Below are 1044101 nucleotides of genomic sequence, written 5' to 3'. Positions count from 1 at the left end.
TCTATTTCTCTTTAGTTCTGATGAAGAATCATACGGACTCGAAAAGTTAACTCTGTCTTCCTCGCCACAAATGCTGTCAGACCTGCTGAGATTTTCCAGCAATTTTTGTTTTTGTTTCAGATTTACAGCATCCGCAGTATTTTGCTTTTAACTTAATCCAGTACTATTATTCGCCCATTTAGGTTTGAACTCTGCACAAAGGAAGCAACAGCTTTCACTTAGCTAACAGTTGTAAGCTCATGAAACATCCCATCTGTTCACATGAGCCATTAAGTTAAAAGTTTACATAAAGCCATATATTGAGATAATGGGGCAGGTGGCCAACAACTTTGCCAGAGGTAGATTTTGAGGGGGATCTTAAAAGAGAAGTAAAGAGTTTTAGGAAGACCAAAAACTGAAAGCACGACCACCAATGATGGGACAAAGGAATTGGGAGGTGCACAAGAAGCCAGACTTGGATGATGCTAATCAATATGGTTTCCGTGATCTTGATTGTTCACCTTAAAGAGCAAGAGAAGAAAATCCAAGAGCATTATTCTTAATTGGACTCAAGTTTTTTCAAGGGTATTTGACATCTCAAAAGAATGGGAAGAAGAGGAGATGGGGTAGCTCTGTTAAAGCATGAGATCGGTACAACAGTGAGAAATGGTCTTGGCTCAGAAGATCAAGATATAGAATCAGTTTGCTGGAGATAAGCAATAGCAAGGGAAATAAGTCATAGCTAGGGGTATTTATAGGACCGCTAACAGTCGCTACCCAGTAGGACAGAGTATAAATCAAGAAATAATAGGGGCTTGTAAGAAAGGTTCTCCAATAATTTTGAGCGATTTTAATCTTGATATGGATTGGACAAATCAAATTTTCAAATGTAGCTATGAAGATGAGTTCAAAGAGTGTAATCAGAACAGTTTCTCAGAACAATACATTGTGGAACCGACCAGGAAACAGGCTATTTTAGACCTGATAATGTGTAATGGAACAGAGTTAATTAATGACTTCATAGTAAAGGATCCTCCAGGGAAGAGTGACCATAACATGATAGAATTTCACATTTTTGAGAGTGGGAAACCTGAGTCTGAAACTCATGTCTTAAATTTAAATAAAGACAAAGTTGCGAAGACAGAGTTGGCTAAAACAGACAGGGAAAATAGATTAAAAGGTAAGACAGTAGATAGGCAGCGGGAGATATTTCAGAACTCTCAACAAAGATATATTCCATTGAGAAAGGACTTTGTTAGAAGGATGAACCATCTTTGGCTAAGGAAGTTAAGGGTGGTATCAAATTGAAAGCAAGGGCATACAATGCAGGGGACATCAGTGGTAAATCAGAAGACTGGGAAACTTCTATAAAACAGTAAAGGACTAAAATAAGTAAGAAATTAGAATAAGAGTAAACAAGGGAGAATGAAAATACTGAAAGTATGAGCTTCTACAAGCATATCAAAAGGAAGACAGTAGCTAAAGTAAATGTAAAGCGGTAACAGGACATTGAGAAATTTGTCATAAAATCAGGCAGAGCCGACAAGGTTTTGTGAAAGGGAAATCATGTTTGACAAATTCATTAAATTTCTTTGAGGAAGTAACAAGCAGGGTGGATAAAAGGAAACCAGTAGCTGTAGTATATTTGGACTTCGAAAAGATATTCAATAAGGCGCCACATAAAAGGTTTCTGCACAAGATGGTGTGATATGTTGCCATGGATGGAGGATTGGCTAACCAGAGATAGGTAGGAAAGACATTTGTGAGGAGGATATAAAGAATTAGCAAAGGAATATAGGTAGGTTAAGTGAGTGGGCAAAAATTTGGAAGATGGAGTATAATATGAAAAAATGTGAGGTTATCCATTTTGATAGGAAGAATAGCAAAGCCAGTGCCAGGGCTTAGGACATCTCCTCATGGCTGGAGACAAACTTGGAATAGGAGAGGATGGCTCCAGTGGTCCACGTGGGAGTCCACGATGTAGGTATAACTAGGAAAGTTTTCTGCTGAGTGAATTTGAGGAGCTAGGGTCCAAACTAAAATGCAGAACCTCAAAAATATTCATCTGTGGATTGTTATCTGAGCCACATGCCACTTGGCATAGGGTCAAGCAGATTAGAGAATTATAGGCGTGCTCAAAGACTGGTGTGGGAAGAAGGGGTTTTGATTCATGGGGCACTTGCACCAATACACAGGAAAGAAGGAGCTGTTTCATTGGGTTGGGCTCCATTTAAACCAGGCTGGAATCAATGTTCTGGCAAATTATATATCTACAGGTGTGGATAGGGCTTAAGCTAAAAGAGAAAGGTAGAGTCCAGATGAAGGAAGATATTGAGATCTAAAGAGAAATTTGAGACAATAGAACATGGTCGTGATTTGGGTAAAGACAAGCAGAGTGGGACACAAAGGACAGAGTTTAACGGTAATAGTGCATCAGGGAATAAGGTCCATGCAAAGAATAGTAGTAAAAATTTAAGGCCCTTTAACTGAATACGTGAAGCATTCACAATATGATAGATAAACAGCTGGCACAAATAGAGATAAGTGGTTTAGATCTAATTGCCATTACAGAGGTATGGTTACAAGGTGGCCAAGGTTGATAAGTAAATTTTTTAAAAAACATAGAATGGAAAATGAGGAGGAGTAGTAAATTAATACATAAGGACAGTATTGAGAAAGGACCTTGGCTCAAAAGATCTCTCTGTCAGTCTGTTTCTCCATATCTCTATCTCTGTCTCTATTGGTCTCTCTCTTCCACTATCAGTCTATTTCTCCATCTCATTCTCTCTGCCTCTGTTGGTCGCTCTCTCTCTCTCTCTCCCCCAATCAGTCTATTTTTCCATCTCGTGATTTCTCACCCAGGCTCTCTCTCTCTTGTCTCCCCCCACCCCTCCCTCTCCTTTTGTAGCAGTGCTGTTCAGCAGACTCAAGCATGCCCAGGGTATACTTTGTTTTTTAAACCATGGCATCCAAGAAAAGTGCAACAAAATGTAAGCATGTTATCCTTACAATATTGGAAGAGGTGGAAATCATTAAGGAACTAGATAAGGGTGCTTCAGTGAAAAAATTGTGTGAGGCATAAGGTGTGGGTGTCTCAACAGTTAATGGCATTGGGAAGAAGCATGAAATTGTGGAAGATACAGTATTTGGATAAATAAAGAATTTCTTTTACTGCTTTATAATGTTTTCTCACTGAAGTTTCAGCTAAATATTTTTACCTATGATGTTTTCCAGTTCACACACTTGTGGTTAGACATTCTAATGCCATTCTATAATTCAGAAATATTTGAAATCCAGAAATGGCTTAGTCCCATGTTTTTTTATTCTTTCACAAGATTTGGCTTTGCTGGCTAGGCCAGCATTTATTGGCCATCCCTAATTGTCTTTGAGAAGGTGGTGGTGAGCAGCCTTCTTGAACCACTGCAGTCCATGTGTCATAGTACGCCCGCATAGCTTTTAGGAAAGGATTTTGACCCAGTGACAGTGAAGGAACAGCGAGATATTTCCAAGACAGCATGGTGTGTGACTTGGAGGGAAATTTCCAGCTGGCGGTGTTCCCAAGCATTTGCTGCCCTTGTCCTTCTCGGTGGTAGAGGTTGTGGGTTTTGAAGGTGCTGTTGAAGGAGTCTTGGTGTGTTGCTGCAGTGCATCTTATAGGTGGCACGCACAGCTGCCACAATCCACCATTGGTGGAGGGATTGACTGTTGAAGGTGGTGGATGGGGTGCCAATCAATCAGGCTGCTTTGTCCTGGATGGTGTCAAGCTTCTTGAGTGTTATTGGAGCTGCACTCATCCAGGCAAGTGGAGTGTATTCCATCTCATTTCTAACTTGTGCCTTGTGCACAGGCTTGGGGAGTCAGGTGGTGAGTTACTTGCTGCAGAATTGCCATCCTCTGACCTGCTCTTGTAGCTACAGTAATTACATGGCTGGCCCTGTTCAGTTCCTGGTCAATAGTAACCCCAGGATGTTGATGATTGGGGATTTATTGATGGTAATGCCATTGAATGTCATGGGAGGATGGTTAGATTCTCTATTGTTGAAGATGGTCATTGCAGGCATTTGTGTGTCACAAATGTTACTTGCCACTTATCAAGCCTGAATGTTATCCAGGTCTTGCTGCATATGGACACGGACTGCTTCAGTATCTGAGGAGTCACAAATAGTTCTGAACGTCAAGCAATCATCAGCAAACATCCCCACTTCTGACCTTATGATGGAAGGAAGGTCATTGATGAAGCAGCTGAAGATGCGGCACAATCTCCGGATAAGGGACCAATCATTTAGAACTGAGATGCAAAGAAATTTCTTAATTCAAAGGGTAATAGTGGATCTCTGGAATCTTCTACCCAGTGGGTTGTGGATGCTCCATCGTTAAACATATTTAAGGTTGAAATAGACATTTTTTTGGTCTCTCAGGGAATCAAGGGATATGGGGGGCAGGCAGGAGAACGTAGTTGAGGTGGAAGATCAGCCATGATCTTATTGAATGGCAGAGCAGGTTCACAGGGCGTTATGATCCACACCTGCTCCTATTTCTTATTGAGTGTGAGAGTTCAGAATAAAATGGGTATGGCAAGTTTCAACTCGGTTTCAGTTCACAGTACAAAACTGTTGACAACTCAGCATTACATAATTGGAGCACTAAATTAGCACCTTAACTCAAACAGCCCATAATTATGGCGAGTGTCGAAAATAAAGGAATTAACAGTGGCAAATCTTGTTTGCCCAGCACCATTGTACTCAATGACTTACATTCGTTCTCGATTGAGTAATGCTTTGACTTTAAAATTTTCATTCTTGTTTTCAAATCCTGCCCTGACCTTGTCCCTTTCTATCCATGTATTCTCCTTCAGCCCCACATCCCTCCAAGATATCTGTGCTCTAATTCTGGCACCTTGCACTCCCCACTTCTAATCACTCCACTGTTGATGGCTGTGCTTTCAGCTGCTGAGGCCCTCAGGTTTGGAATTCTCTCCCGAAACCTCTTTGACTTGCTACCTCTCGTTCCACCTTCATGATGCTGCTTAAAACCTCTATGTTTGACCAAGTTTTTTGGTCATCTTCTCTAATACTTCCTTATGTGGCTTCCTGTCAAATTTTGTTTGATAACCATGCTCTGAAGCACCTGGGGTGTTTAGTACATGAAAGGCAATATATAAATGCACAATTTTGTTGTTGAAGTGGTTGGAGATTAAAGTGAGGTCGGCTTAGTTTGTAACTATCTTGCATATGCTAGACTGCAAGTCACTGATACTGGATGGTAAAAATTAGCCAGTAATGATTTACCTTTAGAAGAATTAAAACAAATATCAAAATATGTAAGTTTCTAAATTAAACTAGATAGAAATCTAGTCACCAGACAATTTAGAGAAATGAGGTGTGTTATGATCCTTGGCCAGACCCCCAAGTTGTTGGTGAGATTAATAGCTTCATGACAGGGACCAATAATGTTTTATTTAAAGTGGACAAGTTTGAGATTCAACACACTTACTAAGTGAATAAAGCCACAAGAACAAACCAAAATAAACTTTACATTTCAAGGACAGAAAGATAAAACAATTTACCCTGTCTATCTTATACTTTAACATTCAGGGTTACTATGAGGTACATATGAATTAACAGGCAAACTGTGGGCAAACACACCTCACTGCACAATAAATGCCAAATGTGACCAAAACACATTCCACTGGTTTTTCAACAAGCCACCCAGATGTCAGTAACACTGTGAGTCAACCAATCTCACTGAAACTCCTCTCTCACAAGAGTTTTCAAACTCCACCTTTCAAAGATCTCGCCTTGGAATTGTCTTCAAAAGTTGCTCCAACTCTGACAGCTTCAACAATGGTTCACCTCGCAGGGCAGGGATTTGAAAACAAGAATGAAAATTTTTAAATCAAGGCATTGCTCGTCTCCCAAAAGTCCATTCTCCTAGATTCCCAAGTACGTACTCAAGCACCAATTCGCATGCAAAATTTTAGCTCTTCAGGCACACCAAGCAGAATGCTACTGCTCTGAAGGGGTATCTTTGCCCCAGCAACCCGCAGCATGGAATCACCAACCTTCCGCTGCCTTCTTGGATCTTCAAGGCTTCTACTGAGCCCTCTTCAAATATCAGGGCTTCTCCCCAGCCCACTTCACCTAAAGCCTGCTATCAGTAGCCCTTTCTCTAATTGGAGCCTCTTTCTCTGCTCTTTTTTTCCTTAACCGGGACCTGTTTCTGCCCCCTGTCTTTGTCCCTTTCCTGGAACTTCCTTTCAGACCGCTTCCTGTCCCCTCCTGTTTTTGGGACCTCGCCCTTGTCCCGTGCCTGGGGCACTTCTGGCAATGGTGCTCCACGTCCAGTCACCTGTCCTGATTTTCCACCATGTTTTCCTTTTTTTAACGTGCAGGCACACTGGGTCTGTCCTGGGCCTGAAGAACTTAAAGATGCAGAACTGCACATGTGCAGACCACTCCCAGCCTGCGCATGTGCAAAATGTCCATGGTCTGTCAGGAGTCAAAGCTCCTGACCTCTGAGCTCAACAACTTTTCATAACAGGTGGCTAAAACGTAATTACTTTACTCTTTCATAAATCAATATCTACAGTTGAATCCAGGCAAAAGCCTGATGTGAAAATATATATCCAAGAATAATAAAAAATTTTATTCATTCAAATAAAACATAAATTGGGGTTGAATCAGGGTAAAAAAGAAAAACTACAAATTTTGGCTTGAGTACAGATTAACAGTCCCTCTGTTGAGACCCTGGTTTACCTGTTGTATATTTCCATCATTTTCTGTTTTTTTATTTTATGCTCAAACTTGATACCCTAATCTGATTTCAACTACTCTAGATTTAGCATGTTCAAAAGCAAAGCACAGATTTTTAATTTGTTTGACTCCCAGTGAATGTTGCATGAATACACCTACATGGTAGATTTTCAGACATCTAATTTAATATTTAAATAATTTATAATTTCAGCAAAGTCTTAGCGGTAGAACAATATTTTTTCAATGGTCATTAGAACGTATGTCCACTCCCCATATTCCATAACCTCCCTGCTTATCATATCACTATTGTATTTTTGCAGAAAAATATGATGAAAAAGAAGCATTCAGACAAGTAAAACGAGAAGGGCAAGTGCTCAGAAATTTTTTGTTCATTTAGTGGAACTATTACTTATATTTTTTGCAAAAATAAGTCAAACAGAGCTAGAGTTAACAAAGCTATGCAGGCATGATGCACAGAAAGGGATTCTTCTGTGCTGTAAATTCCATGATTATCTAGATAAGTTGCTCATTCACAGAACCAGTGCAGACACAATGGGCCAAATGACCTCCTGCGCCGCAACAATTCTGTGATAATGCCCAAGGGTTGCTATTTCATCCCAACCTCCAAAACGCCATAGTTTTCAAAAATAGGAAGGCCCTGCATTATTTTTTTCTTCCACAGGATTTGGACGTCAGTGGCTAGGCCAGCATTTGTTGCCCATTCCTGGTTGCCTTGAGAAGGTGATGGTGAGCCAACTTCTTGAACAGCTGCAGTGCATGTGATGTAGGTATGCCCACAATGCTGTTAGGAAGGGAGTTCCAGGATTTTGACCCAGCAACAGTGAAGGAACGGCAATATAGTTTCAAGTCAGGATGGTGTTTGGCTTGGAGGGGAACTTGGAGATGGTGGTGTCCTTCTAGGTAGTAGAGATCGAGGGTTTGGGAGGTTTGGAAGGAGTCTTGGGAAGTTGCTGGAAATGTGACACCTCTATTCAAGAAAGAAGGTAGACAGGAAGCAATCAGCCAGTTCGCCTAATATCTACCATAGGGAAACTGCTAGAATCCATCATTAAGGAGACTATAGCAGGATACTTAGAAAATCAAAATGTGATCAGGCAGAGTCAATATGGCTTTGTGAAAGGAAAATCATGTTTAACTAATTTATTACAGTTTTTTTTGAGAAGGCAGCAAGCAAGGCAGATAAAGGGAAACCTCTGGACGTGGTGTACTTGGATTTCCATAAGGCATTTGATAAGGTGCCACATCAAAGGTTACGATACAAGATAAGAGCACATGGTATGGGGTAACATATAAGCATGGATAAAGGTTTGATTAGCTAGCAGGAAACACAGAGTAGGGATAAATGAGTCTTTTCAGGTTGGCAAGCTGTGACTAGTGGAGTGCCACAGGGATCAGTGCTGGGACCTCAACTATTTACAATCTATATCAATGACTTGGATGAAGAGACTGGATGTATGGCAGCTAAATTTGCCATGACATCAAAACAGGTAGGAAAGTGTCAGGAGGAAGTAGAGAGTCTGCAAAGGGATAAGACAGGTTAAGTGAGTCGGCAAAAATTTGGCAGATGCAGTACATTGTGGGAAAATGTGAACTTGTTCACTTTGACAGGAAGAATAGAAAAGCAGTATACTATTTAAATGGAGAGAGATTGCAGAACTCATTGGACAGAGGGATCTACATGTCCTGGTACATGAATCACAAAAAGTTAGGAGGCAGGTACAGCAAGTAATCAGGATGGCAAATGGAATGTTGGCATTTATTGCAAGGGGAATGGAATATAAAAGTGGAGAAGTTTTACTGCAGCTATACAGGGCCTTGGTGAGACCACATCTGGGATACTGTGTACAGTTTTGGTCTCATATGAAAAAAGATATAATTGTGTTAGAAGCAGTTCAGAGAAGGTTCACTGAACTCATTCCTGGGATGAAGGGCTTATCAAATGAAGAAAGGTTGAACAGGTTGGGCCCATACCCATTGGAGTTTAGAAGAATGAGAGGCAATCTTATTGAAACAAAAGATCTTGAGGGAACTTGATAGGGTGGATACTGGAAGGATGTTTCCACTTGTTTGGGAGACTAGAACTGTGGGACACAGTTTAAGAATAAGATGTCTCTCTTTTAAGACAGTGTTGAGGAGAATTTTTTTCTCTCAGAGGGTTGATAGTATGTTGAGAATTCTTCCCTGGAAAGCAATGGAGGCTGTGTGATTGAATTTGTTCAAGGCAGAGTTAGATAGATTTTTGACAGACAAAGGGGCTCAAGGGTTATGGGGGGCAGAGAGGAAAGTAAAGCTGAGACCACGACCAGAGCAGCCATGATGGAGATTTAGGTGTACTTGCTCAAGGAATGCAGGAAGTTAACATGCGGCAAGCAATTCGGAAGACAAATGCCATGTTGGCCTTTATTGCAAGAGGACTGAAGCACAGGAATAAAGAAGTCTTGCTACAGTTGTACAGGATTTTGATAAGACCGCATCTGGAGTACTGTGTGCAGTTTAGTCTCCACATTTAAGAAAGGATATACTTACATTGGAGGTGGTGCAGCGAATGTTTACTAAATTGGTCCCTGGGATGAGGGGGTTGTCCTATGATGAGAGGCTGAGTAAATTGGACTTATATTCTCTGGAGTTTATAAGAATGAGAGGCAATCTCATTGAAACTTACAAAATTCTGAAGGGGCTTAGAACATAAGAACTTAAGAAATAGGAGCAGGAATAGGCTATTCGGCCCCTCAAGCCTGCCCTGCCATTCGATAAGATCGTGGATGATTTGCCCCAGGCCTCAACTCCTTTTTCATGCCAGCTCCTCATAGCGCTCAACTCCCTGATATTTCAAAAACCTATCTACCTCCTCTTTAAATACTTTCAGTGATCTAGCCTCCACAACTCTCTGAGGTAGAGAATTCCAGACATGCACTGCCCTCTGAGAGAAGAAATTCCTTCACATCTCAGTTTTAAACGTTAAACGAGTGTCCCCTTAATTTGTAACTATGTCCTCTAGTTCAGGATTTCCCCACTAGTGGAAACATCTTCTCAACATCTACCTTGTTCAGGATCAGAATCCTTGTACGTTTCAATAAGATCACCCCTCCTTCTTCTAAACTCTAATGAATAAAGGCCTAACCTGTTTTGCCGTTCTTAATAAGTCAACCCCTTCATCCCAGGAATCAGCCTAGTGAATCTCTATTGAACTGCCTCCAATACCAGCATACAATTTCTTAAATACGGGGGACCAAACCTGCACACAGTATTCCAGGTGTGGCCTCACCAACACCCTGCACATTTGTAACAAGACTCCCCTATTTTTAAACTCCAACCCTCTAGCAATACAGGCCAAAATTCCATTTGCCTTCTTAATTACTTGCTGCACCTGCATGCTAACTTTTTGTGTTTCATGCACAAGAACACCCAGATCCTTCTGTGCTGCACTTTTTTTGGAGTGTCTCTCCATTTAAATAATAGTCTGCCTTTTGATTTTTCCTACCAAAGTGTATGACCTCACACTTTCCTACATTAAACTCCATCTGCCAAGCTTTTGCCCACTCACTCAACCTGTCTATATCCCCTTGCAGATTCCTTATGTGCTCATCACAACATGCCCTCCCACCTATTTTTGTATCATCAGCAAATTTGGATACATTACACTCCACCTCCTCCTCCAAGTCATTAATATAGATCGTAAATAATTGAGGCTCTGGGACTCACCCTTGTGGCACTCCACTAGTTACATCTTTCCAACCTGAAAAAGACCCATTAATCCTGACTCTCAGTCTTCTGTGTGTTAACCAATCCTCAGTCAATGCTAATATATTGCCCCCAATACCGTGAGCTCCTATCTTGTGCAATAACCTTTTATGTGGCACCTTATCAAATGCCTTCTGGAAATCCAAATACACTACATCTACCGGTTCGCCTTTATCAAATCTGCTTCTTATATCCTCAAAGAACTCTAGCAAATTTGTCAAACATGATTTCCCTTTCACAAAACCATGTTGACTCTGTTTGATTGCATTAAGCTTTTCTAGCTGTCCTGCAATCTTTCCTTAATAATGGACTCTAATATTTTCCCAGCGAAAGTTGTTAGGCTGACTGGTCTATAGTTTCCTGCTCTTTGTCTCCCTCCCTTCTTGAACAGGGGCATCACATTAGCTGTTTTCCAATCTGCTGGGACACTCCCGGAATCCAGTGAGTTGTGGAATATTTCGACCAATGCCTCCACTATTTCTGCAGCCACTTCCTTTAAAACCCTTGGATGCAAGCCATCAGATCCTGGCAACTTGTCTGCCTTTAGCCGCATTAGTTTCCCAAATATTTTGTCCTTTGTGATAGAGACTGTTACAAGATCTTTCCTTTCATTAGCTCCTTGCTTATCTGATATCTTTGGAATGTTTATATTGTCCTCCACCGTGAAGACCGATGCAAAATATTGGTTTCAATTATCTGCCATTCCCCGTTCCCCATTATCAGTTCTCCAGTCGCATCCTCCAAGGGTCCCACACTTACTTTAGCCACTCTCTTTTTATTTACCTGTAGAAGTTCTTGCTGTTTGTTTTTATATTTCTTGCCAACTTACTTTCATCATAAATTCTTTCCCTCTTTATTAGCTTTTTAGTCATCTGCTGCTGGTTCCTAAATAATTCCCAATCCTCCGGCCTACCACTAGTTTTCATCGCTTTGTATGCCTCAGTTTTTGATTGCATACTCTTCTTGACCACCTTTGTTAACTACAGGAGGTTCATCCTTCTCATCGAGCCCTTCTTTTTGACCAGGGTAAATTTTTGCTGAGCATTATGAAACATCCGCTTAAATGTCTGGCACTGCTCATCCACTGACCTTCCCCTTAGTCTATTTTCCCAGCCCGTTTTAGACAAGATGATAGGGTAGACGCTGAGAGATTGTTTCCACTGGTCGGGGAATCTAAAACACTGGGACACAGTCTTAGGATAAGAAGCCAATCATTTAGGACCGAGATGAGGAACATGAGGCTTGTGAGCAGGAGAAAGCCATTTAGCCCTTCAAGCCATAAGATCATGACTGAACTGGTTGTGACCTCAATTCTGCTAGAGTCAAATGCCGTCTTGATGCCAAGAGCAGTCACTCTCACCTGACCGCTTTAGTTCAGCTCTTTTCCATGTTTGGACCAAAACTGTAATGAGGTCAGGAGCTGAGTGACCCTGGCAGTACCCAAACTGAGCATCAGTGAGCAGGTTATTGCTCTATGTGTGCCATTTGATATCACTGTAAATGACACCTTCCATCACTTCTCTGAAGATCAAGAGTAGACTGCTGGGGCAGTAATTGACGAGGTTAGATTTGTCCTGATTTTTGTGAACAGGATATATCTGGGAAATTTTCCACATTGTCGGGTAGATGCCAATGTTTTGCTGCACTGGAACAGCTTGGCTACGAGCGTAGCTAGTTTAGGAGCATAAATCTTCAGTAAGACTGCCAGAATGTTGTCAGGGCCAATAGCCTTTGTAGTATTCAGTGTCTTCAGCTGGTTCTTTATATCGCGTGGGGTGAATCGCATTGGCTAGAAACTGGCATCAGTGATCCTGGGGACCTCAGGATGAGGCCAAGATGGATCATCCACTCGGCATTTCCGGCTGAAGATGGTTGCAAATACTTCAGCTTTCTCTTTTGCACTGACGTGCTGGGCTCCCCCATTATCGATGATGGTGATATTTGTGAAGATTTAAAAAGTGGGCACTGAGAGAGCAGAGTTCTAAAAAGAGCGGGAGCTGAGAGTCAGAGCAGAGATTTAAAAAGAGCAGGAGCTGGACTCAGGGCTGAAAGCAGCGTGAGGACATCATGATTCAAAAAGTGACGCGATGCAGGGGAGGCAGCTGATTGGCAAGTAAGGTCAGATGAGTACTTCTACTTTTTCTACTAATTAAACTGCTGCAGTCTATTAGCTTAAGCAAAATAAGGCAAGGACTTTGGAATGTAGTGGGAGTGTTTGGAGTGGAATAAGGCCCCTAGCATAATTAGTATTCTTTAAAGGGAGTAACTAATGAGCTTAATCTAAAGGGAAGTCATGGCAGCAGAGCTTGCACCCGTGATATGCTCCTCCTGCGCTATGTGGGAAGTCATGGATACTTCCAGTGTCCCTGGTGACCATTTGTGCAGGAAGTGTGTACAGCTGCAGCTAGTGGCTAACCATATTTAGGAGCTGGAGCTGCGGGTGGATTCACTGTGGAGCATCCGCAATGCTGAGATTATCATGGATAGCACGTTCAGTGAGGTGATCACACCGCAAGTAAAGACTGAACAGGCAGAGAAGGGGATGGGTGACCACCAGGCAGAGTAGAGGAAGGCAGATAGTACAGGAATCCTTTGTGGCCATCCCCCTCTCTTAACATATACACCATTTTGGATACTGTTGGGGGAAACGACTTCTCAAAGGAAAGCAGTAGGAGCGAGGTCCATGGTACCACAGATGGCTCTACTGCACAAGAGGGGAGGAAGAAGAGTGGCATGGCTATAGTGAAAGGATATTCAGTAGTAAGGGGAACAGACAGGCGTTTTGATGTCTCAGAGAAGCTGCAGGGCATTCTGAAGGGGGAGGGTGAACTGCCAGTGGTCATGGTACACATTGGTACCAACGACATAGGTAAAAAAAGGGATGAGGTTCTACAAGCTGAATATAGGGAGTTAGGACGTAAATTAAAAAGTAGGACCTCGAGGTAGTAATCTCAGGATTACTACCAGTGCCATGTGCTAGCGAGAGTAGAAGTAACAGGATATATCAGATGAATACGTGGCTGAAGAAATGGTGTAGGGGGGAAGGATTCGTATTCTTGGGACATTGCGACCGGTTCTGGGGAAGGTGGAACCAGTACAAACCGGACGGGTTGCATGTGGGCAGGACCAGGACCAATGTTCTCAGGGGGGTATGTTTGCTGGTGTGGTCAGCAAGGGTTTAAACTAGAATGGCAGGGGGATGGGAACCTGAGCAGGGAGACAGAGGAGGGGGAAACAACGATAGAAACAGACAGAAAAGTAAGAAGCAAAAGTGGAAGGCAGAAAAAATAAGGGTGAAAAACAAATGGGGTTATAGTGCAAAATAAAGCTAAGATGAATAACAAGGTTAAAAAGACAAATCTAAAGGCATTGTATCTTAATGCAATAATAATTCACAATAAGGTAAATGAATTAACAGCGCAAATAGATATAAACGGTTATGATATAGTTGCAATTACGGAGATATGGCTGCAGGGTGACCAAGGATGGGAACTGAACATCCAGGGGTATTCAGTATTTAGGATGGACAGTTAAATAGGGAAAGGAGGTGGGGTAGCATTGTTGGTAAAGGAGGAAATCAATGTAATAGTGAGGAAGGATATTGGCTTGGAAAATCATGATGTGGAATCTGGGTGGAGATAACAAACACCAAGGGGCAGAAAACATTGGTGGGTGTTGTCTATAGGCCCCCAAACAGTAATGGAGATGTAAGGGAAGGCATTAAGCAGGAAATTAGAGACACATGCAATAAGGGTACAACTGTAATCATGGGTGGCTTTAATCTACAAACCAGACAAGCAATCATACTGTGGAGGAGGATTTCCTGGAGTGTGTACATGATAGTCTTTTAGACCAATACGTTGTGGAACCAACCAGAGATAGGCTATCCTAGACTGGGTATTGTGCAATGAGAAAGGATTAATTGAAAATCTTGTTGTGCAACCCTTGGGGAAGAGCGACCATAAAATGAGAGAATTGGAGAGTGAAGAAGTTGAATCTGAAACTACAGTCCTGAATCTAAATAAAGGGAACTACTAGGGTATGAGGCACGAGTCGGCAATGATAGATTGGGGAACCTTACTAAACAGTTGATAGTGGATAGGCAATGGTTAATATTTAAGGAACGTATGCATGAATTACAATAATTATTCATTCCTGTCTGGTGCAAAAGTAAAACAGGAAAGATGGCTCAACCATGGCTTACAAAAGAAATTCAGGAAAGTATTAGAAGTGGCCCTGGAAATATTGGATACATTGGTGGTCATCTTCCAAAATTCTACAGCTTCTAGAGCAGTTTCTACAGATTGGAGGGTGGCAAATGTAACCCCACTATTTAAAAAAAAGAGGGAGAGAAGAAACAGAGAATTACAGACCAGTTAGCCTAATATCAGTAGTGGGGAAAATGCTAGAGTCTATTATAAAAGACATGGTAACAGCATGGAAAGCATTAATGGGATTAGACAAAGTCAGCATGGGTTTATGAAAGGGAAATCATGCTTAGCTATTCTACTGGAGTTTTTTGAGGATGTAACTAGTAGAATAGATAAGGGAGAACCAGTGGATGTGTATTTGAATTTCAAGAAGGCTTTTGATAAGGTCCCACATAGGAGGCTAGTAGGAAAAATTAAAGCACATGGGATTGGGTGGTAATTGGTTGACAGACTGGAAACAGAGAGTGGGAATAAATGAGTCTTTTTCCAGGTGACAGGTGGTAATTAGTGGAGTACCGCAGGGATCAGTGCTTGGGCCCCAGCTATTCATAATATATAGAAATGACTTGGATGAGGAAACCAAATGCAATATTTCGAAGTTTGCTGACGACACAAAACTGGGCAAAGTTGTGAGTTGTGAGGAGGATGCAAGGAGGCTTCAGGGTGATTTAGACAAGTTGTGTGTAGGCACAGCCCCAACAGTTTGCTCAATACTACTTCTCTGGTGATTGTAGTTTTCCCGAGTTCCTCCCTCCCTTCAATTTCCTGATTTACAGCTATTTCCAGGATGTTACTAGTATCCTCTATAGTGAAGACCGAAGCAAAATACCTGGTTAATTCATCTGTCTTCATCCTACTTTCCATTATCAATTCCCCAGATGCACTTTCTACAGGGTAAATGCTCACTTTGCTAACTCTTATTAAAATATCGATAGAAACTCTTACTATCCGTCTTTATATTACTAGCTCACTTTCTCTTGTACTCTAATTTTTCCCTCCTTATTAATCTTTTTGTCATTCTTTGCTGTTGTTTATATTCTTTCCAATCTTCTGACCTGCCACCCATCTTTTCGTAATTATATGCTTTTTCTTTAAGTTTGATACTGTCTTTAACCTTTTTAGTTAACCGCAGATGGCGTGCCCTCCCCTTGGAATTTTTCTTTCCCATCGGAATGTATATATTCTGTGTATTCTGAAATATCCCTTTAAATGTCTGCCACTTACCTCCATTGACCTATCCCTTAACCTCATTTGCCAGTTCACTTTAGCTAGCTCTGCTTTCATGCCTCCATAATTGCCCTTATTGAAGTTTAAAATACCAATCTTGAATGCATTTTTCTCCCTCAAAATGAAAGTAAAATTCAATCATATTATGATCACTGCTACCTAGGGGTGCCATCACTATGAGGTTGTCAATTGATCCTATCTTGTTGCTCAATATCAGGTCTAGTATAGGCTGCTCTCTGGCTGTCTCCAGAACGTGCTGATCTAAGAAACTATCCCGAAAACATTCTATGAACTCATCCACACTACCTTTGCCTGCCTGATTTTTCCAGCCTATATGTAGATTAAAATCCCCAATGACTATTGCTATACCATTATCTTTTCCTTTATGCTCTGTCCGACTGTGTAGTTATAATTAGGGGGCCTGTACACCACTCCCACAAGTAACTTCTTGCCTTTATCATTTCTCATCTGAACCCAAACCGTTTCTACATCCTGGTTTCCTGAGTTTAGGTCTTCCTATCTTATGTGCTAATACCATCATTAAATAACAGACCCACCCCCCACCCCCCTTTTCCTAACTTGCTATCCTTCCAAAAAGTCATGTACCCTTCAATATTCAGGTCCCAATCTCTGTCATCCTGTAGCCATGTCTCTGTAATGGCTATCAGATTGTACTTATTTCTTTCTATTTGCGCTATCAGTTCATCTGTTTTGTTTTGAATGCTGCATGCATTTAGATACAGAGCCTTTAATTTTGTCCTTTTATTATTTTTGTAGCGTTGCATCTTATCTGCTGATTTACTCTTAGATTTGTACTCTTTGTTTCTTCCTGTCACAGTCTGTCATTTCCCATATTAATACCACAAGGTCCATGTGGTGGTCACTCCAACCAATACTGTCATGGATAGATGCATCTGTGACGGATAGATTGTTGAGGACAAGGCCAAGTAGGCTTTTCCCTCTTATTGGTTCCCCACCACCTGCTGCAAATCCACTCTAGCAGCTGTGTTCTTCAGGACTTGGCCAGCTCGGTCAATAGTGGTGCTACGGAGCCACTCTTGGTGCTGGACATTAAAATCCCCCACCTAGATTACATTTTCTGCCCCTGCCACCCCCAGTGCTTATTCCAAGTGTTATTCAACATGGAGGAGTACTGGGGGGCAGTAGGTGGTAATCTGCAGAAGATTTCCCTGCCCATGTTTGACCTGATGCCATGAGATTTCATGGGGTACAGAGTCAATGTTGAGAATGCCCAGGGCAACTCCTTCCCAACTGTATACAACTGTGCTGCCACCTCTGGTGGGTCTTTCCTGCTGGTGGGGTAGGACATTCTTGGGATGATGGTGCCTGGGACATTGTCTGTAAGATATGATTTAGAATATGACAATAAACTGTGGGACAGTTTTCCCAATTATGGCACAAGACCCCAGGTGTTCGTAGATGGGCTGGGTTTGTCATCGTCGTTTTCAATGCCTAGTTATGATACCATGTGGACCATCGGTTTAATCCCTTTTTGACTGTGTAGCGTTTTGGTAGACTGAGTGATTTGTTTCAGAGGCCAGTTAAGAGTCAACCACATTACTGCAAGTTTGGAGTCACATGTAGGCCAGGACAGGTAAAGATGGCAGATTTCCTTCCATAAAGGGCACTAGAGAACCAGATGGGTTTTTAATGACAATCAACTATGGTTTCATGGTCATCATTACTGAGACTAGCTTTTAATTTTATATTTATTAATAAATTGAATTTAAGTTCCACCAGCCATTGTGGAATTTGGACCCATGTCCCCACAATATTAGCCTGGTCCTCTGGATTACTCGTCCAGTGGCATTACCACCTGTGCCACCACCTCCCCTGTCAAGGCATGGCAAACTATTGCATTTTGTTCTGTCTGAGAACAGGGGCTTGATTTTTCCCAACTGATATTACCATTTGCAGCATTTAGCTTTTGGAGTGGTAATCCTATGAACAAAAATAATGTGTTGAATAGAGGTGTGTCTCTCTTCATTTGTCAGCAATGATACTTGCCTTTCTACCAGTAGGCCTGTGGGAGGAGTTAATTCAATGTTCATTGTTTCCATTTATCTGCACATTGAACCAGCTAGACAATGGACAGAACCAAAATAATAAGATAAAATTAAATTGATTTCCTTTCACTCAAGTAATTGTCACAGTCTGTAAAACAAGCTGATGCAATCTTCAGGCACATTTATTAGGACATTATCATGGTGTTTTTTTTTAATCCTTCCTCTGCATTTACAATCATGGCTAACATGCTGTCAGTTCACCAATGCGTCAATAAAGTTTTTGCATATTTTGCTGTAATGATGGAAGGCAAATTGACAAAAAGTGGGTGTAATTATAGAAATCCGAACAGCTGATTTAAATTATATAGAGAACAGACTAGAAGAATTCACCTATGCAGTCGAAAGCAGTCCATTATCTGCATCTTATTGATACATTCGGCTAACCTGGTTTCAGAAATCCCATTAAATACAGTAGATTCTAACTGTCCTTGGGGATATATTAAAATCCTTATCTAGAAGGTAGTTTGTTTTCACAGAGAATCTTTTAATATGATTTCTTTAATCACAGTGGAGTTCTAAATGTTAGTTTACATGTTGAGAGTGATGCATACGACTCTACAATATACGTTGAGTAATTTATCTGTTTGCATTTCTTTTCCTGATGGTAATTTTCTATTCCTTTCATGAACTTTATGAAGTTCTTGTTAAAAAATATCAGAGGAGAAAAATGCAGAATCTATATTTTAATTATGTCACAATCTTTTTCCAGAGTTTCAAGTAGGTTTAGTTGAAATTGTCATGGTCACTGTATCTTGGAGAAACAAGTTTGTTTCTGCAGTATGATTGGCCATTATTTTGCAGAGGCTGGGGAGGAGAAGAGCAGAAAGGTTTTGTGCTATATGTTTGGTGAGACCACAAGAGCTGAAGACATTGAAGACAGTTATTCAGTAAACATAATTTCACAGACTGTCGACATTTAACGAATAGGAAGAGCAATAAAAACAGAAAACACTGGAAAATCTCAGCAAGCCTGGCAGCATCTATGAAGAGAGAAACAGGGTTAACATTTCGAGTCCAATATGACTCTTCTTCGCCAAGAGTCACATTGGACTCAAAACATTAACTCTGAGCAGAAAGCTTGCTGCCACTCATGGGGACTATAGTTCAAATCCCTCTTGGGCTTCAACACGACAGGGAGATGGAGACAGGCAGCAGGAAGGAAAAGCTGTAGTTGGAAGGAGGAAGGAGAAGGACTCTCAACAGAAGGTCATACATGTGTGGGGTATTCAGAGAGCACAACTTCTATCTCCACCTCAGCCAGGACAGTGTTTGAGGCAGCTGCGATTCACCAAGGGGATGGTCTCCATGCTCTGTGTTTCTTGACAGTGACAGCAGGTCTGCCAATACATCAAACATTTTTGTGTGCATGACCATCAGCCTTTTCCTGTATGCCACTTCATCAAAATCCTCATGTGAGTCCTCTGCAGCAGAACTCAGCTGCAACCTCACCACCTGGGAAGTTGGCCCATACACTGTCCTTTCGCCTGGCCTTTCTGCAGCCCACATGTGTCTGCTGAGTCATTGCGTGCAGAACCCAACACTGTACTTGCCTCTAAGGTACCAATGTCTGAGCTTGTGGCAGTGAGTATCAGATCAAGAGATGGTGCTTCTTTATCAGATATCTGCTGTTCTTTTCACCCTTCAACATCAGGTTGAATTGACTAGCTAGTTGGTGTTCTTGGGTGTCTGAAAGCATAAATGCAGAAGGGAGGGTTGGGATGAGGGAAGGGGAGGTTGGATGGAAAGCAAGAGGTGCATGGCCACACCATATCAAGCTTGTACTTCATGGCAGATTGCAAGATGAGGGAAAGTGGAATTTACTAAGACACATAAGGCAGAGCATACTATTATCCTGGAAGTTTCAGTGACACCGGTTGCAACGGCCTCAGTAACTGCAAGAGGGTTGGGTGTTTCTGAGTGTGTTGCAATGTGTTTGTGCCTGACATAGCCAACTAGAAGTATGTGGAGGCCTCAAGATGTGGGTGTGAGGCTAGCAGCAGTGGTATGTGTGTGAGTGTGAGATGGAGCATATAAATGTTAGGCATGAGATCTGATTGCAAGAGATTGCTGATGGGTGAGTAATGGGGTGTGGTGCATTAAGTGCTGTGCGGGTTTGGTGGTGCAATGAGTAGGAGATGGCATTTGAAAATGCATTCACTGATCTTGATCACTTGTATGAGATTACTGGCATGCAGCAAGGTCCTTGCAGTCAGACTCCTTACATTAAACTCTGTGGCTATCTTCTCCCATTTCCTTCACAGTGCATACCTGAAGGGCCTTCTTGCCCCCTGCAGAAACATCACATCTCTCCTCTTTTCTACCTCCTGGAATATGACCTCTAGTGCTGCATTGGAGAACCTGAGAGCCTTCTCTCTGGCCTGCTGCTTCATTGTTCCTTTCTCTTCCTTGTGAGAAACACTAGGGGTGGGATTTTCCGCTCTGGAGACTAAGTGCAGTGGCGGGCGGGAAAAGCATCGTGTTTCCCGCTGATCACAATGCTGGGTTTCCGCACCAAATCATCCACTTTTCAGCTCTTTAAATATACATGAACAGGAAGCTGGTAACCGGGCAGCCTGGAATTTGTCTACACCACCGTGACCTCATCAGATCATCTTTCTGGGTGCCATATTTAAACCGCACCCATACACATTCTATACTGTCTTTAGCCCAGGACTGGTCTAAGTGAGTGATGGTCCCCAAAGGAAAGAGGCTGAATGCCCCAAGTTCAGTGACAATGTGTTGACGTGACCTCTGGACACAGTGGAGGCACACCAGGGCTTGGGTGGGTGTGGCCAACGCAATCAGCGCCAACTGTGTGTTCGCGTCTTCGGCCCTCACACAGATCCACTCAACACCCACAGAAGGCAGACATCCTTATCATTTGTGTTGGAATCCGTGCTGCTTATAGTTTGTCCATCTGTCTTTATGCAGGAGAAGCTCACCCACAACAAAAGTGAGAGATCCCAGATGGGAGGGGGAGTTGCCTAAGCTCAGGCCCCTCACTCAGTTTGAAATGCATGTGGCAGAGCTGGCTGGGGAGGACCAGGACTATGCCTGCGCTGAGGGTGAGACCGGCATCTCCCAAGCAAGTGAGGACCCATCACCAGCTCATCGTTCACCCAACGAAACTGTGAGTGCTTTGTGCCAATTCATGGGACCTTGCTCTAGGGCAGGACCGTGATCAGTCTGGTGAGCACAGCACAGACTCTGGTCCACAGCAGGTGGAGGCAGCATTCAGAGTACTGTTGGAGGCCAGGATCCTGCTGAGTCTGAGTCAGTTGACAAGCCTCCTTTAGACTCGGCCCTAACACAGATGGTGGAGCGGCAATGACAGACACAGGAATGTCAGGCAGGATTGTCAGATGCGATCAACAAATTGCAACGGATGATGGAGGAGTCAGTCTGCATTCAGTCTGAGGTCATTGCACCCACATGCCAGCGCTCCGAGGTCAGCATTGGTAAGATGGCAACTGCCATGGAGACCTTGGTCCAGGATTTAGGGCCTGATGTGCACTGAAGGCATAGGTGAGATCCAATAGTGGCTAAGTGAGAAGGGGATGGGGCACCTTGACCTCACTCCAGATGCACCCTTCTCCTCAAGGAGTCAGCCAGGGGTCCTTGGGCACCCAAAGGGACAAGTACCAGCAGCTAGACACATCAGGGCCATTGACCAAGGCGACTCCAAGAGTGTCCAGCCGATCCCAATCCCCTCTGCCTGTGGTCCCATCAGCTGCAGCTCCACAGGCTGAGGCGGGTGCTCCTGCCCTACAGCAGGAGACCTAAAGCAGGCCGGGGCCCTCCAGGTCTCGGCCCTCCAGAGGATGCCCACCAAGGGGTTCACAGACAACAGGGCGTAGCAGTCAGTAGGCTGCCTCCACCTCTGCAGTGGATGTTGAGGATGTACCAAGACATAATGGTAGGGTTAGAAAAATTAAGAAATACTAGGAACACCAAGGTTGCATGGCTGTTCATAATCTGTATGGAATTTGCACTAATGTAAATAGATTTCCACTCATTCCACTTATCATGTTGTGTATGCCTCTTCCATCTGATGATATGCTTCATGGTCACTTCCCTCCCCACCCCTCAACCCCCACCCCCTACCAAACCTCGCAGATGTCCCATCATGTGCCTCAGCTCTATGATGTATAGATCCATCTCATAACAGTCTCTGTCTGACCCCTGCTCAATATCAACATTAGTGAAGTGTCAGCCTCAAAGAATTTTGTGGTTGGCCAAGGCACCTCTGAGACTTACATCAGAGGTTCATCTGATATTGAATCATGAGCCTAGAACCTAGAGGCTGCTCTAGTCCCTCGATGCTTCTTCATTGCAGATTGCTCAATGTGAATCCTAGATGATGAAATGTCGATGCGCATGGAGATAGGGCATCTTTTATTGTTAAAAACAAAAAGCTAAAAGCTACTGCGGATGCTGGAAATCCAAAACAAAAACAGAATTACCTGGAAAAACTCAGCAGGTCTGGCAGCATCGGCGGAGAAGAAATCAGTTAACGTTTCGAGCCTTCATGGCCCTTCGGCAGAACTGAAGCATAGTTAGAAGAAGGGAGAAATATAAATTGGTTTAGGGTGGGGGGGTGGGGGGGGTGGGGGGAGAGAGAGACATTGAGGGTGTGGTGATTGTGGGGATGAGCAGATAATCAAAAGATGTCACAGACAAAAGGGTCAAAGAGGTGTTTTATTGTCCTGCATGTACTTTCTGTCAGCCTTGAGTGTGCTTTACCAATGAACCCGAACTCTGATCTCTTAGCGCTTCTGCAGCGCTATTTCATGTCCACGTGTACATCACCCCAAGGTTAATGCCCACCTTCCAATCTCCATGCTTTTGAGCTTTTGACCTCGCTGACGCATGTTGGTCCTTACGTTTCCTGCTAGATGGTTAAAAGTGTCTGACCTAGGAGTTGTGTGCAGAGGCCTCAGATGGCTGACCTGGACGTGGGAGGAGCACTGGGCCATAAGGTCTGGAGAGCATCTCCTGATGACATTAACCCTCTTCCAGCTCTTAGATGGTCAATTGAAATGGTTATGTGCAACTAACAATGACATCGGTGTGTCTGGTTTCCGTTTGCATATGTCAGACTGTTGGAATGAAAGTATGTAGCCCTGAAATGGGTCAGAGTGAGGCTGCAATACATCTGGCGTATGCTATTTATTATCAACAATTTGGGTTTTTAAGGACTAGATGGAATGTCAGCATTTTCAGGAGCAGAAATGCCACGGCTAGGCATCAGGAGAAATTGGGAGACTCCAAACGCAGGCATGTTCAAGAGTGGCAGGCAGATAGCAGAATATGCTGCTCGTGAAGTTTTCGTGGTCCATTGAAAGATGAAATGAACTGCAGCCTCGCATCCTTCACTGAGAGCTACAGATGATTGTGTCCTGAAGATGTATGTGACACTGAGTATGATGAAAAGGCATCAACACCTGCCTTACATGAATGATTGGCTGTGCCAGAAAAAACGCAGTGCGGAATCAGAATTGACTTCACACATGAAAGCTATATCAACTGAGTGAAGTTTGACCTCTGTGAGGCACCTTGTCACAATGCAGGCATACTGCCACAAGTGCACTGAGGATTGCAGTGCTGCTCCAGCCTCTTATAGGCTGCCGTAGGCAGCGGGATAATGGCGAGATGCTTGAAGAGGCTGCACCATCTCAACAGTGCCCACGAAACGCCCTGCTGCAGTTATTATCACATTACAGAAAGGCCACATGCTCCCGAGGCTGCCTTACTTTCCAAGGATGAGGACATTGTGACCCGAGAGCATAACAGTTAATTCAGAGATTGAAGTGATGCATTGAAATGAGGAAGACAGCAATGAAGGTGGTAAGATGGACCCAGCATGGAGGGCACTGGTGAAAAAGGATCGTCATATCTCTCATCATCATCCACCTGGAACCTGGTGGTAATTAGCTTTTCACATGCACGCCTGCCTTGCCTGGCCCATGCTCTGAACCCTTCCTCTGGACCCTCAGCTTCCTCGTCCTCATCGAACTCAGCCCTCTCAATGCCCTCATCATTGGAGGACATGTGCAGCTCCTCCATCTCAGCACCTGGAAAAACATTCCATCCTTTGGAGAGCCAGGTTGTGTAGGGCACAGCAAGCCACAATGATGCATGAGACCTTCTGGAGAGTGTACTGAGAGCACCACCTGACCTGTCTAGCCATTGAAAACACTCTTCAAAATGCCAATGGTCTGCTCAACCAATAAGCATGTTGCAACATAAGCAGGGTTATTCCTTTCCTCTGAGGTACTTTGTGGCTGCCGAACGGGTGTCAATAGCCACATCTTTTGCAGGTATCCTTTGTCATCAAGGAGCCAACCCTGGATGCATTGAGGACCCTCGAAGATCTGTGGCACCTGCAAGTGACTCAAGATGTACGAGTTGTGGGAGCTTCCAGAGTTTCTCACTCGTACCTACATAATCTGCTTGTACTGATTGCAGACCAGTTGCACATTGAGAAAGTGGAAGCCATTCCTGTAGATGAATTGTAGTGCCTGCTGCCTGGGAGCTCTTAAAACCACATGAGTGCAGTCGATGGCACCCTGCACCTGTGGGAACATGGAGATTGCTCTGGCAACCTGGAAGGCATCTTCTAGAGAAAGCTGCACATGATTCTGAGCCTTGCTAAATAAGGCATCGGTGACCTCCCATATGCATTTGTGAGTAGATGCTTGAGAAATCTCGCAGAGGTCCCCAGTGCAGCCTTGGAAGAGCCACTCGCGAAGTTCAGGGTGGTGATGACTTTGAGAGCCACTGGCAACGGATGGCCTCCCAGTCCCTGCAGCATCAACTCCTCCTGGACAATATGGCAGATGTAAGCTCCCCACATCCCAGTGTCCATGGCACTGTCTCTCGCTCATCTGGAGGATTGAGAAGTGTCTTGGTCTTGCCAGATGCCCAAACTCAATTGCTCTGTTAGCCTCAGCCTCTGGGAATTGAGGAGGCCCTTGTTTATCAAGGTGAGGCTCTTCCCTTTGCCCAGTCTGGTGGTGACAGGCCCTTTTTCTCCTCCTTTTTAGTTTTCTGATTGCCAGGATGAACAATGGCTGCTCCGTCCATTTTTCCCTCATGCTTGTCTGTGCAGGAACATTGAAAGGAAACATGTTTGAGCATAAGCCTCCAAGGTCATCTTCCTGTTGCTTACCAGGGAGTGACTGCGGAGCCAAAGGATTATTTTCATCCCAGCCATTACATCCCCACTTAGTCCTTTTGCAGCACTATGACAGCCTTCAGGATCACCTGAAGTGCATCCACCAGCCCAACCACAGTCCTCACTGACCCCCCACCTCCCCCAAGCAAATGCAACTCCAATGACTGTGCTATGACATGGTGGCTTGGATCTGAAAGAGGTCTGCCAGGTGCTAGAAGCATCAGGCAGGGCACCCTCAGATTGTACCATTTGGTTTACATAGCAGCCCCAACTTGCAGTGATGGAATGAAAGTTCGTTGGGGGCGTGTGGGGAGTTCCGGTATCTGAACCTGCCAGCTGCAAGGTTTAGAGGTCTTATGGCCACAAGGCATCTGCATTTTGGTTCCTTCAGATACTTGGGATTTGTCACGACTGTGACAAAGGGTCTTTGCAAGGCAATCATACAATGGCCCAAATTGGAATTATACTCTCACGTGAATGCGCTATAAGATGAACGTTCCACATTCCCTAAATTGGTATTTGACTGTTCCTGATATGTCTTAGCTGTGCCTTCCTGTCAGTCAGGAAAATCAGAAATTAGTAGGGTGTCCCTTCAACCGGCCCACAAGTGCATTGATCAACTCCTCATACAAGTCCTGAGAGCCCTCACCTGGCAAAATTTTTTCATACTATCTTTTTCAACTGATTCAGCTTGGAAAATGGTGGCACTGAGGTTTTACTACTGGACTGCTTTGACCCTCTCCCTGTGACTATGGAGATCCATCCCATTGTGCTGAAAGAGCACCATGTTCAGGCTTCCCTCACTCTAATCACTCTCCTTCCTCCCCCTCTAATCCTTGATCCCATCATTATAGTTGTGGATAACCCTGTCATACCCCCTAAACCCTTTGATGTTGATGCCCCCATCCCATGGCTCATGTAGCCCTGAACCTTCCCCACCTTGAGACATATTGCACTGTGACTTACAGAAACCCGCACCCGCCCCCCCCCCCCCCCCACCACCCCCAGCCAATGAGACCATCGAGTGCCCGCTCCTACATTCCTACATTACCCCTTTCCCATCTACAGGCTGCAGATGCCTCCCCTGACAGTGACTATACCATCTGCGGCCCAGTCTGAAGCCAGAAGTCCTCAGGACCAACATGTCTGAGGGACTGACCACACCCTGAGCTCACCAAGCTGGACACAACTGACACAGGACTGACAGGCCCTCCCCCTCCCTGGACTTGACCTTTGCCATGTCGCTGGGTCCTGCTCCTTCCATATCAATCACAGGTAAGGCTTCCTTGAATCACTTTTCACCCACATCCCCTTTCCATGCCCCAACCCTACATCCTTCTGGTTTCAACCCTGGAGAAATGAACTCCCAGTTGCACTTTCAAAATCCCAACGTTGGCACTCCGTTCACCACAACAATTCTGCAGCTCACTCAACCTTCCCAGATTTCCTTTGCATTCCAGGGTTATTGATGCCATGAGAATCAATGTAGAGTTCAGCCATTCTGACTCCTGCCTTCAACAAGAAATCTTCCCTTTGACAGATTTGGCACATCATCCCGCCCACCCTCTCCGATTGACTGGGAAGCCCGGAAGTGAGATGCTATTGACATGGCTAAGTTAAAGAGACACAGCAAATCCCACTTTCATTGGGTGCCCGACCCATACCAGCCTCCAAGTTGCATGCAGGTCTATTCAGCTGAGATTCCACCCGATGTATTGATTCCCAAGGCATCACAACTGTTTGGGGTGCATTGGATAAGTCTTTTTCTGTCCATTATTTTCCATGTGTGAGTGCATCACTTTTTGGCTCTAAAGTAGAATTGCAAGGAAATTTAGAAGCTAGTTTCTATGATTAAAAAGTGTATAACTAATACCATCATGAAAAAAATAAATGACATCACCACCACCAAATGTCAGGAACCAGGTATTACAACAATTACTAACAGTTAAGTAGATTTTCCTGTTGGTGAAAAGGATTCACTATTTCTTTGGAAAGGAGATTCACTCTTCCAGTGCCTAAATTTACTGACACAGAGGGCAGAATTTTCTGTTTGTCGGGCGGGCGGGCCTGACCCAATCACCGGCGGGCGCGGAGCCGATCGCCGCCGGCGAAGCAGCCCGCGCCGCCATTTTTCACAATTAAGGCCCACCCAACGCATTTCACACTCCAGCGGAGAGCGGGGTTTTCAAATTTGCAGCGGGCGTGCACAGACTGCCACTTCCAATGGGGAACCGGCAGTCTGTATAAAGAAAGACCATGCAGCCTCCTTTAGGCTGATCACCATGGCCAGCGACAGGTGCAGGGAGTCTGCACAGCAGGCTCCAAAGGAGGGCAAGCCAGAGGAGGAGGGCAGGCTGCAGGGTAGGCCAGCGGGGGGCCAATGTGCCCCTCGCTTCTCTGATGCCTGTCTTGCTGCCCTTCTCGAGGAAGTGGCAGCACGGCGAGAGGTCCTGTTTCCCGAGGATGGGAGGAGGAGGGCCTCCCACATCACAAAGCGGGCCTGGCAGGAGGTGGCAGAGGTGGTCAGCTCCCAAGATGCTGTCCGTCACACAGGGACTCAGTGCTGCAATCGCTTCAATGACTTGTTGCGTTCTGGAAGGGTGAGTACCATTTCGGCCTTGGCCATTTAACCCAGCAGGTAGTCTTAGCCTTCGAGGCCCCCCCCACCCCCACGTCTTAATGTCTTTACTGCATTGGGCATTTGGCGCACGCTGGATGGGCAAACAGATAGTGACCATTCTTACATCAGCCTTAGTGGTAAATGAGAAGATGGTTTCTCCCCACAGTATATGTTGGTGTTTGTCGCATTTGAATAGTCTGGGGGCAACCTGCAGGAGAGGCAGCTAGGCACATACTCAGAACTCCAACACATGTCTTATTGACAGTGATGAGATGGTGGAAGGGGAGCCTCAAGGTGTCGTGGCCAAGAGCCATCTGCTGGCCTCGGTGCCGCACCTAGTTGCGCCTCTTTGCCATGGGCGCTAAGACCCATGTGTTATTGAAAGTGTTGGACGCTGAATGTGTCCAAGGTGGCTGTTGGGGGAGGGGGTTGGGAGCAGCCGTCCTATCTTCTGGTGACTGATCACCAGTAGTGTGGACAGGAGCCGCTGGAGGTCTCAGATGGGCCACTGTGGTTGGGGTGCGGCGTGCGCGTGCAGAGTACATGAGCGATCAGCCCCAATAAATGGTGTTCTCTGTTCTGCAGGCGAAAACTGAACCCAACCCGTTTGTGCACTGGTGGTGGCCAGGCCATGCTGCACACCGTGACCCACTTCGAAGAACAGGCCGTGGAGTTGGGAAGAAGTCAAATGGCCGGGTTGGCAGGTATTGGTGAGGCTGGGGTGCAGTGGCCAGGTATTTGAGGCCCACAGTCCCATCCACTCTGTCTTCCCACCATCCAAAGCACTGATGATTGCTGCAATCATTAATGCAGCACCACTGCTCATTCACAGACTGATACAGTCAGACGTGTGGGCCATACACAAAGGTCCCTCAGCCCCTTGAGGATGCGCATCTCTAGCACCTTCCAAAGTCGCCTTATTCCAATTCTGACCACTATCCACATGGCCTAACATGCCATGGCATCGCTGCTGCACATCCAAATACTTATTGCATCTTGGGAGGGTTTGTACCTCCACCACCCTTTCAGCCAGTCCAAAAGATTCTCAGCACCTCACCTGTCAACCTCATGGCACTCAACTTAAATAAATGCCACCACGTTAGTCATCCCTCCGCCAAAGGGAAATGTTGCCTTCTGTCCACCCGGTCTATGTCCCTCATAACGGTATGAAGGTCAATAATGTGACCTGTCAATCTCCTGTGCTCCACAGCAAATGTCACAAGTGTTTGCAGTGTTTCCTCATAACTCCAACTATCCAGGCCAGCATGCATCCTGATCAGGAACCTCTCCACTCCAATGCCATCTGTCCCATGAAGCGCAGGTCACAACTGAACGCAGAAGTGTAGCTGTGGCCTCCACAGCGTTTTCTGCACTTGCAACATGACCTCCCTTTTCCTACATTCTATTCCTCGGCTAATAAAGGCAAGTCTGGCTTTTACCTTGTTAAATGCCTTATGTTCCTGTTCTGCTACCTTAACGGGTCTGCCCAGCTAGGTCCCTGTAATTGTCCCTACTTTCCACGGTCCTACCATTTCTCCTGTATTTCCATACCTTGTTTGTCTTGCCCAAGTGCTTAACCTCACACTTATCCACATAACATTCCATGTGGCATTCCTTAGGCCATCTGACCAGCCTGTCTGTATGTGCGTGTAATGTTTGGGCCTCTTCTTGACTATTTACCACCCCACCAATGTTCATCTTCTTAGGTTCTTGAAGGTTGAGCACATTATGAGGCTGGGGGGGAAAGGGATGAATTGTGTTACTGACTGAATGCTAACTGATGCACTGTCCTTGTTGTTAATTTCAGCATCAGCACCGCCAGGCCGCCACCAACAAGTGCAGAGCCCCCCCTCCACACCTGAGGGGCATCAATTGGCACGAGCATCACATCATTTAAGTGAGCCAGGCACCAGCGCAGCAACTACCACATGGGTGGGGAATATAATGTTGGCTAGTGTCCCGGGGCACAGTGGAGAGGGCACTTCACAATTGCTGGAGGAGATGGCATGGACAGAGAGTGCCGATGGCGCCAGCAGCCGGAGGATTGCAGGGGACCAGACACATGCTGAGTCGGGCCATGATGATGTGCCTCTGGAGATGTCCGCCATGCAGCAGCTGCAGGACAAGCGGCAGGGTGCGTGAGAGCATCTGGCAGGGTTGCATGAGGGTGTGCTTCACTTGGTCTCTGTGGTGGAGCAATCCAGGCAGAGTGTCAGTGATGGCATGAACCTCAGGACAGAGGGTCAGGCTTCCTCCATTGAGAGATTGGCAACTCTCATGGAGAAGGGCTTCCAACAGATTGATCAGCATCTGATTAGATTATGCTCGGACCTGCAAGCCCTCACAGCGCTAATAGCCACAGATGGTCATTGGCAATGTGAGAGATGTTCTGGGCACCAAGTGTCCCAGCTCAGTGCCCATCTATCTGCGGTGAGCAGGGAGGTCCAAAGTGACCTCATGTTGGCGCAGCAGCTGCCTGTCATCTCTGCGAGCTCCTCTCAGGGCGCTCCGGATGAGGGCAGCAGCTCCTCCTCCCCTCTGCCAGTGACCGTTGCATCCATTGAGGCTGCGACAACTGGGGAGGTGCCAGTTCTGGAACTGGCCAGTCCCTCTCAGGCAGGGCCAGCACAAGCTCCACAGGACATCCGCCAAGGTCATTGAGGCCAACAGGACAGCAGAGTCAGCAGGTTGTCTCACAAGCCACTCTGAGTGATGGGGCGGCACCAAGACGAAGCACCCACAAACCTTAGGCACTCCACGGGTTTCTCACTGGTGCTTTTCTGTTGCCCCTAGATTAGGGAATTTATTTTTGTGAATGTCCGAGCAACGTTTTGTAATGTTTTTGGTTGCACTATCTGATGGATGGCAATAAAGTCCACATTTGTGACCATGGCTGAGGGTGTCTCCTTTGTGCTGCATTTGTCTGTTTCGCAGACATATAATGAGTGTTTGAGTGGACATTGATGTTTATGTACTAAGCCCTTAGTTGCAGCTGATGAAGTGGAAGATGTAGCACTTAAGTGCCGTGTATGGACACGCTAGGCAATGCTGGTCCTGCAGATCCATTTGTGTGGAGCTAGCTGAAGGTTCGTTGGATTAAAGTGTCTCGGGTGTCCCTGCCTCCTTGGTGTAGTTGCGGGTCGGCATGCTGCCCCTCATCATTGCCCCGTGCTTCCTCATCCTCTGAGCCACTGCTGGATTCATCATGTGCAGCCGCATCCACTGCGTCAAGGTCTTCATCGTCAACTGCGTCCCTGCTTTCCAGCACAAGATTGTGCAGTGCGCAGCATGCTTCCACTATCAGTGACGCAATCTGGGTGGTACTGGAGTGCGCCCCCTAAGCAGTCCAGGCATCAGAAGCGCATCTTGAGAAGACCAATGGCTCTCTCCACCACAGCCCTTGTGGAGTCATGGCTCCTATTGTAGCGCTGCTCAGCTTCTGTTCTTGGATAGCGGAGAGGCGCCATGAGCCACCTTCTGAGGGGATAGCCCTTGTCACCCACCAGCCATCCATCCAGCCGAGCCGGAGCACTGAAGAGCCCCGGCACCTGGGAGTGTCTGAGGATGTAGGCGTCGTGGGAGCTGCTTGGCTACCTTGCACAAACTTGCAGAATCTGCATCCTGTGATCACACACTATCTAAACGTTTATGGAGTGGAATCCCTTCCTACTGACAAAGGCACCAGGCTCACCTGCTGGCACCTTGACGGCCACATGTGTGCAGCCTATATCACCCTGGACACGGGGGAAGCCAGCAATGGCCGCGAAGCCTCTGGCTCGCTGTGCCTGACTTGCCTGGTCGCAGCGGAAGTGGATGAAGGTCAATGCAGGTCTAAACAGAGCATCTGTAACCTGCTTGACACAAGTGTGGACAGCTGCTTGGGAGGCACCACAAAGATCACCCACCAAGCCTGGGAAGGAGCCAGATGCATAGAAGTGGAGGGCAACTGTGACCTTCAGAGCTGCTGGCATGGGGTGTCTGCCCACACAGTTAGGAGATATCTCAAGGCCAATCATCTGACAGATGTAGTTGACTGTTTCCCTTGACAGCTGGAGCCTCCTTCGGCACTGCACCTCAGTCATATTGAGGTAGCTGCTTCGCCGCCTGTATACCCTGGCAGCAGGATAGTGGCGTCTTCTGCGGCCCCTTCCACCTTGGACAACCTCTTGGACCTGCGCCCCTTGTGCCTGCACCTGGCCTCCCAAAGGTGGCTCCCCTGGAGGCTGATTGTCCACTCCTGGCCTCCTCCTTATTCTAGCCCTCCCTTCATCCTCAGAGGAGCTGCCTCCAGTGGAGATGTCAGAACCCATACCCAGGCTAAATGGAGGCCTCCAGAAAGCTGCTGGCCCAATAAAGATTACTGTCTGCAGAGTGCTAAGCTGAAGCTTCAAAGTACAGAGAAAGCTGTTGGAAATCGATCTGAACTACTACCGATCACACAGGCGAGTTTAAAACACTTGCTGCAATAAATACTTCACATAAAACATTGACAACCCCACTGAGCCCACATATCCTGCCCGTGGATGAGTTTTGTTAAAAAGTCACTTACCCATCTGCCCGTTGCACCTGTGCGCCGAGCCAAAGATCGCACGCGCGCCTCAAAATCAGCGTTGATTGCCGAGTTAAGGGCCTGAACAAGCCCTTTAATTAATGGCGGGCACGCGTCGCACTTCATCGCACACCCGCCCAGCTAAGTATCGCGATGGCACGCAGTGACGTCGGGACGCTCACCCAACGTCAGTGCGCGCCATTTTAAGCGCTGACGTGCAGGGCCTGCCACCCGTACGTCATCCAGAAAATTCTGCCCAGAGATTCCAAATAGAACAAAACACTGGTTGCTAAGAAGTTACACCTGATTGTTATTAATATTTCTTTTAAAAACTTTGTTCACAAAATTTGACAAGTTAAAGACTGCAGTGGTGATGTGTTGCAGTTCAGTCAGGGAGTCTGAGTTGCTTTGGCAATATTAATTTTTACATGCATGTAGTCTGGAGCTTTGCATAGTGATGGTACAGACTCCAACATTCTTTCTATCATATGGTTGACCAGGCATCTCTCTGACTCTTACCACCTGCCATTGGCATGTCTTGGAAGGATTTGCAGATTGATGCTCAATCTGTTTAGCTATATTACAAATGCACCTTCCTTGGCCATCAAGTCCTGGTGTGGGAGTTAAACCCAGAGCTTCTGGCTCAGAGGCAGGGATGCCACTCATTGCACCACAAGACTTAAAGGTAGCAGTGTAAACAGGGAAAGGAGAAAAAAGACAAAGTAAAATTGGGGAGCAAACAGATGTGAAAGAAAATGAAAGGAAGGAGAGTAAATAACAATCTCAAAAGGGCTATATGATAAAATAAGAGAAAAACATCAATACTTTTCTTCCAATTGATAACTTTGAAGTTAGAAACTGTAACCCAGACAAATCTTTCACATTAGCTTCCATCAGAGAAGTGGAAATATTTACTTCAAAATGTGTTCTTTTTTGGAGCTGAAATTATTTCACAAATTGCTGCTGTGAAGGAGATATTGGAGGATTCAGTTCACTAGAATAAAAACAGGATGCAGCCTTCCTGTGGCAAGCGGAGCTGCCCTTACCCATTTGAGTCTGCTGATTACTGAAAATGTAGAAGACTCTTTTTAAAAAGAAGCCTTCCCAGCTGCTAACATGAGTGTATCCAGTAAGTTTACTTTGGGGTTGCTGCTGGATGTGAAGTGTGGGAACCGATGGCATTAACACAACACAAAATGAATGTAAAAGAAGCTATAGGGTATCAATAGGCTCTTCTGAAATCTGGAGCATGGTCTAACAATGCTGCTTTAGCAAGTGATAGGATTTCCTTTGCAGTTTAACTTATACATTCTGTGTTTAGGAGGGAAGTACAGAGATAGGATAAGAGCTGTATGAACACCCTTTGGTGTTCTGTGTTCTGAGTGAAGGTTTTATGCCACTTATACTATTTCTTTATACAATGAGAAAAGTGCCAAATAACTGGCTAAGTGCCCTTGCCCCTGATGCTGCACATCCTTCAACTACAGATAGATGATTCTTCCAAGCCAGGAGCAGAACAACCAAGAAGTCCTCTGATCTATTCACCTTTCTTCAAACTGAATGACCAAAGATGAGGAATGTAGGAGAAAAAGGGAGCTAACAATTGAGCAGATATAGGTACAGCTTGAACTGAAGCTATATCACAGAGTGAGCTGGTAAGGGGATTTGGTGACAGCAGTAATTAGATGTATAGGGTGAAGATTGTGATATGTAGAGGAGCCAATATTACGCATAACTTTCAAGGAGAACCAACTAACTGAACGCAAAAGCGGCAGCACAAGAAGGGATGGCTTGGATTGACTGTCAGAAGTCCTGCCAGAAACTTAAATGCCAGTGTTGATGTAGGCAAATATGTTTTTGGAAATGTCACAAATTATCACAGGTTAAGCCTCAGCTAGATTATTGCATACAATTTTGGGCACCACATTTTAGGAAGGCTGTGGAGAGGGAAGGGAGGGAATTGACCAGGATGACATCAGGGATAATGGACTTCAGTTATGTGAAGAGATTGGAGGGACTGGGATTGTTCTCCTTTGAGCAGAGACTGTTGTGACCAGGTGAGGAGTGAATTGGCTCCCCCTATTCAACCTCCTCAGTTGGTTACAACCAAGGTTTAAGTTTCTTTTTCACGAGAATATGCCTTTTCCAAATCAAAATGTATTAAACTATTTAAGCTGTGAGCAATAAGGAGCCAATCAAATAAGGTTTTCTTGAGTCAAAGAAAGGGCAAATTTATTAACCTCTAAACACAAGATAAAAAATGAAAATGCAACATGAAGCATTCAGCCCTCATGCAGTTATTGGGGCCCACACACACGCAGACACACCAAGTATCAGAAATAAGGGGAGTTAGACCCCAATATAAAAAAGGTAAAAGAATATATGGTTAAGTATCCTTTGCTTGTCCTTGAGGCATAGATTTTAAACACTCTGGGCAATTTAGGTTAGCAGGTTTCTTGGATGTGGTCAGATGTATAAGATGTTGCAATTATTACTAGACCTCGGTTCGCTGGTATATTTTCTAATGGATTTGGTTTCTTTAACTGGGCTACACTCTTATACCAAAAGACAGGGAGAAGAGAGAGTAGCCTTCAGCCTGTTTCTTCCGCTGAAGATTTTCTTGACACTGCCTGTGTCACTTGCAATCTCTCTTTGCTAGCTGGGCAGCCTTGCCTTGAAATACTTCACCCATTGTGTAATTCCAAGAGGTTTTAGGTATATCTGTCTGTTGCTGTCATTGTTTCAATATCCAGTACTTTGCATTCTTAACGTTTCTTCCTGAGACAGTTATGAGTTTCAGTGGGTGTTTGGATTATAGGAAATGTCTCTCTCTTCACACTTTCTTGAGGGTGGTTTCTTTGTCTCTCACCTTCACCTTGAATTTGGCCTTCCATTTTTTAGCAGTTTACTCTGTATCATTTGAAATTGAAAAAAATTCCAGTCCGTTGAATGTTGAAAAATCATATTTTTAAAAATAAGGGGCATAGCCTTGTGACAAGGTTATTGGGAGATTTAATAGTGGTATTCAATATTTTGAGGGGTTTTAGTTGAGCAAGTAGGAAGAACCTACTTTCCCTGGCAAGTGAGCTGATAACCAGACGTTATAGAATTAAAATGACGGACAAAGGAGTTGACCAGGAATGAAGAGAAATTATCTCAGACCAAGGGTGGTTATGATCTGGAATGCATTAACTGAAAGGGTGTTGGAATCCTATTCAATAGGAACTTTCAAAAAGCAATTGGACATTTATTTGAAGCGAACTCATTTGCAAGATTACGAGGATGAACATACGAAATAGGAGCAGAAGTAGGCCATTTGGCCCTTGAGCCTGCTCCACCATTTAATAAGATCTGTTTGTGTTTCGAATTCCACATTCCCATCTACCCCCAATAATTTCTAATTCCCTTGCCTAACAAGAATCTATCTGGGCTGTGGGACTAAACTGGACAGCTTCTTCAAAGAACCGGCACAGAAATAACAGAACTTATATGCCGTAAGATTCTCCAATTCAAGGATTCCAAGGGACTGTGTCTTTCCTGCAAGAAGTTTCAAGCAACAGTGCTGGTATAGGCAAACACGTTTGTGTGAAGTGTCACCAACTTACTTTGTTCAACAACAACAACTCTGATTTATGTAGTGACTTTAGCAAAATAAAACATTCCAAGGCACTTCATAGAAATGTTACAAAGCAAAAGTTGACACAAAAGGAGATATGAAGACAGGTGACCAAAAGCTTGGTCAAAGTGATTAAGGAATGTCTTAAAGGAGGAAGGAGAGGTTGAGTGATTTAGGGAGGGAGTTCCAGAACTCAGGGCTTTGGCAACTGAAGCCACAGCTTTGAGACAGCTTTCAGTTAAAATCGGAGATGCTCAAAAGGCCAGCGTTAGAGCACTGCAGTTATCTCAGAGGGTTGTGGGGCTGCAGGAGATTACAGAGATAAGGAAGGGTGAGCCCATGGAGACATTTGAAAACAAGGATGAGAAGTTTAAAGTTGAGGTGTTACTTAAATGGGAGGTAACGGGAGGTACATCAGCGAGGATGGGGTGATGGGTGAACAGGACTTGGTATGAGTGCGGGCATGGGTAGCAGAGTTTTGAATGACTTGAACTTTATGGAGGACTTGGGAGCCCAGCCAGTCGTGCATTAGAATAATCAAGTCTAGAGGTTAGAAAGACATGGATGAGAGTTTCAGCAGCAGATGAACTGAGGCAGGTGGGTGATGTTACGGAGGTGGAAATGGATGGTCTTAGTGCTGGTATGATATATGATCAGAAGATCATCTTGGGGTCAGATATAACACCAAGATTACCAACAACCTGGTTCAACCTCAGACAGTTGCCAGGAAGATAAATGACCGAAGACAATGGCTATCGTCTCCCCAGTATTTAAATGTAGGAAGTTTCTGCTTATCCAGTACTGGATGTTGGATAAGCACTCTGACAATTTAGAGACAGTGGAGATGTTGAGAGAGGTGGTGGTGTGGTATAGAGCTGGGTGCCATCTGTATATGTGCGGATACTGATGCTGTGATTTGGGATGACGTCGCTGAGGGGCAGCATGTAGATGAGAAATAAGAGGGGGGCCAAAGATAGATACCTGGGGGACCCCAGACTAATAGTGCAGCAGCAAGAAGAGAAGTCAAGCTAAAAATCTAAGAACTTAAAATGGAATTGGAAATAATATGATATATCAGGGATGAAGAAAGCTTTTTGGAACAAGAGTTTAACAGTAATGCTAAACAGTAATGAGAGCAACTAATGCTCTCAAATATGTTTGAGCTTTCAGCTTCAGATGGAGAAACAAAGATTTGAGATGGTCCATCAAAAAAATTTCAGGCTGCATTTTCCAGTCAGCGAGTGGGGGGTTGGGGCCTGTTCGGCGACGCGGGGGTGACGTCGGGTGGGTGTCCTGACGTCACCCTACGTCATTGACATTCTCAGGTCGGCGGGTGCGCAGCCAAGTCAGATGCACACCCACCAACCTGTCAACGGCCTATTAATGCCATTAAAAATGTAATTGAAATCATTGATGGACCTGCCCGTCCAACCTTAAGGTTGGCGGGCAGGCCGGGAGCCCAGGCGGGTTCTGAAAAAACATGAAACCTCATCCACAGGTGGGATGAGGTTTCACGAGGGATTTAAAAATTTCAGAATATTTTAAAATAAAAGTTATGGACATGTCCCAACTCATGTGACAGTGTCACATGAGGGGACATGACAGCAAAATTTTTTTCTTATATTTATTTAATGTTTCAAACCTGAGCCGATCTACCTGAGGCAGCACTTTGCCTCAGGGAGATCTGTGCGCTCTTTCGCACACATGCGTAAAAGAGTGCATTCCCAGCTCAGGGAATCCCCCCACCGCCCGCACAGAGAGCGCATAGTGCTTCCTGGCGGATGTCACACTGGATGGGCCTTAATTGGCCTGCCCATGTAAAATGGCGGCGTGCCCCCAACTGGGGGCGCCGATTGGGAACCCACGCCCACTCCTGCACACCCCCCCCGATGGGGGGAAAATGTTGCCCCTCATGTTTGTTGGTGCCATGGGTGATTCAAGGTTGGGGTTGGGGGAAATTAACAATACTGCCAGAAATGCAGCAGTGATAGAGGATTCAATTGTTATAGTAACTGAAACAATCTTTTGCTGTCAAATGGACAGTCTCAGATCTTTTGTTGCCTCCCAAGGGTTATGATATCACATTGACTGGAATGTTTTTGCAATGAGAGGAGAACAGCCAGCCATTGTGGCTCACATTGAAGCCAATGATGTCAGTAAAGGAAGAACTGAATCCTTGCAAGATGAATTTAGTATACTAGGAAACTAGTTGAGCAGGATTTCTCAGGTGGGAATCTCAGAATCACTTCCCCAGACATTTGTTAAAACAGGGCAGGAAGATTAAGAAAATAATTGCATGGCTAAAGGTGTGGGGTCAGAAAAAGAAGAACTGATTGCATAGCAGAAAACGAAAAGTCGTTTCAAGAATGCATGGATAAAGGTTGGGAAATTTTTTTTATTCATTCATGGGATATGGGCATTGCTGGCTAGGCCAGCATTTATTGCACATCCCTAATTGCCCTTGAGAAGGTGGTGATGAGCTGCCTTCTTGAACCAATGCCATTCATGTGGTGTAGGTGCACCAACATGCTGTTAGGGAGGAAGTTCCAGGATCTTGACCCAGCGACAGTGAAGGAATGACAATATATTTCCAAGTCAGGATGGTGAGTGGTTTGGAGGGGAACTTCCAGTTCCTGGTGTTCCCATGTGCCTGCTGCCCATTGTCCTAAATGTTGGCGACTGTGGGTTTGGAAGATGCTGACTAATCAATTAATACCAAAGAAGAGGACTTTAAGCACTACAATAGTCATGAAAAAATTAAAGGAGAATAGGAGAAAGGAAGAGGATAAGAACAGGAAAAAGGAAGCAAAAGGCTGGATTTTCCCGCTCCTGCAGAGGCAGGTCAGAAGGCGAGGCTGGAAGAAAATTAGAGAATCTCTCATCGGGGCGGCTGCCCACCTCCAAGTAATCTTGTCAGAGGCGGTATGTGACTAGCATCAGCTAACTGCCGGCAGCGGCAGCTAGCTAATTAGGCTCAAATAAGTGCCACGTGGGGTCAAATTGGTGATGCCACTCGACATTCCTGATGGCGAACAGGCCCCCCCCCATTGAGGACAATGCCAGCCATTGCTTGGATAAAGGCAAAATACTGCAAAATAATACAAAAACAAAAAATGCTGGAAAAGCTCAGCAGGTCTGACAGTATCTGTGGAGAGAAAGACAGAGTTAACGTTTCAAGTCCGTATGACTTCTTCAGGGCTAAAAGGAAGTAGAAATGTCGTGAAATATATACTGTTTAAGTGGGATGGAGCAGGTGAAGTTGGATAGAAGGCCAATGATAGGTGGAGGCAAAGGAGAGATTACAAAAGATGTCATAAACAAAAGGTCAAAGGGGTGTTAATGGTGGTGGTACTGGCGAAAGGAGGTGCTAATGGTGACATTAAGAGTAGAATGCAGAATGTGATAATGGCCGGACCAGGGTAAGAGCTTTAGAAAGAACAACATAAGCAAGTGAGTGATGGTGCTAGTAGGGGTGGGGTAGGGGGAGAGGATGGTGGTGGGAAAAAAGATAGACTAAAAGCTGGGGATAAAACAATGAATAAAAATGGAAATAAATTTTAAAAATAATAATAATAAAAATAAGTGGGAAAAAAATAAAAATAAAAAAATAAAAATGAATATTGAAAAAAGGGGATAAAAAAGGGGTGAGGATGGAGGAGAGAGTTCATGGTCTGAAGTTGTTGAACTCAATGTTAAGTCCGGAAGGTTGTAAAGTGCCTAATCGGAAGATGAGGTGCTGTCCCTCCAGTTTGCGTTGAGCTTCACTGGAACATTGCAGCAGGCCAAGGACGGATATGTGGGCATGAGAGCAGGAAGGTGTGTTGAAATGGAAAACGACAGGAAGGTCTGGGTCATGCTTGCAGACAGACCGCAAAGCGGAGACCCAGTCTGCATTTGGTCTCTCCAATGTAGAGGAGAGCGCATTGAAAGCAATGGATGCAGTAGACCAAATTAAGGGAAGTGCAAGTGAAGCACTGCTTCAGTTGATAGGAGTGTTTGGGCCCTTGGTCAATGAGGAGGGGGGAGGTAAAGAGGCAGGTGTTGCACCTTCTGCGATTGCATGGGAAGGTGCCGTGGGAGGGGGTTGAGGTGTTGGGGTGATGGGAAGATTTGTTTGGTGGTGGCATCGTGCTGGAGTTGGCAGAAATGGCGGAGGATGATCCTTTGAATGCGGAGGCTGGTGGGGTGAAAAGCGAGGACAAGAGATTCTGGGAGGGACCTCCTTTGCTTGGAGGCAGCTTCCAGGCAGCTGGGCAGGGGTGCCAGAGAAACCTCCTTTAAATCTACCTTACTCCACTCTGATGGCCTGGCAGCTGTGTCCATATATTTTTTACACTTTATAATTCTTCAGAGGGCACCTCCATCTTGAGCCACCTCTTGCATTCTCCTTCCTACATCGGCAGCACCCACTCACCTACCTCTCCCAGTGGGCTGCCAGCTGTACCGTATTGCGCCTATTGAGCCTGTCAGTTCCCCGGTCTGCCCATCATTCTTAATTGGAAATCTCTGGGAAAATTGTGACCAACATCCTGCCACTTCTTTGTTCCCAACTTGGAATTGAGCCCAACATTGGTATCCCAATGATCCCGGCAAAATCTAGCCCTAAGAGTGAGTATGACGAAAAAGATTCAAAAAAAGTCAAAAGGAGAAGTACAGCACTTTATAAAATGATAATTGTTAAAAGTATGGGGTGGGGGGTTACGGAGAAGAATGGGTTGTCAGTTTTTAGATAATGATCAAAGAGGATGAAGGGTATATTTCGACCAAAATTCTGTAAGGTTCTTGACACGAGTTTGGTTGCAATTAATACCTAGCAAGTTTGACTGCATTTACGAGAACCAAAAGGGATTCCACACCCTCAAAGCCCAATTCGTGTGTTAACATATGCAGTGAATCTTGAGAGTTAATGGCCAGTGTTGTGTACTGGACTGAGAAAAGACTCACACGTAGGGTCAACCATAAGCAGCCATTTACACCTCCCCAACAGATAAGGCAGCAGAGAGAGCAGTATCAACATATTCAGCTCTTACAATACACTGCACTCCCTCTGCGCTTAAAAAAACAACTTATACGTTAAAATGTAAAATGGCAGCATGCATAATTTCCCAGAATATAACATGTCTAAATCAATGTCAACAATACCTGAAATGTAATAGGTTGGGTTGCATGTTTGTTTTTACTGTAATCACAACTAATACACATATGACTGATATTACCAGAATAATTTATGTGTAAAAGAAAATGTTTTTCCTTAACACCATTATGTGTTTAACAAAAATATCTGTTGACAAGAAATAATGAAAAGATCAAGTCCTTCTTCCTTTCTACATACTTTCAATTAACCTATCTGGCTTATTTCTCTTTTTGTCTGGGTATATTCTTCCTTTTCCATTTCTATTAGCTTGACTCTGCTCTACAACATCTCTGACTGTCAAACCTGAACTTTGACTTTGACGACCAACTTCACAAAATGGTTGGGAATGTGACATTGATTGATTAGTCATAATCAAAGACCCTGACTTACTTTAGATAAAAGCAAAAAACTGCGGATGCTGGAAATCCAAAACAAAAACAAAAATACCTGGAAAAACTCAGCAGGTCTGGCAGCATCTGTGGAGAGGAACACAGTTAACGTTTCGAGTCCGAATGACCCTGGAAGTACCCTGAGTTTTTCCAGGTATTTTTGTTTTTGTTTTACCCTGACTTACTTTGCTCTACAGGTGGATCCTGTGATGCTTGCAAACTTTCAGTTTCTTTGTGACTTTCACTTTCTTTCTGACTTTCACTTTGGACTGCAGGAGGAATTTAGACAATAGGAGGATTATTATGCGCTTCTTTCATCAGATTTCCTCTTTCAAGCAAATGATCGACATGACATCGATAGAGACTCTCTCCAATCTTCACTAGATATGTGATTGCACCTAGTCTTTTTACAACAACTCCAATCACATACTTCTTATCACTTCAATGGATTTTCACCATGACCTTCTGACCAGCACTGAACTCTCTAAGTTTCATGCCTGGTGTATCTTAACTTATCTTCATTTTGTCTAACTTTCCTCTTAGTTTGCTGTTGACGTCAGGCTTAAGCAAACTAAACTCGAAACGTTAACTGTATTCCTCTCTGCAGATGCTGTCAGACCTGCTGAGTTTTTCCAGGTATTTTTGCTTTTGTTAAGCAAACAAAAGCTTGTCCTGAGAGCATGTTTAAACACTAATTCATAAGGTAAGTATCCTGTTGTAAACTGTGGGGTTATTCTCGCTGTCACACTGATTAGGCCAGCCATTCATGACACAATTGAGCACTTTACTGACTGCAAAATCCTTGTGAGTTTCTTCACTAATTTCTCAGGCAGACATCAGCCTGTAATTTATGTATGTAAAGTAATTCACAGGTAACTCAATGGCTAAATATGAACGAGCATTTTTTTTCTTCTTCAGCCCCTTCCAGATGACAGCATCATCAAGGCTGTTGAGCAAAAATCATACTGAAATTTTCTTCCACATACGCAGGAGACCATCCTGACCCACTCTGATGTTCTTGTTAACATTCCACTCCCATTATTTTTGGAATGGACGGGCCACACATGTCAACATCCAGAAAGGCAACCTGCTTAGTATCATCACACACTGTCCCATAAGCTAAGTGTGACTGAAAGTGCTTTTGCCAACACCTCCTTTTCTAGATAAAACCAGAATTTTTTTTTAAAAGACACCACCTTCTCCTTAATCTCCTGAATGGCTGGACCTGGAGCTTTTGCAGCACCCAAAGCACATAAAGCTTGATTAGGACAACCCTGGCAGGCTGAAACTTTACCAGCATTATCACTGCCTGTTTCTGGACAACGTGCTGATACGTTATTTGGGACATCCATCATTATTGCCTGGGTCCTCCCTAACAGCACTGTGTGTGACCTACATCACATGGACTGCAGCGGTTCAAGAAGGCAGCTCACCACCACCTTCCCAAGGGCAATTAGGGATGGGCAATAAATTCTGGTTGAGGAGAGGTGGTGGCGTGGTGGTATTGTCACTGGTCTAATATTCCAGAGACCCAGAGTAAAGCTCTGGGGACCTGGGTTCAAATCCCACCACAGCAGATGGTGAAATTTGAATTCAATAAAAACCTGGAATTAAAAGTTGAAAGATGACCATGAAGCCATTGCCGATTGTCATAAAAACCCATCTGGTTCACTGATGTCCTTACCTGGTCTGGCCTACATGTGTTTCCAAACCCACAGCAATGTGGTCAACTCTTAACTGCCCTCAGAACAAGGGCAATTAGGGATGCCAGTGATGCCTATATCCCATGAAAGAATGAAAAAAAGCATTCACAGGAAATCTTGAAAGAATATCCACATTTGAGTGATTTGCTGATTTACAATATTCAATCTCGTGCTGATGGGCCATCAAAATCAAAGCCCATCTCTGAAACTGTGCCACGGCTAGGGATGGCACCCTCTCCTTTGAACTAAATATGATAGTAAGGGCTTGGTGGTCATTTAACAAAGTGAACTTGCTATTGTACGAATATTTGTGAAACACCACATCTGATCGCTACTGCCTCTTTCTCATCTTGTAATTTTGCTCTCACTTTGTTGGAGTACACGAAACATATGCTACAGACCATTCCACACCCGTCTTCCATTATATGAGGTAACACCACACCAAATCCTTGTGGTGAGGCATCACACATGAAAAAAAATTGTTTCTTGGGATCATAGCGGGTCAAGACAGTATCACTAGTCAGCATTTTCTTCCCTTTTGGCACTCACAAGAAAAGTCTTTGTTTTCAGAAAGCAGTCTGTTTCTGAACTTCCATCAGTTCCACAGCAGAGTGGAAGAGAGTGAGAAGTCATGTGGCATACTTTAGTAAAGTAGCAGCTTTTTTCTTGGGTAACATTATTGGATTTTTATGATTAAAATCTATAAGGGAGCTGTTGCCAAGTAGTTTGCTTGTGTGTGCTGACCAAGTGGGTTTTTTTTTGGTGGGGGGAGAGGGGGGGGGCGGCAGCGTATGTTTTGTAAGGCTGTTTTAACTGTGCAATTTTAATCTTGTGTGTTTAAGTTTTTTCTGCTCATTAATTAATCTTTTAATTTAATCCGAGAAGTGTTACTGGGATCCCATGCTTCTGGGATTAGTAGTTTTACCCTCATTTTCAAAATAAAAAAAAAGGTTATGATCAGTAAGACAAGTTTCCCTCTGGGATTTGGCTTGCTCAGCAAATAACATCGGCTGTGGGTGTGACACTGAGAGCATCAAAATGTGAGTCTACCAAGCTTGCACCCTCACCGCACTCCTCTACAGTGGTGAGACCTGGGACAACATATGCTAGGCAGAAGAAAAGACTGAACAGTTTCCACCTTCGCTGTCTCAGATGTACCAAGAGATGCATCTCTTGGCCAGACAAGGTCACCAACTCAGAGGTCCTGGAGCATGCCAATTCTATCAGCTCAGCCAACTACGTCAGCACTGACTCTACAATGTTTATAAGTTGAATGATGGAAGAACCGTCATGGCGCTCACACGCATCCTCCACCAGCTCAGAGATACACATGTCGGTGGGGCACAGATGTAGATTAGGCTCGGGTTCACTTTCTGGGAAACACCTCACTGAAACGTCCCCACAGCAGTCAGAAGCAGGGACAGCCCAGGCCTCCGGCACTCAGAGGGCTGCTGGAGACCAGCCACTCGTTCAACCTGAGTCAGGTGATGAGCTTTTGGAAGCAGCTGCCTACCTAATGCTGGAGATGCAACGACAGGCGATGGAACATCAGGCAGAGATTCGACAGTCACTCAGCAGGCTCGAGCGAACGATGGAGGAGTCTGTCTGCGTTCTGTCTGAAGCTGTGGCTCTAACTTGCAAACACCTCAAGGTCACCATGGGAAGGATGGTGACCACAGTGGAGACCTTGGTCCAGCAGGTCTTGCTGGATTTGAACTTGGCCCTACACCATCAAGATGTAGGCAACATGGGGACGAGGCACCTTGACCTACCTCCAGGTGCACCATCTCCTGCAGGAGTCAGGGCAAGGCCCTCGGGCACCCATAAGGAAGATGAGCGTCACACGGACACCCTGGAGGCCTCCTCTCAGGATTCTCCAAGAGTGAGCAGCCACTCACAGACCCCTCTGCCTGTGACCCCATCCACTCCAGCTTCTCAGGCCACCTAGGGCACTTCTGCCCCTGAGCAGGTGACCCTTATCAGGCCAAGGTCATCACAGACATCAGGATTTAGCAGCCAGCAGGCTGCCTCCACCCCTGCTCGGATGTTGGGGCTGCACCCAGGCATAGCAGTAGAGTTAGAAAAGTTAAGAAAAATTAAGATAGAAGTAAAATACTGTGGATGCTGAAAATCTGAAACAATAACAGAAAATGCTGGAAAAACTCAGCAGGTCGAACAGCATCTGTGGAGAGAAAAAACAGAGTTAACATTTCGAGTCCATATGACTCTCCTTCAGAGCTAAAGAGAAGTAAAAATGTGATGAAATTTATACTGTTTAAAGGGGGTGCAGCAGTTCATAGAAGGCCAGTGATTGGTGGGGTCAAAGGAGAGATTGCCAAAGATGTCACGAACATAAGGACAAAGTGGTGTTAATGGTAGTGGTATGGGCTAAAGGAGGTGCTGATGGTGGCATCAAGTTCAGAAAGCAGAATTTGATAATAGCAGGACAAGGGTAAGCACTGTGGAAAGAACATGAACAAGTGACAGATGACCCTTGTGGGGTAGGGGGAGGGGGGACAGTGGTGGGAAAAAGATTGAAAAGAGGATAAAAAGTGAGGATAAAACAATGAATAAAAATGAAAATAAATAAAAATAAGTGGATAAAAAATAAAACGAGAAAATAAAAATGAATATTGAAAAAAAGAGGTGAGGATGGGGGGGAGAGAGTTCATGGTCTGAAGTTGTTGAACTCAATGCTAAGTCCAGAAGGCTGTAAAGTGTAAAGCTTTCTATCTAAAACTGTAAAGCTTTCCATCTTGACTCCGTTCTCTCTCCCCTTGTCCAGTAGCTTCCCACCTACATCCATGATTCCTCTGACGCCCTGCGTCAAGTCAACAATTTCCAGTTCCCTGGCCCTAACCGCCTCCTCTTCACCATGGATGTTCTGATGCTCCACTTCTTCCTTGAACAGAGGCCCGAACAATTCCCATTCACCACCACTCTCCTCCGTCTAACTGAACTTGTTCGTTCTCTCACTGAACAATTTCTCCTTGTCTCACTTCCTCCAACTAAAAGGTGTGGCTATGGGTATCCACATGGGTCCCAGTTATTCCTGTCTCTTTATGGGGTATGTGGAACATTCCTAATTCCAGTCCTACTCAGGCCCCCTCCAACAACTCTTTTTTTCAGTACATCGATGACTGATTTGGTGCCGCTTCATGCTCTCATCTAGACCTGGAAAAATTTATCAATTTTGCTTCCAATTTCCACCCCTCCATCACCTTCACACGGTCCATCTGTAACACTTCCCTTCCCTTCCTTGACCTCTCTGTCTCAATTTCTGGTGATAGACTGTCCACCAATATTCATTACAAGCCTACTGTCTCCCACAGCTACCTCGAATACAGCTCCTCACACACTGCTTCCTGTAAGGACTCCATCCCATTTTCTCAGTTCCTTCACCTCCATCGCATCTGTTCTGATGATGCCACTCTCCAAAACGACGCTTCTGACATGGCTTCCTTCTTCCTTAAGCGAGGTTTCCCACCCACTGTCGTTGACAGGGTCCTCAACCGTGTCCGATCCATCTCCCATGCCTCTACCCTCACACCTTCCTCCCCCTTCCAGAACCATGATAGGGTCTCCCTTGTCCTTACTTTTCACCCCACCAGCCTCCACATTCAAATGATCATCCTCCGCCATTTCTGCCAACTCCAGCATGATGTCACCACAAAACAATCTTCCCTTCACCCCGTTGTCGGCATTCCATAGGGACCATTCCCTCCGAGACACCCTGGTCCACTCCTCCAACACCCCCAACACCTCATCACCCTCCCATGGCACCTTCCCAGGCAATCGCAGAAGGTGCAACACCTTCCCCTTTACCTCCTCACCGTCCAAGGGCCCAAACGCTCCTTTCAGGTGAAGCAGCACTTCACGTGCACCTCCTTCGATTTGGTCTACTGCATTTGCTGCTCCCAATACGGTCTCCTCTACATTGGAGAGACCAAATGCAGACTGGGTGACTGCTTTACGGAACACCTTTGGTCTGTCTGCAAGCATCAACCAGACCTTCCTGTCGCTTAACATTTCAACACACCATCCTCCTCTCATGCCCACATGTCCGTCCTTGGCCTGCTGCAATGTTCCAGTGAAGCCCTACGTAAACTGGAGGAACAGCATCTCATCTGCCGATAATGCACTTTACAGCCTTCCAGACTTAACATTGAGTTCAACAACTTCAGACCATGAACACATTCCTCTATCCTCACCCTTTTATCCCCTTTTTTCATTTTTCATTTTCATTTTGTATTTTTTATCCACTTATTTTTATTTATTTTCATTTTTATTCATTGTTTTATACCCACTTTTTATCCTCATTTCAATCTTTTTCCCACCACTGTCCCCCCCTCCCCCCACCCCATCCCACCCCCACAAGGATCATCTGTCACTTGTTCATGTTGTTCTTTCCACAGTGCCTTACCCTTGTCCTGCTATTATCACATCCTGCTTTCTGACCTTAATGCCATCATCAGCACCTCCTTTAGCCAGCACCAACTAGCATTAACACCCCTTTGGCAATCTCTCCTATGCCCCACCTATCGCTGGCCTTCTACCAAGCTTCATCTGCTCCACCCCCTTTAAACAATTGAAATTTCATCGCATTTTTACTTCTCTTTAGCTCTGAAGAAGAGCCATACGGACTCAAAACATTAACTCTGTTTTTTCTCTCCACAAATGCTGTTCGACCTGCTGAGTTTTTCTAGCATTTTCTGTTTTTGTTTCAGAAAAATTAATGTCACTTTTGGGTCATGGGTGTGCCATACATGTAAAAAAATTACACTTTTGTTAATACATTTGATGGTTATGTGAATGTTCTTGGCAACTGAAGTCATTGTTATTTTGTGCTTTGAAATCCTCTTATTTCGAAGTTTAGCCTTCCTCGCACTCAGTGATAGTGTCCCACTGTGAGATTCGCATTCCTGTGATGTCAACCTCGGTTGAACTAATCTCTGCACCCTTATGTGAAGTCAGGGAGATGTGTTTAAATCTTTATTGGAAGTGTGTGATGTAAGCATTTCTCACCCTACTTCCTCAAGGAACACCACTGAGTGAGGGCAGTTCATCAGCATTGATATCCTTGTGGCATTTATGTCTCCTCAGTGGTCATGGCAGAAGAAAAGACATGCACGGAAGGAGTGCTTGCATCATTAGATGGTGGCGAAAGCTTCAAGTCTTCTCTTGCATCGCTCATGTTCCAAAGTGGACTCTCAGTTCCCAGAGTGAGCTCACTCACAGGGCCCCACAGACCAAAGCATAGATCACAGCCTGGTGATTCATGAGGCCAGAATGCACGAGTATGAATGTAGGACTTGTTCCTGCTGCAAGTGAGTGGACATCCCATGAGATGAAAAAGTGGCATTGAGGACAAGGAGAGATGTGGCCATATTCCCTCACTTAACTTTACTTTTCCTGGAACTTGTCAGTAACTAACATATCATGGGCATGTTCTTCCTTCCTCCATGGAGTGATTGTGCTCATACTGACCCTCAGCAGCCTCCTGAGGTTCCTGTGTCACTGGATCTTCATCCTCTGATGAGCTCTCATCCTTCTCCAGTTCATTGTCTGGCAGGGTTTCACCTCTTTGCATTGCCAGATTGTGAAGGGTGCAACACACTGCGATGATGCGGGAAACCCCATCATGACTGTATTGTAGTGAGCCACCTGAGCGGTTCAAGTATCTGAAGTGCATCTTCAGAAGCCCTTTGGTCTGCTCTATAATGGAACGCGTGGAGCTGTGAGCAGCGTTGTACCTCTCCTTGGACGGTCTCTGAGGGTGACATCAGCCAGCGTTTCAGTGGATACCCCTATCCCCAAGTAGCCAGCCCTGCAAACGTAATGGCCCCTCAAAAATCTCAGGCACCTGGGAGTGACTCAGGATGTAGGAATCAGGGCAACTCCCAGGGTACCATGCACAAATGTGCAGTATGTGCTTCCAATATTCACACACCAGTTGTACATTGATGGAATCACAGAATCACAGTGCAGAAGAGGCCCTTTGGCCCATTGAGTCTGCACTGACACATGAGAAACACCTGACCTACCTACCTAATCCCATTTACCAGCACTTGGCCCTTAGCCTTGAATGTTATGATGTGCCAAGTGCTCATCCAGGCACTTCTTAAAGGATGTGAGGCCACCCACCTCCACCACCCTCCCAGGCAGTGCATTCCAGACCGTCACCACCCTCTGGGTAAAAAGGTTTTTCCTCACATCCCCCCAAAACTTCTTGCCCCTCACCTTGAACTTATGCCCCCTTGTGACTGACCCTTCAACTAAGGGGAACAGCTGCTCCCTGTCCACCCTGTCCATGCCCCTCATAATCTTGTACACCTCGATCAGGTCACCCCTCTGTCTTCTCTGCTCCAATGAAAACAATCCAAGGAATGATAGCCCTTGCAGTTTATAAACATTAGGGCCCGCTGCCATGGAGCCGGTATAGTCACATGGGTGCAGTCTATTGCAACCTGCACTCTTGGGAAGCCTGAGATGGTGGCAAAGCCGGTGACTCTTGCAGCCTGGCTATCTTTGTCCAGAGCAAACCTGACATAATGATGGGCCTTCCTGTAAAGGGCATCTGTGACCTTCTTTATGCATCGATGTGTTGTAGACTGAGAGATGCCACATAGGTCCCCTGTTGGTCCTTGGAAAGTACCTAAGGCCAAGAAATTGAGTGATGTGGCCACCTTCAAAGCCACTGGCAGGGATACCCTCCAACTCCACGTGGTGTCAGGTCTTCACGAAGAATGTGGCATATGTGATGTACCAGAGCTGGGGAGAAGAGCAGACGTGCACAGCATTGCCTTTCACTCATTTGTAAATAGGAGATTCTTCTACAATAAACCCTAGGTCTGGTGAGTCACCCCCGTTGCCTGGGGGTCTCCTCCTGAACCTCCTGTTCATGCTCTAGCTTCGCTTGACCATGTCCCTCCTGCTGGAGCTGCACGCGGAGTCTCCTCTCCCTCCTTCGCCTCCTCCATTGCGTTAGTACATTGACAAAGGCAGCATTAAGCCCTGGATCCATATGTGCTTTTGCCTTCTTTCTGAAAGGAAACATTGAAGACATTAATGATTTAAGGGGCAAGAAAGTGAAGCTCAGAAGATGACAGTTTTAGAAACTGTCAGGGTCCACAGTTTTTCCTAACCTAATTACATGGTGGCTGATGCTGCCTTGTTCCTGAGACATGAGCACACACGTCAAGGTGACCAAGATGGCATTGCAGATATGTGACATCTTGAGCCCTGCGTGGGATGCTAAAGGTTAATTGAAATGAGTGACCCAACCCCTAGCTCTGATGTGGCGTATTAATGACCAATCAGTTGCTCATGGTCAATGATTGGCTGCCCTTTAACCCGTTGGAGTGTCAAATCTGGTGAACATGTGACAGGCCTTCATTGATGGAATGCCATGTGCCTCCTTCACTATTGCCTGCATTCACAAATTCAACATTCCATTCTTAAGATGCAGCGACTGTGATGTGAAGCCAGTGAGTTCCGAGTGGCCCTTTAACAGTCCTAATGAAGCAATTGGCTTTCAGTGGCTTTCATTGCAAGGTCTTCCTCCTTTCTAAGCAGACTCCTGTTCATTCCTGCAGCAACAAAGAGTTAGAGGCTGACCCCAGAAAGGCCCCCTTCGTGTTTATCGTGCCCCCTGACTGCCATTCCATGGCCTTCCCTCCCCATTGCCCCCCTCATGTTTGCCCTTCCCCCGATTGCTATTCCACAGCCTTCCTTCCCTGTGCTTCTTGTGTTCGTCAACCCCGCCCTGGCCTCACAGCCCACTCCTGGTTTAAGTGTTTCTGAAAGTGGAGTCCTGCATGAGTGCCACAACACAGTGGTGTTCTTTGGGACAATGTGGATGAAGAGCAGAAGCAGACCAACCCTGCAGCCCCAGCAGTGTGGAGTTCATCGCAACAAGACCAGTGCAGCATTATTGGCAGGTAGGCTATGTATGTTCCACTCACCTCGAAGTTACCAGTGAACTGAAGTCCAACTTGTGCACACCACCCCTTTTCAAACAGGTTTGAAGCCAACGTAATTTCCCGCTGGCATGACACAAGATTATAGGGGCTGACAAGATTCCGGCGAGCAGCTGTTTTAATGAGCATTCATGACATGTTAATGAATGCAAATGGTGTTCATGCCGCTAATCGGCGCCATAACCGAACTGCCATAAACCCACCATCGGGATAATTGCAAACTTTGTTATGCCTGCAGATTTCCAACTATTTACCTTCTGCTGGATTCTCGGCTCCTGCCCACCACGAAACCCACCACAGGCGGGATGGGAAAATTCTGTCCAACATTTCAATTCCAGTATGACACTTTGGAACTCAGTAACATGGTTTCTTCTGACAGAAGGTCTTGGCAACACAGAACTCATAGTAACAACGAAGTTCAAGAAGTCTCCGTCCATTCTCATTTATCTTTCCCAAGCAATAATGTCCAGGGCAAGAGGGCCATGCTCATGGTCTGCACCTACTCTTATGTTGAAATCCCCCAGTAGGTAAAGATGTTCTGACTTAGGGATTCTGTTGATAGCAGTGTCAAGCTCCTCATAGAACTGATCTTTCGGCTCTGTAGTGGAGCATAGTATTGGAACTTGATACTCATGAGGTTAACTGGCCCTGTTTGAGTTGAGAGGTGAATGGTGAGAACATGTTCTGAACCATTTGTGGGAAGGTTATAACACTGAGAGTAGCAAATCCCTTATAGTGAAGCCTACACCTTGCTCTGGATTTCTTCTGAATTCTTCCCCTGCCAGGTGAAGGCGTAATGATTTTCTTTCAGTGATCCACTCTCAACGAGCTTGGAGTTTGAGTGCCAGGACATGTTCACATGCCAGTGGGCCTGTACATTGCATGTCTGGGGCCAAACCTCCTCTGAGTTCTCATAAAGCTTTAGCCTGGAATCACTGAGCAGCAGCTACCAGAGATTTTTCTGTCACATTATTCTCCTGGAACAATGGTCAGTGGTTAGCATACTAAGAGTCATGTGCTTGGCAGAACCAAGCAGAACCTGCAAAGGTCATCAACATGAAACATTAATCCTCTTTATGCAGGAAGCTTCCTGTAGTGTTTTCAGATTTTCTATTTTTATTTCACATTTCCAGCAGTTTTTGCACTTTCTTTGCTTCCTGCAGATTCCCTGCCCAAACATGGTCCCTCTTTCTCTCCATTGAATCAGAGTTGAGTCATTCAAACGCAAAACATTTGCGTTGCTCAAAAGAGCAGCCACAGACAAATGAGAATGTTTGAAAGAGATACAAACATTATTGGCAAATAAAGTCATGATGAAGCATCACTCATTTATGAAGATAATATGATCACTGTTGCTAAGTCCGATTGGTGAAACATAACATGCTCTAAAGTGTATGTATTGGATAGATTAATGAGCAATTTAGAAAAAGGATGGTGGGTGGTGGAGATACATCTTGGAGCAAGGCCAAATTTCCATTCCAACAACCATTAATGTTCTATGGAGTGCTGAGCTACCAGGCTGCCTTTTCAACTCATTTCCAGAAATGAACACTTAAGTAAAACTTTGCAGGAGTTAACTGGCAACCAAATAAAAAATATGGAACCAATATAATAAGTTACTTATTTCTAAGCAAGAAATTAACTACAGAACCTCCCTGTTGGCAACAGTCAGACTGCAGCTGCAATAAATAAAAGGCAGTTGCAGCCCAAATCCCAACCTACAGACTTTACACCCCCATTTTTCCCATTGAAAATACCTGTGCACCCCATCCCACCTCCATCAAGCTGATAATATTAAGGTCCTCACTACTAAAACTAATGCTTCAAGCAAAAAGAAAATAATTCCACTGGAAAACAAGGGACTTTGTATGGCACAGGCTTCATTAAAATTGCCAGTGCTGAGTATGAAGTCAAATTTAGCTGAATTGTTTTGAATCATTTTTATTCCTCCTCCAAACCGCCAGAAGCTGCCAAATTTTTGGTTTGGCCTCCAAGGAAATGGCATGGATTCCGACTGAACAGCTTGCTATTGTCAAAAGTTTCAACTACTTGCAGTGTGTTAAGATGTGCAGCCTTGAGATAACTCATCTGCGCCCATTATCATTTATGAGCTTACACCGAGAGTGTCAGGAGTCCACTCTTCCTTGAAACATCATAACTAAATCTAATCTTGTTTTCACCCAACATGCATTTCCATTCACTTTCCAATAGTGTTACTGGATGGCAATCTGGAATACAAAATCTGGCTGATTTTTACTTCTCTTTCCCTATCCCAGGCCCACAACTGTCACAACACAAAAGTCAAATACTGCAGATGATAGAATTCCGAAATAAAACAAAAAATGCTAGAAATACTCAGCAAGTCTGACAGCGTCTGTGGTGAGAGAAACAGGGCTAATGTTTTGAGTACCTTCCATCAAAACTAGAAAAAGTGAGAACTATTAGAAAGTTTTTTTTTTAAAAGTTAAGAATTAGAGCACTACTGCCACCCTACATCAGATCAGACAATTCAGCACAGGTGGGGGATTGAACCTAGAATATTCTTAGTTTGTATGGCACAAATACAGTTTACTTACCCTGGCATTATACTTACCCAAGGCCGTGGATCAAGCCCCACTTAAGCACATAACCTTGGCTTGACACACCATTTAGGTTGATATTGTAATGCTGAATTGTTGGATGTAATATCTTTTGAATGTTTCAGGTTAAGATCCCATGCCACTTCTCCTGGTATTCTGCTCAAAATTTATTCTTCAACCAACATCACTAAAACAGATTACGTGGACATTTAATTAATTGGTGTTTGTAGCATTTTTCATTGTGAAAATTGTCTGCTCTATTTCCTACATTACAACAGTGACTACACTTCGAAAGTACTCCATGGACTGTGAAGCACTTTGAAACATCCTGAGGTCATGAAAGGCACTATATAAATGTAAATTTCTTTATTAGGGGAACATTGGGTGTCTTTCTAAAACAGAAAAATTATCTAATTTCATATCAGCAAATAAACTTGTCAGTGTGTTTTTTATTCCCCAAAATCAACATGCAGCCATCGAGAGCAAAAAAACATGCTGATGTCTTTGGGAAGTTCTTGAAGGAAGGAGTCATTGTGGCCATAGCCATTAATAGTGGTAGGTTTCCTCCTAAAACTAACATAAAAACAGTTGATGTTGATGGAAAAAATAAATTGCCTACTGAAATGTTCAGTTTCCTTAAGTGAAATGTAATATTAAAAAATTTAGGGCAAAAGCGATTTGCAGAATTGTATATAAATTGTGGGTCAGATTTTTTAAAATCAGAATTTCAGTGTCGTTGGCAAAGCTGACATTTTTTGCCCATCCCTATTCTGCTGATAATTTAGTAGTTGTCCTCCTTTTTGAATAGTCTGATGTAACTGAACAACCTGCTAGGCCACTAAGAGGGCAGCTCACAGTCATGCACGTTGGTATGAGACCAGAGTTACAGGTTTCCTTCCCTAAAGGATATCAATGAACCAGTTTGGTTTCTATGACAATATTACAACTTCATTATCACAGTTTACTTCCAGATTTTCTTTCAAGCTATTATTTTGGGATTTGAACTCACATTTATAACTGCATTACTAGACCAGGTCTTTGAATAACTATTCTAGTAACGTAACCACTAAGCTACCATACCCCTAATACCCACATGACAATCATGATTTAATCACTGTAGATCTCTTTGATGTGATTTTCAAATGCAACATCAACCCTTATTTTGAAGTCACTTTGTAGGATGATTCCAGATCCGTTGCTCGTTCCTTTGAATTGCTAATTGTTTTTAAGTGAAGATGGCGCTGTATTGTAGTTCCTGTTTTTTTCCCTACGTTGTTCTCATGCTAACAGCCAGATGACTCTATTCATAAGCAGAGGTACAAAGTCAGGACTTCTTTTGATATCTTCTTGGGTAGAGTAATACCAGTCACTTAGAGTCTGTTTTTAAATGCAAGTTGACTCCCACTTCCCAAAGCCTTTTTGTGCAGTAGTAGGACCCAGAAATGTAACACTGAACCCAGGCCCATGAAATTCAAACAGAATATACCAGTGAAGAAGAAACCTTAGCAGAAATCAAATGCAGTCTACTCCACTATTTGGGCCAGATTACTGGGATTTGTCGGCTGCAAGTTGACAGCACTGGGGCCCATCAAGGAAAACTTGGGCCAGATCTGCACTGGGCTATCTCCTCCTACTCCCTTGACAGGATTCCCCTCCCAGAGTCCTCTGATGAACTTAACTTGTGCTGGAGACCATTCCTGTGAGTCCTTGACAGTGGCCAAATGCCACCAAAATCCTCAGTCCTGTTCACAGCCAGCAGTAATTTCTGCTAGGTTCAGCCAGGAGTTCGATCTTGCTGATGGAAATGAAACCAAGGAGTTAGATTCTCCCTAGACTCAAGCAGGGGAACACTGAAACTTCCATGCACTGATCCCACCCAGAATTAAAATCAAGGCCCTCTAGTCCAATACCTTTTAATAAGGGGCAATAAATGTGGCTACTACAATAATTATGTTAACACAGCCTGTCCTATATTCCAGGTTAGAGCATGCAACTTTTAACTAAATAATCATGCTGTGTTCCAACTCACTGGCCAAAGTACTGGATTGATGGATTCCATTTTGTGAATGAAGGATGTAGCCCTGGATGTAGCTTGGTCATATTATAAACATCTTTCCACAAAAAAAGGACATGAATCATATGAATAATTGTTGTCTGTGTCATGGTAAGTGATCCAACGCATGCTGAGTACCTGAGGTTCTGATGATTTTACTCTCCACTGCTTATGGTGGGCAATGTTCAGCACCATTCGCGATTCCTCAGATACTGAAGCAGTCCATGTCGAATTGCAGCAAGACCCAGACAATATCCAGGCTTGGGCTGACAAGTGGCAAGTAACATTCGTGCTGCACAAGTGCCAGGCAATGACCATCTCCAGCAAGAGAGAATCTAACCATCATCCTGTGACATTCAATGGCATTGCCATCACTGAAACCCCCACTATCAACTTCCTGGGAGTTACCAACACATTAGGTCAGAGGCTAGGAATCCTGTGGCAAGTAACTCACCTCCTGTCTCCTCAAAACCTGTCCACCATCTACAAGGCACAAGTCAGGAATGCGATGGAATATCTACACTTGTCTGGATGAGTACAGCTTCAACAATATTCAAGAAGCTCGACACCGGCCATGACAAAACAACACGTCCACCCCATTGACATGGATTGACACCCCATCCACAAACATTTACTTCCTCCACCACTGATGCTTAGAGGCGGCAGTGTGTAACATCTACAAAATACACTATGGGAACTCACCAAGGCTTCTTAGGCAGCACTTTCCAAACCACAACTGCTACCATCTAGAAGGACGAGAGCAGCAAATGTATGGGAACACCACCATCTGCAAGTTCCCCTCCAAACCACACACCATCCTAACTTGGAAATATATTGCTGCTCCTTCACTGTCGCTGGGTCAAAGTCCTGGAACTCCCTCCCTTACAGCACTGTTGATGTACCTACACCACATGGACAGCAGCGGTTCAAGAAGGCAGCTCACCACCACCTTCTCAAGAGCAATTAGGGATGGGAAATAAGTGCTGGCCCAGCCAGCAAAGCCCACATCCCATGAATGAATAAAAGACACCAATGCACCCACTTTAATAGGTGTGGATTGTATCTTTGCATGGTCACCTCTCTGGTGCCTCCTTTCTGGTTGGATAACATAAGTTTCTCCAATGTTTCTTTTGCAAATCCAACAATTAGGGATCAACCTTGTGACTCATTGCATTGCCTTCATTGGAATGTCTTCCTCGTTCCTCAGCAATCAGATCTGGATACATTACTCAGGTTGTGGTCTGATCAGAGAAGAATACAGTTTGAAAGTGAATTTCTCTAAATTCTACTGTTTATTCATGTATTCTATTGTTCTTGGCTGTGTATTTTCCAGCATTTTTCCTTTCATGCTAAAAAATAATTTCTCCTGGGAGAGTTAAAGTTATTTAAATGGAAAAATAAAAGGACTTCAACGAACACTGGCTTCGTTGATTTTTGCTCCTTTGCATTTGACTGGACATGTGGAACATTCAGACTTCTCAGGCTCCAAGGTGGCTTTCAATTTCAGCCGTAGCTATTCAACAGCATTTATAGACTAGGTATGCTGCCTATTTTTCCTTCCTATATGCAACAACTCACACCTGCCTGCATTACATGTTGTATGCTATTGTTCTGCCTGCTCCCATGTTTTATTTAGCTTATTCTGTAGTTTCTAGGCCTGCTCGCTCAATTCCACTGCCCCTCTTCATTTTATATTTTCTTCAAATTAAACCAGTTTGGATTGAGTTTTAGAATTCAAGTAATTGATTCAAATGAGCAACAATCATGGTCCCAAGACAGAGCACTCGGCATCCCCCTCAGTTCTCTTTCCCCACCCTGGCTTTAACCATTGTTTTCTATCCTTCAGCTATTTGCTTATCCAAACCTAAATTTCCTCTGAATCTGCAGAGTTTTGATCTTAATTTATAACCTTTGGTGTGGAATCTTATCAATTGCCTTTTGGATTTCTAAGTGTCCAACATATACAGTTTACCACAGTAATCAAGAAATCAAAGCAATTAATCAGGCAGAATCTTCCTGTCTAAAATTGAGTTGACTGTTGTTTACTAAGCTGTCAAGCTACTTGATGACATCATAAAATACAAAAATGGACCACAAGAATTTTATAAATTACAGAACAGAAGATTGAATTTCAGACGTTAAATTCTGCTAGCTCTTTATTAATGCATGGAACACAATTTTATTTCTTCCCGAATTGCCTTGAGATGTATTATAGCATTGTTTCTTGGCAGCACTAAGTAGCAGATTTATTATCCAACTTTAATTGAGTACCAATTTGTTTTTGACACCAACATATTGAAATTACCAAGAGCTATGGTGCTTTTGTATTGTAAAAATGTTAACAATTGTGGCTACCTCCTAAGGACTTTAAACTTGCATGCCAAGGTGAAGATGCATGAGATTTGCATCAGAAAGGTTTGAAAATTTAGAAACATTGTCACATATTATAGGAAATGACTCACTTTAAGAAATGATAACAAAAATCTAAAATCAAATTGGGAAGTGAACATGTTTACTACCAGGCCGGCCCATACCAATTGCTTGTACGTACATTTAACCACACTGCAGGGACAAATTTCCAGGTACGGGCTTCAGGAACTTAGTTAATTTCCAACAACAATTTCTATCTGTGAGTGCTTAAACAGGCCAATTTACTTGCTGTAAGCACAGTGAATCTAGCCAATCGCTAATCCAGCATTATTCCATGTCAATTCAATGCCAATGATGTCAGCTGAACAGATGCTGTTCACAATTGATGTGGTTTTGATGCTTGAAGACAAATAAATGTTCACAATTGATATGGTTTCAGGTCAGTTCTTTCTCTTGATCACTTTCAGATGTCAAACGATCACTTAAAAATCACTTCCAAATGCAGAGTTTCACACCCAAGTGCAAGTTAACAGTGTTGTGCATAGAATTTTGTCAAGGTTTTCAGGTAGGGCCAGCTGGAGTATTGTGATCAAAACCGGGCATCACAATTTAGGAAAGATGACAAGACCTCAGAGGGTACAGAAGAGATTTGGTCGCGTGATATGGAGATACTGAAGAAGCTGGGGTTGTTCTCATAAGAATCACAGAATTGTTAAAGCAGAGAAGAAGGCCATTCAGCCATGGCAGCTTGCTGCAAAAGCAACTCAGCTCGTCCCACCCCCCTGCCCTTCTCCTCATAATCCTACAACTTTTTTTCTTCAGTTGCTTATCCCTTTGAGAAACCAGGTTATATCTATTTCCACCACATTCTCAGTAGTGCATTCCAGATCCTAACCACTCCCTGCTTAAAAACAATTTTCCCTCATGTTGCTATTGGTGCTCAGCCCTTCTGCCAATGGGGCAGTTTCTCCTATCGACTCTGTCCAGACTACTCATGATTTTGAACATCTCTATCAAATCACCTTTCAAGCTTAGTCATAGAGTTATACAGCACAGAAACAAGTCCTTCGGCCCATCGTGTCTATGACGGCCATCAAGCACCTTTCTATTCTAATCCTATTTTCCAACACTTGGCCCATTGCCCTGTATGCTATGGCATTTCAAGTGCTCATCTAAATACTTCTTAACACACTGTTTCAGGCAGTGTGTTCCAGATTCGAACCACACTCTGGGTGAAAAAATCTTTCCTCAAATCTCCTCTAAACCTCCTGCCCCTTACCTTAAATCTATGCCCCCTGGTTATTGACACCTCCACAAGGGGAAAAGTTTCTTTCTATCCACCCTATCTATGCCCCTCAATTTTGTATACCTCTACCCAGTGCCCCCTCAGCCTTCTCTGCTCCAAGGAAAACAACCCCAGCCTATGCAGTCTCGCTTCAGAGCAGAAACACTCCAGCCCAGGCAACATCCTGGTGAATCACCTCTGCACCCCCTCCAGTGCAATCACATCCTTCCTTTAGTGTGGTGACCAGAACTGCACACAGTGCTTCAGCTGTGACCTAACTAGCATTTCATACAGCTCCAACATAACCTACCTGCTCTTATATTCTGTGCCTTGACTAATAAAGGCAAGTATCCCAGATGCCCTCTTAATCACCTTATCTACCTGTGCTGCTGCCTTCAGGGATCGATGGACATGTACACCAAGGTCCCTCTGATCCTCTGTACTTTCTAGGGTCCTACCATTCATTGTGTATTCCCTTGCCATGTTAGTCCTCCCAAAATGCATCACCTCACACTTCTCAGGATTAAATTCCATTTGCCACTGCTCTGCCCATCTTACCAGCCCATCTCTATCATTCTGTAATCTAAGGCTTTCCTCCTCACTATTTACGACACCACCAATTTTCATATCATCTGTGAACATACTGACCATACCTCCTATATTCACGTCTAAATCATTAATGTGCACCACAAACAGCAAGGTTCTAGCACCAATTTGTGCAGTACACCACTCGTCACAGGCTTCCAATCGCAAAAACAACCATCACCCTCTGCCTCCTGCTGCTAAGCCAATTTTGGACCCAATTTGCCAAATTGCCCTGGATCCCATGGGCTCTTACCTTCTTGACCATTCTCCCATGCGGTACCTTGTCAAAGCCTTACTGAAGTCCATATAGACTACATCAAATGCACTGCCCTCACCTGCACAACTAGTCACCTCCTCGAAAAATTCAATCAAATTTGTTAGACATGATCTCCACCTGACAAAGCCACGCTGACTATCCCTGATTAATCCCTGCCTTTCCAAGTGGCGATTAATCCTGTCCCAAGAATCTTTTCTAATAGTTTCCCTACTACTGATGTTAGACTCACTGGCCTGTAATTACCTGGTTTATCCCTACTACCCTTCTTGAATAATGGTACCATATTTGCTGTCCTCCAGTCCTCAGGCACCTCTCCTGTGGTCAGAGAGAAGTTGAAAATTCATGTCAGAGCCCCTGCAATCTCCTCCCTTGCCTCACTTAGCAGCCTGGGATACACCTCATCTGGGCCTGGGGATTTATCCACTATTAAGCCCTCTAAAACCACTAATACCTCCTCCCTTTCAGTGCTAATTTGTTCAAGCATATCACAGTCGCCCTCCCTGATTTCTACACCTACATTGTCCTTCTCTATAGTGAACACAGATGAAAAGTAATAATTCAAAACCTCAGTTACATCCTCCGGCTCCATGCACAGATTGCCACTTTAGTCCCTAATGAGTCCTACTCTTTCCCTGGTTATCCTTTTGCCCTTAATATATTTATAAAATGCCTTGGGATTTTCCTTTATCTTGCCAGCCAGTGTATTTTCATGCCCCCTCTTCGCTCTCCTAATTACTTTTTTTTTAAGTACCTCCCTACACTTTCTAAACTCCTCTACGTCTTCCACTGTTTTCAGCCCTCTGTATCTGCCATAAGCCTCCTTATTTTCCCTCATCCAATCCTCGATATCCCTTGACATCCAGGGTTCCCTGGACTAGTTGGTACTACCCTTCACCTTTATGGGAACATGTTGGCCCTGAACTCTCACTATTTCCTTTTTGAATGACTCCCATTGGCCTGATGTAGACTTTCCTACAGGTAGCTGCTCCAAGTCCACTTTGGCCAGATCCTGTCTTAGCATATTGAAATCGCCTTCCCCCAAATTCAGAACCTTTATTTCCAGTCCACCTTTGTCGTTTTCCATAACTACCTTAAATCTTAGAATTATGGTCACTATCCCCAAAATGCTCCCCCACTGACACTTCGACCATTTGCCCGGCTTCATTCCCTAAGATTAGGTCCAATACTGCCCCTTCTCTTGAAGGGCTTTCTATGTGCTGGGTCAAAAAGTTCTCCTGGATGCATTTTAAGAATCCTGCCCCCTCTAAGCCTTTCACACTAAGACTATCCAGGTAATATTGTGGAAGTTGAAATCCTCTACTATTATTACCCTATTACATTTACACTTCTCTGAGATTTGCTGACATATCTGCTCCTCTATCTCCCCATGACTATTTGGAGGCCAATAGTACACTCCCAGTAAAGTGATTGCTGCCTTTTTATTTTTAAGTTCTACCCATATGGCCTCATTTGAGGAACCTTCCAAGATACCATCACTCCTTACTTCAGTAATTGACTCCTTGATCAATAGTGCAATGCCACCTCCTCTTTTACACCCTTCCCTGTCACGCTTAAAGATTCTAAACCCTGGAGTATTGAGCTGCCAGTCCTGCCCTTCCCTCAACCATGCCTCTGTGATAACAACAATATCATATTGCCATGTGTTAATCAATGACCTCAATTAATCTGCCTTACTTGTAAGACTCCTTGAGTTAAAATAGATGCAATTGCTCTGCCTTCCAGACTGACTTAGTTTCTCTTCTATATTTGGCTGTACATCACCCGACACTCTGCTCTGTATCCCACCCCCCTGCCAAATTAGTTTAACCTCCCCCCCTCCCAAACAGCACTACCAAACCTCCCCACAAGGATGTTGGTCCCATACCAGTTCAGGTGCAACCCGTCCGACTTGTACAGGCCCCACCTTTACCAGAAACAGATCCAGTGATCCAGGAAACTAAAGCTCTCCCTCCTGCACCATCTCTTCAGCCATGCACTCATCCTCTCTATCCTCCTATTCCTGTACTCACTAGCACGTGGCACAGGGAGTAATCCAGAGATTACAACCTTTGAGGTCCTGCTTTTTAATCTACCCAGCTCCCTAAATACTTGGTTTTTTTTTATTCAGTCATGGGATATAGGCATCGCTGGCTAGGCCAGCATTTTTTGCCCATCCAAATTGCCCTCGTTGAGAGGGCATTTTTAAGAGTCAACCACATTGCTGTGGATCTGGAGTCACATGTAGTCCAGACCAGGTAAGGACAGTAAATGTCCTTCCCTAAAGGGCATTAGTGAACCAGATGGGTTTTTACAACAATCGACAATGGTTTTGTGGTCATCATTAGAAATTCCACCATCTGCCTTGGTGGGATTTGAACCCAGAACATTACCCTGGGTTCTCTGGATTACCAGTCCAGTGACAATACCGCTACACCACCGCCTTCCTTTCACCTCATCCCTCTTTCTACCTCTGTTGTTGGTACCAATGTGAACCACGACCAATGACTCTTCGCCCTCCCTCTTCAGAATGCCCTGCAGCTGTTCTGTGACATTCTTGACCCTGACACCAGGGAGGCAACATACCATCCTGGAGTTACATCTACGGCCGCAGAATTGCCTGTCTGCGCCCCTCACTTTTGAGTCTCCTACCACTATTGCTCTTGCACTCTTACTCCTCTCCATTTGTACAGCTGACCCACCCACAGTGCCGTGAACTCGGCTCTGGCTGCAATCTCCAGAGGAACATGCACCCTCTATGTTTTCCAACACAGAAAATTGGTTCTTGAGTGAGATGCACTCTGGCTTTCCTGACTACCTTCCTGCTTCCCTTCTTCTGACTAGTGGTCTCCCATTCCCTCTCTGACTACACTTCCTTAAGCTGCGGAGTGACCACATCTAAAAATGTGCTATCCATGTAACCATAGCCTCATGGATGCACCACTGAGTTTCCAGCTGACGCTCAAGCTCTGAAACCTGTTGCTCAAGCTGGTCAAGCCGGTGGCACTTCCTGCACATGGTCATCCAGACTGCAAGGCATGTCTAAGAATTCCCACATGCTGCAGGCTGTACAACACACGGGACTGCACTCCCTTTCCATACCTTGTTTGCTTTTAATTATAAGACTACTTCCTTAAATTTAAGCCAAGTAGAAAACTATTTAGTTCTTCTTTAAAAAAAAATGCCGAGACTGTTACCTTCTGTAATGGCACTTTCAAGTGGAAAAAAAGCAACCTACCCACTACCTACCAATCAGTTCTCTCCCTTGTCCTGACATCACTCCTTTCGAATTCCAGCACCACCGAATGTCTGGTTGAGAATGGCTCTTTAAGGACAACAATACCAATTTCTCTAATTTACCTATGTAATTAAAGTCCCTCATCACTGGAACCATTGTTGTAAATTTTTTTTGCACCCTTATTTCTCAAGCCTTCTTATCCTTCCTAAAGTGAGTGCCCAGAATTGGACACAATACTCCAGCTGAGACTGAACCAGTCTTATAAAGGTTCAACATAACTGGTCCAAGATAATTTCATTGCTTGTGTAACTCCATGCCTCTTTTTGTAAATCCCAATATGCCTTTCTCAATGTGTCATGCCATCATCAATGATTTGGGCACATATCCCCCTGGATGTCTCTATTCTTGCACCCCATCCCCCGCTATAAAATACTGCCCTTTAGTTAGTATTGGCTTTCCTCATTCTCCCTACCAAAATGTAACTTTTCACACTTCTCTGCATTAAATTTCATCTGCCACATGCTGCCCATTCCACCAGCCTCATTATGTCACCTTGAACTCTATCATCATCCTCCTCACACTTCACAATACTTCCAAGTTTTTTGTCATCTGCAAATTTTGAAATTGTGCCCTGTGCACCCAAGTCCAAGTCAGAAATATATCCCACAAAATGCACAGACGGAGGCCATTCTGGTACCAACCCTTGGGGAACTCCACTACATATTTTCCTCCAGTCCAAAATACAACTGTTAACCGCTACTGTCTGTTTCCTTTCAGTTAGCAAACCTTGTATTCATGCTACCAATTTCCCTTTTATTTCACGGGCTTCAATGTTGCTGGCAAATCTGTTTCTGGCACTTTATCAGAAGACTTTCAGAGGTCCATTTACATCACATCAATCACATTACCCTCATCAATCCTTTCTGCTACCTCATTAAAAAACTCAATTAGCTTAGTTAAACATGATTTGCCTTTAACACTCTAACTTATTCACACTTGTACAAGTGACTGTTAATTTTGTCCCAGATTGTCACCCCTAAAGGTTTTCCCATCACAAAGCTTAAACTGACTGACCTGTAGTTGCTGGGTTTCTCCTCACATAGTTTTTTTTTGAACAAGGGTGTAACATTGCTAATTCTCCAATCCTCTGGCATCACCTGTCTAAGGAAGTTTGTGGCCAGTACCACAGCAATTTCTACGCTTACTTCCCTCAGCAGTCTCGGATGCATCCCATCTGGTCCTGTGAATTTATTAACTTTACTGGCAACTTGCAAGGCTCTGGAAATCAAGCAGGGAAGCGGGATGATTGGCCTCCGTCTGTGCCTCAAATGACTCTACAACTCTATGACTCGAAGTACAGCCAGCCTTTCTAATACTCTACCTTCTTTTTTATTTTATCAATTTTTAGTCTATCCAGTGTCTTAATCACCTTTTTCACCATGACTTGGGCAGCATCTTCTTCCTTGGTAAAGACAGATGCAAATCATTTATTTAGTACCTCAGCCTCCTTGCATAAATTCAACTTTTCATCTTCAATTGGCTCCACTCTTATTACTTCTTTTTTACTATTTATAAGCTTATGGAATACTTTTGGATTCCCTTATAGGCTGGTTGCCAGTCTCTTCGCATACTCTCTCTTTGCCTCTTTAATTCCCTTTTACACCTCCCCTCTGAAATTCTACATTCAATTAGATATTAGAACAAGAGAAAGTTAAGAAGACATTTGATAGAGCCATTCAAAATCATGATTGTTTTTCCTTATTTACCCTATCAAAACTAAGGAAAACTAAGGAAAACTCTTTCCAGTGAAAGAAGGTTCAATCACCAGAGGACACAGATTAAAGGTGATTGGCAAAAGAACCAGAGGCAACAAGAGGAAACATTTACTTATACAGTGAACTGGTATGATCTGAAATGCACTGCTGAGAGAATGGTGGAAGCAGATTCAATAGTAATCTTCAAAAGGGAATTGGATAAACAGTTGAATGGAAAAAATGCAAGGCTTTGGGAAAGATCATGGGCATCAGACTATTTGAATAGCTCAACCAAAGAGCTAGCAGAGACACATTGGGCTGAATGGTCTCCTTCTGTGCAGAATGATACTAGGAAAAAATAAACAAATAAAAATTAATAAATTATTCATATCATTTTGGTTTTTGCAATGATCACGAGTCATTCTATCATATATTCTCAGAATGAGCAAAGTCATGAGAGGGTTAAAATATAACTGTAAATAAAATATGTGTTTTAGTTTTGCTTCTTGTGAATGGTAAACCAATCTAGGATACAAATTTAATCTTGTACATGGTTGAGACAAATGCTTTGCTTTATTAATGTTTTCTGATTGTTTAACAGAAATGTTTTGCCAAGTTAAATTAAAAGTAGTTGAACACGAAATGTAATGAGAACACTGTTGATTTTATTTCTCAATATTTTTGAACTCAGCCTATTTGAAAGGTAAATCAGACTATCAAAAATGTGGAAGAGTAAAATAGCTGTATCCCTAGCATCTAATTGGCAGCTACAATTTCTACCTATTCGGTAGTTTATATCTCTTCAATTTTATCTAGACCACGCTGTTTTAAAGTTTGCTTTGAAAGGGTACTGCTGAAAAAAAATCGATCTTGCCTTTTTATAACTACTTTTTACTTATTTTCCAGCTTACCAAAATTTCCAGATCCTCGAACACAAATTATTTTGGGTTGGGTCTATTCAATCTTGTACAATTATGTCCTTATATCTAAAATTAGGGTACTCATCTAATATGAAGAATGTTTATCATATATTTTCTCTCTTTGTGGGCTACAATGGGCATGGGAATTGTGATGCAAAATTAACCTGCATTGTCGATTGCAGTGAAACTTCATACTGCTGACTCATTTCAATGATTTCAGCACCCAGGCAGATCTAACCTTGTTGTTGATTGGTTGGACACATCAGCAGGGGGTCAATATCATGATTGGCTAGCATCAATTCAAACTCACTTGCACTGAGTAAAGTTAACCTGTACCCATTAATGGGGAGTTGCATTGTGGCAGCAGCAGGTGCTGGCAGTTGTGAGGGAAGTGAACGTGATATGAGAAACAAGGAAGAGTGGCACAACATGGGAAAAACCAGGCTCTAAGGTTTTTAGACGCTGCACTGGAGGCCTTGATGGAGGAGGCGGAAAGGCAGAGAGATGTTCTATATCTGCAAGAGGTCAGGAGGCCCTCCAAACACATGCTCAAAAGGCAGTGGGAAAAGATGGCTTTGGATATCAATGGAGTTAAGCTCTGCGAACCCGGGTGCAGTCCTCAAGAGTTTTAGTGACCTCATATGAGTGGACAAGGTCTGGGGATGCATCTTCAAATACCACATTCCACCAACGGCTCGACTAGCCTCAGACATTGCTCAATTCACCATACTGGCATCACTTACCTACCAACAATGTCGATAAACCACAATTCAGACCGAATATTCATATGTTCCACCCCATCCTCACACACTGAGCATTGCTGAAAGCCTCACACCCACATGTCATAGCTTGTACACACTGCCAGCCACATCACAGAAACAGATTGTACAATAATCACTGACACACTTCCCTCTCTGTTGCGGGACAAGATGGTGCAGAAATGGAGGCAGCAGGAACTAACCAGAAAGAGACAGGCACACCTACAGTACAAACCCCATGGAGGAGACAGCACTGTCCATTATCAGGATGGCCATAGCTAAGGCCATGGCCAGTGGTGGGCCTGAAACCATCGAGGATCACGATACCTTCTTACCTCACCCTTCTTTTCATATCCCACCCCCCCACTCATCTGACAATCTCTTCTGACTTGCTGAGATGGCATAAATCTGAAACTCTTACTTCTCCACTGCCATCCTCAACCTGGTTTGGAATGCTTATTTTGTGGTGGCTTTTATTCTTGTATTGTGACCAAGTGGACACTATAATAAGCAGCAACAGAGGGATGAAGTGTGGGACCGTTGATCAATAAGGTATTGGGGTTTGGGTTATTGGTATCGTAATCGAATAAGTTCTTCACTGACAACCCAGGTAAAAAGATTGTTTCCTCTTCCTTCTCTTCATGCTCCTGCTCCTTCTACTCCTCCTCCAGCTCCTGTTTCTCAACTATTTACTGTATAGCTGTTAGCAGGGGCTCTCCCTCATGATGGCAAGGCTGTGAAGTATGCAGCAGACCACCACAAATCTTGACATCTGGTTTCACGAGTACTGCAGGGCATCTCAAGAGCAGTCCTGGCACTGAGAGTGTTGTTTCAGCACTCAAAGGTCTGCTTTATTATATTTCATGTGACACCATTGTTTTGTATACCCACATGTGTGTAAGTTGCACACCAGAGTCATTAGCCATGTAGTCAGCAGATAGATCTTGTTGTCCATGAGCCAACCTTTGGTTTGCCATGGTGGCTCAAATTCAGCTGGCACATTGGACTGCAGGAGAATGAAGGCAACATGACTTTTGCCAAAACAAAAACAAAAATACCTGGAAAAACTCAGCAGATCTGGCAGCATCTGCGGAGAGGAACATAGTTAACGTTTCGAGTCCGAATGACCCTTCAACAGAACTAAGTAAAAATAGAAGAGAGGTGAAATATAAGCTGGTGTAAGGGGCCCCTGCTGAGTTTTTCCAGGTATTTTTGTTTTTGTTTTGGATTTCCAGCATCCGCAGTTTTTTGCTTTTATGACTTTTGCCAATATATGGGTGTAGTATGGGTGCAGCTGATCATATTGACACTGCCCACTCAGTATTTGGGGAGGTATAAATAAAGTTTCAACATGGCTGCTTACAGTTGAGCCTGTGTGTGAGCCTTTTCTCAGCCTAGTACACAACAGAAAGATGACGACGAGGATAGGATAGATTTTTTTTACATTTCAACTGAATAGTTAAGGTCTTGAGAACAAGGTTACACACTTTTTGGAACTCCTAAAGTTGACTTTGAGGAAGTTTGAGCATTCAAAAGATTTCTCCATTGCTTATGCTGTGATCATGACCAGTTCAGTGAGTCAGCACCGCATGTAATTGAATGACAAAAAAAATGGCACAAAAGGCTTATTTGGGGACCAAAGTGGGATTCAACCTTAACAAAGGAGATTGGAGTAATTACAAAGGCTTCACACTAGGATAAAAGCAAATAAAATAGATGATGAGGATGAAATAAAGTCTTCCTCATCACGACAGGGCCAGATGCTTTTGATGTAGTGCCTAACCAATGTTATCTGAGAGACTCCAGTACTATGGAATATGTTGAAGTTAATTATAACCTGTTAGTTATAACAGGACAACTTAGAATGAAATTGCACGAAGAGTTGCATTCCGTCAAAGGAAACAGTTATCAAATGAGGTTCCAGTTGAATACATTCCTCAGTTAAATAAACTTTCTCTCCAATGTGGGTATGGTGCGCACTTAGCAATCAACCTTAGAGATATTTTCTTTGAAAGCCTAAAGAACAAAACTATCCAGGCAACATTTTTGAGTAAAGGCATTTGATGTGGAAGGAGGCCCATGATGTGACCATGGCCATGGAAATGGCAGAAAGTGTCAGTTGCGAATTGCAAGGGAGCTTTTTTTCCCCAAAGCAGCAGATCAACCAGATTTCAGCAGGATCCAGGCCACAACAGCCAAGTTCACTGTCTCAGGCATTGATTATCACCAATTCAGGCTTACGTAGGGACCTTTAAAAATGGTGGGTGGGACCTGATTTACAGATCCCCATGCCCATCCCGTTTCTGGCTATTTCACCTATGTGGGGTAAGGGACAGTCAACCTGAATGCAGCACTCCTGCTCTTGCTGCACCATTGTGGGGGTGGGTAGTTTAAAGCCCCTGTAATTTTATTGGAATTGGGTCCCTTCTGTAAGAATACATCATTCACAGCCTCTCAAAGGAGTCATGAACCATGGGGGAACTCCAGTGCCAAATGGGGAACCAAAAAGTAAACGGCCACCTTCTCCTGGGATTCCTTCATTGACAGGCTAGGTTAAAAAAAACTGTTCTTTCAGTTTCAATAGTTAGATGCTGTATTTAAGTTAGAGTGCTTTTAGTGCAGTGATTGTTTATATGGCTCTGTCCTGCAAAGGTAGTTGACCATTACATTGATCAGTATTTTGTAAATGTTGAGATGCATTAGAGTACTTTTCCCATGGGAAAATGGTGCAATGTATTCAAAACTGAAGAAAACGTTGCTTGGGATCTCTAGTGCAATAATCTGAAATGATTTAAATGACCAGAGCCTTTTTAAATAACAAAAAAAGCAGCCACCTGCTCCTGGACTGCTTTGATTCACAAGACATCTGGAGTAGCTCAAAAAAGCCACATGGCTTTCAGTTTCAATAGACTCCATTGTTTAGGTTTCCCAGGGTTTATTTTGACAGGTGATCCCACGATGAATGCTTGGCTATGTTCAAAAGCTACGGAACTACTTATCTCAGCAGGGGGCTGGATTCACATTTTGATTGACAGTTTTAAGATCTTAACAGAGGATTATCTGCATTTGACATGGTAAGTGAATAAGTGTTTTTACAATATAGTGAGCATTTGAGAATATTTACAATTTTGAATGGCTTTTATGAATGAGAGTTTTATTCAGTATGAACAATGTTTGAATGCCAGCTCTATGAGATGGTTTTATATTTTAATGTCCATTTCAAAGACATCCTGAGGTCTGCCCATTAAGGATATTTGGTGAGTGGCTATGGAGAATACATGGGGGCATAGAGGGGGCATGGGGAATTTAAGGGGATATGGAGGGAACATGGAGAGTATGAGGGGCATGGAGGGGAAATGGGGAGTATAAGGTGAAATGGAAGGGTCATGAGGAATATGAGGGAGCATGGGAAGTATAAGGGGATGTTGGGTGGGTGATGGAGTGGAGGGAGGGGTTGAGAGTTTGAGGGCCTGACATTTATCATTTCAACTGGACCGATGTCCCAGTAAATGTCCTAGCCGGCCTAGCCATCCACCGCCTCTGTTGCCACCTTGGACCTGTCTCTTGAGGCTGCAGGCCCGACTCCAACCCAACCCTGCCTCCCCAGAACAAAAATATAGCAGGCAGGAGTATTTTTAAAGAAGACAAGTCTGCCAAGTCTCCCAACTCGATCTTCCTGCCTCTTCCATGAAAATCTGGCCTTCAGTGTCAGAAGTTAACTGTTATCATTGCCATGGTAACTACCAACCATCTAAATGTCTCCACCTCCAGTCAAAATGCAGAAAAGTCGGTCATATCCAGAGAGCATGCAGTAGTAGAGGAAACAGTAAAGCTCTAGGTTGCGGTCAAGCTCCAGGTCACGATCAAGCAACAGATCATGGTCAAGATAAAAACAAAAACAAAGAACTGCGGAAGCTGGAAATCCAAAACAAAAACAGAATTACCTGGAAAAACTCAGCAGGTCTGGCAGCATCGGCGGAGAAGAAAAGAGTTGACGTTTCGAGTCCTCATGACCCTTCAACAGAACTGATCATGGTCAAGCATTGTTTCGCTTTCAAGAACCAAGTCAAGTTCATGGTAGATCTAAAGCTAGTTCAGGGACCTGGATTCAGGAACCTGAATGCACATATGATAGATATAGAAATGGAAGTTGATGTTACCGAGCATGTATACTTGGTCAGAGAGCAAGATAAACAGCACATGGAAGATGAGAATACTATGGCTGAAGATATAATTCCAGTGTCCACAGTAAAAATGAAACTCTGAGGATGGAATTTTCCGTGCCCGCTGGTGTCAGGCATGTTTGGTGGCGTGAGTGGATGATAGGGCGAGAGGACCAGAAATCGGTTTCATGATGTCATGAAGCCAGTTTGTGATTGTGCGCTCAGCCCGTCGATGGCAGGCTACGTTCCCCGCCATTGGATATCAGAAGCCTCATTGTAAGACATCTGCATATCATTATAAGGCCAGCCCGCCAGAAGCATCCTCCCCGGCCCCACAGGATCGTCCATCTACGTCAGAGTGATTGCACGCCGGTGCAGAACACGTGTTGACAAGTGTGACGTGCAGAAGTTAGGAATTACTGCCAGGGCCTTGCTCACATCGCAGACCTCCGAGAAGCAAAAGATGCTGGAGCCCAACAGCAACAGCACACTGGAGGAACATCCGTGGCATGCTGGGTGGATTCTCATGGACATGGCTCTGCTGCAAAGCAGCCCACGGAAGTTGGAAAGTCACCATCGAGGGTCTGCTCGCAATGGATGATGGTCGAGGGGGTGAAGAGGAAGGTCCAGCTGTGTTTGATAGAGGAAGATGTACTGGGCAGTGGGAGAGGAAGGTCTAGGATTGACTGGGAGAGGAAAAGGTGTCAGGATGGGGTGAGGTTGTGGGTGGAATTAAGGTATTAGGATGGGGTGAGGTTGGAAGGGGGGAAATGAAGGTGTCAGTGGGGGAGGTTGGGAGTGGGGGGAAGGGAGTACGGGGGAGGGGGTGACAGGGGAGAAAATGGCAATTGGGGAGGTAGGTTTAAGGGGATGGAGGGTGTAAGGACAGGGGTTCGGATGGGAAAGGAGTACGGAGAGGGGAGAGAGACTGTGGAAAGGAAGGAGTGCAGAAAGGGGAGGGAGTCCAGGGGGAAGAAGTAGTGCAGAGAGGGGAGGGAGTACGGCTGGAGGAAGAAGTAAGGCTGGGGGAATGACTAAGGATGGCAGAAGAAGTAGGGTGTCTGAAGGAGTCAGGAAGGGGGAAGGACACACCGGGGGTGGAGTCCGGGGGTAGGGAGGACCAAGGAGGAGAAGTTTGAGGTGGGGGGGAAAGGGTTCCAAGGGGAAGGGGTTCCAAGGGGGGAAGGGGTCTGGAGGGGGCGTGTCCAGGTGAAAACGCAAGGGAGGGCTCTGATGAGTCCATGACTGCCTCCTGCGGAGTGAGCTGAGGGTAAGTGTGGAACAAAGGAATGGTGAGAATGACCAAGGGCAGAGTAAGGCGGTAGGGTGAAGGTTCAATGGTAGCAGTAGAAGGGATGGCGAGGGTGGTTGGTGGGGACTTGGAGGCAGACACAGCCCCTGGGGGTGGGAAGGAAGTCAGGGAGGTGAATGTGGATGGGGGTGGGATTTTTTGGAAAGAAGGGAGTGTGCACGTTCATCTGGACATCCTTGAGGGAAAAGGGTCATGACTGATAGGTAATGGAGGTGGATGACAATGGCAGGGGTGTCAGCAATAATGGGGGAAAGGAAATGGGTGACTGGGGGCGTGGGGAAAGATGGGGAAGCACATGAAAATCCGAATCAAGATCATGCTTTCTAAATAGAAAGTGAAACGACAGTCATGGTGGGCAAGATCTGGTGCTGCATGGGAGTATGATCATTGGGTGGGCGGAGATGCAGGTCAGCTCCGATGGACAACTGAAAGTGAAGCCCAGCAGGCAGCATTGAAAATGCTCAGGATATTGTGTTGAGAATGATACGTGAAGGATCCATATGCATGGGGGAGAGCTTGCACGAGGCTCCAAAAGGCCCTGCCACAGACACACACACTTCTCCCTCCAGAAACAGTCGTTGGCCAGCCGCTCCCTCTGCAGTGACAGAGGAATAGGCTGAGGGGCTCACAGGCAAAGGGGATTCGGAGGGAGAGGACAACTTCTGAGATTCTTGAATGGATGACCCAGAGGCGTCCAGCTACCACTCCTCCTCCCTTCGGGTGCCTGGGGCCCTGGTCTGACTCCTTGAGGGGAAGGAGCACCTGGAATGACGTCGAGGTGCCCCGTTTCCTTATTGCATTGCTACTGCGGGAACTCACCCATGGCTCCCACGATGGAGTGCAGTTCTACACACATCTCCGCGTTCTGCTGGACCAGGGTCTCTGTGGCGTCCGACATCCTCCCCATGGAGACATCCATACACGTGCACATTTCATCAGACAGTAGGCGGACGCACTCCTCTAACGATTGTGCCACTCTGTTGAGGGCTTCCAACAGCTCTGTGTGATGTTCCCATGCCTTCTGCTGACTCTCCAGGGTGAGTTGGAAGGCCAAATCCAGAGGCACGTCATCTGACTTGGACCTCACAGATGCTTGATTCCCAGCAGTTCTCTGAGTACCAGGGAGCTTGGCCGAGCCTGCCCCCTCCTGCTGCAGACATGTGATCCAACAGAGGGCACAGGTGCACATTCCAAAGTCCAGGACTACGTGCTGAGGGATGCACTAAAGCTTGGGGCAGCCGCCGCAAAGGCGCAATGGGGAAAGGTCGCTGTCTAAGATCTTTCTGCCACAGTGCACTGAAGGACTGGGAACTGTTGAGAGCCCCTCGGGCTGTACAGCTCAAAATGAATGTAAGCATTGAATACTAAGTGTATTATAAATGTATTGAAGCACCTCAGAGTGCAACATGATGTATGTTGATAACTCCAATACCATTGTCTGATTGTCTGCATTGACCAGATTGAAATGATTGTAATATTCATTGATTGTATTGATGCACCTTGTGATACATGTGTAAAAGTTGAATCTGATTGTACTCATGTGATAGTGATTTTGAAATGGTTTGGAATTTTCTTTCACATATTTTATGAATAAAGTATATTTTTCAAAAAAAAAATTCTGGGAGAAGTCACCGCAGACACCGTGACTCAGGAGGGAATTGAGGAGAACCCACTGTCAAAGAACGGAATAGCTCCAAACATTACATTGCTGTAGTGTTTCCATCCCTCCCTCCTCCTCAAACCTAAAAAAAAAGAGAGAGAGGAAGAGGTAGTGCCTTCAGGAGTGCACCAGACCTGCGAGGGACACTCTTCTGAAAGTGGATTTTAAACAAAAAGCAGCTGCTTGGTGAGTAAATCCTGGGAGCAGACTTGGAAGGAGGAGCACCGGAGCGGTGAGCATAAATCTAGCTTACCTCGGGGATTCGCAGCCTTGTCTCCAGGGAGCAGACTTGGAGGGAGGAGCACCGGAGCGTTGACCTTGGGGCACAGAGTAACTGAAGCCAAAACTGAAAAAATGACATCACAGGAAAGCTGTGATCTGATTGGTTGGTAGGAAATCTGCACCAAATTTGGAAAAAAAAACACTGCAAAGCTACTTAATAAATTAATTACCTAAGTCGAGATGGCTGGGTAGGTGATGTGCTGTAGCTGTATGATGTGGGAGCTGGCAGATCCCATTGCAAGCCGCAGTGACCACAACTGCAGCAAGTTTTGGTTGCTGGAGGAACTCCGGCTCAGAATTGATGAGCTGGAGTCCGAGCTCTGGATGCTGCGGCACATCCGGGAGGGGGAGAGTTACCTGGACGCTTTGTTTCAGGAGGCGGTCACACCCCGTCGATTAAGTACCTCAAGTTTGGTCAGTGGTCAGGGTCAGCAGGGTGTGACTGCAAGTGAGGCAGGTAGAGGGATCCTGTGTTCAGGAACAGAGGATCCTCAGCTCTTGACCTTGTCCAACAGGTACGAGGTACTTGCTCCCTGTGTGGATGAGGAACAGGGCTGTAGGGAGGATGAGCCAGCTGACCACGGCACCGTGGCACAGGAGGCCATTCAAGAGGGGGGAGCAAAAAGACAAGTGGTAGTTGTAGGCGATTCTATAATTAGGGGAATTGATAGCATCCTTTGTAAGCAGGATCGAGAGTCCCGCATGGTATGTTGACTGCCCGGTGCCAGGGTGAGGGACATCTCTGGCCAGCTTGAAAGGATATTGGAGAGGGAGGGGGAGGATCCAGTTGTTATGCTCCATGTCGGGACAAATAACATAGGTAAGACTAGGAAAGAGGACCTGTTTGGGGATTATCAGGAACTAGGAACTAAATTAAAGAACAGGTCCTCAAGGGTTATAATCTCCGGATTACTACCCGAGCCACGTGCAAATTGGCATAGGGACACGAGAATAAGGGAAGTAAACACGTGGCTAAAGGAGTGGTGCGGGAAAGAGGGGTTCCATTTCGTGGGGCACTGCACTGGCATCAGTATTGGAACAGGAGGGATCCGTACCGTTGGGACGGTCTCCACCTGAACCGATCTGGGCCCAATGATCTAGCGAAAAGGGTAAATAGGGTGGTCAACAGGATTTTAAACTAGAAAGTGGGGGAGAGGGAAGGGTAAAACTCCAAGAAGTATGACTAATGGGAAACAAAGCAGCAGGTTAGTGTGTGGGGGGGTGGATTCAACTTCATGGAAAATTCTGAAAAAACTGAAAAGAAAGGAGAGCCCGGGAGAGGCTATTAAAGTCTCCAGAACACAAAATAGGACAGAGTGTTTGGAAAGGGCTAGGAATCTAACTTCAAGCACATCAGATAAAGGGACGACAATGAGAAAGGGGATGGGAAATACAGGACTGAAGGTGTTGTATCTGAATGCACGCAGCATACGAAATAAGGTAAATGAGCTTGTGGTGCAGATTGAAATTGGCAGGTATAATGTGGTGGGCATCACGGAGACATGGCTGCAAGGGGATCAGGACTGGGAGCTAAACATCCAAGGATATACATCCTATCGAAAAGATAGGCAGGTTGGCGGGGGTGGGGTTGCTTTGTTAGTAAGAAATGGAATTAAATCGATAGCAAGAAATGATGTAGGGTCAGATGATGTAGAATCTGTGTGGGTAGAGTTGAGGAACGGCAAAGGTAAAAAAACCATAATGGGAGTTATGTACAGGCCTCCGAACAGTAGTCAGGATGTGGGGCACAAGATACACCAGGAGATAGAAAAGGCGTGTAAGAAAGGCAAGGTTACAGTGATCATGGGGGATTTCAATATGCAGGTAGACTGGGAAAATCAGGTTGGTAGTGGATCCCAAGAAAAGGAATTTGTGGAATGTCTACGAGATGGCTTTTTGGAGCAGCTTGTGGTGGAGCCCACTAGGGAACAGGCAATTCTAGATTTAGTGATGTGTAATGAGGCAGATTTGACAAGGGAGCTTAAAGTGAAGGAACCCTTAGGAGGAAGTGACCATAATATGATAGAATTTACCCTGCAATTTGAGAGGAAAAAGCTGGAATCAGATGTATCGGTATTACAGTTGAATAAAGGCAACTACAGAGGCATGAGGGAGGAGCTGGCCATAATTGACTGGGAGATGAGCCTAGCAGGAAAGACAGTGGAAGAGCAATGGCAGGAGTTTCTGGGAGTAATTTGGGAGACACAGCAAAAATTCATCCCTAGGAAGAAGAAGCATACTAAAAGGAGGACGAGGCATCCATGGCTGACAAGGGAAGTCAGGGACAGCATAAAAGCTAAAGAGAAAGCATACAATGCGGCGAAGAGCAGGGGATTGGGAAGCATACAAAGACCAACAGAGGACAACTAAAAAAGAAATAAGGAGGGAGAAGATTAAATATGAGGGTAAACTAGCCAGTAATATAAAAGAAGATTGCAAGAGATTTTTTTAGATATATAAAGGGTAAGAAAGAGGCAAAAGTGGACATTGGGCCGCTGGAAAATGATGCTAGAGAAGTAGTAGTGGGGAACAAAGAAATGGCGGAGGAACTGAATAGGTACTTTGCGTCAGTCTTCACGGTGGAAGACACGAGTAATATCCCCAAAGTTCAAGAGAGTCAGGGGGCAGAGCTGAGTATAGTGGCCATTACCAAGGAGAAGATGCTAGGAAAACTGAAAGGTCTGAAGGTGGATAAATCACCTGGACCAGATGGATTACAGCCCAGAGTTCTGAAGGAGATAGCTGAAGAGATAGTGGAGGCGTTAGTGGTGATCTTTCAGGAATCACTGGAGTCAGGGAGGGCCCTAGAGGACTGGAAAATCGCTAATGTAACCCCCCTGTTTAAGAAGGGTGTGAGGCAAAAGACGCGAAATTACAGGCCGATTAGCCTGACCTCGGTCGTTGGTAAGATTTTAGAGTCCATTATTAAGGATGAGATTTCAGAATATTTGGAAGTGCATGGTAAAATAGGGCAAAGTCAGCATGGTTTCATCAAGGGGAGGTCATTCCTGACAAATCTGTTATAATTCTTTGAGGAGGTAACGAGTAGGTTAGACAAAGGAGAGCCAATGGATGTTATCTACTTGGACTTCCAGAAGGCCTTTGACAAGGTGCAGCACAGGAGGCTGCTCAGTAAGATAAGAGCCCATGGTGTTAGAGGCAAGGTACGAGCATGGATAGAAGATTGGCTGTCTGGCAGGAGGCAGAGAGTGGGGATAAGGGGGGTCCTTCTCAGGATGGCGGCCAGTGACTAGTGGAGTTCCGCAGGGGTCAGTGTTGGGACCACAACTTTTCACTTTATACATTAATGATCTAGATGAAGGAACTGAAGGCATCCTGGCTAAGTTTGCAGATGATGCAAAGATAGGTGGAGGGACAGGTAGTATTGAGGAGGCGGGGAGGCTGCAGAAGGATTTGGACAGGTTAGGAGAATGGGCAAAGAAGTGGCAGATGGAATACAACGTGGGGAAGTGTGAGGTCATGCACTTTGGTAGGAAGAATAGAGGCATAGACTATTTTCTAAATGGGGAGAGAATTCAGAATTCTGGAGTGCAAAGGGACTTGGGAGTCCTAGTCTAGGATTGTCTTAAGGTTAGCTTGCAGGTTGAGTCGGTAGTTAGGAAGGCAAATGCAATGTTGGCATTTATTTCGAGAGGACTAGAATATAAAAGCAGGGATGTGCTGCTGAGGCTTTATAAGGCTCTGGTCAGACCACATTTAGAATATTGTGAGCAATTCTGGGCCCCGTATCTCAGGATGGATATGCTGGCCCTGGAGAGGGTCCAGAGGAGGTTCACGAGAACGATCCCAAGAATGAAAGGCTTAACATATGAGGAACGTTTGAGGACTCTGGGCCTATACTCGATGGAATTTAGAAGGATGAGGGGGGGTCTGATTGAAACTTACAGAATACTGAAAGGCCTGGATAGAGTGGATGTGGGGAAGACGTTTCCATTAGGAGAGACTGGGACCCGAGGGCATAGCCTCAGAGTGAAGGGAAGACCTTTTAGAACAGAGATGAGGAGAAACTTCTTCAGCCAGAGAGTTGTGAATCTATGGAATTCATTGCCACAGAAGGCTGTGGAGGCCAGGTCATTGAGTGTATTTAAGACCGAGATAGATAGGTTCTTGATTGGTAAGGGGCTGAAAGGTTACGGGGAGAAGGCGGGAGAATGGGGTTGAGAAACTTATCAGCCATGATTGAATGGCGGAGCAGACTCGATGGGCCAAAGGGCCTAATTTCTGCTCCTATGTCTTATGTGTTCATGCGGTGACCACCAGATTGTGAACCCAAGCCTGCTCTAGATCTAGGTTCCACCGAGGTGTGTGTCCCTGCACTGGTGCAAGGTGCGGGTAAGCGCTGTGACAGGACTTCCAGGCTTCTTATCTCTTCAATGGAGGAGGTGTCCTCTTGGATGGAGGTGAGGACCTGGGTGGAGCTGAGGGACTGGCTGGCAGAGCTCCCTGTGAATCAAAGTAGAGATAATTAGTGCATGGCAGCAGAGTCAAAAGCAGGAGAGAGAGCACTCACAGTTGGTTGAGAAAGGGATGATATGGTGCAGGATCCTCCTGAGGGTGTTCACCGCTGACGTCACTGTCACCGCAGGCATGGTCCATGTCCTCACCAATCAGCGCGATGGCACATTCCTCAAAGTGAACGAGGGGCCTAATGTGGGCCACTCCACTCCTGGTCTGGGGGAGGTGTCAGCTGTGGCTCAGTTCATAGCACCCTCGCCTTTGAATCAGAGGGTTGTGGGTTCATGTCCCACTCCCGGAAACCAAGAACTGTGATTGTACTCGAAAAGAGTTGCAATCTGTGACTGTTGGTAACTCGAACGAGTTTCCTACAGGTAGGAAGTAGACGATAGAGATTTAATCAAAAAATTCTGGGAGAAGTCAGCGCAGTCACCACGATTCAGGAGGGAATCGAGGAGAAGGACTCTTGCACTCAACAGGAGGAAGGGCATCCAACAGAGGGTGCTGGTGAGAAGTGACTGAAGCATTCTGGGAGAAGTCAGCGCAGTCACCACGATTCAGGAGGGAATCGAGGAGAAGGACTCTTGCACTCAACAGGAGGAAGGGCATCCAACAGAGGGTGCTGGTGAGAAGTGACTGAAGCATTCTGGGAGAAGTCAGCGCAGTCACCACGATTCAGGAGGGAATCGAGGAGAAGGACTCTTGCACTCAACAGGAGGAAGGGCATCCAACAGAGGGCGCTGGTGAGAAGTGACTGAAGCATTCTGGGAGAAGTCAGCGCATTCACCACGACTCAGGAAGGAATCAAGGAGAAGGACTCTTGCACTCAACATTTGAAAAAGAACGCGGAGCTTGAAGCTAAAAGGAGGGGAAGCTGAAGAGGAACGGCCAGCCTGTGAGCGGCCAGCGGGCGAGTGGCCCAGTGAAGGAGTGGAGCTTTGAGCCTTAGGCGAGCAGAGGTTGAGTACGAGCTTGCTCCCAGTGGGGTAGGGCCGGGTAAAGTCCTTTTAAGTAAATTAGGAGTAGCTAATGGAGGCAGCAGTTGGGGCAGTCGAGTGCTCCGAATGCAGCATGTGGGAAGTCATGGACAGCACAATTGTCCTTGAAGACTACACCTGCAAAAGGTGCATCCAGCTGCAGCTCCTGAGAAGCCGAGCCAGGGAACTGGAGCTGGATGAACTTCAGATCATAAGGGAGGCAGAGGCAGTAATGGACAGGAGTTTCAGGGAGACAGTCACCCATATAAGTCAGGAGGCAGGCAGCTGGGTGAATGTCAGGAGAGGGAAGGGGAATAGACAGAAAGAGCAGAGCACCCCTGTGGCCGTTCCCATCAACAATAGGTATACCGTTTTGGATACTGTTGGTGGGGATGACCTACTAGGGACAAGTTGTAGTGGTCGCATCTCTGGCACCGAGGCTGGACCCTCAGCTCAGAAAGGAGGGAGGGAAAAGAGGAGAGCAGTAGTGATAGGGGATTCGATAGTTAGGGGGACAGATAGGAGGTTCTGTGGGAGAGATCGAGAATCCCGGATGGTCTGTTGCCTCCCTGGTGCCAGGGTCCGCGATATCTCGGATCGAGTTCTCAGTATTGTCAGGAGGGAGGGTGAGCAGCCAGATGCCGTGGTCCATGTAGGGACCAATGACGTGGATAGGAAGGAGGAGGAGGTCCTGCAAAGAGAGTTTAGGGAGTTAGGTGCAAAGTTGAAGGACAGGACCTCCAGGGTTACGATCTCAGGAGTGCTACCCGTGCCACGTGCTAGTGAGGCTAGAAATTGAAGGATAATGCAGCTAAATACGTGGCTAAGGAGATGGTGCAGGAGGGAGGGCTTCATGTTTCTTGACAATTGGGCTCTGTTCTAGGGAAGGTGGGACCTGTTCTGACAGGACGGTTTGCACCTGAACTGGAGGGAGACTAATATCCTTGCGGATAGGTTTGCTAGTGCTGCTCCGGGGCGTTTAAACTAGATTTGCAGGGGGAGGGGAACCAGAGTGTTAGAGCAGATAGTGAGGTGCAGGAAGATAAAGGTCAAGTGAGGAATGCATGTATAGACAGAAATCAAGGGTCCGTACGTGATAGAAATGTTCTCAGGTGCATCTATTTCAATGCAACGAGTATTGTCGGAAAGGCAGATGAGTTTAGGGCGTGGATTGGCACGTGGGATTACGATGTTATTGCTATTAGTGAGACTTGGTTGCAGGTGGGGCAGCACTGGCAGCTCAATGTTCCGGGGTTCCGTTGTTTCAGACGTGGTAGAGGGGGAGGGATGAAAGGGGGAGGAGTGGCATTGCTCGTCAGGGAAAATATCACAGCTGTGCATAAGCAGGACAGCCCGGAGGGCTCGTCTACAGAGGCCATATCCCCTCTACGGAGGTGTTCTCCCTCTTTCTATCAGGGACCTGGGTTGGAGGGTGTTGCATGCAGCAGTCCCCTACAATAGGAGAATGTTTAGGTTCACGGACTCCCAAGACACTTGCCCTTTTTGCGGTCTTGCGGAGTCCATGGACCATGCATATATAGGATGTCTTAGGCTGCACTCCCTTTTTAGTTATTTAAAAAATCTTTTGCTACTATTTTGTTTGCACTTCAGTCCCACGCTCCTGATCTACGGACACCCGGTGCGGAAGGGGGTCGGGAAGGAGGAGGACCTCCTCGTGAACCTGCTCCTGGGCCTGGCCAAGTTGGCCATCAACAGGTCCAGGCAGTGGGCGATCGACGGGGGAGTCCCGCCCGATTGTTTGTCCCTCTTCCGCGGTTACTTTCGCGGCCGGATGTCCCTGGAAAGGGAGCACGCGGTGTCTGCCGGCACCATCGAGGCCTTCCGTGCCCGGTGGGCACCATGGGGACTGGGGTGTTTTGTTGACCCCTTTTATCACATCTTAGTTTGATGTTTGTAAGGTTCCTTTAAACTTTGTCCTTGGTTTTACAGCTGACCTGACTTAGGGGCTGTGCTTGATTTCTCCCTTGTTTTTTATTAATTTAGTTTATTGTTTTGACTCAAAAGAGTTACAGAGGCCATATGGGTGGAGCTGAGGAATGGGAAAGGTGTGACCACATTAATAGGGTTGTATTATAGACTGCCCAATAGTCAGAGAATTGGAGGAGCAAATCTGTAGAGAGATAGCAGACCGATGTAAGAAACAGAAAGTTGTGATAGTAGGAGATTTTTACTTTCGACATATTGACTGGGACTCCCATACTGTAAAAGGGCTGGATGGCTTGGAGTTTGTTAAATGTGTTCAGGAAAGCTTTCTAAATCAATATATAGAGGTACCAACGAGAGAGGATGCAATACTTGATCTCCTATTAGGGAACCAGGCAGGTCAGGTGACAGAAATATGTGTAGGTGAACATTTTGGGTCCAGTGACCACAATGTCATTAGTTTTAAGCTAATTATGGATAAGGATAGGTCTGGTCCTCGAGTTGAGATTCTAAATTGGAGAAAGGCCAATTTTGTGGAAATAAGAAAGGATCTAGGAAGAGTGGATTGGCATAAGTTGTTTTCTGGCAAGGATGTGTTCAGTAAGTGCAAGGCATTCAAAGGCGAAATTTTGAGAGTGCAGAGTTTGCATGTTCCTGTCAGGATTAAAGGCAAAGTTAACAGGCATAGGGAACCTTGGTTTTCAAGGGATATTGGCGATCTGGTTAAGAAGAAGAGAGAGGTGTATAGCAGGTATTGGCAACAAGAAGTAAATGAGGTACTTGTGGAGTATAGAAAATGTAAGAAAATACTAAAAAAGGAAATCAGGAAGGCAAAAAGAAGACATGAGGTTGCTTTGGCAGATAATGTGAAGGTAAACCCGAAGGGTTTCTACAAGTATATTAAGAGTAAAAGGATAGTAAGGGACACAATTGGTCCCCTTGAAGATCAGAGTGGTCGTCTATGTGTGGAGCCTCACGAGATGGGGGAGATCTTAAACAGTTTTTTTGCATCAGTATTTACTCAGGAAACTGGCATAGTGTATAAGGAAGGAAGGGAAACAAGCAGTAGTTTCATGGAACATATAGAGATTAAAGAGGAGGAGGTGCTTGCTGCCTTACAGCAAATAAAGGTAGACAAATCCCCCGGGCCTGACATGATATTCCCTCGGCCCTTGAAGTGTAGAAATTGCAGGGGCCCTGGCAGAAATATTTAAAATGTCCTTAGCCACGGGTGAGGTGCCGGAGGATTGGAGGGTAGCTCATGTTGTTCCGTTGTTTAAAAAAGGCTCCAAAAGTAAACCAGGTAATTACAGGCCAGTGAGCCTGATGTCAGTAGTAGGTAAATTATTGGAAGGTGTTCTGAGAGATCAGATATATAATTATTTGGACAGCCAAGGGCTGATTAAGGATAGTCAGCATGGCTTTGTGCGTGGTAGGTCATGTTTAATGAACCTTGTAGAGTTTTTCGAGGTGGTTACCAAGAAAGTAGATGAAGGAAAGGCTGTGGATGTTGTCCACATGGACTTTAGTAAGGCCTTTGACAAGGTCCCACATGGGAGGTTAGTTCAGAAGGTTCAGACACTTGGTATCCATGGAGAGGTTGTAAACTGGATTCGAAATTGGCTGTGTGGGAGAAGACAGAGAGTGGTAGTGGGTGATTGCTTCTCAGATTGGAGGTCTGTGACTAGTGGTGTGCCTCAGGGATCTGTACTGGGACCATTGTTGTTTGTTGTCTATATCAATGATTTGGATGATAATGTGGTGAATTGGATCAGCAAGTTTGCTGATGACTCTAAAATTGGAGGTGTTGTGGACAGTGAGGAAGGCTTTCAAAGCTTGCAGAGAGATCTGGACCAACTGGAAAAATGGGCCAGAAAATGGCAGATGGAATTTAATGTGGAAAAGTGTGAGGTGTTACATTTTGGAAGGTCAAACCAAGGTAGGACATACACAGTAAATGGTAGGGCACTGAGGAGTGGGGAGGAACAAAGGGATCTGGGAGTTCAGATACATAATTCCCTGAAAGTGGCATCACAGGTAGACAAGGTTGTAAAGAAAGCTTTTGGCATACTGGCCTTCATAAATCAAAGTATTGAGTATAGGAGTTGGGATGTTATGATGAGGTTGTATAAGACATTGGTGAGGCTAACTTTGGAGTGTTGTGTGCAGTTCTGGTCGCCTAACTACAGGAAGGATATCAGTAAGATTAAGAGAGTGTAGAGAAGACTTACTAGGATGTTGCCGGGTCTTAAGGAGTTGAGTTACAGGGAAAGGTTAAACAGGTCAGGGCTTTATTCCTTAGAGCGTAGAAGAATGAGGGGAGATTTGATAGAAGTTTACAAAATTGTGAGGGGTTAGACAGAGCAGATGCGAGTAGGCTCTTTCCACTTAGATTAGGAGAAATAAACACGAGAGGACATGGCTTTAGGGTGAAAGGGGAAAGGTTTAGGGGCAACATTAGGGGGAACTTCTTCACTCAGAGAGTGGTGAGAGTGTGGAACGAGCTACCATCTGACGTAGTAAATGCGGACTCACTCTTAAGTTTTAAGAATAAATTGGATAGATACATGGATGGGAGAGGTCTGGAGGGTTATGGACTAGGTGCAGGTCAATGGGACTAGCGGAATAATATTTTGGCACAGACTAGAAGGGCCGAATGGCCTATTTTCTGTGCTGTAGTGTTCTATGGTTCTATGGTTCTATGGAGCTCGAGAAGGTATGAGCCTGATGGAAATGAGAGGGTGTGTGTGAGAGTTAATGGTGTTGCCTCTTGAGGTGTGAGATTCCTGTGGATGTGTGATGGATTTGTGAGCATGTGAGTTGAGAGTGATGAGAAGAGTGAGTTACCCTGGCAGAATGGAAGTCATTCATCCTCTTTCTGCACTGAGTGGCTGTCCAATTTTTCAGGGCATTGGCGCTGACCAGCACTGCCACCGCAAACCCTTGCTGGATTGGTTTTGCAGCTGCCAATCCTGTGCCCAGAGCGGGGGTAGAGGACATCACAGTGGGCCTCCATGGCGTTCAAAAGGCGCTGAAGGGATGCATCACTGAAGTGGGGGTCTGCAATCTTTTTGCCTTTCGGGGCGATCCTGTCTTCCACACGGCAGCCCTGGGATGAAGCACTGAGAGGTGTGCACACGGCTGCACTTTAAATGTGGCGCCCAGCGTGATGAAGCAGCGAGGTGATGGCGTTGCGGACGAATGAGAGCCCACCCACCACAAAAATGGCGAATTTCCTGGGAATGCATAATTAAAGCAACTGATTTGGGACGATAAAGCATGAAAAGCCGTCATTGTGGCCAGCAGGTGAAATGTCGTTTTATCTGCCCACTACTGCACTTAATGCAAATCTAGGACGGTTCCACCCTGTTATCTCAGAAAGAGAGTACAAAAGTCCTCAAGTCACATTCCCTTATGCAAAACTGTTTGAAACTAACTAGTCATTCCAATAACAGTATTCCAGTGTTGAGTCAAGTTCGTGTTGGGGTGGAATATGATGCATCATCATATTGTTTGCCATTGGTAGTGATTTAAGGGAACAAAGTCTCCCTGATGGGAAGACATTGACTTACAATGATGTGGTCAAACTGGGCCGAGTTATTTACAGCAGGGATCAGTAAGAATACGTCTGACATTGAGGAAGTGCTCAGAAAGCACAAAGTGTTCTTTGAGCAAGGAGGACCAAATGATAAAGTTAGACATACAAGACAGAAGTCTAGATAAAGAAAAATGTACAGCCAACATTTTTCAAAGCCAGGCCAGTGCCTTCTGCACAGTTAGAAGCAGTAAGTAAAGAGTTGAAATAGATTAGAAAATACAAGGGCAATTAAGAAGGTGAAGAGCAGCAAATAGGCTGCATTCAGTGTGGCCATTCAAAAAAGAGATGGGTCCGTTTGGATTTGAGGAGATTGTAAGCAAATGGGTGATCCGGAATGATACTTACCCACTGCACACCAGTGAAGATTTGTTTTCTAATTTAGCCAATGGGAAGATGTTCGGTAAGATAGATCTGTCAAGTGCATATTTGCAATTAAAATTACCTGATAAGAGCAAGGAATTGCTTACCACTCATGCACACAAAGGGTTGTACCCAGTATGAGAGCTGTCCCAAAGTGTTATGGATGAAGTATTAAGTGGGATGAAAGAAATGTGCTGCTTCTCAGATAACATTCTAATTAGCAATGAGACAGAGAAAGAGAGCATTGGAAGGTTGAATGAAGTCTGAGATGAACTTCAAGTGTATGGCATCGAAGCTAAAAAGCAAAGGTGTTGCTTTTTGAAGTCAAGTGTAATACTTGGGTCACCAAGTAGATGGTGAAGGTATCCACCTAACACAAGAGAGGGTTGAGGGGGTTTTAAAAACAAACAGACCAGAGAACAAAGAAGAACTTAGAATAATCATAGGGATTGTTGTGTATTTTTGTTCCTAGACTTAACTAACACATTTTCCCCACTGTATCAACTGCTCAAATGATCTAGATTTTGGTGTGCAGGGGACAATTTCAAAGTTTGATGACAACACAAAACTTGGGAGAATTGAAAACTGTGAGGAAGACAGCTTAGAAGGACATTGACACATTGGCGGAGTGGGCAGATAGGTGGCAGATGAAGTTCAATGCAGAGAAGTATGAGATGATACACTTTGGTACAAAGAACATGGAGAGACAGTATAAATAAAGGATACTATTCTAAAGGGTGTGCAGGAGCAGAGAGACCTAGGTTTATATGTACATTAGTCATTAATGTGTCATTAAAGGTTGTAGGACAGGTAGAGAGAGCTGTTTCTAAAACATACAGTATTCTAGGCTTCATTAATAGGGGCATAGAGTACAAGAGCAGGGAGGTTATGATGAACTTATATAAGACACTAGTTGGGCCTCATCTGGAGTATTGTGTACAGTTCTGGGTGCTGCACTATAGGAAGGATTTGAACGCATTGGAGAGAGTGCAGAAGAGGTTTATGAGAATGGTTCCAGGGATGAGACACTTCAGTTATGAGGAAAGATTGCAGATGTTGGGATTGTTTTCCTTGGAAATGAGAAGGCTAAGAGGAGACTTGATAGAAGTTTGCAAAATCATGAGGGGTTTGGGTAGAGTAGATAGGGAGAAACTGTTCCTGCACGTAAACAGATCAAGAACGAGAGGGCACAGTTTTAAAGTGTTTTGCAAAAGAAGCAAGTACAAGGTGAGGAAAAACTTTTTAACACAGCGAGTAGTTAGGGTTTGGAATGCACTGCCTGGAAGTTTGGTGGAGGCAAGTTCAGTTGAGGCATTCAAGAGGGCATTGGATAATTATTTAAATAGAAACAATGTGCAGGGTTATGGGGAAAAGGCAGGAGAATGGCACTCAGTTAAAATACTCAGAGAGCCAGTACAGACGCGATGGGCTGAATGCCCTCCTTCTACACCATGACAACAATTCTGTGATTCAAAGATGGAATAGCTTGGGAGTGACACATACTCTCTCACACACACACTCTCTCATGCACACGCGCACTCACTCACTCTCACTCACATGTGCACACACACATTCTCTCACTCACACACTCACTCACTCACTCTCTCACTCACACACTCTCTCTCTCACTCACACATACCCCCACTCTCTCACTCACACACACTCTCACACACACATACACACAAACATACAACCTTTCTCACTCACATATGCACACATGCACACATTCTCTCTCACTCACATGTGCCCTCACTCTCTCACTCACACAAACACACACCCTCTCACATTCACACGTGCACACACACGCTCTCAATCACACATATACACACACTCTCACTCACACGTACACACACTCGCACATGCACTCTTGCTCACTCACACACACACTCTCACATTCACACGCACACACACACAGGCACACTCTCTCTCGCACACACACTCTCAATCACACATATACACACAAACACACTCACTCACACACACACATTCTCCCACTCACTTGCACACACACACACTCTCACTCACTCTCATACACACGCACAGACTCTCAATTACACAACTACCCACACTCTCTCTCACTCACACGCACTCTCTCACTCATTCACACACACACACAAAAACACACACAGAATCACAGAATCACACAGTGCAGAAGAGGTCCTTCGGCCCATTGAGTCTGCACTGACATGTGAGAAAAACCTGACCTACCTACCTAATTCCATTTACCAGCACTTGACCCATAGCCATGAATGGTATGACGTGCCAAGTGCTCATCCAAGTACTTTTTAAAAGATGTGAGGCAACCCGCCCCCACCACCGTCCCAGACAGCACATTCCAGACCGTCGCCACCCTCTGTTTTTCTTCACATCCCCCCTAAACCTCCTGCCCCTCACCTTGAACTTATGTCCTCTCGTGACTGACCCTTCAACTAAGGGGAACAGCTGCTCCCTATCCACCCTGTCCATGCCCCTCATAATCTTGTACACCTCGATCAGGTCACCCTCCATCTTCTCTGCTCCAACGAAAACAACCCAAGTCTATCCAACCTCTCTTCATAACTTAAATATTTCATCCCAGGCAACATCCTGGTGAATCTCCTCTGCACCCCCTCCAGTGCAATCACATCCTTCCTATAATGTGGCGACCAGAACTGCATGCAGTACTCCAGCTGTGGCCTCACCAAGATTCTATACAACTCCAACATGACTTCCCTACTTTTGTAATCTATGCCTTGATTGATAAAGGTAAGTGTCCCATATGCCTTTTTCACCACCCCACTAACTTGCCCCTCCGCCTTCAGAGATCTATGGACACACACGCCAAGGTCCCTTTGTTCCTCAGAACTTCCTAGTGTCATGCCGTTCATTGAATACTTCCTTGTCAAATTACTCCTTCCAAAGTGTATCACCTCACACTTTTCAGGGTTAAATTCCATCTGCCACTTATCTGCCTATTTGATCATCCTGCCTATATCTTCCTGTAGCCCAAGACACTCAACCACACTGTTAACCACCCAGCCAATCTTTGTGTCATCCGCAAATTTACTAATCCTACCCCCCACATAGTCATCTATGTCATTTATAAAAATGACAAATAATAGGGGACCGAGGACAGATCCCTGTGGTTCGCCACTGGACACTGGCTTCCAGTCACTAAAGCAGACTTCTGTCATCACTCTCTGTCCCCTACAGCTAAGCAAATTTTGAATCCACCTTATCAAATTACCCTGTATCCCATGTGCATTTGCCTTCTTTATAAGTCTCCCATGTGGGACCTTGTCAAAGGCTTTGCTGAAATCCATATAAACTACATCAACTGCACAACACTCATCTACACACCTGGTCACCTCCTCAAAAAATTCAATCAAATTTGTTAGGCATGACCTCCCGCTGACAAGGCCATGCTGACTATTCCTGATCAAACCTTGCCTCTCCAAGTGGAGATAGATTCTCTCCTTACGAATTTTCTCTGATAGTTTCCCTACCACTGACGTGAGACTCACTGGTCTGTAGTTCCCTGGCTTCTCTCTACAACCCTTCTTAAATAGCGGAACCACATTAGCTGTTCTCCAAACCTCTGGCCCCTCCTTCGTGGCCAGGGGGGAATTAAAAATTTGGGTCAGAGCCCCTGCGATCATCCAGACCTGGAAATTTGTCCACTTTTAAGCCTGTCAACACCTCTAATACCTTGTCACTCCCTAAATCAATTTGCTCAAGAACCTCGCAGTCTCTCTCCCCGAGTTCCTTACCTTCATCCTCATTTCTGGGGTGAAGATGGATGTGAAGTATTTGTTCAACACTCTACCAACATCCTCTGGCTCCACCCATAGATTGCCCCCTTGGTCCCTATTGGGTCCTACTCTTTCCCTGGTTATCCTCTTCCCATTGATATACTTCTGGAATATCTTGGGATTTTCCCCACTTTTATGCTCCCCCAACACCACCTCAGCCACCTGTCTGGCTTCATTCCCCAGAATTAGGTCCAGCACTGCGCCGTCCCTTGTTGGACCCTCTACATTTTGACCTAAAAAGTTCTCCTGTACACATTTCAAGAAATCCACTCCATCCAAGCCCTTAACACTATGTCTATCCCAATTAATGTTCGGAAAGTTGAAATCATCTAATATAATTATCCTATTGTTATTGTTTTTACACACCTCCGCAAATTGTGCACATATTTGCTCCTCAATTTCCTGCTGACTATCTGAGGGTCTATATTAAACACCTAACAATGTGGCTGCCCCTTTTTTATTCCTAAGCTCCACCCACAAAACTTCATTCGATGCCCTCTCCAAGTTATCATCTCTCCTTACTGCAGTAACTGACTCCTTAACTAATAATGCAATGCCTCCTCCTCTTTTACCCCCTCCCCTGTCTTGCCTGAAGATTCTATATCCCGGAATGTTGAGCTGCCAATCCTGCCACTCCCTCAACCACGTCTCTGTGATGGCTACTATATCACAATTCCACATGTCAATCCTCACCCTTAACTCATCCGTTTTACCTGTAATACTCCTGGCATTAATGGCATTAACACACACTCTCTCTCTCACTCACACACACACACACACATTCTCTCTCTCACGTTCACACGTACACACACACACACTCTCACATTCACACGCACACACTCTCAATCACACATAAACACACCCTCTCTCACTCACACGTACACACACACACTCTCACTCACACACACACTCACACACATTCTCTTTCTCACTCACACGTAACCTCACTCTCTCACTCACACAAACACACACACACTCGCTCTCACACTCAGGTGCACACACACTCTCTCGCTCACACATTCTCAATCACTCATATACAGACACTCTCTCTCACTCACACACACTCTCTCTCACTCACACGCACACACACACAAACACACACACTGTCTTACTTACACTCACACATATACACACACTCTCTCTCTCTCATACAGATACTCTCACACACACACACTCTCTCTCTCACACTCACACATGCCCTCACTCTCTTAATCTTGTACACACACACACACTCTATCCCACTCTCACTCACACACTCTCTCACTCACACACACTCCCTCACTCACACAAACAGACACACACTCAATCTCTCACTCACATGTGCACACACACAAACACTCACTCACTCACACTCTCGTTCACACACTCACTTTCTCACTCACATCCACACACAGTTTCAGTCACACACTCACTCACACACACTCTCATTCACACACACACTCTCTCATTCACTCACACACACACACATTCTCTCTCACTCACAGACACACACACTCTCTCTCACTCACAAATACCCTCACTCTCTCACTCAGACACACACACTCTCACAAGCTCTCTCTCTCACACACGTGCCCTCACTCTCTCAATCTCATACACACACACTCACTCTCCCACTCACACACACACTCACTCTCTCACTCACACGCACACATGCCCTCACTCTCTCAATCTTGTACACACACACACACTCTATCCCACTCTCACTCACATACTCTCTCACTCACACACACTCCCTCACTCACACAAACAGACACACACTCAATCTCTCACTCACATGTGCACACACACAAACACTCACTCACTCACACTCTCGCTCACACACACACACACTCACTTTCTCACTCACATCCACACACAGTTTCAGTCACACACTCACTCACACACACTCTCATTCACACACACACTCTCTCATTCACTCACACACACACACATTCTCTCTCACTCACAGACACACACACTATCTCTCACTCACAAATACCCTCACTCTCTCACTCAGACACACACACTCTCACAAACTCTCTCTCTCTCACACACGTGCCCTCACTCTCTCAATCTCATACACACACACTCACTCCCCCACTCACACACACACTCACTCTCTCACTCACACGCACACTCACTCTCTCACTCACACGCACACACACCCTCAAACACACACTCTCAATCATACGCATACACACACTCTCTCTCAATCACATGCACACAAACACTCTCTCTCACTCACACACTCACTCACAAACACACACACTCACTCTCACGCACTAACACACACACACTCTCAGTCACAGACACACACTCTGTCACTCACGCGCAAACACACACTCTCTCACATGCGCAAAAACACACACCCTGTTTCACCCACACACATGCAGTCTCTCACTCACACACACTCTCAATCACACACATACACACACTCTCTCTCAATCACATGCACACACACACTCTCTCTCACTCGCACACACATTCTCCATCTCACTCACACGTACCCTCACTCTCTCAATCTCACACACACACTGACTCTCTCACTCACACAAACACACACACACACTCTCACACACACACACGCACCCTCTCTCTCACACACACATTCTCTCTCACTCACAGACACACACAAATACCCTCACTCTCTCACTCACACACACACACACTCTCACAAACTCTCTCTCTCTTATATGTGCCCTCACTCTCTCAATCTCATACACACACACTCACTCTCCCACTCACACACATACACTCACTCTCTCACTCACACAAACAGATACACAAACTCAATCTCCCACTCACACGCGCATACACACACACAAACACAGACACTCTCTCACTCACACACACTCACTCAGACACACAAATTTACTCACTCTCTCATACACACAAACACACACACACTCTCACTCACACACACAAATTTACTCACTCTCTCATACACACAAACACACACACACTCTCTCACTCACACACACAAATTTACTCACTCTCATACACACAAACACACACACTCTCTCACTCACATGCGCATGCACACACATACTCACTCACTCACACATTCTCTCTCACTCACAGACACACATGCACACTCTCTCTCTCACTGACACGTACCCTCACTCTCTCACTCACACACACTCTCACTTATTCTCACACACACAAAAACACACAACCTTTCTCACTCACTCACACACAAATACACACACACTCTCTCACTCACACGGACACACACCCTCAAACACACACTCTCCATCATACGCATACACACACTCTCTCTCAATCACATGCACTCACAAACACACACACTCACTCTCACGCACTAACACACACACACTCTGTCACACATGCAAACACACACTCTCTCTCACATGTGCACACGCACACACACACACACCCTCTTTCACCCACACACACACGCAGTCTCTCACTCACACACTCTCAATCACACACATACACACACTCTCTCTCAGTCACATGCACACAGACACTCTCTCACTCATACACACACACACATTCTCCCTCTCACTCACACGTACCCTCACTCTCTCAATCTCACACACACACAGACTCTCTCACTCACACAAACACATAGACACACACTCACTCAAACACACACACGCTCTCCCACTCATTCTCACACACACACCCTCACACACACACACACACGCACGCTCTCTCTCACTCACACACTCAATCACACATATATACACACTCTCTCTCACATGCACATACACGCTCTCTCTCACTCACATGCACATATACACTCTCTCTCACTCGCACACACCCACACACTCTCCCTCGCTCGCACAAACCCACACACTCTCACTCACTCACACACACAAACACACACTCTCTCTCACTCACACATACACACACACATTCTCTCTCTCACGTACCCTCACTCTCTCACTCACACAAACACACATGCACTCACGCTCTCACACAAACATTCTCACATTCACACACACACACTCTCTCTCACTCACACGCACATACACTCTCTCACTCACACACACTCTCACACACACACCTACCCTCACATTCTCAATCTCACATTCTCAATCTCACACACACAAACACTCACCCTCTCACTCACACAAACATACACGCACTGTCACTCACACACACACATTCTGTCTCTCACTCACACCTACCCTCACTCTATCAATCTCACACACACACTCACCCTCTCACTCACACAAACACACTGTCACTCACACACACACACTCTCTCTCTCACACATTCACACGTACCCTCACTCTGTCAATCATACACACACACACACACACACTCACTCTCACACGCACACACTCATTTTCTCACTCGCACACAGACACAGACACTCACTCTCACTCACACAAACACACACTCACTCATGCACACACTCACTCTCACTCACACAAGCACACATACACTTGAAACTGAATGGCTGCTTCAAATTCACAACTTTGCTCAGCACAGAGTTGGTCTCAGGACATCTCCCCGACACAGCCAACACAACTCAACTGAACATATTTTCTTAAAAACCTTTTTCCTCTTCGATCTTAGACTCCGTTGTCCTAAGCACCTCTTTGAACTGAAACTTTCATGTTTTCCTATTGCCTCCACTTTCGGGTCAAATAATATTTAATAACCTTCCCTAATTTACTGATGAAACCTTTTGTAAGTTGTAAAAGTCCCTTGTTACCTCTAAACACTCCTTGAAATTTAACATCTGCACTGATGTCTTAATTTTTCCTTTGGTGTGTTTTTAATAACTATATTAAAATTCTTACTTGATGACACAAGTCCCTCCAAATGGCTGGGCTTTTTTGCCCAGAGCAGTGACCCGAAGGTTAAGGCAGAGCTTGCAGTTTGAGCTGATGAAATGTGCACAGTTTCCCAGTGTATTTCTGTGGTATTTAGCGAGCCACATGACACAGTGCTTCACTCTCAATCTTCAGTAATTTCTCAAAATTGTTTGAACAAAAAAGTAGATGACAAATTCCAAGTTTTTTTTGGGTAAAGTTTATCTTGATGTATTTTTAAAGAGTGCTTGTGTGTGAGTGCATGTGAGAGAAATAGTAGTCTCTACTGATTACAGACCTGTTGCTACTTTATAAACTTTAGAAGGCATGTTAAACAGAGAGAGTATAAGTTGGATTTTGAAAGTAAGCAGTAGACAACTCATATACTTTTCTGACGGTTACAAAATGTGACCATTCTAATGATGGACACCAGTGCAATACAGAGAAAATGAGAGACTGAGATTGACAGGCACAGAGATATAAATCAAGGAACCAATCAGAAAACAGTAAATTGAATGTCCGTCCTAATACATTAGAGTCAGGCCCGATATCCTTTTCCTAACCCTAATTGCTGGCAAACTAAAAACATTATTGAATATTATGTAATAAAAATTAACAAGTCAATATATTAATGGCCTTTGTAATATGTACAAGGGTTTTAAAGGGTTATGAAGGACCAGGATGATGAAGAGAGTTGAAGTGCTCTTTATTCACAGAAGTCTCACACGGTCAGCATCTCAATAGCTTCTCCTATTCAAACTCCTACTTCCTGGCTTCATGTGTCAACTCCTGTTTAGAACTGTGGACAAAGGTGTGAAGGTGGATGTTTGGTGCCTCTAAACCAGACAGCTCCGGGTTTGGTAGGGCTTATCAGCCTTAATTTTCAGTCTACCTAAGAAGAGATAACACTGATTTCAAAACCCCCAGCCATGGGTTAACCAGCAAAGTATACATCGGATGACAGTGCAGCAGATCACAAAAAGTACCAATGGACTGGACAGTGATGTCAAGGGTAGATGAGGTTTTTCAGCCAGCTCAGCAGCTCATCTGGGAGAAGAACAATTCCAAAATCAAACCTGCATCCTTTCAGCTGCTGCACTTGTGGCATGCATTGCACCAGTGTAGTATTAGATGCCTTGGATGAGGGAGTGGGAGAGTATTTGCACAATCCCCACCCACTTAAAAATACTCAATGTATAGATTGTTCAGCAAGTCATCCAAAACATCAGACATATCAAGCCCTGTGGTGATTGGGAAGTGACAACGGGGACAGGTAGAGGATACTACTGGCAGTCTTCAGTCATAACCCTGCACACAGGCAGCTTGAGGGTGACGGTCACTCTCCACCGATTGGGGCAGATGTGGAGTTCATATCCTCCTGAGGCGACAGAGAAGACCTTTTCAGGAAAATGGCTGCTCTCCTCAATCCAGGGAAGAGGAAGGAAAAGAAATACAGCCTGCTGTCCCTGCACCTGCCAGGCTACTTTTTTGCAGCACGTAAAATTCAAGAAAAGTCCTGTGAACAGAATAAGGACCTCAAATGGTGTTCATTGACCTGACCAAGGCTTTTAATACACTAAATTGGCAAGGCCTGTGGAAGGTTCTGTACAAATATGGCTGGCCTAAAAAGATGATCAGTGTACTTCACATGCAGTATTTGCGATTAAATATGCAAATCAAAACATGGCCTAATGTCACACATGCAACAGTATCAACCTAGACTGTAAACCAGTCTTTTTTTCTACTGAACACTCATCCATCGAAGCGACCTGAGAATTCATCATTCTAATACAAGGCACAGTAGACCCCATTGTTATGTATCAACACGTCCCCTGACACATCATGAGGAATGGCATGGGAGATTGAGCAGTTTGTTACAAAATGAAATTCTAGGCAAGAATAGTAGATTAGATCTGATATAATAAATAGACTTAAAAAACATTGTCCTTTTATTTATTCATTCATGGGATGTGAGCATCACTGGCTAGGCCATCATTTATTGCCCATCCCTAATTGCCCTTGAGAAGGTGGTGGTGAGCTGCCTTCTTGAACCATTGCAATCCCTGTGGTGTAGATACACCCACAGTGCTGTTAGGGAGGGAGTTCCAGGATTTTGACCCAGTGACAGTGAAGGACTGGCGATATTGTTCCAAGTCAGGATGGTGTGAGGCTTGGAGGGGATGTTGCAGGTGGTGGCGTTCCCATGCATCTGTTGTCCTTCTAGATGGTAGCAACCGTGGGTTTGGAAGGTGCTGTCTAAGGAGCTTTGGTGAATTCCAAGTACATCTTATAAATGGCACACACTGCTACCAGTGTGAGTTGGTGATGGACAGAGTGAATGTTCGTGGATGGGGTGCCAATCAAGCAGGCTGCTTTGTCCTGGATGGTGTCAAGCTTCTTGAGTGTTGCTGGAGCTGCACTCAGACAGGCAAGTGGAAAGAATTCCATTACACTCCTGACCTGTGCCTTGCAGATGGTGGACAGGCTTTGGGGAGTCAGCAAATGAGTTACTCATTGCAGGATTCCTAGCCTGTGACCTGCTTTTGTAGCCACAGTATGGGATTCAGCAATGGTAATTCCATAGAATGTCAAGGGGCAATGTTTAGATTCTCTCTTGTTGGAGATGGTCATTGCCTGGCACTTGTGTGGCCCAAATGTTGCTTTCCAATAGTCAGCCCAAGCCTGAATATTGTCCGGGTCTTGCTGCATTTGAACATGTACTGCTTCAGTATCTGAGGAGTCATGAATGATGCTGAAAATTGTGCAATCAAGCAAACATCCCCACTTCTGACCTTATGTTGGAAGGAAGGTCATTGATGAAGTAGCTGAAGATGGTAGGGCTGAGGACACTACCCTGAGGAACTCCTGCAGTGATGTCCTGGAACTTAGATGATTGACCTCCATCAACCACAACCATCTTCATTTGTGTTAGGCATGACTCCAACCAGCAGTGGGTTTTCCCCTGATTCCCATTGACTCCAGTTTTGCTCGGGCTTCCTAATGCCCTTGGTGTCAAGGGCAGTCATTCTCACCTCTGGAGTTCAGCTCTTTTGTCCATGTTTGAACGAAGGCTGTAATGAGGTCAGGAGCTGAGTGACCCTTGTGGAACCCAAACTGAGTATCAGTGAGCAGGTTATGGATAAGCAAGTGCTGCTTGATGACCCCTTCTATCCCTTTACTGTTGATCGAGAGTAGACTGATGGGGTGGTAATTGGTCAGGTTGGCTTTGTCCAGTTTTTTGTTTACAGGACATACCTGGGCAATTTTCCACATATCCAGGTAGATGCCAGTTTTGTAGCTGTACTGGAACAGCTTGGCGTGGGGCACGGCAGGTTCTGGGGCACAAGTCTTTAGTACTCTTGCCAGAATATTGTCAGGGCCCATAGCCTCTGCAGTATCCAATTCCTTCAGCCATTTCTTGATATCATGTGAAATGAATCGAATTGGCTAAATCCTGTCACCTGTAATGCTAGGGACCTCCACAGAAGGCTGAGATGGATCATCCACTCAACACTTCTGGCTTAAAACTGTTGCAAATGCTTCAGCCTTATCTTTTGAACTGATGTGCTGGGCTCCCCCATCATTGAGGATGGGGATATTTGTGGAACTTCCTCCTCCTCTGAGTTGTTTAATTGTCCACTGCCATTCATGACTGGAAGTGGCAAGACTGCAGAGCTTAGGCCTGCTCCGTTGGCTGTGGAATCACTTAACTCTGTCTATCACTTGCTGCTTATGCTGTTTGGCACACAAGTAGCCCTGCGTTGTAGCTTCACCAGGTTGACATTTTTAGGTATGCCTGGTGCTGCTCCTGGCATGCACTCTTCACTGAACCAGGGTTGATCCCCTGGCTTGGTGGTAATTACAGAGTGGGGGATATGCTGAGCCATGAGGTTACAGATTGTGGTTGAGTACTATTCTGCTGCTGCTGATGGCCCACAGTGCCTCATGGATGCCCAGTCCTGAGCTGCTAAATCTGTTCGAAATCTATCCCATTTAGCACGGTGGTAGTGCCACACAACACGATGGAGGGTATCCTCAGTGTGAAGGCTGGACTTTGTCTCCACAAGGACTGTGTGGTGGTACCTCCTACCGATACTGTCATGGGCAGTTGCATCTGCGGCAGGCAAGTTGCTGAGGATGAGGTCAAGTATACTTTTCCCTCTTGCTGGTTCCCTCACTACCTGCCGCAGACGCTGTCTAGCAGTTATGTCCTTTCGGACTCAGCCAGCTTGGTCAGTTGTGGTGCTACTGAGCCACTCTGGGCGATGGACATTGAAATCTGTCACCCAGAGTACATTCTGCACTCTTGCTACCCTCAGTGCTTCCTCCAAGTGGTGTTCAACATGGAGGAGTACTAATTCATCAGTTGAGGGGGGAACATAACGTGGTAATCAGCAGAAGGTTTCCTTGCCCATGTTTGCCCTGATGATGAGTTCATGGGGTTCGGAGTCGAAATTGAAGACTCCCAGGGCAACTCCCTCCTGAGAGTGTACCACCGTGATGCCACCTCTGCTGGGTCTGTCCTGCCAGTTGGACAGGATGTACGCAGGAATGGTGATGGTGGTGTCTGGGACATTATTTGTTAAGTATGATTCCATGAATCTGACTTTGTTAGGCTGTTGTTTGACTAGTCTGTAAGACAGCTCTCCCAGTTTTGGCACAAGCCCCCAGATGTTAGTAAGGAGGATTTCGCAGGGTTGACAGGGTTGGGTTTGCCATTGTCGTTTCTAGTGTCTACGCCGATGCCAGGTGGTCTGTTTGGTTTTTAATTCCTTATTCACTTGTTTCTAGCGGTTACAACTGAGTGGCTTGCTAGGCCATTTCAGAGGGATTTAAGAGTTGCTGTGGGTCTGGAGTCACATGTAGATGGGCTTTTATGACTATTGATTTGTGTTTTAATTCCAGATATTTATTGAATTCAAATTCCACTACCTGCCGTGGTGGCATTTGAACCCAGTCTCTGGATAACTAGTCCAGTGACAATATCACTATGCCACCTCCTCCTCATGTCCACGAGCAACGTCATTATTTGAAGACGCCACATCTTCCCATGTCTTTCTTCCTCCAGTGAAAAGAAACTGTCATTTGATCCTATTTATAGATACCTACAGAAATGTTGGATAAATTGACAGCACATTCAAACTAAACACATTCTATTGCGGAACTCTGCAAAACCCAGGAAATACATTTGAAAAGGGAGATTACTATTATGGGGTTAGATCTTTTCTCCAAAGTGATAAAGGAAGGCAAGTGAGACCCTTTAAAGGATTAACAAAAACAAAAGTGGAAGAGAACAGATCAAAATGACTGTATGTCAAGATAAAAACCACAAAGGTGCAGTTAATACGTTTATTGTTGTGTGTGACAGAAACAGAGCTTGTGTTTTGCATAAAATCCCATATTATAACATTTTAGATGGGGCAACTCTGGGAAAACTCAAGCTCAAGCAAAATGTGGAAATCTGAAATGAAAGTGAAAATGCTGAAAATACTCACCAGGTCAGGTAGCAACTGTGGCGAGAGAAACAGTAATGCTTCAGGCCATTTATACTTTATCAGAATTGGCAAAAGTTTGAGAGATAACAGGTTTTAAGCAAGTTCAAAGGCAGGGAAGGAAAGAACAAAAGTGATAGAATGGAATTAAGGCAGTTATTAAATGACAAAAGGGATGATGGTGCAAGCAAAAGGGAGTTGTACTGGGACATGTTAAGAAACAAAAGATCTGCCCAGCGGCACTATGACTGGCAAGTAGATGAAATAGGTGAAGACTTGTATGGAGCATAAAAAACACAGACTAGTAGAGTAAAATTACCTGTTTCTGTGATGCTCCTGCTATGTAATTACCAGCACTTGTCTGAAAAAACAGGAGCTGTGGTTATGCTCTGAAATTGTTAAACTCAATGTTGGGTCCAGACCTTCTCAAGGGCAATTAGGGATGGGCAATAAATGCTGGTCTAGCCAGTGATGCTCACATCCTATGAATGAATAAAAAAAATACTGTAAAGTGTCTTGTTGAAAGGTGAGGTGCTGCTCAAGGGTAATAATCTCTGGATTACTGCCTGAACCACATGCAAACTAGCATAACAAACAAATTTGAGGTTTAGATGCACAAATGAAAGAGTGGTGTTTCACTGGGGTTTCAATTCATTGACCACTGGTGCTAGTACCGGAGAGATGGATCTGCTTTATTGAAATGGACTTCACTTAAATTAGGCTGGCAAATCACATACTAGGGTGGTAGATAAGGCTTTAAACTAACAAGGGGGGCAGAGGTTAAGGTAAATTGATAAGTCTGAAGAGAAAATACTGTAGAGCAGAGTAGCAATTTGAGTGGTCAAGCAGATTATGCCAGGGAGGGACAGAGAGTTTGATAATGATCATGGAATGTTAGTGACTAAGACCACATCAGGGAAAAATAGTAAAATATTAAAATTAAAGGTGCTTAAGAGCTGAATGGGTTTGATTCAGTAGCCATTATTTAGATGTAGTTGCAAGATGATCATACTAAATATTCCAGGGTATTTGACTTTAGTAAAAGATAGGCAAAATGGAAAAAGTAGGTGGAGCAGTGTTCATAGTAAAGTATGAGATAAAGACAGTTTCAAGATAGGACCTAGCCCAGAAGATTAGGGGGCTACATTTTACCAGAGCTTTGACAACAGGCTGGGAGGAGGGGGTAGTCTGTTAAATTGGTGAAGAAACGCCGGAGTGTAATGCCTGTAGTTTTTCTGCTGCCATGCCATCTTGTAAGCAGTGGGGAAGGTGGCAGGTGGCCCTCTCACATAGAGCCAAATTAAGTGGCCAATTAAGGGCCTCCTCCCTGAGCATTTAACCAGCAGTGGGCGAGTGGAAGAGGGGTACTGCTTGGGGAGACTGCCAGGTAAACTCTGGTGGGCTTCAGTGTGGGGATGGGGGAGGGCCCTCCTTTTCAGGCACTCTCTGGCCCACAGAGAGGATGCCCCTCTGGCACCAATGGTCACCTCCCATGGCAACAGCACCTTGTGTCCTCACCAACAACAACCCCCTCGCTGTGGCCTGCCTGACCCAATATCTGCAGATCCCACTTACTTAGTCCATTTACTTCACTCAATTTATTTTCAATCCTGTAAGGCCCACCAAATTTTGCATTTAAGGAATCCCCTAGTACTGGTAACAAAACTAGTAGTTTCTCTGCAGAAACAAAACTGCAAATTTTAGCCTTCTTATCTGCTTTCACTTTCATCACTTGCTGTGAGATCTTTAAATGTTCCCTAGCCAACTCACATGCTCTGTTCAATCTTTCCCTGAAATTTGATACGTAATCCAGGAGAGTAGTTTCTGAATTTTGACCCACCAATTTCTCATGAATCTATTTCAGTGGTTCCCTTAACTCATGACCATCAACTACCTACCAGCCCCTTTGAATGTTAATTCTCATTGTATCAACAACCTCTGAACTAAGATAAAAGCAAAAAACTGTGGATGCTGGAAATCCAAAACAAAAATAAAAATACCTGGAAAAGCTCAGCAGGTCTGGCAGCATTTGCGGAGAGGAACACAGTTAACGTATCAAGTCCGTATGACTCTTCAACAGAACCTCTGAACTAAACCTCTCTAACAATAAAACCCCTTTCATAGTACCAACTTTATTAGTAATATAAACATATTGCTTGGTAGCTGCTGGAAAGGCGTCAGTTTTCACCCCACTTCTTGAATGCTCTATTCAAAAAATGCAAATGCACGCTCTCTCTCTCTTACATATCAAAACTAGTACACATCAAAGCACCCAGACTACTTGGCTTTAATCCAGTTAAGACATACCCACAGACAAAACCTCTATTTTAAAAGAAAAATATTTTCCAAAATATACATATTATTCAAAATATTAATACCTTCATGGCACTAACTAAAGATATATTAGAGTAAATGAAGAGGTTTACAATGTTGTCAAAAAGAATAGTATGCCTGACGATTGGGAGGATTTTAAAAATCAGCAAAGGATGACAAAGAAATTGAGAGAGGGAGAAAATAAAATGAGAGTAAACTGACAAGAAATATACTGATGGCAAGAGCTTTTGCAAGTATGTAAAAAGGGCATGATTAATGAAGGTGAACATGGAAACCTCAGAGATTGAGAGAGAAGAAATTATAATGGGGAATAAGGAAATGGTACAAATGTTAAAAGAATAGTGCTTCTGCCTTCACACCAGAAGACACCAAAAACATACTGGAAATTGTCTAACGTGAGTGAGAACTCTAAGTATTTTAGAGAAAAAATGTAGAGGGAAATTAATAGTACTAAAAGCCAACAAGTCCCTTGGAGTTGATGGTCTACACTCTCTCCCCCTCGAGGTTCCACATTCTAAGAGGGGCTTGGTGACCATGGACCTCCATGTGTTGGTCCATGGTTATGCTTGGCAAGGTACTGCAATAGTTTGCCAGTGGTTTCTGCAGGTTCTGGCGGACCAGGAGACTCTCCAGTTCTTACCACCTGCCATTGGTGTATTAGAAGGATTTGAGGTTGCTAATCAACCTGTTTGGCTACGTTATCAATGCACCTCTATTGGCCATCAAGTCCCGGAGTGGGACCTGAACCCAGAACTTCTTTCTTTCTAAATTCTCCCACAGGACATGTGTGTCACTGTCTAGGCTAACATTTATTGCCTATCATACTTGCCCTTAAGAAGGTGGTGTTGTGTTGCCTTCTGAAGTCCATGTTGTGTAGGTATACCCACAGTGCAGTTATGAAGGGAGTTTCAGGATTTTGACCCAGTGACAGTGAGGGAACAGTGATGCAATTCCAAGTCAGGGTGGTGTGTGACTTGGAGGGCAACTTGCAAGTGATGGTGTTCCCATGTGTCTGCTGCCCTTGTCCCTTGAGGTGGTAGAAGCAGGTTTAGAAGGTGCTGTTGAAGGAACATTGGTGAATTTCTGCAGTGCATCTTGTAGATGGTACACACTGCTGTTACTGTGCTCAGAGGTAGAGAGAGTGAATATTGAAGGCGGTAGATGGGGTGTCAACCAAACGGCTGTTTTGTCCTGGATGGTGTCGAGCTTCTTGAGTGTTTTTACAGCTGCACTCATCCAGGCAGGTGGAGAGTATTCCATCACACTCCTGACTTATGCCTTGAAGATGGTGGCCAGGTTTTGGCAAGTCAGGAGGTGAGTTAGTCACCTCAGAATTCTGATCCTCTGACCTGCTCTTGTAGCCATAGTATTTATATGAATGGTTCAGTTCAGTTTCTGGTCACTGGCAATCCCCCAAGATGGTGATAGGCTGAGAGGTAGGGACACTACCACTGTGCCACAAGACCTCCGGTCTGCACTTGCTAGATTTTTAAAAAGTGACTGCAGAGATAATGGATGCATTGATTTTGATGATCCAGAGTGATTCCCATGGACTGGAAGCTGGTGAATGTAACCCTGCTGTTCAAGAAAGAGGGAGAGAGGAAATAGGGAACTAAATGCCATTTAGCCTGACATCAGCCGTAGGGAAAATTTCTGGAATCAATTAAGGACATGGCAACAGAATGGGAAACCGCAATCTGATTACGCACACTCAAGATGATTTTATGAAAGGGAAACTATGTTTGTCAAATCCATACGAGTTTATTTGACAGTCTAACTCACAACGTAGATAGGGGAGAAACCAGTGGATGTAGTATATTTGGATTTTCAGAAAGCATTGATAATGTGTCACACAAGAGTTTGTTATGCAAGATTGGGGCTCATAGCATTGGGGCTCATGGGATTGGGGTTCTATATCAACATGGATTGAGGATTGGTTAATGGACAGAAAACAGAGTAGAAATAAACAAGTCATTTTTGAATGGCAGGGTTTATTGAACTGCTGGAGTGCCAATATGTTCAATGCTTCGGTCTCATCTATTTACAATCTATATCAATGACTTACATGAGGGGACTGAGTTTAATGTATCCAAGTTTACTGACAATATAAAGCTAGGTGGCAAAGGAGTTGTGATAATGCAAAGGGGCTGCAAAGAGACAGTGAAATAATTGGACAAGAAGGTGATATAAATATAATTAATGTGGGGAAGTGTGAAATTATCCACTTCGCTAGGAAAAATGAAAAAGCTGAATATTTTTTTAAAAGGTGAGACATGAGTTAATGTTGGTAGGCAGTGGGATTTTGGGGTCCTTGTACATGATTCACAAAGTTAATTCGCAGGTGCAACAAGCAATTAGGAAGGTAGCCAGTATGTTAGCTTCTGTTGCAAGGGGGTTGGAGTGTAAAAGTAAAAAAGTCTTCCAGCAGTTGTCTCGGTCCTTGACAAGATCACACCTCAAATACCATGTACAGTTTTTGTCATCTTACCCAAGGAAGGTTACATTTACCCTAGAAGGGGTGCAACAAATGTTCACCGGATTAGTTCCTGGGATAAAACGGCTGACCTATGAGGATAGGTTGAATTAAATAGGTCTATGTTCTTTCGGATTTAGAAGAATGAGAAGTGATCTCATTGCAACACATACACGGGTCTTGACAGGGTAGATGCTGAGAAATTGTTTCCTACAAGAAGAACACAAAACTCCCCTGGCTGGAGATTCTAGAACAAAGAGGTTGTAGACCCAGGATAAGGGGTTAGCCATTTAGAACTGAGATGAAGAAACGTTTCTTCACTCAGGGAATGGTGAATTTTTGTAATTCTCTATTCCAGTGGGCTGTGGATGATCAGTCAATGAGTATATTCAAGACTGGCATTGCTAGATTTTTGGGCATCAAGAGAAATGGAGACACGATGGGTAAGTAGAGTTCAGGTATAAGGTCAGCCATCGTCTTATTGAATGGCAAAGCAGACTTGAAGGGCTAAATGGTCGACTCTTGCTCCCATCTCTTAGTTTCTTATATTCCTTGAACTTTGTTACAACAGTATAGGAGGCCGAGGGGAGAAAGATCAGATTGGCAGTGAACCAAAATAGTTTCCTGAATCGAAATGGGTACAACTAAATCAATGTTTCAACTGGTTAGTGTGTTTGGGGCCCGAGGCCATGGGGAAAGAGAGGAGATGAAATGGCAGGAGTAGCAATTCCTGCACTGGCCCAAGAAGGGGTCTTGGGAAGAGATGCTGGGGGTGATTGAAGAGTGCACAGGGTGTTGAACTGTCTCTTTGCACTGGTGATTGGAGGGGAAGATGTGTTTGGTGGTGGCATTGTGCTCAAGGTGGCAGAAATGTTGGACAACAACTGTTGAATTTGGAGGCTTGCCGATTGAAAGGTGAGGACAAGAGAAACCCTGTTGTGGTTCTGGAAGAGAGAGGATAGGGTGAGAGTACAAGCATGAGAAACAGGATGGACACGATCAAGGATTTGGTTAACCACGGTGGAGAGGAATTCTCAATTGAGGATAAGGAAGACATATTGGGAGCAGTGGTTTGGCACTGTCAGAATAGATGTGACAGAGATGAAAAAAAGTGGTAGAATGGAATTACTACAGGAACTGAGATGGAGGAAGTGTAATTAATGTAGCTACGGGTGTCAGGTGGCTTATAGTAGATATTGGTTGACAAGCTATCACTAGAGTTAGAAAAGTCAAATGTAGATTAATTATGGAAATTAAGGAAAGGAGGCATGGCTTTGTTAAGGAAAAATTGTGTTTAACTAATTTGACTGAGTTTTTTGATGAGGTAACAGAGAAAGTTGGTGAGGATAATGCAGTTGATATGATGCTCATGGACTTCCAAAAGACATTTGTTCAAGTGTTGCATAACAGGCTTGCCAGCAAAGTTGAAGTCCATGAATGAAAGGGACAATGGCAGCATGGATACAAAGCTGGCTGAGTGACAAGAAAGAGAGTAGCGGTGAACAATTTCTTTTCAGACTGGAGGAAAGTATATAGTGGGGTTCCCCAGGGGTCATTATTTGGACCCCGCTTTTCTTGATCTATATGCAAGTTAAGATTTAAGCATACAGAATGTGAAAAAGTTATAAAACAGTGATTTTTTTATTCCAATGACACCAAAAAACTGCTGAGAGCCCAACTCCTGGTCTTGAATCAGTTGAGTAGCAGAGTTCGTTGTAGAACAGTGGGAGCAGGGATGTCTTGCATCCAACAGAAGTGACGGTTAGATAATTCCGATTGCTAATTCCCCTCAGCCACGTGAGCCAGGTTACCTTTCCATCCAGACCACGAAGGGTATCTTCCTCCCCTTGAAGCCTTTCAGACTAAATCGGGGTTCTGGGCTGTCCAGACAGTCTGTCTTGGTCTTTAGCAGCTGTGTCCTGCTCCAATTCCCCTCACTGGTTCTCCCGCCACTGACAGAGGCTTCGACTGCTCTACTTGTGATTCTTGCTCTTACCACACTGGAGGTCACCATTCGAGGGCTGCTGCTTCCTCTGCCAGTTGCTCTCTCTCTCTCCTCCTCGTGGTTTCCGGCTCTGCCCCCTTCTTCTTCAGCCGATGCTCAGGGCTCCAGGCTCCACCCCACCAGCCTGTCAAAGACATTGTTTCTTGCCCCAAAAGGGCTTTCAGGAACTGACCAATTCTCCTGCCTGACATTCCTCTGAGCCATTGCCATCTGCTGTCGGAGACCCAGTGCTCTGCAGAGAGTGCCCCAGAGAAGGCAGGACGCAGCATCCGGCTCTGCACCAAAGTTGGAAGTCAGGCACTGGGGCCCACCACAACTCTGCTGCACACTTCCCTGCCTGAGAGTTGCTGTCCCAGCAACTATACTTATTGCATGATTACTGTTTACTAAGAATTACAAGTTTGATTGAGCTGCAATTGCTATCACATTCAAATCCACATTAGTGGCAGCATTTTCTTCGTCCATTATTGATCTGGGCAAATGTTGAAGATGAGGATGATCTCCAACATTTGCTCAAGATAACCATTTTAGCTCATCATCTGTATGGATACTTTCACAGATGTTGTGGAAGCAACTTGTTTTCAATAGGATCCAGGCTAGGTGATAGGTCAGCCATGTTGGTGTCTAGGTTGTTCATATCTCCAGGGACCTCATGATCAGAAGCATTTGTTGCTTCAGTTGCAGCCTCACTGCCTGATGTCTCTGCATCTTCACCCAGGACTGGAGTAGGCCTCCTCACACTATATGCACTCCTGGAATTCATGGCACACAGATCATTCCAAAATTCTACGTTGCTACCCGACTCTTCTTTACTCAAGCCACTGCCAGCTAGCACTTCAGGTTCGGCTGCACCATTATATCATTCACAAGACTTTTGAGCAAATGACAAACGAGCAACTTCCCTCTGTGAACCTCCTTCTAAGGTTGCTCTCCAGCTACAGGACTGATGTCATGGGTATGACCACCAGTGTTGAGTCACTTCCCTGCTTTGACCAAAGTACGCCTCTCACAGTTCTGGCAGTAATTGGTAAGATCGACAGCCATCCCAGGCCAGTAAAGTTACTTTGTTAGTGCAGTTGTCTTTTCCGATGCTTGGTGCCCTGCCTGATTGTAGACTACTTCTAGTGCTTGAAGCTTGAGACTGCCAGGAAGAATGAGTTGCTTTACCTCTCAGTCATTATCATGGACCAGCTGATAAAGGATGCAGTTTCCTCCCTGATCTTCACCTCAGCAGTTTATGTGCCCATTTGGACTCCTTCATTAGGTAGCATCAGGTTGGTGGACATTTAGTCTTCCAGTAGAAGTAAAGACTACTGATGTCTTCATTCATGAGTTAAAGCTGCCTTAGGTCCTCATTTGAGATAAGATTGGAGCTGTCTTTCCCAATAGATCCATTCCCACTAACAGCTGCTGGCTTAAGGACACTTATGGGGTTTTGGTTTGGATTTCCTTTGTCATGGAAATTGGTGATCAGTCTGGGCATTCTACCCTTCTCTCCATCGTGACTAGAGCTGTTCCATAGATTATGCCAGCTGGTAGCTCAGCTTTGTGAGAAGTGTGCTGCTCTGACATGGCATGATATCGCCCAGTTGATGACAACTGATATGATCCTTTAGGGATGGTGATAATGTGGGTGGGTAAAGGAGTAGCTCTGTTCCTGGCTGCACAGACAGCTCTAAAGACAGGTCGTGGCTGATATATTTCAAGTGCAGGGTTGAGAACTTTTAGTCCCCTACTGCCAAGCTCCTAACACGTTGCATGTACTTGTCACCATAGGTGCTTTTCAGGAGTGCCCAAATATCTCTTAGCACATTTGACCCTCACACTCTGGGTGTCCTCAACTTCCTCACTTCTATGGGAGTATCTATTGGTCATGAACCACCAGAAATCCAACGTTGTTGAATGTGTGGCTGAGGATAGATATGGAGAGCTCGGCACAGCCATGATAAAGGGATGTCCAATCTTTATGGAGTGGAGATTCAGATGAATGAGGAGATGTCAGCAGTTCACACTTTTCAGCTTGATGCTTCCTGAAAAAGTGATTGGTAATGGTCAACATTTCTGCTCCTGTGTCAATTAGACATGACACCCTGACCTCTCCAAATCTCACCTGAACTGCTGGACAAATTCCTATTCTTGCAGTGAAACCGAGCCTCTTCCTAAGATAATCTCATCCTCCACTTGGCTCTTGACAGACAACTTGCCTAGTTTAACATCTGGTGAAGAAGAGGGAATGCAGTTGTGCTGCAGCGACTCTCCGTGCCTGATGTCTGAGGTCTGTGGTTGAGGGAAGTCTTGTTTGAAGTGCCCAACACCATTGCAGTTCCAGCACCTCTCTGAAGTATCTCGGGTCATCGGCCTCGAGGCTTTGTTTGGAGGTAAGACAGCAAAGATTGGACCTGTGCTGGCTGCACGGCAATCTCTTCCTCCTGTCTTTTCAGCATGAGGTTTACCTCTCCATCAGTGCCAACAGTCACCTTCCTCGATGGTGACCTGCCTCCTGGTCTTAGTGGTCCAGACTTTCCCCATGATCCAGATTGTGTGATCACGCATAGAGGACGACAGTTGGAGTTTGTCACTGTTAAGTCTCCTCAACTCCATCCAGACATTTTCATCCCTCACTGCTTTAGCTAGGCAATTTTTCAGCTGCATGTCTCTGATTGGTTTGAAAGAAGGATCCAGGAGGATGATTCAGTCAAATAGGTTCACAGGCTCCAAGGATACTGAGGCCAAGTCCTCTCCTTTGGCCTGTTTACACCCACGGAACCTCGACTGCAGCTGCAACAACTTATTGCTGTTCTCAAACACCCTTGTCAAGACCTCAAAGATCAGTTGCGGGCTCCTTTGGATAGAATACTTAGCCCCAGTATTTCTCTGAAGGCTTTTCCGAACAGATGCTCCATGAAGAACACCACCTGCTCACTCTCATTGAGGCCCTTAAATGCCATGACCATCTGTGGGTCCTCGATCTCGTCTTCGACTGAAGGGTCATTGGATGTTTCTAGTCTTCTCCCAAATCTACCCAACTCCCTCCCAGTTGACAGGTCTTCCTTCCTCTGCGGAGTAAAGGGAAAGCACATTGGGAGCCTTTTCCTGGTCTTGGCTTAGAAGTTCAACTTCCTCCTCTAACACCTCTGTTCCCGAAGAGATTTGAGCTGCTGTGGCCTTCCTCATGGACATAACCAGTTTCAGCTCTTCCACCATCTGCTCCATCTTTGTTGAACATCTCTCTATCTTATCCGCCATGGTTTGATGCCTATGTTGTGGAGTCCCATTTCTGACACCAAAATGTAACTCAAGATTTAAGCACACAGAATGTGCAATAGTTCCAAAACAGGGATCTTTTATTCAAATGGTAAACCTTTATGTACCTTCATGGAAGAGCTTGACTCACAGAAAAGAACTATTTACAATGGACGACCCAACACCCCAGACACACCAGTAAACTGTCGAGAACTCAACTCATGGTCTGGAATCAGCTGAGTAGCAGAGCAGTGGGAGCAGGAATGTTTTGTGTCCAGCAGAAGTGACGGTTAGTGAACTCCTCTTGCTAATTCCCCTCAACTGCGTAAACCAGATTATGGGCATCTTCCTCACCACCTGTTTCTGCTCTAGTTGTCAGCATCACAGACTAATATCTGTATTCTGCTAACATTTACATGGGTAGCACTAGCTAAACAAGGCATGACTGCTGAAATGGTAGTCCTGATAATGAAACTAATAAATGGAAATAACCTAAAGATGAGTCTTGAGGCTTGGGGCTGTGACTATTTAATTTGGCAGCTTGTTCCATTGTGGGATTGTCCTTGGGAAGAAAGATTGTTGATACACTATCTTGGAAACGAATGGTCTTTGTAGTTTTTGTGGATGGCTACCTTATATTTTGCCATTGCCGGAGGGTACCAGTTTCTGTCAGTTCCCACCATCCATTCCATATATTATAGAACATGGTCAGTCTATTTTGCTCCCTCCTTCTCTAAAGTGGTTCCCATTCCAAATCCCTGACCAAGGATGTGACACTGGTATATTTCACATACTGATTCATTCAGAATTGTGCAGTACGTCTTTGGATTGTGTTACAGACAGGGGAGAGGGGCAAAACTGAACTCCTTATTTTCTCGTCATCTGTCCATAAGGTGTTTTAACTTTTGAAAGAGATTGTGGCGCGTTTGCCCAAACCCTCTGTTTGAGAGGTCAATTTTTAAAGTGGCTCGCAACAAACTCTCTTTAGCATTAAATCAAAAGTATGGTTTATTCACACATTCGAACCTGGGGAATGATCAGAACTTCACACATACACACACAGACAAGCACACAATAAGAAGATAGGAAAGAGGAATTTTTACAACTAAGAATAACATTTTCAAAGACCACCACAGATGTGGATATCAGTTCACGTGATTGTACTCTAACTTTCTGGACTCTGACAATGAGGATTCCTTCATGTCGAGGTACAGTTCAGCTAGCTGAAGCAGGATTTTGCAGAATTCCTTTAAAGTTGATGGTGACACGGTGAGATGAGGTTAGTATACAGACACTTGGTCTGCTAGGCAGGCGATAATAGGAATCCTCTAGAGAAACAGGGGTCGAAGAGACTTAGACTTGATGCAGACTGTTGGCCAGTTTGGAGTCCTGCTTTGATGTTTGCAGGCTGGAGTTTATACAGCAGACTGAGTTGCAAGTCTGGAAATGTAATAAAACTTTCCAAAGGCTAGAAGCTTAGATCATGTGAAGTTGTCCATTAATAAGTCAGTTTCCAGCGAACAAGTAGTTTCTATGCCTCTGGTGAAAATACATTGTTCACCTTAGGAGATAAATGGTGGCTTTTAGCACCTCTGCAGGTCTAACAAGTTTCGATGGTTTCCCCTTAGTTATAGGGCTAGGCTGGAAAGATGGATTGTCTGCTGGTCCTGGTTTTGTTGATAGCAATGTGGCCTCACAATGAGAGGTGTGAGATTCTGCAAGGATGAGAGTTGAGCTTTTGTCCTGTAACTCCTGTTGGAAATTTCCAGAAAATGTAACTAGCTTGTTAAACATGTGACCTGTAGCAGCTATCTTCAGTTCAGCAAAGACCACTGTTAAAAAAGCAAAAGAGCCAGATTTATTTAACAGTTTAAGATCTCTTTCATGTCTTAGGGACATGGCAATTGCTTTTATTTTATTCATGCATGAGATGTGGCGTCGCTGGCTAGGCCGTAATTTATTGCCCATCCCTAATTGCCTTTGAGAAAGTGGTGGTGAGCTGCCTTCTTGAACTGCTGCACTCCATGTGGTGTAGGTACACCCACAGTGCTGTTAGGAAGGGAGTTCCAGGATTTTGACCCAGTGACAGTGAAGGAATGACGATATATTTTCAAGTCAGGATGGTGAATGGCTTGGAGGAGATATTCAAGGTGGTGGTGTTCCCATGCATCTGCTGCCCTTGTCCTTCTAGATGGTGGCTGTTGTGTGTTGAAGGAGCCTTGGTGCGTTTCTGCAGCGCATCTTGTAGATGGTACACACTGCTGCCAGTGTGTCAGTGGTGGAGGTAGTGAATGTTTGTCAATCAAGCAGGCTGCTTTGTCCTGGATGGTGTCAAGCTTCTTGAGTGCTGTTGGAGCTGCACTCATCCAGTCAAATGGAGAGTATTTCATCACAGTCCTGACTTGTGCCTTGTAGGTGGTAGCCAGGCTTTAGGGAATCAGGAGGTGAGTTACTCACCAGAGGATTCCTAGTCTTTGACTTGCTCTTGTAGCCACAGTATTTATACAGCTAGTCCAGTTCAGTTTCTGGTCAATTGGAACCCCCAGGATATTGATAGTGGGAGATTCGGTCATGGTAATGCCATTGAATGTCAAGGAGAGATTGTTAGATTCTTTGTTGCTGGAGATGGTCATTGCCTTGCACTTGTGTGGCACAAATGTTACTTGCCACTTGTCAGCCCAAGCCTGGATATTGCCCATGTCTTGCTGCATTTGGACATGGACTGCCTCAGTATCTGGGGTGTCACAAATGGTGCTGAACATTGTGCAACCATCAGCAATTGTCAGAAAAACCCACTTGGTTCATAAACGTCCTTTAGGGAAGGAAATCCTCGGGTTCTGCAGAAGGTCCACTTTAAAAATAGCAAAAAAGAATAAAGTCTAATGGGCACAGTTTGGATTTCTTTCATGTCTGAGAGGCATAACAGTTTTCTAAAGAGAATTGGCTAATTATCTGAAGAGAATGAATGTGCTAGGCCACAGAGAAGAGGGATGCAGGAACAGCCAAGTTGCTCTTGTTGAGGGCTGGCAAGGACACAATGTGTCAGCTGGCCTCCTTTTATACTGTATAAGTCAAGGGAGGGAAGGGAAGAGTCAAAGGTGGGCCAGTTAAACGTGAAGGAGGGGTGGAAACTGGAAAAGTTTATGCTACTTCTAGTTTAGGGCAGAAAAGGAAACTGTATTGATAAGGTCACCTATATACCATCGTCGAAAAAGAGGCAAAATGTGGGTTTGTGTAGAATTGGAACAAATAATTTTTCCTGTATCCAAGGAACGATGGCATAGCTGAACCCTATTTGGGTCTCCTTCGCAACACTTTTTAGTTGGAGGAACTGAGTGGAATCAAAGGAAAATTCAATGTAATAACATGTTAATCCAGGTGGAAAAGTGGTAGTGGTGGATGGGGACTGGTTGGGTTTCCATTCAAGGAAGAAGCTGAGAGTCTTTAAGCCTTTCTGGTGGAGGTTGAGAAGTAGAGGGACTGGATTTCTATGCTAAAAAGAAGATGGTTTGGAACAGGAAACTGGAAAACTGTTCAAACGCAGAAGGTGTTAAAGGAGTCACAGGTAGGAAGAGACTTGACAAAGGGAAAGAAAATAGTTGAGACAGGAGGAAATAAGTTCCATGGGGCAAGAACAGGCAAAAATGATGAGCCCACAAGGAAAGTCCTGTTTGTGGATCTTGAGAAAGAGGAAAACTTAACCTGTTGTTACATAGTTCTGTAAGGAATATGTGTGTCTTTATGTGGGGTAAGCAAATTTAAATCCACAAATTCTGTCCAGAAGTAACTATTGGTATCAGCGATTGGCAGTGACCCAGTCTCCCACTGTGTAATGGCATAGAGAGAAGAATTGCTTTGATGTGAAGTGTTAGAAACCTGTTTTAATAGGATGAATGTAGCTGACTCACTATTCTGTTGTTCCCATTGGGATGCAAGTGAAATGGAACTCTGTGGGGCCTACACTGCAAACTTCAAAGAGTCAATTAAAGATTCTGAAAAAAAACTAGGCAGTTGAGAGCATTTTGTGACTGAAGCATTTGTACTTCTGCTTATTCTGTTGCTTTATGTTGCTTATGCGTATTTCCAAATGTTGGGGGAAAAAAATTATCAGTCGTTTAGCCTGCATGATACAGTGACAGTTTTCAAACTTCTGGAAAGGACAGGGATGCAAAATGCAACATCTGGTGTAGTATCACAATAAAAAAGTTTGAATGTTATCTCTATTCAAAGTGCGCATAAAGGTGCAAACCTCATCACAAAAGCAACTCAGCAAGTCCTGCTCGCCCACCTTTTACCCATAGTCCTGCAAATCCTTTCCCTTCAGATAATTATCCAATTCAGTTTTGAAAGCCTTGATTGACTCTGCCTCCACCGCATTCTCTCAAGCAGTGCATTCTCAATCCTAACCACTCTCTGTGTAACAACGTTGTTCCTCATGTAATCTCTGGTTCTTTTTTTCCCAATCACTTTAAATTGGTGTCCTCTGGTTGTCAGCCCTTACGCCAATGGGAACAATTTCTCCCTATCTACTCTGTCCAGACACCTCATGATTTTGAATGCATCTATCCTATCTCATCTAAACCTTCTCTGCTCTAAGAACATCCCCAGCTTCACAAATCTATCCATGCAAGTGACGTCTCTCATCTTAGGAGCCATTCTCAGAGGTTTTTCTGCACCTTCTCAAATGCTGTCACATCTTTCCTTAAGTGTGGTGCCAGAACTGCACACAATACTTCAGTCAAGGCCAAACCAGTGCTTATAAAGGTTCACCATAATTTCCTTACTATCGTACTCCATGCCTCTGTTTACAAAGCCCAGGATCTTGTATACCTTATTAAATGCTTTCTCAGCTGGTCCTGCCACCTTCAATGATTTGTACACATATAACCCCAGGTCCCTCTGCTCCTGAATCCCTTATAGAATTTTATACTTTATTTTATATTGCCTTTCCTCGTTCTTCTGACTAAAACATATCACTCGACGCTTTGCATTAAATTTCATCTGCCGCGTATGCCCATTCCACCAGTCTATGTTCTCTTGAATCTATTACTATCCTCCTCACCATTAACAGTACTTGCAAGTTTTATGTCATCTGCAAATTTTGAAATTGTGCACTGCACACTTAAGACTAGGTCATTAGTATAGATTAAGAAAAGCAGTGATCCCAATACTGTTTCCTGGGAAACCCCATTAAATTGTGAGAAATGGATGTTTTTTAAATTTTTTAGGGAATATGTTATTCTGTGAAAAAGGCTGTTGTGTCTGATTGTGTGTGGCTGTGTCTGTGTGTGTGTATATGTGTGTGTATTATTTAATTAAGCTGGGCAGAGATTAATAGGGGAGAGGTTGTCGAGGGGCTTAAGACATGAAAAGGATAGAGGTGTTAGGCTTGAGGTACAAATGAATAGGTTAGATCTAACATTTGCATTTTTAGATAAGTTGACAGTTTGTATGAATATCAAAGGGAAGTCAGAGGTAACAAGAAACATGTTTGCATCTTGCAGGAGTTCTATAGGTAAACAAGTAATGGGGTATTATATTTTATTGACCCGAAAGGGGAAAAAAATACTTTACGGTTATTGTGGAGAGCTTAGGGTAGCTGTAGCTATTTGAGCTGCATTAGCTGGACCTGGAACTGTGAGATATTGCTGTTTGAGCTGTTGAACTGGGGCTCAAGTTGGTGAGATGTATCAGCTGGAGCTATAGTTGGAGCTGTGGGCTGGGAGAGGATGCAGTTTGAATCAACCATCTAGTCAGATCAGGAAGTCTTGGACTGCAAAAAGCAGTTTTATTCTGAAGTTTGGATCTCCACCGCAGAGTGGAAGAGGGTTAAAGGTCATGTGGTATGCCTTTATCCAGGCTACAGCAGTTTGCTTTGGGTAATATTACTGGATTTTTATAGTTAAACATCCATAAGGGATTGTTGCCTGGAAGGTGTTTACTTGTCGGTCTGACCAAGTAGAGATTCTTTTTGGGGAATATGTTCTAAGACTAACCTTAATTGTGCAACTTTAATCTTGTGCACTTAAGTTTTCTTTTATTCTTGTTAATAAAATTTTTACTTTTAATTTTTAAAATCCCAAAAGTGTTACTGGATTTCTTGCTGCTGAGATACATACATCATCTTCTCGTTTTCAGAATACAAAAAAAAGGTAATGGCCCATAAGCCAATTTTCCCTCTGGAATTTGGTTTGCAAGCAACTAACATCTGCTATGGCCATGACAATATACCTTCCTAGAGTCCGAAAAACAACTGTTCACTGCCTCACTGTTTCCTATCACTCAATCAACTTTGAATCCATGCTGCCACTGTCCCTTTAACTTCATGGGCTTCAGTTTTACTGTCAAGCCCAATAGGTGGCACTTCATTCCATGCCTTTTAGAAATCCATGTACTTGCCATCAACCACATTATTCTCATCAACCCTGTTTCCTCATCAAAAATTCAATCAAATTAGTTCAACATGATTTGCCTTCCACATGTTGCCTTTCCTTAATAAATCTACCATTGTCTAAGTGCTATTAATTTTTCCCCAGATTATCATTTTTAAAAACTTTCCCACCACTGAAGTTAAGTCAACTGACCTGCATTTGTTAACTGGGTTTATTTCCACACCCATTTTTGAACATGGTTAATACCAGAGATCTGGAATATTGCACATGTCCAACGGGGATTCAAAAATTATGGACAGTGCCGCATCAATTTCTGCATCTAATTCCTTCAGTATTCTCAGATGTATCAGATCTGGCCCTGGTGACTTAACAACTTTCAGTGCAGCCAGCCTTTCTAATACCTTCACTTCATCCACTTCTAGCCCATTCAGTTTCTCAATTACCTGCACTTTCACTACATCTTTGGCAGAATCTTCTTCCTTGGTAAAAACTGATGCATAAATCCTCTTTTTGGTCCCTAAAGGGCCCGACTATTCCTTTTCCCACACTTTTACTATTTTTTGTATATAGAAGACTTTGGGATTCCCTTTTATGTTGGTTGTCAATCTCTTTTCATGCTCTCACTTTGCAGCTCTCATTTCTATTTTCACTTTCCCTCTGAACTATCTATATTCAGCCTGGTTCTCCCTTGTATTATCCACCTGACATCTGTCATAAGCATCCTTTTTCATCTTCCTCTCTTTGATCATCCAGGGAGCTCCAGTTTTGTTTGTCCTACCTTTTCCCCTTCTGAAAATAAACCTCAACTGTACCCAAACTATCTCCTCTTAAGGCAGCCCATTTTTCAATTACAGTTTTGTCTGCCAGGGTGGCATGGTAGTGCAGTGGTTAGCGCTGCTGCCTCACAGCTCCTGGGATCTGGGTTTGATACTGACCTCCGGTGTCTGTGTGGAGTTTGCATGTTCTCCCTGTGTCCACGTGTGTTTCAGCAATTGCTCCGGTTTTCTCCCACCATCCAAAGATGTACCGGTTAGGCGGATTGGTTACAATTAAATTGCCCCCTAGTGAGTGTGTTCTTGCGAGTGTGTGCCCTGTGATGGACTGGCATCCTGTCCTGGATGTACCCCACGTAGTGCCCATTGCCTGTTGGGATAGGTTCCGACTCCCCATGATCCTGAATTGGATAAAAGTGGCTCTGGAAACGTGAGTGAATGAGTTTTGTCTGCCAATCTTTGATTCCAAATTACCTGGGCCAGATCCATTTAAAGTTGATGAAGGGAATGCGCTGGCTGTTGTCTATATGGATTTTAAATAAGTGTTTGACAAAGTACCACATAAAAATCATGTTAACAACATTTCAGCTCATGGAATAGGAGGGTCACTGTCAGCTTGGATAAAGAAAAATGGACCCAATGACAGAAAACAGCGTGTCATGGTAAATGGTTGTTTTTCAGATTGGAGGAAGGTAGACAGTGGTGTCCTCCCAGGGTCAGTGGTGCACCATTGTTTTTTGATACATATAAATTGCTTGGGTATTGGAATTGAGAGTAAAATTTCAAAATCTGCCAATGATACCAAATTTGGAGGTGTGGTAAACAATGAAGATGATACCCATTGACTGCTGCAGGGCATAGATATCCTTAGTAGGATGGACAGACAAATGACAGATGGAATCCAATACGGAGAAGTGTGAGGTGATGTATTTTGGCGGAAGGGATTGGGAGAGGGAGGGGCAAAATACTCTTAATAACACAGTTCTAAAGAATGTACAGGAACAGAGGGATCTGGGGGTTCCAATGCATGCATCTTTGAAGGTGGCAGGACATATTGAAAGCGTGGTTAGTGTTGCATATGTGATCTTCAGCTTCATTTTAAAAAAATATTGAGTACAAAAGCAGGGAAATTATGCTAAACTTGTACAAAATACTGGTTCGGCCATATTGTGTCCAATTCTTTTCCTTTAGATGGTGCACAGGAGATTTACTCAAATGACTGCAGGGATGAAGGATTTTAGCTACAATATTAGGTTGGAGAAGCTGGGATTGTTCTCCTTGGAACAAAGAAGGCTGAGGGGAGATCCAATAAAGGTGCACAAGGTTATGGGCAAGATCTTCCCTCCACTGGGGGTGAAGTTGAAGTGCAGGTGCGCCCAGGCGTGCCTCCGATCGGCGCCCCCGATTGGGGGCACGCCACTATTTTACAAGGGCGGGCCAATTAAGGCCCGCCCAGCGTGATGTCCGCATGGAAGCGCTATGCGCTCCCAGTGCGGGCGGGGAGGGAGGAATCCCTAAACCCGAGGGTGTACTCTTTCGCACATGCGCACGAAAGAGCACATTCATCTCCCTGAGGCTAAGTGCTGCCTCAGGGAGATCGCCTCTACTGTCAAAAATATTAAAAGTAGAGAAAAAAAAAATCCCTGACACGCCCCCTGTCACATGAGTTGGGACATGTCCATAACTTTTTAAAAAACTTTAATTAAATTTTTAAAAACCTACATGAAACCTCATTCCGCCCGTGGATGAGGTTTCATGCTTTTTCTAATTCCCGCCAGGGCTCCTGGCCTGCCCGCCAACCTTAAGCTTGGACGGGCAGGTCCACTAATTAGTTTAATGACTCTGTCAATGGCCTCAATTGGCCATTGACAGGTCGGCAGGCACACAGCTGATTTTGCTGAGCCCCGCCTACCTGAAAATTTAAATGGGGTGCAGTGACATCAGGAGTTCTGCCCAACGTCACTGCACGTCATTTTACGCGTTGGTGAGCGCCTCCCCCCCCCACCCCCCGCCCCCCAACAGGAAAATCCTGCCCTATGACAGGCTTAAATAAGGTAGACAAAGAAAACATGTTCACATTAGTTGATCATACAAGGACTAGAGAACACAGGTTTAAGGTTTTAGGCAAGAAATATGGGGCAGGGATGTGGGAAGAACTTTTTTGTCTGCAGTGAGTGGCAATGATCTTGAACTTGCTGCCTACATGAATGGTGCAAGCTGGGATGATCAATGATAACAGCTAATTGGATAGACACTTGAAAGAAATAAACTTGCAGGGCTGCAGGAATAGAATCGGGGAATGAGGCTGATCTGATTGCTGTCTAGGGAGGCAGCATGGAGGACCTAATGCCGCCTGTGCCATTGTGGGTCTATGACTCAGCCCACTGAAGTTGCCCTATGCCAATTAATTATTTTTAATCTGGATTTCTCTTTGTCTTTTTTCACAGCCAACCTAAACCTTATGATACAATGATCACTGTGGCCTAAATGTTCCCCCACTGACACTTGATCCATTTGGCTCACCTCATTGCCCAGTACCAGATCCAGCAATGCCTCCTTCCACATTGAACTGGAAACATATTGATGTAGAAAATTTTCATGAACAGACTTTAAAAGCACTTCCTTCGCTCTGACCTTTACATTATTACTATTCCTGTGTTAGGACAACAGAAGTACCCCATTATAACTATAGTTTTTGCACCACTGCAATTTCCTTGCAAATTTGTTACTCCATATCTTTCCCACTAGTTGGCGGCCCACAGAATACACACATCAATGTAAAGGTACCTCTACTGTTTCCTAGTTCGAACCAAGTAGATTCAGTCCTTGACCTCTCTCAGACATCCTCTCTCTCCAGAACTGTAATATTATCCTTAAACAACACTGTGACCCTTCCTCTCTTTCCTTCCCTATCTTTTTGGAACACCTTGCAACTAGGAATATGTAGTAACCATTTCCGTTCTTCTTTAAGCCAGGTCTTTGTTATCGCCACAACATCATTCACCCACATGGCTACCTGCACCTGCAGCTTGCCAATCTTATTTACCATGCTCCATGTGTTCACATACATGAACTGCAAACCTAACTTCGATCTTATTGCATTCCCTCTTACTCTGACCCCACCTAATACCTGACTATTTCTTACTCCAATGCTGTCTCTCCCTCTCCTACTTTTTTGTGCACCTTGCTGTCCCCCTCTAATATTACCTCGTAGTTCTCATTCCCCTGTCACTAGCAAACTGCCTGCAAGGACATGGATGCAGTCTCTGTTCAGATGCAACCTGTCCGGTCATATACTTTCCATCTCCCCCATCTACTTTCACCTCTTGGTTCATAGTTTTTATTCCTTTACTTCCCTTCCGTGTTCCTCTACTCACATCTTCCCTTCATTGCAGGCAGTCGAGGCCAGAGACATCTTCACAGATAAAACTAATGTGCCTCCTTGCTCAATCATTCAGAGTCAAACTTGTACTATGTGAAAGGGGACATTTGCCCACCTGAAGTTGGCAAAACTCTCCATTAGAAGAAGCCCATATGCGATTTTTCGGCAAACTGGGATTTGAATTACAAATGTTTACTACCTTACAGGCTCTAAGTTAATACTAGAGAGCTCGCATATGACAGCAAAACAAACAAAGGCAAGGATGAACTACAGTGATCTAACTGTTCATCTGTTTGTTTTGGAACAGTTTCTTCACAAATGTTAACAGCTTTGTTTATGTATAAAAAGCTTCAAATGCAAAACCCTTTCACCCCGTCATTTCCCCAAGAGCTAACAGTTGCTTTGAATAATACACCTTTGTCATTCTTCCCCCCTCTACCCCCCGAATGAAAATAGAGCTTCTACATCAAAATGAGTTATTTTCACAAATAAGAAATCCTTGCTAATGAAAAACCATTAGGTTCACAATAGACAACTTGAGAAGCACAAATTCAGAAGAACATAATCTTTTAAGTATTTTAAAAATACAGTTGCACTGAGAACGGACTGAGTTGCCAATGCAAAAGTGAAATAGGAATGCTACTTCTAGTCTTCAAAACTAAAACTATTTTATCAGCTAAATTAATCATGAAATTTGGCAAACTTTTCAAGGATGATCTTTTAATATTGAAATATCACATGGTGTTATGACGTGGCAGATGCTGTGGGCCAGGCGGACCAAACCCACAAGGGAAACTTGGTCACGCTATCACAACAGTTTTGCAATTTGTATTTATTAGGAGAAGATGTATGCACTGAATTCAGAAGTAATGAGTCCACTAAGACCTTCATAGACTTTAAAAATTAACTTAAAATATTAACAAAATAAAGGGGAGAATATTTGGCTCAGTGTGCCTCAGGGAGATTTCTGTGTTTTTTCGTGCGCATGCGCGAAAGAGTGCACTCCCAACTTAGGGAACCTCCCCACCTGCACAAGGAGTGCGAGTCATGCTGGGTGGGCCTTAATTGGCCCACCCATCAGGTCTATGCCCGCCCACAACCACACAACCTCCCACAACAGGTAGAAAACTCTCCCCAAAAGGTTTCAAACAGATACATTAGACTACAATTACTCACTACTATAACAACTCATAACATTTCTAATTAACCTGACTCCCAGTTACACACCCCCTTTAAGGCAACAGTCCAAAATAGATTTTAGATTTAAAATGGAACCAGCAAGTTAGCACAATACCACTTGACAGTGGAATTCCAAATGGTTTTCTCCAACTTTAGTTACTAGACATAGCAGACTTATGCATGAATGTTTGAGGCTTCTTCAAGACTGTTTCACACACTCCTGTTAGATCTTACATGGCCCCCAACATAACCTTTCATTCTCCTTTGGGAAAAATAAACACACTCCTTAGCCTTGTTTATCTTGCTAGCTGTAAACAGACTAACATCCCTTTCAAATTCAAACAATCCCTTCACTTATTTAAAATGCAAATTCCCTTCACACCTTATATGCTAAGACAACATCCATGTTTACTCATTAGCATTTTAAGTACATTTCTACAACTAGCTTCTTTTGATAATTTCAAGCTTGCAGTCTACCTGACTCCAAATGTAATTAAATCACACAGACAGAACCATCTACAGTTATACCCATAAACCTACTTTACAACAAACCAGAAAAATATTATGAAAATTATCCTTTTGTAACAATGGGCTTGTCAATCTTGTTTTTAAATATGCTTTAAAACGTGCTTTAAAATATTTTATACTATTTATATGAGATCTTGATATGGATCACTCTCTTTGTCTGCAAACTACAGGGATTAGGTTGCTCGGGCCATTTGATGATATATTTTTAGTCTTCAGCAAGCATCTTTAATATTATGACTTAAATGGCTCATCGGGCAAGAATTAAGTGGCATCATTGTTTTTCCAGATAGCATTACTTCACTAGAAGTTACATCAACATTATATGACAAAAAAAACTAAGATTAAGTTGCCTATTTTTCTTACCTCTTTCAGTTACCTGTTATTGCACCTAGATCTTGAAAATGTTCCTCATTAACTTGCCTTTGCACTTTCAAAATTTTGTAACTTTGTTTGAACAGTTCCATGTAAACATGACTTATATCCAGTGCATTGAACAGTCTGACATCCAGCACATCAATCCTTCAGAACAAAATAGAGCTTCTTGGAGATAGCTGCTGCTTTTTTTGAGGGGAAAATCTAGCTCATCACCTGTGTCTAAATCTGATTAGACCGCTACTTCCTTGATATTTAAAACAATGCATTTCTTTCATCTGTAAGGTCTTAATTTATTGCGGTATCTTATTTGCTGCGTGGATCCTCGTAGCCCGAGTCTTTACAGCATTGATGCTTAAATATTTTTTGCTGTCACATTTAACAAATCAGATTTTTAAATTCTCAACCTGCAGACACCAGATTATGTAGTTTTTGTCCATTAATCCGTGATAAGCCACCTACATTTACGTTGTTTCTCTTTTCATTCATACAATCAATAGTGTGTGAATGGGTTGAAGGAAAGCAAGGACAGATGGTTACTTTTGTGAGACTTGCACAAAGTAAAAAGGATATGTACCTTCACTACGTTACATGATGAGAAAAGCAAATACAACAGTCAGATATTTCAGTATTGTTCTGAGTACAAGTTCAAGAGAATTGAACAAACTATACAACTTGTTCGTAAGATCAGATGTAAAATAGTTTTAAAAAACCCAAAAGATTGCAAATAGCAGACATACAAAAATGAAACAAGGATTCAAAAACAACAACAGGTCAGGGAATCATCTGTGGAAAACCCACCATGTTTCAGGTTATATGGCCTGAAAAATGTCTGCTGTTTTTCCACAGATGCTGTCCTGATCTGCTGGATGTTTCAAGCTTTGTTTCTCAGTAAAATATTTTGTAATTGTGGTCATCAAAATTAATATGAATACATTTGATGCAAGGAACAGTTAACAATAATTACTGGATGCAAAATATTTCTGTTATAAAGAAACACATTGATTATTACATTGAAGAAAAGAAGATCAAGGCAAGACATGATCTGGATGGAGTGATTTTAAACAAAGATTAAAGTTAATATAGAGTTATAGAATAATAAGTCTGAATTAATTTATTTCACAGGTGAGTTAAGATACGCTCCTTATCAGTGAAATAAATAGAAATTTGTGTTAACTGTTACATATCAACACCATCATATCCATAATTAGTCATATTAAAGTAAGCCATACAACATAATAAATCAACAATCCAACAATGTTTAAGAAAGAACCATTATAGTTTGACTGATTTTTAAAAAAAATTGGAGGTAAAAACTCCCAAATGCCTCCTCTCCTCAGTTGTGACAAAAGTGCAGCTCCCCAAAGAAACCAGGCAGTTTATGCCAGTTTCAACTGTCTTCTATAAAGTGTGGTAGAGGGATCTAGAGTTGTTCTCCCCCCTAATTTTTTCTTCTACTACCACCACCACCACCACCACCACCACCAGGAACTGCTTAGCTTCCATTCTGTGTTTTCCCAAGTGGTACATGGCTGAGATTGGGAATTCTGATTTGAGGACACTGGTGCAAAGCCATGTCCTGACATTCAGTTAAGCTGTGCATTTGTATTCAGACAGTGCGCTATCAGAGGCTGCGATTTTTCATTAGCCAGGTATCTGGCACACAAAGAAACCATGTTTGAGTCTCTAATTGAAGCTGGTAAGAAATCAACAAAAGTAGCATTTCTGTTTGCCAATATATAGTATACTTTTATCTTCCATGGCACCACACAATAGTTCACAGAAATTAAAGATAGGTCAGGAGAGTCAAGATTGAAGTACCCACAAATACATGTTGAGACATTGCCTGAATTTAGCCAACTAAAACTGTTCAGAACTTTTTTCCTGGCCAGAACAACAATACCTGTTAAGGAACTATCATCTATCTGGAACAAAGTGGGAATAAATCCACCCACCAGTGACAGGAACACCTCTGCAAATTGCATTAGCAAAGCAGCCTGAATAAGATCTACATTGCTCTGGACGACTGTGAAGATTACTTTCTCAATAATCAGATTTCAAAGTCTGCCACAAAAAGTTGATTTAGTTTCTTTCATCACAAAGCATGTCATTCTGCAGCTACCTTAACTGAAAAGACACCTCCCTCATTTGAAAAAATGTCAGGAGAAGATTATTAGATAAATGATAAACATAGGTTTTGGTTTTTACTAGTAGGACAGCAGATACAAAAAATGTGATTCTAGCACATTGGTGGTTCCACCAGTTGGGCTTAAATTACGTTCATATGAAAAATAACAGGTAAAGGACAGCTGAGCTATAAACCTTGTTCCTCCCTACAGGGTGCAACTTGTTCACATCATTAAACCCAACCTCCAATCCCAAAGCCTGTCTTGCCAACCTTGCTGGTAGACATGTGAGTTCTTAAGAGAAGCAAAAGAAAATGATATGAAAAGACTTGGGACAATTCAGGAAGAAAAACTGTGGAGATTTTCTCTCTGACCCCTGGAGGTGATTAAGCAAAGTACAGGCATCCACAATGAAAATTTCCCCAAACTTTCTGTAACATGGATCGGAAGATGTAGAATCCATATGGATGGGGGTAAGAAATAATAAGGCGAAGAAGACACTGGTGGGAGTAGTCTATAGGCCCCCTGACAGTATGCTATACTGTAGGACAGAGGATAAATCAAGAGATGATGAGGCCGTGTAAAAAATGCAGTACATTAATCATGGGTGACTGTAATCTTCATGTAGATTGTGAAAATCAAATTGGCAGAGGTAGACATGAGCAAGAATTCATAGAGTGTATTCAGGACAGTTTCTTAGAACAATATGTTATGAATCCAACCAGGGATCAGGCTATTTTGGATCTGGTAATGTGTAATAAGGCAGGCTTAATAAATGATCTCAGAGTAAAAGATCCCCTCGGAAACAGTGACCATAATATGGTAGAGTTTAGCATTCAGTTTGAGTGAGAGAAACTCGGGTCGGAAACAACTGTATTAAACTTAAATAAGGCTAATTACAATGGAATGAGGGCAGAGTTGGCTGGAGTGGACTGGGAAAGCAGTTTATCAGAAAGGACGGTTGATGAACAATGGCAGACGTTTAAGAAAATGGTTCATGACTCTCAACAAAGATTATCCCAGTGAGGAAGAAGTATTGAAGGAAGAGGATAAAACAACTATGGTTAACCAAGGAAGGTAAGGACTGTATCAAATTGAACAAAAAAACATACAATGTGGCAAAGATTAGTGGTAAGCCAGAGGATTGGGAAAGTTTTAAAAACCAACAAAAGATGACCAAAAAATAATAAAGAGGGAGCAAATAAATTTTGAGGTAAACTAACAAGTAACATAAAAACTGATAGTAAGAGCTTCTTTAAATACATAAAAAGGAAGAGAGCGGCCAAAGTGAACATAGGCCTCTTAGAGAATGAGGCTGCGGAAATAATAACGGGGAATCAGGAAATAGCAGAGGAGTTGAATAAATACTTTGTTTCAGTCTTTTCAGTAGAAGACACAAATAGCATTCCAAAAATACTGAAGAATCAAGGGGCAAAAGCGGGGGGAGGAAATAAATACAATAACTATCACCAGAGACAAAGTTCTAGGGAAACAAATGGGGCTAAAGGCTGATAAGTCACCTGGACTTGATGGGTTGCACCCGAGGATATTAAAGGAAGTAGCTACAGAGATAGTGGATGCACAGGTAGTAATCTTCCAAGAATCCTTAGATTCTGGAAAAGTCCCAGGGGATTGGAGAATGGCCAATGTCACATCCTTATTCAAAAAGGAAGAGACACAAAAAAAACAGGTAACTATAGGCCAGTTGGCTTAACATCTGTCATTGGGAAAATGTTGGAGTCTCTTATAAAGGATGTAATAGCAGAGCATTTAGAAATACATAATCTAATGAAGCAGAGTCAGCATGGCTCCTTGAAGGGGAAATCATGCCTAACAATTTTATTTGAATTCTTTGAAGAGGTAACAAGCAGGATAGATAAAGGGGAACCAGTAGATGTAAAATATTTGGATTTCTAAAAGGCATTTGATAAGGTACCACACATAAGGCTACTTAATAAGAGCCCATGGTGTTGGGGGAGTCTGTTAGCATGAATGGAAGATTGGCTAACTCATAGAAGACAGAGAGTTGGGATAAGGGGGGCATTTTCACGATGGCAACCTGTAACTGGTGGAGTGCCACAGGGTGCTGGTGCCTCAATTATTTACAATATATATTAATGACTCAAATGAGGGAAGTGAATGTACTATCACCAAGTTTGTGGATAACACAAAAATAGGTGGGAAGGCAAGTGGTGAGGATGACACAAAGAGTCTACAAAGGGATATAGACAGATTAAGTGAGTCGACAAAAACTTGGCAGGTGGAATATAATGTGGGAAAATGTGAGGTTATGCACTTTGGCAGGAAGATTAGAGGAGCTGAATATTACTTAAATGCAGAAGGCTGCAGCACAGAGGGATTTGGGAGTCCTTGTGCATGAAACCACAAAAAGTTAACATACAAGTTCAACAGGTGATAGGGAAGGGAAATGGAATGTTGGCCTTTATTTCAAAGCGAATGGATTATAAAAATAGGGAAGTCTTGCTAAAACTATACAAGGCACTCGTTAGACCACACCTAGAATACTGGGAACAGTTTTGATCCTTTTAGCTCAGGAAAGATATACTGGCATCAGAGGCAGTCCAGATGATCACTAGGTTGATCCCGGGTATGGAGGGATTTTCTTATGAGGAGATGTTGAGTAGGTTGGGCCTGTACTCGTTGGAGTTTAGAAGAATGAGAGGCGACCTCATTGAAACATATAAGATTCTTAGTGGGCTTGACAGGGTAGATGCTGAGTGGTTGTTTCCCCTTGTGGCAGAGTCTAGGACCAGAGGGTATCATCTCAGAGTAAGGGGGCACCCATTTAAAGCAGAGATGAGGAGGAATTTCTTCTCTCAGAGGGTAGTCAATCTGTGGAATTTTTTACCGCAGAGGGCTGTAGAGGCTGTGTAATTAAGTATATTCAAGGCTGAGATGGACAGATTTTTAATCAGTAAGGAATCAAGGCTTATGGAGATAAGGTAGGAAAATGGAGTTGAGGATTATCAGATCAGCCACGTTCTCATTGCATGGCGGAGCAGACTCGATGGGCTGAATGGAATACTTCTGCTCCTACGTCTTATGGTCTTATGAAGCCCTCCCCTTGCAGGCACTTATCCAGCTTTTTTTAAAAACAAAAACTTCAGTAGCTTCAGTGTGCCTCCTTGCAAGCCAATCCTGGATACATTATTGCTCCTTCTATCTCATGTCCAGGCAATATCTCCCAGCAGCTCTTACCCCATTTATCAATGCTTCCTCGCCAGCTATGCAAAGAGCATCTGGTTCAAAACAATTGAAGGACCTACGAAGAAGCGCTTGGGACATATTAACCACTTTGTCAATAACCCACATACTTGGAATTTGTAGCGTTTAATTTAAGCAGCGACAAAACGATTAAGTTTACGTTTAACATGATCTGGGAGTCAGAATTACCCAAGACCCAGATATATAATCGGAAAAGAGATAAAATTGCTGAAAGTGGTGGGAGAAAGGAAAAAAGGGAGGTTGTTTAACAATTCAGTCAAGGATAAGTGGAATATATTTAAAGGCATAGTGCTGAAAATATAATAAACATGTGCTGAAAAATCAACAAGCTCAGACTAAACAAATGTGACCCAAAATGAAGTAATACAAAGAGGGCAAGTTCTGCAGAAAGGGCAATGGATTCTTTGGGATAAATGTAAGAAAACGCAGAAACACATTAACAGGATGAGAAGAGATTTTTGCTGAAGGGCCATGAGGGCTCGAAACGTTGACTGATTTCTTCTCCGCCGATGCTGCCAGACTTGCTGAGTTTTTCCAGGTAATTCTGTTTTTATTTTGTTTTGAAAAGACCATACTGTTTCAAAGCTTTCGCCCAAACAGTCAAAGATACCCAATTTCAGAAAATTAAAAAAAAACTTTTGGGCTTGCATAATCCTGCTCGCCGCCGACAAATTTCCTCACTTCACAGTAAAGAACACAATCATACTCAAAACGCTTTCCCCAGCAAAAACAGCAACCAACAGCGTGACAATCCCGATATCTCAGCGCTGAGCAGCTGAGCGACTGGGATTCCGATCAAAAAGGCGGGTTTACCGAGTGACGTGAATACATTGCCACCAATCAGCTGTGTCGGAGGCTCGAGCCGTGCTGCGACTTGCTCAGTTGAAGAAGTAGGCCTTGCAATACAGGAAGGTCTGAAGCAGTTTGTATTCACTATTTTTTTTCGGTTTAGTGGTATTGTGTATTTTTTTTAAAACTTAGAATGATGACATCTCTGTGTACAAGGTTGCAAAGGTGTGAAGGCTAGGGAGGAATAGTCGCCGGTAGGCAGCACGTTTCTTCCTGTTATTTACAGTTTCAGAGACAGACACTGGGTAGCTGAGGCCTTGTTTGAAATGAGTGTGTGTCTGAAGCAGAATGTTGGAGCTGGAATTTCAGAACTCGGAAATAGTATTTACAGTTCGAGTACAACATTGGGACAAAAGAGGATGCGAACTCTGAACAGGACGCAATATAAGTGGCTCTGAGTACTGAAATATTTTGGGGACATTAAAATTGATAATGAAGAGTTTTTAATATCAAGTTCAGTTCATTATCATCAATTACAGATTGACTCATTGAACCCTTATTAATATGTAATCCATTGTGATTCCAATGCCAAAAATGCCCTGTGATATTCTGAGGGAGTATATATAGTTAATAGCGAAAAAGATACAAATGTAGAGAAAGCCTCAGACACGGAACTCAAAAAGCATGTATATTATAGATTTAATCAAATGGCTAACGTGCAATTTCAAATGCTGTTGCAATCCACCTGAGCAGATCAGTGCCAATTATAATTGTGTGCAATATTTACATTTAAAATGATAAGTTACAGTATATTGCACTTCTACAAAACTCTTATAGTTGGTTGTTATGATTGTTACACAGCTTTGTGTTTTTCAGTATTATTTACATGTGTCGTGTTAGGTTTAAAGATGGTTCAGGACTATCTAGGGTGCAATGGCTTAGTTCTCAATGAGTGAGAGGTGTTATTTGAAGTACAAGACTTGAGCTGAAATTTCATGATATGCATTGCAGTTAAGTCTGAAAAACGGTAATTTCACACTGAAGTGCAAAACGGATGGAACTATTTTTGTCTAAATTATTTTCTATTATGAAGGATGTGTGCAACAACATAGCAAGACTTGAGTCAATCAGTGTTGACGTTTAATGGTTAGAATTACATTTAAAGTTGATGGATATGTTTACATAGGTGACTTTATATAAGCCGGTCTATCAAAACTGTTGAAAAGTATATTGCTCTAATGAGTTCAGAGAACTAATACTCTGGCAAATCAGATGCTCCAAATTTCTTTGATAAGCTTGTGCTCATTTGACACGGATGACAAATACCATTTGTATAAACTCATTGTTAATGGAAAAAAATATCCTGAAGCATTTCAGAGTTGTGAGGAAAAATGGAAGCCAAATCAAGGAGGAGATATTTAGACAGAAAGGGAACTTGAAATGCTTGGTCAAAGAGATGTTGGGTCTTCAAGGAGGAAGGGGAGATGGCTGTGACATATATGGAGGACATACACAAAAGGCTGCTGTCAGCGGAACAGAGAAGTGGGGATTTATAGGGCTGGAACATGTTAAAGCTGGGAGGTTAATACAACAATAGTGACATCGTTGAGTTTGAAGCACTGGCAGGTGTGGAGTCAGTGTCGGACAGTGAGGATGGCAATGTTGGTCAGGAGTACAGGATTGGGTATGGGTAATAGATTTGTGGGTGTGTTGGTTTATGGAGGATGCAGGATGGGGAGGCTGACCAGGCCAGCAATTAGTCGAGTCTAGAGGTAATGAAGGTGGAGATTAGCATTTGAGCCTACTCCATCAATTCAATAAGATCATGGCTGACCTGATTGTGGCCTAAACTCCCCTTTCCTGCCTGTTTCCTCCTAACCCTTGACTCCCTTTTAGATCAAAAATCTGTCTAACTCAGCCTTGAATATATCCAATGACCGAGCCTCCACAGCTCTCTGTGAAAGAATTCCAAAGATTATGATCCTCTGAAAGAAGAAATTCCTCCTCATTTCTTTCTTGAAAGAAAGATTCCTTATTTTTAAACTGAGTGTCCCCTAGTTCTAGATACCCCCACGAGGAGGAACATCTTCTCAGCATCTACCTTGGCAAGCTCCCTCAGAATCTTGTATGTTTCAATCAGATCACCTCTTATTCTAAACTCCAATGAGTATAGGCCTAACCTGCTCAACTTTTCTTAACAATACATCCCGTTCATTCCAGGAAACAGCCCACTAATCCTTCTCTGATTCCAAATGCAAGTATGTCCCTCCTTAAATAAGGAGATCAAAATTGTACACAGCACTCTGGGTGCGGCCTCACCAATGCCCTGTACAGTTGTAGCAAGACTTTCCTACTATCAAAGTTATACTGTGAGATAATGGCTACCTTGATCAGATCATTGCTTGCTGTATATTGTGCAAACTCATGAATGGGCTGAAGGCTTCCACTTTTGGTCCTGAAAAATGCCCAGCCTACCTCGGATTACCCGAGAAGGGTAAGTTGTTCAAATTTTTGAGACGCCAGGTGAAGCAAGCCGTTTCACACTGCAACTATGCAGTTGCAACGTGAGTGATATTCTCCACTGACAGCATGCTGCTGTTGACCCAAAAAGACGTCTGCCTATTGCACTAATGAATAATGTCGTATATGAATTTCAGTGCTGGTGTGATGCCAGGTATGTTGGCAGTATGTTCCAGTGACTGGTGGATTGTATGTCCCTTTGGCTGTTTGCAACGGGCAAAATACTGACTGTACTCAGCCAGCCTGTGCTTGCAAAACTCAGAACATAGTGTCCAACGTCAGATGTAATTCTGCAATAGGACAGCATTTGCTAAACAATCCTGATTGCGCTAAGAATTACACTGACAACCAATTTAAGATGATCAGCCAGACTCGCAGTGTGGCTTATTTGTGCGTGCTGGAAGCTACGTATATTCACACGCAGGGCCCTGTCTTTTGCAAACAAAGCATGTTCATGCATTGCGCCTTTTCAACTAAACAAAAGCTCAGGGGACATCAATTCCTTGACTCCCCATGGCAATGCCTTGACCAATCAGAATCAACCTGCCTGGTCTGATTTTAAACAATAGCTTGGCAGTTAACTGTTACTTGGTGCATTCTCCATGGTAACACCTCTACCAATTAGCACCCTCTTCTCATGCAGTATAAATTGTTGTTCCTTTTAGATTTGGTATTTTTGCGAATGTCTTGATGAGTGCAAGGCAAAAAGTTTCAACAGCATGTCTCTTTGCAGCAAATTCCATGTGCGTCCTTAGTCACTTGCGGCACCTGCATACCAATATTTTGTGATTCATGCACAAGGACACCCAAATTCCTTTGTTGTTCAGTCATTCAGAACTTGAGTATTGCTGAAAAAAGAGACATGGCAAAGCTTTTCATCTTGAACTCTTGCACACTTTGCAAGAATATCAATATAAAGGAAAACAACAATTTGTATTAAGAGGAGAGTGTTGATTGACTGGCAAGTGGACTGTGATTGGTAGAGGCGTTGCCATGGAGAATATATTAGTGATAGTGACTGACAGTTAACTGCCAAGCATTGTTTGAAAGTTAAACCAGGCAGTTTGACCTTGAATTGTCAAGGCATTGCTCTGAGGAATGAGTCAGCGAATGGCTGTCAATTATTTTGTTTAACTGAAACAGGCGCAATGTGTGTACATGTTCTTTCTGCCTGCAAAGAACAGGGCCCTGTGTATTAATTTATGTAGTTTCCAGTACATGCAAATGTGCTACACTGCAAACCCAACTGACAAGCATTAATTGGTTGTCAGTGTAATTCTTAGCATACTGAGGATTATTTATCAAATGTTGTCCAATCACAGAATCACATCTAATGTTGGACACTGGGTTTTGCAAGCATGGGCTGGTTGGTACTGGTCTGTACCTTGTCCGTTGCAAACAGTGTCAGGGACATGCTCTTTGATACAATCCGCTAGTCTTTGGGATGTACGACCTACATACCTAGCATCATACTGGTACTGAAATTCATATGCTACATTACTCATTTGTGTGGTCGGCAGAACGTCTTTTTGGCTTGATGGCAGAATTCTGTTAGTGGCGAATACCACTTGCAGATTAGCAATGTGAAACAGCTAGCTTCACTGATTGCTCAAATTTTTAAGGTACTTTGCCCTTCCAGGGTAATTTGAGGTAAACTGGGCACTTTTCAGGGCCGAAAGTGACGGCCTTAGGCCCGTTCATGAGCTTGCATGATATACAGCACAAAATAATCTGATCAGGGTAGCCATTATCCTGCAGGATGCCTTTGATGCGCCCTATTTCAGCATCAAGCTTGCAAGGTGAGCAAATGGCTCAAGCCCTATTTACAAGTTTGCCGGTCAGAACAATCTTACAGTGTATGCAGCTGTAGGAATCCCAATGCATATATTGACCAGTGAAGGTAGGCTTGCTGTAGACCGTGGTAGAGAAACTTCCTCCGGCAGATTTCTCAACTAGTACGTTAAGTAAGGGGCGTTTATTTGACTGCCCCATTTCAAAGGTGAATTTGAGCACCAGATGGAGCCCATTAAGACATGCAGGAAATATTTTAATTCTTTGTGGGTGTCGCTGGCTGGGACAGCATTTATTGCCCAACCCTTGTTGCCCTTGAGAAGGTGGTGGTGAGCTGCCTTCTTGAACCGCTACAGTCCATGTGGTGTAGGTACAGCCACAGTGCCGTTAGGAAGGGAGTTCCAGGATTTTGACCCAGCGACAGTGAAGGAACGGTGATATATTTCCAAGCCAGGATCGTGAGTGTTCCCATCCATTTGCTGCCCTTGTCCTTCTAGGTTGTTGTGGTCATGGTTTGGAAGGTGCTGCCTAAGGAGCCTTGGTGAATTCCTGCAGTGCACCTTGTAGATGGTACACATTGCTGCGACTGTGCGTCGGTGGTGGAGGGAGTGAATGTTTGTGGATGTGGTGCCAATCAAGTGGACTGCTTTGTGCTGGACGATATCCAGCTTCTTCAGTGTTGTAGGAGCTGTACTCATCCAGGCAAGTGGGGAGTATTCCATCACACTCCTGACTTGTGCCTTGTTGATGGTGGACAGGCCATGGGGAGTCAGGTTGTGAGTTACTTGTCGCATGATTCCTAGCCTTTGACGTGCTCTTTTTGCCACAGTATTTATATCTGGTCAATGGTAACCTGCAGGAAGTTAATAGTGGGGGACTCAGTAATGGTAATGCCATTGAACATCAAGGGGCCATGGTTGGATTCTCTCTTGTTGGAGATGGTCATTGCCTGACACTTGTGTGGTGTGAATGTTACTTGCCACTTGTCAGCCCAAGTCTGGATATTGTCCAGGCCTTGCTGCATTTGGACATGGACTGCTTCAGTATCTGAGGAGTTGTGAATGGTGCTGAACATTGTTTAATCATCAGCAAACATCCCCAGTCCTGACCTTCTGATGGAAGGAAAGTCATTGATGAAGCAGCAGAAGATGGTTGGGCCGAGGACACCTACCCTGAGGAGCTCCTGCAGTGATGTCCTGGAGCTGAGATAACTGACCCCTAACAACCACAGCCATCTTCCTTTGCACTAGGTATGACTCCAACCAGCGGAGGGTTTTCCCCCGATTCCCATTGTCTTCAGTTTTGCTAGGGCTCCTTGATGCCACCCTCGGTTAAATGCTCTTGATGTCAAGGGCAATCACTCTCACCTCACCTCGGGAGTTCAGCTCTTTTGTCCATGTTTGAACCAAGGCTGGAATGAGATCAGGAGCTAAGTGGCCCTGGCGGAACCCAAACTGGGCATCAGTGAGCAGGTTATTGCTAAGCAAGTGCCGCTTGAAAGCATTGTTGATGACCCCTTCCATTACTTCACTGATTGAGAGTAGACTGATGGGGCGATAATTGGCCGGGTTGGATTTGTCCTGCTTTTTGTGTACAGGACATACCTGGGCAATTTTCCGCATATTCGGGTAGATGCCAATGTTGTAGCGGTACTGGAACAGCTTGACTAGGGGGACAGCAAGTTATGGAGTACAGGTCTTCAGTAGTATTGCCGGAATATTGTCAGGGCCCATAGTCTTAGCAGTATCCAGTGCCTTCAGCCGTTCCTTGATATCACGTGGAGTGAATCGAATTGGCTAAATACTGTCACCTGTGATGCTGGCGACTTCCGGAGGATGCCAAGATGGATCATCCACTTGGCACTTCTGGCTGAGGATGGTTGCAAATGCATATCTTTCGCACTGTTGTGCTGGGTTCCTCCATTGCTGAGGATAGGGATATTTGTGGAGCCTCCTCCTCCACTGAGTTGTTTAATTGTCCACCACCATTCACGACTGGATGTGGCAGGACTACAGAGCTTAGACCTGATCTGTTGGTTGTGAGATCGCTTAGCTCTGCCTATCACTTGCTGCTTATGTTGTTTGGCACGCAAGTAGCCCTGTGTTATAGCTTCACCAGGTTGACACCTCATTTTTAGGTGTGTCTGGTGCTGCTCCTGGCATGCCCTCCTGTACTCTACATTGAACCAGGATTGACCCCCTGGCTTGATGGTAATCACAGAGTGGGGGATATGCTGGGCCATGAGGTTACAGATTGCATTTTAGTACAATTCTGCTGCTGCTGGTGCCCCACACCACCTCATGGTTGCCCAATCTTGAGTTGTTAGATCTGTTTGAAATCCATCCCATTTAGCATGGTGGTAGTGCCACACAACACAATGGAGGGCATCCTCAATGTGAAGGTGGGACTTCGTCTCCACAATGACTGTGCGGGGGTCACTCCTACCGATACTGTCAGGGACAGATGCATCTGCAGCAGGCAGGTTGGTGAGGATTAGGTCAAGTATGTTTTTCCTTCTTGGTTTCCTCACCACCTGCCGCAGACCCAGACGAGTAGCTATGTCATTTAGGATTTGGCCACCTCGGTCAGTCGTGGTGCTACCGAGCCACTCTTCGTGATGGACACTGAAGTCCCCCACCTAGAGTACATTCTGTGCCCTTGCCACCCTCAGTGCTTCCTCCAAGTTTGTTCAACATGTAGGAGCACTGATTCATCAGCTGAGAGAGGTTGGTACACGGTAATCAGCAGGAGGTTTCCTTGCCCATATTTGACCTCATGGCATGAGACCTCATGGGGTCCGGAGTCGATGTTGGGGACTCCCTCCCGACTGTATACCACTGTGCCGCCACCCCTGCCAGGCCTGCCTTGCCAGTGGGACAGAACATACCCAAGGATGGTGATGGTGGTCTCATGGATATTATCTGTAAGATATGATTCTGTGAGGATGACTATGTCAGGCTGTTGCTTGAATAGTCTGAGAGACAGCTCTCCCAATTTTGGCATTAGCCCCCAGATGTTAGTAAGGAGGGCTTTGCAGGGTCAACAGGGCTGCTATTGCCGTTGTTGTTTCCAGTGCCTAGGTCGATGCCGGCTGGTCCGTCTGGTTTCAAACCTTATTTGTGACTTTGTAGCGGCTTGTTACAACTGAATGGTTTGCTAGGCCATTTCTGAGGGCATTTAAGAGTCAACCACATTGCTGTGAGTCTGGAGTCACATGTAGGTCAGACCGGATACGGACAGCAAATTTCCTTCTCTAAAGGACATGAGTGAACCAGATGGGCATACATGGTATCATTAAAACTGAACTCATTTGCACAAGTTGCTGAGTTCATAAGTTCAATGAAGACTGATTCACGCAATGGTGGCAGGTCTGGATCGCCATTATATTTGCACTGCAGTGCAAATATCTATGGCTTCCTTTAGTGGAACATTGGTGAATAGGCTAGCCATGTCAAGTAAGCACATGGACACTGCATTGCTATAGAAATGCAGGTCGTGTATGGCCTTCGCAGATGTGAAGGAATCTCTCACCGTGTACATGGAAAACTTGCTTAAAACCTGTTGTAACAATTCGCCCACCCATTTGGCCAATTCATGTTGTGTGTAACCACTCATAGGGTGTAAAGGGACATCACTTTTGTGTGTCCTGGGCAGCTCATTTGATTTAGCTAGCCTATTCACCCAGTGATCAAGAGGATATGGGGTTGAAAGGTCAATTGTGGGTCAGACAGGCCACCCTAGTTGTGAAGATTCTGTTTCATCCTAAAATAGTGGCTGTCAGGGGATGGAGTAGGCATGGAGGATGCGGAGCAGTGCTTTCCAAACTTTTTCCCACTTGGATTCCAATTTGAGGCTTTGAAATTGCTGTGACCCCTCAGTATGAGTGGGATGGTGACGAGGCGGGGGGCTCTCTAGGTTTTTAAAAATATGCGAAGATTAAAAACACCTTTGCTATTGGTTCACTGGAGCAGGAATCAGTGCTGAAGCATTGATCGTTTAGGCCATGCCCACCATAAAAAAAAAATACGAGCACTTAAAGGGCCCTCATCACTGTTAACATTCAGCTGGAACTCTGCAGCAGCCATTGCTACTGCTGAGCTAATGACCCCAGAATCCCGTCTCGTAACCATGTTTGGGAAGCCCTGATATGGAGTTTGTGGCAAGGCCAAAAAATAATTGCTTTAATTTGCCCAATGTTTAACTGGAGAAAGTGAAGGTGTATCCAAGAATATATGCTAAACAGTCTGACAGCACGAGGTTATGGATTGATAAATTGCAAAAAATTTTTTGGATTGGGGGATGAGTGGATTTTAGTAAAATATGGCAGGATCTGGCCAAGGTAGACTGGGAACAGTTACTTGTGGGGAAATCTACGGAGGAACAGTGGGGGGTGTTCAAAATGAAACGGGGAGGATACAGGCTCAACATGTTCCCTCTAGGGTGATAGGAAGGAGTAACAAGCCCAGAGAACCATGGATGACCAGAGATATTCAGGTTACGATGAGAAGGAAAAGAGAGGCTTTTAACAGGTACAAGGGAAGCAAACCAGCAGAGGCATTAGTGGGGTACAGAAAGTGCAGGGTGGAGCTTAAGAAAGCAATTAGGAGAGCAAAGAGGGGATATGAGAAAGCTCTGGCTGATGAGAGTAGAGAAAATCCCAAGATATTCTATAAGTATATCAATGGGAAAAGGATAACCAGGGAAGGAGTAGGGCCCATAAGGGACCAAGGGGGCAATCTATGGGTGGAGCCAGAGGGCATTGGTAGAGTGTTGAATGAATACTTCATGTCGGTCTTGACCCAAGAGAATGAGGATGAAGGTATGGAACTTGGGGAGAGAGACTGCGAGGTTCTTGAGCAAATTGATATAGGGAGTGACAAGGTATTGGAGGTGTTGGCAGGCTTAAAAGTGGACAAATTTCCAGGTCCGAATGATTTGTGTCCCAGACTGCTGAGGGAGGCAAGGGAGGAGATCGCAGGGGCTCTGACCCACATTTTTAATTCCTCTCTGGCCACATGGGAGGTGCCAGAGGACTGGAGAACAGTTAATGTGGTTCCGCTATTTAAGAAGGGTTGTAGAGATAAGCCAGGCCAGTGGCAGAAAGCTACAGGCCAGTGAGTCTCACATCAGTGGTACTGGAGAAATTTCTGAAGGAGAGAATCTATCTCCACTTGGAGAGGCAAGGTTTGATCAGGGATAGTCAGCATGGCTTTGTCAGAGGGAGGTCATGCCTAACAAATTTGATTGAATTTTTTGAGGAGGTGATCAGGTGTGTAGATGAGGCTAGTGCAGTTGATGTAGTTTATATGGATTTCAGCAAAGCCTTTGACAAGGTCCCACATGGGAGACTTATAAAGAAGGCAAATGCACATGGGATATAGGGTAATTTGATAAGGTGGATTCAAAATTGGCTTAGTTGTAGGAGGCGGAGGGTAATGACAGAAGGCTGCTTTAGTGACTGGAAGCCAGTGTCCAGTGGCGTACCACAGGGATCTGTGCTTGGTCCCCTATTATTTGTCATTTATATAAACGACATAGATAACTATGTGGGGGGTAGGATTAGTAATTTTGCGGATAACACAAAGATTGGCCGGGTGGTTAACAGTGAGATTGAGTGTCTTGGGCTCCAGGAAGATATAGATGGGATGGTCAAATGGGCAGATAAGTGGCAGATGGAATTTAACCCTGAAAAGTGTGAGGTGATACACTTTGGAAGGAGTAATTTGACAAGGAAGTATTCAGTGAACGGCATGGCACTAGGAAGTTCTGAGGAACAAAGGGACCTTGGCGTGTGTGTCCATAGATCTCTGAAGGCAAAGGGGCATGTTAATGGGATGGTGAAAAGGGCATATGGGACACTTGCCTTTATCAGTTGAGGCATAGATTACAAAAGTAAGGAGGTCAAGTTGGAGTTGTATAGAACCTTGGTGAGGCCACAGCTGGAGTACTGTGTGCAGTTCTGGTCACCACATTATCGGAAGGATGTGATTTTACTGGAGGGGGTGCAGAGGAGATTCACCAGGATGTTGCCTGGGATGAAACATTTAAGTTATGAAGAGAGGTTGGATAGACTTGGATAAAAGCAAAAAACTGCGGATGCTGGAAATCCAAATCAAAAATAAAAATACCTGGAAAAACTCAGCAGGTCTGGCAGCATCAACGCAAACTGGAGGAACAGCACCTCATCTTCCGACTAGGCACTTTACAGCCTTCTGGACTGAATATTGAGTTCAACAATTTTAGATCATGAACTCTCTCCTCCATCCCCACTCCCTTTCCAATCCCCCCTTTTTTCCCCCCAATATCCCACCTATTTCCATGATTTTTAAATGTATTTCCATCCATTGTTTTATCTCTGCCTTTTAGCCTATTTCGATTCCTTCACCCCACCCCACCCCCACTAGGGCTATCTGTACCTTGCTTGTCCTGCTTTCCACCCTTAATTAGCACATTCCTTAGATAATATCATCACCTTCAACACCTCTTTGTCCTTTTGTCTGTGTCATCTTTTGGTTATCTGCTCCTATCACTGGCCCTCTATCCAGCTCTACCTGTCCAACCCCCCACCCCCCTAAACCAGCTTATATTTCACCTCTCTTCTATTTTTACTTAGTTCTGTTGAAGAGTCATACGGACTCGAAATGTTAACTATATTCCTCTCAGCAGATGCTGTCAGACCTGCTGAGTTTTTCCAGGTATTTTTATTTTTGTTTTGGATAGATTGGGTTGTTTTTGTTGGAGCAGAGAAGACTGAGGGGTGACCTGATCGAGGTGTACAAGATTATGAGGGGCATGGACAGGGTGCATAGGGAGCAGCTGTTCCCCTTAGTTGAAGGGTCAGTCATAAGGGGGCATAAGTTCAAGGTGAGGGGCAGGACATTTAGGGGGGATGTGAGGAAAAACGTTTTTACCCAGAGGGTGGTGATGGTCTGGAATGCACTGCCTGGGAGGGTGGTGGAGGCGGGTTGCCTCACTTCCTTTTAAAAAGTACCTGGATGAGCATTTGGCACATCATAACATTCAAGGCTAAGGGCCAAGTGCTGGTAAATGGGATTAGGTAGGTAGGTCAGGTGTTTCTCACGTGTCGGTGCAGACTCAATAGGCCGAAGGGCCTCTTCTGCACTGTGATTCTGTGATTGAGAGAAGTATCGATGGGTATCATTAGTGTGTTTGTGAAACCTGAACCCATGTTGGCAGTTAATGTTGTCAAGGGGATGATATGGACTAGAACAGGGTCCAAGAATGAAACTTTGTGTATAGTTGAATAGATAATGGTGTAGAGGTGTTGGAAGAGAATGGGTATATGGATGCCTACAGAGAGGATTTAGGGGAGATAATGCAACACTGGTTACGTTAAAAAGGCATTGTTCAATTTGATTTGGTACCATTTTGGTGCTGTAGGTAGGCTAAAACTAGACTGGAGGGATTGAAATGGAGTTGTTGGAGAGATAGGCATAGATGACAATATAAGCAGATGACAGTACGTTCAAGGACGTTGGGGAGGAAGGTTTGAGATCAGGCATTAGTTGCTGGTGACAAGGGGTAAATTGTTGGTTTTATGAGAAGGGTGATTGTTGCTTTGAAAAGACGAGAGTGAAGCCCCGTGGACCTTCATTTAGTTTGGGTAGATGTGGTGTTGGATGGCTCACTAATTTGCCTGCCAAGTCTGCTTATTTACTCGAGTAAACAGAGTATAGAGACTTTAAAATGAGTGAGAAATTTTCTTTTACTGCAAACATGGTAAATTTGTATTTGAGTTAATTTTTTTGCAGTTAATTTTATGCAATTAACATGGTACAGGCTGATAGAGTAATGATAATGACTTGAATCTTTACAAAAATTAAATACAACGTGGTTTTGGAACATCACTGCAGTCCTCGGTGTTGGTATTGTCATCTTCAGTGGAATAGAATGGAGATAAAAACAAAAAACTACTGCGGATGCTGGAAATCCAAAACAGAAACAGAATTACCTGGAAAAACTCAGCAGTTCTGTTGAAGGGTCATGAGGACTCGAAACGTCAACTCCTTTCTTCTCTGCTGATGCTGCCAGACCTGCTGAGTTTTTCCAGGTAATTCTGTTTTTGTTTTAGAATGGAGATGAACTCACTTGGGAGTCTTCCTCAGTTCTGTGCCATGCTGAGTAGAGATCATCAAGCAGATGATTGTTATATCTTCTAACAAGGATGAGGGAAAATCCGATGAGGCTTGCACCTGAAAAAAGCTCGATGTTGCTTGACCATCTGGTAAACAGCTTTAGGGCAAGTTTGTGGTGCCTGGGAGACAGTGTGTCTATCGTGTTGATAAAGAAACATGTTCACATCCATTTTCAGTTGCATGATAGCTATGCAATTCTCAAATGGCTCTCGACTATTTTCTCTATGTGCACTTGTTTCTTGCTAAATTAGGATTGCTTTCCAGTGAGCAACCTCAAAAGTTGAATCATATATGAACCTGTTGGTTCAGCCTGAGTGAGTCGTCAGGGAAGGCTTTTGTATTGGCCAATGTGCAGATTTTTTGTTGTGAGCCAAACAGAGTGGTTTCATTCTTGCAATGTTTCGTTGGAGAACATTCTGGCTCACCCATAAATTGATACTAAAAAAGCAGTCAGACAGCATGTAACTGTTCTGGAGTTGACATGGGTGATGAAACTAGATGATGATCATGTAATTTAGAAATTGACTCCATGTTTATCACTGAGAGGAAGCATGTATTTGAGGAATAGGAAGGAGCCAAGGACAGAATCTTGAAACACACGAGGGGAGATTGTGCATGGGAGAGAAGATGTGATGGCAATGTTGGGACAGGCCAGAATGGAACCATGAGAGTGCATTCCCACTGTTGTGGACCACGAAGATAATGTGATGCATGAAATTGAAATGTTTGCAAGATATGATATCAGTACTGGCTTTAACCAGGTTGATTTGGTGCTCTGAAGTGATTTAAGAAAACAGCATGGATTTGATTAGCAATGATTCATTGATCCACCTTTTTGAAACAGACTGGAAACTTGGAAATGGATCATGAGCTGAAGAAGGATTGTGAAACATAGATTTGTGATTAATTATGTAATACAAAATGTGATATGCTTGTTCCAAAACTTGCACGAATTGGATCAAATATTATCGAAGAATTACCCAAATCTCTGATCTGAAATTTTAATTTGCTTTTTCTTCCCCCTCTAGGTTGTTGCTTTGCATCATCTCCAAGCTGAAAGGCTGGGTATATTATCTTCTCTCGGGTGTCTGTCGGTGCTGCTCTACAGTATTGATGCAAGGAGGTGAGCAAGCGACCAGAAAAGATTTATTCCATTTTATCCTCCCTTTTCTTACCTGGGAAACAGTTGGCTTGCACTTTCAGCTTCCCTGTTCTCGGTCCCACCCCATAAACCACTGGCATCACCCTTTAACCAATACTTAACTATTTGAATTATCATGGATGCAAACTAATGCAAATTAGTCTCTCGCATTTGGATGCTTTGTATCTGTTTATAAGAATACGAATCAAGTAAATTCTGCAAACCTTATTGTTCAGAACTCTCTTTATATTTTGGAATGCTGTCAGATTTTGTGGAAGCGATTAATTCTTGATGATGGATTGACAAGTTGAAATGGGGGTTTACCCAATTTTACTGATGTCTGTATTCTGTCTCAATGCTATATCTCTACAAAAGTTCTTTTCTAACTGGAAAGGAGGGCATGATTTGAGCTGAATGACAAATTGGTGGTCTTGGGTCAACTGGTTGCGTAGAAAGGGTTTAAAATTACAACTATGAGATAATGATGATAAATGTATCAATTTTATTGACAATAAATTTAAGATATATGTTTTCATAAAGTAGTTACAGTGGAAGTGTAATTCTAAGATAATGTTCTATGATAGGAAGGAAGCAAGCATCAAGTTTGTGTCTCAAATGTTCGACTTCTGAATGGTAAGAGTTAGCAATATAATCTGCTGTACAAGAGGCAAGTTTTACAGATTGTAATTAATTGAAATTTAGGAAGCTGCAATCATGTCAGTTTTGTAAATCACGGCTCTTAAAGTTATCTTTCCTTCTGGAGTTGAATCAGCATGCTGCTTTTACTGTGGTTTTGCACTGAAATTTGTTAACAAAGCAGTTAATGCCATTGTACTGTCAGAAGTTGGGTAAGTGCAAAGCAGAAAATTCTACACTTGCAAAAGCATTTGGAGATTTGTTAACAAATTAGCAGAATTATACCCCACACTGACCACTAGAGAGAAGTGTGCTAAGAAGTGTAAGTTTCTTCAACCTATGTTTCTTTCATCACAGGGATCAGTTGAAGTGAATAGTATTTAGGGGGAGGCTCAATAGGCATATGAGGGAGAAGGGAATGGAGGATTTAGGTGTACTTAGGTGAGGAAAAATGGGCGGAGGTTCGAGTGGAGCATGAACGCTGGCATGGACTGGTTGGGCTGAGTGGCCTTTTTCTTTGCTGTATATCCGATGTAAGGAACTTGTGGTTATAATTCTAAGATTTATAATTTGAAGTTACAGGGGAGTTGAATGATGAATATGTTGTGTACATTATTGGTGAAATTTTAGTGTTTTTCACTTTTTTTTTGTAGAAACATACTATTAGAGAAGTTTGAAGTTTCTATATGGGCCATTTTCTTTCAAAAAATGGTAAGCGTGTGAAGAAGAGAAGACGGAAAGTTAGGAAAAACTGCTTTCTTCGTGGACCTTGTATGTTGTGCTTCATAGTTCATAATACTTCTCTCGATGAGGATCAGTTCGAAAGTGCATCCAAACTAGCTGAGCGATACGCCACACTGACCACTACAGAGGAATGTGCAAAGTTTCTTCTTTCTCCCAAGGAACTTGCTATCTGGGAAGAACAGGGCAAGAGTTTACTTTCCAGTGTTCCAGCAAAACTGATTGGGCCACCTCTGTTTAGAACAGTCTCGTCAGACTATTCGGAAATGCCAGTTTGCAAACGTAAATGTGCTGGAGTGCAAACGTGTACACCTCGGAAACTGCCTCGTTCTGCAGTTGAAGGAGTTCCTGATAATGGTTTAAATAATGATATAGCACAGCGTCCAGCACCTGTATGTACTTTGCCTACTTCTACAGCAGAGTGCACTAACGTGGGAATTCAGGGGAACATGGGTGACTGCTCTTCTCTGCTGCAATGTCCTGTGTCCCCTTTGGGACCCGAAGACAATGAACTTCTCCCCCATGAAAACTTTAAAGACTTAAAAGTGGAATCTGAACCACCGAATATAAATCAGCTTCCTTCCTCAATACTTCTCAAGGTGAGACTTCTAACTCTGCAAGGTGATATTTATGATTTGAATTTTGTCCAACATGACACTGTCAATTGTGAGAATGTAAAAACAAACTTGGATTATTTTAAATTAAACATATGCAAAATATATATCTGTGTTTCAGAGAAGCTGGAAGGGATTTTTTTTTTAAAAAAAAAGATACTGTTGGGTTTCTTGATCTCTGTTCTCTTCATGTTTAGCTCTCTAGTTTGCTCATGTTCAATGCTCTGGCTTCATGCTCAGTCATTGGGGGAGGGGGAAACCTTCTATTCAATATAATTCCTGTTATATATTTGCAGAAGAATATTGTTTGCAATCTTTATAAGATTCTTAGTTGTGTAGCGTCAATGCTGGAACACTATAAACTGTATAACAATCTGATTGACCTGATTGTTATGTGCACGTTGTGATGCCACAAGGAAGCAAAGTTCTTGCATTCGCCAAGGAAGAACCAGCTAAGAGCAAGAAGCAGAACATCAGAGGTCATAATCTCTGGATTATTGCCTAAACCACATGCAAATTGCATAGGACAAATCAGATTAGGGAGGTGAATACGTGGCTCAAAGCCTGGTTTGGGAGAAGTGGGTTCTGGCTCGTGGGGCACAGGCACCAATACTGGGGAAAGAGGGATCTGTACCATTGGGTTGGTCGACACCTGAACCATGCTGGGGCTGGTGTTCTTGCGAGTCGCATAACTAGGGAAGTAGAGAGGGTTTAAACTAAGAAGTGGGGGCAAGGGTACAAATTTGGGAAAATGTGGTTAACCAAAGAGTAAAGACAAGGCAAGAGAGAAAGGTATTAATATGGGAAATGATAAACAGACCGTGACAGGGAGGAACAAAGAGTACAAATCAACAGATGAGACTAGAGCTTATAAAAAGAATAAAAGGATAAAACTAAAGGCCATGAAGCATTCAAAACAAAACAAATGAACTGAGCGCATATAGAATAACTAAGCATTAATTGATAGCCATTACCGAGACATGCCTGCAGGAGGACATGGATTGGGACCTGAATATTCAAGTGTATAGGACATTTAGGAAGGACAGGAAGCGAGGAAAAGGTGTAGGGGTGGCTCTGTTAGTTAATGATGGTATTAGCACAATCGAGAGGGTGACTTAAGTTCAGGAAACCAGGATGTGGAAATGGTTTGGATAGAGATGAGAAATGGTAAAGGCTAGAAGTCACTTGTGGAAGTCGTGTACAAGCCCCCTAATAGTAACCGCATGGTAGGATGGAGCATAAAGGAAGAATTAATGGGAGATTGTCAGAAAGGCACGGCGATAATCATGGGAGATTTCAATCTACATATAGACTGGAAAAGTCAGATGGTCAAAGGTAGCATAGATGCGGAGTTCGTAGAATGTTTTTGGAATAGTTTCTTGGAACAGCATGTTCTGGAGCCAGCCAGAGAGCAGGCTATATTAGTCCTGGTATTGTGCAATGAGTTGTGATTAGTTAACGATGGCTCATAGTGAAGGTGCCCCTCAGTAGCAGCGACCATAAAATCATTGAATTTTACATTCAGTTTGAAGGAGAGAGGAGTGGGTCTGAGACTAAGTTTTTGAATTTAAGTAAGGCCAATTATGAGGGCATGAAAGCTGAGCTGGCAAAAGTGAATTGGAAAATTATGTTAAAGGATAGGTCAATAGAAGTTCAGTTGCAAACATTTAAAGGGACATTTCAGAATATGCAAAATAGATACATTCCAACGAGTAAGAAAAAGTCCAAGGGATGGACACACCATCCGTGGTTAACTAGAAACGTTAAATATAGCATCAAACTTAAAGAAAATGCATATCATTTTGCATGGAAGATGGAAGGCCAGAAGATTGGACAGAATATAAGGAACAGCAAAGGATGACAAAAAGATGAATAGGGAGGGAAAAATTAGAGTATGAGAGAAAGCTAGCCAGAAATATAAAAGCAGGTAGTAAGAGTTTCTATGAATATTTTAAAAAGAAACGACCTAACAAAGTGAGTGTTGGCCCTATAGAAAGTAAGCATTGGTCCTATAGAAAGTGAATCTGGAGAATTGATAATAGAAAACAAGGAGATGGCAGATAAATTGAACAGGTATTTTGCATCAGTCCTCACTATAGATACAAGTTGGGATTACTTTCCTAACTATCTTTGTGTCATCAGCAAATTTGGCAACCATCCCTTCACCCAAGTCATTTATATAAATTGTAAACAGTTGAGGTCCCAGCACTGACCAGTACAGTAACATCCCAAAAGCAGCTATAAATCAGGAAATAGAAGGGAGGGAGGGAGGAACTCGGGGAAAATTACAATCATCGGAGAAGTGGTACAGAGTAAATTGTTGGAGCTGCGGGCTGACAAGTGCCCCTGTCCTGATGGACTTCGCCCTAGGGTCTTAAGAGAAGTGACTAGTGAGATAGTTGATGCATTGGTTTTAATTTCCCAAAGCTCCCTCGATTCGGGGATGGTTCCATTAGATTGGAGGATAGCAAATGTAACTCCATTATTCAAAAAGGCAGGGAGACAGAATGCGGGAAACTACAGGCTCGTTGGTTTAACATCTGTCGTCGGGAAAACGTTAGAAGCTCTTATTAAATAAGCTTTACCAGGGCACTTGGATAAGTTCAAGGTAATCAGGCAGAATCAACATGGTTTTGTGAAAGGGAAATCATGTTTAATCAACTCATTGGAATTCTTTGAGGAAGTAACATGTGCTGTGGATAAAGGGGAACCGGTGGATGTACTGTACTTAGATTTCCAGAAGACTTTTGATAAAATGCCACATCAAAGGTTATTGCGGAAAATAAAAGCTCATGGTATAGGGGGTCACGTATTGGCATGGATAGAAGATTGTTTCCTGTTAGCCAGCCAGAGTAGGCGTAGCCTTTTCCAGGTCAGCAAGATGTAATGAATGGTCTGCCACAGGGGTCAGTGCTGGGACCTCAACTGTTTACAATTTATATAAATGACTTGGGTGAAGGGATGGTTGCCAAATTTGCTGATGACACAAAGATAGCTAAGGAAGTAATTTGCGAAGAGGACATTTGGAGGGTACAAAAGATATCGGTTAAGTGAGTGGGCAAAGATCTGGCAAATGGAGCATAATGTGGGCAGATGTGAAATTGTTCATTTTGGCAGCAAGAATAAAAGAGAAGCATATTATCTAAATGATGAGAGATTGCAGAGCCCTGAGGTACAGAGGGTGTCCTAGTGCATGAATCACAAAAGGCTAGTGTGCAAGTACAGCAAGCCATTAGGAAAGCGAATAGAATGTTATATATTGCGAGGGCAATTGAATACAAAAGTAGGGAGGTTATGCTTCAGTTATACAGAGCACCCAGGAGACCATATCTGGAGTACTGTATACACTATTGGTCACCTTATTTAAGGAAGGCTGTAAATGCATTGGAAGCATTTCAGAGAACGTTTACTAAACCTGGAATTTGTGGGTTGTCTTGTGAGGAAAGGTTGGATGGACTAGGCTTGTATCCACTGGAGTTTATTGAAGCATATAAATTCCTGAGTGGTCTTGACAGGGTGGATGAGGAGAAGAGGTTTCATCTTGGGGGAGAATCTAGAACTAGGTGTGACTGTTTAAAAAGAAGGGGCCGCACATTTAAAACAGAGATGAGGCGAATTTTTTTCTCTGAGGGCTGTGAGTCTTTGGAACTCTCTTCCTTAAAAGGCATTGGAAGCACGGTCTTTGAATATTTTTAAGGCAGAGGTGGATAGGCTCTTGGTAAGCAAGTGGGTGATTGGTTGTCAGGGGTAGATGGTATGCAGGTTTCAAGTCACTATCAGGTCAGCCATGATCTTATTAAATGGCAGAGCAGGCTTGAGGGACCGAATGGCCTATTCCTGCTCCTTGTTAGTATGTTCATAGGTCAAACTTCGTGTCCTTAAATATGATACGGTGGATGACGATGGATGAGCATGGCAAAATCTAACATCTACAGCATAAGTGCCCTTCTGGGGGGTGTGGTGCTGGTGTGTTTGTGTACAGTCCTTTCAACAAGCAATCCTGTTGGAAATGCTGTCTTGACATACTGCTTTGACAAGTTTGAAGATGCATTATTATATACATTTAAATCAATTGTAACAGGGGAGGGAAGTTCAATTTCTATTGCAGTATTTGGAGTGTAATGACAATAGAGCACTGCTCAATTAATACTTAAACTTCAAGCTTTATGTAATTGGGAAAGGATTGAAAATGTTTTATATATATATTAGGACTACTCCATCTCCAGAGAGAACTGTCTAAAGTTTGACAATAAAGAAGTGCAGGAGGACCATGTATCTCTAGATGTGCGTGTCTAGATATGTATATTTATGTATGCCAACTTTTTTTCATTCTAAATTCCGAAGTCCGTATTTAGTGTATGCAGTACCGGTGCAGTAGCAACTCAGGTTGTCCTCTTGTGCAGAGAAATTCCTATGTTCCAATCAACTCTGCTCAACTTTGAAAAAACCATGTAAAATTTGTTGTTTAAGTAATAAATAATTCTAACTAAGTATTATAAATAATTGCCTGATTTGAAAATGGGAACTGATATGTATACACCCTGCCCTTTTATCACCTGAAGATTTAATTTGGCCTGTCATTCCACAAGTAACCATGTTACTAGTAACCATCTCATTAACTTGTAACCATCATAACATAACTTGTAACCATCTCATTATGCAATTCCTGTCAGCAAAACCTTGCTTCCTGCTTTTTTGTCAGAGTTTTGTGTCAACTTTTTCTAGTAATCCCCCATGTATTTGGAATAAAAATGGTCTTTTTAAACTTGTCCCACTGTCATTTCATAAACTGCCCACTGGGTGTAGCTGAGATTCCATTCACCATGTTACTTTCTCTTGAGGTAAGTTTTGTTTTCTTCCAAATTATAACTTTCTCAGGATGCATTTTTACAGATTACTCAAATCCTTTTAAATTAGACCTTGGCACCTTTTCAGGGATCTCATCCTTTTTTTCGATATTTTTTTCCCTTAAAATGCAGGTTTTGGCCTTTCCTCCACTTCTGGGGCCCTCCTGAACTGTCCTTGTTTTTACGTTTATTTCAGCATTTTTAAAGCACAAATTTACTCATGCTTCCCAACCCACTATTTGCAGTTATGGCTCACCACGCAGTTGCATTCCTTGTCATCTTGCCCCTATTATTTCTTTTACTTTAAACTTGAGGTCCTTCAAAGCTCCACCGCTTGTGTCTTAACTCGCAGCAATCCCAATGACCCATGTTCACTGACCTACAGTGGCTCCCGGTCGAGCAACTTCTTAATTTTAAAATTCTCACCTTTGTTTTCAAATTCCATCGTAGCCTTGCCTCTCCCCCAATCCCCACCCCCCCCCCAGAGATCTTTACGCTCCTCCAATTCTGGCCTTCTGTGCATTTCCAATCATAATTGTTCCACCATTGGTGGCTGTGCCTTAAAGTTTCCTTGGCCCCAAGCTCTGGAATTTCTTCCCTACACCACCTCTGCCTTTCCACTTCACTTTCATTGCTTAAGAAGTTTCTTAAAACTGACCTCTTTCACCAAGCTTTCGGTCATCTGACCTAATATCTTCTTTTGTGGCTCGGTGTCATACTTTGTTTTATGATGCTCCTGTAAAGTGCCTTAGGACGTTTCAGTACATTAAAGGTGCTCTATAAATATAAGTTGTTACTGCTGCAAATTCCTCTCTTTTCTTCTTTCCCTTTATTGCCCTTGGGTGACTCTAGGACATACACAGTCTGAAGTGAAGAGGACTGAATGATGACCTCCTCCCAGTTCTTCTCTCTAATGCCCATCTGACTAGAAGGAAATGTTGCTCTTCTGTTGATTCTGTCTTTGCCTCCTTTTCATTCTTCTGTTTGTTTTGATCTTCCTTATCGATGTAGATGTGCAATTGTGACTTCAGCAGATGTGATGCCTTGCTGTCTGAAAGTATTAATTATCCTGCAGAGGTTATTAAGCACATTTTTCATAAGCAATGCACAGCAATGTAATTGATTGCAAGATGTTGACGACATAGCTGCCAATCATTAACTTTTTTGCATTTTAGGTCTTTGCTCATTTAACTTTGAAGGAAAGATGTCTTTCAGCATCCTTGGTTTGCAAGTACTGGCGTGATCTTGGTTTAGATTTTCAATTTTGGAAACAGCTGGACCTCAGTGGGCGACAGCAGGTATGGATTTCACTGTGCTATGATGGAATTTTCTGAGACAAATCATTTCTATTATTTTAAATGTCTTTCACAGGTTGCATATGTAAGTAAAATATGTTTTTGAAGGTAGGAGGGAATACTTAAATAATTTACAGTACTAACATACACTGCTTTTATGCTGAGCAGTTTGTGATAAATTGTGTCAAATTCCGTATGTCTTTCAAGTATTTCTAAACAGGTTTGAAGGTCACTTAAAATAGGTTGTTAAATAAACAAGGTATTATATAAAGCTTTAAAATGTTTTTAAGCATTCTATAATTGACCAATAGTATTGGTTATCCTACACACTGCCTCCTTCAGTTTGGAGAGTGGATTGTCTAATGTGCAATTTGCTGTAAATTTTATTGTCTCTTTTTTTAAAGATCATTCAAGGGATGTAGGTATTGCCGTCAAGGCCAGCATTTATTACCCATGAGAAAGGGGTAGTGTACCGCCTTCTTGAACAGATGCAGCCCATGTGGTGTAGTTACCCCCACAGTGCTGTTAGGGAGGTTGTTGCAGAATTTTGATGCAGAGATCGTGAAGGAGTGATGATATGTTCCACACCAGGATGGTATATGATTTAGAAGTGGTGGTTTTCTTGTGCACCTGCTGCCCTTGATCATCTAGGTGGTGAAGGTCATGGATTTGTGAGGAGTTGTTGAAGAAGTCTTGGTGAGTTGTTGGAGTGCATCCTGTGAAGAGCACAATTGACTCTATATTGTACTTGAAGCCAAATCTGGTTGTTGCGGAAACATGTTGAAGTGTTGAGATTGAGCGAATGAACCCTTCAAGTTCAGATTCTTGCTATAATTCATTTTTCTCTTATTCCCTACTAAGTCGCCAGTAGCATGGTTTCACATTACATGAGGATGCCCAAAATGTAAAAACAAATTACTGTATTGAGAGACAAATAACCTTATTAACAGCTGTTAAGCTGATTTTTGTCACGCACAAGCTTTCTGCTCAACTAATGAGATTGGTGTAGTTCCCTGTTTTGTTTTCTTAGTGCACATTTTTCTGTTACCTATAATTGTTATTCCACCAACTAAAACTGCTGATCTGTCATTGATTTATGTATCATCCTGCACTGGTCCTTGGTTCTAAACTCTAATTAAAGTTAATGTTTACTCAGATGTTTTATCCTTAGTATCATTAATATCAGTGCTGTCAAGTTTGAGGTCAATTCACATTCCCAATTGGCGTCTCTGTTAAACAGGTAGTTACTTCATATTAAAACCTGCTGATGCCATGAGGTCAGTCTCAGTTCAAAAGTTCATCTTAAAAGTGTTGTTTGTCTGTACAGTTGTAAAACATCACGATTTAAAAACCATATTTTCTCAAAGGTTGAAAGTTAGCAATATTAAATCACGACAAGCCAATAGGACACATGCTAATGCTGCAATTTAACCTCTTCATAGAAACAGAACTTAAAACAGAGCACGAGGCCGTTTGGACCATCATTCCTTTGAAAGAGCTATCCAATTTGTCCCACTCCCGTGCAATTCTCTTCCCTTGGAGTATTTATCCAATTCCCTTTTGAATATGTTACTAATGTAAGGCAGTGCATTGCAGACAGCAACTCACTGGGTAAAATGTTTCCTCATCTCAACTCTGCATTTTTGTCAATTACCTTACGAACAAAATATGTTAATAGAATTCAAACCGAGGTTGATAGGAACATAAGAAATATTCTGAATAATTACTTTCACTGTTGGGGAGGGTTTAAACTAACTTGGCAGGGGGATGGAATCCTGAGAGGAGGTTCAGCCAAAATTAGAAGAGAGAGAAAGTGAGTCTGGAAGGCAGAGAAATTATAGGCCAGTTAAGGCACAAGGGAATTTGGCAAGGTTGGATTGTATTTATTCTAATGCCAGGAGTCTGGTGAATAAGGCAGATGAGTTGAGGGCACAAATTAACACATGGAAGTTTGATGCATTTGCTGTCACAGAGATATGGTTGAGAGGGGCAGGATTGACAGCTCAATATTCCAGGATATAGGGTCTTCAGGCGAGACAGGGAAGGAGGTAAAAGAGGAGGGGGTATCGCAATATTGATCAAGGAATCAATTACAGCAGTAAGGAGGGATGACATCTTTGAAGGCTCCTCAAATGAAGCCACGTGGATAGAACTTAAAAACAAAAAAGGAGCAATCACATTGCTGGGAGTGTACTATAGGCCCCCAACCAGTCAGAAATAGAAGAGCAGGTATGTAGGCAAATTTCAGAGAAGTGTAAAAATAATAGAGCAGTAATAGTGGGAGATTTTAACTTCCTCAACATTAACTGGGTTATTCATAGTGTGATAGGTTTAGAGGGAGTGGAATTCTTAAAATGCATCCAGGAGAGCTTTTTAAGCCAGTACGTAGAAGTCCCTACAAGGGAGGGGGCGGTCCTGGACTTAATTTTAGGGAATGAAGCCGGGCAAGTGGCAGAGGTATCAGTGGGGGAGTGTTTTGCAGATAGTGATCATAACTCGGTTAGATTCAAGTTTGTTCTGGAAAAGGATACTGATGGGCCAGAAATCTCAAAAGTGGGGGAAGGTGGATTTTAATAAGATCAGATATGATTTGGCCAGAGTGGACTTGGAGCAGTTACTTTTAGGTAAATCTGCGTCAGACCAGTGGGACTCATTCAAGAAGGAAATAGGGAGAGCACAGGGCCAACAAATTCCAGTAAAGACTAAGGGAGAGACCAACAAATCCAGGGAACCTTGGATGGCGAGGGATACACAGGATTGGATAAAGAGATAAAAGGAGGCTTATGGCAGATACCGAGGGCTCAAAACAGCAAAAGCCATAGAGGAGTATGAAATATGTAGGGGGGAACTTAAAAAGGAAATTAGGAGAACAAAAAGGGGGTATGAAAAAACATTTGCAGGTAAAATAAAGGAAAATCCAAAGTTATTTTACAAGTACATTAAGAGTAAGAGGATAACTAGGGAAAAGAGTAGGGCCCATTAAGGACCATAGTGGTAATTTGTATGTGGAGCCGGAAGACGCAGGTAGGGTTCTAAATGAATACTTTGTGTCGATGTTCACAAGCGAGAGGGATGACGTGGGTATGGAAATCAGGCAGAAGGACTGTGATATAATTAAAGAAATTAGCATAGAAAGAGAGGAGGTTCTAAGTGGTTGGCAGGCTTAAAAGTAGATAAATCTCTAGGCCCAGGTGAAATGTATCCCAGGCTGTTGAGTGAGGCAAGGGAGGAGATAGCAGGGGTGCTGGCAATAATTTTCAATACCTCTCTGGTCACAGGGGAGGTGCCAGAGGACTGGAGGACAGCCAATGTGGTACCGTTATTCAAGAAGGGAGGTAGGGATAAACCAGGGAACTACAGGCCATTCAGTCTCACCTCAGTGGTGGGGAAACTATTGGAAGCAATTTTGAGGGACAGAATTAATCTACACTTGGAGAGGCAGGGATTAATCAAGGACAGTCAGCATGGTTTTGTTAAGGGGAGGACATTTGTGACCAATTTGATTGAATTTTTGGAAGAGGTGACCAGGTGTGTAGTTGAGGGCAATGCATTTGACATAGCCAACTTGGATTTCAGCAAGGCTTTTGATAAGGTCCAGCATGGGAGACTGATAACGAAGGTAAGAGCCCATGGGATCCAAGGCAATTTGGCAAATTGGATCCAGAATTGGCTAAGTGACAGGAAGCAGAGGGTGATGGTCGAGGGGTGTTTTTGTGACTAGATGCCTGTGTCCAATGGGGTTCCACAGGGATCAGTGTTGGGCCCCTTGCCGTTTGTGGTTTTTGTAAAAGGTTTAGACTTGAATATAGGAGGGTTGATCAGTAAGTTTGTGAATGACACGAAAATTGGTGGGGTGGTGAAGAGTGAGGAGGATAGCCTTAGATTACAGGAGGATATAGATGGGCTAGTCAGATGGGCTGATCAGTGGCAAATGTAATTTAATCTGGATAAGTGTGACAGTGGGCAGGAACAAATGAAGCATGGTAATGCACAACGAATGGTAGAACCCTGGGAAGTACCGAGGATCAGAGGGATCTTGGTGTGCATGTCCACTGGTCCCTTAAGGTAGCGGGACAGTTAGATAAGGTGATTAAGAAGACATGTGGGATACTTGCCTATATTAGCCGAGGCATAGAATATAAGAGCAGGGAGACTATGCTGGAGCTGTATAAAATGCTGGTTAGGCCACAGCTAGAGTATTGCGTGCAGTTCTGGAATCCGCATTATAGGAAGGATGTGATTGCACTGGAGAGAGTGCAGAGGAGATTTACCAGGATGTTGCCTGGGCTGGAGAGTTTTCCTTATGAGGAGAGGTTGGATAGACGGGTTATTTTCCCTGGAGCAGAGGAGATTGATGGGGGACATGATTGAGGTGTATAAAATTGAGGGGCATAGATAGGGTAGACAGGAAGGAACTTTTCCCCTTGGTGGAGGGATCAACAACCAGGGGGCATAGATTTAAGTTAAGGGGTAGGAGGTTTAGAGGGCCTGGTGCTGGAAAATGGGATTAGAATAGTTAGGTACTTGTTTGACCGGCGCAGACTCGATGGGCCGAAGGGCCTTTTTTCTGTGCTGTATACCTCTATGACTCTAAAAGCATTCGTGAAGAAGCCTTGAGAACATGTCCTACCTAATCATACGAACAAGGATTAGGAGTAGGCCATTCAGCCCCTCTAGCCTATTCCACCGTTTAATAAGATCACGGCTGATCTGACAGTAACCTGAAAGCTGCATCCCACCTACCCCCGAGAACCTATCACCCCCTTGCTTACCAAGAATCTATCCACCTCTGCCTTAAAGATATTCAAAGACCCTGTGTTCCACCACCTTTTCAGGAAGAGAGAGTTCCAAAGGCTCACGACCCACTGACTGAAAAAAATCCAACCACTTATTTTTCAACAGTGACCCCTAGTTCTATGTTCTTCCGCAAGAGGAAACCACCCCTCTACATCCACCCTGTCAAGACCCCTTGGAGATAACCAAGAAAAAATTTGTGACTTTTGTATGAAATGAAATGGATCCTAGACAGACTGAAAGACAAAACATGAAGATACTCTCAGGTTTGAATGGTATTTCTTCTAGAGGCCTGGGAGACTTTTGAGGCATGGCATATTTAAGGGTAGTGGAATCTTCATGAGTTGAGCTCTGTTCAGTGGCTTCAGATGGATGTTGACAGAACCTTTCCATAAGCAAGAGCCTGGTATGTTTCCTTTTAAACAGTGGTTTGTTTCATTGTGGCTTAAAAAAATGACTACAGTCAGTTGTGGATTTCCTGTACTCCCTGCTGTTAAATCTAAAATACTTCATGGCTTTTCTCTCTGTATTCTTGCAGTGCAACTTCGGAAACAAAGATTCTGCTCCAACAAATTGAGTTTTCAATTGTGTTTTTGCGTTTTCAATATTGAGCTATTTTTCCTTCAAAAATTATTTATCTTAACATGCAGTTGGTTTGCCACACAGTATTTTGTGAACAAGACTAATACTTCTGCATTAGCTTTTTTTTCCTATGTATGATTTACATATTCCTTTTAAAATGTTAGTACAGATTACTGTCATAATTAGATTCAAAAGCATTCGTGAAGAAGTCTTGAGAAACATGTCCTACCTAATCATACGAACAAGGAGCAGGAATAGGCCATTCAGCCCCTCTAGCCTGTTTCGCCATTTAATAAGATCACGAATTATCAATATTTTGATTCACTTGTTTAAATCCAACATTTTAAACTCTGTACCTCAAATATTCTGATGCTTTGTAAAACGATTCCTTGCATTTTCAACACCCATTGCACACCTGAGCAGAACACTCGCGCAAACTCAAAAATCAGAACCCAGTTTCAGTAAAAATTGACTAGCTGATTTTCCAAGGTGTTACTTACAATTGGTTAGAGGGTGTCATGTTTTATAAGGACAAGAGTTTTGTATTATGCAATGTGTAATCAATTGTACTGCTACAGGGCAGTTGCGTGGAACTTGGCATGCCAACTAAGGCATTCGGACCTCATTGCTGTGTCTTCCTGGGTCAGTGTGAGGCTTATTGCTTTTAAGTAGATGCCACAATCAGCCAAACAGAACAAAGACTTTTTTCTTTAAAGGAGGGATGTCTGAAATGCAATGGGCACATCTCAAAACCGTTGGATAAGATGAAAGATTATGTTGACACTAGCGGCATTATGCATAACTCAAGTGCAGTGTTGACACAATTAATCATGTCTTACAGTTTAGTCCCTGGTTTTAAAAACTCAGGTTGGAGCAACTTCTCCGGTATTTCTCAGTTCACTGCTCCTTCCTGTTTGTAACTGTTTATCCCTCTATTTGGGTTATGCCAGAATTCACAATTTACAATGACCATGAAAAACTGCTTCATTAGTGTTTGGCACACTGATTTCATGCAGCTCACTTGCATGACTAAGCTCTTCAGATAAATGGTGTGAACATCACAAAGAATCTGGATAATTTTTATAAAAGAGGTAACAGGTATTTTTATACATTTATTTAATTTCTCTTAAATAGTGTTCATCCCATCAAACCTTTCCCAATATTCTACACCCAAACATTACACATAAAAAAAGAAACATCAAAGTTTTAGCTTCATGAGCCTCCACCATCATTCAATAAGTTCATGGCTGATCTTCTCTCTTAGCCACACCTTCCCCATATCCCTCAATTGAGACATTTTCCATCCACATTGCCTTACTGAAGTGAAGATGGCAGAGAGACATTGACAGGTATTGTCTTGGTCACATCACCTCAGATCTTCTGGGGGTGTGGAGGGTCGAGTGTGAGGGCATGAGGCAAGGTGGACGAGAATAGAAAGGAAGAAGGTCAGGTGTGTGAGCTAAAGCGAGAGGCAGAGAGTGAGGAATGTGTATCCTCACCTCTTCAAAAACCTGATCAACTCAAGGACCTATTACACTAAAAGGACCTTGCAACTACTCTAAGCTCTGTGACCCTCATCCCCAATCTGCTTGATGATTCTCATCGTATCCTCTGTGATCTTCTGGCTCAGGAGTACTACTCGCAGAATCACAGTGCAGAAGGCCCTTCGGCCCATCGAGTCTGCACTGACATGTGAGAAACACTTGACCTACCTACCTAATATCATTTACTAGCACTTGGCCCATAGCCTTGAATGTTATGACGTGCCAAGTGCTCATCCAGGTACTTTTTAAAGGTTGTGAGGCAACCCGCCTCCACCACCCTACCAGTCAGTGCATTCCAGACTGTCACCACCCTCTGGTTAAAAAAGCTTTTCCTCACATCCCCTCTAAACCTCCTGCCCCTCACCTTAAACTTATGTCCCCTTGTGACTGACCCTTTAACTAAGGGGAACAACTGCTCCCTATCCACCCTGTCCATACCCCTCATAATCTCGTGCACCTCGATCAGGTCACCCCTCAGTCTCCTCTGCTCCAACGAAAGCAACCGATGTCTATCCAACCTCTCTTTATAACTTAAATGTTTCATCCCAGGCAACATCCTGGTGAATCTCCTCTGCACCCCCTCCAGTGCAATCACATCCTTCCTATAATGTGGTGACCAGAACTGCACACAGTACTCCAGCTGTGGCCTCAGCAAGATTCTGTACAACTCCAACATGACCTCCCTACTTTTGTAATCTATGCCTCGATTGATAAAGGCAAGTGTCCCATATGCCTTTTTCACCACTCCACTAACATGCCCCTCTGCCTTCAGAGATCAATGGACACACACACCAAGGTCCCTTTGTTCCTCAGAACTTCCTAGTGCCATGCCGTTCATTGAATTCTTCCTTATCAAATTACTCCTTCCAAAGTGTATCACCTCACACTTTTCAGCATTAAATTCCATCTGCCACTTATCTGCCCATTTGACCATCCCGTTTATATCTTCCTGTAGCCCAAGACACTCAACCTCACTGTTAACCACCCGGCCAATCTTTGTGTCATCCGCAAACTTACTAATCCTACCCCCCACATAGTTATCTATGTCGTTTATATAAATGACAAATAATAGGGGACCAAGCACAGATCCCTGGACACTGGCTTCCAGTCACTAAAGCAGCCTTCTGTCATTACCCTCCGCCTCCTACAACTAAGCCAATTTTGAATCCACCTTATCAAATTACCCTGTATCCCATGTGCATTTGCCTTCTTTATAAGTCTCCCATGTGGGACCTTGTCAAAGGCTTTGCTGAAATCCATTTTAACTACATCAACTGCACTACCCTCATCTACACACCTGGTCACCTCCTCAAAAAATTCAATCAAATTTGTTAGGCGTGACCTCCCTCTGACAAAGCCATGCTGACTATCCCTGATCAAACCTTGCCTCTCCAAGTGGAGATAGATTCTCTCCTTCAGAAATTTCTCCGATAGTTTCCCTACCACTGACGTAAGTTTCGCTGTCCTGTAGTTCCCTGGCTTATCTCTTCAACCCTTTTTAAATTGCGGAACACATTAGCTGTTCTCCAGTCCTCTGGCACCTCCCACGTGGCCAGAGAGGAATTAAAAATTTGGGTCAGAGCCCCTGCCTTGCCTCCCTCGGCAGTCTGGGACACAAATCATCCGGACCTGGAGATTTGTCCACTTTTAAGCCTGCCAACACCTCCAATACCTTGTCACTCCCTATACCAATTTGCTCAAGAATCTCGCGTCTCTCTCCCCGAGTTCCATACCTTCATCCTCATTCTCTTGGGTGAAGACGGACATGAAGTATTCATTCAACACTAGTGATGTCCTCTGGCTCCACCCCTAGATTGCCCCCTTGGTCCCTTATGTGCCCTACTCTTTCCCTGGTTATCCTCTTCCCATTGATATACTTATAGATAATCTTCGGATTTTCCCTACTTTTACCAACCAGAGCTTTCTCATATCCCCTCTTTGCTCTCCTAATTGCTTTCTTAAGCTCCACCCTACACTGTCTGTACTCCACTATTGCCTCTGCTGATTTGCTTCCCTTGTACCTGTTAAAAGCCTCTTTTCCTTCTCATCGTAACCTGAATATCTCCGGTCATCCATGGTTCTCTGGGCTTGTTACTCCTTCCTATCACCCTAGAGGGAACATATTGGGCCTGTACCCTCCCCATTTCCTTTTTGAACACCCCCCCACTGTTCCTCTGTAGATTTCCCCACAAGTAACTGTTCCCAGTCTACCTTGGCCGGATCCTGCCTTATTTTACTAAAATCCACTCTCCCCCAATCCAAAACATTTTTTTGCAACTTGTCTATTTCTTTGTCCATAACAAACTTAAACTGTGCCATGTTGTGGTCGCTATCACTAAAATGCTCCCCCACCATCACCTCAGCCACCTGTCCGGCTTCATTCCCCAGAATTAGGTCCAGCAATGCACCGTCCCTTGTTGGACCCTCTACATATTGACCTAAAAAGTTCTCCTGTACACATTTCAAGAAATCCACTCCATCCAAGCCCTTAACACAATGTTGGGAAAGTTGAAATCACCTAATATAATTACCCTATTGTTACTCTCCACAAATTGTGCACATATTTGCTCCTCAATTTCCCGCTGACTATCTGGGGGTCTATAATAAACATCTAACAATGTGGCTGCCCCTTATTTATCCCTCAGCTCTACCCACAAGGCTTAATATGATGCCCCCTCCAAGATATCATCTCTCCTTATTGCAGTAACGGACTCCTTAACTCATAATGCAACGCCTCCTCCTCTTTTACCCCCCTCCCCTGTCTCGCCTGAAGATTCTATATCCCGGAATGTTGAGCTGCCAATCCTGCCCTTCCCTAAACCACGTCTCAGTGATGGCTACTATATCACAATTCCCCATGTCAATCCTCACCCTTAACTCATCCATTTTACCTATAATACTCCTGGCATTAAAGTAGAGGCCATCCAGCCTTTCCTTACTCCCTTGAAGCTTATTACAGCTGTACTCCCTCTGACTTGATTGTTTTACTGTATTATGATGTGTCCCTATTCTGCTAGTATTGTGTCCCCTCCCCCTGCTGAATTAGTTTAAACTCTTCCCAACCTCTGACCTCTGCCTTATCACCCTCCCCCTTCAGGATGCCCTGCAGCCGTTCAGTGACATCCCGGACCCTGGCACCAGGGAGGCAACATACCATCCTGGAGTCACGTTGACGGCCACAGTAGCGCCTGTCTGTTCACCTGACTATTGAATCCCCTATTACAATTGCTCTTCCTCCCTTCCTGTAAAAACAGGCTGCTTATGGTGCCAGAAGCTTGGCTCTGTCCGCACTCCATGGAGGAACCAGCGCCCTCATCAGCCTCCAAAACAGAATACCGATTTGCAAGCGGGACCCCAGGGGACTCCTGAACTATCTGCCTGTTTCTCTTGGACTGCCTGGTGGTCACCCATTCCCTTCCTTCCCCAAGTCCCTTCATCTGCAGTGTGACCACCTCTCTAAACGTGCTATCCACGATGCTCTCAGACTTGCGGATGCTCCACAGTGTCCCCAGCCGCCGTTCCAGCTCTGAATCCCGAGCTTCCAGGAGCTGCAGCTGGGCACACTTCCTGCACGCATGCTGGTCCCGGGCACTGGAAATGTCCCCGACTTCCCACATGGAGCACGAGGAGCACACCGCTGCTTTGAGCGCTCCTGCCATGACTTATCCCTTTAAATTAAACCTTTTAAGTCAATTACTCTAGGGCCCTTCTTTCCTGATCCTCATTACTGCAGAGTATACAAACTGTAAACCACAAAAAGACCTTAAACTATAAGCGATTAAAGTAGTAAATACCTTACCCATTACTTACCATTGATTCCTTACCTTTGTAACCTCTACTGCTGCAGCATGCTCTGAAAGTTTAAGAAGTTGGATAGCAAGGAAAAAATACAAAGAGCACCTCATCCCCATGCACCGAATTCCCGCTTTGCACCAAATTCCGAATACCCACTCTGGCTGTGCCCCACTCAGGATGTGCTCGCTCTCCTGTTCATGTGCAAGCATTTTCTTTCCCTTCTCTTCACCACTGCAAACTGGTCCAACATTAATTAAATCTCTGTCCTCCAACCAATTCCTCCCAAATCCACTTAAGAAATATTTCCTCACTTGATGCCTTCAAAAGCCTGCCAACACAAATTTCCTGATTGTGCCTTCAGTCTTTCCTTAATTACTTATTTTTACTGACAAGTGTCCAGCTCTCCCCTCTCAGCAACACTTGAGACAGTCTATGATATCCCATTAGAAATCCAATTGCATTCTGTTCTCTTTTTACTTGGGGGAGTACATGCTATCCACGTACAGTATATCCTTTCATGGGATGTGTATGTTGCTGGCTTGGCTATTATTTTTTGCCCATCCCTAATTGCTCTTGAGACGGTGGTGGTGATCTGCTTGCTTGAACCGGTGGTATAGGTGCACCCACAGTGCTGTTCGGAATGGAGTTCCAGGATTTTGTCTTGCGACAGTGGAGGAACAGCGATTATAGTGTGAAGACAGGATAGTGCGTGGCTTTGAGGGGAGCTTGCAGGTGGTGGCGTTCCCATGCATCTGCTGCCCTTGTCCTTCAGTGTGGGAGAGGCAGTGGGTTTGGAAGGTGCTGTCTAAGTTGCCTTGGTGAGTTGCTGCAGTGCATCTTGTCTATGGTACACTGCTGCCACTGTGCGTTGGTGGTGGAGGAAGTGAATGTTTAGACTGATGGATGGGGTGCTGATCAAGCAGACTCTTTTGCCCTGGATGGTGTTCAGCTTCTTGAGTGTTACACTCCTCATCCAAGATAATTTGGTGAATTGAGGGAGTTTTAAATCTCTTTCTAAAAATCTAAGATGGAAACAAAGAAACGTAGAAAATAAGAGCAGAAGTCGGCCATTCAGCTCATTGAGCCTTCTCTGCCATTCAATATAATCATGGCTGATCCTCTATCTCAACGCCATACTCCTGCTCACACACCATACCCCTTGACGCCTTCAGTGTCTGGAAGTCCATCTATTTACTTCCTAAATATATTCAGTGACTTGTCATCCATAGCCTTCTGTGTGAGTGAATTCCACAGGTTCACCACCCCCTGAATAAAGAAGTTTCTCCTCATCTCAGCCCTAAGTGGTCTACCCTGTATCCTGAGATCGTGACCCCTTGTTCTCGAACCCGCAGCCAGAGGAAACATCATCTTTGCATCCAGCCCTGTCAGAATTTTATATGTTTTAATGAGATCCCCTCTCATTCTTCTAAACTCCAGTCAATACAGACCTAGTCAACCCAATCTCTCTGACAATCCTGCCATCCCAGGAATCAGCCTGGTGAACCTTCAATGCACTCCCTCTATGGTAAGTGTATCCTTTCTTAGGTAAGGAGACCGAACCTGCACACAGTACTTAAAATGTGGTCTCGCCAAGGCCCTGTACAGCTGTAGTAAGAATCTTTGCTCCTGTTCTCCAGTCCTCTCGCAATGAAGGCCAACATACCATTTGCCTTCTTCACTGCTTGCTACATCCACTTGCTTTCAGTGATTGGTGTACAAGGACACCCAGGTCCCTTTTGTACACCAACATATCCCAGTCTATTAGCATTTAAATAATATTCTGCTTTTCTTACCGAAGTGAATAACCTCACTTATCCATGTTACACTGCATCTGCTATGTATTTGTCCACTCATTCAACCTATCTAAATTGCCTTGAAGCCTCTTAACATCCTCCTCATTGCTCACATTCCCACCAAGTTTTGTGTCGTCAGCAAACTTCAAAATATTGCATTTGGCTCCCTCATCCAAATCATTGATATATATTGTGAATAGCTGGGGCCCAAGCACTGATCCCTGCAGTATCCCACGTGTCACCACCTGCCACTCTGAAAAAGACCCATTTATTCTCACTCTGTTTTCTGTCTGTTCACCAATTCTCAATCCATGCAAATATATTATCCTCAATCCCATGTGCTTTAATTTTGCACACTAACCTCTTATGTGGGACTTTATCAAAAGCTTTCTGAAAATCCAAATACACCACATCCACTGGTACTCCCTTCTGCGGGTTACGTCCTCAAACAACTCCAGTAGGTTTGTCAAACATGATTTCCCTTTCAAAAATCCATATTGATTTTGCCTAATCCCGTTGATATTTTCTGAGTATCCTGTTATCACATCCTTCATAATAGACTCTAGCATTTTACCTTAGGCTGACCACACTGTCGTTTTCAGTTTTCTCTCTCCCTCCTTTTTATGTTCCTTGCAAGTTCATTTGCATACTCTATTTTTCCTCTCTTAATCAATCTCTTGGTCCTCCTTTGCTGAATTCTACACTGCTCCCAGTCCTCAGGCTTGCTACTTTTTCCAGCAACTTTATATGACCCCTCTTTGGATCGAATACTATCATTAATTTATTTTGTTAGCCATGGTTGGGTTGCTTTTCCTTTTAGAATTTAAACAATAGATGCAGTTAAATGTTAAATGCAAAGTCTCATCCAGGGGCCTGAGCAGGGAGATAGAAGCTATCCACTGGCAGCAGCTGTCGGTAGTTAGTTAATTAAGGAAACTAGCTTGAACTGATTTTTCTGTACCTGGGCTTAGCTAGTCCCGTTGTTTCAGAACATATAAATTCAGTTATTCTCAATGTGACCTTGCACTGGAGTGTAATGTCAATGGAGTGCTGAGAGTTTGGTGAGTGGAGGGAGTTAGCTGAGGAGGGGGAGGGAGGTACTACTTTGCTTTTTCTAACTTTTTCACTCTAGAATTCAGTTCTTGCTCTACTACAGTGGAAGAAGCTAGCTGTTTGAGTATCTGATGAGCAGTTAAGCTCTTTTCTATTATTAAAGTTGAAAATAGTGCAGGAATTTGTGGTCAAATTAATAGAGTACAGAAAAGAAAATAAATAATTGAATAAAATAATTAATTAAAACATAAGGAGGGACAGGACATGTGATGTGTCATAGCTGCATCATAACTGGATACCATTGTGATCCAGGGCAAACGTGTCTGCATTAATTGTCTGCGGCTTGAGGAGCTTCGATTCAGAGTCATTGAGCTGGAGGCTGAGCTGCATACTCTGTGCATAAGGGAGGGGGATAGTTACCTGGATGCTTTATACCGGGTGGTGGTCACACCCCTTAGGATAGTGTCTTCTGATTTGGAAGGTGGTCAGGGACAGGAGGGTGTGACTGCAGCTGAGACAAGTAAGGGGATCCAGAGGGCAGGGGTGTCAGCATCTGCAGTTGTACAACAGGTTTGAGGTTCTTTTCAGCTTGTTTGTGTGAGAGTGGGTACTGCAGGTTGGGTGAGTTGACCGACCATGGCACTGTGGTAGAGGAAGCCATTTGGGGGAGGAAAAAGGATTGTAGTGGTAGTATGGGACAGTATAGCAAGGGGGATTGACACTGTTCTCTGTAGCTAAGAGCAAGAGTCCAGGTGGCTATGTTGCCTGCCCAGTGCTAGGGTTCAGATCATCTGCTTAGGGCTGGAGAGGAACTTGCAGTGGGAGGGGGAGGATCCAGTTGTTGTGGTCCATGTAGATACCAACAACATAGGCCGGATGAGGAAGGAGGTTCTTCATAGTCAATTTGAGAAGCTAGGCACCAAATTAAAAAGCACGACCTCGATGGTAATTTCTGGATTATTGCCTGAGTCATGTGCAAATTGGCATAGGGAAAATAAGGTTAGAGAAATGAATGCATGAATGAAAGACTGGCGTGGGAGAAATGGGTTCCAGTTCGTGGGACACTGGCACCACTACTGGGCAAAGTTGGGGCTATACCATTGGGACAGTCTGCACCTGAACCATGATGGGGCTGGTGTTTTAGTGAGCCATATAACTAGGGAAGTAGAGATGGTTTTAAGCTAAATAGTGGGGGCAAGAGATCAAATTTGGGAAGATGTGATAAACCAAAGAGTAGAAACAAGGTAGGAGAGAAACAGACCATGATGGGAAGGGACAGAAAGTACAAATCTAAGAGTAAATCAGCAGATAATGCTAGACATTGCAAAAGTAATAAAAGGATTAAGCTAAATGCTCTGTATTGGAATGCGCGTTGCAGTCGAAACAAAACAGTTGAACTGATAGCACAAATAGAAATAAATAAGTATGATCTGAAAGCCATCACAGAGACATGGCTACAGATGACGGAGATTGGGGCCTGAATATTGAATGTCACGTACCGTGACATTTAGAAAGGACAGGAAGCTCGGAAAAGGCGGAGGGGTGCTCTGTTAATTAATGATGGCATTAGTACATGAGAGAGGATGACCTAAGTTCAGGAAACCAGGATGTAGAAGCAGTTTGGGTAGAGTTGAGAAATGATAAAGGCAAGAAGTCACTTGTGGGGTGGTTTACAGGCCTCTGAACAGTAACCACGTGGTAGGGCAGAGTATGAAGGAATAGTTGATGGGAGCTTGTCAGAAAGGTGCCTTGGCATTCATGAGAGATTTTAACCCAGAAATGTACTGGCAAAATCAGATGGGCAAAGGTAGCATAGATGAGTTCATAGAATGTTTTTGGGATAGTTTCTTAGAACAGCACAATCTGGAGCTGACCAGAAAGCAGGCTACACAAGATCTGGTATCATGCAGTGAGAGAGGATTAATTGATATCGTCATAGTGAAACTCTTTCGAGTTACCAACAGTCACAGATTGCATCTCTTTCGAGTACAATCACAGTTCTTGGTTTCCAGGAATGGGACATGAACCCACAACCCTCTGATTCAAAGGCGAGGATGCTATGAACTGAGTGAAGGCACCCCTAGGTAGCAGTGATCATGATATGATTGAATTTGATATTCATTTTGAGGGAGAAACGAGTACATCCAAGATCAGTATTTTGAACTTAATGAGGGCAATTATGAGGGCATGAAAACAGAGCTAGCTAAAGTGAACTGGCAAATGAGGTTAAGGGTTAGGTCAATAGAGATGCAGTGGCAGACCTTTAAAGGGGTATTTCAGAATACACAGAATAGATACACTCCAATGAGAAAGAAAAATTCCATGGGAAAGCCCCACCCTCTGTGGTTAACTAACAAGTTCAGGACAGCATCAGATTTAAAGAAAAAGCATATAATTGCGCAAAAACGGGTGGCAGGTCAGAAGATTGGACAGAATATAATGAACAGCAAAGAATGACAAAAAGATTAATAAGGAGGGATAAGTTAGAGAGTACGAGAGGAAGTTAGCTAGAAATATAAAGGCGTTTAGTAGGAGTTTCTATAGGTATTTAAATAAGAAAATAGTTAAATTGAGTGTTAATCCTATAGAAAGTGAGAATGAGGAATTAATAATGGAAAGTAAGGAGACGGCAGATGAATTGAACAGGTATTTTGCATTGGTCTTTACCTACAGAGAATAAAAGCAACATCCCAGAAATAGCTGTAAATCAAGAAATGGAAGGAAGGGAGGAACTCAGAAATATTACAATCACCAGGGAAGTGGTATTGAGCAAATTGTTGGAGCTGTGGACTGATAAATATCTGGTACAGATGGACTTCACCCTATGGTCTTGAAAGAAGTGGCTTGTGAGATAGTTGATGCGTTGATTTTGATTTTCCAAAATTCCCAAGCTTCAGGGAAGGTTCCATTAGATTTGAAAAAGCGAATGTAACTCCTTTATTCAAAGAGGTAGGGAGACAGAAAGCAGGAAACTACAGGCTAGTTAGCTTAACATCTGTCATAGGGAAAATATTAGAAACTATTATTAAAGATGTTATAGCAGGACGCTTAGAAAAAATCAAGGCAATCAGGTAGAGCCAACTTGGTTTTGTGAAAGGGAAATCATGTTTAACCAATTTATTGGAGTTCTTTGAAGGAGCCACATGTGCTGTGGATGAAGGCGAACTGTTGGATGTAATGTACTTAGATTTCGAGAAGGCATTTGATAAAGTGCCACATCAAAGGTTATTGCGGAAAATAAAAGCTCATGGTGTAGGGGGTAACATTGGCATGGAGGGAAGATTGGTTAGTTAACAGGAAACAGAGTTGGCATAAATGGGTTTTTTTCTGGTTGGCAGGATGCAATGAGTGGTGTGCCAGGAATCAGTGCTGGGGCCTCAGCTTTTTACTCTTTATATGAATGGCTTGGATGAAGGGACCAAAGGTCTTGTTGCTAAATTTGCTGATGACACAAAGATGGGTAAGAAAATAATTTGTGTAGAGGATGTAAGGAGACTATGAAGGGATATAGATAGGTTAAGTGAGTGGGCAAAGATCTAGCAAATGGAGTATAATGTGGGGAAAATGTGAAATTGTCTATTTTGGCAGGAAGAATAAAAAAGAATCATATTATCTAAATAGTGAGAGATTGCAGAGCTCTGAGGTTCAGAGGGATCTGGGTATCCTCGTGGATGAGTCGCAAAAGGCTAGTATGCAGGTAAAGCAAGTAATTAGGAAAGCTAATAGAATGTTATTGTTTATTCCAAGGAGAATTGAAAACAAAAGCAGGGAGGTTATGCTTCAGTTTATGGGGCACTAGTGAGACCACATCTGGAGCACTGTGTACAATATTGATCTCCTTATTTAAGGAAGGATGTAGGTGTGTTAGAAACAGTTCAGAGAAAGTTTACTGGACTAATACCAGGAATGGGTTGGTTGTCTTATGAGGAAAGGCTGGACAGGTTAGGCTTATATCCACTAGAATTTAGAAGAGTAAGAGGAGACTTAATTGAAACCTTTAAGACCCTGAGGGGTCTTGACAGGGTGGATGTGGAGAGGATGTTGACTCTCGTGGGAGAACCTAGAGCTCAGGGTCACTGTTTAAAAATAATTTAAAACAGATAAATTTTTTAGCTCAGAGGGTCCTGAGTCTTTGGAACTCGCTTCCACTGCTTTTTGAGGAAGAGAGTCTTTGAATATTTTTCAGGCAGAGGTGGATAGGTTCTTGGAAAGCAAAGGGAAGAAAGATTATTGGGGGTTTTGCAGTTATGTAGAATGGAGGTTGTAATCAGGTGAGCCATGATATCATTGAATGGCGGAGCAGGCTTGAGCGGCTGAGTGGCCTATTCCTGCTCTTAATTTGTATGTTTGTATCCAGGTAGATAGAGCATTTCATCACATTGCTGACTTGTTTCTTGGAGATGGCGGCCAGGCTTTGGGAAGTCTGGAGGTCTGTTACCCACTGCAGAATTCTCAGTCTCTGACCTGCTCTTGTAGCCACAGTATTATGTGGCTAGTCCAGTTCAGTTTCTGGTCAATGGTAACTCCCAGGATGTTGATAGTGGGAGATTCAGTGATGGTAATGCCATTGAATGTCAAGGGAAGATGGTTGGATTCCCTCTTGTTGGAGATGGTCATTGCCTGGTACTTGTGTGGCACACGTTCCTTGCCACTTTCAGCTGAAGCCTGAATATTGTCCAGGGCTTGCTGCCTATGGGCACTGACTGCTTCAGTACCAAAGGAGTTATGAATGGTATTTAATTTTGTGCAATCACTTCTGACCTGAAGATGGAGGGAAGGTCGTTGATGAAGGAGAGCCATATTGTACTTAACTCTGTTTCTCTCTCCACAGATGCTGCCAGACCTGCTGAGTTTTTGCAGCACTTTGTTTTTATTTCAGATCTCCAACATCTGCAGCATTTTGCTTTTATTTTGGCAATAATCCATACGAGTCGAAAACTGTTGTGGTGAATTTGTTGGAATTATTTATTTGGACTATCAATTTATATTGATGTTTCAGTTGAAATCCTCCTCCTCCAAAAAGCAATTGAGGCCAGATCAATTGAAAATTTCTAAACTGACATTGATGAATCTTTGTTATATGTGTGTACCAAGAGATCTGGAACTATGGTGGTTAAATGGAGTTTAGGTACAGATTTGCTATGTTTTAATTGAATGGCTGACTAAAGAGGGGCAGGGCGGGGGGGAGGTGGCCGTGCAGTGCTAAATATCCCGCCCCTGTTTCTCTGTTCCTCCCGAATGCTCAGTCCCAAGTCCTAGGTTCTGAAAGTTGTTGTAAGCATGATTTTAAGCCTGCTGAAATTTTTTAATGTCTAATCAATCATTGAGTTAGTCATACTCTAGTGTCACTTGCTGAAAGCAAAACATAATTGGTCTTGATTTGTGAAAGTTTGTTGGTTTCTTAGCACTAAAGGCATATTTGAGGTATAAGTTAATGTTAAACCTGTCGTTTATAAAAGCAACACTGGAGGCCTCAAGACTTGGTTACTAAGCCTTACCTCTTATCTGATTATTGATCAATGTGGATCAGTAACATTTGGATTGAGAACTTGCTATGCTGTTAAAATTATCTTGATGAAGCTGTTCTTAACACTTGAGAGCCCCCTTGCTATTTTCATTGTTGCTAAGGTTTTTGATAGGCCCGAAGTTTGGGAAAATTTTGGAAACGAGCAAAGGGTGATTAATAAAAATAAGATAGAGAAAATAGCTTTAGAGTAAACTAGTAGGAAATATAGAAACAGACAGTAATAGCTTTTGGAAAGGAAGTGGGTAGCTAAATTAAATGTTGGTTCCTTACATGGTGAGACTGGGAAGAAATAATGGGAAACAAGGAAGTGGCTAGGATGTTGAACAACTATTTCGTAACTGGCTTTACGGGCAAAGGCATGAAAAGCATCTCAATAATATTAGAAGATCGGGGGGCAAAAGGGAGGGAGGAGCTTAATATCACCAGAGCAAAAGTACTAGGTAACCCAATGTGACTAAAGGCTAACTAGTTCCCTGGACGTGATTGCTTGCATTCTTGATTCAAAAAGAAGTGGCTACAAAGGTATTGGTTGTAATTTTCCAAAACTCAGAGAGAGTGTGAAGTGATGTCGATAGATACCTACAGGTATTTAAAAGGAAAAGAGTAAGTAAAGTGAGCATTGTTCCCCTAGAAAGTAAGTCTGGGGAATTAATAATGGAAAATGAGCACAGGGCGGATGAATTGAACAGGTTTTTTTTACATTTGTCTTCACTGTTCAGGATACACACAAACCTCCCAGAGGTAATTGTGAATCAAAAGGTGAAAAGGAGGGAGGAACTTAAAACAATTAGAATCACCAGGGAAATTGCACTCAGAAAATTATTAGAACTGAAAGCTGACAAGTCCCCAGGCCCTGATGGACTTCATCCTAGGGTCTTAAAAGAAGTGGCTGCTGAGGCAGTAGATGCATTGCTTTTAATTTTACAAAACTCCCTAGATCCTGGAAAAGTACCATCAGATTTGAAAATAGCAATGTAACTCCTGTATTCAAGAAAGGAGGGAGACAGAAAGCAGGGAAGTACAGGCCAGTTAGCGTAACATCTGTCATAGGGAAAATCTGTTATTAAGGATGTTATGTCAGGGCACTTAGAAAATCTCAATGCAATCAGGCAGAGCCAGCATGATTTTGTGTAAAGGAAATCATGTTTGACTTATGTATTAGAGTTCTTTTGAGGAAGTAACTAGCAGCACAGATAAAGAGGAACCTGTGGATGTGGTGTACTTGGATATCTAGAAGGCATTTGACAAGGTGCCACATCAAAGGTTACTACACAAAGTAAGAGCTCATGATGTAGGAGTCACATACGAGCACGGATAGAGGATTGGCTAGCGAACAGGAAGCAGAATAGTCATAAATGTATAATTTTTGGTTTGGAAAGATGGAATAAGTACAGTTCCACAGGGATCAGTGCTGGGCCTTTACTATTTACAACATACATCAATGGTTCGAATAAAGGGACCAAATATTGCTAAATTTGCTGATGACACAAAGATGGGTAGAATTGCCGGAGGTCACCGGTAACAGTTGTTGGCTTAGTACACAAAGGAGAAGAGTCAATTCTCTCTTAACTCTAAATTCGCTTTATTCACGTTGTTAAATCATCTACATATAGCTTATACGTCTGGTTAAATATAGACATGCAGTTTACAGCAGGTTATACAGTTTTATACCCAAAACTAGGATCTAAACGCACACCCACTAGGTTTCTCTGACACTCCCTGAGTGGTCACAGAATATAAAAGCTAATACCCGAAAAGGAGAGCTGATGCTGGCCAGGCATTCCGTTCTCTCTCTCTTGCGTCTCTATGTTGCTGACGTAGGTTCTTCTGCTTCTGCGATGGTTGGTCTCCGGAGTCTCGCTGCTCCATGCCCGAAATCCTTTCAGTCTTAAACTGAATCTCATCTCATCAAGTTGTGCGGTCTCTTTCCCGTTGGTTGAGGCCTGCTTGCCTGATCTGTGGCACATTCTCATTCACTCTGTTCCAAGACTTGCAGTATCACCTCGTTCTTCCTTTTCTAAATAAGGACTCATCACATTTCCTTTGTCTTCAAGAAACTCAGCTACTTTAAAACCGGTTCTAACCAGTTTGGACCCAGTGACTGGAGTCAGGTTTCAAAAGCTGCTCAGGCCAGTGACTGGACTCAGGTTACTTCAGGTCAAAAGTTGCTTTTGCCTGTGTCAGCAATTCAGCTGCAGCCTCTGGCCAACAGTAGGAAAGTCAGTTGTGAAGGGGACATAATCTATCTATATGCCTTTGTAGACCCCTTAAGTGTATTAGCAAAAATTTGGCAGATGGAGAATGATGTGGCAAAGTATGAGCTTGTCCATTTTGGCAGGAAGAATAAAAAACAACATATTATCTAAATGAAGAGAGATAGCAGAACTCTGAGGTACAGAGAATCTGCATGTCCTGGTACATGAATCACAAAAAGTTAGTATGCAGGTACAGCAAGTGGAATGGCATATGCAAGTAGGGATGTTTTGCTACAGTTGTACGGGGCATTGGTGAGTCCACACCTGGAGTACTGTATACAGTTTTGGTCTCCTTATTTAAGAAAGGACCTAATAGCATTTGAAGTAGTTGAGAGAAGGTTCACTCGACTGATTCCTCAAATGAGGGGATTATTTTATGAGCAAAGGTTGGAGGTTGGGCCTGCATTCATTGGAGGTTGAAGAATGAGAGGTGATTTTTACTGAAACATTTAAGATCCTGAGAGGTCTTGACTGAGTCGATGCCGAAAGGATATTTCACCTTGTTGGAGAGACCAGAACTAGAAGGACACAATTTTAAAATATGGATTTTCCCATTTAAGACAGAGATGAGGAGAATTTTTTTCTGAGGGTTGTGAGTCTGTGGAACTCCCTTCCCCAGAGAATGGTAGAGGTAGGATCATATCTACCTCTGTCTTAAAAATGTTCAAAGGGCATCGGAGTTAGATCAGATGGTGGCGTTGAGATCACAATCAGATCAGCCATCATCTATTGAATGGCAGGGTAGGCTTGAGGTCATAATTCCTATTTTAGTATAAAGATAGGGAGGTCTTGCTACAACTGTACAGGGCATTAATGAGACCACAGCTGCAATACTTCATACAGTTTTGGCCTCTTTTTTTAAGGAGAGTTATACTTGCACTGGAGGTAGTTCAGAAATGGCTCTCTAAGTTGATCCTGAAATGAGGGGTTTGACTTATGAGGAAAGGTTGAGGAGGCTGGGCCTTTACTCATTTAAGACAGAGATGAGCAGGAATTTCTTTTTTTGGAGTGAAACTTCGGAATTCTTTGCTCCAACAAGATTCTGGCCATTGCCCCTTGTCCCCCACTGTCAACATCCTGGAGATTACCGTTAACCAGAAACTGAACTGGACTAGCCATTTTTATTGTTCATTCATGGGATGTGGGTGTCACTGGCCAGGACAGCATTTATTTCCCATCCCTCGTTCAGAGGATATTTAAGAGTCAACCACATTGCTGTGGGTCTGGTGTCACATGTAGGCCAGATCAGGTAAGGATGGCAAATTTATTTCCCTTATTAGTGGGTATTAGAGAACCAGATGGATTTTTACATCATTAGACTTTTAATTCCAGATTTTTATTGAATTCAAATTCCACTATCTGCCATGATGGGATTCAAATCCGAGTCCCCAGATCATTACCCTAGGTTTCTGAATTATGAGTTTAGCAACAATACCACTACACCCCTTGAATACTGTGGCTACAGTCATAGGCCATAGACGAGGAACCCTGCGGCAAGTAGCTTATCAAAAGCCTGTCTGTAATCTACAAGGCACAAGTCAGGAGTGTGATGGAATACTCTCCACTTGCCTGGATGAGTGCAGGTCCAACAACACTGAAGAAGCTTGCCACCAACCAGGACAAAGCAGCCTGCTTGATTGGCATCCCATTGACAAGCATTCACTCCCTGCATCACTGACGCACAGTCGCAGCAGTGTGCACCGTGTACACGATGCACTGCAGAAACTCACCAAGGCTCCTTTGACAGCACCTTGCAAACCCACAACCACTACCATCTAGAAGGGCAAGGGCAGCAGATACATGGGAACACCACCACATGTAAGTACCCCTCCAAGTCACTCACCATCCTGATTTGGAACTATATTGCTGTTCCTTCACTATTGCTTGGTCAAAATCCTGGAGCTCCCTCCCGACGATACTGTGGGTGTAACTAAAGCACATGGACTGCAGCGGTTCAAGAAGGCAACTCATCATCACCACCTCGAGGGCAATTAGGGATGGGCAATAAATGCTGGCCCAACCCAAAGCAAAGCCCACATCCCTTGAACGAATAATAAAAAAAGCTTGAACCAAAGCTTGAACCATTGTATATATTCAAGTCTGAGATGGGCAGGGGAACTGTAGGAGAGTCAAGAGTTATGGGGAACAAGCAGATAAGTGGAGTTCAGGCCGAGATTAGATCAGCCATGATGGAGGAACAGTACCTCATCTTCCGACTAGGCACTCTGCAGCCTTCCGGTCTTAACATTGAGTTCAACAACTTCAGATCATGAACTCTCTCCTCCATCCCCACCCCCTTTCCGATCCTCCTTTTTCCAATAATTTATCATTTTTAAAATATATTTTTCTTTTCCCGCCTATTAATTTCGTTCTATTGTTTTATCTCCACCTTTTAGCCCATTTTGATTCTCCCCCCCACCCCACCCCCACTAGGGTCATCTGTCACTTGCTTGTCCTGCTTTCCACTCTTAATGTCACCATTAGCACAATCCTTAGATAATATCACCACCGTCAACACCCCTTTGTCCTTTTGTCGATGACATCTTTGGCAATCTCTTCTTTGCCTCCACCTATCACTGGCCCTCTATTCAGCTCCACATGTCCCACCCTCCTCAACCAGCTTATATTTCACCCTATTTCTACATTTCTTTAGTTTTGATGAAGAGTCATACGGATTCGAAACTTTATCTGTGTTCCTCTCCGCAGTTGGTGTCAGACCTGCTGAGTTTTTCCAGCTATTTTTATTTTTGTTTCAGATTTCCAGCACCCGCAGTATTTTGCTTTTATATCAGCCATGATCTTGTTGAATGATGGAATAGGCTCGAGAGACTGTATGGCCTACACCTACTCCTATTTTGCATGTTCTTTTGAGCCTACTTTACTGAGGTGCATTTCTAAATTGCATTCTAAATTCCTGTTAATCTTCACTCTTTTGAAGACAATAATATGTTAGTATAGCTCATTGTTTGAACTCAGTGTTATGTGGACAATGTATCTGTTCAAATTTCTGACTCGTCCTTTCTTTTGTGTTGTATGGTTGTAACCTGTCAGATAATGGACATTTTTTTAAAGTTAATAGTTGCAGTTATAGATCAGCAGCTATGAATGACTGATGAAATGAATCATTCACAAGTTGGCTTTTGTAAAGGTGACAACTGAATTTTAATTGGTTGTGCAAAATGGGAAAATGAAACTTGCCCTTCCATATTTGCATCCAGAAGAATTAATTGGGAGGCAAGTATAACTTCGTAAAAATGCAACCTTCACTGAGAGAGGAATAATCTGTAAGCAATTGCACCTAACTTAACAAACTATTTTTTAGGACAGCCCAAGAAGTGTTGCACGATTTCCCCAGACAGTTTGCAAAATACTTTGAGCAGTTGTTTTCTCTTCAAATGATGTAGCAACATTTATTTCACTTACAAATGGTATAGAATGTTACAAGTTGGATGTGGAGAGGATGTTTCTTCTTGTGGGAGAATCTAGGGGCCACTGTTTAAAAATAAGGAGTTGCCCATTTAAAGCAGAGATGAGGCAACATTTTTTCACTTGAGGGCCATGAGTCTTTAGAACTTTCTCCCTGAAAAGATGATGGAAGCTGAGTGTTTGAATATTTTTAAGGCAGAGCTGGATAGATTCTTGGTAAGCAAGTGGATGATAGGTTATCGGCGGTAGGTGGGATACAGATTTCAGGTTACTATCAGATCAGCCATGAGCTTGTTAAATGGTGGAGCAGGCTTGAGGCGCTGCTTGGCCTACTCCTGCCCCTCACTCGTAACATAAAATGAAAAATAGGCAAACTATTTATTGTAACAGTGCTCTATCTGAGCCCAGAACAAATTATTGAAACAGCCTTAGGTTGGAGGAAATTGGATACAAGTTTAGCATTTCCATTTATCCCAGGTCATTTGCTAAATTTGCAAATTTTGTCATTCTGAATATGACATTTCTGTTATACAGCTTGAAGTCAGACATTGTTTTCACCCATTTAGGAACTTTAGGAGTTCATGCATTTTTCTCCACTCCATTATCAAGTCCAGTAAGGTGCAAGTCATATGTAGGCAATAGATTGATACACTGTCTAAAACAAAAACAAAAATACCTGGAAAAACTCAGCAGGTCTGGCAGCATCTGTGGAGAGGAGCACAGTTAACGTTTCGAGTCCGAATGACCCTCCAACAGAACTAAGTAAAAATAGAATAGAGGTGAAATATAAGTTAGTTTAAGGGGGGGTGGGACAAGTAGAGCTGGATAGAGGGCCAGTGATAGGTGGAGATAACCGAAAGATGTCACAGACAAAAGGACAAAGAGGTGTTGAAGGCGGTGATATTATCTGAGGAATGTGCTAATTAAGGGTAGAAAGCAAGACAAGCAAGGTACAGATAGCCCTAGTGGGGGTGGGGTGGGGTGAAGGAATCAAAAAAGGCTAAAAGGTAGAGATAAAACAATGGATGGAAATACATTTAAAAATAATGGAAGTAGGTGGGAAAAGAAAAATCTTTATAAATTATTGGAAAAAAAAGGGGGGGAATTGGAAAGGGGGTGGGGATGGAGGAGAGAGTCCATGATACACTATCTAACTTAGTTAAATGACTAAATAGGTTGAAAATGTTAATAGGCTAGTCAGCAAAGTTGAAGATCATGGAATCAAAGGGAAAGTGGCAGTGTGGTTATGAAGTTGGCTGAGTGACAGGAAAGAATATTAATGATTGGTTGCTTTTGGACTGGACAAAGTATGCAGTGGGGTTGCCCAGGGGCCAGTACCAGGACCACTGCCTACTTGATATATTAATGATCTAGACTTGGGTATCGAGGGAACAATTTGAGAATTGGCAGATAACACAAAACTTGGAAGTATTGTGAACTAAGGAGGATAGTGATAGACATCAAGAGGACTGAGGACAGATGGCAGATTAAATTTAATGCAGACAAGTGTGAAGTGATGCACTTTGGTAAGAAGAACAAGAAGAAGCAATATAAAATAAAAAGTACAATTGTAAAGGGGGCACAGGAACAGAGCAAGTTGGGGTATATGTGCACAAATTGTTGAGAATAGCAGAGCAGATTGAGAAAGTGGCTGAAAAGGCAAACGGGATCCTGGGTTTTATAAATAGAGGCATGGAGTACAAATACAAGTAAGATTATGATAAATCTTTATAAAAGATAGGCTCAGCCTCAACTGAAGTATTGTGTGCAATTCTGGGTACCTCACCTTAGGAAGAACTTTGGAGAGGGTGAGGGCAAGATTTATACGGATGAGGGACGTGAATTAAATGAATAGATTGGAAAAGCTGGGGCTATAATTAAAAGAAGCAAAGGTTGTGAGGGGATTTGATGGAGGTGTTCAAAATTGAGGGGTCTGGACAGAGTGGATAGGGAGAAACTTTCCATTAGCTTAAGTGTCAAGAGCCAGAGGGCACCAATCTCAGGTGAATGGCAAAAGGAGCAATGGCATCATGATGAAAACCTTTTCATGCCATGAGTGTTTAATATCTGGAATCCAGTGCCTGAGAGTGTGGTAGATGTAGTTTCATTTGTGGCTTTCAAAAGGGAATTGCAAAAGTACTTGAAGGAGAAAACATTGTAGGGCTGTGGAACAAGGGTGGGGGAGTTTGATTTGCTGAGTTCTTGGTAGAACTTGCATGGACATGATGGGCTGAATGGCCGCCTTATGCATTGTAATCTTTCAATGATGCTCTGAAATTAGAAGTTCATATATTACTGATTATCTGGGCCTTTGTTGGAATCATACAGTCTTAAAGCACACATGGAGGCCATTCAGCCTGTCATGACTTTGCTGGCTGTCCAATTTGGTTCCGCACCCCAACTTCTTCCCGTCCTTGCAAGTACTTGAGCTTTGATTTCCCAGTTGCATAGGAGTGCTGTATTCTGCTTTTATTACCATCACCTCAGTTAATTTCTTTGTCATAGTTGAAGAACACATTTAAGAGCTGGAAACTTGTATGTTGTGATGAAAGTATAATAATTTTCATAATATTTTTCTGATTTATTGTGAAATACGTTTATGGGTGTGATTATAGTTGGGTCTGTCTGTGTGATTTAATTATATTTGGAGTCAAGTAGACTGCAAGTTTGAAATCATCAAAAGAAGCTTGGTGCTTGACATGCTAATGAGTGAACATGGATGCTGGCTTAGCATGTAAGGTGTGAAGGGAATTTGCATTTTTAGATAAATGAAGAGATTTGGATTTCAAAGGGATCTTAGCCTGTTTACAACTAGCCAGATAAGCAAGGCCGAGGAGTGTGTTTATTTTTCCTAAAGGTTACTGACAATATTGGCAATGTGAAAGCTTTTATATTATGAGGAAGATACAGTTTCAAAGACATATGGAACAATAGAATTTACATATTAAAGGGAGAGAAACATTAATAAAAGAGAATGAAGGGCTATGCGAGAGAAGGCCATGTAAGATCTAACAGGAGTGTATGAAATATCCTTAATGAAGCCTCTAGCATTTGTGCATAAGTCTGCTATGTAACGAAACTGAAGTTGGGGAAAAGCCATTTGGAATTCCACTGTCAAGTGGGTATTGTGTTAACTTGTTGGTTCTGTTTTAAATTTAAAATCTATTCTAGACTGTTGTCTTAAAGGAAGTGTAACTGGGGGTCAGGTTAATTAGGAATTTTAGGAGTTGTTATCGTAATAAGTAATAGTAGCCTTATGTATGTGTTTGAAATTTTTTATATTTTGTTAATATTTTAATTTAATTTTTTAAATCTCTAAAGGCCTTGGTGGACTTATTACTTCTGAATTCAGTGCACACATCTCGCAATAAATACTAATTGAAAAACCGTTGTGATAACGTGACCAAGTTTCCCTTGTGGATTTGGTCCACCTGGCACATATCATCTGCCACATCATAACAAATGTCTTGATTAGCTGATACCCTGATTTATTGATGATGAAGTAACTTGGGTTGTGTGTGCTGAATTGAGGTTGATTGAGGATCAGACGACATTCAAGGGAATAGGATGGGGGTCCTAACATAAAAAAATGTGCTTTTTAACAGAAATAGTTTTCTCTAATGACCTTTCAGTTAAAATCTAGGCAGATGTTTTCTAGCTCTCAACTCTAATTTAGATTGTACATTTTAATCCATCTGTAGGAACAACAATCCTGGGATTAATTGTTGTAGTTAGCCAGCACTGGGACTTGAGATTGAATCCAGTCCAGTTTCCTGGGATGAAAGTCTTTCCTAGCCACATATCAAATGAGTTTGAACATTTCTGAACCCAATTCTCCCTGGATGTCAGTCCACAGTGCAGAAAAGGCCAAAATCTGAAGCACCATCTGAGGGTGGCTAGCTTGGAAAAGTGCTAATTGTTGCATTCAAATAGCTTGATGGGCCAAAGTAGTGGAGGCCTTACTCTGAACACATTGCTCTGCCTGTGTTACACCTATTCTAGGGGTGTTTAATGTTGGCATTGGATGTCAAATGTCCTTTTTGTTCTGAGAAATATGATTTTATTACACGTATTACAAAATGCAACATACTAATACCTTCACAGTTGACAACAGAAGCTGTTGATGTACACCAGAGGTTTTATTAGGTTTTTTTGAGTGATCACTCCTGAAAGATGGTGTTTTCTTTCAGCCCTGCAAAGCAGGAAGTTCTGAGATGAAAATGGAGCAGATTGTGTTTGGTATGGTTTTGATGATTTGAAATTGATTGGATTAGTTTTTAAATGCATACATTTAAAAATAAGGCACTTGTGTTCTTGTTTCTTGACAGATCACCGATGATGTACTTAAGAGAATTGCGTCAAAGAATCGAAACACAATCCAAATTAATGTTTCCGATTGTCGAAGTATTTCTGATGCAGGAGTGAGTTCCATAGCATCGCAGAGCCCAGGACTGCAGAAATATATTGCATATCGATGCAAACAGCTCAGTGACATTTCTCTCATTGCAATTGCTTGCCATTGCCCTTTTCTGCAGAAAGTACATGTGGGAAACCAGGATAAGCTTACAGATGAATCCTTACAGCAGGTTTTCACTTAATTACTTGTTAATATTGTGTTTCAAGTTTTAATTCTACAGCTCTTTGAACTTCTTTGAAGCAGTATTTCCTGCGATCATATTTCAGTCATGGCCAGACATTTTAGAGCTGCAGTATTAGCAGAATGTGCTTGTAACATCTTAGCAGATTGATTAGAAATTAAAAAATACTTCATTCACTTGGGATTGGGTTAGCTGTTTTTGGTATTATGTTTGCTACCTTGTTTGTTAAAATCATTGGGCCTCGGAAGCATGAGTGGCAAGCTGCTCCATGGACTCGAAAATATGTGGCGTAAATTCTTGTGATAGGAAAGCATAAGTTGGATTTGCAAGCGAGTTGGCTGATGTCCACTGCTCCTCGCTCACGCCAATTTGAAGGGACGCACACGAGTTGAAGTTTAGTTTTTATTTTCCCCCCATCTTTCCGGTAAATTATCTCCTATTTGGTGCTGTAGTAACGTGACTAAACTTGGCTTCTTACAGTTTGAGGAATGATGGGTTTTAACTTTGAAACTGACTGCTATAGGTACAAAATGTTTTAATTTATTTGATGCTGTTCCTCAATAATGAAAAGAACAGTCTAAAATGAATGCAATTTTTTAAAGGATTTTTTCAGCAGACTTCCTAGTGGTTCAGTAGGTGAGTGCATATGACAAAGACAATTACTGCAGGAATTTTTGGGAGGTTGCTCTGACATCAAGCACAAAAGTTTGTAAGGTTTGAAGAAGAAGCTCTGAAGAAGAGTCATATGGACTCGAAGCGTTAACTCTGTCTTTCTCCCCACAGACGCTGTCAGACCTGTTGAGTTTTTCCAGCATTTTTTGTTTTTGTTTCAGATTTCCAGCATCTGCTGCTTTTTGCTTTTACAAAAGTTGCAAGTTGGAAAACGGACAGTCCTTTTGGCTTTCTGACAGTCCTCTGAAAAAGAAATAGAAATGCAAATTGTTTCTGTTGTATCATGGAATCTCAATTTTTAGAGTAAGGATCCAGCTATATTCCCCTTTTAAACAAACTGGGTGGCACTGGAGAATGGGTTCAACATTTTGAATTCAGCATTGGGATCTAACTCTGAGTAAAATTTAGTGTACTCTGTTCTGAAAATGTTTTGACTCCAGCTTTGGAAGAGCACTCTTCTTACGTCGGCATCAAAAGTTTGCATTTATTTCACGCACTTAACTTGGAGAAAACATCCCATTTAGATGAATCCAAGGGAAATAGATTGGATGCCACACAAAGAGAGATCCAGAGGGGTATTCAAAGGCTTGGTTGAAGCCTTAGAATTTAAAGGTAGTTATAAAGACCGAAAGAAATGGAGAATTTTTTTTATTACCACTTTTTAAACTTTACCATCTTCTAGATAGTACAAATGAAGTGAAGCATTATGGGAAAACAGGGAGGTTGAGAAAGTTTGGCAATGAAAGAAAAATGGCGTCAATTGCAAAAAAGCAAAGCAGAAATAACCATATACGAAGAGGATGTAGAGATTGAAAGGTAAAACTGGAGGTGGGGATTGGTGGGGGGAAGGATGCAGTTCAACCTGGTCTTGAATACAAAGGAGATATGGGAGGTGATGCAAGAAGATTGAAAAAAAATTCCACATTGGACAGATGTGAGGACTGGTACATTGTGTTCCAGAACAAAGAGGCCAAAATAATTTCTTGGCACAGTAATTCTTCACGTAACGTGCGATTTGCATTCTTTAAAAGTGCGACTTCAAGCAAAACAACATCTAGTGAATCAGGTTTTCCAATGAGACTTAATGTACAAGTAATAATGTATAAGAATTAATGTATAACTGGAGTTAGGTTCCACGCCGCATTTCTCCCCCAGCGGGTCCCTTTTTCCCCTTCAATCCCCAGCGGGTCCCTCCCAAGTCTCTGTTACCTGGATGTGGAACAGCAAATTGATTGTGTATTCGGTCATTTGGACCAAGGTGGTGAATGGGGCAGTGAGCAGGGTGGGAGCGGGACACCAAGTGGGGCAGGGGCAAAACAGCAGGCAGGGTGGAAGTGGAGCTAACCTGGGAATTCCCCAAGTCAGTTCCTTGGGTTGAAGATAAACCCCTCGATATCACTGAAATGAAATAATAGGATAATAAGGTAGTAATAGTGGGGGATTTCAACTTCCCCAACATTAACTGGGTTAGTCATAATGTGATAGGTTTAGAGGGAGCAGAATTCTTCAAATGCATCCAGGAGAGCTTTTTAAGCCAGTACGTCAAAAGTCCTACAAGACAGGGGGCGGTCCTGGACTTAATTCTAGGGAATGAAGCTGGGTTAATGGTAGAGGTATCAGTGGGGGAGCATTTTGCAGATAGTGATCATAACTTGGTTAGATTCAGGTTGTTACGGAAAAGGATGCCGATGGGCCAGAACTCTCTAAATTGGGGGAAGGCCGATTTTAATAAGATCAGATATGATTTGGCAACAGTGGACTTGGAGCAGCTACTTTTAGGTAAATCTGCATCAGAGCAGTGGGACTCATTCAAGAAGGAAATAGGGAGAGTACAGGACCAACATAATCCACCAAAGACTAAGGATGGGACCAACAAATCCAGGGAACCCTGGATGTCGAGGGATATACAGGATTGGATAAAGAGAAAAAGGGCTGGATAAGCATAGTCAGCATGGCTTTGTGCGTGGTAGGTCATGTTTAACGAACCTTGTAGAGTTTTTCGAGGAGGTTACCAAGAAAGTAGATGAAGGAAAGGCTGTGGATGTTGTCTACATGGACTTTAGTAAGGCCTTTGACAAGGTCCCACATGGGAGGTTAGTTCAGAAGGTTCAGACACTTGGTATCCATGGAGAGGTTGTAAACTGGATTCAGAATTGGCTGTGTGGGAGAAGACAGAGAGTGGTAGTGGATGATTGCTTCTCAGACTGGAGGTCTGTGACTAATGGTGTGCCTCAGGGATCTGTACTGGGACCATTGTTGTTTGTTGTCTATATCAATGATTTGGATGACAATGTGGTAAATTGGATCAGCAAGTTTGCTGATGACACTAAGATTGGAGGCGTTGTGGACAGCGAGGAAGGCTTTCAAAGCTTGCAGAAGGATCTGGACCAACTGGAAAAATGGGCCAGAAAATGGCAGATGGAATTTAATGCAGAAAAGTGTGAGGTGTTGCATTTTGGAAGGACAAACCAAGGTAGGACATACAAAGTAAATGGTAGGGCACTGAGGAGTGGGGAGGAACAAAGGGATCTGGGAGTTCAGAAACATAATTCCCTGAAAGTGGCGTCACAGGTAGACAAGGTTGTAAAGAAAGCTTTTGGCATACTGGCCTTCATAAATCAAAGTATTGAGTATAGGAGTTAGGATGTTATGATGAGGTTGTATAAGACATTGGTGAGGCCAACTTTGGAGTATTGTGTGCAGTTCTGGTCGCCTAACTACAGGAAGGATATCAGTAAGATTGAAAGAGTGCAGAGAAGATTTACTAGGATGTTGCCGGGTCTTAAGGAGTTGAGTTACAGGGAAAGATTAAACGGGTTAGGACTTTATTCCTAGAGCGTAGAAGGGTGAGGGGAGATTTGATAGAAGTTTACAAAATTATGAGGGGTATAGACAGAGTAAATGCGAGTAGGCTCTTTCCACTTAGATTAGGAGAGATAAACACGAGAGGACATGGCTTTAGGGTGAAAGGGGAAAGGTTTAGGGGGAACATTAGGGGGAACTTCTTCACTCAGAGAGTGGTGAGAGTGTGGAACGAGCTACCATCTAACGTGGTAAATGCGGGCTCACTCTTAAGTTTTAAGAATAAATTGGATAGATACATGGATGGGAGAGGTCTGGAGGGTTATGGACTGGGTGCAGGTCAATGGGATTAGCGGAATAATATTTCGGCACAGACTAGAAGGGCTGAATGGCCTGTTTTCTGTGCTGTAGTGTTCTATGGTTCTATTGGAGGCTTATGGCAGATACCAAGGGCTCAAAAGAGCAGAAGCCCGAGAGGAGTATAGAATGTGTAGGGGGGAACTTAAAAAGGAAATTGGGAGAGCCAAAAGGGGGCATGAAAAAACATTGACAGGTAAAATAAAGGAAAATCCAAAGTTATTTTACAAGTACATTAAGAGTAAGAAGATAACTCGGGAATGAGTAGGGCCCATTAAAAACCTTAGTGATAATTTGTGTGTGGAGCCGGAAGACGTAGGTAGGAATCTAAGTGAATACTTTGTGTTAGTGTTCACAAGTGAGAGGGACGACGTGGGTATGGAAATCAGGCAGAAGGACTGTGCTAATTTCTTTAATTATATCATAGAAAGGGAGGAGGTTCTAAGTGGTTTGACATGCTTAAAGGTCGATAAATCTCCAGGCCCGGATGAAGTGTATTCCAGGCTGTTGAGTGAGGCAAGGGAGGAGATAGCGGAGGCACTGGCAATAATTTTCAATACCTCTCTGGTCATAGGAGAGGTGCCAGAGTACTGGAGGTCAGCCAATGTGATACCGTTATTCAAGAAGGGAGGTAGGAATACACCAGGGAACTACAGACCATTCAGCCTAACCTCAGTAGTGGGGAAACTGTTGGAAGCAATTCTGAGGGACAGAATTAATCTACACTTGGAGAGGCAGGGATTAATCAAGGACAGTCAGCATGGTTTTGTTAAGGGGAAGTCATGTGTGACCAATTTGACTGAATTTTTGGAAGAGGTGACCAGGTGTGTAGATGAGGGTAATGTATTTGACATAGCCTACTTGGACTTCAACAAGTCTTTTTATAAGCTCCTGCATGGGAGACTGATAATGAAGGTAAGAGCCCATGGGATCCAATGCAATTTGGGAAGTTGGACTGAGAATTGACTGAGTGGCAGGAAGCAGAGGGTGATGGTCGAGGGGTGTTTTTGTGATTGGATGCCTGTGTCCAGTGGGGTTCCACAGGGATCAGTGTTGGGTCCCTTTCTGTTTGTGCGACATATAGACGATTTAGACTTGAATGTAGGGAGCGTTGATCACTAAGTTTGCGGATGACACGAAAATTGGTGGGGTGGTAAATAGTGAGGAGGATAGCCTTAGATTACAGGAGGATATAGACGGGCTGGTCAGATGGGCTGATCAGTGGCAAATGGAATTTAGTCCGGATAAGTGTGAGGTGATGCACTTGGGCAGGACAAATGAGGCATGGGAATACACAATGAATGGTCGCCCCTGGGAAGTACCGAGGATCAGAGGGACCTTGGTGTGCATGTTTTAAGGTAGCGGGACAGGTAGATAAGGTGGTTAAGAAGGCATATGGGAAACTTGCCTTTATTAGCTGAGGCATTGAATATAAGAGCAGGGAGGTTATGCTGGGACTGTATAAAACGCTAGTTAGGCCATCGCGAGAGTATTGTGTGCAGTTCAGGAATCTGCATTATAGGAAGGATGTGATTGCACTGGAGAGAGTGCAGAGGAGATTTACCAGGATGTTGCCTGGGCTGGAGAGTTTCAGTTATGAGGAGAGATTGGATAGACTGGGGTTATTTTCCCTGGAGCAGAGGAGATTGAGGTGTATAAAATTATGAAGGGTATAGATAGGGTAGACAGGAAAGAACTTTTCCTCTTGGTGGAGTGATCAATAACCAGGGGACATAGATTTAAGGTCAGGGGCAGGAGGTTTCGATAGGATGTGAGGAAGAATTCTTTCACCCAGAGGGTGGTGGGAGCCTGGAACTGCCTGAAAGGGTGATAGAGACAGAAACCATCACAACATTTAAGAAGTATTTGGATGTGCACCTGTGCACGGCATACAAGGCTAGGGCCTAGTGCTGGAAAATGGGATTAGAATAGTTAGGTACTTGTTTGACTGGCGCAGACTCGATGGGCCGAAGGGCCTTTTTCTGTGCTGTAGCCCTCTATGACTATGATGATGAAAGCAAAATGCTGCAGATGCTGGAAATCTGAAATAAAAGCAGAAAATGCTGTAAAAACTCAGCAGGTCTGGCAGTGTCTGTGAAGAGAGAAACAGAGTTCACGTTTTGAGTGCATATGACTCTTCTTCAGAGCTAAGGAGAAGATGACGACGCACAATGTGCGATGATAACATAACAATGAAAATCACAGCATAAATTGGAGAAATAGGCCTTAAATAATAACATCAAGCAGGGTGACTTAAAGCAAGGACCATCGGTATCACCGAATATTAAGATATGAAGTACAAAATGGTAAAGCTGCCATCAGAATAGAAAATATAATGGAATCCTTATTGTGTTTGCAGAGTGGACTTCATTATTAAGGAAATTCATTATTTCAAGACTTGTTACATATATTTTGCAACTTCAAAACTTTGAAAGTTCAGCTTTTGGAGCTTTATCAATGCATTATTAGTTTACCTTTCTAAATTTGGAAATTGTAATTTCCATTTTAGTTTTGGCTGTTTTCTTTCTGAGAGAGAAGATGAATGCACCATATAGTGTGATATGAGACTAGGAGGGACCCATGTTTAATACTTCACCTATGCTCGTTTAGGTATATAGTCTCAACCAATGTGGCCTTGGTGGCATTCACTACACTTAATCTTGCTACATGACAAAAGTGAACGCAGAACTAAAGGAACGATTCAGGGGTGAGAGTGCACAATTCTTGGCCAAAGAGTTGGATTTTTGGGAGGCCCTAAAAGGCGAACATTGTTGCCAGTGGTGGGGTTGAGAGAGGAAAGGACTGTGAAATCAGCAGTACTGTGGCTCATAGGATTGGAGGAGGATACAGAGATTGGAAAAGGCAAGGCCATAGCATATAAGACGACTCTATCTTTTTGGCACCAAAATTCATGTTTAGGTCTATACTTGGCATATAAGTCGACATCCCCCCCCCCCCCCCACCCCAATTTTCTACGAAGAAATGCTATACGCTAAGTCCTCGCTTAATGTTGACTCACTTAACTTGATTTCACTTTAATGTCGTTTACCACAGGCTTCCTTTTCTGTAGCCTGCCTGCTGACATGATCTTTCCCACAGTGCTTCCGCTCCAGCCCTCAGTCCTTCTTCCCTTGCTCCCAGCTTTGCCTCCTGCCCTTGCTTCCAAGCGTTGCTTGCCCCCAGCATTACTTCCCGCCTTGTGTTCTTGCTTTCGACCCTGAGTCTGTTCTGTTGCTCAGCTCCTGGCTCTCATTTTGAACGCTTGCTGAAGTCCTGGCATCCATCTAGTGGCAGAAGTTGGTCGGTGCAGGTAGCCCTGGGACTGCTGCTACTTGTACTGAGCAACTTCTGCCATTAGATGAAGCCTGGTCAATCTGAAAGTACTGTAGATGAGTATAATTTTCTAAAATATTGTATTGTATTTCTTTTATATCTAGTGATGTAATTTATTTTGCAAGTTACTTCAGCTAGGAATGCACATCGCTGTACATGTGTGGTACAGTGTTTCGACTGGAAAGTTGGGTGAGAAATATCCAAAAGAATCTAACTTTGGCTTTAACGTTAATTCCTATGGGAACCTATGATTCACTTCAAGTCTTTGTACTTAAATTTGCAATTTTCAGGAATGCAACCTCAGCTTTAAGGGAGGACCCCTTGTACTTGTGCTATGAATGGCCTCAATTTTTCACCTCAAATATGCATGTTTTACTCATCTTGAAAGTTGGCTCATGGGATGAAATAAGGCAGTACAGGCCATGTTACCAAGAAGATGCATGGGAGTTTAAAGCAGAACCACACACAGCTGAGCACGCATGGCGAATGAAGAACTGAAATGCGCCCTCAGGCAAAAGAATGAAGTACAAAGCTGGTTTCAAGCTAAAAGTCAGCAGATAACTGTATTGCAATGAGGGAATTCGGTGTCAGTGAAAAACTGGTGTGAGAATGGAAGAAGGAGGAATCTCCTCTGAAGAAGATGCCCAAGACCAAATGCACCATGAGAACAGGGACCAGCCACTGCTTAGATCTTAAGCATATATCATAATGGATCCTCAAATCATCAGAATTGTTACATTATCACCAGAAACGCATTCCGTATATACACACCTATGTGGACCAAATCAAAACTTGTGTCCAGCAAAGATTTTAGTGCACAGCTGCTTGGTAGAGCAGGTTTATGGAATGAAAATGTCTTGTTTTGCGGCAGAAGATAATTCAGATACTGAAAGAGTCCGTGTCCATATGCAGCAAGACTTGGGCAACATTTAGGCTTGGGCTGCTAAGTCGCAAGTAACCTTTGCACTACACAAGTGCCAGTCAATGACCATCTCCAACAAGAGAGAATCTAACCATTCCTCCTTGACATTCAATGGCATTACCATCACTGAAACCCCTACTATTAACATCCTGGGGGCTACCCTTGACCAGAAACTGAACTGGACGAGTTATATAAATACTGTGGTTGCAAGAGCAATTCAGAGGCTGGGAATTCAGTGGCGAGTCACTCACCTCCTGACTCACCAAAGCCTGTCCACAATCTACAAGACACAAGTCACGATGTGATGGAATACTCTCTACTTGCCTGGATGGCTGTTTCTCCAATTACACTTCAGAAGCTTGACACCATCCAGGACGAAGCAGCCCATGCACCACCTTAAACATGTACTCCCTCCCCCACCGATGCACAGTGCCAGCAATGTGCACCATCTACATCTTCTGATGAAGAGTCATATGGACTTGAAACGTTAACTGTGTTCCTCTCCGCAGATGCTGTCAGACCTGCTGAGTTTTTCCAGCTATTTTTGTTTTTGTTGCACCATCAACAAGATGCACTGCAGTAACTCAGCAAAGCTCCTTCGATAGTGCCTTCCAAACCTGTGACCTCTACCGCCTAGAAGGACAAGGGCAGCAGATAGATGGGAACACCACCACCTGGAAGTTCCCCTCCAAGTCACTCACCATCCTGAAATATATCGCCGTTCCTTCACTGTCACTGGGTCAGAATCCTGGAACTCCCTTCCAAACAGCACTGAGAGTGTACCTACACCACATGGACTGCAGTGGTTCAAGAAGGCAGCTCACTAACACCTTCTCAAGGGCAATTTGGGATGGGAAATAAATGCTGGCCCAGCAAATGTCGCCCACATCCTGTGAAAGAATTTAAAAAAAAAATCAAAATTGCTCAGATGACTAAAAAACCTTGATGCCAAAATTACCAGTTTCCAACAATTCATCATCAGGCAGTGGCAAAAATATGAGGTGAGTACCCGTTATATCACATATGCAACATGGATGAAATGTCATTCATTTTGAATTGCCTGCAACTGAACTGTGGAGTGGAAAGTTTAAAAAGCAGTTCTAGTGAAAACAAAAGGACATGAGAAGACAAGATTCATGGTGGTACGAGCCTGTGTGGCCAACGGATCGAAATTAAAGCCTATGGTAATTTTCAAACGTAAAACCATGCTTAAAATTAAGCTCCCTGAAGGAGATTTAGTGCATGTCCATGACAACTGTTAGATGCATGAAGTTGGAGTGAAATTGTGGATTGATAATGAGTGGAATAGGTGCCTATGCAAAGAACACAGGTTATTAGTGTGGGAGATGCTTAGGTCCTGTATAACCATTGAGATCGAGAGGCACCTGCGAACAAATAATACCTAAAAATTGCAGTAATACCAGGGGGTCTAACGTCTGTAGTTCGACCTTTTGGATGTGTGTCAACAAACAATTCAAGGGTGATGTTCGTGCCAAATGGATAGAGAGGAAGATGATTTGTTGTGGAAAGATGACTCGGAAAGCAAAAGCGCCAAATCTGATCCACCGTGGGATCCTTGCGATGATGCTTTAGCCAGTGATTCAATGAATTTGATGAACTCTTCGAATCGGATGCTGAAGGCAATGAATTTGACAGTTTTTAATATGTTTTGATTGTTGTTAAAGGTACACATGTAGAATTAATGTATTCAATAAAATGTGTTACATTGATTTAATTTGAATTACTGTTTTTCTTCACATTGCAAAATGGCGACCACTTACACCAAAACCAGTGCTTCACGTTTTATACTCAGCGTATACATCAACCCGTGTTTTTGGAAGGATTTTTCAAGGCTTCAAAGGTCGACTTATACACCATGATCTCTGTGGTGCAAGGCACTAAGTATATTATATGATAGGATATGGATGAGCTGCTGTTTCTGGCAGGTTGTCGATAAAAGAAGAGCATTAGAGTGATTGAGTCTCAAGTGAAGAAGCTATGTATGAGTGTAATCTGTGGCAGATGGGCTTTTAGGGTTGGGACCAGATCATATTACAGATGCGGAATTTGACATTTGATAGAAAGGAGACTGGACTCAGGAGCTCAGTCTGGGGTTAAACAGCATTGGTGATTGCCCACGTGAAAATTAATGGCATCTGCAACTTGTATTTTAGCGATGTAAGTGCCTGTTAACTTGCAGTTCCATATTGTTGTGAAGCTTTTGTGGGGACAGCAAGCTATTTGAAACAAAAATTGGCTGTTGAAAGCAATTTAAACTAATCACAGGCTGGAAATTTGAGATGCATTTTATCTTTTTGCAATGTAACATTATTTACATAATGTCAAGTGTGAGGAGGTTTCAGAAGCCTACTTGGTATAATATGACTTTGCACATTCTGCAGTTTTCTGCTTCATTCACATTTCCGCTTTGAGATAGGATTCTATAGAGTGAAGAAACATCATTCATAAAGCTAAGATTCTGAAAAAAAATTTAAAAAGTGGTATTTTTGTTGTCAGGCATTGTATTTGTACCATATCCTTGGTTGCTCCTGTATTTATAAATCTTGCAAATCTTGTGGCCCACTAAATATATATTCATAGTCTTTCTCTCTCTCTCTCCTGAGAAATGAGTATGCCAATGGAAATTCCCTGTGATGTAGAGAGACTGCAGAGAAATGCATTTTGCTCACAAACTGTGTTGATTGCCTTTCTTTACATGAGCCTCGTCCACTGTCTACTTTCCTTTCTATTTTTCAAGCAGCTATCCAATTATGTTTTAAATGTACTTCTGAATCCTACTTAAACAATGATGTGCAGAATTCCATCTTATGGTATTCGGTGTACAATTTTTCTCTTAACTCTGCCCTCCCTTTTAATTCTAGGTTATTTCCTTAAATTTGTGCCCCCTCAGTACTTTCTTGTCAACGAGTGGAAGGAAACACTTTGAACCCTGTTGGGTCAACCACCCCTCAATACCAATGGACAAATGCCAGAGTTTCTCAAGTTTCTCTTCCCATCTCCAATTATTCACTCATTTTTGTAACACCTTAGCCTTTATGCTGTATTTTTCCATTTCTTTTATATCCTTATAACGAGATGCCCAAAACTGCATGTGATACTGCAACTATTGCCAAACATCTTGTGCAAATTCAGCAATACCAATGTTGCATTTTTAAAAATTTATTCACAGGATGTGGGCTTCGCTTGCTAGGCCAGCATTTATTTCCCATCCCAAGTTACCCTTGAGAAGGTGGTAGTGAGCTGCCTTCTTGAACCGCTGCAGTTTATGTGGCATAGGTACCCCCACAGTGCTGTTAAGAAGGGAATTCCTGCGACAATAAAGGAACGTTGATATATTTCCAAGTCAGGATGGTGAGTGACTTGGAGGGGAACTACCAGGTGGTAGTGTCCCCATCTATCTGCTGCCCTTGTCCTTCCAGATGGCAGTGGTTGTGGGTTTCCAAGGTGCCTTGGTACACACTGCTGCTACTGTGCATCAGTGGTGGAGGGAGTGAATGTTTGTAGATGTGGATGTGGTGCCAATCAAGCGGGCTGCTTTGTCCTGGATGGTGTCAAGGTTCTTGAGTGTTATGGAGGCTGCACTCATCCAGGAAGTGGGGAGTATTCCATTGCAGTCCTGACTTGTGCCTTGTAGATGGTGGACAGGCTTTGGGGCGTCATGAGGTGAGTTACTCACTGCAGGATTCCTAGCCTCTGACCTGCTCTTGTAGCTGCACTATTTATATGGCAAGTCCAGTTCAGTTTCAGGTCAATGTTAACCCCCAGGATGTTGCTAGTGGGAGATTCAGTGATGGTAATGCCATTGAACATCAAGAGGTGATGGTTAGATTCTCTCTTGTTGGAGATGCTTATTGCCTGGCATTTGTGTGGCGGGAATGTTCCTTGCCATTTGTCAGCGCAAGTTTGGATATTGTCCAGGTTTTGCTGCATTTGGACATGGACTGCTTCTGTTTCTGAGGAGTAGCGAATGGTGCTGAACTTTGTGCAATCACCAGCGAATACCCCCACTTCTGACCTTGTGATGGAAGGAAGCAGCTGAAGATAGTTGGGCCGAGGACATTACCCTGAGGAGCTCCTGCATTGATGTCCTGGAGCTGAGATGACTGACCTTCAACAACTGCAACCATCTTCCTTTGTGCTAGGTATGACCCCATCCAGTGGAGAGTTTTCCCTCTGATTCCCATTGACTCCAGTTTTGCTCGGGCTCCTTGATGCCACACTCGGTCAAATGCGGCCTTGATGTCAAGAGCTTTGTTAGTCCATGCCCTTGATGCAAAGAATTTTGATGGCCTTTATCTATGGACGTGTATGAACATACTTCTTTGACATTCCTTAAGTTGATACTTTTGCACTTGGGTGTCATTGTATGTGTTACGTTGACTAAAAGTGCTTTTGCCTTTGTGTGATGCAGTTGACCATAAATCCCTGGTATTTCCACCATTAATGACACAACGGAAAGTAAAAGGATTGACCTCTGAAACCCTCCCAGGAGCAGGACTATGATTTTCATTGGTCTTGGATTTTGCCATTACACCCATATCTACTGCTCCTGTAGTTTGCTAAAAAAATTTGTGATGGGCAAAATGTGAAGACATCATTATGTCAATAAGGTAACACTGGACTATGGCCCTTCTAACAGGGTGTATTACTTGAGACAACTGTCCACAGAAAGGTGTTAGACTTGACTCAGTAGTAACACTCTTACCATTGAACAGAGAACATAAGAAATAGGAGCAGGAGTAGGATCATACAGCCCCTTGAGTTTGCTTTGCCATTTGAAAAGAACATGTTTTCTAATTCAACTTTCCTACCCTTTTCCCATAATCCCTTGATTCACTACAAGGTAATTGATTCAAGCACCATTCCAGAGACTTGAGCACATAACATATACTGGCAATTCGGTACAGATTCATGTTGGGCAAGGTTATAAAGGGATCATTTGAATAAAAGGTGGGTAAATGCCCCCTGAATCAAATGCACTAAAAATCAGGTTAGCTTGCATTTATGACATTGCTGTTGTGGGAATTTACTTGTCTGCTGTGTTTGCCTACATTAAAACAATGGTTGCATTCAAAAGTACTTTCTGGCTATAAAGCATTTTGGGATGTCTTGAGGTCATGCAAGGCCCTAACTATAAATGCAAGTCTTTTATTTTCCTTTATGTAGAACCTGCAGTGATGAATGCTGGTCACTTTACCAGTGATTTCCGTGTTAGGGCTGAAGATTTATAGTATCACTAAATTTGGTTTAACAAATAATATTAAATTTGATATTTACTGTTGAAAAATGTATTTAGAGACAATTTACAGTGACTATTTACTGCCATCTCAAGGCTTTGATATTGTACTGGAAAGATTGATTATGGCAGTACAGAATCACTCGTTATTGTTGGGAAATTTATTCATCTGCTTTATGAACACATTCTATTCGCAAAATGCATCAACAGCAACCTTTTATATTTGGCTTGAATTCAAGTTAAGTATTGTGCACTGAAGGTCAAAATTGTTTCTGGACAAGATATCACACGCAACATTTAGTATAAGTTTCAACATCGGAAGGATGTTGCTCCAATTTTGCTGTGCTGATATTGATTTGATTGGCAGCATAGAATATAACTGTAACACTGACAGTTTCATATCTCTGAGCAATGAAGGTACCACAAATAAAATGCATAAGGACTAAACCAAAGTTTGCCAATAAATTGGAGAAATGAGGTTGTCCTGTTGTGTTAGGAATAAATAAAAGGATTGACCTATTTAGGCCACACAATAACTTGGACAACACTATTAGATTAGGGATTGGCAGACACACTGAAGCACTAGGCAACATTCAGAGCAAGTATTCATACTATCATTTCCTTGGACAGAGATTTGTAAAGTGCATTTATATTGGAGAAACAGCACCCAGTCCTAAAGCGGAAAAAACACCATTGATATTGCAGGTCATGAGGGCAAACTGAAGGCCTGCCTGTTTAAGATGATAATATTACTATAACTTGTTATTATCTATCTTTCACAGATCATGGGAGAATAGTCCAGCCTGATAGCTTCCGGAGAAACCATGTGTCATGACATTGTTGATATATGGTTTTGTTTGTGGCCTCTGGCGACGGTGTTGAAAAAGATTACTGCTCTCGGCATGTATTACTGAATATGTCAGTTGAAATGTGCACGAAAATAGCTTTTCCTGCATAGTTAGAAAATGCCTATTTGAGACAAAATTAACTTGCATTTGACTAATTGCTGGATTGAGTTGGATTTGTACCACGAGAACAATAGTGTAATCTGAGGGGGAATCCTAAGATCAGGGTAGAGGAGACCCTTTAAATGTTTTTATAAAATGTAGAAATAATTCCAGCATGCACTTGTCGCTTCCTCTTCTGGAGTAATCCGCTATACTGATAACAGATCAAGATTTCTTCTTGGCAAGGTCAAAATTAATGGGGTCAAATTGGTCCAACACTTGTGCCTTGAAAGATGCTCCTTTTAAAGTTTGTCTGCTTCTTGCAGAAACTGTCCTGCAATTATAAATAAAGTAGTTTTACAGCATTGGGACCAAGAGCTGGCTTTCCAATATAAATGGAATTACAAATCTCCTGCCCGAGGAGGTGCCGATAAACGTGTTGCTGAACCCAGTTTTTTTTTCTATTTGCTATTTTTGCTAGACTTTTTTCCCCCTTCCACCATTTCTGGATGTGTGAAGTCCATGTTGGAGTACAGTATTGAGGCTATTCACCCTTTGGTAACACCTCTGTAACCATGTGTGAGTTTTGACAACAGAGGCGGACCATTGGATCACATTTGGCAGGGGGGTGGTGGGTCACAGCCAAACTTAATCCTGTTTCCTCTTGATGTCCATATGGTTCAGTCAGCAGGAGTTGTAACATGGGCTTTTTTTTCACCTCTGCAGTTCAACTCATAAATTTATAGTATCACTACAATGTTCCTAAGATCAACTAATTCAGGAAAGACAGGTGATTTGACCTGGGGCAGTCAAGCTGTGGCTCAGTTACTCACCTAAATAAATTTACTGATCCACTGGGAACAGCCCTTTGAACTTCGGTTAATATGGTTTGAAAAATCTAGCTTTCCTCTGTGGCTTGATTTTAAAACCAGAAGAGAGTTGCTAAGGAGGTGCAGTTTCATCTACATGTCAAGTTAAATAATTTTTATGTTGCTAAGCTCTTTGATTTGTAATAGTTTAGGTAAATAATTTTTGTGTCGTTTTCCTCGATGAATGAATTATAGCTCTTGGGTTGACATTGGGAAGATTTAAGACTCTACCTGATGGAAGAGGTGAGGGAAGAGTTAAAATTATTGTGGTTGACTTACCAGCCTGTTAGCTATCAGTTGTGATTTTTAGGTCTGGCCTTCAATCAGCAACCGAGGTGTCTACCTGGCAGTCTCATTAATCTATGCTAATTGGTGTCTTTTTTTGGGGGCCAAGAAGTGCTTGAATGATGCATTGGGCTCCCTCTTTCTCTCTGCCCTGGGCATTAAATGAAGTACAAAAGTATGCTATTTTACATTTATTTATTATACATCAGGTGTCTATGTCATGGCTCGCAATGAACCCTGCCAATGTAGAATTTTACACTTTCTGATTTTTTTTTTCTCACCTGTGGGAGAGACATGAATTAAGGATGTTATGGATGTTTCTTTCAGAGGTGGTGCTGAAATTGTTCATTTGGCGGAAGATGCTTGCATTTCTGTCAGTACATGAACAGGAAATGAGTACCAGCATCTCTATGGTGGCTTTCAGAAACATTGATAAGCTACATGAATAACTACCGCTTAAAAATAAGATATCCATGGTGCTATTGGCAACTGGTTATTGTTATTCGTAATGGAAGGGATCTGCTACAGTGATATTTGTACAAGTGGGCATGTGTTACATATTGCATGGAATTTAGTTCTCAGGCATTCTGGGAGCATGCGTTCCCAGATAATTCTGAGGTCTAGTTTACTTTCAACATTTTGGAGGAGAATGTTTTTAATGTTGATGGATTTTTCTGTTGGTCATGCTGCTTCATATCAGAGGATATACTCCATTAAATTGGACAAGGAATAGAATTAATGGTGCACCATGTATGTTGTGATAATCAGTTATTGGAAAAATAATGTACTTGTTTCTTAACTCTTGATTCAAGTTATTATTTTCTTTCATCCTAGAAATCATTATTACCAAGAAGAATAGGTGAGCACTTAGGTGTTTTGAGGGCATCATGTGAGTCAGAATAATATTTTTTGAGGGCTCATTTTGATTTTAGGGGGCTACATTTTGGCTTTCAGGGACTCCTTGAAAATAAAGCCTCCTTTGAAGGATATTAAAGAAACAAAAGTGTTAGACAGGCAGCCAAGAATCCAGCAGCAATTAAAGAGTTTGCCTCCATCCACCACTCCCTCTACCTAGTCATCCTCCTCCAGTGGCTGATGTTAAAGCAAACATGAGGCCTGGAAGGTTGGGCTCTTCAGAATCGACTGGACTTAAGACTTTTTTTTAAAGGAAAATGCATACACAACAGCAAAAAAAGGCTTGTTATTAGACAGACACTTCTATAACAGAAGTATTTAAATAAAATCTCAAGAGGAACAGAAAACTGGGGTGCCCCCACATAGGGCTGTAGAGAGGGCTTTAAACTAAATAGAGGGAGGGGGGGGAGGGTTCTGGAGAGGGGATAAGTAGGCTTAAAAGCAAAAGGATATGGCGGCATTGCAGCTCAGCTACTTAAGTAATGATACCCAGAGTGTGACAGGAAGGGACAGAATATACAAACATAAAAATAAAGCAGCAAATACAGTCAAAGGGGGAAAAAATGCTAAAAAGGCACAATTAGTGGCTCTTTACTTAAATGCACACTACATTCAGAACAAAGTAAATGAATTAACGGCACAAATAGAGATTAATGGGTATGATCTTATAGCCATTACCGAGACATGGTTACAAGGAGATCAAAGCTGGGAACTAAATATTCAAGGGTATATGACTTTTCGAAAGGACAGGCAGGAAGGTAAGGGTGGTGGGGCAGCTTTGTTAGTATGAGATGGAATAAGTACGATAGTAAGAAATGATCTTGGATCGGAAGATGTGGAATCGACATGGGTGGAGGTAAGAAATAACAAGGGGAAGAAGACACTAGTGGGAGTAGTCTATAGGCCCCCTAACATTAGCTATGCTGTTGGACAGAGAATAAATCAGGAAATAATGAGGGCATGTAAAAAAGGCAGTATATTAATCATGGGTGACCTTAATCTCCATGTAGATTGGGAAAATCAAATTGTTAGAGGTAGCCATGAGCAAGAATTCATAGAGTGTATTTGGAACAGTTTCCTAGAACAATATGTTGTGCATCCAACCAGGGATCAGGCTATTTTGGATCTGGTAATGTGTAATGAGGCAAGTTTAATAAATGATCTCAGAGTAAAAGATCCCCTAGGAAACAGTGACCATAACCGTGGTGGAATTTAGCATTCAGATTGAGAGTGAGAAACTTTTTTCGGAAACATCTGTGCTAAACTTAAATAAGGCTAATTACAAAGGAATGAGGACAGAGTTGGCTGGAGTGGACTGGGAAAAGACTTGAGCAAAAAAGTTGATGAACAATGGCAGAGACTTAAGAAAATAGTTCATAACTCAAAGCAAAGATATATCCCAGTGAGGAAGAAGGATTGTAGGAAGGGAGTAAACCAACCATGATTAACCAAGGAAGTTAAGGATAGTATAAAAGTGAAAGGAAAAACATACAATGTGGCAAAGATTAGTGGTAAGCCAGAGGATTGGGAAAGCTTTAAAAACCAACAAAAGATGAGCAAAAAAATAATAGAGGGGGAAAATAAACTTTGAGGGTAAACCAACAAGTAATATAAAAACAGATAGTAAGAGCTTCTTTAAATATATGGAAAGGAAGAGAGAGGCCAAAGTCAATATAGGCCCCTTAAAGAATGAGGCTGGGGAAATAATAATGGGGAACCAGGAAATGGCAGAGGAGTTGAATAAATACTTTGATCAGTCTTCACGGTAGAAGACACTAATAGCATACCAAAAATATTAAATAATCATGGGACAAAATGGGGGGAGGGGAAATAAATACAACAACTATCACTAGAGAAAAAGTACTAGGGAAACTAATGTGACTAAAGACCGATAAGTCACCTGGACCTGATGGGTTGCATCCTAGGATATTAAAGGAAATAGCTGCAGAGATAATGGATGCACTGGTAGTAATTTCCCAAGAGTCCTTAGATTCTGGAAAAGTCCCAGAGGATTGGAGAACTGCCAATGTAACACCCTTATTCAAAAAGGGAGGGAGACAAAAAATAGGCCAGTTAGCTTAACATCTGTCATTGGGAAAATGTTGGAATCAGTTTTAAGGGTGTAATAGCAGGTCATTTAGCAATGCATAATCTAATCAAGCAAAGTCAGCATGGCTTCAAGAGGGGGGAAATCATGCTTGGCAATTTTATTTGAATTCTTTGAGGAGGAAACAAGCAGGATAGATATAGGGGAACCAGTAGATGTAATATATTTGGATTTCCAAAAGGTGTTTGATAAGGTACCACAAATAAAGCTATTTAATAAGATGAGAGCCCATGGTGTTGGCGTTGTATATTAGCATAGATAGAGGTCTGGCTAACTAATAGAAAGACAGAGAGTTGGGATACTGGCGGGCATTTTCAGCATGGCAACCTCTAACTAGTGGAGTGTCACAAGGATTAGTGCTGGGACCACAATTATTTACAATATGTATTAATGACTTGGATGAGAGAAATGAATGCCAAGTTTGCAGATGACACAAAAATAGTTGGGAAGGCAAGTGGTGAGGATGACACAGAGTCTACAGGGGGATATAGACAGATTAAGTGAGTGGGCAAAACGTGGCAGATGGAACATAATGTGGGAAAATGTGAAGTTATGCACTTTGGTGGGAAGAATAGAGGAGCTAAATATAATTTAAATGGGGGAAAGACTGAAGAAAGCTGCAGCACAAGAGGGATTTGGGGGTCCTGGTGCATGAATCCCCAAAAGCTAGCATACAAGTACAGCAGGTAATGGGTAAGGCAAATGGAATGTTGGCCTTTATTTCAAAGGGAATGGAGTATAAAAATAGGGAAGTCTTCCGAAAACTATACAGGGCACTAGTTAGACCACACCTAGAATACTGTGAACAGTTTTGGTCCCCTGATCTAAGAAAAGATATACTGGCTTTGGAGGCAGTCCAGGGAAGGTTTACTAGGCTGATCCTGGGTATGGAGGGATTTTCTTATGAGGAGAGGTTGAGCAGGTTGGGCCTGTACTCATTGGAGTTTAGAAGACTCCGAGGCCACCTTATTGAAACATATTAGATTGTTATAGGGCTTGACAGGGTTGATGCTGAGAGGTTGATTCCCCTTGTGACAGAGCCTAGGACCAGAGGGCATAATCTCAGAGTAAGGGGGCACCCACTGAAAACAGAGATGAGGAGGAATTTCTTCTGAGGGTAGTCAGTCTGTAGAATTCTTTACCGCAGAGGGCTAGAGACGCTAGGTCATTAAGTATATTCAAGGCTGAGATAGATTTTTAATCAGTAAGGGAATCAAGGGTTATGGGGAAAAGGCAGGAAAGTGGGATTGAGGATGATCAGATCAGCCATGATCACATTGAATGGCGGAGCAGACTTGATAGGCTGAGTGGTCTACTTTTGCTCCTACGTCTTATGGCCTTAGTTTTACTTTCTCTACCCAATAATAATTTATAATTAATTATTATATAATAACACTTCCAAAATAATTTAATGGACAAATCTTAAAAAACGATGATTGCCAATGGAAAGGATTTAACTCTTCACTTTTGTTTGATTATTATTGTTCCACTTGTAGTTTGCAAACTTGAAAGCCAGCTCCAGGAGGAGGGTTTTAAAAGGAGAAATCAAGATATTTTAAAAGAAGAGTTGGGAAATCCAAATAAATAAATAAAAATATGCTGTAAGTCTGAATGTGAGCAATGTTGCCTGTTAGCCACACACCCCCTCTCTCTCACGCTCTCGTTTTCTCCCGTGCTCCCCTCCTCCCCACCCGGCGCGCGCTCTCGCCCTCCCCCCCCACCCGGCGCGCACTCTTGCGCTCCCCCCCTCTCCCTCTGCTCTGAGAGGCCTTCTGTCACATTTATGTGTCCCTCATGTGTTCTCTTTCTCACAGACAGTCAGAGCTGCTTTACCTGCACTGGATCTGCCCTCTCTTTTGTCCGGATACCTTCACTGTGGTGTCGAGATTCTATTTCCCTTTTTTCTTTTTTTCTTTTATGTTAAAATAGGAGGGTTGTTGTAACCGGGGAAGGGGTGAGGAGGGGACAAATTATTTATAACTAATTTTTAAAATTAGCGCATCCTCCTCAGTGGCTACCAGAAACAGCACCCTCCCCGACTTTCCCCTTCAATAAAAAAAACACATTAAAAGGAATAGTAAAAAATAATTAATTCTAAAGGGAGGAAAAAGAACCCCTTGTTGGGCCAGCATTTATTGCCCATCCCTCGTTGCCTTTGGGAAGCTGGTGGTGAGCTGCCTTCTTGAACCGCTGCAGTCAATGTAGTGTAGGTACACCCAAGGTGCTGTTAAGGAGGGAGTTCCAGGATTTTGACCCAGAGACAGTGAAGGAATGGCGATATATTTCCAAGTCAGGATGGTGGAGGCAACTTCCAGGTGGTGATGTTCCAATCTATCTGCTGCCCATGTCCTTCAAGATAATAACGGTCGTGGATTTGGAAGGTGCCGTCGAAGGAGCCTTGGTGAATTCCTGCAGTGCATTTGTAGATGGTATAACTGCTGCTACTGTGAGTTGGTGGTGGAGGGAGTGAATGTTAGTGGATATGGTACCAATCAAGTGGGCTGCTTTGTCGTGAACGGTGTGAAACTTCTTGAGTGTTGTGGGAACTGTTGCCTGTCACTTGGTTTCAGAGTTTGGTGTGTCTGACCACAGGTGCCTATTGATACATGAACTGTGTACTTACTGTGGACATTGAAATATAAGATAGATTTTGTAACTTGTGTTATCCTTACAAATCTTATATATCTGTAAAGTTATAGTTGTGGGTGAAGGAGTATTGTAATATAGTTAATCTTATCTTGTTTAATAAATATTTTATTCTTTTGTTAAAAGCTTATCAGCTGATTTTGTAACTCTGTTCAGTAGCTGTTCTCCACGCATCTAAACAAACAATTAAAAGTTAGGATCTATCAAGCTGGGTTCCACTGTGGGATCAGGCTTGTCCAGGGGTAATCTCAGCTGGGGATCAAAACAATGATCAACTCTAACCTTGCAAGACAACCGCAGGATACCTTTTCAGTGCAATAAACCCAGGCTTGTTTGAATTGCATTTACATGGGTTGTTTATACTAGTTTCTCAACCAGATACCCCCATTTTTCTACAGTTGAAACTTTATTTCCTAAAACTGAAAGTTATATTCTAAAACATATGAATTATGAACCAGATTTTTGCAACAACACAGAAGGCTGTTAAGAAAGACCTAGATAAGTTACCCCATTGGGTTAACTGCAGTGTAAAAGTAGCTGTTTGTGTGTATTTATATTGATTCCCAGCAGCAGTCATTTGATATTGTTCAGGAACAGGAATTCCGTAGTTCCCCTCTGCCCTTGTCTCCACGCAAACCTCATGGATGCTTGTAGGGCCCTTGTTTCAACCTTGGGGTTATTGCACCTCACCATTTTGAAGTTCCTTCTGAATGTATAAGATATGGGAGAAGGGGAAAACCTCTGCTGATGATGTTCTTGTGCTGTTCGAAACGTAATTTTGAATGGTCATAAAAAGAAGTCTCATGAGTTGACCTAATTAATTACAGATCCATTTTGTCCAAGTGTCCAAGCCTGTTGTCTTTATGCTGCCTCATATGCAGGTATTATATGAGTATCAAAGGAGCATGTCAAGTATAAATCTGTGTACCAATAATTTGTGTTTATTTGAGGGTGCTGGTAAGAATGCATCTTGGTGTTTGGAGTAAAAATTATATATCAGTGAGGCAAGAGTGCAGAAACAATTCTGATAATCGTTAGATTTTCATCATTCAACACCCCCTGTAGAAGTGTGCGTTTACTTGCAGCATTTGATGGATATGGAACTGAAGCTGATTTTTTTTAACCTCCCTAACACAGGCAGGGTGCTGAGGCTAAGTAGAGTGCACCACCTGCTGTTATGGCTGAAATTGTTTCCAAATCTGGAACCTTTTTGGCCTGTATCTTTTCGTCTAAATGGGTGATACAGTTGTGCAACGGCCAAAAGGGCCGAATATCACAGCCGTATTTTAGCTCATTCTGAAGGTAGTTTCACTTACTTTTTCATTTAACATTCCGCTTGTTTGAGAGTTGAGGTGTTTAATGTTTTGGTCTACCTAAGACTTGAAACCTAAATGTCTTTGCTACCTTAAAAAGCTGCATTGTTTAAAAAAAATGTTAAATGATAGTTGCTGTTTTTCAGTTACATATAAACCTTTATGAATTGATTGCAGTGTTGTTGTTAAAGATCATGCTGGCTTTACATTTTCCATTTATTCGGTGAAGAATGTTTGGACTGTGGCTGCTGTATATAACAGTGATGAATTCCAAGTTGGTAATAGTAGAATGCGTGCTGATGAAGCAACATAAATTCACTTTATGGGAGCACAGTATTCTAATTATTTTCTTTTTAATCAATGCTTCCCATCAATAAATTATTTGCACTTGCTGTTTAAATAAGCACAAAGTACAGGGACTGATTATTTTCCTCTCTAGATATCTGTGCAAATTTGACAAACTTGTATCCCCAGTCTACCAATGTAGTGAAGAATCAGTGGGTATTTTAAACAAACTATAATGTTTCTTCTGAGTATGAAAACAATTTTGAGGTAATTAAACCTGGAGTCCTGCTGTTCTCCCCTAACGAAGTAGTCACTTGACTTTTAATGTGAATATATGATTGAATTTATGATGAACAAATGTATCTGATTCTGGTTTAGTGCCTATGTTGTTTTGCAGACCTAATATTTTCATGGTTAGCTAAATATAAAAGTAGAGATTGTGGAACGGATCAGAATAATGTTCATGTACTCTTTTTCCTTTAAAAATACCTGAGAGCCAGATGTGTAAACTGTACCATAACAGGATTTTATGGCAGTGACACCCATTGGTTCACAGATCAATCTATTAGCCTGATATCATCCTCAATAGCTAAAGGTGAGATTTGCATGTTTGTGCAGCCAGATATCCTGCCAATACCACCAAGATATAGCCAAAGATAAATATTTAACATTATATGAAATTTCACATGTACAGACTTGATGAGAGAACATCCCAGCTATGAAGGTAAAGCGAGTTGGGCAAAATATTGATGAGATTTGAAAATCTTGATAATTTCTCAGCATATTGCCCCAGGAAGTTGAGTGAAATTAATCTGAGCCAATGGATATTATCAACTTTTCTAAGTTTAGATTGTGCATTTCTTCCACAAACAGCATCATTTTTATTGAGTTTTCTTATTCTACCTGTCTTGGTAAATGATCAAAATTCTGTGCTAAGACCATAAGACATAGGAGCAGAAATTAGGCCATTTGGCCCATCGAGTCTGCTCCGCCATTCAATCATGGCTGATAAGTTTCTCAACCCCTTTCTCCCGCCTTCTCCCCTTAACCTTTGATTCCCTTACCAATCAAGAACCTATCTATCTCGGTCTTAAATACACAAAGATCTTGGGAGTAATTTTGATTTTGGTTTATAATGTGAAATGGGTGATATTGATCACCAGCCCATTAGCCAGGACTCTTGATTTTCATTTCCATTGACTTCAGTACTTGAAGAGCACATGCACTTGCTTAGCCAATCCTTTCCCAGTTGTATTGAGGATAATTGTAGTATCCCTGTCACTACACTGGCTGGGACCATCTATCTTATCATAGACTGCGGTTAAATCTGTGATTTTTGTGGATCTGTGTTGTCCTGCTCCTCTCCTGGAACGGTACTCCCACTGGGGAAGCCAAAAATACTTATTTCCTAATTCTTTATCACTTGTGTATAATGTATTCTCTTCTTTATAACTTCTGTGAACAAATGTAACATTTTTAAAAACATTTTTTGTTGGTATCCCCTTTGGATGCCTGCTTTCCCATGCTTGTTCATAGTGATTCATATAGTCTCTGCAGTGACTCTTATTATCAATTCTCTATAGATTGGTGTCTGCATTAGAACTTTTCTCATTTGTGTGATAAATGAGTTCAGGACCTACACGAAGGTCAAAAATGGTGCTGCATCTCTGGAATTAGGATGGGCTTGTTGATAATGGAAGAGATAGTAGCTTAACTTAAGAACAGGTTTATAGGTAAATTATGTTCCATTTCCATTCTGTTTTGTTTTAAAAATGATTGCTTGCTTCTTAACTATGGAAACTGCAACCTGTTGTGATACAGAACTCCCTGTAAGGTAAATGCACTATTTATTAGCTACACTGCATTGTTTGAAAGAGGATAGCAAACTGCTATTTCTTAAAAATCTGTAAAAGGAAAATAAAGCAACATAATTTATGACTTTTCCCTGCCGTGCTTGAGACCAATATTATTTCTGATGAGTAGGGTTTTTCTGGAGATGAAAAACAATCAGTTTGGTAGTGGTATACATTTATTGCCAGGGCCGGTCATCTCCTGCTGAACATGAGAATAACATTTTGAATAAGTCAAATAGGGACTATGGAGAAACTCTTTTAGGGGCCTCGTGACAAGCCTCTTTTTTTAAAAAAAAAAGTGCAAGTAGTGAGAGATTTTTCTTTGGATAGATTATTTCCTGCAGGTAAGAAGAAATGCAAGATCAGGAGATGGAATAATTTTCAGTGGATTGAATGAGGGGAAGTACTTGTAATAAAATGGACTAAGTTTAAAAAAAAAAGGAAGGCAGAGAGGAACTATGAAACTAAATTATTAAGGAACATCAATCAAAACAGAAAAATATTCTACAGGCCGATTGTTTAAAAAAAGTAAGTTAGAATGGGAATAGGGCCACTCAAGCCAAACACTAGTGTTTATTTCTGGAGGAATAGAATTGATAAATTTGACATAGCTTCTCTACTTATGTTGAATATGGGTTAGACTAGTGGAAGTCAGAAACAAAAAAAAACAAAATTTGGGATATACTCGTCAGGTCAAGTGGCATATTTCTGTCATACACCTCAGATATGAACTTCCCTGTTCTCTCCAAAGGGTCCACAGCCAAACTATCAACATCTCTGCTGTCTCCATAGATACTCTCTGGCCAACCTGAGTGCTTTCAGTATTTTCTGACATGAATCAAATTCCCTCTCCATTATTTTAATATAGCTGTTAACCTGTTTGTTTTACCTAGGTTAATGTGTCTTGGAGAGGAAATTTGGAGGTGTGTTGACGAGTAATTTCAGAGCTTACATGTTCTCTCTTTTCTCCTCTCCCTGTACTTTCCATTAAAACTCTTAACCAGTTTTCACAAACTAATGGTAACAAGTTTGAAAAGGGCGCGGAGAGTGGCGGGGACTCCAGCTTAACTTCGGGAGAGAGAGGTTAAAAGAGCGAGACTTCAGGGAGAGAGGTTAAAACTGCGAGACTTAGAGAGAGAGGGTAAAACAGCAAGACTCAAGTATGAGTAGGGGTAAAATAAAAGCAAGGGTCCATATTCTATTTAGTTAAGATATGTCTGGGAAGCTCGGTCCTGTGATTTGCTCATCCTGCGCTATGTGGGAAATCCTAGATGCTTCTGGCGGTTTGGATGACCATGTGTGCAGGAGGTGCCTCCGACTGGAGCAACTCTAGCTTCGGGTTTTGGAGCTTGAGCGACAGCTGGGGGTACTATGGTGCATTCACGAGGATGAAAGGTTCGTGAATAGCACGTTACAGGATGTGATCACCCCACAGCTTAATGAAGTACAAGCAGAGAGAGAAAATAGGTGACTGCCAGACAGAAGAAGGATACCAGGCAGGTAGTGAGGGAATCCCCTGAGTGCATCTCGCTCACAAAGCACCTTTGGCCTTGGAAAACAGTGAGAATGATGGTTCCTCTGTGGAGGCTAACCAGAGCCAAAGCCATGGCACTGTGGGTGGTCCAACTGCTCAGGTGGGGAGGAAGAAGTGTGAAAGGGCAATAGTGGTAGGGGATTCATTAGAGAGGGGAGTAGAGAGGTGCTTCTGTAGTCGTAGACGTGACTGCAGGAGGGTATGTTGCCTCCTGGGTGCCAAGGTCAGGGATGTCATGGAATGGCTGCAGGGCATTCTGAAGGGGGTGGATGAACAGTCAGAGGTCGTGGTCCATGTTGGGACCAATGACATTGGAAGAAAGAGAAATGAGGTCTTGCAAGCAGACTTTAGGGAGTTAGGTAGGAAATTGAAAAGCAGGACTTGTCATAATCTCCGTATGACTTCCGGTGCCACGCCGTAGTGAGAAAAGGAACAGAAGGATAGAGCAGATGAATGTGTGGCTGGAGAGATGGTGCAGTAGGGAGGGCTTTAGATTCCTGGGGCATTGGGACTGTTTCTTGGGGTGGTGAGACCTGTACAAGTTGGAAGGGTTACATCTGAATAGGAACGGGACCAACATTCTCGCGAGGAGGTTTGCTAATGCTGTCGGGGTAGATTTAAACTAAATTGTTAGAGGGATGGGATCTAGAAAAGTAGTTCAGAGGGGAGAGAAGCTGAGATGGAATTAGAAGTTAAAACACTAGTAAGTGAGTCTGGAGGGCAAAGGAAACATAGGCTAGACAAGAAAGAAGTGAGTTTAGCAACGCCAAATCGAATATATTTTAATGCAAGGAGCCTGAGGAATTAGACAGACGAGCTGATGGCACAGATGGCACACTGGGAGTATATCATTGCTATGACCAAGACTTGGCTAAAAGAAGGGCAGGAATGGCAGCTCAACATTCCTGGTTATTGGGTATTCAGATGAGATAGAGAAGGGGATAGAAATGGGGTGGGGGGGTGGGGTGGGGGGTCGCAATATTGATCAAGGAATCAATTATAGCAGTGAGAAGGGATGCTCTCTTGTAAGGATCATCAAATGAGGCCATATGGGTAGAAGTAAAAAACACAAAAGGGGCAAACACGCTGTGGGTGCGTACTTTCGGCCCCCAAACAGTCGGAGAGGTAGAGGATCAAATATGGAATCAAATTTCAGAGAAGTGTAAGAATAATAAGGCAGTAATATTAGAGGATTTTAACTACCCAAATATTAACTGGGATAGCTTTAGTGTGCAAGGTAGGGAGGGAGCAAAATTCTTTAAGTTGCCATCCAGGAGAACTTTTTTTAGCCAGCACATAGAAAGTCCAACAAGGGAGGGGACAGTTCTGGACCTAATGTTCAGAATTGAGCCCGAGCGGGTGGAAGGCGTATCAGTAGCATTTTGGAGATAGTGACCATAACTCAGTTAGATTTAGGATAGTTATGGAAAAGGATAAGTTTGGGCCAGGAATAAAAGTTCTAAACTGGGGAAAGGCTAATTTTACTAAGATGAGATATGATTTGGCCCAAGTGGACTGGGAGCAGCTACTTGCAGATAAAACTATGTCAGAGCAGTGGGAGGCATTCAAGGAGGTAATAGCGAGCGTATAGGGCAAATATGTTCCTGTAAAGACAAAGTGGGGGACCAAGTCTGGAGAACCCTCAATGTCGAGGGACATTAAGGTTAGGATTAAGAAAAAAAGAAGCTTATGGCAGATATCGAGGGCTCAATATGGCAGAGCCCCTAGAGGAGTTTAGAAAGTGCAGGGGGGAACTTAAAAAGGAAATTAGGAAAGCAAAGAGAGTGCATGAGAAAGCATTGATGGGTAGAATAAAGGAAAGCCCAAAGGGGTTTTTTAAATATATAAAGAGCAAAAGAATAACTAGGGCCAATAGAGTAGTAGGGCCAATAGAGGTAATCTGTGTGTGCACCCAGAAGACGTGAGTATAGTCCTCAATGAAAATTTTGCGTTGGTCTTCACAATGGAGAAGGACGATGCAGGTATAGACATCAGGGTGGAGGACTGTGAAATATTAGAGGAAATTAACATAGAGAGAGAGGAGGTACTAGTGGGTTTAGTGGCCTTAAAAGTGGATAAATCTGCAGGCCCAGATGAGATATATCCCAAGCTGTTGAGAGAGGCAAGGGAAGAGATATCAAGGGCCCTGGCAGTAATTTTTAAACCCTGTCTGGCCACAGGTGAGGTGCCAGAGGACTGGAGGACTGCTAACGTTGACCCATTATTAAAAAAGGGAGGAAGGGAGAGATCAGGAAATTACAGGCCAGTCAGTCTAACCTCGGTGGTGGGGAAGTTACTGGAAAGAATTCTGAGGGACAGAATATACCTGCTCTTGGAGAGACACAGATCAATCAGGGACCGACAGCATGGATTTGTTAAGGGAAAGTCATATTTGACAAATTTGATCAAATTTTTTGAGGAGGTAACCAAGAGTGTTGATGAGGGTAGTGCATTCGATGTGGCCTACATGGACTTTAGCAAGGCTTTTGATAAGGTTCCTCATGGCAGACTGGCAAGAGACTTGGGATCCATGGCAAAGTGGCAGGTTGGATCCAAAATTGGCTGAGAGACAAGAAGCAGATGGTAGAGGGATACTTCTCTGACTGGAAGTCTGTTTCCATTGGGGTTCCGCAGGGCTTGGTGCTGGGGCCCTTGCTGTTTGTGGTGTACATAAATGATTTGGACTCAAATGTAGGGGGTATGATCAAGAAGTTCCCGGATGGCATGAAAATTGTTAGGGTGGTAAACAGTGAGGAGGATAGTTGTAATCTGCAGGAGGATATTAATGGACTGGTCAGGTGGGCAGCGCAGTGGGAAATGGAATTCAACCCTGAAAAGTGTGAGGTAATGCACTTGGGGAGGGCTAACAAGGCAAGGGATTACACTATGAATGGTAGGATCCTGGAAAGCACTGAACAACAGAGGGACTTTGGTGTGCATATCCACAGATCCCTGAGGATAGCAGGGCAGGTAGATAAGGTGGTTAAGAAGGCATATGGGATACTAGCCTTTATTAGCCGAGGCATAGAATGCAAGATCAGGGAGGTTATGCTGCTGGTTAGGCCACAACTGGAGCACTGCTTGCAGTTCTGGTCACCACATTATAGGAAGGATATGATTGCACTGGAGAGAGTGCAGAGGAGATTGACTGGAATGCTCCCTGAGCTGGAGGGTCTGAGCTATGAGGAATGATTGGATAGGCTAGGGTTGTTTTCCTTGGAGCAGCGAAGGTTGGGAGGGGACCTGATAGAGGCGCATAAGATTATGAGGGGCATAGATGGGGTGGAGAGGAAGGCACTTTTTCCATTAGTAGAGGGGCCAATAACCAGGGGGCATAAATTTAAGGTAAGAGGTGGAAGGTTGAGAGGGGAATTGAGGAGCCTGGAGCTCACTGCCTGATAGGGTGGTTGAGTCAGAAACTCTCGTAACATTTAAGAAGTTTTTAGATATTTACTTGTGTTGCCATAGCCCCCAGGGCTGTGCGCCAAGCACTTTAAAATGGGATTAGCGTTGTCAGATCTTTGCTGACTGGCGTGGACACGATGGGCTGAACGGCCTCCTTCTGTGCTGTAAACATCTGAGTCCGAGTCACTTAGAACTAAAAGCAACACAGATGGCAGTGCAACCGTAATTAGCACTTGTCCTTGGATCAGGTGATTCCAATCCATTATTTCACAAAGCGAATAAATGCGAGTTACATGCAACTGGACTTCCTAGTTATTCAGAGTTTTATTTTGGACTTGATTTTTTAAATCAATGACTTATTGCAGATTTTAGAGTAATGGAGCAAGCAATCTTTTTTAAATGATTGATTTGCATTTTCTTGCCTAAGTATTTAGCCACTGCACTTCAAACAAATTCCCTGTGTGAAGTGCTTTGAAATATTTCTTCATGATTACATACAATCCAAGTCCAAGTATATTTATTCTCAGATAGAGCTTCCTTAATTCAACACAGTAAAGTTTTGTGGGCATGTCGCAAGGCAATTGCTTTTTGCTCAGTCAGAATATTTTAAGCACCCCTTGAATGCAGAAATAAACAGAACATTGGGTCCAGGTGTAGTACAGGAGGGGCCTGTAAAAGACAGAGAGAGTTTGCACTGGAACAAGGCTCAGACTAATGTCCACACTGGATGGATAGATAGCACTGTTGGTGAGGGCTTAAACTAAATTTGCAGGGTGCTGGGAAGCAGGGCAGAGCCAGCAGAAAGGAGAGATGAGGTGCATAGAAAATTAGGAGGGGCCAACAGAATAAAGAAAGTGCAGAAAGAACAGGAATAGGATAGAGTAAGAAAGCAAAGTTGACACACACGCTTTTGAAATACATGTGTGGACATGTGAGGAGTGTTAGAAATTAGGCTGATGAGCAGTAGGCATAACCCGCATGGGGTTATGCTCCAGTTGCTGCAATGGAGACCTGGCAGAAGGCCCAATTTCAGCAATTAACAAAGCCCCTCGCCTCTCAGGAAGGAAGCACAGTGTGATCTGAGACCAGAGAGCTTAGTGAAAGGAGTACTGTTAGGAATTTGGTGCAGGTGGGAATTAGGTGCAGCGGGGAATGAGGTGTTGCTTTTCAATGCCATTTTTGTTCAGCCTCTTGTAGCCAGTGAGTGCTCTTCTTTTGTCTGCAAGCTAGGAGACTATAAATTACTAACTAATTAATTACTAATTGACTGATTAAATAGATGGGTAAGACAGACATGGCAGGGATGCTGGTGTGCTGTGACTGTAACATATGGGAATCTGTGAAATACATTGCAGTTCTGGACAACCATATCTGCAATAAGTGTCTGAAGCATGTGGAGCTTTGGCTCCGAGTTTCTGACTGAAGTCTGAGTTGCAGCCATTGTGGGGCATCAGGGAGGGGGAGAGTTACCTGGACATTTTGTTCTAGGAGGTAAACATATCCCTGAGGTTAGGTAGATCTTTAGACTTGGTCAATGGTCAGGGACAGGAGGGTATGACTGCGAATCGGGCAGGTATGGGGGTCCAGCATGTAGTGATGGAGAAACCTCAGCCCTTGACTTTGACCAACAGGTGCAAGTGGGTGAGAACAAGGATTGCAGGGTGTTTGAGCAAACTGACCATGGCACCATAGTGCAGGATGCTATTCAAGGTAGGGGGAGCGAAAAATAATGTGGTAGTAATGGGGGACAGTTTGGTCGGGGAATAGGTACTGTTTTCTGCAGCTGTGACCGGGAGCTCTGAAGGTTGCAATAAAAGCAGAAAATGCTGGAAAAACTCAGCAGGCCTGACGCCATCTGTGGAGAGAGAAACCGAGTTAACTTTTTGAGTCCGTATGACTTCTTCAGAACTAAAGAGAAGTAAAAGTGTAATGGAATTTACCCCGCATAAGGGGGGGTGGGGCAGGTGGAGCTGGATAGAAGGCCAGCGATACGTGGGGACAAAGGAGGGATTGTCAAAGATGTCATGAACTAAAGGACAAAGGGAGTGTTAATGGTAATGGTAAGGGCTAAAGAGGGTACTGATTGTGGCATAAAGGTAAGAAAGCAGAATGTATGAATAGCAGAACAAGGGTCAGCATTCTGTGAAAGAACAACATGGAACAAGTAACAGATGGCCCTTTTGGGGATGGGGTGGGCGGACGGGGTGGTTGTTGGGGAAAAGAGATAGGAAAAGGGATTAAAAAAAGGAGATAAAACAATGAATAAATGAATAAAAATAAAAGTAAGTAAATAAAAAATAATAAATTTTCAAAAAGGAGTGAAGATAGAGGGGAGATTTCATGGTCTGAAGTGATTGAACTCAATGTTAAGTCCAGAAGTCTGAAAAGTGCATAATCGGAAGATGAGGTGCTGTTCCTCCAGTTTGCTTTGGACTTCACTGGAACGTTGCAGTAGGCCAAGGACAGACATGTGGGCATGAGAGCAGGATGGTGTGTTGAAATGGCAAGCGACAGGAAGGCCTTGGTCATGCTTGTGGACAGACCGAAGGTGTTCCGCAAAGCGGTCACCCAGTCTGTGTTTGGTCTCTCCAATGTGGAGGAGACCGCTCTGAAGGTTATGTTGCCTACTCAGCAACAGGGCTAAGGGCATCTCCTTGCAGCTGGAGATGAACTCGGATTGGGGGCAGGGCATGGTGGATCCAGTTGTCATGATCCATGTTGGAACAAATGACATAAGTAGAACTTGGAATGATGTTCTGCTGAGACAGTTTGAAGAGTTCAGGTCCAAATTAAAATGCAGAAATTCAAAGGTGAGAATTAAACATGTTGCTCAAAGAGTGGTGTGGGAAGAAGGGGGATTTGATTCATGGGGCACTGGCAACAGCACTCAGGAAAGAGTGAACTTTCCCCTTGGGATGGGCTTCATTTAAACCTGGCTTTGACCAGTGTCCTGGTAAATTGTATAACTTGGCCAGCGATTTAAATGAACAGCGGTAGTGACGGGAGATTAAAAATCCAAAGAATAAGGTTGAGGCAAAAGAACATTTATAGTGATTTGGGGAAAGATGAGGAGAGTTAGACTGGAACAGACAGAGTTTAACGCTAATAATGCATCAGCGTGTAAGATCCAAAGAGGGAATAGTAGTTTTAAAAAAAAATTAAATGCTCTTTATCTGAATACACAGAATTCTCAATGTGTTGAATGAACTAGTGGTACAAATGGAGTTAAATTGTTTAGATTTAAATGTGTTACAATCTCCATAGAGACTGACAGCTTTTAAAAAGGATTCGAGCTTCCAGTTAATAGCTGAAAGAATGACCCGTCAAGATTTCATGTTTTAAAACTTGTACTATAACAAGAGCATTAAAAAAAAAACCGACCAAGTACTATTTTCATTTTGGAGGCAACTTATACTTATCTCACACTCCAAGGAATTAGTCTTTTTAGCAAACAGTCCAAAGTTATTCCTAGATTCCAATAGGTTTCCATATCCCCGTTTCACCGTGGAGTAACTTCGAGTGACGGTCTCCAGGCGCTTCAGAGAGTTTCTTAAATCCACCACCAGTGGTAAAGCCATTTCCAATGATTATCCTGCAATCCATTGAAGGCTGCAGGATCTCTTTTGTTGACTAGAGAGTCTCGCTCCTGTATCTGTCTGTGGTAGTTCGCAAAGTCAAGCAGGCCTTTTCTCTCTGCTGACCACCCAGAACTTAAGTTTGTCTGTGGTATTCATTAATTTGTAGGGAATCATATTGCCTGATCTCAAAATGGCTTCCTCTGCCCTCTTTCCCCATGGTGATGTGAAATACGTTAACCTTGTATGTATGTAGAAATGCTAATTAGCGATCCTTAATCTCCACTCCTTTTCACTTTAGACATAAATGTCTAATCTACAGCATCCCGACATCATCGCGCTGTCTTACGATGTTTCGTTCGGCAGGCGCGCACTGGAGTCGGCTGAGTACCCACCGATATTTAAATGACCTATTAAGGCCATTAAGGAAGTAATTAATGTAGTTGTTAACGCTTAAGTTGTTAACCTTAAGGTTGGTGGGCAGGTGGAAAGGCCAGGCAGCCTTCACCTGTTTTTCGGAAACCTCATCCACAAGCGAGGCGAGGTTTCCTAAAGCTTTTATTAAATAAATTTTAAAAATTTCCGAGATATAAAAACATGTCCCATCTCATGTGACACAGCTACATGAGGGGACATGTTTAATTGATTCTTTTCTCCATTTATTTAATTATTTCAATATCGATTTAATCTCCCTGAGGTAGCTCCGTGCCTCAGGGAGGTTGAAGCGCTCTTTCGCACTGGCCCCGACTCTCCCTCCTCCCTCCGCCTGCACAGGTAGCACTGAGCGCTACGGCTCGCATCTTCCGCTGGGTGGGCCTTAATTGGCCCGCCCGCGTAAAATGGCGACATGGAGCTAAACGCATACGGTGATCGACACCGAGCCCGCCTGCCGCCTGAAAAATTCAGGCCGAAGAAAGGGCCATCAAAAAGTTGATTAATAAGGGAAAAAATAAAATGAGAGTAAATTAACCAGGAAAATAAAAACAGATTGTAAGAGCATTTTCAAATATATAATAAAGAAGACAGTAGCTAAACTAAACTTTGGTACCTTAGAAGCAAACACAGAAGAAATTATCTTGGGGCATGAGGAAATAGCAGGCATCGAACAAATATTTTGTGTCTGTTTTCATAGTCGAAGACACAAATTACATACTAGAAAGAGAGAGTAACTTAGTGTCTGAAAAGAATGAGAAAATTAAAGTAACTAAGATCAGCAGAAAAAATGTATTGAAGAAGCTTGAGGAACCAAAATCTGACAGATCCCCAGGACCTGATGGCCTACATCCTATAGTTCTAAAAGAGATAGTTGCGCAGATAGTGAGTGCACTGGCTATGATTTTCCAAAATTCCCTAAATTTTGAAACGATTCTACCATTTAGCAAATGTAATAAGAAAGGAGGGCGAGAGAAAACCAGGAACTCCAGGCCAATTATTCTGACATCAGTGATCAGAAAAAGCTGGAACCTATTATTAAGGAAGTCTTAACAAAGCACTTAGAAAATCATAGCATGACCAGACAAAGCCAATATGGTTTTCCGAAAGGGAAATTGTATTTCACAAATGTATTAGAAATTTTTGAGGATGTAACCAGTCGGGTAGATAAAGGGGAGCCAGTAGATGCAGTATACTTGAATTTCCAAAGAGGCATTCAATAAGTTACCACACAAAAGGTGAATTTGCAAAATAAGGGCTTATGATGTTGGGGGTGATATGTTAGCATGGATAGAGGATTTGTTGATAGACAGGGAGCAGAGAGTAGGGATAAATGGGGCATTTTCAAGTTGGCAGGCTGTGACTAGTGGAATGCTGCAAGGATAAGTACTGGACCCACAGCTGATAACAAAGAGACAGTAATGTATCTAAGTTTGTTGATGATCGAAAGCTAGGTGGGAATGCAAGCTGTGAGGAGGGCACAAAAAGGATGCAAAGACGTATGGACAGGTTAAGTGAGTGGGCAACGAGATGGCAGTTGGAGAACAATGTGGGGAAGTGTGAGGTCATTCACTTTGGTCATAAGAATAGAAAATCAGAAGATTTTTTTAAAAAAGGTGTGAAACTTGTCAGTTTTGATATTCAGAGGGACTTGGGTGTACTCGTAGAAGGAACACAAACTTAGCATGCAGGTGCAGCAATCAATTAGGAAATCAATGGCATGTTGGCCTTTATTGCAAGGGGTTTGGAGCACAAGAACAAGGAAATCTCTCTGTAATTGTACAGGGCTTTGGTGAGACCACACTTAGAATGGTGTGTGCAATTTTGGTCTCCATATTTGAGGAAAGATACACTTGCATTGGGGCAGTACAGTGAAGGTTCACTGGATTGGTACCCGGGGTGAGAGGGTTGGTCTATTATGAGAGGCTGAGGAAATTGGGTGCATATTTTCTGGAGTTTGGAGACACAGCTGATCGAATTGAAACATTCGAGATTCTGAAGGGGCATGACCGGTTCGACACTGAGAGGTTGTTTACCTGGCTGGGAAAGCTAGAAAAATGGGGCACGGTCTCGGGATAAGAGGCTGATCATTTAGGGGTAAGGAGGAGGAGAAATTTCTTCACTAAAAGGGTTGTGAATCTTTGGAATTCTTTACCCCATAGGGTTGTCTCTATCATTAGATATATTTGAAGCTGAGATCGATTTTTGATCTCTCAGGCAATTGGGTGACAGAGGAGTGGGCGGGAAAGTGGAGTTGAAGCCCAAGATCAGCCATGATCCTATTGAATAGGGAAGCAGGCTCGCTGGGCTGTATGTTCTCCTCTTATTCCAATTTCTTATGTTCTTCTGTTCTTATAGCAGGTGCAGCTGCTAGCTGCATTTTCTCAGGCCTCAATCTTTTTTGTTCTCCTTATATCACAGCATCTGGTGCTTAATGAATGCTGCCACCATTCTGACACCTCTTGTGGCCTGTGGGCCTGCCACAAGATGGCATGGGCCACCTAAAATTGCTGTCCATTGGCTTGATTTGGTTTCAGTGGTTTTAATTGGATGATGAGCAAGATTCAGAATTTGCACTGTGCTCATCCTCTGTATTATTGCGTTCTGTTTTCATTATGTCAGTGACCTAATTTAATGTCACAGCGTGTGATTTTATGCTCATTCCAACCAAGATGCTGCCTGTTTCTCAAAGGTAAAATTCTGGCCCTGAATGTGCATGGGACATTAATGTTCCTCTCTCTGGTGTATTTTTGAGTGACAAGGGAGGATAAGAGGGAGTAGTACTGATCAAGGATTATATTGCATTTCTGGAGAGAGGCAACACACAAAAGAGGGTTCAAAGACTGAAGCAGTTTGGTTCAAGTTAAGGAATGGCAAATGAGTTATTACCTTGCTAGTTTTTACTATAAACTCCCAAATAGTGTCAAGGACAAAGAGGAACAAATCTGAGGCAATTGTCAGAGAAATGTAAAAATATTAGCAGTAATTGTAGGGGACTTGAATTACTTCAGTATAGAGGAAAAAAGAAATGGTGTAAAATCCAAGAAGGGTGAAGAATTCTGAAAATGTTTACAGGAGAACTTTTGAAATCATGATTTCTGGACCAGTGAGGAAGGAAGCAGGGCCAGATCTAGTCCTGAGGAATGAAGTAGGAGAAGTGGTGTGTGTTTCAATAAGAGAGTGAGGGTAATGGTAAGTAGGGACAAAGAAAAGTCAATAGTGGAAGATGTGGAGAACCAATTTCAGTGATTTGAAAAGGGACCTAGCAAAGATGATCTGAAACAAAAGATCAGCAAGGAAAATGGCCAAAGAGCAATTGGAGGCATTCAAGGTAGTGGTAGCTTGGGTACGAACCAAGCATATTCCCACCTGGAGGAAAGATGAGTCATGCAAAGATATAGTTTTCTGAATGACAAAGGAAATAGAAGTTGAGGTAAAATACTAAAAGGAGGATTATGGCAGACTACAGTTGAAAACCAGCTAGCGTACAGAGAATGCAAGGAGAAGTTAAAAGAAGGGTGTAAGAAGTGCAAAGCGAGAGCATAAGAAATGATCAGCCATTATTAACACGGGAGAATCCAAAAATCTTTAAACATATAAAAAGTGAATGGATGGTTAAAAGCATGTTAATAGTAAGTGGGTAGTAAGAAGTGGGATGAGGCCCAATTAGGGACAAAGAGGGTGATATACACTTAGATGCGCAAGGTAAGAATATTTAATGAGTACTTTGTATTGGTTTTTATTAAGGAAGAAGATGCTGATGAAAGTAGCTGGAAGTGGAGATGGAATAGGTTATGGATGAGGTGAAAATTGAAAGACAGGATGTATTGGAAAGGTTGGCTATCCTTAGAGTGGATGAGTTGCCTGGTTCCAGATGGCTTGCGTTCAGCTTGTTAAAGGAATTAGGAGTGAGATGGTGGAACGGCTTGCCATAATCTTCCAACCTTCTCTAAATATGGGGGAGGTGCCAGAGGATTGGAGAGTGGCAGATGTGAACCTCTTATTTAAAGAAGGGTGCAAGGACATTCCGAGTAACTATAGGCCGGTCAGTTTAACATCAGTGGTGGTAAGATGTTAGAAACAATAATTAAGTGAAAAAATTAATGGGCACTTGTAGAGGTTTGAATTAATTCAGGAGAGCCCAGTACTGATCTGTAAAAGGCAAATCATGCTTGACTAATGTAATTGAATTCTTTGATGACTTAACAGAGAAGGTTAATGAAGGGAAAACAATGGATGTTGTCAAGATGGATTTGTAGAAAGTGTTTAAAAAAGTACCATAAAAGATTGGTCAACAAAATTGAGGCCCTTGGATTCAGGGGGTCAGTGTCCAATTAGATTTTTTAACAATTGAACTTAAGGTCTGAAAACAGCAAGTTGTGGTAAATTGTTCTTTTTCAAACTGGAGATTGGTAGATCGTGGTGTTCCCCAAGGTTTAGTGCTATACAGAAAGTGTGAGGTGCTGTATTTTGGTAGAAGGGATAGGGAGAAGCAGCATAGACTCAAGGGCACAATTCTAAAGATTAAGAAACAGTAGGACCTGGGGTTGCATGTACATCGATCTTTGAAGGTGGCAGGACACATTGCAAGAGAGTGGTTAGCAAAGCATATAAGACTATGGGCATCATAAATAGAGGCATTGAGGGCAAAAGTAGGGAAGGTATGCTGAACTTGAAATGTGTACAGGAGAACTTTTTAGGTCAATATGTCGAGGGTCCAACAAGGGACGGTGCAGTGTTGGACCTAATTCTGGGGAATGAAGCCGGACAGGTGGCTGAGGTGGTGGTGGGGGAGCATTTTAGTGATAGCGACCACAACATGGTCCAATTTAAGCTTGTTATGGACAAAGAAATGGACAAGTTGCAAAAAAATGTATTGGATTGGGGGAGAGCGGATTTAAGTAAAATAAGGCAGGACCAGGCCAAGGTAGACTGGGAACAATTACTTGTGGGGAAATCGACAGAGGAGCAGTGAAGGGGGCATTCAAAAAGGAAATGGGGAGGGTACAGGCTCAACATGTTTCTTCTAGGGTGATAGGAAGGAGTAACAAGCCCAGAGAGCCATGGATAACCAGAGATATTCAGGAGAAGGAAAAGAGAGGCTTTTAGCAGGTACAAGGGGAGCAAATCAGCAGAGGCATTAGTGGAGTACAGAAAGTGCAGGGTGAGGCTTAGAAAGCATTAGGAGAGCAAAGAGGGGATATGAGAAAGCTATTTAAGAAAGCTCTAGCTGGTAAAAGTAGGCAAAATCCCAAGATATTCTATAAGTATATCAATGGGAAGAGGATAACCAGGGAAAGAATAGGGCCCATTAGGGACCAAGGGGGCAATCTATGGGTGGAGCCAGAGGACATCGGTAGAGTGTTGAATGAATACTTCACATCCGTCTTCACCCAAGAGAATGAGGATGAAGGTATGGAACTCGGGGAGAGAGACTGCGAGGCTCTTGAGCAAATTGATATAAGGAGTGACAAGGTATTGGAGGTGTTGGCAGGCTTAAAAGTGGACAAATCTCTAGGTCCGAATGATTTGTGTCCCAGACTGCTGAGGGAGGTAAGGGAGGAGATCGCAGGGGCTCTGACCTGAATTTTTAATTCCTCTCACAGAAGGTTAGTATGCAGGTACAGCAAGTAATTAGGAATGGAATGTTATTGTTTATTGTGAGGGGAATTGATTACAAAAATAGGGAGGTTATGCTTCAGTTATACAGGGTGCTGGTGAGACCCCATCTGGAGTACTGTGTACGGTACTGGTCTCCTTCTGTAAGGAAAGATGTAAATGTGTTTGAAGCAATTCAGAGAAGGTTTACTCGACTAATACCTGGAACAGGTGGGTTGTCTTACGATGAAAGGCTGGACAGGTTAGGCTAGTATCCACGAGAGTTTAGAAGAGTAAGAGGCGACTTGATTGAAACCTTTAAGATCCTGAGGGGTCTTGACGGGGTGGATGTCGGGAGGATGTTTCCTCTTGTGGGAGAATTGAGGTCATTATTTAAAAATAAGGAGTAGCTGATTTAAGACAAAGATGAGGAGAAATTTTTTCTGAGGGTTGTGAATCTTTGGAACTCTGCTTCCACTGCCTTTTGAGAAACAGAGTCTTTGAATATTTTTAAGGCAGAGCAAGATAGATTCTTGATTAACAAGAGAGTGAAAGGTCATCGGGGGTAGACAAGAATGTGGTGTTGAGATTGCAATCAGATCAGCCATGATCTTATTGAATGGCAGAGCAGGCTCGAAGGACCTACTCCTAATTGAACTCCTAATTTGTCTGTTCTTATGTGCAAGGCCACTCTGAAGGCTTCATTTATGAGTTTTGATATCGACTTTGAATCCTCGGAGAAGCCTACTCAGGATTGCTGCACCTGGTGCGGCCTCCTTTGAAAGCAAGTGCATATCAGAGGCAGAGAGAAAGCATGAGGAGAGGAAATCCTGAGCCATCAACTCATTTCAGACTGAAGAGTGCAGTATCCTGTCCTGTCTGCAACAGAACCTTCCGGGTGCAGATGGCCTTAGCAGTCACCTACATAGGACCTGAAACCCTACCAAATACCCCAGATGATGGACATGATCATCTTCACTTCAAATGACAAACAAGATGGGACTGACTGCGTACTTTGCATCTGTATTCACAAAAGAGAAAGTTAATGCTGAAGTAGTGGAGGAGAGAGTATAGATATTGGATAGGATAAAAATAGATGGAAATTTAGTGTTCAATAGCTTGGCATCACCAAGTCACCCAGTCCTGATGGAATGCATTCAAGGTTGCTGAGGGAATAGAGGGTGAAGGTAGCAGAACAGGTGATCTTGCAATCCTGCTTGACTATGGAAATGGTGCCAGAGGAGTGGAGGATGGCCAATGTTCAAAAAATGAAAAGAGATAAACCTGCTAAGTACAGACCACTTCAGTCTAATATCAGAGGTGTGTTCACTGCTGGAGATCCTTGTCAAGGCCAAAACAAATTTTCACTAGGAAAGGCATGGGTTAATAAGAGAGTCACATGGATTTTTGAAAGGCAAATTTGATCTAATTAACTTGGCTAAGTTTTTATATAGACTCCCAGGAGCTATTATACTTGCGCTATATAAGTCACCTGGACTTGAGCACAGTGAGTACAATTTTGAAATTTGTGGACAATGTAAAACCTGCCACAGTGGTAAATATTGAGAAGGATAGATACAGACTTCAGGTGCACATAGACTGGTGAAATGGGCAGTTGCAAGGCAGATGCAATTTCATGCACGTTAGTGTGTAGTTATGCACAAGGGGAGGAACAACATGGGACCACAGTATAACCTAAACGGCATTATTTTGGGTGGGGCAGGGTGGATGGAGGAGCAGTGGACTCTGGCTCCATCATGACAAATCCTTGAAGGTGGCAGGACAAATTGATAAAGTGGTTAAAAAAGCAAATGGGATACTTGGCTTTGTAAAAAGGGGCATTGAATACAAAGAACACAGGAGTCATGCAAAATGTTTACAAATCACTGGTGAGGCCTCAATTGAAGTATTGTATACAATTCTGGTACTGCACTTTAGGAAGAATGTCAAGGCCTTGGGAGAGGGTCCAGAGGAGGTTTACTGGGATGATCACAGGGATGAGTGTACAGGGACGTGGAGAGATGGGAGAAGTTGGGATTGTTCTCCTTGGTGCAGAGAAGGTTATGGGGAGACCTCATCGAGCTATGCGAAATTATGAGGGGTTTGTGAGAGTAGTGTTTCCTCTGGCAAGCAGGTTGGTAACCAGAGGTCATAGATTTAAAATAGTTGGCAAAAGTGCTAGAAACGAAACGAGAGCTTTTTTTCGCAGTTTGTTAGGACCTGGTACCATTGCATGAAAGAGTGGTGGAAGCAGTTTTTTAATTCATTTAGGCATGGGGTCATTGCTGGTAAGGCCAGCATTTATTGCCCATCCCTTATTGTCCTTGATAAGGTGGTGGTGTGTGCTGCCTTCTTGTCCCGCTGCAGTCCATGTGGTGTAGGTGCACCCACAGTGCTGTTACGGAGGGAGTTCCAGGATTTCGACACGGTGACAGTGAAGGAATGACGATATATTTCCAAGTCAGGTTGGTGAGTGGCTTGGAGGGGGACTTGCAGATGGCGGTGTTTCCATGTATCTGCTGCACTTGTCCTTCTAGATGGTAGAGGTTACAGGTTTGGAAGATGCTGCCTAAGGAGCCTTGGTGAGTTTCTGCAGAGCATCTTGTAGATGGTACACACTGCTGCCACTGTTTGTGGAAGGAGTGATTGTTTGTGGAAAGGCTGCCAAAGGAACTTTCAAAAGGCACTGGACATTTACTTTCAGATGACTCATTTGCAGGGTTATGGAGAAAAAGCTGTTATGGAGGGTTATGGAGAAAATTTAAAAAAAAACACAAAGGCTTACCTTTCTTGACCAATGGATGACCCAAAGCACCCTTCAGCCAGCGAAGTCCTTTTGAAGTATAGCCACTGTTGGAATGAGGAAACACGACATCTAATTTGCACTCAGCAAGCTACCACAAACACCAATGTGATAAAGACCCAGATGATCTATTTTTTGTAATGTTGATTGAGGCTAAATATTGTCCAGGGCACTGGGGATAACTTCCTTGCTCTTATTGAAATATTTCCACGGGATCTTTTGCAACCACCTGAGAGGCTAGACAGCCATCGGTTTAACATCTTATCTGAAAGACGGCACCTCTGAGTGCTCTGAGAGCTACACTGGAATGTCACCCTAAGATTCTTGTGCTGAAGTCCTGGAGTGGGACTTGAACCCACAACATAATGACTCAAGAGATACGGGTGCTACCAACTGAACAATAGCTATCACAACTGTACAGCTTTTTAAAAGATTTTGCATAGGCCACGATATGCTGAATGGCCTCCTTCTCTGTCCTAAGTTTCCATGATTCTATAAGACTATTTTGAGCTTATTTTAGCATGACTCTGAAACTGCAACATTTATTGCCTGTACTTGGTTGCTGTGATGGCAACCACATAGTGTGGGCGAGATTGAAGTGCAGCTCAGATTTACAACACTGAAATGGTGAACCAATTGATATTCTATAACAATCCAGCAGTTCTCAAGCTTACTTTTATTGTGCTTCACCACAGTTACCAGATTTGTTGAATTCTGTTTTACAACTTGCCATCGTGGGGCTTGAATTCTCAACCTCTTGATTGCTAGTCCAGTATGAGAACTGCTACGCTATGCTACTCCTTTGTAATACAACATCGTGACTGTGAGCCCCTACTTGAGGCACCAAAGCCTATTGAAAATATATGTTTAGAATTATCTTTTTTGGGATGTACGTACTGCTTTGAAAATCTTTTATAATGTTTGTCAGTGAACTACAGAATAGTATTGACAAACTGTAGAAGCGGTGAGATAATGGCCTGAAAAATTGGGTGGTGGAAACTATGATGGAAAGCTGAATATAAACTGCAGTACTGCCACTTCGGGTAAATTTAACTGACATTGGTTTGAGGTTAATTAGTCAACCCTGTTTACTGTCAGACAAACTTCAACTAGTTAATTTTCTAGAAAGCATTAAAGATTAAGGAATTCTTAGTCATTGAGTGAAAGTGTTCCATAAAACTTGAATATTTTAGATCTCATTAATTCACCCATACACAAAAATGTCAGTGGTCCAGAAAAGAAATAGCTTTGGGATGATGTCCCTTGAAAGGTTTGGCACCATACAATTGTCGCATTGCCATTCTTCAGATCACTTTATGTATCAGAAGCCTTACAACTGTACCACTGTCATCTCATCGTGTGGCGAGGTGTCCAAGTTTGTTTAATAATGCTCCCGCGAAGTGTCTTGGATCTTTCATTACATGAAAGATACTATATAAATGCAAGTTATTTTTGGTGTTCTGACAAAAGTATGATCTGCAGCTGAGAATGAGAAGTTTTTTATTCTGCTTCGTGAATCCTTTTCACATCATTTTCATGTGTCCACTTTTTGTTAACATGGTTTCATAATTTTGTAAATTTTTCAATTTATATTCAGTTTTTCCATTTAGCTTCATATTTCCATTGAGACCTTCAATTTGATTCCTGAGAGGGCTAACCTAAGCAGGGATTTCTCATTCTTCAACTTCAGTTATCTTATTGACATTGTGGGAAATATCTTGTCTAAAAGTTTACAATATGCTGTGGAAGTGATAAGTCCATTGGTTGCAGGGCAATAAATACAATCCTCTGCAGAAGTTATGCTGCAGCTATAGAAAGCCCTGGCTATAGAAAGCACCTGGAGTATTGTGGGCAGGTCTGAGCACCACACCTTAAGAAGGACAAAATGACCTAAGTGCAGTGAAAATTTACCAAAATGATATCTGAAAAAGAAGTGTAAAAATAATAGGGTAGAAATAGTATGGGATTCCGACTTCCGCAATATTAACTGGGTTAGTCATAGTGTGATAGGTTTAGAGGGAACGGAATTCTTAAAACAGATCCAGGAGATCTTTTTAAGCCAGTACGTAGAAGGTCCTACAAGAGAGGTGGCGGGCCTGGACTTAATTTTAGGGAATGAAGCCGGGCAAGTGGTAAAGGTCTCAGTGGGGGAGCATTTTGCAGATAGTGATCATAACTCGGTTAGATTCAAGGTTGTTATGGATAAGGACAAGGATGGGCCAGAAATCAGAGTTCTAAATTGGGGGAAGGCGGATTTTAATAAGATCAGGTATGATTTGGCCAGAGTGGACTGGGAGCAGCTACTTTTAGGTAAATCTGCGTCACAGCAGTGGGATTTATTCAAGAAGGAAATAGGGAGAGTACAGGGCCAATATATTCCATAAAGACAAAGGGTGGGACCAACAAATCCAGGGAACCCTGGATGTCGAGGGATATACAGGATTGGATAAAGAGAAAAAGGGAGTCTTATGGCAGATACCGAGGGCTCAAAACAGCAGAAGCCTTAGAGGAGTATAGAATGTGTAGGGGGGGAATTTAAAAAGGAAATTAGGAGAGCAAAAAGGGGGCATGAAAAAACATTTGGCAGGTAAAATAGAGGAAAATCCAAAGTTATTTTACAAGTACATGAAGAGTAAGAGGATAACTAGGGAAAGAGTAAGGTCCATTAAGGACCATAGTGGTAATTTGTGCATGGAGCCGGAAGATGTAGGTAGGGTTCTAAATGAATACTTTGTGTCGGTGTTTGCAAGTGAGAGGGATGACGTGGGCATGGAAATAAGGCTGAAGGACTGTTATATAATTAAAGAAGTTAACATAGAAAGGGAGGAGGTTCTAAGTGGTTTGACAGGCTTAAAAGTCAATAAATTTCCAGGCCCGGATGAAATGTATCCCAGGCTGTTGAGTGAGGCAAGGAAGGAGATAGCAGGGGTGCTGGCAATAAATTTCAATACCTCTCTGGTCACAGGGGAGGTGCCAGAGGACTGGAGGTCAGCCAATGTGATACTGTTATTCAAGAAAGGAGGAAGGGATAAACCAGGGAACTACAGGCCATTCAGTCTAACCTCAGTGGTGGGGAAACTATTGGAAACAATTTTGAGGGACAGAATTAATCTACACTTGGAGAGGCAGGGATTAATCAAGGACAGTCAGCATGGTTTTGTTAAGGGGAGGTCATGTGTGACCAATTTGATTGAACTTTTGGAAGAGGTGACCAGGTGTGTCGATGAGGGCAATGCATTTGACGTAGTCCATTTGGACTTAAGCAAGGCTTTTGATAAGGTCCCACATGGGAGACTGATACTCTTTCGAGTTATCAACAGTCACAGATTGCAACTCTTTTCGAGTACGATCACAGTTCTTGGTTTCCGGGAGTGGGACATGAACCCACAACCCTCTGATTCAAAGGCGAGGGTGCTATGCCCATGGGATCCGAGGCAAATTGGATCCAGAATTGGCTGAGTGGCAGGAAGCAGAGGGTGATGGTCGAGGGGTGTTTTTGTGACTGGATGCCTGCGTCCAGTGGGGTTCCACAGGGATCAGTGTTGGATCCCTTGCTATTTATGGTATACATAAATGATTTCGACTTGAATGTAGGGAGCGTTGATCAGTAAGTTCGCGGATGACACGAACATTGGTGGGGTGGCAAATAGAGAGGAGGATAGCCTCGGATTACAGGAGGATATAGGCGAGCTGGTCAGATGGGCTGATCAGTGGCAAATGGAATTTAATCCGGATAAGTGTGAGGTGATTCACTTGGGCAGGACAAACAAGGCACGGGAATACACGATGAATGGTAGGACCCTGGGAAGTACCGAGGATCAGAGGGACCTTGTGTGCATGTCCACTGGTCCCTTAAGGTAGCGGGACAGGTAGATAAGGTGGTTAAGAAGGCATATGGGATACTTGCCTTTATTAGCTGAGGCACAGAATATAAGAGCAGGGAGGTTATGCTGGAAGTGTATAAAATGCTGGTTGGGCCACAGCTAGAGTATTGCGTACGGTTCTGGAATCCGTATTATAGGAAGGATGTGATTGCACTGGAGAGAGTGCAGAGGAGATTTACCAGGATGTTGCCTGGGCTGGAGAGTTTTAGTTATGAGGAGAGATTGGATAGACTGGGATTATTTTCCCTGGAGCAGAGGAGATTGAGGGGGGACATGACTGAGGTGTATAAAATTATGAGGGGCATAGATAGGGTAGACAGGAAGGAACTTTTCCCCTTGGTGGAGGGGTCAATAACCAGGGGGCATGGATTTAAGGTAAGGGGCAGGAGGTTTAGAAGGGATGTGAGGAAGAATTTTTTCAGCCAGAGGGTGGTGGGAATCTGGAATTCACTGCCTGAAAGGGTGGTAGAGGCAGAAACCCTCATAACATTTAAGAAGTATTTAGAAGTGCACTTGCGATTCAATGGCATAGAAGGCTATGGGTTTAGTGCTGTAAAATGGGATTAAAATAGTTAGGTTCTTGTTTGACCAGTGCAGACTTGATGGGCTGAAGGGCCTTTTTCTGTGCTGTAGACCTCTATGACTATGACTGACTTTGGGACGGCACTTTTAGTGAATCCTGTTTTTTTCATCGAACACTCACATGAGAGTTGTTACAATACTTGATAATAGATGGAAATTTAGCATTCAAGTCAGATCCAACAGAGCCTATAACAACTCTTGATCCTAAAAATAAGCTATTCTAGACTGTTCTAGTGCTTACTCTGATTTTTGTACCCCACAGTTAATGAGTTTCATGTGTGGTGTGGTAAATTTAAATTCCATTCCTTTATGGCATTTGGAAAAGAGAGCAAATAAAATTTATGTTGAAGAATAAAAAATCAGAAAAATGCTGGACATACGAAGCAGATGAGGCAGCATCACTGAAAAAGGAAAAGCCTTGCATTGTTTTACAGATGCTTGCTGACCTGAATATTTCCAGCAAGTTTTTTTTCCTTTTTATGCTGAAAGGAAAATTGTCCAAGTTGAGATATTATAAAATTACATAGATAAATGTTATTTCTAAAGTTATTGGTCTGTTACCATTAAATACTGTACAAATAAAGTCACATAATTCAAGAAGCATAAAGACCTGAATACTTAACCTAATTAGACATATGTTCTATGTTAGCATGAACAGACAGGCCAGACATATATATTGCTGTTTAGAAAGTTCAGAGATCCTTCTTGTAATTAAACAAATAAATCCTTGAAATTAAGCATGCCCATTGAAGCACAAAATATCATATTTGGCTGGTGCTATATTTTAAGACTGTAAAAATGCTGCTTGATTATGCTTATCCTTTAAAAGGTAATATCTTTGTATGCATTAAAATTTAATATTGTTTAATATTACCTTTTCAACAACAACTTTAATTTATATAATGTTATATAATTTATAATATATAATACCTCCAATGCAGAAAAAAAAAGCCCTAAGACGCTTCACAATGATGTGATCGGACAAAAATGGATGCTTTGCGGATCACCAGAATTTGGTCAAAGAGATGAGTGTTAAGTGGAGTCTTAAAGGTGAAGAGTGAGTGAGAGAGGTACAGACTAGTGAAATAATTTAACGTGTGAAGTACAGAGATGAGTACAAGGTACATAACTGTAACTTGTTTGAAAAAATCTTTAAAAAAAACCAATTTGCATACACTTTTTATTACAGCTGGGACAGAAATGTCCAGATGTCTTGGATATCCACTTTGGTCAATGTTACAAGATCACAGATGAAGGCATGATAGCATTGGCACAGGGCTGCCCGAGGCTACAGAGAATCTACATGCAAGAAAACAAACTGGTATGTCAAAATTTAAAGATTGGTGAATTGAACTGCTTTCAAATCTTATGTTAAATCTGATGGCCAATATTTTGATACAGCGTTTCTGTTTAAGAAGTAACTTTTTCTTGAGTAAAATGCTTGTAGTTATGACTGATTTTATTCATGTGCATTCTGCACTGAGCTGGAGTTTTATTTTTTGCAACAATATTGTTTGTGAAAGATAAGTTTCTGACTTAATTCATCAGTTGTGCAGATGTTGTGTTATTAGGAAGCCACATACAGAAGCTCAAACTTGTTCGTGTATGATTTCTAGACAGGCAGCTTTCTGGGAGTTGCAGGCAAATGAAGAAGTAATTTGGACATTGTTCAGATCTTTAAATTCTGTTCTATTGAAATTCGTGGTCTTTTATTCAGAACAGGAAATAGAATCTCTGTTTTATAGTTAGAAACATATCTTCAAGCTGTTTACTTTCAGATTTTATAATGACTGACTTTTTGCCATTGCTTAATGGCTGTTTTAATAATTAGATGGTTAACTGCTCAATAGCTAGATATCTTCCTTTTCAATTTAAATATCCATTTCAAACATTGACTTTCAGTTAAAGAAAAGTAGAAGCAATCTGAAGTTGCTAAATAGGGTTTGGTAAGTTGAAACCTGAAATGTGTTGCAGATGATACATAATGTGAAATATCATATATTTTGGATGAACAAGATATTGTCCACACTCTATTTATAGAGAATATGGTGATATTATATTGTATTAATGAAGGATTTACTCAGCAGTGAGGACAACTTGGAGTGGGGAAATTATAGAGATAAGGGTGCTCAGAACAAAGTCACTTGAAGGAACAGAAGTCCTCTTCTTGTGATGGAAACCTGATTATTATTCTGATGCCTGTTGGGAACATGAAGCATAATACATAATCGGGAGTGTGATATTGATTTTTACTTTACTAGTGTGGTTACATGGGCCATTCTTTTGAGGAAAATAAACAGCCATTGCACACTTTCTAATTTTTGATATTATGTATGACATTTATAGCAAAATCAATCTTCAGTGGTTCCATGCTGTAGAAGTGGAAGGAATTTATGGTTAAGATACCATCATTCCAATATCTGTCTGTGAATAATTCCTTGCAGGAATAAAAATTGCTTTGTTCTGGAATGTATGAAGTCTGATTCAATCCTTTTCTGCACTGAGAGTTTGTTATTTCTAATGAAATTTGGGTTAATTCCTCTTCTAAGTACCATTTTCATTATTGACAAAACATGTTCCCATTGAGTTGAAATGCGAGCAGTTTATTTTTACAGAATTCCTTCTTGGGCGTTGCTGGTAAAGCTGGCATTTCATGCCCATCCCCAGTTGTCATGAGAAGGTCATGGTGGGCCTTGTCCTTGAACCACTGATAGCTATTTAATACAAATACAGCTGATTCCATCAGCTGGCCATATGTTGATACATCAACTCTAATTAGCTGTGCTATTGTACTGTATTATGAACTGGAGGCTGGAACTTCAGCATACTTTTGTACTTGTTATGGTTGTTCACTTAAACTGTGACAGTTTGTCAGATTGAAGGAAAATGTAAGGTCCAGTAAATTAGAGTTAAACCTATTTTTTAAACCCAGAAATGGGTCTGGCCTTACTGTTGGTATACTGCAGTTATTGTGCAACAGACACAACCGCTTTCCCTGTTTGCCACAGAGAGCAGTTCACCAATGGGCAGCTTCAATGTCGAGCAATGTCTTTACTTGTCTCCATCGCGTAGAAAAAGGGCAGAGGTTCTAAGTGGTCTGGCAGGCTTAAAAGTAGATGAATCTCCAGGCCCGGATGAAATGTACCCCAGGCTGCTGAGTGAGGCAAGGGAGGAGATAGCAGGGGCGCTGGCAATAAATTTCAATACCTCCCTGGCTGTAGGAGAGGTGCCAGAGGACTGAAGGTTAGCCAGTGTGGTACTGTTATTCAAGAAGGGAGGAAAGGATAAACCAGGGAACTACAGGCCAGTCAGTCTAACCTCAGTGGTGGGGAAACTATTGGAAGCAATCCTGAGGGACAGAATAAATCTACACTTGGAGAGGAAGGGATTAATCAAGGACAGTCAGCATGGTTTTGTTAAGGGGAGGTCATGTGTGACCAATTTGATTGAATTTTTGGAAGAGGTGACCAGGTGTGTCGATGAGGGCAATGCATCTGACGTAGTCCATTTGGACTTAAGCAAGGCTTTTGATAAGGTCCCGCATGGGAGACTGATAACGAACCTAAGAGCCCATGGGATCCGAGGCAAATTGGATCCAGAATTGGCTGAGTGGCAGGAAGCAGAGGGTGATGGTCGAGGGGTGTTTTTGTGACTGGATGCCTGCGTCCAGTGGGGTTCCACAGGGATCGGTGTTGGATCCCTTGCTATTTATGGTATACATAAATGATTTCGACTTGAATGTAGGGAGCGTTGATCAGTATGTTCGCGGATGACACAAAAATTGGTGGGGTGGCAAATAGAGAGGAGGATAGCCTTAGATTACAGGAGGATATAGGCGAGCTGGTCAGATGGGCTGATCAGTGGCAAATGGAATTTAATCTGGTTAAGTGTGAGGTGATTCACTTGGGCAGGACAAACAAGGCACGGGAATACACGATGAATTGTAGGACCCTGGGAAGTACCGAGGATCAGAGGGACCTTGTGTGCATGTCCACTGGTCCCTTAAGGTAGCGGGACAGGTAGATAAGGTGGTTAAGAAGGCATATGGGATACTTGCCTTTATTAGCCGAGGCATAGAATATAAGAGCAGGGAGGTTATGCTGGAAGTGTATAAAATGCTGGTTAGGCCACAGCTAGAGTATTGCGTGCAGTTCTGGAATCCGCATTATAGGAAGGATGTGATTGCACTGGAGAGAGTGCAGAGGAGATTTACCAGGATGTTGCCTGGGCTGGAGAGTTTTAGTTATGAGGAGAGATTGGATAGACTGGAATTTTTTCCCTGGAGCAGAGGAGATTGAGGGGGACATGATTGAGGTGTATAAAATTATGAGGGGCATAGATAGGGTAGACAGGAAGGAACTTTTCCCCTTGGTGGAGGGGTCAATAACCAGGGGGCATGGATTTAAGGTAAGGGGCAGGAGGTTTAGAGGGGATGTGAGGAAGAATTTTTTCAGCCAGAGGGTGGTGGGAATCTGGAATTCACTGCCTGAAAGGGTGGTAGAGGCAGAAACCCTCAAAACATTTAAGAAGTATTTGGGTGTGCACTTGCGATGCCATGGCATACAAGGATATGGGCCTAGTGCTGGAAAGTGGGATTTGAATAGTTAGGTACTTGTTTGACCGGTGCAGACTCGATGGGCTGAAGGGCCTTTTTCTGTGCTGTGGATCTCTATGACTAAAGTTAAGAATAATGGATTTAAAGATGAAAGAGGAAAAACATATTTCAGGAAAGATTGAAAGTGAGAGGTGTGGCCATGTGGTATCCTGAAGAGTGTGCTGTGTGAGGACAAACCTGTGAAGGAAGCAGCTTCTCGCCACTGCAGAGAAGTGTTTGTTCCAGAAAGCAAGGTTTTGATACAAGCCTTGGATTTCCATTATCGAGTGAGAGGGAGAGAGAAGCCTGTGAAATACCTCCCCTATAACAACAGTGGGTGCCTTGTGGTAATATTACTGGAATTTATATGGATTAAGAATGTGTGGGAAATGTTGCCTGGATAAACGTGTTTATTTGTGAGTCCAGCTAAGTGGAAATCTTTTGGCAAACATTATTCAACTAAACCTAACTGTGTAACTGTAATCTTGTGTGTTTAAGTTTATTTTTCTTTTGTTAATAAATGTTTTAATTGTTAAAATCTCCAAAAGTGTGAGTGGAATCTTTACTTCTGACTTCAGTCCACATACCTTCTCACAAAAATACAAATTGCAAATCGTTGTGATAGCTTGACCAAGTTTCCCTTTGGGATTTGGTCAGTCTGGCAATTACCATCTGCCATATCATAACACAGTTATTGATAAATGTTGATTTATTTTGGCTTTGTTTGTGAGAGCCGTTGTAAGCATTCGATGAAGTATTTTATTTTTTCCTTAAAAAATACTTTTGTTGATTAAACCTGAAGTTTTTCTGATCATCGATATTGGGCTGTATTTTGCTCCAAGTGTAAACTAGTTTTGCTCACATGTGATTTCACCTAATTTCTGACTCAGATTCAAGAAAGAAAGAAAATCAGAAGGCATATGTGAAATAAGTTTTGTTTTAACATTTTTAATTTCCTACTCCCATTTTAAAAATGAACAGGACGAATGTGTTCACATGTTAAATTTGTGGCACAAGCCAGACAAACCCATCATAAGAACATAAGGAATAGGAGCAGGAGTAGGCCATACAACCCAGTGAGCCTACTCTGCCATTCAGTAAGATTATGGCTGAACTTCTACAGCAACTCCACTTTTCCATTCAATCTCCGTATCACTTTTGGTGCCCAACAATCTAGAGTATATTCGTTAACTGAGCATCCACAGCCCATTTGGCAAAATAATTCCAAACGTTCACAACCCTTTGAGTGAATAAATATTTTCTAATTTTAGTCCTAAATGACTGATCCCTTATCCTGAGACTATGATTCCTGGTTCTAGACTCTCCAGCTAAGGCAGCTTGTTGGCATCGATTCGGTTAAGCCTGCTTAGAATCTTGTATGTTTAAGTGAGATCACCTCTCATTCTTCTAAAACCTAATGGTTATAGGCCTGTTCTATTCAACCTCTCCAATAGGACAGCCCTCTCATCCCAAGAATCAATCTAGTCAGCCTTCTTTGTATTTCCTTTGTATTAGGTAAGGAGACCAATACTGTTCACAGTTCTCCAGGTGTTGTGCTTCCAAAACTCTGCATAATTGCAATGAAACTTCCTCACTCTTATACTCTAACTTTCCTGGTTGCTTGCTGTACCAGAACTCAGTTTTGGCAATAAAATTAAGACCCTACTTATTTTTCAAATTAAACAATATTTGGACAAGTTTCTTTAAATAGAAATATTGAATGATCATTGGGATGTTTCTTCACCAGTAGTAGCACTGCTGCCATCTTGTGTAGCATTAGCTCATGATGGTAATGCTGGCTTTTTCTAACTCCTGCTTTATGTTTTGTAGACCACTGCTTGTGTATTGAATATTTATTGGTAACACAATTTTACTTCAGTATTTTAATTTATATTAGTAATAAAGTATTTGGTTTAATAAGTTTAATGGGAGCTTCCCTCATGGGCGAGTGAGCTTATCATGCAAGTACTTTTTTACATACAGGTCAGGAAGGCTCCAAGCCTTCTGACAGAATTAACAGACTTCAGGTGTGGAAGGTGTTACAGGCATTGCAAATGCATAAGAGGAGGTTGTTCAGGGTTCCTATTCCCGATTGCTATCCAGACATGCCTTCTGTTGCTATGTGGATATTAGACAACCTGGGGCTTGGTTGTGAAGAGCCCTGCAGTCAAATAACCTGCAGACACTTGCTATCAAGGATAATAAATGGTGAGTATCAACTTGGCTTATGTACCAGAGGGTGACGAGTTACAGTGGAACTGTACTTGAGCATGTTTCAGAGTGGAGGGGTGGGGTTTAAAAATATTGGACGAGAAACACAGTTGAGACATTAGTTAAATGTCCTTTTTGTAGTTATTCACAAAAGGCATTTTTATCCATTGACATACCAAATGTTCAGGGTAATTTTGAACTCATTCACATGGGTTTTATATAAAAAGTATTCCATGCAAAGCATCACACAAAGCAAAATTGTTTAGTGTGGGATTATTTCTCAAATTTCATATAATCTGATTTCCTTCCATTTGATAGTTTTCTTTCCTTTCAGTGATCATTTTACGTTTCATCACTTCCCATGTAACAGATCGTAAGGACCAACTGGTTGCAGATTTCTACCAGTTTCAATTTAATTAATATTTCCAAGTCTTCCAATTATCCAATTCTCTATTTTTCCCCTCCCTTTCAGTGAGCAGCACATGGCTTCCTCTTAGCATCTCTCTTCTCTCATCAATAGGTGGAAAATTGGAAGCACACACTTGGTGTATTACTTAATAACATTTGGTAATGCACAATGGCATTTTCTGCTACTGGGGTGATGGTGGGAGTTAAATCAGTGAGAAATAAATTACTTTTTGCTCAATTATCTGAAAGTTGAAAAACAGAAGAAATATGAAGTTATAGGAATGTCTTAAATCGATGCAGGAGCAAAAATCACAAATATTCCGCTGATAGTAGTTGCTTTCAGAGTTGAGGCAATGTATGAGAAGCTCAGTGTTGCATTTTATTTGTTCCTTGGATATTTGTTCAGCGTATATCGCTGGTAGTCTTCCATGGAGTTCAAAGTCCTCTGCCTCTGCTGTTCTTGTGCAGCAAATCATTGTGAGAGAAGCAAGTTATGGCAAACAAGCAGTGCAGATTAAATCAGAATATGTCCTTTCTGTGCTCAGCACCAGTGCACAGGTTCTTTTGAAGAAATTATTTGCCCATTTCAAGATTTAACAAGTGTCAGAACTTTTTGATTAAATATACCGTCTTAAGATATAGTGGGCAAATTTCAATAGCACCGTTGGAGCTTTTATTTTTCTCTTCTTGGCCTCCACCTCTCGCTGACTTATCCAGCTTCACCTGCTCCACCCCCCCTTAAACAGTATAAATTTCCTCACATTTCTACTTCTCTTCAGTTCTGAAGAACAGTTTATGCGGACTCAAAACGTTAACTCTGCTTCTCTCCCCACAGATGGTGTCAGACTTGCTGAGTTTTTCCAGCATTTTCTGTTTCTGTTTCTGTTTTTATTTATCATTTATTATTTTTGATTCATCTTGAGCCATCTTGAGTAAGGTGATTCTGCAAGCAAACGGGTAGATGTATTTGAGCAAAAGGTTTGCACCAATTTTATCTTACCTAAAAACAAAAATGTTGAAACCATTCATCGGGCCAGGGAACATCTTTGGAGAGGGAAACAAAGTTAACATTTTAGGGTTGATAACCTTTCATATTTTGATGAAAGGTCATGAACTTGAAACATTAACCTTATTTCTCTCTCCACAGATGCTGCCTGACCTGTTGAATAATTTACACATTTCTGATTTAATTTAAAATTTTGAGCATCTACAGTATTTTGCCGTTTCATGCATTTGATTGATTCTCAATTTATAATCACATGAATAGCACCAAATGGGATTAGAAGTCTTCTGTTTTTCAACAATGAAATTTCAGACAAAGTTTTGTAGAATAGTAGGACAGTGAAGGATGAGGCCATGGATCTGCTCAAGTTAGTGATTGAAGTACAGACAATGTCAGCATTTAATAGGTTAGATAAATGGTTGAAGGAAAAGAAAGAACTTGCAATTATGTAGCATATTTTGTGGCATCGTCTTGTCCCAAAGCCTTCCACTCTTGCCTCTGAGTCGGAAGGTTGTGGTTTCAAGCCCCATTCCAGAGAAGTGAGCACAGAGTTTTGGCTGTCGCTTCAGTGCATTTTTGAGGGAGTGCTGCAATGATAAGGCATTAAAATAAGAGGTAATCTACCATATTTTTCCTGCTGTGGGAACTGTATAATAGTTCTCACAGCATCGTCCAAAGAACAGTGAGGGAGTTCTCCTGTGCTCTGGCCAATACTTATCCCTCAGCTAACATGACTAAAACAAATTGGCCCTGATCTTCCGAGCATTGGCAATGATCGTCAGATTGCCGTTACGATTATGAATTCCCCTCGCTCGATGCTGCTGCACATTTCTACTGGGACCTTACGAACCCAGCTTTCCCAGAAATGTGCAGCGCAGCTTACCTTCGAGAGCTCTGTTGAAGTGGACTAGAACCGGGGAAGACATGACACACCCACTTTTTATGGCACTAGCTGCTGTATGGTAAGTTTAAAGGTTCACTTTGAACATTAGTGAATGCTAGTGGATGGGTGAATGGGAGGGTGAGGTGGGTGAGGTGGCAGTTGAATCGGGGGGGATAGTTGGATTGGGTCGGGGTACTCGGGTCAGAGGGGTCATTGGAGGGTCAGTTGTGTAGTTACTCATATGTTAGAGGAGCTTTTAACCTGCCTACCATTTCCTGGGTAACTATCCAGGAATGTACCGCAGACCTGTCCCAAGTCTCTGACTCTGGACCAGAGTTGGAGACATTCGCAGAGGGTCCTGGGGAGCAGGGGAATTTCCCATCAGAAGTTGAAACTTCCTGGGTAGTTCCTACAGAGGTCTTCACAGCCTTCACAGGGTCCCAATGTGCATCTTCAGTCGTACCTGACGATCTGGGAACCGGAAGATTTGGGCCATCATCTGAACATTTTGTCATTGCTGTTTGTGAGATGTTGTTATATGCAAATTGGCTGCTGTGTTCTCCAACATTGCAATTGTAACTTAAAAAGTACTTTATTGTCTCTGAGGTGCTTTGGCACATCTTGAGATTGTGAAAGCTGCTTTCTAAATGCAAGTTCTATCTTTTATTCAGTGACTGTTGTTGGAAGCCATAACTACTGTTTTAAATGTTGTTCATGGAATAGTGAAGATAATTTTTCATGTTTAACCATTTTTTATTGGGTAAGTCAGTTTAAGAAAAGCTGGCTTCTTGGAGTGTATAGTTGTTGGAGTATATGCTTTTCATGAGAAAAATTGACGTAGCTGTTAAAAATATGACTGTTGATTAAAGATTTTGGATATGGATTAGTGATTTTGATCTTGGGTTAACCTGAAAGCTGATGTTTGTCAGTTGATAATGTTGCAGATGGAAGACTATAATCACCATCTGTGTGTTTTTTATCCTGACAGTAAAGCAAAAAAACCTATGAACCAGAAGAGGGAGCATAAGTATCAGCAAAGTTTAACAGTAAGCTACCAATGAGTCTTTAGAAGCCAAGGACATGATAGCTTAAAATTGAGTTTGACAGTCTAAGTTAATATTACTATTTGTATTAGATTCTTGGAAGAATGATTTATGACTTCAATTAGCTTAACAGCAACTTAAATCTACAATTACAAAATTTTAAAACGTTAGGTTATACCATATAGAATTTTCTTTATTCATTCACAGGATATCTGCATTGTTGACAAGGTCAGCATTTATTGCCCATTCCTAACTGCCCTTGAGAAGATAGTGGTGAACCTCATTTCATTACTCGAACTGTATGTGTCCCTTTGCATTTTGTGATGCATTTGGCAATGAAAGATGTTTGGGGGCGGATTCTGGAGTCCACCAGGATGATGCTCAAGAGTCCCATTCTCATTGTGTTCAGTGGCCCAAGATGACGTGCCATTGGCAGTGGAATTTCAACTGCTCTATGCTACACTATATAGATACTGGCCTGAGCTTAGTATATGCTCTACAATGTGAGCCAAAAACTGTTTTGAAGAATATTTACATCTCTATTTGAATGATTTTGGAATTTTCTGCATCAGAAGGTGGTGGAGGCAGGGTCATTGAATATTTTTAAGGCAGAGGTAGATAGATTATTGTTAGGCAAGGAAATCAAAGGTTAGATGGGAATGTGGAAATTGAAACACAAGAATATCAGCCATGATCTTATTGAATGGCGGAGCAAGCGCAAGGAGCCAAATGGTCTACGCCTGTACCGATTTCTTATGATGTTGACAACCAGTTGTTGTGAATTATGTCATGAAACACCTTTGTATGTTATTTCACTTGGCATCCTCCAACATATGTGTTATTTTATATGTCCAAACTGTTTCTCAGCATAATTAAAATATGTTCAGTGACAGTGGTGTTGGTTACAGTTCTAATATTAAAGTAATTAAAAAAACAAGATCAAAAGCAGTAAGATATTTCAAACCTTGTTAATTTTGCAAAATGTGGGTAATAGATAAATCTGACAATTAGCTGTTATGTTGGGTATGAAATATTAATTATGAATTTGCATTAGTTAATGACATGGGGATGTTTATTAGTGTAAGATCAGGTCTTGCCACAAAGTGAAAGTTGCCAGCAATTCCTTTTTACATTCAAGGTCAAAGATTATTGTTTTACTGAGAAACATCTGAAGGCACAACAGGTGGTTGCTTGTATACTCGGAAACATGAAAAATATTACTGCATTAGCTGGACGAAGTTCAGCTTTGGACAAGATCCTTTTGACCAGGAGATTGTTGTGTTCCCATTCATGATTAATTCTCAAAGAAGATAACTGTCGAGTCCAATTCTGCTGTGCATGTTGGTTAGAGATTATGGTTTTCCCGTTCTGGGAGACTTGGCCAGCGATGAATGATACTCTGTAGTTTAAGAGCCAATTCTTGAGAAGACAACTTTATGGCAGGTTTACCAACAGTTGCTGTCCATATTAATGCATTTTATAATGAATGACTTTCTACTGAATAGCGCAGAGGTAGTTCAAATGGAAATATTAATGTAATTTATATGAATTAAACATTTCATCAGTTCAGTCAGAGGCATACTTCCTGTGTTTGAAATGCTGTGCTTTGATTTGCTAATCTGATAAAGATGGTAAATTTGAAAATGCTAGTTAAAAATTATTCTGTATATTTTGTTCAATACAAGTTTGGTCTACACATTTGAGTGCCATATTCTGATCTTGTATTTTTTGTTTTAACTTTAGGGTGTTAAATGTTTAGATTTGTATGTATTATTCATTGGGACTCAAATTTATATCAATAGTGACTCTATTATTTTCAGAGGTGTAAGTCTGCACAGTGAGACTGCCAGTATCAAAAGCAGGATGCAATTAATGAAAATGGCTTTAGGACATGTGGTGCAAATTGAACAATTTATTTGTTTATATTAACAAGTATTTATCATTGGAATTAATTCATTGCAATATTTTGAGTGTTAAACCATTTTCTACAGTGGATTGATACAGTTTAGTCTGCGTTGCTGAACTTTGTGTGTGATAGAGGACTGAATCTGCTATGGACTTAATACTTTGTCTAAGTTGCAATCACAGTTGCAACAAAAAAAGATAATTTCATGTTCTGAGTTTAAGACCTTCCTTGGAACAATTCTGAAAGCAGTAATACTCACCTGTCCTTTCTCCTTACAGGCACTGAGACTTACTGTTGTGTGTAGACGGCATTTTGAGTTTTTAATTGTTTTTCCGGCATTGGCAGTTTTTTTCCTTTTGTATTTGTCTCCATAGTTACTGTGGGGCAAAAAACATGAACATTATCTGATGAAAAGGATTACAAACAGGACAATACAATCGACGTTTATTTGTAAAAACAGACAAATTAATGAGCAGAAGGAAATTCAAGATTGATGGATTACTTCCTTGCATATTTCTAATCTTAGTTTTAAAAGAGTTTAATTTGCATTGCAGTCCTTTTTCAGTGAATTACAGTTGGAAGCTGTTCCATTATGTTTGAAAAAGAAAATCAATATTGTTTCACAGTGGAAGGGAATTATCTGGGCCACTCAAATTAGTTTAGCAGTTGGTTTTGGCATGAATTATCTTTTTATTTCAGAAATTGCATATTTTATACATTTTATAAAATGCCCTTCAGTTTTAGAACAGACTTAAATGACAGGTGACTTTTTAGATTAAAGGCGATGAATTTCTTCTCCATTTGTTGGTTTCCAAACCAACAAACCAGAAGGGTATATGACAAGAGCAGACTTTTTCTTTCCAACTTGATTCAGCTCGATGATTAACTTTACACATGACAGTATTCATTTTTCTGAATTCAATTTTTAATATTTTTTCAAGTAGCATTGTGTCCTCTTCCCACCCAGTAGGGTTGCAAGGAGACAATGGTGTGCTATATCCTGAGTGATTCTATTTCTGATTTTCCTTTCTCCTTGTGTGAAATTGCTTGGATTCTGTTCAACATATTCCCACATTGTCATGGCTAAGTGCATGAACTCATTGTGTGGGAAACTTTTGCAGCAAACCTGTGCCCTTCTCATTCAGGCAAAGCCTGCTGCAGCTTCAACACATCATTGATTCCCATCCAGTTATTTTTCGCTTGCCCTGTTGTTATTGTATAGGGAAAAGTTCTTGATAAAGTTAAGAACATTTATGGTCAGAGTTTATGGAATTGAATTAAGGTTAGGGAATGTATTAACTGTAAGAGCAAAAATTCTCCTACATTTCTGTTCCCCTGACACCAGCCAAACTCAGTGCCACAAGACCTTTAATTTAAAAAGTGCTGAGACACTTGGTAGGTCTGGCAACATCTGTAGTGAGAGAAATAGAGTTAACGTTCAGCTAGATGATCTTTCATCTAATTTGGTGAAAGACTATTGAACTGAAACATTAACTCTGTTTTTCTTTCACAAATTGCTGGCATTGGCAGAATTTTACTTTTGTTACAAGAGCTTTATTTTAATTGCCTTGTTTGTGCACATGTCATGTTATATGAAATGTTTCTTCACGCCCCTGAGAAAAGCAACACATGAAGCAATATTCACACTTTAGTAAATGCTGCGTAGAACAACCTGGAGGCTGTCCACCCTTAAATTCTTCTCAAGCAAGACCTTTTATCATTGGTAGGTGGAGAATAATAAATCAAGAAGATTTTGTGGAATGTCTACGAGATGGCTTTTTGGAGCAGCTTGTGGTGGAGCCCACTAGGGAACAAACAATTATAGATTTAATGATGTGTAATGAGGCAGATTTGATAAGGGAGCTTAAGGTGAAGGAACCCTTAGGAGGAAGTGACCATAATATGATAGAATTTACCCTGCAATTTGAGAGGAAAAATCTGGAATCAGATGTAACGGTATTACAGTTGAATAAAGGCAACTACAGAGGCATGAGGGAGGAGCTGGCCAGAATTGACTGGGAGATGAGCCTAGCAGGAAAGACAGTAGAACAGCAATGGCAGGAGTTTCTGGGAGTAATTTGGGAGACACAGCAAAAATTCATCCCTAGGAAGAAGAAGCATACTAAAGGGAGGACGAGGCAACCATGGCTGACAAGGGAAGTCAGGGACAGCATAAAAGCTAAAGAGAAAGCATACAATGCGGCGAAGAGCAGTGGGAAACCAGGGGATTGGGAAGCCTACAAAGACCAACAGAGGACAACTAAAAAAGAAATAAGGAGGGAGAAGATTAACTATGAGGGTAAACTAGCCAGTAATATAAAAGAAGATTGCAAGAGTTTTTTTTGATATATAAAGGGTAAGAGAGAGGCAAAAGTGGACATTGGGCCGCTGGAAAATAACGCTGGAGAAGTAGTAGTGGGGAACAAAGAAATGGCGGAGGAACTGAATAGGTACTTTGCGTCAGTCTTCACGGTGGAAGACACGCGTAATATCCCCAAAGTTCAAGAGAGTCGGTGGGCAGAGCTGAGTATAGTGGCCATTACCAAGGAGAAGATGCTAGGAAAACTGAAAGGTCTGAAGGTGGATAAATCACCTAGACCAGATGGATTACAGCCCAGAGTTCTGAAGGAGATAGCTGAAGAGATAGTGGAGGTGTTAGTGGTGATCTTTCAGGAATCACTGGAGTCAGGGAGGGCCCCAGAGGACTGGAAAATCGCTAATGTAATCCCCCTGTTTAAGAAGGGAATGAGGCAAAAGATGGGAAATTACAGGCCGATTAGCCTGACCTCGGTCGTTGGTAAGATTTTAGAGTCCATTATTAAGGATGAGATTTCAGAATACTTGGAAGTGCATGGTAAAATAGGGCAAAGTCAGCATGGTTTCATCAGGGGGAGGTCATGCCTGACAAATCTGTTAGAATTCTTTGAGGAGGTAACGAGTAGGTTAGACAAAGAAGAGCCAATGGATGCTATCTACTTGGACTTCCAGAAGGCCTTTGACAAGGTGCAGCACAGGAGGCTGCTCAGTAAGATAAGAGCCCATGGTGTTAGAGGCAAGGTACTAGCATGGATAGAAGATTGGTTGTCTGGCAGGAGGCAGAGAATGGGGATAAGGGGGTCATTCTCAGGATGGCGGCCGGTGACTAGTGGAGTTCCGCAGGGGTCAGTGTTGGGACCACAACTTTTCACTTTATACATTAATGATCTAGATGAAGGAACTGAGGGCAGCCTGGCTAAGTTTGCAGATGATGCAAAGATAGGTGGAGGGACAGGTAGTATTGAGTGCAAAGAAGTGGCAGATGGAATACAACATGGGGAAGTGTGAGGTCATGCACTTTGGTAGGAAGAATAGAGGCATAGACTATTTTCTAAATGGGGAGAGAATTCAGAATTCTGGAGTGCAAAGGGACTTGGGAGTCCTAGTCCAGGATTCTCTTAAGGTTAACTTGCAGGTTGAGTCGGTAGTTAGGAAGGCAAATGCAATGTTGGCATTTATTTCGAGAGGACTAGAATATAAAAGCAGGGATGTGCTGTGAGGCTTTATAAGGCTCTGGTCAGACCACATTTAGAATATTGTGAGCAATTTTGGGCCCCGTATCTCAGGAAGGATGTTCTGGCCCTGGAGATGGTCCAGAGGAGGTTCACGAGAACGATCCCAGGAATGAAAGGCTTAACATATGAGGAACGTTTGAGGACTCTGGGTCTATACTCGATGGAGTTTAGAAGGATGAGGGGGGATTTGATTGAAACTTACAGAATATTGAAAGACCTGGATAGAGTGGACGTGGGGAAGATGTTTCCATTAGTAGGAGAGACTAGGACCCAAGGGCACAGCCTCAGAGTAAAGGGAAGACCTTTTAGAACAGAGATGAGGAGAAATTTCTTTAGCCAGAGAGTGGTGAACTTATGGAATTCATTGCCACCGAAGGCTGTGGAGGCCAGGTCATTGAGTGTATTTAAGACTGAGATAGATAGGTTCTTGATTGGTAAGGGGATCAAAGGTTATGGGGAGAAGGCGGGAGAATGGTGTTGAGAAACCTATCAGCCATGCTTGAATGGCGGAGCAGACTCGATGGGCCAAATGGCCTAATTTCTGCTCCTATGTCTTATGGTCTTATGGCCTAAGATACATGACTAACCACTGGGTACAGTGTTCTTAATCCTTGAAACCAGCATTCTTCTCTGTGCATCAAATTATCCATCCGTATCCTCTTTGGGCACTGATTTCGGGCTTGGCCCTGTGTTTTCTGTGTTTTAACAAAATGTTATGTTGTATGTTGTTTTGTGTATTAGAGAAACAACTTCTGTTTTACACACCTATTACATGGGATAATTACTTTGACTTGCAAAATTAGGACTCCATCCAAGAACAAAGGCAATCTATATAGGACTAGATATTAATTATTTCTAATTAGATTGCTTAATATATTAAAGTAAACTTAACGCTAAACTTAGTAAACTTTGAATTAATGTTCCCCGTGCAGGGATTCACTTGATGGGACTTGGTAATTGTACAAATGTACAACGTGTTCAATTCTTGCCCCATGCTTTTCTAACATTTAAAATTTACCCAAAGGCTCAGAAAACATTTAGCAGCATTTTTTCTAGCACTGATCCTGTTGCTTCACTCCAATTGCAGAAATTCCCATTTGTAATGATAGAAACCACTTGTTCTATTATACCATTCATGGGATAATGCGTTTTCTTTGACTTTATCGTACTCTGAGGTGTTTGTAACAGATCGCTCCTTTTAAGCTTGTGCTGCACCTGCTTGTTGGTTTTAATTTGTTTCACTCTGTCGTCTTTGCGATAGCAGTTAACTTTTGTAAATTTCTAAATTCTCCTGCACACTTAAAACTGCTTTTCTTCTCTCCCGCCTTACCTATGTCTCTGGAGCATCCTACGCCCTTTTACATTGTACTAATATCCATTTTCGGTGGTTTTCATAATCATATGGTTTGTGGTTTGAATGTTTTCATAATCCCAGTAACAGTGTAATGGGCTGCTGCACCAAATGTCACCAACTTGAGCCTTTTGTTACAACTGAATGTACATGCTGTCTTTTTGCTCGTAATCAGTATGTTTTGTATGGAAAGAAGTGTTGTTTCTACCCTTGGAGTGTTTATACCAATTAAATAATTCAGCAAGCTTTTGTGAGTTTAAAAACAAAAAAAGTTTTTTTTTCTCACAAACCTACCTTGAATTAAAGCAATGTCTCACACGGTCGCACACGTGCTCATGCACACAAGAGATTGGATATAGAAAAAGATAGTGCACTTTGACATATTACAGTTACTTCAGTCTCTGATTTATGATTTCCAGTCTCCCATGTGGCAGGCCTGTGGTTTCTTTAATGGAGTCGATGTTTTAAAATTGAAGTGTGTGCCTTGAAAGCAAAGGGCTTACATAAGGTTGTGAGGTTTCTTTTAGCCTGAAAACTAGGAGGTTGGTTCTCAGGTGAACTTTGGCACTGGAACAGGTTAATTACTTGGCTGCTTGATGACTTACAGCTTTTTTCAGAGTTTGATTCTCAGACTGGCTCATGACTGATAGTTCTGTTGGATCTGCTGGGCCCTGGGGTAATAAAGGTTCTATTCCTGAAACTAGTTTTGATCACGTGACCACTGGGCTAACATTTCTGAGGCTCACCCAGTCTAGTTTGGATGAGGGATGTGATACAATGGGAAGTTGATAGTGGCCGTTGAGTTTCAATCTTCCCTTTTGTCCAGTATGAAACATGGAGACAGGCAGTCTGGAAACTCCATAGTTTTTAGGTTTTGGCCATCCTTAACCAATGACGTATATATACCACAAATCGCTGAGAGTACCCTCACCTATGCCTGTAATCCAAATGCCAAAAGTCGCATGATTTGCAGCAGCCATCTTAACAGCTTGTTTGTTAACAGTATTGATTGGAAGTTCATAATATGACATGCCTGGATATAATTTCATCTCATTGTAATCTTTAAATATCACTTCAGATTATTTAATTCCTTTTGATCTGCTTTCTTTGCTTGGATTATTTTCTGCTTTATGATATTCTTGCTATTCTCTCAACTCAGGTTATCTATTTATATCAATGTTTTGAAAACAGTCATCATACTCCAAATGTTCAAATTTTGTAAAGAACTCAATGTTCTGTTGAACAATCCTTTTATTTTTAAATTAAATACACTAAAAGAGAAAATGATTTCTTATGCTTTCCTCGAGCCTGGAGATAAACCAAAGAGTTTGTTGAGCAAAGGAGTGGAACCAAGCAGCTGTCCATCTGGAATATTTCCAACATAAAATAATTAGCCTCTAATTGACTTCCAAGACCTAAACTTTCCAACAAGGAGCACCTGAGCAGTGGCTTTAGGTAGACAGGTTAGCAGATGAACTGTAAACCGTGCTACAGTTCCCATATCTTTAATGAACAATGCCACAGGAGTTAAGGTTGTGTACATTTAAAATTTTAGTCCCACTCCTTCAATCTTTGAAATCAATTTCAATTGTCATCTCTATATGAACAGCTAGCCGCTGTGATCCTGTGTGTTTGGGATGTAACCCTTCTGTGCCAGCGAGGTTCATCACAGTGATTCATAAATCCAACACCATTTCACGAGCAGAAGCCAGTCATTTTTGCTTAGAGATTTTGTGTAAATGCTGCAAATGTCTGTCTCTTAACACTTAGTACAGTAAACTTTGTGTTATGTGGCATTCTTCCCAACCGAAATTCTCCAGTAACCGGAATTTCTGATGGCTTGGTCTTTTTTAAAAGCTGATCGCTTTCAGTGTTCAGGGAATGAATTCTTCTTCTTCAAAAAATCAAATGACAATAGATTGTAAATCTGCAAAGTTGTTCTTAGGTTGGCTCAGTTTTGGTTCTTGTGCTTGAACAAAAATATACTGCACTTTGCATGACACCGGATACAAGACAACACTGCAATAACCAGCATTTTTGATTAACTGGCACCACCCATTCCCTGAGCGTGTGGGATAAGTAAGATTTTACTGTTTTGTCATCTGAGTTGCTGTTTACACCAATTAGTCAAGTTCAACCTGCTTTACAATGGTTGGATTGTTACCTTTCAATTAATTCCTCACTGTTCTTTCCCCAGTTCCTCAGAACAAAATGTTGTGGATCCAACTGTTGATCAGGCTATTTTGGATCTGCTAATGTGTAATGAGGCAGGCTTAATAAATGATCTCCGAGTAAAAGGTCCCCTAGGCAACAGTGACCATAACATGGTAGAAACACTCAGTTTGAGAGTGAGAAACTTGGTTCGGAAACAACTGTGCTAAACTTAAATAAGGCTAATTACAAAGGAATGAGGGTAGAGTTGGCTGGAGTGGACTTGAAAAGAAGTTTAGCAGAAAAGACGGTTGATGTACAATGGCAGACGTTTAGAAAATAGCGGATGGCTCACAACAAAGATGTATCCCAGTGAAGAAGAAGGATTCTAGGAAGGGGATAAACCAACCATGGTTAACCAAGGAAATTAAGGATAGAAACAAATTGAAAGAAAAAACATACAATGTGGTAAAGATTAGTGGTAAGCCAGAGTATTGGGAAAGTTTTAAAAACCAACAAATGGTGACCAAAAAAATAATAAAGAGGGAGAAAATAAACTTTTAGGGTAAACTAGCAAGTAATATAAAATGGACAGCAAGAGCTTCTTTAACTATATAAAAAGGAAGAGAGAGATCAAAGTGAACATAGGCCTCTTAGGCTGGGGAAATAATAATGGGGAACCAGGAAATGACAGCGAGTTGAATAAATACTTTGCATCAGTCTTCACAGTAGAAGACAATAGTAGCATTCTAAAAATACTAAATAATCAAGGGGCAAAAGCTGGGGGGGAGGTTTAATAAATAGAATAGCTATCACTAGAGAAGAAGTACTCAGGAAACTAGTGGGGCTAAAGGCCAGTAAGTGGACATGATGGGTTGCATCTGAGGATATTAAAGGAAGTAACTACACAGATATTAGATGCACTGGTAGTAATCTTCCAAGAACCCTTAGATTCTGGGAAAGTCCCAGAGGATTGGAAAACTGCCAATGTAACACCCTTATTCAAAATGGGAGGGAGACAAAAAGCAGGTAATTATAGGCCAGTTAGCTTAACCATCTGTCATTGAGAAAATGGTAGAGTTTATTAGAAAGGATGTAATAGCAGAGCACTTAGAAATGCATAATATAATCAAGCAGAGTCAGCATGCCTTCATGAAGGGGAAATCATGACTGACAAATTTATTAGAATTCTTTGAGGAGATAACAAGCAGGATAGATAATGGGGAACCAGTAGATGTAATATATTTGGATTTCCAAAAGGCATTAGATAAGGTACTGCTCATTAGGCTATTTAATAAGATAAGAGCCCATGGTGTTGGGGGTAGTACATTAGCATGGATAGAGGACTGGCTAACTAATAGACCACAGAGTTGGGATAAGGGGGGCATTTTCAGGATGGGAACCACCAACTAGTGGAGTGCCACAGAGATCAGTGCTGGGGTCACAATTATTTAAAATATATATTCATGACTTAGATGAGGGAAGAGCATGTACTATCGCCAAGTTTGTGGATGGCACAAAAATCGGTGGGAAGGAAAGTGGTGGGGATGACACACAGAGCCTACTGAGGTAAAGTGAGTGGGCAAAAGCTTGACAGATGGAATATAATGTGGGAAAATGTGACGTTATGCACTTTGGCAGGAAGAATAGAGGAGCTGAATATTACTTAAATGGAGAAAGACTGCAGAAAGCAGCACAGAGGGATTTGGGGTCCTCATGCATGAATCACAAAAAGCTATCATACAAGTTCAGCAGGTAACAGGGAAGGCAAATGGAATGTTGGCCTTTATTTCAAAGGGAATAGAGTATAAAAATAAGGAAGTCTTGCTCAATCTATACAAGGCATTAGTTATACCACACCTAGAATACTGTGAACAGTTTTTGTCCCCTTATCTAAGGAAAGATATACTGGCATTGGAGGCAGTCCAGAGAAGGCTCACTAGGTTGATCCTGGGTATGGAGGGATTTTCTTATGAGGAGAGGATGAGTACGTTGGGCCTGTGCTCATTGGAGTTTAGAAGAATGAGAGGTGACCTTATTGAAACATATAAGATTTTTAGGGGGCTTGACAGGATAGATACTGAGAGTCTAGGACCAGAGGGCATAATCTCAGAGTAAGGGGTCACCCATTTAACATAGAGATGAGGAGGAATTTCTTCTGAGGGTAGTCAATCTGTAGAATTCTTTACCGCAAAGGGCTGTAGAGGTTGGGTTGTTAAGTATATTCAAGGCTGAGATAGACATTTTTAATCAGTAAGGGAATCAAGGGTTAAGTGGAAAAGGCAGGAGAGTGGAGTTGAGGATCATCAGATCAGCCATGATCTCATTGAATGGTGGAGCAGATTCGATGGGCCGAATGGCCTACTTCTGCTCTGACATCTTATGGCCTCGAGAGGCTATCAGAAACTGTGACAGTTGTGCAACCAGGTGCCAGACCTTTGATTTCGCTGCTTGCCACATTGGGAAGTTAGCAGCTGTTTTATTTTCTCTTTGTCCTTTCTATCTTTGTTTAAGATGCCACTGGAGTATTCTTCTGCAGTATATGTGAGCTTTGTTAAATACTCTGTCACTTGCTGCTGATGTCTAGTTTTTCTGGGTCATGGACCTGCGTAAGTGAGTGCTGAAAAATTAAGTTGAAACTGTGTTCTCAAAGAAGTTTTCTCCACATTACAACAGTGCCTACATTTCAAAACTATCTCTTTGGCTGTGAAGCACTCTGGGAAGTACTCAGTGCAGGGTGCAATACATGGCACTTCTTTCTTGCTATACCATTATTCTATCTGCACAGTGTGTTTAGTATAATCATAAGATCCATAGAGTCACTTCGGCACGGAAGGGGGCCAGTTGGCCCATCAATTCCATGCCAGCTTCCTGCGGAACAATCCAGTCAGTCCCACTCCCCTGCTTGATCCCCCTAGCCCGCAAGTTTACTTCTTTTAAGTGCCCATTCAATTTCCTTCTGAAATCATTGATTGTTTCCGCTTCCACCACCCTCATGAGCAGCGAAATCCAGATCATTGCCACTCAGTGTAGCACAGTTCTACCTCCCATTTCCCCCTGCATCTCTTGCCCAAAATCTTAAAGCTAATGGGAAGAGTTTTGCCTTGTCTACCTTATTTAAACCTGTCATAGCCTTGTGTATCTCTGCCAAATTTCCTCTCAATCTCCTTTGCTCCAAGTAGAACAACCCCAGCTTCTCCAATCTAACCTTGTAACTAAAACCACCCATCCTTTGGATCCATTCCAGTTAATCTCCTCTGCACCATCTCAAGGACCTTCACGAGTTTACTGAATTATGGTGACCAGAACTGTGGACAATACCCCAGCAGGAACCTAACCAGAGGTTTAAATAAAGGTTCATCATAACTTTCCTGCTTTTGTACTCAATGCCTCTATTTATGAAGTCCAAAGTCCTATCTGGTTTGGAAAACGAGCTCTCTGAATATGTTCTGCCACTTACAAAGATCGATGCCCATGCACCTGCAGGTCCCTCTGTTCCTTCCAGCACACTCTTTAGAATTGTGCCATTAAATCTATATTGCCTCTCCCTATCTCTTCTGCCAAAATGCATCACCTCTCACTTCTCTGTATTAGATTCCATCTGCCACTTGTCTGCCCATTCTGCTAGCCTATCTCTGTCTTATTGCAGGTAATTCATATCATCCTCACTGTTTTCCAGTCCTCCAAGTTTGAAATTAACAGCAAATTTTGAAATTTTACTCCATATTCCAAAATGTGGTGATCAAACATATGCTGGGAGAAATCAGATCTATCCTGATTGCTTTCCCAAGGTCCTCTCATTAATACAAAGTCTGTGTCACAATTTTATAGTCCTTGGTTCTCACATAACAAAACACTGTTTGGTATAGCCCTCAATCATTGATGTTGTTTTAGCACATATATCACACAGCTTAATCAATGAATGGGATACCTTGTGCTGCAGATGTCCCCTGTTACTTCAGAGAAATAGTGGATGCATTGGTGGTCATCTTTGGAGATTCTATAGACTCTGGAACAGTTCCTACAGATTGGAGGGTAGTTAACATAACCCCACTATTTGAAAAGGGAGGTAGAGAGAAAACAGGGAATTCTAGACCAGTCAGCCTGACGTCGGAAGTGGGGAAAATTCTAGAGTCCATTATAAAAGATTTAATAGCTGAGCACTTGGAAAACAGTGGCAGAATCGGACAGAGTCAGCATGGATTTACAAAATGGAAATCATGCTTGACAAGTCCAGTGGACTTTTTCGAGGAAGTAACTAGTAGAGTTGATGAGGGGGAACCAGTGGATGTGGTTTATTTGGACTTTCAGAAGGCTTTCGACAAAGTCCCACATAAGAGATTAGCGTGTAAAATTAAAGCACATGGGATTGGGGGTATTGTATTGAGATGGATAGAAAACTGGCTGGCAGACAGGAAACAAAGAGTAGGAATAAACGGGTCTTTTTATGAATGGCAGGCAGTGACTAGTGGGGCGCCGCAGGGATCGGTGCTGGGACCCCAGCTATTCACAATACATATTAATGATTTAGATGAGGGAACTAAATGTAATACGTCCAAATTTGCAAATGACACAAAGCTGGGTGGGAGGGTGAGCTGTGAGGAGGATGCAGAGATGCTTCAGTGTGATTTGGACAAGCTGAGTGAGTGGGCAAATGCATGGCAGATGCAGTATAATGTGGATAAATGAGAGGTTATCCACTTTGGTAGCGAAAACAGGAAGGCAGATTATTATCTGGCTATAAATTGAGAGAGGGGAATGTGCAATGAGATCTGGGTGTCCTCGTACACCAGTCGCTGAAGGTAAGCATGCAGGTGCAGCAGGCGGTAAAGAAGGCAAATGGTATGTTGGCCTTCATAACCAGAGGATTCGAGTACTGGAGCAGGGATGTCGTGCTGCAATTATACAGGGCCTTGGTGAGACCACACCTGGAATATTGTGTGCAGTTTTGGTCTCCTTATCTGAGGAAGGATGTTCTTGCTATAGAGGGAGTGCAGCGAAGATTTACCAAACTGATTCCCGGGATGGCGGGACTGACATATGAGGAGACATTGAGTCGGTTAGGATTATATTGGCTGGAGTTCAGAAGAATGAGGGGGGATCTCATAGAAACCTATAAAATTCCAACAGGACTAGACAGGGTAGATGCAGGAAGGATGTTCCAGATGATGGGGGAGTCCAGAACCAGGGTCACAGTCTGAGGATACGGGGTAGACCATTTAGGACTGGGATGAGGAGAAATTTCTTCACCCAGAGAGTGGTAAGCCTGTGGAATTCGCGACCACAGAAAGTAGTTGAGGCCAAAACATTGTATGTTTTCAAGAAGGAGTTAGATATCACTCTTGGGGCGAAAGGGATCAAAGGGTATGGGGAGAAATCGGGAGCAGGCTATTGAGTTGGATGATCAGCCATGATCATAATGAATGGCGGAACAGGCTCGAAGGGCTGAATGGCCTACTCCTGCTCCTATTTTCAATGTAGGTTTCTATGTATGTGGTACTTTGTCAAACGCTTAGTTAAAATTGATATGGACAACATCTGCCGCTTTCCCTTCATAACCCTCTTTATAGTCAAACACAATATGCCTTTTACAAATCTGTGCTGGCTCTCCTTGATTAACTCAGACCTCTCCAAGTGTCAGTTGATTTTTTTTTCCCCTTGATAATGGATTTCAAAACCTTACCCACCACTGATGTTAACTAATAGGCATGTCGTTGCTAGGACTGTCTTAACACCCTTTCTTAGAATGGGGTGTCACATTTGCCACTTTCCAATCCTCTGGCACTTCCTCCATAACTAGGGAAGATTGAAGATTAAGGCAAGCCCTTTCCCCATATCTACCCCCGCTTCTTTTTGCAAGCTAAGATGCAAGCCATCTGGACCCTAAGCATATCCAGCCTTTCCAGTACCACAGACCTTTCAATTTTCATACTGACCTTTGCTTCCACTATCGCCACTTCTCCTGATATTTTGTCAGTTTCCGTTTCCTTCGTAAACACTGATACAAAGAACTCCAATCTTGCCTTTGGCCTCGAAGCATATATCTTCAGTGTATCGAATTGTCAGCTTGGTTTAATGATGGCATTCTTGACTCTGAGTCAGAAGCTAGTGGGTTCAAGTTCTACTTGAGGATTTGAGCGCATAATCTGGCTGATAGCGGTGCAGTACTGAGAATGTGCTGCATTGTTGGACATGCACCCTTTCGGATGAAATGTCAAACCTGAGGGCAAAGCTGCTTGTTCAGGAGGATGTAAAAAATCACGTGGCACTCTTTTTGAAGAGCATGGAGTTTTCCTGGTATCCTGGGCAACGTTCGTCCCTTGACCAACATCATCAAAATGGATGACCTGATCATTTACCTCCTTCGATGTTTGTAATATCTGGATGTGTGCAAAGTGCAAAGGTCACCTTTAAGAACCAGGAAAAGACTTTGAAAATAATTTGCTATCTGTGAAATGCATTGGGATTTTCTGAGAACTTCAAATGTGAGTAGTTTGTTTTTTTGCTGGTTGCAAAAGGAACAAGCAAATTTCAGTCACAGTGCTTTAAATTTGTGCAGAATGTTGCTTGTATGATGCTGACAATTCAAGAGAGCAATTAGCTCCCACCACTACCAACAATAGAGTTGTCGTCACTTGTACTTAAATGTGTTACATGCTCTTTTCAGACAGAATGCAGAATTGAAAAGATAAAATCTACAGATTTTTATTTTAAACTGTTATGGTGGGCATTGAAGGAAAATTTCACCCCTCACCCATTGACGTGTTGAAAATTTAGTGACAGCACTGAACAAGATTATTTATTCATAAACTATCAATTGGGAACATTTGTTTTGGATTATGTACAGTAAAATTTATGGATGTGTTCATATTCCTTCTAAGCATAATGGAGGAAACCTTCCTTCAGTTGATTTTTTTTCTCTGTAACACTGCACAAGCCAATGCCTGAAACCATTATTTTGCATGAAAGGCTTTCTTGTTTGATTGATGAATGACAGGCACTGCTATACTTTCAAGAAAATCAATTTGTCATATGACAGTACAAGCTCGAAAGAAATCAATGTCTCTTATAAGTGTGCAAATGTTAGAACTGCTTTCAGTTTTGTTATTATAGCCTTGACCTTGATTCCACAGCTACTTGGGTAAATGTTTTATAATGCTTCTTTTAGCAATATAATCCATCAATTACTTTGGGAATATTATATTCCAGTTGTCAAATGCAGTCCCCATTGTTAAGAATTGATCGAAATAGAGTTTGATCACAAATGTATTCCTTTTTAGTTTTGTGTCCTTAAGTTTCCTCTAAGTGTTGTCATTCTTTAAGGAGATGTACCAGTTGATGGCCTGTCTGCAAAGGAAGACTTTTGCACTAACCTGACCTACATAGGAATTGCAGGAGGCCATTCAGTTCTTGAGCTGAGGACATGGCAGTGTCCTCAGATTTTTAAATATATGTTTTAAATACAGATTCCACACTTGTCACTTATTTCTTCTAATTAGCCTTGTATGCTCTTCATCAACCATATCTGGATCTTTTAGCAGGATTTTTAACCTTTGCCAAATAGGATGAGCAAATTGTCTCAGTAACTTTAAGACAATTTGCATTTTTCCCTTCCGATTCTTATCACTTGATGCCATTAATAATTGTCTAACATTCTGAGGAACATCAGGTTTTATTAAGGGGATAATATGGGGTGGGGGTGGAATACTGGTGTTGTCACTGGACTAGTATTCCAGAGACCCAGAGTAATGCTCTGGGGACCCGGGTTCAAATCCTATCTTGGCAGATAGTGAAATTTGAATTCAATAAAAATCTGGATTAAAAGTCTGATGACCATGAAACCATTGCCGATTGTCATAAAAACCCTTTAGGGAAGGAAATCTGGCCTGGCCTACATGTGTCTCCAGACCCACAGCAATGTGGTTGACTCTTAAATGCCTTCTGAACAAGGGCAATTGGGGATGAGCAATAAATGCTGGCCCAGCCAGCGATGCCCTCACCCCATAAAAATGAATTTAAAAAAATGCCCTGACTGGGTAAACTGCAAGTCCACTGACTTTCCAAAAATAATTATTTCATTTGTGTCTTTTACATACCGTTTACTCAATAGCATAGGTATATATTATATATGTGTATATATTTAGATACTACATTGTATATATTTAGCTGTTATTAGCTATAATACCAACTATTTTACATGGAATTACAACTTTCTTTAGTGACTTCAATGTGTTGTCATCACCAAACTTAAAGCAAGTAATACCTTATATTTCTTAATCTTCATCTATGTTCACTACTTAAATGAATCAAGATAACATTTTAACCAATTTGTTCCATGTACTGTTAAAATGTAAGCACTGCAAAGTTAAAGGAGTCCATGAATAACACATTCACAGGATTAAAACTCCTTGTGACCTGTATTATACATTCAGATTCATCATTATCTTCATCCTCTCAGGTGTCACTTGGCGGACCCTGTCTCTCTGCTTGGGTAGTTCACCATGTAATGATAATTCGAGTTGTAGCTATCCCAAACATTAAAACTTTTTCTTTCTGAATTTTTTTTCTTGTCTTCCAAACTTCATCTTTACATAACAATCCTGTGCTGCTATATTCTACTGCAGAAAGAACTGAAGTTAATCCTTACACATCCTACTGTATTTATTTACAGAGTTGCACATTACAAACATGCACCTCCTAATGCAACACCACAGTGTCAGTCTGTCTCTCTTTAAAAAATTCTTTCGAGTTATCAACAGTCACAGATTGCAACTCTTTTGAGTACAATCACAGTTCTTGGTTTTCCGGGAGTGGGACATGAACCCACAACCCTCTGATTCAAAGGCGAGGGTGCTATGAACTGAGCCACAGCTGACACCTCAAAAAGGGGCTCAAGTGAATCCCCAATTCATGCCCACCACCTGCTTTCATTTAAACCCAAATAGTATACAATTAACAACGAGCATGTCATTAAAAATAAATAATTTCATTTGACATCAGTGAGGCCCTTCAATTCAGAAAGGAGGTTCTGATTTTGATAATTTAAAATGAGTGAAAGGAATTTGTGCTTCCCTCTTAATACATCATCCTTGTCTAGATTCCTGCAAAGATCCAGTGCATTTAATTAATCCAGCTCTCCTTTCTCTCTCTTTTCTCCACCCCCCCACCCCTTGCCCCCAACTTCCCTTTTGCCCTCTGAGGAGATGAAGATAATTGTTAAATTAGAACTAATTCTCCCACTTAGTTGCAGGCCTCCATGAACTGAAATATACATAGAAACATAGAAAATAGGAGCAGGAGTAGTCCATTCAGCCCCTCGAGCCTGCTCCGTAATTGAATATGATCATGGCTGATCCTCTATCTCAAAACCATACACCTGCTCTCTCCCAATACTCCTTGACGCCCTTAGTGTCTAGAAGTCTATCTATTTCTTTCTCAAATATATTCAGTGACTTGTCCTCCGCAGCCTTCTGTGGCAGAGAATTCCACAGGTTCACCACCCACTGAGTGAAGGAGTTTCTCCTCATCTCAGTCCCAAATAGTCTATCCCGGATCCTGAGACTGTGACCCTTTGTTCCAGACCTTCCCAGTCAGGGTAAACATCATCCCTGCATCCAGCCTGTTCAGTCCTGTCAGAATTTTATACCTTTCAATGAGATCCCCTTTCAAGATTTTACTACATCTACTTAGTTCTGATGAAGGATCACATGTGAATTTTTTGTTTTGTTTTTTCAGTTGTTACTCATTAAACATTTTCTGTTTTTGTTTCAGTGTGCTCTTTGTTGCTGTTTTGTCCTCTGGCAGATTAGGAACAGCAAGTGCTGAACAAGCATTCTTTTCAGAGCTTGTAAAAGTAACTCAAGGTCTCTTTGTAACAAGACCAAACCAATCTTTCTCAGTCAGAAAAGAAGTTCAGTCCTTCACTGACATCTGATGAGAGCCTTGCTGCTTTCCATGAGATTGCAATCATGATGGTTAACTATGTTCTGCTGCAGGGAATATAATGCAACCTCTCCAGTCCAGAATGTTTGGGACCAAGCCGTTTCTGGATTTCAGAATTTTCTGGATTGTAGAATGACGTGAGAATGCCTAACACAAGTGTGTGAACTGGAAACACAGTAGATGTAAATATTTACCTGAACTGTAAAACAGTGATTAAATATTATAAAGCAGTAATAAAACTTTTTACTTATTCCAATATGGTATTTGCCGTGTTTCTGCCCCCAAAGCACTGCACCAAAATGAAGCTGAGTTGCTTGGGCCTGCTCAAACCATTTCTGGACAATTGCTGTTTGCAAACGATAAATTTCTGGATTGGAGAAGTTAGTGTATTGTATAAAGTGTATTCTTCATTGTTTTTAACGTTTTATGTGACTGCTGTTGATTAGATCACAGGGAAAAAACTCTGTTTTTGTTTGTTAGTGCGTTTGAAAGCATAAAATGAAATCATGGACTTCACAGCACATAAAGACCCATTCAACTTATGGTGCCTGGACATTGTTACTTTCACATGTACTTTCATATGCGCATGAGAATGCGGAAGTTGACCTGGTCACTTTGTGCCTTTTTTGTAGGCTCATTCTTGGGTTTTTCTGTGTGCCAATAGCACAATGGTCCATTGTATTTCAAGGAAAGATTGTCACAGCTCTCTTGAGTCTAAAAGCTAAGATAAAAGCAAATAACTGTGGATGCTGGAAATCCAGAACAAAAACAGAAATACCTGGAAAAAACTCAGCAGGTCTGACAGCATCTGCGGAGAGGAACACAGGACTCTTCAACAGAAGAGTCATACGGACTCAAAACGTTAACTGTGTTCCTCTCCGCAGATGCTGTCAGACCTGCTGAGTTTTTCCAGGTATTTTTGTTTTTTTTTCTCTTGAAGAGTCTGTTTGGTGTTCTATCAGCAGCCTTCATTTGAAGACAATGAAGTGGGTCAGCTGGCACTTAGTACAAGCAATATTCCTACCTGATCAACACACCACAAGAACCACTGTTGCATTCCACAAGCTTTTCCTTAGTCAGTTTCCTCCCTTCCCAGAGGAATTATTTTGAATGTTTTCCATCTAGAAAAAGCTGAAGTGAGGAGGTCTGCTGGAATCTCTTGAGATAGTGACAAGTGACTTTGAATCACCAGTACTGTCATTAGCCGTTTGCTTTCGTGAAAACAAAACTTCTTCTGAAGTGTATGACTCCATTTGGAAGAAATGAGAGGGTGAACCACTTAAGAAATATATCAGAGAAAACTGCTGGGAAATATTTCCCAGCTGTAAACATTGATCTTCTCCTGAAGTAAATTTCATTTTTAAACACGAGTAGTTTTGCATTTGTGCAGTCATTTCAATTATTTTTCATGGCTGTTCCAGTTCTGTTGAGTTATTTTAAAACCGACTTTCTCCTGTAAATGAGCAAGTTTATACAACCTTCTAAATTTGTGCTCTTTTTTCCCCCCCATATCCCTTTATACATTATAAGTTGAGAGCTGCCGCTGAATAGCAAGTATTGACACAAACTCAGTGGTTTGACTGATTTGCCCTTTGTGCAGTAAATTCTCTGATTTTATTCTATGCTTTTGCATTCATTAGCATGGCCAGAAAAAGGTGTCATGGTCCTTGGTATTCCTATAAACATTTAATCCTCTTCTGCAGCTGCCGATTTGATTCCACGTGTCATATCACTTAGCCAGTATCTGTGATGAGAGATGAAACAAGTAGAAAACCAGACAAAAGATGGATATTGAATGTACAAAATGTAAAAATTAACTACTCACCTCAGTAGAATTGGTTGACCTGTAAAATGAAAAAAAATCCTTGTCCTTTTGAGATCATTTCCAAGTACAATTACTCTCCCTAATTTCAGAAAGAAATCTGGAATTTGCTACTTTGTTTGAAAGAAAGAATAATGTTTGTTAGAACCATATCTGCAAGAACTATATTTTTTTCTAAAATTTGGAAGGACATTGCATTATTTGGACACTTGGGAGCTGACCTGGATTTTTTTGAAGAAGGTCATAAGTTCAACTTGGACTGGAACAAGCATGCCTTTTCTAAGAAAGCACATGACATAAGCTAAATGACCAGCATTACAAATGTGCAGGAGAGCTATTTGTTTATTTGAACTGCGATCACTTAAATTGATGGGAGAAAAACTGTGTTAAAGGCCAAGGCCTGGTGATTTACCGGAAATCACCCGACAGAGGACCTTTATGTTTTGAACTTGTTGTTTTGAACTCAGTTGGGAATGAACTGAGAATAGGAAAAGCTGCCCAGCTTGTGCTCTCTTTGCTTTGCTAGAAACACAATGTGGTTATCAATATCCAGCCAGAAGTTGTCATCTCAGGGGAACTTGTCTGTATTAGGAAACCTGAGCAGCTGAAGCGAGAAGGATTGATCCGGCTCTATTTACCTCCATGCTGAAGCTCTGTTGGTGCGAACCTCCAGTCATCTTCTGGGACTGGCGACCTGTCCTCGCATGAGGGAACAGTGTCAAAACCCTGCCAACTTTATTCTATTTATGAAGTTACACACTGATGTCACTGTGCGTCGATGGTGGAAGGAGTGAATGTTTAAGGTAGTGTATGGGTTGCCAATAAAGCTGGCTGCTTTATCCTGGATGATGACAAGGTTTCTGGGTGCTGTTGGAGCTGCACTCATACAGGCAAGTGGAGAGTATTCCATCACACACATGACTTGTGCCTTGTGGATGGTGGACAGGCTTTGGGGAGTCAGGAATTCCAAGCCTCTGACCTGCTCTTGTAGCCACAGTATTTATATGGCTGATCAATGGCAACCCCCTGGATCTTGTTGGTGGATTATTCAGTGATGGTAATGTGATTGAAGGTAATGGGAAGAGGGTTGGATTCTTTCGTTGGCGATGGTCAATGCATGGCACTTGTGTGGCGCGAATGTTACTTGCCACGTAGCAGCCCAAGCCCATTGTTCAGGTCTTGCTACATATGGACACGGGCTGCTTCAGTATCTGAGGAGTTGCTGCGAATGCTGCAGAACATTGTGCAATCATCAGCAAATATCCCCCTTCTGATCTTATGATGGAAGGTCATTGATGAAGCAGCTGAAGGTGGTTGGACCTCGAACACTACCCTGAGGAACTCCTGTAGTGATGTCCTGGGACTGATTTCCAACAACAACAACCATTTTCCTTCATTGTTGTATGACTCCAACCAGTGGAGAGTTTTCTGCCTGATTCTCATTGACTCCAGTTTTGCTTGGGCTCCTTGATGCTGTATTCTATCAAATGCTGCCTTGATGTCAAGGGCAGTCACTCTCAGCTCACGTCGGGAGTTCAGCTGTTTTGTCCACGTTTGAACCAAGGTTGTAATGAGGTCAGGAGCTGAGTGCCCCTGGTGGAACCCAAATTGTGTCATTAAGCAGATTATTGCTGAGTAAGTGCCGCTTGATAGCACTGTCGAAGACACCTTTCATCACACTGCTGGTGGTCTTTTGCAGTATCTCTCTCCTTCAGCCGTTTCTTGATATCACGTGGAGTGAATCGAATTAGCTGAAGACTGGCATCTGTGATGCTGGGGACCTCTGGAGGAGGCCGAGATTCATCATCCACTCGGCACTTCTGGCTGAAAATTGTAGCAAATGCTTCAGTCTTATCTTTTGCACTGATGTGCTGGACTTCATACATCATTGAGGATGGGGATATTTGTGGAGTCTCCTCCTCCAGTGAGTTGTTTAATTGTCCACCATCATTCACGACTGGATGTGGCAGGACTGCAGAGCTTAGATCTGATCCGTTGGTTGTGGGATCGCTTAGCCCTGTCTGTCACTTGCAGCTTATGCTGTTTCGCACGCAAGTAGTCCTGTGTTATAGCTTCACCAGGTTGACACCTCATTTTTAGGTATGCCTGGTGCTGCTCCTGGCATGCCCTCCTGCACTCTTTTATTGAACCATGGTTGACCCCCTGGCTTGATGGTAATTGTAGAGTGGAGCCATGAGGTTACAGATTGTGTTTGAGTACAATTCTGCTGCTGCCGATGGCCCACAGCGACTCATAGATGCCCTGTCTTGAGTTGCTAGATCTGTTCAAAATCTATCCCATTAAGCACGGTGGTAGTGCCACACAACACGATAGAGGGCATCCTCAATATGAAGCCGGGACTTTGTCTCCACAACGACAGTGCGGTGGTCATTCCTACTGATATTGTCATGACAGATGCATCTGCGGCAGGTTCGGGCAAGGTTTCATTCGATTGGAAAATATCAATATAACTCCTTTATTCAAAAAGGTGGAGAGACAGAAAGCAGGAAACTACAGGCCAGTTAGCTTAACAGCTGTCATAGGCACCTACAGCTCCTGACCTCATTACAGCCTTGGTTCAAACATGGACAAAAGAGCTGAAGTCCCGAGGTGAGATGAGAGTGACTGCCCTTGACATCAAGGCAGCATTTGACCGAGTGTGGCATCAAGGAGCCCTAGCAAAACTGGAGCCAATGGGAATTGGGGAAAACTCTTGGCTGGTTGGAGCCACACCTAGCTCAAAAGAAGATGGTTGTGGTTGTTGGAGGTCAATCATCACAGCTCCAGGACATCACTGCAGGAGTATCTTAGGGTAGTGTCCTTGGCCCAACCGTCTTCAGCTGCTTCATCAATGACCTTCCTTCCATCATAAGGTCAGAAGTGGGGATGTTCGCTGATGATTGCACGAAGTTTGGCACCATTCACGACTCCTCAGATACTGAAGCAGCCCATGTCCAAATGCAGCAAGACTTGGACAATATCCAGGCTTGGGCTGCCAAGTGGTAAGTAACGTTCGCATCGTACAAGTGTCAGGCAATGACCATCGCCCCTTGATGTTCAATGGCATTACCATCACTGAATCCCCCACTATCAACATTCTGGGCGGGGTTACCATTGACCAGAAACTGAACTGGACTAGCCATATAAATACTGTGGCTACAAGAACAGGTCAGAGGCTAGGAATAGTGCGACGAGTAACCGACCTCCTGACTCCACAAAGCCTGTCCACCATCGACAAGGCACAAGTCAGGAGTGTAATGGAATACTCCCCACTTGCCTTGATTAGTGTAGCTCCAACAACACTCGAGAAGCATGGCACCATCCAGGACAAAGCAGCCCACTTGATTGGCACTACATCCACAAACATTCACTCCCTCCACCATCGACGAACAATAGCAGCAGTGTGTACCATCTACAAGAAGCACTGCTGGAATTCACCAAGGCTCCTTTGACAGCACCTTCCAACCCCATAACCACTACCATCTAGAAGGACAAGGGCAGCAGATAGATGGGAAAACCACCACTTAAAAGTTCCCCTCCAAGCCACTCACCATGCTGACTTGGAAATATATCGCCGTTCCTTCACTGTCGCTGGGCCAAAATCCGGGAACTCCCTTCCTAACAGCACTGTGGGTGTACCTACACCAGATAGGCTACAACGGTTCAAGAAGGCAGCTCACTACCACCTTCTCTAGGGCATCTAGGGATGGGCAATGAATGCTGGCCCTGCCAGTGAAGCCCACATCCCATGAATGAATATGTATATAAAAAAGACTACCTGCTGCAGACCCAGTCTAGTAGTTATGTCCTTTAGCATTCGGTCAGCTGTGGTGCGACCGAGCCACTATTGGTGATGGCCATTGAAGTCCCCAACCCAGATTATGTTCTCAGTGCCACTCAGTGCTTCCTCCAAGTGGTGTTCAACAAGGAGTACTGACTCATCAGCTGAGTGGGGGGTGATGGAGGGGCAGGAGTGCGGTAGGTGGTACCCAGCAGGAGGTTTCCTTGTCCATGTTTGACCTGATACCATGAGACTTCATGGGGGTCTGGAGTCAATGTTAAGGACTCCCAGGGCAACTGCCTCCCGACTGTATACCACTGTGCTGCCACCTCTGGTGCATCTGTCCTGTTGGTGGGCCACTATTAAAATGCTATGGAGTCAGCTGTCCTGTTGACCATAAGCTGGTGGTAACAATGAAGTCAGATTCAATATTGCAAAATCCTGATAGGTACACTTTACAATGCGGGGTCACTACTGGTCAGGAGCAGAAACTCTGGCCGATCTATTTTCTTTCTCTTCCATGATTCAGGGTTATCAAGATCAGTTCAACATCTTCCTGTTTTATGAGATGATATAACAAACAGCTTCCTTAGCCACATTGCTCCGAATTGTGCGTTTACAACTGAATCAAATGGAAACTCCTTCCTTGAAAAAAATGATTTTCTGTGCTACATGGTCCTTACGTTTTTTAAAATTTATTCATTGGATGTGGGCATTGCTGGCTAGGCCAGCATTTATTGCACATCCCTAATTGCCCTTGAGGAGGTCCATGAATGAGTGAAAAAACAAAGAATTGTTCGTTGTAAGCTATATTTTAGCTGTAACTTATCAGGGTCACAGCAATTAAAGATATGTGCAATATTACTTTTAAACATGTTCAAGACATTTTTCGAATGGAATAGTTTTGTTAGTTTTCACCAATTCTTTCCCTCTTTAATCCCCTCAACAACATTTAACACTATGCATGCTATATTTTAATGTTATTCTTTAAAAGGCTCCAATTTGACTTCTCTTGCACACCTGCACAGGGCTCAAGAAAAAAAGCTTGTTTGCCTTGATGGTTCACCTGCTACCTCTGAAACTCTTGTTTATCTGTCAGTAATGTCTCGCACGCAAACACACCCTATGATCGTATCAGATTTCTCGATTGATACAGTCAGTAGTCATCTGCGCTTCCTCTTACATTTGTTCCATATTCCAACTATCCCATTTTCCATGCTCATCCTTTTCCTTCTGTGTTACAATCAAGAGATATTATAGTTTCTTAGTCTGATTTGTACTTTTCCAGGACCTCAAAACTGGAGTTTCTAATCATGTACCATCTTTACCAATTTTCAGGAATTAAATACCTAAGCCCTTGGTAGTGTTCATTCAAAATTTCCTCTTATTTTACCTCATCACCTATACCTGCTTCCAGGTTAACAGTGTCCTGAGTGCTGGAGTTTTGACCTTTTTCCTTTGTTTCTTCAGAAGTAGCCTGTCCAGCCTGACTCTTTGGCAGTTAAGAGGTTGGGACTGTGGCCTGTCTCATTGCTGCCGAAGACCCATGTAACCTCCTCTTTAGGGCTGTCCATATATTAATCTCCTCAACTTTTCTTTTTCCTGGAAGTTGCAACATTTTGTTTACTTCCTTCACATAGCCTCAATGACAAACTGAGTGGGTTTTGAACATATGTATCCTTGTTTCACAGCATTGAGTGTTAGCTCATGTGCTCAGTGCCAAACTGTTGCCAAAGTGTTGCTTTTATCTCAAATGCCATCAATATAACCAAATCTGAAAGGAAAAGAAAAAGCCAGGCAAAAATTGTTATAAAATTTGGAACTGATTTATAAGTATAATATCACATATTCTTATTCAAATTTGATTGCTGGGGTGAGGAGATGCAAGTTCGTCTCCCCACAGTTTTCACTTGCTGCTTTACAATCTTGGCTACTCTTGCACGTCTTTGACCAACTGGTTACAGAACGAATTGACGGACATCTCGGAGCAGGTAACCTGCTCCTGCATCTGTGCTACAAAATGATGTATGGAAACAAGTAGAAAAAATTTTAAGGGTGCTTTCATTTATGGGTGTAAGTTTGGCATTGATGCGGAGCAATTCCATCTCATGCCGATAGTAAACTGGCAGGACAAATTTAGGGCCTAAAGTAGGACTGAATCAAAACTGAATGTGATCCCTGTTGGGGAAGTCTCTTGCTGAGCACAAAAGAAGTGTAAACCATGTACATTCGGAAACCAAGGTTGCAAAGTGTTTATGATTGCAGCTGACCTTAATTTTGAGGCGCAGAGAGCAGAGTCTCCCCATCTCGGTCTCTTAGCTTTGAAATTGCTAACTTTTGAGAAAGTGAATTTTCAGCCAGTGCATGCTTTGGCTTTTTATTTAAACAATTCACAAAATGGTAAAGTATAAATTAATGCAAAATTACTGATTTGCACACAGCACAACATATGAAGTACAGACCATGATTAATTGCTTAATAAATAATTATTCTTAAAGCTCTGAACAAAACTGTCAGACATGGAATTGGAACTAGATTAAGGAAAAGGTGAAAAAAATTGAAGACTTGCATTTATATGGTGCCTTTCATTACTTCAGGACATCCCAAGGCACTTTACAGCCAAATAAATACTTTTGAACTGCAGTAATAGTTGTAATGTACTAAGCACAGCAAACTCCCACAACAGCAGCAATGTGATAATGAGCAGTTTTAATGATGTTGGTTGAGGGAGAAATATTGGCTAGGACACCAGGTATGACTCCTCACTGTTTTCCAGAGTAGCGCCATTGGGTCTTTTATGCCCATCTAAGAGGGGCCTCAATTTAACGTCACCTTCTGGACTCCTTCAGCAGTATAGCACTCCCTCAGTACAGAGCTGGAATGTTAGCCTTGATTTTGTGCTCAAGTCCTAGAGTGGGACTTGAACCCCAAGCTTTTGTCTCAGAGCTGAGAGTGCTACCCCTGAGCCACAGCTTACAATTCCACACTGTGGCAGCTTAATCAAGAAAAGCTGAATCACAGGTATTTCTTGCACCACATCTTTAGAGTAAAGGATTACCAAAATAAGTTGACCTATTCGCTGTAAGCTCTGTGTGTATCATATTGGTGGTGTTAGTTTTCCACCACATAATGCCTGGACCAGTTTAGATGAACAACTGAGCGAGGTTTGGTGAACTATCTCCTCAGGTAATTTATCAACCTTGCAGGAGCCTCGCCTGTTTTGAGTGCATATTGCAAATTCGGGTGTGGAATTTGGGTGAGTTTGCAATCATTAATTTAAATGGTTGGAAATTCTTCACAATATGCAGCTGAATTTCCAGTGACCAGTGAATGCTTGTGGCCTATCAGGCTCCCTGTCTGGATCGACAAGGAGGAAAATTGTTTCAGTGCCAATTTGAACCTGAAATCTCTGTGAAGCTGCATTTGGATCAGTGTCAATTGTGCATAAAACATAATTCTGATTTTTATTAAGCAGCAATATGTGCTGGTTGGAAACATATAATCAAGATTAAAGGCACATTCCAGCTTGTTATGAATAGAAGACATAAATAAACTACTTGTGTTCAGATGGGGTTTCAGTCTAAACAAGTATTCCAGTGTGTTTGAACAAAAATCTAATATACTAAGATAAGTCTTATTTTTAAGTTGAATCACTGTGCAGCACTTGATTTTCCTTTTAGGTTTTAACACATCAGCCATCCAGCATGCAAAGAAAATTCCAAATCCACCAACATAGGCTGTCGATATTATATTAATTTAGCCCTGGATTGTTTGTTTGTAGCTTTTCGTCAGTTCTTTGTGTTTCTCTGTTATTACTTTAAACCATTCACCTTACAGAGAATGTTAAAACATTATCTGTTGTCTGGAAAATCCTAAAAAACAAATTGCATGTCCATTGTTGTCATTTTCACATACCATCTGCGTGGAATGTCAACAATTTTGATGTTTGGCAAATGCAATGCCCACATTAGATGTCTAAAGCAATGGAAGCTGTGTTTCTCAATAAATCATGTATTTCCTAAGGAAGTTAGTTGCTCAATTAATTTTACATGCACTACAAAGAAGATCTCTTTTCTTAATGTGACACGTTAATCCTTAAAACTCTGATTACATCCTTTATATTTGTTCCAAATAAATGATTTGTTCCTCCTAATCATACATATTTCTGTACATGGGGGTAAATTTTGCGTTTTCCAGCGGGGAGTGGGAACCGACCTGGAAGAGTGCTGTCCGCTGACTCCTGCTCACTCGCCTTTTCTACGCGCCAAATGAAACGTGTTGTGGCCTATCAGTAGCCGCTCGGCCTGAAGCTGGCCAATTATAGCTGCAAAGGAAGCCTGCTTCCCACCCACAAACCCTTTGCTTTCTTCCAAGCTTGCAGTTCGTATCAGGGCGAGTTTCACATGCCTGTTTTTAAATGCCACACCATGGTAAGCTCTTACGACTTGAGTTATTATAATAAATAATGTTGAATTTTTGTTGCAACTACGTACACTGCAAATACCTTGCTATGAGGTCTGAGAATTGGCACTGCAGGCCGGGATGTCATGCGGCAGAGGGATAATGCGTGGTCATGGCTAGAATTGTAAAGTGCTCCTGCTCTGAGTCTGTCTTTATTAATCATTTTGAAGGTGCAAAAAAGATTTAAAATGTCATTGAAGAAAATAGAGATATTGCCACCTTCCCCAGCAGAAGCTGCTGGTACATTCAACTGCTGTCCTGATAGCAGACCTGGTCTGCTGCCCTTGTGCCATCTTGTCCTAGTTGGTGTAAAAAAACTCCCAAATATTTTTAGATCTGATGTCCAAAAAATCCAGCAGGAAACATAAAATTGCTGGTGAATGGGTTGCTAATGAGCTTAATTAGTTTTTAAAAAATGGCTGCTGATTTCGGTGCCCACATGACTTCTGTATTATCGGAGACCAACGTGATGATGTTGGGTTGACGACCCGACATCATCAAGCTGGATTTTACATAATCGAGCACAGTGCCCATGTTTTCCGAATGTAAAATTCACCCCATGTATACACTCAAACTGTAAGATGTCTTGCATGTCTAATTCCCTTTCATTATTCATTCACGGGACGTGGGCTTCCCTTGCTAGGCCAACATTGATTGCCCACCCTAATTGCCCTTGAGAAGATGGTGGTGGGCTGCCTTCTTGAATCACTGCAGTCCATGTGGTGGAGGTACACCCACTGTGCTGTTCGGAAGGGAGTTCCAGGATTTTGACCCAGCGACTCACCTCCAGACATAGTGGGGAGCAAGTTGAAATTGGAAGACCCCTGTAAAAATAATTAAACATACATATAGCAACTTGCGCAGTCTTAAATAGCATTCTTGGAATAAACTGTTTTAACTTGAGTTCTGTACATGAATTCTCCGTGTATTTATTTTAAAACAGTAATATGGGAAAGGTTCATAAGTTGAAGCCATCCTTGTTCACGAGTTACATTTTAGAGAATCAATGCACTTACTGCATTTTAAAAATACACGTGAGAACCCTCTGTTAAAATGAAGGCTGGAGGAATATGGTTGAAATTAATGTTCAGGAAAATTAAGGGTCATGCTGACCATGTGTATGTGATATTGTTTGATCTGACTTACAGAATATTCAATTTATTTAAGCAGTTAAAGGGCTGGGAAATTAATTTTGGAAGAAAGCAAAGATGTAGAAGAATGGTGGGTGAGGTGTGTCTAAATTTAGAAAAGAGGAATTACCATTGTATCACCCACCAAATCACTGTGGGTGTACCTGCACCATATGGAGGTGATGGGTGATTACCATTTGACCAGATGCTATAATATAGGTGGGAATGACTCTATCTTAAACTGCAGTCACATTGTTATGTACTTCGAACAATAGACGGTCTATTAAATTACCATCAAAACTTTTCCCTTGTTTTCCCAAATTCAAGTTACACTCTTTTTGTTCCATTAATAACTTGAAAAAATTTCTTTGCATTTTAGCTACCCTTTTGAAATCTAAGGTTGGGAAGGCAGGAAACAAACATGGGAATAAAGGAAATGTTCTCTGGTGAGCAGAATGTGATGAATGATATTTTCTGGTGGTTCAGCACTGGGGTTTTAGCTTTACCATACGTATTGATGACTTAGCTGAAGGAATAGACTATTGTATATCCAAGTTAGTGGATCAAAGAAAGTTAGGCAGCACAGTAAATTGTGTAGATGGGAGCAGGAAATTGCAAAGGAATGTAGATAGACTCAGTGAAGGGGAATTTATGGTAGAATGTGTTCACTTTGGAGAATTTTTAAAAAATTCATTCATGGGATGTGGGTGTTTATTAGGCTAGCATTTATTGCCCATCCCTAATTACCTTTGTTCAGAGGGCATTTAAGAATCAACCATATTGCTGTGGGTTTGGAGTCACATGTAGGCCAGACCAAGTAAGGACAGCCAATTTCCTTAAAGGACATTAGTGAACCAGATGGGTTTTTCCAATAATCGACAATGGTTTCATGGTCATCAGTAGACGTTTAATCCCAGATTTTTCATTGAATTCAAATTCTACCATCTGTAGTGGTGGGATTTGAACCCAGGTCCCCAGAGCATTACCCTGGGTCGCTGGATTACTAGTCCAGCAACAATACCACTGTGCTATCGCCTCCTGAAATGTGTGTGAGATCACCCACTTTGAATCCGAGAAATAAACAATCTGAGCATTTTCTTAAGGGCAAGAGACCAAGAGCTGCAGAGGAGCAAAGGGATTTAGCTGTCCACAAATTGCTGAAAACTAGAGCACAGGGAGAAAATGTAATTAAAAAGGGTCATACGATGCTTGGCTCCTCAAGGGGATTGGAGTTGAATAATGAAGGAGTGATGCTTCTGTTTTACACTCGCCATCTGGAATACTTTGTTCACTGTTCGGCATGCTATCTTGGGAAAGATACATTGGCCTTGGAAGATGTACTGCACAGGGGACCAGAATTTAATTTTAAAAATTTATTTCTTCGTGTAATGTGATCGTTGCCGGCTACGCCAGCATTTATTGCCCATCCATACTTGCCCTTGAGAAAGTGGTAGCCACAGTATTTATACGACTAGTGTGGTTCAGTTTCTGGTGAATGATAACCTCTTGGGTGATGTTAGTGGAAGATTCAGCGATGGTAATGCCATTATATGTCAAGGGGTGATGGTTAGATTCTCTTTTGTTGGAGATGGTCATTGCATGGCACTTGTGTGGTGTGAATGTTATTTGCCACTTGTCAGCAAAAGCCTGAATATGGTCCAGGTCTTGCTGGATCTGAACACGGACTGCTTCAGTTTCTGAGGAGTCGCGAATGGTGCTGAACATTGTGCAATCATCAGCAAATATCCCATTTCTGATCTTATGATGGAAGGAAGGTCATTGACGAAGCAGCTGAAGATGATTGGGCCAAGGACACTACCCTGAGGAACCCCTGCAGTAATGTCCTGGAGCTGAGATGACTGACCTCCAACAACCATAACGGTCTTCCATTGTGCTAGGTATGATTCCAATTTGCTGAGAGTTTTCCCCCTGATTCCCATTGATTCCAGTTTTGCTGGGGCTCTTAATGCCACACTTGGTCAAATGCTGCCTTGATGTCAAGGGAAATCACTCTCACCTCACCTCAGGAGTTCAGCTTTTTTGTCCATGTTTGGATCCAGGTTGTAATGAGGTCAGGAGCTGAGTGGCCCTGGGGGAACCCACACAGTGTCATTAAGTAGGTTATTGCTGAGTAAGTGTCACTTGATAGCACTGTTAACAACACATTCTATCACTTTGCTGATAATGGGGAGTAAACTGATGGCGTGGTAATTGGCCTATTTGGATTTGTCTTGATTTTTGTGTACAGGGCATAACTTGGGCAATTTTCCACATAGCCGGATAGATGCCAGTGTTGTAGCTGTACTGCAACAGCTTGGCTAGGGGCACGGCAACTTCTGGAGCACAAGTCTTCAGTACTATTGCCAGAATATTGTAAAGGCCCATAGCCTGGTCTTTCTCCAAGATTGAGGAAAATGGAGATATTGAGTGGGAAATTTATCACACGTATCATCTCTGGGCCACGTTGAGATTTCTCTGGCTGACCTCTTTAACTGCAATGGTAGGAGTTGAGGATCATGCAACTGCTCACTTTCTTGCCTGCAATTAATGGGCCCCAAGAACATGAGATTTAGAGGGAAGATAAGAGGCTATCATATCCTTTAAATAAATAACACAGAATGAGTAACAAACCATGTATTTTGGTGTATTTATTAATGATTGTGGAATGTGATTTTATTTTCAGTATTCTAAACTTTCTACTTTTAATCTTGACCTTTTTTCATCTGGTGTGAAGAATTTATTTTTTTTATTTTTCTTGGACCGTGGCTTTAAAATTGGACTGTGGCTTTAAAAACTACCATGGCTGCAGTTGAAGGAGATGTTCACTGGAGCAGGATGAGGAATATCTACAATATTGCTATCCTGGAACAGTGTGTGCCCTGGAGCAATGGGATGGTGCCGGAAAGGAGTACTGGACTAGGGGGAACTGCCTGACGACAGCATTTTAATTGGCTCCTGACCAGGTGACCAGGGTTTTGCGTGGTAACAGTGCAGGCAGAATAGCTCCAAGCCTGCAAAGAGGGAAGACTCTCTCTCCTATGGTTGTAAGATTCCAGCAATTCTACCATAATAGCTAGCTGGCTATCCCTCACATCTCTGTAACCTTCTTTCACTGAAGACCCCTGTCAAGAGGATAAGGGGAAAAATCACTAGTAGAAGCATTGAAAAGCAAGTGTTTCAACCAGTGAACCACAGACTGAAAGTGCTGGGAGACCACCTCGTGTCATCAACAAACTGCAAGGAATTTGGAAGACGTCAATCAAAATTAACCCATCTAATCCTGTACTCCGGATTGGTGCTATTAAACTGTTTTATCTCATCCTTAAAATCCATGTTTTGTGTGCCTTATGTATGTGTTTGTGTGTGTGTGTATATAGGGGTTTAAGAAGGGGTAGAGTATGTTTTTGAGTTAGAAGTTAGCAGTTCATATTTCTTTATTTTACCACTAGTTAAAGACAATTTGTTCAATAAACAGTTATTTACTTAAGTTTACAAACCTGGTGCTTGTATTCTGTTAACCTAAATTAAACAGTTAGGTAGAATTGGGGCAATCTGGTGGTTTGGTCAAACTTTTCACATTTTTCACGGCTTGGGGAACAGTGGGGCTTGGTATTACAGTGCACTATCCCCAGTGAGTCGTAACACTGGAAGTTGCTGTTTGTTTACACTTTTGCATCTTTTTACTGTTTCTTCAGGATACTTTTCAGTGTTTTTTCCCCCCCTGTATGTGCATAAATATTTTATTGCCATTGTTTTGTTTCCTCATTCTTCTTTCCTTGTGCAGCAGTCTGTGTTCTTATGTTCTCTCAAGCTGGAAGTACAGAGTTCACGGCACTTAAAGTTTTACTCTGTTTACTGTAAATGCAGGAAATGTTTCTCAGCAGTTGAGCATGGACAAGAAAATTCATCTCTGTCTCACTGGGCCTTGTATTTTTAGGAACAATGTCTAGCTTTAAGTTATTTATATTTTGTATTTGAGTGTTAAGAAAGGTGAAACCTGGTTTTAGTTTCATTTAGAGGTTTTTGTGAGCTCGGTGCAGGGAAGACTGGGCCCTGTTTGTGTACAAGCATTTTTAATAAGATTTTACGACTCTTGAAGTGAAGCGATGGACTACCAAGGGGTTAGTGGTTTAGTGAAGTTAAAAAGTAGAAAAGCTATGCTGTTGCCTAGTGACAGGGATTCTGAGACACGCAGAGACAGGGAAACACAGAAGGGTGGTCAGTTAGTGTGTGCACACCAGAGAGTGCAGGTTGAAGGTCCAATCTCTTTAATAAGAAATCCTACAAGCCTGCTGGGGAACTGAGTTTAGGGAACTCATGTGTTTGCCCTGAAGTTGAAGTAATAGTGAGCTTTGATTGTGCATTTTGGGTGTCTCAGGGAGAGGTACCAGGTGATGAAAACTATCTCGTGAATGCTCAGAAGTCTGCTGGAAGAAAACTGTTTGAACCTGAGCTAACCCAAGCAAGAAACCTTGGTGTTGAAAGAGTGGTAAATCTTCACTGGGGTTTTATGTCTGTAGGGATTGCTGAGATAAAAGGAATAGCATGAGTTTGAATCATTTTCTGGTATCTGTATTGAACTCTTTCCAACATTTTTGTCCAGTGTAATATTGTTCCTTTTTCTTGTTTAATAAACATTTCTTTGTGTTAACAGTATACTGGCAGACTCTTGTGAATATGTTCAGTAATTGACCTCCACGGTTTCTAAACAAAAAACGTTGGGATCTACCATGCAGGGTTTCATTCTGGGTCTGACATATCCAGTATTAACATCAGCTGGGATCATAACAGTATTCACTGTATTTGCAAACTATACAAGGGAAAACATGAACTTGGATTGGAACACCAAAGATGTTCAAATAACAGCAAACCCACTGCTGCTTGTTAATTACCACGCTCAGAAAGGAACATAACTCAATACTCAGTCTGGAAAGTTCAAGCAAAAAGTAAAGGTATCACTCTTATTTTTCGTGTAGTTTATTTTTGGCTCCCTAACCTGGAGCTGGCATTCTTTGTGTAGGCTCCTTGGACACCTATTCCACACATTTTCGATCTACAACTTCATTCCACCCTCATCCATCCAACCATTGTCATGGACATGCACAAAAACTCCTGCAGGGAACTTGATTTTTGGCATGGTTTTATGTTTGAAAATGCAATACTGAAAGCTTTAATTTCCGTTGGCCATGCAGGCTAGTACCACGTGAATCATGTCTTCTCATGCCTGTGGCTTTTACTTGAACTGTTTTTAAACATTTCCACTCCACAGTTCAATTGCTGGTATATCGAAATTCGTGGGAGTTTCATCCATGTTGTCAATGTGGCATAATGGGTATTTTTGCCACTATCTGATGATGAATCACTGAAACTGGTAATTTTGGCATCAAAGTGTTTTGGTAGTCACTGAGAAGTCTTGGTCTTCTGCCACAGCACAACATTTTCATTCCATAAAGTGGCTACACTAACTAGCTGTTGGTCGAAAATCTTTGCTGTGCTCAGGGTTTGGTTTGGTCCACTTAAGTGCCAATATACACATTGCATTTCTGGTGACAAGACTATTTTTGAGGACCTATCCCAATACATGCTTATTAAGATCCCTGTTGTCATGGCGTATTTGGTCTTGGGCACCTTCTTCAGGACTGATTCCTCCTCCTGCCATTCTCAGACCAGTTTTTCACTAACACCAAATCCCCTCGCTGCAGCACAGTTATTTGATAAGTTGGCATATATTACGAATTTTAGCTTGAAACCAGCTTCATACTTCATTCGTTTTGTCGGAAGACTCATTTCTCTTCCTTTGCCATGCGTGGTCTGCTCTGTGTGTGCGTGTCTTAACTCCCTCACAATATAGCCTGCATCATCTACTTGATCCCTTGCGTGCAGTTATGAGGTACCAGTAAGTAAAACATGCATTTGTTGGGAAGATTTGAAACTGATTACTACTGCAAGTGTAACACGTTGTAGCTGAAAAGGGGTGGGGGGGTGGTGGTGGTCAACTTTTGTACGCTGAGTATATCCAAAAATATGATTTTTGGGGCTGGTAAAATGGGGTTGTCTTATACACCATGTCAACTGATGTACCACAATTTATGGTAAATATTTCTTATTGCAATGGAAGATAATGCACTAAAGTTGGGATGCTTTTTATTTAGTAATTCAGTTTCTATTTGCTTCCTTCAAAAAATAATCTTTAAAAGCAATATATGTAATAAATCGGAATTGTTTGAAACACTGTTCCAGGAATGTGTAACAGATTAAAGTAGTTGACCCTTGCTTCCCACAACTCTCTCTTGTTGAATAATCTGACATATTTATCACAGCTTGATTTTTCTGGATGAACACTGCTTCTATAAAGCATGTCAAATTTAGCTTAAGACGGAATAACTTGGTGTGAAGTGTTGGGTGCTTAGTGATTAAATGCAAACTATTTAAAAACAATTTTTTGTTAAGACTTGGAAATTAGGAAACAACACTGAATTAGCCAAATGGCTCTTCTTTGAAAAACTTACCATAGATAAACAGTATTGTCCTTGATCTATTGACCCAAAAAGCTTGCTTCTGCCCTTTGAATGTGTCTGCCAGAAAGCTTCCATGAAAACCTTTTGTTGCTAGTTTGCAGCCTTTTAGAAAGCTTTGCTGTTGTATCACACGATGTAAAATGGTCTTTGTTGATTAGAAGTTTTCAGAAAATTAGGCATTCCCACACGAAGAATAATTGTCTAACTGCAGTCACGATTGGGTTAACAGGATTTTAAGAGCTTTGAGCGTTGAAAAGAGGCAGATACAAAGAGGACCTGGCCGTATAGTCAGTATAATCCTTTTTTCTGCTGTATGTGCTCAGGCCTGACAGCCCATAACAAAATAAATTGAATTGGAAATGATGGGAGCTGAAGGCTGTTCCTTGGAATCGCATGTCATGGCCCCATAGTCCGTGTCGGGCTCTGTTTGATGGTCTTTATCCTACCTGACACATAGGGGAAAGGTTTGGAGAAGGGAAGTCATTACGTAATCTTGGCTAGCGACAGATCAAAAGCATCCAGTGATCAAACAAGGCAAAGGACTTTGGAGGAAGCTTTTCTTTCTTGCCTCAACACCTGGCTGATTACTGAAGGGAACAAGGCCTCAAACATTAGATTATGTTGATGTACTTTGATGCACAGTCCATGTCAAGTGGAGCAAGGATGCAAACTGTGACTGGGTGGTTTCAGAGCTGGTATAACTCAACAGGAAGTTACATTAAGGGCTTTGAGTTTCAAAGTACTTTGTTCCTCACAGTCAGCGTGATGCTAAAATGCATTACCTCCTGTGGGTACATCTAAAAGAAGTATTAATAAATCTTATCTATTAATGTTTTGAAAAGCCACTGTATCTGAATTTTCATTTGGGCATGAGCAAGGTCAGTGAGAACTTCCAGCTTCAGCTTCTTTTAATCAAATTATGAAAACGGGGCAAAGTTTTCTCTTAAATATTTTTTTAAAAACTCTTTTGTATTTATTTTTGGTTAGTAGGTTTTCTTTGCTGGAGTATGTTGGAATTCATTGTAATGCATTGAAAACCTTTAGAACAATGGAGTGCAGGCGTGAACATTTTGGATGTTATATGGAGGCACTTGGATGACATGTTACAGCTAGTTACTAAAAATTGCAAATAGACATCTGTAGTATTTGTGGAAGTTGATCTTATAGTTTAGAAAAAATGCATGTGAAGTATGTACATTTTTAAGTATAAAGGAGGGTTTGGTTATCATATAAAATACCGACAGTTGGATTGCTCAGTCAAACTGCCTTAATTTGGATTATAAATTTTGATACTTTGTGGCTGAATTTGGAGAAGATGCAGAAATTAATAACATTTTGTAGTATAAATTTGAACACACCTAATGTGGTTTCTTGTTTGTTATTGGTCTTAACTCGCAGGAAAATTAATTCTATTTAATATATTGCATTATTATGGTTGTGCAGAGATGTGCTGAAGTTCATAACTAGCTCCATATTTTAAACTACAATTCTACTAGGAGATTCAAATTTACCTGAAAGCCTTTGTCTTCAGTGGAAAACTATGAAGATTAGTGTTATGGGATTGCACTGTGCTGAAATGAGAATTGTTTAATAATTGTATTATTTTTCATTCACCTTGTAATGTATGTTGCATAGGATTTACCATTGATTAGCTGCTGCTGGTTACTCATGTACCTGCAACAATCAGATCACGATCACTGATCATAGGTGAATGCTGTCACACAGACATTAGGAACGAGGTGCGCATTGATCGTTCGTAATGACCTACAAAAGAAAACAGAATAAAGCTCTTGTACATAAATAATAAAAGTAACAAATAAAATGTAATCTAACTTGCAGTTCCAGTGTCAATCTCATTTTCAATTCAGGATATAATCTGAGCTATCTGATTCAGGTCACCACTGCTTGATAGTTACCTGCAAGTATCCATTTTTATGTTGAATTTTAAGATATCTTATTTGACTAACAAGAAAAAAAAATTCAGCCTTTTATTTAAAATGAAATGTAATTTTCCAGGAAAGTATACAATTAATGTTATTCCACTATATTATTAAAATGATTGTAGCACTACTGGGGAATGTTGGTTTATAACTTCTTTTGTACTTGATTGCAAATGTTTGTTTGCATTTCATAATTTTTTTCAGAAACCTGTCAGTAGTTGTACCCATTCAGAAGCAATTGGTAAATTATTGAAGTCATTCATGTTTCTTTTAAATAATACAAAGACTTGGTATGCCTTTGAGAGCTATCTGTTTTCTGTCACAGAATTTATCGAACCTATCTACTGGCTACTATATATATGACCAAATAGAATTAGAGAATCAAGTGCAACTGTAGAACTTTTTTTAGAAAAAATGTTGAGTGCATTAAAAGTTTGTAATCATATACTGCTGAATACAGAAATGTATTGAAACTTAGTTGTTGATTTTAAAAAGAAGCTCAATGGTTTAATCAAATGTAATTTCACTTTGAGAACATATGTTGAAAGTGAACAACTGTTCTTTTGTACCTGAGGGTATGTTATGGTGTTATGTTATGTTATTAACAGCTGGATGCGGCTGTTAGCCAACAGCACATTGTTTTGACTCTGAATGCCAGATTTAGCATCTTGTGTTAATATTTATGCAAATGATAATCTTAAACATCAAACTCAGTAGAGTGTTTACTATTGCACCAGCAAGATGTTCTTGCTCTCTGGCCTCTGAATTGGTGTGCATTAGTTGAAGTTTCAACTTTGAGCCTTTAGTTAAGTTCCCAGATGGATCAGATAGTACTTGTCTACAAAACATCTTTGTTCATTGGTCACTGCTGCTTTGAGTAAAGTTATGCTCAAAAGTTTGTAATTTTTTATACATCTGTTTCTAGTTATTTGCACTTATAAGTCATCTTATTAATTTTTCAGAAAATTATATAATTAGTTTTGTTCTACAATGTCAATTATAGCAGTGTGAAAAAAGGTCCATGAATTTCTGTAATATTTTTTGATTTATTTTATCAGTTGCATTTGAGATAAAAGTTAGAATGGTGGGATTAAAGGTGAAATCTCTGCCGCGGGAAAATTGTGCACATTAGTTGATCTGATTTGGTTGCATATACAGAAAAAGAAATAAAAATAAGAAATTAAATCCGATCAGACACACTTAAGAAATATTGAAAGTGCAGAATGTAAAGTTAGTTTTATTTTAAATTAAGAAACATCATAATATGGTAAAAAAGCAAAAGAAACAAAACATTGAAAGGCAATTTATTAAGATAAGTAACATGGCTGGTTTCCAAATTTAAAACATTTTTATCAATATTGTATGTGAGTGCAGTTTTGGCCCTTATAGCCAGTGTGGTGTTGTAATTTGGTCTGAAAATCTGAGACATTGTAATGAAGTTTTTGTTAGGTTTGAGAGATGGTTATTTTGTAATATTTTCCAATGATGAGTATTTCTGAGAGAGTTATATGAGCTGAGGTCATTTACTACAGTGGTACTTTGAGCCCCATTAATACTCCAGGATTGGGTGCTTGTGACAGAATCAGATAAATGGATGCCCAGAATTTCTGAAAGGAGTGAAAAACATTTTAAAAAGGTCTTAATTCTTGTAATATCAAGACAAAGCATATTATTTTCATTGTATAAATGACTGGTCCATTGATATTAAGATATTTTGCTGTTTGTGTAAAAGCATTATTCTTATTAATGTATGTATTTATCTCTGGAGCTGATGCATGAAAATAAAATAGTCAAGACAGATTTACAGCATGGTTTTATTTTCTAAATCGGTGCATAAATTGCAAAGCATTTGGTTGAATGTGAATTGACAACCAAAACATCGTTGTTGTTTATTTAAACTCTTTGCAATTGCATTACTTTATTTTTATGTTCTGTAAAGAAATTGTCCGGTCATAATTCCATTCTTTTGTGTTTTTACTTGTACTAATCAGGCATAATTTTAGAATTTTTAGATCATTAGAATTTATGTTTCCTTTAGACTGAGTGCACTTTCCCAGTCCATTTTTTTGCATATTGTGTCTGTTGTTTATTCATCTCCGCTCCCTTTGCAGCCATGCATATGTGATGCAGCATCAATGATGTTGTGATATCTGTTTGAGAGAATATGCTAATGAGTAAACAGCCAGGATGTAAACCATGTGACCAGCAGACATTGCTTAGAGTAACTTTCAGTTTACCTCGCAGCATGTGGTAAGGAGTTGCAGTTGTACTTTCATGTTAACAATAGCTGTTGAATCTTTATAGTAAACCTGTCTGCTGAGCAATCCTACACTATCTTCAAATAAACTTAATCTATGTTTAGTTTACCAGTCCAGCTACCTGAGATTGATAAGTTTGTATTAAGCAAGCATAGAAATACAACAAATAACACCAGTCATCCTTGTTTGTTTGCATGAGATGATAAAAATTGTGTACTGCTTATCACATTTCTTGCCCATTTTGGAATTAAGCTTTAACCCTTTAATAGCGTGTTAACAAAAGGCTCAGCAAAACCCATCGTATGAAAAAAATCTGTTGTAGCTTTCAGCACATCAAATAAAGCAAATAAGAAAAAAAAGTTTTTAATCCTCATTTTTATGAAATGGACTTTGTTTCCACTCCTATGTGGTTGAATATGCAAACTTATTGGAGTTGAAGCTCTTTCAAAAGGAAATTGGATGGGCACTTGAAGGAAATAAACCTGCAGGACTTTGAGGATCAAATGGGCGAGAGGGACTGACTGGATTGTTCTGCGGAAAGCCAGCATGGTCTTGATGGTCTGATTGACCTTCTCCTGTGCCATAAATCACTATGTACTTTTTGGTAAACTGACTCCAGATATATATTACAAAACAATAAATCATGGAGAATATGGGGGAAATGTTAACAGCTATTACAGTACAGAATATTTTTTAACTTAAAATGCAAAGGTCAGGATGCTGAACTGTGTACCTCTGTTGCAAATCCATTTGAAATTTACTAATTCAACATAGAGCAGGGATCAAATCTGTAGCTTCCCTGTCTGCAGGGTTCAACTGACCATGGCCTGAATCGGCTAAGCAATTGGGTAACCTGAAGGGAGTGTTACTCTGTTTTTCTGTCAATTATTATTTCTCATACATACTTTTTCTGTTAGCAGCGTATGTGTACAGTTCTGTTAAATACCTCAGTGTTTCCCCATAATATCAGTCTATCTTCGAAGTCTTCTGGTTTGTCAACACTCCAGCCAGTATCTTACACTCTTTATTTTCTCCTTTATGCTTAAGGTGATCTTTCCCACTCAATAATGCAGAAGTGGTTTGGCATGAGAAAGTGAAGATCCTGACAGTACTATTGGACTTTGTATTTGACAGTTTGAAACTTCAATTGTACTCTTGTTCTTTGTCTTTTATGTGTGCATTTCAGTTTTAAGAAATTAGCTCCATTTAATTTAAACAGAGAGCTTTTATATGGAAAGCCAAGTATTGAAAGTTTCAATTAATTTTGGTTACTTTGTTAAACAGCAAAATACTGCTGTAAATTTGAAATAAAAAATAAAACTGAAGCTGCTGAAAATACTCAGCAGGATCAGGCAGCATCTGTGGAGAGAGAAACTGTTAATGTTTCAGGCTGATGACCTTGCTTCAGAACTGGAAAAAGTTAGAGCTGTGCCTTTTTGAACAAGTACAGAGGTAGGGAAGTGGGTGGCGGGAGGAAAGAACAAAAGTAAAGGTCTGTAATAGGGTAGGGGTTGGAGTGATTAAATGACAAAAGTCATAATGGTGCAAGACAAAAAAGATAGTCATGTACTAAGTTTCAAAAAAATGGATTTGGAGGGCCTGGAAATCACAACAGCAGAACCATTACCAGAACTAACTATCCAAAAAGACATTATTAAACTCAATGTTGAGTCCATAAAGTTGTAAAATCCTTAATTGAGAGATGAAGTGCTTTTCCTTGTGCCTTTATTGAACTTAATTGGAATAATAATTGGAGGTTTAGGACAGAGGTCAGATTGAGAGTAGGATGATGAATTAAAATGATAAGCAACTGGAAGCTCAAGATTTCTATTGCAGGCTTGAGTGAAGTATTCAACAAAATGATCAGCTAATCAGTGTTTAGTCTCCATGTGTAGAAACGATCACGTCATGAGCAGTAAATAATGTCAACTAAATTGAAAGAAGTGCAAGTAAAGCTATGCTTCATCGGCAAAGAATGTGGAACCTTGGATGCCAGGGAAGGTAGGATGTGAAAGGATTAGTTTTGCATGTTGTGCACTTGCTTGTGAAGGTAGGGCATGTTGGGGATGAATGAACAGAAGATCATGTTGTTGGAGAGGGAATGGTCATTTGTAATGCAGAAAGGAGAGGAATGTGTGTTTGGTAACGACATACTGGAGACAGTGGAATTGGTGGATGATGATATGTTGAATAAGGGGGCTGGTGAGGTTTAAGGTGAGAACGAGGGGTTGTCCCTATTTGTGAGAGGGAAAAGGGCAGACATGGTCGAGGACCTTGTTAAACATAAAGAATGAAAAAAAAAATGCTGGAAACACTCAGCAGGTCAGGCAACATCAGTGGATATTTTCTTTTTGTTCCCCCACTGCCAGGCTTTCAAAGTTGTCTTTTCTTTTGTTATAGCGTGCATTTCAGTTTACAACTAGAGAGATGTGCTTGACTGAGTTTGAACATCATCCAAGACCACGATTTGAAGTCTTTAGGTTGCAAGCCCCATAGATTTTCTTGAAGATCCCAGTTTTGTAGTTGTGGGCGCAGATGTTAGCACACATGGTTAATTGAGCATTACTTGTTTTCTTCTTGGTCAAGCAAGCTGATCTGGAAGTAACATTGAGAGACTTTTTTTTAACCAGTTCTGCAAAGCTGACACTAGATGGCAGATACAGAAATAATTACAAACCATGAAGAGATAATGGCACATTTAATAGCTCATTTGCCAGCTACTTTAACTCTGATTGCATCTTTGTTCAGTATTCATGGCTTGTACTTAAGAAGTATCTTCATGGATTCCTGCAGTTTAAGATTTTGGCATGTGCTGTGCTGGAACATTGATAAATCAGATTAACACGGGCACGCATTTAGAATCTAGCCGATGGTTCTGTTATTTTAAGTGGCTGCTAAAAAGCAAGATGGCTGTTTTTATTAGTAGTGTGATGTACATAAGTCAGGAAATATTTTACACTTGTATTAAAAGTGTTAAACTTCTATTGAACCTTTGTTAGATTACACTTTTTGTGTACCGTGCAGAGTTCTGGTCTGCATATTACAAAATGGTATTGAGGCACTGAAGAAAATGCAAACGACATTTAAAAGATTGATAAAAGCAAAATCTTGTCTTCCTCTCCACAGATGCTGTCAGACCTGCTGAGTTTTTCCAGCTATTTTTGTTTTTGTTATAAGATTGATACCAGAACTGCGAGGCTAGAATCTGGAAGAGAAAACAGTTGTGGGTCTTTGTAGTAGAAAAGGGAAAGTTAAGGCTTGATCGAATTGAGGTCTTTAAGATAATGAAAGGATTTGATAAGGCAGACATAGAGATGTTTTCATTTGGGGAAGTCCTAAACTTGGGGTCATTGATATAAAATAGTCACCTATAAATTCAATAAGGAATTCAGGAGAAAATTCTTCACCCAGAAAATGGTTAGAATGTGGAACCTGCTACTGCATGAGAATGTTTGAGCATAAATGCAGTCAAGGGGAAACTATAAGTACATAATAGGGAAATAACTAGAAGGGTATGCTGATAGGGTTAGGTGAAGTAGGATGAGAGGAGCTTGTGTGGAGCCAGGCTGTGAATGAATGGCTCATTTCTGTGTCGGATGTACAATTATCACAGCTTATCGAGTACAATACAGTGATACGATGTTCTGATGTAGCAAACGGAAAAATTGTATACCAGAGCTAAAATATATTTCCTCCATTAACTGTTCTTATTTGTCTATTTTTGAATTTAGTCAACCTTTCAGAATCCTATCTTGCATCTGTATTTAGGCCATCCTTCTTTCACCATGGATATTGCCCTAAATAGAATTGAATAGTATGCTTGAAATCTAATGCTATTTGCAAGTTAACGTTAGAATGGCTATGTTTTGAAATTGGGGCCCATTGACATGACATAAAAATGCTGTTTGTCAGATCCCATCATCCAGTGCTGTTCTATCTGAATAGAAGAGAGACATCATTCTTTTTTGCCTGACAGAAGATGTTAATTAAAACGTCTTTATGACTGTCAAAGGTTCTGGTCTCACAACAGTTTGGTGGCATAAACAGACAAAAATGCAGATCTTCAAAGTGTTGGTCATTAGGGGAATGATCTCTCATCTTGGTTTTAAAACTGTCACATGCTTTGGTGCATCTAATTCTTAAATATAAACACAATTTCATCAGTGCTGACAAAATTTATAATTTATTTCACTCTTGCTGATAATAAATGTAATTTGTCATGTTTCCCTGATATGGTGAGAGAGGAGTTTTGTGAAGGATACATGTTGTGCCATGGGAGGTTCATTATATCATTGTTATGATCCCAGCTGAGGTTACCCCTGGACAAGCCTGACCCCAGAGTGCCACCCAGCTTGATAGATCCTAACTTTGTTTGTGTAGATATGTGGAGAGTAGCTTCTGAACAGAGGCACAGGGGTCAACTTATGATCTTTTAACAAAAGAATAAAACATTTATTCAACAGGAAAAGATTAACTATACTACAATACTCCTTTACCCACGACTATACCTTTACAGATGTATACAGATTTATAAGGATAACACAAGTTACAAAAACTATTTTATACTTTCATATTCACAGTAAGTACCCAGTCCATGTACACCCTGTGGTCAGACACACCACAGTCTGAAACCAAATAACAGATGCCACCTCAATCACATACTATGGATCTCTCCTCAACTCACCCAGACGTTTGTCACACCGTGAGCCAACCAGTCTTACTGAATTCCATTCTTTACATGAGGGTTTCCAATTTCCACTCTCCAAGACCTCACCTTGGAATCTTCTCCCAAACTGACATTTTCTCTCAGATACCTTCCACAAGGGTTCACCTCCAGGGTTTCGAACTCTCCTTCTGATGTTCCTCTTCCCTGGGTCACCACATGCATTCAAGCTGTCTTCCATGCCAACTCAGCCTTAGCAGTACACCACTGCTTCACATGCCCATAGCAAAAAATTACGGACCTTCAGTTGTCTCTTTGAACCTTCTTGCAAGCTTGAGGCCTTTCTGTCTGCCCCTCACTCCTAACAGGACATTTTCCCAGGTTCTGTCCTTCCTTTGACCACAAGGTATCCTTTGGACTTTCCCCTCTTCTACTCCCTTGGATTTTTTGGTGTTTTTCTTCACTTAGGACCTTTCTGCTCTTGTGGGAAATCTGCGGTTACCTCTCCCAGTGTCCAGTGTCTCCCGGGTCCTGGCTTCAACTGAACCTAAAACTGTTGTTTCTTTAGTTGTGTGTGTATGTCTGGCCCCCCTGTTGCTAGGCAACAGCACTATTCTTTCTACTCTTGTGCATTTACTTTTAGCTTATAGCAGTCGTAAACGCCTTGTTAGAAATGCAAGCAGCTTTTTAAAGTGAAACTAAAACTCCATTTGGCCTTTCTAAACACAGATACAGAAATACAAATCAAACTTAAACTTTAAAGCTAAAACTCATTCCTAACACCCACAAATACAAATGTAACATACTTAAACTATCTCTATTTCCTAAGAATCGTGCACTGTGCTCACCTTAAAATTTATCAATTAGAAAGCCCTACCTGAATTGAACTCAGCATTGTTGGCAGAATCTTGTGGAGGCAAAAAGAGTCGTGGCTGCTGGCTGGTTGAGCCAGCGAGATCCCCATGTCGCCTCCTTTTGAGAAGGTCTGCTGCATCTTGAGCCACTCGGGCACTCACCAGACCAGTGCAGGGCCTTCCATGGGATCAAGGACCCTGGGGGCAGAGGTCCCACTTGCTGAGAGCTGCTAGCCAATCAGAGGCCAGCAGCTCTTCTGTACTCAGCAGCGCTACTGGGAATGCGGTGGCTGTTGCTGGTACTATACCCACCCAAGGGCTAAGATCGAGGAGGGACCTAGACACAGGTGAGTGATAGCAGGAAGGGGGTTGAGGGGTGGGGTCACGAGAGATGGGGGTTAGGGTTGGCAGCAAGGGTGGGGCTTGCCTTTCAGCAGGCTTCCTGATATCAGATCTCCTGAATCCTTTGAATGAGGAATGTTTTGGGAGCCTGCAAGCAGAGATGCCAAGGTTTGCTTATTGTGCTCCCGCATGGTGAGCCCCCACCTGGTGAGCCCCCACCTGCTGCTGGAGTAAAATCAACAGCAGTGGGATGAACCCCTTAAGTGGGCACTTATTTCCCACTTAAGGGCCCCATATGATGGTGGGGCAGAAAGGCTGTCCATAGGCCTTCCTACCCCAGACTTAATTGGAATAGAGGCAGGAAGGTTGCAGGGTCCCCACAAGCCATCCACTCGCCCGATTAAATGCCGACCTCCACCAAACTCACCATGGGGGATGCCAAAAGATTCTGCTCCATGTGAGGTGTCGTTCATACCAACAGAATCTATTCACCTTTGTATTTCTAACAGAGTTTGGGTGGCTGAATTAACACAAATTTTAACCTCAAACTTTATGCTTTGAACAATGGCTCTGGTATAGCTGCTACATTTTCTTTCTTGAATGCATTACCAGCTTTCCATTATCACTTCATTTTATGGGACATAAAATTATTTCAGAGGCTGTATCGCCATATGTATTTTATTTTTGTAAAAATATTTTCATCTGGTGTGGATGTTGTTTTCTTTCCATTAAGACCTGCAAAGCTCACTACCAAGCTTTCCTTGCTCAACTGTCTATACAGTTGCTGTCTGGACTGGTTAACTTGAATTTGTTAGAAAATTGATTTTGTACAGAATAAAATCTTGGTCATTCACAGTTAGCTCTTGCACAGTTGAAGAGGAGCAGTTTGAAGAACTCTGCATGGCATTAGAGTGTTGGATGTACTGTAAGTTGATGTGACATCTGAACAGTCTCTGTGCCAATGGCCTCATTGACAGATCAGGAACTGGGATTGGCAAAAGAATTTGAGAGGAAATGACAGCCAGCAGGGCTGTCTGAATGAGCCCGAGCATCTGGCCAGTTTATTAGTTTGTCAAGATTGCAGATTGCAGAATGCTTCACTGAAAAAGATTTTGGAAATACAGTTATGAATGCCTTTGAACAAGGAATGTCCTGGGAGTAGGCCATTTAACCCCTTGACCCTGTTCTGCCATTTAATGAGGTCATGGCTGATCTGTGAACTAACTACATCCACCCATCTTTGCCTCATAACTCTGATTAGCAAAAATCTAAGGAATTGTCAGCCTTAGATTTAAAGTCAACAATTGACTTAGCATCAACGATAGTTTGCAGAAGAGAGTTCCACGCTTCTCCCGCCCTCTGCATGGAGACTATTCCTCCTAGAATTAGACGTATGAACTAGGGAAATAGTTTCTTTCTATCTTCCTTACCTGTTCCCTTTAAGACCTTAAACTTCAATCAAATCGCTCCTTAACCCCCTAATTTCAGGGAATACAGCCTTACTTATGTAGTCTCTCATCATGATTTACCCTTTGGAGCCCTGGTATCGTTCTGGTAAACCGAAGACCAATATATCCTTTTGAAGGTTTGGTGCCCAGAATTGATCGCAGTACTCCAAGTGTGGTCTCACCCCGGGTTTTGTATAGATGTAGCATAACTTCCACCCCTTGTACCCTAGTCCTTTAGATATAAAGGCCAGAATCCCAGTAGCCTTTTTGATGATTTTCTGTGCCTATCCATGGCATTTTGATGATCTTTGTCCATGGACTCTACTATTTTGGTTTTCCACCATGTAGAAGGTACACTGTTCTGTCCTTTTTGGGTCCAAAGTGGATAACCTTACATTTGCTTATGTTGAAATCCATTTGCCATAGTTTTGTGCATGTTAGTCTATTAATACTTCTTTGTAATTTCATGCTTCCTTCTACACTGCTGCAATGTCATTATCTTTGTGTTATGAGCAAACGTGGATATTTGAACACTGATTGGTAGAGAATGCAGCAGAGAACTGTTAACTGCCAATCTTTTGTTCAAATTCAAACCAGGCAGGTTGGTCAAGGCATTGCCATGGAAAATGAACCAGGGAATAGCTGTCTCCCAAGCTTTTGTTTAGTTGGAAATTGAGCTATGTGTGGACATACTCCTTATGTCTGTAAAGGGAAGGGCCGTGAATGTGGCTTCTAGTATGTGTAAGTGAGCCACACTGCAAGCCCGACTAATAATCTTAAATTGGTTGTTAGTGTAATTCTGAGCACAATCAAGATTGTTTAGCAAGCATTGTTCCAATCATGGAATCACATGTAATATTGGGCACTATGTTTGTTTTGAGTTTTGCAAGTACGGGTTGGGTGGGTACAGTCTGTACTTTGCCTGTTACGAACAGCTGAAGGGACGTGCTGTTTGATATGATTCGCCAGTTGTTGGGAGGTACGGCCTACATACTAGCATCACACCGGCACTGATATTCATATACTACATTACTCATTTGTGTGATAGGCAGAACATCTTTTTGGCTTGATGACAGCAGCCTGTTGCTACTGCATAGTAACAGCATGCAATGACAATTCACCTGTTGTTCAAATTTTTGGGACACCTTACCCTTCCAGGGTAATCTGAGATAGACTGGGCACTTTTCATGGCTGAAAGTGGTGGCTTTGTGCACAAAAGCTTGGCAATTAATAGTTCACTGCTGCATTCTCCATGGCAAAGCCTCTACCAATCAGAGTCCGCTTGCCAACCAATCAGCACTCTCTTCTCATGCAGTGTAAATTATTGTCCCTTTACTGTTGGTTTATCTTGCAAGCTGTCCTGATGTGTGCAAGACGAAAAGCTTCAATGGCATGTCTCTTTTTTCAGAAGTCCTCAAGGTCTGTACTACCAAACAACTATATTTGGCTTTCTATCATATCATCTTAAGTCGTTAAAAATACAGTGAATAGCTGAGGCCCCAACAGAGATCCTTACGGGAATCACTAACCATACCCTGCCAATCTCATTATCCCAATCTCTGCCGCCTTCTGCTTAGCCAATTTCCTAACCTGGTTTATAATTTGCCTGCAATTTCTTGATCTTAAACTTTAGTTCACAGTCCCTAATGAGGGGCATTGGCGAATGTCCTTTGGAAGTCCATGTAAAAAACATTCAGACTTGGATAAGAATGATCTGATTGGGCATAGTCAACATGGAGTTATGAATGGGAAATCATGTTTGATGAACCTGTTGGAGTCTTTTTGAGGATGTTACTAACAGAATTGATAAAGGAGAATCAGTGGATGTAGCATAAGTAAAGTCCTGCCGTTCACGGGGTTACGTTGCCATGAAGCCTTGCAAACAACAAAATCGCGAACAGTGAACTTGCTTTTCCATGGGGCTGAATTAGATAGGTTCCAGCCATGCGAGGGGAGCATTGGTTTGGACAGTGACTCTACTCAAAATTGTGGTGCAGTACCTGCGTCCGACAGACAGGGGAGCCTCTGTGCAATATATCAGTGAAGATTTCAAAACGAACGCAGCCATTATTGCAGTGAGATTCGGACATTTCCATGTTAATCCCTTCGTTTGGGCTGCACTTTAGTTGCAACCATTCCGGTCTCTGCTCCATTATGCCTGTTGTCTCCCCAGAGAAAGAAGAGAGAGGGAGAAGAAACCACGGATGAGCGAACATTGCTCACATGATGTGCGATTTTCTGTGCAAAGCGCGGGTAAGTGAAAATGCAAACCAGGAAATTGCAAAAGGCAGGACTTTACTATACTTGGATTTTCAGAAGGTTTTTTGATAAAGTTGGCTTGCAAATTTAAAGGACATGAGATAGAAGGTAATATACTGGCATGGATTAAGGATTGGTTAACAGGCAGAAAACAAAAGTAGGAATAAATGGGTTATGCTCACATTGGCAGGCTGTGACTAGTGGGGTACCGCAAGGATCAGAACTTGGGCCACAGCTGTTCACAATATATATCAATGATTTGGATGTGGGGACTAAATGTAATATTTCCAAGTTTGCAGATGACACAAAACTAGATGGAAATGTGTGTTGTGAGGAAGATGCAAAGCAGCTTCAAGGGGATTTGGACAGACTTGGTGAGTGGGCAAGAACATGGCAGATGGAATTTAATGCGGAAGAATGTGAGGTTATCCACTTTGGTAGGAGGAACAGATGTGCAGAGTATTTCATAAATGGTAAGAGATTAGAAAGTGTAGATATACAAAGGGACCTGGGTGTCCTCGTCAATAAGTCAATGAAGCCTAACATGCAGGTACGGCAAACAACTAGGAAGGCTAATGGTATGTCAGCCTTTATCATAAGAAGATTTGGGTACAGGAGTAGCAAAGTCAATTGTATAGAACCCTGGTTAGACTGCACCTAGAGTACTGTGTGCAGTTTTGGTCAGCTTATTTCCATAGAGCGAGTGCAACAAAGGTTCACCAGACTTGTTCCCAGGATAGCGGATCTGTTCTATGAAGAGAGATTGGGGAAACTAGCCTGCATTCTCTACAGTTTCGAAGAATGAGAGGTGATCTTATTGAAACCTACGAAATACTTAAAGGGATAGACAGGGTAAATGCAGGTAAGATATTTCTCCTGGTTGAGGAGTCACGAACCAGGGGTACAATTTCAAAATAAGGGAGATGCCACTTAGGACCGAGGTGAGGAGAATTTTATTTGTTCAGAGTGTTGTGAATCTTTGGAATTCTCTACCCCAGAGGGTCATGGAGGCTCAGTCATTGAGTGTGTATAAAGCAGGGATTGACAGATTTCTAAATACCAATAAGATAAAGGGATATGGGGATAGTGTGGGAAAGAAAGCATTGAAGTGGATGATTAGCCATGGTCATATTGAATGGTGGAGCAGGCTCAATGGGCTGAATGGCCAATTCCTGCTCCTATGTGCCTATTCCACTGCCCACCCCTTCAGTCACATTGAAAAAAAATTCAACCAGGCTGATCAGGCATGGCCTATCATATCTAAAATCCATGCTCTCTCCCACTCCCCCTTCCCTTCCCCCTCTCATCACCCGAACACTTTCAAGCTGTTCATTCATGCTATCCTTAATCTAAACTACTAATTTCCCAATACCAGATGTTAGACTAGTTGCTCTATATCTCCCTCTCATCTTTCTTAAATAATGGAGTGACACATGCAATTTTCCAGTCTGAAGGAATGATTCCTGAATCAAGAGAACTTCGGTAGATTTTACTTGGAGCATCTGCAAGGTTCTCACCTCCTTCCTCTAAAATCCAGGGATGGAAACCATCTGTTCATGGGAATTCATCACTCTTTCTTGTCCTTATTTTCTTAATTGCTGTTATTTTTGCTTACCTTTGTTTTTGTAAGTCCCACATCCCTTATTCAATATTAGTTTCCTTGGAATATCCAGCATGCTTTGCTGTAAATACTGATTCAAAGTAATTATTCAATATGTCTGGCATTTCCTTATTTTCATGTACAATTTATTAGTTTTTCAGGAGCCCAGATTTCCCCTGACCTTTTTTCCCTCTTTTCCTGCACATTTCTTTTTGATTTTGATCTCCCTTGCAAGTTTCTTTTCATAAAGGCAAAATACTGTGGATGCTGGAAATCTGAAACAAAAACAAAAAATGCTGGAAAAACTCAGCAGGTCTGACAGCATCTGTGGAGAGAAAGTTAACATTTAGAAAGAGTTAACGTTTCGAGTCTGTATGAATCTTCTTCAGAGCTAAAGTTGTTTCTTTTCATACTCTCTTTTTGTAGCTCATCTGTTTGTCACCTTTTGCTGTTCTGTGTCTCCTCCAATTGCCAGGATCTGTACTTTTTGTTTGCACTTTTTGTATGCTCTTTCTTTTAATGTTGTCTCTTAGCTCTTTGGTTGTCCGTGGCTTTTTTTCAGGTAAGTAGAGCTCTTGCTCCTTCAGGATATAACTGGTTTGATATCGCATTAAGTTATTTTTGAATGGCTCCCACTGATCTCCTGTTATTGTACCCATTGATGGATTTGCCGAGTTTGCTGTGGGCAGTTTCTGTCTCAACCCATTGAAGTCAGCTGCAACTAATTCCAGATTGATGCATCATCAGTTCTCAGTACAGCATTATCATTTACAAGGTGTTTTAGTATTGAACAACTTGATTGGAATAAGAAATACAACAAGAATGTGACCCGAGAGGTTTGTGAGAGATTACCATTGGCAGAAGGCTGCTTAAAGGAAAATTAAAAAATCAGTGGTGGGAGAGAGAAATGTTTTTGGATACTGTGTCCTTTGACTTTTTTGTTCATAGCGGCTTGTGAAGTTCCAGCAAGCTGTATTAGTTTAATTTTAATGTGAGACGTACAATGGGCTGATCATATTTTAATTTCACTAATTTTGATGATAAAACCAAGTTATTTACAAAATGATTGAAATTGCTTTAGACATTTTTTTTTACACAGCAATTGAAAACCATGATAGATTTTTTTTCTCTTAAATGTAATCATAGTAACAACGAGCAGCAAATTAGTAAAACAGTTAAATGATTTGGATCACAGCCATTAAAACATAAATGTACTTTGTAACGGACCAGTGATCTTTATTGCAAGCTTTAATTTGCAATACAGGTGTATTTTCTGCTCTAGTTCTTTCATCTTAAGTTTCATCCAATTTCGTTCATATCACTTTTGCTTTCAAGTCAGGAGGTCTTAGTATTAGCTGTGTGATCTTTGTAGAGACCAGTAACACACTTATTTGTTTAGAAACCAAAAAACCAAGCATTATCAAGCCACAAGGTTCACAGTTTTAGGCAAAAGAATTTTACCTTAGTCAAAAGTCTAAGCACATGAATAGTGCTAACTACACTCTACCTTAATAATAAAAACAAAAAAACTGCGGATGCTGGAAATCCAAAACAAAAAATAAGAAATACCTGGAAAAACTCAGCAGGACTGGCAGCATCGGCGGAGAAGAGTACAGTTGACGTTTCGAGTCCTCATGACCCTTCAACAGAACTAAGTAAAAATAGGAGAGGGGTGAAATATAAGCTTATATTTCACCCCTCTCCTATTTTTACTTAGTTCTATTGAAGGGTCATGAGGACTCGAAACGTCAACTGTACTCTTCTCCGCCGATGCTGCCAGACCTGCTGAGCTTTTCCAGGTATTTTTTATTTTTTGTTTTGCACTCTACCTTAAATAGCCAGTTATGTTAAAGATATTAAAAGTACAATGAACACATACTTATACTTTAAAACAAACTTCTTAATTCAATTTTCTTTCTACATCCATTTGATGTACATCTGCAATAACTCAAGTCAGATACTTACCAGAAATTGGAAGCTTAACCACTTGGACAGGGCATGATTTCAAAGATTCATTTAAGGGCTGGTATTTCTGAGCTCTCTGTCTCTCTCTTACTCCCTCTTGCACTCTCGTCCTCCCTCTCTCTCACCCTCTGCCGGCCTCCCTCTCGCTCGCCCCCTGCCGGCCTCCCTCTCGCTCGCTCACTCTCAGACTCAGCTTGGCTATCCCTGGAGCCTAACTCACTCTTCGGTGGCCTTCAGTTAACATGAGGTTTAAACTTTTTAAGCCAGCACATTGATTTTTCAAACAAACTCTGCTGGAAAGAGATGTTCCTTGCTCTGCAGCCAGATTGTTCTAAAGATAAAACCTAAAGCTTGACTTGAGACCAAAGCCACACCCATAGCCTGCTTACCCCTAGAATTAACTTCTCTTGTTATTCTGTTGTTTATCTCTGAGGCAGCCTGTTCACATGATCAGTTACTGGAAACCAGGTAATTTACCAGAAATCTTCACGAGAAACCTAGTTCTTAAAGGAACCACCCCGGTCTTAAACATTTTTTTCCCCTCAAAAGCACATGGGCCATCACAGCTTCCATTATAATGGTTTGAGTTGCTATCTAGATATTGCAAGAACACAGCATTGTCGAAATTTGAAGAGGTATTAAGTAGAGTCCTTGTACCTGTCCAATGTTTGGGAACGATACTATTTGAAGCAGAGCAGAGAGTTCTCCAAGTGATTCGACCAACAGTCCCTCCTCACCAGTACCTCCAAAGAAGTAGTCATTCAACTCATTGCGATGCACACATGGCTGGAGTGTATATGCTTACATAACAGTTGCCGGACTGCAAAGCAGCTTGAAATGCTTTCAGATATCAGAAATATAATAAGCTGTTCCATAATTACTTGTTTTTTTCTGCGAGAAAGGTTATGACATGCTGCTGTGATATCTTTGCAAACAGGAAGCAGCTATATATAAATCTGTGTTATAAATCTGTGCAAGAAAAAGATGAACCAAATATTCAAGCTCAGTAACTAGATATGATGCAAGATCTTGATAATTCATGCCCAGTAGTCCTGCTAAAGTGAATAAGACTTTTCAATTTGCATAGATTGTAAAATTTATATTTCCAAATCATGCTGTTTTATTTTCCTCCTTGTTCTTGTATGAAAATGTGAAAATATTAGTCATAGAGGTCTGCAGCACAGAAAAAGGCCCTTAGGCCCATCGAGTCTGCACCAGTCAAACAAGTACCTAACTATTCTAATCCCATTTTCCAGCACTAGGCCCATAGCCTTGTATACCATGGCATCGCAAGTGCACATCCAGCTACTTCTTAAATGTTATGAGGGTTTCTGCCTCTACCACCCTTTTAGGCAGAGAGCTCCAGATTCCCACCACCCTCTGGGTGAAAAAATTCTTCCTCACATCCCCTCTAAACCTCCTGCCCCTTACCTTAAATCTATGCCCCCTGGTTATTGATTCCTCCGCCAAGGGGAAAAATTCCTTCCTGTCTACCCTATCTATGCCCCTCATAATTTTATACACCTCAATCATGCCCCCCTTCAATCTCCTCTGCTCCAAGGAAAATAACCCCAGTCTATCCAATCGCTTCCCATAACAAAAATTCTCCAGCCCAGGCAATATCCTGGTAAATCTCCTCTGCATTCTCTCCAGTGCAATCACATCCTTCCTATAATGCGGATTCCAGAACTGTACGCAATACTCTAGCTGTGGCCTAACCAGCGTTTTATACAGTTCCAGCATAACCTCCCTGCTCCTATACTCTATGCCTTGGCTAATAAAGGCAAGTATCCCATATGCCTTCTTAACCACCTTATCTACTTGTCCCACTAACTTAAGGGACTGGTGGACATGCACCCTCTGATCCTTGGTACTTCCCAGGATCCTGCCATTTGTCATGTATTCCCGCGTCTTGTTTGTCCTGTCCAAGTGCATCACCTCACACTTATACGGATTAAGTTCCATTTGCCACTGATTGGCCCACCTGACCAGCCCGTCTATATCCTCTTGTAATCTAAGGTTATCCTCCTCACTATTTACCACCCCACCAATTTTCGTGTCATCCGCAAACTTACTGATCAACCCTCCTACATTCAAGTCTAAATTGTTTATATACACCACAAACAGCAAGGGACCCAACACTGATCCCTGTGGAACCTCACTGGACACAGGCATCCAGTCACAAGAACACCCCTTGACCATCACCCTCTGCTTCCTGCCACTCAGCCAGCTCTGGATCCAATTTGCCAAACTGCCTTGGATCCCATGGGCTCTTACCTTCATTATCAGTCTCCCAATTGGGATTTTCATTTCTGTCAACAGTTTGAAGGAAACTGTAAGCCTGACATGTCAAGTTTTTCTCCTATTCTCTATCTAGAGATACAAATCACAGAAATGAAACTCATGTGAGGTAGCAAGTTTAAGGCTATTTCCTGTCTTCTGTATAGACTCGTATTTCAGACTTACACAATCTGCAAGTAGTTGCTCCACTGAAGTCTACCATAGGCTTTATTAGAATGATTCCATTGGGAAAATGTGGATCATCTTCCTGGTGTTTTATCCAGCTGTTTCCACCATAAAAACAATCTGTCTTGCTTTTTATGAATATAGTCATAAACTGAACCTACACCTCATGTCAGGCAGCATCAGTGCAGAGAAAACAGTTAACCTTTCAGTTCAATGACCTTTTGGTAGAACTGGGAACATTTAGAGATGTAATGGTTTTTAAGCAAGGCAGAGAAAGTGGGGGAGGAAGGAACAAAAAGGACAGTGTGCGATAAAGTGCAAAGCAGGACAGATTAAATGACAAAAAGGATGACAGTGCAAGACAAAAAGAAATGGTCATGGGACAAGTAAAGAAACAAAAATGTGTCTAAAGGTGGTGTAAATGAGAAAGCAGAATCATCATCAACAGTTGTCATCCAAAAAAAATAAATGGCAGCAGGGTTTATGATCTGAAATTGTTGAACTGAAATGTTGAGTCATGAAAACTGTTAGGTGTCCAATCGAAAGATGAGGTGATCTTACAGTGAGCTTCATCGGAACAATGTGGGAGTGCAGCACTAACTGAAGTGGCATTTGAATCTTCTGACTCAGAGGCGAGAGTGCTGCCACTGAACCCTGGTTGCCATCCTGTTGAATGTCTCTGTTATTCCTTCCTTGGCAGCATTCTCTTCAGCAAAGACAGATGCAAAGTACTAATTTAGTATCTCAACCATGCTGTCTGCTTTCATAAGACTTCCTTTCTGGTCCCTAATAGCCCCCACCCTTTGACTCCCATTTTAGTATTTATCTGTTTATGGAAGACTTTAAGTCTCCTTTCATATTGGCTAGGTGGATGGTTAGCTTGGTTGGCTAGATAGCTCGCATGTGGTTCCGAATAATACCAACAGTGGGGGTTCAATTCCCCTTTCGGCTGAGGTAGACTTGTGATTTGCCTCCTCGTCCTGCCCCTGAAAATAGAAGGCAATGGCAAAGCATCACTGACAAAAACTGTCAAGAAAATGGATCAGGATGAAACACTGCAGACAATGAGCCAAGGAGCTGCCTTCAGGCATAGCCCACATGACATTATATTGACTGCTAATCTATTCTCATCATCTCCCTTTGCCCCATCTTATTTCCTTTTCCAGTTTCGCTCTGTGCTTTCTGTATTCAGCTTGATTCTCTACTGAATTATGAACCTGACATTTATCATAAACCTTTTTTGTTCCATTTTATCCTCTATATCTTCAGTCATCCAGTGAGCTCTAGCTTTGATGCCCTTTCTTCCCCCCCTTGTGGGAATGTGCCTTGTCTGTACCTGAATGTTTTCCTTTTTGAAGGCCTCCCATAGCTCAATTGCTGTTTTGCCTGCTCATCTTTGATTTCAATCCAACTGGGTCAGATGCCTTTTCAACTCACCGAAATTAGCCACCTGCAGTTGAGTATTTTCGTACTTAACTTTTTCCTTGCCCTTCCCATAAGTACTCAAACCTAATGTTGGTAATAAAGAAATATCTATCACATTCTACCACATTTTTTCTTTGCAGTATTTCAGCAACATTGAATCAGTCATTGACGGACTGTTTGACTCAAAGCAGTTACTTGACCACCCTTTATTGTAGATACATTCATTAACAATGCCCAGTGTTCGAGCTTGTTATCTTTGTTAGGCAGTGAAAAAAACTTTAAATGTGCATTCGTTCTTTCACTCGTCAATAATCTTAACATTTTCTTGGTGCTAGGATTGTTAGAATTACTCCATCTAATTGGATAACATATTGGCTATTGGAATATTCTCTGAGAAACTGAAGAATATTGTAAATTCCATCAAGTCTTAATACTTAACTTTAGAGAAAGCACATTTTGTTAGTTTATTTTAAACTTTGAACTCTGCATTAAAATCCCCCATTTGAAATGCAATGTGATCAGCTCGTTGAATTATTCAGATAAGTATTACTCAGCCCTAAAGAGCTGAAGGGCCTCGGATTGATTTCTGGTATGCGCTGTCTGAACAGAAATTGATACCAGTACCACTAGGCTAGGTCTGACAATGTGGCCCCTCCTATTTGCTATCCATGACCATATGCATATCAACAGAGATCAGGATCCAGCTTGGCCTCAACTGTGAAAACCTCTATAATTCAAAGCCAAAGACTTGCTTTAACTACTGGAGGATACTTAGTGCTTGGGACCTATACCTCAATAATTAGCCAGCACTTTGACAAGGGGTGAAAATTGGCAGAAAAAAGAAACATGAATTATGGGCAGTTATTGAAATGTGTTGATCAAGCTTCTGAAAACAGATTTGTCTAACTGGGTGCACGATAATTAAGGAAACACTGATGTGATTAGAAAAGACAATGAATTGACAGAATAAAGAATGCAGTCACAGCTCTGTATAAAGGGCCTTAACTATATCTTGTCAGGAAGATATAATTATTTTCATGGTGTTCTTGGAATTTATTGTAAAGTAGAGTAATAGTAGGGTCTGTGTCTATGTGTGTGTGGGACTTTATTGAATTAAAGGCACCTGATCTGAAGGCTTTGATGTATCAGAAGATAAGCTAGGTTTGAAATGTTAAGCAGGTAAACATGGATGAAGTTTTAGAATGTGAGGTGTGAAGGGAGCTTTTGCATTTTTATATAAACCAGACTAGCTTGAATTCAAAAGAGGGGGTGAAATGTTTCACTTAGCCAGGAGAAGTTAAGAAATAGTGTATTTGTTTTTCCAAAGATTACTGGTAAAATTGGTACTATGATAGACTTATTATCAGAAAGATAAAGTCCAAAGGCATAGTGAAACAATGGAAATTTGCATTTGAAGGGGACAATATATATAAAGGAGAGAAGGCTGTGTGCAAGGGATGGCATTTTATGATCTAACACAAGTGTGAAAAGCCTCCAGCACCTAAGCCTCAAGCTGCTGTCTACAAGGAACCAAAGCTGAGAAAGATTCACTTGGAATTTTACTGTTCAGGGTATTGTATTACTTTGCCTGGGTCTTTTAAAATCTGTGTGTCTTACTGTTGCCTTAACGGAGGCGTAAATGGGAGTTGGACTAATCGGGGAGCTAGAAGTTATTATAGTAGTAATTTGTAAACCTGTGTATGTGCTTAAAATCATTTTTTTTATTAACACAGGTTTAATTTAGTTTTGTAAGAAACTGTAAGACTCAGTGGTCTTATTACTACTGAATTTAAGGCACACATCTCGAATTTGCAAAACAGTTGTGGCAGTTGTTTCAAGTTTCCTTTTGGGATTTGAGCAGCTCAGCATTTACCCATCTGCTGTGCCATAGCAATCTGATGATTTCTGGGGATAGTGGAGCAGTCCTGGGTGACAGCTCTTCTGGCACTAGCAGCAGGAAGGACTTTTTCTTCTGGCTCATTGTGGCCCACGCTCCTGTAGTTTAGCAAAGGAGCTGAGTTTCCCACATGGATCGCAGAATTTCTTTGGAGTCAAGGCCAGGACCTTTGCCTTGGTGCAGGTCGGCCTCACTTGTGACTCTGCAGTGGCCAGTATGCCTCCTTTCACTGTGCATGCAAGCTGGTGACAAGGAACTGGCCTGGGAGTCCTAATCACATTTGCCCCCATGGAAACAGGTGGATAAGGCCAGGACTTTGACATGCCTGACCAAAGTTTTAAACCAGTTATCATATTTATGACACAGACTATCTCAACTCTGCTCTATCCCTCATAGTCATACTTACCTCCTACCCATGGTCACCAAAACCTTGGTGTTACAGGTTTGAAAATTTGCCGAAATATATTTTCGAGAACAATACCAGTTTAACTAACTCCAGCCTTAAGTATCCTAGACCTGGGTCTTGGCTTATTTCACTGTTGCCAGTTTGTCTGTCACCTATAAATGTATTTTTCTTTGAACCTCATTCTCTTGTCTTAGAAATTCTGTCAACAGTACAGTGGCTAAATAATGTTTCCTTTGCAAATGCGATGCAAATAACTCATTTGGAATAGTTGCCATTCCTTGATCACAGGATAGAATGTCCAGTTTGGACCTCTTCAGGAGTTGCACTGTTTACTTGATTATCTGTTTACAATATGGTTATAAAAGCCTTTTATATTACGTCTTATGTATCGTGGTGTTATCTATTTTGACTCTGCTGACCTGTTTCGTATCTTCCCGAACCTCATTCTAAAAGGCATCAGTTTGATGTTGAGGCATCTTTGTTGATATTTTCAATAAGTCAATCTTGATCTCGTATTCTTGTTGGCCGTTTGAGTAAAACAGGCAATGCTATGGCCTTTATGATTTAGGAAGCTCGATTAAGTTAATTGTTTTTTAACCTTTAATTTTTCTAATTTATTTATTCTTTTGAAACAATTTCTACAATGTGATTGAGAAATTATTGCAAGTGGATAATTAAATCCTAAAATGTTCTGTATATTTATTCTAGCCAAAAGATAGAGGGTACCAGATGTCATCTCTTAGGATCAAAGATAGGATCAAATTCTATCTGCTCCTAATTTACATTTGGGGTTTTTTTTTAACTTGCGGGAGATTATAATTCCCAAATAATTAATTCCCATTGGCTTCTGAATGAATAGAAAACCTTACAGAAGATCTTGAGTATAAAATTTGTTCCGTGTTAACACTTTTGATTACATCCAATTAACCTTTATACTCTGAAATGAATGCAAATAAATTGGAGCTTTAAGGATCCCTACAGCCACCATCCCTGAGATCTTTAAGATCAAAAGAATACCATACACATATTAATGCTTGTGATGTTCTGTACCAGTCACCGTCCATCTCCAGATCTGCCAAATATTATTGTCATGTGCCAGAATTGGAAATGGAGGACAACGCTGCCTTGTTATTTCGTGCAAGCATGTTGAAAAATACATAATTGATTAAATTCTGCTATACAGCTGTCCGTTATATTTCCCATCCTTTAGTGTTGCTCTGAAAATATTTCTCTGTATTAAACTTCATACTGCACCTAGCTACCCTATCTATTTACTTGCCTGCATTTTCCCGAAGCCACTTACAGTCCTCATCACAATTAACCATTGCCAATTTTATGTTGTTCATATTTTGACTTATATATTCTAGTTTAGGGCTCTCTTAACCTTTTTTTAAGAGCAATTGCCTTGACACTGACCTCTGGGTTTGCTACTGTTGTCATCCTTGCATTTCGAAAAATAGCTTTTAACCAATACGGCGATCAGGTAACATCCTATTGCTGCTCCATATTTTGCTTAATACTTGCATATTAAACTTTTTGCAGAATTATATGGATTGTATCTGGACCTTAAATTTTTTTAAAAATTCCTGTTTTCAGCAACCTTGCTTGGCACTTGCCAGATGGATAGAAGGTGACCATTAGTCAGTCCCTCTGAACAGCAACGTTGTGTTGTTTATACAGCACTTCCATGGCTGAGACCTAAGCCTTCAGCACTTCCATCATGGAAATGTTTTTTCATAGAAAATTTACGATACAGAAGGAGGTCATTCAGCTCATTGTGTCCGTGACGTTCCTCTCTGCGGCTGACCAGAAGAAGAGTTGGCTATTCAAAGCTCTTTCTTTATGCTTTAATTAAATACAAGATCACAAAATCTCCAATATTTTTCCTCCATTTTCTATTTTGGGACTTTAGGTAATATAATCAAAAATGACAATGAATCAATAGAATGCCCAAAGACCAGTCAGAGTGATGGAATGGTAATGTCACAGTTGTACTGAAGTGGTTTGATGATGTGTTAAAGTTTTATCAGCCTGCAGTTTCATTAGAAGCTGTTATATGGTTGAATGCTTAGTGCATTTGAGCCAGTCTTTAATAGTCGAGCAGCATCTTTAACTATCTTTACTATTTTTCATTTTACTCTGTTTTAAGGAACCCAATATATTTCGGCAGGTTTAATTACAAGCATGTTAAGTACCAGTTGATGCTGATCATTAGACCCATGTACTTGACACTTGATTATCGACTGAAAATTTTATCCATGAAATATACCCAGCTGGGGTTGGATCTGCAGTTCCAGAAAGTAGTGAACCCAACATGATGTCGAAAAGCCACAATTAAAGATTGTTATACAGAATGGCCATGTGAAGCTTCTTGAGGAACCCCAGTGTAAAACATATGTGATCAGTGTACTCCCATTCAAAACAGATCTTCCCAATTTCATAATTGTTACTTAGAAAAATAGAAACTAGGAGTAGGCCATTCGGCCCTTCGAGCCTGCTCCGCCATTCGATATGATCATGGCTGATCCTCTATCTTAACGCCATATTCTCGCTTTCTCTCCATACCCCTTGATGTCCCTAATATCCAAATATTTATCCATTTCTTTCATGAATATACTCAATGACCCGGCCTCAACAACCTTCCATGGTAGAGAATTCCACAGGTTGACCACCCTCGGTGTGAAGAAACTTTTCCTCATCTCAGTCCTAAATGGCCTATCCCGTATCCTGAGACTGCAGCCCCTGGTTCTAGACTCCCCAACGAGGGGAAACATCCTCTCTGCATCCAGCCTGTCTAGCCGTGTTAGAATTTTATATGTTTCAATCAGATCCCCTCTTGTTCTTCTAAACTCGAGTGAATACAGACCCAGTCGAACCAATCTCTCCTCATACAACAGTCCTGCCATCCCCAGTATCAGCCTAGTGAACCTTTGCTGCCCCCCCTCTTTGGCAAATATATCCTTTCTTAGGTAGGGGGACCAAAACTGCCTGCAGTACTCCAGGTGTGGTCTCACCAAGACCCTATATAACTGCAGTAAGACATCCCTACTTCTGAGCTCAAATCCTCGCAATGAAGGCCAATGTACTATTTGCCTTCCTAATTGCTCGCTGCACCTGCCTGTTTACTTTCATTGACTGGTGTACAAGGACACCCAGATCCTTTTGTACATCCACATTTCCCATTATATCGCTACTTAAATAAAACCCTGCCTTTCTGTTTTTCACACTGAAGCGTATAACTTCACATTTATCCAAGCTATGCTGCATCTGCCATGTGTTTGCCCACACACACAACTTGCCTAAATAGCCCTGAAGCTTCCTTGCATCCTCCTCACAACTCACAATCCCGCCCAGTTTTGTGTTGTCACTAAACTTGGAAATATTGCATTTGGTACCCTCATCCAAGCCATTTATATATTGTGAATTGCTTTCAGTGCAGCTTAGGAAGTAAATGGGGAAATAACTCTGATCCTTATGTCATTCTGCTCATTGCCGGAAAGGAAATAGCTTGAGAATACCAAGACTGAAAGGAAGTTGGGCAGCTATTAGTTCAGCAGGGTGATGGTTGCTTTCACATCAAAGCAAGAGAAAGGAGCAAACACAACTATAATATATGAAGTAAATAATTAAATGGCAGAATGAAGTCAGCAGAATGAGTACTGGTTTATTGTTCCTTCCTTATAAAGCTTGTTTTCATTCAGTAGCAGAACCAAACTGGAGAAACTCAAGGGACTAAAATCTATCAAATCCCCAGAACCTGATGGCCTACATATTAGGGTTCTGAAAGAGATTCAGGAGAGAAAGTGCATGCATTAGCTATGATTTTCCAAAATTCCCCAAATTCTGGAATGGCCCCAACAGCTTGGTAGTTGGCAAATTAACACCTCAATTCAAGCAAGAAGGGAGAGAGAAAAGAGGAAACTACAGGTCAGTTAGGCTGACATCAGTCATCAGGAAAGTGCTGGATTCTATTATTAAGGAAGTCTTAACAATGCACTTAGGAAAGCATAGTATGATTAGAACAAGACAACATGGTTTTGTGAAAGGGAAATTCTGTTTGACATATTTATTCGAGTTTATTGAGGATATAACTTGTCGAGTAAATAAAGGAAAACCAGTAGATGTAGCATATTTATATTTCCAAACAGGCATTTGATAGGGTGCTACACAAAAGGTTAATGCACAAGATAAGGGCTCATGGAGTTGGGGGTGATATATTTGCATGAAGGATTGGTTAACAGATGGGAAGCAGTGAGTAAGAATAAGGGGAGCTTTTTCAAATTGGCAGGCTGTCGCCGTGGAGTGCTGCAAGGATTAGCGCTAGAACCCTAGGATGTCGGCCATCAGGTCCTGGGGATTTGATAGATTTTAGCCCCTTGAGTTTATAATCTAAATCAATGGCTTGGATGAAGAGAAGAGAGTAATGTATCTAACTTTGCTGACAATACAAAGCTCGGTGGGAATGCAAGCTTTGGGGGGAACACGGAAAGGCTGCATAGGGTTATAGACAGGTTAAGTGAGTGGCTAACAAGGTGGAAAATGGAGTATAATGTGGGGAAGATGAGATTATCTTTGGTCATAAGAATTGAAAAGCAGAACATTTTTTCAAAGGCATGAAACTTGTAAGTGTTGATCCCCAAAGAAACTTGGGCGTACTTGTACAAGGAACACAAAAAGTTAAAATGCAGGTACAGCAAGCAATTAGGAAAACAAATGGCATGTTGGCCTTAATTGCAAAGGGATTGATTGGAGTGCAAGAATAAAGGAGTCTTAGTTCTGGTATGATAGCCAAGTGGTTATGGTACTAGGCTTGTAACCCCAAGATCAAGAGTTCAAATCTCACCATGGCAAATTATGAAATAAAAATAAAGGAGTCTTGCTACAATTGTTTGGGGTTTTAGTGAGACCACGCCTAGAATACTGTGTTCAATTTTGGTCACCATATTTTAGGAAGGATCTTCATGCATTGGAGGCAGTACAACAAAAGTTTATGGGATTGGTCCCTGGGAGGAGAGGGTTGGCCTCTGTTGAGAGGCTGAAAGGGTTTTGAATCTTTGGAATTCTCAGCTCGAGAGGGTTGTGGATTCACCACTATTGAATATATTTGAGGCTTAGATGGACAGATTTTTAGTTTTTCTGGAAATCAAGGGATATGAGGAGTTGGTGAGAAAGTTAAGTTGATGCTGAAGATCAGCCATAATCATGCTGAATGGTGGAGCAGACTAAATGGGCTGTATGGTCTTCTGCACCTATTTCTTATGTTATATTGTTCATGGTAAGTCAGTGCATAAGCCCTCTTACCTGTGCTTTGTTTTGGTGTTGTCTTTCTGTCCCTGTCTATCCTTCTGCTTTTTTATCTCTAATTGTTCTTTTCTTCCCTTTTGGGTGGGAGGTGGGCCATGGCATATGTGGGAGAGGAAGTCATTGAAATTCAAATTTCTCATGGGCTGACTAGCAAGTAATTAATATTAGACGTGCTTTTGGATAAAAATGGGTTATGCAATGCTCACTGTCACTACGCTACTCATGACTTGTCATATCACCCCTGATTGTGCGGCTTGCCTTCTTTTGTGCCAAAATGCCTTGTGTGTCCTGTTTGATTCCCATATGCCCTGCAGTATGATTGATTTCTGAAGAGTGGCCACTTTGTCTGATATTGCTATGGTGGGAAGCTCGTACCTAGTCACTTAGAGGCTAAGATAAAGTGAATGCCTGCTATTCCAAGGTGTGTTTGTTCTCTCAGCCTCCTGATAATCTGTTCCTTTGCCCTTGATATCTCTATCTGTCTTTCTCTCCACCAATATTTCTGTCTCCCATAAACATTTCTGTCTCTCCTCCCTAACTTCTTTCCCCCGACTCTTTTCACTATGCCACCCCACCCCCAACAGTCCCTGACAGTTATCTCTGCTTTCTTCAAATCGGCAGGCTGGAAGACGTGGGAGAAAAATGTTTGAGACACCAGGAAGGCCCCAGGTGTAGCTGTAGGTCAGTTAATATTGCCCAAAGAAATAGAACCAGGAACCTGGGGAGAAGTTGATTTGGGAAACCAGTCTTCAGGAATGCAAAAATGGAAGTGCCAGCTTACTTCGTGATTGCACATTTCTCACTGAGTTAGAAAGGCATTGGTTCAAGCCCACTGCAAATCGCAAAAGTTGGACTTGACGTTCTGCCAATTCTCGCGCACATTCCACCCATGTCAACTTTTGCTCATATTTCCTGCAACCTCATGAGCATACACCCGAACATTCAATCATTTTAAGTCAGCATAATTAGCAAATGAGATTTGAATGCAATTGGAACAGGAGTGATGGAGCCTGAAAGGTTGGAGGACTGTAGGAGTGGGAAGCAAAAAATCTTTCAGCGTGTGGCTGAGGAGTGGAAGGTAAGGTAAGGAGCGTACAGCTCTCTTTGCAAAATTTTAATTCGCTCATCTAAATAGCTCTACAGGGAGTATCTATTGTCTCAGATCTTCCCCTTCTCACTGATAACTGATTCACAGGAGAAGATGGCCAGGAAGAGGACTTTCAGTTTTACAGAAGCCAACCTACAGTTCCTCTTGGACAAGGCTCCTCAGTTCACCTACATGCCAAGTCATCACATGCCAACTTAAGGTGGGCGCTGACAGATTGTCAGAGGCATTGAGTGCCACATCCAGAGTGCAGAGGAAAGTCAGTGACCTGACCAGAGTAGCGAAGATACGACACTCCCCACATTCCCCCTTTCTTCTTTGTCCACTGTGGGCGCCATTTTCAAGTCTCTGAGTCAATGACTTGACAAGTGATCTTGCACTGAAAACCACTGGAATAATGCAGGCAATCAGCATCTTTGATTGTTCCACACTGCCAAACAACATTAGCAATAAATTGCAAGCATAATAAATTTCTCTGTTTTTGTTTTTGTCAGCGATAATATGAGGATTGCCTGGGAAAGGGCAAATGATGGGGAAGGGGGATCTCAAAGTCCCATACCTCTGCCTTTCCTGGCAGTGCACTATTCTCCACTCCTTCAGGCCACTTCCAAACAGAGCTGGCCACGCGGCTCTCCTCAACTGGATACCAGCACTTTAGAACCATAGAATGGTTACAGCACAGAAGGAGGCCATTCGGCCTGTCATGTCTGTGCTGGCCCCCTGAAGGAACAATTCACCTACTGCCACACCCCTGTCTAGCCCTGCAAATTTTTCCTTTTCGGCTAATAATCCAACTCTCTTTGAAAGTCTCAATTGACCCTGCCTCCACCAAACGCTCAGGCAATGCGTTCCAGATCTGAACCACTCACTGCATGGAGATGTTTTTCCTGATGTCACCATTGCTTCTTTTGCCAATTACTTCAAATCTTTGTTTTCTGGTTCTCAATCATTCCACAAATGGGAACAGTTTCTCCCTATCTACTCTGTCCAGACCCCTCATAATTTTGAATATCAAATTTCTTCTCAACCTTCTCTTCTTCAAGGAGAACAGTCCCAATTTCTGCAATCTTTCCTCACCCCTTGTGAACCATTCTTGTGAATCTTGTTTGCCCCCTCTGTAATGCATTCACATCCTTCCTGAAGTGTGGTGCCCAGAACTGGACACCCTACTCCAGTTGAGGCCGAACCAGTGTTTTATACAGGTTTAACATAACTTCCTTGCGTTTGTACTCTGTGCTCCTGCTGATAAAGCCCATGAGGCCTGTATGCTTTATTAACCGTTTTCTCAACCTGTCCTGCCACTTTCAATGGCATATGCACATTTGCACACAGGCCCCTCGACATTTGCACCCTCATTAGAATTGCACCCTTTATTTTCTCTGTGCCCTCCCTGCCAAAATGAATCACTTCACATTTCTCTGCATTAAGTTTCAACTCCCACCTGCCTGCCCATTCCACCTTATTCAGCACTATCCTTGTGGATCACGATATTTCCAAGTTTTGTATCATTCTCAAATTTTGAAATGGTGCTCTCTGCACCAAGGTCTATGTCATTGATATATGTCAGGATGAACAGGGGTCCTTATACTGATCCCTAGGGAGCTCCAACATAAACCTTTCTCCCGGTCTAAAAAACAATCATTCCATAGAACCATAGAACACTACAGCACAGAAAACAGGCCATTCGGCCCTTCTAGTCTGTGCCGAAATATTATTCCGCTAGTCCCATTAACCTGCACCTAGTCCATAACCCTCCAGACCTCTCCCACCCATGTATCTATCCAATTTATTCTTAAAACTTAAGAGTGAGCCCGCATTTACCACGTTAGATGGTAGCTCGTTCCACACTCTCACCACTCTCTGAGTGAAGAAGTTCCCCCTAAACCTTTCCCCTTTCACCCTAAAGCCATGTCCTCTCGTGTTTATCTCTCCTAATCTAAGTGGAAAGAGCCTACTCGCATTTACTCTGTCTATACCCCTCATAATTTTGTAAACTTCTATCAAATCTCCCCTCATTCTTCTACGCTCCAAGGAATAAAGTCCTAACCTGTTTAATTTTTCCCTGTAACTCAACTCCTTAAGACCCGGCAACATCCTAGTAAATCTTCTCTGCACTCTCTCAACCTTACTGATATCCTTCCTGTAGTTAGGCGACCAGAACTGCACACAATACTCCAAAGTTGGCCTCACCAATGTCTTATACAACCTCACCATAACATCCCAACTCCTATACTCAATACTTTGATTTATGAAGGCCAGTATGCCAAAAGCTTTCTTTACAATCCTGTCTACCTGTGACGCCACTTTCAGGGAATTATGTATCTGAACTCACAGATCCCTTTGTTCCTCTGCACTCCTCAGTGCCCTACCATTTACTGTGTATGTCCTACCTTGGCTTGTCCTTCCAAAATGCAACACCTCACACTTTTCTGCATTAAATTCCATCTGCCATTTTCTGGCCCATTTTTCCAGTTGGTCCAGATCCCTCTGCAAACTTTGAAAGCCTTCCTCGCTGTCCACAACGCCTCCAATCTTAGTGTCATCAGCAAACTTGCTGATCCAATTCACCACATTATCATCCAAATCATTGATATAGACAACAAACAACAATGGTCCCAGTACAGATCCCTGAGGCACACCACTAGTCACAGACCTCCAGTCTGAGAAGCAACCATCCACTACCACTCTCTGTCTTCTCCCACACAGCCAATTTCGAATCCAGTTTACAACCTCTCCATGGATACCAAGTGTCTGAACCTTCTGAACTAACCTCCCATGTGGGACCTTGTCAAAGGCCCTACTAAAGTCCATGTGCACAACATCCACAGCCTTTCCTTAATCTACTTTCTTGGTAACCTCCTCGAAAAACTCTACAAGGTTCGTAAAACACGACCTACCACGCACAAAGCCATGCTGACTATCCTTAATCAGCCCTTGGCTGTCCAAATAATTGTATATCCAATCTCTCAGAACACTTTCCAATAATTTACCTGCTACTGACGTCAGGCTCACTGGCCTGTAATTACCTGGTTTACTTTTGGAGCCTTTTTTAAACAACGGAACAACATGAGCTACCCTCCAATCCTCCGGCACCTCACCCGTGGCTAAGGACATTTTAAATATTTCTGCCAGGGCCCCTGCAATTTCTACACTAGTCTCCCTCAAGGTCCGAGGGAATATCATGTCAGGCCAGGGGGATTTTTCTACCTCTATTCGCTGTAAGGCAGCAAGCACCACCTCTTTAATCTCCATATGTTCCATGACACTACTGCTTGTTTCCCTTCCTTCCTTATACACTATGCCAGTTTCCTGAGTAAATACTGATGCAAAAAAACTGTTTAAGATCTCCCCCATCTCGTGAGGCTCCACACATAGGTGACCACTCTGATCTTCAAGGGGACCAATTGTGTCCCTTACCATCCTTTTACTCTTAATATACTTGTAGAAACTCTTAGGGTTTACCTTCACATTATCTGCCAAAGCAACCTCATGTCTTCTTTTTGCCTTCCTGATTTCCTTTTTTAGTATTTTCTTACATTTTCTATACTCTACAAGTACCTCATTTGCTCCTTGTTGCCAATACCTGCTATACACCTCTCTCTTCTTCTTAACTAGATCGCCAATATCCCTTGAAAACCAAGGTTCCCTATGCCTGTTAACTTTGCCTTTAATCCTGACAGGAACATGCAAACTCTGCACTCTCAAAATTTCGCCGTTGAATGCCTTCCACTTACTGAACACATCCTTGCCAGAAAACAACTTATCCCAATCTACTCTTCCTAGATCCTTTCTCATTTCCACAAAATTGGCCTTTCTCCAATTTCGAATCTCAACTCGAGGACCAGACCTATCCTTATCCATAATTAACTTAAAACTAATGACATTGTGGTTACTGGACCCAAAATGTTCGCCTACACATACTTCTGTCACCTGACCTGTCTGGTTCCCTAATAGGAGATCAAGTATTGCATCCTCTCTTGTTTGTACCTCTATATATTGATTTAGAAAACTTTCCTGAACACATTTAACAAACTCCAAGCCATCCAGCCCTTTTACAGTATGGGAGCACCAATCAATATGTGGAAAGTAAAAATCTCCTACTATCACAACTTTCTGTTTCTTACATTGGTCTGCTATCGCTCTACAGATTTTCTCCTCCAATTCTCTCTGACTATTGGGCAGTCTATAATACAACCCTATTAGTGTGGTCACACCTTTCCCATTCCTCAGCTCCACCCATATGGCCTCTGTAGACGAGCCCTCCGGGCTGTCCTGCTTATGCACAGCTGTGATATTTTCCCAGAGAAGTAATGCCACTCCTCCCCCTTTCATCCCTCCCCCCTATCACGTCTGAAACAACGGAACCCCGGAACATTGAGCTGCCAGTCCTGCCCCTCCTGCAACCAAGTCTCACTAAGAGCAATAATGTCGTAATCCCACGTGCCAATCCATGCCCTAAGCTCATCTGCCTTTTCGACAATACTCCTTGCATTGAAATAGATGCACCTGAGAACATTTCTATCACGTACAAACCTTTGATTTCTGTCTATAACAACATCACTATATTCAACACCACTTTTTGCTTCCTGTCACTCAGCCACTTTCATATCCATGTTGCTACTGTCCTTTTATTCCATGAGCTCGAACTCTGTTGTTGTGTGGCAATTTACTAAATCTTTCCTGGAAGCCCATGTATGCCACAGCAACAGCATTACCTTCATCAACCCTCTCTGTTACCTCAGCAAAAAACTCAAGCAAGCTAGTTAAACATGATTTCCCGTAACAAATCCAAGCTGGCTTTCCTTAATTAACTTGCAATTGCCCAAGCGACCATTAATGTTGTCCTGAATTATGGTTTCTAGAAGCTTCTCCAGCAGCAAAGTTAAGTTGACTGGCCTGCAGTTGCTGGCCTTATCTTTACACTGTTTTTTGAACAAGGGTGGAACATTTGTAATTCTCCAGCCCTCTGGCACCACCCTTGAGTATATAGAAGACTGAGAAATTATGGCCAGAGCCTCTGCAATTTCCACTTTCACATCCTTTAGTATCCTTGGATGAATCTCACCTGGTCTCAGTGCCTTATAAACTTAAATTCAGATAGCTTATGCAATAACACCTCCTTATCAATTTTAAACTTATAAAGTATGTTTCAGCATGGCCTGCACAGAATCTTCTTTCTTTGCAAAGACAGATGAAAAGTATTTATTTAGCACATTACCTATGCCCCCACCTCCATATGTAAATCCCCTTTTTGGCCCCACTCCTTCCCTTACCACCCTTCTTCTATTTATATGCTTATAGATGATTTTTGGATTCCTTTCATGTTAGTTGCCAGTCTCTTCTCATACTCTCTCTTTGCCTCTCTTATTTGCTTTTTTAATTCCATTCTGAAATTTCTATACTCTGCCTGGTTCTCAATTGTATTATCCACCTGACATTTGTCAAAAGCACACTCGTTCTTCATCTTAACCTCTATCTCTTTCATCCAGGGAATTCTGGATTTCTTTGCCTTTTCCCCTTAATGGGAATATATCTTGACTGTACTCGAACGATCTTTTCTTTATAGACAGCGCATTGTTCAGTAACAGTTTTGCCTGCTAATCTTGGATTCCAGTTTATCTGGGTCAGATCCATTGAATTTGGCTTTCACCCTGTTAATTATTCTTATTCTGGATTGATACTTGTCCTTTTCCATAGCCAGCCCTAAATCTTAAGATTTAGTGTTCACTGCCACTTAAATGTTCTCCTAATGACACTTGACCCTGTCATTTTCAGTACACGCTGCAGTGTCCGATGTCATTTTGAGGAAACAGGGAAACTCTTTGGAGGTGGAGAATACTGCCACCTCTCCAGAGTGAGTGGCTAGAAGACCGCCACAGACCAGTGAGTTAATGGACTGTTGTGACAGCTGCAGACCTGAGGAGGTGGCTGCTGGTGGAGTATCAGAGGGACATGAAGATCCTGGGATTCAAGAGCAGTAACATGGAGATTCTTGCAGGTTTGGCTTCCAGATCTGTTGTGATCCTCAGGGCCAATACTTAAGAGCTGTGAGAACTGATGCAACAGGAGAACTTATGCTCTTGAGGTTTAGGGTGGCAGACTGGAGGGTGTAATGACTCATGGCTTCCAGTCTCTTACTGACGCCTGGCAGGGCCCTGACAGCTAACATCGTGCTAGCAATCAAGGCTGCAGTGGAAGAGCAGCTGATATGGTCCAAGTGCTGCCAGCGCTGGCCTGAGCTCTGGTCTTGCAACAGCAGCCACGCTGCTACCTGTACAAAGCAGACTCCAGGAAGCAGGTTTAGAGATCCCTCTAGGTTACAGACAGCAACAATCCTGATGAAGGGGCATGGACTGACCCATGACTGATCGGCCCAGCATCTTTCTCCTGTCCCCGACCATTCGTTTCAACTGGGAGAAGGTGCAGGAGAGTAGCTGGCCGAAGGGTTTGTTAAATCCCTGGGCCAAGCGGAGACCCTTGATGGAGTAGTGGGAGTTTAATTCTTGTTTCTCCTCCTACCATTCGTCTGCCAGGAGGGAGGAAAGTGTCCTGGTTGGAAGACTGTGACTGTCACGATCATTTCCCATTTGTTTGATGAGTGCCTTGTTTTTGATGTATTGCAGCTAAGTAAAACATTTTTGATTCGAAGTGATCTTTACAGGACTACCCCATTTTAAGTACGAGAGACATTCCTGGAAACCAGTACTTAAATTGAAACTACTTATGAGAAAATTTGTTTCAATATGTGATATCAAGCAATGTATTCACAACACAACATTTTAGGCCCCAATATGTAACATAAACATGAAATAAATAAAACAATGTAAATAAATCTTCTACATTCCAAGTAACGTGGCAAAGAACTGAAGAGAGCGAGTTTTGTTTTCCTGATTGCTCTAAAATAAAGGTGCAAAGTACAACCCCAAGATATAGTCAACATATCTTTGCGAGATCAATTTCCCTGAGATTCACTCATGTTAATTTGTTAAATTGACTGGGTTGAGCTGAGCTAGTTTTATTCCTGGTTCTGGACCAAAACCGAGGCTGACATGCTCCAAGGTGGGGGTGGGGGATGGAGAGCAGAACCTAAGCCGAAAGTTCTAGAGAATGGGGAAACAGCCTTTTCATTGATTCAACCAGCCAGTAATTATGCAGACAGTTACAAAAAAACTTTTTCCTGATTCCCAATTACTTTATAATGGAGTTGGCGGTACTTAAAACAAGTAAATGGGTCATAATTTTTAACCACTCAATAACGAAACTACTCTATTTGGGACTATTTAAAATGGGGTATAGCTGTATTTACTTAAATGCGTTGATATTTGCCAAAGTTGTAACAATTGCTGACATTTACGTTACAGCGGTTTAACTCGGGCTTCCAGTGTTTCCTAATGTTGATTAATGGTCGTTGAAGGTTTATTCTTGGAATATAAGAACATAATAAAGCAGAGCAGGAGTAGGCCATTTGGTCTCTAAAGCCTGCTACGCCATTCATTAAGATAATGACTGATTTGTTGGTGGCCTTAACTCCACTTTACTGGCCCATAACCCTTGACTCCCCTGTTCAAGTTTCTAAAGAGATGTTAACATTGCCAGGAAACATAGCTTCTCAGGGTCTAATTAAGATTTTTTTGAGTTCATTTTGTGGAAATGGCTAAGTGTAGTTTAAATTTTTCAGCCAGACTATGTATTCATTTGTTATAATTTTAACTTAAATTACTAATCATATAAAACAATTTTTTGTAATTAATAAACATTTTTTTTTCTTTAAAGTTGAAGAGCTGTGTTTGATTTTTCTTCTGGTTGAGAGTTTTGTGAGGGGTGAAGGCTTTTCAAAACAATGTCTCTTCTGGATGTGTCACAACCAGGATCCTCTGCTTCAATTCGATCTTGACATCCCCGGGAAGAAGGCCTTCGTCCTTCTGTTGTGGTATACTCATGCAGGGTGCCGCATGTGACAACGATGCTTGCTTTCCTCCCTGGGATTAGAGGAGGGCAATCCCAGAGCTTTCTAAGCAACTGAAGTCAGCAATCCTGTGGAAACTTCATACACTCTGGACATTGCAAATTTGACAAACACCCCAGCCCAATGGAACTGGGCATCGTTGCCAAGCTGATCCAGGACATCACTGCCCCTTCATTCAACCTGCACAAGTCCCTTGTGGATATTGGAATGGCCTTTCTTTCTATGAACAAAAACAGAATTACCTGGAAAAACTCAGCAGGTCTGGCAGCATCGGTGGAGAAGAAATCAGTTAACGTTTCGAGTCTTCATGACCCTTCGGCAGAACTGAGTATAGTTAGGAGAAAGGTGAAATATAAGCTGGTCTAAGGTGGGGGGGGGCGGGGGGAGAGAGAAGTTGAGGGTGGGATGATTGTGGAGATAAGCAAGCAGTGATAGGAGCAGATAATCAAAAGATGTCACAGACAAAAGGATCAAAGAGGTGTTGAAGGTGGTGATATTGTCTAAGAAAAGTGCTAATTAAGAATGGAAGACAGGATACTCAAGGTACAGCTCTAGTGGGGGTGGGGTGGAAAGACTAACAAAGTTTTAGTTTTAGATTTAAAAATAATGGAAATAGGTGGGAAAAGAAGAATCTATATAAATTATTGAAAAAAAAGGGGACGGGGAGAAACGGGGTGGGGATGGGGGGAGGGGGAGTTTAAGATCTAAAGTTGTTGAATTCAGGGTGGAGTGTTAAAATGGCAAGCGACAGGGAGGTTTGGGTCTTTCTTGCGGACAGACCACAGGTGTTCTGCAAAGCGGTCGCCCAGTTTGCGTTTGGTCTCTCCAATGTAGAGGAGACCGCATTGGGAGCAATGAATGCAGTAGACTAAGTTAGGGGAAATGCAAGTGAAATGCTGCTTCACTTGAAAGGAGTGTTTGGGCCCTTGGACGGTGAGGAGAGAGGAAGTGAAGGGGCAGGTGTTGCATGTTCTGCGTGGGCATGGGGAGGTGCCATAGGTGGGGGTTGAGGAGTAGGGGGTGATGGAGGAGTGGACCAGGGTGTCCCGGAGGGAATGATCCCTACGGAATGCCGTCAGGTGGGGGTGAAGGGAAGATGTGTTTGGTGGTGGCATCATGCTGGAGTTGGCGGAAATGGCGGAGGATGATCCTTTGAATGCGGAGGCTGGTGGGGTGATAAGTGAGGACAAAGGGGACCCTATCATGTTTCTGGGAAGGAGGAGAAGGCGTGAGGGCGGATGCGCGGGATATGGGCCGGACACGGTTGAGGGCCCTGTCAACGACCGTGGGTGGAAAACCTCGGTTAAGGAAGAAGGAGGACATGTCAGAGGAGCTGTTTTTGAAGGTAGCGTCATCAGAACAGATGCGACGGAGGCGAAGGAACTAAGAGAATGGGATGGAGTCCTTACAGGAAGCGGGGTGTGAGGAGCTGTAGTCGAGGTAGCTGTGGGAGTCGGTAGGCTTGTAATGGATATTGGTGGACAGTCTATCATCAGAAATTGAGACAGAGAGGTCAAGGAAGGGAAGAGAAGTGTCAGAGATGGACCATGTGAAAATGATGGAGGGGTGGAGATTGGAAACAAAATTAATAAATTTTTCCAGGTCCCGACGAGAGCATGAAGCAGCACCGAAGTAATCATCGATGTACCGGAGAAAGAGTTGTGGGAGGGGGCCGGAGTAGGACTGGAACAAGGAATGTTCCACATACCCCATAAAGAGACAGGCATAGCTGGGGTCTATGGTTTAGGCTGTGCTGCATGGGCTTTAACTCATCACAGAGCAAGTAGTGGAGTCAATTGGTGGCCTCCTTTGAAAAGCAAATCATCACACAGCCATACCCTCAGAAATCTGCTTGGAGATCAGTAAAGGAAAGCATATACATTCTTTGCACTAGGGATGTGTGTGGTGGGTAGCCTCCACCGATGATGCTTTACCTTCAGTGCCCTCTGCATCTGGTACTTTTCCTTTGTTCCTCCTCCCCCATAACAATAAGCAGGAGTAGTGCAAAAGAGCCATTTTTATTTCTCAAAGGATTGGAAAATGACTGTCAGTCTGTAGTAACAGAATGAAAGTGGCTTCAGTACTTCCTGGAACAGGTGATTTGCATGTGTTTCAGTTGTGGGTGCCTGTGCACCTTTGATTGCAGTTTGAAGAGAATGTCTGAGCAAGCTTATTTGTCGGAACCTCACTTCTGTCCATGAGTGCAGGGTGAATATAATGGATGGAGATGTGTTTGGACAGAAGGATCTATAGACAATTGCAAATGGTCAAGGAGATTTCAGCATTTGTCCTTGTACATGTAATTCACTTAGGCCGAAAATTCCACAAGATTTTAGGTCAAGTTTTGTAATGCATTTCATCTTTGTGTGCTTCTGTGTCTGTGTGTGTCTCTGTCTCTGTGTGTGTGCGTGCGCATAGATGCAGGAACTTTTTTTGCAATCCTGTTAGGAACTATTGATGTTTAAAGAGGAAATCTGAACATCCAGCAACTTACTGATAGAACCATTTCGCATTTTAAACAAAAAGAAACTTTGTTGTACATCAAAAGGCATTAAACAAAGCAAGCACTATTAACTTAATACTAGTTTACAACTACATATATTATAAATTCTGCTTCACTTTTAACTTCTCCACGCACCCCCCCCACCACCCCCACACACCACTCCCCTCGCACCAAGAATTCCCCTATACATTGCAACAATCTTTTAAGGTGCACTCACTTCTCTAGAGATCAACCCAAAGGTATGCCACAGCCTTCTGTCTTTCATTCCCTTCCGCGTTCCAGCTATCTTCCGAGCTAAGTTTCCAGGAGGGTTCTTCCATTCGCTATTTGGCTTTGTGACCCTTCACTTTTTCTTTATAGACCTTACAAGTGTGGACACCTCAGCTCCTTGCTCGGGTTGTCGGCAGACACCAAACTACCAAGCTTTCCAAGCTAACTCTGCTGACTGCTTTCTGAGACAATGTTTTGTGAGGACCCTGTAGATTTCGTCCACTAGCTAGAGCAAATCTTCTAGATGCTTTTTCCTTCACGAAAACTGAGACTGAGTTGCACCCACATTCCACACAGTGAATGGTGCAAATTATTATTTTCTTTGTTTGAAGGGCAGGCCTTAACTGACTGTCATCTCTGATGGGCATTCTCAATGTGGTGAGATGTAGTCTAAAGCAAAGCTGCAACTGCATCTGTCTGTTGCTGAAACTGAACTACTTGCTTCTTTCAGCAAACACAAAAAGCTAAATTAAACAAATGAACCTTCCCACCCCCATAGCTTGTCTCTATGACAATGTGGCATTCTTTGTGATGGTCTCAAGACAAAAATGTAAACAAATTAGTTTACCTTCAACACAACTCTTGGACTCTGTACCCTAAATGGATAATTTATACTTCTAATGGAGTTTGGTGATCTTCACACATTGAAGTAAATAAATTTGATCTGATAGCCATTATGGATACCTGGCTACAAGATGACAAGGATTGGGTCCTGAATATTGAGGGATATATGACCTTCAAGAAAAATAGGAAGCTAGGTAAAAGGGGGGGGGGGGGGGGGGTGGGGGGGGTGGGGGGGGTAGCACTGTTAATCAAGGATGGCATTTGTGCAATAGTTAGAGATGACCTTGGTATAGGAACTCAGGATATAGCATCGATTTGGGTGGAGATGAGGAATAGTAGGGGAAAGGAGCCACTAGTGGGAGTGGTGTACAGGCCCCTGAACAGTAATCAGAATGCAGGACAAAGTATATAAGAAGAAATATTGGGTGCTTGTGATAAAGGGACAACAATAATCATGGATGATTTTAATCTACATATCAACTGGAAAAATCAGATTGGTAGTAGTGGCCTGCATGAGGAGTTCATAGAATGTTTTCGAGAGAGTTTCTTAGACCAGCACACTCTGGAACCAACTAGAGAGCAGGTTATATTAGATGTGGTATTGAGTAATATGACAGGATTCATTAATGATCTCAGAGTAAAGGCACCTCTAGTAGCAGCGGCCACAATACGATTGAATTTTACATCCAGTTTGAAAGGGAGAAGAGTGGATCTGAGACTAGTATTTTAGACTTAAATAAGGGCAACTATGTGGGCTTGAAAGCTGAGCTAGCTAAAGTGAACTGGAACACTCGACTAGAGGATAGATCAATAGAGAAGCAGTGGCAGACATTTAGGGGATATTTCAGAACACTCAGAATAAGTATATTCCCACTATAAATAAAAATTCTAAAGGGAGGACCCACCATCCATGGTTAACTAAAGTGGTTAGGAAAAGCATCTAACTTAAAGAAAAAGCATATAACTGTGCAAAGATGAGTGGCAGTTCAGATGATTGGTCAGAATATAAAGAATAGCGGAGAATGATGAAAAGGTTGATCAGGAGAAAGAAGTTAGAGTATGAGAGGAAGCTAGCTAGAAATGTAAAAATGGACAGCAAGAGTTTCTCATAGAGGTCTACAGCACAGAAAAAGGCCCTTCTGCCCATCGAGTCTGTGCCGGTCAAACAAGTACCTAACTATTCTAATTTCTACATGTATTTAAACAGGAAAAGAGTAGGTGAAGTGAGTGTTGGTCCTCTAGATAGTGAGAATGGGGAGTTAATAGTAGATAATAAGGAAATGTGGATGAAATGAACAAATATTTTGTTTCTGTTTTCACTATCGAGGATACAAAAGTAAATCGGAAGGTGGAAGGGGGAGAGGAACTTATGAAATTACAATCACTACGGAAACCAGGCACTGAGCAAACTGACGGAGCTGTGGGCTGACAAGTCACCAGGTCTAGATGGACTTCACCCTTGGGTCTTAAAAGAGGTGGCTAATGGGGTAGTAGATGCATTGGTGTTAATTTTCCAAAATTCCCTTGATTCTGGAAAGATTCCATCAGACTGGAAAATAGCAAATGTAATCCCTCTATTCAAAAAGGGAGGGAGGCAGGAAACTATAGGCCAGTTAGCTTGACGTTTGTCATGGGGAAGGTGTTGGAGTCTATCATTAAAGAGGCTATAGCTGGACACTTAGAAAAGCTCAAGGTAATCGGGAAGAGTCAGCATTGTTTTATGAAAGGGAAATCATGTTTAACCAATTTATTAGAGTTCTTTGAAGGAGTAACACATGCAGTGGATATAGGGGAGCTGTAGACATACTGTACTTGGATTTCCAGACAGCGTTTGATAAGGTGCCACATCAAAGGTTATTGCAGAAAGTAAAAGCTCATAGTGTAGGGGGTTACATATTAGCCTGGATAGAAAATTGGCTGGCCGATAGAAAACAGAGAGTATGCATAAATGAGCCTTTTTCAGATTGGCAGGATATGACAAGCAAAGTTCCGCAGAGGTCTATGCTGGGGCCTCAGATTTTGACAATTTATATCAATGACTTAGATTAGGGGAGTGAAGGCATGGTAGCTAAATTTGTAGACATCACAAAGAAAGGTAGGAAAGTATGTTGTGAAGAAGGCATAAGGAGTTTGCAGATGGGTAGAGATAAGTTGAGTGAGTGGGCAAAAATCTGTCAGATGGAGTATAATGTGGAAAAATGTAAAGCTGTTCACTTTGGCAAGAAGAATGAAAAAGCAGATTATTACTTAAACAGAGAACTACTGCAGAATTCCGAGGTGCAGAGATATCTCGGTGTTCTTGTGCATGAGTCACAAAACGTTATTGTGCAGGTACAGTATGTAATCAAAAAGGCTAATGGAATGCTTTCCATTATTACGAGAGTAATTGACATAAAAGTAAGGATGTTATGCTTCAGTTATACAGGGCATTGGTGAGACCACATCTTGAATACTGTATGCAGTTTTGGTCTCGTTATTTAAGGAAGGATGCAAATTTGTTGGAGGAGGTTCAGAGTAGGTTTACTAGGTTGATACCTGGAATGAGCGGGTTGTCTTGAGAGGAAAGGTTGGACAGACTGGGCTTGCTTCCACTGGAGTTCAGAAGAGTGAATGGTGACTTGATTGAAGTATATAAGATCCTGAATGCTCTTGACAAGGTGTACGTGGAAAGGATGTTTCCTCTTGTGGGTGAGTCCAGAACTAGGGGGCACTGTTTTAAAGTTAGGGGTTGCCCTTTTCGGACAGAGATGAGGAGAAATTTTTTTCTCTGGAGATTGTGCGACTTTGGAACTCTGCCTCAGAAGTTGGTGGAGACAGGGTCACTGAATATTTTAAGGCAGAGGTAGATAGATTCTTGTTTGAATCAAAGGTTATCGGGGTTAGATGGGAATGTGGAACTTGAAACACAAACCGATCAGCCATGATTTTATTGAATGGCGGAGCAGGCTTGAGGGACCAAGTGGCCCACTTCTCCTATTTCATATGCTCGTATGGCCTCCTCTCCCAGAATTCCTGGCCGTATTAAGGAACTCTCTTGTTTTCAACCTGATTTACCTTCTTTTGATTTGGGAACTACATACATAATTTAAATTCTTTTTTGAAGTAAGTGTATTCCTTCTGGCTCCATTACAAGTCCAGAGATGGGTCATTCCTTTTTTAAGTTTTACACCTCTGCTTCTGACCTTGTAAGATAAACGCAGATTAATTAAACCTAGGCTTGTTTGATTTGCCTTTTTGTTAGGATTGTTTATCGGTTTCTTAATCAGGCTTTTCTATTTATCCTACATTTAACACTTCACTTCCGAAAACTAAAACTTGTATTCTACAACGTATGAATTATGAACTAGATATTTGCAACAATGTTCAGACTACATTTTGACATCTTGACTGACATTTCATCGCAGTAGCGTGAGTCTTTCAGATGAGATATTAACCCAACGCCCCTTCAACCTACAACAGTCAAGAATAAATGATTCCTTAGCTCCATTTGAAGAAAAACACTAGAATTCTCCTCGTGTAACCAGAACAGGTTAACTTGTCATTTAATTTGTTGTTGTTTGTAGGAATTACTGTGCACAAATTTTCCAAAAAACAGTTGGCGCATTTCAAAAAGTAATTAGTTGGCCTTAGAAGTGCTTTGAAACATTTGGAAGACATGAAATGTGTGATGTATATAGATTCCTTATTGCTTTATATTTTACGAACAATTTAAAACAGAAGGAAGACAGACAACGAAATGGTCGACCTGCTAGAATTGGGTGACTTGTGGCACAAGTCTCCAATTAAATTATGACCTGTAACTGTTTACAAAGGGAAATTGTCATTCTTGCCATTTTAAATTGTTGCACAACATTTTAACAGTGTAAATGTCACAAAAATATTCCCAAAAATCATGAAACCAGGAAGTGTACACATGTGTAAAAAATTTCATATAATGAAGTAGGGCTAGAGTTAGGGATATTAGGACCAAGCTGTGGGCAATTAATTTGGATCCTATTTGTATCCAAATTGTTACACATTCTGTCCTTATTGAATTGAGGCTGATTGGGAAGAAAATTGTATGGGTGCGTGCCAATTAGCTGACTGCGCCACCATTGTGCAGGTCTAAAACAGGTGTGGGGTTCGATGGCAATGGTGTAGTGGTATTGTCGCTGGTTTAGTAACCCAGAGACCCAGGGTTAATTCTCTGGGGACCTGGGTTCAAATCCTGCCATGGCAGATGGTGGAATTTGAATTCAATAAAAATCTGGAATTAAAAAGTCTAAAACAGGTGTTTAAGGATCCAATACGACTAGCACTGTGTGCAGCATTCCAGACCAAATATGTGTCACCTGCCTTACTATTAAAGGTGACCGTACAAGCCTCCAGGATCTGTGCCTGGGGCATGTGTTGGCTACTTTGCAAATGCATATATGGGGCCTAACATTCATTTTCAAGAGGATCTTGAAATTGATTGCTTTGAATCACCCAGCTGTGTTCTGGATAACCAAGCCTACATGTCGACTGACCTTCAGACTTCAAAGGGATGACCAGAGGCCACCCACTAAAAGTTAAGCATGAATGCTACTTCAGGCTTTGTAGCAGCCCCCTCTTTACTGAACCATCTCCCCTCGTGCCTCAATCCTTCCAATAGCCCAAGGACTGATGCAAACAATGCAGTGGCTGGAAATTCAAATCTGATTTGCTGACTGCAAGTATCCATGGCTCATCCAAGATCCGGTGTATCCCGTTTCTATCCATTCCACCACAGTGATTGTACCCTGCACCAAGATCATGTGGTAGACCAGCGCTATCCAATTTCACCCCTATGTAATTTCTTTGTAGTACCTGTACAGGTTGTGGAGCTAGAATATGTTTAATAAAAAAAGTTGCTAGAATAGCACTGCAAAGCCATGATTTCATGCATGTGGCTTCCATTATAAATGTGGAAAGAAGAATACAACAGGAATAATATTGATATGTAAGATTGACAAAAATGTGCCCATGGGAAGTAAAGTTTTGTCGATGGGAAACCCATTCAGATGTGGGATTTTTAAAAAGTATTTTAAGTATATTGGTCGTTACTTTTTCTTTTCAGTGCCTTCCTACAGCATTGTATGTAATCGTAGAAATTTCCACACAGAAAAAGCCATTCAATCTACTGGAGCTGTTTCCACATCAGATCTCATCTCATTTCTTTACTGTTTCATGATACCCATAAATAATTTTCTTATTTGATTCTTGCCATATGTTGTGGCTGATTCAGCTTTGATGGTAACTTGTGATCACTTGCATTCTGTAGTCTTTTGAGTGAAAATATTTCTTTGCATGGCTGAGATCAGGAATTTGCCTGTGGTGTGATGTGACTGGGAACCTATGTCTCGGGCACAGATGTAATGAAATTTCCGTTAAATGGGATTAGATAGGTAGGTCAGGTGTTTCTCACGTGTTGGTGCAGACTTGATGGGCCAAAGGGCCTCTTCTGCACTTTGATTCTGTGATTCCGCATTCCGTACCAACTGTTTGATTCAATTGTTTATTTTTTTTTTAGTTCTTTCATGGGATGTTGGCATTACAGGGAAGGCCAGCATTTCTTGTCCTTGAGAAGGCGATGGTGAGCTGCCTTATTGAATAGCTGCAGACCATCTGGTGTTGATACACCTACAGTGCTGTTAGGAAGGGAGTTCCAGGATTTTGATCCAGTGACAGTGGAGGAATGGTGATGGGGTTGCAAGTCAGGTTGGCATGTGGCTTAAAGGGGAACTTGCAGGTGGAGTGGCTGCCCTTGTCCTTCTAGATGCTGTTGAAGGAGGCTTGGTGATGAGTTTAGGTATTTAATAATGGCTTAACTTGAATTGAGGACAGTTCAGTATCCTGGTATATATAATGTCCAAGGGCTAAATAAATGGAAAGTAAAGTTGTCATTTATAAATGTTTAATTTCATCCAATCTCCAACATTCCTTAAAATACTGTGTTCTTGGGAACTGAACTAAATCAGATTCAATGCATGTGGCTAGAGGCCTGAATCATTGTGCCCTACTTATTAATGATAGAAATAGTAGGTTTTTATACATTGGCACTAGAACGTTCTTACAAAGTTGAGCATTGTGAAGGGTTTCTGGATTACGAGTCCAGTAATATTACCACTACACCACCATCTCCCATAAGCAATGAGAGAGGTTTTTAAAGCAGTGTTAGTGTAACCGTGTTATAATAAATGACCAATTTCATAATTTGCTCACTATTTTTCATCAGGCAAAGTGAACCATGCTGATGAAATCTGGAGAATGACAAGTTGTAACATTTCTTTTTTTCTACCAGCAATAAAAATGTAATGCCTTTTTTATCTCCTTCATGCCCTGTGTTCTGTAAAGAATGACTTCATTATGCATTGCATTTTAAAATCTTTCATGAAAGAAATTCAAAATGTATGCGATGCACAGCATGTGGAAGGAGAGTTAGCTTATTTCAGGTAGAGCTATTTATTGGAACTAGTCTTTGTGAGGGGTTGTGCATAAAGAAAATAACAACTTTCTCTTTTAGATACTGATGGACTTGCTGTGTACTTCTAGGATTTATGATTTATGTTGAACAGTGCTGTTGTTTGTATTATAAATATAACCATATAACATAGATTAGTAATAGTTTGGAAGGTGAAGAATATGAAAGAAATCAGTGGTCATCACTACAGCAAAATTAGCACTAACTGCGTGGCAAAAGTTGGAGCTGGTAAACATGAGGCTTCAGGAACAGGTTTGAATCCTTAAGATGATAGGCAGATCAGATTGTGAAAATGCAAAACCAGAAGTATAAAGCAGCAGGAAACAAATTATTCTGCTTAATTGTGTGAATTTTTGAAAACCATGCATGCTGCGAAAAATAAGCATTGTTTTTTGATAACAAAGCAACACTCAGACTTCTCTGTGTGTTTTGGTGCATCTGTTATGGGAGATGGTGGTGTAGTGGTAGTATTACTGGACTCGTAATCCAGAAACCTTTGCTAATGTGGGGACATGAGTTCAAACAATTTATGTAAATTCAATTAATCAGTAATTCTGGAATTGAAAACTAGTATTAGTAATGGTGACCATGAAGCTATCATCGATTGTCATAAAAACCCACCTGACTCACTAATGTCCTTCAGGGAAGGAAATCTGCCTTCCTTACCTGGCCTGGCCAATACATGACTCCAGATCTCCAGCAATGTAGTTGACTTTTAACTGCCCTCTGAAATGGCCAGAATGGGCAACAAACGCTGGCCTTGCCAGAGAAGCCCACATTCGATGAAAGAATAAAATATTGTTAGGATTAGTGCAAAGAGCTATTTGCGATCCTAATATTTAATGTATTCAGTTAAAGCCAGACTGTGTCTAAAAATATAATCTCTGTCCTTTTTTATTTAAAACATGTATCAAGACAGATTTGTCATAACTGGATTATATTTTAACAGCTCTTTCTAACAGCAAGTTGTTGTTACCATATAAGTGCCACATATTTTCTCTTGTGCTGTCAAATTAAAATTTCTGCAGAAGTGTCCCTGTGTTTTTAACCCCCACCATCAGTAGAAAATTTTACATTTCGGTTGTTCGTGGTAATTTTCTTTTGACCTCATTATAGTTTTTTTTTTAAACTCCATTTCCCACCTGGTAGCTGTCCAGATTGACAGGATGATCGACTGTTGGGTGAGAAGACCAGCCAAAAAAAGGCTGCAATCAGGGAAAAATTGGGTGTTGTGGGGTCTGCCAGACCCAACAGTAAGGAGGGAGGGGAGCTGGGAGAGATCGTGGGATTGGGGGAATCGCATGATTTATGTGAGGGGTCAGAAGGGGAAAGGGTTGATGGGGCGGGGGAAGCACTCCTGCTCCTCCTGGCCCACCACAGGCAGTGCTATAAAAAACACTAAGCTGTTGGATCCAGCTGCAACCCCCTCTCATTAGCTGTTGAGTTCCCCAAGCCCTGGGAAACACATGCAAGAAGTGTTAATTTAAAATCTGTCCAAAGTCTCAGGAAAAGAGACTAATTTACATATAATTACAAACCCACCTCTTCACAGCGGGTTATTTGGATGCCCAGATATCTACTGCAATTAAAATGGGAACTGGTACATGCACAGTGGGCTGGGAACTACCCTGCACCCCACCCAGCCCCAGATCATCTCCTCCCCATTGTGGGCTGGGGGAGGATGGTTAGTTTTTAATATAGATATTTTGATACATCATAGTCCTTCACTTCTGTTGGTGTGCAAATGTTGGCCTTCCTTTAGGTTTTGATTAGCCCTCCCAGATGTTCTGCTTCAGGCTACTTTGGACAATGCATCCAGGTTTTCTGAAGATATTTTAATATTAAAATAATTTCCTGGAATATTGACGATCTGCTAAAGGAAGAGGACAGGAATTTTAAAAAAATTCTTCCATGGGATGTGAACGCCAATGTCACCACCACCGCTGGCAGCTCACTACCACCTTCTAGAGGAAAATTCCAGATGGGCAATAAATGCTGCCTGAGCCTACAACCCGTGAAAGAAATAAAAAAGAAAATGGCCCACGCCTAATTACCCTTGAGAAGGTGGTGGTGAGCTGCTGCCTTGAATTGCTGCAGTCCGTGTGGCGTAGGTACACCCACAGTGCTGTTAGGTTGGGAGTTCCAGGATTTTGACCCAGTGACAGTGAAGAAACAGTGATATAGTTCCAAGGGTGTGTGGCTTGGAGGGGAACTTGCAGCTGGTGGTGTTCTTATGCATCTGCTGCCCTTGTCCTTCTAGGTGATAGAGGTTGTGGGTTCGGAAGGTACTGTTGAAGGAACCTTGGCATGTTGCTGCATCTTGTATGTAGTATTTATTGCTGCCACTGTGCACCAATGGTGGAGGGAGTGAATGTTTAGGTGGTGGATGGGGTGCTGATCAAGTGGAGCTTCTTGAGTATTGTGGGAGCTGCACTCATCCAGGCAAGTGGAGACTATTACATCACACTCCTGACTTGTGCCTTATAGATGGTGGACAGACTTTGGGGAGTCAGGAGGTGAGTTACTTGTCACAGGGTTCCTAGCCTCTGACCTGCTCTTGTAGCCACAGTATTTATATGGCTAGTCCATTTCAGTTTCTGGTCAATGGTAACCCCGAGGCTGTTGATAGTGGGGGATTCAGTGATGGTAATGCCATTGAACGTCAAGGGGCAATGGTTAGGTTCTGTCTTGTTGGAGATGGTCGTTGCCTTGCACTTGTGTGGTGCGATTGTTACATGCCACTTGTCAGCCCAAGCCTGGATATTGTCTAGGTCTTACTGCTTTTGAACATGGACTACTTTAGTATCTGAGGAGTTGCATATGGATAAAGACTTGAGTATTGCTGAACAAAGAGAAATGTCTGAGCTTTTCGCCTTGCACTCATCAGGACACTTGCAAGAAAGCCAATACAAGTGGAAGACAACAATTTATCCTGTATGTGGAGAGAGTGCTGATTGGTTGGCAAGTGGTGTTGCCATGGAAAATGCACCACTGATGGTGACTGACAGTTAGCTGCCAAGCATTGTAATTTAAACTAGGAAGCTTGACACTGATTGGTCAAGGCAATGCCCTGAGCAATGAGTCAGATAATGGCTATCAATTATTTTGGAACAGGTGCAATATATGTACATGTTCTTTCTGTCTGCATGAAACAGGGCCCTGTGTATTAATATATGTAGCTTCCAGTAAAGACTGCTTCAATATCTGAAAAGTTGCGAATGATACTAAACACTGCAGTCATCAGTGAACATCCCCACTTCTGACCTGACGTTGGAGGGAGGGTCATTGAAAACATCAGAGAAAGCAGGGGCATATCTCAATTGAAAATTGCGATTGTCTGGTTTGGATAAAATTGCTCTTTCATATCTTGTCTTGATCTACCTTTAGCCTTTCACATATTTTTGGAGTGCTTTTGAGTTTAGAATGACTGTCTACCAAATACATTGAATGAAACGCACCTTTTAATAAGCATCAAGTATTCTATCGCTCGGAGTCCAATCTTGTGTGAAAACAACATACTTTGATGTAACTCTATGTAGATTACACATTGGCTGGAGCACTCTATTATTATGCCAGGAGGTGGTCAGCTGTCTCTTCAGAAGGCCATATGGCTTCAGGTTTTTGGTTGACATCTTTTAAGAAAGGCAACATGGGGCACTTTTAAAAAAAGAAGGGTTGGAAGCTTTCTTGGTCTTCTGCCCAACATACACACTTCAACCAACACCATTGACACAGCTTAATTGGTAATTCCACTCACTTGCAGTTTGTGCGACCTCCTTGTGTGCACTCGGTTGTCATGTTTGGCTGCAGCAATGAAATCCAATAGAAGTTGCTGATAAGCCACAGGCTTAATTGTGGTGAATGTGCCTTATGTGTACAGTTACTTAAAACACATCTACCTGCATTCACAGCAAAACATTGCAGTCTTTTTTACCAAGGTTTGCAATTCTGACATGAATTATCAGAGACTTCATTGGCTGTAAAGCACTTTGGGCAGTCCAGTGGTCATGAAAGGTGCTATATAAATACAAATCTCTCTTACATTTTCCTGTAGCTTCTAGATTCTAGCTATTGTGAGGGCATGTATGACATCATCAATGCGATTGCTGAGAATGCTGACTCACACGAGGCATACCTTGTACCTCACATGTGGCTTTCCATCTAGAACCTGGTTGGATGCTGCTTTCCTTTTGCTGTGATGTGCCCTGTTTGTAATTAGTTGGGTTTGGTGTCTTCCCTTGGCCCTGAAAGGCTATTCTGATTTGGCTGAGGTGACCATGCTTCCTTCACTCGACAGTTTATCCGGTGTTCCCATGATGCTGAAGTCCGGTGTTTTCAGTTGTTCACACAACCTTTCAGCAGATAACCAATAAGCAGTGAAAAAGGAAGCAAAGTACTTTTAATGATCAAAAAACAGACCCTAATCTAGGTTAAAGTACACTTGTATCTTGCAAACATGAATACCGAGATCCCTTACTGAAAAAGTGTCAAGCATGCAATTTTTATCTGCAGATGTAAGCAGCCACATTTGGATTCACCATTAGCCACACGTGAAAACACACTAGAAAATTTTGGCCTATGTAACAGTGTCAGAACATCAAAAGTAATTCATTAGTTGTGAATCTTTCAGCAAGATGTCATATAAATGTAGCTTCTTTCTTTTCCCTTTTCATAATTTGTGTTTTCAAATCTTCATGGTACGTGACATCCAAGGACAGAGCATGTGACATGATCCAAAATCTACCTTTGGTGTTGAAACCAGCTGCTGGATAATGATGTGTAGATGACTCTTTTTCCACTGGGTAACATTTCACCTGCCCATAGATGAAAGAATTGTTAGTGTGAATGACTGGCATAGATTGGAGTTGCACCACTTACAGCATCTCACAGAATAATTTTGCATAATGTCAGCGGTGAGATATCATTTGGATGCATTTTTCTACCCATGGTTTGCTATGGCTCCTTCACACTGGAAACAACTTATATCTTTGTCCCTCTGTGTTCTGCTGGTCCCCAGACACTGGCTCTTTGTTCTGTTTACTTTAGTTCATAAACAGGGTCAAAAAGTGTAAGTGCAGGACATCTGTTCTACTGCCCATCCGACAGTTAATGGGTGCTCATGACGCTGGCAACTGATTATTTACTTAATTCTTTGACTGCCTTGACTCCCATCAAGCCGCCACACTGTCAAATCGTTCATACCTCTTCCCTTAACATACCCTAATAAACCATTATAGGTGATCCTAACCATAGTTTCTGGATATATTCCAACTCTCTAAGTTCCATAAAGTATTTTCCATAGATTCTGAAATTTCTATGTGTATGCTTCAGGCCAAGAGTCTTGAGCAGAATAATAACGTGCATTGTTCATATTCTCGGTTGGATCTGCATGCAAAATGCTGTAAGTGTTTTATTGCCAAGTGAACAACCCAAGTAGTTCTACCCATGCATTTTCATTCTGTTTGTGATGGCTTGCCAGAATTCAGCACTTGTAAAAACCCATCTACACCATTCTCCTTTGGATAGTTTAGAATCAGACTAAATTTAACAAAATTATCCCATACCAAGTTATCAACTAGATCAGTTGTACCATTGCCTATCAGCCTTGTTAATATTGGCTGGAATTTTCATCCTTGAGGTGGGTAGCAAGAGTTGGGAAAATTCCTGGCTCAGCCTGCCCACATCGGGAAAAAGTGCCCGCAAACGCGGGATCTTCATTGCTGGGAGGAAAGTACAGCTGGAATTGTGCCAGCTGACCTGGGAAGAAGTTCAGAGAGAGCCACAGGGGCTGCCAAGTGTGGAGCTGGGCTGTTTAAAAAGCCCGCTTCAGTGCTGTGAGACTTCGTATCAATTAAAATAAAAACACAAAGGTCCTTCAGCCTTCACCCCACATACCCCCTCACCCCCACACACACACACTCCATGCCCCCTCCATGTCACCTCATGCCCACATGCCAGGTTATGCCCCCCAGCCCCCACATACCCCAATGCCAAGCTATGCCCCTCCATCCACACAACAGCCCCTCTTGCCCACATGCCAAACTATTACACTTGCATGACCATTAGCCCACTTTGCATTGTATAGAACCGAGGAACTCGATCGTGACCGTAGGTTGTTTTTTTTAAAAGCATAAAGTCATTCATTCATTCGTTTACACCATGTTTTTAAAAAAAGTGATTTCGAGACAATAGAAGTATTAATCATCCAGATCCTTTAAAGTATCAATAACAAAAACCACAAACCCTTGAAACCACTTAACTTGTGTAAACTAACATTGTGAAATTGACAGCAGAGATCAGAGACCCTGAACTGTCAGTCAAGCAATGTTTTCTTTGGGGCCCAGCCATTTCAACAAGAAGAATGGATTTCTGGGCTTTCAGCCAAACACACATAATGAGGCTTGGCTGAGAGCCCAGAAATCCATTTGTCTTGTTGAAACAGCTGCATCCCAGTTAAAACATTGCTTGATTGACAGCTTTGGCTCTCTGATCTCCACAATTTCACAATGTTTATTTACACTAGGTTAAATAGTTTCAAGAGCTTGCCCTTTCTGTTATTGATACTTAAAGGGGTCTGTATGATTGACACTTATATTGCCTTGTCGCGAAATAACTTTTTTTAAACAAAGTGGAAAGTAATGAATGAATGACTTTTAAAGCATTTTTAACACACTGCTTTCATTATTGGGTTCATTGGTTCTATAAAATGTACAGGAGGTTATTGGGCATGTAAATGCCATAGGTTGGTATAGGGGGCATGAGGGGCCATGGGTGGGTAGAGTGCCATAGCTTGGCATGGGGACATGAGAGGGCATGGGGTGGGGTGCCTTGTCATAGTGGATATGAGGATGACCGTTGGATCTCACCATTTAAAAGGTCCCTTCTTGCAGATTAATGTTCGCAACTTCTCTGAGGGACAACAAACCATAACTCTTTAAAAACATGGCCCAATTTCATGAAAATTGCAGAGGAGTAGGACTTGCCTATTTCCACAGTGGAGCCAGGTTGGGAGTGCTGGGTGCGGGCTTTTGACAAGAAGCAGTCTGCACTTTTTAAAGGCACTCCTGAAAATCAGACAGTCTGGGAATGGGGTTGGGAATTCTGGAATTGGGACCAATCCCAATTGAGACCAGACTCAGAGGGCTCCCGAGTCATCCTGACTCAGTGAAAATGCAGCCCCTTGTGCCTCTTTCAGACATTTCAAGTGTTTGCTGGATGCTGCTCTTTTTGTCCTTCTCCAATCGTTGCTATTTCTTCATTTCCTCTCACTTGAATTTACATAGTGCCTCTGCTTGTTTTTCTGTCTGGCTTGTGTTATTCTTTCATGACCTTTAATTTCTGAACTTTTAACTGTTACACTCCTTGACTTTTTTCTTTGCAGCCAGCCAGATAAACTATGTCTTTAGCATTTTGAGTGCTTAATCAACTATTCAACTTAATTCATAGTTAAAAACTTTGACTTGCTTCTTTGGTCTACAGCTGAAAATGTGGTAATCTCTCAAACTGCAACATTGTTTTTGTGTTAGATAATTTACTTGGGTCGTGGGCCATTCCTATCAGTGGTTCTTGCTCTTCCTTCGTTTTAAAGTGTGCCTTATCTTACCTTATATCAAGTAATTGATCGAGAAATTTGACAAGCAAGTCATTGCCACTCCACACAAAAGCAAAATACTGTGGTTGCTGGAAATCTGAAAAAAAGCCAATAACACTGGAAATGCTCAGCACGTCTGGCAGCATCTGTGGAGAGAGAAACCGAGTTAACGTTCAGGTCTGTAACTCTTCATCAGAAACTTGTCACTTTATGTTGGGTTGCTGGAATGTATCAAGGGCTGCCATGTGATTCTTTGCATCTTCGGTAGTTGGATAAATATACGCTCTTTTTGACCAAGACTCAAGTCATGAACTAACATGCAGTTTAATTAAGCAAGGTAAACAAAGAGTTGATGGCATTAGTCAGTGATCTACAAGACAGCACTTCTTTTCGATATATTAAAACAATAAATGCATATCTTCCTTAGTTCCTACTCTACATCTGTTGAACCTTGAAACTGATACAACGCTCTTCCATTGCAAAATACTGCCAGAGAATCTGTGACTCAGAGCAGAACCTCATTATAAACTGATGAAGTAAATATGTGAATGGAAATCATAAGCTAGAGAGTTATTCGCTTCAAAGCCTAAGAAGCATTGGCCCTACCCCTCACAAGCCCAATTCATGTCTTTACTTCCAGAAGTAGTAGTAATGAATAATCAACACCCATAGGATGATCATGGGTGGGGTGGGTGGCGGCTCTCTATCCAAGTAAAATGGCAGCAATTAAACCATCAAAACCTCCAAAGCTACCCATACATCTGCCTTGCTCTGAGGTGCCTGTGTTAGCTAAACAACTTGCAGAAGATGGCTAACAAAAACTGGCTTTGTCTGTTTGTACTTTTACTCATAATGAAGCATTCAAATAAACTAGTTTAGTCAAAAATAAAAATCTGCCATACACCTATCCTACTCTGCAAGCATATCATCTTTTATCTGCTGAGAACCTGACATTTACAACAGTAGGATTTGAGGATTAAGGAAGACCATTGTGCATTTCTGGCTTACAGCAAGTGAGAATGAGCCAGGAAAGCAGAGAACAGTAGGTGAATAAAACATGATTGTGCAAGTATTTTTCCGCCTTATAGTTAAGTAATAATCAACACAAATATTGAATTAGTTAAGCCCCTTCCACACAAAAAACAGAAAAAGCATGACCCTGAGCTCCCTATCATTTGTAATTTCAATTCCCCACCTTGATCCCACTCTGTCCTTGGCCTGCTACAGTGTTCCAGTGAAGCTCAATGCTAACTTGAGGAACAGCACCTCATCTTTGAACACAGCACTCTACGACCTTCTGGAATCAACATTGAATTCAACAATTTTTGATCATGACCCATTGCCTCCATTTTGTTTTGTATGTTTTTTTGTTGTTTGCTTTTGTCTTTTTTTTATTTTTTTGTTTTTTTTTCCTCTTGTTTCTTTCCTAATCCCTATACTTTGCATTCGGACGGCTGCTATCCACCATTCACATTTCATCTAGGCATATCTTTTGTTTCCTTACTTCATCCCCTAGCGCTTCCTTTAAATTTTGTCCCATGAAATCTGATGTCATTTAGTGTCTCCTACCCTCCTCCCTATCCCAGACCTTCCGTTTTGGTCTCCCTACCCCGCTCTCCATCTTAAAAATTGAGTACATTTCTAACTTTCCTTCGTTCTAATGAAAGGTCTTGGACTTGAAACATTTTGTCCCATGAAATCTGATGTCATTTAGTGTCTCCTACCCTCCTCCCTATCCCAGACCTTCCGTTTTGGTCTCCCTACCCCGCTCTCCATCTTAAAAATTGAGTACATTTCTAACTTTCCTTCGTTCTAATGAAAGGTCTTGGACTTGAAACATTAACTCTGCATCTCTCTCCACAGATGCTGCTTGACCTGCTGGGTATTTCCAGCATTTTCTGTTTTTATTTCAGATTTCCAGCATCTGCAGTATTTTGCTTTTGGATAAGTAAATAGGTTGCCCCTGTTTTGAACTCCTATTCCAAGGTGCTTTTCCATGTTATTGTTGAGACAGCTGTGCATGGTAAATGAGAGTGAAGTAGGTTGGTTCACCATTTTATTTTAAGACCATGTATGAAGCTGGCATCCTGTTCAATGTTGTTCCCCAGCTAGATTTGGAAAGGCACTATGTGGGGGAAACATATTGGTATCTTAATCAGTTCCACTTAACTTATTGCTGGTGTACCAATTATTGGAAGTCAGCAATAGAGAAAGAGAAAAATCTGCTTTTGCAGCATCTAGGCAGGTGGTCTGATGTACTCCGAGGAATCTTTCTGAGATGTGGCTTACATTGTATCTTCAGCACAGGTTATTTGGCCCAATTGGTCTATGTTGTTATTTATGCTCCACACGAGGCTCCTTCCCCCACCTTTCACCATCTAATCCTATCAAAATATCCCTGGAATATTTTCTCCCTTGTACCTCTCCAGTTTCCCCTTAAATGCATTAGTGTTATTTGCCTCAACTATTTATGTTCCGAACACTGTTCTGAATTCCCTATTGGATTTATTAGGAACTATCTTATGTTTAAGGCTTGTGGTTTTGGTTTCTCCAAAAGTGGAAACCTTTTCTCCATGTTTAGCCTATCAAACCCTTTATTCATCATGAAAACCTCTATCAGTTTACGCCAGCCTGTTCTGCTTTTCCTTAATTTACTGCCTCTCATTTCTGGTCTCTGAATATTTTTTGCACTTTTCCCAATGCCTTTATACCCCTTTTATAATATGGAGACTAGAACTTTGCACCTTCTTCCGCCCACCGACTTCCAGCCTTCATTGCCTCTCCCTCCCTCACCCCCCCACCACTTCCCCTGAGTCCTTGGGGTTGTTCTTCAGTGGCTCCAGACTCCTCCTTCTGGTTCTGTTCCTGGCTTCGCTTCTGAACTTGTCTGAAGTCCTGGGGTCCATCTATTGGCCAAGGTTGGTCAGTGCAGGTAGCTGCTCGCTGCACCAGGCAACCTCAGCCACTAGATGGAGCCTGGTCTATCTAAAAATACTGTATACAGAGGTGAGTACTGTAATTTTTAAAAAGAATTTAATTTGTATCTTCTATTTCTTTTAAGTTTAGTGATGTATTTTATTTTCCAAGCTATTTCAGCTAGGAATGCACAGTGCTGCACATGTGTAGTACAGTATTTCTCTTTTACATTGATTTTTACGGGCGAGAAATGTCCGAAGGAACTTAACTCTGGCTTTGACGTTGATACCCAGGGGAACCTATGATTTATTTAAAGTTGTTTCACTTAAAGTTGTGATTTTGAAGAATGCAACCACAAAACTTTAAGTGATGGCTGGGATTTTCCGGCCCCGTTGTGGGCGGGATCTGCCGTGGGTGAGGCGGTGCCTCAGCCAGAAGTCCATTGACTTTCAGTGGGACCAGAAGATCCCGGTGGCGGGCGGGTGCGGAAAACCCCGCCAGATGACTTGCTGTACTCCAAGTGTGGCTGAACCAAAATTCTATACATAACTCCTCTGCTTTTCAATTCTATTTCTCCAGAAATTAACCCCAGTTTTGTTTGTTTGTTTTTAAGTAACCTTACTAACCTGCATCCCTACTTGTTGTGATTTGTGTCCCTGTACCCTTATACGCCTTTGATCCTCGACTCCATTTAGCCTTACCTAAGTAGTTGTTGACCTCCTCATTCTTCCTACAAAAATACACCACCTCAGTCACCTAAACTGTGCCCGTTCTGAAAGTTTATTTAACGTTATTGAGGATTGCCACATTATTCCTTTCTATCAACTAGCCCCCACCCCCCATTCTGGTGTTGACCACAAATTTAGAACTTGTTCCTGAGTCAAAATATAAATTGTGAACAGTCATGGTTTCTGCACCAATCCGCATGCAGCATCCATTTCCCATATTTTGCCAGTTTGTGTAGTTGCTCTTAACTGATTTCTCTTTTCTGTTCTGTAGATAACTTGCTTACCATTTTTCTACCTGTCCCCTAACTACATGCTCTGACTTCTATCCTGAGCCTATTCTGTACTGCTTTATCAAAGGTCTTTGATAATCCAAATTTATTACATCTACCACATTAACCTTGTCTATTCTTTCTGTTGTACCTTCAAAGGATTCAATATGGTTGTTCAAATCACCAACCCTTTTGAAATAGATGCTGACTATGTTAATTGTATATTAATTCTGTTCAATTATATGCAGCTGGTAGGCTGGGGATTCGATTGTGTTGCTTTCAAGGGACAGACTGAAATTGTGGTGGTTGAACGGGGAGGTGCATATTTAAAATTTGTGTCTCTGTAGGTAAAATCCTATAAACGTATGTAAAAGATTGGTTTCAGTTGTATTCTTCACCACCAGACTTTCTGGAATTTTACAGAAGGCTCTTTATTGTATTTTTGGTTGCTAGCCGTGCAAGACGTTTTTCTATTATGTCTTTGAGTAAAGATTCCATCAGTGTTCTTAACATCAATGTTAAGCTAAAAGCAAAATACTGCGGATGCTGGAAATCTGAAACAAAAACAGAAAATGCTGGAAAAACTCAGCAGGTCTAGCAGCATCTGTGGAGAGAGAAATAGAGTTAATGTTTCGAGTCCGTATGCTCCGAAGAAGGGTCAGACAGATTAAATGTTACAGTAGTTTTTTCCATTTTAATTGGTAACTGAATTCCTACGTAACCGCCTACCAACTAGAGAAATAATTACAAGCGTGCTGGTTAATAGTCTGATTTTTTTCTACGTACTTCAAAGTGAAAGAAATAGTACTTCAGTGATTTTACTGAGCACCAGAGCCATATCAAAGCCTTAACCCCCATAAATTAGTAATGCATAGTATATATAAATCAGTGCTCTGGAGTCTCTGGGAGAGATTGGATTTTCTCACTTGGGATTATTCATCTTTCCCATCAGATGCGTTTTATTACTGGGTACTTTCCGACAAAACAAATATGAGCAAGTTTCTATTCAAGGGGAAAAAGCTGTGAAAAATTTAAAACATTCATCAGTGAAATGGTCACCTTATTAAAGCATTATCTTGATAATATGACTAATTTGAACAGAGCACAGAAGAAACCATGATAAGATATAATACTCATTAGAGCTAAAATTGGAATGAGTGTGCTGATGGGCATTAAGCTTGTGAAAAATGTTGTTTTGTTTTGACGTTTATGAATGTTAATTTCTTTGAAAAATATTTGGCAATTTAAGCCAACTTGGATGTAACCCTAGATTTGATAGTTGAATGTAAAAGTAATTGTCTTCTTCAGTGTTTTTTGTTGTTTCCCCCTCCCTCCCCAGATCTGAATATGCACACAAATTATCATTGGATATGGATGGGAGAAATACAATTGACTTTGTTTAAACAGCTATTTTTTGCTGGTAATGTGTCATATAACTGTTAGAAATGTTACAAATCATAACAAAATTCTGTAAATTATCTAATTATCTGGATTAGTACATTTGATTTTAGTACTCATGCACTGGTTAACTAGTTTGTAAAATGAACAGTGTTTAATGACCACATGGATTCTGAGGGTTATATTTCGGAGATGCAGAGTAATCTATTTCCACCTCTTGTACCTATGGAAGAGCTTGCCAGGATTCTTGACAGGTTCTAAAATTGATAGCTGGGATACGAGTATGACCAGAGATTCAATTAAAATCTTATTGTTTTGTACTTTATCCTGATCATTCAAGTGGCTAATACAGTTCAATTCCATGCTCAAGTTATTTAGCCTGTTACAGAGACCTATGAATAACCTTGACTGTAACATTTTAGCCACTGACTCTGAGTAATGGTCTCTAGGCTGGATTGGGGAGAGAACCTGCTTTGGCCATCCTTTCTTGTGAATGATGGCAATACTCTCCAGTTTTAATCCAGAAAAGTGTGTTCATTGAATGTCATCCTCCTAATACAGCAAGTTGAGTCTGTTCACTAAAAAAGGAATCTTAGCCTGCTTGTGGAGCAGAATTTATTAATCCCAACAATGGTTCTTTATGTAATGCCATAGTGCATTTAATTATACAGGCTTATCACTGACATTGATTTATGTTTCTCAATTAGCAATAATTGTTTTTAGTTTGTAAAGTCCTGCTGAAATTAGGTTGCGGATTCATATAAATTTGTTTTGAAATAAATACAAACTTTTTAAAGATGTTGAGCATTCTAATCACAAACTCAGTGTGTCATCTAATCCTGAGCTGAGCTGCCAATTGCCCATTCCTCTCCATGAAGAGCGCCTACACCCAGCTTTATAACGTCATATGCCTCTGCCCCTACATTAGTTCATCTTCCATTGAAACCCTCATCCGTGTCTTTACCTCTGCACTAATTACTTGAATGTTTCACTAGCCATCTCCAGCTTGTATAAACTTCAGCTCATTCTATATTCAGTTTGTGCTGTTCTGCACCAAGTCCTGCACACGTTACTCTTATTCTTGTTGTCTTGTATTGGTTCCTTGATTCCCCAGCACCTCAAATTTAAAATCATCATTCCTGTGTCTAAATCATTCTATGTCATCACTCCTCAGTGATCATCTCTAACCCGACAACAGCTACCCCTGGAACTCTCAGTTCTTGTGACTCTGGCCTCTTTTATTGCTTGCCATCCCTTAAACCCATCATTGGTAGCCATATCTTTAGTACCTAAGCTTCATGCTGTGAAATTTAAATTTTAACTCGGCTGCCTTCCACAATCTCCTCTCTTCCTTTAAGACTTTCCCTAAAATGTATCTGCTTGACCAAAAAAGCCAATGAAACCACAGGAACAGGAAAATAAATAGCATAGCTTGTAATGTGTTCAGGTGGGTAAACAGGAGATGACTAAATGACGTGTGATTTTAACGTGAGATAATAGGAAACATATTGAAAGAAATAAACACATACATCACAGAGAGTAAAGGCAAGGGGTGGGCAGATAGAAAGGGGAATACAAAAACGGATGGTCTCCCGGAGCATGGTAGAAAAAAAAAGCAGGCCAAATCTGGCCTGTTGCATTACATCTGGATGAGCCATAACTTCTTCCAACTAAACACTGGGAACAGTAAAATCATAGTTTTCAGACTCCACCAGAAACTTTGCTCCCTTGCCACTATGCCCATTCCCCTGCTCAGCCATTGTCTTGAGCTGAACCCAACTGATCATATCTTTGGCATCCTTTTTGACTCTGAGCTGAGTTCCTGCTCATCTATCACCACCACCTCTCCCCTGTCCCTTAATCCTTGCTGACTAATATTTGCTTCTGGTTGCCCAGCATCTCAAATTTAAAATTCTTGCCCTTGACTTTGAATTCCTCTGAATCTGCTCCAGAAGTTAAAGGGCAAGACCTAGATTGATACTGCACTAGCACTACTAGTTGGAAGTACTGTCTTGTGGGGGCTCGACCTGTCCTCCCAGTGGATGTGAAAGATCCCATTCCACTATTTTGATGAAGAGTGGGGGTGTCATCCCCAGTTTCCCAGGCAATGTCTATCCCTTAACCACCATCACTAAAACAGATTATGTGGTCGTTACCACGCTGGTGTTAGACCATAAGACCATAAGACATAGGAGCAGAAATTAGGCCATTCGGCCCATCGAGTCTGCTCCGCCATTCAATCATGGCTGATTAGTTTCTCAACCCCATTCTCCTGCCTTCTGCCCGTAACCTTTGATTCCCTTACCAATCAAGAACCTATCTATCTCGGTCTTAAATACACTCAATGACCTGGCCTCCACAGCCTTCTGTGGCAATGAATTCCATAGATTCACCACTCTCTGTCTAAAGAAGTTTCTCCTCATCTCTGTTCTAAAAGGTCTTCCCTTTACTCTGAGGCTGTGCCCTCGGGTCCTAGTCTCTCCTACGAATGGAAACATCTTCCCCACGTCCACTCTATCCAGGTCTTTCAGTATTCTGTAAGTTTCAATCAGATCTTCCCTCATCCTTCTAAACTCCATCGAGTATAGACCCAGAGTCCTCAAACGTTTCTCATATGTTAAGCCTTTCATTCCTGGGATCGTTCTCGTGAACCTCCTCTGGACCCTCTCCAGGGCCAGCACATCCTTATTGAGATACAGGGCCCAGAATTGCTCACAATTTTCTAAATGTGGTCTGACCAGAGCCTTATAAAGCCTCAGCAGCACATCCCTGCTTTTATATTCTAGTTCTCTCGAAATAAATGCCAATGTTGCATTTGCCTTCCTAACTACCGATTCAACCTGCAAGTTAACCTTAAGAGAATCCTGGACTAGGACTCCCAAGTCCCTTTGCACTCCAGACTTCTGAATTCTCTCCCCATTTAGAAAATAGTCTATGCCTCTATTCTTCCTACCAAAGTGCATGACCTCACACTTCCCCACGTTATATTCCATCTGCCACTTCTTTGCCCATTCTCCTAACCTGTCCAAATCCTTCTGCAGCCTCCCCGCCTCCTCAATATTACCTGTCCCTCCACCTATCTTTGTATCATCTGCAAACTTAGCCAAGATGCCCTCAGTTCCTTCATCTAGATCATTAATGTATAAAGTGAAAAGTTGTGGTCCCAACACTGACCCCTGCGGAACTCCACTAGTTACCGGCCGCCATCCTGAGGAGGACCCCCTTATCCCCACACTCTGCCTCCTGCCAGACAGCCAATCTTCTATCCATGCTAGTACCTTGCCTCTAACAACATGGTGTTTGTGGGATCTTGCTATGTACATCTTGGCTGCCGTGTTTTCTACAATACAAAGGTTGTTTTTTTATTCGTTCATGGGAGATGGGCTTTGCTGGCTAGGCTAGCATTTATTGTTAGTTAGTTACCCTAGTTACCTTTGAGAAAGTGGCACTGAGCTGCCTTCTTGAACACTGCAGTCCATGTGGTGCATCCACAGTGCTGTTAGGGAGGGAGTTCCAGGATTTTGACCCAGCAACAGTGAAGGAACAGTGATATATATCCAAGTCAGGATGATGAGTGGCTTGGAGGGGAACTTCCAGGTAATGGTGTTCCCATGTCCTTCTAGATGATAGTGGTTGTGGGTTTGGTAGGTGCTGTCTAAGGAAGCTTGGTGAGTTCCTGCAGTGCATCTTGTAGATGGTACACACTGCTACCACTGTGCATCAGTGGTGGAGGGAGTGAATGTTGGTGGATGGGGTGCCAATCAAGTGGGCTGTTTTGTCCTGGATGGCGTCGAGCGTCTTGAATGTTGTTGGAGTTGCACTCATCCAGGCAAGTGTGGAATATTCCATCACACTCCTGACTTGTGCCTTATAAATGGTGGACAGGCTTTGGGGAGTCAGAAGGTGAGTTACTCACTGCAGGATTCCTTGCCTCTGACCTGCTCTTGTAGCCACAGCATTTTTATGGCTAGTCCAGTTCAGTTTCTGGTCAATGATAACCCCCCCCAGGATGTTGATAGTGGGGGACTTAGTGATGGTAAAGACATTGAATGTCAAGGGGCGATGGTTACATTCTCTCTTGTTGGAGATGGTCATTGCCTGACACTTGTGTAGCATGAATGCTACTTGCCACTTGTCAGCCCAAGCCTGGATATTGTCTATTCTTGCTGCATTTGGATATGGACTGCTTCAGTATCTGAGGAGTCACAAAGAGTGCTGAACATTGTACACAATCATCATCAAAAGCCCGTATTTCTGACCTAATGATGGAAGGAAGGTCATTGATAAAGCAGCTGAAGATGGCTGGGATGGGCTACTACCCTCAGGAAATCCTGCAGTGATGTCCTGAAACTGAGATGATTGACCTCCAACAACCACAAGCGTCTTGCTTTGTGCAAGGAATGATTCCAATCAGCAGAGAGCTTTCCCTCTGATTCCTGCTTCAGAAGTACATCATTGACTGTAAATTCTTTGCGACACCCTGATGTCATGAAAGGCACTGTATAAATGCAAGTCTTCCTTTACCTCAGTGATCATGGATCCCCATCAATTCTCTTGCTGCTGCAGAAATCTGCCCAAGTACAAATTAGCTTTCAACAAAAAGAGGAAATCCAATTTCAAAAATTAATTACCCTGAGTGCTGGGTGAGTTAATAATTAGTGTTTATTCCCTTAGTACTTCCCCTTAGAACTCTAAAAAGTAAGTGTATTCTATTACCTAACCTATTGCTTCTTTTGGGTGTTATTCCTGGGGGAAGAGGAAGTGAAGTGGTTGGCTGATGAATATTGCTCAGTGACTCTGGAATGGAAATGGCTCTTGAAGTACTGGTCCTAAAGTCTGAACTTGATTTGCATCTGAGCTTATGTAGTTTTAAAATCTTTTTCTGAAATCTAATTTGGCAGTCTTAGCCAGTTCCTTGTGAGGGTGAGCCTACAGAAGAAGACAAACCCGATATACCTTAATAAATTGCCAGTGCCAGTTTGGGATCTACAAAATGGCTGCTTTAGGCAATGGGAAAAATTGGAACTGAACTGGAGCACAGGATGCTCTTCAGAGGCTGAGGCATGTTATTGGGGAAGAGTAAAAGAAACTACTCTACCTCTGACTGTTTGACCTGACTGACACTGCGTGTCTGAAGTGGCAAGAGTTCAAAAAGACTTTATATTAAAAAAATCAAAATTCCTTCAACAATTTTATTTCCTTTTAAAATGAATGACTCCTTGACCATTGTATTTTATGAAAAGTAACAGCTTGCCTCTCGTTCATTGTGCAGCAGATTTACTGATTGGTAGGATATTTATTTTCCTGGCATCCGCATTGTTCGATCTACATTTTGTGCCTGAGAAACAAGTGCAGCTCCATCAAATTTCTAGGTCAATGTGTGGAGCTTTTTTTTGTAAGCTTTATATGAAACTCTTTCGAGTTATCAACAGTCACAGATTGCAACTCTTTCGAGTACAATCACAGTTCTTGGTTTCCGGGAGTGGGACATGAACCCACAACCCTCTGATTCAAAGGCGAGGGTGCTATGAACTGAGCCACAGCTGACACCTCCCTTATGAACATCTCAGCAAATTATGTATAGTGTTCGTTTACAATCATTGGTTGGGATTTCTCACCATGAATTTCTGGAAGGAGGTAGGTCAGGTGAACTGGTGATGTATCCAAGAAAGTGAGTGAGATTAGCATCATAGAGAGTTATTACAGCACAGAAGGGAGCTGTTCAACCCATCAGGTCTATGCCAGTTCTTTGTAGAGTCCTCTAATCTTTGTGCCATCAGCCAAGGGAAACAGCTTTTCTTTGTCTACCTTATCTAAATCTGTATTAATCTTGCACTCTTTGATCAAATCTCTCCTCAGTCTCCTCTGCTCAAAGAATAACCACACTTTCGCACGCCTAACCTTGTAGCTAAAATCTCTCACCCTTGGAACCATTCTGGTGTTTCCTCAGCAACCTCTCAAGGATATTGACATTTTACCCTAAGTGTGGTGACCAGAACTGAATGCAATACTCAAGTTGTGGCCTACTCAGAGCTTATAAAGATTCTCCATAACTTCCATGCTTTTGTCTTCAATATCTCTATTTATGAAGCCTAAGATCGCATATGCTTTGCTAGTTACCTCATTATACCCTGCCACCTTCAAAGATCGATGTACCTGAACCCCCCAGGCCCCTCTGACCCTGTACAGGCTTTAGAATTGTGTTATTAAGTTTACAAACTAGGTTAATCTAATTTGATAACTTTCTGTGTGTGTCCTGTGAGAAATCTACCCATTAAACATGTCAATTTTGTTTGAGCAGCTATGCAAAAACTATTCTTAAATAGGAAGACGGTTTGCAACCCATTTTTATGATGCAAATGCTGCATGGCAGTTTCCTGACACAAAACTGAATTAACATTTCCATCACTTTTCCAAGGCCCTGACACAAGAATTACAGCCTTTCTTATTTTTTGACCATTTTCAGGTGGAATACAGTGCAGGTGTATACCTAATACTTTGATCACTGCATGAGTGAAATTTGCAGTTACTGTAACTGTTTTTGGTGAATTTTGTGTTTGCTGACGTGGGCAATCAAAAGCTCCCAAGACAGGTGTGACATAGCAGGATTCAGAGCAAATCTCAAACAATGTGCATTGCCTCATTGTGCCAAGGTAGTTTTGTGTTATTGGCTTGTACCTGCAGAACTGGATGAGGAAAAATGAACATAATTTCTGACATTTCATTTTATGAAGTAGGTGCAAGTATATCTCTGCTCCCAGTCTAGGAATTGCTCCAATGTTCCTTCCCAATTCATTATATGTGATTGCACATTGCTCTGCTTTAAATCAAAGAACAAGTTTTTTTCTAAGTCTGGATTGGATTCGCAGTCCCTGAGGTGAAAGGGGAATTGTGCCATTGCACCACACAGCCCCTTAGATGAAGAATTATTTTTTCATTTGTATTGCTGATTCTCAGCCAGGTGGGTGCACTGTCACTTTTTGTGCCTGTGCATATAGTCAGATATACTAATAAATGGCAATACATGCTATGCAAATTAACAAAAATTTGTTTTACTATAAGTTGCCACAGTGTAAATGGTTGTTTTGCTAGTATGGAGATAACCATCTGACCCATTCTCCAATCTAAACTTTAGAACTTAAATAAATTCTGGTTTATATGCTAGTCCTTTCATTTTATGCTACTTCTTTGGTTGGGCTTAAATAATGACAACTACTTCAGAGGTGTTTTACTTTATGCCAGGACTGATTCAGAGTGCAGCTTTCATTGTGTTTACACTGGCAGTCAGGTCAGTTTACGGAACCATGCCTTATGACAAAATTGCATACTTTCATACGATATTACCAATCTGTGCGTTAGAAATAATAGAATTAAATTTTATATTTCTGCACTTGCTCAGTGTTATAAACAGTAGATTCGCATTAATACCACATTTATGTAAAAGAATAAAAAAACTATGATATATTTTGGTCATCCAAATAACATGCAGCCAGTTTAATTTATCAGGATATTCAGTACTTGTTGTGAAAAATGATTTATGTTTATGCTGACTAACCCGTACAAAATGTTTCTGTGTATTCGAGCTCAAGTAAATACTTTTTATGCATGAATGTATTGTAATTTTTTGTGTTTTCAGTAATGGAGCATGCACTGAGCCCATGCTCTTAAAATCTCTTCAGAAAGTAATCCAGTTTGATGTAAAATAATATACAGTTTGAGTATTAACGGTTTGTCTTGTTACAAGTCTGTTGAACATCAATGAAAGGCAATTTGCTGATGCTTACCTCAGCCCATAAGTTATAAATATTAAGGTCTCTAAGATCAAGTCTCCACTGGTCCTGTACAGAATGTAAGACCCAACTTAAACTCTTTCAGATTATAGCATGATGCATCTGCATGCCCTACTTTATAAGCAGAGAGGGTACAGAGTCTAGGGCATTTGAAGCCTTTGAGGGAGGATTACCAGGACCTTCTGCTCTCCCAGTCTAGAGCACATGCCATGCTACGATAAAAGTGAAATACTGCGGATGCTGAAAATCTGAAATAAAAACAGAAAATGCTGGAAAAAGTCAGCAGGTCTGGCAGCATCTGTAGAGAGAGAAACGGAATTAATGTTTTGAATCCATATGACTCTTCTTCAGAGCTAAAGAGTAGAAATGTGATGGATTTTATACTATTTAAGAGGAGATGGAGCAAAATAGAAGGTCAGGGATAGGTGGGAGCTCAGGAGAGATTGACAAAGATGTCATCAACACAAGACAAAGAGAGTGTTAATGGTAGTTTTAAAGACTAAAGAAGGTGCTGATGTGTTAGTAACGGAACAAGGGTCACTGAAGACTAGTGAACAGCTACAAAAAAAATTAAATTGTTAAGGGGCTGAATGGCATATTCCTGTTCCTATGAAGTTTCAATCAATAATTTTATTTTACTTTGATAACATCTTAACATCAGTTGCATCTTTAGTCACTGAATAGTATTGATTATCTACTTTCCAAGCCCCTCTGCAGAAAAGTGCAAGCTAAAATACAGTTACGCTGTCTTGCAGTTTGTTTCTTATAAACCTGTTGAGGTTTCTGAAAGAGGCAAGAGCATTAACCGAGCCCACTGAAAGCTACTAATAATAACACTGATGTGTTTCAGAGATGCAACCAGTGTGCAGTTAGTAATGTGTGAGATGTGACTGACTACCATTGAGTGATTGATGAGATAAAACCTTTCTGGGGGAAAAAAGGGCCAATGATAAAAGGGTATTTTCTCATTGAGAGAAAATCAATTTGAAATCTATTAACCTTGTATAGCCTACACAAAAAAACCCACTAGCGTCAAAGTCATGAACAGTTGTAATGGGAGTCAGTGTTGTCCTGAAAGCCATCTTTGTGTTCTGCTGTTTTTAATACTTTTAATCTTCTTGTTATTTTACTAGTGTATTGTGATTAGTTCATAGTACTATTGTTCAGTAAATTATGTGAAAACTATGTTGTAAATTCAGACTCTGTGGTTTATAGTCTCCAGAATTCAGTGTTTTACAACATCACAAATGAGTAGCCAAGCAATTTGTAAGAAGCTTTTTCTTCTTGATTACTCATTATCCCTTGAGGTTGTTTCAATACGCAGTGGATATTGTTGGAGCCCCATTTTTTCCTGCATTTCTAACATCAAATTATGCTGCCAGTTGGTTTCTCAAAAGACATTAGAAATGGACTGACATAAAAATAGGAATTTGATTGAAGTTTACCAATCTTGCACACTATTGATCCAAAAGGACTGAAATGTATTATCCTGAAATTGCAGGGCTTTTTGGAGAGGAGGAAGAATTAAGAAACTCTGATGACAGAAGTTATCATTTTGATGACAGGCATTTTGGATGATGAGATAACAGGAGCAAATGTTAACACTGATCAATCTTCACTGTTAGCATGGAAGTGTTTTTAGTGTGTGCCCCCACAAAAAAAGGTGTGCTCATTTAAAAGTTTGTATTGTTGATGAACATTAACATATGAGGAACGTTTGAGGACTCTGGGTCTATACTCAATGGAGTTTAGAAGGATGAGGGGTGATCTGATTGAAACTTACAGAATACTGAAAGGCCTGGATAGAGTGGACGTGGGGAAGATGTTTCCATTAGTAGGACAGACTGGGATCCAAGGGCACAGCCTCAGAGTAAAGGGAAGACCTTTTAGAACAGAGATGAGGAGAAACTTCTTTAGACAGAGAGTGGTGAATCTATGGAATTCATTGCCACAGAAGGCTGTGGAGGCCAGGTCATTGAGTGTATTTAAGACCGAGATAGATAGGTTCTTGATTGGTAAGGGGATCAAAGGTTACGGGGAGAAGGCGGGAGAATGGGGTTGAGAAACTTATCAGCTATAATTGAATGGCGGAGCAGACTCAATGTGCTGAATAGCCTAATTTCTGCTCCTATGTCTTATGGTCTTATGAAGATGTTGGAAGATATATATTTCTGAAAAATCATAATAAGTAAGAAAGACATGGAGTATATGGTAGTAAACACAAATCTAGCTATTGGAAATGCATGCTATTGTTCCATTAAACCAGGTGAAAGATGGTTTCTTGCAGCAAGTAAATTTTAACAGTATTATTCAAAACTAATCACATGGCAAGGATACATTGTTGATCATAGGCAATGCATTGCCAGTTGCAATGATGATTTCAGGGTTTAGACTTGCACTTAAAATCTGTGGGAGATATTTATATCTGTACTGTATGTGATTAGTAGTTGAAAAATTTGTACGCATGCGGTCATTCCAAATTGAGGATAAAGTGAGCAACTGAAGGATGAAACCAAAAATTCAACTCTGGTCTTTTAGCTTTATTAACTCAGAGTGAAGCAGCAGTGCATTAGAGCTTCTGTTCCATCATACTTCAAAGAGTTTGACTGTTTTATTTCCCCAAAGATTGTTTATTAAACACTCAGTCATACAAAATCTTCTGTTTTTATTTGAAGACGCTTTAGGCCCTGGCAACATTCTGGCAGTAGAACTGAAGACTTGTGTTCCAGAACTAGCGCATCTGTAGCCAAGCTGTTCCAGTACAGCTACATTACTGACATCTACCTGACAATGTGGAAAATTGCCCAGGTATTGTCTGTCCACAAATAGCAAGACACATCCGCTCAGTTAATTAACACCTCATTAGCCTACCCTCAATCATCAACAGAGCTATAGAATGTGTTGTCGACAGTGCTTTCAAGTGGCACTTACTTAGCAATAACCGTCTTACAGCTGCTTGGCTTGGGTACCGCCAGCGCCACCTGGCTCCTGACCTCATTACAGCCTTGGTCCAAACATGGACCAAAAAAGCTGAATTTCAAAGGTGAGTTGAGAATAGGGTTGCCAGCCCTCAGGATTGGCCTGGAGCCTCCAGGAATTTAAGATCAATCTCCAGGACACTGCTGTGTGCTACCCTGGAGAAAAATCACTGGGACATTAAAAAAGATTTTTGTTTTTTCCTCATTTTCTTTGAACAGTTCTCTTTACCAGATATAAAAATATTGAAAATGTGGGGAAAAAAAGATTGCTTTGAGGACAGGTAAGCATCATTCAATTGGGTAATGAGTCATTTAGGTTTCAAATTTGGTGTCGGCCCAGTGCGTAACAGGGATGGGTGTGTTGGCCAACCAATGGCAAAAGAGTGGGGGCAAGTCATGTGATGAAACCTCCAGGAATTTAATCACAGGTGGCAACCCTAGCTGAGAGTCACTGCCCTTGACATCAAGGCAGCATTTGACTGAGCATGGTATCCAGGAGCCCTTGCAAAATTGAGGTCAATGGAAATCGGAGAAAACTCTCCTCCGTTTGGAACCAGAACTAGCACAAAGGAAGATGGTTGTGGTTTTTGGAGGTTGATCATCTCAGCCCCAGTATATTTCTGTTCAAATGAAAGCAGAAAGTGCTGGAAATACTCAGCAGGTCTGGCAGCAGCTATGGAGAGTGGAGTATAGATAACATTTAGTCATTTGCTAGTACAGAACTTAAGTGTTGCTGAAAAAGTAGACTTTTTGTCTTGCACACTTCAGGACACTTCACAAAAATATCAATATAGGGGGAAGACACCAATTTATACTTTGTAAAGAGAGTGCAGATTGGTTGGCAAGTTTTTTTTAAATCATTCATGGAATGTGGGCTTCGCTGGCTGGGTCAACATTTATTGTCCACCCCTAGTTGCCCTTGAGAAGGTGGTGGTGGGCTTCCTTGAATCGCTGTAATCCATGTGCTGTTAGGGAGGAAGTTCTAGGATGTTGAGCCAGTTCTGAAGTCATATTCAACTGGAAATGTTAACTCTGCTTCTCTCTCCATGGACATTTCCAGCACTTTCTGTTTTTATTTCAGATTTCCAGCGTCCACATATTTTGCTTTTATTTCTTAGGTAGTGTCCTAGGCCCAAATGTCTTCAGCTTTTTCATCGGTGACTTTCCCTGGGCTAAGAAATAACAAGTAACATTCCGCAACACAGTGCTGGACGAAGACCATTTCCGACAAGAGAGAATCAAACCATCTCCCCTTGAAGTTCAATTAATCCCTCAATCAAAAAAAAGCTTCAGGGTTACTGTTGGCCAGAAATTTTACTGGACTGGCCATGTAAATACTATGACTGAAAGAGCAAGCCAGATGCTGGGAATTCTGTGGCAAGTAACTCACCACCTGACTCCCCTAAGCCTGTCTGCCATCCACAAGGCACAAGTCGCAAGTTAGGAGTGTGATAGGATACCTACACTTCTCTGGATGAGTGCAGCTTCAATAACATTCAAGAAGCTTGACGCCATCCAGGGCAAAGCAGCCCACTTAATGAGCACACCATCCACCATGTTAAACATTTATGTCCTCTACCGCCAACGCAGAGTGGCTGCAGTGTGTACCGTCTACAAGTTGTACTGCAGCAGCAACCCAAGCCTCCTTTCACAGTACCTTTGAAACTCACAACCTCAACCACCTAGAAGTGCAAGCGTGGCAGATGCATTGGAGCGCCACAACCTGGAAGTTTCCTTCCAAGATGCACCATTCTGACTTGGAATGATAGCGCTGTTGCTTCAATGTCGGTGGTCAAAATCCTGGAACTCTCTCCCTCACACTTCAGTGTGTACCTATATAACTTTAAATAAGCTTTGTAACATGAATTCTGACAATCTAACAAATGCATTACACTGCACAACTTTTTTGAATAATCAAAGCAGGAGTCCATACACCACATGGCCTGCAGCAGTTCAAGAAGGCGGCTCACCACCACCTTCTCGAGGACAATTAGGGATCTGCAATAAATGCTGGCCAAGCCAGCGACGCTCACACTTCAGGAACGAATGGAGATAAAGATAACATCTGAAATTGAGGCCACTACTATAAAGGGATGTGTGTAGTTAGAATTTACATTATTCAGTGATTATTAAGCCATTCTTTGCCTCCTGTGAACTGTGTTGACACTGCAACAATGAGAGAATGGTGTAATTTTTTTCCCTCATTTGTATCGTACCCCTACCCTTCCTCTGTCTTTCAGCTCCCACACTGGCTCCCTAGTTTTAGGGCAGAACCTCTCTATAGCTGCCACCATTGCTACTTGATGATGGGCCAACAGTTGGCTTTCCTCCTCAAAGGCAAGATTGTATTCATCTGATTTTCCATGTTATCCTGAAGCGGTTATCTACATTCCATTTATTGTCATCCATTAGTTTTGTTCCCATATTTTCAATGCTTTTAAACTACTAGTCAGAGGGAGCCTGAAAACAGATGTATCGAGTTTCCTTCTGCAACCACTTGGGAAATTTTACTTCCCTGTCATGAAAATTGAAGAATGTGGAGAGCTCACGGCCTCCTGAGTGAGTTCCACTCCCATTCATCAGGTCACTGAAACAATTTTAAAAAAATCAAAGCAGAACAGCATCTGAAAACGAAAGGCAGATTAACATTTCGGGTGTGATCTTCTGTCAGAACAGGTGTCATTGAGGCATTTATCCGATGCTGACATTGCAGCATTTTCTATGTACATTTCGGATTCTCATTGTGTTTTTCTTCATTTCTTTACAAACAAAAATAATCAGTGACTTCTGTTTGCTTTGAACAGCAGTTTTAAAATGCAAAAATGTGACTAAAAAGAAGGATGGACAAAATGCATGGCTGGCAACAAATGTTCAGATCCCTCCCTTTTGTATCTCATATATTTTTAAAATTTACTCATTCACGTGATCTGGGTGTCAGGCCAGCATTTATTGCCTGTCGCTAATTGCCCTCGAGAAGGTGGTGGTGAGCCGTCTTCTTGAACCGCTGCTGTCCATGTGGTGTAGGTACACCCACAGTGCTGTTAAGGAGGGAGTTCCAGGATTTTGACCCATCAACAGTGAAGGAATGGTGATATAGTTTCAAGACAGAGTGATGTGTGGTGTGGAGGGGAACTTTAGTTACCCCAGTTTGATACAACTGAGTGACTTGCTAGGCCTTTTCAGATGGCATTTAAGAGTCAAGAAAATTGCTGTGGGTCTGGAGTCACATGTAGGCCAGACCAAGTAAGGACGGCAGATTTCCTTCACTGAAAGACATCAATGAACCTGATGGGTTTTTACAAACATACATAACAGGAGCAGTAGTGGGCCATTTGACCCTTTGAGCCTGCTCCGTTATTCAATAAGATAATGGCTGATCTGTTTGTGTTTCGAATTCCACATTCCCATCTACCTCTGATAACCTGTGATTCCCTTGCCTAACAAGAATCTATCTACCTTCGCCTTAAAAATATTCAGTGACCCTGCCTTCAATGCCTTCTGAGGCAGAGTGTTCCAAAATCTCACAACCCCCTGAGAGAAAAAAATTGTCATTTCTGTCTTAAAAGGGCAGCCCCCAACTTTAAAACTGTGGCCCCTAGTTCTGGACTCGCCCACAAGAGGAAACATCCTTTGCACATCCACCTTGTCAAAGCCGCTCAGGATCTTGTGTACTTCAATCAAGTCACCCCTCACTCTTCTAAACTTCAGTGCAAACAAGCCCAACCTGTCCAACCTTTCCTCATAAGACAACCCGCTCATTCCAGGTATCAGTCTAGTAAACGTCCTCTGAACTGCCTCCAACTACATCCTTCCTTAAATAAGGAGACCAAAGCTGCACACAGTATTTGAGATGTGGTCTCACCAAAACCCTGTATAGCTGAAGCTTAATATATTTACTTTTATGTTCAATTCCTCTCGTAATAAAGGATAGCATTGCATTAGCCTTCTTAATCACTTGTTGTACCTGCGTACTAACTTTTTGTGACTCATGCATAAGAACACCTAGATCACTCTGCACCTCAGAATTCTGCAGCCGTTCTCCGTTTAAGTAATACTCTGCTTTTTTATTCTTCTTTCCAAGGTGAACAACTTCACATTTTCCACATTATACTCCATCTGCCAGATTTTTGCCCACTCACTCAACCTATCTATATCCGTCTGAAACCTCCTTATGTCCTCTTCACAGCGCACTTTCCTACCCATCTTTGTATCATCTGTGAATTCAGCTACCATGCTTTGCTCCCCTCACCTAAGTCATTGATATAAATGATAAAAAATTGAAGCCCCAGCACAGATCCCTGCGGGATTCTGCTCATCACATCCTGCCAATCAGACAAAGATCCATTTATGCATACTCTGTTTTCTGCCATCCAGCCAATCTTCTATCCAGGCTAATATGTTACCCCTACAACATGAGCTTTTATTTTCCACATTAACCTTTGATGTGACACCTTATCAAATGCCTTTTGGAAATCCAAGTACAGTACCTCAACCGGCTCCCCTTTATCCACAGTGCATGTTACTCCTTCTAAGGAATCCAATAAATTAGTTAAACATGGCTTCCCTTTCACAAACCATGCTGACGCTTCCTGATTACTGTGAATTTTTCTACGTTTTCAGCTTTAACCTCTTTAATGATCGATTATTACATCTTCCCCACGACAGACATCAAACTAACTGGCTTCCTGTTTTCTGCCTCCCTCCCTTCTTGAGTACAGAGGTTCTATTTGCTACTTAGTTATGGTGACCATGATTGTCATAAAAAAACAGACTAATTCCAGAATTATTAATTGAATTTAAATTTCACCAGCTGCCGTGGTGGGATTTGAACCCATGTCACCAGAGCATTTACCTGGGCTTCAGGATTACTAGTGATATTACCGCTACACTACCTCTTGTGTGGCAGATTGGGATGAGTACAATTTCCCTTTAAATATTTAATACATAAATCACTGGCTTTCAAATATTGAAATGGAATAGTTGCATTCCTGTGAAATGAAATTTTTTATTGTTTTGATTGTTTTTTATTTCCATTTACAAAATAGATGTAAACATTTCCTTCAAATGCATAATTCAATTTTTAATTAGTTATGAATTAAAGGATGTTCTTGGGGTCTTTTTATATTTTACCGATTATTGGACAGTTGATTTTGTTTTTCTGGACTGCCTAACTGCTAACGCTGTACTGTTGTTTAAAAAGCGAAGAAGGGATAGATCCAACCATATAAATACTGTGGCTACAAAAGAAGGTCAGATGAATTGTGTGGAGAGTAACTGACGTCCTGATTCCCCAAAGCCTGTCCACCATCTACAAGGCACAAGAAAGGAATGTGATGGAATACCCTCCACTTACCTGGATGAGTGCAGCTCCAACCACACACAAGAAGCTCAACACCATCCAGGACAAAGTGTCCTCCTTGATTGGCGCCCCGTCCAAAACCCTGAAACATTCACTCTCTCCACCACAGTGGCAGCAGTGTGTACCATCCATAAGATGTAAATGCAGCCCTCTCCTTCGACATACCTGCAACCTTTAACAAATAGGACCAGGGCAGCATATGCATGGGAAGACTACCACCTACAAATTCCCCTCCAAGCGATACACCAGCCTGACTTGGAAATATATCGCCGTTCCTTCACTGTCATACGAGCGTATGAGTTAGGAGCAGGAATAGGCTACTCTGCCGCTCGAGCCTTCTCCACCATTCAATAAGATCATGACTGATCTGATTGTAACCCCAACCCCACATCCCTGATAACCTTTCATGCCCTTGCTAATCAGGATTCTATCTAGCTCTGCCTTAAAAATATTCAAAGACTCTGCTTCCACTGCCTTTTGAGGAAGAGAATTCCAAAGACGCTCTACCCTCAGAGAAAAAATTTCTCCTCATCTTTGTCTTAAATGAGCACCCTGTTATTTTTTGACAGTGACCCCTAGTTCTAGACTCTCCCACAAGGGGAAGCATCCTCTCCACATCTACCCTGTCAAGATCCCGCAAGATCTTCATGGTTTCAATCAAGTTGCCTCTTACTCTTCTAAATTCCAGTGGATCATAAGACCATAACACGTAGGAGTAGAAGTAGTCCATTTGGACCATTGAGTCTGCTCCGCCATTCAATGAGATCATGGCTGATCTGATAATCCTCAACTCCACTTTCCTGCCTTTTCCCTGTAACCCTTGATTTCCTTATGGATTAAAAATCTGTCTATCTCAGCCTTGAATATACTGAACGACCCAACCTCTACAGCCCTCTGTGGTAAAGAATTCCACAGATTAATACAAGCCTAACCTGCCCAACCTTTCCTCATAAGACAACCCGCCCATTCCTGGTATTGGTCTAGTGAACTTTCTCTGGACTGCTTCTAATGTATTTGCATCTTTCCTTACATAAGGAGACTGGTACTGCACACAATACTCCAGATGTGGTCTCACCAGTGCCATGTACAACTGAAGCATAACCTCTCACTTTTGTAATCAATTCCCCTCTCAATAAACGATAACGTTCTATTAGCTTTCCTGATTACTTGCTGTACCTGCATACTAGCCTTTTGTAATTCATGCACTACAACACCCAGATTCCTCTGAAACTCAGAGCTCTGCAATCTCTCACCATTTGGATAACAAGCTTTTTTGTACTTCCTGCCAAAATGGACAATTTCATATTTGCCCACATTATACTTCATCTCCCAATCTTTGCCTACACAGAACCTATGTATGTCACTTTGTAGCCTCCTTATGTGCTCTTCACAATTTACTTTCCTACCAACTTTGTGTCTTCAGCAAATTTAGCAACCATTATTTCAGTCCCTTCATCCAATCATCTTTATAAATTGTAAAAATTTGAGACCCCAGCACTGATTCCTGTGGCTCACCACTTGTCATATCTTGCCAACTAGAAAAAGACCCATTTATTCCAACTCTCTGCTCCCTGTTAGTTAGCCAATCTTCTATCCATGCCAATATGTTACCCACTCCACCATGATCTTTAATTTTCTGCAATAACGTTTGATGTGGCACTTTATCAAATGCCTTCTGGAAATTAAGTACAGTACATCCCTCTATACACAGCCCATGTAACTCCTTCAAAGAACTCCAATAAATTGGTTAAACATGACTTCCCTTTCACAAAACCACGTTAACTCTGCCTGATTGCCTTGATTTATTTCTAAGCATCCTGCTATAACATCTTTATTAATAGCTTCTAACATTTTCCCTATGACAGATGCAATTATTTCCCTATGACAGATGTAAGCTGTAGTTTCCTGATTTTTGTCTCCCTCCCTTTTTGAATAAAGGAGTTACATTTGCTATTTTCCAATCTAATGGAACCTTCCCCGGGTCTAGGGAATTTTGAAAATTAAAACCAATGCGTCAACTATCTCACTTGCCACTTCTTTCAAGACCTTAGGGTGAAGTCCGTTCGGACCGAGGGATTTGTCAGCCCCCAGCCCCAATAATTTTCTCAATACCACCTCCCTGGTGATTGTAATTTTCTTGTGTTCGTCCCTCCCTTCCATTTCCTGATCTACAGCTATTTCTGGAGTGTTACTGGCGTCCTCTATAGTGAAGACCGAAGCAAAATACCTGTTTAATTTATCCGCCATCTCCCTACTTTCCATTATCAATTCCCCTGACTCACTTTCTATCGGACCAACGCTGACTTTGTTTACTCTTCCCTTATTTAAATAATTATAGAAACTCTTACTATCCATCTTTATATTACTAGCTAGCTTTCTCTCACACTCTAATTTTTCCCTCATTAATCTTTTTGTCATTCTTTGTTGTTCTTTATATTCTTTCCAATCTTCTGACCTGCCACCTGTCTTTGCCTAATTATATGCTTTTTCTTTAAGTTTGTTAATGTCTTTAACTTTTTTAGTTAACCACGGATGGTGGGTCCCCTTGGAATTTTTCTTTCTCATTGGAATGTATATATTCTGTAATAGCCCTTTAAATGTCTGCCACTGAACCTCTATTGATTTATCTTTAAACCTCATTTGCCAATTCACTTTAGTTAGCTTTGCTTTCATGCCCTCATAATTGCCCTTAACTTAAGTTGAAACTAGTCTTGGATGCACTCGTTTCTCCCTCAAAATGAATGTAAAATTCAATCATATTATAATCACTGCTACCTTGGGGTGCCTTCACTATGAGGTTATCAATTAATCCTATCTTGTTGCTCAAGACCAGATCTAGTATAACCTGCTCTCTGGCTGGCTCTAGAATGTGCTGTTCTAAGAAACCATCCCAAAAACACCCTGTGAACTCATCTACGCTACCTTGTCCCATCTGATTTTTCCAGTTTGTATGTAGATTAAAATCCCCCATGATTATTGCTGTACCTTTCTGACAAGCTCCCATTATCTCTTCTTTTATACTCACCAAGGCTTCTTAGGCAGCATCTTCCAAACCTGTAACCTCTACCATCTAGAAGGACAAGTGCAGCAGATACATGGAAACACAACCATCTGCAAGTCCCCCTCCAAGCCACTCACTATCCTGACTTGGAAATATATCGTCATTCCTTCACTGTCACTGGGTCAAAATCCTGGAACTCCCTCCGTAACAGCACTGTGGGTGCACCTACACCACATGGACTGCAGCGGGACAAGAAGGCAGCTCACCACCACCTTATCAAGGGCAATTAGGGATGCCAATAAATGCTGGCCTGGCCAATGACGCCTACATCCTGTGAAAAGAATTTTTAAAAAGTCTGATCGGTCCATCCTCAGTGAGGACAAATCTTGGAAAAAATCCTGATGGACTGTATAAATAGACATTCAGAAAGGCACAGATTGATAAAGGACAGTCAACAAGGTTTAGTGAAGCAAAGGTCATGTCATGTCTTGGTTGAATTTTTTGGGGAGGTAAAAGGAGTGTATTGGATGCCGTCTGCATGGATTTTTGCAAGGCTTTTGACAAGGTCCTGCATGATGGACTGGTCGGAAAAGTAAATGCTCAGGGGATCCAAAGGAATGTGGCAAGGTAGAACCAAAATTGGTTCAGTGACAGGCAGCAAAGGATAATGGTTAATGGGTGTTTTTGTGACTGGAAGCCTGTTTTCAGTGAGGTTCCGCTGTACTCAATACTGGGTCCCTCGTTTTTAATTATATATGTCAATGATTTGGACTTAAATGTAGGGGGCATAATTAGGAAGTTTGCAGATGATACAAATATTGGCCATGTGGTTGATTGTGTGGAAGAAAGCTGCAGATTGTGGGACGATATCATTGGACTGGCCAGGTAGGTAGAAAATGGCAAAATGGAATTTAATCCAGTCATGTGAGATAATACATTTCTGGAGGGCAAATAAGGCAAGGAGATGCATAATAAATGGTAGGATACAAGTGTAGAGAAATAGCGGGACCTTGGAGTTATGTTGTGGATTGCTGAAGCAGGACTGATAGATAAGGTGGCTAAGAAGGCCTACAGATACATTCCTTTATTAGCCCAAGCATAGAATATGAGCACAGGGAAGTTATGCTAGAACTATATGAAACACAAGTTAGGCCACAGCTAGAGTATTGCATATTGTTCTGGCCATGAGAGTCTGTACAGAGGAGATTTACAATAATGTTGCCAGGAGAATTTTAGCTATGAGGAAAGATTAGATACACTGGAGTTGTTTTCTTTGGAACAGAGAAGGCTGAGAGGAGATTAAATAGAGCTGCATAAAATTGAAGGGCCTGGATAGATTAGATAGGAAGGATCTATTTCCCTCAGCAGATAATCGACAGGGCATGGATTTAAAGTAATTCTTAGAATGATTAAAGGGGAGTTGAGTAATTTTCTTCAGGTGGTGGGTATTTGGAAATCACTGCCTGAAAGGGTGGCATAACCAAAAACCCTCAACATATTTAAAAAATATGCACTTGGAGAGCCATGCCTACAGGACTATGGACCAAGAGCTGGAAATGGGATTCGGCTGGATAGCTTTTTTTCTCGGTCAGCACAGACTTCATGGGCTGAATGGCGTCCTGTGTGCTAAATTTTTTTAATGTTTCTTATCAGCTGGTTTATTTGAATATTGCATAGTTTTGTTTCAAACAATGTGATAGTTACTAGCCTATTCAGATAATATTAATCAGAAATGAATCTGATTTACTTACTATCTCTGGAATCAAAAAGGAAATAGTATCAATTTCACTATTTCAGTTTATGCAGTTTAATCATTCGATATGTAGCACGTGATGAATTGTATTGCTCTCAAACTTTCTGTTAAATCTATAAGGTGAGGTTTATTGTGTGTGCAGTATGTACTGTTCAGATATAGAACAAATGGCATAATTTGTAACTTTGTAATACGTTAAAATGATTGATTTAGAAGAAAAAGACGTGTGTGATAATTAAAGCAACCCTCAGGCCATCTACCATACCCTCTCCATCAGGTGTATTACACCCATTTTCATCAAAGCTCTTCAGGATCCTTCTTCACTTTCACTTTCCTCTGACCCCATCTTACAAACTTTCCCCTTAGCATGTTTTTGACCTTCTTACACGACAACAGTGACTACGCTTCAAAAATGCTTCATTGATGTAAAGCACATTGAGGCGTCTTGTGGTCATGAAAAGCACTATACAAACCTGTCTTTCATATGTTTCTTCCCCACTCTGATTGGAAAGCTGAGCTCTTTTTTTTATCCATTCATGAGATGCTGGCTCAGCCAGCATTTATTGCCTACCCCTAATTACCTTGAGAAGGTGGTGGTGAGCTGCCTTCTTGAACCACTGCAGCCCATGTGGAGTAGGTACGCCCAAAGTGCTATTAGGGAGGGAGTTCCAGGATTTTGACCCAGCAATAGTGAAGGAACGGTAATATATATCCAAGTCAGCATGGTGAGTGGCTTGGCGGGGAACTTCCAGGTGATGGTGTTCCCAGGTATCTGCTGCCCTTGTCCTTCTAGATGGTAGCAGTCATGGGTCTGGGAGGTGCTGTTGAAGGGGCCTTGGTGAATTGCTGCTGTGCATCTTATAGATGGTTCTGAAGCTCTGAAGAAGAGTCATATGGACTCAAAATGTTAACTTTGTTTCTCTCTTCACAGATGTTGCCAGACCTGCTGAATTTTTCCAGAATTTTCTGTTTTTATCTATTATAGATGGTACACATTGCTGCTACTGTGCATATGTGGTGGCGGGAGTGAATGTTTGTGGAGGGGATGCCAAACAAGCGGGCTGCTTTGTCCTGGATGGTGTCAAGCTTTTTGAGTGTTGATGAAGCTGCAGTCATCCAGGCAGGTGGAGAATATTCCATCACACTCCTGATCTGTGCCTTGTAGATGGTGGACAGGCTTTGAGGAGTCAGGAGGTGAATTGCTCATCACATGATTCCTAGCCTCTGACCTCCTCTTGTCGCCACAGCATTTATATGGCTAGTCCAGTTCAGATTCTGGTCAATGGTAACCCCCAGGATGTTGATAGCGGGGGATTCAGCAATGGTAATGTCATTGAATATTCAAGGGTTGATGGTTAGATTCTCTCTTGTTGGAGGTGGTCAACGGCTGGCACTTGTGTGCCGCATATGTAACTTGCCACTTGTCAGCTCAAGCCTGGATATTGTCCAGGTCTTGCTGCATTTGCACATTGGAATGCTTCAGTATCTGAGGAGTCGCAAATAGTGCTGAACATTGTGCAATCATCAGCGAACATCCCCACTTCTGACCTTATGATGGAAGGAAGGTCATTGATGAAGCAGCTGAAGATGGCTGGGCCTCGGACACTAGCCTGGGGAGCACCTGCAGTGATGTCCTGGAACTGAGATGATTGACCTCCAGTAGCCGCAACCACCTTAGTTTGTGCTAGGTTTGACTCCAACAGGCGGAGAGTTTCCCCCCTGATTTCAGTTTTGCTAGGGCTCCCTGATGCCACACTTGGTCAAATGCTGCCTTGATGTCAAAGGCAATCACTCTCACCTCAGCTCTGGAGTTCAGTTTTTTTGTCCATGTTTGAACCAAGACTGTAATGAGGTCAGGGGCTGAGTGACCCTGCTGGAACCCAAACTGAGTGTTAGTGAATGGGAAATTGCTAAGCAATTGCCGCCTGGTAGCACAGCTGATGACCCTGTGCATCACTTTGCTGATGGTCGAGAGTAGACTGATGAGGCTGTAATTGGCTGGGTTGGATTTGTCTTGCTTTTTGTGTACACGTCATACATGGATAATTTTCCACATTTCTGGGTAAGATGGCAGCTGTACTAGGGACGGGGCAAGGTCTGAAACACAAGTCTTCAGCGCTATTGTCAGAATATTTTCAGGGCCCATAGACTTTACAGTATCCAGTGCCTTCAGCCATTTCTTGATATCACGTGGAGCCAATCGAATTGGCTGAAGGCTGGCATCTGTGATGTTGGGGACCTCCACAGGAGGCTGAGATGGATCATTCACTTGACATTTCTGGCTGAAGATTGCTGCAAATGCTTCAACCTTATATTTTGATGTGCTGGGCTCCCCCATCATTGTGGATGGGGGATTTTGTGGAGCTGCCTCCTCCAGCGAGTTGTTTAGTTGTCCACAACCATTCATGACTGGATGTGGCAGGACTGCAGAGCTTAGATCTGATCTGTTGGTTGTGGAATCCCTTAGCTCTTTCTAACACTTGCTGAGTATGCTGTTTGGCATGCAAGTAGTCCTGTGTTATAGCTTCACCAGGTTGACAACTCATTTTTAAGTATGCTTGGTGCTGCTCCAGGCATGCCCTCCTGCACTCTTCATTGAACCATGGTTGATCCCCTGGCTTGATGGTAATGGTAGAGTGGGGGATATGCTGGGCCACGAGGTTACAGATTGTGGTTGAGTGCAAGTCTGCTGCTGCTGATGGCCCACAGTGCCTCATGGATGCCCAGTCTTGAGTTGCTAGATCTGTTGAAAATCCATCCCATTTAGCATGGTGGCAGTGCCACACAACATGATGGATGGTATCCTCAATATGAAGACGGGACTTTGTTTCCACAAGGACTATGCGGTGATCGCTCTTACTAATACTGTCATGGACAGATGCATCTGCAGCAGGCATGTTGATAAGGATGAGGTCAAGTATGTTTTTCCCTCTTGTTGGTTCCCTCACCACCTGCCCCAGACCCAGTTTAGCAGCTATGTCCTTTAGGTCTCAGCGAGTTCAGTCTGTAGTGGTGCTACCGAGCCACTCTTGGTGATTGAGATTGAAGCCCCCCACCCAGAGTACATTTTGCGCCTTTGCCACCCTCAGTGCTTCCTCTATGTGGTGTTCAACATGGAGGAGCACTGATTCATCAGCTGAGGGGGGATGGTACATGGGAATCAGCAGGAGGTTTTGCTTGCCCATGTTTAACCTGATGCAATGAGATTTCATGAGGTCCGGAGTTGATGTTGAGGACTCCGAGGGCAACTCCCTCCTGGCTGTATACCGCTGTGCCGCCACCTCGGCTGGGCCTGTCCTGCCGGCGGGACAGGACATACCCAGTGATGGTGGCGTCTGGGACATGATCTGTAAGATATGATTCTGTGAATATGACTATGTCAGGCTGTTGCTTGACTAGTCTGTGACATAGCTCTCCCAATTTTGGCACAAGCCCCCAGATGTTAGTAAGGAGGACTTTGCAGGGTTCACGGGGCTGAGTTTGCTGTTGTTGTTTCTGTCACCTTTTTCCATCACCTTCACCTTCACACACTTCCTTGGCCAGAAGTGTTTGCCCCCACTCACTCAACCCACTCAAGACTGGGCCTGTATTCTCTCGAGTTTAAAAGAATGAGAGGTGATCTCATTGCAACATACAAAATTCTTAAAGGGTTCAACAGGGTAGATGCAGCAAGGATGTTTTCCCTGGCTGGAGGGAGGTCTAGATCCATGGCACACTGTCTCAGAATAACTGGTAGGCCATTTAGGACTGAAATGAGGAGGAATTTCTTAACTCAGTGGGAGGTAAATCGTTGGAATTCTCTCCCCTTGAGGGCCGTGGAGACTCAATCATTGAGTATGTTCAAGACAAAGATCAATAGATTTCAAGATATTCAAGACATTGAGGGATATGGGGATGGTGTGGGAAAATGGTGTTGAGGTAGAAGATCAGCCATAATCTAGTAGAATGGCAGAGCAGGCTTGAGGGGGCCAAATGGCCTACCCCTGTTTCTATTTCCTATGTTCCTTACTTTTTCTTCCAATCTCAGAATTCTCCTTCCACCTAGACTGCTCCATCTGGTCTCTTAACCTCTGTAGATGTTTTCATTGGAAGCAGCTGGAGTGGCATTGATTATGGTAATGTTTTTGCTCACCTCCCTCTCAATTTGCAGCACTTTGTTTTTTCAAGTCGAACCCTAACATTGCCATTAAAACTGCTGATGTGTGTGGCACTGTTGCTGTTTGACGAACTGACCTTTATCTTGTGAAGCCTGAATGGCAACTCTGAGACATTTCCTACCTTCATCTGGAACATGACCCCATCACTGAACATCAAGCCATCGTTTCAAATACTGTTACTGACCTTATTTTCTCAGGGGACCTTCCCTGCATGATCTCCAACCTCAGTCCACAACCTCACATGGCGCACTACTGCCCTCTTCCAAAAATCCATAAACATGACTGCCCTGGTAGATTTGTCCAGTCAGCCAGTTCTTGCCCCATGGAATTGATTTCTTCCTATTTCGACTTCATTTTTTCTCCTCTTGTCCAGTCTCTTCCCACCTGCATCCGTGGCTCTTCTTATTGAGTTCATCAAATTCAGATCATAACCTTTGCCCCCCCCCCCCCACACCCCCACCTCCATTTTTTCAGACAGTAGCAGTTTGTAATGATTCTGCTGCTCCCATTTACACCTTCTGTAGACCCACAGGTTGTTTCTTTGCTTGTCCTATTATCATCATTTTCTGTCTTGCACCATATTTCACCTTTCATTCTATCAAAGATATTTCTTTCTGTTGTTCCCCCATCCTTTTCTAGCCTTTGTACTTGCTCAAAACCTGTTACATCACTACCTTTTTCCAGTTCTGACAAAAGATCATTGACTTGCAATCTTAGTGCTGTTTTTTTCTCTCCACATATCCTACCTGACCTGCTGAGTATTTGCAGCATTTTCTGTTCTCATTTTGGGAAATTAACTGTCCAGCTAACCTTGCCCCAAAAAATGAATTTCTGAAAATAATTGTCACCTACTATTTTTAAATTATTATTTAATGTCTTAATTTATGTTTAATGAAGTGTGTCTTTTCTGGCTGAGTCCAAGAAGCCCAGTTATTGTAGAGGGGACTTGATTTAGGTGATCGTGTCAATCATTTTTCAACACAAATACTTAGCCCCCCTCTGGTATTCCTGAATGTGTAGCTAGCACTTCTTGTGACAGGCTGTGATCAGAATCTGCATTTTGTTGCCTCATTCAGGTGACCAATTTTAACGATGAATGTAGTTAAAACAATTTGTTTTTACTCATGGTATTTTGTAGTGAAAGGCGATTTGGCTCATTTTTATAGGAGTAATATTTCTGATTATTCTCAAAATTGGCATAACCCTGTGTTAAGCATTTCAGGGTGCTTGTATCCTGGATTAATGCAGTGTGCCATTAGTTTTCTGGATTCCAATTTCTTCAGTTTGTTTAAACAAGAAATTTGTAAATGTTTCGAGTTATTTCCTAATTTGTTGTGTCACACTTAAAGCATAGATTGCTTTTGAGATTTAGTACGAATGAGCAAAACATAACTCTTAGTTCTTAGGCCAACTAATGGCCAAGTTAACACAAATGGACCGGATGTGTTTGGTTCTAAAGATTTTTTCCCTTTAGTTAAATGAATTTTGAATATGCATTCAAACAATCATTCTGGAATCTGTTGTGTGGATAATGTGATACATTGTCGATGTTTCTGGGTATTTAATCAAGTTTAGAGGGGCAAGTCTAAAAATCTGAAATCCCAGATTCATGTTTCCCCTCAACACTGACTGCCTCCCTTTCTTCGAGGTGCTAGTCTGAATTCATGTTCTGTAGCTCTTTGGATTTGCTTTAGGATAACATACTCAATGCTCTGGGTGTATATTCTATGTGCATTTTGGGTTGAGAAGCTTCTGAAGTAGATAGGTGATCAATTGTATTTTTTTTCAAGTTAATTTATAGAATGTAAAATCAGAAATGACTATCATTTTGAGCAGGTACTGATCTAAAGCTGTGGGTGATTTAGGGGCAAATTGTGCTGGGTTAGAACATTGTAATTGTCTTCTTGCTTCTCTATTCTTCCAGCTGTAAAGGTGACTTAGAAGCAATAAGGATGGCTGTATGGAACATGAGTACAGGTATATTAAAGGTGCTGCTTTAATGGTGAGATCAAGCTAGATGGGACAAAGTGAATTGGGGTTCTGTTTAGTCTCAAGCCATGTTACCTCTGATTTGCCCCCTGTGGATAGTGGATGATAAAATTTGGAAAGATTCACTCTGTTCAGGAGTGCAGATTTAAGAAAAATGTATATTTTTCAGTGACTAAAGGAGCAGAACAAGCCCCTTCCTTTTTTCTTTGCAGCTCACTTTGTTCCCTTTTAGATTTTTTTCACAATTGTATTAAATAAAAATATTTTCGGTGATTTTAAAATTCCTCAGTGTTGCTAATCAGCAGTACTGCTACTGGTTCAGTACTTTCTAATGGAGTAAGAAATCATTGGAGACCTCAAAGCTTTACTCACATCAGAAAATTATTAGTCTAGTGGCTAATTATGACAGTCCAAATCCTCCCTGCTGCTTTTTAAAATATTTTTTATAATTAAAAAGTTTTCATGAAGGCCGATCACAGTATCTCTGGCAGTGATTTTACACTGTACTGAATTGAATAGAATAGCAAATCCTCTGGTTTAACAGCTTTCAAAACAAACCCAAGGCACACCTGATGTCAGGATTTATCTCAAGGACACAGGTACAGCTCTTAATAAATAAAACTTGTATTTTTCCCTTTCTTTTTGTGCATTTTGCTCTGTTCAGTACAATTGTGTACTTGCAAGAAAAGGAAAAAATATTTTGAAGTTTGTTCCATCTTTGTATGTAAATTTTGCTAGAGGTCATAATATAGGATGAAATTTGTACTCGCCTAAAAAGATACGGGTTAATTAAAGATGGCTAGCATGAATTTGTACAGGTGAGTGTGTTTTTAACACATTTAGTAAAACTCTTGAGGAAATGGCAGTGCATTTATAAACAAAAGATAGTGCAAATGGTGGCTATCTATTTTCAAAGGATGTTTGATAAGAGGCCACATGGAAGATGTGTTGATAAAACTAAGTCACATGATATTACATGAAGTAATGCACCTTGGATATTAAATTAGTTAAATGGTTGAAGAAAATAAAAAGTCATTGGTAGATGTTTTTCAGACCAGAGAGATGTAAATAGCAATCTCCCAGGTTATATAAATGGAGACATAAAGTATAAAAGTAGCTAGACTCATACAAATTGTTCATTAGGCTGCAGTTAAAATATAATTTTCAGTTTTAAAGGCTTTGCTTTAGGAAGGGGGTCAACATCATAGATAGCGTTCAGGAAAGATCTGGTGAGATGATAGCTGAAATGAGAGAATTTAATTCACAGAGAGGCTGAAGAAACTGATACTCTTGCCCCAGGAGAAGAGGAGAAGTTCTGGTAAGAGATGCTCAAAATTGTGAGGTTTTGATAAGGTCAATCAGGAAAAAGCTATTTGCGTAGAACTGCATAGAATATACAGTGCTAAAATAGGCCATTTGGCCCAACGAATCCATGCTAGTGTCAAAGCCCCACTTAAGCATCTTCTATCTCTCCTTATCAGCATAACCCTCTATCCCCTTGTCCCTCATATGCTTGACTAGCTTCCCTTAAATGCACCTGTACTACTCATCTCAAGTACTCTTTCCACTGGTTGGTAACTTGGTAATTGAAGGACATAATTTAAAATCATTACCAAAATAATGATGAAGTTGTTAGGACACTTTTCCTTCTAGAAACATGGTCGAAGGACAATTCTGTGCTGTAAGATTATATAAGTATATTTACAGATAATTGTTATATATGTTTGTTGAGCTTTTTTTGAAAGGTGAAGACAGGTTATGCAGTATTTGAAGTTGAAACTTTGCATTTGGTTGCAGTGAACCTGTAGACTGTAATATTGATCAGATTGGTTAATGAAAAGGCAAAAATGGTATCAAAGTGAGCTAATACAATAATTAAGTATCTGTGTCAATCACCAGTAAGAATAACTATTTGAAATATGGTATTTGGCTCCGACTTAAAGTTGTGTGAAATGATTTGTACTTAAGTACCCTCTACCAATGAACTTATGATTTCCAGCACTTGGGAGATTATTATGAATGACTGCTCTTTCTGCCACTTTACATGCCCAAATTTATTTGTTTGTTAGCGAGTGATTTTCATCGCAACAATGGCTTGGTCTTCAGCTGAGCTAGAAGGGATTGCATTTTGAGGGGATAAATTCAATTACAGCTACCGCAATCTTAAGAAAATAAATTGATAAATGCATGATAATCTTGCAAATGTAATATTTGTTTAACAGTTAGGATCGGTGATCCTGTAGTTGTAACAACCAATGGCTATTACACAATGTTTCATTCTGTCTGCTGGCATTTTCTTACATGCTCAATATATACTATATCGTCTCCACTTTCTCCAGATCCTCTATCAGCAGTCTGCCAAGAGATACACCAGACTGCTAAAGGCATCTCCTCCCAGATTTGTATTCCCTCTTTCCATCTTCTACATTGGGAAATGGCTGTCCTCTCTTGATGGCTTGGCTCCATCATGCGATTTTAACCTGCATCCTTCTGCTTTCTGACTCCTGACAAAACTAGCACATCTGATCAGTTGTTTTATCGAATTTGGTACAGTGATATTCTGTAGTCCAAGTGGTGTAGGCTAGTTTCTCTATTACAGTTTTCTTGCATGGTGAGCTCCTGATTTCAGTTTAAGCTGTCAGAGGAGTTGGGAGGCTGATAGATAGTTTACCTATGCAATTGTCAACAGTGAGCATTGCAGTAGAAAACCACTGTAAGAATGTTAACTGCCTCTTTACTCAGTTAGGAAATGCTCAGAGGCACACAGGGAGGCTTCAGGAGGAGGAAAAACAGTTTCTGAAAATGTGTGGTAAAGGAGAGAATTAAAACCTCTTTTAAGTATCAAGCAAGAATTTTCAGTAATAAGCAAACCTGTCCAACGAACTGTTACAGGCAGCCTTTCAACTCAGGTGTAGTATTTTGAAGGACAAGTTCTTCATAAGCTTATTATCCTCCTGTGGTGTTAAGGTTCCTGAGATGGGGGAAATTGAAATTTATAAAGCTGCAACTATCCATGAAGACTGACCATATATTAGAATGAAAGCAATTTTTCAAGTAAATGTTCTGATCAGTGGCAAATTACAGCCTAGCAGGTTCTCAGTCAAATTTGGTGGCAGATAGCAGAATACACTATAATCTCTATTTAGCAAGCTGATTTGCTTATGAATGTCAAATTTCAGTCTGCTGGATTATGACTGAGAGAAGATGAAGACTGCCATGTAAAATGATTTTCTGTTTTTATGAAGAAAGGAGGAAACCTATTCAAAGATTTAAGTAGTAGAATTAAAGTATAAGCAAACAGTTTATAAGAAGCTAAATGTAACAGAAAAGCAGAACATTCAAAACAAGTTTAAAAAAATAAAAAATTGTCAAAAACATTTTTAAAAACTTTGTTTTGATTGGGTCTTGATTTTCTAACCTGAAATTTTTTTCAAAGCCTAACCAGAATCCTTGGGCAGAATTTTGCCCTTGATGGGCGGGTGGGCCCCACTGGCTCGGCAGGCGGGCAGCCGAACTCCACCGACGAAACGGGGCCCTCCGCCATTTTCAGTGGGCAGGCCAATTAAGGCCCGCCCAGCGGGCTGCCTGATGGGAACTGCTATGCGCTTCCTGTGCGGGGTGGGGGAGGGATTCCCCAACTGTCAAAGTGCGCTCTTTCGCAAGTGCTGTCTCAGGGAGATTACTGACAGGTAAAAAAACTCCAAAAGTAGAAAAATATTTAAATTATTAACATGACAATGTCACACGAGATGGGACATATTAATAAGAAACACATAAACTTAATGAAACTTTAAAAACGGACGTGAAACCTCATCCTGCCAGTGGATGAAGTTTCATGTATAATCAGGAGCCCGCTGGGGCTCCTGGCCTGCCCGCCAGCCTTAAGGTTGGACGGGCAGTATCTTTAACAATCTTAATTAGCCTGTCAATGGCCTTAATTGGCCATTGACAGGTCGGCGGGCGAACAGCTGATTTCGCTGTCTGCCCGCCTTCCTGAAAATTTAAAGGGGGTTCCTCCCGACGTCATCCCATGTCATTTTCCCGTCGGCGAGCGGGCCCCGCCTCCAAATCGCCGACGGGAAAATCCTGGCCCTTAGGACAATTTAACAGTTGGAGACTGGATATGCCAGGCTCTGAGAGTGGTTACCTATTTTAAGGGGTGTGGTATATAATCTCAATTGGTCAAACAAGGAATATTCTCTCTGCGTTATTACATAATTCTGCTTCCAGTGCATTATCATCATGTTACATCAAGTCTTGCAACACAGAAATAAAGCCAGTAGATGCAAGCATTTATGCTCCATCTGAGCTCCTCCCATGCATTTTCACCTAACCATATCAGCAGCCCTTTTAGTGCTTTCTCCATAATGCTCATCTAGATTTGTCTTAAATAGGTCTTTGCTATTCACCCCAACAACTCCAATGGTAGCAAGTTCCACTCCTTGCCACTTTTCATGTTTAAAAACTTTCTCCCGAGTTCCCTGTTGGATTTTTCAATGACTACAGTATATTTATGGCCACTAGTTTTTGTCTACCCCAATAAGTAGGAACAGTTTCCCTGTGGAGGCACTTATCAAAGTCTTTCCACATCTCAAAGAGGCCTGTTGGATCACCACACAGTCTCCTCTTGTCTAGAGAAAAGAACCCCACCCAGCCTGTTCAGCCTTTGCTGAAAATTCTAACCTCTCTGGCATCATCCTTATGAATTCTTTTTGCATCTTCTCAAATGCCTGTACATCCCATTTGTATCACAGGGACCAGACTGCACAGACTGTATCCCGACCCCCTTGCGCCTGTCCACCTCCCTTGCCTCATCTCCTCCCATCCCCCAGCTTGTCCGCTATCCCTGCCTCATCCCCATTTCCCCATCCTCCCATTTTCCTGCCCCCCACCCATACCTCCTGTGCTCATCCTCCCCCCGCCCCCCCATCACCCTTTCTGCCTTTCCTCAACTCCACCAGACTCTGCCCATTGTGTGGGAAGTTGCAGGTGGCTACACCTATGTAAATCATTGTTTTGCACAATAATACAATGACAAAGTGCAGCAATGTGAGACAGAAAGAGGCTTTTCAATATCACAAAAACGTTTTTGGTTTAGCTTGAATATTTGAATTTTTTTTTATTGATTCGCTTCTTTGTCAGTTTATTTTCTGCCCTCCCCTTAAATCTTCTCAGACCACAGACCAATTCTTAGCTAAGGGGATGAATGATTCTGTTGCAACACGCAATTGTGCCTTTTGAGAATCATGTTACATTCAGAATGGACTATATTAGCAGTTTTGAAAATGATTTCGCTTGCATAACTCAGTTCTTTTAGATGGACCCAAATGATTTCGGGTTAAGAATAGCTTTGCATCCCTGAGAACCCAGAATATTTTCTTGTCCTGAGTCATTACATCTATGAAGGAAACATTTCATGCTGGCAGTGGTTTGCATTGGTGCCAAATAATTTCTAGTTTCAAGCATCACCAATACTTCAGGCGCAGTAGAATTGAGTGTTAGTCTTGATTAACAGAATAGTAACAAGCCTGATATTGGTAAAGGTACTTTAAACAACATAATGTTGAGCTGCCAGTTCACTTGCTGAATTTCTGTTTATTGTTCAAACTTGGACCCGGTGTACAATAAGTAATAAGTGTGGGTGTAATTCAGCTCATCCAATGGAATTGGTATCGAAGTTAATGTATTTTTTGAAATAATGTACCTCAGATGCAAATTCTCATTATTTTATCTTGATTAGCAGTACTTGAATGGTGGTTGGGATTGGGGATTTATGAATTTTAAGCTTATTTAATCAGATATTGCAGATTGCATGGTCTGTCTCTAATTTAAATTTGTGCTGCAGCATGAATGTTTTGCAGAGCACATTCCTATGCTTAGCCAAGTTATTTTAAGTAGTGAAGGACTATATAAACAATTTCTCTCTCTGATTATTTCATAAAAGAATTACGGATTATTTTTCTTGGCTTTTGTTTTAAAATGCATGAGATACAGAGCTAGGCAATAGCAGTTTGCAGACTTCACTTTCACCTCTTTAACTTAGTTTTGATTCTAATTCAGAATTGTGTGTCTGTTTTCCTCATACCTGTGCTAAATCATGTATATGGAATGAAGAATAAAATACTGCTGGTCAATTGGGACAAGTTAGAAGTTTTATTCAGAAGGGCTACATGCCTAACCAAAGTAGGAAAATAGAAAAAAAATGATAAAATAGGGGATCTGAGGTTGGCATGAAACACAATATTGAGGCAGAGTTACAGGAAGCATTACTGTGCTATACATGAATTGGGAATGTTTGACACCGGCAGTGGATATTTCATTTGCTGGTGTTAAGGCCTATCAGTTGGAGGAGCTCCAAGATATTTACCTTTTTTGCATCTCCAACTTTCTATCCAGTTTTCTGCCCCAGTGAGAGAATTTTAAGAAATAATTAAGTGAAAAATTAAGCCACTTTTTATGTTGCAGATAACTAAGTAATTGGTTTCACTTTTTCAAACAATGCGAAGAAAGATTTGATCTCATGGAAGTATTAAGCTGCCTCCAGCATTTAAAAGAAAATTAGTCTATTGGCTCCGGTACTGATGGTTCTAGCACTGCAGTGTAATTCTAAAGCAGTATAAATGTGGAGAATCTTGTAAAATTATGTAGTCATTAACAACAAAGAAGGAAGAAACCATTTTGACAATGGCAAACTCACAAAGCATTATCTGTGAAGTCTGTTTTTTGTTGAACTTGAGACCCAGCCAGCAGTATGCTTTTAACATGTAGAAGTTAAGATGAGCCCCTTCCCATTCACTTCTGCTGTACACCTTCCCAGTTAACCAACCCCTTCCTATTTCTAGATCTTTGATGCAGGCAGCAGCCTAGAATGTCGCTGGCTTTGACATCATAGGCACGATAACAACATGTGCAGGAACTGCACCCTCTGTAGTTGCAGTGTCACCAAATTCAGCCGTCAAGTTTATATACATTTTGATTTGGATACAGGGCCCTCTGGTGATGGAATATCTTATCAACGTTCACACATGAAGCTTGGCAATTGGGCGAGTAACAAGGGAGCCAGATTTTTTTGGAAGAGTGGGCCTTTTTGTGGAGCCATGATGTCTGGAATCCTTGTAGTGGTGAGAGTCCAGAGAGATGTTTTTGTTTTAGGAATTAGAGCTAAGTTAGTTTAAAAGCATTTGGTAAACTCTGAAGGGTTGTACAATCCATTTCTTTCTTCAGATCTATAGGGCTACTTAACCTAAAGGTCTGTTTGAGGACATCCCAGAGCATGTCACATCGTCATGGAGATGGGTGGAGCTGAGGGAAATTCTGTGGTTTCAATTTATCTGGGTGTTCACTGAGAGTTTTAGTTGCAGCTTGGATTTTGTGTGTGGTGCAGCTCACTAAAAGAAGATAGCCAAAGTAAATGACAGATCGTTAGGCATGTACTGTAAACAGAGTAAAAGCTAACTGCATTATTCGCCACATGGAATGCGGTAGAGCTTAATCTCGGTTTGGGTTTCATGAATGAAAAGAAGCTGGAAGATAGCCTAGTTTAAAGCTCGTGGAAAAAATCTATCATGGTCCTCGGAGTTTTGTGGCAGAAGATAGCAACCAGAGCTTGGAAGCATTGAGAAGACAGCCAGAACAAATGACTGAGGCATCCACAGTCAAGAGGTACAAAACAAAGAGTCTTACCTCAGAGACTAGCTGGAATTGAGGAGAAATCAAGTAACTTCCAGAGGACTGTGGCATGCCTGTGGGTTGTCCTTCTGGAAGTGAATAACTCTCAAGATATGATTAAGTATAAGAGAATTCTTGGGGGAAGATGTAAAACTGAGTGCATAACCTGCGTCGCTATAAACCCTATTAAGTGCTTGTCTTTTGTATACAGTAAAGATTGTTTTTATTTAAAAACGTGAAATCTGGTGGCAGAGTTATTTTGGTTAAAATGAGGTGTTCTGATTTCTCTTGAAATGTTAACTGATCCTGACATGGTTGGCAGGTCCACGTTTGGTCTAAGTATATGTCAATGAATTGGATTTGTGTACAGGAAACACTGTGAAAACAAAAGGTATGAGGTTTGGCAAACAACATAGCAAAATACAGAGGTCACAGCATGGAAACTGGCCATCTTTATTTCTGGTCTGTCAGTGAGCAAATAGTTTTCAACTCATTTAGCCATCCAGTTCCCTTATCTGTTTAATCCCTCTTCATTCTTTCACCTATCCAATCTAATCTTAATGTTGACATACATTCTGTGTCACCCATCATACCTGGAAGTGAATTACACTACCTCCGATCTCTCTCTCTTTTTGAAGAATTCTCCCCAGCCTTCTGTTCTAAATGCCTTAAATTTAGTCTTGTTTCTAATGCTCTTGTTCTTGATGCGTGACAATTGTGAACAGTCAGCTTCCATTGACTGTCATATTCTTTTATATTTTTAAAGACGAATGTTATATCGGCTGCACTCTGTGTTGTGATGAGAAAGGACCCAATTTTCCAAGCGTGTTTTTAGATTTAAAGGCAACATATAATTGAGCCATCAACACTGGTAAGATCCAGGTCAATTCCGGTTTTACAGAAAGGATGACTTAAGTCAACAAAAACAAGAAAATGTGTCTTTATAGCACCTTTAAGATAGGAAAATGTCTCAAGGCAACAAATACAAAAACTTGTATTTGCATTGCGCCTTTAACATAGTAAAACATCCCAAGGTGCTTCACAGGCAAGTTACCAAATAATATTTGCTGCTGAATCACATAAGGCAATATTAGGGCTGATGACCATTAGCTTGGCCAAAAAGGCAGGTCTTAAGGAGTGTCTTAAGGAAAGAGAGGTAGAGAGGCTTAAGAAGCGAATTGCTGAGTTTAGGGCCTTAACAGCTAAGACATGGCTGACAATAGTGGAACAATTAAAATTGGGATGCTCAAGAATCCATAACTGGAGGAGTGCAGATCTCTGAGGGCTCTCGGGCTAGAGGAGATTACCTGTAAGTTTCTCTCCGAGCTGCACACTACCCTTAAAGTTGAATCCCAAGAAAGAATTTTTAAAAAACAGAGATTGGGAGGGGCAAGGCCATGGAGAGATTTGAAAATAAGGATGATAATTTTAAAATCAACACATGGCTTAACCAGGAGCCAATGTTGGCCAGTAAGCGCAAGGTGGATTTGGTGCAAATTTGGACATGGGCAGTCGAGTTTTGAATGAGCTCAAGTTTATTGTGGTAGAATTGGGAGGCCAGCCAGGAATGCATTAGAATAGTCAGAGGTAACAAAGGCATGGATGAGGGTTTCAGCAGCAGATGAGTTGAAATGGGGGCAGAGTCAAGTGATACTACGGAGGTGGACATATGTGGCCTTAGTGAAGGTGCGGCTATCTGGTCAGTAGCTTATCTCGGGGTCATATTTTGACACCAATATTCAAAACAACCTCAGCCTCCTACACCTGTCCGGAAAAGGGATGAAGTCGATGGCTGGAGAATGGAGTTTGTAGCAGGGGCCGAAAACAATGGCTTCAATATTCCCAATATTTGATTGGAAATTTCTGCTCATCCAATACTGAATGTTGGATAAGCAGTCCACCAATTTAGCAACAGTCGAGGAGTCAAGATAGGTAATGGTGAGGTAGAGTTTGGTGTCGCCAATATGCATTTGGAACCTGAGGTTGCGCTTTTGCATCGCTGAAGAGCAGCACATAGAAGAGAAATAGAAGGGGGAACGAGAATAAATCCTTGGGAGCTATCATAGATAACAATGTGGGAACAGGAAGAAAAACCATTGTGGATGCTTCTCTGGCTATGACTGAATGGGTATGAATGGAATGAGATGTCTGCTGTCTCACCCAGTTGGATGACAGTGGAGAGGCATTGGAGGAGGATGGTGTGGCCAACCATGTCAAAGGCTGCAGACAGATCGAGAAGGACGAGGAGGGAAAGCTTAACTTTCTCACAGCCACATGGGATGTGATTTGTGACTTTCCTAAGAGCTGTTTCAGTACTGTGGCATGGATAGAACTTGATTGGAGGGATTCAGGTGTTGCGTTCTGGAAAACATGCTCACAGGTTTGGGGGGCAGCAGTGTGCTCAACAATTGAGAGGAAAAGGAGGTTGGGGGTGGGCTGGTAGTTTGCAAAGACAGTCAGGCCAAGGGTTTTTTTTGAGGAGAGGATGATGATGGCAGATTTAAAGGAGAGAGGGCCAGTACCTGAGGAGAGAGAACAGTTCATTATATCAGTTAATGTGGGAGTTAGGAGAAGTTGGATGTTCAGTAGTTTGATGGGAATCTGGTTAAGGGAGCAGGAACTTGGTCTCATGGACAAGATGAGTTCAGGGAGGGGGTGAGGAGATGTGGGAGAGAAACGAGAGGAAGATTGATGTTTAGGGCTAGGGCACTGAGATTCATTGGGCCAAATAGGATTATATCATGAGGAGAGGTTGCATGGATTAGCCTTGTGTTCCCTTGAGTAAAGGAAATTAAAGGGTGACCTCACTGAGGTGTATAAGGTGCTTAAAGGACTACATAGGGTAGGTAGGGAGAAACTATTTCCTTTGGTGGGGCGCGCAGAACAAGGGATAATCGGACCAGAATCCAGAGCAGGATTCAAGCAAGTAGGAAGAGATGAAAGCTTGCTCAGTGTGGAGCAGAACATTCCCATGAAGTGAGCACAAGACAGAGAATGCAGGAACAGGTTGGATACTAGAATCAAAAGGGCCCACCAGAGAATGCAGTCTCCATAGAAAGTGGTGGTGATGTTGGAAATCACTACAATGTCCAGGAACAGCAGATAAATTGATTTGGGCCCAGAAAAAAGTGGATTTTTGCCCAGGACCCATAAAGCGGCAAGTCAGAAAAGCTGAGAAACCAGCACTTTTGTACAGTCAAAGGCTCAACAGGTCACAGCGGAAAAAGACCTCAAAATTTGAAATGACTCAGTGGCTGAGAGGGTGAAAGCAGCCAGATCTTGCAGTACAGTCCAGTAGATCTGTGTAGCCCCAGTGGGAAAGAAACCCCAGAGTTTCTGAGCAGAATTCCAAGCATTGATTAAAGCATGATGAAAGAAAGAAAAACTTTCATTTATAGCGCTTTCATGACCGCTGGACTTCTCAAAGCGCTTTACAGCCAATGAAGTACTTTTGAAGTGTAATCACTGTTGTAATGTAGGAACTGTAGCAGCCTGTTTGTGCACAGCAAACTCCCACAAACATCAATGTGATAATTTGATAATCAGCTTTTATGATGTCGATTGAGGGATAAATATTGGCCAGGACACTGGGATAACTCTGCTGCTCTTCTTTGAAATAGTGCCAAGGAATATTTTACTTTCCACCCGAGCACTTCCTCTGTACTGCATCGGGGTGTCAGCTTTGATTTTTGTGCTCTGGTCCCGGAGTTGGTACTTGAACCCAGAACATTGTGACTCAGAGGTGAGTGTGTTGCAGACTGATCCACAACTGATGCTGTTGATGGTAGTCATTTCAGCACAAGTAGCTTTAAATGTTCAAGTAAAAAGTAAAAGCAAAATATTGCAGATACTTGAAATCTGAAATAAAAACAGAGTGTTAGAAATCCTCAGCAGGCCTGGCAGCATCTGTGGATAGAGAAAGAGCGAGAAGTCAGTGAGCAGAGCGGGGCTGTAAAGAGCAAGACTCCAATGAGCAGAACAGGGCTGTAAAGAGCAACACTTCAATGAGCAGGGCTGTAAAGAGTGAGACTTCAATGAGTAGAGCGGGGTTGTAAAGAACGAGGCTTCAATGAGCAGAGCAGGGCTGTAAAGAGCGTGACTTCGCTGAGCAGAGCAGGGCTTAAATTTAAGGAAATAGCCTTTTAATTAAAAAGAAACAAAAAGCATGGCAAGGGAGCGCAGCGCTGTGTGTTGTATGGCCTGCAGCATTTGTGAATTCTTCGCTACTCCCTACACATGTGGTCATCCAGATTGCAAGAAGTGCCACTGGCTTGACCAGCTTAAGCAACTGGTTTCGGAGCTTAAGCGTCAGCTGGAGACACAGCGGTGCATCCGCAAGCGTGAGGGTTGCATGGATAGCATGTTTTTAGATGTGGTCACTCTGCAGCTTAAGCAAGTGCAGTCAGAGAGGGAATGGGTAACCACCAGTCAGAAGAAGGGAGGCATGCAGGTAGTCAGGGAAGCCCCAGAGTGCATCTCACTCAAGAACCGTTTTTCTGTGTTGGGAAATGGTGAGGGTGAAGATTCCTCTGTAGAGTGCAGCCAGAGCCAAATTCATGGCACTGCGGGTGGCTCAGCTGCATAAGTGGGGAGGGGTAAGAGTGCAAGAGCAATAATGGTGGGAGACTCAATAGTGAGGGGTGCAGACATGCGCTTCTGTGGCCGCAGATGTGACTTCAGGATGGTGTATTGCCTCTCTGGTGCCAGGGTCAAGGATGTCACGGAATGGCTGCAGGGCATTCTGAAGCGGGAGGGTGAACAGCCAGAGGCCGTGGTTCACATTGGTACCAATGATATAGATAGAAAGAGGGATGAGGTCCTGAAACAAGAATTTTGGGAGCTAAGTAGCAGATTAAAAAGCAGGACCTCAAAGGTTGTAATCTCTGGGGTACCACCTGTGCCATGTGCTAGTGAGCGTAGGAATGGGAGGATAAAGAGGATGAATGCATGGCTGAAGAGATGATGCAGGAGAAAGGACTTTAGTTTCCTGGATCACTGGATCTGTTTCTGGCGAAGGTGGGGCCTGTACAAGTCAGACAGGTTGCGCCTGAACCGAAACAGGATCAACATCCTTGTGGGGAAGTTTGCTAGTGCTGTTGAGAGGGTTTAAACTAATTTGGCAGGGGGCTGGGTTACAGGGTGGAGGGACAGTAGGGGATGATGCGCAGCCAAATATAGAAGAGAAACTAAGCCAGTCTGGAAGGCAGAGCAAATATAGACCTGTTAAGGCACAAGGGAATAATGCAAGGCTGGATTGCATCTATTTTAATGCAAGGAATCTTACAAGTAAGGCAGATGAATTGAGGGCGTTGATTAACACGTGGGAGTATGATATTGTTGCTATCACAGACACATGGTTGAGGGAAGGGCAGGATTGGCAGCTCAATATTCCAGGGTATACAATCCCCAGGGGTGACAGGGGGGGTGTAAAAGAGGAGGTGGCATTGCACTATTGATCAAGGAGTCAATTATTGCAGTAAGGAGGGATGGTATCTTAGAAGGTTCCTCAAATGAGGCCATATGGGTAGAACTTAAAAACAAAATGGGGGCAATCACTTTGCTAGGAGTGTACGATTGGCCTCCCGACAGTCATGGGGAGATAGAGGAGTAGATATGCAGGCAAATCTCAGAGAAGTGTAAAAATAGTAGGGGATTTCAACTTCCACAATATTAACTGGGATAGTCTTAGTGTGAAAGGCTTAGAGGGGGCAGGATTCTTAAAGTGCATCCAAGAGAGCTTTTTGAGCCAGCACATAGAAAGTCCTACAAGGGAAGGGGCAGTACTGGACCTAATCTTAGTGAATGAAGCTGGGCAAGTGGTAGAAGTGTCAGTGGAGGAGCATTTTGGGGATAGTGACCATAACTCTCCAAGATTTAAGATAGTTATGGAAAAGGACAAAGATGGACCTGAAATATAGGTCCTGAATTGGGGCAGGCCGATTTCAATATGATAAGACAGGTTCTGGCCAAAGTGGACTGGGAGCCGCTACTTGTAGGAAAGTCTACATCAGACTAGTGGGAGTCATTCAAAACGGAAATAGTGAGAGTTCAGGGCCAACATGTTCCCGTAAAGGTGAAGGGTAGGACCAACAAGTCCAGGGAACCTTGGATGTCAAAGGATATAGCGGATTCGTTAAGGAAAAAAAAGGAAGCTTATGGCAGACACAGAGGGATGAAAACAGTGGAAGCCCTGGAGGAGTATAAAAAGTGAAGGGGCGGGGGGGGTACTAAAAAAGTAATTAGAAGAGCAAAGAGTGGGGATGAAAAAAAACTGGCGGGCAAGATAAAGGAAAATCCCAAGGCATTTTATAAATATATTAAGGGCAAGAGGATAACCAGGGAAAGAGTCTGTCCCATGAGGGACCAAAGTGGCAATCTGGCGAGGAACCAGAGGACATAAGTGAGGTTTTGAATGATTACTTTTTTCTGTGTTCACTATGGAGAAGGATGATGTATGTGTAGAAATCAGGGAGGGGGTCTGTGATATACTTGAATAAATTAGCATTGAAAGGGAGGAGGCATTAGCGATTTTAGCGGGCTTAATCGTGGTTAAATCCCCAAGCCGAGATGAGATGTATACCAGACTGCTATGTGAGGCAAGGGAGGAGATTGCAGGGGCTCACACTAATTTTTAAATCATCTCTGGCCACAGGAGAGGACTGGAGGACAGCAAATGCCCCCTTTTTGTTTTTAAGCTATACCCATATGGCCTCCTTTGAGGAACCTTCTAAGATACCATCCCTCCTTACTGCAGTAATCGACTCCTTGATCAATAGTGGAATGCCACCTCCTCTTTTAGATCCCCCTGTCACGCCTGAAGATTCTATACCCTGCAATATTGAGCTGCCAATCCTGCCCTTCCTCCATTATTCAAGAAGGGTAGTAGTTGATGTAGTCCATGTGGACTTCAGTAAGGCTTTTGACAAGGTCCCGCATGAGAGACTGGTCAAAAGGTAAGAACCCATGGGATCCAGGGCAATTTAGCAAATTGGATCCAAAATTGGCTTAATGGCAGGAGGCAGAGGGTGATGGCCGAAGGTTATTTTTGCAATTGGAAGTTTGTGACGAGTGGTGTGCCGCAGGCATCGGTGCTGGGACCCTTGCTCTTTATAGCATACATTAATGATTTAGATGTGAATATAGGAGGTATGATCACTAAGTTTGCAGATAACATGAAAATTGGTGGTGTCATAAATAGTGAGGAGGAAAGCCTTAGATTACAGGATGATATAGATGGGCTGGTAAGATGGGCAGAGCAGTGGCAAATGGAATTTAATCTTGAATAGTGTGAGGTGATGCATTTTGGGAGGACTAACATGGCAAGGGAATACACAAATGAATGGCAGGACCCTAGGAAGTACAGAGGACCAGAGGGATGTTGCTGTACATGTCCATAGATCCCTGAAGGCAGCAGCGCAGGTAGATGAGGTGGTTAAGAAGGCATATGGGATACTTGCCTTTATTAGCTGAGGCATAGAATATAAGAGCAGGGAGGTGATATTGGAGCTGTACAAAATGCTAGTTAGGCCATTGTTGGAGTACTAAGTGCAGTTCTGGTCGCCACACTATAGAAAGGATGTGATTGCACTGGAGAGGGCGCAGAGGAGATTCACAAGGATGTTGCCTGGTCTGGAGCATTTCAGCTATGAAGAGAGACTGGATAGGCTAAGGTTGTTTTCCTTAGAGTAGAGAAGGCTGAGGGGGGTACCTGATAGAGGTACACAGAATGATGAGGGGCATAGATAGGGAAGATAAGAAGAAATGTTTCTCCTTAACGGAGGTGTCAATAACCAGGGGACATAGATTTAAGTTAAGGGGCAGGAGGTTCAGAGGGGATTTGTGGAAAAACTTTTTCACGCAGAGGGTGGTTGGAATCTGGAACACACTGCCTGAGGGGGTGGTAGAGGCAGGAACCCTCACAATATTTAAGATGTATTTAGATGAACACTTGAAACACCATAGCATACGGGCTACGGGCCAAATGCTGGAAAATGGGATTAGAATAGATAGGTGCTTGTTGGCTGGCATGGACATGATGGGCCGAAGGGCGTGTTTCTATGCTGTATAGTTCTATGACTCTAAAGGGTTCTGAAGAAGAGTCATATTTAACTTGAAATGCTAACTCTGTTTCACTCTCCACAGATGCTGCCAGACCTGCTGAGTGTTTCTGGCATTTTCTGTTTTTATTTTACCTTTAAACATTTAGCTTGAATTTGTAGATTGAGCTAAAATTCTAAATTCCAGGAAAATTTAACAGGGAGATTAGGTGGGAAATAAGGAAAAGGATGGCAATGGGTGATGAAGGATCGAGTTATAAAGGAGAGGAGCTCAATTAAGTGAGAGAGGTTAGCAGAATTGACAAAGGGCAGATGCAATTTTATGTGGATAAGTGTAAGGCATAAATTCTGGGAAAAATAAACAAGAAATGGAAATATGCACTTAATGGCGACACATTGGAGGATGTGGAGTGATCTAAGGGTTCAAATACATAATTCTTTGAAAAGGAGTACAAGATAAAAACATTTTTAAAAATAGCGTTTTGGTTTTAGAAATGGGGCAACAATGTGTAAGAGCCGACGAAGTAGTGATGAATTTATACAAATCTTAGAATAGGCTGCAATTAGAGTACTTTGCAGATTTGTGTATTCTAACATAAAAACATTGAGGAACATTGAAGCCATGGAGCGCAATCAGTGCAGATTCACAACATAATGGCAGGAAGAATAGAAAAGCAGTATATTATTTAAATGGAGAGAGACTGCAGAATCCTGTAGTATAGCAGCATCTGGGTGTCCTTGTACATGAATCACAAAAAGTTAGCATGCAGGTACAGCAATTAACAAGGCACATGAAATGTTGGCCTTGATTGAAAGGGGAATGGAGTTTAAAAAGTAGGTTAGTCTTGCAACAACTGTACAGGGCATTAGTTAGACCACACCTAAAGTATCATGTACAGTTTTAGCCTTCCTACTTAGAGGGATATAGTTGCATTGGAAGCAATTCAGAGTCTGGTTCCTGGGATGAAGTGATTGCCTCATGAAGAAAGGTTGAGTAGGTTGGGTCTATACCCATTGGATAAAATGAGAGATGATCTTATTGGAACATAAGATTCTAAGGGGGCTTGACAGGGTGGATGCTGAGAGGATATTTCCCACTTATGAGGGAATCTAGAACAAGGGGGCCACAGTTTAAAAATAAAAGGGTCTCCCATTTAAGACATGAGGAGGACTTTCATCTCTGAGGGTTTTTAGTCTTAGAAATTGTCTTCCCCAGAGAGCAGTTGGGTTATTGAATATATTTGAGGCTGAGCTGGGCAAATTTTTGATCTACAAGGGAGTCCAGGGTTATGGAGGTCCAGCAAGAAAATGAGGTTAAGTCCACAATCAGATCAGCTATGATATTGAATGGTGGAGCAGGCTTGATGGGCCAATGACATGGACCAAATGGCCTCCTGTGCTGTAAACATGTCTGGTTCTGTGCCATGGAAATTATTTGCGTGCAACTAATTTAAAATAATGATAAATTTAAACTATTTCTTTTTGGTTGAAAGATATTCACACTGTTTTCCAGTGCTGCATTGAGTACGGGTCAGAATAATTTATATGGAAAGTGTTCCTTCCTGCAATGTTGATTAACTGGTGCTGCCACTGGTATTGCAAACTAAATAATTATCATTGATTTGTATGCTATATTTTGCAAGGATTTGTATGATTTTTAGGTCAATTTTGTGTAGGTTGACCATGAGTGAAATACTACTTTCTATCATCATGTTGGTTTAATCACTGAGCTTTCCTACTGTGAATTTAATATTAGTGGCTCTGGTGTCTGCACTTCATACACCCTGGAGTGACATTATGATGCTGTCTTTTATCTTGATGCTTGTTTCTAGGCAACAGGGAATAGCAGTGTTGTGCTATTATCTCTCCATTCATGTAAGTGAAATTTAAATTCAATGATTTTAGTGGAGGTGTGCTCTTTTCATATTGTTGGATAGCTGCATTGAAAAATATGGCTACCTTAAAGCATTCAGTGAATAAAGTCACTTTGAAATAGATTTCATATAGTCCATTTTGTTTGGGTTGGCTGTTCTCCTTCGCTTAGATATACCTTGTCTTGAGTGTGTCTCTGTACCAGCAGGGGTAAAGCAGGCACTAGGCGTGCATGGTGAGCATGCAACTTGGGCATACTTTCAAACACCTAAATAGAAAATAAAAGCGTCAGTTATCTTTGAATGACTCAGCTAGGCCAGAACCTTACTAAAATAGCCACTGAAATTTTCAAATGTATTTCTTATTTCTATGAGCATCAAGAAGCCAATTTAATAAACTGTCACCTGAGCTGAATCACGTACTTATTGTTTGGGCATTTCAAGGTGGGTACTACAATACTGGTGTAATGGAAAGCAGCATTTCTCATTTTCTTGTGTGCAAACACAAACATTTCTTCTTTTGACAGAACTTTGTTCTGCGTGTTGGGACTCGCTTTCCCCTGCTGTCTCCCTTGGTTTATTAACACTCACGTGCCTGACTAGACTCCAGAGTGCATACAGCCTAATATCATCTGAAATTTTTGTGATAATTGTCTGACTTCATGCTTCTGATGGGGTCTCTCACCCAATAGGAGTGTACCATCAGGGAATTTCAACTGTGTCCTTGGGTGATTTTCCAACCAGTTAAGTTAATGTTTGGAAAATGATGCATAGTGTACATCTGATTTTTTCAATATGTGCTTCTGGCAGGCAAGGCTACCTGCTGACAACATGATGCTGGAAAATGACCCCTATTGTTTGTGCATCTTTAAATTTTAAAAGTTTTGCCTTGTTTGTTGTGGGAATTGCAAGCTGATAACACAAGGGTAACAAGGCACTTGAGACCTTGTTGAACACTGGGATAAACAGTCCATCTCCTTAACCAATGAGGTATACATGGGATTGCATAGGATATACAGCACAAACAGGCCATTTGGCCCAGCTAGTCCATGTTGGTGTTTATGCTCCACTCGAGTCTCCTTTTATCTTTCCTCATCTAAATTGTAACCCTCTATTCCCTTCTCCCTCATATCCTTGTCTATCTGTTCTTTAAATGCATCTGTACCATTTTCTTCAACTACTTCCTGTGATCGCAAGTTCCTCATTTTCATCACTCTTTGGGTAAAGAAGTTTCTTATGAATTCCCTATTGGATTTCTTGGTGACTTCTTATAATGATGGTCTCTGGTTATACTTTTTCCCACAAGAAGATGATTTTCTCCGTTTGTGAGGATTGAGAAATAAATGAAGGACTGAGGAGAAGGGTGGATTCAAATGGGTGAATTTTAATGGCAAATCAAGTTAAAGAATGATATATAGATATGGAAAGAAGGATTGGATTAAGAGGGAGAAAAAAGGCAAAAAATGATCAGTAAGAAAAAAAGAACTTAAAACGTAAGATGCAACATTTTTAAATTTTCCTATAATGATTCACAACCTGAAGAAATCAGACTCTATACTTTCAATTATTCACTTTCTGGGCAAGTGAGGTTGATTGACAGTCTTAATAATTAACATGTGGTTTAAAGGGCCCTTATGCTGTTAATTACAAGACCTAACTTTCACTGGTGGATTGAATGGACATCAATGTGTGCAAATGCAGCAACTTCATGAAACTCATGGGGGAGTTAAGCGCAACATGCTGTTTTTGTGAAGCTCATGGAAAAATGGCATGAATTGACCAGCAACTTGTCATTCGCAATTCACAAGTTGTCTCTCCTTCGCTACATGTTGTAGGCTGATTTACAAATTAATGACGTTTGTCATTCAAATGCCATTATTTTTCAGCAAAATCTGGCTCATTATTTCCAGGTTTGGGAGTGTGTAGTATACTTATTTGATAGTTTGGGAGTGTGTATTGTACTTGCTGCACTCCAAATGCATTTTATTTATAAAGTTAATTGTCACTTTTTAATACACAAGCTATCTGGGAAGAAAACTGGAAATAAATGGAATTCACAATAGACTGCTGACATGACTGGTGATAATCCTCATTTTATTTTCTGCACAGTTCTAATCCAATTCAGGCCTGGTGTTATGTGAAAAGGGCATGAGTAAAGAGGCTCAAAGATAATGAAACTATAAGACTAGTAAATGACTGCTATTAAATAATTAATTTTTTTATCTTTCATTTTGATATAACCTCTCCCAATATGCATTGGCTTTTTAATATGCAAAACACAAAATTGTCTTAAAATATATAAAAAGACAAGATTGGCTCCAACAGGAAGGCTGCTGAGAGATTTCCGCCCATTAAACTGAATTATGTCAGTTGCATCGTCATTCCTAGACTTGTGGTCAGCAATTAAAGCAAATTAATGCAGATTGAAGACTGAGTGTAGCTGGTTTATTTTATTTAGCTGGAAGTGCACTGTTGAGATGATGATCAGTCTCTTTTTTGTAATAGCCATTTATCATTAGCATGTGCAGAGCACTGCTACCTATCATTATGAGCTCTTAAGCTATTATCTTTCCTCGAAGACGTTTTGTCCTCAGTAAAATGTTATGTGGCCTATATGTAATGATTATCGATTGTTAAATAAGCACTATTCATAATGCACTTCACTGATATGTAGTTTATAGGTAATTATGAAATTTATAGTCTTGTCTAGAAGTTCTCCAATATGGTGTCCTCCTCCCTCCCCAAATGTTTATTTATATCTTTGTATCTGGAACCTTTTCTCATTCACAAATCCATCCTCATAGGCACACATCCCACCTCTGTGAAACTAAGTCACAATCTAAGGGCTTCCACATTGTTCAACCCATCATGATCATGGGAATGTGTACATCAGTAAGTTTGAAATGAATGGTGTGAATCTTCTCATCTACTTAGGAGACCAGCTAACATGAATTCAGCTTCATTCGTCTAGCTTGGAGTCTTTCTTAAATAGCATTATTGATTTTCTGCGGCATTGTTGATCAATAGTGCTTTGCTAACATTTACAGACAAACTTGCAACATACAGAATGCAAGCATTTCAAAGTGGAGCATCTTTTTCAAATTAATTAAGAGTCTTTAATTAGTGATCTTGTAGTATGATGCAATGTTTGTTTGCTGTAGCACTTAAGATAAATAGACAGGGCTAGCAAGCTGTGACATTAATGCTTTAAGGAGGGGAGCAGCTATTTCCAAGGCACACTGAATTCAGCGCTAGTTTGTGTTCTGTGCATTTCTGATATTCAGCTCCATAACCTGTTGTTGAAAACTGCTTTCAGATGCTAGTTGTGGAATGTTGTTTTACATTACTCACTTATGCATAGGCTAAATTATTTTTGCCTTTGAAAAAAATTGTAGTTTCACCTGAAAAAAATATTTCCAGCCTCCCCTCACTCTCACTGCACCAGCATTACAGAAACTAACTCAAGATATTGTTGTGCATTACTGAAATGCTTTATACATGTTAAAAATGGGACATGTTCACATTGGGATTGTCTCCCTTTCAGATAAACTGGTGTTCAGTCTATGTAGTATGAGCTTGGTTCCTGCCAGCAAAAATGCATTAGTTGCTTACTAGTCAATCCAGATTATTGTGCAAAGGTTATTTAATCAGAAACAAAAGGAAAATTTGCATTGGTTGTAAAATTGACTGCATTTGCCTGTATCTAATGGGAAGTATGCCATAGCATGAGTTCAGAGTTAGTAGAATAATCTTGTAGCTTTTAGAAGCTGGTTGTATTGGTATTGCATTTGTTAGATGTCATTTTCAGAATTTACATTCTTGAACATAGTTTTAGAATTTTTAAATGGAGGAAAATAACACTAAAGCTGAAATATACTTTTTTTTCTTTTTCTGCATTCCTCTCTTCAGGGCCTATAGTTCCATAGGGACCAGTTGGACATTCTTAAAGGGGAATTTGGAAAGTATTTTTGTTAAAGCGTTGTATCAGCCAAGCCCAACATTGTGCTGACTTAATTATGAGGGGATAAAGGGAAATAGCTCGCTTCATTGGCCCATGGATGAATTATTTGCTTTGGCTGAAAATAAAGACTAAAAGAAAAGCAAACAACATAACTAAAAGTGGGGGAAATACTGCAATCTATAAATAGAAAAAAGAGAGTAATGTAAGAGGAGCAGGAGAGAAGATTTAAAAAAAACTTGCAGCCAAGATAAAATGTTCAATAAACATGTTTTTATTGTATGATCTGGTTAGGGTCCAGTAACTTTTTGTTTAAAATAAACGAAGTTTGAAATCCTAGGTACATACTCAGAGAATTCCACGGTTTCTGAATAAACAAAATAAATTTTACTCGACAAAGTCAGAAAAGTAAAACCATTTGCAATATCAATCATATACTCTTAACATTCAGAATTAACAAGAGGTGCCTGTGAATTATACCAAAAACCTGGGGGTTTGGATCATAACAACACAAAACATACAGCTGGGAAAAATCTGTTGTGAAAATAATAGACACAATTTACAAACCTTCATTACACTTATTTTTTAAAAATATGTTTATTGAACATTTTATCTTGGCTGCAAGTTGTTTTAAATCTTCTCTCCTGCTCCTCTTACATTACCCTCTTTTTTCTATTTATGGTTTGCAGTATTTCCCCCACTTTTAGTTATGTTGTTTGCTTTTCTTTTAGCCTTTATTTTCAGCCAAAGCAAATAGCTCATCCATGGGCCAATAATGCGAGCTACTCCGCTTTATCCACTCATAACTAAGTCAGCACAACGTTGGGCTTGGCTGATACAACGCTATAACAAAAATACTTTCCAAATTCCCTTTTAGGAAGGTCCAACTGGTGCCTATGGAACTATAGTCCCTGAAGAGGGGAATGCAGAAAAAGATGAAAAAAAGCATATTTCAGCTTCAAGTGTTATTTTCCCCCATTTAGAAATTTTAAAACTATGTTGAAGAATGTAAATTCTGAAAATGACATCTAACAAATGCAATACCAATACAAACAGCTTCTAAAAGCTACAAGATTATTCTACTAACTCTGAACTCATGCTATGGCATACTTCCCATTGGATACAGGCAAATGCAGTCAATTTTACAACCAATGCAAATTTTCCCTTTGTTTCTGATTAAATAACCCTTGCACAATAATCTGGATTGACTAGTAAGGAACTAATGCACTTTTGCTGGCAGGAACCAAGCTCATACTACATAGACTGAACACCAGTTTATCTGAAAGGGAGACAATCCCAATGTGAACATGTCCCATTTTTAATATGTACAAGTGGCAAATGGAATTGAATCCAGATAAGCGTGAGGTGATGCACTTGGGCAGGACAAACAAGGCACGGGAATACACATTGAATGATAGGACCCTGGGAAGTACCAAGGATCAGAGGGACCTTGGTGTGCATGTCCACCGGTCCCTTAAGGTAGTGGGACGGGTAGATAAGGTGGTTAAGAAGGCATATGGGAGTGCAGAGGAGATTTACGAGATGTTGCCTGGGCTGGAAAGTTTTAGTTATGAGGAGAGATTGGATAGACTGGGGTTATTTTCCCTGGGGCAGAGGAGATTGAGGGGGGACATGATTGAGGTGTATAAAATTATGAGGGGCATAGATAGGGTAGACAGGAAGGAACTTTTCCCCTTGGTGGAGGGGTCAATAACCAGGGGGCATGGATTTAAGGTAAGGGGCAGGAGGCTTAGAAGGGATGTGAGGAAGAATTTTTTTCAGCCAGAGGGTGGTGGGAATCTGGAACTCACTGCCTGAAAGGGTGGTCGAGGCAGAAACCCTCATAACATTTAAGAAGTATTTGGATGTGTACTTGTGATGCCATGGCATACAAGGCTATGGGCCTAGTGCTGAAAAATGGGATTAGAATAGTTAGGTCCTTGTTTGACCGGTGCAGACTCGATTGGCCGAAGGGCCTTTTTCTGTGCTGTAGACCTCGATGACTCTATGACTAAAAGCATTTCAGTAATGCGCAACAATATCTTGAATTAACAGGCAAACTGTGGTCAAGCACACCACACCGCATAATAAGTAGCAGATATGACCAAGATAGAGCCCAGAAATTTCCCAACAACCCACCCAGACCTCTGTTACACAACCTCATTAAAACTCTGCCTCCCACACGAGTGATTTCCAAACTTTTCACTTTTGAAGATCAAAGGCGGAATCATCCCTGATTTGCACAGAGTGCGGTAGCGGGCAGGAAAAAGAACATTTTACCCGCCAGCTGCAATGGTGGGTTTTCATGCCTTATCACCCAATTCCCGGCGCATCCTGTCTCATTAAAAATGCATTCACGGGAAACACGCTGGACTGCTAGCGGACGGGCTCAGATTTGCCCGCCATGGTGTGACCTCAGCATACGGTGCTCTGGGCGCCATATTTAAAGCGCAGCCTACTTCATGTCTTCAGACCAGGACTGCTCCAGGTAACAGATGTCCATGACAGCAAAGAAGATGGCAGCCCCCAAATTTGGTGACGCCTTTCTGGTGCACCTGCTGGACGCAGTGGAAGACCACCGCGATGTCCTGTACCCCCGCTGTGCAACAGGAGGCGCACCAGAGTCACCAATCTGGACTGGGAGGCAGCGGCAGTCAGCACCACTGGAGCACAGATGAGGTCAGCCATTCAGTGCAGGAAGAGGATGAATGCTCTCATCCGTTCCACCAGGGTAAGTCAGCCACCTCATTGCTCTCAACTCTCACATTCACAAACCCATTACACGTCCCTCAATGGACACCACTAACTCACACACACACCCTTCCATCTCTAACAGGCTCGTACCCTCTGGAGCTCGGGTCCTCATCCTATCCATGGTTTCGCTCACCACACAAACATTCCATGCAATGCCATGCGTCCTGCTCACACACTTTCCATCTGTTTTCATGCAGGAGAAGATGGCTCACAATAGCAGGGAGAGGTCCCAGACCGGGGATGGAGTGGCCCACATTAGGCCCCTCACTCGCTTTGAGGAGTGTGCCATCGCACTGACTGGTGAGGACGTGGGCCATGCTGCCGGCGACTGTGACGTTGGTGGCGAAAACCCATGTGAGGATCCTGCACCACATCATTCCTCTCCCAATGCAAATGTGAGTGCTCTCTCTCCTGCTTTTGAATCTGCTGTCATACACTAATTATCTCTACATTGGTTCACAGAAAGCTCGGCCAAGTGACTGATGCCCTCAGCCAGCTAGTCCCTCAGCTCCATCCACATCCTCAACTCCAGCCAAGAGGACACCTTCATTGACGGGCTGGAAATAAGCAGCTTGAAAGACCCGTCACAGTGCTTATCCACGCCCTCCTCTAGAACAGAGACACACTGCTCCGGTAGGACCTAGATCTAGAGCAGGCTCGGGTTAACAATGTGGTGGTCACCACACAGACATGTGTCCGCAGCAGGAGTAGGCAGGTTCAGCCAAGCTCCCTGGCACTCGGAGGACTGCTGGGGAAGAGGCATCTGTGAGGTCCGAGTCAGCCTCCCAACTCATCGTGGAGAGTCAGCAGAAGGCGTGGGAACATCACGCAGAGCTGTTGTTGGAAGCCCTCAGCAGATTGGCATGTGACTAGGGGGAGTGCGTCCGCCTGCTCTCTGATGAAATGAAGCCCGCGTGTACATATGGAGGTTTCCATGGGAAGGATGACAGACTCTATGGAGACCCTGGTCCAACAGAATGTGGAGATGTGCGCAGACCTGCACTCCATCGTGGTAGCCATGTGTGAGTTCCTACTGTGGCAACGCAAGAGAGGAACTGGGTACCTCGACCACTCCAGGTGCTCCTTTCCCTCAAGGAATTAGGCTGGGGCCCTTGGGCACCCAAAGGGAGGAGGAGGAGTAGCTGGACAACCGGGGCATCCACTCAGGAATCTCAGAGGCTGTCCTCTCTCCCTCAGTCCCCTTTGCCTGTGACCCCCTCAACCTTGCCCTCTGACACTGGAGAGGGAGCAGCTGGCCCACAGGAGGACAGCCAAAGCAAGCCGGGGACCTCAAGGCCTCGGCTCTCCAGAGGACGCACACCGAATCATGAGAGGCAACAGGGCCAACCATTGCACAGGCTGTTTGCATCCCTGCTGCGGAGGTCAGGGCAGCACCTAGAAGAAGTGAGAGGCCTAGAAAAGTTAAGAAATTCTGATCACAAGTGGTTGCACGGGTGAGCACATTTTGTAACTATAATCTGAATATATGTTCACTTTCACTGAGTAATGTGTATTGTCTTTCAGCTTCATTCACAGGCTTGGCAAGCGCTCCCACTGCACCCCAGTAATGAAGACTTGTGCTCTAGAACTTGTCGCGCCCCTCACCAAGCTGTTCCAGTACCACCACAACACTGGCATCTACCCGGCAATGTGGGGAGTTGCCCAGATATGTCCTGTACACAAAAAGCAGGACAAATCCAACCCTGCCTGGCCAATTACCGTCCCATTGGTCTACTCTCGATCATCAGTAAATTGATGGAAAGGGTTATCAACAGTGCTATCAAGCGGCACTTGCTAAGCAATAACCTGCTCACTAATGCTCAGTTTGGGTTCTGCCTGGGCCACTCAGCCCCTGACCTTATTGCAGCCTTGGTTCAAACATGGACAAAAGAGCTGAATTCCAGAAGTGAGGTGGGAGTGACTGCCATTGACATCAAGGCAGCATTTGACCAAGTGTGGCATCAAGGGGCACTAGCAAAACTGGAGTCAATAGGAATCAGGGGGAAAACTCTCTGCCGGTTGGAGTCATACCTACCACTGGTCGGAGTCATACGTAGCACAAAGGAAGATGGTTGTGGTTGTTGGAGGTCAGTCATCTCAGCTCCAGGATATCACTGAAGGAGTTCCTCAGGGTAGTGTCCTCAGCCCAACCATCTTCAGCTGTATCATCAATGACCTTCCTTCCATCATAAGGTCAGAAGTGGGGATGTTCGCTAATGAAAGCACAATGTTCAGCACCATTCGCGACTCCTCTGATACTGAAGCAGCCCATGCCCAAATACAGTAAGACCTGGATAATATTCAGGCTTAGCTTAACAAGTGGCAAGTAACATTGGCGCCACACAAGTGTCAGGCAATGACCATCTCCAACAAGAGAGAATCCAACCATCACCCCTTGATGTTCAATGGCATTGCCATCACTGAATCTCCCAATATCAACATCCTGGTGGTTTACCATTGACCAGGAACTGAATGGGACTAGCCATATAAATACTGTGGCTACAAGAGCAGGTCAGAGGCGAGGAATCCTGTGACGAGTAACTCACCTCCTGACTCCCCAAAGCCTGTACTCCATCTACAAGGCAAAAATCAGGAGTGTGATGGAATACTCTCCACTTGCCTGGATGTGTGCAGCTCCAACAACACTCAAGAAGCTTGATACTGTCCGGGACAAAGTAGCCCTCTTGATTGGCACCACATCCAAAAACATTCACTCCCTCCACTGCCGACGCACAGTAGCAGCAGTGTGTAACATCTACAAGATGCATGGCAGGAATTCACCAAGGCTCCTTACACAGCACCTTCCAAACCCACGACTACTACCATCTAGAAGAAGGGCAGCAGATAGATGGGAACACCATCACCAGAAGTTACTCTCCAAGTCACTTACATCCTGACTTGGAAATATATCGCCATTCCTTCACTGTCGCTGGGTCAAAATCCTGGAACTCCCTTCTTAACAGCACTGTGGGTGTCGCTATACCACCTGGACTGCAGCGGTTCAAAAAGGCAGCTCACCACCACCTTCTCAAGGGCAACTAGGAATGGGCAATAAATGCTGGCCCAGCCAGCAAAGCCCACATCCTGTGAATGAATAAAAAAAACTCCAGCCAACTCTGTCCTCATTCCTTTGTAATTACCCTTATTTAACTTTAGCACAGTTATTTCTGACCCAAGTTTCTCACTCTCAAACTGAATGCTAAATTCTGCCATGTTATGGTCACTGTTTCCCGGGGGACCTTTCACTCTGAGATCATTTATGAAACCTGCCTCATTACACATTACCAGATCCAAAATAGCCTGATCCCTAGTTAGATCCACAACATATTGTTCTAGGAAACTGTCCGTAATACACTCTATCAACTCTTGTTCGTGGCTACCTCTAACAATTTGATTTTCCCAATCTACACGAAGATTAAAGTCACCCATGATTGATGTACTGCCTTTTTTACATGCCCTCATTATCTCCTGATTTATTCTCTGTCCTACAATACTGTTAAGGGGGGCCTATAGACTACTCCTTAGATTTCTTCCCCTTGTTATTTCTTACATCCACCCAAATGGATTCTACACCTTCCAATCCAAGATCATTTGTTGCTACCATATGTGGCAGTCAGCAGGAGGTTTCCTTTGCACTTGTTTGACCTGATGCCATGAGACTTCATGTGGTCCGGCGTTGCCATTGAGGACTCCCAGGGCAACTCCTTTCTGACTGTATACCACTCTACCGTCACCTCTGTGGGGTCTGCCAGTGGGACAAAACATACCCAGGGATGGTGATGGTGGCGTCTGGGACATTATCTGTAAGTTAAGATTCCTTCAGTATGACGATGTCAGGCTGTTGCTTGACTAGCCTGCGAGACAGCTTTCCCAATTGTGTTAGGAAGGAGGACTTTAGAGGGTCGACCGAGCTAAGTTTGCTATCATTGCTTCTGGTGCCGAGATTGGTTTAATTCCTTTTGGATTTTGCAGCGGTTTGATGCAACTGAGTGGCCTGCTAGGCCATTTCAGAGAGCATTTAAGAGTCAACCATATTACTGTGGATCTAGGGTCACGTGTAAGGATGGCAGGTTTCCTCCCCTAAAGGGCATTGGTGAACCAGATGGGTTTTTGACAATTGGCAATGGTTTAATGGCCATCATTAGACTTAATTCCAGATTTTTATTGGATTCAAATTTCGCCATCTGCTGTGCTGGGATTTGAGCCCAGGTCCCCAGAGCATTACCCTGGGTCTCTGGATTACTAGTCCAGTGACAATACCACGACACCACTACCACCCAATTAATCAAGCCTCCCACCACCACCCAGTTAATCAAGCCTCGCACCCTGCTTGCCTTGAATATTATATATCCCTGGCTGCACTGCCATGGGACATCAACTAATACATACAAAAACAAAATGTGTTTGCATATTAAATGTTGAAAAAGAAGTCAGGAGGCTATAAATGTTCGAGGAGAAGGGGCAGTTAAGTGGCAAGTGCAGTTTAAAGATATATATGAGAGTATACATTTCGGAATTGAAAATGAAAATTTACATCAAACAGTGATTTTCTCAATGCAACAGAGCAGTAAAGGGAACCAGCTTGCCAGACACGCAATCCTTTATGAGTGCACAAGCTTTTCAAAAAGGAACGGTAGGTAAATTGGCCTTGGTGTTTTATCAAGAGGTCATGTGGCTATGCAGAATAATAGTTAAGTTAATCAGATAATGGGTATATTTTTGGATTGTTCATTATAGATGGGATTTTATAGCCTTCAAAGGAAGTGTAGCACAGCTTTACCAGGTTGAAACTAGGAATGAGTGGTCTGTGTTAAACAAACGTCAAAGCAACTAGGACTGTGCAAATGTAGAATGGTGATTTAATGTGTGTTGGAAATGATTGAAGGAATTGAGTGTTTTGTTGTGTGGTAGGCGTTTCGAGGATTTAGGGTTTTGGGGATTGTCTAGTCTCCCAAAAGTATGCTGCTAGAATCCATGGTCTTTTTGACCAGAACTATTTATTTATAGCAAGGATTTACACGTTTGGGCCTTCAAATGAGGTAAGCTTCTGCTCTCTTCAAGATCTCTCTTGCTACTCAGTCATGTGATCTGACATCATTATTACATCAGCATTTTGTATGCTTCTGATGTTAACCCTTTACATGGACAGTTTAAACATACATAACTTTTATTGGTAGGTAAATTCAAGATACAGAGCCGTGATCACAGAACAAGAACTTGATATGTAAAGGGGGAGATTAGAAGAAACTGCTCTAAAGAAGTTATCTGTGAATTGCTTTCTCCTAAGTTAACCATCTCTGTCACATTATTCATCTGCAACCCCATCTCGGATCCTCTGCTGCAGAAATCTTTATGCATGACTTGGGCATTTCCTATTAACTATTTTTATTTAGGTATTGCTGAAAAAAGAGACATTTTTTGTCAAAGCTTTTTGTCTTGCACTCATCAGGCCAATTCACAAGAAAATTCCAATGTCAGGGGAAGCAGCATATTTATACTGTATGAGAAGAGAGCGCTGATTGGTTGGCAAGGGGACTCTGCTCGAGGCATTGCCTTGGAGAATGCACCAGCTGATGGTGACTGAAAGTTAACTGCCAAGCACTGTTTGAAATTTAAAGCAGGCAGCTTGACTCTGATTGGTTAAGACACTGCCCTGGGAAATGAACCAGCGAATGGCTGTCACTTACTTTGTTTAGCTGAAACAGGCACAATGTATGTACATATTCTTTCTGTCTGCAAAGAACAAGGCCCCTTTGTATTAACATATGTAGCTTCCAGTACATGCAAATGCGCCCTACTGCGAGCACGACTGCCGACCTTAAATTGGTTTTCAGTGTAATTCTTAGCACACTGAGGATTATTTAGCAAATGTTGTCCAATTGTGGAATCACATCTAATGTTGGACACTGTGTTTTGAGTTTTGCAAGCATAGGATGGTTGGGTACAGTCCGTACCTTGCCCGTTGTGAGTAACGGAAGGGGCATGCTGTTTGGTACGATCCGCCAGACTTTGGGATATGCGGCCTCAATACCTTGCATTACAATGGCACTGAAATTCATGTACTACATTACTCAAATGTGTGATAAGCAGGACGTCTTTTTGGCTTGATGGCAGCATCCTGTTAGTGGCGAATACCACTCGTATCGCTACTGCAGAGGAGCAGCATGAAACAGCTAGCTTCATCTGTTGCTCAAATTTTTGAGATACCTTGCCCTTCCAGTGTAATCTGAGGTAGACTGGGCACTTTTCAGGGCCTAAAGTGAAGGCCTGAAGCCCATTTATGAGTTTGTGCGATATACAACGCAAAAGGATCTGATCAGTGTAGCTATTATCCCGCAGGATGCCTTTGATGCGACCTGTTTCAGCATCAAGCTTGCACAGTGAGCAAATGGCGTGGGCCCTATTTATGAGGTTGCCGATAAGTTCAATCTCATAGCGTGTGGAACTGTAAGAATCCCAACGTGTATATTGACCAGTGAAGGTAGGCTTGTGGTAGACTGTGCATGAGAACCCCCTGGCAGATTTCTCAATGTCAAGGAAAGGGAGTTTATTTGGCTGCTCCATTTCAAATGTGAATTTGAGTGCAGGATGGAGCCCATTAAGACATGTAAGGAAGTTATTACATGCAGCTGTGGATTTAAATATCGCAAACATATCATCCACATATCGGAAATATGCAAGGGGCAGGAGGTTAGTTGTTATTCCATTGAAGACGTGTTTCTCATGGAACCCAACAAAGATGTTTGCGAGAGGTGGCCCTAGAGTGGATCCCATGGCAACACCATCTATTTAGGCATACACAGTGTCATCAAAGCTGAACTCAACTGCACGAGTTGCCGAGTTCATAGGCTCAATGCATACTGATTCACGCACTTTTAGCGGGTGGCAATTACTGCCCATCCCTAATTGCTCTTGAGAAGGTGGGGTGAGTCCCCTTGAACTGCTGCAGTCCACGTGGTGTCAGTACATTCATAGTGCTGTTAGGAAGGGACTTCCAGAGTTTTGACCCAGTGGCAGTGAAGGAACAGTGATATGGTTTTAAGTCAGAATGGTGTGTGATTTAGAAGGAAACTTGCAGGTGGTGGTGTTCCCATGCATCTGCTGCCCTTGTCCTTCTAGGCAGTAGAGGTCACTGGTTTGGAAGATGCTGTCAAAGGAGCCTTTGTGATGTTACTGCAGTGTATCTTGTAGATAGTGCACACTGCAGCCACTGTGTGCTAGTGATGGAGGGAGCAAATATTAAAGTGATGGATGGGGTGTTAATCAAGCAGCTGCTTTGTCCTGGATGGTGTTGATTGTTGGAGCTGCACTCATCCGGGCAAGTTTAGACTATTCCATCACATTCCTGACTTGTGCCTTGTCGGTGGTGGACGGGCTTTGGCGAGTCAAGAGCTAAGTTACCCTCCTCAGAAATCCCAGCCTCTACCTGCTCTTGTAGCCATGATATTTATATGACTCGTCTAGTTCAATTTCTGGACCATGGTAACCCCTAGGATGTTGATGTCCTTCTTGCTAACCTCTCATCCACCATTTTCCAAAAACACTCAACGTGTGCATCCTGTCTGCACAAGGTCCCACTTGGTCATCAATGCATCCTCAGTGACCTTCACTGTTCCCTATCCCCAAAAAGCATTGTAATTGTAGTCTTCATTGTCAGTCCTTATTGCCAATTATAAAACCCTTGACCACCCCAATTTTTGCAAGCTCCTTCATTTCAGTGGTCTCTCCTGCACATTTATCATTCTGATTCTTGCCTTCTCTCTTCTTTCTTCTTTCATCTGCATCTTTGGTTGCGGAGCTTTCACCTTTCTTGGTCCTATGCTCTGGTACTCCTAACTTTCAACCTTTAAAAACCAAGAGTGTCGAGAATCCTCTTCAACCAATCATCCTTTGACTTCCTAATACCTCCCTCCTGTCTAGGTGCCATTTCTCTGTTTAGCTTCTGAACAAATTCATAATCTAATGCTAGCAGTAAAGAAGAATGTAAATGAGTGGGGAAAGAGAGCAGGAAAATGAGACAGTGGGCAGAATTTTGCCCTTGATGGGTGGGTGGGCCCCACTGGCTCGGCAGCAGGCGAGCAGCCGATCACCGCCACCGAAATGGATCCTGGCGTCATTTTAAGTGGGTGGGCCAATTAAGGCACGCCCGGCGGGCCGCCCAACGGGAAGTGCTATGCGCTTCCTGTGCAAGGGGGGAGGGATTCCCCAACTGCCAGAGTGTGCTGTTTCGCGCATGTGCACGAAAGAGCGCACATCTCCCTGAGGCAAAGTGCTGCCTCAGGGAGATCGCTGAAAGGCTGGCAAATATAAAAAATAGAACAATAAAAAATTCATTAACATGTCCCCCTCATGTGAAAATGTCACACGAGATTGAATAAACAAAAACTTTATTAAACTTTTTAAAAACCGCTATCAAACCTCATCCCGCCACTGGATGAGGTTTGTAAAAAAAATCACCTACCTACCTGCCGAAGTTTGCAAGGGCCCCTCAAAATCGTCGACGATTGGCAAGTTAAGGGCCTTAACGAGGCCTTTAATTAATGGAGGGTGCACGTCCCACTGCATAGTGCACCCTCCGACCGAAATATTGCGCTGCCGCGAGCTGACGTCGGGACGCTCGTGCAACGTCAGCGCGCGACATTTTAAGCGCTGGCGTACGGGCTCCATCACCCGCACACCAGCCAGAAGCTTCTGCCCAGTGTAAAATGACAACGTTTAAAATCTGGCACATCCAAAAAGAGTAGAATACGGAAATAATTTTAATAGATTTTGGCGCTACGTAGAAAACAAACATCTCAAGACCCTTCAGAGGTGCAAATAAGGAACCATATGAAGGCATATTCAAAAGCTTGGTCCAAGGCAGGGTAAGGCAGGGTATGAAAGGAGGAGATAGGTGGGGTAGCAAAAGGATTTAGGGAAGCAGTTGCAGAACATAGCCTCGGCAGTGAATTTACACAACACTTGGTTGCTCAGCATCCATGCACGAGCAGGCGTTTCTGGATAACAAACAGAACCAGTTTGCTTGACCAATCATCTTGTTTTTACTCAGGCGCTGAGGTAGTTTTTCCATCCTACAACTGCCCCAGCTTTAATCAGGTTAACTTGAGATGGACAGGAGACCAAACGTGGGTCTTGTTCTGTACAACTTGAGTGTTTTCTGAAACAAAAACAAAAATACCTGGAAAAACTCAGCAGGTCTGGCAGCATCTGCGGAGAGGAACACAGTTAACTTTTCGAGTCCGTATGATTCTTCAACAGAACTAAGTAAAAATAGAAAAGAGGTGAAATATAAGCTGGTTTAAGTGGGGGGGAGGGTTGAGCTGGATAGAGGACCAGTGATAGGTGGAGATACCCAAAAGATGTCATAGGCAAAGGGACAAAGAGGTGTTGAAGGTGGTGATATTATCTAAGGAATGTGCTAATTAAGGGTAGAAAGCAGGACAAGCAAGGTGCAGATAGCCCTAGTGGGGGGTGGGGTGAAGAAATCGAAATAGGCTAAAAGGTAGAGATAAAACAATGGATGGAAATACATTTAAAATTAAATTTTTATTTTTGTTTTTGTTTTGGATTTCCAGCATCTGCAGTTTTTTGCTTTTATTTGAGTGTTTTCTGTCTTTGTTAACAAAGTGACCAGGGGAGTGCAAAACATACTTAAATTGTGGAATTAATGGTTCGTACGTATGAAAGAATATTCTCAGCCAAAGAGAAATTCTTCATTTTCAGGATATGAATAAATTAAACCACAAAAAGTGTTTTTTGCTTAGTTCGTATTGGCTGCAGTAACATGACATTCTGTTGTTGCTGCTGTTGTTTTAGAAGATCTGACTGGCCCCTTTTCAGTTCCTGACCTGAGCCTCTCTTGTATTCATGTCGCTCCTGACCTTGATGCTGTCAACTTGGCCTATATTTTGCTAGTGTTACTGAATTATGCACCATATGTGCATGCATGTGCACAAATATGTACCTAAACAGTTTACAGTTTGGTTCTGCAGTGATGTAATTGTTTTTAAAGAAAATGCACTTTACAAATGGAGGCTGATCCATAATCTGATGCATTTAAATTTAAAAGGGAAACATTGTTTGATTAGATATTGGTCTTTTTGACAGACTAGGTTGCATCAGAATTTACAGAGAATAGGAAATGAATGTTAGTGTTGTACATGCTGGGCTATCACAGGGCCCAAATTTTGCGCAATGAAATTGTCAGTATTCACTGTCATTACTTTTCTGAAACTTCTGCAGTCCATAAATGCACAGTTAAAAGTGGAATTCTACAATTTGTTGTTTGTGATTCTACGCTTCCCCTTTGGGTGCGCAGGTCCGCCGTGTGTTGATCCAGTAAAAGTTGCTGTCTGCCAAAAACTTGTCCTTTTATTATATTTATCTCACTGTTAACTTCTTTGAACAAGTTACACCTTGTTGAATGAAGTGTAGCTGGGTTTTTAATGGTGCATTAAGTTCATAAATAATGCTGAACGGCCGAACTGCTCCGAAAAAACTGAATTCATATTTGTGAAATGCCAATTTCAGCTTGTACCCTAACCCCATATTTAAGTCCCAGTCAAAACTTTTGGTCGTTCTCAAAGTTAATTTGACAAATTAATTTGAAAAATTCAGTGCATTTGACTTCCTACTTTGCTGCCAGTGAGAACACTTCTATGTGATTGGCTACTTACCTTGCTTGACGACATAATTGTTGCTGCACACCTGGAGATCCCATTGATTTGACGCCAGATTCAAGCTCATGTGGTGAAAGGGACAATCAACGACAGAGAGATTGCTACATCTCTGTGGTAGCATTATTTGGGGTCAGTGGTGAAGCGGCATGTTTCCCTGCTGATCGTGGAACCTAAGCTAAGGTTGGAAGTCATGCAGGAGTAGAATGAACACTTGGATCAGTACATTAGGAACTGGTGTTGATGTTTGAGGACTGTGTGTTTACTGCATGACCACGCAGAAACATGAAAACAATATTGTGTTGTCATCGTTCACATTGTGTGAATGAAGAAGTATTGTTTGATTTGGTGTATTCTCCTATATTCTTATGTGCTTGATTCTGGAGACTGGGATGGTGCCTCAAATTACAACATTGCCCTTAGGGTCCAGAAATCCAGGCTTCCTTGATGGGAGAAAACACCTCTCACACTGCCTGTGAGTTTTTTGGCAGTCAGCACCCACTGTCTGGTGCAGGTCTGCAGAGTGAGGAAAACTGTCCCTGTTTCTGTACCAATTGCCAATTTAACTGAAAAGACCATAAGGACGGATCATGAAAAACAGGGAACAAGTAAATCTTATGATTGGAAGATTAGCATGCGTGATGGAGGAGAATTAAAATGAAAATATGTTTCATTTCTATACTGAGCTGTCCCTTACCTTCACCTATCATTGAGCACAGGAACGTTAATATATATTTCGATAAATGTGCATTATAATGTTTAATATTTTGATTCATTTTCAAAAATAATCTATTTGTTTAACCAAAATAATCATTTGTTCTGTTCTTGAGAGAATGAGTAATACTGCCTTTTCATCAGCTGATATCTTGCTGAATAGCAATGGAATGAATAGAGCTCTTAAGTAAAGAATTATCAAGACTGTGATTTGGAGTGTCTTGTTGTACGGGGCAGAAACATGGACCTTGAGGAAAGCAAACATCCAAAGTTGTGAAATGTGGTTCTGGAGAAGGATGGAGTTGGCCAGTTGGAGAGCACCCAAGAGTAATGAAAAAATTCGCAGGATTGTGGAGGCGGAAAGATTGTTATTGAATATCATCAAGAAAAGTCAACTCGACTGGATTGGCCATTTCTAAGGCATTATAACTTGCTGAAGGAGGTGACTGAAGGACGATTATGAAGTTGTAGACCAAGAGGAAAAAAGTGAATGATGATGTTAGACAACTTGAAATTGAGAATGGGAGGCTCCTACAAGCAACTGAAGAAGACATGACAAGACCAGAAGGTGTGGAGAATTGAGCAGAGAACCTGCCCTTAGGCTGATCACCACCACTTTGGTGAAGGACTGATGAAGGGTGACTGGTTCACTAAATTTTTCTGTATTAATGTTGAGAAGTATTCAGTCCACACCCTGTGCCTCTTCTCATGACAGACATTTCACTGGGCTTCACCTTACATCATTGCAGAGTGCATTTGTACAAAGCCTCTTTGTTCTGTTGAGCTGAAATATTTTATCATCCCACAATAATGATCATGTGTGGTAAAATTAAATGATGTGTTGTATTTCCTGATATCTTCAAAGTGATAATTTCAAAGTAGTACTTGCAAATTAGCCAGCAAAATGTGTCTTCACTTCAAATGATCAAAAACAGTTGTATAAGAGACAATGAGACTGAAATTTGTTATAAGCAGTAGTACAAAAATGTGCAATAACTAATTGACATCCCCTTTTATACTCAATGTCAATGGTGAATTGGTGGCAACTTGCCATTGCTGCCATCACCATTGGGAGCAGTGGCTGCAGGCGGCACTGCACCCACCTGAGACATGGGATTGTAGAGGGGTCACAGATGAGTGAAGGCAGGATGGGGGTTGCAGGGTGGATTTATGGAAGTGGGTAGGGGGTTGGAGGCAAGAGCAGAAGGACAGCTTTCAGCGGCCCATTCCCACCCCCCGCCCCTGCCCGGTAGTGAGTCCCTTGATTGGGCTGAGAGTGCCTGATCGCAAGCAACCTCCCCTCCAGCTCTCACTACCAGGAGGCCACTTGCAAACTATATCACTGTTTTTGCTGGCAACCTTCCAAGGGCAAAGGAGACCTTTGCGGCCTCCATTTAATCCCTGAGTCACCACTAAATTGTGGTAAATTCATAGATACTGGGTGTCAATTGATTCATTAATCAGCCTAATTGACATCCCGCCACCTGGCTGGCTGGGTATCCTATGTCAGCCCGTTCTGCCCGATTTAATTGGGGGAGGGTTTTCCTGCTGCCAGGAGCCTCAAGCGGAGCCTCTCCCACGATTGATGGCCTGGCTGCAATGGTTCTCACCACAACAGGCTGCATAAAATCCAGCCCTAAATCTCTTTGCAAGCTGGAATAAATTTGAGTCCTGATTTACATAAATTACTGTGACATTTAGCGCCGGGGTGGAATGGCTTCTCCAAGGTGAGCTAACTTTCTGGCCGTTTTTCTTTTTCTTTATCCATTTCAGCATTTTTATTGTACATGTTTGCTTATGCAACCAACGTCCTGCTTATTGGGGAAAAATGTTGTTTATGAGTTCCAGAGAGGAGAGTTTTACAAGTGCTGGCCAGGGAGGAATGCAGTCAAATGGATTATGAAGGCCCAGAATTTTATTCCTGGTCAATGCTGCACCTCCCATTGCTAATGGGATGAACTCTGTATCTTTGGATTGAGTAGATCATGTTAATTTTTTGTGGCAACTCGTGAAGCCCAGAAAATAGCAGGTTTTTGATCCTGTTGCTGATGTTGATGGTTGAAGTGCCACGTGTCTGCTACCAGTACAGGTACTTCAGTGTAAAAGTACTTTTAGATTGGAATCCACAAATAAATTAATGTAATCTAATCCATAATCATAAATAGTGAAGCCTTGCAAGTTTAATTTGAGTGGCTGTAGCAAATTTTTTGATTGTCTACTACTCTGCCTTAGTTGCTGATTGGTATAATATACTCGTTAAGTATGGGCATTCTTTTTGATTTACATCATGTCTACAGGTAATTATGTAAAGTATTAATTCCTTATGTTGAGTGTACAATGTAGCAAAGTTAAAAGCGGTTGCTTATCTTTTCACCCTAATGTCATTGTACCCCATGTTGTTCCAGCCTTTGTCAGGTAATCTATGGAAAAATAAAATTCACTAATTTTTCTACCATTCATTATTCTTATCGTTAGACTTGAAATGCTGTCTGACTTCTGCTGGTTTGCCAAAATCTTTCGGAGAGTGGCCTAGTTTCCTGATCTATTTAATTATCTTCAAGACAAGATGCTAGGGATGTACTTTCCTCATCGCCTAACATATTTGAATTGCCATCTTTCACTTGCAAGTTTTGTCACAGAATAAGGAGAAAAAAGTTTGGAAAATGTTTATTCATTAATTCACAAGCAATGTTATGAAATCTTATTGTTGTATCACATGTGCATGTTGCCATTGTATCAAAAGAAAAAGGACAGGTTGTCTTTGTTGTGCTTCCCTCTCCCAAAGTAAAAACCGTTTCACCAAATATTTCTTATTAATGAAGTCAGTACAGTAGTGGATACTTCCTCCTTCTCCCAGTTACGGGATATCTTTGGTTTTAACTATACTTTGTCTTCTCATGACTAAATGGTAGAATATGTTACATGCCATGGATATATATTCTTGTTCTTTTTGACAACTGATCTCACTATGTGAGACTTTGTCTTTCCTAGCTGACTGATTAAGGATTGCCAGTCAGATTTCTCCAGGGCACATCATAAACTATAACAAAGGCAAACTATAATTGGTTTGTCAGATGTATTCTCAGTTTTCATTGAATAATGTCCAAATAACATAAATATTGGCACTGTGACCCAATTTTCAACACAATACGTGTTGCCAGTAAACATAATTTTTTTTGCCTGGTGTCAAAGAATAAATCAGCAACTGCAGGTTACTTCAGGAAAAGGTACAATTTATTTAGCGCCGAACAGTACAATGGCCATTGGGAGCAGATCACATTGAATCTGCTCAACGATACAGCATTCAACAAGCAAAATTTATACACTACAATTACGTGACTCCCGCATATTCAAACAGTGATCTTATTAACTTGCCCTTCTTTATTCTCTTATAATTAGGTTAGCTAATTGATTTTGTTTACCTATACAGTTTTCTTGATCGTCACTTATCTCTTCTAACAATTTTCTATTCATTCCATGAGATAACATCTGATACTTTTTATCTGAGTTATAATCTTGTAACAATCAGGTAGTTATGCATCAACCGTTATCAGTGCATGCAGTTATATCTCACAATAGGTCAGGTAATCAGTAAGTTAACTAGATAATTACATCAGATGCAAGACAGACAGTTTTACAAAGACATGTTGCATCAAATTAGAACACAATCAACAGCCTACGAGACATAGAATACAAAGAACAGGGAAGTTAAAAAAACAAGCTGGCCACCATACTTATGTAATTAATCGCGCACAAAGTTCATTTTATTCTGGCTATGCTCCAAGAAAATTTTCCTGGCTTTCACACAAAGCTTACAATTTCATTTTAACATTTATCTGCATGCACATAAGGTACAAGTTAAACATAGTCAGGATTGTTAACATTTCATGTCTTCCTCCTTCTTGTCCGTGGTGGGTTTCAGTAGGCTACAGGACAACTGGCTATTGTCTTAGCTTACTTCCTCTTACCTCTCTATTTCCTATCCTGTAATATTTTCTTTTTCACTGGGGTCTATGATTTGCATACATTTTATTTCCAAATATTGTTATTCAAGTTCCATTTCTTAATATAGTTAGCTGAGAAATAAAGACTTGCATTTATGTTGGGCCTTTCATGGCTACAGGATGCCCCAAAGCGCTTTACAGCCAATGAAGTACTTTTGAAGTGTAGTCAATGTTGTAATGTGGCAGCCAATTTGCACACAGCAAGCTCCCACATAATCAGTCTTTTTTTGTGGTGTTGATTGAGGGATAAGTATTGCCTAGGACACTGGGGTTAACTTTCCTGCTCTTCGAAATAGTGCCTTGAGAACTTTTGTGTCTCCCTGAGAGGAAGGACAGAGGCTTCACTTAACCTCTAATCCAAAAGACAGCGTCTTGGCACTGCAGCACTCCATCAGTACTGCACTGGAGTATCAGCCTTGATTTTTGTGCTGAGGTCTCCTGGAGTGGGACTTCAACCCGCAACCTTCTGATTCAGAAGGGAGAGAGCTGCCCACTGAACCACAGCTGACACTAAATCATAAAAATCATGAAGTTTCAGAGATGTATTCGTCCTTTAATACTGAGAACAGTTATCTTTAAGTAACATCAATAGATTGTCTAGCAATTTGTGTATCACAAGTTTTTGAATAAAATGCTTGTAAAATTCTGCTTTTGTATTCTGTTCTTGAGATTTACTTGCTTTTAGCTTTGTTGAATAGTTTTAGAAATACATAGGATTAGTACAACTAATGCAGCAATTGGCTTGATAGAATTTTCAAGCTCAGACTCTAATACAGTAACTTTCTTGTAATGACTTACTTTTCTTCAAATAATCTTTATCAGACAAGACAAGATGGTAAATTCTGTGTAAATATTTCAAATTTAAACTTTAACTAAGCTCAGGAATTGGAAAAGGGATAATTACCAAACTGGACAATGTCTGCATTTTTCTAAGATCCTGTGTATTCTGAGATAAAGCGCTGGTTAATCTGAAAAATGTAGCATCACGATTTTGTAATAACATTTGCCCTTGCAAGATAACTGAGGAAAATATCTGAGCTATTTTGGTCTCAAAGGTTGAAATAGGAGTTGGAGCTTTCAAAACCTGTAATGCTTTGTGTACATTTGCTTGTGACTCTTCCAACGCAGTATCTTATAATAAGCTGGAGCAACTTGGAAAGTGTTGAAAATATCATTCTGAAGTGTAGCATCGTAATTGTGAATAGCACTTTTTTAGGTGGTAAGAAGTTGTTGGCCAGGGTCTGCAGCTGAATTGCTGACACAGGTAAAAGCAACTTTTGACCTGAAGTAACCTGAGTCCAGTTAATGGCCTGAGCAACTTTTGAAACATGAGCTCCAGTCACTGGTCTCAGTTGGCTAGAACTGGTTTTGAAATAGTTGAGTGTCTTGAAGACAAAGGAAATGTGATGAGTCCTTATTTAGAAAAGGAGGAACGAGGTGATACTGCAGGTCTTGGAACAGAGCCAATGAGAAGATGCCACAGATCAGGCAAGCAGGCCTAAACCAACGGGAGAGAGACAGCACAGCTTGAAGAGATAAGATTCATTATAATATTGGAAGGATTTCGGGAGTGGAGCAGCGAGACTCCGGAGACCAACCATCGCAGAAGCAGAAGAACCTACGTCAGCAACATAGAGACACAAGAGAGAGAGAACGGAACGCCTGGCCAGTGTCAGCTCCCCTTTTCGGGTATTAGCTTTTATATTCTGTGACCACTCGGAGTGTCAGAGAAACCTAGTGGGTGTGTGTTTAGATCCTAGTTTTGGGTATAAAACTGTATAACCTGCTGTAAACTGCATGTCTATATTTAACCAGATGTACAAGCTATATATAGACGTGAATAAAGCAAATTTAGAGTTAAGAGATAATTGACTCTTCTCCTCTTTGTACTAAGCCAATAACCGTTGCCGGTGACCTCCGGCAACAAAGTCTCCTCTCTGATTTTTTTCAAAATTTCTGACTGGGCGGGAAACCTGTTCTGAAGGCTGCTGCCTGTAAGTGAACAGAAACCTTAAAGCAGAAGGGCTATATTGCCTTTTAGTCTTCCTTTCACTGCCTTTTGGATGACATCTAGCTTTTGCCTAGGGCTTTTATATGATGAAGATCCAAAACTCAGCATAAGAATTTATCCAGAGGAAAACCACATCTTTCTATTCTGGTGAATCAACAGCAGTAATTTGCATTTACCTAATACCTTTGACATTTAAAAAAATATCCCAAGGCACTTTGCAACGATGAAAGGAAAAAAATCAAAAATTTCTACAGACTCTGTTGACTTTATGGCACTTGTTTGAGCAGCTGCTCTTCCTTCATAATCCTGGACAGCAAGTATCAACTCTTAAGGTAGGGATGTCCAATTGTTGCTGAGTATGATCCTTTATTTTTACATCCACTGACCATGTCCCTAAAACTGAACACGTGTACTTCAATATGAGATCACTGTGCACTGAGTAGAAATGTGAATCCAATGCACTTTTTTTTTAGTTTATCCTCCCAGAATGCTGAGACTGATTTCCCTGGCTGAATTCAGCACAGATGAACCTGGAACTTTATGGTTTGGTTAGTACCTGAATCAGTATTCCTCCATGTTGAATATCACTTGGAGGATGCACTGAGGGTGGCAAGGGTGCAGGATGTACTCTGGATTGAGGACTTCAATGTCAGCCACCAAGAGTGGCTCGGTAGCACCACCACTGACTGAGCTGGCCGAGTCCTAAATGACATAGCTGCTAGACTGGGTCTGTGTCAGGTGGTGAGGGAACCAACAAGAGGGAAAAACATACTTGACCTCATCCTCACCAACCTGCCTGCTGCAGATGCATCTGTCCATGACAGTATCAGTAGGATTGACCACCACACAGTCATTGTGGAGACGAAGTCCAGCCTTCGCATTGAGGATACCCTCCATCGTGTTGTGTGGCACTACCACTGTGCTAAATGGGATAGATTTCGAACAGATCTAGCAATTCAAGGCTGGGCAACCATGAGGCATTGTGGGCCATCAGCAGCAGCAGAATTGTACTCGAACACAATCTGCAGCCTCATGGCCCGGCATATCCCCCACTCTACCATTACCATCAAGACAGGGGATCAATCCTGGCTCAATAAAGAGTGGAGGAGGGCATGCCAGGAGCAACACCAGGCATACCTAAAAATGAGGTGTCATCCTGGTGAAGTTATAAGACAGGACTACTTGCGTGCCAAACAGCATAAGCAGCAAGTGATTGACAGAGCTAAGCGACCCCACCACCAATGGATCAGATCTAAGCTCTGCAGTCCTGCCACATCCAGAGATGAATGGTGGTGGACAATTAAACAACTCAGCGGAGGAGGAGGCTCCACAAATGTTCCCATCCTCGATGGTGAAGGAGCCCAGCACATCAGTGCACAAGATAAGGCTGAAGCATTTGCTACAATCTTCAGCCAGAAGTGCCTAGTGGACGATCCATCTCGGCCTCCTCCGAAGGACCCCAGAATCACAGGTGCCAGTCATCAGTCAATTCGATTCACTCCACGTGATATCAAGAAACAGCTCAAGGCACTGGATACTGCAATGGCTATGAGCCCTGACAAAGTTCCTGCAATAGTACTGAAGACTTGGGCATCAGAACATGCTGCACCCCTAGCCAAGCTGTTTCAGTACAGCTACGACACTGACATCTACCCGGCTATGTGGAAAATTGCCCAAGTATGTCCTGTACACAAAAAGCAGGACAAATCCAACCTAGCCAATTACCGCCCCATCAGTCTACTCTCGATCATCAGTAAAGTAATGGAAGGGGTCATCAACACTGCTATCAAGCGGCACTTGCTTAGCACTAACTGCTTACTGACGCCCAGTTTGGATTCCGCCAGGGCACTCAGCTCCTGACCTCATTACAGCCTTGGTTCAAACGTGGACAAAAGAACTGAACTCCTGAGGTGAGGTGAGAGTGACTGCCTTTGACAGCAAGGCAGCATTTGACTGAGTGTGGCATCAAAGAGCCCTAGCAAAACTGGAGTCAATGGGAATCGGGGAAAACTCTTGGCTGGTTGGACTCATACCTAGCACAAAGGAAGATGGTTGCAGTTGTTGGAGGTCAGTCATCTCAGCTCCAGGACAGCATTGCAGGAGTTCCTCAGGGTAGTGTCTTCGGCCCAACCATCTTCAGCTGCTTCATCCATGACTTTCCTTCCATCATAAGGACAGAAGTGGGGATGTTCACTGATGATTGCACAATGTTCAGCACCATTTGCGACTCCTCAGATACTGAAGCAGTCCATGTCCAAATGCAGCAAGACCTGGACAGCATCCAGGCTTGGGCTGACAAGTGGCACGTAACATTTGCGTCACACAAATGCCAGGCAATGACCATCTCCAACAAGAGAGAATCTATCTATTGCCCCTTGATGTTCAATGGCATTACCATCACTGAATCCTCCACTATCAACATCCTGGGCATTACCATTGACCAGAACCTGAACTGGACTAGCCATATAAATACTGTGGCTACAAGAGCAGGTCAGAAGCTAGGAATCGTGTGACGGGTAACTCACCTCCTGACTTCCCAAAGCCTGTCCACCATCTACAGGGCACATATCAGGAGTGTGATGGAATGCTCCCCACTTGCCTGGATGAGTGCAGCTCCCACAACACTCAAGAAGCTTGACACCATCTAGGACAAAGCAGTCCGCTTGATTGGCACCACATCCACAAACATTCACTCCCTCCACCACCAATGCACAGTGGCAGCAGTGTGTACCATCTACAAGATGCATTGCAGGAATTCACCAAGGCTCTTTAGACAGCACTTTCCAAGCCCACAACCACTACCACCTAGAAGGACAAGGGCAGAAGATAGATGGGAACTCCATCACCTGGAAGTTCCCCTCCAAGTAACTCACCATCTTGACTTGGAAATATATTGCAGTTCCTTCACTGTCGCTGGGTCAAAATCCTGGAACGCCCTTCCTAACAGCACTGTGGGTGTACCTATATCACATGGACTGCAGCGATTCAAGAAGGCAGCTCACCACCACCTTCTCAAGGGCAACTAGGGATGTGCAATAAATGCTGGCCCAGCCAGCGAAGCCTACATCCTGTGGATGAATAAAAAAAAAATCTGGTGTAGGTTCGGTATGATATTCATCCTATGAGTTTGACTCAGAATTGATGCTCGTTCCAGTCATTCAAACAAATCTTGCATCCAGCAAGTGACCAAAGAGATTCATGCAGCTACTGTAAATAGAAAATGTTGAAAGCTTAAAAAAGAGCAAACTAAAATAATTATACATTTAAAAAGTATATCAGTGGTCAGTTAATTTCTGTGAATTGATGTGGTCCCTTTGACATTACAGGGTCTGTTATCCTGAAAAGAAAGTATGCCATTGGGGCTACACACTTATGTGTATACACACACACATGCACTCTCACACATGTACTCCAGCTGAAGGCCTAAAGTGACATGTTTAGATGCATGGCCACTTGGGGACTACTGCCATAGGGTTTTGTGTCAGGGGTGAAGCAATGCCGCTCACCTCTGGTGTCAAAGAAAGCTGCCCACAAAGATCTAGCAATCTTTGTGGCGTGGTTTTCCCTTTTACACATGGTGGTTTAAATCTGGGGCCAAGTCAAGGGGATCTACAGGGATCCAGCAGCAATGCGTCAGCAAGCATCCTAAGTAGCCAGTCACATTGAAGTACACAAAATCAGCTTTTCTGGGCCTGTGAAGGTGTTTAGCTGTAAATATGAAATTAGCATGGCATTTTTACAATGAGACTAATAGCAGAAAAAGAGAGTTTTTCCTCAATTCACTGACTGCTTTGTGATTGTGGCCTGGAGGACCTCAAGAGCCCACCCTCTGAAGGAGTGTGGAATCATTGACAGAAACTTCTTTATCTCCATGTTATTCTGTGCATGTGTGGACTGCAGAAGTTGCTGTCATTTTCATTGGAATAATGACTGAAAATACTGACAGTTACTCCGTTCTTCCCGCTGCAAAATCTGGGTCGTAGTTATGGAAACATGTTCCTGAAACTAATGATGCTGAAAATGTAGTTGGATTTTTGATTAGCATATTTCTAATCTGGTAAATCAATAAAATGTTTAAGTATCTTTAACTTATTCAGTAATTAATTCAAAATTACTTAGTAAGAAATACTATTTATTAATGAAATGGATTGCTTAAAAAAATAATTGTTTTTCAGCTCATGATGACTTTCAATAGTCAGAATAAGGGAAGAAGTGCTGCTTAAAAAATGCAAAAGTTTTAATTCTTGATGCTAGGTAATGGAAGATTGTAATTTGGTGATGCAACCTGGTGCACTGAATAAGGAAAATATATTAACCAAGACCTACCATAGATCTTTATTAATGGATGGAAACAGTATCAATGCCATTAGTTCCAGGCCAGTCTCTTTTCCCATTCTCAAGGCTTTAGTGCATAACTTATAAATCTCCTTTCATCAGCTGTATGACTTGCTTTAAGCAAGTCCAACGTGAAGCAATGCTCAAAGAATGAATGTCAATGAAGGTGGAATAGGCAATCAAATTATTACAAATCCTGAGTGAAAGCTAATGGACTTGGTTAATGTGATCAGCTGTGATTTTCTGTGCCCTTGTGTCATTGGACACACTTAGTGTGTCTAAGAGAGCTTAAGTTAATTTTATTTTTACTATTAAGTTGACAACTGACCTTATCATTATTTAATTGTACATTTTTTCGCCCAAAGTTTTCTGATGAAATAATTTTTTGGGTAATATGTCTGAAGGTCTAGAATACTGGCTCAAGTTCTGTTTTTGTTTGCATCTTATTACATAACCTTGAAAATACTAATTACATGAGGCTTATTTTTAGATCACAAGTATGACTCAATCCTAAAGTAATATTTTTCAGACGACGAAAACAAAATAAATCGTTATTTTCAATTGTGATTTCCTGTTCGTATGCTGATTAGAAGCCTTGTATGTACGTTATACCTTGAAGTGCCCCAAATCTAAAATTATGCCATATTTGCAAGTGCTTTGTACTAAACAGGAGGATAAACTGGCAATAAATAAATACCATAATGAAAATAAATATTTTTGGAGGAACTTAACTAATTAATATCAATCAGCATTTCTTTTTTTCTGAATAAGTGCCTATTCATGGCCCTTTGTCACGTGGAATTGTTGAGTAGGTGCAGTTTAAAATTTTTGTCCTGATTAGTTAGCCTTGGTGGCCTGAAAGGGATTAGCCAGCTTCATCTTAGCAGCAGGCACCTTGTTCTCAAGACTGCCCCTTTAGCTAAAGCTCTGTACATTTAATAATGAATTTTGTGTATACTGCTCTTGACATATCCTCTGACTTTATTAATTCCATTGAAAACTCTTTGTTTTTATTTTTAAAAACATAGCTATTCCTCTTTTGTTTTGTCTGTAGTTTAATTCTTATCATGAAGAAGCATCTTCAGTGTTTTATGCTGACATATTCTAAGATGCTTTTCTCATTTTCAGTGCATTAGCGAGAGTCAAACACAAAAGATAGACCATCTTTCATGAATCATACATCTTGCTTTGCTTTTGTGAATGTTGTGAAAAATTGCTCGTGAAATAAAATCATTGTTTGCTAATTTCAGTGTTGTCCCAGCATGATGCAAATAGTCTACATTATTCTCTAATGCCTGATCTGACAGTCCAGTGGACAGTGGCTCCCATGCCTTTGTGCATAGATTTTGGAATAACTCATTCGTGTTGTAAAAAGTACTATGAGGCTTGCAGTACAATTCCACGGGATGTGAAAAGAGTTTGGTTTTAAACCAGCGTGTGATTCATGTACACATGGCCAGATTTTCCAGCGAGCTGCAAAGGGATAGCTTTTGCCATTTAGCTCAGGTACTGTGCCCACGCACTTTTAGTGGGTTTGTCCATGGAGATTTCTGAAGTCCGAGTTTCTGTTTGAATGTGCTGCCCTCTACAGAGGATAATGGTCTTTGTGAGCAGGGAAAGCAGCAGCGAGGCTCTTCAACCAAGGATTGGGCAAGCCATAAAGACAGCAATTCTGGATTTTAAAAAGCAGGAAATATAAGTTACATTTGAATCATTGTATAGGAAGTAAAATAAAGATTGGGTCAAACATGAGTAATTAAGAGACATAAAAGAGCAAAACACAAACTGTATAAAATTGTTCTAATTTTAATATAAACCTGCAACATTAATTTTCATCAGAGGGAATGAGACTCTACGCTTGCTAGTTCATTTTTCAGGGCCAGAGAGGTTATTTATCACTGTGCACAAAGTGACAATTAATTTAAAAGCTCAGTTACCTGGAACAAGTTTTTATTTGTCTTTAGTGCGCTAGCAGTGGGTAATTAACCTTTACGTCTCACCTTAATAGTGATTTCTATGCAGATTCCATTTGTAAAGACAGCAACAGTGCAGTCTGTGCAGGAGCAGTGCATCACTGTCAGGAACTTCTGAAGTTTTACCCAGCAATAACGGTAAATGCTGATAACTTCACTTTTATTGGCATGGGAAAATCCAGGCCAGGATGTATTGTCATGTTTCCTTCCCTAGTCCATCTGTGTTGCAGACGTATTTAAAAGTAAACATGCAATGCCTTGCCTTAAAATGAGGGAAAAGATTTGCTGTTTGTTAACATGCTACAATTTGCGGTTTTGCTCTCAACATTTAGCACATTTTGCACAGAATAGAAAGCATGATTGTGCTGTCAAATGTGCCATTGCTAAAAAGTCTGATTTTTGTAGTGTTCTGAATTTTAGTCATGATGTGTACTTTTCTTTAAAAAAAGAGCCATTATATATATGTGAGGAACCCGGTTTTGGAAAAATTGAAGGACATTGAATTTTGGACATTCTTCCTGCTGAGTTATTTTTAAAAGTTTGCAATATTAATTCAGGGCTGTGAACATGCCATTCTTCAAAAATCCATGGGTAAAGATAGATATCCAGCGGGGAACGCTTGGAAAGGGAAGAGATGCTTTGTATGTCTAAGTTAACAAAGAGCTGCTGTTGCCAGGCTAAAGGCTCTTGCTAATTGGTTAAAAACACCTGGCCTAGGAGAAGTATTCTTTGGACATCTTAGTCTTTAAGACTCTCAGCCAGAGTGTGAGTATATGAGTGCCTTAGAAGCAGGCTGCAAGGAAAAGTCTCTCTTTCCCTTTCTGTGCCCCACCTTTGTGTTAAACTTCCATCAGAAACATCTCATCAGGATAACTTTTTTTTTGAGTTTGCAAAGTTGTGATAAGTATAAGTCATCAAGGACAGCTTCACTAATAGAATCCATCTGAAAAAACTTCCAGATTTATTGTGACCAGAATTCCGTTGGATCTCCAGCATTGAGATCTCTTCGAATTATATCCTTTTAAAAGAAACATTCTCATACTCCAGCCTCTGCAGGGGACTGTGTTTGTTTTGTCCTGTTTTGTGTGTGTGTGTGTGTGTTATGTATGGGGGTTTGATTATTTGTTTTTTTTTAAAAGGGGAAAATTGTTACACTTCTCAACTACAACTTGTCTGTTAACCAGTTTATTAACTTGATTTTAAGAAGTAGTTTGTTTTATAATCAATTTTTTTGTGTTTACAGAAAGAAGCCTGGTTAAATTCTTTTTATGCTGGGAATAATTGGCCAGTTTTGTGGGTGAATTAAACATTTAAACTATTGTTACGGCCCGTGGAGAGGGGGGGCTAGAATTAACTGCGCACTCCCCCCATTTCGGTCCATCACATACATCTGTCTGTTTAAATTTATGACATCCATATGTTTTTTTTCAACATACTGAGTTTTCCAAATATACCCTTTATGATGGAAATTCACACATTGCTAACTTGAATGCCTCTGGCATTGGGTCAAGCCTTAATTTTGTAATTTCAAACTTTTACTTTTCAATAATCCTATTGCTAGTTTTATACTGCAGTGTTAAAACTGTATTAAAAGCTGAGTGGTTTTGATAAGTTAAAACGGGTTTGACTGGACACAGAGGTAATAAACAGAGGGCATAGATTGAGGATCACCAAAGGAACAAAGGAAAATTTTTAGGAGATTCTTTAATGCAGAGGATTGTTAGAACTTGGAATTTTCTCCCAGTAACAGTGGTAGCTTGTAAAGGGGAAGTGGATAATGTTATGACATGGCAGATGATGTGTGTCAGGTGGATCAAATCCACGAGGGAAACTTGATCATGCTATCACAACGGTTTTGCAAGTTATATTTATTTTTAGATACGTGCCCTGAATTCAGAAATAATAAGCCAACCAAAACTTCAGAGATTTAAAAAAAACTAAATTAAACATTTATTAACAAAAGAAAGATTTCAAGCACATAGGTCTACAAATCGGTACTATAATAACCCACAAAATCCCTAATTAATCTGGCTTCCAGGTACACCCCTGTTAAGGCAACAGTTAAAAAAAATAGATTTTAAACAGATCCAGGCAAATCAACACAATACCCTGGACAGTAGAATTCAAAGTGGCTTTTCCCAGCTTCTGTTTCTGTAGACAGCAGGCTTAATGCACAAATACTGGAGGCTTCTCACACTTCTGTTAGATCTTACAATGCCTTCCCTGACACACAGCCTCTTTCTCCTTTATACATGTTTCTCTCTTTTAATGTCAATGCCATTGTTCTCATATATCTTTGGAACTTTACCTGTCTCATAATATAAGTCTTTTCATGCTGCTAATATCGTCAGTAACCTTTGTGAAAAATAAACACACTCTTTGGCCTAGCTTCTCTGGCTAGATATAAACATCCTCCCATCTCTTTGAAATTGAAACTGCCCTGATTTATCTAAAAATGCAAATTCTCCTCACCTTACATTCTAAGACTTGAGCCATGATTATGTATTTAGCATTTCAAACCTAGCTTCTTTTGATGAGTCAAAGCCTCCAGACCAGCTGTCTCCAATTCAATTAAATCCCCCCACATACACATGTACTGAGAAACTATCCTACCCCACTATTAACCTACTTTTACAATTATTATTATTCTTTCGTGACAAATATTTCAATAAGAAACATGAAATGGACATGCGAAAATGGCAGGGGAATGGGAGTAAGTGGTTGCTTCTTTCGGTGAACTGATAACATTATCTCATTCAAGGCACAAATCTTTATTTTTGTATCCATTTAATTTTGTTAACTTCATAAAATAGAAAGAAGACTTTTCTGTGCACAAAGTAAGTATTTACATTTATCTGGGGTCTTATTGTTTCTGACAATGTGAATTACTTTGAAGTACAGAGGCTGTTGTGCAGGCAAAAAAAAAAAGGATGTGTTTTGCCACTGCTTATTTCTCTTCTTTCACCTTTTGTCCTTTTTTGTATTAACCATCTTCTAATGGTGGTTGCTAAATGGGCAGCGTGGATTACTCCCAGCAGTCCTTTGTGAGTGACACTCTCGAACAATCACTGAAAAGTGCAGCAGAGTATGCCTAATGTCGAGCACTTTGGTTTTCTGTCATAGCTGAAACATTAGAAGCATTCGAAAGATTTTTTTTAAAAAACAATATAAGCCCGATGGAAAGTTAGCAGAATGTGCTGACAATAGGTGGGAAGGAGATAATTTCTGGTAAAGCATCCAAGTAACATTACTCCACCAGCTTACTGGAAAAATCAAAAGCAAACTTCACAGTTTGAATCATTCTGAGCTCATCTTTTCTTTCCTAATTTTCTACTCTCCTTTCTCGAAGGTGCTGTTTCCTGTTGAGCTGAACTTGGATAGCATCCTCCCCATTCTTCCAGAGATAAGTCAATTAGAGATCAGATGGGCGCTTCTTGTCTGCATGATTCAATATCATTCCAGACTATGCAGTTACACACACCCATCCGAGTAGTACTTGTGATGTGTTGACAATTACAGGCTGTTGCTACTGGACTTACTTCCTAATGTTACGGACAGGAAGGGGGTTTCATTTAAACAGCCCTGATTTCTCCTCTCACCTCCTATCCATAAACAGGAAGGTGTTTTGATTTTTGATTTCCCCCTTTATAAGTGGTGGTGTATTTTTCCCCAATCCCTCAGTTTTGGTGCGATCCAATTTCTATGAACAAGTCAACAGAAACTTGATAGGGTAAAATCAGAGGGGTAGGTTTATTTTACACATGCTTAAAACACGGGAAGAGGGTTTGCAAAGTCCCCCCCTTTTTGCATTCATACAGTAAAAGAGGGATAATGAATAGAAAGAACTACAGGACAAAGACCACAGAGAAAATAAAAATCATTGTTTCATGTGAGTCCAGAGTCCAGAATCAAAGCCCCATGGTGTATTCTTTCAAAGTCTGCAGGCTGAAGACTGATGATGGAAAATTCTCTTTTCCAGCAGAAATGACTTCCATGATGAGATGGGCACGAAGAGATGAATTCGTCTTGTAGGTGCTGTATAGAAGTTTAGAGGTTCCAGTCGAAACAGTGTAGATGGGGGCCAGGCATTCACCTGGACAGAATCCTTGTTCTGAGCTGCTGCCTGGTTAATTGAAGATTGCAGTCTGGACTGTGCAGCTACACAAGGCAATATTACAGGTTCCAGCAGCTTGGATGGGGGCGAGGGTTGGCGGGCAGGAATGGGGGTCAGGTGACTCCCACCTCTCCACTGTGGCTTTGACTAAGGATGTATATTCCTTAGTCTGAATTCTTGAGATTAGTAATGTTTCTGCCATTAATAAATTCAGATGATGTTTCGGGGGTCCTTTATCCTAGCAGACTGGTCGTCTCTGTTGGCCAGGCCTTGGCCTTAGAAATGTGAATTATCTTTGTACCATTCATTTGGATTTGATCTCTGCAGTCAGAGGGGTCATTGGCATCTTTTCAGAGATAACGAGCCAGCAGCTGTCCTGTGTGCCAGGAAGTTCCTTTTGTTTGAGTCATAGCCAATCATGGCTTCAGTCATTTTAAAGCCTTTGCCTTTGCCAGTTTTAAAAAAAATAAATTAGTTGAGATGATATATATATATATATATGTATATATAATATATATATATTATCTCAGCTAATTTATACATTTTTAAATATATATATATTATATATATATATGAAAATATATTTTAATGTTGTGCAATATGTCTCCTGTTCCATATTTTGACATTTCCCCTAGCTCAGGCATTAACGGTGGAAGACCTGCAGCTGGGTGTTTTTCACAGATGAGGTGGACAAATTTTATGTGCTTTTATTTTATGTCCTTTACTGAAATTGTAATGACAGTGCTGATTGATAATCCACAAGTTGAAAACTACAGGCTTTTTTCAAAGAATGAGGATCATTTATGCACCTGGCTCAGTCAGTCTGATAATGAGGTTTCAACTGTGATCCATGGGACTTTGACAGTGCAGACCCAGCACTTTGCCACAGGTAAACACAAAAAGAAATCTTGATAGCTGCTTGTGATTGATTTTTGAGCGAACTGCCAAAATTAGGAAAGCGTTGAGAGTATATTATTATGTTGTTGGATTGGAGTAGTTTCAATAAGTTCTCGAAGACTGCTGGCTGCAAAACACTCTAGCTTTATTGTGACATATTTACATTTATGAGAACACCCTTTACACTAGCTTTTGACCAGGCTTACTCTCCTCGCACCTCAGATCACTTGAGTGTATGCCTCTTCCTTCCATGACATCACAGACTGTTACAGTTAACCCTTGATGGGAATTAATCCAACTTACTCCATTATACTGCATCTTCCCCTAAGTCTCAGTTTGGACTTCATTGTTCTCTGATGTTCCTGGAAACCTAATGTTCAGTCTCCTCGTTATTCTGAACATTTCACTATTTTGTAGTCCCATAGGGAATGTAGCCTCTTTTTGCTTTGTTGGGTAAGTGACATTTTTCTTTCTCCAGTTTCACTCCTTATTCTCTCTTCTCTCTCCCCTATGTTCTCTTCATTGTAGTGGCCTTCACAAGTCTACCATACCTAGTTCTTCTCTCATTTAGGGAATAAGGCATTTACATTCTGATGTCGGTCTTTTGGATGCTGTTGGACAGAATTCAAGCTGTTCAAACTGATGGTTTGGGATCACCTGTTTTGGTGTCCTCTTTCATTTGTGATGATTGCAACCTCTCTAGTCTCTGTTTTTCACACTGTCACTCAATTGCAATCAAAACTCTCCTGTTTCTTCTTACTGTGCCCAGTTCCATCTGAACAATCTAATTCCTCCGCTATTTTTCCATATCCTGATTGATCTCTGATCCAAACCTGTTCTCCCGGTTGAAGATCTAATAATGCTCTTGTTCTGTAATGACTATCATAGTGTTTCATCTGTTTACTCGGTAAGTTTCCTCTCCGTTTCAAACTTTCTCTAAGCCTGTGCCTTTTGACCTTACATTAATGCCTTACACATACATTAATTATGTGTAAGGGTAGGAATCTGTCCACGGTCTCTTTCCATAAGTAACTCGCATGGAGCTAATCCACTCTGCAGGGTTGAGGATTGGTAACTCAAGCGAACTAGTTGAAAATTATCATTATTTTTCAGCAATGCCCTTCCAATTTGGACACCTCTCCACTTCTTCATTAGCCTATGGAAAGCTTGGTGAACTTGCTGTGTGAACAAATCCAAATGATTCTCTTATTTCTTGAAATTCTATATTTGCGAATTGTGGACTGTTATCTGATACCACAATGTCAAGAATCCCGTGGACCATGAAAATTTATTTCAGTTATCACTGCCTGTAATGTGTGATCATATAACTGATTCACTTCAATCCACCTTGAGTACTAATCTACTACTATTATGAAGAATTTCCCTCTGTGTTCAAATAAACCCATTCTTAGGTGTTCCCATGGCCTTGTAGGAAAAGAAGATGGCAGACAGCAATGGTTCTTTTGATTCCTGCTTGTGAATTGAACATGTCACACATCTGGATATAATTTCTTTCAATGACTTCGAGAGACCCGGCCACCAAACCGAATACCATGCTTTGGCTCCGCACTTGGTAATATCCAAATGATCTTGATATAGGTGCTGTTAGATTTCAAGTCTCAATGCGCTTGGCATTACTGTTCTATCATTGTATACCTGCAAATCATCGATCACTGTCAGATATGCTCTCGGCTCGAAATATGCTCTCAAGATAGGACTATGTGGTTTATATGTTGGTCATCTAATAATACAAAATTCTCTGATCTGCTTACATTCCACACCTGATTTTTGAGCCTCTCTGATTGCAATCAATCTTCATGTAGTTGCCAGTAATGTATGGACTATCATTATCGCCAACTCCTTGACTTCTTCCGCAAATTCAGTAGTGCATTTTTCTAGATTCTGTTTCAATGCACAATAATGCGTCTGCTGTGCTCCATTGTTTCCCTTGAACTTGTAACATAGGGCATCTGTTTCTATCGTAATGTGAAGACCTAAGATGTAGTCAGCGAATTTCTCACATGCACACACAGCTGCTAATGCTTCCTTTTCAAACCCTGGGTATCTCTTCTCTGTATCTGTTAATGACCGTGATGTGTAATAGGCTGGTCTGCGTTATCCATCTCTTTGTACCTAAAAAGTACTGCCCCCCAATCCTGTAGAGCATGCGTCTGCTGCAATAGTTGTAGGTAATGCCAGATCGCAATGTGCTCATAACTTTGATGACATCAATCTCTCCTTGATTTTTTTCGAATGATTTCTCATATGCTCCTTCCCAACAACATTCATTGCCTTGGCGTAACAACTAGCATAATGGGTCATTGAGCTCTATTAAGTTTTTTATAAATTTTGTGACTTGATTCATCATTCCCATGAACCTTTGTAACTCCTTAACGTTTCTTGGAACTGGAAATTCTCTTATGATCCTGGTCTTCAGTGGATCAACTGTTATTCCTGATGTCCTCACTTTGTGACCAAGAAGTCTGATTGTTGGCTGTGAAAACTCGCATTTACAGTTGAGTGTCAATCCTGCCTCTTGTAGCCTTCTCAGCACTACTCTCACTCTCATGTTATGCTCAGCTTGAGTAGACCTATGTATAAACATGTCATCCATGTGGCAAACAACTCCATCTAAAAGATTTGATTTTGTTGTTTGAAAGATCCCTGGTGCTGATGTAATTCCAAAGGGTAACCTGTTGAAACAGAATCTTCCGAATGGTGTTATGAACATTGTGATTAGCTTCGACTCCTCTTCTAGTGGTATTTGTCAGAATCCACTGTTAGTGTCTAATTTAGAGAAAATTGAGCTCTTCCCTAATTTACTAAACTCTCATCGACTGATACCATTGGATGGACTTCTCTTTTCACAGCTTTAATGAGTTATGTGAGATCAACACATATTTTTATGCAACCATTTGGCTTCAAAATCAGTACCATCCCTGAGCACCAACTTGTTGGCTCTTTAATAGGTGAAATGACTCTTTGTCTTACCATTGAGTCAATCTCTTTCTTTACCTTTGTAAGTAAAGTGTGTGTAACCTTTGAATGTATATAAGCAAATTGGTTTCGCATATGATACACTGTTCTCAGCTTTCCTAATCCTGTAAATAACCTAGGGAATTTTGCTTTGAAGTCTTCTGATTGACCTTGACCATTCTTTATTTCTTCTATTCTGCGAATTAGATTCAATTCCAGACATGCCTTTCTACTTGAGAGCGAACAGTTCTGATCTTGAATTATGTACAGTACTTCAGTAATTACTTTCTGTTCTTTAAGGTAGATGTCAGTTCTCCCAGAACCTTCAGCTCTGCTCCTCCTGGTCTGTGTAGCTTTTTGTAGGATGTTTGAAGGACTCTCTTGTTTAACCATGGTTCAGTGTCTGAAAGAACTGGAACTGCTGCTCACTTGAATCTCACTTGAAGTGTGTCTCTGCACCCCAATAATTTCCACTTAAAGCTTTAACCTCTCATTGGAAGGGTATCGCAGTGGCTTGTCAATCTTCTATTTCAAGGACTTTTGTTTCCTTTCAAAGCTGCTTCTTTTTGAGTGTTCTGCCATTTTTTTCTACTGCAACATACTCGTTGAAAATGCCCCATCTTGTTACACCAATGGCATTGCCTGTCTTTTTGCATGTGTCTTTGGCGGGACAATTCCCGCGCCTGTGTCTTTCTCTGCTACACCAGCAACAGCTAGTCTGGGCTGCCACCATAAATTGCTTTTCTTGCCGCACGTGTTTCCTTCTCTCTGTTTTCCCTTTTTATGTCCGATGAATTGAACTGTATCTGTTACTTTGGGATTCGGGCTGTTTCTCTCTCTATCCTTTGAGTTTTGCCTTTGATCCAGTTTTGGCCTGTGACTGTCTCAAAGTGCTCCAGCAGAGGTAGAGATTTTCCTATTGCCGCCTTTTTTTTAAACCGTTGCCCAGCATATTTTATCGTGCTGTTGGGCTGGAGTCATTTCTATAACTTCTCAGAGAACTTACTGAAAACACTTGAACTTTATTGTAACATATTTACAGTTATGAGAACACCCTTTACACTAGCTCTGACCAGGCTTACCTTCATCGAGCCTCAGATCATGAATGTAGGTCACTTCCTTGTATGACATCACAGACTGTTACAGTTCATGCTTGATGGGACTTAATCTAACATACTCCATTATACTACAGGGAGAGGTTTGCTTTTGCACTTGTTGGAGAAGTTAAAATTAGGGGAATAAAATATTTAATGAAAATAGTGTTTACCATCATGATTGGATTTTAGAAAAGTCAAAGGTGAGGTAAAGCAATTTAACCCATTGACCCATTAAGCACATCTTTCCAGGATCCAAATTCTTCAATTATAGCATCCAGCTGCTTTTAGATGTACATAATATTTTAGTCTCTACTGCAGTAACTGGTAGATTATTTCAAATGTTTATCATTCTTGGAGCAAACATTTTTTGTTTCAAGTATTTGTTTTAAGTTTACTTTTCAAGAAATGTATTATTCTGTTTGATTAGAAGTTTAAATTCTAGTTCCAAAGTTAAAAGCCGGCAGTAAGGTAAGCTTCATTGGATTCAAGTATAACTTTTCCATTTGGAACTCGGAGGGGAATTTGATGAAGTAGCTCCAGATTTTTTAATTGGTAGATTAAGGTTCATAAGGAACAAGCAGAAGTAATTTCCAATGATTGAAAGAATTAGAAAGAAGACTGGGAAAACAATTGAAAATGGCTAAAAAGAGAATTAAGAACATGGAGAGAAAATTGGAAAAGAAAATTGCTGATGACTGAAGAGAATGCCAAGTTGTTTGGGTATTTGGTGTATTTGCAGAAAACAATTAAGGAGCAGCAGAGAGTTAAGAAATGAAAAACAAAATCTTACACAGAAGGAAATAAGCACAGCTAAAGCTTTAGGCTCCAATATTATATAGTAGATAGGAAATTTTAAGAAATATTTAGCACAACCCTTGAATTGCAAGCTCAAAAGATCCATGAAAGTTTTAACAAATAGAAACTGCAGTCCACTCAACCACCCACTGTTATTTATAAAAATCATTTTGTCACTTCATTTACCATTTTTGTAAACATGGAGAATCCCACTTCATGTGTATGCCCAAAATACAAGGGAAAGAATGTCGACAGATATATTTATGCATGGCCAGGTTTCTGTGATTAAATAGCTGTTGTTTGTCAGCAAGTTCTTGCTACAAATATGAAGTTTCTAAGAGTGTTATGTTTTGGGATTGTCTTTTTAATTTAGGGTAAAATGTAGGAATAAAGGGGTCATGTGGCCTGTCCTGAATCCTACCCAAAAACAAGCTTGGGTGATTTGGTTGATTAAGGTTAGAGGAGGGCCTAGGTTGTTTAACTGGGAAGAGGGTGCACGCTGATCACACCTGCGGACAATGGTAGGGGCATCTGTGGGTAGACTGTTAGTCTCCAAGTCTCTCAGGGAGATGTTAGGAAGGTCGGGTTTTATAAATGGTTATACTTTTACTGTTTATTTAATTCCAAGATAGAATGGAGCTGTGGGCTTAGAAGATAGTTAAACAGCGTTTCTGCCTGGATATCAGGTCCATGTGATTCGCATTGCAAAGGATATGGGCGTTGAGAGGGAAACAGGCCGTAGAAAGCTATTGTAGTATTGGCTTACAGGGTTTTCTCAAGATATCCCTGAATATCTCAGGCAGATCAGTCTACAAGAACCTGAGAGAGAGAGAGCAGAGAGATAGAGGTGCCAGAAACTATTGTTCACTGTGCAGAATGCAGGTGGGAGATTATGCTTGGATTGTTGAGACCAAGTTTGAGAATTTAAATGGGGCTGGAAGATTTGCCTAGCTTTGGTTAGATGGAGAAATCCTCAGGGTAGCCTTCAACCTGAAAGTCAGTTCGGGGATTAAAATTTATCTGTCTGGAAAAGGAAGGAGAAAGCAAGTTGTCGGGTGCTGAGAATAGCTTTGGACTTGTTCCTGGAGAATGAAGTATCCATTTAAGGGACAGAGTAAAGTATAACCATGCAGGGGGATTTTTGCAATAAAAGTTAAATGGGGGATCACTTCTGAAGTTTAGAGTATAAGTTGCCAACTGAAATAGTGTTTAGTCAATGTTGCTTTTACAGTAAATACCTTAAAACTTGAAATCTTGTTCCAGTCAATCGCTGGAAATTCAAATATCTTTCTAAAGGTTATTAGTCTCGAAGGGGATCGTAATATTTTAATTTCATTAAATGGAACAGCATTTGAATCACAATTTGCTTGCAATTTAAGCAAGGAGATATTATGTTCCCTGATACCTAGTGGGTAGAAGTACCATGATGTTAAGATAAATCTTGATCTTTGGTTTCTGTTGCTATTGCAATGGGTGTGTGCCAAATTTGGCCTCACTCATGTTGGGGTATAGAGGGGAAAGACTGGTTTCCACTCATGTGCATTTCCAGTATACAGAACAGCTAAGAATGAGCCATGCAGTAATGGTGTCCAAATAGTCAGTTGACATTCACTGAGCTCATACATGAAGGATGTGTGAACAAATTGTATTGAAGGGTGGCTATCACCTATGCCACGTGTGGAACTGAGCTTGAGCAGAAGTCAGTGCCAAATGCACAATGTTGAGAGTCTTGTACCTCATGTCAGATGTTTATAAGTACTTTTCTGAAAGATAATTAAAGTGATCAGTATTTGGAACAATAGAAAATTAACAATAGCCCAAAAATTGCTGTGACGGGCTAATGAACTGTGCCCACCATTTGCTCACCTTACCCTTGCTTGTTCAATGTCGATGATATTTTGCCTTGTTTTGTAGACCCTGATCTGTTGTCGAATGTAGAGAGACTTAAAGCACCTTTGGATGATTTATGATTTGCAACATTGTTGGATGACCAACATGCAAAGTGCTTTGAGTCTTTTGCTTTATGTACTGGGTGATGCACACATCAATATTTGTGGAAAAATATTTGCTTTGGGACTTAAGTCTGAGTAAGTTGGACGTTGTTCACAAATTTCTTAAAGCAGTACCATATCCAACTAGGAAGTTGCACTATTTTTATTGTGGTTTAACATACACCAACAGCTGAATCATCTGTTTAATAATTCATAGGATATTTGATTCCCAAAATAATCAGTTAGCACAGTGCTAATCTCATCTAAATGCCTGTAAACAGTCAAGTCTCACCTTTATTGGATTTTTGTCAACCTCGATAAATAATTTCCTCTCGTCAGCCTCTGGGTTCCTTTTGAAAATAGACAAGCTGGTAAATATTAGTGCAGCCAGCCGTGAATCTCTAATAAACAGTCTGTCCTTGTACAACAATTTGTTACCTCAATAATTTAAAAATGTTTTATTGGATTTTCACCAGACTTGCTGAGATCATCTTCTCAGACATTTGCTTCCTTTAGACAATGATCCTTATGGAACCCTACAGCTTTCTTATTGTAAAACTTTGTTAAGAGACTCTATTCTGTCCAATTTAAAATTTCTGAAAAGAAACAGAAGCGTTAGCAGTCTCATGTATAATGTGGGAGAGCAATGCATAGATCAGCCATCATCTAATGGAATGGTGGAACAGGCTTTGAGAATTGAATATTTTATTCCCTCTGTTTCCTACGATCCATTCACACTCACCCACTGCCACTCATGTCGCTCAAGAGGGGAGACCCAGACTCTCCATCACGTTCAAAACTCCCTTCTCCTTTACATAAGATCATAAGAAATAGGAGCAGAAGTAGGCAAGATGGCCCATCAAGTCTGCTGCACCATTCAAGAAGATCATGACTTATCTGATTGTAACCTTAACTTAAAACAGGCACTTTCCTGCCTGTTCCCATAACCCTTAACTTCCTTCACCAGCAGAGATCAGAAATCCATTACTCTTGTCAAAATGGCTATGGCCCAGTGAAAATATTCCTTGATTTACAGCTCTGGTTCTCTGACCTCTGTGGTCAGTTTCACAGTGTTAGTTTACACAAGGTTAAGTGGTTTTAAGGGTTTGTGTTTTCTGTTATTGATGCTTTAAAGGTTCCAAATGATTGACACTTTTATTGCCTTGGAGTGAAATGACTTTTTAAAAACATTTTTGAAAGTAATCAATGACTTTTTAAAGCTTTTTCTTAATACATCCTACTGTTACTATAGGGTTCATTGGTTCTACACAGTTGGTGAATTGGCATGGAAATGCCATGGATTGGCATGGGGGCATGAGAGACCATGGGGGGTGGGTGGGGTGCCTTAGCATGGCATAGAAGGCATGAGGAGGACCTTTGAAACTGACCTTTTAAAAGATTCCCTCATGCAGACTAGAATTCAGAACTCCTCTGAGGTGCTGGGAACCACAACTCTTTAAAAACCTGGCCTGATTCTATGAAAATTGCAGAGGAATAGGTCTTGCCTATCTCCGCAAAGGAGCCGGCCAGGTCGGGAGTGCTGGGTGTGGACGTTTTGCAGGAATCAGCCCTCGGTCTTTAAAGGTACTCATGAAAATAAAGACAGCCCAGGAATAGGGTCAGGAATCCCAGAATCAGACCCGCCTTCCATTCTTAAAGGGCTCCCGAGTCACCCCGACTCAGTGAAAATTCAGTCCATTGACTCTGACAACTAAATAGCAGCTGTGTGTGTCACGTAATTATATCTTTAACATTGAAAATACCTATCACAGTGCCACTTAAGGAGTAACAGCCCTAGAGTGAAACTCATACCTCACGTGCCAGATTTGATATTTTTGTGCAAGTTACATCACTAAAGAACAAATTAGAAGTGAATAGGGTTCTTTGCTTTGACCAGATCTCAACCCAAAGGCATGGATGAATTTAGGGTGATGGCATGCTTCTATCAGGGCATGGGTGTCACTGCCTTCAGATGTATTGTACTAAATTTGTGATCAGAGCAAGGTAGATCAGTTTTAGGTCCTTTTTGCCTCCCAACATAACATTGCGATGATTGTAGTGATTCAAGATGACTTTGCAGTTTGTTGTCTTGTCATGTGGCCTATTAATCATCCAGTCACTCAGTTTCGCATTCAGTATTCATGGCTAGTTCATGACAAGTGAAGCCTGATCATTCTTAATCAGAAGTTGATATCCCAGAAATAAATGGGATGAACACTTGATGTCATGGTAGAGATGCTTTTCTCCCCCCCACCTTTGTATCAGAGTTTTAGTTCCACGTATGAAATATTTTGCACTAAATTGTCACATATCTCACATGTGCTGCAGGAAGATGAAAATTAAATGGATATGCCATAGCCATTCATGTACATGTTTAATTTCAAGTGTGGTTCTGTTATATTGGACATTTTACCTTCCTGCTGATAAAGTGCTGTCTAGTACGGCATTGACAGTTTTACAAGTAGAGGGTGAAAACAGAGGTTAAAAGTGTGGATGCCACACATCTGACTATGTGAAGCCTTTCCTCCTTTTCCAATATTAGTGCTGCAATAATCTCACTGCAAGCTCCTAGAGTGCCAAAGAAATCTTTAGTTTAATTGTGACATTTGGTATCACTGTTGGTCTTGGACTACAATCTCAATTCCACAGAAAAGGATCACTGTTTAATCAAAATCCTGTGTCCGTGGGAGAAACATTATATTTTATGCTGAGTATAAATATTTTGTAAATAACAGGCTGAGTTACAAAGGTGCTCATCTGCTATCTGCTGTTGTAATGTGAAAAACCATCAGATACCAGCGCTGCAGATTTTCGGTGAGAACATTTCGTATTTTTTCAACTTGGCGTCAAATTAATGTTCAGCTATATAAAATGATTGCTAAAGAGCGATATCCTAACTTATCTTTACTCTCTTTTTGATGTTTTCAGAGAGCTTGATGTTTAAATCAATATTCAGCTGACTAATAACAGAAAATGCTCACCATCCATGTGGTTGGTTAGTTCCCAAATGCACATCAGAGTGATCCAGAGGGAGGTCCGTCCTCCCCAAAATCCACAGCCTACTTCTACCTCCTCCCCAAAATGCACAAACAGGACTGTCCCGGTAGACCGATCGTGTCAGCCTGTTCCTGCCCCATGGAACTCATTTCTCCCTGTCTTGACTCCGTTCTCTCTCACCTTGTCCAGTCTCTTCCCACCTACACCCGTGATTCCTCTGATGCCCTACGTCATATCAACAATTTCCAGTTCCCTGGCCCTAACTGCCTCCTCTTCACCATGGATGTCCAATCGCCCTACACATCCATCCCCCACCAGGATGGTCTAAGGGCTCTCCGCTTCTTCCTTGAACAGAGGCCCGAACAATCCCCATCCACTACCACTCTCCTCTGTCTGGCTGAACTTGTTCTCCCACTGAACAATTTCTCCTTTAAACTTGTTTCACTTCCTCCAAATAAAAGGTGTGGCTATGGGCACCCACATGGGCCCCAGTTATGCCTGTCTCTTTGTGGGGTATGTGGAACATTCCTTGTTCCAGTGCTACTCAGGCCCCCTCCCACAACTCATTTTTTTTTGGTACATCAATGAGTGTTTCGGTGCTGCTTCATGCTCTCGTCTGGACCTGGAAAAATTTATCAATTTTGCTTCTAATTTCCACCCCTCCATCACCTTCACATGGTCCATCTGTAACACTTCCCTTCCCTTCCTTGACCTTTCTGCCTCAATTTCTGGTGATGGACTGTCCACCAATATTCACTACAAGCCCACCGACTCCCACAGCTACTTTGACTACAGCTCCTCACACCCTGCTTCCTGTAAGGACTCCATCCCATTCCCTCAGTTCCTTTGCCTCCGTCGCATCTGTTCCGATGATGCCACTTTCCAAAATGGCGCTTCTGACACGTCTTCCTTCTTCCTTAACCGAAGTTTCCTATCCACTGTGGTTGACAGGGCCCTCAGCTGTGTTCGACCCATCTCACGCACCTCTGCCCTCACACCTTCCTCTCCCTCCCAGAACCATGATAGGATCCCCTTTGTCCTCACTTTTTACACCACCAGCCTTTGCATTCAAAGGATCATCCTCCGCCATTTCCGCATGATGCCACCACCAAACTCATCCTCCCTTCACCACTCCACCCCGGTCGGCATTCCTTAGGGACTGTTCCGGGACACCCTGGTCCATTCCTCCTCCATCCTCAACACCTCATCCCCCTCCCACAGCACCTTCCCAAGCAATCGCAGAAGTTGCAGCACTGTCCCTTTACCTCCTCACTATCCAAGGGTCCAAACACTCCTTTCAGGTGAAGCAGCGCTTAACTTGCACCTCCTTCAATTTGGTCTATTGCATTTGCTGCTCCCAATGCGGTCTCCTCTACATTGGAGAGACCAAACGCAGACTGGGTGACCGCTTTGCGGAACACCTTTGGTCTGTCTGCAAGCACGACCCAGACCACCTTGTTGCCATTTCAACACTCCACCCTGCTCTCATGCCCACATGTCCGTCCTTGGCCTCTTGCATCATTCCAGTGAGCCCAACACAAACTGGAGGAACAGCATCTCATCTTCTGACTAGGCACTTTACAGCCTTCTGGACTTAACATTGAGTTCAACAACTTCAGACCGTGAAATTTCTCCTCCACCTTCACCCCCCCTCTTTTTTTTATCCCCTTTTTTCAATATTCATTTTCATTTTGTATTTTTATTCATTGTTTTATCCCAACCTTTTATCCTATTTTCAATCTTTTTTCCCACCATCGTCTCCTCCCCCCACCCCACCCCCACAAGGGCCATCTGTCACTTGTTCATGTTGTTCTTTCCAGAGTGCTTAACCTTGTCCTGCTATTATCACATTCTGCTTTCTAACCTTAATGCCACCATCAACACCTCCTTTAGCCAGTCCCACTATCATGAACACCCCTTTGTCCTTTTGTCCATGACATCTCTGGCAACCTCTCTTTTGCCTCCATCTATCACTGGCCTTCTATCCAGCTTCACCTGCTCCACCCCCCTTGAACAGTATAAATTTCATCACGTTTTACTTCTCTTCAGCTCTGAAGAAGAGTCATACGGACTCGAAACGTTAACTCTTTTTTTTGTTCTCCCCAGATGCTGTTAGACCTGCTGAGTTTTTCCAGAATTTTCTGTTTTTGTTTCAGAGTGAGTTCACCCTCAAGAAACAATCAGAATGGACAATGTAGTGACTAGCTTTCAGACTTATGGTACTGTGTAGTGTCACATGACAGTGTAGACGAATCAGCGTGGTGTTTGTATCCAGTTGTGTTTCTTGATGGAAGTGTGTAACTGCTGCTGAAGCCCTGGAAATAAAGTTCACTGTTTCTTATGAGAAACCTGCATGGAAAATCAAGTCTATAAAAGCTGGCGATGAGGATAAATTAGTTCCGGCACTGTCCCTCGCCCAGTGAATGTGAGTATCTTGTTTTAAACAGAAAGGGAAAATGTACTCACCAGGTATGCCACTTATTGGCAGGATCGACCGTTTGGCCTCATCCACAGAGGATTGAAGTTCAAATTTAACTTGAGAGTAAGAGCCCTGGGGATGACAATAGCAACATACGTAGCAAAGTTGAAACAGCTAACTGAACATTGTGACTTCAGGGAGACCCTAAACAACATGTTACGGGATCATTTGGTCTGCGGTGTGCACGGTGATGCCATTCAACAATCATTACTAGCTGAAGTAAATATCGATTTTAAAAGGGCACTGGAAACAGCGCTTACGATGGAAAGCGCCAAATGGGATTCGCAGGCCATACAGGGTGCACAAAATGGTGCTGTTTTCCAGTTGGGGCGGGAACAGACCACCAGGTGTGACATGAAAACCAGGGAGTCAACCGCAAAGTAGGAGACAATCCCTGCTACCCAAAAATTTTAAAAATATACAGGAGACAGCTCAGCAGCAAATCTGAAAATGAATTGTTACCAAATGTGGGAGTAACCATATCCCTGAAACTTGCCATTTTGAAGAGGTGGAGTGACATTATTGTCGTAAAAGAAGGCACATGCTGAAGCAATATAAAGCAAGATTGAGACAGACTCCCAGGCAGCAAACCAAACTGATTGAGGTACTTAATGAGGAAGAACCAGAAACCACTAAGTCCGATGTTTATTCTCTATTAAATGTGAAAGTAGGGAAAACAGCGCCAACCACTGTTACTCTGCAGGTCAATGGAAAACCTTTGATTATGGAAGTGGATACCGGTGCATCATGCACTGTAGTGGGGGAGCATACATTGAAATATTTAAACAAGGATCTTCAACAATTGAAAACGGAGCAGACTTCAGCCAAATTGAAAATGTATACTGGTGAAGTCATACAAGTGAAAGGTATTATCACTGTACCTGTTTATTAAAAGCACCAGACAGCACAGCTCCCTGTGATTGTAGTGGAAGGTGGAGGACCAAGCCTTTTAGATCGTGATTGGTTGAGGGAAATTAACCTCGATTGGGCAGTGAAATTTCAAAAGGAAGTTGGAAGAGTTCCTGAGTTGGAAAAGAAATAAAGCAAGGTACTTCAGAATGAGCCTGGAGAGCCAGAGGACCTTAACAGGATGCAAAAAGAGTGTGTAGCCATTCAGTAACCTGAGGAATTGAAGACTCTCTTAAATAGCAGGTTGGAAGTACAGCAGAAGAAACTCAAGGAGACTCTGCTGAATTACAGAATTCAGGATGAAGCAAGTGAGCTTCACAAAGAAAAGGAAAACCTGTTGAAAGACCTTCACACACTACAAGGATCCCTCAGGTCAAAGTTTGTACCTCTGGAAAATTATGACGAGAAGCAGAATTAATTTAATGTCAGTCTGAACAAACTGAAGAACCAGTTGGCAGAGAAGATGCAGCAATGTTCAAGATTCCAGGAGGAAGCTAAAAGATACAAGAAGGAGACAGCAGAGCTGAAAATTGAGCTAAGTGTAACAAGTGACATTAGAAGGAAAAATTGTGTAACTTTCCCAAACGCAAGTAGGAGATGGAACTGTGGGTAGCTCAGCCCCTGAACTGAACCAAGTTGAGATTTCGCCTGAGAGAAGTCTGGTCGACTGTAAAATTGAAATGAAGGACGAGATTAAACTCTGTGGCAGACAGAAGAAGACAAGATGGGAAATGATTCAGAAAAGAAAATGAATGACCCTCCCACACTACTACAGGTTCAATACCTTCAGAATTACTTAGGAAGCTCCGCCTTCAATCAAGATTAAGCCTGGTACTTCACAATTAGGAGGAGAAGGTAGAGAACAGTCAAGGGAATCAATAAGTGACTCATGATTTACATTGTTGAGAGCGAGAATTTACTTTCGGTGAAACAGTAATTGTATGAAACATTTGTGATGGATCAAATTGGTTACTTGGTGTAATGGTTTCTGTGACTGGACCAGTATTGTGCCACGTAGAAGTGGAGGGCCGGATCACCCAAAAACATGTGGATCATTTGAGAAGAAGGGAGATACCCCAACAAACCAATGTTCCACCTGTAACCATTGTAGAACCTGTGGTCTCCATTGTGATTGATTGACCAAGGATAGACATACCAGATGTCTCTGTCGGAACGGATAACACTGAACTGTCTGTACCTGAGGAGGTACCTGATGCTGCTGCGATTCCAGAAAATGAAGATCCAGTAACTGATTTTAAAGTTGTGGAGCTACGACGTTCCACCCAGATCAGGAAACCTCGTGAGAGACTGAACTTATAATTTCATAACCCTAGTATATATTTGTAATGTCATAAAGTAGTTGTTATTGTAAAATTGTAAAAAAAAAACTTGAAGGGGGGAGAAATGTACTAACTGTAGCTTTAAGGAATGCAGTGACGATAGCTTTAAGACTTATTGTACTGTGTAGTATCACATGACAGTGTGAATGAATCAGTCTGAAGCACGGGGAACCTTGGGGATGGAGTTTGTGTCTAGTTGTGGTTCTTGATGGAAGCATGTGACTGCTGCCAAAGCCCTGGAAATAAAATTCACTGCTTCTTATGAGAAACCTGCCTGGAAAATCAAATCCATAAAAGACAGTCTTTCAATCAAGCTTGAAGCTCAATTGACCAGTTGGAGTTCCACCCTTGATAAACTTAAACTCATCCAAAATGTTGCTGCACGTGCCCTAACTTACACAAAGTTCCATTCACATATCACCCTTGTGCTCCCTGACCTACATTGGTCCCTGGTCCGTCAATGCCATGATGTTCTCATTCTTGTTTTCACATCCTTCCATGGCCTTACCCCTCCCTATTGCTGTCATCTCCTATGGCCTTGCAACCCTCTGAGATCACATCGTTCCTCCAGTTCTGATCTCTCATGCATCTCTGATTTTAATCCTTCCATTGGCAGCCTTGCCTTCAGTTTCTGAGGCCCTTAATACTGGAACGTCCCCCCTAAGCCTCTCCATCTCTCTATCTCTCTTTGCTCATCTAAAAAAGCCTTTAAAACCTACCTATCACCTGTCCTAATATCTCCACGCATGGGTTGGTGTCAAATTTTGTTTGATTACGCTGTAAAGTGCCTTAGGACGTTTTACTATATTAAGCATGCTATATAAATGTGAGGTAGGTACGTGTGTGAATGTGTAGATATGATGATATAACTGCTTCATTGTTCCCTTCCTGTAATCTGTAAGCTTTATGTCACTAGGCGCTGCTAATAATTAACACTGCCTTCTGTTTTCAACACTATAACTATCATTTTCAGTTTTGCACAATGGGCTCGGTCCTGCAGTTAGGCATCCCAATAATAATGATAACAATGTTTGACTGTGGTTTGTTTATGGATTGGAGTAATCATGTATATTCAGGCTGAGTTACTTCCATATTCACAATCATGAACATTATAGGAACTGAGGAAATTGTTTATTCAACAAGATTTTTGTTGCTTACTGCTGTTTTATTAAACCTGCTCTTCCATATTATTCACAAAATATTATTGTGCTAATAAAAAAAGAATATTTAGAGCGCAAAGTGAAAGGCTTCCTTTGAGACTGACTAGAGGATTATGTATGCTCAGTGGGGTTTATAAATATTAGATCAAATACGAGTTCGTGTTCAGTTTTTGCAATTAAAACAGTTGCTTCTGTAGAATGTGCCCATGGTTAAAGATTGCCATGAATAAACCTGATTTGGAATGTGTCCATTGCCTAGAAGTTCAAATGAACACCCCAAGGGGTTCACTAGAGGAGAGTTGTTAAATTTTCAGAAAAATTAAGAAGGTCGCTAAGGTTCACTGTTCAATTTGCTATCGGGATTAATAGGAACTAATTCAGGAAACCTGGTGCTCAGCAAATATATTCCAACGCCTCAAGTTTCAATCTCTCCATGGTATTTATCCTGTATAACATGAAGCACCATACTTGGAACTCTAACTTCATTGTAAATGCTCTTGCGCTTTGTTGTTGAAAAAGTAACCATATTTTGATCAACTCAAGCTGATTTTAACACCTTGGTACAAATGGATTAATTTCTTTTTGTTACTGAAATGGAGGAAATTGTGCAGAAATTATGTTTGTTACACCTTTTGTACATGTTCCTGAAACCAGATGTAGAAAAATCTCTAGCTGCTGTCAGATGTTGGGCACAGCTCAGGGTCCCCATTGGGTATGCTATGTCTAGTGGTTCCCAGAAGTATGAAATAATCAAACTTTTAAACTCAAATGCTGGAGCTTTATCAAATGTATTCTTAGATCATGCCATGTGCTGCGGACTGATACTTTGTTTCTCAGTACCCTGACTGTAGTGCAGCATTGAGTGATGTGGCACTTTGGTTACTTATGTATACAAATGTATGAACATAGAGCTTCTAAATAATATTAGAATACTATAACGGTAATGACTTGATGTACTGGACAGGTTTCTACTTGAAACAACTAACTTTATTACAGAGGGCTTTTCAGAAGCTACATGCACGAACCAGGTCCTCGACTAGAAGGCCACACCCCTCGGATTACTAGCGCTTAGGGCTCATAGGTCGCAATCTCCAAGAACAATCATGTGATCCCTGATGGGCAGTAGGAAAGGCGATACCTTCAATTACTACAATAACATGCATCTTTCTTTAAAAAACAATGTCTCTATATCAATATTCCTGTTCCGATCTTTAACTTATTTTATATTATGTCTAAACTAAAGAGTACCATTCAATTTCTGTTATTAAATTGAACACCTTAAGAGTCTTTTATAGCTTGTTTTATTTTCTCAAAAAACATTATTCATGGTATCGCTTAGGTCGTAGGGTGTTGTAGGTCACATCTTGTAGATTTGGTAGTTATTGCTCTCTGTGATGAGTTGGCCTGCTGTACTAATGATGTCTGTGTTGTAGGAATTGTGCTTGATATTGCGGATTTTGTGTCAATTCCTGGTGACGTTGATGTCGCACAGCTTGTTGATATTGTTAATGTTACCTCGCTTGTTAGTGATGTTGCTGGTGTTATTGATGACCTTTTCTGCTTTTCCAGGTCAGGTGTAGGTCGAATATGGTCTCTGCTCTTTCTCATTTACTTACCAGTTTGGCTCTCAATAATGTATTACCTTGGAGTCTAAGCTTCGACAACAACAACAACTGCCAGACTCCAGGTTTTCATGATTGGGTCCTGCATATGTGCAGTTTGTTCTCTCAACAACTCAGGCAGGGATTTGGCATGCTTGCTGTAATGTTGACCTCCTCCTACCTGTGCATCAGTAAGTTGTTGTCTTTCTTTTTGATGGTCACTTGGAGGGTATATCTTTCTTGGCAAAGTTGCCTTGTGCTTTCTGTCATTGAATAGCCCTGCAGGCAATTTCATGTCAGCTTTGAGAGTTGTAGCTTGGAGTTACAATAAGGCAAGTTTTGGGCCTTCCTTTGTGTATCCTTCTAATTTGAGTTGTTCCTAGTTGTTGAATCTCAGTTCCACCAAATTCTGCCAGCATGACATTGTTCGGATTTAGAGCATCTTTCTTTGGCTACCCGTTTTCTTTCAAATTTTCAGGAAATATCTTCTGGTATTGCCTGAGTGGGTTAATGTTATTCTGTGTTCTGGTACCAAACGTCAGCTTTAGATTTATGGTTGTGGGCTTATTTCTCATCTTCTTCCTGATCTGAATGGTTATGTGAATTTATTTTCCCTGGAAACTGTCACGTCCAGACATTTCATGCAGTTGTTATGGTTCTTATGTCTATAGTGTCCTCACACTCACTGTCATCTCTCAGGTATGGATGCTTTGGTTTCTTTTCTTTCATTCATCCTGTTGCTCTGCCGCTGGTAACTCCATCACTGTTTTTCTCTTTGTTCTGCACATCTTTTCCCAGTCATTGAGCTTTCCACAGCTCTGCAGTTTGATCCATATGTGGGACATTTCCTTCTGCCTGTGAATTTGTGGTCGTCCAGAGTTCCTACACATCTTTCTCTCTGTCTGGGCTGCATTCTTTTGTTGCTGTTTTATTGCATCAACCCTGCTGCCTTTCTCTTAACTTAATTGAAGGCTAGCTGTTTGGGTAGTCACTATCTTCATCTGTCTACTCTTGGCTTCATGTGCCCTGGCAGTGATATTGTGAGCTTGTCTTTTCCAATCAGAGCTTTTTGTACATCAGGTTATGCAGAACCCCAAATGAGCTGATAGCAGGCTTTTAACTGTTTCCTTGAATTTACACTTGCTGGTTTCATTCCTCAATCTCACTGAGAAATTATCAACAGGCTTGTTTGGTTCATGTCTCACGCTTTCAAATTCATATCAGTGGATCTGATGGTTTTACTTTGGCTGGAGATGTGTGCTGAATTTCTCAAAAATTTTGTCTGGGTTTTTACTGTTGTCCTCACTGATCTCCCAGCTATTAAGCAGATCTAATCCTTTCCCTCCTCACAAAAGAATGCAGCTGATCCTTTCTTCTTCACTAGCACCATTTAGAAAACTGCTAAATGTCAATCTGTACTTTTGTTTAAACTTTTCAAATGCCTCTACGACACCATCAGCCTCCAAGTTAATCCTGTGCTGGAGCAGTCCGTTCATTGCTGTGGTGGTGGCCATTTCATTTTCACATGATTCACTCAGTTTTTTTCCCTCTCTTTCTGGCACTAATTCAGATTGAATTTTCTTAATTTAATTCAGCATTTATTTAGACCATAAGACGTATGAGCAGAAGTAGGCCATTCAGCCCATCGAGTCTGCTCCACCATTCAATGAGATCATGGCTGATCTGATAATCCTCAACTCCACTTTCCTACCTTTTCCCCATAACCGTTGACTCCCTTACTGATTAAAAATCTGTCTATCTCAGCCTTGAATATACTTAACGACCCAGTCTCTACAGTGAAAAATTCCATAGATTGACTACCCTTTGAGAGAAGAAATTCCTCCTCATCTTTGTTTGAAATGGGTGACCCCTTACTCTGAGATTATGTCCTCTGGTGCTAGACCCTCCCACAAGGGGAAACAACCTTTTAGCATCTGCCCTGTCAAGCCTGCTAAGAATCTTATATGTTTCAATGAGGTCGCCTCTCATTCTTCTAAACTCCAATGAGCACAGGCCCAACCTACTCAACCTTTCCTCGTAAGAAAATCCCTCCATACCCGGGATCAACCTAGTGAAGCTTCTCTGGACTGCCTCCAATGCCAGTATATCTTTTCTTAGATAAGGGGACCGAAATCGTTCCCATAATTCTTGGTGTGGTCTAACTAGTGCCTTGTATAGTTTTAGCAAGACTCTTTTTATACTCCATTCTCTTTGAAATAAAGGCCAACATTCCATTTGCCTTCCCTATTATTACCTGTTGAACTTGCATGTTAGCCTTTTGGGATTCATGCACCAGGACTCCCAATTTCCTCTGTGCTGCAGTCTTTCTCCATTTAAATAAAATTCAGCTCCTGTATTCTTCTGCCAAAGTGCATAACCTCACATTTTCCCACATTATATTCCATCTGCCAAGTTTTTGCCCACTCACTTAACCTGTCTGTATCCCTCTGTAGACTCCTTGTTTCATCCTCAGCACTTGCCTTCCCACCTATTTTTCTGTCATCCGCAAACTTGGTAATAATACATTCACTTCCCTCATCTAAGACATTAATATATATTGTAAATAATTGAGGCCCCAGCACTGATCCCTGTGGCATTCCACTCGTTACAGGTTGCCATCCTGAAAATGCCCCCCTTTATTCCAACTCTCTGTCTTCTATTAGCTAGCCAATCCTCTAGCCATGCTAATACACTACCCCCAACACCATGGGCTCTTACCTTTTTAAGTAGCCTTTTAAGTATGGTACCTTATTGAATGGCTTTTCGAAATCCAAATATATTACATCTGCTGGTTCCCCGATACCTATCCTGTTTGTTAGCTCCTCAAAGAATTCTAATAAAATTGTTAGGCATGATTTCCCCTTCATGAAGCCATGCTGACTCTGCTTGATGAGCCTTTGTGTTTCTAAATGCTCTGCTATTACATCCTTTCCAATAGACTCCAACATTTTCCCAATGACAGATGTTAAGCTAACTGGCCTATGGTTACCTGTTTTTTGTCTCCCTCCCTTTTTGAATAAGGATGTTACATTGGCCGTAATCAAGTCCTCTGGGACTTTTCCAGAATCTAAGGATTCTTGGAAGATTACTACCAGTGCATCCACTATCTGTGTAGCTACTTCCTTTAATGTCCTAGGATGCAACCCATCAGGCCCAGGGGATTTATCGTCCTTTAACCCCATTAGTTTCCCTAGTACTTTTTCTCCAGTGATAGTTGTTGTATTTATTTCCTTCCCCCCCAACTTTTGCCCTTGATTATTTAGTATTTTTGGAATGTTATTAGTATCTTCTACCGTGAAGACTGAAGCAAAGTATTTATTCAACCCTTCTGCCATTTCCTGGTTCCCCATTATTGTTTCCCCAGCCTCATTATCTAAGGGGCCTATATTCACTTTGGCCTCTCTCTTACTTTTTATATATTTAAAGAAGCTCTTACTATCCGGTTTTATATTGCTTGCTCGTTTACCCTCAAAGTTTATTTTCTCCCTCTTTATTTTTTTTTGGTCATGTTTGGTTGGTTTTTAAAACTTTCGCAATCCACTGGCTTACCACTAATCTTTGCCACCTTGTATGTTTTTTCTTTCGATTTGTCTATGATGCTTGGGTTTTACTCACAGACACTTGCTGCCACCATTTCATGTCTTGTGGCTCCCAGGGGTTTGAAATAATCACACTTTTAAACTCACGTTCAATGAAGTTCCAGTATTTATTTCTCTGATCATGTCATGAGCTGCAACTGATAAATTGTTGCTTGGTACTCTGTAGTGCAATCGTGGATGATGTGGCACTCTGGACACTGACATACATACATATGAACAAATGGTCCCTAAAGCATATAAAAATATAACAGGTAGGGAGTTATTTTGTATCACAGAAGTAAAAAGAGGCAAGATTGAAGCTACTCCTGGCAAATACAAACTCCTGTATTTGTGATCATTTTACATTTCTGCCCAGGAAATGAGTAATTCTTTCTTTACATTGTCCGTGAGCTGATGGCAAGAAAGCCAGTTGCCGAGGATGAGGATGAGAATTCTTTGTATTTCCTCATTGACAATTTTTGAACCAACAATAAAAAACACTGATTGCAGCACAGCCTAAAATAAATGCAGCCACCTGATATAAAGAGAACTTTTAAATTTAATTTTATGACGGTGATGTTGGCAAGGCCACCTCTAAGGGCAGGATCTTTAAGTTGGTGAGTGGGGGGCGGGGCCCGCTCGCCGACGCGGGATGATGTTGGGCGGAACTCCCGACGTCACCCCGCATCATTTCCTTTTTCAGGTTGGCGGGGGCGCAGCCGAATCAGCTGTGCGCCCACCGACCTGTCAACGGCCTATTGAGGCTATTTAAAAAGTAATTAACATAAATAAGGGACCTGCCCATCCAACCTTAGGACTGGCGGGCTTAAGAAAAAGAATGAAACCTCATCCACAGGCAGGATGAGGTTTCATGAGGGTTTTTAAATATTTAATAAAGGTTTGAGTTAAAGTGATGGACATGTCCCAACACATGTGACAGTGTCACGTGAGGGGACATGTCAGAGAAATTTTTTACACATTTGTCTTAAAAGTTTTAATTCTGAGGTGATCTCCCTGAGGCAGCAGTTAGCCTCAGGGAGATCAGTGCGCTCTTTCGTGCGCATGCGTGAAAGAGCACACTCCCGGCTGAGGGAATCGCCCCCCCGCCCGCACAAGGAGCGAGTGCTCCCTGGCGGACATCATGCTGGCGGGCCTTAATTGGCCCACCCACGTAAAATGGCGGCGCGTCTCCAATCAGGGGCGCCGATTGGAGGCGCGCCTGCGCGCGCCCGCTCCTGCACTCCCCCTCCCCTCACTGATGGGGTGGAATTTTTCCCTAAGTGCCATTGTATCTTACCAAGAAAATTTTTTAAATTATGCCAATTTTTACATTTTGTCAGGGGTGTGACACAAAATATTGCATCCCTTTCTTAGTCAAGAGCAATCAGATAACTTCTAGCAAGTAATTTTTATATTGGCGCAATTTTAGTTTTGATTCTGGGAGGAATCCATGAGCCAGCTCCTAGCATTTAATCTGCTGAACTGTTACTCTGTTATCCTGGATGCTAACCCAGTTTTTGTGGCTTAACCATTCTATCAGTGGGATAAATGAGCTAGCACAAATGGCGTCAGAATTAATGGTGAGCAGAGTGTCAGGAGATCAGGGAGCACCATGGGAGCAATCCTGTGTATTTAAACAGAAGCATGGCAGAGTAGCATTCAGCCCATTGTGTCTGTGCTGGTCAAAAAAGAGCTACCTAGTCTACTCCCATCTTCCAACTCTAGGTCCGTGGCCCTGTAACTTATGGCATCTCAAGTGCAGATCCAAATATTTTTTTAAACGCTGCTGAGGTTTTCTGTCTCAAACACCCTTTCTGGCATTGAGTTCTGTCCCCCACCACCCTCTGAGTGAAAATACCCTCCTTGACACCCATTTGACCCTTCAAGCAAGTGCTTCAAATCCAGGCCCCCTGTTTATTAACCTCTCTACTAATGGAAATAGGCACTTCCTATTCAGTCCATTTAGGCCCCTTCTGATTTCATACAAATCAATTAAATCTCTCTCCTTAACTTCCTCTGTTCTAAAGAAAACAGTCCCAGCCTATCCTATCTTTGCTGATAGCTAAAATTCTCCATTCCTGGCAATACCCTTGTGAATCTCATCTGTACCCTTCCCAGTGATTGCATCCATCCTGTATTTTTTTTTTATTCATGGGATGTGGGTCAGCATTTATTGCCCATCCCTAATTGCCCTTGTTCAGAGAGCATTTAAAGACCACATTGCTGTGGGCCTGGAGTCACATGTCGGCCAGACCAGGTAAGGACAGCATATTTCCTTCCCTAAAGGACATTAGTGAACCAGATGGGTTTTGTTTACAAAAATCGGCAATGGTTTCATGGTCATCATTAGACTTTTAATTCTAGATTATTACTGAATTCAAATTCCACCACCTGCCATAGCGGGATTTGAACCCAGTTCCCCAGAGCATTACCCTGGGTCTCTGGATTACTACTCCATCGAAAGTACCATTACGCCATCACCTCCACCTGACCAGAACTGTATGCAGTACTCCAGCTGTGGCTTAGCTAGTGGTTTATACAATTTTAGCATAACCGCCCTGCTCTTAGATGCTGGGCCTCAGTCAAAAAAGGAAAGTATTCGTTATGCCTCTTGGTCACCTTTTCTCCCTGATTCTGTAGCCATACACTCCAAGGTCCTTCTGTGCCACTACCCTTTCCAGAATCCTATCATTTATTGTATATTCCCTTGCCTTGTTTGTTCTCCCTAAATGCATTATCCAGGTAGGGTTTTAAAGTAATGAAGGGCAGCCATGGAGGATTCAGGAAAGAGTAAATTTAAAAGCAGTCAGAAAAATGTCAAGTCTGTAGAGAACAAAAATAAGCAAAGTGAGTCAGAATGGGACAGGGAGCTTAAAGGTAATGGGATATCAATAATTAGGGTGTTATCGGGGAAAATCGCACAAATCATTCAGAAGAAATTAGATGGATTAATAACACAAGTTAATTTGTTTGATCTATTCACTATTATAGAGACATGGTTGCAGAGTGAAAAAGGTGGGAATTAAGTGTTCCAGGATCCCTGAAGAGATCGGTGAAATGGAAAAGTAGGAGCGGTTTCCCTGATATTAAAGGATAGGATACGACAGTAAAGGGAAAGGATCTTAGTTGTGGTATATGTCCACAGGTGCCTATTCTTCCTGTCGTATATTCCAGCAGGTTTCAGTTCGTGCTGTGGTACACCCACAGGTGCCAACTGTCTTCTGGTTCATTGTTCATTTGTGAGTTCAGATAGTGGCTCAGCTATCAGATAAGTTTTTCTTTTAAATTCATTCTTTCACAGGGTGTGGGCATTGCTGGTGATGCCAGCATTTATTGCCCATCCCTAATTGTTCTTGAGAAGGTGGCAGTGAGCCCCTTTCTTGAACCACTGCAGGCCATGTGTTGTAGATATACCTACAGTGCTGTTAGGGAGGAAGTTCCAGGATTTTCACCCAGTGACAATGATGGAACAGTGATTTGTTCCAAGTCAGGATGGTGTGTGGCTTGGAGAAGAACTTGCAGGTGCTGATGTTCCCATGGATCTACTGCCCTTGTCCTTCAGGGTGGTAGAAGTTGTGGGTTTGGAAGGTGCTGTTGAAGGAACCTTGGTGAGTTGCTGCAGTGCATGTTGTAGATGGTACGCACTGCTGCCAATGTGTGTTGGTGGTGGAGGGAGTGAATATTTCAGTTGGTGGATCGGGTGCCAATCAAGCAATCTGCTTTGACCTGGATGGTGTTAACTTCTTGAGTGTTGTTGGAGCTTCACTCATCCAGGCAAGTGGAGAGTATTCCATCACATTCTTGACTTGTGCCTTGTAGATGGTGGACAGGCTTTGGGGAGTCAGGAGGAGAGTTACTTGCCACAGAATTCCCAGCCTCTGCCCTGCTTTTGTAGCCACAGTATTTATATGGCTGATTTAGTTCAGTTTCTCATCAATGGTAACCTCCAGGACGTTGATAGTGGGGGATTCAGCAGTGGCAATGCCATTGAATGTCAAGGTTACATTCTCTCTTGTTGGAGATTATTGGTCATTACCTGGCACTTGTAAGATAGCAAAATGTGTTAATGTGTTGTGCTATTAACACATTCTGCTACCTTCCCTTTATGCCACTATCAGCACCTTCTTTAGTCTTAACATTACCATTAACATTACCAGAATGTGTTAATTGTCCTCTGTCCATGACACATTTGCTAAATTTCTCCTTAGCTCCCATCTATCCCTGATCTCTTATCTTGCTCCATCTACTCCACCCCCGTCACATCACATTTCTATTTCTCTTTAGCTCTCAAGAAGAGTCATACGGACTCGAAACATTAACTATATTTCTCTCTCCACAGATGCTGCCAGACCCGCTGAGATTTTCCAGCATTTTTTGTTTTATTTCAGATTTCCAGCATCTGCAGTATTTTGTTCTTAAAGCTCTTTTGGTGACGTATGTGTTGTTTTGCAGCTGCTTAAATGTCAGACTAATTTGCTTTTCACACTTCTTCCTGTATAGGTGACAGATAAATCATTGAAAGCATTTGCAGAACATTGTCCTCTGCTGCAATATGTGGGCTTTATGGGCTGCTCGGTTACATCCCAAGGGGTCATCCACCTCACTAGGGTAAGTACTAACTAGTAACCACTTGTTTTAAGCAACTGTAATAACTGTCAGACCTGTGATCATTGACAATAATTTTGAAGAAGTATAGAATGAAGTGGAACATGAGAGAAATATTGATTCTACTGCTGCACCACCAACACCTTGACATCATTTAAAAGTTCAAACTTTAGTTGAATTCTATGTCAAGTATGGACTGTTTTGGTAACAAATACCACTTCCTAAGCATAGAAACATAAAAAGCACGAAATACTCAGCAGGCCTGGCAAGCATCTGTGGCGCGAGAAACAGAGTTAATGTTTCAGGTCATGACTGCTTCTAAATACCTTTTCCTCACTGCTAAAATATATTCCATGCAGGTGTTTTTACGTTGAGCGTAAGGAGAAGTACCCATTAGCTATCTCAAACGTTTTTACACAACAGATGTAAATGGGGGTTTCAAGCTGCTTGAGAGATAAAACTAAGCTTGTTGGGAAAAAGTTACACATGAGGTAAATTCCATTATTATGTTGCTCGTTTAACAAGAATAGGTTGTTTCGGACAGGAGAGAGATAGGCAAATTGTACTTATTTTCTCTTGCCATCTGTCCATGGTAAGGTCCGAAGAAGGTGTTTTGAAATATTTTTGAAGTAGGTGGTGGCATGTTTTCCTAAACCCTGGGTTTGTGTGATCCAATTTACTAATAACCAGCAGCAAACTCATTTGGGATTAACTCAGAAGGTTAGTGTATTTCACATTCATACCCCAGGGGAGGAGTGTTTGCAACATCCCAATCTACCACACATACACACACAATAAAATGGGAGGGGGGGTGGTGGATGGGGTTAGAAAACTGAGTTTTACAACTATTGATATTAACAGTACAAGGACCACAGAAGTGAAAATTAGTTCCTGTGATTTCAAGAGTCAAGGTCCAGTGAGGAATTTTTTCAAGTAGGAGTTTGTATTCAGCTGGGTGAAGACAGGATTTGTAATGTTCACTGTGCAGTTGGTGTGGATACCACAGATGAAGTAGGTACATAGAGACTGGGTCGGTCCTGCAGGCAATGGTGGGAAATCTTCCAGCAGAGACAGGCTTGGATGAACTGAGAGATGGTAACTGACTGCTTGCTCAGCCGGTCAGCTGGAGTCCTTTCCAGTTGATGTTCAAACAGCAGACTGACAATTTCTCAGTTCTCAAAGGCATATAAAGATTTTGAAATGGTCACTCAAGTCATGTGACCTTCTTTCGCCACAATGACTTCAAAAGGGATGTTTATCCAGTGTCTAGAACTGGCTTTGATTTTAGGATTGCCCCACTCAGTAGTTGTTGAAAGAGTTTCCATCCATATTGAGGATCTGGTGTCAGGAAGCCATTGACTGGGCAGACCCTCTGACGCTGCTAGCAGTGTGAGCTTATCAGATGCAAATTATGTCCCTTTGGTTCCCTTTTGAAGTGGACCTGGACATTCTCAGGTGTGATATGAGTCTGTTAGCAACTCTGCAAGCGTAATGAGTTTCGATGTGAGAGTCTCCCGGTTTTCACGATTACAAGGGGTCTGTATAATGAGGTGTGAGATACCATCAGCTGAGAAAAGAATTCTTTTGTTCTTGTAACCCCTGCGGGTAGCTCCCAGATAAAGGGCCAACCCTGTGGTCATGGGACTTGTAGCAGCCATCTTTTTGGTTCAGTGGGAAAACAATTTAAAAAAAAATAGCGATAAGAATAAAGTTCTGGATTTCTTTTCACATGCCAGGGACCCAACAATGAGTTTTGAAATTTCATCCAAATGGTGCTGCATGAGAAAAGGGGTGCTGATTGGTTCGCAAGTCAACTGATCGGTCAAGATGTTGCCATGCCACGTGTTTCAATGAGGGCTGACTTGCCAACCAATCAGAAACCTTTTTCTCATGCAAAATAAATTATTGTTCGCTTTGAAATTTTGCATTCCTGTGTCTGTCCGTCCTGATCAGTGCAAGACGAAATGCTTTGACAACATGTCTCTTTCTTCAGAAATACTCAAGTTCTGTACCACCAAGCAACCATTTATCCATATTAATTGAACAACATTATATAATTATAGTTTGTAATAAAGTAGGATAGAAGTTGCGTTCAAATTATGCCTTTCATGATCCCAGGACGTCCCAAATCTTTGTAGGAAACAGTAGAGTTAAAATTGTAAACACTGAGCATGTGTAGCAGTGGTCTTATGAGGCAGAATATTTTTTGACATAGAATTCAGTGAATTGCAGAAATAATTTTAAATACAGGGAGTATTGTATGTTGTACAGGTGCACTTGTTCTGTACAATGATGCCATATCTAAGCTTGTGTTATTGTGCACTCATGGGAAATCCCCCACAAAAATCAGACAAAGCTGTAATAAACTAAGACTGGCCACGAATGTTTGCTTTCTGTTTGTAAAAAACACGTGTAGACAAAGAACAAAGAAAAGTACAGCACAGGAACAGGCCCTTCGGCCCTCCAAGCCTGCGCCGATCATATTGCCCGTCAACTAAAACATTTTGCACTTCCGGGGTCCGTATCCCTCTATTCCCATCCTATTCATGTATTTGTCAAGCTGCCTCTTAAACACCACTATCGTACCTGCTTCCACCACCTCCTCTGGCAGCGAATTCCAGACGCTCACTACCCTCTGCATAAAAAACTTGCCCCGCACATCTCCTCTATAGTTTTCTCCTCTCACCTTAAATCTATGTCCCCTAGTAATTGACTCTTCCGCCCTGGGATAAAGCTTCTGACTATCTACTCTGTCCATGCCACTCATAATTTTGTAAACTTCTATCAAGTCGCCCCTCAATCTCCGACGCTCTAGTGAGAACAATCCGAGTTTCTCCAACCTCTCCTCATAGCTAATAACCTCCAGACCAGGAAGCATCCTGGTAAACCTCCTCTGCACCCTCTCCAACGCCTCCATATCCTTCTGGTAATGTGGTGACCAGAATTGCACGCAATATTCCAAGTGTGGCCTAACCACGGTTCTATACAGACAGTTATAGGATTGAAATCAAACCATTATTTCTCACATGATATTGCCAAACTTGTGTGGTTTGGTAATTTATGTAAAAATAATTGTCCTTTGTATCACCACTTCATTATATTTTAGGTGAATTTTTCCTGTCTGCAATATTAACCGAGGCTTGCAGAATATTTTTCCCTTTTTTGTTTTATCCTCACATGACTTCACCCCACTCTGCTGAAGACAAACAATATCGAGGTGTACATTGACCATTCTACATCATGTTACACAGCGCTTAGGGCACTGAAATAGACCATTTGGCCCAACAGTTCTATGCAGGTGTTTATGGCCCACATGAGCTTCCACCTTGCTTCATCTCACTTCATCAACATATCCTTCTATTCCTTTATCCTGCATGTAGTGATCCTTTAATGCATCTGTAAATTTTGGTTTCTTGGGATGGGATAGTTTAGGTGGTGGTTGCCTGCATTAATGGCAATACTGCATCAGTGGATAAGGTGCACGTGAAAAATTGTAGTAAAAAATAAAATTAAAGGCTCTTCATCTGAATGCGTAAAACATTCATAATAAAGATACAGTAAATGGTTTCAATCTAATTGCCTTTACAGAGACATGGTTACAAGGTGATGAAGGTTGGACAATAAATATTGCAGGGTATGCAACATTTTGAAAAGACAATGGAAAATGAGGAGGAATAGCCCTGATAGTAAAGGATGACAGAAGGACAGTAGTGAGAAAAGACCTTGGCTCAAAAGATCAAGAAGTATGATCAGTATGGGTGGAGAGGAGGAATAACAAGAGTCGGAAAATGTTGGTGGGTGTTTATGGACCCCTAACAATGGTTGGACAGAGAATTAAGTAAGAAATAATTCAAACTTGTAACAATGACAATCTAATAATTGTGGGGTGGTTTAATCTTCATATAGACTGGACCAATCAAATTGGCAAAGGTGTTCTGGAAGGTGTTTGCAGCATACTTGCAGGATGGCCTTCTAGAACAATACAGTGTGGAACCAACTTGGTCCAAACCTATTTTAGATTTAGCGTTGTACAATGAGGCAGGGTTAATTAGTAATCTCAGAGTAAAAGATGCTCCAGGAAAAAGTGATCGTAGTACAATTGAATTCCATATTAAGTTTGAAAATGACATACTCCAGCCCCAATCAAGAATCCTAAACTTAGAAAAAGCCAATTACATAGGTATGAGGGGAGAGCTGGCTAAGGTTGATTGGATAAATAGACTAAAAGGTAGAGTGGTAAATAAACAGTGGGAAACATTTAAGGAAACAGTTCAAAATATTCGACACAAATGCATTCTGTTAGAAAAACTAAAACTTAGCAAGAAAGATCCATCCATGGCTTACTATGGACGTTAGTATTAGATTAAAAGAAGAGGCTTTTAATGTTGCAAAGAATACCAGTAAACCTGAGGATTGGGAGGGTTTAGAAACCAGTAAGGGATAACTGAGAAGTTGATAAAAAAGGGGAAAAAATTGAATATGAGAGTAAACCAGCAAGGAATATAAAAAGATTGTAAGAGTTTGTAAGAGTATGTAAAAAGGGGAGAATCAGAAGTAAACCTTACTCTGAGAGGAGGAGACTGGAGGAATTATCCTGTGGAATGAGGAAATGACAAAGACATTGTCCTTGTATTTTGTGTCTGTCTTCACAGTAGAAGAGACAAATTACATACCAGAAATGTTCGTAAATTATCAGACTCTTATCTAACATTCAGTTCCCTATGAGCAGAGATTTTCTCCAACGAAATAATGGAAAGTATGAAGCCATTGTTTTTGATCCCAGCTCCAAACTCTGTTCATTAGCTACCGACTCTATCTCTCTCCCAGACTCTCTCTCTCTCTATCTTAGGTTGAACCAAACTGTTTGCAACCTTTGTGTCACATTTGATCCCAAGATGAGCTTCTAATCTCATATTTATGTCATCACGAAGACCACCAATTTCCACCTCCCTAACATCACACAATTTCACCCCGTCTCAGCTCGTCTGTTGCTCAAACCCTCATTCATGCCTTCATTACCCCTAGACTTGACTAATCCACTGCAATTCTGGCTCATTGCCCACATTCGATCCTCTGTAAACTTGAGGTCATCCGAAACTTTGCTATCCCTGTCCTAAGTTGCAGCAAAATCCAGTTCCCCTATCACCCCTGTGCTTTCTGACCTACTGTAGATCACGGCACATTTGACGACCCCATTTTTCTGGCCCTAAAAATCATGTTTTTGCATATACTCGGTATACAAGTGAATCCCCCTTTTCAGCCATGACATGCTACACTCACAAGTAATCAGCCTCAATTTTTTACCCCAGAAATGCATGTTTCCTTTACTGGTACCTTACGACTGGTGACAAGGGATGATGCAGCAATAAGCACTATATTGCAAAGATGTGCGTGAATTTAAGCCATGCCCACAGAAAGCGTATCACACATGGCCAACGATGAAGAGAAATGAGACTTCCAATAAAGGGCTGAAGTATGAAGCAGATTTCAAGCTAAAAGTCGTGACATTTGTTCACTGATCAAATAACTGTGCTGCAGCAGGCAATTTGATGTTACTGAAAAACTGATGCGAGAATAGAAGAAGAAGGAATCTGCCCTGAAGAAAATGCCCAAGACCAAATGTGTCGTGAGAACAGGGACTTGCCTGATCTTGAGAAGCATGCATCAGAATGTCAAAATCATCAGATTGGTTACGCCGTCAGCAGAAGTACAACGTGTATGTACGCACATAAGTGGGCCAAGTCAAACTCTGAGTCCAGCAAAGATTTCACAGCAACAGCTAGTTGGTTTAGCTGCTTTATGGAAAGAAAATGTCTAATGTTGTGGCAGAAGACCAAAATCACTCGGAGACCACCAAAAGACATCGATGCTAAAATTACGTTTCCAGCAACTCATCATCAGACAGCAGCAAAAATATGAGTGCCAATTATGCCATATCAGCAAAATGGATGAAACACTCATGAATTTCAATATGCTCAGCAGCCAAAGTGTGGAGTGGAAAGATTTGAAAATGGTTCCAGTGAAAACCACAGAACATGAGAAGACATGATTCATGGTGGTACTAGACTGCATGGCCAACGGAATGAAATTAAAGGCTATGGTAACTTTCAAACATAAAACCATGATGAAAATCAAGTTCCCTGAAGGAGTTCTTATGCATGTCTTGACAACGGTTGGATTTGGATGGATGAGGATGGAGGGAAATTATAGATTGACAATGTGTGGTATAGGCATCCCAGTGGCCGATGCAAAGAATGCAGCTTGTTAGTGTGGGACATGTTCAGATCCCGTAAACCGATGAGATCAAGAGGAGCCTTCGAAGAAATAACACCCACATTGCAGTTATACCAGGGGGTCTGACATCCATAGTTCAACCTTTGGATGTGTGCCTCATAAGCCATTCAAGGATCATGCTCACATTGAATAGAATAGGTGGATAGTTGATGGAGAAAAGTCTTGACAAAGATTGGAACTATGCGTGCTGCCCTGCTTGATGTTTTGTGTGGTTTCGCCATCAAATTGTGGGCTGTTATTAGTGCACAAACTGTCATCAGATCGTTCAATGAATGTGGAATATGCATTTCAGTGGATGTAGAGGAAGATGATTTGTTGTGGAGGGATGATTATGAAATCAAAAGTGCCCACTTCTGATCCAGAATGGGATCCACATGATGATTCCTCATCAAAGTGACTGAATGAATTAAATGAACTTTTTGGTTGGATGCCAAATAATTGAATTTGATGTGTTTTAAAATGCTTTGATTGTGGTTCAAGGTATCTTTACACTCAGTGTATAACTTGACCTCTGTTTTGGGAAGGATTTGTGAAGGCTTCAAAGGTTGATTTATATGCCATGATCTATGCAACATTGGCTTCTGGTCAAGCAATGCCTTGATTTTAAAATTCTCACCCTTGTTTTCAAATCACTCCGTGGCCTCGCTTCTTCCTGTCTCTAATCTCCGACAGACTCTAGATCCTCTGAGATATCAGCACCCCTCTAATTCTGGCCTCCTGTACACCCCCAGTTTTAATCACTGCTGCATTGATGGCTGTGCTTTAGTTGTCTAGGAGTCAAGTTCAGAAAAACCATTGCAATACTTTTTCCACCTCGCATTTCTCCTTTAAGACACTCCTTAAAACCTTGCTCTTTAACCAAGCTTTTGGTCATCTGACATAATATTTCCTTATTGGCTTAGTGTCATACTTTGTTTTGTAATGCTTCTGTCAAGTTCCTTGGGGCATTTCATTATGTTAAAGGCACTATATAAATATAAGTTATTGTTGTAATCAAGGGGATAATTAAAGTGAGGAACTTGAGGTGAAAGACGTTGGAGAAAATGCTAATAGCCAATTAATCCCCAAGACCTGATGGCCTACATCCTAGAGTTCTAAAAGAGGTAGCTGCAGAGAAAGTGGATGCACTGGTTATGATTTTCCAAAAATCCCTAGATTCTAGATCAGTCCCAAAAGAAGTCAGAAAATGTAAGACAGCTATTCAAGGAAGGGGGGAGAGAAAAAACACAACTACAGGCCAGTTTGCCTGACATCAGTCATTGGGAAAATTTTGGAATCTATTATTAAAGAAATCATAACAATGTGCTTAGAAAGTCATAGTATGGTCAAAAAAAGTCAGCATAGTTTTACAAAAGGGAAATTATATTTGACAAATTTGAGTATGTTGAGGATGTCACTGGTAGGGTAGATTAAGTTGAGCCAGTAAATGTAATATACTTGGATTTCCAAAAGACATTTGATAAAGTCGCACACAAAAGGTTAATATGCAAGATAAGGACTTGTGATAATATATTAGAATGGATGGAGGATTGGTTATGAGACAGGAACCTGAGATTACTGATAAACCGGCATTTTAAAGTAGGCAGGCTGCAATAACTAGATTGCTGTAAGGATCAGTGTTGGGGCCTCAGCTATTTACAATTTATATTAATGATTTAGACAAAGAGATTGAGAGTGATATGTCTAAATTTGCTCCTGTTGGAAAGCTTGGTGAGAATGCAAGTTGTCAGGAGGATCCAAAGAGGCTGCCAAGGGATATAGACAGGTTAAGTGGGTGACAGCAAGGTAACAGGTGGTGTATAATGTGAGGTTATTCACTTTGCTAGTAAGAATAGAAGAGCAGAATATTTTTTAAAGACATGAAACTTAGATATGATGTTGTTCAGAGAAACTTGGATGTAAGATGTCTGCCACAGATGCATCTTTCCACTACAGTATTGGTAAGAGTGACCACTGCACAGTCCATGTGGAGACGCAGTCCCATCTTCATATTGAGGATACCCTCCATTGTGTAGTGTAGCACTACCACCATGCTACATGGGATAGATTTCGAACAGATCTAACAAGTCAAGACTTGGCATGCACGAGGCGCCGTGGGCCATCAGCAGCAGCAGAATTGTACTCAACCACAATCTGTAATCTCGTGGCCCGGCATATCCCCCACTTTACCATCACCACCAAGCCAGGGCATCAACCCTGGCTCAATGAAGTGTGCAGGGGGGCATGTCAGGGCCAGCACCAGGCATACCTAAAAATGAGATGTCAACCTGGTACACCACAGCATTGCTTGTGTAACAAACAGCATAAACAACAAGCGATAGCCAGAGCTAAGCAATTCCACAACCAATGGATCAGATCTAAGCTCTGCAGTCCTGCTACATCCAGTCGTGAATGGTGGTGGACAATTAAACAACTCACTGGAGGAGGCAGCTCCACAAATATCCCCACCATCAAGGATGGAGGAGCCCAGCATATCAGTGCAAAAGATAAGGCTGAAGGATTCGCAACAATCTTCATCCATCTCGGCCGCCTTTGGAGGTCCCCAGCATCACAGATGTCAGTCTTCAGCCACTTCGATTCATTTCATGTGATATCAAGAAATGGATGAAGGCACTGGATACTGCAAAGGCTATGGGCCCTGACAATATTCTGGCAATAGAACTGAAGACTTGTGCTCCAGAATGTGCTGCGCCCCTAGCCAAGCTGTTTCAGTACGGCTACAATACTGGCATCTACCCAGCACTGTGGAAAATTGCCCAGGTATGTCCTGTACACAAAAAACAGGACAAATCCAGCCCAGCCAATTACTGTCCCATCAGTCTACCCTCGATCATCAGCAAAGTGATGGAAGGGGTCATCAACAGTACTATCAAGCGGCACTTACTTAGCAATAACCTGTTCACCGACGCCCAGTTTAGGTTCTGCCAGGGCCACTCAGCTTCAACCTCATTACAGCCTTGGTTCAAACATTGACAAAAGAGCTGAACTCCTGAGGTGAGGTAAAAGTGACTACCCTTGACTCAAAGGCAGCATTTGACCAAGTGTGACCTAACAAAATTAGAGTGAATGGGAATCAGGGGGGAAAGCTTCGCTGGTTGGAGTCATACCTAGTACAAAGGAAGATGGTTGTGGTTATTGGAGGTCAATCATCTAAGTTCCAGGACATCACTGCAGGAATTCCTCAGGCTAGTGTCCTAGGCCTAACCAGCTTCAGCTTCTTCATCAATGACCTTCCTTCCAGAATAAGGCCAGAAGTGGGGATGTTTGCTGATAATTGCACAATGTTTAGCACCATACATGACTACTCAGACACTGAAGCAGTCCATGTCTAAATGCAGCAAGACCTGGACAATATCCAGGCTTGGGCTGACAAGTGGCAAGTAACATTCATGCCACAAAAGTGCCAACAAATGACCATCTCCAACAAGAAGAATCTGACCATTGCCCCTTGATGTTCAATGGCATTACTATCACTGAATCGCTCGCTATCAACATCCTGGTGGTTACCATTGACCAGAAACTCAATTGGACGAGCCACATAAATACTGTGGCTACAAGAGCAGGTCAGAGGCTAGGAATCCTGTGGCATGTAACTCACTTCCTGACTCCCCATGCCTGTCCACCACCTAAAAGGCACAGGTCAGGAGTGTGATGGAATACTCTCCACTTGCCTGGATGAGTGCAGCTCCAACAGCACTCAAGAAGCTCGATACCATCCAGGACAAAGCAGCCGGCTTGATTAGCACCCCATCCACAAACACTCACTCCCTCCCCCACTGACGCACAGCAGCAGCAGTGTGTACCATCTACATGATGTACTGCAGCAACTCACCAAGGCTCCTTAGGCAGCACCTTCCAAACCTACGACTGCTAACATCTAGAAGGACAAGGGCAGCAGATACGTGGGAACACCACCACCTGGAATTTCCCCTCCAAGCCACTCACCATGCTGACTTGCAAATATATCGCTTTTCCTTCACTGCCGCTGGGTCAAAATCCTGGAACTCCCTCCCTAACATCACTGTGGGTGTACCTTCACTACAGGGACTGCAGTGGTTCAAGAAGGCAGCTCACCACCATCTTCTCAAGGGCAATTAGGGATGGGCAATAAATGCTGGCTTAGCCAGCGACACCCATATCTCCTAAATGAATAATTTAAAAAACAGAGATAGTTAGCATGCATGTACAGCGAGCAATTAGGAAGGCAAATGTTGGCTTTTGTTGCAAGGAGATTGGAATGCAAGAATAAACAATAACAAAAATGCTGGAAACATTCAACAAATCAGGCAGTATCTGTTTCAGGTCTGAAACGTCAAATCTGTTTTCCTCCATGAATGCTGCCTGACCTGTTGAGTATTTTCAATATTTTCTGTTTTTATATCAGATTCTCAGCATCTGCAGTATTTTGCTTTTGCAGAAGAATCAGTCAGTCTTACTACAGTTGTATAGGCTTTGGTGGGACTACACCTGGAGTACAGCGTGGAGTTTTGGTCTCCATATTTAAGGTTGGATGTACTTGTGTCGAAGGCAGAACAGTGAAGGCTCACTTAGACTGGAATATGAGAGTTTGTTTATGATGAGAGGCTGAGCAAATTGGACTGTACTCTCTGGAGTTTAGTAGAATTAGAAGTGATCTCATTGAAAAATAAAAGATTCTAAAGGGACTTGACAGGATGGACACTGAAAGGTTATTTCCTCTGGCTTGGAAACCAGAACTCGTGGGCATAATCTCAGGATAAGGGGCTAATCATTTAGGGCTGAGATGAGGGAAATTTCTTTACTCAAAATGTTGTGAATCTTCTGTAATTGTCTCCTCCAGAGGGTTGCGGATTCTCCATTTTTGAATATGTTTACGGCTGAGATAAATTTTTGGTGTCTCAGAGAATCAAGGGACATGGGGCATGGGTGGTAAAGTGGAGTTGGAGGCAGACAGCCAGGATCATATTGAATGGTGGAGCAGGCTTAAGGAGCCACATGGTCTACTTCTCCTATTTCTTATGTTTTTATTGGATGTAAGTACAAAAACTACACTGGTATTGGTTGCGTGTTGTTCTGGACTGGTCTTTTTTGGGAGCATATTACCCAGTTAGACCGATCTCTGCTTATCAAGAAAACGTTAGGGTTTGGAATTGATTACCTTGCTAGTTCTGAATTTGAATTATTGGATTGTATTATCCCAATATTGCGGGATGTGATGAAACCATTTTCCGTCTTAAATCTAAAGAAAGACCTTCTCTTCCAATGTCAAAGACAGATTTTAAATGTAAGCTCTTAGACAACAATCTGAAGAGATGGCTATCGCAATTTTTTCACACTTATTTTGATGACATTGATTTGGGTCAGTTTACCCCTTTTTTAAAATCCCTGCTCCCAACATCTGCAGCCAAGACATACCTTCCTATATAATATCCCAAAGACTGGGTGTTTATTTAACATAGTGGTCAGGATTGATTTATTGTACTGGAAGCCTGTATCAGATCAACATCATCATCATCATTTCAGTTTTATAGTTTCTGTGCAAGTTCTCCAGTCAGATTTACAGTATTTGTTAACATACAGTTTAACCCTTTACTGGCAGACAACAGCTGCTCAGATGATAACGTTTTGGGTTGTACAGACATACAAAAATATTATTAGTCCTAGGTTGTTTTATTGTTATAGTGGTGGAAACAGTAAAAAAAAATATAACCTGATGCCAAATTATGCAAACTAGGACAGTCCCATATTCAATTCCAGGTGTGTACTGGGTTAGCTCAGCTCATCTTGAGTAGCAGGTGGGCTCCTGGGGATGCCGCAATATCTGTGTAGGGTGGAGAAAAAGGAAATCAGCTGAAGTTTCCACTCCTTATAGCTATTTGGTGATCACTGCTAGAAAATGTTATCTATGGATATAATTACTGCCACCACTGTGGTTAAATAATTTTTTTTGCTCATAGCGAATGAACATTTGGATAAGGCACCACAGGAATAGTACTATTCATGGAGCTGCATCCCTATAGGAGTCACAATCCACAGGAGCCAAAGTTAAAAAAAATGCACTGGTATTCTGTGAAGATTGAAATGAACCTGCAGTGAAGTTTGACTTGCTTTCCAAATCTAGTTTGACTTTTAAAACCAAAACATGAGTTTGATTCCTATCCCTGCTCTGCACCACTGCCAAAGATGTTGGATAAAGGTAAGTATTGTGTCGAAGGAATCAGATTTTCATGCAAAGTCAGTCATTGGTTCATATCTTGTAAGGCAAGCATATCGACTTACCTGTTTCTAACCAAAGGATTCCCAAATGCTGTTCTCAAAATAATTACATTCTTCCGTGAAAGGATTTTCTATGAGAGGTGTTACTTCTTCCGGAGCAGAACTGTTGTAGTTTCACTTGAGCTGGTATAGTATATAAAGCTGCTACCTGAAGCAGTGTATCTACTTTCAGCAGTTATTACGGAACCAACATGCCATCTTCTGATAACAGAGGGCTTGCATTTTAATCAGTAATTTCCTCAAGTCGCCTTAAATCTATGGCCAAGAATTATTTTGAAAATTCGTTTATCTTGAAAAGCCCTCCTAGACCACTTGATAGGCAATAGTGATGGATTAAATGTTTTTTATCTGTGAAGGGAAAACTATGTATTTCCAAAAGTATTCAAGGCGTATCCTTCATTCTGCTGCCAAGCTTCAAGGCCTCTGCCGGTGCTCTCTTCAGAGAGCTGATAAAAGGTGCAGGGCTCTACTATAGCAAAACATTCTTGTCCAGTTACCTCTCCTCTCAAGCAAAAAACAGTAGCATCCTCTTGTAAGTTTCTCATTTCATGTGTGAAAACACTACAGTCACCTCCTGTCATTTCCTCATGCCAAGTGGATAATTTTTACCTATGCTCTCCCTGTGCCCTTCCTGTCTTAATAGGATTCAATCTCCTCCTGAAATCTCATTTATTTAGCATACAGCAGCTTCAGTCAAATGCTCCCAGCTCGATGTGGGTCAGATCAGAGACTGAGCAAATGGGGAATTGAATATGTCTTTGCTCTGTATTTGAGTACTTAAATCAGTTTTACTTCCATGTGCTTATTTAAAATATCAGGAGAGAGTTTTTAATAGACCCTCAAACAACTGATTCCACTCATGCTAATTACATGGAAACTCTTTCGAGTTATCAACAGTCACAGATTGCAACTCTTTCGAGTACAATCACAGTTCTTGGTTTTTCCGGGAGTGGGACATGAACCCACAACCCTCTGATTCAAAGGCGAGGGTGCTATGAACTAAGCCACAGAATGTGCACTTCAAGGCGATGGGTTCACTCACAATCACCCAGCTCAATAATTGCAATTAGTAAACTATAGAAAAGATCTATAACTGGAACTAAGATTTTTAAAGAAGGACAAGGTAACTTTTGTATAGTGTAACATTACATTAATTGCTTGCTACTGTCTTTTTGTAATTATGTTGCACTTTTGATGGCACAACTTAACTATACATCTGGATGCAAGAGAGATTTGAAGACCATGGAGTGATCCCAAGGTTCTGATGAAAGGTCATTGACCTGAATGAAACATTAACTCTATTTCAAAACAAAAACAAAAATACCTGGAAAAACTCAGCAGGTCTGGCAGCATCTGCGGAGAGGAGCACAGTTAACGTTTCGAGTCCGAATGATCCTTCAACAGAACCAAATAAAAAATAGAAGAGAGGTGAAATATAACCTGGTTTAGAGGGGGGGTTTGGGACAAGTAGAGCTGGATAGACGGCCAGTGATAGGTGGAGATAACCAAAAGATGTCACAGACAAAAGGTCAAAGAGGTGTTGAAGGTAGTGATATTATCTAAAGGAATGTGCTAATTAAGGGAAGAAAGCAGGACGAGCAAGGTACAGATAGCCCTAGTGGGGGTGGGGTGGGGGGAAGGGATCGAAATAGGCTAAAAGGTAGAGATAAAACAATGGATGAAAATACACTTAAAAATAATGGAAGTAGGTGGGAAAAGAAAAATCTGTATAAATTATTGGAAAAACAAAAAGGAGGGGGAAAATCGGAAAGGGGGTGGGGATGGAGGAGAGAGTTCATGATCTAAAATTGTTGAACAATTCAAAAATTTTAGATCATGAACTCTCTCCTCCATCCCCACCCCTTTCCGATTTTCCCCCACCTTTTTGTTTTTTCCAATAATTTATATAGATTTTTCTTTTCCCACCTACTTCCATTATTTTTAAGTGTATTTCCATCCATTGTTTTATCTCTACCTTTTAGCCTATTTCGATCCCTTCCCCTCACCCCACCCCCACTAGGGCTATCTGTACCTTGCTCGTCCTGCTTTCTACCCTTAATTAGCACATTCCTTTAGATAATATCACCACCTTCAACACCTCTTTGACCTTTTGTCTGTGGCATCTTTTGGTTATCTCCACCTATCACTGGTCGTCTATCCAGCTCTACTTGTTTCCCCCCCCCACTTAAACCAGCTTATATTTCACCTCTCTTCTATTTTTACTTAGTTCTTTTGAAGGGTCATTAAGACTCGAAATGTTAACTGTGCTCCTCTCTGCAGATGCTGCCAGACCTGCTGAGTTTTTCCAGGTATTTTTGTTTTTGTTTTGGATTTCCAGCATCCGCAGTTTTTTGCTATTAACTCTATTTCTCTCTGTACAGATGCTTTCTGACCTTCTGAGCATCTCCAGCATTTTCTGTTTTTATTTCAGATTTTCAGCATTTGTGGTATTTTGTTTTTATATAATTCCTGAGGCCTGGTGTCCAAAACTGACAACAGTGCTTCAGATAGGATTTGAGTAGTGCTTTGTGCAACAATACTTTCTCCCCTTGTATCCCAGCCCCCTTTGAGTTAGATAAAGGCCAAAATTCCATTCACCATTTTGAATATTTTTGGACCTGTCCACTAGTGTTTAGTAATTTGTGCACATGGGCACCTAAATTCTGTGTTCATTCACAGCTTAGTCTCTCACTGTTGAGAAAATATTCCGGCTTGCCTTTCTGGGACCATAATCTGGGATGACCTCACACTAACGTCTACCTGCCTTAGTTTGAGTCTGAAAAACAAAGCTGAAAATGATGACTTTGTCACCTTTGGCAAGAAGGACTTGAATTGTGTTGATCACTTCAAGATTCTTGTGATTTTTCTTTTATTATGAGGTGGGAAAGAGGGATGGAGAACTTAAATCAGTGTAAAGTCACTGAATTTCAGTTTATTGCTTGATTTTGGTTTCTCGCTGTTGTCACAAAGCAATGATGTGTCTCTGACGCAATTGTGAAAGAGCCAAACCAGTGATAGATAAATCCATCGACAGGTTCCGTCACCTGGTAAAGCTTGTTTTTTCACAAGTTGATGGGATACTTTATACAACATGTCACTCATAACATAATGAAAATCGCAAAGAGGAGAATATCAGTTCCATGTTGCTGTGAGTGCAACAAATGCCAATGTATCTTGATTCTAATGGGACTTGAGCCTGACTCATAATGACTTGATTGCAGATCAGCTATCTGACTTTAGCAGGCAGTTGGAAGTTGCTTCTTTAGGATATCTTCCATTAAACTCTACAGATTCCCTCCAGGCTGTTTATTATAAATGTTCTGTGCACAGCAGGTTTTTTATTTCCCTTTTTTTCCTGCTTGCCACCACATGACACTCAGTGCCACACAAGCATTCAGAAAGGCAATCTTAGGTTGTTTAAGAAATTAAACCTATTGTGTTGCATGAAGGTGCTACACTGTACCTGCATCGTCTGACAAAATATCCTGTTTGGGGTCAAGTTTCCCAAAATGAGATTGTTTAAAAGTTTTTCTGTGTGATACCTTGGTTGAGCTCCAAGTGCAAGAAAATGCGGAAAATTCCCTTATAGAGCAGAGCAGGCTTGAAGGGCCAAATGACCTACTCTAGTTCCTAGGTTTCAAATCACCTGCAATCTGTCTGGTATATATAATCTATATATACTATGCGTACTATGTTTGCACTTACTATTCAATAGTCCTTGGCGATGTGAACAGATGCTTTGTTAGCTTTGTTAGCATTCTAATTAAAAATCACTGCTCATAATCCATTAACTGCTAATCATTGGGTATGCATGGTAGTGTAGTTCTGGTTATCAATTCAAAATGGTTACTTCGGGATTTATCTCTATTGCCTTTAGGTTAAAGGTATTAAAACTTCATTTCCTCACAAATCAAAATTTCATTGAATATACAGAATTCAATAATTGTAAATTTGATTTTATTAAGATTTGTTGTGGATATACAGTGTTACACATTTAGACAATATGCCATCTAAAATCTATCAAACTATATGCACAAATATTGAAGGCAGCAAAAAAATCAATTTAGCCAACTTTAGATGTCTTTCTAAAATCAAATCAGAATTTAAATTTATTTTTGTTAAGCTGTACAGTTGTACCCTCCCCTAGGACAGAGTCTTTTGCGGTAAATTTTAGCCTAATATTAAACCAATCGGAATCATGGACTTGGTTTCCACTATTGTACGTGTTAAATATTCCTCCTGAAAGTGGTGTTTAAAAAATAAAAAACATAATGAAGAGTGAGACTCTGTGACCTGAAGAGCAATCACCAGCAATGACCTGAGCTGCACTGAGCTCTGTGATATGACTCACAAATGCAGCCACAAGTGTCAATTCACTTGAGAACAATTTTTCTGTGTTGGAAAATGGTGAGAGTGACAGTTCCTCTGGGGAGTGCAGCTCGAGCCCAGCAGCACAAGGGGAGAGGAGAAAGAGAGGACCAGCAATAGTGGTAGGAAACTCAATAGTGAGGGGTACAGACAGGCATTTCCCCGTCCACAGACATGACTTTAGGATGGTGTGTTGCCTCCCTGGGGCCAGGGTCAAGGATGTCACTGAACGGCTGCAGGGCATTCTGAAGGGGCAGTGTGAACGGTCAGAGATTGTGGTTCACATTGGGGCCAACAACATAGGTAGAAAGAGGGATGAAATCCTGCAGCAAGAATTTAGGGAGCTAGGTTGCAGATTGAAAAGCAGGACCTCAAAGGTACCACGTGCTTGTGAGCATAGAGTAGATCAATGTGTGGCTGAAGAGTTGGTGCAGGAGGGAGGGCTTTAGATTCCAGTATCACTGGGTCCATTTCTGGGGACAAATCCGATCCATTCTAGTGCCTCAACCACCGTACAGTCCTATTGCACCTAGGACAAGACCCCAAATGCCACCAGGGACAACATCCATGAATGACAATCCCACAGATCACTTGAGCAATTCATGATGCCTCCAGAAAAGGTTACCATTACAAGATCTGTATGTAGCAGCAGATTACCTTTTATGCTTTAGAGATTCACAGATTCATCAGTGCTATACTTATGTAATGGTAACTGAACATGAACATGTATTGTAAACAGTTCTACTTCTTTGGAAGGCAAGAAATTATCTTTAAAAAGAAAGGGGAATGTTGTAATCTGCCTTCAAGGGATAGCAGCATGCCATCACTAGAAGGGAAGTATGTCATGTGGTCCAGTCTGAGTTTCACTTTGGCCTGTGAGCAGAACACGCCACTCACAGCTCTGCTGCTGATGCCTTCACGTTTTCTATCTATGCATATATGTTCTCATGTGCCTAGTTTAAATAAATGAACCCACAACGTGTTTACCTAACCCCTTAAGAGTGATTGGTGCCTTCATATCATTATAAAATCACAACACACTCTAAGATTCAGTGCCTCCTGGAGAGAGGGAGAGAGAGAGAAAGAAATAAGCAAATGTGTGCCTTGTCGTTATTGTACTAGCCATAAACTATATTTTTATAACCATAAATAAATATTTATATCATATCAATTCTTTCATCTTTGACTTAGTTTTTGTGTTCGTTTCTATGTAATGTGGACCTGTGTAGGATTCTATAAGCCTGTTGCTCATGATTTTACAGCTTTATTCTGGTTATGGCTGCGATGCTTTGTCAGAGGCTTAATAATACTACAGATCTACACAGTTAGTGGATCCTGTGTATTCAGATTTTAAGCATACATGATGTTGGTGTACTGTTCAAACATGCCTCTGGATTCAGTCCAAAGTAAATTTGTTCAAATAAAGTTGCATTGTGTTTAGCCAGGTTATAATGTAATGTTCAGCAGCCTTATGTCAAATATGTTCAGACACACAAAGAATAAGTGCCTACATTGTCAACGGCATAATTAGAATGTATTCGAATTAAGTATGGTTTAAATCTAGAAGAAGCAATAACACTTATTATAACACATGTGGAGCAATATATAACTCAGTAACAATTATTTCCCTAGTTGCTGCAGTTTGGTCTGTGGAAGATGTCTAACAGAGTGCAACTTCTGCAATTCAAAGAGCTGCAGGAAGTGATGAGGAAGAACATTTAGATCAGTGATACTCAATGAAGGAAGCTGGCCACCTGTGGCCCACAATCTGCCAGTTCTGAAGTATTGTTGGAGCTGGGCAATGCATGCAAAACCGACTTGAACCTCATCATGCCCCTTAGAAATGTCTCAAATTGCTTCATTTATATTAAACTACTTTAAATTTAAGTGACTACCGTTGTAGAGCACAGCTTAATTGCCATCCTACTAAGTAGATGACTGGCTAAGTAATGTTTTGAGGTAGGAATGTTAGCCATAGGATTCTACTTGAGTTGCTGGAAGAGGCAGGCAGGACCTTAATTTGCAGCCTATTTGAAGTTGCACCTCCCTCAAGGTAGCATTCACATGGAATTCTGTCTGCTTACATTGTAGACATATATTGAATTCACAGCCTTCTGATCTTGTGATCCTGAGAGTACCAGCAACTGAGTCAAGCTGGCACAATAATAGAATGAAGATCAATAGATGTAGGCCCATGACAAAATGTTAGTGAATAACCATTATTTAAATTTTTCTGGAGCACGGATTCAAAACATGCTGGATGTGTCAATACAGGATGGGAAAAATCAGAGTGAATAACTGTGCCTGGTCTATTTCCACTGGCAATGAAATTCTGACTCTAGCATAAAAAATGTATAAAAATTGTGTATGACAGATTGTTTATTAAAGTGCTTGAAATAAAACTGGAACTGGAGTGACAAGTCCCTTAAGTAAGAAATTAGAAGTGGTAGAGCTCTAGAGGAATTAAGCAAATGTCCAATTTTTGTGGGATGTTATAGTGCTCAGCAATTAGGAATGGTAGAGCTTTGCTTCTATTCAGTCATTCTTAAACTTGGGAAATTAGGCAGGTGTCAGTCAGAAGCCTGACAGGTGGCAAATTGTAGAATCAAAGACGTGGGCAGATCTGGAGGAAGCACTCACTGTTTGTTCTCCCTTTCTGGTAGCCCATCTCATGAACATTACTGACAGTGAACGCCCCTCAGATGCAGTGCAGCAGATCCTTAGTAAAAAGTGGGGTTGGTAGACCAGTCTAAAGCTTGCTCTTGTATTACTGAGCCTCTTCAGATTTCTTAACCTTTAGCTTGATTTCCTGATGTTGGATGGCTCTCTCACCAGTTTGTTGTATCCTGTACTGTTTCCAGTCGACCTGTTGAAGCTCCTCATAGTGACTAGCAAGTGTCTTAGCCATGAGGGAGATACACCTTAAGTATCCCCATGGTGAGAAGAACACTAAAAACTCTCTTCACCCTATTATGTTTTATAAAGTGGTGGTGACCAAAAAAGTGCTCCGCTTGGCCTTTTCCTTCTACACCTTCCATCAGTCAGTTAAAGAACTGCATTTACAACTGACATGAAATTGATATGAAGTCCCCTGAAAAACAATAATACAAACAGGAGTGAGCCATTCACCCCTTGGAGCCAGAAAGAAAGACTTGCATTAAAATAGCATCTATCACAACCTCAGGACTTTCCAAAGCACAATCAGTGAAGCACTGTTGTACTGTCGGAAACATGGCGGCCAGTTTGTGCACAGCAAGCTCAAACAAACATCAGTGTGATGTTGGCTGATGGATAAATGTTGGCCTGGACATTAGGAATAACTCACCTTCTCTTCAAAATAATGGCAAAGGATCTTTTTGTCCAGCAGAAAGGACCGATAGGACCACAGTTTAGCATCCCATCTGAAAGGCAGCATCTTGGACAGTGTAGCACTCCCTCCGAACTGCACTGGAGAGGCAGCCTTGATTTTTGAGCTAAGTCCTGGAGCAGGACTTGAACTCACAACATTCTGACTCAGGCAAGTCTGCTAACGACTGAGCCACAGCTGATACCAAACTTACAGCCTGTTCTGTCATTCAATACGATCATGGGTGATCTTCTACCCTTCCCCTGTCAAAAGGAAGGGGTTAGAATTAAGATTTGGAATGAAGACCATTCAAAAAAAAAATGCTACTTGAAGCCACCCAAGTCATTTAGTTTTCTGCTTCCAAACTCCACTACAAAGATGTCCTGTAGAAATTATTTATTAAACTTATTAGTGTGTGCACACACCTGGGACAATAGCAATAATACAAGACAACAATATGAGCAGCATTACATCTGATTTTAGAATTCCAAGGACATGACTAAACTGTATTGACAATTATAGTTTTTTTCTGATGAGACAAGGATTTTCAATTATTGTTTTATAGATTTGAAGACCCCCTGCACCTTGATTACATTTTTCAGTTTTTTATTGAATGGTTAGCACCAATTTGAAGGCTGTCAGATTTATTTGACTTGAAACTGCGGTCAAGTCCATGTGTCAGAAACATTTTGAAAGTGGTGGTAATGTTTGCATCAGCCAATTTACAGACTTCATACGGTACATGGAAATATTGTGGTTGGGTTTCTGACGTGGTCACCTTTGGTGATTCTGGCGCAAATTGCCCCCATTTTGAGAAGTGTTTATATTGAGTTTCCACTCAAACTCATAACTAATTGCAAAATCATTAAATATGGCAATTGAGCTGTACTTATATATATTTGTAAAACTATGCTTTAACATACATTCCTTGACATATTTAAGCATTGTAACTAAGTTCAGTTTGATTATTGCAACTGAAATTCATCACAAGAAAATAAACATTTGTATCACAATGTTCTTCACCATCTGAGGATAACCAGATTTTAAAATACTAAAAATGACTTTTAAAAATATACAGAACCATTTGGTAGTAATATCATTGTACAGCAGTCATAACTTGGTAAGTTGAAAGGAAAATTTTATTCAGAAGCTTTCAAAATGTTCCAAATAGAGTCCTTGTGACCAATAGAGCCATCTTAATTTCTAGGCCAGCTTCGTGGGTGGAGCCTGCTTCTGTCATGATGTTTTCAAATTAACGGAAAAACTCTTGGAAACTTGAGTTGCACTGCATGTCATTTCTGATTAAAATTCTGTGAACTCTTATGCTGGTTATGCAGTATTGAGCAAATTGTGACAAATAGTCCAGCACAATCATTCAAAAATTCCAGCCATTATGCTTCTTCATAGGATTTGCTCGGCATTTCCAGATAGTGAATACTTCCCTCAGCACATATTGGGCCAGAAATAGCTGAATTGGACTGTTTGACTGGTGAGTGATGCTCATTGAACTTTCATGCTCACCATTGACATGACACTACATTTGTGTCCCAAACGGCTGGAACATTGAACCAGTGATGATGCAGTGATGTCAATGTTGCATCTAGAATATCTTGTCCAATGGCATATCTCCTTGACTAATTAAAGAAAAGGACAGAGACAAAAACAGAGTGAAAGAGGGATAAGGAATTGGGGTGAATTAGAGTCAAACAAAATTAGACAAATTTAGGAATAAAGAATAGGAAAGATCGTGCATTAAATGATCGAGAAAAAAGAGACCAAGGAAAAGAAAAAAATTGAAACAGCAAGCAGAAGAAGAGGACATTGTAACTCAACTGTGTTTAGTAATGGGTGGCATGACCATCTTCTTTTAGTGCAAATCAGGAAAGTGTCTAGTTTTTCTGAAATTAATGCCCTGCTAGTGAAATATTATTTTCAGAAATTATACATTTCCAAGCCCTAATCTTCCTGCAGTTATGTTCGGAGGTTACCATTTTTGGAGTTTCCATTAAGGGAAATTTTGGGTCTGAAGGCCCTATGCCAAGGAAAGTGCCAATGCATACATTATTTCTTGTATTTTCATAAATCTGTTATCTCACTGGCAGTTTTTCCCATTTAAATAGATTGAGCCCAATCTTTTTTAGATCCCCACCATGAAAGTAACCTTGAAGTTAACAATGGACACACTGTTATGTTTTAAACTGTAATTTTAAAAATCGAGGCTTTGAATGCAACTGAAAAATCTGCAACCTAAAAAGTATCAAACATTTTGTTTCTCTCTCACTGACTTTGCAATCACTTTAGACGACTGCCTTTCATCTGTTGCCAAGTTCCGGACTCTGAGTCCATGTTAAACTGTTGCATTCAGATTACTTGGCTGTGGTGTGCTTTCCCTTAGATGAAAATTTCCCATGTGTGGAATATTTTTTAGTGGAACGGATTGATTGGGTTGATCACTGTGTAGAAAATGAAAATATGTAAAGTTTGTCTTTTTTTAATATAAGTGCACTGACTTTATACTGACAGCATTGAGAAAATTGTGATTTTATTTTAGTTTTTAATCTCTCTCTGTATTCCAAGGATAACTATTTTGTCCACCTTCTATACATTATATATTTATCTATAAATTAAGTATATCTCTATACATAAATCATATACCACTATTAAAAGATACACACAGTTTACAAACATGTGAAGTAACGCAAATTTTCCCAACTATCTCCTGGAAAAATCTGATGAAATATGGTACCAGTGGATCTTTTGATGAAAGTAGTAAGCATTTGTGGAAGCAGATCATACGGAAAAGAGTACAACATTACCTGCAATGAAATGTTTATAGTTAGTAAATTTGGATATTTGTTTAGGGTCAAGTATTTGATGAAAAATCACTGTTAGAATATTCTATGTACATAGTATTTCCTGTGACAGACAATAAAAACTAAATTGAGTAGGCCTCAGCAGCTGACAGCTCTGACTTGGCTGGCTCAAAAATTGATTTGCTCAGGTACAGTCAACTCCCGTTGTTCGTAGGGATTCCGTTCCTCCAAAATCTTGTGAAGGGTGAAATCGCAAACAGTGAACTTGCACATACGCAGAAACGGCATGTGCAGTGCGCGCTTTCTATGTGGGAAAGGTGAGAGTTTAACATTTTGAATTGCAGATAAGTGAAGTTTCGTACTGCAAACCGCGATTTGGTGCACGTACATTTTATGTTTTTGGTTATCAGGTTCGCTTTGTCCAGCGAATGCCAGTTGCGCCCTATATCAACGCATTAGTTGGTGCTTGCAACAATATAGGCCGAGAGACCGATAGACTGAACAAACACTGGTGATCTATTGGAACTAAGAACAGAACACTAACACAATGTGTGTTTTTTCAATCACCTCCAGCTCTAGACTTAGTTACCAGAGTAGCCCACGAAGTATAGCAACAGGTTGACACAGTCATATGGTCAAATAACTATATTCTCTTAAAGGTACATAGCACTCTACTTTACCACATCCTTCCCCCTTTACTTGAAAGTACAATTGATAAGCTTCACAGATTCCCAATTATTTACATGAATAACTATTTACAAGTCAAGTCTCTCAGGAGGCTTCCTTGGATGTGTTGAGCGTCATAACTCAACGACCCTGGCTTGTTTTTCTGAGACCTCCTTCTTAGGGCTCAACTGTCCACCAGGTACTTCGGTGGAAGTGAGCAAGTTTGTGTCTTCGACCCTCTGGGGTCCAACAGACCCATTTGGTACTTCCAAATCGTGTGACATTTCTTTCACGTGCGGTGCAGATTCAAACGCAAATGATGGCTGCATTCCTTCTTGTAGGATTGTCTTTGCTGGAGATGATCCACGTGTCGTCTAATTATTTAGCCATTTACCGACGCGTTATAGGAGAGAGGTCCTGTCACGACACTCACTTTGTCTAATAGCCAATTGGGCCCATCTCCAAAATTCTTTGCGGGAACTGTGTCTCCCACCGTGAAATTTCTTTCATGATTATGGCCATCATGTCTAGCCTTCTGGGCCTCTTTGCTTCACTCCACCATTCCCCTAAATTTGGCCTGATAAGAGTTAGACAGGTGCGGAGACGTCGCTTCATTAGTAATTCAGTGGGAGCAATACTGGTGGTCATATGTGGCGTTGTCTGGTATGCGAACAGGAACCGTGACAATCTGGTGCTGATGGAATCCCTGTCCAGCTTTTTCATCCGGGACTTAAAAAGTTTGGACTGCCTGCTCAGCCAAACCATTGGAGGTGGAGTGGTCAGGTGAGGTTTTGATATGAGTTATTCTGTTGAGGGTTGTAAACCTGTGGAACTTCCTGCTTTTACATGCAGTCCCATTATCTGACAGGAGCATCTCTGGGACCCGTGCACTGCAAAACTCTGTCGCAAACAGTCTATGGTGGCAGCAGATGTGGGTGACTGGACTTTGTAGGCATCCACCTACTTGGAGTGGGTGCCTATTAGTAAAAGGAACATGGTGCCCAAGAAGGGCCCCACATAGTCGACGTGGAGGTGCACCTATGGCTGCCCTGGCCATTCCCAGAGATGCAATAAAGCTAAAGGGGGTAGCTTTTGTATCTGCTGACATTGATAACAACTTTTGACTAGGGTTTCGATGTCCGCGTCCATTCCTGGTCCCACAAGTAGCTGCGTGCGAGCATCTTCATCCTACTAATGCCAGGGTGAGTGCTATGTGATTCTTTGCCCTCTCGGGGACACAATAACTCTTGCTCCCCACAGCAACATGCTGTCCTGGCAGATGAGCTCATATCTGCGATTGAAATAGGGATTCATGTCATCAAACTTTGGCTCGCCTAACCATCCATTCAAGACTTGCTCCCAGACACAAGATAAAAATGGATCTTGGCTTGTCCACTCAGAGATTTGTTTGGCTTGGACAGGGGAGAAATCCAAAAAATTTAGTACTAAGACTTGTTCCTGGGGGAATTGGAACTGTCACATTGTTATCTGGCAGGGGGAGGCAGCTCAGCGCATCAGCATGTGCAATCTGGCTTCCCAATCAGTGAATAAAAGTATACCCGTAAGCAGCCAATATCAGTGCGCACCTCTGGATGCGAGCAGATGCGATGGGGGGCCTTGCCTTATCTTCTCCAAATAATCTTAACAGACGCTTGTGGTCAGATATAATGTAAAAATGGTGACCATGGAGGTATTGATGGAATTTCTGAACATCAAGCACAACAGACAAGCCCTCCTTCTCAACTTGAGAATATCATCGCTCTGCATCAAAGAGTGTGCCCGATGTATAACCAATGGGTTGTTTGGAGCCATCTGCCATCCGATGTCAAAGTATAGCCCCTACTCCACAAGGGGATGCATCGCAAGTTAAAATCAATTCTTTCTTTGGGTCAAAGTGGACCAGTAGGGCCGATGACCTTAACAATTGCTTTACCTGCAGAAACACATCCTGGTGCGGAGCTTGCCAAATCCATTTGTGGTTTTTCTTAAGTTATTGGAGCCAGTACGGTTGACAGATTTGGGAGAAATCGCCCATAGTTGTTTATCATGCCTAAGAAGGCCTTTAGTTCTGTAGTGTTTCTCAGTGCAGGTGTCTCACAAATAGCCTTGACCTTTTCTTCCACGGGATGCAGGCCCTGCGCCTCAACCTTATGACCCAAGTAAACTACTTTGGAAAAGGCTTGGAAAAGACATTTTCTCTCATTTCAAGCATACCCCCACTTGTGAGAAGCGTTTCAGCACCTCCTCCAAATTAGCTAAGTGTTCTTTGTCAGTTAGTCCAGTGACTAAGACAACATCCAGATAAACAGTGACATGGGGCAGTCCTTGGAGTAGATTTTCCATGGTACATTGGAAAATAGCATATGCCGTTGAGACCCCAAATGGTGGTCAAGTATATTGATACAATCCTCGATATGTATTGTTGGTCACAAATTCCCTAGAGCCTTCTTCCAACTCTGCCTGCTGGTAGGCGTGGATCATGTCAAGTGTTGAATATGTGCTGCCCCCTGCCAATTTCAAAAATAACTCGTCACTTTGGTATCAGGTGTCTGTCAAGTTTGGCCACTCTGTTTACAGTTAACTTATAGTCACCGCATAAGCGAACACTTTGGTCTGGCTTCAGTATGGGTGCTATGGATGCCGCCCACTCAGAAAATTGCACTGGTTGTAAAATACCCAACTTTTCCAGTCTGTTTATCTCGGTCTCAACCTTGTCCTGTAGAGCATAAGGAACTGGTCTGGCTCTGATAAATCTGGAGGTTACGTTAGGGTCTGCATGGATTTTGGCTATGTAGCCCACAAATTCTTCCTTGCTCGTCACTGAAAATAGAAGCATATTTTTGTAACAATTCCTGTAAGTTTCTCCTTCTGATTTGAAAAATCTCGGCCCATTGCAATTTAGTCTTTTTGGTCCAGTTAAACTGGAGTCTGCCCCAGCTACCACTGTAAGGGGTAAATTTGCATACTGATCCCCATACTGCACCAGGACTTGACATATCCCTTTCACTCTTATTTCTTCACTCGCACATGTTTTTAATTTAGTGTCCAATTCTTCCAAACTTAAAGGATAGACTCCTTTATTCAAGTACCTGATTGTATGTTCTCCTTTGACAGACACTGATGCCCCAGTATTAACCTCCATCTTGATGGGTTGTTCATTGACTGTAATGACTACCTGGATTGGCACAGTTCTACCCACTTTCAGGTTGTATAATGAATAGATGTCAAATTCTGCTTCCTCTGGTTCTTCAATGAGACAGATTTTGCGATTCCCACCTTTGTTTCTAAAATGCTGTCTCAGCCTAAATTTACAGTGCCACATTATGTGACCATTGTGGTGGCAGAAGAAGCATTTGATATTTCTGAATTGTCGATCGCTTGCAGGCTGCCTGGATGTATTCCTCTCATTAATGTTGTGGGTCTTCACTGTAGTACTATTGTTCTTCAATGCCCTGTACATGGTGGGCGCTTCCCGCCTTTCTGTGGAGTCCGTCATTTTTGTGCCTTTTGTTACTGGTCCTACCCCCCCTACAAGATGGACGGCGCCATTTTGTGTATCTTTTATTGCCTCTGAGTCTCTAACAGCGCTCTCCATAGCTGTTGCCAATTCTAGTGCCTTAATGAAGTCCTAGATTAGTTTCAGATAGCAATCACTTTTGAATAGCGTCGTCCCCGATTCTGCATATCATTCGGTCTCTCAACATGTCATTAATTGAAGTTCCGAACTCTCAATATTCCGTTAATTCCTTTAAAGCAGCTACATAGCCAGCGATTGTCTCTCCTGGAAGCATATTCCTCGAACTGAATTTAAAACGCTGCACAGTGACTGAGGGCTTTGGCTTCAGGTGGTTTTTGACAATATTTACTAACTCGTCGGAGGTCTTTGTATCAGGTATGTTAGGTGATGTGAGGCTGCGGATCAACCCATATGTTTTGCTCCCACATGTGGACAAAAGAATTGCCCTCTTCTTGTCCTCCCAGGCGATGTCCTTAGCGATAAAGAAGAACGCTAGGTGTTTGATGTAATGAGACCAGTCATCGGAAACGGGATTGAGTGGTTCAAGGTGCCCAAACAGTGGCATTCTCGATGACTAAGGAGACTGCGCTTTCAAACAGTTTTCAAGGCAGTGGCGAAGTAATGTAATTGGCTTACTGCAGCTTTCTTGATTGCTGTCAATTGATCTGGTTTATCCTCGTCGCCAGTTTTATGTTTTTGGTTATCAGGTTCAGCATCCAGCGAACGCAAGCTGAGCCCTTGATATTAACACATTAGTTGGTGCTTGCAACAATATAGATAGAGAGACCGATGGACTGAACAAACCCTGGTGATTTATTGGAACAAAGAACAGAGCACTAACACAAGGTGTGTTTCTTCAATCACCTCCAGCTCTAGACTTACAGTTACTTAAGTAGCCGTGCTGTACAGCAATAGGTCGATACAGACATGTGGTCAAATAACTGCATTCTCTTAAAGGTACATAGCGCTCCACGTTATCACAGTACACATTCACGCGGGCAAACGAATTTGCGATAGAGGCGGTTGCAAACGACGGCAGTTGGCTGTATTCAATTTAGTTAAGCTTACATTTACAACTTTCTGATAACTATTTTGGCTGACTTAAATTTTCATTTTCTGGCATAGGATGGCAATAGTTCTTCTGTGCTTATTGTCAAATGTGATTTCAAAGGTTCATGCTCATTTATATCTAGCCATGTGACTGATCAGAAAAGAAATAGGCACATTATTGACATATTCAAAATTTTTTATTATTTTTCATTCTGTGTTGCCAATATGCTGTAAGAATTTAGGCTCAGTTTAAAAACTACCTTGTATCTACAGGGGGATCAATTATCTGCCTGTTGTGGCTGTCATAATTCTCAGAATTATGTGCACAGTATTAGAGCATGGCCTAGCATAATAGATTTTAGATGTGCTTGTTCTGGAAGAAAAATGGCTAAGTTTGAAGCAATTTTCTTGCTTGTAGTTGGTATCAGTTAGGTCAAGGAATGTAGTGAGACTTTCTGTTGCAGTGACATAGTCCAAATTAGAACAAGTTCAGTGCTTGAAATAGGAATATATTGTGTGAAACCAGTGTGGCTTTATTTGATTGTACTAAAAATAGTTATCATCTTAGAGAAATATTGGACAGAATTTTTCAGGGAGGCATTTGCTCCACTTCCCTGGCTGAAAAATGAGTCCACCTCCATTGGGCTGGGAAGCCATGATTGGGCTTTATGGATGTCAGCCTGTCAAGTGGCTGGGATTGTGGCTTCAATCCCCATCTGGGAGGATGTTCCGCTGCCCAGGGCTGCCAGACAATCAGATGGCCTGGCAGCTTCAGTCCCAGCAGCGCCAGTGGGAGCAGTGACCACTGCTGGGACTGCAGCCAGGCCCCTGCAAAGAGCTTTGGAGGAGGCTGGCTTCAAAGATGAATTGGAGCAGGCAGTCAGGCCCTGGTGAGGGAAATAGCGGGCTGCGATTGAAAGGCTGGGGGAAGGGAGGGATATCAAGCAGGACGCGGCAATCACCTGATCACTGTTCTGTGGGGGTGTGGGAGCGGGGATTAAGGGTTTGTCACTGTTGGCCACAGGGCATTTGAGCAGGCCTCTGCCCAGAACCCGCAGGCAGCTCGCCAAGCTGTACCTGGTCGCCTCACCACATGGTATGTGCACCCCGTCTGCTGGTTAAATACCAGTGATGGCAGGAGTGGGCCCTTAACCATTGATTGTCTCCTTAAGGGCTTCAGTTGTCTCAAGGGTGTGCAGGTCACCTGATGCCTATTGCATCTCTGGTAAAATTCCAACAAAGGCCCATTGGTAATGGGCACAAAACCTGCCACTATGCTACCCAATTTTGTGTTTCCCCCAGAACCACCCCTCCCACCCGCCTACCAACTTGCTTCTGGTGGAGGGGGTGTAAAATTCCAGCCGCTGTCATAAATTATTGCTGCTTACATATTCAAAGTATGGGCTGGAATATAATAATGGCTGCAGAAAATTATTTTTTTTGCCTGCTTGTAAATTTTATACTGGATGGCCAATGTTAATTTATCGACAGTAAACTAAAGTTTTGCTGAGAAGAATTTTAGGGACAGGGGATATGTGTTCTTGTAGCCCATGATTGTAATTTCAGTATTTTCCAGTTCTGAGCATTAGGTAGGTATAACTGTTGCAAATATCTAATTTATGGTTCATGTTAATAGAGAGACAATGTTTAGTTCTGCGAAGATTATTGTAGTGAAGGTAAGGTAGTTAAAAGGTTGGGCTTTAGTGATTGCCAGAACACCTAAAGAAATGGCAGTTCATAAGGTTACCCGTGTTTATTTATCGAGTCGGAATAAAAGAGAGAGAACAATGAAACTGCAGGGGGTGGGGGCTTAGTTAGCTCGAGAAATTGCAAATGAGGGATAATTGGCTTAAAGGTCAGCTTGAAGATAGCCCAGAGTAGGCTATGTTGCATGGAGATATGTGGAGCTTAAGAAGGCTCTCTGGTTTCACTTTGTCTGGGCCTGGCAGCACCAGTCCCAGCAGCACCTACAGGACCAGTATGCACTGCTGGGACTGCAGCCAGGCCCCTATAAGCAGCCTTGGAGGAGGCTGGCTTCATAGATGAGTCGGAGCAGCTCTGCTGAGGCCAGTCAGGCAGGCCCTGGCAAGGGAGGTGGGGGCTGCGATCGTGAGGCCAGGGGAAGGGAGGGAGATCAATCAGGGCGCGGAAATCACCTGATTACTGTTCTTGTTTTGGTGTGAGTGGTGGGTTTCCACTATTGGGCACAGGGTGTTTGAGCAGGCCTCTGCCCAGAACCCTTAGGCAACTTGCCAAGCTTTACCTGGTGGCCTCACTGCATGGTGTGTGCTGGGAGAGGTTTTTAGTTGGAATTTGGACCTTGTGAGTGGTTTGCACTTCACTGAGAGCAATTAGCCAAAATAACTGAAAGACAGACCTACTCTACAAGCAGAGTAAAACACTAACTTTATCATTGACTGCTTGGAAGGTGGGTAAGGCTTAATCTCAGTTTGAATCTTGTGAGGAATGCAAACTGGAAGATTGCCTAGTTTGAAGCTATTGGGAGAATTTACAGTGAGTCTCAGTGTCTTTTTGCAAAAGAAAGTAACCAGCCAATTAGCTTGAAATATTGGAAAAGTAACCAGAACACGGGATTGAGGCCTCCACAGTCAAGAGTTAGTAAATGAAAGTTTTACCTCTGAGACTAGCTGGCGTTGAGGAAAATTCCCCAGAGGACTGTGGTATACTTATGGTGGTCCTACAGAAGCAAATAACTTTAAGATTGATGTGTCTTATAAGATAATTCTTGGGGGAAGTAGGAAGTAAACCTCAGTGCATAACATATATAGTTATGAACCATATTGTTAAGGTAATAGTGCATGTTTTGTTTGAGTCTTTTGTATACAATTTTGTTTAAAAAGAGTGGAATCTTGCGGTGTGTTCCATTGGTTAAAACAAGGTATTCAGATGTACTTTTAAATGTTAACAGCCCCTAACCAGATCCTAACATAACAAAAAGAGTTACATTCAGTGTGGCAAATTCCTTCCCTCATCCCCACCTATGCTACCCCCAACCTTTTGAGCACTCTCTACAGCAGTGTGAATTTTTCACATTTCTCACATTAGTCATGCTGGTGGTTTATGTGAAGTGAATGTTCACTTTGGGCTAAATTTTATGCAGTTAGCTCCTGTAGGGGAGTTAGTAGGTTACAGTGTGGGAAGAGATGCCATTGGCTGGGATGGATGCTTTTGCTCTGATTGAATTAGTGTGATTAGAACCAGATGGGGACAATCTCACTGCTCGTCGATGGAGGAGAAGCAGGCATTAAGAGATGTGGTTGACATGTAAAGGCTGCAGAGAGGTCAACAAGATATAATGCGTCACAGTCACAATGTTTGTGACTTTGGTGAGAACTGGTTTATGCTCTGTGGGGAGGAATTCAGACAGAAGACTGTGGGAGAAGTGGGCACCGATCTGGGAGATGACAATACCTTCACGGATTCTGGAAAGGAAAAGGATGTTGAATGTGGCTCAAAGAGAGAGGAGTTGAGCATGTTTTCCCCCCCTCCCACAAGAGTAGGTTGGTGATAGGTGGACAGTGCCAGAGAATAGAGAATCATTTACAACCCTTACAAGCATGGGGGCTAGGAGGGTCATCAACACTTTATTGAAAATTAGATCAAGGAAGAAAGAAGTGGGTCTCATGAATGAGATTAACCTATTGGAGAGGGCACATATGGGGCTGGGGTGGGGAGATGAGAAAGAAACTAGAGAGAGGTGGGGGGATGCAGGGCTGGGACAGGAATGGATCTATCTTGGTAAGGAAGGTGGTAAGCAGCAGAGGTACAACAGTCCAACTACACAGTTTCTTGAGCTAGATCTCTGCTGAGAAATGATGTGACTGAATTTTTTTTTTGTCCACCTAAAAGAGCTTTTTGAGTTATGTTTAAAAAAATGCATGGTACTTACTATATTTTATAGGACAAAATCATCTATCAGCATTATCCTAAAATGAGCTTAAATATTTAATGGTGTTGGAAATAGTAATACAATGTTACCTATATCAGCGTTTATAGTTTAATTGATAAGCAAATGAGGAGCAGGAGATCCATCCTGGGCCCACCTTATTCTCAATAATGGCACAGGCCAGAACATGAATGCAAAAGACTAGACTGAAGTGTACAGACCATCTTCAGTTAGAAGTGCGGGTGGATGATTCTACCCACCTTCCTCCTGAAGCCCCCAGCATCGCAGATGCCAGTGTTTAGCAAATTGGCACCACATGCACAAACATTCACTCCCTCCACCACCGACGCACAGTAGCAGCAGTGTGTACCATCTCTAAGATGTGCTACAGGAATTCACCAAGGCTCCTTAGACAGCATCTTCCAAACCCACGACCACTACCATCTAGAAGAACAAGGGCAGCAGATAGATGAGAACTCCACCACCTTCAAGTTCCCCTCCAAGTCACTCACCATCCTGACTTGGAAATATATCACCGTTCCTTCACTGTCGCTGGGTCAAAATCCTGGAACTCCCTTCCTAACAGCACTGTGGGTGTAGCAGTTCAATAAGGCAGTTCACTCCCACCTTCTCAAGGGCAACTAGGGATGGGCAAAAAATGCTGGCCCAGCCAGTGAAGCCCACATCCCATGAAAATAAAAATAAAAAATCCTATGCTCGGGCTTGTTGGCCATGGAAGAAGCATTCATGATGCGGTTCAACAGACTGATAATCAGCTGGGAATTCTGAAAATTAAAATTAAATTAAAATATTTATTAATAAAGAAAAGATTTCAAGCACATGCATAAGATTACAAACCACAAAATTCTTAATTAATCTAACTCCCAACTACACACCCCCTTTAAGACAACATTCCAAAATAGATTTTAAATTTAAAAAGCTAGCCAGCAAATTACCACAGCACCCACTCGACAGTGGAATTCCAAAGGCTTTTCTTCAACTTAAGGTACAGCAGACTTTTGCAAAAATGGCTGGAGGCTTCTTCAAGGTCATTTCACACACTCCTGTTAGATCTTACATGGCTCCCCTCAACATGTCCTTTCATTTCCCTTTATATATGTTTCTCTCTCTTTAATCTGTAAATTCCATTGTTTCATATGTCTTTTCCCATAATATAAAAATCTTTCATGTTACCAATATGACCTCTTTCCTTTTGGGAAAATAAACAGACTGCTTGGCCTTGCTAATCTTGCCAGTTGTAAATACCCTACCATCCCTTGGAAACCCAAACAACTCCTTCACTTGTCTGAAAATGCAAATTTCCTTTACACCTTACATGCTAAGATCTCATTCATGTTTATTCATTAGCATTTCAAGTACCCTTCTACACTTAACTCATTTTGATAATTTCAAGCTTGCAGTCCAGCTGACTCCAATTCAATTGAATCAAACACAGACAGAATCATCCATAGTCACCCCTACAAACTTACTTTACAATAATCCACAATAATATTATGAAAATTATTACAGTTTCGTAACAATACTTCTGCACTCCTCATTAGTTATGATGACGGAGGAGTGAGTGAACTGCTTTATCTGTCCTGAATCTATTGCCTTCAGCACAGTGATGTTGGTACACAGCATGATGGAGAGTATCCCAGTGTGAAGACGGGTCTTCAGCTCCACATAGACTGTGTAGTAGTCAGTCCTAGCAATGTTGTCATGATAGACATATGCAATAGGTAGATTATGTAACTGAAGTTGAAGTATTCACTACAATCTAAGCACCTTATGATTCACAGAGAAGAAAGCACATTAACTTTCTACCTGATGATGGAAAGCACAATTAATATGGATTTAAACCTCTACTACAATCTATAATCACTGGAGACAGATTTGGGAGTAAATTTAATAACTGTAATGTATAAAGCTGCAAGAATCACCGATTTGGGAATAGGAAAGAAAGTTAGAGGGAAAAACTAACATGTGAATAGTCAGTGTTATGCACAGGTAGCATTTTGGGGCCCTGGTCAGTGTATTAGTTTACCTCCATCTGCCTCTGAAACACCCGGCATGCTTTTGACACTTCTAGGCATGGTAGTCCAATGATTTTCTGTCTAGATTCCCTTCTTCCACCTTACATATAATTCAGCTTATCCAAAGCTCTTTCCTTATTTTTTTCCTGTCTAATCCACTGACTTTGTTTTTACTAATTTACATAGGATCCAGATTCTACAAAACCACAAATTTTTAATGCTAAACCTTGTGTTTGGATAGTCTGTGTTGTCACCTCTCCAAGCTCTCTGTTCATCTAACTCTCGGCTTGTGTGTTCCCTTTCTTTCCCACACCATTTGCAGCCATACTCACAGCTAGCAAGGCCCAATGCTATGTAATTTGCTCCCTGCAGTCTCCTGCCCCTCCACATTCAAGACTCTTCTTAGAACAAGTTTGTGGTATCACTTTGTAATATCTCCTCCTTTTTCTGAACATTAATTTTCCTTTCATGCCTCTGAAGCTGAAGTTGTTGTTGCTGCACACCTGAAAAAAAGCAAAGGTTATTGTATCTTTAAAGGGAAGAGCCAAATGTGTGACAGAGGAAATCACTCCCAATACGAAGTGTGTTTCTATAAGAGACTATTATCATAGAATCACACATGACAAGAGGTGACTCGGCGAATTGTCCCTGTGTCGACTCTTTGAAAGGACAAGGGCAGCAGATAGATGGGAACACCACCACCTGGAAGTTCCCCTTCAAGTCACTCACCATCCTGACTTGGAAATATATCACTGTTCCTTCTCTGTCACTGGTTCAAAATCCTGGCACTCGCTTCCTGACAGCACTGTGAGTGTACCTATGCCACATGGACAGCAGCGGTTCAAGAAGGCAGCTCATCACCATCTTCTCAAGGGCAACGAGGGATGGGTAATAAATGTTAGCCCAGCCAGTGAAGCCCACATTGCGTGAATGAATAAAAAAAAAGCTATCCAATTCATACTTTCCCTATAGCCCTGCAAATGTTTCCTTTTCAATTTTGCCTATTAATACTTCAATTTGTGCAGGGCAAAACACAAGCTTGCAAGAGTCACTTGCTCAGTCTGCTAATTATATATAACTGGTATTTGGTGGGCCCAGTCTCTCCAGAATGAGGATCAGCATCCTTGCTGGGCCCTGATGCTGGCTTTAATATTAAAGCATAATTCAGAGTTAGAGATGGTCAGTTGTGAATTGTGAAAGAACATTGGTTTGGGTCAATTGAAGTATCTTTTCTGAGTCTATTTTTAATTTTATTTAATTTGACTGATTTTCACACTTGATATCAATTGAAATTTCCTAGCCCAGCGTACCTTAGCCTTTTTAATATTCCCATCACCATTTAAATGGATTACACTTTTTAAAATAAGACACTTGGAAAACTCTGGGAAATAAAACAGCTGCATTAATGCATAAAAGGCATTTGTCATCGTAGAGAATCACAGCAAAACACAGGTGGGATCACAGTTGTAAACTAGTACAGGGTGTGGGGCAAAATTCCAATGCTTTTGAGGGATTGTTGGTTTAAAAAAAAAGTGACTGCAAATGAGGCTGAGAAGGACGATAGCATTTCTAACTTTCTTTGGTATGTTACAAACACTCTGGGGTAAAGTATATGTTGGAGAAAAAAATAATCAGATTGCTAGTTCAAACATTAAACATTGTAATGTTGGGAGTGACTTTAGTATAGAATTACAAGGAAACACTGGGGTCATGAGACAAGTAAGAGAAACAGTCATTTAAAGTTGTCACTGTTTCTGTAATGGAATGAGAATTACTCCTTTGACCCTCTTGAGAATGAATGAAAACCGCTATTGTGAGTGACCTGATCATGCAGCGGTGAGTGCTGGCAAATCCTGGTGCGTGAAATTTAGTTTTGAATTGGATTTTCATAGGCCATCTGTGCAAACATTTGTATCAGACAATAAGTACTATTGTACTGTATCTGTTCTTTCATTGTTTTAATTGCCTGCTAGTTTAATATCAGCACCTGTTCGTATATTTGAGAAAAAAACATGTTACCATTATTTAATTGTATCCAATTAATATTCTCTTCTTTTAAAACTTCAACTCTCAATTACTGAGCCAGATATTCATTTCCCTGACACTCCCACAACTCTTCCAGCCACTCCATACAGAATACTCAGAATATGTGATTCACCAATTTTACCACACTCCTTTTCCGCAGAAAAGAATGCCAAAATAGCAGTTGTGTGCACCATCTTGAGTCTGTGCTTCATTAGAATTAATGGGCTGGATTTTATCGTCGGCAAGCTGGGGCGGGACCGTAAATTGACGCGTGGTGACGTCGGGCGGAACCCCCGACGTCGCTGCGCCCCATTTAAATTTTCAGGAAGGCGGGGGCGCAGCAAAATCAGCTGCGGGCCTGCCGACCTGTCAATGGCCAATTGAGGCCATTGACAGATCAATTAAAGTAATTAGTGGACCTGCCCGTCCAACCTTCAGGTTGGCGGGCAGGCCAGGAGTCTTGGCAGGAAGTAGAAAAAACATGAAACCTCATCCACAGGCGGGATACTGTTTCGTGTCGGGTTTTTAAAATTTTAATAAAGTTTTTGGGAAAATTATGAATATGTCCCAACTCATGTGACATTGTCACCTGAGGGGACATGTAAGGGAATTTTTTTTTCTATTTTTAATATTTTTGAAAGTAGAGGCGATCTCCCTGAGGCAGCACTTAGCCTCAGGGAGATGATTGCGCTCTTTTGTGCGCATGCGCAAAAGAGCGCACTCTCGATTTTAGGCATTCCCCCCATCGCCCGCACGGGGGGCGCATAGCGCTTCCCTGCGGACGTCACGCTGGGCGAGCCTTAATTGGCCTGCCCACTTAAAATGGCGCTGCGCCTCTGATCAGGGGCGCCGATCGGAAGCCCGCCCGTCCATCAACTTCCCCCCCAACGGGGGGAAAATTCAGTCCAATAAGTTGAAAAGCGGAGTTGGCTTTCATTCAGCTGTTGTATTTTGTGATATGAATATTTGAGGATGATGAGCAGGATTTTCTGTTTTCTGAGTCAGAATTCAACAAGCACCAGTGACATTTTATCACCTGAAGATGCTCTTATGAAAGATCCATTGTAGCAAAATTGACACTTCTGAATTTTAGGGAGCTACACTTTTTTACAGGAACTGGTGAGAAAGGAAACAATGTTATGAAAGGCCCAAAATTCCAACTGTTGCAGCAAATTGAACTGTAATTGATTGGACCTTTGTGCATTTCACAATTCAAAAGTGATCACAAGACACGATCATGAAATTATTTTATCAGGTTTCATAATTAATATCCAGACATGGATTCAGCACATGTTGATGAAATGAGTTCATAATTGCCATAAGAAGAATTTAAAATAAACATAACACTTGGCATCAAAGGATACTCATTAGAAAGTAGTCTTGTTTCGAGATTCACATCACTAACCTCCAGCAGCTGATACTCATTGTTTGACCTTCGAGGTGAGATTATAGCCTTGTAATCACGCCCATATATCTGTTGTTTGTATAATTTATGACTAGATTTTTTTTGTATTGCTCACAGGCTTGGATGGCCAGTATTATTTTGCAACGCAGTGACTGTGAATGGTGCCAGTTTAAGTGGATTTATACATGTTGTGGTATTCTGTAAACGTAGCAATTATCTTACTGTCACTTAAGTACTTTTGGATCTGCACAAAGACCTGGGAGTAAGCAGAATGCCAAGGCTGGGATTAGGAGGGAGGAAGGGACAGGTATACACAAGCTATGGCAGTGATAGAGGAAAGAGGAAGCCTGACCTGAAGCTGGTCTGAGACTGCTGGTTCCTGAAATTAGAGGTAGGAAGAAGTGACTGGATTGGGACTTAGAGGGTAGTTTGACCCTTTCGATTTGTGCAGAGGGAATGAATGGTATTCGCTTTGATGTCCATTGCTGTATACTTTAGGGAAGCACAGTGGGGGAGAGTGGCTGATCTGTCAGAGAGACATTAGAAAATGGGAGGTCTGGCACTTCATGTAGGAAAGTGGAAATCTTTGTACGTGCAGGTCTGAACAGTTGGCTTGGGAGACTGTTCAGAAGCCTCACAAATTGCAGGAAGATTGATAATAAAGCAAGGATTGACAGAAAACATCTGCAGTTTCTTGATGCGTTAGAGAAGTCATCATTATAAGATTAATGGAGGTTTCAATCATTCCCACAAAATAATCCATTTACTAGAAAGCAACAGAGACTAAAAGATCAATCAGGTGGTCGGAGGAGGCCATAGACTTAATTTCCTTAATAATCTTAACAGATAAACATACTATGGGACAAGTTTCTTTCTATTTGGACCTTATTAATCTCCTTTCCCAGTGGTATTCGTGCTGGAATCATCCAAGATGTTCCTTGTAGTTGATGCAGGAAAAATTAACGATAATGATCAATCTTTACAAATGTTTTGACTGGTCATCTGTACAGAATCATAAAATGTTACAGCACAGAATGAGGCCATCTGGCTCATCAAATCATTGCTGGTGTTTTTGTCTGCATGAATCACTAATTTCTATACCTCATTTTTGTCAAATTCTCTTTTTTCTTGAATGATTTGTGTAATGTCGATGAGGCAACACTTTTAAAAAATAAGTGCTCACTCCAAATAATTTCATCCTTTATTATAAACTTCTCCAAGCCCCATGAGGAAGTTTACGCCTCCCCTACCCCAGGAGCCCCCACAGTCCCTCCCTCCGAGTCCCTCCTCCCTCCAAGTCCCTCCTCCCTCCCTCAAGGGGAGGTGATGGCGTTGTGTAATTGTCACTGGACTAGTGATCCAGAGACCCAGGGTACGCTCTGTGGACCCGGGTTCGAATCCCACCACAGAATGATGGGATTTTAATTCAATTAAAATCTGGAATTAAAAGTCTAATGATGACCATGAAACCATTGTCGATTGTTATAAAAGCGCCAACTGGTTCGCTAATGTCCTTTAGGGAAAGAAATCTGCCGTCCTTACCTGACCTGGCCTACACGTGACTCCAGACCCACAGCAATGTGGTTGACTCTTAAATGCCCTCTGAAATGGCCTAGCAGGCCATGAAGTCTCATGGCATCAGGTCAAACAGGGGCAAGGAAACCTCCTGCTGATTACCACATACCACCCTCCCTCAGCTGATGAATCAGTGCCCCTCCCGAGGGTGGCAAGGGCACACAATGTACTCTGCGTGGGGGACTTCAATGTCCGCCACCAAGAGTGGCTCAGGAGCACCACTACTGACCGAGCTGGCCGAGTCCAAAAGGATATAGCTGCTAGACTGGGTTTGTGGCAGGTGGGAAAAACAAAACAAAAACAAAAATACCTGGAAAAACTCAGCAGGTTTGACAGCATCTGCAGAGAGGAGTATAGTTAACATTTCAAGTCTGTATGACTCTTCAACAGAACATACTTGACCTCATCCTCACCAACCTGCCTACTGTCCATGACAGTATCGGTAGGAGTGACCACCGCACAGTCGTTGTGGAGACAAAGTCCCGGCCTCACATTGAGGATACCCTCCATCGTGTTGTGTGGCACTATAACCATGCTAAATGGGATAGATTTCAAATAGATCTAGCAACTCCAGACTGGGCATCCATGAGGTGCTGTGGGCCATCAGCAGCAGCAGAATTGCACTCGAACACAATCTGTAACCTCATGGCCCGGCATATCCCCCACTCTACCATTACCATCAAGACAGGGAATCAACCCTGGTTGAATGAAGAGTGTAGGAGGGCATGCCAGAAGCAGCACCAGGCATACCTAAAAATGAAGTGTCAACCTGGTGAAGCTACAACACAGGACTATTTGCATGCCAAACAGCATAAGCAGTAAGTGATAAACAGGGCTAAGTGAACGCACAGCCAATGGATCAGATCTAAGCTCTGCAGTCCTGCCACATCTAGCTGTGAATGGTGGTGGACAATTAAACAATTCACTCGAGGAGGAGGAGGCTCCACAAACATCCCATCCTCAATGATGGAGGAGCCCAGCACATCAGTGCAAAAGATAAGGTTGAAGCATTTGCTACAATCTTCAGCCAGAAGTGCGGAGTGGATGATGAATCTCGGCCTCCTCTGGAGGTTCCCAGCATCACAGATGCCAGTCTTCAGCCAATTCGATTCAGTCCACATCATATCAAGAAACGGCTGAAGGCACCGGATACGGCAAAGGCTATGGGGCCTGACGATATTCTGGCAATAGTGCTGAAGACTTGTGCTCCAGGACTTGCTGCGCCCCTAGCCAAGCTGTTCTAGTACAGCTACAACACTGGCATCTACCTGGCTATGTGGAAAATTGCCCAGATATGTCTTGTACACAAAATACAGGACAAATCCAACCCGCTCAATTACCACCCCATCAGTCTACCCTCCATCATCAGTAAAGTAAAGGAAGGGGTCATCAACAGTGCTATCAGGCGGCACTTGCTTAGCAATAACCTGCTCACTGATGCTCAGCTTGGGTTCCGCCAGGGCCACTCAGCTCCTTACCTCATTACAGCCCTGGTTCAAACATGGACAAAAGAACTGAACACCCGAGGTGAGGTGAGAGTGACTGCCCTTGACTTCAAGGCAGCATTTGACAGAGTGTGGCATCAGGGACCCCTAGCAAAACTGGAGTCAATGGGAATCGGGGGGGAAAACTCTGCTGGTTGCAGTCATACCTAGCACGAAGGAAGATGGTTGTGGTTGTTGGAGGTCACTCATCTCAGCTCCAGGACATCACTGCAGGAGTTCCATCTTCAGCTGCTTCATCAATGACCTTCCTTCCAACATAAGATCAGAAGCGGAGATGTTCGCTGATGATTGCACAATGTTCAGCACCATTCGTGACTCCTCAGATACTGAAGCAGTCCATGTCCAAATACAGCAAGACCTGGACAATATCCAGGCTTGGGCTGACAAGTGGCAAGTAACATTCACACCACAAAAGTGTCAGGCAATGACCATCTCCAACAAGAGAGAATCCAACCATCACCCTTGATATTCAATGGCATTACCATCACTGAATCCCCCACTATCAACATCCTGGGGGTTACCATTGACCAGAAACTGAACTGGACTAGCCATATAAATACTGTGGCTACAAGAGGAGGTCAGAGGTTAGGAATTGTGCAACGAGTAATCCACCTCCTGACTCCGCAAAGCCTGTCCACCATCTACAAGGCACAAGTCAGGAATGTAATGGAATACTCTCCACTTGCCTGGATGAGTGCAGCTCCCACAACATTCAAGAACCTTGACACCGTCCAGGACAAAGCAGCCCGCTTGATTGGCACCACGTCCACAAACATTCACTCCCCCCACCACCGACGCACAGTAATAGCAGTCTGTACCATCTACAAGGTGCACTGCAGGAATTCACCAAGGCATCTTAGACAGCACCTTCCAAACCCACGATCACTACCATTGAGAAGGACAAGGGCAGCAGATAGATGGGAACACTACCACTTAGAAGTTCCCCTCCAAGTCACTCACTATCCTGACCTGGAAATATTTCGCCATTCCTTCACTGTCACTGGGTCAAAACCCTGGAACTCCCTTCCTAACAGCACTGTGGGTGTACCCACACCACATGGACTGCAGCGGTTCAAGAAGGCAGCTCACCACCACTTTCTCAAGGGCAATTAGGGTTGTGCAATAGATGCTGGCCCAGCCAGTGAAGCCCACATCCCATGAATGAATATAAAAAAAATTCTTCCAGAACATCTGTCTTCACAGTTATCTTTTTGCCAGTGCATGGCCAAGGGTTGCCTGATATTCCTCAGGCAAGCAGCGCTGCCCAGATGGCCTTATTAAAATCATTGCGGCCTGTGCTGCTGACCTCTGTAAAATTGCCTTGTAATTTTCTATTACCTGCTGGAAACCCCTGCTAGTTAAAGTTCCCCTCCTTCCCCCTTTTGTGGCGAGTTCATACAGATTGGAGCTTTAAACCGACTTCACAATGCTGCAGACTTATATTGTTTAAAGTCTGGCAATTGGCTTGTTGGGTTTTTGCTTCTTACACGGTGGCCTTGGAAACAGATTTACATTTGGAAATGAAAATGGTTGCTGTAGATTGGCACCATGCTGATATTATTCTATGCACTGGCTGAATGTAATTTCCATGGAAGTAATTTCCATGGAACGGGTTTCTTGATTTCATCTTGGCGTTTGATTTCAACAGAGTGACTGCACTGGGATCTTGGAGGGCAGGGGAGGGTAAAGAAAATTGATGCATGAGTCAGACCTCTTCCTCCTTCAGGTACCATGCCCTAAGAAAGCATTGACGGCCATGGATTTCCATTGGATTGGCCCATAATTATGCTTGTCAAAGTACAGCAGTGGTTTGCCGTTGCCTTCTGCAGTGCTGATCAGGAAGCTCTCCTGCTCTTATTGCCTGTCATCAGGTTTATTGGAATGATTTCCAGGCTGGAAATCAACCTGTGTGGCCACCTTATGCATGCACCTTCCATGGTCATCAAGTCCTGAAGTGAGACTTGAAATGAGTCAGCCCATCACATGTTTTTATACATCAACTAATGGTCCCTATGTGGTGGGTGGTGAGGGGCGGAGCTAGTTCGGGGAAGGAAGGAATCTTATGAAGCTTGCAAAGAGTGGGAAATATGGTGTTTGGGTGACTGAATTAGGCAGGATGCAAAATTTTTATTTCCTGATGGCGGGTTGAGATCCAGAGATTAGGTCAGCGGTATGTTTGTGGCGCATCTGGCCTCACAGCAACCTGTGTGGCAGCTTCCTACTTGTAATACATTTGTCTGCAATGAATATTCATTAGCGTAAAACGTTTTAAAATTATGTCCTATCTTGAAGATAAAGTCAGCAGTGCACGAGAACATTGTGTCAACCAGTTCATGTTCATTTAAAGGCGTGCACCAGCCGGCTTTGTGCAGCTATGCCTGGGGTCAGCGGTTTTCCCTGTTGAACTCTGTGGCACAAGAGAGGGGAGCAGGAGAATGGCAGCTTTCATTGAGGCTCAGAACCAGAAAGGAAGAGTCAGGAGTGCGGGGGCATGGTGGTGGAGTTGAAAGGTTGGGTATTGGATGCATTGAGGAGTGCAAGAGGGATCCAAGGGAGGACAGAGGGATGGGAGCGTGGAGGAGTGAAGTGAGAAGGACCTGACGTCCTGGATTTGGTGAAGGGGCTGGGATGGTGGTGAGTCACTCAAGGTAAGAAAATGAGGGGCCTAAAGGACGGGTTCAGTGGCAAATGTGGGTCCATCTCAGGGTGTTAGCTGGCAGAATCCTTACAGGATTTTGAGTTCACCAACAACATTTCAATTATCCCCGCTGAGAGTGATCTCAGCCAAAGTCCTTTAACAAGCATGGAAAGGAGGGCCGGTGAACCAAAAAAACCCACAACATTGTTTCTTCCACAATAAAGGAAATATTCCTAATTCCCCTGTAACCATCAATGTGTGCCAACCATTAGGCGTGCCAGTGCATTTAGGGCTGGCAATGATGCTGCAAGCATAAATATAGTGAAACCAATGTAATGTGAAATATTTCACCACTGAAAAGCTTGCCCCGCCGTGAAATCGCAGGTCTCCTGTTCACGCTGCTGGCACTTTAAATTTTAATTATAATCGCGTGGGCAATGGGGAAAAAAACCAAGAAAGCGGAAGTAGCGCACATGTACACTTTCACACAGGAGTGGTGCGCCACTGATAAAATTCTGCCCTACAAATGTCTGGGAATACTGTTACCTCCCTGACCTCTCACATTGGCTCATACCACAGAGCCTTAAAATGAAAATAAAATGCAGCTGACACTGTGCAGTTTGAATAGTTATTTCTGTGATCTACAATTACCACAACCCATAGTTCACGTGTGAAACCTGCTCCGATATCACTTCAGGCTATTTGCAGTTCATGCAGACAGCCTGCAATGATTTGTCATCCTGTTTTAACCTTATCCAGAGCCAGGATTTTTAGGATGGTGGGTTTTCCCATCCCGCCATCCAAAGAGTCCTCCACTGACACTGTCTGCCCCGCAGCGATTTCACGCTCCAGTGAGCGTTAATTGCCTGCAAGTGGGACTTCGGCCTTTCACTCGGGAGGGAGTCCTGCCTCGGAGAGCTGCCGCCCAATCTGGTCCGAGACCTCACCTGCCCCAGTGTAAAATTGCAGAGAGGTCGGGGTGGGTGGGAAACCTGTAGGAATCCCATCTAAAGCATTTTACGCTCACTCTCCACCCCACCCCCCCGGCCCCCGTCAGTCTACAAACCCATCAGAGGTGGAGTGTAAAATTCAGCCCCATGTAGCTTAGTCATTTTCCTGACCATGCAGCTGAAATTTTAAACTCTCCAGGGAGGTAGAATTTTAGCAGTGAACTACATCAATGTTTTGCTAAGAGTCTCAATTTCATTATCTGCTTTGAAAGAAACAAAAGCAGTTTTGCACCACTTGTACTGCAGGGTGATTATCCTTCTGTTGTCTGCACTTTCATAATTCGCTTTTTCTCATTCATTCACGGGCTTTGGTCTTGCTTGCAAGATGGGCATTTATTGCCCGACTTGCCCCTGAACCGCAGTAGTCCATATGGTATAGGTACACCCATAGTGCAGTTAAGGAGGGATTTGCAAGATTTTTGACTCAGCGGCTATGAAGGAACAGTAATGTCACTCTAAGTTCTCATGGTATTTTTCTGAATTTTATCAAATTCTCATGGAGCTAGTAGGCATAGCAACAGGCCATCCTACAGAAAAGCTATTTTTTCCCTCTTTCTGGAAAAACACATAGTCCCTAACAGTCCAGGACCAAGGTATTGGCCACAGAGATGGTGCGCTTAGAGATTTTTGTGATGCCTTGTGTACCCTCTTACCTTTACAGGTATCTGGCAGGAGTTAACAAATGGCATCCGGCATGAGATAAGCCAAAACGTGACCTCAGCCAAAGTGATGGACAGGGGATGGTAACACCTTGGGTACCTGTCCTCCGGTCATTGGCCAGAGATACTTGAACAAGTGATTGTCATAGAGTAAACAATCATCCACCCGAAATAAAGCACATTAACAAGTGCTCAGGGGTTGAGGGGTGGTTCTTTGCAGAGCAGGAGAAGACTGGGCAATAGCTTCCTAAAACTTTGGCTAGAAAGAAGAATGCTGCTGCTAACAAACAGACAAGAGACACGTGCCAAATTCTGTCCCACCCTGTCACGGTTGTATGTTTTTTCTGTCTACTTAGCTTATGCATCAGATTTAAACTCTTCTCTCTGAATGAACCACTTAGTACTTAATAAATGATGTTTAAATCACCTATGACATTGACCTTCATTTTGGGTAATTTGCGACTCCTGAACTTAAGCTAGATCTTACAGGATGGTGTGTGACTTGGAGGGGTACTTTCAGGTGGTCATGTTTCAATGTGCCTGCTGCCCTTGTCCTTCTAGGTGATAGAGGTGATGAGTGTGGACGGTGCTGTTGAGGGTGCCTTGGCGAGCTGCTGCAGTGCATCTTATATATGGTACACACTGCTGCTTCTGTACACTGGTAGTGGAGGACGTTAATGTTTAACGTTATGCTGATCAAGCGGACTGTTTTGTTCTTGATGATGTCGAGCTTCCTGAGTGTTGTTGAAGCTGCTGCACCATCACACTCCTGACTGTGCTTTGTAGATGGTGGGCAGTCTTTGGGGAGTCAGAAGTTGAGTTACTCACCACTAAGTACTCAGCCTGATCTCTTGAAGCAACAGTAGTTATATGGGTGTGCCATTGTCCATTGATGGCCGTATTTGTATATCTATTACATGCTGTGCTTTAAGGTCATGAATCGTGGGACAAGCATGACTGTTACTGACGCAGGGTTATTATGCTTTTGGTTGAATATTGACATTTTTTGAGAATTTGGAATTCTAAAATAACATTTTTAAGTGTTTAGGTTTTTTTTAAAAAAGGGCATATCTGTTTGAAAGTATATTCAGGTAACATTGTATTGCAACTTTTGAAAATCAATGTATTTCTTTACATAAGCACTGCCATTTCTTTTCACCAAATCATTAGGTTTAGGTCTAATTAGTTCCAGGTTTCCTGCCGAAAAGTGCATGTTGGGAATTTTCTATGTGCAGCTTTAGATAGGAACTTTACTCAAAAGGTAAAATACTTCAATTCTTTTTATATAAAAATGCCTCTGGCTGTGTTATTCTAGTTCGGAGCCCAGGAGAGAAGTACTGAAGCGCTTTACAGCTTACTGATTGGGATCTAACACCAAGAGGGTTCGAGTTAGGCAGAAGAGTTAACGGTGTGTCAAATGGAGTAAAGGATAAAGAAACATGAAAGAAAGCAAAATATCAAGATCACTTAGCAGTAAAAAAAAAATAAACATGAATACTGGAAATCTGAAATGTAAACGGTAATTGCTGGAAGTGGACAGCAAGTTGATCGTCATGCAGGACAAAATTATTAAATTGATATTTTACCTGTGACCCACCAATTCTAATAAGAGGTACCTGCAGAATTGTGTTTTGACCCTGCCTTACTAATGCTGAATGGCCTGATGTACATTTCCTGTATTTTTTGTTATGATCTATGATTCCTAGCACTCACCTGTCCCTTCTGCTCTTGTAGTTTAGGATTTTTAATTTTCTTTTGAAGGTTAGCCTTCACGTTTTGCCTATTCACCTCAAAAAGACACCCTTTCTTTGTAACTGTTCAACAAGTATTTTTGCACATTTGGAGTGCATTGTATATGTGTTTGAAAAAAATGCTGTGAGTTGAGTTTGAAGACAACAGAAGTTGTTAGAATTTTCAATAATTCCCAAAGCAAGAAGAAAAGATGCAAGTGGTGAGGATGAAATTCTGTTTTTGTCACACTACTGTTCTTAGTTTTTCCACAATTTCTGTAAAAATAGCAGGATTGATTGTCAGATACATCTAGTGAAAATAGTATATTATTGGTTAATGTTCTTTAATGTGTACAGTCCTCTTTTAAACATACAATTTCCAATAGATCCATTGTAGACGCTGGGTGGGGGGAGGAGGTTGCAGCCGGAGATTTCCTCTGTATACAGTTTGTAACACGTTCAGAAACCTGAATGAAAGGAATCTATTTACAGTTGTAATTCAAATAGTGCAAAGAAGAAACCTTTGCCCACAGTAAACTACAATTTCTTGGATTATACATTACTGAGTTAGACTATGATTCCTAAAAAAGCACAGAAATGACAACAACAACATAAAGTGTTGGAAGCACTCGGCACACCATCTAACATTTGTGGAGAGAACAGAGAAGTTAACATTTCAGGTGTACCCTGAACTAGCATATCCCAGTGTGTCCGTTGGTCTTTGCAATCATCACCATCCTAATATTTTCCCTTCTGTTGTTAGCTATTATGGTTAATGAAGAATTTTTAATGGATAGTGTGTCCTGTAAAAAAATCCTTTTCTTCTGAAATTATGCTACACTTGTGAATGCCGGAATAAAGCCTCCAACTGCAGTAGCTGGCTATCTGTGTATTTGAAAATTTATCACTGCAAAACTGAGAGAGTGCTGTTCTGTTTTAATGTGCTCTGCGTGTAAAGGGCTACAGTTGCTAAGCATCACAATCATTTAGCAAACCAATTTCCTGTAGGTAATTTTCTTTTGGAATAACAGGATAAATTATACGTTGTCAAGTACAAAATATCAATTTAAGCTCCGTTTTTTCAACCCTTTGCAGTGTGAAGCATGAGAGCTTTTCTTGGCTTTGGGAAAGGAAATGCGATATTGGTCTGTCTAACTGTGCATATTTAAATATAGCTCGTCAGACAACAGTTCGAGTCAGTTGGGGTCTTCTTGGAACATGCTGTGCAGTGCAATTTCCTTAAATGCTACATAAATTGCTGTTTTCTGCACCAAGGGATCAATGTGAAATGTTCATCTAAGTCATTTTTTTAATGGAGACTTGAGAGAATAAACATATTTACTCTTGGATCGGAAGATGATTAATCAGTTTCATACAGGATTTAGTGTCATTGATTGGGCTTTAATAAATACTTATGGCTCATGCTCAACTTGCCTTATTTCAACATTTTATTTGTCTATAAACTTGAAAATACACCAAAGCAAAAGGCTAACTAGTGCTTCAAGTGCATTGAAAATAGATTGTATATGACATACAAAGAAGATCAAGGGCTTAAGGGAAGAAGAATCTGCTTTGGGTGGAGTTATTGAATATTTCTAAAAAAGAGACAAAAATATTGGCCATGCACAGCAGGTCAGTCAATGGTTGGAGGAGATGAGAGGAATTAATGGGCAGAATTTTATGTTTGTCGGGCAGGCGGGCCCGACCCAACCGGCTGCGGGCATGTAGCCGATCTCCGCTGGTGAAATGGGCTGCGCCACCATTTTGCACGGGTGAGCCAATTAAGGCCCGCCCAGCGCATTTCAGACTCCCGTGTTCAGCAGGAAATTCAAATCGGCGGCGGGCATGTTCAGACCGCCGGTTCCAATGGGGAACTGGCAGTCTGTATAAAGAACGGCCATGCAGCCTCCTTTAGGCTGTTCACCATGGCCAGCGACCAGGCACCAGAAGAGCTGAGGGCAGAGGAGGAGGAGGGGGGCAGGCTGCAGGGTAGGCCAGCGGGGGGGCCAATATGCCCCTTGGTTCTCCGATTCCTGCCTTGCTGCCCTCCTGGAAGAGGTGTCAAATCATTGGGAGGTGTTGTTTCTGGAGGATGGGAGGAGGAGGGCCCCCCACGTGACCAGGCAGGCGTGGCAGGAGGTGGCGGAAGCTGTATGCTCTCAAGATGCTGTGCGGTGCACAGGAACACAGTGCCACAAGCGCTTCAATGATTTGTTGCGCCCTGGAAGGGTGAGTACCTTTTCGGCCTTGGCCATTTTACCCAGTAGATAGCCTTAGCCTTTGAGGCCCCCCACCCCCACATCTTAGTGTCATTACTGCATTGGGCACTTGGTGCACGCTGGGTGGGCAAACAGATAGTGACCATGCTTACATCAGCCTTAGTGGTTGAGGAGAAGATGGATTCTCCCTACAGCATATGTTGGTGTCTGTTGCATTTGAGTAGTCTGGGGGCAACCTGCAGGAGAGGCAGCTAGACACATACTCAGAACTCCAACACATGTCTTATTGATGTTGATGAGATGGTGGAAGGGGAGCCTCAAGGTGTCGTGGCCAAGAGCCATCTGCTGGCCTCGGCGCCGCACCTAGTTGTGCCTCCTTGCCATGGGCGCTAAGACCCGTGTGTTAGTGAAAGTGATAGACACCGAGTGTGTCCAAGGTGGCCGTTGGGGGAGGGGGTTGGGAGCAGCCGTACTATCTTCTGGTGACTGATCACCAGTAGTGTGGACAGGAGCCGCTGGAGGCCTCAGATGGGCCACTGTTGTTGGGGTGCGGCGTGCGCGTGCAGAGTACATGAGCGATCAGCTCCAATAAATTATCTTCTCTGTTCTGCAGGCAAAAACTGAGAACAATATCTGGGAGCGTTTGTGGACTGGTGATGGGCGCGCTGTGCTGCAGCACCTCACCACTTATGAGGAGCAGGCCATGGAGCTGGGGAGGAGGCAGGCGGCCAGGTCGGCAGGTGTCGGTGAGGCTGGGGTGCAGCGGCCAGGTATTTGAGACCCACAGTCCCATCCACTCTGTCTCCCCACCATCCAAAGCACTGGTGATTGCTGCAATCGTTAATGCAGCAACACTGCTCATTCACAGACTGATACAGTCAGACGTGTGGGTCATACACAAAGGTCCCTCGGCCCCTTGAGGATGCGCGTCTCTAGCACCTTCCAAAGTCGCCTTACCCCATTTGTGACCACTATCCCCATGGCCTAACATGCCATGGCATTGCTGCTGCACATCCAAAGACTTATTGCATCTTAGGAGGGTTTGTACCTCCACCACCCTTTCAGCCAGTGCGTCCCACATTACTCTGTCCAAAAGGTCCTCAGCATCTCACCTGTCAACCTCATGACACTCAACTTAAATAAATGCCACCATGTTATTCATCTCTGCGCCAAGAGGAATGTTGCCTTCTGTCCACCCGGTCTATGCCCCTCATAATGGTATGAAGGTCAATAATGTGACCTGTCAATCTCCTGTGCTCCACAGCAAAGGTCGCAAGTGTTTGCAGTGTTTCCTCATCACTCCAACACTCCAGGCCAGCATGCATCCAGGTCAGGAACCTCTGCACTCTCCCCACTCCAATGCCATCCCTCCCATGAAGCGCAGGTCACAACTGAACGCAGAAGTGCAGATGTGGCCTCGACAGCGTTTTCTGCACTTGCAACATGACCTCCCTTTTCCTACATTCTATTCCTCGGCTAATAAAGGCAAGTCTGGCTTCGACCTTGTTAAACGCCTTATGTTCCTGTTCTGCTACCTTAACGGGTCTGCCCAGCAAGGTCCCTGTAATCATCGTGAGTTCCCACAGTCCTACCATTTCTCATGTATTCCCGTACCTTGTTTGTCTTGCCCAAGTGCTTAACCGCAGATGTATCCACATAACATTCCAAGTGGCATTCCTTAGGCCATCTGACCAGCCTGTCTGTATGCACGTGTAATGTTTGGGCCTCCTCTTGACTATTTACCACCCCACCAATGTTCGTCTCCTTAGGTTCTTGAAGGGTGAGCGCATTATGAGGCTGGGGGGTGGAAAGGGATGAAAGGTGTTAGTGACTGAACGCCAACTGATGCACTGTCCTTGTTGTTAATTTCAGCGTCACCACCGCATGGCCGCCACCAACAAGTGCAGAGCCCCCCCTCCACACCTGAGGGCCAACACTTGCAACTTGCGTTACATCATTTCAGCGAGCCAGGCACCAGCGCAGCGACAAACACAGCGGTGGGGATTATGATGTTGGCTAGTGTCCCGGGGCACAGTGGAGAGGGCACTTCACAATCACTGGAGGAGATGGCACGGACAAAGAGTGCCAATGGCGCCAGCAGCCGGAGGATTGCAGGGGACCAGGCACATGCTGAGTCCGGCAGTGAGGATGTGCCTCTGGAGATGTCAGCCATGCAGCAGCTGCAGGACAAGTGGCAGGGTACGCAGGAGCATCTGGCAGGGTTGCATGAGGGTGTGCTTCACTTGGTCCCTGTGGTGGAGGAATCCAGGCAGAGTGTCAGTGATGGCATGAGCCTCAGGACAGAGCTTCAGGCTTCCTCCATTGAGAGATTGGCGACTCTCATGGAGAGGGTCTTCCAGCAGATTGAGAATCTTCTGATTGGGTTACTCTCTGACCTGCAAGCCCTCACAGCGCTAATGGCCACAGGTGGTCATTCGCAATGTGGGAGATGTTCTGGGCACCAAGTGTCGGCGCTCGGTGCCCATCCATCTGCGGTGAGCAGGGAGGTCCAATGTGACCTCACGTCGGCGCAGCAGCTGCCTGTCGTCTCTGCGAGCTCCTCTCAGGGCGCTCCGGATGAGGGCAGCAGCTCCTCCACCCCTCTGCCAGTGACCGTTGCATCCGTTGAGGCTGCAACAACTGGGGAGGTGCCAGTGCTGGAACTGGCCACTCCCTCCCAGGCGGGGCCAACACGGGTTCCACAGGCCAGAGGACGCCCGCCCAGGTCATCGACACCAACAGGACAGCAGAGTCAGCAGACTGTCTCACAAGCCACTCCGAGCGATGGGGCGGCACCTAGACGTTGCACCCGCAAACATAAGCACAAGGCACATTAGGCACTCCACGGGTTTGTCACTGGTGATTTTGTATTGGCCCTAGGTTAGGGAATATTTCATTATGTGCTTCAGAGCAACGTTTGTTGTTTATTTTGGTGGCAATAAAGTCCACTTTTTTGACCATGGCTGAGGGTGTTTCCTTTGTGCTGCATTTGTATGTTTCACAGACATATCATGAGTGTTTGAGTGGACATTGATGTTTCTGTACTAAGCCCTTAGTTGCAGCTGTTGAGGTGGAAAATGTAGCACCTACGTGTGGAAGTGCCAGGCAATGCTGGTCCTGCAGATCCATGTGTGTGGAGCTAGTTGAAGGTTCGTTGGATTAAAGTGTCTCGGGTGTCCCTGCCTCCTTGGTGTGGTTGTGGGTCGGCGTGCTGCCCCTCATCATTGCCCTGTGCTTCCTCATCCTCTGAGCCACTGCTGGATTCATCATGTGCAGCCTCATCCACTGCGTCAGGGTCTTCATTGTCAACTGCATCCCCCCTCTCCAGCGCAAGATTGTGCAGAGCGCAGCATTCTACCACTATCACAGAGACACGATCTGGGGGGTACTGGAGTGCGTCCCCTGAGTGGTCCAGGCAACGGAAGCGCATCTTGAGAAGACCGATGGCTTTCTTCACCACAGCCCTTGTGGTGCCGTGGCTCCTATTGTGCCGCTGCTCAGCTTCTGTTCTTGGATGGCGGAGAGGTGTCATGAGCCACCTTCGGAGGGGATAGCCCTTGTCACCCACCAGCCATCCATCCAGCCGAGCCGGAGCACTGAAGAGCCCCGGCACCTGGGAGTGTCTGAGGATGTAGGCATCGTGGGAGCTGCCTGGGTATCTTGCACAGACTTGCAGAATCTGCATCCTGTGATCACACACTATCTGCACATTCATGGAGTGGAAGCCCTTCCTGTTGACGAAGGCACCGGGCTCACCTGCTGGTGCCTTGATGGCCACATGTGTGCAGTCTATAGCACCCTGGACGCGGGGGAAGCCAGCAATGGCCGTGAAGCCCCTGGCTCGTTGTGCCTGACTTGCCTGGTCACAGCGGAAGTGGATGAAGGACAATGCCCGTCTGAACAGAGCGTCTGTAACCTGCTTGACACAAGTGTGGACAGCTGAATGGGAGACACCGCAAAGATCACTCACTGAGCCCTGGAAGGAGCCAGATGCATAGAAGTGGAGGGCAACTGTGACCTTCAGAGCCGCGGACATGGGGTGTCCACCCACACAGTTAGGGGAGATCACAGGGCCAATCATCTGACAGATGTAGTTGACTGTCTCCCTTGACAGTCAGAGCCACCTTCGGTACTGCACCTCAGTCATATTGAGGTAGCTGCTTCGCCGCCTGTATACCCTGGCAGCAGGATAGTGGTGTCTTCTGCGGCCCCTTCCACTTTGGACAACCTCTTGGCCCTGTGCCCCTTGTGCCTGCGTCTGGCCTCCCAAAGGTGGCTCCCCTGGAGGCTGATTGTCCACTCCTGGCCTCCTCCTCATTCTAGCCCTCTCTTCCTCAGAGGAGCTGCCTCCAGTGGAGATGCCAGAACCCATACCCCCAGGCTAAATAGAGGCCTCCGGAAAGCTGCAGGCCTGATAAAGGTTACTGTCTGCAGACTGGTGAGCTGAAGCTTCAAAGTGGATAGAAAGCTCTTGGAAATCGATCTGAACTGCTAAGTATCACACAGGCAAGTTTAAAACACTTTCTGCAATAAATACTTCGCATAAAACATCAACAACCCCTCTGAGCCCACATATCCCTCCCATGGATGAGGTTTGTTAAAAAATCACTTAATCGCCTGCTCATTGCGCCCGTGCGCCAAGCCGAAGATCACACGGGCGTCTCAAAATCGGCGTCGATTGCTGAGTTAAGGGCCTTAACAAGGCCTTTAATTAATGGCAGGCGCGCCTCGCACTTCATTGCGCGCCCGCCCAGCTAAATATCGCGATGGTGCGCGCTGACGTCGGGACGCTCGCCCGATGTCAGCGTGTGGCAATTTAAGCGCTGATGTGCGGGATCCGCCACCCGCACGCCATACAAAATTCTGCCCAATATTTCAGATGTAGCCTGCATGTTGTGATGTAGCAGATGATGTGTGCCAGACGGATCAAATCCACGAGGGAAACTTGATCACAGGGTCACATCGGTTTTGCAATTTGTATTTTATTTCGAGATGCGTGCCCTGTATTCAGAAGTAATAAGACTACCATGACATCAGAGGGTTTTAGAAAACAAAATTAAACATTTATTAACAGAAGAAAAGATTTCAAGCGCCTTCATAGGTCTATAAATTACTACTATAATAACTCCTAAAACCCCTAATTAATCTGGCTTCCAATTACACCCCTGTTAAGGCAACAGTAAAAACAAAAAGATTTAAACGGATCCAGGCAAAGCCACACAATACCCTGGACAGTCAAATTCAAAGCGAGTTTTCTCAGCTTCAGTTCCTGTAGACAGCAACTTGATGTGCAGAAGCTGGAGGCTTTTCACACTTGTTAGATCTTAAAATACTTCCTCCATTGTCCTGATATGTCTTTGGAACTTTACTTTTCTCATAATATAAATCTTTTCATAGTGCTCATTTTATCAGTAACCTTTGGGAAAAATTTACACACTGTTTGGCTTAGCTTTTTCTGGCTAGGTATAAGATCTTACCATCTCGTTGAAATTCAAACTAACCTAATTTATCTAAAAATGCATATTTTCCTTACGCCTCACATTCTAAAACTTCAAGCATGTTTACGTATTTAGCATTTCAAACCTAGCTTCTTTTTGATGACTCAAAAGCCCCAGACTAGTTGTCTCCAGTTCACTTAATTCCCATACACACACACACATACACGCGGAGAAACTATCCAAACCCCACTATTAACCTACTTTTACAATAAATCACAATAATTTTATGATAATTATTATACTTTCATGACATACTGTACCTTTCCCTTTCAAATACTACTCACCTGATGTCCATTTACACCTTATTTCGGATTTCCAACAGAGATTTTCTTCTTATTTTTGACACATTGATCTATCTTTCTCTCTCTATAAACATCTTGGAGATTGTGGTTGAAGTGGCCTGAACAGCCCAGTGAGGTATTTCTGTCCTTATTAACACAAACCTGCTTCATGGTCCCCGGTCCGCAAATCTCATTCTGCTCTGCCTCTAAATATGAGTCTTGTGCTTCGTTCGCTTCCCCCCATTCCACCGAACACATTGGTTATCTCTTCATGTGCCCCAAATACTCAATATCATTTAATAATGTAAATCACAAATAGATTACACTTCCAACTTGTTTTGATTATACCCTGTGTAACAGATTAGGATCTTTTTTAGTCTGAAAGAGGATTTCTATGTGTGTACAGTGTAGTTGTTTCCTCTGTCAAAATAAAAATGTCACAATATGCTGATTTAGTAAAATGATTTGGCTCTGAGGTACCATAGGCCAGGATTTTTCCCTTAGCGATTTGGGGGCGGGGCCCGCTCGCCAAGGGGAAAATGACGCGGGATGACGTCGGGAGGAACCCCTGATGTCATCCCGGTCCCTTTAAATTTTTAGGAAAGCGGGCGGACAGCGAAATCAGCTGTCCACCCGCTGACCTGTCAATGGCCAATTGAGGCCATTGACAGGCTAATTAAGATAACTAAAGACCTGCCCGTCCAAGCTTAAGGCTGGCGGACAGGCCAGGAGCCCCAGGAGGCTCCAGATTATTCATGAAACTTCATCCACTGGCGGGATGAAGTTTCATGTCCGTTTTTCAAAAATTTAATAAACTTTATGTGTTTCTTATTAACATGTCCCATCTCGTGTGACATTGTCACATGAGGTGGACATGTTAATAATTTTAATATTTCTCTATTTTTTTACTTTTCTTACCTGTCAGTAAACCCCCTGAGACAGCACTTTGCCCCAGGGAGCAGTGTGCTCTTCTGCGCGCATGCGCAAAAGGGCACACTTTGACAGATGGCGAATCCCTCCTCCCCGCACAGGAAGCGCGAAGTGCATAGCGCTTCCTGCCGGGAAGGCCGCTGGGCGGGCCTTAATTGGCCCGCCCACTCAAAATGGCGGCGGGCCCCGTTTTGGTGGCGGGGGTCGGCTGTCCGCCCGCCGCCGAGCCGGTAGGGCCCACCTGCCATCCAAGGGTAAAATTCTGCCCATGGTGTTTGATCCCAGCATTAATTTGGGGTCACTCCTGCTGGTTCCCGACAGCACAGATCTTGATGGAGTTTGTGAGGTCACCTGGATGGCAGCCCATTTCACTATGGCCTTGGTGTGTCAAATGAAGTAAAGCCTCAATGGAATCTGCCTCCACCACACACACACACTCGGGCAGTGCATTCCAGATGCTAACCACTCACTGGCTAAAAGATTTTCCCTTGTGTTGATGTCGTTTCTTTTTCAATCACGTTAAATTGGTGTCCTCTGCTTCTCAATCTTTCTGCCAACAGTAACAGTTTCTCCCTATCTACTCTGTCCAGACCCCTCATTATTTTGAGCACCTCTATCAAATCTCCTCCTCCAATCTATCCACAGAACTGAAGTACGTCATCCCGGGAATCATTCTTGTAAAACGTTTCTGTACCTTCTTGAATGCCTTTACATCCTTCCAAAAATGTGGTGCCCAGAGCTAGACAAAATACTCCAGTTGAGGCCTAACCAGTGTTTTATGCAGGTTTATCATAGCCTCCTTGCTTTTGTACTCTGTGCCCCTATTTATTAAACCCAGAATCCCATGTGCTTTATTAATTACTTTCTCAGCCTCCCCTGCTAACTTCAACAATTTATGCACATATACCACCAGTTCTCTCTGTTCTTGCACCCCCTTTAACATTGTACCCTTGATTTTATGTTGCTTCTCCTTGTTCTCCCTACCAAAATGAATCACTTCACACTTTTCTGCATTAAATTTCATCTATCGCTTGTCTGTGCATTCCTCCAACCTGTCTCTGTCCTTTTCAAGTCTATCACTACCTCTTCACAGTTCACAATGCTTCCAAGTTTTGTGTCATTTTCAAATTTTGAAATTGTGCCCTGACCACCTATGTCTAGTTCATTAATATATATCAAGAAAAGCAGGGGTCCTAGCACTGACCCATGGGAACCCCACTACATACCTTCCTCCAGTCTCAGAAACAACTGTTCACCACTAGTCTCTGTTTCCTGTTACTCATCCAATTTCATATTCATGTTGCTACTGCTCCTTTTATTCCGTGGGCTTCCATTTTGCTGGCAAGTCTATTATTTGGCACTTCATCAAATGCCTTTTGGAGGTCCTTTTCCACCACATCAATGCATTAGCTTCATCAACCATCTCTGTGACCTTATCAAAATACTCAACCAAGTTAATTAAACATGATTTGCCTTTCACAAATCTGTGCAGGCTTTCCTGAATTAATCCACAGTTGTCCAAGTGATTTAATTTTGTTTTGGATTATTGTCTTCAAAAGCTTTCCCACCACCAAGGTTAAGCCAATTGGTCTCATCTTTCACAAAGACTTTGGCAATGTATTCTTCCTTGGTCAAAACAGATTCAACGTATTCATTTAGTACCTCAGCCATGCCCTCTGCATCCATTCATTGATCCCCTTATCTATCCTGAATCAGCCATACCACTCCTCTTACTATCTCTTTACTATCCAGATGCTTATAGAAGACTTTTGGATCCACTTTTATTCTAGCTGCTAGTCTCTTCTCATACTCTCTCTGTGCCTCACTGATTCCTTTTTTCACTTTCCCCTGAACTTTCCATATTCAATCTGTTTCTCATTTGGATTATCAACCTGACATCTGTCATACATCACATTTTTCTGCTTCATCTTACTCTCTATCTTTCTCATAATCCTGGAAGCTCTGATTTTGTATGTCTTACCTTTCCCCCTCATGGGAATGCATCTCAACTATATCCAAACCATCTCCTCTTTAAAGGCACTTCATTGTTCCATTATAGTTTGCCTGCTAATCTTTGAATCTGGCCCAGCTAATTTGGAATCATTCCCATCCCACTGAAATTGGCACCCCTCCAATTTAGAATTTTTCTTTAGATTGCTCCTTGCCCTTTTCCATGTCTCGTATAAACCTTCTTATACTATGATCATTGTTCTCTGAAAGTTCCCCGATTGACATATGATCCATTTGACCTACCTCATTTCTGAGAACAGATCCAATAATGCCTCCTTCCTCATTGGGCCGGAAAAATACTTGTCAAGAAAAATCTCTTGAACATACTTCAGAAACTCTTTCCTCTTTACTTATCTTTATGCTATTATTATCGCCGTATATTTTGGGATAACTAAAGTGCTTTTTTAAATGTGTTGTCTGAATATGAGCATCGCTGGCAAGGGCAGCATTTATTGTCTATCTTTGATTGCCCTTGAGAAGGTAGTGTTGAGCTGCCTTCTGGAATTACTGCAGTCTTGTGGTACAGATGTACTCACAGTGATAATAGGGAGGGAGTTCCAGGATTTTGATCCAGCAACATTGAGGAATAGTGAATAATTCCAAATTAAGATGATGTGTGACTTGGAAGGGACCTTCCAGATGGCGGTGTTCCCATGTGCTTGCTGCCCTGTTTTTCTAGATGGTGGAGATCACAGATTTGAAAGACACTGTCGAAGGAAGCTTGGTGAGTTGCTACAATGTATCTTGTAGATGGTACACACTGCAGTCATGATGCTCCAGTGGTGGAGGAAGTGAATGTTTAAAGTGATGGATGGGTGCCAATCAAGTGGGCTGCTTTGCCTGAATGGTATTGAGCTCCTTGAGTGTTTTTGGAGCTGTATTCATCTGGGCAAATGGAGTCTATTTCATTGCACTCCTGAATTATGCCTTGTAGATGGTGGATTGGCTATGGGCAATCAGGAGATGAGTTACTTGCCACAGCATTCTGAATATCTGACCTGCTCTTGCACTCAGTCAAATATTGCCTTGAAGCCAGGGCATCTCACGCCTAGAATTAAGCTCTTTTGTCCATGTTTGTACCAGGTTATGGTGAGGTCTGGAGCTAAGTTGCCCTGGTGCAACCCAGACTGATTAACGAGCAGGTTATTACTGCGTAAGTACAATTTGATAGCACTATCGACAATGCCTTCCATCACTTTGCAGATGATAGAGAACAGAATGATTGTTGGCAAATTAGCCGGATCGGAATTCTCCCGTTTTCTGTGGACAGGAGATACCTGGGCAATTTTCCAAATTGCCAGATGGATGACATTAGTGGTAGCTATACTGGAACAGCTTGGCTAGGGGTGTGACTAATTCTGGAGGACGAGTCTTCAGGACTACACCTGGATGTTGTTGGGGCCCATAGCCTTTGCTGTATCTGGTGTTTTCAGATGTCACATGGAGTGAATCCAATTAGCAGAAGTCAGGCATCTGTGATGCTGGGGACATCAGGAGGAGACCAAGATGGATCATTCACTCGGCACTTCTGGGTGAAGTTGGTTACAAATGCTTAAGTCTTGCCTTTTGCACTGATATGCTAGGCTTCCTCATCATTGAGGATGGGATCCTTGTGGAACCTCCACCTCCGGTTACTTGTTTAATTGTTCACCACAATTCACGACTTGCGCTTTCTTTCTTCATCGAAAATTAGAGGAGAACATGACTACATCGTGATATTAATGCAAGTTTATTTCATTTAATTTTCTCCCTTTTCTCTCTCCATTTTTCACTCTCCCTCAAATTCTCTATAACAAAGTGACATTCCAGTTCCTTAATCGGTGAAATTCTATCATTTACAGATTGTGTCTGTTGTCATCAGATGACTAGATTCCATCCTTAAATAACAAATAACTGTACAGTGTATAGGACATCAATCCCACTTCAATCATGGATATCTGAAACTTTCTATTTTCTCATTTGATCAAGCGATCAACTACAGAAAATGTGAATTTAAATAGAAAGCCCACCAACTCAAAGCTAGTCAGTTTAACCTCAGTGGTAGGAAAGCTTACAATAATTTAGGACAAAACTAATAGTCACTTGGGCAAATGTGGATTAACTAAGGAAAGCCTTATCAAGGAACAAGGAGGCACGCTCAAAGGGAGATTTAAAAAAAATTAATTCATGGGATGCGGGCTTCGCTGGCTGACCCTTAAGAAGGTGGTGGTGAGCTGCCTTCTTGAACCACTGCAGTCCATGTGGTGTAGGCACACTCACAGTGCTGTTAGAAAAGGAGTTTCAAGATTTTGACCCAGGGACAGTGAAGGAACGGTGGCATATTTCTAAGTCAGGATGGTGGGTGACTTGGAGGGGAACTTGCAGATCTATCTGCTGCTCTTGTCTTGCTAGACGATAGTGGTACTAGCCCTCAGATGCAGGGTTGACAGCACTGAGTTTGCCGTTACCGTTTCTGATGCCTAGGTTGATGCTGGGTGGTCTGTTCGGTTTCATTCCCATTTGAGACTTTGTAGCAGTTTGATGTGACTGAGTGGCTTACTAGGCCATTTCACAGGGCATTTAAGAGTCAACCACATGCTGTGGGTCTGGAGTCACCGGTAGGCCAGACCAGGTAAGGATGCCAGATTTCCTTCTCTAAAGGGAACCAGATGGGTTTTTACAACAATCAACAAGGATTTCATGGTCATCATTCGACTTTTAATTCCAGATTTTTTTTAAAATTCAAATTCCACCATCTGCCATGGCGGGATTTGAACCCAGATCCCAGAGTCTCTGGATTACTAGTCCAGCGACAATACCATTGCCTCCCCTTCAAAGGGGGACAAAGTGCCAGAGCAATAAGAGGACACGCCAAGGTGTGATTTGGTGATAAGGATCACACCCCACCGTGGCAATGGTCTGGGTGAGACAAGGAGTGAAAGGTACAGCCAGGTGGAGAGGCTGTATTTAGGGGGAAGGTGATATGAGCCCTTAGCCAGGTTTCCATCAAGACCAAGATATTGATGCAGTCATCCAGAATGCGCTCATGGATTCAAGAACTTGGTTAATGAGTGAATGGACATTATGGAGGGAGATGCAGGGAGGAGTAGAAATAACTGATCTACTGGCAGAGTCCGCAAGACCAACACTGGGAGGGTCAAGTTGAATGGAGTGGAGATTGGGCAAATTGGCAAGAGACTAGGATGGGGCAGTTGGGATTACTGCTTGTCAGAAGGCAGTGATTCATGCCTCAGTGGGTCCTTCAGAGAATGCTAAGAGAGGCACAGTACAATGCTGTAGCCTTATCTAAGAGAGAGTTGGGCCTGAGCTTTCGGCAGGATAGTAGAAAGGTTGCTGAACACTGAAGTGTTGGGGTAGGGACTAGGGAAGGTAGAGGACCGAGAGAGGAGTGATGAAAAGATGCATGATGGCATGTTGACTGTTGATTAAACACCAATTCATGACGTCAGTATATGGGAACTTAGAATTACATTTTACATTGTATTTTAGAATTACATATTACATTGTACGAATAAGACAGAAATGGTCTCTTCAGCCCAACTGGTCTATTCTGATGGTCCACACAAGCATGCTTCTAATTTACTTCATCTAACCCTATCAGCATATTCTTTCTTTCTTCCTTGAGCACTTATCTAACTTCCCCTCAAATGCATCAAGCTGTTTGCCTCAGTTATTCTAGAAAGAAAAGCCATGTCAATAATACTAGATTCCCTGCTGCAGCTACTTCATTGTGATTTACAAAATGAATCTGTTGTGATGTGTTTTCATCTTCATTTTCCTTTACTTCCTAAGCTGAAGGAGCTCGCCAGTTTGGACCTGCGCCACATAACTGAGCTGAATAACGAAACAGTAATGGAGGTGGTGAAGAGATGCAAAAACTTAAGCTCTCTGAATCTGTGCCTGAACTGGAGCATTAATGACAGGTACAGCTGTACACTTTGAGTGCATGCATTATGTTCATATAAAATGTGCAGACAAAATAACTTAAAATTTTTATTCTCTTGCCACATATTTAGACATTGCAGTTACAATGAATTGTTATGCTATTGCAGGATGTAAGCGTTAATAATTTCCTTCCCAAAGTCATAGTAGGAACATCTGCATTAAAAAATAGTCTTGAGTATTTGAAGAATCGTTGCATTAATTTTTAATTGACCAATTCAATGTCAAAAGAAACATTTGCAAGATCATGAGTGAAAGCAACACAGCAACTGCTTCAGATTAGTTGAGATTACTAAGTGAAATCCATACCATTTGTTTTTTTCACTGGCTGTAATGGCTTGCATTTTGAATTAATTTGGATAATTGTTATATGAAGTTATTGTGAACCATTTGATTTTTGTTAGATTTCACTATGTACGAGTTATTTTACTGGAGGTCTGTGAAATAACCTGGAAATACTTTCATTGGTTTATAAATGCTGTGGGGGTGAAATTGATTGACTTTATTTTCCAGCGAAGCCAGTGGAAAGGAATGATGTGTAAAACTGGCTGCTGATTCGCTATTGCCTTTTATACACTACCACCATCACCCCTTGTGATTATGCCAGTTCCCTGCAACACAGATTTGATTGTGAAACAAAAACAAATTGTGCTGTGTGAAACTTCAAAACAAAGGTTATGAACCGATTGCAGATCTCCAGTTTTCAAGATATAATATAACGTGCTTGACAAAAATTGGAACTAAACATTTATAGTTGATAAATTTTTATGTTTCCCTTTTACTAATTTATCCATCCTTCAAAAATGAGACCTGTTTTGTTCAAACAAATTTCCAAACTGAGCATGCTCAACGATACCTTTCTACTGATTTTAAGACATTCTGTCATTCTTCTTTCAGTAGCCCTTGAATTTCATCCTACAAGTCCACAGGACTTTTTGAAAAGATCTTCTGTAAATTGATATATATAACAGCTATTTTAAAATGCTTGAAAGGGAACTGTGAAAATGTACTTCAAGAGGGTAATCTGGGCAGTGTGGTAGGTTATATGCTTCCAGCTCTATGATCTTGGTTCCAGTTCAGCCTAGATTAATGGGATAAAAATCCACTCCTGAAGGCTTCTCCCAGGGATAAAGTTTGGTATCAAAAGTGTCCCCTTTTCAAGTGTCCATCCTTTCTATGCATGTGTCACAAAATATTTGGTGAGGAGCAGTTGGAATGGGTGCACTGCAGCCATGCTTGTTCAGTATCCTCAACAAATATCCACACAAAATGGTTCATGCAAGGATTCACAAGATAACAATAAGGAACAATGACCATGTTTCCCTTCCTATAGCCCAGTGGGACTGAAGCCAGTTAAAGCATTTTGACTGCTGCCCTGACTGCCATCAGCAAACTTCACAGAGACTGGGCGCTGACCTATTCTTTATGGCCCAGCTGTTAACTGGGTAAATTTGCTGAGCTCTTGATGGCAAGGCTGCTTGTTATAAGGTGTTGGGCATAGTTTGGTATGTCTTATTAAGGTGTTTGTCACCTTAGGTAGTTCAACAGTAAGTATTTATTACCTACTCAAAACTATATACATAGGTACAGTAAAGGTCCAAACTAGGAGCTGTCTCCATGCTTGCTTCTACACATGACTCTGTCCAACACTACACTGACCTCTAGGTGTGGATCATGTGTTCTCTTACATAACTGTGTGGGCAGTACTGTACTCAGTCCCACGTTAACACCATGTGTGCCCAACCCTAATACTGTACTGCTAACTTTAAAGGCCTTGGGTGAAAGGAGTTTGTGTGATTTTGTCAAGTTCCTAGCATTAAAAATTGATGGTAAAAAACAGATAAATAATAATAGTTGCATTATTAGCTTGGGAAATGTGGTGAAATCCAGCATGTAACATCTATGCCCCCTTAGTAAAGCTCATTCAGGAATGCTAGCATTTTGTATTTATTATGCACCTTTCTGGCTCTTTTGCAGTCTATAGCTCTACTGTAATTTTTTTTGTAGAATTTTGGCACATAAACAGTGAAGAGAGCTGCTTTAAAAATAATTCAAAATTTTCAGAAACTTAGTAGTGCAACGCAAGCTGACAATTATTTCATGCTTCCTAGAATGCATTGCACTTTGCTGCAGAGATGCTCTTCTGAAGGAGGAAAGTGAAGTGCAATGGATTTCTTAAGTTGGGGGGTTACCTTTATGGGGCAATTTGGGAAAGTCATACATTTCAATAACAAATTCTTCAACGTAAATTGCTTCAGTAATTTATGAAGATGTTTTTAATTGGACAGTGAATGAAAAATGTTTTACTATCTCCGAGGATACATCTTTCACTTATATTGCAGTTATCATCCTAAATAGGGAACCATTGGCTGAAAGAGACTGTATTTCCTGCACTAACTGATCAAATATTTTATGTGGTTTCTAGTTTTATAATGTTGGAGGGAATTTTGCAGGGTGAGAGAAAGTATAGTGTGGCAGAAAAAGATTATTTCAGATACCATATAGGACTTTTGGCACAAATGGATTATTTTCATTAAGACCCTGTGTAGCAATAGAGCTGCAGATTTTCACATGCACCCAGAACAGACCAACCAAGTAATTTATAACTGAGATGTTAGAGAAGGACTTTCTGCATGTTCCGTGCTTTCCCTAATCTTGGCAAAAGTTGCAGTTTGCATATTTTTTTCAATTCAGTCACAGGAAGGGAGCATCACTGACAAGACCAGCGTTTATTGCCCATCCCTAATTACCCTTGAGAAGGTGGTGGTAAGCTGTCTTCTTGCAGGCCGTGTGGTGAAGGTATTCCCACGTTGCTGATTAGGTAGGGAGTTCCAAGATTTTGATCCAGCAACATTGAAGGAACAGTGATATATTTCAAAATTAGGATGGTGGGTGCTGTGGACAGGAGCATCTCTCTGTCTCTCATTTTGCAGTATCTCTGTGGTAAATGTGATTCTTGAACGCAGTGTCAAATATGTCATTTGGTTGCAGATATGAAATGGATAAGTAATTTAAAAACAGCTAGAAAAGGCAATTCCATTTAGGGCAATGGGAAATGTATTGCATGGAATCGTAGTCAGTCAGGTTTGATTCCTGCTCAAATGGAGCTAGATAATTCCATCCATTTTGTTATGGATACCCTAGTTTGCCTCACTGATTCCAGGTTCAGCAGATGATAAAGCAGTCAGTTGAAATGATGCCTTGGCTCTGACAATGACCACATTAGGATAAGTATTGGTGAAATTATACTACAGCAGGCAAAAAGCCAAACAAAACCATGTAAATATTGGAAATTAGTATTAAAAACAGAGGATGCTGTAAATGCGCAGAACTGACACTTGAGCAAATTTCCAGGGAACAGGAAGAAAATGTCAAATTGGAGCCCCATGTCACAACCATAGATATTCTCATATAATGTAACTGTGCAGCAATAACTCATCAAAATTAGTAACAGATTAAATTTTTTTTAGATGTCCTGGCTGGAATTAGCTATATCCTGAGCTTGTAATTCATCATTTACTGCATTTACAGGCTGTCCTGCTGGAAAATTAATTCAAGAATATGAAAGTCTTGCACAGGTTTTTTTTCTCCTCTTTCTCTAGCACATAAATATTAAGTTACTCTTTCATTGCAGACATCCCCAGCAGCAATAGAATGACTCTCTGCTACTCTCCCAATTTTGAGAGTTTTAAAATATTGCAACTTTTATAGCCACGAAGGGATGAATGCAAACATTGTATGTGCACAGTATCCATTTGTCTGCCAGGGTGCTGTCATTTCCAAACTCTCATAGAATAGTCATATTTCCCAGCAATGTACGTTCAAGAACCGGCGAGTGGCTGTGTCAGAACATAATCGGCTTTACGTTTTGAATGTCACATCGTACAGGAGTTTGGGAGGTGTGACAGAAGAAGACGGGTCTGATTATTTTCACTTGGGAATTAAACTCAAAAGATTATCTGCAACAGCAAAGGTATAAACTGCCACTTTTCCTCTCCTCCGAACAGCTCCAGTACATAGAACAGGATCCGTCATTCTTTTTGGAACCATTAAATCATTCATTATTCTTTTATATTACTCCACTAACCTTTGTAAATATTACCCATATGCCCTATTAAGCACGCAGAAATACACAGTTAACTGCACACATCTGTTGCAGCTGGTGATGTGGTTGTTACCATTTTAATGTGGTGACAACGAGAAATTGCAGGTTTTGTACCAAATTAGGATTAGTTTTGACACTAGCATTTCACAGTGGAGGGTTTGTCATTTTCTGGACTTGAAAGACTTGGTCGAAAAGAATTAAAAACATAGAACAAACATGGACTTTTCTAGAGGTGTCTTGACTTTTTGTAATATGCACTGCAATGCTATTATTTCAATGCTAGATTTTTCCTTTTTGCAGTGAGTTAATGCCTGTGGCTGCTGAGTTAACACCACTGAAGTTCTTGACAAACCTTGCACAATAATTCACGATGACACTAGTTTAATGCTTTGACTTTAAACAGCTACCAATTTCTCCCTTAGAACTAATGACTTGCTGTCATTCAGTTTATATTTTAAGTGAATGAACAAGAAAAGTGTGAATTAAAATAGATAAATCTTCTGTTTTAGAATTCGGAAATGGAACAACCTAATGTCACCAGCAGAAGTGTATAACTATTTAAGGTTCTAAGTACTAGATTCTGAGGTGGGTAGCAAAAAATATTTGAAAGGGTTTGATTCAAAGTTATATATTATTTTGGCAGGGGAAAGAAACCTAACTGTATGATATTTAATGATGGTGTAATCATGTGATAACAAATAATTGTCATTCATTTCCAAATACTTTAATTTCAACCTGAGTTTGTAATAAGGAATGGCAGGTTACATTGTGTTCCAATCAGCATGGCCACCAATTAAATCGTGCTTGTGATCTGCAAAATGGTAGATTATTTCCCTTACTTTTGCATGAAGAATTAAATGCACTTGAGTGGATGCACAGTTTGAATTTGATGGTGGGTTTGACATAAGTGTTGTGCGTACTGATTTCAACAAATATAATGTTTATGCTGTGGTAACGCTAGGGCAAGCTTTGGGCTATAAAATTGTTTTGTTTAGATATCGGCCCGAATCTTCCAAGGAGTGGCAATCATTGTCGGATTGGCACTCCGCTCCTACTTTTCTGTGCCATGCCAGAGCTCTGCATTTCTGGCTGGAGCTTCCGATTGCAGTTTCATCTGAAATGCGGTGTCCACCTTCAGAATAACTGCTTCCTCATAAAGCTGGATTGTCGGGGGAAGACAAGTCACGTATCATTTTTACAGTGCTAGCTGCTATATTCTGTTAAGTGTTCACAAACACACTGAAAAGCTGGGACATTTAATTGGCTTTTCAGTGTTACTGCATGTGTGTGTGAATGTATACATGGGTAAGGTGGGTGAGGCAAGGGAGTAGGGTGGCTGAGATATGTGGGTAGGGAGCTAGGATGGATGAGGCAAGTGAGTAGGGGGGAAGCTGGTTAGGGTGGTGAGGTCAGGTCAGTTTGGGTTGGGCAGTCGGTGGAACGGAGGCGAATTGGGGTATCAGGGAGGAGTCAGTGGTGAGGTCCTGTCAGAGGGAAGTTGGGTCAGGAGAGGATCGTGGTGGGGGAGGTCAGGAGGGTGAGTTGAGGGTGTCAGATGTATAGTTACCTAGGAGTTAGACAAGGATTTTTCAGTTTAACATTTCAGGTAAGCCGGAACCGTCTGACGTCTCCGATTCTAAATCAGAGTCGGAAACTTTTTTGTAGGGTCCCGGGAGCAGAGGAATTGCCCATTGGAAGTAAAAATTTTCCAGGCAATTCCCATGGAGTCAGTGCATTGTGACTTCCGAGGGGTCCCTTAGCGCATCTTGGAGGGTTCCTTCAATATCCTTGGATGCATCTCGTCCGGCCCTAGTGCCTTGTCAACTTTAAGTAACGACAGCCCATTCAACACTTCCCCCTTATCAATTTTGAACCCTTCTAGTGACAGAGTTTCCTCATCTGTCACCATGGCCTGGGTAGCATCTACCTCCTTGGTAAAGCGGATGCAAAGTATTCATTTAATACCTCAACCATGGCCCCTTTGTCCATGTGTAAATTCCCTTTTAGGTGTCCAATCGGCCCTACTCCTGCTTTTACCATCCTTTTACTATTTTATATGCCTGTAGAACACTTTGGGATTCCCCTTTATGTTGGCTGCCAATCTTTTCTCTCAATCCCTCTTCGCTTCTCTAATATGCTAATTATTACGAGGTGCGTCTTCCCTCCGCCTACATGAGGAAGCCCTACCTCATAGAGCTGTTAGCCAACCAGAGGCGGCTGCTCTGCCCACCCATAATGTTAGCCATTGCTGGTACTGCAGGTAGGTCAGGTGATGGCATTTGCTGTGTTACGGGTTCATTTGATGTCTCAGTGATGAGTTCTTGAGACTTGTATGTTTAAACATGGACCATTTATCATTAGTCTTGAATTATATACAGATCCCAGTTATTATGGTGAGAAAAGTTATTGCTCGGAATAAAAGAGACAGTAGCAATGTGGATACAAAATTGGCTGAAAAATAGGAAGTGGAGAGTAATGGTCGATGGATATTTTTCGGGCTGGAGGAGGTTTGTAGCAGAGTTCCCCAGGGGTGAGTATTGGGACCCTTGCTTTTACTGATACATATTAATGATCTAGATCTTGGTGTGCAGTGGCCAATTTCAAAGTTTGCAGATGATATGAAGCTTGGGAGTGTTGTGAACTGCGAGGAAGACAGTGTAGAACTTCAAAGGACATAGACATGTTGGTGGAATGGGTAAATAGGTAGCAGATGAAGTTCAATGCAGAGAAGCATGAGATGATGCATTTTGGTAGGAAGAACATGGACAGACAATATAAAACAAGGAATGAAATGTTGAAGGGAGTGCAGGAACAGAAAGGCTTGGATGTGTATGTGCTTAGATCATTGAAGGCGGCAGGACAGGTGGAGAAAGCAGTTAATAAAGCATATAGTATCCTGGGCTTTATTAAAAGGGACATAGAGTACAAGAGCAAGGAAGTTATGCTGAATTTACATAAGACACTCGTTAGACCTCAGCTGGAATATCATGTACAGTTCTAGGCGCCACATTATAAGAAGGATGTGAACAAATTGGAGGTAGTGCAGAACAGGTTTACAAGAATGGCTCCAGGGATGAGAAACTTCAGCTATGAGGATAGATTGGAGAGGTTGGGACTGTTCTCCTTGGAGAGAAGAAGGCTGAGAGGAGTTTTGATAGATTGATAGGGAGAAGCTGTTCCCACTTGTAAAAGGATGAAGAACAAGAGGGCATAGATTTAAAGTGATTTGGAAAAGAAGCAATGTGATGTGAGGAAAAACTTTTTCACACAACAAATGGTTTGGATCTGGATTGCACTGCCTGAAAGTCTGGCGGAGGCAGGTTCAGTTGAGGCATTCAAGAGGGCATTAGATGATTATTTGAACAGAAACAATATGCAGGGGTACGGGGAAAAGGCAGGGCAATGGCACTAGGTCATAATGTGCATTCACAGTAGGCTGAATGGCCTCCTTCTGTGCCATTAAAATTCTGTGATTCTGTGGTGCTGTTCCCATGCAGGTAGGCTGCTTTTGGAATGTCCTCTCAGTTTATCACCATGTGACTCTGTACATCATACCGTGGGCGGTGGTATTTTTCAGTCCCACATTAATGCTTGCTCTGCTAAGCACCTTTGCACTACAATGGCATGCGGGCACACAACATCATACAACATCCCCCTTTCTTCTCAAAAGAAGACTTCCTTCCAGCGGTGTGATGTATTGCATCACATAGTAATAGACTGAGAGAACACTCTACAATCAGCCTACCTGCACGGCAGCAGCACCATGCTTGACATTAACTGGGATCTGTACATAGTTAAAGGTCAACAATAAGTGATAAAAACAAAAAACTGCGGTTGCTGGAAATCCAAAACAAAAACAGAAATACCTGGAAAAGCTCAGCAGGTCTGGCAGCATCGGCGGAGAAGAGCAAAGTTGACGTTTTGAGTCCTCATGACCCTTCAACAGAACTAAGTAAAAATAGGAAAGGGGTGAAATATAAGCTGGTTTAAGGGGGGTGGGGGTGGAGGAGAAGGGGTGGGGGGGGTTGTTGTTGGGACAAGCAAGCTGCGATAGTAGGAGATAACCAAAAGATGTCACAGACAAAAGAACAAAGAGGTGTTGAAGGTGGTGATATTATCTAAAAGAATGTGCTAATTAAGAGTGGAGAGCAGGACAAGCAAGGTAGCTCTAGTGGGGGTGGGGTGAAAGAAACGATGGGTGGAATATATTTAAAAATAATGGAAATAGGTGGGAAAAGAAAAATCTATATAAATTATTGGAAAAAACAAAAAATAGGGGAAGAAACTGAAAGGGGGTGGGGATGGAGGAGAGAGTTCATGATCTAAAATTGTTGAACTCAATATTTAAGCCGGAAGGCTGTAAAGTGCCTAGTTGGAAGATGAGCTGCTGTTCCTCCAGTTTGCGTTGAGCTTCACTGGAACAATGCAGCAAGCCAAGGACAGACATGTGGGCAAGAGAGCAGGGTGGAGTGTTAAAATGGCAAGCGACAGGGAGGTCTGGGTAATGCTTGCGGACAGACCGAAGGTGTTCTGCAAAGCAGTCACCCAGTCTGCGTTTGGTCTCTCCAATGTAGAGGAAACCGCATTGGGAGCAACGAATGCAGTAGACCAAGTTGAGGGAAGTGCAAGTGAAATGCTGCTTCACTTGAAAGGAGTGTTTGGGCCCAAACGCAGACTGGGTGACCGCTTTGCAGAACACCTTCGGTCTGTCCAACATTCCATTTGCCTTCCCTATTGCCTGCTGAACTTGTATGTTAGCTGTTTGGGGTTCATGCACAAGGACTCCCAAATCCCTCTGTGCTGCAGCCTTCTGCAGTCTTTCTCCATTTAAATAATATTCAGCTCCTCTATTCTTCCTACCAAAATGCATAACCTCACATTTTCCCACATTATATTCCGTATGCCAAGTTTTTGTCCACTCGCTTAACCTGCCTATATCCCTCTGTAGACTCATTGTGCCATCCTCACCATTTTCCTTCCCACCTATTTTTGTGTCACCCACAAACTTAGTGATTGTACATTCACTTCCCTCATTTAAGTCATTAATACATATTGTAAACAATTGTGGCCCCAGCACTGATCCCTGTGGCACTCCACTCGTTACACGTTGCCATCCTGAAAATGCCCCCCTTACCCCAACTTTGTCTTCTATTAGTTAACTAATCCTCTTACCATGCTAATATACTACCCCAAACACCATGGGCTCTTATCTTATTCTTATGTGCGGTACCATACCGAACGCTTTTTGGAAATCCAAATATGTTACTTCTACTGGTTCCCCTTTATCTATCCTGCATGTTACCTCCTCAAAGAATTCTAATAAATTTGTGAGGCATTATTTCCCCTTCATGAAGCCATGCTAACTCTGCTTGATTAGATTATGTATTTCTAAATGCTCTGCTATTACATCCTTTGCGATAGACTAACATTTTTCCAATGATGGATGTTAACCTAACTGGCCTATAGTTATCTGTTTTTTGTCTCCCTCCCCTTTTGAATAAGGACGTTACATTGGCAGTTTTCCAATCTTCCGGGATATTTGCAGAATCTAAGGATTCTTGGAAGATTACTACCATTTGATCCGCTATCTGTGGAGCTACTTCCCTTTAATATCCTAGGATGCAACTCATCATGTCCAGGGGACCCATGGGTCTTTGGCCCCAGTAGTTTCTCTAGTACTTTTTCTCTCGTGATCCCTATTGTACTTATTCCATCCCACCCCCCCTTCTTTTGCCCCTTGATTATTTGGTATTTTTTGGAATGTTATTAATGTCTTCTACCGTGAAACTGATGCAAAGTATTTATTCAACTCCTCTGCCATTTTCTGGTTGCCCATTATTATTTCCCCAGCCTTGTTCTCTAAGGGGCCTATGTTCACGTTGGCCTTTCTCTTCCATTTTTAATATTTAAAGAAGCTGTTACTGTCCATTTTTATATTACTTGCTAGTTTACCCTCAAAGTTTATTTTCTCCTTCTTTATTTTTTTTTAGTCATCCTTTGTTGGTTTTTAAAACTTTCCCAATCCTCTGGCTTACCACTAATCTTTGCCACATTGTATTTTTTTTTGTTTCAAGTTGATACTATCCTTAGCTTCCTTGATTAACCATGGTTGGTTTATCCTCTTCCTAGACTCTTCCTTCCTCCCTGGGATATATTTTTGTTGTAAGTCATGAACTATTTTCTTAAACGTCTGCCATTGTTCATCAACTGTCTTTTCTGCTAAACTCCTTTCCCAGTCCACTCCAGCCAACCCTGCCCTCATTCCTTTGTAAATACCCTTATTTAAGTTTAGCACAGTTGTTTCCAGCCCAAGTTTCTCACTCTCAAACTGAATGCTAAATGCAACCATGATATGGTCACTGTTTCCTCGGGGACCTTTTACTCTGAGATCATTTACTAAACCTGCTTCATTACACATTACCAGATCCAAAATAGCCTGATCCTTGATTGGGTCCACAATCTAGGAAACTGTGCTGAATACAGTCTATGAATTTTTGCTCGTGGCTACTCCTTGACTTTATTTACCCTATGCCAGTGGCTCAGGTAGTAATCCTGAGATTATTGGAGCCTTGGAGGCTCTGCTTTTTAATTTAGCTCCTAACTATTCATATTCTTTCAGCAGAGCCTTCTTTCTAGTCCTATTAATGTCGTTGGTACCAACGTGGACGACGACAACTGGATCCCTCCTCACCCACTCCAAGTTCCTCTCCAGCCCTGAGGAAATGTCCTTAACCCTGGCACAGGCAGGCAACACAGCATTCAGGACTCACAGTCATGACTGCAGAGAACAGTATCTATCCCCTTAATTATACTGTCCCCTACCACTGCTATGTTCCTATTTCTTCCCCCCATTTGAATGGCTCCCTGTACCACAGTGCCTTGGTCACTTCGCTCATCCTCCCTGCAGTCCCTGCTCTTGTCCACATAGCTTGCAAGAACCTCGTAACTGTTGGACAGTTGCAGGGATCGAGGCTCCTCGAATGCTACCCCGGGTCCCCATACCTGCTTCACCTTCAGTCACACCCTCCTGTCCCTGATCACAAATTTAAATTACCTAATCTGAGGAGTGTGACCGCCTCCTGGAGCAAAGTGTCCAGGTAACTTTCCTCCTCCCTGATGTGGCACAATGCCTGCAGCTCAGAGCCTAGCTCCGAAGCTCCTCGAGCTGCAAACACTTACTCCAGATGTGTTAGTTCTGGATCACCTTGGTGTCCAGCAGGTCCCACATGCTGCAGCATCAACGCACCACCCATCCTATCATCGCTATCGTATTTAATTAATTAATTGCTCACTCTAATATCTCTGCCGTTTACACTTGAAGAATCCCTGCTCTACATGTTTTTGTAATTATTTTTTTATGCCAGTATTGATCCTATACTTAACAAGCTACCTTTAAGAAAAAGAGAAAAAAAAGACTAGAGACCAAAACACAAACTAAAGACCTTACTTTTACTTTAAAGCCTAGAAATACTCTCCAACTCTACTCACCAATCAGCTGCCCTCCGCACTATTTTCCCTCTTGCACTCTTTAATGGCCTCTCGCCCCTCTGCGCTCTTTAATGGTGTCTCACCCCTCTCTCTCCAAGCTCTTTAATGGACTCTCATCTCTCTCTCTCTGCGCTCTTTAATGGTCTCTCTGTTACTTTTAGTTTCACTCTCACATGGGTGTGTATTTTTTTAACTCCCAGTCCAGATGTTTGCATAACCCAGTGTTTTATCATTGTGCTTTTTCTTCTCTTTTCGGTTCCATGCCAGATTCTGTGTTTTTGTTTTTGAAGCCCAGACACCCTGAAAACTTCTCAGGCTCCACTCCCAAGTGCTTCCCAAACTATTTCCCACTGTGACCCTATTTTGAGGCTTGAAAATTGCCATGACTCTAGAGTGAGAGCTAGTTTGGAGGGGTAAAGCTGTGAGACTGGGTGGTAGGGTGGGAATTTCTGAGAGCGAAGAGGGAAGATATTTTTGAGAGCAACGTGTTTAAACTGCAGGTTTTTTGCCTTTTCATTTGCTTCTTTTCGAGCAGGGATCAGGCCTCAATGATTGGTCAGTTAGTCCATGCCCACCATTAAACTAATGGAGAGGATTTAAAGGAGCCTTGCACCGGTTAGCATTCAGCCCAAGCTCTGTGGCACCCATTGCTGCCTCAGAGCTTGCGACCCCAAAATTTCATCTTGTGACCCTCACAGTTTGGGGAGCCATGCCTTAAACTCTTCACTGTAACTAGCCTAGGCCCCATTCCTTTATTCCTGCACCTGTTTCTAATTAATTAACTGCTCAGAATCATGCACAGGTTGGTCAACCCGTTTTCGAAAACGTAAATAGTGATGCTGTGCACGTGTGCATGAGATGGGTAGTTTTATGTTCCTTCACACTTTCAGAATGATTGATTGAAGGGGAAGTTAGGTCCAGCGTATACATTTTTTTCAAACTACTCTGCCCTTTTTTGTAAAAAAAGAAAATAATTAGCCTCAGGAGAATCTTGATTGGCATTTTTTGAAAAAGTGCCAGATTTATTAATGACATTGAAACCCTCAAGTCAGATCTTCCTCCCAGTTAGGCCAGCACAGTGATAATGCTGATGGGGAATGTCTCGGAGATGCTTGATAGGAAACAGCAGGAATTGGGCCTTAAGACCATTTGGAGCCCTCAGATCACAGGAGCCCTTGGGAGCTTGGGAATCTGCTGTTTCGGTCTTATAGTGTGGTTTTCCAAGTGTAGGATACTTTCGAGCAGTGTACACCTCAGGCTGTATAGATGTCAGGGACCCTCTTTACTATGGAGGTGCTTACTGTTGGTGACATCATTCAAGTGATCTATTGGGAAAGGAGACCCAATGTGAGAAATCAATAGCAGTTATTTTTTTTAACAATCCATCAAAATTCTCTGTTAATCTTTTTTGGTATTATAAAGGTGGAGTACATTTGATATAAGTGCTCCCTTGGACTTTCTTTTCCCCCTTTAATGCACACAGCACTTTGTTCTTGGATATTAAACAGGCTGAAATTGAATTGCACTTAATAAGGAATTTGCATTCCGTTGAATATCTCCTACTTGTGTAGAAGTCCCTGGGTGATGTTCATTCACATGGGTAGGTCGTCATCATTCACTGTAGGTCTGTTGTGTGTGATGAATAAAGACGTGTATCTGGCAACTGTCCATCAGTCAAATCTACCGTGCTTGGTAAGTTGAAGAGCAGATAGCGGAGGACAGGCTTGTCTGCTGTTATGCGAATATTTGCACAGACAATTCTTGGTCTCTGGCTGTTCGACAGCAACAACAGTGACAAGGTCATGGTTATTTTAAACAGCGTTCCAGATATCCAGCCCTCAACTAGATATTTTAAAACGAAAACAAATAATCTTTGAATATTACTGAATTCTTTCATTTCAGTGCTGTTTTCCTGAGGGTTTCAGATAACTATTTGCTTATTTGTGAGCTTTCGACAAATGACAATCAAATGGGTTTGCTATTAATCGTACCTTACAATAGAGAATATTGTCTGAAACGAGTGTTAATGAATGAATTATACAGAGATCGATGGGACTTGAACATGTATGCATGTACAGATAATGCTTTTTTAATGCAAAATCTATCAATACTGAGATTGCAATGAATCAAAAGTGGCGCATTCAGTAGATTTCATGTGAATTGCAAAGGCTGAATATGGTTTATGTTTACTTAAATACTGGCTGCCTGGGAAGCCTCCTGGGCTTTTTATGAAGACTGATAGAAATGCTGTTGTGTTAATGGTTTTTGCCAAATGATAAATACTGCACTGGAACATTGTACATTACTGTGTGTGCACTTTCATATCTCTCACTAATCAAACCTACAACACTTAAAACAAGAGTTGATGCCTGTAATATGTCTGTTTCCCACTAAATAATGGGGACTTGTTTTTGTTTATTCCCTTCACCGATGAGTGGTTCAGTGGAAGCGTACAATCTTGGTCAGATCAGATCCATGACATGTTCTGGTTTGTTTTGCTAGTGGCTCTTATCATCCAGTTTGGCAAAGGCAACTGGTTGGTCATAGTTGTGGGTTGAGAGTTCCAAAACACCGCTGAAAATCCTATGAAATAGAAATAGAAATGGGAGTTAGCTTCATCATTCTCCGTAAATCACTGGAGCTGATAATTGGTCCTAAAGTTTAAAATAATGTTACTTTAAAGCTGGCATTAAGGGAAGGCATAATTTATATTCGTGGACCTCCCAGTATTGCTGAGTGTCTAGAATATGAAACAAAAACTGTGAACTTTATACAAATTGCATTTGTCAAAAAACTGTTAGTTTTTCTGCATTTGCATTTTGTTTACCATCTTTTTGCCTCTTTTGTTTCTGAGGCTGTTTCCTTGTTTTGTCTTTTCGCCTGATGATGCTCAGCAGGGAATGCAGTCAAAGAAAGTGTGCAATGAGGGCGGTTATATAGGATGGGGCTGAAGGAAGCTAAACAGCCCTTGTTGTTAAGCAATGCTTAATAGTGGAGAAGAGCGGGACCCTCACCAGGGTAGAGTTGTCGGAGATATCATTCAGTAGGGAAGAGCACTGGAGCTGGTACAGAGCAGCTGAAAGCAGGACCTTATACTCCTGAGGGAGAGGAATGGGATCTCGGCAGAGCAACAGGAGAATATGTTCTCTTGAGTGGGTTGGATTGGGGTGGGGTAGGGGCTGGTGAGGAGCAAAAAGCCACTGTGAAATGAGGTAGAGCAGAGGGAAAAGATACTGTCGGTGGAGAGAGAACACCCTGAACTACGCTCAATGGGATAGTGTGGCAAGCGTTGACTCTGATGCCCAGCAGGACAGAGTAGAGGGGGTAGAGGATTCAACACTCCCTAGGGAAGAAAACCTCAGGGTGTACCATACTGCTAGCTTTGTGCTACAGCTCAAGATGAATTTCTGTGCTGAAGTTGGTGCTTTTCCACCTGAGCCACCTTGTCTGAACCCAAATTTCTGTTTACTTCTCTTAAATATTCTTTTTTAAGTCATTACCCCTTTTTAAACTGGAGTCTGAATCAAAATTTACACTCTTTGTATTTGAACCTTCAAAACATACGTGTGAACACACATGCACACACCCATAATAAAAATTCAACATTTCACTATTTACAGGATGGCCATGGTTGAACTGTGTTACAAATCTTTACTGTTTGTATATCCTTTCGCTCGAACATAAAAATGAAATGCTGCACAAAGCAGACTTTCCTACTGGGAAGCTACATATGATAACGCCAAAGTATACATGCAGAAGGGAACAGGAAAAGATGTAAATTATAACTTCAAAGTTTGATGAAGGTTCACAACATTCTAAAAGAGCATGGTTTTTTTTTATTGGGATTAAATAAGTTCACTTCTGGATTTCAGACAGTGTCACTGACTTTTGATTATATAGTGCCTTTAATGTGATAAAACATCCCAAAAAAGGATACGTTCAGCCTTTTCTGTTCAGTGCATCGAAAACGGCAGTCACAAAATACGATCTCAAAACACCAGACACACTGATTTTAGGTTGAAGAATTCTTTTTACATTGCAAATAAGCTGCTTATAACTTATGCTTTGAGAATGTTCTTTTTTCTGTGTAATGTGCAATCTCTATATAATTTAGAGTTTTGCATCTGGGCAAGAACAGAATATGTGGTGAAGTGTATTGGTATTTTCATCGGGTGCAATTTATACTGATTTGGCTCATCTTTCATATTTCTTAGAATACATTCCAAAGGCACTCATGAAAACACTGCATTTCACTGTTGATAAAATTCCTGTTGAGAAAAGGAAACAATTCACTTTGAAAACAAAATTGAGAAAACTTAATACTTCAACCCTTTTCCACTTCACCCTCACCACTTCCTCTTCTAATTTAATATTTTCCCCACCCCCACCCAAAAGCAACTTTAGGGACCACTGCCCTGGAATGTTTACTCTCTTTTCTCTCCCAGTCACTTCCAGACAGCTGTCACACTTCTTTGGGAATCCAGACTGGTGATCCTATTTACTGACATGAGTAATTTAGCTTCCTTTTTGGAACTCACATTGTTGTGATCAATTTTCATTCCAATTTTCGGAGCACAATACTTCTGTGGTTTAATAGCACCTTAAAAAGAACCTTTCATTGTTAGTTTTGCCCCTCAGTGATGGAAATGGCACTTCTATGAAGTTCTTGAATATGCAGAAAGTGGCAAGACCATAATTTCACTGACTAAAGAAAAAACCCAAGAACTGGGAGGTCTGAAGAGGCCCAGATTGGGATAAAGCGGGAATACCATTGATAGAAGTGGTAGAGACACCAAAGAACTATGTTGGATATAATTCAAAGAAGTAATGAAGTGACAAAGTACTGAGAAACAAAAATCTTACACAGCAGTGAAGAGCAGGAATCGGTATGTTGGGAAAACAAGTATAGATTTCTGTTTATGAATCAATAAAATTTTGAGTGCGCTTTGACATGAAAACGTCAGGGGTCAGTTCCCAATCCAGCTCCAGAACGCAGGGTGGGAGAACCTGTGTAGTGATCTATCTCATGCTATTTGCCCTTGGTGTTAGATGGAATATAATTCCACTGTTGCTGTGGCATCTGTTGCAGACATCAATTTGTCAGTCTCGTTATAGGTCTTTTTTACTTTGATTCAGCCCGTCTGGGCTAAGGTAACAACTGGGAATGCATTTCAGATCCTGGACTCCCTGCGAGTAATGAAGAAACAAATAATATTGATTTTCTTTTTTAAAAGCAAAATATTGCAGATGCTGGAAATTTGAAATAAAAACAGAAAATGCTGGAAAAACTCAGCAGGTCTGGCAGCATCTGTGCAGAGAGAAACAGAGTTAATATTTCGAATCTGTATAACTTCTTCAGAGCCTCAAGAACAGCCATATGGACTTGAAACGTTAACTCTGTTTCTCTCTCCACAGATGCTGCCAGACCTGCTGAGTTTTTCCAGCATTTTCTATCTTGATTTTATTTTTCTCATTTATCCATACAATTTTTCTTCCCTTTGTAACAGAAAAGAATGAGGTTGCATTAATATAGTGCATTTAATGACGTCAGAAGGTCCAAAAGCGCTTTATAACGTGCTTTTGAAGTGTTACTGTTGTAATGTAGGGAAACATGACTGCCAATTTGCACACAGCAAGCTCTCACAAATGACTGTTAAAAAAAAAATCAGTTTCTCTGTTTTTGGTGTTCATTGATAGGACACAGAGAGAATGTCTCTTTTAAAATGGTGCAGTGTTATGTCAAATTGAGAAGGCAAATGGGCTTTGGATTAATGTGTCATTGAAGGGGTGGCACTCCAGAAAATGTGTTCAAGCCTCTGGAGTGGCATTTGAACCCACAACCTCTGACTCAACGCGGACAGTTCAACAACAAAAACTTGTATTTCTATAGTGCCTTTAATGCAATAAAACAATCCAGGATACGGCACAGGAGCATTATAATTTAAATTTGACATCGAGCCATGTGAAATGATATTAGGAGAGATGGACTAAAGCTTGGTTGAAGGAGGAGGTTTTAAGGGGCATCTTAAAGGAGGAGAAAGAGTTAGAGAGCCAAAGGGGTTTAGGGAAGGAATTCTAGAGCTTAGAGAGCAGAAGGCCTGGCCACCAGGGTGAAATAATTAAAATCAGGAAGCTGAAGAGGCTAGAATGAGAAGAGTGCAGATATCTTTAGGGTTTTGGGCTGGAGGAGATTACAGAGGTGGGGAGGAGTGAGGCCATGGAAGACTTTGAAAACAAGGATGAGAATTTTAAATTCGACATTGCTTGACTGGGGACCAGTTTAGGCCAGTGAGCACAGGGGTGATGGTTGAACAGGGCTTAGTACAAGTAAGGTTATGGACAGCAGAGCTTTGGATAATCTGAAGTTTACGAAAGGAAAAATGTGGGAGACTGGTCAGGACTGCGTTGAAATGGTCAAGTCTAGAGGTAACTAAGGCAAGGATGAGGGTTTCAGCAGCAGATGAGCTGAGAGGGCCCGAGTCAAGGAAATGTTATAAAAGTGGAAGTAGGCAGTCTAGTGATCACATGGATATGTGGTCAAATATGACCCCAAGGTTCCGAATAGCCTGGTTCAGTCACAAACTGCCAGAGAGAGAGAGATGGAGTTGGTAGTTCAGGAATGGAGTTTGTAGTGGAGAGGGAAGACAATAGCTTTAGCCTCCCCAGTATTTATTTGGAACAATTTTCTGCTTATCTAGCACTGGATGTCAGACCAGTCAGTCTGATAACTTAGCTACAGTGGAGGAATTGAGAGAGGTGGTGGTGAGGGCGAGCTGAGTGCTGTCAGTGTACATATGAAAATTAACACTGTTTTCAGATCATGTCACTGAGGAGCAGCATGTAGCTGAGAAATTTGAGGGGGCCAAGGATAGGTCCTTGGGGGACTCCAGAGGTAACAGTGCAGGAACAGGAATTACAGCTATTTTAAGTGATATTCTGGCTTTGATTAAATAGATGAGGATGGGACCAACTAATTATAGTCTTCACCACAGATGGATGACGATGGAGAGGCATTGGAGGAGGATGGCATGAGCAACCGTGTCAAAGGCTGAAAACAGGTGGAGAAAAATGAGGAGGGTTAGTTTACTCTTGTCACACATAGGGTACCATTTGTGACTTTGGTGAGAACAGTTTTGGTCCTGGGGCTGGAGTCCCATGATTAGAGGGATTCAAATGTTGAGTTCCAGGAAAGATGGACATGGATTTGGGAGCTGCCAGCACATTGAAGGATATTGGAGAGGAAAAGGTGATTGGAGACAGGATGGTAGTTTGCAAGGACAGTAGGGTCAAGGGTCGTTTTTTTTGAGGAAAGGGTGATGATGGCTGTTTTGAAGGAGAGCGGCAGAACCTGAAAAGAGAACCAATAACAATATTAGCTAACATGGGGACCAGGAAGAGAAGTTGGGTAATCAGCAGTTTAGTGGCAATAGGGTCAAGGAAGCAGGAGGTAGATCTCATAGAAGAACTGAGCTCATAGAGGGCATGAGAGGAGACAGGAGAGAAACTAGAGGAAGGTGAGGGCTAGAACAGGGGAGAGCTTTAGAGGAAGTTTGGCCTGGTGGGCTACCACTGAATTAAGGCGAATACCTATCTAAATTAACAACACAAGTGCAATTTGAATTCCCCACTAACTGGGCAATTTTCTTGACAAAAGAAGCTATAGCATGTGAGAGTGAAGCTAGCTTTGTTTTTAATTTTGAAGTAACATGTCAAGATGATATAATAATGTCTATAATATTATTGGAAATTATTTTAAAATAGAGTTCTAGTTGTGTGTGTGTGCTTGTCTGTCTGTATGTCTGTCTATCTGCCTGTCTGTCTGTGCCTGTGTCTTAATTGGATTTTAGCCAGCTGGCCTAGAGGCTTTGATGTAGAGAAGAGAAATGGGTTTAGAATGCTAAATTACAAGGTGAAGTGTAAAGGGGGCAACTTGCATTTTTAAATAAACCATTCAAAAGAATGGGTGAAATATTACACCTAGCCACAAGAAGCCAAACAATGTGTTATTTTTTGCAAAGCTTACTAATAAAATTGGTGTTATGAAAGGGTATTATTATTAGAAGAGATAAAGTTCAAAAGACATAGTGATACAATGAAAATTTGCATTCAAAGAGGAAAATATGTATAAAGGAAGAGAAGGCAGTTGGTTAAAAAAGAGAGGAGGGATTCCAAGATCTAATGCCTCCAGCCTGTAAGCCTCCAGCCGCTGTCTGCAAGGACCCAGAGCTGAAAGAAACTCATTTTGAATGCGACTGTCCAAAGTGCGCTTTTCCAGGGGTCTGTTTAAATCTGTGTGTTTTACTGTTGCCTTAATGGATATGTAACTAGGGGCAGAATTTACCATTTGTTGGGCGGGTGCAGAGTCAATCGCCACGGCCAGCGATTGGGGCTGCACCGCCATTTTACGTGGGCGGGCCAATTAAGGCCCACCCAGCATGACATCCGCCGGAAAACGCTATGTGCTCCCTGTGCGGGCGGGGGAATCCCTAAAATCGAGAGTGTGCTCTTTCGCGCATGCGAATGAAAGAGCGCACGTCTCCCTGAGGCTAAGTGCAGCCTCAGGGAGATCACCTCGATTTTTAAAAATATTAAAATTAGAGAAAAGAAAAATCCCTTACATGACCCTTCATGTCACATAAGTTGGGACATGTTCATAATTTGCAGAACAACTTAATTACAATTTTTAAAACCCTACATGAAACCTCATTCCGCCTCTGGATGAGGTTTCATGTTTTTTCTAGTTGCCGCCAGGGCTCCTGGCCGACCCGCCAACCTGAAGGTTGGATGGGCAGGTCCTTTAATTGGTTAATTGATCCTGTCAATGGCCTCAAGTGGCTATTGACAGGTCGGCGGGCCTATAGCTTATTTTGCTGCGCCCCCACCTTCCTGAAAACTTAAATGGGGCGGGGTGACATCAGGGGTTCCGCCCGATGTCATATCGCGTCATTTTACGCATCGTCAAGCGGGCCCCGCCCCCCCGCTCGCGAACGGCAAAATTCTGCCCTAGGAGTCAGATTAATTAGGGGATTTTTGTACTTATTATCATAGTAATTTTGTAGACATATGTCTGTGCTTACAATCTTTCTTGTATTAATCAATGTTTAATTTAGTTTTACAGAAACCTCTTGAGACTCGGTGGTCTTATTACTACTGAATTCAAAGCCTGCATCTCGAAACATTCAAATTTCAAAATTGGTTATGACAGTTGTTTCAAGTTTCCCTCTGGGATTTGAACAGCCAAGCATTTACCATCGGCTGAGTCATAATATAGCAAAAAGTTATGAATTGCAATTACGTCAACCACTCATACTGCTCCCCTGCATGTTGGATAAAGTCATAGTTGCATTCCTGCATCTAGTTCATTCTTGCATGACTGCTTGTGTTTTGAAGCTCTGCAATCTAATCTGTTTTTTGTTCTGTGAATAACACGTATTTGTTTGATAAATGAAATAAGGTAGAGTTTCCTTCTTCCGCTGAACCAAGATCTTTATAAAAGAGTTACTTTCAAACGATTGTGCACATTCAGCTTAGCTAGCCACATTTATCTGATATTGTCTGCAAGTCTGGATAAAGTGACAGATGTAGTCGTGAGTCCATTTTGCCTGTCTCAAGGAAATGGGGTCAGGTAGCAACTATGTCAATCTCACACTACCATGCCCTACGTTATTGTCATCTCCAGCAGGTTTCTAAGTCGGCTCAAGTTTGGGAATTGTATTATCCACATAGTCCACAGCTGCACAAACTCAACAGACTTTGAAGATAAAATTCCCAACATATGTGTTCAATGCTGTTAACTGAAACTATTGAGCAGGGAACCAGGTGTTGTTTCAAATGCTGACTTTGAAATACTGTAAACTCATGTGCCTGTGCACTAAGCTTCCTGTCATGCTAAACAAATTAGGAAAACCAAATGTGGAAATGCATCATGCTTCAGTGCTGCAATTGAGCTTTCATCAATAGACAAGGCAGAGAGTTGTCTCTTCCTTAAATTTTGTGTATTCATATGAATATGGTGGTGGTCTGCCACATCGTACACATCATAAACTTGAGGTCATCCAAATCTCTGCTGCCATAAATTGCACCAAATCCTATTCACCTATCACCCTTTGCTCACTGATTTACATTGGCTCCCAGTTAAGCAATGAATTGGTTTTAAAATTCTCATCCTTGTTTTCAACTTCCCCTATTGCCTCACCCCTTGCTATCTCTGTCATCTCCTCCAGCCCTATAACCCTCTGAGGCATCTGCGCTCATCTAACTCTAGACTCTTGAGAATCCCTGAATTTAATCGCTTCGTCAGTGGGGGCAGTGTCTTCAGCTGCCTTAAACCTAAGCTCCGGAATTCCCAGCTCATACCTGTCTTGGGATAGGAAAACAGCTCTACCTTGTTTTCCTCCTTTAAGACACTCCTTAAACCTACCTCTTTGACCAACCTTTTGGTCATCTGAGTTAATGTCACTTTGTGTGGCTCAGTGTTATACTTTGTTTTATAATGCTCCTGTGAAATGCTTTGGGATGTTTTATTACATTAAAGGTACTTTATAAATATACTGAATATTTGAGGCCCAAACAGATTCTTGTGACACGCCAGTTGTCACAGCCTGCCAATTAAAGTACCCACCCATTATACCTACTCATTCTCTTCTTTTGTTCAGCCAATTTCCAAAAAGAACTGAAAAATGCCCCTGCAACCCTCTTCAGGGACCCATGCAGGTCCATTTCCATCGTTTGATGCCACGATGTCTCGGCTGTCCTGCTGCTGATTCTATACCTGCTCCCACTGAAAACCATGGAACTCCTGGCATTAAGAGTCTCCAGACCTACCCTCTCCCTCCACCGTGCTCCCCCCCCCCCGACCTCTTTTACACCACTGCCAGTCTTGCCGAAGCTCTTTCCATTACAATGCTTACTAAAACCCTAACATAAGGCCAAGAGAGAAGATAATCATCGCCCCTTGACATTCAATGGTATTACCATCGCTGGATCCCCCTGTATCAACATCCTGGACTCAACATTCATTGACCAGAAACTGAACTGTACTAGCCATATAAATAGTGTGACTACGAGAGCAGGTCAGAGGCTTGGAATCCTGCGACAAGTAACTCACCTCCTGAGTCCTCAAAGCCTTCCACTATCTAAAAGGCACAGGTTAGGAGTGTGATGGAATATTCTCTGCTTGATTGGATGTGTGCAGCTCGAACAACACTTAAGAAGATCAACACCATCTAGAACTAAGTAGCCCGCTTGGTTGGCACCCCATCCACAAACATCCACTCCCTCCACCACCGACGCACAGTAGCAGCAGTGTGTGCCATCGACAGGATGCACTGTAGAACTCACCAAGGCTCCTTCAACAGCACCTTCCAAACCAATGACCGCTACCATCTAGAAGGACAAGGGCAGCAGATGTGTGGGAACACCACCACCTGGAGGTTCCCCTCCAAGTCACTCACTTCACTGTCACTGGGTCAAAATCCTGGAACTCCCTCTCAAACAGCACTGTGGGTGCACCTACACCAGATGGACTGCAACGGTTCAAGAAGGCAGCTCACCACCTCCTTCTCAAGGGCAATTAGGGATGGGCAATAAATACTGGCCTAGCCAATGGTGCCTACATCCCATGAACAAAAAAAAACCTGACTTATCTCAATGCTGACCTATCTGATCTAATATATTCTGATGTGCTCTAGTGGGAGTTATGAAAAGTAAGTGCTGAAATGGCTGCTGCGACTATATGCTGTCTGCTTCTGGTCTGCATCTGAAAAATTACAGGCACTTTATCAGCTGCAAATCCTCTGGATAAATCAGTTAAATTTTTCAGCTTCTATATATACAATTAGCCATTCTGCTGGCCTTAAATAATGTTTCAAGAAGAGAGAGAAAACCAGTCTGACTTGTAACTGACTCAAGAATTGATTTCAAAAATGTGAAGCACTTATTTCTTGGAATCACTTGAGCATAATAGGTTGTGCATCACACAGTAGAATACTCCAGCCCTTATAAAACAATGAGTAGATATATCAGCTGATATTCAGTCTGATCTTTTCTACGGATGCATACTTGTAGATTCATCGTTACTGAAGTCATGGCGGATTTTGAATGGTGTTACTTGAACAATTTTACTGTTCTGATATTTTGGAGAGAAAAGATTCAGTTATGCAAGATGCTTGAAGTTCACTGACTTACAACCCATATCGCAGAAATAAACCTGTTGACATTTACATTGTGCAACTTCGATATAGAACTAGTCAGTCTCTGATTAATTATTTATGATGGTTAAACCTCCTAATTGGTAGAAAATGCTTTGAGTCAAACTTACTCACTGTCATGGGCAACTCTTGCATTCCCAAGACCTACGGGCAGATGAGTTAGAAATGCATTAAATATTCATTCAAAAATTGATTTTTGTAGCTTATGCAAAGCTCATGTGTTAATACTGAACTCCTATTTCCATTTTTTCCCCTACATTAACCAAATGGACAAAGCTGAATAATGAATGTTAATGCATAAATCACTGGTGATGGAGGTTGGCCTTGTATTTGACTTAAATGAGTGAGGTGGTGAATCCGTCCAATTATTATACCAAAGTTACAATTACACCAGAAAAGGTCAATCTGGTTGTCACCAATTAGAGAAGGAAAAGCCACATTTATGGCCCTGAAGAACAATTGTGTCAATTTTTATGCTGCTCTCAGACTTAAACAAATTTTCCAAGGTATATAAGTCTAATCTGCCTTCCATGCTCAGTAGTTGCCTTAAAAGGGAGATAACCATAAGCACCTTCTGTTAATTGCTAAGATCTGCCATCATGACTAACCACGTTGTTAAGAATTCATGTGGCACTTGTCAACTATGACAAAGGTGAATAAATGAGCCACATGGTTGCCTGCCTTGTGTGTATCATTGGGAGCGTTGCATGCAGAAAAGGAAGGTGAGAGATGGAATTGCATGGGTTCATAAAAAACAGATGAATTTTATCAACTCTCCGACTTCATTTTTTTTTATTCGTTCATGGGACATGGGTGTTGCTGGCTGGGCCAGCATTTATTGCCCATCCCTAATTGTCCTTGAGAACATTTCAGAGGGCATTTAAGAGTCAACAACATTGCTGTGGATCTAGAGTTGCATGTAGGCCAGACTTCCTTCCCTAAAGGACTTGTAGACGTGTCCCCGACGAAAATAAGAGTGGTACTGCCAAATATAGACCTCCTAGGTTGTCTAGAGAAATACAAGGGAAGATCAAACAGAAAAAGAAAGCGTACGATAGACACAAAGAACTAAGCACTGCAGACAGCCTAGACGAATATAGGAAGTGCAGGGACGAAGTAAAAAAGGAAATAAGAAATTCAAAGAGAGGGCATGAAAAAAGATTAGCAAGTGAAGTTAAAGATAACCCAAAGATGTTTTACCAATACATTAATGCTAAAAGTTTAGTTAAGGAAAAAGTGGGACCTATCAGAGATGAAGATGGAAACTTGTGTGTAGATGCAGAGGCTGTGGGAAGGGTTTTGAATGGATATTTTGTCTCCGTGTTTACAAAGGAAAGGGAGGATGTAGATATAGTAGTCCAGGAGGAACACTGCGAGATATTGGATGGGATAGTCATAAAGAGAGAGGAAGTACTCGAAGGGTTGAAATCCTTGAAAGTTGATAAGTCACCAGGGCCAGATGGATTGTTTCCGAGGCTGCTGAAGGAAGTCAGGGAGGAGATAGCAGATGCTCTGAGGATGATTTTCCAATCTTCACTAGATACAGGGGAGTACCGGAGGACTGGAGAAATGCAAATTGTTTAAAAAGGGATCAAATGAAATGCCAAACAATTATAGGCCAGTTAATATTACATCGGTGGTGAGCAAATTATTAGAATCAATCCTGAGGGATAGGATTAACTGTCATGTGGAAAGGCATGGACAAGTCAGGGATGGTCAGCATGGATTTGTTAAAGGAAGGTCTTGCCTCACATATTTGGTTGAGTTCTTTGAGGAAGTGACAAGAAGGATTGATGAAGGTAGTGCAGTGGATGTTGTGTACATGGATTTTAGCAAGGCATTTGACAATGTCCCACATGGCAAATTGGTCAGGAAAGTAAAAGCCCATGGGATTCATGGTAATGTGCAAACTGGATAAAAGGTTGACTTTGTAACAGGAAACAAAGGGTAATGGTTGATGGATGCCCTTGCGAATGGAAAGTTGTCTCAACCCTTGCTGTTTGCGAAATATATTAACGATTTGGACGTGAACGTGGGGGGCACGATTGGGAAATTTGCAGATGACACAAAGATTGGCCGAGTAGTGGATATTGTAGAGGATAACCATAATCTCCAAAACGATATAGATGGTTTGGTGGAGTGGGCAGTAAAGTGGCAGATGGATTTTAACATAGAGAAGTGTGAGGTCATATATTTAGGGAGGTCAAACAGTTACAGGGATTACAAAATAAATGAGAAAATACTAAGAGGGGTAGATGAAGTGAGAGATCTTGGCGTACAAGTACACAGGTCCCTGAAGGCAGCAGTTCAAGTAGACAAGGTTGTAAAGAAGGCATATGGAATGCTCTCCTTCATTGGCAGAGGTATAGAATATAAAAGTAAGGATATAATGTTGGAATTGTTTAAAGCACTAGTGAGGCCACAACTGGAGTATTGTGTGCAGTTCTGGTCACCACATTACAGGAAGGACGTAATAGCTCTGGAGAGAGTGCAGAGGAGGTTTACAAGAATGTTGCCAGGGTTAGAAAAGTGTAGCTACGAGGAGAGATTGGATAAGTTGGGGTTATTTTCCTTAGAACAAAGAAGGCTGAGAGGTGACTTGATTGAGGTGTACAAAATTATGAGAGGAATAGATAGAGTAGACAGGATAAAATTGTTTCCCTTGATGGAGAATTCTAGAACCAGGGGACATAGATTCAAGATAAGTGGCAGAAGGTGTAGTGGGGTCATGAGGAAGAACTTTTTTATGCAGAGGGTAGTGCGTGTCTGGAATTCACTGCTCAAGTTGGTGGTAGTGGCAGAAACTTTAAACTCTTTTAAAAAGTACCTGAATCTGCACCTTAAGTGCTGTAAGCTGCAGGGCTATGAGCCGGGTGCAGGAAGGTGGGATTAGAAAGGGCACCTGGGTGTCCTCGGGCTGGCATGGACAAGGTGGGCCGAATGGCCTCCTTCTGTGCTGTGACCTTTCTATGGTGATCCAGATCAGTTTTTTCTGACAATCGACAATAGTTTCATGGTCATCATTAGACTTTTAATTCCAGATTTTATATTGAATTCAAATTTCACCATCTGCCGTGGTGGGATTTGAAACAGGGTGCATTACCCTGGGTATTTGGAGTACTATTCCAGTGACCTTATCACTATGCCACCGCCTCCCCAAACCCCCTCTATTCTTATTACTGAGTTGTTTGGGTATTCAGTCAAGGAAAAGTGATGCTGGACCCCTGTCAGTGTTTCAGGTGGAATAGCTGTTATAAACTCCAATTGTTTATATTCTTTTGGGCTCAGCCCACTGGTCACTGCCTTAAGTGGAACTCGCATTCCTTATGATCAAGAACGTACTTTTATTGCCAAATACCTTGTCAATTGAAAATGTGACCCAGGGTCGTAACCTAGATCTTTCTTTGGAGTTTCCACCTTTCATTGAGATGTTAAACCAGGGCCCTATCTGCACTATCAGGTAAAATATCCCGTGGCAGTATTTTGAAGAGTAGGGGAGCCATCCCCAGTTTCCTGGCAAATATCAGGAATGGCTCAATCAACATCACAAAAGAACAGATTATCATGTTGCTGTTTGTGGGACTTTGCTGTGTACCTAATGGTGTTGCATTTCCTATATTACAACAGTAACTACTCTTCAAAAACACTTCATTGGCCGTAAAGTGCTTTGAGACATTCTGAGGCTGTGAAAGGTGCTAAATTAATGCAAGTCTTTCCTTTTTTTTGTTGTGTACACTGGGTACTTTGACCTTAATTGCAGTCCCACATGCATTCTCCACAATTAGTAAAAGGCAAGGTGATAAGATTAGGCTGATTGAATACTAACAAACTGGTTTATTTTATATAGCATACATACATGAATAATACAATTTTTCATTCACATACATCAATTTCTTGCTGCTTCTGATATCAATAAAAACAAGCAAATTTTGTGTCATTTTTGTCCTTGGACATCTGCATTTTCTGTAAGAGGCGGTGTGTGTGTATTCATACTTATGCTGCAGCTTCTCTGGAGAGAGAGATATTCCGCACGGAATGATCGTAATTAACATTCTAAATGACATGTGTATCTCTGGGAACTAGCCCTTCATAAAATGAATCTGATCTGGCATCAATAGTCAGTGGAGATGGTGGGGTATTGCTAAGGTCACTGGACTAGTAATCCAGAGGCCCAGGCTAATGCTCTGGAGGCATGAGTTCAAATCCTACCTCGGCAGCTAGTGGAATTTAAATTCAATTAATAAATCTGGAGTATTAAGCTAGTCTGAGTAATGATGACTATGAAACTATCATAAATTGTTCTAAAAACCCATCTGGTTCACTAACCTCCTTTAGGGGAGGAAATCTGCTGTCGATACCTGGCTTGGCCTATACATGACCCTGGATCCTCAGCAATGTGGTTAACTTTTAACTCCCCTCTGAAATGGCCTAGCAAGCCACTCAGTTCAAGGGCAGTTAGGGGTGGGCAACACATGCTGGCCTTGCCAGCAACGCCCACATCCCATCAAAGAGTAAAAACAAAATGACTAAAATTTTCTATGCAGCAATGCTAGCATCAGAAGTGAAGCCACAATCCCATTCCACACTGTCCTCTCTTCGTTTTCAGACAGCAGTAAGTGATAGTCTAAGTTTTAGGTAGCGGCTCGATGTCTTCCAGTTTCAAAGAACTTTTTCATAGAATCATAGAAGGGTTACAGCAAAGGAGGCCATTTGGCCTGTTGTGTCTATGTCAGTTCTCTGTAGAAGCAACTCAACTCATCCCAATCTTCTGCCTTTTTCCCAAAGCTCTCCAAATATTTTCTCTTTAGATAATTATCCAATTCTCTTTGAAAGCCATGATGGAATATGCCTCCACCACATTCTCAGGCAGGGCATTCCAGATCCGAATCACTTGCTGCATAAAAAAAGTTTTTTCTCCTGTTGCCTTTGGTTCTACACTGCCCAGACCTCTGATGATTTTGAACACCTCCATCAAATCTCCTATCAACCTTTCTCTTCACCGAGGAGAGCAGCCCCAACTTCTCTAACCTGTCCTTCATCTCTGGAACTATTATTATAAATCTTTTCTGCACCCTCTCTGATGTTTCACATCCTTCCTAAAGAGTGGTGTCCTGATTTGAACACACTATTCCAGTTGAGGCTGATCCTGTGTTTTATAAAGTTTCGCCATAACCTCCTTACTCTAGTTCTAAATCCCAGGATCCCGTGTGCCTTATTAGTTGCCTTCTCAATCCTGTCCTGCCAGCTTCAATGATTTATTCAGTTATACTCCCAGGTTCCTCTGCTGCTGCACCCCCTTTAGAACTGTATTCTTTATTTTACATTGCCTTTCCTCATTCTTTCTCCCAAGATGTCTCACTTCGCACTTCTCTGCATTAAATTTCATCTGCCACGTGTGCACCCATTCCACCAGCCTGTCATTGAAGCCTCTTTAAGTCCTGTCTATCCTCCTTGTGGTTCACAACACTGATACTTGTGGGACACCACTCATCACATCCCACTAAAGTCAGGCTTACCTAAATCTATAACCTTAACTGCTTCGCCTTTCTCCCTTTCAAACACTGCATTGAAATTGATCATATTATGATCAGTATTAGATAAATGATCAAACACTGTCTCCTTATTCGTTGCTAAATCTAACACGGCCTGCCCCCTTGTTGGTTCGAATATATTGAAAGGTATCTATTTTTCCTAATTCTAGCCTCTTGATCATCCTGATTTTATTTGTTCCTGCATCGGTGGTTGTGCTTTCAGCTGCTAAGGCCCCAAGCTCAGGAATTTGCTACCTAAGTCTTCGTGCCCCTCTATTTCTCTTTCTGCCTTTAGGACACTCCGTAAAGCCTACCTCTTTGATCAAACTTTCGGTCACCAGCCCTATTATCTCCCTATGTGGTTTAGTGTCAAAATTTGCTGATTAATGTCCCTGTGAAGTGCCGGTTTTATCACTTTGCAAAGATGTAATAAGTTGTTGTATCATGTGATGGTATAGGTTCTTGGAGTCCTCTTTCAAAAAGAGCACACCTGACAACACTAAGTGTAGGTCAATAATTCGGTCTTACAGGAAAAGCACGACAAGTAAAAATATTTTCAACTCAGACTCAACAATAATATTGGCGCAAAATTGTATATATATATATTACTCATGTCACTTCTGCATATTGTTACCCTCAAGTTTTTAAGTGTTATTGCAACAAAACATTATTTGACAACACCCACTTGTAAGCTAGCCAAGGCCAGTTGTGTTTGGGTTTGTGAAATAGACATATGAGGATATATGTGCAGCTTCAAGGGTTCCTCTCTTACAGACTGTAACCTAGCAACATCACTTCTGTTGGCTTTGTAAAGTAAGTGATACAAAGATAGGTGGAGGGACAGGTAGTATTGAGGCGGGGAGGCTGCAGAAGGATTTGACGGGTTAGGAGAATGGGCAAAGAAGTGGCAGATGGAATACAACGTGGAGAAGTGTGAGGTCATGCACTTTGGTAGGAAGAATAGAGGCATGGGCTATTTTCTAAATGGGGAGAGAATTCAGAAATCTGGAGTGCAAAAGGACTTGGGAGTCCTAGTCCAGGATTCTCTTAAGGTTAACTTGCAGGTTGAGTCGGTAGTTAGGAAGGCAAATGCAATGTTGGCATTTATTTCGAGAGGACTAGAATATAAAAGCAGGGATGTGCTGCTGAGGCTTTATAAGGCTCTGGTCAGACCACATTTAGAATATTGTGAGCAATTTTGGACCCCGTATCTCAGGAAGGATGTTCTGGCCCTGGAGAGGGTCCAGAGGAGGTTCACGAGAACGATCCCAGGAATGAAAGGCTTAATATATGAGGAACGTTTGAGGACTCTGGGTCTATACTCGATGGAGTTTAGAAGGATGAGAGGGGATCTGATTGAAACTTACAGAATACTGAAAGGCCTGGATAGAGTGGACGTGGGGAAGATGTTTCCATTCGTAGGAGAGACTAGGACCCGAGGGCACAGCCTCAGAGTAAAGGGAAGACCTTTTAGAACAGAGATGAGGAGAAACTTCTTTAGCCAGAGAGTGGTGAATCTATGGAATTCATTGCCACAGAAGGCTGTGGAGGCCAGGTTATTGAGTGTATTTAAGACCGAGATAGATAGGTTCTTGATCGGTAAGGGGATCAAAGATTACGGGGAGAAGGCAGGAGAATGGGGTTGAGAAACTTATCAGCCATGATTGAATGGCAGAGCAGACTCGATGGGCCGATTGGCCTAATTCCTGCTCTTATGTCTTATGGTCTTATGGTACAACTTCCAGATGATGATGTGTTTACATAATGCTTTATTTTCTAGTCATTTCTTATTGTATTGGGATAAGGATAGAACAAAGCAATCAGAGAGGGGCCGAGGGAGCTTAGGACTATTATATCAGTCCTGTGAAACACCTTGTGATGTTTTATTTCATTACAAAGATGCTACAAGTTGTTATATCATGTGATGGCGTAGATGCTCGGAGTCCTCTTTCAAAAAGATCCTGTCCCTGTTCTCAATTTTTCCTATTTTTTTCAGTACTTTTAAATTAATTTTATTTTAAAAATTATGTTCTGTCCTGGGATGCCACTGTCCTGTCACAATGCTTTTTTTTCTAATTGAATTTTTTGTAGAACCTGATTTTACAGGTGAAAATCTATATAGAGTTCCATTAATTCTTTGGATGAATGACTGTGTAACAGATGGTCTCTCATGTTGAACACTGAGGCAATGACAGAAGGCTACTCGTACATTTTTAAAGAACAGCTGTTTCCCTATTCCCTTCAAAATGCCACTGTGTTATCCCTGTCTAAAGCTAGACTCTAAAGTTAAACTTCTACTCAGCCTTTCAGCATTCATTCTTACAGACAATGTGTTGTCACCGTGTGATTGCACTCAAGTGATCACATGACTTATAGAAAAATTAGTTCTTGTACCTTAAATCCTTTATTTTAGAGTTGCACTAAAAAGAGCTTTAAACTATCTTGATGCTTTGTGAAATTTCCTCTATCGCTTTTGTCCTCTCTCATTTTGAAGCTAGCTCACATTTCATGGGCACTGACCACTTGCATAATTGGCATTCTTTGTATAGGGCACTAACCTGTGAATGCCACCAGGCTTCATGGTTGGGCTGATTCTGTTGTTGTGCAGTTGTCACATGCATGTAGTCTAGCAGACATCAGTGGGGTGTGATCAGGAGGAGGTACCTTGGCTGACTTATTTTTAGAAACATTTGGACCGATTTGTTTTTAACCTTTTGCTCAAGAAAAATTGAAGCTTCCCTGCCTGGCTGTCGATTCCATGACTTGCCTTTCCCAGATCATGGTGGTTTACCTCATCATCAAATTTTGCCTTGGCCCCCTTCCTGCTTTTATTGCATGTTCCTTTGTTTGAGTACATCACCCCATTTCATTGAACTTATCTTTCACTTTAAACATTGTATTGTCATTCCAAACCCTATGCACAATTTTTCAAAATCTCTTCCCTTAGTGTGATCTGCCTTGTGTGATAAGCCATCCTCATGACATCAATCTGTTGTAATATGCCTTTAAGGGATAGCAGCATGACATCACTAGAAGGGAAGTGTGTCATGCAATCCAGTTTCACTTTGCTTCTGAGCAGAGCAAACACACACCCAGACCTGCTGCTGATGTCTTCAAGCTTTCAATGTATAAATGTTCTCATGTGCCTAGTCTAAATAAATGAACCCACAATGTGTTTACACAATCCCTGATGAGTGATTGGTGCTTATAGTATTATAAAAACACAACACAATCTACGAACGTATGAAATAGGAGCAGAAGTAGGCCATTCAGCCCCCCGAGCTTGCTCCGCCATTAAATAAGATGATGGCTGATCTGTTTGTGTTTGTAATTCCATGTTCCCATCTACCCCTGATAACCTTTGATTCCCTTGTCTAACAAGAATCTATCCACCTCTGCCTTAAAAATATTCAATGACCCCACCTTCACTGCCTTCTGAGGCAGAGAGTTCCGAAGGTACACTGAGTCACTGAGTTTAATCCACCACAGAGGCATAGGAGCCAGGAAAACACAGCGCTTTTAAATTGTTGTCTGTGGCGTGTTATGCTGCTAGTTTCCTCAATGTGATCCTGATGTAGCACACAGCAATCCTAGTGTAAACCTACTGGATACGAAAGAGGCTGCAGTAACCTATGGCTAATCCTGTTTAAAAAACGTTTAAATAAGTTACAAAGGAAGCAAAGTATTGTAAATGGAATACATTGCTGATGTATTTCCACATTCTCAGTGCCACCTTGCCATCATATGCATCTAGTGCTAAAATGAACAGAAATAATCAGCCTTTGAGTTTTTTTAAAACACCTTCATGTTTTAATAGCAGTCAGCACCTAGCTTTTTTGTTCCTGCACCAAATGTTTTTTAAGACTGTCACACAAATTTGACTTTCTAACCTGTAATCTTCTTCATTGGGTTTACTCTGGGCGACACTGCATAGTTTTGGGAGATAATTAATGTGAGTGATGACTGTAGGAAATGTAATGTTTCATCCTCCTTCCGCATGGAATTCATTATTGTTGCTTATCCTGAGTCAGCTGTAACACTGTGAACACTTCAGAGCACTTTTAACAGTCTATTAGAGCAGTTGAAAAACATCAGCTCTCCTGCTGGCACTTCCTGCTGTCGCTCACTTGCCAGGAGAGAATGTGACTGAGACTCTGCAGCCAGTGAACCCTGCTGACTGTGGGTCGTCGTACTTCAAAGACATTCTATACGCTACAAAACCGGACTTGAATTGTTTCCATTCCGCTCCCAGACAGATTTAAGAGCTCAGTTTGAACCTAGCATAAACCTGCAATAAAATACTTGGTTACCGAAAATGATGACATGACAACCTCCTCCCCACCCTTGAGGAATAGCATAATTAAGATGCTATTGTAGTTCTGGAGGAAGTTTGTTGAAGTTCTTTAAGTAAAGTGATGGAGTTAATTTAAGGCATTTATGGTTTTCTTATTAAGCTGTGGCAAAATGGTGCTCATGCGGAGGAGACCTGCATCCTCCCAATGTTATTCCTTGTTCTTTACAGCAGCTTTTGTGCCCCTGCCTGTTTCTCCATCAAAAAATCAAAAGAGTGAGAGAGAGAGAGAGAGACATGTGTTTTGTATGTTGTAACCTTTGCTCTCTGGATTCTACCTGTTTTTATGGCATTTAGTCAGGTGGACAGTGGGAGTGAATCAATGTAAAAGTGCCTTCAAACAAGCTTCGCCATGATGAGGTGCCCAGAAGAAAATGAATTATTGTTGCTGCAAACAGCTGGCCACATGGCCTAATTAATTTATGTTCCTTCACAAGACAATTTGTCATTGGCAACAATTTGCTCAGTGCATACAGTTGTAGAAGTGACATGCTATTGATTAACAATTATCTGAGGTCACATTTTTACTTTCAACTTCACAAAGATGAAATTTGGGTGTGAGTGACCCAAGCTGTATATAGTTCATGGTGGCTTATAATGAGGTCTGTTCAGAATGTACTAAATTGCCTGCCTGATTCACGTGCTGACTTTTGATTTAGATCAATCACTTATACTAGTTTTATGCAAATCTTGGACTGCAGAACACCAAAAATTGAGGGTGGTGAAAGGGGGTGTGTGTTCTTGTGCATGCTCTCTTTTTCTTTTGCTGTTCTCAAATCCAATCGGAGTAAATAACCTTCCCTTGTTTTGACTTGACCAGTTACTGCAGTTGTGCTGCAATTTCACCTCAAATGTTAATTTTCAGCAACGCTGTCACTATATACAGGGCACAATATTCTTTCCGATGATTTACTGTAATGATTTTAAAACTGTTGGTCATGACCCCCCGTCCTCCCCCCATCTGGCCCCACAACCGTGGTGTCGTCAGATGAGATTTTGGGGTTGCAAACTCAGAGGCAGCAATGGCTGCCTGGAGCTTGGATTGACTTCTGACATCTTCAAGGCTGCTTTAAAACCTTACATTTTTTTCTTTTGGTGGGCATGGCCTAATGGACTGCTCTCTGAGGCCCAATTTCTGCTGCAACAAAAGCCTGTGAAAAAGCAGGGGTTTGCTATTTTTTTGTAAAACCCTGCCTTTTCATCAATGACTTGTATGTACAGGACAGGTTTCTACTTGAAACAGCTTTATTACAGAGAGATTTTCAGAAACTGCATGCTTGAACCAGGTCCTCGACTAGAAAGCCCACCTCCCCCCCCCCACCCCTGCCCATCTCCCGGACCACTTGTGCTTGTCGGAGTCTCCAAGAACAATCACGTGGGCCCTGTTGGGTGGTAGGAAAGACGATACCTTCAATTACTACATCCCCCAACTCATTAGTCACTGATAAAACCACACAAACACATATCCTGGGTAATAAGATAGCTGCAACAGCCTTGTGTCTACTTCTGTCATTGCAACAGCAAAAGTTTGTGCAAATCTGTATAAATTTGAGAGATACCCTTACACAGTTTTAAAGAAGTATATATTCATGCTACTAAGAGTTTTATGAGCCATAAAATTGTTGTAGGGGAGGAAAACCCTTTATGACTGCATATCACACGGATATAGTTTCTGTTGTGTGTATAAATGATACCCTATTGTGGTGACGATCATATAATCTGGTTTTGCTTGCAATTTGCAGTCATGTATATCAAATGTCCTGCACATGCAGAAATGGAACTTCAAGATTTTAAAAATTTATAGTGTTATGTAGAGACTTATCAAGAGTTAATTAAGCATGTGTCCAATTTACAATCCAGGTATTACGATATATCAAATTTTAGGTGAGATTATTGCAAATATTTAGCTGCCTCAAGTGCTTTGTGCACAATAATAATTGCGCAAGCTGTCTGTCTAAAGCCCCCCCTCCCCACAGCCCCCGCCGCCCCCCACTCAACACTCTGGGGTCACACGAAGCTTGAAGCATTAAAATGGGGTCATGCAAGCAAAAAGTTTGGGAAGCACCAATTTGCTGTGATAACCAAACTATTATTGTAAGAACAGTTCAGCCTATGTCATCTATTTTCTCATTACTTGGACGCATTTTCACATAACAGTTGGTTACATTTGTGTGGCAAAAATAATTTGTAGTTTGTTCTCAAATTGACCTTGCAAGTGCAATGCTCCTAAATCCGCAGAAATCTTTGCTGTTACCAAGAGACTTGAGGCAAACTCCAATTGCAATGTGCTGAAGGAGGAGAAAGGCCATTTGGTCCACCTGAATTCATCCATCCAGAACAACGTACATCCCTCATTGATATAAAAGCAAAATACTTTGGATGCTGGAAATCTAAAACAAAAACAAAAAATGTGGGAAAAGCTCAGTAGCTCTGACAGCTTCTGTGGAGAGAAAGACAGAGTTAACGTTTCGCGTCTGTATGACTTCTTTCTTGTGGTACATCCCTCATTGCTTCATTTCATTAGAGGAATTTCTCTCACACACAGTTGTTTCTGCACATCTGCTGGAATTATTTGAGGATCTTGGATAATGTTGGGAGTCATGTTCATGCACTTATAATTGTTTAAATTCATATGATAGGACTGAAAGCAATTAAGAAACTGATATATAGAAGTGAGATGGAAAGAAAGTAAAGAATTAAATTGAGGTGAGAAAGGGAGACCGTATGAAAGCAGTAACAGGAGAAGTAGAAAAGTATAAAACAGGAAAAATGAGAAGAAAATCCAAATCCGAGCAAAAACAAATTGGAATGAGCTACAAACCAGAAAATCAGACAAGAATGCAGATAATATCGAAATAAATCAAAAGATTCGATGGTTCCATGAGAGCAAGTAGCAGTGGTGCTATTGAAACTGTAGAATCTCTTCACCTACAGCAATGACCAGAAGATTGATCAAAGAGAGAGGTTTTAAGGGTGGTCTTAAAGGAGCAGAGGAAAGTTGAGTGTGGGTGGGTGGGGGTGTGTATGTTGGTTTAAAGAGACAATTCAGAACATGGAACCTAAGTGGCTGAAGGCATGATTATCAGTAGTGGGTTGAAGGGAGGGTGTTTGTACAAGAAGCCATATTCAAAGGGAGGACAGTTTGCAGGCATTCTAGAGCTTGAGCATGTTAGAGAGACAGCGAGCGACAGGTCATGAAGAAATTTAAACACAAGGATGATACTTTAAATTTAAGATGTTGTCACATTGGGGCCACTGTAGATCAGCGAGCATGAAGTGATGAACAAACATAGGAGCAGGAGTAGGCCATTCAGTTAGATCATGGCTGATCATCTACCTCAAGGTCACTTTCCTGCGCTATCCCCATACCTCATGATGTCATTAGTCTCCAGAAATCGATAGATTTCTGGAAAACAACCCAAAGCACTTCACAGAGGCATAATGAAATGGACATTTTGCAGTTTTAAAGATCGCCGGGTCTGGGAGTGGCCAGGGAATGGACCCCCGACGCGATTGGCCCAAGTGTAATTTCACGCTGGCTGGTCAATTAACAGCCAGCCAGCGTGAAGCATGCGCTGAGAAGCTCAGTGCTGCCAGGGTGGGAGCGGGAGGAGGGCGAGCGCTGAAGTCAGCGTGGGTGTGGGGGAGCGTGGAATGCAAGCTCCCTGAAGGCAGAGAACTGCCTCAGGCAGCTGAAGAATTTAAATGCAATTAAAAAAGACTTTAAAATCCGGAAAAAAATGCTCACGCATCAGAATCAGTCACCTGAACATAACAAGATGAAAATTCTGCACATATATTTTTATTTTTTAAGTTTAATAACAGAAACCTCACCCTGCCCTTGGATGAGGTTTCCTGAAAAATTCAAAAGCTGCATTGCCAATTCACATGCCTGCCAACCGTAATGTTGGACGGGCAATGAAAAATCTCCTTTACTTGTACAGTTAATGGGCTTAATTGCCTTCTCAAATTGTTGGCGGGCACGCTTCCAACTTTAGCGCACGCCCTCCAACTGAAATGTCGCGCGAGTGTGCGATGATGTTGGGATGCTCGCCCGATGTTATCACGTGCTATTTCACGCTCGAGCAGGTCAGGCATGCACCCGCACGCCAACCGAAGAATTTTGCTCACTGTTTCAGTTTATTATTAACTTTGACACATGTTGTTTTATCACCTATTAAGGTATATCCTGTCAATTGTTTTTATTTTTTAATTTTTTCCCTTGAAGATGTTGGCTTTTTGCCTTGCCAGGGTTTTCTGAATATTGGGGTCGCGAGATTTGATCCAAATAGCCGTTCTTAATGTGTCAGCCTTGAAGTTGATGGCAGGCGGTTTGGCTGCGGAATCCATTATATTTTGTGAGATCTTGTCACTAACCACTGTTTTCCACCAGAAACAGGAATCCAAGTTGACTTATTTTTTGGCCTGAGCCAATAGGTATCAAGTCAATTGTAAAGCTCCTGGTAGTCATTCTGGTCGCCAACTCAAGAGTGTAAATAAAATCTGTGACCCTCTTGGCCTGTATGATTCAATTGCAGATTGGGCAGTTAATTTGCCAACAGAATAACTGGGGGAGCCTTTTTACAGATTATGGTATTCTATGAAGACATATTACATCATGGGAAGAATTTTCCCATTGGCGAGTGGGGGCCAGGCCCGCTCGCCGACGTGTAACATGACGCGGAATGTCGTCGGGCGGAACTCCTGATGTCACTCCGCGTCATTTGCATTTTCAGGTTGGCGGGGGCGCAGCTGAGTCAGCTGTGCGACCGCCGACCTGTCAACGGCCTATTGCATTCAAAAAACAATTAAACCAATTAGTGGACCTGCCCGTCCAACCTTAAGGTTGGCGGGCAGGTTGGGAGCGCTGGCGGCCACCTGAAAAAGCATGAAACCTCATCCACAGGCGGGATAAGGTTTCATGACTGAATTAAAAAATTAAGATTCACTTTTATTTAAAGTTATGTCAATGTCCCAACTCATGTGACATGAGGGGACATGGATGGTAAATGAAATTTTCGACAGAATAACTTTTTCACTTTGGGAACCGATCTCCCTGAGGCAGCACTTAGCCTCAGGGAGATCAGAGCGCTCCTTGGCGCGGATGCGCGAAGGAGCGCACTTCCGCATTTGGCATTCCCTCCCTGCCCACACAGGAAGCGCATGCGGACATCACGCTGGGCGGGCCTTAACTGGCCCACCCACGAAAAACGGGGGCGCCGACTGGAGGGCCGCATGCCCACACCCGCTCCCGCACTTCCCCTCCCAATGGGGGTAAAATGCTGCCCCATAATTCAGTAAGGAGAGAGGAAAAAACAAGCTTTACCAAAGGTGCTTTGTGTATTTTTGCATGTCATTTTGTATTTTTTTAAAGTCTTAGCATGGCATAAGAAAGCAATAAAAATACATAATATTCATAGATGTACTTGAGGAATAAAATAGTACAATAAAGACTGAGGGAAAGATATCAAGGTCAGTGTGAAAAATTCATACCATTGACATATTCTGGGGGTAATACAAAGTAGGGAGCATGTAGTCACAGTGGACTACAATTGAAGGTTGCTCAGTTGTTTAATTTTATTGCATTATGATTTGGACATAGTCATTGCTGACCTGTCCTGGTAGTTCAAAAGTTGTGATGTTTTTGAATGTGGCCTTTTAATTATAAACGCTGAACCATTTAAAGTTTATTTCATATGGTGCTAAAAGCAACTTGGGAGGTTCTGTTTCCTTGTCAAAGTCAGTCTTCCTGTCACTAGTCTTAGCAAATCCTGGTAAGTTTTCTTTTGGGTTGTAAAGATCCAGTTCTTTAAGCCAGTGCTGCTAGCTCAGGTCTTTGTCGGTTGGATTTCTTAGGTTACAATAATGCTAAAAGCAGTCTACAGTGTTTCTTAAAATATAAAGATTACCTGCAGCCTGATGTATTTTCAAACTGAGAATGCTTCAACTGTATTTAGAACCAGTGCCTTTGAATTGAATTGCCTGCAATGTGTAAATAAAACTAAATATATTATGTGCTGATATACTGAAATCTGCTTTAATCACTACCTAATGCTTGGCTCTACTTTGCTAATTTGTTAAAAGATTAAATTGACTGACCGCAAGGTATCAAATCCATGCATCGAGTCTCTTTAAATGTCCTCAATTGTCCTCAAAATGCTGACGACAGGCTGATGTCATTCCAGTTTTAACTGCTTCGAAGGTAAATAGAAAGCAGCAGAAGTTGGTCCACCAGAATTGGCTTCAGTGCTTCTGGGCTAAAGGATGGATAGGTTAGCTGGGTGTCCTACTCCTGATTGCTAACCAGTCACTCCAGCTGGAAAGTACACTTGGATATTAAGGAAGGGTAGGATCAGGCTATTTTACGATAGTTTAAGCCTCCATTATATTCTTTGGCTACCGGCTCTTGTTGCAACTGATGGTCATGTTTTACACCAGCGACTTTAAAGACCCTTCCCATGAGTCTCCTTGGCTATTGGCAGCCATACTTGGACTAATAAAAACAATGCTGAAAAGATGGTAATAGCATGTTTTGGTGATATCATGATGTCACATAGTGACATAATTGACTAATGTTTTCATAACCTCTTGTGTTATGATGGCACAGTACGCTGAAAAATGTCACAGCCAGCTTGCACATGTGTGTAATGTTAGTTTATTAGGTGCCTTGAAAGTGCCTGTAGGCCACTGACAAATTCTGTCCCACTCACTAATATGTAGTGGCCTCCTTGCGGTAGATTATGCATGTCAGAGGCTGATGCCGGTCTGGTCAACAGCACAAAATTATGTACATTAACTAAATTTGCTTGCAGATCATGCTTTCAAGTAATTTGATGAAGGAGTGAAAAGCCTGTGCTTGCAATTCAAAATAAACCTGGCTGCTACAAATTCAAAGAGTGAAATGTAGTTATACTTTTTTCAAACCCCAAACCTTTTCGTATGTTGTGATTAAGCATTGAGCCATCTATATTAAGGGGCAGAATCTAATTGGAAGGGCAGGCAGAGAAATTTTTGTAAAGTCAGTCTGAAATATCTGTTAGGAATTATTTAAACAGTTTCATGTATTCAAAGCGAAATGTTAAAAGCACTAAGTTTGTCAGCTGTGACACCACTGAAGAATGTGGGTTCAAGTCCCACAACAGAACTTGAACACAAAACTCAAAGCTGATAGTCAAGCGCAGTACTGAGGGGGTGCTGAATTGTTGGAGCTTTAGGATGAGATGTTAAACCGATGCCCCGTCTGCCCTCTCAGGTGGATGGAAAAGATCCCCTGGCTCCATTTCGAAGAAGAACAGGGGAGCAACCCTCTGTGTCCTGACCAATATTTATCCCTCAATCAACATCACAAAAAAAAGATCATCTGGTCATTATCACATTACTGTTTGTGAAAACTTGCTGTGTGCAAATTGGTCGCTACCTTGCCTACATTCCAACGGTGACTACACTTAAGAGTGGCTATAAGTTGCTTGGGGTCATTAGGTGGTCATGAAAGGTGCTAAATAAATGCAAATCTCTTTTTTTGAATTGCCTTGTTTATTTAAATGCCATTTATATTACTTTTATATGGAAATTTATATGCCTCTGCAATTGCCAAATATTAATTGTGGCATTTGGAAACCATTTTATTCTGGCTGTGATGCTCATTGGCCCTTCTAAATCAGCCTTTCAGCCCACCATCTCTGCTACAACTAATATTTGAATGAGTGTGCAGTATGCAAGGGAAATTCAGAGCACAGGTAGCCACATCATATAAATGGGATGTGAAATAATATTTCCATTATAAGAATAGTTTTGTAATGTTACCTGTGCATTACACAGTACCACTCTGTAGCCCAATGTATTCAACAGTATTCTTTCTGCTATCCGTAGTAAGAAATGTTACTCTCTTGCTATGTAAAATGTGAAATATACCTCTGCTAACTGAAGCATGATAGCGTTCCCCTATCCAAAATTTGAAAACTGCTCTTATGTGAATTAAGTGAGTTATTGTATTTTCGTATCCAAAATATAAACTACAATGCACTAATTTGCAAAACATGAGCTTGTTCTCCCTTACTGCCTGGAGCATTAAATAATGCTCCTCTGATAAATTAACAAATTGTTGCTCTCCTAATATTCAAAGTGTGAAGCAGTGCACCCTGCTAAAGTATGTCCTTGTTGTCTACGGCAGTTTTATTTTTAATACATACACCATTGTATGAACTATGAATTTGCAGCTTGGTCTGCTTTAGGAACTGTGTTTCAGATTAAGTGCTGTCCCATCTTTGCTCTTTGGATTGATAAATCAGACATTTGCATCAGATAAGTTTTAATAGCATACTGCAAATCCGATTTAATCTGACAAGACACTTGCATTGGATTTGCAATTTAATACCTCCTGGAGCACGCATTGGTGTAAATCCTTGAGCGATTGTATTCAGTTTGCGAAATTTTGATTGGAACTGACATATTCATATTGGACTGGATATACACATGGACCGTGAATAACCCACATTGCTTATGATGCCGTGTATCTTCCAGCATTCATAAGAATTTAAATTTATGTAGCGCCTTTAATGTAGTAAAATGCCCCAAGGCACTTCACAGTTGGACATGTCAGACCAAAGGTACAGTGTAAGAGATAGATTCAAAGGAAATGTTTTCAGAAAGGTAGAGATGTAACAAAGCCAGAGGGGTTTAGGGAAGGAGTTAGAATGTGGAGCCAAGGTGGTGGAAGGCTGTTAGGATCAAGGAGGAAACACACAACACATCACAGTTTTGAATCAGATTAGAGAGTTGAATGCATGGCTCGAAGATTGGGGTGGGGAAAAATGGTTTTCGATTCATGGGGCACTGGCACCAGTACTGGGGAAAGTGGGAGCTGTACCGTTGGGATGGTCTTCACCTGGACCAATTTGGGATGAGTGTTCTGGTGAGTCATGTTACTAGGGTGATAGAGAGGGCCTTACACTAAATAGTAGGGGCAAGGGATCAAGTCTGGGAAGATGTGATCAGTTAAATAGAGAAGACAAGGCAAAAGAGTAAGGTAGGAATAAGGGAAATGACGATCAGAGCTTGGCAAACCTAAGAGTGAACAGCAAATAAGGCTAGATTTACAAAAAAAGTAAAAAGACAGAGCTAAAGGCTCTGTATCTGATTGCACGTAGCATTCATAACAAAACAAATGAATTGACAGCACAAGTAGAAATAAATAGGTATGATCTGATAGCCATTGCAGAGATATGGCTGCAGGATGACAAAGACTGTGACCTGAATATTCTAGGGTGCATGATATTTCGGAAGGACAGGAAACTAGGAAAAGATGGAGGGGTAGCTCTGTTAATTAAAGATGACATTGACACAACAGAGAGAGATTACCTTAGTTCTGGAGATCAAGATGTAGAATCAGTTTGGGTAGAGATGAGAAGTCGTCAAGGTAAGAAGTAACTTGTGGGAGTGATTTGTAGGCCCCCTAATAGTAACCACACTGTAGGATGGGGTATACAGGAACAAATAATGGGGATTGTGAGAAAGGTATGGCGATAATCATAAGTGATTTTTATGTACAAATCAGATTGGCAAAGGTAGCCTGGATGGTGGTGAATTCATGGAGTGTTTTTGGGACAGTTTCTTAGAGCAGCATGTTCTAGCAGCAACCAAAGAGCAAGCTACGCTAAATCTAGTAATGTGCAATGAGACAGGATTAATTAATGTTCTCATAGTGAAGGCTCCCCTAGGTTGCAGTAATGATAATATGATTGAATTTCACATTCAGTTTTGGGGAGAAAGGAGTGGATTGGAGACTAGTGTTTTAAACTTGAATAAAGGCAATAATGAGGGCATGAAGACAGAGTTGGCTAAAGTGAACTGGGAAATTAGGCTAAGGGATGGGTCAGTCGGGATGCAGTGGCAGACATTTAAGGAGATATTTCAAAATACTCAGAAAATATACATTTCAGTGAGAAAGAAAGACTCCAAGGGAAGAACACACCATCTGTGGCTAACTAAAGAAGTTAAAGATGGTATCAAATTGAAAGAAAAAGCTTATAATTCTACAAACATTAGTGGCAGGTTAGCAGATTGGACAAAATATGAACAACAGCAAAGAATGACTAAAAGATTAATAAGGAGGGAGGAATTAGAATATGAGAGAATACTTGCTGGAAATATATAAAAGCAGATAGTAAGAGTTTCTGTATGTACTTAAAAAGGAAATGAGTATGTAAAACGAGTGTTGGTTCTCTGGAGAGTGAGTCTGGGGAGTTAATAATGGAAAATAAGGAAATGGAAATGAACAGAATTTTGCATGTGTCTTCACTGTAGAGGATACAAATAACATACCAGACATAATTGTGAATCAGGAGGTGAAAAGGAGGGAATATCTTAAAACAATTAGAAACACCAAGGAAAGGGCACCAAGAAAACTATTCAAACTAAGAGCTGACAAGTCCCGAGGCCCTGATGGACTTCATTCGGGAGTCTTAAAAAAAGTGGCCTGCTGAGATAGTAGTTGCATTGGTTTTAATGTTCCAGAATTCTCTAGATTCTGGAAAGGTTCCATCAGATTGGAAAATAGCAAATGTGACTCCTCTATTCAAGAAAGGAGAGAGACAGAAAGCAGGAAACTGCAGGCCAGTTAGCTTAATATCTGCCATAGGGGAAGTGCTGGAATCTATTAAGGAGGTTACATTGGGGCACTTAGAAAATCTCTAGGCAATTGGGCTGAGTCAACATGGTTTTGTGAAAGGGAAATCATGTTTTGACTAATTTATTGGAATTCTAGTAGGTTTCTGGTACAGTTGGTTTCTCGACCAGGCAACACTCTTATTCCAAAAGAGAGAGAAGGAGAGGGAGCAGCCCTCAGCTTGTTTCTTCTGCTGAAGACTTTCTTGACACCCCCTGTGTCACTTGCACTCTCTCCCTAGGGACTGGCAGCCTTTTCTTGAAATACTTCACCCATTGTGTATTTTCAAGCGGTTTTGGATGTGTTTCTTTGTGGCAGCTATTGTTTCAATATCCAGAACTGCACTTGTAATGTCTCTTCCTTATACAGTTATGAGTTTCAATGGGCATCTGAATTGTAGGAAATGTCTCTCTGTTCACACTCTTTGAGGGTGATTTGTTGGTTTCTCACCCTCACCTTGGAATGTGGCCTTGCATTTTTAAGCAGTTTGCTCTGTGTCAGTTCTATTTGCAAAAGTTCCAGTCAGTTGAAAGTTGAAAAATCACATTTTCATAAATAAAAGGCCATAGCCTTGTAACAGTATTTATTTAAAAGAGCACAGAATACGAACAAGGATGTAGGGTTGGAAGAGGATACATATGTAAGGTGGAATGACGCCATGCAAGAATTATGGACAAGGACAAAGATTTTGAAGTGGATGGGCTGAGGGACAGGAAAGACATCAAGTGGAGGCTGATAACAGCGATGGTGAGCAAGATTTTGCCAATGGAGGTTTGCAGGCAGCATAGCCGTACATGATTTAGAGCTCATGAAAGGTGAGCTTGGAGACTGGTGAAGAGAATGTTGAAGACATGGAGCTTGGAGACGCGAAAGGTGTAAATAAGTCTACAATGCCAACTGGGGATGAGGTAGGGTGAGAGACAGGTAATATTTCAGAGCTCGACTAATAGACTGGATGTGAGCTTGCAAGTTCAGTTGAAGGAAAATGGACATTGTGACTTCACACCATCAGGTTGAGCTTTATAAGCATGCAAAAAGTAGGAAGGAATTGGGGTAAAGGTGTGCAGTTTCTGACATGAATTTAAAGATTAATTTTGGCCTTGGCCACTGCGAATTTACACAAAATGACTTGATCTTGAACAGTGTTGTGAATTGTATAAGGGATGTTAAGCACCATAAGGCCTGAGAAATGGAATACCGTTTATTTCAGAAACAAAAAATTCAAGTTCAGGCTTAGGTCAATCAAATGGTTTTGACATAACAATGTATCTCGGGCAACTTCAGAAGGTCAGCATCTTGCTGCATCAGCATGAAATATTCGTGTTTTCCACTTTAGACATCCTGTGGCAACTGAAGATGGATTTTTTTTTAATTGGGAAGTGGGTGGCACTGACAAGACAATATTTTTTGTCCATTGCTAGTTATCCAAAGAAGGTAACAAGCTTTCTTGAATAGTAATTGTACAACAGATTGGCTGCTATGCCATTTCGGAGGATATTCTGAGTGAACCGTGTAGTTGGGACAAGCCACGGGCTGGCCAGACTCAAGAGGGAAGCAGATTTCATTCTCTGAGGGCCTGAATTCACTAATTACCAGATTTTATTGAATTTATTTAAACAATTTGTCATTTGTGATGCAAACTCTCAAATGTCTGGTTTGCTAGTCCAGTTCCATGACCGATACACAACTGTACCTATATCAAATTGCCAATTAAAGCCAGTTAGCATCAAATTAAAATACGTGGAAGCTGATTCTGCCCGAGAGCTTCCAGCCGGGAATGCAGGTCAGTAATCACAGGCCTGTAAGCTGTCATTTTCTGTCCATTAAAATGAATGGACAGAAAATCACAGACTGTGGGCATTTGATTTCCTGACCCGAGTCCTCTGCATGTGTGCATTTTCCTGAATCAGCCCTATAATTTCAAATGTTGGAGACCATCCTGCCCACTGGTGACCTGAGATAATAACACATTGCCAGCACAGTTTCTGAGATATGGAATGAACTTATCAGGCCATCTGTGTGCTGCAAGGCCTTTCACATTTCAAACACCACAGAAAGTAGATTGAATTGAATTGCACCCTTTCTCCTCAATGTTCCAGTTGGAATCACACTCTGGTGTCATGAATCAACTTGTTTCTAATTCTCTGTCAGTATATGAGAAAAACAAATAACATAATAATGTACAATATTCATTTTGTAATTTAATCAGTGAGAATGTGCTGCTTGTAATAGATTTATTGGGAGTTATGGGCCAGTCCATCACTAAAGCAACATTTGCTTATGTACTCAGAATAATTCTTTGCATTCAGCAAATATGCAGCTGATTGTTGAAGAGCCTGGGCTTCGTTAAAAAGCTTACTTTAGCTTTGTAATTAAAATATTCTTTTAAATGTATACTTCAAGACAGACTTGGTTTCAGTTGGCTTCATGAATTCTCTCACACTGTGGCTTTGTAATTATAGCAAAGCCCTCAGGCAGATTAAGTACCAATAACATTGACAGTGATTTGTTTGTTAAAAAGTACAAGGTTTTGTAATATCTTATTATAAAAAGTGAAAGCAACCAGACACTAATGATGATAAAAATGAAATGATTCAGGATATCAGAGTACCACTAAAGCAGAATAGTATGAGATCTCCATGTTTTGTGCAATAATTCTGGTTGTGACATGAATATTTTTATTACTTGAGAACGATGACTTAAAAAGTTGCTTGTTAACTCATGCAGCGTACCAAGTATTTTCTATCATCAGAATCCATAGCCAAATGGTGATGGTCTGACGCCATTACACAGTAAATAGGAGTCTCAATTCTGGTTGAAGAACTTGGAGATATGTCTTCTGTGGAGACTTCCCAAAGTTGGCATCTTTGCCAAGTCAGGTTACGTTCTGACAATTAAACCGGCCTTTCAGATGCTGACAGACCTGATGTATTTCCAGCATTCTTCATTTTTATTTTTGTTTTTATTTTAGATTGGCACTGTATTATATGCTCCAGATCTAGTTCAGGTAACAAAATTGCAAACCCAGCTTCTCAAACTGCCTTTATATTGCATATGCTGTCAGAAATAGCAACCATTTAATTATATATTTACTGGAGATTTTGGTTTTGTAGTCTATTTTCTGAATTACAGCAATAACTTCTCATTGCAGCGACTGCAGCAGTTCAAGAAGGCAGCTCACCACCATCTCCTCACGGGCAGTTAGGAGTGGATGATAAATGCTGGCCTAGCCAGCAATGTTAACATTCTATAAATGAATTTTAAAAAATCAACTGGAACTGTACTTGTGACAGGCTTATGATAGTAAAAAGGCACCTTTATAATGCTGGAATAGTGTCAGGATTAAATGTGTCCTCCTCTCACCAGCGACAACATACTATATTATAAGGGAGGGAAATTCTGCGTCTCTGATGTTTGGGATACAACTTTTAGTGAATCCTGAGAACAGAGGGCATTGATGATGCAAAATATACACCTCTTATATTGGACCTTCCGTGTAGGGTGGAGGTGTGCGATCCATTACCTCTTCTATTGTACATCCAACATGGAGTATGTTGTGTCTTAAGCCTTGGACATATGAAGAGATGGCACACGAGATTCTAAGTCTGAACAAGAACCTTATTTACAATGCTTTTTAAAATGACTGCATTCACAACCTTACAGCCGCTTCTATCAGTTTAGATTCTCTTTCTCAGTAACCACACCCAGGTTTGATTAACAACAGAAAAGAGTCAGTTTGACATGCAATCAAACACTGAAAAATTGCATATGACAGGCAGAGGTGTTGTGGTACACTTAAGAGAGGAGTGTGGGTCTGTTGTGGGTTTCCTCTTGCATCTTCTGCCCAGGAGCCTCAGCACTCTTATAAAAGTGAAGAAAAGCATTCATTTAATGAGTATCACTGCACCATTGGTGACCGTGTTTTATGCTGCCTTGGCCCTAAGATCTGGAATTCTCTCCATAAAACTCTCGGCCTTTTTACCTCTACCCCCCTCTCTCTCCTCCTTTAAGATACGCCTTAAAACCTGCCTCTTTGAATAAACTTTTGACCATCTGTCTTGGTATACCCTCCTGTACCTCAGTGTCAAATTTTGATTAATAACACTCTTGTGAAGCTTTTGAGATAGTTTGCTGCATTAAAGGCACTATATAAATTCAAGTTGTATTATCACAAGCCACTGTGCTGGTACCAGGTGCTCGGTTTTAACTGTGCTTGAAAGAATTTCCTCTCTTCACTATTATAACAAACCATTACTGTTTTTGTTAAAATAGCAAACAAATGAATCATATACCGATGCATTATCAATGTGTTTGCTACTAATATTGCAAGGTGTAATTTCAAAATCTTAGCTTTTATTCTGTCACTTATCTGTGCAGGGTTCATAACCCTAGTGATTTGAGTAGTAATTATGAATATCTCTATGTGTGCATAGGACTAACTTGGGTCCTAAACATACTAGGTGGACATGGAGCAGAGGGGCCATCATGAGGATGCTGCTGGGGGACAAAATTAACAAGGTAAAAAATGTATTTGAGGCAAAGTTTGGGTTGAAAGGAAACTGCAAAAAATAGCAGTTTAATGCAAGTACTGATTGAAAACAAATGAAAGTAACAGAAGAGCCTTAATTTACTTTGTGCATGCCAGAGGTGAACAGCTTTGATGTTAGTGCATATTAGAAAGTTATTGGGTGCATCAACTATGATTTTCCGATACTTGAATATTCCTAAATAAAGAGACATAGTGTTGAAGCTTTTTGTCTTGTACTTGAGATTTTGTGTTCTTGCGAATTTGTCCTGTTGAGTGCAAGATGAAAAGCTTCGACAGCACGTTTCTTTTTTCAGCAATGCTCAAGATCTGTGCTACAAACGACTGTATTCCAATATGGACTGGTCATGTGCATAGCTGTTGGTTGCCTCCATATACATTAGATTGGTAAAAAGCAAATATAACTCCTATTCAAAAAGGGAGAGAGACAGATAGCAAGAAACTACAGGCTAGTTAGCTTAACACCTGTCATAGGGAAATTGTTAGAAGCTATTATTAAAGATGTTATAGCAAGGCACTTAGAAAAGTTTAAGGCAACCAGGCAGAGTCAACATGTTTTGTGAAATGGAAATCATGTTTAACCAATTTATTGGAGTTCTTTGAAGATGTCACATGGGCTGCGGATAAAGGGAAACCGGTGAATGTACTTAGATTTCCAGAAGGCATTTGATAAAGTGTCACATCAAAAGTTATTGCAGAAAATAAAAGCTCATGGTGTAGGGGGTAACATATTGGCATGGATAGAAGGTTGGCTAGCTTACAGGAAACAGACGGTAGCCATAAATGGCTCCTTTTCCTGGTTGGCAGGATGCAACAAGCGGTGTACCATAGGGATCAGTGCTGAGACCTCAATTTTTTGCAATTTATAGGGTGAAAGGGTAGATGGTATGGTTGCTAAATTTGCTGACAACACAAAGATAGGTAGGAAAGTAAGTTGTGAAGAGGATGTAAGGAGGCTACCAAGTGACACAGGCCAGGATTTTCCCGTCGGGGGGCAGGGCTCGCTCGCCGACGCGTAAAACGACGCACGGTGACAACGGCTGGAACTCCCCACGTCACTGCACCCCAATTATATTTTCAGGTAGGCGGGGCTCAGCAAAATCAGCTGTGCGCCCACCGACCAGTCAATGGCCAATTGAGACCATTGATAGTCATTTAAGTAATTAATGGACCTGCCCGTCCAACCTTAGGGTTGGCGGGCAGGTCAGGAGCCCTGGCGGGCATTATAAAAAGCATGAAACCTCATCCACAGGTGGGATGAGGTTTCATGTAGATTTTTTAAAAATTTAATTAAAGTGTTTTTAAAAGTTATGGACACGTCCCAACTCATGTGACATTGTTACATAAGGGGACATGTCAGGGAATTTTTTTTCTATTTTTAATATTTTTTACAGTAGAGCCGATCTCCCTGAGGCAGCACTTTGCCTCAAGAAGATGAGTGCACTTTTGTGCGCACGCGTGAAAGAGCACACTCTCGGGTTTAGGGATTCCCCCCCCAGCCCACACAGGGAGTGCATAGAGCTTCTGTGCGGACGTCACACTGGGCGGGCCTTAATTGGCCACGTAAAATGGCGGCACGCCCCCAGTTTGGGACGCCCATCAGAGGCGCGCCTCTGCGCGCCCGCTCTTTAACTTCCCCCCACCCCGACAGGGGGAAAATCCTGGCCATAGATAGGTTAACTCAGTGGGCAAAAGAGCTGGCAAATGGAGTATAATGTGGGCTAATGTGAAATTGCCCATTTTGGCAGGAAGAATGAAAAAGAAACTTATTATCTAAATGGTGAGAGATTGCAGATTCAAAGGGATCTGGATGCCTTAGTGCATGAATCACAAAAGATTAGTGTGCAGGTACAGCAATAATTAGGAAAGCTAATAGAATGTTATTGTTTATTGCGAGGGGAATTGAATGTAAAAGTAAGGAGGTTATGCTTCAGTTGTACAGGGCACTCGTGAGACCACATCTAGAGTATTGTGTACAGTATTGGTCTCCTTACTTATGGAAAGATGTAAATGCATTCAAAGCAATTCAGAGAAGGTTGACTATACTACTACAGGGAATGGGCGGGTTGTCTTATGAGGAAAGGTTGAACAGGTTAGGCTCGTATCCACTGGAGATTAGAAGAGTAAGAGATGACCTGATCAAAACTTTTAAGACCCTGAGGGGTCTTGACAGAGTGGATGTGGAGAGGATATTCCCTGTTGTGGGAGAATCTAGAACTAGGGGCCATTGTTTAAAAATGAGGGATCGTTCATTTAAGATAGAGATGAGGAGAAACTTTTTTTTATCTCTGAGGGTCATGAGTCTTTGGAACCCTCTTCCTCAAAAGACGGTGGAAGCAGGGTCTTTGAATATTTTTAAGGCAAAGCTAGATAGATTCTTGATAAACAAGGGGTGAAAGGTTACCGGGGGTAGGCGGGAAGTTACAATCAGATCAGCCATGATCTATTGAATGGCGGATCAGTCTTGAGTGGCCAACTCCTGCTCCATGTTCGTATGTTTGTGAAAAATGACCCGTGTCTCAGGAATCATTGAAGGATTAAAAGGCAGAGCCAGTGAAATTGGTAGTGCCTTGACATACTTTTGACACTCCAGATGAAGGTGACTTTAGTGGTCGTAGGTTTGGAAGGTGCTGTCGAAGGAACCTTGGTGAATTCGTACAGTGCATCTTGTAGATGGTACACACTGCTGCTACTATGCGTCGGTGGTGGAGGGAGTGAATGTTTTTGGATGTGATGCCAACCAGTAGGCTGCTTTGTCCTGGACGTTGTCAAGCTTCTTGAGAATGGTTCCAGGGATGAGGAACTTAATTTATGAAGATAGTTTGGAGAAGTTAGAACTGTTTTTCTTAGAAAAAAGAAGGCTGGAGGAGATTTGATAGAGGTATTCAAAATCATAAGGGATTTGGACAGAGAAGATAGGAAGAAATTGGCCCCACTCTTGAAAGCATCAAGAAATCAGAGGGCACAGACTTAAAGTAATTAGCAAAAGAAGCAAAAGCGATTTCAGAATAAAACATTTTCATGCAGCGAGTGGTTAAGGTCTGGAATGCACTGCCTGAGAGTGTGGTGGAGGCAGGTTCAATTGAAGCATCCATAAGGGAATTAAACTGTCACCTGAAAAGGAAGAATGTGCAGGGTTATGAGGAAATGGCGGGAGAATGTTGCTCAGGGAATTGCTCATTTGGAGAGCCAGTGTAGACACTATACAAATAACAAATCCAAAATAACTCTGCATCAAGAGGTGAAAGGGAGGAGGAATTTAAAACAATCATAGGGAAAGACTACTGAAAAAATTGTTAGAACTAAAAACTGACAAGTCCCCAGGTCCTGATGGAGTCCATCCTAGAGTCTTAAAAGAAGTAGCTGCTGAGATAGTAGATGCATTGGTTTTAATTTTCCAAAATTCTCTAGATTCTGGATAGGTCCCATCAGTTTGGAAAATAGTGAAGGTTATTCAAGAAATGAGGAGACAGAAAGCAGGAAATTACAGGCCAGTTATCTTAACATCTTTCATGGGGAACATGCTGAAATCTATTATTAAGGAGGTTATAGTGGGCCACTTAGAAAATCTTAAACAGGCAGAGTCAACATGGTTTTGTGAAAGCGAAATCATGTTTGACTAATTTATTGGAATCCATTGAGGAAATAACAAGCAACATGGATAAAGATGTACTTAGGCTTCCAGCAGGCATTTGACAAAGTGCCACATCAACGGTTACTACACAAAATAAGAACTTTTGATGTAGGGGGGTTGGATAAATGGTTAGCATGATACAGGGTTGGTTAGCTAATAGGAAACAGAGAGCAGGCCATGAGCCATTTTCGGGTTGGCAAGATATAACAATTGGAGTGCCACAAGGATCAGTGCTGGGGTCTTGACTATTTACAATCTATATTAATGACTTGGATGACAAATATATGGTTGCTAAATTTGCTGATGACACAAAGATAGGTAGGAAATTAAGTTGTGAAGAGGACAGAAGGAATCTGCAAAGGGGCATAGATAGGCTGTGAGTGGGCAAAAATTTGGCAGATGGAGTGTGATATGGAAAAATGTGAACTTGTCAATTTTGGCAGGAGGAATAAAAAAGCAGCATAATATTTAAATGGAGAAAGATTGCAAACTCTGCAGTACAAAGGGATCTGGGTGTCCTAATACATGAATCATGGAAAGTTAATATTTAGGCACAGCAAGTGATTAGGAAGTCAAATGGAATGTTGTTGTTTATTACAAGGAGAATGGAATATAAAAGTAGAGATGTTCTGCTACAGTTGTATAGGATATTGGTGACATCTGATTGAGGGCAACTGTGTGCAGTTTTGGTTGTCTTATTTAAGAAAGGACATAATTGCATTTTTAACAGTTAGGAGAACGTTCACTCGACTAATTCCTGGAACAAAGGGGTTATCCTATGAGGACAGGTTGGGCCTGTATCCATTGGAGTTTAGAAGAATGAAAGTTAATCTTATTGAAACATAGAAGATTCTGAGGAGACTTGACAGAGTGGATGCTGAAAGGATGGCTGGGATTTTCCATTAAAAGTTAACAGATCTCCAGATTTTCCCATCCCGCCTGTGACAATGCCCACTGGTCCTAGGGCTGGAAAATCCCGCCGGACTGTATCCCCTTGTGGGAGAGACTAGAACTAGAGGCCACCCTTTAAAGTTATTTATTTATTTAAGATTGAGATGAGGAGAAATTTTTCCTCTGAGGGCCATTTGTCCGTGGAATTCTCTTCCCTAGAGACCGGTGGAGGCAGGGTCATTGAATATTTTAATTATTTGAATTAGATAGATTCTTGATTGACAACAGTCAAAGGGTATAGGGGGTAGGGAGGAAAGTGGAGTTGAGGCCACATTCAGATTAGCCATGATCATATTGAATGGCGGAGCAAGCTCGAGCGCCTGAGAGACCTGCTCCTGTTCCTAACTTGTATGTTTGTATGTGCGATGGCTGAATTGCCTCTTTCTGTGCTGTAACAATTCTATAATTCTGTGATTGTGTTTGTGTGTAGGAGGGGAGCTTGCAGGTGGTGGTTTCCCATGCTTCTGCTACTCTTCTCCTTCTAAGTGGTGGAGGTCGTGAGTTTGGAAGGTGCTGTCAAAGAAGCCTTGATGAGTTCCTGTGTGCCTGCTGTAGATGGTTCACACTTCAGCCACTGTACTTTGGTGGTGGAGGGAATGAATGTTTAAGTTGGTGGATCAGGTGCCAATCAAATGGATGCCTTTGTCCTGGATGATATCAAACTTCTTGAGTGTTGTTAGAACTGCACTCATCCAGTCAAGTAGAGAGTATTCCATCACACTCCTGACTTCTACCTTGTAGAGGGTGGACAAGTTTTGGGGAGGTAGGAAGTGAGTTACCCGCCACAGAATTTCCACCCTCTGACCTACCCTTGGCGACACGGTATTTGCTGGTTCAGTAAAATTTCTGGTCAATAGTAATCCCCAGGATGTTGATGGTGGGGGATTCAGCAATGGTATTGCGGTTGCATGTCAAGAGGAGATGGTTAGATTCACTCTTGTTGGAGATGATCCTTGCCTGGCTCTAGTGTGGCACGGATGTAGTTTTGCTGCTTCCCAGCCCAAATCTGAATGTTGTCTAAGTCTTGCTTCATGTGGGCACAGATTGCTTCAGTAAGTGAGGAGTTTCATGGTACGGAACATTGTGCCATCGTCAGCGAACATACCTACTCCTGACCTTATGATGTAGGGAAGGTCATTGATGAAGCAACTGAAGATGGTTAGGCATAGGACACTCCCCTGTGGAATTCCTATAGTGACGTCCGAGGCTGAGATGATTGACCTCCAACAATTGCATTCATCTTTTGTGCTAGGCATGACCTCAACCAGGGGAGTTTTCCTCTTGATTCCCATTGACTTCAATTTCACTAGTGCTCCCTGATGCTGCAAATGGATCAAATGCTGCCTTGATGTAAAGGTCAGTCACTCTCACCTCACCTCTGGAAGATGCTTGCAGGTCAGAATGAAGCAGATACTTTTGGAATACCCATTTGGCATTATAACGCCGTTTTGTTTGTGGCAGTCAGAAGCAGCAAGCTCCATTTCATCTTGCAGCAACATTGCTTTGAACTTGAAGTTCTAGCAGGTGCTTTAGTGGCACTCTTGACCTGGAAGGTTTCACTGCAGCTTTGTCCACTGCTCTTCACAGCATGAATCTTGGTTATTTAGAGGTATGTAACAGCTGTTCTAGTAAATGTGTTGATGATTTAATGAGTGGTGACATTGCGCAGCTCGAATAGCACAATTACTTATTTCTTTATGTAAAAGATAGTCTGGGTTGGTATGGCATTTCACCCAAAATTTATTTTCTGGTATTCTGCTGGTAGTCTCCTTTTTGTTTCCAATAGATCATCTTGTTTCTATACAATCTAGTATGTTTTAATACCTTATTCATTTCTGCACATTTTCTTGTTTTATGATTTCAGAGATTCCCTCGTTAACTTCTCTTTTGACATTTAACTTCACTTGTTTCCCTCAGTTACTCTTAATACAGACATAAATCTCAAGATTTTTTAAATAAAATTTACTCAGCTCAACTTGGATTTTATTCTGAATTTGGAAATTCAATGAACATTTTCATTTTTCTGAACGGTGTTGTATCTCAATTCAAACAATAACATTTCTTCATTATAATTTCACCTATGAATTTATATCTGCGTCAACCTGTTTTAAAGTGGAAGTCTTGCTATACTTTGAAAGCAGGTCTTCTATCTTAGAACAGGGAAGAAGCACATGGTGCTGTCTGGGTTAGCGATTAGTTTCAAGGGAAGATGCCACAACACTGCCCTTGCTTCCAAAACCACCCCCTCATCGCCAGCGACACCCTCCTTGTGATCCCCATCCCATCCCACTTAACTGTCCAACGGATCCAACGATGGTCCCTGGTGAAGACCTCAGAGCATTACTGGCAGTACCCACTGCTCCTGATGGTGCTGCTGGCAATGGAGAGCTGCCAGCCTCTGATTAGCCAGCAGCTCTTGGGAGCGGGATTTCTGCCCACTGGGGCCTTGGTCACATGGGAGGCCTGACATTGGCCAACTAAGTGCCTGACTGCACTTAAATCGCACCAGTCCTCCCGGGGAGAAGCAATAAAGGACTCCCACTGGTTCTCCAATTGGTGGTGGGATCCCGTCACACAAACTAAATTCCATGCAATATGTGGCAGTTTGTTACTGTACAGATGGTCAGTCAGCATCTAGAAGGAAAGAAGACAATTTTATATATTGAACAGAATTCTTCCTCAGATGTTAATTTGTGACTTTCTTGTAGATGTTTATCTCATTGTAGGTTCTCTTTTTGTTTCAGCTAATAATTTTTTCTTTCTGCAAAGAAATTAACAGAGTATTAACTGAACAATTGCAGCTCTGGTTTGAACTGTCTATTTTCAAGATTTTTTATTTGATGACGTGTAACCTGTTAGCTTGCACAGTATATTGCATCTTCTGACGTGCCTCTGACACATGTCTCATTTATTTTGCTAAGCACCAGTTGAAGTGACAGTTTAATGGTAAAAAATGATTATGTTGACAGCTCGTTGGTGAGTAGGCACAGACGGCAGATGAGGGTGACATTTTGTGCTCCTGTATTTAAATTTATTCTGGAGTAAAAACTACCATAAACATATCTCTGTTACATTTATTTCACTATTTGGAGAAAGTTCAAAGCAAGTATGCTTTGAAGTATTCTTGAGTACATTTATCTAGAATACCTCAATATTGCCACTCAAAAATGGTCAATAATTTGGGCAGATTAGTTAGTCAAGTACAGTAGTTATTTAAGTTCTTTTCATGGTATAATGGCCCTGAAATCCCTGGGCCTAGGAGGGTGGAACATGATCCAGTTTATTTGGTGGGGTGAAGGCTGAAGTTAGGCAGGACCTGGGTTCTCCTGATTGACTGCAATAATTCTGTTGGAACATTGGTATGAACGCCAGGTAGATGCATAAATGGTGTTTCCAGAAATCCTCCCCCAAAGCATTAACTTTAAAATTTGCATTTCATCTTTAAGTCCCTCATATCTCCACTTCACCCTACTCTTTGCATCCTCCTCTAGACCGATATTCTGAACCCCACGCAACATTCTGTTCCTCTGACCCTGACCAGCTGTGCATCCCTGCTTTCTCAACCTTAATTTGACTTGTAGGAACTCCCTCCCTGAATGTCTCTGTCCTTCACCTTGAGAAGACTCCTCAGGACCCATCTCTTGGACCATCCATCTGGCTCCTTCTCTAACATGTCCACTGTTCAATGTTCACGCCTTCGTCGAAATAGCTGTGTTAAAAAAACACACAAAATTAAAGTTGCCATTTCTCTTTAGCTTGGGGCATGGGAGAGTGTTGAATAAGTGCTTATTTCCTCCATTTCCACAGCTAAAATTGACATCCTTATTATGGCGGCACAGACGTGGTTCCAACTTTGCATGAGTCTATAATTCCGCCACGAGGAGAAGAGACACAGTTTTAACAGTTTAAACGCATTGAACTGCCATACTTGTAACACTTTCCTGTGATCTCAATATCAGCAGTGTCAATGCCTGACTGTCTTGAGCCTTCTTGCCAATATAGCTTAGTAGCACATCTTACGGTACAAATTTCCATGATTGCTAGTATGCAATAGGCAGAATTTTACGAGCCCTGTGGTGGCAGAAACAGAGGTTGGGGGTCCAGTGAAATGGCAAAGGAGATGGCGCTGTGGGACTTAGCTCACTGGATAATGACATGAGTGGCCTGGAGACTTGTGACTCAGCAGCACATATTTCTAATGAGTTCAACTGCAACCGGTCACCCAAACCATGAAGTTCTCTCCTTGTGGTAGCCTTGCTGACCTTTCATTAAAAACCCCGATCAACTCACTAGCCCTGTACTCACAACATACCAAGGCCTCTGTCACTACTACTACTCATTAGGTGTTTACCTTCACACACCATCTGTATATTTGATTCTACATCTGGTCAGGGCCCACTGGTGCAGAAATGAACACATGAGCCATTACAGATTGCATCACAACACCTGCAACCCTCAGAACACATTAAAGGCTTCTACACTAAACAAATAATTATCACCCAATGAAACCTCAAGTGCTAGCCTATGCATTTATTCACACACTCGCTATTGGTATCTTCTATGGGTGCTTCTCCTGTGCCTAGAGTTCGTATGGGGGCAGTTTTCTGTCTTGCTGCTCCGGCGCATGAGATGGCTGTGAATGGCTTCCTCTAGGTGCCTGAAGCTATTGGGCCCGGCACATTTAGGTGTCACCTGCATCTGTACTGGGGGCCATCTGTCATGAAGCTATTAATATGTATAATGTTATTGGAAATTACTTTTTTTAAAATAGAGGTTTAGTCTGTGGGTGTGTCTGTGTGTGTTTTAATTGGATCAAAGCCAGCTAGTCTGGGTGCTTTGATGTGTAGTAGTTTTGAGATGTAAACAGAGGTACATTTGCATTTTGTTGAATAGAGCATTCAAGCGTGGGAGTGAAATCTTGCACCTATCTCGGAGAGACCAAGCAATGTTTATATTACTCATAAAATTGGTACTATGAAAGGGACTTTATTGTTAAAAGAGCTGGAGTTCAAAGGCCCTGGTGATACAATGAAAATTTACATTCAAAGAGAAGTGCTGGTTATAACCTGAAGGGATTTTGTGCGTGCAGAGCAGAGGCCTGTAACATCAAAGCAGCTGTAAGCCTACAACTGTCTGCAAAGGAACCAAATTGAAAGGAACCTAATTTTGAATTTGTCAGGTGAAAATGCTTTGCCTGGTGTCTGCTTAAAGTCTATGGGCTATGGGTTGTTATTGCCTTAGTGGAGATTAGTTTGGGAATTTGTTAAAAGTTATGGTAGTAGTAATTTGTAGCCATGTGTATATGTTTAATTTGTTGTAAATTAATAAATATCTCATGTAGTTTGATATAAAAGACAAAAACACATGTAACTATAGGCCAGTTAGCTTAACATCTATCATTGGGAAAATGTTAGAGGCTATTATAAAGGATGTAATAGAAGAGCATTTAGAAGTGCATAATATAATCAAGCAGAGTCAGCATGGCTTCATGAAGGTGAAATCATGCCTGACAAATTTATTCGAATTCTTTGAGGGGGTAACAAGCAGGATAGATAATGGGGAACCAGTAGATGTAATATATTTGCATTTCCAAATATTAGGTGCCACGCATAAGGCTACTTAATAAGATAAGAGCCCATGGTGTTGGGGGTAGTATATTAGCATGGATAGAGGACTGGTAATAGAAGACAGAGAGTTGCATACAGGAGGCATTTCTAGGATGGCAACCTGTAACTAGTGGAGTGCCACAGGGATCAGTGCTGAGGCCACAATTATTTACAATATATATTAATGATTTGAGAAATGAATGTACTATCGCCAAGTTTGCAGATGACACAAAAATAGGTGGGAAGGCAAGCGGTGAGGATGACATGAGTTTAAAGAGGGATATAGACAGGTAAAGTGAGTGGGCAAAAACTCGGCAGATGGAATATGACGTGGGAAATGTGAGGTTGTGCACTTTGGCAGGAAGAATAGAGGAGCTGAATATGACTTAAATGGAGAAAGACTGAAGAAAGCTGCAGCACAGAGAGATTTGTGGGTCCTCATGCATAAATCACAAAAAACTAGCATACAAGTTCAGCAAGTAATAGGAAGGCAAATGGAATGTTGGCCTTTATTTCAAAGGGAATGGAGTATAAAAATAAGGAAGCCTTGCTAAAACTATACAAGGCACTAGTCAGACCACACCTAGAATACTGTGAACAGTATTGGTCTCCTTACCTAAGGAAAGATACCGCATTGGAGGCAGCCCAGAGAAGATTCACTAGGTTGATCCCGGGTACGGAGGTATTTTCTTATGAGAAGAGCTTGAGTCGATTTGGCCTGTACTCACTGGAGTTTAGAAGAATGAGAGGCAACCTCATTGAAGCATATAAGATTCTTAGGGGGCTTGACAGGGTAGATGCTGAGAGGTTGTTTCCCCTTGTGGGAGAGTCTAGGACCAGAGGGCATAATCTCAGAGTAAGGGGGCACCCATTTAAAACAGAGATGAGGAGGAATTTCTTCTCTCAGAGGGTAGTCAATCTGTGGAATTCTTTAGCGCAGAGAGCTGTAAAGGCTGGGTCATTAAGTATATTCAAGGCTGAGATAGACAGATTTTTAAACAGCAAGGGAATCAGGGGTTATGGGGGAAAGGTAGGAAAGTGGAGTTAAGGATTATCAGATCAGCCATGATCTCATTGAATGGCGGAGCAGAAGCGATGGACTGAATGGCCTACTTCTGCTCCTACATCTTATGGTCTTATGGAGAACTGATGACCTTATTCCTGAATTTAAAGCTGCAACTCAAAACATACGAATTGAAAATATAGATTATGACAGTTGTTTAAAGTTTCCCTCTGGGATTTTAAATAACTCAGCCTTTAAAAACTGCTGTGTCTTAACACCATCATGATAATCAGATCAGTTTGGAGCATTGCTTTGACTATTAAAGAGGTCAAAGATCCACCTTCAGTGATTGAAGTGCCGTAAGCAGAGCCTCCTTTGCCTCCAGCCTGTGCTCCTCTGTCCTTTCAGGCCCCACATCAAGTCCCACGATTTCCATGTGTGCTCCTGGCAGCAGGGAGATGCGTGGCTGGCCCATCTCGCTCACCCATCGCTCCATAGATCTTAAGCAGAGGCCATACTGTTGAGGTCTGTGCACACTCCTGCACCCAATCAGTGCTTTGCTCCAAGTGTGTTTACACGAGGGTCGCTACTTTCTCAGTAGAAGAGGCCAAGCACTCACATGCATTGACATGGCATGGATGGACTCTCCATCGCTTGTGCATAGGACAGCACTGCCTTTGTAAACTGCAACAGATGTTCACATATTTCACGCTGCTCCTGAAGGATCTGTTGCTTTGCTGACGACACCTGAGCCTCAGCATCTGCATGAAGTTGGGTGTCACTGGGCATCTCCTCACTCCTCTGAGGGGAAAGGGCAGAAGCTGTCACTGCCTTTGCTGCATCCTCAGTGTGTTTATGTATTGCTCACCAGATTGTATCACCCGTTCTACATGCGCTACAAAGCTCACCGAGGTGAGGGTGTATCTGCGCTGGTGGAGGGTACGCTGTATGGAGTGATGCCGTGTCTTGAGATGCAGTGCAACCTCTGAGCTCTCCAGTGTAGCAGGAGCCCTTGCCTCTTCCTCATCTGCTGTTGTACCTGGTGGAGGGGCAGGATTTAAGTAAAACAGTTGCTCTTTTAATCAATCCCTGGCACCTCCGCTTAGTCTGGAACTTCCGGTGGTGTTAAAGGCCACACAGGTGCCATAGGTCACATATGTTTTATGGAATGATGGACGCAACCATTGCTTCACGCACTCTGCATTGCTTCCACACCTGTCTTGACCTCACTGACAGGCTGGCCTCCTGCTACCCACCCATTGCCGCCTCCTCCATTGGTGTCGCCACAGCTATGAATGGCACTCCACCTCCCGTGCATTGACTCTCTGCCATTGTGAATGAGCTTCTCCTGCAAATGCAGGCAAATAAGACATTTGCAGTGTCACTCCTGGCTCATGGCTTGTCTATGCTGGTCACATCGAGGCACTGTAAATATGCAGCACTGCACTACAGGGATGGCATTGTCACACAGCCATTCAACCATATTAATGCAGCGTTCACCTGTCATTGACTAGGTTTGGGTGCATGTGATCTGGGAACCTTAACGTGGACTTTGGCATGTGTTCTTTCCCCAGCTGGCCTCACATTTCATGGGCACCTTTAATTCATGCTGCGCTTCCAGTTTGCAGTTCTAAACACCACTCACTGTTTCAGAGCCAAGCAATTAAATCTCTTCTAGCGCTGGGTCCATATTCTTGAAAGCGCTCCACAGCTACTGGCTTCCAGCCATGCCTTCTTTGTGAAGCTTGCTGGCCGCCTCCCAGAAACAGCACCTCTCTCCACTGCTTTGCCGCTTGCAGGAGCACTTCCAGCGAGGCATCACTGAATTTTGGAGGGACCCTTCCTTTCAATGAAGTAATTCCTCCGCAGCCTCCATTGTTCAGCACCCATTTCTCAGGACTCTGTGCCTGCAGCTTGCCTGAAAGCTGCAGGCTTCCCTTTAAAAATGGTTCCTAGCAATAAGCTGCTGGCACTCGGACCTGCCTGTCCCCCCTTAATTGGCTGGCTTCCCTGCCTGCCATATCTTAATTGGCTATCGCGGACCCAGATGTTACCCTGCCATCAGATCACACAACCAATTGGTAAAATCCTGTCCAATATATTTAATCAGGTAGAGTTGATATCGGCTGGGCTATCAAGCCAGGCACCATTTAGGAGCTGGATGAACCTCATTAGATTAATAATTAACCAGGAATGCTCGAGTGGGGTGCCTTTTGTCATCTGAATGTCGTAATTCTACTGGGGCCAGCTCTTGATTTCACCAGCAAAGCTGAAGCTTCTGGAATAAAAGGGACCATGGCAGAATGGATATGAAGTTGGATGAGTGACAGGAAACAGAAGTAGTGGCGAACGGTTGTTTTCCAGATTGGAGGGAGGTATACAGTGTTCTCTGGGGGTCAGTACTAGAACCATTGCTTTTTTTTTGGATCTATATTAATGATCTAAACTTGGATGTGCTCAGCACAATTTCAGAATTTTCAGATGACACAACAGCACAGGAAGTATTGTGAACTCTGAGGAGATAGCTTCAAGAGGACGTAGGCTGTTGAGAAGGGTGGACAAATGGCAGGTGAAATTTAATGCAGAGTGGTGTGAAGTGATACGTTTTGGTCAGAAAATCAAAGAGGGACAATATAAAAGGGTACAATTCTGAGGGGTCTGCAAGAATAGAGTGACTTAGGAGTAAATGTGCACAAATCAGCCAAGGCGGCAGGCAGGTTGGGAAAGTATTCACTAAGACATACGGGATCCTGGGCTTTGTATATAGAGACATAAAGTATAAAAGCAAGGAAGTAATGGTGGACCTTTCTAAAGTACTGATTCAGCCTCAACTGGAGTATTGTGTCCAATTTTGGACACCATACTTTAGGAAGAATATGAAGACATCAGTGAGGGTGCAGTAAAGATTGACCAAAGCGATTCTTTAAGCTTGAGGGATTTCATTTGCGTGGCTAGATTGGTGAAGCTGGGTTTGTTCTCCTCAGAGAAAAAAAAGTTGAGAGGAGATTTGATTGTGGTGTTCAAAATCATGAGAGATCTGGCTAAGTAGATAGGGAGAAACTGTTCCCATTGGTGGAAGGGTACCAGAGCTTGCCTACTTAAGATGAATGACAAAAGAACTAAAGAAGATATGAAGAAAAAAAGCAAAAAAATGCGGATGCTGGAAATACAAAACAAAAATAAAAATACCTGGAAAAACTCAGCAGGTCTGGCAGCATCTGCGGAGGGGAACACAGTTAACGTTTCGAGTCCGTATGAGTCTTCAATAGAACTAAGTAAAAATAGAAAAGAGGTGAAATATAAGCTGGTTTAAGGGAGTGGGGTGGGGGTAGAGCTGGATAGGGCCAGTGATAGGTGGAGATAGCCAAAAGATGTCATAGACAAAAGGACAAAGAGGTGTTGAAGGTGGTGATATTATGTAAGGAATGTGCTAATTAAGGGTAGAAAGCAGGACAAGCAAGGTACAGATAGCCCTAGTGGGGGTGGGGTGAAGGGAAGGTATCGAAATAAGCTAAAAGATAGAGATAAAACAATGGATGGAAATACATTTAAAAATAACGGAAATAGGCGGGAAAAGAAAAATATATATAAATTATTGGAAAAAGGCGGATCGGAAAGGGGGTGGGATGGAGGAGAGAGTTCATGATCTAAAATTGTTGAACTCAATATTCAGTCCGGAAGGCTGTTAAGTGCCTAGTCGGAAGATGAGGTGCTGTTCCTCCAGTTTGCATTGAGCTTCGCTGGAACAATGCAGCAGGCCAAGGACGGACATGTGGGCATGAGAGCAGGGTGGAGTGTTGAAATGGCAAGCGACAGGGAGGTCTGGGTCATGCTTGCGGACAGACTGAAGGTGTTCTGCAAAGCGGTCACCCAGTCTGCGTTTGGTCTCTCCAATGTAGAGGAAACCGCATTGGGAGCAACGAATGCAGTAGACTAAATTGAGGGAAGTGCAAGTGAAATGCTGTTTCACTTGAAAGGAGTGTTTGGGCCCTTGGACGGTGAGGAGAGGGGAAGTAAAGGGGCAGATATTGCACCTTCTGCAGTTGCATGGGATGGTGCCGTGGGAGGGGGTTGAGGTGTAGGGGGTGATGGAGGAGTGGACCAGGGTGTCCCGGAGGGAACGATCCCTGCGGAATGCCACCAGGAGGTTGAAGGGAAGTTGTGTTTGGTGGTGGCATCATGCTGGAGTTGGCGGAAATGGTGGAGGATGATCCTTTGAATGCAGAGGCTGGTGGGGTGATACGAGAGGACAAGGGGGACCCTATCATGGTTCTGGGAGGGAGAGGAAGGTGTGAGGGCAGATGCGCTGGAGATGGGCCGGGCACGGTTGAGGGCCCTGTCAACTGCCATGGGTGGAAAACCTCGGTTAAGGAAGAAGGAAGACATGTCAGAGGAACTGTTTTTGAAAGTGGCATCATCAGAACAGATACGACGGAGGTGAAGGAACTGAGAGAATGGGATGGAGTCATAACAGGAAGCGGGGTGTGAAGAGCTGTAGTCGAGGTAGCTGTGGGAGTCGGTAGGCTTGTAATGAATATTGGTGGACAGTCTATCACCAGAAATTGAGACAGAGAGGTCAAGGAAGGGAAGGGAAGTGTCAGAGATGGACCATTTGAAAATGATGGAGGGGTGGAAATTGGAAACAAAAGTAATAAATTTTTCCAGGTCCAGACAAGAGCATGAAGCAGTACCGAAGCAGTCATCGATGTACCGGAGAAAGAGTTGTGGGTGGTGGCCGGAGTAGGACTGGAACAAGGAATGTTCTACATACCCCATAAAGAGACAGGCATAACTGGGGCCCATGCGGGTACTCATAGCCACACCTTTTATTTGGAGGAAGTGAGAGGAGTTTAAGGAGAAATTGTTCGGTGTGAGATCAAGTTCAGCCAGATGGAGGAGTGTAGTGGTGGATGGGGATTGTTCGGGCCTCTGTTCGAGGAAGAAGCGGAGAGCCATCAGACCATCCCGGTAGGGGATGGAGGTGTAGAGGGATTGGATGTCCATGGTGAAGAGGAGGCGGTTGGGGCCAGGGAACTGGAAATTGTTGATATGATGTAGGGTGTCAGAGGAATCACGGATGTAGGTGGGAAAGGACTGGACAAGGGGAGAGAGAATGGAGTCAAGATAGCAAGAAATGAGTTCCGTGGGGCAGGAACAGGCTGACACGATCGGTCTGCCGGGACAGTCCTGTTTGTGGATTTTGGGTAGGAAGTAGAAGCGGGCGGTCCGAGGTTGGGAGACTATCAGGTTGGAAGCTGTGGAAGGAAGATCTCCGGAGGAGATGAGGTCAGTAACAGCCCTGGAAACAATGGCTTGATGTTCAGTGGTGGGGTCATAGTCCAGGGGGAGGTAGGAGGAAGTGTCTGCGAGTTGATGCTCAGCCTCTGCTAGGTAGAGGTCAGTGCGCCAGACAACAACAGCACCACCCTTGTCAGCAGGTTTGATGACAATGTCAGGGTTGGACCTGAGAGAACGGAGTGCAGCAAGTTCAGAGAGAGACCGGTTAGAGTGGGTGAGAGGAGCAGAGAAATTGAGACAACTAATGTCACGCCGACAGTTCTCAAGGTTTTTGACACAGCATGTAGTTAGGATCTGGAATGATTGCCTGAGAGTGTGGTGGAGGCAGATATAACCATGGCTTTCAAAAGGGAATTAGGCAATTAACTGAAGAAAAAAAATGCAAGGCTACGGGGAAAGGGGAGGGGGGAAGTGGGACTTTCTCTTGCAGAGAGCTGGTACAGACACAACAGGCCAAACAGCCTCCTTCTGTACTGTGATCTTTCTATGGTTCTACTCTATAAAGACAGGCTCAACCTATCTGCGACACTTGATCCTTTTCTACTTACAAGTTTTTGGCTCTAAGCTTGAGGTCGCTTGAAGTTGGTGGAAAGCCTGTACAAACTAGCAAGGTAAGAACTGCATTGTTGCCCTCTTGGGACCAGAGCGACATGACAATTCAACGAGTCTAGCCCCATTGTCATTAATGTTGGATGCCTGTGACAATTTGCCTCTTGTTATGGGGAGAAATAGCCTCTTAAGTAAGACCCTTGTTTATGTTGTAATCATGCTGCTCCTAGTGGCAGGGCTGGCTCGTTATCCTGTTATGGTTGCAAATATTTCATGTGCTATTATTTCCAGTGCTGACACTGCAGTTTTAAAGAATGTGCTGCATAGTGAAATTGACACTTAAATGTTATAAATTGAAGAATGATGGTTCCCAAAGTTGATAATTGACAACTATGCACATGATACAAGCCTCCAGCAAAATACTATTTGAAGTTCATGACAGGTGATTGTAAAGAAAGAAAGTCTTGCATTGACACTAAATCCCCGTTTTAAGTCGTTGTGCTTTAATGTCATGGATATAATGGGGCGCACTTAGCATTGGGATTTCTGTTTTAGCGTTGTTTTGCACTGGAGCTGATATAGCATGGTCTGATCCGTGCCATTTGGGAGTAGCCTCTCCCGCTTGCTGCCTCTCCTGCTCGCTGATCTTCCCACTCGCTGCCCATCCAGCTCCCTGACCCATCCCGCTCATCACCCCTCCCTCATCCTGCACACCAACCTTGCTGCCCGCAGCTTCTCTCCTGCTCACTGCTTCTCTCCCTGACCCTCCCGCTTGTTGCCTCTCTCCCATTCACTGCTTCCCACCTCAACCCTCCCACTCGCTGCTCCTCACACTCGCTTGCTTACTTCCACCCTCTTGTCACCACTGTCCCAAGCCCCTGCTCACAGCAAGTGCTGTGCAGAGAGAAGCAGCAAGTGGGAGGGTCGGGGAGCAGGAGAGGAGAGGTTCGGGGAATGTAATAGCAGACGAGCGGGAGAGTCAGGGAATGAGAGGATCGGCGAGCGAGTCAGGCAGCGAATGGAAGGCAAGTAGAAAGAGTTATATTTCTTTTATATTTTAAAATTTATTTCCTTTTAAATGTTTTTTCATTTATGAATTTAAGAATGTACAGTATTTCAACTCAGAGGGTATAATGCTTTAATTTTTTTTTCTGACGGGAAAGGTCCTACAGAACTTAACTGCAGCTTTTATGTTGATAGTAATTTGAAAATCTGATTCATTAATGTTGTTTCATTTAAAGTTGCACTTTGCAGAAATGCGACTACAATGTTAAGCAAGGAATTACTGTATTCAGTACCTTTTATGACCACTGTATGCGCCAAAGCACTTTTCAGTCAATTAAGTACTTTTGAAGTGTAGTGACTGTTGTAATGTAGCAACCAATTTGTGTACAGCAAGCTCTGATAAATAGATCTATTTGATGACCAGATAATCTGTTTTTGTGATGTTGATTAAGGGATAAGTGTTGGTCAGGATACTGGGGATAATGCCCTTGCTCTCCTTCAAAATAGTGCCATAAAATATTTTATTCCCACCTGAAATGGAAGACTGGGTCTTGGTTTAATGTTTCATTTGAAAGACAGGACCTCTAACAGTGTAGCATTCCTTCAGTACTGCACTGGAGTGCCAACCTAGATTTTTGTGCTCAAGTCGCTGGAGTGTGACTTGAATCCTTGACTTTTTGACTAAGAGATGTGAGAGCTACCACGTGAGCCACAGCTGACACAAATATAACAAGTTTGAAGCTGCTGACAATTCATGGTAACTCCCACCTTACTGATAAAATGAATAATTTTCTATCCATACAGTATTACAGTTTCAGCTTGGCTGACTATTGTCAGTGAATGGAGAGTCTCCTCTGTGACCTAGGCTGATGTGGCTGTGACACAATACTGCTGACAATTAAAGTACATATGAGCGCTCTTTAAATATGTAAAATATTCATGCTATAGGCTGTTTTTTGCCTAACCTTGCAGATGTAACAAATTCTTACTGATGATTACATTAGTCAGAGATTAATCTCTTTATTTGCCGTCTGAATTTTTAAATTAAATCCCTCGGTACTCTGCACCTGTTGCCGAGATATAATATTGTTCTCTTACTAAAGATCTGATGCAATTTCCAGTTTGTAGAAAGATACCCCTGTTGGACTGTTTTATTTATAAAATACAAGTGTTACATATGTGAGTGGAGCGCTTCTCTCTGTGGTTTTTTCTGGCGGTTAGTATTTTATTCAGATTTCTGTTGACCTGCAACGGACTCTACTAAAACAAAACCACTAAGTTTTGGCGTATTCGTTCAATGAAATTAATCAGCCTATAATGACAGGCCAAGCAATCTGTTAATTTTGCCTTTTTCTCCCTGTTGTAAACAAAAGTTCTCTCAGAGACAATATCGAGATAGACTACCTCCACAACAAGTGAGGCCTTATTGGTCAACATGATTGCTTTGTTCTCTCCCACAGTCCCCAGTGTTTGCTAATTCACAGGAATAAATGATCAACACCCATAATGTCAACCCTATGTTTTTGCTTTTGATGCACGTTCTAGCAGGGGAACAGTTGGTGCAGGCAGCTCATGCTGAAATAGGAAGGAGTCTGCAAATGATATGGAAATAACATGGAAGTGACACATTAATCCCTGCTAATTCATTAACAGTGTTTATTCTGGATTTATGCCACTTTGAAATGTTGACCATGTAAATTGGGTGTCCAGAGTCATAAGCTATGTCTTGTCTGGTCACTTTTTACCAGTGATTGTAATTTTTTCTTTTTATTCTGCACTGTCTATGAAAGGAAATTTTAGGGCAGCTTAGCTCCTGCCATACCACTTTGCTTAATGGTTATCTTCTTCAGAATATGTGTTCTCCTTGTCGAATGAGGGGAGAAATGCAAATACCAGGGAAGCATTGCAAGAAATGGCATTTTATCCAGGGCTGCAGTGCAAATGACAGTGCAGGTGACCACCACCTGATTTTCTAGAATGAGTTATTTCATCAATTTCTCCATGAGTGAGAGAAAAAAGAGAGAACCCTATACTATTTTTGCAAATGGCATACTTTCCCACTGTCCAGGATGTAACTGAATACATACATGTACGAATGTATGCTCCTTTTAACCACAAGTCTTTTTCACAGCCATGCTTATGAATCAGGTGCAAACCCAGTACCAACCTGCTTTATTTTGTAAAATGTGATGCAGCTCTCAATGTCACGCTCGTTAACGGGGTCCTCTCCATTTTCAATGATGTGTGTTATGGTTCACTATCTAACCTTGTGTTGTTTCTTGGTGCAACTCCCATGGCTGGAACTGATACTTGTGTATCTAGTGCCAGCTACCTCTGTGATCACAAGCATGAGATGATCCAGCTGTTGTAGCATTTGCATGACTCCAGATGCAGACTTGCACTCCCATTTTCTAGCACAAGTGATTAAAGGGGCTGGTAGAATGGTGTTGATGTGTTATTTTTGAGAGAGGCAAGTATTTACCCATTCATGCCTGCCGCTACTGTCGAACTCTGTGTCACCATGCCTGTGTGGACAAACAAACTCCTGACACCAGTAGCATCATCGATGCCACTGTCAGTGGTTCTCTATTCGGTCAGCAGACCTGTCAAAGGCCTTTATTGGCCTGTATTGCAACGATCTAAGCATTCAGCAGTGTTCTAAATCCTAGTACTCCAAAAACAAAATACTGCAGATGCTGGAAATCTGAAGTAAAAACAGAAAATGCTGGAAATATGCAGCGGGTTAGGCAGCATCTATGGAGAAATAAGAATTAACAGTTTGGTTTAATGACACTTCAGTGGGAAGATAGAAATTTAATAGGTTTTGAGCAAGTGCAAGGGGGGAAGGGAGACCAGAAGGGAAGGTCTATGATAGGGTGGGAGGCAGGAGAAATTAACTGACCAAAGTGAGTGGTAACGAGTATAGTAAAGAAAAAAAAGATGTGTCCAGGTGAGGTGTGAATGGCTGCATAGCAGCCGTCCAAATACAAAGTGAAGGAATAAAGAAAGAAATAAGAAGAAATCGAACCAGAGAGAAAAAATAAAACAAAATGGAGGCAGAAGTTAAGATCTAAAATTGCTGAACTCAGTGTTGAGGCTAGAAGGGTTTAGAGAGTGAAGTTGAAAGATGAGGCGATGTTCCTTGAGCTTCATTGGGACGCTGCAGTAGGCAAAGGACAGAAAGGTCAGAGTGGGAGCAAGGTGGACAATTTAAGTGCCTGTTGCGGCAGGAAGTTCAAAGTCATACTTGTGGACTGAAGAGGTGTTCTGCAAAATGGTTTCCCCAGTGTTGAGAAGGCCACATTGTGAACAGCAAATACAGTATACTAAATTGATAGAAGTACAAGTAAACACTTGGAAGAAATGTTTGGGGCCTTGGGTGGTGAGAAGGGAGGAGGTAAAAGGGTAGGCATTGCATCTCATGCACTTGTATGGAAAGGTGCCGTAGGAATGGAAGGATATGTTGGGGGTGACTGAGAAGTGGACTAGGGTGCTGCCGAGGGAATGGTCCCTTCAGATTGCTGAAATGGGAGGGCAGAGGAAGATGTGTTTTGTGGTGGCATCATACAGGAGGTGACAGAAATTGCAGAGGAAGGTCTGTTGAATACAAAGACTAGTGGACTGGAAGGTGAGGATAAGGGGAACAAACTCTCTCTACTCTGAGACTGCACCTTGCAGTGGCACTGAGGCCCTGGTGGTCTCTGGCACTGCCTTTGCCCTGCTTGTTCTTGGCCTCAGGGCTTTTTTCCCTTATTCTCAAGACCATTTAAAAATGGCCAGACACCGGCTCAGGCTGTCAGTGCTGCTGCGCCTCCCCATGAGGGGTGGGGGATGTTGAGAGGGGCTGGATTGTGTGTGTATATGTGTGTTCCTTTAGTCCCATTAGTTTTCCTCATATATGTTCCTCCCTTTTGCCTCTTGATTTTCTCCTATTAATGGGGTGCTTTTTGTGTCTCCTACTATGAAGACATACAAAATACTTGTTCAGATCCTCTGCCATTTCCTTGTTTCTCACTTTTAATTCCCCAGTCTCATCCATTTGTAAGCAGTTAAGAAGGCAAATAATATGTTGGCCTTCATTTTCAGGGGACTTGAGTACAGGAGCAAGGATGTCTTACTGCAGCTGTCCAAGGCCTTGGTGAGACCACACCTGGAGTATTGTGTGCAGTTTTGGTCTTCTTACCTAAGAAAGGATATGCTTGCCATAGGGGGAGTGCAGTGAAGGTTCATGAGACTGATTCCTGGGATGGCAGGATCGTCATATGAGGAGAGATTGGGCCGACTAGGCCTGTATTCACTGGAGTTTAGAAGATTGAGAGGGGATCTCATTGAAACATATAAAATTCTGACAGGGATAGACAGACTGGATGAAGGGATGATGCTTCCTCTGGCTCGTGGGTCTAGAACAAGGGGTCACAGACTCAGGTTATGGGGTAGGCCATTTAGGACTGAGATGAAGAGAAACTACTTCACTCAGAGGGTGGTGAACCTGCAGAATTCTCTACCACAGTGGGTTGTGGAGGCCAAGTCACTGAATATATTTAAGAAGGAAATAGATTTCTGGACTCTAGAGGCATCATGTGGTACGGGGAGAGCGTGGGGGTATGGCGTTGAGATAGAGGATCAGCCATGATCATGTTCAATGGTGGAGCAGGCTCGAAGGGCTGAATGACCTACTCCTGCTCCTATTTTCTCTGTTTCTATGTTTTTATCCTCTAAGGGACTAATGCTCACTTTAGCTATTCTCTTTACTTTTCCTCATTTGTAGAAGTTTTTACTGTTAGTTTTAATATTTCTTGTCAGTTTATTCTCATACTATAATTTCTCCCTCTTCATTACTTTTTTATTCATACTTTGCTGGTTTCTAAAATGTTGCAAATCTTCTGGTCTATCACTAATTTTCACAGCATTGTCTGCCTTTTCTTTCAATTTGATGCTACCCTTAACTTCCTTAGTAAGCCACGGATCGTGCATCCCCTTTGTATGGAAAAAATTCTATATTTCTCAACGGAATATATCTTTGTTGAGAGTTATGAAATATCTCTTTAAATGTCTGCCACTCGTTCTCTACCGTCTTACATTTTAACCTATTTTCTAAGTCTACTGTAGTCAAGTCTGTCTTCATACCTTTGTAATTACCTTGAAGTTTCAGACACTAGTTTCAGACCCAAGTTTCTCACCCTCAAACTGAATGCGAAATTTTACCTATGCTCTTCCCTAGAGATCCTTTACTATGAGATCATTAATTAACTAATCCTGTCTTATTACACAGGATTTGCCAGGTCCAAAATATCCGTTTCACTGGTTGGTTTCAGAATGTATGGTTCAAAGAAACCGCCCTGAATACACTTCGCCTCAAGGTCAATTTGATTTGATCAATGTATATGAAGATTAAAATAGCCCATGATTATTGCAGTACATTTCAATCAAGCCCCCATTATTTCTTAATTTATACTCTGTGCTAGAGAGTAACTATGTAAGGGGACCTATAAACAACTCCCACCAGTGACTTCTTTCCCTTGCTATTACTTAACTTTACCCAAACTGATTCTACATCTGACCTTCCAAGCCAAAATCATTTCTCACCGCTGTACTGATCTCACTAAACAGACCTCCTCCATATCCTTTTCCTTTCTTCCTATCTTTCCGAAATGTCAACTATTCAGTTCCCAGCCTTGATCACCTTGTACTGCATCTCTGTAATGGCCATCATATTGTACCTGTTGATTTTTATTTGCCCTATCAATTCATCCATGGTACGTGCATTCAGATAAAAGGGTTTTAATTCTGTCATTTTAGCCTTTTCCCCTACTCTCATCCTATTTATTGGTGTGCTCCTGTGTTTGTACGCACTATCCCTTCCTGTCACACTGGTTATCATTACCCATATCATTACCCTGCACTATTGTCTTTCCTTACTCTTTCTAAAATCTCTCCCCTGCCCCCCAACTATTTAGAGCCCTAGTTATATGATTTACTAGGATTTGCAGGGTTTAAGTGAAGGCTGCCCCAACTGGATAGCTCTCTCTTTCCTCAGTACTGGTGTGAGTGGCTCATGAGTCAACCTATTTCTCCTGCACTAACCTTTGAGCTGCACATTTAACTCTCTGATCTTATTTACCCGACGCCAATTTTCTTGTGGGTCAGGTAGTAATCCAGAGATAATTACTGTTGTGATCCCAGTTGATGTTACTGCTGGACAGGTCCCTGGGTGGAACTCGGCTTTATAGACCTTAAATTTTTTGTTTAGAAACATGGAGGGCAGCTACTGAACAGAGTCACAGAGTTTGCTGATGTACTTTTAACAAAATAATAAAACATTGATGAAACAAGAAAAGGATTAACTATATTATACTACTCATTCACCCACAGCCATACCTTTACAGATACATACAAATTCATAATAATAACACAAGTTACAAAAAATCTATCTTATGCTCTCATGTTCACAGTAAAGTACACAGTCCATGTAAACCAATAGGTGACTTGTGGTCAGACAAAACCACACTCCCAGGATCAAGTGACAGATGCCACCCCAAACAGATGGACCAGAATTTTACGTACAGCAGGCGGGCACACACCCAATCCGTCTGGCCACGAATTAGCACGAGATGATGTCGGGCGAGCGCCCCGACATCATTGTGCGCTATACCTCACTCAACGGGCACATGTGGCAGTCGGAAGTACGCTGGCCAACAATTAAGCAGGCAAGGAAGCCTATTAAGGAGGCAATTCAAAGCGATTTTTTGTGGCCCATCCAGTTTTATGTTTGGCAGACGGGCCAATCGGCCAGGCGGCCTTTACATTTTTGCTCAAACCTTGATCCAGAGTGGGATGAAATCTCCCTGGAATAATAGAATAAAAACAGATGTTTGGGGGCTGTTTTTTTTTAATGAGATATGCTTTCAGGTACTTGATTGTGCTGCATGGACCTATTTTGCGGCATTTTTGTTGTTTCGTTTATTCTGCGGAGGCCTGCCTTCAGGGAGCTCAGTGGAAGTGCTTATCAGCACCTGCGGTGATATTGGCGCCTGCTCTCTTCCCACCCCCACTGGCAGTGCTGAGGCTTTCTCAGTGCGCGTTTCACGCTGGCTGGCTGTTAATGGGTCGGGGTCTGATTGTGGTTGGGGGCCCATTTCCCATCCGCTCCCGGGCCTGCCAATTGTGCGTGCCCGATGAGCGAAAAGATCAGGCCATGCTGTGGACCTCTCATCAACTCCCCCCAGATGCTTGTCACATCGTGAGCCAAATGGTCTCATGGAACTCTATCTTTCTCCCGAGGGTTTCCAATCTCAACACTCGAAGAACTCGCTTTGGAATTTTCTTCCAAACAATGCTTTCACTTGATCATTTTCCACAAGGATCTGCCTCCAGGGTTTCAATCTCTCCTTCTGATGCTCCTATTCTCTGGACTGCCACGTGCATTCAAGCTTTGCCTTCCACACACTCTCTCTCAGATACTCAGCTGTGCCAACAAAACACCACTGCTTCACGGGTTTGAAGTAAGGAGTCACCAACCTTTGGTTGTCTCCTTGGATCTTCTGGCTTCTCGCAAGCCCACTTTGCCTTGATTCTGCTCCCCGCAGCTTTCTGCCTTTAATTTGGAGCCTTTTCCTCTGCTCCTTATTTTAGCTTTACTGAACAGGACTTTGTTTCAGATTCCTGTCCTTGTCCTTTGACTTAACTTAAAGGTCTTACTGGGACCTTACCCTTTTTTCTTTAGGACCTGTTCTCTGTAGTTAAACCTCCCAGCAGACTGCTGACAACTTGCTATCTCCCTCGAGATCCAGAACTCACTCGACATACACTATTACTTTAATTTTAGAGCAACTGATCTGAGATTCTTAGACTTAAATTCCTCAGTCATCAGATAGGATGTCCAGCTACAGAGACTTCTCCAGAACTGCTCCCTTCACCCTAGAGCATAATTACCAAATGAACTCAAACTGCTTTCTGTTTCTCTGTCCCTCTAGGTCCCCTGTTGCTAGGCAACAGCACAGTTTTCCCTACTTGGTTTTAATTCTCTAAAGCACTTCAATGGTCATTAAACCTCATTAAAATAAAGGTATATAAACACATCCACAGACTTACAGGCAACATTCTGAAATGAAACCAAAAATCCAGGTTTCACCTTTCTAACACAGAAATAAAAAAATAAATTAAACTTAAACTTAAAGCTATAGTCTATTCCAAACATCCACCAATACATATATAACTTACTTAAAACTAATTCTAGTTCTTAACATTTATCTTGTGGTTCTGATTTTTAATTTTGCTGTCATCTGCTAATACTCCCTTAGCAGAACTTCTTTCCTAGTTCTGTCTGTCATTGGTACCTATGTGACCACAACAGTTGGACCCATCACCTTCCCATTCCAAGTTTTTCTCCAACCCTCAGGAGATGTCCTTGAGTGTCACTGAGTGTGTGATTCAATAGGATGGAGATTGAAGGAAAGAAAAACAGGAACACTAACCTGAGCAATGTGGGCACTGATCTTGATTTGGGGTCAAAACTCTGGGTCTATACTCGATGGAGTTTAGAAGGATGAGGGGGGGATCTGATTGAAACTTACAGAATACTGAAAGGCCTGGATAGAGTGGACGTGGGGAAGATGTTTCCATTAGTAGGAGAGACTAGGACCCGAGGGCACAGCCTCAGAGTAAAGGGAAGACCTTTAAGGGTCTTCTTAAAGAGGAGAAACTTCTTTAGCCAGAGAGTGGTGAACCTATGGAATTCATTGCCACAGAAGGCTGTGGAGGCCAGGTCATTGAGTGTATTTAAGACCGAGATAGATAGGTTCTTGATTGGTAAGGGGATAAAAGGTTTTGGGGAGAAGGCGGGAGAATGGGGTTGAGAAACTTATCAGCCATGATTGAATGGCGGAGCAGACGCGATGGGCCGAGTTGATCTTCACTAGAACAATGCAGCAAGCCAAGGACAGACATGTGGGCAAGAGAGCAGGGTGGATGTCTGTCCATATCTGTTCTTGGCTTGCTGCATTGTTCCAGTGAAGCTCAACGCAAACTGGAGGAACAGCACCTCATCTTCCGACTAGGCACTTTACAGCCTTCCGGACTGAATATTGAGTTCAACAACTTTAGATCTTGAACTCCCTCCTCTGTCCCCACCGCCTTTCCGTTTCTTCCCCCTCCCTTTTGTTTTTTCCAATAATTTATATAGATTTTTCTTTTCACACCTATTTCCATTATTTTTAAATGTATTCCACCCATCGTTTCTTTCACCCCACCCCCACTAGAGCTACCTTGCTTGTCCTGCTCTCCACTCTTAATTAGCACATTCTTTTAGATAATATCACCACCTTCAACACCTCTTTGTTTTTTTGTCTGTGACATCTTTTGGTTATCTCCTCCGATCACTGCTTGCTTGTCCCAACAACCCCCCTCTCCCCCCCCCTTAAACCAGCTTATATTTCACCCATTTCCTATTTCTACTTAGTTCTGTTGAAGGGTCATGAGGACTCGAAACATCAACTTTGCTCTTCTCCGCCGATGCTGCCAGACCTGCTGAGTTTTTCCAGGTATTTCTGTTTTTGTTTTGGATTTCCAGCATCTGCAGTTTTTTATTTTTTTCTCCAGTTCATGCCCTATTACTCCCCTTGTTATGCACTCTCTATTCATACTAAAGCCAAGGCATGCATTGAGGACTTGACATTGATGGTGTCCCATACCTGAAAAGCAGTCTATCAGAGCGACATTCATAGCCATTTGAAAGACAGGAACACGTCATATAGATGTTGGCCATGCAATGAATGTCAGGAGTTCCTGTCATTGAGATGGTACTGAAAAAAGATGTTGGGCTGTGTACAGTGCAGCCCAATGGGGAACCATGGTACATTAGATGACAAAAAAATGTAAAGGAGGAAGCACTTTCTTGCAGTAATAATTAATAATAATCTGGCGTAACGGCGAGGTCATAGTTTAGATCCATACCTTGCCAGTCCTGGTGAGAATACAGTTTTTTGGTATCATTGTATCTGGGTCCTCTGCAAACTGCTGCTGGCATTCACAAGAACAATCACCTCCTGCTAACTACATCGACTCATCCTTTGGCTGATCTGACAGCCGTGTGGATAGGAGAGGGAAAGGAAAATAAAACTTGCTGCAGCACAAGTTTCTGTCATTTAAAAAAAAAATTTGAAGTTTGTTGCTGTCATAACTGCTCACTGAAATTTATCATGACCGCTCAAAGGATTCAAAGTCCATGACACCTCTGAACTGTAGCATACTGCAAAGGCTTGCATCAGCACAAAAATTCTCATCCTTTAATCTGTGAACTCAAGTCAGAACAGTAATTCTTCCTCATGCTCAAACATTGCATTCAAATTAGTTCAACCTATGAACAATAGGTTTCAGCACCGTACACATCAGTAACACTTCACTGTGCACTGCCTTACACTGGGTCACTTGGCTCACATGAAAATCCAGTTCAATGTTTTAAAACCACCCATATAAATGTAAAATAAAATTTTAAGCTAATTTTGTTTCCATTTCAAATATGATGACATAAAAGTCCCTGTTAACCAAGCACTCTGTATTCTCTGGTTGAATAAAGGTTGATAGATTAAAAAAATAGTGGTGAAGAATTCGTGACTTTGTAATGTGAAAACTGGACATATCATGAAGATATGTGTATAATCATATTTGAAATTAAATAAAGAAAAGGCTTGCATTTATATATCATTTTTCATGATCACCAGACATCTCCAAGTGCTCAGAGCCAATGAAGTACTTTTGAATTGTAGTCACAACTGTAGAAAATATAGCAGCCAATTTGTGCATAACAAACACCCAAAACTAGATATACTGACCAGATATACTGTTTAGGGATGTTGATTGATGGATAAATATTGGTCAGTACACCGAGGTTAATGCCCTTTCTCTTTGTCGAAATAGTGCAATGGGATCTTCTACATCCATTTGAGCAGGCAGATGGGGTCTAGATTTAGCATCTCATACAAAAGACTCCCTAAGCACTGCACTGGAGGGTCAGCCTTGATTTTTGTTCCCAAGCCCTCGAGTGGGACCTAAACCCAGAACCTTGTGACTCTAGAGGCTACCAACTGTGCCACAGCTGACACTGTAGGAAGTTATTTTCATTACAACAGAGAGATTTTATGTATTAAATTTACTTTGGTGCACCTCTTGATTAGTTGCTGGGTTGCAATTTTCTTTGCACTATTCAATAAAACAAATTATTTAGGCTTTTTAATTGGATATTTGCATTTGAGAAAAATCCCACTGTGATATTTTCCAGCTGTAATCTTTGAGTCCTTTCTGAATGCAGTCTCAAGTTCAATGCCACTTTTGGGCTGTGAGCTCAGTTTCATGCTGGACTGGATTGAGACTTCTTAAATTTATTTGAATTAGAACTCTTCCTGTTCGGAGAGACAAAGAGAGAGAGAATGAAGGAGAAAGAGAAACCTAGTGGTAAACAGTATTAAAACCAAGCAAAACAGAAGTAAGCTTTTAGTTTGCCACATGTACCTCAATTACATTATTTGGTGGGAGGTTTTCCAGAATATTGCATATATTTATTATATCCTTCAAGCTTTTCGAAGGGTCTTGTTTGCATTGGGCAGGGCTCTTGAATTTTCTAAGTTGAATCTTAAAAGGTTGAAAGGAACACTCAAGTTTGGCCTGAAAGTAAAAAAGGCCCAAGGAACGAGATGATCAGGTGCCTCATTCATTAACACAACATGACAAAGCCTGGCTATGTAAACCAGCAGAGCTCTTACACAAACAGTTCTACGGATGTCATTTGATTTCTAGTAATTGAATATTTATTTTACACTTTCTTAGCTTCTCAATTCTTCTGTGGGACTTAATTGGATCAGTATTTAGGTGAGAACAATAGAATATTACAGGGGTTACACAGATCCTGTCAGATGAAAAATGATAACTTGGGCAAAATTATTTTTCAATTGCAATGGAAACAACATTACAGTGCTCAAGTACTATAATGCTGATTTTTAAAAATTTCAGTCAAATATTAAGAGTGTTGATAAAAGTAAAGATAATAAATTATTCATTTTTTCTAAAATAGATTTTTAAATAACATGCTACATGGAAAATGAGTAATTGAAAATCTGTAGTTCTATGCAATTGCTTTACTTTAAATATCTGTTACATTTGCAGGTGATTTAATTAAATATGCCTTCTAAACTATCAAGTTAAACTAAAAGTTAAAAATTTAGTTCCCCTAAGTTATTGAAAATATATAACTACTGATGCCTTTCTAATATGTTACAAGTCCAGTGGCATAGTGGTTATGTTACTGGTCCAGTAATCTGGAGACCTGGACCAAAGATTTGGGGGTATGTGTTCAAATCTCACCTCAGCAGTTGGGGAATTTAAATTCAGTTAAATAAAAATAGAACAAAAAGCAAATATTAATAGTTACCATGGGCTGAATTTTACACTGGTGGCTGTTATATGGCTCGAGGCAAGTCTTCCGCTCCCATTGATTGGCTGACAGCTGTCTGGTCTCAGCAGCACCACTGAAGGCAATGGCCTTCTGGGATTGCAGTGAGTCCCAGAGAGAAGCATGCTGATTGGAGCAAAGGTAAGTTTGGGGTCTCGCCAAGCAAAGGTTGGCAGACCCTAGTGAGGTGGGTGGGGGCTGGAGTGGGCAGAGCAAGGGGGGCAGAAACGTAGTGTGGGAGAAATATCTTTGGGGGAGACTTCAATGGGCACAGGGGGCCCAAAAAAGTGGCCCACCCCTCCTTGCCCTGCCACCAGTCTGCCAGGCAATACTTGGCGCTGGCCTCCCCCAACACAGATAAAATCCCAGTAGTGGCCAATTAATAGCCAATTAAGGGCATCAATTGGCTCAAGAATGAACGAAATGCATGGCACCTCCTCCACCACTGATAAAATTGCAGCAGGGGCAGAGACAGCCTGCTGGTGTGGCACCTAATTTTGCACCCACCCCTCTGCTTGCCATACAGCCCCCGGTGGGGTCATAAAGTTCCAACCCATGAAACTACCGGATTGTCGTAAAAACTCACCTGATTCACCACTGTCCTTTCGGGAAAGAAATCTGCCATCCTTATGTGGTCTGGCCGATACATGACTCCAGATCCACAGAAACATGGTTGACTCTCAACTGTCCAATGGTTTAGCAAATCACTCCGTTGTATTCAAGGAGGTGGCTCACCACCAACTTCGCAAGGGCAATTAGGGTTAAGCAATAAATGCTGGCTTTGCTAGTGACACAAGAATAAAAGAAATAAAAGGAACAAAAAAAAAGTTACATTGAGTCCAATTAGAGGTTGTGGAAAATTGGTAAAAATGATCAATTTTTAGTGATCTTACCGAAAGGATTGCTGGAGGGGTGGAGTTATCCTCTCCTTTTCATCCTGTTTGTGCTTGGTACCCACAGGCAATGGGCTTTTCTCTGAAGCTTGGAACTGCTCCAGGGAAGAGTTGGTCTGATGCAGGTACTGCATCCATCTCCTCATGGCCATTAGCTGCTGGTGCTGTGGACTTCTCTGTATTATGCTCAGTGACAAGGTACTGAGGCCCCATTCAGCGCAAGCAAGTCTTTTCCCTTTCTGTTGCACCTCGAAGGCACAGTCCAGAGAGACTACCATGGCTTCTATCTCTGCTTTAACCCTGTCCATGAGTGTCCTCTGTTCCCAGCTCCTGAAGCAGATTTGAAACAACATACAAGCCAAAATTCCAGAGCTGCACCCAACCTGCAAGCAAAATTTACAAATTATGTGCAAGTGCATTTTTATGTAAATTAAACTTTCCCTTAAACCCAAAAAACTGATACATTAAGTCAAACAACAATGTAGTATTTAAACTGTAGTGCTTGCCTTACCTAAAGCCATGCATCAGAGGAAGTCCAATACTATCTACATTTCAGCCTGTCCCGCTGAGTGCAGGAGTCTTGGAAATCGGCAGCAAAGGATCCACAACTGCATATTGAATGTTTAAATTTTCACTGTCTTTGTTCATTGACGTTGGGCTTGAGGCACGGACCTTTTGCGTAACGCTTGGAAGGTTGGTGTGTTTGTATTCTCTGGTTCTTGTTCGACCTTCAGCATGGTACTTGTTTTGCGAAAAGAGCTTTCTAGCAAAACCATAGGAACAACTTGTTACTGTATTACTTTCTTTTCGGAAAATAAATGTTTTAATCTGCCCCACCAAGCCTGTGGTGTAGGTGTAGAAGAACTGAGTTTCAATGCCTCATAGGCTGACCTTGGAGAAGCACTTCTCTTGATTTCAAGCAGTAGCATGAGGAAATGCAAACTGTCCACATAAAACACAGATGTCTGTACTACAGCAGTTTTCTTTTTCTAATGTAAATTGAGTATTCACTTAGCGCAGAGAAAACACCATGTTCTTCCTGGTGGGAGTGTTATACTATTACCAAGGAAACAATTCTGTACACAGAGCAGTCTGAATGCAACACCACTATAGTGTGAATGGTTTCCTGTCATCACACAAATTAGTCCCACAGCTAAGAAAATTATAAATAAAATGATGCACCAGATCTGTCTTGTTTCAATCACCAACAGTGACAATTGAGTTTTAATATTGTGACCCAATTTGATGTTGCTCTTGGAAATAAATAAGGCTCCATATCTTTGAGCAGGTTTGTAATACTGATCAGAAGTGTTGCTGATATCCTCTGCCAGTTCTTCTGTTTTATATCCTTATGGCAAAACTTGGTTGCAAGATTAAAACAACAAATCAAAAAGAAAACCATGCTGAACAGCACTGCAAAAACATTGGAGTGACCAGGAGGCTTTCCTGGGTTGGCACTATTCCTGACTCAAGCCTGGTTTGTTTCTTGTATGACTACATACCATTGCTGTATCTCCGCAACCTTTCAGACTGGGAGACATCAAGAAATAGGAGAAAAAAGGAAAACGGACAAATGGAGCCAAAAGAAATGTAATAGGTCAAAAACAGTAGGAGAAATTGTTGAAGAGATTGTACAAAGCAGTGAGAAACAAATATACACTGCAAGTAAAAGAATTTGACAAATGGCAGCTGTAAGCAGTGGCATCGCCAGTCGTTCATGTTACAAGTTGGAAGCTCCGAAATCAACGTTTGGGACCTAATTCTAAAATTTGTGCCCTTTAAGTATAAGTGGTTCATGAAACCATATATGTTGTCTTTTTAATATGTTAACGTAATTTGAATTAAGCTAAGTTAGAGGATATGAAAAAAACAGCAACATTTATAATTTATTTGAGTGTACCTGAGTGAAAGAATCGGAAAGTTGGAGGGGTGGAATTATCCTTCCCCTCCCTTGGACCCTGTATGTGCTTTGTAACTTAGGGTGATGAGCTTCTGTACATGGAGGATCCAATGTTAGGAATCAATCTTGTGGCTCGTCTTTGAAAGCCTTCCTTGTGACTTATGTCCAGAATTAGGAAGTGTACTCAAGGTACAATCTTATCAGAGCACTACAACCTCTGCTTTTTAATTCACACTCACTGCTAATTCACTTTTTTTGCACATATTTCCTATTCTATTGGGCGAAATCATCTGCGCCCCCAGCATTGGGCGTGTTTGGTAGCGTGAACAGACAATATAGTGAGAAAGCCAAAAATCTGTTTCATTACGTCGTGAAACCTGTTTGCGATCATCCACTCAGCCTGTTGGTGGGCTATGTTCCCTGCCATCGGACATCAGGAACCTTTATTACCATTGTAATACATCAGCATATCATTATAAGGCCAGACCCCTGGACTGATCCCCCCCCCCCCCCCGTGCTGCATCGTCTGCCCACGTCGGCGGGAAAAGATGCTGGTGCAGATCACATATTGACAAGTGTGATGTGCAGAGGTCAGGACTTACCGTCAGGGCTTTGCTCACATTGCGGACATCTGAGGTGCAGAAGATGCCTGAGCCCGACAGCAACGGCACACTGGAGGAACATCCAAGGCGTGCTGGGTGGATTCTCATGGACATGGCTCAGCTGCGAAGTATCTCAGGGAAGTTGGAAAGTCGCCGTTGATGATCACAGTGGATGATGGTCGAGGGGGTGGAGAGGAAGGTCGAGGATCGACTGGGAGATGAAGAGGTGTTGGGAAGGTGGAATGAAGGTGTTGGGTGGGGGGGGTTGAAGTTCGGGGGATTGAGGTGGGTGGGGGGTGAATGAAGGTGTCGGGGGTGTTGGTGCGGGGGAGGTTGCAGGGGAGGGAGTACAGGTGGAGGAGGGGATAATGGGGGAGAAAATGGCAACTGGGGAGGTAGGTATGAGGATGGGTGGAAGGCGTAAGTGTCTGGTGTGAGGGAGTAGTGCGGATAGAGGAGGGAGTCCGCGGGGAGGAAGGAGTGTGGGGAGGGGAGGGAGTCCAGGAAGAAGAAGAAGTAAGGGTGGAGTAGGTGGAGGAGGTAGTCGGGAAAGGAGAAGGAGTAAAGCTGGAAGAGGGGGCATGGGGTTCCGGGGGGGAAAGGGTCTGGAGGGGTTAAGGGGTCCAGGGGGGAGGGGAAGGGGTCTGGAGGGGTGAAGGGATTCCGGGGGGGGGAGGGGGTCCGGAGTAGGGAGTTGTCCAAGTGAACATGCAAAGGAGGGGTCTGATGGGTCCATGACTGCCACCTTGGGGAGCGAACTGAGATTGGGCATGGTATGAGGGAATGGTGAAAATGACCGAGGGCAGAGTGAGGCGGTAAGGTGGGAGGATGAGGGTTCGACGGTAGCAGTAGAAGGGACAGCGAGGGTGTTTGGAGGCAGACACGGACCCTGGGGGTGGGAAGGAGGTGGTAGGGGAGGTTAATGTGGATGGGGGTGGGATTTTCAGGAAGGAAGGGAACTGGCACGTTTACCAGGACATCCCCCAAGGAAAAGGGTTGTGGCTGGTAGGTCACGGAGGGGAGGTGGAAGGTGATGCCAGACGGGGTCAACTGTGATTGGAGGAGGATAAAGGATGGGGGGAAGCATTAAACCTGCTACAAGACCTACAGTCTTTTTGCCTTTTGAAGCCATCCTGTCTTCTGTGCAGCAGTCATGGGCTGGAAGCACTGAGAGGTGTGCATGCAGCTGGACTTTAAATATGGTGCCCAGCGTGATGAAGCGGCAAGATGATGGCATGGCAGAAGGATGAGAGCCTGCCTGCAATGGAAACAGTGTGTTTCCCAGGAATGCATAATTAATGCAGCAGGTTTGGGATGACGCAGTGGGTTTGGGATGCTAAGGTGTGAAAAGCCGCCATTGCGGCCAACAGGTAAAACATTGTTTTACCCACCTGCTACCGCACTTAGTGCAAATCTGGGACAATGGCGCCCATTGTGTTATTTCCATTGTTTAATTTAAATTATTGGCTTATGTAAAAAATAAATGAGTTCAAAAGATTATTTTTATTATTAGGAGTACACTGTGCAGAATTGGAACACTTCGAATTTCCTCTGGATTGTACTCTACATTTTTGCCTATATTGTCAAGCCTTCTATTTGTTTTGTTGATTGCTGCTCAGCAATGGGTGACTAAATTGACTGTAGATCTGTTATAACCTCAAGATTTCTTTCAACTTCATCTTGGAATACTTATGTTAATATTTTCTTCTGTGTCTACTTTGCAGTTATCCATACTTCGTCAACCATTGTTCCAACTATTTACATATTTTGTCTAGCTTAGTTTGTATTTCCAAAGCTGCCACCTCCGATTCAGTTTCCCTATCTAGTTTAATTTTATTTGTGATAAAATACAAGGAAACACTAATAAACTGGCAAAATGGATGTGTAACTGGAAAAATAATTTCGATATAGGCAAGTGTGAGGTGGTGCATTTTGATGGAAGAATAAGGATATCATGTCCTGCTTCGATAATGAGTCTAAATGGGGCAGAGGAACAAAGGGACCTAAGAGTACAGATACACAAATCACAATAAGTAGTGACATAGGTTAATAATGCCATTTAAAAAAACCCCAACAATAACTGAGTTTATTTCTAGAGGGATAGAATTGAAAAGCAGAACCGTTATGCTAAACTTGTGAAGAATTTCAGTCTTTAGTTAGGCCATACTTGGAATATTGTGCACAGTTCTGGCCTCCATGCTATGAAAAGGATATAGAGACAATGGAGAAGGTGCAATAACATTTACAAGGATGCCACTAGAACTGAGAAGTTATACTTTTGGGGAAAGGCTAAACAGGGTTGTACCTTTACTTTATAATAGAGAAGGTTGATTAGTGAGTTGAAAGAGGTCTAGGTTGTTGATGTGAATTAGAAATCCCTTGGCCGCCCCACTTAGGGTTTAACCCTGCCATCCTAAAACAACAATATTCCATAATAAATACTTGTCCCTTTCTCCCCTCAGTTTTTTAAATATTTACCCTGAATCTCCATCACTTAGAGCTTAGCTAGTGATGGGCAGACTGTGAACTGTTAATGAATGTGCCGTTGTTGTCCATAATTCTTGTCACTCATTTAGTGTGAGCATTTGTAATCAAATCTTGTTCTTGTTCCTTTGGAGCATGTAAATATCTTCTGTTTTGAAATGGAGAAAATCTGGAAACTTCTGTTACAAAGCACTCAATTCACACTCTCTGCATTAGCATCCTTAACAGTGGCTGTAACTATTATAGATACTTTTCATAAGATACAATTAAAGAATAGCTTACTACTGGGAGGGAAATTGAAAAGCTGAGTGCTCATAACAATCTTTGGCAAATTACCATTGTTTCCACAAAGATCACAGTCATATGTAAAGCAACTGATTTAATTAACATTACTTGGCAGATGCTGTAGCTTATTGTTTTCTATTGAAAGAATCTTATGGGAATTGAAATCATTCCTCACAGCCGTCAGTCTATCTGCTACATGTCATATTTTGCACTAGAAGCTACCAATTTTGTGTGTTTCAATAAATTGTAATTTGGAAAGTATAGGTGGGGTATTTGTCTTCTAGTTTTCTCTCGTCCTGACTCTTAGATACTGATTGGTGAATACCAGTCATCTTCTGATGCAGAGGGGAATAAACGTGGACATGTGCATTCAAACAACCTCTCCTGTCTTCATTCAGTGTCCACACATATATCAAAGAGCTAAATACTTTTACATTTAATAATCACTCCTCAACTCTGGATCCAAGAAAATCTCTCAAATTTTGACTATTGAGCTGCAATTGTTATATTGCCCTCTGCCAAATGCTTTGGCACCTTTACAATAAGAAAGCTGCCTCATGTAAAAAAGGGTTGAGATGGAGGAGAGGGGTAGAGGGTTCATGTGGTTATCTTAGAAAACCCAGGCCACTGTTTATGTAGAATTGCACACCAATTATCCTTCACACCATTAGCCCAAATCTCACCTGTCTGCCCTTTACCCTATCTGTCCTTATCCTGTGTCCCTTTATCCTATATCACTTTATCCAATATTCCATATCATATTGTACTATATCCCTTTATCTCCCTCACGTTCAATCACTTATTTTACCTATTCTTGTATGTCTACTTTAACTCTGGTGGTACATGATCCTCAACCCTCCATTTCGCTCTGTCCTAAATTTCTTACATTAAATTTTACATCTATGTTCCTTTGTTCAAGGATGCCCACTTCTCTCCCCGCCCTCCACCACCATCCCAGTCACCGAAAACACTGATTCCACTCCTTCACCACTTAACATACCTTTATCAAATCATCCTTTAATCTCTTCTGTTTTAACAAAAGCAGTCTAATTCCTTTAGGTTTTGTTCATATTTGCATTTTGTCATATCAGACAACATTCTTGTGAATCTGGAATGTACCTGCTCTATTATCTCAACATCCTTCCTATAGTATAGAGTCCAAAACTGCATACTACTTCACCTGCGGTATTGCTAAGGCTTTATACAGATTCACTAATATTTCTTGTCTTTTCATATTTTATACCTCTTGGAATAAAACCCAGTAATCTGTTAGTTTTTTTCATGAGCTTATCCATTCGAGTTGCTGCATTTAAGATCTTATGAACCTGAACCCCAAATCCAATTGCTTTCCAATATCACTCAGCTTCCCCTATTTGACATAGAGTTCATCCTTCTATATTTTTACCAAAATGTATCAACTTACATTTACTGAAATTGAATTTGATCTGCCATTTACTTTTGCACATTCCAGAATCTTATCAGTATTCTCTTGTATGTTTTCAGAATTATTTACACTTCCTCCTATTGTGGCATGGTTTGCAAATGTGGAGACCATTTCCTCTGTCTCTGTATCCAAACCATTGATGTATGGAGTGAACAGAAGTAGTGCCAGAACACACAGGATTTGGTCCTATTGATCATATCCAGGATGCCAGGCAATCCAGAGCTAATGCTTCAAGTCCCTATGACTCTTATTCACAGCTCTGAAGAAGAGTCATATGGACTCGAAAAGTAACTCTGTTCCTCTCTCCACAGATATTGCCAGACCTGCTGAGTTTTTCCATCATTTTCTGTTTTTATTTCAGACTTGCAGCATCGCAGTATTTTGCTTTTATGCCAGGCAAATCCTTCTTTTGGTACCATTATTCATCTGATCCCTGAAGTAGCTATCTATCCCGGTCCTTTAGGGTTTGAACTTACATAGAAAATAGGAGCAGGAGTAGGTCATTCGGCCCTACAAGCCTGCTCCACCATTCAGTGTGATCATGGCTGACCCTCTATCTCAATGCTGTACTCTCGCTCTCTCCATACCCCTTGATGCCCTTAGAGTGCAGAAATCTATCTATTTCCTTCTTAGATATATTCAGTGACTTGGCCTCCACGGCCTTCTGTGCTAGAGAATCCCATAGCTTCACCACCCACTGAGTGAAGAATTTCTCCTCACCTCAGCCCGAAATAGCCTACCCCATATCCTGAGACTGTGACCCCTTGTTCTAAACCCACCAGCCAGAGGAAATATCATCCCTGTATCCAGTCTGTCCATCCCTGTCAGAATTTTATATGTTTCAATCAGATCGCCTCTCATTCTTCTAAACTCCAGTGAATACAGGCCTAGTCGGCCCAATCTCTCCTCATACGACAATTCTGCCATCCCAGGAATCAGTCTGGTGAACCTTCACTGCAATCCCTCTGTGGCAAGTATATCCTTTCTTAGGTAAGGAGACCAAAACTGCACACAACACTCCAGGTGTGGTCTCACCAAGGCTCTGCACAGCTGCAGTAAGACATCCTTGCTCCTGTACTCAAGTTCTCATGCAGTGAAGGCCAACATACCATTTGCCGCCTTAGCTGCTTGCTGCATCTGCATGCTTACTTTCAGTGATTGGTGTACATGGTCACCCAGGTCCCTTTGTACACCAATATTCCCCAATCTATCACCATTAAATAATACTCTGCCATTCTGTTTTTCCTACTGAAGCGGATAACTTCACAGTTATCCACATTACACTGCATCTGCCATGTATTTGCCCACTTACTCAACCTGTTTAATTCACCTTGAAGCTTCTTAACACTCCCCTCATTGCTCACGTTACCACCAAGCTTCCTGTCATCAGCAAACTTGGAATTATTACATTTGGTTCCCTCATCCAAATCATTAACATATATTGTAAGTCGCTGGGGCCTTTGACTTCTAACTCTGTCATCTCATTGGCTTTTTGGCCCCAGTTGCAGATCCCATTTCAGCATATGTTCTGTGGTGTTTATTTGAGATTGCATTTTTATTCCTTCAAATTAGCCATTCTTTAGTATTGTTTTTGTGGCATTTTTCTCCCTGATTGTTGACCTTAACTGATCTGGTGAGTTTACTTTGGTTTGCCACTGACTATGTGAGACCTACTAATCAGAAACTGGCAGCATAAATGGCTTGGTAAAATTGTAAAACATTTCAATACCATTCCAATTCTGCCTTGTAAATTCACAATTTAAAAGTAAAGTTGTTTAATGCTTGGGATTTTAAAAAACTGCTAGCCACCATAAACCCACGTTGAGAGAAAAAAACATGGGTAACCAAAATAAAGAAATAAAGGTATTATAAATAGGAAACAACAAAATTGATTAAGAGAAAAAATGCAAGTAAGAAAAAGCATTATCCAACCCCTTGCACCAAGCCTGGAGAAGTGGAACATGTAACCTACCTAACTTGCAGCATTCATGCATATTCTGTGGTCACTGCTGATTTAGCTGCCAGGGCCTCTTTGAAATGGCAAAGAAAAATGACAAAATGGAATGTGCTATAATTTTACTGTACTATGGTCAATGTGCAAAGAAAAAAAAAACAGCTTTGGCTTTTCTCTTTGAGAGCTGTAAGTAGGTGATTCAATTGTATAATGATGTTCTTCCAACTGTATAGTTGAATTGTGCGCTCAGTAGTGTATTTAACAACACAGCACTCTTTCATATCTGCCAAAGCGTACTAGTTTATCTCTGAATTCCTCAGAGAGTAAACCGAAATTGAGCCTCACTAAATGATCATTTTTCCCCATTCACCTGGTGCTATACATTCTAATCTAAAAGGCAGCATGTGCAGATAGGAAGCACTGTATGAATAGAAATATTAATTCCTGTTGTCTTGTAATTGTCATATTCGACAGTAGTGACTGAGAAGATTTGTAAAGTATTCTGAGGATTAGACTGAGCTGCTGAACTTACACCTCATGCATGAGTTGGACATTTGGTTATAGTACAAGTTTAGCTGAGTGCGACAATCAAAAGTGTTCTTGCACAAGTAGCAACAAAGCTGAACATCCCAGTTAGCTGCCTTAGTGCTTTACCTCCCAGTCTTTATCAGTGGCTTTCTGAATCCTGGAATGAGGAACTTATATGTGTTGAATTGTTACTGTTATGAACAACTCTGGGGAAAAAAAAACAATCATTCATTGCAAAATTGTGGAAGCAAGATGTGTTTGCATGTGCTTGTCTCTCACAGTAATTGCCTAACAATTTCAGTTGTAGAATTTCACATTGATTAATTGCTGGAGAAAGGTTACCCAGGCAGATCTGAAAAGGTTATCAATCCATCCACTGTGGTTCTAATGAATGTTCCAACATGTTTTATGCTGGAATAGATATAAAGAGTGGATTGAAGCATGAGGTGCAACTGAGCACTTTAATCTCAATAAGCAGCTCCAACCTCTCTATCCTTGTATGCTCATTGTCACTAGAAGTTGATAAAAGTTGAATCTACTGAGGGCGTGTCATTGGTGTTCCTGCTCAGAACACAGGCTTTTCTTTTATGCTGTGCATTTGCAGCAAATCAAATGTTTCAGATGATCTATTTGCTGGAGGGATTTGTACCAAGTGTAGATTGGTACTTAAATGGCATAATGCCAGCATGTCGTATCCCACTGCCGCTTTCTGCAGTTGGCAGAGTAACTCACTCATTGCTAACCAAGAAGCCACTATTGGTACACAAATGCCAAATAGCAACAAAACTATATACTAACTCCTCTCTTGAGCAGCCCCCTCGATATTACCCCACCACACACCCATTTCTCTTAGGTGTTCACACCCCATAGCTGGAAATGGTAAACTGGTGCCATTTCCTCAGCAGTTCTTTAAAGAGATTGTATCTGAAGATCAGAGAATACAGCAGAAAAAGGTAATTAAACCCATCATCCTGTGCTTGCTCTTTGAAAGAGCTAATTAGTCCCACTACCCATAGCCCTGCATATTTTCTCCCTTCAAGCATTAGTCCAATTTCCTTTTTAAAGTTATGGTTGAATCTGCTTTAACCGCCCATTCAGGTTGTGCATTTCACATCATATCAACTCGCTGTGTATAAAAATAATCCTCATGTCGCCTCTAGTTCTTTTGTCAATTACTTTAAGTGTGTTTCATTTGGTTATGGACACTTTTCCACTGGAAACAGTTTCTTATTTACTGTATCAAAACCTTTTATGATTTTGAGCAACTCTATGAAATCTCCCTTTAATCTTCTCTGCTCTCTGGAGAACAACCTTGTTTTCTCTAGCCTCCCCATGTACCTAAAGTCTTTCCTCCTTAGCCCAATTCTAGTCAAACTCCTCTGCAACATCTTCAAGGCCTTGACATTCTTCCTAAAGTGTGGTGCCCAGATTTGGCTGCAAGACTCTAGCTGAGGCCCGACTGACGTTTTATAAATATTTAGCATAATTTGCTTGCTTTTTTACTCTCTGCCTCTATTTATGATGCAAAGGATCCCACATGCCTTTTTAACAGACTCTCAATTTATTTTGACACCTTCAAAGACTTGGGCATGTACACACCCAGATCCTACACCCCATTTAAAATCATACCATTTAGTTCATATTGCCTCTCCTCCCTACTAAAACTTATCACTTCACACTTTTCTGTGTTAAATTTCACCTACCATGTGTCTGTCTGTTTCACAAATCTGTTCTGAAATCTTCCTCATTGTTTACTATATTTCACCATTTTGTGTCATCTGCAAAGTTTGAAATAAAGCCCTGTATATCCAAATCCAAGTTTGTGATATATTGTGGAAAAAATACATGTCGAAGCTTTTCATCTTGCACACATCAGGATAATTCACAAGAATGCTAATTTTGGGGGAAAACAACAATTTATACTGTATGAGAAGAGAGTGCTGATTGGTTGGCAAGTGGACTCTGACTGGCAGAGGAATTGCCATGGAGAATGCACCAGTGATGATGACTGACAATTAACTGTCTATTAACTTGAAATTTAAACCAGGCAGCTTGACCCTGATTGATGAAGGCATTGTCTTGAGGAATGAGTCAGCAAATGGCTGTCACTTGTTTCGCTGAAACAGGTGCAATGTGTGTACATGTTATTTTTGTCTGCAAATAACAAGGCCCTGTGTAATATCAGGGTGCCCTATGGGTTAATGGCTAACTTAATCAGATCATTTTGTGCTTTATATCAGAAAAACGCATGAGCAGGCCTAAGGCTGTCACTTTTGGCCCTGAAAAGTGCCCAGTTTATCTCAGATTACCTTGGAAGGGCAAGGTATCTCAAACATTTGAGGAACAGGTGAAACTAGCTATTTCATGCTGTTACTATGCATAAGTGCTATCCAAAAGCTTTCCCGTCATCGACTTGAAACCTCTTTGGGAATAGCTTCTCCAGGAATAAAACAGATTCTACTTTATGCCTTTGCAGAATAGTTTTAGTTCAACATTAAATGAATTCAGAAACTCCTGCATGGCATAGATACTAATTATACTCTTTGTAAATCCAACTGATATAACCTTCTAATTCACAAATTGCATAATCAAGTGTATGTCACGAGTCCGTCATACCCAGCCCTGATCATGCTTCCCGGTTCCAACATTATTATCTGATGTAACACTTACAAATTGATTTATTTAAAATGATGGCAGTGTAAGATTCAGATGTTTATATTGTGGTAATTGTGCATTGAAGTGTTCTCTCTACTTTTCTGAGTGCACCCTACAAGTTTTAGAGATGAATATATGAGAACGTTGTTAAACAAGATTTCTGCAGCAATGTGGTCTTTTAAAATGAGGTGCAATTACTGTTCTTCAATTAGTTCTACTTGACTTCACCTCCAGTGGGCATGACATATCTCATCATTCAGTGCTTGCGGACCTTGCCAAGTCAGAAGAGTGAATAAATTATATTAATCATATTCACATGCGGATTGTATGTTTCTCTGCTAAATGTCACTAATATTCTTTTTGGTAAGGGCATAATACAGTATTTCACATACTTTGGGTTTTATGGCTTTAAAACTCAGAAGGAATATCAATTTTCTTACCCAAAAGAAACCATGTATCATCAATTCTGAATGTTATCAAACTTATAATAACCATTTTTTTGCACAATAATTCACTGCATTGTCTCCATTTTTCGTTCCAAATACTTCACAATTTTATTCATTAAAAATAAGTTCTATACAATTATAAGTAACAAAGGTTAATATTCACACAGCGAAGAAATACTATTGATCCTTTTTCTATTGGGCTTTTCTCAGCTTAACCCTTTAAAATTAGAATTTGCCATTATCTATGGCAGGGGATGTTTTTGAGAATCACCCAAGGACACTGTTCTTTTTAAAAGTGAAATCACCATTTAAGATGCTGTTTTGTCAGGGATGTAATTGTTGTGAACTCCTTTCAAAGACTGAGCAAGTCACTATGGTAGTTAATCTGGCAATCACACTAAACATGAAGATTCTCATCAATGACTTGCTCTAATGGAGGGAATGAAAGCCATCACATTTCTGGGCTAACTAATCCAAGCATGTTGTGTTCTGCTTTCCCAGTTGTCAGATTGATTGGTGTGCATACACAGTTCTAAATGAAACTGTTCTACAGGTTGCAGTCCATTTGTTTACTTGAATTTTAAAGGAACATTTTATTTAAATTTGTTATTTAGAATTTCCCTTCTATCATTCATAAAAATTTTTTAAAATCCCTTAACACAGAGTCCCATCTACCTGTATTTCTGCTGGATTAATATTTTGGTAATAAGTAAGTTGCTCCTCCTGTGTTACCATATTATAGTTAGAGTATGGGGTTATGGCATAGAAAATTTTAGTTACTGTTTTGGTGATAATATTAGCAAATGTACCGTCAGTTATCATTAATGCTCCTCCTGTCTGCCCTTTCTTTATTCCTGCCACTCTTTCCCCTTATTTATATCCACATATTTCTGGCATCATCCTTGTTAATCTTCTCTACACTCTCTCCAGTGCAACTATATCCTTTTTATAATATGGCGACCAGAACTGCACGCAGTCCTTGAAGTGTGACCTATCTGATGTTCAATACAGAGATAATGTAACTTCTATCTTTTCAATTCTATCCCTCTCGAGATAAAACCTAGTGTTTGGTTTTCTGTTTTTATGGCTTTGCTGATCTGTGGTGCAATTTTTAGTGATTGGTGTATTTGTACTCCAGTGTCCCTTTGTTCCTCTACCCCATCTGGACCTTCCAAGTAATAAGTGACCTCCCTATTCTTCTTACCAAAATGTACTAACTCACGTTTATCTGCATTGAAATTCGTTTGTCAATCATTTGCTTGTTCTGCAGTATATTAATGTCATCCTGTAATTTGTTGCAATTCTCCTCTATCACGCAGGCCAATGTCTCAAATCCGGCTGTCCAAATTTTTAGAATATGCCATGCATCAATTGTAATTGAGTAAAATAATAAAAAAACTTTCCTGGACAACTCAGCTAGGCACTGCATTGGCACAGTGTAGCGCTGGCCTTGTTATCTATTCTCATGGTCCAAGTTACCCTTGACCCACCTGTCCTTCTTGGCCTGAACAGCCCAAGGCCCGAACCGTGAGACCTGGAATCCAGCAGGATCCGAAATCTGGCTTGGCCTCGGTCCTGAGGTTGCCGGTTTGGAGACACCCCACCTGTATTGGGTTAGAAAGGAGTCCTGTACACATTATCGAAACTCCATTCTCTTCTCCCCTCTTCTGTCCAATCAATATCAGGGTACTTGAGATTCCCCCGGATTATGTCTTTTACTCAATTTCCTAATGTATCTACATATTTCTTCTTCCGTCACCTTTCCACTGTTCGGTGGTTGGTAGACTACTTCTATTATTTGATTGATCCTTGACATATTTTATAGTTATCCATATGGATTCAACCTTTGTCTTACTGATAGCTGCGCCCTTTTTTTCTGCTACCCTTATTTTATCCCTGATAAGTGCAGCTACTCCACCTCCCATTTTTCCTCTCTATCCTTTCTAAAAAATATGATTCTGATTCCTGATTTTTCTCTTCCCATGTCTCAGTAATCCCTACTATGTTTGGTTACTCCCAATGCATGATTGCCTCCAGCTCCCCTGTTTTATCATGGACGCTGTACAGACATTTTAACTATTTTTCAAACAGGATTTTCACTTACTTTATGTTGAAGCATCTTTTCAGACTCCTGTTTTTGAACTCTTATTTATTCCCTTTCCATCAATGTCCTCCCTTACTTTATTCTTTCCTATGCTCTCCATCCCTGTTTTGTTTATATTTAGACTGCTTATGTTTCATGTAGGTCTTTCCCCCAATCTTACTAGTTTAAAGCCTTTGCCACCTCCCTATTTACCCTTTCCACTAGGACACTGGCCCAATCCTGCATGGGTGGCATTGTCCCGTGGAAAGGAACTCCTCTTCCCCACAGCAGCCCTTTCGTCATATGTTAATTCTCCTGATCTGATCTAGAGACTTTTACCTTCAAGGTGCTGCTTTTTAACTTCGAGCTTAACTCCTGATACTCTTTCACTTGGATCTTCTCCCTTTTCCTATCCCATAATTATGGAGTACCTTATTCTCACACCCCACTTGCCCAGCACAGCCTTGTGAGTCACGGCACCTTAGTCAGCATTGTGGTCGTCCTCTCTGCCGTCTTGTCCTTACAGGTAGCGAGTACATCGTACCTGTTGTACAGACCCAGTGTCTGCAGGACCTCCTTCTCAAGCTCACCTAAATCCCCACTACCAAGCTCCCTGTTAGCTACAACTTCCCTTTCCTGAACCTGTGTTTTCCTCTGGGGCGTGGCTCTATTCTGGATGAAACCGTCCAGAAATTCATCCCCCTCCCTTATGCGTCGGAGTCTTTCCCACTCACACTCCAGCTCAATGACTCTGAGCCGGAGAGATTTGAAATGGAGACATCTCCTGCAGACACGGAGTGCAGCGGTTCAAGAAGGCAGCTCACCACCACCTTCTCAAGGGCAACTAGGGATGGCCCAGCCAGCGAAGCCCACATCCCGTGAATGAATAAAAAAAAATGGTGCTTGATGAAATTGTCCCAAGCAAACAACTCCTACATTCTGCAATCCAGACACACAACCTGCTGTACCATATCTTAGATGAACCTCATTTTATTTACTTAATTACTGAAAGTCTCTATTCAAAATTATTCTCAGTTATATTAAGTAACATGTTCACTTAAGCTCCGAATTTAATTTTTTAAAATTCATTCACGGGCTGTGGGCTTTGCTGGGTGGGCCAGCATTTATTGCCCATCCCTCATTGCCCTTGAGAAGGTGGTGGTGAGCTGCCTTCATGGACTGCTGTAGTCCATGTGGTGTAGGTACACCCATAGTGCTGTTAGGAAGGGGGTTCCAGGATTTTGACCCAGCGACGGTGAAGGAACGGCGATATATTTACAAGTCAGGATGATGAGTGACTTGGAGGGGAACTTCCAGGTGGTGTTCGCATCCATCTGCTGCCCTTGTCCTTCTCGATGGTAGTGGTCGTGGGTTTGGAAGGTGCTGTCTGAGGAGCCTTGGTGAATTCCTGCAGTGCATCTTGCAGATGGTACACACTGCTGCTACTGTGCGTTGGTGGTGGAGGGAGTGAGTGTTTGTAGATGTGGTGCCAATCAAGCGGGCTGCTTTGTCCTGGGTGGTGTCAAGCTTCTTGAGTGTTGTGGGAGCTGCACTCATCCAGGCAAGTGAAGAGTATTCCTTCACACTCCTGGCAGTAGTTATCCTTTCCCAGTTCTAGTTTAAACTACTGCCCTAGTTTAGAAAAAAAATCTTAAACCTCAACAACCAATTACCTAATTGCTTACCTACTTAATGCTTCAAGACTTCCGCTGTCAAGTCTCTCCAGCTCCTGCTCCCTCTCTTGGACCACTCCTTATTTTGTGAAAGACTGTGATACATTCCATCAAAACATCAAGAGACACATTCACACGTAACGATCATGGTAGTTTGTTGTCCATGCGTTTAACTCTACATCCTCCAAATGCTAAAGTGCTGTGTACCCTTCCCTCAGGTGAGGAGTTAACATGGGCATACATGTTATAAGTTTTCCCAGGCAATGCCTGCCTTGAGGCCCTTCTGCTCTTCTTTTTAAACTTCAAGTCTGCCAGCTGAGTGTTGCATCTTACTCACCTTGCCAAACCTCAGAAGCACTTCCTGCACTGGACCCATGTTCTGCTCACCACACTGCAGCTGCTGACCTCCTTGCCAACCTCCAGCCATGCCTGCTTAGTCTGGCTGGCAGGCCGCCTCCTACCACTCTCAGGAAAAAAAGTTTCTGTGGGCTCTCAATGTCTCGATCAGAACATCAAGGGAGGCGTTGCTGAATCGTGGGCTGCCTTTCCATGACTGCCTGCCATGTTGCTGTTTTCCACTATTGCGCAATCTGCAATAATAGTCTGCTTGCAACTACATTGATGGTTAATAGCCACCCTTTAACTGGGGCCCGCCACATCTAGCACCTGCCTTTTGAATGTGCTCACTGTCTCAAATTGGATGGCGATCACAGAGGTGAGCCACTAATTGGTTGCCTCCCACAAAGTTCTTTTGGACATCATACAACAATCTCTGTCTGCGTCGGGAACCGGAAATGGTCCTCAATACTCAGTGATGAGTATTGTTATGCCGCTTCTGTGAAACTTGTCTTTCATGTTATTGGAGGGGAGGGAGAATTTGGCAATTGATGTAATAGTTTTTGTATTCAATACAAACTTTGAAGACTTGTGTCAACTTGTGTTTCAGTTGAGTTTATGTTTACTAATTGGCCATCTTTAGACATTTTGTGTATCAGGACACTTGAGCAAAATGGTTTACCTCAGCAGGACATAAATAATCTTTGTCATTAACAGTAACAGTAAGAGCTCTCAGTTTGGTGTTAGTTTATGTTCTCTAAAGGTTCTGATTTTAACTGATTCTGCTGCTGTCAAAAATAAATGGGACAAAACGTTTGCATATAGACAATGGGGCCTTGAACATGAATGTGCGTTATGAAGGGGAAATTCAATCTGCATTTGTAATTATCCTCCAACCTGTAAAGCACCCTTCACATTGACTAATTCTGCCCTTTTGCTGCAGATTACCAAAACTGACTATTGTGCAACAGGAGTGTTATTGCTGGTCAGTCTATTGGACCTGCAGGATAAGTCAGTACACACACTAAAGCCCCTCTGTCAACTTTAAATTTTATTTGCATTCCAGTTATTTTGGTGTATTTTAAATGGGTTTCACTTTCTTTTAGATATAATTTAGATTTTGTGTTTTTTTGTCGAGGAAGATTAACTTTTGAGGAAGTACTGTTAGGAATATTTCGATGGATGACCCTGCCTCAGCGCATCTCCTGTTGAAACCCTTATCCATGCCTTAATTACCTCTCGACTTGTTTCCTCACTCCCCGCACCATGGACCCAGTTGAAACTGAAGAACTTGTTATTAGAGACTAGCCCAAGCATGTACGTCACATGAAGTTAGGATTCAGACTTGGTTATTTAGCCAAGAGCTTAGTTGGCTGCATAGCCAACTGGCAAAATAACACTTTGTCGTGTGATAATTCTCAGAAAACTGATTTAAAAGAGCAAACCCCAGTTCATCATCAGTCACATTTACAAATAGTTTAATAGGTGGATCTGAAATATTGGTTTTGGGATAGTTCAGCAACCCATTAAGTAGCTATGCTTAACACGTTCTGGTAAATAGTAAAATTACTCCAGAAAAAGCTACAAAATTGAGTTTAAGTTTTTGCAGTTGTGCACCACAACACTGCTTCATTCTGCTAATAGACTCAAAGCTTGAATATAAATTGGAGTCTGAAATGGGATTTATTTTCGTTTCAGTGTTCCGATGAAATAAATTAACAGGTCTATTGACTGAAAGTCATGAGTGCATTAATCTCAATGGTAAAAACAAACAATGTACTAGTGTCATTCTTATAATTAGTCTTTGTCAAAGGTTTACAAAAACCTCCTCAAATGAACTGATACTGCCTATAATTTCAAGGCACTGTGCAAAGTGAAAGGAAAATCCAAGAAGAGTACACTTTATGTTCTGAGTACTTTCTTTATTCTGAGTACTCTCCAGTGTTTGTGATCAGATGACACTCTGGGCAACAAAAACCAAAAACCTGCCTGAAATCCCAAACAAAAACAGGAACTGCTGATGTTTTCCATATTTTCACATGGGGAATGTTGGGTGGTTCCTGAATGTCTCCGGAGGTGGCCTAAAAACATGGTCCACATTGCAATGAACAGAGCTGCTCTGAATCTTTTGGTTGGAGTAATATTTTAATTTGTTAATCTTTGCCCCCTTCTCTCCTATAAGCATTCCCCGATGCTGTGACCAAGCTTTGCCAATGCTGGACCTAAAATGAATTCTTAATTTGTGAACCCAGATTGAGTGCCTGCAGTCTGTATGATTGTGAGGATCATCGTAGCCATGTCTGATCATGTATTTATCTAACATCCACAAGGGCCAGGAGTGGGTGGGGATGGAGGCATTGAAATCCCTGGAAAAATTCGGCGAGAAGTGATGTGACCGAATTTAGCTACTGTGTCCACACCAGCTGAGATCAGTCAATTCAGAGAAAGAAAAAAAACAAAAAACTACTGCAGATGCTGGAAATCCAAAACAAAAACAGAATTACCTGGAAAAACTCAGCAGGTCTGGCAGCATCGGCGGAGAAGAAAAGAGTTGACGTTTCGAGTTCTCATGACCCTTCAGCAGAACAGACCCTTCTGCTGAAGGGTCATGAGGACTCGAAACGTCAACTCTTTTCTTCTCCGCCGATGCTGCCAGACCTGCTGAGTTTTTCCAGGTAATTCTGCTTTTGTTTTCAATTCAGAGAAAGCACTGGATCACACCTGTAATAGATCTGCCGTGAGTTAAGAAAGCTTTTACAATAACAATTTGCATTTATAAAGCACCCTCAACGTAAGAGAATGGGAGGGAAATACCAAGCAAAATGTGGGAAATTGAAGGCTTGGGGGTAATCACAGACAGAGTTTATTTTAGAAAACCCTGACTTAATCACAGCATTATAAAAAGATGCAGTACAAAAGGAGGCCATTTCGACCATCATCCTGTGCTGACTCTTTGAATGAGCTCTCCAATTAGTCTCACGCCCCTACCCTTTCCTCAAACTATTCCCTGTCAAGTGTTTATCCAGTTCCCTTTGACGAGGCGTTATTGAATCCGCCCATCCTTTGCAGGCAGTGCACCCCAAATCATCATAACTTGCTGCAAATTATTTAAAATCCCGTCGTCTCAGATCAGGTATTTCTGCCAAAAATATCCAAGCATATATATTTGCTAAATACTTATACATAAATAAATTTATAAATATATTTATTAAATGTAAAAAATTATTGAAATTATTAAATATAAAAAATAAATTGTAAATAAACTTAAATATAAATAGATCTTCCCATCCACCAATCATGGTGAGTGTCTGCTCACCTAATGTTTGTGTCCTCATTGTGTCGCCATAGAACATAACTGTCTATCTATCTCTTTCTCTCATCCCACACTCTTTCTGCAACAACACCTGAAGTAGAGCTTTTCTCCAAATCTTTTTGTTGTACTGTCAAACTCTGATGTGCCCAACCTTTTATCCTCAATTTGCCACCATTCTTCTGGAGCTGTTAATTTGTTCAACCAGTCCATCACCTCCATCTTTGCTATCCGCATCCTTTCAAAGCAAAGCCTTCACTGTCCATCATTCCAATCGTTCCCTGGTATGGCCACCATTTTTGGTCCTTCAAATCCAATCTCTCTCTCTCTCTCTCTCTCTCACTCTCTCACTCACTCTCTCTCTCACACACACACACAAACACACAGCCTGGCTAATCCAGAAGTCTAACTCACTTTTAGGAGTCCTTCAGTTAACAAGACTTTTAAATTCTTTTAGGCAAATTTGTACTGAACTCCATTTGAGAAAGATGTTTTCTTTTCTGCAGCCCACTTGTTCTAAACATAAAACTAAACTTGAACACAGAACCACTCACAGGAACTTACTCACGCTATAATTAACTTTTTGACCTTTTTTTGTTGTTTATCTCCCAGGCAATTTGGTCACATGATCATTTACAGGAAGCTAGTTTCTTTTTTTACCATAAATCAGATCCCAGAAAGACCTAATTCTTAAAGAATTGGAATCCTTCAAAAAGCAGAGCGAAAGGAGAACTTAATTTTTTCAGTTTAGGTTGATTTTGACTTAGGTCCTAGAAATTAAAGTAAACTGTTGAACCCACTACCCCATCCGAGAAACTTTCAAAATCATTGGTGCTAAAAAAAAGTGTTGCAAATTGCTTTTTTCTTCAAAAATAACTAGTTCACAAATATATCCCAGAGTTTTTTCCTTTTTGTGTTGAGGGGTATGTTTAAGAAGATATCAAAACATTGTGAGCTTTAAAAAAACTAAACTGCAGGCCAATATAGGTGATTTTCTTCTCTGTGAAGCATCAATCATAATTGAGGAATGTGATCCAGTAAAGTGGTAACACTTCCTGGCTAATAAATTGACTGCTTCAACAATGCATGATATTCATTGTCTATCAACTGTGATTAACTGGTGGAGAGGCTTCAATGATGCAGAGACAAATAGATCGTAGCTCCATGATTTGTCTGACAGCTAAACCCTTAGATTCCAATACTGCCTGCAAGCAACTGGCAGACATCTCAGGGATGATTCTGCAATATGGCACCTCCAATGGGGTAAAATACACTATATTCATTCAAATCATCAGATAGCCATAGGCTGAGGAGTAGTGATTTCCTGGGAAGCACTCCTTATGAGCACCAGTGCCCACTGGGAGCATGTGACCAGCCCCCGAGTATTACCTTTTCTATTGCTCTCATTGAGGCAGGATTTTTAGCCCTGATGGGGGTGAGCACAGAGTCAGGCGGGAGTAAAAATTCACACCGCTGGCCTGCTTGCCGGCACCATCCCAACCCTGACCTATTTCTCCGATTTAATGCTCTTTAAAAGCCTATTAAAATTAAAGCCTACTGTCAGAGGCTGACAGGAATTTCCTGGCCTGCTTTCAGGCCGCAAGAGGCTTTGGTGTCTTGGTCATCTCTATTGAGGCAGTCTCCCGGTGGCAGCCCAGGGTGACAGCACTCAAGGCAGCCTTTCAGGCCCTCACAGCCTGACTTGCTTCAGCTGCAGCCGTAGGCCGTCTAGTGGATGAGTTTTCCCTCCCAAAGGTATCTTGTGGTTCCCTCTCTTCTAACTGAAAAGGCTTCTTAAGCACTAATCGTGCTCTCTTATTAATGCTCCAGCTTTGAAAGCTTTCCACCATTCTTAATTGGACAGCGAGTTCATCCTCTGGTCACTAATTGGCTAATTCGTGAAAAAGTGCAGGGTTCTGACCCGATTGGGTCCTGACCCTGAAGGAAAAATCCTGCCCAGGGTGCGATTGTGTGTCAAGGCATCACACAGGACTTCATTGGATATAGTATTGGGTCACTTTAGACAATGAATTACAGAGGAATTTGTAGCTAACGAGTAATGTGTAACTCTTTTTAGCTTCATTTTTTTTTAGTACAAGGGTGCAGCAAAATACCCCCTGATGCTTTCCAGAGTTGTGAATTTTAGTTCAATGCTTCACACAGATACAATCGCTGAAGGCAGAGGAACACCCTGCCTACATTAGCACAGTTGAATGTATGTCAGATAGCAATTTACTTTTGAGCTTCAGCTTTTTATACATTCAGGTAGCAGCTTTTATTGTTCCTTGGCAACTCATTTGGATACATGGGAGTGCAGACTATTGCATACAGATAGAATAATAGCTTCCTGACATTGAGATAGGAAGCAGTAGTTGAATGAAAGAGGCAGATGAGAGTGTAGCTTGACAATTTTCAATACCAATCAAGCTCCTGAGACTGAAGTACTGCTTCGCTGGACAGAGTAGTCAGTCAGTACACTGACTGAGTCAGCATACTGTCCTTTCGTCTGAGACCTTGGTTTAAATCCAGCCCAGATTAATGTGGATAACAGTTTCCTTTCTGCACCGGCAGTAAGGAGTCTATATGAAATATGACAGTGGAAATTTTCAATTCCTCAGTCGGGGCATCTCTCAGCTTGATGAAGATGTGATCCACGTCACTAAGCTCCATTCAGAGACTGTGGGTGAGAAACTGGGCTTATTGGCCTCTTTTTTGGGGTGCTGCAAGTACCAATCGAGCTCCAAAATGGCATGTGCAGTGGCTGCGCACACTTGAGTTGAGTTGCGATGGACGCCATATTGGTAAAGGCCCTTGTGCATGTGCAGTGAACATGCCTCGAATCATGTAGAGCAAGCAGATCATGATGAAAATCAGCATGCAACACTGATTTGATACAGCTGGTTCCATTTTGGCTCTAGCCACACCCTCTCACCTCTTAGCTGAACACAGTCTTCATTAGGAAGGGCTCCCCTCACCCCATGCCCCTATCCAGCACTATTTTAAGGGGTCGTTAATCACTTGTAGTTGATGGTTAACTTCTTGTGGCTTTTGCTACAATTATAGGCGTGTTTAGTGCTTTCTATAGTTGTTTAAGATTGACGAAGTCTACCAGGAAGTGTTGTGTCAGGTGCTAAAGGACTTTTTTTGCTGACTTAAAGCCTTCCACACAAATCAGTTGCTCAAAAACCCACATTCCATGGATTCTGAAGAAGAGAAGAACATAAGAAATAGGAGCAGAAGCAGACCATATGATCCTGCCCTGCCATTCAGTACAATCATGGCTGATCTTCAGCCTCACCTTCCCCATATCCCTTGACTCCCCAGGACATAAAATGTGTCCATCTTAGCCTTAAATATATTCAATGATGGAGCATCCACAACCATCTGGGGTAGAGAATTCCAAAGATTCACAACCCTCTGAGTGAAGAAGTTTTCCCCCCTCTCAGTCCTAAATATCCGACCCCTGATCCTGAAACTGAGCTTCCTTGTTCTAGATTCCCCAGCCAGGGGAAACAGTTTATTTATATGTACCTTTTCAAGCCCCTTCAGAAACATGTATGTTTCAATGAGATCACCTCCCAATCTTCTAAATGCCAGAGAAGGAAGGCCCAGTTTACTCAGCCTCTCATTATAGTACAACCCTCTCATCCCAGGATTCAATCTAGTGAACTGTACTATCTCCAATGCAAGTGCGTGTATATGCAAGTAGCCTTTAAATATGGAGACCGAAACTGTGCACAGTACTCCAAGTGTGGTCTCACCAAAGCCCTGTACTTTTGTGGCAAGACTTCATTATTCTTGTCATCCAAACCCCTTACAATAAAGGCCAACATGCCATTTGCCTTCCTAATTGTTTGCTGTATCTGCATGCTAACTTTTTGTGCCTTATATGAGCAAACCCAAGTCTTTCTGAACATCAAAATTTAGAAGTTTCATACATTTTCAAAAATATTCTACTTTTCTATACTTACTACCAAAGTGAATAACCTCACACTTCCTCACATTATGCTCCATCTATCACCTTGTTGCCCATTCATTTAACCTGTCCATCCCACTTGCAACCTCTTTGTGCCCTTGTCACAGCTTACATTCTCACATGGCTTTATATCATCAGCAACATTAAATACATTCCTCTCAATCTCTTTGTCTCAGTCATTAAAGTTGCTGGGACAGTTCTAGAATCTAGGGAATTTTGGAAAATCATAACAAGTGCATCCACTGTCTCTGCAGCTATCTCTTTTAGAACTCTAGGATGTAGGCCACTGGGTCCTGGGGATTTGTTGGATTTTAGTCACTTAAGTTTCTCCAATATTTCTCTGCTGATATTAATTGCTTTATGCACCTCACTCTTATTAGCCCTTGGCTACCCTCTATTTCTGGTATGCAATTTGTCACTTTTACTGCAAAGACAGATGTGCAAAATATTTGTTCAATGCCCCTGCCGTTTCTTCATTCCCCATGAATGTGGTTGACTCTTAAATGCCTTCTGAACAAGGGCATTTAGGGATGGGAAATAAATGCTGGCCTAGCCAGCGTCATCCACATCCCACGAATGAATAAAAAAAAATAATTCCCCCTGTCTCTCCCTCAAAGGGACCAACAATTACTTCAGTTACTCTTCTCCTATTTCTATACTTGTAAAAGGTCTTACCATCTCTGTTTATATTCCTGCCAAGTTTTTAAGTAGTTGTTAATTTATTTTTTTCCCCTTTTTATCAACTTTTTGATGGCCCCTTGTTGGTTTCTAAGCACTCCCAATCCTCTGCATACAGTTATTCTTTGCAACCTTAGAAGCCTCTTCTTTTAATCTGATACTAAATATTATATATTCCCCATTGGAATATAGCATGACTTGGAGAATGAATAGGCCGCACAAAACAAGTCAAGCTGCTGGAAGAGGAAGAAGGAGGAGAGGTTCAGGGACTTTCAGCAGGAGGCGATATCTGTCCCATTGGTCAGGGAGCAATTCTCTTCCGTAAACTGCAGTGAGGAAGAATGCCTGATGTGTCTGTTGCAGTAGGAACTTCCTCACAGCAGCCGCAACTGCAACCTCAGAGCAGGGCAAGGACTGGATTGCTAGTGGTTGTAAAGGTGATTGTAAAGGAGGTCACTGAGGCTCTCAATTCAAATAGATTTAACTCCCTTTCAATTTCTCATGCCAGAGACAAGCAGGTGGATTGAGACCCTGGCTTGACATTGCAGGCTTCTCTGTGTGTGAGGCGCGATTGACTGCACAGACATTGCTTTGCAGATGCCAAATGTCATTTCTACCCTATACCAGAACTGAAAGTAATTCACTCACTCAACGTCCAATTGTTAAGTGACCATAGATAGCAAATTATGCAGTTCAATGCCCAGAATCTTGACAGCAGCCATGATGCCATCATTCTGAGGCAGTCCACTGTTCCAGTTGCATTTCAGACACAACACAAAACCAAATTAAAACCCTATGTGACCAGGGCTATGTGATGCCATGGCTGGTGACTCTGGTATGAAACCCATGTACATGTGCGCAGCATTCATACAATTAAAACCATGCTGCTACACAAGATGTGATAAAGCAAACCATTTTAGTGTTGAAACAATGCTTCCGCTCTGGAGGAGCGAGCGGTAAGAGTCATGGTTGCCTGCTGCATGCCTTACGACATCACCATCCTGAGGGCAAAGCCCATGCCACCAGCTATACTTCAAGCAGCTGAAGTGCAGGAGAATGAGGAAGAAGAGGAAGGGAGGAGACAACTTAACCAGTCCCTTTATGCACGGGATGCCCATGAAATACTCATCCGAGTGTGATACCAGTAACTGCAACCCCAATTCTCCATTCACCAACAAGTCCACACCTACCTCCCCCGCCACTGAGCATCACGGTGTTCACTTGGCCACAGTGTGAAAACAAAAGCCGCTAAACTAAATTTATGAATGAAATCCTACCATAGCACAAATGAACGTCAATTAGTAACCCTTCTGCATTCGTGCCTGTCTTCCCTGTGCTTTTACCTGTATTAATGCTCCTATGCAGTGCTACCCTGGTGGTTGCAGCATGGCTGGTGACTTATTTTCAGTGGAGGAGACTGCAGTCTTAGATGACGCTCTCAACCAGCTCTGTGCCTTGAATGCTTTGCTTCAGATTGCACCACCTCAGCATGGGTGGCAGCAGTCTAGGTTGGGTAGTGGGCAACAAGAAGGTGGATTAGCAAGGGTGGGAGGATGAACATGTTGCTGAGAGGGGACAGCAGGTTTGTGCTCCATGGAACCACTTTTGGACCCCCGGGGCAGCACACCAGCAGCCCAAGTAATTTGTTGAAGGCACATTGCTTAACAGCTGTGATATCCTGCAGACTAATCAACAGCCATGATGGCAGCAGTTTGACCTCGCATGACAGCTTCCGCCTCTGCACCCAGATATTAGATGTCTGCTGCTTGTGCTACAATGGAGGCGGAGACATTGGCCATTAGATTTTCCATTATGGTTGCTTGCATTTACAAGTATTCCACCACTTCCATGTTGGAAAGGATGCAGAAAGCCTTGTGCTCAGTTCTCCTTGACATTGACTGCAGGATTTCTGACAGGCTTACCTGCCACTTGTCCACTTTGGCAGGAAGAAAAGAAAAGCAGCATATTGTTTAAATGGAGAGAGATTGCAGAACTCTTCTGTGGTACAGAGATTTGGGTGTCCCGCTATGTGAATCGAAAAATGTTAATATGCAGGTACAGCAAGTGATTAGGAAGGCAAATGTGATGATGATGTTTATTGCAAGGGGAATGGAATGTCAAAAGTCAGGAAACTTTGCTACAGTTGTATGGGGCATTGGTGAGACCACATCTGGGGCAGCATTTTTTGTCCCACAGGCAGGCGTGTGCTCGACCTGATCGGGAATAAAATAGTGCGCGATGACATCGAGTGAGCGTCCTGACGTCATTCCGCACTCGCGCGATATTTCGCTCAGTGGGTATGCTGGAGCGGCGCCCGCCATTAATTAAGCGGCGACTTAAGGCCCTTGAGAGTCCAATTGAATGCAATTTTTCCTTTCCCGTATGATTTCTGGCTTGTCACACGGTCAAAACGGGCAGACGACCAGCCGACATTTTCACAAACCTCATCCAAGAATGGAATAAAAAGGGTCAGCAGCATTGCCAGTGTGAGTAGTAGGAGTTTTGGAGATAGTTTTGCTGATGGTTGCTTATTGGTACTTGGCAGCCTTCATTCTTAGCATTTCCAGGCTTCATTTCAGGACTCATTGCTGTCTGCATGGTGCTCAGAGGATTCAGACAGCGTGGACCTTTCCAGATGTCAGACAGCCTTCCCTTACCCTGGTAATGGGGATTGTGGTCTCTGCTGGAGGCACCTCCTCTCAGAAGGAAGAGAGGGGCAGATGGGAGAGGAGACCAGGTATCCCTGTGCAGCTTCCAGGGGAGGGACCTGTGGGAGGAGAGGTGCAGGTACAAGGGGCGGAAGGGGCCACAGAAGACGCCACTATGCTGCTGCCAGGATTTATAGGCAGCGATGCAGCTACCTCAATATGTCCGAGGTGCAATGCCAAAGGAGGCTCCATCTCTCAAGGAAGAGCGTGACCTTCCTTTGCCAAATGATCGGGCCTGACAACAGCTCCAACTGTGTGGGTGGACACCCCATGCCAGTGGCTCTGTAGGTCACAGTGGCCCTCAGCTTCTATGCCTCCGGCTCTTTCCAGGGGTCAGTGGGGGATGTGTGTGGAGTGTCCTAAACAGCTGTCCACAGTTGTGTCAAACTGGTGACAGAAGCTCTGTTCAAGCGGGCACTGACCTTTATTCTTTACCATATGGAGGAGGCCAGCCAGTCTGAGCGAGCCAGAGGCTTTGCAGTGATCGCTGGGTTCTCCCGCATCCAGGGTGCCAGTGACTGCACACATGTGGCCATCAAGGTGCCAGCAGGTCAGCCGAGTGCCTTCGTCAACAGGAAGGGCTTCCTCTCAGCGAACATGCAGGTAATGTGTGACCACAAGATGTAGATTCTGCAAGCCTGTGCAAGGTACCCTGGCAGCTCCCATGACGCTTACATCCTGAGACACTCCCAGGTGCCGAGGCTCTTCAGTGCTCCAGCCCGACTGGATGGAAGGCTGCTGGATGACAAGGGCTACCCAAGAACAGAGGCAGAGCAGTATTACAATACGAGTCATGCCTTCACAAGGACGGTGGTAGAGAGGACCATAGGTCTTCTCAAGATGTGCTTCCGACGCCTGGACCTTTTGGAGATGCACTACAATATCCCCCAGAGCGGGTGTCACTGATAGTGGTTGGATGCTGCGCTCTCCACAATCTTGTGCTGACAAGGGGGGGTACCCACTGGAGGAAGAGAATCTTGACACAGCTGCACAGGCCACAGATGATGGGTCCAGTCGTGAGTCAGAAGAGGAGCACGGTGAAGAGAATGAATAGGGCATGGAGGCAGACCTCGGTAACCTCCAGGGAGGCAAGGATGCCTTGACCCAACGCTCCTTTAGCTGAGCTACCAAAGCTCAGCTTCAACCGCATGCCAGGGCTGCCGCCTCAACCCCGGATGTCTGAAAGGACCCTTTCATTTGAACACAAAGAACACTCAGTGCCTGTGCAGTAAAGTTCAGAGCCACTTATGGCAAGCATTACATACTGGCGTACCCTGCACCAAAGTGAAGCATATTCAGGCCATGACGACAAAAGCAAAATTTATCTAATTTTGACAATTTCAAACTATTTACATAAACTTCTCTGGTCTTCGTTCCCAGACCAGTAGAGATGAAGTAAACATAAATGAACATAAAATCACCCGTGACCTGTCTCTCTTGCACTCATGGTGCCTTTAACTTCTGCTTGTGAGTGCTACGTCTAGGTGTTTCCCCCTCTCGTTGGCACTGGCATTGGAGACAGCCTGCTTTCTTCATGACCTTGGCAGTTGTCCTCTGGCCAGTGGAGCCTGTTCTGGCACCGCCTAGAAGAGAGTGGCCAGTGCCACAGCTGACATCTCCCCAGTCATCGCAGCCTCATCAGATGCGACGGTCACTGGCAGAAGGGCGGAGGATCTGCTGCCATCGATCAGAGCACCCTGAAAGGAACCCACAGAGATGACAAGCAGCTCGTGCGCCAACGTGAAGTCGCTCTGGACCTCCCTGCTCAACATTGATGGATGGGCACCTAGTTGGATTACTGGGTGCCTCATTGATCTCCCGCACTAACAATGACCACCTGAGGTCAGGTGCCTGTGTGAGCAGCAGGAGGTTGAGCTGCCCTCCACCTCTATGTGCCCTCTCTGCCTGTTATGGCTTGTCTTCTCCTGAAACAACAGAGGAGCATTGATTAGTCCATTTTCTACCTGCAGCGCCATTGCAGCCTGGCCAACCCCATCTGAAGAACACCTTCCAGGGCACATCCGAGTCGTGGCCCTTGAGCTGCAAGGCACTCAGTCCAAGCAGCCAGGGCTCAGCCCCTTGGCCAGCTCCGGTGTCATTGACAGTTGACGTTCAGACTCTAGCACCCCTCAGATCCATAGGGGGATGGCCAGACTTCTGCACACTGACCCATGCTAATACGGTACTCGCCCTTCCTGAGCACAGCAGGTTGTTGAAACGCTTCTGGCACTGCACCGAGGAGCACTGCACCACGTCACGGCTGCTGACTAGCGCTGCCACCTCCTCCATGCTGCCCTGGTGAAGTGTGGTGGACTTCTCCTCCTACCCCTGGGGACAAGGGTGTCCATGCTGGTGGCCACCTCCTCCTGGAGGACATTGAGGCACTAGTCGGAAAAGCGGGGTCACCGAGTGCCCACCTGACCTGCCCTCCTGCCTGCCGTGTCCAACCGCACTCAACTCCATTGGGAATGTGGAACACACGTCCTTCCGTGGCAGCCTTCCAGGGGCTGCCTGGGCTGTTTTTAAACCGGCCACCGGGTTGCCATTGGACCCGGCAGCTGACAGATCCCCGCCCCACTCAGCCCTTCCTGGCCAGCGTGGAGCCGCGTTTCACGCTAGGCAGGCCTTAATTGGTCTGCCAGCATGAAATTGCAGTCTGGGCCCGATCGCAGACGGCGGACTGTTTTCTATTTGCCCACCGCATTGGCCCAACAACCTCAAGATCCTGCTCCTGGAGTTCTTTGTATTGTTTTGGTCTCCTTATTTAAGACAGGATATATTTGAATTGGAAGCAGTGCAGAGAAGGTTCATCCAACTGATTCCTGGGACGAAGGGCTTGTTTTAGGAAAGGTTAGAGAAGTTGGGCCTGTATCCATTGGAGTTTAGAGGGATGAGAGGAATTCATATTGAAACATATAAGACCCTTAGGGGACTTGACAGGATGGATGCTGAAAGGATGTTTCTCCTTGTGGGAGAAACTAGAACTAGGGAGCACTCTTTAAAAATAAGGGGTCTCCCATTTAAGAATGAAGTGAAGAAAAGATTTTTCTCTTAGAGGGTCGTTAGTCTGGAACTCTCTTACCCAGAGAGCAGTGGAGGCAGTATCATTGAATATTTTTAAGGCTGAGTGAGATAAATTATTGACTGACAAGAAATTCAGAGGGTCTCAACAGGAAAGCAGAGTCTACAATCAGATCAGCCATGATCTTATCAAATGGCTATGCAGGTTCGAGGGCCCAAATGGCCTGCTTTTGCTCCTAATTCATATGTTCCTATGTACATATGTACCAAGCATTTTGTTGTGCTTACCCAACAACATTTTTCTGTAGGCTGCTCCAGAGGAATGTTCTCCTGAGTCTTTTGCATCATGATCTGCGTGTGACATCGCTTTCCCGTGAGCTGGCACCTGCACAACCCTTGCTTTGTGCCCTGGTTGCAGTCACTCAAGCCTGGTGTCTCACCATGTGCAGTCCTGTCTCTAATCTATCTTCTCAGATATGTTCAGCATCAGTATCTGAGCTGGTGGTTCCGAATGTAAAATTAAGTGACAGTGCTGTGTCTTCATCATCACTGTCTTCTTGGTGATCTCTATTGTCCAGCCAGGTTGCATCACTTGGGTGTCTGAAAGGAAAAGGCACCAGGGAAGATTGTTGTGTGGGAAGAGGGAGAAAGCAAGAGGTGCATGCTTCCACCATCAGCAGCTTGTAAATCAAAATAAATTTTGGGATGGGGGGGAGGGGGGGGCATGAGGTGCATGTAGGATGTGAAAAGCAGGATTAGGTATGAGAAAACCAATATTTTTGATAAGTTCAGCCCTGTTAGTGGGCATGATTTAAGCAATGGGCATCCCAGTAATGTCCCACACCACCACCTTCATGGAGGATGGAACATGCAGACGCACCAGTTCCCCTCTGGTTGCCTCCTGCTTCCTGTTTCTAAACCACATTGCCCTGAAAGAAAGAAAGAGGGGGGAGCCTGTCCTGAAACCTGTTTGGTTAATGTGGCTGTTAAGGTTGACGAGCTGGTAAGAGACGAGAGTGATGACTCCAGCTGGTAAGTGTGTGAGGATGAGATGAAGTAAATGAATTTCAGGTACGAGTCCTGATTCTTGGGTATTGTTGATAGGTGAGTAATGGGGATGTGGTAATTTGATTAATGCCTGAAGCTATTGATGCAGTTAGTTGCATACGACACATCCTTCTCAACCTCGTCCTTCTCCTGAGGTGTGGTGACCCTCAAATTAAACTCATCACCAGTTGTCTCTCTGTCATGAGAGAGCAGCCTATGGCTCCCTGGGACTACAGTGACTTCCTTCTTATTTACATTTGAAGATCCATTCCCTGACCCTGCCAATTCATGTGAGTCCTTGGAACTTCTTGCGGCATTGCATCCATGTCCTCCTGGTATGAACCTCCACAGCTCTCTTCCCCCACTGCCTGTTGATAATGTGACTCGAGGGCCTTCTGGAGGGGAGTGTGTGTATGTGATTGAGAGAGGGGAGTGTGTGTATGTGAGTGAAAGAGGGGAGTGTGTGTATGTGAGTGAGAGAGGGGAGTGTGTGTATGTGAGTGAGAGGGGGGAGTGTGTGTATGTGAGTGAGAGAGGGGAGTGTGTGTATGTGATTGAGAGAGGGGAGTGTGTGTATGTGAGTGAGAGGGGGGAGTGTGTGTATGTGAGTGAGAGAGGGGAGTGTGTGTATGTGAGTGAGAGGGGGGAGTGTGTGTATGTGAGTGAGAGAGGGGAGTGTGTGTATGTGATTGAGAGAGGGGAGTGTGTGTATGTGATTGAGAGAGGGGAGTGTGTGTATGTGATTGAGAGAGGGGAGTGTGTGTATGTGATTGAGAGAGGGGAGTGTGTGTATATGAGTGAGAGAGGGGAGTGTGTGTGAGTGAGAGGGGGGAGCGTGTGTATGTGAGTGAGAGAGGGGAGCGTGTGTATGTGATTGAGAGAGGGGAGCGTGTGTGTGTGAGTGAGAGAGGGGAGTGTGTGTGTGTGATTGAGAGAGGGGAGTGTGTGTGTGTGATTGAGAGAGGGGAGTGTGTGTGTGTGATTGAGAGAGGGGAGTGTGTGTGTGTGATTGAGAGAGGGGAGTGTGTGTATGTGAGTGAGAGAGGGGAGTGTGTATATGTGAGTGAGAGAGGGGAGTGTGTGTATGTGAGTGAGAGAGGGGAGTGTGTGTATGTGAGTGAGAGAGGGGAGTGTGTGTATGTGAGTGAGAGAGGGGAGTGAGTGTATGTGAGTGAGAGAGGGGAGTGTGTGTATGTGATTGAGAGAGGGGAGTGTGTGTATGTGATTGAGAGAGGGGAGTGTGTGTATGTGATTGATAGAGAGGGGTGCGTGTGTGAGAGAGGGTGCATGTATTTATGAGAGAGAGGTGTGTGTATGTGAAAGAGGGGTGTGTGTGTGCATATGAGAGGGGTGTGTATATAAGAGAGGGATGTGCGTGTGAGAGGGATGTGTCTGTGTGTGTGTGTGTGTGTGTGTGTGTGAGAGAGGGGGGTGTGTGTGTGGGGCGTTCGTGTATGTGTGTAAGAGGGGTGTGTGTGTATGTGTGTAAGAGGGTTGGCTGAGTGTGTGTGAGAGGAGTGAGAGGTGGCAGAGAATGTCTGGCCCACTCCCCGTCTCAGGGCTCTCATTCACCCTCAAACCCACACGCGATCACACACTCACGCACTTTCACAGTGAGTGAGGGTGAATAAGTGAGCACCCGAGACTGGGAATGAGCCGGACATACACACACAAACACCCTCCTTCACACTCTAATAGTCATCTTTATTTGTTATTCATTTAAAAAAAAAATCAATTTATTGTTTTGACATTTTTCAGCATGTTGTTTCTCTTCATACGTCAGTTTTTTGTTTTGAAATTCATGTGTAATGTTGTGTCAAACCTTATCTGTCCAAAATTTGCTCAGCAGCCCCTTGAGTGAGAAAAAAATTGAAATGTGGTCCCCCCTCCACGCCAGGTCTAGATCATTAACATATAACCGGAAAAGCAAGGGTCCCAATACCAACTCCTGGGGAACTCCACTACAAACCTTCGTCCAGTCTGAAAAACATGCATTCACCATTACTCTGTTTCTTGTCATTCAGTCAATTTTGTATCCATGTTGCTACTGTCCCTTTTATTCCATGAGCTACAACTTTGCTAACAAGTCTGTTGTGAGGCACTGTATCAAATGCCTTTTAGAAATCCATTTACCTCCATCAACAGCATTTCCTTATCATCGCTGTCTGTTATCTCTTTGAAAAACTCCAGCAACTTAGTTAAACACGATTTTCCCTTAAGAAATCCATGCTGGCTCTACCTAATTAATCCACATTTGTCCATCTGCTCTTGAAATCCTTACACTGGCCCCTCCAGTCTCGGGAACCTCACTGCTGGCTCCTCCCCTCTCTGCATCCTCACCGTTGGCCCCTCTGCTCTCGGAATCCTCACTGTTGTCCCCTCCACTCTCCTTTGCACCTTCTCTACCAAGGCCTTCAGTACAGCACTAGTAAGTCTTGGAGCCTGCCGCCTCCCTGTTGTGCCATTCTTCACTGTTTCCCAAGTTAGATTAACTTTCTGCACGACCGTCAACAGCTGCTCCAGCCACAGTGCACCTCCCCATTAAGAGGTGCAGTCTAGCTTTAGGTAGGAATTTACGATTTTGGGCCCTCTGCTGATATGTGCAGCCAATGCACAGTGCAACTAGTGCTGGCTGCACGCATAAATCACTCAATTGAACAGATAGCACAAAGTTGCCATGCTTCCTGTGTTATAGTGAACAGATGCAGGTTAATCGTGCATTATGATCCGTGCACCCATTTTCAGCTGCTATCCAATTTGGCGTTGTATGTTATTTCTCAAAATAAAATCCAGTTACTTGCATTTGGAAGTATTTTGTCATGTTCTTATATTTACAAGATAACAATTTATTCCACAAGATGTATGAAGTTGAAAGAAAAATACTGTCATGTCTAATGACCTTGTTTTATTCTTGAGAATTTATCAGGAAAGCATTTTTGTTCAGTGCAGAAGTTTGGTAGACTTTGTTCACTAATTCTGGCTGCTGCTTTTGTTGTTTTTGTTGTTGGTTGTTAATAAGTGAAGTGTGAGAATGATGCAGATAATGTTATGCAATAGAAAGTGGCACAAAATATTATGATTGCAACATCACTCGACTGGTACTGTAATGATATTCATCCCTTGACTGGTATGCTAATAATATTAAATGTTATCTAGGATACTGAGAATGGTATGATGTTGTATATACAAATTACAATTTTACTGTGCAATGACCTTTGCAGTGCATTTTTTAGTGCAATATATTCCTGATGATGGAGCACAGAATTCAGTCGATTTCTGAGAATAATATACTTATACAATACGTTATCAAGGATCATCTAAATTGCTCAAACTGTGACTCATTGCTGATGAAATTATAAACATATATTTAAAACTTGAAATCAACCAAAGACTAAAGTGAGGAGTGCCCCAAGTTGCCATGAGTTATCAATAAGACCACTACCAGCATTGATACATTTCATTTATATTCTTATAATATTCAGATTGTTGAAAAACATAGCCAAATGTGAACTTGTTATTTGACCATGAAGATAGAACTTGGATTTATTTTGCTCCTTTCACGGCCTCAGGATGTCCTAAAGCGCCTTATGACCAATGGTATACTTTTGAAGTTTAGTCACTGTTGTAAGTCATGAAACATGACAAGCAACAAGGTTCCACAAACAGGAATGAAACAAATGGCTTGATGGTCTTTTGTAGCATTTGATTTCTGCTGAGTTAATGAGGGCTAAATACTAGCCAGGAAAGTAAGAGAATGCAACTGATCCTGTTCACATAGTGTCATAGGATCTTTAACATCCACTTGACAGCACCAAAAGAAGTTCACTTAAAGACAGGACCTCTAACAGTGCAGCACTCTCAACTCTGTCTTGAACCCATCAGATGCCAAGTGGGCTCATGGCAAGATAATGGGTAAATTTAAGCTGTGCTATCAGGACTTTTACAGATGGAGGACTAGATCTTTTTTAGAATTAAAAATTGCTTCCTACAAAGCAAGTGAGGGGGGATGATATTAATTACACCAGAACTGTTAATATTCCTGACTAGAAGGCAGTCACACCTCTTAGGATAGGTTGTCCTGATTTGGTCAGTGGTCAGGGACAGAAGGGTGTGACTGCGAGTGAGGCAGGTAAGGGGATCGAGAAGGTTGAAGTGCAGGAGCCTCATCCCTTGCAATTGTCCAATTGGTTTGAGGTCCTTGCAGCTTGTATGGATGAGAATGGGAGCTGCAAGGTGGATGAGCAAACTGACCATGGCACTGCTGTACAGGAACCATTCAAGTTGAGGGGAGTAAATAGGAATGTAGTGGCATTAGGGGATAGTATAGTCAGAGGGATAGACACAGTTCTCTGTAGTTGAGAGCGAGAATCCAGAAGGCTGTGTTGTCTACCTGGAGACAGAGTTTGGGAAGTCTGCTCAGGCCTGGAGAGGAACTTGCAGTGGGAGTAGGAGGATCCAGTTGCCTAGTCCACATGGGTTGCAACAGCATTAACGGGATGAAGAGAGGAGTTCTGCTTAGGGATTATGAGCAGGTTGGGGCTAAATTAAAAAGCATAATCTCAAAAGTAATAATGTTTGGATTATTACCTGAGCCACATGCAAATTGGTGAGAGAGATGAGTGCGTGGCTCAAAGATTGGCGTGGGAGAAATGGGTTTTGATTCATGGGGCACTGGCACCAGTATTGGCGAATGTGGGAGATGTACCATTGGGACGGTCCTCACCTTGTCCGTGCTGGGACCAGTGTTCTGTGATTCATTTAGCTAGGACATGAGAGAGGACTATAAACTAAGTAGTGGGAGGAAGGGTTCATGTAAGGGGAGATGTAGATTTAAGGGAAACAACAAGCTAATCGACCAGGATAGCGATTTGGATATTGACAGCCAGTGTGGCAGGAGGGGGCAGAGTATGCAAACTTAAGGCCAGAGATTGCAAAAAAGGTAAAAAGACAGGGTGAAAGGCTCTGTATCTGAACATGCGGAGCATTTGTAATTAAATCTATGAATTGTTAGCACAGATAAAAAATAAATATGTATGACCTGATAGGCATTACAGAAACATGGTTGCAGGGTAACTAAGGCTGGGACCTGAATGTTGAATGGTATTTGACATTTCAAAAAGACAGGAAGCTAGGAAAATGTGGTGGGTAGCTCTGTTAATTAAGAATGTCATCAATACAGTAGTGAGAGATTACCTTAGCTTGAAAGAGCAAGATGAAGAATCAGTTTGTGCAGGGATGAGAAATATGAAAGGTAAAAGGTCACTTGTGGGAGTAATTACTTTGTAGGACAGAGTATAAAAAATAAATAAATAAATGGGGTGTGTAAGAAAGCTACCACAATAATCATGGATGACTTTAATCCACAAGTAGTTTGGGCAAATCAGATTGTAAAATTAGTTCATAGAGCATATTGGGGCAGTTTTTTAGAGCAGTATGTACTAGTGACAACCAGAGATGAGGCTATTCTATTCCTAATAATGTGCAAAGAGACAGGATTAATCAAGAACCTCATAGTAAAGAAGCCTTTAGGCGATAGCAATCATAACATGAGAGAATTTCACTTTCATTCTGAATGTGAGAAGTGTGGGTGTAAGACTAGCTTTTTAAACCTAAATAAAAGTAATTATAAGGGTGTAAAGGCAGAGTTGGCTAAAGTGGACTGGGAAGCTAGGTAATAAGGTGGGGCAGTAGCAATGCAGTGGCAGACTTTTAAGGAGATATTTAAAAAGTCTCAGCAAATATTTATCCCAGTGAGAAAGAAAGACTGTAGGAGAAGGATGCATCATCCATGGCTAAATAAGGTAGTTAAGGATAGCATCAAATTGAACGAAACACTGTACAGATGTCCGAAGATTAGTGGTAAGCCAGCAGATTGGACAGACTTTAAGAACCAGCAAAGCATGACTAAAAATTAAAAAGGGGGAGGAGATATTAGAATATGAGAGAAAGCCAGCTAGAAATATAAAAACTGATGGGAAGAGTTTCTACAAGTATTTAAACAGGAAAAGAGTAACTAAAGCAAGTGTTTGTCCTTTAGAGAGAAAGTCTGGGAAATTATTAATGGAAAACAAGGAAATGCTGCAAGCATTGAACAGGTATTTTGAGTCTGTCTTCATTGCAGAAGACTTAGAAAACTCCCCAAAGATACTTCAAAATCAAGAAGTAAAAGGGAGGGATGAACTGAAAACATTTACCATCATTCTATGTTCCTATGAAAAAATACAGAGAAAACTATTAGACCTAAAGGCTGACATGTCCCCAGGACCGATGGCGTGCATTCTAGGGTCTTAAAAGAAGTGGCAGCACAGATAGTAGATGCATTGGTTATAATCTTCCAAAATTCCTTAGACTCTGGCAAGGTCCCAGTGGATTGGAATATAACAAGTTTAACACTTTTATTCAAGGAAGGAGGGAGACAGAAATCAAGAAAGTAGAGGCCAATTAGCCTAACATTTGTCATTGGGAAATTGCTGTAATCCATTATTGAGGAGGTTATGGCAGGATGCTTAGAAAATCATAATGGGATCAGGCAGAATCAACATGACTTTTGAAAGAGAAATTGTGTTTCATAGAGTCCTTTGAAGGAGTAACAGGCAAGGTGAATGTAAGGGAACCTGTGGTGTACTTGGATTTCCAAAAGGCATTTGATAAAGTGCCTCATCAAAAGTTACTGCACAAAATAAGAGCTCATGGTCAGTGGGGGAACATTTAGGAGACAGTGATCATTGTATCGTACGTTGTGGGATGATGATAGGCAATCCAGAGTAAGAATAATTAACTGGATGAGAGCTGACTTCGATGGGGCAAGAACAGAGCTGGGCCAGATAAACAGAAGCGAAAGATTGGCGGGAAAAACTGTAGCTGAACAATGGGTTACCTTCAAAAAAGAATTGGTTCAGGCACAGTAAAGGTATATTCATTGAAAGGGAAAGGTAGGGCAAACAAATCCAGAGCTCCCTGGATGAAAAAGGAGATAGAAATTAAGATAATGAAGAAAAAGTGTGCTTATGACAGGTGTCAGGTAGAAAATACAGTTGAGAACCAAGAGGAATACAGAAGGTTCAGAGGAGAGGTGAAAAAGCATATTAGAGAAGCGAAGAGGGATTATGAGAAAAGACTGGCAGCCAACCTAAAGGGGAATCCCAAAGTCTTCTATAGGCATATAAATAGTAAAAATGTGGCAAAAGGAGGTGTAGAGCCGATTATGGACCTAAAAGGGAATTTACACATGGACAAAAGGGCCATGGCTGAGGTATTAAATGAATACTTTGCATCAGCTTTTTCCAAGGAGGTAGATGCTACCCAGACCATGGTGACAGATGAGGAAACTGTCACTCGAAGGGTTCAGAATTGATAAGGAGAAAGTGTTGAATAGACTGTAGGTACTTAAATTTGCAAGGCACCGGGACCGGATGAGATGCATCCAAGGATACTGAAAGAAGTGAGAGTAGAAATTGCAAGGGCACAGGCCATAATTTTTCAGTTTTCCCTAAACCCAGGGGAGGTGCCAGAGGACTGGAGAATTGCAAACATTACGCCCTTCTTCAAAAAGCATTGTCAGGATAAGCCCAGCAATTATAGACCACTCAGTTTAAATTCAGTGATGGACAAGATTCTAGAAACAATTATTCAGGATAGAATTAGTAGTCACATGGAAAAATATGGGTTGATAAGGAAGAGCCAGCAAGGATTTCTATAGGAGAAATCGTGTTTAACTAACTTGCTGGAATTTTTTGAAGAGGTAACAGAAAAGGTCGAGGAGGGTAATGCTGTTGATGTGGTGTACATGGACTTTCATAAGGCATTTGATACAGTGCCACACAACAGATTTGTGAGTAAAGTTATTGCTCATGGAATAAAAGGGACGGTAGCAACGTGGACACAAAATTGTCTGAAAAATAGGACGCAGAGAGTAACGGTCAATGGATATTTTTCGGGCTAAAGGAAGGCTTGCAATGGAGTTCCCCAAGGATCGGTATTGGGAACCTTGCTTTTCCTGATATATATTAATGATCTCGATCTTGGTATGCAGGGACAATTTCAAAGTTTGCAGATGATACAAAGCTTGGGAGTGTTGTAAACTGCGAGTGTAGAACTTCAAAAGGACATAGACAAGTTGGTGGAATAGGCAGATAGGTGGCGGATGAAGTTCAATGTGGAGAAGTGTGAGGTGATACATTTTGGTAGGAAGAACATGGACAGACAATATAAAAAATGGGGTGAAACTTTGAAAAGGGTGCAGGAGCAGAAATACCTGGGTGTATATGTGCAAATATCATTGAAGGTGGCAGGACATTTGGAGAGAGGAGTTAAAGCATATAGTATCCTGGGCTTTATTAATAGGGGCATAGAGTATGAGAGCAAGGAGATTATGCTTAATTTATATGACACTCGTTCGACCTTAGCTGGAGTATTGTGTACAGTTTTGGGCGCCACATTATATAAAGGATGTGAACACATTGGAGAGAGTGCAGAACGGTTCCAGTGATGAGAAACTTCAGTTATGAAGATAGATTCAGGAGCTTGGGACTGTTCTCCTTGGAGAGAAGAAGGCTGATAGAGATGTTCAAAATCATGAGGGGGCTGGACAGAGAAGATAGGGAGAAGCTGTTTCTGCTCGTAAAAGGATCAAGCATGAGAGTGCACAGATTTAAAGTGATTTGCAAAAGAAGCAAAGGTGACGTGAGAGAAAACTTTTTCACACAACGAGCAGTCCAGGCCTGGAATGCACTGCCTGGAAGGATGGTGGAGGCAGGTTCAATCAAGGCATTCAAGAGGGCATGAGATAATTAATTGAATAGAAACAATGTGCAGTGGTACGAGGAAAAGGCAGGGCAATGGCACTAGGTCATAATGCTTATTTGGAGAGCCGGTGCAGACATGATGGGTCTAATGGCCTCCTCCTGTGCCATTGAAATTTTGTGATTCTGGTGTAGAGGGTAACATATTAGCATGGATAAAGGATTGGGTAACTGACAGGAATCAGAGAGTGGGGATAAATGGGTCTTTTTTTTCAAATTGGCAATCTGTAACTAGTGGAGTGCCACAGGTATCAGCGTTGGGACCAGTTATGAGACAACCTTTCAGTAAAGCTGAGTATTTAAAAATCCCAGAGGGAAACTTTAAACAACTGTCATAACCTATATTTTTAAGTGGTATGTTTGAGATTCAACTCTAAATTCAGGAATCAGACCACCAGTCCTCGAGAGGTTTTATATTAAACTAAATGAAACATTTTACTAATTTACATAAGTTAAATATATACACATGGCTACAAATTACTACTATCATAACTTTTAACAAATTCCCAAACTAATCTCCATTAAGGCAACAGCAACCCATAGACTTAAACAGACACCAGGCAAAGCATTTTCACCTTAAGAATTCAAAATGAGGTTCCTTTCACTTTGGTTCCTGTGGAGTCAGTTAGAGGCTTACAGCTGTTTTGACCTTACATTGCCTTTGCCGTCACAGACGAAAACTGCCCTTTGATATACCTAGCATATCTCATTGAATGTAAATTCTCATTGTAGCACCAGCCTCTTTGACCTCCACCTCTTCTAACAATAGAACCCCTTTCATAGTACCAAGCTTATTAGTAATTGGTCTCTGCAAGCTAGATGCCAGATTTCACTCACCTTCTTGAATGCTGTATTCAAAAAATGCAAATGCACACTACCTCTCTTACATCTCAAAGTTAGTAGACATCAAAGCACCTAAACTAGCTGGCTTTATTCCAATTAAAATACACCCACAGACTAAACCTCTATTTTAAAAGAAAAATATTTTCCAATAATATATACATTAATAGCTTCATGACAGACTTCAACTGTTTATAATCTATATCAATGACTTGACTGATGGGACAAAATTTATGGTAGCTAAATTTGCTGATGACACCAAGATAGGTAGGACAGTAAGTTGTCAAGAGGAAATAAAGAGTTTACAAAGAGATAAAGATAAGTTAACTGAGTGGGCAAAAATTTGGCAGATGGAGAAAATGTGAACTTGTCCATTTTGGCAGAATGAATAGAAAAGCAGTATACTATTTATATAGAGAGAGATTGCAGAACCCGGTGATACAGAGGAATCTGGATGTCCTGACACATGAATCACAAAAGGTTAGTATGCAGGTACAGCAAGTGATTAAGAAAGCAAATGGAATGTTGCGTTTATTGCAAGAGGAATGGAATATAAAAGTAGGAAAGTTTTACTGCAGCTATACAAGGCACTGTGAGACCACATCTGGAGTACTGTGTACAGTTTTGGTCTCGTTATTTGAAAAATTACAGAATCACACAATCTCACAGTGCAGAAGAGACCCTTCAGCCCATCGAGTCTGCACCGACACGTGAGAAACACCTGACCTACCTACCTAATCCCATTTACCTGCACTTGGCCCATAGCCTTGAATGTTATGATGTACCAGGTACTCTTTAAAGGATGTGAGGCAACCCGCCTCCACCACCCTCCCAAGCAGTGCATTCCAGACCATCACCACCCTCTGGGTAAAAAAGCTTTTCCTCACATCCCCCCTAAACCTCCTGCCCCTCACCTTGAACTTATGTCCCCTCGTGACTGACCCTTCAACTAAGGGGAACAGCTGCTCCCTATACACCCTGTCCATGCCCCTCATAATCTTGTACACCTCGATTAGGTCGCCCCTCAGTCTTCTCTGCTCCAATGAAAACAACCCAAGTCTATCCGACCTCTCTTTATAACTTAAATGTTTCATCCCAGGCAACATCCTGGTGAATCTCCTCTGCACCCCCTCCAGTGCAATCACATCCTTCCTATAATGTGGCGACCAGAACTGCACGCAGTACTCCAGCTGTGGCCTCACCAAGGTTCTATACAACTCCAACATGACCTCCCTACTTTTGTAATCTATGCCTTGATTGATAAAGGCACGTGTCCCATATGCCTTTTTCACCACTCCACCAACATGCCCCTCCACCTTCAGAGATCTATGGACACACATGCCAAGGTCTCTTTGTTCCTCAGAACTTCCAAGTGTCATGCTGTCCATTGAATACTTCCTTGTCAAATTACTCCCTCCACTTTTCAGGGTTAAATTCCATCAGCCACTTACCTGCCCATTTGACCATCCCATCTATATCTTCCTGTAGGACATAATTGCATTAGAAGTAATTCAGAGGAGGTTCACTCAACCCATCCCTGGGATGAAGAGTTTATCTTATGCAGAAAGGCTGAACCTATACCCATTGGCCTCCCATCAGCTTCCCACCCACCCTAGGCCTGTCCAGGGAGTGAGGCGGGGGTGTATGTGTGTGTGGCAGAACAGCTCTCTGAGGCAGGACTTCCACCTGAGTGAGGGCCAGTAGTCCTGCCTCCAGCCAATTAATGTTCCTGGCTGTGGGGCTGCTGTGATTAGTGGGGATGCATTTCCCCCGACTCTTCAGGTGGCAGGGCAGGAAACACCGCCATCTGAAACCTGCCCCAGATCTTTATTGGTCTTTACCTTAAATGAGAGATATCAAAAAGCTGCCTTCAGAGCATTTCAGTATGTTGTAATTAGAATTGGATATTGGCAAAGGCCAAAATTGGAAGTTTCCATAAACCTAAAGAAACTAGTAACCAATCACCTAATTGCATCTGTGTCTGGGAATATTCTGAAATATAAGCAGAATTTTCAAGAAGCTCTTCATCTGGTTTCTCCTCCTTGACTTACTCAATTACTATCTGCTTATTTAAAATATGATCTGCTGTGCTATAGTAACTCTCTGACCCAATTACAGCACCATGTGTGCATCCCAATTGAAGAATGAACACTGACAGAATGTGGTCCAAACTCTCTACCTGCATGTGCTGAACTCTGATTCACAGTTTTGACAGACGTTTCCAAGAAGAAACTGAACTGACTCTGACCATTTACCGAAGTTAACTTCATGATTTAATCCATATACTGTATTGATCCTGCTATTCATCTGGGACCAGCCTACACTCTTCTTCACTGGCTCTCACTTCAATCGTTGCCAGTTAACAGTGCCTTGCATCTAACTTTCTGTGTGCTTCACCATCTCATTGGTGTGTAGCTCTTTCTTCCCTTTGTTGTTTTTGCTCCCTGAGTTTTACCATCTTACTTGTTGACCCTGCCTACTCATGATTTCATTTTCTACACATTTCCACGGTTGCTATAACAGTTCCAGTGACCTGTCTCATCATCACTGTTAGTTCCACCTTCATATATTTAAATTCTTTCACCAGTGATGTGAATGGCAATTGCAGGACCGTGCTCTTCCTGTATAATGGATGCCCACTAAACGTTATAACATTTGGTTGCCTTGAAGTATTGTTTAAACAGTGAGTCGAGGGGCTAGATGTTCATCTAACAATGGAGATGCGAATTGGGTTGCGAGGCACTGGACTTTGCTTTTTTTTGCTCGAAAAACAATTTTCCTTTGCCTCCCTCACCCCACATGATTTTTATGTAGCCTTTGGACAGGTTAGAAAGACCTCGCATGCAAAGCCTTCTGAGGTCTGGGTCCCCATTGTGAGGGCCACAGGAAAATTGTATTTCCTCCTGCATACTGCTTTCATGTGCTGGTGTAGGTTTTGGAAGCCCTTAAAAAACACACCTACTGAGGAGCTGGGAACACTCTAAAAGCTAAGAGAAAATGGTTTGACACTTCAAATGCCACCATTACATGCTGTATTATTATGTATATGTGTTTTTAGCAGTGGTTCATCACAGGGAAGTGCCCTGTAAAGTTAAGTTGATCTTTACATTGACCATCATTGTGTAAGTGTTGTCATGTGCATTATAATGCTTTTTCCATTGGAGAAAGTGCCATAATGCATTAAAAAAAATTTTAAATATGTCCTGACACCTGCTGTCATGTTTTGTGCTGTGATTTAAATCGACTGACAGCTCTAGCTGTTTAAAAAAAAACCCCGCTTTGGAAAAATCTCAGCACATGCTCCCCTCCATTGATTGATTGGCACTCTGCTTTGAAATGGATGTGGGACACCGGTCTGTTCTGCCAGTTTCAGACAAAGTAGCTGGAAACTTTTGTCGTGACAGCTGAAGTCATTATGAATCCTTGGCTGAATTTCAAAATCCGAGAATGGTTTCAGCTCAGCAGGCACTCCATTGATCCAAGAATGCTTAAAACTTTTAACAGGCTGCAATAATAGAATATGCCTTTGTGGATTTTTTGTTTGTTTACAAACCTAATCTGCACTTAAAGGATTACATTTTGTTTGCACTGGATACCGTGTCTCAAAACCGGCTATCTGAAAACCAGAGATGTCTGAAAACGAGACATATTCATAAGCTGCCATGCATGAATTTTGATTCTTATTAAATGAGTAAAATAACTTACTGGCTTGTTAGGCTAGGTGCTGCATCGGCACAATGGTGTGCCGGACCAGTTTATTGGTTTTGTGCACCAGTCTTTTCCCATGCTCTGAGTGGTCTGACCAAGCCTTGACCCTGCCTGACCCGACCTGAACTATCCAACCTGAAAACTAGCAAGATCCGAAATTCAGCATGGACTCAGTCCCGAGGTTGCCAGTTTTGAAACACTATATGTAATTAGTTTCTTTCCAGCATCAATGATAGTGTGTTTGAATTCAGGGTTTTATTAGATGTTTAATTTTTTTCCAATGATTTTAAAATAATTCCCATTGCTCTTTCATGACTCCTGTGGACTGTACCTGGTACATATTGGATGAATGGTGTGGAGGATACAAGTGGGTGACATGTAGGTGGCATGGGGGATCTGAGGGGTCATGGAGTAGCATTGGAATGGTAGGGGTGAGGGGGCATGAGGTAGCATGGGGGTGGTTGGGAGAGCTGAGGAGGATGAGGGGTGAGGTTTAGAGGGCCTTTAAATTATGTTGGGAGCTGACCCACTTCCGCAACTACACTCCTCATGCCCACTTCCGCACCCACACTCCTCATGCACTCCATTGACAAAATGCACAGCAAATCCAACCTCTGTGTGAAAAGACAAAACTCCCAGCAGGCAAAATCACACATGGGTCGGGTGTACATTTCAGAAGGTGCAAAAGCGCGCAGGCCGGGTATTTCCAAGCTCGCACAAAAATCTGGGCCTTTATGTCCTCACTGGGGAAGTGGTTTGAGGGAATAACTAAACCCAACATTGTGAGAGATTTGAATTGACACTGGTAGGAGCAATAAGTAACACAGGGTGCTTCAGTGATCTTGTTACAACTGTGTCTATTTTATTTCAGTACTCTCAACCAACTGTGTATATTTATCCAGAACACTTGTATAACCGTGACTATTTTCATGAAATCCCACTGCAGAATATAGCATCATCTTCAGCAAGGAAGAGAAGAAAACTGGGGTAGAATTGTTGCAATAAGAATTAACTTGTTCCATTTTTATCTTTTGAGCTAAATATGCCCAATATCCTGAAAGGATTAAGTACGTTGGTTTATAATCGTCAGTGCAGTCTGTGAGAGGGCGCTCTTTCTAATAACTCGGCTGTCTACAGTGATTAAAGCTTTGCTTGACCCTCTGATGTGAAGATTAAGTAATGATGATGATATTAGGCAGCCATCCTAACTATCAATCTTAGACATGCACGCAGTGCTGCAAACTGTCCTTGAACAAAAAAAGGAGCTGTGGAAACGGACTTTTCTGCCCCCCTCCAATATTAAATTCTCTCTGTGCAAGCTGTAAAAAGAATGTATTCAATGTATGAAAATCTCTTATGTGTTTGGGAACTGTTCTATATAGATAACTGAGAGTATAATGATTCCACAAGTGACTGGAATTCTAAGTCATTTCTACCTTTACGTAGGGAGGACACAAGAGTTTGTGTGAGTGTGTGTGTGAGAGAAATTCAGGGACAATCTTGATTTTGCATAATTTCAGTATTCCAATGTTTTATCTCTGTTCTTGCTTTTTTAGAGATAAAATATATAAGCACTGTAGGATGAAGCTCAGGTTATTTTACCTGTGAAACAAAGTACACCACATACTGGGAACTGCAGTTAGAAATAGTGTTACAAGTTAGTCATGAAAATCCACCTTGGGCATTACAAATTACTCTATTTGATGCTGTTCAGATTTGGGTTTGTAGAACCTGGCCAAGTATCAGGGTAGGGGAATCAGCCTTTCTTCTGCAGGTCAAAGTGTGTGGTTGGAAGTTTCTTTCTAAGGACAGAAATATGGAAACTGATAGTTTAAATGTAAATTCTTGAGATGCACATGCCATTTAAACATTGTACCTCGACGTGTCTTAGCGTTACATCTCCTACCACAGGCATTGGTGTGTGTTCATATTGGTGACCGTGGTAATGTTTGGTCGAAAGTTGAAGTTTTATACTTTGCACAGAAATCCTATATCCATGATAACTCTGCTGCAAAAACGAGTAAGCTATAAGTTAGGCGATAGCATTACACTACCCTCAGCTTTAATAAGATTCCTTTGAATCCAAAGAAGTATTCACGGTACAGATGATACCTTGGTGAAGTCCATAACAGTCTTTTTTTTAAGGTTACTCCCTACTGTTTACTTTGTAACCAACGTTACTACAATAGTAAAAACTACCTTATTTACCCGTGTAAAAGTCATGTAGTCAACCCATGATCTTTGACTTAAAATTTCTTAGTTTTTCATTTACCTCATGTGAAAGTCAACCTCAGTTTTTCAGGGATTAAAGCCCAATCATTGCCTGCCCTGCTTCCCTTCCCTCCCCACTCCCTGCAAGACCCCTTCACAGACTGAAAAAAGGCAGGAGGTAGGAGATGTTGTCCAGGAAACTGTCCAGTGTTGATCTGCTTGTCCTCTGGGGGCTACTTGAACTGATGCTCAGCTAACATTGCCATTGCAGCAAGCCCAAATCCCAGATTTCCGGAGGCCACAACCATTTCAAAACATACAACAAACAGCTAACTACAGGTGTCCTGTGTTGCAGGGTTAATCACTGAGCACACAATCTATGCAGACATTTCAGTGCAGTATTGAGGGAATACTATATTGTTGCAGGTACATTATGGGTGAGATATTAAACTAAGGTCCCATCTCATGCCTGGATGGATCTAAAATATCTCATAACACTGTGGGGCTAAAGGACAGGGTAGTTCCAGTATTCTGGCCAGTATTTATCCTTAAACCAACATCAGCAAAACAGATTATCTGATCATTGATGTCATCACTATTTGTGCAATGTGGTGCACAAATTGGCTGCTGTGTTTCTCGAAAAAATAGCAGTGACTGCACTTTAAAAAACCATTCTTCGATGTGAAGAATTTGGGACATCCTAGGACTTTTTTTTACTCTCAAATCGATTAAATTTGTTTTTAGCCTGGACTTTGTAATTTAGTGCTTGCCTCAAGGAAAAGAGCAGCAGTATGTTCCAAAATTTGCCTATTCATAGTTAATTTTAAAAATTTTATTCTTTCATGGGATGTTACCATCGCAGACAAGGCCAGCATTTGTTGCCCATCCCAAATTGCCCTTGAATTGAGTGGCTTGCTAGGCCATTTCAGGGGGCAGTTCAGGGCCAACCACATTGCTGTGTGTCTGGAGTCACATGTAGGCCAGACCTGGTAAGGATGGCAGATTTCCTTCCTTGAAGGACATTAGTGAACCAGATGGGTTTTTATGGTAATTGATAATGGTTTCATGGTCACCATTACTGAGAGTATTTTTAACTTCCGGATTTTATTAATTGAATTTAAATTCCACCAGCTGCTGTGGTGACATTTGCTCTGGTGTCCCCAGAACATTAGCCTGGGCCTCTGCATTACTAGTCCATTGACATTACCACTATGTGACTGTCTCATTGAGTTCTTGTTCATGTTAATAGGAAGACTCAATGACAAATGTTACTTTATGTTGAAACCCAATTAGCTAAGATACAAGTGGTATATTTTTTAATGTTAAACTCAACAAAACATCAAAGTTGCAGACTGTAATAGCTGGATATCATAGCCTTACAATTTTAACCTGCCATTGATTCTGGTAACAACAACTGTGCATTTGGATCCTCCTGCCCAAAGCTGTCAATTAAACCAGATACAATGGCTCCAGACCTCTGTTTTCTGCACTATGACCAAATTAGCCTCAAAATAAAACCCAGATCCAACCTATCATCGAGCAATTTATCAATCTGATCATTTAAAGGACATAAGTTGGAGAATACTTTGAGTATGAGGCAAATGAAGTGCTTGTTTCCTGAATAAACTGCAAGACTGCACAAAATCATTTTCTCTGTTTGAACAGAAACTGCTGATCAGCAGAACAAACTGTGCTGATGAGTATATTCAAAGGAGAGCCAGTCTTGCTGCTACTAGTTTCTCCATCTCAAAACCTTGACTTCCACTGTTCCCCTGACCTGAAGTTAAATGTTAATGAATTCTATATCCACCCAGTTACTAGATATACAGATAACAGTTACTTGTCCTGCAGAATCAAGAACCCAGAATTAACAAAAATACGATTCAAAATGGTGAATTGCGTTTGGTAAAAGTAGGGAAAATCCCAAGATATTCTATAAGTATATCAATGGGAAGAGGATAACCAGGGAAAGTGTAGGGCCCATTAGGGACCAAGGGGGCAATCTATGGGTGGAGCCAGAGGACATCGGTAGAGTGTTGAACGAATACTTCACATCTGTCTTCACCCAAGAGAATGAGGATGAAGGTATGGAACTCAGGGAGAGAGGCTGCGAGGTTCTTGAGCAAATTGATATAGAGAGTGACAAGGTATTGGCAGGCTTTAAAGTGGACAAATCTCCAGGTCCAGATGATTTGCGTCCCAGACTGCTGAGGGAGGCAAGGGAGGAGATTGCAGGGGCTCTGACCCAAATTTTTAATTTCTCTCTGGCCACAGGGGAGGTGCCAGAGGCCTGGAGAATAGCTAATGTGGTTCCACTATTTAAGAAGGGTTGTAGAGAGAAGCCAGGGAACTACAGGCCAGTGAGTCTCACGCCAGTGGTAGGGAAACTATTGGAGAAAATTCTGAAGGAGAGAATCTATCTCCACTTGGAGAGGCAAGGTTTGATCAGGGATAGTCAGCATGGCTTTGTCAGAGGGAGGTCATGCCTAACAAATTTGATTGAATTTTTTGAGGAGGTGATCAGATGTGTAGATGAGGCTAGTGCAGTTGATGTAGTTTATATGGATTTCAGCAAAGCCTTTGACAAGGTCCCACATGGGAGACTTATAAAGAAGGCAAATGCACATGGGATACAGGGTAATTTGATAAGGTGGATTCAAAATTGGCTTAGTTGTAGGAGACAGAGGGTGATGACAGAGGCTGCTTTAGTGACTAGAAGCCAATGTCCAGTGGCGTACCACAGGGATCTGTGCTGGGTCCCCTATTATTCGTCATGTATATAAACGACATAGATGACTACGTAGGGGACAGGATTAGTAAGTTTGCGGATGACACAAAGAATGGCCGGGTGGTTAACAGTGAGGTTGAGTGTCTTGGGCTACAGGAAGATATAGATGGGATGGTCAAATGGGCAGATAAGTGGCAGATGGAATTTAACCCTGAAAAGTGTGAGGTGATACACTTTGGAGGGAGTAATTCTGACAAGGAAGTATTCAATGAACAGCGTGATACTTGGAAGTTCTGAGGACCAAAGGGACCTTGGCATGTGTGTCCATAGATCTCTGAAGGCAGAGGGGCATGTTGGTGGAGTGGTGAAAAATGCATATGGGACACTTGCCTTTATCAATCAAGGCATAGATTACAAAAGTAGGGAGATCATGTTGGAGTTGTATAGAACCATGGTGAGGCCACAGCTGGAGTACTGTGTGCAGTTCTGGCCGCCACATTATAGGAAGGATGTGATTGCACTGGAGGGGGTGCAGAGGAGATTCACCAGGATGTTGCCTGGGATGAAACATTTAAGTTATAAAGAGAGGTTGGATAGACTTGGGTTGTTTTCGTTGGAGCAGAGAAGACCAAAGGGCGACCTGATTGAGGTATACAAGATTGTGAGAGGCATGGACAGGGTGAATAGGGAACAGCTGTTCCCCTTAGTTGAAGGGTCAGTCACGAGGGGACATAAGTTCAAGGTGAGGGGCAGGAGGTTTAGAGGGAGGATGTGAGGGAAAACATTTTTACCCAGAGGGTGGTGACGATCTGGAATGCGCTGCCTGGGAGGGTGGTGGAGACGGGTTGCCTCACATCCTTTTAAAAAGTACCTGAATGAGCACTTGGCATGTCATAACATTCAAGGCTATGGGCCAAGTGCAGGTAAATGGGATTAGGTAGGTAGGTCAGGTGTTTCTCACGTGTCGGTGCAGACCCGGCGGGCCGAAGGGCCTCTTCTGCACTGTGTGATTCTGTGAAATCAAAGCATAATCCTGACTCCTGCTGGTTTTTCCAACTGCCATGAAAATTATTGCTAACACTGGAGAGTATCTAATTGAGGTACCACTGTAAATGTGTTTGTAAAATGTTTTTAATTGGTGTTAAAATTGAACCAAATTACAAGACTCGGACAAAGATACACCATTTATTGAAAATTAGGACTGATATCAGGAAATTCTTCACATAAGAAAGTGAATAAATTACAGAATGGACTCCTGAATAGAATAGTGGAAGCAAAAACCCTAAAATCATTATAAACAATATTTGGATAACCTGATGAGGGTGGTGTCACAGTCTTTATGGATGGCTGTTAAACATGGTCTTTTGCCGTCATTATCTTGTGTCTATGCTGAAAACAGTGTTGCAGACTAGGGTATGTGTAACTTGTTTTGTTAGTTTGTTAAACTTTTAAGTGTTTTATTGCTTGGAGATGGATAATAATGTGCAGAGAGGCAATTTAAACCTTAATATTTAATAACGTTTGGAATACATTGTGAGTAATTGAAAGAAGTCTTTCGAAAAAAAGTTACCAAATTTTCAGTAGTTACTCAAAAAAAAATCTTTACTGGGGATCAAAAGAAAACTTCCTTAAACTAACGTTTTGGATCAATGATTATTCCAGTGCTAATATAAGGGCCCACAAATTGTTGATAAAATAACAGTCCCGCCATTATTAGTGTGTTTGTAAAAAAACAGCACTTTGTGGTAACGAAACAATATGTCAAGAAATTGCCACAAATTGCTTGACGATTTACACCACATGACTGTTCGCCTTGTGAAAACGATAGCTCACCGTTAAGCTGTCCATTGACGTTCAGTAATTATCAAAAAATTGCTGGACTTGCGCCATAAATACAAATCAATCTTGGTGCAGGCCTTTCGGCTGGTAATTCAGGTCGCAACAACCCTGATAGTTTCGATTTATCGTCTTAAAAAAGCACTAAATCGCAGAGACCCAGAAAGGGAACAACGAAAGTGTGGATTATCAGTCCTGCAGGCAGTAAATTGTTTGCAAAGGTTTCTTTTTTTATTTTAAAATTATGTTCCTAACTTTTCTTTTGTCACTTAGTTCCCACTCTCTAATCTACTCTATTTCTCCACCAACCCCCCTACCCCACTTTGTTTCTTTTTCTGTATCTAATTTGACTTTAATTTATCCTATTCCCTTCCTTCATTTGCTTGGTTTCTTTCATTATCCTTAAATTTCATTGCTTAGGGAGATAGATCATTGGGCTCTGTTCATGAGGTCCTAGATGCCCCATTGATGTTCCACGCCATTATAAGTCGCAATTCCAGAAATTTGTGCTGCAAAAATAATACAATCTGAAGGTTGATGTGAAAAATCCAATTCATGGTGCTTATTGCAAGCTGTACCATTCTAGCAATTTCTGAGGCTTAATGTTGCTTGTGCTCCGCCCATGGCTCAGTTAGTAAATATGCAGTCAAGCATGGTACTGGACCTGCCTGACATTTGACCCCCAGCCTGGGCTGTTTTAGCCGATCACAATTGGCAATTGACGTGGTACAATCGATCATAACACCCGTGGGCTGGGGAGTGGAAAGGTTTGCTCAAAATCCTACTCTTGATCACCTGTGATACCATACACCAGCATAGCTCTATTGTGTGTTTTCCAAACACCTGGTAATAGGACTTGTACAAACATGAAACTGACTTTCTTGTATCATGCATCTTTGGAATGGCTTCAAAGTATTTTGATGAACAAGATGATCTTATTGTTGTGTTTAATTTGTAGCTAGTAGGAGACCTTATGTTGGCTAAGGTGGTACAGTATTGAAATTTGAGAGCATTGTGTGTTTTTGATTGAGTGGTTGGTCGTGATTTGCAAGATCCTGTGTTATGCCGTAACCAAAGTTCCCCAGTTACTGGTGGGATGTCTGAGTTATGTGATGTCACTGATAATCCCAGTGAATAGCAGAAGTTTTTCCGGACTTATAGACTAATCAAATTAGTGATTTTGTCCTGAGAGCAGAACTTCATGTTGGTCGATGTAGAGCAGGTGCACTACTGTGGGAGACTGACAGCTTATCTCATCTTTGACAAAATATGACTCCATGGGATGTTGAGTGACACAGAGAAGAATCAGTAGCCATAAGTTGTAGTTCCAGATCAGGAGAGTGTGTTTTCTCAATTGTTGGATACAGTAGTTGTACCCCTATGTGAGGTTAATCTGGACCTTTGACTTTTTAGCATATATTTCATGATCAACAAGGCGAGAAATGTTAGTTCAGGGGAGTGGGGCAAGTTTTATTTCAGGCACTAGGTATCAGCATCAAGCACTCCAAAGTTACCAGTGTTAGCACAGCTCAGTACAGAGTAATGATCCCTCTACACTTCCCCAGCAATGTTCTTCAGCCCAGTTCAGCAAAACACCCCTTATTGCACTATGCATCAGTAAAATCATCCAAGTTGGTTGATGTACCTGGGGATAAAGGCAAATCAACTCAAAATTTTCCATGTGTCTTTCTTTAAGTTCCCTTTTAGTTTTCTCCAGTATGAAATGTGTGATGAGTGGGTCATTTCACAGTAATCCGTTCAAGAACAGTTGAAAATTTAACGAGTGCTTAATTGTGTATATGAGATGGACACCAAAACATGAATACTCCGTCCCCCCCCCACCACCGACTCTAATTAAGCTAATCTGATCTACTGTAAGGTCGAGGGCAGTGCTTTTGATTTCACAGTGAGATGTATTTTCAGCCTATGTCAAGATATTGATTCCTGATTTATTTTGCCATCTCTGCTGATAACCACATTTCATGGCAGCTAACTACTGTGCCTGAGAATAATACTACACACATGCGGTTTTCCCCAGTGGTGAAAGCTACCACTATCCAATTAGTCTTTTAAAAATAGCAAGAAATAAAATTTAAATTGCTCTGTGGAACTTGAGCTCTTTTGTGCTATACTTTAAAGTGCTGCATAACATTTAAAATCCTAGCAGAATAGCTGACAGCTATCTGGGATTTATATCCTGCAGCATTACGACCCTTAGGGCAATTTATAATAAGGTGGAAAGCTACAACCACAGTAATGTTAACCCCTTCACTTGCAATTCATTACATTAGACTGTGTCACTTGTAATACCTGCAGAATTCTGCTTTGAATTGTCACAAAACTAGCAGGGTTAGAATTCAGTCTCCCAGAATGATGATGTTGTTTCAAAGGTACAAAGACAATGTTAATTTGCAATTCCAGAAATGACATAAGATGCCATGTGGAAACGAAGACGAAAGTTAGTCCGTTTAAAGACACTGTACTATATACCTGTTGTGGAAAAATACAGAACCTAATGAGGGTACGCTTTTTCTTACAATATCATCCAGAGATACATTTTGTTATACAAGAGAGTCTTGGTTTGATCTCTGATAGGTTGGCCGGATTAGTGAATCTCAACTAGGCTGTGGCTGCATTTGGGATGTTAAAGAGGACAGGATTTTTCAGATGGTGGGGTTTCTCGCCCTGCCACCCAAAGAGTCGGTAGGAAACCAGTGATCACGGTAGCTCTGCAGCCATTTAATGCTTCAAGGAGTGTTAATTGCTCGAGATGGGACTTCCGTCCATCCCTCACTCGGGCAGAAGTCCTGTCACAGAAAGCTGCTAGCCAATCTGCTTGACTGGCACTTCTGTTGCCCCAGCAGCGCCACTGGAAGTGGTGGCCACTGCTGGGACTACAAGCAGTTCCCAGAGTCAAAGTTCCAGAGCCCGAGAACTAGGTAGGTGCGGGGTCTCACGTTGGGGAGGCTCGGGAGGGCTTGGTGTCGTGATGGCAAGGCCTGATGGGGAGGAGGGTGTAGGAGGGGTGGTTCAGTGCCTGATTGGAAAAGGGGGCTCATGATGGAGGCTCACCATCTCTCCCCCCCCCCACCACGCCCCCTTTTCCCATCTGAGGCCTGAGTAGGGTAATCTTCCGGGCTTTGCCCCCACCGTCCCTGATCTCCTCCCGCAAGCCCCAAAATTGCTGCCAGGCGGAAGTGGCCCCTGTAGAGTTGCGGACAGGAAGGCCACCTAAGGAATTTTACAGTCCTCCTGCCTGCAAATCCTCTGGCGGACAACCATAAAATTCTGCCCAGAGCATCTATGGGATCAGTGGGTTGGGAGGGAAACATAAACCAGAGTTTCTACTCCTGATTGCTACCTTATGACTCCAACTGGGTAGTGTTTGTAGATTTTGGGACAAGACAGGATCAGGTTGGCTGTGATTGCCCCTACCCCCCACATTCTCGAATAGTCAGTTGAAACTCAGGCCCCCATATTAGGGCCGGGATTTTCTGTTCCCAAGGAAATTCCCGCCCGAAGTCAACGGATCTTTGGCTGGTCCGTCAAATTTTCCGTCCCGCTTGCGATGATTCCCACTTTGGGCAGGACGGGAATCAAGTTGCTGGAGAATACACGCACCGCTGGATTAGTGCCCCAGTATGAGCCAGCACTGTCGGAAGTGGAGGGAGAAAAATGTTTTTTGTTTATTTGTAAATGAAGTAACCAAGAAATTTCACTGACAAAGATCATGACTTCAGTTCACAATGAATTAAGCCTTGCCTTGTAAGTATAGGCGCTGATTTGGTAAATTGTCAGCAACTTTGGCAATTAATTTCATGAGAATTTTATAAATTGCCTGGCAATTTGTACGAAGCAGTAATGCTGCTTTGCATTATCAAACCACACAATCCAAGGACTGCATGCTGTCAGGAATGGATATTCGAAGTCAGCTTTAGAAGCTAGCAATGGAAGTTAGCAGGCAGGTGCAGCAAATAATTAAGAAGGCAAATTAAATTTTGGTTGCTTGGGGGTTGGAGTTTAAAAAAAGGGAAGCCTTGTTACAACTGTTTAGGGTGTCGGTGAGGCTGCACCTTGAGTACTGTGTACAGTTTTGATCCCAGTATTTAAGAAAGAATTCACTGGCATTGGAGGCAGTTCAAAGAGATTCACTGGGCTGGTTCCTAGGATGAAGGGATTGACTTATCAGTAATGGCTAAACAGGTTAGGCCTTTATTCATTAGAGCTTAGAAGAATGAGGGGTGATCTTATTGAAATGTACAAGATTCTGAGGGGGCTTGACAGGGTAGATGTTGAGAAGATGTTTCCACTAGTGGGGGAATCTCGAACTAGGGGGCATAGTTACAGAATAAAGGGGCACTCATTTAAAACTGAGATGCGAAGGAATTTCTTCTCTCAGAGGGTAGTGAATGTCTGGAATTCTCTACCCCAGAGAGTTGTGGAGGCTAGATCACTGAAAATATTTAAAGAGGAGGTAGAGTTTTGAAATATCGGGCAATCGAGGGTTATGAGGAGCTGACACAAAAGAGGAATTGAGGCCTAGGGCAGATCATCCATGATCTTATTGAATGGCAGGGCAGGCTTGAGGGGCTGAATGGCCTACTCCTGCTCCTATTTCTTATGTTGTTATGATATGCTGGACATGCTGTTACCTAGGTTTTGTCTGGTGTTAGACACTGCAACTTGTCAACGTTTTTAACTCTTTGAACACGACTCAGATTACTCGTTTCACAAGTACTCTGCTCCCTGTTTGGTTATCACATTATTGGTCATTACTTGGGTTCCAGGACACCAGTGGGATCTGGTGACTCCAGGCTCAAGACACCCCTTGGATCCTTTATTTTAGACAATCACAGCTGAGGCACGAGATTGATGCCCAAAGAGGAAACTGTTTTGAGGCATAGTCTACATAGAGTCATAGGGCAGAATTTTCTGCCTACTCGGTGGGCTGCCCTGATACAATCTTCGGCGGGCGGGGAGCCGATCCCCTCTGGAGAAGCAGGCCCCGTCGCCATTTTAAGCGGGCGGGCCAATTAAGGCCCGCCCAGCGTGACGCCTGACGGGAAGCGCTATGTGCTTCCTGTGTGGACAGGGGGGGGATTCCCCAAATGCGAGAGTGCGCTCTTTCGTGCATGCGCACGAAAGGGCGCACATCTCCCTGAGGCCAAGTGCTGCCTCAGGGAGATTGCTGACAGCTGTATACACATTAAAAATAGAAGAAAAAAAAATCCTTAACCTGTCCCCCTCATGTCACATGAGATGGGACATGTTAATAAATTTCACAAAAACTTTATTACACTTTTTTAAACCCTACATGAAACCTCATCCCGCCGGTGGATGAGGTTTCATGTTTTTTCAGAAGCCTCCCGAGGTTCCTGGCCTGCCCGCCAACCTTAAGGTTAGACAGGCAGGTCCTTTAATTGTTTTAATGATCCTGTCAATGGCCTCAATTGGCCATTGACAGGTCTGCAGGCCTGCAGCTGATTTGGCTGTGGCCCCGCCTTCCTGAAAATTTAAATGGGGCGGGATGACGTCAGGGGTTCCCTCCGACGTCATCCCGCATCATTTTGCGTGTTGGCGAGCGGGCCCTGCCCCCTGCTAGCCGACAGCAAAATTCAGCCCATAGAGTTTTACAGCATGGAAAGAGGCCCTTCAGTCCATCATGTCTGTGCTGGTCAGCAAGCCCCTATCTATTCTAATCCCATTTTCCAGCACTTGGCACGTTGCCTTCTATGCTTTGGCACTTCAAGTGTTCATCTAAATACTTCTAAAATGTTGTGAGGGTTCCCACCTCCACTACCCTTTCAGGCAGTGAGTTCCAGATACCCCCCACCCTCTGGGTGAAAAAAGTTTTCCTCAAATCCTCTCTAAACCTTACCTTAAATGTATGCCCCTGGTTATTGACCCCTCCACTAATGGGAAAAGTTTCTTCCTACTTACCCCATCTATGCCCCTCATAATTTTGTATACATCTATCAGGTTCTCCTTCAGCCTCTTCTGCTCTAAGGAAAACAGCCCCAGCCTATCTAGTTTCTCTTCATAGCTGAAATGCTCCAGCTCAGGCAACATCCTGGTAAATCTCCTCTGCACCCTCTCCAGTGCAAACACGTCCTATAGTGTGGCGACCGGAACTGCATACAGTACTCCAGATGTGGCCTAACACTTTTTACAGCTTCATCATAACCTCCCTGCGCTTGTATTCAATGCCTCGACTAATTAAGGCACGTATCCCTCATGCCTTCTTAACCACCTTATTACCTGTCCTGCTGCCTTCAAGGATCTATGGACATGCACACCAAGCACCATGCACACTCTGATCCTTTGTACTTCCCAGGGTCCTACCATTCATCGTGTAGTCCCTTGCCTTGTTAGTCCTCCCAAAATGCATCACCTCACACTTTACAGGATTAAATTCCATTTGCCACTGTTCTGCACATCTGACCAGCCTGTCTATATAGTCCTGTAGTCTAAGGCTTTCCTCCTCACTATTTATCACACCACCAATTTTTGTGTCATCTGCGAACTCACTGACCATACCTCCTGCATTCATGTCTAGATCATTAACGTACATTACAAACAGCAAGGGACCCAGCACCGAACCCTGCGGTACACCACTGGACACAGGCTTCCAGTCACAAAAGCAACCTTTGACCCTCTGCCTCCTGCCACTAAGCCAATTTTGGATCCAATTTGCCAAATTGCCCTGGATCCCATGGGCTCTTACCTTCTTGACTAGTCTCCCATGCGAGACCTTGTCAGAAGCCTGACTGAAGTCCATGTAGACTACATCAACTGCACTATGCTCATCTACACACCTTGTCACCTCTTCAAAAAATTCAATCAAATTTGTTAGACATGATCTCCTCCTGACAAAACCATGCTGACTATCCTTGATTAATCCTTGCCTCTCCAAGTGGAGATTAATTCTACATACGAACAAAGAGCAGGAGTAGGCCATTCGACCCTTCAAACCTGCTCCGCCGTTTAATACCTGTTCACACTAGGTATTGAACTTGAACTTTTCAAGCTCAATTATTGGATAAACCATCGAGCCATTGAGAGTGCAAGAATGTTGTTTAACCTTAAATAAGTGAAATAATGGCAAGGGAAAAAGGGAAATGCTAAAAGGGGCTTTTAATCATTAATGATCTTTTGAATAGTGGAATTTCAAAAATTGAGAAAATGGAGTAAAAAGTAAATACAAAGCAGAAATGTGAGAAAAAATGGTGTGCAACTATAGATATTTTGGTATCTGTACATCAAAAGTGTATCACAGTAACAAAGCTGCTGTTGACATTTGAATTGCATTATTACAGCAACATTTTGGCATTTTCCAATATCACAATGATGTGCTGAAATCTATTTTAGAAAAAGTCAGCTTGGGGACAGTGGAATTCTTGAGAGCTGCCAGCAAACATTAAACTCTATTCACTTTTGATTTACAAGTTCCATGGACTAATTTATATATCTTTGTGAAGGATTTTTTTCACCATGACAGTGTATTTAGAAAATTATTCATAATTTTTGTTCATCTCTCAGGCAGCTTTATAGCAATATAAGCAAAATCAAATTAATTTTACAGAAATCTTTTGTTCGTTTTTACCATAGTCTTAGTGAGGCTGCTGGCATCGTCTTGCTTTTTCTCTGGCTTTTTATAAGCCTCCCTCAGTCTGCATCTCAGTGTTATCCAACCATCCGACTTTACTCCTGCCTCTTTTGTTTTTACCCTCAATTTCTCCTTCGATTGTTGCCAGGAAAAGGCTGTTGGGTCTTTGTTTCAAATGTCTGTACTTGGCTAGCTTTCTCTCTCTAACTGCACTTAGTAATCCTTTTGATTCCTGAACTTCTACTCTTGATCTAACTCACTTACTTGTCTTGTTGACCATCCAACTGATTCTGAGCATCCTCTGCCATACTCATATTTCAAAAGCTGTTATGCTTCTCATCCTCTCCCTTCAGAGTCAAACTCTCACATCCATAGTGTAAAACTCCTTACTCGTGACTGCCCTAGACTTTCTTTCAGCTTCATGCTGATGGTTTTGGACTTCCAGATGCTATATAAGTCATTGGTCGCGCTCCCTGCCAAAGATAATCTAGCCTGGAATTTATTCTTGGATGTAACTTTGGTGTTTATCATCAAGCCAAGGCACTTGAAATTGTCCCCTGACCCCATCTTAGTGCTTCCAGTCTTGACTTTTTCATTGTCATTTATGCCTCATTTACGTTCGGTCCAAAAGACTTGCTGTGTCTTTTGACTAGGTCTGCCATAGTCTCCAGCTCATCCTTTGTTTTGGCTGTGGGTGTGATGTCGTTTGCATACCTGAGATTCCATATATTTCAACCTCCTATGATGCAGCCTCATCTCTTTGGCAAATCTTCCTGCACCACCCTCATTATCTTCTCTCCCACAGCATTAACCAGCATGGGTAACTGAAGATACCCTGCCTGACTCCCTTCTCAAACTGGAGTTAGTTTGTATGCCCATCTCCAACTCTGACCCCTGAAGCATTTCTGTATAGTTCTTGCATTAGCTGTACAAGGCATTTGGGTACACCAAAGTCTATGCGTGTCTTCCGTAGAACATCATGCTGAATAGTGTCAAAAGTCTTGGAATACTCTATGAACATTTACAGAAATATTTGGCTGGTTTGAGAAGGGCTACCTTCTGCTTATACCTACTCAGCCAAAATCCTTGACTGTTGCCTCAAAGTAGTGTTGGAATAAAAATGAAATCTTCAGAAGATCATAGGAGTGCTTCATTAATAACTTTAATAGAGATTAATGTAATATTGTATTTCAAATCTGAATTCAAGATTTTTCATTTGGCTTTTATTTATCTAATATTCTTCATGAATAATTTTTTAAACTTTCATTTGTAGTTTGATAAGTGCTTTATGTTTTGCGATGCAGCACAAAATAACTGGATGTGTCAAGGCGATTATTGTATGTATAATGTGAAAAAGGGTAATTAGTAAAATCTTTTATCATACCAGTTTCATTTGGAGGCCATATTTTTTCATCAAGCCTCCCTAAAAAATGAAATGTGGTTTTATTCCCAATATCTATGATTGCGCGTATAACTCTGGTGCCAGTATAACTTCCTGTACCATGTCACACTTGCCTATCACCCTAGTCCTCACTGACTTACATTGGATCTCAGCTAACCGATGCCTTAAACCCCTCCACGACCTCATCTCTCCCCACCTTTGTAAATGTGAATAGTGCTATTTGATTGTGTGGCAACATTGACATGGACTGGATGGGCAAAATAGACTGTTTCTATTTTATAACTTATGAATATATCTATTGGGTTGAAGCCATAATTGAGGTTCTGGTGGTCTGTTCAAAAGTGAACTTTGTGTCCCTCCATAATCTTTGAGATTTAATTTAGGTAACAAAGTATCTAATCGTAAAGAGGCTTTGACACACCTTCAGTCTCCTGTTTTACTTACCCACTTTCCTGCCCAATGGATGTAGTGTATTGTTCAAGTGCAGGGCTTCAGGCTTGAAGCCCCACTTGCCTCAGGTGATTGACTTTGTCGACTCTTAGCGAGAGTTGGAGTGTTGTGTGGGAGGAAGGCAGATTCTGCAGCATTGTAGGATTGAGCTGCTCTTGAAATTGGGCGAAAGAAACAGTTTTCGCTGTTACCTGCTGATTTTCAAGTAAATCACACTCTGGGGGCAGGATTTTCTCCTCGTCGGGTGAGCGCAACGGGCCGGCCTGGAAACGGCCACGAGATGGACTGCGGCCTGCGATCGGGCTCCAACTGTGATTTCACGCTGGCTAGCCAGCTCGCATAAAACCCGCGCTCAGAGCCTCAGCACTGCCGGGTTGGAGGTGGGAGGAGCGCGAGCGCTGAAGTTTGCACATGCGCCAGGGAACGCACACTGAAAGCTCCCTGAAGACAGAGCTGTCTCAGGGAGCTAAAGGATTTTAAAATGAAAGCTAAGCATTTTGCAAATGATATAAGCATGTCCCCACATGTGACTCAGTCACATGGAGAGGGACATGTAAAAAATGATCTTCAAATATTTTTATTTTTTTTTTAGTAACTGTTGGAAACCTCATCCTGCCCGTGAATGAGGTTTTGTAAAAAATGCAAAGGTGCCCTGGCCTATTTGCCTGCCCGCCAACCAAATGATTGAGCGGGCAGTGAAAATTACTAATTAATCACTTGTTTAAGGGCCTTAATAGACCTTTTAATTGTCGGTGAGCGCGCTGCCACCTCCCGTGCGTGCCCGCTGACTGAAAGTTTGCGAGCATGCGTGATGACATTGGGGCGCTTGCCCGATTGTCATCGCACACTATTTCAATTCCGTTCAGGTCAGCATGAAAAATTCTGCCCTGGAAGTTGCATTTTGAACAACTCAGTTCATGTTCAGCAGGTGACTGGGGATGCCCTACCACTGCCTTCTCAAAAGGAATTGACAACTCTGACATATCCAAGATTGTAGCTTTTTGAGTGATAAAGCAGATATTGAAGGTGTATTTTTCTTTGGCCAAAAAAATAGAGATTGTAATCTGCCTGAAAATTTATTTTCCTGTGCTTTGTTTTTGAATATCAACTACAGTTAAGACTATAGTTATAAAATACCCCCAACAGTTGTAATTATGCAAGCACTGTCCACAAATTTCAGGCTATGAATATTAAAATATGACTTCTGTAATGATGGAAAGACCCATGAATAAAGGTTTTCATTGTTTGATTGTAGATGTAATAATACATTTTTATTTGCCACAGTAACACACAGGACAGTATTTGACAATAGCAGCTTTCAAGCAGCTCTTCAGCTGTTATTTGAAGCTATTTACATTTTTAAAATACTCATGCAGCTGGCAACAACTGCAAAAAGCAGATGGAAACCTGTCGTTCATCCCAATAATATGCTCAGTTATCAAAGGTTTCGGTGTTTCAGTCGAAATTAATCCCTCCAATTGAAATGGAAGTACAGTATAAATTCACAATTCTTGGATGCACTCAGCTCAGAGAAGGTTACATGTGGACAGACTTCACCCCACCCCCTGTACATTTAGTAAAAAAAAATTGTTAATCTGCAGTATATAGATCCTGTCTTAAAGCAGAGTTTGTTATTGTGTATATCATATTTCCCTCATTTCAGGCACAGTCTTTGCACTGTGCAGGAAAATAATCAAACATTGACATGCCAGGAGTGAATTTTGTAATATTTATTTGGGATAGCTCCCTCCTCTGTCTCACCTGAAGTACCTCATCTGTATGCAATGACAGTGGCTTATGCTTCTCACCCTGAAGTGCATCATCCTTTTACATGTCATGTGTCATCTATCAATTTCAGTCGACCTACATGAATGCTGCAGAGCATATATCAGAAAGAAAGAAATCTTCCAGCTTTCAACTAAAAATAAAAAAGTCAATGCATCACTGATAGCCAACAAACTGGGACTACTAATATAAAACTCTTTCGTTTGTGTATCCTTACCAAACTTTATTTTAATGAGTTAATTTGTTGCTCCTGTAAAAATCTGAGGGACTGGATATTTCATTTAAGACTGAGGATTTTGTACATAGTTTTATGTTTTATGTTTGTACATAAAAAAAAGTTGAATAGATTTACAGCAGTTATCACAGAGTCTCAAGAGCATCAGAAATATTTATCTGCCTGCTGACAGTGGAAAATACTTAGCTATATTAGCTGCCGTTGTTTAACCTAATTCTAGGATTGGCTACAATTGGGAAAATTAGCTGTTTAGTTTTATGCAAAAGCGAATGAACTCCTACCTGACACTTCTTAATTAAAACCATTTGAAAGATGTGTCCACAAATTAAAGAGTTGGTATCAGCTCAACTGCTACCCTCCAGACTGAAGTGTTTATTTTATGGTGTGAAGCAGGGGAGTTGTGTCTTAATGGTTCCCTATCTTCCAGACCTCACTTAATTAAATCCTGATCAGTATTGGGGAGGGGGAGTTGGGGGGATTGATGAGTTGGTCTACATTTATTTATATGTAGCACCGGTCAAACAAAACTCAAATGCATGCTTAGGACCAAATAAATGCATGTGTAAGCTATACTGTTAAGTAGTCAATGTTTTGAATGTGCCAGAGAACTTAATTTTCAATTCTATTGCCCTAACTTGTTGGGTGGTCTACAAAATCTTAAAATGGAATTCAGGTGAAACATTGGAAATGCAGATCGTGAAGTTCTGGTTTAACCTGAAATTTTAATGAGTTCATAATTATGTGACTTAATTCTCTTGTTTCTGATTAATAATATGTGTTTTCTACTTTGCACAATGCAGCTCCTATTGTGATCAGTTGAAAACTTTGCACTCATTCTATTCAGCTTGGAATTCTTTTTTCCTTAAAATTAGCAAGCAATCAGAAAATGGGAGGATACAGTATTTCATTTCAAAGGCTGGCATAATAACTACACAACTCAACAACCCTCGACCAGATAAGCGATTGTAAGTTTGATTATATTGTACTGCCAAAAAGGATCATTCATAACATCACTGCTTCTTATGCCCTGGAAGGCCCAGGATTGTGGGGTGAGGCGAGGTGATGCATTTAATTAAAAGGCTTGAGCTATCATCAAACTACCGTGTTATACAACCCAGTGTTTCCCAAATGCTTTTGGTTGAAAGCCCCCTTTTCAAATGGGTTAGTAGTCACAGATTTCTCCCCACCCTCTTACCCCTATTTAAATTAGGGAAATAGCACCCTGGGTGAACTTGTATTTTGGCACCCTCTTAAATATTTGGAAAACTCCCATCTCTGGAACAAAACAGCTTATTACCCACTGCTAGCCTTGGTCATTATGGGTCTCCCTGGAGTGCCCCTCTCAGTGGTTCACCATGCGTGCTCACTTCCTAGATGAGACAGCCAGCCTGTTCTGCACTTGTAGTGGCCATACGAAGCCTGCATCCGGTCACTACTCTTCACTTACTCTTGATCACAGTGTTCCCCCTGACCACAGTGCCTTTTTGGTAGCCATATCACCCACCCATAAGGGCCACCTTGCTTGATAAACACTTTCACGTTATTTCAGGGACTCCTGAAAAATCTCTACTGATCCCATTTTGGGAACCACTGGCATAGGCCACACTGGTCGGCACTGGGAATCAAATGACAAAAAAGTCAAAGCTGTGTGTTAAACTAAAAAATTGACTACTTTTGCTCTTCATTTCAATCTTTTACACAGAGATTATCTAAAGGCTGTAGTATTATGGAATTATTCCAGCTGTGGTCTCACCAATGCTCGATATAATTACATCAACAGTACTTGAATCTTAACCTTCATCTCACTTGCAGTAAATATGGACACATTATTTTCCTTTTTCATTATTTGTAAATTAATTTGCGTGTTAATCTTCTGTCATTCATATATGAGGACCCCCAAAATCCCTTTAAATGCCAGCATGGCCTCACACCTGATAAAAAAAAAAATTCTGTTTTTACATTTTTCCTACCAAAGTGGATAATTTCACACTTCTCACATTATAGCCCATCTGCCATTTTCTTGCCTTACCATTCACAGGTCTATACCCTTTGCAGCCTCTTTGCATCCTCCTCACAGCTTATCTCCCCACCTAGCTTCATATGATTAGCAAACTTGAATATATTACTAATCTAAATCATAGATTGTATATAGCTGAGGCCCAGATATTGATCCATGCAGCACTCTGCGAGTTAAACCCTGCCATTCTGAAAATGACCAACTTATTTCAAATCTCTGTTTTCTGCTGTGAATCAATCTACAGTCCTTGCAAATTTATACTAATCTTGTGCAATGACTTCTTGTGTGGCACTTTATTGAATGCCTTCTGAAAATTCAAATACATTACACCCCTGCCCTTTGTAATTTCATTGCTCTGGGGCTTGGTTAGCTCAGGTGGCAGGATGACTAGAGCATGGTGCAGAATGACACCAGCAGCGCAAGCTTAGTCACCGTACTGGCTGAGGTAGTTCATGGAGGCCTATCTCTTTGTCCTGCCTCTTGCTTGATGTGGCGTGATACCTCTCAAGCTACATAAACAACTCTCTCTCTAACAGAGAGAGATGTCTATGGTCCCTTGTGGATTATGGTTCAATACCCATGCCCATATTGATTCTACATTTTCTGAGCGAAGACCCTTTCTGTTCATTGCTTTGGTCTCATCCTTGATTGTCAGAGCTACCCTGCCTCCTTTTCAATTTTCGCTATTTAGTTCTCAAACTTTGTCACCCTGCATCCACATGTCAGTAATGGCTACTATAGCAAACCCAATTATCTCTTTTTGTGCAGTTAATTCATCTATCATGCTCCAAGTATTCAGATACAACACCTTTTAAGTTTAACATTTTACTATTTTTTCCTAATGTGGCCTTAGTCACTAATGACCTATTACAGTGATTAAACCTTCTTTAACTTGAATTGACATATCAGGTTCACAGAATAAAAATCGCTTTATAATGGAAAATTCATACCAGTGCATTTATTCGTTCTCTATGCAAATGATATACATAAATTTACAACTTTACCTGCAGTTGCAATCATTGGCATTTATCCCTCATCCCATCATCTATATTTATTTTCAACAATTCACTTTTCCTCTGCAGTGGTGAAGTCTTAACTTGATAGTCCTTCAAATACAATAAAGTTCAATTTTAAGATATAAAAATACACTTGAATGATTTTTGCAAAAGTATTACTTAAAATTTACAGTATTTTATCACCCTGAGGCACGAACTTATTGGAAACTTAATGGAATAGATTGACTCTTGACCACTGGCAAAGCCACTTTAGGAATAAGCAAATTTTAACAGTTAATGAATAAAATAAATCAATATGTGCTTCTGTTGCTCTCCACCTTTGAATACACACTAGGGTATGAGTTCTGTAAGTAGGCCATCAAATGCTGTACTTTGCAATAAAAACAGAAAGTGCTGGAAAAACTCAGCTGGTCTGGCAGCATCTGTGGAGTGAGAAACAGTTAACGATTCGAGTCCAATATGATTCTTATTTGGAGCTCAGAGTTCCGAAGAAGAGTCATATCAGACTCGAAACATTAACTCTGTTTTTCTCACCACACGTTCTGCCAGACCCGCTGAGTGTTTCCAGCGTTGCCTATTTTTATTTTGGATCTCCAGCATTAGCAGTATTTTGCTTTTATTTTGCTGTACTATTCATCCTCTTGTACTTAATATAGGCAGTAATGGTAAAGAGGAAAGGAAATTAGCTTAATAACTTGGCCTTTTTGGAGAGCTGGGCTTTGGATTCTTTCAACAATAATTATGTGCATAGCATAAAAATGTCATTTTATTAAGTGGTTACCAGTTCACTGGAAGTACAATATTAAAATGAGAAGATGAACTTCATATATTCAGTTCAGTAGACTTTAAAAAGGATTTATCAAGTGTATTTGGATCTCGGAATGATCAATTTATGACTTTGATCAGTGTTTTGAGCAATCGTTTCTAAAAATTAATATAAAATGTTCAAGGGGAAGAGAAGCCAATCAGGAGTGTTTTTGCTTATTATACTTTTTCCATTTTGAAGCAAACTTTGCCAAATTTTCTTTGATCTTCTGGTCATCTTTTTACTGCTGAGCATACCATCAATTTTGGGCTTCCCTCCTGTCCAGGCTGCTCCAGTGACATCACTGTCACACAGCAGTCCCTATGTGATTTCTTAAGATACAACAGGAGCCTTGACTTTAAAGTGGTGCTTTCAAGCTCCAGGGCAGTGTATCTGGGGGCGGGGGGCTCCCAAATATGCACCCTTTGGAAGTTCCCAGGCATGGATTGCACAGCAATTGCCCGGGAAGTTCAAATTTCCTTTGGGCAATTGCCCTGCTTTGAGAACCATTGAAAAATGCAATTTAAGCCACGAACTTCGAATGGTTCCGACTGTCATACAGCAACAGTTACCCAGAAAACTTTAGAAGAATTAAAACCACTTCTAGCCTCTGGGTAGATATAGCACTGACTCGCCCCACCCCCCAAGACCACTGATGGGACTCCCCCCACCCCAGCAACCCCCACGAATCTCCCCCGATCTTCCACAGGACTGCCCCCCCCCCCCCCCCCCACCAACCCCTCCCTTGACACCCCATGGTACTCCCCCCACCTCACCAATACCATCTGACTACTGCACCCCTCCCCAAACCCGACCTGACCCCCCACCGCCGGCCTGACCCAACCCCAAATCCTATATCCTATCCACTTAGCTTATACACTTCACTTCTCCCTGACTTGTCAAAGTGGCTGGACTTTTAAACTTACCTGGTTTATGGCAGCTGATGCCGTGAAAAGGGGGCATGGCTTGCTTACCTTCCACCCTCCTGGACTCAACAATCGACCACGGGAACCCGCTGCGCTGGAGTGATCTCAGCTGGCCTGAGTCAGAAGGTCAGGCAAAATTTGAGTAGCTGGGATTTCAAGCTAAATATTTACGAGCAGAGTGGCAATCTGACTCAATTGCTACTCCACCGGAGGTTACGGGCCAGAATCACCTGAAACCAAGCCATGAGTTAAGAGAGCCACTAATTCCTAAGAAGCTATTTTTGGATACTTCCTATCAATGACATAACTGGAGCATCCTAGCAGGAATAATGACCCAATTTGAGGAGCTCTATGCCTTTGAAGAAAACCACTAATGCATCAAGCAGAATTCTACCTAGTCTATTGTTTTTCGATATTAAATGAGGTAGAATTTTGAACTAGGAGAACTCCCTCTAGAATTTCCTCTTTGTGCATGGAAAAGCCCCAGAAATAACAATGTAATGGGTGAATCCCCTACATTATTTATGGACAAGGTATTTTTTGTGCTGCAGTTATTTCAGCACAGTAAGGAACAGTATGTTTTACAGGTGTTTTCCATGAGTCAGAAATGTTTCAATGGCAGACCCTGAGCTTAGTGCGCAGTTAGTTTGGTGTTACTAAGGGCTGGATTTTACAGCCACCTGCCAGGCCTTTTTTTTTTGGCGAGATTAAAATATGAGGGGTGGCAAGACCAACACCAACTGCCCGCCTCTGACTCGGTCCCCATAATACAGTGAGTGGGTGAGTGCCGAAATCAGCAACCTGTCTGCCATTCTTAAATAAATATTATGGGGTAATTGAGCTTATTATCAAGCCGTTTGAGCTGAATTTCATGCTGTCCAGGCCGAGAAACAATTAGCATGGACAGGTAGGTGGGACAGAGGAGCCCGCTTTTGGAAAAAGTTTTTGGAAAGACAGGAAGGAAGTGGGGGGGAGGCACATCATTTGGGGGCTGCTTTTGCACATCGGGAGAAGATGTAACCCTCCCCCTCTGTTCCTCCCTGCCTAGCGTCTAAATTGCACCCCCCTCTCTCCGCCACCCCTGGCATCCAATCCCTCCCCATCCATAAAGGTCCGACTTAGCTGGCTTCTTGTCCATCTTCACTGAGATGCTTGCAGTGTCCACTGCTCAGTTCTGGCGCTACTGGAGCTGACGCAAATCAGATCAGCCGGCAGCTCTTGAGGATGAGACTTCCTCCCACTGAGCAGCAAATGTCCCACTCTCATCCTGTTTAACCCGCCAGCAGAATGTTATGCTGCGGCTGGGCTTTTTTTTGGGCATGTCAGAGGCCACCGATTCTTGCAACAGAGGGACGAGCAATGTAGATGAAACTCAGCACCTAATAGTTGGATGCAATAAGAAAAAAAAAAATCTTCAATTTATCTCATTGTTATTTGTGACACCTTGCTGTGTGAAAATTGGCTTCATGTTTGCCCACAAAACGCTGCCTGCTCTGTGTGAGTGGGTGGGTGGATGTAGTCGGATCAGGGTGGGTAGTCAAATCAGTGGGTAGTGGTGGGGTGCGTGAGTGGATAGCTGGGTTGGTGGGATAATAGGGTTGGGGGGTGCTCAGGTCAGGGAGCATTTAATTGGAGGTAGTCGGATCAGGGCTTAGTGGGTGGGTGGGTAGCTTGGTGGGAAGATAGTCAGGGTAAAGGGTGGTGGGACAGAGAGTTGGGTCGGGAGGGTGATTAGGGAGGGAGGTAGGTTGTGGTGCTCAGATCAGCTACCCAGACTAATCACTGAGTTACACCAGAGATTAAACTGTGTAACATATCCAGTTAAGTCCATATCTCTGACAGTGAGACTTTCACCTAGTGTCCTGGCATGCATATCAGACCATTGGAAGTTTAAACTTTCCAGGCAATTACACTGCATGCGCGCGTATCAGGATTCCCACAGGGTCCTGATGCCCAACACGCACTCTAGTCCAGATTTTGCTGCTCTGGACATTGGAAGATGCAGTCCTCTCTCTTTTAGCTTGTGTGTGTGTGTGTGTGTGCGCGCGTGCGTGCATGTGTGTCTGTGTGTGTGTGTTGTCACCACTGATGGATGTAATTGAACAAGAGCCATATTCACATCAAGTTTGGAGGCTATTACCTACCAAGAGCACCCTCCAAAAAGGATTGCAACCAGAATTTGTGCAGTCAGATGGTTTATTTTGAATGCAAGTATTTTGTTTTTCAAAAATTATGTACTTATCTTGTGGTTAATTTTTGTACTTGAGGTGAAGGATTCCAGCATGTGCAAATTTCTCTCTTGTACTCTAAGCACCCTCTGTCAGCATTAAAAAATGTTTGTTAGTATTGATCTGCAAGAGTCTAATACAAAATATACATGGGCAGTTTCTACTTCGTTATTCATGGGCGAAAGCCTATAAGACAAAACTATCCAGAATTCAGCACAGATTGGCACAAAACTGGCAATCTCACAAGTGATGATAAGGTGTGGGAGATGGAAAAATTGAGCTTCCTCATCATGGTTAATTGTCTGAGGTTAGGTTTAATGCACACTATTGCCCAGAGCAGAAGCCACTTTACTCAGTATCCCTCACTCTATTGTACCTTGCTTGGGAGTGCTTAGTGATGCTGGCTACATCCAAAAAGAGAAAGTGTCAAGTCCTGCAACAGTGATATTCTATCATACCTTAATGGCACTGAAATGTACCAAAATATAGAATAGTCAATTTCCCCCTGCCCCACTCCTCAACAAGAACAATTACACCTTTCCAGGTATAGGCCTGTCAGCATTTCTTCCCCAAGGCCTGGTGGCACTCCCATTGCAGGCTATCCTCTGTCAGGAAGGAGATTGGAGCTCAGCTGCTGGCCATAATATTGTTGCTCCATTCCAAGCCACTGGCCTCTGGGTCATCTGGCTACTGTTAGACAGCAGCATTGGGAAATCCCAAAGCCTGACAGGGCACCTTGTGTAGAATTTTGAGCATTTTCTCCAGCTTGCTCCTTGGCCCATTCAAATCATCTTGGGCCACAAGCCCAACATTGGTTTACTGGGTGCTCCATCAACATTGGAGCACGGCATTGAGGCAGAACAACCAGGAAGGGTAATTTCCAGCAGCTTTTACTGCAGTTGCTGGCTGAGCTCCCTCTTCTGGTGTTGCATGTCAGCTTCAGGTATGAGGAAGCTTTATTTTATAATGCTACTAATGATGGACAGAAAAGCATTTTCACAACCACAGAATTCCATCAGCAAAGAGGCTGTTAGGAAAGTGCAAGCATGTGATTGACTTTAGATCTATGTTATTGTATAATTTATCATAAAATTTTGATTGGTGTTTAATTAGTTCTGGAGGGATATAGTTAAAAATAAATGAGGGATTGTCACTTCCATCTAACCGTAGGTGGCTTAGCTGTGTGGGGGTGGGGGTGTGGGAGGAAGTTTGGGAAAGCAATAGTGATAGGAGATTTTACAGTTAGGGGAACAGACAGGTGCTTCTGCAGCCACAGATGTGATTTCAGGATGTAATGTTGCCTCCCTGTTGCCAGGGTCCAAGATGCCACTGAATCACTGCAGAACGTTCTGTGGGGGAAGGGTGAACAACCAGAGCTTGTGTTCCATATCGGTACCAATAACATAGGTCAAAAGAGCTTTGCGATCCTGTAGGCTAATCTTAGGGAGTTAGGAAAGCGACTGGGAAGAAGGACCACAAAGATAGTAATCTCTCGATTGCTCCCGATGCCATGCACCAGTGAGTGAAGAAATAAGAGGATAGAGCAGATGCAGCATGGCTGAAGCAATGGTGCATGAGGAAGGGCTTAAGATTCTTGGGACATTGGGACCGGATCTGGGGTAGATGGGACCTGCTGTTTAGGCCAGATGCATTGCACTACAACAGGACCAGGATTAATGTCCTTGTAGGGCGATTTACTGGTATTGTGGAAGAGGATTTAATTTGGAAAGGGAACCAGGATGTAGCTTTAGAAAGGAGAAACAAGGTGCACAAGGGATTGGGAGAGACATATAGCACGAGTGTAAGAAGTAGTAAGATATTTTGCCGGGTCAGACAAAGTTGGATTCAGTAAGATCTAATTCAGGTTTACAGTGCATGTATGTAAATGCACAAAGCATGGTAAATATATTTGATGAGCTGTGGATGCAAATAGGTACATGGGAATATGATATTGTGGCAATCATGGAGACCTGGCTCAAAAAAGGGCAAGACTGGGTACTAGATATTCTTGACTACAAGGTGTTTAGGAAAGATAGGGAGAAAAGAAAGGCATGGCAGGATTGATTTAAGTAGAATATAGCAGTGTGGGAGAGAGAAGCTTCTTAGAGGGGTCAAGGATAGCCACTACTTGTTTAGAGTTAAGAAACAAGTTAAGAAACAGTAGAGGTAACATTACATTTCTGGGTGTTCCATAGGCCACCAACTAGTGGGAAGGATATAGAGGAGAAAAATTACAGGGAACTTAGAGATACAAGAACTATAGACTGGTGATAGTGGAGGACTTGAATTATCTTAATCTAGACTGGGATAGTAATCGTGTACGGGTAGAGAGGGAGAAGAATTTCTGCAGTGTGTTCAGTAGAACTTTCTTGACCAGAATGTTTCTGGCCCAATGAGGAAGCAGGCATTGTTGGACCTGGTTCTGGGGAATGAAATCGGTCAAGTGGATTAAATGTCACGAGAGAAACATTTAGGGAACAGTGATCATAGTATTATAATGTTTAGATTAGCTATGGAAAAGGACATGGAACAGTCGAGAGTAAAAATGCGTAACTGGAGGAGGATTAATTTCAGTTAGTTGAGAATGGGCCTATCCCAGAATCAAAGATTGTTGGGCAAATCTAAATAGGATAGATTTAGAATAGATCTAGCGATTCAAAACTGGCCATCCATGAGGGGCTGTGGGCCAGCAGCAGCAGAACTGTATTCAATCTCAATCTGTAATTTAGGCATATCCCTTACCCAACCATTCCCTTTAAATCAAAGGATCAACACTGGTTCAATGAAGGAGAGCATGCCAGGAGCAGCACAAAATGGAGTGTCAGCCTGGTGAAACTCCAGCGCAGGACTATTTGCATGCCAAACAGCAGAAGCAATCTCACAACCAACAATCATCAGTAAAGTGATAGAAGTGGTCATCACCAGTGCTATCAAGCGGCACTTGCTTAGAAATAACCTGCTAACTGACGCTCAATTTGGGTTCTACCAGCGCCACTCAGCTTCTGACCTCATTACAACCTTGGTTCAAACATGGACAAAAGAGCTGAACTACAGAGGTGAGGTGAGAGTGACTGCCCTTGACATCAAGGCAGCATTTGACAGAGAGTAGCACCAAGGAGCCCTAGCAAAACGAGTCAGTGGAAATTGGGGGGGAAAATGGTCCGCTGGTTGGAGCCTTACCTAGCACAAAGGAAAGTGGTTGTGGTAGTTGGATGCCAATCATCTTAGTTCCAGGACATCGCTACAGGAGTTCCTCAGGGTAGTGTCCTAGGTCCAACCACCTTCAGCTGCTTCATCAATGACCTTCCTTCCATCATAAGGTCAGAAGTGGGGATGTTCGCTGAATATTGCACAATGTTCAGCACCATTTGCGACTCCTCAGATACTGAAGCAGTCCATGTCCAAATGCAGCGAGACCTGGACAATATACAGGCTTGGGCTGACAAGTGGCAAGCAGCATTCGTGCCACACAAGTGCCAGGCAATGACCATCTCTAACAAGAGAGAATCTAACCATTGCCCCTTGACATTCAATGGCATTACCATTGCTGAGTCTCCCTCTATCAACATCCTGGGAGTTACCATTGACCAAAAACTGAATTGGACTAGCCATATGAATACTGTGGCTACAAGAGCAGATCAGAGGCTAGGAATCCTGTGGCGAGTAACTTACCTCCTGACCCGCCAAAGTCTGTCCACCACCTGCAAGGCGCAAGTCAGGAGCATGATGGAATACTCTCCACTTGCCTGGATGAGTGCAGCTCGAACAACACTCAAGAAGCTTGACACCATCCAGGACAAAGCAGCCCACTTGATTGGCATCCCACCCACAAACATTCACTCCCTCCACCACTGACGAACAGTGGCAGCATTATGTACTATCTACAAAATGCACTGCAGAAACTCATGAAGGCTCCTTAGGCAGCACCTTCCAACCCCATGACTGTTACTATCCAGAAGGACAAGGGCACCAGATATATGGGAACACCACCGCCTGGACGTTCCCCTCCAACCCACTCATCAGCCATACTTGGAAATATATCACTGTTTCTTCACTGTCTCTGGGTCAAAATCCTGGAACTTCCTCCCTAATAGCACTGTGGGTGTACTTACACCACAGGGACTACAGCGGCTCAAGAAGGCAGCTCACCACCATCTTCTCAAGGGCAATTAGGGGTGGGCAATAAATGTTGGCCGAGCAAGTGATGCCCAATTCCCATAAAAATGAATTTTAAAAAATCAAATCAAAGATCTGCAGTCCTGCTTCATTAAGTCATGAAAGGTGGTGGATAGTTAAACAACTAACCAGAGGAGGGGGCTCCACAAACATACCCACCCTCAATGATGGAGGAGCCCAGCACATCATTGCTGAAGACAAGGCTAAAGCATTTACAACCATCTTCAGCCAGAAGTGCTGTGTGGATGATCCACCTCAACCTTCTCCTGACGTCCCCAGCATCACAGATGCCAATCTTCAACCAATTTGATTCACTCCTTATGATATCAAGAACCGGTTGAAGGCACTTGAAACTACAAAGGCCCTGACAATATTCCGGCAATAGTACTGAAGACTTGTGCTCCAGAACTTGTCGCACCCCTAGTCAAGCTGTTCCAGTACAGCTACAGCGCTGGCATCTAACAGGTTATGTGGAAATTTCCCCAGCTATGTCCTGTCCACAAAAAACAGGACAAATTCAATCTGGCCAGTAACTGCCCCATCATTCCCCCCTCATAGTGATGGAAGGTGTCAATGACAGTGCTATCAGAGCAATAACCTACTCACTGATGCTCAGTTTGGGTTCTGCCATGGCCACTCAGCTCCTGACCTTGTGAACCTTTGGAATTCTACCCCAGAGGGTTTTGGATGCTCCATGAATACATTTGAGACTGGAATAGACAGAACTTTTGTGTCTCAGGGAATTGAGGGATATGGGGAGCAAGCAAAAAAGTGGAGTTGAGGCGCAAGATCAGCCATTATTGCCTTGAATGGCGGAGCAAGTTTGACAGACAGTATGGTCCACTCCTGTTTCTTGTGTTGTTGTAACAAAGCAGCCTGATTGATTGACACCCCATTCACCATCTTAAACATTCACTCCCTCCATCACTGATCTACAGTGGCAGCAGTGTGTATCATGCAGAAGATGTACTGCAGCAACTCGCCAAGGTTCCTTCAGCAGAACTTTCCAAACCCATGACTTCTACCAGAACTAGCATTGGATATATTCAAGGCCTGCTAAGTTAGATAGATTTTTGATCTACAAGGGAGTCAAGGGTTTTGGTGGGTGGCAGGCAGGAAAATGGAGTTAAGGCCACAATCTGTTCAACCATGATCTTATTGAATAGAGGAGCAGGCTTGAGGGGCCAAATGGCCTACTCCTACTCCTGTTTCTTATGATCATATGACCTTAAGATGTTATGATCTCAACAGTCCTCAGTATGTAGAGACTTTTCCTTTTTTCCCTCTGGTTCTTTTGCCAATTATTTTAAACCTATGATCTCTGGTTACCGACCCATTTTCCAGAAAAAATTAGTTTCTCCCTACTTGCTCTTTCAAGATTTCTCATAATTTTGGATACATCTGTTGGACCACCCCTTAACCATCTCCTTCCTAAATCCCAGCTTCTGCAATCTCTCTACAACTCTCCAGACAACAGAACTTCCTCATCCTTGGTATCACTCTGGTACAAAGGAGGTTTATCCTTTGTACCATCTCCAAGCATTGAAATTCAACATCTGCAACGTGGCTCTTGTATAGTGCTTTTAATGTAACATAAAAATTATTTTTTACACCGTGTTATAGAATAGGATACCAGGACAGGTGACCAAGAGCTCATTCAAAGAGGTAACTTTTAACGAGTTTCTTAAAGGAGGAGAGAGGTAAGAGAGGCAGAGAGGAGTTTCAGAGCTTAGGGCCAAGGCACTGAATGCCAATGGTGACGCAATTAAGATTGGGAATACATGGGAGTTCAGATTGGAGGAGTGCAGAGATATCGAAAGCTTCTAGAGTTCGAGGAGGTTACAGAAGTAGGGAAGGATGAGGTCACGGAGGAATTTGAAAACCATGATGAGGATTTTGGCCAGAAATTCTGCTCACCAATATTGGATTTCAGACAAGCAGTGTGACCAATGATACAATGGAGGGGTGAGTATGGTACCCAGAATTGTTTACAGTACTCCAGCTGAAGCCTAATGAAAGATTTCTAAATGTTGAGCATGACCACCCTTGGGACCTTGATCCCAGGAGCAGACCCACTGCTGACCTAGCAAGTGCCTTAGTGGCGTAAGATGCAGCGGGCCTTCCTGAAAAGAGGCGCCCAAGTCCTCTGTGGCCTCCACAAGATTCCACCCAAAGACTTGGATAAAGGGCCAACTGTATTGTGGCCAAATTTGCTGATGATACAAAGATAGGTAGGAAAACAAATTGTAAGAAGTGCACAAAGGACTTTCATTATCAAGGCCGTCTGTGAATAGTATCAACAGAAACAGGTGACCAGACATCTATTTCTCCAGGTGGCCTTGTTGTGAATGGTCGCCTGAGCTCCAGGACTCACTAATGGATTAGCTCAGCAGGTTCTGTTTTCACTGGTGGAAATGGAATGTTTGCTTTGATTGACACCTTTATGAGGTTGTAAATTCACTGTGTTGCTTCCTGGGATGAAGGGATTGTCTTATGAGAAAGGTTGGGCAGATTGGTCCGATGCTTAACTTAAGTTTAGAAGAATGAGAGGTGACATTATTCAAACATATAAGATTCTGAGGGAATTCTGACTGCTGAGTTTTTCCAGCTTTATTTTTGTTTTTGTTTCAGATTTCCAGCATCCGCAATATTTTGCTTTTATATAAGATTCTGAGGGGGCTGGACAAGGTCACTGCTGAGAGGATGTTTCCCTCATGGGGGAATCTAGAACTAAGGGGGCGCAGTTTCAAAATAAGCTGTCTCCCATTTAAGATCGAGATGAGGAGGAATGTCTTGTTTTAGAGGATTGTTAAACTTAGGAATTCTCTACCGCACAGAGCAGTGGAAGCTGTGCCATTGAATATATTCAAAGTTGAGTTAGAATTTAATTGAATGGCGGAGTAGACTTGAGGGGCTAAATGGCCTGTTTCTGCTTCTGTTATTTATACGCTTATGATCTTACTTTCCATTCTCATACATCCAACAAGAGTTGTAAAGAGTTAAAAGTCTGTAAATCAAAAGTGATTTGAACTAGGGTAAAATAAAAAGTTGGATTAGCACAGTGAGTGAAGTACTGCTCCTGAATTTAGAGTGATTCTTCTTGCTCAGCTGGATCCACTGAATATGCAACAAATCAAGCAGTAGCTGGTGGCATTGTTTTTGTCATCTGCGTTGCAGGAAAAAAAGATGGGGTGCCAAAATTAATACTCTTCAGTACAGTGCACACCGGTGGCTGTTTAACAACCATGCTAGACATTGCAGAGAGCCAGTGGCTCATCGATGCTCAAACCTGTCATTTCAAATGACTTGAGGTTCCCATGACTGTAAAAAGTGCTGGAAACATGTGTACATTTTCTCACATTTGTGGTGCTTATTTAGCTCCGTTCACCAAATAAGTTTGAAAATCCTGTTGAGGACTCTTCTAAACTGTAACGAGTTTTAATGCTTAAAAGTGATATTTTAAATATTAGATTTTGATGTTTGCTTTAAAGCATCCAGGTTCAAAATAGTAATAAAAGCAGAAAATTCTGAATATGCTCTGCAGGTCAGGCAGTATCTGTGGAGAGAGAAACAGAGTCAACATTTCAGGTTGATGAACTTTCGTCTGAACTAGGGTGCTGAGTAAAAAGTGCAAGGTCAACTTCAAGTAGTTATTTCACTGATGTCTGCTGAGTTGCTGAGGAAAAAAGTGAAAATTTAGTTGTGAGTACACTGAACAACAGTTGCAAAATGAAGGCAGTCGTTTCTATGCTTAGTCTGAATAGGTTGTAAATGTCACTACATTTCCACTATAGAAACAGGTCTTAGTGAATATTTTAACTGATAATGGATCTTCAAGGGGCACTGCATTCACCAAATTTGGGAGTGAGAAGAACTAGAATCATCAGATGTTATGATATTTCTGTAATGTAAAATATTTTACACTATTAAATTAAATTTTAGACAAAACTTATGAATTAAAATGTGAGTCACATTGAGTTAGCACACTTTCCATTCACCCCTGGAGCTTGTGTCTGAATGCAGCAAAATGCTTCCCTCTCTATCTTAAGTGATAAGTGTTTGATGCAACATCAACTTAATTTTGGGTGAATTTAAGCTTACAGAACTAATTGGAAACAAATTGACAATCACACTCAGAGATCCCGAATGATGGCTAGTAAAGGAAGTGCAAACATTGTATTCATGCAGTAAAAGATGCACTTCTGAATTTGAGGCCCAGAATTTTGCAGAGTCATGGAGACTCATGCCTTAGCCAAAATGGTGCCGGGACCCTGGATCTGGAAGTCCCACCCCCATTTCCAACAGATCCATTTTTCACTGGTAGGGGAAAAGGGGTGAGACATGATTCACATGTGAGGAATGGAGTTCAAACAGGCTCCATTTTTTCTGGAGCGAGGCCCTTTTCCCGCATGACTTACATTCACATCTAATCTTATAAACTGTATGTAAAATATAGATAAGGTCTTTGGAACTGTCAAGCTGTCAAGTTATTTAAATCCACTGCCCTTTAAATTAAAAAAAAACACAGCTTGCTGTGTTTCTCAGTTGAAACTTAATGTTATTTTCCGAGCATAGCTCCTGAGAAGCCGCACATGGTAGATACTAGGTGAGTTGGCATGGAGGGTGTAAGAATAAATGGTGATGGTTAGGGGGCATGAGTTGACATAAACTGGTATGGGGCTGTAAGGGGCCATGGAGAGTGGGTAGAGGGGCATAGGTGGATATGATGGGCATGGGGAGTGGGTGTGAGGGATGGGGGCTAGCGAGCCTAACTACCTTTACTACAACTGGGACAAAGTCCCAAAGCACCGAGGCGGGCCTTTTAAACAGCCTGCCTCAGCAGCCCCTGTGGTTGCCTCCGAACTGTTTCTGGAGGGCCAGTGGGCCTGGCTCCATCCACACCCAACCCCCAGAATGAAAATCCGGCTGTTTGGAGCTGTTTCTCCCGAGGCCGGTGCGCCACGCAGGGAATTTTCCTGACTCTGTGCAGCCACCTCAGAAACGAAAATCTCGACCCATGTTTTACTTTAGCAGCAAGTCCTAGTTGGTAATATAGAATGTTTGGAATGGAAAGGATTCCATTCCCCGGCACCATCTTCCCCACACTGATTAGGGAAAACAAAGAATAAATATCAATAATTTTAATAAGTGTTACTTTAAGTTATGTGGATATCATTGACTTACTTTTGTCACCAGCTGATAGCAAGCACCTGCTGCTGGCTGATAATAGGAAGCCCTTTTTTTACATTATTCCTATTATTATTATCTCTGAAGTTGTTGGATGCTCATAACATGCAGTAAAATATTTGTCTGTTAGCAGAAGTGTAATTTTTTGAAATTTAACTCAAACCCCGTTTTGCAGGCATGTCTAGTTTCTCGCATAGTTTAGCCAATAACGTGATGCTATTTGGTGACCAGAGGCAGATTATGATCTCCTAATAGTGATGGGCATTTATAGTGTCACCTTATTAACTGCACATTTCCAAGGACAGTGCCCCTTGCTGAGTATTGCAAATGACTTTGTTGATACTGTTCCTGACCTGGCCTTTGGGGACATGTAAAAGCAACTGTGTGACTATTGCTATGACTTGCAAATGTGCAGCAGTTCACAAGGAGAAAGTAGATGACCCTTTATCACGGTATATATTCTTTGTAGTGTAATTTTTGAACCTGCTGTGAATTTTCAGTCTTTATTTTTCAGCACTTGCCCTGTTTCTTTTTGTCATTGAGATTTTCTGTCCTTCCTTGCAAAAGAAGTCACTTGGAGTAATGAAATTTGCATTCAATGTAAGACTGGAGCTTGAATTTCTTTTTTAACCTAAAATATTCTCAGCACCTCAGTGAGTGTTGATGAGAATTTGACTAACAAAACAGTCCAAGGGCTAGAAGTTTTATTTGGATGCCCAAGAATTACAACATAAAAATGAATAGAAAGCAGGTTGTTTGAATTTATATTCTGGATTGAGATGAGATGTTTCACCTGATCCTACATGTTATGGTGAAGTTGGCATTGAAGGACATGGGATGGTGTTATTCTGGCAACTAACAAGTGGACCCTTCTTGCAATCTGGATTGGATATCCATGTTGATTGTAATTGGGTAGTAAGAGGGTAATTAGTAAAAGTAATTAGTAAAAAAAAGCAGCAGTGATATGAGGAAAAACTTTTTCATGCAGTGAGTGGTTAGGGTCTGGAATGCTCTGCCTGAGAGTATGGTGGAGGCAGGTTCAATTGAAGCATTCAAAAGGGAATTAGACTGTTAGTTGAAAAGAATGAACATACAAGCATACGGGGAGAAGGCGTGAGAACGTAATGAGGTGAGTTGTTCATTTGGAGAGCTGCTGCAGACACGATAGGTCAAATAGCTTCCTTCTGTGCAGTAACAATTCTGTGATTCTGTCATAGGTGTGTCCATTATGTATGGGCCTAAACCTTTTGATGAACCTATACCTTCAGCTTTTTTTGCAATAAAAGCAAAAAATGTTGGAAATAATCAGCATCTCAGCAATCTGTGGAGAGAGAAATAAAATTAACATTTAAGGTCGATGACCTTTCATCAGAACTACCAAAATTTAAAAATGTAATAGGTCCGGATGCAGGAAAAGTGGGGATAGTGAAGAAAGAACAAAGGGGAAGGTTTGTGGTAGGGTGGAATGCAGGAGAAATTAAATGACAAAAGGGATGATAGTGCAAGGCGAAAGGAGTTGAAATGTGACAAGTAAAGAAACAAAAGATGGGTCTTGAGGATGTCTACATTGGCAACAGCAGAATCATCAATAGCTGCTGTTCAACAAAAATAGAATGGTGGTTACGATTGAAATTGTTGGACTCACTGTTGAGTCTGGAAGGCTGCAAAGTGCATAATTGAAAGATGAGATGGTGTTCCTTGATTTTCCATTGAACTTCATTTGAATAGTGTTGGAGCCCAAGGACAGAGAGGTCAGAATGGGAGTGGGGCAGAGAATTAAAATTTCAGGTGACCATAAGTTTGGGGCCATGCTTGCAGACTGAAAGGTGTTCCGCAAAGTAATCACCCAAGCTGTATTTGGTCTTCCTAGTGTAGAGTAGACAGCATTGTGAGCAGCATACACAGTATTGAAAGACACAAGTAAATGGCTGTTCCACCTGGAAGGAGTGTGTGAAATAGCTGAACACCATTTGGAGTTCAGAAACTCCTTTTTTTGTAAGTTGGAATGCAAGAGGCTGCTCAGTTGAATCAAACCCAGTCTCTGAATTGGCTGAACTAGTTGAGAACAGAAACATATTTCTTGCCCTTACCAGATGATGCATGCAGAACATTTATTCATGTTTTGATTGAAGCTGTTTGATTGAGCCTAACATTGTGGCCTCAGTGGGTGAACAGGATTGGTACTTTGGCAGGAATGAAAGTTCATATCTATTTCATTGAATGGAGGAACATCAATAGCTTTAACTGCACCGGCACCAAAAGAATCTTTGAGACATGAGCTGAACATTTCCATTGTTCTGCAAGAGGATTGTGTGGCCTTTAGAAAATTTAAATCTTGCTTATAACACACATGATCTATGTGCATTGAAATCTTTAATGCTATATTTATTACTATCCAATTCATATTTAAACACTTCAATCAAGTTTTTGGAATGGTGTTAATTGCCTTTCCACATGAAATTGAATTGTACAACTGTTCCCTGCATTTCAGCCATTAAAATCTATAATAATATGTAGTTTTTGTCTGTCTGCACTTTTCTGATTGGTTGATTTCATAAGAACATAAGAACTAAGAGCAGGAGTAGGCAATTCAGCCCCTCGAGCCTGCCCCACCATTCAATATAATCATGGCTGATCTCATCTCTGGTTTAAATCTACCACCCCTTAGCCTAAAACTATGGCCTCTCGTTCTAGAATGCCCCACAAGGGGAAACGTCCGCTCCACGTCTACTTTGTCTATTCCCTTTTGCATCTTATATACCTCAATTAGATCTCCTCTCATCCTTCTAAACTCTAGCAAGTATAGGCCTAAATTGCTCAATCTCTCCTCATAAGACAAGCCCCGCATCTCTGGAATCAATCTAGTGAACCTCCTCTGAACCACCTCCAGTGCAACTACATTCTTCCTCAAGTAAGGGGACCAAAACTGTGCACAGTACTCCAGGTGTGGTCTTACAAATGCCTTGTATAGTTGCAACAACACTTTCCTATTTTTATACTCTATTCCTTTAGCAATAAATGCCAAAATTCCATTTACCTTCCTTATTACCTACTGTACCTGCATACTAGCTTTCAGCGATTCATGCACGAGAACACCCAGATCCCTCTGCACTGAAGCATTCTGAAGTTTCTCTCCATTTAAATAATAAGTCGCCTTTTTATTCTTCTGACCAAAATGGATAACCTCACACTTATTCACTTATCCATCTGCCAGATTTTGGCCCATTCACCTAACCTGTCCATATCCATTTGTAAATTTGTTATTTCTTCATTGCAACTTACTTTCCCACCTATTTTGGTGTCATCTGCGAATTTAGCTATTGTACCTTCTATCCCTGAATCCAAGTCATTAATATAGATTATAAATAGTTGGGGCCCAAGGACCAAGCCCTATGGCACCCCACTAGTTACAGCTTGCCATCCAGAAAAAGACCCATTTATCCCGACTCTGCTTTCTGTTGGTTAGCCAATCTTCCATCCGAGCTAATATATTACCCCTAACTCTGTGTGATCTTATCTTGTGTATTAGTCTTTTGTGCGGAACCTTATCAAAGGCCTTCTCGAAGTCCAGGTATACTACATCTACAGGATCCTCATTGTCCACTTTGCTTGTCACATCTTCAAAGAACTTTAGCAAATTAGTCAACACGATTTACTCTTCATAAAACCATGCTGACTCTAATGGATTGCATTTTGACTTTCCAAATGCCTCATTACTACTTCCTTAATAACCGATTCCAACAATTTCCCAACGACATATGTTAAACTAACTGGTCTATCGTTTCCTACTTTCTGCCTCCGCCCCCCGCCCTCCCTTTTTGAATAAGGGCATTATATTAGCATTTTTCCAATCCACTGGAACCTTTCCAGAATCCAGGGAATTTTGGAATATTATAGCCAATGCATCCACTATCTCCACTGCCACTTCCTTTAAGACCCTGGGATGTTGGCCATCAGCTCCGGGGACTTGTCACCCTTTAATCCCAATAGTTTCCTCAGTACTTTTTCTCTAGTGATGGTGATTGTTCTAAGTTCCTCCTTCTCTATATCCTCTGCACTACCTGTTACTGTTGCGGTGGTATTAGTGTCCTCCACCGTGAAAACTGAGGCAAAATATTGATTAAGCGTCTCTGCCATTTCTGCGTTCCCCACTATTAACTCCCCAGTCTCATCCTCCAAGGGACCAACATTCACTTTAGCTACTCTCTTTCCTTTTATAAACTTGTAGAAGCTTTTGCTATGAGTTTTTACATTTTGCACTAGTTTTCTTTCATAATTTACCTTTGCTCTTTTTATTATTTTATTATTTAGTAACCCTTTGTTGATCTTTAAAAATTTCCCAATGTTCCAGCCTGCCACTGACCTTTGCAATTTGGTGTGCCTTAGTTTTTGCCTTTATGTTATCTTTAACTTCATTGCTTAGCCATGGATGCTTTTTCCCCCTCTTACCATCTTTCTTCCTCTTTGGAATATATTTCACTTGGGAGGAATTGAATATCTCCTTAAATATCCGCCACTGTTCATCAACTGTCCTACCCTGTAGTCTTCCTGCCCGGTCCACTAAGGCCAAATCTGCCCTCGTGCCTATGTAGTTGCCTTTGTTTAACTCCAGAACACTGGTGTGGGACTGAAGTTTCTCGCTCTCAAACTGAATTTGAAATTCTAGCATGCTATGATCACTCTTCCCTAGAGGAGCCTTTACTATGAGATCATTAATTAATCGCATCTCATTACATAAAACCAAATCCAGAATAGCCTGCGCCCTGGTTGGTTCCACAACTGATTGCTTCACGAAACAAGCTCTATTACACTCTATGAACTCTTCCTTGAGGCTACCCTTGCCAATTTGCTTAGTCCAGTCTATATGCATATTAAAATCACTCATTATTATTGCCGTGTCTTTCTTACATGTTCCCAGTATTTCCTAGTTTATACTGTGCAGATGAAGAGGATTGGAGTTTGCAATTGGTTTGTGGCAACCATTGGTTAGTGGTGGTGGCAGCCGCGGCTGGGTAGGAGTGATTTGGTGGAGAAAAAGAGCAGTGGAAGGTAAGGGGAGCCCAACAGCTAAGTTACTCTGGCTGAGGGATTGGGAAGGTGGGGGGGGGCAGCATGGAACACACAGTTTGTGGTAGCAGCAGTGTGAGGGCAGGGGCTTTATGGAGAAATAAAACAGAAGAAAGTAAGGGCAGCCCAACAACCTAGCTGGAGGGATTGGAGAGGATGGACAGCATTGGGGCAGGGGATAAGAAGGAGCGGGGAGAGACTGCATAGGCAGGGAAAGGCATGGGACAGAGGGAATGGTTGGGGATGCCAAGAGAGGGATGGAAATGGGAAAGATGGAATGGCATGGTGTGGGGATGGCATGGAAGTGGGAGGGAAGGGGTAGCATCAGAGGGGCGGCATGAGAAGGATGGAATCACATGGGATGGGGAAGGCTTGCATGGAAGGGATGGATGCGAATAAGTGTACTAATTTGACAGCAATTGTTTTGTGGATCTTTACTCGTAAGATTAATAAACATCACTTTATGCTCATTATTTAATCATTTTATTGAAATTATTTTTGTTTCATCACAGTACAGCATTTTTCAGTGTATTTAATTATGGATTTCAATGGCATAGATGTTTACAGTACATATTTCTGACCAGTCGTAATATCACAGAATGGTTACAGCACAGTATGAAGCCATTCAGCCCATTGTGTCTTTACTGGCTCTTTACAAGAGCGGCTTGGGTAGTCCCACTCCCCCACCTTTTCCCTGTAACCTTGCAAATTATTTATCTTCAGATGATTAACCAATTCGCTTTGAAAGCTATGATTTAATCTGCCTCTATCCATTTTCAGGTAGCACATTCAAAATCCTAACTACTCACTGCATGCATGGAACAGTTTTTCCTCATGTTTCCATTGCTTCTTTTGCCAAACACCTTACATCAATGTCCTCTGGTTCTGAACCCCGCAATGGGAACAATTTCACCCTATCTACTCTGTCCAGACGTCTCCTGATTTTGAATACTTCTATCAGATCTCTTCTCAACCTTCTCGAAGAAGAAGCAGCAGGCTTGGCTTCTCTATCCTATTGACATCACTGAAGTCCCTCATTCCTGGAACCTTCCTTATCCTTCCAAAAGTGCGATGCCCAGAACTGGACACAACACTCCATTTGAGACCAAACTGCTGTTTTATAAAGGTATATCATAACTTTCTTGCTTTTGTACTCCATGTTCTTATTTATAAAGCTCATCACATATGCCTTATTAACTGCTTTCTCAACTTGCCCAGCCCACCTTCAACGATTTGTGCACAAGTATGCCTAGGTCCTTCTGCTCCTGCACCCCCTTTAAAATGTTATCCTTTATTTTCTACTGTCACTCCTTGCTCTTCTTGCCAAAATGCATCACTTCACACTTCGGATTGTGATTTCCAAGAAGTTTGTTTTCTGTAATCTGAAACTGCAAATAATGTAGACACTTTGTCAATTCATCAGCAGAGAACACGGACACATTTCCCCCTTATCAGACCTAGAATAAATTGAAAGTAAACCTCATTTTAGAAATAGAATTAGGAGTAAGGGAAAGCAATGCAAACACATAATTGCGAGGAACTAAACTAACCTGATAAATGTATTATATAATATAACCATACTTAAATTTGAAACAGAGCAGGAGATGGTTAAAAAACAGGCCTGGTATTAAAATGACACAATAGGAAGAGTCATAATAAAATAAACTATAAACTTTTAAGAGCATGTGTGAATAGCAGAAGTGGTGTGAGATGTAAGACAGAAAAGAGATGTTTGGAAAAGTGGTCATCTAAACTGCCCTTGGTTGTCTTGTAGTAGAGATACCATGATGCTAGATTGAATGAACTAAATGTAAATTGCTGTCTCATCTGGAAGGAATGTTTGGAGCCCTGGACATTGATGTGATGTGAAGGGCAAACCAGGTTTTCTCTGGATAGTTGAATTAAGATGGGGAGAATGACGTTCCTCATCTGTAATTATCTTGCGACCTTGTGATTTGTATGCTCTAGTCAGCACTAGTTCCTTCTAAGTGGAGAATAGAGACTAACATTGTAACACAGTTCTTTAAGTAATGGGTTAAGGGAAATGTTTAATAAGCTGGTTGTGTACCATTTTTGTTCAATAAAATGAAATGTTTATTGTTGGTCTTTTGGGGGAAGATCTTATACCTCCACTGAAAACTTGTACTGACTCAATGGTTAAATAGTGCAGATCGAAACAAAATGGATGGTCTCGCATTTGAGTGTTCCCCATATAGGGTGGGGGGAAAGATCAACTTCCTACTTCTGAGAATCACAAAGTGACCCCTGCAGAATAATGCTGCGTGTGTGGTTATCTCTTGAGGTGATGTGAACACATTAGGCTCAGTTCTATTCTTCCCCTCTCTCAACCTTGTCTAGGCTGAGAAATAAAGATTGATCTTTGAGGTCAGGTACAGAAGTGAGTGCTCCATTGGCCATGGTGCTGTTCTTGAACAGAGGCTTCAAATCTAACCCAGTTGAGCCGAGAAAACTGACAAAGGCTGAATGACAACCTCAGAAAAATTGGCAGCTCAAAAACAGTTGTGTATAATAAGACCAAAATTCAGGGCTGTTTTGATCTGTCAGGTTTTGTAAAACTTGTTACAGAATATAACTTGACATCACAACCAGCTGGCTAGCATTTATTGCTATTGAAAATTCAAATAAAAAAGCTACACTTCTGAACCATTTAGAGGCTTATGGTAATATTTATGTATTAAAAATTTGGAAATTTCATAAACAATGAATTTTATTGATGAGAATTTCTTTTTAATAAACACTGTATAATTCGGCAAACTCACAAATAATGTACTACATTTTCTGCTGCCGCTCTCCTGGAGCACACCAGGAGTCCACAAGAGGAAATTGTTCACTCCCGGCCCATTATTTTCCATCATTTAAGAACCAATTTATTTATGTTTAAATGCTTTAAGGCAGGAACATAAAGATAGGAACTTGCCTTCAATAGTGAAAAGTGGTAGGGAGGTCCCCAAGGGGGTAAAGTCGGCTGCCGGCTGATCTATGAGCAATTGATTCAAAAGGGGCAATTTGGGCCATGAAAGACATTATCATGCTTTATCTTAGCCTATGTCTTATTCTCATGTGTTCTTAATACTGCCGAATTATTGTAGGTTATACCGTACTGCCTTATTTAATCGTTTGAACCCAAGACCTCAATTCTATTCTTCCCATGAAACTGAGTGAAAATTGACCCAAAACACACTTACTCACTGAACAATTCAATGGCTTCTTATGAAGCATAGCTTTATCCAAATCCTTCCCAATCGCCTACCAAGGAAAAAACTTTATTTAAAAAAAAAATGAACCTACATTTCACTGTGACTGCAACTACAGTCATGATGATGGCAAGGGATCATACATTAGTATGAGATGCTTAATTAACAGTTTGGCAAATTAGCATTAAAATGTAACCCAAATATTTAGACTTATTTTCCACATTGTGTAACCGATGCATCTACTTATCAACTTGAAGCATGACTGACATACCCAACAGAAGCTGCCCAATAAGTATATCTTGTCGTGCCTAACTGTATCTAACAGAAATGTAAAGCCAGAATGACACATGTTGGACCTTAAAGCAATAACAGCTTGTTTAAACAGCAATCTTGAGGTTTTTCTGAAGAATCTGCACCTGCGCATTTCCTAGCTCTATGATTGACGAGCAGCTAGAGGCAAAGAGCAGAGGTCAGTACTGTAAGCACACAAAACTGTGCATTCCTGTAATTGATGTCTGCTGTAGAAACTTCCAATACTTTGAAAGGTTTCTTCCCAACGCTGATTATTGCTAACAGGAAGGCTCCATTGGGTCCGATCAACCCATGCACTGGGGAAAAAATTCAGAACAACTGTGTGACACTACAGCTTTAACAAAAGAATTGTCTGAATGCCACAAGTCCTCACCAAAAATAAAGAGGCCGTGACTTGGTACACCTCATGAAAATGAAACCTTAGAGCAACAAACTCATGTTTTATCAAGGACTCTTAAGATTACTGCAGGGAATAACATTGAGTTTTGGGAGGCTTCAATTCTGTGTTTGCCAGTTTGGATTTCATCCTGTAGCTCCCTGTTTTGCAAACATTTGAGACTGAATGGATGAAAAGGTAGAAAGGATAGACCTGGCAAATACAGAACATGGCCTCTGGCAAGGTTATTGTTTGAATCGCTTTTTAATGCATGAACTGGTATACAGACAGCTTGACAGTTGCCACCAGTCATTGATCAACAAAGGATCACAGTAGTAGTGGATTCTTATTCACATCTGATAGCAGAAACATGCAGTTCTGAAAGACTGCTCACCATATCCTGTAGCTATTTAACCTGACAGTGGAGACCTTCCCACTTAACATTGAAAAAGATCCTGATTTTTAGCCCTGATAATTTGATTAAATATTCAAATTTGAAAGACATGGTCAGGTGATTGGGTTTCTCACTCATTTGTTGTCAGCTAAGATGCTCATTGGTATAGTCACTGGAGGGAGGGTCTTTCATGAGAAGATAATGAACGATTTATTATAGTTATTGACAGAATGAACATGAAATATTTACAATCCTTGATGTATTTTTCAAAGTTACCTCAGTGTGCATTAATTCATTACAAGGAGTCATTTATTAAAAGGCAATAGCTGTCAGCTAGTTATAGCTACATATCCAAGCCCATTGGTGCCACAGTTGTTTAGTGGAAGGATATAGGATTGCTTCTGAAACTCTACATAAATTCCTTTGTAAACACTTTTGAAAAATATTGATTATGTACATTTATTATGTAGGGAGTAATAAGTACCTGCAGGACTTATTAGAAATACTTTTCATCAAAGGTTTCAACAGAGCCACAGCAGAATGGTTTATGACATTAGAATGATACAGGCATTAAATTAGTTCCATTATTTCCCACTTAGTCACCATTTGCTCACCCAGTCACCATTGAGCCCACATTCATTCATCCACTCAGCCCTCATCATCTGTATCCTCTGAGCATATATCATCTTCCCAACCCTTTGCAAGAGCCCCTCTGCTCAGCTCTAGTTATCTTTCCCACTGGGTGGAACACCAGCCAACATGCCCTCCTCAAATCTCATCCAAATCACTGCTCCCTCTGCTCTATTCATTCACCCATGTCCCTTCCCCATTCACCAAATCCCCTTATGCTCTCGCTGCATAGATTCAGAAAGTCATGCGAGGTTATGGTCGTGAAATTAAGTTTAGAAAAATTGTTGTTTTTTTCATGGGAGCAGAGAAGGCTAAGAAGAGTTTGAAAATTGTTTTCAAATTACTAAAGTTTTTAAGGGGGGTAAACAGTGATTTTTTTTCCCTTGCTTTGTGAATCTGCCATAAGGGAGCATATATCGAAGTCTATTTGTAGAAGCGTGAACAGGGAATTTTTTTTTTACACTCAGGCAGGTGGTTCTGAGAACATAAAATGTTTAACCAAAAGAGGCTGTTAAGGTGGACAGTATGTCAAGTCCTAATAATTAAAAGGTGTTTTTGCACCTAAAAAAAAACCCCGAGTTCGCCAGTAATTCAAATTAAATATTGCAAATAATGAAGGAAAGTAAATATCTCATGCTAAGAGAAATTTAATTATTGGGTAATATGAATTAAATTATTTCAAATTATAGTTATACAGAATAGCTAACCTGTAAAAGGATATTGGATAAGTATTTGAGAAGGAAAGATATTAAAAGTTATAAGGAAAGAGCAAAGAAACTTAACAGATAGCATCACTATGATGAGTTAGATGGTGTCCCACTGTAGTAATTTCTATTATTCTGTGCTGCTCATTTCATAAGCAGAATGATTATAAAATTGCTGAGAGAATATGAACCACTTATTGCCTATTATTTGGCAATAGTTCACTTCTGTAGAGTCAGTTGATTTTTAACATTTCAAAAATTAAGGACCCCACTTGTGCTTGTGAACCATATAAAGCAGAAGTTTCTAGAGATATCTCTGGTTTTTGCTGGAGGGATACAACTAATAGATATATCAACACCAGAGTAGAGATGGCAAAAATCTGATGAGACTTCTGTTGCTTATCCCTATTCACTCTTTAGAAAGATTCACTCAGCTGGATGCTGGGCAAGAAGAAGATTGGACCCAACTATGATATCCCTCCCGGCATACTTAACCGCCACCTCCCATGCCCAACCCTTCCAACTCCCAAATGAGCCTAATACAAAAACTGGCACTGTTTAGTTCAGGCATTAAGAATGGCTATGATAGACAGCTGGCACCTATGTGACCACACATCAACCTGGGCTGCTGTCTTCGGGGGAGAAAGATTGGGTGCAGGAAATTTAAATATTCGTTACTAACATATTGTGGAGCTTGTTCCAAATTCCAGCAATACACACGTGACATATCAGACCCTCATTGTTTGACTTCATGCATCATAAAACATTTGTAGATTTGCGCATTTTCTCTAATATCTGTTCATAAAGACATTATTGTTACCATTACTACAATCCAATTAGTCACTTATAGCAGGCAACTACAATGTTGACCCTGTTAAGTTCAATTGAAAAGATCATCTGCAAAGGGAAGTTTGGGGGGAAATATCCTTCTTTGACCCCAACAGCAATCTGTTTTATTCTTTGTTTTTTGGGCATCGTCTGGTTGATGTGCATTTATGTGTTGGGGATTCTGGCATTGCAGTAAATTAGTTGTGGAAGTCAGGTCTGTATAACTTGTTAGGGAATCTTTTAAAAACAGTTAAATAATTCCTTGTAATTCAGGCTTGAGCATGTTGTCCAACTGCAAGTTTATTAATCAGACACCAATAGTATAATAACTAATATGATTATGCAATAAATTCATACAATCTGGTTTCTTGTAGACCCAAGGTAATCAAATTTGCCCTCTACAGATGCTGTCCCTCGGCTGTCCTGTGAATTCTGACTCTTAAAGAGCTGTCCTCTGATATATCATGTATCCTTTCTTTGTAAGTTATATCACATGATACCCAGAGTTCCTCCTTGTCCAGCCTCCAGACTTGACATAACAGCTGCTTGATGGCTATGCAGTTAAGATTAGCAGTTAGTATCACAAAAGGGAACAGTATAACATAGATAATCTCAGATAGTTAAGTGATGCTGTTTGGGTGCTCCCACTGGCCGATACCTGTGTGGGATGTGGTCAACATATCTGCTATATCGTTCTGGCCAATAGCCATATTGACACACATTCAAATTCCGATAATCACATCGAACTGTGATTAACTATAGGACTCAGGCAAATTCAAATGTAACTGGGCAGTCTCAAATTATGTTGAAATGTTCTGGTATCCATGGCCCACTTTATTGGGAAGATTTTACAAATGTATTGTGGGCCTGGGGGCTAGTTAAGTAATATTCTCCCAGTATGTCTATACCATTGCTAGTGTAGCTAGTAGAGAAGTTAAATTGCAATGACAAAATTCCTTTTGACAAAATTATTGTCTTCATTGTAGTGATCTTTCTCTGTGAATACTTCATATTCTTCTGAGTGAATGTGTCTGTCCAGTTTTACTCTGCAAAAACAAGATCTGTTCCATTTCAAACTGCAGACCCCTAGTTTACAAAGATGCATTTACTTCACATGGATGCACATGGCATAGAATAATTTTGTTGTGAAGTTGCCTGAATTAAATTTGTGCAGGTTGTTTGAAACTACCTCCTGGAACTTACTTTACATCAGTGTGGCTGTGACGGTGAATTTTAAAAAGTTTTAAAAAGTTCAGAAAGAACTTTTAATCTTCGTAGAAAGTTGACAATTCCATCATTAAAATTTGCTGGGTACTCCACTGACAATGGGTAAAGCTTTATGCATGGTGCAGCCATCCATGTCCAGAATGTCATTGTCCCTAGAGTATAAGGCATAAACGTATAAGTTGAGTCTCCCAGTTAAATGTTTCTCTGAATATATGAATAATTTAGGTTTTAGGAGAACATGTTTGTGAGGAGCAGGTAACTTTAGACCTATGATTCCTAAAGTTCTCCATGTTTGGGGGTTTCCTTGCCTCAGATATGGGTCTGTTGTAGACTAACTGATAGAGAATGATTAGTGACAGCCACACAATCACACCAAGGGCAGGATTTTTCAGTTGGTGGGCCCGACATGTAAAATGACGTGCGATGACGTCGGGTGTGCGTCCCGACGTCATCGCACTCAGTTGCGATGTTTTGTTCGGCGGGCACGCACCAGAGTCGGCTGCACACCCTCCTATATGCAAACAGCCTGTAAGGTCTTTAAGGAACTAGTTAAAGTAATTGTAAACGCTGCCCATCCAATCCTAAGGTTGGTGGGCAGGCGAAAAAGCCAAGCAGGCTTTGCGTTCTTTAGGAAAGCTCATCCACGAGCAGGATGAGGTTTCCTAAAGCTTTTATTAAATAAATAAATAAATTTTCATAAATATAAAAACATATCCCATCTCATGTGGCACAGTCATATGAGGGGACATGTTTAAATTTTTAAACCTTTTATTTAATAATTTCAAAAGCCCTTCAATCTCCCTGAGGCAGCCCCGTGCCTTGACTCTCCCTCCTTCTCCCACCCGCACAGGTAGCGCTGATTGGCCCGTCCACGTAAAATGGCGGCACAAAGCCGATCGTGGGTGGCGACCAGCTCCACGGCCGCCCGTTCCTGTCGAGCCCGCCCGCCGCCTGAAAAATTCAGGTCCATGTGTCTACCAGGATGATAGACAACGAACAAGCTGGACCTTGATTTTCCTAACACATATTATTCCTCAGCCAGTATACTTGTAGTATAACAACCCCCTTCGATATTTGTTGACACATTTAAAGGAAGAAAAGTGAAGCCACTTTCTGGCAGGATAGTTAATCAAATCTTCTAGTTAAGACCTGAGGAAGTTGAAATATCTTGCAGAGGGACCTTAGATCGGCAGGCATGATGTTGCTTTTTTCAATGCAAAGGGCTTTCAGGCAGTATTCAATATTTTGTTGGGCAGTCTGGAGTCTAATGGGGACTATTCCTGGAGTATTTTTGCATACACCTTCTAGCTTTGTTCGGGGAGCTATATTTAACTCCCAGTTACTCTCATTACTCCTAGTGCCACACGCAATTGAGTATCAAGATAGAAAGGTAAGACAGATGAATGTGTGGTTAGAAAGATGGTGCAGGAGGGAGGCCTTTAGATTCTTGGGACATTGGGCTGGCTTTGGGGAAGATGGGACCTGTACAGAGCTGGGACTGAGTTCTTTGCAGGAGTTTTGTGAGTGCTGTTGGGAGGTTTTAAACTAACTCGGCAAGCGTGAGGAAACCGGGGGATAATATTAGAGAGGAACACCAGGGTGCACAAAGGTGTAAGGATAAGCCCAGAAACTACAGGCCAGTCAGCTTAACTTGTGGGGAAACTTGTTGAAACTACAATTCAGTCAGCTTAACTTGTGGGGAAACTTGTTGAAACTACAATTCGGAACAAAGTTAATAGTCACACGGCCAAATGCGGGTTAATTAAGGAAAGCCAGCATGGATTTCTTAAGGGAAAATTATGTTTAACTAACTTGCTGGAATTTTTTGAAGAGGTAACAGAGAAGGTTGATGAGGGCAATGCTGTTGATATGTTATACATGGACTTCCAAATGGCTTTTGACACAGTGCTGCACAACAGGCTTGTGAGAAAAGTTATAGCTCATGGAATACATGGAATTGGCTGAGTGGCAGGAAACAGACAGTAGGGGTTAATGAATGTTTTTCAGGCTGGAGGAAGGTTGTAGTGGAGTTCCCCAGGAGTTAGTGTAGGGACCCTTGCTTTTCCAAATATATATTAATGACCTAGACCTTGGTGTAAAGGGCCCAATTTCAAAGTTTGCAGATGATACAAAACTGTGAGCAGGATAGTGTAGAACTTCAAAAGGACATAAATTGGTGGAAAGTGTGGACAGGTGGCAGATGAAGTTCAATGCTGAGAAATGTTACATAATTCATTTTGTAGAAAGAACATGGAGAGACAGTATAAAATTGGGCGGGGGGGTGGGGGATACAATTCTACAACTCTAAAGGAGATGCAGGAGCAGAGGGACCTGGCTACATATGTGCATAAGTCATTGAATGTGACAGGACAAGTTGATAGAGTAGTTAATAAAACATACAGTATCCTGGGCTTTATTAATAGGGACACAGAGTACAAGAGCAAGGAGGTTATGTTAAACTTGTATAAGTCACTGGTTCGGCCTCAGCTGAAGTATTGTGTCCAGTTCTAGGCACTGTACTTGAGGAAAGATGTGAAGACATTAGAGTGAGTGGAGAAAAGATTTGTGAGAATGGTTCCTAGGATGAGGAACTTCAGTTATGAAGATAGATTGGCAAAGCCAGGACTGTTTTCCTTAGAGAAAAGAAGGCTGAGAGGAGATTTGATAGAGTATTCAAAATCATGAGGGTTCTGGACAGAGTAGATAGGGAGATACTGTTTCCATTCATGAAAGATCAAGAACGAGATTTAAATAATTAGTAAAAGAAGTAATAGTGATTATGAGGAAAAACTTCTTTATGCAGCGAGTGGAATACTCTGCCTGAGTGTGTGGTGAAGCATTCAAAAGGGAATGAGACTTATTTGAAAAGAAAGAATGTGCAGGGTTATAGGAACAAGGTGGGAGAATGGAACTAGGTGAAATTGCTCATTCAGCGAGCAGGCGCAGACACGAATGGCCAAATGGCCTCCTTCTGCATTGTAACAATTCTGTAATTCTGAACCTTTAGATTTCCCTAGTTTGGGGTTTCAGGCATGTTAATATTTCCAGCATATTTGCTTTAGCTCACTTCAGCTCTGGAACATGGAATATGGGGTTCCTGTCTCTGTTTGAAGTAACTGGAGACTCGTGTCAAATTCTGAGCACCACACTTTAGGGATGAAGTGAAGGCATTGGAGATGATGCAGAAAAGATTTATAAGAACTGTTCCGAGGTTGAGAGACTTGAGTTATGTGAATAGACTGGAGAAGCTGGGAGATAGTTGAGAAGAAAGCAGATTTGATTGAGGTTTTCAAAATCATGAGGGGTTTGGAGAAAGTAATTAATCCCAATGGCAGAAGGATTGAGAACCAGAGGTCACTGATTTAAGGTGAATGGCGAACCAAAGGTGACATGAGGAAAAAGTTGTTTTTAGTCACTGATTGGTTAGGTCCAAGAATGCACTACTTGAGAGAGTGATGGAGGCAGATTCATCATGGTTTTCAAAAGGGAATTGAATCATCTAAAGAGAAAAGATTTGCAGGGCTATGGGGAAAAGGCAGTGGAGTGGGACTAGGTGAGCTGCTCTTGCCGAGAGCTGGCACGGTCACAACAAACCTCCTGTGTTGTAGCTATTCTGTGATTTGAACAGCACAAGAGACATTTTTAGATGGAAAGCTACATTTTGAATGTATTTACTAGCTATTTAACTTGAAACATCACACACCAGTGACAAGCTGCTAAGAGGCAAATAATTCTGAAAGTCAGTTATATTTGTTCAAAATTTTTTAAATGTAAAAACTAAGACAAAAGCCAAGTTTTTCTGAAGTTGCAATTTATTTACGCTTTTACCACAGCAAACTTTTGTAAGTTTAGGTATAATGTTGCAATATGTTGTTGTATGTAGCAATGTATCTGACAACATTTCTTTCGTTACCTTGAAAGGTCCATTTCTCTTCTGTTTGCTCTGACTGCATTTAAGTCCTCCGTTCAAAGGACTTCAATATCTTGCATGTGCAAAGTGTCTTTTAATATGCCATGTTAGATTATGTAGTGATATGAATGGTCAGTGGGCAAATTGTCCCTGCCCCCTCCAACCTCCCATAGATTATCATACCTCCATGGAATTTCTTCAGTAATTGTCACTTCCCACAAACATTCAAACAACTGATCATGTATGCATTATGTAATTCCAAGCTATGATTATGTATTTTATCATACCGTCTGATTTTTTTTCTCTCAAATTTTCTCTTCTCTCATCCTCTCATAGATACACATTTACCTGCATTAGAAGTTTAGCATAACAACTGAAATGAAGTGTGTTGGGACGTGCTGAGGATGTGATACAGTGCTTATATAAATGCTAAATAATTGCAATTCTTTCTCTTGAATTACTGGACTCCTTGTTGGACATGGCTGCACTATCCTTCTGGAACCTTGCTAAGTGGTATACATGCTTTTAGATTGACTATCATCATGATGCTTAGCTGCGAACATCGCAGCCAAGTCTAATCCTATCTTCACCCAACATCCACAAATGTATACTTTCAGCAGGGCCTGTTGTGTAATTGCCTCTTTCTTCCTATTCTTAACTTAGAAACATAAAAGCCAATTGTACCAACCTACCCATACTATTGCTTTGGCTGAGATAAGCCAAGTGCTCAGAGCAGAAGTTCAATTCAATCTCTGGTCTGTATGACTCAGCTAGTTGCTTGGTAAACTTGCTAAGCAATCAGTGAAGTGATGGCATTTTATTCCTAGGCTTCAAGCTAATATTAACTGAAAACATGCGTTTGTAATTTTATATAAAAGCAAAATACTGCAGATGCTGAAAATCTGAAATAAAAACAGAGAATGCTGGAAAAACTCAGCGGGCAGGTTTTTCCGGTCGGCGAGCGGAGGCGGGCCCGCTCGCCGACGTGGCAGATGACGTGGGGATACATTAGGCATGCGTCCCAACGTCGCCCCGCATCATTTAGAATTTTAGTTCTGCGGGTGTGCAGCCAAATTGGCTATGTGACCGTCGAGCTGTCAACGGCCTATTAAGGCCATTAAAAAACTAATTAACTTGATTGATGGACCTGCCCGTCCAGCCTTAGTGTTGGTGGGCAGGCAGGAGCCCAGGCGGGCCTCAGAAAAAGCATGAAACCTCATCCACGGGCGAGATGAGGTTTCATGAGGGCTTTTAAATGTTTATCAAATGTTTAAATAGAAGTTAAGGGTATGTCCCAACTCATGTGACAGTGTCACATGAGGGGACATGTCAGGGAAATTTTTTTATTACCTTTCTGTCAACTTTTTATTCAGAGCCAATCTCCATGAGGCAGCACTTTGCCTCAGGGAGATCTGTGCACTCTTTCGCGTGCATGCATGAAAGAGCGCACTCTCAGCTGAGGGAATCTCCCCACCCGCCCGCACAGGAAGCGCATAGCACTTCCTGGAGGACGTCACGCTGGGCGGGCCTTAATTGGCCTGCCCACGTAAAATGGTGATGCCCCCCCCCCGACCGGGGGCACCGATTGGAAGGCTGGCCACCGGTGCCTGATCCTGCACTTCCCAGCCGACGGGGGGAAAATGTTCCCCAGCGGGTCTGACAGCATCTGTGGCGAGAGAAACAGAGTTAATGTTTTGAGTCCATATGACTCTTCTTCAAAGCTAAAGAGAAGTAGAAATGTGATGAAATTGATACTGTTTAAGGGGGGGTGGAGCAGGTGAAGCTGTATGGAAGGTCAGCGATAGGTGGGGGTTAAGGAGAGATTGACAAAGATGTCATGGACAAAAAGACAAAGGTAGTGGTAAGGGCTAAAGAAGGTGCTAATAGTGATATAAAGGTAGAGGAAGTGTTATACGGACTCGAAACATTAACTCTGTTCCTCTCTGCGCTTGTAATTTTAGTTGTTTAAAACAGATTAGCCACTCAACAAACTTATGTTTGTTGGATATAAATGGTGGAACTTAGAATATGGTTAAAACAAAAATTAAATTTGGTTTAACTGCAAGTACTGTTTAAATTCTAAGTCTCATCCAGAGGCCTGAGCAGGGAGATAGAAGATATCCACTGGCAGCAGTTGAAATAGTTGATGAAGGAAACTAGCTTGAACTGGACTTGCTGTACCTGGGCTCAGCTAATCCCTTTGTTTAGAACATTCAGACATTCTCAGTGTGAACTTGCACTGGAGTGCGACCCCAATGGAGTATGAGAGTTTGCTGAGCTGAGGGAGCTCGGTGAGGAGGGGAGAGAGGTGCTCCTTTGACTTTTCTAACTTTTTCATGCTGTAGGAACTGGTTCTTGCTCTACTACAGGGGAAGAAGCTAGCTGTTTGGTGAGTATCTTGTAAGTGGTCAAGGCCTATTCTATTCCTCAGGTTTAAATAGTACAGGAATTGTTGATAGGATGAATAAATGTATAAAAGAAAATAAATAATTGAATAAAATAATTAAGTAACTAATTAAAGTACATAAGTGTGGCAGGATAGGTAACGTGTCATGGCTGCAGCATGTGGGAGCTCATGGATACCAAACACGTCTGCAGTAAATGCCTGCGGCTCGAGGAGCTTCGGCTCAGAGTCATTGAGCTCGAGGCTGAGCTGCAGACTCTGTAACACATCAGAGAGGGGAAGTTACCTAGAGCTTTATACCAGGAGGAGGTCACACCTGTTAGGATAGGGTCTTCTGATTTGGAAGGTAGTCAGAGACAGGAGGGTGTGATTGTAGCTGAGGCAGGTAGGGGGACCCAGAGGTCAGGAGTGTCAGCCTCTGCAATTGTCCAACAGTGTGTTTGGCTGAGAGTAGAGGCTGCAGAGTGGATGAACTGACTGACCATGGCACTGTGGTACAGTAAGCCATTCAAATGGGGGGAGCACAAAAGAATGTAGTGGTCGTAGGGGACAGTATAGTAAGGGGGATTGACACTGTTCTCTGTAACAAAGAGTGAGAGTCCAGATGGCTATGTTGCCTGCCAGGGTTCAGGACATTTGCTCAGGGCTGGAGAGGACCTTGCAGTGGGAGGGGGAGGATCCAGTGGCCGTGGTCCATGTAGGTACCAACGATATAGGCAGGATGAGGAAGGAGGTTCTGCATTGTCAGTATGAGGAGCTAAGCACCAAATTAAGAAGCAGAACATCAAAGGTAATAATTTCTGGATTATTATCTGAGCCACATGCAAATTGGTGTAGGACAATTAAGATTAGAGAAATTAATGCATGGTTCAAAGACTGGTGTTGGAGAAGTGGGTTCCGGTTTTTGGGGCACTGGCACCAGCATTGGGGAAAGTGGGATCTGCACCATTGACATGATCTACACCTGAACCGTGCTGGGGCTCATGTCCCTGCGAGCTGCATAACTAGGGAAGTAGAGTGGGTTTTAAACTGAATAGTGGGGACAAGGGTTTAAATTTGGGAAGATGTGGTAAACCAATGAGCAGAGACAAGGCAAGAGAGGAAGGGCAGAATTTTCTCTTCGGCATGCAGGGGCGGGTCCTGCACGCCGACGCGTAAAATGATGCGGGGTGACATCCAGTGTGTGTCCCGACGTCACCGCGCGTCATTCCTATCTTTCATCTGGCAGGCGCGCACTGGAGTTGGCTGCGCGCCCGCGGAACTTTCAAAGGCCTGTTAAGGCCACTAACAAACCAATTAAACAAATTGACAACCTTAAGGTTGGCGGGCAGGCGAAGAGCCCAAGCGGCCTTCGTGTTTTACATGAAACCTCATCCACAGGTGGGATGAGGTTTCATGAAGGTTTTATTGAATAAGTAAAAGTTTTTTAAACATTTCATAAACATGTCCCAGCTCATGTGACACTGTCTGAACTTAATCTCCCTGAGGCAGCTCCGTGCTCTGACTCTCCCTTTTCCCCCCGCTGAGTGCTACCAGGCACGCGTCACGCTGGGCGGGCCTAAATTGGCCCGCCCATGTAAAATAGCAGCGTGCAGCCGATCGCGGGTGGCGATCAGCTCTGCACCCACCTGTGCCCACTCTCGACCGGACCGCCCGACAGGCAGAAGATTCTGCCCAAAGGTACTAACATGGGAAATGATAAACTGTGATAGGAAGGGACAGAGATTACAAATCTAAGAGTAAATCAGCAGATAAGGGTAGATGCTACAAAAATAATAAAAGGACAAAACTAAAGGCTCTGTATCTAAACAGATGTAACATTCGAAACAAAACAGATGAACTGATAGTGCAAATAGAAATAAGTAAGTTTGACCTGATAGCCATTACAGAGACATGGCTGCAGGATGACATAGATTGGGACCTGAATATCAAAGGGTATATGACATTTAGGAAGGACAGGAGTTAGGAAAAGGTGGAGGTTTGGGTCTGTTAATTAATGATGGTATTAGCACGAGAGAATGATGACCTAAGTTCAGGAAACCAGGATGTAGAGGCGGTTTGGGTTGAGATGAGAAATGATAAAGGCAATAAGTCACTTGTGGGAGTGGTGTACAGGCCCCCTAATTATAACTACATGGCAGAACAGGGTATAAAAGAAGAGATAATAGGAGTTTGTTGAAAGGTGCGGCAATAATCATGGGATATTTTAATCTACATAAAGTCTGGAAAAATCAGATGGGCAAAGGTAGCGTAGATGAGGAGTTCATAGAATGTTTTTGGGTTAGTTGGTTAGAACAGCACATCTGGAGCCAACCAGAAAGGAGGCTATACTAGATCTGATATTGTGCAACAAGATGGGATTAATTGATAATCTCATAGTGAAGGCACCCCGAGGTAGCAGCGATCATAACGAGATTGAATTTTACATTCATTTTGAGGGAGAAATGAGTACATCCAAGACTAGTATTTTGGACTTAAATAAGGGCAATTATGAGGGCATGAAAGCAGAGCTAGCTAAAGTGAACTGGCAAATGAGGTTAAGGGATAGGTCAATAGAGGTTCAGTGGCAAACATTAAAAGGGATATTTCAGAATATACAGAATAGATCCAGTGAGAAAGAAAAATTCCAAGGGGAGGGCCCAACATCCGTGGTTAACTAAAAAAGCTAAAGACAGTGTCACACTTAAAGAAAAGCATGTAATTGTGCAAAGACGGGTGGCAGGTCAGAAGATTGGAAAGAATATAAACAACAGCAAAGAATGACAAAAAGATTAATAAGGAAGGAAAATTTTGAGTACAAGAGAAAGCTAGCTAGTAATATAAAGATGGATAGTAAGAGTTTCTATAAATATTTAAATAAGAAAAGAGTTAACAAAGTGACAAAGCGTTTGTCCTATAGAAAGTGCGCCTGAAGAATTGATAATGGAAAGCAGGGAGATGGCAAATGAATTAAACAGTTATCTTGCATCGGTCTTCATTATAGAGGACATAAGTAACATCCCTGAAATAGCTGTAAATCAGGAAATGAAAGGGAGGAAGCAACTCGGGAAAATTGCAATCACTAGAGAAGCTGTATTGAGCAAACTTTTGGGGCTGCGGGCTGACAAATCCCCAGGTCTGGATGGACTAATGAGATAGTTGATGCATTGGTTTTAATTTTCCAAAATCCCCTAGATTCGGGCACAGTTCCATTAGTTTGGGAAATAGCAAATTAACTCCTTTTATTCAAAAAGGGAGGGAGACAGAAAGCAGGAAACTATAGGCAAGTTAGCCTAACATCTGTCATAGGGAAAATGTTAGAAGCTATTATTAAAGATGTTATAGCAGGGCACTTAGAAAAATTCAAGGCAATCAGGAAGAGTTAACATGGTTTTGCGAAAGGGTAATCATTTAATGGATTTATTAGAGTTCTTTGAAGGAGTAACATGTGCTATGGATAAAGGGGAACCCATGATGTACTGTACTTAGATTTCCAGAAGGCATTTGATAAGGTGCCACAACAAAGGTTATTGCAGAAAATAAGAGCTCACGGTGTAAGGGTTAACTTATTGGCATGGATAGAAGATTGGCTAGTTAACAGAAAGCAGAGAGTTAGCATAAATGGGTTTTGTTCTGGTTGGCAGGATGTGATGAGTGGTGTGGCACAGGGATCAGTGCTGGGGCCTCAACTTTTTACAATTTATATATGTCTTGGATGAAGGGACCGAAGGTATGGTTGCTAAACTTGCTGAAGACACAAAGATAGGTCAGAAAGTAAATTGTGAAGAGGACATAAGGGGGCTACAAAGTGACACAGGTTACAGAGTTGGCAAAGATCTGGCGAATGAAGTATAATGTGGGCAAATGTGAAATTGCCCATTTTGGCAGGAAGAATAAAAAAGAAGTTTATTATCTAAATGGTGAGAGATTACAGAACTCTGAGATTCAGAGGGATCTGGGTATCCTAGAGCATGAGTCACAAAAGGCTAGTATGAAGGTACAGCAGGTAATTAGGAAAGCTAATAGAATGTTATTGTTTATTGTGAGGTGAATTGATTATAAAAGTAGGGAGGTTATGTTTCAGTTGTACAGGGCACTGGCGAGACCACATCTGGAGTAGTGTGTACAGTACGATCTCCTTATTTAAAGAAAGATGTAAACGCGTTAGAAGCAGATCAGAGAAGGTTTACTGGACTAATATCAGGAATGGGCGGGTTGCCGTATGAGGAAAGGCTGGACCTGTTCGGCTTGTAGCCGCTGGACTTGATTGAAACCTTTAAAATCATGAGGGATCTTGACAGGGTGGATGTGGAGAGGATGTTTCCTCTGTGTGATAATCTGGAACTAGGCATCACTAAAAATAAGGGGTCGTTCATTTAAGACAAAGATGAGAAGAAATTTTTTCTCTAAGCATCATGAGTCTTTTGGAACATTTCCTCAAAAGGCAGTGGAAGCAGAGGCTTTGAATATTTTTAAGGCAGATCTAGATAGGTTATTGATTAACAAGAGGGTGAAAGGTTATCTGGGTGGGCAGGAATGTGGGGTTGAGGTTACAATCAGATTAGCCATGATCTTATTGAATGGTGCAGCAAGCTCGAGGGGCCGAGTGGCCTACTCTTGCTCCTAATCCGTATGCTTGTACATACGTAAATCACAATGTCACTTCTAACTCACCATGGATACACATTCCATGTGTGTGAGCAACATCCTAACCAAAGTATACTAGTCACATTAGTTATACTAATACCAAATAGGGAGGCTCAGCACCATTAGTTGTGAGCTAATATCATAATGTACTGTTATTACCCTACATCATATCTTACATGGAAGCATTTGACAATATTGCCATGCCATATTTAAATGTAATGTGATGGTGATGCAGATTTTCTTAAGTTTGGGATTTATTGATGTGTTAATATATTCCTCTAATCAGAGACTGGTTGACCAGATTGTTGAAGAAGTATTTAGTAAAGAAGAAAGATTTCACATATAAATACAGCAGCAGTTTCTTTTATATCTCTTGTCTTTGACTGCTGTTTTACATTCAAATACCATGCTCGTATTGCATTTTACAACCAAATCTTAGCAAGCTCACTGTTATTTGCAGGCAGATCTTCTCATGTTTTTAAAATTCTTGTCCCATATTTGTCTTTCCATTACACTTGTACTGCCTCCCTCCGCTCACTTTTGGAGAATGATGGTGAATAGACAAAGGTTGTTTTAAACGTTATGTAATTTTGATTTTGCCTAATCTTGTAGCAACATGAGGTTTTCTTTAGCTAATGGAACAGCTATGGAAGGTGATTATTATAGTACTGTACACCACCTGTCCTGAGCTGCGTGGAGATTATATGAGGTAACTATGGTGAAAGAAAGAAAGGGACAAATGCTTCAGTTATAGGAAATTTGAAATAAAAGCAAAATACTGGAAACACTCAGCAAATCAGCATCTGTGGAGAGAAACATCGTGTAAACATTTCAGGTTAATTAACTTCCGTCAGAACTAGAAAATGTTGCAGATGAACAGATGATTAAATGACACAAGCGATGATGCTGCATGGAAAAAGGTGATAATGAGCGGCATAAAGGGAACAAAAGATCTGTCCAGAGGATGTGTGAATGATTACAACAGAATAAAAAGGGGAGGAAAGCGTGCTGAGATTGGGGAAGGTTCCTGTCGTTCCAAAACATGATGGGAAAATGCAGGTAGACCCCAAGGAGTGGGTCACCCTGTACCAATACAGGATCGGCATCCCAATTACCAGTCCACCTGTTCCTCATTCTAGTGCACCACTACTGCACTACAAGCAGTAAAAGCAGAAAATACTGGAAACACTCAGCAGTTCAGGGAGCATCTGTGGAGAGGGAAAGAGAGTTTCAGGTCAGTGACCTTTCATCAGAACTGCTGTCTGAGAGAAAATGGGAGCAGAGGATCATATCTGAAGTTCTTAAAGTCATTGGTCAGAGCAGAAGACTGTAACACGTGAGTTGAAAGATGAGGTTTCATTGAAACCTTGTGTGATCTTGATGGGAATATAAGGTCTGATACGTTGGCCCAGATCTTCCGGTCTCCAGATTATTGGACACCGGACATAGCACTGCTCCCCCACCCTCGACCCCTCCAAAATGTACTTTGGGACCCCTTTTAAGTCCCAACACACTGACTCCATGGGAATTGCCTGGAAAGTTTGAACTTCCAAAAGGTAATTCTCCTGCTCCCCAGGACCTTCCGAAAAGGCTCTGACTCTGAGTTGGGGTTGGAGACCTTGGACAGTTCCAACTTAGCTGAATAGTTACCCAAGAAAAGTTGGACAGAAAAATCCTAGCCTAACTCTTGGGTAACTATACAACTGACCTGCCCAATCACCCACACGGACCACCCCCCCAACTCCCTTACTTGACCCCCCACCAGCCAGCTACCCCCGATCTACTGACTACACCCTGACCAACTGATAACCCCCCTACTACCCCCCACCCACTGACTCCCCCATAACTCCCCTACTGCCCCCCCCAACCCACCTCACCCACCCTACCCAGCTGTCACCCTACTCACCTACCACTCCACCCACATGCTGCCTTACCTAGTTGCCACCTTACCTACTTACTCACTCACCAATTACTCACACACTCATTCTCTAGCACACTGGGGACCTCTAAACGCTTACCAGAATGCCTGCAACTAGTGCCATAGAAAGCGAGTGTGTCTTCTGTGCAGCTTCTCTTAGCTTCTCTCTGCAAGGATTCCTGCGCTGAGGGAGTTCTGCAGGAGCCTCCATTGGAAGTTGGAGCCTTTTCAACATATGCAGATAAGTGGGTAGTTTTCTGTCTGACCAGAGTTGGACACAGATCCCAACTCTGGTAGTTTTGGGCCAATATGTGAAACTTGAGAATATACACCAGCATAATGGAGGAATTGAGCCTGATTGCCAAGTCCAAAGACAGAGAGATGAACATATCTGACAAATAGACACACATGATTGTTTAAGTTTCTTGCAGAAAATAGACCCCCTGCTATGTTACCATATCAGTGTGCCCTACTGGCTTACAGCAGAGCCAAAGAGCACCACCTAATTTTACATTTTCAAGATTTTAGTTCATTTTAATTACTTGCTCCCAGTGGTATGAAACATTTTTTTTAAATAGCAATTAGCTACAATGATGCCTAAAATCTTTTGTTAAATTGCCTTGTCACCCAGCTAAACTATGCAAGTAGTTTTCAATCAAGGCATATGGTTATCGCACATAGTTAGAAATGTGCAATAATCTTCCTTTTGTTGAAACAAAATCTAACAATAACATTTCTTAGCCATCTTTTGTGTGGTCGTTTGGCCTGATTGAAGATTTGTTGCCTGTGCTTTACACTGGGCTTTGGAATCTAATACAGTGTAATAGAATTGTGGGCTCTCCTCCCTATTACATTGGTATGAGGATGAGACCCTAGTTCACTCCAATGGTATGGATGTTGTGTAAATATACCCTAATTATTCACTTCCACTTCAATTAAACCTGGATCTGCTGAAAAGGTCATCTTTGAACGTTGATGTTAAGTTCATTAATAGCAATGTTAATACAATCCCCATCATTTACACTGTTCAAGCTGATCACAGGCAGTTGTCTATTTAGGGCAAATAGCACTAACCATTTGCCACTATGATAACCATTAAAGATGCCGCTTATTACGTTAAGCACAGCAGCTTCTTCAATAAATTTGTATTGATCAATCCCTGTTTTACAAGTTTATGCATACAAAACACTACTAGAATGCATCCCTTTCATCTACTGCATTTGTGAAATCAGCCCTTTGTCTTAGTAATTGATTTCCAGCTGAGAATGAAACAAATTCCAACAAGGCTTCCCTTCTTCAAAGGCATCAAAATTGTGCCTTGAGTGGGGATGGGAGGGAGGGTCTTTTTCAACTCTTTCGAGTACATTCACAGTTCTTGGTTTTTTCTGGGAGTGGGACATGAACCCACAACCTTCTGATTCAAAGGCGAGGGTGCTAGGGAGAGACGAAGAGAGAAGAGCACAATCCAAATACCCCGTGAATTCATAGTCTGGCATTTAATTCTTAACACCTGACTATTGTTTGAAATCAACCTTAATAAGAATTCCTCAGCTGTTGCTGTGGCGAATATGTTTGTTAGCTTCAGTCTGTTGGAGCAATGATGTGGTGGTGCATAGAAACAAAATGAAGAGGCTTTAGACTGGAGATTGATGTACAGTGCAATATATGATGGTTTAACCAGCTCCTGTTTTATAATAGGTAAATCGCACTAATCTGCCCACAGGAGTGGGAAGGACTGAAATTTGTATTTTATTCCTTATTTTAATTCATTAAAGCAATATTTTTAAAGAAAAGAGACTTTCATTTATATGGTGCTTTTCATGACCACCTGGTACCTCAAAGCACTTTACAGCCAATTGTTAGGAAATAGGGGTAGTTAAACTAAGTTATATTGGTATTTGTGGGTGTTAGGAATGAGTTTTAGCTTTAATGTTTAAGTTTGATTTGTATTTCTGTATCCTGTGTTAAGAAAAGGTCAAATTGAGTTTTAGTTTCACTTTAAAAGGTGCCTGCAAATTCTGAAGTGAGTTCTATGACTGTTGCAGCTAAGTTAAACAAACAAAAGTAAATTGAATTATATATTAAAAGACTGTTTGTTTTCCAAAAAAAACAAAAGTAGAGAAACTGGGCCGTTGCCTAGCAACAGGGGTCCAGAGGGGCAGGTGCCTCTCACAGACACACAGAAGAAACTAGAAATAGCAGTTTGTTTTGGAAGTTGTTTGAGTTCAATTGGTTTTGAAAGTAGCTGTCAGCAGAGACTGGAGCAAAGGGGACAGATAGCCAGCCCCAAGCTAAAGAAAAGACACTGGAAATCTCGGGGATTAAAACAGGAGAAAGTCCCAAGCAAACCTTCTAGACAAAGGAAGGACAGGAACCTGGAAAAGATCCTGTTAAGTGAAGTTAAGAGTGAGGGGCAGAAAAAGGCTTCAAGCTTATAGAGGTAAAGGCTTGAGAAGTCAGAAAGTCCGAAGAAACAACTGAAGGTCTGTAACTCTTTGCTATAGGCATGTGAAGCAATGGTGTACTGTTGATGGCTGAGTCAGTGAGAGGGAGTGCATGAAAGACAGCTTGAATGCATGTGGTGACCCAGCAGGGAGGAACATCAGAAGGAGAGTTTGAAACCCTGGAGGTAACCCTTGCAGAAGGCATCTGAGAGAAGGTGTTGGTTTGGGAGAAGAGTCCAAAGTGAGTTCTTGGAGAGTGGAGATTGGAAACCTTTGTGTGAAAGACAGAATGCAGTGAGACCAGTTAGCTCATGGTGTGACAAGTGTCTGGTGGTAGTTGAGAGCTTCATAGGATCTGGTTGAGGTGGCATCAGACACTTGGTTTCATATTGTGGTGTGTCTGACTACAGGGTGCCAAGTAAGGACTGTGTACTTACTGTAAACATTACAGTATAAGACAGTTTTTGGAACTTGTGTTACCCTTACAAATCTATACTTATCTGTAAGAGTATCGTTGTGTGTGAAGGAGTATTGTAATATAATTCATCTTTTCTTGTTGAATAAATGTTTTATTCTTTTGTTAAAAGTTCATTAGCTGGCCCCGGTGACTCTGTTCGATGGCCATTCTCCATGTATCTAAATAAACAAATAAAAGTTAGGATTTATCAAGCTAGGTTCCACCCTGGGATCAGGCTTGTCCAGTAGTAACCTCAGCTGGGGATCATAACACAATTAAATACTTAGGGGAGTTTTCGTTGTTAAGTGCCAGATGTGGTTCCATGCTTATTTAATATGTCCGTGCAAAATAAGAAGGCCTTGCATTTGATTCTTAAACTCTGTAGAGTCAACACATTATATCCAGGATGGCACTCGGTGTTAAATGGATCCAAGCCAGATGGTGAAGTACAAAACAAGACACAGATCTTTCCCTTGAGAGTAGGTTTATTCACAGGATTCAGAATTAAAGACCTCTGCCTCCTAACTACCCACCCAGTGTGCGAGCTGACTCCATAAATGCTCTCAGTTCTTAATCAAACAATGTCCATCACCTGTGTATCTTTAACAACATAATCGGACAACCATTAACAGATTTCCCTTCCTTTCTTTAAACAAAAAATTCATAACATATTTAAAAATTACAAAGCAATCAAAGAAAAAATGGTTTTCCATATTTGTTACAACTCATCATAACACAAGATGTTCCTCTTCTAGGACCTCCAACAATTTCTTGGAGCAAGCATTCTCCTTTGTAAAACAGTCTGATAATTGATAACTTGCGTAGACCCATTTTATTTGAGATTTTTCCTTTAGGATGTTAGATATGTATAATCTCATATCGATTGCTTACACACATGCCAGTGTTTCTGCAGCTAGGGTACTTTCAACCCTTTTTTTATTTTCTTGGCTTTCTAGGCCAAGGGGCAACATTTTCTGTTCACATCCACCAAGAATTTGATAAACCAAGCTGTACAGAAATACCTGTCTGGAAGGTTGACATGGGAAGCATCACTAAAAAAGACTAACTTCATATCTTTTGGGTTACCCAAGGCTGGAAACTTGAGTGCACGTTTCTCTTAATTTAATTTCTTTAATGTTGCTCTCAGAGCTCCCTCAGCTGTAGTGTGTTTCATGATAGTACCGAGTCCCAATACATCATAACTGGCACCTGGCCTTGTGTTAGTGCACAGACAGTCGGTATAGTCCAATCAAGCTTCTTAACTGCCCTGCTTCTTCTTTGGATGTAAGATTATTTTTTTGTGAGGACCTGGCCTGATTTATCAGGATACAATTAACGCTTTAAGAATGGCTCATAAAAGGGATATGTTGAAACTTTTCACCTTGCACTCATCAGAACACTTCACAAGAATACCAAGATACAGGAAAAACAGCAATTTATACTTTAAGAGAGTACTGATTAGTTGGCATTTGCACTCTGATTGGTAGAGGCATTGCCGTGGAGAATGCAACAGTGATGGCCACTGACAGTTAACTGCCAAGCGTTGTTTGAAATTAAAACAGGCAGCTTGCCCCTGATTGGTCAAGGCATTGCCCTGACGAATGAGTCGGCGAATGTGGCTGTTACTTATTTTGTTTAGCTGAAACAGGCACAATGTGTGTACATGTTCTTTCTGTCTGCCGAGATCAGGGCCCTGTGTATTAATATATGTAGCTTTCAGTACAGGCAAAGCACCATACTGCGAGCCTGACTGACAATCTTAAATTGGTTGTCAGCGTAATTCTTCGCACAGTTAGGATGATTTAGCAAATGTTGTCCAGTTGCAGAATCACATTTTATGTTGGACACTGTGCTTTGAGATTTGCAAACACGGGCTGGTTGCATATAGTCTGTACCTTGCCCGTTGCGAACAGTGGCTGGGACGTGCTGTTTGCTACGATCTGCCAGTCTTTAGGACGAACGGCCTACATACCTGGCATCACACTGGCACTGAAATTCATAGACCACATACTCATTTCTGTGATCAGCAGAACGTCTTTTTGGCTTGGCAGCAGCATCCTGTTGGTGGCAAATACCACTCATGTTGCTACTGCGTAGTAGCAGTGTGAAACAGCTAGCTTCAATTGTTGCTCAAATTTTTGAGATACCTTGTTCTTCCAGGATAATCTGATGTAGACTAGGCACTCCTCAGAGCCGAAAGTGACCTGTTCATGAGTTTTTGTGGTATACAGCGCGAAATGAACTGACCAGGGTAGCCATTATCCCACAGGATACCTTTGATGCAACCTATTTCAGCATCAAGCTTGCATGGTGAGCAAATGGCTTGGGCCCTATTTACAAGGTTGCCGATAAGACAAATCTTATAGCGTGTGGAACTGTAAGAATCGTAACGCGTATATTGACCAGTAAAGGTAGGTTTGCGGTAGACCGGGGTAGAGAACGCCCCTGGAAGATTTCTCAACTAGCATGTCAAGGAAGGGGAGTTCAATTGACTGCTCCATTTCGAAAGTGAATTTGAGTGCAGGATGGAGCCCATTAAGACATACAAAGAAATTTTTATATGAAGCTGTGAATTTAAATATCGTCAACGTATCAGAATTATGTGAGGGTAGGAGGTTATGTTGAAGACATGTTTCTCATGGAATCCAACAAAGATGTTTGCGAGAGCCGGACCTAGAGGGGATCCCGTGGCAACATCATCTATTTGGGCATACATGGTGTCATTAAAACTGAAGTCTGCTTTGGTAGAGGTGTTACCTTGGAGAATGCACCAGTGATCATGACTGAGAGTGCTTGGCAACGCCTCTACCAATCAGAGTCCACTTGCCCATCAGCACTCTCTTCTGATCCAGTATATATTGTTGCTTTCCCCTTATATTGGTATTCTTGTGAGGTGTCCTGATGAGTGCAAGATGAAAAGCTTTGACATGTCTGTTTTTTCAGCAATACTCAAGTTCTATACTACCAAACAACAACTTTAAGTATGATTATTGATTCAAGGTTACTCCCAACCTGTTCTGCTTAATGTCTAACCCTATTTGGGCCAGAAATAGGTCCAATCACATGCGGTTTGCCACCCCAATCCTTTTTACTTATCCAGCTCGGGAGCTGCACATTTCTCACCCGCTAGTCCAACCCAGGCCTGGTGAGAAATGTGCAGCATACCTGGTTCCCACGGTCTTCCAATGCAGGGCAGCAACATTGAGGGAAGTGAAGCCATGCCCCCTTTTTACGGCACTAGCTGTCGTAACCAGGTAGGTGTAAAGGTTCCTGTGTTTAAATGCGCTTTGAGAAGCCAAGGAGAAGATAAATATATAATCTAAATGGGTAGGGTGGGTTGGGGGAGGCTGAGTAGTCAATTGGGGGGTGCTGGTGGGAGGGGAGGGGTCGTTGGGTGGTACGGGAGGGTGGTATGTGGGTGAGGATGCAGTCACGGGGACAGGGTATTAGTTGGGGGAGTCGGAAATGTAATCGGTGGCTTGGGGGGGGACCAGTGGGGTTTCAGCGGTTGTGGGGGTTGCAGGTGGGGGCGTAGAGGGTCAGCAGCATAGTTACCCAGCAGTTAGAAGTGGTTTTAAACTTTCTCAGTTTTCCTGGGTCAGAATCATCTGAAGTGCCACAATTTAAATCAGAGTATTGGATGGTTTATGGTGCAGGGTATTTGGCTATCAGAAGTCTAATCATCCCGGACAATTGCCGTGCAGTCCTTGTGGGGAGTCTCCCAGCAAGTTATCTGGGGTACCTCCAGGGTATGACCCCCTGGAGATTGGAAGTTCTGGACCTATATATTTAAAGACCACCGAAGCCTGACTTCCAATTTTAAATTCCCGTTTTATCCTACAAATAACAAACTGCTCAAATTCTGCAGAACTTACCCATAGAAAATCATCAATGTGCCATGAAGATGCCTGCAAGTTTCTCTTTATGATGCCAGAGGAACATTGCTGGCTCTGCTTTCAGCTGAAACAGCCAACTTGCAGCAATACAGACCCAGTCGAGAAACACCATACTCTCGACACATCATTTAATCCATAAACACATTAGTTTAATTTCCACAGCTTCCCTTCTTCATCACTTGTTTCTTTCGGTGGTTTCAGAAAAACCTCTTGTTGAAATCGTTCACCCTGGAAAATTCAGCTTATATCGATCAACTACTTCCCCATAAATATGTGGCTAAAAGATGTTATGATATGACAGGTGGTAATTGCCGGGCTGACCAAATTCCAAAGGGAAACTTGGCTAAGCTATCACAACAATTTGCAATTTGTATTTTATTACAAGAAGGTATGTGCACTGAAGTTAGAAGTAAAGATTCCACGACCACTTTTGGAAATTTTAAATTGAAACATTTATTAACAAAAGAAACAAAAACTTAAACACACAAGATTACATTTATACAGTTAAAGTAAGTCTTATAACCTTTCCCAAAAGTGTTCTACTTAGTTAGACTCACAAATAAACACCCTTTTCCAAGCAACTGTCCCAATAGATTCTTAATCTGTAAAACATCCAGTAATATTACCCGTGAGACACCCACTGTTGCTATAAAGGAGGTATTTCACAAGCTTCTCTTTCCCTCTCATTGGACAATGGAAATCCAAGGCTTCAACAAAACCTTGCGTCCTGGAACAGGCAAGCACGTCTCTAGAGTGGCTAGAGGCTGCTTTTTCATAGGCCTGTCTTCGCACAGCCCATTCTTCAAGATCTCACATGGCCACAAACACCTCATACAGCTTCCAACCTTTCCTTAAATATATTTTTCCCCTTTTCATCTTTAAACCTATTGTTCTTGAAAGTTACCTTTCTCAGAATCTAAAAATTTTTCATCTTGTCTTTATAGCTGCCACTTTCAGAAAAAATAAACTAAATAACTTTGCTTTATTTATGATCTTTGCTAATTGTAAAATTTCCTTTGTCCTCTTTGAAATTTAATAGCCAAACATTTGCTCCTCATTTATCTCCTAATTGTATCCCATCTTAGCTTGTTCATTTCCACTTCAAAATGCCTGCTTTTACACCTCATGCCTTTGATGATTCAAATATTGCAGTCTGACTGTTTACAGTCTAATTAAATTAGCCACACACACAACCTACACACAGCCCCCACAAGCCTGCTTCACAATATCCCACAGTAATATTAGGAAAAATTATATTCTCTTTACAAAGAGCTAAGAAAATCTTCAAGATTGCTTTTCCTGCTGTGAGGAAGTTCACTTTAACATCTTGATCATCAAGTCTCTCTTTGAACCCTCAGGCCACGAGTCTCACTTTATATCTCCCATCAGGGAGTACTTTTTCCATACTTATTCACCTGTATGATTAGGCTGGCTGTGCCCTATGTGGCACTTCAGAATAGACACCTAATTCTTTCCAACTATCCAATTGTTTTTGTTTCGCATCTTATCGATTTATCTTCTAATTTGTTTGTAACCGCCAAAACTTCCCGATTATACTTCTAGTGACATTCCTAGATTGTTCTAGTCAAACTACAGCCCCTACCTGCCTTCCTATCTCTTTCTGGATTATTGCTACATGACCTCTCCCTCCCATGATCATATGTTCTGTTGCCAGTACGTGATTGTTTCCTAGGGCCAAAGTCAATTCCAATTCAGCTATGCGTACTCAAAGGACAAAGAAAAGTACAGCACAGGAACAGTCCCTTCGGCCCTCCAAGCCTGCGCCGATCATATTGCCCGTCAACTAAAACATTTTGCACTTCCGGGGTCCGTATCCCTCTATTCCCATCCTATTCATGTATTTGTCAAGCTGCCTCTTAAACACCACTATCGTACCTGCTTCCACCACCTCCTCTGGCAGCGAATTCCAGACACTCACTACCCTCTGTGTAAAAAACTTGCCCCGCACATCTCCTCTATAGTTTTCTCCTCTCACCTTAAATCTATGTCCCCTAGTAATTGACTCTTCCACCCTGGGAAAAAGCTTCTGACTATCTACTCTGTCCATGCCACTCATAATTTTGTAAACTTCTATCAAGTTGCCCCTCAATCTCCGTCGCTCTAGTGAGAACAATCCGAGTTTCTCCAACCTCTCCTCATAGCTAATAACCTCCAGACCAGGCAGCATCCTGGTAAACCTCCTCTGCACCCTCTCCAACGCCTCCATATCCTTCTGGTAATGTGGTGACCAGAATTGCACGCAATATTCCAAGTGTGGCCTAACCAAGGTTCTATACAGCTGCAGCATGACTTCCCAGCTTTTATACTCAATGCCCCTGCCAATGAAGGCAAGCATGCCATATGCCTTCCTGATTACCTTATCCACCTGTGTTGCCACTTTCAGTGACCTGTGGACCGGTACACCCAGATCCCTCTGCCCATCAATGCACTTAAGGGTTCTGCCATTTACTGTATAATTCCTGCCTGTATTAGACCTTCCAAAATGCATTATCTCGCATTTGTCCGGATTAAACTCCATCTGCCATTTCTCCTCCCAAGTCTCCAACCGATCTATATCCCATTGTATCCTTTGACAATCCTCTTCACTATCTGCAACTCCTCCAACCTTAGTGTCGTCTGCAAACTTACTAATTAGCCCAGTTACATTTTCCTCCAAATCATTTATGTATACTACAAACAGCAAAGGTCCCAGCACTGATCCCTGCGGAACTCCACTAGTCACAGCTCTCCATTCAGAAAAGCACCCTTCCATTGCTACCCTCTGTCTTCTATGACCAAGCCAATTCTGTATCCATCTTGCCAGTTCACCTCTGATCCCGTGCGACTTTACCTTCTGTACCAGTCTGCCATGAGGGACCTTGTCAAAGGCCTTACTGAAATCCATGTATATAATCCTGCCTAATATTGTTATAATTAGCCTTCCCCCAATTAAGCACCTTAACCCGAGGACTCCTGTTATCCTTATCCACCAGTACCTTGAAACTTTCTGAATTATGGTCACTTTTCCCGAAATGCTCCCGTACTGAAACTTCGACCACCTGGCCGGGTTCATTCCCTAATACCAGGTCCAGTATTGCCCCTTCCCTAGTTGGACTATCTACATATTGTCTCAGGAAGCCCTCCTGGATGCACCTTACAAGTTCTGCACCATCCAAACCCCTAGCACTAAGTGATTCCCAGTCAATATAGGGAAAGTTAAAATCACCCACCACAACAGCCCTATTGCTTTTACATCTTTCCAAAATCTGCCTACATAACTGTTCCTCAATCTCCTGCCGGCAATTGGGAGGCCTATAGTAAACCCCCAACATTGTGGCTGCACCCTTCCTATTCCGGAGCTCTACCCTGCATACTCACTCTGCATTTCTAGCTTTCAACAGTTTCACCTAATTTTTACAGTTGTTACGAATGCGATGAGAGAGAACTGAAACTCCAGTTCTCTTCCCTTACTGTCAATAATCAGTGCGTTTTTGAAAAGGAAGATGAGTGTGTTTCTTCACCTTAGTATGTGAACAATTTGAATAACCAGCAGCAAGCTTTTAATGGGTCTAAATAAGAGGGCTATTTATTCACACATTCACAAGTACACGTTCGATACTTATTTGACCGGCGCAGACTCAATGGGCTGAAGGGCCTTTTTCTGTGCTGCAGACCTCTATGACTATGACACCCCAAAAATCTAACACTATGTCATGACTCACCCACTCTCTCTCTCTCTCTTTCTCTCACGCACATACACATCACACATCTCTCACACACACTCACTCTCTCTCTCAAAATACAGTTAAAGAGAATATTGTACTTTTATAACAAAAGAATAGTTTGTAATTCGTGTGATTGGCCCATCTGGAAGAGATACAGTGCAGATCTGATGAAGAAAAGGTTTTTCACTTCTGAAGTCTACTTAGTTGAATTCAGCAGCCAAAGTCATACACCAGTGTAATTGCAGGGATTCTCTCGAAGAGATGGAGTTAGTTACTTGTAGTCTTTTTACCAGGAGGTCAATTTGCTCTATTGACGGACTTGGAAAGGAACAGACTTGGAGACCTTATGATGTCGCAGTCTCCAATTCCTAAGGCATAGATGTTGCTGCCCTTTCTGCTGCTGCTGTTTCTGCAGTTGTTGTTGTATCTTTGTGCAGATAGATCTCTTCCAAATATGGTCTTAATTGGGCTTAAGTTGATTAGCCATAACCTGGAGTATTGCTTGCTTACATTCATGCTGGGGGTTTGAGACAATCACCGTCTTGGTTTCAGAATGAACCATTCACATCAGGAAATATCTTTTCAGTATTCAGGAGATTAGTAGTGACACCTGTAGTCTGGAATGTGTCCATTTATCCTTTTGAGACAGTATGGCAGTTTTTTTAATCCACAGACCAATTAGCTGACCCTTGGCCTTTTTCAGCCCACCTTTTTCAGCCATTCATTATCATTAAAAAAGTCAGTTTAATGGGCATGACACAACTATACCTTTACAGATATATAGATTTGTATGGATAACACAAGTTACAAAAGCTATCGTATACTCTTATGTTCACAGTAAGTACACAGCCCATGTAAACCTCTGGTACCCTGTGGTCAGATACACCACACTCTGAAACCAAGTGATAGATGCCTCCTCAACTCCCCCCAGACACTTGTCACACCGTGAGCCAACCAGTCTCACTGAACTCCATCTTTCTCATGAGGGTTTCCAATCTCCACTCTCCAAGGACTCGCTTTGGAATCATCTCCCAAACCAACACTTCCTCTCAGATACCTTCCGCAAGGGTTCACCTCCAGGGTTCCAAACTCTGCTTCTGATGTTCCTCTTCCCTGGGTCACCACATGCATTCAAGCAGTTTTCCATGCACTCTCTCTCACCGACTCAGCTGTCAACAGTACACCACTGCTTCACATGCCCACAGCAAAGAGTTACAGACCTTCCGCCATCTCTTTGGACCTACCTTCCTCTTGCAAGCTGTTCTCGCTTTAACTCTAATTTCTGCAGCTTTTGTCTCATTAAATCTGAAGCTTGGAGCCTTTCTCTCTGCCCCTCACTCTTAACTTCATTAACAAGACATTTTTCAGGTTCCAGTCCTTCCTTTGACTAGAAGGTGTGCTTGAGACTTTCCCGTTTTGGTCTCACTCCTTTGGCCTTGGGACCTTTTGGTTCTTTTGGGAAATCTGCTCTCACTCAGCAGTTTCCCCTCCCAGTATCCAGTCTCTCTACAGTCCTGGCTTCAAACTGAACTCAAAGTTGTTGTTTCTTTAGTTTTTCTGTATGTCTTTGGGAGGGACCTGCCTCTCTGGACCCCTATTACTAGGCAACAGCACTGTTGTTCTACTGTTGTTTGTTTAACTTAGCTGCAACAGTCGTAAACCTCTCATTAGAAATGCAGACACCTTTTAAAAGTAAACTAAAACTTAATTTGACTTTCCTTAACACAGATGCAGAAATACAAATCAAACTTAAACATTAAAGCTAAAACTCATTCCTAACACCCACAAATACCAATATAATTGAGTTAAACTATCTCTATTTCTAAACACTCTCAAACATATGAGTACATAAAGTACAGGGTGCCTCATCACCTTCAACTAATTGCTTAGATTCTACAAGTTTATTATCAGTCCCAATTAACTAAGATGAATGTTTGACTACCATATTGGATAATTACTGTCTTTCTATCACATCATATCACTTTACCTGGAAGGTATTTTTGGATTTCTCCTGTGGACCAACTGATATGGACCATAGCCCCCAACCATTTGAAGTGAATTTTTCGCATGGACTGCCCACACCAGGGCAGATGTTAGCTTACAATTTGGTTGTCAGCAAAGATCTTTTGGAGCATTTCAATCACCACCTAATCATTTTCACAAATCCCATTACTGAAGGGACTTTCAGCTACAGTGTTCATCACTACAATGTTCATATTTTTGCACATGTTTCTAAATTGGTCATTGGCAAATTCCCCAACACTGTCCATTAGGAATTTAGCTGGTGTCCCCAGCCTGGTCCTTATCCATTTTCCTATGATTTTATCCACAATCACTCTTTACCATGTCTTATTGTAGACAGCCTGAATCTTGTTGCCTTGCCTATGAAATTTAAAATGAAAATATTTCTATCCTTGTCCTACACCTTTGAATCCAAAGCTCCTACTTCAGTAAAGCCTCATGCCAATGGGAGACTTTCAATAGGCTGTGATGGTGTCCTCCAATACTTTTTGCATATAATCGCATTTTTCACGAATCTCTTTCAATAAGTTTTGTGTTTCATCATCAACTACCCCTGCATCCTTTGTAGGATTTTTATCTGTGACAAGAGGCACGAACAAATTGTTGATGTAACTTTAAGACAATTTGCTTTTTTTCTTTCAAATTCCTATCACCTGATGCCATTAACACTTATTTAACATTCTGATTTGAGTTGCCAGATTTTGTTAAAGGGATGCAATAATGTCCTGATTGGGTAAATTAAAAATCTCTGACTTTCCTAAGATAATTGCTTTATCATGCTCCATGTACAATTTCATTTGTGCCTTTTTCATAGATGGCTTGCTCAGCAGCAAGGGTAGTTCACCAGATACTACATTTGTCCTAATAAAATGACTTACAGCTATTGTACATGGAATTACCACTCTTTTCGGTGACTTTTATGTGTTGTCATCTCCAATCCTTGACCTTACTTCAATCCTTACTACTGAAGAATCCAAACAACATTTCAACCGATCCCTTCCACATACTGTGGATGTGCAACCACTGTCCAACATGGCTCAATTAAATGAATCCACAACTCATTACTGGACTGAAACTTCTTGTAACCAGCACATTTCCCTCAGACTAATCAATATTATATTCCCCTTCCAAACCTTCCATTTCGTGCATTGCCTCGAAAACTGTTTTTCCATCTTGGACAATTTACGGCATAATATTTAAAATCACAACTGAAACACTTGTCAATAATTCCCTGGGCATTCCTGGGATTTGTTCTTCTGTTAGTTTAACTCCATTCCTGTTGTCTGCCAGATCTGCCAAAAAAGATCTCCATCTTCCTTTCTTTTGTCTGTGATTCTTCTGTTGTATTTACACATCCATCCCATATCTGAACGGCGGCCTCACAATGACGTGAGCATTGAATCCTCCATCTTTTGTCACACTGCCAAATGTCCTATTTGTGCCCTGAAGACTGCTGGAAATCACTGTTTTTGCTGGAGTTTTTTAAAAAAGCCTTGGACATATAATCTAAAAGCTCTCTTTCTGAGAATCTAACTCCAGTTAAGACCAGGAGCCCATCATGTGACACTTTAACATAACCCAACAATTTGAAAGCAAGCACTTAACCAGGAATTTCCAAATAGAATTTCTGCAATCTTGTATGTAGTCAGTTAAATTCCATAATCTTTTTCTCTTGAGGAACAACTGTCCATCTTTCTAAATTTATCAAAGTCTGACCATGGCTTGTATGCATTTAATAGATCATCTTACTTAAAATTTATGGATAAAATGTATAATACAATATCCAAACCTTCTTCATTGTCCAACTGACTAGTCTGTAGCTCTGAAAATATTTTTCACCTGATCCTGCTTTTGTTAGGAAGTGACAATGCCAAGGCCATACCTTGTATTTTCTTTGGCAAGGACATAACCCATGTCCATATATCTATTTCATTTTTCCATTGGTCATAAGATTCAGATTCAGAGGACATTAGTGAGAAACTATAACCTGACACTTTACACTTGGTTTCACCATTCTTCTCAAAAGTAACTCCGATTACAGTCCTCTGTCCAAAAATGTATTTTCTTAGTTTCCAATCTTCACCTTTTGGCAACCTCTGATACCATGTTAAATGGATCCAAGCCAGATAGTGAAGTACAAAGCAAGATTTTTTACTTGAGAGTATATTTATTCACAGGATGCAGCACTGCAGATCTCTGCTTCCTAAATATATATCCAGTGTCCCAGCTGACTCTTTTTGTATATGCTCTGTCTTAATCAAACAATGCCTATCACCTGTGTACCTTTAACAATGTAATCAACCAACCATTAACATGAGATACTGCAATTGGTCTGGGTAGCCCTTGCTTTCGGAAGGAGCAAATCAGGCCTGAAATCTTCAGTAATGGAGGAGAGTCACTAGAGCCTCCTCCAGAGGGCCCCAGATTGCCAATTTTCAGCCATATCGATTCACTCCTCATGATACCATAAAGCAGCTTGAGGCACTGGATATTGCAAAGGATATGGGTTCTGACATCTGTAGTAATAAAGACTTCTGCTCTAGAACTGGCCGTGCCCCAAGCCAAGCTGTTCCAGTACATCTACAACACTGACACCAACCCGGCAATTTTGGAAAATTGCTCAGGCATGTCCTGTACACAAAAAGCAGGACAAATCCAATCCAGCCCATTACCACCCCATCGGTCTATTCTCGGTCATCAAAGTGATGGAAAACGTTGTCGACAGTGCTATCAAATAGCACTGGCGCACAACAACTTGCTCACCGATGCTTAATTTGGGTTCTGCCAGGGCCACTAGGCTCCTGATCTCATTGCAGACTTGGTCTAAACTTGGACTTAAAGAAATGAACTCAAGAGGTGACTGCCCTTGACATCAAGGCAGCATTTGACCTAGTGTGGCATCAAGGAGTACCAACAAAATTCAAGTATTTGGGAATCGGGGAATAATCTCCACTTGCTGGAGTCAGACTGAGAAAAAGGAATATGGTTGTGGATGGTTGTGGCTATTAGAGGCCTATCATCTCAGCCCCAGAACATCGCTGCAAGAGCTCTAACGTGGTGCCCTAGGCCCAACCATCCCCAGCTGCTTCATCAATGAACTTCCCTCCATCACAAGGTCAGAAGTGGGTATGTTCACTGATGATTGCACAATGTTCAACACCATTCGCAACTCCTCAGATACTGAAGCAATCCTGCATCCAACAAGACCTGGACAACATTCAGGCTTGGGCTGAAAAGTGGCAAGTAACTTTTGTGCTGCAAGAGTCAGACAATGACCATCTCAACAAGAGAGAATCACACCATGTCCACTTTACATTCAGCAGTATACCATTGCTGAATTCCTCACTATCAACACCCTGGGGGGTTACCATTGATTAGAAAAGCAAGTGGACCAGCCATGTGAATACTGTGACTGCAAGGGCGGATCAGAGGCTGGGAATCCTGTGGCGAGTAAACTCACTTCCTGGCTCCCCAAAGCCTGACCACCATCTACAAGGCACAAGTCAGGACTGTGATGGAATACTTTCCACTTGCTTAGTGTGGTTCCAGCAACGTCTAAGAGTCTCAACACCATCCAGGTCAAAGCAGCCCACTTGATCAGCACCTCATTCACCACCTTAAACATTAACCCTGTTGACTACTGATGCACAGTGGCAGCAGTGTGTACTAACTAAAAGATGCACTGCAGCAACTCACAAACTGCTTCTTCAATGGCACCTTCCAAATCCGTGACCTCTACCACCAAAAAGGACAGAAAGACAGATGGGAACACCATCACTTGCAAGCTAGTTTCCAAGTCACACACCATCCTAACTTATAGCCACATTGTCATTTCTTCACTGTCGCTGGGTCAATCTTCCCAACAGCACTGTGGATGTACCTACACCACCTGGACTGTAGCAATTCTAGAAGATGGCTCACAACCATCTTTTGCATCCCATGGAAGAATAAATTTTAAGAAATACAGGTCTTCTGAGCCTTATCCTGTTAGCAACATAATGTATACATTGTTAGGTTAGGCTATACTTGGCTGTGTTGCGCCTCTGATGAAATTAATTGCTGATGCTCTATCTGGGTTCTTGCATGAAAAACAGCTACTTGGGTGAGGTAGTGGTACCAACAGTATAATATTTCTTCCACAAATCAGGGTTTTACTATCTGTAAGCAGTGTGTGCATTGTAGCAGTTGATGCTCCGCAGTGTTAATTTTCTTTTTCCCTGACCCTTGAAACACCAGTTCAACTGAGTTCTTTGTGGTGGAAACTGTGCCCAGAATTCTTGCTTCCAAATCAACCCTGCCACAAAGACTTAGCACAGTTGGAGTCTCTTGGCCAGGAATATTGAAATTATGTTAAATCTCAGTTGTAGCCTGCAAACAAATGCTTACTGCGTAGCATTTTGGGCTTTTATGCCATGGTTTGTTGGGTTGCCACATATCGCAAGCTGAAGATTGAAGAAGTTATACAATGTAGTTAACTGTCGCAAAACTTAATTTGGCCCGAAAGAGTTGGCATGCTTAATAGGAGCCAAGATCATTTAGTGCATTGCTAAGTTAATTGTTTTTCAGTAATCTACTAAAAAAAAATCATTATGAAGGAAGATCATAAGAAAATCAATTTGATGCAGCTTTAGCCTTCAAGGTAAATAGCTAAAACTTCTTCACCAAATCTGAAATTGACAGATTGCATAACCTATGCAGACATTCCTGAATAATATGAAGATTACATTTAGCTTTGGAAATGCAATGATTGGATAATTCCTTATGAACAAATATGTTTAGCCATTCATGGTTCATTTTTCCTTTGCATAAAAAAGTTTGTTTGTTCTTAAACATGTTTTCAAAATTTTACTTCAATTTTCACAAATTGAGGACCAGTAAAGTTGTGATAGTTATTTTAGTCATTTTCTACCTTCGTGAGTTAGTTAATGAATTTCTCCCATGGATAAATTAATCATCTCATTTCCATACTCTTTAAATACTGAAATCTGATTTGATGATGTCTTCAGTTGTTAATTGAAGAATTGTGAACTTAATTGTGGCAGGGGTCTTTCTTTGTGATGTTATATGTATGGATTACAGGGGATCTGTATGAAAAGGAAAGATGTTCAGTCAATATGAAAAGGCAAAACTAGAAGATGGTAGAGTGACTCGTTGCATTGGAGCCCCAACCCACTTGGGCACCATGCTTACATATACAATCCCCATCAAGTAAAGATTTTGCCGTTAAATATAACTCTGTGGAAAGATGCTAAGCAGAGACCAAGAATTTTCTCACAGAGAGGGAAAATTAGAGGGAGAAACACTCTAAGCCAACCATTAACAAAGCATTATTCGGTTCCCTTGCCACTGACTCCATCCCTCTCCCTGGCAATGTTAAGGCTGAACCAAACCAAACACAACCTTAGTGTTGTATTTGACTCTGGGATGAGCTTCCAGCTACATATCTGCTTCATCAATAAGACCACTGACTTCAATCTCCATAACAAAGGCCAACTGCGTCCCTGCCTCAGCTCATTTGCTGCTGAAACTCTCATCCATGCCTTTCTTACTACTGTACTTGACTTCCAATGCACTTCTGGCCAGCTTCCCATCTTCCACTTTCATTAAACTGCAGCTCATCCATGACTGATGCCCATATCCTAACCCTCACCAAGTCCCTTTTGCCCATCACCCTGTGCTCAATCACCTACACTGGCTCCCAGTCCAACAGTGCCTTAGTTTTTAAATTTTTCATCTTTTGTTTTCAAATCCCTTCAATACTTCAACCCTCCCTATCTCTATAATCTCCTCCAGCCCTAAGATCTCTGTGTTCCTCAAATAATGCCTCTTCTGCATCCCTAATTTTAATTGCTGCAACAACACTACTGGCTGTATCTTCAGCTGCCTAGATCCTAAGGTGTGGAATTCCCTTTCAAAATATCTCTGCTTTCCTATTTTTCTCTTCTCCTTTAAAATGCTTCTTAAAACTCACCTCCTTGATCAAGTCTTTTTGTCATCTGCCTTAATATCTAATTGTGTGGCTTGGCGTCAAATTTGTTTGAAAATGCTCTTGTGAAGTGCCTTTGGATATTTTACTACATTAAGGGCACTGTATAAATCCATGTTGCTGTTGGTATATGTGGTAGAGTTCAGCATTCCGTTTGCTTGGCTAGGTTTTGCAGATGTTAGATTGAAATCCAAGAGAATACGAATGGAGAAATCTTGGGGAAAAGGGGAGTAATTCTCAAAATGAATAAAACTTTAGATGCAAAGATAATTGTCAAGTGCTTAGCAGGCACAGTATACATGTTACGAGCAGTTGTTTAGAGGATTAAGCCATGAGGCATCAGATCTAATTAACTCTTTGGTGCCATAGGCATAAGGGCGCTGGACCTGACTTGCCTGTTACAATGTGAAGTTACAATAAGCATTTTATCATCCATGACTTTTTTTAATAAAATAGACATCAATATGAACAGATTAAATGCTTGCCGTTGGCTGTTGGCGTGTCCTGATTTATTTTTCCCCTTAGCTAATAAGACTTGGTGTGCTGTAATAAGGTGGAAGCTGCTGAAATGTAATTTGGTGGGAGCAGGTGTCCTGGAGCATTGGTGACTGTTGTGACATTTACTTGCTAAAGCAAGGGAACAAAATAATTGTCATTGTCTTCCCCTTTTGCGTATATCACAACAGTGAAAGCATTTCAAAAGAAATTCATTAGATGTGAAGCTCTCTGGGATGTCCTTGAGGATGTGATAAGGTGCTTATAAATGCAAGTTCTATCTTTTGTCGCCCTTTGTTTAAAAATGTGGCTGTTTGATAAAAGAAGGGTCTGGTGAATGATTGTCATTTAGTACTGGCACCTGTGAAATAGTATAAGAGACTTGAGTTCTGAATTGAAATTGTCAGGAGGAGATAAAAATATCCATGTAAAATGTAAGTGAAAGAAAATAGACTTCAGGGGTAACTTGATGATTTGAAGATAATCTCGGAGAATGAAGAACTGGACTTTCATGTATTGAGTTTTTAATCAAATGATTGGAATTAAGTTGCACAGCATTGTCCATTGTTCAAATAAAAGGTTGCTATTTGATTTTTAAAAGGGCTGTTCGTGGCTATGTGAAAATGAAAAGTAAATATAAAAAAGCCTAATAAAACCCTTCAAAACCTATATCAGCACCAAGCCTTGTTTTACTGCCCCTTAGCAATTCTTTTTTTCTTGTAACATGCTATTTTTATGGATGCTGGATTTCCTTTTGTGTGTCTTCTCAAATTCTTTAGCGTTCCTTCATTTTCTTGGTGTATCTTATACACTCGGAACTTGGCCACAGCAAGAGACTCCCAGAAGGTCAGGGAGCCACTTTGGGATGTCTTCAAAGCATCTCCAGGAGGCGAAACATACCCACCAACTCATGGACACCCTGGCTTGTGACCGATCAAAATCAAGAAGGCTTATTCAGGAAGACACCAAACACATCAAGAGATTTTGTTAGGAACAAGCAAAGGCGAGGTTAAGGCGTCGGAGGGAGCACACAAACCCCCAAACAAACCCTTCTACCCAACCCTTCAAGTGCCACCTGCTTGGTATGTGGCAGAATCTGCAGATTATACATTGGACTGGTCAATCTGCTTGAAACTCATCGAGCCAAAGTGGAAGCAAGTGATCCTTGATCTTGAAGGACTGCTTTAGAAGAAGAAGTTGTACCTTAGAAGATTTACTGCTCCATTTACTTGTTGCTAAGTGCAGATGAAAGCATTCCCTTAAAAAGTCTCCTGACACTTTTGATGAAGAGAATAGAAGTTCCTTTGGTTCCTGACCAACATTTATCCTTCAGCCAACAAACATCACTGAAAAGCAGATTATCTGCTCTGTTATTTCATTGCTGTTTGTGGGACCTCCCTGTGCACAAATGGCTGCTGTGTTCCCTACATTACTTCAGCGACTACGCCTCAAAAAGTATTTCAGAAACCCTGAGATGCATTGACAGTTTAAAAAAAAGAAAAAAAATTGCTGTTCAATCAAATGTTCTCGACAGAAGTAAATATTCCATGACAGGTATGTTCTACAAATATAATGAATTGGTGACCAAAAGGCGAGCAAGGAGTTGAATTCTTTATACAGTGATCAGATCAGATTCTGAATAAAAGAGCTCCTGACAATTAGTTAGCATTTAAGTTGAATACCACTAGTGATGATATGAAGATTTGGCAAACTTTGTAAATTGACTCATTGAGCTGTTAATCATTTTTTCGGTCTCTTAATCTTTTCCAGAGAATATAAATCCTTCATTTTCAAGGTCTGACTGGGACATGATTCACATCAGAGCTGTTATGTGCAACAGCCTTCTCTCTGGGTTATGCTCTACTGGAACTTTTAATGCCCTGGATTACCCATGCTTTGAAATGAAACCAAATTGATCTGAATGTAATTTCCTTATAAACTTTCCAGGGTAGAGATCAATTCAGACTTAAACATTCAAGGAAAAATCTCAAGGTGGTTTCAAAAGTGGCAGATAGGAATGAAATCGAAAACCGGCCAAGTTCAGGGATCCATGTTTACGTAACTAGTTTACAATTGAAACGATTTAAATTAAACATCTGAATTGATACACAAAGATCTTTACTCATAGTGAGAAATATTTGCTAATCAAAATTAGATGCTTTTTTGAACAAATTTGCAGGACAATTATTTAGATGTTTTTAAATGAAGCAAATATAAAAGTAGCTATTGACTGCATATGGATAAGATACAGGACACTTATGAATGCAGGAGATTATGGTTGCAATAATTGATAAGCCTTTTCCATGATTATTAGTTGACATTTAGATCCTTTAATTTGGATATTTTTTGGATATAATTTTCTTCTAACATCCTGTGCCCTCAGTCTCCATTAGTGCTCTTGCAAATCCCCATCTTAGAGGTAGGAAATGTGTATTGCATTCCACAGCCTCACAAGCCCTACAAGCTTCTGCATAAACAACTTTCTCTTGCAGTTAATCTTCTGTCTTTGTCCTCTTGTCTGAGACCAGCACAATCATGAGAAACAGTCTTGCCTGGATTTTCAAACTGGTCGGAAAGCTGATAACTAGATAATTCCCAGGTCCCAACATCCCACCGTGGCAGTGTCTGAGGCAGTGTGATTTTCAGATGCAAAGGGCATCTAATTGGCCCAGGGCGAGTTCGGTATCAGGAGAAGCCTAAAGCTGGGACATGGATCCAGAGGGCCCTTTGAAAGGACTAGCGGCAGCCATGACTGGGTTTGCAATTTACTGAGGACATGTCATAGGAAGGTGTGGATCAGGCCCACGTTGGCACGAGAAGACGTCCGCAGATGGCCTCCAAGGTTCTTGGATGCCTCACTTGAAGCATTGAAAGGGGCAATTGCCAAGAGACAAGAAATTCTTTACCAAGCCCAGCAGAAGATAGCTGCCTCAATAGGGCATCTGTGGCCTGCCTGATTACATGATGGGCTGCTCACTACAAGATACCATCCAAGTCCGCAGCTGATCCCTCGAATCATCCAAAGTATTAAACTTCAGGGTGACGGTGACCTTAAACAATCTTTTATTATATTAAAGGCGCTATGGAAATATAAATTTTATTCTTGATAGGGTGGAATGCAGGAGAGATTAAATGACAAAAGGAATGATGATGCAAGACAAAAGGAGACGGTAATGGGACAGATGAAGAAAGAAAAGATGGGTTTCGAGGAAGTGTAAATGGCAGCAGCAAATCATTACCAACATCTGCTGTCTGGAAAAATGGAAGCAGTTGTTATGATCTGAAATTGTTGAACTAAATGTTGAGTCCAGAAGGCTGTCAAGTGCCTAATTGAAGATGAGGTGCTGTTCCTCGAGCTCCCATTGAGCTTCATTGGAACAATGTCAGAGGCCAAGGACCAAGTAGAGCGGAGAATTAAAGTAACAAGTGATTGGAAGCTTAGGGTCACACTTGTGGACTGAACGCTGGAGGTTCACCTCCAGTCTGATGTTACTGCCAAACGCATGTTCCCCTCCCCTTTCAGCATTCCAAAGGGACATTTGCCTCTGCAACACCTAGTCCACTCTACTATCACTTCTGACAGCAGCCAACAGGACTTAACCGCATAAAAACATGAGATGCAACACTTGACCTTTCACCACCTCCCTTCCCATCATCCAGGCTTTCAAGGGATCCTTGTAGGTGAAATTGTGATTTCCCTGAACTTTTTTCAATTTGGTAAACCATATTCACTGTTCACAATGTGGTCTCCTCTGCACTGGGGAGACCAAACGCAGATTGGCTGTACATCTGCGTTCAATCCACAAGTGTAACCCTGAGCTCCCAGTCACATGTCACTTTAATTCTCTGCACTACTCGGTCCTTGGCTCCTGACACCGTTCCAGTGAAGTTCAGTAGGAGCTTGAGGGACAGCATCTCATTCTAATGTGGAGGCTGGTATGGTGCAAGGTAAGCATAAGGGGAACCTTATCATGGCCCTGGAAGGGAGGAAAAGGAGCGGGAGTAGAAGTGCAGGAAATGGGATGGACACAATCGACCAAGGTGGAGGGGAGCACTGAGGAGAAAGGAAGACTTATCAGAAGCACTGGTGTGAAAGGTGGCATTGGGGGAAACGAATAGAGTCCTTCCTGGAAGCGGGGTGCAAGTAAGTGTAATCAAGGTAGTTATGGGAGTCAGTGGAATTATGGTAGAAGTTGGTCAATAACCTATCCCAAGAAATGGAGATAGGAAAGTTGTGGAAGGAGGGAAGAGTCGGAGATGGACCATGTGAAGGTGCGGGGCAGGGGTAGAAATTTGAAACAAAATTGATTCAGATTTCCAGGATGAGAGCAAGAAATGGCATTGATACAATTGTCAGTGTGTTAAAACATGAGGTGTGGGAGGGGACCTGTATAGGATTGGAACAAAGAATGTTCCACCTGTCCCACAGCATGACCTCAATACATATTCACACAGCATAGCTATGTGTGCTTTAACCTTTTTGTGGGTTTGTTGATAAAATTGTTATTTGAAAAGTAGAATTTCAGTGTTTTTATCATGTGCATTTACTTTATTGGTTGCTTTTTATTGGTTTTATGTTGAAATGATGTACAATGTGTGTGAAAACACTGGAATTCATTACCATGGAAACAGAAGCATTAGATGGACTAACAGCCTGTCATAGCAAGATGTAAGAAGCATCTAACCACATTCTAATGGAGCTTGCTGTGTGCAGTTTGGCTGCTGCGTTTCCAATGTATCAACAGTGACTACACTTAAAAGTACTTCATTGACTCTAAAACGCCTAGTGACATACTGAGGTTGTGTAAGGTCGTATTTAGTTGCAAGTATTTCTTACGAGGACAAATCTTCCTGACTTACTGTGTGAGTCAACATTCTCAGCAATCACTCTGATAGGATCAAAGCACTGCTCACATCTGGACAAAAACCTAGAAGCTGCATAAGATGTGCTGTGTCTGATAATCAAGGCAACTCACCAAGGCTCCTTCAACGGCACTTCCAAAACCCACAACCACTTTCACCTAGAAAGACAAGGGTAGCAGATGCATGAGAACACCACCACCTACAAGTTCCCCTCTAAGCCACACACCATCCCGATTTGGAACTATATCACCGTCCCTTCACTGTCGCTGGGTCAAAATCCTAGAACTCCCTCCCAAACAACATTGTGGATGTACCTACACCACATGGACTCCAGCAGTTCAAGAAGGCAGCTCACCATCATCTTCTCAAAGACAATTGTGAATGGCCAATGAATGCTGGCATAGCCAGCGACACCCACATCCCAAGAACTAATTCACACCAGAATTCCAAACTTTGATGAATGAGAGAGACTGAAAAGCTTTCCACTGAATGCTGGTATTATTTATGAAGTAAATGCACACGTGAAGCAGACTTAACTGTACTTGTGTAAGGTCAGCAATTTCTTTTGGACGAGACTACTTTATAACTTTAGTATCTCCAATAAATTACTTCTTAATCTCCACCATTCTAATGAAAGTAGCCATGTTTTTTTGCCCCGCAGAAAGATTTTATAGACTTTGCAGTAATTAATTATCTCGGGTCCTTTTGACTCAACTTCTCTGCCAGGTACATAGTTTAGAATTCCAGCTTGTCATTGACACAACTTTGCCAGTTTTAAATATGCTTGCTGCAGCAAACTTAAATGTTTTTGCTACTACTCCATGGAAGTTTCACTGGCAGTTTAAACTGCAACTGACAATATTCCCTCAAACTAGAAGAGAAGATCATAGTTCTCTGAAGCTGCACTAACATGTTCAACTATTACTATCAACCATGTGAGAATTTCAGCATTCTGCTTCAATCCCAAACTCAGAAGAAGGTTCTTAATGTATGTGCATTACATTTGTATCGCCTAGCCACTCTTCTGACACTTTAGATTAAAATTAGCCATTTAAAATCAATTAGTATTGAATTATGGCCAATTTCACTGTGAAGTCACATCCTCTTAGAGCTGATTTGAGACTACCCAAAGTCATTTCACTTGGGTGGGCAGGGGTTTGGAAACCATAAGGGACTTGAGATAGTTTCATTCACAGATGGAACTCTTTTTTAAAGTTACTCATTACAATTCATACTGACCAAAGACTTGATCAGAAATGTAACCAGTAGAATTTCAGCTTAGAAATTAAATACACTTTCAGTATGTGAGAGGTAGGGAAGAGCTACAGGAAGCTACAAGGAATCAGAATTAACAGGCAAGTCAAAACAAAATGGAAGAATTGGGGCCGGAATAACATCTGGTAAATCATGTTGCTCCAAAAGGTTGGCAGTTAATTAGACCCAGGTTATTTTGGTGAATGGAGTTTTCTTGCACCACTTTCATCCCATTTATGCCCATGTGGCCGCTTGTTCCAACACTTGCTGTCCAATGTTGTTTTATAATGTTCCTGTTATGCACTTGGGGCATTTTACCACACTCAAGGTTTTGCGTAAATGTATGTTGTTGTTGTGAAGTAAGTATAGTACACTCGGGACTTGGATCCAGTGATTAACTGTTAGCCTGTGATTTCCCTCCTTAATCAACTGCAATAATGGATTGGCCAGATATGTTTTCCAGTGGTGTCTTGTCTTGTATGGCCCAGCAAATTTTATCTGACAATAAGTCAGTCTTGGGCTTTCAGTGCTCAGGCATGTTAAAAAAGTAGCTTTGGTCTTCCACAGTGATGTTTGTTGGCAAATCAATAATTATCCCAGATAAATGCAAGCGGCACCGCTTACCCATCAGCCTGGGGCAAGTTGCTCACCAGCTTTATAGAACTAAGAAAACAAGGCTGCTTGTCATCCTGTATTAACATCAGATGTATGCACACCTATCTTCAATCGTCCTTAGTTTAACAGAGATCAGAAAGTTAAGTATTGTTTTATGGTTACTTTGAATTGCTTGTCCATTCCTGGACACTTTGATACTTATTGGGCTGAAGTTTCACAGGTGCAAACAGCACTCCATAGATGTTTACATTTACTGTCAGTGGGATTTTCCGCACCTGCCCGCTGCCACGATCTTCCAGTCCCGCCGCAAGTCAATGGATTTCTGGCTGGGGCTCTGCCCTGCCCACGGAGGGTTCTGCCCATGATGGGGCCGGAAAATCCCAGCCTGTATGTGTGGAAAATTATTATTAGCAAGCTTTTCAGTTGGTGAGATGGGCTGGATAACTGTTGGGAGTGGAAGTCCCTGTAGATTTTTAAAAACTATTTGTTTCTAACCAAGAAAGCAAGACAACTTGTAGCCACCCCACCAATGTCTTGGCAAAGATCAGTTAACTCAGCAGGAACCACTGATAGAACAAGGGAATTTTCTGATCTGTCGAACTCACTACATGGTACATTTGCCCACTGAACCATTTGAATGGATTTGGCAAGGGATGACTTTGGAACATTCAGTGTTTAATCAGCAATTAATGCCTTATGCATTAAAGAAAGCCTTGCTTAAATACTTTTACCTATGTTCCCAATGGTGAAAGACATTGAAAGTATTATGGATTAAAAAATACAAAATTAATAACTGTAATTTTGAATGTGCAAAGACAGTGGCCTTCCTTGTTTTTTTGCTCTTTATTGATGGTTTACACATGTAGTGATGAGTTTCAGAGATCGAAAATCTGACTGTATTTTCTGATGATTAGATTATGTGAAAGTGGATAGCGAAGAAAATCTATGCTGATGTCTAGATAATTGGCCAGTTTGATCTATGCTGACAATTAGCAGAACATTAATCAAAATAGGCTTCTTCTGAGTTTTATTTATCACTGAATAATTCAGCGCTTTACTAGATTTTCCTTCATTTTTACACACATATGAACCCACATAATATTGGCATTCTGGTATTTCTAGTCATTGAAGGAATAAGGAAACGGTCCATGATATTAAAATTAGTGATGAACCTCATCGCAACAAGCCTCAATATAACAAGTCAATGCTGCATGATATTTTCATAAAATCAAGTCAATTAATGTTTAAGGCTGAAAGTGTTGGATGAGTGGAAAGTGTTGGACTAGTGAAAGTTTGACTTGAGCAAAACATCAACTTTTGACACATATGTAAGGGGTAATTTTTACAAATTCATTTTCCTGGTAGGGAACTTTGCTCATTGTAAGTTGGTCATTGTGAAGGTCTTGTGGTGCAGTGGATAGCATCCCTGCTGAGCCAGAAGCTCTGGGTTCAAGTCCAACTCCTGGACTTGGTGATCAAGGAATGTGTGTTCATAATGTGGCCAAACATCCAAACATGTTGAGCATGAACTTGTAAATCCTTCCAAAATCTGCCACTGGCAAGCGGTAATAGCAGGAGGGATTCCTGGTCAGCCATGTGATGGAAATAAATTGGAGCCTCTAACATCACTATTCATAGCTCTTGACTACAACATGCACGTAAAAGTGTATGTTACCATAGCAACTCGGACTCCTTGGAGGGGGGTGGGTGGGTGGGGCGGGAGTTGTCGGTTGGCTCAGTTGGCCGAACAGCAGGTGTGGTGGGAGTGGTGCCAACAGCACAGGATTTGATCCCCATTCCAGCTGGGGTTGGGACCTGCCTCGTTGCCCTACCCGTGGTGGAGGTTGTGGAGGTATGGATCTGCCTTCAGGCAGAGAACTCAAGAAGAAGTTGGTCATTCAGATTTGGAGGTTGGCACACTCCAAAGCAGTTTCTGTCCACTCATTCTAATTTTTATTTTAAGTGTACATTTGAGTTTAACTCATTAGTGTACAGACTGACACATCGATTGCTTTTGCATTGGAGGCCAGTCCTTTTGAATTGGCCTTGGTAAAAAAAAAAGAAATTTTGTAGTGGCAATATTGGGCTGAATTCTTCAAGGTACCTGATTTTCCCCCCTGCGTCCCCACCCCTCCCAACGGTCGGGGGCTGGGGAACCACTGAGAGGAGCACCAATTTTCCCAAAGCCAAAATAGCCTGGAAGCGGGTCTCCTGCCCTTCAGGATCAGGAAGCCCCACTTCAGAGAGCTGCTCAGCACTACGGACGTGTGGTGCTGGATTAATTAGATATGTTTTGGATGTCAAGCTGCCAGGCCCTGGTGAGTGGGGCCGGGGGATCGTTGCTGCAGTTTGAGAGGCCATGGGGACAGCAACCTGAGGGATAACATCTTAAGTGGTGCCATCTGATGACCCCAGGAGGCCAGCCTCCTATGAGCCCCCTTGCCAGGCACAAACCTGTGCTGGGAAACTTGCTGGGCACTTGGTGTGGGCCTCTCCAGTTGCCTATTAAACACCAGCGGCAGGATGAGGCTCTTAAGTGGGCATTAATTGCCTACATAAGGGCCTCAAATTGCCCACTAGCGGGCAGGCCACCCAAGACCACCCCCACCACTGGAATAATTGCAGTGGTGGGTGGCAAGGTGTCAGGCAGGCCACCCTCTGCATTTAACAAGCCCCCCCCCCACCCCCCACCACACCTTCAAATCCATTGGCAGGGAACATTAAATCCAGTCCATAGTTTCCATCATAGTTATAATTCACCTGCAAAACAATCATACCTTAGATGTGTAGCTGACTAAAGGCAGTTGCAGTTTAATTAAGTACCATGCCTGGTATTCCATCAGTTAACAGGACTCTCTAAATGATTGACCTCTGGAGACTTGATAATATGAGTGACTCACAACTTTGTGGATTGTGCAGGATTTCTTCAGGCTCCCAGTTAAATTTAACTACATGAAACCGGTTTCTCTTCTTTTTGGCTGTGACTGTTATGGAGCTCTGAGCTTTTTGAGCAGTAACAAGAAGAAAAATAAATGAAGGGCAATGATGTGTCGAGTTAATGGATCTTCATTTGAACAATGCTCTTCCAGTCCCATTTTTTTACCATGTCTTTTCCAACGATTATCAGACAGTTTTCAACATCTGCAAACAATGAATAAGCTTGGTTTCAGGCCTCCTCCAAATATATCTGACCTGGATATAGTACTTCCTTTGGCTGATAAGCATTTTGAAATTTATTTGGATGTAGGCTCTAATGAACACAGCGTGATGCAGCGTAGAATAGTCATGGTTATGTAGCCTGCAAACTGAGATGATAGATTTATAGCCAGGAAATGTAAGACCATAAGACGTAGGAGCAGAAATAGGCCATTTGGCCCATCGAGTCTGCTCCGCCATTCAATAAGATCATGGCTGATCTGATAATCTTCAACTCCACTTTTCTGCCTTTTCCCCATAGCACTTGATTCCCTTCCTGATTAAAAATCTGTCTATCTCAGCCTTGAGTATACTTAACGAGTCAGCCTCTACAGTAAAGAACTCCACAGATTCACTACCCTCTGAGAGAAGAAATTCCTTCTCATCTCTGTCTTAAATAGGCAACCCCTTACTCTGAGATTATGCCCTCTGTTCCTAGACTCTTCAATAAAGGGAAACAATCTCTCGGCATCTATCCTGTCAAGCCCCCTAAGACTCTTATATGTTTCAGTAAGGTCACCTCTCATTCTTCTAAACTCCAGTGAGTACAGGCCCAACTTACTCGACCTCTCCTCATAAGAAAATCCCTCCATACCAGGATCAACCTCGTGAACTTTCTCTGGACTGCCTCCAATTCCAGTATATCTTTCCTTAAATAAAGGGACCAAAACGGTTCACAGTATTCTAGGTGTGGTCTAATTAGTGCCTTGTATAGTTTTAGCAAGACTTCCCTATTTTTATACTCCATTCCCTTTGAAATAAAGGCCAACACTCCATTTGTCTTCCCTATTACCTGCTGAACTTGCATGCTAGCTTTTTGTGATTCATGCACAAGGACCCCCAAATCCCTCAGTGCTGCAGCTTTCTGCAGCCTTTCTCCATTTAAATAATATTCAGCTCCTCTTTTCTTCCTGCCAAAGTGCAAAACCTCATATTTTCCCACATTATATTTCGTCTGCCAAGTTTTTGCCCACTCATTCAACCTGTCGATATCCCTCTGTAGAATCTTTGTGTCAGCCTCACCACTCACCTTCCCACCTATTTTTGTGGCATCTGCAAACTGACCAATAGTGCATTCACTTCCCTCATCCAAGTCATTCATCTATATTGTAAATAATTGCGGCTTCAGCACTGATCCCTGTGGCACTCCACTAGTTACAGGTTAGCATCCTGAAAATGGCCCCCTCATCCCAACTCTCTGTCGTCTATTATATGTTCTCAATCATGTTATCAAATATGTTCTCAGTTGTGTTGCATCTTCAGTGCAGTGTTTGGATTTCACACTTTGTTGTGAGCTCAAGTCCTGAGGTGGGACTTTGATATTGAGTTATTAATAATGCCTGAAAAGCTCCAGAGGCCGGATTTTAGCCTCTCAATGGAGGTAGGAATCAGATCGCAAAGCTCTGAACATAGTTTTTTTTTCACTGGAAAAACAATTTTCCTCTGTCTTTGTCATGAAGCTATTAATATGTATAATATTTTGGAAACAAAATTCCTTTTAGATTGGAGTCTGTGGGTGTGTCTTAATTGGATTAAAGCCAGCTAGTCTGGGTGCTTTGATGGGTACTAGTTTTGATATGTAAGAGAGATAGCGTGCATTTGCATTTTTTGAATAGAGCATTCAAGAAGTAAGGTGAAAACTGATGCCTATCTAGCAGCTACAAAGCAACATGTTTATATTACTAATAAAATTGGTTCAAGAAAGGGGTTTCATTATTAAAAGGTGAAGTTCAAAGAGGCTGGTGAGACAATGAGAATTTGAGTTCAATTAGTGGTGGTAGACATAACTTCAGCAGTTTTCGGGTGTGCAGAGCAGAGGCAATGTGAGATCAAAAGCAGCTGTAAGCCTCCAACTCTCTCCACAGAAACTAAAGTGAAAGAACCTCATTTTGAATGCATAAGGTGAAAATACTTTGCCTGGTGTCTGGTTAAGTCTATGGGTTGCTGTTGCCTTAATGGAGATTAGTTTGAGAATTTGTTACAAGTTATGATGGTAGTAATTTGTAGCCATGTGTACATATATTTTAATCTGTGTAAATTAATAAAATGTTTCATTTAGTTTAATGTAAAACCTCGAGAACTGATGGTCTGATACCTGAGTTTAGAGCCACATCTCAAACAACACTTAAAATTATAGGTTATGACAGTTGTTTAAAGTTTCCCTCTGGGATTTTTAAATAACTCTGCTTTAACAACTGCATCGCTCATAAAAGCCTCCCTGGCCTCACATCATTTTTGTGCGCCATTGAGAGTTTTCGCAGGTTGGGAAGGCCTTGGATGCAAAACGCGCTTTTACCTCTTCTGAGGTTGGGTAGCCATTGTGAAGACCAAGGGAAGTTTGCATTTCCTTCCCCACATTATTTTTGTGTGTTAGTGCGGGTTTTGGAAGCCCAAAAACGTGCACCTCCTTGAAAAGTTCACGACCACTGGGGGAAGCCTGCTGAGGGGCAGAATTTTCCCGTCGGCGATTTGGGGGCGGGGCCCGCTCACCGACAGGAAAGTGACACGGGATGATGTCAGGAGGAACCCCCAATGTCATCCCGGTCCATTTAAATATTGAGGCGGGTGGACAGTGAAATCAGCTGTCCGCCCGCCGACCTGTCAATGGCGAATTAAGGCCATTGACAGGATAATTAAGATAATTAAAGACCGTGCCCGTCCAACCTTAAGGTTGGCGGGCAGGCCAGGAGCCCCAGTGGGCTTCTGATAATACATGAAACCTCATCCACTGGCGGGATGAGGTTTCGTGTCCATTTTTAAAAACTTCAATAAAGTATATGTGCTTCTTATTAACATGTCCCATCTCGTGTGACACTGTTACATGAGGGGGACATGTTAATAAGTTTTCTATTTTTCAAGTTTTTTACACTGTCAGTAATCTCAGGGAGCAGTGTGCTCTTTCGCGCGCATGCGCGAAAAAGTGCACTTTGACAGATGGGGAATCCCTCCAACCCCTGCACAGGAAGCGCATCCTGCCAGGCAGGCTGCTGGGCGGGCCTTAATTGGCCCGCCCACTGAAATTGGCGGCGGGCCCCGTTTCGGAGGCAGAGTTCGGCTGCTCACCCACCACAAAGCCGGTGGGGCCTGCCCGCCCATCAAGGGAAAAATTTTGGTTGAGGAGTCTGGAGTATTCTGACAGGTAAGTGTTAAATGTTTTGACACTTTCAAATGTGACTATTAGATGCTGTATTGTAAGGTAGATATGTTTTTAATGCAGTAATTGATCATAGGACACTATCCTGCAAAGGTATGTTGACCATTAAATTGACCGTCATTGTGCAAGTGTTGACATGCATTACAGTACTTTTCCCAATGGAGAAAGAGCCACACTGCATTTAAAACTTTTGAAAAATGTACTGGCAAACACTGCAATAATGTTTTGGATTGAGATTTAAATGCCTATATATCTTTTACTTCGAAACAGCTTCCCTGAAAGTTAAAAATAAAGCTCCTGCTCCACTCTATTGATTGACAGGCAATCTGCTTTGAAAAGGGAAGGAAAGACCATCTCATCTTTCAATTTTATTGTCTGTTGCTGTAATGCTTTTTGATGACTGTGGCTATTATGAATGCTAAGCTGACTTCCAAAAGCTAATGAGTACTTAGCTTTGTTAACACAGCTCTCAGTGGATTGGTTGACTGTTTTAAGAGCTTGTAATAAAATATTCTGCCTTTGATGTGCTTCTGAATACATGGTTGTTTGGTTACGCAACGTATTGGCCATTTAAGGGATTAAACGTTCTTATTATGGGCCTACATTATTTTTACAGTATCATTGACACTCATTTGAATGAGAGATTTATTAGATTGCTACAGATTTAATTTTTTTCCACCCGCACCTATTGCTCCTGAGGACTGTACGTAGCGGATACTTAGTGAGTAGATATGGATGATACATTAATGACATATGGTATGCAGGAGGAATGGAGTGGAATGGGGGATATGACAGGGCATGGAGGAGGCATGGGGTGTACAAGGAGGACATGGTGTGGAATGGGGCATATAAAAGGGCCTGGAGGGAAGGTGATGTTTAGGGCCGTAAGAATAATGTTGGGAGCTCAGCTGCTGTCCCCAAGATCTGAGGTGGGCCTCCTAACTGGCCCATCCCTGCACATCCTGAGCAAAGTCAGACATGAGTTGAGTGTGCATTTGTGAAGCCCCAAAAGGGCCCGATTTGCAATTTGCAAACCGAGCCGAAAACCTGGGCCAGCAAGCTCACCTGTGATTTCTCAACAATCAGATCTTAGAAAATCCATGTGAAGGTCTAAAAAAGTGGTCTGTTTAATAGATGTGAAACTATAATGTCCATGGGACAGCCCAAAATGGCATGCGGAGTAGCAACAAAGAGAGGGCATGAATTTCTTTGTTAAATTTTACTTAAAAGGTCAGTGTGAGCACAAAAGAGAAATCTTGTTTTGTACTCATGCCAACATCAAATAAAGTCCTGCCTGCCTACTCCAGTAATTCAAATGGATTAAAGATTCCATGACACTTTGAAGAAGATCAAGGATTTCTCTGAGAGACTTGGCCAGCATCTCTCCATCCACCAACCAAAATCAGATCAATAGCAGCAGCTTACATTTATATAATGTCTTTAATGCAATAACATGTCCCCAATCTTTTCTTTATTTCAAATGACTTTTTTTAAGCTTCCGAGGCTTTGTGCCATCAAAACCCTCTTTGGGATTCTATCCATAATAACATATTAAGAGCCAATTCTTATGGTTTCAAATAATAGAATTGATGCTGCAATCTTCAAAATCATTCTTTCAGATTTGTTTTGGTACTAGGCTAGCAACACTTGAATTTTAATTTAACTGGCATGTTTAGAAATTTTATCCTGATGACAGTTCTTCCGAATTGTGGGTCTGGATTAGGATATTTCTAATATTTCATTCGCACTTGGAGAACAGGACTATTAGGAAAATACTGTCTTTTTTGATGGGCCTCTTCACAAACCTCCATATTGGCTCAATTTCATATTGGTACAAAAATGTGTTTTTTGCATGGTTTAATGTATCAATGGTTTTATGAGATGTACTATCACTAAAATGGAAAACTATGTGGGTTTACTTGCCCTCATCCATAATCTTGACCAAAATGGAGATTTGAAGTTGGTCACATGGAGTAATCTGTACTGATCATTGTTATATTTATTTATCTGCGACTAGGCAGCTTGTCAGAATCATGTTAATCTTTGCCATAGGTCTTAAACAGACCAGTCTGTCTTCTAGATAAACAAGCATGAGATTGGTTTTCACCAGTAAAGTGAAACGCACATAGGGAATCAACAACCTATCTTTGCACACTCCCCAATTTTCTTTTCTGTTGACTTCAATGGATAAGAGAATCAAATGGGGTGTTAAACAAGCTGCCAATTCGATACAAGTGCATTTCACACTACTGGCAAAGACCAATTTCAACCCCAATCATTTCCAGACAACCTCATTTTATGGGGATGAACAAAGTTGAAAAGGTGGCCCAAATTTAGCTTCAGTATTTGTCACTCTTCAAATTCAGGTACTCTCCACAGTCTAGCTTTCTTTGTCTCCTCTATTCTGCATTCAATGTAGTAACATCAAGTTTCTGTTTAAATGTTTTTCTGGTATATGCTGGATATTTAGGAGAGCCAGGGAACAAAGCAGCTTCTTATAAATTTCCACCCCATATTTTTAATTAATATACCTAACTGGTATCGGATCAGCAACTTCAGCAGAGGAAAGGAGGTGGAAGCTGATATTAACAGGGTTCCAAAAGTCTCCTACTTTTGCACAAAGGAATTAAAATAGGCCACATGGTGGCAGCGTGAGCGGGTGCCAAAAGTTTGTGATCTTAGATAAAAATTCTTTAACGGAAACATGTATTTGCTCATTTTCTGTACAGCATGATTTCAGTTAAAGGTGTGAAATATTGCATCAGAAAGCCCTTTATTTCATCATCATTTGAAAATGGAAAAGCTGGATTTTCTTAGTAGCATGCTAAATATCAAATACCTTGTAAACTGCTTGAAAATTATATTTCTTTCAAAGCTTAATATTTTAGAAATTTGCTATTTCCTTTCAGCCTAAATATATGGCTATTTGCTTTTACTTCTGAAGGAACATGTTAGTGCAGAAACAATCCAACTTGCACTTCACACGTACTCAGTTTACGATTCATCCGTTGTGCCAAATGAAACCTGCTTTCAGGCTATGAACTATCTCTGCATTATTGTAATATCTCCGCAGGCTCATTCAAATGCTGTAGTGAGTTTTGTAGTAAACGAAAGCATCTGTTACACATGCCTCTTAAAAATCCTTTTGGGTAAACTTGGTGGGAAAAAAACCCTGAAAAAACAAAGGTGCCGCTTTTTTCTTTACAATTAAAATCCTTGTGATAATTTTATCATTTTACTCTGAGTTTGTTCTCCTTGCTCCTGTTCTGAAGCATGTGACTCCTGCTTGAGTAAGATCAATATTTAACAGCTACAGCCCTCTGTAACCTCATCTCATAGGTCATTTCCTCATTTGTGAACCTGGATGGTTAGTGTTAGTGGGTCATTTAACTGAGCTTTCATTCTCCTTTATCGGACATCCACACATGCGTTTTCAGCAGGGATTGCTGGATAGCAATGTGAAGTGCCAGCTCTGGTTGGTTTCCCTCACCCTGCCCAGGTTTGCTCAGGGCAGTTTTAGCAATATATTGCCGGATCAGCTGAGAAATGCTAACTCTACAGAAATTGGGATTGAATCTGAGGCCTTCCTTGGTATATATTATAACGAGTGATGGATTAACCTACTGAATTTTTAGGAATGTGACAGAGATTCCCATATATGGATGAGGTTACTTTGTGTATGATTTGTCATTCAGAAAATTGTCCTATTGACGTCTCAGTCTATTTCAAAAGTAATACACTGGTTTTGAATGGATTAAAAAAACCTCTATCAAATATTGTTCTCTTTGGAAGAAACTGTCAAAAGAATTTCAGCTTTACTGCCTCAGAATGTGTGTAAAAGTGTTACCATGTGATTCATTTTTGTTTGTCTTGCCTCAGCGCCTTTTTCAGGAATACTGGTCTCGCTGTTTTAGCCTGCTTGCTTCTTTGTTCAGTTTTCAGGGTTTTTTTTTAACAAGATCAAGTAAAATGAAATGTATTATTGGTGACAAATACACACTTGTTTGGACCTGAGATGAAGACAGATTTAATGCTGAGTGGATCACCTAAAATTAAAACTACTGTTTGCACTGCTACTGAACATCACACTATAATTCAATATGACTCTGATACCAGGACCCATAATATACTCTTAGCTTTTAATCTTGCCCAGTCTGACTAAGGATAACCTTGACACTGTAGTATTATGCAAAATGCCATCACATCATCTGCTTGTAATAAAACTAAAATTGTACTCAGTCATTTGTGTTTGATGGTGTTGCTTCAGCTTGGTTTACTTTTATGTTGTGCTGCAAATAATGGTTTAAGATAAGCCTTTTTGTTTGGCACTAGATCTAACTTATTAGACAAGAGGTTAGATCACGGTTTGAGACTTTGTTAGTTTGATTTATACAGAAAATTAGGAAGAAGAATGCACACAACTCCAGGAGTTTTCAAGTGAAATTTACAACTAGCATTTTTTGATCTTTCAAAATGGAATCCTGACTTAAAAAAAGTATTTGCAATTAGACTCAGCGGCAGTGGGGTTATGAAATACTTTTGAGCAAGACTGAATATTTGCAGTCAAATACTTTGTTAAAGAAAGAGAGGATTTTAATTTGTCAGGAGCTTTTCATAACCTCAGGATCTCACAAATGGAGTTGCTAACTTCTTAAATAAACTTTAAACTTACTCAAAATATGTGTCCCTTTTTGAGGTTTCAGATTTCCATCAGTTTCACTGCTCTGTTTTCAGACCACTTTAAGTTGTTGCATTATAAATTATTAATAATTTTAAAATAAAATGATTATCGACTTGTGTTTTCTGGATTACGTGGGGGTAAATTGCGATCAACAAAATAACCTTGAATTTGTACCCTGCTGAAAGAAAGATCATAAGAAAGAAATAGGAACAGAAGCAGGCTATTCAGCCCATCGAGCCTGTTCTGCCATTCGATAAGCTCATGGCTTATCTTGTGGCCTTAACTCCAAGTTCCAACCTGCCACCCCAATAAGCCTTGATTCCCTTGTAGATCAGAGTTCCTAACTATGTTGATTTGAATGACACTGAAATCTTTGTGGACTGCAAAAAATTTACATAATGCATGCTAACTTTCCTCCTACGAGGTGGGCCTGAAATATTTTTGAAGTATATAGACATCAATTTGTAAGTGTTGCATAGAATAGCACAGTGGTTATGTTACTGGTCTAGTAATCCAGGGGCTTGAATAAGTGATTTGGAACCATTGTTCAAATCCCACCATGGCAGCTGTGAAATTTAAATTCAGTTAATATATAAATCTGGAATATAAAGCTCATACCAGTAATGGTGACCATGTGAATACTGAGTTGTCCTAAAAACCCATCTATTTCATTAATGTCCTTTCAGGAAGGAAATCTGCTGTCATTACCTGGTGTGGCCTCTATATGACTCCAGACCCACAGTAATATGGTTGACTGTTAACTGCTCTCTAAGATGGTCTAGCAAACCACTCTATATAGGGCACTTAGGGATGAGACAGTGACCCCCACATCCCATGAATGAAAAAAATTGCTCATATCAGTAGTGATTAATTAGCAAGTTAGAGTTGTTAGAAAAAATATGTTGGTTGTCTAAGTGGCTTTAGTGAGTTTGAATACTGTGGGAAAACAGAGGAGTCATTTAAATTCTGCAAACAATCTCATAAATTGAACGAGTTCATATGAACATATGGCATGGCACTATTAAAATTGGAATTCCCAGATGCAGGAAGTGGATACTCAAACATCCTAGTTGTTTAATCATTGCTGCTGTAATACATTTTTAACAACTGGGAGTTTAAACTCCATCTTGGAGCAATAAATCATGCCACTTAGACCATTATTTTTAAGTCTAACTGGCAGCGGTGTGAAAGCTGAATTAAATGTGGGAACATCGTGATCTCCATTGATGTTAATGGGGCGGGGCTATGCTAATTACTTTATAAATGCTTTCACCGGGTAAATGGCAGAGAAGCGCAAATGTCACACGAAATATGAAGTGCCATAATTAATGACAAAAGTCACTCCATCACTTCCTCTTTCTATTCCGATGATCAAGGATCTCAATGAAATAGACGAGTGCTTAAGAAAATCTGACCCGTGTTTTCATGTATGTTAAGTTACAATTATGTTGTACCTTGATATCAATTTTAAAAATCCAATAGTATGAGCTGTTTTGCATTAAAGAACATAGATTGCTTTTGGGTGGTGCGGCTTATTTGATGTTTGTTTATGATATATTACTCTGAGTAATCAATAATTCGCATCACGTTACTCTGCTGATTTTTTATTTATATCCCTAAATTCATTCTTAAAGCATTCAAATTAGCTTGACTTTAAATTTTAAAAACCTGTAGTTAATGGAAAATGCTTAGCAGACTTGAATCTTGCTCCCATATTGTGTATCATAGTGGATGAACCATGCTTCAGTCAGCAGCACTCTTGTCTCTAAATCAGAAGGTTCCAGGTTGAAGTCCCACTCCAGAACCTGAGCATAAAAATCAAGGCTGACACTGTTTCAAAGAAGAGCAGAGGAGCTATTCCTGGTGTCCTGGCCAATATTTATGCCTCAATCAACATCACAAAAACAGAATGTCTGGTTATTATCACATTATCAAAAAGTTTCTGACTATTTTGGTTTAAATGAGACTGAAATCTTTGTGGACTGCAAAAATTTAGATGATGCATGCTAACTTTCCTCTAAGTAGATGGGCTTGAAATATTTTTGAAGTATATGGATATCAAATTTTGTGTTGCATAGGATAGCTGTTTGTGGGAATTTGCAGTGTGTAAATTGTCTGCTATGTTTCCTACATCATGACAGTGACTACATTTCAAAAGCATTTCATTGGCTGTAAAGCGACCTGAGACACTCAACTTCTTTCACCATCAAACTTTCCTCCCTTGTTCATTCTGATCTCAAAAAATGCCATACTACATACTTTTCCTATTCCCTAAATCCTCAATTTGCTGTTGTCAAAACTCAACTTACAGTCTCCTACAATAACTCCTTCTTTCATGGGACCTTAAAACTGTTCTTGCCTCCTTTAGCATTTTCGCCTTCCTTCACTCCGCAGACATATAACCCAGACTTTCAGATGCTGCTCTTTGTTTTATCTTGTGTTCTTACTTTTTCCAACCTCGGTGGTTATCTGCATTACGGGTCTTGGTCCATCATTTTCAGTATCGAAAAGGTTAACTAACACGTTTCTGTCTCAGATATTCACGTGAGACCTGTACCGATGAGAAATATCGTCCAAAATGCTAAGTGACCTCTTTGTCATTGATCATTATCCTACCCATTTCCAGCAAATTAGGTTAATCTTTTCCTAAAATGCTTTTGCTGCAAGAATCTCAATGTGTAAAGTTAGGAATTCGAATTATATTTATTAAAATGTTGATGAGAGTGAATAAGGTAGCACCCTGATGCAAAAATGACAGATGTGTTTTGAAGAAGTAATAAACACTTGAAATCCGCTATGAAAATAAATTCTCACACTCTTCAATTTGAGATGGTATATATAGTGTACCAACTACTGAACATCAGCTTTTTCCCTGAAGATTCTCATAGACGTTTGCAGCACAGAAAGAGGCCATTCAGCCCATCGTGTCCGTGCCAGTCAACAAAGATCTGACTGCACTAATCCCATTTTCCAGCATTCGCCCATAGCCCTGGAGGCTATGGCAACGCAAGTGAATACCTAAGTACTTCTTAAATCTCACAAGAGTTTCTAACTCAACTACCCTTCCAGGCAGTGAGTTCCAGACTCCCACCACCCTCTGGGTGAAAAAAATTCTCCTCAACTTCCCCCTCAGCCTTCTACCTCTTATCTTAAATCTATGCCCCCTGGTTATTGACCCCTCTACTAATGGAAAAAGTGCCTTCCTATCCACTCTATCTATTCTCCTCATAATCTTATATACCTCTATCAGGTCCCCTTTCAACCTTCGCTGCTCCAAGGAAAACAACACCAGCCTATCCAATTTTTCCTCATAGCTAGACTCTCCAGCCAAGGCAGCATCCTGGTAAATCTCTCTGCACCAGCTCCAGTACAATCAAATCCTTCCTATAATGTGGTGACCAGAACTGTACGCAGTTCTCCAGTTGTGGCTTAACCAACATTTTATAGTTCCAGCATAACCTCCCTGCTCTTATATTCGATGCCTTGGCTAATAAAGGCAAGTTTCCCATATGCCTTCTTAACCACCTTAACCAGCTGCCCTGCTACTATCAGGGATCTGTGGATATGCACACCAAGGTCCCTCTGATCTTCAGTGCTTTCCAGGGTCCTACCATTCATAGTATAATCCCTTGCCTTGTTAGCCCTCCCCAAGTGCATTACCTCACACTTTTCTGGGTTGAATTCCATTTACCACTACTCTGCCCACCTGACCAGTCTATTGATATCCTCCTCACGATTTACCACCCTACCAATTTTCGTGTCATCCACGAACTTCTTGATCAGACCCCCTTGGCTTCACATCACTGGTTTTACAATTCCAGTAAATTTGAGCACGAAGGAAGCATAGATATTAAATGAAAGCCCTTGTCTCATCAGGCAAAGGATTGAACATTTTGAATTGGAGTAATCATAGGTTTGTTTGTTACCAGGGCTTTTGATGTGACTGTGGTTTATTTGTTTTTAAAGACCAAATGAAGTGGAATTTGTTACAATTAAATGTCTTTTGATAGTGTATAATTGTTAGATGTGGATTGGTGATGCTTTACAATTAAAGTGATAGACAAATGTTTAGCAGATCTGAAATAATCTTGCTACTTACATAAAAGTCCGGTGTACTATTCCCATCTTTTGACATTCTTTAAATGCCCTAATTTGAACATAATTCGTAATACAAGCTAATTGCTTCTACTTTCATCAGGATTCAATTCTTCATCACCAGCAAAGGTGAGTTTATTGCACAAATATTAACAAAGAATGAACTATGTTCAAGAGTGCTAATGTGCAAACCTCAGTTTGGTCTGAGCTTGGCTTTTTCTTGTTATCACCCCAGCAAGGCAAATTGTGATGTATCTTCAGTATATTCATTCAATAGTTTGATAGAATTTGAGTTCATAGCTGTGATCTGAGGGTAATGGAAGCAAATTTGATAACCTGAGTCTACTAATCAGAAAGTGAAAATATTTGTTAAATTGCACTCGACACTGGCAAGATGATGATCTAGATCGCATAATATGTTAGTGTGACTCCCATGTCTGTTCATGTAAACAAATAAGTAGTTATTTCAGTGTGGTCCTGGTACAGCTGTTACCTCATTGACCTCAATGATTCTTGTTTATTAAATTGAAGGGGCAATATTCTATTTATAGACCACACAGAACTGAACTTCAATTAGTGATTGACTGAATGCATTTCACAATGAATTCCAAACATCATCTTCAAAAGATGTGTCTGAAAAAATCTAATGATGTCACATATGACAAATGTCTACTCAGCAGGGATTAAATGTTAATTTTATGGGCTGTCTCAGGTCCCAAGTATCATGACTTCCATCTTGGAGTTAGGAAGCTAGTATAAATGTTTGGCTCAATTTGACTAAATAACAAATATATTAAATACAAGAAAAAATCTGATCTATTTATATCTTCTTTGACAAATTCTGTTTGCTGAATGGAAAGAAAAATTGCTCTGGAGAAATCTGAGTAACATTACTGCTGTAAACTGCAGTATACATCAGCATTGAATGGAGAATGGAAGGGAAAAAAAGGAAAAGTTACCATATTTTTACATTACATTTATGGTTTATTGTTTGGAGATTGGCAGTGGAAGTACTGATGAAATATCCTTTACTAAATATATAAATATGTACCTAATAAACATCTTGACCAAATACTCATAAAAACAGGAAGACACTTAGGGCTGCCCTCAAAGCATCCCTGAAAGGTGAAACATCACCGCTGACTCATGGGAGTCCCTGGTTCGTGACCGACCAAAATTGAGAAGGTTCATTTGGAAATTAAGACGCTGAACACATCGAGAGACTTTGTTGGGAACGCACTGAGGCAAAATCGGGGCATCAGAGAGAGCGCACAAACCTCCCAAGAATTCATCTACCCAACTCTCCAAGTAGCACCTGCCCCACATGTGGCAAAGTCTGCAGAGCATGCATTGAACTTATCAGCCACTTAAGAACCTGTTGAACTGGAGTTGAAGCAAGCCCCGAGGGGCTACTCAAGAAAATTTATTCTTTTTATGAAGAACACCTCTACCACTCAGAATCCACTTTCCAACCAATCAACACTCTCTTCTCATGCAGTATAAATTGTTCTCTTTAAAATTGGTATTCTTGCGAATTGTCTTGATGAGTGCAAGATGATAAGCTTCAACACCATGCCTCTCTTTTTCAACTCTTTCGAGTACATTCACAGTTCTTGACTCTTTTTTTCCAGGAGTGGGACATGAACCCACAACCTTCTGATTCAAAGGCGAGGGTGCTATGAACTGAGCCACAGCTGACACCTCTAGCCTCTCTTTTTCAGGAGCATGCAAGTTCTGTATTACCAAATGACTAGTTGATGGGATATTTAAGGGGCTCGTATAGCTGAATCAAATGCTGTGTACACATGACCTTTCCCAAAAGAAATAACCAATAACCAATAAAAGTTCCTCAAAAATCACCTGCACTGTGGCTAATCACTGATAGTGAGCTCAGCTTACCTTGCTTAACTCTTAAATGACATAATAGGTATGGCTTGTTTACATGGTAATGAATACTTTTATTGGCCATAAGCACCTTTAATAACTAGCACAGGTCTTGAATGATAAACCCATATTAGAGTTAATACTGTTTTTGTTTCAAGGTGCGTAAAATATTTTCCTGTCTGCACAATCTCATAAATTACAGCTGCTGCTCATTGAATAAGATTTGGATCAGTGGGAAGAAAATTGATTCAAATCAAATTTATGCAAAAATTCAAGAGCTATTCTCATCACCAGCCATCCAATTCACTCAGCAACTCAATATGTTGATTGAGACATTCCAGTTGTACATTAGAGTTAAAGGTTTAACTGAGTGGTGTTGGGACTCAAGGTACGACCACCATAACTAAGCAATTTAAAAAAAAAATTGTTCATGGGATGTGGGCGTCGCTGGCTAGGCCAGCATTTATTGCCCAACCCATTCAGAAGGCATTTAAGAGCCAACAACTTTGCTGTGGGTCTGGAGTCGCATGTAGGCCAGACCAGGTAAGAACCTTCCCTAATTTCCTTCCCTAAAGTACCTTAATGAACCAGATGGGTTTTTATGACAATCGGCAATGGTTTTGTGGCCATCATCAGACTTTTAATTCCAAATTTTTATTGAATTCAGATTACACCATCTGCCGTGGTAGGATTCAAACCTGGGTCCTCAGAGCATTACCCTGAGTCTGAATACTAGTACAGTGACAATACCACTATACCACCAGAATAGAAGCTCAACATCATCTCTAGTTGTGAAGAAGAGCTTGATTTTTCTCTTAAATGTCTTCTGATCAAAGCTGAGTTGCAGCCTTAACTGATATAAAAATAATGACCTTGAATTGTGCTTCTGAAAATGGATTTGGACAGCCTTGATGCAGAAAAAAACTGGACACTGTCCCCAAGCACAAAACTGCCTCTTATTCCATAATTAATTAAACAACTTTTGTGCTCAAGGAGATTACAGAATGAATGGTCTGGGCAATGCAGCGTAAAATTTACAAAACGACTAAAATTATTTTATTGCCATATTTAGGGGAAGATGGTGGTGCAGTGGTAATGTCATCGGTATAATAATCCAGAGGCCCAGGCTAATGCTCTGGGGATACGGGTTCAAATCCCACCATGTTTTAATTTGAATTCAATTAATAAATATGGAATATTAAGCTAGTCTCAGTAATGATGACCATGAAACTATTATCGATTGCTGTAAAAACCCATCTGGTTCACAAATGCCATTCTTACCCGATCTGGCCAACTCCAGTCACACAGTAACATGGCTGACTCTTAACTGCCCTCTGAAATAGCCTAGCAAGTCATTCAGTTCAAGAGCAATTGGGCAACAAATATTGGTCTTGTCAGCAATACCCACATCCAATGAACAAAGAAAAACAAATGTGCTGAAATAAAGATGTGACTACATGCTTGTATCATACTTTGAAACAGGATAGTCAATCCCCTCCTGTAATGCAAAAAAAAGACATGATGGTGTTATATATGACACAAATTCTATTTGTGATGCACTTAATTTTAGCACTAAATGTATTTAGTATGTGTGAAGATGAGATGTAGGACGTAAATTCTTCCCCCCGTAGCGAGTTTGGTGACAGGGAGCATTTAATGCCCACTTAAGGACCTCATCCCACCACCGCTGACATTAACTCAGCTGAGGGTGGGAGGGAGCACGACAAGCAAAAAAGTGCAGGGTTGCTACTGGGCCCCTGGTCGGGGGTGGGGTCCCTGGTTCAAAGGCATTCAATGCTTGATCGAAGGACCTGGCATCGGGAAGGGAGGGTTGGCTCACTGAGAGCCACCCACTGCCCTTGCTGCCAACCGACCTCCCCTATGATCCCCCTTCCGCCATCACTCACCTGTGGACTGTGATCCAATGATTATCCCGAGGCCTCGGCTGCGTGTCATACTGGTAGCAGCCACCGCCTCTCAAGTGGTGCTGCCACTCAATAGAGGTGCCAGCCTCTGATTGGCTGGCAGCTCTCAGCAGTCGGGATTTCCGATATTTTGGACCTGATACTAGGGAAGGCCCACTGGTTAAATTAAGTGCCTGAGTAGCACTTAATACAGTGGGCCTTCCCTAAAAAGAGATGATGCAGGATTCTCGCCAGCAGGCAGGACCCCGTTACCTCCATTAAATTCAGCCCATAATTTATTGAGCAACAAAACGAAGTGACTTGAGCAAAGAATGTCTGAGGAGCACTTTTGTGCAGTTGCATTAGTTGTTTAATTCTGATGAGACTTCAAGAGGACTTGGACAGGCTAAGTGAATGGACTAGAACATGGCAGATGGAATATAATGTGGAAAAGTGTGAAGTTATTCACTTTGGTAGAAAAAACAGAAAGGCAGAATATTTCTTAAATAGTGAGAGGATGGGAAGTCCGGGTGTCCAAAGGGACCTCGATGTCCTTGTTCATGAGTCACTAAAAGCTGGCATGTAGGTGCAATAAGGAATTAAAAAGGCAAATGGTATGATGGCTTTAGAACAAGAACAAAGAAAAGTACAGCACAGGAACAGGCCCTTCAGCCCTCCAAGCCTGCGCCGATCATATTGCCCGTCAACTAAAACATTTTGCTCTTCCGGGGTCCGTATCCCTCTATTCCCATCCTATTCATGTATTTGTCAAGCTGCCTCTTAAATACCACTATCGTACCTGCTTCCACCACCTCCTCTGGCAGCGAATTCCAGACACTCACTACCCTCTGCGTAAAAAACTTGCCCCGCACATCTCCTCTATAGTTTTCTCCTCTCACCTTAAATCTATGTCCCCTAGTAATTGACTCTTCCACCCTGGGAAAAAGCTTCTGACTATCTACTCTGTCCATGCCACTCATAATTTTGTAAACTTCTATCAAGTTGCCCCTCAATCTCCGTCGCTCTAGTGAGAACAATCCGAGTTTCTGCAACCTCTCCTCATAGCTAATAACCTCCAGACCAGGCAGCATCCTGGTAAACCTCCTCTGCACCCTCTCCAACGCCTCCATATCCTTCTGGTAATGTGGCGACCAGAATTGCATGCAATATTCCAAGTGTGGCCTAACCAAAGTTCTATACAAGATTCTTTAATTGTGAGGGGATCTGAGTTTGGGAGTAAAGACGTCTTGCTGCAGTTATTTTGAACCTTGGTGAGTCAGGGGCATAGTCAGGTGATTTGGGGGTGTTTGGGTCGGGTGGTGGTCAGGTTGGGTTGGGAGGGGCAGTCGAGTTGGTTCGGGGGAGGGTAGTCAGATGATTGAGATTCGGGGGTGATGGGGTGTCAGTTTTGTAGTTATCTTGGTGTTAGACTAGGTTTTAATCTGTCTAACTACCCAAGTAAGTACCGTGGAATTGTCCATGTCTCCTACTCTAACTCAGAGCCGGAGACATTTGTGGAGGGTCAGGGAGAACAGGGGAATTGTCCATCGGAAGTTTAAACTTCCTGGGCAATTCTCACGTGGGTCTGCATGTCACAACTTCCACGCAGTCCCAACATGCATCTTCAGTTGTACATCCGGTCTCCAATGATCCAGAGACCGGAAGATTTGATACAAAAGGTTCTGGTATTTAACTGAAAAAAGCATTCATCTCAAACATAGAAGATAAAGCAATTACTTCCATCTGTATCAGCTACCACCTCTTTCTCAGGCAGCTAGAGATGGGCAGTCAATGTGGCCTTGCCAACATCTCCCGCATCTCGAGAATGAAAGTGAATCATATAGAACAACATTTTAAGCTGCTTAACGAGATGGGGATCAATGGGTTGGGATGACAGTACAATCAAAAAATATGTTTGAAAATTTTGAAGGAAGTGAGAGGGAGTGCTGAGGTCCAGTGATTCAAGGATTTAGGGGACAAGAAAATTGTGCTTGAACTGCTGAATGAGGGGGAGCATGGGATTATTGGAGTCGATGGTGTATACTGGGATATATGATTGCAAAAGATCACTCTGATATGAGAGAGTGAGTCTGTGGAGGGATTTTAAACAAGACTTAGGAAAAACATAACCTGCTCGATTCCATGAATTTTTGAGCTATTATTTCCGCTCAGCCCAAAATGATGCTTGAAGCATATGCTGCCATCAGTTGCATGCATGCCCCAAATTTTATATTTGGAGAGTTATGAATTATGGGGGATAATTTATTAAGAAGGAACCTCGCAAGACCTTGATCAAAGGAATCTGAATTTGAAGGGCATTTTAACCTTAAAAAAGAAAATTCTGCAATCCTTAACTCTTGGGCGGATGTATAATTTGCTGTTATACGGGGCACTGCAGACCAGGAAGATGTTCAGCATGAATACTGAGACAGTATAGGATTGGGCTTGGCTGTGATTATCTTCCTGGGATTTAATAGTCCAAGCTCTCACAGGAAAAATGGCCATTTAGACAGCCTGCTGAAGGGCTGCTGTGATGCCGCTCAGTGTGAGTCAATGCCTTCAGCAGAGGGGAGAATAGGAGAGAAAAATCAGCGAATTATAAGATGGGTGAGAAAATAAACCAAGAAATGTTCTGGGAAAGATTTTTGTCACATGGCCTATGCACCTGATGTGGTGGATTTCAGCAGAATGTACTCCACCAGATTTGTGCTTTCCTGAAATTTTTTATGGTGACCTGTTGTATCACTTTCTTCAAGAATGAAAGTATGATCAGAACAATTCCTCTATTTCCATGCCTCCTTGAGTCGTAAAACATAAAAAAAAGCAGAAGAAATATATTGCACTAATCTACAGTGCTTCAGATTTTATTCAATTTCTTTCACCTTGAGAAAGCTGAGAGCTGCCCGTTTAAGCTCTCATTTGTGAAGGGAACATAATTTGTGCATTCAGCCCTGCACTCCAATTTGGTGTTAGTGGGACTCTGCAGCAGCACTTGTGCCTTTGAGCCTTGAAGGCTGTGCCCCTACTCCGGTGACTTGATCGAGAGTAAGACAGTGGCTAAACCTTGCAGAAGGTACGTGTAAAGATTTTTTTCTTTACACAGAAAGTGAACAAATTGTGGAATAGATTCAATGAACGACTGATCTAGATGAAAATCCTAGAATCTATTAAATGAGTAGATGTTGAAATGGGAAGATTTTGACAGTCTTTTTGGGTGGATGATGGATAGGTGGATGCTCATCCTTAACCAACATTGGACATTGTGTTGATAGGAAGCATTGGACTGCATTTCTTCATTACCCAATTACTACTTTGAATGGATGCTGATGGGATCGATGCAGTCAACATTCCATTTAGTTGAACAGCTGTTTTGGTGCCTGAATCCACCAAGCTGAAATTTGAGATAAAATTCCATGATAAGTATGTCAGTTGACTACAGAATCATTTCTACCACTGGGATGAGCAAGAACTAGAATCGCCATGAATTTACTGGAAATCACATTACAAGAGTGCAGTACAGTAGCTTGGTTTACACCCAGACACCCAAAGACAGCACTGCAGTTGTGTTTACAGGGGGCATCCCAATTCAACTGCAATCCAATTTGTTATCTGAAATATATGGCCTGGTCCATACTTATGTCGTTATATTGTTGTTGGAGCGACGAGCATCTCATAGATTAAGCTTCAAAATATATCAACATATTTTTAGTTAGAGGTGATGAGAGTTTTGATAATTATCTTAAAACAGTAATTGATTTTTTTTTACTTACTGATCAGTGAAGGGAGTATGGGACTTGATTCATATTGGGCTTCGCCTTATAACACATGAGGCACTGAAGTGGAATGTCACCCTACCACATGCCAGCTATTTGTACATCATACAGGTTTTCCACATTTGAAAATAAAAAAAAGTAAACTTGGGAACCTTCAGTAGTATACTGTTCATCATATGTATGTAAAATGTTAAATTATTAGGCCTTATGTGTATTTCCAGCATTGTCTGCTTGTTTCACATTTCCACATTAACGATTTTTCGTTTTAACCCATCTCATTTATTATTGTCTAATTAGATTATGGGTAAGGGCAAAGCAGGGCACTAATTAACTGATAACTAATTAAAACGGCTCCATCTCCTTCACCTTAATTCCACCTGAACCACTTACAGTTCTGCACCACATAATCACAGACACTGCCTCAGAAAACAAATACACAAAGGTATACTTCAATATCAGCAATGAACTCAAATGTATTTATCGCAGCTTTAGAACTGTACTTCACCTCATCTGCAGATGGTCCCCTGTGTGCTAAAACCTACAATAAATGCGGGGTCTTTCCTTCAGCATTGTCTCTCTAATTGTGGATGCTGGATTTTATTTGGAGATTTAATAACAGTGAAGCCTGAGGCTGCTTTCTCACACCATGGTCTCTAACTCTTTACATCTGGATCCTCAATTTACACCAAAGTTCCCAAGGGAACAAGTGGCTCCGTTCAAGGAAAGGGACTTAAAGTGATCAGAAATCAACTTAACATTGACTGGGATTCATTTAAGCTTTTTGTTGTTGAAGAAGAATATTTGGTGAGAATCCTTGTTTAGTTCAGTATGCTCGCTGGAATAAAAGATGCCATTCATTGGAGAGAAAAGAGCTTTAAATGGTTGTAATCAGCAGTGCTTGCCTAATCAGTGTAATTTTGATGCTGTTTATCTGTAAGAAAAAGCATCCATGTAAACAAGGGGGAAGTCAATTATATTAGTGGTCCTGTGTGACCGTAGCAGGTGTTGGGAGCAGATGCACTATGTCTGAAAAGCCCAGGTGTTTGTACTTGAGACCATATCTAAGCTGCTCTATCGACATACACATCTGCTGCTCCATGTGATGAAGTTGGTTCTCACTGGTCACACCTTCACTGAAGGGCTTATGGATTGCTGACTGGTTTTATTTTTTGGCTTGCAAGTTCTAAAATAATCAAGATGGTAGAACTAAGATAGGCCGTATCTCTAAATTGAGGATTCTTAAACAATTGCCCATTTTATTGTCCTCCCTTCCTAGAGGCAACAACTTGTGGTGGGATCCTGATATTTCACAGAATCACAGTGCAGAAGAGGCCCTTTGGCCCATCGAGTCTGTGAGAAACATCTAACCTACCTACCTAATCCCATTTACCAGCACTTGGCCCATAGCCTTGAATGTTGTGATGTACCAAGTGCTCATCCAGGTACTTTTTAAAGGATGTGAGGCAACCCGCCTCCACCACCCTTCCAGGCAGTGCATTCTAGACCGTCACCATCCTCTGGATAAAAAAGGTTTTCCTCACATCCCCCCTAAACCTCCTGCCCCTCACCTTGAACTAATGTCCCCTCGTGACTGACCCTTCAACTAAGGGGAACAGCTGCTCCCTATCCACCCTGTCCATGCCCCTCATAATCTTGTACACCTCGATCAGGTTGCCCCTCAGTCTTCTCTGCTCCAATGAAAACGACCCAAGTCTATCCAACTTCTCTTCATAACTTAAACGTTTCATCCCAGGCAACATCCTGGTGAATCTCCTCTGCACCCCCTCCAGTGCAATCACATCTTTCCTATAATGTGGCGACCAGAACTGCACACTGTACTCCAGCTGTGGCCTCACCAAGGTTCTATACAACTCCAGCATGACCTCCCTACTTTTGTAATCTATGCCTCGATTGATAAAGGCAAGTGTCCCATATGCCTTTTTCACCACCCCACTAACATGCCCCTCCACCTTCAGAGATCTATGGACACACACGCCAAGGTCCCTTTCTTCCTCAGAACTTTCTAGTGTCATGTCGTTCATTGAATACTTCCTTGTCAAATTACTCCTTCCAAAGTGTATCACCTCACACTTTTCAGGGTTAAATTCCATCTGCCACTTATCTACCCATTTGACCATCACGTCTATATCTTCCTGTAACCCAAGACACTCAACCTCACTGTTAACCGCCCGGCCAATCTTTGTGTCATCCGCAAACTTACTAATCCTACCCCCCACACAGTCATCTATGTCGTTTATATAAATGACAAATAATAGGGGACCGAGCACAGATCCCTGTGGTACGCCACTGGACACTGGCTTCCAGTCACTAAAGCATCCTTCTGTCATCACCCTCTGCCTCCTACAACTAAACCAATTTTGAATCCACCTTATCAAATTACCCTGTATCCCATGTGCATTTGCCTTCTTTATGAGTCTCCCATGTGGGACCTAGTCAAAGGCTTTGCTGAAATCCATATAAACTACATCAACTGCACGACCCTCATCTACACACCTGGTCACCTCCTCAAAAAATTCAATCAATTTGTTAGGCATGACCTCCCTCTGACAAAGCCATGCTGACTATATTTGATCATGGGAACATCGTCAAGACTTATTCTGCCCCCCTGTATGTTCAGGGCCCACTGGATAGCAGTCAGAAACAGAGCACCAGCTGAGTTTTCTTCAGTTCCCTGGCCAGAGATGCTGTTGTTGTAGTGTCTTCTACTGCAGATCTGGCTGGAACAAAGTGGCTACACTAATGAGACCTGGCTGGGAGTGGAGGAATTTCTCAGACATTTTAAGATTCTGGCTAGCAGGCAAAGTTGGCCTTGGGTTTAGGAAGGAATAGGAGGAACTGCAATTTTCAGGTGTGCACTTGATTTTCTGGACTGAGATCATTTATGTACAGTGATAAACAAGAGCTAATTGCATTTGTGAGTACAGACAACTCCTGATAATTCAAAGGTTTTTGCACTTGAAACTGAATCTCCAATTATTCAAATTAAGCAATATAAATAACACCGCAAAGTTAAAATTCAGTGCTAAAATTTGAGTTATCAGAAAATGCCAACATAAGCAACTTTGAATTAAAACTAACAGGATGTATACTAAATACTTCCAAGGGAGCACGGTCAGGCTGTGAAGGACAGGAACGTGTGGCTAAGAGGATAAAAGCCCTGAGGTGACCTGTGTCTATAAAGGATTGGAAGAAGCTCTCCCTATTTCTTCAATAAAAAGCAATTGTTATTAGAAAAGGACTGAGCCTTAAAGCTTGGACTGTCTTGTCACTGGTTTCTGCAGATAGCATTTTTAGACTTTAGGATTAGAAGATACCAATAGAGAGACAATTTATTTAGCAAATGCAAATTCCTGAAGCCGAGAGATAGGCACCTCATTTGCTGAGTTTAAGGTGATTAGTCCACCACTTAGTCTGTAGAGAGGACACTCCTCGGTAATGTGCAGTGTTGTTTGTGTCTCTCCACAAGTGCATAAGCTGTTTTACTGAGGCCGCAGCAGTGGAGGTTGGCTGCACAGCCTGCCCTGAACCTGTTTAGCAAGGACCGCTCTTGTTGTGGTAGTTCAAAACTTCCCATTCGACAGAAGCGGTTTGTCACAAGGAACTTATTTGTGTCTTCCTCTGTTTCCCATTCCTTGATGTCTGCTGGTATAAAGGGACAGTGATGTCCTCATGTCACACTGGACCTAATAACAGTGGTAGAGGCAGGAACCTTCACAAGTATTTAGATGAGCACTTGAAACCCCATAGCATACAGGGCTATGGGCCAAGTGCTGGAAAATGGGATTAGAATAGATAGGTGCTTGATGGCTGGCATGGACATGATGGGCTGTGCTGTATGACTCTGTGACTCTAACAGACCAATAGTAGCATCAGCTGTGGCTCAGTTGGCAATGCTCTATCTCCTCTAAGTCAGAAGGTTGTTGGCTGCAGTCCCAATCCAGAACTTGAGCACAAAAATCAAGGTTAACACTCCAGTGCAATACTGAGGGAGTGCTGCACTGCTGAAGGTGCCATCCTTCACATGAGGTGTGAAATTGAGGCACCATCTGCCCTTTCAGTTGGCCCCATGACCCTATTTCGAAAAAGAGCAGCAGACTTAACCAAATATTTATCTTTCAATAACATCACAAAATCAAATTATTTGGTCATTATCACATTGCTGTTTGTGGGAGCTTGCTATGTGCAAGTTGGCTGCTGCTTTTCCCACATTACAACAATGACTACTGTTAGGACCTCCGTGGAGTCCCATAACTTTTTAAAAGATACTTGAATTTCCAGTTGCTTGCTGAAAGAATGACACGGCAAGATGTTATGTTTTAAAACTTTTACTGTAACAAATAACTAAAAGGACTTTTGACTAAACACTATTTTCCTTTTGTAGCCAACTGACACTTTAAACTACTGAGAGGAATATTCCCCTTTTGTTTTTATCACACGTGACACTTCCCAAGGAATTACAATCCTTATAGCAAGCAGTCCACTGTTGGTCCTGTTGTAAAATCTTCATATGCAGCTGAGTGTCACTTTTGTTTGATCATGCTCCTGTGAAGTGCCTTTGGTCAATTTACTCAGTTAAAGGTGCTTTGTTCTTGTTGCTGTTGCACAGAATAATTTGAAAGTTATCTTGGATTCTGTTGATTTTGCTGAAATTGTTTCTGATACTTTCTGCCAGGTGTGATTTTGTCCAAAAGCCTACCACTGTATTAATTTGTACAATGAGAAGTAAAATTACATGTGTATCGGTTTAAACTATTCTATTGTTTTTGTTGTTGCATTAGTAATCTTACTGAATTGTCCAAGAACAAATATTGTTACAGTTAAATTTAGCTTTAAGTGGATTGATTTTATTTATCATACCACACCTATCGTTCCAACTCGAGTATGATTTTGAAAAGTGAGGATTGAATAAAATCAAAAGGTTGTTTGATGCTTTTTGAAAAAGAATACTGTAAAATCAAGCTGGAGTGTATCACATAAACAACTTTATAAGGGATTGACAATAAATTAATTTGAGAAAAAATATTGTACAGTCAAGGTCAGGGTAGTGTTTTACTTTCTTGTGTTCTATATTACATTACAGAAAGCGGTCTAAAATTTTACAGCCTCCTGCAATTGAATATTTTGTTCTTTCATCAATGTGCACCCAATCAGACCTTGACCGTTGTGTTTACTTTTGTTGATCTGAGTTTAGATTAAGCTTCTAAAGCTAACATTTCAACGCACTGCGGCTTTGTTGGAGGCAGAATACGAGACAATCACCACAATAATAATGGGATGTCATGTTTGAAATGATGTCCTTGAATTCTGGAATCTGAAGAGTCCTCATTTTATTTCTTCCCCACTCTATTTTAAACAGAATGAGACACTGTTTCAACCAGAACACAAAGGCATGTTTGTTTGCATTGATTGGTGTAAGATGGTACCTATGATGCTGCCTGCAAAAGTAAATTTTGTCAGGAAAGTGGCAGAAAATGGCCCTGTTATCTCTGTGCCTGTTTGTCTGACTTGCTGATTTGACAGGCACAAATAAAAATTAATAACAAAATGTGGCCAGAGGCAGTTCAGAATCTGGTTATTTCAGTGTCTCTTAAGGTGCAATTTGCTTTAAACTCTGGAGTAATCTAAGGCCCCCAGACCTGGAAAGTGAGAGATGATAACCAATATATGACAGTTCTAATTAGCTTTCCCTTGGTCGTGAGTACATCGTAAACAGTAACAAGGCCTCTTAGGACTACTATCTGCAGCCAAGAACAATGGCTGTATTTCCTAATTAACTACTGTCAGTCGTCACTAGTGTCAAATTCAAAATTTATTATTGCAAACTTATCCGTTGATATGCTTTCAAATGAGTGGCCGTCTAACATTCCCAATTATCTGATTCTATAACCATAAATACTTTTTTAGCAAGTGCATTGTGAAATTACCCCTTCCTGCATTATTTTCCCAAATTTATCCTCTCTCATTCCCTCCCCCAGGTTTTGCTGAGATGCTGCCTTTTGTTAGGGTACAATTTCACAAACAGCAGCAACCTCCATGTGTTATGTGCATTATTGTGTTTTCTCCTTAAAGCTATTTAGCTTCTTCCTACTGTTGTAACTCCTCAGTCATCTGGAAAGCTAAAGACCAGGAACATTTTTCACAAGTATCGAAAAATACTGATGGCCGGGGGGTGGTCGAGGGACTTTTTTTTATCAGGTTTTCATCTGCCCCTTCTTAATTCATTTATCCAGATTGAGGCTGCACTTCCCTCATTTGGTGCATCTAATTGTTTATTGCTTAAATGGTTCCAGGGTTTTTGCCTCCACTACTCCTCCGCCTGGAATCTTATTCCCAGCATTGATCACCCTGTGTCAATTACTTAAAATTACCTTTTGAACATGTGTTCCTTTAGACTAGTGTCACAGTTTAATTGCAGGTAGTATCCTGGATTAACTTTTTCCATGGCATTTACTATACTGCATACAGTCTCATATACATCCCACTTAAAGCAAGCATGTGCATGTAAATACAATTTGTTTATTATATTCAATGGCTGGTATAATGTGGTAGCCATATGAGTTATTGACTGCCCGTTACTGATAATGAGAGCTTTATTAGATACACTATGATTTATGGGCTTCGTACTTTGATTCAGACTTTACTACTCTTCCATGCATTGTGTAGACTGTCCAAAGATCTTTTTAAAAAAATACAAAAACATTTTTTCAAGGAAAACTTTTCGTTATGTTTATTTCATTGCCATTTGCATGCCTGGGTTTGTTAGTCGCTTCCTGGCTACGCCGTCACTCCTGACTCAGAAAGGTGGAATGGTCCAGGCAAGAAACCTCATGGAATTTCTTCAGTGCCATTTGCCCTTTAAGATTGTTGTCATCGCTGATTAATTTTACGTATTGATATGATAAAGAAAGCGTCAAACTGATTTATAACCACTGGGAACTAAATTATCTTTTATTATTTGAATCTATTTGGATGTTGATTTTTAATCATCTGGAGTTAGTAGTGTGTATGTATAGACTATTGACACAGTACAAAAAATGATAGTTTTGAAGTTTACCATGTGTAATGACTGCCCAGATGCAATACTAACTGTTGCTCTAACTCTAACCTTGATGAATCTGATCGATCCAGTGCTGATAACTGACTGTAAACCCTTGTCATTGAGTAAGCATGGATGTTTCTGCCTGAAATGAATGGAACACTTAAAGATGCTATAACCTGCAGTTTTGAAATTGACATTAATACAGATGACTAGTGATTATCACATTTTGTCCGGTATAAGTGACTGCTCCTTTTAAACATAGACATTTTAAGTGGTGAGGACTGGAACTCTATATGATAACGTCATGAAACGCCCCAAGGCACTTCACAGGAGCATTATAAAACCAAGTGTAGCACCTAGCGACATAAGGAGATGTAGGGCTATATTTAATGCAGTCCATTGTGGTGGAAAACATGGCAGTCATGCGCACTTAATTGTGGGAGAGTCCCATGTCAATCTCCAGGCGGTGGTCTCCCCCGATTAAGTGAGAGGGTGGAAGGGTCTGGATTCCACAGGATTCCCAACTGGCACTGGCGGAATGTCAATTAGGCTCATTAATCCTACTCTGGTCCAATGCTATATTTTTCACTACTGCCATTACCATTCCCTTTGCCTTTTGTTCCTTGACATTTTTGATATTTACTCTCCCCTGCCCTCTAAACTATCCCTGACCTTCGGTTTTGTTCCACCTGACGCCCCCCACATTTTTTCAACAGCATAAAACCAATCACCTTTCTAATTCTCTTCAGTTCCAAAGAAAAGTCATATTGGATTCAAAACATTAACTCTGTTTCTCTCTAAACAGATGCTGCTAAACAATTTCTGTTTTTATTCCACTTTCACTCACTTTTGGTCTGAGGTCCACGATGATCCTGGGCCTCTGGTGGGTGCATTGCCACCAGCCACCACCGCTTCCACTGGCACTGACAGCATGAGAAGCTGCTGTCTTATGATTGGCTGGCAGCTCTCGGCAGGCAGGACTTCCCCTGCTGGGGATCTCTGTCGTGGGAAAGACCCAACAGTGGCCACTTCTATTGGACCTTCCCTACAGAACTAACCGGGGATGTTCCCTGCCTGTTCTCCAACCAGTAGGCGAGACCCCCATCGGTCTGAATATCCTGGCTTTTAGGTCAGATGACCAAAAGCTTGGTCAGAGAGGTAGGTTTTAAGGAGTTTCTTAAAGGAGGAAAGTGAGATAGAGAGGCAGAGAGGTTTAGAGGGGAAATCCCAGAGCTTGGGGCCTAGGAACTGAAGGCACAGCCACCAGTGGTGGAGCAATTAAAATTGGGGATGCCAAGAGGCCAGAATTAGGGAAATGCAGATATCTTGGCAGGTTGTAGGGCTGAAGCAGCATACAGAGATAGGGAGAGACAGGACCATGGTGGGATTTAAAAACAAGATTGAGAATTTTAAAATCAAACTGTTGCTTGATCGGGAGCCCATGTAGGCCTGTGAGCAAAAGGATGATAGGGGAATGGGACTAGCTGCAAGCTAAGGCATGGACAGCAGAGATTTGGATGACCTTGAGTTTATGGAGGGTAGAATGCGGGGGACCAGCCAGATGTACGATGGAATAGTGAAGTCTAGAGGTAACCAAGGCATGAATGAAAGTTTTAGCAGCAGATGAGTTAATACGGACAAAGTCGAGCAATGTTACGGAGGTGGGAATGGGGATCTTCGTGATGGCACAAATATGAAACCGGAAGCATATCTGGGGACCAAATGTGACACGAAAGTTATGAACAAAATGATGAAATCTCAGACTGTTGCCAGGGAGAGGGATGGAGTCGATAGCAAAGTCATCAACAAAGCGATGGAAGGAGCCCTTGATAGTGCTATCAAGCGGCACTTACTCAGCAATAACCTGCTTACTGATACTCAGTTTGGGCTCCGCCAGGGTCACTCAACCCCTGACTTTATTGCAGCCTTAGTCCAAACATGGACAAAAGAGCTGAACTCAAGAGATGCGGTGAGAGTGACTGCTCTTGACATCAAGGCAGCATTTGACCGAGTGTGGAATCAAGGAGCCCGAGCAAAACTGAAGTCAGTGGGAATTGGGGGAAATCCCTCTGCTGGTTAGAGTCATGCCTAGCACAAAGGAAGATGGTTGTGGTTGCTTGAGGTCAATCATCTCAGTCCCAGGACATCACTGCAGGAGTTCCTCAGGGTAGTGTACCAGACCTAACAATCTTCAGCTGTTTTATCAATGATGTTCCCTCTGTTATAAGGCCAGAATTGGGGATTTTCGCTGCAATGTTTAGCAACACTCGTGACTCCTCAGGTACTGAAGCAGCCCACATCCATATGTAGCAAGACCTGGAAAACATTCAGGCATGGGCTGATAAGTGGCAAGTAACATTTGTGCCACACAAGTGCCAGGCAATGACCATCTCCAACAGAGAGAATCTAACCAGGTCCCCTTGACATTCAATGTCATTCCAATTGCTGAATCTCCCACACTATCAACATCTTTGAGCTTACCATTTACCAGAAACTTAACTCGACCAGCCATATAAATATTGAGGCTACAAGAACAAGTCAGAGGCTGGGAATTTTGCAGAGAGAAACTCATCCCCTGACTTCCCGAAACCTGTCCATCATCTATAAAACACAAGTCAGGTGTGTAATGGAATACTGTCCACTTGCCTGGATGAGTACAGCTCCACCAACACTCAAGCTCAACATTATCCAGAATGAAAAAGCCTGCTTGATTGGCATCCCATCCACCATCTTAGATATTTACTCCCTCCACCACTGACAAACAGTAGCAGCAGTGTGTACCATCGACAAGATGCACTGCAGCAACTCATTAAGGCTCCTTCAACAGCACCTTCGAAACCAACAACCTCCACCATCTAGAAGGACAAGGGCAGCATATGCATGGGGACATCACCACCTGCAAGTTCTCCTCCATGTCAAATGCCATCCTGACTTGGAACTATATCACTGTTGCTTCACTGCTGCTGGGTTGAAACCCTAGAACTCCCTTCCTAACAGCACTGCAGGTGTACCTACACCACATGGGCTGCAGTGATTCAAGAAGACAGCTTACAATTCCCAGCAAAGGATAGGGAACTCCAGTGTCACATGTTTCCTTGTAATTGGGGACCCGATGGCAGTTCAGAAAACCTACAGAAACATGAAACTCTGATGCGGCCCAGTTGTCAAAGCCAGGTCCCTTCTGTTTGACAGTGTGCCATCAATGGCAGCAGTATCCAGTCATGGGTGGTGCCACTTAAATATGAAAGGTCTCAAGTGAACCATTTAGGGAAGTTAGTGAGCAGAAATAACACATTTTTGTTGGAACAGGAGAGCAGCGATAAAGTAAACATGTGCCCCTTCCATCTATTTTCTGCCAGCCGATAAAGGTCCAGAAATATATGTCACTTCTGTGAGTTTTGAAAAAAAAAATGTTAAGGTACTGAGGTTAACATAAATAAGATCACCGACATTGTATTATCACTTCTTCCTCACTTTCCAAACTGGTTTGATTCACAACTTGCTATACCACAGTATCTTTTACTTTTTGGAAGGGAAATTTTGGCCTAACTTGATGTGTTTAAGGTTTACAGCAATTGCTTTCAGTTACTTATATCCCACCTCAACTTGGCAGAATGTGCCAAAGTGGTTTACAAAGATGAAAATAGGTGCTGACCAGTAACTGGAGAAAGGCTGAGGAGATGAGGCTTTTGAAAGAGGGAAGAGAGAGAAAAAGAATTTCTGCAAACCATTGATTTCTCACCAGCATGTTCCTTTCCCCCGCTCTGGTGCAAATGCATAATATTGCTAAAGAGGTGTAATGCTTTGAAAAGTATATAATTATATTGTGTTTCAAGACTTTTGGCTTCACCACATGGGTGGTAATCACGTGGAGTGGTTCACCTATCCTGTGTAGAACTCACAGCAACATTAGGTCACATAGTGTGGCCCTCCGACCATCACCCACAGGTGCAATAACAAAGAACTGTTGAAATAGCAAAAATATTGGGCTTATGTGCATATTTAGAGAGATTAGACAATGCCAAAGTTAAATGACCTTAATCATTTTACTAGAACTGCTGCTCTGCAAAATCCACTGCTTTTGGATCCCCAAGATTATATATGATCAGAATCATAGAAATGTATGGCACAGAAGGAGACCATTCAGCCTGTTGTGCCTGTGCTGACTGAAAAAGCCTAATCCTGCTCCTGGTCTGTTGCCTTGTAGGTTACTGCATTTTGAGTATAATCCAAGTACTTCTTAAATGCCATGGGAGTTTCTGCCTCTACCATCCTTTAAGGCAGTGAGCTCCAAACCACTACCATCCTCAAACCCCTCTAATCCTTATACCAATTACTCGAAATCTATGCCCAGTCTCTGCTAAGGGAAATAGGTCCTTCCTATCCACTCTATCCAGGCCCCTTAATTTTATACAACTCAATTAAATTTTGCTTCAACTTCTTCTGTTACAAAGAACTCCAGGTTATCCAATTTTTCCTTATAGCTAAAATTCTCCACTCTGAGCAACATCTTTGTAAATCTCCCCTGTATCTTTCTCATGCAATCACATATTTCCTGTAATGTGGTGGCCAGAACTTTACACAGCACTCAAGGTGTGGCCTAACTCATGTTTAATACAGTTCTAGCATAGCTATCCTGCTTTTCCAGTCTTGTCATTGCCAAAGTTAATTGGTAGTGCCAAAAGGGAGGAAAATAGTTTGAGACTTGAACCAATCTTATCTCCCTCTGATGATGGGAATACACTAAAAACTTTTGTAATTTATTGAACTATACTCAAATCTAATCTCCAGTTACTATTTATCAGTATTAAGCTTTGCTACAATTCTAGTTTAGTAAGTTTGCTAGTCTACAGTTTTATTAATTCAGTATTATTTCTCATTGTTAGAATTAGGGAAAAGGAGCATGTTGAACCTTGGTTCTATTTACAGTTGGAAATCTTGTTGGCTTTAAGGTTCATAGGTGTGTCACTAATTGTAGAACAAGAAAACAAGCACATAAAAAGATGTGCTAAGGCTAAAAACCAGATAAGGAAGGCCTGGCTGCAGAGGTATGCTGGGCCCATGATTGGGTAGAATGGGGATATGGAAGATACATAATTAGACAGATTTTTCTACAGTTCCGGTTTTTGGTGTATATCCTCAGGATTTGGGTCTCAGCATAGAAGTATCAAGGACGGGCACCAGGCAGGTGTACAAGCCTGTGAGTAGGAGATACAGGGAATGGGTCATTTCCACCCAAAGTACAATAAGGCCAATATAATTCTCAGTTGTACTTTGTAAGCTACCATTTAAATGCCTGTATTAATTCCTGCGATGCTAAATAAAGCCATTTAAATTATAGCCACTGTGGTGTCAATCTTGAACAATTTAATGCACAATACAAAATGTAAACACAAGCACTTATTATTTTCAAGATACTATGATTAATTTGCTTACCAAGACTTAAATTGAATTTTTATTGTGATTTTCCATTCTCTGCCCATCACTTAAGCCTTATTCTAGTATCTAGTATTTAGGTTACTTTATTGCAGCAGCTGTGGCTCAGTTAGGAGCAGTCTCGTCTCTGATTCAAGGTTGTGGTTTCAAGCCCAATTTCAGAGACTTGAGCACAAAGACCTAGGCTGACACTCCTGTGCAGTACTGAGGGAGGGTTGCACTTTTGAAGGTACTGTCTTTTGGATGAGATGTTAAACCAAAGCCCAGTCTGCCCTCTCAGACATGAAGATCCCATGGCACCACTTTGAAAAAGAGCAGGGAAGTTATCTTTGGTGTCCTGGCCAATATCCATTCCTCAATCAACATCACAAAAAGCAGATTATCTGGGCATTATCACATTGCTGTTTGTGTGAGCTGCTATACGCAAATTAGCTGCTACATTTCCTACATTACAACAGTGACTGAAGTACTTTTTTGGCTGTAATGCGCTTTGAGTCACCTTGAGGTTGTGAAAGGCACTAAATGGATGCAAGTCTTTTTTTAAAATGTGTTCTATTTCCTACCCTATTGTTTTTAGTTTTCATAAACTTCCAATTTATGTTACAGAGCTGGGCACACAGCCTGCACCAAGGCCCTGATTGCTCTTGGTTCGCCAGAGTGACCTATGCAAATTCACGCTGTAATTTCTTTTAATCCCTCTCATTGAGAGGCCATGTAGGAAAACATACCCTGTGAGGAATCATGCCTAAAAATGAGGTCTTACCGCTTGGTGACATAAAACTACCATGCCCTAATTTCTTAAGATCGATAGAACATTTCGTGATGGGGTGGATTTGGCATTGGGTTTATCCTGCCTGTTGCAGGTAGATAATTGTGATGACGGTTCTCGTTTACTTAACCATTTTAAACCTTTGACTCCAATTTGTATTAAACTGAGCATCTTGTTGTTTTGTTTTTTGCAGATGTGTGGAATTCATAGCTAAGGAAGGACACAGCCTGAAGGAGCTGTACCTGGTGTCCTGTAAGATTACTGATTACGGTGTGTATTACTGCTGCTGTTTATCACTGCTGCCTTTGGGATATGTCTATGTCTGCAAACCTGAGATTATAAGGACATCTAATGTACAGGGCATTGAGGCTTCTCAAAAGTAATCATAAAAAGCTGGGACATCTTTTGCTGAAGAAGGATTTTTCAAATCTTCAGAATATCCAATCAGTTTATGTTCCATTTGTACTGCATGTTAACTTGTACAAATTTACCAAAGTGTGGGTATTGAAAGTGAACAATTTTAAATGATACCAATAGATTTAACATATTTTTAAAAACTCTTTTCCCTTCAAATCAAAGAAAATGGAACATGATTAATCTATTTGAAGATCCTCACATTCCTTTTAAAAGAACTTTAGAAAATGATTTTCCTATATTGCAATATAATCAAGCAAGGATATTCCACAGAGGGGTAATTTTACAATGGGCCACACCTACAACCAACACATAATTAGAAATTCTGCTACATGCTGCCCACTATTTCAGCCCAGCTGGCTTGCAAAGTTATCTTGAAAGTTCTACTCTTAACGATGAATTATCTATAATGTAGAGTGCTTTTGATGTATTTTGCAAAAAGTACTTCTATAACCAAATGATTTATGCATGTGTCTGAACTGGGGAAGATTCTGCTATTGTTTCATTGACTTGTGGTTAGTATAAGCATAATCACAACTAGTTGTTGATCAAACATCATTCAAAGCTAAAACCTGGGAGTGAGAGCAGAATATATTACTGAGACTGGGGACCAGATTTTCATCACGGAGGCGGGAATTGGGAGCCGGCCATATTCCTGACATTGTGACCCTGCACCTGTCATAGATTCATACAGCACCGAAGTGAGCCATTCAGCCCATCGTGCCTATGCTAGGTCTTCGAACGAGCTATCCAATTGGTCTCCCCGGCCATGATGGCTGGCAGGATTTTTATCCAGGGGAGGTTAGGAAGGCTTGGAGTGCGAGACAGAGATGGAGACAGGCCAATGTTAAAGCGACTAGGTTAAAAGGCCTGCCTCCATTTGCAGAGATATTGGCCTAGCTCCTCCGATCAATGTAAAACTCCCCTCAGCATCACTCCCTACCCCCTTCATCCCTCCTCACCCCAATCCATTCACTCACCTTCAACCCCCTCACCCACTTCATGCACGTCACTACCACAACCCAATCAATCCCCATTCAACCCCTTTCACACTCCCATTCACCCATATCCACTTTATAAACAGGACCCTCAAGCCCTTTAATAACATTTAGTAGTCTTTGAAAAGCTCATAAATCTGTCAAAAAAAGCATTACTTGAATTGGCACTTGATCCTCTTAGAAGCTCATAAATTTTCAAAATAAACCACTTGAATAAGCAGTTAAAAACAATTATCCTCTTAGAAGCTCATATATCTGTCAAAATAAACAAGCCCAGGAGAGCTGTGTGAGCAACCCCCACAGTGCAGAATTCATTAGCGGTTGAAAAAGTAGCCAAGCCATCAAACTGGCATTCCCTTCACAACTGTGTAAACAAATCCTGCAGTGCAGAATCCATTTTTGCCTTTGAAGCCAAAAGCTCAGACAGATTTATGAGCTTTTCAAAGACTACCAAATGTAAAAGCTTTCAAACCGCCAAGCAGATGGCTGAGCTGTTCTGTTATGAATGAGTGAACGCCATGGGAAAAATTCCATTGACCTCACACTGGGCTACAGTTTTCAGATTGTACAATGCAGAATAATCCAGTTAATGATCTATTCAAATGCATCTGAAAACCTTTGCACTTTTACAATGCTATTCTCTCACTTGACAGCTAGCTAGTTGTCAGACATAACAACCTGCAGCCACATTATTTAATGGATACTTACCTTTTTCAATTACAGCACTGTCATCACACACTTCAGTAAACAGATATAATTCAGACTATAGCATTTCATGATGAACTGTAATGGGGACAACATCATTTTTACTCACCTTTTAGACCGTTCCCTCCTCTCATCCATGGTTCACATCTCCAATCACCAGGTGGGATTTAGAAACACTTTCAAAACGTGGCCATCTTCATTAAAATTGTAGAAGTTCTGGAATGCCCACTTCCAAAATGGTGTTGGCAACTTCTAAACAGCGGCGTGTGGGGTTCCTGGTGTGCCCCCTTTCTCAATCCTTTGAAAATAGGCAGAGATGGAAATGATTTTGGGACTCCAAGATCTATGCTCTGGTTGCCATTTTTCTTCTCCTTCTTGGGACCGCAAAATGTAACCCTAATGCACTATTCTTCAACACCATAACTGGTTACTTTGGGGTTAGTGAGTTGTGTATGCATAGTGGCTCTCAGCTGTACAGACTTTATACCTCACTGACTCTGAACCAGACATACTACAATCCACGTACATGTACAATATCATAGAATGGTTCCAGCACAGAAGGAGGCCACATGACCTGTCATAATATTAGAAAAATAGATTTCTCTCTTCCCTTTTCTCTACTTTTCTCTCATTATCTATTCATGATAATTTTATTTTACAAGATCTTTGTATATATTTTGGCTAAAAGCAGTTAGATGATAGAAATTTATTGACTATGAAAAAGCCTCAGTTACAGTATCCTGTTTGTCTTCTGTACCCATGTGTAAACAGTTGTATTAGATTTAATTTATTATCATTTTACTTCATAATTTATTTCTCAAGCCTGTAACTGTTTACTGGTGGATCAGGAGTGTGTGATCAGGTCTCGCATGCTTACAATAAGGGAAAAGGAATGGTGCTTGGAATGCCCAATCTATGATGGTTATTCATACAGCTGTTGGGAACATACAAACAGGAGAAGGCCATTTAACTCCTTAAGCCTGTTCACTATTCAATGAGATAATGGCTGATCTGTGGCTCACCTCTATATACTTGCTTTTGCCCCATATCCCTTATACCTTTTGTGAACAAAAAATTGTCAATCTTGTATTTGAAATTAACAGTTGACATACTATCAACTGCCTTTTACAGAAGAGAGTTCCAAACTTGTACCATCCTTTGAGTGTAAAAGCGTATCCTAACTTGACTGCCGAAAGGCCTTTCTAACTTATAGGCTTTGTCTCATGGACCTAGACTCCCCAACCAGCAGAAATAGTTTTCCTCCAACTACTCTGTCAGTTCCCATTAATAGCATGAAAACTTTGATCAGATCACCTTTTAACCTTCTAAATTCAGGGAAATACAAGGCTAGTTTGTGTAATCTTGCATTATAATTTATCATTTAGAGTACAGGTATCATTCTGGTAAATCTATGCTGCACTTCTTCCAAGGTCAACACATCCTTCCTACAGTGTGGTGCCCAGAACAGAACACAGTACTCCTGGTGTGATCTACTGGGGCTCTGTATAGCTGGGGCATAACTTCTATCCCTTGTATTCTAGTGCCCTCGATATAAGCATTCCATTAAGCTTTTTAATTAACTTCTGTACCTTTCATTTTCATGACCGATTATCTATTCATGATCTATGTACATGCACCTCCAAGTTTCTTTGTACCTCCACTGTTTCTAACTTTTCACCATTTAGAAAGTACTTTGTTCTATCCTTTTTAGATCCAAAGTGGATCGCCTCACACTTGCCTATATTGAAACCCATTTGCTGCAGTTTTGCCCATTCACTATTAATATCTCTCTACTTATATGCCTCAGTCACTGATTATTGTGCCACCTATCTTTGGGCTTTCAGAAAATTTGGATATGTGGCCCTCTATCCCATCATTTAAATTGTTAACGGATATGGTGAACAAAAATTACTGGGAAACACCTCTAGTCACCTCTTGATAATTGGAGTACCAGACTATTATCCCTACTTTGTTACCTGCTGCTCAGCTGATTTCCTCACAAAATCAATAATTTGCCTTCAATTCCATGAGCCCCAACTTTGAGCTAATGCCAGGGATGAGTTTTAGTTGATCAAGTCCTCTACCCAGGGCAGAATGTTCCAATCTTGTTAACCATTGACACACAATTCTGGTTGTGGCAGAAGTTAAACCAGTCTGGGATTCAAGTATACTGCCACCATCTGGTGGAAAGGTTTCTACAAATTGGTGTTAAAAAGAAGAGTATAAATGCTAAACTGAGATGTAGCTGATGCATAGACAGTAAGGATGTAATATCTAGGTACTCTTCAGCCCGTCCCTGAGAGAATCAATCTTTCTGTCTCATTCTGTCATCAACACTGGCTATATATCAAGGCTTACACCTCAGGTGCCTGTACCCAGATGCCCTAATGTGAATATTATTGTTTCCTTTATTCAAGTGCTTACGAGAGGTTCATTGTAACAGTATTACTTTTAAATAATAACTTTTCTCCAAATTTTTTACAAAAATATGCTTTTAAGAATTATGCTGATTTCCCAGCTGTTTTTCACCATAAGCAATGAATGATGCCCCTGAGCCTATTTAATGTCAACACCTCAAAGTCAATACGTATGGATACCTCCATCAGCATTTCCTTGATCCTGATTTTCATAGAATAGGCCTATTCAAATTCCCTAGTTCACTTGGTTCAACCATATAGTCGTCTAAAAAAGTCATTAGTCAACAACTAGTCTTTCCGCTCTTAAACTTCAAGTTATTGTTTTGAAGAATTATGCTGTAGTTTATTTGAGCCAGGAGTTTGTTAATTGGAAGTTAATGAAGATCAATTAAAGCAGCATAACCTTTAAACTAATGTTGATTGGCACCTTTGGAGTATGCCTTCTTCCTTCTGACAGTACTCTGTAAGCAGTAGCAGTCCAGTGGGAGGCCACAACCTATTTTACTTCTCTTTCAAGGTTTGAAATACAGTACATTTAAAGGATTGTCTTTGCATTATTTTTTCTTTGGAAAAAAATGTTACATTTTGACTGCAATCTATTCAAGCTGCAATTGGCTACATCACTGATTAAGTAAAGCTATATGAATAAATTAATTTTGAATTCTCATTTCCACAATGTTCTGTAAAAATGAGACACTAACAAGGACAAAAAAACTAATACAGTGTTAACTGGAGCCAAGGGTTACTCAGCTAAACATATTACAATGACATTGGTCATTGTTCCTGCATTCTCTCTTTTTTCTTCTCCCCCACCAAATGAGAGACTTGTCATTTTGTGGTAGCAATGTCAAGGCCGTCAGTGAAATTCAGCATGCATTATTTTTAGTTATTTAAATCAGATTCTGCATCTTCCTCAGCCTAATGGTTAAATATTGTAAGTTTATAGAAAATGACTTTGACACCAGATCCTCCAATAGCTGGCATTATATTGCAATTTAACAAGATTCCATTATAAGAATACACACATATTTTCCTTCTCATATCTTTTTTAGTCTCTATTTATTTGCAGGTAATGGTAGTGCATCACCAGCTATAAGGCCTTTGTACTTTTATTCTCCATTTAAAAAAAATCAAAGCATTGTCTTTGAACTCTGCTACAAACGCTATTCCATAGTTCCCCCAGAGCTACTGATTCCATCTTTCACCCTGGCAACTGTCTGAGGCTGAAGCAGATTGTTTGCATGCTTGGTATCACGTTTGACCCCGAGAAGAGCTTCCAATTGCATACCCCCAGCATCAACTAAGACCGCCTGTTTCTGCCTTTGTAGTATCAACTGATTCTACTGTGCCTCAGATCTGTTACTGAAACCCTCACCCCATGCTTTTTTTACCTCTGGGCTTGATTCTTCCAGTGCACTCCAGGCCAGCCATCCACATTTTATCCCCCATAAACTCGAAGCCATCCAAAACTCTGCTGTCCATGTTCTCGTTCACACATGCCATTCATCCATCACTCCTCTGCTTACTGGCCTATATTGTTACCCAGTTAATCAACACATCAACTTTAAATTTCTCACCCTTGTTTTCTAATCTCTCTGTGGCCTCGACACTCCTTACCTCTGTAATCTCCTGCAGCCCTAAAATCCTAACATATCTGCACTAATCAAATGCTGGGTTCTCAAGCATCCCTGATTTTAATTACACCCTATTGGTGGCCATGTCTTCAGCTGCCAAGGCCCTAACTCTGGAATACCCACCCTAAACCTCCCCGCCCCTCTACACCTCTTTCCTCCTTTAAGACGTTCTTTAAAACCTACTTCTGCCCTAATATTACCCTATGTGGCTCAGTGTCAAATTTAGCTTTATATTGGTCCTATGAAGCATGGTGGATTGTTCTGTTATTTTAAAGGTGCTATATAACTACATGTTGTTGAAGCTGGTTTTCACCACAGGTAACTCCCTGGCATGTCCTTTCTCTTGCTTTGCAATGTGCATGACTGTTGTTCAGTGTCTCCCTTGGAGGTTAGCAGCTGAGATCTTTATTTTGACTTGAGTATTAAAGGTGTGAACACCTGCCTATAATATCATACATGTGCATATCCAAATAAGTGCCTAATGCAGGCTAGAATTGCATCAATGATGTAAATGCAGTTCGGACTAAGCCTATGTTTATGTCGGAGACATACTTGTGTTGTAGGGAAACAGTGGAATCTATTATTAGGGACGTGATAAGAGGGCACTTAGAAATCATAATATGATTGTGCAGAACCAATATGGATTGATGAAAAGGAAATCATGTTTGGCAAATCTGTTAGCTTCTTTAGGTTGAATATAGCAGGTACTAAAGGGGAGCCAGTGAATAGAATTTATTTGGATTTTCAAAAAATATTCAATAAGGTGTCACATGAGGTTATTACAAAAATTAGGGTTCATGGGATTGGGTGTATGCATTAGCATAGATTGAGAACTGGTTAATGGACAGAAAACTGAGTAGGAATTTTCGGGGTGGCAGGCTATAACTAGTAGAATCTAATTGGAAGTATCAGTGCTTGTGCCTCAGTTATTTACAATTTATATCAATGGCTTAGATGAGAGGATCGAGTGCAATATAACCAGGATTGCTGATGATACAAAGTTAATTAGGGATGCAAGTTGTGAAGAGAACACAAAGAGACTGCAAAGGGATATAGACAGGTTGAGTGAGAGGGCAAGAACATGACAGATGGAATACAATGTGGAGAAGGGCAAAGTTATCCACTTTGGTAGAAAAAATAGAAAAGTGGAATATATTTTAAAATGTTGGCATTCAGTGGGGATTCAGTGTCCTTGTACACAAATCACAGAAAGTTAACATGTAAGGATAGCAAACAATTAAGTAGGTAAATGGTATGTTAGCTTTTATTACAAAGGCATTGGAGTATGAGAGTAAAGAAGTCTTACTACAATTATGTATAATCCTGGTGAGACCAGATCTGGAGTACTGTGTACAGTTTTGGTCTCTGTCCCTAATGAAGGACCTTACCTCTTTGAGAGAGTGCAGCAAATGCTCACTAGACAGATTCCTGTGATGAGGGGATTGTCCTATGAGGAGAGATTGAGTAGACTTGGCCTATATTGTCTAACATTTGGAAGAATGAGAGGTGATTTCATTGAAACATATAAAAGCCTTGAGGGGCTTAACAGGATACATGCTGAATCTCTTTTCCTTGGCTGGGAGGTCTAGAACATGGGGTAACAGAGAGAAAAAGGGTCAGCCATTTAGGACTGAGATGAGAATTTTCTTCACTCAAAGGGTTGTGAATCTTTGTAATTTTCTACCCCAGAGAACTGTAGATTATGTGTTATTGAATATGCTGAAGACGGAGATCGATAAGTTTTTGGGGACAAAGGGAATTAAGGAATATGGGGAGGGTATGGGAAGGTGGGTTGAGGTAGAAGATTAGCCACAATCTTATTGAATGGTGGAGCAGGTTCGAAGGGCCTATTTTGATGTTGTTTCTTTATATAATGATGTGTTGCTTTAGCCTCCAGCTTACTGTTTATACGCTTGAGAGCCTGGCCTGCTCTCACAAACTATCTGCTGCTCCTTCATGGCCTCAGTCTTGATCCTGGTGCAACATCAACAGATCTGGCCTTCACTTTCTGCTCATTGTGATGTATATCTTGCAGAAACATTAAAAAAAAGGATAAAGTGGACAAGTGAAAAAGAAATCAAAGAGTAGGCAGAGAGAAACAAAGATGAGCAGAGCAAAGAAGAAAGAAACAAAAGGAAGGGAAAACCAGTGAAGAAGGGAGATGACAAGAAATATAAGTAAAAGAAGAATGGAGAAATTGCATCCAGAGAGATAACATGATTTCTGTAGCTATGGGAAGTTTGAGACTAAGTTTTCATTGGAGTCCTGATCCAGCTGTCAGGATGAAATGTGGGTCAGGAACCCAAGATGCCAATGGCAGAACGCAAAGGGCAGCTTTGAAGGAGGCAGCCAGTTAAGTGGCCTCTTGCGGGAGTCCCACCCAATTAAGGACAGTGGATGGGCTCCTGAGTCTGGAGGGTCAATAGGAACCTTTCCAGCAGTCAAAGATCAGCAGCCGCACTGTCAGAGGTCAGAGCTGTGGAAGTATTTAGACAGGCTCATAGGTGCCTCCATTCCTCTTTGTGGGCCACAGATCAGGTAAGAAAGAAGGCTGGAAGCATTACAGCCATCAGAGATCAGGGGAAAAGGCTCTATAGTCATGGACAATGCCACGGTTGTGGACTATTTTCAGAGTAGAAGCTGCCAAATAGATTGGAGCCACCGGCTCCAGTGTCTGCTTGCCCTGTTGCTGGGAAGCCGCCACGGTTTCATGGATGGCTTCCTGATGCGATGGGAACCCATGCACCGGATTGAATATCTGGGTAGTTTTAGGAGAGTGCTGGTAATGTAAACCCTTAATGGGTTTAATTGATTTTTACTGTGGCTGAGTGGGTAATTAACCCCACTGTCAATCTGACTCCTCCATAATTTGTGGAAGCAGGAACACTGGAGCCGAGCCGACAGGATTTCCCACTTGTCTTCAGGCCCTGTCACCTCCAGTTCTGCTGTCAAGGACCATTGGAAATTCAGCCCTTGGAGTCTGAGTCTACCTCAAGGCCCCCATGACTTGAATAATGGAAATGTGATGTACACAAAAAATCAGCAAGACAGATATAAACACAAAGACACAACTGAATTTTCACCATGGAGGTGGGAAACAGGAGCTGGATTTGTTTTTGGGTCAGAAACTCGCCTCCAGGGAGAAACTAATTTCAGGTAATGGCCTGAACTGGTATGGAGATGGGTCCCATGTTCAATTAAGGGTGATGGGCTCTCAAAACTAGAGAGCTAATCAGAGGCCTTTCAGCTACAGTGAAACACCTGCAGTACGAGATAAGTAGCTGGGAGGGTGCTTAAACAAGAAGGTGCCCTGTCAACCACTTTTTAAAAAACAAATTAAAAAATACATAAAGCAGCTAGGCTGCCACTGTGATGGAGATAGAAAGATGGGGTGGGGGGCTGGATGTGGATGAACCCCTCTACAGCATTTGGTTGTAGCCCTAGCTAGCCACGTGGTGTGGGCCTGTAGGTCTTCCTGCGGTGGCACTGGCACATTGGCCTGTCTCTAGGTACCTGTCTCCCAGCAGTTGATCTTCCCCCTCCACCTCCTGGCTCACCCCCATTGCGTTGGGAAAATCCCAGTTGGCCTTCTAAACTTAGCTTTAACGAGGCTAATTGTCTGCCTGCCTTGTGGGAGCAGGCAGCTTTTCCGTGCCCCAATCCTGCATCCCCCAAAATGGCTGGCAAACGAACAGCATTCCAATACTGACAGGCTGGCTGCCACTGGAATTTTCGCCCCATACTCCACCCGCTACTGATTTCAGGGAGACCCGAAAATTCAGCCCACAGTGTGTGAAGCATGGAGTGGGACATTTATGAAAAGAAGAGAAGGAGTAAGAAATACAAAAGAGATGAGGAGAAGTTTAAAAGATTAAGGAAAAAGTGAGATACAATGTAACTTGGCAACTATTGCAGAAGGATACTGGCCATCTCTCAAGCAAATTAAACTGACCATCTAAAACCTTAGAATAAATTCATTGAAAGGTATCCAGTACCCTATTGAAAATATTTGAATTGCCCCAGAGGCTTATTGTTTAAAATACATTTTGCTGTTGCTATGGCGCTTGTGTGGAAGAACAGAATCTCTGGAGGAATATTGGTTTCCTGATATAGGACTTGCTGACTTACTGAGTTATTTTTATCAATTGCAGAAAGATTCCCTGCAATCACAATAAAGAATTGTAAATGGTGGCAATATAAAATAAAAATACTGGAAGTGCATAGGTTCATCAACATCTGAAAAAAGTAAAGACAGGTTTTGGGGGCAGATCTTTCAACATTGAATTCTAACAATGGTCTGTATCTAAAACCTTCTCTTGCGGTTTCTCTTTCTGGATGCTGACAGTGTATTTCCACTGATTTTATTATCCACAACCCATATATTATGAAGTTGTGAATAATGTGTAAGTACTTGGAGAGAGCGCTATTTATATGCCAAGGCCACATGCCAATTTAGGTGTACAAGATATTCATTGCAATGATACACTGCAGGGAAAGGAAGGGACTGTTTAAAATAAAGCTATCTATGTTCATATCGGATCAAAAAGACATAGGGGAGAATTTAATTCCCCCCAGAATGGGTGGTTTGGATCAGGCAAGATGTGTAAATTTTAAAAAATCTCAAACCTCATTCCCCTCCAACCTGCCCATTTCTAATTTTAAAGTTGCTGGTAGGGAGGGGGACGGTGTGGTGGCTGGTCAACCAACATTTAAATATTAGTCATTTAACTATCATAATGAGGCTTCATGTCACAGATTTAGCCTGAGTTCCAGGTTTATCCCTGGTCAGCCAGGTTTCCTGAGCCTCAGAAAAGTAGCAGCAAAGAAAAGAATGTGCTGCTTAATGGAAATGATAAATGCCTTTACAGCACTGCTTGTGGACCAAGAACTCCCTAACAGCACTGTGGGTGTACTTACACCACATGGAGTGCAGCGGTTCAAGTAGTTGGCTGCCTAAAACCTTCCCAGAGATAATTAGAGATGGGCAACAAATGCTGGCCTTTCCAGTGACACATCCCAGGATCGAATAGAAACAAAAAGGAGCAGGAGTGCTTCCTCCCAGCCTACCAAGCTTACTCCCTTCCCTGTCAGCCATTGGATTCCCCTGTGATCAGGGATTGCACTCTCTTGGGAATAGAACAACCTCCCCGGCACCCCTTCCCTCCACCCCCCTCGGGTTTATGACTGCATCCTCTCATCTTTCATCCCTAAGATCTGACCCCCACCCACTACCCAAGTCTACCCCTGACCCAGCTGGAGACTCCCAGCTGCTCCTGGGCTATAGCCTCTGGACACCCTAAATCGCTGTATAGCCAAGTAAGTAGTTTTGAAGTGTAGCCACTGTTGTAATGTAGGAAACTCGACAGCCAACTTGCAAACAGCAAGCTCCCAAATGACAATGTGATAATGACCAGATAACCTGCTTTTTCAGTGATGCTGATTCAGCAATAAATATTGACCAGGAAATTGAGAGAACTCCCCTTGATTCCTCAAAATCATGCCATGGGATCTTTAATGTCCACCTGGAAGAATAGATGGGACATTGGTTTAATATCTCATCTGAAAGACTACATTAGAGAATCAGCCTAGATTTTGTGCCCAAGTCTCTGGAGTGGAACTTAAACTCCCAACTTTCTGCCTTAGAGGCAAGAGTGCTACCAGTTGAGTCACAGTGTGTGCAACCTTGGGCCACTGACAATTTTCAGCCACTCATATCACATGAAAACCTTAAATAAAAACAGAAAATGCTGTAAATATTCAGCACTCCAGGCAGTATCTGTGGAAAAAGAAACAGAGTTAATGTTGTAGGTCAACGACCGTTCAACAGTCTAATGAAAGGTCATCGACGTGAAACATTGGCCCGTAATTTCCGAGCTCCCCGGCATCGAATTTGGGGGGTATCCCAAAGATGCGCTGTGGAATCCTTCTGGGAAGTTCCCAGGTAAGGGTATGCATAGCAATTGCCCAGAAGTGCACACTTCCTCTGGACAATTGCCCTGCGCTGGGAACCATCTGAAAATGCGATTTAAATTGCAATCTTCTGATGGTTTCGCCAGGGTTTTATTTTATTTATTCGTGGGGTGTGGGCGTCGTTGGCTAGGCCAGCATTTATTGCCCATTCCTAATTGCCCTTGTTCAGAGGGCATTTAAGAGTCAACCACATTGCTGTGGGTCTGGAGCCACATGTTGGCCAGACAAAGTAAGGACGGCAAATTTCCTTCCCTAAAGGACATTAGATTATACCAATAGTTACTCCGTTAGAATAAAAAGTTAGAACAATTAAAACCTCTTCCAACTTCTGAGTAACTATTGTAAAGACCCAGACCAACCCCACGGAATTCCCCCCACCACGTAACTCACCCCACCCCCCCGATCTCTGATGCCTTCCACCCCTCCGACACCCCCCACCCTCAATCCCCCACCCTCGATCCCCCAACCTTCCATCCCTCAACCCCAGCCTCCGAACCACCACTCCCCCGACCTCCAATACCCGCCATCTCCCTGACCTCCGACACCCCCTGACCGCTGACACCCCCCACAGACTTCCAACCGTCACCCCCAAACTGCCCCAGACCTTCGACTGACCTCTATGTCCGACATCCGAACCTGCCCCCACTCCCACGGACTTCTGACCACGCCCCCCCCCCATCTCAGCCCCCTCCTCCCTACAAATCCCCCTGAAACTCCAACCTCCACCCCCTCGGACCTACAACCCACCCTCCAAATCCTCTCTACTTAACTCAGACACTTACCTTGCCCCTCGCCTGTCAATTTCCCTGGCTCTTTAAACTTGCCTGCTTCACCGCAGCAAGTGCAGTAAAAAGGGGTCATGGCCTCCTTGAATATGCTGGAGCTGGACTACGTTGGGGCCTACAAGGAGTCATTCGATGCAGGCCCCAAGCAACTCCAGCGAACGGAAGTGGCAACGTGATTTTCCAGACCAGGTAAGTAGGTATTTATTTCTTCTAATTCCTGTGGGCCAGCACTTTCCGACGTTTGTCCGAAGTTACAGCCCATTAATTCTGCTTCTCTTAATGCTGTCTGATGTGCTGAGTATTTCCAGCATTTTCTGTTTTTATTTTAGATTTCCAGTGTCCACAGTACTGTGCTTTTATGCATGAAAACCTTCAACCTGTTCTTGTAAAATCAGGTGAAACTTTAATGGAATATTATTCATAGGTGAAACAGAGTTTCCAAACTGCTTTTCACCTCATCACCAACTGAGGTGACTCAAGGCATGAGAATTGGAGAGAATCACTTGAGATGGAAGCAAGTGGATTAATTCAGTAAATATAGTTAGAAAACATTTTTAACTTTTTTCTCTTAAAAGTTAATTCACATGTAAATAGGTGAGAGATAACAGAGAATAAGAGGTTGTGAAAAGAATTATGTTCAGGATGAAATAAAAATTTAAAAAATACATTTTGAATGTAGGATTTTTTTGTAGTGTGTGCTCTGCTAATATTCCTGTAATGTACTCTTAAAGTCTGAAAAGTATTATGACTAACACTGCACCAGGGAGAATATAATTCCTGGAAGATGCTGTCTGCAGATTAGGATTGATTAGCAGCCGATTTATCAGATATTTGACAGGTAATTTTGATCATTAGCTGAGTAAATCAATCACTAGTCATTCAAAATAAAGATTTAATGTTAACGAGTTCAATTTGTTTCCCCAATTAAGTTGCTCGCTGTACTCATTTTCAGGTGATGTATATTGGTTTTAAAATATATTTATTTTGTGTGGTGAATACATGACTGTTTTGATGGTGCGGTTAGGTGATGAATAAATGCTGTCACGATATTATCTGCTGATGTGGTTTTAAAACACCAACTTTTTTTTATTTGATCCACAGAATGTTGGCAACACAGGCTGCATTTATTGTTCATCCCTAGTTACCTTGAAAAGGTGGCGGTGGGGACCTATTCCTTAGCGACACGGTAGTCTTATGATAAAGTTTTATCCCACAGTGGTGTGAGATGGGGAGATTCAGGATTCTGATCCAGCAACAATGAAGGAAATATATGTCCAAGACAAGATCATAAGTGTCTTGAGGAAACTTGAAGGGAGGTGATGGTATTCTTCTAAGTGGTGGAGGCCACAGTGGAGGAAGGTGCTGTTGAAGTAACTGGTGTTCGTTGCAGTGCTTCCTTTAAATTCAACATACTTGCAGCCATTGTATATTGGTGTGATTTAAAAAGTATGTTTATTATGGCAGCCCTTCCACAAACATTCACTCTCTCCACTCCTGACTAACAATGGCAGCAGTGTGTACCATCTACAAGATACACTGCAGACACTCAGCCAGACTCCTTAGGCAGCACCTTCTAAATCCACGAATGCTACCGCTACCATCTAAGAGGACAAAGGCAGCAAATACATGGGAACACCACCATCTGGAAGTTCCCCTCCAAGACACTCACCATCCTAATTTGGAAATATATTGCCGTTCCTTCACTGTCACTTAGTCAAAACTCTGGGACTCCCTCCCCAAAAGCACTGTGGGTGTACCTACACCATAGGGACTGCAGCAGTTCAAGAAGGCAGCTCAGGCACCACCTTCTCAAGGGCAATTAGGGATGGGCAATAAATGCAGGCCAAGCCAGCAATGCCCGCATCCTATAAATGAATAAAAAAAACGATGGTGCACCAAAGGAAGGGATTGAGTTTTGCAATAGTTTAGCACACTCTCTTTTCCACTTTAGACTTGAATTTGAATCCGATTCGGCCTGATGAAGTATATGAATAATAAGAGACCATTCAGCCCCTCAAGCCTGCTGTACCATTCATTAGATCATGACTGATGTGCACCTCAGTTTGCTTTAACTCCACATCCCTTGATATCCTTACCTATCAATCGTCTAGCGATTTCAATCTTGAAAGCTCAAATTATTCCAACAACCATAGCCTTTTAGGTGAGAAAATTCCATATTTCCACTGTTTAGAAAAGTGCTTCCTGATTTCCCTCCTAAATAGCCTAGCTCTAATGTTAGTATTATCCTGTCTCCTCTTTGATTCCCTCATCAAGGAATGTAGGTTCTCTGATTTACCCTGATGAGAACTTGTAACATTTTGAACACCTCTCACAGACCACTCCGCAGCCTTCTATATTAGGGAATACAAGTTTGTGCAAGCTGCCCTTATAATTTAGCCCTCTAAGCCTTGGAATCTTCCTAATGAACCTGCAGTGTATCACCACCAAAGCCAATATGTCCTTCCTGAGGTGTGGTGTCTAAAACTGAATGCACAACTCCAGATGGGGTCTCATAGAGGTTCTGTACAACTGAAGCATTATTTTCTCCTATTTATATTGAAGCCTAGGGATGAAAGTCTTCTTTCCCTGTCAATTTAAGTGAAAAGAATTGGGAGCAATCACTATCTAGTTTAGGGTACAAATGAACATGAACAGCAAACTGCTTTTATATTGGTATTGAATATGCAATGTTAGTTGACGTATAATATTTTCCACAGTCTGTTCTGATGCACTACACCAGATGATACTAGTGTTCATAAATATTTTTCACATTACTTTTAAGGGGGCAAAACCTGGATTGTTTTATTTCATTTTTGATAAAAGGCTTTGGTTAAAGTGACAAATTATCAAACTCCTTGGCTGGCATCCAGTACTGGACAAGCAAAAATTTTCTCCAATTAAACATTGTCTTCAGTCCCCACTACAACCTCCATTTCCTAGCTTTTCTTCCTTAGCAACCTTCTTCATACCTCTCCCTGACAACTCAGCACTGTTGTCAAATCCCTCCATGGCCTCCCCCCTCCTGATCTCTGTAATCTCCTCCAGACCCATAAACTCCTGAGATATCTCCACTCCTATAATTCTGGACTCTTCAGCATCCCAGATTTTAATCGCTCCATTGGTGGCTGCTCTTGCAGCTGCTCAAAACCTAAGCTCTAGAATTCCCTTCCGACACTTCTCCGCCTCGCTCTCACACTTTTCTCCATTTAAGGCACTCCTTTAAACTTAACTCTTTGACCAAGCTTTTTCTAGGGAACACTGTTTTAAAATTAGGGCTTGCCCTTTTAGGATAGAGATGAGGAGAAAGTTTTTCTCTCAGGGGGTTGTGTGACTCTGGAATTTTCTGCCTCAAAAAGTGATGGAGGCGGGGTCATTGGATATTTTTAAGGCAGAGGTAGATAGATTCTTGTTAGGCAAGGGAATCAAAGGTTATCGAGGTTAGATGGGAATGTGGAAATCAAAACAAAAGAAGATCAGCCATGACCTTATTGAATGGCGGAGCAGACTCAAGGGGCTGAATGGTCTACTCCTGTTCTTATTTCTTATGTTCTTATTCCATCTGTGCTAATATGGCCTTACGTGGCTCGGTGTGAAACTTTACTTTACAACGGTTTTGTGAAGTGCCTCAGGATATTTTATTACATTAAAAGTGCTATTCAAGTACAAATTGTTGTTGTTGTTGTTAAACAAAATTGCAAGTGCTTGTTGTTAGTTTTTGCTATATGCACCTGCTTCCTATCTGTATAGTAGAAAGCCCTGAAAGCTCAGTTTTTTGTTTGTTCAAAGCTGAAAGGAAAGAGATACCTCAATTTCCAGCAGGGTTGGACGAAAGCAGATTGCAGCTCAGAGGATGAAAATTGCATGGAGATTAGCAGTTGATTATGCCACTTCTCTCCTTCAGAAAGAATGTTATCAGTTGCAGGGACTTGGAAGAAAGTGAGCTTTACTTCAGCTTCAGGGAGATAGTGTGTCAAATGAATTAGTTTGGAGTCATCGTGTGCGGCTGACAAAGTGGATAGCAATCGCACGTGTAATTGTGCCACTGGCTTTTTGATTTTCCACTCTAATTCATTTTTTTATTAATTTCCACGGAATTTCAGGATTTTCTGTTCAGAAATACTTGAACAAAAATGTATTTTTTGTATTCACTTAGAGAAATATTTGAAAAGCGTGTATCTGACGTAAGAATATATTTAGGACATTTTGATTGAAAATGGAGAAGTGTTGCTTTTTTTATGCTTTTTAAACTTTTATGTTTTTTATTGCCTTGACAATGAATTACAGTTGAAAATGGATTTGGTCTGTAATGCTGTGTATTATAATTTCAATTCAATTGATTCACTGAATGTTAGTAGCAGTATCAAAAACTGGAAGTGTCATTTAACAAAAACTATGCATAGTGTATTCAGACAATAGATTTTTAATGCTTAATATTTTTAATGCAATAATTAGGGAACTGAGACTGAAATCAGGTCCCTCTTCCCTTTCTCCAAGTCGGCAGCAATAATTGACATGGCAGTCAGTGTATTATGTTTCACACTGTAGCACATGCTGATTTGTAAACAGATTCAGGCTGTATTTCTGTAGTTTGTTCAGCTATTGCTTCCTTGCAGACTAGTGCAAAAAAGTAGGCTTCTGATTATTCCCTTGTTTAGGATGTGACAGATTGTTCGTGTTGGAGTAACTGCTACCCTGTATCAGTAACAGTGTCTACATTGTCCATGTAATTTACAAAATATATATCATTGATTCTGCTTTTCTCTCAGAATTCTTCCAGTCAGCAGCGCAGGCTAGGAAGGTGCTTTTTACAAGGAGGTATGCAAGACTAGCCTTAGTGATGCCCCCTACAGTTTTCTATCCCTACAGTGCAATGACTCTGTTTTCATATATATATATATATATAGACATATTTCAGACTTTTATGCATTTCCCTGTTTTTTAATAAATTATATAGGTGTAAATTAATAAATTATACCAAGTCCTTTTAATATTTGTTTCTTAGTCAGGACCTTCTTTCACCAGCATGGTTTTTCATGCCATACAAGAGTTCTGACTGAAAAGATAAGCTGACAACCAGCTTCCAAACTCTGACCAAATTTGACACTGAGTCAGCTGCTAGGTCATGTGAAAAATTTGACATAATTTGACTGGCTTTTAGTTCCACCTGTGAGCGCTGCATTTTTAGAGGTGAGTAGGTGCCACTAGCTGGCATGCTGGTTCCCTAGCTCCACCCCTATTTCTAAGAGATGGAGACAGGAGGGGTGGGAGAGTTACCTGCCCGTGTAGCTGCCTGGAGATGGCTGCCCCAGCAGCAGACCGGGGCGACGGGGTTCCAGTCCAAGTTTAGAGGCCCTGCCTGACTTCCTGGTGTCAGCTGCAGCCCTAGCTGCCCTGTGGAGGGACTCCAACCCCGCCTGCACAAAATGATGACCTGGCTCTGAGGCCATTTTTCACTTTAAGTTTAATGAAGCTGAAGACTTCCCTACCAATTGCACATCTTAGCATCATTGAACTGAAGGATAAAAGGAAATGAAGGAGTGAAGCATGGAAAAGGGGAAGAATCATAAAATGGTTACAGCACAGAAAGAGACCATTCAGCCTATTGTGTCCATGCTGGCTGTCTATAAGAGCAATTAAGCTAGTCCCACTCCCCCACCTTTTCCCTGTAGCTCTACAATTTTTTTCCTTTTCAGATAATTATCTAATCCCTTTTTGAAAGCCTCCATTGAAACTGCCTCCACCACACTCTCAGGCAGTTCATTCCAGATCCTCACCACTTGCTGTGTAAAAAAAAAGGTTTTTCCTCTGATTCTTTTGCCAATCACCTTAAATCAGTGTCCTGTGATTCTCAACCCTTCCACCAATTGGAAGTTTCCACCTATCTGTTCTGTCTAGACCCCTCTTGATTTGAATATCTCTATCAAATCTCCTCTCAACCTTCTTTTCTGTAAGGAGAATAGCCCAGCTTTGCCAGTCTATCCAAATAATTGAAGTCTATCACCTCCGGATCCATTCTCATAAATCTTTTCTACATCCTTCCAAAAATGCGCTGCCCAGAATTGGACACAATACTCCAGTTGAGACCGAACCAGTGTTTTATAAAGACATCATCGCTTCCTGCTCTTATATTCTGTGCCTCTATTTATAAAGCCCAGGATCCCATATGCCTTATTAACCACTTTCTCAATCAGCTCTTCAACAATTTGTGCACATATACCCACAGGTTTTTCTGCTCCTGCACCCACCATTAGGATTGTATTCTTTATTTTATATTGCCTCTCCTCATTCTTCCTACCAAAATAAATTGCTTCACATTCAATTTCATCTGCCATGTGTCCACCAATCCAGCAGCCTGTCTATGTCCTCTTGAAATACTTCACCAGCTTTCTTACAGTTCACAATGTTTCCTAATTCTCCGTCTTCCGCACATTTTGAAATTGTGCCCTGCATTCCCAAACCTAGGTCATGAATGTATGTCAGGAAAAGCAGTGGTCCTCGTACCAACTGTGGGGAACCCCACTCTATACCTTCCTCCAATCTGAAAAAAGCCATTCACCACTTCTGCCTCTTGTCACTCAACCAACTTCATACCTGTGCTGCCACTGTCCCTTTTATTTCATGGGCTTTATCTTTGCTGACAAGCCTGTTACGTAGCACTTTATCAAATGCCTATTGGACATCCATGTATCCCACATCAACCACAGCACCCTCATTAACCCTCTCTGTTACCTCATCAAAAGGCACAATTAAACACAATTTGCTCTTAAAAAATGATGCTGGCTTTCCTCAATTAATCCACAATTCGATTAAAGAGGGAAGTCAAAGTTTTTTTAAATGTGAAAGATTAACAGAGGTAAGGAAGAGAACCTTACTATCCAATGTATAAATGAATCATAATATATGGTGGATAGATCACTGCCCTGATTTTAGGAAACATTAAAATATAAAAAAGGTCAACTTGTGTACCGTTTGGAAAATGGCGTAATGAGAACAATGAAGAGGGCAAAAATAGTTGGAAACTGCCTTGAATCTATGCAACTCTGAAGAGGGAGTGGATTTGTTCGTAGCTAGTGATGCTGACAGTGTTATGACCAGGATGGGAAGAGTGAGCGAATTATCAAGCCCCACAACTCTGCAGGCTGTACCATTAATTCAAATGTTTAATTTTCTCACCAAAATGGCCAGTTGTGTACCTATACTTTAAGTACCAAGAAGAAAAGAAACTCTGACTAGCCTGCTTTCAAAAACTCAGAATGATTAATTATTTTAAAACAAAACTTCTTGTAACAAATTGCAAGTACTGGTTAACACAAAATTATAATTGGAAAGTATAACGATCTATCTCTTATTAAAGAATTCCCCCAGCAAAAATTTCCCACACACACAAATAAAAGACAAACAGATAGAGGCTCTTTGAAGGGATGGGCTTTGGAGGATGGGCATTATAAAATAAAGGATAAAGTCAGCAGGGTCTCGATGCTGTTGACCTGAAGTTCCTTCGTGTGAAGACATGTTGCTAGTCCTGGTGGTGTCTGAAAGTTCTCACCAGCTGGCCTCAGCTTTGCAGGCCCAAGTGCAGACTAGTTATACTCAGATGTGAGTTCTCTGGCTACAGGTTGATAGCCACACACAATTTTAGGCAAGGTAGAGAGGGGGAGCCAGCTAGGGTAGCCTTCCTTCCTCAGCTTGTTCCCCAACAAGACTGGAAGCAAAACCATAGGTTCAAACTTAAGGTTTGCCTCTGCCATGTGATTGCCTTTTGGTCTTCCAGTTTTTCGTGAATTAAAGTTATTTGCAGTTCAAAACAAGCAAACAACTCCTTTTCAAGTACCATATAGGTCAGGTGATTCTTTGGAAGAGGCCTGCTTGTTGACAGTTCCAAGGTGACCTTTTAAAAGAAATCCCAGGTTAGCATCCAAGCATACAGTTAATGCCAAGTTCTTCCATTTTGTGAAAGAAAAATTCAGTCTCAAGAGATATAATTCCAAGAACAGTCATAAAGAAAGTGAATCATATCCACAATTATCATTACCAGCATGGACAGCTAATTAAAACAAGAAAAGTGGTCAACAATACTGAATGCAATCCATATTTCGAGCTCAGACAGGCAGGGATTTACTTATATTTGCAGCATTTGATAGCATAATATCCAGTGCCACACTCCCAGCAAGTGGCTGCAGTTTGAATTTCATGACTGTCACTGAAGTCATTTCTTAGTTGGGTACCATCTCAGCAAGAGGCTCCTTGATATGAAAACAGAATGTGCTGGGAAAACTCAGCAAGTTTGGTAGCATCTGTGGAGAAAGAAACAGAGCTAATGTTTTGAGCCCAGTATGATTCCTCTTTGGAATTTCCAAAGAAGAGTTACGTTGGACTCAAAACATTAACTCTGTGGGTGGAATCGGGGCATGCTCAGCGGCGTGAGCAGACAATATGGCAAGACAGCCAAAAGCCGGTTTCACAATGTCGTGAATCCAGTTTGCGATCATCCACTCAGCCTATTGATGGCAGGCTGCATTTCCCGCCATTGGACGCCGGGAACTTCATTCTAATGCATCTGCATATCATTATAAGGCTAGCCCACCAGACTCAACCTCCCCATGCTGGCTCGTCCGTTCAATTACGCCGATGTGTTTCACAACTTCACATAAGTGACTTACCTGGCGATCTGCACTTCACTTGGGACTTCGTGGTTTGATTGCCTATCTTGCTTTAGGCAGCACTCACAGTCATTAGCGCCAGGCTTCGCAGACAGCAACACAGCACTTTCAGGTGGGCTCACGGGCAGGTCCCTACCTACCAGACTAGCCATAAGGCTTTGTCCGGCTGAAAGGCTAGGGCTTGCTTGGGGAAAGTTGCCTCAGGCAAGGGAAGAGGCAGCAGGGTGAGAGCTGTACTAGGAAAGGGGGGTATCCCAAGGTTTGTGTGGGGCACAAGTTGATCTGTGCAAGTGGCCTTAAGATGGTGAGGACTGAGGAGGCAGTCTCCAGAGCAGATGAGGCCAGATTGAGATGTGAGGGTGTGTGTGAAAGAGTGAGTGGCGATATCACTTGAGCTGACAGAGTGAGATGCCAGTGAATGTGTGATGGGCTTGAGTGAGTTTAGAGTGATGAGATGGTTGCCTTACCCTGGACACAGGGATGAGATCATTCATCCTCCATCTGTATTGGATGGCCAACTTCTGTGCAGCATTGGCACTGATCCCCACTGCCTTCGCCTACCAAGCCGGAGTGGTAATGTTGCTGCCCCTCCTGTGGCCAGAACAGGGGTAAAGGACATCACGGCGGGCCTCCATGGCATCCAAAAGGCTCTCGTGGGATGCGCCACTGATGCTGTGGGCTGCAGTCTTCTTGCCTTTGGGGGCCATGTCTTATGTGCAACAGTCCTGGGCTGGAAGCACTAAGAGGTGTGCGCACGCGGCTGTACTTTAAATGTGGCGCATGGCATGATGAAGCGGCGAGGCGATGGCATGGCGGGCTAATCAGAACCCGCCCGCCATGGAAACGGCATGTGTCCCAGGAATGCATAATTAATACAGCGGGTTTGGGACGATACGGTGTGAGAAACTGCCATTTTGGCCAGCGGGTAAGACATAATTTTACCCGCCCGCTACTGTACTTATGCAAATCTGGGACAATTCCACCCTGTTTCTCTTGCCACAGATGCTGCCAGACCTACAGAGTTTTCCAGCACTTTTTGTTTTTATTTCAGATCTCCATCATCTGCAGTATTTTGCTTTTATTTTAGACTCATTGATGTGGTCTGCTCACCCACAGTGACCTTTCTGAGCATTGAATAAATCAAGTTGGAAATATAATTCAAAATAAAAGCAAAATACTGCGAATGCTGAAAATCTGAAACAAAAACAGAAAATGCTGAAAAGACTCAGCAGGTCTGACAGCATTGGTGGAGAAAAAAAAAGAGTTAACGTTTCAAGTCCGTATGACTCTTCCTCAGAGGAAATATAATTAATACGCTTTTAACCTAAGAAGTAGTACATTGATTTCTTAATTGTTATAATACCATTAATTGATTTATTTAGAAAGGACCAAACTGGTTGTTGGCCAAGTTTTGTCTTTAAATGCAAGCAAATCTGAACATATCCAGTTTTCATTCTGACAGCTGAGGACTGCTATAGTTTGCTTATTATTTTCCTTTTAAGTATAGCATTCTGCTCTTGGCATTTAAAATGAAATCACTTTTTTCTCCAGTTTTGGAGCATCCCTAAGCTCAGAGATGGAACTGTGGGAAAGCAGACTACCTGAGCTTCTGATGCCATTTTATTTGACTAATCGTGGTTTTTGTTTAATATAGTGTTATATCAGTCATGCTTTTAAATTAATGCTGTGAGAGCTACATAATTGACTATTGATTGAATGCTGCGCTTGGACCAGTATGCAAATAAAACACAAGAAAAGCCAAGGATGAAGCTCCGTTTCCTAGTTTCACGCTTAACAATCTCATCAGAAACAGAAAATGCTGGGAAACTCAGCAGGTCTAACAGCATAAGACCATAAGATATAGGAGCAGAAATTAGGCCATTCGGCCCATCAAGTGTGCTCTGCCATTCAATCATGGCTGATAAGTTTCTCAACCCCATTCTCCCGCCTTCTCCCCATAACCTTTGATCCCCTTACCAATCAAGAACCTATCTATCTTGGTCTTAAATACACTCAATGACCTGGCCTCCACAGCCTTCTGTGGCAATGAATTCCATAGATTCACCATTCTCTGGCTAAAGAAGTTTCTCCTCATCTCTGTTCTAAAAGGTCTTCTCTTTACTCTGAGGCTGTGCCCTCGGGTCCTAGTCTCTCCTACTAATGGAAACATCTTCCCCACGTCCACTCTATCCAGGCCTTTCAGTATTCTGTAAGTTTCAATCAGATCCCCCCTCATCCTTCTAAACTCCATCGAGTATAGACCCAGAGTCCTCAAACGTTCCTCATATGTTAAGCCTTTCATTCCTGGGATCGTTCTCGTGAACCTCCTCTGGACCCTCTTCAGGGCCAGCACATCCTTCCTGAGATACGGGGTCCAAAATTGCTCACACTATTCTAAATGTGATCTGACCAGAGCCTTATAAAGCCTCAGCAGCACATCCCTGCTTTTATATTCTAGTCCTCTCGAAATAAATGCCAACATTGCATTTGCCTTCCTAACTACCGACTCAACCTGCAAGTTAACCTTAAGAGAATCTTGGACTAGGACTCCCAAGTCCTTTTGCACTCCAGATTTCTGAATTCTCTCCCCATTTAGAAAATAGTCTATGCCTCTATTCTTCCTATCAAAGTGCATGACCTCACACTTCCCCACGTTGTATTCCATCTGCCACTTCTTTGCCCATTCTCCTAACCTGTCCAAATCCTTCTGCAGCCTCCCTGCCTCCTCAATACTACCTGTCCCTCCACCTATCTTTGTATCATCTGCAAACTTAGCCAGGATGCCCTCAGTTCCTTCATCTAGATCATTAATGTATAAAGTGAAAAGTTGTGGTCCCAACACTGACCCCTGCGGAACTCCACTAGTTACCGGCCGCCATCCTGAGAAGGACCCCCTTATCCCCACTCTCTGCCTCCTGCCAGACAGCCAATCTTCTATCCATGTTAGAACCTTGCCTCTAATACCATGGGCTCTTATCTTACTGAGCAGCCTCCTGTGCGGCACCTTGTCAAAGGCCTCCTGGAAGTCCAAGTAGATAACATCCATTGGCTCTCCTTTCTCTAACCTACTCGTTACCTCCTCAAAGAATTCTAACAGATTTGTCAGGCGTGACCTCCCCTTGATGAAACTATGCTGACTTTGCCCGATTTCACCATGCACTTCCAAGTATTCTGAAATCTCTGCACCTGTGGAGAGAGAAACAGAGTAACATTTCGAGTCTGTATGACCCTTCTTCAGTCTCAATCTCATCGTCTTGTCTATTGCTTTTGTCACCGCTGCCAGATCAGCTGGGTTATTCTAAAACATTATCACTTTTTGAGCAAAGAATTTCTTCTAAATATCTCGGTGTTTTAAATGCACTGTTTACAAAGTTAAATTGTTATTCTGTGAATCAAATTTCCTGCTTTATTTTCAAGTAATAATAATATTCTGGCTTTACTTTATACCATTATTGTATACTCTAATTTCTTTGCCGACTACAAGGCTTAAATAACTCTATTTTTTCCTTTTACTTTTGTGATGGCTGGAACATTGTATAATGTGGTTTGAACAGTGCATTGTAAAGACTGCATAAATGTATCAAAACACATTTGGCCATAATTTGTTGTAGCAAGGCATGTAACAGCATCTGGCGTTAGTTAGACTTGCTCGTGCGCGTTTAAGTTTTTAAAATTTTGCATGGCAAGTTATTGACAGCTGATAACATCACAATGAGGGGAATGTGGGGCCTGACTGAACAGGGCAAGCAACTGTGTAACTCCTTAAGTAATCAGAGTGAAGCATTGTGAAATAAAGGATCGAATCTTCTGCGGAGTGGCAATCACTGTCAGATTGCATTCCACTCCTTTTTGCTTACTTAGTCTGGAGCTGTACATTTCTTGCCCAGACTTCCGACCCGGGCCCTGCTGAGAAATGTGCAGCGCAGCTGCTCCTGGAGTCCCTTCTTTGCAGGGCAGCAACTTCTGGGGAACAGAATCCACACCCCCTTTTTAGCTGCTGTAACCAGGTAAGTTTAAAGGTTCCAGCCACTTTGACAGGAGAGAAGGTAAGTGTGTAAGGTAAGGGGGTGAGGAGTTAAGGTGGCCGGGTGGTGGGGTGGGGGGTGGGAAATCAATTTGGGTCTGGGGAGTTGGGTGGTCATTGGGGGGCATCAGTGGTTGGGGGTCTGGGGGTGTAGGGGGTTGGGTGGTCAGTCACGTGGGTGTGGGGTTAAGTCAGGGGTGGGGTGTCAGGTGGTCAGTCGGGCAGTGGGCGATAGTTGGGGGTAGGGGGCTCTGGTGGTCAGTCAGGGGTGGGGAGGGGGCGTCGGGTAGTTGGGGGTGTAGTAAGGTCCATCAGAAGTTGAAACTTCCCTGGCAATTCCCATGCAGTCCTTGCATTACCATCACTGAATCCCCCCACTATCAATATCCTGGGGGTTACCATTGACCAGAAATTGAACTGGACTAGCCATATAAATACTGTGGCTACAAGAGCAGGTCAGCGGCTAGGAATCGTGTGACGAGTAATTCACCTCCTGACTCCCCAAAGCCTGTCCACCATCGACAAGGCACAAGTCAGGAGTGTGATGGAATACTCTCCACTTGGCTGGGTGAGTGCAGCTCCCACAACGCTTATGGACAGATGGCAAGAAAATAAAGGAGTTAAGTTTTGCCCCTCTCCCCTGTCCCTAACACAGCATATGATTTTTTATTTAATTTGCCTGCATTTTCATTGCTTGGTATGTTGAAAATGGTTGACTTTCATACATGGATCATTTTTGACATGATGAAGTGTTTTAATTTAGATTTGCTTGCAGAATGAATGAGCAAATTGACTAAATTACAATTACAAATCAGCTAATTGTACCGCTCTTCTGCACATATCCAAATCCAAGATTAAACACACAATTTCATTGTACAGATGTGTTCATCAGCATTTGCCTATTAGAATGCTTTACAGCTAAGAAATACAATAAAGCAGATTTTAAATGTATGATTTATAAAATGAGAACTGAATTATATCTGCTTGCCCTTGTCCTAACCCCATCCCTTTTGTGCCCCAATTCTGCTTCACCGAAGATTCCACATGCTTTTAACTTCACATATACAACATCACAGCAGATTGATGGTTCTTAGATTTACATGCTATTTTGTTTTAAGTTTTGCTGTTTAAATAGAACATAAGACAGTTCTGAGGTAAAGAAGTTTGCAATACAGGACTTTTTCTCTACTATAGGCTGGGAATTTGGGAATGCAAAACTGAGGTATTACAGTGTTGCCGCTGGCAGGAAGATGTAATGCGGGCCTTGTCTGTGATGCCCACATCCCATGAAACAATAAATTTTTTTAAAAAGGTACAGCATTGCCAGTTTACATTTTTTTTTCTTTCATGGGATGTGGGCATCACTGGCAAGGCCAACATTTGTTGTCCATTCTTAATTGCCCTTCAACTTAGTGGCTTATTAGGCTATTTCAGAGGGCAATGAAGAGTCAACCAAATCGCTGTGGATCTGGAGTCACATGTTGATGTGGATTATAACCCTATTCCTTTTTGGGGGCTATCCCAGATCGTGAGCACTCCCCTAACAATCACCCTCACATGAGTTCAAAATAACCACAGACACTTATTTTGGGTCTGAGAAAGTGAACTACATCTCCCTCAAGGAGGATGACTGTCAAGAGATATTACCTTCTTCCAGTTAGCCTGTTAAATAATTTATTGGCTAGGTGAGAATCAGCTGGACATTAGAAGGGTGCAGGGGGGTCTCTCCAAAAAATTGTATTTTCCCACTTTCAGAAAATACAGGAGAAGTGGGGCAGAATTCTCCATGCCCACTGGAGTCGGGCGTGATCTGTGGCGTGAGTGGGCAATATGGCACGATCGGTTTTACAACAGCGGGAAACCAGTTCACGATCGTCCGCTCAGCCTGCCAATGGTGGGCTGCATTTCCTGCCATCGGACGTCGGGAGCCTCGTTGTAACATATCAGCATATCATTATCAGGCCAGTCCGCCAGAATCTTCCCCTCCACTGCTGGATCGTTCATCCACGTTGGCAGGAAAGCACGCCAACCTGTTTCACAACAGCACATAAAAGGCATTCACTTGCCAGCCTGCACTTTGAGGGGAACTCAGAGGAGAGTACACAGTAACATTGTGCAGCGCTCACCAGGGTCACCTGTTGGACTTCGAGCTAGGACAGCCCTGCCTTTGAGGCGACTCGTGGAGTTTGGGGAGTGGGGGGGTGGTTAAAGGCAGCCCTGCTGTTGAATATAGCGCACAAGCATTCAGGGTGGGGGGTAGGGCGGGCAAGGGTAATGACCACGCATTAGGAAAACCTGTATAAAGCGATCATTCCTCTGCAACTGAGACAGTTCAGGCGTAGCCACATTGATATGATTGAGGTCAGGCTCCTCGCCTGTCTGCCCACTCAAGTAACACAGGGGCATCAAAGTGCCACCAAGTGCTCCAGAGCTCCCCCCCACCCCAGGCTATCCTACTACTAACATTTTGTTTTTCATATAACATCCACTAGCAGTCAGAAGGTTACTCTGTTCTCCTGACAAATGAAACTGTGACTCCAAAAGCTTGATTATAAAGAACAGAGAATTTCTGAATTTGAGGACTGCTATAGTTTTTTGACACTATGAGTGTGAGTCTGAGAATTTTCACTTTTAGCTGCCTGAATGCACTGGCCACGATCTCCAACTTTACCTGACTGGTCCTTTAATTTAAATACTTTGGGCAGATACTCATGACATTAGTTGCACATGTGGGTTGTCCACTTTCCAAAGAAGGCTACATGCCTGGACCCCCAGATAATCCCTCATTCCACCCTGAGATACAAGCTTCTGGATTTTTTTTTAGTTCTATCTGACTTGGTGAAGAAGTTGCTGTATGTGACTTGGCTATATGTGATTTCAGAATCTCTGGAGAGATAACACCTTTTGAACGAAGACCTCTTGGTAAAATGCATTAACATTTTTGTTAAAATAGCAGATGTGGTAATTTGAAACAAGCTTGGGAGAAGGATTTACACTTGATAAGGAGGTGGTATTGGATAGACTATCTGTACTTAAAGTTGATAAGGTACCAGGGCCGAATGAGATGCATCCAAGGACACTGAGGTAAGTGAGAGTGGAAAATGCAGAGACTTTGGCCATAATTTTCCAGACTCAGCGACTACAGACCAGTCAGTTTAACTTTGGTGGTGGGGAAACTTCTAGAAACAATAATTTGGGAAAAAATTAATAGTCATCTGGAAAGATGCAGGTTAATTAAGGAAAGCCAGCATGGATTTCTTAAGGGAAAATTGTGTTTAACTAACTTGCAGGAGTTTTTTGAAGAGGTAACAGAAAGGGTTGACAAGGGCAATGCTGTTGCTATTCCTGGACTTCCAAAAGGCATTTGGCATAGTGCCGCAAACCAGACTTGTGAGAAAAGTTATAGCACATGGAATAAATGAGACAGTAGCAACGTGGATACGAAATTGGCCATGTGACAGGAAACAGAGAGTAATGGTTAATCGATGCTTTTCAAGCTAAAGGAAGTTTTGCAGTGGAGTTCCCCAGTGTCAGTGTTGGACCCTTGCTCTTCCATGATATATATTAGTGACCTAGACCTTGGTATACAGGGCACAATTTCAAAAGTTGCAAATGTTACAAAACTTGGAAGCATTGTAAACTTTGAGGACGAGAGTTTGAGCTTCAAAAGGACATAGACAAATTGTTGGAATGGGCGGACAGATGGCAGATGAAGTTCAATTTGAAGAAATGTGAGGTGATTCATTTTGGCAGGAAGAACATGGAGAGACAATATAAAATTAAGTGTACAACTCTAATGGGGATGCAGGAGCAGACAGACTTGTGCATCAAAGGCAGCAGGACAGGTTGAGAGCACGGTTAATAAAGCATGCAGTATCCTGGGCTTTATTAATAGGGGCATAGAGTACAAAAGCAAGGAGGTTATGTTGAACTTATATAAGTCATGAGTTTGGCCTCAGCTGGAATATTGCATCCAGTTCTAGGCACCACACTTTCGGAAAGACGTGAAGGCATTAAAGAGGGTGCAGAAAAGATTAATGAGAATGGTTCCAGGAATGAGGAACTTCAGTTATGAAGATACATTGGAGCAGGTAGGACTGTTTTCCTTGGAGAAGACAAGGCTCAGAGAAGATCTGATTCTGGTATTCAAAATCATGAGGGGCCTGGACAAAGTAGATAGGGAGAACCTATTTCCACTCATGAAAGGATCAAGAACAAGAGGGCACAGAATTAACTAATTGGCAAAAGTAGCAAACGCGAATTGAGAAAAAACTTTTCCATACAGCGAGTGGCTAAGGTCAGAATGCACTGCCTGAGTGTACGGTGGAGGTAGGTTCCATCGAAACATTCAAAAGGGAATTAGACAGCTATCTGAAAAGGAAAAATATGCAGGGTTCTTGGGAGAAGACAGGAGAATGGCAGTAAGTGAATTGCTCATTCGCAGAGCTATGCAGACACAATGGGCTGAATGGCCTCCTTCTGCGCTGTAACAATTCTGTGATTCACCTGTGCACCATCCACCATAATTTCTACCCTGTGTTCTCAGAGTACCCACTGCTGCTAGTGCAGTGTGTTTTGGTGCTAAGGTAGATCTTACCGCCTATATTCATAGTTCAACTGCAGAGAATGTGCTGGTACGTGGCAGTGAAAAATAATTGTTTCCTCAGAGCATTGTGCTTTTTTATGTAGAATTGTCCAGAGGCTTATAAATGGAGTTACCAACTCTTGTTGGATGCCTCACTGGAGGACATATGATGTTCTATCTACAACCAACCAACCCAGTCAAACAGCTTATTTTTCTCCATTTCCAATGTTTTAAAACCAAAGAAACAGAAGTGTTCAGTAAAATGAAAACAGAACTTTTTTTTCTTTATGCCCCTGTGATTTTCTCCAGTGTTTCTCATAGCAATGTCAGGGAGATTAATCTTCAATTCCTGCAGACTCCAGGCCCATTCTGGAGGGTTGGCAAACCTACTTGAAAGACTTACTAGCAAGAAGTCTGCAGATTACTTTAAAGGTATGTTCTATGAAAGGTACAGCCGTGAATGAACACAGTAAGGAGAGCGTCGAGGGCAAAATGGAATAGGGCCTTAACATTCCCATTGGTCTCAAGGGCTTTATAGCCACATAAACAACATAAAGTTCAAAACTCTTGGCTGAGCATTGTATTTAAGAAACTGATGTATATGCATTTTGAATCAATAAACAGAGGCATCATAAACTAAATGGTACAAATTTAAAGGGGCTGCAGGAACAGCAAGACCTGAGGGTTTACGTGCATAAATCTTTGAAGGTGACAGGACAAAGCTATGCTAAAAAAAAAGCAGTTGGTATTCTTGGCTTTATAAATATAATGTGCCTGATTTTTAGGTCCCACTGTGGCTAGGAATGGAGGGTGGGTGCTAAAAATAGCGATGTTGGCCAATGCACTGGTTCTTCGACTCCATCCCACCCTGGGCCATTTTCACAGAGACTAGAAAGGGCTGTAGCAGGGTTACCCTCCTGCAGGCACTCGGTAGCTGATCCAACTAACTAAGGACCACAAGGCCAACCGAAGCAGGTCGATTGGGATTTTCCAGTCTCCACCTCCAAGTTCCCAAAAGTGCCAGTTTAATTGCCTGGATACGGCCTCCCGGTAGTAGACAGGGAGACCAGTGCTTTGGGCAGGTGTAGAGGCCCTCCCTGCCTGTTTGGATGCAGCAACAGCTGCAGGCTGCTCTCTGGAGGGGCTACACTCTTCCCACAACCTCACCACACCCCAACTATAGTGGTGGCCTGTATACAAAAGCCATTTTTTAGTTCAAATTTAAAAATGTTGGAGAGAGGATGCGTTCATTTTTAAGTGGCCTGTCCCTATTCACTCTCTATTTCAGCTTGCTACTTTCAAGCTGGAAAGTCTCTGATGGTCCTCCAGCTTCAAGACTCCACCTACCCTCCTTAATTGGACATCGAGCCCACTCTGGCCGTTAAGAGGCTGTGCTGGGGAAAATCGCAATGACTGACTGTTTCCCACATGGTTTGTGCTTCTGACCCTTATTTGAGCATGAAAGCGGGTTCAGAAGCCTGCAAGGAAAGACCAGCCTGAGTAGTAGAAAAGCAAGGAATTCATACCAATCTTCAATAAATCACTGTTTAGGCCTCAGCTGGAGTATTGTGCTCAATTCTGGGCACTGCACTTTCAGAAGGGTACCAAGAGTTTGGAGAAGGTACCAAGGATGAGGGACTTCAGTTTGTGGACAATAGAAGCTTGGATTATTTTCCTTATAGCAAAAGGGTTAAGGTGAGACATCATTGAAGTATTCAAAAATTTGAAAGGTTTTGATAGAATACGTAAGGAAAAACTGTTTCCATTGGCAGGAGGGCTGGTAATTGGAGAACAAAGAGGGGAGATGAGGAGAATTGTTTTTACACAGCAGGTTGTTATGATCTGTAATGTGCTGCTTGAAAGTGTGCTGGAAGCAGATTCAATAATGGTTTCCTAAAGGTAATTGGATAGATAGCTGAAGGGGTAAAAGCAGGGTTATGGGGAATGAACAGAGATGTGTGATGAATTGGGCAGCTCTTTCAAAAAGCTGGCACTGGCAACGTGGACCTAACGGCCTTCTGCTCTGCTGTCTGAATCTATATTTATTAATTGACAATCACTTTGAAAGGGAAAACTTCAGGAAGCAGGCAGCACTAGACTATAAATATTCTTACAATGGAAATCTGAATCTAAGACAAGCCTGAACCCTTTGAAAAATCTGTAATAAGACAATTATGAGGTACAAATGAGGTACAATGTGGTGTGTTATCATTCCTGAGTTACCACAAGGGAGACACTTTTTGAGAGCAACATTTTTTTAGTTCACTACTGCAAGTGAGACTGATTTCAAAGCATATGGCTGTATCAACATGACCTAATTTGTAGAAAAATATATCTGCGGCATCACAGAGACTATCCATTGTAAGGACAAGAGGATTTGAAATCTCTAAGAATTCTGTTATATCTTCTTCCCCCACTGATGATTCTTATAATGGTATGAGGAGTCTCATTATGGAATCCTCATAGCAGTGTTCTGTTTTAGGTTGAATTGCAAGTGTTGCCATGTTAATCACCAGGAAACGCCATGAAAGAATTCTTAAAAATATTAAACAAAATCATCTGCTTGAGGGTGTGTGCCAGTTTTTAAAATGCATGTATGTTTGAGCAGTTGTTGGAAAATATTCACGTTAGAACTGTCAATTCCCTTTAACATAGGGCTCAAAGCATTAAGAAACAAAGCAGAAAGCCCACTGGAACTTCAGGGAGCTAAAACAAAATCTCTTAGAAAAATGGCCAATGGCCAGATCAGAAATGGTCACCAAATCTCACTACAAAAACAAAAATAGCTGGAAAAACTCAGCAGGTCTGACAGCGTCTGTGGAGAGGAATACAGTTAATGTTTTGAGCCCATATGACTCTTCATCCTTACCAGGATTTTGACCTCTGTTGAACTTCTCAAGTTAAAATGTGTCTTGCTCCCCCTGTATTCCTGGAGCCTTGAGGTGGGGGGGTTTTGTGGAGGAATGGCGTAGAGGAAAGATGGACCAGACAAACAGCGCTAGGAGGCTACCAAGGGGTGCAACCTGTGGCAGGACCAGATACCGATTGCTTTCAGGAGGAGCCAGTCCTAAGCAGATCAGTTGCATGTCCCATTTACCTCTCTCACCTCAACTACCTGCAGATGTTGGAGAGGGAATGCCAAAGCAGGTTGAGGATGTCTCGGGAGGCAGTTATTGATCTGTGTGCTCTCCTGCAGGACGACCTGCAGCCCCTTGGATTGGGAGTGGAGAACCCAATGCCAGTGGCTTTAAAAGTAACTGGGGCATGAAGCTTTTAGGTCAGTGGCTCCTCCCAGGGTGTCACATGTGTAGCATTTCACAGGCAGCTGCACATCACTGCATTAAAGAGATGACGAATGACCTCTTTAAAAGGGCTGGAGAGATCATACTTTTCAGAAAGGATCCAAAGAGCCAGGCTGAAAGATTAATGGGCTTTGGGGCTATCGCGGGCTTCCTACGAGTGCAGGGGGTTATCAACTGTACCCATGTGGTGATCAGAGTTCCTGAGACCACCCTGTATATGTTTATAAACAGAAAAGGATTTCACTACATTAATGCGCATTTGGTGTGTGACCACAGGAGACGTATCCTCCAGGTGTATGCTCAGATCTCAGATTATGCCACTCCAGGTGCTAAAGCTTTTCAAGGCTCCACACGCCTGCATGGATGGATTCTGGGTGACAGGGTCTATCCCTTCAAGAGCCAATTGATGACACCGATCAGGAACCCTCGAACTCCAGATAAGAGGTGCTACAATGAATCCCATGGTTCCACAAGGGCTGTTATCAAGTAGACCATCGGATTGTTAAAAATAAGGTTCCACTTTCTGGATCGTTCTGACAGAGCTCTCCAATGTGCTCCTCAAAGGGACTCCAGGATCCTATGCTGTGCGCCTTGCCAACCACAAATCTTGAGGAGTCACAATCCTCATCTGACGAGGAGAATGGGAAGGCTGGATCAGAACAAGCAGATCTTCATGCTTGGGCTTCAGCACTAGATGCCAGGATGATGTAGAGACACACGAGGGAGGCCTGTGCACCCGTCATTCTGAATTGATTCCGGCAGGCATGATGCCTTTGAGAAGCTATTGATTCCAGGCCTTAAATCCATAAGGCCTCTGCATCTCCACACAGCAGCAACTCAACAATGTCTATTGACAAAGACATTCCATCCTTGCCATCCCAATCACGAGGATATCCATAATCCACCTTCATCCATATAGGTTTGCACTTATTCTACAAGTTATTGCACTGCTCAGCAGGTCCCAACAGCAAGACCATCCATCACACATGAATAAAGTGAACAAGACTATTTAATCACATGCGAACAGAGAGTGCAGTCTAATATTTGAACATCTGTGCTACCATGGTGTGCCTACATACTCTTTCTTTTATCCTTGTTATCTCTACGATGTGATGCAACCCCAACAGCTGCAGCTGAGGTGGAGCCAGGCTGCTGAGTGTTGTTCTGTGTTGCCTGAGATGACGTTGGTGTCTGTCCTCAAGGCCTGGAGGACCATGGCATGCTGATGGGCTCCTGGACGGGTGCAAGTGCATCCTCTTCGGCCTTGGCACTGGGTTGGGGAATGGCTGCTCACCCTCAGAGCACTCTGTGAGGAGCTCTAAAAGGAGGCAGGTTGGCGCTTCTCCTCCCACTTGGGGCGGAATGGCACCTCCCTGACTACCAGAGGAAGAGGGACATCTGGAGGGAGGTTCAGGAGCCTCGTCTCCCTCTCGCCTGGCCACCGCTGTAAACAACCCAAGGCTGGAGCGATGGCATGCAGGTCTGAGTGCATATCCAGTAGTGACTGACTGGTCTGCTGAACCTGGCTGTTCTTGATGGTCAACCTCTCCATGAAGAAAGACAAGGGCTTGCCACCTGAGGCATGGCAGAACTCATGGCCTGGATGGATTCCTCCATCTTCTGCACATATCTCCACAATGCTTCTGGCATTTTCGCCAGTTTATTAACTGCTTTTCACTGCATCTCCAGTAGGTTCCATGTGGCCGTCACCAGAGGGCTATCATCAGCTTGGGGTTCAGCATGGGCCTGGCTTCCAACAGTCGTCTGACATTCAGATCCCTCAGCTGTCACAGCTTGCATCAGCTGCTCCAGTGTGTCTATAATGTGCTCAGCAGATTGTGACCCCCAAATCTAACTGCGATTACATACCCACCGAGGTGACTGTATCTGCGCTGGTGGAGGGCGTGGGGGAAAGTTGTGTATACCCTCTGAGGCTTGATTATCGTCTTCCTCAGAGTTGGATTGCAGGGTCATAGATGATCGAGCAAATCATCCCTACGGAATGCAAAGACCTGCACTAGAGAACACAAAGAATTAGGTTAATGTTATTCACAATCCCTCTCCCCATCCCTTTCTAACCTGAGTCTCCTTTTTACCCAGTAATTGGCACTAGGCTCGAGGCCCCCTCACACTCTTCTTTCTGCAATCCTACTTCGCCTTCCATGATTGCCCAGCTGCTCTGCTCTCCAGCCAATTGCACCTCCTCTTCCATTGCAGGTGCGAGCATCCTAATGTTGGGCACTCTTCCACTCATTTTTGCACATTCTTTGGCATTATGCACCATCTTCTCCTGCAGTCAGAAGGGGAGAATGAGTCTCAGCTCAATGGACAACTAACCCCCTTATCAACATTCAATTGTTTGACAGAAAACGGGCCCCTCAGACAACCAGTCCCCATGCCACTCTCGCAACACTTTTTTTTCCTTTATTCATTCATAGGATGTGGCATCGCTGGCAAAACCAGCATATGTTGCCCATCCCTAATTGCCCTTGAACTGGGCAGCTTGCTAGGCCATTTCAGAGGGCAGTTAAGAGTCAGCAACATTGCTGTGGGTCTGGAGTCACATTTAGGCCAGACCAGGTAAGGATGGCAGATTTCCTTCCCTAAAGGACATTAGTGAACAAGATGGGTTTTTTCGACAATCAACAATCATGCTCTGTCACCTTTACTGAGACTATTACTTTTACCCTTATTTTCAAGGTCAGTCCTGTAAGTTGATTTTGTGTTGCTGACAATCCAGAGCATACTTTTGCTCTCTATATCCAGGTAATAATAGTGAGGATCGGGGATGAGGATGGAGAATCCTTACCCTGTCCATCAGCTGTTGGAATATACCACATGACTTCCTCCACCTTGCTGAAATCTTCCTAGATTTAAACACAGGCTTTAGAGTAGCAATGGTTTTATTCACATAACGTATGAATGAAGAGCACACAGTAAACTCATTTATTTACATTCATTCAGATATAAAACAGCAAAGATGCAACTCACTTTCTCTCTAAACTGAAATTTGCTTCCCTTAGCTACACTAACCACCCAGACAGTCCATTAGAAACATAGAAAATTGGAGCAGGAGTAGGTCATTCGGCCCTTTGAGCCTGCTCTGTCATTCAATATGATCATGGCTGATCCTCTATTTCAATGCCGTACTCCTGCGCGCTCCCCATGCCCATTGACGCCTTTAAAGTCCAGAAATCTATCTATTTCCTTCTTAAATATGTTCAGTGACTTGTCCTCCATGGCCTTCTGTGGTAGAGAATTCCATATGTTCACCACCCTCTGAGTGCAGAGGTTTCTCCCCATCTCAGTCTGAAATGGTCTACCCCGTATGCTGAGGCTGTGACCCCTTGTTCTAAACTCCCCCCAGCCAGAGGAAATATCATCCCTGCATCCAGTCTGTCCACCCCTATCTGAATTTTATATGTTTCAATGAGATCTCCTCTCATTCTTCTAAACACCAGTGAATACAGGCCTAGTTGGCCCAATCTCTCCTCGTGCAACAATCCTGCCATCCCAGGAATCAGCCTGGTGAACCTTTGCTGCACTCTCTCTGTGGCAAGTATCCTTTCTTAGGTAAGGAATCCAACAGGATTAGACAGGGTAGATGCAGGAAGGATGTTCCTGATGATGGGGGAGTCCAGAACCAGGGGTCACAATCTGAGTATACGGGGTAGACCATTTAGGACTGAGATGAGGAAAAATGTCTTCACCCAGAGAGTGGTGAGCCAGTGGAATTCGCTACCACAGAAAGTAGTTGAGGCCAAAACATTGTATGTTTTCAAGAAGGAGTCAGATATAGCTCCTGGGCGAAAGGGATCAAAGGATATAGGGAGAAAGCGGGAGCAGGCTATTGAGTTGGATGAGCAGCCATGATCATAATGAATGGCAGGGCAGGCTCGAAGGGCCAAATGGCCTACTCCTGCTCCTATTTTCTAAGTTCCTATGTTTCAAAACTGCACACAATAGCCCAGATATGGTCTCACAAAGGCCCTGCACAGCTGCAGTAAGATATCTTTGCTTCTGTACTCAAGTCCTCCCGCAATGAAGGCCAATATACCATTTGCCTTCTTAACTGCTTGCTGCAGCTGCATGCTTGCTTTCAGTGATTGGTGTACAAGGACAACCCAGGTCCCTTTGTACATCGACATTTCCCACTCTATCACCATTTAAATAATACTCTGCTATTCTGTTTTTCCTACCAAAGTGGATAACTTCACACTTATTCATGTTATACTGCATCAGCCATGTATTTGCCCACTCACTCAACTTGTCTAAATTGCTTTGAAGCCTCTTAACACCCTCCTCATTGTTCCCATTCCCACCAGGTTTTGTGTCATCAGCAAACTTGGAAATATTACATTTGGCTCCCTCATCCAAATCCTTGATATATATTGTGAATAGCTGGGGCCCAAGCACAGATTTCTGCAATACCCCACTAGTCACCGCTGCTACTCCGAAAAAGACCCATTTATTCCTACTGTCTGTTTCCTGTCTGCTAACCAATTCTCAATCCATGACAATATATTACCCCCAATCCCATGTGCTTTAATTTTACACACTAACCTCTTTTGTGGAACTTTATCAGAAGCTTTCTGCAAATCCAAATATACCACATCCATTGGTTCTCTGTTATCTATTCTGCTAGTTACATCCTCAAAGAAATTCAGTAGGTTTGTCAAACATGATTTCCCTTTCATAAATCCATGTTGACTTTGTCTAACCCCATTGATATTTTCTAAGTGTCCTGTTATCACACCCTTTATAATAGACTCTAGCATTTTTCCTACTACTAAGGTTAGGCTAACTGGTCTGTAATTCGCTGTTTTCTCCCTCCTTTTTTAAATAGTGGGGTTACATTTGCCACCCTCCAATCTGCAGGGACTGCTCCAGATTCTACAGAATTTTGGAAGATGACAACCAATGCATCCACTATTTCCATGGCCACCTCCTTTAGTACCCTGGAATGTAGATTATCAAGCCCTGGGGATTTATCGGCTTTCAGTTCCATTAATTTCTCCAGCACTATTGTTTTAGTAATACTAATTTTCTTCATTTCCTTCTTCTCACTAGACCCTTGGTCACCTAATATTCCTGGGAAGTTATTTGTGTCTTCCTCCGTGAAGACAGAGCTAAAGTAGTTGTTTAATTGCTCTGCCATTTCCTTGTTTTCTATAATAAATTCTCCAATTTCAGGCTGTAAAGGACCTACATTTGCCTTCACTAATCTTTTTCTTTTTACATACTTCTAGAAGCTTTTACGGTCTGCTTTTATGTTCCTAGCAAATTTACTCTCATACTTCACTTTTTCCCCTCTTAATCAACCTCTTGGTCCTCCTTTGCTGAATTCTAAACTGCTCCCAATCTTCAGGCCTGCTACTTTTTCTAGCAACTTTATATGACTCCTCTAATACTATTCTTAATTTCTTTTGTTAGCCATGGTTGGACCGCTTTTCCTGTTGTGTTTTTGCACCAGAAAGGAATGTATAACTGTTGCAATGCATACACTCGTTCCTTAAATATTAGCCTTTGTCTATCCACCATTGTGCCTTTTAATGAAGTTCCCTAATCTATCTTAGCCAACTCACCTTTTTGGTCACCTCTGTTAAGATTTAGGAACCTATTTTCAGATCGGGCTACTTCACTTTCCATCCTAATGAAGAATTCTATCATGCTATGGTCACTGTTCCCTAAAGGACCCCGCACAACAAGATTATTAATTAAACCCTTCCCATTGCACAATACCAAATCTAGGATAGCCTGTTCCCTAGTCAGTTCCTCAACATACTGATCTAGAAAACCATCTTTTACATACACCAGGAATTCATTCGCCACAGTATTATTGCTAATTTGGTTTGTCCAGTCTATATGTAGATTAAGGTCATCCATGAATACTGTAGCACCCTTGTTCCATGCATCTCTAATTTCCTGTTTAATGCTGTCCCCTACCTTATCACTACTGTTTGGAGGCCCATAGACAACTCCCACTAATGTTTTCTGCCCCTTGTTGCTTCTTAGCTCCACCTAGACTGATTCTACATCTAGATTTTCCGAACCAATATCCCCTCTCACTATCGCACTGATTTCATCCTTAACTAACAACGCTACGCCACCTCCTTTTCCTTTTTTCTGTCCTAAATATTGAATACCCTTGGGTATTCAGTTCCCAGCCTTGGTCACCCTGCAGCCATGTCTCCAATAATCTCAATCATATCGTACCCATTTACATCTATTTGCGCTGTTAATTAGTCTACCTTATTGTGAATGCTCTGTAAATTCAGATACAGTACCTTTAGACTTGTCTTTTTACACATGTTTTTGTACTATGGCTCTATTTGCTGCAAGCCCTTGTTTCCTCTTTTGTTTCCACTTTTGCTTTCTAGTTTTCTGTCATTCCTATCTTTGTTTCCCTCTCTTGTGTCTCTCCGCTCTGTTTCCCACCCCCCTGCCAATCTAGTTTAAACCCTCCCCCTCAGTACTCGTGAATACCCCTACGAAGATATTGGTCCCAGTCCTGCTGGGGTGCAACCCATCCAGCTTGTACAGGTCCCATCTTTCTCAGAATCGGTCCCAATGCCTCAGGCTGCAAGATTCGTTGACAGACTGCACATCTGAAGACTAATTGGAACTAGGTGTGCATTATGATTATAATTCTGTAAGGAGATGGGTCTGTCCCATCAAACTGTCCAGCACAGTGGGCTCCAGCAAATCAAAGGTCTTTCTCTCATCTTAAAAGGTCTCAGAAACAAGTATCAATCAAAATCACTGCCACAGGCTGGAACCTAACCTGGAACAAAGCTACAAGCAACTTCCCTTCATAAATAAATCAGAATAAATAATTATTCATCAGTATTAAATAAGGCAATCTCTGAGAATTGTCTAAAATATTTGTTATTGAATATAACAATTGGCCAATTGTCATCTTGAATTTCCTGTTGTCCTTTGTCTGATTAATTAATTAGCTCTTATGAAAAAGACTATATATTTAGCTAATCTGAGACTGACGTGCTTTCCTTTGACAAAGACCTGTATGTGACCCTGCTTTAATCCTTCACATGCTGATTCTAGTACTGCAAGATTTAAGATTAAAAAAAAACAGTGGAGACCAAAAAATACGCTTTTGTCACAATGGACATTGCAGAAAATGCTTATGCCAACCTTTTGCATCGTTGTCTTCAAGTTCAGAGCACTTGATTAATACTATTTGCTGCCTGCAAAAGCATAGTGAATAAATGATTTTCAATTTACAAATCTCATGCGCATGTAAAATATGACATTCTGCCAGATCCGCTTTTTTGATCCCTGCTGATTCATATTGGTGAATAACAAAGGATAATAGAACCACTTTTTCAAAAACATATTCACCGTGAGTGTCAGTTGTAGCACTGTTGGTAGCACACTTGCTGCTGAGTTCCGAGTTAAAGCCATATTGCAGGGCTTGAACACAAAAATCAAGGCTGACACTCCAGTGCAGTGCTGAGGGAGCACTAAACTGTTGGAGGTGCTGTTTTTCAGATCAGATATTATATTGAGGCCAAATCTGCCTGCTTGGGTGAGTGTAAAAGATTTCATGGCATTATTTTGAAGAAGAGCAGTGGAGTTATCCCTGAGTGTCCTGACCAATATTTATCCCTCAATCAACAGCACAAAAAATGTTGCAGTTTGTGGGCATTTGCTGTGTGCAAATTGGCTGACCTACACTTCAAAAAATACTTAATTGACTGTAAAGCATTTTGAGATGTCCAATACTCATGGAAAGCGCAATATAAATATGCTTTTTTTTATTTTCAATGCTCTTTCAGTTCCTTCAAAATGTTTTATGGAGAAATTGTGTCCATGTCTGTCATATCAGACCACATTTTCCCTTTCAAGTCGGGAAGCATGAATCAGGCCATTTCCTTCTGAAAATCAATCATTCATACAGAATTTTCATCTTCCAGAGCAAAGGGCAGGCTCAAGGTGTGGATGGCACCTTCCTGATGCAGGCCTGCGGTAGGAACAGAGGCAGGCAAATACCAAGGCCAGCAGATTGGAAGGCCTGCCTCCGGCGACTGAGACATTGGCTCAATTGCTAGGCTCCCTAACCTTCAACTCTCCTCACCCTCCACCCATCCCCATGCACCTCATATCCTCCATATACCCCATACCCTCCATGCCCTCCATGCTCCTATGCATCCTTCATACCCACTCCCTCAATATCCACTATGTGCAGAACTCGAGAGTTATACAATACCATATGGAATTCTTGAAATGAAATACTCATGAAATGATAAAATCATCCATTCAGACTCCAGTTGAAAAAAAAATTGCCTCTCTTAGCAGCTCATAAAACTGTCAATCAAATACACAGCCATTAGAACTCCCCTTGAAAAACTCTGACTTTCTCCTTTCAAATGCTGATTAATCTGTCACAATAAACAATACCCATTCAAAAATCTCTTCAAGATATTTAATCCTATTATCTCCTCATAAATCTGTCAATAAAACAAAGCACACAGCCTCCTCCACAGCGGTGTCAACAACCCCTGCTGAGCTAAATCCATCAATTTGCAGCCCATCCATGGAACTCAGCCATGCATTCATAATGGGATTCAATTCCACAACTAGATAAAAAAACCCTACAGGGCTCAATACAACAGTCTTTGAAATTTCCTGACCAGATGGCCAGCCGTATGCTCCTTTCCTTCAAAGGCTCACAGCATGGAACTTCAATCTAAGAAATCTGGCATCTGTTTAGATTTTATCAAGGACTGTACAGATGTCTGGACTTTAAATAAATGTAAAAATCCAAGCACAGTGCCCAGATGATACACTTAAATGAGATTCTCAATACTGCTGAATGCATAAGAGCGTTTTATCCATGGATACAGCACTCCACTCTCATTATAAACACTTACAATGCTGGTCAATCTAATGATCACTTACCTTTTAAGGATTGAGCTTTATGATCAATTGCTGGATTAAAATCACATTTAACTTATCAAACAGCATCTAATTATGAAATTGGAAGTTGGCATGAGCTTTTAAACTTACCTGTCAAAGGGTTCTTGATTCCGCAGCAGATTTCCACCAAAGTTCATGAACTGACTTACCTGACATAGTCCCCACAGCTTTCAGGAACCCACCCGCCTCGATGAAAATAATAGCGTCAGGGGAAATTGCATTTGCAGCAGGCACATTTCCCACACTGGGGAAAATGATGTCCGCTGTGAATGGCCTGGTAAGTACAAATTTGCAGGCCCCCACGGCTCAAGTTTCAGCCTTGCGATGCCATTTGCCACTGTGATGCGATATCTTTTCATTTTCGACCTGGAGGATGTTTCTAAACTGGTCCAGAAAGAAATGCTCCACTTGCCAACACCAGGAAAAGCAAGTCAGACAGTGACCAAGTGCATATTCCTGTCCAGGATCCATCAAAGATACTTAAAATACTAGCAGTAGTTAGTAAACACACAGATGTTTACAAATCATATCTTCAAATAAGCAAGAAGGTTGCACTGTGCATTCCACTACTCTGGATTGCTAATTACTTTGCTGTTAATTGCTTTGGCTGTAACTTCTGATGGAGTGGCAATCGAATCAAATTGCCACTCCGTTTGAAGGTTCTTACCTTGAAATCCGGCGATCCTATCTTGCCCAACTTTCCAACTCTGACTGGGTAGAAATTTGGGCAGTGCAGCGCATCCCCAGGGCCTAGTATTGAGGGCTGTAGAGGTGAAGTTAAGTAAGCCATGCCTCTTTTTTTTTACAGCATGAGCTGCCGTCAGCCAGGTAAGTTTAAAGGTCCAACCAGGTTTCAAGGTATGTGTATAAGATAAGTGGTTAGGATCCGGTTGTTGGGGGGGATAGCAGATCAGATCTTTTGGGGAGGTGGGGGTCATATCAGGTCTGGGCAGGGGTTCTGGATAGGTTGGGGGAAGGTGGTTGGGCCCAATCTAGGGGGTAGTTGGATCAGATCTGGGCAAGGGGTTTCTGGTCAGGCCTCGAGGAGTGGTGGGGAGGCATTGGTTTGGACCGGGCCTTGGGGAGTTGGAAGGTTGGGTAGAGCCTTGATGGTTGGTGGGGGTGGTCAGGTTGGGCCTTGGCAGGGGGACTGGGGGTTGAGTTGGGTTGTGTCGGGCCTTGGGGGGTTGGGCTGGGTCGGGCCTTGGGGGTGTTGGGGCTTGGGCGTTGAGTGGGGTCGGGTCGTGCCTTGGTGGGTGGAGGGGCTTGGTTTGATCCTTTGGGCTGTGGTCAGGGATTGGGGAAAATTGGGGTGTCAGTGTGGAAATCCATAGGAGGGGGCATCCTATGGATGGAGGTGTGGGGCTGGGGGAGGCCTGTGAAGGAAGTAGTCGGGATGTGCGGGGAAGGAGTTGGGATGTGCAGGGAGTCCCCTGGCATTTTGGGGGTGTGAAGGGAGTCCCATGGGGGGTGGGGAGGTTAGGTTTGAAGCTGCACAATGCTATAGAAGCTAGAAGTCATTTCCCCAGATACGACACCCAGCAGCTTGGAAGTTATGGCCCAACATATCTTGTACATGGCACCTATGGCAGTGCACCCTCATAAAAGATGTAGGGATAAACTTCTATTCTTCCTGCCAAAGTGAACAACCTCACATTTTCTTACATTATACTCCATCTGCCAGTTTTTTCCCCCACTTATGTAACCTATCTTTATTCCTTTGCAGCCTTTTTGTAACCCCTACAATACTGGGTGGCATGAAAGAGGAGTTGAGGCCTGGGGCAGATCAGCCATGATTTTATTGAATGGCAGGGCAGGCTTGAGGAGCCGAATGGCCTACTCCTACACCTATTTCTTATGTTCTTTCCAACCTACCTTTGTATTGTCAACAAATCTGGCTACAATGCAGTCTGCCTCTTAATCCAAGTCATTAATGTAATTAAAATTAGTTGAGGCCCCAGCACTGATCCATGTCCATTCTTTACAGTTTTCCAATCTGAAAATGATCCATTTTTCCCGACTCTCTTTTTCCTATTAGTTAGTCAGTCACCTATCCATTCAATGTATCACCCCAGCTCTTACTTATGCAGGAACTTCTATGTGGCACCTTATTATGCCTTTGGAAATCCAAATACACTTCATATGCTGTTTCACCTTTATCCACCCTGCTTGTTATATCCTCAGAAAACTCTAATAAATTCTTCAAACATGATTTCCCTTTCATAAAACTATGTTGACTCTGCCTGATTGTATTATGATTTTCTAAATGTCCTGCTACTACCTCCTTAATATTAGTCTCTTGCATTTTCCCAATGACAGATGTTAGGCGAACTTGCCTATAGGTTCCTGCTTTCCGTCTCACTCCTTTTTTGAATGGAAGTGTGATATTTGCAGCTTTCCAGTTCGCTGGGACCTTTCCAGAATCTAGGGAATTTTGGAAAGTTACATCCACTATCTCTGCATCCACTTCATTTAAGATCCTAGGATCAGGCCATCAGGTCCAAGGGACTTGTCAGTCTTTAGTCCCATTAGTTTTCCTAGTACCTTTTCTCTAACTATTGTGATTGCTTTAAGTTCCTCCCTCCCTTTGCCTCCTGCCTTTTTACTATTCTTGGGATTCTTTCTTTATCTTCCACTATGAAGACAGATACCAAATACTTGTTCAAAGTCTCTGCCATATCCTTGTCACCCATTATTAATTCCGCACTCTCGTCCTCTACAGGACCAATGCTTGCTTTCACTACTGTTTTCCTTTATAAATACTTGTAGGAGCTTTTACTGTCTGTTTTTATATTCATTGCTTGTTTTCTCTCATATTCCAATTACTCCATTTTTATTATTTTTTAGTCATCCTTCACTGGTTTCCAAAATTTTTCCAATCTTGTGGCCTACCAGAAAAGCTTAGCTGCTTGAGACATTAACAATTGACTTATTTCGCTATTCAGTATATGTAATCTTTAGAGCAGTGATGCACCTCAGTAATCTTGTCAACCTTTGTTGTGGCTGATGATCTAAAATAGAGGCGTACTTGCAAACTCTGGAACTTCAAAGATTTTAATTTCTTTAATGCCACTACAGAATTTCCCTTTTTCCGATAAATTCATTTATTATGAAAGACATAGAGAGATTATGAAGTGCATTGGAAGCAGCCCATGCATAAACGTGCTAACCTCAGTTCATTCGCTCTGAAACACGTAATCCTGATTTATGTGTTCCGTGCATGGGGAAGTGATGTTTTAAGTCCAAAAATGTGTAAACATTCAGAGCACTGTGCTGCACTATGAATAGTTGTACAAAACGTGAGTGATTGATAACTATGCTAATTGTATTAAAACCATAGTTAATCCAGATACAAGACTTTGTTGGGTTCACTGGTTACTCCTGGGTACATTTCTATTTCTTTAAACTATGGATATTGAAGTACCCCTAAAGCTGTCATGTCTACACTTGGCTAAATCCAGACAAACTGGAGCTGTACGGATCCATAATGGGCGAGTTTACCAATGAGTTAGAGGACAAATCATCCAACATTTATTAAAAGATGGTTTTCAGGGATTTAAATTCATGATTTCCCATTTGGGATTTAGACTGATTTCCTTCTGTCTCACTCTTGTACAGCAGCCACAGCTTATGTAGTTGTATGTTTGAAACTTCTCCAAAAATCCTTGTTTCCATATCTGCCCCTTTTATATTGAGCAGCCAGTATTTTAACATCATTCTCCCGAACTCTACAGCCTAGATTTTAGCTGAGTTGGGTGACACGGGAGACTTTTTAAAATGACAGCTTGGGCCCAATTCTTAGACTGACACCCCCATTCCCATTTCCTGCAATTTTTAAAATAAGAGTGCAGCTAGCCAGCCCACATACAGCACTCCTGCCCTTGCCGGCTCCATTGCAGTGGTGGGCAGTTTAATACCCTCCACCGCAATTTTGGAGGAGTTGGGACCCATACACTAGAATACATGGTTCACAGCATCTCCGAGGAGTCTTGAACTATGGGGGAATTCCAGTATTAAGTGAGGAACTAAAAAAGAGCAGTCACCTGCTCCTGCAATTCTTTTATTGATAGGCTTTGAAAAAAATCTGTTCTTTCGGTTTCAATAGTTAGATGCTGCATTTGTAACTTAGATGTGTTTTTACTGCAGTGATTATTGGGCTCTGTCCTGCAAAGGTAAGTTGACCATGATATTGAATCGCATAATGTAACTGTTGAGATGCATGCGAGCACTTTTCCCTTTGGTAAAAGTGGTATTATGTCGTCAAAACTGAAGAAAATACTGCTTGAGAATTCTGTTGCCATGACAAGAACTGATACAAATGTCCACAGTGCTTTACATTTGAAAAACAAAACTGGTATGTAGCTTTCACTGAGAGAAAAAATATACCTGCTCATGGACTGTGTTGATTGACAGGCCATCTGGCGAAGTTTAGAAAGAAATATAGCCATTTGCCTTTGCAGTTTGAACAAACTTCATTGTTTCCATTTGTAATGGTTTGTTTTGACAGTTGGGGTCATTATGAATGTTTGGCTGGGTTTCAGAAGCCACAGAACCACCTATTTCAGCAGGGGGCTGTGTAGACAGTTGATTTATGGTTTTAAGAGGTTATTGAAGGATTATCTGTCTTTGATGTGGTAACTGAATAAGTGTTTGTTTTTACAACAGATTGACCATGAGGGGATTTAACTTCTTTGAATGGCTTCATTGAATGAATGTTTTTTTCAGTAAGAAGTATGTTTGAGTGTGAGCTCTCTTAGATTGTTATAAGTTTTTTTTCATGGCCATTTCAAAGACATGGCTCCTCAAGGCCTCCCCATAGCGGATAATGGGCAAGTGACTATGGAGGATACATGGAGGGGGCATGGGGGGTTTGAAGGAGCATGGAGGTGGTATGTGGCATGTGAGGATGATGGGGGGCTGGTGAGGGCTTGAGGGCTGATGTTAATCATTACAACTGGGCCAATGTCGCAGTAAATGGAGGCAGGTGTTTCAGCCTGCCAGCCTCGCCATCCATCTGCCTCCATTGCCACCTCATGCCTATCTTTGGAGGTGATGGGCCAGACTCCATTCTGCCCCCACCTTCCTGGATCAAAAAATATTTTTAAAGGGTGAATCTGCCAAGCTGGGAGATTTCTCGTCTTGACCTGCCTACTGCTCCACAAAAATCCACTTTGCCTTCCTGACTGATAACCCAACAACTGGGAGAATGCTATTGTCCCGAGGATCAGACACATCCTCATTCCTTTGATTTAAGTTGGACTCTGCCAAACTTGGGGCAGTTTTCATGTCCCATTGACTTGATATCAATCTGTTCCGTTCTCGCAAGCCAAACTTGTAAACAGCAAGCGTTGAAGACACCATGGCTAATAGCAGAGCCCCAGAAAATTTCATTCATCAGAGGATATTTTGGTGAGAAGTGCAGTGGCGACATTGTGCATCTTGGGAAACCTCAGCTCTGAAGTTTAATCAGTGTGGTCAGAGGGAAATTTGTAAACTGATGGAGCTCTGTGCAAGTCCCAAAATCATAGACCAACTAAGCTGGTAATTTACTCAAAAAAACACAGGGAAGCTTTAAGAACTGCATATCAGAGCCAAAGAGAGAGTTAAGTGAAAGGCTACAACAAATTTGTGAGGAATTTAGCAGACTATGGGTAAAGGGCTGTGCAAATTTTCCAGCATGCTGCAGGGAACTATAAAAAGGTCTGTGAATGGAAGAAGTAGGTGTTTGCTATTCTCATTCACTTTGCTGCTATTTTGTTTGTAATAAGAATTTCCATTTAGTTAGTGTGTGTAATTTGTATTATTGACAGAGAAATGACCAAGCTTACTAGGTGGTGTTGCAACTGAGCTCCAGTAAAAGAACTTGTGTTCCATATAGTATTGATGCATTAACTGAGACAATTTCTCTGAGTTGGGTTGACTCAGAAGCCTTTTAAAAATGACGATTGGGCCCGATTCTGGAATTCCCGATCCCATTCCCGAGCTGTGCAATTTTTAGGAGCACCTTTAAAGGGTGCTGGCTGCTCACTGTCAGAAGCCCAAATCCGGCACTCCCAACCTGACCAATTCCATTGCGGAGATAAGTATTTCATACTCCTCCGCAATTATCATGGAGTTAGGCCACGTTTTTAAAGAGTTGTGGTTCACAACCCCAGGGAGAAGTTGCGAAGCCTTTTGTGCATGAGGGGCCTTTTTAAAAGGCAAGTTCAGAAGGTCCCCTCATGTCCCCATGCCAGGCTCTGCGCCCCCTTCCACCCCCTCAGGCCCCCACACCAAGCTCTGGCTCTTCCATGCACATTGACCCACTGTATACTTTCTGGAACAATGAACAGTGTAATGTGGGATGTATAAAAAAAAGCTTTGAAAAATGTACTCCATTTGTAAATTTCTCCTATGAACAAAACAGTCTGGACTGGAAGCTAATAAAAGTGTCAATCAGCCAGGCCCTTTGAAGTTTCAAAAACCACAAGCACTTGAAAAACCAATTGAGCTATGTAAACACACACAATGAAATTGACTGCATAAATCAGAGAGCCTGAGCTGTCAGTCAAACAATGTTTACACTGGAGAGGAGGTGTTCTGTTATTCTAATAAATGTCTGGGTTCTCAGTGCTTCATTGACACTTATTAACTTTCAGTCCAGATGCTTTTTCATAGGAGAAATTTATCAATGGAGTACATGTTTTTGAAGCTTCTTTTCAAATATCTCACTTCACACTATAATGTTCATTGGTTCTGGAAAGTGTTCAGTGGGTCATTGGGCATGGAAGTGCTCGAGCCAGGCATAGGGTACATGAGAGGCCTGAGAGGTTGGATGAGTGTGGGAAGAATTTGGCATGGAGGGCATGAGGGGTCAAAGGAAGTGGGTGGAAGGGCAGAGCCTGGCATAGGAGGCATGAGGGGCTTGAGTGGTTGGGTGGGGCATGGGACGTGTCTGGAGGATGAAGGGGATGCGAGAAGTGAGGGCTGGAGGGCCTTTGTGTTATTTTTTCCACTGAGAAAAATTCCCATGGCACTGAGGAGGGCCTTTTACACAGCCCGTCTCATCACCTGCCATTCCTTGTGGTTGCCTCTGCACTTCCGCCCGGGTCAGCTGGCCCAACTCCAGCCCATACCTGGCCCCAGCAATGAAGATCCCACCTTGGTGGGCACTTTCTGCTGAAGCAGGCAGACCAAGTTGTTGACTACCCCTACCTGCCTCGAGCATGAAAATCTAGGCCATTGAAAGAGGAGACTCTTGTTATGCTGAAAATTCTATTCATTGTGGATAGTAGAGTCAGTTTCTGAAATTAACCTGCAACTAGTATCTTCCCAGATTCAGTCTGGGAACTCGAAGGTGGAAAACTAAATGACTTCAATATATTAAATATGGTTTGTGGGACAAGAGTTTCATTGCAAACATTTTAGAATACCTGTAACTGCAGTAAATTGTTGTAATTGGTAATGTTCACTTTAAAATTGTCAAACTGACACAAAATGGCTGCTGTCTTATAATATGAGTCTTAACATCCTGTGATTCGACAATCTGCCCAACCAGGTTCTTACATGTCACCCAAAATGTATTGTGAAATGTTTTTTTATCCATCATTTATTCTCAGTAAAAGAAATTTCTAATGTTTAAACTGGAGTTTCAAACAATAAGAAATTGAAAAATGTACACATTTCACAATAAATTTTATGTATTGATTTGGTTTATGTGACTTTTAAACATCCCTAAAGCCTGTTAGAAATTTGGGTCTGTCATAAATATCATCTTGACTTCCAAGATGTTGGTCACTCCCCTAAGCAATCTGAGTACCTTATTTTTATGAGAAATGACTCTCACTGCACTATTTCTACTTGAAAACCAGGGATAGAAGACTATGGGCAGAATTTTGCTGTCGGCGAGCAGGGGGCTGGGCACGCTCGCCGATGCGTAAAATGGCACGGGATGACATCAGGCGGAACCCCCGACATCATCCCGGCCCATTTAAATTTTCAGGAAGGCTGAAGCGTAGCAAAATCAGCTGCAGGCCCGCCGACCTGTCAATGGCCAATTGAGGCCATTGACAGGATCAGTTATACAATTAAAGGACCAGCCCATCCAACTTTAAGGTTGGCGGGTCGGCCAGGAGCCGCGGCGGCAAATAGAAAAAACATGAAACCTCATCCACCGGCGGGATGAGGTTTCATGTAGGGTTTTTAAAAGCATAATAAACTTATTATGTAAATTATGAACATGTCCCATCTCATGTGACATTATCACATGAGGGGGACATGTTAGGGAATTTTTTTTTCTATTTTTCATATTTTTAAAAGTGTAAGTGATCTCCCTGAGGCAGCACTTAACCTCAGGGAGATGTGCGCTCTTTTGTGCGCATAGCGCTTCCTGCCAGCCGTCACGCTGGGCAGGCCTTAATTGGCCCGCCCACGTAAAATGGCAGTGGGGCCCGCTTCTCCGGTGGGGATCGGCTCCCCGCCCGCCGTAGGTAGTGTTGGGCCCGCCCGCCGGACAGGCAGAAAGTTTTGTCCTGTGTTCCTTCGTAATCAGGAGACCCTATTCATGTCTTTCATTTGTATTTCTTCACTCTCTCTGAAGGTAGATTGAACAAGCACTTAGTAAAACAACTCAGATTTTAGGAGCAGTTTATCACCAAACTCAGGGGGCAGAATTTTCTACCTGTTGGGCGGGCGGGCCCGACCCAATCTCTGGCGGGCGGGGAGCCGATCCCCGCCGGTGAAGCAGGCCACAGCGCCATATTACATGGGCGGGCCAATTACGGCCTGCCCAGCGTGATGTCCGGCAGGAAGCGCTATGCGCTTCTTGTGCAGACGGGGGGATTCCCTAAAAGCGAGAGTGCGCTCTTTCAAGCATGCGCACGAAAGAGCGCACATCTTCCTGAGGCTAAGTGCAGCCTCAGGGAGATCACTTACACTTTGAAAAATATTAAAAATAGAAAACAAAAAATTCCCTAACATGTCCCCCTCATGTGACAATGTCACATGAGCTGGGACATGTTCATAATTTACATAATAAGTTTATTATGCTTTTTAAAACCCTGCATGAAACCTCATCCCGCCTGTGGATGAGGTTTTATGTTTTCTCCATTTGACGCCGGGGCTCCTGGCCTGACCGCCAACCTTAAGGTTGGACGGGCAGGTCCTTTAATTGTTTAAATGATCCTGTCAATGGCTGATTTTGCTGCGCCTCCACCTTCCTGAAAATTTAAATGGGACGGGATGACGTCGGGGGTTCTGCCCGACATCATCCTGCATCATTTTGTGCGTCGGCGAGCAGGCCCCGTCCCCTGGTCGCCGACAGCAAAATTCTGCCCAGGATGTCTCAAAGTACTTTACAACCAATTAATTATTTTTGAAGAATATTTTTGCTCCATTGGAAATACAGAATTTGTACAGTGAGAATCCTACAATGAAAGGAATGACCAATTGTTTTTTTTATTTAATTATTCTTTAATGTTTTCCTAAATTGCATTACTGAACCAGGTGAGTTTTTATGACAATCAATGATGGCTTCATGGTCACCATTACTGAGAATGTTTTTATTAATTGAATTTAAATTACACCTGCTGTCATGGTGGGATTTGAACCCGTGTGCCCAGAGCATTAGCCTGGACCTCTGGATTACTGGTCTAGTGACACTACCACGACACCACTGTCTCCCCATTGGTTAGTTAAGGGAGAATTATTGCCCAGGGCTCCCAATTAGGAGACTGGTTTGAGTCAGTCTCAAGTGACAATTTGTGGGGTAAGGGAGTCAGAAAGAAAATGGTTAATAAGGTATAAATATATTGCACAAAATGGTGTACTAATCAAGGAATGGCACTGACAGAGCTCTTAGCCATGTCTGCAAGTTATACCATCCTGCTATCCTGTCTATCATGGACGTGGAAAGCAAAGAAATAAAACCTCCATCATTAGGAATTCCTGTGCTCTTAATTTGTATGATCCCAAGATTGCACTCTCTGACACTAATAATGGCCAGCGGACTAGAACCCAAGTGCAGCCTTGTAATGTTAAGTGAAGAGTTTAAAAATTATAATCTTGATGTAAAGGTTTCTGTTTGACCATTACAGTCTTCAAAAATAAAATCATATGAGAAATGACAGCTGACTACTTGGATGGTCCCATCACCATTGAGAAGAGCTTTTCTTTTTATTTACATTTCACTTGGATCAAACACAAGCTTGAAACATTCTAAGCTGTTGTTATAATCACTCTTCAGTGAAGAAAGAGAGCCCTTTAGGTGCAGCATTTTAAAATCCAAATCCTTTGGAGTTTATGTGCAAACTGAGTAGATAATAGGTTGATTTAGTTTTGCATTCTGAACTGGAGAATTTAAAAATAATGCAATAGTGTAGTCCATAAGCATGCCTTTTTAAAACCAGTTGCATCAAAGATCTAGTCAAAGTTAAAGAAAATTTGCTTGAATAGTAAATATTTATAAAATATTTGCATGTGTGGCAATACAATTATTCTTATCAATGTTTTTGATTACGTGATTTGGGGCAATAGTGCATACATTAATGTAAGCTGGCTGTGTAACCTAGTTTTGATATTTGTCTGCAGGTGCTATATGTATTATTTTCTTTAGAGAAACAAAAATGTAGCCTATTTGGCTGTACATGATACTGTATGTCCTTGAGTTCCAGAGCAACTAGTGTTCTCAGTTTGATGATTTCTCTTATTTATACTTTATTTCTTTCACTCTGTAAATGGTGAACAAAACAGAATACCAAAATTGCCCTGACCTGTAGGACATAGGTCAAATACACACAAAACACATTTCTGATGTTGTAGGAAAGTATAAAAGGAAAGAAGAAAAGCAGTGATGAATTGTGATTTTCAAAAATGGATGGACATTTTTAAAGTTTTCTGCTGTTGTCAGAAAAATGGTTAAGGACCTTTAAACTTTTTAAAATTCTGCTTTCAACAAATAAAAAATTTATAATCTTCTTTTCATCAAATTTGGGTTTTCAATTCCTGAGGGGGGTGATCACATTGGTACACAACACCTTTGGATATCTCACGTGTTGCCATTCCTTGTCTTAGCCTGGATAGTGAGCTTATGAGACTGTTTGATTATAGGGAACATCACATCACAGCCAAACCAATCTTGTACTCATTTGATGTCTAACACATGCAGCTTTTAGCATTAGTCATTGGCTAACAATCAAGAGTGGCTATGCTTGCTGATTTTATTCGTCCTTGGCCTTTTGGCAGAGTGAAATTCATTATAGTGCCTCCAGTTCTACGTACACTGGTTTTCTACTTGTTGAATGAGCCAGTTGGTGCCTGTGGATTTCCAAAAAGTTTTTAACCTATATCAGTACTGTTATATAGATTTGGGTTAGTTGTAACTGGGCTTGCAGAATCTTTTTTTTAAACTGCCTCCTATAGTGAGTCACTTGGTGAGAGCTTTATTTCAGCTGAGTATTTATTAAATTCAGAAGTGCAAATTTTTCCTCAAATTATCTTGCAGATCATTTCCCCTTACCCTCTCCTTGTCAGCATTAGTGGACTGTTAGGCTCTCGGGAGATCACATCCAGACATATTTATCCTTGGTAAATATCTGCAAATATAATTCCTGGAGTTGCCACTAGATAGAGTTCAGAAGTAGGATGTTTTAGCCTTGTTGCTCTGTCTGAGATGGACTGATTCATCACTAGGGTTTCAACCTGGCACTTACTTGGCAGTGTGTACATCTACTGAGTTATTGAGAATACATAGCCATCTTTAGATTGTCTTATGTAGAAGGTTATGTTGATGCATCAAATAGAGGTAATTGCTGCCCAGACTCCAATTTAAAGGCAATGAATGACAGATTTTCTGCATGTGTTACTGCTTTTTCTCATTTTGCTCATTATCAATTTAGGTTGTAAATCATTAATTCATTTTACTTTGAATTCTGATTGAACAGAAATAAAAAAAGGAATTTCTGATTTAAATGTTTGCTGGTTTGTATGGAGTAAAAACTAGTACTTGCTATATTTGGGATAGGAATTGTGGAAAAATGATTCTGGTGAACACAAGAGCAAACTTATTAAAGGAAAGTAGTAGAATGATGATTGGGGGCAGGACATGGAATGGAGATATCAGATGGCTTCGATTTGTTCTGGTAATTCAGCAATCAGCAAGAAACTCAGGAGACTTAGGCACTCCTTGCTTTGTTGTGCTATACACAAAGATATTGATCTGCTTTTGAGGTTCTGGAAACAACTTACAGCAGAAAAGCTAGCATGTAGAAGACCGAAAGTGGTATGTCGTACTTGTACTGGCATTTTAGGTAAAATTAGCAGCAAGAGTTTCAATCCCAAATGTGTTTGTGTTAATAGCACACTCAAATCAGGAACTGGATATTGCAGTTAAGTTCAGACATTTCCTAATGGGTAAGGACCAACAGCATATAGGAAGGCAAACAGATTGTTGGCCTTTATTGCAAGGGGGTTGGAGTTTCAAAGTAGAGAAGTCTTGTGAGAACTCTACAGGACATTGGTTAGACCATACCTCAAGTACTGTGTGCCGTTTTGGTCTCTTTAGTTAAGGAGGGATATACTCGCTTTTGTGAAGCTATTAATGTATATAATATTATTGGAAAATATTTTTTCTTTTAAAATAGTGGTTTAGTCTCTGGTTATGTCTGTGAGTGCATTTGCATTTTTTGAATAGAGCAGTCAAGAAGTGTGGTGAAAACTGATACCTATCTAGCAGATACCAAGCAATATGTTTATGTTACTAATAAAATTGGTGCCATGAAAAGAGTTTTATTGTTCGAGAGGTTTAGTTCAGAGGTTGGTGATACAATGAGAATTTATATTCATTGAATGGTGCTAGGTATAGCTTCAACAGTGTTGTGTGCGTAGGGCAGAAGCAATATGAGATCGAAGGCAGCTGTAAGCCTCCAACTATCTGCACAGGAACCAAAGTTAAAAGAACCTCGTTTTGAATTTGTAAGGTGAAAATGCTTTGTCTGGTTAAGTCTCTGGGTTGTTGTGGGGGGGGCAGGCAGAAAAGTGGGTTTAAGTCCACAATCCAATCAGCTATGATCTTATTAAATGGCAGAGCAGGCTCAAGGGGCTGAATGGCCTAGTCCTACTCCTATTTCTTATGTATTACCTACTGTAATTCAGTACTAGATTAATACCCTCACTCAACATAGCCTATGTGGGAAATGGAAAAATGACACACTGGTTCAGTAGAGGTTGCCCCTTCGAGGCGAGGGAAGATTGGCGAGTTCTTTACTCTGTATCAAACTGACTTAGGAAGGCCTTAAGAGTAAATATTCAATTTTGCAAAACCAACACTGGGTAGAAAAATAACTTGATAAAATCACATTAACTTATATCAAAGTAAACTTGGAGGACAAATTTTCTGACATAAATTATAATCTGAGGAACACCTGGATTTCACTGGATTTTACTCTTCTCGATTTGTTATTAATTGACTATTTTAATTGAAGGAGAACATTACTGATTGTGGAGCACTACCTAATTTAGTTATTCCATCTGAGCCATTGAAATGTTCCCAATTAGTTGGAAACATCTGCCTTTTAGTCCCTTCCCTGTAGCCTGTGGAAATCTGAGATTTTGTTTGAAAGTTGCAGGTCACTTTTTGTTTTTAGTTCTTGATTCTAATTCAGGGCCATCGCTAAAATTCAATATAACAATATGAACACATTGCAGCAATGTTCACCTGTGCTGAAAGTAAAAGGACTTGATTGTGTTTATACATTTCAGTGAGAATCTCTGTAATAAACTGAAAAGAGTAGAGTTTAATGGCGGGGTGAGCACTGAATCAAAATCAGTTTGACAGTGGTTTTTAAGGTGATTGCATGAAACAATTTTAAGCTTTTATTTGATTTGTCAACTCAGAACACACAAATGCTTTGGTAGCACTGTGGTCTGCTTCACTGCTCCCCTAACTTATCGTTTCCAAAAGGAGAATCAACTCATGGCAGTGGAAATGAAAACTGAAAACCTGAGACAGAAAGTGTAAAAGGTTCTGAAACTCAGATGGAATTCATTTTGTAACACAAACAATGTTTTGTTTTTACTTTATACATGCTCTTGATGACATTTGTTTATTAATCAGGAGCTGGAACCCTGGCTGATTTTTGCCCTTACCTAGCCCAAGTGTGCAGGAACTATTTGTAGCATCTGGCTGAGATTGCCTAATTCAGCACGCACCAGGGATTGAACCTGGCTTTTTCCTTGTCGGTGTGGGCTTACTCAGTACCCATAATGACATTGAAAGATTTTGACCATTTTTATGAATAACTAGCTTCATTTTCTGCTTTGGTTCAGTAGTCTTTTTTTTTTACCCGTTTTGTATCCAGGGATACCTGCCATATATTGTTGGACAGGAGAGATTCAGTCTAATTCTCTTCAAGATTCATATAGTAAAGGTTTCTGTTACAGTTCAGACCTGTCAAAATGTTTGAAAATAGTGACTTCAGTTCCATCTTCAATACCAACATTGTTCACTTTAAAACATCTTTTAAGTTTTGAGTTCCTTATTTAACATATTTTTAGAATGCGGTGTGGGCTTACTCAGCATGTAATGCGACAAGAAGTATTTTTTGTAAGACTATAGATGGAATTTTTACAGTCTTGTCGGGGTGGGGGCGGGGCCATAAAATTTAGGGAGCTGTTCAAAAGTCCATTGACTTTAGTGGGACTGTAAAATCCCACCCTATGTGTTTGGCACAGTCATGCAGTGTCTATAGGGATTTGAAATTGCAGATTAGCCCTTACAGTTTCCAAAAATTCTAGTTTGGAATCATTTTTTTAAAAATTTGATGAGAAGCCCCTCTCTGTTTTGTTCTAAATTTCATGCTCCCCCTGCATCATGCAACTGTTGCTGGATTTAATCCTGTCTCAGGTCTTCTCCCATGTTATCAGGTGCAGAAGAGCAGCCTTGGGATAACTCTGCCTCCCTCCCTTTAGGAAAACCCGTGGGTTCCACTGCTGTGCTACGAATTGGCACTTGGTTCAGGTGACTATAATTGGTTTTGAATGGCATTGAGTTAACTGTTTGATTACCAGAATAGGACGAGACAGCTAGTCATTTCTCATTCTGACCTTCTATTCAAGAGTATTTTTCAAAAATACAAATACCATTGCTTAAATGTAAATGTATAATGTCTTAATCCGAGGCATTTACAATATCTCAGAAATGACTGTTTTTGGAGATTTGCTGATATTGCCTAACCCATCATATACTGTACTCTTATGTGGTGCAATAGAGTTGTTTTGCTCTTGTGGTGCTGTCATTTGGTGCAAAATCTCTCAACACCTTGTGGCTTGGGGAGAGGGACTGGTTTACTTATACATTTCAACAGCACAGTACTCAGGACTTTGCTGAAGTGACATTTTACCTTTTGTATGTAAATACATAACTTGAAAATATTTTTTTCTTTTTGATTTGATGGTATTAGGTAGATTTGAAGAAATACAAAAAACTGAAAAGAATTAAATCAAATAATTTCTGATTTTATAAGATTATTGTCTGCAACAAATAAATAGAGACTACCTTAATTTTGATTGGAATGTTCAAGCATTCTTCCAAGAGCTGTGCTGTGGGATTGCTGTTAAAACCCTGGGTTACAGCTAAGTAAAGAATGTGATTTCTGTAAAGGAATAATTGTTATGATATGTATGGGGATGAGTGAGTTCCCTCCTTAACTCTTTTCTGTCTCCCTCTGAGTCCATTCCTACTGCACTGTGGCTTTGGTGCAAAGAGGTTGCACCTCACACTGAAGTAGCAGCTGTAATATAAATGCAGACTGAATCCTAAATCAGGGATTAATTTCATTCCGCTTCACTTCAATCATTTTGGGCCTTAACTTGTGATTTACACTCCAGAAGTTTATCATCAGAGCCAGACGAAAACTGTTTGGCACAGATGGTGAGCTTGTAGGGTGAATGCAGTATCTGAGACAGTAGGTATTTAAGCAGGTCTAAACTCTTTAGACTGTCACATATTTAGCCACATGGTGTAAATGTTAGTTGGCGATTGATATAAATGTCTTCATTTTGCAACTAAGCTGGCTAACAACGTAGTGCCACCTGTTTTATTGTCTTGGTTGAATATTTTTATTTTGCTCAGCAATGGTTGAATTTTTTAATAATTCACTTCTGACCTCTCTTGAGGTGAAAAGGCAATAAACATAAAGTGAAAAAACAGGCAGATTGATGAGTAGCTTTGATGCTTTTCACCCTACAATAAAGTCCTGTGTCGTTACCTGTCAGTTTTTCTCATTCAGTTGGCATGTCCATGTTGCATTTACATCCAGTGCTGTTGGGTTCATTTAATCCAAATAAATAATCTCTTTCTTTAGTAACAAACCTTGGAGAAATACATTGTGGGAAGCGTTTTGACTCACTACTAACTATAATTGCAAAGCATACAATACTGTTAGAAAATGACCTCAGACTGTGAGCATAAATTAAATGTGGCACTGCTGCTGAATATCATGTTAAGGTAGAACAAAGCCACAGCATCACAGACATTAGGATGCAGGGAGTCAGGTAAAAATGAATCGACATGTAATTACCGCAGGGTCAAGAGGTTGCCAATATGCAAACTGCATTATCTTGTTCTATTTAGGATGCCAATATTTGGATGTACAAACAATGAAGATAAGTATTACCTGTGCATTTTAATGTGAGCATCTCTGTGAAATCCAGCAATTCTGTGCTGCATTGGCAGACCTAGTCAATCAAAGCTAGAGGAATGAATTGAAAGATTAAATTTATTTTTCTACAGACACTCCACTCAAGACATTCACAACACTATTTAGACAGGAGTATGACAAAATCAAAAGTTCTATTATGTGTAAAAAATAATGTGTAAGTTAGTGCTGGTGTGTGTTCCAATTTATTCATAAGCAGGGATCTGATTGAAACTTACAGAAAACTGAAAGGCCTGGATAGAGTGGACGTGGGGAAGATGTTTCCATTAGTAGGAGAGACTAGGACCCGAGGGCACAGCCTCAGAGTAAAGGGAAAACCTTTTAGAACAGAGATGAGGAGAAATTTATTTAGCCAGAGAGTGGTGAATCTATGGAATTTATTGCCACAGAAGGCTGTGGAGGCCAGGTCATTGAGTGTATTTAAGACCGAGATAGATAGGTTCTTGATTGGTAAGGGGATCAAAGGTTACGGGGAGAAGGCGGGAGAATGGAGTTGAGAAACTTATCAGCCATGATTGAATGGCGGAGCAGACTCGATGGGCCGAATGGCCTAATTTCTGCTCCTATGTATAATGGTCTTTCTGTTTCTGGTAAAATAGAGCTTTCAGTTTGGTTCAAAGGAAGCAGATTTTACCCAATACAATGGTACAACCTTATGCCGAAGTAGCATTAGGAGAAAATCTATCCACCCCCTCACCGCCACATGCACTCACTCACACACAAACAGATACAGCTGGTTGTAGCCTGGTAGCGGTAGAAAAATCTACGTTTTTTTCACTGTATTGAAGAGGTTAACTTGAATACACCTGCACAAGCTGGTTGATGTAAAAACAAATGAATGATTTTGAGTGGCTCTGAATTGGTACAAGTATTTGAAGCATAATTATAGAACCTCTATTTCAGAATCCACACAAACATACAAATTAGGATCAGGAGTATGCTGTTCGGCCTCTCAAGCCTGCTCCACCGTTTGATAAGATCAGTCCTGATCTGCTTGTGGCCTCAATTCTACTTTCCTACCTGCCTTCTATACCCTTTGAACCCTTGTCAATTGTTACGGACAGGAGGGGGGTTAATTTAGAACGGCCCTGAATTCTCCACTCACTACCTATCCGTAAACAGAAAGGTGTTTTTGAATTTTGTTTTCCCCCTTTCACAAGTGGTAGTATATGTTCCCTAACCTTTCAGTTTGGAATGATGCAATCCTCTATTGACAACCCCACAGCAAACTCAAGATAAGGTAAAATAAAAGGGTTGGTTTATTTTACACGCACACACAAAATGTAGAAAAGGGATTTCGCAAGGTCCGCTCATTTTTGCATTCATCCAATAAAAGAGGGATAAGGGAAAGAAAAGGATTCGGGGCAGAGACCATGATAAAAATAAGAATTATGATTTCACATGAGTCTGGGCTAACACATCAAACCCCTGGAATGTAATACTCCTTGCATTGCATAAACATTCCTGCCAAGCCAACACAAAGGATAGTAGACAAGACGTCGGCATCAGCCAGTTATAGATAAAGGCAGAGCTCTTTGTGACTTCTCATCTCTAACATTGTACTAATGGTTCTACAGTTACCTGCTCAAAACACAATGGGTTTTAACGAGGCTGAATAGCTCGATCTGAAACCGCCCTGTCACATGACCTAGGATAAGCCCCTCATCCCAGGCATCATTCGAGTGAACCTTCTCTGAACTGCTTCTAATGCAATTATATCCTTTCTTAATTAAGGAGACCAAAACTGTACACAGTATTCCAGTTGTGGTCTTACCATGCCCTGCACAACTATAGCAAAACTTCCCTACTTTTTATTCCATTTCCCTTGCAATAAACAACAATTTTTCATTTGCCTTCTTAATCACTTGCTGTACTGAAAGCTACCTTTTTTGTGATTCATGTGCCAGGACATCCAGATCCATCTATACCACAGAGTTCTGCAATTTCTCCCCATTTAAACAATATACGGCCAAAGTGGACAAGTTCGCGTTTTCCTACATTATATTTCATCTGCCAAATTTTTGCTCGCTCACTTAACCTATTTATACCCCTTTGTAGACTCCTTTTGTCCCCTTGACACCCTACTCTTTTTTTTTAATTCATTCATGGGATGTGGGCGTCCCTGGCTAAGCCAGCATTTATTGCCAATCCATAATTGCCCTTGAGAAGGTCGTAGATTGTGTCAAGCTTCTTGAGTGTTGTTGGAGCTGCACTCATCCAGGCAAGTGGAGAGTAATCCATCACACTCCTGACTTGTGGCTTGTAGATGGTGGACAGGCTTTGTGGAGTAAGGGGGTGAGTTAATCGCCACAGGAATTCTAGCCTCTGACCTGCTCTTGCGGCCACAGTTTTTATATGGCTAGTCCAGTTCAGTTACTGGTCAATGGTAATCCCCAAAATTTGATAGGTCTCCTACCTATCTTTGTGTCAGTAGCAAATTTAGCAACCATACATTCAGTCTTTCTCATACCATCTTTCTCTGCAATGTAAGGAAGTGGTAGTTAAACATACACCTTTCTTTATAATGTAAAACTCCATTCTTGCAGCAAATTTTGAGTTATTTCCAATTGCATTGACCTACAGCCACTCCATCCACTTGATGCACATCACATTATACAGCTTTAATCCCCTGAGAAATACAGAAAATGCATGCACAAGTGACATCAGGTACCTTAGAATTTGTGTTGCTTTTTACATGTAATTATTGAGAATAATACTAGATACTTAAAGCAATTGTTTCACTAATAATATGCAAATATACTTTTAGCCTTATGCTGGAGGAAAAAGCTTGTGGTCAGCTTATTTCTGAACAGGTTCAAACTTGTCATTTTCTCATGAGTAAAAATAATTATTTAGATTTCAACTCCAAAATATCTGTAAACCCAAACTGTTGAAAATTGATATCTTTTTTAAAAAGCATACAGTGTCCCCACCTGGAGTACTTTTTGAATGCTTGTTAAATGTAATTACTATAGAATAGTTTTTAAATTCATCCAAAGAGTAGTACTACATGATTTAATCTTTAGGGTTTGAATTAAATACCATGGTTTACGAACATATGAAATAAGAGTTGGGGTAGGCCATTCGGCCCCTTGAGCCTGCTCCACCATTCGATAAGATCATGGCTGACCTATTTGTGTTTTGAATTCCACATTCCCATCTAACCCCTGGCAATCAATTGATGAGTGCATTATGTTTCCAAAAGCATATGTTTTAGGTGGAATAAGAGGTGAACTGGAAAAGTGAATTGCACAGCTTGATTTGTGACTTTGAGGTAACAGTGGTAAACTCTATTACAGATCCTTGCACAAGGCAATGGACCATAATTTAGTGTCAATATAATGACACTCATATTTATTTCTACACACATACTACAGCAACATCAGATGAGATTACTTCTGAGACCCAAAGGTTGCTGTCTGTGATGCGCTGCTCTACCATCACTTTTGTGAAAACAGTATCTTCTTGTGGCATAAAATTGCTATATTTGCAGCTTAGATATGGAGTCAATGTGCCACAGCAAGTTATTTCAATATAAGTATTTCAACAATGCTGTGTTAATTACTGTGAAATAACCTCTCTGGCATTGAAAATTCTGTATTACAGATATGGAGTCTCATTCCTTCAGGTTTTATTTGTTGGAGATTTTAAAAGCATAAGATTAATTTATTTTTCATTTCTCTCATTTATCCCTCTCTTAATCCAATCTTTCTTTTCACCTCTTTATTTCTCTTTCTAGAGAAAAGAAACAGCACAGGCTTCAGCCGAATAGCCTATTTTTTTACTGTAACATTCCAAGTTTCTTTTTTTAAAACTGTAGCTCCCTATCTTCAATACATGGAGACATACATAACAAACAGCTTTATCTCCCACAATCATTTTAGTTCTATCAAATATAGCAGAAAATCCACCTTGTTACTTAGTTAGGCATAGCCTATGCCTTGACATGTATTCCTTTGTTACCTCTATACTTCACTATTCCAATGCTCTCCTTGCCGACCTCCAATCTTCCACCCTACATATACTTAAGCTAATCCAAAATTCTGCATTCTTGCTTGCACAAGGTTCTGATCAACGAGCACCCTTTCCTCACTGACCTACAATGGCAAAGTAACAATTTAAAAATTCTTACCCTTGTTTTCAAATCTCTCCATGGCCTCACCCCTTCCTATTTCTGTAGCCTCCCCCCGGCCTACAGACCTTAAAGACATTTCCATTCCTCCAGTTATGACCTCTTGCTCACCCCAACTTCAATTGTTCCACCATGCCTTCAGCTGCCTAGGCCCTAACCTCTCCAATTGCTTCCCTAAACCTCTCTGCCTTTGTCTCCTCTTTTGGGACGTTCTTTAAAGCCCATTTCTTTAACCATGCTTTTGGTCGGCTGCCCTAATATCTCCTTGTGGTTTCATGTCAGATGTTGCTGTGGAGTGCCTTAGGACATTTTACTATGTTAAAGGAGCTATATAAATGCAAGTTATTGCTACTTGGGCAGTAATCTGGCAGGGCAGATCCCAAACCCTCGAGAATATACCTGCTTTTCATTTCATTAAAATCACGCAAATATAAAGAATGGTTAATCCAACTTGTCAGACTAGTGTCCAGCCAGTAGGAGCCCTGTCTGCTCAGCTGAAGAGAACTATTGACTTTCTTGATCGACACCTTTATGAGGATATAATAAATTATTTTTCTGTGATCTCTTTTATCAATGTCTCAAAGTTATTTGCACAAGATTAAATGAAGGATTAAAAGGTTTTAAGGCTTCTGTTATTGATACTCGAATGGCTTTTTTGATTGGCACTTTTATAGGGTTGTAGGAACATCAGTTCTTTTTCCCTAAGAATTATGACTGGTGTTCCTTTTTTCAAAACAGTTTCACATGTGCCATTGTTACTATAGGGGTCATTGGTTCTGGACATAGTGTGTAGTGGGTAAAATGGGCATGGAAGGGCCAAGAGTTGACATGGAGGGCATGAAGGGCCATTGGGGTGGCTGGGGGCATGATTTGGAAATTAGTTGGCATGGGAGCTATAAGGCTTTGGGTCGGGGTGGGGGGGTGGGGGGGTGGGGGTGGGGGGTGAGTTGATGGGGTGCGAGGGATGATGACTAGAGGGCCTAAAATGTAACCGGCCAACTGGGATGAAATCACAAAGAATCAAGGCGGACCTTTTAACTGGTCCATCTTGGCATTAGGGTGACCGCCTCCGATCTGCTACTGGGACTGGTGGGCCCAACTCCCCAACCCCCCAACTCCCAGAGCATAAATCGCATCTTTTGGGGGCCTTTCTACTGAGGCAGGTCTGGCAAGTTGGGAAATTTACTGATTTGAGCTACCCGCTTAAGTAGCGAGAATCCGGGCCTTTGTTATTGATATTGAAAAATTCTAGGTGCTAAGATAAAACGTTTTGGATTAAAAAGTGCCATTATCACAAAGGGCAAATATACTGCACGTGCTGCAAATTATGAAATACAAACGGAAAATGCTGGAAGCGTTCATCAGGTCAGGCAGCATCTATGGTAAGGAAAACAGAGTTAAAGTTTCAGATTGATGTCCTTTCATCAGAGCTGGAATGCATTACAGATGTAACAGGTTGTGAGCAAGTATATGACCAGAACTTTCCCCCCGCCGGCAGGGGTTGTGCGAGGGTGGGCGCGAACCCAATCGGCGCACACGCCGCCATTTTATGTGGGCGGACCAAGTAAGGCCCACCCAGCGTGACGTTCGCCTGGAAGCGATGAGCACTCCCTGTGCGGGCCAGGGGGGGGGGATTCCCTGAGAGGTTCCCTGCGCAGAGATCTCCCCAAGGCATGGAGGTGTGTCAGGGAGATTTGTTTCAGTGCTAAAGTTTTAAATAAAAGTTTTTAACACTTTTAAAACATGTCACCTCATGTAACACTATCACATGAGCTGGGACATGTCAAAGAATAAAAGTATAAATTTTTATTAGATTTTAAAACACTTCATGAAACCTCATCCCACCCATGGATGAGGTTTCATGAAAACCGCAAAGGCCACCTGGGCTCTTAAGGTTGGACAGGCAGCTCATTGAATTGAATTAATTAGGTTTTAAATAGCCTTAATAGGCCTTTGATTGCTTGGTGGGTGTGCAGCCAACTTGGCTGCGCACCCGCCGAACTGAAAGTTGGCGGGCAGGCAAAGAGCCCGGGCAGCCATCACATTTTTCATGAAACCTCATCTACGGGCGAGATGAGGTTTAATGAAGGTTTTATTAATTAAATAGAAATTTTAATCAAAATTCATAAACATGTCCCAGCTCATGAGTCGGCTGCGCACCCGCTGAATGAATGATCAGAATGACACGCGGTGATGTCGGGACGCGTGCCTGACATCACCATGCGTCATTTTACGCATCAGTGTGCGGGGCCCGCCCCCGCATGCTGAATAGAAAATTCTGGCCCATGTGTTTTAGAGTAATGACAACAAATACTGACAGTTTCACTGTCATTGTAACAGCAAAATCCAGATCTTAGCATCAACATCAAACTGTCATCTACAGCCATCCAGACTCAACACTGCGAAAGAGCGCAGGCCCCGACTGTCCCTCCTCCCCCCACCCGCACAGGTAGTGGTGAGCGCTACCGGGTGCGCGTCATGCTGGGCGGGCTTTAATTGGCCCGCCCACATAAAATGGCGGCGCGCAGCCGATCGCAGGCGGTGATCAGATCTGCGCTCGCTCCCAACCGGCCCGCCCGACGGGGAGAAAATTCTCTCCATGGTCTGTTAAATGCAGAAATCCAGAAATGGCTCTGGACGATTATCCTTTTTTCCATAGGGTGTCATGTTAAAGCTTTCGCTGATGAAAATCAAATCGAAATCACTAAGTTAATGTGAACCTCCACTTTTTGCACTATTACTCTTCCTGTAAAATCCCAAGGAAAAGTAATACCATGTTAAATGAGGTGAAGCTAGGTTTTTAACAACATCCTAAGTCACAGTTACTGCTGAACAACTTCTCTGACCTTGAAAAGCTAAATATTTTGTGGAATGTCAAATTTCTGTATTCTGTGCTAAAAATTCCATAATTATAATATTTCGACTTCTACATTGATGCCTTGTGTATGCCCCAATCTTAATTTCATTTTCTGCAAAATTATAAAAAGTGAATGATAAAACCAGTTTGTTGCATCTTGGTTTGTTCTCTGTGAAAATCCTTCTGTGTGATTGGCTACTTACCATGCTTGATAACATCACACTTGATGGATGTTAGTAGATCCCTTGACTTTGTGCCAGAATGGAATTAATGCCCAGAAAGGTGAAAACAATGCCACAGAGATTGCATGATCTTTATGGTCAGCTTTCTTTGACGTGACCAGCAAGTGGTGTCATTTTGCCACTGACAGTAAAATCTGAGCGTAAATGTACGAATATAATGTCCCTTTAGCTTGCAATTGCATTTGTATGTCTGTGTCTAGTTAATTTACTTTGTGCTTATAAAAGTTTGCTTTTCAAATGAGTTCCTGAACCGCTTTTAACGCTTTTAGAAGGATATTTTATCTTTTTTTTCCAATTCCCAACAGCACTGTAGCTGCAGTTTCTGCATGTTGCATTGTCACAACTTCTGTCCCATACTGTCTGAACATTACTAAGCTGAGTGAAATATGTGACCTACACTATACCTATGGAGCCCAAACATCAAAAATTAAGCCAGTTGATGCTTATATTGGTAAAGTCTTTCCTGTTTGTACATTCGTCATATGCCTTCTTTTTGAAATGTCCGGAAACTTTGTAACCAAACAGTAAATAGGATATAAGATAATTTATGATTCTCTTTCGTTCTCCCACACATTAGCTCTGATTCATTAACTTCACACACTGAAATACATTATTCCAAATTAAGAAATGGCAGAAGCTTTTCAAAAATCCCCCATGCACAAGTACGCGCTGCATAGTTAGCTTTAATAAAACATAATAAGTTGTTTACAAATGGAAGAGAGCTATCAAACTTTGAAGAGATGTGCCCTTGCATAGATCCACAGTAATAAGCTGTTGTTTTGTACAGCCACCTGAAAGAAATCTATAATACCTGCTCATTGAGAGGAAGACAACCTGAACCCAAATTCATTTAGACATGTGCTGGGAGTCGTGGAGGTAAATCCTTTACAGGAATGAACATTGGAACTTCAGGCTAAAGCATTCCGCTGCAATTAATTTACTCACCGGGGCCCCCATGCCTTCCTTAAGCTGTCACTGAACTTCCTGGATAAGTAGTTTCACAGGGAGCATGCAGTGCAGCAGAAAAGAAATAAAATGGGTTATTGTCAAATTAAGAATAAATCTTGTTATCATATAAACTTCAAGCTGAAGTGAGGTGAGGCAGCTATTGCCTAGTTCTGAGGTACAGCTCTGTTGAAACATGTGGAAAATACTCAGCACTGGTCATTGTAGTCAGTTTTTATATTTATAATTGAATTAGTTCAAATGTCACAATTTATAAAATATATTTCAGCATTCCACAGTGAAATGTGTATTGTTATTAATTGTGCAGCAGTTGATGGGACTGTAACACAACTGCTGACTGTCAGGATCATAAAGAAATAGGTGTATATGAGGATTTATTCTGTCAGGAGCATTTAATCAAATTGGTATGCAAGTACTGTACTATTGGAAGGACTATCCAACATAATTGACTGAACTGCTACTGCAGAACTATGTATAATAGGACTTCAAATACCTTTACTACATAATAACAATATAGCAGGATACACTGTACAACTGATGTCCACATAAAATAAAGAAATAAAAAACTTGCATTCGATAAAACCATTCACAACCCCGAGGCAATCAAAGTACTACATGGCCAATAAAATATTTTTGAAGTGTAGTTATGGTTGTAATCTAGGAAATGCATCAGCCAATTTCTCACAGCGAGATTCCACAATCCAATGACAAATAAAATCTTCAAATAATGCTATGAGGTATTTTCCATTCATCTGAGAGCGCAGGTGGGGTCTTAATTTAAAATCTCACCTGAAAGATAGCAACTCTCACAATGTGGCACTCCTTCAGTTTGCACTCGGTTTTAGAAGACTTGCCAGGGCAGACTGAAGCTGGGGGTCATCGTCTCAGGATAAGGAGTCGGGCATTTATTGCTAAGATGAGGAGAAACTTCTTCACTCAGAGGATTGTGAATATTTGGAATTCTCCACCTCAGGGAGCTGTTTCGCCTCAGTCATTGAATATATTCAAGCCCGAGAATAGATTTTTGACAGCTAAGGAAACCAAGGAATATGGGGTAGTGCGGGAAAGTGGCGTTGATGTAGAAGTTCAGCTACGGATGACAGAGCTGACTTGATGGCCCATTTGGCCTACTCCTGTTCCTATTTCTTACCATGTTTTTAATTGCTGCCCTGGAGTTCCGGCCTAGTTTACACACTCAAGTCTCTGGAGTGGGCCTGAGAGCCAAAAATACTACCTGTATTGCCACAGCTAACCAGAAGCACAAAATAGGGTGAAATTCAGCATGTTGTATTGTCCTGTCAATAATACTGCTTGTAAAGAATCTGTTTATAAAATATGTTTTTAAAAATCCTTTAAAGCCGGTTTTGCTGCTGTAACCTATCCTGAATGGTAGCAATTCAAAATTTTCACATCCTCAACCTAGACCGTACATTGTTCCTTATTTTACAATTGATTCACCTTGTCTTTAAAGAAGTACTTGGGGTCCAGTGGTGAGCCAGGAACACTTGAGATATTGTGCCATGCTGTCAATCAATTTGACAAGGTCAGCTTTTATCCTTGTTCTCAAAGAATTAAAGTAATCCGCTAAGAACTGTCTTTTTTTGTAAACTGACGTTTCCAAATTGTTCAAATTTTCACTCATACATTGTAGAAAGTGATGAGATTTATAACGTAGTGGCTGTACACTGCCGTACTCACCTGTGTGGCTTTTAGGAAAGATATTTGCATTGTTTAAATAAAAATGCAAACAAAATTCTCATAGGAAAACATGAATTGTATGCCCTGGATTTTCACCGGGTCCCAATTCTGGGATTCCTCATGACATTCCCAGGCTGTCTGGTTTTCGGGAGTACCTTTAAAGGGTGCGGGCTGGCCCCTGTTAAAAGCCTGCATCGGGCCTCCCAACCTGGCCAGCTCCATTGCTGAGATAGGTGTCTCCTTCTCCTCCGCAATGCTCATGAAATCGGGCCAGGTTTTTAAAGAGGTTTGGTTCACAGGCCCTCACAGGAGTCTGAACCTTTGTCCACATGAGGGGGCCTTTTAAAAGATAAGTTCAAAAGGCCCTCACCATGCCCCCTATGCCAATCTCTGTCCTTTGACCCACCTCTATGACCCCTTGAGCCCCCTACTTTTAGCTATGGCATTTCCATGTCTATTGACCCACTATACACTGTTTAGAAACAATAAATTCTATATAGTGTATAGTAGTGTGTGTTAAAAAAAAAATTTTAAAAAAGTAATTCACAGAAACACACAGTGCAGAAGAGGCCCTTCGGCCCATCGAGTCTGCACCGACACGTGAGAAACACCTGACCTACCTACATAATCCCATTTACCAGCACTTGGCCCATAGCCTTGAATGTTGTGACGTGCCAGGTGCTCATCCAGGTACTTTTTAAAGGATGTGAGGCAACCCGCCTCCACCACCCTCCCAGGCAGTGCATTCCAGACCGTCACCACCCTCTGGGTAAAAAGGTTTTTCCTCACATCCCCCCTAAACCCCCTGCCCCTCACCTTGAACTAATGTCCCCTCGTGACTGACCCTTCAACTAAGGGGAACAGCTGCTCCCTATCCACCCTGTCCATGCCCCTCATAATCTTGTACACCTCGATCAGGTCGCCTTTCAGTCTTCTCTGCTCCAACGAAAACAACCCAAGTCTATCCAACCTCTCTTCATAACTTAAATGTTTCATCCCAGGCAACATCCTGGTGAATCTCCTCTGCACCCCCTCCAGTGCAATCACATCCTTCCTATAATGTGGCGACCAGAACTGCACACAGTATTCCAGCTGTGGCCTCACCAAGATTCTATACAACTCCAACATGACCTCCCTACTTTTGTAATCTATGCCTCAATTGATAAAGGCAAGTGTCCCATATGCCTTTTTCACCACCCCACTAACATGCCCCTCTGCCTTCAGAGATCAATGGACACACACACCAAGGTCCCTTTGTTCCTCAGAACTTCCTAGTGCCATGCTGTTCATTGAATACTTCCTTGTCAAATTACTCCTTCCAAAGTGTATCACCTCACACTTTTCAGGGTTAAATTCCATCTGCCACTTATCTGCCCATTTGACCATCCCGTCTATATCTTTCTGTAGCCCAAGACACTCAACCTCACTGTTAACCACCCAGCCAATCTTTGTGTCATCCACAAACTTACTAATCCTACCCCCCACATAGTCATCTATGTCATTTATATAAATGACAAACAATAGGGGACCGAGCACAGATCCCTGTGGTACGCCACTGGACACTGGCTTCTAGTCACTAAAGCATCCTTCTATCATCACCCTCTGTCTCATTCATTCATAACTTTCTCCTATGCTGGAGAAAAAGTTATTTCACGACAAGCTAATAAAAGTATTAATCATCCAGACCCTTAAAGGATCGGTAACAAAAACCACAGACCCTTGAAACCACTTAACTTGCGCAAACAAACATTGTGAAATTGACAGCAGGGATCAGGAAGCCTAAGCTGTCAATCAAACAATGTTTTCTCTGTGATGTGGGTGTTTTAGCACTATAATGGTTGCCTGGGCTCTCAACCAAACCTCATTATGTATGACGCTAGGCTTAAGACAATGAGGGTCCATGGTGGTGGGGGTGGGTGGGAGACATGAGGTGGCATGGATGGGGCATGGGAAGTGTTTGAAGGGTGTGAGGACTGAGGTCCAGAGGGCCTTTGTGTTTTTGTTTTAACTAGGATAAAGTCACTGAGGCAGACCTTTTAAAGAGCCCACTTCTGCACCTGGCAGCCCATGCAGTTGCCTCCAAACTTCTTCCTGCGTCGGCTGGCCCAACTCCAGCCCACATCCCTCCCCCTCACCACCCCGGGCAATAAGGATCCCGCTCTTGTGGGCACATTATCCCGCAGCAGGCAGGTTGAGCCGGGAATTTTCGCAACTCCCATTACCCACCTCGAGGATGAAAATCCAGGCCTATGTTTCTGCTTAGGTTCTCCTGTTCTGTAACTCTATTCCTTGAATGCATATTTACAGCACATCATTTTTCCTTCCATTTGGTTTCTTGCCCGCTCACAGCCTTCTAGCTGCTACCTCATGCTATGTGTGTAGATGGGTCAATCTTTCCTTATCCAACACCAGAGCATAAACACTTGAATGAGGCCCATTGAGTGGTAATCAGGATTGGGAACCTTAGCTATTTTTTTTTCTCTTTTTAAACCCATGAAGCCAATTGTAGCACCCTCAACTGGTCAGGGTGAAATCAATCTTGACCAGTATCTGAACCCAAGACTTTCCAGAAATATTTGGGTTAATATGTATATTAGGGCTTCAAATACCTGCAGTATTGCTTACTGAGCTGTCAGAATAAGTCCCTTTTCTGTTGCAGAGAATTATGATCAGCTTAGCTTCCATCTGTTTGCTTGATTTTTATTTTGACAACAAAATCTGTGTGAGGAAACTCAGCTGATATTCGTAGAGATATAGTTATCAACCCAATATTCATTTAGTATCAACTATTTATATTATTCAGTTATCTCACTGTCAGCACAATACCCTTTCTAAGTGAGCACTTTTGTAATGATAGGAGTTCTTCGACTTTAGTTATTGGAGTAATTATTTTCCTTAAATTCCTATCTCTGCAAATTGTTGTTATCCCATAGGAATTTGTGTAAAAAAAACATAACGGACTCAGTTTTAGAACTTCGGGTCATTGCACTACTTTCATCATCTGGTGACAATTACCCTCTCTGGTGTATGCAAGGCCTCATGTTGAACTATATCCATTATTCTTTATTTTCCTGGTGATAGCATTCACCATTTGTGGGTTATTTTATTCCCTGAAATACTGTTGATTAGTCATTAGTCTGAAGGTTGTTCTGCAGAAGCTTTTTTTTGCAAAGTTTTTAACTTTTCATAAATGTTTTGCAAAGTTCTCATTTCAGCTCATCACTGCCATTTTGTCCTCGCTGAACTTGCTACACTTGAGTATCAGTCACCAAAGCCCAGCTTAGCTGATTTGGTGTAAAAACAGAAAATGCTGGAAATACTCTGCAGTTGTGATGAAGGGCCATTGACCTGAAAATTTTGTTTCTCCCCACAGATGCTGCCTGACCTGCTGAGGGTTTCCAGCATTTTCTGTTTTTATTTCAGATTTCCAGCATCTGCAGTATTTTGCTTTTGTATTAGTTAGTTTGGTTCTGGTCTGCATTCACTTTTAGTTCCATGCCAGTGCCAACCCCCTTATTCAAAATTTGAATTGATTGTTAAGGATCCTACCAGTGACTTGCATTCTGAAGCCTACTCCAAAGCTAACAAGCATATCTATATTCAAGTATTCAGGTTCCTGAACTATTAAGATGTTGGAAATGCAAAACAGGTCATGGATCAGTAATTTAGGATGTAAGATTAGATAGGTGCCCCGACTTTTCACTCAATTTATCTTGGCATTTAGGAGAAAGTTTACAGAACCGTAAAGGTTAAGAGATTAAGTTTGTTGGACAGAATCCATATTATGCAGGGTTGTTGGGGGTGGAGTGGGGGAGGTGTAAGATTTATCTCAAATTTAAATTATGCCAAACCCCATTTAAACAAACCTTCTCTGAACCTAAACCTACATTAAAATATCAGCAAACCAAGTAGTATATTGTCCCTCCTTTGTAGTATTCCCTCACATGGCAGGATTGACCATGTGAAGTTATAGCCCACTCTCCTGATGCAGTGGTTTATTTTTTGACAACCATGGATAAGCTTCATCTCATAATTACCTCCAGGGTAACTACTAGGGCAAGTTATATGTTTTAAAAGATCGTTACCATCTTGATATAACATGCACTTTGGCGCTACAATTGTTCAAGCTTACATGGTGTAGGATTGCAGAGTTCCGTTTTCAACTTTAAAGCATTTCAATATATAATTCGTAGGTGAAGATTGCATGAATGAGGAACAGTTTAAATACCCTAGTCCAGTTAAACTCATCTTCATTTTTTGTGAGAAGTTTAAGCTCCACAAAGAGCTGCGACCAGTTCTGTTCCTGACCTGCTATTAATTGGAGCTGCTTAATTTGTGTATTTTATTAACAATTTTGGCCTATCAATGATGGCTCATGTTATGAAAAACTAAGATGCTTTTATGGCTCTATTGGCAAAGACAAGTTTCTACTGGGGGTCTCCTAATTGACCTCCACAACTTCAGCGGAAGATCTGCAGAAATATTGGAGAGAAAGGATGAACAATATGTGGATCATTTCTCTGAAGTTTCCACAAATATTCTGCAAAAGTTAAACGTTTGATCTAAAGAGACCCATTGACGTTGGTAGCATGTTGTAACTGAGCTATACACCTCAGCAGACCCTCGGTTCGTCCCTGTTCTGTTTCCCCATTTCGGCAAAGATGACAGTGGGGGTACTGCAATTGATGTCCTGTTTTATTTTCATTCCACCTTTCTGATGTGAAAATTATGATCATCATATTGTCCCCATGCTGACTTTTAGAGTTAAGTGGGACTTGCAGATTTAGATGCGTGAAGTGAAAATGTTGGTTGCTGATATCAGTTAAGTTCTTGATTTTAACATTGTACTATTGGTGACCAAAAATTGAATTGTTATTATGCTGATACTGTTCCCTTAGTGAGCAATACCTTATGCTCCTCTATCTGCCTGAATAAGACATCAGACAAATACCATTGACCTTTTTGTGTCTTCAAAGATCAGTATAAAAGAAAGTTGAGAAAAAAGCAGAACATCTGTCTCTCTCTTCCTCCCAGTCTTATTCAGTAAGATACAGACAAAATCAACAGAGTCATAGGGAAAATAGAATGCTTTAGAAGAGAACAGAGTAAGAAACAGTGTCCTATCATTCAGTAGGTGGGAAAGAAGCAGAATTTTGAAGGAATGGAACCTGAAGCACAACAGGGTCAGAAAGAATCGTCATTCTTTAAGTTTCTTGTCTTCCTTGCCAGCCAACTAGTCACACAAAAAACACATCTTGTTCTACTCTTACATTATTAGCTTTGGGACCACTATCCAACTAGGCATTAAATCTGACATTTAAATCTGTATTTCATGTCAACGTTGGCACACTTTTTCCTTCAGTAAAGTTGTGAAAATTTGTGCTTTCTATCATATACTTGAAGTATAACCAGATGATATGACAGCCTTAAATCAGAATTGTTTCTAAGGAACACTGGAAATAGAATCAGGCAGTCCCTCGGGCCTGCTCCATCATTCAGTTAGAACATGGCTCACCTGCAACTCAACTTCATTTACCCACCTTGATGTCCTTACCTAATAAAAATCTTCCCAAACTCAGTCTTAAAAGCTCTAATTTTAAAAATATGTCCCCTTGTTCTTGATGACCCCAGAAGAGGTAAATTTCTCTGTATCTACCTTATTAAACATTTTAAATCTGTCAATAAGATCGCTGTTCAGTCTTCTATATTAAAGAGAATAAAAGACAAATTTATGCAACCTATCCCCATAATTTAACCATCCAAGCCCTGGTATATTCTGGTGAATCTGTATGCATCCCCTTCTGAGAACAATATACCCTTTCTGAGGTGCAGTGCCTAAAATTGAACAACGTACTCTAGAATAAGGTCTATCTGAGGGTGTATACAATTGATGCATTAACTTCGCCCATTTTGTATTCCAACCCCTATTTTGTACCAACTTTTTGGAATCTGATGCCTGTCTTACCTCACTTTCCTCTTTTTAAAGATTCCCAAAAACTTTTCTCTTTGACAAAGCTTTTGATCATCTGGTCAAATCCTTATGCGACTCTGTGTCATATTTTGTTTTTAATGCTCCTGTGAAATGCCTTGGGTCACTTTATTACATTAAAGGTGCAATACAAATATAAGTTGTTTGTTCTGGCAAATCAAAGCAACTTTTTTTTGGAGCGGTATCTCTTATTGAGAATAGGGAAAGAGACAATACATCTGGTAAGGTAATCACACAGCCTGTTATGGCACTTCCAGCAGCAGAGGCAGGAGAGCAATAAATAGAAGAGTTATTCGAATTGTGCTGTCACATGCTTCCAACTGCAGGCTGTAGAACAGCATTGGCAGAGAATTGGTGGTGGGTCCAATGTCTTTCTAGACAGAGAAAGGAGCATGAGAGGATGGGGACTATGAACTGAATAGGGGACATCTGTAAAAATAGCATACTCCAGTTTATTGCAGCATAAATTTATATTAGAAAGAAAGCTGAAGAAGTTGGACAGAGTAGCATTATTAATTTATATTTAATGTGCGTTGCAGTACTGCTGGAAATGGTTTTCACCACTCCAAATACAACTGACTGTAAATTAAACTGAATAGTTTCTCATAATTCATCACAACATGGAGGGAAGCAACAGTTCACCATTTACTGGGAACTTATTGAATATGACAAGAAGATGGATTGACGCCATTCCTGTAAGGGAGATGATAATCGGTAGACTTGCTAAATGAAAATGGATTGCAGAAGCATTGCAAGAACTGACTGCTTCAAAGGGCTATCAATTAGGCAAAATGCTTAAAGTGACACATTCTAAAGCAACACTTAAACACTTACTTTTGGTTTGATTCTTCAGAATATTTTTTCCATATCTGTGCCTGACTCATTGTATGAAAATGACAATACCTTATAGTGTTGGAGGGGGTTTCTTTGAGTTCAAGTGATGTGATCGACTAGGAGAACAATCACGTTGAATTACACAGAGTGTATGGTGCAGAAACAGGCATTTGGACAAACAGATCCAGTCTTTATATTCCCTCCCACCTCTCTTCATATAACTCTACCAACATAACCTTCTATCCTTTCAACCCTGTGTGATTATCTTAAATGCATCAGTGCTGTTTGCCTTAACTGCTCATTGTGGTAGTGAGTTCCAAATTCTAACCACGTTGTAGATAAAGAAATTTTTCCTGAATCCCCTATTGGATAAATATCTTATATTTATGGCCCCTCATAAATAAAATGCCTGCCTTGCCATTGACAGCAATATCCTGAGAACAAATAATTTAAAAAATATTCAAGCAGATGCCTTCAGCTGAATTGAGTTGCTATGTTTGTAATTAAGATAAGTTTAGATTTTCTAAACTTCTTCCAGGCAGTGGCCTATATTGGATATATATTTATTGTTATTTATTATGGGGGAAATGGCGGTGTAGTGGTAATGTCACGAGACTAGTCATCCAGAGACCCAGATTAATCTTCTGGGCACATGAGGTCAAATCTCACCATGGCAGCTGGTGGAATTTAAATTCAATTAATAAATCTGGCCTCAGACCAGTCTCAGTAAAGGTGACTATGAAACTATCATCGGTTGTTGTAAAACAACCTGGTCACTAATGTCCTTCCCCAGTCTGTCCTACATCTGACTCCAGATCCACAGCAATGTGTTTGACTCTTAACTGCTCTCTGAAATGGCCCAGCAACTCAGTTCAAGGGCAATTAGAGATGGACAACTAATATTGGCCTTACCAGTGATGCCCATATCCCATCAAAGAATAAATAAAGTTGCTGTTTTATAAGTATACATATGTAAAAATATATAATTGGTTGAAAGGGTGCTACAACCAATGAAATTTAAGAAGCTACTGTCCTTTCACCTGGTGATATCCAAGGGCCATATCTGCCATTTTTGGTTGATTATGTCACAAAATAACAGTTGTTTTCTCTTCATTAGTAATTCTGTGATGTACAGCTGCCATGATGGCGTCCTATTGCCTCTATTCTCCACTAACGCACAGTCTTGTCCTGCTTTGTCTACTTCTCATGTTCCTCATGACTTGAAGCCACACCTGTGCCACTCTCCATAGCTCCAGAAAAGTAAAGCATTGTATAGAAAAAGAGAGTGGCCTAGATTTTACATGCCCCCGTCAGGAGTGTTTTCAGTGGTGGGGGGCATGTAAAATAGGTCAGGTGGCCAGCCCACCACCTTCCTGCCACTCCTGACCCAGTCCTCATAATATGCTAGGTGTTTAGGCACCAAAATTGGCAGCCTGCCTACCATATTTAAAGGAATAATTAAAGGAGAGTTAGGCTTGTTAGTAAGCCTGTTGACCTGTATAATAAGCTGCCTACACCAACATTTGGCTGGCAGGGCCAGTTGGGCAGGAGTGGGTCAGGACATTTTTCAAGGCCTACATGAGAAAGGGCAGGAAGGAAGGGGGGGCACCACATTCAGGAGGATCCCTTGCATGCATTGGCGGCACCCCCCCATCCCAAGATGTCACTCCACCCCCCCCACTTCCTTTAGCATCGCTCCCCACTTCCTTTAGCATCACCTGTCTTACAAAACCCAGCCTCCCGCACCCCTCTCCCTGGGCTCTCGGATCCCTCCCTGCCTTAAAACTCTGGGACTCACCTATCCTGGCAGCCATGATTCTCTTTGAGCTTCTTCCTGCATTCCAGCAGCACCCACTACTGAGCTCTGGCACCGCCAGGACTGATGGAGCTGCTTGCCGATCAGATCGGCCGGCAGCTCCCCGCGGCCGGACGTCCTCCCACTGAGAGGCAGAAATTCCACTGTCACACAATATAGCCCACCCGCAGCATGTTACCGTAGTGGGGCCGGCTCCCTTGGTGCGTGTCAGCTTCTGAACGACTTTTTTTTCAATGTGCGGGGGGGCAAACCATCTGCCCTCCCCATAAAATTCAGCCCAGTGTGCGTGAGAAGCATGCAGGGGAAAATGGAACCAACAAAGGAGATTTAGGAGTAAAAGACCAAGCTCAAGAATTAGACAAGAAATTTGAGAGACTGAATGAAGAGAGAATGAGCAAAAGAAGTTGGAGGCAAAATTGTACAGGCTGATAAAGAACTAGAAAGCTCACAATTTTTTATTGCTTGTATTTTGAGCAGTGCCTTAGGAGACCAGCTAAATAAACAAAGCCCATAATTCTATTCACTACTTCTTCATTTACCTTGTTATCACTCTAATCTTTTCAATCGTGTTGGTATTCTGCATTATTGGCATTTTCCCTTCGCTTTGATTTATTGAATAGTAAAAAAAATTACAACTGGTGTGCTGCCAATACTTTATCTTTTTACTGCAAATGACAGCTTTTATTACAGTCCATTCAGAAACATAATGGGTAGTCAGGTTGCCAAGGTAAGAAGAAAAGCACAAGGCAGAACAGAATGGTGGGCTGGCAGAGTGCTAGCAAACAGCTGAATTCAAGATTTTTAAAATCACAATTCAGTTATAAAGTGTAATGCCTTTAATTAACCTGACAATGTAGAAATATTTGAGGATGCATGTATCTCAAAAAGTGTTCACATAGGCATTTCTCACTAAAGATTTTTTTTTTAACAGGGACTAAAAAGGGGTTCAAAATAGAATGAAATAGGTCTCTCATGTATTTCACTCGTGTTCTTGATTTAGAGTGCTCTTCATGTTTGCAGGTTTCCAGCAGTATGTAGTTGCCTAGTTCTTCCACCTTGCTGTTTTCACCTAAGGCGGGAAGGTTATGCTCTCCCGGATTGTCTAAGTACTACATTGAGGGATACAGGCAGTTATACATTGGACAGAAAGAATTTGAAAGTATTATTCCATGTAATTAACAGGGCTTTTGATCAGCTAGGAATCATGTAATTCTTGCCTTTGTCTAGGAATAGAACAGAAAGGTTCTATGGTGGTATGGGAATTGGGGCTAAGGTGCCCCACTTATGTGCAACTTTGTTTGGGGAAAGTTGGACTTGTATGCAATTCAATATCAAATATTTCAGAAGGACAAATGGAACGGAGTCTGTGGATTGATTTTGCAGCAACACAGTCACTTTGCTTTGAAAGCTTTAATTGTTTGTTAGAAATGCATATCCAAATGATCTATGTTTGCATTATGTTCTTCCTTTGGTTCAATTTGATATGGTCAGAGTGAGTTCCCAAAGCTTTTGACATTGTCTTGTTTGAATTTTACATAGGAAATTGTGAAAATATCACAGCTTATCTATTTATATACTTCATTATTACTTTCCTAGTGAAAAGATACAAGTGATAGAACTGAATCTATGATATGCAGAATGGCAAACGTACTAAAATTACCATTTTTATTTGTTTTCATAGAAAAATCAAATTAAAACGCTGTCATGCTGATGGTTTTAAGGCTGATACTTTGGGGTAGAAAATATTTCCTTTTTGTCTAAATACATTGGGAAATGAGCAAAGGTGAAAGGGATGTAAGATTTTTGACTCCATTATGCTGAACTTTTTACAGATTACAGTACAGTGTCTCAAGTCTGGCTGTCCAGAAACCGGAGTTGTCCGAAAACCAGACGTTTTTAGAATGTGCTGTGCATCAATTTTAATTGAGTAAAATAAAAAAAAGGGTAGGCGCTGCATTGTCACGGTGTGGCGCCTGACCAGTTATCCCCTTTGCCACTTGCGCGCCAGTCTTTTCCCGCACTCCGAGTGACCCTTAACCCCATCCAACCCAGCTCGACCCAAACTGCCTGATACAAAATTCAGCAAGTCCTGAAATCTGGCACGGCCTCAGTCCCGAGGTTGCCACTTTTGAGACTCGGTAACTGTATTTGTTTTAAGTCTTTCTTTCTCTCTGTTTCGCCCAAATCCTTCCATTTGACTTTGCCATCCCAACTCTGAGGCTTTTTGTTATCCTTCTTTCCCTATTGGCAGTTTGTGCCATCTTTGTGTATTGTTTGGTATCTCTTTCTTTTTTACTTAGATTTAACAGGTTCTCCTTTTAATTTACGAAGCAAAAGACACTGGAAACTTTTATTCAGCAAGTAAAAAGAATGGAAAACATTGGATTCCTGGCCATGATCCTCCACACGATGAGTTGCAAGAAAACTAGGATCAATACTCTAAGAAGATACTTTATCAAGGGAAACGAGCAAATGTTTAATTCTTCACCCTGTCAAGCCCTCTCAGGATCTTATATGTTTCAAAAAGATCCCCTCATTCTTCTAAACTCCAGTGGATACAGGCCCAACCTGCCCAATCTTTCCTCATGAGATAACCCAGGAATCAACTGAGTGAACCTTCTCTGAACTACGTCTAATGCAATTATGTCCTTCCTCAAATAAGGAGTCCAAAACTGTACACAGCATTCCGGATGTGGTCTCACCAATGCCCTGTACAACTGTAGCAAAGCATCCCTACTTTTATATTCCATTCCCTTTGCAATAAAGAACTTTGAGGCAGGGATCACATCATCAGGAAATGGCCTGACCCAAAATTCCCACATCACAAATGAGAATCTGGGCCCACGTCTCTGTTGCCTTTAATTTATCTTCCATTGTCTTATATTCCAATTTCACATCCATATAGTAACATTGACTAAATACAGCATTTTAATAATCAAATTATGCTTTCCATAGAAATGTTATTTCTAAAGAGGTCTGACATTTTTGTGAAGATTTGTTTTGTAAATGTTATGTGCTTCTTGATGTCTTGATCACTTGATCGCCATTAATAGATAGGATTAATTGATTACTGAACTGCCTTTGTAACTTCTTTTTAACATAGTGTCATAGTTATTCTTATTGATTATGAGTTTACAGTTTAGGTCAGTGTATGAGACTGGTGAGATTAATTAAGGATTGACTCCTTTGATAGTTAACATAGTAACAGCATTATCCAGTCAGCCTATTGATTAGATATAAGTCTATGTGTTTATTGTTACCTTGTCCGTGTGAGCATGGTTTGAACTAGTAGCTTTGCCTTCCTCTGGAGGATGATGTTAGCATTCTGAACCATCAGATTGATAAATGCATTATCTGTGGAGATGCTATCCATTCTTCTTGAATCGTCTAGTCCTGGGTAAATTCACCTTCCCCGCTTGTAGCTGTACCTGAACTAGCTGACCTCCCTCACTCATCTTGGTCTCAGGAGCACTTGTACATCAAAGTTAATCACTTCCATATGGTAAAGCTGTGCAATCTTTCTATAACTTTTCTTCTCTGGATGAACTTCCAAATTTAGAGACTCCCTTCTCCATATAATAGATGAAGAACTTATACAACTTCTACTGCAAAGACAAAGAACTTCATCTAAACTAAGAACTAAATATAAGGCTGAGAACTGAAGACTGAACTTTAGAGAGGAGCTATATCCTGTGTCAAGATGTGTAGCCTTCTATGCAGACAGAGGGTTGAAAAATCTGAAACTGCCAGTGTGTCAGGAAGCTGGCAGGAACTCACCAACTTTCACCTTTCATTTGAGCAGTGCGGAAGAAATCCCCATTGGATGAGTGGGTCTACCATTCACTGAATCCCCCACTATCAACATCCTGAGGGTTATCATTGACCAGAAACTGAACTGGACTAGCCATATAAATACTGTGGCTACAAGAGCAGATCAGAGGCTATCCTGTGACAAGTAACTCACCTCCTGACTCCCCAAAGCCTGTCCACCATCTACAAGGCACAAGTCAGGAGTGTGATGGAATACTCCCCACTTGCCTGGATGAGTGCAGCTCCCACAACACTCAAGAAGTTTGACACCGTCCAGGACAAAACAGCCCGCTTGATTGGCACCACATTCACAAACATTCACTCCCTCCACCACCTGTTTTGAGGACACATTTAAAACAATTCTTTGAGCATTTGCCCCATTGTGTTCCCAAACTCAAACATGCCACTTTAGGATAAATTGCCAGGCTATACTCCAGAGTGAGAAATTGAAAATAAAATAAAATCAGAGGGTACAGCAAGAAAGAGGGAGAATGTCTACAAAATCTACAAAAATCAACCTCAACAATAGTTTTGAGGAATTAACCCATTGTTCCCTAAAAAAGTAAACAAAACACTTACATTTGCCATCATCAATTATTAAAAAACAGATATGCCGAATTATTTGTAACATTAGCATAACAATGACATGCTGTATCCAAGTAATGCCGACAGGTCCCATTCAATCACCACTGCTGGCTTGGTTTGATTGGGAGCTATTTCACCTGTGAATCAGAAGGTTCTGGGACACCTTCCAGATTTAATTTAGACTGACATTTCAGTACAATACTGAGGGAATATGCACTGTTAGCTGAAACATTAAACTAACGTAATGCGTATCTGTTCAGATGGAGATAAAAGATCCCATGTCACTATCTGAAGAACTTGAGTGCCAGAAATGCCCTGGCCAACATTTATCCCTCAACATTTACCACTGGAAACCAGATTAATTGGTCATTCATCCCATTTCCTTTTTTGGGGATCTTGCTGTGTGTAGTTATATTACAGCAGTGACTACAGTGGTAAATCATGGATATGAAGTACTTTGGGGGCATCCTGGCTCTCTCTCAGTCTCTTTCTCCCCCTCTGTCCATCTCTCTCCCTGTTCATCTGACAAGCAACATCAAATCTTATAAAATAATATTGAACTACACTGTGATACCCAATGTGCTTCGAAAGAAACCAGTTTGAGATCGTCCGCTCAACCCGCCGATGGCGGACCATGTTTCCCGCCATTGGATGTCGGGAACCTTATTGTAATACATTAGCATATCATTATAAGGCCAGCCCGTTGGACTCATTCCCCCCTGCCGGATCCTGTTTCACAATAGCATCTATAAGGCATGCGCTTGGCGGGCTGCACTTCACTCATGACTTCAAGGTTTGTTTGCCTACCTTGCTTCGGTCAGGACTCGCGCCAGGCTTCACAGGCAGCACCACATCACGGCCAGGGCGGCTCACGAGTAGGTCTCTACCTACCAAATCAGCCATATGTGGGTGGCTTTTCAACGGCTGCAGGACAAGGTCTTGCTTGGGGAAGTGGGAGAGGTGGCCTCAGGCAAGGGAAGACGCTGCAGGATGAGAGCTGTACTGGGGAAGGGGGTATCCTTGGGTGTGTGCAGGGGCACATGTTGATCTGTGCAAGTGGCCTCAAGATGGTGAGGGCTGAGGAGGCAATCTCCAGAGGAGATGAAGCCAAGTGGAGATGTGAGGGTATGTGTGTGAGAGAGTGAGTGGTGATGTCCCTTGAGCTGGCAGTGAATGAGATGCCAGTGAATGTGTGATAGGGTTGAATGTGTGAGTTTAGAGTGATGAGATGGTTGCCATACCCTGGCTGCACAGATGAGGTCATTCACCCTCTAACTGCATTGGATGGCTAATCTCTTCTGTGCAACATTGGCACTGATCACCACAGCCGTCGCCTACCAAGCCGGAACGGTAATGTAGCTGCCTGTCCTGCGGCCAGAGCGGGGGTAGAGGACATCACAGTGGGCCTCCATAGCATCCAAAAGGCACTTGAGGGCTACAGTCTTCTTGCCTTTCGGGGCTATGTCTTCTTTGCTGCAGTCCTGGGCTGGAAGCACTGAGCACAGCTGTTGTTTAAATGTGGTGTCTGGCGTGATGAAGCAGCGAGGTGATGGCGTGGCGGGCGAATGAGAGCCCGTCCGCCATGGAAACCGTGTGATTCCCGGGAATGCATAAGTGGCAGATTTGGGACGAAACGACATGAAAACCCGTCATCACGGCTGGTGGTAAAACGTCGTTTAACCTGCCCAGTACCACACTTAGTGCAAATCTGCGATGATTCTGCCCATAGTTTGTTGTATAGACATGACAATCACTTTGCACATTGCATAGTTCCACAAAAAGGACATTTTCTGGAATTTGTGAACTTTATTTTTTTAATTAGCTAGCAGGCAGCCATTTTTGACTTCTCTAAGTAGCTTGTTCAATTTAAAATTTCTAAGGTAGGTACTCGAGGAAGAGAGGAAATGTAGAGAAAGAGCTAATGAAAATGTGGAAATGGCAATCTCCAGGAGTCAGGAATGAGTTTAAGATCCAAGGGAACTGAAGACTTTTTGTTGGCAGGTTGGCTGCAGTGAAGATCTAACACGTAGTGCCATAAAGTGGGAGGCTGCAACTTTCATTATTTCACTACACTGTGTTTTCAATCTGTGCCACACTGAACTGTTGTTATCATTTCTTTGTGCAAGTGAGAGGGAAGATCAAATGAGTGGATGCCATTCCTGACTGACCCCCAAGAAAATTTTTCTGTAAATCTGGAAACTCCTCTTTCAGATAGGAAGGAAATAATGCCTATTTTGCTAAGTAGTTGAGAGAATGCTATGCACTGAAGCCCTTTCTGCCTCCGCTTACCCCTTTTAATATTGGTGGGGTCCCACAACCCTATCCAATCAGCAGTTGAGCCATTTAATGATTTAAAGTCTTGTATAATAAATTTACCCTTGAGTAGGCAAAGTAACTTGTCTAGTAGGGGGGAAGGACCGGGTTAAGAAATAATCACCAACTAAGGCAGTGCAAAAGTTAAAGAAATAGTCAAATGAGGTATTTTGTAATGTGTTCAGATGGGTAGAAGGAGATTTTGTCTGAATTAACAATACACCCACAAAGAGTGTTATCTTTGGATCCCTGATTAGCATTACATTCTGACAAACAAGACCCACTTCTTTTGTTTTGGGAATTAGAACTCTGCACAAAAGGTTATTGTCAGCTTTATTTCCTATTTGATTTAGTTTAACTGATTTTAGTCTATAAAAAGCTGAAAGATGTGATAGTCACCAAAGTGACTACATCTCAAAGGAGAATCACCAAAAAGGCAAAAGGGCTATTTGTACCAAGTCAGGTGGATATTTATAATGAACTGTGCTAATTATAGACAGAAATCAAAATGGCTGATTTAAGATCAGTCAGCTTGAACAAATGTGATCAAAGGGAAATCTCTACAGAATAAAAGGACCTCTGCATTTAATTGTGACTAAAGTGCTAATTGGATTGCAAGCCATCTTCATGTGTTTTTTCCCCAATTAGTCCTTCGTCCTTCGTCAGAAATGATTATGGATTCTCAAGGATCCTATGCCAGCAGCTTTGATATTTCCTACCTGTGACAGACTCAAAGCAAAGAGATGGATGAGCCTCCACTGTGGCTGGATTATTGATATAATTGCCAGTCATTAGGGGCTGATGGATAAGGTATGGTCAGTTGGCAGCATTGATAATCTTACACGTTATTAGACAAGATTTTCTCTATTTATTCAGATTTTGCCCAGTGAAGACACTTGCCTGTCACGATAATATTGTATTGAAAGTCACACCCATTTGAGGGAATCTGTTGGTTTAATTGTGAATTGAAATCACCAGTTCCGAAAATTCATGATACATCTCTGCTGCTGTAAGCATGGTGCATTAGAATTTGTGTTCGCTGGTCTTGCACGCCCCAGCTAGTCACTGTCTTCAGGGCCAAAGACATATTCCGTATATGTTGGTATATAAATTGACCTTTGAAGCCTCAAAAAAATCCCTCCAAAAATGAGGTTCGACATGTACACCAAGTATTTAAGTAAACCGCTGGTGTGGGTGATCGTCGCCAATTAGAAATGTCATCAACATCCAGCGCAAAGAGTGAGTGTGTCTTATAGTCTTTCCCATCTTCACGATATAGTCCATATTACCTGCTTGATCCCTTGAGCCCAGTTATAAGGCTCTGCTAAGTAAATCATGCCACCTGTGGGGTGAAAAATTGCGGCTGACTATTGATGCGAGTATAATATGTAGTGGCTGAATCAGTGGGTTGAGTTATATGCCAAATACATGCAAAAACATGATTTTTGGGGCAGGAGAAATGGGGTTGTCTTATACACCAGGTCACTTTACCTGCCACGATAAAGTGGTTGCTGCCCACAATGTTTGGGACACATCTGGGCTCTTGCTTGTTTACGGGTTGGGGAACTGGAAATTGCAGTATTGGCAATTGTTCAGATAGTGCTGGTAGAAGAAAGAGGAGGGCTTTGATTCTTTTTCTTTCACAAAGGCAATCTTAATTACAACAGTGGGACTGGCAGGCATTCCGGTGGGTCATCCTGCCAGTCCCATCTCCATCCACGATGTCACTTTTAAATGAGATGGACCTAGGAGCCAATCACTCCCCCAACTCCCATCTAAGATACCTCAATGTAGCTCTGCCCTATCTGTAATGGAGCTTCCAAATCAGCACACAATACTCTAACTGTTGTCTAACCAACGTTTTTCTTTATAAATTGACCTTTATTTCTTTAGTCGTGTATGCTGTATTCCTGTTTTTAAATTCCAAAATTCTATTAGCATTTTTTGATTGAATTTATCTACCTGCACTTTTCAGGGAATTATGTTTGAATTCCTAGATATCTGTGCATTCAGGCTCCCCAGTGTTTATCCATTAAGTGTAGGATCCCATTATGTTTTTCTTTCAATATGTAGTATCTTGCATCGCCCTATATTAAGTTGCATCTGCTAACGTGTCTGCTTGCACTCTTTGGTATTTGCCAAATATCTTACTTTTGGGTCATCAGTACCCAGGTCCAAAATGTCTACATGTACCAAGAGCAAAAATCAACTCATATTGATTTCTAGGATACATAACATCCAATCTTTCTCCAGTCTGAGCAGTACCTGAAATTATGCGGAGCAGTGGGGTTGGTTGGAAGAGACGCCAACATCAGATTCACCTTCTTATACTTAAATCTTAAACTGTCAATGTTGAAATAACGATTTAACATAAATTGTGTTTCCTGCCTTGTTGTGCACAGTCATCACTTTGCCAAAGCTTAAAATAATGAACAAATTGATGGAGTAATGCAGTTGTATGTAAGTAACAGATTTACCTCATGAGTCCTTTCTGGTTGCTCCCATTACTTGCATACCATCCATGCACCGTGAAGTTGTTTGCTGGTATCTTATATAACTTCATGAAAACAGAGTTTCAAACAGATATTTGTCATGTCGCAGTTTATTATGGAAAAAAGAGTATGCAATTTTTCAACTAATGCATTGGCATTAAAAAAGTGAACTGACTTGGAGATCTGCTCAACATGATCAATGTTTACAGTTTCATGAAGTAGAATTGAAATCCATTCAACTCTTCTGATGTGCTATTACATTTTTCAACTGCACTCACTGCTAACACTTAACGTTGCTGAGCAGTGGAATTATTTGATAGGGGGATAACTCTTTGAAAATTTTCCAAAACATTGTATTACCCTAATAATAGTGTGAAAGCAGCTTCTATAATACATTCTTTCATCATCTGAGTTTGAGAATGGAGCCATTTTTCGAATAATAATCCGACACTTGTAATACAGTCTCATTCATGGGCCATTTTGTAAGTGCTTTGCTCTGCATGGTCAGTCGCTCGCATGCAACAAAGTTACATTCTGCTCCAGTCCGAGCAACACCTGACACTACTGACAGCCATGGGATTCGATAGCAGTGGGGAAATCTAGAACTAGGGGACACAGTTTCAAAGCCTGTTTAAGACAGAGATAAGGAGAAGTTTGTTCTCTCAGAGGGTCATTAGTCTTTGGAATTCTCTTCCCCAGAGAGCAGTGGAAACCCGGCCATTATATTCAAGGCTGAGTTAAACAGATTTTTGATCTAGAGGAAAGTCAAGGGTTATAGAGGGCAGGCAGGAAAGTGGAGTTAAGGCCACAATCAGATCAAGCATGATCTTATTGAATGGTGGAGCAAGCTTGAGGAGCTAACTCCTGCTATTTCTTATGTTCTTATGACATGTTTAGATTCACCTTCTTGTATTTGCTGTCTTGAACTGCCCAACTCACGTTCATCCATCACTCTTGTGCTCACTGACATACATTGGCTCCCTAAACCTCTCTGCCTGTCTTCTCTCCTTCATGACACTCCTTAAAACGTATCTCTTAAACCAAGCTATTGGCCATCTGTCCTCATATCACCTTATGTGGCTCTGGTGTCATATTTTGCTAACAGTGCTCCTGTGAAGCACCTTGGGATAATTTATTATGTTAAAGGTGCTATGTAAGTACAAGTTGTTGTGACAAAGCAGTGAGCCTTTTAGATTATTTTGCTTCATAGTGCCTCTTCATATTCAAACATGTTAGGAGGAAAACAGTTTCCTTACAAGTTAAGCACAATGGTTTGTTAGTTGATCAATCGGGAAGGATGCAAAAAAAGCAAAAAAGAAAACACTCAGCTTTGAACATGGCTCTTTTGGTAGCACTCGTACCTCTGAGTCAGAAGGTTGAGAGTTCAAGTCCATTTCAGGATTTGAGTGGAAAATTTAGGCTGACATTCCAGTACAGTACTGAGGGAGTGTTGCGCTGTCAGAGGCATTGTATTTTGTATGAGATATTAAACTGAGGCCCCATCTGCCCTCTCAGGTGGAAATAAAGATCCTGTGGCACTATTTCAAAGAAGAGCTGGGGAGTTTTCCCTGGTCTCCTTGCCAATGTTTATCCCCCAATCAACTTCACAAAATAAAAACAAATTATCTGGTAATTATCCCATTGTTGTGTGTGGGAGCTTGCCAAGTGCATATGGGTGGCCACATTTCCACAGGTGACTACACTTCAAAAAGAATTTCATTTGCTGTAAAACATTTTGGGACATCTGGTGGTTGTGAAAGGCACTATATAAATGCAAGATTTTTTTTTTCTTTAAACCTACTTTTTTCCTCTTTGTGCCATTGTGTCGATTTAATGCAATATTGTTCTGAGTACTGGCTGCATTAGCAACAGTGACCACTGGGTTAAGTGGTCGTAGCAAATGAACTGTAACTCCCTCTTATCCATCGGTTGCAGTATTTTTTAACTTGGAACATTTTAGATGGATGGTTTAATCACCAAGACCCTGCTGTTTAATTCTGCCTTTGGGAACACACTTGATGCCATAAAACCCCATAAAAATTGATGCATCCCATCTTCTATTATTGGCTTCGCATATTTATTTCCCTATGGAATGCTTTTAGAATGTGCAACATTTCATTTTTTTTAATGAACGTACTACCTGAGTTAAAAGCAAAAAACTGCGGATGCTGGAAATCCAAAACTAAAATAAAAATACCTGGAAAAACTCAGCAGGTCTGGCAGCATCTGCGGAGATGAACGCAGTTAACATTTCGAGTCCGTATGACTCTTCAACAGAACTAAGTAAAAGTAGAAGAGAGGTGAAATATAAGCTGGTTTAAGGGGGGTGGGGGGTGGGACAAGTAGAGCTGGATAGAGAGCCAGTGATAGGTGGAGATAACCAAAAGACGTCACAGACAAAAGGACAAAGAGGTCTTGAAGGTGGTGATGTTATCTAAGGAATGTGCTAATTAAGGGTAGAAAGCAGGACAAGCAAGGTACAGATAGCCCTAGTGGGGGTGGGGTGGGGTGAAGGAATCGAAAAAGGCTAAAAGGTAGAGATAAAACAATGGATGGAAATACATTTAAAAATAATGGAAATAGGTGGGAAAAGAAAAATCTATATAAATTATTGGAAAAAAAAGGGGGGGGATCGGAAAGTGGGTGGAGATAGAGGAGAGAGTTCATGATCTAAAATTGTTCAACTCAATATTCAGTCCGGAAGGCTGTAAAGTGCCTAGTCGGAAGATGAGGTGCTGTTTCTCCAGTTTGCGTTGAGCTTCACTGGAACAATGCAGCAGGCCAAGGACGGACATGTGGGCATGAGAGCAGGGTGGAGTGTTGAAATGGCAAGCGACAGGGAGGTCTGGGTAATGCTTGCGGACAGACTGAAGATGTTCTGCAAAGAGGTCACCCAGTCAGAAACTACCTGAGTTGCACTTCGTAACTCCTCCTCTTCCACTATGACTTCAATTCTGTACCATGGCACATGGTTTACAATTGGGAGAATTTTAACATGGATGTGCAGGTGGAGACGGGTGTTAAATGGACAAAAAAAGCATTTCAGGAAGCTGGCTCCAACCCATCCAATTTCTAGATTTTACTCAGGTGGTACAAGGGATAGGCAGCCAAACCGTTAATTTAAAGCTATTGATAAAAGACCTAGAGGTGACATGAGGAAAAATGTTTTTAAACAATGTGTGGTTAGGATTTGGAATGCACTGCCTGATGGAGTGGTGGATTCAAGAGTAGGCTTCAAAAGGGAACTGTAGGAAAAACAATTGCAGTCATATGGGGAAAGAGTAGGGGAGTGGGACTAACTGGATTGCTGTTCGAAATAGCTGACACACACTCAATGGGCCGGATGGACTTCCTCTCTGCTGTACTATTCTATGATTCTAGGAGCCATATTTTTGCTACCAAGGTGGAGTCAGGAAATTTCCCAATTTGGCATATTTGCCTCAGTTTGAAGAACCCCGTTAGATCCAATTTTTGCCCTGGAGAGGCAGAGGCAGGATTGAGTCAGGCCCGCCGACTCTGAAACCAGATCCTCGGCACCCACTGTGGCAGGTGAGCGCTGATAAGGTCTGTTTAGAAGGCCAACCTTGGTTCTCTGGGACTTCGTCCCAATTATTTTAGGTGCATTTGGACTCTCTAGCCCTCACCCCTCACATCACATAACCCCCATCCACCCACTCCATAGTTCCTCTTACTCCCATGCCACCTCCATAACCATTCATCCAGTATTCACCATAGGCAGACCGCAGGAGCCATGTGAAGATGAAAAAAAGAATAAACTTCCAACAATCTAATACAGCTCTCACTAATATGCACTTGATGGTGAAAAAAACTTCCATTCAAGAAACCAATTCAAAGCTTTAAATGTTTTCCTCAAATGGCTAATCTCTTATAAAACAAACTTCTATTTAGATCTCATATCAAAGACAGCTATTCCTTTAATAGCCTCTTTAAACTGTCAATAAAACTTTGAACTCGGAAACCCCTGCTGAGATATTTGAAGCTTTTGAAACTCAGCAAAGCATTTATAGTGATATAATAATAGCCTCGGCAAAATGTCAATTAAGAGCTTGATTGAAACTGCACGACCAGATGGTAATTTATTTTTCTAACCTACAGCAGGTGCCTTGGAAATCAAAGCAGTCCTGCAGAGGGTTTTTTGAAACTTTCACTAGCGGTTTAAAAAGTTTAAAGAGTGGGTGATTTAAAAAAATTTCAGATCATGATGCTTAAGCCGACCTTATCCACTGTTCATGAGCATTTACATCTACTCCATCAATTTGTGACTCCCACGCTGCAGGTTAAGGCCTTTGCAGCAACCAAACTGGTGTCTGTTTGAACTCAGCACTAATTTCAAATGGTCCAGCTGAGTTTGAGTTTCAATCCTGTGAGAGTTAGACTCCGCCCACTTTCCCACCAGCAAAAATGGGATCTGTTGGAAATGGCGAGCAGGACTTGGGTCCCGGCCAGCATTTTTAAAGGCTGACTCCTGACTGTGTAAATTCGGCCCTGGGTGTGCATCTCTCTCAATCGATCTGTTCTTTTACCTCCCTTACTGAGCCTGGCTGGTGCAGTGGATTGGCGATTAGCAAGACCTGCCAATTTGCTTCAGTCATTAGGTTTTGTAGCATTTCCCCCTAATGTCACCAAAATGGAGTTAATTTACATAATCATTTTTGGGAAGGCTGGTTATTTTGACAGATACACATCATAGTAATTTTCTAGATGTGCCTTTAGGTGTAAATCTTTCCATGCTTTTGCATAATTTGAAATGACAGTGCTTACTGCAGAGACAACTGGAAGGCTGTATGGCTTAGACTGAAATACGACAGTGGAAGTTTTTCTTTGCCCCAGTAACATTTGCAAACATTCAACATTTTGTCATCTAAGACTTTGATTGTGTTTACAACAGCTCTGTTCTGACATAAGCATGAATAAATGGAAATCATTAGTTGATCCACTTTTGTATTTATGAAATTCAAGGCTAAAATTTAATATATTTCTCATAGGCACCAAGCATTTGCTGGTGGCTATAATCTGTCAACAGCACATTGTCTTTTCTACCAGTGAAACCAAATTAAAGCAAGACTGATGAGCATGGTGTCAAAATGGACATTCAGCACTATGAAACTAAGGCATGGAGCTGGAAGCATTGCTCACAGAATGTTGTTACTGTTGGGAAATTGATGGGCAAAACTGGAGCGAGAGGGGGAGTGCCACCATTTTAACTGGCAAATGGAATTAGCTCTGAACCCTATGAAATTGACAGGAAAATTGTGAGGCAAGTGATATTAAAGCTTTCTGTAAATGATGTTGAGCACTGTCATCCTGTTTAATATACCCCTGTAGATTTAATCCATAACTTGTACTTATTCATGTTTTAATCCTGGGTCAGGCAGACAGCCACATTCTGCATTATGCTTCATAAAGTACTTAGTTTATTCTAAAATAGCACAGAATGGATTGAATAACATTAGGAAAAATGATGATGAAACTTGATACATTTTTGAAGCATCCCTTTCTCATGCTGCTTAGATTTGTTTATGTATTCCTTTTAGAGTAAACTTCAAGTAACTTCATTTTATTTTTCATGTAATTTACAATTATGATTTATTTAGTATCTGGCCAAGATTCAAGCCAGCTGCCAACCATTACAGCATACTTGGTTGTAATTTTGGAAATGAGCAGAAAGGGCAGTGTGAACACAATTTTGTTGTAAAAATAATGGTGAAGCAACCAGTACTGAATAGTAAATGACAGGGGGTAATCAGGGAATTACAGACCATTTTGAGGAGCCTGAGTGGCTCAGTTGGTTGCATTCCTGCCTCTGAGCTGGGAGGTCCCAGGTTCAGGTCTCACTTGAGGACTTGTTGGCCAAGGAAGGAGGGTTCACACAGCTCAAAGCAGGCTGTTAATCAGCCTGAAAATCCTTCCAACACATGAAACCATTCTCCAAAGGTGAAAGGAGCATGAAGATGGGCAAATAAACAATAGACCAGTTAGCTTAACATCTGCTGTCAGGAAATGATTGTATATAATTCAGGAAAGAATGGCTGAACACCTTGAAATTTCTCAGCTGATCAGAGAGAGCCAGCATAGTTTGTAAAGACTAGGTCATGCCTGATGAACCTGATTTAATTTTTTGAAGTTGTGACTAAAGTAATCTCCATAGATGTTATTTATATGGATTTCCAGAAGCCATTGGATAAAGTCCCTCATAAGAGACTGTTGGCTAAAGTTGAAACTCAGTGCTTCCTCCAAGTGGTGTTCAACATGGAGAAGTACTGAGGGGGGATGGTATGTGGTAATCAGGAGATGGTTTCTTTCCCTTATTTTACCTGATGCCATGAGATTTCATGGGGTCATCTTAATTGCTGCCACACAACTCTCTGTACTGAAAATTAACTTGTAAATGTTGAGTCTTATCACTTAAGTTTTTAATTATTGCTGAAGATTAAAAATAATTTGGATACTTTTTCCATCTCCCTTATCTCTCTTCATCCCATCTTTCTTTCTCTCTCCGTTTATTTTACTTTTTGTACCTGATTTTACATTAAATTCAATATTCCATCTTATACTTCCTGGTTCAGACTCTACATTGCTCAGTAAGGATTTTAATCTGATTGGCTAAGGAGATACACAGTAGTTTGCCCTATTCAAACAAGTTCAAGATCCCCTGTAGAAGGTGCTGCACTTTTTGGTTGGTTGGCTGACAGGAAATTGCCGTGCAACACCCCCACAGAAATTCCAGTGGCAAGTGAAACTCTAGCAAACAGTTATCACCTCACATTGTTAAATCGGGCCAATTAACATAAATATAAAACAGCAATGTTAAACTGGGAGAAAATAAAATGAAAAAGATTTTTTAAGGAAAGGGAACAGGTGTTGCAGCTGCAGTTTAAAGAGTGAAATAAAGTGGAAGAGCTGTAAGTCAAAATGCCACAAGTAAATCTTCCAATTTTTGTGATGCAATGACTTTTCCAACACAAATTGCAAAACTGCAACACAAATAAAAATGTATATTGTATGCTAATTATACAGCATTGGAAAGCAAAGCCAATCATTTTCTAATGGTGATGTTACCCTTGAAATACAAATGCCAGTAAAGATTCAGATTTTTTTTTGAATTGGGTTTACGAGAGTGTACACTTGCAGTTTATGAAGCTGTTTTCATGTAAGTGTGCCTTCATACAAATATTTTATGAAGCTACTGTACAAATAGCTGTACATGTATATGTGAATTTTATGAAGCTATTACACAGGTTTATATTCATGAAGCTATTTTATATATATATAGGTGTACATTCATGTAAATTTTATGAAGCCATTGAATATAGGAACGGGAGTAGGCTATTTAGCCCCTCAAGCACGTTCCGTCATTCAACGAAATCATGGCTGATCTATGACCTACATGATATATCTTTGCCCCATAATCCTTTAAACCTTTGACAAACAAAAATCTATCAATCTCAAATTTAAAATTAACTATTGTTCTCACACCAGTTTGTTGTATGTGGAATAGAATTACAAACATTTACCACCTTGATTGTCGAAGTGTTTGGCTCCTGAAGGTCTATCTCTCATTTTAGACTATGCCCCTAGTCCTCGGCTTCTCAAACAGCAGAAATAGTTTCTCTCTATCTACCCTTTGTTATGATGTAGAGACCAATAACTTTTAAAAAGAAATTCAAACTTCCAGTTTATAGCTAAAAGAATTACATGGCATGACATCACGTTTTAAGATGTTTACTGTCGCAAAAGACTAAAAGCTCGATTTGACTTACCATTTTCTTTGCAGGCAATTTATACTTGAAACCACAGAACAAAATTTTTAACACAACCAGAAAACCCACTATCAGGTATATGTTACACTATCTTGTAAATAGACATTCAATTCTTACAGAATCTATCCAAAATGATTCTTAGCTCCCAAGGGTTTGGTAACCATCTTTTCCTTTTCCAGCCTGGAAACTTTTAACTACAGAACAGTCTTTCACGGTGTGAGTTTTCCTGGAGACTTCTCCCTCTAGCTAAAGCTAAGAAAATCTTCCAGCCTTGTTTTAACTCTCCACGAATTTGACTTCTCCAATCCGAGCACAAGCCTCTGCCTGCGTTCTTACACGGTGAACTATAGAGACTTTTGGTCTCTAGCTGCTCTCCTTCTCTCCCAGACCCTGTTGAACTAACCTGTCTGTGACGTACAGTGATGTTTTAGGAAAGCCTGTAACCCGATATCACAGTGGCTTCCTCTGTACCCTTCCCATCTCAAAGTCCATCACTATGGCAATGTGAATCACGTGGGCCTTGAAACCAGTACAGATGCTGATTAGTTATCCTTGAGAACTGAACTCACTTTAATCTTGGACCTAAGTAGACAATTTAATGCACAACTATTTACAACCTGACATTCTCAATGCTTTTCGGGGTCTTTGGAGGCTCAGAACTATCCACTGTTCACAAACAGACAGCTGTCATTGTCTCCAAATGTAAACACCTTGCACCTTCTTCCCAGTAAGACAATCTTGGCTTCTCTTTAATCTCTAACAACGAAACCACCCAGGCTTGCTGTCAGGCAGACTTCAAAACAAGTCATTTTACCCAAAATTAAAGACACAGTCCCAAAAACAGAACAATGATCAAACATTAATTTTTACATCTATCTGTTCCCCTGAATATAGTGAAACTTCGATCAAATCACCCTTAACCTTTTCACTTCCAAAGAACACAATCCAAACTAGTGTAATTCCTCCTTGTAATTTAATCCTTGGAGTCCTGGCATCACCCTGGTAAACCTACACTGCATTCCCTCCAAGGCCAATATATCCTTCCTAATTGGGTGGCCAGAACTGCTCACAGTATGGTCTCACCAGGGCTTTGTATTACTGAAGCATGACCTAAGACCCTGTCTGCCTTCTCAGCTGAAAATAAAAGATATTTTGAAGAAGAGCAGGGAGTTACCCCTGGTGTCCTGGAAATATTTGTCCCTCAATCAGCACCACAAAAACAGATTATCTGATCATTATTGTATTGCTGTTCGCGGGATATTGCTGTGCGCAAATTAGCTGCAGCGTTTCCCGCAGTTCGAAAAGTACATCATTAGCTATAAAGTGCTATGAGATGTTCTGAAGTTGTCAAAGACACTATATAAATGCAAGTCTTTCTTGGTCAGTGAAGCAAGAGTGGTACACTGGGTGGGGGTACATCTGCAGGAGGTTATTGGGAAGTGGAAGACAATTTCTAACCTGGTTGGTGCAGGCTGACTTTTGCCAAATACCTGGAGGTAGTGATTCTCTCTAATTTGCAATATTAGCCATGTTGGTCATGGTGAAATTTGGCAGGTATGAGTTGCAAGAGTAGAAGAGAGGAGCTGTCTTAATGGTGTGATCTGTTTTTCATACCAGACTATTATCAAGCTGAGGTGAATCCAGCTAGGAGCAACCCACAATGTAATATTGAAGAGATGTCTGATAGACCTAGTTGGATCTTCAGAGAGGCACAGACCTCACTCCAGACTGAGAGAGTTGCAGAGACAGTGGCTCTCTCTTGGTTCCTTCTAGGGTGTATGAATGGCGGGCTGTGTTGTGTGAGATATGTAGGGGACGTACTGGCTTCTATTCCTAGCCATAGATTATGTTAGGGACCAGGGATCAAGCCTTGATCCCTTGAGCCTGCGCTGCCCAGTATTAATTTTTTGATTCTGCAATCTTAATTTGTTTTTGATGTTTCAGCAATGGATACATTGAATGTAGGCAGGCATCACTGAGTGGAATGGAATGGACATTAAGATAACTAAATCATACCTAGTTCGGCTGTCTTGTGGCCTCTCTAAGAATGTAAATTCTATGAAATATAGGCACTTAAACCTCTGTATCTGCATTCTGATAATTACATTAAGAAGCCAAAATGCCTCATTGTCTGGCTGTCCAGTGAATTCTCTGAATTAAGTATTTCCTGTTCAGTTCCACATCCGAGTCATTGCTTTCAGACAAATGAATGTGGCTTCTAAGAAATAGCTTTTGTGTCCAGGTGATATTAAGCTTAAAGGAGTAAGAGCTACACTGACAGCAGTGTGAAGTTAATAAAGTCACGAGAATTAGCTTAGGATTTACAGCAATAAAACCAAGGAGCTATTTTAACATTAAAATCTCATTAGATTTTTAAAATAAGTGTGAGATGTTTTGATTTCATCACAAAAGCCTTCAGTTGATGGGGCCTGTACCTGGCAACCCGGTCAGTTCAATCTATTGCCTCACTGCACGCTACCCCTTCAGCACATGCAATCCCCTCATTGCAGACAATCCCCTCATTGCAGACAATCGCCTCAGCGCATGCAATCCCCTTCAACGCATGCAGCCCCTTCAACGCATGCAGCCCTTTCAACGCATGTAATCATCTCAGCGCACGCAATCCTCTCACTGCACACTATCCCTTCAGTGCATGCAATTCCCCCGGCTATGCTATCCCTTCACTATATGCTATCCTATCAGCACACTCCTGTGGACAGGGTCAGGTCAGAACTGAAATTCTTACACCTTTCCTTTACTGTGCATAATTAATGAGGTTTTGGAGAGGAAGACATGTGTTTCTTCTTAACGCCTGGAGAATGTGGTCAATTTAAATAACAGCAGTAAGCTTTCTTGGATTTAAACAAAGAGATTATTTATTCACGCATTCACCCCGGAAGTCTAAACACACACACATGAGAAAAAGATGCAGTTCAAGAGAATAGTACATGCTTGCAAGTAGTAAATAAAAGAATAAGCCCATTGTTCACGTTTGCCGCGAAGGAAAAAAAACAGTTGTTGCAGGCCTGGCAAAGGTGGTGTTTTCACTCCAAAAGGATTGTTTAGGTGGTTTCAATAACTGTAGTCATATCTCAGGGTTTATTGTAGGATTCCCTTGAAGAGATGGATGTTCAGCAGTCACGAAGTTAGACACTTGTAGTTTCTTCTTACCAGGAAATTAAGTCTCTTTGAAGTTGGGCTTGGAATAGGAATCAGGCTGGGAGACTTTTTTAAATGTAACAGTCTTCAGGTTTAAAAGGTGTGGGTCTAGGGCCTTTTCTGCTGCTGGTGTTGTGCAAACTGCTTGGGCAGGATTTTCACACCTGATTGGGTGTGAAATCATGCGTGATGATGTCGGGTGAGCGTCCTAATGTCATCACGCACTCTTGCAATCGGGTGCACACGAGAACCGGCAGCGCGCCCGCTGACAATTAAGAGGCCTATTAGGGCCCATAAGCAAGTAATTAATTTGTATTTTTTGGCTGCCCGTTCAATTGTTTGGCTGGGGGGTGGGTGAATAAGCCAGGCGGCCTTTGCAGTTTTTATGAAACCTCATCCACGGGCAGGATGAGATTTCCAACGGTAAATTAAAAAACAGAAAAAAAATTTTCAACTTCATTTTAAACATATCCTCCTTCATGTGACTGAGTCACATGTGGGAACATGTTTATATTATTTCTAAAATCATTATCTTCCTTTGTACAATTCTTCAGCTCCCTGAGGCAGCTCTGTGCCATCAGAGAGCTTTCAGCACGTGCTCCACCGCACATGCGCAGACTTCCGCGCTCATCATCCTCCTGCGCCCACTTCGGCGCCCACAGCTGAGCGCTTCAGCGTGCTTTTAATACTGGCTGGCTGGCTGTTAATTGGCCAGCCAGTGTGAATTCACAGTCGGGGGCCCATCGTGGGCGGTGGACTTTTCCTGACTGCTCCCGGGCCCGGCCTGCCCACCGCACCCGCCTGATGAAGGGAAAATCCTGCCTCTTTAATTTCTCTCTGGTTCTTAGAATAATAAAGGATTTGGTATCGGAAGCTAGTTTTGGTCACATGATGGCAAGTTTCAGTGTCTTCCATTGTCACCATAATGGGTTGGAGCCAGGGTAATTGATACACAATGGGGGAATGATCAGTAACCCATCAACATACCAGCTATGATTGGCTCACTTGAGGACCTTATTTGATATTCCATCATCACAGCTCCAACACGTCTGGCAGTCATTATTTGTCAGATCTCTTCCATTGAGCTGATAAGGATGGCCCCTTTGCACCTGAGAAAGCCATTCACATTTGAGAACTTAGGAGGCATTTCCAGCCATGTGTTAATCCTTTGTGTAGAAATTGGAAAAGTCACCTGACCCTTGCAACCATCTTAAAGTCTTGTTAGTGGCCCTTTTTAAATGAAAGACAGTTCCAGAAAATTACATAATCACTGCAGCCCATGTTTAAAGTTATAAATAGGACGTGCCTTCACTGTGCATGAAGACATGCAATACCCTTAACGCATATTAACACCAGGATGACCAACTCTCGCAAAGAAAATTGAGATACACTCTGACATGGGGCTCCATTAAAGCATGGGTGAGGTGCGGGGTTCCAGAGCCGTGGGAGGAGATGGGGTGAGTGCTGCCAGACCTGTGAGAAGGCACAAACTGGAGCAGGGCTTGTACTGCTCATGCATGAAGTTTAAAGGTCTGAAATGCAGGAAAAACAGCGCCCCGGATGCATGCAACACAGGATAGTGGGCTCAAATACGGGACAATCGTATAAAATAAGGGCCGGTTGATCACCCTGGCAATCACTTCAGTGCACACAATCCTGTCTGTGCATGCAATTCCCTTTGCACACACAATCGACTCAGAGCACACTCTCCCCTCACTGCACGCCATCTCCTCACAGCATGCTTTCAACCCTGAGCACGCTACCCACTCAGCGCACACTATCTCCTCAGTGCACATTATCCTCTCTACACAAGCCACCCTCACTGCATGCTGTCCCCTCAGCACATAGCACCCCCTCACTGCTCACCATCCCCTCACTGCACACCATCCCCTCACTGCTCAGCATCCCCTCACTGCACACCATCCCCTCACTGCACACTATCCCATCACTGCACACCATCTCCTCACTGCACACCATCCCCTCACTGCACACCATCCCCTCACTGCACACCATCCCCTCACTGCTCAGCATCCCCTCACTGCACACCATCCCCTCACTGCACACCATCTCCTCGTTGCACACCATCCCCTCACTGCACACCATCCCCTCACTGCTCAGCATCCCCTCACTGCACACCATCCCCTCACTGCACACCATCTCCTCGTTGCACACCATCCCCTCACTGCACACCATCCCCTCACTGCACACCATCCCCTCACTGCTCAGCATCCCCTCACTGCTCAGCATCCCCTCACTGCTCAGCATCCCCTCACTGCTCAGCATCCCCTCACTGCACACCATCCCCTCACTGCACTATGTCATCTCAGCATACACTGTCTCTGCAGAGCATGCCATCGTTTAAGCACATGCTACCCCTCTGCGCACGCTACCCCTCTGTGCACCCTGTCCCCCCTGCGCACCCTGTCCCCCCTGCGCACCCTGTCCCCCCTGCGCACCCTGTCCCCCCTGCGCACCCTGTCCCCCCTGCGCACCCTGTCCCCCCTGCGCACCCTGTCCCCTCTGCGCACCCTGTCCCCTCTGCGCACCCTGTCCCCTCTGCGCACCCTGTCCCCCCCTGCGCACCCTGTCCCCCCCTGCGCACCCTGTCCCCCCTGCGCACCCTGTCCCCCCTGCGCACCCTGTCCCCCCTGCGCACCCTGTCCCCCCTGCGCACCCTGTCCCCTCTGGGCACCCTGTCCCCCCTGCGCACCCAATCTCCCCTGCGCACCCTATCCGCCCTGCGCACCCTATCCCCTGAGTGCACACTGTCCCCTCACTGCATGTTACCCCTCTGCGCACAGCAACCCCAAACTGCATGCAGTCCCCTTAGCACAGGCAGTCTCTGCAGTACATGCTATCCTCACAGCGCACATGATCCCACACCACGCACCATCGTCTCACTGCAGCACAGTCACCGCGGCGCAGTCCCCTTTGCACATGCTACACCTCTGCGCACACAGTTTCCGCAGCACATGCAATCCCCTCAGCGCGCACAGTCCCCTCAGTGCACGCAATGCCCTCAGTGCACGCAATCCCCTCAGTGCACGCAATCCCCTCAGTGCACGCAAACCCCTCAGTGCACGCAATCCCCTCAGTGCACGCAATCCCCTCAGTGCACGTAAACCCCTCTGCGCACATCATCCCCGTAGCAAACCCACATACTGTAATAATGAATTTAAACAAAATATGTCTGCCACAGATGGATTGTCACTTTTCCAATGGGATTTGGAGGATTGTAATTTGTCACCATATTGCACTGTCATGTCTTATTTGTTGCTGTGAATTACCTGTAGTTTTTCAGTATTTTTCACTTCAAAAATTATCCTGCTGTTCCCACATATTTGTGCCCCTCTTCTTCCCAACATATGCACAATTGGACTTGCATCTTCATTGTGCCACTGTGTCCTCCTGTAATACCTGGGAAGTGACTTCTAATCATTCTCTGAATGAAAAGAGTTACAGCCAGATTTACAATTTTATATCGCCAAATAGAAACTTAAGAGCAAGAACCCTTCCATGGATGGCAGACTTACATATGTATATAAAAAGAAGGATGTAATTCACCTAGTGGAACAAAGGGCCGAATTTAATGGCCGCAGCAGTAGCTGTTTTCAGAAACCATGACGCAATTGCATGGCAATCAGGCAGTTACCGGCTTGCCATCAAGGCTCCCACCCTTTAAGGCACAATATCGTGCCTCTAAGAGCTGTCACCCAGCCAGAGGGCAGGCTTTAAATTCTGCCCAATGTGTATTGACCAGACTGGCAATGTGGTGTCAGTTTTGAGGGTGTGCTAATTCCCATATAATGAATTGTGACAAAACTCAGAATCCTCCTTTTATCATTTGTTTAAGTGATGAGTGCTATTATTGTGTTTTTACTTCAGTATCACTGGAGTACTTCAATATCATTGGAGTACTGACTAGGAGGAGTTCCTGATTCTGCCAATGAGAGCAGAGTTACAGTGGCACAAAGAGTTGAAATGAGACAATAGCTGAAGTGCCTTAGATTTCTTTCTGATGTTTTCAGCAAGCCTTTTGTCAGCTTCATCGAGAGGGGAAAAATGCTATGCATCTAGATTTTTTGGTAGAATGCTTCATATAATTGACATCTTTTTCAATGTAATTTGCTCTATTAGAACTTTCATTTGTAAACAAATAAGAAAAGTTCTGTCTTTTTTTTTTCACCCGAAGTTGCTGTGTGTTTATAAGCACTCTGCATATAATGTTATTAAATCAGCTGCCTCACACTGCTGGATTTGGCAATTCCTGCAAGCCAGCTTCCCCATGCAGTGGTCTCATCAGCATTCATTTTAGAACCAAAAGCATTCAGAAACAGGCTGGGAAAAAAATAACAATGCTGAAAAAATTGTCATTCTTTGTAACACGAACGGAAAATCTCTGTGGGTGAGGCAACGTGGTCAATCTCTTCTGGACAACAAATTTATATTTTTGCGATTTATATTTTTCTCACATAGAGATTGTGGGAGCTTTTGGAAAAAGGAAACATTCCCCCTGGACTTCCCTTTTTTAGCTTCCTGGGTATTTCTGTTCCACAATCAACGACCCCCCCCCGCCCCAGCAATGAGGCTGCTTGAGGCCATACCATTCTCATGCTTATTTTCAGAGCGCTACAGTGCCTGAAAGCATTGCAGAATAAAGTGAACATGAGATGTCAAGCCTTCTGCATTGGGCCATGGGCTGATTTGCCAGTAATACTTTATAATAATAAAACCTGATGAAAATTTTAAATATCTCCTCGTGGGAAAGCAGTGTGCTTCAATAATTAAGAATTTTTTTCAGCCAGTGCTGAATTCGAAACGGTTCCACAGTTGATATCTGGTGGTCAGGTACCCTTATGTTATTCCTGGATCAAGTTACTCCCAAAAGATAAGTGCAGAACCCTTGTTATGAATGTAAGAATCCAGATTAAAAACATCAACCATTTCCAGAATTTAAAAAAAAAGTCTAATTTACACTTAGTGTAATGTGGATATTAGAGTGTGGTTCACAAGTTTGAACTCCCCGGAGCATTCCTTTAAATTACTATTATTGACCTTCAATTTGACACATTGTTTTCAATTAAATTGAATTTGTGAACATATCCTGCACTCCTATTCATGAAAGATGTCAAGTTTTTGATCCCCTGTCAGAAAATACAACTTTACAAATTTGTACAAGTACAGTACAGAATCTGTTTCAAATGGCAATATATCTGAGTGAAACTATCTGCCTAAAACAAACCTGATTTTTATTAGCAGCCTGTTGGTACTGAACCAAAATGGCTGCTTCAGCCTTTTGTGGATCCATTTGTCACAGCAGCATGGGCATTAAGTGAAACTAAAGGGAACAGCAGTCACACAGAATATAGTACAATATTTGCAGTAAAACAATTTGAATGGGCACAGCAGCAGTTTTATAATAATCAACTGCTCTAACTGCCAGATGTCATCTTCAATATTTTGTAATGACAGGACCGGAGAATCGTAAGTTTGCCTATGTTCTTATGTTACTACTTCTGTTAGCTGCAAATAAGGGCATTGAAGTCAGTGTGGTTACTAATTCTATTCCATTATCAAACCACTGAAATATTTCTGATGTTTTTGTTTGCTCCGAATAGCATGTCATGTCAGATGTCAACCGTGCTTTTGTGAAAGTGATATAAAAGTCTGCCAGTGTAGATTTGGTCAAACTTACTTTCTGCATGTTGGAGACTGAGGTCGCTCTGTACTCAGTGAATTGGATATAACAGCTTGATGCACAGCACCCAACTTGTTGAGGACAGAATTTTTCCTCTCAGAACGTAGGAATTGTTAGAGCAAAAAGATGAAGATCTATCAACTTTGTATTCTACCATCCTTTAATCATGTGATACAACAATAATGAAGATGATGACTAATCCTAGCTATCCATCTCAATCAATTAGCCTACAACATACCCTCGCATAAAGTGAGGAAAACCCCTGTAGTGAAGGGCTTTGGGAACCGTGGATCTGCTTTTGGAACCACGGATCCAAAGTCACCTAGCTCTTTCCCCTAAGCATATGGCACTTGGCATACGTCACCTCTCATGGTTCTCATATACTGTATCCCAAAAGAAATCTTATCTAAGTTGCATTTGAATATATCAATACTGTCTGTTTTCACTGTCTCCTTAGAAAGCCTATAGATTTACCATTCACGCAATGAAATATTTGGGTGGAATCTTATGAGACCAGTGGAGTTTGGACCAGGACAGAAATAGGAAAGGGCAGCATCGGATCGGTGATAGCAGCGGCTACCCATTCAACAGCAGCAGGGAGATAATAATAACCAATTATGAGGATAATTAGGAGGAAGGAGATGACTCCACCAGGATCTTCCATGTAGCAGAACCTTCCTGAGTGCTAAGCCTAGCAGCACAGTGGGGGTGGCCTCCCAGCAGCAGGCTAAGTGGCCATCGGAGCCAGAGGCTCCATGCCCCAATGATGGGGCCAAGGGCAGGAAAGCGCCCATGACACAAATGAATCCACTGGAGGGGATTCCCCTCTGCTCCGAGGGTCCTCCCAGCCTGAGCCCTCATTGGTTTTAATTTTGTTGGACACCTCTGAGGGCACATCCATTTTGAGGCACTCCTGCTGCCTGAGTAGCACCCACTTCTCCCAGCGGGTCTGCCAGCCCTCCAAAGCTGCTGGCCAGAGGGCCTGCAGCCTCAGGTACTCGCCCATTCCCCTTAATTAGACATGACTCTCGGAGCTGGCCTCATAATTGTCCGCCTCTGGGAAGATTGCGCAGGTGGGCAGGATTCACAGACCCTCAGGGCCGGGACATGCATTGGTCCCCAGTGGAAGATTATTTCCAAAGGTGATAAGATTCACCCATTGTTCCGTAAATTAACTTTGGATTTACAACACCCCACCACCACCCACATTCAGTCACAGGCCTTGTCATCTGATTCTGTTGTTCTGGACTATATTATGACCGGGATGGGAGGAGTGCGCAGTTTCTCTTGCTGCACTACTCCACAGATCGCACCATAAGTGTAAATGTTTAATTCACTCACCAAAATGGCCAAATGTTTACCTTTGCTACTGCTAGACTTAGAATAAAAGAAACTTTAACCAGACTTATTTTAATAAGCTCAGACTCATTGATTTATTTTGAAATAATACTTATTTTTTTAAACAAGTTGCAAAATTGGTTAACATACAATTTGTAATCTGGAAATGTAACGATTTACCTGTTTTAAAATTCCCAAGAGACAGACAGACAGACAGACACACACACACGTACAAAACAAATTGGATGTCTGCAGAGGTAGGTCAATCAGAAAACTTAATGGAAAAGGATAAAGTTTGAAAGGTTTTGACGCTATCGATCTAGTATTTCTACATGCAGAGACTGATTGCTGGTCACAATAGTTATCTGGACGTTCTTTTCAAAGGAGCTTCAGTGTGGAGGAGAATAGAGCCGGATCAATCTTTGGGATCTCTCTCTCTCTCTCTCTCGTCTCAGCTCTTCCAAATACAGATGAGTTATACTGAGATGAGGGTTCCTGGATGGATACCAATAGCTACATTATGTTTCAGGCAAGGCAGAGAGACAACGTATTCGGGCAGCCTTCCTTTTCAGCTTGTTCCCCAAAACTGAGTCCAAAGCAACAAGTTCAGAACATAAAACCCATCTCAGTCAGGTGATTTCCAGAAAATCCAGGGCCTCTGCCTTTTAAGAAAACTGTTTTTTTCACTCCAGCAATTAAAGTAACTGAAGTTCAAATAGGCAAATATCTCCTCAACTGCCTTGCTGGACATTTAGCTGAAATCATGTGATTTCTTGGAAAAAGCAGGCTGCCCACAGTCCAAGGTGAACCTATAAACCCTTTTAAAAAAAACTCCAGGTCAGTTCCTACGTGTCCTGATTCCAATGCCCTTCCAATTTTTTAAACCACCTATAATTCTTGAAAATATGGATTCCAAACAACTAGGTGAAACTTGTCATTGTCTACATTATCTAGGCTCATTAGAATCCTTAAACTGCAATTATATCATTTCTCAGTTTCTCTTTTCCAGAGGGAACATTCCCAATTTACATAATTGCTCCTCATAATCCAGTCCTCCATCGTCTCAATCATTCTGATGTTCTATTCTGTATCTTCCCAATAGCCAATACCCTTTTTGTACTGCAGCAACCAGAGCTGTACACTATATTCTAACCGCAGGTCACACCAATGATTTCTGAAGTGGCAGCATTACCTCACTATTTCTGCTTAATATCGACCTATTAATAAATCCCAATACCTGATCTGCTTTACTCATTGCCAACGAGCATTGTTGTGATAGCTTTAATGCAACTTGTGCTAATCTGTGCTAAATTCCTGCTTGTCAACAACCTTGATTCCAGAGGACTGCAGGCTTGCTGCTGTGCTGCCTCAGCAAGCACTAATCGATGTACTTTTATTTGTCTCGCTCCGCATTGCCTACTCACTCACTCCTCCTGGAAGCACTGTTGTATTCAAGCTATATTCATTAAAATCAGATTCATACTGCTTTTGAACTTACTTCATTTGATACCTTGTTTGAACAAATTGACCACATTTCTCTTGGTGATGAGCACCCACTACTCCCTGTGATCTTCTTATTCTTCCATAGTTGTAGTTCTGGGCAAGCTCAATTGAACACACTCTCCCTCCCCAACATCATCTCAACCCTAAAGATGCTGTTAATTGGCTAACTCAACTTACGATAGAGATCTCTCTGAAGTTGATATATTTTTAAAAGCATGTTTCTGTCAAGTGGCATCCCTAAATTCTATCAATAGTTGAGCTCATTATTTTCCACATACAACATAATGACATATATGACATTCAAATAAACATTTGTCACATGAATGAAAATCAGAACTTTTCAAATTTTATGGGGGGAAGATGGTGACATGGTGGTAATGTCATTGGACTAATAATCCAGAGGCCCAGGCAATGCTCTGGGGACATATGGGTTTAAATCCCATGATGGTAGCTGGTGGAATTTAAATTCAATTAATAAATCAGGAACTGAAAGCTAGTCTCAGTGATGGCGAACTTTATACCATTGTCGATTGTTGTAAAAACCCAACTGGTCACTAATGTTCTTTAGGGAATTAAATCTGCCATTCTTACTTGGTCTGGCCTACATGTGACTCCAGACACACAGCAATGTGGTTGACTTTTAACTGCCCTCTGAAATGGCCGAGCAAGCCACTCAGTTTAAGGCAATTAGGGATGGACAACAAATGCTAGCCTTGCCGGCGACACCCACATCCCATGAAAGAATAAAAATTAACTTCCTAATTCAGGGCTGTCTTTAAGTTGTAGTATTTACATCAACTTTGTGCAAAACTTAAGCGAAACCTCAAGGTGATTGGAAGCCGTCATTTTAATCCCAGGAATTCAGGGATAAAAAATAACATGAGAATGAAGTTCAAGCCATTTCTAATCATCATTTATATTCCTGAGATTGGGGGCGAAATCTTCTGGTCCCGCCAGCGGCGAGAAGCGTGGCAGGCAGGGAACTTAATTTGGCATGAGGTCAAAAATCAGTTTTGCGATGTCAGGATGAACTATAGGAATTCTGTTCTCGGGACTTTCAAGGCGGGTTAAAGCTTCCTGACATACAATGTTAGGAAGTCCTTTTGCATGCATCAACATGTCATGCATGCTCATTAAAAGTCCACCTCACCGGAATTAAGTTCCCCGCCAGCAAGAAATTAGAATGTTCACTTTTACAACTCTGTATAAGTGGTGTGCACCTGGCGAATTTGCCTTCTTTCATGACTTTGAGGTGAGTACACACTACTTTTGTATTCTTGGGGACTGCTCACAACTTGACTCATATTGGGTGCTGGTAGCACTAGCTGTGCAAAGGCTGTAAGTAGGGGGAGGTAGGATGGAAGTGTTGAGCGGAGGCTGGATCTGGGAGGCAGGCTAAGCAGGGAGGGGAGGGAGGCTGTCCGGGTGCCCTTTAAAAATGGCGCATGGACCTTCGATCCCATGACGTAACAGCGGGAAGGGCAACTTCCTGCCCGCCCCCACCACATGATGCACCATGTCTGCATGGATGCATAAGTAATGAGTTGACCAGTGCAAGATGGTGCGTAATCAGCTGTCCCACCAAACAGTGGAAAATACTCTGACTTCTGCTCTCGGCACTGAACTTAGGCTTCAGAATGGAAGATTCCGCCCTAATTATCAGCCATGAAATGATCCCCTAGTAATGTTGTAATATAAAAGGGAGCTTAATTTAATTTGAGTGGGGCGTGGAGGTGCGGGGTTATTAAATCCAATATCAATTATCATTTTGTTTGTGGTGGTTGGTATTATACTCTGTCTTTGGTGCTTAATGATCTTCACACTGATTAACAATCATGATGTCAGCACAGCGCATATATCGAGAGATAATTTGTACAAGGTTACCAGAAGATGATAAGACCAATTGTGTGTTGGGCAAAGAGTTCATTTCAATAACTTGGTAAAGCATTATTCAAAAAATATGTTCTTACTGCAGCTGACAATTGAGAATTTTTCATCTACTCCATTATTTAAATTTATCTATGAATATTTTTATAGATTGAAATGCCTTTATAAATACTATTTTTACAGTTGGGAAATGGCTTCACATCATTGATTTCCCTGTGTGATGATTTGCTGACTTTAACCTGATATCATTGTGGGATGGGGGTTCAGCAGATACCACTACTTAACTGCAATAGAGAAAGGAATCAGATGCAGAGTCACTTGGAGCCTGGTTTTCTTGGGATATGAATGTTGCACAATGCATGATGACCAAAGAGAGAAAGATGAGGAAAGATAAATCATTTTTTTAATTATAATGAATTCAGCAAAATCAACATTTGTAGAACACATCATTGTCTAAATTTCACTGTGTTGTGCAGTACAAAAGCTGGCGCCATGGTCTGCCATGGGGTAAACCAGTAACATTAATTACTGGAAAATGCAGTTGCATGTCAGTGGCATATGCGTATTAATAGAAAACAAGACAGATTATAAAATTGTAACTGATAGGTGCATTGCATTGCTCCACTCTGATCTCTGTGCCTTAGCATTAGGACATTTTATTGACTTTTAAAGATTAATTAATTTGCATTGTTGCTTCCTTTTCAGCACTCTGCTGTAGAGGCTTTGAACGTAATGTTCAGCTGGAGAGTTACATCAGCTATTAGAACACTAGTAAGATGTAAGAGAATCAGAGTCTTTCACTGGTTTAAAAATATTGCTCCATCACCACCCCGCCCCAAAAGTAATAATGTTCTGGTTTTATCATCTTTGGGACTTGCTGCTTCTTTCATTTTTCTTTGATTCTCTCACTTTGAGGGTGCATGAATCATGCTGGCTATGTTTCCACAAGTGTCTGGCACTATCTGGTACCATATCCAAGTGACCATTCTTCAGGTATTCTTCAGCCTCTGGTCCACAGTCGGGCAATTTACAACAAGGGGACAAAATCTTAAAATTAGCGCTAGACCATTCAGAAGGGAAAACACTTTTTCAAACCAAGAATTAGTGGACGTCTGGAACTTCCACTACCCAACAACAACCCACAACCCTCCCCTAACCCCGAGTCATATAGATCAAGGACTGATAAATGGAGTTGAGGTACAGATTAGCTCTGAAGTCATTAATCAGCAGAACAGGCTTGAGGGGCTGAATGGCTTACTCTTGTTCCAATAATCCACACTACCCTTTTTCATCTCCATATGGCTACAGAGTAGTGTTGATTGAGATGCAGGGGCTGTTACTCAGGCTCTTGACTGGAGTAGGGCCTATATTCTGTTTTGTAAAAAAAAACGAGAATGAAGGATGATGTTCAATTACAATACAAGGTAATTTGAGTGTACAATTAATTTTTACACGAATTATTGTAACCGAGACCAATGCCGAGCATGTTGTAAATTGGAGCTGCTTTGCAACGATCTGTATAAACATTAATTTCATGCTGGAAATCCATTCTAGTGTGACATTTCTTTTATTCAGAAAATAATTATTGTAATATTTTTATAATCCAGCATAAAAGGACAGATAAAACAGCCTTTGATTACTTTTTTGTATCTTTTTAATCTGTGCACTAACCTTTAGTGAGTTTAGTGATTTCTGTACCTGTACAGCCAAATTCCTTTATTCCTTCCCACTTTCTACTCTCTCTTCATTGAGAAAATATTCCAATAAAAGCAGCATCAAACAGCTGAAATCACTGCTGCTGAAACAAGTGAATGAGGCTGTTGTCTTTGTACTTGCTCCTTAGGAATTACTTGAATGGATTCCAAGACATTCTACTACCAGTTTGTCCTACAGTGGGATTAGAAAATGTTACAACAATCGCACTTTAAAGGTTCAGCTCTGAAAATGTGCAATTATACAATGAACTTCTGAAAGTTGAACTTTTCACCTCTCCAGGTTTCTCTCCTGGAAACAGTGACTCATTCTGGGGTAGAACCATGGACATTGGCTACCCTGAGCTACTATTTTCAAGTGATCTTTCTTAGTGTGTTAGCCCAGACATTGAGGGGAAGAATTTCCACGGGAGATCCCTGATCTCCCACAGGAATTTAATTGAAAATCTCAGAGAACAGGCATAAAGAATTGTTCCTCTGAGGTTTCCAACTAAGTTGCAATGAAAGATCGGGAGGACCGTGTGGAAATTACAAGCCTGAGTGTAGGGGGTCTATTTGATTGTTGGGTTATTGTAAAGAAGGGAGGAGGTAAGAGCATCACAATTAAATCAAAAGCTTATTCTCATCCAACATCCAGACGCATAGTCCTTACAAGGCAAAAAAGATGAGGGAGATGTAATTGTACACGGGCCAGGAAAGAGCCTTGACCAGTTTCCATCTGAAATCAGGGGTTGCTGAGAGCCTTGGCTTGCATCATCTAACTCAGACTAGAAATTAAACCTAGAACATTCTTGGCCTTTAGGATATGATCTTACAGAATGGTATTTGATTCTCCAGCGAGTGATTGAGCCATAGAAACCAGGAAGAGCTCAGGTTTGTACTATTGCAGTGAGTTAGCTGAACTCAGCTGTGTTAGAGACAGGGTAGGAGTGAACTGAAACCCTTGTACCTTTTCCCTTACTGTCCGTAATCATTGTGGTTTTTGGAGTGGAAGATGTATGTGTGTTTGTTAGCCTCCAGAGCGTGTTGTCAATTTAAATAACAGCAGCAGGCTTTCATGAGTTTAAATAAAGATGATTATTTATTCACGCATTCACGCCAAAGGTCTAAATGCTATGTCAAGCATTCAGCACACACACACATACACACAGACATGCACACACACACATACACACACACACACACACACACACGTAAAATGATCTGAGCTTCATTCTACAGAGATTATATATTTTATCTCTAAAATAGCAAGAGCAGTGATAAACATTGGAATATAAAAATTATGCAAAATCAAGATTGTCATCCGAATTTCTCTCGCACGCATAAACACACACAGCCACACACACACACATACTCTCACACTTGAGAAAAAATACTGTTAAAGAGGATTATGTACTTTTACAAGTTTAAACAGAAGAAGAGTGCATAGTTCTCACGTCTGGTTCATTGGGGGTCTTTTCCACTGTTGAACTGTAGTTTAGATGAGTTCAAATCGCTGAAGCCGGATATCAGAATTGCTACGGAATCCCTTCAGAGATGAATGTTCACCATGTCAAGAAGCTGGGCACTTATGGTTTACATATCAGGAGGTTCAATTTCTTTACAGGTGCACTTGGATTTAGGAATCAGTCTGGGAGGCTTTTTATAGATTTTACCGCCTCCACGTTCTTAAAGGCAAAAATGACACAGCCTTTTCCTGCAACTGCTGTTTCTTGCACTTTTCTCTGCAGACTGCCCAGGTCTTTCTGGATCTCTGGATTGTAAAGGATTTTGGTGTCAGAAGCCACTTTTGGTCACATGATTAACTGCTTTTACCTACCACAATAACTTAAAGCTGAAAGCTATTGCTATATAATGGAGATAGATGATGGCTCTTCACACAACACTTGTGGATAACACGTTTTCCGCAGTACCTCTTTGGTTGAATTGCAAACCTGGAGATATGGGGCTGGATTTTCATCCTGGAGGCAGGAAGGGGGAGTAGGGAAAATTGCCAACCACCTAAGGAGAAAATGCCCACAAGGATAGGACATTCATCGTGGGGGCATGGGTGTGAGTGGCAATCAGGCCTGGCTGACCCGGGAAGAAGTTCAGAGGCGGCCACAGAGGCTGCCAAGTGCAGAGGCAGGCTGTTTAAAAGGCCTGTCCCAGTTATAACACAAACCAGGCCCTCACCACCCCACATCACCCCATGCCCCCCACACCCATTCCGTATAGCACTTAATGCCCCTATGCCAAGGTATGCCCTCCAAACAACCCCTATGGCTGCTCATGCTCCCCCATGCCAATCTATGGCACTTACACATCCATTTACCCACTATGCATTGCATAGAAGCAATGAATGCTGTTGTGACAGTAGCCACTGCTAACTATCCACTTTCTTTCAAAAAGCTCCCTTTGCTACAGCTCAATAAAAATGTCAATCATCCAGTTCCTTTAAAATAGCTGAAACTGCAAATACTTGAAACCTCTTTATCTTATGTAAATAAACATTCTGAAATTGACAACATAGATCAGAGAACCAGAGCTGGCAATCAAGCAATGTTTTCCCTGGGGCTCAGGTGTTTCAACAGAATGATGGATTTCTGGGCTCTCAGCCAAGAATACATAATGAGGCTCAAAATAATACATATAATACATAATCAGAAACCCAGGTACTGGGGCCTGGAACTCCAGAATTGGGACTTGCCCACTATTTTTAAAGGGCTCCCGAGTCATCCTGACTCGGCAGAAATTCAGCCCCTGGAGTCTATAAGTCCATTGATTCTGAGTTTGGAGTAAACTACAAACAGTGGCAGGTGTGAATTCCACAGAGGAATGCTGTCTGCGTATGTCCATTTCAAGGGGGAGTCCCCCACCCAGTGTGATTAAATTAAGGACTTTCCAGAAGTCATCCAACCCTTGCCATTTTAGCCATCTAGTTAGTGTCCATTTAAAAAAAAATAAAAGGCAGTTCCATAAGAGCAAAGTCCATGTTTAAAATGATGACTAGGACATGCCTTCACTGGGCATAACACCTGGGACAGTGTTAGGGGTTATGAAGGGGCAAGTCACCCAGTAACCCATGTTGGAATTGTGCATGTGTGACCAGATGGGCTTAATTAGGATGACCCCCTCATTGAATAGCCTGTCAGCATTCTGTCAGGCTCATACATGATTAATGGCCGCTTTGCAAGATACCAGCAATTAGCCAAACTTGTCAGGGAAAAATGGACGAGGATTTAAAAGATGTATTTTAAATTCAAAATGGTAAATATTCTACTCCATTCCCTCAGATGGTAGAAGGCTTGTAAGAAATCTTAGTGCAGGAGCAACAGTGAAAAATACTGTTTTTTTTGAGCAATCACATTGGCTTCTTGCTGCACAAACCAGTTGAAAGAGAGAAGGAACATTGCATTTTATTGAATGTTGTACATTAAAATCATGCTGCATTGAAAGAACAATCTCCTATTGGTAGATGGTGTATTTTTGCTCTCATTATGACATGAATTGTTAAATAGACTGGGATTTTGCCCAGCCAACACTAAATCTATGAAAGATATCCGGTGGTTTGAGTTTTCCAATTGTGGCCAAGATACGCTATTATGGTTGGCTTATCACTATTATGGAGTGTGCAGAATATTCATTTTGTTTACTTGCAGTGCAGTCATGATTTCCGAGAGAAAGGATGTGGGATATGTGCTCACAGCTTGTGGTAAAGTCATTTTTTTCACATTTGATTTGTATGACTAGCTGCACACATTTAGATAGACAATGCAGGTCTAGTAAGGTTGTTAGGAGCTAAATCTTAAAAGTTGCAACAGGCTGACCCTTCTGATGACCAAATTACAGGCTGTAGAAGGTGGCAATTTGCACTGTCAGAGGTGAGACAAATTTTGCTCAAGCGTGGCAAGATGAAGTAATCAGAGCAAATTCTGGAGGCCCACAGAATGTCACTCAGCATTCATAAGTGAAATTAGGGCCCATTTCTTTTTGTTTCTCTCTCTTTTTCATTAATCTCTCATGCTCTGTCTCTCTCTCTTCCTTTGTCTCTCCCTCAAGTCTGCCCCTCTGTTTTCTCTCTCTTTATTCCTCTTTCTCTCTCTGATCTCTGTCTCTTGCTCATTCTGGGTATCCTTCTCTGTCTTTTTCTTTCCCTTGCTTGCTCTCTCACCCTCTCTCTCTCTAATGCTAACTGATTAGTGCATTTTCAGTGTTTTCTTTTACTTAGATTTCTAAAAATCATGATTTTTCTTTTTTACCTCTGTGGATTGACTGAATTACTCCTTCAATTCCAGGCACTGTTCGCCACTCTGCACCTGTTATCTGAAACTTTCTCTTTGAATCCCTTCGTCTTTTCACCTGCATCTCTGCTTTCAAGGGTTGCCTTAATATATTTTGTTTTGATTGTGTTTTTGTCTCCTCTCCCCAGCCTCCATTTCTTACCCCATTTTTTTTTCTCTTTCTTGCTCTGTGACCGCGTTTTTTACATATATTAACATATGCAAAGCATGTGGACATTGTTTGGATAAAAGCAATCAGCTTTTTGTTTAGAGAATCATTAGCAATTCTGTACTGTTACAGTGAATTGTTTCGTCCACTCTGTAAACAGTCTTCAGAAAACCCAGGACATTTTTTTTCTTTATCACATTCGCACCACTGCAAAGTTGAGAAAAATGCATCATGTAATGATGTGTGTGTGTGTGCGCGTGCGGGTGGAAACTTGTCCCTTCCCCTCTATATTGCCCATGATCAAATAACTTGCTGACGCTTGTGCCAATAATGTTTGTGGGGATTCTCCCAATCCTCTGCTTAGATTGCTTTTCCTTGAGGATTGTAAATTAGCTTTTTGCTATTTGAAACTAGTATATTTATAATTGTTTATCTCCTCCAAGCCAGTCTCTAGATCTTGTAATTGAACCATTTTGGAATTCCATGTACCTACAGTTTAAATCTGACCTTACACTTCATCAGTCCCTTCCCAGTTTGAAATGAACTGAGAGGCTGGCTCTTATTCCTTGTAATTACTATCAAAGAATGGGTGTTATGATCAATACCCCTTTTTTGAAAAATGCAAACAAAGTCTGATTAACTTCAGCAATCTTTCATTTACTGATTTAAAGCAACATGTTTTTCTAAACAGTGAATTCAACTGGTGTTGAATTTCCACAAGTGCTCTCCCAATCTTCCACCATTTACAGCATTTCTCCAGTGTTTCCATTGATCTCTTGCTGAAGTTTATCGTGGATTATTAGTAAAAATTAAACCCCATTCTTTGCACAACTGCGCAGGTGTTACATGCTCCGTGATGTGCAGAATCTGATGTAACAAGTGGATTTAAAACTGAACTATATTCAAATTAATATCTCATCTCACTACTAACAGTAATGCTTGACTCTTGACAGCTCAATCACTCCTTCAAGCCTGATCATGTTATACTTGGTGTTTAAGGAAAAAGTAGGAATCTTTTTTTAAATCAACAGACGTAAACAAAATTATGTTAAGATCAATGCAAATTCTCGACAACCGTTTAATTTTTTAGAAAGGGTCTTATTGGTGCCACTTGATTGTAACTGCATGATTTGAATTAAATATGCTGTTTTGTACAATCCCTCAATTCCACTGCCCCCTTTCTAAGAAATATCCTTGAATTGTGCTATTGATTGTTTAATTCTAGTTGCAGTCCTTTCAGTATAAATTAAGCTGGAGAGAGAATGCATATGGTGGGACCACGTAGCAAGGGGGTGCGGACTTATGGTTTGGTGTCTTTTGGTTCAAGTCTGCCAGCAGCTTGTTATCGCGTGACCTTGTGCAACTCGCGACTACTAAAGGAAGTTTGATTTCTTAACAACAACAAGAAAATCAATATATCAAAAGCTGCCTTGTAATGCTCCCACCCACTTCTGAATCTTATGTTGCCCACGACAAAAGCCTTCATCTAAAGACTGTCATTAATCACGAACTGTGACAGAGTTGATACTCATTAAATAGATGTTCAGTCACATGGAAACAGATCACCAATGCATTCGGCACAACTGGAATTCATTTAATAAAATTCAAGTTTTATTCATTCTGTAAGCTATCATAAATTTTATTTCTGTTTCTGTTTATATGTTGTTCAAGCAGCCCAAGGTTTCTGCAATGTAGTTTTTGTAAGTGAAAACATACATACTTCCTCTGTGATTTAGTGAGTAAATACATCATGTGGTGTATTGCTGTACTGTATAGATAGGAAAGGCCCCAGACTCAATCATCACTCTGCTTCAGCCAAGGCGGGTGGTGGCATCATAGTCAGTGTCACTGTTTCCAGGCTCTGGGGTGGAATTCAGCCTATGTGTGCATTACTTAGGTGCATGAATCAGAACTTTTTGACTTCCATCCAATGTTTGTTTTTCATTAATTCTTCCAAAAATTAGCCAAGTATAAAATGTGAACCACTGGTGTTAGGGCTGCCAATCAGTGACTCCTTGAGAGAGTTGGTGATGTGATAGGCCTGTGAAATATGGATTCCCTGCATGTCCATTTGCAGACGCATTTTGGTCACTGCTGCAGAACATCACTAATTACTTCTAACTTTTTTCCCTTTTTTTGGTTCTTTCATTCTGATTATTCAGCTTTGTTTAGTCCCCATCTTTCCTCTCTTGAGGGATACATACCTGAGCATATCTGGTGTATAGCTGGATGAGCAACTCCGACAATGGTTTATTTTCCTCTCCCCACACTTTGAGCTCGGGATTTGCCCAGGGATTTATCCTTAGCTCCTTCCTCTTCCTCATTTACATGCTGTCTCTTGGCAACATCATCCTAAGACAAAGGGTAAGTTTCCATGTGTATGGTGAAAACACCCAGCTCCACTTCTCTACCACTGGTTTCAACCCCTTCATTGTGCTGTGAGACTGTTATTAGACATTAGACAAATGCAATTGTTTTTGTCCCCACAACAAACTTTGTACTCTTGTGACTGGTTCCATTTGCTTCCACAGCCACTGTTTCTGCTTGACTATTCCAGATTTTTAGTAGACTCACCATCTTACTCAACTCTGAGTTTAGGTTTAAATCCTATATTCTCTCAATCACAGTCACAAATAATACTAACTTCCATCACATGCCTCAACACTGCTTTGGCCCACATGCTGCAACTCAACTAAACCAATACTCTCCTGCCCAGTTTCCCATCCTCAGTTGATCTGGTAAGCTGCTGCCTGCATCCTATCCCTCACAAAGTCCCACTCACCCAGCACCACTATCCTTGCAGACCTACGTAAGCTCTCTGTCACTGAGAAGTTCAGTTGAAAATTTTCATCCTTGTGTTTTATGGTTTGGTCTTTCCCCATTTCTCCTCCTCAAACTGTAGGCTCTTGTCCATCCCTCCACCCATCTCTCCACATTGTTGGCTGTACTTTCAGCCACTCAGGCACCCCCACACCCTGGAATTTCCTCCCTAAGCCCCTCTGCCTCCTGAAAGACCCTCCATAAATGCACTTCTTTGTCTAAACATTTGGTCACTCCTCTTAATATCTCTTTTTTTGCCCACATTCCCACTTGAGTATTATAGCATTTTTTGTGAAGGTACTGTATCTATTCAAGTTGTTGTTGACATTGTTCATTTGGTTGTTTCATATGTGAGTGATAACAATGACAGTCAGTGAGGTATTCCATCATTGGGTATCGCAGGCCCTGTCCTCCTCTTATCTGACAAGCAATTTTTTTAGACTTTGTAGCTGTTTCATACAACTGAGTGGCTTGCTAGGCCATTTCAGAGGGCAATTAAGAATCAACCACATTGCTGTGGATTTGGAGTCATATGTCGGCCAGACCAGGTAAGGATGGCAGATTCCTTTCACTAAAGGGCATTAGTGAACCAAATGGGTTTTTACAATAATTGACAATTGTTTCATGGTTATCAATACTGAGACTGGCTTTTAATACCAGATTTATTCATTGAATTTAAATTTCACCAGCTGTCATGGTGGGATTTGAACCCTTGTCCCCAGACCATTAGTCTGAGCCTCTGGATTACTAGACCAGTGACATTACCAATATACCACCTCTCCCTTAGAAGGCCTCCAAGAAGGTGGTTTATCACCATCTTCTCAAGGGCAATTAGGGATGGGCAATAAATGCTGCCCTTGCCAGCGACACCCACAGTTTCAGCATCGGGGATTCTGGATTATCTTCAGGTACTGGAACCTTGGCTGATTTCCCCCTTCCTAAATCAGGGAAGCTGAGGCTATTTACAGTACCCTTACTACTGTGCCCTTGGCGATTGACAAACACAGACCAGAAATCAAGGCTAGACTTTCCTGCTCTATCTGGCTCTGCATCTCACTGCCTTAACACTCAATTTCTCCATATTTTGGCTTTAAATTTCTACAGTGAGAATAGTTTGCATCTTAAACATTCCATGGTGCAGGCACATCATCGGTTGACTGTGGGAAAATACTGTTATGCCAAACTTCAAAACAGAAATGAGACATGCACCTGGGAATCACATACTAATTAGCTGAACATTAATGTTGGAAAAAATATTGACAGCTGGTGTTGAAAGAGGTTTAGAGGTGAGTCACCAAAATGATTCAGGAACTGCATTGCAAAGAGAAACTCACAGAATTACATCGATGTTCATTGGACCAAAGGAATGAAGGTTGAGTGGAGACGTGATCTGAGTTTTAAAATGCCAAAAAAATTGAACATTATGAAAAGTCCTAGATCCCAAGGGAACTAGATGCCTGAAAGAGATAACGTCCTCAATATTCTGTCCGTTCGATCCTCAGAGAAACAAAATAACAGCTGGACCACTATGGAAATTAGGTAGGTCAGATACATGGTATAAACTGATTCCTACACAAATTCATGTCCTAATTCTAGTAGAGATGAACAGGAACGAACTTGGATTTATACAAATGCATTTACATAGCACCTTTAACATAGTAAAATGACCCCTAGGCACATCACAGGAGTAATTATCAAATAAAGTTAGATATCAAACTATGTAAGAAGCTTTATTTGGACAAGTGACTAAAAGCTTGGTCAAAGAGCTAGGTTTTAAGGAACATATTCAAGGAGGGAATCCCAGAATTTAGGGCTTTGGCTGCTAATCGTGGCATGATTTAAATTGGAGTTGTGCAAGAGGCCAGAACTGCAGGAGTGCATAAATCTCAGAAGGTTGTAGGGTTGGAGGAGATTAAGAGATAGAGACGAGGCTATGGAGAGATTTGAAAACAATGGTGAGAACTTTACCATAAAGGCATTGGTTAACTGGAACCAATGTAAACCAACAAGCACATGAGTGATGAATAGGATTTAGTGCAAGTTAGGAAAAGGCCAGCATTTTGGAGGAGCTCAAGTTTACAGAAAATGGATAGTATTGGAATAGTTGAGCCTAGAAATAATAAGGGCATGGTTGAGGTTTCAACAGCAGATGAGCTGAAGCAGAAGCTGAGATAAACTGTCTTACAGAGGTGAAAATAGGTGGTGTTGTTAATGGAGAGGATATTTGGTCGAAAGCTCATCTCAGGGTTAAATAAAGTTGCTAAGGTTGCAAGAACTCTGGTTCAGCATCAAACAGCAACCAAGAACAAGGAATCAGTGGCTAAGGACTGGAGATAATAACTTTGGCCTTCCCACTATTTAATTGGTGAAAATTTCTGCTCATCTAATATTGGATGTTGGACAAGCACTGTGACAAATCAGAGGCAGTGGAGAGATCAAGAGAGAGATGGTGCTGATGTAGAGCTGGGTATTATCAGTGTACATGTGGAACCTGACATCCACAGGATGATGTAGTCAAAGGATAGTGTGTAGATGAGAAGGAGTATGGGTCCAAGGACAGATTCATGGAGGACCCCAAAGGTGATGATACGGGAGTGGGAAGAGAAGCCATCACAGGCAATTATCTGACTACAGCTGGATAGTTAAGAATGGAACCAAGTAAATGCAATCCCATCCAGCTGGGTAATGGACGAAAGGGCATGGGAGGAGGATGTTTTGGTCAAACACATCAAAGAAGGTTGAGAAGGATGAGGAAAGATAGTTTACCATTGTCACAATCACATAGGAAGTAATTTGTGACTTTGCTAAGGGTTATTTCAGTACTGTGGCATCAGTGGAAACCTGATTGTCAGGGTTCAGGTATGGAATTGCGGGGAAGATGAGCGCAGATTTGGGAGGCAACAACACTTGCAAAGACTTCAGGGAAGTTGGAGATGGGGGAGTAGTTTGCAAGGACAGAGGGGTCAGTAGTCTTTTTTTTGAGGTGGGTTTGATGCCAGCAGATTTGAAAGAGAGATGGACCACAACTGAAAATAAGGAATGGTTAATTATATTAGCTAACATGGGGATCAAGATGGGATGCTGGGTGGTCAGCAGTTTAGTGGGAATAATGTCACAGGAACAGGAGATGGAACTCATGGTCAAAATGAACTCAGAGTGGGCATGAAGGGAGATAGGAGAGAAACTAGAGAAAGATGCTAATTCAGGGTTAGGGCAGTAGTGACCTTATGGGCATTTTGGCTTGGTGCATTAGGGAAGGGAGGGAAGCTGCAGAGGCAATTGCATAGATGATCTCAATCTTACTGACAAAGGAGTGCATGAACTCTGCATACTTGCTGTTGGAGATGAGGGTGGAGGGGGCATGGGAGACCAATTCATAACCAATGAAGTACTTTTGAAGTGTAATCACTGTTGTAATGTGGCCAAACCTGGCAGCCAATTTGCACACGCCAATGAGGTAAATTGCCATATAATTTGTTGTCGTGATGTTGGTTGAATAACTGAATAAATGTTGGCCAAGATATGAGGGAAAACATCCCTTGTCTTCTTTGAATAGTGTCATGGATTTTTTTTATATTCCCTCCTGCACAGTCAGATGGATCCTCAGTTTAATGTCTCATTGACACCAGAAACTTTGAGAGTTTAGGATTCCCTCACTGCACTTAAATATTGGACTGGATTAATTCAGAGTGGGTTTGTACCCTGACCCTGACCTTTTAATTCACAGATGAGAAGGCTGCCACTGAATCAAAACTGACTGGTACATACACGATAGTTAATTCAGACAAACTCTTCCCTATTTATGTGCCGTTGTACATGAATTGAAATTGAGACAATTGAACCTTGCTGAAATGTTTTTGTCTATTGATGAAAAACTAGACTTGCTGTGGAAGCTTTTCAACAGAAGACACAAAAATACCAAATTGCAAAGGGAACATCAATTTATACTGCATGAGGAAAGGGTGCTGATTGGTTGGCAAGTGGACTCTGATTGGTTGAGATCTTGCCAAGGCAAATGCACCAGGTAACGCTTATCCCCCAAGCTCTTGTTTAAATTCAAAAAAGACAAGTTGATGTTCATTGGTTAAGGCATTGCCATGAACGCACCAGGGCACAGTTGTCCCCCATGCTTTTTAATTGAAGAAAGGTGCAATTTTTAATATAATAAATATAATAATTTTCGGAAATAGATCCAAATGCTACATAACAGTTGTCAACATGACATAGTACTAAGGTTCCCATTGAAAATCTTAATTTAGAATAATGTTGGCAAAATAAACTAATAAAACCCATAAATTACTGATCACAAAAATATTAACCTGCAGATTTGCAGCAGATTAATGAGTAGCGCACTTATTTTTAATCCCATTCATTTTTATTTCTGTTAGAGCTTAATCCTAGTCTTCTCTTTCACAATTGTCACTGAATCAGAGGTAATATTGTACAAGTAAGTCAGCTCAAAGAAAAATTTAAATTATTTTTGGGTGTGATCTCATGACGTGCTGTCCGACTTTTTCTTTCAGATTCTAGCTGACTTCCTTTGCATTAGTCTTGATTCCTGCCTGTTGTGGCTGCGTTTCCCAGTCACCAACACAGCACTCACACTGAGGGAAAGACACACACACAATAAGGGAGATGTGAAGGGAAAGAGAGATAATGATTTAATCTGGAAAATGAACAATGAGTAGAATAAACCCAGACAAAATTAGAAAGGAAATGACTGACAGAAAAAGGCATTTAAAAAGATGAAGTAATTCAAAGATGAGTAAAAGGGAAAGAGAATATGGAGAATGAATAACAATGCAGGAGAAGACAACAATTAAAGAGCAGGCAATAAAAAGGAAAAATTCATGAAAATAAAGCAATCTTAATGGTTCAATGCAGCCGAGACCAATACAATATACACTCTTAATGAAGTATCATCGCTATTGAAATCATTTCTCATATGACATCATCAAGGAACATAAAAAATAAAGTGCCTAATACCTCCAATGCCCCTGCACTTTGGACCAGATTTTCGCAGAGTCATGCTGACTCTAGAGGCCTTTAAAAGCGGCGAGCGGGCCTCAGATGTGGACGTCTCACCCCCATTTCCAGCAGATCCCATTTTTGCCAGCAGGGGCAGGGCATGAATCACAGCTAGGAAACGCGAACTCAGCATGGTCATTTGTAATTAGTGCTAAGTTCAGACCCCATTTTTACTGTTCCATGGGGCTTAACCCACCGCGTCAGAGTCATGAATTTATGGAGATGTAAAAGCTCTTGAAGGCATGAAGGTGGCATTGTGTTATGAAGAGATAAACAGGTGCACAGGGGTATGCGGGGCATCAATGTGGTCTGCGAGCCTGGGGACATGGAGGTGGAATGGCAGCTACCAGGAGGCATGGGAGGTTGGGTGGGGTTTGAGGGGTGAGGACTCGAGGGCTGAACACCCTTTTATACAACTGCGCTGAAGCTTAAGAGAACTGAGGCGAGCCTTCTAACCAACTTGTCTTGGCAGTCATCCACCTCCTCGGCGGCCTCCAGAGGCGACGGGCCATGCTCGAACATGTCCCCACCACTGCATGCTCCCACCATCCCCCCCTCCCACCCCCCAAACCCAACCCTGGAGCGAAAATCGGTGTGCAGGTGTTGTTTACATGCAGATGAGTCTGCTGAGTAGTGAGATTTCCAGACTTGAGCTTCCCACCTTGATGGCAAAAATCTGGCCCTTTGTTTCTAGGCAGACAAACCCAGTCTTGCTGACTATTGGAGCAAAAGAAGAGCATCATTTACTCACAGTCCATTGTGCCAATCCCATTTGTTTTTCTTCTCCATCAGTCATTGGCCTTAGAAACTGTATTATAAGGAGCAATATATATGTTCAGAAGGGAAGTTAAAAGCAATTTAATGCTAATGCATGATCTAAGTTCTCTGCCCCATCCAAATAAAAATTGGCTTTTTTAAAGCAATTATGTTGGTCAGCTCAGCATTGAAAAGGACATCTAGGTTGCAAACAGTCTGGTTTATCCTGAGACTGGCTAAGGAGGGGGTTGGAGTTAGTGGTAAGGGTATGAAGGTAATGGGTGGAAGATGCTGGCTTCAGTGTTCTCAATGTTTATCTGGAGGAAGTTTGGTTTCACCCAAGATGGACTGTTGGACATGCCATCAGATACCACAGAGATGGACAGCTGGTGGAAGGGGTTGCTGGGCATCATCAGTATAAATATGCAAGTTCACTCCACCTCTGTAGAGGATATTGACAAGTAGCAGCATGTAGATAAGGAAGAGGAGGGGACCAAGGCTGAATCGTTTGGAGACTTTGGAGTTAGTGCAGGGATGGAAAGAGAAGCCATTGCTGGAGATGATGTGTATTTTTCTCCTTCTGTTAGGTGTATCTGTGATATGAAGATTCATTCCCAGATTTATTATGGTGTAGAAGGAGGCCATTTGGCCCATTGTGTCTGCACTGGCTCTCTGAGCATTTTAACTTAGTGCCAACCTCCTGCCTTTTCCCTGTCACCCTGCACATTATTTAAATAGAAGCAATCATCCAATGCCCTCTTGAATGCCTCAATGGAACCTGCTTCCACCACACTTCCAGGCAGTGCATTCCAAATCCTAACTACTCGTCATGTGAAAAAGTTTTTTTCTCACCTCGCATTTGCTTCTTTTGCAAAACACTTTAAAACTATGCCCTCTGGTTCTCAATCCATTTATGAGTGGAAACAGTTTCTCCCTATCTACTCTGTCCAGACCCCTCATGATTTTGAAAACTTCTATCAAGTCTTCTCTTAGCCTTCTCCTCTCCAAGGAAAACGGTCCCAACTTCTTCCATCTTTCCTCATAACTGAAGTGTCTCATCCCTGGAACCATTCTCATAAACCTCTCCTGCACTCTCTCTAATGCGTTCACATCCTTCCTATAGCGTGGCGCCCAGAACTCTACACAATACTCCAGCTGAGGTCTAACCAGTGTCTTAACTAAGTTCATCAAAATCTCCCTGCTCTTATCCTCTATGCCCCTATTATTGAAGCCTAGAATACTGTATACTTTAGAAACAGCTCTCTCTACCTGTCCTGCCACTTTTAATGGCTTATGTACATATACACCCAGGTCTCTCTGCTCCTGCGCACCCTTTAGAATAGTATCCTTTATTTTATGTTGTCTCTCCATGTTCTTTGTACCAAAGTGCATCACCTCACACTTCTCTGCATTGAACTTCATCTGCACCGATCCGCCCAGTCCACCATTATGTCATTGTCTGCAAACTTTGAAATTGCCCCCTGCACACCAAGATCTAGATCATTTATATATATCAGGAAAAGTTGTTAGAGAACTGGTCACATTATACACCCTGAAAAATATGAGTTTAAAAGTGTGCTACCAGATTCAGGTAGACAGTTACAATGCTGTAAGTAGTTATTGCCAGATATTTGCTTCATCCTGAGCCATTTTCTTAGCAGTTCCTTTGTCAGTGGTGGTTTGCCATTGCCTTCCACTCTCAGGGGCAAAGAGAGGATTCAGGCCCAAAACTACCTCAGCTGGAACAGGATTCAAACCTGCATTGTTGACATTATTCTGAACCGCACACTAGCCATGTAGCCAACTGTGCTAACTGGCTCCTCGGAGGAGCTGGTGGCATAGTGGTAATATCACTGGACTAGTAATCTGGAGGCGCCAGCAAACGCTCTGGGGACACGGGTTCAAACTCCGCTATGGCAGCTGGTGGAATTTTCATTCAATTAATAAAATCTGGAATTGAAAGCTAGTCTTTGTAATAGTGGCCATGAAACCATCTAGAAAACTGCTATCCTTACTTGGTTTACATGTGATTTCAGATCCACAGTAACTGGCAACTTAACTGCCCTCTGAAATGGCTGAACAAGCCACTCAGCTCAAGATGCAATTAGGGATGGCCAACAAACATGGCCTTGCTGGCGATGCCCTGTGTACATTAATTGGATCTCTGCAATGCAGAGGAGACCTCAGCATGGACAGCTCCTGACTGATAAGTAAAATGCAGAGGTGTGTGGAGGTTAAACTCCTGAGACACAAGCAAGGAAAATAGGCAATGCAAAAGTGGCTTAATGCATTTCTTCAGCGACAATTCTGTTAAGGATTGTGATCTGACGAATGGAGAGTCAATACAATACTTGGCAGGAATTTTGATTTGAAGGTTAATGGCAAATGTGGTAATTTCTTCCTCCCGTATTCTGCCTGTAATCTGGTTTTATCCTGTTAATTAAGCTGGCAAGCTCTAGTTTTTGGTAGAGTTCCAACATCATGGATAAATACCAATGCTGGTTAAGAACTTGTTTTTTTATATTAGTCATCAGTTGCAACAGTATGCAAAATGCATTAGGCAGCGAAAGGACCTTGCTGTCTGACCTTTAAGGAAATGTTTTATTAAAAAGCCGTCCAGACCTATAACCTTTTGGACACTTATGGTATGTGCTTTAAATTTGAATCGTAGTTGCCTGCAGGTGATCAGTTATGATTATGATTGAATGCACAAATTAATACACAGCACACATTTCCTGCGGTACTGAGTAAAACCAACAATAATGTTAGACTTCAGATATACCGCAAGTTAAATAAAGTTGGGAGAGGCAAGAGTAAAGGCAAACTAAAATGGCCTCCTGTCGCTTGCCATTTCAACACACCATCCTGCTCTCATGCCCAAATGTCTGTCCTTGGCCTGCTGCATTGTTCCAGAGAAACTTAACGCAAACTGGATGAATAGCACCTCATCTTCCGATTCGGCACTTTACAGCCTTCTGGACTTAACATTGAGTTCAACAACTTCAGACCATGAACTTTCTCCTCCATCCCCACCCCTTTTTGACCCTCCCACCCTTTTCTCCTATATTCATTTTTATGTTTTAATTTTAATTTTTTTTTTTCCCCACTTATTTTCATTATTATTATTTTAAAAATTTATTTCCATTTTTATTTATTGTTTTATCCCCAGTTTTAGCCTTTTCGATCTTTTTTCCCACCACCGTCCCTTCCCCCCACCCCATCCACACTAGGGCAGTCACTTTCCAGAGTGCTTACCCTGGTCCTGCCATTATCACATTTTGCGTTCCACTCTTAATGTCACCATTAGCACCTCCTTTAGCCAGAACACCACAATCAACAACCCTTTGACCTTTTGTTTATGACATATTTCGCAATCTCTCCTTTGCCTTCACCTACTGCTGGCCATCTATCTAGCTTCACCTGTTCCACTCCCCTTAAACAGTATATATTTCACCACATTTCTACTTCCCTTTAGCTCTGAAGAAGAGTCATGCAGGCTCGAAACGTTAACTCTGTCTTTCTCTCCACAGATGCTGTCAGGCCTGCTGAGTTTTTCCAGCATTTTTTGTTTTTGTTTCAGATTTCCGGCATCTGCAGTATTTTGCCTTTACCCAAAAATAAAATATAGGCAAACTTCTAGTTGCATATTTCTCTGTTCAAAAAAAATGCATGTATATATTGTGCATTTTGTAACCTAATTCCATATCCCTTAATACCTTTGGTTAACAAAAATCTATCAATCTCCAAGTTAAATTTGAGAATTGATCTAGCATCTGTTGCCATCGTCGAACAGAGTTCCAAATTCCCACCACCCTTTGCATGTAGAAGCATTCCCTAATTTCACTTCTGAAAAAACTGGTTCTAATTTTTCGGCTATGACCCCAAGTCCTGAACGTGCCAACCAGTGGAAAAAGTTTCTCGATACCTACTAAATATAGTATATATTGTAAAACATGTCGATGCTAATCAAGTTTGAAATTTCTTAAAAATTTTTATCGATGAGATACCCTTAGTACACTCAGACCAGCGTTGGGCATGTTCAGTGTAGTGAGCGGACAATGTGGTGCAATCGGTTTCGACCACATGAAACCAAGTTACGAGCATCTGCTCAGCCCGCCGATGGCAGACCACATTCCCTGCCATTGGACATCGCAAACCTCATTGCAATACATTAGTATAGCATTATAAGGCCAGCCCGCCGGACTCATTCCTCCCCTGCTGTAGCATCTGCCCACGTTGGCGGGAAAACACGCCGATGTGTTTCACAACAGCACATAAGTGACGTGCATCTGGTGGGCTGCATTTTGCTCAGGACTTCAAGGTTTGTTTGCCTACCTTGCTTCGGTCAGCACTCGCGGTCATCAGCGCCAGGCTTCACAGACAGCACCAGATCACTTTTGGGGGTGCTCACGGCAGGTCTCTACCCACCAGATCAGCCATATGTGGGTGGCTTTTCAATGGCTGCAGGGCAAGGTCTTGTTAGGGGAAGGGGGGAGAAGTGGCCTCAGGCAAGGGAAGAAGCTGCAGGACGAGAGCTGTACTGGAGAAGGGGGTATCCCAGGGTGTGTGTGAGGGCACATATTGATCTGTGCAAGTGACCTCAAGATGATGAGGGCTGAGGAGGCAAACCCCAGAGATGAGACCAGATGGACATGAGTATGTGTGAATGGATGGTGATGTCCTGTGAGATGCCAGGGAATGTGTGATGGGCTTGAGTGTGTGAGTTTAGAGTGATGAGATGGTTGCCATACCCTGGCTGTGCAAATGAGATCATTCATCCTCCATCTGCATTGGATGGCCAACCTCTTCTGTGCAGCATTGGCACTGACCACTGTTGCCACCATCTGCCATGCTGGATTGATGCCGCTGCCCATCCTGTGGCCAGAGTGAGGGTAGAGGCCATCACGGTGGGCCTCCACAGCATCCAAATGGCATTCCAGTGATGTGTCATTAAACTTGGGAGCAGCAGTCATTTTGCCCTTCGTGGACATCTTCCCTGCAGCAGTCGAGGGCTGGAAGCACTGAGATGTGTGCGCGTGGCTAGACTTTAAATATGGCACCCAGCGTGCTGAAGTGGCGAGGTGATGGAATGGCAGGCCATGGAAACGGCGTGATTCCTGGGAATGCATAAGTTTGGGACAAAATGGCTTGCAAACCTGGCATTGTGGCTGGCGGGTAAAATGTCGTTTTACTCGCCCGCTACCACACTTAGTGCAAATCTGGTACGATTCTTTGTCAGTGTGTTAAGTGTTATCATCCAAGAAGGGCTCTTTTTCAGTAATTTTCATCAGTGTCCATAGGGCAGTTTAGCTATAAAGGAGATAAAGATGCACTGAAGTTGTTTTAACTAAAGCCTGCCTGGCTTCTTATATCCTGATTTGATACTGTATTTAACAGTCAAGTGGCCCTGTTCAGCTAAAAGGAGGGATTAAGTCACCGGAAGAAAACATTATAGCATGGTGTGTGCGTGTATACACACACACACACACACACTTAATTAGGATTAGTACACAGGGTAAGAAACACTTGATACTTGAGTTACATTCATTATTTCCCTCCTTTTCAACACCTCCTCCCCACTCACCCAATGAATGCTTTTTCACTAAATATATAAACTGGAACCATCTGTTTAATTGCAAATCTGCAAATAGTGGAAGTGCTCCATTTGCTGGCCTAAAGAAGAAAAAGAAAATATCCAGCCTTGTGCAGCATTAGCCCAACTTAGGTAAAAAAGCACTCTCCTATTTTACTGCAACAAAAAAAGTGCAGGTTACGGGTGTAAAGGAATTAGAAAGGAATAAAATCATACAACCTTCCTCTCATGCCATGGCTTTGCAAAGTGTCATGCCCAGTAAAAGCATGTCATATTCTGGACTTCAAACTAATTTTATATTTTAAAAACTGGACAAAAAAGGCTGGAAAAGATGGCCACCCAAGGTCAACTGACTTCTTTGGTGAATTAGAATCACTCCTCTGTCTCAAGGGAACAAAAGAACAGTCTAGACTGATGCAAGTCAATGCCTTTCCCTTAAACCAATCAAAAGGGTAGTATCTGATTTATATGGGTCATTCTAAAACAAAAACACTGACTATCTCAAACCCTCTGAGGTGTTGACCCACACTTTATTTGGAAAATACTTTAAGCTTGTGAAAAGCCACAGAGTGGGACAGCCATGTCTTTTTGGTCTGTATAAGGTATCAGCTAGGAGCTGTTTACAGGCAGTTCCACCAAAAGCCATTGAACCATCAGTTCACCCAGCCTGTGAACCAGACTCGGAAACAAGCTGCAAGACATCAGACAGCCAGAGTATGTAACCTGTTCTAGCTAAAGTTCACCTGAGAACCAACCTTCTAGAAATTTGACTATAAGAAACCTCACAACCTGCTGTGAACCCTTTGATTTACAAGACCCTCCCTTCAACTTTAAAACATCGAAACCATCCAAGAAACTACAGTACTGCCATGTGGGAGATTGGAGATTGTAAATCAGAGACTTAGTTAACATTAATCTGGAATAGAGTACTACCTATACCTATATCTAATCTTTGTGTGTGTGTGTGTGTGTGTGTGTGTGTGTGTGTGTGTGAGTGTATGAGTGAGACACTGTGTTTAATTTGGGGTAAGAATATAGGGGGAAAAAAACCTTTATTTTAAACACACAAAAGCTTGCTGCTGAATTATTTAATTGAGATCCGCACTCCAAGGGTAAGAAAAGACACATCTCTTTCAATACAAAACATACTGATCACAGATGATAGGAGAGCACATACATTATGTGCGTGAGAAAAGTTTGTTAAGTTGCTTTTTTTCCTAGTAGATTTGAAGCTGCATTAAATCCACCCAGCTAAAATTGACATGGAACACATAGGCATTATTTTTCATTGGATGATGTAATATAATCCTCCCACTGTGGATCATATATTCAAATCCCTGCAGTTATAACTTAAGTACACCTACACTGTGAGCCTAAAAGCTCCTTACTGGCTTATGAATTTGTATGCAATATTCTCCCTGTTACTGAGCATTATGCTATTTAACTGCGTAGGTTGTGATGTTCATTTCAGGCTTATGCTGCATGAAAATGTGCATTAAGATTGCACCCTATGACCAGAGATGATTACTTTCTCAATGTGTAAGCTCTGAAGTTGTTGTTACATTTGATACTTGTTTTGCCACACTAGTACCTCTCCCTACCAGCCACCACCCCCCCACCACCCCAAGTCCCCATTCCCAGTAGCACTTAATGAGCAGTTACTCTATTTGTATTGCCTAGAGCATGTTTGTTTTCTAAATCATTGCAAGAATTCTAAAAGTGTAGTAGACCTTACACAGAAAGATCACAAAACCCCATTCCATTAATTCATATTCTAGCTGCTACCAGCGAGATTAAAGGTTCAATATAAGCCTCACACAGTTTCTGGAACTGGAAGCTTATTATCTCTATTGATGGACTATAATTAGCAGTAGTTTTATAATAGCAATTACCTGATGCAGATTATATCCTGTTTTCAGCCTCAGACACCCAAAAAAGCACAACAGTCATCCACTGCAGTAATAGTATTGCAGCAATATGACACCATCTGAGGCACTTTGCAGTAAAAGTGTCTGCATTAGTTATACTAATTACTGTAATTTATTGTTTTGTATGTACAGAAATTTGATGGAGACAGCATAAAAGCAAACCTAGTATGTCTATTCTTGTGTTTCAGTACCTCAGATTTGGATGGGGAAGAGACTGTTTCCATATCCTGAAGTAAAATTTTCATATAGTCAGCGTCAGTGCCTCTGAATATGAAATGATTTTCTGAGCTTTTACTATGTGGCGAAGCAGTAAATTCCATGTAAAACAATTTACACTTGTTTCATTTCAGTCTGTAACCAACCTTCAAAGCATTTTGAGAATATTTTGGGTTGATTTTTCCAGCGGCCCTTATTGAATGGAATCTTTTTGTCATTCCATTAGGTTCTTTGTTAAAAAAATCCACTCACCCAATGCCCGTGCACTCTCCAGGTACCTTTCCTTGCTATTAATTTACTTACACATGCTGTATCTTAACTGAAATCGGCCTGCTTTTTTCTCTTTGTAGTGATAGCATTTGAAGATGGGGAACCGTGACAGGGCTTGATAGGGAGTCTGTAGTTAAATAAATGAATTCCCAGACAAAAGGATCTTGGCTCTCTGCTGGAACTTTGATCATTCACTGGGATTGATTTCTTATCAAGTCCTGAAGAGAAAACATTTTCAATGCAAAGTTTTCTTTTATAAAAAGAAAAGGCCTAAAGGCCCAGCAGTGGGTCTGCACTGTCATAGGGTCTAATCACTTAGTTTGTGAGGCTGTGTTCATGCTATCTCATTAAATCCGGGAAGAAATTCTTTCTAATTTAATTCATAAAGCCTAACAACCTTTCAAAAGAATGGTTTAAAGTGCCTACAAGGGATTTGAAAGGTAACAGGTTAGATGTAGCTGGACCTGTCCTTCATGCCCTTTGACTGTGCTTTTTCACAGCAGGATACCATTCTTAATTTTGTTCGTGTTCTCAAACTCTCATTGATGGTCAGCCGCAACAGCCACTTAGAGTATTACAGAGGTAATTAGGGTCACGTCAAATTTCTGTGGTACAAATGATCTTGACACTGGGGTAACTACAGCCATGGACTTATACAGCACTTCACATAAGATAAAATTTCCACGTCTAAACTCCTGCGTGGATATAATACATCCTTTCAATAATTGAATGAAAATCAACTGATGGGTAACAAACTCCAGAGTGAAGTTTGCAGTAGGAGCCCCTTGTCTAAACGTCATCCCCACACATAATCTCTGACCATGGTTTGCATATTGGTGCAGGATAAATACATTCCTGATGTGAGATTCGCCTCCATGTTATGCATCATCTCTCTGAAATGAGGGCTTTAGAGAAGCACCATTACAGTGCCTTAATTGGCTGCTTACTCATATCTGTGGTTTTTGACAAACTTTACTTTGGTCAGAGGTTGCATTTGGTTCAACAATGATTTAAGCTGACCTGCAAGTGCCAGTGTTAGGTCGTTGAATTCCATGTTGGTTTTCTTATAAAGGAAATTCTCGTGTCAGCATGCATTTGAAACCAATATATCACAGGAGATAATGTCACAGCAGATTTAAGGCTCCATCCACACAGTTGGATCTACTTCATAGGGCCCTTTCCCTCATGCTTTATTCTGTCCTTCAAAGGGGAATTCAGAGGCAACAAAGATGTGGAGGGGGGAGGTGGTTATTTAGGAGGGAGGGAGTAAAGAAACATGATTTAGAGAGGAATTAAAGGGAATGGATCCTAGACAGGCAGGGTGAAGGAGGCGGAAGATGCATAACAGACTGGAGTCAGAGGAATGGAGAGTTTGGGGAGAATTGTAACATTGGAGAAGATTACATAAATCAGGAGGGGCAAGGCTGTGGAGGAAATTAAACTCAGAAATGAGAACTTCAAATTTGATGTACTGTTTGGCCTAATCTGCCATTCATTCTTCCAATTTAACTACTACTTTGTCATTTAGATGCCTTTCACTTCTTGTCACCCTGCTTGCTGCTGGATTTTATCCTCTGGCTCCCTTTTATTCCCTGCCTACTTTGGATCTACCCTCTTAATACAAACAATCTTTAACATATGACTCCCATTCATTCACTGCCTTGCTTGCCTCCAAGTTTTCTGTTCTTAGCCTAAAAGCATTGCATGGTAAGATATGCTAGTATCAAAGAATTGTCTATTAATGAGGGTTGGGATTGAAACCCTTGGAAATACATGTCAAGGACTGGATCCTTATTTGCCATTAAGGGATTTGAAATAAATCAAATTTCTACTCCTCCTTCCTTTAATGTTTTGATTCCTTGCTGGACTCTGGTTCCATGAGTGCCTGTTGTTCTAAGGTACCTTGCCTTAATGACCATTCTTCTACATTGGCTCAGTCAGTATTAGCAGCTTTTTCAGCCAAAGATGACAACACAGCCATGTCTGATGTTGCTCCAGGCATATGCATTAACTACACCAGGAACTGCAGATAGATATCTGGCCTATTTTCCCTACCTTGATTGAGAAATACTGAGACCAATTGTTGGGCTCGTCTTCCTTCCCAATTGTGATACTGAGTTAATTCACTACAGGATGCAGATCAAACCTCATTTCTCCTTGGACTACAAAGCTTAGTTCATGGGTGGACTCTTTCTTTTTAACTTGACAATATTATTTCCCCCAGAGTTGAACATTGCATGCCATTGAGGGGTAGAAGTTTGAAGTTTTTAAAAATTCAGAAACTCTAAGAGCAAAGTTGAAGGCAAAGGAAGGCCGACAATTACAAAGTACCTCCCCTTAACAAAGTCCACTGTAATTGACTGCTCCCTTACTGGCTCAGTGTTTAAATGCACTGTGTGGTGTGTTATTGAACAAAGCAGACCAGAAAGGCCCCAGAATCACCCTTTGGTCTCTGCTGTTAAAGAAAAAGGGAGGAAATTGGGAGAAAAGAAGATTCAAGTATTTGGGACAGTGCAAGCAGTTTCCAGAAGTTTTGTGTCATTGAAACATAACATACAGTTCTGTAATGCAAATAGTACATAAATAGCAGGTAACATGGCTCTGATTGATTTTTTTTAAAAAGCTTTTAAGGTGTCCAAGGGAACTAGAAAAGTAGGCTAGCACACTGACTTGTTAGATTGGAGTTTGAATTCAGACCAGACTGAATGAAATGAGAAGAAAGTCTCATTTCTTATGCCAGTGCTTCCCAAATTTTTTTCCTGGTGTGACCCCATTTTAATGCATCAGACTTCATGTAACCCTAGAGTGCTGAGCAGTGGGGAGGGAGGGGGCTTCAGACAGACAGCTTGTGCAATAGTTATTGTGCAGAGAACACTTGAAGCAGCTAAATACTTGTTATAATCTCGGCTCAAATTTGATATGTCATAGGATCTGCATTGTAAATTGGACTTGTGTATAATTAAGTCTTTATAATTCTCTTTCAACTCCATAATTCTTAAAATCTTGAATTTCTGCATGTACAGGACATTTGATGTACATGACTTCAAATTATATGCAGAACCAGATTATATGATGGTCACCACAATAGGGTTTTAAGTTATTTATACAACAGAAACTATATCTTGTGATGTACAGTCATATAGGGTTTACCTCCTCTGCAAAGATTTTATGGCTCATAAAACTTTTAGTAAGCATGAATATATACTTTTTAAAACTGCGTATGTATATCTTAAAAACTTAGACTGATTTGCACAAACTTTAGCTGTTGCAATAACAGAAGAGGTCACAAGGTTGTTGCATCTATCTTAATGCTAAGGATATGTGTTTGTGTGGTTTTAGCAGTGACTAATGAGTTAGGGGAGTTGATGAAAAAGCAGGGTTTCTACAAAAAAAATGAGCATACCTTTTCACAGGGCAGAATTGTCCCAGATTTGCACAAAGTGCGGCAGCGGGAGAAAAGAGGTGGGTTTTTGCGCTGTATCGTCCCATTCCCGCCTCATTAATTATGCAGCCACAGGAAACACACCGTCTCACTGACGGATGGCCTCCAATTTGCACACCATACCACTCCTCACGCAGCATGCCATATTTAAACTGCAGCCGCATGCACACTTCTCGTTGCTTGCAACCCAGGAGGGCACTGGTGAAGACATGGCCCCAAAAGCCAAGAAGAGTACAGCCCCCCCAATTCAATGATGCATCCAATGACACCTTCTGGATGCTGTGGAAGCCCGCCATGATGTCCTCTACCCCTGCTCTGGCCGCAGGAGGCCCATCAGTCTCACCACTCTGGCTTTGGAGGTGGGAGCAGAGATGGTCAGTGCCAACACTGCACACGAGAGGTCGGACATCCAGTGGAGAAAATGGATGAAAGATCTCATCTGTGCAACCATCTTATTACTCTAAACTCTCACACTCACAAGGCCATCACACATTCACTGGTATCTCACTGACTGCCAGCTCAAGGGACATAAGCACTCACTCACACACACCCTCACATCTCCATCTGGACTCATCTCCTCTGGAGACTGCCTGCTCAGCCCTTATTGTTTTGAGGCCACTTGCACAGATCAACATATGCCCCCATACACACTTTGGGATGGTCCTTTCCCCAGTGCAACCCTCGCCCTGCAGCCTCTTTCCTCGCCTGAGGCCACTTCTCCCTCTTCCCCCAGTAAGCCCTAGCCCTGCAGCCATTGAAAAGCCACCCCTGCCTCACAGCTGGTCTGGTAGGTAGAGACCTGCTTGTGAGCCCCCTAAGTGATGTGGTGCTGCCTGCTAAGCCTGGCGCTGTCGACTGCAAGTGCTGTCTGAAGCAAGCTAGACAAACAACATTGAAGTGCCGAGCGAAGTGCGGCTTGCGAGGTGTACGTCGCTTGTGTGCAGTTGTGAAACACATCGACGTACAATTACGCCGACGTGCCCGGATAATCCGGCATAGGGGGATGATTCTGGCGAGCAGGGCTTATAATTAAATGCAGATGTATTCAAATTACATTCCCAACATGTGGTGGTGGAAAAGGCCCGCCATAGATGGGCAGAGCGGACAATCGCAAGCTGGTTTCACGACGTCGTGAAACCAATTTTTGATCTTTCCCGCCATTTCGTCCGCTCACACCTGCCATGATGGCCGATGCCAACGGGGATGGAAAATTCCACCCATAGGCTCTTTTTGCAGCAGCAATTGGGCCTCAGAGAGCAGTCCATTAGCTCATACCCGCCAATAGAAAAAAAGTAATGATTTAAAGGGGCCTCACAGCTGTCAGAAATCAATCTGAGTTCCATAGCAACCATTGCTGCCTCTGAGCTTGCAATCCCAAAATCATGTCCAGGTCGCAACCCACAGCTTAGGAAACCCTGTTTTAGACTGTTAATCACCAGGCTGCCTAAATCCACTTCCAATCCACTAGACTCTCAATGTAAATAGTGATTACATCATAAAACTGATCTGTTTACAAACTTAAGCTTAGTTTTTTTTTAAATTCTTCCATGAGATGCGGGCTTTGCTGGCTGGGCCAGCATTTATTGCCCATCCCTAGTTGTCCTTGAGAAGGTGGTGTTGAACCGCCTTCTTGAGCCGCTGCAGTCCATGTGGTGTGGGTACACCCACAGCACGTTAGGAAGGGAGTTCCAGGACTTTGACCCAGCAACAGTGAAGGAACAGCGGTATATTTCCAAGTCAGGATGGTGAGTGACTTGGAGGGGAACCTCTAGGTGGTGGTTTTCCCATCTGTCTGCTGCCCTTGTCCTTCTAGTAGTGGTCATGAGTTTGGAAGGTGCTGTTGAAGGAGCCTTGGTGAATTCCTGCAGTGCATCCTGTAGTTGGTACATACTGCTGCTACAGTGCGTCGGTGGTGGAGGGAGTGAATGTTTGTGGATGTGGTGTCATTCAAGCGGGCTGCTTTGTCCTGGATGGTGTCAAGCTTCTTGAGTGTTGTGGGAGCTGCACTCATCCAGGCAAGTGGGGAGTATTCCATCACACTCCTGACTTGTGCCTTGTAGATGGTGGACAGGCTTTAGGGAGTCAGGAGGTGGGTTACCTGTCGCACTATTCCTAGCCTCTGACCTGCACTTGTAGCCACAGTATTTATATGGCTAGTCCAGTTCAGTTTCTGGTCAGTGGTAACACCCAGGATGTTGATAGTGGGGGATTCAGTGATGGTAGTACCTTTGAACATCAAGGGGTGATGGTTGGATTCTTTCTTATTGGAGATGGTCATTGCCTGACGCTTGTGTGGTGCAAATGTTACTTGCCACTTGTCACTCAAGCCTGGATATTGCCCAGGTCTTGCTGCATTTGGACATAGACTGCTTCAGTATCTGAAGAGTCATAAATGGTGCTGAAAATTGTGCAACCATCAGCAAACATCCCCACTTCTGACCTTATGATGGAAGAAAGGTCTTTGATGAAGCAGCTGAAGATGGTTGGGCCGAAAACACTACCCTGAGGAACTGCTGCAGTGATGTCCTGGAGATGAGATCGACTGTATGCATGTGGTGATCAGAGCTCCCTGGGACCATTCTGTATACCTTTATCAACAGATAAAGTTTCCACTCCATTAATGTGCAATTGGTGTGTGACCACTGGAGACATATTCTCCAGGTTTATGCTTGGTTCCCAGGGAGCTCTCATGATGGGCATTTTTACACCACTCCCAGGTGTCACAGCTATTTGAGGCCCCTGCACTCCTGCATGGATGGATTCTGGGCGAAGGGCTAGCCACTCAAGACCTAGTTGATGATACCAGTTAGGAACCCTCAAATTCCATCCGGGAAGCGCTACAATGAACCCCATGGTTCCACAAGTGTCGCTGTAGAGCAGACCATCGGACTGTTAAAAATGAGATTCCGCTGCCTGGACCACTGCAGCAGAGCTGTCCCAAAATGCACCTCACAGGGTCTCCTGGAGTTTACTCATCTGATACACGTTGCACAACCTCACACAGCAGAAGAGGGAGGCTTTGACGAACATGGATCTAGATGAGTTACAATCTTCACCCAATGAGAGGATTGATCAGAGCAGGCAGGTTTGCATGTTAGGGTTCCAGCACCAGATGCCAGACGATGGAGAGATGCACAAGAGTGGGCCATGCATTCCTCATTCTCAGTAGATTCCAGTAGGCATGATGACTTTGAGAATCCATCAGCTTTAGGCCTTAAATCCATGAGATCTGCATCTCCACTCAACAACAACTCACCAATATCTATTGACAACGACACTCCATCCTTGCCACCCAGTTACGAGGATGTCCATAATCCACCTTCACCCATTTAGGTTTGCTACTTATTTTGCAAGCAATCGCACTGCTAACCAGGTCCCAACAACAAGACCATCCATCACACATGAATAAAGTGAAAAAGACTATTTATTAACATGTTAACATAGAGTGCAATCTAACATTTGAACACTGGTGCCACAATTGTGCAGCTACCTGCTCTTTCCGCTTACCATCACTACGACATGGTGCGACCCCAACGTCTGCCACTGAGGTGGAGGCAGGCTGCTGAGTGCAGTGGCTTGTTGCCGGAGATGACCTTGGCCACCGTCCTGTGGTTGACTGAGGCATGGAGGACCCTGGCATGCTGAGGGGCTCCTGCATGGCCACAGATGTATCCTCTTTGGCCTTGGCTGCTGGAGGCACTGGAATAAGGGCTGGGGCCCAGCTACTCACCGTCAGAGCGCTCTGCAAGGAGCCCCCAGAAGAGGCAGGCTGGCGCTCCATCTCCCTCCCTCTCGGTTCATGATGGCATCTCCCTGACCACCAGAAGAGGAGTGGAGTGGAGTGGGGTGCCTGGAGGGAGGTACAGGCGCCTCGTCCCCTCTCACCTGGCACCACTGTATACAGCCCCAGGCGACCTGTTCCACTCACACGCCACTTACACTATGATGGAAACATGAGCCTGCAACTTTTTACTCACATGCATCCACACTTCTGCTGCACCTGCTGCTGCCTTACATTTCTTTCGCCTGCCTGCCTGCTCCACCCCCTCACTGAGACACATTGCTTGTTCTCTTGAGAGACACATTGATCTAACGCCACCATTCCACTCACCCTGGCGCTGTGGAGGAGATTGTTGTTCCTCTTCTGCATTGTACCCAAGTGCACCTGTGGACCCCGTGGCTGCTAATCTCCACTGCAATCTCCATCCAGGCTTCCTTGGTCAGGCAGAAGGGTCCCCTGATGCTGTCCATGGGGAAGAGCACACCCTACCATTCTCTGGATCAGAACCTGCAGGGAGGCATGGCTGAACTGTGAGGCCACCCTTTGTCTGCTCTGAGCCATATGCCAAATTCTCCCTTCTTGAGGGCAATCACAAATCAGGCCAAACAAGGCTGAGTCTGGAGGTCAGGGTAATGATTCTGGATTCTTATCAGCCTCTACAGCATCGCTGCTGCCTTGTAGGCACTGCACCAAATCATGTGCTCTGTGTTCCTTTGGTCAATAAATGGTAGAGACCTGAAGATGTGTTTTAAAGAAAAAAAATATTTTGTGAAGTGCTTCAGTATGATATAATTATCTGAGCACAATCTAACTATGCAAGGCTGAAAGGGCAAGTTTTCTAGTATGAGGCTTGAAGGAATTGCCACATATTGTAGCTCTACAGTATGAGCCAGTGTCAGCTTGGTACAGTTGACAGTGCACATGTCTTTGACTCAAAGCTTTTGGGTTCAATGCCCACGACAGGATTTGAGCACCTAATCTCAGCTGACTACAGCACTGAGATTGTCAGTTGTTATAAAAGCAATCATCCTTTAAATAAAATGTTAAAATCAACACAACAACAACAACTTATATTTATATGGCACCTCTTAAGATAATAAAATGGCCCAAAGCTTTCACAGGAGCATTATGAAACAAAATATGATGCCAAGCCACTTAAGGAGATTTTAGGCCAAATGACCTAAAGAGTCCTTTTAGCCAAAAGAGGTAGGTTTTAAGGAACGGGGTGTCTTAAAGGAAGAAAGTGAGGTCGAAGAGCAGAGAAGTTTAGGGAGGGAGCCCAGAACTTTGGATGCAGGCAACTGAAGGCATGGCTACCAATGGTGGAACAATTAAAATCGGAGATGGTTGAGGGGCCAGGATTAAATGAGCGCATACATCTCAAGAGGGTTATGGGGCTGGAAGAGATTATAAAGATAGGGAGGAGGGAGGTCATGAAGGGATTTCAAAACACAGATCATAATTTTAAAATCAAGATGTTGTCTGGCTGGGAGTCAATACAGGACTGCAAGCAAAAGGGTGATAGGTGAACAGGACTTGGCGTGAGTTAAGGCACAAGTAGCTGAATTTTAGCTGACCTCAATTTTACAGAGGATAGAATGTGGGAGACCAGCCAGGAGTGTATCGAAATAGTCAAGTCTGGAGGTAACAAAGGCATGAATGAAGGTTCAGCAGCAAATGAACTGAGACAGTGGCGAAGTCGGGTGATGCAACAGAAGTAGAAATAGACAATCTTCTAGATGGCTCATCGTGGGATCCAATATGATACCAATATGCGAACAGACTGGGTTTACTCTCAGACTGTTGCCAGGGAGAGGCATGGAATCGGGAGATTGAATTAGGGACTGAAAACAATAGATTAACATTAAGATCTCAAAGTAGTTTGAAGAAGAGCGAAGAGCTATTTTAGTGTCCAAGATACCATTCTTCCCTCAACCAAGCACCCCTTCAAAATACATTAACTTATCATTCATTTAAATGTTTGTGGAGTTTTGCTGTATGTCAAATGGCAGCTATACTTTAACAGTCACTGCACTTCAAAGTAATTAATTATATGTGAGGCATTTTTAGAGACCAGGTGCTATAAATCCAAGCCTTCCTTTATTCAAGTTGTTGGGAACCTTCTCTTTTCTAGAGACTATATGCTTTTGTTCTCTTTCGGGAATGGTTTATATAGGCTGTTTTCGAAGCTCTACCTTTATTGTTTCCACAATAAATGCAATCAGTTTTTGTTTAGATTTATAGCAGTGCTGTATTTTTCAGGAAAGCAATGATAAACTAAAATTATAACTATAACTCCTACATTGCTTTAACACTGTCTTGTTAAAGCAAAAATGCTTCTGAACACCTATTGTATATCTTTGAAAATGACAAGGAAGTTTGGAAAACCAAGTTTGTCAGAAGAAGCCCTTTGACATGTAGAACTCAGCTTTGAATCCAGCCCAATTTGATGAGATGAACACACCACCTCTCCAATAAACATTCATGAGAAAAATGTGGTCTGTCTCAATCAATTTGCAGTGGGCAAAATTCCATTGCACAAATATTACCCGTGGAATTCAAAGGTCTGCAAAAGAACAAATATTGTGCCTTTTATTCTAGGAATGTTGCAAAGTCTTTAAAACAAATCTTGAACCCAAAATTTAGATCAATGAATATCATACCAGTAGTAACGGTGCCTCCTTGTCAATCTCATGGGTTAGAATCTGTGGCAGAGAACTCAGGCAATTTGGTGCAGGTAACCTCTAATTCTTTTTAATTCAAGAAATCCAGAAGAAGGGCCAAAGCTGGGCGCTGGCAAGATTGAAAACAATGAAGTCAATTGGATGTAGTGATTAACCAATACCAAAATTGGGTTTTAAAAGCCTGTGAGTAGTACCAGGAAGAGAAAACTAGGAGATGAGAAGTCCTACAGTCTTGTGATTTAATCCTGTAAACAGCTATAGGGTGGAATGGTGAGACTCTGGGGTTCCCTGCCGAGGTATGGAGAGAAAATTAAAGAGCAAGTCATTCTCACAGACCCCCTACCAGTCAGTTCATGACAGATCCACTTTCAGGAACAGATTGCCTGTTTACCTTCTTGGTTGCAGAAGGGTGTGCTGCTGAATGTCATTTACAAAAAATATGAAGAAATGTTTTTATTCACCCCTCACTGCTGGGAAGCATGCCACAGAGAAGGGGAGTTGACCTTGCAAATAGCAATGGCCTGAAAATAAATAAGACAATTGTGTTAGAGGTGAAAGCAGCATCTCACTGATTTAACATGTAATTGTTGCTGAACAAGCTTTGGCAACTTGCCACTGTGCATCCTGTGCCATCACGATACGCATTGATGGAGAGTGTGAATATTTTCATTGGAAGGGAGTTAATGTATAAGTTGAAGTCAAGCTTGTTCATTGAGAATAAATAGATGCTTTTGGCAATAGCCCTTGCTTGGTGGGCAATGGAAAATTATTTCCAAAACCTGGTTGAAAGGTCATGGTAGCGCAACAGTGGCATTTCCAACTACTGTCAAAATCCAGGCCTCTGGCAATCTGTCAATCTTAGAAGGAGGGAGCAAAGGCCCAATATAGGCATGTACTATTAAAACAGCTAACCAGGATAATTAGGCTGCAATTAAAAGGATAAACATGTCATTTTATAGTCCATTAGTCTAACCTATGTCGAAGCTCAAGACCATTTTGTGCACGTCTCCAAGAGGGTAAAGTTTCAATGTTCTCAAGAGCATGGTATATTTTTATGATAGCTTTTGCAAAGCCTGCTCTCATGAGGACACCCTTTGTTTCAATTATTTTAAAATAAAATTGAGATAAGGCTCAGTCTGTTCATCCTCTCTGTTGCCCATCACTGTGCTTAAACTAAAACCAACAAGAGAGGCAAATATATGCTTCCAATTCTGTTTTATGCTATAATGGTAAGAGTTACGTGAGGGCTACCCTTGAGTGATGCGGACTCTTCAATTTACACTCCTTCCATGTGGAGGAAGTGCTTGGCCTCGGCTCTTAAACCAACATGGCTTAGATTAGCTGCTCAGCTGATTTGTGTGAAGTGGGGAAATGCCAGATATGAAGTATGTCAAAACACTCCATAATGCTGTATGCTGGTGCTTAATGCACCATGATAGCGCACCATTCTTGTAGCCATAAATATTAACAGTCTGAGTTCTGTTTTCTTGGAGGTAATATTTGAATCAAATAATGTAGGCTGCGATCCATCACGGGGGATGCGGCAGGCCAGCCAAAACCTGTTGACTTTTGGCAGGACCGGAAGATCCCAGCGGTAGGTGGGGCCAGAAAATTCCAGCCATAATATGTTCAGATTTGCATCCACTTTCATTACCAAGCCTTCATTAAAAGAGAATACAATGTACTTGCTCTTCATTTCTGTAATTAAATTTATAATATCTGAATAAAGATAAGAACAACACAGCGGTACTGGTCTCTGCAGTTGACCTAATATTTTAACCATGAGCATTTCCATTACATCCTACTGGCAACACTTGTTGGGCAGTGTGTCTGAAAGTTGGTACCATCTACATACTGTACTGACTTCCTTCAGTCCTTTTGTAACGCCCAATTACCTTTTCTCATAAGATTCCCAATGTGATACTTAACCATGTTAATTAGAGGGAAAAGAAGTCACTTGTGCATTTCTGGCAATATAGCACTTGAAGTTGCACATAAGTAGTTAAAGCACCCCTCTGAGATTCGCTAACAATGTAAAAACACCAGCAAACATGAGCATGTCCCACACAATATCCTTTCAGAAATAATCAGTGAAGTTTGTGATAGATTTTTTAAGAACTTGTATATACAGGCCATCTTGTTTATTCGGTTTATGTATTTTCAGTTACATGTAAGAGCATGTTAAAAAGCTGACGCACTCTGTGATCAGATGACACTTTTATTATTTGTGCTGTTTTTTGAGCATCTGGGATGCATCCCACTCTTGTAATGTATTCTGAGATCTTTGTTTACTTCCACCTGGTCCATGGTTGTTGCAGTTAAAATTTCCTTCCCATAACCTATTTCACTGTGGATGATTCTGCAACACTGGATATATTCAATAAGCAAGGACCACTTTGACAATTCATAGTTTTCGAGGTCACTTGGTAAACTCCCACTCTGCTCCCCCTAGTATGACATTTGCCTCATCAGCCACAAATCATCCAGTCATAAGCTTGAACTCACCTCGACTAGCTGTCAGCAATGCCCCTTCTCTTGCCAATACTGACAGAAAGTAATTATTTAATATTTTTCTTGATTATCTCTGCCACTGAAGGTGGCTGGAGGTGATGCTTTTGCCCTTGTTTGTCTGTAAACAATATATCTCAAATTTCAATGAAACTTAGTACACAGATAGTGTATGGCCCAAAAAATTTGATTAGTTTTTGGTGAGGATTCGGATCCAGATCCTGGATTTTTTTAAAGGATCCATTAACATTGGAACATGGAGCAAGTTGTATTTTTCTTTTAGAATGTTGTGGGCTGTTTTATTTAGAAAGCTGTTGATTGTTTTAGAATGTTATGGATTGTCTCAGCTGCCGTGGAGGAATTTGTCACAGCTGTCAAAATGTGAGCAGAGTTTTCAGAGCAGGTTGTTGGATGTGGATTGACCTGAAACCACCTTAGTGAGATAGAAACTCTGAATAAGAAGGTTTATTTTCTCAGCTTTAGTTACAGAACATCAACCCAGACAAGGAAACGCCTCAAGGAAGAGCTGCATAATTGTAATAACTTTCGAGTTAACACAGCAGGGCGGAGGTATGCACTCTACTGAGTGTCCACTTTGCTTGTAATATTGCTGTTATCAATTTTCAAATGGCTCACATCGCTTTTGACTACCCTCATTTCCCGATATAACTGTAAAAAAGCATTTGTGTTGATTTTGATATCTGCATCTTTTGTCACCTTTTGTTGTTAGTGCTGTTTATGACAAACATTTCCTAGATTTTAACAATCCTCCCTTACCTCTTTGTCTCCACCTCATCATCTCCTGCAGCCTCTTCTGCCAGTCTGCCTATGATTTTCTGCACTACCTGTTCACACAGACTTAGCATTTTCAGTGATGGTGCTCCTCCCCCTCGGTTACATTTCTCTCAGACTGGTTATGGGCTAGCCTTTCTTTGGGAAGGAGAGAAGACAATGTTATAGACACATTAGTGGTGTGAACGCTGACTCAACCATGGAGGCCTTCCTGCTGCTAATTCAGCAACCTCCCCTAGTCTTAAGACATTCCTACATACAGTGTTGCTGCTCAATCACTGAAGCCGTGCAGCAACAATCTATTTCCCCTCCTTTCAGTGGCGGTATTATTATTCCAAAACCAGTCTGTTTGATGGTGAGGTCCCCGGGATGAAAACCCAACAGTGGCATAGTCACATGGCAGGCAGTAGTCACTAACCATCAAAACAGAGAAAGTCCAGCAATGTCTCCTGCCTTTAATCTTCACACCTACCCTCTGCTGCATGACAGCCAGATTACTTTCTTCTTATATTTTAAAAATATTGACGTGATTTAAGTGAGGACAATGGGGACTATATAAGCTACCTTAATGGCTGAGTGATGACTGAATTTTAGATCAAGGACCAGAGACCCAAGCTGTTCTTAAGGACTGTTCTCCCAGTTGCACCAAGAGACAACTTCCCTTGTTCATTTTGAACAAGTAGCTAAAATATAATTACTAACATAAATCCAAACTATTGATTATGAACATAATCAGCTTTTATGTGGAAGTACTTTTCTCTATTAGGTTTCCAATATTTCTTTCCACAAACTAATTCTCTAAAGTTTAGCTGTTTACCTCATTATTTCTGTATCTTTTACAAGTAAAAACATGTTAGAAAAACATACCCCAGGTAAAGATTCCTGGCAGCACCAAGCAGGAAGCTAATTAGTGCTGTGTACTTAGGCTGTATAGTTTTAGTTTGTTAAAGTCCTGTGCATGTTTGGCAGCCCCTAAACCTGGACGCTTGCCAACCTGCACTTAAGGTGCTTGAACTTGGGTACGTGTGGTTTATTCCTACAATTCAGTTGTTGGGAAACTTCAAGAAACAATAATTTGGGACAAAATTAATAGTCACATGAACAAATGCAGGTAATTAAAGAAAGCCAGCATGGATTTCTTAAGGGAAAATTGTGTTTCACTAACTTGCTGGATTTTTTTGAGGAGATAACAAAGAGGGTTAATGAGGGCAATGCTGTTGATGTGATGTGCACGGACTTCCAAAAGGCGTTTGATACAATGTCGCACAACAGACTTGTGAGCGAAGTCATGGCTCATGGAATAAAAGGAACAGTAGCAACATGGATAGGGGATTGGCTGAGTGACAAGAAACAGAGAGTAATTGTTCATGGATGTTTTTTGGGCGGCATGAAGGTTTATTGTGGAGTTCCCCAGTGGTCAGCGTTGGGACTTGCTTTTCCTAATATGATGACCTAGACCTTGGTGTACAGGGCATAATTTCAAAGTTTGCAGGTGATACAAAACTTGGTAGCATTGTGAACTGTGAGGAGGATAGTGTAGAACTTCAAAAGGACATGGATAATTTAGTGGATTGGGAAGACAGGTGGCAGATGAAGTTCAATGTGGAGAAATGTAAGGTGATACATATTGGTAGGAAGAACATGGAGAGACAATACAAAATAAAGGGCACAATTTTAAAGCAGGTGCAGGAGCAGAGGAACCTGAGTGTATATGCACATAAGTCACTAAGGGTGGCAGGACGGGTTGAGAGCGCAGCTCATTAAGCATATAGTATCCTAGGCTTTATTAATAGGGGCATAGAGTACCAGAGCAAGAAGGTTATGTTAAACTTGTATAAGGCACTAGTTCGACCTCAGCTGAACTATTGTGTCCAGTTCTGGGCGCTGCACTTTAGGAAGGATGTGAAGGCATTGGAGAGTGCAGAAAAGATTCACAAGAATGTTTCCAAAATTGAGCAACTTCAGTTATGAGGCTAGGTGGAGAGGTTAGGAGTGTTTCCCTTGCAGAAAAGAAGGCTGGAGGAAGATTTGATGGAGGTATTCAAAATCATGGGGAGTCTGGATAGAGTAGATAGGGGAAACTGTTCCCACTCGTGAAAGAATCGAGAATGTGAGGGCACAGATTTAAAGTAATTAGTAAGAGAAACAAAAACGACATAAGGAAAACGTTTTTATGCAGCGAATGGTTAAAGCCCGGAATACTCTGTCTGAGCGTGTGGTGGGAGCATTTAACCAAAGAATTCAAAAGGGAATTAGACTTACATCTGAAAAGGAAGAACGTGCAGGGAGAAGGCGAGAGAATGGCACGAAGTGAATTACTCATTTGGAGAGACAGTGCAGACATGATGGGCCAAATGGCCTCCTTATGTGCTGTAACAATTCTGTGGTTTTGTGATTCTGTGACAAGGTGAAAGTATGCACTGCATATCAGGGAACCTGGAAATCCACACTTGTCCAACTTGGTGATTAAAAAGCATAATGTGCTAATAATTGGAATTGGGGTTTTCCAAATTTCTGACCGAAAATTATGTGAAAACTGCTGAGCTGTTAAAACCACAGTAGTCGCACAATGTTCTGTCAGGGACCATAAATAATTGGACCCCGTCGGACTAATTCAAAGCCATCCTTATGATTACGTAACAAATATCTGGCTGCGTGATTACTTATAAAAGATTATTGTGTAATTTTTTTGTGTGATTAAAGGATAGTGCTTCTGTGCAGCAACAGCTATACCGTAAAGATATATCAACTAGAGCAGGTTTTCCCAAGAAATAGGAATTTGTATACATCCTTTAGCCTTCTTTGACTTGCAATGGACCATAAGTGACTTGTTTCAGGCAGTGTATAGATTTTCTAAGTTTCCTGAGGATTCTTTAACAGCAAAAAACTGAGAGTTGAAATGACGATGGAGGTGTTGGCAGGCTTAAAAGTGAACAAATCTCTAGGTACAGATGATTTGTGTCCCAGACTGCTGAGGGAGGCAAGGGAGGAGATCACAGGGGCTCTGACCCAAATTTTTAATTCCTCTCTGGCCACTGGGGAGGTGCCAGAGGACTGGAGAACAGCTAATGTGGTTCCGCTATTTAAGAAGGGTTGTCGAGATAAGCCAGGGAACTACAGGCCAGTGAGTCTCATGTCAGTGGTAGGGAAACTATTGGAGAAAGTTCTGAAGTAGAATATCTATCTCCACTTGGAGAGGCAAGGTTTGATCAGGGATAGTCAGCATGGCTTTGTCAGAGGGAGGTCATGCCTAACAAATTTGATTGAATTTTTTGAGGAGGTGATCAGGTGTGTAGATGAGGGTACTGCAGTTGATGTAGTTTATATGGATTTCAGCAAAGCCTTTGACAAGGTCCCACATGGGAGACTTTTAAAGAAGGCAAATGCACATGGGATACAGAGTAATTTGATAAGGTGGACTCAAAATTGGCTTAGTTGTAGGAGGCAGGGGGTGATGACAGAAGGCTGCTTTAGTGACTGGAAGCCAGTGTCCAGTGGCGTACCACAGGGATCTGTGCTCGGTCCCCTATTATTTGTCATTTATATAAACGACATAGATGACTATGTGGGGGGTAGGATTAGTAAGTTTGTGGATGACACAAAGATTGGCTGGGTGGTTGACAGTGAGGTTGAGTGTCTTGGGCTACAGGAAGATTTGGACGGGATGGTCAAATGGGCAGATAAGTGACAGATGGAATTTAACCCTGAAAAGTGTGAGGTGATACACTTTGGAAGGAGTAATTTGACAAGGAAGTATTCAACGAACGGCATGACACTAGGAAGTTCTGAGGAAGAAAGGGACCTTGGCATGTGTGTCCATAGATCTCTGAAGGCAGAGGGGCATGTTAGTGGGGTGGTGAAAAATGCAGATGGGACACTTGCCTTTATCAATCGAGGCACAGATTACAAAAGTAGGGAGGTCATGTTGGAGTTGTATAGCACCTTGGTGAGGCCACAGCTGGAGTACTGTGTGCAGTTCTGGTCGCCACATTATAGGAAGGATGTGATTGCACTGGAGGGGGTGCAGAGGAGATTCATCAGGATGTTGCCTGGGATGAAACATTTAAGTTATGAAGAGAGATTGGACAGACTTGGGTTGTTTTCGTTGGAGCAGAGAAGACTGAGGGGCGACCTGATCAAGGTGTACAAGATTATGAGGGGCATGGACAGGGTGGATAGGGACAAGCTGTTCCCCTTAGTTGAAGGGTTAGTCACAAGGGGGCATCAGTTCAAGGTGAGGGGCAGGAGGTTTAGGGGGGATGTGAGGAAAAACTTTTTTACCCAGAGGGTGGTGACGGTCTGGAATGCACTGCCTGGGAGGGTGGTGGAGGCGGGTTGCCTCACATCCTTTAAAAGGTACCTGGATGAGCACTTGGCACATCACAACATTCAAGGCTATGGGCCAAGTGCTGGTAAATGGAATTAGGTAGGTAGGTCAGGTGTTTCTCACGTGTCGGTGCAGACTCGATGGGCCAAAGGGCCTCTTCTGCACTGTGATTCTGTGACGAAATATGGAATTCTATGAACTTGTACATATTGAAAAGTTCATATAAATTAAAATGACCTGACAACTTCCAGAATATTTTTGGAATTTGGAAATTTTCAGTTTTTTAAAAGAAGATACCCTTATAATGAATTAATTTAGAGATATGGAAAAAGTCTGTAAAATATGAGTTTTAAACTCAATTATTATATATTTAAATAAGCTTTACCAAGAACATGGTCCTTTTCCATTTCAGTTAAAATTGTCTTCTTAGGTTGGTGTTTTTGAGCTTTATATTTAAATGAGTACAATGGATGTTCATCTCTCACAGTAAATGATTTTTTTTAGAAATATTGGTGTGGCATCACCCAGCCAGACCTACCTGCCTCTTCTATATCTGGTATGGTGACAGATGTGATATTGAGCTTAATATGTCTGGTCACTCTATTAAACACTGTACAGGAAAGGAGATAAGATATAAGAGGTTCAACTATGCTGTTGCAATCAGCTCATCCTTCAAAATGCCAGCCAGCAAAGTAGCAGGAGTGCCACCGATAATTAACTAAGCTAAAAAATGTTTGCCTGACAGTTTTTCAACATGATCCGTATGTGAGACATGGGCATAATAGATTTGTGTACATTATTTGTGGTGAGCACAACCAACTTAACCGAGTCCAACTAATTTAGATGCATGTTGATAAAAAGCAAAGGGACCCCATGTATGTTACAAGGAACTGGTGACATTAAAGCTCAGAGGCAGTGAGTACAGAAGCAGTGTCATCTGTCCAGCGAGAACCATTCTATCCATTAGAGCATTGCAAGGCTATCTGGCAGCACTGACAAGAATCAGAGCTCCAGTAGCAAACCTTTCCTTCCAAGGACAAGTCAGGCTGGTAGTTAATCATCTGGCCACACCCCCACCCTGTCAAAAGATAGTCACTAGTTGGTCATCAGACAACTGACAGGCATATTTTACCTCATTAGGTAGATAGCAGACACCAGGAACTCTGCACAAACCACATAATGATGATCATATTCCAACATAAAAAATGTGAGCACATTGCAATCATACTCCTGACAACAGTATGGACACACAGTGTACCCCTGTAATTGGTGTGGAGCTTCAGCAGAAACTTTACCTGCGCGACCCAACCACTGGATCCAGGTTTTTTGGGTACATGTCCTTGTTTATAATCCAAACACCAATTTGTATTTATACCGCATTTTTCGTATAACAACCATTTCAACAATGAATCAGAGGATACTAAGCATGAACTGAGACAGTGATTATTGAAATTGGTCACTTGCACCAGGTGGATAAGGAGGTTGTTGAAGGTGGCCACACAGTTGACAATGCAGAAGAATTTTGAAGGAGAATTCCAGGTTTTGGGCATATGGTGCTGGCGTCTAGCAATAGTCATGCAGCATAAGGAGGAGGGCAGACAAAGAAGGCCAGAGTTAGATGAATAGTGGGTACAATCTAGAATGGATGCTGAAGAACATTGAGAACATTGTAAAAGTATGGAGGAATGAGGTCATACAGGTACCTGAATATAGATATGAGGATTTTAAAGTGAAAGTGGTGAGGAATGGGGAGCCAGTTAAAGCCAATGACTTGGGTGATGGGTGTGTGGAACTTAATACAAAAAAGTATATGAACTGCAGAGCCCTGGATCAATTAGAGCTGCAGGGTGGTGCAGAGGAGAGTGTTGAACAAACCAAGCCTTGTGGTGATGAAAGCATGTTGAAGGGGGTGGGGCAAATTTGACCTGTGGGAGGTGATAGACTTGATGTGAAATTTGAAACTCAGCTCAGAGTTAAAATTGGGCAGTGAGGTTTCACACGCCAAGGTTCAGCCTGACTGACCAGCTAGAAAAGGAAACAAAATCACAAAGTTCATATGGGGACTGGAATAGCATCACTTCATAGGAATGTAAGAATTACTAGATGCAAGAAGACCAAGGTCCATATAGTTTACTTTCAACCATCCTGGTAGTCGCATTAAATAATTATAATAAAATTGTTGTCTAATCATAGTAATCAATCTCTATCAATTAGTCTACAACTGACCCAGGATATGAAATGAAAAATAATCAGTGGTGCAAAGCTTTGGGAACTATAGGTCTGAAGTCATCTTTTCCTCCCAAGCATACTACGCTTAACATATGTCACATCTACATCACTCTTAAACTGTCACCCAAAATATTATTTTCTCCATGAAAGGTATCTAATTTGTATTTTAATGAATCAATACCATCTGCTCTCATCGTCTCCCTCGAAAGCCTGCTCCCCTATCTTGTCTGTGTCATACTGGAGGATGTTCTGGCTAATGGGCAACATTAATTATTTGTCAATCACACAGCACAGTGGCAGTCATGGAAAGATGTGTGGTGGCAGGAGTGGATTTACCTCACATCTGAAAGCTGACCACATTTTCACGGATGATGCAGATAAGGAAAAGAATGGATTACATAAAATTGGGCAAAGACAAATTCTCCCTTTATGGATTTCTCAGTAGTTTGTTTTGAATATCGTTAGAAATGAAAACACAAGAAGTAGGAACAGGAGTAGACCACACAGCATGTGGCACCTGCTCCGTCATTCAGTGCGATCATGGCTGATCTTGGGCTTCAGCTCCACTTTCCTGCCCACTCCCCATACTCCATGATTCCCTGAGACACCAAAATTCTGTCTATCTCAGCCTTAAACATATTCAGTGATGGAGCATTGACAACCATCTGTGGTACAGAATTCAAAAGATTCACAAACCTTTGAGTGAAGTAATTTTTCCTTATCTCAGTCCTATATGATTGGGCCCTTATACTGAGAATGTGGCCCCGTGTTATAGATTCTCCGACCAGCAGAAACAATCTCTCAGCATCTACCCTTTCAAGCCACTTCAGAAACTTGAATGTTTCAATGAGATCATCTCTCATTCTTCTAAACTCCAGAGAATATAGGACCATCATAGATTTCTTGGTGGGTCAGATACCTAAATACCCAAAAATGTTAGTTTAACTCAGTGCCAGCACAAAACTAGAAGGCATAAATATAAAGTGAACAAACCTCAAGTGAGACAAGAGTGTATCTATTGTACTAGATATGTGGAATAGACTTTCAGCAATTAATTCTGTGTTAATGAAATTCTTTAAAAGAGAACTGAATCAATATTTAGATAAGAACTGGATTGAAGCTTATGATGATAATCATTAATTTGGTTGATCAAGTGCTCTCTGGAACAGTATGACTCTTTCCTGCTGGAGTAGAGATGTTTTCATTGTAACTGTCTTCGCTTATTTTACTAAAATATTCCTGGATAACTTTACAGACATCATCCAGTGAAGTTTTCCTGTGTATTGTCAAAAACTAAATGAAACTTAAGAAATGTAAGGAACGATTTTGTTCGATAAATACATCCCAATTTGTAATGAGTTGCTATTCATAGCTAATAAGAAATAGGAACAGGAATAGACCATTCAGTCCTCTGAGTCTGGTCTGCCATTCAACAAGATCATGGCTGATCTTCTACCTTCCACTTTCCTGCCCTATCCTCATACCCGTTGTTTCTTTAGTGTCCATTAATCTATCAGTCTCAATTTTGAACATACTCAATGACGGGGCTCTCACAGGGCTCGACAAGATAGATGCTGGAAGGATGTTTGCCCTGGCTATGGAGTAGGGTAGGGGGGTGGGGTCCTAGAACCAGGAAACACAGTCTCAGAATAAGGGGCAGGCCATTTAGGACTGATATGAGGAGGAGTTTCTTCACTCAGAGAGTGGCGAATCTTTGGAAATCTCTTCCACAGAGGGCTGTGGAGGCTCAGTCATTGAGTATGAGGTCAAGACTGAGGTTGATAAATTCCTACATTTTAAAAACATCAAGGGATATGGGGATTGTGCAGGAAAATGGTATTGAAGTAGAAGATCAGCCATGATTTAATTGAATGACAGAGCGGGCTCGAAAGGCTGAATGGCCTACTCCTATTTCTTATGTTAACTGAGCATCCACAACCCTTTGAGTGAAGAAATTTCTTCTCATCTCAGTACTAAATGGTTGACCCCTTATTTTGAAACTGTGACCCCTCGGTCTAGACTCCCCAACCAGGAGAAATATCCTCCAAGCTTCTATCCTGTCATGCCTCTTAAGAATTTTGTATCCTTTAATGAGATTACCTCTTATTCTGCTAAACTCAAGGGAACATGGGCCTATTCAATCTCTCCTGATAGGACAATTCCCTCATCACAGGAATCAGTCTAATGCACTTTGTTGCAATCCCTCTAAAGCAAGCACATATTTCCTTAGATAAGGAAACCACAATTTCACCCAGTCCTGCAGTTGTGATCTCACCAAGGCACTGTATAATTGCAGTAAGACTTTTTCACTCTTATACTCAAAATCCTTTGTAGTAAAGGGTTACATGTCATTTGCTATCCTAATTGCTTGCTGCACCTCCATGTTAACTTTATGTGATTTGTGTACAAGGACATCCAACTCCCTCTCAATACCAGTCTCTCAACTTTTAAAATGGTATTCTGCTTTTCTATATTTCATACCAAAGTTGATAAACTTCACATTTCTCCACATTATATTCCACCTGCCACATCTTGCCCACTCACTTAACCTGTCTATATCCCTTTGCCGTTTCTTTGCATCTTCCTCAAAGCTAGGTGGAAATGTTAGCTGTATGTTACCAGCGAGCTTGAATACATTACACTTGATCATCTTATCTAAGTTATTCATAAATATTGTAAATTGCTAAAGCTCATGCACTGATCCTTTCAGCATTCCACTAGTTACAGCCTGCCATCCTGGAAATGACCCATTTATTCCTACTCACTGGCCAGAATTTTCCCATCGGCGATTTGGGGGCAGGGCCTGCTTGCCGCTGGGAAAATGATGCGGGATGATGTCGGGAGGAACCCCCGACGTCATCCCACCCCATTTAAACATTCAGGAAAGCGAGTGGACAGCAAAACCGGCTGTCCGCCTGCTGATCTGTCAATGGCCATTGACAGGATAATTAACGTAATTAAAGGCCCTGCCTGTCCAACCTTAAGGCTGGGGGGCAGGCCAAGAGCCCCGGCGGGAAGGAGAAAAAACATGAAACCTCATCCACTCGTGGGATGAGGTTTCATGTCTATTTTAAAAACCTTTAATAAAGTTTATGTAATATTTAACATATCCCATCTCGTGTGACATTGTCACATGAGGGGGACATGTTAATAATTTTTTTATTGTGCTATTTTTGATGTTTTTTAAACTGTCAGCGCTCTCCCTGAGACAGCACTTAGTCTCGGGGAGCAGTGCACTCTTTCCCGCGCATGCGTGAAAGAGCGCACTTTGACAGTTGGGGAATCCCTCCCCCCCGCACAGGAAGCAAATAACACTTCCGTCGGGCAGCCCACTGGGAGGGCCTTAATTGGCCTGCCCACTCAAAATGGTGGCAGGGCCTGTTTCGGCGGTGGAGTTCGGCTGCCCGCCTGCCCGCTGCCGAGCCGGTGGGGCCCGCTCGCCCATCGAGGGCTAAATTCTGCCCACTATTTTCTTTCTATTAACTAATCCTCAATCCATGCTAATATGTTACCCCCTAGTTTTGTGTGATAACCTCTTGTGTGGCACCTTATCGAATGCTTTTTGAAAGTACAATACATTCCATCCACTGGGTCCTTCTTATCCACCCTGCTAGTTACAGCCAAAACAAAACTAACAGATTTGTTAAACATTATTTTTCTTTCACAAATTGGGTTAACTCTGCAAAATCACATTATGATTTTTTAATTGCCCTGTTATCAAATCCCTTATAATAATAGATTCTAACATTTATAATGGGAAAACAGATTCCTTCTTAAACAGCCTAACCTGCCACATTTGGAGTGCTTTTATTTCCCAAGAGTCCTGAACTGAACTAGCACTGAAGAGGACTTGTTCCCATGTAGAGTAAATATGAAGTGTCTCTTATTACAAGAAGTTGTTATGATCTCGAAAGTACTGCCTGAAAGGATGATGGAAGCAGACTCAATAGTAACTTTCAAAAGGAAATTAGGTAGATACTTGAAACAGAGAAATTTGCAAAAGGGCTTTGGGAAAAGAGCAGGAGCTGGACTAAATGGAGAGTTCTTCCACAGACAGGATGGACAGAATAGCTGGTCTGATTCCATGAAATAACATTTTCCTGGGTGCATAAGGAATCACTGTGGTAACTTAGTTGCTTTTGGTCGACAATGTGTAGTTTTACTTCTCAAACTTAACCCTCAGGCTTTTCATTCAAAAACTGAAGTCTGCGCAAAGTCCCACACTCTCATCATTCCTGGTTGCCTTGGATCCCCTGTGCCTCAACAATATGCTCCAAAATTTATATCCATACTTTAATTCCCTCAATAGTTTCTTCCCATCCCATCCTAGTTAACTCTAACCTTTTATTTTCACCATCACTTCTGTTCCTAACCCAAAATGGGTTAACAGATTAAAATTAAGAACTGATATAAAGAGAAGAGGTAACTTCTACCAGTTCTGCAGGGAAAATGGGGAATGGAGTTCACTGGGAGAGACAAGTTAGAAAGGAGACCAGAAGGACATACAGAGACTCACCTTTGTTGCTATGTTTTTGTTTCTTACAGTACTCTTAACAGAATTATTACTTTGCAAGGCTCGATATGGACCATGTGATTCACCAAAGATATGCCAAATGTAATCAAAGGCTTTGCAGCTATGAGCATGAGTTAGTGAAATTCTCCTCCCCAGTGAGCAGAGGGAGGCTGGGTCATTGAATATATCCAAGGCCGAGTTGGATTTTTGATTGACAAGGAGTGAAGGGTTATGGGGAACAGACAGCAAAGTGGAGTTGAGGTCACAATCAAAGCAGCCATGATCTTATCGAATGTCACAGCAGGCTCGAGGGGCCGAATGTCTTACTCCTTCTAATTCCTGTGTTTTTGTGTCTGTTTTTTAACAATCAGATGGAAGTCCTAGATAAATCAGTTTGTAACAAATAAATCACTGGGGCTGGATGATATTTAACTCAGGGTGCTGAACAAAGACTAGCTAGGAGATTTGAAGCATGAGCAACCAATATGATAGAGTCCTGGGATATAGGAACATTCCATTGATTGGATGCAGGCCAATTCAACTCATATTCATAAGATGGAATAAAACAGATTCATTAGTTGCTCCTCCATTACATGTGAAATAATGAAATTGATCATCAAGAGTAATCCTATGGAGTATATGTATATCATTAAGAATAAACCCATGGACTGTATGCATAAAATGAGCTGGTAAACAGCAGCCAACATGGGTTCACAAGGAAAAGATCATGCCTCAACTTCTTTGGGAAAATAATATCCCATGTTGACTACATAGCCCCATGATATAATGTACCTAGATTGGGAAAGTCATTTGACAAAATCAAATGTTCAGCCATTGGTTAAAACAGTAGTTCTCCAAATTTTTTGGTTGAAGGACCCCTTTTTGACTGGATTGTTAATCCTGAAATTATCTATTTTATAACATTATAAACGCCTTACACATTTGAATTTCTGAATGCAAAGTTTGTCAGTGTCCTGTTAAAGGGACTTGCAATATTGCTGCGGCTGTATGCTGAAGAGAGCTTTAATGTAATTGGGGATGTGGAAAACTTTACCTTCCCCTCAGCTGAAAGGTAACCCTACAGCTGCAGCAACATGCCTGTGAAATACTTAATCACACGACACTTCCCTGCTCTTCCTGGATTCACCAATCAATTTTCTTTAAGCTCTTCATGCTGAATCATATTTCAAATGTTTTCAATTTTTATTCATCCATTACTGATATCATGCTAGTGTGGCTGTTTTTCATGAGAAGAGGTAAATGTGCTACAAGAAAGTTTATTTTTAACAAGTGCATCTCAGAAACTAATTTGGACAGAAAATTAATGGAGTATAGAGACAAATTTAAATTGGTAAATTTTATTTGAAAAACAAAATTTACCTTTCAATATTTGAGAATGAAGGAGTGATACCAGGATAAAAATTAAGCATTGAAATAAAAGTGAATCAAGTGTATCGAATGGAAAACACCCATTCATGGCAGCAAACAAATCAACATCATCAAAATTAATATTTCTTGCCAATTCACACTCAATGCTTAAAATTGTTAACTAATCAACTGTCAGTAAGTCAGGCAGCAAGTGTGAAGAAATCCGTCAGCCTTTTAGGCATAGACTGTTCCTCAGAATGAGAAAGGCTTGAGGAAGGATCCAAGCATAGTTTGTAAACTTTTGTCTTCTCCACAGATGTTGTCTGACCTGCTGAGTTTTTCCTCCATTGTTTGTTTCCATATCAAGAGTAATTACTTGTTCTCAAAGCCTGGTGTTTCCATTGGAGTAAATAATGTGGCAAACAGTCAAAAATGATTCTAGCAAGCATTAAATTAATTTAAATTACCACTAATAGCAAATTGCATTCAGAAATTGTTGTGGAGGAAACCAGAGGTAGCTGTACACTCTGACTCCAATGCTGAATGCAAGTACATTGAATATCAAAGCCTGAGAATGGTTGCTTTTCTGTTTTAGTTTAAATTGAGGACCTCAAATCTTCTGGTTATGCAGCTTGTTTTCCAAAAAAATCAAATCAATGACTCAACATGTGGAATGAATTCAAAGATAATTAATAAAATCCATTTTTTGTTCCCGATTATAATTTCTACTAGCAGAAAATATCTGGTCACCACTTCTTGTTGAATTCTCTCTGCAGTAGTTAACAGCTGATTGTCACTGGATAAGTATGTTTTAATAATTGGTTCTTCATCATTAACTAGCAACATGGAGTACACCAACCTTAAGCAGCTTTTAGTGAATATAGATCTGAAGCTGAGTAACAGCCTCCCGAATCTCAAATTGCACCCTGCAGAAATTTCAATGCATTAATCTCAACAGGATTTTGAAGTTTGCAAACTGCTTTTACATTACACTCATTGTTTCTCACATCATCCACACCTCCAAAGGAGGTCACTGCCTTATCCTCACCCCATTCTAGCAACTAAGCTCCATACCTTTCCCGAAGAACACGTGTCCTTGTTTAGAATGAATTGTCTCAGAATAAGATTCTGCATGTAGTAGGCTAATTTTCAATGTTCCCACTTTTTGTTCAGAGAGTGGTGCTGCTGTAGGGAATAACTTTCCCTTTTCCTTACAACAGCTTCCAATGAGCGCCTTCATGATGCACTTTGGGTCTACCCCCAACACCTTCCTTTCTGATCTGAGGAGAAACTTCCTGAGAATTTCCAACTGCCCCTTCTCTTCCCTGACTACCTGCCTTCCATTCACCTTCCCGCTTTCTATCTTTCTAGGATTTAAAAGGGTGACAAAAAAAAAGGTTTTGGTCCATGGACTAGCTCATAATCATCAGATATCTCTGTTGCTTGCCTAGCCGTTTCAACCCTCTGTTCTTCCACATGAGTTCTCACTACTGAAGGAAGCAAATCTTTAAATTCTTCCAAAAGAATTACTTTTCTAAGAGCTACATATGTTGTCTCTACCTTTAATGCCTGCATCCACCAGCCAAAATTACTTCGTTTTACTCTCTCAAACTCAATATAGGTCTGACCAAGCTGTTTCCTTGCATTCCAAAATTCCTGCCTAAATCCCTCAGGAACCAATTCATATGCAGTCAGAATAGCCTTCTTTACTGCATCATAATCAGATGCTACTTCTGACAGCAATGCATATACCTCATGACCTCTACCTACCAACCTAGACTGTAAAAGCATTGTCCAGATTTCTTGTGCCATTTCACTTGTTTAGCTATCTTCCCAAACAAAATAGAGAACATCTCTACACCCCTTTCCACAAACTTTGGAAGAACCTGCACAAATTTAAACATCTCCCCACCGGGTTTTGGTTTGAAAGTGGTTGTTTCAACATCAGAACCTTCCTCAGCATCTGATATCTCTTTTTTAAGGTCCAGCTTTTTAAGCTGGTATTCTCCTCTTTTTCTCTTTCTTCCATTGCTAACTTCTCCAGTTCCAATTCCCTTTCTTGTTTTCTTTCTCTCTCCTTCCTTTCCATTTCCTCCCTTTGAAACGTTCATTCCCTTTCCTTTTCTTCCCTCTGTCTTCCTTTGTCCCTTTCTTTTTCTTTCGCCTCTAGTTCAAGTTTTTTCATTTCCTTTACTTGTTTAAATTCAATCTTCTTCATTTGCAATCGAACCTCATTGACTCCAGCTGTAACTCACTAGTTTCAGGTATCCCTTCCAATTTCAAATTCTGCGCTATTACTTCAATTATGTCTGCTCTCTTTGCCCCTGCAGTTAATCCTAACTGCAACTTATCTGGCAATTCTGTTAACTGAGCCTTAGTTACTCTTTGTAAACAATCATTGTTACATTTTCCACTCCCCGAAAAGTCTTAGCAATTGTTAAAGCCATATTTGCAGTCTAACCACTTTAAAATCCCTCAACAACAAATCCTGAGTTCAATGTTCTTCTCATACTCATAGCCTTAAGATTCAACAACTCCAAGCCAATCAAGGAATTTTAAAAATCCTGTAAAGAGCCCCCCGTTTTGTTATGATATGCCAGGTGTTATTTGCCAGGCTGACCAAGTCCCAAAGGGAAACTTGGCCACACTATCACAACGATTTTGCAATTTTTATTTATTGCGTGAAGGTTTGTACACTGAAGTCAGAAGTACTGAGTCCACTATCACGTTTAGAGATTTTGAAGATTAAATTAAAACATTTATTGACAAAATAAAAGAAAACTTAAACACACAATACTATAGTAAGACAGTTACATTTAGTTTTATAACAGTTCTCACAAGATTTCTACTTAATTAGACTCCCAACTTCACACTACTTTCAGGCAACAGTCCAAATAGATTCTTAATCTATAAAACATCTAGCAATATTACCACAAGCACCCACTGTTGCTGTAAGGAAAGTATTTCACTGCTTATTTTTCCCTCTCATTCAACAATGGATCTCCAAAGGCTTTTAATAAAACCTTAGTTACTGGAACAGCAAACTTCCCCAGGGTGGCTAGAGGCTTTTCCCCACAAGTCTGTTGCATATTGTGCAACTTTCAAGATTGCATATGGCAACTCCACACACAGCTTTCCATCTTTCTTTAAATTTATTTCCTTCCTTTTGATCTGTAAATCTCATTGTTTCACCATTTCTTTGGAAGTTACTTTTCCCAGAATATAAAAATCTTTCATGTTGTCATTATGTCCAACACTTTCAAGAAAAATAAACTTAATAACTTTGCCTTAGTTATCTTGCCAGTTGTAAACATCTTATCATGTCCCTTTGAAAATCAAACAACCTCTCAAATTATTTAAAAATGCAAATTCCATTCACATTGTATCTGCTGAGACTTCATCCTCACTTACCCACCTCCATTTCAAATGCCTGTTTTTCACCTAACCCCTTTTGTTGATTCCAACCTTGCAGTCTGACTGTCCTGAAGGGCTCAGGTACTGAAGGTATACAAAGGATCAAATACTTCTAAAGTGTCATGGCTGCGTCTCTATGATATGACCCTGATCATGGAGTGCAAGCGAGCTGCCCTTGGCCAGACAGGAGTCAGGCATTCTCAGATGCTATGGGAAGATCAATGGAGTGTCCTCACTGCATGTCGGTGTCATCCTCCTGCTATCGAGCAACTATTAGAGCCTCTATTGCATTCCATGACAGGAGCATTCTCAGAGAGGGTATTCGCGCTGCCATAAGCCAGACTGGAGTCAAATGTTCACAGATGCGATGTGAGGATCTATGGGGTCACTTCACTGCATGTTGTCATCATCCTCCACAAATCTAACAGCTATGAGGGCCTCGTGAGCGCACCTGCCACGTCTAGCCAATGGGCGGGCTTCATCTCCATCATCATCACCTCCGGGGACCTCCTCATCCTCATCCCTGTCAGTGTCCTCCTCATTGGAGAAGACCTCCACCTCCTCTACCTCCTCCTCAGCCAGCTCGTCTTCCCGTTGGAGCACCAGGTTGTAAAAGGTGCAGCAGGTGACGAAGATGCATGACACCCTACGGACTATTGCAGGGCTCCACCAGACCGGTCCAGGCACCGGAACCACATCTTCAGCATCCCATTAGTCTGCTCCACCAAGTTGCGAGCTGCAGCATGAGCCTCATCATACTGTCGCTCTGCTGCAGTCTGAGGCCGCCGCATGGGTGTCATCAGCCACGGCCTCTGCGGGTAGTGGAAGACTTCAGGGATCTGTGACTGACTGAGGATGTAGGCATCGTGCACACTCCATGGAAACCATGTGCACACCTGCAGGATGTATTTCTGGTGCTCACACACTAGCTGCACATTCAGTGAATGGAATCCGTTGTGGTTGATGTAGTTCACTGTGTGTTGTGACGGAGATCTGAGCGCCATGTGAGTGCAGTCGATTGCACCCTGAATCTGTGGGAAACCCAAGATCTGGGTGAATCCAATCGCTCTTGCATCCTGGCTTTCCTGGTCCCGGGTGAAATGCACAAAGTTGTGTGCCCTCGCGAAGCTGGCATCCGTGACCTCATGGATGCATTTGTGAATGGAGGCTTGTGAGATCCCATAGAGGTCACCTGTGTAGCCCTGAAAGGAGCTATTGGCATAGAAATTGAGCGCCGCGGTCACTTGCATGGCCACTGGCAGTGGATGCTTTCCATGTCCCCGTGGCACCAAATTCTGCAGTAGCTGGCAGATGTGTTCCCTAGACATGTGCAGACTTCAGCGATACTGGTTCTCAGTCATCTGCAGGAATGACAGGCAGCGTTTATAAACCCTGGGTGTCGCTAGGCACCGACCAGCTACGACCCACTGTGGCTCTTCGGTGGTGTGTGAGGGAACCCCAGCTGCCCCTTCTTCCTCAGGTTGCTGCTCCTGCCTATGCACAGCCAGGCACGTCAGTTGCTCTCTCCTCCATCGTCTTCGCTCTCTGTAGGCCATCAGGCATACAGCTCATTCACCAGGCTCCATGATCCTGATGAAGTCCTCCTGCAGGATGCAAGAGAGAGACACCTTGGTTAACTTGGGTGTTCTAAGAACCTCTCTTGGTTAAGTGTGAAGGCCCCTTAACACATCCCGGAGAGTGCTGACCATCACTTGGATGGCCAAAGATTAGCGTGCTGCATGGCTGCCCGAAACCCCACCATCCCCGCCCCAGTCCACCCGACCAATTGGTGGTAGATTTGCTTATTGGGCTACATGCTTTGCTCTCAACTTGAACCATGGGGGACACTGATCCAAACCAGGATTCTGACATTGCAGTGGGCTGTGAGCACCTCCAGCAGTGACTGCTCCATGGCCAACTCTAGTGAGGAGATTGTACAACATGTGCAGTTGTCCAACTGTTCTGCCATCTACTAAAATGCTCATGAATTTGCAGTCTGTGCTTGGGTGGGGTTGGGGTTGTTGGTGAAAACCTTTGGAACACTTGATGGCACTTTGATGCCTCTGCGTTGCTTGATTGGGCAGATAAGCTAGAAGCCCGACTCCAATCATATCAATGTGACTGCACCTGAACTGTCTGAGTTGCAGAGGAATGGTCACTTTATACAGGTTTCCCTAATGTGTGGCCACTTCCTTCGCCCAACCCCACCCCCTCCCGAATGTTTGTGCGCTATATTCAACGGCAGGCCCTTGCCCCCCCACCACACAAGTCACCTCAATGGCAGGGCTGCCCTTAAACCTTGACCCCCTGATGCCCCTCAAGCTTGAAGTCCAACAGGTGAACCTGGCGAGTGCTGCACAACGTTACTGTGTACTCACCTCTAAGTTCCCCTCAAAGTGCAGCCCACCAAGTGCACATTGCTTATGTGAAACACGTCAGCCTGTTTTCCCACCGACGTGGATGGACGATCTGGCGGGCAGGCCTAATAATGACATGCTGATTCATTACAATGAGTTTCCGGAAGTCTGATGGCGGGAAATGCAGCTCGCCATCGGCGGACTGAGCGGACGACTGCAAACTGGTTTCACGCCGTCGTAAAACCGATTGTGCCATATTGTCTGTTCACGCCACCAAACATGCCCAACACTGGCCAGCACAGAAAATTCCACCCTTTGTCTCACATGGTCTTCCTTGTTCCTCGAGTATAGTTTAGCTTTCCTCATACCTTAATCCCACCAGCTTTTTCTCACTTTTTAATAAATTTAGTGTGCATGGCAGGTTACATCAACTAAAGGTAACTAAAGATTGCTTAATCGATTTGATTTTCATTGTATGGGTGATACGGGCAAGTACATATGATTCTTGCATGACAGAGTATATAATTCCTCCAATTGCCAATGGATATATCTTGAAAAAACAAATAAGGTAGTCATAATTTTAGTTTCAGACTTGCTGCAAAGTCAGAAGGTCATGGGCTAAGACCCCACTACAGAGTCCTGAACACACAATCTAGGCTAAGACTCAGTGCAATACTGAAGGTGTGCAAAGAACAGCTGGATGAGAGAAAAAAAGTAACATTTAAAGTAAGCAGATTTTGAAGCCCCTGCATAACATTCAGTCCTAAAGTGGTTACTCATGAAAAGCTCAGAATAACTGGTCATTCACCTCATTGCTGTTTGTGGGAATCTGCTGTGTTTTAAATAGCTGTCACGTTTACCGGCATAATAGGAACTTGATGATGCATTTCATTCCAGGTGGCATTTCAGTCCAATGTAGTAAGGGGCTATATAAATGTGAGTTATTTCTTTCCTTTCATCCACCTACTCTTGGCCAATTTACTGGATCCTTTACAGCATAACTAAGTTCTTGAATTCCTCCTTCCCTTTTACTTGTAATTCAAGCTTTTCCAACTTCATCCTCCCCTCAATCACACATTTCTGAGGAGGGAGACAAATAATTCAGGATGATTCGGACAGATCTGGTATCACTTATGGTGTAAAATGAGCCTCCTAAGCACTTTGCTGTCTGCTGCTTTCTCTTTGGTGATTTTAAAATTGAATTGAATGCTACTTTTTTTTGAGAAAAGTGGGGATTCATTGAGTATTCATCTCCAGCTACACCCTTCCCAGCAGTCAAGTTAGGAACAGTAAGAGTCAGCAGTTGGTAAAATACTCATCTTTTGGTAATTGCCACCTTGTATTAATGTGATTATAATGATTGTGTGCTCACATCAAATTAACAAGTTCTTTATTTGTTGCAGCTCTGATAGCAATTGGACAGTACAGTAAAACCATTGAAACAGTGGATGTGGGCTGGTGCAAAGAAATCACAGATAAGGGAGCCACCCAGATCTCACAGACCAGCAAGTCTCTTAGGTACTTGGGGCTTATGAGGTGTGATAAGGTAAGAGGCTTCACTGCAGGCACTTTAAGATTAGATCTTTGCCATGTTAATGTTTTATTGACTTGCTTAACAAGCTGCCTGGTACATTCGCTTTTGTAATGGTCACAAACCTAATGCAAACTGATTGGGATGCCATCATTTATCCATTTTATAAGAAAATGCATGTTTTATTGAAGAAATTAAGTAACATTTTAAAGAAAGATGCCCTAAATATTTTGTCATCAAATCAAAATGTGATGTGCAGAAAATTAAAAAATGACTTCATTACTCACTGATCCTTCTCCCATGATTGCCTAGTATCTTTCTCAGACCAGCATTCATGTTTAACGCAACAATGCTTATTCTCAGGGAGGCTCCCTGTAATATTTTCTAATGTTAGCGGAGTCACTCTTGAGTTATTTAATTGTGCAATTTAGGAAAAAATTAACAAATAATGCTGATATATTGCCTTTCTCCCACACAGGAAGGTGCTAAAAATAAATGAACTGCACCTGTAGTCCTTCATCTTTCCTTTTGCTTTTCTTTGGTGAGCTTTTGGGTTTGTCGAAGTGAGGGTCCTCAGTGCTGAGGAAAAGAACAGTTTTCTACTTTGGGTCCAGTGTTAACATTGTCAAATCAGGTCAGAGTAAGGTGTTACGATTTGGTCTCTCCCAGTTTTCCTTGTTAAAGACCAAAGGCAATATTTAGAAGCAGATCCACGCCTCCTGTGATCTGAAATTGGCATTCTTTTGTATGTTGTGGATGGAACCAACATGCCACAGGATCAGCAATTCTCCTTTCACCACAGTACTTTTGCACAAGATTGGGGCTGCTTAGGGTTGTCCTGACTATTCCAAAGGCCGGAAATTTACGGCCCTGTTGCGGCAGGGATGGTGCTGTAAAATATGGCGAGCCATTCTAAACTCCATTGACTTCGGCAGGAATGTAAAATCCCACCGCTGTAAAATTCCACCCAAAGAGTGGGAGACAAATTATCTGAAGGTACAATCTAATTACAAGAATAAGAATTGCTCTAAGCAAAAAAACAATACAGCAAGTAATTAACAATGTGACATCACACAATACAGAATACCTGAAATTGTCTCAAAAAGTAATAATAGTCCAAACTGCTAAGCATAGGAAGTATGAGACTTTGCTTAAAACTCAATCTGGTCTCTGTACCAAAGGAAGAATATACTTGCCTTAGAGGGGGCCTATACACTGAATTTTGGAAGAATGAGAAGTGATCTCAATGAAACATATAAGATCCTGAGGGGACTTGATAGGGCAGATGCTGAAAGGTTATTTCCCCTGGATGGAGAATCTGGAATTAGGCGGCCGAGCCTCAGGATAAGGAGTCGGCCATTTAGAAAAATTTCTTCACTCAGAGGGTTGTAAATTTTAAAAAATTTTTACCCCAGAGAGCTGTGGAAGCTCAGTTGTTGAAAATATTCAAGGCTGAAATTGATAGATTTTTGGATTCTAAGTAAATCAAGGGATATTGGGATTGGGCAGGAAAATGGAGTTGAGGTCAAAGATCAGCCTTGCTGATTAAATGGCGGAGCAGAATTAAGAGGTTATATGGCCTGCTTCTGCTCTTATTTCTTATGTTCTCCACGTTGGCATCTAAGTCTTGTAATTTCTGCCCTTCAATGACTTTTTCCAGATTCTTTTAACTGAGTCTTTGACAAATGTAATGTGAGTACTTCTGCTGTACAAAGCCCCCTCACAATGCTTCAACATAGATAAAAACAGACAAACTGGGAACTGGCGAATGGGGAAAATCAGAAACATTTATTCGAAGCACGCTGTGATATTTCACACTAAAGTATTTCTTTCCCACTAGACAGGCAACCATGTTATTAATCAATTTTAACATTCAGGTAAGCCTCAGAGTTCTGGTCGTTCTTATGAGTTAATTGTTTTTGACACTTACCTTGCAGATCAAATAACTTGGCTCCAGGAACTAGTTTTGCATAAATTTCAAGAACATGAGGGAACTTTTGATGCAATTAACTTGTATTGACTTCGTTCCAGGAAAGTAGCTAAGCTAAATAGCTTCAATAGAATATTTGCCATATAAAGATAAAGATATTTGTTTATTTAAACACCATTAGTCATTTTGAAAACAGGATTTTCTTAAAGGCATAGAAAAGGAATCCAGTACAGATAGTTTGCGTGATGGAGCTTCTTGCTATTACATAAAAAATTGTTTGTACAGAACCTTTCATGATCTTAAGGTCATCCCAAAGTGCTTTATAGCTAATGAAGTACTTCTGGAGTATAGTCATTGTTGTAGTGTCGTACTCATGGAAGCTAATTTGCACAGAGCAAGGTCCCATAGTCATCAAATGAGATAAATGAGCATATATTCTGATTTGTGAAGTTGGGTTGGGAATAAATATTGACTAGGGAACCATGGTGCACTCCCTTGCTGTTCTTCAAAGTAGTGCCCTGTGATCTTTTACATCCAACTTGGAGGGCTAAAGTCTTATCTGAAAGATGACAATTAACTCCACCAGTGCAATGTTCCCTCAGTACTGCACTGGAGTGTCTGTATGGACTATGTGCTGAAATCTCTGCAGTGGGATTTGTATCTATAATCTTTTGACTCAGAGGCGAGAGTGTTGCTAACTGAGCCAAGGCTGACACCATATAAAAAACTAATTCAGCCCCAAGCGGCCACAGCTGACACTCAAAACGCAGCTACCTCACTGACTTCAGTCACCGGAGGAGCACATAGAAGCAGATACAGTTGCACACAAAGCATATTGATTCAAGAAAAGGAAACGTGCATAAAAGGGGGAGACATGCAGGAACACTTGTAATAAATAAATATTTGGTAACATTGTTGCAACTTCATATTCAGAGTGTTTGTGCTCTTGTCTTGGGTACTGGTTCATCAGAAGAAAGGAAGCAGAAAAATTGGACCATATACAGCATTGGCCAATAATAGGTTGTGTACTGTAGCTGGTTGTACTGGACAGATGACTATCTAGGTATTAGGGGCCATCAGATACTTTGTTGAAGTTGAGCTAGCCGAGCCTACATAGAGTCTATTAGAGCCTATAGAAGTTCTTCTGCAGCCAGTCATTCTATGCTCTTCTGGGTTTTCTTCTGGTTGTGGTAAATTTCCCCCACAAAGGCTCCATATGAGCGCTGCCCTCAGCAGATCACTGTGCTGCTTCTTTTAACTCAGCGTCGTGCCAGTTTTCCGCATGACAGCTGAGGAATGCCTTCACACCTGACCGGATGAGTGGTCATGCACTATGAAATGGTTGGGAGTATCAGCATTGCCCATCTCCACCCATACTTCTGTTGCACAATGTACACTTTATGCCCCAACGGCTGACATAGATCAGTGGAAGATTTTCCTCACTGAGTCCAAATGGAACTTTTTGCCACAGCATCTTTGGCAGCAGCATCCTTATCAGATATCACTAAAAAAGAGGATATAATGAGTTTAAGTATTAATTACAGATAACAAGCAACAATAGGCCATTGTAATACCATGCAAAATAAAGTTTAAACATTTGCAACAATGTAATAGGGCCAACATAGATGAGGGAAACAAGTTAGCACAGTTTGTGAAAGTTTGAAATCCGTGCTCCCATAAATTGCCAAGCGTAATGCAGGGTACAGCAGTGAATATGTCACTGACTGTCTGTACTTGTGCTGTCTACTCTGCACTTAAGAAGCATTCAGTAAGGCTCATTATATTACATACTGCACTTTGATACACTATTTGGCTGACTCCAATTAGAATGTTACAACAAATGTTTATGTAGAAAATAAAAAAAGTGACTTATTTTTTAAATTGTTTATCTCCTTAACTAATGGCAGTGAGCAGGCAAGTACCAAACTATTTGGCAGGGAGGTAAATCATAAGGGAATCAGGCTTAACGATTTTCATATTTTTGAAATACAATAGTGTCTACACTCAGGCATCAATTGATTAAAATTCAGGTTTGCTAACTCAGAGAATTATGGCTTAATTAAATTCAGGTTGCAATAGAAAATCAACTCAAATATGTAGATATTAAATTATTTCATTGAAACAAATCAACTGAAAAAAATGCCTGATGTTAAACAGTATCACCTCTGTTTGTAATGGAATTTAATGTAACAGGAATATTTAAATTGCATCCTCTTTACTGTACAGGCTGCCAAGACATGACAATGTAAATTTATTTGCATGCCAGTGATCCATTTGAACTCTCTAACAGCATTTTCCCAATGATTATTCCTCAAACATGACCTTGTAATAACACTACCTGTTGCACATATTCCTTGCATCTTTTTACTATTGGTCGCACAAAGGGAAAACTGTCAAATTAGTGCCAGATTAAAGGCAGTGTTACACTGTGCACTCGTGTTCACTGACAACTTCAATATGTCTGCAAAACCTATTTCCCTTGTGACTTTTATCAGGAGCCCATCATCTGGACTGAATTTAACTTGGTCCAAGAAGTCGAAGACTTGGGAACAATGTTCTAATGTACCATGTCATCCTGTACCTTAAACATCCAATTACTTACATTATGGATATATCCATAATGCAAGTAATTTATGTGCTATAAATGCTAATTATCCATTTTTCTTGTAAAATGTTTCTGTTGTGTTTCAAATCTTGTTCCTAATGGTTGCTAATAGATATTTTTTTAAAAGTAAATTACATGTACTAGTTTTACTGTGTTTTTCTACCCCCACCCACTGTATATTGATGTCTGAGTTAGAGTTTAAAATCCATCAGTTTATTTAGTGTAGCCTGTTTGGAAACTGAAACATAGCCAGAACATTTATCCATATAGCTATATGTGAACTGTGCCTGTAAGTAGAGGATTATCATGTTCAGTCTTTTCCTCTAAACTCTCCCCCCACCATTGGAACTTTCCATTGCCAGGTCCAATAAATAGACCAAATACTAGATTGATACAGCAATAAAATCTCCACAGCAGGAAAATAATTTTGCCTCTGACTAAGCTAAGTTTGGGCTTGAAATAACTTGAAATATTTCTCCTGTTTACATCAGTGCCTATTTTGTAGGAGACTGAAGATTGCCTAATGTTGGCACAACATGCGCACTAGCCTTAGGGAGAGATCTCTGCCTTTTATACTAGGAGATCTTTGACATCTGATTTATTATCCTCTGGGTACAAGATCCAGTGTGGTGTGTGCAGCAAGAGAGAGAGGGTTAGCTTTAATGCTTATGCAAGGATATTGTGTCTCACTGCCTCAGTCACTCCTGATGCCATGGCAAGGCAAGAGGTTTCTATTTTTACATGACTGATCTTCATGTTGCCCTTTCAGACAGTTGTTACTCTAAATACTTATATCACATCAGCTGTAGGCTTGTCCGCAGATTACTCTCCATGCTCCTCATAAATTCTTATTATTCTCTTCATTAAAAAAAGAGCTTGCATTTATGTAGTACTTTACGTAACATCCCAAGATGATTCACAGCCAATGAAGCACCCTTGAAGTGTAGTCACAGTTATAATGTAGGAAATGTCCAAGTTGTGGACAGCAAGCTCCCAAAAACAACAATGAGTTAACAACCAGATAATCTGTTTGTGACAAAGGCAAAATACTGTGAATGCTGGAAATCTGAAACAACAACAAAAAATGCTGGAAAAACTCAGCAGGGCTAGCAGCATCTGTGGAGAGAAAGGCAGAGTTAACGTTTCGAGTCCATATGACTCTTTTCAGAGCTGCAATCACATCCACAACCAGTAGAAATAAATCGACAACTAACGTGTATGTAGTTGATGATCACTTCAATTAGCAAATATCATTTAGTAAAGATAAAGAAACACTTTCAATTCATATAGGCCTTTACAACCACCAGACCTATCAAAGTGCTTTGCATCCAATTAATTACTTTTATTTTGAATTGTAGTTGTTGTTGTAATGTCAGAAATGTGGCAGCCAATTTGCACATAGCAAGCTCCCACAATAGCAAAGTGATAATGGCTAGATAATCTGCTTTAATGATGTTGGATTGAGGAATAAATGTTGACCAGGACACTGGGGATAAAACACCTGTTCTTCTTTGAAATAGTACCAAAGGATCTTTTAAGTCCACTTTAAAGTGCAGACAGTACCTTGGTTTAAAGCAAATCCAAAACACGGCATCTCTAACAGTACAGGCCTCCCTTAGTACTGCACTGGGGTCAGTCTTGATTTTTGTGCTTAAGCCCTGGAGCAGGACTATAACTCAGAACCTTTTAACTCAGTAAGAATGTTACAAACTGAGCCACAGCTGGTCAGTTTGGAGGAATGGTGTCCTCCCTGCTGCTGAATATGTCTTCAGCTGTGTGTGTTTAAGAGATGATGTTAGCTGGAGCCATTGAGATCCAAAATTTGCAGTGCTGGAGTCAAGTCACACTCATGGTCACGGTCTGCCTACACTGCATTCTTCTGGTAGACACTCTCTGAACGCATATTAAACTCGTCAAAATGGTGTTCCAACAGAGTTTGCGAATGCCATTTTAGAGCCATAATAGCATTCATTGTGCCAAAGCCCAGGCGCAAAGGAGCTGAAATTTGCAGCCCTAGTTTTTCTTTAGAAAGGGTCTCTTCCATTCTTTACCCTCAACTGATAGCTTATTCATACCTTTGATCATAATGTAAAAATATTTAAAAAAAGAAATTACAATATCTTTGAGCCATATTATTTTAACCTAGAATGTCTTACCCATATAAATATTGTAACTGCTTTGCTTGCATGAGGTACGGGTGATGTCTTGGTGAACAGACCAAACCAATTAACTTGAGGGATAGTGAAACCAGTTGTACCAACAATGAATAAGGATTTTCTGTTTATTATCTTATGCTAAACATGCACAGAAGAAGAGGCCTCAATGCCCATGACAAAAGTTCTGTATTAAAATGTATAAAACGTTATGCAGATTTATTAGTTACTCCAGATGTATCAAAAATCATTAGCACTCTTGATAGATGACTTTTGCTACTGATCATCGGTTTTCCACTGATCCCATTCTGCCTGGTTGTTTGGATCACATTCAGGAATACATTAGATAAATCCAAATAGCAGAAGCTGTTAGCCACAATGTTAGTTGAAACTTTAATTGAAGGTTATAGGGATAGGAGGTAATGGAATACTTATTGACACGATTGTCCCTATGTTGCTGGAGCCAAGGAAATATCGTGGGGAAAACAACTGGTTAGGCTTCAACTATGGTGATATGCAGAGAGTTAGTCACGGATCTTTGCCACAACAGAGAGGCTGTCCGTCATGGCAACAATCCCGGAAATGGACGAAATTTCTAAGAACCGCCCCCAAACCCGGCATTTCCTCTCCTCGCAGAGGCAGGATTGGAGTCAGGCCGGGGTCCGCATGTGCGTGATATGCAGAGGCAGCTGGCCATTTAAACCTCCAACCGCCTCCACTGAGTTCCGATTTTTGAACCCTGGCTGCATGAATCCCAGAGTGTGTAGAGCTGGCCAGTTAAGAGGAGGTCTGAACTTGATGGATTCTTTGGATAGCTAGGGTACCCAGTTGGAGAGGTAAGGCACCCGTTGAATAGTATCCCAAGATACCTTGGGGAGAGGTAAGACACTCTTTCGGAGAGGTAAGGCACTCTTTGGGGTTGTTGGAATTAAATACAACTATGCACTTTTTATGCGCAAACTCATTGGAACTGTCAAGCTGTCCAGGAAGTCTAAAGCTGACATGGAGGGGGTAAGGCTAAAGGGTAGTGAGTGAAGGGTATGGGGTGGCATGAGTTGGCACTAAGTTGGCATGAGGGCATGAGATGAGGTGTCATGGGGGTTGGGTAGAGGGGCATAATATAATAATCGTTAACAGCCTAGTGAAAATAGAAAGATTTAATTCGAACTCACAGCAGAACCAGTGTACAAAAAGTTTGAGAAGAAATTTTATGTAGAATGGAAAAAGTGTGCGTTTGGGCTGCATTTTCAACTTGAAGGTAGGAATCGGATGGCGGGACTAATCTGCCATCGTGAGCTCACCCCTGTCATCAGGCTCACCCTCACCCTCACCCTCTCACCCATTATCCACTTTATGAATAGAACTCTTAAACCCAATTATAACAGTTGGAAGCGGTTGAGTAGCCCGTAACTCTCCCTAAGTAAACAACCTTCAAACCAGCTGCATAAACAGAGTCAAGCATTTATAAAATGATTGGACAGGTGGAATGCAAGTGCCCATACCTCCCCCCAAATAAACAAACTGACTTCAGAACTGCTTTTTCAACAAACGTCTAGACTGATTACGTAAAAGCAATAGAAAAAGGTTAATCTATTAGACATTCTTATCATATTCAGCAGCATTTTCAATACTGTAAAATGTGCTGTACCTTTTTATCGATAGAATGAATATTTTTAACTCATCTGAAGACTTTCCACATTTGCAATGTATTACTTTCTAATATTCTCTCCTGGTTCCCACACCCTGCTGGAGTCAATTTAAACCCTCCCCAGTAGCACTTGCAAAATGACCTGCAAGTAACTCAGTCCCGGCTCTGTTCAGATGCAACCCGTCCGGCTTGTACAGGCGCCATCTTCCCCCGGAGCCAGTCCCAGTGTCCCAGGAATCTAAGGCCCTCCCTCCTGCACCATCTTTTCAGCCATTCATTCATCTGTCTTATCTTCCTGTTTCTGTACTCACTGGCACATGGCATTGGGAATAATTCAGAGATTACTATTTTAGAGGTCCTATTTGCTAATTTTCCACCAAGCTCCCTAAATTCCGATTGCAGCGCTACATCCCCCTCCCTACCTACGTCGTTAGTACCAATGTGGACCATGACCTCTGGCTGTTCGGCCCCCCAAGAATGTCCTGCAGCCACTCTGTGACATCCTTGACCCTAGTACCGGGGAGGCAACAAACCATCCTGGAGCCACGTTGACAGCTGCAGAAATGTCTGTCTGCTCCCCTAACTAAAGAATCCCCCATCAGTACTGCCCTTCCACTCTTCTTCCTCCCCTCCTGTACAGCTGGGCCACCAGTACTGCCATGGGCTTGACTTTTGCTGCACTCCTCCAAGGATCTATCGCCTTCACCAATATCCAGAATGGAAAACTGGTTAGTGAATGGGACCTCTGGGCACTACTTGCCTGTTTCTCTTGGACTGCCTGGCGGTCACCCATTCCCTATCTGCCTGCTTGCCCCTAACTTGTGGTGTGACCACCTCTCTGAACGTGCTATCCATGTAGCTCCCTGCCTCATGTATGCTACTGTAGCCACTGCTTAAGCTCTGAAACACAGAGTTCAAGCTTGTGCAGCCGGTGACACTTCCTGCACATGGGCTCGTCTGGGTCATGAGAAGTGCCCATGACTCCCCACATGCCACAGGGCGGGCATTCTGCTTGGCGGAGCTGTCCTGCCATGCCTTAACCTTAAACTTTTGAATCACTTTTTTACTTAAACTTTAGTTACTTTTACTGACTTTAATTTTCTTTAACCTTACTCTTGCACTATTAACTATAAACTGGAGATTAGTAAAAAGTAGAAATTCTTCACCCTTACAAATCAGCTCCATCTCCTGTGCCTATAAATTCTTACTTTCCCTGTGCTTGTTTAGAATTTTACGGTTCTGTACTCACGCTGTTTTATCTCCCAAACTCCTGCTGTTTTATCTCCTGAACTCTTGCAGTTTTATCTCCCAAACTCCCGCTGTTTTATCTCCTGAACTCTTGCAGTTTTATCTCCTGACCTCTCGCTGTTTTATCCCCTGAACTCCCACCCCTGAACTCTCACTGTTTTATCTCCTGACCTTTCGCTGTTTTAACTCCTGACCTTTCGCTGTTTTAACTCCTGACCTTTCGCTGTTTTACCCCCTGACCTCTTGCTGTTTTATCCCCTGACCTCTCGCTTTTTCATCCCCTGAACCCCCGCCCCTGAACTCTCACTGTTTTATCTCCTGACCTCTTGCTGTTTTGTCTCCTGACCTTTCGCTGTTTTAACTCCTGACCTTTCGCTGTTTTACCCCCTGACCTCTCGCTTTTTTATCCCCTGAACCCCTGCCCCTGAACTCTCACTGTTTTATCTCCTGACCTCTTGTTGTTTTGTCTCCTGACCACCCATTGTTTTATCCCCTGAACTCTGTGTTTTATCCCCTGAACTCTGTGTTTTATCCCCTGAACACTCGCCGTTTTATCCCCTGAACACTCGCTGTTTTATCCCCTGAACACTCGCTGTTTTATCCCTTGAACTCCCGCCCCTGAACTCTCACTGTTTTATCTCCTGAACACTCGCTGTTTTATCCCCTGAACTCTCGCTGTTTTATCCCCTGAACACTCGCTGTTTTATCCCCTGAACTCCCGCTGTTTTATCCCCTGAACTCCCGCTGTTTTATCACCTGAACACTCGCTGTTTTATCCCCTGAACTCTCGCTGTTTTATCCCCTCAACACTCGCTGTTTTATCCCCTGAACTCCCGCTGTTTTATCCCCTGAACTCCCGCTGTTTTATCACCTGAACACTCGCTGTTTTATCCCCTGAACTCCCGCCCCTGAACTCTCACTGTTTTATCTCCTGCCCTTTCGCTGTTTTAAGTCCTGACCTCTCTGTTTTATCCCATGACCTTTTGCTGTTTTATCCCCTGACCTTTTGCTGTTTCATCCCCTGACCTTTTGCTGTTTTATCCCCTGACCTTTTGCTGTTTCATCCCCTGACCTTTTGCTGTTTTATCCCCTGACCTCTTGCTGTTTTATCCCCTGACCTCTCGCTGTTTTATCCCCTGACCTCTCGTTGTTTTATCCCCTGACCTCTCGTTGTTTTATCCCCTGACCTCTCGCTGTTTTATCCCCTGACCTCTCGCTGTTTTATCCCCTGACCTCTCGCTGTTTTATCTCCCGACCGCTCGCTGTTTTATCCCCTGACCTCTCGCTGTTTTATCTCCTGACCTCTCGCTGTTTTATCCCCTGACCTCTCGCTGTTTTATCCTCCGAACTCTCACTGTTTTATCTCCTGAACTCCCGCTGTTTTATCCTCCGAACTCTCACTGTTTTATCTCCTGACCTCTCGCTGTTTTATCCCCTGAACTCTCGCTGTTTTATCCCCTGACCTTTCACTGTTTTATCCCCTGAACTCTCACTGTTTTATCCCCTGAACTCACACTGCAGCATCTCAGGTTGAACTGTAAAGGAGGCAAAACAAGTTACTTATCTTTAAAACTCTTCCTGCCTCCAATCCACTGTTCAAGTCTCCATGCAGCTGGCATAAAACCTGACAGCTGTTAAAGTCCGGCCACATCCCTGAAAATTGCAAATCCTATCTGGAGCGGACACTTAATAGGACATTTAACAATGTTAAAACTGGGTCATTATTATGTGTGGGCCTGGTTTCCAGCAATACCTTTTGCACGTTGCACAAAATGGCGCTGGGCAGAAACAGAGGCACTATTTCCAGCTGCCCCACTTAATGACCATTTTTTTTCCGATCCGGCCTCCGTTTAATCCCATAGACCTTGGCTTTGGGAGGTAGTGAGGGAGGGTGTTATATCTTCCCCTGTAAAGCTAATCAGGGCAGGAGTACATTGTGAAATGAAGCAGATATCAATGGAGGAATTAAGGAATGTGGAAGAAACGATGATTTTGTGTTTGACTGGCATCAGCTGATCTTTTCTAGCTCACTGGTCAAGGGTTAATACTGAAAATCTTTTTTTTTAAAGCTTTTGACCTTGTACATGCTTAAAAAAATCTTCATTGGGACTGCTTCAGTTTCTCCATTATTTTTATTTTTCATGTCAGAGCCTCTGCTCGGTTTGAGTTATTTGCAGTACACATAAATCAGAATTGCAGAGTTGTTAACTATCCTGTCTGTAAAAGATCAGAGCATTTTCAAGGCCAGGCGAAATCATGCACTTGTATGACTCCATTGATTATCATTTGCCTCCCGGCAAGAGTGCCACAATGGAAGAAGAATGGATTGATCAGAACCATAAAAAATCATCAAAAGAATTCATTATTAATCAAATTAGTGTTGGCGTGACCTTTTTTCCGTTTCAGCTCGTCAGCGTAACCAGCTTAGAAAAAAGCGTTAAAAGCAAATGTCACTCTCTTCACATCCTAAATGGTAAATGTCAGCGCTGAAGAATAAAGTCTTTTATATACACTAATAATTATATAGAAATGGTGACATTGCCCCATATCATATATAAGATAAATCCCAATTTCTGAACCTTTGGTATAGTATATTCAGGAAATCCTATTCCACTTTGACCAAGGGAAGCTGCAGTCTGTCAGAATCTCTCACCATCCATGGTGACAAGCCTAATGGTAAAGTAACAAAAACAAAAAATTCCTTCCCTTCCACCCCTCATTCTATCCATGATGCAGAGCAACATGGTCTGATATTTATTCTAAGACAGCAACAAAATTAAAAGTTTGGGCTTTGCTTCAGCAAGTTGCATGATGTAATTTCAACCCATTAATTACTGCATTGTAAATGCAGACCTCTGACTCAAAAAAATGCTTAGTAACCTGCTCACTATTGATGACAGCATTGTGATAAATTTATTTCTGATGTATAATGTTCTCAAATCATGTACAAACTTTTCTTTTAGTGTATGAAAGTAATGAACAACCAACAAAATTAGGTAATCAGAAATCACATTTAAAAGCTCCGTGCTCTCAAGACGTTGTTGGCAGGTTGTTAATTTAAAAGAAATGCAATAATCATTTCCTTTTCATTAAAGGAGGAATAACACCTCCACCGGGCTCTTTTTCTCCTGTATTTCACAGGTATATTGCTACTGTTTCCTTTGGAATACTTACAAGAATGAAAATGCACATTGTTATGTTTGTATGGTAAGTTACAAGAAAATATAAAAGTCAGACTTGGTTGAGGTTATGACATTATCCCACACATATCATTTCCACAGCAGGAACCATGCTTTGAAAATTGCTAGTTTGATGACATTTGGTGATACCCCATAGATGTTTGGCCTATTCGGTTTCATGCACCTTCTTGTGTCCCAGTTTTAAAATTGCTTTACTTTATTTATGAAACAGCAACACCTATCTCATTCTCCCCCCACCCCCATTGTCACAGTAGCTTTATTCCTGTATCTAGAGATGTATTTTCTATATGTTTAGTTTTACTGTAAAAAGAAATATTTTTGGAGAGAAGGGAACATTTATTTTTTAAATGATAACGAATACATTGACTGCATCTCAGTTGCTAATGTAGCATTTTATGACAGTGATTTATTTATATTTAACTTGAAATTAAACTATTACTTAAATATAACACAGTTATTTGGGAAAGGGATACAGCACTTATCAAATACATTTCAAGTGATTTATTTTCAAACTGTTCGCAATACTGAAGTTGCCACATTATTGCTTTGAGTTCTTGGGAGATTCCTCTGATGAGTTGAACAAATTGCATGGAGTAAGAAGGGCTTAAGGCAGTGAACAGCCCAGAAATAACAGCTGGATGCCTGAAGGGTCAGTTGTAGCGTGGCCGAGGCATCACAGCAACAGGGTCAGAAATTTGTGGGCAAAATATGTTCCTTAACTTGCAGTATGTCCACCCAAAGCAGTGCAGACAACAGCTTATAGATATTTGCAGTAACCAGTTTGTGGTAATTGTATGTAAATAGTTTCTATAGCTTACAACAATTTAAAGCATCCCTTCATGCAATGATTAGGTATTAGCGTTAGGTTAAAATTCACATTATAGAGCAAAGCTGTTGTAATCTGATATGTAATATACCTTTAAAACAAGTGCTGTAATGTAAGATCACATGATCTTAATACCCAATAGCAGAGTAGCACGGGCTGTCTCTATGGGAGAGTCTTGAGATAGACACTGAAGAGTGAAGACAGAGTTATGATTTGTGAGCACACAAGTGTAGCTGCTGAGTTTAGTTTTTAAATAAACAGCATGTGTTTAATAAACAGCATCACCACACCCTCAACTTCTCTCTTCCCCCCCCGCCCCCCTCCCCCCCCCCCCCACCTTAAACCAGTTTATATTTCTCCCTTCTCCTAACTATGCTTCAGTTCTGCCGAAGGGCCATGAAGGCTCAAAACGTTAACTGATTTCTTCTCCGCCGATGCTGCCAGACCTGCTGAGTTTTTCCAGGTAATTCTGTTTTTGTTTTGGATTTCCAGCATCCGCAGTAGCTTTTAGCTTTTTGTTTTTAGCATGTGTTTATCCTAACAACAATCTCCTGATGTTCTCTGCCTCTGTACCAACTTGGTCACCCTGAAACCAGCATGCAACCCGGATCCTTTAGCCCCAACAAACCAAGGGCACTGGATCCAACAAACTGGCAACGAGAGTCAAAGCACAAAAAGCCATGAACTAGGTAAACAGCGAGGAAGAATGAAGGAAATCAGAAGAACCTAAAACAGGCCGTACTTCGCACGGTAGTTGTAAGTAATAGAAAATTTCCTTCTTGATCGTTGAAGTAATCCCCTCAAAGCATGCCACAATTTGGATGAGTGGAGCCTTTCAACCCAACCTCTGATGACTGGTCTCACTATTTTGAGCGCCTTGCTTTCTTCTTCCAGGTGAATGACATTACGAGGGAGGAGAAGAGGCACGCGATCCTTCTGTCCACATGTGGGAGTAAGACATACGGATTAATTCAAAATCTTTTGGCGCCCAGTGCTCCAGACTCAAAAAGTTTTGATGACTTAGTGAACCTGGTAAAGATTCATTACCAGCCCAAGCCGTCAGTGACGATGCAACAGTTTAAATTTAACTCAAGAATTAGAGCTGCGGGGGAGACAGTTGCTTGTTATGTAGAAAGTCTGAAGCAATTAACTGAATACATCTACCAATGATATGCTTAGAGATTGTTTGGTGTGCGGTATAAACGAAAATGTGATTCAGAAGAGATTACTGGCTGAAACAAATTTAGATTTTCAGAAGGCGTTGGAAATCGTTCTTGCAGTGGAAGCGGCAGTGTGAGACTCAGAAGCCATACGAGGAGCGCAAAATGGCACCATCCTCCTTGTTGGGCAGGGAGCCTCAGCCAAAAAGAACGCAAAAGTGCAGAGCTCTACTCAGAAGCGGGAAGCAGCCACTGCTAGCAGACAAATTAAATGGGGTAACTTAGCAGTAAAAACATGGCATAATAGTAACAGAGATGGAAGCAGACAACCTTGTAATGAACCACAGTTTAAAAAGATCGAATGTTTTTTCTGCCATCGATATGGACACCTCATGAGACATTGTAAAGATAGAATCAGGCAGACTTGCAGACAAAAGCAAAAACCCAATGAGATAAGCAGCATTGAAAAGCCAGAAGTAATAGATCCTGATATCTATTCATTATATAATTTAAAGGCAGGAAGAACAGAGCCTATCTCTGTAACCATGAGAGTGAACGAGAAGCCTTTCAGAATGGAGGTGGATACTGGTGCAGCCACTGGGGCACTGGGCGCCAGCAGATTTCAAATTACTCCATATGTCTTACTCCCACACGTGGACAGAAGGATCGCGTGCCTCTTCTCCTCCCCCATGATGTCATTCACTTGGAAGAAGAAAGCGAGGCGTTCGACATAGTGAGACCAGTCATCAGAGGTTGGGTTGAAAGGCTCCACTCTACCAAATTGCGGCATGCCTTGAGGGGATTACTTCAACAATCAAGAAGGAAATTTTCTTTTGCTTACAACTACCATGCGAGGTACGGCCCGATTTCGGTTCTTCCGATTTCCTTCGTTATTCCTCGCTGTTTACCTAGTATTTTTCGTGGCTTTTCGTGCTTTTACACTCGTCATCAGTGCAGCCACAATGGTGATCAGAGAGCATACTTTTAAATACCTGAATCATGGAAAACGTAAGCTGAATTTATTAAAAAATGATGGCAAATTAAAAACTTACACAGAAGACATACAAGTCAAGGGCGTATGTAAAGTCACAGTACATTACGGATCTCAAATGGTGAGATTACCCTTGATGGTAGTAGCAGACGAGGAACCAAGTCTCCTCGGACGAAACTGGCCGAAGGAAATCAACCTTAATTTGTCACAGAGATTCCAAAAGAAAAGTGAAAATCTGCCAAAAGACCTGCACACACTACTAGTTTCCCTCTTATCTAAGTTTGTACCTCTGGAAAAGTATGAAGAGAAACAGGAAGAGCTCTGCACTTCTCCAAGTAAAATGAAGGATGAGTTGGCAGAGAAGACATGACAATGCTTAATTTTCCAGAAGGCAATTCACCAATGCAAAAAAGAGATGGAAGAGCTGAAAAATTAGTTCCGTGAAACCAAAAAGGCTTTGGAGGCAAAAGTCACAGAATTTTCTAAGAAGCAGACAGATGATGAAATTCTGGAAAACTCAACCACTGAGTTCACTCAAGTCGAGCTTACATCTGAGATTAGTCTGGTCAATATGGAAGTCATAAAGAAGACCGATAATAAAGCCAGTGTCAGAAAGAAGAACACTCACCGAAAGAGACACAGAAACACAAATAATACCGTTGACCTTGGAAGCACATGAGTAGACTTATTCATAGACCCAAAAGTCAAATTGCAAATGCAGATGCGCTCAGTCATCCATCCTTGCAATAAAAGATGAGGATGTTCCAATTCCTCAGGAATTCATTTTGTTATTGAACTTCGAACTCATCACCGATATGTGCAAGACGAATTAAAGATTGGACAAACCGAGACCCAGTCTTTATCCAAAGTGAGAAATCCAATTCTTCTTGGTTGATCGCAAAGAATCTGATGAAATGAAACCATATTTCTAGAGAAGGTACAAGATAACCAGCCAAGAAGGTATTTTTTGTGGGGAGCTTGGGTGATTGTTCATCCAAAAGGACGAAAGCCATTTTATCTGAACTTCACAGTGCACAATCCGGAATTTCCAAAATGAAGGCCGGGAATGGATGGAGAAATAGAAAACTTAATGAGAAGCGTTAATATATGCAGTGTTAACAAGTACAAAAATTACCTGCAACAGCCCCATTACACCCTGGAAATGGCCAAGAAGGCCATGGGTACAAGTACACATCGAGTATGTGGGACCTTTTATGGGAACAATGTTTCATAGATGCTCAGTCAAAACGGATGTCCATATACGAAGTGAGATCACCCACATCTTCAACAACAATAGACAAGCTACGACAAATTTTGGCAATTAATGGACTACCTGAAGCGCTAGTATCAGATAATGGAACAATATTCACAAGTGCTGAATTTAACCGATTTACAAGCCTCAACGGTATTATTCATGTGAAACATCTCCATACCACCCTTCTTCAAATGGACTTGCCGAGAGAGCAGTTCAGATGTTCAAATCTGGTATGAAGAAATTAACTGGAGATTCGATAGTGACTAAATTAGCACAATTTCTTTTCCATTATAGACCTGCCCTCATGTGACAACAGGTTTCACACCTGCGGAATTGTTGATGAAGCGTCGACTCCGATCGAGACTGAGCCTAATTATGTCAAGCTTGGAGGGAAAGGTAGAAAGCAGGCAACAAAGTCAGAAAATGGGACATGATTGTCACAGTTGAGCAAAACATTTAATGTAGGAGAGAAAGTATATGTGAAAAATTTTAGAGAAGAACCAGCATGGTTATTGAGTGAGATAAGTGCAGTAACTGGACCTCTTTCCTACCATGTGGAAGTCAAAGATCAAGTAATTAGGAGACTTGTAGATCACATAAGAAGAGGAGAAACCAAATACCCAGAAATGATTCCACAAGTGTTCAAGACTGAATCAGCTTCTCCTGTTGAAAGAACTCAACCGAGTACAAATGTGTTTGAAGGGCCGACTGTACATGGAAGAGTCAAAGAAACAGATTTACAGTTACTTACTGAATAACCAGATACTCAGACGACTCCTGTAAAGGAGGTTCCAAATCAAACTTCAGAAGCTGTAGAGCTGAGACGTTCGACACACACAAGGAAACCCCCAAAGATACTGGCTTCGTAAATAATTGATCTGTGTAAATAACTTGATATATTGAAAAAATTGTAAAATGTATTTTTCAATAAAGGGGGAGGGATGTAGTAATCTGATATGTAAAATACCTTTAAGTGTTGTAATGTAAGATCACATGATCTTTATACCCAATAGCAGAGTAGCGCAGGCTACCTCTGTGGGAGAGTCTTGAGTTGGACACTGAAGAGTGAAGACAGAGTTATCAGTTGTGAGCACACAAGTGTAGCTGCTGAGTTTAGTTTGCAAATAAACAGCATGTGTTTATTCTAACAACGATCTCCTGATGTTCTCTGTCTCTATAACAAGTCGGTCACCCTGAATCAAGCTTGCAACCCAGATCCTTTAGCCCCAACAAACCAAAGTCCACTGGACCCAGCAAAAGCTTTGTCTTTTTTCTCCCTCCTAATGACGTTCTATCACAGTAATACAACTGCTGATTCCAATATCTCCTGGAGTCTTATGAAGGAAAGAACCAATAATGCTGGAGAAATCCAATTTGTGGTTCTTAAATGCGTGGGAGTCAAGCAGTAATCCAGGGTCAGCATAAGAGAAGGAGTGGGAGATGGGCTGGAATCCAGATTCAGAGTAAACGGGAATTTAAAAAAAATTCATTGATGGGGTGTGGGCATCGCTGTCTAGGTCAGAATTTATTGCCCATCCCTATTGGCCTTAATGTAGGAAATGAGCATTAGTCCACAGTCAGAGTAACAGGGAGTGTGAGATGAGAAGTAATCCAGAATAAGAATAATCTAGAATTACATAAAGATTACATAGGATATCCAGCACAGAAACAGGCCATTCAACCCAAACAGTCCATGCTGGCATTTATGCTCCACTTCTCATATTTGCTCACTTAAATATATCAGCACAACCCTCTATTCCCTTCTCCCTCATGTACTTGTCCAGTTTCCCCTTAAATGCATCCATACTATTCGCTTCATCCACTCCTTGTGGTAGTGGATTTCATATTCCCACCACTCTTTTGGTGAAGAAATTTCTTCTGAATTCCCTATTGAATTTCTTAGTGACTATCTTATATTGATGGTCTCTAGTTATGCTCTTCCCCACACGTGGAAACATTTTCCCTGTATCGACTTTATCAAAACCTTTCATAAATTTAAACTCTATTTCTTCAGGTCACCCCTCAGCCTTTTTTCGAGAGCAAACAAACCCAGCCTGTTCATCCATTTCTGAATGTAAAATCACGCATTTCTTGCTTCATCCTTGTAAATCATCTCTGCACCCTCTCCAGTGCTTCTACGTCCTTTTAATAATATGGCAACCAGAACTGCACACAGTACTCTGAGTGCGGTTGAACCAAAGTTTGATACAAGTTTAGCATAAACTCCCCTCCTTTTCATTTTATACCATTCGAAACAAAGCCCAGTGCTTGGTTTGCTTTCTTATGTCCTTTCTAATCTGTGGCAATGGAGATGAGCAGTAATCCAAAGCTAGAATAATGGAAGACCATGCTCTTTTATAAACATGAATTTGAAAATTATTATCCTGAAAATACTGTGACATAGTGAGCTAGTAAAGTTAAGCAAGGATGGAAGTCATAATGTGGAAGTTTTGAGAGGGGTTTAGATTCAGACTGCAGATTTTTGGATTAGCTGAAGGGTATGAAAAGTGGGGATTCGGACATTGTAAAGGAGATAACTCATGCTATTACTTCTCAAGGTAAAGATGAGGATTTTACACACTTCCGGATAAGAGCATTACTGATAGAAGAAGGCAGTCCTTGTGACAGACCTGGTGTGAGAATAAAAGATGACTTTAGGGTTAAATGGGCAAGTGTTATTTACCATTATTTTCAGTCTGAACTAACAGGAAGGATAGTTGAAGGCAAAAACAGAAATACCTGGAAAAACTCAGCAGGTCTGGCAGCATCGGCGGAGAAGAACAAAGTTGACGTTTCGAGTCCTCATGACCCTTCAACAGAACTAAGTAAAAATAGGAGAGGGGTGAAATATAAGCTGGTTTAAGCACCTTAAATGTGTGAAATGTGTAAAATTGAGTCTAAGTCCACATCATACTAGTCTGCGATGCAGTGAGCCTCATACTAGTCTGCGACGCAGTGAGCCGTATTCTCCTTCTGGGGTCAGGAACCCAACGTGAGGCGAAATCCTGGGCCCCTACCCAATTTCCCACCACAGTTAGACTCCTGATGCAGTGCCAGACCAGTTAATGGCTAGAGGGCACTCCAATAGGAGGCCCTACAGCAATGAAATATCGACAGCCCCACCATCTAAGGTGGAAGTTGCCAGTGTATGTAGGAGAGAGGGAGTTGCCAGTATCTTGAACCCTCTGAACCCTTTTGAAAAGTATAAATACAAAAAGAGGCCACAGCTGCTTGGCCATCCTTGTGGAGGAGGAGCCCCTCCATGGGACAACTTGCGGCTGCAGTTGACGCCATCAGGATATGGCAGCTGTTCAGGAGGGGAGGGTTTTAAAATCACACTGGCCCACTGGTCTGCTGCCGGGAGGCTGCCTGCTCTCACTGGTCATGTTTGATCACCATAGAAGTCTTGCCTGCTAACTGGAGAATTCCAGTTGGCATGGAGAGGCCCCTTAATTACCTTAACAGAAAAGCAAAATACAGGAATACTGGTGCTGGAAATCTGAAATAAACACAAAAAATGCTGGAAATACTCAACAGGTTCAGCAACATCTGTGGAGAGAGAAACAAAGCTGACATTTCAGGTCGTGACTTTTCATCAGAAGTAACCTTCATTAGCTACCCACTATTTGCAGGTGGCTTGCCATTCCACCGCCTACCCGACCTCTTCAAATATGGTTCAGGGGCGGAACCGTGCTGACATGTCATCCAGCAGTGGGAAATTACAGGCACACTTGCCTCTGGTCCCACCCACACCGGGCTTCGAAAATTCGGCTGTTTGTCAGTACACAAGAACTTCCTCAGCTGCGAGGCAAGTGCCGCTTTCCATGTCTAATTTTTACTGATTATATTTGGTTTAAGTCATCCAGTAACTGAATGGAAATTGTGTTCAACCATAATCAGGAATTGGACTGATAAATATGTTTGATGATTCTCCAAAAATCCCATAACTTAAAATTAGTATTGTGGTGGTCCATGTGCTTCTGGGGGGAAGAGCCTTTTTTTGTGTTGGGGTGATGGTCCTTTTAAGGACTAGGTTTTTCTAGGATATGATTTCTGGTAAAGCACCTGGCTTCCAGTAAATAATCATGTGATCAAGTTGCCTGGGAGATAAACAATAGAGGGGAAAAAATATCAACATAAGTTAAGTAGAGGCGAGTTAATCTGAGTTCAAGCAGTTTAGGTTTGAGAACAAACTGGCTGTGGAAGAGAAAACATCGCTTTCAAAAAGAGTTCAGTTGAAATGTATTTTGGTTCAAAGAGCAATATATATATAAAGATATTTAAGATAAAAACGGGGAAAGATAATTGGTTTATCAGTCAAACTTTGTGACGATAAAACCCCTGAATATTAAAAAAAGTTGGATAAGTGATATTAGACGTGCTATTACGTATATAAAAGTTCACTAGGAAGGGGAATAGTGCCAGAGGGCTAGTAGACAGCTAATGTAATTCCTGTATTTAAAAAAGGAGAACAAGTCCAGGGAACAATTGACCAATTAGCTTAACATCAATGGTAGGAAAGGTAATGGAATCTTTACTTACTAAATGATATTAAAAAAAACTTTTCGAAACTCCTATATAATAAAGAACAGTCGGCACAGATTTCAAAAGGGATGGTCATGCTTTAGAAACAAAAGAACATAAGAAATAGGAGTAGAAGTAGGCCTTCCAGCTCTTCAATCCCGCTCCACCATTCAATGAGATTATGGCTAATCTTCTTCTCCTGCACTATCTCTGTATCCCTTGATGTTTTTAATACCTAGAAATCTATCGATCACAGTCTTGAACGTACTCAACAGCCAGGATTTTCCGTGCCCGCTAGAGGCATGTTTGGTGGCGTGAGCGGACAATATGGAGCTATTGGTTTCATAATGGCATAGAACCAGCTTGCAATCGTCTGCTCAGCCCGCCAATGAAGGTTGGGAACCTCATTGTAATACATCTGCAAATCATCATTAGGCCAGCCCGCCTGAATCATCCCCCTCCCTGTTGGATCATCTGCCCAGGTCGGCGGGAAAACACGCCGACATGTTTCAGAACAGCATATAAGCGACTTGTACCTGGTGGGCTGCATTTTGCCCAGGACTTCAAGGTTTGTTTGCCTATCTTGCATTGGTCAGCACTCGCAGTCATCAGCGCCAGGCTTCACAGACAGCTGCACATCGCTTTTAGAGGGGGCTCACGGCAGGTCTCTACCTGCCAGATCAGCCATATGTGGGTGACTTTTCAATGGCTGCATGGCTAGGGCTTGCTTGGTGAAAGGGGAGAAATGGCCTCAGGCAAAGGAAGAGGCTGCAGGACGAGAGCTGTACTGGGGAAGGAGGGTATCCGAGGATGTGTGTGGGGGCACGTATTGATGCGTGTAAGTGGCCTCAGGATGGTGAGGGCTGAGGAGGCAGTCTCCAGAGGAGATGTGAGAGTATGTGTGTGAAAATGAGTGGTGATGTCCCTTGAGTTGGCAGTGAGTGAGATGCCAGCGAATGTGTGATGGGCTTGAATGTGTGAGTTCAGAGTGATGAGATGGTTGTCATACCCTGGCTGTATGGATGAGATCATTCATCCTCTATCTGCATTGGCTGGCCAACCTCTTCTGTGCAACATTGGCACTGACCGCCACTGCCATCGCTTACCAAGACAGAGTAGCAATGTTGCTGCCCCTCCTGTGGCCAGAGCGGGGATAGAGGACATCACAGCTGGCATCTAAATGGTGCTCGAGGACTGCAGCCTTCTTGCCTTTTGAGGCCATGTCTTCTTTGCTGCAGTCCTGGGCTGGAAGCACTTTAAATGTGGTGCCTGGCATGATGAAGTGGTGAGGTGACTGCGTGGTAGGCGAATTGGAGCCGGGCTGCCATTGAAACAGCGTGTTTCCTGGGAATGCATAAGTAATGTAGTGGGTTTGGGATGATACGGCATGTAAAGCTGCTATCTTGGCCGGCGGGTAAAACATCGTTTTACCTGCCCGCTACCGCACTTAGCATAAATCTGGGATGATCCCGGCCAATGGCTGAGCCTCCACAGCCCTCTGGGGCAGAGAATTCCAAAGAACCACCACCCTCTGAGTGAAGAAATTCCTCCTCAACTCAGGCCTAAATGGCCTGCCCCTTATTCTGAGACTGTGTCCCCTGCTTCTAGAACCCCCAGCCATGGGAAACACCCTTCCTGTATCTGCCCTGTCGAGCCCTGTAAGAATTTGTATGTTTGGATGAGACCTAATTCTTTTAAACTACAGAGAGTAAAAGCCCTGTCTATTTAATCTTTCCTCATAGGACAATCCCTCCATCCCAGGAATTAATCTGGTGAACCTTCATTGCACTTCCTCCATAGCAAGTATATATTTCCTTAGGTAAGGAGACCCAAACTGCACAATACTCCAGGTATGGTCTCACCATGGCTTTATATAATTTCAGTAAGACATCTTTACACCTATATTCAAATCCTCTTGTATTAAAGGCCAACAAACCATTTGCCTTCTTAATTGCTGTACCTGCATGTTAGCTTTCAGTGACTCATGAACAAGGGCACCGAAGTCCCTTTGAAGTTCAACATTCCCTAGCCTGTCACCATTTAAGAAATACTCTGTATTTCTGCTTTTCTTACCAAAGTGGATGACCTCACATTTCTCAACATTGCATTCCATCTGCCAATTTATTGTCCACTCACTAAGCCTCTCCAAATCCCTTTGAAGCATCTTTGCATCCTCCTCACAATTCACACTTCCACCTAGTTTTGTGTCATCCCTACATCTAAGTTATTGATATAGATTGTGCATAGCTGGTGCCCAAGCACTGATTGATCCTTGTGGTACCCCAGTTGTCACGACCAGCCAACCTAAAAATGACCCATTTATTCCTGCTCTCTGTTTACTGTCCGTTAACCAGTTCTCAATCCATGCCTGTAAATTCACTTGAATTCCATGTGCTCGAATTTTGTTTACTAACCTCTTGTATGGGGCATTGAAGAAGTAACAGAAAGGGTAGACAAAGGTGATGTAGTATTTTTGAATTTTCAAAAGATCCTCAATAAGATACCACAGAGTTGACTGATTATTAAGATTAGAATATGTGGCATAAGGTGACAAGTAACAGACTGGAATCAAGCTGTCTACAAAACAGAAGCTCCAAGTAGGGGTTAAAGGTAGTTACTCAGACTGACAACATGGGTAAAAACAAAAAGCTAAAAGCTACTGCGGATGCTGGAAATCCAAAACAAAAACAGAATTACCTGGAAAAACTCAGCAGGTCTGGCAGCATCGGTGGAGAAGAAATCAGTCGACGTTTCGAGCCTTCACGGCCCTTCGGCAGAACTGAAGCATAGTTAGGAGAGGGGTGAAATATAAGCTGGTTTAAGGTGGGGGGGCGGGGTGGGGGGGGGTGGGGGCGGGGCGGGGCGGCGGGGGGAGAGAGAAGTTGAGGGTGTGTTGATTGTGGAGATAAGCAAGCAGTGATAGGAGCAGATAATCAAAAGATGTCACAGACAAAAGGATCAAAGAGGTGTTGAAGGTGGTGATATTTGTCTAAGAAAAGTGCTATTCTCCACCGATGCTGCCAGACCTGCTGAGTTTTTCCAGGTAATTCTGTTTTTGTTTTTGACAACATGGGTAGTTGTGTTGCACTAGTTGTAGTGCTTAGACCACTGTTTTTCACCATTCACATAAATAATTTGGACTGGGGACTCAAATGCAATTTCATGATTTGTGGATGACACTAAATTGGGAGGTATAGTTAATACAAAATTCAGATATTAATAATGTTACAGAATGGGTGTATCATTGGCTAATAAACTTCAGTATAGGTAAATGTAGGTTGTATATTTTGATAGCAAGAACAAGGAGGCCACATTTTCTTTGGAAAATAAGTGTACTTATAGATGGTGCGTTGCCTAGGAGTCCCTTGCAGTCTCAAGAATAAGACAGAATTATTTCACACCCTGAAGAATAAGTTGCCAGGTTCAAAGACTTGCTGTAGTTAGGGAATTAAGTTTACATTATGAAGTATATGGGTAAAATGATTTGCATGCTACTGAAACCGTGTACACTATAGCTACAACATATTAACAGAGTTACCATCACCTTACCATCATCAAACTTTTTAGTGTTTACAATAGATTCAGGTACAGATTCTAAAGCAGAGTTAAAGGACAGCTAAAAGGAAGAGAGCGTTCCCTAAGAAATAATAATCTTTATAACACCTCAGTACATTATGTTCTATTCAACTGGAACTTAGTATATTAACATTTCAACACCTTGTTTGCATCCAATAAGCATCCAATGGGCACCCGATAAGTGTGTGGTTTCTTCCCTTAGATATTTTTCAATGTCTCATGAACTGTCCTGACCTAGGAAATTAAAAATTTATTGCAAACAAATTAGTTTTTGTACAAGAGCAAAACAACAGAAAGAAAACACATACAAGAAAATTTAAGATTTCTTTGTTAAGGGAATTAGATCGGATAAAAGAGAAATAAAATTAGAGAAAAATTGAAATCACAACAAGCAGAAGTAATAAAGTGTTTGAAATATTTTATTTTTATTCAAAATGTATTACAGTATAAAAATTATTGCTCACATTTTATTAACACTTTTTCTAATAATGGACCAGATTTCCCTGTCAATATAATGAAAATTTATTTTTTGCGTAAATGGTACAGTAACTTCAGATGAGGGGCAAATGCATGATTAAACAAAGAAGTACAAAAGGTTATTCTCTGAGTTGCAATGTCCCATCAAAATACTGTTTTCCTCACCATTGAAACGTATTGAATGGATAAAGTAGCTGTATTTCGATGGTGGATACATATTAAGTTTGCCACAAAAATTAAGTCAAGTCATTACAAGTCAAAGTGTTGCTCTAACAAGGTGATAAATGTTATTTGCTGCCAATCAACCTCTTTGGGACTGAAAATTAACTATTACAAGTATGGAGTCTCACTCCTTCATTACTGGAGATTTAAGAATATTTAGATTATGATTTATTTTAACTTTTCCTTTGTCTCCTTCTCTCTCTCTCTTATCCAAATTTTCTTCTCCTCTCATTATTTCCCTTTCTGGAGCAGAAATTTCTTCCAAAATTAAATATTGGGAAGACTGGAGCCCTTGTCTTCGGTCTCCACTCCAAACTCTTTCCCTAACTTCTGACTCCGTCCCTCTCCTTGGCAACTGTCTAAGACTAAATTAGACTCTTCGCAACCTTGGTCTTGTATTTGACCCCAAGATATCTTCTAATTACATATCTGCACCATAACCTTGGTCTTGTATTTGATCCCAGCATGAGCTTCTAAATTCATATCTGCACCGTCACTAAAATCACCTATTTCCACCATTTTAAAAAATTTTATTTGTAGGATGGGAACATCACTGGCAAGGCCACCATTTATTGCTCATCCCGAATTGCCCTTGAGAAGGTGATAGTGAATCACCTTCTTGATCCACTGCAGTCCATGTGATGTAGGTACATCCACAGTGATGTGAGGGAGGGAGTTCCTCTGGTGCCAGCACCAGTGAAGGAGTGGCGATATATTTCTGTGTCAGGATGGTGTGTAACTTGGAGGGGTATCTTGCAGGTGCTGGTGTACCCATGCATTTTCTGCCCTTGTCCTTCTAGGCAGTGGAGGTCATGGATTTGAAAGTGCCGTCGAAGGAGTCTTGGTGAGTTGCTGGAGTGCACCCTGTAGATAATACAACCGGCTGTCAGTGTGCACCAATGTTTGAGGGAGTGAATATTTAAGGTGGTGGAAGGGGTGTCAATCAAGTGGGTTGCTTTGTCATGGATGGTGTCGAGTTTCTTGAGTGTTGTTGGAGCTGTACTCATCCAAGCAAGCGGACAGTCTTCCATTACATTCCTGGTTTGTGCCTTGTAGATGGAGGACAGGCTTTGGGGAGTCAGGAGGTGCGTTAATCACTGCAGAATTCCCAACCTCCAATCTGCTTTTGTTGCCACGGTATTTATATGGCTGGTTCAGTTAAGTTTCTGATCAATGGTAACTCCAAAGGTGTTCATGCTGAGGGATTCAGCAATGGTAATGTCATTGACTATCAAAGGGAGATGGTTAGATTTGTTCTTGTTAGCAGTGGTCATTGCCTGTCACTTATCAGCCCAAGCCTGAATGTTGTCCAGGATGGCTTCGTTATCTGAGGAGTTACGAATGAAATTGAACTTTACAGTTATCAGCGGACATCCCCACTTCTGAGCTTATGATGGAGGGGAGGTCTTTGATGAAGCAGCTGAAGATGGTTGGGCCTAGGAGATTACTCTGAGGACCCCTTGCAACATGTCCTGGGATGCAATAATTGGCCTCCAACAACCACAATCATCTTCCTTTTATGCATGTTATGACTCCAATCAGCAGAGAGTATTCCCCTGACTTCCACTGACTTCAATTTTAAGATCTTAATACCATAAAAAAGGAGCAGAATAGGCCAATCAGCCCATCAAGCCTTCTCCACCATTCAATAAGATCATGGCTGATCTGATTGTGGCCTTAACTCCAGTTTCCTGCCTGCCCTCCATTACCCTTGGTTCCCTTATCAATCAAAAATCTGTTCACTGGGGCTGCCACATTCGATCAAATGCTGACTTGATGTCAAAGGCAGTCACTCTTACTTCATCTCTGGAATTCAGCTCTATTGTTCATGTTTAAACCAAGGCCGTAATGCGGTCCAGAGCTGAATGAGCCTGCTGAAACCCAAACTGAGTATCAGTGAGCAGGTTGTTAATGAGTAAGTGCCACTTGTTAGCACTGTTGACAACACCATAAATCACTTTTCTGATCACTGAGAGTAAACTGATGGGGCGATAATTGGCCAGATTAGATTTACCCTGCTTTTTGTGTACAAGGCATATCTGGGCAATGTTCCAGGTTGTCAAGGAAATGCCAGTGTTGTAGCTGTACTGGAACAGCTTGACTAAGGGCAGCAGCTAATTTGGAGCACAGGTCTTCAGTACTGTAGTTGAGGTGTTATTAGGGCCCACAGTCTTTGCGGTATCCGGTGCCTTCAGCCGGTTCTTGATTTCACATGAAGCGAATTGAATTGGCTGAAGACTGGCATCTGTGATGCCGGGGACCTCAGGAGGAGGCCAAGGCGCTTCATCCACCTGGCGACCTGGGTGAAGATGGTCGCAAGTGCTTCAGGGTTGTCTTTTGTACTGACATGGTGGGCCCTCCTATCATTCAGGATGGGAATGTTTGTGGAGCTTCCTCCTCAGGTTAGTTGTTTACTTTTCCACCATCATTCACGACTGGATGTGGCAGGACTGCAGAGCTTTGACATTCTATCGGTTATGGGATTGTTTAGTTCTGTCTATAGCATGCTGCTTCCGCTGTTGTGGCTTCACCAGGTTGGCACCTCATTTTTAGGTATACCTGGTACTACTCCTGGCTCCTCATTGAACTAGGGTTAGTCCACTGGCTTGATGGTAATGGTAAGTGGGGGATATGCCGGGCCACAGGGTTACAGATTGTAGTTGAGTACAATTCTGCTGCTGATAGGCCTCATGGATGCACAATTTTGAGCTGCTAGATATGATCTTAACATCACGCATTTAGCATGATGGTAATGCCACACAAAACGATGGAGCGTGTCCTCAGTGAGAAGACAGAAATCGATCTTCACAAGAACTTTGCGGTGGTCACTCCTACCAATACTGCTGTAGACAGATACTTCTACAACAGGTAGATTGATGAGGATGAGTTCAAATAGGATTTTTTCCCTTGTTGGTTCTCTCACTGCTTGCTGTTAGCCCAGTCTGGCAGATATATCCTTCAGGACTTGGCCAGCTTGGTCAGTAGTGGTGCTACTGACATTGAAGTCCCCTACCCAGAATAGTGCCCTTGCTATTTTCAGTGCTTCTTCTAAGTGGTGTTCAACATGAAGGAATATTGATTCATAAGTTGAGGGAGGGCAGTAGGTGGTAAACAGCAGGAGGTTCCTTGTCCTTGTATGACCTGATGCCATGAAACGTCATGGCCTCCAGAGTCAAAGTTGAGGAGTCCCAGGGCCACTCCCTGATGACTGATTTTCTCTGTGTCAGCACCTCTGGTGGGTATGTGGGGACAGACATGGAGAAGTCTTGGACATCGCCTGTAAGGTATGATTCAGTGAGTATGATTATGACAGATTGGCTAGTCTGTGAGACCGCACAAGTCTAAGTAGGGAGAACTTCGCAGGGTTCACTGGTTCCTTTGTTGTTTCCGGTACCTAGGTTGAAGCTGGGTGGTCCAGTTTTATTTTTAGTTAAATTTTCTGTAACGGTTTGATACAATTGAATGACTTGCTAGGACAAATCAGAGGGCAGTTACGAGTCGGCTACATTGCTATGGATCGGGAGTCACATATCGGCCAGATCGGATAAGGATGGCAGATTTCCTTAGATTCTACCCTCCATAAACTTGAGGACATCCTAAACTCTGCTGTCGAGTCCTTACTTGCACCTAGTTGTGTTTACCTATCACCCCTGTGCTTGGTGACCTACATTGGCATTAATGAACTAGATTTTTTTTTTACAACAATCCAGTAGTTTCATGATCACGTTTACAGAGACGAGCTTTTTATTCCAGTTTAATTAATTAATTAATTAAATTTAAATTCCCTCCAGTTGCCATGGTAGGATTTGAACTTGTGTCCCTGGAGCTTTAGTGCAAACCTCTGGATCACTAGTCCAGTAACCTTACCACAATGCCACCATTCCCTTATGCACCTCCATAATGTTGCCTGACTTCGTCCCTGCCTCAGCTCAACTGCTGCTGAAACCATTGTCCAAGCCTTTGCTACCTCTAGTCTTGACTATTTTAACGCACTTCTGGTTGGTCTCCCATATTCTACCCTCCATAAACTTGAGGACATCCAAAACCCTGCTGTCCTGTCCTTACTCACACCAAGTTGTGTTTATCTATCACCCCTGTGCTCGGTGACCTACATTGGCTCCAAATCAAGTGATACCTTGATTTTAAAATTCACACCCTTGTTTTCAAATTCCTCTGTGTCCTCACCCCTCCCTGTCTCTGTAATCTCCACCAGCTCCACAACCCTCCAAGAGATCTGTACTCCTCTAATTTTGGCCTCTTGAGCATCCAGATTTTAACTGTTCTATCATTGGCGGCTGTACCTTCAGCAGCCAAGGCCCTAAGCTCTGGAATTCCTCCCTAAACCTCTCCAGTTCTCCACATCATTGGCCAAACTTTTGGTCATCTGCCATAATATCACTTTATCTGACTCGGTGTCCAGTTTAGCTTTATAATGCTCTTGTGGAGTGCTTTGGGGCATTTTATTATGTTAAAGGTACAATATAAGTACAAGTTGTTGTTGGTCGGTCTGTACCTGACTTAACATTGAATTCACACACTGTAATTTGCATTTCCTCTTCTGTCCTTCCACTGTTAATTTCACCATCCTATGATTTGGTTAAGGGGATACACACTGCTTGTCCTCTATTCAACCTCCTCAGTTGGTCACAACAGAGGTTTAAGTTTCTTTTTTACGAAGATATGCCTTTATCAAATCAGAATTATTTAACTATTTAAGCTGTGATCAACAAGGAGTGTGATAAAAGTATAGTAATTTTCATAATATTTTTCTGGTTTATTGTGAAGTAGGTTTATGGGGGCAAGTATAGTTGGGTCTGTGTATGATTTAATTACATTTTGTAGTCAAGTAGACTGCAAGTTTGAAATCAGCAAAAGGAGCTAGGTGCTATTGAGTAAACATGGATGCTGGCTGAACATGTAAGATGTGAAGCGAATATGTATTTTTAAATACATGAAGGAATATTTGGATTTCAAAGGGATCTTAGTCTGTTTACAACTTGCCAGATAAACAAGGGTAGGGAATGTGTTTATTTTTCCCAAAGGTTACTGACAATATATAGTGGCAACATGAAAGTTTTTTATATTATGAGGAAGATAGTTTCAAAGACATATGGAACAATAGAATTTACATATTAAGAAGAGAGACATATATAAAGGAGAATGAAAGGCTATGCGTCAGAAGATCATGTAAGATCTAACATGAGTGTGTGAAATAGCCTTAATGAAGCCTCCAGCATTTGTGCATAAGTCTGCTATATAACGCTTAGGTTGTGTACATTTAAAATTTTAGTCCCACTCCTTCAATCTTTGAAATTAGCTTCAATAGTTATCTCTATATGAACAGCTAGCTGCTGTGATCCTGTGTGTTTGAGATGTAATCCTTCTGTGCCAGCGAGGTTCATCACAGTGATTTATAAATCCAACACCATTTCACAAGCAGAAGCCAGTCACTTGTGCTGAAAGGTTTTGTGTAAATGCTGCAGGTGTCTGTCTCTTAACACTTAGTACAGTAAACTTTGTGTTATTTGGCACTCTCCCATCCGGAATTCTCTAGTAACCGGAATTTCTGAAAGCTTGGTCTCTTTTAAAAGTCGATCACTTTCAGTGTTCAGGCGATGAATTCTTTAAAAAAAACTAATAATAATAGTGACAATAGATTGTAAATCTGCAAAGTTGATCTTAGGTTGGCATAGTTTTGGCTCTTGTGCTTGAACAAAAATATACTGCACTTTGCATTACAAGACAATGCTGCAATAACCAGCATATTTGATTAACTGGCACAACCCATTCCCTGAGCATGCCGGATAAGTAAGATTTTACTGTTTTATCATTTCAGAGTTGCAGTTTACACCAATTAGTCAAGTTCAATCGGCTTTACAATGACTGAATTTTTCCCTTTCAATTAATCCCTCAATAATAACAATATCTTGTGGATCCAACTAGAGATCAGGCTATTTTGGATCTGGTCATGTGTAATGAGGCAGGTTTAATAAATGATCGCCGAGTCAAAAATCCCCCCAGCAACATTGACCGTCACATGGTAGAATTTAGCATTCAGTTTGAGAATGAGAAATTTGAGTTGGAAACAACTGTACTAAACTTAAATAAGGGTAATTACAAAGGAATGAGGGAAGAGTTGGCTGGAGTGGACTGGGAAATGAGCTTAGCAGAAAGGATGCACAATGGCAGATGTTTAACAAAATAGTTCATGACTCACAACAAAGATATATCCCAGTGAGGCAGAAGGATTCTAGGAATTGGATAAACCAATCAGGGTTAACCAAGGAAGTTAAAGATAGTATCAAATTGAAAGAAAACACATACAACGTGGCAAAGATTAGTGGTAAGACAGAGGATTGGGAAAGTTTTAAAAACCAACAAAAGATGACCAAAAAATAATAAAGATGGAGGAATCATACGATGAGGGTAAACTAGCAAGAAATATAAAAATGAACAGTAAGAGCTTCTTTAAATATATAAAAAGGAAGAGAGAGGCCAAAGTGAACGTAGGCTCCTTAGAGAATGAGGCTGGAGAAATAATAATGGGGAACCAGGAAATGGCAGCGAGTTGAATAAATACTTTGCATCAGTCTTCATGGTAGAAGACACTAATAGCATTCCAAACAGACTAAATAATCAAGGGGCAAAATTGAGGGGAGGAAATAAATACAATAACTATCACTAGAGAAAAAGTACTATGGAAACTAATGGGGCTAAAGACCGATAAGTCCCCTGGACCTGATGGTCGCATCCTAGGATATTAAAGGAAGTAGCTACAAAGATAGTGGATGCACTGGCATAATCTTCCAAGAATTCTTAGATTCTAGAAAAGTCTCAGAGGGTTGGAAAACTGCCAATGTAACGCCCTTATTCAAAAAGGGAGGGAGACAAAAAGCAAGTAATTATACATCCTTCATTGGGAAATTAGAGCCTATTATAAAGAATGTAATAGCAAAGCATTTAGAAATGCATAATATAATTAAGCAGAGTCGGAATGGCTTCATGAAGGGGGAAATCATGCCTGACAAATTTATTAGAAGTCTTTGGGGAGGTAACAAGCAGGATAGATAAAGGGAAACCAGTAGATGTAATATATTTGGACTTCCAAAAGGCGTTTGATAAGATACCACACATAAGGCTACTTAATAAGACAAGAGCACGTGGTGTTGGGGGTAGTATATTAGCATGGATAGAAGATTGGCTAACTAATAGCAGACAGAGAGTTGGGATAAGGAGGGGATTTTCAGGATGGCAACCTATAATTAGTGGAGCGCCACAGGGATCAGTGCTGCAGCCACAATTATTTACAATATATATTAATGACTTGAATGAGGGAAGTGAATGTACTATCACCAAGTTTGTGGATGACACAAAAGTAGGTGAGAAAGCAAGTGGTGAGGATGACACAAAACAGAGGGATATAGACAGGTAAAGTGAGTGGACAAAAACTTGGCAGATGGAATATAATGTGAAGTTATGCACTTAGGCAGGAAGAATAGAGGAACTGAATTTTTTTTAAATATTCGTTGGCATATGGGCCTTGCTGGCCAGGCCAGCATGTATTACCTATCCCTAGTTGTCCTAGTACAGAGGGCATTTAAAAGTCAACCACATTGTTGTGGGTCTGGAGTCATATGTGGGCCAGACCAGGTAAGGGCAGCAGATTTCCTTCCCTGAAGGACATTGGTGAACCAGATGGGGTTTTACAATAATCAACAATGGTTTCATGGTCATCATTTGACTTTTTAATTCCAGATTTTCATTGAATTCAAATTCCACCATCTGCCGTGGTGGGATTCGAACCCAGGTCCCAGAATGTTACCTTGGGCCTCTGGATTATTAGTATAGCGGCGATACCACTTCCCCATTGCCTCCCCATGCTCCATTTATTTTAATGGAGAAAGACTGCAGAAAGCTGCAGCACAGAGGGATTTGGGGGTCCTTGTGCATGAATCACAAAAAGCAGGTAATAGGGAAGGCAGATGGAATGTTGGCCTTTATTTCAAAGGGAAAGGCACGAGTTGGACCACACCTAGAATACTGTGAACAGTTTCGGTCCCCTGAACTAAGGAAAGATATACTGGCATTGGAGGCAGTCCAGAGAAGGTTCACTAGGTTGATCCCAGGTATGGAGGGATTTTCTTATGAGGAGAAGTTGAGTTGGTTGGGCTTGTACTCATTGGAGTTTAGAAGAATGAGAGGCAACCTTATTGAAACGTATAAGATTCTTAGGGGGCTTGACAGGGTGCATGCTGAGAGGTTGTTTGCCCCTGTGGGAGAGTCTAGGACCGGGGGGGGGGTGCATAATCTCAGAGTAACTTAAGACAGAGATGAGGAGGAATTTCTTCTCTCAGAGGGTAGTGAAACTTTGGAATTCTTTACCATAGAGGGCTGTAGAGGCTGAATACTCGTTAAGTATATTCAAGGCTGAGGTAGACAGATTTTTAATCACTAAGAGAATCAAGGGTTATGGGGACAAGGCAGGAAAATGGAGTTAAGGATTATCAGATCAGCCATGATCTCATTGAATGACAGAGCAGACTCGATGGGCCGAATAGCCTACTTCTGCTCCTGTGTCTTATGGTCTTATGCAAACTGAAGTTGGGGAAAAGCCATTTCGATTTCCACTGTCCAGAGTATTGTGTTAACTTGCTGGGTTTGTTTTAAATCTAAAATCTATTTTGGATCGTTGCCTTAAGGGGGTTTAACTGGGGATCAGGTTAATTAGGAATTTTAGGAGTTATTATTTAAGTAATTTGTGGTCTTATGTATGAGCTTAAAATCTTTTACATTTTGTTAATAAATGTTTTAATTTAATTTTTAAAATCCCTAAAGGCCTTGGTGGACTTAATACTTCTGAATTCAGTACATGCATCTCATAATAAATATAAATTGCAAAACCATTGTGATAGTGCGACCAAGTTTCCCTTGTGGATTTGGTCCGTCTGGCCCGCATCATCTGCTGCGTCACAACAGGAGTCAGTCAAACAAGGTGTTCTTGAGTCAAAGAGCGAGCAAATTTATTAACCACTAAATCTGAGAAAAATAATAAAAACGCAACATCAAGCTTTCGGCCCTCATGCAGTCATTTGAGCCCATTTAGACACACACACACACACACACACATACACGTGTATCCGAAATAAGAGGAGTTAGAGTCCAATAAAAAAATGGCAAAAGAATATATAGTTAAATGTCCTTTGATTGTCCTTGAGGCGTAGATTTTAAATATTGCAGCTAATTTAGGTTAGCTAGTTTCTTGGATATGGTCAGATGTAGAAGATGTTGCAATTATCATGAGATCTCAGTTCGCTGGTAGGTTTCTGGTAGAGTTGCCTTCTCGAACCAGGCGACATGCTAATTCCAAAAGAGAGAGAGAGCCCTCAGTTTCCTCCACCGAAGATTTTCCTAACACTACCAGTGTCACTTGCAATCTCGCTCTAGTGGCTGGGCAGCCTTGCCTTAAAATACTTCATCCATTGTGTATTTTCAAGAGGTTTTGGGTGGGTCTGTCTGTGGCAGACGTTGCTTCACTATCCAGTACTTTGCATTTTTAATGTCTCTTCTTTAGACAGTTACGAGTTTCAATTTGTATCTGGATTACAGGAAATGTCTCTCTCTTCATAATCCACTGAGGGTGATTTGTTGGTTTCTTACCTTCAACTTGGAATGTAGCCTTGCATTTTTAAGCAGTTTGCTCTGTCTCAGTTCAAATTGCAAAAGTTTCAGTCAGTTGAAAGTTGAAAAATCGTGTTTTCAAAAATAAAGTGGTATCGCTTTGTAACAATGACATCTCTTGAGTAAATGAGTGCCCAAATTTGGTACTAGGTCGAGACATTCAAATTCATTTCATGTAGAACTCCTGCTTCTGACAGAGAGAGCAGGCCTCCATCGTTCAGCAAGCATCAGAGATGAACTGTGGATGCTTAGTCATTCAGTATATTTAAGGCAGCAATCAATAAATTTTTGATTTCTAAAGGAATCAATGAATATGGGAATCAGATGGAACATGGAGTTGAGGCCGAAGAGCAGCCATGATCTTTGTGCAAGGTGGAGCAGGCGCGAGGGACTGGATGGTCTACTTCTGCTCCTATTTCTTATCTTATGGTCTTTAATTTATTGTGTCACCCAGTCATCTTGAAAATCTGTTTTTTTTAAGTATAAAGTATCAGTCCACAGTGTATAACATCTAGCCCTTGGCACAGATTAACAATTTACAATTCATCAGGGAAATTTGCAGTTGATTTGTGCTGTTGTCTTGTATGCAGTTATCTAATATAGTTTATATCAGGAAAAACACCACAGGTTGACAAAATATTGTACATTCAAGTCAAGGAAATACATGCAAAATCGTGGAGGTGCAGCAAATTTAGTTTGGATGGATGAGCTGTGTTAGGTCAAATGGCATTTGCCATCTGTGCCTTTTTTGAGATTTTGAAAATATAAACAAAGATAAAGGGAAGTAATAATGTCAGGGTCATTACCGTGACTCAAAATGATGTATCCCCAGATGTGTAATGCATTTCATTGAACAAAAAGAACTCTATGCATAGTTCCTTTTCAGCATCTACATATGGAGCATATATGCTGAGCAAAGAGTGCATCAACTTCAGGACTCTGCTGTCTTATGAGGCTCGTTATACACCAAATACCTGGCAAATGATGTGAATGAATTGTTTTTAAAAATCATAATTGATTTGAAAATGGCCTTTCCAGTTGTCCATTTTGAACTGCTCAGGAATTGTCCTTTATAAAGGTAGTTAGCAATTTAAAAATTAATTTGGTGACACAGTCTGTTTAATGGGTGTTCTTGTGTGTGGAAGGTGATCCCCATCCACCACTACTCTTCTCCGTCTGGCTGAACTTGTTCTCACACTGAACAATTTCTCCTTAAACTCCTCTCACTTCCTCCAAATAAAAGGTGTGGCTATGGGTACCCGCATGGGCCCCAGCTATGCCTGTCTCTTTATGGGGTATGTGGAACATTCCTTGTTCCTGTCCTACTCCGGCCCCCTCCCACAACTCTTTCTCCGGTACATCAATGGTTACTTCGGGTGCTGCTTCATGCTCTCGTCTGGACCTGGAAAAATGTATTAATTTTGCTTCCAATTTCCACCCCTCCATCATTTTCACATGGTCCATCTCTGACACTTCCCTTCCCTTCCTTGACCTCTCTGTCTCAATTTCTGGTGATAGACTGTCCACCAATATCCATTACAAGCCTACCGACTCCCACAGCTACCTTGACTACGGCTCCTCTCACCCTGCTTCCTGTAAGGACTCCATCCCATTCTCTCAGTTCCTTTGCCTCCGTCGCATCTGTTCTGATGATGCCACTTTCAAAATCAGTTCCTCTGACATGTCTTCCTTCTTCCTTAACCGAGATTTTCCACCCACGGTGGTTGACAGGGCCCTCCACCGTGTCCGGCCCATCTCCTGCGCATCCGCCCTCACACCTTCTTCTCCCTCCCAGAGACATGATAGGGTCCCCTTTTCCTCACTTATCACCCCACCAGCCTCTGCATTCAAAGGATCATCCTCTGCCATTTCCGCCAACTCCAGCATGATGTCATCACCAAACACATCTTCCCTTCACCCCCCCCGGCGGCATTCCGTAGGGATTGTTCCCTCCGTGACACCCTGATCCATTCCTCCATCACCCCCTACACCTCAACCCCCTCCCACGGCACCTTCCCATGCAACCGCAGAAGATGCAACACCTGCCCCTTCACTTCCCCTTTCCTAACTGTCCAAGGGCCCAAACACTCATTTCAAGTGAAGCAGCATTTCACTTGCACTTCCCTCAACTTAGTCTACTGCATTCGTTGCTCCCAATGCGGTTTCCTCTACATTGGAGAGACCAAATGCAGACTGGGTGACTGCTTTGCAGAACACCTTCGGTCTGTCCGCAAGCATTACCCAGACCTCCCTGTCGCTTGCCATTTCAACACTCCACCTTGCTCTCATGCCCACATGTCCGTCCTTGGCTTGCTGCATTGTTCCAGTGAAGCTCAACACAAACTGGAGGAACAGAACCTCATCTTCCGACTAGGCCCATTACAGCCTTCCGGACTGAATATTGAGTTCAACAATTTTAGATCATGAACTCTCTCCTCCATCCCCACCCCCTTTCTGATTTTCCCCCTCCTTTTTGTTTTTTCCAATAATTTATATAGATTTTTCTCTTCCTACCTATTTCTATTATTTTTAAATGTATTTCCATCCATTGTTTTATCTCTACCTTTTAGCCTTTTTCGATTCCTTCACCCCACCCCACCCCCACTAGGGCTATCTGTACATTGCTCGTCCTGCTTTCTACCCTTAATTAGCACATTCCTTTAGATAATATCACCACCTTCAACACCTCTTTATCCTTTTGTCTGTGACATCTTTTTGTTATCTCCACCTATCACTGGCCCTCTATCCAGCTCTACTTGTCCCACCCCCCCCCCCCCTTAAACCAGCTTATATTTCACCCCTTTTCTATTTTTCCTTAGATCTGTTGAAGAGTCATGTGGACTCGAAACGTTAACTGTGCTCCTCTCCACAGATGCTGCCAGACCTGCTGAATTTTTCCAGGTGTTTTTGTTTTGGATTTCCAGCATCTGCAGTTTTTTGCTTTTATCTTACCTTTTCTGTTTTGCCAATGTTTCTACATGTCATTTTCTCACTGTATTGTGTGTCTAGTTCCTTTCCCACATTTAGGAAGTTGGGATCTAGTGTCATGAACTATGGGTGTTGCTATGTTAAGTATTTTTTCTAGTTTGCTCAGTATGATCATTTTCATAGTTATTAGATATTTGGAACCATAGTTATTTGTGTGTTCCAGAGTAATTGTATCTTTGTTCATGATGGAAAATGTGCATTTTTGTGATTTGTTTTGATTTCATATGTCATATGTGATGTAATATTTGTAGTTGTTTCAGTTAGCGTCTCCTGTACCAGCTCAAGCTAATACATATGAAATAAAACTTAAAACAAAAAAGGGAATTTTTCAGCTTTATATAAAAGGGGGTGAAATTGGTCCTCAGCAATAACACAAATTGACCTGATAGTGAATTGTCAATGCATTTTGCAATTTGCTCGATTTTCTTTTATATTTTACACTAATGCCAGTAAACCAGTTTCACCCCCAAATATTGCACTTTATTTGGTTGTTAGATTTGATAGTGCCCTCCAACTCTAACCTTCATTTCTACTTAATAGTCCTCAAACATGTGGCCCCTATTTTATAGCCCCGTTCCTACCTATCCAACTGTATCTACAGCAGTACTTCATTTTTATGTCCTGCCTCATCACGTCCTGAATTCCTCATAGATCTATCCTTGGCCCGTCCATTCTTGCATCCAGATTTTGTCCCTCAGTAATATCATCCACAGGTCAGTCAGTTTGCTTATGTATGCTGATGACATCTAATTCAACTTCTTCAGTATATCCCTTGGCCTTAATGATCAGACGGTCTGTCTGGCATCATTAAAGAGTCACAACTTTTTTCCACTGAAAAGCAGGGGGACCAATGGGAAGGATGTTATGTTTCAGTTGGAATGAGTCTTGGTCAGACCCCATCTGGAGTACTGCATTCCATTTTGGGCACTGGACCTCAAAGGATTTATTGGCTTTGGAGGGGAAACAATACAGATATATTAGAAAGATTCCAGAGCTTAAAGGATTAAATGATGAACTCAGGTTACATAAACTTGGTCTATATTCCCTGGAGTTTAGATTATTGAGGGATGATCTAATTAGTGTGTTTAAAATTATAACAGCATACAGGGAAGTTATTTCCCATAATGGGGGAATCCAATGCAAGGAGGCACAATTTTAAAATTGCAGCTAGGCAATTTTCAAGTGAAATCAAGAGGCACTTTTTCATGCAAAACGTAGAGATAATCTGGAATTCTGTCTGCCAAAAGACTGAGGATATTGGATCAATTGAAATTTTCCAAGACTGAGATCAACTTATTTTGGTCAGATGAAGATATCCAAGGGATATGAATCAAATAGAAGTTGAGATACAGATCAGCTATGATCTAAATGAATGGTGGAACAGATCCAAGGGACTAAGCAGCCAATTCCTGTTCCTGTGCATTTAAGACCAGTGTCATTTGTTATCAGCCCTCACTGTGAACTCTGGTGTCTTACAACAGTCTCCCTAGCCATTCCGTCAATGTGAGCCAGACTATTTTAAATTTTGGTATCCTGTTTGATCTTGAATTGAACTTCAAGCCACACATTCTATCCAGTACTCAGACTGTTAACTTTCGCCTCCACAACATCTTTTGACTCAGCTCCTCTCACTGAAACCCTTATCCATGCTTTGGTCACATTTAGACAATTATTCCAATGTCTTCCATGTTGGCCTCCCAATCCCAGCCTCCAGAAATTCCAACTTATCCAAAATATAGCAGCATGTATCTTACCCTGGACGAATTACCACTCACCAATTACTTCTGCCCTAGCTAACCTACATAAGCACCTTGTCCTCAATATATTAAATTTAAAATTTCTCTTTAAATCCCCTCATGGCATTATTTCACCCTATCAATGAAACCGCTTCTAACCTTTATACCCAATGCTGTAACCTTAGGCCCTCCAATTCTGGTGGTTGAATATCACCCATCCCTGCGTCCCTTTATTTGGTGGAGTGATTGGCCACCTCTGCCCTACTCTCTAGAACTATCTTCCTAAACTCTAATTTTCCATTTCTCTACCTTTTAAAAGACACAATGCTTAAAACCACCTTTTTGACCTAGTTAACTGTCACACTTTCAAATCATTCCTGACATTATTCAACTTTCTTCCCCTATTTATTTCTATTATGAAGCACTTTGAGTTTTTGATGTAAGTTGTTCCTGTTTTTTTATATAATATATATATATATATATATATACACACCTATTAAGATCACCTCTCAGTCACCTGCTTCCAAGGCTGACAGATCCAAGTTTCTCTCATCTCTCCTATCTCAGGCCTCACACTAAGAATCAGCCTCATGGTTGTTTACTGCATTGTCTCTAGCCTTGCAAGTCTCCCTTAAGTAGAACTGGACACAATATTTAAGGTGATGTCTGACCATATTGTGATCATAACTTCTTCTCACTTGCATTCTGTTGTTTTGGCTACGTAGTTCCACCTCTTATTTGCATTATTGATTATTGCTTCTCATTGACTGACCATGTTGAGTGTCAAGTCTACTTGGACCCTTAGATCTCTTTCAATTACACTGTGCCCCATCCAATTTAACTTCCAATGTGCAATATTTTACACTTGTCCACATTACATTTCATTTGCTGTTGTTCTGCCCCACTCACACATTTTATTCAACTCATTTGTATTTTGTGAGTTGCACTCTCAAAATCAGCTGCCCTTCCTGTTTTGTTATCATCTGCAAATTTCAACAATATACATCGAGTTTCTGAATGTAAGTAAGTGATGTAAATTATTAATTGTCATGGTCCAGTACCAACTGCTGGAGTATTTTACTCAGCAGTCCAACTCTCCAGCCTCTCACGTTGTTTCTGTAACTAGCAACTGCTGCTTTTTTTTAGCCAGTCAGCATCAACATGGAGTGGATTAATGCTCGATAATGCTTTTTGGCCAGTGGTAAACAGCAGACGAAAGTCTTAATTCCTGGCTCATACCTCATGAAGAGGTTTAACTTTCCTAGCCATTTGGCAACAAACTTTTTACAACTCTTCAACAACTCTGTCTTATAAATAGGGCATTTTTACAGGGACAGGTGCACAAGCACTGCAGAGCCATTTTGGGAAGCAGTTCAACAATATAATTGCACTCCATTACAAATCAAGTCAAAATATTTAGTTGATGGGAACTAATTCATTCATTCTTCACTAGCATAAGCTAGCAACACACATTGGCCCAAATCTTCAGTTGGCCAGAACGGCCAGAACCTGGACTTAAGTCTGTGTTGCATGTCGGGACCCTGCGGAAGTCCTGACGCATGCACATGTGCTGTAACTGGTCAGGAAGTTTAAACTTCTGATGGGCTGATTTGTGCTGCCTGGGACACTCCATCAATGTATCTGACTCTGAGCTCAGTGTCACAGACTTGGGCCAGACATGCGGGGCTTACCTGGATATTTACCCAGGAAATTGTACGCTGGTTAATGCATGATCTAAAGGACCACAACCAATCACCATCTCCCCCCCCCAATCACCCCTCTGACCTGACCCAACTTGATTACGCCTCCCCAAACCAACCCAACTACCTACACGACCAGACTGCCCACCCAACCCAACTGCCCACTCATTCACCCACCCATTCACTAATCCACACTCATTCGATAGAAGACTTGAGACCTTTAAAAACTTACCTGAATACAGCAGCTACTGCCGTAAAAAGAGGGCATGTCCTCTCCTTGCTTTGACTCTCCTGCTGGACTTAACCCTGGAGAGGCTATGCTGGCCCATTTCTGCTGTAGCTGGGATCAAAGTCCCAGCTGAAAATGGGCAGTTCCATCAGTGGCAATGCTGGACACATTTCTGCTGACCAGAACATAGAGGTCTACAGCACAGGAAAAGGTCCTTCAGCCCATCGAGTCTGTGCCGGTCAAACAAGTACCTAACTATTCTAATCCCATTTTCCGACACTAGGCCCATAGCCTTGTATGCCATGGTATTGCAAGTGCACATCCAAATACTTCTTAAATGTTATGAGGGTTTCTGCCTCTACCACCCTTTCAGGCAGTGAGTTCCAGATTCCCACCACCCTCTGGGTGAAAAAATTCTTCCTCACATTCCCTCTAAACCTCCTGCCCCTTACCTTAAATCTATGCCCCCTGGTTATTGATCCCTCCACCAAGGGGAAAAGTTCCTTCCTGTCTACCCTATCTATGCCCCTCAATTTTATACACCTCAATCATGTCCCCCCTCAATCTCCTCTGCACCAGGGAAAATAACCCCAGTGTATCCAATCTCTCCTCATAACTAAAACTCTCCAGCCCAGGCAACATCCTGGTAAACCTCCTCTGCACTCTCTCTAGTGCAATCACATCCTTCCTATAATGTGGATTCCAGAATTGCACGCAATACTCTAGCTGTGGCCTAACCGGTGTTTTATACAATTCCAGCATAACCTCCCTGCTCTTATATTCTATGCCTCGGCTAATAAAGGCAAGTATCTCATATGCCGTCTTATCTACCTGTCCCGCTGACCTTGGACATGCACACCAAGGTCCCTCTGATCCTTGGTACTTCCCAGGGTCCTACCATTCACCGTGTATTCCCGTGCCTTGTTTGTCCTGCCCCAGTGCATCACCTCACACTTATCCAGATTAAATTACATTTGCCACTGATCAGCCCATCTGACCAGCCCATCTATATCCTCCTGTAATCTAAGGCTATCCTCACTATTTACCACCCTACCAATTTTCATGTCATCTGCGAACTTACTGATCAACCCTCCTACATTCAAGTCTAAATCGTTTGTATATACCACAAACAGCAAGGGACCCAACACCGATTCCTGTGGAACCCCACTGGACACAGGCATCCAGTCACAAAAACACCGCTCAACCATCGCCCTCTGCTTCCTGCCACTCAGCCAATTCTGGATCCAATTTGCCAAATTGCCTTGGATCCCATGGGCTCTTAACTTTATTATCAGTCTCCCATGCGGGACCTTATCAAAAGCCTTGCTGAAGTCCAAGTAGACTACGTCAAATGCATTGCCCTCATCTACACACCTAGTTACCTCCTTGAAAAATTCAATCAAATTGGTCATACATGACCTCCCCTTAAAACCATGCTGACTGTCCTTGATTAAACCGTGCCTCTCCAAGTGTAGATTAATTCTGTCCCTCAGAGTTGCTTCCAATAGTTTCCCCACCCACTGAGGTTAGATTGACTGGCCTGTAGTTCCCTGGTTTATCCTTTCCTCCCTTCTTCAATAATGGTACCTCATTAGCTGTTCTCCAGTCCTCTGGCACCTCTCCTGTGTCCAGGGAGATATTGAAAATTATTGCCAGCACCGCTGCTATCTCCTCCCTTGCCTCACTCAACAGCCTGGGATACATTTCATCCGGGCCTGGACATTTATCTACTTTTAAGCCTGCCAGATCACTTAGAATCTCCTCCCTTTCTATGCTAATTTCTTTAATTATATCACAGTCCTTCTGCCTGATTTCAATGCCCACGTCATCCCTCTCACTTGTAAACACTGACACAAAGTATTCATTTAGAATCCTATCTACATCTTCCGGCTCCACACACAAATTACCACTATGCTCCTTAATGGGCCCTAGTCTTTCACTAGTTATCCTCTTAATCTTAATGTACTTGTAAAATAACTTTGGATTTTCCTTTATTTCACAACATCTAGACCATTGTCTGTCCCTATCACAGAAAGATGTGATAAAATGTGCATGATTGTAAGCAGCGCCTCATCAAAAGAAACCTGACGCATTGACTGATGGTTAATAAAGAGAAGCATAAGTGCTAAAACTTGAATTTGTATGTATGATCATTCCAGACAGGGTTTTGGGAATGACTTTTAAGAGCCTTTACATAACACCCTCTTGTTACATATATAACTGATTTTACATTTACCAGGAGCATGCATCCTGTATATTTGCATATAAAGTATGGTTTTGAAGGAAATTTGTTTTTATATTTTAAATAATAGTAGAGGTTAAGCACTTTGATTGTTTTAATGACATTGGGAAACTATTGTAGACATATAATAATGAGGTGTTAAGGTGGCCCAGTTTAGGTGAACAATTAATAGTTTAATATCTCCAGGGTGCAAATGAGGGCACAGGCTTCAAATTATGCATTAACATGTAAATTATTTAAAATAGAAAAAATAGGTTAATGTCTTGTTATTAAAATTATATGCTAATAGGCAGGTAAACATCAAATATGCGGTATAGAAAATAAATGGATGATTCCTGAATTGTCTGAGACCTGACTTGGAGTATAATAGTGTAGTTATTGTGTTGCTGAAGTAGCAATCTAGAGGCCTGGAATAATATTTCTAAGAATGAGAGTTCAAATCCTATCATAGTTGTCTATGAATTTGAATTCAGTTTTGACAATCTGGGAATCATATGAACATAAGAACTAGGAGCAGGAGTAGGCCACTCAGCCCTTCAAGCCTGCTCCGCCATTCAATAAGATCATGGCTGATCTGATTGTAACCTCCTGCCTGCCCCTGATAACCTTTCACCCTTGTTAATCAAGAATCTATCTAGCTTTGCCTTATAGATATTTAAAGACTCTGCTTCCACAGCCTTTTGAGGAAGAGAGTTCCAAAGACTCTCAATCCTCTGAGAGAAAAAGCTTCTTATCTCTGTCTTAAATGGGTGACCCCTTATTTTTAAACTGTGACCCCTAGTTCTCGATTTTCCTACATGAGGAAACTTCCTCTCCATATCCGCTCTGTCAAGACTCCTCAGGATCTTAAAGGTTTTGATCAGGCCACCTCTTACTCTTCTAAACTCCAGTGGATACAAGCCTAACCTGTCAAACCTTTCCTCATAAGACAACTCCCCCCCACCGCCCCTCATTCCTGGCATTATCTTAGTAAGCCTTCTCTGAACTGTTTCTAATGCCTTTACATCTTCCTTAAATAAGGGGCGGGATTTTTCACACCTGCCCACCACTGCGATCTTCCAGTCCCGCTGCAAGTCAATGGACTTCTGGCTGGTGCGCCGCCTCACCTGCAGTGGGTCCTGCCTGCGACAGGGCCGGAAAATCCTGGCCAAGGAGACCAATACTATACACAGTATTCCGGATGTGGCCTCACCAGTGCCCTATACAACTGAAGCATAACCTCCCTACTTTTGTATTCAATTCCTCTCACAATAAATGATAACATTCTATTAACTTTCCTAATTACCTGCTGTACCTGCATATTAGCCTTTTGTGATTCATGCACTAGGACACCCAGATCCTTCTGAACCTGCAGGTGGTGGTGTTCCCCTGCACTGCTGCCCTTGTCCTTCTAGGACCAATGGTAGAGGTCATGGGTCCAGAAGGTGCCACAGCAGCAGCCCCGATGAGCTGCCGCAACGCGTCCCACACACGGCAGAAGCTGGTACCAATAAAAGCTGCCACCAAGCCGTGATTTTTCAGCCTAATACAACAATGTAATTACTACAATAATGTAATCAGGCTTCCTGAACCTGAGACTTAAGTGTTCTCTGTTTGGCTGTGTGGATTTTTTGATTTATGAACCATTTTAGGGCATTTAAGAGGGCTTGATTACATTTCCATCTTTACAGTCCTGTCAAATTGATTAATTTGCTGCTTCATCAGATTGGTTAAATATGTTTGATAGAATATCCTGATGGCTGAGTGGCTGTCTGCACTGTGTCATATAGCACCAGGAAGGTTAAAAGCTTAATTCTCTGACTGTGCTGTGTTAACTGATATTTGATGGGCCTATAGTGGAGATACTTGTTGTCTCATTGCTCATATGTTGGTTAAGGGAAAAATGAGCCAAGATTATCACTCCAAATCTCTATCCAGTGACCTTAATGGGAAATGCGCACATGTAGATGTCAGATGTGGCTAGTTTTGGGCTGGACCGTGGTGCTACGCTACAATAGCTGCTGACCATCACTGTCTGGTCTGTAAGGGAAGAATGACCACCTGGATGAGATATTGGATACCTGATGTTACCTGTAGATCTGTGATGTAGAGGCAAAATGTGAGGGAAAAGCGAGACTTCAATTTTTAAAAACTCTTATATCTTGAAATCCATGTTTTATAGGTGAATGAAGACACAGTGGAACGTCTAGTTCAAGAATACCCACATATCACATTCAGCACTGTGATGCAAGACTGCAAGCGGACACTAGAACGAGCCTATCAGATGGGGTGGATTCCCAATACATCAACGGCATCATAATGCTATAAAGAATCTTCTGTCATATCACTTTGTGGTTCTTGTAATTCTTAAACACAGTAATGTAAAGAGTGAGTGCAAGAGAAATCACAAAAAGTAGGCTCTGCTGGACTGAACTTATAATCACAAAAGACAGTACTTTTCCACTTTATGTTCCTGTTCTGACAATCTTTTCCCTTTGAAGGTTGAAATCATGGATTTTCAGACATCCATGGAAGGATTTTAAAACAAAATAATTGGGGCCAGATATGGATTCTAGCCCAAAGTAGTTTTATTTTATGAATAATTTGACACCAGCTGTCTTATTTTTGAAGCAGCTGTAATCAAATTTACTGAAATGTATATTCAGAAAGTTTAAAGTGAAAGAGATGTCTCCTCCCCAACCGATTTTCTGCTCATTGCTACCTCCTAAACTCCTAAGAGATGTAATGGGATTTTTCAGGTGTGACAGTAATCTACTAAATTCATCCAGTTATACTCTTGTTCAACAAATCCTCTCTTAGATATTATCTGTTAAGATTACATCTCATTTTATTATAAGCTTGGTTAAAAATCTGAATTCCATTTTATTAAGCTTCATTCATCCTTGAAATAATCAATTACGACTGATGATAAAAACTAGCAACAGCCCTGTTAAGATTTCACTATAGACGGAAGAATCAATGGAGTGTTTTTCCCCTAGATCCAAACTTTAACTGTAGCCAGCATGTACAATAATGACTGACATATTTTATTACTGTTTGTATGTTCTTTTTCTACATACACAGTTGTTAAGAACTAGTTTGTGCAAGACATACTTTTTATAACATGGTCAAAGTAAAATAAAACTAACCTTTGTCAGTTATACAATTGTTATAAATATCATGCCTGAACATTTTATTAATTATTTAGTAGAATAAAGTGTTCTGAAAGGTAATAGTTAAAGTTAATGGAATAACACTGGATTACTCTGTTATTTAATATTTGTCATTAAATGAACTTAGTCTGTGAAAATAACTGTGCACATTGTTGTGTTTCAAATTCAGAAGCCAAGAAGTTCAGTGCTTTGGCCTTCAGTTTCTGACCAAAGTGATCACACTTCAGAATATAGAATAGGTGTACAACTCTTTCTTACTTGCACATGATAATTATGTCCTACCAGCTCCTGAATTACTTACGTTATCATAAGAAAAAGGAGTATGCAGTTTGTGACCCTATGTATATTTTAAAATAAGATGTAAGCCATTTTACAGGAAAACCTAGGAACTTAAAAGGGGATCTGTGTGTTTAAAATATATACAGTTGTTCTGGAATACAAACTGTACAGGCAGCCGGAGAAGCTGCTTTAATGTTCCATGGCTATGCTAAAATTAAGGAGAAAGCACGAAGGAGAAAGAAAAGCCAATTTAAGTGATATTTGGTAAATGCCACCTTTGAGAGCCCATGCAGTAATTGAGCAGGTTAAGATAACTGACAGTAACTGCATAGTGTGAAAACTGGAGGTCTCTGTGGGTCGTATCTCAGATCCTATGTAGAAACGTTAAACAAGTTTGTCAATTTTCCATTAGATTGATTTTTCTCAAGTGTAGAAGAGTTGTCTCATTTTCTCTCTGAGACGCAACCATTTCCCCAATTTTGTATACTGCTGTTTAATTCTGCGTTAGAATGTGTTAAAAAAAATTGGAATTCACAGCTGATGGAGATGATTTAATTTGGGGAATGCACATAAGTGTTTTCATTGTTTCTGTGAAAGGGGCTTTAACCCTTCAATAACGCTTTGACTAGGTAGGATATACAACAACCAACATTACACATCTTTAGATCAATCACCAAAGACTGCTGATTAAAGGGAAGCAATACTTACTATTCAAAGTATTTCCCTGCACTCTTCCTATCTGAATAGAAATGATAGTTATAAAATTATCTGGTACTTGCACTAGAGATTTGTTGCTTGTAGGGAATCTCATCATCGTGGATCTCCTCATTTCCTTACTGCACCAATACTTTCAATTGTATGGAGCAACCTTTTGCATCTTGGAGTCCTTACCCATTTCAGTGGAGTCACGCGGGAACGTTTAGGTTAAGCTGAGCCCAGAAAACCCTCTCTTTACATAGAATTATATAGAACAAACAGCACAGAAACAGGCCATTCAGTCCACCTAGTGTTGATATTTATACTCCACACAAGTATCCTCATATTCTATCACCATATCGTTCTATTCCCTTTTGTCTCATGTATTATTCTAGTTTCTTTTTGAAAGCATCTAAACTATTTGGTTCAACCACATCCTGTGGTACATCCGCAACATTTTCTGAGTAAGGAAATGTCTCCTTAATTCCCTGTTATTAGTAACTAGCTTTTATTTATGCCCCTAGTTTTGCATTCTCCCACAAGTAGAAAAACACGCTCTCCACATCTACCCTTATCCAATCTATTTATTATTTTTAAATTCTCTTACCAGGACACCATTAAGCGTTCTCTTTTCTAAAAAAAAGCCCCAACCTATTCAGTCTTTCCAGATAGATGTAATCTCACCATTACAGTACCATCCATTTTTGATTGAGTGCACAGCAGTACTCAGCCAGCTGTGTTTTACCTTGGGGCTGGCTGTCCGACTGGCTCCGGTCAAAATGAAATGCTGAATCCAATTGAAGTGAATGGAGCACATTGGGTGCAAGTGACTCTCTCCTGTAAATAACCAGAGCAGCTCAAGAGAAAAGATGACAATAAATGACAAATGTCTCTATCAGGCAGTGAATTTGATGGTATTGCAATGCAGGTGCCATATTGTTTTTATAGCTGTATTATTTTCAAATTGAGATGTGAAAGTCCTTTCAACAGAAGGTACCCTGCAGATATTTTTCCTGTCTAGAGTTTTGAATGTTCCATGATTTCATACATTTGTCTAATTGTGATAAGTTAAAACAGTTTTGGCACTGTATCATGAAGTTTTATACATAATCTCAAAACCTTACATTTTAATGATACTAAAAAATGTGTACCCTCACTGAACAAAACATGTGAAAAGCCCACCTTTTCAACATTAAAAATTGAATTTTTTTCAGAAAATGTAGACTCTAAATAAAAGCTCAGTCATCTTGTCTGAACTCTTGTACCTGGTTTTATTGATAAAAAGCATCCTCTGTTCCTTTGATTGTGTTTTGTGTTTTTTTTCTTCTCCTCCTCCTGATTTTTTACATCAGTTGGCACTGCAGGATAAGCACAATGGTTATGTCTTGCATAAATATATGCAAGCTGATAACGAAGCCAGCTCTAATCTGCAAATTGTGCACACAATTTCCAAGTAATTCAATAAAACTTATATGTTACTTGTGTGGCAAATTGATGCTGACTAGAATGAGTATACCCATAATTTTCATTCCCATAAGTTGATTTTAACAAAGCCTCAAGCAAATTTTGAGATTAGAAGGATTTCCCATCCAATTAGTGGGTATCTGGACTAGATTCTCAAATGATGAAGTGTTATTAATACTTTTTTTTTAAAAAAAGAGCTGTGTAAGTATCCGGTTAGGAATGAGATTGTGAGTTATAATGATGAGTACTGACAGAGATGATTAATGGGACATGATAGTCCTGTTCTGCTGAAACAATGGAATGTCATGGCAACTGGACAAGGATAAATAATATCGGGTTTATTGTCAAATACTCTGAGGTTTCATTTCATTTCCCTTTTGGGGGGAGGCAGGGAGAAACTTTACAGAACTTTTGTTCAGGCGGGTTTGGTATGATCTTTAATAGAGCAAGTTGTCCATGATTTGGGGAAGGAATGCTTGATGGGCTGACTGGCCTTTCTCAATTCGTGCTTTCTTTGATTCTCAACAAATATTGAATTTCCAAGTGATTTGGGGCATTTTCCTGTCCATAGAAGTTTTTTCCTCCAGTGTGTAAATTTGATTCATTTTACCAGGGAGCTATTCAATGAAAATAAACTATAAACTGTCTCTTGTAAAATCACAGTGATATAAGGTGAGAATATAAAATGTTGGAAATTACTTACCTATTTGTTACGTAAAGATTGTCCAATAAATACCATTTCAAAAAACATTTCTACCAGGACATTGTTGCAATTTTGTGTTCACGTATTTATTTCATTACATAAACCAACTGCTCAAGGGTCTATAAATAATCACTGTTGGGTCTGTGTTGCTGACTATTAAACTTATTGGGGGTAATTTAATGTGTCTCCCATTGGGGCAGATCTTAAATTTGGACACCTTCTGTCCTCAATCTTCTGACTACAAATGCATGCCCAATTTTCCAAATTTCACTCTCAGCAAATAGGTCTCAAAGCTGCCCTCTTTATTTCTTCATCAGCCTCAGTACTTTCAAATCTACAACCTGTACTGCCTAGGACAAAGGTAGCAAATATGTGGGAACATCACTCCCTGCATGTTCCTCTCCAATTAAACACCATTCTGACTTGGAAATATATCACCAATTCTTCATTGTCACTGGTTCCATATTCTGGAGCTCCCTCCCTAACAGCACCATAGGTCCACACTCCACAGACTTGAGTAGTTGTGCTAGGCGGACCAAGTCCACAAGGGAAACTTGGCCACGCTATCACAACAGTTTTGCAATTTGTATTTATTACGAGGAGATTTCGGCACTAAATTTGGAAGTAATGAGTCCACCAACACATTTAGAGATTTTAAAAACTAAATTAAAACATTTATTACCAGAAGAAAAGATTTCAAACACATACATAAGATTAAAGTTACTTAATACTATAACAAATCCCAAAATTCCTAATTAACTCCCAACTACACACCTCCTTTAAGGTGACAGTCCAAAATAGATTTTTTAATTTAAATAGCAAGCCAGCATGTTTACCACAACACCTACTCAGCAGTGGAATTCCAAAGGCTTTTCTCCAACTTTAGCTACTGGACACATCAGACTTTTGCAAACAAGGCTGTTTCACACACTTTTTAGTTCTTATATGACCCCCCCAACATCACCTTCCTTCTTTATATATGTTTCTCTTTAATCTGTAAACTCCATGGTTTTATATGTTTTTGGAAATGTACTTTTCCTATATTATAAAAATCTTTCATGTTGCCAATGTGGTCAGGACCTTTTGGGAAAAATAAACATAATAACCTTGCCCTATTTATCTTGTTAGTTGTAAACATCCTACCATCCCTCTGAAACCCAGACAATTCCTTCACTTATCTAAAAATTCATATTTCCTTCATACCCTACATGCTAAGACCTCATCCATGTTTACTCATTAGCATTTCAAATGCCTTTTACCCCTAGCTTCTTTTGATAATTTCAAGCTTGGAGCCTATCTGACTCTAATTTAATTACATCACACAGACAGAACCATCCACACTCACACCCATAAATCTACTTCACAATAAACCACAGTAATATTATGAAAATTATTATAGTTTTGTGACAGGAAAGGTGATATTTCTGTTTCTATTACCAATTTGCATTACCTAACATTTATTTGTTAAAGTTCATTTATTACTTAACTGCCCATTCTGCAAGTTTTCCAATGTCATTTTGTATTATTGCATTTGTCATGTGTGTTACAATGATATAAAGGCACCAGTCACTCACAAGGGACTCTGCAAACACACTGTGGATTCATTTATTAAGGACAGGCACAAGTGAACATATATATACGTGGATAGGGAGTTTGAGGACATTAGCAGCAGGGCTGCGTGTGCTCTGCTCCAGACCGAAATGAAACTGGGGCTGAATCACATGGCACACTTCCCTAAAATTGATGGCATGCTGCTATCCCTTAAAGCCATATTACAACACCCCTCTTTTTAAAGATACTCCCTCCTCTTGTAACGAAGTATAACTATTTACAATACATGTCCATGTTTAGTTACCATTGGATAATTTTATAGGACTGGTGAATCTATGAGCCTCCAAAGCACAGAGGTAGCCTGCTGGTATGCCCAGATCTTGTAATGGTAACCTTGTCTGGAGGTTTATGTAATTGCTCACAGTAATCTGTGGAATTGTCATTCTTCGATGTTCTCTTAATGGTGTCACTCTCAGGTGTAGCATTGCAATGTGTAGATCTTGATTGGTCTGTCTACATTTGAGAATAAGGGATTTCACTGTGCGAATCATTCATTCAGCTTGGCCTTTAGATCAAGGGTAATGAGGAGAAGAAGTAGTGTGATCGATTTTTCACTTCTCACGCTTATGGCTTACCAATAAATTATCTGTAACGATCTCTCCAGGCCCACCAAATAGACAGAAAACAGCATTTAGATTGTGCGCAACTGTTGTGCTTGATATATTGTGCAATTGTCAAATAATGCGCAACTTGGTAAATAATCGACGATGATGAAGTCAGTGCCATGGACATGAAAACGTTCAGATGTGATTTTGGACCAAGGATAGGTAGGAACTTCATGTGGAATGAGTGGTGTTTTATTGCTGACTTGGCATATGCTCTTGACAAGCCTCGTACTTCTTGACGATAACTTCAGTGTCATTGTTCGTACCAGCCTGTTGACTGTCTCTGTTGCGAGTCTTCTCCAATGTATGCCCATATCTGAGTGATGAAGTTGTTGAAGAATATTAGACTGCAAAGATTCTGGTATGATGACTGGCCTGCCTTTAAAAATGACTCCCCGGGAGATGCCTAACTCATCCCGATTAGGCCAAAATGGTCTTGCATGTTCCTGGACATGCTGAATTAAATCAGACCATCCTTCGATAAAGGTTTTCCACAGTTTCTGTAGTGTGGAATCTTTTGCCATTTCTTCCTGTAGCTGCCTGCATTTGCATTGTGCAAAATGTGCCAGATAAATTTGGAGAACATCAAGTTCGATGTCAATGAAGTCAACTTGTTGATCTAAGGATGCATCTTCTGTTTTTGCTAGGTCAAGCAATCTGCTAAGTGTATCCATTGTGATCATCAAGTTATCCGGCTTGTATCCAATCTCACAGTCATAACCTTGAATCTTTATCAAGAAACATTGCAATCTTGGTTGTGCCCTGGTCAATGGCTTTTGCCAAATCATCTCCAGTGGCTTTTGCAAATCTTTTGCCAAATAGATGGGAATGAAAACGCATGATTCCACACACTAAAGCTAAAGTTTCTGCTCAATTTTGAAGTAGTTGGATTGAGTTATAGACAGAGATTTTGAAGCAAATGCAATTGGTTTTCCTTTTTGTTGTATGCATGCTCCCAGACCCTTGTGAGGCATCTATTTCCAGGGCAGTTGCCCCTATAGGATCATAAAATTGCAATGTTGATGCTTCTGATGATGATTGTTTCAGTGCTTTGAGAAGGTATTGGTGGTCTTCATGCCACAGGAAAGGCACATCCTTTCTCAACAATTCCCTTAGTGATGAAGATTTTTTAGTGAAATTGGGAATGTATGGAGGCAGGAAATTAAAGCAACCTTGACATCTTTGAAGGTTGTCCTGGCCTTGAGGAGTTGGCATGGCTTCAATGTCTTCTATTTTACTTGGATTGGGACATATGTCGATACTGCAATAAATAGAGCCAAAGAAATTGATCTGCTGCATACCAATGGCGTATTTCAGACTGTTGGACACCAATCCTTCATTACATGCTGCTTGCATTAATAAGTGCAGATTATGGTCATGTTCTTGCTTTGTTCTGCCCACAACAGCAATGTCATCAGCGATGCAGATGCATCCTGGCCAGCGCACATAAAGCGGTCCATGTGAGCTTGAAAGAGATCCTGACTAATAGTCTGAAAGGAAGTAGTTGAAAACAGTATCGTCCTAATGGGGTACAAAATGTCGTAAGTTCTTGGGATTTCTCCAAGAGATGTACTGACCAGTAACCATGCTTGGCATCAAGCTTTGAGAAGAATTTTGCACCTGCAAATCTCAGATTAAATTTTCTAATGTGGGTATTTTATAAGGACAACGTTTCAAAGCTGCATTTAAACATCGTGGATCAAAGCATAGTCTCAATGATCTTTCCTTCTTTATGACACATGTAATGGAGCTGCACCAATCTGTGTGTTTCTGTACTCTTCTGATGATTCTGTATTTCTCCATTTTGTCTAGTCTGACCTTTAATTTGTCTTGTAAGTGGATGCTGTACTTAAATGGTGAATCAATGGACCGACTTGCATTCTCATGCAAGTGTAATGTGTCAGCTCCATTGAAATGGCCAATTTTGTTGAAACATTCTGGATACTTTGATGTTAGGTCATGAACTGAGACAATAGGAGTAGATTCTGAGGTTGATCTGTCTTGTGATGTCCGAATAATTCCATGGATTGTGACTAGTGTGAAGTTACAGCATGCTGGTAGACCTGCAATTGCTGGGCCTTTAGTTTGCATGATGTAGAAATCTGTGACACCCAGGAGGATTGATTGTACTTGCACTCCAGGATGATGGATCCTGCACATGAAATAAGTGAACCCTTGTACGCTAAAAGTTTCACAGTAGTAAGTTTCGCCATGATCTTCCATGTCTGTGGATACACGTCTTTTACAATTCATAGGGGCATTTACAATGTTGGCATTTGCTCCTGTGTCAATCTTGGCCAATAATGAATAGTTGACAACTTTCTTAGGGCAGATCATCTGAATCTTGGCAAACGCCTCGGATGGTGTGACAGTATCTATTTTTTCCACGAAATTGATGGTGTGAAACCTGTGTTCATCACTCCACATCTCATTGTGCACATCATCGTCATGATCTGGTTTGTCAATCACCTTATTTATATGATTCTGATGGGATACCAGATGGTCATTCTTATTGTTTGAATCTATGTGTACTGTCTGTTTGGATCAGTGCATGGCTCTTTGTAGCTGCATCAGCCTTTGCCCTAGTGCACTTCTGCTGCCAATGGCCCTTTTTTCCACATGCCCTGCAGAATTGATGAAAAGCTGGGCATTTCCTTGGTGCATGCAGAAGGCCACATGTCCCACATGTCATGCTAGGTCTGGGTGTTCTTGTAAATGCATCAACAATTGGGGTTGTACTTAGGGCCTGTAAGCTTCATCAACCTACGAGGATCGCTTCGTACTTGCATCCATCCTTGAGTAGCTCTTTAATGCCGTATGCTCGGACTTGACTAGCAGATCCTTCTGGAATGTTCCATGGGAGTGGATGTGATCATCAACTCAACAATCCTGTCTGCCAGTTCTGCATTTGAAAAATCACAGTATGTACCCCTTTCTTTGCATCTGCTGATGAAGTGGTCTATGGATTCTGTAGGCTGTTGTCAAAATGACACGAACCCTATTCAATGAATACGGAAGTTTAACCTGACCCTGAACTGGTTTTTCTGATGTAGTCCGTACCTTTTGGATATCATTTAGCTCTCCCTTAGTTGTTAACCCTGACATATTGAGCCTATGTAGACCTTCATTCCCAATTGCTAGGTTAATTTTTATGGCTTGCTTGTCTGGTTTAGATACACTTGAATAAAGGAACCATAGCTTTGTACACTATTTAAACATTTTGAGGTCAGGTACTAGATCAGCTGCATCCCAAATCAGACTGGCAAATTTTGTGGACATTTTGACAATATCCCTTTGATCTTCCTTCTTCTATATTACCTGGGATGAGTATCGCTGTAGCTGCTTTTGTGCACTTTTTCAAAGCTCCACCCGTTATAATTGCAACTTTCTCTGGCGCGATATTTATGATTTTTTTTTTTGTTTGACTCTCCCTTGCTCACCGTTGATCCGGCTCACCCTGGTCACTTGCCTTTCCCGACTGAGCTAACCCAGTGCTGGTCCTCTCAATGCCCTGTCCCACTCACCACGAGGTATCTGTCTGCTGACCAGCTTTTTACTTGTGCACTATCTCTATGCCGTGTCTTCAAAGCTTTTCTGTGCAGTCACCACGCTGCGGTTTCAACACTTTTCCAATGCTGTGCTTCGCTGCAGTCTGACCAGAATGGGAAGGGTTGTCTCATGCCACATAGCATGATGTAAGACTGTTCGTCATGTCATGCCTATACTTAATCTTGCTGCCAGCCTGAGCTGTATAAGGAACCACTGCTGCACACCATGTTGCATTTGTTATAATGATATAAAGGTACCAGTCACTCATTAGGGATTGTGCAAACACACTGTGGGTTCGTTTATTAAGACCAGGCACATGTGAACATTTATAAGGGCTAGAAATCTTGAGGGCATCAGCAGCAGAGCTGTGTCTGCTGTGCTCTCCACCAGGCCAAAGCGAAACTGAGACTAGATCGCATGACACACTTCCCTTAAAGTGATGGCATGCTGCTATCCCTTAAAGGCATGCTACAGCAGCATTCTTCTTCAGTGCTAGGTATACCCTTCAATTTGATATTATCTGCAGATTTTAATAATGAGTTACTTATTCCTAAATACAAATCCTTAATGTAAATTATGAATTTTGGTGGCACTGATACTTATATAATAGTCTTTTATCCTCCTCCACTCTGAATAACCATCACATACTCCTCAGTTTTATAGTTTTTAGCCAATTTGCAATCCAGTTAGCTATTTGTGCCCTATTTCCAATTGTTACTGTTAGCAACGTGGAGTCTCACATTTTAAATGTATAACCAGCTGAATGCAGCCAGTTATAGTGTGATCTAATGGATTAGGCCAGTGCCTCAACTTTCACACACATGGAAAGCTTTAATTGCTTTTTCAGATTGCCTGCAGACACCAGTGTTCAGGGTCTGCAGCAACAATACTCTTTACTCCTTCTCCCCCAAAATGGGTATCTCTGTGGCACTGGAATTCTTGCTGTAATGGAGCGAAAATTCTGCAAATGAAGATGATACCCGAAAATCCACCATCTAAGCACTAAACCTATCCTACCACAACTTCCTTTGGATTCCTGTTGAAAAGGAAAATATAAGCAGTTCTGATGTAAGTTTTAAAAATAATATGAATTTTTGTAGTTGTTAAGACAGTAATATTAGAGAATTAAACACTTTTGGCAGCATCTGCGGAGAGGAACACAGTTAACGTTTCGAGTCCAAATGACCCTTCAACAGAACTAAGTAAAAATAGAAGAGAGGTGAAATACTTCTATTTTTACTTAGTTCTGTTGAAGGGTCATTCAGACTCGAAACGTTAACTGTGTTCCTCTCAGCAGATGCTGCCAGACCTGCTGAGTTTTTCCAGGTATTTTTATTTTTGTTTTTGTTTTGGATTTCCAGCATCCGCAGTGTTTTGCTTTTAATTAAACACTTTTATCTGTTTTACCCCTCTCAGGACAGCCTGCCTTTCTACATGCTTAGATTCTGCAGAACAATTTGGTGGAATTTTCCGTGTCCAATGTGTTCAGCAGCGTGAGAGGACAATATGGTGAGAAGGCCAAAAATCAGTTTCACGACGTCGTGAAACCAGTTTGCGATCACCCGCTCAGCCTGTCGATGGTGGGCCATGTTTCCTGCCACCAGACGTCAGGAAGCTCATTGTAATACATCTGCATATCATTATAAGGCCAGCCTGCTGGAGTCATCTCTCCCTGCTGGATCATCCGCCCACATTGGCATGACTGCACATCGACATGGTTCTCAACAGCATGCATGTGATGGGCTGCACTTTGAGGGGAACACGGAGGTGAGTGCACTGTAATATTGAGCAGCGCTTACCCCGGACACCTGTTGGACTTCAAGGTCAAGGTATGTTGGGGGGAGGGAGGCAAGGGCTGGGCTGTGGTTGAAGTGTGTTGGTGGGGGGGCAAGTGCTGCCCTGCAGTTGAGGCACATTGGGGGAGAAAGGGCTGCCCTGCGGTTGAGACACGTTGGAGGGGGGGGCAAGGGCCGACCTGCGGCTGAAGGTAGTGCACAAGCACATGCGGGTAGTGAGCACTCCTCTGTAACTGAGACAGTTCAGATGCAGCCACATTGACATGTGTGGAATCGACCTCAAACTTATCTGCCCACTCAAGCAACGCAGAGGCATGTGCCACCAAGTGCTTCAGAGCTTTTCACCCCCCCCCGGGCACAGACTGCAAACTAATGAGCATTTTAGTGAGCTGCAGAACAGTAGGACGACTGGGCATGTTGTACAATCTCCTTGCGAAAGCTGGCCATGGAGCAGTTACTGGTGGAGGTGCTCACAGCCCCTTCAATGTCATCATCCTGGTTTGGATCAGTTTCCTGAACTGGGAGCACAGCATGCAGTCCAATGGGCAAAGCTGCAGCCAATCGGGCAGGTGGAGTGGGGTGGAGGTGGGTGGGGTTTCGGGCAGCCATGCAGCGCACTAAACTCTGGCCATTCAAGTGGTGGCCAGCACTCTCCGGGATGCATTAAGAGGCCTTCAGCCTTAACCAAGAGAGGTTCTTAGTACACCCAAGCTAACCCATGTGTCTCTCCCTTTCGTCCTGCAGGAGGAGTACATCAAGAGCATGGAGCCAGATGAACTAGCTGTATGCCTCATGGCTTACAGAGAATGAAGACGACAGAGAAGAGAGCGATGGAGGAGCCTGTCTGCACAGAGGGAGGAGCAGCACCCTCAGGAAGAAGGGGGGGAGGGGGGGAGGTGTGGGCGGCTGGGGCACCCGCACACCCCGCCAAAGAGCTACAGCGAGCTGTCACTGGTCAGCGCCTAGCTAACCCAGGGTCTACAGGCTTCTCCTTTCATTCCTGCAGAATGAGGACTGGTGTCACCGAAAACTGCGCATGTCTAGTGAACTGGTCGCTCCATCTGCCAGCTGCTGCAGGAGGTGGTGCCAAGGGGGCATGGTGGGCATCCACTGCCAGTGGCTGTGAAAATGACTGCGGCACTCAATTTCTATGCCAGTGGCTCCTTTCAGGGCTCCACAGGTGACCTCTATGGGATATCACAAGTCTCCACCCACAAATACATCCATGAAGTCACGGATGCCATCTTTGCGAGGGCACACAATTTAGTGCATTTCACCCGGGACAAGGAAAGCTAGGATGCAAGAGCAATTAGATTTGCCCAGATCTCGGGTTTCCCACAGGTGCAAGGTGTGACCAACTGCACTACGTGGTGCTCAGATCTCTATCGCAATCGCAAGGGCTTCCACTCGCTGACTGTGCAGCTGGTGTGCGACCACCACAAACGCATCCTGCAGGTCTGCGCATGGTTTCCAGGGAGTTTCCATGACTCCTACATTCTCAGTCACAAATCATGACATCTTCCAGGGTCCACAGAGACTGCAGAGTTGTCTCCTCGAGGACAAGAGCTACCTGCAGAGGATATGGCTGATGACACCAGTATCGCAACCTCAGTGACTGCAGCAGAGCATCAGTATAATGAGGCTCATGCTGCAGCTCACAACTTGGTGGGGCAAACCATCTGGATGCTGAAAATGAAGTTCCTGTGCCTGGACCAGTCTGGTGGAGACGTGCAATACAGTCCACAGAGGGTGTCACGCATCGTCGTCATCTGCTGTGCCCTTTACAACCTGGCGCTGCAAGGGGAAGAGGAGCTGGCAGAGGAGGAGATGGAGGAGCTGCATGCCTCCTCCGATGAGGAGGACATCGATGGTGAGGAGGTCCTCGAAGGTGACGATGATGACAACGAGGCCCTCACACTGGCCAGATAAGGCAGGCGAGCTTGGGAGGCCCTCATAGCTGCTAGGTTTGTGGAGGATGATGACAACATGCAGTGAGGAGAAACCGTAGATCCTCACATTGCATCTATGAGCGTTTGATTCCAGTCTGGCTTATGGCAGCGCACGCACCCTCTGTGCTAATGCTCGTGTCAGTGAGGCACAGTGGAGGCCCTCATAGTCGCTCGATTGCAGGACGATGATAACGACATGAGTGAGGACAATCCAGAGATCTTCACATAGCTTCTGAGAATGCCTGACTCCTGTCTGGCTACGGGCAGCTTGCTTACGCTCAGTGATCAGGGTCATATCATAGAGATGCAGCCATGAAACTTTAAAAGCGCATGATCCTTTGTCCGCCTTCAATACCTGACCCCTTCAGGAGCACAGTGTCACTGGTCATTGATGCTGAAGAGATGGGGGCCAGCCCCACCATAAAGATGTTAAGAGCACACGGAGAGAATGACAGAAATCTGTGACATCTTCCCACGACATCCTGGCTGTAATGACAAGCACTGCCGAGGCGCAGGCATCATTAATGTGTCCAGGGAGTGTGAGGCTGGACCATCACTTTGGTCTGAAGGCTGCACAAAGCACAGGGAAGAGGCCCTGGACTGAGACACCTGCCTTTATCTTGTACAGAAAGATTTCATCTGAGTGACACGAACACTGCTCATCAATACAAGGAGCTATCGGCAGGGAGACATTCTTGGGAGTTTATTTACAATAGTGAACAGTATGTACAAGTGATTAACACCTATGCCCAGGCTGCTCAACTACATCTTCTTAACATTCCTAATTCTGCCGCTATGTCTTGGTGCTCGCTGGACATCCATAGCAGTGGTGGAGGCAGCCTGCTGACTGCGACGCCCTGTCTGTGATGACCTTGGCTGACGTCACCTGGAGGGTCGAGACTTGGAGGGCCCCGGCCTGCTTTCGGGATCCTGATGAGTGGCAGTGGCACCCTCCTCGGCCTGTGGAGATGGAGCTGCTGAGGTCACAGGAAAAGGGGATTCGCATGGGCCGGACATACCCAGAGTCACCTGGATGGATGGCCCTGGGGTGTGCACCTGCTGATCCTCTTCCCTATGGATGCCTGAGGGCCCCTGAATGACTCCTTTGAGGAGAAGGGGTAGCTGGAGTGAGATCGGACCGCCCCGTACCCTTCTTGTGTACACACTGTTGGAGGCCAACATGGCATCAGCATTGGAGTTGAGCCCACGCAGCAGTGCAGGAGTATTGTCCTGGACCAAGGTCCCCATGGCGACCGATATCCTACCAGAATTGACCTCGGTGCATTGGCATGCCAGCACTATCAACTCAGCCTGAAGGTAGACAGACTCCGTGCCTTGCAATCTGAGTGCAGCGGACATCCCTTCCTGATGTTCCCGAGCTGCCTTTGCAGCTCCAGCAACTGTGACATGACCAAATCCAGAGGCTCATCATCTGACTTGGACTTAAAAGATTTCTGGCCTTCAGAAGTCCTCTAAGTGCCGGGGACCTGGGAAGTCCCAGCCGCTGCCTGCTGTGGATCAGACAGTGCGATGTGCTCACCAGATTGTGATCCTGAGGCTACTCTATAGCTAGGTCCCACCGAGGTGTGTGTCTCTCTGCTGATGCAGGATGTGGGCGAGCGCCGTTGCGGGTCTTCAGGGAGGATTTCAGCAGATTTTTCTTCTGAGCTTTCCTCGGGGCTTGATTGGAGGCCCTGGGTCGTGGACTCCCTCAGCTGTTTCCCAGATGTGCCTGGGAAAACAAGGAGACATAATTAGTGCATGGCAGTGGCCTGTGAAGCAGGGCACATCATTCACAACATGGTTGTCTGATGGATGTTGCACTGCTGGACCCTCACTTGGTAGAGCACCGCTGACCTCACCGTCAGCATAGGAACAATCCAGATTTCCGCCGGCCAGCTGGATGTTTCTGTTTTCAAAGTCTGTGAGGACCTTGATTTCAGGCATTTCTCCTCCGGTCTGCAACCTTTCCCCCTTGTGTGCTAGCTTGTCCTGCATGAATTCAGATGGACAGAGTGTAAGCAGGATGTCTGCCACCCAGATGAAAAGTATACCTGGCCTCTGTTGGTGGTGAGCGGACCCACGGAGGGGATGAGGACACTGAAATGTAAGAGTGGATGGTGATGTCCCTTGAACTGGCAGTGAGTGAGGACTCTGTGGACGTGTGATGGGTTTGTGAGCGTGTGAGTTGAGAGTGATGAGAAGAGTGACTTATCCTGGCGAAACGGAAGAGATCATTCATCCTCTTGTGGCACTGGGTGGCTGTCCTCTTTTTCAGGGTATTGGCACTGACTACCACTGCCACCACCATCCAAGCCAGATTGGTGATGTTGCTGCCCACCCTGCAGCCAGAGCAGGGGTGGAGGACATCATCGCGCGCCTCCACTGCATCCAAAAGGCACTCAAGGGACACGTCATTGAACCTGGGGGCTGCAGTATTTTTGCCTTTCAGGCGCATCCTGTCTTCTGTGCAGCGGTCCTGAGCTGGAAGCACTGAGGGGTGTGCGCATGGCTGCACTTTAAATATGGTGCCCGGCATGATGAAGCGACGAGGTGATAGCATGGTGGGCGAATGAGAGCCCACCCACCAAACAGCGTATTTCCCGGGAATGCATAATTAATGCAGCGGGTTTGGGACGACACAGCGTGAGAAGCCGCCATTGCGGCCAGCGGGTAAAACGTTGTTATCCCTATCTGTTACCATACTTAGTGCAAATCTGGGACAATTCTGCCCTTTATTTTTCTAACAGTTGTCTGACAGTGTGGCTTATTTCCAACCTCCCACTGAAATGAAACCTTTTCTACTTTCCACACCAGCCATCATTATGGGCTGCCTGAATGATATTGCCAGTTTAATGTCAATTTGTGCAAATCATGTACAGCTTATTGTGTCACTTTGCATTCACTATGAAATGGGTTGAGACTGCCCAAACTTATTTCTCGTAGAATATAGAGAGCAGAGAGAGGAGACCTTGACCTAGTACAACTTGGCTGGATTCATGCTTGTACATGAAAGAACATTGCATGCACCCACTGTGCAGCCAGCCTGTTACCGCACTGTGACTTTGTTGTAGTTGTAGATGCACCATGCCTTAACCGAGTTATTTGATGTTTATTCCTAGTCAAGTTGAAACAGACAGAAAAATTGCTACTTCAATAAAGACAACTTAGTCAATACTGGAAGATGTCATTACAACCTCATTGTACACCACAATGATTACCATTAGGAGTTGAGCTATTTTAAAAGTGGATTAGCGCAGACAGCATCTTTTTGTCCTCCGTTTTTTGGGTTTATCAACCTGAAAATGCACCATAGGCAATTCAATGAGGCTTTCTTAAGACTGATACAGATCATAGAAATATAGGCCAGAATTTTATGTCCCGTGGGCGGGCGTGTGTCCGACCTATCCGACTGCGAAATAGCAAGACGACATCAGGCGAGCATCTCGATGTCATCGCACACTTGTGCGATATCTCGCTCGGCAGACACGTGTGGCAGTCGGAAATGCATCCACCAACAATTCAGCAGGCAATTAAGCCCATTAAGGAAGCAATTGAAAGCAATTTTTCGTGGCCAGCCCACTTTTACGGTTGGCAGACGGGCCATTTGGCCAGGCGGCCAAAACCTCAACTTAGGGTGGGATGAAATCTTCATGGGGAAATAAAATAAAAAGAGATATCTGGGGACTGTTTTTTTTATGAGGTATGCTTTCAGGTGCTTTATTGTGCTGCATGGACATATTTTGTAGCATTTTTGTTGTTTCGTTTATTCTGTGGAGGTCGACAGCTCTCTGAAGCAGCTGTCTGCTTTCAGGGAGCTCCCTTAAAGCTCTCACCAGCACCCGCGCTGACATCAGCCCCCACCCTCTTCCTGCCCCCAGCGGCAGTGCTGAGCCTTTCTCAGTGCGCGTTTCAGGCTGCCTGGCTGTTAATTGGCCAGCCAACGTGAAATTGCAGTCGAGGGCCCGTTTCCATCTGCTCCTGGGCCCGCCGATCGCACGTGCCCAACGAGTGAAAAATTAAGGCCATAGAAAAGCTGATCCACACTTTCCTCCAGTTGTTATTCCTAGAAAGAAAGCTGGTTTGAGTGTAAAATGGAAAACCATTTTAAATTCAAGCAGAATATTTCATGCTTCAAGGACTGGAGCAAAATAATCTAATCTCCATTTAAATGTCATGTGATAATGAGCGGTGATTTATAATTCATGTCTCAAACATCACAACTTTTTAAAATAAATGCAGTCGAGAAACCAGTGTTTAGTTATCCACTGTACTCTCTATAAAGGTTCAGTGAATTAAAAAATTAACAAGTATGTTTACTACTTTGTTTACCAATTTTCATGAAGTAATAGAAACTTATATCTGGTTCACTAATGTCCTTTAGGGAAGGAAATCTGCTGTCCTTACCTGGTCTGGCCTACATGTGACTCCAAACCACAGCAATGTGGTTGACTCTTAAATGCCCTCTGAAATGGCTTAGCAAGCCACTCAGTTCTCAAGGGTAATTAGAGATGGGCAATAAATGCTGGCCTAGCCAGCGACACCCCCATCCCATGAACAAATAATTTTTAAAAAGAGGCTATTCTGCCTGGCATGCTTATGCTGACTCTTTGGGCAGAATTTTACCTGCTCCGTGGTGACGGGCTTGAAGACGGGGGAGGGGTGTTGGGGGTTAGCTGAATATGTAGGAGAATAGGTAGGAGCAATCCCCGACACCTTGTCGCTACTGGCCAACTTTCTCGGGGTGATCAGACAGCGAGATTGGCACCACATAGGCAAGAGGCAAGAATCCAATTGAGCTTGTAAGCAGCCACTTGACCAAAATTTTCCACAGGTTTTAGTGGGTGCATGGATCCCACAGAGCATCAGTCTGCTTAAAGGAGGTGAGTGCTAAGCAGCAGGAGAATCCTAGTTGGTCACCAGCAGCTATTACATTCTGCTGTGTTTACAAGCAGAAAGGCTCAGGTTGAAGATTGGAAAGCTGGAACCTTCAGAGGGAACGCTGAGTGGAACTCCACTTTTAGCAGAAGACTATCTCCAAGATCCCCTGCAGTGAGTATGGAAATTTCAAGGGGACTGAGAGTGATCTGATGTGAAGACTCCAAAGGGAGATGGGCATGTAATCAGATAAAAATTGACACTGAGCCAGAGTAGGAGATATTAGAATAGGTAATAGACGTGCCAGAGCAGGTAACAGAGGCTGCGACAGCTACGATCAGTCCTCACGGAGCATTGAGGACAAGCCAAGTAACGTTTCGATGGCTGAAGGAGATAGGGACAGATCAAGTCACGGAGGCTTTAGAAAAAAGATGGGAAATTTAAAATGGAGGCACTGGCAGGTCAGCAACTAGTCTAGGTCAGTGAACACAGGGGTGATGGGTGAACAGGATTTGAGAGTTAGGATATGGGTATCAGAGTTATGGATGAGCGCAAGGTTATAGTGGTTGAAAGATAGGAGGCGAGCCAAAAGAACATTGGGATTGGCAATTCTGGAGCAAACAAAAGCATTGCTGTTGGTTTCAGCAGCCGAAGGGCTGAATCCAGGGCAGAGATGGGCAATGTTATGGAAGTGGAAGTAGGTGCTTTTTGTAATGGAGAGGGGTATGGGGTTGGAATTCAGCTTTGGGTCATGTAGGATACCAAGGCTGCACACAGTCTGGTTCAGGCTAAGAGTAGCCAATGAATCGAATTGATGGCAAGGGAACAAAGCGTGTGGCAGGGACAAAAGACAAAGGGCTATCGGGAAGACTCTGTGGACCTTTAAAAATGGTGGGCGAGACCCGGATGTGGAAGTCTTCCAACAGATCCATATTTTGCCAGCAGAGGAAAGGAGGCAGAGTGTTATTCACACAAGAGAAACCCACACAGAGGACCATTTGAACTCAATGCTGAGTTCAAACACACCTCAGTTTTGCTGTTGCAAGGGCCTTAACCCACAGTGTGGAAGTCACAAATGAATGGAGGAGGTGCAAATGCTCTTCAAGTGTGGCTAAGGTTTGTATAACTTCCATGATCTGAAGATTTTAAAAAATTCCTTGCTCTTTAAACTAAAAAACAAGGCTGCAGCTGTCAATGAGATTTTAAAAATACCCTCTGCTGGACTGCTTTGATTGACAGGCCATTTGCTGCAAGTTAGAAAAAAAAGTAGCATTAGTTCTTGCAGTTTCAATTGAGTTCTTTGTTCATGCTTGGCTGAGTTTTAAAAGTTACAATTATCTCAATCTCTGGAGGTTCTGAGTTCACAGTTTGATGGTTTAAAGGGGCCGTTGAAAGATTATCTGTCTTTGATGTGGGGTCTGAATAGAGGTTTGTTTTTATAAGAGGTTAACGACTTAAGATTTAAAAACTTTGATTGGGTTCGATGAATGGGAGTTTTTTCACTAGCAAATGTGTATGAGTGAGAGCTGTATTAGATTATTAGAAATGTTTTAAAATCTTCACATGGCTCCTGAGATCTGCCCATGGTGGATACCAGGTGAGCGGCTAAGGAAGCGGAGGGTATGAGGGGCCATGGCGGTAGGTGGGGGGTATCAGTTGACATTGAGTTGGCATGGAGGGAGGGGAGTGGGTGGGGGTCTGGGCATGCGGGGGTGGTGGTTAAAGGGCCTAACAGTTTCTGAAATAACTGGGACAAAGTCGCTTTCTAATTAGCTTGCCTCGGCACTCACCTGTCCCCCAGTGGTTGCCTACACTCTGCTTCCGGGGTCAGCAGGCCCAACTCTACCCCACACCCTTAGAACAAAAATCTTGCAATTCAGGGTACTTTTTACCAAGGCAGGTCTGGTGAATCATGAAATTTCTCGACTCGACTTGCCTCAGTAGTGAAACTCCTGCCCAATGCCTTTGCTCTTGCTGATATTTAATTGGAAGAAAAGTTGGTTCATCCAGGACTGTATGTCAGACACGCAGTCGGACAACACAGAGGCAGCAGAGGGTTTGAGAGAGGTGGTGTTGAGATAATACTGAATGCTGTCAGCATACATGTAAAACCTGACATCACGTCTTTGGATGATGTTGCCAAGGGACAGCTTGTGGATGAGATGAGAAATAATATCAAACCAGTCTAAGCAAGTATGGAATACATCTCATTATCATTTGACTATAATTTGAAACAAATTATCTTACCCACTGTCATTCTTTGGCAGGTGCACATTTGACGTACTGTCTGCCTCACCTTCAAAACAATATTGATGCACTGGAGTTTTTTATTTTCTTTGATGAACTGAAGTTTGGGAGGAAGTTTGATGACAGTTTTTAAAATATTGAAATCCATTGTTAATGCTGTATCTGTAGAGAACTTAAAACTGTGATCATAGAACTGGAGGATACAAGTTCAAAATTGCCAGCCTCAAGCTAAATGGATATGAGAGGAGTTCTTCTTCGATTAGTAGACCATGTTGAATGGAATATCATCAAAATGGTTTCATGCTGTCAATTAACTCCTTCAAAGAAGAGCTGGATGAATATCTCATTGAGAACTGGATTGAAAGTCACACTGCTAAGTACAGACAAAGATGATGAAATATTCCATGGAACAGTGTGATTCTAAATTTGCTGGGATCATGAAAATATCAAGTGGAATATAACCAGTCAGGAGTGAATAATGTAGTCAAGGATAACAGAATTCACTGTTTGCATTTAAGTTTCAGCAGGAAACCTGATGCTCCCACAGCATTGTTTTACTGAACAGTGTGTTGAAATTTTAAGTTCCCTACTGCCTCTTCTGCAGCCAACTTAAAATTTGCGGAACGTTTACAGTGTAATGATAGTATCTGTTTGCGCCTGTCAATCTATTCAGAAATCGGAAAGAGAACAACTTCTATTTTTACTGATTTTATATTGAAGCTCCAAGATCATAGCAGTTTGATTAAAAAGTTAGTGATTGATAAGTGCAAGTACCAAATTAACTGTGTCTTTAATTTGACATAGGAACATAGGAAATCGGAGCAGCAGTAGGCTATTCAGCCCATTGAACCTGCTTCACCATTCAATTAGATCATGGCTGATCTTCTACGTTAATACCATTTTCCCACACTACCCCCCTCTCGCTTGATGTCTTTACTATCTGGAAATTTATTGATCTCTGGGCAGAGAATTCCAAAGATTTACCATCCTCTGATTGAAGAAATTCCTCCTCACCTCAGTTCTAGATGGCTTGTCCTTTATTCTGAGACTGTGTCCCCTAGTTCCAGACAATTGGAGCAAGACATCTTTACTCCTGTACACAAATCCTCTTGCAATAAAGGCCAACATGCCATTTGCCTTCCTAATTACTTGCTGAATGTAAAAGGTGATACAGAATATCTCTGTTACACATAGTCTGCTGATTTCATACTAACATCAGGATCTGGAGAAAGCTCAAGACAATCATCCAGTGTACTTCCGTCAGTAGGAGTAGGAGTGGGGAAGCTATAACCCTCAGACTACTTCATCTGCACAGTCACTGCCTCACCATGTCAGCGAGATACATGGCACTGACAAAAATTTGTTTTCAAAATTTTAACATAATTTACAATTTTCACATTAAATTTAGCAACCTAATTAAGTATTTTATTTCCATGGGGCAGGATCTTCCCCCCGTCGGGGGTGGGGGGGGGGGTTGTGCGTGAGCGGGTGCGAGCAGGCGGGTTTCCGATCGGCGCCCCCCCATTTTACGTGGGCAGGCCAATTAAGGCCCGCCCAACATGACGTCCACCAGGAAGCGCAATGCACTCCCTGTGTGGGCGGGGAGGGATTCCCTGAGCCGGGAATGCGCTCTTACGTGCATGTGTGCGAAAGAGCGCACAGATCTCTCTGGGGCAAAGTGCTGCCTCAAGAAGATTGGCTCAGGTTTGAAAATTTCAATAAAGAAGGGGAAAAAAATTACTGACATGTCCACTCGTGCCACTGTCACATGAGCTGGGACATGTCAATTTCTTTTATTTTAAACATTTTATAAAAATTTAAATCATCCCGCTCGTGGATGAGGTTTCAGGTTTTTTCTGAAGCCCGCCAGGGCTCCCGGCCTGCCCGCCAACCTTAAGGTTGGACGGGCAGGTCCTTTAATCATGTTAATTACTTCTTTAATGGCCTAAATAGGCCTTTGAATGCCTGTCGAGCTGAAAATCTAAATGACACCGGGTGATGTCGGGACACGCCCAGCGTCACCCCACGTCACTTTACACATCGGGCAAGCGACCCCCCCACCCACCCCACCCCCCCCCCCCCCCCCCGCGCCCCACCCCCCCCTCCCCTCCCCAACCGCTCGCCAAACAGAAGATTCTGCCCATAGTGTTTTTATTTGGTCGAAAAGTAGGAAAACTAAAGTCCCTACTTGTACAGAAGCATGCTTCAACATATCAGCAAACAAAATTAAACTCAATTCTGACAAAGCCAATGACAACATAGGAATTGGAATTTCGAAAATAACCTTTAGCATAGTTCACGTACAGGTCTAACTGTAAGGTAGGACACTCACCATTAGCTTACAAGGGTATGGAGATGCTGACAACTGTTTGTACTGTAGCTATTATAATGTAATTAATGCATGGTAAGAGCATCATTTGAAGCTACTTGGTCATAGAAGTTAGCAGAAGATTAGATTCTTAGGAGAAGGGGAATAGAATGTAAGTTGCTGCAAAATATATAATGCGGTTGTAAATAGCAAATATTATCTTCGAATTCTGTAACCTCTGGGTTGGAAGGATGTAATAGCAAATAATGTGTTTCCTATTATGAGGGAAACATAACTGTATGAGATATTATTTGATTGAATTGCCTATTGTGTCATGGATCAAGGATAAAATAGTTGCAGTAGAGGCAACATCAGAAATGACAGCCAAGATAAATTATGGGGACATCCTGAGGCTGTGAAAGGAGCTACATAAATTCAAATTTTCTTTTAAATTGTAGCTACTTGTTAATATAAGCACAGTATGATTAACCATAAACGTACATTGGTTTTACTGGTTAAAGTGTCTGACTCAGATCCTCAGTTCGGCGGGCGCACATCAGAGTTGGCTGCGCACCTGCCGAACTGTCAAAGGCCTATTTAGGCTATTTAAAAACCAATTAAAATAATTAACTGAGCTGCCCATCCAACCTTAAGGTTGGCGGGCAGGCGAAGAGCCCAGGCAGCCTTTGCATTTATCATGAAACCTCATCTATGGGCCGGCTAAGGTTTCATGAAGCTTTTTAAAGTTTAATAAAAATTTTTAATAAAATTCATTGTCATGTCCCAGCTCATGTGACAATGTCACATGAGGGGATGTGTCTTAAGATTTTTTTTAATTAAAATTTTAAAAATCAAACTAATCTCCCTGAGGCAGCTCTGTGCCTCAGGGAGATTTCTGCAGTCCTCCGCGCACACGCGCGAAAGAGCGCAGGCCCCAACTCGGCCTATTCCCCCCCGCCCGCACAGGGAGCACTCAGTGTAAAATGGCGGCACGCAGCTGATCACAGACGGCCGTCAGCTGCCCGTCCGCCCACGCCCACCCAACCTCCCCGATGGGGAGAAAACTGTCCCCTAAGTTTTTGGACGTTTATACAGAAGTTTTTTAAATACAATATCTTGTAAACCATTTAGATGAAAATCATTATGCTTCTGGGCATGTCAGTGCAAATACAGTCTGACAAGTTTTAAGTGGAGATTTCAATTCACTATTAGAAGAGGCATTTGGTCATACAAGGTACACTAAGAATGAAGAAGTAATGCTGCTGGTGGCATTATTTTGGGCTGATTTTTTGGAGGAGAAGCAGCACACACATAAATGAGAAATGACAACCTTTCTCACAGTCCTGAATTCAAATTTATGAAATATCAAGTTCTGTTTTGTCTTCTAACCCCTGTTTGCTTTTTTCTATTGTTTCTTCTCAGTACTGTTGTGCATATGTTGATTCCACCAAATGGGTTTGTGCATTGACTGAGATCATTTATTTGGACTTAATAATATCAGTCTTGGCGGAGTAGAACATTTTACAATATGACAATATAAATAAGTATCAAATAAAAGATTCCAGCACAGTACAGTGAGTTGTGAATAAAGCTGCATCTGCTTTGTCTGAACAAAGCATCTTATCTGCAACCTCAGAAGAGCACGTGCTACATTACCAGTGTGACATTTCTATTTCTCACACCAGCCAACTTCATGGCCTTGAAATTAGTGCAGATTATAGTAGTTTTGTCCTGTGCAGTTGCACTCATTAAGTCCTTGACTGAGGCTGTCCAAACCCATTCATGACAGAGCTACAGGCAACAGAGAGGGGAAATCTGCAACCTATCAGTCTGGATTTAAACTCAAATCCTTGAGGTCAAAAAAAAAGATATGCCACCACACTTCACCATCCATTCTCGTCTGAGACTCCCACGTTTGTCCGTGTACTTGTAATGCTTCAGCACTTTTTAAGCATGAATCACAATCTCAAAGATAACTTCCTTAGCATATTGATTTAAATTAGCACAAAGCTCACATTAACACATGTCAGGAAGATAATTGATGTCATCTTCAACCAACAAAGGAAACTAGAGCAATGAATAGATTGTCATCAAGATTGTAGATTCTGTGACGTCGTTTTATGGGCTATAGAGTTGCTGCAAATTTTAATATTGGTGCTGGGAGGCCAGTGCCACATAAAGCCATACTGCTGCACTGTACTACTGGTCATGCACAAGTCTGACTTAGCTACTCATGTCTTAATTAACAATTTGACAATTGTTTTGAGAATATTTTACCTGTCAAAGTGCTGGCCTCTGTGTGGTTGTTTACTGCTAAAAAATGAATACTGATATCCTCGGGATTTCAGTTAAGACTACTAAGGATCTGTTCACACCATTTTCCACACTGACAAAAGGTACTACTAACTCGATTATGAACTGGGGTGAGCATTCTTTATCACATGCAGGTTAAATTTCCACTCTTAAATTAATATAGTTTTTTTAAATTTAGCAAGCCATATTATCTGATTTTAAGAACAAGAAACAGCAACAAGAGTAGATCATATTGCTCCTTGAGCCTGCTCTGTCATTCAATAAGATCGTGGTTGATCATCTACATCAATTCCATTTTCGTGCCCTATCTTCGTATCGCTTGATTCTTTAGTGTCCAAAATGCTTCAATCTCAGCCTTGAATATACTCAATGACTGAATATCCAAAGCTCTCTGGGATAGACAATTCCAAAGATGCACAACCCTCTGAGTGAAGAAATTACTCCTCACCTTAGTCTTAAATGGCCAACTCCTCAGCCTGAGACGATGATCTCTCGTTCTAGATTCTCCAGCCAAGGAAAACATCCTGTCAGCATCTACACTCTACCCTGTCAAGTTCTCTAATAGAGCTCAATATGGGGGTCCGGCATCAAGCACCACAGAATACATGGATTCAAATTCCATTTACCACCCTGCCAGGTTCTCCAAGTGGTTATGTATAGGAGGTATCAAACGGACAACGAGGGGAGATCATATAGGAAGTGTCCACTGGACTACCACATATTGGCTAGCCATAGGGCATATTGGCAGTAATTGGGAGCAGGCAATGTGCCCACTATAGACATCACTGTTGCATGTTCTCATAGAAGGGCATGTACCCTTTCAAAAAATAACAAAGGCAACACTTTTATTTTTCCAAGTACCCCACAAAATGAGCCACTGCAGCTCTTAACAGTAAAGAGACACAAAAAGCCATGTCTCCGCTCAGTACAGAGCTTAAACCACTGTTTTTGTGGGTTTCATTCAATACTGGTTTCTCTGACAAAGTCCATAGAGATCCAGCAAGACAGCAACCTTGGCAATGTTTTCTCACTTAAGTGGTAAGATTTAATACTAATAATGGAGCCATCTTCTTCGTAATGTAGAATCGAGCACACTGATTAAAGGACCTGACCTGCCTGTCTTCAATTCTCCACTGCTGTGCAGATGGTCATCCATTGTAGCTTAAATAATCACCGATTGTAGTACTACCCATTTGAGTGTCTATTTGTTACATTCATGATATTAGTGCATTTATTACCTCATCTATCACAAAGAAGGCTTTGTCTAGCATCTGGAATATATTGCCCAGATCTTGTTTTTATTGATTCAAATGGTTTCTGGTATAAGATACTAATGGACCTTGTCTACTCTGTAATCATGTTCATCAAAAAAGGAAAACTTCTTTAGATATGCAGTGCATGCATTTTAACAGTGGTTAAATGGTTTAAAAATGAAAGAATTGCTGATCATAGTTGGATGAGACTGATACCTTGCAAAGGTAATGCTGTCTCCTGTAGAAATAGATTGTGTGTATTGATTCTTACCCAGTTTGATGAAATAATAGCTATTCAAATATTAACACTTCTAATGTAATGAGCACAACAGCTATAATTCAAAGGCAGGGTTTGCTTTTTAAAAATTATTAATGAAAATATAGAAGGTAATGATGTTTCAGGTCACAGTACTTATATTCTTCTACTCCCGTATTTTAGAGAACATTCCAATAAATAAGTATAGTTCCCACTATTTTACAAGCTGTCAGGTTCTCAATTTAAATTCAAGATACCTACCTTGCAAGAACAATTAATGGATACTCTGGGATTTTCATGATTTAAAAAATATTATTCTATAATAAAAATCACTTGGGTTAATTTTATATTAAAATGCACCATTTTGCCTATCTGTTTTCTATACTCCTACTCATTCTTCATAAGGAAGGCAAAAATTTGTTTTTCTTCCCTTTTTTTCTGGAGGCACTGGGTGTGGCTGGATACTGTTCTTTGGGCACCCAGTTGCCCAGCACCTTAGCTGAATAATTATTCTTCCTATCAGAGGTCTGACTGTGAGTGTTGGCCAGTTTTAGCTTTGCAGAATCCCACAGTGAAGTCTCACCCATCCCACCCACCATTTACACACACACCCTTTCCAGTATGGAGCCTTGCCATATTTTCTCCATTTGAGTGACTACACAGTGGTCCAACAGTAAAGCCTCTTGTGTGCATGACTTTCTCTTGAACACTGAGACACAGGGCAGAATTTTAAGATCCCCCAATGACAGGTTTGATGACCTGCAGACAGCTACAATTCAGATTTAAAACCACAATTGTCCAATAGGTTATATGTCTGCTCTGCTTTTTAATAAAACATTTCCTTAAATGTCAGACAGCAAGGTCTTTGCTTTTGCTGCCTGATGCATTTTGTATCCTGTTGCAACTGATGATAAATATAAACGAGCAAGTTCTTAACCAGCATGGGTATTTATCCATGATATTGGAACTCTACCAAAAGCTAGAACTTGCCAGCTTAATTAACAGGATAAAACTAAATTACTGGCAGAGTACTGGAGGAAGATGCTTCCAAATTTGCCATTAACCTTCAAACCAAAATTCCTACCAAGTATTGTCTCCATGTATCAGATTGTAACCCATAGCAGTGTTGTTGCTGAAAAACTATTCAGCCACTTTTACATTGGGCAGAATTTGACAGAACCCCCACCAGTAGGTTTGAAGGCAGAGGGTCTTGTAAAATGTAGTGCTTGGCCTGTTTGCCACCTACCTGCCTGCCCATCTTCCATTTTAATGGGGAGCGGTGGGACCACTTAAGTGCCTCATCCCACCCCACGGCTGAGGGAGGCCCACATGAAGTAGGTAGCCCAGCAGTTTTTACTGGGCGAGCTGCTGTTGAACAAGGTGGGGGCGGCGGGGTTTGGAACCTCCTCTGGGGGTCCCCTGTGCCCATCGGAGGCACCATCTCCCGCAAGGTCATACCCCCTTTTAACCCTTCAGTACCCCCTCCCCCCAGCACTAGCCTCTCAAATCTGGTCCCCAGACTCTTCATCCCCCTTGATGGGGCCTGTCAACCAGGTCCTGCCGATAGAAGTCCGGCCTCCATCAGCTTCTCTTCTTTGGGGACTGCCTGCAGTCCCAGCAGTGGCCACTGCTTGAACCTAGTGCTGCTGGGGCTAAAGAGCTGTTGGCCAATCTGATAGGCCAGCAGCTCTCTGAGGCGAGATTTCCTTCCCAGATGTGGGTGGAAGTCTTGCCCTTAGCCAATTAATACCCCACCGAATGTTGAATGGTTCTGGGGAAGCTGGTATCAGTGGGATGTGTTTCCCCCCTGACTCTTTGGGTGGTGGGGTGGAAAACACTGAAAATTTCTGTCCATACCTCTTGTTAGAAACAGCCACACCAAATAAAAGATTACACAATAGCAAATTTATCAAGGTACCCAGTTAAAATTGATCAAATGCTGTCAAAAGGAAATAAGGATAGACTGTGTTGACCAGCAGAATTTTTTAATAAGTTAAAATAAAGACTCTCCCTCATAACCTCAAAAAGTAAAAATGCTACTTAAAACTGAGAATGTACATTTACTGTCTAATCGAACCTAACTTGTGTATTTATATATTACTCAGGAAACCTAATCATGTTCTTCATGAAATATGGAGGCTTAGGGTTTAAAATTGGTTTGCACCCAATTTTGGGCACATAAGTCACAAATCAAACTCATTTCTGTGGAGGTAGGCAGCATGCAATCATGAAATAACAGAAGGCCTAATAAAGAGTGAGACCAGCCTGTACTGGAGCTAGCAGGTGGCTCAATTGGTAGCACTTTTTGCCTCTGAGTCAGAAGGTTGTGGGTTCAAGTACAAAATCAATGCTGTCACTCCAGTGCAATACTGAGGGAGTGGTGCACTGTTGGAGGTGCTGTCTTTCATATGAGATGATAAACTGAGGTCCTATCTACCTTCTAAGGTAAATTTAAAAGATCCCATAGCACTATTTCAAAGACAAGTTGGAGTTATCTTTGTGTCCTGGCCAATATTGTTTGTCACAAAAACCGAATACTTGGTCATTATCACATTGCTGTTTGTCGAAACTTGTTTGTACAAATTGGCTGTTGTGTTTCCTACATTACAGCAGTGACTGTGCTTTAAAATAGTTAATTGACCATGTAGTGCTTTGTGACGTCCTGTGGTCACAAAAGATGCTTTATAAATGCAAGTTTGCTTTTTTGCTCCAGCTTTTAACAGCAAGCTATTCCTCTTAAAGGGAAGCTGCACTGAATCACAGGAGATTCCTGCTCACTGACAGTGCTGCAATTCTACACAAGGGAAATGGAACACCAGGGCAAAGAGAGAGGACTCAGTGGTTCAGTGATGTAGTTCCTGTAACTCTCCTTGTTGATATCTCTCCTTGTAGAACTGAAGCCTGAAAGCCTACAATGGTGCCAATGCTAATTATGCTCATACTCAGCTAAACAGACACTCAACAGCATGAGGAACTCCAATCCCAAGCCCCTTCCCTCTCCAAACCCTCCCTCCCCCTCCCATCTACTAGTGTTATTCAAAGAGCCAAGAACCAATTTCCAAGTGAGGTTCTTTCGCTTTACTTCTGGTTAGGCAAAGTTAGTGGAAGTGCTATTGTATTTGTAGGTGTTTTAGAGAGCTGCTGCATAAAATCAGGGATGGCACAGGATTTGGTGACCAAGACATGGGGTCTGTAACATGACCATCAGATGGATTGAAGGCAGCAGAGAAGGAAGCTCTCTGAAGAGAGAGGAGGAGGAAGGCTTTGCACAGAAGGCCTGACCTACCAAGGGCCCACAGAGCCATCTGAGTGCAGTCGATGGCACCCTGCACCACCGGAATTTCTGCTATCCTAGCAAATCCACACAGCCCCTCATCCTCCTTCTCCCTGCTGAGGGAAAATATGATGTATTCGCTTCTCCTGGATTCTCTGATGGATGGTATACATTCGTGATGTCACTTGCTCCTGCCTGAAAAAAAATCTCAATGTATAGAAATTCAATGCAGCCTTCACCCTTTACAAGGTCCCAGATCAGGTTGAAAGAGGTGGCGCTGTGACCATCTCCTTGTTGAACTTGAGTCACCTCAGGCACTGCTCCTGGGTGAAGCGGAAATAGCAGTGCTCGTGAAAAATCCTTGATGGGTCAGGCCTTCTGTGCAGAGCCCTCCTCCTCCTCTCTCTTCAGAGAGCTTCCTTCTCTACTGCCTTCAATCCATCTGATGGTCATGTTACAGACCCCATATCTTGATCACCAAATCCTGTGCCCTCCCTGATTTTATGCAGCAGCTCTCTAAAACCTACAAATACTAACATAACATAAATAATAAGCACTTCCACTAACTTTTCCTAACCAGAAGTAAAGCAAAAGCACCTCACTTGGAAATTGGTGCTTGGCTCTTTGAATAACACTAGTGGGTGGGAGGGGGAGGGAGGGTTTGGAGAGGGAAGGGGCTTGGGATTGGCGTTCCTCATGTTGTTGAGTGCCTGCTTGGCTGAGCATGAGCATAATTAGCATTGGCACCGTTGTAGGCTTTCAGGCTTCAGTACTACAGCACCAGTGGTATTACAGAGCCCAATTTCACGGCCTGTATTCCTTCAATTAGTAGGGAAAATATTAGTCATTACAAGCAGATAAAGTTTTTACATTGTTTCCCATGTTTCCTTCCTTTTTGACATGAAGATGCTGACCATGTGCTGTGACTGGATTCCGCACATATCAGCACAAGTGATTTGTCAAGTGTGAGCCTCAATAGTAATCCTTAACCAGCTATTGAATAGTGGGACGGAATCCAGCCTGATCCTTTCCTTTTTCAGCAAGGATCATTGATTTGCAATGAGAAACTGAAACACTGGTTGCATTTATTATCTTTGGGCAGGAGCACTGAGGTTGACTGCAGTGCCCGTTACCACTGTCTCAGCTAAAGTTAACTAGCCTAGCACAGACTGGGAGATAAATCTGAGACCCTCCTGCCCATTTGACCCAAAAGCTGTCAGGTTTGGGAATACAAAATGCTGTCAATGTTAACAATAGGGCAGAATAAGTTCAATGGACCCAGATGGTTTATTCCTGTTCCTATGACTCATAGAAAATGAGAATTATGCCTAATTATATTGACAAATTTCACGAAAACCTTAAACTCTAGGGTTCTGAAATTTTGAAAGTCTGATAGCTATGATTTCTATTCCAGTAAATCTCCTCCCTTACACATAGCTCTTTGCCCACTTGCATACTATTTTGCACTCAGTCTGCTCACCAAAATCCTTGCCCTTGTTGACCTCCACAAACCGATCGCCCAGCACAATGATTTGGAAATCCTTGTCCTGATTCACAAATCTCACTGCTACCTCTCCCATTCTTATCTCCAAATCACATTCTATGTTCTTCCAACTCTGATGTACTCAGAAGCCCGTCCCTCTGTTCAACATGTGGTGGTAGAGTCTTCAGCCATCATTCTGCTGCACTCTGCAATTCTTATCCTCAAGCATTCCACCCTCAAAAGATTCCTCAAGGACCTTTTCACCCATACCTCCTAGCTGCCGCCCTAATCCTCTCCCCAGACTCCTAGCCAATATCTGGTCCATCTTGTTATGTTTTAATATTGGTCTAGCCGATAACTTTTTAAAAACTAATCAATACTCGGGGAGGCGTGGAGGTGATTGAACATTGAACTTTCATTTATTTTACTGCAGTAACAAGACTAACAAAACAACATGGATTCTGAGATCCCATAATGCACTGGTTTGCAAAGTATGGCAAGCTAGACAAGACATTCAATACATAACATATTCCTCCCCCATTATTGGAAATGTCAGTTTAACAAAACATTTTCTGAACTAGGGAAAGAGGGTAGACTGCCTCTATTTCTACTGAACCCATCTTAAGTTTATGACTTTATAAATTCAGATGTTCAGAAGGTCTTCTCTTCCAGCGTGGGTTACAACAGACTTTTGGTGCTTTTACAAGGTAATGTTCATCAGAGACTAATGGCAATTTTGGACTTTAGCGTAATCTGAAGTTGTGTCTAAAGCAGGTGAAGGTGAGATGACTTCAACTTCAGTCGAGCTAGACTGAGGAGATGAGACTGGAGTCAGCATTCCTTGACTTGGAGGTGGCTCTTCCATAAGAGGTGTATCCCTAGATGCTGCTTGGCTTGGTAACAGTTGGTCAACCTGTCTCCGCCAGGTGAGGTCATTTGCAGTTTGGACTGTCTGAACAATCACTGTAGCAGGAACCCGTTTAGCTCTGGTTGCATAATTATGAGCTGGAACTTCTTGTCCAGAACAGAAAATTCTTGGCTTTGATCTTTGTGCTCTACTCTTCATTTGGTCGTGCTGTTGATCTTGCAAAACTTGTCGTGTTTTTGTTGGTCTCAGCAGATCAAAGCTAGTGCGCATTTGCCCTCCCATTAGTGGGAATGCTGGAGATGTTTTAGTCGTAGCATGTGGCATGTTTCAATATGTCAGCAGAAATGTGTCTAGAAACTTTTGAATGGAGCAATGTCCTCGTGCCAAACTTAAAGCATTTTTCATGGTTTGAACAAATCTCTCTGCTAATCCATTCATGGATGGATGGTATGGTGCTGAGGTGATGTGATGAATTCCGTTACTTCTCATAAAATTCTCAAACTCTTGCAAGACAAACTGAGGTCCATTTTCGGTTATGAGTAACCTGTAACGACTGAACATTTCTCTTAGCCTTTGAATTGTACTTTCAGCTGTAGTAAAGGACATCACTGAAACTTCTGGCCATTGGAATGAGCATCCACAAACACTATGAACATTGTTCTTTCAAATGGCCCAGCTAAATCAAGGTGGATGCACTGCCAAGGATTTTCTGGCCTATCCCATGGATGGAGGGGTGCCAATTGAGGCATGTTTCTCACACTCTGACATGAAGAACAAGATCTTGTCTTGGCTTCAGCATCTTGGTCCAGGGCAGGCCACCAAAAGTAGCTTCTTGCAATCTCTTTCATGTGAACTATTCCACAGTGTCCAAAATGCAGTTGTCCAACACTAGTTTCCTCAATTTTGGTGGAATAATAACTTGCATGCCCCAAAGCAAATATCCTGAAGTGACGGATAACTCCATCCTCCTGGAAACATAAGGGTGATGGTCAGGTGAGATTTGGAAGTTTGGGGAAGAGTGGCCATGCATCACAAGGTCCATGATTTTGGATGGTGTTGGGTCCACTTGAGTGGACTTCTTGTTTTGGACTGAAATTATGGGTATATTCTCCATGTGTGCAAAGTAGAAAATGTCTTTCTGAGCAGTGTCCACATGGCTGTCTGGTAGGGCAGCCTTGAATGGCCATCTGCATTGCCATGCAAAGTGGATTTTCGATATTTGATGTCACATGTGTGAGCCTCAACACCAATGCCCAGCGCAGCATTCTGCTTGCAGCTAAAGAAGGGGTACTTGTGTGTGGACCAAATATTGAGGTGAGTGGTCGATGATCAGTCAGCAGGGTGAATTTCCGTCCAAACAGGTACTGGTGAAATTTCCGGATTCTGAAAATGATTCCCAGTGCTTGACATTCAATTTGAATTCATTGGCTCCCTGCTTTGCTTAAAGTCCATGAAGTGAACGCTATGGGCCTCTCCAGACCTGAAGGCATTGTGTGTGAAACAACAGCCCCAACTCCATAAGGCGATGCATCACATGCAAGTTGTAGAGGTAAGGAGGGGGTCAAAGTGCGTCAATAGCTCGGAATCTGTCAGCGCTGCTTTAATCTTCTTGAATGAAGCGACACAGTCTTCTGTCCATTTCAAGGCTTTGTTCTGACCCCAGCTCCAGCAGGGGTTTCAGCAGGGTTTCCAGCTGTGGAATAAATCTCCCGGAAAAGGTCAGTAGCCCTAAGAGTGAGCGAAGCTGGCTGGTATTCTGAGGAGCTGGAGCATCCACAATAGCCTTGACCTTGGAAGGTGCTTTGTGAAGCCCAGCAACATCAATAACATGCCCCACATATTCCACAGAGAGCTGAAAAATCTCACATTTGTCTTTGCGAATCCATAGGCCATACTCCTTTAGCCTTTGTAGTGCGGCATCCAAGTTCTTGAGATGATCTTTGCCTGTTATCAAGATGTCATCAAGGTAGCCGTGAACTCCAAAAAGCTACTCAGGTTCTGGTCCATGGCCCTCTGAAACTAGGCTGGAGCTGATGTTATTCCAAAAGGCAAACAGCAATATTGGTACAGTGTGTGTTGTGATGGTAAGATATTCTGTGACTTCTCATCAATGTACATTTGTAAGTAGGCCTGGAATAGATCCAGTTTGCTGAATTTCTGCCCACCAGCCAGGCCAGCAAAAAGGTCCTCAATATGGGGAAGTGGATATTGTTCACACAACACAGGGTTAACAGTAACCTTGAAATCTCCACAGATGCATATGGAGCCATCTTTCTTGAGGACTGGAATGATGGATGTTGCCCATTCGCTATGGGAGACAGGTACCAAGACTCCTATCTAGACCAGATGCTCCAGGTCAGCTTCGACTTTTGGTTGTATGGCATAAGGCACGGTTCTGGCCTTCTGAAATTTTGGTTGAGAGTCAGCTTTGATATTCAATTTTACGATGATTCCCTTCATGTTTCCCAAATCCCCTTTGAAAACAATAGCATGTTTTTTTTGTAACAGCTGTCAGGCCAGTTTCTTCTTTTGCAATGCTGTGTACTTCTGCCCAGTTTAACCAGGTCTTTTCAAGCCATGACCGTCCGACTAAAGCTGGGCATTTGCCTTTCACCACAAACAGTGGTAGCTTAGCAGTCTGTCCATTTAGATCCGCTTTAACATCTGTTCTGTCCATCATAGGTACAGATTCCCCTGTATATGTTTTCAGAACGATTTTTGCAGGTGTCAAGGGAAGATGTTTAAGCTTCTCCTTATACACAGCATTTGGGACCAGAGTAACTGCTGCCCCTGTATCTAGTTCTATAAATATTGGTTGGCTCTCCAGTAGTGATGTTACCCAGTAGCCCTGTGAACCACCTGCCACTGACCAAGATGTGGAGGGACCCTTCTTCATACTCAGTGTCACTATGGTGGAAGGGAGAGAGGAACTTGAGAAAATTACAATCACTAGGGAAGTGGTATTGAGCAAATTGTTGGAGCGCGGGCTGACAAATCCCCAGGTCCGCAAGGACTTCACCCTAAGATCTTGAAAGAAGTGGCTAGTGAGATAGTTGATGCATTGGTTTCAATTTTCCAAAATACCTTAGATTTGGGCAAGGTCCAATTAGATTGGAAACTAGTAAATGTAACTCCTTTATTCAAAACGGGGGAGGGAAGATAGAAAGCAAGAAACTATAGGCCAGTTAGCCTAACATCTGTCATAGGGAAAATGTTAGCAGCTATTATTAAAGATGTTATAGCAGGGCACTTAGAAAAATTCAAGGCAATCTGGCAGAGTCAACATAGTTTTGTAAAAGGGAAATCATGTTTAACCAATTTATTGGGGTTCTTTGAAGGAGTCACATATGCTGTGGATAAAGGGGAACTGGTGAATGTACTGTACTGAGATCTCCAGAAGGCATTTGATAAGGTGCCACATCAAAGGTTATTACAGAAAATAAAAGCCCATGGTGCAGGAGGTAATATATTGGCATGGGTAGAAGATTGACTAGCTAACAGGAAACAGAGAGTTGCCATAAATGGGTCTTTTTCTGGTTGGTAGGATGTGACGAGTAGTGTGCCCTAGAGATCAGTGTTGGGGCCTCAACTTTTTACAATTTGTATAAATGACTTGGACAAAGGGACTGAAGGAATGGTTGCTAAATTTGCTGACGACACAAAGATAGGTAGGAAAATAAATTGTAAAGAGGACATAAGGAGGCAACAAAGTGACATAGATAGGTTAATTGAGTGGGCAAAGATCTGGCAAATGGAGTATAATGTGGGAAAATGTGATATTGTTCATTTTGGCAGGAAGAATTTAAATATAGGTTATTATCTAAATGGTGAGATTGCAGAGCTCTGAGAGTCAGAGGGATTCGGGTGTCCTAGTGCATGAATCACAAAAGGTTAGTATGCAGGTACAGCAGGTAATTAGGAAAGCTAATAAAATGTTATAATTTATTGTGAAGGGAATTGATTTCAAAAGTAGGGCGATTATGCTTCAGCTGTGCAGGGCATTAGTGAAAACACATCTGGAGTATTGTATGCAGTACTGGTCTCCTTATTTAAAGAAAGATGTAAATGCATTAGGAGCAGTTCAGAAAAGGTTTACTAGATTAATACCAGGAATGGGTGGGTTGTCTTATGAGGAAAGGTTGGATGGGTTACGCTTGTATCCACTGGAATTTAGAAGAGTAAGAGGTGACTTAATTGAAACCTTTAAGATGCTGAGGGGCCTTGACAGGGTGGATGTGGAGAGGATGTTTCCTCTTGCTGGAGAATCTAGAACTAGGGTTCACTGTTTAAAAATAAGGGGGTCACTCATTTAAGACAGAGATGAGGGGAAATTTTTTCTCTCGGAGGGTAGTGAGTCTTTGGAACTCTCTTCCTCAAATGGCGGTGGAAGCAGAGTCTGTTAATATTTTTAAGGCAGAGCTAGATAGATTCCTGATTAACAAGGGTGTGAAAGGTTATCGGGGGTAGGCAGGAATGTTGGGTTGAGGTTACATTCAGATCAGCAATGATCTTATTGAATGGCGGAGAAGGCTCACGCAACAGAGTGGCCTACTCCTCCTAATTCATACGTTTGTATGTACCTTCGTATGGTCCACCTGTTCCTGCTGTATGACATGCAAACATTTCTTCTTGTTACGACAGACAGCAGATTCCTTTTACTCTGGTTTGCCTTTCTGATTCACTGCTACTTTTTTGTTTTTACAGGCATGCTCATTGTGTCCCTTCTTGCTACGCCGATGGCATTCGAGGTCTAGGCACCAACATTCAGATGGATGGTGACCAGGCTTTCCACAATGGTAACAATCTCGGCTGCTTGTTATCTTGTGTGCACACTCAGCTGTCATGTTGTGCACGTAAATTGATGCACTCAGCTGCTGTGCTTCTTTTGCAGCCAGCTCCATGGAAACTGCAGTCGCTATGGCTTTCTGCAAAGTGAAGTTAGCCTCTGTCAGGAGGCGTTTCTGGATTGCTTCAGTACGAAGGCCACAGACCAACCTGTCATGGGGGCTATCGTTCAGTGCTCCCTTAAATTCACAATGTTCAGTGAGCCTTTTAAGTACTGCAATATACTGCACAATTGTTTCCCCCCTCTTGGTTTCTTTTGTGAAACCTAAACCTTTCTGCTATAACAAGTGGCTTAGAGGGGAAATGTGTCTCCAGGACTTTTACAATGTCCTCATACGATTTTGTGCCAGGTTTGTCAGGTTGCACCAAGCTTCTTAAGAAGCCAAAGATTTTAACTCCCATTACACTTAAGAAAGTTGCCACCTTTCTATCATTTTCAATTCAATGCGCAAGGGCAAAGAGCTCTAAGTGTTCAGTGTAGGAGCTCCACTGTTCCACAGCCTCATTGAAAGGTCCTATAGGTTCAGTAGTGTAATTATTTTCCACCTTTTTATTTTCTCTTCTTCGTCAGTTATTTTTTGTTTACTGTCGTTTCCTTTTTTTTGTAGTTACCACTTTAAATGCTGTTACTGCTTTAAGACAGTAACCTTTTTTGTTAACTCAGGCTGTCAGCAGCTGCCGGTTATGCCTCTGTGATTTTTCCCGCGTTTTTTGGGTTTTTGGAAAGCTCTGCAGCGACCGTGGATCTTCCCTTTCTGTAAGTTTTTAAACTTTTTAAAACCACAGCACGTTCTTCTCTCGGTGTCTTTTTGAACCCTGCATGTCCTGTATATTTGGAGCTTCGGAGACTGCCTGCAGCCAACGGCCCTGTCGCTGTATTTTTCCCGCATATTCTCAGGATCCCTGCAATCGTGGGCCTCTTCTGTTTTTTGCAAATGTGGCTGCTTCACTTTTCTCTGAGCTTTTTTTTTCTAAACTTCTTTCCTGTTCAGAAAAGCACAGCAGCAATTTCTTCCCTTTTTGTCTTTTTATCTTTGCCTTGCAGATCCCTTTTGTCTGAACTTTGGGAGCGCTCTGGGGTGTGTAGGCATGCCTGTTTTTTTTACTAATAATTTCCTTTTATTCGCCGTTTCACCTTTCCAGTGGCCTTACCACTGGTCCATCAACCTCATCGCGAATTTGTTATGTTTTAATGTTGGTACGGCCGATAACTTTTTAAAGGCTAATCAATAGTCACGGAGACGTGGAGGTGATTGAACTTTGGAGCTCTCGTTTTTTCGACTGCAGTAATAGAACTAACAAAACAACATGGATTCTGTGATCTCATAATGCACTAGCTTGCAAAGTATAGCAAGTTACACAAGACATTCAATACTTAACACATCTTGTAAAGGGACATTTTGTGACATTTAGGATGTAATAGATGTATTCTGGCCACAAGCTGAAAACATGTGCTAAGTGGGTGCTTTACTAATAAGAGATGACTATTCGAAAGTCTGGATTTAATTTAGCAAGCAATTTTCAGGCTAATTGATGGTTATCATGATTTGCACTTGCTTGCTTCCCAGAAAGCAACAACTGCAGGTTTAGCACTCAATTTTGCTGGAACCGTACACTTAGCCTGCACTCCCCCACTTCCAGTGAAGATATGAAGTATGATGGCAAGGAGTGGGAGGATGCCTCAAGAAGAAGAGAGGGTATCCAGTACCAATGTGACACTGGAGGTCCTGATAGAGGAATTAGAGAGGAGGAGAAGGACACAGGGACACCTGATGTGGCACATGGGGGATGAGATCATTCAGGAGGTCACAGTCAGTGGCCTAGCCCCAGGATATTGTTCAGTCCCACAATAAGCTTAATGTGCTCAAAACTAAACCACCACCATCAGCAGCATTGTAGTTTTGTGAAAGGAAAATTGTGTTTGGCAAAGTTATTAGTGTTCTTTGAGGATGTTTATTACATCTCGGGATGGATAAAGTAGATGTAGTGTATTTGGATTTCCAAAAGACATTCAGTAGGGGAAATGGTTACTACACAAGAGAAGAGTTCATGATGTTGGGGGTAATATATCAGCATGGATAGAAGATTGGCAACCCAGCCACTGGTGCAGGCAAGTCAGCGTATATTGGTGTTGCCATGCCACCCCCACCCCCCCACCCCCCCGATAAATAGGGAGGTTTAGCGGAAGGAAGTGGGATCAGGCTGTAAACCACCCGCCAGATCAAAAAGAAATGACAGTTGACATGAAAGATGAGCAACCAGCATTGTGGCAATCCATTGTAATATGGGAAAAGCTGAAAGAGAAAGGAAAAGATGTATAGAAGATTGGCTAACTAACAGGAAACAGAGTCTGCCTGTGCCAACCTGGAAGGCTCCAGTAGCATAAAAATTAAGTGCTACTGTCATGAAGCTATCAATGTATATAATGTTATTGGAAATTTTTTTTTTTAAGTAGAGGTTTAGTCCGTGGATGTGTCTGTGTGTGTTTTAAGTGGATTAAAGCCAGCTAGTCTGGGTGCTTTGATGTATAGTAGTTTTGAGATGTAAACAGCGAGGTAAAGAGTACATTTGCATTTTGTTGAAGAGAGCATTCAAGAAGGGGAGTGAACTCTTACACCTAGCTAGGAGAGACCAAGCAATATGTTTATATTACTAATAAAATTGGTACTATGAAAGGGGTTTTATTGTCAGAAAAGGTGGAGTTCATAGGGCCTGGTGATACATTGAAAATTTACATTCAAAGAGATGTGCTGAGTATAACAGAAAGCAGTTTTGTGTGTGCAGAGCAGAGGCATGTAACATCAAAGCAGCTGTAAGGCTACAACTGTCTGCAAAGGAACCAAAGTGAAAGGAACCTCATTTTGAATTTGTAAGGTGAAAATGCTTTGCCTGGTGTCTGCTTCAAGTCTACAGGTTGCTGTTGCCTTAGTGGAGATTAGTATGGGAATTTGTTAAAAAGTTATGATAGTAGTAATTTGTAGCCGTTGGTATATGTTTAACTTATGTAAATTAATAAATGTCTCATGTAGTTTGATATAATAATTTCTCGAGAACTGGTTGTCTTATTCCTGAATTTAGAACTGCATATCAAACATACCAATTGAAAATATAGGTTATGACAGTTGTTTAAAGTTTCCCTCTGGGATTCTAAATAACTCAACCTTTAACAACTGCTGTGTCATAACAGCTACTGTGATCTTGACTGCCACAGACAATACAGTCCTGGCTTCGAGGTCTTAGTCTTCATTCCATGACCTCCTTGGTAATGCACAGCCTCCTCATCCACTGGTTTTGATATAAATTTAGGAGTACTCCTCTCTGAATACTGTGGCACTAGGGCCTCCTATTGAGAGCTTCCCTTCCCCTCTTGTCTCTCCTGTTCCTCTCTCCTGCAGCAGCTGATGATGCTTTGCCAGGCCTCGCTCTTCCTCCAATTTCTCATGCAGAGCAAGGGGAGTCCCCAACACAATGTCCATCACCAAAGCACTTCCTTTCTCTTATGACTCCTATAAGGTAATCAATAAGGTACAGTAGCACAGCACTCATTCTTTTTAGATGAAGTCTGGAGCAAATATTTAGGGAAAGTGTTGATAGAGTGGTAAAGTCTTGACAAAGTGTTCCAGAAAATCTCGCAATGTGCCTCAAAAATCCTCTTCAATGCCAGAGTTGTCAGACAATCTCAACCAGCAACTGAACTTTGAAAGCTCATTTTGACATTAAGTAGTGCTTGAAATTCTCAGCGAGAACTCATTCACACCTGTTCACTGACTACTGTTAGGAGAGGTTGTTAAATGAAGCATTTCCCACCATAACAACTTGCAGCCTTTTTAATGAATGTTAGCATGCAATTCAATTGTCAACCAGCCCCTGATCAATCCTCCGGGTGGCCATTCCTAGCACACCTTTCAACCAAGATGGCTCCTTGCATTAAACACAGACTAAACAGGAATTGCAGTTAAGTCCCCAAGTTAGCCACCTCAGAGGTCTGTTAGCACATGAAGTATTTGCCAAAATTATCCCCTACAAAATTACAGGCGATTATCCATGAGGGTACTTTTTTTTTGTTTTGTACAGGAAGTTGACACACTTTCTGTAACAAACCACATTTCAAAGTCTATTCCATAATATAGATTTCATAATACTTGTTAGTACATAAAATGAGGATCACATAGTTATACAGTTCTACACATGAGGGTAATGATGACAGGAATTGGGGTTTTCATGATCATAGTACTAGAGGCTCAGACTGATTGGTGGGGGAATTGTTGCATTCGGCTGAGGCAGAAGCTGCTCCATGTCAGTTTTGCTGTGAGACTTAAAATCAACCTGGCTGTGGGAGCTGGGACTGTGTGCAGGTTTGGCTGGTCGGGAGATTTCTCATATGTCCTGATGTCTCTCAAGCTTCAAGTATGGCCTATAATTACTTGCTTTGACTGGCAAATATCCAAATGTTCTTTATCGGTGGGATCTTCCGGTCCTGCTGCAAGTCAATGGACTTTTGGCTGGGGTACCGCCTTGCCCTGCGGTGGGTCCCACCCACAACAGGGCCAGAGAATCCCAGCCTATGTGTTGTAGGAGGGAATGGGGTGTTTTGTATTTCACACCAAGGTAATGCATTTCCTCCTCGACAAGGGTGAGATCTGTTTGAACATGTGAGTGACAGGGGTTTCTTGCCCAATCAACACTAGCCAAGCATACATGGAGTTGGGCTAGGGGAGATGTCACAGCTCCTGTAATTTGTGGACTTTTATTCAGAAGGGCTGTAAGCTGGTCAGGACCACAGCTCTTGTGCTGCCCATTTCACTGACACATACCTGCCAGGGTTGAATTAATTTTTTTTTAAGTCAAGGGTATCTGCCTCAAGGCCTTCTTCAATCTTTTGCTGAGAGCAGACAGTCCAAATCGTGTGACCAGGAGCCTACTGGCTCATATTGGGTTACAGCTTCGTGGGTACTAACCAAAATTTGGTACCTCACCAAAGTGGCTGTGCATCATGTTTGAGTCTACAGACTGAGATTTTGGAAACTACTTGACTGTGGATACGTCACTGCTGAGCCTTATACCCACACATGCCCTCGTGAAGCAGGAGTCACTGCATACTGATTTAACCACTCCTTTGCTAAGTGCTGCTGAGACTAATTGTATGAGCCCTATTGTTCACCTGCTCCCTCCACATGAGCTAACTTTTTTTTTATCCTTCCACAGGATTTGAGCATATTTGGCTAGGCCAGCATTTGCTGCCCATTTCTAATTGCCCTTGAGAATGTGGTGTTGAGCTGTCTTCTTGAACTGCTGCAGTTCTTCTGGTATAGGTACACCCAGAATGCTGTTATGAAGGGAGTTCCAGGCTTTTGACCTATCAACTGTGAAGCAATGGCGATATAGTTCCAAGTCAGGATGATGTGTTAATTGGAGGAGAACTTGCAGGTGGTGGTGTGCCCATGCATATGCTGCCCTTGTCCTTCCAGGTGGTAAAGATCGCGGGTTGGAAGCTGCTGTCAAAGGAGCCTTGGCAAATTGCTGCAGGTATCTTGTATATGGTACAAACTGCCACCACTGTGCACTGGTGGTGGAGGGAGTATGTTTAAGACAGTGGATGGATGCAAATCAGGCATGCTGCTTTGCACTGGAGGGTGTCAAGCTTCTTGAGGGTTGTTAGAACTGCATTTATCCAGGCAAGTGGAGAGCATTGTATCACACTCCTGACTTATGCCTTGCAGTCATCAGCGAATATCCCCACTTCTGACCTTATGATGGAGAGAAGGTCACTGATGAAGCAACTGAAGATGGTTGGGCCTAGGACATTACTGTGAGGAACTCCTATGGTAAAGTCCTCAGTTATGAGTTGATTGACATCCAACAACTACAAACATCTTCCTTTGTGTTAGGTATGACTCCAACCAGTGGAAAGTTTTCCTCTTGATTTCCATTGACTTCAATTTTGCCAGGGCTCCTTGATGCCACACTTCGGCAAATGCTGCACTAATGTCAAAGGCAGTCACTCTCACCTTACCTCCTGAGTTCAGCTCGTTTATCATGTTTGGACAAAAGCTGTATTGAGGCCCAAAGCTGAATGGCCCTGGCGGAACACAAACTGAGCATTGGTGAGCAGCTTATTGTTGTGTAAGTGGTGCTTGATAGCACTGTTGATGACAACTTCCATCACTTTTGTTACGATCTCAGTAGAGACCAGTAACATTATTTTTTGGGGGAAAGCTGGAAAGCCAGGCATTTACTAAAAAAACGAAGCAACAAGGTTCACTGCTTAAAACGAAAGAATTCTGTTACACAAAAATTCAAGAATATGAATACTAATAACTACACTCCATCTTAAAAAGTTGGTTAAGTGTCCTCAGCCCAACCATCTTCAGTTGCTTCTGACCTTCCCTCCGTCATCAGGTCAGAAGTGGGGATGTTCACTGATGATTGCACAATGTTCAGCACCATTCGCAACTCCTCAGGTACTGAAGCAGTCCATGTCCAAATGCAGCAAGGCCTGGACAATATCCAGGCTCTCGACCGCCTTCTTCTTGCCACAAGACATTTCTGCACGTGTCTGCAAGACAAGTGGGCTAGAGAGAGTGAGATTAGATTTGTCCTGGATGGTGTCGAGCAGCTTGTGAGAGTGACTGGCCTTTAACTATGGTGCCCGAACCTTTGACCCTGCCAGATAACGGACGAATCAGCTTCCGACCTGCCAGGTGATTCGGTCTAATACTCACCTGTGCAAAATTAATTACCCTCCAATTGCTGAATCGGGCACGATTTTCTACCATTCCAGCCAGTGGAGTAGGTGCCGCTGAAACCAGCCGCCATCCCACTTATTCTCATAAATGATAAGTTCCACCCTTAATCTCTAATTTTTTTTTATTTGTCCATGGGATGTGGGGAATCGCTGGCTAAACCAGCATTTATTGCCCATCCCTAATTACCCTCATTCAGAGGGCATTTAAGAATCAACCACATTGCTGTGGGTCTGGAGTCACAGGTAGGCCAAGCCAGGTAAGGACGGCAGATTTCCTTTCCTAAAGGGCACTAGTGAACCAGACGGGTTTTTATGACAATCGGCAATGGCTTCATGGTCGTCATCAAACTTTTAACTCCAAACTTTTATTGAATTCAAATGTCACCATCTGCCAGTGTGGAATTTGAACCCTGTCTAAGGCAGTGACAATACCACATATGCCACTGCCTTCCTTTGAATTCCCTTTTACACCATTTGATTTATACCCACAAAAAAGCTCAAGTCGAATACTTAACAAAAGTTGGGAGATTAACCACTTGGCCTGAGTACTGTTTCAAAGATTTGGGTGAAGGTTGAGAGTTCTTTGGTCTTCCACTTAATTCCAGTGAGGTTGTCTCTTCAAATTTCTTCCAGCCATCCTATGATTGTAGACTCCTAGTTCACCACAGGTTTAGTCACCTCAGGTCAGAACTCTTCTGATTCTAATGTGCTTTAACTTTGGAGTCTTGCATCTAGGAACTTCTTTCTCTCTTTTCTCAGCTTGGCTATCCAATTCAATGTTAATGGGCCCTTCATTTATCAAAAGGTTAAAAACCCTTTTAGCTTGCACACAGAATTTCAACTGAACTCTGCTTGAAAGAGATGTTCCCTGCAGCCAGTTTGATCTAAACTAAAACTGCTTTGAAACAGAACCACACATAGAAGTCTACTCCCGCTGTAACTAACTTCTTGTTTACCCTTTACTTTGCTATTGTTTATCCTGTAGGCAGCTTGGTCACATGATCAGTTACTGGAAGCAAGTTGCTTTTCACAAGACATCATCTTCCAGAGAAACTTACTGCTTAAAGGGACCATTGCCCCAACGTCAAATATAGTTTTTTTTCCCCCCAAAAGCATACGGGCCATCACTCTTTGCTGACGATTGAGACTGATGGTGCAGTAGTTGAAAACATTGGATTTGTCCTGCTCTTTGTGGACAGGACATACCTGGGCAATTTTTCACATTGTCAGATAGATTCCTGTGTTGTAGCTGTACTGGAACAGTTTGGCAAGGGGACTAGTTAGCAGCTTAGCTATGGACCGCAATTTTTCCATAATACAACCAGGACGTTGTCAGGGCCAATAGCCTTTGCTGTATCCAATGACTCCAGCCATTTCTCTTGTCACATGGAGTGAATCAAATTGGCTAAAGACTGGCATCTGTGATGTTGGGGATCTCAGGAGGAGGCAGAGATGGATCATCCACTCAGCAATTCTGGCTGAAGAGGGTTGCAAATGCTGCAGGCTTGTCTTTTGTACTGACGTGCTGGGCTCCCCCATAATTAAGGATGGGGATTTTTGTGAAGGCTGCTCCTTCGGTTAGTTGTTTAATTGTCCGCCACCAATCACAACTGGATATGGCAGGACTGTAGAGCTTTGCTCGGAACTGTTGGTTTTGGGATTGCTTAGCTCTATCTATTGCATGTGCACATATATATATATATTTTTTCTTCCTGGCCTGTGTTGCATTGCACTAAATTGTACATTGCAATTACATGCTAAACCAGTTGGGAGTTCAATATTAATAATTTATGTTAATTAGATATTATAATGAAGAAAAGTTGCTCGACTATGAAATGAGTTTCCAAATAACAAAGCACTTCAATAACTCCAACAATGGATTCATGGGTAAAGGGACTGCTTAGTGTCACACTAGACCATGGTGGCCAGAAGATGTTAGTTTCAGTACCTGATCTTTCTTATGTTTGCTGATCTCAGCTAATACAATAACTTCTGTATTATGGTTGGCTTCACCATGCTTGAAAATTGTGGATTGTCACACTTTAATTGTACTGCAATGTACCTTTACAAATTTTATGAATAAAGTATATTTTTGGATTAACAATCCCTGCCAAAGAGAAGGGAAGAAAAGCTAAGTACCTGCTCCCAGCTGTTCTTAATGAACTAGGGTGGGTTTTCCTATTCATTCACACGATGTAGGCATTGGTGTCAAGGCCAGCATTTTTTGCCCATCTCTAATTGCTCTTGAGAAGGTGGTGTTGACCACCTTCATGAATATAGCCTCGTGGTTTACTAGGCCATTTCAGAGGGCAGATAAGAGTCAACCACTTTATTGTGGGGCTGGAGTCCCTGTCGGCCTGACCAGGTTAGGACAGCAGATTTCCTTCCCTTGAGGACATTAGTGAACCAAATGGGGTTTTGCCATTAATCCAGTCATTTCATGTTTACCATGACTGATTATTCCAGATGTTTAATTAATGAATTGAATTTAAATTCCCTTGCTGTCATAACAACAAGTTGTATTTACATAGTATCTTTAATGTAATAAGACATCCAAGGCACTTCATAGAGGCATTATAACAAAATATCACACTGAGCCACAAGAGGAGATATTAGGACAGATGATCAAAAGCTTTTAGGTAGTGTCTTAAAGAAAGAAAGCAAGGTTTACATGGTGAGATTTGAAGTCATGTCACTAGATCATTAATCCAGGTCTCTGGGTACTAGTCTAGTAGCACAGCCCCTATATTACCATATCCCCATTTAGGAACAGATAAAATTTTGCTTGGCTATGATATCCTCTGAAAATCGTTTGCCTGCTTGGTTTGTTGAAACACTGGAGAATTGTTGATGCCTTTTTATTGCATTCCAGCAAAGTCAGTGACCTCAAAATCAACAAAGGGCCTGAACTCCAACACAGGCAGAGGTTCGGTGAAATGAAACCTCCAGCTGATCATGGCTGATTGTGAGGATGTTTAGGACAGACCCTCATCCTCCATAAAAAAATACAGTTACGCAGTATCTTTCATAAAACATCTGATAAGATGTGTGAATGAATGAACCAAATACAGGGGTAGATCCTTCAACGACATGTTTAAAATTAATCTTCTAGCCATAGCAATGTACTCAAGCCAGTATTGCGGTTTTGTTTCATTTCATTATCCTTGCAAAAATATTTAAAACATTCATCACATTTTTACGCACAAAATATGACAAATACCTTTTTCATGCTGGTCATGAATTGAACTATGGATATTGGTGGGGCTTTTGAGTATGAATGCCTTCAACATATGAAATGGGTGCCCACAATCACCTGTATAGTGACAAATATATTATAATAATTAGAGAAGCATACAAACATTGGGCCAATTGGAACTGGTTGTTTACCTATTCAATATAATAACTGAATTTGCTAATTTGTCTGCAGGCATGTTCTGCACAATTAACCTGATCTTTATGCAGCAGTTTATTAGATATTCATATGGGAGTCATTTTAAAAATGGTGTATGTAGCGCACCCTTGCTCCAGTATGCAAATTGATATGCAATAAATATAAGGGTAATTCACCACATAAATGTCAGAAACAGCATTGTGAACCCATAAATCATATTGCTAGAATGTTTGCAAAATGCATCCTCTTAAAGCAGTGTTACAATGATGGATAAAGCGTCGTGACATTTTTCATGGGGAATGGATATCTGTTCTTGGAAAACTCCTCCCATGTACTGCAGAGAAGGAGAATAAAAGACCCACTCAACAGCAGGCAGCACTTGTTCATGCTGGTTCCACCTCTAACCAAAAGTCTAACAAAACACAGTAAGCATTTATTTGTTTTATTTTAAAATATGGGGCAGTGCAGTAGAATCTATTAGAAGGCTAGTGCACGTCATATCATAAACTGATGAATTCCTTTCTTATTCTGTCCAATTTCATCCATTGTTTACTATTGTCAGTATTCCAGATTTCAAAAGCATTGTTTCTTTTCCTCCATAATGTTTTCCTCTACCCTCCCATATCCTTATTCCCTGATGTTGATGACTATTTGCTAGGATTTGGTTGCACAGTTATATAGTGCCTGGCCCAAATGCTCATTATTGAGTGTGTGAACGTTGGCAGTGAGTGTCAGCAGGGGTATTTGGTCCAGGGTGGCATCAAAGGCAAGCCCAAGGCTGAATTCACCCAACATCCACAAACTCACTTCCAGCAGACATTACCCTGGCTGATTATCTGCACCAGGGAGTTGAGTTTGATTACAATGTCCTTAGTGCTGCCCTGCATGAATGCTCCTAACACAGTATAGACTAAAGATTCAAATGGCCCACATGGCTTAATTATATAATGACTAAACTCACTTAGACATTCGAGGATTGTTGGTAGCGTTAGCTTATTACTGAACTATCTTAACTAGCATCATTCTCTCCAGAGTGTCAAAAGCCAGAGAAAATAACAATGGATCCAAACTTTTTAGAGTCCAAAACCAAATTAGGATTCATTTTAACCGTATTCACGTGCTAAAAAAAAACTCCTCCTCCTCCTAAGATAAACCTGAGTCCAGACTGAACCTTCATTTCCAAAACCGTTACCTTCCCCATGCAAACCTACAGAATGGGCAGAATATAATTCAGGTTGCTAGAGCAAGAACCAGAGACTAGTGTGGGAGGCTGTGTGTTAGAGGTACAACATTGGGAAATCTGGGCTGAATCATGTGGGTATAATATTAGAGGAAACAAGGCGATAATGCTACATGCAAGTGGCTGGAAGGCAATTGGGATCTTTAAAAATGTCATAAACTCAAATGAACATACCTTAGAATGGAATTAAATGCTGCTCTCTGAATTTAATGTGCACCAAACAGGGATTACATTCCATTTACAGCTGCCTTCCATAGGAGAGCAAACTTTCGTCGAAAGGAGAGAGGAAGCCAAAGAAGGTGTGAAGTAGAAGGGCAGCTCTGAGAAACTGATAGGCATTGATTGGACTCTGCATCCAAAGACAATGGAGGAGAGGCACAGAGAAAGGGTGCACCAGGCCCCAGAGGCACCATTATCAGGGCAGCAATACGTGCAGCCCGGAGCTGGGCAGGCTGCACCAGGACACCATTGGGAATGGCAGCAGGAGAGAGGCTGAAGCTGGCTCATGCTGCGTACCAGAGTTTTAGAAGTTGAAGGAATTACCTGCAGTTGTTAGAGTGCACTACCAGAGAAGACTGCGCCTCACAATGGAGTCTGTCATCATGCAGGATGACCTGCAACCAATGGGGCAATGTGGGCACCTGGTGCCATTGGTGCTGAAAATAATTGCAGTGCTGAATTTCTAAACCTCTGTCTCTTTCCAAGGATCTACCAGGAACGTGTAAGGATATTCCAGGCAGCCACACATGGCTGCATTAGGGAAGTGACTATTATGACACAGCCGATGGTAAATGCTGAGATGTTCAAATCCCAGAGGGAAACTTGAAACAACTGTCATAACCAATTTTACAATTTATATTTTTCGAGATGCAGGCTTTGAATTCAATAGCAATAAGAATCTCGAGGTTTTTATAAAACTAAATTAAACATTTATTAATACAAGAAAGATTGTAAGCATATACATATGTCTACAAAATTACTACTATAACTACAAAATTCCCCTAATTTATCTGACTTCTAATTACACCTCCGTTAAGGCAACAGTAAAACACATAGGGCCGAATTTACTCCCCCGGTTGGGGGGGGTGGGGGGTGGGGGGGATGTACGGGAGCAGGCGGGAGCGAGCGCAAACCCGATCGGCGCCCCCAATCGGGTCTGCGCCGTCATTTTACGTGGGCCGCCCAGCGTGATGCTCGCCCGGAAGTGCTGAGCACTCCCTGTGCGGGCAGGGGGGGGGTGGGGGGGGCGGGATTCCCTGAGAGGTTCCCTGCGTTCTTTTCGCGCGCAGAGAAATCTCCCTGAGGCACAGAGGTGCCTCAAGCAGAGCAGTTTAAGGTTTTAAAATTTAAAGGAAGGAAAAAAAATACTTTTAAAACATGTTCCCTCACGTGACAGTGTCACATGAGCTGGGACATGTCAATGAATTTTTAAAATAATTTTTACTGAATTTTAAAACATTGCATGAAACCTCATCCTGCCTGTAGATGAGGTTTCATGAAAAATGCAAAGGCCGCCTAGCCTATTCACCTGCCCGCCAACCTTAAGGCTGGACAGGCAGCTCATTTAACTGTTTTAATTGGTTTTTAACAGGCCTTAATTGGCCTTTGACAGTTTGGCAGGCACGCAGCCAACTAACTGAAAATCTAAATGACGCGCGGTAATGTCGGGACGCCTGCCCGACGTCGCTGTGCATCATTTTAGGTGTTGGTGAGTGGGCCCCACCCCCGCTTGCCGAACGGAAAGTTCTTCCCATAGAATTAAACAAACCCCTGGCAAAGCACACTCGGGACAGTCACATTCAAAATGAGTTTCTTTCAGGGTCCTTGCAGACAGCGGCTTGAGGCTTACAGGCTGGAGACTTTAGACCTTAGAATCCCTCTACCTTTTACCAACAGCCCTTTCTTCCTTTATACATATTTTCCTATCTGGATGCAAATTTTCACATTGATATAATGTTTTTTGAACTTTACCTCTTCCAATAATAAGACCCTTTCATAATAACCACTTTATTAGTAATCCTTGGGAAAAATAAACAAATACACAGGCCAGAATTTTTCCGTTGGCGAGTTGGGGGTGGGGCCCGCTCGCCGACACAAAAATGACGCGGGATGACATTGGGAGGAACCCCCGACATCGTCCCGTGTCATTTAAATATTCAGGAAGGCAGGCAGACAGCGAAATCAGCTGTCTGCCTGCCGACCTGTCAATGGCCAATTGAGGCCATTGACAGGATAATTAAGCCAATTAAAGGCCCTGCCCGTCCAACCTTAAGGTTGGTGGGCAGGCTGGGAGCCCCAGTGGGCTTCTGATAATACATGAAACCTCATCCACTGGCAGGATGAGGTTTCATGTCTGTTTTTAAAAACTTTAATAAATTTTATGTAATATTTATTGACATGTCCCATCTTGTGTGACAGTGTCACATGAGGGGGACATGTTACTAATGTTTTTCTTTCTCTATTTTTAAAGTTTTTTTACACATTCAGCGCTCTCCCGAGACAGTTCTTAGTCTTAGGGAGCAGTGCGCTCTTTCCCGCGCATGAGCGAAAGAGCGCACTTTGACAAATGTGGAATCCCTCCACCCCCCGCACAGGAAGCGCATAACGCTTTCTGTCGGGCAGCCCGCTGGGCGGGCCTTAATTGGCCTGCCCACTCAAAATGGTGGCGGGGCCCATTTCAGCAGCAGAATTCGGCTGCCTGCCTGCCGCCGAGCTGGTGCGGCCCGCCCGCCCATCGAGGCTAAATTCTGCCCACTGTTTCTGAGCTTCACCTGGTTAGGTGTAATATTTCCCTCCCTCTCTCTGAATCCAAGCTACACTAGTTTGTTTAAAGAAAAATGCAAATTGCCCCCATGTTTATCTAATTAACATTTCAAACCTACTTCTCTTCTATACATCAAAGCCTCTAGACCAGCTGGCTTTAATCCAATTAAGACACACACACACACACACACACAGACACAGACACCACTAAACTCTATTTTCAAATAATTTCCAATAACATTATAGACATTATTGTATCTTCTTGACAGTGACCAATACACTGTTTAAGAGGGCTGGAGAGTTTGTGCAATTCCAAACTGACTCCAATAGCCAGGCTGAGAGGTTCATTGGCTTCGGAGCCATTACAGGCTTCCCACTTGTGCAGGAAGTAATAGATTGCACACATGTGGCCATTAAAGCTCCATCAGACCAGCCTGCAGCCTTCAGCATCAGGAAGGACTTCTGCTCCATAAATGTCCAACTGGTATGTGATCACTGGAAGCACATCCTGCAGGGGTGTGTCCGTTTCCTGGGAAGCACTCATGATGCATATATGCTCCCACACTCCCAGCTGCTACAGTTGTTCGAGTCCCATGCATGCCTGAATGGATGGATCCTCGGTGACAGGGGGATGACAATGAGGAACATTCTCACTGAAGCTGAGGAATGATACAATGCCTGCCACTGGCCAACTGGGGCCACAATTGAACAGACAGTAGGCCTGCCCAAGATGAGATTTGATTGCCAGGGCCGTTCCAGAGAGCCTGCAGGTGTTTCCAGAATCATTGTTGTCTGCTGTGATCTTCACCACCTTTCACAGCAGAGGGGTAAGGCATTACATCCAGAGGACATGGAGGAGACTCACTCCTCTTCTGATGAGGAGAATTTGGAGGAGCAGGGCCAGGGAGGCAGGGCAGTGAAATCAGCTGCCTGCACCAGAAGCCAGAGATACACATTAAGAAGGCTTATGACAACCTTATTCACAGCCGTTTCCAGTAGGCAGCAGGTCTTAAGATGTCTGCCAGACACCATCAACAGGCCGAGTCTCCCCCACATCTCATCAAACATATTACTTACACCATCTATTGATCAGCCTCGTCAAGCCCAGTGCCTCATACATGGAGATGGCTAGAGTCCACCTTCACCACTACAAACCGATAGATAAGGGACAAGGGGCTGTCAAAGCCATTCAGAAGCCATAAGACTGAATAAAGGACACATGAATAAATGTACAAACACAATTTAATGAAACACAGCAACCATTAACTAACATGCCACCCTGGTGTGTCCAAGTGCTCTTTCTAATGTGCTTCCGAGTGCTCCGATGAGGTTTGGCCCCAGCATCTGCAGCTGAGGTGGAGGCAGGCTGCTGGATGTGATGCCCTGTGGCCTGAGATGACCGTGCTAGCCGTCTTTTGGGAGCCCAAGGCCTGACGTGCAGAAGTCTCCCCTGTGGCTTATTCCACTGGAGGCAGTAGGGTCACTGGCAGGGTGGCTGACGAGTGCCTGAGCACCCTTGGGAAGCGCCTTGAGTGGGAAACTCCAGATGCAGTAAGCTGCAGCACCTCCTCTCTCTCGGTGTGCAATGGCACCACCCTATCCACCGGAGATGGAGAGGCACCTGGAGGGGAGTTGAAGCACCATGTCCCTCTCTTGCCTGGCCACTGCAGCCTAAAACTCATCTCAAATGGATGGTATGCAGATCTATGCACATACCTGGCAGCCACTGAGTGGTCTGCTAGATCTGGCTCTCCATGAGGGTTGCCAATCTATCCAGGGAGGAAACCATGTGTTCACATACCTGAGACATGGCAGAGCTCAAGGCCTGCATGGACTCTTCCATCATCCATACTTGTTACACATAACCTCTGGCAGCTCCGTCAAATGTTCCCCTGTTCTCTGCTGCAATTCCAGCAGACTCAGTGCGGCTGATACCAGGGGCCCATCATCAGCCTGTGGTTCAGCATAGGCTTGGTCTCTAACAGTCCTCTGACTGTCAGGGCACTGGGCAGTCACAGCCTCTGTCAGCTGTTCCTGTGTCGGTGAGTGCTCACCAGCTTGTGACCCTGAACTGATTCCCGACCACATACCCATCAAGGTGGAAGGTGCAGGTGACGTATGTGTCGCTGCTTCCTCTGAGGCTTGAATGCCATCCTTCTCAGAGGTAGACTGCAGGGTCCCTGGCAAGGCAGCAAACTGTCCCTGCAGAGTACGGATACCTCCATGGAAAAACACAAACAAACAACAAAACACAAACACAAACAATTAGGTCTTAGGCTTTCCCACTCACTCCTCCCGCTTTCTTTCTGCCCAAAGGTGGACAGCATGTCTTGGCCTCTTCATTCTCATTGCCCTTCACTCTGATCTCTCCGTTAGTGACAGCCTGGACGATCTGCCCTCCGGCCAGGTCAAGAGCCTCCATGTCACCAGCTATCAGAGTTCTTGAGTCTGGCACACCTCTACCCGCCCTTTCCCTGGTGCTGTGGCTCATTTTCTCCTGCAGGTAGAACAGGAAAGTGAGTCCCCAGACAATGATCAACTGACCCCCTCATCATCTGGCATCCCTCAGGCCCCTGATGAGTCGTCCTAAATCTCCCTCTCTCACGTCCACTCTCATTGAACTTGGAAGACGCTAGCGTTGAGAGGCAAATGCCTGTCACTCATGTATGTGGCCATTCACCCTGAGGCGGCTGCTGCTGGGATATATTATCTTTTGCTTCCCGGCCGAGCCCTCCCTTTGCGTGTTACCCAGCTGGCAGCCACGGCAAGTTCATTATTCACTCAGACTCAGTCTGGCGGTGCAGAGGTGATCATTTGGCATAATGTTATTGTTGCTAGACCAGAAATCCAGAGACCCAGGGTAATGCTCTGGGGACCTGAGTTTGAATCCTGCCATGGCTGAAGGTGGAATTTGTATTTTTTAAAAAAATCTGGAATTAAAAGTCTAATGATGACCATGAAACCACTGTCGATTGTTGTAAAAACCCATCTGTTCACGAATGTCCTTACCTGATCTGGCCTACATGAGACTCCAAACCCATAACAATGTGGTTGACTCTTAAATGCCCTCTGAAATGGCCTAGCTAGCCACTCAGTTGCCTCAAAAAGGAATGAAACTGGACGGACCACCCGACATCAATCTAGGCACCGGAAACGACAATGGCAAACTCAGTCCTGTCGACCCTGCAAAGTCCTCCTTACTAACGTCTAGGAACTTGTGCCAAAATTGGGAGAGCTGTCTCACAGTCTAGTCAAGCAACAGTCTGACATAGTCATCCTCACGGAATCATACCTTATAGATAATGTCCCAGACACCATCATCACAATCCTTGGGTATGTTCTGTCCCACTGGCAGGACAGACCCAGCAGAGGTGGCAGCACAGGGATATACAGTTGGGAGGGAGTTGCCCTGGGAATCCTCAACATCGACTCCAGACCCCATGAAGTCTCATGGCATCAGGTCAAACATGGGCAAGGAAACATCCTGCTGATTACTACATAGCGCCCTTCCTCAGCTGATGAATCAGTGCTCCTCCATGTCGAACATCACTTGGAGAAAGTACTGAGGGCGGCAAGGGCACAGAATGTACTCTGGGTGGGGGACTTCAATGTCCATCACCAAGAGTGGCTCGGTAGTACCACCACTGACCGAGTTGGCCGAGTCCTAATGGATATAGCTGCTATACTGGGTCTGCAGCAGGTGGTGAGAGAACCAACAAGAGGGAAAAACATACTTGACCTCATCCTCACCAACCTGCCTAGCACAGATGCATCTTTCCATGATAGTATTGGCAGGAGTGACCACCGCATTGTCATTGTGGAGATGAAGTCCAGCCTTCACATTGAGGATACTCTCCACCGTGTTGTGTGGCACTACCACTGTGCTAAATGGGATAAATTTCAAACAGATCTAGCAACTCAAGACTGGGCATCTATGAGGCGCTGTGGGCCATCAGCAGCTGCAGAATTGTACTCAAACATAATCTGTAACCTCATGAACTGGCATATCCCATACTCTACCATTACCATCAAGCCAGTGGATCAACCCTGGTTCAATGAAGGGTGCAGGATGGCATGCCAGGAGCAACACCAGGCATACCTAAAAATGAGATGTCAACCTGGTGAAATTATAGCACAGGACTACTTGCATGCCAAACAGTATAAGCAGCAAGTGATAGCCAGAGCTAAGCGATCCCACAACTAACGGATCAGATCTAAGCTCTGCAGTCCTGCCATATCCAGTGGTGAATGGTGGTGGACAATTAAACAACTCACTGGAGGAGGAGGCTCCACAAATATCCCCATCCTCAATGATGGGGGAGCCCAGCACATCAGTGCAAAAGATAAGGTTGAAGCATTTGCTACAATTTTCAGCCAGATGTGTTGAGTGAATGATCCGTCTCGGCCTCCTCAGTAGGTCCTCAGCATCACGGATGCCAGTCTTCAACCAATTCGATTCACTCCACATGATATTCAGAAACAGCTGAAGGCACTGGATAGTGCAAAGGTTATGGGGCCTGACAATATTCCCACAATAGTACTGAAGACTTGTGTTCTATAACATGCCTCGCCCCCTAGCCAAACTGTTCCAGTATAGCTATAACACTTACATCTACTTGGCTATGTGGAAAACTGCCCAGATATGTCCTGTACACAAAAAGCAGGACAAATCCAACTCGGCCAATTACCATTCCATCAGCCTACTCTTGATCATCAGTAAAGTGATGGAAGGTGTCATCAGCAGTGCTATCAAGTGGCACTTGCTTAACAATAACCTGCTCACTGACGCACAGTTTGGTTTCCACCAGGGCCACTCAATTCCTGATCTCATTACAGCCTTGGTTCAATGGTTGAAACATGGACAAAAGAGCTGAACTCCCAAGGTGAAGAGAGATTGACTGCCCTTGATATCAAGGCTGCATTTGCTTAAGTGTGGCATCAAGGAGCCCTCGCAAAACTGGAGTCAATGGGAATCGAGGGGAAAACTCTCCACTAGTTGGAGTCATAACTAGCACAAAGGAAGATGGTGGTGGTTGTTGAGGGTCAGTCATCACTGCAGGAGTTCCTCAGGGTAGTGCCCTCGACCCAACCATCTTTGGCTGCTTCAACAATGACCTTCCTTCCATCATAAGTTCAGAAGTGGTGATGTTTACTGATGATTTCACAATGTTTAGCACCATTCACGACTCCTCAGATACTGAAACAGTCCATGTCCAAATGCAGCAAAACCTGGACAATATCCAGACTTGGGCTGACAAGTGGCAAGTAACATTCGCACCAAACAAGTGCCAGGCAATGACCATCTCCAACAAGAGAGAATCCAACCATCGCCCCTTGACGTTCAATGGCATTACCATCACTGAATCCCCCACTATCAACATCCTTGGGGTTACCATTGACCGGAAACTGAACTGGACTAGCTATATAAATACTATAGCTACAAGAGCAGGTCATAGGCTAGGAATCCTGTGATGAGTAACTCACCTCCCGATTCCCCAAAGCCTGTCCACCATCTACAAGGCACAAGTCAGGAATGTGATGGAATACTCCCCACTTGCCTGGAGGAGTGCAGCTCCCACACCACTCAAGAAGCTTGACACCTTCCAGGACAAAGCAGCCCGCTTGTTTGGCACCCCATCCACAAACATTCATTCCCTCCACCACCGATGCACCGTAGCAGCAGTGTGTACCATCTACAAGATGCACTGCCAGAATTCACCAAGGCTCCTTAGACAGCACATTCCAAACCCACGACCAGTACCATCTAGAAGGACAAGGGCAGCAGATACATGGGAACACCACCACCTGGAAGTTCCCCTCCAAGTCACTCACCATGCTGACTTGGAAATATGTCGCCATTCCTTCACTGTCGCTGGGTCAAAATCCTGGAACTCCCTCCCTAACAGCACTATGGGTGTACCCACACCACATGGACTGCAGCGGTTCAAGAAGGCAGCTCAACACCACTTTCTCAAGGGCAACTAAGGATGGGCAATAAATGCTGGCCCAGCCAGCGAAGCTCACATCCCGTGAATGAACTGTTCCGCTTCCAGCATCGGACCCAGTTGCACTGTTGATCCCCAGGGGTGTTAACCTCCACGGCCATCTCTGTCCAGGTTTCCTTGGCTAAGGGAGAGGGTCTCTTCTTTCCATTGTATTTGAACATGACCCCCCACTATTCCCAGGCTGCCTGGAGGATAACCTGCAGGGAGGCATCACTGAACTATGGGGCCATCTTCTGCCTGCCCTGCATCATTCCCCAGCTAACAACCCCTTGCCTCACTTTCTTCACTGAAGGCTGCAGACAATGAAGACGTAGCATGCTGTTATGGCCGCTGATGGATCCAAACCTTCCTCTTTTAATTCTTTCTGGATTGGAGCTGAAGGCTGGTGTTTGGATCTGTAGGGGGGGTCCTCTAAGCTGCAGGCACAAAAACAGTCAGAAACCTTGGGGCCACTGCAGGCCGATCTGACACTTAAAAATGATGCCAGCTCCTTTGCTGCCATCAGCTGACTCCGGGATTTCCGACTTAATGCCCACCCCCATCAACTGACTTGCCCGGCCACATGCCTCTACCTCATTAATTGACCAGCTGCTGCATGATTGCATTTGGCCAACTGCTTCTGCCCTAGTCTTACGCTGCCTCACAGCTGGGACTAGTGTCACCAACATTAAATTCCACCCAATAGATCTGAAAATCCATGGGCTTCGATAGTTGTGCCAAGATTGTGCCAGTTGGTGCCCTCCAGCATTGACCCTACTAGAGTTTATGGGGTCAGCAGGAAAAAGTAGTTATGAACATTTAATTTTACGATTCCTATGTTTAAAGAGTATAATGTATGGTTTTGGGAATTAAATTTTTAAATGTGAGATAAATGGAAAGAAACCTGCTTTGAGAAACTGGTAAATCTCCTAAATTAATTACAATTCAAAGGACAGCCCATGTTTACTTAAAGTTAGAGTTAGAGGTATGAAAACAATAAACAACAGGTTAGCTTAGCTTTGTAATGGAGCTACTGAGCCTGGTAAGATTGGAATTGTCCCCATCAGAGATATAAATTACTCATGTGTATCCCAGGATCAAAGGGATGCTTTGAAAATAAAGTTAATTAAATAGTCGTTTGGTAGTACAGAACTTGAGTATTGCTGAAAAAAGACATTTTGTTGAATCTTTTTGTCTTGTATCAATCAGGACAATCACAAGAATACCAATGTCAGGGGAAGCAACAACTTTATACTGTATGAGAAGAGAGCGCTGATTGGTTGACAAATGGACTCTGATTGGTAGAGGTGTTACTGTGGAGAATGGTGACTGATAGTTAACTGCCAAGCATTTTTGGGTTTAGAGAATGTGTTTACAAAATATAGTGTTGCTCGTAGTACTTGCTTTAACTCTTCTACAATAAACGTTTTGTTTAAAATGTGAAATCTTGTAGTGTAATTCTTTCAGTCAATAACTGAGAATTCGAATTTCTTTATGAAAAGTTACAGTACAGCAATCTCTTGTTCAATAAGTGAGTTGTCTGATGAGGGCAGGATTGGGCTAGGCTGTTTTTGTAACCATGTACATAAAAACTGACCAGATGGTAGGATCTCACTCATAAACTAGAGTGTATCTAAACCTGCCAAATATCTAGGTCAGGGCTTCCCAAACTGTGGGTCATGACACCCGGTGGGTCACAAGATGAAATTTTGGGGTCATGAGCTCTGAGGTGTCAATAGCTGCTGTGGAGATCGGACTGATTTCTGACAGCTGTGTGGCCCCTTTAAATGCTTGCATTTTTGGTTGGTGGATGTGACATAATGAACTGCTCTCCGGGGGCCGAGTGCTGCTATTGCAAAAAGCCTGTGAATAGGTAGGTTTCCTTTTATCTGGAGAAACCCTGCCTTTTCATCAATTCCCCCCATGCTCAGTTCCTGTTTTCCCACTCTGAAGCCTCTCCCTTACACACCTCCAGCCCCACAACTGAAGTCTACACCCTGCGTAACAATTGAATTCTCTTCCCTTACTCAACAGCTGAGCTCCCCCTCCACCCTGGCTCAACAACCCTCATACTCCCCAAATTTTCATTCTGGGGCATAAGGTGTTAAAATGGGGTCACACTGGGAAAAGGTTTGCGAAGCACTGAGCTAGGTAATTTATAGCAAGCTTAGGGATCAAAAGTAATATCCTCATGAATGTAGATTGGTTACTGGTAATATCGTGTGCCTTCATCTGTTTTTTGTTGACCTTGGAAAATAGTAAAATAAACACTTCCCTTGATTGTGTCTTCGGCTGTAAAGTGACAAACAGATGTATTAAAGAATAAGAGCAGAAGTGAATAGAGGCATTGACACACTGTGGATTTACAGCTGTCACAAGCTTAACTATTTCATTGGTAGATAGAATATAGCAAACAATTGCATCCGCTGCACTAAATAACAAATTGAACTATATGCAAGACCCTTGAATATTAACCTGATACTGACCACCCAGGGTGTCTCTCTCTAGCTGATTGATTAATATTCAGAGAGGCTACTTCATGCAAACAAAACTGGTGATATAAGCAACATAAAATCATAAGAAATAGGAGCAGGAGTAGGTATTTCATCCCCTCGAGCCTGCTCTATCATTCAATAAAATCATAGTTGATCCTTCTGTGGCCTTAACTCCACTTTCCTGTCTGACCCCCCATCTGGATTAAAAATCTCTCTAAAGTAGCCTTAAATACATTCAATGACCCGGCCTTCGCTGTCCTCTGGGGAAGAGAATTCCAAAGACCTCTGAGACAAGAAATTCCTCATCATCTCCATCTTCAATTGAAGAATTCTTATTTCGAAACCATTCCCTCTTGCTGGATTCACCCACAAGGAGAAATATCCTCTCAGTATCTAGCGTCTTCAGCCCTCTCAGAATCATGTATGTTTCAATAAGGTCATCACTCATTCTTCTAAACTCCAATAGTATAGGCACAACCTGCTCAATCTTTTCTCATAAGACAACCCCATCTTCTGAGGAATCAACCTAGTGAACCTTACCTGAACTGCTTGCAATGCAACATCTCTCAGTTTTCAATACACTGGTGCATAGGCAAAGTCACTGAGACTCCCTCGGCAAGGGAGACCGCTTCCTCTCATTCCCTTCTACCAAAGAGAAGCAGGAGAAATGAGCATGATAGTTTGTAACGATTGCGGTCTTCCCCATGGTGCAGGGTGCCATTGACTGCAAGCACATTGCTTTGCTTGTGTCCCATAATAACTCTATCATATACCTGAACCAAATACATTCCACTCCCTCAACGTTTAGCTGGTGTATGACAGGCAACACATCATCCAGGTCAATGCCCGTTATCCTGGTATTCACTCTGTTCACTGTGGGCAGAATTTTACGCCTCGTGGGCGGGTGTGTGCCCGACCCAATTGGGCGTAAAATAGCGAGGGGAGACATCGGATAAGTGCCCCGACGTCATCCCGCACGCGCGCAATCTTCAGGTCAAGAGGCACGCGTGAGTGTCAGAGCCCCACCCACCATCAATTGAAAGACCATTAAAAAGGCAATTTATGCCGATATTACGCTGCACGTGCAATTTCACAATCATCGTACAGGTAAAACGGGCAAGCGGGCAGCCCACATTTTTCAAAACCTCATCCAGGGCGAGATAAAAAGGGTCAGCAGCATTGCCAGTGTGAGTTGTGAGGAGCTCAGGAGATAATTTGCTGCTGGTTGCTTATTTGGATGTGACAGCTTCATCTCAGTTCTGAGCTTTATTCATATCATTTCTAGGCTTCATTTCATGATTCATTGGTGTCATGGAGGATTTTGACCGTGTGGACCCTTCCAGGTATCAGATAGCCTTCTGTTACCCTTCCTCTGAGGAGAAAGAGAAGGGCAGAAGGGAGAAGAGGCCAGGTGTGCCAATGCAGCTTCTAGGGGAGGAACCTCTGGGAGGAGAAGTGGAGGCACAAAGGGCGCAGGGCCAACAGGAAGTTGAAGGCGGAAGGGGCCGCAGAAGACACCACTACCCTGCTACCAGATTTGACAGGCAGCGATGCAGCTACCTCAACATGTCCGAGGTACAATGCTGAAGGAGCCACCAACCCCCCAGGGAGTTTGTGACCTCCATTTGTCAGATGATTGGGCCTGATATCACCTCCAACTATGTGGGCGGAAACCCCATGCCAGTGGCTCTGAAGGTCACAGTGGCCCTCAACTTCTATGCCTCCGGCTCTTTCCAGGGGTCAGTGGGCGATCTTTGCGGAGTCTCCCAATCAGCTGTCCACAGTTGCTTCAAGCTGGTGACAGAATCTCTGTTCAGGCGGGTAATGATGTTTATTCATTTCCATATGGACGAGGCCAGCCAGGCTGACGAGCCAGTAGGTTTGCTGTGATTTCTGGATTTCCCCACATCCAGGATGCAATCAACTGCACACATGTGGCCATCAAGGCACCAGCAGGTCACCCGGGTGCCTTCACCAACAGGAAGGGCTTCCACTCGATGAACGTCCAGATAGTTTGTGACCACAGGATGCAAATTCTGCAAGTCTGTGGCAGCTCCCATGACGTTTTATATCCTGAGACTCCCAGGTGCCGAGGCTATCCAGCCCGACTGGATGGATGGCTGCTGGGTGACAAGGGCTATCCCCTCAAAAGGTGCCTCATGACGCCTCTCTGCCATCCAAGATCAGACGCAGAGCAGTGTTATAATCGGAGTCATTCCTCCACAAGGGCGGTGATAGAGAGGACCATAGGTCTTCTGAAGATGTGCTTCTGATGCCTGGACCGTTCAGGGGGAGCACTACAATACCCCCCAGAGCGGCTGTCACTGATGGTGGTTGCATTCTGCGCTCTCCACAATCTGGCACTGGTAAGCGGAGACCCAGTGGAGGAAGAGGATCTTGACGCAGCTCCACAGGCTATTTACAACTAGCCAGATATGCAAGTCTAAGGAATGTGTTTATTTTTCCCAACATTACTGACAATATATAGTGACAACATGAAAGTTTTTATATTATGAGGGAGATACAGTTTCAAAGATGTATGGATCAACAGAATTTACATATTTAAAAAGAAAGGAGAATGAAAGGCTGTGTGTCAGGAGAAGGCCATGTAAGACCTAACAAGAGTTTGTGAAAAGCCTTAATGAAGCAAACAGCATTTGTGCATGTCTGTTGTCTACCAAAACTGAAGCTGGAGAAAAGTCATTTGGAATTCCACTGTCCAGAGTATTGTGTTAACCTGCCGGATCTGTTTTATATCTAAAATCTATTATGGACAGTTGCCTTAAAGGGAGTGTAATTGGGAGTCAGGTTAATTTAGGAATAGCTGTTTTACCCACTGGCCACGATGGTGGGTTTTAACACCGTATTATCCCAAACCCACCACATTATTTATGCACTCCCAGGAAACACGCTGTTTCCATGGCGAGCAGGCTCTCATTCGCCCACCCACCACTGCATCATGCCGCGTGCCATATTTAAAGTCCAGCTGCAAACATAAATCTCCGTGCTTCTAGACCACCACTGCTGCATGGAAGACATGTCCCTGAAACTGAAGAAGACTGCAGCCCCCAGGTTCAGCGACACATCCATTGAGCGCCTTTTGGATGCTGTGGAGGTCTGCCGAGATGCCCTCTACCCCCACTCTGGCTGCAGGATGGACAGCAACAGCACTAGCCCAGCTTGGGAAGCGGTGGCAGCAGTGGTCAGCGCTAACGCCCTTCAAAAGAGACAGCCACCCAGTGCTGCAAGAGGATGAATTATCTCCTCTGTTCTGCCAGGGTAAGTCACTCTTCTCTTCACTCTCAACCCATACACTCACAAACACATCACATGTCCACAGGGCCCTCACTCACTGCTGGTTCAAGGGACATCATCATTCAATCTCTCACACTTACCGTCATTGTCCTCATCTCATCCATGGGATCACTCACCACCCACACAGGCCAGGCATACTTATCATCTGGCCTGGCAGGTGTCCTGCTTACACTTTCTCCATCTCTATTCATTCAGGACAAGCTGGCACATAAGAGGGAGGGTTCGCAAACTGGTGGAAGAGTGCTTGAAATCAAGGTCCTCACAGACTTTGAACACAGAGCCATCCAGCTGGCTGGCGAGGATCTGGACCGGTCCTGTGCTGATGGTGAGGTTAGTGGTGCTCTATCAAGTGAGGGTCCTGCAGTGTAATGTCAATCAGACAACCATCCTGTGAGTGATGTGTCCTGTTTCACAGGCCACTGCCATGCCCTAATTATCTTCCTTGTTTTTGCAGGCACATCTGCCAACCAGCCGACAGAGTCCATGACCCAGGGCCTCCAATCAAGACCTAAAGAAACCTCTGAAGAGGAATCTGGAGGCACCCTCCCTGAAGTCTTGTACAGCGCTCATCTACACCCTCCACCAGCGCAGAACACACACCTCAGTGGTTCCTCGCTTTAGAATAGCCCGAGATCACAATCTGGTGAGTACTTAGCACTGTCCAATCCACAGCAGGCGGAGGCAGGGACTTCCCAGGTTTCTGGCACTCAGAGGACTGCTGGAGGCTGGAACATTGCTGAGTCTGAGTCAGATGACGAGCTTCTGGACTCAGTCATGTCACAGTTGCTGGAGCTACAAAGGCAAACTTGGGAACATCAGGAAGGGATGTCCGCTGCACTCCTCAAATTGCAAGGCACGATGGAGGAGTCCATCCGCCTTCACTCTGGGGTGATAGCGCTGGCATGCCAGTGCACCGAGGTCAACGCTGGTAGGATGACAGCCGCCTTGGAGACCTTGGTCCAGGACTTCGCTCCTGCACTGCTGCAAGGGTTCAACTCCATTGCTGATTCCATAGTTGGCCTCCAACAGTGTGTATGCGAGACGGGTGCTGGGCAGCTCATAGTAACATAGAAACTAGGAGCAGGAGTAAGCCATTCAGCCCTTCAAGCCTGCTCCACCATTCATTATGATCATGGCTGATCATCCAACTCGATAGCCTGCTCCCGCTTTCTCCCCATACCCTTTGATCCCTTTCGCTCCAAGAGCTATATCTAACTCCTTCTTGAAAGCGTACAATGTTTTGGTCTCAACTACTTTCTGTGGTAACGGATTCCACAGGCTCACCACTCTCTGGGTGAAGAAATTTCTCCTTATCTCAGTCCTAAATGGTCTACCCCATATCCTCAGACTGTGACTGCTGGTTGTGGACTCCCCCACCATCGGGAACATCCTTCCTGTATCTACCCTGTCTGGTCCTGTTAGAATTTTATAGGTTTCTATGAAATCCCCCCTCATTCTTCTGAACTCCAGCGAATATAATCCTAATCGACTCAATCTCTCCTCATATGTCAGTCCTGCCATCCCAGGAATCAGTCGGGTAAACCTTCGCTGCACTCCCTCTATAGCAAGAACATCCTTCCTCAGATAAGGAGACCAAAACTGCACACAATATTCCAGGTGTAGTCTCACCAAGGCCCTGTACAATTGCAGCTCGATCTCACTCCAGCTACCCCTTCTCCTCAAGGAGTCAAACTGGGACCCTTGACCACCCGTGGGGAGGAGGATCAGCAGGTGCACACTCCAGGCCCATCCACCCAGGTGACTCAGAGAGTGTCCAGCCCATCCCACTCCCCTCTCCCTGTGACCTCAGCAGCTCCAGCTCCACAGGCCGAGGAGGATGCCACTGCCACACAGCTGGACCCCAAAAGGAGGCTGGGGCCACCTAAGTCTTGGCCCTCCAGAGGATGCCTGCCAAAGTTATTACAGACAAGGCGTCACAGTCAGCAGGCTGACTCCACCTCCGTTGTGGATGTCTGGGAAGCATCAAGATGTAGTGGCAGGGTTAGGAAAGCTAAGGAGAATTAGTTGCACAGCCTGGGCACAAGTGTTAATCACTTGTACATACTGTTCACTATTGTCAATAAAACCCCAAGAATGTCTCCCTGCCTATGGCTCCTTGTTCTGATGAGCAGTGTTCTTGTCACTCAGATGTGAAACCTTTCTGCACAAGGTAAAGGCAGGTGTCTCAGTCCAGGGCCTCTTCCCTGTGCTCTGTGCAGCCTTCAGACCAAAGTGATGGTCCGGCCTCACACTCCCTGGAAACATTACTGATGCCTGCACCTCGACGATGCTGGTCATGGCTGCCAGCATGTAGTGAGCAAGCACCACAGAGTTCTTTCATTCTCTCAGTGTGCTCTCAGCACCTTTAAGGAGAGGCTGGCCCCCATCTCTTCAGCTTCTGTGACCAGTGATGCTTTGCTCCTGAAGGGCTCAGGTGCAGAAGGCGGGCAAAGGATCAAATGCTTCTAAAGTTTCATGGCTGGGTCTCTATGATATGACGCTGATCACAGAGCACAAGCGAGCTGCCCTCGGCCAGAGAGGAATCAGACATTCTCAGAGGCTATGTGAAGAATTATGGAGTGTCCTCAAGGCATGTCATCATCATCCCCCTGCAATCAAGCGACTATTTGGGCCTCCACTCCATGACAGGAGCATTCTCACAAAGGGTATTTGCGCTGCCATAAGCCAGACTAGTGTCAAAAGTTCACAAATGCGATGTGAGGATCTATGGGGTCACCTCACTAGCAGCTATGAGGGCCGGCCTTGTCTAGCCAGTGTGAGGGCCTCATCCCCGTCATAATTGCCTCCGAGGACCTCCTCACCCTCACCTCGTCAGCGTCCTTCTCATCAGAGGAGACATCCAGCTCCTCCATCTCCTCCTCAGCCAGCCATCTCCCCGTTGCAGCGCCAGGTTGTAAAGGGCGTAGCAGATGATGACGATGCATGACACCCTCTGCAGACTGTATTGCAGGATTCCACCAGACTGGTCCGGGCACCGGAGCTCTGGAGCACTTGGTGGCACTTTGATGCCTCTGTGTTGCTTGAGTGGGAAGATAAGCTGGGAGGCCAACACCAATCATATCAATGTGGTTGCTCCTGAACTGTCTCAGTTGCAGAGGAATGGTCACTTCATACAGGTTTCCCTAATGCGTGGCCACTTCCCTCGCCCACCTTACATCCCACCCCGAATGCTTGTGCGCTATATTCAACAGCAGGGCTGCCCTTGCCCCACCCCGCCTCAACGGCAGGGCTGCCCTTGCCCCACCCCGCCTCAACGGCAGGGCTGCCCTGAAAGCTAACCCCTCCCCGACGCCCCTGAAGCTTGAAGTCTAACAGGCAATTCTGGCGAGTGCTGCACAACATTACTGTGTACTCACCTCCGAGTTCCCCTCAAAGTACAGGCCGCCAAGTGCACGCCTTTTATGTTCTGCTGTGAAACATGTCGGCATTCTTCCCCACTGACATGGTTCTGACGATCCAGTGGGGGGAGATGATTCTGGCGTGCTCGCCTGATAATGAGATGCTGATGTATTACAGTGAAGTTCCAAACATCCGATGGCAGGAAACGTGGTCTGCTGTCCGCAGACTGAGCAGAGGATTGCGAACTAGTTTCCCGCCGTTGTAAAACTGATCATGCCATATTGTCCACTCATGCTACCGATCATGCCCAATGCCAGCAGGCATGTAAAATTCCACCCGTCGTCTTATGTATGTTCTTGACATCTTTTATTTTGTTAATAAATATTTTAATTTTAATTTTTTTAAAGCTCTAAAGGTCTTGGTGGACTTATTACTTCTGAACACAGTGCACACATCTTGTAATAACAAATTGCAAAACTGCTGTGATAGTGGGACCAAGTTTCCCCTGTGGATTTGGTCTGCCTGGCACACATCATCTGCTGCTACCTTGCTGGGAGTCAGAGCGGAATGGACCTGCGGGAGACGATCGGGAGCTGAGGAGCACCTATAAATACAGATTCGAGTGAGGGCTACCTTGCTGGGAGTCGGAGCAGAGCAGACCTGTAGGAGACAGTCAGGAGCTGAGCATTGTTTCACTGTTTCAGCTGTTGTGAGACTGCAGTTTGAGAAAAAGAGAAAAAAAAGCAATTATGACATCACAGGAAGCTAGTAAGTTGATTGGCCGGTAAGTGCTTAGTCCAAGGGACAGTGTATGAGAAACCAGCTTAGGACAAGCGAGTTCAGATAGATCGATAAATAAAAAGAACTAAAACTTTAAAATAATAAACCAAAATTTGAAAATTTCAAAATTAAAATAAAACAATAAAGATAAAAAAGTAATAAAAATAAATTAATTTAAACAAACATCGAAAACACTTACCTTTGTCGTTAAGAAGCATATAACCTTAAGTTGTCAGTGGTACTAGCATTCAATAAACACAGTAAATTGTAGCATACATAGGAAGAAAGTAATTCAAGTAAATTAACTAAATAACATAAGTTAGAATGGCAGGACAGATGTTATTTGCAGCTGTGAGATGTGGGAGCTTTTAGACGTCAAGGCGATCCATGACTAACACATCTGCAGGAAGTGTAAGCAGCCTGAAGAATTCCGGATCAGGATTATTGATCTGGAAGCCGAAATGCAGGCACTACGCAACATAAGGGAAGGGGAGAAATACCTGGATACTTTGTTCCAGAAGACATTTTTATTTTCTTCATTACCTGGATACATTACAAGAGACACCTCTTGGAAGAGGGTCATCTGTTTTGGTCAGCAGTGAGGGACAGGAGGATGTGACTGTCAGTGAGGCAGGTAATGGGATCGAGCAGATAGCAGTGAAGGAGCCTCAGACTTTGCAATTGTCAAACAGGTTTGAGGTGCTCACAGCCTGTATGGATGAAAGCGAAGTCTGCAAGGTGGATGTGCTAACTGGCCATGGCACTGTGGCACAGGAAGCCGTTCAATCACGTAGCATTTATAACAAAGTAAATGAATTGATGGCCCACATTGAAGTAAATAAATATGATCTGATAGCAATTACGGAGATGTGGCTGCAGGATGACAACGATTGGGTCCTTAATATTGAAGGGTACATGATATTCAAAAAGAATAGGAAATTAGGTAAAGTTGGAGGGGTAGCACTGTTAATCAAAGAGGGCATTGGTGCCATAGTTAGAGATGACCTTGGTTCATCGGTTTGAGTGGAGATGAGGAATAGTAGGGAAAAAAGTCATTAGTGGGAGTGGTCTACAGGCCTCCTAACAGTAGCCACAGTGTAGGACAAAATATTCAAGAGAAAATATTGTGTGCTTGTGATAAAGGGACGGCAATAATCATGGGTGATTTTAATCTATACATAAACTGGAAAAATCAGATTGGCAGTCGTAGCCTGGATGAGGAGTTCTTAGAATGCTTTTGAGATAGTTTCTTAGAGCAGCATGTTCTGGAACCAACCAGAGAGCAGGTTATATTAGACTTGGTATTGCGTAACGTGACAGGGTTAATTAATGACTTCAGAGTAAAGGCACTTCTAGGTAGGAGCGATATGATTGAATTTTACATCCAGTTTGAAAGGGTGTAAGACTAGTATCTTAAACTTAAATAAGGGCAACTATGTGGGGATGAAAGCTGAGCTAGCTGAAGTGAACTGGGAAACTAGGCTAGAGGATAGATCAATAGAGAAGCAGTTGCAAACATTTAAGAGGATATTTCAGAGTATTCAGAATAAGTACATTCCTATTATAAAGAAAAATTCTAAGGGGAGGACCCATCATCCGTGGTTAACTAGAGATTTTAAGGAAAGCATCTAACTTAAGGAAAAAACATACAACTCACAAAGATAGTGGCAGGACAGATGATTGGACAGAATATAAAGAACAGCAGAGAATGACTAAAAGGTTACTCAGGAGAAAGAAATTAGAGTATGAGAGGAAGCTATCTAGAAATTTAAAAACAAATAGCAAGAGTTTCTACATTTAAAAAGGAAAAGAGTAAGTAAAATGAGCGTTGGTCCTGTAGAAAGTGACAGTGGGGAGTTAATAATAGATAATGAAGAAATGGCGGAAGAAATGAACAAACATTTTGCTTCTGTGTTCACTATAAAGGAAACAAAAAACATTCCAGTAATAGCTGCAAATCAGGAGGTGAAAGGAAGGGAGGAACTTGGTGAAATTGAAATCACTACTGAGCAAATTTATGGAGCTGCGGGATGGCAAGTCTCCGGGTCCTGATGGACTGCACCATAGGGTCTTAAAAGGGGTGGCTAATGAGGTAGTTGATACACTGGTGTTAATTTTCTGAAATTCTCTAGATTCTGGAAAGGTTCCATCAGACTGGAAAGTAGCAAACATAACCCCTCTATTCAAGAAGGGAGGGAGGCAGAAAATAGGAAACTATAGGCCAGTTAGCTTGACGTCTGTAGTGGGGAGGTTGTTAGAATCGATCATTAAGAAGGCTATAGCTGGACACTTAGAAGAGCTCAAGGCTATCGGAAAGAGTCAGCATGGTTTTGTGTAAGGAAAATCATGTTTAGCCAATTGGAGTTTTTCGAGGAAGTAACATGCGCAGTGGATAAAGGGGAGCCTGTAATTGGATTTCCAGAAGGCATTTGATAAAGGTTATTACGGAAAATAAAAGCGCATGGTGTAGGGGGTAACATATTAGCATGGATAGAAGATTGGCTGTTTGGCAGAAAGCAGAGAGTATGCATAAATGGGTCTTTTTCTGAGTGGCAGGATGTCACAGTGGAATCTCACAGGGCTCTGTGCTGGGGCCTGAACTTCTCACGATTTACATCAATGGCTTAGATAAGTGGAGTGAAGACATGGTAGCTAGGTTTGCAGATGATACAAAGATAGGTAGGAAAGTATGTTATGAAGAGGACATAAGGAGGTTGCAGATGTTGTGAAGAGGACATGAGGGGGTTGCAGATGGATATAGATAGGTTGAGTGAGTGGGCAAAGACCTGGCAAATGGAATTTAATGTGAGAAAATGTAAAGTTGTTCACTTTGGCAGGAAGAACAAAAAAGCAAAGTATTGCTTAAATGGAGAAAGCCTGCATAATTCTGAGGTGCAGAGGGATCTAGGTGTTCTAGCACATGAGTCATAAAAAGTTAGTATGCAGGTACAGCAAGTAATTAAGAAGGCTAATGGAATGCTATTGCTTCAGTTATACTGGGCATTGGTGAGACCGCACCTCGAATGCTATGTGCAGTTTTGGTCTCCTTATTTAAGGGAAGGATGTAAATGCATTGGAGGCGGTTCAAAGGAGGTTTACTAGATTGATTCCTGGAATGAGTGGGTTGTCTTATAAGGAAAGGTTGGACAGACTGGGCTTGTTTCCACTGGAGTTTGGAAGTGAGGTGTAATTTGATTGAAGTATACAAGATCCTGTAAGGCCTTGACGTGGTGAGTGTCGAAAGGATGTTTCCTCTTGTGGGTGAGTCCAGAACAAGGGCGCACCATTTTAAAATTAGGGGTCACCCTTTTAGGATAGAGATGAGGAGAAATTTTTTCTCTCAGAGGGTTGTACAACTTTGGAATTCTCTACCTTAGAAGGTGGTGGAGGCGGGGGTCATTGAATATTTTTTAAGGTAGAGGTAGATAGATTCTTGTTAGGCAAGGGAATCAAAGGTTATCGGGGTCAGATGGCAATGTGGAAATCGAAACACAAGAAGATCAGCAGGCTTGAAGGGCCGAATGGTCTACTCTGTTCCTATTTCTTATGTTCTTATGTTCTGGCAAGCCGTTAGGCTAATTGACCTCTAGTTTCCTGCTTTCTGTCTCCCTTCTTTCTTGAATTAAGAGATTACATTTGCTATTTTCCTATCTGCTGGGTCCCTGCCAGAATTTAAGGAATTTGGGAAAATTTAAACCAATGCCTCTATTATCCCTGCAGGCACTTCCTTTAGGAACTTAGGATGCAGGCCATCTGGTGCTTGGGACTTGTCAGCTTTCAGTTAAATTGGTTTTCCCACTATCTTTTCCCAGGTAATGATGATTGTTTTAAGTTCCTCCCTCCCTTTCACTCTTGATGTTCAAGTATTTTCCAGATGTTTTCTGAGTCTTCAACAGTTCTGCAGTTTGCCAGACTCACTGGGCAGAATTTTGCCCTTGGCGGGCGGGCTCAGCGGGGGCGGTCGGGACTGTGATTTCATGTGAACCCCATGCGGCAGTGCTCAGTGCTGCCTGTGCGGGGGGGAGGGGGTGGAGGAGGAGGGCGAGCGGGCCGAGCGCGATCTTCACGCATGCGCATGAGTGAGCGCTTCATAATCTCCCTGAGGCACGGAGCTGCCTCAGGAAGATGAAGAGTTGCTAAAAAAAGAAAATGAAGAAAATAAAAATGTAATAAAACATGTCCCCTCATGTGACTCTATTATTAATTCAATTTTAAAACTTTTATTTTACCTTTATTTGCTTTTGGATTAAGACTGGGGATTGGGATTAGGTAGATTGCTCTTTCAGTGAGCCAGTGCAGACACTGTGGGCTGAATGGCCTCCTTCTGCACTGTAAAGATTCTGTGATTCTGTAATAAAAAATAATCTATCCAGCACTTTATTAGCTGAGCAGCGTTTTCTGGTATTCTGTCAAGAGTTAAAATTCCAGTTGATGTGGGAGGTGAGGCTCACCTGCCTCAACTTCACCAGAAAATCTTCAAAAGCCTCTGGAAACCTGGAAACTGGCTTAAATGTTGTTTACAGTTTTTCCAGGGTTTCTGCAATTTTGCTTCTGAAATAACAGTTGATGAGCTGGAGAACTGTAGTGGAAATTCATCTCATAAGGTCCAGTGTATTTCATTTATGTTGGTTATACCAAAACAATAAGTTATGATCAGTGGCCAATGAGAGATACTGACTCGACACACTTTTCTAATGGTCACAGGAACAGCAATGGCATTTCTACTGGTATGCTGTAATTTAATTCTGAGGTGGTTAATGCCTTACTAACATAAGTTTAAATCTTCTAATTATTCTGATCCTGTCAGGGAACATCTCCCAAATCATGTATACTAGCAGCAATCTGAATGACAAAAGACTGGTTATAATCAGGATGTCCCATTACTGAAGTTCTCAATTAATTCACTTTCAAGGACCTTAAAAGTATTGTCATCCCCTTGGGTCCACTTTCAAGTCAGACATTTTTCTTCAGTACTTTCAAGGCTTGTACAATTATCAAGGTACTGGCACAAAGCTGTAGTATCATCCTATTATCCAAGAATCTCTTTCTATTACTTCATTTTCAGAGACTTCAGGAAAAAATAAGAGGTAATGTAGCAACTGTATAACATGACAGAGCAATTTTATATAGCTTTTAAGAAGCAGCTGCCAGTATATTTTACTGTCGCAGGGATTTGTTTTAAATCCTGCTGTTCAAAATTTGGAGAAAATAATAGCAGAGTAAACCGTTTTCTCCTCGAAGACCCCTTAAGAACTATTTCATTAATATTTCAAATCTCCCCAAGGCATTTAAAGCTCAAATGACATGAACCTCAAATTGATAAGTCATACTTTGCGACAAGGGCAGACCACAACTTGCTTACTGGATCCATCTCCACCTGTCAATAATTGCTATTGAGCTCCAGTGCAGTAAGATGCACTAAGAGGGTCTAGGCTCTAGATTGTTTCACGGATGGTGGTAAATGGGCATACACCTCACTGAGTTTTAGCATTAACCACAATATAATCAACAAAAAGTCCAGCAGTTCCACTTTCCTTGGGAATTAAATGATTGATGAATCCCAAGGTAACCTAAAAGTTCTCCCCTTTTGAGACAATGTTGTGCGATTTCTCTTTTTGCAGCACATGGGCTGTCGTAGAAGCAAGTTTTGCTGATATTTCCAATATTCATAACCTGGCTAAATAAACAGGACCTACCTGACCATTCTGAAGGAACTAAAAAAAACTGCAAAAAATGGATCCAACAAAATCTCTGCTTTTGAAATCTCAGCAATGTACATGTAAGGTTTTCCTTTTTGCCATCCATTTTAAAACCATCTGAACCAGGTAAATCCCATGCTCTATCCACACAAACAAGTAGTTTCTCCTATAGTATTCAGCACAACACCATAATCAAAAGCATTTACCACCAAAGTAATCCATCAATTCTACATGTGATGCTTGGTAACTAATTAAATCAGAATGTTTTATAAACTCCACTCTAATCAAATATACCTCAGGATATACAACATGAAGATTCTAATCCTTCAAAGACTACTGCTTGGAGTTGTTAACAATTATTATAAAACAAGAGATGCTCAACAAGGGATTCTTGTGGGAAATGTTGTAAAACTACAGGGTACCTGGTGAAAAGTTACAGTCAACAAGAGAAGTTCTGGAATGTTTAACATCTCAGACAATTTTATCCAGTGTTTGACCCATTTATTCTAAAATACTCAATGAAGATAAGAGCAGTAAAAAAGAGACAAGACTGTTCTGTGCAAATTATCCTACAATTCGTTTGTTTATTTGGAAATCATATATTTTCTCCTAATGATTTCATAACTGTTTTAGGAACTACTGACCTCTTTCTATCTTTCAATAGCATTTAATTGACCAGCTCTAAATTTACCGATAATCATGTCAAACAACCATAAATTTCACCCTCTTAGGTTTCTAATTTGCTAATTGTATCTAACTCCCTTGAAATCCTACTGTCAATTCCCAGTTGATAGCTAAAGAATCTCTTGCTTTTTGATTATAAATTATCAGAGCATGCCCGTAGACGGATTTTGCCTGTGTTTAATTTTTAACTTGCATTTTGCTTGCTAGAATGTAAGGTATTAATACGTCAAAGTTAGACTGGATATCATCCAACAGAGAAGTCATCAGCTCAGACTAGAGAGTCAGGGCTATGCAAGGTGTGAGTTTCAAACACCAATACAATGATTGGTCTGAAGCGCGAATTGTTTAATGGACCAGAGTCATTTTGCCCTGACATTTATGGGAGTGAGTATGTGTTTGTGTTGGGCGGGGGGAGGGGTGGGGATCCCAGAAATGCTGGGAACACTAAGATCCTCTCCTGCTGAAATTTACAACAGGAGATCAGTTCATTGTATTCCTGTAACTCCATTTCCCACCCAGCAGTCAGCTAGACTGAGAGTCTGGCATCTGCCGGGCTGGAAAGAGCACCATAGAAGACTGCAGCAAGGAACCAGTAGGGACAGTCGCCGACAATCAGAATATATTGGAGCATGGGTAATGGGGGCTCACAGCACAGCAGTGAGGAAGTAGGAAGGGAGGAGAAGATTAGGGCATGGTGAAGGGGGCTCCGAAGATTGAGATGAGCATCTGAAGAAAGTTGGGAGGGAGGTCAATTGCGGCAACAGGTTCACTTGAGTGGTTGGGGTTCGGGAAGCACTGCTGCTCCTCCTGGTCCAAAAGTAGTGTTACAAAAAGCATTTACCTGCTTGATCTAGCCTTTCCCTTATCGCTTTAGCTGTTGCCTATCCAGGGGCCTGGAAAACCTGCATTAAATTAATTGCTATCTTGACTCCATTCTCTCTCCCCTTGTCCAGACCCTTCCCACCTACATCCGTGATTCCTCTGACACCCTACATCATTTCAACAATTTCCAGTTCCCTGGCCCCAACCGCCTCCTCTTCACCAAGGGCATCCAATCCCTCTACGCTTCCATCCCCCACCGGGATGGTCTGATCGCTCTCCATTTCTTCCTCAAACAGAGGCCCGAACAATCCCCATCCACCACTACTCTCCTCCGTCTGGCTGAACTTGTTCTCACACTGAACAATTTCTCCTTAAACTCCTCTCACTTCCTCCAAATAAAAGGTGTGGCTATGGGTACCCGCATGGGCCCCAGTTATGCCTGTGTCTTTATGGGATATGTGGAACATTCCTTGTTCCAGTCCTACTCCGGCCCCCTCCCACAACTCTTTCTCCGGTACATCGATGACTGCTTCGGTGCCACTTCATGCTCTCGCCTGGACCTGGAAAAATTTATTAATTTTGCTTCCAATTTCCACCCCTCCATCATTTTCACATGATCCATCTCTGACACTTCCCTTCCCTTCCTTGACCTCTCTGTCTCAATTTCTGGTGATAGACTGTCCACCAATATTCCTTACAAGCCTACCAACTTCCAAAGCTACCTCGACTACAGCTCCTCACACCCCGCTTCCTGTCAGGACTCCATCCCATTCTCTCAGTTTCTTCGCCTCCGTCGCATCTGTTCTGATGATGCCACTTTCAAAAACAGTTCCTCTGACCTGTCTTCCTTCTTCCTTAACTGAGGTTTTCCAACCATGGTGGTTGACAGGGCCCTCAACCATGTCCGGCCCATCTCCCACGCATCCGCCCTCACACCTTCCTCTCCCTCCCAGAACCATGATAGGGACCCCCTTGTCCTCACTTATCACCCCACCAGCCTCTGCATTCAAAGGATCATCCTCCGCCATTTCCGCCAACTCCAGCATGATGTCATCACCAAACACATCTTCCCTTCACCCCCCCTGGCGGCATTCAGCAGGGATCGTACCCTCCGTGACACCCTGGTCCACTCCTCCATCACCCCCTACACCTCAACCCCCTCCCACGGCACCTTCCCATGCAACCGCAGAAGATGCAACACCTGCCCCTTTACTTCCCCTCTCCTCATTGCCCAAGGGCCCAAACACTCCTTTCAAGTGAAGCAGCATTTCACTTGCACTTCCCTCAATTTAGTCCAATGCATTCGCTGCTCCCAATGCGGTTTCCTCTACATTGGAGAGACCAAACACAGACTGGGTGACTGCTTTGTGGAACAGCTTTGGTCTGTCCGCAAGCATGACCCAGACCTCCCTGTCGCTTGCCATTTCAACACTCCACCCTGCTCTCATGCCCACATGTCCGTCCTTGGCCTGCTGCATTGTTCCAGTGAAGCTCAATGCAAACTGGAGGAACAGCACCTCATCTTCCGACTAGGTACTTTACAGCCTTCCGGACTGAATATTGAGTTCAACAATTTTAGATCATGAACTCTCTCCTCCATCCCCACCCCCTTTCCGATCCCCCTTTTTTCCAATAATTTATATAGATTTTTCTTTTCCCACCTATTTCCATTATTTTAAAATGTATTTCCATCCATTGTTTTATCTTTGCCTTTTAGCCTATTTCGATCCCTTCCCCCCACCCCATCCCTACTAGGGCTATCTGTACCTTTATTATCACTTTCCTTAGATAATATCACCACCTTCAACACCTCTTTGTTCTTTTGTCTATGGCATCTTTTGGTTATCTCCACCTATCACTGGCCCTCTATCCAGCTCTACTTGTCCCACCCTCCCTTAAACCAGCTTATATTTCACCTCTTTTCTATTTTTCCTTAGTTCTGTTGAAGAGTCATACGGACTCGAAACGTTAACTGTGTTCCTCTCCGCAGATGCTGTCAGACCTGCTGAGTTTTTCCAGGTATTTTTGTTTTTGCTTGATATTAAATTTAAATGGTTGCCTAAATCTGGGGAATGGAATTTAAATTAAATATTATAATCACAGATCCACCTCTCCAGAGTGGGTTTTTTGGACACCCCAAACTCACTGCGATGAAACCATAAATAGCTATGTTGGGGTATGTTTAGGGTTGGACTTCATTCATATGTTTACCAATTTAATCCCTGACCCTTCTGTGGTCACGTTTGAGGGAGGAAAGTGCTAGGTTTTGTTGTGGAACCCTGAGAAGCACATCTGCTCTTCCTAAGCCCACACAGAAACTTTTTAAATAAAAAGTGACTTACCTTTTGGCCCTCCTCTGGTACTGGTACTGCTACTCTTTTGCACCTAGTGCTCATAGCAAGGCTGGCACCAGGCGTCAAATGCAGCTGACAGCAGTTTAAACCTGAGGTCAAGACCAGAATGATGTCATCAGAATTCAACTTTTGAATTTCACTGAAACACTCACTTACCTGGTTAAAGGCTCATTGGCTTTAAATTGTGGTCTGCTTGAGACCAGTGAGGATTGGGTAAGTAGGTCACTACAAGAAGTTTAACCTCTATGTGTCCAGTTGCCTTTATCACTAAACTAGCTGGAAGTTTCTTGTGTTCTGGGCATGTAATCCTATTTAATGAATTTAATTATTCACTCACATTATTTAGATTGGCACTCTTCGAAAATTACTGAACATCTTGTAAAGGACCTAGAAATTGTGCAAAATCAGAAATCAACTCTACTTACACAGCCTTTGGCTCTTTAACCTTTTAGCCAATTCATCAGGATGGGTCTCAGGATGGAAAGTTGCCAAGTATGAATGGATTTACCAGTCTCCTCCTAATAATCTTTGGCTGTCTGCTGCAACACACTTTTAAATATGTATCAGTCAGTGGATTCAAGGTCAAGTGGTCTTCTGTTCCACCAAAATAAGAAATGGGACTATCTTCTAGTTTTTTTTTATTACTATTTTGCAGTAATTAAACTCTGAATGTGAGTGAAATAAGGCTACCATGTTCTTTTCTAGAGCTTGCTGCCAAGTGAATACATAAAGAATGAACTAAAGCGATGATCATACACTTAACCCTGAACTGACACAGGCTATGATTCTGGTGTTACACTGCAAATGTTCCACCGGTGTCTTCCAGCGCTGACCTCACCAGAATCTGTTGGGTTAGTGGGCACATCATTCACATGAAGCTAACAGGCACCTGTACCGCAATGGGCTGGTCTCAGATGATTATAGTTGCAAACTCCAATGCTAACTACCATCCAGGGCAAACAGTGTTGGCAGAAGGAATGAAAAAATTAGCCTTCTTTTGTTTTAGCTTATAAATAAAGGATTAAAGCAAGTAAATTAACTTGTCATTTTCTCTTTAGCCCAGAGATATTGCAGTTAACCCAAAGCTTCCACATTTGAGCCCTTATTTATTTAGAATGCAATTTTATTAGGAACTGCATATAGGGCAGAATTTTCTGCTTGGTGTGCAGGGGGTGGGTCCCGCACGTCAGCGCATGAAATGATGCGCGTTGACATCAGGCGAGCGTCTTAACGTCACCGCGCGCCATCGCGATATTTCACTGGGCGGGCACACGATGCAGTTCGACACGCACCCGCCATTAATTAACGGGCTAGTTAAGGCCCTTAAATCGTCAATCGATGGTGATTTTCAGCCGCCTGTGGGATCTTCGGGTCGGCGCATGGGTGCAACGGGCAGGCGGGTAAGAGACTTTTTAATCAAACTCATCCACGGGCGGGATAAGAGGGCTCAGTGGGGTTGTCAATCTGGTCTGTGAGTATTTATTGCAGAAAGTTTTTTAAACTTGCCTGTGTGATTTGTAGCAGTTCAGAACAAATTCCAGCAGCTTTCTGTGTACTTTGAATCTTCAGGTCAGCACTCTGCAGTCAGTAATCTTTATTGGGCCTGCAGCTTTCCAGAGGCCTCCCTTTAGCCTGGGTATGGGCTCTGACATGTCCACTGGAGGCAGCTCCTCTAAGGAGGAAGGGAAGGATAGAATAAGGAAGAGGTCAGGAGTGCACACTCAGTCTCCAGGGGAGCCACCTTTGGGAGGACAGGCGCATGCACAAGGGGGCGCAGGGCCAAGAGGTAGTCCAAGGTTGAAGGGGCCGCAGAAGACACCACTATCCTGCTGCTAGGGTATACAGGCGGTGAAGCAGCTACCTCAATATATCTGAGTTGCAGTGCCAAAGGAGGCTCCATCTCTCAAGGGAGACAGTCAACTATATCTGTCAGATGATTGGCCCTGAGATCTCTCCTAACTGTGTGGGTGGACACTCCATGCCAGTGGCTCTGAAGGTCACAGTTGCCCTCCACTTCTATGTCTCTGGTTCCTTCCAGGGCTCGGTGGGTGATCTTTGCGGTGTCTCCCAATCAGCTGTCCACACTTGTGTCAAGCAGGTCACAGACACTCTGTTCAGGCGTGCATTGACCTTCATCCACTTCCGCTGGGACCAGGCAAGCTAGGCACAACGAATCAGAAGCTTCACGGCCATTGCTGGCTTCCCCCGTTTACAGGGTGCAATAGACTGCATACATGTAGCCATCAAGGCGCCAGCAGGTGAGCCCGGTGCCTTCATCAACAGGAAGGGCTTCCACTCCATGAACATGCAGATAGTGTGTGATCACAGGATGCTGATTCTACAAGTCTGTGCAAGGTATCCAGGCAGCTCCCACGATGCCAACGTCCTCAAACACTCCCAGGTGCCGGGGCTCTTCAGTGCTCCGGCTCGGCTGGATGGATGGCTGCTGGGTGACAAGGGCTATCCCCTCAGAAGGTGGCTCATGACGCCTCTCCACCATCCAATATCAGAAGCTGAGCAGCAGTATAATAGGAGCCACGCCTCCACACGGGCTGTGGTGGAGAGAGCCATCGGTCTTCTCAAGATGCGCTTCCGATGACTGGACCGCTCAGGGGGTGCACTCCAGTACTGCCCAGATCATGTGTCGCTGATAGTGGTTGCATGCTGTGCTCTCCTCAATCTTGCGCTGGAAAGGGGGGACGCAGTAGACAATGAAGACGTTTATGCAGTGGATGCGGCTGCACACGATGAGTCCAGAACTGATTCTGAGGATGAAGAGGCAAAGGGGAATGCTGAGGGGCTAAACGCTGACCCGGGACTACACCAAGGAGGCAGGGACACTCGAGAGACTTTAATCCAATGAACCTTCAGCTAGCTCCACACAATTGGATCAGCAGGACCAGCCTTGCCTGGCACTTACATACTCGGCACTTAAGTGCTAAATCTGTCAGGTCATCAGCTGCAACTAAGGGCTTTAGACATAAACTTCAATGTCCACTCAAACACTCATGACATGTATGTAAAACATACAAATGCAGAACAAAGGACCCACACTCAGCCATGGTAACACATCTGGTTTTTAGTTTAACCATCAGAAGTTCTCACAAATCCAAAACAAAACGTTAATCAAGCAGAAAAAAATTATAAGTACCTAATCTTGGGCCAACGTAAAAGCACCAGTAAGAAGCCCGTGGTGTGCCTAAGGCGCCTTATGCTTATGTTTACAGGTACTATGTCTTGGTGCCGCCCAGAGTGGCATCTGAGACAGCCTGCTAACTCTGCTGACCTGTTGGCCTCGACGACCTTGGCAATCATCCTCTGGCCCATGGAGCCTGTACTGGGCCCGCCTGGGAGGGACCTGCCAGTTGCACAGCTGGCATCTCCCCAGTTGTTGCAGCCTCACCAGATGAAGTGGTCACTGGGAGAGGGGTGAAGCTGCTGATGCCCTCATCCAGAGCACCATGAGGGGAGCCTGCAGATACTACGACAGGCAGCTGCTGTGTTGATATGAGGTCGCCCTGGACCTCCCTGCTCACCGTCAATGGATGGGCAACAAGCTGGGAAGCTTGAAACCCACACCATCTCCCAAGTGCTGAAAACGCTGCCTAGGCCACAGCTATAGCTCTGCGTGCAGTTTGTGAAATGTGCTTCATGGAAGGGATATGATTGGAGTGGAGAGAGTGCAGAGGTCGTTGACCAGGATGCTGGCTGGCCTGGAGAGTTTGACTTATGGGGAGACAGAGCATAGACTGGGGTTATTTCCCCTGGAGCAGAGGAGATTGAGGAGTGACATTGAGGTTTATACAATTTTGAGGGGCACAGATAGGGTCGACAGAAAGGAACTTTTCCCCTTGGCGGAGGGATGAGTCACCAGGTGGCATAGATTTAAGGTAAGGGGCATGAGATTGACAGGTGATGTGATGAGCAACCTTTGCACACAGAGGGTGTTGGGAATGTGGGATGCACTGCCTGAAAGGGTGGTGGATGCAGAAACCCTCCTAACATGTAGTAAGTATTTGGATGTGCAGTTGCGATGCCATGGCATACAAGGCTATGGGCATAGTGCTGGGAAATGGGATTAGGAGGCTTAGGAAGGTGTTTGACCCACGCATCCTCGAAGGGCCGAATGACCTTTTTCAATGATCCACACCTCTGACTCTATCACTCTGTGACCGAGCAATGTTGCAACAATAACAAATTAAACAATCATCAGTGCGATGGATGTTGGGAGGACATTGCAGATCTCGCTGTTGGCCTCAAATACCTGGCTGTTCCACCCCAGCCTCACCGACACCAGTTGACCTGGGTGCATGGCGCCTCTCAAGCTCCAGGGCTTCCTGTTTGAAGTAGCTTAACATCATCAGGGTGAGCCTGGTCGCCTCCAGTCCTCGAACGCTCACGCGCATTATGAGCATTCTTCTCCTGAAAAACAGAGAAGACCATTCATTGTGGCAATTTGCACATGGGCTCTGCACGCGCGCACGTCACACCCCAACCACAGTGGCCCATATCAGGCCTCCAGTGCCTCCTCTCCCCGCTACTGCTGATCAGTCACACAAAGATAGTACGCCTCCTCCCAACCGCCCCCAATGGCCACCTTGGACACATTCTGCGTACATCACTTTAGGAAACACACAGTCTTTGCTCCCATAGCCAGGAGGCACAACTACGTGCAGTGTCGAGGGCAGCAGATGGTTTTTGGCCACGACACCTTGAGGCTCCCCTTTCACAATCTCATCACCGTGAGTAGGACATGTATTGGAGTTTTGAGTATGCGCCTAGCTGCATTTCTTGCAGGTTGCCCCCAGACTAGTCATGTGCAACTAAGGGCAATACATGGTGCGGGGGGAACTCATCTCTTCACGGACCACTCAGGCTGGTCTAAGCATGGGCACTATCTGCTTGCCCACCCAGCATACGAGAAAATCCCAACATGATTCAATGCAGTCACAACAGTAAGACTTGGGGGGGCGGGGGGGGCCTCAAAGGCTAAGGCTACCTGCTGGGTTAAATGCCCAATGCCAACATGGTACTCACCCTTCCAGAGCACAACAAATCGTTGAAGTACTTACGGCACTGGACCCAGGTGCTTCGCACCACGTGGCAGGAGCTCACCATCTCCGCCACCTCCTCCCACACACGTTTGGTCATGTCGAGGGGCCTTCTCCTCCCATCCTGGGGGACCAACACCTCCCGTCGTGCTGCCACCTCCTCAAGGAGGGCAGCAAGGCAATCATCAGAAAAGCGAGGGGCGCATTGGCCCCCCATTGGCCTACCCTCCAGTCTGGCCTGCTCCTGTAGCAGATCCTGCAGCCTGGCCTGCTCCTCTGCCCTTCCCTCCAGCCTGGCCTGCTCTGCCGACCCCCTGCGGTGCGACCTGGAACGGGCCATTGTGAGCAGCCTACAGGAGGCTGCCAGGCCTTCCTTTAAACAGGCTGCTGGGTCGCCATTGGACCCGGCGGTCTGTGCACGCCCACCACAGCCCGCACACTCCCGCTATCCACAGGAGTCGGCAATTGCGCTGGGCGGGCCTTAATTGGCCCGCCTGTGCAAAATGGTGGCACAGACCCGATTGTGGGCACCGATCGGCCCATGGCCTCTCCGGTTCCGCCCGCCTGACAAGCAGAAAATTCTGCCCATAGGATTTGAGAACAGTTGACCTCTTACCAATTAGAGTTGTGCCGTTTTACGATCACACTTCGGTAAATTGTTTTCTTATTGTGTCCCAATTTATCCATTGTTTTATATTATCAGTACTTCAATTGAAAAAGTTGATTTTTAAAAAAATAATGCTTTACATCCTGCTTAGTCTTACACATTGCGGTTAATTTTAACCGCCCTAAATGGGTGGGTTGGAATCGGGTGACATAAAATTTAAGAAAACTTACCCTGTTGGCAATATACTTCCAACCCTCTCATTTTTGGCTTTAAAGAGACAGGGGAAGGTGAGCATGCTGCTTCCAAGAGCTGGATTGATAATTTAAATGCACCATAACCTCTTCAGTACGGAAATCTGTTATTTGGAAGCACCAGTTGTCCGGAAATATTTTGAGCAGACCCTTGACATCATCAGCACTATTTTAGTACAGAGCTTTGGAAGCGGAAAAATGGAAGATATGGATTTGGATCAGTAAAAATTTTACTTCTGCGTTATAAGATTTTATCACTGTTTTATCTTTCAAATAAATATTTATATCTACAGTGTGTTCCGTCTCACTCACTTGTGGCTAGGCATTCTAACGTCATTCTAGAATTCAGAAAATTCTGAAATCCAGAAATAACTTGGGGCAGAACTTTGCCCTTGGTGTGCGGGATTGGCGAGGGTGGGTGTTTGGGAAGCCGACTGCTGCCCACGATCGACAGCGCACCGCGATTTCACGTTGGCAGGCCAATTAAGGCCCACCCAGTGTGATACGTGAGCAGCAGCACTGAGCACTACCTGTGTGGGCTGTGGGAGGAGGGCGAGCAGGCCTAGTGTGAACTTTGCACATGCACACGAGAGAGTGCTAAATAATCTCCTTGAGGCACGGAGCAGCCTCAGGGGGATGAAGGAGATATTGAAAATATTAATAAAGCACAGAAAAATGTAATGAAACATGTCCCCTCATGTTACTCTGTCACATGAGCAGGGATATGTTTTTAATTAAAAAATAAAGTTTTTATTTCGTTTGTATTTGCTTTTGGAAACATCATTCTGCCCGTGGATGAGGTTTCCAAAAAAATGGAAAGACCGCTTGGCCTTTTCGTCTGCCCGCCAATGTTAAGTTGAATGGGCAGTGAAAAATTAATGACAATTGATAACTTAATAGCCTTAATAGGCCTTTTAATTGTTGGCGGGCGCACTCCGGTGCATGCCCACTGACCGACTGTCACATGACTGCGCGATGACATTGGCACCCTCAGTCGATGTCATTGCGTGTCATTTCACGCTCGGTCGGGCGCGTGCCCGCCCGCAGAGCTAAAAATTCTGGCCTTGATCTGGACTGGAAATGTTACAGCAAATTATAATGAGACTGCATGCCTCAGATTTAACCTGTCTTCCAGGTTTAAACCTGAACAGTTGGTTTTCTCAGGTTCCGGAAAACATGACAGACAAACGAAAAGGCACTCAGGAGAGCGCATTCCTCTGCCACCCTGTGTTAACTCATCGTTATTACAATTACGCAACTTCCCTGAGGCTTTTCCTGGTCTGATTGGTGTTCTGAAACCACTTAGCTTAAAAATGAAACCTTATAATTAAGAGCTTCCATCTCACTGAGGAGGCATTAGACCAATCCACATCCAACAACCTGCTCTGAAAACTCTGCTTACATTTTCACAGCTGTGACAAATTACACCACACCAGCTAACACAATCCACAACATTTTAAAACAATCAATAATATTTCTAAAAAAAAGCACAACATTCTGAAAAATGTCTGTTCACCCTATATCCCAATGTTAATGGATCTAGATCCAATCTTCACTGAAAACTAATCAATTCTTCCTTCGGCCATCTGTATGCCAATTTTCATTGAAATCCACCATTAGTTTTTGAGATATATCATTTACAGGCAGACTAATGGGCAAAAACATTATCTCTGCCCACCTTCAGTGGCGGACATAATAAAGGGAGGCCTTTACAGCACTGCTTGTAGATTAGGAGGAGCAAGAGTGCTTTCCTTTGTACTGATCCCCACCCCCACACCAAGCTTATCTCCATCCCTGCCCAGCACCGGGGATCAGACCTCCCTCCTGGGATTTGAGATTGGAACCCACCACCCACCACCCACCCCCTCGCTGAAGTCAGACATACTGGGATTGGGGTTCTGATTCCCTCCCCCATGCTCCCACTAATACTGCAGGCTGCTCATCTGCTCCTGAGACTGTGGGGGGCCTCCAGTGTGTTCTCAGAATCACAGAATTGTTACGGTGTAGAAGGAGGCCATTCGGCCATTCGTGTCTGCACCAGCTCTCTGAGCATTTTAACTTAGTACCTCCTGCCTTTTCCCTGTAACCCTGTACATTGTTTCTATTTAGATAAACATGCAATGTCCTCTTGAATGCCTCAATTGAACCAACCTCCACCACACTTCCAGGCAGTACATTCCAAACCCTAACTACTCGCTGTGTGAAAAAGTTTTCTCTCACCTCACATTTGCTCCTTTTGCAAAACACTTTAAAACTGTGCCCTTTAATTCTCGATCCATTTATGTGCAGGAACAGTTTCTCCCTATCAGCTCTATCCAGGACCCTCATTATTTTGAAAACTTCTATCAAGTCTCCTCTCAGCCTTCTCCTCTCCAAGGAAAACAGTCCCAACTTCTCCAATCTTTCCTCATAAGTGAAGTGTATCATCCCTGGAACCATTCTCGTAAACCTCTTCTGCACTCTCTCCAAGGTGTTCACACCCTTCCTGTTGTGTGGCGCCCAGAACTGTACACAATACTCCATCAGCTGAGGTCTCACCAGTGTCTTATATAAGTTCATCGTAGCCTCCCTGCTCTTGTACTCTATGCCCCTGTTAATGAAGGCTAGGATACTGTATGCTTTAGAAACAGCTCCTGTTCCCTATCCTGCCACCTTTAATGACTTATGTACATATACACCTGGGTCTCTCTGCTCCTGCACACCCTTTAGAATAGTATCCTTTATTTTATACTGTCTCCTCATGTTCTTTGTACCAAAGTGTATCACCTCACACTTCTCTGCATTGAACTTCACCTGCCACCAATCTGCCCACTCCACCAATGTGTCAATGTTCTTTTGAAGTTTTACACTGTCCTTCTCACAGTTTACGATTCTCCCAAGTTTTGTGTCGTCCGCAACTTTGAAATTATCCCCTGCACACCAGGATCTAGATCATTTATATATATCCGGAAGAGCAAGGGTCCCAATACCGACCCCTGGGGAACTGCATTACAAACCTTCTTCCAGGCTGAAAAATACCTATTAACCATTACGCTCTGTTTCTTATCCCTAGGCCAATTTTATATGCACGCTGCTGCTGTCCCTTTTATTCCACAACCTATTATTAGGTAAAGACAGATGCGAAGTATTCATTTAACACCTCAGCCATGCCTCTTTCCTCTATGTGTAAATCTTCTTTTTGGTCCCTAATTGGCCCTACTCCTCCTTTTATCACCCTTTTACTATTGATGTGCTTATACAATACTTT

At 42.2% G+C, this 1044101-nt stretch overlaps 1 protein-coding gene across 3 annotated transcripts; it reads left to right on the top strand.

Moving 5' to 3' along the window:
* Positions 1–128715: 128715 nt before the first annotated feature.
* fbxl17 (F-box and leucine-rich repeat protein 17) lies at positions 128716–961211 on the top strand. Of its 3 annotated transcripts, none has more exons than XM_078566053.1 (11): positions 128716–128791; positions 142164–142258; positions 143566–144252; positions 150290–150412; positions 179507–179764; positions 227342–227473; positions 439008–439115; positions 500642–500772; positions 747665–747741; positions 911269–911411; positions 957946–961211. In XM_078566053.1, the coding sequence occupies exons 3-11, from the start codon at positions 143599–143601 to the stop codon at positions 958081–958083; spliced, it is 1764 nt and encodes a 587-aa protein (XP_078422179.1). In that variant the 5' UTR covers positions 128716–128791; positions 142164–142258; positions 143566–143598; the 3' UTR covers positions 958084–961211. The 3 variants fall into 3 exon arrangements, with proteins under 3 accessions (XP_078422179.1, XP_078422185.1, XP_078422182.1); XM_078566056.1 differs by lacking the exon at positions 128716–128791 and adding an exon at positions 128860–128922; XM_078566059.1 differs by lacking the exon at positions 439008–439115.
* The last annotated feature ends 82890 nt before the right edge of the window (positions 961212–1044101 follow it).

This window comes from Cetorhinus maximus, chromosome 2, assembly GCF_964194155.1.
Source record: "Cetorhinus maximus chromosome 2, sCetMax3.hap1.1, whole genome shotgun sequence".
In the NCBI taxonomy this organism is placed as follows: domain Eukaryota; kingdom Metazoa; phylum Chordata; class Chondrichthyes; order Lamniformes; family Cetorhinidae; genus Cetorhinus; species Cetorhinus maximus.
Note: the sequence above shows the minus strand (reverse complement) of the source record. Positions and strands in the feature narration are given on the sequence as shown.

Bases quoted from the DNA above. Each gene is read 5' to 3' on its own strand.
- fbxl17 (XM_078566053.1), top strand. From the start codon at position 143,599: ATGGGCCATTTTCTTTCAAAAAATGGTAAGCGTGTGAAGAAGAGAAGA. The intron at 150,413-179,506 runs GTATGGATTTCA...GTTTCTTGACAG, and splicing joins ACCTCAGTGGGCGACAGCAG to ATCACCGATGATGTACTTAA. The intron at 439,116-500,641 runs GTAAGTACTAAC...TTACTTCCTAAG, and splicing joins GGGTCATCCACCTCACTAGG to CTGAAGGAGCTCGCCAGTTT.